The sequence below is a fragment of the Acanthaster planci genome, linkage group LG01 (assembly GCF_054643075.1).
Source record: "Acanthaster planci isolate LZ-2023a linkage group LG01, COTS_SCS, whole genome shotgun sequence".
NCBI lineage: Eukaryota > Metazoa > Echinodermata > Asteroidea > Valvatida > Acanthasteridae > Acanthaster > Acanthaster planci.
Window position 1 is genome coordinate 33,610,341 of NC_141777.1, and position 1,077,019 is coordinate 34,687,359.

The window sequence follows — 1,077,019 nt, forward strand, 5'->3', positions numbered from 1 at the left end:
GTGGCCCTAACAGGCTTCGGTAAAATCCAGTCTTGGTCATAATTTGCATAAATTCGGTCCAGGTTTGATGGAGGTTTGATACTGAAATAGTTATTACCGGTAGTTTCTTACAATTCGTTTTAATTGTTCGATTATTAAGAGTAAATGTATGCCAGGGAAATATTTATAGAAGTGACGTTATTCAATAAACATGTTTTCTTACAACATCTGCCATAACGAAGTGCATTGAAAAGAGTTGGGCAGTATATTTTTCCAAGAAAAATTCAAGCACAGTTTTGTATATTTTAGTTTTAAATGATTTTCAAGTTTGTTTTGAAAAGAGGGAATAAACATAAATACTTCTGTTATTTAATAAACAGAGAGTATATAGAAAATAGTCAATGTCAAAAGATTGCATGCCAATACCCTTCACCGACCTTCGTCCCTGAACTTCCCCCAGAAACATGACAGCAAAAATGATGTTAGTTTTTTCAGTATTTTACCTGGAGGACTAGTTTAGGCTTCAATCGCGACCTTCACTTTTGTGCTCAAACATATGGGAGGGGAGGTAGGGCCCATCCTGTTTCAGTGACTGCCCGGATGACCCCATCCATGATTGACATCCCATCTAAAAGTAGCATCAGGGATAGTTGGGAGAAGTCACGGGATCTGGATTAGGTTATGTGTTGCATTATTTCAGTTGAACAAACGCACCACGTGATTCTGGCCATGGTGTTGACAAACCCCCACTTCAAAGAATTAACAACATGATATCTTATAATATTGAATGAAAATCATATTCCATGGTTGGACCCAAAGATGTTTGGGGAGGAAACAAAAGTATCTTTTCATCAAAGATAGGTATCACAACAGCAGTTAGATGTACGCTGAATTACAGGGAAAATCTTTGTAATTCGTTTCAAGCAACAAACATAAACTGCGTGTTCGATGGGCGTTCTGTTTGCACTTGCTCTTCAAAATGTTGTCAAGCCACTCGTTAGGGCCAAGGTCTAGTTTCTGTGCCGAAAATAAAGGCACTCGTGTCACGGGATAGGACAAAGTACGGCGCTCATCACATGACACAGTGAGGAGTATATCTTGAGGGGCAGTCAGAAGCCGGATCACCCCATCCCAAGTTTTACTGGACTCGATCACGTTTGACGCTGACAAGATGAAGTTGTTCCTGGCTCTTCTCTTGGCGCCCTTGGTGGCCACCTTCCCATCCGAGAACTTCTTCCCTCTTCCGCAGGCGGAGCCCTCGCCTGGCAAACACTGGGGATTACTGGTGGCGGGTTCCAACACGTGGGACAACTATCGCCATCAGGTAAAACATCAAAGCCAATGTCCATCGTTGGTTATGTATTTTTGTACAAAAGGACACGATCTATAACGACACAAACTGCTTTTCACACTGTCCATTCATGGTTTCATGCATTGATACAATATTGTATGTATCTTCATTTACTCCCATGTTCAATTTTCATTTTGCCATCTCTTAAGCAAACATTTTATGTCCTTCAAGAAAATCTGCTTTTCTCAAGGTATTCGTTGAAGTTCAAAACACGACCGAAGGCCGCTGAACGAGGTTTTCTCACTTTTTTTTCAGTGAGCATATATTTTAAGTTTCGTATATTAAACAAGAAATCCCCACATGAAGAGTACCTCCCGTCAATGATTAACCTATCAGGAAAAGCGTGGACAATAATAAATTTGAAGGTGCACTTTTCAACGAGGCTTACCAAGAAGGTATGTTAAACAATATTCACGTATTTGAGAGTACAGATAGTTCCTTAAATTTAATACGTTTCATGGTAAAATTTTTTCATGCCCCTTCTAAGTTTGACTTTCCCGATTTGTAAATGAAATTGTTCAGGTCACTTGTTACATTCAGCGCATGGTCATGACGCTTACCACATATCATGTCAAAGCTTCAATGTATTCCATTTTTGAAAGGAGCATTAGCCATCGGGCAAAACGACTCAGTTTGTGGCTGTGCACCCCTCACATTCTGAAAATTCCAGCTTAAATTATTACGGGTGTTTCACAACAGTGCGCCTCCAAAAGTTTGCAACGCGTTGGCCAATCACAATGCCCAAAGTATGTCGACCAAATGCAATGCACGTTTGAAAAGGGTCGGCAGATTTCGCGCGTTGTGATTGACCAACACGTTGTTAACTCTTAGAGCCGCAATATCCACTCCCAGCGGAACAAAAGAGGGCGTGGTTTTTTGGTACCCACCACATAGGTGGGTCATGAGGCACGCAAGCATTTGCGCGGTTGTCACTGAGTTTCAGAATTGTATGCATAATTATTTTGTTGTGATTTCACTTCCTTCATTGGTTTTTTGTAGGCTGACATTTGCCACGCTTACCAGATCCTGCACAAGAATGGCATACCAGACGAGAACATTGTGGTCATGATGTATGATGACATCGCGTACAATGAGCAGTAAGTTCGGTCTAAAAAAACCTGATGGTGGTCGTGGTCTGAAGAGGGAATGGAGACATGCCCCTTCAAAATTACGCTGATATACCAAACAACTGACCTGTCACGGTAAAAAAAAGCTGGCAATCTAGTTTGACTTTATGACTGGTATACCCGAGAGGTCTTCTTGTATCACAGATGCGTGAGAGTCTGGCTAAAAATAAAAAAGGGACCATTAATTAAATCCAAACTTATTTTACGATCTTCCAATTTCTGTTCAATTTGTGTCGGTAACTGAGGGAGACAATTTCCTGCAAGTATGATCACCCCAAAAGGTTGTCCTGAAGTCTATCAACCTCCGCTTAAGTCCCACTTGCCGAGTTTAGCCATTTACCTATTCGGGGGATAAGTCGCCTGAAGTCTAAAGTTTTGTGACCGATACATTCTATCTTTCGTGGGAATAGGGTCTATTTGCCGACAGCTGTATTTTGAATACCTCTTTGGGGAGGACGGAACTTCTTGTCAATTCAGTTTCCGGAGTCGATCTTTATTGTTCATTATTTCAACTTAGGAATCCCACACAAGGTATCATTATCAACCGTCCAAACGGACCTGATGTGTATCACGGTGTTCTGAAGGATTACACAAAGATGGTGAGTGAAACTGTCACGTTATTAATACATGTATTATCGACCAAAGTACCGCAGCATGAATATTTATCAATGATCGATCTGCAGTTATGTAATGAATGATAACAAACAGGAAAAATTGTTCACAGTTGTTGATCTAAAACTCTCATCCAGACTTATTTTTTATCATTGTAGGAGGTGAACCCAAAGAACTTCTTGCATATTCTCAGTGGCAACAAGACGGCAATGAAGGGGATTGGTAGCGGCAAAGTCATCGCCAGGTTTGTCAGAACAAAAAGGCTTACGTCTTGCATTTAAGGAGAATAAAAACGTATTTTGTAAATGAATAATTATCATGGGATTTCTGTACAAAATATACAGAACTCCACCAATTCTTATTGTCATCCGAGGCAAAATTAGGGTGTTACAAATGTTTCGGCACAGAGATTGCCTGAATTTAGAGTATTTTGCCATCATGTTTGTTTGTGTTTTAGTTCTTTATACCTGGCTAATAGGCAAAGTTTATCCTAAATATTTTTAGTGAGCAAAGTTTGGGTTCACAAATTTTGCAGACCCCCCATTCCGAATAAAACGGATGTCTTCCTCTAATGGCAAAAAATAGCACCAACGTGCTCATCTGAAATACATAGAAATGTTTAGATGTTTAAAAAGGTACATTTTTCAGTGAGTAGCCGAAAAAGACGTCAGGCAGTTTTCTAACATATCAGAGTCTAGAAAGTTGCATAAAGTGTTTCTGAGTGTGTGATATCTTTTATTCGTGTGTAATTCCTTACAGTGGCCCGAACGATCATGTCTTCGTTTATTTCGCCGACCATGGAGCGACAAACCTCATTGCTTTCAGGGATGAAGTGGTAAGTTTCTGAAATTCAAGTAAAATAAATCAGACTGGCTGGTATGTATAAGCAAAACAGTGAATTGCATTTAAACGTCCATGATCCAAGGAATGGTTTTCTTTATGTTTGTAAATCGAATTCCTTGGGGTCCCTTTATAAACGATGCATCTTTCATTCAGGTAAAATAATGTGCGTATAGTTGCGCTCCGTCTCTACTTAAACTCTACAGAAGACAACGGAGAACCTTCGATTTTTTGTCTAGGAAATTAGGCCGTCAAGTATTCCACACCACACAGGACCCTATAACTGTATTTTCAATGCACATGTTAAGATCACTAAGGGCCCTTCGATTTCTTTTTATTCGATTTTTGTTTCTTGCAGCTTTACGCAAAAGACCTAATCAGAACACTCAAGAAGATGCATAAGGAGAATAAATATCAGAAGGTATGGCTCCATGCAGCTGTGACTTAGCACTACAAAATTTGCAGCGTTATACTGACAAACGACCATAAAAATTACTTGACAAAGGTGATGTTGTGGTGTACATGTATTAACTGGATATCGAACTGGCTCTTAGTACTGCTCTTTTTCGAATTATGTATTGGATCGGTAGCTTGACCGATCCATTGTAAACTTTGAAAAGGAGAATTAGGCCTGCTAATGCTCCACTCGGGAGAGCTAATATCGCACTGTACATTGTAGTTCTTACAGTGTACTGCGCTTTGTTCCCGAAAGACCTTGCCTTTTTGATGTATCGAACTGGATCATTGTAGACGTACATGTACATGTATAATACATTAATAATATAATATACTCATGTAATCTGATAATGTAAAGATTGTTATCCCTAATTTTGTAATTCTTCATTGGGGGCAGGGATATTGTCAGTCTGATGTTTGTTTTGTTTGTTTGATTGTTTATCATTTGCCGGTTTTAGATGTGTCACCAAAGTCATAAAAAGAAGTAATAAAACAATTAACGCAAAGTTCCCTGGGTTCAATTGATGTTTTTTTGTCCTTGCAGTTGGTGTTCTACCTAGAAGCCTGCGAGTCGGGCTCCATGTTTCTGAAACTCCCTAAGAACATCGACATTTATGCCACCACAGCAGCGGGACCGGACACCTCCTCCTATGCATGCTACTTCGACGAGAAGTTGGGGACCTACCTTGGCGACGTGTACAGTGTTAAGTGGATGGAGGACTCAGACAAGGTATAGTTTTGAAGCGCTTCCTTATCAACGATGCCGAATCCTTGTCTAGGTGGGCGGACAAGTATAACTAGCGTGGAAATTATAAATTATTTTCAGAGTTTTCATTACAATCAGCTCAAAATGCTTCACAGAGGGGATATCTCTGAAAATTAGGCATATCGAACGAATACTAAAGTTTGTAATTCAATCACGCACACCTTTTGACTTTGTACAATGCAAATAAAGGTCAACAACTTGTCTACAAACAATGTCAAACAGCTGAAGCAAACAATATTATAACGGTGCACAGGAAACGGAAAACCAGCCAATATATAAGGGGCTGATGCAGTCTTTGGGTAAAACTGGTCAAATTTGTGGATCCTTGTAAATAGTCTGTTGAGCAATGTTTGTTGCATATTAGAATAAGGAAGTTATAGTTCTAATTAATAATAAGTGTCCAACAGTTTAAAGATCTTGAGTAAATTTTGTAGAATCATCAAGAACAGTGTCCCAGGATTTGTACATCATAATAAATTCCAGCTTTTGTTCTGTCAAGATAGTTGTTTTTGGTCGGCAATCTTTATGGTTTGTATGAAACCCCGGACCTCTTCCTGGGCTTAGAACAACTAATGTTGTGTCTGGTCGATCAATAGGAGGATCTCACCAAGGAGACTCTGGAACAGCAGTTTATGATTGTGAAGAAGGAAACCAATACCAGCGTGGTTCATCAGTACGGAGACCTAAAGTTCGACCAGAACACCCTGATCAACTTCCAGGGCAACGGAGGGCAGCAATCGGTTCCAGGGAAGCCTTTCCCACCATCACCGGTAAGATGAAGTCGCCTAAAAGCCTTTGTGGTTTATTTTGAAATTTTACCCGTGTTGTTAGCAGACATTTATAAGCCAGTAACCATATAGGCCTGGGACAAACACGTATATGAAAGGCCGGGGCACCGAAAGTAAACGAACTGTGGCTTGGATATACTTTTGTTCATCTAAGGATTTCAAAAGGAGGCACCAGGGCTGGGGCATAGGGGAACATGCCATCCCTGCAGCAGTGCACTCCCCCATAGTTAAACCCCCGCTTGCAGTCGATGTAGCTCTATAAAAAGTATTAATGAAGTCGAACTTTTGTTCAGTATTATATAACGAACCTGCTGCAAGTGAATGCAGGAGGCTTTAGCTACCCAGTAGGCTTTTTAATATGGAAAATATATTCAAATAAATATGAGTTTCCATTTATTCAGAGATTTCCCAAAGGTGTTAAATTGTACTGCAACACAATTCAAAGTTTTAAACGGATATTTAGCCCCTATATATAGTCAGACTGATTTCAGGCGTTTCCTCTGTCAAACGCAGTTGAATGCCATCGACAGCCGCGACGTACCCCTGGACATTTTGGTTCGACGCTTTGAGGCAACGACCAATCCAGTGCAGAAAAGAATGCTGATGAAGGAGGTTGCTGCCCTGGCAGACGTAAGGCGTTGTATGGCGAAAAAAAATCGATGAATTTAATTTTTTATTTAAGAATTAAATATAAAAGCTCTGATCCCAATGATGATAATAAAAAATACATGTTGGCTCCTATGCAATCTTATGTTAAGAAACGAATCTTCTGCCAAAGAATTTACGGTGTATTACTTTGCATGCTTGATACGATAGCCCTAGATTATTTTTTTTAATCTAGAAACAAAGCTTTGTGCACGATCTGATGTACAACCTCGTCATAAAAATGACAAAGGGAGATACGATGATGACTGCAACGGTCATGAACACAAGAGGGCGCGCTGTTGAGAATTGGGATTGCTTCACGGCTGCGGTGCAGACATTCAGCGACGTGTGCTTCAAAATGACGGAGGTTTGTCACTCCCGTTTTGATATCTTTTCTGATGTTGATTGGGTATTTCAGGATTTTTTTGCTTCATTTTTAAGGCACTAGGCATTTCTGTATTTACCCTTCAAAACATGACGATGATGGATTCCTGTCCTCGTTCAGCGAAGCCTGTTCTTCTTTGCAGATTCCAATCATTTGCACGATCCATTTTCAAGATAGAGCATCCAGATATTTCCATAGTTTAGCCTTAGGGCCTATAATGCATTTGTATGAACTGATCTCTCTCTATAATTGGCCCAGCAAATAAGAGATTGGGAGTCAAGATAAAACAAAAGCCGGCATGGCTTTTCCATTTCACAGATATTGAAGAAATGTGGTAGAGCCATATAGATTATAAACGCATTGTAGTTTTCTTTTGTGAAGGCTTCAGTAAAGAATTTAATTATTTTCCATTGCAGCTTCCCTACGCCTGGGGACAAATGCATGTCCTTGCTAACCTCTGTGACCTGACCAACAGCCAAACATCCGAGTAAGTACTCTGACTTTTATCGTGTGATCGTCTATGCACGTAGAATATTAATGCAGCTTAAGACGCTTGGGGTTTGGGTCTCCTATATCACTTTAAAATTTTGACACTTTTTTCGCAAGCGACGCCAGTTATCGAAAATCAAGTAAAACCCTGCTTCTCTCAAAACTTTCCACCTCTATAAGACAGGATCAGATTTTCAAATAGAATTCCAAGAAAATTCTCTTTTTCTACTATTACGAAGACCACAAAAGATGTAATATTAACCTATTAAGTTTCAACTCTTCCTTCCAAAGAAGTTTGGAAAAAAAGATGTGCATGTCAACTTGAGTTCCATTGCCTTCTATGGGTGCATTTATGCCTCCTATGGGTGCATAATTGCCTCCCATGGGGACCGTGGCTCCCAGCGTACCTCATACCATTTCCTTGCTGTCTAACGGCGTTTGATGCCACAGAGTATCATGTGGATCTACGAGTTTGAACTTCATGATCAGTTATCATGTCATTAATTAGACACAAACAAAACAGAACTGTAATATGCAGAGGCAATGCATATTTTTTGTGTGTTTTATAACTTTGCAAGTACTTTGAAGTACGACGTCTGGTAAAGTAATCAATAAAGATGCGGTCACATTACATGAAATATAGCGTGAGGCTACGAACAGTTTCCAACCATTGAAATCGAACGGAAAGGCCCACCCTTCTATTCAAAATGGCACACAATAAAGCGAAGTTGGCTTAATTGGAAAATTACTTAAAGGACCCTTTTCTTTCATGTCTTGAATTCACAGTATCACTTCTGCCCTGAAGATCGGCTGTTGGTAGACAAGAAGATGGAGGCGACATAATATCTCACAATTTAAAACCTACACAAAGTGAGAAGTTAGATCGATTGAATAAAAGCTTTTAGATTATTGACCCTTTCTTCCGGCCATGTTTAAACTTTGATTAAATGTCGAATGGAATATTCAACAGTTTTTCTTTTTTAAAGACGGCGTACCTTGACTTTTGTGATTTATGTGTAAATTTTCTTGCTTTTTTAAGGTAAAAATAAAGGGAAATCGTCGCTCCTGAAATATAGACTGCTAAGCAATCTTAATCGTTATCCTTCATTCCTAAGATAAGTTGTGCATCGATTGGCTGAACTATAATATTTTTTCACGCGTTGGGTTCCACTGATTTACGCATGCTTAAATCAGCATCTGAATTTTCCAATATTAAATTAAAATGATTCCCCAATATTAAACTCACCATGTGCTGTGCAGATATTAAAGTTGTGACCAATTTACTTTTTCTGTTCAACTAATTATCGACTAAAACCAAAGGTTGGGTGAGTTTTCCCCCTCCCCCCTTAAAACAGACGATTGGGGAAAATATGGGACAAAGGAAAAGAGAGCAATGCAATCAGGGCACTGGATGACAAAAACTCTCGCAGTTTCCATGAAAATGCCTTGGATCTTGACTCTCTGTAGTGGAAGTTTGTTAGTCTGCTCCGACTGAGTGCTTGCCCCGCCCCCTTAGAATGATTTACATAATATTCCCAAGTAATTCCTGGCGACGCCTGGGATGCTGTTGCAGGTATTGTACTACTGCAAAAAAACCTGTGTTTAGTCATCAATGCTGAACGTGTTTAGAGTTTTGATATAAAGTGTCTCGTTATTTGACATTGTATGATGTATAGGAACTAGACACCAAATGTTTAGCATTTAAACCTGTTTTCAAAGTGACGCAAGATTGTGTTAAATGCTAAACTCAGTTTTGTAGATTGCTTCCTTATTGATTTGGTTGCTTCTCCCCTTTTTTAAACAAAAATTATATAATTGGAATAAAAAGCCTTCAAGAAAACTGATGCGAGTCAGACTTTCTTACGTAACCGTATAAGCCTATTCACGTTTTTGTTACAGTTGATAAATGCATCCATGCAGCAATTTGTCTTTTTAGAAGGAATCTACATGTACATCCGTGTTAAATACCAGCATCCAAATCGTAATCCTTTCAAAGTGACATTAAACCAGCAACGACGTCATCAATAAATCAGTGGGAAGTTTCAATATTAAAAAGAAAATCAATTCTCAGCCGCCAACCTTTTGTAATAGAGGATGCGATGACGGATGATCCTCGTGAGATGGAAGGACGTATATATTTCCCTGCACAGAGTCTGTCTCCAACGCTTTCAGTAGCGTGTCCAGCGGAGCCGTTGAGGAGGGTGTCATGGGCCAGGTTGGCCCGTAGAGACATGTTGCCATAAAGGAGCAGACAGCACCAAAACTTCAAAAACGATACTCTCTGTTTTCTTGAAGGTGAGGATTCTTTCATGGACGAAAAGCAATTAAGCAATCTCATTTAAATCCCCATGTTGAAGTCCGGCTGGCAGAATCCAATGCACATTAATTTTAACGATTTTTGTAAGTTCACGTTCGTGCCTATTTCGAAATTGTTCTTTGTTGTTCGAAATACATTTTTCTTCCACCTGCTTTAGCAACTTAAAACATCAGCAAAACACCGATAGAAAATCTTATTTATCGTATAGTTCTCAAATCGACAACAGACAAGAGATCTTCAGTCCGAACACCCAAAATGCAATAATATGACAAGATTACAAACAAGTATTGTCTAAGAATTATCCGGATGAGGGGCAAGACACTTGATTTTATTTTAATTTTTTTCTGCGGGAGTCCATGTACGAGTCCAATAGGACATTCATAGTGAGCATTTGCCGACTTCAAAAACTGTGATTTTAAATAAACATCGATCGGTATCCAAAATCGAGACAGCGTGAATTTACAGCGCAATCTTTGTAGAACATGCTCCGCGTATCCTCGATATATTAACATTATTGCGTGTGTGGGTTTTGTGAACTAACGCTGAGAGTTTGCATGGACGAGAAACAAGTTGACTTTTGAACAATGCAGTGGTGTAGCCACGGGCGAGCAGGGGGCACGCCCCCACCCCACAAATTTCCGATTCCCCCTCCCACTTAAAAAAAAGATGAATGGATATTGAACAAGGTGAATAAATGCTTGCCCCAAACAAACCACACCCCTGAAAGCTGGTGCCCCCCATAACATGCCAGTGCCCCTTGTGCCCCCAGTAAAATCCTAGCTATGCCACTGGAACAATGGCTGTTTTTGTTTCTTTTTATTTTTTTAATAATTAAACATGGCTCCAACAAACTTTGTGCATAAAATCCATCCAAATTAGTAGGAACTACGGTTACAACATCAGAAGATAACGGCTCAGTGCATTGTTCACAGTAATTCATCAACCAAAGTTCGTATCAATGGGAGACACACCCATCATTGGTCATCAGTCAGTAAACATGTGGGCCGGGCCAAGACTGGGGTTTACTTTTGAACCGTGTGGTTCATACCATAGAACCCTAAACTTTCTCTAAGTGATTTGAAAAATTCAGTACGCGTGTTCATTAACTGCCTCCCGGAAATTGTGAAAAGAAACGGATGCTTAACGTGCTAAACGGCAAGGAAATTTCAGCTGATTTTCAAAGAAAGTCATTTTTTTCGTCTCTTTTCCCCTTTTTTCTCAGAATCGTTCACCGGTTGGCTACTCATGAGCTTTGCAGAAGACTGGTGTCGAGTTTACCCGCAACAGCTATACAATACAATCTACTCGTTTAGAAATCATAATGCACACGCTTTACAGGTACGTACAGTGTACATGTATCTATGCACGATGGCGGAAGGTTTGGGCCCTGTTCCGTTGCCCAAAAACAAGTCAAAGAATCGTAGTCTTGGATGGTTGACGATTAGAAGATCGCGGTCTAAGAACAAGTACAATCTGCAAAATGCTGTACCTCACGCTTGCCAGCATCCAGATGATCGTTCGGGGCAAGACTCGCTAGGCTACGTGGACGAAGATGACATCCCGAAGTTGGTTGAGAGACTTCGTGTAAGTCAGTGCAATGGGCATGGTGGGGTTGTAACCCATGTGCGTTTTACCATGTGTACGTGTACATATACATGAGTGGTTGCCGGTTGTCATCATGTAGGGCCTAGGCCTACACTGTAACCTGTCTTTCACTGCAAGCTGGTCCAAGCATCAGTCACTGGGAGAATTTTAAATGATAAATTCCGGGGCCCCGGCCAACATTTTTTGTAAGTGTTCATAAATCGTCCACCATTCACAACAAACGAATTCATTTAGGCCTGACCTTTAAAATCGTTTTCAGATTTCATGTGGATAAGAGTTTTATGGACATCACTAATTTTCCCTTGCGGTAGTTTATTAGCCACCAAAAAGTGAAATACATGTACATGTGTATGTCCTAAAAAGTCAATTTTAGCAGTGAAAATGTGGAAGTATTTACAAGGTACCAGTAGATAGAATAGAAAACATGATGTAGAATTTTCCAGACTAGTCTCTTAGGGTTTGTGCACAGGGTGTCCGTGATGTCCGTACATGGCACTCATTCCTTTCACATGATCTTTTATAAGAGGTTATGTAAATGTGACAGTGAAATATACTGCCACACTTTTTATCTGTTTGTTTCGAATTCTTCAGTGATCATAGTCTTGGACATTGAATGTGTTCAGGACTTACGGGGCAATTTCTGTGTTTGTTGCTGGAGGGTCTGCATTTCCAATAAAAGTTAGGGAAAAAACCGGGAATCTGAAACAAACTATCTGGTTTCTTTATCCTCCATGTAGGCCTACTTTGGAAATTTTATGCACTGCACCCCAAATCCATCATCATGCTTTTTTGGAAGTCATTGTTTCAGCCAAAAATAGCACCATCTGTGTCTGTTTGCTTTAAGAGAACTGTACAGACACCTTGTGTGGCTGTCCTGAACAGTTAACGAAATGCAAGGAATCAGTGCAAACTAGTTTTTGATACATATTAGCAGATTGGCCAGCTTGATCTAGAGTGTATGAGTTGAAACTCGATCAACAGAGATTTAACAAATGTTGACGGCATGGAAGTAGTTCCTTGTCTGGCCACCGTCATCATGGCCGTATTTGGTAGACCTTTTCCATAAGTCTGTGGGCCATTAGAAAACGCTGAGTATTTTCACAGAAAATTCTAATTGTTTTCACTCCTGAAGTAGTGTTTCTTTGTCAGATTGTTCCTTTTTTGGTAGTTCAGAGGAAGTATTAACATGATTAAGGAAGATAAAGTCACTGGTGGTGGGTACGGAACTTTCTGCTGTGATGTGGGGCACTCGTGTACATGGATGTAGTTTTTTTTTATTATTGAGGGATGCTGCCATGAATCCTGGAGGGTGTAAAGAACAAACATTCTTTGAACCAGCAATTGGCAGTTTTTGTACATGTATTTCGTGCCAGTTGATCAATAGATACAAGATGCACTCAGCAAACCTTGAATCCCAAATTGAAATGTGGCTATTTCGTAAACATCCCACAATCCATTCGTTGCTGTTCAAAATGTTAAGACTGTAGTATGGAGGATGAAAAGTGGTCATCTGTTTTTCTGCTATCAGAATAGAAAAGCAGATTTTACGTCTTTGTAACATGCAATTTTTGACGTTTCTACTTTTCTGCTACCTCAAAGGCAGAATGATCATTTTATTGTAATGCATTTTTCCACTTTTCTGCTTTTCTGCTACTACAAAAGTAGTTTTACTTTCCCTCTTTTTGATGGCCATCTGCTTTTTACCTGGCAAACAAGCAGGAAAGTGGATTGAACGTTTTGACAACAACCGTGAATTTAACTTTTCTGCTTTTGTGATACTGGAGAAATAGATTTTACATCTGCTTTTCTCTCCTCAATGGGCCGTGAATGGGGTCATGAACCTGTAGGTAATGACCATTTCCGCTCTGGAGAAGTGAAGACGTATAGAAACCAATGCTTAACCATGCCTTCTGCGGACCAATCCCATACGGCAGTATCAGTGTCCCTGTGAAGCAGAGCAAATAGCATCTCAAAGGAAATACAGTTTTATAGCTATTGACACACAAGCTTGCTTGGTCCAAGGAAAACATGTGAATCGTTCATTATAACAGATAGGATGGACTGTAATTGTTGGTTTATACGTCTTCAATCCCCAAGAAAGGAAGTGGTCATAACCTGAGGTTCACGACCCCCTTCACAGCCCTTGGAAGGCAGAAAAGCAGATGGCCACTTTTCGGTCGACTACTTAGTCTACATGTATGAAAAATTGCTCCTCCCGTATGAAAAAAAGGAAAAAAGTAGAATTCGCGGTTGTTGTCAAAACTTTCGATCCTAATTTCTGCCTGCTCGAAAGGAGAAAAACAGGTGGCCGCTTTTCGGCTGCTAGCGTACGAAGAAACAGTAAAATCTGCTTGTTTTGAAGCAGAAAAGCAGAAAAATGCATAACCAAACAATGTTTGTTCTACTTTTCGAGGTGGCAGAAAAGTAGAAAAGTCAAAATTGCATGTTACCAGAACATAAAATCTGCTTTTCTACCATTATGATAGCAAAAAAGCAGATTGCCACTTTTCGTCCTCCATAACTATAGCCATGTACATGTAAAAATGTATTTTCATAGGACAAAATGAAAAGTGGGAGGCAGGTTGCGATACAATTTTATTTTCAATAAATTCCTGGCTTAGGCCCACATGCTTTGACTCCATGAGTCAAAGCTTCAATAAAGGATCTGTCACTCAGCACAGGTAATTAGCAACACAGCAAATTTAGAACACTTATATTTGCATGCCAAGCATGACGTGGCTCTGAATTATTTCAAACATGCTACACATTCAGGTAATTACCTTATGCCAGGCATGTCATATCTCTCCTTTCTCAGTGTCATTAACAGTGCCTTTTTGTCCACAGAAAACATTTAGATTGGGTTATTTGTCTTTAAAACATGACTTTTGGACATGCTAGAAAAATCATTGGACAGCTGAATTTCAATTTGCAGTCCTGCACCAGTTGTCAAGCATTTTACCCGAATGTACCAAGTACAGTTGCTGTTTGCACAATCTGAAGCTGTTTCAACATCATCCCATGTGGTGTATACTGTCAATTTCATTGCACTTACGTTAACGGTAGTTGGCAATCCAAAGTCATGGAAATCTAGAACAATACACAACAAAGATTTCAAGGGCAACTGAGCCATTCTGGGATAAGCCTATATTGTGAGGATCTATCCCTGGCTCAATTGCTGGTGGCTTTTAACTACATGTACATGTACAATGTGGGTTCCAATAGAATACTTCTGGCTTGACCTGTTGTTAAACGTGGGGTGTGGGAGGGGTTCGCAAGCCTTTCTCTGTTGCATGTGTGAAAATACTGTAATTAAGTGCAGTTTGAGCATTCTTTGGGATTTACCCGAAATGTAATGATGTCACACTTTGCTTACATGTACACGTTTGGATGGTGGTTTAATGGACCATGTCCCACCACACTGCCTTGGAAAGCACAGTTGTAAAGAAAGCTTGACATCATTATAAATGTTATTGGACTATTAAAACAGAAATCCTGTCTAGGAATAAATTATGAAAAAGAAAGAAAGGCAACAAAGTTGTCAAAGTTCCCGAAAGCCCCCGGACAGGTGGACTGAAGCTAGTGACTTTTAACATCAGCCTTGCTGCAACAATGAATACCATTAAAGCCCGGCAGGCTGGCATTTTTTCCAACATTTGATTTTAAATGATAAATTCCTAAATGTTTAAATGAAAAGAACTTTCCTTTATGTGTAAAAGCGTTTTTACAAGCACATATATTACGTAACATTGAAGACATTTGCCTATTTCCTTAAATAACAATGCTACCCACAATGTCAGACTCATTTGATTGCATTAGTACCTGTACATACAGCACAACAGGAGCCTGGGCATGCTGGGTGGTCGATGGTAGGAACTACTAATTCCAAGGCAGCTCTAGAGCTTTAGTGTACAAGGCAATGGTACCCATACATTGTAAATGATACGTACAGTGCATGTACATACATACATGTACATGTAATGTGCTGTAAGTTGGGGTCTGTGTATGTAACCATGCCCTTCCCCCCCATGTCGTGGTGCTTACATTTTTTCTCCAAATCAAATGACACAGAAAACAAATTCAGTCTACTGTAGGTCATAAATTCAGTCCAGGTTTCATATTCCCTCAGTGCTTGACGATGAAATGTTCATACAGTCCAGTACTGTACATGCAACAGAGCATTCTGTCATGTACTCATAATCATTTAGTACTTGTACATATATGTAATGCTCTGTGCCCTTTGTGTGGTGTGTGCAAGGTATGCCTACTGGATGTATTCCCATGGTATGCAGGCATGCACAGGTGCATACACAAAAGATATGGGAATGCAAGCTTGGAACTGGTGCCCCTAACCCTTGACCCTGACATCAGTAGCATTGTCTGCTAGAAAATTGGGCTTCTCAGGGGAAGGTACATGTACTTGTAAATAGGCTACTGGTAGTACCGGTAACTGAGTTGTCCAGACTGTGGAAGCCAGCCCGGAGTTAGCATTTGATTGCAGTAGTGTACATATACATGTATGCTACTAGTACTGGCTATTTGTCCAAGGTATACATGTACATGTGCCTATTGGTGGAACCCATTCTGACACACCCCTTGAAATTTTGATTCTTGACTAATTTAACAACCACAAGTGAGGTGATACTGTGACCAGACTTGCATTTTGTCAGTTCCTAGGAATGTCCCCCATGACATTCAGAATGTTATAGACAGGCCTCGGGACAGTCCATTCACAAATTGCACACACTCAAGAGTGCAGTACTTACTTTGTACATGTATACATCACATATGAACTGCATTATTTGCTACTGGGAAAACATACATGTACCATGGCTCCATGCATGTACTGTGTAGAGGTCTTTCACTTCACGTGACGTAATGCAAGCCTACCCATGTCCAAGGAGGCGCATGCATTTTTGGAATCTGTGTATTTCTATTCATTTGCCTGAATGTTGTTGAGAGGTTTCGAAGGTGCACCGTTTAATTTCCACGCACATCCATGTTCTGGTATATAAAAGCTGAAGTATCAGAAGTCATGTGACTGAGTATTGATACATAATACACATATACAATGTACCTGCAGTAAGCACTTTTATTCACCTGGTGCTTGCAGAGAGTCAAGTAAGAGTGTGTGTGGATACAAGAGGTCAACATGAAGGCTCGATTATTTATCAAGGTCAGCTGGATTGCTATACAGTAATGTACAGGTTCAAAGCTACAGTATAGATGTAAAATATTTAATGTCCAACCATAACTTGACCATCTTTCCATGTGTATTGTGGGGGGCATTGTGCAGCTTTTTGTCACATTTCATTGATCAGCAATAATACGTTTGGGATCAAAGCTTAGTAGAAAATGGAGCACACTGTGGTTCCCTGATCAATTTCCCCCAAACAGTTGAATGCATCATCACCATGGGCCATTTCCTCATTCTGTAGGACTGAAAACTGTGGGTGGATTACTCACCTTACTAGTGTGAAGCAAATTCACACAGACTGTGGGCAGTGAAGCCTGAAAAGTTGCCATTATAACTGGAACACCACAGACTTGAAATTTACTGAGCTGTACTTCATGGGTAGGCTGTGAAACAGAAGTTGACCTGAGTTAACCTTGTACATGTATGTAGAACTGGGGAGCATCAGGGTCATGAAGATTTGAAAGATAGAGTAGACATGTTCACTGTTCAGGCAGCTGTTTTTCTGTTTTTGTTGGGTTGGGTGGTATTGCAGGGGTAGTTTTTTTTAAGACCGTATGCATGCACTCCATAGTTGTTAACAATTAGTAAATGAGATTGTGTAATCGGTATTTCTTGCTCTTTTGCTTTTCATTAAAATTCATTAAAAAAATGTTGTGCAGAAAATTCAGTAGCTGCGTGTAAATGTCAGAATCAAAGAAAATGTTCTAAAAAACAGCATCCACTCGGAGGGAAAACAAAAGATGAAGTGTGTTTACATTGCAACAATGGCGCCTTGGCTGGAATAAGCCTTTTGCGAGTTAACTTTGACCCAGATCTGGTACACAGAGTTCATTAATTCACATGAACATAACAACTTGAATTCTCCATACTAAAACCACTGTTGCTATACTTTGTGTTTCAGGACAAGCTTTTGCTTAGTTACATACATGTAAGAGATGCCTTGCAACAATACACTGTTTTCAATGGAGAAGAAGGGCACACAGGAACCAGTCCATTCCAGAGATGGCGGTTGCTATGCAAAAGCTTGCCCCGAATCACAATTTATTACCGGTATGTCTTTAGTCTGGGGAATTCAAATTGTTATGTTTATGTGCAATCAGATAACTCAGTGTATCACATTTCATTCAAATTTAACTCACAAATGGCTTATTTATCACACACGTGCACAGGATTGCATGCATTCGATGTGGAACGCGCCAAATGACATAACCAGTTTCTGTTAGAATGTGTAATCTTCCCATGTGTGCCGGGCAAAAAATTTCTTATCAGTCTGTTTCTTCTTTGGCCAGGAAAGTGTGTTCCAACTCAGGACTGACAGTGACATTGGACATGAATTCCTCTTTTCACGTTATTTTTTCATCTCTGTCAGAGATCCTTGAAAATGATCTTTTTCTTCATTTTACTACACGTACATGTACTTTGTGTTTGCATACCCCCACATGCAAGTATTTAAAAAAAAAATGTTTTAATGGTAACTGGTGGCTAGCAATTCTGAGGAAAACACCTGACATAGTAAGGACTTAATCCACAGGGTCAACCAGGTATGGTGAAAACATTTAAATTGGGGAAGGTTTCACACAGCATCGCACGTATTGCACATGATTCATTCATGGGAGAGATACTGATACAGTTGGCAAAAGGTCCTTGCAGCAGGTGTATTGGTGACAAACTGACAATAGGGACAATAAGAAATGGTGTAGAATGGTGTACGGGATACACACAACACATGTATGGAGCTTGGATAAAAATTGGGTGATTATATGACCGTTTAATGTGTGTCATTTCTGACCAGTGGTTCTGATTGTCTGGCATGCAAGCTGGTTGGACTTCAATTAATCAACCAAAGTCACTCTTGATTTCTGCAAGGCTTTTTACAGTCCGATCTCTTTGTTTGTCTTGGCCAGATGCTTGAGAGTGAACAGACCCCCTGTGACCCGGAGATCGTGATTACTACCCAGAAGCATCTCATCGATGCCTTGAGACGGGAGAATGGGGCACTTCGCCTGCTCCGGCATCAAGTGGAACTCCTGAGGAGAGAGAACACCAAACTCAAGAAAGAGGCCGAGAAGGCCCGGCCCAAGAAACTTGCTAACGGTGCCAAGGTGAAAAATGGGGTCCCCAATGGGGACGTCTCAGAGACCGACATGCTGGAGGACAAAGACGAGGACTCGGGAGACATTGCCACGCTCAAGTTGGAGAATGAGAGGCTGAGGAAGAGCAACGACCAGCTGCAGAACTGCCTTGACGAGCACAAGAGGCAGACTAACGAACTGACCAATGGGGAAGCCGATGGACACGAGGCGAGCAATGGGATTGCAAAGGAGGGCGGGACCAATGGTCAGAGTGGGAGGCAGTCACCAAGGAATGCCGGAGAGAATGGGAAGAAGTCAAGACCAGTGCTGATGAAGGGAAATGATAATGGAGCAGGGACGAGCGGAACCAGTTTGGTCTCAGGTATTACTTTAGGAGTACTGGGCATTGATGGAAAACTCCTGTACAGAATAGTGCAGTTGGGATCACACAAAGGGGTGCAGTTCGTATCTGACTCACCGGTCTCTCTGTAATACTGGAAGTCCACATTACCACTTTACATGCATGTACGTGTATAGCATGTAATGTCTTAGCCAGGCTGCTTTAACAGTTTTATTCTAAAATGTGTCTACCTGCTTTCTCATTGTACAGGGTAGTTTCTCATGTGGGAGTTCAGAGTAAATTCACGCAGGATTTCTATCAATAACCATCTATAATTTTCCAAAACCCAACTACATTGTACATAAGAACCCAATGCCACATTAGTTGTACTTGAACTTCAAAGAGGCTTTGAGACCCATAGAATTCAATTTGCCTTCATTAGTCCTTTGAAACCCAAGAGGTCTGTAGACACTGAAGTCAAGTCTTAACCCAAACAGTCCTTAGTCCTTCTCCTTTTGGAGGATTGGACTCTGTCAGGGTTAACTATTTACATGCACTTCTTTATGAGAGGGCTAATCATCCTTAATTGCTGCTGCAAAGGGCAAAATTACATGTACAAGTACAATGTGGTATGGCCAAACGTATGTAGGTATGATTTGTAGATGGCCACCAAATGATGCGTAACTAACCACAGAGGTCAGAGATGGAAAGTGTTTATTTTTGTGGAGGAGAACTGGGAGAATAAACCCTGTGGCAGAGGAGAGAATTAACAACTCTACTCACATGTGGGCCAGAAAGTGAACCCAGACCTCCATGTGCAAGGCAGGTGCTTTACCCACTACTCCCTGTGTCAAAAGAGTTTATTGCCACCTTGTCGTGTTTGTCCTTGATTGTCCTCTGCAGTGAACTGTCTCCGCAAGTCGGACGGCAACTTCCACGACTGCGACGAAATCTTGGAGGAGCGCCTCAAGTCCCACATGGCTGCCAAGGGGGTTGACCTGGTCTTTAAGGAGTGGTCCCCAGGCCGTGATCACCATATGGTCACCCTGGTATTCTGTCTGGCCTCCAACGATGTGGCTCAGAATATCGCCAAGGCTCTGGATGGCGTCAGTAGTAAGTTCATGTTTGTAGAAAGTTGAAAATCTTCTCTGTGAACTCCTGCTCTCTGAAATAGGCCATGCAAGGTGTGTCAAAACTACAAGGAAATACTGTCCTGTTGGATTTTCTTCAAATAATGGAAAAGGTCTCAATTGTATATTTGCCAGTGTGAGGAACTTACTTTTAATTAGTTTAGTATTAGAATGACTTTAAAATTGCCAAAAAATTGTGTTGAATACCAAGCAATCCCATAGTTCTCATAAAAGGGCATTGAACCCTCCACTGGGCATTTTTCAGTTTTTTGTATAACTGTTCATTTTAAAAATGTTTTTCCATTGTCATATACATGTAAGAGCAAAGTGGTGTTAAAATGGTGCTAAAACAGATTTGAAGAACAGAATTGCATGTTGTTTGCCCAATACGGACACTTATTGGAATCATTTGAGAAGTTATAGAACTTTTTTTACTGGTAGAAGAACAAAGAAAAAGAACTTTGAAACTTGAGAACATTTCTTAGGTTAACAAGCAGTGCTAAGGATTGATGGAGGTTACTTCTTTCAAGTTTCCTTGATGTCCCAGGTCTGGAACGTTGTCTTTTACATTTTATTTTGTTACTTGTTTCCCCACAGGTGATGCAGAGGTTATTCTGGTGGTCTTCCACACAGCCAGCCAGGAGTCCACGAGGAAGGACCCGGAGACTGAGTCCTTGAACCTGTCCTCCCTCTCCAACGCCTGTCTGGTGGTGGACGTCTTCTTCAGCAAGCGAGACAGCCTCTACCGCTGCAACCAGAACAACCGAGCCATGTCCCGGCTGTTGCACCTGTTTGAGGTTATCTGCTAAGGCTCGAGGTCAGTGCTCCAGAAGCCGTCGGTGAGGGTCTTGGATCTCTAACCTGTTGCTTTATGCTGTTTGCGGGGAAAAACCGATTCTGACCAGTTGGGTTTGTGACAGTAAAGCACCAGCAATGTGTTTATATATTTGCATACATTGGCTTTAAGCATTAATATACATGTACAAGCAGGCTTGATATTGTCATGAACTTATCTGTTTGTTGCAATGCTGCACATCCTGGTGGTGAAAGCACTTAACTTTCCACTTTAGGGCACCCATTGTTGGAGTCAAAATGACAGAATGATGATAAAGGGCACCCACAATGCACATAGATCAAAAGCATTCTGTAAATAGCGCCCCCATGCATAGAGTGGATGACACTTGTTTTGCCCACTTGTCCATCCCAACTCATCACCAGAGGTCAGTTGGATGGCTGAACAAAATGGCACTAAGTACTGTATATTTCCCAGAGTAAGCCATTGCTGCATTTGTATTTAAACAAAGTATTCGGCACAGTTGGCGTGACAATTCCTGCACTTGCCTCATGTTGGTGCCTCTGGGATGTAAGAATGCCATGCTTTAACATGCATGTTTACTTGTACATGTACAGATGGTTTAGCATGTGCACAATTCGGGGGCACAGCACACACTGCTGATTCCTCTCAGAATGGCCTGTTGTCTTGTGGGGCACACTGGCTGCCAAGTTAAACCATTTACCTCATCGGCCTCTCTATTTGCCAGCAGGGGAGAGGGTGTTGGGTACAGAGCAGATGTGCTTCTCCGGTGAGAACATTTTGTGTGCCTACACGCGTATGTACATGTACTTATAGTTATGGTGGGGAAGCTGGTCTCCTCAAACTCATGCATCAAAGCTTCAGTCTCCATGCTAGTGCACATGTTGGAGGCTCCGCACAGATTTCTTTTCTGTGATAGTCAGTTCCACTTTGAACAGTCCAGTGTTGATCTGTTGTAAGAGAGGAGTACTGATCTTGTTATAGCTGACTTCACATTGCAAGACATTAATCAGTATTCACCATGTTTTCTTGTTTTCCTACGAATAGTGCTGCTTTTCTATTTTATACATTTACATACTAGTATCTATGCTCATGTACTCAGTAGCAAAAGAATGACTACTTTTCTGAACCAGTACAATTTCTTACCTGTAGTCAAAGTAAAGAGTATTTTTCAAGCTCTTGGTTTGAGAAGATGTGTAAATATTGTTACCTTTAATACATGCAAGTAGTCAAGTTGCTAATAAGACAATTATGAATATGTATACAACAGTGTATAAAGAGTGAATAGATTTCCAAGTGTTATGGCAGTTGCTGGTTGCACCACAGATTCAAAATTATCCTTTTGACAACAAAATATGCCATAGAGCTATATTTAATTACTAGAGTGCTAACCTCTCATTCGCCACGTGAATAAAATTTGGGGCCGTCCTGGGCGCAGACATTTTGAATCCATGTGCATACTTGTAGAATAGTCGAAATCAGATAGGATGAATATCGAATTATGTACAATGCGGATGCAATGGGCATCAGCAAAATTATCTGCAGCGCATACACGCACGCGTTTGCCTTGTTTATGCAGAGCAAAATGAAACACTCATTTACTGATTGTGTGGTTATTTGCAGATTAGCTTTGATGTATAGTTGTAGAATACAGAAGCAGATATGTAAATAAGGCTTACAAAAGCCTTAAAAAATTCCAAGTTTTCCATAGGTTTGTGTACAAACATGGATGAGCCTAGCAGGCATCACTTTGTTCAAGAGCCATCGCTCTAGTTTTATATATAGCTCTGTGGTTACAGCATTATCGGTGGATATCACTTTTAAACAGATTGTTAAGAATCAACCCTTGTTGTTTATATCGTGCAACTCACATCAATCGTTGCTTGTAGGAAAATTCAATGAGGTTCTTTCATAGACATGCTGGCCAATTACATATTAATGACACTCTCCGATCACATTTCATCTTCCACCTTGGCTGGCATTAGCTCGTCTGTATGACTTGCAGTAAATGAAAGCCCATAAAGCAAGGGTGAAATTGAGGAAAATGGGTTCGAGAGGAGGAACTGACGAACTGTGACAGTTATACAATATGCATGTATGTCTCCTGATGCAGGTCGACACATAAAGAGTATGTGCTTCCACTTAGTTTCACATACAAAGGCAACTCATTGCTTAGTGCCTGGGTCTTGGTAGAGACCGACCGCACTCGCTAAATCATGTGACCTCCAGTGGGTATCATTTCCATAGCAAAGTGTGTTTTGAGTGGTTTTTTTTACAAAAAATATTGAGTGTTTTTACAAACAATAAAGCCGATTTACGGTATAGTACCCAGCTCATCAGTTAGTCCGAGTACCGTGCCTACCGTCGGCTTCAGTGTTGGTAGATGATACTTATGAAACACTTTGCTTGTGGTGGATGCTGTGTTAGTTGCTATTAAATACCCACATTAGGTCACTTGACTTACCGGGCGCAATCAGCCTACCTGTATTTGTGTTTGTTTTCCTGGTTGTATTGGGAAAAACACGGGCCCTGATGCCGTGTGACAAAATATTCGAGTGCACATTGCGTGAAATAATGTTACTGTAAATAAAACCAGTTCAATGTAAAATACCAGTGTTTCGTTTTGTACCTAACACTGCTCATTTAATGTTTTAAACTAAGAAAATTGCTTAAAGGTTGAAATGTTGCCAAACTGCAGTTCATAATGAACTTTTCTTTTACTCTTATCTGAGGTTTTTTTATTTGTTCAGCTCTAATTTTCACTATTTTTCATTATGACACTTTGAAAGACTTTGTCTCCATGTTTTCAAAGATTTTTTAGTTACATGAATGCTTTATGCTTTTAATCTACTGTAGGGTGTTAAGGGACAAACTGAAACTATATTTATCGATTATCCTACTTTATTTTTCAGTGCATTTTAATCGTCCTTGCTAGTTTGTCTGAATATTTTTTCGTATTGTATTCAGTTCATTTCCCCATCAAAAGGCAGTTTTATGAAGCTTCTTTGGTGTTTTCTTTTACAAGTTGGTGTCTGGCTGTGGCTGACGTGTAACAATTCATCATGACATATGTAAAAAATATTTCTCTCTCTTCTGGTCTTTGAAGAGTTTTATAGCAAAGAAGCACAAATGACCGACGGTATATTATGGTTTAGTAGTCATTTTTGTACCTTCAATCAGTCTGGACCGTGACAGTCTAGTTATTCCCTGTGAAATGCTTTGCTGTAAGAAGGAAATACATGTACTTGTTTTGCATCGTTACCATACAAATGAACAATGGAGGTTGTAGATTAAATCCGTGATAAATAAGCATATTGAAAGTGTTGTCCATATTGAAGTTGTGCCTTATTACAATAGAGGGATTTCACATTAGCGCCGTCTGCGCATATTTGCATCGGAATCGGGGGTCCATGTGTTGAAATTAATCGCGCGCACCCGCGGAGTTCACACAGTACATGCAATTTCAGGTTCGTAAGTGTGACGCCACTTCAGTTTAAGCCACGCCCACTGCACAAGGTACACGACCATCGCAGGTACGTTAGTTCGCGGTAAATCGCGGTTATTTTTTCTTGTGATTTTACGTGTCGAGTCATCCTGAAAGACTCTTCCACAAAAATTTTCAGCCTGAAAAGTCTGAATTTAACAAACATGTACCTTTATGAATTTTGTGTCTCTACTCCTTACTTTCAATCGTCTGATCGTATTAAGAATTGAAGCCAACACATACAGCCTCGTTTTCAAACGTGGAAGTGCGCAGATCGACGCTAAAGGCGTCGTATTGGGATCCCTCTATGGAACTCCCTAAAACGACACCATGCGTCGGAACATGTACATTTTTATACTTGTGCGCAATACGTTGTACATATAGACCGTTTCTATATATTGTATACAGACAGTTTCAGAATGGGTGAATTTGAACTACAGAATACTGCAGTACCCGCAGTTCTTTGTGCTCAACCTTTTGTGCCAACAAAAGGACAAATATGCAAAATATTGCAAATGTGAAAGGGGGCAAGTTGCAACCAGAAATTCCCTTTTTTTGTTAATAGGGGAATTTTCCCGCATTTTTGAGATTTCGCAACATGAACAATTACACCTGTAAAGTGAAACTGCAAGCCTGCCAGTGATCTGCATAATAATATAGCTTAACATCACTTGGAGGAATAGTTATTGAAGCTTACTAATTGGCGTGACCCTTGCCCTATGCTGAAGGGAAACATGCACATGAATGTGATATATTTATTATTTTTTCTCAAGGCTTTTTCCATTTTGGATCTTGTCATATTTTCGGCAAACTTTTTTTGGGAAAGGAATAAATTTAACAATGCGAAGATGCATAGTTTCTTCATGATTGACGGAATTTCGCTTTGCAATCTCCATGTTGTACCTTTTAGAATATGTACCTTTTACCCGAAAAACGAGGATAAAATGGACGCATGTACATTGTTTATCGCACTTGCAACTGATTTGTAGTTTTGAGAAATGGAAGAAACTCGTACGAACCCAAACCAAAATTTCCACCTTGGGATACAACGTAAATGTAGCTCCTACGTTGTACAAGTTTGTGCAATTTGATTGAAGTCAAAACGGTCATAAAGCGATACGGGAATGCACGATGTCTACATTTCATTTTAGTGTGTTAACACCGGTTTTTGTTACTCTTTGTTTAGCAGATATTATGTGACAACGTCCCTTTGAGATATCTTTGCTTTTGATTACAGGTTAATTGGTAATAAATATTCGAAAACATACTCGACAAAAGTGCTTTAACTATTTGAAAATCCTCTCTATTACTGAAGATGTTGACTTGTCTTAGAATGCTATAATTTCTCATGTTTCGCACTGTAATGCAAAGGTTTGCGGTGTACCACATTCGTGAAACTCCTCTCTGAGTACCTGACCCGTGCATGTAAAGAGGATTTACTCGTGACAACAGATCTGGCGGCTGTCGCACCCCGAGCGCTTGATGAGGACGTCAGTGCCATCTTCGAGCATTTCGTACGGGTCTCCGTCCTTGCTACATCCTTGCTTGACGCCATGAACATCCCCTATCAGGGAGTCAAGTCCAAACTATACAGTCCGCTTAACCGGTGACATCGCAAACCGCTTAGGCTTCATCACCAACCTCGAGAAGTCAAATCTCGCCCCGACTCAACGCCCAACTTATCCGGGGGCGATTATCGACCTATCGGAATAGTCTCACCCACACCCAAACGCATCAACAATCTGTTGAATGCGTAAGAGTGCTCGCCTCCGAACAGTCGGCTCCTGCCTGTGCCTGGCTCCGTCTTCTAGATTGATGACCATGATGGTGGACCTCATCTCACTCTGCAGGCTCGGCATGCAGCAGTTGCAACTTCATATCCTGGCCTTCTACCACCCGAAATGGGACTCAATCGACCTTCATCTTCAAACCGACCTCGTTCGTCCCCATTTCCAGTGGTGGCTGGCATGGGGACACCTCTCTTCCGGAGTCTCCTTCCCCAGAGCAAGCCCGGATGTGGCCCAGACACGTTCTCATATGTTCGGACTCCACCGTAGTGTCTTACATCAACCAACAAGGGAGCACACACGCTCCCCACCTCTGCCTCCTGGCCAGACAGATACTCCTGTGGGCCTAGAACCTCGACATCGACCTCCAGGCGGCCAAAATTCCCGGTGTCGACAACTCCATCGCGGACACCTTCTCTAGAGGCAAGATGCCCCCGACGGAATGGACCCTTCACTTCAGCGTGGTCGAGCAAAATCTTCGCCGAAGTGAAAAAACCAAACATCGTTTTGGGAGAGAATGTCAAGCTGTCGGTGTTCTGCACTAGATTCTATCGCCCACAAGCCTGGGCAACAAATGCTCTCCAAATCAACTGGGAAGGGCTGCTGACCTACGTATCCCCCAATATCACTCATACTGACGGTGCCTTTTAAGATCGAACGAGAGCGATGTCGAGTACTTCTCATCACCCCCTACTGGCCACGCAACCCTGGTTCCCTCGAATAACCAGACTACTCGTCCGAACGCCGATTGTCTTTCCCACCAGACCGGATCTACTTCACCGACCGAAGTCCGGTGTTCTCTACCCTCATCCGGCGTCTCTATATCTGACCCACTGGCCATTGTCAAACGATCCTTCCGCTCCGCAGGACCTTCTGAGGATGCTGCCGAGATGGCATAAAGGAGCCGACGTCAATATACGAACAACATCTACGACTTAAGACTACGACATTTTACTTCATGGTGTGCGGAGCGAAATCTTTCTCCAACCCGAAGTTTCTGTGACTGTAGTAGCCGACTTCTTCATCCATCTGTTTAAGTCAGGTTTACAGGTCTTGACCATCCGCAACTACCGTTCAGCCATCGCAGCTATGCATAATGGCTTCCCAGATGGTTTGACATTGTTTGATAATGGCGTCCTTAGACACCTCCTCCAGGGAATGTTCCATGAGTGTCCCCCTACCAAGAGACTTTTTTCCACCTGGGACTTGTCAGCCGTTCTTCAACTGCTGACCAGTCCCCCATTCGAGTCACTCAGCGAAGCACCACTACTCATCTTGACGGTGAATCTAGCCTTCCTACTGGTAGTTACTACCCCACGACGAGGCTATTGAATACCTACCCCAAACAGTCGACTCCCTCCAATCCTCCCCACTTTTGACTCAGACGATTTCTACACCGAAAAAGAAGGACTTGGCGGCCGCTCCGCTATGCATCATTGGCCTAGAGGGCGCACTATGATTGATCAAGATTTTAGCGAATATAATCAGACGCAGAGGAAATTTGCATATTTGGCGACTGTTTGGTGTAGGTTTGTAATAGCAGACCTCACCCGCACTTAAAATGTAGGAGGATTTTGCATTGAATGTCAGTGTTATTAGACACAAAATAAAACCCAATTTCAGATATTTAAAAATTAATTTATCCAAACAGGTTTGAGTGTTTTTATTTGCCTTGTTTTGCTATTTGTCACTGCAGTTATAGTGTTTTTTATTAATAATTATTGACATTAAGCACGCTAGAGTTGGCTCACGTTTGTTGGTTTTGGCTTCTTTGTTTTGACCACAGTGTGTTTTTCATACCCGGTGGGCAAACTTTAAGCCGAAACCCTTTATTATTATTATTATTACTATTTTATTTATTTCCTGTAATGACACCGAGGATTCCTCAAAAGTGCCCAATAGCTCGCAAGCCTGAAGAAACCCAGGGACAATGAGAAGCTGTTACAGATTTAAAGGTGGAAGAAACAACTCAGAGGAATATTCTAGGTGAAACCCAAGGACTCAAGTAGGGACTGAAAACCCACTCCATACGTGGACCGAGTTAGGAATCGAACCTCAAGCAGACGTGGAAGGCAAGGAAAGAACCATTACGCTAATCCGATTTACACTCCATCCCAGTGAAAATTTCATATTTCCCAAGTCACGGCTAAAAATCCCAGCCCCTTAAATCCCCATGACATTTAAACACGTTCTTTACCACGTCCTCAAAAATCGGGAGAGCGTGGCCAAACGTGGTGAGATCTTGTACATCGTAGGAATTTGAGCACGTTCAAATTAACGAAGCAGGGTCGTAGTGGTATCAAATCGCAGTGACAGCGTATTAACTGTCTAGTAAAAACAGCATACACGCAGTCTTGGCGTATCAACAACGTAGTAGGATCTATATAGACGTAGGATACAGGCGAAGCTCGATCCAGAAGAATTTTATGACGTTCCCGTCAGAGAACTAATTGGGTGCACTGTTTCGGCCAATTTACAAAGGGAATGATTGGAAGTATGACGGCAGGTTGCTATACCGCATACGTTATACAGCAACATGCATTCATACCATGATCTGTTAATGGTTGTAGTAGGCCTACAATCGTCTTGAAATCTGTTTTTTTTTTATCATGATTATTATCTGATTGCATCTTAGAAGAGTCCAGGACTCGCTCTCAGTTTAGTTGTGCCGAGATTGTGATGCGAACTTAACACACGCGCCGACAACGCAGTAACAACCCAGCACGATCTTGAAAGAACAATGTTTCATCCAATTTTCCGAGTTTCATCCCGTCTTAGCTATGTTTAAATAAAATGTTTAACGTAGCGGGGTCTTCCTGGTTGTCCTTGGAGTGCGATGGGACCTTACCACATCAGATCGATCCCAGACCAACTTCTGTTGAAACAAAATTTGTCAAAGAAGCTAGGCGTAAACAGGGGTCCAATGAGCCATGTGCGAGTTAAATTTGAATAAAATCTGGTACACTGAGTAATTTGATTGCACAGAAACGAAAAATTTTTAATTCCCCAGACCTGTAACATAATCAAATCACGCTTTGTTTACAAGTGTGCTTTAGATGGGATTTCAAGCTATTCATGGTGACAGACAACTAAGATGGAAAGCTTGCGGTAAACACCATGCAGTATCTCTTTTTTGAGTCTGTGTGGTTCTGATAAGAACCGGAGAGGCTCAACGTTTCGGACAGTGTGCTCTGTCCGTTGTCAGGAGACTGAAGAGATGCCGACAGGGAGTGGGGCTTATATGCTGGTTGGAGGTACTGGAGTGTGATGGATCCTGCTGTGTGGTCAGGTGGAACGGTGGATCCTCCTGGGTACTGATGCATGTAAGTTGGTGATGGGCTGTGGTGGGGGAAGGTGGCCTGGGTATAGGAGACCCTGGGCGGGGGGGGGGAGTCTTAGGGTATAGAGGACCTATCGGACCGGGAGGTGAGGAGGGGCTGCCAGATTCTTCCCAGTTGATGGTGTGGTCTTCGGCGTGGGAATGTTTGATGATGGCTGACTTCTCATATTCCCCCTTTTTGCCATGCGCTCTGTGTTCTTTGATCCTGGTAGGAAGGCCCCTACCAGTCTCTCCGATGTACACTTTACGGCAGCTACCGTGAACTTCGAAGAGACCCCACGGCAGCCACCGAGAGAAATTTTATATAACAGGTTTTGCCCTTACCCAACGTATATTAATAAGCACTGTATGCTCAGTGCTTGTCCGAGAGCTTGCGAAAAAAACCTCACAAGCTTACTCGGGTGGGACTCGAACCCACGACCTCCTGCTTACTAGTGCAGATGTCTTAACCACTCGACCACCGAGCTTGCCGGGGTCGGCTGGCCGGTCCGAGTCAAATGAAGCAGTGGGTACCGGGTTAGCTTGTGAGGTTTTTTCGCAAGCTCTCGGACAAGCACTGAGCATACAGTGCTTATTAATATACGTTGGGTAAGGGCAAAACCTGTAATATAAAATTAACATCTCCCCAACGCAAAAATACATCTTGAAAACACCGAGAGAAAGTTGCAGCAGAAGCTTCTCTCCCTCCACCGCTCTGGGAACATCACAGAACAGCTATACCGACAGCTACGTCCATCCAACGCAAGATGCCGCCATCGCCACAGCAGACTACCGCCCCAAGATCTGGCTCCGGTACGTGGATGACACCTTCGTCATCTGGGAGCACGGACAAGACAAGCTTCAACTCTTCTTGGACCACCTCAACAGGCTTCACAGCAGCATCCAATTCACCATGGAACAAGAGCGGCATGGCAACATTTCGTTTCTTGATATTGAGGTGTCCAGAAGGGAAGATGGCAGTCTTGCCCGGCGGGTTTATCGCAAGCCCACCCACACCGACTGGTACCTCAACAGCGCCTCCTTCCACCACCCCAAGATCAAATCATCGGTCAACAGAGCCCTCATCCGCCGAGCCTACAACATATGCGACCAAGAACACCTACGCGAGGAACTCCACCACATCTCCACGGCACTTCAGTCTCAGAGCACACTGTCCGAAACGTTGAGCCTCTCCAGTTCTTATCAGAACCACACAGACTCAAAAAAAGAGATACTGCATGGTGTTTACCGCAAGCTTTCCATCTTAAGTGTGCTTTACTTTAGGACGCACGTGATCCATATCAGGCTGCCATTAAGGGAGTGCAGACTTTTTATGTGACATCCGTGTTTATATTCCCTGGGATGTCAGGTTCTTAGACGTGCAAACCTTTCTTTTGCTACGTCACAAGTGCAGTTTTTTGGCTGACCGTAAGAACCACAGAGCAAACCGAAAGAATGCTTGAAAAAGTGCTAAAACTGCAAACTTTGACCGTATTTGTAAAAGAAAGAAAGGTCTATTGCTTAATTTATAAATTTGCTGAGCAAGATTTTCAGCTAAGCGTCTGTCTAATTGTGAGCGTGCTCTCCAGCGCCGGGTCCATCATTTTGTGGCTTCATTTGCTTACAATAGGCGCGTTTTAAGGCCGGACAGTCGGACACCGGCAACCTAATCAAAGACGTTCTTTGGGGTGTGTGTTGCAAATAATAAGATATAGCACTCGTATCAAATGTCGCAGTCAGACTCAACCCGTTTGTTTGTATTTTTGCATGTTGATGAGATAACACTATTTTTACCTTTACAAAGTACCACGGGCGTATGACTGTAGTGTGCCTCCAAGAGTTTGCAACGCACTGGCCAATCACCATGCGCAAAATCTGTCGACCCAATGCTCGTTTGGAAAGTCGACAGATTTCGCGCATTGACCAACTCTTGGAAGCGCATAATTATGAATCGCCCGTGAGTGACTTAGTCAGAATTAAGCGAAGCTACATAAGGACGGTAAAGTTCAAACTAAGAACTAATGTCACCCAATTTAGACACCGTCATACCTGAGTATAATATAGAAGGTATTTTCAGAATAAATATACTTAAAAAATAATGTGTATGGCGATATTTTCGATAGATGTTTATATTTTAAGTCTGACTAATACAAAATCTGAATATATTCAGTTACATTATAACAACCACAAAATAAACAAAAAGGCATGGGAATTTCTGTCTAGGGTCTATGCACAATAGGATTTTCACGAACTATTTATAATTTAAAAGTTCATGTCAGAACATTGTATCAAGTTACTTTTCGAAGTTGTTACTGAGTTAGCATTGGTATTCTCGGTAAAGCAGTTGCCACCTTTCGTACGTAATGTACACTAACGGCCTTTCATCTTGACTTGTACTTTTTGTTTTCAAAGAGTGAACTTTAACCCTTTCATTTAAAGAGCACACAATTCAGAGGGGAAATGTTTCTGTTTTATTGAGAAAGGTACCCGAGTGAGATCTGTTTGATTAAATGCACGTCACTCTTTTTGACGTTTAAACCGGATTTAACGAATAAGCTAGTATGTTACTCCAGTAATGTGACGCCAAAGCTGCACGTTTTTATCCAAGATATCGATAATGCAATCCGCTTCATGTGCGTAAAATTGTTATTGTGCATGAAGGCAATATTTTTAAGCAGTTTGCAGCATACTTTCATAGGTCATTTTAGTACATACATTTTTGCAAGAAGTGTAATTTTTTTTTTCGAAAAATAATGAAACAGTTCAGAGTGCACCTCAGGTTGCCACCAGACCTACACACTTGTGCGTATTAATCCCGTTTTCACCCAGGGGTCGAGATCCAAAATAGTGAAATGTGCATAACGTGCAGTTGGAAAACGAACTGGGTCATATTCAATCTCTGGAAACACGTGTAGTGCGTGTGTACCTGCAGTACTCCATGTTTCTAAACAGGCCGCCCATCTCATTTTGCCAACAACTACTTTATTGCTTGGATTCAACAGAACTGCAGCGAATTCATGTTCAAGTTATTTTGGTGTTTTAAATCAGTTTTAAGTATCAGTTAATGCCATTTGATAGCAGCAAAGATCAAAGGCCGCATTGGCAGTCTTCGATGTAACCCATTGTGGGCAAATGACAACAGGGTTATTCTATGCACTTCGGCAGAATGAAGTATACGGACCTATGATCTGAAAGTAATGCTCGTTAAAGATGACAAATACTGACCAGTTAGAAATAATCTTGATTTTCATAACCATGATTAATTCATCGTTAACCTTGATCTTCCATACAATCATGAAGTATGCACCACGTAAGATTACGGCAATATACTGTACAACCGCTATTTGACCCTAAACCTCTGCCCGGCAAGTATTGTCAAGAGAAATGGGGAAATGACTTTTTAAATGCTGGGCTTTTTCACCTGGCCGTTCATATCTATTATTATTTTTCTTTCAAGAAAACCACATATAAATTTATGGTCAAAAATTAGATGGAGGAAGGTATTCCCTAGTCACCGTGTTACCTTGAAGTTCTTTTCAATATCTCTTGGTTGTTGCTGTTTCACCAGGGTAAAGAGCAGGAGCAAACGAATTCAAACTAAAGGACCTTCAACTATCTGTACTGTTTTGAAGAATTCTTCGGGAACACTGGCTGAGGAATAGTATTTACTGTCTTTTGACTGTCTTTTCTTATTTGTCAGTTTACTTTCATCCTCACACTCCCTTAATTTCCGTTCAGTGGCATCTACGGCAAACTGTATATCTTGCCGTGCTTGGCACAATTTAGATAGACCCCTGCTCAGATCCCTCAAGGTCTGCTGCTTTCCCTTTCCTCTGGAAGCTGTGAAAAAAGTGATGAGGACGAGTTCTGTTGGACTACGACCTTGACTTCGTGCCTTCGCTTCGATGCTCGCGACCCAGCCGTGGCCATAATCACCGTCCTCCATTAGGTACTCTGGGAGATGGTGCCAGTTCGTGCCTCCATCCAGTGGCTTGTCAAGTTTATCACAAAGCTTGTTGAAAATACATGGATCCATTAATCCAGCGACACAGATCCTGTCGTATCGTTTTAGCTCATCAAACATCAAAGCGTCCAACTCGTTGGATGTCGGATGTTTCTGTTTAAAAAAAGAAAATCCATTTGACAGGAATTAGTGTGCAAACTAAGGGGTGTTAAAATAACACATTGAAGCCAAATTCAATCAATATTCATGATATAGATTCTGTCTTTTGAGAATTTTGTCCGTTTCTACTTTTACTTTGGAAATTAATGCACAGGTAGCGTATTGCTGTAGGGAGTCTTGCAATGAAATTAATTGGCAGAGCGCCCTCTGCACAGTTAACACGGGTGGAAATAAATTTTATAACCTAAAAGCGGAACTTAGAAAGAGGGGGCTGAATGTTTGAAACATTTTACGTGCATTTACAACAGAAATCCCTCGGAAAGGAATCATACCTTGAAAGTGCCGACCTTCCCCGGTGACTCTATGATAAGTACGACGGCGGCGTCTTCCTTCCCCTCTTGGAAGACCCTCAAGACGCCACTGAATGTGTCACTGCCTGACAGCGAGCGGCAACGTGCACTAAACGATTTCGATGGGAAAGTTTCCACGGAATCTGAACTGCACTGTCTCCATAAGTACTCAGGTTGGATTCTCTGAAAGTGAAACAATGATAAATCAGATGCTGGTCTATCGCAAGTCATTCCTGGGCCTACAACTGCGAGTTGATCAATGACTTATAGTTTAAGACGTCTTTGATGCTGTTTCTTTGTATGACGTCATTTCCACCCAGTGAGAAGTGACTATAGCTTACATGCTTATACAGCGCCGGCTTGTGCAGTGGTATAATAGGTTATTTCGTTTTCGTTAGCCTAAGTGCATACCTGTTCAGCAACAAGTGTAGACTCTGGATGAGTGATTTCCCACTTCTCCGTCGATAATTTAAATGTGATCACGACTGGATTTTCCCTTTGTGGCTCCAGCAATTCCTGGCGAGAGGGTCCTAAAACGAATCCCTGATCTTGCTCTTCCTTTTCAACTTCCTACAAAATAAAAAAGAACCTGCTGTTGACAGAAAGCAAGCAAGCAGCTGCAAGATAGTTAAACAACGGCGAATAGTGAAGAATATAACGAATCATATAAGGGATATATGTTTTCAAATGAAACATATTCTCAAACGAGCACCTTGAAAAAATTAAAACTTACAGGGCCTGATGTTTTTTGTCCAATCAGAATCCGTCTCATAGGCACCTGCCTTTGAGACCTGTTTTGCTAGGGTTGAAAAGTCAGGTGCTCTATTTGATTTATGTGTTTCAGGTCACTTTTTGCAGTTGATTCGTATTTTACATTTCAGAGATTCAATGAACTAATACCTTGAAATTTACTTTCGTGTTGTTAAAGACTCGAATGTGGATGTACACGTCTTTTCCGCTATGTTTTATGAATGCACAGACTAGTAAGGATTTGCAGGACCCGTGGGCTCCAATTCCACAGAAATGATCCATCGTCAAGGTGACGGATTGAGACTGAATGAGCACGGCAACATCTGGATCCTGAAGGACTGTGCTTCTTGCCGATGAAGTCTTCTCGAAAGTGAACTCCTGATCATCCTTTGCACAGTGCGGCAAGGTTAAGGCGACATCCTTGCTGAAATGATATCCCGAGGGTCCACAGTGGACGTACGGAGTGACGTAGTTGCGACCACTGGTCAGACCTCCTTGGACATAGATGTATACTCTCTGAGGTGATTCCGCAACAGGTATGGCACCGGGTGGGACATACAGATGAACATCCAAGGCATCAATGGACAGAAACCCGCCACGACTATCCAGCATGGCGGCAGCGAAGTTGGCGATCTGAACCATTCGTCCAATGACATTCAGGCCCACGTCTCTCGCTCTTGAACGCGTGCGATCAAACGACAAGAGAAAATCTTTCAAAGGAATGTCAGGGGGGCAGCTTGCAGATGCCCGTGGGGTGGAAGGTGGTGAGACTGATGGTGGCGGTGGTGATGGCTGTGGGTTATGCGTTGGGTGTGATCGCCACGTTGGCTCCAGAGTCGGTGGTGGGAAACAAGACTTCTGGGTGTCAGACGACTTACGATCCTCAGCTGCTGACGGATGAGTCTCATCTTCTTCGCTCCCCGAGAATGCGTAGTTTGTTAATGGCACTGGGACGGACCTCGCTTGTGAGCGGGGAATGCAGATGCTCACTAAACGTAAAATATATCGGACAAACCGCACAAATGGATGTGGCCTGTGCAAATTGACGGCACTTATCCGGAGCTCAGTCTGGCAAGTTTCTGGAGGATGTTGGGGAAAATCCAGAGTCGGTGGACGTACCTGCAGGTCTCCACCTTCCTCAGTTCCGACATCGGGCTCCGCTGCCCTCTCCTCCAGATCAGCAGACTCCAAAATGGGCTCATAAATAGAAGCTCTTGCCACGCTGGCTCTGGATCTCAAGGTCATGTCGATGGCGCTATCTTCACTACCTCTCCGCTGTGATCCGATATCCACCAGCGAGAATTCACTAACATCGCTTCCTTTGCGTTCGTTCGGCGCGTACGAGTAAACCTCGTTCAGGTTGATGGAGTCCACTGTGACCTGAGTCACCAGCCCACTTTTTGTACCATTTTTCATGACCACTTGTCCAGCCTCGTCAAAAGATGCCCTTGGTAATCTCTTGGGTGAACATCTGTAGTCAGCCTCGACAGATAGGCCTGGTGTGGCAAGGGGAACGCTAATGTTGTTTCCTTTGCCAAGTAGCTCCGATGCACCCGGACTTCCTTCCCCTTCTTGAGCTTTGCACGACCCTTCTTTGTCTTCCATAAGGGACCTTTCCGCTTCTCCACTTACCCCTGCCAGCCTCGTGTCGCCAATAATGTTTTCATTTTCTGATGAAGACGTGGTTGTGAACGAGGAACTGCTGACGGGTCGTCGATGTTTGCAGAAAGACCCTGGCGTTACCCGAGCATCTTCCCTGCTGTCATCATTCAAGTTCCCCAAGGACGCGAAGCCTTCATCTAAAGTTGTCGTGTCGCGGCTCATTCTATTCACGATTGGAATTTTACCATCGTAATCTTCGATGAGCGATGACTGCCGGCCGCCGGTGGGTGAGGCTGGGGCAATGGTGCCTGCCGCACTTGCTCGACGTCTCTGACTCATGGTTACCTGGAACGAGTCAAGGAAACAACAACATTGTCAGCAACATTGTGTACTGGTCAACATCAAAACCCCATACGAAGCGTTGTGAGATATGACCTGCGTGCAAAATATCGGCATTTTCCCCACGCAGGGAAATATGGTATAGTGCATTTATGATTGGAAGCTCAATTAGGCACCTGTATTAAAGTGTCAGGAATTGAACCGAACAGACAGAGTGTAAACTGAAGTTATACAACTAACTAAAATATTATTAAACTTGTGTTCCTTTTAACCATTGGAGTTGTTACATTTGGCCCACCCTATAACCGTAATGCCTGATCAGTAAACTTATTTCCTGTAAGGTTTTTCAAAGTGTGCACTGAACAGGCCCATGCCTTTCCCTTCAGCCCCTTTCGTTCGGCCTTGAATGAAGTTTTCATTATTTGCATACAATACAGGAATTTCAGTACTTTAAAAGTGACATGGAAATTCCTGGGGAAATCCCGATGCAGGTGAAAGCGAATTCATGCGTATCCTTTCCTTTTATATTCACCCTCCCCCCCCCCCGTCGCTATAAGCTTGACTAGAACTCAGAAAATGTCTAGTCATTGGATGGAAACACTAAAAGGTTTTAGCAGACTGAAGGGGCTGAACTTTTATTCTGTACATTTCATATAGTAACATGAAATAACAAAATTCCATTTAGATTCCTTAAAATGTTCTCTTATCTGACATGGCCCAAGGAGTATTAAAAACGTAACATTTTTTTGCATTTTTCTAAAATGCATCCTTCCTACCGCATGTTCTTCATTAAATGAAACCAAACTAAAATGAACATGTTGAGTATGTTTATATTTCGTCTGACGTTGGTGACAATATAGACTACATTCATTGTTATTTTCCTAAATGTTTTTATTCAACAGACAATTGGAATGATTTTTGCATAGCTTATGGGCAAAAAAAGCATCACGAAGCCCTTTAAAGCTAACTTTAAATTATATACATGAAGCTATACAAGTTACTCTAAGAATTTTAACTAGTGCTGACACGCAGCATCTGCTTTTTGAGTTGCAGAAATACGGCCGTCGAGGACTCTCAAAAATGAAGCACATAACTCAGATTTTCTAGACTTTTAGAGACAGCTTTTCTGGTGTTGTTTCTTAAACTTGTCAACTTACATCCAAACACTGATTTCTTAAGCACGCATTTAAATATTCTTCTCACAGAATACAACAGGCAATATACATTTCTGAAACTTTTTAACGGGGGTTGGACCCATTCATATATTTTCCCCTTTGTGCGGTGTTCATAAATCCATAATCAACCGTTGTTGTTCAGATTTAACCAAATTACTGTTGCGTCAATCGGCTCCCGTGTCTCAGGCCTTTATAAATATCGAATCAAATTCGTCAGGCCGTTCTAACCTTACACACGCTACAACATGCAAAGTCGTCGCATTGTATTTGCTTGTACGAAGACCACGCCGGATAAGGGGTAATCACATTTTTAAGCATCCGCGGCAGGTATATGAAGAAAAGATTCCACCCAAAGTAGTTGGCGTGGACTTTCGGCACACTTTGCTAAGAAATATGACAAGGTCGGGTATACCTTATGTAGATGAATTTTAATGGTTAAATTTCTGTACAGTTTGACCTTTTGCATCAGTGAGAATGGATATGGAGTAGGTGCAAGGGTAAAATTTTATGCACTGCAGCTTGACCTTTGTAAGGAAAGGATTGCGCAACGTATGAGAGGAATGAGAAAAAAGAGCAAACTAGAGCAAAAGGGAGCAACAAAAAAAGAGCACAGAAAAAACACAGAGAGGAGCAAATGCAAAAATAAACAATAATCTCTTTTAGGTCCTTTTGCTTCTTTTGTTGCTCCTTGTTTTTCTCCTTATCTTGCCGTCCGGCCTGTAGTTTTCCTAGCTGACACTGAATCGATCTGTTTTTGCACAAAAGCTTCAGTGATTTCAGACAGCATAAACTTGCGTTCGTGGTGCGCTGAAACATGGAGATTATCGCTACCATCACTCTTATTCTGAGCGTACCTGTTACCAACCATACACTTGGCTACAGTTGAAAAGTGTTCATTGAATGCGTTGGCAATGTCGCTGTGACCTTCTGAATGCTCACCATCTACTACAACCGAATTGGGAACTGGCTTTTCTTTATTGGGAAGGATCCCCTTAATTGTTTTCCAGATGGTAGAAGAATTGCCTTTGTTCAACTCAGTTGTGGAAACATAATAGTTGCTCTTCTCAAATCGTATTTTGGAAGTCACCATGTTACGTAACTTTTTGTAATTGTCCCAGTCATTGGGCGAACCAGACCGTCCGTCCAGCCATTGTGTGGATGCGGTCACGTACACGCGCGCATCAGATGAACAATTTCGGTGCTTAACCAGGGCAGAGATGTACTACGGACACGTTTAGTTTTTACGGGAACATGTAAATTAATAATATTCATTAGTGTAGAGTGCCACAAAGACCAAGCATCGTCAACATTGTGACAATAAAAACGCGATGCCATGGGGCAGCAGCAAGATCATCCGCAAACGCATCATAATTAATGTTCGCAAACGATCTGAAATTAATATAGCCGCCTTTCAGTTTCGGATTGTTCCACTCATGTATACCATAGATAAGATAGTGACCGCTAACTACAATAAGCAAACGCCACTTTCAGTTATTAATTCTGGCCGAGAGGTAACAAAAAAGATCAACGGCACTTTTGGAGGTCTTTGTAACTCGTTTTGGATCTCGGATAAGTTGTGCTAGCTGATAAAGAATAAAACAGGACAATAAATTAAAGGATGAATTTGCATTTAAGGAGTCAATATTAAAATTACCCAAGATAAGCATTTCTTTAAAATCACAAGATGCTTTATCTAGCAAATCATTTAGTTTGTCGATAAATACCTCTGGTGTCGATGGGGGCCTATAAACAGAACATACAAGAACAGATTTTCTGTGCTTGTGCTTTATCTCAACCCAAATACATTCAATGCCGACCGTCTCCAGATTAGTACGCCGGGCATAAGGCAAATTCCAGCGAATGTATATGGCAACCCCACCACCATGGCGATTTGTATCTTTTCTGACAATTTCAAAGCCTGGAAGTTTGATTTCCTCATCTGAAATTGAATTGTCGCAAAATGTTTCATTCAAACAAAGGATGTTGAAAGGAGCCATAGACATAATAATTTTAAGCTGGTCGAGGTTCTTTACTAGGCTCCGTATATTCAGATGAGCAATAGAAAAGGCACCGGGAAGCGTGTTAAAGGTTATGCCGTCCTTGATAGTTACTTTAGTCTGTTGTTTTGGGGTTGAGCAATTGTTGAACTGTGGTCAGATACTGTTTCCGTTCCAGTTGCTGTTGCAGGCTTTAGTAGCTTTTCGACGCGGTTGCATCTGGGGGGTATGGACTGTGTATGATCTGCGCATGTGTACCTGACGTTCTGGCAAATTGCTGATGAGCGTTGCACTTTTTTGGGTTCCTTTTATCACTCAATCCTGTTCCAGTCATGCTTTCAGAGATAAACCTTCAAAATGTTCAAAGATTCAACATGATTGCCAGGTTTATGTACAAACCATAAACTTGTCACCAGTGTGACAAAATTGGACGGAAATCTAATCTACGGAGGTACAGAGAAAATTTCCACGCTGAAGAGGAATCAGACATGAATGAAGTTGACGATGATTTGGAATCGGACAGGAGGTCGAAAAACCTCAGGTAAAGATGTGTCTTGTTTAGAAATGGAATACAGTGTCGCCTACCAAGATTGGCTGGTAGATGCCAAAGAATTCAACAGAGAAATGTGGAGTGAAAAATAGGACAAGCACGCCAACGAGGGTAGGCCTATGGATGAATATCAAGCACGGCAAAAGGCAAACAGGAAGACCCTCTGAGCAGTCGAGCAAGTCGACAATTACAAGGAGTTTCTGTTAGGTTACCTACATCTGAAGGAAAATGAAACTCATCAAGACATTGTGGACGATTTCGAAGAAAAACATAATAAAGGCATGGAAGCAAATAAAGCCTTGAGTCATGCCTAAATCCCATGTTTAAAGTCTGATACTGTTGCAGCAAAATAAAGAGGAGGAAATTAACAAGGGAGATAGTAATGATAAAATATTAATGGTTCCAAAAGATTCATGTAATTAAAATATGACTCTGATGTAAAATATAAAATACCTATGGTAATCACTCTATAGGCTTGCAGTAATCGTTATGCTGTACCGTTTTATTAGTTGGAAAACACACTCAATTGAAATACATGTATTAAGAAAGTTAATGGTTAGCATGTTTGCACGTACCAGCCCTCTCTCGTCCATTGTACATGGATTATCTACCCAACATCCATTAATTATTGCACTACAGGGTTGGTAATCGCTAGACCTCTTTGGTCAAAATTACCATCTTATAATTATTTCCATACGTTGCAATGCGCAATCTTTTTCTTACAAAAGATCAAACTGCGCTGAAAGTTTTACCCTCAACATATCCCATATTCATTGTCACTCACACAAGGGATCCAACTGTGCGGAAAATTTTATTCCTTAACCTCAATTCATATTCATAAGTTGTGCGCCAGCACCATTTCTTTAGAAAAGGTCAAAGTGTGCAAGAAAGTTTGCCTCAACCAAACACGGTCACACGTGATTGCACTTGTTAACAAACCTTCAAGATTTTAACTCGGATTTCTGGCAGGTTTGCAGCAGCAATATGTCGCTGAGACCAGGGCCTAAAAGTATTTCTTAACACCATGCTATTTCATGTACCATTTTGGTGTTGCCCAGCACAAACTAAGAATCAGCGGAAAGAAATGTTCGTATCAGCTCATTCATTTTCAGACGCACGCGAACAAAACAAACAGTAAAGTAAATAGTGAAACCAGGAAGTTGTATTAAATTTTCTAAAGTTAGTTATCTATTACATAAAATATTTAACATAAAGGAAATAAGGTCTGTCGTACAGTTGAATAGAGTAATTAACTACCTACGAATGGCAATCAAATATACAAAATATTTTGTCTTTGCTGTCTTGTCAGTTCGACAAATTTTTTTCAAAACAGCAGACAGCTGAAATCCTAGTTTTTAGCTTTATTTGTAAACAAAAGCAATGAATATGCGAATTCAAATCCAGTGGTGCACTTGCTTTCGATACATGGCGAATCTTTCAACTTGAAAAGGTTCCTTCCCCAAGGAATGCTTCCACATGTGGATACACGCATGAACCTACCGTAGCATTACAAAGCGATGCAGAGCGGTAGCCATTGTCAGCGTCGCTACGGCCGTCCGCTCGTCTGGAAACCGTCAGTGCAGTGATCACAATCAATCGTTAACAAGGGTTTCTGCACAGTTTCTTTAGCCAAAATTAAGAAATTCCATAAATATTTGGTCCGGTGAAGTTAAAGGTAACGTCAACTTACCTAAAGAGGGGTGTCCTCGCTGCTATGTAAGTCCAGAGTGCGCTGGAAAAGGCTGTTTAAAATTGTTTCGAAATTTCAAAACCAGGAAATGGCGAATTATGGCGCACAGCACACGTCGCACGAGCCAGCTAGTCCATTCAGTACCTTGACAATGGTGTATTTTTGGAGAGATGTCACCCCGGTACGTGAAACGTGAACTTATGTTATTCACACAAGTCAGAAAAATGAAATTGTTTGATGTGTTGCAACACGGAAGAATCTGTGCACAAAAAGGATGAATGTTTAAGGAGACAATGCCTTTCTATGCATGACGAAGAATCCAAACTTGTTTACGGGTTTAAGTTCTCCCCCCAAAATTATTTTCCTTTGAAAGTGGTTCCGTCTGCATTTAGCTCACTGATTTCAGCTTTAAAAGGAATACCACTGCTAAAAAATAAGGGGCATCACCCAGATTACTTCATCTTATCAAGGGGCATCACCCAGATTACTTCATCTTATCAAAGTTGTTGCGAAATATGAATTCAGTACTATGAAACATAAATATTTGGAAAAAGAAAGAATTCAATTCCTACGTTGCTTGGGGTGGGCTCAAGGTGAGCATTCCATTAATATACCCGGCCCCCTGCAGGTACATCAACGTTAGGTGATTTCAAGTCTCTTTGTACCAGCGGGAGAGTTGGTACCACAAACTGTCATGATGTTTGTTTGACTGTAGTTCGACTAAATACGTAAATGAGTTCCACTTCCCTATTCGACAAGTCATTCAATAGTCTTTGGATGAAAATTTTCATATTTATTCGTTATTTTTCACCCATTAATCTCTTTAGTTTACAGACTTTGTTATTAAGAAGCCGATTCGCAAAGGTAAGTGATTTATGCAATGAAATTTTTTCCGGGTAACTCATGCATTTCTCTTTCTTCAGTTCACATTCACACAACATAAGATACATTAGATTTTTCTGAACATTATTAAAACTAGATATGGAAAAGTAATCACCAAAATTAGTGTCACGGTAACCTCACTCCTGAAAAAGCCTAGAGCATAAGTCCCACTTTGAACTAAATCTTCGATTGTCACTGTTTACAGTAGATAAATGCTTTCACAGAGATAGTACAGCTTAACCTTCCAGTAAAAACTAAGATAGAGGGGAGTCTATTGTTCATCTTCGCTTTATAGATATGGAATCTAGCACATAGAAGTATTAAATTAAGACATTCTAAAGTAACATTAATATTACCAAATAGCATAGCCTGATTGTCCAAGTACAAACTTATACATGTTTTCTCCTTAATCCACGAAACTAGAGAGGACCAGAAGTTTCCTGAATAAGTACAGCTACAGAAAAGATGAACTAGGCATTCTTCCTCAGTTTTACAAAAAGGACAAGTGTTGGAATCAGCCTTGTTACTTTTGAAAAGAAATGAATTTTTACCCAGTATTCTATGGATTAGACGAAACTGAAACCATCTTAATTTTGTGTCAGTTGTGCATGAGAAAGGAACCTTGAAAATTAAGGACCATTTACTTAAATCGTCGTCAATATGTAGCTTGTTATTCCACTGTTCTACGTATTTCCTTACTACTTTCTTTGAAGTAATAAAAGTCTGGGAAAATCTCTTAGAACCTCTCTTCTCCCGTAAAAGAACTTCAAAATTAAAAGGAATGAAGGGGCGGTTCACATTCATGTTCTCTGTTTCAAATATATGTTGGAAGGTACACTTAACAGCTTTAACAACAGCACCGTATTCAATAAAGTTTGTACGAACGTTAAATTTGTCTTTCAAAGAATTAAGTGGTAGAAACCTTCCATTGTCTTCTAGAAGATCACTAACATAAAGAATACCGGCCGACGCCCTGTGTTTGTAATAAATACATTTGTTACCAACTTTAACAAGATTGTTGAACCAAAGACTACTTTTTAAGACGTCTTTGTGGGACACAGGTTTATGACAAGAGGTAAATTTTTACCAGGAGTTCAATACATCGGCCCAAAATTGATTATGTACATATAAACGGTTATCGGCAGTGAACCAAAGAAAAGAACCCCCTTCGAGAACCGTCGAACCATAGGTACCAAGTATAATATGGGCCAAAAGTGACCAGGCAGAACCTTCTGAAACTAAAAGACTACGGAGCCAAGTAATTTTGAGCATCGATATAAGCTCTAGTATCTATCGTCTTCAAGCCACCCATGCACTCTGTAGTCTTGAACCATCTGGTTTCTAGTAACACAACCTTTTCCCTTACAAATAAAATAGAAAAACATGTTGTTCAGATCATCCACAATATACTTTGGAGGGTCAGGGATGGTCAATACACTGTACGTAAGTTTCGACATCAGACGAGATTTAACTACAGGCACTCGGCCAGCAACCCTCAAATTCCGTTTCCACCACTGAGCAATGTTTTTCCTCAGCGATAACAACACTCTGTTATAATTAGGCGAGGCTATTGAACACAGATCTGTTGAAAAATAAATGCCGGGTACTTTAAAAGTATCCTGCGCATTGATCCATTTAACCATGAGTTCCCTAGGTCTACATACTTTTACACTGGAATTTTTCATTGATCCAAACCAAACAGCATTAGTTTTATCTACATTGACTCTCAATCCAGAAATATTTGCAAAATGGTCAAGAACATTGAAAGCACCGTACATAGATCTTTCAGTTCCATCGAGAAACAGAATTGTATCCTTAGCATACTGACATACCAAGAATTCAGAACCATCCGCCTCAATACCTTTCACATTTTGATCATTACATAACATCAGAGAGAGTACTTCGGCGCATAAAAGAAATAAATATAGGCTCCAACCACAGCCTTGTCTACAACCTCTCCTTATATCAAAAGATTCTGAGACTAAACCATTAACTAAACAGAGGAGGTCGATGGTCATAAAACACGTGAATCCATTTTTTAATGGAGGTACCGAAATTAAAGTTGTCGAGAACATTAAAGTAAAAAGTCGTGAGAAGCTGAATCAAAATCTTTTTCAAAGTCTACCGGAAGAAGTAACCCTGGAATATTTGTACTTTGGCGACACAAAACAAGTCGTACATGGTCTAGATATTTTCCCCAATGTAACGGCCGGCCATGAAACCTTTCTGACGATCGTGGATAATTTGTGGAAGACAAGTTTTAATCCTCTGAGCAATATAACCATAAGCGCACCCTCCATTTTAGATTTGCGGAGCCCAACACACTGCATTTGCTTGTCGGGAGAGAGCCTCCGTAGCACCCACATCACCCTCTACAACTTAGACAGAAAAAAACAGAAATTTCTTTCTCTAAGCAACGCTCGGTATTAACAGCCTTCTTTTCCTTCCATGCCGAAAAGGAGAACAGTTACACGGTACTCTGTTCCTAAGTTCATAAACTACTCTATTTCCTGCTGATCGTTACATTCAGTGAATTAAAAAGCCTTCATTTCAAGACAAAATATCCGAAGATTCTTGTTCCTAGCCAGTATTAATGTTATTTGCCCTCTTCAAAACTGAATAGTCGTCCGGTGTGGATGAAATGACAATGATTTTGGAAATGCCAGTCACACACTATTCATTATTTTGTTTTTGTTTTGGTTTTTTTTTTTCATTTTTCCACCCCACTTTGCATTCTTGCTAGTCACCGAAGCCAGTGCCAGGTTGCTTTCATCGTCCCAATCTTTTTCTTGAAAGTTATCCAGGCCAACAAGGCCATCACAAGACCAACACAAGATACACAGAGAGAATTAAAGTCACAACTATTCAAATGAACTGTAACAAAAGCATTCCTTTGTTTACCATTCACTTGGTTACCTTTGTCTGGTCTCATGACGGTTCTTGCGAATGGTTTTTTGTCTCGTCTTGTGCCTGGTCTTTTTGTTCCTGGTGTTGTATTGGTTTTATACATGGTCCTGTGGTTAATATGTCTGGTCTTGTGCCTGGTGTTATGATGGTCTCGACTATAGCATTTATCTAGTCCGTTTCATTCTGCCACTTTCTACTGCCCCTGGCTGTGTTTCACTATGAGCGCTGAACCCAGTAAATACAAGTGGCAATTTAAATACATACATGTACTTACGTATAAAAAAATAACCACACCGTACAATAATGCATTTAGATTGGCGTTTGGCCAACCGTGGCCAAAATGTCAATCACCTACACCTTTGAGATTGTGTTTCGTTGCCCTATTGCTTCTTAGGAGCGAAGCAATGGTAAAGTCGCCACCATTATTACGTTACAATTTGCAGTATAATTAAGTGTCCGAAGTTATTACTTGGCTGATGCGGCTTGAAATCACACACAACTCTATTGGATGTGACTGCAGCAACTATACCGTAGAGTCGTGTGTTTTCTCAAGCCGCAGCCAAGAAATTCAGTTTGCATTTATCTGGCTCAAACTTGCGATTTGAGCCAGAAATGTCAGAGAATGTTCTGGTCAGAAACAAGTTAAAAATAATGTGGGATGAGTTGTCTTCAAAATTAAACAACTGCCTATCAAAATAACACTACCAAGATTTACACGTGCAGTGCGTGGACCAAGACCAGCATCAAGGAGGCCATCCAAATCCGCCTAAATGGACACAACATCAACAGGGACAGCGGCATCGACATCCCCGGGTTCTGGCTCCCCACCATCCGCCAACACAACCACCGGAGCGCAACGGAGCAACACCGAGGGCACGCCCCCTCAACGCCATGGAGTGGAGCGTGCGACGCCCGCTGAGGTCACCCGTACTACGTCCGCAATACACGGCGGGGGACACGCGGAGGACGCGGTCCAGCATCCAGATTTCAGTTGCCGGGTGATGGCTAGCAGCACCAGCAGCCGAAACGTCGCTACCAGCAACACGACACCGCGAGTCATCGATTATCTTTTTCCTGTATTTAAGATTTACACTACCTAAATTTTACTTCAATTTGAGAACTTATACCTCTTATAGTGACCTCTCTTTACTTCAACCCTGGCTGTTTCTAAGACATGGCGGTCTCACAAACCAAACAAAAATCGCTCTTCTTAAGGGCTATGTACAGAAATGCGAAAGCAGTGAAGAAATAAAATGAAACAAGCATACATTTTATTATGTTTAACGATCAAGTAGAAGATATCTAACGTGTGTTGACCTAAAACACAATGAATCTGGAATGGAATACAAGTAGAGTAGGCCTATCACACATAACTGCATTTCATGTTTTACATAAACCACAAATCAGACAAGAGTTATTTGTAGCCTAAACTGCCTTTGTTAACTCCTCCCGATGTGTTCACTGAGACATTCGCTTTACAAATTCCACTCCGTGTGTTTCCGCTTAATATTTTAACCCTGTTAAAAAGTTATTGAATGTGTCTTGCGCATTATCGAGCTCCAACAGTATCAACCTGTTTTACAAAAATAAAACGATCAAAATATAAGTGCCAGTCGAGCGAGATCATAAAATAATCATAAAAAATGTAAATTCATCAACCAATGTCATGACAATTTCTGCTTACAAACAGACAGCAGAACTACAACTTGTCAAAAATTGGAAGAAAAATTTTCACTGGACCCGACATAATCAAAACTTCTCTTCGAAAGTTACACCCCTTGGCCTTCGTCTTCAACGCCACTTAGAAAGCCACTTTCACTAGAGTGTGTTTTGTGCACTTTGGCATGTTCCCTAATTAATGAAACACGGCTTTCTTGAACTGTTGTGCTTTCAGTGAGTTCACCATCCTCCAGCTGGACATCAATGGCAGCGATAGCAAAGCCTACATCTGGCCTTTTGGAGCTGAATCCAATTAGAGCTTGCTTCAAATCTAGCAAGGTATGCACTCTGTACTTGCCTCTGTCCTTAGATTCAGCAAAATACAAGTCCAGGACGAGTTCTGTGGGACTTCGTCGTTCGCGCCCGGCCCGTGCTTCAATCCTGTGGACGTATGCTGTTCCGCGATCTTCTCGCCTATCATACAGGAATTCAGGGAGATGGTGCCAGTCGACATGCCTCGGTGTATCCAGTAGTTCACAGAGTCTGGTGAAAGTGTCTTCATCAATCGGTCGAATACTGCTGTGGACTGGGGCAACGTTTTCTTCTTGAAGCATGCGCCAAAAGAGGTGATCAAGGTCTTTGGATGATAAACAGGGGTTCTGCAACAAAACAACAGAGTGCGATCCAATGAATTAGGCCTAGAGTGATTCTCTAAAAAGCTCTCACGTTAAAATTAACCTTAAATGAGACGGACTTTTTAGGTTCGCCGAACAGCTGGAGGCAGGTCCCAAGAACTAGGCTGTCCAATGCCTTATTGTTCTTAGATCCTGTTTGTGTGTAAAGGCATTCATTTGTGTAAAGATGAAGTTTAACGTCACATTGATTTGAAGTTTATGCATGGCCATGTGTGTCAGCCCACGTGCGTTGAGCATATTAGACTAATCATGCGCTTTGCTAAAATGACCACAAGACATTGACTAAAAGAACTCATGAAGGTTTGGTGCTTGAGAAACAGCATTGCCATAATGCGAGAAAATGTAAGGGGGCAAACTCTTTCAATTTGTAAAATTGAGTCTTTGGTGAGAAAATTAAAGAATTTGAAGAATTAAAGCAAATGAAGAATTTTCCGGAATTCCCAGCAACCACAATGTCTTCAATAAACACTCAAAAAGGGAGAACAATCTTAAGAAGCCATAAAGACGCCGTGTCGTCTACAAGTTAGGATGATGATAAAAATCCAGTTGAAATCAAATTGAGTGTGCTTTTATATATGCTGTATATTAAATATAGGTTACAACATTTCAGCAGTCTTTCCAACAGCTATGCCGATAATCTAAGCGACATCTACACTCTTGTATTGATTCCTGACCTCGTCTTCAATTTTCTGTTTAAACAAAATTCTGATAGAAATACCATGGCCGGTCGCTTGATAAGAAATATTGGGGAGAGTTTTTTCCTCATTCCCGAGCTTTATTTCCTTGCACGGGAAAGATGACACTGTTTGACACGCACTTACAGGATGATTGTCGACGGTTGGACACCTTTGAACAGCGAATTCCACTGTCTGTTGCTCTCGATCAACTTGGAAAACGGTCATTCGAGCCTCAAAGGGGGCTGTCTCCGATGACTGGCGACTGGCATAAAACAACCTGGACGGGAAGCACCTGACGTTGTCTGGACTGTATTCCCGCCATAATTGACAGAATTCGATCTCCTGCGTACAGTCGCAACAAGAAATGAAATATAAAAGTCAAGGAAACTTGATTTAGCTGAACAGTTCTGACTGTTTATTATTTGGTCAAGTTTGCATTTGCAATTCTTGGTCCTAGCCTTCTGCAGAACCGGTGGCGACAATACGAACAGGTGCCTACCTGTTTGCAGCACTCGGGATAAGTGATTTTCCAGGACTCTGTCGTCGAACTTAATTTCGCTACAACACCCTTTCCTGAACGTTGTACTCGGAGTTCCTTGACAGGGTCTGCAATGAGAAACCCACACTCCCTCTCTTCATCCTTGACTTCCTGTGAGAGCAACGTTTAATTTAAGCTGTTATCAGAATAGTTAATCAGCTAAATTGAAAATCCACTATAATTAGTTAATGAATAGACTTACTTGAAGGTTAGTTTTGGTGTTGTTGAGGAGTCGGACACGAATCCGCACTTCTTTATCGTTCGTTTGGTTGAGGAATACGCAGACTAGCATATACCTTCCGGAGGTGAACCCAGACGCTCCATATCGACAGAAATGGTCCATGGTCAGTGTTACAGACTTGTTTTTTACAACCACGACCCCATCTTCACCATCTTTGATGGTCCTTGTTTGTTTTCCCTTGGTAGCCTTAACGAAAGTTAGGTCGCAGTCTAACGTGTAGCAAGCACAATGTGGAACAGTAAGGATGACATCTTTACGGAAGTGGAGAGTCGACGGACCACAGTGCACGCTCGGGGTGAGAAAATCACAGCCACTGCTAATGCACCCTTCCACAAAAATATACACTCTCTGAGGAGACTCGTCAGCGGCTATGGCGCCAGGAGGGACATAAAAGTGGACATTTGAAGCGTCAACGGACAAGTATCCTCCCCTGGTATCCAGAACAGCGGCTGCAAAGTTGCCGATTTGAACCCCACGCCCGACAATATCGATGCCCATGCTCTTCGCTTTAGACCACATTCTATCGAATGATGCTAAGCATTCGCCCCTGTCCAGTGTTAAATCTTGGTTAGAAATCAACGAAGGGTCATTGGCAGACGGTGGATGTGGGGGTGATGACGCAGGTCTTTGACTTTCTCTTCTGTCTGAGGATGATGATATCTGTGGACTTGCATGACCAGTAAAGGGCTCTTTTCTGGAGCCAACAGTACAGGGAATTTTGCTCGCATTGCTTCGCTTGCTTATTTGCAGGTGAAGCTCTAGTATTGCCCTGTCGATTGAATCGACAAGCAATTTGAAGTCTGGTTCTGTGGAGTTCATTTTGTGAAGACCTTGCTTCAGTTCTTTAAGGATACTCAGCTTTGTTTTGCCGTTCCCCTTTGACGCAGCGAAGAAAGTATCCAAAACAAGACTGGTAGGGCTACGGCTTCCGACTCCCGCTCTTTTCTCGATACATGTGATTACGCCGTAGTCCCAACCATTCTGCCCAAGCAGAGTCTTTGAAAACATATGCCTCAAGTCACTGAACTGTGGTCTGTCCAACGTGTTGCACAACCGTCTGTAGGTATCGTCATCTAGCGTCCTGGCGTCGGTGTGCACCGTAGACTTCATCTGCTCCAACATCACATGGCCCGCATGCTGTTCCTGTTTTTCGAGACTCTGCATCAGAAGGAAGATAAGTAGAACGTGTTGCAAATTGTTTGGTTGGAAAGCGCCCTCTCGTGCCAGATTGCGTGCAGCCCGCGCGCCACATTTTCCTTACATGTCGGGAGGTGGATTGGATGGTGAGTTCTGTGCCTTTTTTTGTTTGTAATGGGGATATTTTTCATTGTTACAAGAACCTTAAACTTATGTACTTATTTAAGCCTTATTAAAGACGCAAAATATGATCATTTATTTGTCATTCGACACTCTCTAAAATGGGGTACGATCAGCGTAGTGTCGGAAATACACGGAGTTTCATATCTTCTTACCCCGTAACGTTACATGTACATGTATACCTTATCGGCGAGCCAAGATAATTTATCTCCTGCTCCTTTTTCTTTTATCCTTGATTTAGACTTCTTCTTGTGGTTATTTATTGAAGATAAAGGGATGGATCTACAAGCCAAATGTAACCTCCTTTAGTTTATTCATCACCTGAACCGACATGTGATATGTACCGTAGCCTCCACCATGACCACGAATAAAGTTTACATGAACACTGCAACCCACGAATATTGCCTCAATATTCTTCATGGTGACCCTGACGTGATTTGCCTGCCATGTAAACTTTTCCCTCGTGGTTTTCCGTGGATTGTGTGAATGATGGCTGAACACAAGACATCCAGACGAGCTCTGAGATCCAAACGGACTGCACCACTTACACCTGTGGAGGCTGCGTTGCCAAGATCAGAGGCTTCACCTGAGTCCTCTGAGCCTTCCGTGCACATGCTGGGCCAGCCTGGCCAGAGTGAGGAATCTACCCAAGCTAATCTTTATGCCGGCGACCAAGCTGGTGGCCATGCTGGCAACCAAGTCATTGGCCAAGCCAGTACCCATGCCGGTGCCCATTCCAGTACCCACACCGGGAGCCAGGCTGGAACCAGGGACAAGACCAACCTCAACCGCCAGTCCAGCAAGCACACCAGAAGTCAAGCTACCAGCCGTACTCACAGCCACACCGGTAGTGGCTCAAGTTCTCATAAAGGCTCTGTTAACAGCTCCGCCCTCTCCAAGATAAGGGTTGCTGAACGGGAAAAGGAGCTTGCTTTGGCACGCCAGCACCTGCAGTGGGAGCAGAGCGTCTGCAGGAAGACAGAAGAACTGGAAGAACAGTTACTTTCTGCACAGCGCGCAAGAGGAGAATTGGCCCTGAGGGAAAGGGAGCTTGAGATTCGACGAAGGAGAGAGTTGGAGGAGGAGGAACTCCAATTGGCGAGGGAACGACTCCAGGCTGAGCAAGAGGAGCAGCGTATCTTGAAAGTCAAGGAAAGACTGGCAAGACAATTCGAACTTGAGAAACGCTGCAAGGATGCCGAACTGAATCTAGCCCAAGCTAGAAAAGTGTCTGATATTATTCAAACTAGTAGTAATGATCAGTTAACCAGTTCTGATTTTCCACCGCTTAACCCAGCTGCGGCCCCTTATACACCGGCTACATCCGGTGTTAACCAGTTTGTTGCTGTTACAGCCACTTCTTGCCTTCCAATTGGCACTTCACTCGACATTGTGCATTCTGATTTGCTCGAATCTCCTGCCTTGCCCGCACCCGTTGCTGCAAATAGTAACGCCGCTTCGCCCATGCCTGTTGCCGCCAATAGTAACGCTGCCTTGCCATTGTCCGTTGCTGCGAATAGTAACGCCGCTTCGCCCATGCCCGTTGCTGTCACAAATAATGCTGCCTTGCCCTACCAGTTTTTTGCAGTAATAGTGCTGCTCTGCCTGTGTGTGTGGATGCCAGGTCTGATCCAAAAATATCAGTGCCTTTGCATAGCCAGCAAGTTGCCGTAAGTCAGGTACAGCAAACCTGCTACAGTATTCCGCCATTTACTTCTGGGACTACAGTGTGTAGCACCCATTCCTTTCCCATTCCTAATACCACTGTCTGCTCTTCGCTTCCTAATGATACAGGTAGCCACTCCTCAGCACAGGTGCCTCTGACCACGCCCGTACCGAGTGAACCTTCACCCCAAGGGCGCCCTCTGCCTTCTACCGGAGTAGGCACTTCCCTTGGTCAACCAGTAGCACTGAAGGCTGATCCAGGTATAAACCAGAATCAAATGTTGAGCTCAATGTTGGCAGCATCTGCTGGTGGTATTAGCATGGAAATTCCAGTCTTCAATGGTGGGAACCCCTCAGAGTTCCGTTGCTTTGAGGCCATGGTTGAGGGCTGTATCCGACCACTTGTTCATCTAAGTGAATTACAAAAGTATTTCATTGTGAGGTCCAAGTTGCGAGGACAACCCAAAAAGGATGTCCTTGGTTTTGAGCACCATGCTAGTCCTTTTACCCTCGCAATGTCAACCTTGCGTAAGTTGTATGGAGATATTGGAATTCTCATCCGAAGTAAGATCGAACAGATCACTTCTTGGCCTAAATTGGCTGCCCATGATTCCAAAGGACTGGTGGAACTTGCATCCACTGTCTCGGCGTTGGTTGTTCAACTGGAGAGTGCTCCTGAAGGGGAGGCTGAGTTGAAAGCCAACTCCACTGCCTGCGTCCTCTACAGTAGGCTTCCTCACATTCACCAGACAGCCTTTTTGAAGGCCATGACCAATAAAGGTGTGCGTAATTTCTCTCTTGCCGACATTAATGCTTGGTTACAGGAAACCTCTGCCGTCGCCCGCAAGAAGATCCAGTTGAATGAGAGCCTGAAATCTGACCCCTCACCTGGTCATCACGAAAGACGACAAAGGGGTGCTGCTGCCTACCACACCAAAGCTGGGAACCAAGCCGCAAGGGTACACAACAAACCTGTTAAAGTGTCTCATACAAGCGATTTGACGGAATCCAGACCAACCAAGGAAAAGAAACCATTTCCTAAGCATTGTCCCTATTGTGAAGGGGAGCATTGGCTTTCCCGCTGTGATAAATTTGATAAGCTCTCTTCCAGCCAGCGGATTGAGTGGATAAAGGCAAACCGTAGATGTTGGAGGTGCGCCCGCCAACACCGAGAGGGTCAAGAATGCGACCTACGCAAGCCATGTCGGGAGTGCAGCGAGATCCACTTGACGGTTCTCCATGATCTGCTCAAACAGCCGGGATATGGTTCGTACTACTCAAGCTTTGACCCCAACCTCTCGGTTTTCTATGGCGATGGCAGTCCTTGGCACCCAAAGGAAGTGAGCTTGAAAATTTTGCCTATCATTTTGTACGGCAATTGCACATCGCTCACAACTTATTGCCTGTTGGATGATGGATCAAATTTCTCCATGATGCCCATGGAGGCTGCCGAAGCCTTGCAACTGAGAGGGACTGCAACAGAAATTCCGATTGCGACCGCTCGAGATGCTTGTACTCCTTGTAGGGGACAGATGTTAGATTTTGACATTGCTCCTCTGGATGATCCAGACATGCGGATTCATGTTAGCAATGTCTTCTCCTCTCCAATGCTTAGATTATCTGAGCATTCCGTCCCTGCCCAAGATCTTCAAAGAAGATGGCCTCATTTGCAGAATCTCCCTTTGCATGACTGCCAGAAGGTGACGCCACTTCTTCTGCTTGGAAGTGACCGCCCAGACTTGGTGATCCCAAGGGAGAGTCGTTTTGGCCCAGAAAATGCCCCAGTAGCGGTCAAAACGAGATTCGGATGGGCCTTGCAAGGGCCGACCATGCGGCGGGGAGGACGCGGAAAGCTGCACTACCAGTCTAGTGAACAAGATGCTGTCCTCCATGAGAACGTTTGTCGGTTATGGAACATGGATGTCCAAATGTATACTCAGAGAAAGCAAGTTACCCGATCAAAGCAGGACCAACGAGCAGTGGACCTGCTTGAAGCAAAATCAACCTTTGTCGAGATAGGTAATGTACGCCGAGTGGCGACACCACTTTTGTGGAGGCTAGGTAAGCCCACGTTCTCCTGTCCAGCCAGTGCAGTGCTTCCCTCATTGAAGAGAAATGAACAGCGCTTGTTGAGAGACCCTGATTTGGCAAAGATTCATTGCGGTAAGATCCAGGAACTCAAGGAAGGAGGCCTTGTCCGCACTGTTGTCAACCAAGGGGGTGACCAGGAACCTGAATCGCAGTGGTATATTCCGCATCATGTTGTGCGCCAGAATGACAAGTCCCGACTTGTCTTCAATTGTGCCTTTCGCTACCAGGGTGAATCGTTGAACGAGGACCCTCTCCCGGGTCCGACTCTTGGGTCAACATTAGTTGGTGTTCTCCTCAGATTCAGAAAACACCCGGTTGCCATATGTGGGGATATCAAGGCGATGTTTCATTGTGTCTCAACTTTGGAAGCAGACAAATCTATGCTACGCTTTCTCTGGAAGGAACCCAACTCTGACAGGGAACCAGAGGAACTTGAATGGAATGTACTTCCATTTGGGACAACGTGCAGTCCATGTTGTGCGTCCTTTGCCCTCCAGAAGCATGTAAGGGACAATGTGGGAGATCCAGATGTCCTCCGTAGTGTCCTAGAGGCTTTTTATGTAGACAATTGCCTTGATGGTAAGCCCACGGTTGATGAGGCCAAGCAGCTTGTGGAGAAGTTGCGTGAGTCCCTCGGTGCGGGAGGATTCCCAATTGTGAAGTGGGCAAGTAACAAGCCTGCCGTGGTTGCTGACTTACAATCTGAAGCTCGGTCAGACAATACCGAACGATGGCTCAACTTCAGTGGTGATACTCCTGAAGAAGTTGCCTTGGGTCCTCGCTGGAATTTTGAGAGGGATGTCCTGACATACCATCTCCAGCTCTCGGACTGGTCAATCCTTACCCGAAGAGCAGTGCTAAGTGACGTAATGCGTTGCTCCGGAAAGGATCCACTTGGTTACCTGATGCCCTTCATGGTGAGAGGCAAGATATTGGTTCAAGAATTGTGGAAGCGACCATGGGGCTGGGATGATGAAATTCCTGATGAAGGTGAGGAAGGCATTCGGGCCAAGCATTTGAGGTGGAGGCAAGAGCTTGCCCAACTGAAAGATGTCAGCTTGCCTCGATGCTATACTCCTCTACACTTCAATCCAGCCACCAGCAGCTACCAGCTGCATGTATTCACCGATGCATCAGAAAAGGCCTATGGGGCGGTAGGGTACCTGCGAGTGATGAACGAAGTCGGTGAAGTCTCAGCTGAATTCGTGATGGCTAGATCTCGTTTGGCACCAAAGCGAGTCCAGACCATGCCTAGATTGGAACTCATGGCTGCAGTAAGTGGAGCGGAGTTGGTTGAACTCCTGGAAGATGAACTGTCCATTAGGGCCCGAACTACCTGCTGGAGCGACAGTACGACTGTTCTCGCCTGGATAAACTCGGAGTCGTGTCGCTATAACAGATTTGTTGGTGCCCGAGTTGCAGAAGTTCAACGGCTGACGAATCATGTCACCTGGTGTTATGTAGAGTCACAAAACAATCCCGCAGACGACCTTACTCGAGGTCTACCTTTGCAACAAATACGTGACGGCAGTCGATGGCACCGTCCCTTCTTTCTGCTTCAGTCTGAAACGGACTGGCCACAGGAACCACCGAAACTCACCAAAGAGGAAGCCCGTTTGGAAGTGAAACCAGACTTCTTCACTGGGATGATGGTGACGCCTCAGGAAAAACGTCCAGAGATCGATGTTTCATGCTTTGACACTTGGGACGGGTTGGTTGAAGGGTACAGTAAAGCCCTGTACCAATCCCAAGGGGAGGAGGGACCTCCGTTCCTGAGTGCTGATGATCGATCCAAAATTGAGAGGTTGTTGTTCCAACGGGTACAGACAGATTGCTTTCAGAAAGACCTAGTAACTTTGTCTGCTGGAAAGCCTGTCTCTAACAAGAGTCGACTGAGCTGTCTTTGCCCTGAATATGACGCTGAAAGTCAGCTGATCCGGGTTGGTGGACGTCTCCGTCGGGCAACAGAGCTGGACTCTAATGCCAAGCATCCGATAGTGTTAGACCCCAAGCATCCAGTTACCTGTCTGCTTATTCAAGAGGCTGATTGCCGCTTGGGACATGGTGGTGCAGACATGGTTCTTGCCGATCTGCGACGTCGCTTCTGGATAATACGAGGAAGACAGTCCATCAGGAGCCTGCAAAGTCGATGTGAGGGCTGCATTAGGCGACGTGGCAAACCCTCCATTCCAAAGATGGCAGATCTACCCCCATCCCGACTCCGCATTGGCAAACCTGCCTTCTACTCTACTGGGGTAGATTGCTTTGGCCCGTTCACAGTCTCCCTTGGCAGGAGAAGTGAGCAAAGATGGGGAATCATCTGGAAATGTATGACTACCCGAGCGGTCTACCTTGATCTGCTCGACTCCCTTGACGCCGATGCCTTTCTCATGGCATTTAACCGTTTTCGGTCTCGAAGAGGTACCCCGCATGAGGTCCTCTGTGACAATGGAACCAATTTCAAGGGGGGATTGACAGAGTTGACCAAGGCCTTCAGTGAAATGACGCCTAGCTTGCAGGAGCAGCTTGCTAAGTATAAGGTCCGATTCAAATTCAATCCGCCGTCTGCTCCACACTTTGGCGGAACATGGGAAAGGGAGGTGCGTTCTGTAAAGAATGCCTTGTATGCCATCCTTGGCAATCGGACTGTGTCTGCCGCTGTCTTATACACCAGTCTGGTCGAGGTAGAGGCTCTCCTCAACTCAAAACCCTTGGGATATGTGTCCTCTGATGTAGCAGACCCTGATCCAATCACACCTTTCACATTGCTCTTGGGGCGGCCAGACCACGCTCCGCCACAGGTAGTTTACCCAGATCAGTACATCCATGGCCGTCGTCGTTGGCGTCAATGTCAGGCATTGATGCAACAGTTCTGGAAGGAGTTTGTCGACTCCTATCTTCCTTCGATGCAAGCTCGCCAGAAATGGCGAAAGGAAGAAGACGATCTTGCAGTTGGAAATGTGGTCTTGATGATAGATCCACACCAGGTCCGTGCTTCCTGGCCTTTGGCACGCATCATCGAAGTACTACCTGGAGATGATGGGCGTGTACGTGCTGTAAGAGTTGAATCAGGTGGACGAGTTTACACCCGCCCAGTTGCCAAGTTGATCCGGCTGCCTGATGAGACCGAAGACAGAGCTGAAGTGGCTGACCCTGTCTCTCCAAATCCAGACTAGAACCAGTTGTTACTTTCATCTTCACCCACCCCATTAACATGGGGCGGCCATCTTGTAATCTTGTTCAGTCTATACATGTTACCTATTGACCTTGCCAGACATCTTGCTGTTCAAAGTTTTGTTGTTCCAAATTGCCAGTGTTCCTCAATAACCATTTGCCAGTATTAAATAAACTGTTGCTCACAGTTTAGGGGCGGCTATGTTGCAAATTGTTTGGTTGGAAAGCGCCCTCTCGTGCCAGATTGCGTGCAGCCCGCGCGCCACATTTTCCTTACATGTCGGGAGGTGGATTGGATGGTGAGTTCTGTGCCTTTTTTTGTTTGTAATGGGGATATTTTTCATTGTTACAAGAACCTTAAACTTATGTACTTATTTAAGCCTTATTAAAGACGCAAAATATGATCATTTATTTGTCATTCGACACTCTCTAAAATGGGGTACGATCAGCGTAGTGTCGGAAATACACGGAGTTTCATATCTTCTTACCCCGTAACGTTACATGTACATGTATACTTTATCGGCGAGCCAAGATAATTTATCTCCTGCTCCTTTTTCTTTTATCCTTGATTTAGACTTCTTCTTGTGGTTATTTATTGAAGATAAAGGGATGGATCTACAAGCCAAATGTAACCTCCTTTAGTTTATTCATCACCTGAACCGACATGTGATATGTACCGTAGCCTCCACCATGACCACGAATAAAGTTTACATGAACACTGCAACCCACGAATATTGCCTCAATATTCTTCAGAACGATTGATTAAAGTCACTCATCATGTCATGCTAGATACATTGGGGTTATACGAGGAACGATCGTAACTAACCGTCAAAGAGCCATTTTTAAGACAGCTGGGGGTAGAATCTGCCCTGAAATATCTCAGCTGTTACTCTGTTTGCGTGCACGTAACTTGACAACATTCATTGTAGGCACAGCTGATGAGGTTGAAATTCAATTTGCCACATGTTTTTGCTGTGGTTCATAAGAAAAAAATACTTTAGCTTTCGGGAAAATGGACATCTCGCTAGAACAGTGTGCCCAATCGTTGATGTCAAAATTAGAAATTACTGTAAAAAAACCCTGAAGGTTGGGTACAATAAAATGCATTGCGACGATTTTCGAGAAAACTGAAAACGATTCCATCCCAGCTATTTCATAGGGCAATGAAGATGTAAGGAATCTTTGGTTCCTCTAATTTTCATGTGGAGTGATTCCCTACGTGTGTTGAGGAGCCTGTCTTCACTCTAGTCGGGAGCCTCTCGAGAACAAATTCCACACCACTAGTTTCGTTGCCTTTTTGACACACTTTCATGTTGGCTGTAAACGGTAGTCCAGTCTTGCAGCATCTGGCAGAGAACAGTTTCGATTGGAACACTGGCACGATGTCTTGACTGCTCTCTCGCCAAAGGGACGAATGTTGAAAGGTCTGGCACTGTAAGAATGCACATACATGTAGTAGGAATATTCAACTCAGACTAGCTCAGAGAAGTTTTGTTGATAGATGCGATGAAAATTTGGCCGCAAAATAACTTCGAGTCATATTTAGGCTTGGTTTTATTTGGGCCCCTTCCAGAATAGACAAAATGTTGATAGATTGTCAAACAAAATTGACCTTTTAGCTTTGATATTTTTACCTCTTGGCTGGTACATTCCCAAGAATTCGGGTCAGTGTTCAAAGTAACCAGCACGTCGCTTCCCGTGCGTCGTACCTCCATTCGCTTCGTCGTGTTTGCCAAAGTGAAACCATTCTTCATTTCTCTATAAGCAACTTCCTGCAAGAACAGGTGCTTATGTGTTAAAATCTGTTGATTAATGAGTTAATCAACAAAGGCTTGTTCACGTCAAAAGTCCACTTCAAGTAGTGAAAGTGAGTCTGGCCAACATGCCTAATAAATAAATAATTGGCCCCCAATAACCTTCAAAGAACCTCTTGCCTCTAAAACTGGACCTTCTTCCTAACTCTGTAGTGTAATAACCGTAAAGTTATTGCCGAAAATAGCCTAAGTGACTGAAAGCGCCATTTAAACAAAATAACAACCTTGAAAGAAAATGCTTTTATTACAGAAATAAAGACTTACATCTTGTAGAGATCAAACTCTCAAACTATTCAATAACACCTCACAGAAATGTCTAAATTTTGCTTGCCATGTTGACCTTAACCGTTACTACTAACCTGTAAATTCGCTTTTGTGTCATCAAAAAGTCGAACCCGAATTTGCACCTCATCTTTGTTGTCCTTGATAAAGATACAGGCCAGCATAAACTTGGCTTCAATGGGCCCAAATACGGCAAATCCACAAAAATGATTCGTCATGATAGTGAAAGATTTGCTCTGCAGACACACAGCTCCTTCGTTTCCACCTCGGATTGTAGAAAGTCCGCTTGTGGACACTCTTACACAGGTGAACTCGTTGTAGGGGTCAACTTTCGCACAATGTGGCAACGTCAGAATGACGTCCTTCACGAAGTCAACCTCCGATGGGCCACAGAGAACGTAAGGTGTGAGATAGTTGCAACCGCTGGTCAAGCTTCCTTGAACATATATGTAGACTCTCTGTGGTCGTCCATTAGCGGGTATGGCACCGGGTGGAATGAAGAGATGAACATCCAGTGCATCAACAGACAGAAATCCACCACGACTATCCAGCATAGCGGCAGCAAAGTTGGCGATCTGAACAACGCGACCGACTACGTCGTAGTCCATCTCTTTAGCCTTTTGACATGCTCTATCGAACAGTTTAATGAAAGTGCTCTCATCCAACGAAATTCCAATGCTTTCAAATACTGACCATTTGAGATTTTGAGGTGATTGTGTAGATGGAACCGCATGGTCAGGAATGCCCTCCGTGCAGAGACTGTCGGCAGTTGCTTCACCAAGAGATGCATGTCGAGCAATTAACCTGCCTTCTGAAGACGAGGAATGTGACCCATCCGGTACAAATCCGTGATTCTCACTGGGCTTGCTGCCCGGCATCTCTCTCCTCCGTTGAATACAGATGCAGAGACTTCGAAAGAAGCGCATCGTGGTCGAGCGTATCCTTCTGGCCCCCGTTTCCCGTTTGTGAACGGTTCCAGTTGCGTTCTGAGATTGTATCTCATTTGGGAGATGATCATCTTCCCTCAGGTGTCCCTCTTTGTTTTGAACACTGGACATTGCCTGACCAGTATCAGTGCGTTCAATAACAAGATCAGGTGTAGTGTGCCTTCTAAGTGTTGCCCGTGAGGATTTGTTTAAGTTAACGAAAGTGTCATAACTTAAGGACCTGCACAGTGCTCCTACTCCGTTGCTAATACCACTATCAGCACTGTTTCTCACGACCAATTGTTGTCCTGCACCATCAGGCCCCATTTCTAGACTCGCTGTAATCTTGCTGTTTCGCCCTCTTGTGATATCTTTGGGATTTCCGGAAGCCGTCGACGTGTTCAAAGTCTGGCCTCTAAGATGCTTCCAGGCTGTCCTGTCTGCGTTGCTGGCATCCCTCGGAACCTCTAAACTACTCTCACGGTACATAACTTCGCCCGGCAGTAATACAAAATCCTCATTGGTTGGTGGACGGTTACTGATCTCCTCATTCATCTTCGCTGTTGGTCTAATTCAATTTGTTTAAGGAAGGAAAAAGAGAAAAAAAATGAACATCATCAATCATCCTCAACAGTGGCGTAACTAGGCCTGAATGTCCGGGGAGGCACCCAGGGGTGCACACACTTTTTCAAGGGGGCACCACAAGAAAATAAGTTGCAGCTGCAATACTATTTATTACTCAACAGAGATCATTGGTAGATTTCAAATGGGAGGGGGAGCTCATGGGGGCACAGGCATCCGCTGGGTGGGGCACGTGCCATCCATGATCCCCCCGGTCGTTACGCCACCTGGTAGCAGAGTCACTCACGTTTAGCTTCATCAAAATAGAAACCTGAGCCTCTGGGCCATTGTAAAATTCACTTCAAGTGACCTGACACAGATATCAAACTACTGAACATTTTTATGCAGGCACAACAGTAACTTTCACAGTATCCATGTGATGAAATGTTCTAAGACACACTTTTTCAATTTTTATACCGTTTTCAATGTGTGAAAACAATGTGACATCCTTTCAAAGATGTTAAATGTATTTTTTAAAAATGCCCTTTTAATCATTTGAAATTATCCAAGCTTGTCTAGACAACCGATGGCACTGTTGGCGTAACGTCAATGGAAAAGACTTCAGTTTTCGTTGCGTTTACTATTCATATTGTAAACCCAAACTTTGCTCATAAAAGATTTTCTTAGAAGGGTTGTTCGTCGGCTAATTGCCGTGTCCTTTCACAAGAATAAATCACCAAAGAAAAGGAATTTCAGGATAGCAGAATATGTCCAGCAGGTTTTGGGCAAAATCGGTGCAGCATTGAAGTTGCTCTCTGGGTTGCCATCAAAGATTTGCCTATGAACCAGAGTTGTTACAAGTCATTCATTTCTGTAATTTTGCTTTTATTTGGGGGGATTCAGGGCTTATTAACTACATGCAGACCATTCGGGTCTTCTGATGAGGGACTCGATTCGAGTCGAGTCATTTGCTCAAAGTGACTTGAGTCGAGTCGAGTCGAGTGCTTAAAAATGTGACGAGAGTCAGACTCCAGTTGAGTCGCTGACTTGAGTTATTACAACTCTGACACTGAAAAAGCAAATTTGAACTAGCATAAAAACTAAAAAGGAGCAAAACCTTAATTAGCGAAACGAAAAATTAAGGTATTAATTGGGAACCCAAATGTTGATTTCAAATGTTGTACACAATTTGTTGCATTGCAAAGACCCTTCAAATCCCCCAAATACGTTACACACATCTATTTCAATACAGATTTATTTCCTTTAAAGTCCATGCGGTTTCAAAGAATTTATTTCCCTCAAGACGGTTGCGGGTTTTGGGGTCCGAAAGAAACACTCCTTTCCCACAGCCCTGTGTGGTCCCTTGCTAATTACACAGGCCTTACTGCCAATAACGCTTGCCGGGAAACGCCCCTTTACAGACGAATATCAGTCATATTTTTCTCCGGCTACCATAAAAGGATATTGCTACACTTGATCTTGCTTTATAAAATAAATTCGAGAAATTTGTGGTTTGGGGACTCATCACCCGTCATGCCAGCTACGGGCGATTCACCAGAGTGCGCCTCCAAGAGTCTGTAACACGTTGGCCAATCACAATGCGCGAAGTCTGTTGACCCAATGCGTGTTTGGAAAGGGTCAACAAATTTCGCGCATTGTGATTGGCCACTGCTTTGCACACTCTTGGAGGTGCACTATTACGTGCTTATAATTTAGCATGCAGTATTGAGTTGAGCTTATATAACAGTTGCGCGCTCAATGAAGTTTTTCGTTCTGTGGCACGAGTGATGCTGAAAGGCAGGCGTCGATGGTTTTGAAATGGTGTTTCGCAGGTCTCAACAACCGGAGACAAAAATGGTGTATGACTTGGAACTCCTCATGGAATGAAGCCTTCGCGGATCGCTGCGACTGGAAGATGTTGAATAATAACAGTGGTCATGTATATGTGACTGATTTGCGGATCGCAACGACCGGAAAGTCAGAAGTTACTGTTGATGTTATATATGTTATTAATTTCGCGGCGCGGCGATCGGAAACCATGCTTTGTGTTGAGAAAAGCTAAATCCTTTTGCGGATCGCAGCGATCAGAAATAAGGTAAAGGTATTGTTTTGCGAATCGTCACAACCGGAAAACAAGTGTTAAAACGAAAGTTAGACAATTAAGTGCTCTAACAGTAATAACTATATATATCTCGCTTTACTTCGGTGCCTTATTACATGTATGTAGGCAATTTCGCAATTGTGGGAAAACCCATCCTCTCTTCATGTTCAGCTCGTGGTAATGAACTTTCAACATAAAAGACTTGTCGCTCTCTTGTGGTAAATGCTATCAACTTTCACAAAGAAAAAAATGGATAATTATTAAATTCAACCTTTTAAGGGAACTTCCCAACTGTGTTGTTCGTTCAACCTCACGTTCACTTGATCATTTTGATGGGTGACCATTTCCAAACCCGTCTTCTTTTATGATTCGAAGAGTAAACGGGATTTCGCCAGTAGCACGCCCAAATGGACTGCCTTTATTTTAGCCTTAATTTTCGTCTTCATCTGAGTTTATTCAGCTCTGGGAGTGTAGCACTAATTTTATTTTGGCCTGAAATCATTCTCTGAAAAAGGTCACTTGTGTGCATGACTTATCACAATCGCAGAAGACACAATGCAACGAACTTTTCCCAGAAAGATTCACCGTCTATTCATAGAGATACACCACGGACTGAAAGTTGCAACGACAGCACAGTGATTTGCTCTCATTTAGTAATTTGTAAAATCAGTTATTGAGAGTAAACTTTACTTCTTTATTTCAACAAGTATTCTTTTGGATCTAATACATGTAGTTCAATTTATCCAGCAGTAAACATTTCCGTTTCCCATTGTGTTTCCTCGGTAAGACTCTTAATAAAAATAGTACACGAATTAAAAAGGTGAAAGGACAGCGACCCATCAAACCAGGTCATTCAGAAATCCATGAAGCATTCAGCTCCCTTCGCCCCTTCAATAACTGCTTAACATTGGTAAAAAGTGACTTACCACGTTTTCTTTTGTAACATCAGGAGACTTATCTTGGCCCTTGAATTAGTCGCTTCAATGGATTATCTTCAAAAGTTGACCACTGAACTCCTGTCGCTCCACCATGGTAAGATCCAAATTATGGAGCGAACAGCTGCAGCTTACTCGTGAAGTGACTCGATAACGTACTAAGCAAACACCAACAACCAATTTTGCAAGTCCAGGGTAAATTGATTGAAGTGGTATGTCTAGAGACATATTGCGGGCCAATGTGGAGCGGGACGATTTTAGCTCTGAACCAATGCATGTGACTCGTGGGGGTGCTTTTCCGCCTAGGTGCAGCAATGCAGAAGGTGACGCAAAGCGTATAAATAGATCCTTCGTAATACTCGGGCACAGCACGTTCGTCGTCATACATGTATTTCCATGTGAGTGGTGGAAGTTGGTTAATCGCGGGGGTGGGGGGACATTGCTACAAACCCGGAAAGGAACATTGTTGATTGTTCTTCGTCCACTCAACTGAGCTGTTTTATTTATAAGCTATTCGAATATTAGAGTATTGATTACCACCTCATGTACACTTTATAATCTGTATTAAGCGATTAAACACTATCTTGTTTACTTTAACGTGTTTAGACTGTGAACAGTATGCGTCCATATTTATCATCAAACTACATGTATATGGTTATAAATTGACAGCAAGATAGTGTTTAGAAACGTTCTTTATCACTAAACAAAACTGCAGTATATATATGGAAAGAGAAATACAAAATAAAAGACAAAAATGAAAAAGGCTTAAGTTATAACCGTTCGCACTGAGAAGCGGATGGGACCTATATAAGAGGTTTGGTTTTACGGGCTCTGGAGCCTTCACTTTACAATATTTATGGACAGGAAGACATGAGAGATTAAATCAAGGTGTCTTCTTTCGCTAGAATCGTTACAATAACTGTGCCCGTAGGTGCTATCAGTCTGATAATACCAAGAGTCTTCAATTAACACCACAGTTTTTTTTTCAGTTATTCTAAGACAATGGATATTCATATGTGCCTTAACATAAATTCCGCAAATTCCTAGATTAAGGGGCTGGGTGTCAGATTTTGTTTTTGCTTGTTTTTGGTTTATTCAAAGATGTGTAAAAATATGATAGTACTGAGCAAATGCGTTTACTTAATTATAAATGTTTTCGTTTTGAGTTTCCAAGTTGCGCAGAAAACCCCTAAACTGACCATTTTCTCAGAATATCATCACAGAGCAAGTGCCTTCAGTTGAATGATCATTCTTTAATTTGTATATAATTGCAATTTTAATGAATTGTATAACTTCTGGCACCTCTGGTGCCAGAAGTTATACAATTCATTAAAATTGTATAACTTCTGGCATGAATGTTCGATTTGAACGGTTTGACTCCGCCCTGTCACTTCCTGAAATGATTCTTACAATTGCACTCATAAGCAGTCGTTATTTGTTGATTAATGGTTGTTTTCCGGTCCATTCGCTCACGAACCTCGAGAGAAATAGACTGCTTCATGGATCATCTAGATTTCAGTTTTACCGCACCACTCGTCAAGAGTAGTCAATATTCACAGTGGGTTATATCTGCGGTGCCGCCCCGACGAACCAACGATCAAAAGACTGGGACCGCGAATGTTTCCAGAGTATAATAAACTTGTATATTAAATTAAAATCACATTAATTAAATGTTGTTTGCAAGACAGTATACGTGTATAAGGAAAAATACATCAAAACCGTAGATTCTAAATTAAATGCAAAGCAGAATTTGCGGCATTTCCAAATTACCAATACTGACAGACAGATGTCACTTCGTCGTAGAGTATCGATTTCAAGAACGGATGCTCATCTTTACTCCCGGCGATTGATTTCGGCTAATTAATCACTGTATTCTTTTGATCACTTGGTTTGTGCAAAAGTTTAGCTCTCAAAGAATCATGTCAGGTTTTTCTACTGCAAAAACTTATTGGTTTAGCAGTGTCGAAAGAGGAGAAACGTTTTGGGCTATTTTCTCGAAAGCCATTTTCCTTCAAAAGCTAGATGTAAGGCTCCCCATAAAACGTTGACGTAATGTGCAAAGGTACTATAAATTATGGAAACAGTACATGTGTGATGTTGAGTAGACATAGCGAACCTCTCTAGTTGAAAACGAAGCCACAGTAGGTCGAACCGTTTCCGTTGCCAATAAAACGGCTTCTGTATTCGTTCATAGTGACACCTTTTCTGGCCCAACCTCACAGTACGTCTACACTCTTAAGAAGAATATGTCTTCATTTCTAACATTTAAGCTATGGTTATAAAGCCAAATCCGAGGTTTAGCTCACGCGTGAATTTACAATTGCAAGTTACTTATAATTGCATCCGAAACCTATCGCAGAGTGTTTATTTTTCTATGCTTTAATTGATGCAACAGTAGATTCAGAGAAATTCACGCTGTGCATTTTATCTAGCCCTAACAGTGTTTTGTTTTTAATTTTTAAGCCCTTTTATCAAACAAGTCGGATCGTTTTACAAAGAGAAAAACGTCGTCTGACGGATATTAAATTAAGCAACATTCTATCAATCTCTCTAAATATTTACAACCTGATTGGACACACTCGGTTTAAATCAAGGACCTAAGACATGCCTTCCTAAATCTACAGATCATCACTGTCAGGATGCGAACCACTTACATAGCCACTCTCTATTCGTTGTCTATAATCAATACCATGCTTGCCTTGTTTTAACTTGTCAGTGATAGCTTGGATGGCAAAGTGGATATCCAACCGGCTCAGGCTGAGGAGACCTTTTTTCAGTTCCTCCAGAGTGCATCTTTCCCCGATCTTGCTTTCCCTCGACGCTGCAAAGAACGCATCGAGAACGAACTCAGTGGGACTTCTAAACGGCCAGCTCGCGGTCCGTATTTCGATGCTTTCTACCCAGCTGTGACCTTTGCTCTTCAGGCCGGTAAGGTTCTCTGGCAGCATGCGCCAGTCGCGCCCAATTGGACTGATATCATCCAGAAGGCTGCAGAGCTTGTTCATGATATCTTCATCCAGCAGTCTGGTCTCGGAGCAAGAAGGGCCTCGTAGCTGTTCCAGTATCTGCTGCCGACAAATTTCCCTGATTCGCTCTTCAGTGGCCTAAGAAAGATAAACAATGGCGCATCTTTACCTTTCTTGTTTATTTGTTTGTTGGTTTGTTGGGGTTGTTTGTTTGTTTGTTGGGGTGTTGGGGTGTTTGTTTGTTTGTTTGTTTGTTTGTTTGTTTGTTTGTTTGTTTGTTTGTTTGTTTGTTTGTTTGTTTGTTTGTTTGTTTGTTTGTTTGTTTGTTTGTTTGTTTGTTTGTTTGTTTGTTTGTTTGTTTGTTTGTTTGTTTGTTTGTTTGTTTGTTTGTTTGTTTGTTTGTTTGTTTGTTTGTTTGTTTGTTTGTTTGTTTGTTTGTTTGTTTGTTTGTTTGTTTGTTTGTTTGTTTGTTTGGTTGTTGGGGTCTTGGGTTGTTTGTTTGTTTGTTTGTTTGTTTGTTTGTTTGTTTGTTTGTTTTCTTGAAGGCGGTGTGATTTTTGGGCTCTCGTTTAACGTAAGTTTTATCACTGTACTAATGACCTTTTTGGTCCTTATTGGTTGTAGTTGTGTACGTATATTGTTGTAGACTTGATAGGTCTTATTGAAGGACTGTTACGGTATACCATCTTGTAATATTTTCACCTCTTTTTTTTTGGCATAGTCCCGAACATTCGATACACGTTAGCTAGCGGGGCTGGCCGCCATGGCTAGTCGTGCTGCCGACCGTCCTGTTGTTCGGGATCACTCAGGTGATCAGGCGACTGGCTTCTCAAAGACCAATGTTGCATCTGAACCTTTCACTAACATAACTCGCGAGAATGGAATCGTTTTCAAAGCTGAAGACAATGTCTCTGTCCAGTGTTATGTTAATGCACTATCTGTCTCGGGTATGAACCCTGCTGAAATAGTTTCTGCCTCCCGTATATCAAATGGGCGTGTAGCAGTCTACCTCAAATCAAGGGAAGCGGTTGAGGAAGCTGTTGTGTATGGTTTGGAGTACAACGATTCGTTTATATCCATCACCCCCTTAGTAAAACCTACTGAGAGACTTGTACTGTCCAATGTATATCCAGAATTACCAAATGCAGTCATTGCACGAAATCTATCAAGCTTCTGCAAACCAGTTTCAGCCATCAAACCGATCCCCTTGGGAATTAAAGACAAAGAGTTATCTCATGTTATGTCTTTTAGACGTCAAGTGCATGCTATCATAGAAACCAATGTCACTATTCCCGATCACATGAACATATTTCACGCAGGGGTGAACTACAGAGTTTTCATCTCCAATGATTCTGTTAAATGTTTCAGCTGTGGAGAAAATGGCCACATAAGTAAACATTGCAAAAAAACAACACAAGCTGAACCGTCTACATCTAACACAAACATGGCAGATTTTAACCCACTGAATCCCCCTCCCAAGTTTGTACACGGTAAAAAATCTGACCCGAAACATCCATCAAAACAGAGTCGACGAGACAGTTTGACTGACCAGAACAAGCCGTCTACTTCAGATAAGCTAGCTGATACTGATGCGCAGCAACAATCAGCCACTGAACCTGATGCTCGATTTTTAACAGGTACACCTTTAAAACAACAGGAGACAGAAAAACAAAGTGATTCCACTGCAGACAAACATAACACCACTTTAAGTCCAGCTCCTTCAAAGCAAAATACACAACATCTAAAAACATCTAACAATACTACAGTGCCTTCCATCTGGGGTTCGCCTCCAGCTCCTTCTCGTGAAACCTCTCCTCTCTTTGCAGAGGTTGTTGCCAAAGGACACCGCAAAAAATCAAAGCCTAAAGAAGTTGTGTCCAATCCATTGGTGCAGCTGAAGTCTCCGTCTCCACAGCGAAAACTGCGTAAGCTAAGTGATACACCCCAGATGGAAAGAGATGAAAGTGTCTCCCAAACTTCAACGGAGGAAAATATCTCCCAAATCCTGGACGAATCTCAGATGTCCACAGAATCACCACCGATACACCCATCTCAACTGGATTCAGAGAGCGACCATGAATCCGTCTCCTCTGTCGTAAGCGTCTTCGATCAAGAGGGAGATGGGCCAGGGGACCTAAACCTGACAAAAGGACCACTTCAAAACGAGGAAGTCGTCACCTTCCTTAAGTGCGTCAAGTCACGTCGAAAGCCGCTTGACGTTGCCAGGAAATTTACTCATGACATCCCCGGTCTAGTAAAACAGCTGAAGCCACTCCGCAACAGCCCTCTGTTCACGAAAAATATGCAACAGAGGATTCGAAAGCTTGTCAGAAACCTCGATCCCAGCGATCCCATCCATCTTTTTCCATGATGTTTCTACTTTTCTTTGTTTTGTATATGACTTTCACCCTAGTAACCCTCAATACAGGGGGATGTTCCACGCCCATCAAAAACAACTCTGTTCGTGCGTATCTAGACATAACCCTTGAAAATCCCGATGTTGTTCTGCTACAGGAAACGTATGATCTTAGGAACGAAGATCTGTGTTGGAAAACATGGCCGTATGATGTCTGTTGCGCTCCTGGAACCACCCGGGGATCTGGTGTAGCTACTCTCGTCAAGAAAAATAATAATTTTAACATAATAAAATCTTGTACGATCTGTGCTGGATATGTTCTTTTTCTCGAGCTTAGAATTTATTCAACCACCTATCATATTTACAATATCCTGATTCCTCAGGATGACGTTGCTGCAATGAACTGTCTTATCTCCTTGGAAGAGCATTGTTCTTCACACGACAATCCAGTTATCATTTTTGGCGGGGACTTTAATTGTACACATGACCCGCTTCTAGATCGCTTCTTGCAAAACATTGAAAGGAGACACAAAATTGCTTCCGCTGTAGAAAATATCATCAATACTTTTTCTATGTGTGATGTTTGGCGTAGAAATAATCCCAATTCATCTAAATTTACTTGGTTCAGATACAGCACTGGCAATTTGAGAAGCACCTCCAAAGCTAGACTTGATAGAATTTACTTCCCTGTTCACCTTTTGCCCTCTGTTGACTCCTGTAATATTCAACCTTGTTCCTTGTCGGATCATAGTGCTGTTGTTCTTAAAATAACACTTCCCGATGTAAGTAAGAAGGGTAGCGCCTACTGGCACTTCAATAATTCTTTGCTTCAAGATGAGACCTACAAAGGAATTTTTAAACAATTTTGGAAAAAGTGGCAAGCTACAAGATGCCAATTTTCCTCCATCAGTGTATGGTGGGACATGGGAAAGAATCATATTAAATCTATCACTCAAATGTATGGAGCTAAAATTGCCCGTGAAAAACGGGACAAGATTCATTCTCTTCACAAATCCATTGATAATTTACAGTGTTGTCCTGATCTTACCCCAGAGACTCAAAAAACTCTTCAGGAACAGCGGGATGCCCTGAATGAACACTTCAAGCATGACGCTAAAGGGGCTATCATTAGATCTCGCTTTAAGCTCACAACAGAAATTGACACTTGTTCTACATTCTTTTTTAATCTAGAAAAATCCAACTCTACCGCTAAAACTATTTCTAAAATTCGTCTCTCATCTGGAAGGACTACTGATGATCCAAATGAAATAAAATGTCACATTCGGAATTTCTACAAAGAATTGTACAGTGAGGCTGAAACTGAACCCAGTACTATGGATCACTTGTTTAAAAATTTACCTACGCTCAGTGAAAGTGACTCTGAAGATTGTGACAAACCAATAACAACAGATGAAATGGATATGGCGGTTAACCAGTTAAATTTAAATAAGTCCCCTGGCTTGGATGGCCTTACTTCTGAATTTTATCAAACTTTTTGGAATATCATTAAGGACGATCTCATGGCAGTACTCAATGAATCTGTTGCCAGCGGCCACCTTCCGGTTTCTTGTCGAAGGGGAGTTATAACCCTTCTTCCCAAAACTGGCGACTTGCTTGAGATTTCAAACTGGCGTCCTGTCTCTTTACTAAATACAGACTACAAAATTTTTGCAAAAATTATTTCAAACCGACTCAAAAATGTTATCGATAGCGTTGTTCACCCTGATCAAAGTTATACTGTTCCGGGTCGTTCAATTTATGATAATATCATCTTAATCAAGGATATTCTTATGTATGCTAATTCTCACTGTATTCCTCTTGCTGTTTTAAATCTTGATCAAAAAAAGGCATTTGATAATGTGGATCATTACTATTTATGTGCTGTTATGAAGACCATGGGTTTTGGAGAAAGATTTATCTCCTATGTCAAACTGCTATATAATGATGCTCAGAGTTTTATCAAGGTTTGTGGCTCCTTAACCGCACCTTTCCCTTTTAAAAAGGGAATTAGACAAGGATGTCCACTTTCAGGTTTGCTATATGCAATAGCTATAGAACCTCTCCTCCATGCTCTTCGATGTAATTTAAAACCTTTTGGCTTTATGATTCCTAATTCTGATTACACTGTTGTTACCTCGGCCTATGCCGATGATGTTTCTATATTTGTTACCAGTGATAAAGCTTTTAATATTATTCAAGATATTTATCATTGTTATAGCCGTTGTTCTGCTGCTTGTTTGAATTTTACTAAATCTCAAGGCCTCTGGGTCGGTTCGTGGATAAATAGAACGGACAACCCCTTAAATTTTAAGTGGAATAATACTGGTTTAAAATTCCTTGGAGTTCACATGGGAAACTCCTTCCATTTTTTTCAACAAAACTGGCAAACCTGTCGAGAAAAATTGCAAAACGTTCTTGCTCGTTGGAAAGGATTGTGTAAACTGCTGTCCTTCAGAGGCAGAGCCCTGGTAGCCAATCAGTTAGCGGCTTCCAAACTTCTTCACGTTCTTGCAGTTTTATCCCCCCCTCCAGAAATTCTCAGTGAACTCCAAAGGAAACTGGTAGATTTTATTTGGTCTGATGGGCGACATTGGATAAAGGAAAATATTTTGTATCGTTCACCTGAAACAGGCGGTCTGGGCCTTACCTGCCTCCAGTCACGAGTTTTTACGTATCGCTTCTCCTTTGTACAAAGATTTCTAAAAAAATCACCTCATCCTGTTTTCGCTTTCATGAGCTACTTTTTGCGTCAATATTGCAAGTTCGATTTTGATGCTCAAATCTTCTTAATAAATCTTGACGCTAAATTTTTTGTTCACCTCCCAACATTCTACTGTAATGTGTTACAAGCTTGGAAGATATCGAGAGCCCAAATTGTCATACCGCTCGATTCTCTTCATTTCATTTTGAATTTACCGTTAATTTCTACTCATGTAATTAAGTTTGCCGGTATAGATGACCATCTCCTTTGCCCTCGTCTCCGGATGTGTGGTGTTCGTACAGTTGGAGACCTACTGGACGTCTCTTCCGGAAAATGGAAAACAACGGAGGATATCCAAGCTGCAAACCCAGTGCGAAGGTCCTCAAACAGGCTTCTTCGCGCTGAACTCTCTGAAATGACAGATCTCCTCTTGCGTGTCTTCCCGCAGTTTTTCAACCGTTTTGGATACCGTCTCTCCACACGTAATCTTCAGAGCATCCCAGCCCTGAGAGAACTTCCCGTCGTTGTTCACTTCCCTCCAGACATCGATGCCACAGGCGCGTCTTCAAAGACTATTTATAAAACCCTCAACGCAGAACTCAACCAGCTGGAGATTCCTCTTCAGACTTACTGGCATGAACAGAATGTAATCCCAGAGAACCGGAAAATCGAATGGCAAGCAATATATCGTCTGCCTTCCTCAAAGAAAGAGGGCGATGTCCAATTCCGCCTATTACATAACTTTCTGCCCAGCCTACCGGTCCTGCAACACATTAACCCAGACATATCTCCACTGTGCCCTTGGTGTGGACAAAGAGGAACAATCGTTCACTTGTTCATCATGTGTCGCGCCATCCAGCCAGCATTAAATCTTCTGAACTGTCTCTTGAGTCGTCTTTTCCCGAGTGTAGTTCAAGATTTCGACCTGTACTGGTGCCTCCTTCCGTACAAGAATGGACGTTCAAAGGAGATGGTTAATCTGGCAAATTACTTCATTATCAGTCTGAAAGCAACCATATACTTTCTCTACTCGCGTTCATCTACTGCTGACCCTCTTATTGTATGGAAACTTCGAATGAAGAGTAAAATTCTGATTGATTACCACTTTTTCTCTGCAAAACACAACGTTGGCCCATTTTTGAGCAAATGGGACCACAACAACACCTTGTTCACATTTGTGGACAATAAGCTTTTCTGGCTGATATGAAGACTGATCCTTTTTTTTTTTCATGGTTTTCACTGTCTTTCCCTGATGAGAAGTCTCAGGGTTTTCGATGGCTATAAGTGTGGTTCCAATGTTCATGTTATAATTAATTAGTTAATTAATTCTTTTTATTTTTTTACTGAGAATCCTTTCTTTTTCTGTTATGTTTATTGTATGTCAGTATTTACTTATTCCACTTGAACCTTGTTTTATTTTAAGAATCGTTGTTTTGTAGATATTCTCTATCATGAATTAAAGGTTCATTTGGAAAAGTGAAAAAAGTGTTTGTTTGTTTGTTGGGGTGTTTGTTTGTTTGTTTGTTTGTTTGTTTGTTTTTTCGTTGATGTGGCAGCAACTTTCGATCATATTTACGCTGACTCCAACAAACTCGTGCTCAGTTTCTGTCAACAGTTTTAATTTACTGTTCAGGGTGACTTGGCACTGATTTTTATGATGCTTTTAATGTTTAGTAGGTACAGGCAATAGAAATATAATCAACGAGAGAAACTCAGTTGCCTGAGAGTAGGGACTTTATAAAAGGACCAACCTGTTCAGGACTTCTTGGTTTGACAGCATTGGGCGAAAAGTTCACAATAAAGTCCACACTGTGGTCCTCTCGACCTTCTTGGAAGATCTTCAGACGACCCTGAAAAGCTTCTGTCTGCGAGGCAGCGCAGACGCTTGCCTGGAATATCTTGGATGGGAGTGACGGTAGATTTTCAGGCCCATATTCCCGCCACAGGATCGAATGTTGAATTGTCTGAAATTACAAGGAGCGCAATGAGTGAAAATGCTTAACAAGATATAAATGTATGATACCTCGTAGCAAGTCGTTTTTATAAGAGCGAGATCTATTATTTAAGTGGCCGGCTGACCAATTGAAGTACCAAGCAACAAGACGAGGGACTTACTGGCCTGTGTCTTGATCAACGGGCAGACAGAGGGCCTGACAGATAAACTCAGCAACAATTCGAGCACAAGTCTTAAAACAATCTTACCTGCCAGCCTCTTTCTGGTTCGGTTATTTCCCACGAATGTACATCTGAGCACATGCTCATTTTAATGTCTTTTCCTGGATCACAGCGCCTCACCTCCAAATGTTCACGCATGTCCACCTGGTTAAAGCCATTTGTCGTCTCAACCGTCTTAACTTCCTGTTGAACGTTCAAAAGCAAAGATTAAACAACCGAGTTGACCAATTTTTGAATCGTTTGTGTAGCAAAAGAGTTTTTCCTTGGATTGGCCTGTACTGGTCGACAATGTACATAATTAGGAACTATACTCATTCTCACATTTTAATTTAAAGGCATTCATGGGCATGATTAAGCTTGATTTTTTAAATAGCCATCAATAATCTTCAATTGATATGTTGTTCTCACCTGAAAATTTGCCTTTGTATCGTCAAACAGTCGAACACGAACCATTAATCTACCGTTGGGCATTCCTTTGATGAATACACATGCTACCATGAATTTAACTGAAGGTGATCCATATGCGGCAAGTCCACAGAAGTGGCTCATCGTCATCAAGACAGAATTAGTTTTGACGAGCAACGTTCCATCTTTACCTCCTTCTAGCTTCTGAAGCCCACTGGAGGTGGACTTGATGCAAGAAAACTCGGTCCCCACGGCTTCCTTGGCGCAATGGGGCAAGATTAAGAAGACATCCTTGCTGAAGTGAAATCCCGAGGGTCCACAATGGACATACGGAGTGAGATAGTTGCCACCACTGGTAAGGCCTCCTTGGACATAGACGTAAACTCGCTGAGATAATTCTTCAACAGGTATGGCGCCTGGTGGAATATACAGGTGAACACCTAAGGCATCAATAGACAGAAACCCACCACGACTATCCAACATTGCAGCAGCAAAGTTGAAGATCTGAACAACCCGACCGACTACGTTAATGTTCATCTCTTTTGCTTCTTGACACATCTTGTCAAACAATTCAAGTAAATCTTCTTTCGGAAGAATGACATGTTGGATTTCTTCCATGATCGTTGACTGATTTGAACTTCCCCCATCATCAGGGCAAGATGATGATCCCGAAAATACAGATCCAGATTCGGGCTCTCCACTTAGAGCGACGGAATGGCTCGATTCATCGGCATCTTCCGTTGAAAAGCCCGGGTTTGTTAAAGCCTCCTTGTCTGTGTCGATCTCCGATGTATGGTTACAGAAACACAGCCAACGGAATAAGCGCCTGAGGAAACGCACTGGGTGTAGACCATTAAATGTGGTGTCGAACTGGGCTATTTGAAAACTCGGATCTCCCTGATTTGTCTGAGGACACACCTCGTCAATTTGACAATTGGGGTTTGTCTGAGGGCAAACCTCGTCCATTTCAAAATTGGGATTTGTCTGAGGACCAAATTCGTCAGTTTGAAAATTGGGATTTATCGGAGAGACCTCGTCTATGTGAAGACTGGGATTGGTCTGAGGATCGGCCTCGTCCATTTGAAGACTCGAATCGGTCTGATTTGTCTCAAGACTAACGTCGTCATTTTGAAAATTGGGATTTGTCTGAGGACCAACCTCGTCCATTTCAAAATTGGGATTCGTCTGAGGACCAAGGTCATCAGTTTGAAAATTGGGATTTGTCGGATAGACTTCGTCTATGTGAAGACTGGGATTTGTTTGAGGACCCATCTCGTCCATTTGAAGACTCAAATCGGTCTGATTTGTCTCAAGACTAACCTCGTCAATTTGAAAATTGGGATTTGTCTTACGACAGATCTTGTCCAAGAGAAGACTGGCATTTGTCTGAGGATCGATCTCGTCCATTTGAAGACTCGAACCTATCTGAATTGTCTCAGGACCCATCTCGTCCATTTGAAGACTCGAATCGGTCTGAATTGTCTGAGGACGTACCTCGTCAATTTGACAATTGGGATTTGTCTGAGGGCCAGCCTCGTCAATTTGAAACTTGGGATTTGTCTGAGGATCAACCTCGTCCATTTGAAGACTCGAACCGGTCCGATTTGTCTGAGAACCCACTTTGTCCAACTGAAGACTCCAACCTATCTCAATTGTCTTAGGACCCATCTCGTCCAACTGACGACTCCAATTTCTTTCAGGACCCTTAACGGCCATCTGAAAACTCAAATCTACCTGATTTGCCTTGGTAGCGTTCTTGTCTGTGTCAGAACGTTCATTTTCCGTTCTGGGATAGCATACCCGATTATGTGGAGTTATTTCTGAAGCTGTGTCGAAGGAATCCTCTGCTTTTAACACCGTTTCCTCCTCAATTGTCCCGTCACTCTGAAAGCTGACACTTGCGGTAAACATGCTGACGTCGATGGCACTGTCGTCACTCACACTACTAATCCAGCTAACTCTATCCCTGCTTGCGTCGTTGGAAAGGGTTTCGTCCCCCCAAACAGCCGGAAGAGTGCGGATGGATGAACCACCCCTCCTTAACTGGGAAAAGCGAAGGCGCCTTCTCGCGGCTTCATGCATACCCTCCCCGGACGGATCGGGATAAGGTGGACGAATGCAAACGGCGCTGTCCTTTTGTCCATCCCTTTTGTTGCTCCTGGTCCCTTCTAGAGGCCGTGAGCCAGCGTCCCCTGCTTGTGCCGGACAGAATGACTCGTCCCGAGCAACTGATTCGCTTGGCACACTCTTCTCACACGTCAGTGATGTCATACCGTTCAGGCTACATGCATCGTGAAACAGATTTTGATCATTACGCTGATCTTCGATGTCCATCTCCGTCCGTTTAGCTTGCTGGGAAAATAAAACAACCCAAAAATACACACACAGACATTTAGATAATTAATAGACACTAATTAAATGATTAGTACTTTGAGTCATAGGACTAGTCAAGATTCCATTTATAATTCCTATGGATTCTCTCTACAGGCAAAAGAGTAAAACGCTCGTTCCTAGAAGGTCTAGTTCCTTATAAATCCTAACCAAAAGCTCAGAAACCGCTTTAAAATGAGAAACCACTCCGAAAGAGCAAAAATCAAACGAACAGGAGGCATAAAAACAACAAAACACTCTTTTGTAGAGGAACACCCCCTTTTTAAGTTGGGGGGTTTGCTGTACTATTTTGTACATTGTACATTTACTTGACAAGTCAAAATAGTCGTCACTTACTACCACGAATAGACGTGGCTATGCAAGAAATGGTTGACTGCATAATGTGAATTAACAGTAGTCGACAATTGAGGCTTTCCAGCCCCCTCAAAAACGTACCTTTTCTGCTTGGTGAATCGGTGTTTTATTCAAGGTCACACTTCAAAGGCACAGGTCGTGTTTTCAGAGCATAATATTTTAACATATTACACAAATCCGTGCATGCGACTATACATGAAAGTTAACTTTTTCTCCTTACACTTTAGCAAGGACTGAAAAAAATTAGTAAAGTATTTTGACAGATTTCATTATCCACATAACTCTCACCTAGGTGTGATCAGTAAAACTCACTCTCAAGCAAATGGTGTTTTTGAGATATCCAGTAATAGGTTTAATCGTTCTATCAGTATGTTGCATAAAACCCTCGACTTTCGCAGCAGTAAAAAAAAGGTTGCTGTCGAATTATCACTGAAAAATGATCACAGTTTAAATGACTAGTGTCTAAACAATGACGTTCTTTTTCACAGAGTGGTCCTAGTACATGTTTATTGAATGGCGAAACTGCATAATCGTACCAAGCCAAGATACATGCTTCATGTTATCATACTCATGGCATCTTAACAATATGTACAGTACTGTTGTAAAATGCTACATACAGTGTCCAAGCTGCACAAAGTGAGTGACGTTAACCTTAGTCATTTGTGTAAAGCTGATTCTGGTGTTTCCAGTGTTTGAAAAAGAATATGTGCACGGAAAACTACTCAGACCTTATCTGTGCGCCGGGAATTCTGTTAATTTTGAAGAGTTTCTCAGCTTGGCTCTCCTGTGTTTCACATTTCCAGATTTCATGGCACTATGATATGCTTGGATCAGACACCGTGAGGCAAAGTAGGCCTACTGTAATTTTGATGGGGACTCCAAAAGTTCCTGGGATAGTACAAGTACATGTATTGTTAATGTGCTCCTTCCACGACACACCGGGGTTTAAAACACATTGTTATCTATAACACAATCAGTCTGAATCAGACGAGCGTTTAAACTGCGCTCGTCTTACATTTGCCATGACGTGTGGTAAAACTTAATAACATGTAAAATTGGATCAACTCACTTATCTCCGCCCGTCTTGCTTGAGGATTGCACCCGGAAGTTGATTAGACTGGTCGCCACTTAAAAGGGCTGCACATAACGGTAATGTATGGAGGCCTAACTCGAATTGCTGGGATCTGTACAACTGTACTAGACTTCCTGTTGATTGAGTTACATATATGTAGGTGAGCGTATGGAGAATCACTGGTCTCTTTTGAGAATAACCACTGAGGCCTGAGCCAATCATTTGTGCACGGCTATGGTGAAATCGAAAGCAGAGGGTGATGTAATACCGTGGGTTGGAATGCAGAAATATGATTGAAGGTGTCGAAATCGGTGTAGGCCATTCTTAAGTTGATAATGTAGCAACCTGTTGTTGGTTTGGTGCCATCTTTTTCTTTGATTTTTCTTGCCCATTTTATTTAAAACCCCTTCCAATGCCACGCACTCCCCCAACCTTATATCGTACATGCACTTGACACGCCAATCAAAATGTGGACTCGCAATGCCTTGGACCAATGAAATTAAAGTCGATGATTGGTTTGCATTGTTTTTAACTATTGATGCCACGAGAGAATTCGAGTAACAATGGCAATCAAGTTTTTATCTATCTTCGTATTCGGTACGGTAAGATGCCGCCTGGGTGGCTTCAATGACCTCCGAGTGTAAGGGATTACGGGCCCACATTTCTAAAGAAGCCCGTGCACTTGTGTATTTTTAAAGGGCTCGGGTTCTCGACCAGATGTCGCGTCAAATAAGGATAGAAGCGCACTGGAACCACAAAGGGTCAACATTGTATGCAGTTAAAAGCCGGTTAAGCTGCCCTAACTAACGGTGATAAATATCCGAACTTCAAAGTATCTGGAAAAATAAAGAGTTTCTCTGGCGTTCGAGAGGTACCTTAAATTCAAACCCTAAACTTCTCTTTATACAAATCGTCAAATTCATGGGGCCACAAAATGTTTTATTTCGTAGAGCATTTAAGTTATGGAATTCCATATTTGCCGTCGTGCGTCGCCCGTCGTTTTTTTTGGTCAGGATTGCGCAGTGGTATTTTTATTTTTGAACCTTGATCGTTTCACATGTACATGTCCTTGTTCGATCGATTCGCCATGCCTGACTCTCATTTTAGCAATAGAACTAGAAGATGTACATGTTTTCGTTTTTGCAGTTGCACCAAACTCCAATTGAAAGAAGAAATAATATCCTGACATCGGCTAAGTAACGTGTATATGAAATAATACCATTTTGGTTACATAAATAAATCAACAAAATAGACTTTTGTTAGGGTAGATTGTTTTTCTCGATAACTTAGTTACTCTAGACGTAACTTTACTCGTTAACAGCCAGACTTTAGCCTAGGTCTATAGCCTATGTGATATTTCTGTCTGTCCCTGCACGATATCCCACAGAACGGAATGTAAATAATAGATTATTTACAATGTTTGATTCCCAATAGTTTTCATAAGAGACGAACTGATTCAACATTATTTTGAGGGCGAGTGTACCTATGATGAAATCTGCTGTATACTCCAAATTAGACATGACTTTATTTGCAGGTTGGCTCACAGAAGTCTTTTAAACAGTAACGTTACTTGTTAGCCCCATAAATAATGCTGATGTGCTGGACAACCTGTTCTCATTGGTCTATCCACCATGGCATACACACCCACAAAAACCAACACGTCATATTTTCTGAAACTTAAACCAAGTGGTAATTGCCCCCTTAACAATACATTTAATAAACAGTTTGTTATCCACAGCACGTCTAGTATTTCTGGATTTCAAGGTGAAATTGAGAGGACATGATAGAATATCTGTATCGGTTGGCAAATTTCTTCCTGGAATTTGATGAAAACAAGTCGGCACATTTTTGCAGTATGCAAATTAGAATAACACTGTGGATAAGTTGGCTGGAACATTTTTGCTGAAAATGTTTTTCCCCAAAAAACACTTGGTTGAATTCTCAGAGTGGCGATATTTTCTTGTCAAGGGGCAGGGGTAGTCTAGCGTTATTGGAATTAATTATGTGACTAGTATATGCTTTGCAGGTGGGATTTGTACTTGCCTTATTCGGAAAAGATCTTTAGAAGTGAATAGAATCATCACATTGTCATTTGTTAAACAACGGCTTTTGCAGGTCCTATGCAACCCATTTGATGGGCGACGGACGACGGACGACGGGCGACGCACGACGCACGACGGGCGACGCGCGACGGGCGACGCACAACAGACGACGCACGACGAGCGACGCACGACGGAAAATGGCATGTTTGGAACTGGTAAATGGCAGAATTGAGACACAACAAAAAGCAAAATGCGACTGACGACGGGCGACGGCAGATATGGAATTTCATATTTAAGTGCATTCAAACTGTGATTTGGCCCGCGCAAGACGATTTCAGCCTACGTACTGGCGTGCAACCATATATTATGCTCTAAGCAAAAGTACCCCCTCACCGGCAAAGAAAAGACAGGCTGACAGTCAACGGCACCGGACAAGTGCAACGAAACCTTGACTAGATTTGGACGCATCTGCTTCGATTGTAATGTCATGACAATGGGTGTTTGACAGTAGATTTGTAACGATGTTTAATCCTCCTACCCCCCCTCCACCGCCGCCTTGGTAGTACATGTGCGGCGAAACACAACTTTGTCTAAAATGAAATGTATCTATGCATTCAGGGAGATATCGAACAAGCCACACACCGTTTGCAACGTTGATACTTCTTAAACTTTTCTGAAAGGAGAAGATCTCAGCTCTCTTCAAATTACATGTAGTTGCAAACGGTTCTTAATCCGAACACAGCCGTCCATGTGTATGTTTATTCATTTCATGCGAATTCATTTTATTTTAATAATAGGAGGAAGACAACGTGAATTCATTGCTTGTTTATTCACATTTTTAATACAACCAGCATTGTTGTAAACTTGTACACAGATAAAAAGACTGGGTTCAGTTCCCTCACTTCTGGCAAGTGGAAAAGCATTGTAAAGATTCTTAATTTCCTGTGACTCCATACAGCACGCAGCTCATGCATTCAAAACCATCTAGTCAAACCAGTTTATTTCTTTATTACTTACTTGGCGGTTTATTTTATCTGTTTGAGGTTTTGGATGTCTCGCTATAATACGCCATGGCGGTGTGGCAAGCCCTGTCCTAGCAAGTCTGTTACTTTAAGGTTGTTCTTGCCTCTAATGGTGAAGAATTAATCAAGACGAGAGCACTCTGAATAGAGGGAAAGTCCAATTTGGGTGATGTAATACCATTCCCTACAGTAGGTTTTGTGAAGTGAGTGATAAATTTAGCATTAAAAGCATTGGATATCTCAGTAGGGTCAGTACACGTAACACCATTGATTTTAAAAGCCCTAACCTCTGCAACAGAACTTTTTTTTTAAAGAATATATGACCAAAAACGTTTCCTGTTGTCGTTAAGATTCAGCAAATCGTTGATATGCTTAGCTTTTGGTCTTATTTTTTCAGTTTATTCCGGAGAAGACAATATTGTTCCCACTGGCCGTCACGAAGTAGATCATTTGTACATGTTCTGGCTGGGTGATAACGCTTCCATTTTAGCATAACAAGCTTCAATATTCGTCGTTCAATGTTTCCGTCGTTTACGCTGATTTCTGTAGGGAATGCTCTCATCAACACAGGCAGAGATGAGGCATAATCCCATTCCTTCCTGAGTAAAATGTGTCCCGGGGGAACGTCTCTCAAGCCACGTAGATAACCAGTGTCACACTAAGAATAAAGATAGTGACGATTCATTATTCTAGACATGACTCTCGGTGTTCCGCATATGCGGAAACTGGTCATGGAATGGTCAGATGTGGGAAAGAAAGGTGGAACAGAAATGTTTGTTATTTTCTGAGGATGTGTCTTAAGACTTAATCCAATAACGAAACCCGATTATCGGGGGGGGTCATGTATAGGATCAATAATGAGCTGATGCAGGCTATGGGCCAAGGTAAAAAATTTCAGCTGGGACAAACGTGTGTGATCTTCCATCCAGTTTGCATGAAATAAATCTCCCATGATGACAACATCAGTATACTGGCTGAGATCCATGGCAAATAAGGCATTCTCGAGATGATCTAATGACGCTGCATCATTAGGTGGCCGATAATATGAGCCACACAACCATTCGCATGACACAAGTTGCAAAGACACACTTCAACATGTCCAAACTAATTGTGATGGCTGATAGGATTAAATGCCAAAAAGCACCCGTCACCTCTAGAATTACGATCCTTTCGAAATATGGTGTGTTAGTCGCTGATGATGCCATTAAGGAAAAATGAATCCAACCATATCTCACTCATGGCGATAACATGAATATCAGTTGTGGAAAAAACTTCCAGTTGTGCAAACTTATTTTCAAAGCTCCTGGTATTCTGTGATACACAATAACTGATGGATGTTTTAACGGGTGGTGGTTGAGAATCAACCGATGCCGGTTTATCACTTACTTCGTCCTTAGCACAACTGCCCACAGTCAAACTGTTATTGCCACTATTCAGTTCAAAAAATGAGTTTGATAAGTCAGGCAATTCAGTCTGAAGACACAAAGGGTACATCCACGATTGCAAGTTAAGTCTATTTACAATAGAATCACAACTAACGTGGCACCAAAGTTTACAGCTTTTGCATTGGAGAGGATGGAAATTCCTCACCGGCTTTGAGCAGACAGTACATGGGTACTTACGTGGGCCTGGCTTTAACTGAATATTTAAGTAATAGTCTAAGAGCTAGGTACATAAGATTTCTACTCATTTCACCCAGATGTTTTGACCCCTTAAAGTTAATTAGGTTGTCCATGTCATTCAAAAAAAATGGTCAGCCTCCCCCCCCCAGGTTGGACCTTGACCTTAGACCCCCTTGAAAACAACCCTCAGACGGTTTATTTCACCCCATCTCATTCAAGGACTAAAATTTGTCAAAACTAAGTAGTATGATAGTACATCACAAAAAAACCCCAAAAACTGACTAAGTATCTGGTTGGGAAGTTGTGGTCAGACCCCCCCCCGGCAAAGTGCCCCCAACAGCTCCCCACAGTAAATTTATTTCACCCCATTTCATTCATGGACCAAACTTTGTCATAACAAAGTACTGCGCTAGTTCATCACAAAAAAAAAGAACTGACTGAATATCTTGTTGGGAAGATGTGGTCAGACCGCCACCAGCCCTGCATATTACGTGCCTCCTACTGGTCCCTCTCAATCGATTTCTAAATGACTGCTTCTTGCTTCCAATTGTCAGACAACAAAGTACATAAACACGCACTTATTAAACTAAACCAATTGACTGTGAAGCAAGATACCCTTCTTATCACGTTGTTTCCATGTACACGAACCGCCCGCAAGAAGAAGCAATTGTATCGGTTTGCGATGCACTTGAAGAGGCCGATAGCAGACTGTACGCCTTACCTAAACCAACAAGAGCACACGCACGCTGTCTGTTAGAACTTTTGATGCATTGGAACATATTCGAATTCAATGGCAGGTTTTTCAGACAGAAAATTGGCGTGGCAATGGAAAGCGAGTGCAGTCCGGAAATATGCGACATAACCCTGTACAAATTTGAGAAAGAAATCCTTCTCCCTCCCTCGCAATCCTTCAATTGTGAGCTACATGAGATACAGAGACGATGTCCTTATAATATTCGACGGTAGTGAAGACAAAGCTCGTTACTACCCTAAATCAAATTCACCCAACGCTTAAGTTCACGTCAAGGATTTCGCACGACCAAGTAACTTTCCTCGATATCGTCGAATACAAAGACGAACGATTTAGAACAGAAGAGAAACTGGACACTCGGGTAGCTGCCAAGAAAACGGATACATTTCAGTATATTGCTCGAGATTCAGCCCACCCTAAGTCAGTATTTGGTGGATTAATCAAGGGAGAAGTTGCGAGATATAAACGTATCTGGACACGCTCTAAAGATTTTGAGGAGAAGGTTGAATTCTTCAGGGACAAACTCATAAAATGCAGATACTCCTATGAAGATTTGACCCTCCTCCCTCAGAAAGGCAAAACTCACAAGAACATGAGCAGGCAGACTAAAAAAAGGAGAAAATGAGACTGCGCTTGTCTTTGTCTTGCCCTTCTACCCACAAGTGCGACATTCAGCTTTAAAACAGGCCCTTCTCAAAAACTGGGAGTTAATCAACCGTAATGAATATCTTGGTTCGCTCCTCCCAACCAAACTCCTCATTCCCTATAAAAATACGAGAATATAAAGGATGACCTAGTACGGTCGAGGATTTGTCGGTCTCCACTATCATAAAAAGTACAGAAAGCGAGTATTCACGGTGACCTATACCGGCCCGCGTGTTGCGGGAGTTCGCATATGAGATATGGTTCCCACTAGCCGATATTCTCATTGCCTCTTTTGAACTTAGCAAAGTCCCTGTTCAGTGGAAATGTTGCCGAAATTTCGCCCTCACCAGCTGGTTTGCGAAAATTGCTGAAACCGTTATAGCAAAATGGTTGTTAGAAGAGCTGTCTGGAAAGATTGAGGTTAACCAGTTTGGCAATCAACGTAAACTGTAACCTGTCACTGTTTAATAAACATGCTTCATCAACTGTATACTAATGCTGATCATCCCAAGTCGCTGTCAACCATTGTGCTAACTGATTTTCCCAAAGCATTTGATCGAATTAATCATAACATCCTAATAAGTAAGTTGGTCAAACTTGAAGTACAACTTTCATTGTCTCTTGGATCATCAATTTACTTGAAAATCGTCAGCAACGAATAAAGTACAATGGCAAATACTCTACTTGGAAAGGAATTCACAGTCCTCCAAGGTACCAAACTAGGCCCTATTTGGTCTCTTCTGTCATGATCAATGATGCTTGTAATGACGACTGTATTTCATATTATAAATATGTTGACGACTTAACCTTTGTTTAAAGTCGTAAATGTGTTCAAACCTCAAATATGCAACAATCCTTAGTTAACTTACAAATTGGGCAGCAAATAATTACATTAAGTTGAATACTACTAAGTGCTGTTCTACGACGGTTTCATTTGCCAAGAACATAGATGAAGTTGCTCCTTGTGTATAAATAATATACCTCTTCAAAATGGTAAGGTTGTCAAAGTGTTAGGTGTGATCATTCAAGATGATTTAAAGTGGGAAAGTCATGTGAGCGAAGTAATAAAAAAAGCAACAGAAAGTTATACATGCGTGCATGTAATATTCCTGTTGGCGATCTGGTAGTTATCTATAAAGGTGACATTAGACCCATTTTGGACTATTGTGTTCCCGTGTTTAATAGTAATCTTACCCAAGAACAAGTGTATAGGTTAGAACGTATTCAAAAACGGGTTTGCAAAATCATACTAGCTAAAGATTATACAAGCTATGAAATCCTTTAAACTTATGCAATCTTGAAACACTGCAAGAACGACGCCATTAGAAAATCTGCTACGATTTCGCTTATCAATTGAATCCCATAATGTGTGTAAAGGTTGGTTACTACCTCAAAAATAAGTCTTTTCACTTAAGATTCGATCAGAAATATGAACAGTATAAGTGTTGCACAAAACGGTTTTCAAATAGTGCTGTCCCACAAATTGTCAATATCTTAAACTCTTTATAACTTTTACCCCCCTCTCTTTTTTACCGGTATTTTATAATTTATCTTCCATATATTTATATTTTATAAATATTTTTAATACATCTGTTCCTATAATTCTGTACCTTCTATATATATTTTAAAAATATTTCTTAATTAGTTGAACTCATCAATACTTTTGATGTATTTTAATAGCACTCGTAGTTTTTTAATGAATGTTCACATGTACAATTCAGTTTTTACTGCCATACATATCTTTTAATGAACCTTTCTTGAATTCTTGAATTGAACTAATAGTACTCCTTGAGAAACAAAATTAAGAGGTGTCGGTTAGGCATGGGATTCCACACCAGAAGAACCTTAACTGGAATCCGCCTTCTCCGATTATGCACTGGCTTGAGGAACAACAGTACAGACAAGGACCCTTTGCCGTCAGTTGCAATAAAGAAATACACGTATAAAAGAACCAGAAAAGGTGACTGGTGAAGTGCGAAAAAAGGCACAGAATATATGCTCTGTTTCCCCCAACACAGACAAAAAAAAAACGGGTGGGATGGCATATTATCACTGGCATACATTAAATAATTTAGTGAATTAGAAACAAAAACCACAAATATAAACGAGCCCTTGCGTCGCCTGGCGCCGGACACGGAGATTTAAAACTCCCGCTCTCTGGGAGACACCAGCCTAATGGGCCCGCAGGCGAGTTACGTGTTGACCTTGCATGACACCAGTGATGACTTCCTAGTGAAGACTTGTACACTGAAAATTAAGCAAACTTTACACAAGCTGTCTAGGAAGCTCTGATCTGCATAAACGCTGGTATCTGTGCCAGTCTATCAAAAGCGGCATCAACCTAATAATGTCTCTATGCTGGTCGCAAAAAAAGTATTCATATACATCAGCAAACAGATACACAGTATAAAATCAAACAGCAAGAAAAGAGTGTGCAGCGGGCCTGTTAATGCTGACAGCCAATCTCATCCACTCCTTGTTTTAAAAGACTAATTCACGGCAGCAATCTTTTTGGGATAATCCTAGGGAACCCCCCCCCCCTTAGCAAAGGGATAAAATCAACCGATTATTCCTCAAACCTTGCTGGCACAGCCCGGTTTCCCTTATTTTCTTGGATATAAAAAACACTTCATGTAACCTTGGGAAACAGTCCAGAGAAAACAAAATTCATGGTGGTGGTCGTATTCCACTCCACCAGACATAGACGTAGAGGCAACTTGTATGACTACGCCCTTCCCTATAGGCCTACACACCAAATCAGGCATTGGCTTAAACAAACACGATTGTATTGATGTGAGTTGTAAATTCACACTTTACTGAGAAAGTGCTGGATCCAAGAGTGAGCATATTTTTAGTATGGATTAGCCTAAGTTACTGCACATGAGTTCAAATGTCGTCAGTTGTTCTGTTAGCAAAAAAGCCCTATTGAACCACTCTTTCTCCATGTATTTTACAAAGAGTAATTGAAACACACATGGATACTACATGGGGGCACATCATATGAATGGGGGTCTGACCTCACTTTCCTAACGAGATATTCAGTCAGTCCTTTTTTGTGATGGATTAGCGCAGTACTTTGTTCTGACAAAGTTTGGTCCATGAATGAGATGGGGTGAAATAAATCCTGGGGGGTCTGACCACACCTTCCCAACCAGATATTTAATCAGTGTTATTTTGGGGTTTTTTTGTTTTTTTGTTTTTTTTGGTTTTGCTTTTTAACAATTCAGTTGCTGTAATGAATGATTCGGGAACATTTAATTAACATGTAAGCACTGGATCTATAGACCTTTTAACTAATACATTCATAATTAGTGTGAGTGCCATTGAAAACGTACAGGGTTACTGTTACAACAAGCCATATCGTTACTTTCGCTGATGATTCAACATGATAATTGTTGCTGATAATCGCCATTCCATGGATTCTGATTTCAATGCCGTACATCAATCTTAATGTAAACCAAAGATCGTACAACGCCGCGTAGCGGCACAAGATGGCGAACTTCATCGAGAATATACGTAAAACGTTGTAATCACACGGGCGCCATTTGAGCAAGCAATACTCCTGCTGTGCAATGCACATTTATGCTCAAGCGCAGGCGCCGTGGTAGGCACATGAACCTGGTGAGCCTTTGCCTAAGAATTACCGTAAACCGCGCAGGCGTATCGCTCGCCTATTACACTTTTTGGGCAGAGTTATCCATCTTGTGCCTTCGATGTTTGATGTAAACGTTCTTATATATTGTGACGAAACAGGGGTGGGCATGAATGCCAGTCTAATCATGAATTATTAAGCATTGCGTTGACCAATGCAATCAGCGTTGCGTAGAGCACTAGGTCTGGGCGCTTGCGGCGTGCTTATAAGAGCACGCACAATCAGTTAGTGAGTTTCGCTGCTCGGTCGCAGAGTGGCAGGATCGTGGAGGACGCTGTCTACCGTTCTGTGCTGTGACTGTGCGAGGTATAGTGTGGACGCTGCACCAGGGGCGCTGCGTGTAGTGACTTTAACTGGTGTAGTAGCGAACCGTATTGGGTCTAGATTACTTTAGTGATAGAGCTGAGTGTCGTGAACCTAGGCTGGGAGCTAGTGGTCTTTGCTGTTGGATTGCTTGTCGTCTGTAAGCACCATAGACCGACCCTGTTTTGCATGACACTGTGTTATTTGTGTGAGGGCTATCACTATTTAGTGAGGTAACCCTTGGGTTGTAGACTAGCTGTGTTTAAGTTAGTCGGGTGGTTAGTTAACCACGTGAGGCATATTGTATTGCCTTGTGAGGTGTATTGTGTACATAAACCTTGTGTGATTTATATACCTTATTGATTTTTATTGCAATAAATCAAATACTTGATTATTGTCCTTGGAATCTCTGTGTCACGGTGAGGTTTATTTAGGTTTCCCTGTGTTTCATTACTGTATTGCCAGATAAATCCAGTCTTTCCTAATTGGTGGTAAACTTCTGCCCAACGAACTGCCCCAAGGCTTAGTCCGCCGTTCGTTAACTGATATCCCCCTTGTGTCAGGGTAGCCGCTCATCCTTGCTCAAGGTTAATATATATATTTGTGGGGTTTGGCCAGGTCAATTCCATCCCTGATCCGGCCGGGCCGGTTACTGGGTCCACCACAAGAGGTGTCAGTTGCATTCGCCACAATATTGTTATGTTTACGCACATGGTCTCTGTATGTGTGGGGATGACGTAATGGTACCGCGCACAATTTGTGTGACCCGATTTTGACCTCAAGTCACAAAGAATGAATGGTCATGCATATTCTCGTTGTATGTGCGGGAAAGCTGACGAGATATGTTCTCGAGTTTTCTTGTAAGATAATGTAATGAAAAAGTGTATCTTAAAGAACCTTACGTAATGAAAGAAATCTCTGGAAGAATCGTAGACTATAAAATCACGTGAGAAGTGAGCCGTGAGAAGTCGTGACTTCTGCACCATTTCAACCTGTGGTGGCGAGTCGTCTGTGGAGCGACACTTGCAAGAAAAGTTCGTCCAGACAAGTGAAGTGCGGAGCTGCATTTTGATCCGGAAGGGACTGTTTGTGAACTATGGGATCATCAAGTTTCCGTATTTGCGACGGTCATCACTCCCTCGCTGTTTCGTCTCGAGCCCGGTCACCCTTATCGGGCGAGGTCTTCGTCTACGTGAAGGACTAAACTGTTTTTCGCCCTCTGTGGAGACCAGTGTTCTTCAATGGTAGTGCCTTACCAAGTTCTCGCCCATAAGAACACCTTGTAATCCATATCATTGTAAAATGGTTCCCATTAACAGTTTTTCTTTGTTACTGTTTTCTAAGTGTAACACTCTCATTAAATCATACTTGTTTATTTGTTCCTTATATCAGTGTGATATTGTTTGAATTCTTTTTTCATCGGAGAAAATTCAAGCTTTGGAATAATTACTGTTCATAAATAGTGCAGCGTGTCCTACTGATAGGGTTCTGACGCTTACACAGACACACACAGGTAACCACAAATCAACGTTCCGGCCAAGAAACCTTGGTTTCATTTCTCTTACGTTACAACACTGTGTCGATCCAAAAGCTCTAGACACGAGGCGTCTAGGCGGGGACTGCGCAGGTGCGAGGCGGGAAAACCGCGGGCCGTTCGCATACCAGCGGGGGCAGCCAGCTAGTCCCATGCGGGTCCGAGCTGGCGCCCCCACCGGCCGGACCCGCCGGCGCTACAATAGTAACGGATCGCAACAACACGCAAATTTTATTTTCTTTGTGTAGCGGCAGCGCTTGCATGCCAGCTGTGGGCAGAACCTGAGTCTCCGCAGGGTAAAGAATAAACTCTCGGTAAGGGATGGATTGGACGATTCGGCTTTGATCACTGATGTAATTTTATTCCTGGCTAATCAGTCTGAACACCATCGGTCCTAGGTTCCAAAAGAATGGTCCGCAGGCCCAGGACTGAAGCCTCTGAACAGGCAAAAATATGACAAAAAGCCGGACGGAAAGCTTTGGCCTTCGGCCTTCTGTCCATGAAGTGGCAGCCATGGAAGAGGAGCGCGCACGGGACACCGCGGGCTCAACAACTTTGACACTACCCTGTAATTAAATCCAGGAATGTAACAAAGACTGAAGAGAAACCAGAACTATTTCCAATATAGGCGTATAAAAACACATGTAAGTTTGAAGGTAATAAGATAATTATGTTGCCATGCAACAATGTAAACATAAAGGTGACAGATTGAGGGCTTGCTCCACTCACGATCAAACATGGGCAGCTTCCCACAATTATATTCATGCATCTTATTAATGAAGATTACAAATGAGTGACTCAACGATCTATTGCTTCTGGTAGTCGCCAGATGCAAAAAGCACAAAAACCTCTCATTGTTTGGGAAAAGTAGAAACGTAGGCCTGACTTATACAATCCACCGCTTGCAGGCTAGCTAAGCAATGACCAAGTAATTAAAAAGGCTCGCTTTTCTACATTTCTCTACGACAATGACTATAAAATAAAGCCATGTTTTAAAAATATTAAATTTCTTGGACGAGGACGATAACGGGTGTTACGACGGCTGCTACTATCCAATATCACATCAGTCATCAAAACACTTGTTGAATTACTTCCGCCAGCAATTTTGAAAACAAAATATTGTCTTTTCTTAGTCGGGTCCGGACAGAAAATCTCCCAGTTCTTTCGCACCCAAACAAGGTATTAAACTTTAATACACGGACAACTTAAAAGTTACAACAGCAGTCAGAAAGTAATAATATGCCCTAAAAGTGCAATTTGGCGAAGAAAATTCTGAAACATTTACTCAGAAAATACTTCGGTTTTTTTTCAGACAAGTTTCATATAGGTTTGTGCAAAGGGGTATCAAATATCCGTATATGGAACTCTTTCCAAGCCCAAGTGTTAAGGCAGGCTCCGACATCTAAGGTTTTGAAGATAGATTGGCCACCCGAAACCAATATGTGATGAATTCATCAGACTAGAATCAAGACGAGAGGAATTTTAGGTATTTTCTTTCCACTGCCAACACGGTCGATTTCTGAAACACGTGAGCTCAAATGTTGTGGTTTGTGTTGTGTTGTGTTGTGTTGTGTTGTGTTGTGTTGTGTTGTGTTGTGTTGTGTTGTGTTGACGTAACGGGCATATGCATAACAGGCATGCATGATGTAAGCTGGCTTTGATAATGTGTAGAATACACTAATAACATAAATTAATCCTCAAGCTGCATGTGTGAATTGTTTCGAAATGAAGGGGTAGGCCTGCGAGTCGGTCAAGTTGAAGGAGGAGTGGAACGTAGCGTATTTGCTCGGCATACGTGTGACTTGGAGGCGCATGACTTTTTATCAGCTCAACTATTTTGGAGGCGAGGATTGGCATCTTCTTGTCAGTGGAGTAAATTAGTGCCGGAAACTGGGGGATTGGAGTAGTGACGGGTGGGGGGTGACATGAAAATTTGAAAAGCTGAGGGGAGTTTACACAATTTGACTCTATGAAGAGGTCGATGTTCATGATCACGTTTATCTGTTATAATGTATTCATAAATACCTGGGACGGTTTTTATTCCTATTGTTCGAAACACGTCACGTTACCGTGTATTGACAGTTGATAATGCCGTCTCTATAATGGAGATCAATGGAAGTGATAATGCCCGCTGCGTAAATCACACGCTGGCTCATGGACACAAGACAGTTTATTTGGGTTTGATGGGTTTTGTTTGGGTTTGACGCGCCAAGTGCGCGCCAAGTTCATTGAAGAGGATTCTATCCGCTCCCAGCGGAACAACAGAGGGCGTATTTTTTGGTACTCACTGCAGAGGCGCCACAGAGAGGCGCGTTTGACCCAGAGCACGCTGAATACGCGTAACAAATTTATTCCAGAATGTCTGGTCTTTGCGTACACGCAGAACGCGTGCAAGAGCTTACTACTTAACCTGCTACCATCCGTCTTTCGTTTTTTCCGCTTGGGGTGCACTTCAAGTTGTAGTCTTGGTTCCAAGACGTTACAATTCGTGAACGCTTAAGCGCAGTAAATTTTGCCAGTCAACAGAGGGCGCTATGTGACGGACTAGGTCTTATTCGCAGTACATGGGGTACAGTCCTCTGATTTATGTGAGAATTTCTGGCCAGCTCATTAGCCTTATCAGTGCCCCCACAGTATCTTTTGAAAAAGGAGATTGTATGGCCCACAAAATGATGAGATTGTGTAAATCTATTCTTTACCAGAATAAACTCCCTGGGTCGCTGGGCTTTCAGCAGAAAGGATAAGAAATACTTTTGAAAAATGGTCCTAAGTGACCAAGGAAGTTGAGGGTTGCCACTTGAAAATGGCTGCAAGCAGACTTTGCAAAAATGACTTTTGGGGCGTAATTTTTTTTTTGAGTGAATAACTCAAAATGCAAGCAGTTAACCCACAGAATAATGAAAGGAAAATGAAAGATTATATACCATTTAATAATTTAACGTGTGTTTCAGATGCCTCAGGGATGTTGGTATGTATATTACTGGGCCGCGAACAATGCTGATTTTACACTTTTTTCAACGGGGCCTGAATTAGAGAACTGCACCCGGTACCCTACGTTAATCTTGCACAATCGGCCGTCACATAGCGCCCTCTGTTGACTGGCAAAATTTACTGCGCGAACCCAGATAGCATTAATTATTAGTAACGTCTTGGAATCAAGACTATTCAACTCAGGGCAGATTGCACCAAAGATCGTATAGCGCCGAACTTCGCGGCGCTATACTATCTTTGGATTGGACAACTTTCAAAAGGAATATACCATAAAATGGACAGGGGTGTTCGGTAAAATGAATGTACAGTTTGAACAAAATCGCTGGAAATCCACTAAATACGGACTTCATTTGAATCTGAATAAAAAGGTATTTATGAATGTGAATAAATATGTGCTTGGCCAGTCTTAAACTGACGTTTAAGACCTTGCCCAGGAGACAAAACGCTGGTAATGCCCTCGCCTGCAGTCTGGTTCCCTACCCAAAGATTGCCTGATGACTCTTGATAAAAAAATCTTAATTCAGCCATTACCCAAGGATATGACTCAAGAGTCAGGGGTCAGAAGTTGACAGCCCACCCGGGTGTTTTCGATTTCATCAGTGGCAACAATATCCAGTGTATGGGCAATACTGCAAGTGTATGCCCACTAAGAGCATATTACAGGCACAAAACCTGTATTGGTCAGAGAAAGTTATTTTGCATTTTGACCAAGGCGACCTTCGTTTCAGTGTATGAAATCAAATATTGTAGGATTAACAGCTGCAATTAGGATTACGGGATTTTATGTTCAACAGATACAATCCTAGACAAAATAGTTGGAACGCCTAGTGGGAAGCGCGTTACAAAGATCCCCCTCTCCCCCATTCAGTGTTGCGTTCATTTATTGGACCAAGATTCGGCCCAACTTACCCAATGAGAAGCAACATTGACAGGGGGGCATGTTTTAACGAGATTTGTCCAGGATTGTCTCTAAAACGTTCGCCTTCTCCTCATCCGGTTCGTAAGTGTGACGTTACTTCAGTTTTAACCATGCCCACTGTACACGTGCACTGCACATAGGGTTACATGCATTGATCTCCAGTATATAGACTGGGTAGGACATTGCGTCCAAAATGCGTCCCGCGTATGCGTATTTTCAGGAGGGTAAATGACGAGCATTGCGAATTTCGTTGCGTCTACCTCAAAAATGGAGTTTTTCAAAAACTGGTTGAGGTTTTCGTGCTCCATCCAATAGTCAGATTTTGAAGAAAAACTGAATTCTGCACCTGGAATGGATAAATTTGGAAAGAATAATGGTTGAGGTGTAGGCAGCAGTGACTTACCGGAAACCAAGTCAAGTCAGGGTGTGAGCTCAACTTTTTAAGCTGATTAATATATGAATGAATTTTATTTCCATTTTTTTCGCTAGAAGTTCAAGGCTGTGGTCAGAAGATCACTTTTAGTTTCAATGTGATGGGGGTTAGCCGCGTAAAAAGTTTTTTATTTGCCTTTCCCCAAAGATACTCCTAAAATAGCAGTAAGACTATGCGTTCAACTCTGAAGGTAACCGCCCGCCTCTATCCAAAATGGGCCCACTTTTGGGGGGCTTTTTGGACGAGAGGTATCCAGACCTGGAAACTACCAGTCCAAAATTCGGGATTTATAGAAATATTTCTATGATCCTACCTGATTATGGTATGTCCTATTATAAAAAAAACCCGAGGGATCACAAATTACTAATGAGCTCGCGCGCAGAATTCCAACCATTTTGGTGAAATGCGTCCTATTACAACTGTGCTTCTCCCACATTAATTTGAAATAGCGCCCTCAAGCTTTATGTTATTACATATTACATAGGTGTCCAGTCTTTTGTGTGTGACATTCAGGAACTATATTATAAACTGCAGGTTTTGTGACAATATGATCACTTTGACATTTTCCTGTATGTCAGTCGTGTTTGCCGAATTAACTTTTTTGGGGGGGGGGTCTGGTTTTATGCCCTCATCCCCCCAGGAGGCGTTACTGAACTACCCATACAAACCTGTTTGAAGTAACAGGAACATTTTGAAGTATTGAGTTTGAAAAGGGAGCTACTTGACCATGCCATTTTTGTAACTCCAAATTCCGATATTAAACTTATGGCCAATGAGGCACGGATTAATCAAAATGACAACATTAAGTTTCAGTGAGCCTGATCAAAACTAAGTCTAACGTGGGGGACCGTGTGTGGGGGGGGAACTGGATGACCTATGCGCCATTTGAGGCGACAATGGGGTAAAACCTAAAGCTATTGCTGATTTGACATCCATTGCAATCTCGATGTCGTTTTCTGTTGTTGAAATTCCAGCAACTGGGGATTGTTCCTTTCTTTCGTTTTCATTTTGTTATTTTCCTGCTTGTATTTTTCTGGTAGAACTGTCTGACTCGAGTAAGTGATGGATCAAACATTCACATTCAAGAAAAGGAGCGGCAGATGCAACGCATTTGTGGCAACTTTTGGGGTAACCCTAGAGGAAATGGGACGTATCTTTTGTGAGAATTTTTCTTTGAAAATATCAAATTACTCTGCAGTTGAAAGCCAACGAAATTTGTTGTTATAACAAATGAAAATGTATTTCCATCAATAAAATGGAAGGCGAGTGCCGCCCCACTGTGCAACCCCTGGATCTCTTTATCGAATCACCAATAATAAACATTATACGCCTGACAACGTTTATACTGAGATCACTGAGAAGAAATGGACCCAGGACGGTTGGGATCGGTTTCACGGTCGAAACGAAACTAAATCAGCATCAATCCTGTAGCTCACTGTATTCAAACCCAGAAATTTGCCTTGTGGGTTCAGCGTCAAGGGACATGAAAATAAATGTGGTGAGGGGAAAATTCAAAGTTATGCGGAGTTGACCGAGCATTCAGGCGCACGGAAACCTGAACTTCGCTACAAATTGCAGTTACCGGCTTCCACATAGGACTCCTCTAGGATCTCAGGGTTCCCGGCCCACCACACTTCCTTCCTGCCCATCCATTAAAGCCCAAAAAGAGTTTGAGCGACCATGCAAGGGAGGAAACGAGACAAGCTCCTAAGCCCTGGCCGCCGAGTCGGCCATACGTCTCGAACCTGTACTAAGGCGCTCACCTGGACTTTGCGGACAGTGCCAGCCGCAGAGCTTACCCAGTCGGCTAAGATACTGCTGGTATTTGACGGGGGGTCAATTGGAGTCTCTTATAGCAACTGACTGGCAGCAAGTGTCAGCAAGTCAAATCTGGGAATCGAACCCATTCAATGTTGCGTTCATTTATTGGACCAAAATTCGGCCCAACTTACCCAATGAGAAGCAACATTGACAGGGACAAGGGGGAGACATGTTCCAACGAAATTTGTCCAGGTTTGTAGCCTACCTGCACGGCCGGGAATAACCGAACATCAATAGTACCGTCTGAACGTGCCGAATATAGACGGGACGGGACGACTTCTGAATAGTTCGGCTATTTCCGGAAAACTGGAGGAATTCCCCCAGTCTTGGTCATGTGGACTTTGGGTGATAATAGGCCCCTTGATTCGTAGAGTAGTCAGAATCATCGGGTCTGGTATCCAGACTAGCCTGCAGTTTGAGCATTAGTCACGTCCCTTCTCCTGAGCCAGTCTAAAGCAAACGTTTAATAAGACTGGCCAAGCACATTTTATTCCCTTATTCAAAATGATATATTTATGGCTGTTTGAAGTTGTTTTGTCTTTTCTAGTGATATTGCATGCAATTCAGTTGTTCGAAATCTAACAAAAAATCTTCACAACTGACTTTAATTTGTTGCTCACTTCAAAAAGTGTATGCGTGTGGGGGGTATACCACATTGCCAAGGATTAACGTCCATGCTTGTTTTCACTGTGCAACTGTCCTGTGTGTGTCTTTTTGACTGACGTGCACTGTAAAGCTGACAGGGGAAGGATTATGCGACCTAACCTCCACGGAGACTTTGCGATGTAGGCCCTATGGCCATAGAAAAAAAGCTTGTTAACAAAACAAAATTCCCCTTTTTCACCAACAAAGGCTCCACTGTTATGTGTAGGTATTGAAATTTGTTACAATACCTCTCTGAGGACTTTGAACCACACGTCCTTGCACACAAACTAAAAATTAATTTTCAACATACAAAAGAAACTTTGGTGTCTCCCCGGGGAATCCTTGATCGTGGATAGGTGTCATACTCATTGATGAAATGACTTGAAGGCCGGGAGCCAGAACCAGAACGTTAATAGTGTACTGTCCATTTTCCATACACAAAAGCTTTCAACAAGCTTGGTGATTGATGAGTATTTCTTTCATATTTAATGGAATAATGTCTATACAGGAAAATCCTTCTTTGCCACGGCAAATGAAAAAGTGGCAGAATATACGTGAGCCCCCCCCCCCATCACTTGAAAACACATTCAACCATGAACTTATTACTGTCCTCCACGTTTGCAAAGGGTGTCCAAAGGTTGTGTACTTATTTCCGGTCCTTGACATCAGGGACTGAACACTTACGTCCGAGGAGCTGTGCACCCAAGATTCATCATCTTAACATGTTAAAGATATTACAGAATTATGTTGAAGTGCTAAAAACAATAATAGCAGGAAATAGTGCGGTTATATCACAAAACTTCCCAAATCTTTGTTTTATTGAAATGACCCATTGTTTTCGTTGAATGCATAGCCTGGAAGTAACTCCCCAAGTAATATCATCATCAGGAGTCAGCACTTGCGCTCTACATCTGGCCGGAGCGAGCCAAGTAAAACGTGGGATGTCGTCCACTGAAGAAGTAAAGGGAAACGGGGATGTACCAGTGTGGTTAATTAAATAGGACCTGGTGGCCTATGCGTTTGTGGTTGCACTAGTACTACGCCAATTACGCACCCATAGAAAACAGTGCAAAATCAGACCGATGGCGCGCCTGTTGACTCTCGTGAAGAGTTTGGCCTCCGTTTATTCACTGGAAATTCAAGATTAAGGCCAGAAGATCACTTTTCGTTTCAATGTGATGGGGGGTTAGCAGCGAAAAAAACTTTTTTATTCGCCTTTCCTCGAAGACACTCCCAAAATAGTAGTAAAACTATGCGCTCAACTCTGAAGGTATCCGCCCCCTCCATCCAAAATAGGCCGGCAATTTGGGGCCTTGCTGTACAAGAAATACCCCGACCTCGAAACTACCGGTCCAAAATTTGGGATTTGTAGAAATATTTCTATGATCCCTCCTGATTATGGCATGTTTTATTGTAAAAACCCCGAGGGATCACAAATTATTTATGAGCTCGAGCGCAGAAATCCAACCATTTGGTGAAGAAATGCGTCCTATTACGACTGTGCTTCTCCTATTTTAATTTGAAATAGCGCCCTCCAGTTTGGGGTTACATATCACTTGCGTGTACCGTCCTCTGTGTGTGACATTCAGGAGCTAAATATTATGATTATGATCACTTTGACATTTTCTTGTATGTCAGTCGTGTTTGCCGAATTACTTTTGGGGGGAGGGGTCTGGTTTTATGCCCTCATCCCCCTAGGAGGCGTTATTACTGAACTACCCACAACATACAAACCTGTTTGAAATAATAGGTGCATTTTGGAAGTATTCAGTTTGAAAAGGGAGCTACAACTCCGAATTCCGATGTTAAACTTATGGCCAATGAGGCACGGATTAAGTTAAAATGACAACATTACGTTTCAGTCAGCCTGATCAAAATTAAGTCTGACGTGCGTTACCGGTGGAGGGGAAAAGATGGCCTATGCGCCTTTTCAGGCGACTATGGGGTAAAACCAAAAGCTAATACCAATAAACTAGGGAATGCTCCTTTCGTTGGAGTTCATTTCCTTATTTTCCTGCTTGTATTTTTCGGGAAGACCTGTCTTACTAGAGTAAGTGATGGATTAACCATTCACAAGAGAAGGAGCGGCAGATGCAACGCATTTGTTGCAACTTTTGAGGGTAACCCAAGATGATATGGGACGTCTCTTTTGTGTGAGAATTTTTCTGTGAAAATGTCAAATTACTCTGCAGTTGAAAGCGAACGAAATTTGTTGTAATAACAAATGAAAAAGTATTTCCATCAATAAAATAGGAAGGCGAGTGCCGCCCGACTGTGCAACCCCTGGATCTCTTACTATTGAATCTCCGATAATAAACATTATACGCCTGACAGCTTTTATACTGAGATCACTGAGAAGAAATGGACCCAGGACGGTTGGGATCGGTTTCACGGTCGAAACGTTCGGAAATGAAACTAAATCAGCATCAATCCTGTAGCTCACTGTATTCAAACCCAGAAAATTGCCTTGTGGGTTCTGCGTCAAGGGACATGAAAAAAATGTGCTGAGGGAAAAATCCAAAAGTTATGCGGTGTTGACCAAGCATTCAGGCGCACGGACTCCCGAAATTCGCTAGGAATCGCAGTTACCGGCTTCCATATAGGACTCTTCTGGGATCTCGGGGTTCCCGGCCCACCACACTTCCTCCCTGCCCATCCATTTAACCCCCAAAAGGGTTTGAGCGACCATGCAAGGGAGGAAACGAGACAAGCCCCTAAGCCCTGGCCGCCGAGTCGGCCATACGTCTCGAACCTGTACTAAGGCGCTCACCTGGACTTCGCGGACAGTGCCAGCCGCAGAGCTTTCCCGGTCGGCCAAGGTACTGCTGGTATTTGACAGGCGTCAATTGGAGTCTCTTATAGCTACTGACAGACAGCAAACGTCGGAAAAATAAAAAGTCGCTCCTGGGAATCGAACCCATCGCCTAACAACCTTATAACCTCGCGCTTAACCACTCGGCCATCTCAGAAACAGTACTTTATGCTGTTCATATTAAATTAAAGAAACCAGGAAATACATTTTTCTTAGAATCACTTTTTGTGTATCGCTGTACTCTTGTTCCATGTATGAAGACTGTTTGACATCTTTTTTGAGTTACGTGAACTGAACAGTGCACTTTTTCAAACATTAAAAATTGACCAAACATTTCATGACAAGTGAGGGCGCTTTTGCTTTGTAAATCCAGGAAGATATGGTTCAGGTTGCATGTTTTCATGTTCAAATTGTGAATCCCAAATTTGCTATCTGGGAACATTTATGTGAAAAAGGATTTTTGCTGGGTTATTGCCATATACTTTCACGGCAATAAACTGCTAGAGAAAATTAAATTTTCCATAGTTGTGGTTTTGAAAAATCTAGAAATATTCTGTGCACAAATCAGTGCAACATTGAGATTCAGTGCCTTGTTCTGCTCATGAACATGCATTAGCATAAAATTGCAAAACAAAACTTGAAAATCAGGTTAACTGAAACCCAAAGATGCAATTTCAAGGTTTTTTAGTAAAATTTATAAAAATATTTCTATTTCCTGATTCCTTATTAAACCGTAAAGGCCTGTCCTCGGTGATCACTACTTTTTCCTCGGTGGTAGACCTCAGTACCCACGTGTAGTCTTCGGAGGGGTGTTAAGGCCGGTTCAAGTTTGGCGAGACAACAGGTCAAATATTCGCATTGTGAATTCCAAAAGTTGAAAACATTTCGACATGAGCGAAATTTTGCTGCAATCTTTTTTGACGTCATATTCGCCTGAAGTATGAACCAGCCTCCATATGGAACAAAAGAAAACACAATACCTATACTCCTCGGTAGTGCTTGTACAGCGACACACAATTGTGTCTTCAGCTACACGTAAATGTAAACACTTTCATTAAGCCAGTGAACAAGACACATTGCTTTGCAACGTTGATACTTCACAAACTTTCCAAAGCAATTTATTGTTAAATGTTACAATCACCTTGGGACAGCATTTTCTGCGGAAATGTTTGGACCTCGAAATCAAGACGTCATTTTTGTTTTCAATTCTCAGCTGAGTGACATTATGAACTTTTAAAAATGATTCAATGTGAGGCTCAAAAGAAGTTGTTGATTGGCTCCCTTGAAAATTCGAGGGAAAAACAATGAAAAACATAAGAAATGAAAACAAAAAATATCCAAGACCTACCTGTGATAACGATTTGTGTGGTGATAGCGCCCTCTAACAATGTACGTGTGTTGTCCCATGTCGCGGAATAACTACTGGAAGGCCTTGGAACCAAGACTGCCCAGAATAAGACAATCAGCCCAATAAGGTTGCAGCCGGGCCAGTAAATAGGTCCAAAATTGCCTGCGCGGACCGAATTACGATTTGTAGGCTGCCAAATTCTCTGCTATTAGAGCCTTTCGTGGCACGTGGACTGGGTGGTTTGTTAAAAAAATGAATGAAATCCAGGGGCAGGACTGTCAGCTTGTATTTCTGAAAGTATTGGACCAAATGGGGCTCTAAATTGCTCTATTTTGCCTTGGAGAACTCAGTCGGACGTATGGTTTTGTCGTGACGGTCATCTGAGGTTCAAGGCTACATTTGTGCCTGCCTGTGCAGTGCACATGCACTGCAGTGGAAGAAGTATTTTGGTTGACCTGTCTCTGAAAAATAGGCGCTGCGTAAGAGTAGGATGTTCGATTTTCGCACGATTGGGTGTCAAAATGACCGCAAAGAGATACTCTAAAACTCATAAAGGCTCAACTCCTGAAAAAAATGCAACGCGGCGGCATCGGAAAATGTCAAGGGGGTGGACTCCGCCCCCGGCTCTATCTTGTAGGGTTAAGGTCATACTGAGTGGGGGGGGGGGCTTTTGTAGAAAAAAATTAGACCCTCGGAAAATGAATGGGAGAGAAAATGCCTTGGAAGTACGTGGAAGCGGCAGCTGCAAGAAACGACCGCAGTTGTTGATGTTTCATACACATCACAGGTTCTACATAGTGCAACAAACTGCTCTTAATGAAGTCTACTCCGTTAAACCCATTCAATGACATTCCGAACACTTGGATGAACTCACTCCCAAACATTAATCTCTAGTTTACCTCGTGCAAGATCGTTACCCAAATCATTACCCCGTCACCGTTAACTGTATTGACCTATACATGGACCAATATTATCTAGGAATCAATGAAGGGCCATTTCAATCCGTTCCATCAGTTTCCAGTACTTTGTGTCTTCCATAATGGATTAAGAAGATTCGGAAATCTCCTTCACAATGACGTCGTACTGTACTTCAGCCAAAGTGGAGACTTCTTTCGAGTACGAATCTGGAGTCTGAAAAAGAAATGGAAACCATGGAATTTGTTTGTCTGGGGCCCGATTATCTATCTTCGACAACTGCCTTAGACAAGGCAGCGCGCATTGTGTTCTTTTTAACATCGTTCATTTACTCGTGTGTTCCTACTCTTGGAGAATTTGCATGGTGCCCCTTCAGCCCTGCTCACGAGGAGACTTTTTTTTTACTTCGTGAACATAAAACTACAGAGCATGCTGTTTGTCAACTGAATACTTCCGCTTCAAAATTTTGCCAAATTGATCTTGAGTCAAATGTAAAACCCGCCGGGGAAAATTCCAGATGAAAAATTAGTGAAGGAATCTTCATATATTTCCCGGTTATTTAATGGCTGAATAAATTTATCGGGGTCAAAGTACAGAAGCATGTAAACCTGGACTCCCAAGCTTTATCGCTCGCTGAATAATGTTAACAGTGCTATTTGGAGAAAACAAGAGCCGTTCGTAACAGTTCCTAACCACTCCCCCCATCAGTCCCTTACCCCCATAGCGTCATCTACTTTGTCCCGAGCAGCTCTCATGTTTGACTTGAATGTCTCAGGCGTATGCTGTCCAATCCAGGAGAGAAACGCCGTCTTCACTGTGTTGGGGCCACCTATTTCGTACTTTGAAAAGATGAAAATCCCCACGTAGTCCCCTACAAAATACGAATAGAGAAGTAATACCATGCTTACAAATTACAAATACAATAACCAAAAGGGTTATTGAAAACCTGCAAAATGGTTAAAATAGTGGGAGATTTAAGAGTCCCTATACCTTGTGTACAGTACCTAAAGACACTAAAAACAGTGATAACTTGTGTGAACGATCGGTGCTCAAAGGTTCTGAGACGGATGATCTGTCAAGCTTAGCATCTCATAAAAGTGGTGTCAACCTATAAACTAATTGACCAACAGGAGTCTACACGGGAACAGTTTTGGGACTTAGTTATATTCAAGTGTTGCCCTGTCACATACGACCCTAATTGTTCATATGCGGGTTTTGATATAGAGGTCATTCTCGAGACCTTCCAAGACATGAGATAGTGCGTGATGTGACTGGAGGCCAAAGACCTCTTTACTAATAAATTCATAATTATGCATGCATGCGCACAAATGGCCCTGGCGACAAGAAGTTGACCGGGCCCTTGAAAATGTACAGGGGTGAGCCTTTGATGATCATTTTCTCTCAGGTTTTCTGGCTTTGTTCAGTTTTTCTGAAAAAAATCCATTAAATTGTGTTAGCTATTAGTTTCCAAGTGGAGTTTTTTGTGCTCTGAAAAAGACTCTATGGTCCTAATTTTTCCTGTGCGCACGAGATCACCATTTCTTATTAGTATGACCCCCTTCCATAATAGCGTAAACCGCATTGTTAGTGTTCTTGGAGCCAACTTGTGCATTTGTAGAAACACGTACCGATGTTCAATATACATGTACACTTAACGTACATAGCTTACCACTGAACTTGGTCATAGCTTGGAGCACTACCGAAAGTAGTAGTATCCAGTTGTTATGTTGTGGGTGTTACAAGACAAAGTGCAGATTGCAAAGAGAAAGGGATCTGGTTCTTCAGATTTCCTAAGTGCAATAGCTGCAAATCGAATGGCTACAGTACCGGTACACGTACATGTACACTGAACACCAGTAAGTATTTTTACAAATGCAAAGGTTGGCTCCCTGAACACTAACAAGGTAGTTTGTACTAAGGGGCCATACGCAGGCTGCATCCGAATCTGTTGTATAGAGCTAGGCCTAGGTCTTCGCTCCATTGGAAATGCGTGGAGACGCGTAGACAAGAGACCTAGCCGTAGCTCTGGAAGCCCGTTTTGGACACGGCCTAATAATACTCGTGTGCCCGGAAGCAGGTCGTAAGCGCTTACGACCTTTTGCCGGGCACACGACGATTCATTTAGGGTTATAAGGTTTTCTACAGAGCACTAAAAATTCCCCATAAATTAGAAACTAACAGCAAACACGATTTACAGGGATTTTCTATTTAAAAAAATGAACAAAACCAGAAGACCTGACAGAAAATGATCATCAAAGTTGCACTCTGGGGCAGCTCTTGAAATTCTGCAGTTGTGCCAAAATTGGCCCTGCATAGCTCTGTTCCTGGAATGAAATGAAACTGAGGCTTACTCACCGTCAAGTTTCAACCTGTCAAGCAGTTCGTCGTAATTCGTGCCCATCGCGTCCAAATCAGTGCTTAAGCTATATCTGTCAAATTTGGCAGTGCACCTAATATACAGGTATATACGAGAAGTTTAAAATTGACAATGATTGTAATAAATATAGATGTTCATAGGTTAAAGTTAGGGTCTATAGTTTCAGATAATTTGGTGATATCAGTATTGAATTCAATTACCTCCTACATAAAAATGTACAATCTTAACATAAAACGTGCAAATTAAAATGTTATTAAAAATAATTTAACACAGAATTTGATCCTTAATGTGAGATGGATCTGTCTGCTAGCCTGTGATTAGGATTCCATTATTTTGCTTTTTTTTTTAATTAAATTATAGTCATCTATCGTCGGCTGAATGGTACAATTGCAACTCTCTGAAAAGAGTGTGACAAAATGAGAAATGCAGTGGTGTCCTCTCAACCACGTACAATATACCCGGCAAGAAATGAGACCGAGGGGTACCCCCTCCCCAACATGTCCAATCCCTATACACATTCCAGACTATTGTTACTTAACACACACCCCCCAAGATGTCTGAAAGGAATTCCCCAGATTCCTGCGAGACAATGACCAACACAAAGCACGGGGGTTCTCTCCGTCTCATACCTTGCTGCATATGACGTACATATTATATTACAGCGGAGAAAAGGCTTGCATAATATGCACAAGATACAGTCAAGCACAGATTGTAAACTTGTGGGGACGATTACTTTGGTTATATTTGTCCTTGTCCATGGGCAAATTTGGTGGACGAGAGTAACACAAAAAGAAATTTCAGATTAACGACAACTCGATTACTGATTTCATGAACGATTCAGGAACGTCAAATTATACGAAAAAACTTCGAGTCTATCCGCAAAGACGTAAAAAATGAAAGGGTGATGAGGTCTCAGTTAACCTAAAGCTAAGGGAGCCTCTGAATTCTAGGCACCTCTCACTGCAAGCAGGACGGAAGTTCACTGAATCAAAGGCACCTCAGCACAGGAGCTCCGGGAGGTGTTTCACAATCAAACAAATCTATAGCCAAAACGTAATTAAGTAGTATTGTAATTTAGTAATTATTTTATTGCTCCTGAGTAAAGGGTTCAAACTATGGCAACCGCCCTGGCATTGCCCTTGGTGATGCTTTCGTGGAGAGGGAGATTATAAGCTGGCAAACTATCTCGACGGTGACTAATTGTACCCAGCAACTTCACATGTAATACTGTACATGTAACCAGCATTTTTTAATGAAAGTTCTACATCAGCGCTCGACTTTAGCTGCAGGTGTTGCCAGTGATGTCTGTCACTTTGCTTTGGTTTTATAACGTAATTATTTTGATGTTTTCCCTTGAATACGGAATGAGTCAATGAAAGCTTCATTTTTAGCGTTAGCTTAAGAATTCATAGATCCACCCCGTTGATACATCCATAATAACTGCATAGTGGTACGTTTTAAAAGTAGTGTATAGGATTTGCGTGTACTGCAATTTGTCAAAATAAGCCGATTTGGGAGTTTGTCATTCACTTTGCGTATTATTTCATTCATTATTTCATTTTCTAAGTTCACTGCTTTAAGAAAAAATAAAGAAAAACGCTGTTCTTTTTTAAACCGGAGTTAATAGCTATTGCATAGCGTTTGTTTCCTCACTTGAGATGGCGCCGCGTTTGGCTCGTTCAAAAAACAAGTGTTTATCGATGTCTGTTAACAGTTCGAATATAACAGCTGAATGTTTCAATAGAGCATCCCAAGATAAACCTGACGATGTGTAGTACATGTAGTTAGCTGGGTCAAGGCCGTAATGCTTTTTGCAAACCTTTCGAAAGTTTTCAAACACGCACGCGAGCAACAACGCGTCTGTTTCAACGTATAAATCGTGGTAATCGCCTAGAGTTTCCATACATTTTTGACTCTTGTATATTCTTCTTTAGATACGGCCTCTTGCTTCAACGAACTATAAAAAGCGTCTCGAGGTGGCAAACTGGTTTCTTTAAATCTATCAAATGAATCGATGTACTTGTATGGATATATGCCCTTTTCCAAAAGCATCTCTGTGTTGTTTGGGAACCTTTCGTAGAGTAATTTAAAATTGAGTCTGGATCAATTTTTAACCAATCGATCGAGCGAAGCAGCCATGAAATGGAACGAGTCTAGGAATCTAAGCTGACCAAACGAGAACGAGATATCAGTTTCGGAGATTTTGGCAATGACTTTGATTTGGCTTCCGTTGAACGCGTATGCACCCTGCATAATTAAATGTGCGTCGTATTTTTTCCAAGTTGTGCAACACGACTAGAATGGCTGTTTGCTTAGCTACAATTCGAAGTTTGATATTGTAGTTAGAATGCGCTGGACCACGATAAATGAGCGGCTGCGTCTTGGCCTCGGTAAGTTTTGCGACTCGTACATACACCGTCACATCGTACGACAGCGTAAGAATAACCGCATGGTTTGTGGTGTTGGGTTCTAATTGTGTTGGTTTGTTCTGGTGCGAGAGGTTCTAAATCAGATTCAAAATCTGCGTAAATGACAAAAGGAGTGTCTTGTTTGTTTTTGAAGTTTGATCGCCTTTTTCAGGAAGCACGACTTTGGAAGGTTCTGCGTCCATGCCTTGACAGTCTTCTTTGTGGTTATCGAGTTTTTCTTGTGTTTGAAATTGTAAAAAAACACCCAAAGCAGAAATATTTTTAACAGTTGTGTTTATTGACATCTCCCATCAACCGAGAAAAAAAATTAATCCAACAACGGTGAGCTTTCTCACCTCGATTAAAGTAAAAGTAAATTGATGGGGTCGCCCACGACTTTGGTCTTGTGAAGCATAAATACACCGTCTTTTCCAGTGTAACCAAATACGTTGATCGCCAAGTTGTTTTGAGCTTCAGTGCGTGTAATTGTGATGTTGGGGTGGGAAAGTCTACGTTTGTAAAGTTTAAAACGTCGTCTGTTGTGTACGTTGAAGTTCTAACCTCGTGTATTTTATAAGTTGAGTTGATTGATAGCTGATGTTTAACTTTGTCTGTGTATAATCTTTGAGCCGCTCTTATCGCCCAACGTATGCACTCTTGACCTTTTTGAATTGAACGTTAATGATTGCAGTTTTAGCCGCTAGTTCTTTAGGAAGTGGAAGTAAGTCGCTTCTACTGGATTATAGCGCGCCACATTGATGTAAAACGCAACGATTTTATCAAACACCCAGCCAGATCCCTGTTGGGTATGGGCTTCCACGTCTTCTATCCGTTTTTGTCTTTGTTCCTCTAAAGCGTTTTTGATCTCTCATTCAGAAAATACCGTGATATTTTCACTCATAAATGTAAAAATACCAACTGTGGCTTCCGCTTCGGGCCTTTGTATTTTAAACTGAACCTTGATCGTAGTTTGCAACTTGTAACTTTCTATCTCGCGAAATTCAGCCACTGTTTTCTTTTCGATGTATCTTTTGCAAAAATCAAAAAAGTGTACCAAGTTGTCTTCAAAGAAACTAGGCTTCAGTTCTCAATTTCTATATTTACCTTGAAAGCGTTGGACGTTTTGGATGTCTACCTCTGCCATCGATTCTGGTCGAGTGTCAAAAAAATTCAAATTTTATTAAACCCACTCTCAAATTTGAGAGTTGGGTTAATTTTATTTTAAGATTAAGACCGTGCCTTTTTATACCATACGCTTTATATTTAAAATGGTTGTGACAACATTTATATAACCTCGGTGTACAAATTCTACACGCAGATTTATATGTTTTGTATTCGCAAGATAAACCTCGAGAGATAGAATCTTGCATACACTCCTGGCATTTATATTTATATAAACCGTGTTTGCACGTTCGCCATTTTTCATTGCGTGTAATACATTTTAAACAACTGTTTGTATGTGATTTATTAATTTGATTTTTAACTGCTTAAATTCCGCGAGTTGGTTTATCATATGCCAATATTTTTCATTTTTATTTTATAATCAAACCAGTTTCGAGATCATACTTCGTCTGCCTCACCGAGCAAATGCTGCACGTCTTGTTTCGCTTGCGTGGGGGAGATTTTTTTTAAATTTTTTTTTCGTCGAGGTGGGTTGATTAGGTACCCAAGGGGAAAAGGGTGGTCTGAAACTCTCTTTTCTGTACTACTGACACTTCTCGAAGTCATGGGGAAAAATGTATTTTTGAGGGTCATAACTGGTGTGAAGAGTGCAGATTGACCTCGCTTGCGCATTGTCCACGCACTCAGGATTGTCATGTGGCCCATGAAATTTTGCGAGACAAATAACACAAGCTAAGCTTGGAGTGTTTTAAAAGACCATGATCCAGACAAACCGCCGTCGTACATCATGTATCTAGACGCGAATAATTTGTACGGGTGGGCCATGAACCAGTACCTACCTATTGGAAATTTTAAATGAGTTCGAGCGTAAGACAAGTTTACCCCGGAATATATTCAAAAACTTTCACCCAGTTCCACAACGCTTTATATGCTAGAAGTAACTTTAGATTACCCACAGCACTTACACGATTTACACAACGACTTCCCACTTGCACCAGGAAACATTTCAATCCCGAGCGAAAGGCTGTCAGACTACCAAAAAGACTTGGTTTTTATCACGGTCAAAATATAACTTTTGTAGGCAAACTCACAGCCACGCTTTTGACCAAACGCAAATACATCGTTCATTATCGCACGATGCAAAAATATCTAGAGTTAGGTTTACAGTTAAAAACGGTTCACCGCGTAACGTAATTCGAACAAGCACCCTGTATGAAAAGTTACATCGATAAAAACACCCAGTTGCGCAACGAGCCGATTCTGATTTCCACAAAGTGTTTTTTAAAATGACGAACAACTCAGTGTTTGGCAAAACGATGGAAAATGGGAGAGACCGAATCAACGGAGTTCTACTGAGAGACGAGCAAGATGCCAAACAATATAAACGCTTAATTTATAAACCCTACTACAAATCAACCACGCCATTCCCGGGGTGCGATCTCTCAAATGCATTGTATCATATCTAAGTTGAACAAACGATCTATTGCGGCGTAAGCGCTTGATCTGTCTAAAACGTTGATGTACGAGTTCTATTACAACGTGCTAAAATCAGACTTTGGAAACGCGTCTGTCTATTGTAACCGATACCGACAGCTTACTCCTTCAGATTAAAACCGACGACGTCAATCGTTACTTACGTCAAAAACGTGACCTGTTTGATTTCTCAAACTATTCAACGAATTATCCCTTATATTGGCAAGATGAAAGAAGAATTTGGGGGAAAGTTCGTTTCAGAAGCAATTTGCTTACGACCCAAAATGTATTCGATCTTACTCGAAGACAACGTCAACCTTAAAAAAGCCAGGGGCGTAACTAAAGTCGTGACTAAAAAGCAACTGCGTCCCGAAGCTTACAAAGAAGCGTTGTTTGGATGCAAACAGGTTTATTCGAGACAACATCACATGAGATCGCAATAGAACTTGGTTTACACCATCGTTCAAAACAAACTGAGTCTATCGCTCTTAGACACAAAACGATACATTTTACCCAATGGCATCGATACGCTGGCTTATGGCCATTATCAAGCCGGCGGTAACTCGGTGTCTTCTGGCACCAATTGAAGTTCTTCTCTGACAACAGAATGATTGGGCCCGTCAAGCAAGTAATACAAAATAGGTCCCGTTTTACCATTGACTCGTTTAATTTAAATTGATTCGTGCGCTTTTCAATTTGAGGTCTACGCTCCAAATTGGATCTGTCGCTCTTGTGACAGTACCACCTTCCTGTTCGCCGGAATAGTACAGATACCTGACGACAGCGCCTGAAGGTAATTCTTGCCGTTTGCTTCTTATTGGAGCAGACGGCTTTTGTTTTATGAGGTCTTGTTTGATAGCTTTCTCGAGCTCTTTGTCAATTAACCGAGTCTTTTCTTCGTTTAACGCTTTTATGACTTGGGGCAGTCTTGCGACCCATTCTACATTACGCGTTCCAACGTTCAACATTTCTTGCACGTACTGGTATCCAAACAATCGTTCAGCCAACGTTTTTTTAAACCGCTCAATTCCTTGAAATTGATGTACGCCCGGTTCGCCCATTTGCATCTGAACGCCTTTTTCAAAACCGTTTTTTTAAACTCGCCTTTAAATTACGATCCAGAGTCTACGTTAACCGTTTTAGGCCAAGTTAAAGGGGTCCTTTCGTTAACTAATTCTTAACGTTAACTAACTTCTAATCTTGTTTGGCTATTTTACTCGTTATCGGTTCTGTTTCTTTGTGTATCTAGAAGCTACATCGACTACGGTCAAAGCATATTTGTATGTTTTTCCTCTTGGACCTTTTGGAACGCGATACCAAGACAGGTGCACTACATCCATCTGATGCGTGTCGTTGGGTCTGGCCGATTCTTGTTGTAATATCGTTGGCCTGGGTGCATACCCATGAGCGGGTAGATAAATTTGCCAAATGGCTTGTTTTTTTAACCAAGCTCGTATAACCGATTTATCTGCACCTGTCTTTTTGTGCAAGTGATCAACAGCACTTTCGCCTTTCCAATAGCCTTGCGGACAATAAAACAGTTTAGAAAATTCTTTCTCCATTTAAAATAAAGTTAACCATATCAGTAAGCAAAAAAACGACCAAAGCGGTTCCTCCGAGAATCCTCACTAATTCTCTAACTTTTTGATCTTCCGAAGGTTTGTAAAAATCGGACAACTTTGGTTCTGGCGGTAACGGCAACACATTTTTTTCCTGTTAGTTCTGCGTAAACGCGTAATGCTTCGTCCACATTAACAAATTCTTGTTGACTCGAGCGTTCTTATTTCGTGCGTTCGTTTAAAAAGTCCAACAGATGAACGCGATTTTCTTCCAAGGTCTGTTTGGCTTGCGCCAATTGTTCCAACACTAGGTCGTGTCGCTTTCGTTCTTCGTCTACTCAGTTTTGAGACAACCTACTAGTCCTCCTACCATCATTAATACACTCGTAATTTTATTTATATATTTTAAAATGGAGCGAGAAATTTTAGAGATTGAAATGCGAGCAGATACAACTAACATCGAGCACATGCTTGGTGGCATGCGAGCCGACGTAGATTACAAAAGTGACATGCTTTTAGAGATCCAAGACGTATTGGCAGATATGCGAGCCGAAACTTTTCATGAGGGAGACCAAATGAACCAGTACAAAGACATGTTTTTTGCAGCTGGTGTATCGTTGATTGCTTTATCTTTCTTAATCGAGAATTTAAAATTATAAAACCTTATATTTTAAAACCGTTTATGATAAAATATGGCAAGTCAATACACAAAGAAATTAAACCCGACCCGCCGGCTCAAAATGCCTCGAGCTATTAAAGGCGAAAAACGCGAAGTCACCATTACACACAATCCGAGCTCAATAGCTGCGACACATACATTAACTACTGGGCAACATACCTTGCGCCACTAACCAACCTTGCGTAGCCAACGCACCGCTAGCCACGCCAGTCGTTTTGGCCGCGTCTTCTACCGACAGTCGATCCAGGTCGGGCGGTTAAATTTTTAAGTAGCTTCTTACCGCGCATAGCGTATCCCATTGAAATGACGCTGACTACTGTACCGGGGTATATCGTGTTTGCAGTACCGTTTACGTTTATATTTGCGTTACTCGTTCTTATTATATAACGATTTTAAATTTATTCCATGTTTAAAACTTCTTGCGCAGGTGGTGTTTGAACGGGTGTCGTTTGAACGGGTGGGTGTTTCGGTGGATTCACAGCTGGCTTCTTTTTCAAAAAACAACACGAGAGCGATTCTGCCGAGTATCAGTCTACCTAAAGTTAAATTACTGTTGTTCTTGCACACTGCATAAATATCAGTGGATTCACACTCTGGCTCTGGCTCACTTGTTTTTAACCTAGCGAGCTGTTGTTTCATCTTTTCATTATGTTTTGTCAAACGTTTGCCCTGTTCGATGCATTTGGGATTTTTAGTCTTGGAGGTGGAGCCGGTGGTTGTTCCTTGGTTGTTTCTGATTCCATCGTCTTTTATAATAGATGGATTTTTTATTGATAGCCAATGTTTCATGGTAATAAGTATTGCAACTATAGGAGACAAGTAGCTCCCATATTTGTAACAAATTTCACTCAGCAAATGACCCATGCTTTGACTAATAATAGGATCGTTGTTTATTATCTTTGGTTAGGTTTTCTTCTGATTTTTTATAGCCCAACATTTCGATAGGGGTAGCTATTCCTAAAACACGAGCGTATAGACTTAAAATTGCATTACCCAACGTTTTAACAATTTCTTTTCCAAAACTAACGTCATAAAGGTTAAACAGCTTTTATTGTTCTTGAGGATTCAGGGATTCAATATCCTTGACAGTATATTCCTTTCCCAATATTTTTTTGATTCGCCCGAGGCCACTTTAGAGCAAAGCCTGTCCTTGACGTTTGGCACTTCGTTTTAATAGCTCAAGCTTCTCTTTCTCAAGATCACAAAGATACACATTTTCATCAGTGTACAACCACAGCCGTTCCCGATACGTTTTGTTTTTACTTAGCATAGGGCACACAATCACTATGGCTTCAAACACGAACCGATATTCACTTTCCAAAAGATCTAACACTCACTGGGTTTTCCCAGACCCGGTCTTTCCAATAACTTAAGAGCAATGCGGCTGTTTATACATGTTCATTTTATTCTAAACTGTAGGCCTATTTAATAAACCCAAACTCTTAAAATCTCCATTGTCAACAGTCAACTGCGCATCCATAACAAAACACATCCATCATCAAGGGCCCTGCAGTTTCTGCTTTTCTTTCCATCTGAATCGAAATGTCGCCAGACCCTCCCAACGGCCTACCAGATCAATGCGTCGAATTGTCACCCGAACTTCTGAAATCTAGCCACAAACCGTACTTGTCTTTCAAATAGCCGCCCATGTCAAAGCCAGTCAAGTTCATATCTTTCACAACTGCTATACCCAATTCACAGTCTGAATCGCCAAAAAACTTGGAAATTTCGTGCTAGTGCTGATATTCAAACAAACCTTGCGAATACAATTGGTTAGGTTTACCTTCGACGGTTACGCTGGTTTTCGTAATGTGCGGATTGTAAAATCGCTGCGAGTTTTTAACGGCTGGATCTTTGAACAGAATCATAACGCCTTTCAAGCTTTTTATCGTTTGATCAATGTTTATATTTTCTACAACGTGTCTGACTTATTTACAGCTTGCTTTTTCCACGAGTGAACTCGGTCAAACAAACAATACACACGAGGCCTTTATGCTTGGCGCGCAACGCTTGTGAAAGATCTCGGTTGGTCACGACTTCGTACTCTAGCGTCAGATCTGAAATTGAATATTCTGCGACAGAATCGGTCAATTTAACCACTTTGTCATGGTTGTTGAAGGTGAGCGATATATCAGCGGCCCGTGATCTGTCAATAGAGGTACGTCTAACGGAATTGCGTACCTGTTTTTAAAAGTGTCTGCTATAGCCTTGTCTTTACCGTCGTTTGCCGACTCGTTGGCATCCGCTGCACCCAACCAAAGTTTGGCAACGTTTTCCCTTTCTAATCCAAAATAAGCCATGTTTTTAGTCTGCGTCGAGGGCAACCAGTTATGTTTAAAGTCGTGAAAGACGTCTGCGTCTCGATAACTTACAATTTTGTTGCCTTGCAAACTGACGTCAAGTTCTGTAATTAGACGATGAGCGACGTTATTGTATACTGTGCGGTTGTCGTCTCATGATCCGTCTAGGTCCAATTTAAAAGCCAGTTTTGCGGTGCCCGGCACAACGACGTCGTCTACACCCAACGCGGAATATCAGTTTATTATAACGTGACCCTTGACCCTATTATGTAAAGTCGTTTAAGGGAGCAGAGGACTCGACATCTCTGGTTTTGTTGATTTATTCTGGAGAATGAATGCGAGGAGGGAGACGTTTTAAGAAGATGTCATCTCCAATCCGGTCAGTGTCCGAGTGACCTATAAATGCAATTATCAAATGAATCAAATGGTTCAATGAAACACCGATTAAGCTATACACAAAAGAAGTTTAAATAAACTAGAATTATTTATAGAACATGTCTGAATCAGTTTCCCGCCATAATTCCATTTGACAGGCGCCATGTTCAAAATACGAATTATTAGAAGAGCAAACGAAGATAAATTAAGGAAAATAGAAGAACTGACAATGTTTAGACCTCTGAGTCTTACAGACGAAACACTACATCGTGATATTGATAATTACTGACTTATGTTGATAAAAAAAGGATTTTTGGATTTTTGACATGCACGATCGCTGAAGTTGCGCGTTAACTTCCGGCTCCATGAAAACGGTGTGTAACTCTATGTGCAGTGGGCGTGGTTTAAACTGAAGTGACGTCATACTGACGAACCGGATAAACAAATCCGATGAGACGCAATTTCGACACGCAGTTGTCTCAACCTGAGCGCGATCAAAGGTTATTTCACGCGTGCGCACCGCCTGCGTGTCAGAAAGGATGCCCCGTATAATCTCTTCAAATTTTGGTCGTCAGATTAGTGAATAAACGTACTGCCTATAAAATGTCACAAACCAACACTGAAATAGACTGGCGCCCTATTTACTGTATTAAAGTGTTTTCATCTTGTAGATGTACACAGCACGTAAGACCAGCTCGTTTGTTTGGTTCCTTTACATAATTATTACTCCACCGTGCCCTATCTAAAATACGTTAACCTTACGCAGTAGCAGGATTCCAGTCGATCAAGCAAGTTTGGCAGTTCTTGGACATCGTATTGTACCCAAAAAAATATATTGCCGAAGCGTGCACTAGCCAGAAACCAGGGACTTTTTGAAGGAGGCTTAACAATCACATTTTCCCCTTTTCGCCATGAAAGATTGCACTGTTATTATTCTGTGTGGGTATTGAAATTACAAAGCCTCTTAAAGGACAATGAAGCCCGCTTTCTGGTCTATACATGTGTACTTCTAAAAGTACAAAAAGCTCTGGTGTCACACCTGGGAATCCTTGAACAGGTATAGAAATAAGGTATACACTGAGGCAAAACGTCACTGTCTGCCGCTCCAACGGTCTTCAATCAAACTGTTACCGAGGTAAGAACGAATTCCAAGCTGATTGGTAGGATCAATCATGCCTACACAGGAAAATACTTCTTTATGGCAGCATATGAAAAACTGACGTACTTATGTCAGCCCCTTCCCCAAAACCACTTTAAAGCTTCAACCGTGAACTTGCTGTTGTCTTCTATATTTCTGCAAATAGCGTCCAAAGGCTGTGTACTTTATTCCGGTCATGGACATCAGCAACTGGACACTTAAGGTTAGGAACTGTAGTGCACCCAAGGCTCATCATCTCAACATTATTTAGAAAGAGATTATACGCATGGAGTGCGAAACACACTTTTAATATAAAGTGCAGTTGCAGCACATAGTTCAGTTGTATTTGTCTTCTCCCAAGAAAGTTTTATGAAATAGTTTCCAAACACTTTGCTTTATTCAAATGACCATTTTTTTTCAGTTGTGTAATCTGAGAGTGACTCACCAAATTATGTCATCATCAGGGTTGAGCACTCGAGATTTGCATCTGTGTAGGGCGAGCGCGCTACCATATGACAAACCCGGAGCTGGTGGTAAAAATGGAAACTGCGATGAATTTGTTTGGTTTAACGTTTGAGAAGCTAGATCCTATAGTTCATGCCCAGTGTGGTGATTTGTACAAGCATGCAATTCCTTCTGTGGACCTGGGAACAAATGTTTCTACACAACAATGGAATCGAAGGCGTTGTGGGCATGCCAACGTCCTTGCAAGGTTCCCCACTCCCCTGAAAAACAAAAGAAGTTTAGAGGCATTTGGTGGGTTTAGGGTTATTAATTGCGAAAGGAAGGGGAACAGACAAGAAAACTATCAGCAAAAATCCAACTTAAAATTGTGTTAATAGTTCAAGACAAAGGAGTCATTTTACCGGGTTAGTCTCTCGCAAATTTAAGTCCACATAAAGTATGCAACTCTAACATTTCATAGCACGTTTGTGAGTTGGTATATGAGTCATTTTTGTCAGGAAAGTTGGAACAGACGTTCATTTTGTCCCCCATAAACTTTTGTTCCCCCATGTCTATATTTCAACACCCATGTAGTCCCTTAACGGGCAACAAGTACAATTTTGTTTGAGGACGCTGAACATTGAACAACAGAGGACAATAGGATTCCTCATTTACCAAGGATTCCCGTATTAAAAGAACAACGGGGATCCCCAGTTGCAAGTATATGTGCATGTTCAAAACCACGTCTGAAGTTTTTGCCCATGCGGTCATGCGTTACAGCGGCTGAGTCCCTATAGGTGCGTTTATCACGGGCCGTAGCCATGTAGTGTGGATGCTGCATGCCAGCATAAATTTCTCTTCTCTTCACTTCAAGTCCACCTGTAGTAGCAGCTGTGACCTTGATATCCGTAAGTTTCTTTCATCTTTGAAGTTGTGACGAGAACAGGTGACTATTTTTCCACTCATTTCTTCTAACCTGTGCGTGTGACTCCCATACCTTTGAGTTCTACATCATAATGTGCGAGTTATTCGGCGTATGTACGGTTCATAAACGTTACTGTCGTGTAGACGTGAGTTCATCTTGCCCCCAAAACAGCTTGGCGTGTATTATTCGACAATTTGCCCATTCCTTCATACTCACCTGAATAACGCCGTAGCTCTGAACGCGCCTGTTCGAGCTCGCCTCCCTCGGTTGATTGCAAAGCTCTGAGTAGGTCTCGCAGAAGTTGGGTTTCGTCCTCGGCCAAGACCATCGCCGACACGAGGGATAGAAGCAACAAACGGAACATCTTCGCACTGAATCGTCTTATTAGGCTTTCCAAGCAATCGATGGCAGTATTATAGTTCTTTTAGAGCTCAACAAGAAACGCAAACCAGTTTTGCCTGCCGTGTTACGAACGACTCACTCGACACGACTGAATCGGTTCCAATCTTTAAGGCTAATTTTATGACGTTCTGTGAATTTGACTATAAATACAATTTTTAAGTAACATTCTTCAGTGCGCACAATATTGACAATTGCTTTGTACACTTTGTGATCAACAGGTTTTGCAATTTGCAATGCATTGTGGGATTGGACAAACACAGGCGAAGCATTGTGTAGGCAATCTTACAACAATGGAAATGGCCTTCCTGTAAAACGATCCCTGTATAGTGATTATTCACGGTTTTACGTCAAAGGGAATGGACAAGGACCACTGATTCGCGCAAGCATGCATGGGAAAGGCAAAGCCGTATCTGTTCCTGCACGAATCTTCAGTTCCGAGCTTGTTCTCACTGACTACGTCCTTCTTACAACATTTTCCCGAAAGCAAGGGAAAAAAGTACCGATTCTCGCTAATCTCTTGGGCTACGAGATGAATTCGATCCGTTGCCCAGTGCAACTAAACCATGCAAAACTGACATATTTATGTCTTATTGAGTACCCTTCGTTTGGGTGTAGAGTCCGTGTTCTCCTGAGCGATCCCTGTTCACCACTTTCCACGTTGCGTCGTGTATTTGGGACGCTATCCCTGGCCAAATAGTGTTTCTGGTTTCATGACTACAGCGCCCCCGAACAATGAAAATAGAGCTGTCATCCAAGGGCTGGGAGCACTGGTACGATGTCCCGGAGGTCGCTGTTTCAAATCCTGCTCCAGACAAATTCTTTGTTCATCTTTATAATTTATTTGATGACAAGTTGTGCTAGCTTTGATAATAATATCTTTATTTCGTCGGTGTATCCTGAGTGGTCTACACGGAGTGCCATTTATGTGTTTGCATGTTTTTGATGAGCTCACAAAACAAGTTGGACACTACTTCAGGATGGAATAAGTCGTCTTGTATGGTGATTTCAGTGCAAGAACTGGAAACCTAATCAGGCTAATGATAATCATTACGATGTTGACTGTAATTATGCTTCTGTACAACAGGCACACACTGTAAAACCCAAGCGTTTAACTTCTAAACGTAAATGAATCGCAAATCTGTAATACTTATAAAATATTTTGACACATTTATAAACAGATACATACAACATATTGATATGCTGAATAGAATGTTTTATTCAATAAACCGAACGTATGTTTATGATATAGATTATGTTTAAAATTATATTAGGTTTTTAAATACTTTTTCATGATAGACCCGTTTATGTGTTTAACACCGTACCTAAATTTCTAAATAGGTGTGCAGGCTGTTACACTTTTACACTTTGACTCGTTTATAAAGGGTGCGGTTTTATTAACTGCACATTATTGGGTAAAGATAACATACACGTGTTCAAGTAATAGGCAGTGACATGATATGACAGACCTTTTCAGAAACTTATCACCCATCTGAGATCCTGAAATATCTAGCACATTTTATGCACGAACTTGCGTAAGAGACGAATAAATGCAACTCTGGTGGGGCGGATTTCTCTATAATTGCAGCTAACAACAGCCTACAGAAAGAGATCGAAGTGCGCATGCACGTCCGTGTACATGCTGCGCTGCGTTTATTTAGTCGTGTCTTGAACGTTAGGCGGTATATAGTCTTGGTTCTAAGACGTTACAATGGGTGCGTTCGATAAGGTTCCCTGAACACACCAGTGTTACACACAAGGGAAGCCTCGAAATGATCGAATAATCGAACACTGCCGTGCAATCGCCAAGGCATTCTGGGGAAAAGGTCAAGTCACCGCCAGTTCCATCATGTACGTCCATGCACGAACAGTCCATCCGTGACGTCATTACAATCGGGCAGCCTCCAGAGACACGCTCGCCAGCCGGGGTAGTAGTGGCTGACACCAGGGCAGGCACGAGGATCACGTGATGGCTAACTTACACGTGTAAGCTAATCGAACGCACTTTATCTGTAGCTGTGTTCGTGTGTTAATGAACGTGTTAGCGCAGTAAATTTTGGCAGTCAACAGAGGGCGCTATGTGACGGACGCGGTCTGTATTCGCAGTAGAGTCTTTTTCTTTATTTTTCGGTGAAATCGGGATCCAATCAGCGAGTGGGGTTTATTTTAACATGAATTATTGATAAAAGCAACTGACGCACAATGTAGTACGTGCAGCAATTTGGCATGGCAGCACAACTACATCAAACTCAGAAAGTTTTGACGAGTGCAATGCTGGCTTTGAGGCCGACCAGGGGATGTGTCACGCGCTGAGCTATACCGTGGTCGCGGTGGGACAGCTGGATGGACGTGATCGCGCCGGCATCAGACAGCTTGGACTCAGCTCCACGGTCGTGCATTATTTGTGGGAAACAGTTGATCACTTGCAAAAACTACAGTTCGCTTAATAAAACATGTATAATTCATCGATGTTAGCCTAAATTTTAACGCTTTGTATCAGTTTTGTATTCACGCCCTACCGTAGCTTCGCTAAAACTGGTTGGCAAGATCGCCAGACGTCGACGGACTAGACTTGACGTTACAAAAAGTGTCACTCACGTGACATGTGCACTACGAAATCACCATAATCTAGCCCTGCCGTCGAATACAAGATATCCAAGACGTTTCTGGGTGCAGTGTCCCAATTCAAGGAAAATTCTCCGCCAGGCCGAGGCGCTCAAAAAGTACCCCTCCCAGAGATTGTTTCGAAAAGAGGGGTCTGTTTGGGCTAGGAAATGGTGGGATTGTGTCAGTATGGCCCAGGATCATCTCTGTAGATTCAGGGGCACCCATCTGGGGGCAAAGCAGACAAAAATGGGATTGAAAATTAGTCAGAAGAGCCCGCGGAAGGTGAGGGGTGTCATTTGAAAAATGGCCACTGGGAGGGCTTGGCAACATTCACTTTTTGGGGGGTGAGTTTGTTTTGGGCGGATAATTAAAAAATCATTGGTAAACCTACTAAAAATTGAAAATCAAATGAAATCTGAAGGACCAAACAACACATTGTTTTTTGTTTGAGAGGCCTCAGGGACTTCAGTTACCTGCCATGGGGCTCCAAACTTGGTTGATTTTACACTATTTTCAATGGAGCTTGAATTGGTTCAGTGCACCCTTCTATGCGTATGATAATTTTGCGCAATGGGCCGTCACATAGCGCCCTCTGTTGACTGGCAAAATTTACTGCCTGAACACAGAGGTCGAGTTCGGGCGGCCTGTTCTTGACACGGGTTTCTTGTTCTCGCGCTCGAACAGCAGGAACACGACTCAAGAGCACTGTTCTCGGAACAGGATCACACACCACCTCTTCGTCAGGGTTTTACAGGAACACACGGAAGAACTCGTGAGATTTTGATTTTTGAACAGCTGCAAAAAGCCAAAGACAATGGGAAGTTTTGCAAAATTAACATAAATTATTCTCCGTAGCACAGAAACGAATGTTCATGTTTATAAAGAAAAGAATTCAGCCCATCCAAACATCAACTCTCGAATAACGTATCCTACATGGACGCCGCCATGTTGCTTGTCACTAACTACCATCAATAACCGATTGTTTGTTCCCGGCGTTCGAGCGGCCGACCCACGAACAACAAATCGAGCTGTTCGCGAACAGATAACCTAGCCGTCTTTGAACCAAGACTTGGCGATACACTGAACGTATTGTCTAAACAAGTTTTTATGTGTGTTTGTGTGTGATAATCAAGTGATAATCCACTGTGCATCCATATCTCGTTCATATCAGCTTAACCACTTAACATAAGATTTTAATTGCATGCATCGGCACATAAGAGTATTGGCGGAAAATCATGGAATTCAAATTTCAAACCGCTTTCAACATGCGTTTAATGTTCCGATGATGAACACTTTATATGTTAAATACGTTCATGTCAAAACGCATTCAACTGTTTTTTTAAGTGTTTAGTTTATAAACGCGTCAAATATTCTTGGGTTTTACAGTGTTCTCTCGATGTTGAACGAAAAACAGTGACTGTACATCATTTTGGGAGATCGATGGTATCGGCTTTGTTGACGAATCTTTTTAGAATACAGATGCAGATTATGAAAATAGCGAACAAAGCCATACAAAATGTCAGGTTTTCTATGGTTTGTACAAAACATATGGATACGTCCAGCAAGCTTCATTATGCACAAGGTAAGCTTTATGTTTACATAGGGCCTACAAACTGTAGCTTAGAATTTATGTATCTAAACTCCTTCCTTACTCGTATCAAATCATATACCAAAAGTATAAACTGACAACATTAAAAGAAAAATAGCACTACATGTATTATGAAACATTTCTCCTCCCTTTCAAGGTTTCCTTTGACGCCGAATTTCACTTTGCCGATAAAACGAAACGTTCATTCCCAGTAGGCTGCTACCGTGTCACGTGCATGAAATGCTGCATGGGAGTCAGGAATCGAGATCACGATAGCAGGCGTGGTTAGAAGCAGCGGCGATTCTATTTAACAGAATATCTCACTTAGAACCCGAGCTAGCCACTTGATGAAAGCTAAACAACTCAGTGTTTGTCCTGCGCGTTACCTTGGTAATTTTCTGTGACGTAAGGTTTTCCCATTACTTGCCTCGCTGAAATTACATTGTTAGTAATCCGTGAAAAGCCCAAGTGTTTATGGTGAGAAGACAGCTCTTACTGGTCATGGGCTCACACGTGAGGGCTGGGTACGAACAGCCTCATAAAAAAGCACCCGAGGCAGCCGCCTGGACCAGACGCCATCCCGGGGCAGGTTAAGAGAGCTGTGTCTCGAACTCGACTCAACAATTCTATTTTCTTAACAGAAAAGTAATTAGCAGGCATGGAGACGATCGACATAACGACTCCGTTCCCTAAATTGAGCGATGTTACTGACAGTGGCGGAAGTTTTGGTCTCGATTCTGAAAGCGACATATGGAATGTTTCTTGCCCGGTCGAGAGCAAGCTCACCATAACAGCCGAGTTTGTCCATAAGTACATCTACTCTTCTTTTAGTGGGATACTATGCACCATTGTCATGCCTGTCGCGATATTCCTTGGCTGTACTCTTAATGGCAGTTTCCTGTATGTAATGGCTAGCGTAAAATCCATGCAAACCGTCACGAACTTCTACCTGACCAATCTGGCCGTGTGTGATATGCTGTACCTGTTGTCTACATCCTACGAAATTCGGGCTTACGTCATATCCGGCACCGTGACCCGTAACACTCTCAAAGATGGCCACATCTCGTGTTTGATACTGCTTTTCGAGAATCTCTTCTATCTTGCCTCTGTGGCATTCGTCACTCTGGTCACGATGGAGCGATTCTTTGCCATCTGCCATCCGATAAAGAGCTTGGCCCTCAACCGCCGCGGGTGCACCATTAAGCTAGCCGTGGGTGCCTGGGTGGTCACTCTGCTCGTAGCATTCCTGTACACCATTCAGTTTATCTACCTGCGGGGAATCTGCGTCGTCTGGCCTGACGGGGAGAGCTATGCTCACTTACCAAAGGTGGTGGGTCGGTGTAATGGGTCTCTCATTCCGAAGCATTTTACCATCTTCCCAGTCATCATCCGGGGCTGCAAGACGATCACGTTCCTGGTACCTTTCATCTGCTGTTGCTACATGTGCGTCAGGATCACTGCAGCGCTGGGTAAGAGGCCTATCCCATCTGCGAGGACTGGCGCCGGCTCAAGCGGCAATGCGGAGCGGGTCCGTCATCAAGTTACACGAATGTTGCTCATTAACACCTCGGTGTTCTTCTTCTGCAACATTCCGAGTGGTGTATTGCACGTCATTCGATTCTCTGCACTGGTTTCCGGGGTGTCGTTTGTCTTCGAAGGCACAGTCACCACCATCGGCCATATCGCCATCATCTGTACCCTTGTTAACTCAGCGATCAACCCAATCATCTATAACGGGAGCAATCCCCATTACCGCCAGGCGTTTCTCTATGCCTTTACGGCGCGGCTGAGGTACGAGCGCGGCGGACGCAGCGAGCAATCCTCCCAGCCGTCAACCATAAGTCAGCGAAGGGTTGCGGTGTCAACAGTAACGACGGGAGACACCTCAGACAAGTAAAAGGTGCAATACGAAGTAATGTCATCGAGAAGGTATCATTTCCGTTGGAATTGAATTTTTATTATTGTTATCATTATTTTTGGAGCAGAAGTGTACAAAAGAGGAGGGAAAAGTTCGACGACTTAGTTAACACATTCATTTTTCTGAGCTTCCTGTTGCTATCTGTGAAATAATTTTTAGAACTTCTTAAAACTATCCCCACGTGATTTGTAGCACCACGTTCTTTTCAGTTGAAGTTTTTGCCGATTCATGACTGTGATCAAATTTTTTTTCAAGATGATCACCTTTTTCAAGGTGATCAAAATTATTCTTTTTTATAAACGTATAAGGTCAATAAATATTTTGTAACCCAAGGTCTTTTTTTCTTTTCATATAACCCACAGCCAGGAGAATTGTCTTTCACATCACTCCAGCAGTTAGTATCAAGCACTGTAGACTGAAGGAGGTAACAAAGGAACACTTCATCACTGAATCTAAACGGATAGCGTTCGTACAAGCTACAGGTGTTTTCAGCAATGTAATTGGGAAAATATGTTTCGTCAATCACGATGAAATGTTGTGATTTAATGTAAGATTTTTTAGGAGGTAGTTATCTGCCTCCCTCTCTAAACCAAAATTGAGGGTTGCTCATATTCAATGCGGTTGCCATCATACAGCAAAGAGAAATACCTGGAAATCCAGCCTGATGGGATATTTCGTGTATATCTTGAGCGTTCCTGAATTAGGTTACACACACATTCTTTGCCTTGGGACACCAACAACATGAAATGAAGATTACTATTATTATTTCTCATCAGTGATTCTGAATAAGTAATGATTCCTAATCATCGCATGTTTTTAAAAAAGCCGATTTTAAGACATGTATGAGTGCTAAAATACAAGAGCTTGTATGTTGCAGTAACTTGTAATGACGCAGTTTTAAATAATTAGAAATGTGTTCTGTTATTTTGTAAGTATTGTAGAAATATTATGAGTGCAATAGTTAGATTTCATGGGGAGACATATTGTATGCCCTATTTAAGAGGCGAGGCCAAGTAGAATGGGATATTTAATCTGTCAACATATTATATTATTCTTTCCTCGAAAGTGAAATTATTATTATTTATTATATATTATTATTACATCATTATTTTTATACTACGCCTAAATAAATCTGTTTGTGCATGACGCCGGTTTACTCTCTCTCCCTCGAGTAAAATCGCCAGTAGTTTTCCCGTTCTTTTGGGCAATACTTAAAGAGCACCTCTAAGGAAAACATGTTTTCTCTGATTTTATGTGTTCAAATAAATACGGAGGCAACCAAATCGAACGCAGTGTCATTTGTCTTCAGAGCTCAACTATGATAACCTAAAAATGGCTTTTTTCTGTTTATGCCAAGGTGCGAATTCTGGATGTACCGGTAGATTGCGTCATTCGAGAAAAAAAACAGCATCTTGGCATGAGCAGAAAAGAAGCCCTTTTTAGATAGTTGAGTTATGAAGACAAATGACAGTGCGTTTGATTCGGATGCTTGCATATATTTATTTGAACAGATAAAATCAGAGAAAACACATATTCCTTTGAAGTGCTAATTAAACTACGGAAGTGTAAAATGGCCACTTGCAAAACAATTTTTTTCGAATTACCATCTCGCCACGTCGAGATAGTAACTGACATAGTAACTGAGGTAGCAAAGAGAATCGAATCCCCACAATCAGGATGGATCATTAGACTCATTATGTCTCTCAGTGATCAAATAATAGTCTCTTGAACAGCGCAGCACTTACATTGTGGTGTTTAGATGATTGGCTGTGGGAAATCAGGAATAATTGGGGGGAACTTTTGAGCTTAAAGCTTGAGGTACTTTTCTGCCTACTTTCATACGTATACAAAAATGCAATTTAGGTCTCCCTTGGAAAAGTCTCTATGCCGCGAAGTTCACTTTTAATTTTCAATTTCAGGGTCAAAGAGGTGACAAGATGGCCCGCCACATAGCTGCCGCATGTTAAAATTACCATTGACTTCGTAAGGGCATTTTGCAACGGATTCAAAAGTTACTCTCTGCTTATTTTAACTCGATAAATTTATAAGATTAATGAATGAAATAACCCAGTCCCTTTAACAGATTTTTTATCCATGTTCCATGATCCTGTAAGAAACATGTTTTGACTAATTTGAGGGGTTTGAAAAGCCTACCAGCTAACCATTACGCATTTCTCCAATGTAAGTTCTTGACGTTAAATAGGACGTTGAGGAAATGAGCAGGGAGAGTTTAAAAAAATTGGCTGAAACACAAAACCCTCACGATGAGTACGAATTCCTATCTTTAATAGGCCATGTCTCCCGGCCCATTCCGCCGCTCAACAAATGCCTTTCCGGATCTTCCTTGAAATACTTTGTTCGCTATAGTTGAAGACCAATTTTGTATGAATCGACCGTGACAGGGTCCTGAGATTTTGCCGAAATTAATTCCCTGGAGCGAAGTTCACGGTCCAGCGCAACATCGAAGGAGGACGCGTTTTAATAGGAGGTTTGTTCACACGGGTTGAATGATTTGTTATTTCAATCGGACACTAATGCAGTTTTCACTGTGGAACAAGGAAATACCCACACACACACACAATTCAAGAATCCTCTCCCTAAGTAGCGGATCTAGCAGCGTTAGGACCGTCATCAAATCATTTCTATTTACAAGGAATCCCCCGCTTACGCTTCATGGGAACTTTTAGTTCAAAGTCAATTCGTCAGAGCGAAAAACATCACCAATAAAACTGCCGTTATTGACGGATGGCAAACTCGCTTCGCTTCTGCCGTCGATGCTCGTGACGTAAAACCCACCTTCTAACAGAGTTTGTTTTTTTAACCTCTTGATGCGACTGGGGAAACAGTGCGGTAACAAAACCTTTCACTGTGTCTAACAATAACGAAGAGAGGCAGTATCACGAATTATACTTAAATAATAAAAGTATGAGACACCTTCTGTAACCACTGAGAATGTGAATTGTTAGAAAGCAAATTAATTATACGGCGTCTAAGGTCTGCAGTCGAAATCACTGAAGAACGAGTCACCGGTCACAAGTCCATTATCACGAAAGAGAGCGATTTCGTCGATGCCGTGCTGGCGATGAACGTGACATAAAAACCAAACTTCAAGCAGCAATTTGTCTTTACCTCTTAATGCGACTGGGTTAAAACTACGGTAACGTTGTGCCTTGAAATACTAGGTCTTTCTGGTTATATTACGAAGGACAGAACGATTGTTTGTTCATTGTTGACAAGGGCATGGGTGTCAAGGGGATTCGGATAAACCAGGGGATATCCTCCCACCCCTTCCAACGATAAGAATGTAATTGTGAGTTACAAAAGTACCCTCTATTTTTTTTTAATCCTTTACTGGTCTTAACAAAAGGAGAGCACCAATAACGCAACTTAAACCTCTGTGATAAAAATGTGAAAATACCGTGTGTAACGGCACTGTTTGGAATGAAGGTATTTTTATGACATTGCTTCAGAGACCCGATGCTTAAAACAACATTTTAAAGCAATTAAGCCGTACCAAATCTCGAAAGAAAATTTCTTTCAACAGTAATAATCAGAAAACAAACTTTTGTCTATCACGTGTAATTTCTTAGAAAGCTCATTAATTATATTTACAGCGTCTATGGTCTACCGTCAAAACAACTGAAGAACGAGTCATCGGTCACAAGTCTCGTCATCATAATAGAAAAAGTTCGTTTAATAAAGAAAAGAAGTTTGCAGTGTCCGAAGTTTGATTTTTTTTCCTGAAAAGAGTCGTCAATAGAGCTCCTTGAATAAGTGAGTTCTTTAAGTTATACAATGATCAGATCATCCAACTGCTATTTTAAGGGGAAATCATTTAGAATGTGAATGTTTGAAAAAGAACCATTGGGAACCTCGAATAAATCTCAATATCGTGGGTGTAAATCCCGGGGAGATGGGGGCATATGTCCCCCTACTTTTGAGGTGCAGGATGGGCTATTGAATCACCTCCCCCCCAAAAAAAACACACACACAAGTGTGTAAACGCCTTCAATCGTGGACTCCCTATTGTTCCTCTTTTGTTCACACTTAAATCTTTGTATTTCAAATTATTTCATTTCCGTTTGAATATATGCTTTGGTTTGGGAGGGGTTTGATATAAAACAGGTTTCCAAATAATCAAACCATCTGCAGTTCTGTATATACGAATAGCTGTTCCTAATCCATTAAGCACAGCAGGCTATACACGTATAATATAAAGGAAGAGCTAGGTTAGTCTAGGTTGGCGCTATATGGCAGGTCTTTATCTTGGGTAAAGGATTGCAACTACGTCCTTTTTGGGCTCTGTTTACATTCGAATTCGTCAGGGTAAGCCTAGACATTTAGATATCATACAAACGAAATAAGAGCCATCAATAATTTCAAAACAAAAAACAAATAGGGACGCAAAACAATACAAGAACCAACTAAGCGTTACATTAAGATTTTCAAAAATGTAGACTGAAGTGCAACAATGCAATAAACCTGTGCAAAACACCAGTGCAACCTGGCCAAAAAAAAAATTAAACAGTAGGGAAAAGCAACATTCCTAGAATCAGAAAAAGAAGCCTTTTTGAACAACCCAAAAAACCAAGTAGGCCTGCCATACAACAGATTAATAAAGCCAATGCATGCGCTGTGCAGCAATTGCATGGACAAATCCTAATCAAAAGGCTAAAATGGATTATTTTCTTTAAAGCTTAAGATTTAAAACACGAAATTATCGGAACGGCAACAACCTACAAAATCTTCAAAGATATGATACAACAAATTAATTAAGAATTGCATAAAGATAATGTAGTCTATAGAGAATTCTCAGTCACGTGATTTGGAGGGTCAGAGTTCAATTTACAAATGTGTGTGCAGAAATGTGCGCGCCTTCGAAGTATCTCAACATGCTGGTGTACATGAAACTGCCAAATGAAATACACAGATTCGAAACTGCACGTGCCTCTACAGACATGGCACGCTTCCTTCGCCCGTAGTGTTACGTCACTTGAAAAACCTCAATAATTCAAACTGTGTAACTTCAAAAATACATTTTAGCAATTTTGTTCCAATATTTTGTTCTATTCCTCATTAATTTCCCTTGTATTAACATTTTGGATTTCTTACATCTAGCTAGCGTTTATGGTCTTTATACAGCTGATTATAATTCCTGTACAACATCGGCGAGCTACAATAATGTAGCTTTTGTATGCAAACTGTAACAAGGACAGACCCCACGCCCATAAAAATCAGTTAATTCTACAGCACAAAATCTCTTGTATCTCCTTGCTTCCTTTATGTAAAACACCTGCTTGACAAATCCCAATGATCCATCTTACGTAAATGGAAGCTCCGGTAAATTTGAATGCCCCAAAAGGACTAAATCAACTTCAGTGGACTATTTAAGTCCTTGTAAAGAGTGTTCAACCGGAGGTTGCCTGTAACCCTGAAATAGCCGCCCCCGGCACGTCTGTTTGTTTTTGTTTGTTTGTTTTTTCGATATTACTGCAGTGCCTTTTTGTTTAAGGACTTGAGCCTTTGGGAGTTTTCATAAAACTCTATGTGATCACTTTGACACCAATGTTGCGAAAAACAATTGTACCGTTCTTGCGCAGGGCGCATTTTCCCGAGATGTTTTAGCCAAAAATGTATACTTTTCCACTACTGTGCCCAATGCACGGGCTGCCACGCATGTAGCCTTGAACTTCAAATTTGTAATGATATATAGGAAGTGTCTTTACCGAATTTCAAAAGGCACAGACAAATTCTGGGGGCGCCCCTCGGCTGTAAGCTGGATCAAAATAACCCGGCTCTTTCAGGATTAAATCGCATGATCTTTTAAATAATTAAACACATCTCTGGTTGTGCATTTTAATTCGTGTTGAAATCAATGATTCAGAACCTTGGCATTCGTGTAAAATCTTAATCATGAAAATACCTGGGGGGTGTCAGTGAGACTGTGGTCGTACTTCCGATAAATGTAGTTGTTCGTCAGAGTACGCAGTGGCCAAACTGGAATAGGCGCTATCTTTTTGGGTGAAGCACGGTTTCGACACCGTGGCTGTGTCTTCACCTAGTTGCCTAGCATACACAGGAGATCTTTGCAAAGAATCACTCATTCTTGTCCCCAACTGTCCTGTAGTTTCCCTTCCTCCCTGCCCTTCTCCTGTGCTCCTTCCCATCAAGACACTGCTGTCATTTTCGGCATTGTTGTTGATGTCATGGTTTGGGCTAGGACTGGCAGCGACGACGTACGCCCCACACCTCATCAACTGAACATCGATAGCCTTGATGGCAAACTGTACATCTCTACGGTTCAGTTCGTGGAGGGCCTGTCTGAGATCCCGCAAGGATTCAGCCTTTCCTCTGCCAGTCGTCATCGATTCTGCAAAGAAGGCGTCCAGAACGAGCCCGCATGGACTGCGGCGTTCAAGCCGAGCCCTACTCTCAATTCTCCTTATCAATCCGCATCCTTGGTCACTCAATCCCGGTAGGTTTTCAGGGAGGCGGCGCCAATCGACGGGAATGGGCATCTCCAAGTCCAGCACATCGCAGAGGTCCTGGTAAATATCTTCAGGTAAAAAATGCTCGAAGACGATCGAATCGTCTCTGTGAATAGGGAGTTTGTCCATCATTACCTGAACTAGCTTTTTGGTAGACGCCAAGTCATGTACACGTACCTAGTGGGGAAATGGTTCGATTACGATGACAAAGCTGCGTGAAACGTTTGAAACCCAAACAAGTACCTGACGAATAATAATAAAGGACGGATCCTGTTCTGTAATATTCAGCCCAATGTCTAACTAAATCCTTTGGGAGGTTTGAAATTTCAGTCTTTGCATCACGTTTATTTATTAAATAATAGCCTCAAGAGTCACGTTTTAGAATTGGCAGAGGAAAAAAGTGAATAAATAGGAACATATTTTAGCGGGAGGGAGTGCAAATATTCAAACTCAGTCTGAGTCAGGTTGCCAGTTCTTAAAAGGAGTTAAAAAACCAGCGTTTTAAAATCGGTACTACCAACTGATCTTTAGGAGTGAGGATTCTTACGGGGGTAGAAAAATTTTTTTTAAGTCAGCTTTTGCTGTAAGTGCCAATTCTGACCAAGTCTTTTTATACATAACAGTGTAAATTATTACTCACGTTTTGATGATAACTTACCTTAGTAGGACTCTTCACAAGGAATTCCACTTCGACGTGGCCTTTGACTGTCATACACGCTCTGAAGGGTGTCTTAACAGAGGAATTACGGCTGGCGAAAAACAGTTTGGACGGGTAAGCCGAAACACGGTCTGAAGTACTGGGTCGCCACAAAAACCAGTTTTTGAACGTCTGCAAAAGTCATTTAAAAATACGTAAAAGGGATCAGTTTGAAAAATCAACGAAATCAATTTTCATCTTCTGTCTTAGGCCCATTAAGGTCGATAACCAAAGTGGCACATGAAAAACCTATCAATCAAAGTCATTCAAGAGAGACGTACCTTCAGCGACATACCTATCCATGAAAACTTAGCCAGTCAGCCATAAAAACGACAAACAAACCGCTCCAACCAACAAGTGAACCTCCACCAAAACTAAGCCAATCTACAAACTAATTTATCCAACTCATATCAACAAGCCAACCAACCAGGCCAGCTATCGGCCAATCGTCTCAAATAGACAATTCATTATCGAGCCCGAAAAATTAAATTCATTTATTCACTGCCTAACAAATAAGATCTTCATAAACCCCATACTTCGTTCATCGCGCAATCATGTACAATCCACGCATTTAGCTAACCTGAAATAAATAAATATCCAATTATATCAACAACCACCAATAGTTAACCTAGTGACAATACAAACCAACCAACATGTCAACTGTATTAACCTGTGCACAGATTAGCTCTTGCTTTCACATCAGCAAACATTCAGCAACTTGTGAGTAAAATGTCGAAAGGGTGTACAAACCAGCCATTCCATAACCAACTTGACGACCTAAAACAAACCTAGCCACACTTCCAACAAGTTGATGAACCATTAAGTTTAAGCGATAATTTCCACCTACGTGGGTGCCACATGCGGGTTTGGTGATTTCCCAACATTCTGATTCAGACGTCAAGGTTGCGATCACATCTCCTCCATCTCGCTCCACCCAAATTTGCTCCTCCATGTCAGCAAGGTAGAAGTCATGCTTTTTCTCACTCAACTCGACTTCCTATAAAGGAAAGAAACGGTTGGAACCAAACTGAAGTTTCAGCAGTCTGAAAAAATCACTTCACTTACCTGTATTACTTTCATTTCATTACATTTTCGGTCACTTTCATCCAGACAAACAGGAACACACGACTTTGGGTCTTATTTCACTCTTTATGTGCTAACTATATACATGCATCGTGGGTTAGGGAGAATTTTTCAGAAGAAAGCTAACTGAGCTGTAATGTACAGGTGTATATTGAATCAAACCTATAACTTACTCTCAGGTCAGATTTGGTGTTGTTGATGATCCGGAGTCGAATAGCAGCTTTTCCTGCCGTGATGTCCTCGTTGATAAACACGCAAGCCAACATGGACTTGGCCGAGACAAGAGCACATGCCACATAACCACAGAAATGATCCATCGTCACGGTGATGGAATGACTCTTCACCAACACCAATCCATCCACGCCATCGCGGATTTTCCAAATGTCACGCCCCGACATTGATTTGGTGAGGGTGAAAAGATGGTTGGTTGCATCCTGTGCGCAGTGAGGGAAGGTCAGAAAAACATCTTTGCGGAAGCGCAGAGCAGAGGGGCCACAGTGAATGCACGGAGTGAGTTGGTCCTTATCTTTGATCATGTTACCTTCCACAAAGATGTAGACCAGCTGTGGTGGTCCATCGGGTACGGCACCAAACGGAACATACAGATGGACATCCAGATCATCAATGGATAGGTACCCACCTCGCCTGTCTAGCATAGCCCCAGCAAAGTTGGATATCTGAAAGACGCGCCCGACTATGTCAATACAAAGATTCATTGCGCATTTACGCATCATATCAAAGGCCTCCAGATACGCTTTCTTCTCAAAATTGGCATACTGGTTGAGATCCCAGGAATCTGACGGCACTTCGATGTGAGCAGAGCACGGCTCGAGTTCTGGCGATGGTGGATTCCTCTTTTCCTCCACATGAGGTGGTTGGTAGGCATCATCAGTGATCTCAGCTGAGTATTGCATGTCGAAGTCCCTATTAGACCTCATCGATACCGGTGAAGGGATGCAGTGGCTTGCAACGCTTAGGATTCTCCGGATGAAAATCACATCAAGAGGTGTAGAAGATGGCCCTCCCTGCACAGCCAGTGTACCGCCGTTTGATCCCTCTACCCTGACTGGATTCGCTGGAACTGCTGATGAGAAATTCTGCTGGGAGATATCGTTGTGTACTCTCTCGTGCTCTTCCCAGTCCTGGAGGGAGATGGCACCGCGTGAGCTTGTTGCACTGGGCAGGGATGTACCCATGCTGTTAATTCGGAGAGCTTTGTCGTTCGTAATATAATTACTGCCTGTCCAGTATCCTCCATGGGTGTACGAGCTAATGCCCCATGCGCTCTTTGTTAAAAAGAGCGAGCCTTCCTGGCCATGTTTAGCAACCTCGGCCTCGGTCTCCAATCTTATCGAGTCGGGGATCAATAAATTTGGGGTTGAAGTGCAGGAGCGTTGTCTGCTTTCCTCTTCGTGTAATCGGGGTTTTCGATCAGGCATCCAGATAGTTGAAGACGGCCTGTTGCAAACCTCAGAGCTAGAGATGGTCGCGATAGCACGTCCAGTAAGAGGTTGTCGCGTCTCAGCCTCCCTCCATACCGTGCACCGATGGCCGTCATCATCGGCTCCATGGCCTAAATCAGGATTGCTGATAAAGGCACTACCTGAACAGGTATCCTGAAGGTCTCGGAGAAAATAGGAAGAACCTCCTCTTGGGCAATCTCTTCCTGGTTTGTCAGCTAGCGACGAAGAATACTTGAATCCTGAAACCGCTCCCTGTCCATGCATTCTATCGTGCCCAAAATTGATGTCATTGTTTTCATGGCGTGACAGCCGGTCCGGGACGACTGACAGTCGGTCTCGAGTGTGCCTTTCAGTCCTCACATTTGTAACCTGCTGACCCTCAAAAATGATAAAAAAAAGCCATTGTTAATATCAAAGTATGACAGGAAAATTTGTTAAGATGTAAAAAATAATAGGCCTACAACGAGAATGAAAACTTCCAAAACTTTATTGGCAGGTTTCATGAGGTGAAACGAAGCCGCCCTTAACCTCATTAAATAACAACATGCCTTTGAGTTGGTGATAACTCTTACCTTAGGATATCTACGAGTTCGTAGAAGCTCTTGTGACCCACTCTCCGCGCCTACTGTGTACCTTCGCTGCACGGTGCCATCCACTCCACGAGCACTGTGCTTCTGTTGGGTCATTCCACCGCGATAGAGGTGGGACGACCCCCATCGGAGCTCCTCGCTACCCGGTTCATCGGGGATTGCCAGGGACGCCGCTGAATTAAACCCCGAGTCCGACCTTTCGTGCATCAAGCTCTTGCCGATGTAGCGGTCCTCTCTGTGAAATGGCACGCCGCCGGAAACAGTTGCTAGTCGCTCTCTGCCCTCCATCTCTAATAACTGATGCTGTGGTCGGCTGCTCATTTTGAAATCTGGCACCGGCAAAATAAGTTGCATTAAAAATGCGCTCAGGGTCCAAAATGAAGTTCGAAAAAAGTTGTGAGATGAAAGGGCCTTAGTAATATGTTACCAAACCAGGCGTTGTAAATTAGTGTGTATTCCGTCGCAATGGTATGGGGCTACATGTTCTCTGCAAATTTTATGTCAGTGACTCAATTTTAAAGGAATATAGTATTATTAACCACGTGCTATTAAGGGTGGCAAAATAATTTATGCATTAATTGTTTTCCCCAAATTCCTCTATTTTGCGTGGAATATAAAAGGGATGTTTTCGTTAATTTAGATACAGCTGTCATTAATATCAGACACTGAAACCCCTAACACTTGACATGCAGCGAGTGGATAACCTTAGGGCTTAGGCAGATATCAACGTGAATGATATACTGCCCTCTGTCTCGTTCAATATTCATTACATTTTGGCAGGGAACGCTGCAACGCATCTGCATGTTTGTCTGGCAAAGCATCATGGAACAGATGTTAGTCCAAGAACTTACACCAGACAAATAATTCTTCCCTTTCTTTCATCAGGACGTAAAATGTTTGACATGCATAGAATTTCAGTGTACAAATACTATTGTAAAATCGCCGCTTTAATAACGAATTCTTCCATTTCAGATGTGTTACGTTTCTTTCCCTTAAGTAAGTTCTCTTTCTGTGAGCAAAAAAGAAAAAAGTCCAGTTAAACACAAGGCCTATTCTGACTTGTTTTAAAACAATGGTCCGTCAGATCAGTATTTGAATTTCAAAAATTGTTCAAATTTGCTTTTCGTGTGGTCTTTTGATGAATGTTTGAGTTCATTCTTATCGAAATTGTCTTTTCACTGATTCACATTTTTCCAACTCTGAGAGTGGTTGAACAAACGTTTAATTTCAGTTGGCAGACTTTTTTGTGTTCAAACCTCATATTCTTGTCCATGGAAAGAAATTTGATTCATATTTGCTGGTATAAAAGGGGATAATTATGCCAAAGAGAAAAATCCAAAAAAGGGAAAAAATGGGAGCAAAAACAGGTATGTGTTCGTGTTGTTACAGTGAGCTTCACTTTGTTTCTACCAGCCTTTGTAATCTTTCAATTTGAAACCATCCTAGTGCATCATAATTACAAACAGAAGAAGAAAACTGAACAGTACATGCGCACACAATCACAAGGTATCCTGCCTTAATTTCATGTAACTCATTTTTAGATAATCTCACCAGCGTAGCATTTTCGTCATAATTACAAGACAATGAATTCGGGGAATGGTCATCAAAACGAGCAACATTTGTGCACTGAACTTGGCAATACTTAGGCCTTTTGTAAGCCATGTCATATCTAAATTAATGATCAAATCAAGTTTGAATACAATAATTTTAGACGAAAATAAAATGGATGAAAACATCCTCTGCAGTTTCGATAGAAACGCATGGTGTAATTTTGGATGCCCATAAAAATTATGACTAAAATGAATCCGAGCGATATGGTAGGACTTCAATTGCTGAAAATAACCCAAAGATGAAAAACTTGTATCAGATTGAACGTGAACATGAACATTATTTTTCTGAAATCAGTCATAAAACAGTATTGGTAAAGCATTTGCGAATGCACTGTGCGGTAGACGGAAAAGGAGGCCAGACAGAACAACTTGGGCCCTATGCATACTGGCTCAGAAAGTGTGCAGTAGGCCTACGTACTTCATGTTTCCTGAGCATAATGTGCATATGACGCAAGTCGTTCTGCGTGGCCTTCTTTTCCGCCTACCGAAATGTGCCGGTGGAGGCAAATTTTGTGATTCCTATACGCACCCGCAGTTAAATACACGTAACCTTGGGAGAAAATGAATATTCATGTTACCCCGAGAGGAGAAAGGTTTCTGTTTTCATGTGAATGTGTTTACTGAGGCGTACTGTACCTCGCCAGATGTTGATCCCAGCCTGTCTCGCGCCCCAACTTTTGTGGGTCCCAGACGATGTCGTCACAACCTTCAAATAAGTGGAATGGGGACTTTCCAAAAATGATTTCGAAACCGATATCTTAATTAATGAAGTATTTTTTCTGAAACACAAAAGTTATGAGTAGGGTTAGTGTCTTCCCATGAGAAATTATAGGTGGACAGTAGGTTATATTATTAATTTCCCGTGTGTTGTGAATTTTCATGATAATTGAGTTCGACGTTTTACCTTATATAAAAGTCAACCGAAGGTTTCATTGAAATATGGCAAGTAACGATGTCACTTGATGTTCCAATCTGTAATAAAAATTGACTCAAACTGTTTTGTTCTCGTATTGGATTCGGTACCACAAAATGGGACCCTGCTGTCGCGTCTGTTCACATTGGCCTACACCTGCAACGGAAACTGCTATACTGAGGCTTATATTGTTATTCCAGTGAAATTTATTTTGAAAAAAGTTACTCTACTTTAAGTCATCATGAGAACCATCCTAATGCCATGTCAATGACAATATTTAAGCAACATAAAGTTTCGACATCAACATATTGACGTACATGTTAAAGCCGACAGCTTTTATCGGCAGTCTCATCACGCGAGCAAAACTTGGTTGTCATGGGTTTCCTCTCCGTACGATAGCTATTCACCCTAGGAACACAATCAACTTACCTGCAGGAGATAGATTCTCTTGAAAACCAGTGCAGTTAGAGTAAGAAGCAAGCGATCTTCACACAATATTCAAGACATGCATAGTCATAAGCTTGCAAAGGGAAACATGAACGGGTTAATTCGACACAGAGTGGTGAAATATTGGTACAAGTTCATGCATTGGGCCCTGCGTAGAGGCCTATTTATGCGGGTGCATCGGTGCGAGACAGCCAACCCAATTGTTCGCTGAAAAAAAGGCCTGCAGGGAGACTGAAACTCCAGCCTACATACAAAATACGACAATATGGCTTAGGGAAACGTAAATTGGACAAAACTTGGGGTTTTCATATCAGATGGGTTTACTGGTCTGGGATGATTTTGTAAAGCTGCAGTAGAGTATATCTGCGTATTACGTGGACACTTCGATTACTATTGAAGAACATGCGAGTAACGCATAGCTCAAACGTTGTCCCAAATTGTAAACTTACGAAAGCATGTTTATCCTCATATTTCATAAACCTTTTAAACATTTTTAACCACTTTCCTTTGAAGTGAAAAGTAGTCTTACACGTTTGACGACATAAAACTCTACGTTCAAATTTATTAATTCAATACAGGGATTTCACATTAGCGCCGTCTACGCACACCTGCATCGAAAGTGAGGCTCTCTGTGTCGAACTTCCTCGCGCGCGCCCGCAGAGTCCACACAGTACATGGAGCATCCGGTTCGTAAGTGTGACGCCACTTCAGTTTAAACCACGCCCACTGCACAAGATACACGACCATCGCTGGTACGTTAGTTCGCGGTCAATTGTCGTTATTTTTCTTTGGATTTTACGAGTCGAATCATCCTGAAAGACTCTTCCACAAAAATTTTCATCCTAAAAGTCTGAATTTAACATACCTTTATGTATTTTGTGTCTTGACTCCTTACTTTCAATTGTCTGATCGTATTAAGAATAGAAGCTGACACATATAGCCTCGTTTTCAAACGCGGAAGTGCGCAGATCGACGCTAAAAGCGTCGTATTGGGATCCCTCTATACAGCATTCTAAAAGCGTTTATTTATCTTTCTGAAATTTTGAACTGCGTATAAATGAATTCAATTATCATAAAGGTTTTAAATCCACAAAAATTCGGCATTTTTAATTCTTTAGAAACATTTATTTATTGTGCAGTTTTCACAACTTCGAGCAAATACAATTCTGATTCTGACAATGGTATTTGTGTCATCGGCATGTCCTTTCTTTGAAGTGATGGATGAAGGTGTAAACTTGGAGACCACTGTGTGTTTTCTTTGCCATTCAGCGCTTTGCGGGGTTCCTCAGTTCAATTCAGTTGACATTTTTTTCCGACAGTGCATATATAAGGCATTCAAGTTGTATGCGAGTTTACAATTAATCAAGGATAAAGAAAATAATACAAACAGTAGTAACTAAGATGACATTTGCACTACCGAGGCATAATCAAAAGCCCAGGGCTTGTACTGAAATGCCTTGAAAACAGACAGACAACCAGACAATTAACAGATCACAGGACTGTTTTCTATTCTCTAGTTCTTTTCCGTTGACTTGGAGAAGCTGAAATGAAGAGAGGAATTTGGGTAGTGTTTCAAACACACAGTCACAAACTAGGGCTGTGTCCGAAACAGGCTTTCAGAGCTACGGCTAGGTCTATTGTCTACACGTCTCCACAGATTTCCAATGCATGGAGCGGAGACCTAGACATAGCTCTATAGATAACAGATTCGGATACAGCCCTAAGACAAGAAGGGGAATGATGGTTCTCAGTGGGGCCAAACCTAACCAAAATACTTTGTGCATTTACAATTACCTTTGCTGATAATGAGCAATACAGGCTTACAACAGACTGTAAAGATTTGGTTTATCAAAGACAAGTATAAAACGACGTTTGTTTGACGTTGCATCGTGATTTTGACGCTACATCAGAAACGCTGGAGATAATCTGCAGTGAAACTTTCTTTCAGCAAATTCTTCAGTGCCCGATTCTTCACTTGTGAGTAAAAAAAGGCCATCGTCTGAATTGACATCGGGATGCACGAAACAGTTGGACGGGTATGTTGCTGACACCTGTACATAATTATTACAAATCCACGGTTAACTTTTCAAAAACTATTTGGAGAACGTCGTTACGTAAAACCCTCGGAGGAGAATCCTCAAAGAGCCGAGGGCGGACTCCGCCCCGGGCTTTTTTAGGGTTAAATCAGAAAAATCACTCTCAAGTGTAGATTCATATTTCATTGGAGTGAAGTGCATTCTTCTTCAGGCTGTCATTGCCTTAGTACAGCATACCATCTGGACATCACCTGGACGATCTTGAGGAGGCTTCAGCACCGTTATAGAAAACGTCACTGGTTTGAGTTTAATACCCTTTTCATTGTGACATATTCACTGCGGCCAACTACAGTTGGCTGCAAAACTAGTGTATCTATCTTGTGATTCAATCTAAGTGAGCTCCGGGTTTATGAGATCGTCTATATCTCTATTGCAACGCCCCGAGCCTAAGGGATCCCCTATATCCCGACGGCAAACACCATCCGTTTCCCTCCCACCCCACCTCCGCAGCCAGAGTGAATTCCACAGACACACCGTCGTGAACCTCAGCCAACGCACCCTGAAGACAGATGTCCTCTCCTTAGGCATGAACTTCGCCACCCCACCACGCGCCGTCCCCCTAGCCGACATCATCCGAGCAACGGAACCTGCCATACGGAAGCTCGACAAGACCACAGCCGATAACATCCAAGTCAAGATCCATCAAGCACTCCAGCACGCCAAACGGGCCAAGCCCAACCTCACCAAGCCCGAAGTTGAAGCCCTCCATGATCTCCGCAGCGACAAGTCCATACACACCATCACGGCCGACAAGGGCAACGCTACGGTGGTCATGGACCGTGAAGCTTACTCCAACAAGGTACAAGACATCCTCACATCCAGCACCTACCGCCCCCTACCCAAGGACCCCACCCAAGCCATCGAGACGCATCGCCATCCACCTCCTCGCTCTCCACCGTTCCGACTCCATCCCAGCAGACCTGTACCGTCGCCTCCGCCCGTCGGCGTCTACCTGTCCAAGATTCTTCGATTAACCCAAGATCCACAAGCCAGACATCCCCGTGCGCCCCATTTTGTCTTCAAGGGGATTACCTACTTACGAGACCGCCCGTTTTCTGACCGACATCCTCCAGCCCCTGGTCGGCAACACACCACGTCACACAACACCACATCTCCAACTCCACCCAGGTCGTGAAGCTCACGAAAAACCTGTCCAGCCAACAGACATCATGGTGAGCTTCGACGTGGTGTCGCTATTCACCAGTATACCCACTGAAGTGCATGCCAGATTGCCAAGGATCGACTGAACAGCGACCCCTCCCTCGCTGACCGCACAGCTCTCTCCTCCGCCCAGATCGCCGACCTCATCTGCCTCTGCGTTCATCCAGCTACTTCAAGTTCCAAGACCAGTTCTACGAGCAGACAGCTGGGACCTCCATGGGATCCCCTATATCCACGGTCCTAGCTAACATCTTCATGGAAGAATTTGAAACATCATCTCTCTTCACCGCCCACCTCAAACCCACCATTTGGCTGCGCTATATATATTGACGACACATTAGTCATATGGCCCCATGGTCAAGATCACCTCCAAGAATTCCTCGAGTACCTCAACCAGCAATACCCTACGATCAAGTTCACCATGGAACAAGAACAAGACAGACACCTCTCCCTCTTACAACTATACCTTCCAGAAACCCAGACGGCACCCTCAACCACCGTGTCTATTGCAAGCCTACCCACACCGACCAGTACCTGCACCAGATATCTTTCCCCCACCCAGCCATATAAAGACCTCAGTCAACTGCACCCTCGTCCACAAAGCCTACGAGATCTGTGACCAGAACGACCTACGCCAAGAACTCCACCGCATCAAGTCTTCCCTCCAGATGAACGGCTACTGCAACCAGCGCATCAACCTTTCCAAGCCCTCTCCTAGGACGCTAGGGTCACCTATACCCCAAGCCCCCCAAACCCGGCCCCACCGCCACAGTCTACCGTACCTGGGCCCTACTCCCCACCAACTTCGCATTTTGCTACAGTCGGCCAACATCAAAGTCTATCATTCAGCACCCAACAAGCTGCAGGCTGCACTTCACACCCACAAGGACAAGCACCCATCCAGCAGTCGCCCCAGTGTACATGTATATCGCATTCCATGTGAATGCAGCCAAGTATACATCGGGGAAACCGGCAGGAACCTCCGTCCCACCAGACTCCAAGAACACCGCTCGCACGGACGACTAGGAGAATGACAAGTCGGCCATCATCAAACATGCACACTGCACGGACCACGGCACTGAACAGGACAATGATTACCCCTCCCCCATCCAGACGAACTGACTCCCATTAAGAACTCGAGAAGCCAACACCGTACCCCAAGACATCGGTTTCAAGCTCAGCGACATCTGGCGCCCACTACTATAGTACCCAAGCAGACCACTACCTGGGCAGTAGGGTCCCCGAAATCCATGCCACCCACTCCAGGCATTAAGGTCTTCTCTACCTGAAGCCACCCCCCCCCCTTGGCATAAGGGTCCTCTATACCCGAACCCAGGGTTTTCCGCCAATTCCACAAGCCCGCACCGCCACAGGGTCCAACACCTTCATGCAACAGTGCAAGTTACACAACCCACGAATTCCGTTCCACGCTCAACCGCTTCCGGATTACCTTATAACCCTATGGAATTCCATATCTGCCGTCGTGCGTCGCCCGTCGTGCGTCGTCCGTCGTGCGTCGCCGGTCGTGCGTCGCCCGTCGTGCGTCGACCGTCGTGCGTCGCCCGTCGTGCGTCGACCGTCGTGCGTCGCCCGTCGTGCGTCGCCCGTGGTTTTTTTTTTTCACGATTGCGCAGTGGTATTTTTAACTTTTACCCTTGATCGTTTCACATGTACCGTGATGTCCTCGTTCGATCGATCCACCATGCCTGACTCTCATTTTAGCAATAGAACTAGAAGATGTACATGTATTCGTTTTTGCAGTTGCGCCAAATTCCAATTGAAAGAAGAAATAATATCCTGACATCGGCTAAGTAACGTGTATATGAAAAAATACCATTTTGGTTACATAAATAAATCAACAAAATAGACTTTTGTTACGGTAGATTGTTTTTCTCGATAACTTAGTTACTCTGGACGTAACTTTACTCATTAACAGCCAGACTTTAGGTCTATAGCCTATGTGATATTTCTGTCTGTCCCTGCACGATATCCCACAGAACGGAATGTAAATAACAGATTATTTACAATGTTTGATTCCCAATAGTTTTCATAAGAGACGAACTGATTCAACATTATTTTGAGGGCGGGTATACCTATGATGAAATCTGCTGTATACTCCAAATTAAACATGACTTTATTTGCAGGTTGGCTCACAGAAGTCTTTTAAACAGTAACGTCACTTGTTAGCCCCATAAATAATGCTGATGTGCTGGACAACCTGTTCTCATTGGTCTATCCACCATGGCATACACACCCACAAAAACCAACACGCCATATTTTCTGAAACTTAAACCAAGTGGTAATTGCCCCTTAACAATACATTTAATAAACAGTTTGTTATCCACAACACGTCTAGTATTTCTGGATTTCAAGGTGAAATTGAGAGGACAAGATTATATTATCTGTATCGGTTGGCAGATTTCTTCCTGGAATTTGATGAAAACAAGTCGGCATATTTTCACAGTATGCAAATTAGAATAACACTGTGGATAAGTTGGCCGGAACATTTTTGCTGAAAATGTTTTTCCCCCCAAAACACTTGGTTGAATTCTCAGAGAGGCGATATTTTCTTGTCAAGGGGCAGGGGTAGTCTAGCATTATTGGAATTAATTATGTGACTAGTATATGCTTTGCAGGTGGGATTTGTACTTGCCTTATTCGGAAAAGATCTTTAGAAGTGAATGGAATCATTACATTGTCATTTGTTAAACATAGGCTTTTGCAGGTCCTATGCAACCCATTTGATGGGCGACGCACGATGGACGACGTATGACGGACGACGGGCGACGCACGACAGACGACGAACGACGGGCGACGCACGACGGAAAATGGCATGTTTGGAACTGGTAAATGGCAGCATTGGAACACAACAAAAAGCAAAATGCGACGGACGACGGGCGACGGGCGACGGCAGATATGGAATTCCATATAACCCAGCTATCCACTCCAGTCTGGCACACTCACCAGAGGACGGCCAGACTACACGGGCGTGAAACATCAAGTTAAAACTCACCGGTTCTTTTAAGAAGCACACCTCGCCCAAAAGAGATTGATTCCATGCATGGTTTACCCGCAAACCTTTTTCTCATGTCTCTTCCACCAAGCAAAACTTCAATCTTACTTATCCAGGTTTATATCTGCAAAATCCTTCACTAAATAAGCTAAAGAAATACAGTGAACATCACATTAAACTTCTGGGGTGTGTAATATGTTCTTTTTTTAATATTCAGACTTTTGTTTACATTTATTGAAAACAAAGGTCCCAGCAGTGTAAAAAAAAATGACTTGCCAAAAACTAGCTTTGCAAAATGTACTTGTGAAAAACCCAGTGTCGCAACTAAACACAGGCTCCGCCATTACAAAAATTTACATGCCCGCCCCGTAAAGGGCATGAATGCAGACTCAAGATAGCGCACAATAACCGCGCATTGGATGGAGGGCGCTGTTTAGTACCTGGTCACGCGCATATATATATGGACAAGCTAGATCGCGGCCACCCCGCTGTAAGAAAATTACATGTACCGGGGGTTATGATGTTACATGACAGTACGATGGAATGATAGACCTACATGTAGTGTACTATATATTCATGATTTTGAATTGCTATCATGTTATTTACGGATCCCACCAAGTATCGAATGCAGAAGGAGGCACTAATACATTAAATTCTGACTAGAAACTACCTCTTCGTTACTATTACTACACTGTAGGCCTAAGCCTAGGCCAGTAGTAGCCTACTGCCTATTGTCCACCGGATCATATGCGCCAATTTAAAAAAAACAGGTAGGCTAAAGACCGGAAGTGACACGAAGTTTGAAGTGAGTGCCGGGCATGCCATGGCATGATAAGTTACCGCCGATACCGGTACGACATAGAGCAAGGAATATGGTTATGACCAGTGATATAAACTTGTGTCAAACATTCACATTGTACGAGACCCGTATGAATTATTTTGTTGTGGGGCCTATCAACCATGTGTACGGCCCATTAAGATTTTAGGTAGGGGATTGTAGGTAGGAAAGAAGTCATTGCATTTTGACTCCACTTCTGCAGTTGGGTACTTCTGGAAACAAAAGGTACCTACGTACACACAGAGGTAGGCCTACTTTTTGTTTCCAGAACTTAGAAGTACATGTAGGCCTACCCAGCCACTGAAGTGGTGTCAGGATGTGATCGTGCTATGGAGCAGCGCGAACATCCAGAAGTGCCACAAAATTGCGGGCAGCAACCACACCATGCCGATGAAAACAACTTTAACAAGCATGCGCGTACGTACTGATCAAAGAAAAGATTGTGTAATCCAATCTTCAGACTGGCTGGTGCGTGCGTACATCGCCATGGTCGCTGTTTTCACTGGCGTGGTACCTGCCATTTTGCAAGAATCCCGAATGTCTGGGCTGCCCCTAGTATTTGGTGTCAGCAAGCGTCAACACACACAAGTGGCATTTTCAAGTGTCAACAACTTGAAAATATTCTCTAAAGATTTCAAAGTGGTTTTATCATATTTGACAGACTTTAACATGTTGCCACTGTGTAGAGAAACAGCAATATTTCTTCCAGATTCACACAGATTCTTTTCTCTGCCATCCATGCGAAAACAAGATGGCAGCCGGTCAGGCTGCACAAGCAGAACCGACTTTGTTGCTCAAATTTCCACATAAGAATATCATTATTAGATAAATGTGACATATTGAATGATATATAGAAGCCTAATTAATATTGTAAATATAAAAGTTTGGCATAAATATGCTTGAATAACTTGTTGACACTGTGTTGACACTCGATGACGCTGGTCGGCGCTAAATAGCAGGACCTCCAGGATGCAACATTCTGACATTGTAAAGTACGTCTGCTGTAACCTATATTACAAGTGGGCCTTGTAAGCCAAGGGCAAATGTAATACTTTGCCCCAGGTTGTAAGAATATGTCTCTAAAACATGCAAGAAGCCTGTAGCTGTTGGCTTAATTACATGTGTCATATTTCTAGCTTTACCCAAGTACATGTACATTTGGATACGGACTTAGTACATGTATAAAAACTTGACGAGTCCATATTTGCCCTCTGTGTACATGTACTAGTAGAACGGTTGAGGCTTCATGTACTCACACATCTGAGCAGTGAGCAGCTGTGACATCAGTCATGTCATCGGAGAAATTCGAAAGATACCAGGAGGAGTTGCTGACACTCTATGAAGATTTGAAGTACCGGGTGGAGGTCACCATACCTAAATATGATGGAGGTGAGTTTATGGAATGCCTAAGTCACTTTTGGGTCAGTAAGGAGTTATACTGTATTTACAAAACTTCCAAAATTATTTGAGCCATTGTGGCTTTGTTTTGCCCCCCAGATTTTCCATCATTGGACAGAGTATTCTTCCCCACAAAATGCTTTGTTGTCAGGGCACCAGTACAACTGGCCATTGAATAGCAGAGAGCATTACTCGCCATTTCTGTGGTAATGATTATTTTGCAGAGGAACGTAAGAAGTTGATCCGTCATGCCGAGAGAGGGCTAGAGGAAGCAACCATCGTGGTGAGTTACTTAAAAAGATGCTCCTCGATCTAGACCTCATTTCCTCTCCCCTTGACCTGCTTGCCCGCCTCGGCAAGTAGAAACCTCTTGTAGCACAAAATGGCAGACTTAAACACTCCAACAGCCCTGGTATCATTTGAAACGTGAATTTGTGTTGTTAGAGTTTGTTCTGCTTTGTGCCATGACTGAAGTTTTGGTCTTAATCAGAGGCACCAAAATGTTGCCTGAATGTATCAGCTGTAAAGGGTCACCCTATTTCTGTCTCATCCAAATGCTAATTGAAATGAAAGGGAATTTCAAGGATTTCAGTACCTGTGTTCAGTCAAAGCAAAACAAGACAAGGAAAATTGTACGAGATCACAAGCTAAATATGAGGAAAAGATCATGAAGGAGTTCAAGAGGAAGCCAAAAGCTTTCTACAGTTATGTCAGACAGAACCAAAAGGTGACAGTTGGAGTTTCACTACTTGGAAAAGGTCGATGGATCATTAACTGCGACGGACCAGGAAGCAACTGAGGAAATGAGTAAATTTGTCCAATCAGTCTATACCAAGGAACCAGACAGAGACCCCCCAAAATTGGACAAAGTTATTGATGTTGACTTGAAAGATGTTTCATTAACCCTAGAAGAAGTCATTATAGAATTAGACAAGTCCAGATAAGTGTCCTGGGCCTGACAGCATACATCCTAAAATTCTGAAAGAATGTAGCCATGAAATTGCAGCTCCACTCTACATCATATTTAGGAAATATCTTGCAGGGAAATTTCCAACTGACTGGAAAACAGCAAGAGTGACACCAATTGTCAAGAAAGGTAGCAAAACAAAACCAGGGAATTATAGACCAGTGAGACTTACCTGCATCCCATGCGAGATCTTTGAAACAATCGTCAAGAACAAATTACTAGAACATGTAGAAGAGTACAGTGCACTATTTGACAAACAGCATTGGTTCACAAAAGGCAAATCCTGTCCGACAAACCTCCTTGAGACAATGGAAGCAATTACTGCAGCTTTAGATCAGGGTCTGGGAGTGGATTGCATTTTCCTTGACTAGGCCAAAGCTTTTTGATTCATTACCTCACAAAAGGTTGATCAACAAGTTAAGAGCATATGGATGTTCAGTCATGATTCAACTTTGGATACAAGACTTTCTTAGGGGAAGAGCTCAATCCGTGTCAGTGAGAAATGCTACCTTGTCTAATGCAGATGTGTTGAGCGGCGTGCCCCAGGGTTTAGTGTTGGGACCGCTTTTATTCATTCTATTTATTAACGACCTGCCAAGGCATATCAAATCGGATATTCAGATGTTTGCTGACGATACCAAAATTTTCACTCCAGTTAATACCGAGGATGATGCATCAAAGTTACAGCAAATCATTGAAGAGTGCCAGATGTGGTCCCAAAACTGGCTGCTTAAGTTCATTGCAGGGAAATGTAAAAAATGCACTTGTGGAAAAAATAATCCAGAAGTTGATTACTACATGGAAGGAGTGAAATTAGATACATTGATCAGCAAAAAGATTTGGGAGTGTTTATCACCAACAACTGCAAATCAAATGGCCAATGTACTAAGGCAGCACAGAAAGCGATGTACAGTTTAAGAGTGATTCAAAGATGGTTCAAGTGTTTCAACAAGGATAGCTGTGCAGTACTTAACAAGACATACGTAAGACCTCACCTGGAAGATAGCATACAAGCCTGGAACCCATCATTAAAGAAAGATATTGCAACACTCGAGATTTGCAGGAGTGTAAATAGCAAAGTAAAGTAACTCACAATGAAGGCGGATTTTAAATTTTGTTCAATGATTCCTTGTCATCATGATTAAACATGATTAAAATAAGACAAACGTGCTATGGAAAGGTTGTGACTGGATTTTTTTATTTTATTTTCATGTTTTTCCCCCAAATCAGGCAAGATTCATAGTAATAACTAGGGACATCCTTGAACTTCCTGCGAAGTGCACAAATACTATCCTATTTTGGGGTGTTTTTCTTCTGCAGCTGCAAGAGATGGAAGAGGAGGCCAAACCGGCCCCTGGAAGTTATCGTAGTCAGATGGTAGCCAAGGTCAGAAACTACAGGAGAGAACTGGACAAAATCACCAGGGACCTGGTAGGTCTTACAGGGGGGAAAAATAACAGTGACATAGGTAAGAAACTAGGGGAGAGAACTATAAAAAAATCACCAGGGACCTAGTAGGTCTTATACAGGGGAAATATACACAAGCAGTGACATAGGTTAGTACCTACAGGAGAGAACTGGACAAAATAACAGTGACATTGTTTTGACAATGACAAAGTTAACATCGGTGTTGCACATGTCACCCATTTCATGGTAGCGTGTCACTGTCATTCAACATTGACCATTTAAAGGTACAGTGACAGTTTGACAGTGCCAGTGTTGGTATCAACTTCATCAGTAATAGTGGTAATGTTGACCAGACACGTTACTGTCATTCAAAATTTCAGTTGGTGAGCAAACTGATGTAACACTGACCTGACAGAATGTGGCATGTGACATACGACAGTGACAAAATCTGCCTGTTACAACTTAAATTTTCTCTCTGATTTGCCTTTCAGAAAAGAGCCAGTGATGGAAGGGGTAACCGCAGTGAATTGTTCCACTCGCAAAGCAACTTTGAAAACAAAGTCAATGTACGTGTATCTTATGTCTAAACTTACTTTATGCCATGACTGGCAAAAAAGGAATTTGCTAATGTTATTCACAACACAGAAGGTTGTTTCCCCCAAGCCCTCCATCTATCTAAAAGTAGACCCTCACCTCCCCAAACTTACAAGTTTGTAGGGGGTTGCAACAGAGAGCCAGCTTTGCAGCCATGTGCATCTCTTTATACCCAACAGGTTGCTCAGAGCAATCAGCGAGCCAGGCTTCTGCAGGGTCAGGAGACCCTAAACAGAACCAGCGACAGCCTGGCCAGGACCCATCAGATAGCCGCAGAGACAGATGAGATTGGAGTGGGAATCATTGACGAACTGGATGGCCAAAAGGAGCAGTTGTTGAATGCTAGGGACAAGGTAGGGTTAAGATTGCAGGCAGTTTTGTGCGAAACTTTCTGAAATCTTCCATAGTCGGACGCATTCTTTGTCCTTTAACCTCTTTATAGACATTTGACCCTGTGTACAAAACAGTGGCTGGACTCTACCTTCCTCAATCCTGCAAAATCTCCAATATTTCTTGATGAATTTTGAAAGATATATGAGGGTTAAGCTAAGTATTTCAGTTCACTTGAAATTTCTCAACCCGGGTCAATCAGGGTAAGGTCACAAGTTAATTTGAAAGAATTTCAAAAACTTATTATTTTAAGCTTTACAATGACAGTTGTGGTGGTTTAAGAGCAGAGGGCCAACATTTCTTTGTGGTTAAAGGAACCAGGAAATGAGTTCTTCTTGGAATTACTTTTTGTGTATCTCTGTACTCTTCTTCCGTGTATGAAGACTGACAGGGTTTTAGTAAAATTTATAGAAATATTTCTATTTCCTGGTTCCTTTAATAGTCCATGCGTTTAGGCCAGATCACTCTTCAGGCCGACATTTACTGGCTTGGAATCTTAAGTATGCGGCATACTGTGTATTAAAGACCACCCTCATTATGTCCATTGATACCAAATTCCTTTCTTTTAATGCAGCGGTTTAGTCATTGTTCAGAGTCTTGTTTGACATGCATTGTCGGTCTTTGTTAAGATTAAGACAGTTTTAAATGCAACTTTGGAATGATTATGAATCAATATTTACATTCCATTTGCCACAAGAACGTCAGTTTTTCCCCTTACTTACCACAAGAGCTTACTCGGATCTTTGGGGTTAAGTCATATCTGCAATTTCATTTGTTTTTGCTGTGAAGGTTGACAAGAGAATCGAAAAGTTTTTGTCACTTATTGAGCGTTTTCTTATCCAGATATTTTATTTGGTCTCTACAGCTTGAGGATATGGACCACAGTTTAGGAAAAAGTAAAAGGATCCTTAACTCCATGGGCAGAAGGTTGGTGGCAGTTTTAAAGGTTTTTCCTCATTGATTGAGGATTAAACTTTTAGGAAGATAAAACTCTGACTGCTGCGTGTATTTTTGTGGGAAAGCAGTCCATGTCGATGGCCAGTTTTTGCCAAACATAGGTGTGCTCCTTTGATGACTTTGCATGATCTCGTCAGCATTGATCCTTGCAGAAGTTCAAGATTATGGCAATGTTTGGTTGGCCAGCTGACCATTCAAGTCAAAAACAGGTTCTTTCTGTACGTTAGGGCAAAACATACATCTCATTGACAAAGCCAAATTTAATATCTTTGTGTTTTTTGTGTTCCCATAGGATCATAACTAACAAGCTGATCTTGATGGCCGTTATCCTGGTAGAATTGGTCATTTTGGGCGTGGTGGTGTACCTGAAATTCTTTTCACCCAAAGAGCCAGCACCGCCAACAGCCAAACCTTTCACTCCCAAAACGTGACCAGTCTCTCCATCCAAAGACTAGCAGATGGAAATGCAGGATGCATCAATCTAGAATTACAGCACTCCAGTTCAGTGTAGTGCTGTAGTCAATAGTCAACAGACACTCATATGAAATCTCTCCAGAGACTTTTATTTGAAAAGTAAGTAACCTTCAGTATGCTTGTCAAGTTTCTGTGTCATTGTACCACATAGTAAAATTGATGGATATCAACGAAGTAAAGCTGTATAAAAAATTTACTGGGGTTATTGGATTTGACTGATTTGCACCACTATTCCTCAAAATTTAGTTAGGCACTGTGACATCTCTAAAATTTATCTTTTGAATTCAAACTGAACAATATGTACAATATTTTGTAAATATTTCAATCAAACTTCAAGCAAACTTTAACCAGAATTTGTAACCTAGAGTGGGCAATGGGAACATTTTGTGCAAAGGACAATGTACAAATTCCATGGAATCTTCTTCGGACACATGGAAACCCAGACCCATTTCATTCTTCAAATAAATTCCCTTCAAGAATTCGACACATTACCTCATGTAGCAGAGAGACATTGGTCCATGCCAACACTCCATAAGAGCATTTAGTAAGAGCAAACACTCAAATATGAGTCTGCTTCTAATTGGTCCTCTCTGATATGTCACATGGGGTTAGTTGAGTGGTAAACCACACATGAAAACAACGCTGTATGTTTATGTGCAGTTAATTGGTCTAGTCACCTTGCCATGAGGTGAAATGTCTACAACCAACAAGCAATGCAATTTCTCAGTATACAAGATTGGGCACTCGGTCTAACCTTGGAGGATTTAAATGAGACCGAAGCCCACTTTTTGTCAGTAATGTTATTGTAGTTTGTGCTAGAAAGAGCAAAGTGGCCCTTTGATGTGCCTCTCAGTTTAGTATCCTGATGTACAAGGCAATATTCCATGGGTGAAATTGTTGAGGATTCCTATGATTTCCATTGTGCATGATTCATTTACGAGACTTCTCACTCAAAGTGGCTCTAGTGAGTTGTTACCCATGTTAACCAGTTAACATAGGATTTTCTTACCCCAAAAAGCTTCTGGGGGCAGGTTTTTTTAACCACAAATTCTTCAACCTTGCAATTCATCATGTGCCCGACAAAAGGTCATAAGCACGCTCACACCCTTTAGCCGGGAAGCATGATTACAGCAGAAACAATTATCCTGGCAAAAGGGCGTAAGAACCACACTCTTTATTTAGTGAAATGGATAAAATTTACTGCAAAATCAACACAGGATGTACAAAAAGCAACCTTTGAACAACTTATTAAAGGACCTGGAAATTTGTTTGAACTCTTTGCAAAGAAATCTTTACATTTCATTAAAATTAAACAGTTGCAAACAGACGTCTTTTTGCCAGGAAAAGTTTTTTATGCAGTGATCTTGCTTCCGGGCAAAAGGGCGCAAGTGATTACATCCTTCCAGTCACACAGCGAATTGCACTTTGATCCAACCAAGCAAGACGCGTTAATATGTCAACAGTGGAAATGTAAAAAGAATTTTTAAAGGAGTGCACACGTCCTCCGTGGAAGAAATAAGGAAAATTGTGGGTGTTAAAACATCATCTGGCATCAAGTGATTTAGTTTGTTTACCTAAATGTGGCTGTATATGTACATGTACTTCATTACAACAGGTGTAGATAATAACGGCAAGTAGATTTTGAATCATGAACTGTTTTGTATCTAAAAAATTCCATCTGAATCCATGTGACTGGATAGGATTATTGCATGTGCCTGTTTGTGAACTGTGGCTGTATGAGATGCATATAATGCAACCCAAATTCCAATGGCAATGTGATTGGCCATAATCCATGTCTTTTTTTCACATGTGTATAAACAAGAGGTGTTTCTATTTAGGAAGGTGTTGCTGCTTGAGTCATTTGTTTCAATTGGACAAAACTATGATGAACACAAAGAGCTTCAGATTTTGTAACAGAGATTTTATTTACAATTGTTAACTATTTTACCTTTTTTTGCACCACATTCAATTGTCCATATAAAATAGCGTACTTCACAAATGGTACTGACCCTAAAAAATTAATTCATTCACAGAACTGACCATGTCTCACTGGGTTGGCTTTTTTTCACTCCATAATGTACACGTCTTACACAGTAAATTTATTTTACACAATACTTTTACAACACACTTTTAGCCTAGGACACTCACAAACATACACGCATACATGGAGCAACCACGTCCATGTGCACTCAACACTTGAAAATGGAGTAGAACATCCATAACCTCACATTGTGAATAAGACAAAGTTCTTTAAAAACACCACTGAAATACAGTGTCATATCGCAACACATCTGCCTTTTTTTCAGTTGAAATAGACTTGGGATGTTCTTCCTATCAGTCACTCTACACTCCATGAACCAGTGACCCACCGAGGAGACAGAAAAATGTGCAGGGGGGTATGTGGATACAAATGTGGCTGTACACTCGGCAGCCCATTAAGACACTGCACTTTTGTGCACATTCTGTGGAAAATTGTTAGCCTTGAAAGTCCTATGCCACATGTGCACCTACATGTACATCCACACATACTGGAACTTTTGTTGAGGAGACTACACATGTCGAGTGATAATGATGAGTGCAAATTTAGGTCCCCACAACTTGATCTTGAATTTCCTCACAAAAGAAATTATCCCCTCAATGTGAGGCTGGCTAAGGTGCATACACCAGCTCTTCTGGGCAGTCACACAGCCACATTTGCTTCTCTTGCTCCAAACTCACACTGCACTAAAGATCTTTATCGCAACTCCCTGGTGGGTGGGGAGAAATCATAAAAATTGGACAATTCAGACCTGTTGGGTTTAATTTATCATAAGTGGGGATTTCCCAGTTCCAAATTCCCAAACAACAATGACCTCGTGCAGTGTTGCATTAAGTACTGATGCTGACCAAATGAAACTGCATGAACAACTCTAATTTTAAGAGACTTTCTGATGAGTGTAGGGATGTATTAACAATGCACTAAGACTACAACGCTTGCATAGGGTACTTTTAAACACCGAATGAAAAAATACGGACATTAGGAATAGCAAAAACGAAACTGTTCATCAGTTGCTTGTTTAGTACAATAAATGTATGTGGCACACGAAGCCACAACCAATCTAACCAGATGTAACACCTGACCGAACATACTTTGTGATCCAGCCAAAGGCCAGTTCATACTGCAGCCCCCCCCCGTAAGCCAAGCAAATTTGACGTCACCAAAAAATTGCAGCGAAATATCGATCCAGTTGAAATGCGTTTAACTTTGACGAATTCACTACACAATTGTTTGATCTGATGTCGCAAATACACATTCGTATTCGTGCGAAGTGTGAACCAGCCTTAAGTTCCTCACGACTACATATATAGTAGCTACGCACCTTACACCACCCTGTGGGAAAAATAACACCGAAACTTCAATAATGGTACTGCCTTTGTATGTAGTAAATTTGAAGTGGCCTACTACCCCTTTCCATTCATTATGTAGAAGTCACAGAGAAAATTTAAGATTTATTCAGTGTTGCAACTGGTGTGGTGTTCACGGAAGTTTGTCAAAACACAAAAAAACAACCTCACGTTAACTCATTCATGTACAGGTACATTTATGCTTATGGGACAATTTGATACAAATAAAAAAAATGGTCGTAATTTTTACTTCACAAAAGGAAATCTCACTGAATAATATTAATAGCATTTAATTATATATAACATATCGTACACAATAAGTACATGTATATACAATAGCACATTCAATAAAGCAGGTGAATAGTCACTCACATACACTAGTTAAATATAACATGAACAAATAGTGAATCCACCTGATCTGACCTCTATTCATACTTTATTTGGCTGTTTCAAAGAACACCAAACAAGACAGGAAAACCTGCTTGACAACATGACTAGAAAATTCTCTGCGTGAGGCCTTTCAAAATTTAAGAACAAACTTTCCAAAAAATAAGATTTCCATAAGAAGTAAAAAATATATTTTTGGTACTGACAACTTTTCACAAGCATCTGATTAGGTGCTGGTATGTCATGGGTGAACAGCAAGTGGACAACCAGGGAAAATAAAATCACGAAAGGATACTACGCAACTTGAAGACAATCAAGCATTTCTCTCAGATAATCCTGCTGTGCTAATCCACACTGTGCAAACTGCACTGTCAGTCTTGCTCAGTTGTCAAGGGTGGAGGGCACTTGTCAGACTAGACTGGTTCCTAAGAAACCTAAATAATGCACACAAGAGTTTCTGGCTTTGTTCATTCCAGCATGTTGCAGGGATACAAGATTTGCCATGACGAAATAAAACTAAACTCGTAGTTATTATATATAACGGGTTTGCCCTTTCCCAACGTATATTAATAAGCACTGCATGCTCAGTGCCCGTCCGAGAGCCTGTGAAAAAACCTCACAAGCCCACTCGGGCGGGACTCGAACCCACAACCTCCCGCCCACTAGTGCAGATGTCTTAACCACTCGACCACTGAGCTAGCCGGGGTCGGCTGGCCGGTCCAAGTCAAATGAGGCAGTGGGTACCGCGAACTATTTTCAAGATTTTTTTTTTTTTTTTCAGAATCGGCCAGTGCGATAACCATGACCAGATATTATGGAATGGGTTTCATTGTTTTCCTCTCTCATTTTTGCATGCATTAAACAGACCACAATTTTGTAGAGTTTCTCCTGTTCTGATGTATGGCTATATTTAAAATGTACATGGCTATGACTATCAATAGCTTACTCATACATGGGGAATGGACTCAAGATGCTTCCACAGGTACATGCAGCATTGTGGTACCTGCTATTGACTTACAGACAAGTATATTTGGGATGCAGCCAATTGCTCAGTTTGAGTCCAAGATGAATAAAGATGTTCCACATGGATTGAGGGAACAGGTATCTTCTATTGGTTTCCACCAAGAGAGATAGCGTTTAATGGCATATGTATCTATCTCAAAAGAACAATTGATGGCTTTGAACTTCAACTTTCTTGAGATGCCAGTAGGTCACAAAAATGATTATTACCATGAGATCTGTCAAACTAAGATGAGTGCAAACTTTCTGCGCCGTGAAGGAGTATGTATTTCAAATTTTTCAACAAAAGTTCGAAACGCACCAGCAGTGTAAGCACTTACCACAAAATGCTTACTTGCACCAAAAAAAATCTGTGCAGTGCAGCATGCCTTGTGTTCAGGATTGTCACTGTTGCAAATGAGTACACTACAGAATTGGATGTAGAGATCGAGACCCTGGTCTTTCAGACTGCAGGATAACTGCAGGGTATGGCTGGCCACACAATAAGAATGCACAACAGATGCCATATCTTCATGGCCAATTTCATTTGAAGCAAGATATGGGACGGAGAGAACCCCCCCACCTTTGTGTTGGTCATTGAATCTCAGGAATTCTTTACAGACTTCTAGGGGGGATGTGCTAGGTAAGGGAACGTTTCATAATTACTGAAGGTGGTATTTACTGCGGTACCGCTGTTTTTTTTGCGGTACCGCTGTTTTTTTTGCGGTACCAGCATTAAGCCCTTTCGGGTAACTAGTGCGGTGCCGCTAAAAAAAACAGCGGTACCGCAGTAAATACCACCTTCAACAATTATGAAACGCTCCCTAACAATAGTCTAGAGTGTGTATAGGGATTGGACAGGTAAGGGGGGGTCCCTCCATCCCATATCTTGCCTGGTATAGCCGATTTATGACATGACTGAGGGCAAGTGATGTGGTCACAGTGTGGGCTGATCACCAACTTAGTATCTACAGTATGTCACCAGTGGTTGGATTGTTTCTTGGCAGTGTCCAACTTCAAAGATATTTACTTGGCTTGTTAGTGCGTACAGATTTCCTCTGTAACATTTTTAACTAACAGTTTGCAGTAACCCAGCCACTTGAAATTGGTCTAAATTATCAAGTCGTACCGAGTGAAATCAATTCTCAAAGTGAATTGCTACATTCAACTTCATTGATAAACACCAGAAACACTGCTCTCGTACCGTACATGGGTCCTGCAAGTATTTTACCAAAAAATTAAAAATGTTTTGTGTATTTTCTAATGTTCAAGGCTAAGTCAGCAGAAAAACCTGTTGTACATCATAACACAACTCACACAATACTAAAATCTTTTTTTTAAATAACGAGGTCGAGAAATTGTAGTAATGGCAGTAACAATGTAATTTTGTGCATTTCCAATTCCAGATGCATTTGGTATGATTCTAAAAACCGAACTAAATGCCTTGAAAATACAACAAATTCATTTATCTCAACTGAAGTTTTTCAAACTCCCCTCTGTTGCTAGTACTTCTTAAAATTTGCCTCATTACAAAAAGGAAATACATGTACAATTTGTACAAAAACTGTCAAATTTTCCGCTGTCTATGACAACACAGCAGGACCTGTTTGGGCTTCAATTCAAGTGGGATGAAGACGACGGTTCAGGAGACACACGTACACATATGGAAGTCATTTGAACAGCATGCACAAAGAAAATGGCCAGATGTTGAACTGTAAAGTTTAAATACAGTGTCTGAACTGTTAAATGACTTGACGGCTTCAGAAAGTCTCTACTGGGTTACAGTGCCTTCAAATTTCTGAAAAGAAGTGTTATTTGAAACAGAAGTCCTTTCATTCATCTGAAGTGGTCATAATGTTCCACTTAATCGAGAGACGAAGTTACAACGGGAAATGGTACTTCTTCCAATAGAATGTGCATTCATGTAGCATTTTGCATCAAATTGCTGTATGAAGTTAGCCCTACCCCCCCCGGCAAACTGACTGGCTCTTACTCCAGGCAAATGTGATGTCAAAGTTTGGAACCGCTGAAAGTTGTTCATTTTTTTGAATTCATAAATTCACCATGACCTCACCGATACTGGTATTCATACTTGGCCTAGTGTAAATAAATGCGCCAGTAACCCATGCATGCATGATCTCAACAATGTGTATGTTTGTCTCATTCCCAGTGGCAATGTGGCAGATTCTGAAGACAAGCGGAGCAGCATTGGGCAGTGGGTACATCAATCAAGGTCTTCTTGGAAACTTGCATACAATGGAGGGGCACAGAACATTTCCTTCCAACCAAATGCTCCTTCCACATGAACAGTTCCATCTTCTTCCTGACCAAACTGGTTCCCGCTACCTCCTTGGTTGCGAGACTCCAATGTAAACATGCCATGACAGTGAAATGGAACCAGTGACAACATTTCCAGATGTTGGAAAGTGTATTGTTGATTACTCCAAGCAAGCGGCAATTTTTCAGATGGGAGCTTTTACCAACCTCAATCTTGGGCTACAACTGGGCTGTTCCATTCCAGTTTGGTCACTGTTGATGAACGAAGTATACACAATATTCCATGACAGTGAAGCAAGTCCTCGTCCCAGACAGGCAAACAGGAGAGTTTTCTGTGACTCCCAAATCACTTTCCGGGGTTGGACATATCAGTGTATTCATGCTGTGATCAACTGTAATGCAAGTTGCTCCAGTGACAAGCACAGATATTCCCGACTACTACCAAGGGCTTGGGAAAAAAAAGGGGGAGGGGTGGCTTGATCCAAGACAGCTCCTGAAGCCGTTGGCAGGACACAGGGATGGTTAGCTGAGGTGATAACATCTCTAGAGTCTCAATCAACTATGACAATCATCAGACTACACAAATATACAGCAGAATTAAATAATTTGATTTATATCTAAAATAAAAATCAGTTGTACTGTCAATGGAAGGGTTCAATCAGACTTGTTCTGTGGGTACTGACTGGCCCTTTGATGGAGAGTTCTGTTGCTCGTGGGGTCGGAGCGGAACGGGTGGTGCACTGAGAGATACTCTGTTTGGTACTGACGGTTGGTATTGCTGTGTCTGTACAAACGGCTGGTTTGCTAGTGTTTGCTGATTTGGCAGCTGCTGTTGATGCTGCTGTTGCTGCTGATGGTGATGGTGATGGTGGTGGGATTGTTGCTGATAAAAGTGCTGCTGCTGCTGCTGCTGTTGATACACCTTCTGCTGTTGTTGCTGCTGCTGCTGTTGCATTAGATTTGGTGTGGAAGAAGTCAAGTTTGCAAATTGTGTGTGAAACGACTGGTTGAGTGTGGGGGTCAATGGCCTCTTGACTCTGGGCACCCAGGGCGATTCAAACTGGGTGGAGTAATGCATCGGTGTGGGTATCTCCCGCCGGTGCGAGAATGCATTCGGGGACGAGGGTGGAGCACTGACCGAGGCTGTACGGCGTATGTGCTGATCGTGCGGGTAGGACGGACTCTTGCGGTGGATCCTCGGTGGCACGGCAGGAATGCTCCCATTCATGTCGAACTGGGTTGTCTGATGGGAGGCAGCAGCAGAGGGGGAGGAGGGGTAGGGCAGGGTTGCAGCACCCCCGGCGTAGTGAGCTGCAGGCGCGCTGTGCTGGGACACGTAGCCCGGTGGGTGGTGGGCGGAGTTCCGGCGTGGGGGGAGTGGTGGCTTGGCCTGAGGCAGCTTTGTCTTGGGCGGGAGGAGAGGCGGCTCAGTGGCATCAGGGGGCCTGGTGGGCGAGTTGCTGTCTATCCTCATCCTGGGCGGGACTGGCGGGGGAAGTTCCTCATCATCCTTTGGGGGTGCTGCAGAGGCAGGAAAAAAAAAGGTTAAAAAAAACAGGTTAGTGTCAAAAGGTGGACAACTGCATCAAGACTTCATTGATGGGGGCTATATATCTGTAATTTCAACTAATTAAACTGAATCGTGTGCTGGCCCCCCCAGTTTAAGTCGGCAGTCGGTAGGCTTCACAGGGACAACCTTTCATAGAATATAATGGCCTTCATTCCAAAAGATATTTGATTGAAAGCCAAGTCTATACCTATCTCAACTTGTGCAAACACGCTGTTGTCAAAGTCAGAAGTACTGGAGGGTGTGGTTGGGGTGTGTGGGGAGGGTGGAGTCCCACTCACTGCCTTGATGGGGGTGGTGGAGTCCTCATCTGTCGTTCTCTGTGAGAACATACAAATTGAAAACAGAAATGGGTGGAGTTCCTCCGTCGATATGAAGGAAGTGTGTTGAGTGACCAGTACTGTAAATTTACAGTACAATAAAAAGACTTGGAGTGGTTTTTGTCAATTTGCATCCCAGCAACACAATCATGTTAGGTGGTGTGCTATTTTCACACTGCTAGTGCCTCACACAGGCTCAGGCAGCCACTTAAAGTGAGAAGTACAGGATGGAAAAACTCCTAAATGGGTCAAAAATATCGATGACCTCGGTTCTTGGTGACATGTTGGCCATGGGTTCAACATTGTGTGAAAATTCTATCCATGTCTGTTGTCATTCGTTCATCCTGTTCCTTGTGACTGGTCTTGTGACGTGTGACTGGTCTTATGACGGTCTTGTGACTGGTTTGGGTCTGTTCTTGTGACTGGTGTTGTCACTGTCTTGACTGCAACATCACTAGGTATCAAAATATCCTTTCTCATTCACGCACATTCAAACTCAAGCCATATGCGTTAATGCCTCACACACAAATAGTCAGATTATTTTGAGGTGCTCTGAGCTTTTGCTTTTTTCAGTTTAGAAGTACAAGGCAAGAACTGTCAAGGAGACAGAAACCAAGACTTCCTTGGCTGGTTACCGTTGATAGCAGTGGTGGCTTCAGTTCCATACTTCCATACCCTACCTTCGTCAGGGTACCGACTACAGACGGGTGGCGTACTGCCGAGGGCTTGATCCCTGGAGACTTCAAGGGGTATTCAAACTTTCGGGGCTGAGAGGAAAAATCAGAAGCAGAATACGAGGAGGTGATCAGGAGAGGCATAGGACAAGAGTGAACGGAAGGACTGATTAGACTTGACGATACATTTTCAACATTGCTGACTGAATTTGTTTGATAACACAATGGTTGCAGTTTTTTTCAAAGATGGACTTTCCAAATGCTAACCCACAGTGGTCATTTACCAGTGATTTAGTGCCAAATTTCTTGCCACATCATTGCTTTCCTACTGCCACTTGAGGGCGCCACACACAACCTCAACCGCCATGGACTAATTCTGGCCTCTTTGTGTGTGCAAGCGTGGGGACGTCGAGTGGCACTTCATACAAAATTTGCCAGGATGTGTTTTGCCAGGACATCCTCCGGAATCGAGAGACAGGAAACCCCCATGTTGCCAGTCATCTGAAGTGAAGTGGTTAAAAATCCCACCCAATACAAGGCAGAGGATGCTCATGTGTTTCACTGCAGTCTTGTTTGTTCTTTGATGGACAGAAGAAGTTGTTGCCTCAGATAAAGCTCTGACATGCAATTACAAGCGTAAACTACTTACATTCTAACTATATCCCACAGAAAAAGCATGAACTCTCTCAATTTGAGCGTACATGTTTCCCTTTTTGCCAGTTAACTTTTTTAAGATATCTCAATCCACTGTCTCTATTTCTGATGTGTCCTTACCATCTTCATTGGTAGGCGTGCGAGGCCCAGTGGCATATTGAGGGGCGGGGGACCAGTTGCCCCCCTGCCTTAAGACACACTGCCATTCTTGTTTGTTTTGGGGGTTTGTTTTTTTATGAATTGAAAGCACCAACATTTTAGAAATACCATTATCACCTTTCTTTTGAGTGGGGGTGGTACTAAGGATTCTTTTATGTATGAAAGAATTTCTAGTAAGACAATCTTTTTTTTGGAAAAACTTCCCATTTTACCCCCCTAGACACAAGACCACTAATCAGCTCATGAGATCTCATTTCTCTGATAATACTTACAAATTTGGGTGGCTGCTTGCAATTTCTTGGCTCAATCTCCAGTGATTTCTCGTACAAATAATCGTTGAACTCCTTCTCTGACTTGTCCTCCATGGGGTCCAAGTTTTCAAAGAATCTCTGAAATTCAAAACCACATGCAGACATGCTTTCAAATCCATCTTGATCTCACAAAGTTACCATCAAGTTGGAGAGAGGCAATTTGGGCTAGAGCTTTGGGCTAGAGCTTTGGGCTGCAGCTTTGGGCTACAGCTTTGGGCTACAGCTTTGGGCTACAGCTTTGACCTGCTGTGCTGTGAACCTAACAGCCACGGACAGAAAATAATGCCTAGTTCAGTTCTAAAGATTTTGTTGCAACCTCAATCACAACTGTTTCCAAGGCGCAGCACTGAAACCATTGGAATCAAAGTAGAACAGCTGCTTTTGTCAAATGGATAGCAGTACTCAGTGGTGTATGCACCTGTCAGACACAGTCTCTGACAAAGTGGATACAGACAGGGTCAGTGTGAAAAACATATCCCCTGCCCATCGAGAGCTATGCAACTAACAATAAATATAACCAGCACTCTGGTCCAGTTTTAGACGGACTTTGTGCTTACATTGGACATAAGCACTCCTCGGCCAAGTCTTTAGATGATTTCAATTGCCTTGCTAAGGAATTTAGAGGGGACTGAATATGTTTTGATACTGAGGAAACCAATCCTAAGATGGGTTCCAAGCTAAGACGAGATGCTATTCCTAAGACAACTCTTGGTATTCTGTGAAATCGGCCCATGCTCTCTAGGACAATCCGTTACCTTGATTGCCTTGTCACTCTGCAGACAGTAAGGCTGGTTCTGATACTGCTGGATCTCGCCCGTGATCTCTGCCACTTTCCTTCTCTTGCTAAAGTTGATTAAGCCTTCCACCTCCGAGTGCAGGAAGTCTGGGTTGCCCTGCTCCGTGAAGAGGATGTTGGAGAGGTACATGCCTACAGCGAGCGGGAGAAATGCGGGGAGCACCGAGGGCAGGATTAGGAGATGCCTCTCAGCTTACACAGACAAGCAAACCGACCATATCAGTGTTGCAGTCAAGAACTACGAAAGTGGTTGTCACAAGACATCAAGTGCTTTCACTGAATAGTTCTGGTTTTTGTGAAATTTGGGTTGATACATCCTGGACAAACATGAAGTTTCATTACCTGTCAGCAATTTTTTCACTGATTGCTTCCAAAACTCTCCTTTTTCTCCTTTTTTTAAAAAGAGCCAGAGACGTTTCAGAACATCATAGAATGACCTCAAATTTCGGCTCTTCCCCTGGTCTAAGATCATTTCATTTGAACTATACAAGATATTTTTTCGATACTGCACCGGTAGGCTGCACTCGGTGCATCCAGGAACCTAGTGTGCCTGGTACCCACCTACAAATGGTACACATGGTGGATTGATAGAGCGCAACTTCTCTGTGTACTTCTTGTAGTGGTCTCCCGAAAGCTCCTTGGCCTCTTCCAGAGCCTGCTTCTTCCTGAGGGACAAATCCTGAAAAATTAGAAAAGATCAAATTCATCATTCCGAAGCTGCAGGAAAATCACATGCAATAATGGACAAGTCCTCAAGCGTCCCTATTTAACAGAAAAAAGTTCTCTTCTGCGAAATTACTACACTGCTTTTCCCTCCTACATCGCTGCTGTGTGACAAAACCCGTCAGGCACAAGAGGCAAAAAGACAACCCCCCCTTCCACCCCTAATGCTTCCCTCCTGCCCATCTATAAGGGGATTACTCACCCTGAATGTGTGCTCTAGTCTGTATATAGCAGAGGAATTCAAGGCACTGACAACTTCCATCACGCCATTGAAGTTATTCAACTCTTGAAACACCTGCAAATCCACAAGAAAAGGTTATGCTGCAACTACAGGCTCATATCAACTCTTGGAGAAAAAAAAACTGGAAAAAGTCTCAGACATGACATTTAAAATGCTAAACTTGTGGCGCCAAGTTGGCTTGTTTGCAGCCGTAATTTTTATTGGCGCAAGCTACATTTCCTATAAAAGCCTAAAAATGAGCGATAAAGAGTTCGGCTAAAACTGCTACTCACCATCATTATTTCTATAATTCTAGACAGAACAGCAACTCGCTCCTCAAAGTTCTCAGCCTCTACGATGCATTTCTCCAACCACAGAATAAGCTTTATTTGGATGAAAATACGCACAAAGAGGAATGACCTCATCAGCCAAGTCTTCCAACAAATTTCAAATGCTGTTTTTGCGACTATAAGCAAAACAGGCAAAGTCACCTTCTCTATTTCACATGCTGTTATATCAATCCAGTTACAATTTTCATATTAACTTTGATTACAATCTCACTGATTTCCACTAACCCACACTGGTCACAACCAATAACTTGCAAGAAGCCATGGATGGCTCCTGTTTTTTGGATGGCAGACAAGTGCAAACTTTGAATCCTGGCAGTACTCAAGTAAGATATTTCACACAGCTGTGCTTACAATGTAGGATGAACATTGGCTTTGGGCAGTGATTGAATTTAAGTACCTTGCTTGATTCAACATCACGAAAAAATCATATCCTTACTTGAAATATCACATAAACACTGCAAAATATGATTCATGAGACATTTTTGATCAAGTTCCCCAATTTTTGGAAAACCATTTTTCGTACAGTACATATTTGTCAGGGATAACAGTAGAAGCATAATCATCACGGAGCAAAACACCACATCAATGAGTGTATCATGACCAATGATTAGGAGATTGCATTAAGCAATGAAGTGTTACCATGTTGGAGTGGTGGATCATCTTCAGTAAGTTGGGTGAGGTGATGCTCTTATCTTTCTTGGTCCATACGGTGCCGACCAGCTCAGAGGGTTGGACTGCCCGGAATAAATCAGCCTCCAGTGTTGTCAACTGCCGAGCGATCTCAATGGGATGTAACTAAGAGGTAAGACGGGAACATGTTAACGCCCTTGAAGACGCTGAGTATGAATAAGCAACAACAACGGGGAGTGAAATTGTTCCCCTTGCTTGTACTACAAAATGTGCAAAAAATCATATCCCTACCCCCCCCAACTCCCCTGGCGCCCCCCAAGTCTTACACGCTGGGAGTAACATTCCTTTCTGCTGAAATGAAGATCATTGTCTCCAGCCCCAGAAATCTTCGACTCCGCAATGTCAATGTCATTTTTCACACAGCCACGGGGGTCAGGGTTATGAATTGAGACTCAAGTCCTCATCTCAAAGCCATGAGAGTCGTTATCTGAGTTTTTGTTCTTTGTGAGGGTTTTGGTAGTATCTTGTCTTTTGAAGTCAGCAGTTTCAGGAGTAAACAAAATCACGCCTGGAACAAGTGAGTTGTGGAGTAATACCATCGGTAAGTGGTTAAACATGACAGGGTCTACCTAATTAATGAGTTTGTATATTTACCGTCATGAGGTCAAATTCAGAAGGTGTTCTAGTGATGTGCCATTCCAATAAAGGTGGATCCCTCTCAAATGTGATCTCACGAATGCACTGGTCAGCCTCTTGCTGTAAAGAGACCGAGCAGAGAACAAACTCAGTAATGAGTAATGGTTGACAAATCCATGAGAAAATGCTGCATCAAAGTCCTGACAAAATATAACGTACTATTCAGCGCTTTCAGGGACAACGGTTTAATCATATGCTACCGGGGAGCCTGGTTTCGGGCACATAGGCTGTATGCATGAAACTGGGAGCCTGAAACCAGACAAAAGAGCTGGGCCTTGTAACAAAAGACCATACTCGGAAAAAAAGACCAAGCTGCTGGGAATTGCAAACATTTTTTTCAGTTGTCAATAGCGGAGGAAATCCATCCTTATTTTGAGAGATTATATCACTGTTTATGGCATTCAGCACGACCGTATTACCGCTGGGAACAAAAGCGCTCCAGCTAGGAGTGATACAATAACGCTGCACGCTAATCTGGCCCCTATTGAAAAGAAGCCAGTAGGGCACTGTGCCAGTTTCGGGAAGAAAAGAAAGTTACACAACACTACATAATCTGGGCTCTTTTTACATGACAGCAGGCCTGGCTGAAATACTTGGGCGTCAATAGAGCAGTCACTAGACAGTTATTCGTGTGGGTGTAAACATCCAGTAAATGAAGCTATGGTTTTTGAAGAATTTTAAACCGGAAAATTTTGAAAATCTCCCAGTTGTACATCATGCAACTTCAAATTCCACCCGGCAGCAAGTGGTTAATGCTCTCACAATGTCCAATTCAGACATTTTATGAGAACAAATGTATTTCAAAGGTGTGTTATCTTGGACCTCCAATGTAATCTTGCAAGAAGCGGTGGCCTCACAAAACCAAGCAAATATTGCGACGTTCCTTGATGACCCAATGGCTATATATTTTGCAATATTTAATAACAATTCAATGACACGCATTTGCGAAATTAACGGTTCGAATCAAATGGGTTAAGCTCGATGGGGCCAGGTCAAATTAGGATTGATTTGGATTGAGTTGATGTGAACACTAAACAGGGGTAAACTCAGGCTGAGACAAGTTATGTTGGGTTGACCTGGGTTAGGTTGGGTTTGGTTTGTGTTGGACTGTGTTGAGGGGTATAGTCAAGCTGGTACTGACTGGATTAAGTTGGGTTGGCCTAGGTTAAGGTTGGGATGTATTGGGTTGGGCTTGTGTTACGCGGTGCTGAGTTGGTGCAGTCGGGCTGTTGATTTGGCCTGAGTTTCGTTTAAGGTGATGTTACAACCGTATGGGTGGAAGCGTAGAAACAGGCATTTCACAATACAGTGCCTAACCAAAAGGTTTCAAGGTTACAGTCCACAAAAATATGGAACTTTAAGTTTCCTGTGTACAACACAGCCAGCTAACAGATTTTGTCAACTGTTTCCCACGATGCACTACAGAAAAGGCCTCTCGGAGGCAACCCCTTGGTGGTGTACTACATTGAGAATCACCCGTATTAAGTGGGACAGGTCAAATTGGGTTAAGTTTGATTGAGCTGAAGTTGGGTTTGGCCCTGAATTGATTGAGTTCCAGTTCGTTGACAATTTGCACACTGACAGATTGACAAAATGTGGCGAATTCATCAATCACCTACCCTCCTCTGAACAATCTTCTTGATTGACTCCGCCCACTTCCTCATGGCCTTGCCTTTGACTTGGTCAATGAACTCCATCAGTCTCTTTGGAAGGTCCGGGTTGCGTTCAAAGTCATAGAAGTGACGGTCAACCCAGTGTCTCAACACATTCAGGACCCTTGACGAGTAAATGAGAGAAACCCAATGTGAACTTCGAACGTGTAACAGAGAGAGTCTTGGCATCAACAGACAGTTCAGTTAAGGCATTGCCTCACCAGCAATAGAGTGTACAATAACAAAGGGAATGCTTGTGTCAGAGTTCATTTGAATGGCTTGTGACTTAGCTTTCTGAGTGATTTGTGATGGGCTCGTAGGAATATGTGATGGGCTCGCAGGGATTTGTGATGGACTTGCAGGGACTTGTGATGGGCTCGCAAAACCCTAGTACATTTGTGTGGCAAATGTCTGTTTCATTTGATGGCATGCCTGTGAAGATATATTTATTACTAAGGGAATAAATATGTGTTTGTTAATGTTTGAGCCCGGCCCAGCACACATTTATTTCCATTCATAAATACCTTTTTAGTCTGAGCGTCAAAGAAGTCAATATGTGATGGATTTCCAGTGATTTGTTCTAGAATTTTATTGTCATTTTCCCAAACACCACCTTCCATTTTACGGAATATTCCTCATGCAAATTGTCCAGTTGATGCGTGCATGGCGAGCCGCGTGTAAAGACTCTTGACCAATCAGAATCGATTAAACTGTCTTGCATCAGGTGCCAACACTTGATTAACGCAGCAAGCAATATCAAATGTTAATACACAATCAAGTTGCACGTTGTTAAATGGGGAGACTGAGGTATGTAGAATGCAACATATAGTAACTGTGTTTTCATGTAATAAACTTACTACTGTTCTATTATTCTACCCGTATACATTGATACATATAATACCTTATAAGACCACTATTAATATTCATAGATGACTCTCCAACACCAACCCAATAATTTCCAGAGTGATTACACGATTCAACTTTTTTTTACCTTACAATTATCGTTGTTTGATATTCTGGCTACTCACTATCACATATATGCTGCTGAAAAAACTAAACTCAACAATTTCCCTAAAATGAAAACAAATGGATAAAGTCTGACGGTACCTTAGCTGTATAACAAATAAATAAAAACCAAGAAGGGGCAGGTCTGACGGTACCTTAGCTGTATAGGCTGTGCATATTCCTTGCGGAACCTTTTCAGGTCCTCCCTGACCACTATGGCTCCTCTGTCCAACGCAATGCGGTCCTCCTCTGTGGGCTCGGGGTCTTGGATCTCAAATGTGATGGCAAGGGAGTCAAGGCAAATCTGCTCGAGCAATGCTGATGTTAGTCTCCATATCCAGGAGTATTTGTACCTTGACACAGAGTACTTTAAGCTGACTCGGGCTTGGCTTGTGGCCAATACTTTTAGACCCAGTAAAAAGCAATCATTTACAGCATAATACTTCTACCTCCTTTGTTTTGAATAAAAATTCTGGAAACGAAGGGCATCACATGTAAAATGTGTCTACTTGCTCAAGCAGGATAATCCAATAATTTTAGGTGAGAACAAAGCATTAACATGGAAAAGGTGTCAGTGAACACCTGAGGCAAAATTAGCCTGCTGGCCATTTTGAAATAAAAGCATGACTTTTCCTTTCTTGGAAACAAACTCCATAAAATTCTTAAATATTTAAATTGATTAATGCACACTGTTGCATACTACTGGCTTCTGACCAATTCAGCAATGGTATCTTCACCTGACCACTACAGTTCAAAGGATATCTATCAATAAGAAGTGAGAGTAGTTCCTGCGGTTTGCAGAATGACCGGTAGGTGGTCAAGAAGGTCCGGACGAATGAAGGGTCAGCGTACTTATGATATGTCAGCCTCTCTATCAGCTTCAGCAGGGTACCGCCTTTAATCAGTGGTACCCCTGCTCGAGACTTCTGACCTTCCTCAAAGACAATGTTGTTTGGGGAGTCCTCCTCAGCAAATCTGAGTTTGTCACAGGCACACAAAAAGGTTTTCAAATTGAACATCGGCCAAATTAGCTTCAGACAAATCATTTCAAATGGAAAAAAGTACTGTCTTAGCTAGGAAGGTATAGTTTACGTCAAAACTGCAAGCAAGACTTTACAATCAAAGTCTACTCGGTAGACTTCCCATAAACATGTTTGCATTAACATTACTTTCAACCCCCACCCCCCAAAAAATCTAACACTTAAAAAAACATCTTGTTTTAATGTTTTGCATTTCAGAGGTGTTCATGTAGGTAACATAAGAGACCTACTTGTATTCTGCTGTCGTGGGCAGTCGGAGGGGCTGCTGTGCCTCTTCCTCGGCCAATATCGTGTCTAACATCCTCTCAATAGTACTGTCAAAAGAAAAGGACAAAATATATACTTCAAACTGGAGGGTACATTACCACTGAAGTATCAAAATATTCACAAATTCCATGCAAAACAGATAGGTAATGGTTGGAGTTGTAACCAACTCCATGATGGGTGGGACATCTAACTCGTGTCTTCTGCTCATGGATGCTCTCTCTTATCATGTTGAATACAGACTTTCCTTCGGTAACTCAAGAGAGGTTAAGAGAACAGTCTATCAATAATAGTGACAGACAAGTTGAACCTGATCAGCCTTACAATACGAAGTCCACAAATATTGAATTCTTGCTGTAACAGCATACCTCAAAGACATTAAGTGCCACAATTCCACTATCAGAAACAAGGTTTTTCTCTCCCATCTTCTGAAACAGAGAGAAAATAAAGAGCTCTCGCTCGTGTTGAAAAATGAGAATCCTCACCTTCTTAAACACAATGTGGTGAGTGCCTCCATCCAAGTCGTCTTCTCGTCCCGATTTTTGGCAAAGAAGATTATTGGCGGGTGCTGCTCTTTTAACTTAATCTCAAATCCATGCTTAAAATCTGACAAAAGAAATGAACAATAATACAGTCAAAACACACATGAACAGCAACAAAGCTTCAGCAGACACTGTGTGATAACTACATGTACAAACACAACCAGGAACATCGTATGAGAATCAGCAATCATATTCAAAATCAATTATCAGAAGCAGTAACGGCACCAACATAAATAAAGATAAATAATAATAATCTTATATAGCGCCAAATCCATTAACTAGATAGAAATCCAGAAACTAAATAATTAACAAAATAATCTGATCCAAGTAAAATTTCTTAAAAACATTTTGTTACAGAGAGTTACATCAAAACCAAAGCCAAAACCAAGGTAGTTTAAACTTTGGACATATCATTCAATGGCATATAAAAAGATTAACTATAAGAACCAGCATTTAGAAATCATAAGGACTAAAAAACACTCAACATGTCAATCACTAGCAGCAGTATGGCAATCGCTAGCAGCAGCATGGCAATCACTAGTTGCGGCAGGGCAAACAGCTAGCAGCAGCATGGCAATCACTAGCAGCAGCATGGCAATCACTAGCAGCAGCATGGCAATCACTAGCAGCAGCATGGCAATCACTAGCAGCAGTATGGCAATCGCTAGCAGCAGCATGGCAATCACTAGCAGCAGCATGGCAATCACTAGCAGCAGCATGGCAATCACTAGCAGCAGCATGGCAATCACTAGCAGCAGCATGGCAATCACTAGCAGCAGCATGGCAATCACTAGCAGCAGCATGGCAATCTCTAGCAGCAGCATGGCAATCACTAGCAGCAGCATGGCAACAAACAGTCTAAGAGAAACAATGAGGTAACACTAAACCAGTTTTCTTACCATCTGTATCTTCCCTGTCCACTAGACTAATCTTCCGCAGTGCATAGCGTTCCTTAAATCGGTACTCTGGCGAGCTGCTGGTAACTGACTTACGAGCATTCTGCTTGCAGCAGACTATCATCAAGTCAAACAGGAAGATATGCCTCTCCGTGTTTGCCTGCAAGAAGAAACAAAAAGTAGTCAATGACATACTTATAACCTCAAGACCACATTACAGAATGATGCAGCATGCAAGTGTTTAGTTCCAGTATTCTGGGGCCTTGCTATTGAGTAACGTTTTGCAGTGATCCTGGGAAGACAAGTTAGTAAATATTTTCTAGCACTCTACAAAACTCTTCACACGTCCTTGAAACACCTTCGTGACACCATTCTTCATTCTGTGCGTAACTCCACCAAAGCATGTACTCTTTTTCAAAACGACTGATTCTGGTGTTGTAATAGCTGAATACACGAACCTGGTCTGACAACATGCACTTTGTTGTCAAGCAATAAGAACTGTAATGTTTATAGGATGACCTCTTAGCAGAAGAGTAGATGGCACAATGTAGTTAACTTATTACAGTCAGCAATGGGCTCACTGTCTGCGCATACTGGATAACGTGCGAATGGCATACAGCATTCACAACTGATTTTCGACAGAATGTGCACAAAAGAATAGCCCCCATTACTGAGAGAGAAACACACTGCACAATGGTCAACAACTGTAAGAGATATTACTCATAGTTCTACTGCAAACCTATTGCAGTACTTACCGATAATTTGCTACCTTCATCATAAAAAACTTCAAATCTCAACTAATACCAGGCTACCTCAGCATCACCTACGTCTGCTTCTGTTACGCCAAAATTGCGGGTATGCCTTGAGGTCATTAATGGTTGTCCAAGGTCCATACTTGCAAAACACAAAAACAGTTGAGCTGCATGTACCTGTCCACAATGAGTTACCCCCCAAAAAGCCCCAGCCATACCTTTTTGTTCTTGCCAGCATGGACTTTGCCAAGGTTTCCTTCAATGATGAACTCGTTACACAACTGATTGATGTCTTTGCCTTCCCAGCCCTCAATGTTCTTCTGGATTTCATTCATCTTCTGAATGCTGAGCTGCCGTGAGGCAACCCGTCGGTGGAATCGCAACGTCTCACTATATTTGAAGAAAGTAAAAGTGTGCAACCTGCATTAATGCTGCGCTGTCACAACCTGAAGATAAATCCAAATGTGCACAGCAAAAACACGTACCTTGGGGCATTTTGCCTTTTCCTTCAAAGACAACTAAAAAGGTCAAATCTAAAATTGAAGAGAACCTTCCCTTCTGTGTGTACATACCCTGCTTTCCGTTTAGGTAAATTTCCTATTGTGCATATTTTCTCCAGGTCCGTCTGAAGTGTCTTCAGGGCACCAGACGCCTACATTTAACCACAGAGTAACAAAATGTCAGTTGTTCAAACATGCATGTATCCAATGAAAAGGCTTCCAACCAGTGAGGCACTGAGGTACACCGCTGTAGTACTTGCACTCGCATGTACTCACACTGATGGCAATACACTTGACTACAACTGGTATTAAGAGACCTACATGTACTGATGACTTCATGCTTTGCTTGCAAGTACACTTTCCAATGGGGCTTTGAAGCTGGTGTCCCCACCCTGCCCATAGGAAAGGGTACATGTAAACAAAACATGATGTAAGTTCAAAGGCCTATGGTACTTCTTGCAGTGCAGTACATTTGTCTGTACCCAGATTCATAATTGAGTTGTACCCAACATCAATACTGTTGACATACGGTTGAACAATATCATTTCTGGGGTTGGCAAACAGCTCAACTTCCCGAGGTGTGTACATGTACGATGGCAGACGAATCAGCACCAGATACCAAAAGGAGACTGACTTGACCATCTACTCAACGGACTACCTCCAGGGACCGAATATGACGCTGAATACCGGTGATTTACAATAATACGACATCCACTACCATTTCTGACATAGAGCAATGCTAAAAAAAAGTAAGCTGCTTTCTTCTGAACTATTGTGAACAACATGACAGCAACCTGTACGGCCCTCTTCCGTAACCTAATCTTTGTAGCGGTGAGGCAAAATGTAGGATTAACCACTATGTACACCTAAATTATGTAAAAGACGGCATGCATGTAAATGTACATGTACCTTTAAGGGCGAACAGACTACCTGACCCACCTGTGGGATAAAATTTGATCAAACAGCCATCTTATGAGTCACTAATGATTACAAAAGAACCGATACAAATATGTTGAAACTGAAACCAAAGGGAAAGAAATGTGAAAATGCCTCAGGCACCCAAACATATAATGGTATTCAGCTAAACCAAAACCAATTAAACCTGGCCTGCGTTACTAAACAAGAGAAAAAAAAATACAGTCAATTAAAATTCACGTGATGGGCTAGCTGCTATGATGATATGCTAAGAATAGATGGTTGTCACATAAGTATGCACTTTGCAAAAAATTTTGACAACTTACAACTGTGAAGGGGTTACTGCAGGCAGGTAAGAATAAATGACATTTGTGAATTTACTGGTAGTGACCATTTTTCTCTTCATTCCATATTGAATAGCAAATATGGTATTAACCTATGACAATGGCAACAAATCTGTTGAGAGGAGCCAACCAAAGACATTTCAGGAGGAGATGTGAGAGGAACAAAGTCCAAGAGACTCTAGGCAACTAAGAAAGAATGGCTACTACTGATATCACATCAGGCCATTGAGGATGGATTCCCCCAGTTCAACTTGACCCCTGGTCCCGCTAATAGAGTGAGCAGGTACATGTACATTATCGGTTCTGATCTTACACCAGGCCCCACTGGAAAACACAGCGAAGCCTAAATAGAGCATGAACAGGGGTAGGCACTGCCTGTCATCTGTGAACACTGAAGAATCACAACACGGCCCAGAGGGCAGAGTTAAAATACCGTACCAAATCTGAGAAGATGAGGCCTTAGTGGTCATCAATGCTACTAGCTCTTGCCATCCGAAGTGGAGCACTCGCTCTGTTTCACTCATGGGCGTGCTTTTTATTCCACAAAGACACCATTACCAACACCAATGAAACATACAAAAGTTCCTTCCACACCTAGTGCAAGGAAAACTCAGAGCACTTTTCATCCTTAGAACAGACAGCGCTGACTAAATGAGTAGTTTCACTAGAATTCTTCATCACCACTGTTTAAGTTGTTGCTAACAACAGGGGCACTGACAACGAATAACATGCAAACTAATAACTGTAACTGTGAGCAGACTAATAAAACAATCATTTCACATTTGACAAAGAGACAAGTGACAACCTTTTGCTCATCGGGCTAAACCAAAATCTCCAAGAATGTGTGAAAAATTACACAGGAGAATGGAAGAATTGGAGGATTGAGGACTGTTGGAGTTACTGGGCTTTTCTTGATGCATCTTACGCAGTGCGATTTTGGGGGTCAAAACGATGGTTACCGGGTAGGTTACCTGTCTCAAGCTTTCTCTGTCATCCTCATTGGGCGAGGTTTTCAGAAGTAGCTGAAACAAAAGAACAAATGAACCAGACCTTGTCAAATACCGCTTGCCTAGCCAACTTACGTGCATCTTGCACCCATAAAGGTTAACGCAGGGGAACAGTGAGATGGAATATTGTGAATAGGGTTTACAACTCTTCCAGACTGTCATCATGAACTTCATGAAGTCAATTGTTTGGAAACTTCACAAGAATAAAAGAGCCGTCCATTTAAGAGAGCAAAAGTGAGTCCGAGAATAACAAAGTGGTCATATAGGCCTACTTAATATTCACTGAATTGTCGGGGCACGTGTACAAACTTTGCTTCAGGTTTTATCTCTAATTTCTCAACTATTTTTGCAGCTTGAGGCAGGTGGCACATTGTTACCTTAAGGACATCAAAGTAGTGTATGCAGTGGTAGATGGGTTCTAGAAGGAGCTTGGGCAGGACATAGGCTACAGCGTCCTTGAAGTTATCCTGAAGCTTGAGAAAATTAGACAAAAAATGAAGTGAGAAAAATTCAAAAGAAGATCTCTAAATTTATTTTGATCTTATCATTCCTGCATGTGTACACTAGTTAGAGTTACACGCAAGGTAAATAACCGGAATTATCTTTTTTACACAACAGGGATCAAAATTAATTTCAATCTCTTGGTGGGGGCCAGTGCAGGAAGTACACCACACGGGCCCTGGTGAAAATTTGGTGGCCCTGGTTGAGTAACATGTAATGACATCGATCAGGCCCATCACACATGCCCATTTGTATCAGTCCAACTTTTATACCAAAACAGCTGATTGGCAAGCCTGGCTGGATATAAACACACTTTTTAAGACCAAAAAACTAGTTCTGCTTCTGGTTACGCAACCAATCCTAAATTTTTGGCATGACTGTAAAATTTATATTGGTAGGTTAGAAAAACACATCTAAAAAGAAAAAAAAAAAAGAAAAAACAAATCCTGTCTTTCATGTCTTCACAAAACACCTTGCAACATTTCAACGTGATGAAAGTTTTGCAAATGTGGCAATAATCCTCAAATGACCAGTGTCCCACCAGGCGATCGTTTTGGGAGAATGCAGTGGCCCGATGAATTTTTTGGTGGCCCCGGGCCAGAGGACCTCTGTTAATTTCGACCCCTGCACAATACTCTTAGAGTCCAAGGAAGAGGGTGATTATCTGACAAGCTAGTGCCCACACTGACCGAAAGTACCCCTTGGCAAAGAAGAAAGAGAGGTTGGTGGGGGCATTCAGATAAAACGTGCTGCATAAATTGGAAAGGTTACTGATAGATGAATCCCCCTACACCCCACAGTATGCCTACAAACTGCCACTCTCTCAGTAAAGGGACAAAAGAAACATGGCAGCTGTCACCAGCACCCCCAGCAAAACCAACCTGAAAGTAACGGGCCACTTCTGGCCTAGCCAGCAGCCTGTTGAGGGTTCCTCGGCTCTTGCTGCTCAGGATCTGGTTTGCGTAAGGGATGTACGGCTCAAACTCTTCACCCTGAAAGAAATCATCATACATATGTAGGCATGTTCAAGCAAGGATCATGGTTAGCAACAGTTTGACTACCTCTGACCACACCCAAGTCAACTATTCGTGACCAGCCTACTGACATTGGTTGTGCCGTCGGTTGCCAGAGCCGTTTTTAATAGCACAGTGCCTTGAGGACCAGTTACAAGAAAAAATGTCAATAAAAAGGAAATGTACAGGTATGTCACTAGAAAAAAAAATCATCTTCAACTTTTATACAATTTTGCCCTTCCCAAGGCCACTTTTCTCCACATCAGTCTAATTGTCAGACCTGACAACAGTCGACTAAAGTTGTTCACTCTTCAACTGAGAACAGATAGCTCACCAATGCCTTTTCAACTTCTGAAGTAAAAGTCACCTTGTTTAAACATCAGCAACAGGGTAAACAAATACTGCATTTCGCAGGTACAGGCACTCAAGAACTAAGCCCATCGGGCACTAAGAAGGCAGTGTTTACAAGATGCATGACGATCAGTACAATTTCAGACACTTCACAGAGTTCAAGGTCCTAACAATCATATGATATCAGGAAAGGTCGTCACGCCAACCTGACCACAACCTGCTAACCACGGTATATTCCATTACAAAAATGTGATCTTAGAGGGCTTTTGAAGTAACTTACCTCTGCTATTTCTTCAAAGCACTCCCCGATGGCAGGATAGGAGCTGTTGTCATCCATCATTTCCATGGCATCCTCCAGCTGACTCAGGAAGGAGACTGAAATGCTGTGGATGTCCAATAGGTTGCCAAAGATGTCTGCCACATCCTGGGAGTCCAGAAGGAAGACATCATTATGATCACAGCATCATAGTGAACAGCGTTCACTGCATCAAAGGCACGCACTCACTCAATGATTCTGTCCAGTGTTCAGTATAGCACTTTTAATTCTGACAGAGTTAACATTAATTGCCACGCGTGATTTTTCAAACTGCTCTCAAGCTGAGTCGGAACATCGAAACAATTTTTAGAAGGAGAAAAACCACAACAATTTAAGGGAAACACAGCAAATCTCAATCAAGGAATCTTCCAAGATAAATCCTTAAACTGTCTCCTCCAGAGCTGACATGGACCCTACCACGTGATACACGGACATCGTTGGCCAGTTTGCCATTGTGATTACCTCACTAGCATTGTGTGAACTGCCCATGATTATTGCGAATTGTCTACTGTAGAAATGTTAACAAGGATTAAGACAGGTTTGTATCACTTTTCAAGACAATTTTTGAAGAACAGCACAGAAAAGTTGACCCCAAAAATTTTTTAGCCTACTGACCCTATTTTTGAGAGGCATGTTATCGAAAGCAGAAATACTATTTTTGGCCTAATATGACTTTACCTAAAATACATGTAGCTAATGGGTTCAGTGAAACAGCTTCCAAAAAAAACCTGGCATTGGAAAGGCCAGGAGCTGTCAAGAAAGCTTAATGTCGGCCCCTGACCATACAAATGCCAAGTTAACTCTTGTTATCATTATGTGTTCTGCTCGTGAGCAGCACACTGCAAGAGACCTGCCAGATTGCCCCTCCCTCACCTGCTCACTGAAAAGGTTGGGTTCCCTGGTAAAGAGCCGCCGGAAGACCTTGATGATGAGGTTGAGGTCCCGGATGTACTGGGTCTCTTCCAGGATCATGTCCTTGACCACCTCATCATAGGTGAGAGTGCCTGTGCGGACGTCAACCTCCTGACTGTCCTCCAATGCCAGCGAGGACATGGAGACCTCTTCATCATCCTGGTGAAACATCTCCATCAGGACCTGCACAGACAGGAGGCATTACATGAATGATCATTTCCTGAATCAACACTGTGAACAACGTCTCTGAGTTAGTTTAAGCCAACACACATGTATAAAAGTATAAAAGAGTCATTTTTAAGTGAAAACAGGTACATACGAGTACATGTATGCACCATGTATACTTTATGCTCTGACATGCATTATAAAGTTCCTTTACAGTAACTGAACTGTCATTTATATTGGCAGTTGTAACTCTCCAACTTGTTCAAGAACTGAAGGACTGGTAGAATCTTCCCCCCCAAAAAAGTGACAATGACAATTTTTCACAGGCAATTTCATTCTTTCTTATGTGGCAATACTAATTATAGTTAAGTGACAGTGCTTGGAAGCTTACCTTGTCAGCACACATGGCCACTTTGATGTCCTGACAGCAAATCTCCATATGCCGTATGTTTTTCACATAGTTACCCGCCAACTGCAGCAACAAAAGAAAACAAACCAAAGTTTGGCACACAAAGCTGACATTGAATGAATTCTGCATCACAAAAGTGCATGGACTTTTCTCATTCCATCTTCAGTTATCTCACTGAAAATGACAGTTCCTATTGAAAAAGCATGGATTAAATGGAACACTAGAGGACCGTACATGTGCATGTTTCTGTACGTGAATGTTTGAAAAGAAAATTGGGATAGTACTTCATAATTCACAACACAAAACATTCACTTTAGCCAAACTACATACGGCACATGTGCCTAATGGCAACACTATTTGGCAAATGATAAGCTTGTGTTAAAAAACAAAGATTTCAAGGTACGGTAAGTCAGAAATGACTAGGAAGAATGTCCCCCCCCCAAAAAAAAAGCTTCATGATCTGCCAAGCATGGGGTGCTTTTGAAATGTTTGAACCAAAAAAAATATAAAAATACTGAAAAATTACATTATCTGCAACAATGCAACCTATCAAAAAACATTTAATGTACACATGTATGGGAAAAAATCTGGCAGCCATTACTTTTGCTAGAGGTTCAGTTTACACCTCCATGGCCTTGAGACACTTCCAATTATTCAAAAAATTTTTGCATGCTTGGCTGTTTGAAGAAAGGAGAGAAACATCCCCTAGGCATTCTCAATTACTACATGCATCACCTCCAAATTCTCTAGTAATGAAAGAATTTTGATCACCATTTTACCATCTCAATGAAGACCAAGGGAGAGAGTACAAAAAATTTTTGCACTGTTACAACAAAGGCCTTGGCACTCAAACCTGATTGGCACAGTTAGTGATTTTCAAAGAAAATTTCATGGATTTACAGGCTACAGCATATGGCTGTTATCAATGGGACAGGGTGGGCCTATTGCCTTTGTGTGATTTCAAAGTACCTGTAAATGTCAGCTAATAGGTATACATGTACATGTAGCAACTGTAAAAAAAAATTAAGTGGGTCCTTATCCATAAATGCAGCATGGGTGACTAAAGTATGTAGGTACTGGTACATTGCTATTGTGGAAGCTTTTTTGCTACCAAAGCACACAATATGAAAGCTGACTCAGTTCAAAATCTCACAAAAGAGACAGCCTCAAAGATTTTACCCTATTTCAACAGCTGTTTGTTAACCTGTGATTCTGTGAATTCTCTGAAAACCTTGTGCTGGCAAGAATTGGAATTTGGTGGCAATGAACTTTGACCTTGATGTAATGTACATGTGTGCTATGCAGTGTACATGTACGTGCATGTAAGAACAGTATCATGCCATTACAGTATGTGCAATGTACATGTACACGTAGGCTTGTCACAATTTTCTTAAATCTACATTACTATGACATCGTACATGTACATACCCAAACTTCAACCACTTCAGACAATTGTTCACATCAACACTACAATGTGGACAACCTCGTTTTTACAACGCTCACTGAATTTCACTATATACATGTAGCATCCCTCCATTCAAAGCTCTGATCATTACTACATTATACATGTAGTATTCAGGGTCCAATTATGCACATGTACCGGTACACATGTACTGGTTTGGTAGATTGATGATCCTGAGCATATGTACATGTACCTGTATGATTGGACTTGACTTGCACATACATTTACAATGTACATACAGTACGTGAGTACATTGGTTAACTAACGGGATCAAACAACTGGACTATTTTACAATCCGAACATTTTCCTCATTCCACTTTTTTTCCCCACTACAGTCTGTCCAAAGGGATATTCCCCATATTTCCCTATCCACGTAAGGTAACGGCAGCAAATGAACTTGTTCCAATGAAAGGATACACGATAAAAAGGACATAAAAATGAAAGTTTTTCCTGTGTTTCTGAAACCAAACAGCGCATCATGAATGAACGGAAAGTGATTCCTACGCCAAGAATAATGGACAGGGTATAAAATTAACCACACCTCATTTTTAGGTTCAATTTCAGGAAATCCACACCTAGGTCCCCGGTGGAAATTCATGAGGCTGTCCTGGATTTTCTTGAATCTCCAAGAGGAAACATTGAGCATTTCTTCACAGAGTCATTCTCATCTTGCTACCAGAACGTGTGAAATACCAGTAAATTACATGTCCTGATTCTGAATGAAACTTTAAAACAGACAAAATAAGCAAAATAAATCTCTTCACTGAGAAAACATCATCAAAAGGGCATGAGGGAATCTTGTGACACCGTACCCTACATGTAGAGTACCAAATGGACACTGTATTATGCATGCCAATGATGGCATGCACACTTGCACATTGTATACTTTTACCTACTGTATACACATGTACCTGTGTAGGTAACCGTACTACGTGTACATGTACAAGATTTACTTCCAACATTACCGTTTTCATCCATGCATATGTACGTCACTTTGAAACTTGATTTCAAAACTTAACGCAACACAAGCTCTAATAAAGAGGCTTGTTCCTGTTTCTTGAGCAAAAATATGTGCAAAATTTACGAAACCCTGATGCTCATCATGCCTCAGAGGCAGCTTTCATTAGCTTTGCATGGAGAAGTAGGAAGTACTGTTTATGTAACTCAGCTGAGCTACATGCAGGAGCCAAATTTACAACCACAGCCCTAGTCTGCAAAATGAATAAGGTACACATGTACTGTGCATTATACAAAAACATGTGACAAGTGAACAGCAGGTAGATGTATCATGTTGATGAATCAGTACTGATTTAATGCAAGGTGTCTGCAAGAATATGCACACAGTACCATGACTCAACCGCACTCGACCCACTTCCTAGCCTCTTCCCCCCAAAAGGGTGAATTTTCAGCCAAAGACGCTGCAGAAGATGAACCAAACAGCAATGGAGAATAAATGTACATGTAGATGCACAAGCCTTTGATCTTCATTTCCTGACGGTACCATTTTATACATGCATGGAGTGTACATGTACCACATGGAGTGAGTTTTTCTTAACTCAAGTCAAGGGTAACTGGTACCGGTACATCCTTTGGGTACAGATATACTTTTATGTATTCACATAAATGTACATTCCACACACGGACGGGGTTCATAGCAACACGTACATGTGCATTGGTACACATTCCGCAAGAGGGAATTTTGTTCACAGGATTTCTAACATGAGGCACATGGTACATGCTATAGGTTGTGAAAGCTTTGACACTGAACATGAATTGTATATGTACATCGTACCGATATCTTAATGTAGATTTGGCCAGCCTAAAGACACAAACGCCTGATTTATATACTTCATACCAATATCAATATTCAAGAGGATGACAAATTTTGGCCTCAGGAGTGTGTGTCCCTTATCATATTCTGGGCCTAAACAGGCAGGAAGTTAGTGGGTGTACCATGTGCTGGGAGCAAGAGCAGGTACAGTACATGTATGCACACAGCTACCGTACTTTGTGTGAATGTCGTTACCAAGCCATTTTTCCATAAGTCATAAGCAAATACATGTACCGGTAGGTCGGCAGTCATTTTTCTACCCGCACCTAGCATCATAATTGACACAGCACCTGTACAGAATTTCTTACACAGGGGTTTAGATAATTTTCTTCAAGCCATGATTACAATATCCACTTCCTTGCTTAGAGTTCCGTACTCTTTGCCTCAGTATTGTTTCGTATTGTACTCTTCTTCACGAGAGGGCGAGTACTGTACTCCCTATGAGGTGGAGGAATCGAGTACCCGTATTATGCGAGTTAGTCCTTTTGCCTTGGTAAATACAATAATACTTATTTTTCTTAACAAACACAGTAAAAAGCAGCACTTAGTGATAACCATGGACTCATGACGCTATAGACAAAATCACATTTAAGTCAGTATCTGCCCAGCTGACTGACCAGCAGACTTTTGATGAACCATATACAAAATCAGTTACAATAATGCACACAACTGTACATTATAAATACTGTAATAGCTTCTCACGTCTACGAGTACCTCCACTCACAATTTAGCAAGATTTTAGAGATGAATACTTTTTGCCCTGATAAAAATTTCTATTCCCTTTAAATTTTTTAATGAATAATTTACTTTTTGAATCGTTGTAAGAAATATTATTCTGTTGCTTTTCATTTGAAAGTGCTTTAAACAAACCTCCACAGTGCAATTTTTCTCATTTAAAACAAAACAAAATTCTCCCTTTTAATGGATTTTGCATTCAAACATTTAAATTCGGAAAATACCATTCAAATATGTGATAATCGATCGAATATTCAGATATTCGCCACAGCCCTAACTTCTAGCATGCTCCTCAGTGCACTCAAAGTAAATTACTGCACAAGACAAGTCTCTTCAGGTGTGCACTCTGGACACCCTGTAAGTCATGTGGACTGTGAATGGACCTTACACTTACCCGGTATGCAATGTACCGGTAAGAGGCATGGACTTCAGAAATGTGAATACCCAGTTTTTAGATCAAGACTAACACACAGTTCCCCCTAAATTTTAGTTCCAACCATAAACATTGCGTGTACATGTACTTCACTTTGTTGATTGTTGTTGTTGCCAACGCTCGAGTTTAAGTGGACATTTTCTGCTTCAAGCTCCCGGATCCATCGCTTACAATGAGTAACCACAAATATGACCCTGTCCTGACAGCAAGGGGCACATCTTGTTAGCTCAGTGCCATTAAGCTGATACTGCCCCACAATGTTCCTGTTTTTATGGTGACATTTGTTGTGTGTTAGGGGATCCATTTCATGCAGAGCGTGTCAAACAGTAAATACACGCCAACAAGATCCTTCATACTGAGAAATCTATTCAATACTGAGAAATTTATAATACATGTAGGGTAGAAAGACTAATTCCAGAAACCTACCAGTGCATGTATGTTAGGTGATTTTTCCTTGTTGGGAGGAGAGCAGATTTCAGTAATATTCCCAAAGACACTAAACAATTTTTTTCTGTGGATGATCTCCCACTTTTCCACAATGGCCATCAGCAAAGCTCACGTTTGTCCAAGAGTAAAATGACATCCAGGCTTGCACATGTTGGCACCAAGCCAAGCCTGCATCTAGGGCAGGCGCTATATTTACATACGAGGGTTGAAGGCGTACCCTGGTTACTGCCAGCAATGTGGGATTGTTTGGGTATATTAATTACTGATGCATGTGCACTCCTCACAGAGGGCATTCACAAAAGCTCTCACAGTAAGCTTGCTTTGTCTATCTCTTGGTGCACACGTGCATAATACACCTCACTAATAAAAATGTGGAAATACTTGCTAAAAGCACACATCAAGCTCATAAAAGACAAAAGACAAGTTGTGAAAAGATTTTCCTTAAGTCACTCCGCATGTTAGGCGTAAGCTCCATGTACATGTACTTTCTGTTGGCTTTACAAATACATACATGCAGCAGCACTCAGACCACCTGTGTTTAATTATCTTTAGGTTGTGCCTTTGTATCTTTAATCCAAACTCCTTTGAGCATTTTTTTAAACCTAGAACCTGTCTTGAAGTTGAATCCATCAAAAATTATGCTACAGTGTACACGTACACATGCAACCTTGTGACAACTGTGACATTCAAATTCTAACCCTGCAAACAGGATTAGGATGACTAAGCTTAAATACATGAACAATGCACTCAGAAAGTGTCAAGATCGTGTTATTGCATGCACATTATTTCTAGTCCCTATTGGTCACAGTATCTGCACATTTTAGGATGAAATCTGTGGAAATATCTGAAGTGAAAATAATCTCTCAAAGACATATCTGCATGTTTTACTTGACCGTTAATGCAATAATTGGCAAAATCTTATCCATGATTAAGCATAGCATGTCGATTCTGTAAATACACCACACAGGTGCACCTGAGTCTTCTGTTTATGACAGCTACGTGTACATGTAGATGTACCGTAGGTAAATAAAAGCAGCCGTGCACTTTGACTGTGATCCAATTGTCAACTGTATTCATGATGAAGGTACATGTAAAGACAGAATGTGATAAATGTGCACTACACAATCCTCCCTCCCCCCAAAAAAGGGAAAAAAGCATGAGGCAGGAATTCTGCAGAGGTACATGTACATGTAGCTCTTCATTTAGAATCAGGAGAGTGTGTGCAGAGCGCAATGACAATGATGACAATGCAACAGAAACTGCTCTCATGGAGACACCCAGGATTCTAGATACCCTGGATACAATTTGTCAAACCAGGAAGTCCAAAGTGGTGGTCCAGGATTGAAAATGATCCAACACGACACATGTACGTACATGTACTGTAGATTGGACATACAATGTACATGTATGCTACCTTTTTCCTTTTGTTTTACAGGAGTGGCTGTTCACTGAATTATAATCAATCGCATCAAACTTAAAGGATTAGGAATATGCTGTAATTTACGGTACATTTGTTGGTCAAAAACATGCTTAGATCAATTCTCAGTACATTCACAGTAAAAGCAGATAGTTTTGGGTGCATTAGGAAACCCGATGCCTATTTTGCCGTATTACGTTTACACATTCCATAATGTACACGTACCGGTACGTGTACACATGGGATGGAACAACCATGCCAACACTGCAAAGGTACCAAAATCATCTTATAACTGGACAAAATTTGCAATATAAATTCACACAGTAGTTCAACGACAGTGTGCTTTGCAATGATTTATGTTTGTAATGAAGAGCCATTCAGGAGGCATACATGTATGTAATAATGAGGTAACGGTGCCCTGTCAGGGCTCGCAGAATCGGTAGTCCGACGTCCCGGGACAACCAAATATTTTGTCGGGCAACCAAATGTTCCAGGCTGCCAGCCCGACGGGCAAGCACCTGTTTTCGGCAACACATTTTTCTACCCGGCGTTTTGGACATTTCTGCACCGTGCGCCAAATATGACCACAAAAAAAGATCGACATCCTAACCTTGATGTTGCACGACTGTACATATTCAGGTTGGTGCACCTTGGTACGTACGGTCGAATCGTTGGCATGAACAACGCAGCCGCATCTGTACTCAGTCGTTTTCCTTGTTCCGGATCGCTAAAACTATATTCAGTCATAGTACAGCTCAATTATCATCAACGTCCAATGAAATGGGGTCAGAGGTCTACCTTGTACACGTATATTTTCAAATTTTGAGTTTTTAATTTGTCTTTCAAGATCGACAGAAGTTCTGGATCAGTTTAGCCAGTTCTGGATTGCTTCAAAAATGTCTTTTCACATAAATAGTAGTCAAGCGTAAACCCATTTCTCTGCCAAAACCATTGTAACAAGCATATTTTCTAGTAAAGCAAGTCTTATTTTAAAGGGGATTGTTTTTATATTAGAATATCAGAGCATCAACATGGATAGCCTGCATAAATTTGGACTTGACTTTGCTGCTAAGCGAGCCGTCGACCACAAATCCCCCCACACCGCGAAGTTGACAAACCCATTACATCACGTACAAATCTGTTAAGCACATGTAGTTGAGTTTATGACGTTTGCACATGTACGTGTACTTGCGAATTGCATGCGCAATCTGAAACTAGGAAAAAAGTTAATGGAATCTTGCGTAGTGAGTGACCTACCGACCTGTAATTTCAACAAACGCCGAAGCGCGAATTGGAAATTTAACGAGAATTCCTTTTCTTGAAATTTTCTGGGAGTAAAATTTGTATTGCAAGACTTGTATTTTACCTTTCAAAAAAGAAGTCGTCTTAGCGTGTAATGCTGCAGAGCAATAGCAAAAAAGGTGGGTAGGCTTAGGCCTGTTCACTTCAAGCGATCGGAAACCAGGAAAATGACTGTAATTACTGAAAGCTTGGAGACCACGTGTGGCTAAAACCTCCTTGTCGGGCAACTGAAAATGAAGTTTGGGCAACCAGATTTTAGACTCCCCTGCTCGAGGGGCAACTACATTTTTAAAAATTTCGCAAGCCCGGCCTGTACTAAATGACAGCCTCAAACCATAGACTCTGAGGTGTATTGCCAAAGAATCACCTTTATTAGATGTAACAAATCAGTTAGTTTTTGCCCCATCCTCCTGTAAATGAACTAGAAATGAACATTTCCTTTTTAATCGTATATTATTTGTACGCACAGTCTTCAGTCAACAAGAAGTATGAGAAAACAATAGCTGAACCAACATAAATGTCCTTGAAAGCAATTTGGTTTGTCATATGATCAGAGGAAAATACTGTACATTCTGCCTTATCTATAAAGTTCCTGATAAAGCTCTGAAATAAGCCTTTTTCTACAGTGTGACAGACTCTGACATTTCACTATCCCCCAGCCTAACATAATGCACGGAAACGCAACTTAAATAGACTGACATTTGGCTATGTCCACACACTGCCTCCGAGCACAAAAAAGGCACAGAAACTCAGTTTCCCCATCAAGCCTAGGGGGCTGGCCGCATTGCATCTTCTGACCTTTTCTGGGCGTACTGGGCCGATCTAGTGACACCTGGGACAGTCTCAGCTGCCACACACCCCCCCTTCCATGAATGAAGCTCTAGGAGGAACAGAGGAGGTTGACATTTCAAGGTTTTTCTCTCGGGGTGACTGACGTTGTTACAGGCTAGGCACAATCAGGAGGCTTTAGCAGGGAAAGCTATCTGGCTAATTGCTTTAGAACAGCCAGGATTGCTGTGAATCAACTGAAAAGTGATACTGTCACACTGCCAGGCAAAATCAGGTGTTTGCGCACTTTTTCCTTTCTTGAAAAGTCACAAATCCATTAAATTTTTCCCTCCAACGACCAAGCACAAAATTTCACCTGACATTTTATTGGATCTACAGGTATTTCTCGCTCACCACTTCCATCTTGCAACATTTCCTGGAATTTACATGAATAAAATTCCAGATTTCCCAAGGGAGAAGATTATGTGCAGTGCATGTTCTTGGAAGTACCCGTAATTTACCTTTGTGTCTTTAGAGAGCAAGTGTAAAGCACCAAAGCGTGATGTCATTTGAACTACCAGTAGGAAATGTAGTGCAAACGAATGAAGTACACGCACATGTTGGTTCACACGCTGGTTTTCTCATTAACACCTGTCATACACATATGGTAAATGTGCATGTGACATATTCACTTTGGTACTTACAGTAGTTCCAATGAAAACACGGCCTATCAACTGTCTTTCACGACTGCCACGCTCAAGTACAAATACTAATACCCGTACTACAAAGATAAATGCAAAATCTTTAAGAACAGCTAAAGGCCAACACTGAATTTGGAACCAAGTCTCCATCAGTCTGGTACCGTTGCAAGCATGGAGAGCCACCATGTCCTGTACATGCAACTATAAAGCTAATCACTAGATCAACATGACAAACATGTGACCATTGGGTCAACATGACAAACTGATATCAATATTTCTGTTCCACGGGACACTTGGCCTGTACCTTAATGTTTTTTCCTTGAACAGAATCCGCTGCTGAAATCCAAAGCAAGCCTCACTTTACAGGACGGTACAATGTACATGTACGTTAGGCCTTTGCCACTAGTGCGACTCATTCACAACTTTGAATGCTTTGTGTGGAACCTCAAGTGCTCTGTTGTTGTACTCACTTAAGTTTCAGTACACTAGCAAATTGTTGCATCTCATTTCACATTAGCAATGTAACTTTCACACCGTTTTCAACAGTATGCATTCTTCTCTCAACTAAAGGCATACCGGTCTTGTGTTCAAACTGAAAAAAGCATCAGTCCACTGAAATCATTTGCATAACGCGAACTAACGAAAAGTATCTAATGAAATCGTTCATCACAAGTAACATTGGATATGAAAGATCGCCAGTGAGTGTCTCAAGGAATGCCTTGTAAAATGGAACAAGGACGACATGGCCAAGCTGGAGCTGCAGGAGTCCGAGGGAAAGGTCATCAACAAAGAGCTACTAGTAGAGGAAGACAACCGGCACCCACTTTGTCCAACGAGATATGAGCAACTCTCATTGATCACGATCATGGGCGAACACGGGGGAAGAACGAGTGGAACCCCATGTCCCTAGGTGTACTGCAGCATCAGTCATGTGGGTTATTTCAAAATGAGAGTCGGTAAGCAGGAGAGACATGCATAGTATTACTCTATACATATTATACGTACATGTATAACTTGCAATGTTGTGAAATTCATTCAAAATCTTGTTTGTAATCTGGTCTTGCAACTTCTGTGTTTCATTCATTTGTATATTTACAGATCCGAGAGATGACCACATTCTGGCGGCAGAAGATGCCTCTTCACCGAACAACAGGAGGAGGCAACGGTGAACATGATTCTGGAAAACAACATCATCCGTCTGAGAAAAATCCAGACAAGGGTAGTTGAGGACAATGACGTCTTTGCAAATACCCCAAGCAGTAGTTTGAGTATCATTTATTGAAACCTGAAAAGAAGACCAATTCAAATGAAACAAGTCACCAGAGTGTATTATGAGCAAAACAGCATCAGAGTGAAGCAGCAGAGTTACCAAAACGTGTATGTTCAAGTAAGTCAATTATCCAAACATAATGTAGATAAATGTATCCAACCTCAGCAATCTCATCCAAGCTGCTACATGTACATGCAATTTGGTGTTTGGTCTTTTTCTTTTTTTGAGAATAATGGATCTGGACACACGAGCAGAAAGAGTCAAATACATTTACGTGGATGAAGCTGGTTTCAGCCTAAAAAAGAGACGACAGCGAGGCCGAAATGTCATCGGACAGTGAGCCACCGTACACCTGGTCAGCATGGGGAATATCACCAAGTGTGCGGCAATTTCAAGAAATGGTGTCATCACTCACAGTGCTGAACTAAGTCCATGCAACTCAGAAAGACTGACTCCATTCTTGGAGAGCTTGCATGAAACACTTATACCATTAGAAGGGAGTGGTCTTGATGATCAAGGGCTGGCAACATTTCCATCATGTGGGACAGATTCAACCATGCGGCTCTTGTGCATGAATGGTTTGATGCTTATGCCAGATTTACCATGATCTTCCTGCCACCGTATTCTCACTTCCTAAACCCAATCGAGGAGTTTTACTCTGCTGGATGCTGGCGGGATCTATGATCATAATCCATATCAGAAAGTCACTCTTCTTCAAGCCATGGAAGAAGCATGCGAAGACATCGACGAAGAGGCATGTCTGTCCTAGATCCGCCATGCAAGACACTTCTTCCCCAGATGCCTAGCAAGAGAAGACATTTGCTGTGACGTCGATGAGCACATGTGGCCTGACGGTGACAGAAGTGATCGCCTGGGTCTTCTGTAAAGCATTATGCAAACTGCTTTTCCATTTTCGAATGCAAATGCCTCAAAGATGAACTCTTTGTTGGCAATGATTAACCAGTTTGTGGTTTTTATTGTTGGAATGACGCTGAATGCAGAAACTGAATTAAAGAGAGAGAGGTCATATAATTTGAAACTTACATGTTGTCATAATTTCTTCTGTTTCTCAGTGTTTGTCAGTGGACGTTAGCGATCTGTTGAAAGTCTGCTCAATTTGACTGTGGTGTGAGCTTTTGCAAAGTTTCTTCAATTTGAATATGACCTTTCATTCCGGTATGAATATTTGCAGGTTAGGTTAACATATGCAGTGCTACAGGAATCAGGTTATTTGTTTGATGAATAGGTATAAGGATACGGTAACTGTATTAAAGTGATTGATAAAAACTGTAATTGTCAATGACAAATGATTTCAAGGCCTTGCTTGAAAAGTTTAAGATACCGGTAATCGCTAAACCAGGTAGTGTAAATATTACATTCTGCTGCTTCACTGTTAATCAAGTACAGGATATGGTGTTACAGTTATGGTCTAGTGAAATCACATTTTTCTAATAATCAATACATGTACAATGTACATGTACAACCCCCAAACAAAATAAGCTCATATTTTAGCCACTAACCGATTCCTGTCTTGTTGCTTTTTCTCTTAAATGGTCTTGTGTATTCGAGCGAAAATAATTATTGTTTATTATTTTTTTGCAGTTATATTATTTATAATCTATTTGACATCAATTTTTATAGAGATTTCTTTGTTTTAAATTGTAATATTAGGATGATGTTTTATAGCACAGTGTATGTGGAAAGACAACTGTCACATTTTACCTTTGAATTGTGATGGAATAAACATGTTCAACATAATGTACAATGTACATGCATTGATTCCCATGTACAAGACAGCGGATGAAGACATAAACAGATTATCAACGAGGCAGCAGTGACCATGGGTAGTTGTGTCACAATGTGTCTGTTTGCAATGATGTATCACAACATGACACCCAAATTTATAAAAATCCTCATTCAAAACCAACTACAGTTACGAGCTACAAAAATGAAAATTATCTTTAGTAACTCCTTATACATGTACCTCCGTGAATCTTTTGCTGGTGATTGCATGAGATTGTGTAACATTCACAAGCACATGTAGGAATCCAGCATTAGAGCAGGGCGGGCACTCAAAATTAGATAATTTTCAGCCTTCAGGTACAGTGGAAGCAACAAACCCCTTGCAGTTGGTAATTGGGAAAAATAACTTTCCTTTCACATGGCAAAGCCCCATTGAAAACACATGAAGTGCAATCCTTCTACTGAAAAACTAAGGCCGTGTCCAAAACGGGCTTCCAGGGCTACGGCTACGGCTATTGTCTGCACGTCTCCGCATATTTCCAATGGAATGAAGACCTGTATAGACATGCAGATTAATTTTCCAAATCTTGACTTCCCCTTTTACACTGGCTCTTCCCTAGATCCAGATTCAAGTTTCAAATGTTTGGGATTAAACCACATGAAAAATACGCCAAGCTTTAGCCCAGACTTTACAACGCAATGTTCTATCAGAGTGAGCAGAAAGGTCTCAACACAAGGAGCAAACTTTGTGATATTAAAACTTCAAGCCAAAGCCAGGGGCAAAGATCAAAATTGGAAAAGCCCCCTCCCCTTTACCCCCTGACAAACCTTACCTTAAGAATGTCAGCTGCTATGTATTCCATGACAGCCACAAGATAGAGGGAGACCTGGGAATCCACCCGGTAACCAAGCCCCTCCTTGAAAGACAAATGTTCACAACAAATTGATGAAGACAGATAATGGTCATCTCAAGTTTCTGAGTGAGAGTTTCACAAAGTAATTATCACAGATGATAGAACTGGTTTGGTTATAAAATGTAAGAAAATCTGCATCTAAAGGAAGTTCATTAAAACTCTTTTAGCATCAAAGAGATGAAGTTTTTAAATATTCCCCTCTGTACCAATTTTAAACAGGACACAAGATTTTTCACTGAACAAGTTTTGTTTTCACTGAACAAGTACATTTTGTGAACATATGGTTGGCTACCAGGGCAAATCAAATTTAGTTGAACTCATTTAACCACTTCCTGCCGGGGATTCCGAATCCAGACATGTATGCTTTATACGCGTGGCCGGGGTCTCCGAACTCGGACAAAGGGAACAGGGCTTTGTAATAAAAGACCGTACTCGGAACAAAAGACCAGGCTGCTGGGCATTACCGACATTTTCACTCTCAAAAGTGGAGATAATCCAGCCTTGTTTTGAAACAGTATACCACGGTTTGGGGCACTTAGAGCAAGCGGATTACCACCAGGGACAAAAGCGCTCTACCATCACAGCGATGAGCCACACAGCACTGCTGCATGCTAATCTGGTCCCTATTGAAGAGGTCAGCATCGCACTGAGCCAGGTTCATGAACAAAAGAAAGTTATATAAAACTGCACAATCTGGGCTCTTTTTACAACGCTGCAGGCCTGGCTTACATATGCAGCAAGGTATGAGACGGAGAGAACCCCCCCTGCTTTGTGTTGGTCATTGTCTCGCAGGAATCTGGGGAATTCCTTTCAGACATCTTGGGGGGGATGTGTTAAGTAACACTAGTCTGGAATGTGTATAGGGATTGGACATACCCCTCGGTCTCATTTCTTGCTGGGTATACTGGCTAAAATACTCAGGCGTCAATAGATTTTGTCCATCAGGCTAGAGTGGACACCAGACAGTCCTTCACATGTTTGTATTGTCCAGAAAATGAAGATAGGAATTTTTACAGAATTTTGCAAACAGAAAAAAATGATAAATATCCCAGCCCAGCATCATAAACATTTACCTTTTTGTCATTCTTCCTCAACCTTAAAAAATCCTCCAAACCTCCCAAAGGACTTTGAGGATTGAGAAGGGTTAGGGTTCAGGAATGTTTTGGGGTCATGTGGTCGGGTATAATGACAGTGTCTGCACCATAATCAGTTTTTTCGATAAGGGCACCACACAATGTTAGTCCATATTATAATTAAGATTATTAGCCATCCCATCCCATCACCCTCCTTACCTTAAGTAGTGGATGAATCTTGTCGACAGGCAACACCAACGGAGCTTTCTTCTTACCCTTCTCAAGGGCACTGCGCGCATCGCTGATGGCCCACTGGTCAATGGGGTGTGGAAAGGCCCGCTGGACACGCTCCTCGACATCCTGGACAGTGTGGGGCTGACCAGCACACAGCATGCCCAGCAGCCGGACAATGAGAGGCTCTATGTACTCCAGAGCAGCCTCCTCTACGATCAGAGAAGGGTGCACCTCTCTCTGAACCTGTCAGATTCGGGGCATATCAAGAAGTGAGTGAAACATTCATCTTTGAAAGAGCACTCTGAAAAGCCCCGTACAAAGTGAGACAGCTACAGGTATTCTTGTCCCAAGTCCAAATGGAGGAATGGAAGAAAGTTAACCCTCTGGCTGTCAAACATTTTCCAAAAGGAAGGTTTGGTGCACTACAGCAAGACAGCTCTGGTCACAGTGAAATAACAACCTTTGAAAAGAGCCAACAATACCACATGTAGACTATAACAGAATACAACGCATGTGCATATAGTTCTCAATAACCTATCGAACATCAAGCATGTACCAGTGTTACTCAGCAGTTACTCTCCATGGACAATGATTTTAGTACTGATTACGGGGTGAATATTCATGCAACTTAAAGTCACTCAACACCTCAAGGCATTTTTGAAAATACAGTTGAACCCTGTTAAAAAGAACACTGTTAATACAAGATTCTGCTTATAACAATTGGGGTCCCAATCGTTTGTTTTTCATTGTTTTTATTCCTCATAATGCAAGGTTCCTGTTATAGCAAGGTAATTATCCAAATCCAAACAACCTCTTATTCATGAGGTTCGACTGTAGACCTTCCTGAAAGGGAACTTGGCACACCATCCAATGCTACATTTACATGTAGGCAACACTGTCAAGGTCCTTTCACTGCCATTCTTACTGCAGTAATTTTCTTTCCTAGTATCGGAAACCAATGTATTGGTACTTTGTGTGATATGTGCCTTCAACACCACAAAGCAGAACTTGCTCAGTTATCACACTGAAAAGCAAGATGTTGTGGCTCTTCTCTCATGAATTTATAATGAATTATGAATGTGCAAATATAGAAATACAGATAGTGGTAATTTTATGATTATTCATGACCCTGAAGGCTGTTCAGAGACATTTCAGGAAAGACAAAATTGACAATTTGAGCGTGTTTTTCACAGTTTTCAAAGCTTGCCCCCAAATTGGATTGCACCTAAAACTTACCATGAAGCACAGAACTAATTATAATTTTCTGGTAAATTTTGGGAATACCCTGTAAGAAGAATATTCAATTAACTTTATGTTCTAGCAGGTATGCCAAACAAACAACAGAACTAGTATCTTTCTATTTCTTCAAACTTCAAAGTGCAAGTGGGATTCATAGACATTTTCAAAACTCTCCCTAATATGGAAAGATGTCGTTTTGCAGATACACATGAAAAACAAATTAAAAAACAAAAACTGATGTCATGGAAGACAGCTCATCCAATTAGAATGAAGAGGGTTAAGTATTTTAGTAAAAACTCATCATTCTACATGTATATACAAATGTACATGTGTGCTACATGTACGCATGAACTGACCCAAAATCAGGGTACCATACATGTACCGTACATACACGCAGCCCCACAAGAGTTGCTGTGTTGCATCATTTTTTCTGTTGTAGATAGCATTGTTGCAGTCGAAACCATCACAAGACCACAGGGCTCAAATTTCAACTTTTTGGGGGCATTGCCATTTTGGCCCCAAGAAATGTGACATTTTAAGGGGCACCATGACCAATAACAGGGGCAACTAGGCCAGTAACAGGGGCAACAACGCAAAAATTTCTACAAAAGGAAAGACACACTGAGGCCAAGGTGTGAAATATTCTGCAAAACGCATTTAGAAACTGGAAAAACAAAAAAATGGTGTTTTATGTGCTTGAGCTATCATACTCGTATTTAAATGTTTTATAACCCAGTAATCACTCCCAAAATTTCTTATGACAAAACATCATATAACAGGATGGAACAGACACATTTTCTGACAAAGGATTTCTTAATTCAGAGAAAATTCGTACATTTACAAAAGAATTCCAGTGAATTAAACCATAAACAAAGCCACATGTTTTGTTTCAATTTTGATGCATCTTTTTTGACTGCAAAGCGCAATCTTACCAACCACATCCCCCCGCACTATAAAGTTGACCAACCCATTGCGTCATGTAAGAATAAGGTACGCATGTGTAGTTGAGTCTGCTGCATGTGTACAGACGCAATCCGAAACTGGATTGAGACAAAAAAGATCTAGCCATAGTAGTGGAGGCCTGTTTTGGGTATGGCTTAAGCCCATCTGTGCATGTGCCAGCTGGGTTGCTGCACATGACACATATGCTGAACTAGGCTGGCTAGCCCCACACATCCGCCGCACATGCCTGGAGCGAATAATTGTCCACAGAACGTTGGGCTACAGAACAAAATACACATGTATACATTTATGTAAATCGAAGCCAATCGCAGCGCAGGAAAAAATCACGTTGTACAAACTGTACGTACGACGCTGTGTCACAGCGCACTGGGTCTGCTAGCTCGCCTGGCCTGGCCGTGTACCCAGTGGTGTGAAGATGATCCTGTACTAGTAGACTGCAACACAAAATACATTGGTGTGAATGTGAAGTCGCAAACATAAGGAAATACATGTACATGTACAGGGTATTACAGGGTAGAATAGGGCACACAGCCAGCTTTGGCTGTGGACAAAGTGAAATTTTCAGGGCATCACAGCCAGCTGTAAGGGCACAGACCACCATGGTCACAGTGGCCATGGTGAAATTGGAGTGCTGAGACCAGTTACATAAGTGCTTTCCACTGGGAAGTTGATGGATCACATCCCACCTCACTGCCATAGTAAAGCACACAAGTAAACAAAGTCTGATGTCACTATGGCCCAATTTCACCCTGAACCAAACTGCACTTTCAAAATGACCGGTGGATACAAAAATGCATGTACATCTACTGCGCATACATACATTACACTCTCAAAGGTCTCACCTTTCGTAGGGCGGTCAGAAGCAGGCCTTTCCACCTGTCATCGTTTTCAAAATCATAACCTCCCATTGTTCCTTTGATCCTTGGCCGCTGCAAAGATGGAGAGGAATAGATAAATCATTTTATTTGTTATGAATTCTTTTGATTCAAGGGGATGTTGTCATTAGAATGAGTGATCCATACACGCAAAAGGGATTTCATAAAAGGCATTTTCTCCACTTTTAGGATTGACTGTTGTGGAGCCAAGGTCGGATACAGAGGAAGTCCAGTAGACTGGCTCCCCAGTCTGGGGCTATGCTGCATGCTGACCATGTAGCGCCATTAATGTGGCCTACGGTACACTGTGCTCCCCTACAGCCACATGCCCATATGCCAAATTTTTGTTGACTTTTTCAAGCACTTCGAAATGAAAGCATTTTCACGATTGGAGTTGCTCGATGTACACCATACCCTCTCCGCTTCTAAATCAATCCTTCACTACGTAATCTTACCTCCTACTTTTCGAGAAATTTGCAGCTATTTTTTGAACTTCATACGTTCGTGTACATTGACATTGACAGCTCGAATCATCATGGCGTCAAGTTTGTGACCCCTAAACCGTGACCTGATATTATGCAAATACAGGACCTGTAGTTCAGATGTGATGGCTAGTTCCTGTTTACCCACACATGGGCTGGCAGTCATGGCAGTGAGCAGTTTAGGCCTGGGTAAACAGGAACTAGCCGTCGCATCTGAACTCCAGGTGCTGTATTTGCATAATGTGAGGTCACAGTTTAGGGGTCACAAACTCGATGCCATGATTCTTCGAGCTATCAACGTCAATATGCACGAACGTATGAAGTTCAAAAAATGGCTGCAAATTTCTCGAAAAGTAGGCTTAGGAGGTAAGATTACGTAGTGAAGGATTGAAAAAGTAGAGGGGGTCTGGCGTGCATCGAGCACATCCAATCGTGAAAATGCTTTCATTTCGAATCCCTTGAAAAAAAACAACAAAAATTCGGTATGAGCATGTGGCTGAAGGGGAGTGCAGCGTACTCATTAATGGGGCTAGCTGACCATGATGACCTTTAAATTAAACAAAGGAGATCACCGATCTATTTGTCACAGGTACAGTAGGTTAGTATGTACTGAATATTGCAATCAGAGACTATTTATATTATACAACGCGAACTGACACTGTGACTCAACTGTCATGATTGTTACTCGTTCAGAACTTACGTTTTACGTGCAAATGAATTGCGACTTCGGTAATCAAAGCAGTCAACATACACCATACCTTGTACTTGTAGGCCTACGCTAATCGATATTGTAATTTGTACGATAAAATTTCATCATCTGGTGGAGCATGATAAGTACAAACTTACCTCAGATGTCTAAATCAAACACTCAACAGTGTCATCTCCAAAGATTTTGTTCCATTGTGAGTTGCATTTATGCACATTTTCCATCGAAATTCGGGGCATTCAGTGGGTCATCATGAAGTTTCACGGAAGGAAACGACTTCGTTGTATGTGAAGCCACAACGCATGCGCAGAATACGTGCTTATATTTTTCGCAGGCACGAGATTGAGAGAGTTTTCCAAATATCGGCTTCGTTCCGTTTGGATTCCGTCTCTGATATTAAATCCGTTTGTAGGCCTAAAGTGGTCAAACTAAAACAATGTCTGGGTTTTTTTTCATTTATGGAGTAAATTCATATTCTCTCAAGACAAACTTATTTTCAATTTAGCTATGAAGCTGTAAAGTGGAAGAAATTCAGACAAAACTACATTAGAAGAATCCGTAATTTGTGAAAAGCTACGGCTTCACGGAACTGGTATCCGTCCTTTAAAAGCTAACCCGAAAACGAAGGGACCACGTTTACTACAGTGCTTAACTGGCAAGTGGGGGCGCTACAGCAAAGTTGAATTTTCCAGTTTATTGACTGTCTTATAATTCAGTTTGGAGGCCAATGACTGTATCAATTATGGCGGCAAAGCTTACATTTATACAAAATTAACAGAGATGGCCATTTGATGTTTTCTGCCATGCACCTGTTAATTTTTCCTCGGTAAAGGTGAACAAGTCTCGCCGTCCTCTGATTTTCACTATTTCAGCTAATACCGTTCGTATAACGTTTCTTCGTGGTGTAGTTTCTTTTAAGCGTCACTATTAGTACAGCCATGGAGGTACAGCATATGAATCCAGGAATTTTTCCTTTTATGGTAAAACTGTGACATTGGGTCCACAGCTACAACATTCCATGAGAACATTCCATTCCATGGTAACAACACTGAATCAATACTGATTTTCATGACGACCCTATAAAATAAATTTTAGTTTACGTGAAAATAGCAAACACGTCTGAACGCCTAGAAAATGCCTTGATAAAAATATTTTTGCGATATTTCTCCCAAGCATGTAGTAGAGACATGGTCTCGCTAACAGTTTTTATGGCATCTTAACGACAAAAAAAGTACGCTAACTGTTTTGTTTTGTCTTGACAAAAATGGTTGAAACCACGAAATGAGGTACTTTTTAATACCCATTTTTGCAGTCTGAAGTGTTTATGCGTTGTTTTCCCAGGTATATCTGTCAAATCCCCATTTTGGAAATCATTCCTGCAATGAATGAAACGATAACATTTCTTTCAAGAATCAACAGCATAGCTGCCAAAACGTTAATATGTATTGGTTGTTACGTGATGTGATGTCCAATTAGCTGAGTCTATTCAAGCTTCCGCGACGCGATGGCTCCCCCCCCCCACACATACATCCTTGAATTAGAAGAACTTTATCACTGTCCTCCGTAGTCACGATACGCACGTAAAGAAAATATGTACTTGTTGAGTTGGACAATTTTGGCAAATTGGTTTCTTTGCAACTTAAAACATTTTCATTATTTTTGTAGATGTACTTTTGCGTTGGGGAGATGTTAATTTATATAACGGGTTTTGCCCTTACCCAACGTATATATTAATAAACACTGTATGCTCAGTGCTTGTCTGTGAGCTTGCGAAAAAAGTCACAAGCTTACTCGGGTGGGACCCGATACAAAATACATCTTGAAAATACATCTTGAAAATAGTTCGCGGTACCCGCTGCTTCACCTGGCCAGCCGACCCCCGCAGGCTCAGTGGTCGAGTGGTTAAGACGTCTGCATTAGTAAGCAGGAGGTCGTGGGTTCGAGTCCCACCCGAGTAAGCTTGAGACTTTTTTCGCAAGCTCTCGGACAAGCACTGAGCATACAGTGTTTATTAATATATACGTTGGGTAAGGGCAAAACCCGTTATATAAATCAACTTAAAACAGTTAAATATTACAACATAATCTTCAATGCAACGCCCTAAAAAAGTAAAACGTATCACTAGAAGTGGCGTCGCCAGGCTCGGGGGGGGGCTATAAGAGGAGAACAAGAATCCCCTAACTTCCCTTCACTGCGTTTGTATATCGGACAGCTCTTCCAAGAACCTTGTTCAAAATGGGCCTAAGTTTCAAGTTCAACAGTAAGATTTGGGGTGATAAAAAGCCTAAAAAACTAAATGTGCGCCAAATTTAGAGACCATGCGAAATAATTGACGCTGTTTTCCCATAGTTGGTTTTCATGGTAATGAAGGGCATTTTCTTAATTAAAGGCGTATTCATGAACATTGAACATGTCAAGTTCAGTTAAGATCTATTACGGTTTAACTTATGGCGAATTGTTTGCCCCTTGGGCAACCCTGGTGCTCAGAAATAGGCGCATTCAAATGGAATTTCGAAAAGTGGCCTCCTTAGAGAGTGTTACCCTGAAATTTTTCTGGTAACTTTTTTTTTTTTTTTTAGATATGCCAAGGATCAAAACGTTCTGGCGGATATGGGTGCATTGAATCCGTCTCCTCTCAGCCTACGGACTGTTATTCAAACTGACCGTCTTTGGTACAAGGGAAAAAACTACGATGGCACATTTAGCCCACATCTTTCTCCGGGCATACTGCCTTAACTTGTGTACCACATCCAGTAGCGTAAATTTGTTCCAGAAATTTGGGGGATGGGGATTCGTGTGCGTGTGAGTTTGTTTCTGCATTCAATTGGGGACCTTGAACAATAGAGGACAATAAGGTCCCCGATTGACAGAGGGTCCCCGATTGACAACTGTGTACAAAACATATGGGTAGTCTTCTAAAAAAGTACAAACAAAAGAGGAACAATAGGGGGTCCCCAGTTGCAGGCAAATACACACTTGTATGTGGGGGTGTGTGTGGGGGGGGGTGACTTCTTGCCCGGCCATGGAGCTTTTTGAAAAGCGGGGGGGGGGTGATGACATTATAACCTATGTAATGATGTATTACATTCAAGCAGAATCTACATCGGAGTGGCATATCTGTGGCTCTTTAAAAACACTGTATTCCCTTTTCGAGTCGCTGGGAAGTCCGAAAAAGTCTTCGACCCCCCCTCCCCCAATTTTTTGCTCACCACGAAAAAGTTCGTGGGGGGATGAGCAATTGCCCATCCTCCTTCCAATCCCCTGGGATTTACGCCCATGACAAAATCCCGGGCGTTTACGTCAAAGTCAGGATCTCCCAAACCTTTCACCTCTCTGCCGTAGTAGTACATACCCAGATGGAAAGATGCACGTCCCCCCTGTCCTCAACGAATAACGTATTAAAATACTGTTTTTGTTTGTCTTTGTGTTAGACCCTCCCTGTTTTATACCAGTTGTACTTGTGACAAAATAAATCATGGCCATCTCCCTTTTTCAACACAAATTTAACAACACGACAAAGTGCATGTAGTGTAATCGATGCTAGCGACATAAACTGCGTTTACAAGTAAGTTCCAGGTTGCATTATGCAATACGCCGAATACTGTCCCCGAAATGGGTGCGTGCAGCGGCTAGAAATGTGCCGGCGTGGCCGGGGTCACGAATGACTGTGCACGTGCCTGCAACTCCGCAAGCCTAGTGGCCTTAGTGTATGGGCAGGGCCAGGCAGCCCCTGCACCCCTTCAATTTCGTGGTCACTCCTCCCGGCCCCCCTGCGCAGCTGCCATACGATCAGGATAACAGTCCTGCTGGACGGCTGATTCCCTATTCCTCTGTGGGGGGAAGAGTTCGAACCGCCGAAGTTTCGGTATCATTTCGAACTGTGACCGTGGATTTGTCCAGAATTTATAAATAGCCCCTCGCGCCACCCAAATCAAAAAATCAGGTCTGGACTTGACACCTGGCTGACGATTTGCCATCGAACTGTATGAAAAGTAGCGCCCTCACAATTTGCATTGGAAAATAATGTTGTTGACGATTTGACCATTTTTCCGTATCTTGGACCCTGCCGCTTGAACAAAGCAGTTCCTATTTTCAAAAGAAGGGCTTGATTTTAAACGTGTTGGAAAGAAAAACACTCAGAAAAGATAAAAAAGGTGGCAAGTGAGGTTTAATTCTCGAAATCCCCAATTAACCGAAATAGAAATTTCTAAATAAAGCGGATTGATATTGCTGTTGCTCCTCCCACTTAAGACACGTGGGTCCTGCGCGTGGCATTGAGCAGACGCCATATTGCATGAAATTCTACTGTAAAGTGGTGGAGACGATAGCCAAAAATTCTTCAGAATGAGTGATGACGAGCCCGATGTTGGGTTGGAAAGCGATGTAAGCAATAATGATTATATACTTTATTGGGATATGTTTGTTAAGTCACATTATTGCCGTACAGGTTGTTATTAATCGCTCTAGAAGTCGATCGTAGGGTTCATAAACACCATCAAGTGGGACGGGCCTCACGCGTCATGTGTGTTTACATGTTGACAGTCGAGTCACGCATTGCATTGGTATGTGCACCAAGGGTTATTATGCGTAATGCACGTAGCATTGGCCTGGTTCCCCTTGCAGTGCGTTATGCATCGCAGCTGTTCTGTTATTTACGTGTGCACGAACCGACCGGTCAACACATGGGTTGGGTTTGACTTGGCCTTGGCTGGTTGTGTCGCCCAGTATCTAAACATCGACTTCTCTGAATCCCCTAGCATGCCTAGTATGCCTAGTTTGAAAGACCGGTGTTTTACAATTAATTTTATTTCTATAAATTGTGTAAGCTTGCAGCAGTGACTTTAGTAAATTAATTAGGCCCGTGAATAGTACCCCATGGTTGAACCCGGCCAAGTTTCAACTTTCATGCAAATGCATGTCAGAACCTGCCTGGTCATAGGCTTGTTGCCTGCTCCTTACGGGTGCAGACCACTAATTCAAGTGAGAATTTTGACCAGCTCATTAACATTAAAAGTGCCCCTGCAGTATCTTTTGAAAAAGGAGATTGTTTGGCCCCCAAAATGGTGAGATTGTGTAAATCGTTGCCAAGATCAACTCCCTGGGTCTTTGAGCTTTCATATGATAAGGCAGAAGGGCTAAAAACTACAGTTGAAAAATGGTCCTAAGTGCCCGAGAAAGTTGAGGGTTGCCACTTGAAAAAGGGCTGCAATCAGACTTCCGAAAAATCACTTTTTGGGGGGTGATTTTGTTTTGTGGGAATAATTAAAAATGTAATTGGTTAACCCCCCAAAAATTGAAAAGAAATTGAAAGATAAGTGACCAGACAAGAATTTCATTTGTGTTTCAGAAATCTCAGGGATGTTGGCGTGCATGCTATTTTGCCCTGAACGGTGATGATTTTACACTGTTTTCAATGGGGCTTGAATTATTGGACTGGACCCTTACCTGCCTAGTGCTTACCCTACATGCGTTACTTTTTACTTAGAGGGCAAATCTCTTTGTTTCGTTTCACCCATTAACCAATGCTAGAAAATGTGAGATTTTTTACCACTTTTGGCATTTGGAGATATCGGGTACCCTATGCACATTACATGTAGCCTAGGCCCTATGCTAGATTTGCATTGTCTTAAACTGAAAGCAGGGACTGAAATGGGCTGCTGCGCATGCATAGTGCAATATACCCCCAGAACTGTGGGGTCCGACATCCACCCCGCTTTTTGTGTACAAAAACGTGGTTGCCTGACTCCCTCCCCATAGACACGATGCAGTAAAATTGATTTCTAGATCAAGGGACCACACTATTGTCATCGTTTTGGATAGGGTTTGAATTGCCTGAATTCCTCATCAAAAGTTCCGTGAAAAAATGTGAAGTTTTCTGGGAGTTTTGATCCGCTAAAAACGGACATTATCTCAAGTTGCATTTTCGGGGCTTTGCAGTACGTCTACAAGAAACTAGCAGTTTTTGGGTCAGAAACCACCTTAGAATGATTGAGGTTTAGATCGTGAGTGTGAACGCATTTGACCGCCGAGTTAAAGTGCACCATGATTTTCCGAATGACACCTGCCGGGCTTGAGTGCGCGGCGGCAGGCAGTGTTGCATTAGAGTCCATCACAAGTCCCTGCAAGTCCATCACAAGTCATTCACAGTCTTCAGCCAATTCACAAGCTGTTAAAATGAGCTGTGACAAAAGTATTCTTTTGTCATTGTTCACTTTGTTACTTATGACTGGCATCATGAAGGGACTAATGACTGGACTTGTGATGGGACTCGTCAAAGAGCTTATGATGGACTTGAATACAACACTGGCAGCCGGTCAACATAGCAGTCACAAGCAGTAGCCTCACACATGCCATCGTACACAGGCGGATACGTATTACCTTGGTGATTTTGTCTGTGGTGTCATACATGTAAGTTCATGGTTATCACTAAGCGCTGTGTTTTTACAGTTTTAAAGAAAAAGTTACAAGCATTGTTACATTTGGTGGCTCTTCTGACTTTGTTCCTCTAACCAAAAAATTGTACATTCAAACACTAATAGTGTGGTGGGGGATTCTTTTGAGCGACCGTTCAGCTATATGTACATGTACTTGGGAACTCCATACTTTACAAAATGGTTTTGTGGGGATTGAGGTTAAATTCCTTCATGTATGCCCAACCTTCTGTTATTTCTTTTATATCAATATTTGAGAAATTATAGACATAATTTTCATGTTGAAAGCAATATATTGTGCACTTACATGCAGAAGGTTTCTTGAGCTTGAAATTTTTGATTTTTTAATTATTTTGTTCATAATTGTATGTTGACTGGGGCAATAGCTAATTTGGAATACCCTTTCCCCTCAATTCCTCAGTGTAACACTGGTTCATTCTGTTAAACTTGCACTTTCTGACTTTCCAAAACTTCATCGCTAAGTATTCTGCCCCAATGTTAACTTCAGTTTGCTGTAGTTTAATATCAGAACCAATTACAATTGCTTTAGAGATCACTTTTCCAAGGGAGGCAACCGCATGTTGTCACAAGAAACAAAAAAAGAAGCTTTGCAGCACCTGCCAATCAAGAAATATGTTGCTTTGAATTTGTTTACCAAGTTGTTTACAGTGTCAATATTTTTGTAAACAAAATAAATTAAATATAACTTCTCACTGGAAATATAGCATTTGGTTACTTTTTGGACAAAACAGATGTGGATATTTTCTTGTCATGTACAATACATATGTTATGAATTCAAACGAATCTTTTACAATTTATAATCAAACTGAAGATTAAAGGAGTTGCCATGGCAATGGTATAAAAAAATAAATGAGCCAACTTCGATGTTATTGTTACAGCTGTGAATGTCTTCCCTTGGATGTACCTATCAAAGAAAGACGAGAGGAAATGCAGTACGAAGTTATTAAATGTTTAAATGCTTGTTTACATGAAGCAACGAGCCTCTCTGGTACCACAATTAACCAGACTTCTCATTAACCCCTTGGCGCTGGGACGTGGATAGAGCCGCCGTAAAAATTGAGATCCTCAGCTGACTTTTCAGCTATTAATCTGGGCCCACGCTTGAGCGAACAGAAAGAAGGCAGACCGTGGCTCTTGTATATATGGTAATTGGTCTTTGTGCGTAGCCCAGAAATGAAAATACCGAATTTCCATCATAATCACCAGCTTCACAATAGTCCCCACTTTGAAAAGAGGCAATGGGAATGTGGAAGCTTGAGTAGAGCCGCATGCTACTGAACAATTAGCCTTTTCACCGTGTAATTCAAAGCGTGCAGAGCACGCAGGGCCACAAACCGCGAATCTGCGGTTTGGCAGGTGGCCTTCGTGGCCAAGCGAGGTTGGAATTCTTGGAGTCAGCTTTCGGGAAGAAATTCCCGTCGTCAAGGGGTTAAGAAATTGAACCGAAAAAGGGCTTTTTCACAAAATACAAATGAGTGTATCTCAGCAACCCCTTGACCAATTTAGTTCATTGTGGTCCAAGCGACTCAGAATTACATGACTGGTAAGAATGACTCACAATAAAGTGAAAGTATATGTATCTCCTTTACAAATTCTGTTTCTGACCCAACTCAAGATTTTACATATTAATTTATGGAAGAAGAGCCCAGGGCCCGGATTTATTGTAATTTGCTGTTTTTAAATATTCATATATATTCATATATTCATAAAAGGAAGAGCTCTTCTTGTTAAAAACTAATCTGATTTCAAAGAAATTAATGATTGCCAATTATGATGATCACATTCACTGGCTAAGAAGAACTAGTGTCTGGTCTTTGCCCATTTAGTTTTGTGAGTGTGTGTGTTAATTTTTGGTTTTTTTTATTGGTGGGTTGAATTTGTTAGTTTGTAGTGTGTTTCGACACAATCACACAAAGATATCTACAAAGGAACCAAGAAAATATGGTACATTGACCTCACCTTGGAAAAATCTTCCCTCTTTTACGAACAATGGGCCACCTCTCTGAAAAAAACCTAGATTACTATAGGGAAGAGTTCCATATAAGGAATCCATTAATTATTCCCTACAGTGACCTATTACATGTAGCTGTCAAAAAGAAAGTAAAAACATGTTCAGAAAAGCTCATTTTAGGAGGGGAAAAGCCAAGTCGTTTACTTAGAAAAACTTAGAATTTTTCAGACCAGTCTCACAGTGTTTGTGAAGAGGGTGTCAAGCGGTGTCCTTATACGTGTATATTGAACTCTTTCCTTACTATGTTGTACTTGGCTCATAATGCATGTTCATGTACCTAATTCATAGGTTAAGCAACTCCATGTATTTGATCCCTGACCATGCTGAACCAAACAAGGTTATGCAGGATTTCAATGGTCCCTACGGGGTGAGGGTTAAAGCAAAAAAATACCCAAGCAGCACGGCCATGAAAATAATTATCCAAATCATAAAGAAGATGTGTTAAGTTGGAAGCATTTTCAGGCATTTGTGGAACTGAGAAGATTGAGCCAGTTCGGTATTCCAACAGCATGTGACCAAACTGAAGCGCGTCTGAGGTCATTCGGGAACAGTGCGTGACCAAACTGAAGCCCGTCCCAGGTCATTCAGGAACAGTGCGTGACCAAACTGAAGCGCATTCAGGAACATTGCGTGACCAAACTTAAGCGCATCCGAGGTCATTCGGGAACATTGCGTGACCAAACTTAAGTGCATCCGAGGTCATTCGGGAACAGTTCGTGACCAAACTTAAGCACGTCCGAGGTCATTTGGGAACAGTGCGTGACCAAACTGAAGCGCATTCGAGGTCATTCGGGAACAGTGTGTGACCAAACTGAAACAGCTGCACGCATGCAAGATTGTCAGCCTTGTCAGTGCAACTTGTTACTTTAGCTGAGAAAAATGATGTAGTGACTTAATTTGAAAAAAAAATTTTGTTGCCAACAAGGTTGTAGCTATGCCGGGCAGGGGCAGGAGGGGCCGCCCAGCTCTCATAATCTCGGCCCGGCACTTGAGGTAATTTTGAGCCTGACCAACCGGCACATATTTCATTCCCGGAGTTGGTAAATTTCTAAAAAATCTCAACATTTCTCATGTATGTTCCTATCTTTTAGCAATTATAAGTTATTTCTGTGTTTATTTGATTGTTTTAAACCACAAAAACACCGAAGTAAGCTTAAAAATTACGCACCGTTCCAGGCCTATAATTGAAATGAACGATGGCTGTCATGATGACCACATATCCCAACATACACATGAGGCCGGCTTCATATGCTGTATTCCCAGTACTATACATGTACACGTACTTGCGCACTCACACACACGATGCATGCAGTATAATGATAGATGTACAGTACACGTACGGTACGGACGCACATACACAAAACTGAAAGCGCCGCTCTGTGGTGCGCCGATACTTCAAGCAGTGACACCCCCGTTGCACCAGTAAATGTCTGCATTCGTACAGTCCTATTCCAGCAGGAGTAGGTACGGCAGATTTATGCATAGTATCAACTTTTCTTTCTCAGAACTCTTATGTGTGGTACAAAATTCACATTGACGTCTGTGTACGAGGCAAATGATAATAGTCTTACTATACGTACGCGTGCTCATGTTTTCGTGCCGATTGTCAGGATGTTTTGATGAGTGGATGTATATCTGCCTTTGCCCGGTAAAAGGCCATTAAACACGTTTTGTTTTTGACAGCACAGTCTTCTGAAAGCTAGCAACGTACACTGATAAATATATCTTAAGGCACAAAAAAGTTTGAATTTTTTTGGAAAACAAAATTTCAGATCTTCTGATTTTTTCTTAATTCTTTTCATTAACCCTCCCTAATCCTCCAAAATCCTTTGGCCGGTTTTGGAAGATTGAGGGTGAATGGCAAAAGTGCATGCCTGATTGTGAAGGATGCCATGCGTGAAGGTCAATGGTTGTACCTTGTGTTGTTTTTGCCCAGTCATGCATAAATTCAGCCCGATATTTCTTTTGAATCAAATGCACGGCTCAAAAATGCTATTCACTCTGCCTCAACATGATGACAGGAATTGCCGGAGGATTTTGAAGGATTGAGGCAGTAGGCACACCTCCAAATAACATTTTCAAGAAATTCAGAGGATTGAGGGAGAATCCAATTTTTTCAACCCTCCCCCAATTTGGAGGATTCTGGAGGAATCCTAGGGGTTAGGGTTACTGTAAATGACTGATTTAGAATAATGAACAGATGACCTTGTATAAGATGTTTGTGTATGATTGTTACAGAAATATATATAAGACAGTTGTGTTATCCTGTTTTCATCTTTATTTATTGATAATTTCCCTATTTTATAAACACAAATTACACTTTATAACATGCCTCAAAACACCCTGATTTCCCCCCTGAAAAAAACAGAATCCTGGAGCTTTAGGTGGCAGAGCTCCTTTTACCTGCTGGGGTGTTGCCCTGGAGTCCACCAGGGGCTATTGAATTGGGCCCCTCGACCCCTGGCCATGACCCGAGAGAGCTCCTCTCGCTGCGCTTCGCCCAAATGCTACTTAATACTAAATTGAGCTGGCGACAACCCTGGTTGTCAACATTACCAACTTTTGCTGAAATACTTTTAGAGAAAAATGAATTTTGTTTGAAGTGAACTAGTCAATTTAACTGCTGTACGTTTTATAAAATATACTGTGTAACTTACATGTATGACTTCAAACAGACTTTAAAAATTGATTTGAGACTTGTCACTTGATTTATGAAACGTTGACGGTGAGTTTGAGTTGTGACTTTTGTAAGAATGACTTGTGATTTGATAACATTATTTGATTACAACACTGTGATTAGGCAGTGTTAAAAGTAGTGTCTAACCCTGAAGTAGTGTCTAAAGCCCGGAAGTAGATGGAACCCATACATGGCCATTGCAGGTGCAGATCACAATGTAGATGGAACCCATATTTGGCCATTGCAGCTGCAGATCACAAAGCAGATGGAACCCATATATGGCCATTGCAGCTGCAGATCACAAAGCAGATGGAACCCATATATGGCCATTGCAGCTGCAGATCACAAAGCAGATGGAATCCATATATGGCCATTGCAGCTGCAGATCACAAAGCAGATGGAACCCATATATGGCCATTGCAGCTGCAGATCACAAAGCAGATGGAACCCATGTATGGCCATTGCAGCTGCAGATCACAAAGCAGATGGAACCCATATATGGCCATTGCAGCTGCAGATCACAAAGTAGATGGAACCCATATATGGCCATTGCAGCTGCAGATCACAAAGTACATGTAGATGGAACCCATATATGGCCATTGCAGCTGCAGATCACAAAGCAGATGGAACCCATATATAGCCATTGCAGCTGCAGATCACAAAGCAAATGGAACCCATATATGGCCAATGCAGCTGCAGATCACAAAGCAAATGGAACCCATATATGGCCAATGCAGCTGCAGATCACAAAGCAGATGGAATCCATATATGGCCATTGCAGCTGCGGATCACAAAGTAGATGGAACCCATATATGGCCATTGCAGCTGCAGATCACAAAGCAAACGGAACCCATATATGGCAATTGCAGCTGCAGATCACAACTGCAATGATTTATGTATCACATAATTACTGGTTGATGTTACATGTAGGTTTTCCTTTTGTAGCAAACTAGCAAGGCCTGTCTGATTATCCTCTCCAAGAAGGAACAAGGACTGGAACTCACTGCAGTGCATGCAGGCAGCGGTTCACGGATATTTGGTGCAGGGCGCACTGAGAACATGTGGTCCACTCTGTGTTGGAATTAAAGGTCTTTGCGTGTGTGCCTGGTGTAGCACACATGATTCAAATTGAAGAATTTCCCCACCAGTCTGTCTGTCCATAACCACTGAGATTGCACTTCAATTAATGCTGATTTGTGTGTTTATTTTTTGTTCTATAAAGAGAGTAGTGAAAGGAGGATTTGTAGTTTAGTTATAATTGTCAGGCAAGACTTGCTTTTGGGAAAACACATACATAAAGAATGACACTTACATGTACATATATGGATATCATCCAGAATTTGATATCAAACTTCTGTGTTTTCCTGCAACGGAATACACAGAACTTAGTAAATTTCAACTTAAATTTAGCCCTGTTGTTTTAAAATGGAACTGTTTCAGTACATTAAACATCAGATATTATGGATATTGGTTGAAATCGTGTTTGGTATTATGCCGTACAGAATGTTGATTTTTTTAATTGGGAAGTTACATGCCTGTAATTGCCCTAAAATATTCTGCCATGTAATGTGCATGTATTCCACATCCAGCCAGAAACAATAATTAAATGCTTGTCTATTTGAAGAACAAATATATTGGAAAGCTTGCTGTAAAGTGTACAAGGTAAATAGAATGTGATTGTCTTTGACCTCTTGGAAGGAAATACCGGTATGTTGAAAGTGCATGATGTACATGTATCAACCTGCCATGTGATGAAAACCTGTAAAGAACCATAAACATCTGATGGAAACATGCCATTAACCTTGGAAAATAGTACGCAAATACATCTGTAGTCAGCTCACCTGAAGAGGTTGGTTAGGGAGGCTGGGCTTGCTACACGTATGTGTATATCATTATGGAATGTCCAAGTTAGGGATTCTTTAATTGCATAAAAACTCACCTATCATGTTGCGAGAAAAACTGTGTTTTTGTTGTTAAAATAACGCATCCATGTTCATGTATTCATTCCTGTTGCTGTGAAATGCACGCAGTCTGTTTACTGGAGTCGTACTGGCCATTGATCTTTAAATTCATACATGCAGCAGAATTTTAGGGAAATAACGCATGACAGACTTTTGTCTTGAAACAGACCTTTTAACTTTAACTTTTGCGCAAAAACATTTAAGTTACATGTAAGTACAGGAAGCATGGAAAAACACTGGCCCTTGTCAATTTCAAACCATCTGTTATGACCACCAGCATCTCCGACCCAACAGTGGCTTGAAGTAAACAATGAAGCATGCACTTAGTGTGGTTGAATAAGTAGCCTTTCATTGTCTATGCATGGTACATACATGTATATGTACATGACTTGAGTGCCATTCTGTGCATCATCATGAAAATTGTCAACACAACAAATGCACACCTACAATGTAAATGTACATGTATGTATCTGACCTTCAAAAAGTTATAGAGTTGGTTGTGTTGACAGCTGGGTGTCAGGAGGTGAGGTCTGCACAATAGGAAAGCTCATGGTAGCTTTGGCATTCAGATTCAACAGTTCACTACATTGGATTTCCTTAAACAGTTTGGAGCTTTGGCAGACATGTTGGATTACATGTACTGGTTGCTTGAAATGATGCACACAAAGTTGTAGTCATTGGGATGGATGTATTGTCGAGCTTGAAGTTAAATTTGGTTTCCAGAGTATCATTTGTGGTTTTTTTTTTATGAATGCTTTCCCTTTTTTGTTCCATTCCCACCCTGTCCTACATCCCTACTTCCATAGCAACACCTTCCTTCCAAAAAGAAGTAGTCAAGATAATTCAGTCAAGATAATGTAACGGGGGAAAAAGAGAAAGTTGCGTTGGTGCCTATTTGTGAATACCAGTGGTGTCAGGCAAAGGCAGCTGTGAAAGCCGGTACAATAGCCAGGTGTGTGGGGCACTGGATCACAACATGCCAGAGGGATATCGTTCAGACTTCTTTTTGAAATCAAACCTTTCGATTGCAAACTTTGTAATCTTTCGTAGATATTTCAATGAAGGCATTAACACAAAGAAAACTCTGTCCTGTCTTGAACATTTGCACAAGTACATGTATGTACATGTACATATATGTATCCCTGGGAAGTCGCCAGTCTGACGGTTTTAAGCCTTGGTCCAAGTAGTCTACTGCAGTGGCTTTCCTAAGCTGAAAGAGAAAGTACAGACAGTGAAGTCGACACTTTTGAATCACCTTTGTATCTGATACCTCCCCCCCCTCCAGGCTGAGAAGCGAGCCCACCACAATGCCCTGGAACGTAAGAGGCGCGACCACATCAAAGACAGCTTCAACTCCTTGAGGGATGCTGTGCCTAATCTGGAAGGGGAGAAGGTGAAATGTTCCCCAGTGACAATATCAGCTGTTGGCTTGCTACAAAAATAGTATACTCCACAATATAATCAATGCAAAATCAGATTTTTTTCAGGCCTTTTTAGAACACCAGGAATAAAGCTTGCAGTAGCTAAAGAATCCTTGTGTTACAAGTACTTTACTTTTCCAACTGATTTCCAACTGTAGCTGTCTTTTTACATGTACGTTGAGTACACTTTCCGCTTGGTGTAGGGGTTAAGTTTGTCCGTGTTTGTTTCATCTCTAGGACTGGGTGAACACTTTTAATCAATAGTTGTAAATGGAAAATAAGTTTTTATTTTGGAATAAAAACAACCTTGTGGCTTTGATGAGATGCATCTGAATTATGCTGGCACTAATGGTGTGCAGTCACCCAGTAACTTGAGTATAGGTCATCTGTTGTGCGGAAGGTCATTAACCAGCATTGTGTTTGCATTTAGAATGCATTAAATTCACCTAGCAACAATTCTGGACATTTTCTAGGCATCCAGAGCCCAAATTTTGAACAAAGCCACCGAGTACATCCAGTTTATGAGAAGGAAGAACAACTCACATCAGTCAGACATCGACGGCCTTAAAAGGCAGAACCAGCAACTGGATCAGCAAAGTAAGTCTGGTCACCAGGCACTGCCTAAACAACTTATAAAGGATGAGGCTATCTGGTGCAGTTTTCTTAAGAGCTGCCTCCATGATGTCCACCAATGGCCAGTGGTGTTGATGAAAACCACGCTGTTATTGTCGGTGCTTGAAGACCCTCACATCAAAACGCTGTTTCCATCGCAATGCTTATCCATCGTGATTTCAAAATGAAAAATTTGGATTAATGTTTTGTTCCAGCTACAATTATTTTACAGGGGGGTGTTACATTGAAGTACAAAGGTGGCATTGGGTTTGCATCTCGGTGTTTTGTCTTATAGTACAATAAGGATGGTTATTAGCAAACGGGGTTCAAGGACTCACAAGTCATCCTTTGCTGACCAGATTGAAGTAGCCGAGTTCTGTTTGTTTTTTTAATTCTAAATTGCTGATTCTGCCTACATTGGACACTTTGCATTGACCTTCAAGCACGTTCTTGTGATGTCCACAAAAGGCAACCCTTCTTCAGATTGAATATATGTGCAAACTTCATAGATGTATTCGTAATGGATGTCTTAACGTGTCTGCCAAGTTCTGAAAAGATCGGTCTTGGGACACATTCCCCTCCCCCAGCTGTGAGAAGTGCATATACCAAAAACTGATCCTGTCACAGTTTAAGTACATGTGGTCTGGAATTTCAGTGGAGACACACATGAGTATCTACAAATGGAAAGTTTGAAAGAAAAGACCGTAAAGTCACACTTGACTCATGAATACCAAAGGAACTTTTTTGTTTTGGTCGTAAAATATGTGTTCCTGGTATTATTCTCTGAAAGTATTAAATTTAAATAGTCCTTGATTTTAGCACTTCTAGGTTGTATGTTAAAGGTCAACTACATGCATTTTAGCTACTACTTACAAAAATGAGAGCGCTGAGAAACTATCCTCGTGGAGTAGAGATTGAGCATGTGTTCAGTAAGCACAGTGGGTATTGGAAGCTTCTTGTACATGTATTGGCCACTTTGTAATTTTGGCACTAATTTCTGATCATTTTCTTTTCCTTGCAGTTCGTCTCCTGGAGAAGAACCCAAGCGACCCGCTGGCACTCAGCAATGGCCTAGCACTCCTCAACAATCCCAAAAGTACCACTGTCTCGTCCTTTGAGCGGGCCTCCGATTCGGACTCGGATTCCTCGGAGGACCGGGCCCGCATCCCCCCCAAGAGGTTAAAAACGGGCGACGGCCCGCCCCCATCTGAGTCCTCTTCCGTTCCTAATGTCAATAAATTGCCTGTGAATAACAAGACGTGATCTCTTATGGGATTTGTGCATGAAATGTGTTGTCAGAAATGGAGTGTGCATCTTACATTGTCACTACTGTGCCCTGCTTTCCTTGTCTCACATTCAGTCTGAGTCACCCTGATGAGCCATGTCCAGCTGTTCCAATTTAATTGGAGCCATTCTGATTTGTGACGTTTTGAAGGAGTACAAATCGGAACATTCCAATTTTCAGGAGAAAAACAGAAATGTAAAAAACATCTCGTATACCGTTCAGCGCACTGTCAAGGTGCTCATCCTTGATAAGCATGTACATCCCCGAGCATGGTGGTCATGAAGAACATCAGATAGCAGTGAACTACAATACAGGTACTCCGGGGGATCATGTGTGAAATCATTTGCACACAGGTGTACAATGACATGATGTGATGCGGGCACCCATTGGCTGTGTCACTTGAAAACAGCCATTGCATGTATACAGATGGCATCCTCATGCTTGTCCAGTAGCTCGCCCGGTCACTGAAAAAAACAGCTGTTGGGATCAACATGTACATGTTCTCACCGTCTGGTTCTCAGACCAAAAGATCCCAGCTGTGTTAATTTGGCGTTGAAAGAGAGTGAATCTGTGTGGTTGCACTGCTCGTGCACCAGTTATTTTGTTTTCTGAGTTGCCAGTGTTGGCAGGTGTGCTGAGCAGTTGTCACACTTGAGCACCATCAGATGATAGTACTTATTATGAGGGAGATCTTCAAACGTGTCAGGGCATAATTTCTTGTATGCTGTATACAAGGTTTCCTGCCCAGAGCATGATAGTACTCTGTTGCAGTCCCCCTCGTGTTTCTTGCTGAGTTTGGTTTCCAAGTCAGAGTTGCTCAGCTACACTGTTTTTGTCAAAGAGGCATGATCTTACATTTAAATTGTACCAACAGAGATTGTTTCAGTTGAGGACCAGCTGTTGACCCTCTGGAAGACAGTCTTCACACGACCATTTATCATCACCCCAGAGGTACACGTGTGTCAGCTTTGGACTTAATGAGGTTGGGAACAGCAAGTTAAGACAAACCAAACACACACACACATATTAAGTGGGAAAAAGCATGGTGCAGGCGGAATGCATGGATCAGTGTGTAGAAAATGTCAAGGAAGGCGGGGTACAAAGCACACTCCAGTTTTCTTGTCATAAAAATTTTTATTTGTTGTACTGTTGTGTTTTCCAGTCATTCTCTGAGAAATTGAACTGTATGTTTTTACCTAGGAGTGTATGTGGATGTACAAGTACGTGGCCTAGTCGTATGAACTATCTGTAGAGAATGTCTTGGGCAGAGGCTTACATTGAAAACTTTTTCTGTCTGTATCATTTTGTACATTGAAACTTTTTTTCACTTTACCCACTCGCCCCTCTTTATACCCGTGTATGGCATGACTGGTTTTGATGACCTTTGACGCTTTCAGTCCAGAAGGCAGGATATCCTGTGACATTGGTTGTCCACTGTATGCATGTCACCATCAGTAAAATTACTTTATGTTCATTACATTGCCAATTTCATCACCGTTTTCACGAAGATGCAAACTCCTATGCAGCATAAAAGTAAACTTTTGAGAAAAACGCATTTGAAGTGGGTCACTTTTTACAGCAGCGATTCATAGAGATCAACTGCAAAAGTTGATTAAGTACACTGCGCACATGCATGCATGTGCACCTTTTAACTGTTATAAACTGCAAAACGTTTAATGTCCAATTTTTAATCTTACAGTAATTAAGGATTACTTACTGACCAAAAATGTTTTAATTTGTGAAAACTCAAACCCTAGGGGAAGGGTATTGGCAACTTGCATACTTTTACCATTGTGCCTGCAAGGTGCAAAATTGTTACATTTGTGTAGAGTTCCAGAGTTGACTTGTGGTAACAACAGTGTTGCCCTTCATTGCTTCTTGTTATCTCTATGGAGCACACACCTCATTCTCTGTGAAAGTGATGGCAGTTAGGTGGAGTTTCAGTAGATATGGTCAAAATGATTTTACCAGTTTGTCGGCATCATATGGCATGGTCGATTTGGCAAGAAGACCACAGAAATTTGAAAAAGTAATGATTTTTGGTCAGTTTGTCTCTTCGTGAAAAGTGTCCACCAACATTCACATTTTGACCACTTGATATAGTATCCTGACGTGACCATGTCAGGGGCGGCTAGAAGCCTTTGTCCTTTGAAGCCTTCACGCTGTGAGCAACCTCTTGCCTCTCCAGGTTTTTTTGTTTGTAAATGTTTTGGTATGCCATCCCTTCTCCCAACTTCTTGCCACGGTGCCTGGCTGCTCCCAGTAGAAGGTTAGTCTGGTTCCTAGACCTGACAGTTACCCTTACTTAAAGTGAAGGTCTGGTAGCCGTCACAGATCAATATGGAACATTGTGCAGTGCAAGATGTATGGTGTACATGTATTTTGCGTGGACTATGGCATAGCAGTTAGTTTTTAAATACTAGTATGGCCATCATGCAAAAGTGGTAATAACTATTACTACACAGATTACAAAGTAAAGTTGCTAAAATCGCATACATGACGTGTATGGAGAAATCAGAAGAAAAGCAATGTGGGGATACTTCCAAAAATGTACAACAGTTTATAAAAATTAATGAGAACGAGTGCAGAAATTTTGGACACTTTCAGAAATGGGAGGAATTTTTTCTACTGAGGTCATCTGAGCTGTGGCAGCTGTCAGACTTTGAGACTCTTAATAGTTGGAATCATGTGGTCTGGGAACCAGACTTCTCTGTAAGCTCCATTTGAAGAAAATCAGGAATGACCAACAAGGCTAAAATTTAGAACAAAACTTGAGCAGAGTGTTTTGGGCCTTTTGTAACAGATGTTTAAATATTTCTAATCTGCTGCAGACCATTACCTGGTTTCAGAGAGTTTGATGGATGGCAGACTGTACAGACATTGTTTCTTGGGGATCGGCCTTTGTACTGCAATTTTGGGCATGTCAAAGGTTGTGCTGTTGGTTTTGTGAATTGTGAGATTAGGGTAGGTTACCAGCAAAAAAATTGGCATGGAAGTTGGGATGGAAAGGACTTCAGTCGTACCAGAGTTCCTAGAGGAATGCTCCTTGAAAGTATGCTGCAGCTTGAAAGTATGCTGCAGCTTGAATTACTTTGTACAGCCAAAATACTTGGGCTTCATCCGGTTCGTAAGTGTGACGTCACTTCAGTTTAAACCACGCCCACTGCACATGCATTGCACTAGAGTTGCATGCATTGATGGCTGATTACACGGAACCGGAAGTTAATGCGCAACTTCAGCAATTGTCCAATGGGAGCCTGCAAATCGTGGCACGTCCACCTTTGTGATGAAGTCACTTACGAACCGGATAGAGCTCACTGATATTTCACTTCAGACAAAATTACACAGTGAAAAGGTCCAGGGATTGGTGCAAGTGTTCACTTCTAATATTCTTGTATACTCCTGTATGCTGAAAGTACTCAGTTGGCAAAGCCATGGCAAATAGGCATGATATACCATAATGTTCCTAGGGTTGATTTACGGTAGTCTTAGTTCCAAGACCTTCCTGCACTTCTGTAGTTTATTCTGCAATCATGAACCATCACTGTCAGAGGGCGCTATCTCCAGATGAATTACTGAAGTCAGAGAAGGACCCAATCAATGTAGCACCCTTCTGCAGTTTCAATTAATCCATTTCAGCCAAAAGGAGAAATGTGATGCTCTTGGAACCAAGGCTAGGGTTGATTAGGATTTGGGATAGGACTTAAGTGTAGCTCAAATGCTGTTGCCCGTGTCATGATATGTACGATACATGTACGTGTTACTGGACATGGGTCATCGTAATAGTCTCTGGTTTTTTTGCTGCTTCAGCCACTGACAAGTGAGACCATAGAACTGCATCACTGGTATGGGGCCTTCAGTGGTCATACACATCATTGTTGCGTAGTTATAAGGACAACACACCTGTTGAAACAGACGTCAGGACAAATTTTTGTCCTCGTGTTTGGGTCCTGACTTTCCTAACATAAGGAATTGTCCCCTTAACGCGATGAAGGTGTGGGCAGTGAAATTCCTCCTCCTTTATTCCCACATAGTTCTTGTAACAAATCTTGAGGAGCCAGTCTCCCAGTAACTGAAACTGATATCCGTTTAACTTGCAGTTCAGTTCAGTTAGATGAAAGAATAGATGGACAGATTCGCAGTGGGACAAAATTCTGACAGAAGTGTTCACTAGTTTATGTTTCTGTATTTTTTGTAATTGTAAATATTGTGTGAAGTGTGTAACTTCATTAGGCAGATAATTATTTTTGTAACGAGTTCGTTCTTCTCATAGGCAAATTTTGTTAATGAGCGGGAGAGTAATCTTCTAAACAGTCTCAAATCAGATCTGGTTGAAGATAAGATGCTGTTTGAAATTCTGATGCAGATTTTGATAATGACCTTTGTTAAATTACTACCTCTTGACAGTGTTAGACCTCCTTCGCCATTGGTAATAAAGGTTGGTTGCTTTTAACAGGGCATGGTTAGCCAGTTCACTATTCCAACAGAAGCCAAAATCAAGCCCTTTATCGATCACTCAAGAACATTGGTGTGAGTTTGCAAGGTTGGCCCAATACTCTGAGTTCTTTAAATTCACGGGAGCATAATAATTTGAATTCTCCATACTAAAAACACTGTTGCTATACCTCGTGATTCGCGGCAAGCTTTTGCTTAGTTACGCAAGAGAAGGCTAGCACCAATACACTGTTCTCAATGGATAAGAAGGGCACAAAGGAACCAGTCCATTCCAGAGATGGTGGTCACTATGCAAAAGCTTACCCCGAATCACGAGGTATAGCAACAGCGTGTTTAGTCTGGGAAATTAAAACGTTCGTTTGTGTGCAATCAAATAACTCAGTGTACCAGATTTCATTCAAGTTTACTCGCAAATGGCTTATTAAGGGCGGCCATATGCCAACTCACACGCACTGAACATGTTGGAACAGGCATGACGTTGAGTGCTTTGTTTTTGAATTACTTTTGGGGAAATACCAAACTGGCTCATAGTTTTAGTGGCGTACGCAAGTGGAACACATGACATTGACACCAGAGTATGCAACACCATGCACACACATCCCTTTGAATTTGAAAATGTGTAAGTTTGTGTAGAGAAATCCACCATCACTGGGACGTTATTGTCCATTTGTTTACCAACACACATAGTTTAAGGATGTTAATGTTTTCTTGAACACTGGTACTGTATTTTCTTGCACAAAGCTTACTTTTGGCTCCACTGATCTCCGGCATGCAATGCCGCATTGTGCCCATACAAGGCTCCCTACAGTAGCAAGCACATGGAGGATTGAGCCACGTGCCAACACTTTGTATGAAGGATATGGAAGTGGCCTTTTATTGAACAGTAAAGATAAGTTCAACGCTGTGCCTGTGTTTGTAGTTAACATTGTACAGGCATGTGGACTGCATGGAAAGTCATTGCAGACAAAAAGCATGGAAAATGTATTGAATTGTACAATTCTTCAAAGAAAACGGACTTGGTAACGCAAGTTTATTCACAGATTTCTCCGGAGTGAAGATACAAGCAATACCTGGAATATGAGCTGCATTTGAGGTTTTATAACTTAGGCATAAATTTATGAACTTGTCATGAAAGCACTATAAATTCAGATTTATCATTTTGTAAAATCAAATCACAAGGTCTGTCGATTGGAAAGTTTAAAGGTCAGTAGATTGCATTTGTATTTATGTTGTATGTATTGTACATTTTGGATATGTGTCTAGGGTAAGTTGTTTGAATTCCTTCTTGTTTCTTGATCATGAGTGGGGTTGAGGTGTGAGCTTGATTATTGGACAGAACGAGATGAACAGAAAGTAAAAAAGATTCAAATATGTGTACTTGAACAGAAGTTAGTGTCTGTGTGAATTTTCATAAGGTTAACAGAGCAACACATACCGAAATTTACGTCCTTGTTCTTATTTAAAATCTGGTGCCTTGTGGAGACCCAGGATAGGTTGAAAAGTTTTCCATAGAAAAATTCTCAAGTTGGAAAGGTCTCTACAATGATTTCACGAAATAAATTACTTTAAAAGGAGGCACATGTAAAATTAACTGTCCATTGCAAATTGAGGTATTTTGTATACGGGGCATTTAATTGAAATTTCAACCCAGGAAAGTGACTCTGCTTCAGATGGGAGCATTTTGAAAAAAGCATCCCACATCCAAGTGTTTTAGTTCACAAAGTCTTTTCAGTTTGCACACTCGACAGAAGACAAAGAACTTGCCAGATTACAAAATTTACCAGAATGTTTTTCACATTGTAGGGAAAATGCCTCGGTTACTGACACCAAGCATTGCAAAAAAGATGTGAAAAGGTCTTTCCAGCATAAGGGTACCATCTCTCTTACTATGCACCAAAGCCACCAAGATGGAAATTACTGTACAGTCAACCCACAAGAACCTACGACACTAGTACACTTTGGGTGCGTTTGCGCAGTTACTCCTGTTAACACAGGTAGGATATGTGCACATTACACTTGGGTATGGGAGTAAACTCCCCCCCCCCTTAGTGAGAGTACACTCTTGTTGACCCTTGGGTCATACTCCAGCCGTTCGAGCGCTCAGGAGTATACTCATGTTAACACAAGTAGCCCGCTCGAACGTACCTCAAGTGTTTGGCTTTAATCCCGTCTGATCGTTGGCTTTTTATACACTGCAAGCCACTACCATGAAATGACCTCTAACACCATATCTTTGTGGATCCCGTACTGTTGTAAAAAGCAAGCTTCTACTGAAAATCGTGCAACACATTTCAAACTCAGTGTCGGTTACTTTCTTCCACTCTGCACTTTTAATAGACCGCTATAATGATGATACAGCCAGTGACTAGGCAATCATATCCATGGGGTGATTACCTGTAAGGCTTTCCAAAATATACAGTTTATTGCCACGAAAAACTACATAGAGGAGCCATTAGTGACTTTGGAAAGACCAACATATCCACTCTTTTATGTCTGCAGACGTACAGATAAATTAAGGCTCATGACAAATGGGCACAAAACATTACAGAATGCAACCACAACGAGAGTAAAGACGGATTTTGTCAACACTTGTCATAATTACTTCACTGACTGTGTCCACTACTCCCCCCCCCATGAAAGAAACAGACTGACTAAAAAATCTTTGTGCAAGATTTACCAACAAAAATTACAAGTGTCACATTGCAAATATTCAGCACAAATAAATCAATCTTCAGGATTGTCAGGTGAAATAGCATCAAGAGTTATCATTCCACGATTCAGTTTGAATTAAATCGTTGGATTGATACTCGGAACATATTCATAACAAATGAGTCACACGCAATTTTTGTCCTGGTCAAATCCACTTTTTGCATACAAAAGTAAACAATTGAAACTCACAAGGTCTGCTGTGAGGTAGATTCTTTCTCAGAAGGTACTGAAAGAAAAGGTTACTCGTAATATCTCATCCCAAGACAATGTAGATCTCCATCCCCACTCGCACCCAATCTACCGGTAGTCTGTAATGCCCATCCGCAGATACCACTCCTCTGAAATTGTTTCATTGCAGCATTAGCAAACATCCAGTTTCAAACAAGTTGGCATTTGTCATATGCTACAGATTACCAAAGAACAAAGTTAACCGAACACCCAAAGCAACTACAATATGGACCATGGATGGCCCAGTGTGCCAAAGAAAGCATTCATACAACACTGATCTGATCTTAAGTCTATGGCAGTCTAAGGCCGCATTTGAATCACTTGGCTGTGACTTAAAATTACACACGACTCTATGGGAACTGGCTGCAACCACCACCAAAGTTCCCAGCATAATTAAAGCCGCTGCCAAGTTATTCAGAGGTGAGCTTAGCTTATCCAGAATTCGTTATTCTTGAAGTACATGTATTCCAAAATTTCATCTTGGTGCCATGTGCCTCCTTAGGCTATAAACAAAGCTCTACTAGGCCTCATGTCTAATGCATTACGATGAGCCATTTCTCAAAATTTACCACAATGGCAGGGGATAGAGCATAGTGTAGTGTCAGAATTTTACACCAAAAGACCTACTTCACAGACAAGCTTTGAAGGAAAAATGTTCAAAGGAAGCAGGCTTCCTGGAATTTACAAGTCAATTAAGTTTCAATTAACTGCACACACAGCTTCTAATGCAAATTCTAAACATGACAAGTTTTCCATCATGTTTATTTTTAAGAGATCCACACATTTTCCTCATACTGACATACTGCTTTTTAATAAGGCCAACCGGAAATGCTGTCATGACCTTAAAACATTCTCAGTACATGTACATGTATTTATATCTCTAACACTTGCATTTTTCTCAAGTCTTGTAAAACATATCTGATTAGCTTCTGCCATATGTCAAGTTGATTTATATTTTAGCTGCCAGTGTTGAAATGATTTCACTCCATTATCTTGGCAGTTTACCAACTCTCAGTTTTGCATGTTTCATTTTCGAATACATTCATGCATGATGTGGTAAGTTGTGAAAACTAGGCGGTATCCTGTCATGCATGTTATAGGACCCAGACTCTTTTCTAAGCTCCAAAGTTCCAAGAAACAAAGTATGACATGGGTTTACCAAACTAATGATTTGATTCATAAGTAATGAAATTAAGTGAGGTAGGCCTATGGCAAACTTCATCAAACCTGATGTCAGATGTCCTTTTCATCATGTCCATCTCAGACAACTTGATGCCCAAACTCTAAAGATTTCAGTTCAAGCTAAAATTTGGCATGACTGGAGCATCAGAAATGGAAGAGAAGTTTGCTGGGATATCACCGATACGTTGTTATTTGTTCATGAAAAGTTACAACACAAGCTGTGCTACTGACACTAAGAAATTGCAAATATATCTGCTATTCTATGATGGACATTTTGGCCCCATTTGTGTCACACACTCGGGAAACAATTTCAAAGAACTGCTATAAAAACAAGCAATAACAGGTCACCAACCAAAGTGCCAGTCAATATGCATACATCTTGTGACTGGTTCTCAGCCGTTTTGTGTTCTGCCCACAAAGCTGCTGAAAAACATTCTGTGAAATTGGACTCTGGCAAGTGTTTCCCCCTGCTCTTTGGAGTAATTTTGTCAGGATGCATGATTTACAATAATCTATTCAAGGCCTCCTTGGCTTAAAATTCATTTGAACAATAAGCCGGTTTAAATGTACGCATGCACTGGTTCAGACTGTAACCCACAATGCTTTGTAATGTCAGAACTTTCTTCCCAAATTTCTGTGAATAGGATTAGTCCCTTCCAATGCTCCACAAAGGCAGTGGGTACAAGTGAAGTTCCCTTCAAGTAAAAGGCACAATAGGTTTGCGCACCCATGAAAGCCGATTGTGTGAACTGTATATGAACAAAGTACATCTGACAGAGGTTTGGCATGGTAGCCATCTTGCAGGGCTTTTGTTCCACAAGGAAGCTTCCCTTGTATATATTCTGTGGAACAAAAGCACTGGCCTGCAAGATGGCAATCTTGCAAACCCTCTTTACATGTCTGCAGCTCTTGTAAGAGACCACAATGTGCTACATGTTTGTACAATTTCTGAATAGAATCCAGTGACTTTTTGCACAATAATAAAATTCTATAAGGGCATCCATAGTTAATGCTATGATTCCAATATATTTTTTGGCACCATGAGGGAGGGTTGGTTGATTTGGGACAAGGGAAAGCATTACTTGCTTGAAGGAACTCTTAAGCTTATCATTTTTTCTTATTTTTAAAATTTTAGACAGGGTCAGCAGCATAATTTTGTTTTCTTTTCCTTGGTCTGGGCTAAAAAAGTCTGTTTCTATTGGAAATGAAAACCACAGAATTAAGTACAGCTGCCCTAATATAGAACTTCAACAGCATGAATAAGACTAGGAATCACACTTGACATTGTACACTTCAAAGTGACATTTAATTTTAAGTTTGCACAAGCGACAAATCTCACACAGAACACGTTTACATGGACGAGTTACTGCACCAAATGCTAAGGCATCACAGTTCGACCAGATAATCCTGTTTGGAATTAGCCCCAGTTGGTTTAAATTACCTAACACAATGTGCAGTGTCTGAAGAAAAAGCCACCTTTTCTCTCTTGGATTGGAAATGGCCATAGTGGAATGAACTCATCAATGCTATACTTGCACAACTAATATACCATGCAGCTTGCTGTGCATTTGTGTATTGAAGAACCCATGAAATATTGTAGAAGCTTGCCAGTTCAGCCTCACTCTCAGCTTTACTGAGCAAATTTACTTATGTGAATGTGCACTTCAAACAGTCAATCATATCCTTGACTGGTGTGAAGAATACAGTCAAACTTCCATTAGAAGTGTTACACCTCATCAGAGGTGAACAAACTAACTCCAAAACAAACTCTATTTTGCTTTTTCAAAATTTTGCTGTGAAGTCCACCTTCAAACACAAAGTCTCCTTAAAGACCAGCTGTATCTCTCTATGTTTTATTCAAATGAGCCAAATGCATTTCAAATTATTGAGAGAGAGCTACAAGCAATTGTAACATTAGCCGAACCTGTCCAAACCTGTCTACACCAGTAGAAATCTTCAGCTACCTAATGGCCAATAGAACAAGAAAACAAATCAAGATTTGTCAGATCTGTATTTTCTCCAAGCATGAGAACACCAAAACATGACACCTGAAAGTCTCCATGACCCTTATAGAATTTACTTCATGAGGTTTGCATTGCTTTGTTGGCCTTGACAAATAATTACATAAACCCCTTAGTTCAAGGGAAGTCACGTGTTATGCAATATGCTCACACCCCAGATGTTTTACAGGTCTGTGACAAGTGGAAATCGAAGGCTGATTAACATAATACCATAATGCATATCAGTACCAACATTTGAATGATTTTTCAAGACTACAATTAAAAGAAGTCTGATTGAAATGAAACCTTGTGAAGAACTCATATTTACGGTGTTGAAAACTATAAGACTAAGTTTTTGTTCACACAATGGACTGTTCGTATAAAACCGTAAGTCACGGTGACATGACACAAACTTCCACAAGGCCATGTACGTCTGAATAACTTGGCTGTGGCTAGCCTTGCCCATATGTTAGGCAGAGATTATGTTTTTTATCTTTTTCCCCTGACTCTTTGAATCAACAGCTTCATTTGAGCCTTGTAGTGAATTATTCATATAAGTTCATGATGTCACTCAGCCTAGAATTGAAAACAAAATTGGCATCCCAATCTCGAAGTCCGAAAATTTCTGTGTAAAATGCCGTGTTTAGGTGGTTGCAACATGCCTTTGAGACACACCAATAGATTATTTTTTACAACAACTACCCATATTCAGACATTTGTTGAGCATTCATCCTATCAGTTTCCAGTTTGGGGGAGAAATGGGCCAAATTCGTAGTACTAAAGTGAGCAGAGACATCATACATCATGACAGTAACTGTACTTTGTGCAACAATTTCAATTTCCGACCATGTGCGACATGGCGAAAATTAAAAATGGCTTAAATTTTTCAGTTATCTGTGCTCATCGCAAGTTTTTGGCTACTGTCCCAGACTATAGCAGGATATTTGTGAGTGTTTAACTCAAAGCATCAAAAATATGTTAAACATGATGTCGGTTGATGTTTCAGTTTGAAACATTGTTTGTGAGAATGAAGCATGTTGACAGGTTGAAGATTATTCAAATACCTTCCACTGATCACTGAATAATACATATCCCACCATTATTACCATAGTCTGTTACCGCCCCTGGTCAAACAAATATCCAAGGCTTTCCTGTGTGGTTCGGGTTGCAGATCGCAGAATGAACTATTGAAGGTCTTGGAACCAAGACTAGGCTGTTGCTTGAAATCAAACACAGAACGACCTGACTTGAACTTGGACGAAAAGACTTGTGACTTCGTTGTGCTTGGACCAAATTGAATTGTTACTTGACTTGACCTGTGATCAAATGACTTGTGACTGGGCCAAATGACTTGTGACTTGACTTGGACTTGCGAATATTGACTTGCTACCACCTCTGCACATTCATGGTTTCCATAATGCTGGATTGTGCACTTCAGCCACGTTCATACTTCAGCATACTTCAGAAGAAAGCCAGAGCAAAGTGAGCTTGAAGTTGCAAAACATTTACAGTGAAATTCGCTTGAGTTGAAATGCATTTTTGCACATTTGCAGTGTGAATATTGGATCTAACTTCAGCATTTCATGTTCGTGTTCATTCTTGTGCCAAGTATGAACCAGCCTTTACAGCCTGAGCTACATATAAATGCAGCAAAGAACCTCTGCACTAGCCTCATAGCACAAACGTCTTTACAAAAAATATTATGGCCACGTGCACAAGCCAAATTTCTGTTAACCCATGAAACATGTAAACATTTGCATCATTTTTCATTAAGTGGTGATTCACTTACTGCAAAAAAGATCCTTGTACATGTAACTGGGCCTTAATTCAACAGTGAAATGGTAACATGTAAAAGACTAATACCTGTGATACTGACCTATGAACCCCAAAACTGTTCTGGGGGAAAGAAGGAAGATTTGTTTGACAAGGGGAAGCATGAAAAATGGACGAGTTCAACCAACGACTGAAGTTAACCATAGTTTGACTGATGTCATTCGAATGACAGATGGCCATGAAGTTAACCATTTTGAACTACGGTCTAGGTTGCATCACTGGTCATCAATGTGCTGTTTTGTAAAGAAGCGGAGAGGGAACCACTGACCTGAATTAAATTACCGATCAAGATGGCAGAGACCCTAAATGCAACGAGAGATGCAACAAATGGCAAAATGTGACTGACAATGGGACAATGGTAAGAAACAAGTTACCCAGTCACTTCATTTCTACCAATACAAATACACTGATGGAGTAACATGTACGGGATCCGATGCAGACAAGTACAGCTTTGAGCAATGGGGACACGGGGGATCACACCTGTTCCATCAGTTCCTGCCAAGCAGATGGTTTGGCCTGTCACTTTGGCACTGGCAAGGCAGCAAAATGCTGGTTGGCATGGTAGGCGGGCTCAAGGCCTATATTGTACAGCGGGTGGATTTGTTTCTGTGAGGAACAAGACAAAAGCTGTTGAACGGCTGACGTTTGCAGTGTTTTCAACAAACTGCAGTCACAAGTTTATGAAGAAATGTTAAGTTGTACACCCTCAGCTCAACGCTAATGTCAGTTGTGTGGACAGAGCTGGGTCAATCACAGAACCTACTTGATTTATAGTTTTAAGAATTCTACTTACAAATTTCAATGACATGTTAAGAAACACTGACCTTCACAGGTACCGGTATACAAGTTGGAAAATCTCCAACTTAAAAACTGAATTCTTAGAAATGTTTACAAGCACTTTGGACACCTGTCTGTCGATTAATATCACATTTGTACAGTTTTGTTTGCCTAATGATTGTTTCAAAGCATAGATCAGCTCTAACTAAGGTTGGGCGTTGTCTTCATTTACACTACAACTGACGTCCAGGGTATAAAACCTCCTGCCATAGCAGAATTTATTTCAACGTTTATTTCCTCACATTTTTACCTGGCGGATGCAGTTCAAATGTCAATCACAAGTGCCTTGTATCCCGAATTCCATAAACGCAGTGTTGGAATTACTAAATCTGCCCACGGATGACGTGTTTTGCAGGAAATTTAGTGCCACTCCACGCTTTCCATCTTGAACGATCTACATTCATCATTCTGTATACAAGTAGTACGCGCTTCCACATGCGCGAAATGCAAAGCAACCGACTGCCCCTTGTGCATTCGCAGAAGAGCTGTGGGCATGAAGGGGTCACAGATAAGGTTGCATCCAAAACAGGCTTCCAGAGCTATGGCCTGCTGTCCATGCGTTTCCATGAACTTCCAATGAAGCGAAGGCCTACACCTAGCTCTAGACAACATGACAGACAGAATGTGGGCCGAGCTTTATGGCATTGAAGACCATTTGCACATGCACAAATGCGTACTAGATAAACATAGATTGTTCATGAATCGGGATGGAAAGCGTGAAGTTGTGCTAAATATCTGCAAATACGCCGTCCATGGGCATATTTAGTAATATCAACACAGCATTTATGGAATTCGGGATATAAGGCACTTGTGAATGACATTTGAGCTGCCTCCACCAGGTAAAAATGTGAGAAAAGCCACTGAAAAATTTTTGCTATGGCGCGAGGACTTTATACCCTGGATGTTAGTCACAATGCAATGTAGACAACGTCCACTGGGCTAAGATTAGCTCTAGCCTAAACAAGTGGAAAGATGTTAGATTTACAAGTTGATCACTTCCAAGAAAGAAATCTATGGGAACTTTCTTTCTTTTTTAACCCCTTCACGACGGATGACTGCAGACGCCGCGCCTGGAGAAAAGTCTAATTTCCGGATGTCTGCGGTAGCTGCATACCACACCTGCAGCTGTAGTTACTGGGAGCTTTGCACTGAATGGACATCTAGGGCAACTAGGAGAGTTGGTCAACCCCACGATACCCAGTAAATTGCATTTTATTCATCAGAACACCCGGCCCCCTTTGTCTTTGATTGAATACTGTGGGTAATCTCTGTAGAGTATTGCTGACTCCCCTTTCATGGCTTATGCAACACACTTTGTGTGGGCCCGGAGCGCGATGAATACAGGCCATTGACATGGTGTGCACGCCATTGTTTACGGCCTTGCTGGGCCCTGAACACGTGCACTGCACCCCAGTACCCACACTCGGGAGCAAGGTCTGCCCAGAAGAAGGTCAAGACTTCGTCCATTCAATGGACGGCTGATGACAACTTCCCCCGGCCGACACGGCTTTCAAGGCACAGCAGGCATTCAAGTGCAAGAACTGTTTCAAGGTTTATCACACTTGAATCTTGTGTTTTTCTTGTGTCTCTTTATTTTATAATTATGGGAAAGATTTAGTTAGAAGGGGGCTGTGTTAGATATATCATTACATTCAGAAAGGGGGTTTGAATATAACTTGCAAAAAACAAAACTTAGAAATATGCAAGAAATTTATGTGCGTACATAGCGCAAGATGAAAAATGGGCAAATTTTACAGGTAATATTGACTGGGTATTTGATGAAATAAGAACTTGTGAAGTGCCCTCTATGTACAAGTGGGGGCTGGGCATTGATGCTGGGCATGCATGGACTACTGGGGAGCGGGAACACGAACCACGGTGCCTGCCTGTGGCAAGCCTGGACCTTGTGAACTTAGCGGGCGCTGCACGCTTCACTGTGGCCGCGCGTCATTGGGTAGTTAGTGTTCTCACGTGGGTAAGGCAAGTGCTGGGTGCCTGGTTATTATGTTAGATGGGATCCAGATACCCCAGCATGAATCGTGGCCACACAGAGCTGGGCTTTGTGCAGTGTGCGACCCAGCAAACTTGGCAGATAAGGCCTGGTGACCTTGCTACATGTCTGCGGTTGCCGTTAGCAAAATTGGAAAAAAACCGGCAGCCAGGCAGGACGCGGTAAAAATATCCCGCCGTCAAGGGGTTAAAGTAATAGCACAGCAAAAGCAAGTGATTCACTGGGATACACTCTTCAACTTGGAAACAAAACAGAACTGTTTTCTCTCTCAAGAACACATCAAAGTCTCACCAATTCATTTCCAGATGGTCCCAGTAGGGGCTTTTGGGCCATCTTCCCAGCAGCAAAGTGTTGAGCAACAGATAGGCCACTCAAGCAGTAACACGTGTGGTAAAAATCCCGAGCCCTGGCAAAGGATGAGAAAGGTTGGATATGAGAGTCAGTGATCACATTTCATGGAATGCATGGGGAACACTATTTCTCGGTCCTCAGTGGGATTTGAGCTGGTCTGCTGTCCTTCTTCCATAGTCATCCAACTTTGAAGTCGATGGTTTGAATCCCATCCAGATCAGCTGGAGCTGCTTTTCTTTTCCTATCTGGTTTGCCAAGAGGTTTCTGACCAAAATAAATATTTGTGACCCAACCTAAATAAATAGTCACAAGTTCACTCGAGCAACTTTTAAGTGAAAGGCCTGTGAGAGAATCTTGCACTTAGTAAATTAATGGGAACCCTCAACTTCTTCTCCCATATACTGTCCCTTTTTATCAGGATGCCAAAATGGGTGATACATGTACATCAAAACAAAGAATTCAATTTGCTCTTTTTCTTGCAAACCCAAAAAGTATTAACAAAAATAAGGCCTTAAAACTCATGTTGTGGGATCTGGCCATACTTGCTGTCCACAACAATCCACCACCAGCAATAGATAAAAACACTGTCAAACCCAACTCTCTTGGGGTTGCTCTATTGAACAATTTCTCTCTTCTTTTGTTCTGTTGAATTCTTTCTGTTGAATTCACAAGAATTTACCTTCTGCTAAATACCTGATGCCGCATCATTATATTTAAAGATGGTCTTGGCATGCTTGGATCCCCTTGCTGAACCCAACAGAATCCCACACAAAGAAAGTGTGACTGCTAAATCAAACAGTCTAATAAAACTTGCCCCATTTTGAAAATCGATGAATAACAAATGGTTAGTGTTCCTGCTTTGAATACTTCAATACTTTAACAGCCATTAAGACGTTTTAGACAATTTTTACAAGATTTTGGGAGTAGTTTGGGTGGTTTAGCCACCATTTTTGATGTCCCTTGAAAGTGATAGTCCGACAAACCTCCAACTAGTTTCCTGTAACAGAGGAGGATTTTTGAGGAATCAGGGAAGCTCCAAGAGAAACATGGCTGGGTTGAAAGGAATCTGGATATCTTTCGGTAACCCTTGCCAAGACCAGCAAGCCAAGTTTAATGCGGCATACATTTGAAATACGTCTTCTGTGTACTTCATTTAAACTAGTGTAAAAGATGGGGTCTTGAAAATGAGTAAATTTACAAGATTTTTAAACCAACATTACGTTACTTTTCTGCGTCCTCCCCAAAATCTCAATGCGCAAGCTGAAACCACTGTTCCCTATCAGAACCTCACAGCACACAAACAGTTCATCCAGAATACAGTACTTAATTCACAGAGGATGGAACCTCAGATTCATGCAACAAACCATTCATTCATCTAATATTTTAATCAATCAGCACCAAACGTCACAACACATTTCAATAAACTGCAGTTGAAGGTCACAGCCAATTAGTCAGTGGTTAGCAGAACTGAAAGAACTTACTTTCCAGGTTTGTCGATCAGTCCTCCATGTTTGTGCTGGCAGCACAGAAGAATGTACTCCTGTAATGACACTAAAAACACACACACACACAAAACCAAACTTTGAGATGCCATGAATACCTCAAAAACTCAAAATAATATTCCTTCCTCAAAAACACAAATGATGCTGGTGAAAAGTACTGTGATAAACTGTTGGTATCAATGGCTGTCTCGAGTTTTTGTTGGGACACCAGTGATGCAGTGAGACACTATTTTTTGTTTTTTCAAGGGGGAGGGAGGAATAACCAGAAATGTTTTCTGAAATTTAGCAGCTGTGGAGCATTTGAAGGGCGGCTAGGTGTCTTATGCAGCTGAAAATTACCAACAACCATTTATGCAATAAACCTAGCGGGTTGGCACGGAATAGTTTAGGCCTACTGTACCAGTCCAGCTGGTGACTAGTACACACGTACATAAATAAAATGTTTTGAGGGTGGGTGGTTGATTTTAGTTCCCCAAGGTACTGGAAGTTGACAAACTAGTTCCCGAGGCGAAACCAGAAAAAAAAAAACTTCCAAGGGAGCTATATAAATTTGACTATCTGCCCTAAAACCATGTCACACTTATTTATTGTACATCGGACATGTGTTCACATACATTCAGCCATGCTAACACATGCATACTTTCCTTGTTCAACAGTTCCAAGAACTGTTGACAGGGAACCATTCACTACTAAATGTAGTGGACTTATGCGTAGATCCTCACATGCGCGCCTGGTAACGAGCACAAAGAGCACCTGGCATGTGATAATGAATGGACCAATACGAGTAAGGCTCTCAATCATGATTATGTATGAAGCATGGCAATAAGTAACACTGCAGTCTTTACATGTAGCAGCAGTTCTTGATCAAGCTCGATGAATCAGAGACTGAGTGCCAAAAATGTCTTGCTCTTACAACGAAAGGCATTTCGGGGAGTGACATTTAAACCTGTTACCTGTAGATAACCATAAACACAACAGTGTCAATGGTGGCGCGGGTGGCTTGTGCATAAAGCACTCGCCTGCCACCACTGAATTCCTGCGTTTGATTCTTAGCCTGGGCAACCTGCCCTGAGATGAAGTGCATCCTCATGCCCCTCATTGGTACATGAGAGACAAGCTGGTGGGAACACGCACGATGACCATATATTCCAATATACATTACATGCATACTGTGAACCTGCACATTCACACAGTGAGTTCCCATCAAAGGACCGTCGTTTCCATGTCAAAACGCACCCTCTCTTGTTCCCGCTCGGACTGGACATGTGAGTAGAATTGTTAGTTAAGTCTCTCTTGTACCACAAGGGTTATTCCTCCCTCCACAAAATCAACACTTACTACATGTATCTCTGGCTTTGCTACATGGGCAGACGTGGGTCTTTTGCAGCTACACGAAACACCTTAGTTTAGTGTTTTTATTGTACAATGCATTTGAACACAGATAAAGTTTGTGCTTTATAAATGAATACATGTAAATGAAATTATAATGGTCAATGATGTCAGTCCTATGCAGATTTATTACAGCCATGTGTACGGCAGTTTTCTCCTAAGCAACTTTGCAAACTACATACTTTGGTCAAATATCCAATCGGTAGTGCTGAGCGCAGTGTCGTCGTGAGATCCAAGTATACTGTGGATAAGAGGATAGGTACCAGCTTGCCAGAAGGAGTAGCAACCATCCACTAGTTTGTTGGTCCGGCCCTGGAAACCTCCTTCATACCTCATCTGTCGGTTACTCAGCCATCTCTGCAATATCAAGGAGTGAAATAAGGGCCTGTTTGTTTCACATGGATCAGGATCTCGATCGGTGATCCCAAAGCTGGTTTGCTTTATCCATTAGGCAGGTTCTAGTGTCAGTGAACCAAAGTCGGATCACTGATCCCAATCTGCACAAATCAGAAAAGAGCTTGTAGATCAACCAGGCCCTAAATGTTCAGAATTTTGAAAAAGATTGTAATACAGGTTGTCAAAGCTGCTGATGACTTCACAACAAAGACACTGACATATATCACTAATGACAAGATTGAAATTGTTACAATGAATAAATGTACTACATACATGTACATGGGAACAGTCAAACTACAAATATCTGCACTATTGGCAGAAGAGGAGGGGGACAGGATCCATGGATTTGCAGAATGGGGGGACAGGATCCATGGATTTGCAGAATGGGGGGACAGGATCCATGGATTTGCAGAATGGGGGACAGGATCCATGGATTTGCAGAATGGGGGGACAGGATCCATGGATTTGCAGAATGGGGGGACAGGATCCATGGATTTGCAGAATGGGGGGACAGGATCCATGGATTTGCAGAATGGGGGACAGGATCCATGGATTTGCAGAATGGGGGGACAGGATCCATGGATTTGCAGAATGGGGGGACAGGATCCATGGATTTGCAGAATGGGGGGACAGGATCCATGGATTTGCAGAATGGGGGACAGGATCCATGGATTTGCAGAATGGGGGGACAGGATCCATGGATTTGCAGAACGGGGGGACAGGATCCATGGATTTGCAGAATGGGGGGACAGGATCCATGGATTTGCAGAATGGGGGGACAGGATCCATGGATTTGCAGAATGGGGGGACAGGATCCATGGATTTGCAGAATGGGGGGACAGGATCCATGGATTTGCAGAACGGGGGGACAGGATCCATGGATTTGCAGAACGGGGGGGAGAGGGCAGGATCCATGGATTCTCAAAATGGGCAATTTATAGTTGTTATTGTTACTGACATATAATGACAGTAAGATGATCTTGAAGGTAAAGTGTATTTCCCTTCTTTCCTAAAGCATGTAAAAATCCCCAAAATTTCACCTCTGCCCTTAGAAAGGCCAAAAATGGTCAAGATACAAAAATTCCAAAATTCATTTCCTACCACAACACATTTTGCCCCCCCCAAAAAAAGGGGAAAAATGACAAATGTTGGTTCTGGATCTGCATTTGATCAAGGCCAGCCTAGAAGTTCCTGACAAAACTGAAATGACTAAAATGATCTTGGGAATGTCTGCCAGAAATAAAACCACTCACCAGCAATGCCTCAGTGTCACAAAGCCTCTCATGACCGAGTAGCACCAAGGCAGCTACACTGCAGAAGGAGTAGCCACCGTGGGCCTCCATACCAGGCTGGCCTGCAAAACCTCCCTCATATGATTGACAACTACCAGGTAGAAATGACATCAAACAACATACAAACACGAAAACCAATGACAAGGCTATCGGTGGATCACTTTGCATTTTGGAGGGCATCAACTCTTTTTTCCTTTTACTTTCACAGGAAATATGGGCGATTCACAATAGGGCACCTTCAAGAGTTTTTTTTCCAAACGCCAGGGATGAAACTCAATTTTCCAAATATCCTGAAATCCTAAAAACCATGAAATATCAAGGTGGTTGTCAAGAGGGCTTTTTTTATATGCGCGCATTAAGTCGTGTCCGTGTGTGATGTCTGTAGATGGATATGTTCTATAGACTACTCACGTCAGCTCATTCTGCTCACAATTTTTACATGACACGGCACAAGATTTAGGCTAGCTACAACGTGTATTTTCACCAGGGACGGACAATCAATGAAAATCCGGGAAATATATTTCTGCCGCGCCGATATCTGGATTTGCGGATAAATCCGGGTAAGTTTCATCACTGCGATTGGTCAATGCCTTCCAAACTCTTGGAGGTGCACAATTTTGAAATGCCCGTATTATTTGCAATCTTACTGATTTCCACAAACACTCTTGTGTAATTCTTGTAATGCCCACTCTCATTTGTTCTAATCTGTTCGAAAACTGTAAAAGATTTTTCAAGGGATTTTTTTCCCTCTTTGTTTTAACTGTTGAAAGTTGACAGACAGACCAAACTTCTGATGTATATGTGTGTTAAAGGTAATATTGTCACTTCCTAGACTAGTCAGTGCTCAAGTACTTCACAAATGAACTTTAGACATTTTGGTCTGGTATCCCAGATCCCATTATCTTCTTTTTTACAGGGACTTCTTAAATCTGAAGGGTCTATTACCAATACGTGATATACATGTATCTCTCAAACATCGAGAAAGTTTCCATCATTATGGAATGTTGAAGAAAAAAAAACCCAGTGGATCAAGTGTACCCAAAATTCATTAACAGCCGTGTTGTTTCATTTAGTTGTGTTTAACTACATGTACATGAAACCCATTAAAAATGACTTTGGGTAGCCAGGAGAAGGTTAGACTCCAAAATGACATTTACTGCAATTTGGAAATATACAATTCAGACATCACTCACCCGGCCAAAAAAAACCTTCTCTCACCTTGCAATCCACTCAGCTGTGCCGTCAAACATTTCAGGAGTTGCCACATTGCTTATCTTGGCTGCAACAGCTGCACAGTAAGCTCCCCTACAAAAAGCAACCACTCAACTTTTAGGATCTATGGACTTTTTAATAGTGTAAAATTAAGAGAGCATTTTCAAGGTGGCTTCAAGCAGCCTTTTTAATTTTATGTACAGGGATTTTGTGTAACTCTGAATGACTGTTATTGGTATATCTAAGCTCCAAAAATACTGTACAGGTACACGTATCAGTAGGTAACTTCTGTACACATGACATTTCTGCTAACCTACCCCAGAACATATGCAGATTTTAAAAATAATGACAACTTAAGATTACACTATGCTCAAATCCCAAAATATCATAAACGGTAATTAGTAGAAACATCAAATCAAAATAATTTTTATTTATATGGCATTTAAACACACCATTTAATAGGTTGAAATAAATGGAAAGAGAATTTTTTGAGAATAATGATGAATATATAGGCATGGAACATGGTAAAACAGTAAAAAATCACAAATGTAAAATGTAAAACTATTCAATACACCCTAAATAAAATAATTGTCAAGATTAGATGGACCCAAATTAATTGAAAAATAAGTATTATTAGCTTGAATATATTGTGGAACCTGTGATTTATGCATAAATCATGCATGACAAGCTCATTAATTAGATTAGCAGGAAGTGGAAATGCGTCATTCTATAAATTTGAGGTCCAAAGTGTGCCATTTTCATATCCCTGTTACACCTAACCCTGTGCAATTTTTTTCAATTTCACTTTGATCAATGAAACCACAAGGGCTATCCACCACAAACCAATTTCAGGGTCCAAATGATTTGTCACTATGACCCTGGAACACTTACATGTAAGTTCTTCACCTAAGTGTGGCAACCATGACAACCACCATAACTAGCTGAAAACTTTCCTAGGTCACAAGAGGAAATTTATGTTTCTGACAGGGTGAGAACTTCATAAGTTATCATGTATTCAGTATCACAAAGATTATGATACAATATCAAACAAAGGTCTTCTAACAAATGGCATGAAACATATCAAACAATTGAATTTATCACTAGTAAGGAACTTTGCTCTGAAGAAAAACAACTGGTTATAACTCAAATAGTAAAGATCATGGTCACAAACAAGTTGAATGTACATGTACATGTAGGTCTCTCTATTCTATCTTTCTTGAGGGGTTTCTGAACTGCTTTAATTTGTAGTCAGATCCACCTGCTGTATAAACTGCAAACAATTTTTCCTTCATTTCTTTTTCTTCTTCTTAAAGTTTCTTTGCTTTCTGTTTCATGTTTTTAACATATACAAAAAAATCACAACATAAAATTTGGGTCAGCCTGACCCGATAACAACTTTTGGAGTGATCACAGCCACTTGGGAACACCAACCATAAAACACCTGTGGCTTGTGACCCACAATGGTACTGAATAGGTACTCAAAAGTTCAGGCATTGAAGCACCCTACAGGTAGGAGAGCATGCAGGAGTCTGCTGAAGCAGGACAGAGGAAACAGACAGCATTTGGGGTCACTCTACCGTGCAGTGTAATGGACCATGTAGCTATGCAACTCAATCACAAAGAGCACTGTTCCTGGCTCAACATTTGACTGCATTATGGAGTTTAATGCATTGGTGTGTGATGGCAGACAGTTGTAAGCTTTAGTACTTCTGAGAAGAACAGAAGTTCTCAAGATGGCTGTTGGAAGTGTAAAGAGGCATACGATGGGCTCTTTGAGCAGATTAGGAGCTTGTTTGGTATGAGTTGCCAGGTGATAAGTGCTACAGGTGGAAATAAGGAGAATTATGACGGTTCAAGCAATCAACGCCTCATAACATCAAAACCATACCGTGGCCGTGGGTCTCATTGAATATTATGAAAACTGTTAGTGATTTCAGCTTGCCTAGCAGGAATTGAGACAAGAATGAACAAGTTTTGAGAAACTTGGGTTGCAAGGTAAGCACTTTCATAAAAATTGATCATAGCCTACCTGTATTTAAATGTACTTGTAACCAATTCCTCACTGATGTGTACTACTATATTGTGAGTTCTGTCTTGTGATAACTCATACACTTCCACAACAGTACCACCAAAAGAAAGGGGGGGAGGTTGAGGAATTTTTATTGATAAAATTGGACCATAGTTTTTAGGACAAATTCCACCGTGCCACCTGGACCCCAAACCCAGATGTTGGCTGTACATGTACCACTAGATGGTAAAGTATAATGTACACTGGGTTTAAACTGGAATTGTCAAAAGTTTATGGGAAAACATTTCAAAAGTTGCATCCAAACTGGTTCGCAAAAATTTGTAACAAAATATTTCCGGCAATTCTAGCATATGACTCAAGCATCCCTGAAGAGGGGTTCTGTGGAACTCTAGAATGAAACGATTAATGGAATACTCTGACTACATTAAAACGAGTAACAAGATTATTCATTGAATTATCTAGACACAGTCTTTAAGAATTTTGTTTCCTCATTTTTTTTTTAATTTTAAATCTCATCCAAAAAAACCTCAGCTACCTGTACCAGTACATCCATCAATTGGAAACAATTTATACTGTTTGGAGGATAAGGAAAGGTGGGGTGGTACAGGGTTGGGTGATTTAATTAAAACTGTTTGTTTTCCTAGTAATGAAAAAGTTCATGGATTAATGGAGCCAACTGTTGTTTTAAGTTGAATAGCAGTTAGTACTGCAAACAAAATCTACTGAGCAGTATCTAAGTAAATGTTATTATTTTCAACACATAATCTACAATCTTTCATCATTTGTTTGTTTAATTTTTTTTCATATCCTATGAAAAACCTTGGTCAAAGACATAACAGAAGGTTAAAACAGTGTTTTACTGCTGTTCACACCAGCTCTGTGGAAAAAAAAAAGTTTATGACGAGGAAAGTTTTTTTAATGGATACTGACTGGCTATAGAGAGGAACTAGAACCATGAAAGCTCAGCAATGTTGAATTCAAGTTGAAGTTTTGTCAATCATGGAGATTTGATTTTACAAAGTCCTCTGTCAAGAAAATAGACATCGAAAATTCTCACTATTTATCTGAAGAAAGGCAGCTGTGTAGACACAACTGCAATAACATGTATGTGTAGATTTAGATGTCAACAGTGCATTTCACATTTAAGAAGATGAAATACGACTGTCAAAAGGACATATTTGGGCAGTTTGAGTGTGAAATTACATTGCATAGAAAGAAGAACGACGGGAACAAGGACAATCGTGTTCACGAAAATGTGGTAATATTACAGTTTCATCTGGGTTGTTTTTTCACTTAGAACTAACTTTCATGTTGATTTTTCTGAAGTTTTTAGTTACACTTTTCAATCAGAATTGGGCTATAGAAAAAAGAAGACAACATGGACTTCTGGAAAAAAAACAAACATTACTGATTTGGGGAAAGGTTTAAAATAAATTCCTGCAAAGCTTTTGCGTTTGAAAAATGTTTTTTTTTGCACCTTTAGTCTTTTTGAAGACAGAGGGCTTGGCTCAACCTTTCTAAATGGTCTTGATTCCCTCAATAAGATCAAATGGCAAGGTACCGTATGCATTTAAATTAAGGAGAACTACCGGTATATGAAAATGAAGGCAAATTCTCTGCTAGATTTAGGAGCAACGGTAGGGGCTCTCGGGGTAAGCAAGGAGAATTTCATTCAGCACAATGCCAACCCGCCTTGGTGTACATCATCAATAATTAGCATGGATTTACACATTCTCCACATTGATTTGTCTTGTTGCCTGTACAAACATTCTCATGCTTCAAACAATCGGTAACAGTGTACAGAGATTGTGGTCCTTAGGTCGATGTATGGAGTGCTTATAGTGGGTAGAAAGTATTGATCTCTACCGATAGGATTGTACTTTGAAGCCAAAGTGGCCTGTAGTGTACACAGTGTGCGCGACCTGCACTTTACACGAGTGCGCTGCAAACAGTAAGGTCAGGAAATCGTACTGGCGTTTTCACCACACTCCTCTGTCATGTAGGTACAGTACATGTACATGTGTGGCTGCCTCATGCTAATGAAACATGTTACTGGCAATGACAGGCTGATCCACAGTAAAATCAAGAGGATTCAGTTTATTTCAAAGATGTCAACAGGTGGATGTGAATGCACTGATGATGATGAGCGTGAATATCAAGTCCGCCTGAGCGTGTGCCAGAGATGTACCATAAATAGATCTCTGCATATGCCTGGTGCATGTATGATACACTCTGGGCTAATCTCAGTCGGAAAGGCCACAGACGGCATCCATCTACTGCACCTACTGGTACCAATCATTAATTAATGAACTGCTATTGGGATTGCTAATGCAGGGCCACACAATCGGAGCAAGCAGCTGACTATCCACAGGCAAGCTGTTACCTTGCTCTTTGCTGTAACTGGTGTTTTGGCCCATAGTCAATTTTGGGTACTTGAGGAATGTGACCAAATGACCAATGTGCATCCAAATGATTCCAGCCATGCCATGACTTCGAACAGAAAATTACTGTTGTACATGTACATGACTGTAATTCAGGTATCCAAGAAGTTGCTTTCCCTTGTAACCTGGACTGATTTCAAATTACAGGACACGTACTAGTCAATTTGCACTCTGCACTTTTCTCTGAAAGACTTGCAGATTTATGTCCAATGACAGGGATTTACAACGTCTTATGCCAAAGTTAGTCTGAATGAATTTCTTTCTGTTGTAGGGTTACTGACAAGGATTTCATGATGGATGGCACAATGATTTCCCTCTTTAGGGATTATGAGCATGGCAGGAGATACAAAGCTGAGCGGTTGTCACAGGGTGGAAATGACACAGAGAATGCTAGCACCATGCCAACTCTTCTCCCTCGGACTCTGGTGACACACAAGCACCGCAGGGGCAAATCTTATCCCCAAGTGGAGATATCCCGCCGGCTGCTGTGCACAGCCACCCCACCACCATCTCTCCAGTCACAATCCCTGCCAAAGATAAATGCCTGTGGCGATGCTGCCCGGCAACAGCATCACCATAGCAACCCTGTGTCCTCAAAAGCCGAGCAAGGTACGGTCATCCCATCCATCAAGTGTTGCACAACTCAGTCCTTGCCCTCACTCTCACACTCAGACTCAAACTCCCAAAGGAAAAAGTTGGGGAAGAAGACACATAAAGACCCCCAGAGGAGGTCAGCCTTTAATATCTTCAAGACGTCACGACAGGAGCGCCATACCGCTGCTCGCTGCCAGAATTTCAGCTGGGACTTCAGTCCCCGGACTAGGGAAGTTCCAAAGAACAGCACGGACACCAAGGACAGATGCCTTCAAGGTCCTGCACATGTGAAGGGTCCAAGACCGGTGCATTTGTACATGAGTGTAGAGATGATGGGTAAGATTTGGCAACCAGATTGTATACAATACAATCTTTAAAAATAAAGTGAAGACCCAATTTCCATTTACATATATTTATCAGAGTCATGGGATCAATGAATTGATTACATGGAGAAAAATCTGTCATAGTTACGTAAAACTATCAGTTGAAAATAAATCAATACTAAAGCTTTCATGTGTTAACAAAGACATCTATAATGAAGAATCCAACAAAAGAGGTCATAAGTGCAGTTAGCACCATGCTCCTGGACAGGTGGTATGTGAGCATCTTGCTTTTTCAACAATTAAGCTGTTGTGATTTGCCAAGTGTGTGTGAGTGTGTTGCCAGTGCAATGATGGTGTCTCATTGGATTACTCTGTGTGTACATGTATAGGAAATTTTGAGTACAGGTGCACACTTACAATGTAGTTCGTTCTTTAACTTTTCGTCAAGATTTAGTACTTTGAATTTAAACTTGAGAAGAATGCTCGCTTCATATACATGTTCATGTACAAATTTGGAAGGTTTTCATGCTTTTTTATGCCTTTAATGATCTAAGTCATCAAATGTAAAAACTGCTTGTTGCAAGGGGTCGCTCTTTTTACCAAATTTTTCATGTTTTGTTCACAGACAAAGTCCTTGAAAAGAGGAAGGGTTTGCGGTCAGACGAGCTGCTGAACGAACTCATTGGATTACCTCCGAGCCAAATTAGAGTTTCTACAAGTCATGACAAGATAAGACAACGAAAAAAAGAAAAAGTAAAACATAATACAATTAACGGAAATCCAAGTCAAGAGACACAACATCAAGACGATGCTGCTAGAGATCAGAATCAAGCCAATTGCAAGAAAGTAACAACTACATGTACTAACAACCATAATAGTGAGATGCACAACACAACTCGGGAACAGCTACCTGATGAGAACTGCCACAGCAATGAGATGGAGACAGAGACTAAGACTACATGTGAGGACAAGATGGAAGATTGCTATGGCAACGACATGGAAGGAGAGTTCCAAGATGAGGACGAAGAGGAGTTGGAAGGACTGGGCAGCAATGAAGGGAGTGATGTGTTTGATGGCTGTGAGGATGATACTGAAGACAATGGAGATGTGGACGATGAGGAAGGGGAGGAGGTGAGCCAAGACGAAGACAGTGAAGAGCAAGAGGGGGATTCTGACGATGAGGATGGCTTTGCCAATGCAGAGGCACATGACGATGGTCCAGAAGATGACGTTAAACATGAAGAAGATGGAGAAGACAGTGATGATGATGGTCCAGAGGCTGAGGGACAAGACAAAAATGATGGAGGTAGGGAAGGACAAGGAGAAGAGGATGACAGTGAGAAGGAAGATGAGGCAGAGGAGGCAGATGAAAATGATGAGGAAGAGCAAAGAGAGGATGGGAAAGATGACGATGACAATGAAGATGATGACAGGACAGTTGCAGATACTGAGATGGAAGAAGGATTGGATGAGCAAGAAGATGGCATGTCTGATGATGATAATGATGATCAGTGATCATTCTATAAAGTTAGATTTATATTTCGAAATAGGTCACTTGGGAGACATTTTGTGGTAAATTTTTCAACATTAGGGAGACATCGGTCATTAGGCAGACATTTCAATGTCTCCCTAATACTCCAACTACCAAAAGGAGGAAATTTTTTAGTGTCCACATTTTGAGAGATAATAGATTAGGATCTGAAAGGAAAACATGCAAAGTTTGGTCAAGATGGGATTAGGGAATATTGAATTATGGGACGTTAAAGTTTGAAAAATTTCGTGCACGTTCCTATGGGAATGTCTCCCAAGCGACCCATTTTCGGTAATACATATTTCTGAAACATCTGTAACAATAGAAACCATTTGTATAAACAAATTCTGAATTATAGAACACTGTACACGTATGTATTTTTACTCATACTGTTTAAAGAGTTCATACAAGTATAAAAACATTTTTTCCCATCAAAATGATCTTTGTCTCTACTCAGTGTACATGTACTTTTAAAACTTGTACATGTACATGTGTGTACATGTACCGGTACTTGTATCGTAGGAAATGTACATGTACATGTATATTGTTGTTACTCAGTGTTGAAGTTCTTGTAACTTTTCAACAGTTTCAAAGATCACATTTATGTACATGTTCAGGATGTGTACTTGTACCGGTAAGTAGATTTTCTAGGCATAGGGTGACAGTGTCCCCTAAAATACAGACTGATTGATTTCACACATGTACATGTACCGGTACCAGTACAATGCTTTAAACTTGTCCAATTTTTTTCAATTGCAGGGCAACTTACAAGTAGTAAAACAAAACTACATGAAATTACCACGGTTGTACATGTATGCTTCATACAAAGCCAGGGTTCTAGCAGCGGTGGGCGGCGCCGGGCGGCACCACCTGGTACAGCGAATTTCCGCACTCAGGGTTGAAATTGGCTGTGCCACCCAGCACGGATTTTCCAAAAAATGAACTGAAATATTACTGAAAATTTAAATGTACCAATTCGATCGTATTTCAAGCATCAGAAAGCATTAAGAACTGCGCTCACTATGCTTTGTAATCCAAAACCAAAACTGTACAAAGCCAATTTGATGTCCGATTTTATTTGACAGTTAGTAAGGTAGTGTCAAATTATATTAAATTCTTTGACCTTGACCTTGTTCAAACTTTTATAATGACCCACTGAATGCAATGACACAAGCAACACCAAGCAAAGATTTAATGAGCTATGCTGAAATCAATAAACTGTATCAGAAAATGTTTTTCACCAGATCTGGTTGGATTCAGGAACATTAAATCATTTCTGTTCTTTTTAGACTCAAAACTCTGCATGTAAAACAACATTCAGATCAGGTGGTCAGTCCGACACCTTGAGACCAAATGTAGTCAGTAAGCCTTCTACTAAAACAAAATGTTGTCAACAGAAGGAATGGTGTGAAAATGAATTAAGAAGAATGAGAACTACCAGTGGAGAAAAAACATTCAGTTCATCACTTTGTGGAACTGTGACATGATGATAGGCAGTGCAGATATTTTTAATAAAGATTACAATCCAAATTAAGGACTGAAAGAAATAAAGACTATGGTGTACACTCAAACTGGACGAAGTAACCTCACTACTCAGTATAGATGTCAAAATTAAGGAAAAGGTACTCAAACCCATATCCTCCTAGACACTCCCAGAGGTGGTAAAAAATCATTTTTTGCAAGTCCAAGTCAAGTCACAAGTCATTTTCTACAAGTCAAGTCGCAAGTCAAAAACTGATAGTTACAAGTCAAGTCACGAGTGACACAAATAGCGACTCGAGTCCAAGTCAAGTAACTGGAGTCTACAACACTCCAAAATCACACAGCAGCAGATGAGTATTATACCCCGGGAGGCGAGGGTGAGCCTAGCCACTGCAGCACTGGTACATGTACTAGTACATAGCCTTGACATTTGCTGAAAGTTACATGTAGTCTCCAACTAGGGAGAGCTGAGGTGAAGCAATTTCTAAGGTGCATGCAAAATTTGGGCACAATTTGAGGCAGTTTATGGCTGCAACTCTGAACAAAGTCAGAACAGGGCTGTAGCACTTACCTTACATCAACTTCACCACCATCGTGCATACGGAAAGCCCCCTCTGGTGACCGCATCCTCATCAGAAAAGACTGTAACTTGGGTCTGCAGCAAACATTCAAAATACATTTCTCTGTGTCATTCTTTATTTTGGTTTGCCCAAAAGCACTTCAATAACAACCAACTAGTATGTAGAGCCAACCAACAGTTCCAACCCCAAAGTCAAGATAAGGCTTCCTCCTTGTAAGCTCATTATACCAAAGGCCATCCCAACAAATGTCTCATGTATGCAACTTTTATTTAATTCCACAAGGCCTCCGTTGGTCAACAGCTGTCATCTGACTCAAACATGTTGGACAGATGTAACTGGGTGATCTAAATGTAGTTAATTGTACTGGTAGCATAGTTAATTGACCAATCTACATGAATACGAAAGACACTTGCTGTGCAAATTTGAGCTCCTTTTCCATAGGATCCATCTTCATATACATGTCCCAACTTGTTTTAGCATCAGTTTGGAAAAATTCAAATCGATAACCAGATTGATGGTCACCTTGATGAGAATAGAATTTCAGAAGATTTTGATGGGCCGTGAATTTATATTAATGGCACAAGACACGTCCACTGTTTGTTTATCTGACAAATATTCAGCCTTACATGTAATAAGTCTGGTGTATCCATCGTATGACAGCGGTAACACTGGCTTGTCACTCACATGGACTGATATGCCTGGTATTCATCATGGATATTAAATGGCATGGATATTAGCTGGCACATTGAAGACTATGTGCCACTAAGGGACTGCTAGCCGGCGTGAAGACAGCCCAAGCCACTCCCCATCAGACGAACGAACATCTTACATGTAGATTCAGAAACCTTTGCAAAGTTCCTGGCAGGTTAAGCAACAATGTATGGGGACAACCACAGCCTTCTGTTGGCAGCTTGCATTGCTCTTATAGTTGGCCTGCTGGGCACCGATGCCATCTGCCTGGACTGTCCACCAGGATGGGCATACTACAATCAGTCATGTTACATCCCTTTTATTAAAGGCAGAGTCACTTGGATGAGGGCATACCAGAAATGTGCCAGTTTGAATTCTCAGCTACTGGAAATCAACTCGGAGGAGGAAGCACACTTTGTAAGACGAATGATGGCACAATTATTTCCTAATTCAAGATCAACACCAAAACGAATCTGGCTGGGCTGTAAGAAGATTGATGGGAGGAAGATGTGCTCTGAGCATAATCAACAGCAGCTGGCTTTGTCACTTAGCAATGGACAGATATGCACCGTGCTTAGTCCATTCATTTCAGAGTATACTGACATACCTTGCTCACGTCGCAAACGTGTGCTATGTGAGAAACAAATACAACATGTGCAAAGTCACGCTCGCTGTCAAGCGACCACCAAGCGTGATGCCAACCTGACCATACCCCTCTGCCTGCTGGACCACTTCTACATGACCACCCCAATAAACCATCTGATACAATGCTGCAAGGCCTGCCACAAGGATCCCAACTGCCGCTCCTTCAACCTGTTAGGGATGATGTGCTACCTCAACAACGTCACCATCTCCCAAGTCAAGGCCAGGCAGTACATTGTAACCCGCAACAACTGCGTACACTACAGTCTGGAGAGATTCTACACAGTAAGTTGACATTCTACTGCACAGTACATGTATACGTTTAATATGCACAGAGCTGTTTTCAACTTTCGTTGAGCACCACTGACAGACTGCCCTTTTGTGAGCAATTTGATTCAAAAGCCAGAGCAAAGGAAGAGACCAGCACAAGGTCAGCAAGAAATTTGGACTGCACAACAAGAAATGCACTGCAGGGATTCCGCTGTAAGTTCCACACAAAGGAATTTCATTCGGCAGACAATGAGAAATTATCTTACTGATACTTTTATGACAAGGTGTAACCACTTTATGGTGAAGTGAAACAACTGATTACCTGTGAATGAGAAACTAGCACGACTTATCACATGAGAACCTCACGAGACAGTATCTGTCATCAGTTGCAGAATTATATGAAATATGCAAATTGGATGTGACATACATATATTAATACAAGCTTTAGTCCATGTACCAGTATGTTTATATTACATGTGCATGTACACGTATATAATCCATAGCTTGTTTATATGATAGACTCATTTAAAGTTTGTATAATCCAGACTAAAAACATTGTTTCTATACCACGACATCTAGTACAGATGGCACCAGTAGTGGGAAATATTAAAAAAGTTTAAAGAGCACCTCCTAGGAAAACATGTTTTCTCTGATTTATGTGTTCAAATACGTTGTAAATATGGAGGCATGAACAGAAAAAAAGCCCTTTTAAGCTTGTTATAGTTGAGCTCTGAAGACAAATGACACTGCGCATTTGATTTGGACGCTTCCATATTTATTTGAACAGAAAAATCACTGAAAACTTTCCTTAGAGGTGCTCTTTAAGAGTGTGGATGCTGACCCATGACTACACTACTTTTTAATCTCCCTTCCATCCCCCCCCCGATTGCCACCAGTAGCAACATTGTTCATAATGGGTAGGAATGGAACATGGGCACCAGACCATTCAGAGGAAAAAGGTTGCTGGTCATGATATACAGCTGACTCTCAGACAGGCACTGTTGTCTGCAGTTACTGGTATGTTTAAAGCGACAACCATTTGATGACCATTGGTCGATTTTCCTTGGTAACCCATCCATACATGTACACCATGTATACCCTGGATGCTACCAGGCAAAATCAGCCAGCAGATGACAAGTGGTTATTTGAACTTGCCCAACAGATACACTCCCAGGTGGAATAATGGCAAAAAGGACGCTGTCATCAAAACTCCCAATTTAATTGTGACCTGGGATTATCCTAGCATCACCTGATTAGGCCACAGCCCATTTACCGTACTGACAAGTTTATGATTATTTTTCAATCAATTGATCATTCTGTTATCAATTACGGTTCTAATTAACTGAATATCTGTTTTTTTTCCATTGCTAATTTCCACACAAGATTTAATCAACAATAACAAAAAGCAAGCGACCCATTTTAAGATTCAATAAGGAAAACACTGTCTCTCATGTCATCCACATAAACCTTTCTGAAAAAGTTTCCCATAAACAATGTTTGAGATTTTGCTTTTTAAGATGTTAATTATCACCAAGTGGCTATTGATTAATTAAAGAGAATGTATGTGACCAAATAAAACACAAATTATTTGACTGCTTAAAAAAGTACTGGAGTGACACATGTACTTCGAGCCCTGCACTGTATGCCTGATATAACAAAAATATCTCCACACTGGGAACTTATTCAAATTTCAAAACTACGAGGATAATTAAAATACATGAAATTAAGGATATAAGACTGTTTTCCAAATTAATTAGTACGAGACTTATTGCTCAGGCTAAGCTGGTCTATGTACACGTACTTGAAGTTCTAACGCATGTGACCAAAATGTAACATTTCATTGTATTTCTGAGCATGTCAAGCCATGCACACCGTAAACATGTACAGACATGATACTCTTAGGCTCAATATAAAGTACAAATACGTGCAATTACATTGTGACTAGTGAAACAAAATTTGATTGCATGCAATCACTGGGAAGAAAACAGTAATATTTATTGGATGTACATGAACATGTATGTTTTCACAATTAAAAACAAGTCATTTTATCTAAGAGTCAATGTTACAATAAGGAACCAAAGTATTGAATAGTAATCGCTTGCATTGCTTCAATGTGCTTATAATGCAATATAGATCAGGAACTATGTTCCACAGCTGAAATTGTGCTTTAATACATGTACATGTATGTTATTATTTTGATTTAACAGAATTTTTTGCAATTTTTCATTAGAATTTTGTGATTGCACTTGTTACATCTGCCTTTAAAAAATGTTAAAAGTATTCAGGAGCATATGGACATGCAAAGAGATTCAAGTTCAATGTTTTAGCTGAAAGAATGCTGAAAAAATAGTGCTTCTTGCTTTTAGAAAAATGTACTTATAAGATGTGATTCCTGCATGAGGAAGCACTGCTGCATATTAATACAGTAATACAGGCACATGTGTACGACAAAAGTGGTAAAAGCATGTCAAGATTTTATTTCATTGATAGTCATAGGGTAACTTTGCACCTGATGAGGCCACAATCTTGTCCAGAAATGCAGGTATAATTAGAGTAGCATTTAACTTAAAAAGTTAATTTCTTTCAATTTCTCTTGGGGGGAGGGGAGTCCAAGAACTTGACTGTCCTATTACCAATCATTTAAAAACTTGGCATTCATGTAAAAACATCTATAATGAGCACACCTGTGAAGTATAATTGGACAAAGAGTCACTTGTATGTACATGTAAGTTCATGCTCTCTAGCTTATCAGACCATGTGCACTGAATACATCATATGAGAAGTCAACATATTTAGACAAACTGTCTTCGCAAAAAAGGGGGCTTTGGAAAACGGCATGTTCCCTTTACATAACACTTGTGTCAAAATGACCATAAGACAAGAATGGTGAAACAGCTGAAGGTTGAGCAAAATGTATGGGATTCTAACCCCCCCCCCAGCTCTTTTAGAGTTATGAAAAATTTAAATAACAACATATCGGGATAAACAAACGATTGACTCCATGTAATCTCTTACTAATGGTGGCAACTTGGAAACTACAAACACACCAACTTGATTCATACACCAAAAAAAAAACTTTGCGGAGACTTTTTATTTTCTTCTTTTTTTTTTCAACTGATTGACAACCGACTTAATAGAAAGCGAAGATTCTCATCACATTCAGACAGGTTACAGCATTCTGCATTTACATGTAAATAGTTCTGTATGTTGATTTTCAAACCAAAGATGAAGTCTCAGTATGCCCAGTGTGTTTAAAGTAGGGCAAGAGTAACGGCTGTATGTCACTCTTGATGTCAATATGTATACATGTACAGAGATTTGTCTGAGCTACATGGATAGTAACCGACACATTTGGGACTTCAGACAACCAAAGGAATAAGCCATTTGAGTTAAATTTGAATAAAATCTGGGGCACTGAATTATCTGACTGCACATAAACGTAACAATTTGAATTCCCCAGGTTAAATGTGCTATACCTTGTGATTTGGGGCAAGCTTTTGCTAAGCGACCACCATCTCTGGAATGGACTGGTTCCTTAATGCCCTCCTTATCCATCAAAACCCTGTACTGAGGCAAGGTGTCTCTTATGTAACTAAGCAAAAGCTTTCCCCGAATCACGAGGTATAGCAACAGTGGTTTTAGTAAGGAGAATTCAAGTTGTTATGTTCACGTGAATTTAAAGAACGATCATTTGAGTGAAAGTAACCTGGCATAAGGCTTATTGGGGCTGATGAGTACGCATGGAGTGGCATTAACTGTTTGACAGGGTTTGGCAATATCCCTAGCTCTGTTTGGCTGACAGGTAATAACAAACTACTCTCTTAAGTCAGCAAACCCGCTCAAAAACCCCGTGTCAAGGATACTAGCGGGAACTGTCATCCCAATAATTGCGATGCCAAATTGAGTAAGAAACAAGTCAAGAGTTAGGAATGCTGATTCTTAAAGGGATGAGTGACAGGCAAAACCTTGTTCCCAAGGGAATTGCTGTCCAAACAAAAGTAAGTTATCTAGGGGACTGCTTGTTGTCTCTGCTCTCACCTGTCGATGACTTCGTAAGCTTCTCTTGTACCGACTATCATCAGTGCCAACACTGCGGCATATGTGGGAGCCAGGTGGGCAAACTGCATTGGACCTCCTGAAAAAAGTACAGAATGCGTTTTATTTCCTTATGTCACAACTAAACAATGTCAATATGACAATTGGACAATTGGATACAAATGGTGAAGTACATGTACGTAGTTTGTTCAACAGATACATTTGATCTGTGTAAATTAAAATGGTAGCATACTATGCAGGCAAATTTGTATAGTTGTGTTGTAAAAGTGTTTGCTTTTTGGCATACAAAGTGAAATTGAAGAAACAAGACTTTGCTGAAATTATGATTTTTGATGAGAAAGTGCATAGTTATCCTAAGATTTTATTCCTTGGTTTTCCTTTTTCTGTAATTCATGGAGAAAAATCACAAGAAGTATGCTGAGAAAACTGCTTCAGAAGAAATAAAACACAGTTGCATTTGGAATATTAACCTAGGCCAAAGGCTTCCTGGACATCAAAGTCCAACACTGCACATTCCTTGTTTCTAAGAAGGGCACTCGGCTCTATGAACTTGAACCTGTCACTAATGAAGTCCTGGAACCAGACACTAATGGATTCACTGCAGCTAGACTAATATGATACAGAGAAACCTCTACTATGAAACTCCAGTGATTTACCTCCAAAACCACCTTCAGGATGCTGGCATTTGGCTAAAAATTGCACCACCCTGGACCAATAAAAAAGGAAAAGGAAAATAAATCTTCAGACAGTGGGATTAAGTATTTTCAAACCACAAAGATTAACAAATATGAAAGACAAACTATCTTCAAATCAATCAGAAATTGCAAAACCCGGCATGTTTCTATTTGTTTCAAACATGTTTTCTGCACCTGTCCTTCAGAGAGACTCTATCCAATAGTCTGTCATGTTCAAATGAATGAGGGAAGACACTGTTGCCACCCTGTTGAATATGTACATGACATTTACACAGATTTATTGTTTACTGATAGTAGCATGAAACTGTACTCTACAGAATTTCTCTGGAGGTCAGGAGAAGCCTCCGTCAGAAATGTTTCATCGCCAGTCTTGTTTTACAAGTAAGCCGCAGTTACTGTTTCAGTCTAAATTCTTCTGCTCCAGAGGGGCGTGGTCTACAACCATTTCACCATGGTCCTACAGCCTCTCCAACCATGCAAAGACCTTTGCGAGTGTGGTTTTACCCTGAGTTGCCCTCTTGAGGGACCTTCTGATCTAGTAAGTAAAGACTGTGCAGGATCCAATAGCAGAGCCAGGGTCGGGAGGCATCCAGGCATTCGTAAGACTCTGACAGGCAGACCAGCCCCTTCAGCAGGAAATTGATGTGACGTTTCCGGTGCAACTGGGGCCTGTAGGGAGGAAATTGATAGTGAAGAACAAATTCAATGTGTGCACAAAATACGGGGGAATCACAATACAGTGCACCACTAAGAGGTTGCCAGAAAGTGGCCAGTTTTCAAGTTTGACATTCACTCAACAGCAAATTGCATTTGAGTGAATGTCAGCAGACAACTTGAGGAAATTTTTGATATGCAAACTGGGGTAATTCCATGCAATGGAAAGAAGACCAAATTAGTTCAAACTGCTGCTCTACCTAGACAAACAAACATCAGGAACAATTTAATTTTCCTGCATGGCCGGTAAGTAGAATCTGTTGACTGTTTCCCACTGCATGTACATGTACCGGTATGTGCAGGAAAAACGGCCTGAGTGTGGCAACCTCCTGGTGGCGCACTGTTGAAATGTATTCCACAGAAAGTGCACCGAGCAGATGATAAAAAGATGGCTCAGTTTCAGATGAGGAGAAAGAGCTGAGAAGGGAAACTGGAGGCTTATTCGTTATGTTTTTGTTCCATGAAAAAGACTCCATGAATGATACACAAATGATGGCTGACTTTGTCTTATCTGGATGGTCGTCATCTCTGGACAACAGGAAGGTCTCAAACATCTCAGCCACAGATTCTTCCACATTTATCTATGCAAAATAAAAAGAGTGAACCGAGTTAGCAATAACATTTATGTACATGTACGTGTAGTTACCAGGTGTTTGCACTTGACATGCAAAGATGTTGAGAATGGTTGGTCGATTTGTGCAGTTGGTCCAGGTCTGTACTTAAATCACACAATCTTTTTATATTTCCAGCATCGGCCAATCCTTTTTTATTCTAACTCTCCTCAATCCTTCACCTGTTGGAGGACTGAGGAGGGTTAGGGTTAAGGAAGACCATTTTGAAAAGTGAAAATGAGGTCAAAGTTTTTTTACAGTATCAACCAGTAATGCAGCCAGATCCAACCAATTGTGCAGGTTTTGGAGTAAAATGGAAGATTGAGGTTACCTGTACTTGTAAGGCAAAATTGCATTGTTGATTGTGAAGGATGCATTGTCTCAAGGCTGTGAATTAGACCTTGTATTGTTTATGTTCAGCCATGCATAAATTAATGCCCACTTTATTTGTGAAATCCTTCATACTGCCCCAGGATACCATTCACACTGCCTCAACATACTGAGAGGAATTGCCGGAGGATCTTGAAGGATTGAGGCAGAGGACACCCCTCCACAGAATATATTCAAGAAATATCAGCAGATTTTGGAGGATTGAGGCTGTACATGTGTTTGTAGTAAACCCTTATGCATGCCAACCAATGCATTTAGCCATTGTTTGGCATGCACAAGTGTTTATCCACCACGAACACAGGGCGAGGGTTCCCCTCGTTTTCTGTTTAAATCTCCGAATGACGAAATCTACATTCAGAATTCGCATCTTGGCATGAACAGAAAAACCTTTTAAGCTTGTTATACAGTAGTTGAGCTCTGAAGACAAAGGACACTGTGTTCGATTTCGATGCTTCCATATTTGAACAGATAAAATCAGAGAAAGCGTGTTTTACTTAGAGGTGCTCTGTAAGTACTGAACCATTCAATAAACATGTTCAGTTGCTGTGCCAGTTCAACATCGACAGCAAACCCCAGGACCGTGAACTGGTCAAATCAAATATTCCTACTAAATTACATGTACATTGCACGTGTAAGATACTTCACTTTCTCTGCTATTCTTGGCATTAAAGGAATTATTTTTTCAAGTGGAATAAAGTTTAAAATTGTACTAAGCCTACTGGTGCTGTAGATCTGATTGTACAAATCCACATGGACATTCCTCCATGGACAGATAGAGGAATTATAACTGGATAAACATTACAAACAGGTTCGGATGGTATTGACAGGACATAGGTGACAATGCAGATTATAAACAAATACAAACAGAGGTGATTAGGTTTAATCAGAAACATACAATCAGCTCACAGGAGCCATCTTGCCAACCTCGGCATGGCTTTTCCGATAATGCACTTGACTACACATACATGTAACTATGGAGTGCATAACTGAACAATTTATGTTGTACAAATGTGACAAATGTGAGAGAGTTTTGTCTGTTTGTTTGGTATAAGGCTCCCAAAATATTCTGCTTTCAGTTTTCCAGTTGACCCTAATTTTTTGGCCAACCCTAAAATTTCTATCCACAAATTACACAAACAAAATTAAACAAAGAATAAAAATAACCATGACATGAGTGATAAATAGCTTAAATTAATTGATCTTGTTGTCTTTCACATCTTTACAAAATGCCTCTCAACAACCTTTTCATGTCAAAGACATTTTGTATTTCTATGTTTGCGTAGGCACGATAGGCCTAGGCCTACTTACATTCATGACATTTGGCATTTTTTAGAGGAAACTTGTAGTGTTTTTACAATTCCCTTTATGGTTTGATAGGTGTGGAAACACTGGTCAATGCTCGATCATGTCGATGCAATGAACATGCAATGCTGTCAATGGCTGTGCTGGTCATGTACCCCCAGAACTATCAGACTGTAGCGGGGCGAACGTCGGACCCCACCGTTCTGGAGGTAGGCTACTTACTACTGGTCATGCTAGCCCCCATCCACTACGTAAGAATGCTTTGCTTTGATGTCCCTCACAACATATTGAAGTGAAACAAAAATGACAACTTTGTAACATTCTTACATAGCAACATCTCTCACCTGCTCATCTGAAGAATGCGTTCGAATTCCATCGTCTAGAAATCTCTGGTATTCCAAAATCTCCGGGTTCTCAACACACCTGGGGGACGCCATCTTGTCACAACTTCACAAATACCACAGAGGGCGCCCTGCACAGTGTGTTTTCGGATTGGTTTAGCTTGTGTGTACGTACGTAAAATTAAACACTACATGTCGGGGAGTGCTTTGCTAGGATATAGGAGGAAAGGGGCCTAATTGCGGTCAAGTAGAAGTACCCCGGTATTACAATCTTATTCCATTCAATTTCCAGTTTCATGAAAGGATGCAGAGATTTTTTCGTTAAAAGACACTTCTTGCATGCTCTAAGAGGCATGTTCCTCCAACTCCATATACCAGAACCACAACGTGTCGAATTAAGAGGCTTATTTGAATTTATTAAAGAAACTGGTTAAACTTCCAATTTCTGCATCAAAGGCAGGGACAGGCTGAATGTTTTCTCTGCATCAAAGAGCAGTGTCAGAGTTGGATGAAGAGGGGGACTGCAACTCCTCACTCCTCCCTTCAGCCGCGGACTAAATGGAAGTACCAGTGAAATGATGGGAAATGAGTAGGCCTACCAAAAAAATACAAAAATCCTGGATGAGGACTGCGTAGTCCACCTACCCATCCATAAGCAAACAATTACATCAATTTCCAGTGGATCCCGTTAGCAGGCTATCCCTTCAGTATGCCCATCAACCCTGTCCCCCCCCCATTTCCTGAGAGCTATATGTAGATCTGTCCCTAACAAAACACTGAATCAATGAGATTTGCAGTTGAAATCCAGTTTATTCTTTCAAAAATCTGACAAGAGAACAGTTCCAATAAGACTTCAACTCAGAATCACTATACTTGCTTCAATAACAAAATTCATTTCATAAATGTTTACATGATGAAATGCAGGCAACACTGCTTTCAACCTGATTTCATTGGACAGTTTTCATTTCAGCAAATAGCTAACTGAATGGCAATAAAACTTTTGAAAAAGCACAGCAGGCGAATTCTTTACAAATGTGTAAGTGTTACACCACTGGCGGCTAGAATTGGACATATGCAAGTTCAAACTTTCTATCTACTCGGTACTCGATATCTGATCTTTCTCATTTCTCGACAATGAAATCTAAACTATTAGCCTACTTAGTCAACCAAGGTCTGCTAGCCTTTTAAACATTCTTCCAGTGGTGTGAACTTTACCCCAAGGTCCTCCCAAATCCGCCAGGATTTTGCGAGTGTTTTGCAGGATTTAAGGGAGGTTCGGCCAAGCCACAAGTACCTCACATGGGGTTTGTTAGTCAGGGTATCAAGCATGCCCTTTGTGATTCCTGCAGAATGGTGAAATGTGGTGGATCCAGGAAGATTCCAAGAGCACAAATACTACAGAAGTTAAACAACAAGTTAGAAATGTTAACATGGCATACTATTAACGCTTATGGTAGGTGCTAATTTCAAAGCCTACCCCTGCATGATATTAATATAAAACCATAATGGTTTTGATTTCCGTTGGACTTGACTGAAATTACATGAACTGCAAACTGTTTTGAATTCACGGTGCACAACAAGGCAAAAATACATTTAAATTAACGAAAGGAATATTTGCAGGTGAATCCATGCTGTAAACTTCATTCAATATTTCTCCGTCATTTAGGCTGTCGAGGACTTAAGATGTTCAGTTTCAACCCCAACTTTGCATAATTAAAACTGATTTTACATTCAGAACATAAAGCAGCTGTTTACCTATTCAACAATGCACTTACTTCTCCCAAGGAGAGTGAACAAGATGGCATCTTGCTGCGTAGATTCCACTGGGAGCAGTTCCCCCCCCCAATCAATGACCTTTATGAGCATTGAAGTTTACAGCTTGAATTCACCTTGTTAACGTCATTCCACATCTTCAGGGTAGACAGGGTCCTTCAGAGGTATCACTGATTTCTTGTCCTTGTCTCGACTCAGGGCTTTGCGCATGTCTGCAACGAACACAAAACACAAGAGCGCTTGATGGATGACTGCACAAGTTCCAGTCAATGAGTTCAGTCTGTGGGCCGGTTCAGCATTCGAACAGCACATGCCCAATAAAAAGACATCCAAGGTCATTCCCAAACATCAATACGCTCACATGGGGTCTGCCCTATCAACTCGTGCTTTGTCCTCAAATGACCCCACCTTTTTCAAATGCACAACTGGCTCAGCTGAGAACATTCCCAGTTCCCCACTATGTTCCACTTATATAAACCTACACACTTCCTTGTTCCCGTTTTGATCACCTCACATGCATGCATTCCACATGTTGGAAGTGGGAAAGATGGGTAAATGTACATGATCAACTAGCAGGGGCAACCAACAAAAAGGGGTCACAAAAAACTCTGCAAATGCTCCATATGTGAAACATGGATGACATGGAATGCGTACAATCATGAATGCCATATTGTGGTGGACATGATACCTGTGTGCACATGTCTGCCTATGTGGCACCCTAGCAAGGCCAATTTTCGTCAGAATGAGCACAAACCCACAACAGTTTGCTGTGGAAGGTCCAAGTGTTCATGTTCCTTGAACATCTATCTTTTTCTACTACTGCAGGGGAAGTTTGCATGAAGATAACAACACCAATGCCTACATGTACATGTTTGCAACGATGTGATTTGTGCAAACACTTTCAGCCTCAAATAAGTCACCTTTGGCCGCACATACCAAAGGTAAGGATGGGAATTTACCTTTAATTTGAAAAATGTTTAGTAAACATTCCCATACTGTTTACATGTTATACAAAATGTAAATAGTTGTCACAAAGTTCCGGTGATGAATTCTGGTGATGAAGAAGATATTCTTTTGATTGACCGAGCAGTAAAGTGTTTCAAAGATCAGATTACCTTTTACAAGCATCATTTACAATAAACAAGAGCGCCAGATTGTGTCAATCAAAACATCAAACCTCTAAAAGTGGTGGTTCCATTTAAACGTTTTGGAAAATCAGTAAACTGATTTAGATTTTTGTTCAAACGTGTACACGTCCCACCCTTAACCAAAAGCTACTTTCACAGAAATCTTTGATCAATATCACGAAGCCAGCACAGTCTTTACAAGTCATGCACCAAAGTCTTGCACCCTGCTCATCTCAAGCACTTACCAAATGCATCTTCGTCAGGGTCACCCGAGTAGTACTCTATGACTCTGCGATACACAGTGTAGCCTAGGCCCTTGTACATTGTGACGGCTACCTCGTTGGAGACGCGGACAAACAGGTCTACAAAAAAACATGCCTTCCTGCAAAAGGAGGTCAGAATTTAGAGAATGTAAATACATGCATTGCACTGAGTTACATGGGAATTTTCTTGGTCTCACACCATCTCAATACAAGTGGATGATATTAAAAGTTGATAGAGCATGAAGTAACACAGAATATTTTCGAGATGCATTTTTTTTGCGTTGGGGAGATGTTACATGAGGGAGATGCATGCAGTGCTTGTTAATGAGGGAGATGCATGCAGTGCTTGTTAATATACGTTGGGTAGGGGCAAAAACAGAATATTTTCTTGAAAAGTGCTGAATTTTTCTAAATCCTTGACAACATAAAAAACAATAAGGGAATTCTTTTAGCTTAACTTCAAGGGACATTACATGCAAGTCCAAATAAACTGTGGTCACGTTCTACTTTCCTTCAGATCATAAAATCTTCCAGCATATAATGGAGAATCTCAGAGGTTATCAGAACAAAAAGTGTTCCCCTTGAGATACCACAGTTCATTATCTGGGCCCTTTTGAAAGTTAAAACCTTCAACTACCCCCAAATATCTATACTTTGACTGCTCAGAAAAACAGTACCACAATAATGACTGAATTTCATATATGACAGCAATTTGCAGTCTACATCTAACTCTCAATTGACAACAAATTTACTCCTGCCACACAAGCTTGACTCTTTATGTTCATTTAGTGAATTGGGTGATGGTCAAAAGGGCTAGCATGCCTGGTGTATGGCAAATAAAGAAAAGTGCTTACTTTTCAGACACCTCCTCCAGAAAGTTCATCATCTTGGCGGCAAGACCGAGTCGTCGAAACTCGGGGGCTACTGTCACTGCAGTCACATGACCATGCCACGTCTCCTGGGGGATTGAGCCCTCCGATTTACCCATGACTGCAACAGATGAAAAGATTTTGCGAGGGGACTAAGAGATGTTCCAAAGTACAGATTCGGCTAGCAGAATAAGGCTGAAGAGTTTCTTCTGGACATTTCCACAACAGGTAACATTGCACCCGGTACTGCCCTGAACAGGCACTGGGGAAGAGTAAATGTATTTCACCAAATATTGAGGAGCATTTCACGTTGAGTTGATACATTTTGAACCAGTCTGCTCATTACTCACTATATCCCATGATCTTTCCAGATGCTGACTCACAGACTTGAAAGTACTCCGGCCAGTGAGCGAGATACTGGAGGTAGAAAGCAGCTCCATACTGATATGAGTGTTAAGGCAATACAGAGAAGATACACCGTAGGAACAACCACACCGGGGGTGGTCAGGGATTAAAGTTGAAGAGTACTGTAACTTAATGTAGGCCAAATGGAAGAGAATGTTCACAATCAGACCAATCAATCAATCAATCAATCAATCAGGGTAATTCAGTAAAACAATAGAGAGTACATCAGTATGTAGATGACTGGATGTCCTGCTGTGAAAACGAATGACCACAGGTTCACCCATCTGCCCAAAGGGGGCATACATGTGAGTATCTTCTTGCAATATGAACATTTGTTTGGTACAGCAACAGCTGAACTTTCAGAGTACAATGTAATCAGTGTTAAGACTTTTGAATCAATTGTATGTACCGGTTCATGTACGGTAGGAGTCCTGACCATTGACACTGACCTTCTTCTCTAAGATTGTCTACAAATCAGTATAAATCAAGAGAGATAAAGATGCACCATGGACGTTACTAATCTACACTCAAACTTGGGCATCTTTCTGAAAAGGATACGGTCTCAGTAAGAGGATCAAGATTGCTGCAAAATATAACAAATGATTGATGTGGTCAATAGTTACCCTTCTATATGTTTCCTGGTAAACTGAAATAATAGTCATTGTTATCCCCCACCTTTACATGTATATATATATTTTTTTTTACATCAAATTTCAAAATTGACAGAAAGGAAAGAATTCTATCCTGGACAATCATAATTTTCGAGTGTTGTAATCCCTCCTAAGATTACCCTAGATGTTTTAAACTTTCTCCCCTAAAATGAACCTTCTTTGCTGGCAAAATTCCTCCTAAAGTTAACAGGCAAGCCTTTTCAAATCTGTTGGTATTTTGATTGTGATGGTCCATATTTCCCAAGAGAAATTCTTGCCCCTATGTTTGGTGCACATTATTCCTTGTGTGGATACTAAGACCCACTTCTGGGACAGTGTGGCTTCAGGAGACAGTTAATAAATATAGAGGGTTGATACATCTAAGCTTCAACATCTTTCTGACCACGAGCCAAGCAGGTTTGCGCCCAACGTGATTACAGTTATACACAAGTTTTCTGTATAAGGTTTACATGTATGTATAAGGTTTTCTAACCACAATCCAATCTTTCCTGCTCATAATTTTTGTAGTTAACTCCTTGTTCTACTCTAGCTTGACAGGTACAGTTACGGCCAGAGTAAAGGTTTACACGATACACGATACAGCGTGCGTGCGTGTATAGGGAGTGGAAGACACGCTCTTTATAACGTGTGTGCAAGAACGCAATACACGCAGTTGCGGTTAGCCCGGATAGACCTTTAAGCCCCAACCAACTCGATCCAATTAAAGTCAACCACAATCCCGCGTGCATCTTTTTAGTGCGTGTATTGAGGACACCCTGCACGGTATATCAGGAAGCGTGTATTGTGCTAACGTGTGTGTGATCAATGTATCGTGTCATCGTGTGAACCTTTACTCTGGTCCTAACTGTACACGTATGCATACATGAACGTGTGCATTGTAAGGTCTTATTTCTCAACATCAACGTGACAGTTGAGCACAATAACTGGATATACCATACCCATATCTACAGAATTAACCAATCTCCTAGAGCAAGAACTGTAGAAACTAGCATAGGTCTTGTCAGTCAATGCTCAGGCTCTACTTTACTTTCTCAAAATAATCTTCCAAAGACATGAATAAGAAAAGTTGACTAACAGATGGCATTATGACCAACCAATGGAGCAGTATGAATGACCCAATGTGCAAACAGCAACCAAAAAACTGGGTCCCACGTAGGCCATTTCAAATTTATTTTTTCATTCATATCGGCGCCCACCCCAAGTTTCATGCCTGCCCCCAATTTTTTATATATATATTTTTTTCCAGACAAGTTTCTCACCAACTCAACTGGTTCAGTCGCGTTGACTTTAAATAAACAGAAAACTTCACATAAACAGCAAATGACCTTTGTGAAATATTCTGTGCGCAGAATGTGAATATGATGCATGCCCATACCACTCTATAGCCTGATAGCTGTCATGGCTGTTGTGGCTCATAACTTACTAAACATATGGTCACTGTTTAGTCAGGAGGCATGAAGGGTTGATGTGGTTTCAATTCAACAATAATCTAGACACCATACAGTACCATATATTATATGTCAGGGAGGAAAGTCACTTTGGATGAAGAAGTTATGTATACATTATAACATGAATAAAAGAAAAAGTAGTTTAATCTGAATAACGTGAAGCCTAAAAATCAATTTTGGTCTCATACATGTACATGTAGTTGTTCAGTGCAATATTAGCCACTTCCTGCCGGGGCAGTTATCAATTTGATGATGCTGGGCCGGGATATTTATCATTTTTTTCTGTTTTCAAAATTCTTTAAAAATTCCTATCTTCATTTACTGAATACTTACAAACACGTGAAGGACTGTCTGGTGGCCTCTCTCGCCCGACAGACAAAATCTATTGACACCTGAGTATTTCAGCCTGGCCTGCAGCCTTGTAAACTGAGCCCAGATTGTGCAGTGTTATACAACTGTCTTTTGTTCATGACCCTGGCTCAGTGGCTGCTGACCTCTTTTCAATAGGGGCCAGATTAGCATGCAGTGGTGCTGCGTGGTTCATTGCTATGGCGGTAGAGTGCTTTTGTCCCAGGTGGTAATCCGCTCGCTCTAAATGCCCTAAACTGTGGCATACTGTTTCAAAACAAGGCTGGATTATCTCCACTTTTGAGAGTGAAAAAATGTCGGTAATGCCCAGCAGCCTGGTCTTTTCTAACCCGAGTTTGGCAAAAGACAATTGCTCTGTCAAATCATGCCATTTTGTTTCTTGTCTGGTTACCGACTCAGGCATTTTGGATTCATCAAAGGGTGCAGCGTCCCAATTCATGGAAAATTCGGCGCCAGGCCGAGGTGCTTAAAAGGACATATGCAGCAAGGTATGAGACGGAGAGAACCCCCCTGCTTTGTGTTGGTCATTGTCTCGCAGGAATCTGGGGAATTCCTTTCAGACATCTTGGGGGGATGTGTTAAGTAACACTAGTCTGGAATGTGCATAGGGATTGGACATGTGGGGGGTACCCCTCGGTCTCATTTCTTGCTGGGTATATAAAAGGACCCCTACAGATATTTTCGAAAAGAGGGGTCTGTTTGGGCCAAGAAATGGTGGGATTGTGTCAGTATGGCCCAGGATCATCTCTGTAGATTCAGAGGCACCCATCTGGGGGCAAAGCAGACAAAAATGGGATTGAAAATTTGTCAGAAGAGCCTGAGAAAGGTGAGGGATGTCATTTGAAAAGTGGCTGCTGAGAAAACTTGGGAACATTCACTCTTTGGGGGGTGAGTTTGTTTTTGGCGGATGATTAAAAAATTCATTGATTTAACCTACTCAAAAATTGAAAATCGAATGAAAGCTGAAGGGCCAAACAACACATTGCTTTTTGTTTGAGAGGCCTCAGGGATTTCAGTTGCCTGCCATGGGGCTCCAAACTTTGATTTTACACTATTTTCAATGGAGCTTGAATTGGTTCAGTGCATCCCAAAATGAATCTCCATCCAGGTCAAGAAACCAGACTACAGTCACTAATTTGTCGTCGTTACCACAGCTCAGGCATGTCAGGGCAGTCATGTACTGTACATACATGTACACTGCTGTTTCACCCCAAATTTCCCTTAAAACCAAAAGCTGTGTTGTCTTTTCTTTCTGATATGAAAGAGAACATCACCAATAACTTGTTTAGATAAGTTGTTTCAGATAAGTTGTTTCAAAAATGGAATTTGTTCCTGTTTCATAGGGACAGGGTGCTAAAGCTAAGGTACATGAACACAAACTTCGTGATGACAATGAAATCAGGAAGCGTGAATTCCCAACATCATAAACCATGCATAAACACAATCATAGCAGGGCCAAAAAAAATCAAGCTGTGTATCACTTCATTTTTACAACTCACACGTTATTAAATTTAAACAGGTCTTCACACGTAAAAGGACGAACAGTGGTCATCTTGAAGTTGGGGATTCCGGCTCACGAACATCATGTATCTGCCGCCGCAGCATAGCAGGCCTAGGCAAGGGAAATCGCTTTAAAGAGCGACCTCTAGCGCTCGCGATTAATCGCAAAGACGGGGGGGGGGTTAAGTGAATTTTATGCATACGACTGATTCGCGCTGCGAAAAGCGGTTTAGGGTTATCAAAAAGGGAACTTTTCTTCACTAGAAAAACTTTCATTTTCGACAGTCCTTTGTTTTTACGACACCTTCAAGTTTTGTTTAATTCAATTTTAAACACTTAACAAATCAAAATGTTCTTCAGGCCAAAAATGTATCTCAGAAAGTTCTGACAGCCTAGTAAAGGACTGAGAAGTCATAGGAAGGGGGAATGTTGCTGGAAAATGTGAAACTCTTACCAGTTTTTTGAGTTGAACTTTAGGTCATGCTTATGTTATGTAGTAGTAGAGTCCTCAATGTAAGAATTACCCTACTGTCCAAGTTCAAGCTGTTCGTGCGTCGATATACCGTCATCAACCGGCACTAGTGATAGACGTCTCTGTTCATACAACTGCACTAAGCCTATCTCGTGTTCCGTATCGGAGGCAGGGGTAAAATTCATTTTCTTATTTCGAAACCTGTTCAATGCGATGTGACACGAAATCATTTTTTTCAAAGGGAAAGATCATATAGCGCCTTTTATTATTCATGGTTGAGAATGGAGTATCATGAAATATACAGTGGCGTATGGGGGGCAACCATAGAGCAAGGTGCCCCGACGGATTTTTTTAGTAAGGCTTTTGATATTTGTACTGCCCTAACAACATGTTGAAAAATATGCGCCGCTGGATAAGCCGCGCCGCTGGAAATATCCCCAAAATAATTACCAGTCGATGGGCCGTACAGCATTTGTAGGAACCATGGTACTTGTATACATGTACATTAATTTTTGTTTGCTTAAAAGATGCCCCTTAAAATACCAATTTCTTGTGTTCTATATCAACTTTCAGTGAAACACCTTTATGTTTTACTCAGGATTTTCTAGGACATTGTTTGAAAAATCCTGAAATCAGGAAAGTCCTGACAAATTTCACCCGGGATCATTTTGTGTCCAACTATTTTATCATGATAGCATAATTTTGTAGACGCTCCAATGTACTGATGATTTGAATTACAGTAGTTAACTGGGACATGTATCGTTCGTTGCGGAACAAAAGACTGTCATGCTTTTCTCGTTATTCTGTCTAGTCATTTAATAATCACTCGGTAATTTGCACTTCTTCCGTATTAACCGCGTCATCCAGTCCTATACACAGGGTGTTAGAGATTATCCGACATCATTCCGTTCATTCTCTAGTCGCAGTGGGGGAAACAGCAGTAGCGTAATTAAATCTGTGCTGGAAAGTGGGTGGGGGGAGGGAGGTGTGCATTGCCTGGGCATGGACATTTGAAAAACGGCGGGGGGAGGGGACTGCACCATATACACCACATACAGAGGGCAATATTCATGATAAAGATGTACATCTGTAATGTGTAGCAAATTCAGGCAGGATCAGAATGGCATATTTCTGGCTTTTAAAAACTGTTTTCCCTTTCTAGTGATAATTGTAAACCTTTTAATCATTGGGAAATCCTTAAAATTCTTCACCATCCACTTTAATTTTTTGCTCATCGCAAAAAGTGTATGGGGGAAGATTCAATAGCCCCTCTCAAAAATGGGGTGGGCTATACAGCCCCAGATGCCGGGATTTACGCCCATGGGAAGTAGACTCCTTTCAGCGAATACTTACCAGATTCCTAGAACACAAAAATAACCAGAACACTAGAATTTGAAGCATAGTATTTTAATAGTACATATTCTTTACATGTTTAATACATTCATTAGAACACTTCATAACTTCCATAATTAATTTATGTTGCAGTTTCCTAGGACAATGCCATTTTGTTATGAATCAAAATACAAGTTTACTCCAAGAAACAGTTATACAATTTACACGTAAAACCTAATTTACTTTCAAATCTTGCTTTGAACTATCGGACCAATAACAAAAGGGTGAGGAGCAATTTGTAAAAAATTCGTTTACCAACTTCTCACTTGAATCTCTAAAACGAATTCTATATTTGATAAAAAACCACATTCAAAGCTGATAATCTGGTTGAAAATTTATGAAAACATTCATCATTTTACACTACAACGACTGACTCTATACACTAAAATTGGTTTCCTCGTCAACTTCTTTTTAATTACCTAAGTAAACAATGGCCTGGTGTGACCTTGTAGCTCCTCCAAACTCTCAGTGGATTGTCACAGGTAATTTCAACTGTGTCACTAAATCATTTTGGGGTGATCTGAGGTTATAATTATTTTGCAGACAAGACCATCCCTGATTGCTTTTGGCAATGCAAGAATTTGACGGATTTATTACAAACGAGTATTTCGAGAAGATGCTCAAGGAATACGTGCTCTAGCAATGAAGCACAAAAGGAGCAATTTGCACAGAATTCTAGGGAGCTCCAGTGTAATAGAAACCATGGTTTGGGAGTAAAGGAATGCATCTGAGGATAGCTGGTGATGATTTGGGATGCAAAATTCCAATCTCTTCAATTACGTAAACTTGTTTGTTGAAAAAAGTAAATGGAAACACGCTTTCAAACTTTGTCTAAAGGAAGCAAGCTGTGTTGGTTTCCTCAAGATGGTTCCTGCTCATAACAAAACCAAAACCCTACAATGCCCCCAAATTCCTTGCTGCTGGATGCAGGAACTCCCAGACAAATAACTTCATTTTAAATCTTGAACATGCAAATGGCCTTCTTTCAATTAAGTATGGTAAAAGCCAATTACTGTTTAGTCGTATACCAAGCTCAAGTTTTCAATAACCACTTAAACTTCTTGAAGTTTGCAGCTGGGACCTGTGTATACTGAAATTAAGTCACTGATTTTGAGAAGACGAAAAAGTCTGGCTAGACAAGAATGTATCACCAGAAGGAATGTAGGAAACACTGGTTTTTCAGCTGACCCATGCTTGAGACACAATGTCTGTTCAAAAATTAGATGCTCTGCACGTAAGTATCCCACTGAAGAGACTCCTATGCACTCTCTGACTGCCGACATACCACCAACATTGAAGTGAAATGTTAAGGCTGAATTTTGGGTTACACATATTTTGAAACACAGTCACCCCAACTGAAGTGAGGAGCATATTTCTGATTCTGAAAATCTCAAGGCTGAGAATTGAAGCCCTTAAAAGAAAAACCCTAACCCTACCTCTACATGAAAAAAAGGGGGAAAAAAGAGCCATTGTGACCTTTTAGAGAAAAAAATGAAAGCACGTTTTACATGCAATTCTTCAATATCCTTGACTGTTTTACCCGAAACATGTTACATGATAAATCCGGCAAATGAATTTGTCACGCACATTAATATTTGGCATCAATTTCCCCATCAACACTGTTTCTGGATAGGGGAGGGTTACACATCCACATGTGACTACACTTGCTGCATTATAAAACCTTGATCAGTCTCTTTTGGAAATGAGCTTGACTACATTTTGAATACATCAACAGGAACTTGACCTATAAATCTTGTTGCAGGGTCTGCATATAGTACTACTCTCTCTTTCTACATGCAAAAGTCGGAAAACAAACACCACAAGGTTGTTAAATTGGCCAGGGCGGGTACAAAACAAAATCTATCCTTTCAGAAATACACCTTATCTTAGCTACTTGTGCCAAGTTGCATGAATGAAAGAAAAACAAACTTTTGCAACCACTGGTAACTTGGCAGGTGGCATGGCTGAAAGCTACACAAGACACTGATCTGTCTTACAGTTTTCCACAGAATTAAAAACGACAGAACAAAAGTGGCTTTAACAGGAAAACCTGCATACCAGCTTTCTGTGAGCTCTGTCAATTTTCAAAATATCCACTTCATCTAAAATGATGACAGGCTTGGGGTTTATTTTCAACTTTTAAGAAATAAATAAAATGTATTTAATAACCAAGGAAGCCTGCCCTGTCTTCAAGAAATCCATTAGTTAAGTGAACTTCACATTTGCATGAAGTTCTTCACTTGGGAACATTTGTTGTTCAATTGGCTTTTCTAGGGAGAGGCGCACACCCCCACTATGTAAACATCTTGTGACTAAAGAATATTTGGCTTATCTAACAGGAAAGTATTAGCAACAATTTCCTGTAGCACTTCAACACACGGTTTCAAACGTGTACACACACATGGATCCAATCTGTAACAACTGAAAGAAAATCACAGCACACAAATATTCTGCTCATCCAAAACAGGTCGTTAGCAACTGGGCCAATTGTAGAACCCGCACGGCTTGCACTAAGTCTCACCTGTATTCCATTGGGTAAACTGGAAACAACTGCTGCTTGGATTGAAAATTCAACAACTGCTGCTTGGATTGAAAATTCACCAGTCAATTTTTACAGCAATGTGCAAAAATTACTCCGAACCCCCCCCCGAAAAAAGATTTGCAGGATTTTGGAAAAGCCAGTCTCAGAAATTCACAATTTCCCCATTACAGGGGGATGCCCAAACAAGGTCATGCCTGGAGGTTGACAGTTAAAAACTATCTGTAATCATTACATGTACATCAATCAGACTTTTTTTCCATATTCTGTGCAAAAAATAGAGCAGGAAAGTGCATAGAAGAATACCAAAATATATCTCATGACTCTAACAGGGATGGTACCACACTACTGCAACATGAAAATCATTCTACTTTCCCAAGTGATCCTGTCATGTACCCTGACTTTACAACTCACTTCACACTCAATTTACATTTTATCTGTACATCATGTACTGTACAAATTTAAAGCCGATACTCATATATCTTTTATATATCTTACAAGTAATTTATACACTTTTTTCAATAACTTACAAATAGTGGCATCTAAGTTTGGTTTCACTCAAAAGCTCCTGTGCACCGAAAATGTCTAGGCAAAATTCAAAATCTCATATTGCCTATCACAAATTTTAATACATAGAACACAGGAAGAATTAACATCTTATTGGCTTCATATTTTGTAAGTGAGTTCCCAACAAAGACAGGCAAACACTTGAATGTGCAAATTATTTATAAATAAGTCACATGATGAACGCATGTATATCTGGAAAACTTTCAACAACAAAAGAAGACCTACTTACATGTACCACCAGTTACTTGCAATCAATTTACATCTATTTCAGGCACATCGCTAGACATGAGTTAATTGTTCAAGAAAATTAAAAAGCAAAAATAAACCATAACCTTTCCCCCGTACCTACAAACTGGAAATTCAAGGACACACACACACACAAATCAGGGGGTGCCTAAAGCCTTTGAGATTGCAAAACTTAATGCAAACCATCTGTCAACGAGAAACAACTTTGTCAAGCGAATGCCATGTTTTAGAAAACTCATAGATTCTTAAGACTTCAAATGAATTCTTAATAGGATATTTCCTTGTGGTTTGAAAAATGTATCTATTTCAGATATATATATTTTTTAAAATAGGGGAATTAATTTATCGGTGAAAGGTTGCACACAAGACCTACCTCTTTTACGCCCAGACACAGATGTAGCACCCAGCTAGTTATTAACCTCTAGATTAAAGCCAAGGGCCCATGTACACAGCAAACGGTAAAGAATATTCCGCTTGGTAAAAATAATATACAGTGGTTTCCTATAGACCTGTTCATATCTACAGTGAACAAACCATGCAATGGGACCACAAACCCATGGGTTTGGACCCCAGAGCAATTGTTTCTTAGATACCATACTCAGCTTATTTTGGCCAAATGGTCCCATTGGGTATAACGTCACCGACAGACTAGCATGGTTGAGGGCATCCTAGGATTGCCTTTGACTCTTTCCGTTAGGCGCTACTGTACTATGAAAAGTCAGTTGCATCATTATTTTGCAAACTGGGCCACTTTTCTCCTTGTGAGCATACTTGTATGCAAACTTTGTCCACCATCACTTTCCATCAATGCTCTTACTCATCTGTGTAAATGGCCTCAACGGTCATTTTACTACGAGAATCAGGTAAAAGGTAATAATAACATCGAGCCTTTGAAAGCAAAAGAAATAAAAACTTACAAAACATTTGCACTGGTCAGTCCTGAGTCTGTGAGTTTAAGCATATGGGCATATATACACATACTACGCTTAGTAATGGAGTACACACATTCACCTATAGTGACCTACTGACTGTGACTGATTCTAGGTAGGAAGTGGTACAATAGTCAAGGTAAACAGTTGGTCGTCCCATCTTTTTTGACAATTACTCAGGTTTCTGAAGCTACACACAACTCCACAAAAGGCACTGTGAGGAATTTTTTGATGTACGAGTCATTAAAAAAAAATCTCCCACCCTCATGTGAAAGATTCTCGATGTGATAAGATTTTCACCATTTTTTTCCCATTCTCAAATCATCAATTCTGAACAAACCAAGCATTCTGTCAATCATACACTCATCCACAAGGCAGATAGCCAGTGCTGCCTAACCACACCAACCACTAAGAGTGCCACACAAACTAGTAATGCGAGAGCTGTGTGACTAATATTCTGATGCATCATGGCCTATCCCCTACCCACACAGGACAAACAGCCCTCTCCATACACTATGAACTTAGCTCCAGATGTGCATGTCATACGCGCAAAAAACACCTGTAACTATTGTTAAGCATTTCGTTGCACACAACACTATTGTCTAAACAATAAGCACAAGATGGGAGGAGCAAACAGTTTAAATTCCATAAACAGCACAATGGGCAGGCTACCTACTTCCAACAGGATGGGGATACCACTGCGGAATATGTTCCAGAGCCATTCGACGGTGCCAACCTGGGAGGAACATATCTCAAAACGGGCAAATGACTAAAACACCATGCAGACATACCCCTCTGCAACAGGAATTTGTTGGGCTTTTACACAGGTGTTCTACCATGTGCATAGATTCCTGCACAGCCCACGGCTTTCTCCACCTTTCAAAAGTAACTGTCTTCCACTGGCGGGTGTTTGTTCACGATGGTTTAGAGATCCTGTCGGCAGTCTACTGGTGCTTCGGCATTTGAACGCAACTCTACCGTTTGCATCCATCCCGTTCTACTTCTACTCTAGAGCCACTCTCGCTGATGACATCATCATGTGGGGTTCTTCAGCACCCTCTTCTGTCGGAAGTCGTACACCTGCCGGCAAAAGAACACGTTCTCTGGGCTAACGTCGTCCGGCGGGAGACGGTACGACCATGGGTAGCTTTCAGGGTCTTCAGGCACACAAGGTCTGCCGGGGACGATTGCTTCCTTCTGTCTCTGCAGCTTGGCTCGGTATCTGTATCATGACAACAAAAGAGGAGCAAAACCAGTTCATCGACTGAGAAAAACTGATATGATGGTAGTTTGTACCACCGACAACAAAACAGCTTCAAAAAGAACCGCGAAAACAAAACACCACTCAAATCCCCCCCTCCCGTTCAGCAGTTGGTGACTCTGAAGATGGCCTTATCAAGGTGGGGATTTGGCTTGTGTTGATTGCGAGTTCTTGGAATGTGCATCGCGTACTCGCAATAAGCCATGTGTCTAAGAGTTCAACAGAATTCAAATTACATTTCACTTTGTAATAATGTGCTCGGGCTCAAACAGAAGCTGGAGGTTTCAGGGTTTTCATCAGCAAGGTTCTCTCCTCTGAGTAGCTTCTTTGGCAGGTGCTACATGTAAGCACCTTGCTCTTGGATCTCATCACGCAATGTCAGCAGTTACCTTTCTCTCCTTTTATACGGAGCCAAGTGACGCAAGAGTAGACTCCCGGTCTGCTCGAGAGTTTACTCCTGCCAACCCATAGACCTCTATCATGGGGCAGCCAAACTGAGGCTGAAGGAAACACAGTCTGATCCCTTTTATCAACATGTGAAGTTGTACTATTATTGCCAATGGGTCTACAGGGAACAAGACAGACAGGGCAGCATCATGGTAAAGGTCTATGGGTCATCCTCCCACCATATTTATGCATGGTACTGTTCTTGAGTCAACATGCTCAAAAGTACCCTGAGGATAGCATATACTCTATACATACTCTCACCTGGAGTACTCCGCTGGTGTAAGTACATAACACCTGTCCTCAATGCAGGCTACACTGTTGACATCCCAGTGACGACAGGCGAACAACTCACCCTGAAAGGTGACGATAGAATAAGAAATTATGCCCCCCTAATTTCTACTTCAGTTAAGGAGGATACTGTTCATTGTAAGACCATTCAAAGTGCACAGGATATATCCAGTATACACAAACAGATCTTACTCTAATCCAGCATGCAACTTGGACTTTGACAAAAACATGAGGACGTTCCAATCCCTACAAGACTTTGTACAGTGTTTTTCAATTTTCAATGGCATGAGTGGGAAGTGAAAAACAAGGAAATCAGCTGATCTGAGGAAAAGTTGCATGCCCGTTTAATGCATGGTACCCTCATACTAATGCTTGAAAAATTAATACTCTAGGGTGAAGTGACAGAAGGGGGGGTCCAAATACCTTGCTCATGAACAGCCTACGGATACAGTTAGATGTTAACTTAAGGTCGCTTGATCAGTGGGAGTCTAAAGGCAGGGACAAATGGAAAAGCTGATTCTAAGTACAAATAAAATGCATGTCAAGTAGAGATCTGTTGCTCCACATCATCTGCACTTGCAAACCACTATAAAGCATGTGTGTTCTTCCTCCGTTTTGTGGGTTAATCTGGCAGAAGGGATACAGTCAAATCCTTCACAAAATCCTTTATAAGTCCTGGCAAGTCCATCACAGATCATCGAGTCTTAAGCTAAGTCACAAGCTACAGCTATTCAAATGAACTGTAACAAAGACACTCTTTTGTCACTGTTCACCCTGTTACTTGTGACTGGTCTTGTGAAAGGACTTGCGATGGGACTTGTGATGGGCTCGACTGTAGCTCTTCCAGGTAGCGTCATCTACACCTCCAGCACAGTGCCCACAGAAGCACCATCACACAGGACCTTCAACTAAAGCCTACCTCCAGGTGGTGGGGTAATCTGCCGGCTTCTGTGTGCTCTGGTTGGTAATACCACAGAAGCGTCATCATTAGGTCTCCTGCAGGTACCAAAGAAAGAAGTTAATAGGTAGGTGGTATTTTACCTTCCCCTGTTGTAATATCTGACAACTTCTTGATGGCCTTTTTTTGATGGGTTTTTCCTGAATCCTCCAATCTTCAGACTGAAGTACCACTACTATACCGAGGTAAGTAATCATCACTTTTGAAGTCGAGTCCATCACAAGTCACCCAGTCATGAGCCAAGTCACTAGGCTAATCAATTGACAAGAGCATTCCTTTGTCTTTGTTCATTGTTCACTTACGACTGATGCTGTGAATGGACTTGTGACTACTGGACTTGTGATGGACTCAACTACAACACTGGAAATCATGACTGGGATTCACCTCCCTCAACCCTGAAAGATCCTCCAAATCATTCTTGAAATTTTGAAGGACAGGATGAATGCTGAACTTTGTTTGGATAAGCCCAAAACTTTCAGACTGCTTAAAATCCAAGCAGGATCCTTTGTTGAACTTTGTGCATGAACTTCATGAAAAACCACAAAATAAATACACGTATATATTTTGTTCTGCAGTAAATCAGGACCCGAGTGGTGCTTGCTTGCTGGGTGGGGTTTCCAGGTTACATTCCAATTTAGTCCATTTTCAGCAATACTTTCCTAATATATAAAGGTCAGAGACTGCTCACTGCTGATAGATTCGTAGTTGCCGGGATAACAGCTCACAGCCTGCTACATTATCAATAATGCTCTGAACTATTGGCATACATGTATCTAGATCCTTGTACTTTGCAGTTTGCATGTGTACCTATGTCTGATGTGATGCACATGCCTCATTGTTGAAAATGTGGCAAGGGATTCAGTGTACCCATGGCAAACCTTATTTTGCATCGGTGCTGAAGCTCAAAGCACGTTGCCATGCTTGGAGTTGGGTTTGATTGGTTGACTCGTTTCAAAATAAGATATATTTTTCTATTTTTAATACTGTATAATTTTACTGGGTTCAACATTGTGCAGGTAAGAAAAATCAGATGACAACTGACTCCAGCGAAGGAAAACTACATACAGAAATCACACACTAAAATCAAGATACTGAAATCCTTGTATGGAAAACCGCATGGGGATTCTAAAGTTGCATTCACAGTAAGAGAATTTGAGAAGACCGTAAGTACATGTACATCTGTCTCCTTGTCATAAGAGACAAACAAATGCTGATCAAGTTCCTTTCCACTTGTAAGACCTCCACGTGTGAATATTGAGTAGTGATGGGCGGTTCCAGAATTCTCAGAGCCGGTTCCGGCTCCAGCTAAGAACCGCGATTCCGAGTTAGAACCGGCTCCCAAAGATATAAAGAAAAACGTAAGGGTTAATAGAACACAATAAAAATATGTCGCTGCCTCATCACACCGGTGCCACTCCCGAACGGCACAACAGACTGGCTTTTGGTCTTAGGTGGGCTTTACGATTATCCACAGTGGGTTTTTTAAATTTTATGTTTGCCTCTTTGTAGACTAGTCATGGCCGGAATAAATCTACAACATGTATGTACAACCATGATACAACTCAGCACTGCTTCCTCCTGCACTAGTTTCCACTCTACGTCCATGTATAAAAATACTCCAATCAGAACAACAACCAATTCGCCGTTGCAAGTTCATGTAACTTTACCCATCATACAAATGGAATCGTCAACTATGCCGTGGAACTTCATGTATGGACTGGATCAAGTGTACTTATTGAACATGTGCCAACGTTTTGTAAATGGCCATGGACCATGTATAAACTGGTCATTCGTCCACTATCTTGTAAGCTATGCCGTTGCCCAGGTCCATGCATAGAACTGGCTCTGAAGTGAGAAGTTGAGAACCGAGACCCTTGCTGGTGCATAAGTTCGGGCAACGGCTAGGCTATTTTTTAACCATGTGACGATTTTGCCTGGTGTCATACATGTATATGCGGAAAGTACAACATGTCACACGCAAGTACCAGGCAAAATTCACCAACGTTGAAGTCACAGCCACATGCAAAACAGTCTGCGAGCTTCATGGCTTCCGGCCATGCGGGAGCGGCAGTGACTCGGATTCGATGTTTGGAGTTGTCACTCAAAGGCGCTGGGACTCGGGTTTGATGTTTGGAGTCGGCTCTTTGAATGTAGAACCGCCAATGGTGGGTACCTGGTTCTTCACAAAAGCAGAGCTGCCGATTCTGATTTTCTTTTGGAACCGTGGTTCCACTCAGAACCGGGAGTACCGCTCAAGCCTAATACTGAGGGCCTTTTCTCCATGCTAATGAGCCAACCCCACACATAATTTATGATAGAGATGTGGATGCCGGATTCGTTTTTCCTCATTTGCTTGATAACTCTGGACTGGAAACTATTTATTATGAATGAAAGGTACCTGTGTACAACTTGCAGGTAAGCTTTCCTTTTTGTTATTTTCAACATATTAAATTATTTTCAATATAATAAATAATTCAAGGTTTAAAAGGACACACTGGATAATCCAATATATCAGCTGTTGTGATTGTATTTGTCCAACACAGGTCATGCTTGACAGTATCCTTGTGGGAGATTGAGGTCAGCATAAAGCTGGCATTAAGCCAAGCAATTTACACATACACAGGAAACTCTCATCAACATGACGTTAACCCGAGGTCTTTTATATTCTAGCAGTCTCAGCAATCTTTCTTATCTGGTGCAAAGCAAACACAGTTTCTGTGAAATGCTTATGCAATCAGCATTGTTCTACAGGGAAACCTCTACAAAAACACCTATCCTCATTCATACAAATGTTTCCTAAAAATGGGGGTGATAGCAGTACACAGTTAAGCTGGAATGAGGTTCTGCGTATGGAAGGAGAAAGTCGTGGAAATGAAATCTATTTTTCTGTAGAGTGTTTTGTTAACCACAACTGGACTTAAATGTGCCAGGTAATCTAATCCAGTAGGCTGGGGTTGGACTAGCCCGGATCATACTCCCTTGCATTGCAACAAAATGCAGCAGGGAGTCAGCACCATGAAGTTTATGGATAAGTTTAATGTGAGCACACAGGCAAGCAACAGTTGTGGACCCAACTTGCGCCATGACCCCTAGTCAAATGGTAACTTTGCTGGAGTCTATACCTGAGTCGGGCTCTTCCCAGAGAGAGGCCACCTTAGCCACGTAGGCCGGCTCCTTCCTGCGATTGGCCGCTGCCCGCAGTAGGACACAGTCTTGCGTGCGGATCTCATCATCCTTGCGTCGGATTGCATTGTAACAGTGGCGATACTCGCGCACTGCATCATTCTACAGTGCACAGATAAATTATTTTAAAGAAACACACTGTCAACAAAATTACAATGCTCTTTGGGGAATTCTTCAAGGCTTCATAGTGGATGACATGTCAAAGAAGGAAAAACTACAGCGATACTTTTTCTTTTGCCAAGCTGTAGAGGAAGAGGTGCGAAACTGGAAAGCCCCCAAAATATAATGTAACTGTCAAAGCAAGCCTGTAACTGCATAACTTATAGACAGATAGCATGAACATGTAGGATGAGTACCCCATGTACCCAAGTGTTTAAATCCCCTTTCCCCGTCATTCTGCTCACAGGGAAATGCACCTGTCTCAAGGAGACTACCATATGTAGGTGTATATGTGCTACTGCCTGCAGTGTGGGCAGCAAACAGCAGTGTCAACAACATTAAATGTCACCTCAGTTTGTGGTTGTTCCTCAAAATGTCAAATGCTCTCATTTATAATTGTACACATCAACGCGTTAGGTGGAGCACACCTCCTACTCTATGCCTAACCCTGTAACAGTGCTGGACTTCCTACTTTCCAAATCCTCCCCCCCTACATAAATGAAAGATTTTGAAGGATTGAGGTTGTATGGGAAATAAGAGGTGCAGCTGAGTTTGAAGGATGTAGTGTGTCAAGGTCTAATGCTCAGCCATGCACAGATACAGGTCCAGATTGTGAACAAAGTCATATTGAAAGGAATTGCCGGAGGATCATGCAGGACTGACCGAGGCATTGGCCATCCTTCCATGGAACACATGCAAGAAGTGAAGGAAGATTTTGGAAAATTGAGGTTGTACCTGGGCTTGGACGATATTGTACTCTTTACTGGTACACGTATTTTGGGGTATTTGTGAAACAATACTGTGAAATTTTATATAACAGGTTTTGCCCTTACCCAACGTATATTAATAAGCACTGTATGCTCAGTGCTTGTCCGAGAGCTTGCGAAAAAACCTCACAAGCTTACTCGGGTGGGACTCTGAGCATACAGTGCTTATTAATATACGTTGGGTAAGGGCAAAACCTGTTATATAAAATTAACATCTCCCCAACGCAAAAATACATCTTGAAAATAGTTCGCGGTACCCGCTGCTTCATTTGACTCGGACCGGCCAGCCGACCCCGGCAAGCTCGGTGGTCGAGTGGTTAAGACATCTGCACTAGTAAGCAGGAGGTCGTGGGTTCGAGTCCCACCCGAGTAAGCTTGTGAGGTTTTTTCGCAAGCTCTCGGACAAGCACTGAGCATACAGTGCTTATTAATATACGTTGGGTAAGGGCAAAACCTGTTATATAAAATTAACATCTCCCCAACGCAAAAAAAATACATCTTGAAAATACTGTGAAATTTACTAATATCGTGAAGCAAAGTGTGGAATTGCGTATGACAACAAAAACCAAAGACAATAAGCCAACATTCACTGGGAATGCAAAACAAAGGTAGTTGTGAACGTGGCAAGACTTCTAAACTTGGCTGGTAGGTTGGCAGCTGTTTCTGTTTCATTTGAAGTTGAGCTGGACAATGTCTCATCTCCCTGAGTAAGTGACGATGCAGACATGACAATGGATGACTCCAACCACACAAAATGGAATGAAATATGTGGAAAATTGATGGTTGTCCTTTTTTTCAAAAGGGTTCTGCATATATTTGAATGAATTAGCAATAATACTACAGTATTAGAATTCCATACACAGCTTGCTGGTACGTGTATTTTGGTATTTATGGATCAACAGTTGGTACTTTTCAGTAGCGAAAAAAACCACACACTATTTAGTAATACCCAAATACCGTCCAAGCGTAGTTGTGCCAAATTTTCACAGGGAGGCAGTCAAAGGATTTTACAGGACTGTGAAATTGTATGTGAGTAAAAACGTCTTAGTAGTTAGAGGTCATGAAGATGGACTCACCCTCAGAACCACAGGTTTGAGTATGGGCTCTCCGACGCCCCTCCAGCCGTTGGTGGTCTTCCGTCGACCCCCCTTGCCCAGCTTCAGGTTGCTCTGGTTTAAGATCTTCTTAGGAATGCGTGATTTGGGTTGCAGGTGGTTGGTGGGCAGGATCTGGGCTTGCAGATTAGGTGGGGCTAGCAAAGGTGGAATCATCCCATCTGAAAAGGCCAAAAGATTAGATGAAAGACTCCAATTATTTCACCAGCACAGTGGATTAAAACCCTACATGCACTTGACCTAGACATCAGTGAATACTGTCAGTTTATTTTCACTCACATCAATTAAAACAATTTATAAAGGCTCTGGAACTTATTTAGAGTCCTCATGGGTTTTCAATTTGGCTACAGAAAGACATTTTTGCAATATATGCAATGGCACAAGCGCATTATTACTGATCTCGTGGATGACAGCGCACTCTATTGACAGTTATTTAAAATTCTGGAAAGAGCATGCACGCACCCCGTGGCTACCGCAGTTTGGGAAAATATCTGTGATCGTTTTTAAGAGATGATCACCTCGGTTTGGAAGTGACATCATTTGTGCATTTGTATTTCATTGCAACAAAACTGGAAAGGAATGGGGAAATGATGAAAAGAAATCATGTGACTTCATTTCACTTTCATTTAATGTTCTTTGAATTTATTGCATTTTAAAAATAAAATGATGTTTTTCTTTATTTGAGAGGTATCACTTCAATAAAGCAAGTTCCTCACCTGGTCTGGGTCCCTCTTTCTTTAAGCATTTTAATCATTGGACGTATGAAGTAATCTGAAAACTGAACAAGTTGCCTTTTCCCAGTGACTCTATTTCCCATTCAATCATGTTTTTCAATTCTTCCTAAAGAAGTAATATTCATTGGGAGACTGTTCCCTCAATGCGTTCTGAACCTGAGAGGTCAGGGTATGGAATTATGTATATATTTTGCTGGCAATCTCAATGAAATTGGCCTCTTTTGTTCAATCCATGATTTTCCTTTCAATTTTCTTTCAGTTATCTTCCAGTTCAAGTTGAAATACATCTTGTTTCTGTCCATGGAGGTACCTGTAATGCCTTTGTGTTCTGTCATGATTTTTTTTTCTGCAAAAAAACCATAATTTTATTTTTCAGTATCACATATTTCTCAGAATTCTTTGTCAAAAATTTTTAATCAACATTTCCATAGAAATAAAACCACACAAAATGTGTTGAACTATTTCAAAATTGAGGAGCTGAGTTCCAAATCAGATGTCATATTTGGCCAATCACTAGGCGCTTTGAAAAACACTCTTATCAGCTACTCCAGGCCATGACACAACACCGAGTCTGAGATACGCCACGAGCAGGTAGAAATGTCATCGTTTGGCTTGTTTACATAACTGGTGCAAAAAATATCTAGTCACCCTCCAGCGTTCGTCGGGATCGACAATCGACATTACCCCTGACAAAAAGCCACATTTCTTTCAACTACTTTTCAGTTTAAATTCCACCTAAGCTGTGTTTACCCCCAAATTACGACTGACCTTCGCACACAAAGTCCACAAAATTACAACAAAGTCGATGGTATTCGAGCAAATGCGATGACACATCGCGCTAGGCCCGACATCATCGGCAGCAACCACATTCAAAATTCTCGCCATGTCTGAACAATAGAGGGCGCTGTTCATTGTGCTCGAAACAACGTCAAATCCTGTGTGGCGACGGCTTTTAAACTGATTTTTTGGGTACAATGATGTATTGCGCGACTTTTCTGCTTGATTATATTTGTAGCCAATTAATCAGTCAACCAAATTATGAATAAACTGGACAATTTTGCCCAGGCCGTTTATGGCCAAATGTAAAAATGCATCAACAAACAAACGTAGATGTATATTTTTCTTGTTTGGTACTTTTCATAGTTTACTGTAAAAGGTAAGTGCGAATTTCTGCACTCCATTCATTTTTTTCGAAAGCAATTTTATATCAGCTGAAAGAGTGTCTAACAAGGTACAAAATGATGCAAAGGTTTCTATCTGAAGATATAATTTGGTTTTGAAAAGCAGGGTTATTGTTGACATTGTTTTCAACTATGATAAGTCTACCTTTCTTCAAAAAAACTGAGGTGCGTACTTTTGTGGAAGATACAGTAAAATTATTAAAAATCAAAATAATTTTTAGTGAACATTATCTCATTAGATACTAGTGAACTGATTAAAAGCTTAATATCAAAGGGGAAAATTTTTTTTTAAATGTCTGGGTCTTAAACCACTGTGACTTTTCATTAAAAATGCACTGTAGATGCGTAGAAAATCAGTCTCTGTCCACCTGTGAATTAAAAACAAATTGAAACTGTCGGAATGAATCAAACTGTATTGCCCTCAGAGGATATTGTTAAGATCCTGTGTATACATTAAGATTGCTAATCTGCATGTAATCAAGCCTGAAACTACTGATTTTGTTATCAGCTTTCAACTTCATATTAAACGGCAATGACTCCAAGCTTGCACAGGATCTAAAAGCAGGCAGTAACATTTGAATGTTGTTGATTTGCAATTTCATTGCGAGGGACACTTGCATATGTCAGTTTCCATGTCTGTGACTGAAACTGAAATTTGAGAAGACTTTAACGATGGTCACATATCATGCTGTATGGTGTGTACATGTACATGTAAGAAGTAGCCTCTAGAATTATCCACGGGTTTTAAACTGATCAAATGCATAATTAGGAGACAAAAGCTTATAATGTGACTGTTGCAGTAAAACAAGACCCAGTCGGTCAGGGTCAGACCACAGTCGGAGCAGACATGCAATCATCCAGTCTTGTAGCTGAAACCAAGTTCTCCAAAGTCCATTTCACGTCCTCACAAGTCCAACACATGCCATCAAAACGGCATCAAACCTACTCGTCTCAAGTAACATGCCACTCAAACTGAAGCACTTGAAGTACCCCCTCAAAGAAGAAAAATGGCTGGTGGGAGAAATGACAACTTGGCGCACGGCACAAACGCAACGACTGTACAGTACATTTTGACAGAAATTGTTCACTGACTAAGTGCATCTCATGCCAAACACACATAAACCAGGGTGGGCATGCAAGTAGCCAGCTCCAACCACAGGGCATCTTTCTTGCTCAAGACATGTAATGCCATCTCTTGCTCCTGCACAGAGCAGACGCTGCACGCATTTGTGTGTCATTAACCCCCCTCCCCCATGGCCTGGCCGGTAATTTGAATTCAAATTTGAATTGGATGTGACTGTTCGACATTGCAATGATCCTTTCATCCTTTACCACTGGGAGTGGAAGCACCAGGCTAAAAAATGTTGAGATTATGCTGCACAATGAGGATTGATTTACATGTGCACCACCTTTGCCTCCATAGCATTACACACACACTTGGCAAAATTCATTTGAGGTCCAGCAACCGGCCATTGGTAGCCCGTTTTTATCTAACCAAATCAAGACGTTGCTCAGCCTAGCGCCTCAGTACATTTGTGTGCTTAGTGGCTTGATAAAATTGTCCCCCAGAGCCTCCTGGGTAGTAATGAATGTACGGCTAAATAAAGACTACATGTAGCCTAATCACTGACGCATTGCCAGTCAATAATTATGTGTATTCATGCCATGGCTGATGAACGGCAAATGTGCCTCAAGGTAAAGATTTTTCAGTCTCCATGCCCACTCACATTATATGTACATTATGTGGATTACGGCACACGTGCATGCATATTTACTCCAGTTTGAAATTATTAAGGGGGAAATATTCCAGGCTTAACCACTACAGTCTTGAATACACAAGGTAATCAATATGAAACTACCCCTGTCATAAACCTTGGTTTTCTTGTGACTTTTTTTTTCTTGGAGGATAGTGCTGATGACAGAAGTTAAGACCCACAAACATACCATCTAGCTACTACAGTGTACAGCAAAAATGCTGATCTACCATGTACATGTACTATAAGCATACCTTGGCACCGTAGTTGAGAAGACTACCGGTCCAAATGACAAAACACAGATAATAAGATGTTGTGAGGACCATCAATTTGGGTCCTGGACTTCCTGACAAAGGAAACTGTATGCCACTGCAGAAACAGCCTGAACGTTTAAGTCTCCCATGAATACGGTATGTTCCTAACCGTTTTTTTTTTATGCAAATTATAATCTGCTGTAATGTGAAGACAACAGGCTGTCAAACACAGAATGATTTAACCTGCAAAATGTGCATATACATCATCACTCACCAGTGATGCGTTGTATCACCTTAGCTCTATGGTAAAGGTATTAAGTAACTAACATCACTATGTGTAGTGTTTGAATCCCATCTGGGGATCAATTTTTCAAATTACAAGTACATTGTTTATTTTTGTATACATTTAATCATAAACATTTCCAGACCTCTTTGCGTATTACATTCCCGCATTTCATACATGTGCAACTTAATGTGCACATGTGCCGTACGTATTCACATGAACACGCAGCAGGACGTTCCATCATTTCTTCAAGTAGACATGTACATGAACGCACATGCAGGTCCATAAATATAACATGTACATGCAGGCCTACAGTACACATGTTTACAACACGAGAAGTACAGGTACTATACATGTATTGCAATTTGCATACATGTACATTTCATATGAGTGTACACGAAAAATAGCCATGCACATCCAAGCTACATGTATGCCTACATGCACATGGACATTCTTCTCAGAACTAGACATTCTGTGAATATTTATCACCGTTTCAGAAGTCTCTGTGTATAATTCCTTAAGCACTCACTGCACCTGATCTAGATTTCAAGATCTCAGGAAAGCAAAATTGAAAGGATTCTTGCAACATTTCTTCCCCAACCGTCAGCTTGTTGCCAATGCCAAAGTCCCGAACAAGCCACTCATGAGTGAAAATTAAATCATGTCTGACATCCCGATTCTATTATCAGTATTACATGTAAAAGCACTCACAGTTGAATTCCCACGTGAACATAACGGTACCACCCTACATGTACGTGTACATAATGCATGAACAAGCTAATGCAGCACGTTTTATCCATTTCTTGGTGTGACCTGTGTGTACATGTACGGTACCTGTTCATGGTGCTGATTTCCAACTAGAGTTTGTGTAACATCACTGAGAAACTCGACGGTTGAACTTTTCAGGGTACAATCCACTAATTCAAGCCCCATTGAAAACTGTGTAAAATCAGCACTGTTCAGGGCCCAATAGCATGCACGCCAACATCCCTGAGATTTCTGAAACACAAATGAAATTCTTGTCTGGTCACTTATCTTTCAATTTCTTTTCAATTTTTTTTTGGGTTGGTGGAGGACACCGTACTTTTACTTTGTCGAAAGAAATGTAAAAATGGAGCTTTGCAACACCTGCTAAACAAGAGGTACATGTTGTTGACAATGTTAAACTGGAAGTACATGTACATGTCTATGTACATGTAACTAATCAATGAAACACAGCACTTGGTTATTTTTCTTAAACAAAATAAATGGGATGTTGTCATGTCATATAAAACAGTTTTTTGTGGATCTAGATGAATCTTGTGTGCCAGCCAACAGTGCCCAAAGTAGTTATGCGTGTATGTGTGCCTTGGCCTCGGAGACTGTGGCCTTGGCCTTGAATGGCAGTGACTCTGTCTTGGCCTTGGAGACCCCGGACTTGAACTTGGACTCAAAGGTTGTGGACTCGACTCCAACACTGGAAATGAGTGATGAATTGGTGAACCTTATGGTACCTGCTTCTCAATTAACTTATACAATCATGCATGACTACATATTGAAAGGGGTCACATTGTACATCACAGGCCACAAATGTGTCATCAGCGAAGGATGTACCGTACAGTACATGCATGTACATGTAACGGTACGCTAGAAGTAATAGACCCCACAGATACCGGCACGTACATACAGCGTGCATGCATTGGAGTGTCCATTTACAAAACCTCGCTTCGGAAATTCTCATAACTTGTGTCACCAACGGACCTTATTCATAAAGGCAGCCATTTTTGATCATGCTCCCCGAATGCACTGAAAGCTGTTCAATGGAATGGGCTGTGCTGCCAGACTATTTAAGTTTCCATGCCTCACTTTTAGTTGTTTTTGTCAATGTTGCTTAAAACATTAAAGATTTCAAATTATTCATCTTCCTACCAGTACCAGTACATGTAAATAAAATTAACAGGAAGGATCTTTTTTTCCATTGCTCTCAATCTTATTCTTAGGTTCACCTCACTTTCAATTTAATATGGCTGACTAGTGATGTGCATGTAGGGGTACACTGTACGGTACAATGCATCACAGGGTCTCGAACAATCATCACTGAGGTGCAGGTGGTCCTACTGAACCCCGAATGTCAAACTACATTGATGAAGCAACACTGTTCCTAAATATAGACCAGCACCACGTGCTTAATTCATTTGCATTCACAGTGCACACACAAACAACTGCACACTGTACTTTTCATGGACAGCTGGCCCTCTGCTACCGAATCAAAAAACGAGTGGTGCACATGTCCATGTGTGGGCCCTGCATGTTGTGTACAGTAAGTTTGAGTACGACTGAAGTGCGCATAGATGGGAAAACAGTGCTACAATAGACATTGATTCCCACTTTGTCCTCACTTAGCGTGTATCAAAAATACAATGGGGAAATGCCACTCTGCTCATGAACAAATCAATTCAAGCCAGTCCGTGTATATGTACATGTACACCCAATTTTATCTACCTCCATGTACATGTACATGCTCATGTTAATGGTACGAAATTTTACGTACTGGTGCACGTGTTCAGTAGTCGTGGAGAACTAACATGCACTCTGCATTGTACAATGTACATGTATGAGGTCCGTATCGTAAGTCTGACGCCTCATAAGTCCGATGCCTCAAAAGTCGAAAATTTCAGACTTACGAGGCATCTGACTAATGATTCGTAGGATCTACCAGTATAGGCCAAAATAAACAAATAAACAATCATCAGACATTTGAGGCGTCAGACTTACATGTACATACATGTATGTACAGACTTTTTTTAAGGCATTTTTCGGACTTATTGAGGCATCGGACCTACATGTATGAGGCGTCGGACTTACGAACTGACCCCATATGATGGGCACCAAAAAGGCTAAAGTCTCTACAACTCAATCCAGATGATCTGGCCAACAAAACCACTCCTACTGTAGGGATACTATACGTAGCTGGTTGTAGAGGTGCATTGATACTGGCACATACCGGTATGTGTACAAAGGTGTCGGCCCTCCATGTTTTCACTTTAAAAAGGGCCACGGAGAAAGCAAATGCAAGGTTTTTGCTCTTTTTGATGGTCCATCATTTGTGAGTTACGGTACATGTTTGCCCTCTGTGTAAAGGGCCTGTGCTTTGTGGGCAAGAGTTTTTAAAGGTAAAGCATCATTGGTCGAATCTTACTGTACATATAAATAACACTGACAAACTACATGTACGGTATCTGTGAAATCTTTCTGCCTGGAATCCTGCCATTTTTGACAGAAAAGAAATTTACCGGTATATACTTTTTCCAACAATCTTCTGTCCTTAGAAAATTAGATTTGTATAAATATAACAACTGTTCACTGGTGCAACAAAAAATGTGTGTGGTGACTGAAGCTGCTGGAGGGGTCCATATTAACCCTAACCCTCCTCAATCCTTCACCTGTTGGAGGATTGAGGAGGGTTAGGGTTAATGGGTAAAAATAAAAGCTACCAACATGCATTTGGTATACATGTACCTGAATACATTATCAGCTGACAAAATAAACAATGGTACATGTAATGGATAGGCTAAAGACAAACTGGAATTGGTCCAAACTGGACAGGATATGGTAACTTGGCTACTCCTTTGCAAGCTCTATGGCAAAGCCTGTTTTTCTTGAATAACATGCTAAATTTCCTGACAGTTAAAGCTCCCGTTTTCCCAATCCCAGTAACTGTTTTGCCCATAATGCATGGGTACACAATTACAATGTATAGGTTCCACATTTGTTGACTTAAAAGTGCTCGTGATGTGCACTGACAATGTGTGGACGGTTTCTGACTGACGTGCATATGTGCACGTGTGGTCATGCACGCTTGTACCAGTACCATGCTACTGACTATGGTGAATGCAGTCAGTACTGCTCAGGCCTAGACACAATCCTTTCCAAATTCTGTGTAATAAGCATGGCTTCAGAAGCTTCACATGGGATTCAATCCTGACAGACTAATCTGGTTACAGCCACTACCCCTTCCCTCCCCTCCCCACACACATACCAGTACAAACAGCATCATCACCATCGGGGAATAATGGAATTCAGTCCAGTGAAACCTTAGGAAATTCAGCCAGATAGGAAAGCAAGCCACTGAATGCAAATAAAGATACATCATGTATAGCACAGGGGATTCTACATGTACGTGTAAATCACAAGATGGGCAAGTGACAGTAAATCTCTCTGGCAACTGGGGGAAAATTCAGACTGCATTTAACATCCCACATGTATCACAAATTTTTATCTTAGTACCAAAACAACGCAAATATTGAAAAGCAGAAGAGATAAATACATGTACATGTGTGGGCAAAAAGCAACTGTTTTGAATTCAACTACATGTACACTTTTAAATTCGGTTCACTCACGATTTTAGGCTCTCGGTATTCCTAAAAATCAGGCATGATTAATATTGTTGTCATTCTTTCAGATCATCTACAGGGGCTCCCCCGGTACATGTAGGTACCGGTACCTTACAGGTCCCATGCTGTAAAGTGTAAGACCATAAATGGCATCCAATTCTGTCTTTTCCAAAACACTCTTTTAAACAACCTTCTGGTACAAAGCAGTTGTGAAAAATTACTAACCATCTGTTTGTCTCTGTCAGTGATGAATGAGAAAGTATGCATTACCATTAACAATGACCACAGATGTACATGTATGTACATGTACATGTGCTAGAGTTGTGCTAGAAAAAGTTTAACGGCCAGCTGTTTGTGCGCAGGATGGATGAGCTCAATGAGGAGCAAAAGAATGCGGGGCAACTCTACAAACGTACCGGTACCTATGTACAGGTACATGTTGATGTTTGAAATTAAAAGGGAGGCAAGTACGGGTTTAAAGACCACGCTGAGTTCAAGTATTTCAATGTTCTCTTGAAAAACTTACAAAATTACAATCATACTGTAGCTAAACTGTGAAATGCTGTGTGAAAATGAATCGTACATGCAAGTCCATCTTTCCAGTACTTTTGTTCCACAGTTTGTTTCACAATTTTTTTGTGCCTGCCAGCAAGCCTCATATTCATCCCATTTGCCAACCCGTGATTTGAAAGGCTGGCTAGCACTGGCCAGCACCGGCCCCACATACATGTACATGTATATGTATACATGTACCGTGTGCTTTCATAAAAATATCAGAACATATACATGTACCTTCACAAAAACTTTCCTTTTCATTGAGATGTGACTGGCAGTGGTGGCTTTCAATGCTTGTGAGGGGTACCCAGTCGCATAGTTTGGAATCATTTCCAGACGTGAGTGGCCGGGTGTGTATTTTGGGACCTGGTTCTGACGCAACTAGTACACCTACATGTATGTTCAGAAGGCCCAATCCTGTCTAGTGCCTACACGTACACACAGTATACTTCCTGGGTACTTCTACCAGAACACTTCCTGAATCCTCCCCAAACTGTGCAGCCACATGGACTTGGCTCATTGCACGCATGTCAACCAAGCCCTACATGTACATGTACTGTACATGTATGAGGAAAAGTGCACGACTTCCTGAATTCACCAAGACATTGAAAAGGAAGGTGTTGGGTTTTTACAAATTATGCTGGACTGGATTCAGCAAGCACAGGTCTACCGTACTGCTGGTTGAACATTTACCACTATCGCAATTTTGCCCCTTAAAAGCAGTTGAGTACAGGCTAAGCACAACAAAACACAGTGAAGCATTTGTCTGAACTTGCAGTTTAACCTGACCCACCTTCAATCCTCCAAAATCCTCCCAGCAATTTAGGAAAATTTCTGAGGAATGAGGATGAATGCCAAAAAAGTGTGTCTGGTTGAAAAGGATGCAATGTGTCAAGGTCTTGGGTTAGAGTTTGTGTTGCTTACAGTAAATGCTCAGCATTGCATAAATTTAGGATTCAATTAGACATGAAATCATCCCAACATGTGCTACAGATAGGACTAAGGCCATGCCCTAGCAAACACGGAATAGGGGTTAATAACAATGCATGAACTGCAGCTGTGAAGCAATAGACCTTATTCACGGGGCCAGCCATATTTAACTTGAAAGCGAGGTTACATGTAACCCTTCATTTTTGATTGTTGAGAGTACGAATGAAAGCAATAATATAAAATTTTAAGACAAACTTGCACCTGTGTACTCTGACGAATAATTTCAAATTAATGATTGAACACAAAGAATTGCACCTCGCCAGATTTTGAAAATTATTGAAAGGGAGGCTTGGAACACACCGAAATTGAAAACAGTCCGGTGCCATCCTAATCGACAGCTTGCAATATATACATGTATAAAACAGAGTTGGGAAATAAGATAAAAAATGGCCTCAACATGAATAGGGTCTATTACGATCCAGAAATAGCACAAGATGAGTAACGTATATGTCATTTTCTATCAACTGTTTACCTGTTTGTAAAAGGGAAAGTTGCTCCAATGTTTCATCGACTAATCCTGGCATGCCGTTTGGGGCACTCTCTACGTCCGTGGAATGTCTGGACATTCTGAGCATCAGGGGGCTCTTCAGAAACGACGTCAACTTCTGGCACTCAGCTGCGTCCACTGTGGCTCTCCTCATGTTGGTTGGAACCAACGTAGGTCTCTTGGAGGAGCTGACAACCGGGGCCGACATTGGGCTGTGTACCACCAGGGCCTGGTGGTTATTTTCGTTCATGGTTTTGCAACGACCCCGAGGGTCCGTTGTTCTGGATGGGGCTACACATGACGAACAACGACCCTTACTACATGAGCAAGAACTGCAGTTCTGGTCCTTGAGGTCCAGATTTATTGGTCCGTCTTGCTCCTGGGTTTGCTTCAGGGAGAGAGAGTAATAAAGCTGCACACAGTCAGTGCAGGGCATGGAGGCACCTGACTGTGCGACAACTTGGTGTTTGCATGACGTGAAGGGTGTCGTTCTTGTACCCTGGTTTGGAGTTGTCGCAGCCAGAGTCACTGGAACACCCATCCCTGGGCTAACGGCATCAGAGTTCTTCCTGGCACTCTTGGTGCCAGCATGCTTCTTAGGTCCTTCCACCTCGTCCTTCTCATAGAGCAGGTGCACTTTGGTCTCAGCAGTCAGGCTGGCGATGCGGCGTTTCCGAGGTGCCCTTGGCTGCACGTCTTGCCACTTCTTTTTTGTATACTGCTTCTTTGATTTAGTACTTGCTACATCCTTTGGGGCACTGTCATCTGTCGTGTTGGAATCCTCGGTGAACACTGAGGACTCATCTTCATAGCTATCTGACGGCACGAACTTGAAGTGTGTATCTGAGGGGCTCTCCTTTTCACCAGGAAAATTTGGAGTCTCTGAAAGAGCACTATTCCTCAGACCTTCCTTACACTGAGCCTCGGTACTTTGTGGCACTCCGTCACAGTCTGTCACAACAATGTCTATTGCAGACTCCTTCTTGAATAGTATGTCGTTATCGACTTTGAGGAATTTGTCACTAATGTCATCTGACAAACTGTCGGGTGTACTAGGTGTGGTTGTCTTCTCTGTACCTTTCTTGTTACACGGTAATTCGGATAAATTCTCAAGAGCTGGGATCTTCTTCTTGGTCTCTGACAGGTGATTGTTTCCACAACCATCCGGAATCTCCAGTTTGTGGCTCATCAACGTCACTGTTGTATTCTTTGGCTGCAGTGTCGTCACATGCTTCCGTGGGCTTGCCAGCATTGCCTCCGAGAATGTTGCAATCTGCGCAGAGGCCCTCCTGTAGCCGATGCTGTGCTCGGATTTATACTCCACCCCTCCACTCACAGAATTACATATAGTTCTACCACTGCTACTTTCCCTGACTTCCTTGAAGTTCTGGTTGTGATCCACATGCTTTCCGGAGGCATCTCTTTGCAGCAAAGGTGACCCTGGCAAGCTGGAACTGCTCGCTCCCTCTGATCGCCTCCGTTTTGACGGGGGCGACACTGATGGTGGGAACTCTAGTTTCCTTTTGTGAGCCGAAGAGGCTGGAATGTTCTTCTGCCTCTTGCGGACACTGAGCTTCGAATCGGATAAACAACGTCGGCCAGGGGACACTGTCCCAAAGCGGCGGTTGGCAAGTTCCACATCGACGTGGAGCGTGTCATAATTCGACTGAGAAGTCCTCCGATTGTTGGTCGGGCTGTGAAGTCCAGATGAGCCATGGGGAGCTCTGGTGTCCTTCCTTGGGGAGGGTGAATCGTGATTGGTGACCATGCTGCCATTGGAGACTTTACTATTTCCTGCTGTGGCACATTTTACTGGGATCTGGAAGTAACAAAACCAATACACAACTGAGGAAATAAGTGAGCACGGACTGGTAATCTTAACAGAAGAAAGCTGGGTTTTACATTTGTATCCATGTGTCAAATTAGATGCATTTGATGATGCAATGTAACCATTTCTTGTAGCAGCAAATCAATTGGAGTGTGTTCTGCATAATCTGTATTGCAGGGAAAAAAGTCAGCCTGATGCAACTCCATCACATTGCAATCATGCACAGCTCCTAATTGCTGCACCTTTTCAATACTTTAACAAAAAACTGATACAACTTCCTCTCCTTTTCACGACACTGGAAGCTGTGATCAATTAAATATTTATCCAGTTAAACCTACGTCAATCTCACTCACTGAATATCAACCAACAACAAAGAACAGTAACCAATGAAGCATGTGTGGATACCGATGTCAACCAGCAAGCCAGTAAAATTATTTCAAGGATGGATTTGCGCCGGGGAGATGCAAATTAATTTTGGATTTTTGCCCTTTCCGATGTGTATTTCAACAGTGCATGCTCAGTGTATGCCTCTGAAGGCTTGAGGAAAAAAAACACTTGAAAGGGTACTCGGGTGGGACTAAAACCCAAGACTTCCTGCTTTCTAGTGCAGACGTCTTAACCACTGGACCACCGAGCTTGCTGGTGTCGGCTGGCTGGTTCGAATCAGATGAGCATGCAGTTTTGAAATTCACGTTGGGCAGGGCAAAAAACCAAAAAATTAATTAAGCCAGTAAAAGAATTTTCAAGGGATATACAATGTACATGTACTGGAATCAGAAGCCCATTAGGAATCAAATGTGGGAGCCCACAATTCGTGGCCCTACAGCACAATACAATGCATAGACAACAACCATAATAACAAATGGTTAAAGCTGCCAAGATCCTTCATAATCCACCTGCAGGTTTTTACAGGATCTTCCAGGACTTATTTCTTCACAAGGGAGTTGCAGCCCCTTGAAAGACTGTGCTGTGCATTTTGGATGATTGAGGACAAGTCTTAGGCTCTCAAAGGTTAGCAGGTTAACATGTACATGTGTACCGGTATGGCACTTGCAAGCCGCTCAAATAAGCTCGCAATTGTCTTCTCAAACTGTCACACTGTGCTGTGCTAAACTGTTTGCTGGCAATGCTAATGGAAAGTAATCTATACCAAGCACACTCTGACACCATAAACTAGCCCTCTCCCACTCGCAACCCCTTTGAGACTGAAAAATGCCAAATCTAATCTGGCTTTATCTGCAGGATCACAACTCTGATTGGCACGTAAGCTTCATTTGCTCTAGAGTTTTAAGAATTACGGTAAAGTTTCTTGGTTAATAGACGGCACATGCATCATGCCAACATCACACGAACTTGAAGACGTACATGTACATGTAATTCAGTTGTAAATGCCTTGCTTAACATGAAAATATCTATAATCACTCTAACTGCATGACTTCAATAGTGTCTGCTTTTCTATCAAGCAGAGAGTAAGCCGGATTGTTTTTTTTTTCAAAATAAACATGCAGAAATACAGAAACATGCCGACCCAAATCTAGCTGAGTTGGTAGAACACCAGTACGGTATTCCAGAGGTCGCAGGTTCAAATCCCGCTCCAGTTGGTGTGCTTTTCTTAAAACGTTGAAGCACACAAAACAAAAAACACTGACGAAAAACTTCAATTACAAAAATTTCATTGGCTGCGCAAAAAAATCTGACCACAGACATAAACCAGAAGTTCTAGAACACATTTGTACCGATGGGATTTAAAATTCGTCATTTCCAACTTGGGAAATTTAAAGATAAATTTGGACAAAAATTGTTGTACCAGTGGGGACAGGTTTCTATGCCCACATGTGGTAACAATGTCGACTGAACGTAGGGTCCCATAGCTCATTTGGTATCAGTAGAGTGACGGCATGGTATTCCAGAGGTTCAAATACCGCTCCAGTCAATTTTTTTGTTCATCTTTATAATTACATGAAAGTACCTAGTCAGTTTCCCTATATAGTTTGTTTCATGACTAGTATACCAGCTGTTACCACAAAGCTTACCACCATTGGCGGGGGCCGCTGCAAATGACTAGTGATAATGTTGATATAATCAATGGACTACTTGTGTGCGGAATCCCTTCATCTCATATGAATACACCACAGATTTACATAATTTGCCAATTCACGTACATGTACATTCATTAACTCCATTCATGCACATGCAACAAGTATGCTTACACTGTGCGCAGCAGTGTTCATAAATGCAAGCATCCCAAAGATGTAAGCTGTAAGTCCCAATGTGCTCACCTTGCACCTACATGTACATGTAATGTGTACAATGTACATGTACATACATTAAGTACAATGTAAGTGACCCTGTACACATACATGTACCGGTACATGTACACGTACAGTGAAAATTTCACCACCTGTATAGTAAATGTACACTACACCAAACCTGTACTAATACAGAACCTACACCCTGTAAACATGCATGCACTTTTTACCGCTCACATTACCATATGTTTGTTGAATATGATTCAGTTTACACCCAGCATGTTCATTACACTCCTGAAATATAACCCTGTGATCTTCCTGACATTTGACTTTAAAGCAAGACAGACAGCCACCAGTACTTGAAAGTTTTGGGGCTACTGTTATTGTAATTTAGTTTTTCATGTGTCATCTCATGAATGTTTGTAAAAGCACATGTTACTGTTGCCACATATTCATATACCTGTACATGTACGTGTACATGTATGTAATGACCCAGGCTTAAAGGAACAATGCAACAAAATTTTTCTTAGAATCACTTTTTGTGCACGATCAAGCCTTCTTCAACAGATGAACCCTTTTGAAATCATTTAGGAGTTCCAATGTACAAACTGTACAGTGCACTTTTTAAATCCAAAACTGACCAAGCTTTTCCAGACAAGTGAGGGCGCTGTTAGTGTGATGTAAATCCAGGAAGACACTATTCAGTTTGCATATTTTCATGTTCACATTTTGAACTCCAAATTTGATCTTGTTAAAACAGTTTAGCAATAAGTTTGCTGGCTGGTTTACTGCCATACAGTATACGTGTATACTTACATGTATGAGACAATAAATTGTCTAAGGAGTTGGAAGTCTTTGACATGTATGAGACAATAAATTGTCTAAGGAGTTGGAAGTCTTTGACATGTATGAGACAATAAATTGTCTAAGGAGTTGGAAGTCTTTGACAGCAAAGCATAAAAAATCTAGCACTTTGTTGTGCATAAATCAATCTAATAGTGAGGTACGGTACATGTATGTAAAATGCCTTGGATTACATCAGGTTTTGCTAATGAGCAGAGCATAAAACTGAAAAGGGGCCCAAAATACAGATAAAATAAGAAATCAAATATTAAAAAAAAGGTTCACTGAAACACAAAGGAGTAATTTCATTTGTGTACGTGGGTCTTTATTTTATTCACTACCTGCCGGGCGACCGTTTTCGAGTACATCATACAAGTACATAGGCTTTATATGTAGAGCCGGGGAGCCCGGAACTGGGACAAAAGAGTCGGGCTTTATAACAAAAGACCGTGCTCGGCACAAAAGACTGAGCTGCTGGGCATTACCGATATTTTTTCACTCTCAATAGTGGAGATAATCCAGCCTTGTTTTGTAACAGTATACCACGGTTTGAGGCATTTAGAGCGAGCGGATTACCACTGGGGACAAAAGCTCTCCACCACGTTCAGTGGCAATGACCACATGGAAACAGCACAATGCACATTACGCCTCTCGGGAAAAAGTCACCGGCGCACGTGTGCCGCTCCGACTCGGCATGCTGGTGCTATTTTGTGAATGGTCCGTTAGGCCAGCGCGTTGTGACGTCATCAACAACATTAGCATACAGCTCAAATCACAAAATTGGACGTGGGGATTTTGTTGAACTTTTTGGCATAAATGCTTTGTGACATGAAACTTCCTTCACAATCCACTTGAATAAAAATGTGAACTGGCATCTAAGTACACGTAGCTCTGCAACTCTGAATTCTTTGAAATTTTCTTCATTATCCACTGAAGACAGAAGTTATGTTTTTAACTTTCAAGTAGGTCAGTAGGTGTGTGACAAGTTTTTATAGGCCTACCCGTTCAGTCATGACAGTCCAACCTCGTTAATAACAGCACTTTAAATACAAGATTCTCCTTTAACAAGAATTCTTTTTTATGCCCCTATCCTTAGTTTTTTTTACATTTTCATTATAAAAGGTTTCTTTTTTTATTCACAAATGTTGAACCCACTGCAATATGTGCAAAGTTTGTTGACAATTGTTATGCTTTATCAAAATTTCTTCGCATTAATTCCCATTCGTTGGAAATATGGACAGGTTTTAGAGTATATTTGTACAAAACAAAATTTAACGTGACTTAATTTTGTGAGTTCTTGTGCTCCATAAATTTTGTTTCATGAATGTTGATGTACACGTACAAATTGCACTCCATACCATTTGACCCACTTCTTAACTTAGGGCTGCACTATTGCTCCCTGAGTTCCAACTATCTAAGCAGTCCAACTGGGCGTGGTGGAGCCAAGTACTTGTATGATAAATTGATGACTACACCATTACTGAAATAATCCTTATTCTTCACAACCCTCTTCAGCTTACTAGGACTGAAAATAAAGAGCTCATTAAGCTGAATGGTCATTTGTTGTTGCATAGATTCTTGGGACTTGGCATGTTATGTCATTACTTTCATTATGTGACAATCTGGCAAGCCATATGAAACCAACCTTTTCTGACTGGGACAAACCTGGGAACATCAAGAGAGCATACATTGTACATGTAGGCTGTTCCCGTTTATCATTCCGTTCTGTATTTAGGTTTTTGGATTTGTTTCCGTCAACCTGTTCCAGCCATTCCTTTTTGCTCGAGATTTGTTTGTTCTTGTGCATGTGGCCAGGGGATTTCTTTTCTTTTACAGGACTGATTCAGGGGGAGGGCGTCCCCCACATTAGGGGTGGGGCTTGAACTGTTAAAGCTCACTTGCATTGATCTATTGGCCGACATGTACAGGAACATATGGGTCTTACCCTAGGCTAATAATTTAATTGTATATTACTCATTTTGGTAAATTTTGTAGACATTTAATAATCGTTGAAATAAATAATTAAGCCGCTAAGAGACTTCTGCAGTGAGGCAAGTTAGCCCGTCTATAACTTAGTGGTTAGTTTTGAGTGATTTTCCCTTTGTTGATTAGTTAATTGGAGCCCACAATTTTATACTGGTGGGGTCGTGCTTGGATTTCGTTACAATATCAACAGTGTTTCGACGTACATGTACATGTACTGATACAAATGTGATTGACTACCATATGGTACAGCCCCCCCTTCCTCTGAGTACAAAAAGTGCACATGCACATATACATGTAGAATAAATGAAATTTACTGAGCACAGCACAGTGTGAAGTCTCACATGCATTAATATTTGTAGGTACCGGCAAGGCCCCCCCCAAAAAGTCTCCGGTTTCTGGTCACCGGGCGTGTCGCCGTAGACCTGCGCGTCAGCAAAATAAAGAATTTTTTTATTTTGCATAAAATGATTTCCAAAAGCCGCCAAACTTACTTGATCGGCAGGAATTCTGCTACCACGTAATTTTAACATGTTTTTGATGGGTGGGGTGGAGTAATATGTACGGTGAAGGAGTCCCCCTAGGCCTCCATACTTTTCAGTCGGGCACTCTTATCAGATGACGTCATTTGTGTATCTTAACACGAAGGCCGTGTCCAAATCAGTTGGCTGCGGCTTGATATTATGCATGATTCTATGGGAACTGGCCGTGGATGCTGCCAAATATTCAGCGTAATTTCCGGCCGTAGCCAATTGATTCAGACCCGGGCCCACGTCTGCGAACCAGACAAACCAAGTGGTCTTACAGTATGTCCTTCTTAATGTGCTCATGTATACTAATTGAAAATGCTTTTAAGCAACAAACCGTGAGGGGCCAGTCTATTTCAGTGTCTGTGAGGCAGTGGCGGTACATAGACATGCAGTGCATGCAGTGGGGATGGACATCGCATTATGACAATACATACGTCAAACTCATGCATCGTCACTTGCTAAGAACAAAGGTAGATTAGAGTGAGAGGAGATTTTATTTTCTGAGCTGAATTTTTTCCCCAATATTTTATATGCAACTTGTTTCTTATAAGCTAAAACAGAAAACAATGTGCACAGTATGTCATTTACCTGATGAGAAGTTTATTTTCATTTGGACTCTGGAGCTGAAGTGTTTTGATTTATTTTGTTCATAGGCTATTTGATGTGCAACTTGTTTCCTCTCAGCTAGAGCAGAAAACAATGTGCAAAGAATGTACCTCATGAGAATTTCATTTAAAAACCGGGAACTAGAGCTGAACACTTAGTTTTCACATTTAAATTTTCCATGGTTGTGCTGGAATATTTTAACAAGCTCAATCTTGCCAAGAATGGAAGCCTCTTGTTTGAGTGAGATGAATGAAACCATTGCTTCTCGTCATATTTTATGGTCATTTATTAATTCAAAGTTAATCCACTCTTCTCATAGTAACAAGGCCATGCGCTCTAAAGTATACGCGCATGTACATCACTTCTAACGGAAAAAAAAGGAGGAAAACAAAAAAGTCACCGCACCACTTTTGAACCAAGCCCGTGACCAGAAACCGCAGTCTTTTTTTTGGGCCTAAAGCATGCAAATGCATAATTCTGTTCTTGCCCCGATACAGAAATCAACTCATCATCCCAAACAGCACAATATTCGTATAATTATTTGTTTGACACTCACCACAGTGCTCTCTTGCCAAAATGCTACCCCCCCCAACATCAGACGCACTCTGCATTTATCTATGCTGACACTGGAGACAGTAATGCTACACCTCGCTAATACACAATTTGTGCTAGACCAGAGTGAAGTGGAACACTGCCATCCCGGAGAGCTGATGGGGAATAGAGGAGCCAGTCCCCCTCAGCCGCCAGTGACTGTTGGACAAGGGACCTCCCTGATCATAATTATATGATTGATATATCCTTCAGGTGTAATGGGATACTTTGGAAACACAAAGTACTTGTAGCATTGCTCCTACAGCCTCCTCATACAATACCTTCTACAGCCTATTGGATTACCATCACACAGATTAATAAACAATGGGACAAAGTGAGTCCACACACTTGCAATTTATGTATACACTTTACTCCATATAGCCAAGAGTAAGATTGGAGGGTCGTGCACTTTGCTGGAAGGAATGGTGCTCAGTCAGCCTTATTGACTCAGGAGAATATGGTATCCGTAACAAAAGTATGTGAATTGATTGAATCATTTCAAAGGGAGGATCTTGAAGAAAATTGAAAATGTGCATAGTACATGTACTTTTGAAGCTACGGAGTACAGTACTAATATTGTGAGGATATTACCACAGTCAGGAAAACTGACTGAATTTATGTACAGGTACTCTCTGCTTCATTAGCTGCAAAAGCTTATCCACCACACAAGCATACAGTACATGTAGCAACAATAAATACGACAGCATCCTTAGGAACACTGAAACAGCAATGTACAGTACATGTACATGTACATGTACTGTGAGTGCAAAGCACAGTCTGTACCAATGGTCACAATACAAGGGGGAATGAAATTGGTAAGGTGGTATATTACTCTGACAAACTTATGGGTCTGGTAAATCTTTTGGTAGGTGCAGTAGTTTTGGAGAATGCTGCTGCAGGACTGGTTTTCAGAAGAATGGATCATGATGCAGATATGACACTCATACATCAGGGCATGCACTTGCTCCAGGTTACAGTTACACTAGAGGCACATGTATACTTTGAGATCCTTCACAATATTTACAAAATTCAGCTGCAGATACAGTGTACCGGTACATGTACCTCAAAGACTCAATAATGGTTCAAATATCTAATATTCCAAGTAAACGTTGTCATGCAATGAAGCTCAGCCATCCCAACGTTCGTCTGAAGTCCAGTAAGGTATATGGGGATTGTGCCTTTTCTGTTTACATTTACTCCCCTTTTCTGTGGAACCGACTGCTGGTTCACTTAATAAATAACGATGCATTAGAGAATTTCAAATCACAAATTCAGAGGTTTCTTTTTAATCTAAAATGTTAATGTTAATATGTACAAGTACCATATACTGTACATCTACCTCCATGATTAACTGATTTACTTTATGATGTAAATTTAATGTACAGGTGTACATTTATTTTGAGATTTTAATGTAAAAATGCTCCCACAGTATGAGCATGGAGCTTCCATCAGACATTCAAATTTTTTTTCTAGTTCTCAATTTTTTTCCTAAAGGCTTGCAAGCAAAGGTGTTTAGAGGGAAAGAAGGGTCATAAGATAAAAACAGTAATTGTTTATAAGTGTCATTTACCAAATGATTTCATGATGGAAGGGATCATTTAACCAGTCACCAAGTGACATTATTCCTCCTACTGTAGGAATGTGAAACGTTCATTATTTATTTTACATGCTACCTGACTAACTCCCCACCTGAATACTGTACATACCTGCATCACCAACATGTGTGAGTTGAAGGTACAGTCAGTCGTTTGTCATTATATTTGTTTGAGGCAACGAAAGTGCTCGAAATCCAAAGACAGGTGCTTCACAGCTACATGTAACCTAATGAAGTTTGATCTCAGTGCATACTGTCTACTATGAGAAAAACAAATCAAAGTTGCAGAGTTGCAGAGTCATGTTTTGGATTGCACCAAAATTCAGCATCCAGGACTTACTCTCATTCAGCTGATTGTAGCTACTCCCATGTATGCAATGTTATGCAATGGCCATGTTGGCAATGGCCTTCTTTTATGGCTTTCTTCAAAACGACAGCTTGCCTGAAAGACTTATTTCCCAGGGAGCTTTAATAGTCCTATGATAATCTTTAAACCAAATATATTTGCAACAATAATTTTGTCAGTTGTGGTATTCATTGAAAATTCATTCAACGATAATTGATCAATGTTCAACACTCACACGAAAGGGATTTACATGTATTCAGGTGTTTAAATCCTCTAAATGCAATATGTAAATGTGTATGAACATATAAGAGTAACTCCTGGATATATGGCAATGTTCAGGCTACAGAACAAACAGTGGTTGAAAGGATTACAACTGTTCATGAGTGCTCATTCACTGACCCTACTCCCATTTTTTTTAATCCTCACTATACCAAATCTGTCATTATCTAGCACTGTACACTATAGCAATGAAATTAAGCCTAATTGACAGGTACCTAATAAAACCCATTACATGTACTGTAGCTATGGGTACCAGTAAGTATAGAATAAAACACTCACTGAATGGATCAATGACCAAATCTTGGTATTGTCCATGACTAGAATACTGTTGGATTCAGCAGATTGCTCATAAGCTGTGTTTCCAGTTACCCGACCCAACCTAGAACATCACGCGGAACCTGTATCTTGTTATTCAACAACTCAATTAAATATAAAAACTTGTGGTGCCCTGCCCCGAGCCTAATTTTGTGTACATCATCCTGTACATTGTGTGTGTGGTTTTTTTTTGGCCATGAGATGGACGGCTCTTGTGTGTTTGTACATGTATTTCAACAACCACCTGCTTTACTACTCAGTCACAGTGCTGATATGTAATATTGACGTGCACATGTACAGTATTAATCTGATACTGACTTACCGGGTAGTACCTGTTACATATACCGGTACATGTATATACCCCCCCAAAGAAAAACAGACCATCATCCATCTGACCCTACTTTGGGGGGCTATAAAAATTTAGAGTAAAAAAATTAATTTTCCAGTGTAATAGGAAACACAACTAATTTTTTGCTTGGTCTAATGGTAATACCATTCGTTTATCAGCTTCTCACCTGTGGCTTGATGCTCCCATACACTACACATACATGTACACTATGTACAGAGTACATGGACATGTACATGGACATGTACCTTAAGGATTAAAGCAGGCACATGGTACTGTTCTAAATGAACATCTACCAGTATTTCATTCCAGCACAGTGAAGGATAGTGGAGGATTCAGGAGGATTCTTTGGAAAAAACATGGCAAGGGAGTTACAGTTAATGAACAACTGTCATTAACATGTCTCTCAACATGATAACATACCGCACGTGTATGTAACTTGTACACTCACAAGAGCATGAACACATGGGCAGGCAACACAAGCTGTTTTGTTCTGGTGCAGTGCTTCAGGATTTCAAGCAGATGAACGCAATAATCATAATGTAAGTACAATGTGCAGGTACTCAATCATCTTTTTTCTTAATCTTAACACTGATAATGTGAAATCACTTCATATCATCAAATGACCCAAGCATACACCCACTTTGCCTGAATACCCAATTAATACTTGACCGCAGCCATCAATCCGTGACTAGCAACAAAGAACAGATTGGCTACTGCCCACTGTACAAAGTACAAAATGACGGGTGTTTAGTGCAGCCTGGCAAAACCAACAACACAGTCAAACATGCACAAGGAGTTCTCTTCATAGCCGTTACTAAGGTGCAACAAAGAGTGAAGGGCTGAACGATTCCACAAAACGGATGCCAATTAGCACTTGGTTATTGCACTATGTAAATCAGTGAAAGACGCAAAAGACAATTTGGGGGGCTAAATTTACTTTTTCACTAAAAGAAAACCTGCAATTTAAAATACTCAAATGAGCTTCCATCTCAGTATAATCCAATTTTCAATATCAAGCTACCGTACCAGTAATTTTAACAGGTGAATGAAACTCACTGACATGTACTGCAAATTAAATTCATCCAATGAAATCAGGTGTACGTGTATATGTACATGTACATGAACCAAAGTGCAATTAAGCCACCATCCACCAGGCTGAGACACTGGATCAGTATACCGGATAATAAGACCCCGGTATATAATAATAAAAAAGTAATAAAGGATAGTGCTAGAGAATTTTCACGCCTAATAATAGATGGATTGAAATGAAACTTCCTAAACACCTGTTTCTAAAAAAGAGAGTATCCTTTTGTTACCCTGACTGATGATGATATCACTGCAGTACCCCAGAAATATTTTATAAAAAAAAAGAGACACTAGCGCATTCACAGCGGAAGTGTCACACATGTAGGTAAGAGGTACATGTAGGTCACTCAAATGTCCCTGATGACAGATGACACTGCAAGTTTAATGACTGATTCAGGTCACAGTGCTCCCTGAAACTAAACACGTGCTCCCAGGCAACAAAAAAGGAAGTTGATGTCAAATTTGGCAAATTTACAGGCTGGAAAATGGTCAACCATTGAAGGTGTGAAAAGTGGCAACAAAATGGAATGCTTCTGGGGAAATTCGGTGGCAAAACAGCAAGAGCCTCTGTGGTGAAGTTATGCAATCAATGCAGTGTTATGCAACAGTGAACAAGACATGCTTTTAAATCCTTGTTCCGATTGGATTTTTGGGGGGATGACACTACAGTGGCCCACAGGAAGAATACCAAAAAGAAGTCCCTTCAGACTGCAGAGAGAGTTGACATTCTGGTGGATTCTACACCACACTCCCAGCAACTTAACAGGCCAAAAGTGGTCACAGCATGGTCACAAGAACTTTCTGAGGAGCTGCAGTTGCTTATACATGTAAATGCGCCCAGATAATCAAAGGGGGACAGCACCATGATGTGAAACTTCTGTGAATGCACTGTAAAATGCCATCTGTTAAGAATGGTTCCCTGACTCCTTTGTGTGTACTATACCAGTATGTACATGTACACGTACCGTACATTGCACACATATCGTACTTGCTTGTTGGTTGTGGGGACATAAGCCGTGTTTTCATTGGACTTTTTCTTCTGCGATCATGAGGAACTTACCGGAAAATTCCTTCACGTCAGTCTACCCTAATGCGCATTCCCAATTGGACTTTTTAAACTGTAACAGAACATTTATTTACTGTGTGAGATTACTGGTACGGTACAGTAAATGAATGTCACACACACTGTGAGCACCGTGCAAATCACTTTGACCTGAGTGGGATATAACAAAATCAGCAAGATCTGACAAAATCTGACTAATTTGGCCAAATCTGCTATGTTTTTAAGGGGTGATCAACAAGATGTACACATCTTCCTCTGGGCATACTGTATTACTGTCTGTGCACATTATATGTTTGTTTGTTTGTTGTATGCAAAGAGACTGGGAACCATTTTTGGACACCTGTGGCTGATCTCTGTGCAGTGGTGAGCTGTCCTATTGAGCGGTTAAAACCGTGGTCGAGGTACTCGCACATTGAATGGTTCTCACTGGACTTTTTAGTCCCCGTTAACTTACCGCAGTTGCGGTACGTTGACAGGGATGACAGTTTAACACGTGTCCCATTGGATTTAATTTCGTCATTCTACAGGAAAGACACAGTAGAGTTCAATGGGAACACGGCTACATGCACATGTACATTTGCATACATGTACATGTACTTAGTGGGGATCGAAAACTCCGTGGGGACAATCCCACAAAGAGAATTAATTTTCCCTCATTGTTTTAACCATAACAGCCCTATATACTACAAAGTACTACTTAGTAGTAAAATGTTGTATTCAGCGCTGTCGCTTGGAAGAGGACATAACCTTATTGTTCTCTGAAGCCATAAAATACAATAGATAAGACAATATACATGTACATGTACCATACAGTGCTCTGGCACTATGAATGCACAACTTTACTGTTCTCTGTACGAGTAACAATGGAGGGTGTCTTAGCCAGAAGAAGTACCGTAATTTGTAGCGCTAGGTCCTTCAGGCTCAGGCTACTGCTAAGTATTTTGTAGTTCTGAGTATTGCAAGCCAAATTTTTATGCAGAACTGTGTTCGGGTTAAAAGAGAAAAGTGGGAATGCATGAATGTTTAGGCAAGGGAATGTTAACAGGGAGTTGTGGAACATATCTGTAAGAGCATAGAAAGAAAATCCCAATGGGAACACAGCTTAAGTTGTGCATCCACTGTCAACTGTGCCTCACTCTGTTACCCCTTGCCAAAGCAAATACTAAAAGTACATGTACATGTATCAGGCCCTAGTCAAAGCACGAATGCCCAAAGTGTCAGCTCAGATGTCAAGCTGCAATTCGGAATAATGTCTTTACTCCTGTCTCACACCATCTCACCACATTTCCTTTTCTTTGGGAGGGGGGGAGAATAGTATTGACAAAGTGTGAAACCTTAACAGCACAGAAATCAACAATATAGTGTGATGCACGCTAAATTTAACATGGAATTCAGTATCTTTAAAGGGACGTCATGATCATCACCGTCATCATCATGTCCCTTAGCCAGAGGGCTGTGGGAGGAGGGGGAGTGGCACGGCATCTTCAACACCCCCCTCCATTTTACCCTGTCGTCTGCAGCCTGAATAAATTGCATGGTGGTGTGGCCTGCCACTCTTTTATGTCACTCAACGACCATCCCTTATACTGAACCCTGCAGAATTGTGGTAAGGACAGCAAGGAACAGTCTTCAAGGAAAGTTGTTCATCATTCATTCAATATGGTACATGTACCGGTAGATAAAACAGTGACTGCCTGCGGCGCCAGAAGGTGCCCCTCCCCCCAAGCTCCACAGGCCAGTTTCTGATTGAGGTTGTCCAGAAATCAGAAACAACATTCTGACAACAACCAAGCACCACCTACATGTAGGTACTTGTACATGTACCTGTAGTGTGCCAATAATAAAGCAACAATAAGACACTACTGGTATGTCAATAACATCCCAGTTTATACACCCTGTGATCACATGTGAGCAGAGAAGTCACGTAGTCAGCAGCACATCAACAAAAAATGCTCTCCCAGCTAACAAGTGACAGTGTATTGACATTTTACTTGAAGACAACAACAGGCAGTGGTCAACCACACACTACAGACAGTGATGTTTGAGGATTTGTCCCCACTGCAACAAAACACCATTATGTAGGCATTATGTACCTCAACTGATTCTGTTGAGCCTGAGGCTGACCTTTTGGGGCCCTTTTGTTTGACTGGTGGCCACAACCCTCCAGATCCATAGCAGCTTAGTAGCCCATTTAACTGCCACTGTATTCATCCCAGCAAATAATCCCTAGGCCCTGAGAGCAACATACTGCTTACCACAAGGACACTGACATTTTCCTCCTTTCAGGGGCACAGCACGTGCATATACTGTACGTGTAGGCCAGGTACTGTGAAACTGCACCTGAAGAGGTTTGTCAGCCAAAGTGGCATTTAAAAAGTGTCCCCAAGCGACAAGGATCACACCCTCACCAAAATCACACAGCCAAGGCTCTGTTCAGCATTTGAAAAGTTGATGTTCAAAATTAGCCTTGAATTAAAAATCAGGATGCCTGCGTTAATTCTATTATGTGCACACACAGTGTCAAAAATAGCCATGGGGTGTCTTGAAGACACACAAAAAACTCTCCAGGAGAAACCTTTCAGCCTTACTGCACTTTATATAAACAATTTTAAAATAAATCTTATCATGCATTAGGCAAACACCTGTAACAAATTTTCAGTGCCCTTTAAATCCAAACATCAATTCATTTCAATTACAGTGTATTTGCTACATGTACATGTAGGTTGACTTCACACTCCAGGGTCCCCACTGCAGACCTCTTCTACAAAGTCTCACAGATCTAAACAAAACAAACTAGAGGAATGCGGTTGTGACCAACCACAGAGGTGCTTCAGATTCAGAGCCTTTTCTAAACATCATTTGAACATGTATATTTTGTGAGCTACGTGCACATGTATTTAATTCCGAGAAGAAGAATCATTTAGAAAGGGTGATTCCCACAGTCCCAGTCATCGGGCCAGTCCTTACTTTTTTTTCAGACCGCAGAAGCTGGAACTAGCATGAACTGCGTGGCACAGGGCATTTCCTCACGTGTGCCCTGGTAGCGGCTGCAAGTGTTTGTACATGTGTAGTATGCACCAAATTGAGGGCAAAGGTCACCGTGTACACAAATTATATCAGATGATCATACTAGTAAACAGCGCTATGACTTCATACTTACATGTAAATGCAAATCGTGCTAATCTGCATATATATTTGAACTTGGTGAATTGAAATTTATGGTTTTTCCGCAGAATTTGAAAGTAATTGGACCTAATTAAAATCCAGAAATTATGACAAGATAGTAGTTGTATGCATGCAAATTCGTATGCATATAAATCGTGAAAAACATCAATGAATGAGGTCATGATGATGCAACTTCAGAAATGCAATCAGGGATCATCAGTTAAAGTTACTGAGTGAATTTCATAATGATCAGGCATTGCCTAATATGTAGAATTAAAAATCGTACATTATGGTGACGTCATCATGACATACCAAGATTTTCCAACAAATGGATCTAACAGACCTGCTGCTGGAGGTCTAGCAAGAAGAATTTTGAAAAAAAAAACTTGTGTTCAGGAGATATGTCAAAAAGAATGTCAAAATGACAAAAAATTAAAAATCGTCAAAAAATCAGGTGATGACGTAACCCAAATTTTCACATATAACACGTTTGGATGTTTTTGTGCAAAAATAGTTCCAGAGATACAAACCCGAAAAGAATTCAACTGTGACAAGTGATCAAGTCATCATGACGGATATCTTCTACATATAGGGCCATCCTTGGATGGTGGTTTAATGTTATGCAAAGTTTGAGGGCAATCACTCTTACCGAAGTGTAAAAGTGCTATGGCAGAAGGATTACTGAAACAAAAAACACTGAAAAACCAGTTACCGGTATTGTTAAAAAGTGGATTTTTTCTTAATTATGAGGTCACTATTCTATGGGGTATTTCATTTTTTTCGATCAGGTTTCATGACCCAGAGCATGTCTCTCTTAATCCTATAAACACCAACTTGTGTACTTTGGAGAAATTGTTTACATTGAAACATCCGGTGTTCTGATGTGAGTAATGTTTTGACTTAGTAAAAATCACCTTAACCCATATCCTCTCACCAAGTACATTGACGTGTACCTGTACATATATAAATGGGTATTGAGCGATCATGCATTTTTCACCCTCTTAATCCCAATGTTTTCTAAAAAAAAACCGCTATAGACCATCTGTGACATAGTTCATTGTTAGAACTGAAGAAAAAGAAAGGCATTTTAAAGGGTTTCTGTTCCTATCTCTTGAAAAGTGTCCTACACTTCACCATCGCGAACCAGAGAACGAAAACAATAGCTGCTTCGGCGCTGTAGCCGAAGCAGCTAAAACCCAACACTTCATACCAAAAGCACTGCCTCGAGAGGACTTGACAGTAAGGTGGGAATTTATGTCTAATTGGGAAAACGTTTAGAAAACCTTCCCATACCGTTTACAGGTGTAAACATCCTACCCTTACCACGGTGTCATGGAAAACTTTTGATAAAATTGAAAAACACAACAAACTGCATACAATGTTGGCACAAAGTTCTGCTGATGAATTCACAGTATTCCTTTGATGTGACCAAGCAGTTTTAAGTGTTCTGAAAAACAGATTACATTTTAGAGGCATCATTTACAATAAAAACGAATGCCAGATTTGCGTCAATTAAAACGTCAAACCTGTAAAAGGGGCAGTTCCATTTAAACGTTTGGGAAAATCTGTGAACGGATTTGGAACTTTTTTGTTTCAACGTTTGAACATGTTAACGTCCCACCCTTACCTGATAGACCCAACTGCAACATGCAACATGCATACATGTACATGTAACTCAATGCAAGCAGCAATCGGTACATTCAAATGATTCAACACGACAAACAGACAGCCTAGCTAAAATCAATGCAGCCGGTTGCCTCAATGCATATCATTACTTCAGGTGAACCCCATTCAATCACATCGTGAGCAAGCCCCAGCCAGTTCTCCAGCATCCGGCCAATCCAATAGCCCATCGAGGTACCGATGCACGTACATGTAACCCCCCCCCACTACCAGGCATCTTGTTGGCCTTCACTGTGAAGCACTGGACATTAGGTCAAGAGCAGGAAAGGATAGTCCTACATGTACATGTATACAAATGGTGCAACACAGTTTCAACCACAGTGTACACGCTGGGATAGAATGGGTGATTAGCGCATACATGTACGTCTACCAGCGTCACAATACACGTACACCAGTGTACCGGTATCATGACATGAGTAAGACTCTCTCTGTTCCCAAAAGGCCAGGACTTTTGGGAGGGAGGGGACATTATTTTAAATCATCTGTTGAAATTATCTTCAACTAGAAATGGTATGATTGTGCATTTCACGAACTTGTGATCATGTGTACCCGTTATGTCGTTTCCCCTACTCGTGACATACACCTGCAGTGTACAGGGTACATGTAGACCGTACGCTGTCAGTCAGAATGCTGTAGATCCTTCCGCTCACTAATCGTCTGGCAGATCCGCCTTCCTCTGGTAGCCTTGTTCCCCCCTTTGAGTTCTCGTGTCTTAACCTTAGTTTTCACAGTATTTTTACCGAGTTGAAATCAGATACCCAATTGTCACAAAATCCATTCCAATTAATGGTGCAAATATCATACCCGGAGAGACGGCAACCACTTTTCCGACTAGTCAGTGCCATTCAACTTATTAAACCATACCTGGATTCCTTTTGAATCATGCGGCTGATGAGTCCCTGAAGGGACCAAAATGCATTCCGGCTACTTTTCTCAGGTAAAACTTGACCCAACCCGTGGTTTGGGTAACTATGGTTCCGGTCTACATTAATTGAATTTCTTTCTATTACTTCTACCCTCCCCAGGCTCCACTTCAGTCTCCACGTACACGACCTACATGTAGAAATAAATCACAGTGTCACACCCTCGAGTGAACATATTTTTTTTTCAAAAGCACCCAGTTTATTTGTAAAATCAGTCTGTAAGAGAGAGCGTCTCTGAATGGGATAGAACCATCCCTTCTCATCCATTTACATGGTATATCTGTACTTAGTTGCGACTTCCATGGGCATTTCCCACTGCAGCAAAGTTAAAAAATTCAGACACAACCACATTCACATGTCGCGACAAATACAAATGTTGTAGCATGCTAAATGTGCGCGGACCATGGGCACGGTGGCCGATGTAGGAATGAGTGTGCAGACAGACTTAGAAATCCAAGAGTCACGCAAAAGAAAACAGAGCAATTAAAAAGCAGAATCTGCAGAGACATGGACATTATATATGTCTGTTAATTCTAACTTTAATTTCTAACAAGAAAAAAAAAAGAAGTCGACCTGCCCGCTCAAAAACCCTTATTACATGCACAAAATTTATCGGCAAACATCTTCAATGGAATTCAAAACAACTTCCCCAGGAGAGCAGAAAGATAATGGCCACGGATGTGGCCATTTCAGAGAAATAACTTTGAACCTAATGAGACCTGTTGTGACACATGACTGAGCCCAAACACCTCACAACACTTAGTGATAGTTACCAACACACATGTACATGTACATACAGCTGCGCACTATGAACATTGCCTGAATGGAATTCAATACAGAGCCATTCACAGCTGACGATGGTAGCAATTACATGTACAGTATGCTTTACAAGTAATGCATGAATTAAACTGGATTAGTCTCTTGCTATGCCACCCTACTTAACCGACCACAATATGATCTCCCCTGATGGAGACAGAAATACACGGATATCACCAGATTATTTGTTACCTCCTAGAACACTGCACATATTGTTTGATACAATTTCCAGTTTTCTTTGATATTCCTTTCATTCATCTAAGCTATACAAACCTTTAGGGCTGAGTCAATTGGAATAATTCACTATTTGAATATTCGACCTTCAATTACTGTACAGTACATTGAATATCCGAGTAATCATTCGTACCGACCGGAAGATTGTTGATGAACAATAATGCACAAAATTGTACATTTTAATTAGAGTAATAACTTCTCATGTCTGGAAGTATCTTCAGCCATGATTTAGCAAGAGTTAGAGAGGAACAAAACTTCTTGACCTTTACAATTCTGTAATGAATAAATTAATGTTTGAATCGTTGTAAGATTTCTGTCGCTTTTCATTTGAGTCTGCTTGAAACAAGCCTCCAGAGTGCAATTTTTCTCATTTAAAACGAGAAAATTCTCCCTTCACTTTCATGAATTTTGCATTTGAATATTCGAATTTGGAAATCAATATTTGAATATTCAATACTCGATCGAATATCCGGACATTCGGCACAGCCCATAAAAACCATTCATAAACCACTAACCAAGATGTTAATAAGCATGATGTACAGTGGACACTTTATATGCACGTATGTCTGGAAGGATCAGAGATGAACATCACGTATTTGTACATGTACATGTAGCTTTGACTGGTAACTCTTTTGAGACAGCATTTTTAAATGTCATTTGAATCACCAAGGATCTCAACGAACCCATCTACACCGAGTGCCTCTCAGTCCTACCACTGTGAGTGTGCATGATCTGATTTCTTCAGCCATAAATTGACTGTCAAGTGACACACATTAGCCGGCAGCAACGCTGCGACGGCGGTGATGGGCGCAAAGACAATCCCATTTGCTATGTCTTCCAGCTGTGGGTCTCCTTAGAGAATGACAAGTGATGGGTATCTCGTCTTAGGCAGATTTTCACCCCCGCTGGCAACATCTGATGAATTTAGCGAGCACTTTGGTTACAAAATATTGTGGGTTCATGAAAGGTTTAGCATGGATTTTGTTCATGAAGCAACACTTCCACTGCGTTACATTGTATTTATTTACATGTGTGGGCAGTCCTAACTCATGTTACATTTTGATGGTGTCCTTTTCCAACTCTGTTGTTATTTGGGTGTTTTTCTCATAGAAGGTATATCAAACTTACAGTAGCTGCATACATGTACACGTAACATGTTTATCCACATACCAGTACCGGTATATGAAAGAAACGAACTAAAATTCTATTTTTATAAGTAACTCACAGGGCCAACTATCTTTGATGAAACATATGGTAAATTACACAAAACCATAAATCATTTCCAAAACCCTTTTCTGGAACAAAATATGGATCTTCTCTAAGCTTGTACATGTACATGTAATAAAAAATGTAAAATAAAACTTACATTTTTTAAATGTAAAAGCAAGGACCTGAAACGACTACCAAAAGTCTAAACCTGTTTTTAAAATCATTGAATCTAATCTCTTTGGTGCATGACTCAAATGTGAGGCCTTGTTTTCTATGATTTGACACCACATTTGGGGTACTTCGTACATGTATGTAGATTGTCTATGGCATGGTATAACCCATGTGCATGTACATGAACAGTACATGTATACATGTACATGTCCTCTCACAACAAGAACAATATCAGCTGACAGATAAGCCTACTGTATCCAAATTGATTAGTGGAGGCCTGTTGGACAAGGCCACTGCTGAAAAGCTCTGCAGATGTATCTACGTGGCCAGACATACATGTACATGTACATGTACTGCCCCGTACATATCAGATGTACATGTACCTGTATTTTCTGGTTCATTCTATAAATTTGGGGTCCAATTTTTTTAATGTGCCTGTATGATTTGTGAAGAAGTTGGGGCATATTCTGGACTTTCCATGAGTGAATAAAAGTAATGCGCATTACCAGTCAAACAAATATAAATAGCTACCGGTAGAAGTCAATTTCAATGACATCCCTTGTCAAATAATGCAGGTCAAGTGTAACAGGGAAAGAGAAATGTCACACATTGCACCCCAAATTTATAGAATGACTCTTCTGCGTGCACACAATTGCCTGCTGAACAGGCTGCAAGCCAGAAATAATGTACAATGATGCACAGACGAGTTTCATTCCTGCCAGTCCTAAACTGATGTTACCGTACTTACATGCCCTGGGCATCAATTATTTTTCCTGCTTAAAAGCTCCTTGAAACTGATTCCTAGTCTAAACAAAAAAGGTTTTCGCACAAACTCTTCCCCAAACATCGGCCAGCACATTAAGTTCAATCATGAATGTCCTCCTCTCTCTTCATTTTTATGACAGCATGGGTAAGAGCAACACTGTCTTGCCTCTTGTCCTTCGTGAAAACAGTGTGGATTTACACGTACATGTACATGCATACAACATCACAAATACATGTACAGTGTATATGTACATGTACATCAATATCTTACATGTATTTCAAAAATTTTGGCACTGACTCTTGTAGCATGCCACTTCTTTAGTAGGAGCCCAAAAGCAAGTAGGAAATCACTCCAAATGACTCATGTCAAAACCATCAGCTGCAACAGGATTCAATAAAAAAGGCTCAACACAATTGATGCGTGTTTCACTTGCAAAATGAGTGCTGTCATCAGAGGATGACACATCATGAATGATGTCCATTGTGTGCAAAATGTAAAATACACCATTCTCACTGACCTCTAATCAACCAGCCAAGTATTCAGACCGCACAGCCCAAACGTACATACATGTACATGTACATTCACGTACTGTACATGTATAAGTCCAGTAGTTTGAGACACATACCGGCACAACAAATTATTGGTTCAAACACTTTGCTACCGGTATAAACATGTATGTCTCATTCATGAATACTGGTACCTGGGACAGTTTCTCTATTCCTGTTGGTCAAAACGCATCACGTGACTATGTATTAACATTTGATAATGTCTGCTTAGAAGTGATAATGCCTGCTGCATAAATCACATACTTACACATGGATACAAGACAATTCAAGCAGGTCTGATTGGTCAGGAGTCTGTGTGCATGCGACGCGCTACACGCGCGCCAAGTTCATTGAAGGGGATTCTATTGGACAACTTTCAAAAGAAATACATGGATGTCATAAAATGGACCGGGTGTTCAGGAAAATGAAAGTAAAGTTTTGGAACAGAATCGTTGGAAATCCATCATGTACTTGTATGTTGACTTCTTTTGACTCTCTGAATAAAAAGGTATTTATGAATGGGAACAAATACATGTACATGTATGTGCTAGGCCAGTCTTAAATTAACAACACATATAAGACCTTGCTCAGGAGAATAAACGCTGATAATCTGTGGCTTGGGCATTAGTGGTGTCAATTCTCCTGAGCCTGAGCCAGTCTTACGGCCCATTCCCACTTGATCCACCAATTGGGGGATCTGATCTACATCTACCTTTTGCCAAATTGCCGAATCAGATCCCCCCAACTGGTGGATTTGATCCGGCAATTGTGTGTAGTGGGAACGCTAACCGTTATGAGGTGGATCAGGATCAGATCCACCTTTCTTGATCCTCCTCTGGACTGGAGTAGGATACAGATCCCCCAATTGGTGGATCTGATCCTGCAATTGGTGGATCATGATCAGATGGGAACGCAAAAGATGGATCTGATCCGGCAATTTGACCTGACAACATCCATCCGTGCACGAGTGGTGCAAAACTTCTGTGGTCTGATGAACAAAGAAATATGTTTTTTGGTGTGTACATGTAGCTCATGTGAAATTTTAACGTGCACAGCATGCACAATAAACAACTGCTGAACTACAGGCTAGCAAAATGTGTCACCACTCATGCGTGATGCATGCATGCCGCGATGTGTACCTAGCCCTTTCACAATTTTCATTGCGCATTCGTCCGTTTCTTAACCTTTTCCATTTGTGTAATTTCACTTGCTTTCCATCAAAAACTAATTCCGTGTTAGCGTATAGCCCGCAGCGTGTAACAGAGTATCAAAAACTGAAGTAAAGTTTGAACAGACAACGTACTAGGCTGCACATTTGGTCCGAATCAAGGTCGTCACGTCAGTAGAATTCCACACCCAAAACACCGCAGGGTCACACGCATGCCACCCCTGCACGCAACACTGCCACAGAGCGTGCACTCAGCAAGCTAGCGCATGTGCAATACTGAACTCAGAGACCTCTCGGGCTCGACATTTCCATCCGAAAAGGTGGATCAAGCGCAAGTGGGAACACAACTTGCGCTTTCGTTGCGGTAAGATAACGATCACACCAAAATGCCGGATCAAGATCCACCTTTTCCCAATTCAAGTGGGAACGCGCTGTTTAATGCACATTTAAGACTGGCACAGTACATGTTTATTCCCTTATTTTACAAGGTACCAGTACGTGTATTGTACATGCACGAGATACATTGAGTCCAATCTAAGAAAAGCACTAATGTTCCATGGATAGTGCCAGTACAGTTAACTCACAAAAATGTATGAAAAAAACGCATTTGTACCATTAAAATGCACAGAAAAACAACTACAAGTATCTTTTCTACATGTATATGGGAACAGTGTGGCTTAGCAAGTAGAGCAATTTTGATTCAGGTTGTACACAAATGTACATGGAACAAATTTAAATTATCTAATCTCCTCTGTCAAGTCTGTCAAATGTTCGTGGCACAGTCAATACCATGTGTGACATCAGAGTACATTGACCAAGTAGGCAACTGATACTTTGTCCCGTTTTGAATCTTCAAATTCTCACTCAGCTGAAAAAAGGAAATTGATACAAGATGAAGTGACAATGTGATCTACAGGGCTCCAAATTTCACAAGGGCCCTTGTTGGCCCTCCTTTATGGCCTTGATGCCTTTAGTATTTCCACACTGAACAGGGCCAAAATGGCCTGCCCCTTTTCTGCCATGGCCGTGGACGCCCTCTTGGTGAACATCGTGCATCACCCTTAGAACTGAACTAAAACAGGATCAATATTCTACTGCTCATCATTTTTATATGTTTTCCTACTAACATTTGCAATTTTTGAAAAGAAACTTCTGTATTTTCACAAGTTCCCTTTGCATGTCGTTGTTGAAGTGGTGAAAACGTGCACTAATTTCAATGCATTAAAACAAAGCCGCGCTGGTTCCCACTGCGCCATGCCCAAGCAAAAGAACGTGTGATGAAAATGTGCCAACCAGTCTAAATGCTTCGGTTGATTACATTACATCGGCAATAGCTGCAGGTCGGAAAAAAATTGATATTGCGAGAGGATTTCTGCAAGTTAATTCATACAACTTGGTCTTTTGTCTATGTACGGTATGTACTGGTATTTTCTGTGGTCACAAGTTCAATTTGAGGTTATTTTGCTCGTACTTAAAGATTTAACAAAATTTCCTGCCGCGGCATGAGGTTTATTCACCTGCCAGTCTGGAAGCATCACGGATACTTACGCATGATACATAGACACTGTTGGCCAGTTTGCCGTCGTGATTACCTGACTATAGCATTGTGTGAATTGTCCATAATTCCTGTGAATTGTTGACTGTAGAAATCTGTACATACGTGTAGATTAAGACAGATAGAAATCTGTACATACATGTAGATTAAGACAGATTTCTATCACTTTTGAGACGATTTTTGGAAGCTTTCGTCCCCATTCACGTCATTCAACCCAGAACAAAAAATTGATCCCCCCAAAAAAATTCTGACCTACCGGTACATGTGTATGTAGTATCGACCCTATTTTTCTTTTACTTTCCATTGACTTGTTACAAAGTAAAATGAGACAGTAAGTTATTACATTCATTGACATTACAATTACAATCAATAACTAAAACATGACTGCATTTAAAGTAACATAAATGGCAATCACTGTCTAGAGAGACACATGTAATAATTTCCTTAATGATATTGCATATGATTACCATTCATTACCAATGAAAGTGTGTCGGGGGAGGGGGGAATATCCAAATAAATAGTTACCGTCTCACTCTTCGATTATAACCGTGATGGCAGTGTATTGAATTAGGAATAAACGACTACCTGTATTAAAGCAAAACTATTTTTTGCCTTACCGGTAATTGTTATGATTAAACCTCTTCTTAGCTTTTGACCTGAAGTATTTGTGAAAGGATGAACCCTGGATCTGTCCAAATACAGTCTGACGGTCAGGGCAGAAATTCAGCGTACATGTACTTATTTATTAAAAAATCATCGGTAATTAGAATATTTAAAGTTCATTACTGCCCACAAACTTTGTACAAAACTTGGTTCATGGGCACAATGTTTAATTTCTAATTTGTACCTCATTGCCGTAATCAGCAAGTCATTTCCCAATCAATGTGTACTGTACATGTAAGTGAATGTACATGTAACAGGGTACTATACTCTACCCACTCTAGTAATTTGAATGAATGAGTAAATTGTCAACATATGCAATTGGTATAACTTATGCGGATGGACTCCTGTATATTTTTTGCCCCAACTTGGTAGATGAAGAATGACCGGTATCTCCACTTGCTAATTCATTTCATGGTTCAACAAACATCTCACAGACTCTCCATAATCTAATACTGTGTACAAAAGAGCTTCATAAGACTGCATTACTACTTGTACCTGTAAACAGCAAAAATGGCCTTGGTGCTCAAAGTTTTATTTACATGAAGGCCTCGTTGCCCTATCATTGGCTTCAGTGCCCCCTTATTTTGACCAACCCATTGAGGCCATTTGCCCCTGCCCCCCAAACAAGGAAATTCAAGGTCTGGATCTACAAGTACATGTACCGAAATTCAAGGTCTGGATCTACAAGTACATGTACCGAAATTCAAGGTCTGGATCTACAAGTACATGTACCGAAATTCAAGGTCTGGATCTACAAGTACATGTACCGCTAGGCCTATTTCCTGTTCAGGTTTCTCCTGGATTTTGTTCTACACTCTCAGTAATTTTCTTTAAAATCGCTTTGCTGGTTCAATATTATTTTGGTGTTTCACATATGAGTCCTCCATTTCTTGGGAATTATGCCAAAAACATGTACCAGTACTAACTATACAAATTGACTGGGTGTTACTCGCAGATGTCGATGTAATGCCGATGATTAAGCACAACTCCCCCTAAAGTTGTTTTTAGCAGGGACACTTTACAGATATGAGTCACTGCACATTCCTTTTGGAATTAACTGAAAACTCTCATCAACAGCTTGCCTGGAGTTGGCTCAAAATGTGAACACTAGAGAGTTCCAAACTGCCTGGCACAGCTTGGAAAGTCTGTGATGATATCGGGTGGTCTGCAACAACAGCAGAAAGAGAAAAACTATTTCAACTAAGGAGAATTGGCTGCCCGGTTCCCAAGCTGACGTGAACAATCCACGCTGAGAATTCACATCTGGATATATGTACATGTACACGTATGTGACCTCCATTGGGAACATGAAAGCAGACATAAATCAAGTTCTAAAGGTCTACTGTTACTTTATCACATTCACATTTGGTCAGTCATTCAAAAACAGGAACATACATGTAATTATGGTGGTCTGGCAGCCTGTATGCACAACATAGGAAACAAGGGGGATTGGCAAGGTTGTTGGTTGTACAACGTACATGTAGGTTCACCAGATTCAAAATTTGACATATCAATGCATCAAGGGTGAGTTTAGAGGAAAGTAAAATATCCCAAAAATAATCTCCAGAGGTTTGGAGGGCCCAAACTCAGGCAAAATCCAGACAAATTTCACCCCTGATACATGCACGGCTGTAGAGTAACTTTTTCAAAATTCCATTATTTTCAGAAGCACTCATTTGTAACAAAGAAAAAATTGTTTGTAGCTGTAGCTTCGTGTACAGAACATGCAGTTCAACAACCAACTGAGATCTTGCCCTAGCTCTAGCTCTAACAAGAATTGCTCGTGTTTAAAAAACTGTTTGTGTACAGTATGTTTAGTTACATGCACTCGTACATATCTGCAAAACCGAGTATGCAAACACGCTCCTTCCACAGTTGTGGGGGACTTAACACAAGTTGTGGGGACCCCAAAATGTTATGGGGACATTTCTTTTTGTCAGCAAGCTCAGTCTCAACTTTCCTGACAACGGAATTATCCATTCTGCCACAACTTTGTGGATTCAGTTCGAGAGCTGCACTGGTGCTGTCTGCTACAATGCAAAAATGTGACCAATGTTCCACTAAATGAGCAAATAACCATGGCATGACAAAACACAACAATGCAGTACAGCTAAAGAGTTCTCCAGTAACAGTACGGTTTTGCAATAATAACCACTGGGGCTCAAATGAAAGTCACATGAAAGCATCAGTTCCTAGAGAGACATGTCACGCACCATTGATACACACTGTATATGGGCAAGAAGCATGACACAAACCTTCAGAGATATTCGTCATCCAGGGTTGAAGGTTTCGATGTCTACGAGTTGCAGTTTTGTGCCAGTGGATATTTCGGCTCTACCTGCAATACATCCAACAGCACAAGTCTGTGGTTGTCCTTTCAAATGTCTGACCAATGTTTGGGCAACTGAGGCAAAACCACTCAAACCATTCCTGGCAACGAGGACGAGTAAAGGCCTGGCAAGATAAGTGTATAAGTGTAGGCCTACAAGGTGACATTTGATCAATGATGCCCCATCACTGACCACATGACTGACCAATTTTGTAACAACTGGTGTGACTGTGAGTAGTCCCAGCTATTTTGTATTTCAAGAGAAAATGGACAGAATAAAAAGGACTTGTGTTTTCGGAAACATACCATGTCTTTCGTGTTTTAAGAGTGACAAAAAAGAGAAACAAATTCTTGAGGCAGTTTGTCAATTTCAACAATCCTTGTTGATCAATTCAGTAAAATTTACCAATGCGTTAGCTGGAGATGGTTTGCTTTTAGGACAGAACAAAACTCTCAGCTGTATTACAATTATCCCAATAGAAAACTTCCGTTTCTACACGTGAAACTATTTGTCTTAACATGATGCCCATGCCCAATCCAAAATAGAATCCTTCAATCTGATTCTTTACTGACAAAACTGGAATAAACTGGAATCCTTCAAAAAACTCTGTTGGAAGCCAATGGGCAATTTTCCTTCAAAACATGTACCATCAATTTCAACTGGCACTCAAGGAGAGGAATAAGGAGTAACAATTTGAATTCCTCAGACTAAAGACAGTGTTGCTATACCTTGTGATTCGGGGCAAGCTTTCGCATAGAGACCACCATCTCTGGAATGGACTGGTTCCTGTGTGTCCTTCTTATCCACTGAGAAGTGTATTGGTGCAAGGTGTCTCTTATGTACATGTAACTACCGGTAAGCAAAAGCTTGCCCCGAATCACGAAAAACAGCAAGTGTTTTTAGTATGGAGAATTCAGGTTGCTATCGTATGTTCACGTGAATTTAAAGAACTCAGTGTACCAGATTTTATTCGGATTTAACTCGCAAAAGGCTTATTAGGATACACATCATTGATTTACAATGTACATGTATGTACTGTACATGTACTTGAAGAGTTTGGTTGACACCTATACAGTACATGTATACTGACCCAACTGGCAAAATCCTTCAATCTTAAAATGATTTCACACACCTTAGGGTTAGGAGTTAGGCTAATGAATAATAAGTTAAAAGTCATACTGTAAGGTGCACCAACCAACAAAGCAGTCTCAATTTCTGGTACCGGTACTTTCCTGGTGCCGGTACATGTACAGGTAGACAAGATTACATTTCCACATGTTTAAAAGGAGGTGTTTTGGGCAAATCTACACATGTAACAGGACTCTAGTTTTTCACAGAACGGTCTTCGCTCAGGCCCAAGCCCTGGGTTAGGTATGTACATGTAGAACTTCATCACTTTACCAGACCAACTGGCACAGAAAATCTATGCATTAGTAAGGACTATGAAAACTCCTAATATACAAATGTACGTGTACATGCACTTCCAATTCCAACTTGATCTTGAGCATGCATATGTGACTATCCACCCATACATGCTGCAGACCTCGGGGAGACCCAATTTCTATATTGATTGAGGTATGATGCCTTTGAGTGTATTTCTGGTTCAATTAAACTTGACCCACTGCAGGGCGTTTTTTTCCCTGTCCAGTGCTTAACACATTACACAGAGGGTGATATCTGCACACTGCAAGGGGTAGGCTTGGAATCTATGTGATGTAAGCATCATTATTGATTGACCAGTAAACTGAAACGAAGCTGTTGGGCGGGTTGAACAACTCTGAAGGACTCCAGCGGGCAAGAAAAAGAAGCTTGTTCTGCTTTGAGCATAAACCATATCGTACATGAGTCATGAGTAAAGTAACCAAGGTGTTGGGTGCTGAATGGATGTGTTACACTAATGTACATGTATGTACTTGATACAATACACAAAATTATGGCCAACTGCTTGCAAAGTTTATGTAGGTCGTGTCTTTTGACTGGATCCAGATCAACCCCTCAAGTTCACAACTCTCGAGTTTCATTCAATAATCAGCTTTTGTTCTCCCAAATAAGACATGTTTTGTTCCATTTTTCCCTCTCACTTTGAGTTTGAAAGGTAAGGGAGTAGACTTCTGTGGATGAAGGGAAGGGAAATGTAGAGATGTTGATGAACAGAATTTAAGTGTGAAGTGACATTTAACCTGACTTTTACATGCAACGGTGGTGTTCTGACTGCGTGTGATCTTATTCATGATGTGGTAGACAAAAAACAAGAATCTACCAAAGGGTTCTTTCTAGGGCCTACGCCGTTGCTTGTCCACTTTGTTTTATAGCAGGAGTTGGCCTTTGGCCAGTTTCCTTATGAAGATGGCAGATAAAAGATGAATTTTTGTGACTCTTGCCAATACTTTGATGTCTAACTATAAACATCATTTATAACTAAATGTTTTGGTAGAAGCAGACGTTCAGAATATTCTGCAATTAGTGTTAAGACTAAGATCAAATTTTGGAAAAAATGCATAAAAATTCTATTCTCCCAATCTGAATACTGAAACTGAATATTTGAAACTAAAAGACAAAAAACTCAGACCGTTCTTTTTAGTGAACTTTCTCCCCACAAGATGTCTCTTCCAAAGAAATGACTTTTCCCGAGCTCAGTTATGAGTACACTTTCTGAAAAAGATCAATGGTCAGCTCAAACATGCAGCAGTTCACTGGACTTTCTGTTTGGCCTGCCAGCTGGCTCTGACAACCACAATGCTGAAGACGGTGGAGTAAAGTAGATGGAGCGTTTGCGGGATGTAAACAATGAGTGTCAGGGTGTCTGTGTCTGTACTGCAGGTGTCAGCATAAATGAGAACAGGGAATACATGTACGTACCATCATTCAGCTAGTCTTGCACAGCGAATAGACGTTTCACTGCAGTTAAAGAAGTCCAAGTGGGAATGCGCCGTAGACTGACACAAAAGTTGTGGTACATGTATGTTTCCGCATGGCCATGAAGGAAAAGGTTCAACGGGAACAAGGCTTTACGAGCACACGTAATCTAATCACTGCCTGTGGTTGTGACTTTTGACTGGCCGAAGTTTGTACTGTTTTCCGAGTGCCTAGGATAGTGGGACAGGGGAACTGGTGATTACTTTTATTGGTCCCGGTTTCATGACAAAAACCATTGTGGATATCAGTTGTTTTTTGCTGCTGACTGGTGCATCTCAAAGCCAGTGTTTTAAAATGGTGATGTCCAATAACTGTTTTCAAGTCAGTCTTTTTAGGAGCAAGTTAAGTTACAAAAAAACAAAAACAAAAGCAACCCAATGCTTTTTGTGCTATTTAGAAAATGCCTACAGATGGTACGTGGAATAACAGCACTTTGAGAAAGTCAGTGGCCCTTCTGAAAATTCTGATGAACACTGATGCTTGGCAAATAATCTGTCACCCTGCTGGGAAACCAACTTTTATATTGCCCACTGCAAAAGTAAAGTTTCCGACTGGCTAGATCATTAGGTTACTCCTCTCCACTAACGCCACATTTTGTGCGGGGGGGGGAAAGGGTTGGGAGGAAAAATAATTAGTTCAGGATATCCCGGATAACTTCAACGATTGACAAGTGGCTCTACATCTAGTTGCCATCAAGGAAAAGGCCTTAACACCAGGGTACATGTAGCATGCATGCCACAAGGATGCTTGATTTTGTCGCTACGTGAACAGTAAGAAAGCATCCTGTGGAGATTGGCAAATTCAAATAATTGAATGTCTGCTTTTTAAAAAGCTTTCATTACGATTCTGATTTTGAAATATTTGGTTTCTCCCAATGTTAGATGCAATTTCACAAAAACATGTGATGAAAAACTTGAAAACGAGATAGCTGGTGAAAAAAGAAGCAGGTGGAATAATTATCTAATATAATAATTTATGAAGCGCAAATTTCATATCAATATGTTCAAGTGCACTGTGCAATGAAGACATTAAGCATGGGACAATGAATACATTTAAACATGGTTGAGCCTATGGCATACAAGGGCGTCTCGGGCAGCCACCAAACGACCCACATTCACCAACATCAGTAATGGGGAGATGGTAGGAAGCAGTTACAGTTTTAGAGGTGGGAGGAAAACCCCAGAGGAATATTCTGGGTAAAACCCATGGAATCAGGTAGGGACTGAAACCCAATCCACATGTGGACGGGGCCGAGAATCAAACCCGGGACCACAGAGGTGGAAGGCGAGGAAAGAACTACCTTGCCAACCTGACATGGCCTTTCTTTCCTGTTCACCCATTAAAGTTACCAAAGCTTCTGTTAGGAGCATTCTTAGGTAACACACTTCCAAGTCCTCAAAGTTTATGCAATCACCTACAAAAAATGGCACACTATACAAATGTCACAACAAAATGCGCATAGAGTCGCATTCTGCTGTGTTCTTTTTTGAGGGTTTAAACTCATATTGAAGTGGAGGTCAATTGGGGGGGTACTGTAATATTTGGAAAGATTTTGCCGTCTCCTATTCAATTATAAATATTTTGCAGGATCATATATTAAAAAACGTCATTTTGTCAGCAATTTTGACGATAGCATTATTCATACCTTGTCAGAAATGTTGAAACAATGTTGGGAACAAAGACACAAAGCCGCCCAAATAATGTCACACTGTTATCTTATACTTTTACCCTAAGTGTTCCAAAAACATATCACTGGAAAGCTCTCTTTTGCTGAATTCAAATATATCAATATCTCAATTTTTGAAAATTCCGACTTTCAGCTCATTTTGTGGTGACAGGTCACAAATGTACAATCAAACCTAATCCACAGAAAAAGTGTAAGTGGTCCCTTGCTTCCACTATCCTTCCAAACTTAATGAAAAGTTCTGGGATTAGGGTTAACTATTTATTTATGCACTCTACTGTATTATTTGCAATTTATTACAGGAGGGTGATAACATATTTGTACATATGTACATTCATGTACAGTCAAACTGACAGAAAGTTTTTTACACACAGGCTTGCAGTTGAATCTCATACATGTACATTAGGAGGCAAAGCCTCACCATTGATCAACACCATTCACACACTGATTGCAAGATGTCAATGTCAATTGTACATTATGTATTAATTTTGTATCCCTTTATACAACAAATTATTACACTGTAAAACATTCAAGAAGACATACATGTACAGTGTATTTGCTACAACACACATACATGTAGGCTCATGATACAGCCCCAGCCAAAACATAGATTAGCCTACAACAAATAAATTTCCATGCTGTTTCCTTGCTCTGCGCTTGAATCTTTACAGGCTATTTCTCATTGGGGGCCCATCATAACTTTTCTCAGACTAGCACATTGGAGGAAGCTTGACAGTTGAGGTGCAGATCACAACGAAAGGACTGTCCCTGAATGTGGAGAAGTCCCCTTATTTGGGGACAAAATCAGTCCCCCAAAACAAAGAATATCCCCGAAGTGGGAACAATTGTTTGTTTTTTTCAAGTGGGCTTGGAGATCCTCCATGTACCATTGCCCTGGGGATTCTTTCATTGCTATAATTCTATTCAGCAGGAAAAAACACCCAAGGCTGCTGTTTTAAAAAAATCCTACCATTTACTTCTAGGATTATGAGCAAGAGTATGCAACTTAGCATAATGGGTGGGAAAAAAAACTGTATCAGAACAATTTTTCCAAATATATCAATCCTTCACAAATTACATATACTTAATTGAGTGGCATGGCGCAAAGTTCATAAAAAACAATCGTAATATCTTAAATGTATGGACAATGTGGGAGAAAAAAATGACAATAGTGCATGGATATTTTTACTCAAGGCCACTTGGGAAAAAGTCCCCTTTTATGGGGATATTCTCTCTTTTGGGGGAGTGGTGTTGCCCCCAAATAAAGGGTGTTCTCCAAATCCAGGAACAGTCCCTGAGCTGTGATCTGTGCCTCTACTGCTTGACGGAAGGAGTTCCACGTACACGTATATGGATGCCACTTGACGCCCTCTGCATGAACCTACAACTTATTGATCTGAAAAATGTGAAGTGTTTTTTAAGTGAATACCTTGATAGTTTCACTTCACTTTTTAGGACATTTCATTGCTTTCAATGCAGCATGTGCAGCGTCCATGTGTGGAATTCTTTCCAGTTTGACAAATCCAAGGCCATACCGACTGAATGAAGGAGCTACGGGCTGCCACGGCTGCGTTCTCCACTGCAAATTTTGTACACGTGCACATCTGTTCAATTTGTTCATGTAGTGCGCTGAAAATCAAGATACCACCACGGCCACATGCATGCAGTACACTATAATTGCGTAAAGAATTTCCGGGTCATTTCACTAAATCAACATCACATCCAAACACACTACGTACGCCGATCGTCTTCAAACCTTTCCATCGCCAAGGCCTACATCTGCTACCAAGCTTGCAGCCAGCACATCCCTTAGCGTCACCCTGGACGATTCGTCCAAATCTTTAATGGTTTGGGTAGCCCACTTACCTTTTCTGATGAAGTTGATGGTCCTCCTGGGCTGATTTTGGAACGTTTATTAGAAGATATTAGTCCACCGCCTGTCGCCATTTTGCAAATTAGCTCGGTGCACGGTGCATGCATGCATGCTGCGCTAAAGGCTAGGGTAGTGCGACCCACCAAAATGTGACGCATGCATAGTCGTACATCGTGCCACCGCGGCCGGCCACGGCCACGTACGTACGTGCGTATAGCTCTCTGCTTGTGAAGTGCAATAGCGCCCTCATAATTTTGGCGGCTGTCGCATTCAAACGGTTAAGTGCAAAGTTGGATGTTACCATGGATGCTATGTGTCAACAACGAGCCAACGTTATATTAATTATGTGTTAACTATGTATTACCATTGACCGGAGAAGATCTCTAGTTAGATATTACTGAAGCAATCCCCTCCTCCTAAAACTAACGCACCAAGCCGAATAATGCCGTAGTGATACTGTTTCATGGTCCGAAACAGTTTAGCGGATGGTTTACCGGGATCGGTTTTAACCCAACCCACCCGGGTTTGCCACAATCATCGGCAAAACTAGAAGGGGAAAACACCATCTGCCTTTAAAACCTACCTCTTGATACCAGCCTCTTTTTTTCCAAACCGGGATCCCGCCCAGTTGCCATACTTCGACGATCGTGGGGAAGGGAAGGGCAATGACCTACTACGTGTACCTGCTAAAAACTCCTAGGAGTTCTGCCAGTGCCAACATTTTAGAAGTCTTCAATCCAGCATTTTAAATGTTTAATCAATTATTTTCAATTCTCATCCAGCATTTAAATTGTTAATTAAACGTGCTGATTTAACAATTTTGAGGAAAAGTTTCGGGAAAAAATGTTGAATAAACACCTAAATACGCTGGATTTGACCTTCAAAATGTTGGGTTCCACACTTTTGAAAGTCATATCTCTGACCAAACTAGCATAAGTTCTCAATTCTGAAAGTTTTTCATAGTTCCTTCCACTGGAAATGTGTTAGGGAAAAGGAATATGGCGGGTTTGGCTTCGTACAGTTGATGTACACGTCCATAAAGATCAATGTCTTCTGATGTCAATTTCTTCAGCTATCCCTCCATCCTTTGCTCGGTATCAATCCTCTCCCTTTCATTTCAAACTGTTTAAAAGAAGTGACCCACAAAATAATGCTTAATACGGCACATCAGGGTGAATAGTATTAAAGACCAATTGTTCTGTGATGCTTGTTGAATGTAAGAATGCTGGCAGCCAGTTCCCCTACCTCTCCAACCACTCACCCACCTCACCATTCAAGAAACAAGCTTGCAGGCTGGCTAGTCTACCAACCAGCTGCTATATCCAGACACGTCACCAACCTATTTGCTCTCGATCCTGTAGATCAGAGAGTGGGGGTGTGTACTTCAACAGCCAAGGCTGCCCAAGAGCTTGTTCACCACCAAGAAGATTTAATCCCTTAGCCATCGTGTCTGACAGCCGACAGTGGGCCGGCCCAGGAACTTTTTTTTGCGGGGGGGGGGAGGAGGGTGACAATTTCTTGATGCAATCTAACCTTTCTAAAGTGTGATGCTAAATTTGAGGGAATATTACGCACCTTGGAGAGGAAACAAAAATGAAACGGTACCAAAACTCTAATGGGGGATCATAATCTTGTCCCTCCCCCCCCGGCCGATTGGCCAACAACCGACCAATCATGCCAATATGCCTGCAACAACCAGAGAGAGCTCCAGGTTGCAATAGAAAGGACAAAAAATTACTATCAAGTGAAGAAAGACGTGTGCTGCAAAATCCAAGCATGTCTTACATCATCCATTTTACTAGATTAGTTCACCTTTTTAACAAGAGGGTGCATGTGTTTAAAAAAAGGGGGAAAATCATTTTTTTCATTTTTATTTACAAAACACCTGAATATATTGACTGTACTCTAGACATTAACCTCTCATACAGTTAATTTACACTGAACTTTTCAAAGATACACAACAGTGTTGCATATAACAGAGATGTCCAAAATTAATCACAAAATGCTTGATTAAGTAAACACATGACCCCAAATACCGCAAAATAAGGAAACATTCTAAAATCTTAACAAGCAACTGTTTGGGGAATCCACGTTTCCTTTTTTGAAGGTCTCAAAAAGGGAAAGAAAATTAGAGTTAACAATGTGCGAGGAAGCAGAGATTTACAAGAAATTCTTTTGAGTGCATCAATTAACAACAGAACAGTTCGGTTCAATTGCCCACTTTTTTTGCAGAAAAACAAATACTGTAACTTTCCAAAAAAACTGTTCTGTGGCATAGTCTGTCATGCTCAAACAGAACTGGGCCCCTGAGCCCCCAATGAAATCAGCTAACAAAGTCTGGAGCTGTCGAAATACAACTCAAGAAGGACTTATGGCAAACAAACCAAAAAGTGAGCGACTGAAGGGTTGAAGTTAAATGATGCCATCATGAATGTTTAAGGAGAAAAAGCCTCTGGTGCAAAGCCAATGGGAAAGCAAACACCATTGAGAAGGTGGTGTTGGAGGCTATTAAATGTAATTCTGGGTAGAAACACTGAAAATAATATGTTAATAGCTAGATGGTTTGGAGTTAGTCACATCAATTATAAGTTCTTAAGGAGTCTTGCCATGCAAAAATAACTGCAACTTCTGAACTGAAATAGGTCTTTTTTCCCCAATGGAACCCCCCCATCTTATCCCCTTAACAGAAATTTGCGCAAAACACAGCAAACTAAAAGTCTTTTCTCAAAAGGGAAACCATGTTCCTCCACTGCAACAGACAAAAGAAGACAGTTTCATCTCACAGATGATGATTTTTTTTATACCAACACCGGTGTAAGAGTTTACAGGACGGAAAAATACACATAATGCATGTACAATCAGGTATTTTTAAAGAGATCTTTTGTTTTAAATATTTATAATATACAATTGAATTACTGTGACATGTTATCTACACTTTCACAGTTACAAGCCCACTAGCGTGATAAGGCAGCATAAAAAAAATTAAAAAACAAACAAAACTTTTCTTTAGAAGTCAGAGGTGTCCGGCAGAAGACACCACCTAAATTGTCTGAACTGTACAACCTGAATTTGATTACAAAAATCTGAAGAAAATACTGATACGATGCTGTGGTTGTGGTTCTAGAACTTAAACAGGGGAGGAAGGATTAAACAAAGTTTGTTTTTGTTGTGCTAACCATGCTGTAAAGGTTTGGAGATGTCCACACTTACTAACTGCCTGAAATAAAAAAAATACAGAACTTAACACAATAAATATACCATTTAAGAGATACTCATTTACACCATCACGTTTCCAATTTTCAGCCATAATGAGAAAATCACTACCCTGTTCTACACGGTTGTGCATGTGGATGGCACCTAGAAGAAATTTGCCACCCAGAGTGTCTCCTTTTATTCTCACCAAAATAACCAATGCAGAAAGGAAGTGGAGAAATGCAATGCACCAATAGCATTCTTTGCATTTTTTCAATGTATATTGAAATTGCATCTTCAGAGACCAAAATTATGTGCAAAGGCAAACAAAAATGAATCATGCCCGAGTCAAGGGTCACCAAGGTTTTGGTTTTTTTTGAAAGCTGATCACTGTGTTGTTTTGACACAATCACAAATGTATTGGCATTTTTATGTCTTACTACAGTCTCTGACAAGATTAGTGAAGTAAAGTTCTATTTCTTTGCATCAGCATCGAATGCCTGCACCATTATGACTTGCTTTAAGCACAGTTCCAAATTCAGCCTCTCTTTGGAAAGAAAATACAAAAAACAAAAACCCCCCAAACTAACAAACCACAATGAATGAAATTCAAACACTGAAACCTTTTCAAGAACTGTGTGGAAGTTACACCCCCTTTTGAAACAAAATTACAGCCGACAAAACAGTCAATTCAGCTTAAACCAGGTGCTTCATTACTGAACATTACTTAATAGCGTGATATTTAAAAGAAACATTAAGCTTATTTACATACATAATTTACACAACTATATTCATCACTACAAAACTCTTTGTATGTCTTTTTTTTACTTTTTAACTGTGTCAATATATGTGCAGTAATCACAGCAATCATAATGGAAAACCAAATCTGATTTACTAATACCTTAGATTTGTTTTGACTTCTTATTTGATTGTTTGTTACCTACAAACTCTTGTTTCCAACTACTTGTTAGTATTTTCCATGGTCACATCTGAAAATTTCTAAGGCGTCATGCACTGAAGATGATTGCTTTGGTAACCATTCAAATTCTGCAACGGTGGAAAAGGGGCATGTTGACAAGTTCAACTTTTTTGCACGGTTTTAAATTGAAAGCGAGTTTCCATCGGGAAAGGAGAGAGAGAGAGAGGGAGCGCAAGCAAATGCTACCCATAGCAAAGAGAAGAATGTATAACTGAACAAATAAGGAAGATACCTGGCGTTGACTCTGAAGATACAAAAATGGAAGAATACCAACGAATTATTATACATGTTTCTGACTGAACAATCCATCCCAGCTGTAACCTAATCACAACATTACTGCATGTCACATTACCAGTCAAATCAAAAGGCAGGCTAGAAGAAGGTTGGGAGAAACAATGACTGGATAAAATGCCTCTGTCATATTTCACTTGTTGCACAGCATATGGCCTGGCTCGGGCCTGAATGATTTGTAACTGCATTATTTTGTGGGTTGACTCTGTGGGCTCTTTACGCAGTCTTGTCGAGTCTTCAATACAAAACAGCCCAACCCCCAAGACCTCACTGCAACCCCACCAACAAACATGAATCTGAATTCAAGGTTTTGCCCTCATACCGACACATATTCATAAACACTGCATACTCAGTGCTTGTCTGCGAGCTAATGAAAAAATTCATAAGCTTATTTGGGTGGGGCTCGGCCCATCCAGCCGACCCCGCCAAGCTCAGTCAAGCAGGAGGTCAAGGGTTCGAGTCCCACCCGAGTAGGCTTATGAATTTTTTATTAGCTCTCAGACGAGAACTGAGTATACAGTGTTTATGAATATATGTTAGCGTAACGGCAAATCCTTTAATTCAAATTTGCATCTCCCTGACGCAAAGTACATCTTGAAACAATTCACAGTGACCGGCCAGCCAACCCCACCAAGCTCGATGGTAGAGTGGTTGAGACATCTGCACGAGTAAGCAGGAGGTCGTGGGTTTGAGTCCCACACAAGTACAATTATGAAATTTTTTCATTAGCTCTTGGACAGGCACTGAGTATACAGTGTTTATGAATATAAGCCGGTGTACAGTAAGGCAAAACCTGTAAGTAAAATTAACATCTTCCCAACGCAAAAGTACAACTTGAAATCTTGAATTTATCACTGGAAAAGTCAGAGAGATATCACATTTGTCCAATTTTCCACATGGTGACTTGTGGATTCTTATCAGAATGAAACAAAGGAGACCAAATTTTATGGCCAGGACAGGGAATCAAATCTATGGGAAATGTCTGCAGGCACGGTCACAACCACAACCTGGTGGCTTCCATAGACAGTGTGATATTTACGGCCACAGCCATTTAATTTAGACTTGGCTAATCACTGAAGTGATTGATCACTAAAACCAAGGTGTTGGGGACAGCATCTCATCCAGTGAATTCAGTCTGAGAGCCTATCCCAAAAAATCTTTCAAGGAGCGCATTCATCTGGGTCCAAAGACATTTTGGGATGTCAGCAATAGGAACACTGAGCACCACTTGTTTCCCTAAAACCACCACCACCACCACAAAAAAAAAAAAATCCTCACAAAACAAAAATAATATCTGATACAGGATTATTGGAAAACAAGCCTCTTCAGAGGAGAAGTCTTCAGAACAACCCTGTTTGGAACAACCTTTTTTTTTCAACTTGCACAAGCCTCCGCAGCTGTACACAAATCCCCTGGCACGAATCTAAAAATAAACCTTTATACATTCAGTGTCTAAACTAAGTGCGCACAGAAATTGAATACTGTACAGTGGCAATGCATCTTAATCAGCTGTTTGGAGTTTCATCATTGCAAGAAAAATAGTTTCGCAGCATTGGATAATATAAGCAACTTTAAAGGAAACTTGCATAAAAACGTTCACCAGCAAACCAATTTTATTTATAGGTTACGTTGCTGGCTTTCAGCTAGTTATTACAATCACCACTCAAATGTTGGGTCAGCAGCAATGATTATCAAACAGCAAACAAGAATGTGACTGAACAAAACACCTTCATAGGTGTGCACAAGCATTCATTATCAACCTCTGGTTTTCTTGAGAGAAAAAAAATGTATCTATACCAAGTGCAATGTAAATTCCATAGTAAAAAACCCCAAAGTCTCAAATAGCTTTTTGTCACCGTTACTATTCACTTGATTTGTCTGTGTGATTGGTCAATGATACTACTTAACTGATTAAAAAAAATGAGTCAAAATAAATTGACTATAGCGTCCAAAATTGAGGGAGCTTTCTGTGTCAGGTGGGGCTCAATAAGACCCAAAAAAGGTAGGCCCCAAATTTATTTTAAAATATACTGAAGCACTGACAATGACCTTAAATAATTACCTTCTACTTGGTCCTTTATTATAATTGAGGTATATGAGTATCACAACATGGTGGGCAGTGAAAACACTTTTTTTTCTTATTTTTTGCCATTTTTGTACAAATTCAAAGATGTCACTTTTCACATGTTTAGGTAATTGTTTTTTGGTTTCCCTAAAGGCCAGTGACAAAAGCAAAGTTGAGCACTCCTCTCCAACATTTCTGGTCTCTTGCCAAGTTTTTTTTTTTAAGATTGTTGTTGTGAATTGGGGCACAAGGGTTAATACTAAAGAGTGAAATTACCAGGAATTGATTCCTCCTGATTCCGTTTGGTGTTGAAAGATTTTGTTACCATAAAATGCTCAACATGATCATCAAACTCAATTCTGTCAACTTTCAACTTTCAACTTCCAAACATGTCCAATTAAAGCCATGATGCGCATGTGCTTTACTTTTTTTTATACAATCTTTGGGTTGTTTGAATTAACTGCACATAACATACACAGGAAAATAACTTACACAAATGCCTAGAATCACGATAAAGTACTTGTTTCCCAATTCAGACAATAAATCAAATTCCGATTTGAAAGTAGAAAACTGGAAATTTACTCCCCTTCTGAAGACCCCGCACTTTTTGTTGCAAATATATCCAACCCTCTCTTTTTGAGAAGGCAAAAAGGCACATCATCAAATCGTGTATTTACAACTTATACATTTCTACAGATCTGACTTTTCAAACTTTGGGAAGAGCAGCGCAAACATTAAATTTACGACCGAAAATGAAAAGAAGTGTCATTAGCCACCTCGATTCAGATGCCATTTTATCTAGAGGAAAAGATAATGTTTTTGTAGAAACATACATTCTGGACAACGTTTTTCTTTCGTAAGAAAATCAGTCAATTGAGACATGATATGTCCTTGAAGCTTAGCAGTAGGGGAGGAATAAAATTTTGACTGTTCTTGATTGTTCATACTGTCACAGACCGTCAAAAACTGAAGGTTGAAAAATTCTCCACACATGCTTCATAATTTCACAAGTTTTTATCAATGTATGTCTCACTTTCAACCAGTGCCTTAGCAAACTCAATTTATATAGTTCTCTCAAGTCAATGTGTGTGGTCCATCTGATCACATGATGTTATTGATACAAAGCTAAGGGTGTCTGGTAATACAGTTTTTTTCTGTATGCAACAATTCTTTCTTGTCTGTAGCCAGCAGCACAAAACAGCCATTGAAAAACTCCCTTTATCAGAGTTCCACCCAAATATCTCCAAACTGAAACAAAACCAGACACGATGGTATATTTGCCTGAGATCCGCATTTGTTTTAGAGGCTCAAATAGACTGACTTCTGGAAAAATAACACAAAATTTGAAATGCACTCTTGAGTGTTTGTTTTCAAAATGCCTTTTCGAATGCACGCGTGTCTACAAAAGAAAATATGTAAGCCCAAGAAAGATTTTTTTCTGTAAGTACGGGTAATAAAGGGTTACATGTATTTGACAATTATACACTACTTTGATGTAGGATATGATGTTTTAATACCCTCAAGATGTATATCACCCTTGGCCTCAGCTACTATGAGTCCCTCATCTGTAAAAACATTACATCCCACATCACAGCAGTCAAACATTTTTTGTTACACCTCTGTCTTGAATTTTTTGCAATATTTTCCTTACCTGAAGGACTTGAATTTAATCGTAACGACTAGATTTTACTAGAAACAACTGTACGTAGGTGAAATTTGCAGAAGTACCTAGGAATAGTCTGGTTAGCTGTTCCGGCATTGTGGCTTGAACTGTAGGGCAGGGACTCGTCTATGTTATCTTGATGTGGTATCACTGATGTTTGATATGATATGGTGGTGTTTAATATGCATTTTTATTACCTGGTAAAATGGTCATTCTGACTGGATGACAATATAGTATTCAAGACAGTTGTATAACAACTATACATGGACAGAGGTAAAACTACTGATGTTGCAGCAAGTGGGGGTTGGCCGATCCGAAATCTAGATCAGACTGCTCCATGGTCCGGCCCTGTCTGTTCATCATAGCCATGCTCGGGTGAGACAACATGGGATCAATGTTGTTCCACATCAGAGAGTTGTTGTTAGCCTGCTCTGGCATGACGCCGATGCTTTGTTGCTGCTGTCTGCAGTAGGAAGGCTGCTGCATCTGGCCGGAGTAACCCCCTTGATTAGTGGGTTGCTGCTGCTGTTGGATGGCCTGCGGTTGCCCTGGGTACTGCTGCGGCAGGGTGTGTGGGCTGCCAACTGGGGGAGATCGCCCCATGACAGGTGGACTCCCACGTTGCCGCTGCTGCTGCAGTTGCTGCTGTGCAAGAGGGGAATCCATGACGCTTTGAGGAGGGGAGGCAGAGTACTGCTGCATTTGTTGCTGCTGCCTGTGGTGGCTGGAAACTGGAAGCGCTGCTGAGACTGTTCGGGATTGCGGAGCCGCAAACTCTGTCATGTCGAAACCCTGGCCGTGCACGGAGCTGTTTCCCTGCAGCTCCGGCCCCTGGGCTGACCTCGGCAAGCCGCTTGTCATGCCAGCTTGCTGAGCCAGTAATGTTTGCTGCTGCTGCTGAAGCTGATGCTGCTGCTGCAGCTGCTGCTGCTGCAGCTGCTGTTGAAGCTGATACTGCTGCTGCAGTTTCTGCTGCATTTGCTTGCGCAGCAGCGCCTGCTCAATGGACTGGCCCTGCAGGTTCTGGCTCTGCAGCAGCTGTCGCTGCTGCTCTTCAAGCTGTTTCTGTTGCTTGGCTTGGTTCTCCATCAGGATTTGCTGCTGTCTGCGATGTTCCTCAGCCATGTGTTTCCGCTGCTGGTCCATCTGCTGCAGAAGGACGTAATTCTCCTGGTTCACCATGTTGTTGTTACCATTCAATCTGGCAAATACGGGGTCTGCAGTATTAGTACCTGGCATTTCATCAAAGTCCTGTATGAGTGAGTCCACAGCATCCACTGCGGCTTTGGTACAAGGCGTTATTGGACCCAAGACATCACTTACACTATCGAGTCCGTTGCTGCTAAGTGGTGCAGGACGCTGCCCTCTAGACTTCTCAGCAGTTTGACTGTTTGCCCTGCTCTCAAGCAGCAGGGCATGTAAGATTGGGGCATTAGCAGATTCATTGATCTGTGGAGCCAGAGCCCTGCCACTGTCTTTGATATCCAACTGCGATATTCGCTCGGTAACGTTCCTGTGTAAGTCGAGTGAAGTATTGTGAGGCTGTGCCAAGGGCACTTGAGTTTGTACTATGCCATTTGGCATCTTTGGAGGACTATTCACAAGATTCGCAAGCGGATTCGAAGCAGCACTGATTTCTGATTCACTGGTGTTGAGTAGCAGTCCATTGTCTTCAATATCAGTGACCTCCGTTATGGTGGCTCCATTCCTACCCTTGTCCATGGGGTCAGGTACAAAAAAGTCCCCGCCAAGGGCTGTGATAGCATCACACGCTGCCTGGTCCATAACTGGCTGACAGAACTCAAGTGAGAAGTTGGCTATGTCATCTGGCAACTGGCTGCTGGCTCCAGACATCATGGGGTCTACCTTGGTGACGGACATGTTCATGTAATGCAGGTTACCCTGACTCGGGGGAGGGTCAAGAGATGGGCCGGATGCACCATTGCCGGTCGGCTCTTGGGCCCGTGGTTTGGTCAGGAGTCCCGCTAAGATGCTGGAAGAAGGTTCAGTTGACTCAGGCCTGCCATTGAAGACTTCATCATCGCCCTCTAGGCAGTCATCCACGAGGTCTTGGGACTCGGGACTGGACATCCCCAACGAGATGCTGGCAGCGCTCTGACTGTTCAGCAGCTGGCTCAGGTTGCTGGGGCTGTTCACACTGAAGGACATGCGGGGAAGTTCTGAATTCAGCTGCGATGATGGGTTGTCCATGTTGTCATCCTTAGTCAACTCCAGCAGGTCCTTGAACAGGCTCTCATCCTCCTCTCCGACGCTTGCCATCCGGGCATCTTGGCCGTCAGACGGCAACGCTACTGCCATTGGTGGTGAACTCACTTCTGCAGTACTACTCGAGTCCGAGCTCGCCTCACTCACTGGTGAGAAAGTCTGCATGGGAAGCAACACATCCACAGCAGGATTCTGAGTTGCTCTCTGGAAGGACTCCTGGATTTCTGTTGATTTATGCTGAAGAGGATTGCCAAAGGGTCCCTCTATATTGTTCACAGAAATCCCATCACTGTTCACGGTTCCAGGTGCAGCAAAGGTCATGCCCTTTGACATACTCTCTTGTTTCTTCACACTGTCCACCTTCTCTGCTGTGTCCATCTTATCAGTGGCTCCATACATCCTCTTCAAATTGTCCATCTTCAGGAGGGCAGCGAAGCTGATGTCCTGCTCGGGGGCTGGCTTCTTGATCTCCTCCTTGTCACGGACTGCCTTGGGGATGAGCTCATCAAAGTCCACCTCCTGCTTGACTGGCTTGAGGGAGGGCTCATCCATGTCAGAGCCCGAGCCAATGCCAGAGGTGACAGACGAGGCAACGCTCGCTGGTGTGTAACCACTGGCCATGTCGCTGCTGGGACTGGGGATACTATCACCGCAGTCGCTGTCCACTATGCTGCTACACAACTCATTGCCTCCTCTGCTTTTTGCCATCTCTTCCATGAGCAGAGATCGTTCACCAACATCTTTCCTGCGAAAACAAGAGAGAGAGAGTGAGAGAGAGACTCTTACAACGTTACCGAATTCACCAAATCACCCTCCTTTAAAATTGGACAGCTTCTAGAGGTTTCTTTTTCGTTGTGAGATCCATCTCATTTTTTTGTGTCCATTAATTTACGTTCTTACTACTGTTGGAGAATGCCATGACAATGAACGTCATGTTACATTTCTGTCAGCTGCAGAATTGTTCAAGATAAGCTGATCATTTTGGGTTTTATCCTATTAATGCATAAGCCCAATTAAGCCAGGCTAGCTGTCTTGAGAAATTTGAGACAATGCATCAGACGATGACATTCATTACCTTGCCATGATATTGGTAGTACACAATTAATGCAGCAAAAAAAATCTTACAGTGTAGAAACTCATCATTTAGAATGCTCGAAATGGTACTGTGGGAATATGAGCTATTTAGTACGGAACATGAGCTGGTATAGGGCTGTGCCGAATATCCGAATATTCGATCGATTATCCAATATTTGAATGCTATTTTCTGCATTTGAATATTCAAATGCAAAATGGATGAAAAGGAAGGGAGAATTTTCTTATGTTTTAAATGAGAAAAGTTGCACTATAGACGCTTTTTTGAAGCAGATTCAAAAGAAAAGCGACAGAAATCTTACGACTCAAAAAGCAAATTATTCATTAAAATATTTAAAAGGAATAGAAAATTTCAGTGGGGCAAGAAGTATTGTTCGTTTCTTAAATCTTGCTACACCTTGGCTGGAGATGCTCCTTGATGTGAGAAGCTATTATTGTGATTATAAAGCACAATTTGCGTGTGCTATTGTAACTGATTTCGTTTATGGTTTAGTCATCAACAATACTGCTGGTAGGTAAGACCAACTGTTCCGATATGCAATCGAATTGAAAGTCGAATATTTGAATAGCGAATGAATCGAACAGACTCAGCCCTAAACTGGTAATACTGCTTGTTCAAAGGAGGCTCTGTGATCCGAGTGAGGTATTCCAAAAGGTCCAAGTAGACTCCAAATATGATTTGAAGGTTTGCACCGTGGACTTAGCAATGAGACAAAGGTGCACAGCAGCACCACTTCTCTTTGGTGGGTGAATGAAGTTCTAAGAAGAAATGTTGAACAGTATGCTCTGGCCATCTCCATGAGACAGGATGCTCTCAAGACACTGTCCACACACACACACACAAGAGAGAGATTTGCACGGTGCTACTGCAAACCTACATCTCATTAGGTACACTGCAAGCGCTGCGACAATCTTTTTCTGGTTTGCCAGTGCAGCTCTATCTTCTCCGCGAGCGAACGGCATACTGACCCTATGACATAGTTCATGCAGACGATGTACTGGGCCACGTTGTTGGTGTTGTAAATGATGGTGGCTCTTGTCTGGAGCCACACCCAGGATCCGTTCTTGCCCATGAAGCGGTAATACTTGGTAGCACTGGTGCCCTTCATGATTACTAAAAGAACAGAAATGACGAAACAGAAATCAGTTTGCAAAATACAAAAAAAAAATCAAGATGTTTGAAGATGCTGATGCGGACTGGAGTCATTCCTTTGTCATCATTCACCCTGTTATTAAGACAACTTGTGATGGACTTGATTGCTACACTGCAGTGTTTGATCATCTATTTTCATTTACAGCCTCTGTTGATCTGCACAGGACACATACATGTAGTTCATTAAGAGGTGATCGTTCTATGTGAGACAAAGCAGAAGATCGTTTTTTAGAAACAGTCCATTTCAATGTGGTCTCAGATATAGGGATGAACTTGGAGTTAAATTAAAAGAGTGTAATACTGTGGTTTCCTTGGCTAAAAAATTGAAGAAACTAATGATTACATCTTGTTCTGAGATTCAAATGTAAGTTTTCTAAAAGCTATCGGGTCTCACTGTGTGTCGAGTCTTGTTTTATCTTGTCCAAGGGAAAGGTACATAAGCCTTGCTTCACCATTTTCCTTCATGTTGGTATCATTTATTTTCATGTGAAGCTTAAACAATGTGCTATCATTTTTAATATTATTTAACTTACCCTAGTATTACATGTAATTAAAATCCACATGCACATGTGGTTGTTATAAATAATGTCACTATGGAAATAAATATTGTCGCTGTTGTTGAAGTTACGGTCGAGTCCCTGTCTAGGTCTAAGGTAGACTTGAAAACCCTGTGAGTCAGAGGCAATGTCTGAATCCACTGACTGTGGCTGACAGTAACAAGCACATCTACAGCAAGTGGCTACTGCCATACCGTAGCTTGTGCACTAACAAGCCTCAAAAAGTTGGGAAAAGGTCTGAACTTGGCTTGAACTAAAAATGCATCACAGATTTGAGTCCATTGTTATGAATCCCCAAATGAGCATGTTAAAAAAACAGCTACGTAACTGCATGCTAGAACACAGTGGGTATGCCCTAACTGCATTATGCGGAAGTTTTCAATTGTTAAGCAAATTAGGGACGAGTTATGCGGACTCCTGCTGTCCCCACATTTTTGGTCCCCACAAAATACCAGTAAGTGTAATGGCAGGTGTATGTCCCCATAACTAAAGAACAAGTGTGCTGTGCATGTGGGATGTGTGACCTTGACAAACTTAATGAAGAACCTCAAAATGTCAAGAAAGTTCAGGAACAATTTTTCACAAGTGCATTCATACTGGTCATTAAAGAGTTAAGATTATTCTGGGACATAACTTCTGCAAATGTAATTCAGTAGTAAATTTCTCCAATAGCATAAATACTGGTGAAGCACAGCTTCAACTTGGAAGGAGTTTTGGTAGCGGAGCAGACGTAACGATTTTGTCACAGAGCTGTTTAAGGTAGCTTGATGGTCACACTGCTATATTGACCTCTGGCCCACATGCATGTGCAAACTCACTGAGTCTTGGCTGAATCAGCACTTTTGCGTTTTATATTTCCTTTCCCCCCAATACAGAGGAATCGACCAGCATTACCACCAGCACACCCGACCTGCGTTTCCTTCCAAGTATTTTTCCTGCCGTTTCATCTTCGACTTCCTCTCTGAGAGGATTGTCAGGCTCAGGGCACAGTTCACGTTATGCTCCCATTAACACCCATTTGACAAAAGGAAATAGAGCATGGGCCCATTTGGAAGATAAACGAGGTACTCAGATGGGTTAAACAAACAGGAAAATGCAAATTGAAAGAAAAACAAAAAAACCACAAATCTGAAATCACTTACAGTTGGAGTGGCAATCGCTGACTTTTCGAGCATCAAGGGGGTTGTGAAACTGGTACACGGTTTTGCCTACCAACTCATGGGGTTCATAGCCAATAAGCGTGATGATCCTGCAAAAACAAACATGCCAAATATAAAACTGAAATCAACTGAAAAATATATTAGACGGCAACAGCGTGATTCTAGGTTATGTATTCCAGGATTACCCCTTGACCATCTCCAGATAAGAAGGAAAGACGGTCCAATTAGCCAAGAGAATTTTGCACTTAACACCACAGAGTTCTGCATATACGCTCTAGCTCTAAAAATCTGTGAAATTTGAGTTTTTACTGAACATCTTTTCCAATTGGCACTTCAATATCACTTGAATCTACATGAATGCTGCAATAGAGACCGTTCGCACGTGTTCCCTTCCGTTCTGCACGCCCTCCCGTTCACCCCCATTCCGAAGAGCACCTTGGAACGTGTTCCTGCCCGTTCCCATGCATGAGTGATTCAGAGAGTATTGTTATGTTAATTGTCGTTCCTGTGCCTGCGAGAACGGCAGGGGCACAACAAAGATGTGAAGAACATGCATACAAGCTGTTCTTGAGGCTGAGCCTTGGCTGAATAAGTGTCTGGTCCAATAAGATGTTTTTTCTTCCCTCTTATAAACGCTCATTCTGTCCCTTTGATGTACCGACTTCCCACATTGTATACATTCTTAATGAAAACCCTTGTGGTCAAGGTTTGGATAAAAAAATGTCAAGGAGGAAAGAAATAATACATTTTGACCAGTTGGGTGCTTGGAATGAGGAAAAAATGAGAACAGGTACAGGGAAAACAAATAAAGACCAGGTCTTAGTTTGGACAGAAAAACATGCCAGGGAGGAAAGAATTAATATATTTCGATGGGTTGGGATAGATGCTCCGAATAAAAAATGCAGCGATGCTGGGAAAAAATAAAAACCACAAGTGGTCTAGGAGTGGATAGAAAATAAATGCCGAAGAGTAAGAATGAATATATTTTGATGGGCTGGGATGGATGTTCTGAAAAAAATGCAGTTGGGAAAAAAATATAAACCACAAGGTGTGGATAGAAAATAAATGCGAGGATAGGAAGGAAGAATTAATATTATTGGCAGGTAGGCTGCTCCGAATAAAAAAGAAAAAAAAACTAAAACCTTAGAGAAATGCAGAGGGGGAAGAATTTATATTTTTGGTGGGTTGGGTGCTCTGAATAAAATAATTGGGCGGTTGTGTTAGTGAAAATAATAAAAACCACACTTGATCTAGGTTAGGCTAAAAAATGCCAAGAAGGGAAACTTGTATTAATATATTTGGCAGTAGGGTGTTCGGAACATGCCAAGGGGGCTGTCAATCAGAAGTCTATTGGAACAATTGTTATACATGATGGTGGGTCAGCTGTCAATCTTTAGTTGGATGAAAGCTCCACAGAGACTTTATTTGGAATACTCTCCTGATTTTATTCCCTTGCTACTTTTATTTTTCTCTTGGTCTGAACAATAATGATTAGCCATTGAATTCATCCCATAAAAACTGGTCTTCCATAAATACTTTTTTAAAATTTCCTTTTTTCCTCAAAGTACTTGACCACTGTATGGTGCAAAAGTACCATCACCGACCATTACATTCCATGATTTCCCCCATCTATACGAGGTGCACAAATGACATTAGGCGGACAACAGACCGCTTGCATTCGTCATCCACGTTATTGCCTCTGTTTTGGATATGTTTGGATGCAAACTTTTCCATGACAGTAAGGGTCGGAAGTTTAAACGTTTAACGGTTTCAACGAAACAAATTAAATCCCTTAGAGAGATTTTCCAAGACATTTAAACGGAACTAACTGTTGAAGGTTTCACAAAGCTCAATTGACGCAATCTGGGTTAATTTTTATTTTCAAAAGATGCTGCGAAAGTCGACACTTCAGGAACTCTCAATTACTCAGGCTTAGAGCTGGTCAGTCTTGTCAGACCCTTAATTACCGTTCTAAACATCGAACAAAAAATTATTTGGCTGTTTTAATACTTAATATTATAATTTTTAATTGACTTAGATGCCAATACACCAGAAAATACCTTGGGACTAAATGATGGCTCAGCAAATCCGGAAGATAAAAAATTCTAGAATAAATCCACCCCAGCTCTGCAGGAATACAAATCTTCTGAGGAGTGATTGACAGCTCTATTGTTCCATTAGACACAATGTATCTTTTCAAGACTTTGGGTCACCCAGGCTATCTTTGAAGATGCCCCATCTTGTAGGAAGACTTGGGGGCAGATACATTGATCATAAATCCTCAGCCAATTAATAAGTTGATTCTTAGCAAGTAAAGGAGCCATTGGTAGGATACACTTGCGCAGTCCCAGAGTTATGCCACTGTTGCCAAGAAAGAGCATCACCACTGGAAATCCTGGGCCCCCTTCAAGCCCCTGCCAGGACTCTGCCTGGCCACTAGCCAGACTTTGTTGTACAGCCTTGGATAAATTAAATAATATTCCTTAACCTTCTCTTGACATTAAATTATGAAAAATAGCATTTTGCAGGCCTTAAATTTATTACTTCTTCCACAAAAATTTATTCACTTTTTGGAAGGAAAAATATTCTGCTGAACTGCCCAAATGAATATATTTTTTATAATTACACAGTGATAAATTGCAACAACTTCCCCTCCGTTCTCTCTTTATTTTCTTGGAAAGTCGTATGTTGTCAATAACAGCACACCGGCATACACTCCGACAACCACAAACGCATTGTTCTTGAGCTACATACTGTACATGCATTAAAAACACACTTGTTGGGCGGAAACAGAGCTGACATGCGGCAGCTTTTATTTATTTATTTTTTGGTGTTGGCAAAATGGGTAAATGGCAAATTGAAGAGTTGCTAAACGTCTAGCAAATTAAACATAAATTCCAATTGTTCAAACCTGTGAAGCACAAGTATGGTTGGATTGTTTTTTTAAATGTGCAAAGGCAGGAATATTCTTTTTGCTGGAGGTGCTTAAAATTAAAGATTAAAAATCTTTAAAAAGAGCAGCCAGTCGGGGGATGAAATGTTTTTGCCTAGATGTCAATGACAAAACTCTGAAATGGTAGAATAAATTTGTGAAGGCGATAATGCTCTCTGACAGGGAGGGATACAACCTGGAATGAAAATAATGTGATTGGTAGGGCTAAAAATCCTTCCCCTAATTCTAGTGTGAAGAGTACTGACATCATATTAAAGCACTAATGTTTTTTTCTTTAAGTTCAGTATTGGCAGGCTCCTCATAGGGAAAGAAAATAATGGGACAATCAGCAAACCCCAAAGGCTAGAAAGATGTTCTAATAACAAACACCTCCTCTCAAAACTTTAAACAATGTTAAGAAGCAAAGTATTACTTTGTGGAATGCAGTGCTGAAGTGCTCTACTTCAGAGAATTAAAAAGAAATGTCTTAAGCAGAGGAGTGGCCCAACATTTAATTGTCCCCGCTGTTCGCGAATCCATGGATGGTTGTTCGATCACCATTCTTGTTTTGGGGACTTCACATTTTCTTCGCATAGGTTTTGTGCCACCATGGAAGCCACAACATCTTACTGTGTGCACAGACCGTGACAGGTCTTTTGTTGTAGAGGAACGCGAGGGAACGGGACGGCCGTTCTCACCCATGCAAAGTGGAGGTAGCTTGAACAAAAGAATGCCTTCCTGGCATTCGCACGCGTGCGAACGATCTCTGTATTTTTGATCCCGTCCCTAACTGTAGGTGTAATGAAGCAACAAACATTCAATTGACTGATATGTATGCCAAACTAGTATACCACAAGACATGCTACCTGTGAATATCTCTTACTGCATAGCTAAGATGGTTTTTTTTTTTCAGAAGTGTGATGCTGAATGAATCTCTGTTTTCCAACTCTAAAAAGATGAGGCACTGTATATGACTACCTACATGTATGACGACCTATCCCAACAGTCCACTCTTCCCCATACAACAACACCTAGTTAACTGGCTCTTCCCGGTTGAACAGCCATATTCTTTTGCTATATTAACAGGATTTCAGATTTTTTTCCCCCTTTCATTTCCAATTTTTTTCCTCCGTTTCCAACATTCTGTGCTGTAGCCATGACTACACTTGTCAGGGTCCGCAGGGAAGTTTTTCCTGTTTCTCTATTGGGGTCAAATGTCTCGCCAGGTTGAAATGGCACTTTTTGGATGTACCTGGGATCACAAAAGGTGAAGCACATGTCCAAGCTGTGCCTGCTCATGAACATGTTGCCATCCATGCGGACCTCCAGGATGGGCTGGGGCTGGATGGGGCGACACAGGCAGATCAGGCCTTCCACCACGTAGCCCTTGGTGCTGGAGGTGGAAGACGTAAGCTTCAAACGCCCACAGAAATTGACAACCTGCTCAGCAATGGGAGGGATGGAATTAAGAGAGGATAGATGTACTGCCATGATGGTCTGGTATGGGAGCAAATGGTGAATTGGGGGAGAGGGGCATATCCCCTCCTACCCCCCTCATAAAGTTTTGTTTTGAAAATAAGAAAAAGGTGATTTAGGGGAGAGGGGAGGACTACTGCATTTCACCCTTCCAGAAGCATGAAAAAAGTCTCCAAATTTACCCTCTCTCCTCAGAACTAAGGGCCATATAAGGTTACAAATTTCCAATTCTTTGGCCCAACCGAAGAAAACATTTTGTGCCCCCCCCAAAAAAAGATTGGTGCTAAACCTTCTTCAAGGAATACAAGAGAAAAAAATGTGCACAAAAATTTAAGATTTGGCTGCAAGGTTACCAATGTATGCACCCATCCAGTGCCTATTAAAGACTGTTACACACCTTCTGTATGAAGTACACATGTAGACGGTGCTACGCTACCTAGTGCAGTAGGCATAAGTGCCAGAGGGTGAATTATGTATGGTTACTGGTTCTTAACGCAGAATGTACCTGCCCTATCTCAACTGAATGTGGATAAACCATCATCTCGATATCAACACAGAGTAGCCCTGAAATTGGACTTCAACAAAAGTGAGGACATTCCAATCTCTACAAGACTTTGTACAGTGTTTTTCAATTTTTAATGGTATGAGTGGGAAGTGAAAAACAAGGAAATCAGCTGATCTGAGGAAAAGTTGCATGCCTGCTACGCATAGTTCAAGTGGCTTGCAAGTGATTTGTAATGAAACCACACTGGACCAATTCTGCTAGTGAGTGAAAAGTAAGATATTTGAATAAGCAAAGGGATACACATGCTGAGAACAACACTTCCATTTATCTCCTCGCCCCCCCTCCCCGATAAACTCTTCAGATCTAACGTGACTACTTCTTTCTCTACTTGTCTTCAGACTCAAAGACTCTCAATCCCCCTCAGTGAGCACGGAGCCCCGGAGTCAACCCCCTCTCTGCATCTCACCCTGTATCCGATAACTTTGCCCTTTCCGCCAGACCCTCGCCGCGACATGACGGAGCGCATCCTCAGGAAGAACTGCCGCTCCTGGATGAAATCGGAGATGGAGGGCATTTCCTCATCTGGAATTGTTTGGAAGAGACCAGGAAAGAAATCCACTCAAACTGTGTGCAACATGCACGACAAATGCAACATCTAACATTTCAGCAAACATATCAGTTGAACACAGCCAAAATTTGCTGTGAGCAGCAATTTCCAATCCAATTTCCGTTTGGCTTTGTTTACCTTAACAGTTCTCAATCCTCCAATTTCAACGTCATTCTGCATAAACCCTAGAGGGTTAGGGCTTCTCAAATTAAAATTAAAATTTCTAAATTAAAAGACAATAAATGATTAAATGCAAACAAACATAACATACAGATTTATCAACCCAAATACTACGTGCTACATGTACAACGTAACCGTATGCAATCAAATGTTACAAGCATTTAAATTTCAATTCCAGACATCATTTCCTATTGAGGATCCACAAGGAATAAAGTTTAAAGCCCAATGTAATCCTTAATATGAAAATAGAGAAATCCAATTAGCATATACATGTAGATTGACTGCTTATCATTCTGTTGTGGTTGATATTAAATTACATGCAACGGTGATCTTCACATCACAGCCAATATTGGTGAAACAGGAAAGCTGCTTCGTGGTTAAATAAGGTCTGGCAAAATTACCCTGTGTAAATATTTTATTTTGGGGTTGACTATCAAATATACCAATTGAGTGGGTGTATACATGTGCGGGTAGTTGATGTGGTTGTCTGCTTAATTCTTTGTCAGCATTTGCCTCTTGCTTTTCAGAAACACACTAAAATCTGATTTCAAAGACCTCAGAAAAGCAGGATTTTTTGGTGAACCACAACGTGAATGGAATTCATACAAAGGAAGAGCATTCTGCTATTTAGGGGGGCAATTATCATTTCTTAAACTCACATCTACAATGTAAACAATTTATGTGGCTGATTTACTCTACATACATGAAAAGGTAAAAGAAAACCTTAAAAGAGTGAGAGACTTTTTTTACAAATTCAAAGAATGTTCGCAATGTTCCGACTCTATGCAAAGGTTCCCCCTTGCATTTGTTCAATTTGCATTAACAACCGCACACTATCAGCATATCCAGAACACCAGTCAACGAACCTTTGTCAGTGTCAAAACAGTTGAAGCTCATTGAGGTGGGTGCATCACCCACATTCTCCATGCCATAGCCTTTGAACGTCTGCTGGCCTGGTACCTGGACTACAAACTGCTTGGCCAATTCCTTCTGGTCATCGGCGTGAATGAACTCCATCATGCTGTTCCCAATCATCTCGTACTGCCAAGCAAATATAAACAGCAGGGGAAAAAGGACAATTAGAATAGAGTGGTCAGGCATTCAGACATCACACAGTTATCCTTACTTCAAACAATCGCGGGGATATGAATCACTGCAATAATCTGCCAGGCTGAAGTCTGCCATGTCTACACAAGGTCTTTTCTTTTAATGGAACCATTTTGCATTGTCATGAATTTCTCACATATCAAAGATAGATAACTTCTACCAGCATGTCATATTTTGGAGGCAATGTTGTGAGATACTTCCATTATGTAGGACAATGTTCACGTACATCTATTGACCACAGAGAAAAAAGTCCTTGAAGATGCTGTCTAGACATAGAAGAGTTCTTAAAGGTACAACATCTTCAAGCAGGGATGGAGGGTTGGCATTGGGACCAGAAGGTAACATAAGACACAAGTGTCCAGACATTTATCAAGGCCAGAGGAGCTCATGTGTGCAACAGTGGTGGACTGATTTTCAAAGTGGGAAGGTCAGTTGTAAGACCATCAGCCATTAATACACCGATCCATTATGCCCCATCCATTAGAGGACCTGCCCAAAGTATGAGGCAGTATCCCCCCCCCAAAAAAAAGTGTGGGGGGCCCACTTCCATCTCCACCAATGGCTGTGTGTGCAAAAAGTATCATCCATCTTTGTTTGGACAAGTGTGACCCTACTTAGCAACCCTTTCATGACTTAAGGGCTGCAGGCCTTATGAAGAATCTGGCACAATGGAAATTAATTGCTCTTCATCATGCAAACTCAAACAAAATCACTGAGAAAATGGCCTTGAAATTCCAAAATGAATCAAACATTAATCAAAATATTCACCAGTTCATCATATCCACTGAAAGAGATGACAACTATACTTGCGAAAAATTAAAGAAGTAACACTACAAATGAACCCAAAAAAAATCATTTGTGGCCCAATGAACATGTAATTAAGTATTTACATGTGTGTTTTCGAAAAAACACACAGAAGGAAAGTTGAACTCAGTCTGCACAGGCCTTCTAGGCAAATTCACTTGGAACAAATTTACTGGCTATCCAAGCGGACACACAATATGGCACTAATTAACCTGCAGGCTTTGATGACTTAAAACAGAGTCGATGCTGTACCAAGTTGTATAAACCTTTCTGCCAATCCTACCTCATTATCAAAGATGATGAAGTGGTACATGTCAGTTATGTAAATGTATACATGTATATTCATAGAATTCTAGGTACCAGCACAACTAAAAAATCAGAGAATGCAAACGAGGGAACAAAGACAGAGGGTCATTACACTGATATGAGGCTACTACATGTACATGTATCAAGATGCTATCTGCATACATGTACATGTATCAAGACGCTATCTGCATACACGTACATGTTATTTTAATTGCCAGAGAAAATGTACACTATGTACTGTAATTTTGTCGTGATATATTTTTACTACATTTTGGACCATGTTGTGGTCCCTATGGAAGAAACAAAATGAAAAGTTTAATCTGGAAAGCGTAGACATTCTAGAAAGCCAACGTGTCTTCCCATGGAATCATAGAAAAAAGGCAGATATACAAACGAAGAAATATGACTTTACAGAATCAAGCATAATAACACTATTGACAGGGCCTTCCACTCTTTCTCAACTCTTCAAATTTTTACAAAAGCGTGCAAGTATTCATGCAAAGAAGAAGGATGGGATGGCACCTTGGCCAATGGTCACATGTATCCTGTGGCAATGTTGAAATTCATTCCGTGAGGGAAGGATAAGTCCAGGACGAAAAGAGAGGCAGAGAGGCCAGGAGGCAGATACGTAAGAAGACATGGTAATAGACCAAAATCAACAGTCTTCTGGGATCGTATCACTGTGACTTTGATAATCACCCCTTCACATAAAAAAAATACATGTCACGACAGTATGTGTACATGAATACTAGTACATTTACAATGTACATGTACATGTACTGTACATCTCAAGAGGATGCTTAAATTAGAAATGCATTTCAAAACGTATGTTGTCCCTCTCACCCAGTTTCAACAACGTGTGTACATGCACATGTATGTAAATGACATAAACATGGGATAGAAATATGGGTGCAGCCTCTTAACCCATCCCAATCAGGGCTGAATGACACCCATGCAGAGCACCTGACTCATACGCACGGTGAAAATCATCCCCTCGAGATGTGACATGTACCGAAAAAGGCTACACGAAAACACGGAAACAACATCACTCGGCATACAGTCATCATGAGCATTGCTCGTGTCCAGAGATTCAAGGAATAACACACATCCATAGGCACAAAACTGCCAGGCCTGTCAATGAAAGACGTTGCCTTCAATCTTCCGATTTCATCCAAGCTGCTACCGAGGTTGATTAATTAGTTCCTCTTCAGGGCAATGCATGAGTATGTACCATGGGGCACACAAGTACATGTACACACCCAAGCACACTGGAAACAGAAGTCAGAGGAAGGCACACCAGTGAAGCATGTTGTTTGCAATACATGCACAGCCTTGCTTAAACACGTCTTGGGGCTAGGACCTTACAAAGTTTTCTTGCGAAAAAAACTGCCTTCCGTACCTGTATACATGTACTGGTATGCAGCTCACAGGTAAAAAGTTGAACAGGCACCAACAAAAAATCTACATGTACACATATATGTTAAAAAAGCGGACACCTTAACTACTAGTAGTCCCGTTCATCTACTGGTACCACTCCACGTACCCATGGGCAGAAATCTCTCCTTGATCGTGGGGGGGAACATCAATTTACACTTTTTTTGATAACACCGTGTTTATTATCTCAATCCATTTATAAAAACTCAAAAGGGGAAATCCTCAATCCATCAAGTCCTTTAGTATTTTGTGTTGCATAAAACATAGAGGGGACATTCAACACTGTGTCCTCCCATACCAAATTCATGGGGGGGGGAGCCGTGTCCCCCTGTCCCCCGGGATTTCCACCCATGCATGTAGGCCTACCGGTAGGCCCCACACGTAATGGCACAACTGATACTACTGATACTAAGTCTACCTTCCAGGGTATCAAGAGTTAACTCTTGCCATCAATAGATTTTTCTGGGAGGGAATTACCAACATGCTGACCATATCCTGTGCTTAGTATGCATGTACACTGTATTTGCAGGATCTGTCCAGAATCTTCCAAGGACCACAGTGTACAGAAAACTGATTTCTCTGTCATTAACTTTCACTGGACATCCAGCCAATGGATGGCAAGGGTGGATCCTGCAAAATCCTTTAAAACCTGCCATTATATCCAACAAAGCTTTTGGACAGATTTTGAATGAATTTGAAAGGTTTTACATGTATGTGGGCTAAATAATCTGCTGCGTTGCACATGTATCTGTGTACATGTACAATGTATTTGTACAACTGCACTACACTCAGATGTACCCCTTCCCCTTCGTAGCCTCAGTCAGTGCAGTTTCATAACAAATTAGCGGTAACTTACTTCTTGCAAGGGTCATACTGCATGACAGTTTCATGTTGGTGAACAATAAGCTCTTTGTAATGAGGTATATGTAAATGTATCTGATTTTTCTCTTTAAAAGTTAAAAAACCATTTAGGCTAGCTTAGAAAACAAGCTTGTGTCAGACTGTTACAAGTGGTTTAAATTATAAAGCCACCGCTCAATCACTTTTACACACTTGTTCAAGCACAAGAATCCAAAGGACTAGTAGTACATGTAGTACACTGCAGTGACTGCACTATTCGGGAATTATGCCTTCAATTAAATTTGTGGCTAGGATGTAGGTTTGCGGGTACACCATGTAAAAATTCTCTTTTGGGAAGAGGTGTGGTTCTGAGAAGAACCGGTGAGTGTTCAACTTCCGCCATGCAAAGCTTCAAATCTTACTTAAATTTGTGGCCTTTATTCATCCATGAGACTCAGTAACTATCGTCACAAATGTAAGCTCAATTTGAAATGAGTAAAAAGTATGCCCTCTTGATTTCCGGAAAGGGGGTAAAATGCAGAACACCGAGTTTCTAACTATTGTATTAATTTATGTTTGCAGGGCCCCAATGAAAACCAGTTTGAAACTATTTGGGCATACCCTGGGTAAAGAAATGGAATAAAGCTCCAATTTTTGGCCATCTGCGGCAAATGCAGAAGCAACAGGAGGTGAATACATACACTAGTACCTGACATCTCTAGAGGCCAAGACACAGTAGCCAAGTTTCCTTAAAGAACAACCCCCTTGGCACCTGTAACTCCTCCATCACCTCAATAATGCCCAACTGCATCAATTTGAAAACACCACAAGAGTGAAGAGAATGCCCTCTTGATTTCTGGAAAGGGGGTAAAATGCAGAACACTCCTTGAGGGAATTCAGAGGGCTGGGAAAAAAGCAGCCAGGGGGATAGAGTGCACATTTTTGTACAAGTCCAACATGGTAAAAACAGATGTCCACTCTCTGCCGACACTAATGATGAATCTGTGGCACTGCTGATAAGCTCCAAGAAAGGAAATACAGCTTCACTGATTGTGAAGATCAGGGCATGAACTTTTATTTGTGTACTCTCTCAGCTGTGGGGCCAGAGCATGCCTGGAAATGTTCAAATTTGCATAACTGGCGCAATTTTACTTCATTGGAAATGCTCTCTATGTTTTGAACAAACCCTGAAGGTAAAAAAAAGAGACCCAGGGCTACCGTAGCAACCGGCAAGAGCTTTCAGGTCCGTCTCCAACAAGGTATAAGTACCTGCATATAGTGACTGTCCTGATGCACCTGTTAAAATACAACCGCGGGCGGGTCAGGTGGGAATTGAACCCACAATCTCATGCTATTAGGCCAAAAAAAAAAAAAAAGGTCTCTGGTCAGACCAAAGTTCCAGAATTGATGCAGCGATGTGGGTTTTTAGTTTTTTTTTTTAGTTTTTTATTTTAGGGGGATGGGGTTGGCTTTTTAAGACTGGCAAAGGACACGGAAATGAGTGGCATATTATCAAAGAGGAAAAGCTAGTAGTAGCACGTCGCACGTCATGCCCCCATTGTTGATCAGCTGGCTGCAACTTTGTAACCTACACTTGGTCTACTGTTTGTGTTTGACATCAACATTAAGCAGTCGTAAATCTATCACCTGGTACGAGGTACCCATAAACTTGTCTGGCTCCTTGAACAAATTGCCCTTCCAACCTAAGGACTTGTGGCTGGGAATCAGTCTACTTGCGAACATTCAGGCAGTGCGGAAATGGAGGGCGCTGTTTGGAAAATTTTGAGAGAAAAAAAACAGAAAAAAAGAAATATTGACGCGCATGTTCAAAATCAATGCATGCGCCGACCACAGACCGACTATTTTTTGGGGGGGCCTTACGGTGAAGGGCTATTAACCACTGCTTCAACTGAAAGGCATCTGACCTGCATGACAAAACTACAGTACACACCCCAAATAGAAACAGTATCATATGTATAGAATTATGTAGATATGCTTTAGGTAAGGACCTGAAGTACCGTACATGTATTACATACATTAAACACTGCTTGACTGAAGTCAAAGATAATTCTGTGAATATGGGGACCAATTTTTTAGTGTCTTAACCCACATATGATTTGTAAGTTTAGAACATCTGTATTCTTAACTTCCAAGAGTGACTAACTTATGCAAATTCCCAGCCAAACAAACAGAAAAACACATAGTTTGAAGTGATTTCACTGGGGCATGTTTTGGCGACCCAAACGATGAGCATGTTTCAGCTTTGGTCATTGGTTAAACATTTTTGCAACTTGGTTATGCCTCTAACTGCGACGTCACTGTTTTGACCAAACGAGAACCGAAGGTTTGAGTTGGTTCAGTGCCAATTCAAAATGGTGGAAAATGAACAGAACATTTTTGTCAAACCTCAAAATTGTTATGTGCAGTGCATAAAACAAATACTTTCTTCTAGAATGTAAGTGAAAAGAGAGAGCAAGGGTAGTGAGAGACACACCAAATACGGAGTGAAATTGGCATTCCTCCAACGGTGTCGTCTGCTTCCTTGTACTTACCTCTATCATATGACGTAACCGTTTCTGGTTCTTCGTTTTTCTGGGCCCCTCTTAACTCAAGCTTGTTCCTGGTTATTTGCTTTGACGTCACAAACATATCGGTATTTCTGGATAGGGGTCGCCAAAACACACCCCTGATATTTCCATGTCAAATTACTGGTACACAGGTCAGGAGTAATAGGGACGCCAAAAATGTCAGACTTTTGGACCCCAAATTTACAGAATGACCTTGAAGTCAGAACAGAGAACAAACATCAAGTACATGTATTGTCATTTATGATCAAAAATATTTCTGGATATAAAAGAAGGATTTCTGAACAGGTATGGTAGCTCTTAGCCTGAAGAAACCTGAAGCGACAAGACAGTGAGAAGTAGTTTACAGTTTCAGGGGTGGGAGGAAACCTCACAAGAATATTCACGCAACCATTTAAAACCCATGTCAGGTACATGTAGGAACTGACAACCCAATCTAGGAACTGACAACCCAATCTACATGTGGACTGGGCCAGAAATCGAACACGATACAGAGATTCGAGGGAAAGAAAGAACTATATCATAAAACCCTGACTCCCCTGAGTACAGGTACCTGGCACATGTATACATTGTGTGTCTACTTCATCAAGAGCCTACCAACAGATCAATGATCTGCAAGTGGGTTCTGTATCTACATGTACCTCCCTGAGGAACAAAAATACACTGGGCCGACCGGTATGGCTACATTCCTCAAACTCATGGTATACACTGTATTAATACTGTATTAATACACTATATTAATAAAAGGGCAAACTTACTGCAACGTACTGGTGCATGTGTATTATGCTGGGTTCAGGATGTGCATTCATATCTACAGAAAGTACAGTACATGTACATTGTACCTACTAAAGGGCGCCAAGGCCACAGAAAACACCTGTCAATTACTAGCTGTGAATTTCTAGCGTTTGATAGCCATAAAGGGTCTGACCTTCATTACTGTGGTTTAATTAACCCTAACGTTCCCCATCCAATCAATTTACAACACCAGAGTTTGTTGAAATTTCATGGGTTGAGTTCTGTGTAGACAGGACACTTACTACACTACGTACATGTACATGGAAAGTGTTGGGTTATGACGGGATGAGTACTGTACAGATGCAGTAGCGGTGTTGGGTTTTGACTGACTGGGTTTGGTCAAGTACTGCCCAGTACCTGCTGCTGGGTGTTTGATGAATAATGCTGCTGGTATGTGTGTTCCAGTAAACAATGGGGGTCATTTGGTCATGTACCTATGCTTAAGGAGTAGAATAACTTATTGAAGAGTGTTTGGTGACCTTACTTTTTTAAGAATTGTCAAAGAAAAAACAAAGAAATCTGAGCCCCCCTGAAAAAATAACTACAATTTTGTGTAGCCCAGGAGTTGTTGGATCTTGAAGGGATGAGTACACAGTGTCCCCATTAGTATATGACCAAGTATCCCCACTCAGCCAAAACCCAACAGTTACTGCCTGCTGGAGTTTGTTGGACTGAGTACTGATACAGCAAGTGGACTGTTGGAATCTGGCGAGTTAAGTACATGTACATACATGTACTGATACATCCCACCCAGCAGCGAAAGGGTGTTGGAATTGGACGGGTTGAGTCAGCTTTCTAGAAAAAAATGCTGAGAGGGTTAGGGTTACCCTCTAGTGCACTGCATGCAAGTTTTCCTAAAATTTGGCTGGATTTTAAGCATGTCTACATGTGCATGTAGTATGTTGATCATCACTGTATATTCAGCAATTTTTAAAACAAGTTTCGCAACACTAATTTCCCAGGATTTCACGGACAGGACTCAAATCCTGTATGCATACAAGCATGCACATACATGACCTCCAGCCTTCTGGTGATGTCTCCTCCACAAAGTTTCACCATGATCCATGGGCTGACTACTGTACTTCCCTTATAGATAGTACAGCCATGGTTCAGCTCTCCCCAAGGGCACATTGTGAATGTATGCATGCATGTACTAGTACATTGAATTTCACACTGGGGGATTCATGTAAATGTGGGTACTATAAGTAAAAGATTTGTTATTCATGCATAATGTATATACTGGCAATCAGTACCAAGATATGGACCAATAAATGTAAAACTCAAAGGGCAGAGGATGCATATTGAAAGGAGTTGGCCAACATGTAACATCACCAGCTCATGTACTTATGGACATGCGTGTACATGTAGTAAATGTAGATTACAAAAGCATATCATACCTGATGGATACCCAAATGTTTGCCCACATTGTCCGAGATGTAGAAAATTTTCCCTTTCCTTGAGATGAAGATTACAAATCCATTCAGAGCCTATGCATGGAAGAGACAAAGGGAAGAAACCTCAGGTTACCAAATGATTGCACATGAATTTGTACAAACTCAAATGTGCGTTGTCAGTTTGAAAGAAAGCTTGTAAATGTACACTATCTATCCACTCCTTTTAGAAATTCGACAACTTACAGAATTTTAGAAGTCTGTTCTGTACACTCTATGTAAGGTCTGTACATGAAAAGTGCACCAAGCCGTGCAGAGTACATGTACATACATGTACTACAGATATGTACATGTACAATGTACATGTATTTGTAACAAATATAAATTCAACAAATGATATGAAGTACATTGTGTAATATGTAAAATCTATTATCAACCTACTGGTATACACTGGTTTTTATGACACTACACACTCTAAAACATAAAGGACATGAAAAAAAGGAACTTTTGACATCATGCTTAACCCTTTTAATGCTGAGAGATTCCTGTCCACACCCAGTCCACATGACGTGTAACATCTAAACCCAAGTGTCAGGACTGGAGTGTACCAGTACACAAATGATCTACAACCAGGGCATTACTCAGCAATGCATTGGTACATGTACACGTACTATAAATCTCCAAACAGCCTGTTGGTTACCGTCGTCAAAAGTGCAGTCACCTTTGAGGTCTGCACTTGTGTATTTGTGCCACCTACTGGCATTTTCAATGCCTGTCACACACAGGGTATATCTTTACTGCACAAAAATTCGTGCTCTTCAAAGGCTTTAAATATACGCCGTAGAAACATTGCGTTCTTAAATTTTACCTCTAGTGTGATGAATATATCTTATGTTACACTTAATACATACATGTACATGTACCCAATGTGTCGAGAATGTCACTGCATGTCTGCAGAAAAATACAAAGGTCTACGAACAAAAAACAGCGTTAACCACTTCCTGGAAACCTTGGCCAAATGCTAGAATTTTCTGGAATACCAGTACGTGTACAGTAGTTGATGACGGTGAATGGGAATAAAGTATGAGAATGGCCAAACACCTGACAGTTGGTGAAATCATGGAAGGAAATGCCAGCTCTACAATGCCTAGCTGACTACTAATGTGGCCCATGGTAAATATGAACACAAACAGTACCGGAATATACCGGCAGTATACGATGTATGAAGTGAAAGGGCAACACTGATTTACCCTTGGGGGAGACATTTGTTCACAACCACCATTTCAATGGAAGGGTTTATGTACATGTAGTGCAATCCTTAAAAGTGCACCTGTGTATCTCAATTCTGTGATCTCATTTCACTTCCTGTAAAGCATCACTGTTGCTTTAGTATCGGTACCAGTACATGGCAATATCAGCCAAGGAACAACCCTTTTTCAGAATGTTTTCGATGCGCAAATTTGGGATTTGCAACTGAACAGAAAACCTGAGTAGGGCTGGTAAATGAACAGTGTCTTCCAGGGATGACATACCCTGTAGATATTGGTACATGTACAAGAATGTATCACCAACAGCAGAATGGCTAAAAGGGATGCCAAATAGTTTTCACCGATTGAAGTGAAGTATCGAGTTGTTCAGAAAAGTGTGCCTGGTAAAAAATCCTTACTTGGACCCTCTGAACAATATACACTAGCAAAAAGTGCAATGTCAATTGTCAATTCAAGATACCTCACTGGCAAATCCTGGCAAAGAAATTAATTGGTGGGCTGAGCTAAATTCACCCTCATAATATCACACCCCCTCGCTTAACATCAAAACCACATCCTTACCACCAGGTCACGCAATATATACAGTGTGAACCGATGCATGCACGGTACGGTAAATAGTCTTGAACCATTAAATAACAACAAATTCCCAAAAGAGAACAAAGAAATATAAACAGAATAACAAGATCAATACAACGCTCTCTTCTTTGATTTAAAAGCCTGGACAACTTGTCTGTTTCCTCTTTATCCCCTGAGTGCTGTTGTACAGTACGTACATGTATACATGTAGGCCTACACGTTACCCTTAGTCTACTGGTAGATCACAACGACATGTACACTTCTTTAAAACACGACAAAAAGATGCAGTGGATTAGGCAAGTAACAACATGTAAACTTCACGTTCAGTTATGATGTTCCCAAAAAATGTAATAAATTTTTGCTAATAACACTTGAACATTTTGAACTGTCGCACACATACATGTACATGTATCTGAAACGTCATGCAGGTCACTGAACCTAAACCAGAGCACGTGATTTGGTTTCAATAAAAACTCACCCGATGATTAAAAAAAGATGAACAAATACTTTTCGCCCATCTGTTTGGACTGCAAACAGCAACCAAGAACTTCTTGTGAAATCTAAACCCGTCAAGTGTCTTTACTCTGGTTGAATTGAATTCCGGTGTGGTGACTCACATACATGTACATGTTCAGCACATGTTTTTGGTGCACACCTATGAAAGTGACTACATGTAGGCTGGCTCTGCCACATTTGGTGTCAGATATACACATATAGATGCACATGTACACATATGTACCGGTAGCGGTGGCATACTGCCAACTGGTACCCATACACATTTGTAAGTAAGAGGGCAAATTACAGGAGAGAGGGACCACATTTCATTGAGTCACTGTGTGACTGGTATACTCCACTTGCTCTTCTGCAATAAGAAACTCCTACATCAACTTAAACGATTTTTTAAGTAATTCTAAATTGGGTTTCCTTGGCATACGTACCAGTGCATGTGGGTGTGCATGCGCTGTAATTGGGAATTGTTTTGCACACACGTAAAAAGAAAGTTTTGCTTTCTTTTCATTTGAATTAATTTAACTAAAAAGACATGTAGTGTTGACCATATTGCTGTGGTGTCCTCATTTTCCATAAGAATACCCACAATTCAATTTGTATAGACATACCTGAAGCATGAGGGTACCGTCGTTCCAGTCAGCAGCCAATTCCTTTGCAGGTTCTTCGCCTGCCGTTATAGCTTTCTGGTTCAGTTCCTCTAAGAGTGCATTACCCTCTGCCAACAAAAGAGAATGCAAATTCAGCAACTGGACAAAGGATGCAGGCTGCAGTAAATGCAATTTATTTCTGCATATCTAATGATCACAATGCATATCTTGGTCCACCAGTACTTGTACTAGCCCGGTCATGAAAGAAACAAAATGTCATGGGTCATTCCGTGAGGTTGGGGCACAATTTGCGATGGTGTCAATTGTTACCTGGGTTCCATAACAATGAACAGCTATTTCCCTACATGTGGTTTCCAAATTGACATTTTAATACATCTTGCAAAGCTGAATACAGAGGGGTGTGTTATTTTTCCAGACCTACTCTCAAGGTCATGACAAGTGGTAACAGTATGTACCCTAGCAAGGACACCATCACAAATTGTGCCCCAACCTCATGGAATGACCCATTTATCATCAATGAAACCTTAACACCAACTGGGCCGTCCAATTTGTCCCATAAATATCACACAATGTGGCAATGGAAACTTCATGGCAAGAATTTATACATTAAAACGAGCATGTTGACTTCAGTACACAATTGGTAACTGAAAAATAAACTAGAGCAGCAAAGCCGCCATGGCTCGCTGCTTGTTATGAATTTGAATTTCTTTCCTGTAATAACAGGACAGAAAGAGACATCCAAGTTATGCAAATATGGCTGCTAAATTAAACAAGAAAATACCAACCAAGCTTCATCAAAATTTTTTACAAGATTAGTTGACATACGACTGCAATACAGATGTACAAGATATTTTATCGACCTTAGCAATAAAATTCATTGTACTCTAGGAGAAATATCCTAGTTAGTGCTGTGTGTAGACTGTGTGTTGAAAGGCGCCTGTCGTTTAAAGTAAATCAACAAAGACCTCCAAAAAGGGAGATACAGGAACAAAGGCTTCACAGTTCTTTACAGGAGAGAGGAATGCCTATAGACGGACTCAGTGACAAGAAACAAGAGCCATTACTGCGGTGTCCCCACGCAAGTGAACAAAGGGATGCACACTGAATGCCTCTTCATCAGGCAAAGGGAGTGCACTGCTAACCAAAATCACCTGCTTGTCAAGCCTACGAATGCGCGCGCCTGAGTGACGGGGACACCGCAGTAATGGCGTCATCGAATCGGTCAATAGAATGTGGGTCCAGTACAGTCAGACTAGACCTGGATGATTATATAAGCAGTGCATTTGTGAGTTTGATGGATGGTACACAATTTAAATTCCTCTAAAGTACAGTTCTGTACTTTGTATCCAACCCTATCATCCTATCCTCTACAATTCTACCCCCATCATCCATATCGCATCATCCCATATCTATATGTACCATGTCTACTTTGACTGCACCCCTAATCTTATCTATCTCCAATCCCACATCCATCTTATCTTTCCATCCATATCCTACTTCACCCCTCCATCATCCTATCCATCTCTTACTCCACCCCTCCCCATCATCCTATCCATCTCCTACTGTACTCTGTCCCTTTCCCATCATCCAATCCATTTCCTACTCCACCCCCTCCCCATCATCCTATCCATCTCCTACTCTACCCTTGCCAATCATTCCCTTCACTTCTTACTCTGGCTGTCCCATCATCCCACTAATCCAGCCCAACCATTACACCAGCCTTATCCAGCATTTCATCCACTTTCTACAAACATGTACCTTGTTCCCATGATCCTCCTCCTACACGTGCCTCCCAACAAACATCCTGTCACTAGGAGTTCCCCCGCCCCCATCCCTTACATTTTTCCCACATACTGTACATGTACATTTGTATGTGTCTGAACACTGTCTATACATACATACATGTTCATGTCCATTACAGGAGTGCTCAGTACATAGGTACATATGTATTGTATGTACTACAGGGTAAGTACACAATACAACACAAACGTTATCATTCAATTTATATATTTTTTTAATTTATTTCATTTTTCATGATATTCATCAGTTTCTAAGCATTAATTACATATGAGACTATTTAACTACTGATGGAATTCCAAGCGGAAGCAAACTAGCACTCAATGGCACACTTTAACACCTATGGACCTGCAAGGAAAAACTTAAACATTTGAGGCCGGCCAGCCAGATGGATGGACGGACAGAAGACGTTTATCAGTATTACATAGGCTCGCACTTGCTTCGCAGCTCGCCAAAAAAGGCAGTTACAGATTTACAATATATGGTAGCAGTACATGAACATCACTTGCACGTACATGAAGTGTAGTACCAACAATTATTAACTTGGTGTTTGCCATAATGAAACTCCCGGTATGTACATAAACTACACGTACATGTATGTATTTACTGCATTCATTAATCAGAAAAAAAAATCACTAAGAGGACACGGGGCATAGTTGAAAAACTTATTCTAAATGTGAGGACCTGAAGATAAAGATCAAGTACATGTACATGTGCGGTACATGTATACATGTACATGTACATGTGCGGTATATGTATACATGTACATGTACATGTGCGGTATATGTATACATGTACATGTGCGGTATATGTATACATGTACATGTACCGTATATGTATACATGTACATGCACATGTATAAGGTGCGATAATGACCAACCTCAACAAAATTAAAAACAATACAAAAGAAAAAAACCACAAAAGAAAAATTAGAGGAATGCGGTTGTGAACAACCACAGAGCTGCTGCGGGTTCAGAGCCTTTTCCAAACATCATTTGTATATTTTGTGAGCTATTTAATTCTGAGAAAAAAGTCTTTTAGAAAGGGTGATTCCCACAGTCCCAGTAATCGGGCCAGTCCTTACTTTTTTTCAGACCACAGAAGCTGGAACTAGCATGAACTGCGTGGCACAGGGCATTTCCTCACATGTGCCCTGGTAGTGGCTGCAAGGTACATGCGTAGTATGCACCAAATTGAGGGCAAAGGTCACCAAGTACACAAATTATATCACACGATTTTACTAGTAAATAGTGCTATTGCTTCATACTTGTCTCTTAGCCACTTTTTGCCGGGGATTCCGGATCCGGACACGTATGCTTCATATGCCTGGCCTGGGGTCTCCGAACTTGGACATAAGGAACAGGGCCTTGTAACAAAAGACCGTACTCTGAACACAAAAAACCAGGCTGCTGGGCATTACCGATATTTTTTCACTCTCAAAAGTGGAGATAATCCAGCCTTGTTTTGAAACAGTATACCATGATTTGGGGCAATTAGAGCCACCGGGGACAAAAGCACTCCACCACCGCAGTGATGAGCCACACAGCCCACTGCATACTAATCTGGTCCCTATTGAAAAGAGGTCAGCAGCACACTGAGCCAGATTGTGAACAAAATAAAGTTACATAACACTGCACAATCTGGGCTCTGTTTACAAGGCTGCAGGCCTGGCTGAAATATTCAGGAGTCAATAGCATTTGTCCATCAGGCTAGAGTGGACGCCAGACAGTCTTTCACATGTTTGTTAGTATCCAGTAAATGTAGATAGGAATTTTTAAAGAATTTTGAAAACAGAAAAAAAAATGATAAATATCCCGGCCCAGCATCATCAACATTGATAACTGCCCCGGCAGGAAGTGGTTAATTACAAATCGTGCTAATCTGCACGTACATGTACATGTACATCTGAAATTGGTGAATTGAAATTTGCGTTTTTTTCTGCAGAATTTGGAAGTAATTGGAGTTAAGTTCCAGAAATTATGACAGGAAGAAAGTAGTCACGTACATGCAAATTTGTATACATGTAAATCTTAAAAACTAATTAAAAATTAACGAATGAGGTCATAATGACAACACTTCAGAAACGCTGTCAGGGACTGACTGTTAACATACTGAGTGAATTTCACAAGGATCTGACATTGCCTAATATGTAGAATTAAAAATCGTACATTTTGGTGACGTCATCATGACATCACATGTTTTTCCATCAAACGGGTATCTAATAGACATACTGAGGGTCTAGCAAAAGAATTTTGATTATATACAACGGGTTTGCCCTTACCCAACGTATATTTATAAGCACTGTATGCTCAGTGCTTGTCCGAGAGCTTGCGAAAAAAACCTCACAAGCTTACTCGGGTGGGACTCGAACCCAAGGACCTCCAGCTTACAAGTGCGGATGTCTTAACCACTCGACCACCGAGCTTGCCGGGGTCGGCTGGCCGGTCCGAGTCAAATGAAGCAGCGGGTACCGCGAACTATTATCAAGATGTATTTTTGCGTTGGGGAGATGTTAATTATATACAACGGGTTTGCCCTTACCAAACGTATATTTATACGCACTGTATGCTATATAATTGTATATAATTAACATCTCCCCAACGCAAAAATACATCTTGATAAAAGAATTTTGAAAAAAACTTGTTTGGGTCAGGAGATATGTAAAAATGTATCATGACGAATGTCTTTTAGGATCATCCTTGGGTGGTGGTCAAATTACATGTATATGCAAATTTCAGGGCAAACACTCTTACTAAAGTCCCAAAGTGGGCAGAAGAATTACTGAAACAAAAAACACCTAAAAACCAGTTATTGTTAAAAATTGGATTTTTTCTTCATCACGACGTCACTATTTTGTAAGATATTTCAATTCTTTCAATCTGGATTCATAATTTAAAGCATGTCTCTTAATCCTATTAACACCAACTTGTGTACTTTGGAGAAGTTTTTTATGCCGAAAAATCCGGTATTCTGATGTGGGTCACGTTTTGACTTAGTAAAAATCACCCTAACCCTTATCGTCCCATCAGGCGCATTGACATGTATAAAATGGGTGTTGCACAATCACGCATTTTTTCAACCTTTTAACCCCAATATTTTCTCCAAAAACTGCCGCAGACCGTATGTAAACCTGCTTATTGTTAGAACTGTAAAAAAGAAAGACATTTTGAGGGGTTTATGTTGCTGTCTCTTGAGGAGTGTTCTATACTTCACCATCCCAAACCACAGAACGAAAACAATAGCTGCTTTAATTGCCAGTGTAGCCGAAGCAGCTAATGAATGGAATACAGAAGTATAGGTATATAACAGCTACTGAGTAAAGTACATGTTGCTAACCTTTTGGTATTAAAAAAAAAACCTACAAAAGCGACTCGTCAAACAATAAAGGATAATCTTTTGGTATTAAAAGAAAAGCAACAGGATACAGGAAAATGACATTAATGGGTCATTAGGCAAAGCATGCTCCTATGACTGCCTGTCCGAAGCCCGGCAAATGGCTATATATCCATCCTTCTCAGGCAGGTTGAAATAAAAGGACCATTTGGTGCAAGGAACAACTTAATAAGAAGAATTAATTATGCAACAATCCTAATGGCTTCAGTGGTGCAAATATAATCAAATCGTTGAATTATTCACACTACTCCTGCCCAGTTGAGGGACGCCAATAAGCACAAAGTCACACACAAAGCTGTACCCCTGTGATGGCAATTAGAAAATTAGCCAACTAGAACCAATTCCATAAATGGTTATTGTAATTTTGATCCTATGTATGCTACAATACCTATATGTACAAGTACAAAGGCTACATGTACCGGTACATGTACAGCACTGCACAATTGTACCGGTACATGCATGTACTCTACACCCACATGCATGTACCAGTATATGCACATGTGCATGTATGTAGTCCAAGTACATGTATGTACACCGTTGCCTGTGAATTCGGCTCCGATCTAGACATCAGGCCCTCTAACTTTTTCTGATTTGTACACTGTAGGTTAATGTAGCCAGTACGCAGATTGCAGAAGTTTTGAATAAATTTGCACCTGCCCTTCTTGTGCCATCTGCCCACAGTCAAAAATCACAGCGCGGCTGCTTTTAAGTACAGCAGTATCGGTGCGCAAGCCTCCAAAGCTTATTTGATAAATGAGAAAAAAGTGCACGTACCTGGTATGAGAAAACCCCGATGCCACCACCCAGTGCTGGATCACTACCACTGTTACATGTACATGTAGGCCCATCAGCCTCACTGTCAAGTTTAGGAGGCGCACAGTCAAACACCATTATTATAACAAGGTTGCTGGGATTACCTTGTTAGAACTAAGGACTTTGCATTATCAGTATTGAAACAAAAGAATGCAAAGACTTGGGAATCTGACATTCTTCTTTTTATAGGATGCATATACTACAGTAGTTAACTACTGGTGCTTGACTGTACCAAATGCTTGCCTACATGTACAATGTACATCATACTTCTGATCTCAAGAAATAATAATAATGTAGTAGCGTTTATTTTGCCCAGATTCCATAAAATAAAAAGTCTTCATCAATCTTCCCTGTGGATAGTCTAGAATGATTCTACTTGCCAAACGAAGTGAATAACACGTGTGGACGTTTCTTAATTCTAAGTAGTTCTGACAAATACTCAGGAGCTTATCTGCAAACAACTTTGAATGATAGCAGGAGAATTTTAAAGTGAATTGAAAACCTGCCGATAGCCAATGTAAATCATAAAAGATTGGGGTTACATGTACATGTATATAATCTCTTCTGGAAGCACCAGACACCAATCATGCAGCTGCATTCTACACTCTCTGTAATTTAGAAACTTGCACATTTCAAAGACCATAAAACAAGCTATTATAAGAAATCCCTGTGAGCGCGTAGCACATACAAACTTCTAATCGGACATGTAATGTGCACTGCTTTAAACATAACCGTGGGAACATGCATGGTCATTGTTCTCTCTAGATTAACCCCCCCCTTGTGAGTAAGGGCAGAAGCACCATGTGAGCTCGAGTGAAAAATACAGACACAAAATAAACAAAAAAATATAAAAATACAGGTAGCTCATCTTCCCCTTTTTATGAACATATACGGTACATTACCTGGTCCATGTATATGTACATGTACATGTATATGTAGATGTAGTAAGTGCTTTACTTATGACAGTCACAGATGAGACGATTAAAATGTAGTGCAATGTACAGTATGCTCATATGTACCAGTATGCTACATCTGCTGTACACAGTTCTTGTACTGGTACACAGGTGAAAAAATTGGCCTTCCTCCTTTTGGGTAGACACAGTGAATTGCCTGTCCTCTATATGAAAGTACACTGAACTCTCCACCAAGTTTACATGCATGACTGCAGTGACTGCAGCCACTGAATTACAATGGTACACTGCCTGACTGCCACAATAACCTACATGTACTGTCAGGGGTAATAACCTTTACTGACAGTCCTGCACTCTTGTGCATAGTGACCACAGATTGCCTGGCAGCTCTCTATAATAAAACCCTCCTCCATCAATGTAGCTACGAGTACCGGTATTATCCGCTGACAGAAAGAAATGCCTTTTACAAGAACTACTGCTCGCAGACAGAAAAGAATGGCAGGTTCTCCTCAAGAATGATTTATACCTACATGTATGTACATCGTACTCAGACCTGCCAAGTTTCAGAAATTCCAGTGTGTGAGATTGTTTTGTCCAATTGAAACCCATGTCCATTATAATGCATAATCATATCGTGACATCATCATTTGAATAAAATATTCAAAACCAAATGAAAGTTAATGCATGAAATGCTTGGGATCTCTTCAGGGCTCGTTACAATTCTTTAAAAAAAATCCCAAAACTAAATCACATTGCGATTTGTTTTCAACTGATGTTTTCAAGTTAACATTTATACAAAATGTCAATGAAAAATTTGGAAAAAGTTTGAGAGCATGGCTCATGTACTAAATGTACATTCTACAGCGCTCGTCTACGACAGAACGGAAACTTTACAGCGCGGCAGTTGTGTTGCCGATCTACATATGTATTTATGCTGCATCTGGATCTGTTGTTTAGACCTAGGTCTTCACTCTACGCAGAGACGCCGAGAAAATAGACCTAGCCAAAGCTCTAGAAGCCGGTTTTGGAGACGGCCTACAAGTGGCGCGAGTCATCAGTAGTGCATAGCCGTTAGTTAAGGTGCACGTGGCAACTAGTTCCACACGTGTACTCAGGACGCACACAATTCACAAGCTTTGCCACTCGCTGCCACTGTGTGTGCCATGTGTCCAGGTGAGCCTTGACTAAAGGCTATTACGTAATACAGTGCAGTGCGCGCGTGCAGTACAGAGAAAGAAAATTGATGCACGCGACCGACCTTGTTGTCCAATGCCTGAGTTTTTGTGAATTATCTTCATCATTTGCAGAATGCGTGAGATTTTGAGCTTGATGCATGTGAGCGTGAGATTTGGTCAAATGCATGTGTTACACGCCTGATGCGTGAGACTTGGCAGGTATGATATACACATACAGGTACATGTATGTCTCAAAGTACATGTTGATCCGAATTCAGATTATTCAAACTAGTATGGTGTATACAGTTAGTCACTTCGCGATGTGCTATACATTATAACATGTACTAGTACAGTGCATGTCGTACATGTACATTGTACAATGCTCCTTGTTGGTTCACAGTAAGGTCGTATTAAGAGGCACAATTCCCATGAAAATTACTGTACCATTTTACTGTGACATGCCCCTGCGTACATTACGTGTAATTGTATGTACTGGTACACTGTACTGGTACCGGTACATTAATGTATGCATGTTTGATATTTCAAACTTAATAACATGCTGTCCTTGGCATTATTAGGCATGTTCTGCCAACATTTCCTTGCAAGCTTAATCTTAATTCCCTGACTCTGCACCGGATTGTTTTATTCTGATAGGATCCATTTTCCCGCAAGCAAAACACTGGGAAAGTGACAATACCAATTACATGCACACATGGAATATGAACCTTTGGCAGTGTTATGACTGACTTGCCTAGCAATTTACCAAAAATAATTATATGGCATTTAATAATTCTGGCAGACTCACAGAGTGCCACAAGTGATCAGATTTCACAGATGTAATCTGATCCCTGATGACCAGCTTGCTTGTTCAGACCAGGGTTTGTAGCTCTATGTTCTCAAACTAAGGCCTTTGATCAGGAACTGTACCTGGGGGTAAGCAGATGGTGTTGTGCAACCTGCAGGTGATTTCATGCAATGGCCTATTAAACTAAAACTTCATTTTCGCCAAATTTCTTTACATATACTGTACAACAACTTCCATTTCACTAAAGTTAATAATTATGTAAGTCTGGGACTCATGCAATAACTTTTTCATATACTAATAACTTGAAGAGCAAATTCAACACAGGAATAAATACCGTGTATGGTACATGTATGTGCTTGGCCGGTTTTAAATTAGTGTTTACCAGAGTTTACTTCCATTTTCCCAAACACCCCCGTCCATTTTGTGGTATATTCCTAGTGGAAGTTGTCCAAAAGAATATCCTTATATGGATTTGGCACGCGCATGGCACGCGCACACAGACTCTTGGCCGATCAAAATCGATTAAACTGTTAATCAAATGTTAATACATGTACAGTGTCAAGTTGCACACTGTTGAATAGAGAGACTGCCTGAGGTATTTATTAAGGGTGTGAATTAAATTTAATTTAAAAAACAATCCATCCCGTTTCTGAAAAATTTCCCATACTGTTTAAATACATGTGTAAACGTCCTACCCTTACCATGGTGTCACTGAAAACTTTAAACACAGCAAATGCAAATAGTTGACACGAATTTCTGGTGATGAATTCATGGTATTCCTTTGGTACATGTACAATACAATGCATGTCTGAGCAGTAAAGCATTCTGACAATCAAATTACATTTTACGAGCATTGTTTACAATAATAATGAATGCCAGATTGCGTCAATCAAACCGTCAAACCTCTAAAAGGGGCCGTTCTGTTCATACAATTGGGAAAATCTATAAACGGATTTTGACTTTTTTTCGTTTAAATGTGTAAACGTCCCACCCTTAGTATTTTCCCTGAAATCAGCACAATTCATAACTGTTCAGTCATCACAAAAACGACAGCCATTGGCATAATCTTTGTTGTTACCCTTCTATCACTACCAACATCTGCAGCATGCAGATATTCAATCTGTTAACTTCCTCTTGTCAGGACTGAATGAGACTGGATTATGAGAAAAAACAATCGGATAAACACATCTTGACACCACATTCTCATGTTGCGCATCCGGTCGGGTTGACCAAAATATTATACACATATACATGCAAACCAAATCCAGACCTATAGGTAAACCATGCAATCCAAACTCCGAAATTGACCTGACCTAACCTGACAAAAATTAAGGTAAACCCGAACCAAACCAACCTAAAAGCCAACTGTCCTCTCCCTCAAAAGAAACACCCCCATATAGCTACCAGTATAAGTATGGTAGCTCAGGAAAAAAGTTGTTCGCATTACATGATTTCTTTTGGAAAAATTATCCAAAGAATTAAAAAGGTTGCAATGTATCTTTTTGACAATCGTGTTGGGAGTGTAGAAATTAATATACCATGAAAAAATTCATGCATCTTGGTCATGCCAAGAACTCTGACTCTGCAGCAATAATGCAATGTGAATGTCTCAACTGTTTCTTGTTTTTTCTTCTTGTTTGAGCAGTTGAATTCAGGTTTGTGTGCAGCTTAATTCAGGTTTTACCAAGGCCGTTATACTGAACCAACCCAAAAATCACAAACACAAAACTAAAATAGACCAGACCTGACATACAGTAATGGTAGAAAAACCGACCCGACCTGACCCAACCTGCTGAAAAATTGGTTTGTGGTACCATTAGTTTTGGCTTCGGGTCAGGTTTCAACACCACCGGGGTACCAGTACATGTACATGTATGTATGTACAATGTACAACCTTTCTCACCAACAGCAACTCCCAATCAAAATGGCTCTCCATACATTCCAAATCATTCCAACACATAAACAAACCAGAAGCCATTTGAGGTAAACACTACATGTACTGGTAGCTGTTCACATATCGACACAATCTGATGAACACTTGCATGCATGTACAGTGTACCTTTCTGAGAGAACTTCTTCATACGGAGGTAGCTCGTGATGAGGCGTATGATGGAGCCCTTGTCCAGCCGGCTGGTAATCTCTTCTGGGTAGGGGAGGAGCTTGGCGAGGGCAGCAATCTCCACCCCTTCCTTGTCACGTCTCATCTTGGCAGCATAGCGGGACCGCTCCGCCCTGCAAAAAAGGACAATCAGGGAAAGGTCCTGATATTAAATTGGCTCTGGTCCATGGATGAAAGGAATCTTGGTTGCCGACAATACCTATCAGTATTCATATTTAAATGGCAAGTTTACCTGGTCACAAATTCTGAATGTTCCATGGGAGACCTATGTGACTCATGGAGGTAGCAAACTTGCTAGTCCTACATAATCCGTCCACTATCATTTGCATCATTTTGAGAATGCATACCAGTATGCACATTAGCTAAATGTGACCCAAACAACAGAAAAAAGGGCCGGTACATCAGTGATTACCATGTTAAAGGAAACCATTACCAAGTACCAGCTGCAAGGGGTCTAATAATTCTTACTTCTTATAGTTTGCAAAAAAATTTGGAGACACTATGTTTCTGATGGGGTACATCTTGCCTAAGTGCATGCAATTTTGTGTACATGTACCGCCACATGGCTGAATAGGTTTCCATAGAGACCCATGTATGTACATGTATGTTAAAAATTTGTAAACTGATACAGACTGTACACTTACACATAACATTTATGTTAAATTCAACTTCCTGTTAAATTCATCTTTGATATATCTACAGATGTTACAATCTGTGGTCTACAGATACATGTACCAAGGTACTGGTACATGTTCATTGGGACTTTGGGGTCCATATTCATATTAGTAAGCTGCTAAATGCCTAGTTGACTGCTCCATGGTTTCCTGCTTCCTGTACTTTCATATTCATAAAACCCAGCTAAGGACATTCCAGGTAGTTGTCAACTAGGATTTAGTTAGTTGTCAACTTAGCGGTTGGCACTGTCCCAAAGCGCAAATTACAATATGGGTCAGTTTCACTTTCAATAGGATTGGTATGTTTATGTGGCTAGACAATAGAGTTGTGTATGTACAAACTGCTGTGTGCGTCTACATAATGCAACATACAAACTGTTCTGTGTTATCCACATCGTAAACACACATGTTCAAAATGGTAGATACACGAGCAGGCAACAGAAAGAAAAGAAAAATCTAATTATTGTCAGGAAGAGAATTTATTCATAGCTGAAATTATGACAAATACAAAGATGTCAACGACAGTAAACATAAAGATGCAAACACTAACCGGAAGAAAGCCAATGCTTAGCAGAGCCAAACATAAAAATGAAAGGTTTGGTTGTCAACCAGAGACTTAGAGGTACCCAAGACCACCTCTAAAGTTAGCAGACAACTTAGCAGTCAATTAATCTTAGCAGCATTTTATGAATAGCACTTAGAATCCAACTAGGCTTAGTTGGCAGTTCGGGGCCAATTTAGTTCCCAACTAGGCTTAGCAGCATTTTATGAATATGGGCCCAGATGTACATGTACTACTGGGGTTCAGGTACATCAGGACCCCAAAGTTTCCCTAGGAGTATTTCAGGTGTTTGGAGGGTCTCCCCTCCATGCTCTCTCAAAAGCTTTTAAGTTTCAAACCTTTGCCTCTTACTGGTATTTCTCACAATACTTTACCTGAAATACATGTAAAGAACCTGTTTAAATTGAAAAGAGCACTGAAACTACTTCGGTAAAAAAAACTACTTCAGTAAAATAATATGAAAAGTACTGTACAGGTACATTTAAATGAAAATATCAAACTCAGGACTTTTTGCTGAGTAATGTCCTGGAGTTCCACTGTGTTAAAGCCAATTATAACTGGTTACCAATCATTCTCTCTGGCAAAATTTGCATGATAGCCAGACACCAAACCAAACTTACATGTATCTAGTATGAACCTGAAGATGTCCAGACATGATGTAATGTATAGTATGTCACACTGGCTAATGCTGGTCTGTACTGTACTGGTAGGCCTACATGTACATGTACATGTACATGTACGGTACCAGAAATACTTCCGCCAGTGTCTTTACTGTATTTTAGATGATCATAAATGAACTAAATGTACTAGTACAGTATCTATTGTAATACAATTTGTATAACACACCTTTCCCAATCTGAAGTTACATGTACATGTATGCCATGGGTCATGTGTCAAGTACAGTATGTGTGCCTGTACACGTACGACATGTTATTATTACTATTATGATCATCATATACATGTATTTATGGTAATGACACCAAGGATTCCTCAAAAGCGTCCTATATAGCACTGTAGCTCGCAAGCCTGAAGAAACCTGTAGAGAGGAGACAGTGAGATGCAGTAACAGTTTTAGAGGTGGGAGGAAAACCCAATCCACATGTGGACCGGGCCGGGATTCGAACTTGGGCTGCAGAGGTGGAAGGCGAGGAAAGAACCACTACACCAACCTGACTCCCCCTAAGTGCAGTACCTGTACATGTACTGTACATGTACAGTGGATGTGCATGTGCATTGTAACTTGAAGTTTTGAAAACCAACAGTCATACATATAGTTAACTACAAGTACCGGTACACAATGCATTAACAGTGAAGTTACCACTAATTACCGGTATCGTGTATTTAAATGGAAATTTCACTATGCATGTTTCATACATGTGTGTTTTAAATTGTCAATGTACATGTATGCATCAGCATCATATTTGCCCACAGGGCTGAAAATGCCTTGTTTGAAATCCTAATTGTACAGTACATTTATATATAAATAAAAATTCTTACAGGCCACATCACACATTCTACGGTACATTTCATGTGAGACTGGCATAATCTACAAGTACATACATTGTACATTGTATCAGTACATGTACATGTATATGTACCAGAGTTCCATTCCAAGTCTTCCTACCGGTATGCTCCCACGAAGCAACAAGAGGCTTTGTTACTGCAGTCAAGAGAGAGTAAAGGCTTAGCCAAAGAAAGAATTAGCCAAAGAAAAGGCCTATAACATCCCAGTAATCCATAGCAACTGTTGTGTGTACACACAAGTATCGTATGTGTACTGATATGCTCTGGTATACTGGTATGTATGTTGAATATCCCAACATGGTTCTTGTGGTTCACAATATACGGTGCCAACCAAGTGGGTGCCACCGACAGACAATTCACTCTCCAAATCTGTCGATGGCACTTTGAAGTGCCATTTATTTCCTCCACCTGGGCAAACTGTGAACTGCTCTTGCACAGGGTAAAGTCGCTTAATCTAGAAAATGTTTTTACTATACCTGTGAACGTACACTGTAAAATACCGGTATACACGGAACAGCAAATTCATTTCCTGCACATTACAATATCCATTAAAATTTTAATCTACTGTACATACATACATGTACATGTTCATGTACATATACAGGTAAGGGCACATTTACTGGTACATGTACCAGTGCATTTGTGCACACTTCAATCAACCTGCTTTGGAAAAGTCAATTTGCTAACATGTTTTCTTGTCAAAGAAAACAACTGAATGAGACATGTTCTTATTGTTTTACCAATGCGTACATACGTGTACTGTTAATGTACTGTACACGTACATGAGGGTACAATATATCAGGCTCAGTCAGATATATTCTTTTACATGTAAATACTGTGCTTTTTTAATATCATTATTTTTTGATATACTGTATGTATGACACATACATGTACATGTAATTTAAAAAGTTACACGTAACTCCTTTATGAATGATATCAATTTGGAAATAACTGTTGATTTGATTTTATCTTCATGTACATGTTCATGTACTGTACAGTGCAGGGCCAACATGTACTGTACCGTACATTACAAATCATGCACAGCTGCTCAGAATTTACATGCACAACATAATGCATGTGTACTGGTCTGTTTGTGCTATGTACTGGTACCTACATGTAGCTGCACTTGTACCTGCCAAGGGCAGTCATGTAGACAGATTCTGAAGCATCAAAACATACGAGTTCAAAGACCTCCTAGTATGTACATGTGTACAGGTAAATGTACCGGTGTGTTATATGCATGTATTTTAACAAGTTCAACAGGTCTCTGACAATTCCAAGAAGGTTTCTGTTATCATGCATGACGCATTAGATATACACTCGTACTCCTACGTATGAAGGTTATCAAACATGTCAAATACAATTCTCCCAAACATCCCCTGCTTACACTGCATAGAAACACAACTTGTTGGCATGTACATGTACATGTAACAAGCAGATGAAGTGGGTACACAGTCCCCATTGAAATTCCAGTAAATTGCCAGTACATGCATTCATTAGTCACTTTCAATTACTTAATGTAGTAACATGAATTTTTGCCATGGGGAATTCATCTTCCTTTCAGGAAGAGCAACGAGTGCCAGTGTGTGGGAAACTTTGCACTTTTTCAAATTCACAGGGAAACAGAACGGTAAAGATTCATGAAGAAATTACTTGTAGGCCTACAGTACATGGAATCTGCAAGAATGCTCATTTGTACAGTGTGATTCACATGTTTCTGCATGGTACTGGCAAAATTTCACTATGTAGCATCAACTTCTGTTTTATAAAAGTGAATTATTGGAAAAAGTGTCAGATCCAACCATAGTTCAATTCAGTTTCCAGGTACATGTACTTTTGATTTTATACTACAAACAGCACAAATGCCCCCACTGGTACAATGTACGTATCCAAACTGTCATCGATATTCCAATAGTACCGCGGTAGGCCACATGTTCCTCTAAACCTTTTTGCGAGGTACGTGCACTGTACAAGTACATGTACCATGTACATTTGTACATATACAAAATGGTACGGTACCGGTACATTCTCTTATACCGTAGGACTGAACAAAATTGTGAAGAGTAACTGATTGTATATATACAGTACAATGTACGTACAGAAATTGTAATGTACATACAGACCTACTGGTACTAAATGTACAAAACATGAGTACACAGGTGTTGCAGCTACATGTAGGGTTTGTCTAGACTGGAATAGTGTTGTGTCTGGTGTACAGTGTTACGATTCATGGCCTGGGCAATCATACATGTAATCTTGATTGGTACTACCAGTCTGCCTCCTAAGGATGCCTGGCATGTTATGCAACAAATACAGAACATATGGAGCACATGCCGGTACATGTCAATGAACACAAATACAGTACATGTATGTATGAAGCTAATAAAATTCAAGCACAAAATATGACATTCATGTATGTATGCAGGTACCGGTAGTGTGTCATTTCATATGCTTAAAATGCATACACATGTACGTGTAGGCCTACACTCTTTGAATGTATGCATGTACAAGAACGGGGTGTTGAGGGGAATAGGGGCTAACATGTTAACATGCACAGAAGTAGGCCCACCAGTACCTGTGGATGAGACTGTGCGTGAGGGATGGGTTCTTTGAGGTCTACATGTAGGTACAAAATTCAGTAGAAACCTTTTTTTTTTTTAAACTAAATTAGAACTCAATGAACAAATTTGGCGTTTCTATTGTATAAGGCAAATGCAAAGGGTGCAAACACAGCGTATAAATAAAACCATTCCATTCATTTGCAACATACATGTACAGTACCTATGAATACCAAATTGGTGGGGACAAGATTTGATTTGATTGTCTGTGGTGTACAAGTACCCGTATTTACTTAATAAAATGTAAGTTGAGATGTACCTTAATAAATATTCTTTTATTTTGCATTTTGTTCAAAGTCTCACAGGAGGTGAGTAAATATGAGTAATCTTGAAAAACCTTTTCAAACTTGAAAATAAAGGTCATATACTTCAGCTTTACATGAGACATCTGTCAGTGTACCAACAGGGTAGGTAATTACTCCATAAGTCCTACTGGCACATACATGTATGTAAACGCAAAACTACTCTTGTTTCCTTCCATTATTAATCAAGCAATATCATACATCCTGAGGGCTTGTGCAGACTTTCAGGATGGCCGTTACAATCAATTTTTTTTCAAGTTCACTCATCTGGATATCCAGGCAAGCAAATGACAAGTGATGAAAAGGAAGAGGCTGGGCTGAAAATAGGAAATTCAGACAAAGATGTACAAATTTACATACCACTACTGTTATGTTGACATTTCATCTACTGGGAATACAGGAAACAAACAATTTATTGAGCTTATTCACAAACTGATACTTTTTGCTCACCACCTACATGTACACATGTACACGTACCAGTAGGCCTACATGTACATGTAGGCCTGCGTAGCATTTTCAGCACACATGTAATATAACATTCATACTCGCACCAGTGTGTGGGAGTACATGTACATGTGCGAGAACATGGAGGATGGAACAGTATTACCCTACATACAATGTACAGTACATAAACATGTACATGTACATGTAGGGTGATGAACATTTAATGCAGTGCAGTGTTATTTGACAACCAGAATAAGCCATTTACTGTAGTGGCACAATGCTAGTGCACAGGTGGTCCGTGCATGTTGCAACCCTAGTCAACCAATAGGGTGTCATGATTTGCCAAAAGCACGCACATGCCAAGCTGCAGAATGTACATGTGAGTGCACAACCACCGCGGTTCTGGTGTCTTCAATGTATCGGATTAGTCTTTTGTTGCCTGTACATGTACGGTATAACATGATCCATCAGCTCCAATTCTATGGCAACAAGAAACACTACAGCCCCTCTGGGAATTTATGCCATTATAATTCCAGGAATTTCTGTCATGATTCATGCGGTGTTACATATACATGTACGTGTGTCCAACAAAGCAATGGACATACCCAGTACATGAACCTGCACCGCAACTTGCATGCACACCGCACAACTAATGCTATATGTACACATGTAAATGTACCAATATGTGCAACAAGAGACAGGAAGCACGAAAAAATAAACGGTACAAGGGGATGTACACATTTGAATTTAAACCGCCTGCAAAATTTAGGGCTAATAATATTTGCCAATAAGCCCTGCAGAACCGTTATAGTTTCAAGCTCCACAAATGATAAATGTCCCCAGCCACAGGCTTCATAATAGGCCCTTCCACAATACCAACCCCCCCCAACTTTCTGTATATGGTAAAGGTAATGTATTACTTAATCTACAGATATGATTAAACAAAGCCCCACTGGTAACCCAAACAATAACAGTTGGAATGCTCTGAAAGTTTCTATCCTTGAAAATACTCTGAAATTAGTAAAAAACTAATCCTAATACATGTACTTTGTAATACTACATGTAGGCTTACAAAATGTACGTGTATATCTGATACATGTGCATACGTAATTAGTTGCTATCCATATTATTTTCAACGTAAAGTTTTCTTAATGCTTGAGTTTGAATGGAAATTTCACGCACATGTAAAAGTTGATATGAATTTAACTGAACTGAACATCAAAGTGTTTAATACGTGTTGGAATAGTTTGTGGATTTCTGTTTTTATCCAGAATTTTTTTGTCTTTTTGTGAGTTTCTTCAAGTTGTGGAGCCAAAGATTCACAATGTATTCAATGTACCTACTGCACATACACTATACATGTACATATGTACCGGTACGCTACATAAAACAGACGGAACTTCAGAGAAAATAAGGACACAGAATTCCAGATTAATTGCCAAAAAAAAGATCCATCATTGGAAGTTACCTGAAGAAAAATATTTTGAAAAATGTACCTGTTTAAAAGGGATCATAATAAACAGTTTTCTTTGAGTTGTCTTCAGTTTTTCTTACCAAATATACATGTACCAGTACATACATGTAGTGAGTTTGGTCCCATCAAACTTGATTAGTTTTGGCCCGGGGAGATCCCTGCCACAATACACTGTATGTACTGTACATGTACCGTAGAACACTAATGAAATTAGATGTTTGTTAAAATTGTAACGGTACATGTACATCTACAATCAACACATGTATGTACATGTATTTGTATACACATGGCATTCCTTTATCTGTGTATACATGTACATGTACCGTACCAGTACATGTCCCATTCTTCTGTGTTAAAAAATGACAGCCACAGAAATTGTCCGGTGCCCGGAAGAAGGTCATAAGCGCTTACGCCCTTTTGCTGGGAAGCAAGATCACTGCCAAAAAAAACCTTTACCAGTAAAAAAATGTATGTATGCAAGTGTTTTATGTTAATGAAAAATAAAGATTTCTTTGCAAAACTTTTTACAAAAATTCCCAAATCGTTTGATAAGTTGTTCAAAGGTTGCTTTTTGCACAGCCTGTGCTGATTTTGTGGCACATTTTATCCATTTTTACTAAATAAAGAGACTGTGTTTCTTTTGCCAGGGAACATTTTTGTGCTGTAATCATACTTCCCAGCAATAGGGTGTAAGCGTGCTTACGACCTTTTGCCGGACACACAATGAAACGACAACTGGGGCCGCTTCTTGATAATACGTGGAAATTAATTTCTTCAAGTTCCTAGAAAATTCACATCTCCAACAACAATTTACACAGAGCTGACATGTGGCCAGTCCCCAGGTGATGTCCCCAATTTCCTGTCTGTCAAAAGCTGTGCAGAAAATTTATATGAACAAGAAAAAGAGTGCACGTCAAATCACTTTAAGTATTACCAAGACAAAGCCACAGGCCACTGTGTATAAAAAAAAGACTCTAACTGGTATAAATTTACATGTACATGTGCAAGGGAAGAAGTACATACATGTACATGTATGTATATTGGTTGGTCCATGGAGAGGAGAGGAAAAATATGAAGCAAGGCAAAGAAGGTAAAACACAGAATGTCTTACATTTGTCGGGGGGGGCTTGTTTCTAGGTTAATTTATTGTGTGTTCATTCAAGGGTAGTTTCCACGTGATTCTCTCAATTTTCAAATTTTCTAATATTAAAGTAACTTTGGTGATTCAGCAAAGTATGATGGCCATGTCAATCCTGAAACACGACTCTTGTACACACGAAAACACCCACAATGTAACGTTTCATTAATAGCATCATGCACAAAATTTGTAATCTGGAAAGTTAATCAGATTTGTCCAATTCTTCGAGTTCATCCGTTCGTTTCCCAGAAACTTCCACTGCGTAGGAAGAACCGGCACACCACTTCCCTTACAGTTTAGCTTACTTCCTTCAGAGGCAAACTTTTCACACTAATATATACATGTACAATGTACCGGTACCCTAACAGGCCAAAGTTTACAAAGTGGATGTACTGGTACAGTGTACATGTACATGTACATGAGAGCTTTTCCTCAAAATGATCATTTTACAAGCTGTGGGAACACTACCGGTAGCTGCCACTGACTCTATTCTGCTTTGACAAAGATCTGTTTGAATTGCATCCCTCCCCACCTGACTGGTATTATGATAACTTCTTAAAAACATGTTACAATATGAAGTCATCCATGCGTAAACAAGTCAAATTTAGTGAAAGGACTCACAAAAAGGATTTAATAATATAGTACATGTACATGTATGTACATGTATCACACCATGGGTACTGCATTGTGTCAAACAGTACATCTACATAAACATGTGCTGTTGGAGGCGCTGGTACCAGGTACCGTACATAGAGCAAAAACCCTAACACAGGCTGCAGTATCATACATAGTGCATGTACTGGTCTCGTACCCAGTACATGTCAAATTTTATTATTCTTTTCATCAAAATTGATCCTGGCCATCCTGAATAAGAATGAACCCTATACCAGTACATGCAGTCACGTTTGATTCGACGCAACTGTTCTTGTTTGGTGCCATTTTTCCAGGTACGAAAATACCGAGTGTGTAAAATGCAAACACGTGTTGTTCAGGACGGCTACTCCTGTCCTGTCAGTTATTACAGGGCAATGTGACTGAGTCATCCACCAGTGGTCGCTAGTTGAAATTTCTCGCTTGCTGAATCTATTATTAGATCCCAAATCTGGTTCAAGGTTGGCTCTGCCGCTGCCTGGTTGGAAGATCCGACCCCGTTCTGCCTGGTGGTGGGCTTCGAACCTGGTATCCAAAACAATGCTGATGATGACGACACCACTAAGGCCTTGCTGCTGAATGCTTCACCGTGTGTGTTCTGGTATAGTCATTTACTGCGTAGCAATGTGATGTGGTGGTATAAATATTGATGACACATGTACGGTACATAAATGGGCCACGGCAGTACACATCAATTTTATAAGCATGTATATGTACATGTAAAATGTACATGAATGAGATGAAGGCGTTGTAAGTGAGAAACAGGATGGGATGAATACTTAAGGTGCACGAATACTTTTTAAACTAAGCAAAACAAAAATACCTTTCAAGATAATCAAACAAAATTTGTAGTTACAGGTAACACAGGGGTCCACTTATAAGGATTGTGTCCCCATCAAGATTTTGTCCAACACTGAAGAACTACACTTCCTGTAGTGAAATACCGCTTCCATCAAACACAGGACAAAGTATTGGTACATGTACATGCGTGTACCGGTTGGACAAGCAGGTTTAACAAGGGATCACATGACCAACAAAATAATGATCAAGGGTGTCACGCTTGAAAGTGTCCAGTGTGAAACTTTGTTCTGTTTGCAGCCACTCAGATGTTCAACGACTCTACGGAGGTACATGTACACTGCTGGCGGAAGCTTGCCAGTTTTTACACTTTTTTAGCCGATAGTCTGCACAATGTACCACTACATGAACCGATATACCGGTACATGTACCCGGTACATGTACAGTGTACCGGTATTTACAAATCTACATGTATCCTACTGCTCGTGAGAGGATACTTTTCACACCAGGTGACTTGTGGCATGCCGCCAGATCAGTAAATCTCAGTGCCTTGCTAGCTACCGGTAGGTTGGCTACCTACATGTACCGGTGTAAAAAAATCTTGCATTGCAAGCAAAACATTAAAATGTACACAAGAAAACACCTCCAAAATGAACAAAGAAACAATACTTAGGCAGAAGCTTTAGAGGCTACACATGGTAGCAATCTTTTTGCAGGGCAGTTCTTATGTTCCACAGAGAAACCTCCTTTGTAAATGTACAATGTACATACCCTGCGGAGCAAAAGCACTGGCCTGCAAGATGGCTACCATGCAAAGCCTCTATTGGCGCCCTTCCGATGCAAAATGGCAGTCAATGTTTGAGAACAAACTTTATGTACGGTACATACATGTACAAGTACTCAGTGTACTGATACATGTACATTGTATCTTTAACAAATAAGTTTAAACCAATATAACCACCCTCATTCCCTGGCAGGCCATTAGCTTATTTGCTTATTTTGAAGTCAACCATGTCTGCTGGTGGTAGATACCGCTACAATGTATAATAATGCCAATGCTTCAGTGTTTAAACAACCAAAGTGTTAAACTGACCATCTGAAGACTGAAGTGATTCATTTCTCAAAGCCTGAAAATGTCAGAGTTAGAAATGCATGCACCAGTACATGTACAACATGTACATGTACGATATGGTAAGGTGCACACATGTACATGTACAGCAAAACAGTGCATGACAATTGCAGACTACATATGGTACCGGTACTGTACATGTACATGTAGTTACATGTACCAGCACATATACTGGGTAGTCTACCGTCATGTATCGGTACATGGACATTGTATACTTCATGTACCCGTGCAGTAGATTACACACTGCAATGAAAGAGCAACCTTCGTAATTGTGCCATTACATGTTCATTGTAGTCATGTACCCCAGTACATGTTCATGTACAGTATGGGCAGTACGGGTACATACAGATATACATGTACCAGTACATGTACAATACATAAAAATGCTTGTAAGTTTTAACTGCCACATTACATGTAAATTTATACATACGAGTAGGGGCTTGTTGGTGAATGGTGGCTCTCCATTACATATTCTTGCTCAGGACTTCATATCACAGTCTCTTCTAACAGTAAAATCCAAGGAGTGCCAGCAAGATCGGTCTACTCATTCGGCAACATACATGTTCTTGATGAACACAACACTATCAAACTGACTCCCAAGTCACAAATCCTCGATCCACTTGTACAAGCTTCCTCAATGGAACGATATCAACAACGCCCACCACATCAAAAGACCACTATTTGTCTCCCTTCTAGCTGTTTCTCTGTCTCTCCAAAGGACAGGATGTGATGACACAACTTGCGTTGACCAGCAAATGGCTCATTGCTAATTCATGTAGCCTTGGACCATGTGATGTCATTGGGAAAACTCATTCTCTGTGGACGGGACATTTGATTGAGTAAATCTCCCCATGAGAGCCTGCACATGTGGCCAGTTGTTTCACTTACCATAGTTAGGCTCAGCGTATCATCACCTTTTGAATTATTCAACAGCTTATATCACAAGCTGCTTCCCCAAGCAGTTCAAAAGTTCAAGGTGCATGCACCATTCTGAACACACCTCTTCCATAAAGAGCAAATTTAATCTTTCCAAGAAAATCCTAGTTCATATTTGCTCACCTTCCTTTGTCTCAGAAAACAATAGCAATCACCAAAAGGATACAAGAACAACTAACAGCAAACAAATATTCTGGGCCCCTCTAGTTACACATGTACACTGCACATGTATACCATGTATATGTGCATCACACATGTACATGTATGTAAAAGTGGGTGGCAATTTGTATCAACATTCTAAAATTAAATATCCACCAGTTTTTTACACTTAGAGGTACTGAAGTAACAGTGAATGAAGAGACCTTCTGTACTGACAGGTACATGTACAATACATGTGATCACCCTTTTTGCCCTCCTAAATCCCAGCACCAGTAAAACAATACTGCCACATTTGTACATGTTCCCCTTCACTTGTACCCCTACCCTGAAAGTGCATTCACTCCTCACACCCACACACCAACCTCCCTACGTGCAATAAAGGAGCCACTGCTCATGCTCACAGCCAGCCAATCAACAGGCACTGTCCAACCACACTGGTCAACACTGTTATGTAATACTCTGTCCTGCTAGGGACACAGAGTGTCTGGCAAGGAGTAAGCCAGGATGTATTGTGTACATGTACATGATGCCAGCACAGTGAGCTCTTCCATTATTCACTATGCACAGAAGGGACAGGTGTCTGTGCTCATCTTACTTACATATGAACAGTACATGTACTGATACCAGTGTCACCATCAGCATGCTGAAAAGCAAAATTTAAGTACAGAAAAGAAAGGGCATTAATGTGACTGATGTACCATTTTTGACAGGTTTGTTGGATTGTTTGTTATCATTTCCATTCAACACTAACAGAGGGGCTGCATGCATGAAGCACCCTCAGAGAGGACATGTTTATTATTTAGATTTGTATGACTATGAAGTACTATAGGGTGTACTCAAGCATATCACACAGGAACAAAGACCTGTCCTCTGCGAGGGTGCTCCGTGCAGCCCCTCTATTAACTTCATATGTACTGTACATTTTCAAATGTACTTAATGTTCACTGTCAAAGACGTATACACGTAGATACTGAAAGGGATAATGTACTGGGTACATGTAGGTTGGCACATACATGTACATGTATGTTGATAGAAGTGGTAGGGAGGCAGAAGTCAAATGACAGCCTGACACTTTTCATGACCCCCACATGTACATGTAGTACGTAGTAGTACTTTGAAGCTAAATTCCCTGCTTCATTTATGAAATATTCAAAAATTAAATAACTAAAAATCATCCCAAATCTGAGTGCCTTTCTGGAAAGAATTCCACACATAAATACGGACGCCACAAATTTTTCCTGCAGTGACCTACCCAAACATATATTAAGCCATCTGAAAGCAATAACATGTCCTGAATTACCGGTAGGCCAAATTTAGCAGGGAAAATTTTGATAACCGTACCGCATGTTGTAAATGACTGTATTTAGCCCGTTTTACACTCGTTCTACATGTAACACTAAACATAACAAAAACATACACAGGCACATACATGTATACCACATGTACCGGTAGGCAACACTGTTACTTCACATCAATTGGTGAGTGAAAAATGGGCTACTCTAAAGAAGTTTTAGACTTAGACTTAGAAAGGAAGCAGGAAATTCTTGTTTTAAGTTGACTTATATAATAAACTTTGGTGAACATGAAAAAAAAAGTATCCTTAAGATTTAACCTCAAATATTTAATGCTGTAGACACACAGCACAGAGTGTCTGTTCTAAACCTATCCCAGTCCTTGTGAAGCCTGCCTTATTTTGATGTAGACGTAAGAGGAGAAGAAACAGGTAGCTTACCGGTAGAAGAAAAGGAGTGGCAGTTAACTTGGCACCAAGCATCAATCCGGAGTTTGGATGCCTTGGTAAAATTCACACAAATAGAGCTACATGTACATGTATATGTACCAGTACATGTAGATTCCTGAATACATGTGCGTGCATGTACATGTATGTACATGTCCATAGGAAGATGTCTCGTGCCATGGTACGAGTACAGTAGTACAGTGTTCAAGTACATGTGCATACATGTACATGTACATGTGTGTGTGTGCCAGACTGTCCTCCTTTAGTTAAAGAAACAAAACCTTTTCTTACACGTGCATGCATATGCCTTGTTTAAGTGAGTGTCAACATTGGCCATACATGTATACATTGGTACATGTAATAGACCATATCACAGCAAAACATCGTCCACCAGAGAAAGGATGCCTGTGCTCGTTTTTCTGCCTAATAGTATTACAGGGACTGAACAGTCCAGGAATGCTTTGCTTTCTACTCTTAAGCTTAAGGTACCGGTACACAGTGCTCACACTGTACTAATCAATATGGGTTTATTGAACCAGAATACAAGAATAGACACAGCAAGGACAGCATATGAGTATGTGGGTATTGCAGTGGCTCAAAATACATGTACATGTAGGGGAAGAAAAATGGTTACTTTATGAAGTGAAGTTAAAGGGAAGAAAAAGGATATATCGATTTTGAGCTGTGCAAGTGATTTTACATTTTATGAATTAAATTCTCTTGAAGCACTGAGAACTTCCAGGACATCCATATACATGTACAAGTACATGTATATATACACTTTCTTTTCTTAGCGTTGTTCACACAGGTCAAAGTTCTTCCATGAACAATCAACCTGACAGGTTATACCAGTAGGTACCGGTGCCATACCAGTACATGCATGTGTATGTAAAGTACTGTACATGTGTTGGTGGCATAAATTTACATGTAAGAACTACAATCATTTCATCTGAAGAACATGCGCGTGTACATGTACTGATGCGGTGCATGTACTGTACAACATGTACCTGGACACAGTGAAGAGCACCACATGTGTAATAATAATGGTACACGTGGGGCCTACCGTACCATAACGGTAATCTATGGAGTCTCCATAATAACGGTAGTCTATGGAGGGTACATGTATATCATATGTACCGGTACCGTACCTAACGGCATGTACATGTACGAGTACCCGGTATAATGTACATGTGCATGCAGGCACAGGTCGACATTTTGGAGAGATCGAGTGTACCGATACACTGTGAACAAATTCATGTATCCTGCAGAATATTCTCATCACTTTGACAATTTTTATCAATACAAAAATCCTTCTTCCCCACAAAATTCCATCTGATTCCAGTTATTCTTTACCTGTTTGCACATACATGTACAGTACGGTGGGGTATGCGGCGCTGGTAGGTAGTAGCCAAGAGGATACCGGTATGCCAAGTCAAGTTTACATGTACCAGACAGCTGCATGTACCCTTTTCCGGTATGGTACAGGTACATGTGTACATATATGTATTTATACGGTAGACACACAACATGTACAGTCCATGTACAGTACGATGATGTATACATGTACATGTGTTATGAACTTCCATAATTTGGGAGGAATTTCTACTCTGTAATTTGCTTAATGATGACTTGTACCAGCACAAGCAAGGATTTGAGAAAAGTTTGGCAAGAACAATACTGGTAATTTATCAAAAACAAATATCACCCAGCAAATGGTAGCCTCTTGCCAAAAAGCCATATATTTCCAATGTATCAACCCACATGTAATGCACTGTGTATGCAGCAACTTGGCACAAACAGGGAAACAAATGCTAAAAGAAGGTTGATGGCATAACACACAGGAGGTCAAAAGGCCCACACTGGTAGCAAACCTGATGGGAATTAGCACAATTTGCATCAAATCACCATCCAGGCACTTGCTTTTTCCCAACTGGACAAGCAGGCAACCTGACACCCTACCCTTTCCAATAAAACTTTAGCTACCCTACATGAACATGTAATCTCATTCTCAAGCCATGTGGCCGGGACTTACACAAATCAAATGCATCATGTACATGTATGTACGGTATGACTAGTACATGAGCATACATGTACATGTACACTATACATGGACATGTAGAACGTACTGTACATGTACATGTGCATGCAGTCTGAAAACAGCATCCCCAAAAGATGTATGTACATGTAAGTCAAGGGGTCATCTGGCGTGTGGTGTACCACCCACTGTACCAACGGATTGAGGGGGAGGAGAGTCTGGATCAGGCTATGAGATTGGGTTGACTGATCCTGAGAGATCCAGTTTATCTGTACACCAAAATAGGGTTGGGGCCAGACATGCCAATAATGAATCAAGACAGACGCAGACAGTTTTGAATGAATACAAATGTGCAGGTCTTACAGCCAAGATTTTAGCACTACATGCACATTGCAGTGAAACACATTATTAGCATTTCTTCCTAACTGATCTGTTCCTCTCAAGAAAAACTAGGTACCGTATGTGCACACCAGTGTAAATAAACACAGGCAAAGGGAACATTTCCAAAAATCTTCATATAAAGCAATTGAAAACAGTGTGAAAATTGACTGTAACAAGGGTGTGTTACGCAAATGATTCACAAGAAATGTTTGGATGAATGGCAAATAAACCACAGCACCTTGACCAGTACATGTACACTGTACCTGTTTAAATTGAAATTTATGTACCGTAAGTGGTATCCACAATTGTCAGGGAAGGGGGAAATGATGAAACTATTGTAAAACTTACGAAAGGTTAGGCAAACATTGTTCACACCTAGACCACTGTTCGCAAGGAAAGTCTTAACTGAGAGAGTAATTAAATATATACCTGTTAAATTATGTCTTTTCCCCTTTTATTTGCATTTCCAGCACACTGGCACCGGTACATTTTCCACATGCACACTTGCTACATGTATGTAGATGTACGTGTGAACATTTGCCCACAGACCTGTGAAATTTCAGACTACACACACACACACCATCATGACAAAAGGGGCAAAAAACATGGACTGCACAGGGATACATTATAAAAACCAAACCTCAGACCTTGAGTGTTATTTACATGTACACCTACTGTACATGTAGCTACGGGGTAACAGTCTTGAACAGGTCTTCGTCACTTTTACTGGAAGGAGAACGAAAGAACAAGCAAGAAGCAGATGCTGTGCCCTAAAGTGAAATCAATCGGGTGTGAGTTTCCTGGGCTTGAACTGGCCCGTAAAGCATACAGCAACCATTAGATTAGGTGATCAAGCCATGTTCCCAGTGGACTTTCTCTTTTATGCCCCCTTCGGAAACTCACGCAAGTTCAGAACTTGGTCCTTTGCAAAGAAAATCCCTGCATTCCCACTTTCTTTTACAGTGGCAGAACTTTTATTCTCTGTGTAAGCTTATAGCCAACTAAACGTGCTTGGTTTTGTACACCTATGGACTTATCTAACGAGAAGCCATTGGTGAGCTGGCGCCACACCTGCGCATATGTTGCGTATGTTACTGTGTACATGTACCGGTACATGTAAGTTGAGACGCGTATGCATTTTGGCAAGGTGAATGAGGCATTAGTGTGTAGCACAAGCAGATATGTATACGACTTGCAAACAAGTGTGGGACCACATCAGAAATGGCTTCTCTACGGATTTAGAGAGTCTACATGCACCCATGCACTGTAATGCCCGGTCCAGACACTGCACTGCTGCCAACTGAAATCCTAATAACTTGATTTTTTTAAAATACCAGTATGGCCCAGCAGCACGGGCATCCACTGGGAGAAGAGGGAATGCTTCCCCCCCCTCATTATGCCACTGGTGGCATGGTTTAGACTGAGCCCAACAAATGCTGATATGACTGATGGTTTGAAATGAAACAGGGGTTCAAAAGATGTGCGTGTACCCATGTTTGTAGTCTGGATGGTTCCATAGGGACCCACAATGTAATCCGCCCCAATAGTAAACAAGCATCAGCAACTTCAAAACATTGTAGATCCCTTGGGGAAAAAAGCTTGACCTCTAGAGACCACAGCAGGAAGCCTTTCCAAAGCATGATAATTGGCCTACCTGTAAAATTTTAATCAAAGGGGAAGAACTTTACCTGGAATTGAGGGAGCCAGGCCATGACTCACTGCTGGAAGAACTTGTCCGAGGCCTGCAGTTCAAGAGAAAAAATACCACAGACACATCATGAGGATGTACAATGTACTCGTGTAAACTTGTACAAGTACAACTAAGAAAGGAACGGATTACTCAACAAACTAGTGCATACATGGTGTGGACAATGCCGTTGACATTTTTGTATACATGTACCGGTACAATACTCATGTTGACATGTACATGTATTTGCTGTTGCATGTACATGGAAGTGTTCATGTATGCACTACGCTCAAAATGCGTAAGGTACACTGGTACATGAAAGTCACCATAAAAGTTTTTAAAAAAGGTATACATGCTTCCTGCTTCCCAACCTCACCCACTGTATACAAATCTAAATTTTTTGGTGGGGGTTATTCAGAAAATGTGAAATTAGAAATACATGTACTGGTAAAGATAAGAAGAGAATATTTCTACTGGACTGGTAGCTTGAATGCGGTGCAACATGATCAGAAGATTCACACTGCTAATGGTACGGTACCCTTTTCTAATGCTACCGTACCTGACCCCTCTTGCTGTTGTTATTTTTGACCAGTTTGATCTTTTGCTAAGGTGCATAATTCAGAGGGACAGATTTTCTCACAATTCTTCAGTCTGCAATACTTAATCAAGCATTTCCCTTTTTGGAGTTTCGAATTTTCAAAATATCAAGTACAATGTATGTTATACATGTATAGTGGATTTTTTAATAGTCGGGTCAATATTCAGCTTACATGTACAAGCGTCACATTTTCGAAACTCAAGGAACCAAGTCAGATTTTGTTTAAAAGTTCGTTGTTATTCGTATATTTTCATTCTTCCCCTCTATTTCCCTCCAACTCTTCCACTTCCACAGTAACTAACGTAGAGTGCAAGACTTACACATGGGTACAGTACACACTTGAGCTGTGAAAAATCAGGAAATTCATATTTACACAATGCGAATCCTCTCAGTTCCTGTCCTCCTGTGATCAGGAAGCCAGGCTTGAGGTAGGTGTCAAGCTGACACAGAGAATTTCTAGACATTGTAAACAGCACTGCTGGCATACCAAAACACGTGTGGTGTACAGTATACACATGTGCCTATTGTTGTTTTTAAAAATATGCAACAATTGGTAAAACAAACATGCCCAAATGGAATTTGCTTCTACATGTATTAGATTTAAAGGTACACAGTTCTACTGAACAGTGCTGTATCTGAGATCTTGAAATCCAAGACTAAGACCAAGACCGAGACCAAGGCATTCGAGACTGACACCAAGACCAGCACTTTCGAGACCAAGACCAACCCTCCCAAGACCCAGACTTTGATAGGACGAGACCAAGACTGAGACCGAAACCACAAAAAAGGTCTGGAGACCGTCTCAAGACAAAAATAATCCATCACTCTCCAAAACAACCATTACATGTACCATATTTCACCTTCCCATAATGGAAATAAAGGTATATGAAATATTTATACATGTATGGAGTGTACACTTTTTGTACAGGTACAATGCACAGTACATGTGTGCTACTGCCATCATATTTATGACATACTGAAACTACTGAATCTTTGTTTCACATTTGCTGAACAACACATTGTAAATTATATTACTTATTAATTGTAAATTATATCTCCGGTACGCGGATCTCTACTTCAGCATATTTCATACTGTGGTGCATCCATTTAAAAGTATACTGGTAACAGCATCCTATGTGATTATTCTGGTGAAACATGGCGAAAGCAAAATGTTTCCAAACTCAAAACTACATGTACCGGTATGATGTATTCATACACATGTACAACCAGAAAATCAACAAGCCATGTACATGTACAAACATGAAACCACCTGTTTATGGCCGTGGCTCTAATGCACACCTGCCAATCTGCCACCTTGCATGAATTCCCTACTTGTAGTTGATCAAGTCATCACGCATAGTTTGAAATAATTTCATTAAAGCACACCCATGATGTGAATACTGATAAACACTCTCCTTGTGCGAAACCGTTAAAAGCATTTCAAGAGGATGCCCTTAAGGAGGTGCAATATTGGTGCGCCACCAAGTGTTAGCCTTGAAGAGGTCCTTTTTCAACTTCTTAAGACACCGGTACTGTATCTTGCGAGTAATCAACTGCCCTTCGTGGTTAATGTGAGAATTACATGTATGTGCATCCTACAAAATGTTAATGCAATCAGACACCATGCAAATGAAATCCAAGATTATTAAAATTTGTGTATACAGGTATACTGGTAATTACATGATGTTTATTATAAATTGGGGAGCTGTACTGCCCTTTATGTTTGTACTTCCAATTTAATACAAAATTATCTTAATTAATGAAAAAAGATAAGATAAATGTATTAGCTGGATTTATCACTGACATTACCAAAGTACTGTACACTGTAAGGGTTAAATTATGGTAAGTCACACACACTGTTTTAAAATTCCTATTCAGGGGCCATCATGAAAATGTATTCGAACCATCCCCACTCCTCAGTGGCCCACAAAAGTCTCTGGTTTCTGGTCATAGCATGTTGCTGTAGACCTGTGCACTAGAAAAATAAAACAGTTTTTATTCCATATAAGATGATGTCCAAATGCTGCCAAATAGCTGGATCCACTAGAATCCTGTTGCTGCAAAATTTAAATGTGTTTTTAAAAGCTGGGTACGAATGAATAAGAGCTTGTTTGACTTCTCCTGGTCCCCATACAATCATGAAGTAAATGATACCGGTAAATGGTAGTTGGATACAATAGTCCAATTAAATGATACTGAAAGAATCTCATGCTTGATGTGGGGACCACATGAGAAGAAAGTTTGGTCTTATATCTGAAAGTACCTGTAATATCAAAAATATTCATGGGAGCAGATTATTCGCTTGTTTGGGCTTGCTTTTTCACATTTGCATTGGGGGTCAATGTCGTGATGTTGATGGCACTACATGCTGAAGGCTGTCACTGGCTTTTTTTTTCTTTTTTTTCTTCTGCTGTCAGGTGGAGGCTTTACTCACAAAGTGAAGGTTGTGAGCCTAAAATTGGGTTTGCCAGAATATCACAGTTATCATTGCAACTTTCAGCACAAAGTGTGACCTTTTCACTTCTTGAAAAGTGGAAGATTTGGGAGGTTTAAGAACCCAAGGAAACATATCACTACAGCTAAATTTGTCAATTAATCCTTTGGGGTACATGTTGCTGAAAGTAACTTATTGTTTGGTTTCCTTCTTGGAGAGCTTACAGGGGTACCGGTACCTGTACATATAGAGGAAAATACAGAATAAGGCCCAGTAAAAGTAAAAATTACTGACAACTTTTTATTGCATGTACATCCTGGTAATTCAGCAGAGTCAAACTATTTATGTTAATAACATTCTCTGTATTTTATTTAAGTGCCAAGTCACATGTATACATGAAAAATATAGCTTGCTTTGGTGCGACAAAGGTGAGAAAATTTTAAGGATACGACTTCAAAAAGGACGCAGCCGAGAATGATCAACTGATTTTTTTAAAATTGGCTAAATATAACAAGCAAAGTTTGAATATTTTGAGCTTGAAAGGGCAATAAAAAAAGACATACATTATCATACAATACTGCATGTGGGTCGTTCTATAAATTAGGGATCCAAACTTTTGGTATCCCTGTCACATCTGACATACGATTTTTAAAATGCAGCATACATGTACCTGTTAATTTCCGAGTGTGATTAAGGGATATAATACAAATTACCGTACCTGCCAAATAAACACAACTTGAAGTACCGGTACATGTAAATTTCCATAATATTTCCATGTTAAATTTCACAGGACAGGTGTAACTTGGACACAAAAATGTCACACTATTCGTCTCCAAATTATTTTACAGAATGACCAGTTTGGGGGGGGGTACCAGTAGTTCCTATCCTCTCCACATATGGGATAATTATTACACAGCTACACTGTACATTTATGTAACTGCAGGCAAGTGTAAAAAGAACCAGATTCTGTGTCCACACCAGCACAGCCATTTCAGGGTCGGGGGGGAGGGGGGGAAAGCATCCTATAGGCAAAATGCTAAATGCCACACAGATTGATTCCAAAAAAGCAAGCACTAGAGAATTATGGTGTCTCACCTGGGTGGCTGATTGTGTCTGATCAAAAGCCCACATCTCAGTATAATCCTACATGTAACAGCTATACGTGTCAGGGTAAAAAGCCAAATAGAATGCTAGCTACATGTACATGCTGTACATTTACACACCGCAGGCAACGCAGCTCCTCAGAGTAAAATGCCCAGGTTGATTTCTTCTTATTGAAATGTGATAGGGGTCGCTTGGCTGAATAGGGAAATATCACTCCCACTAGTCTGTGGGCAGGATTGGTGACATGAATTGAACAGGCATTGCTTCTAGAAAGTAAAACACAACCAAAAAATCTAAAAACGACCCAGAACAAGGGGAGGTACAGTACCTACAGTGTATACTTTGCTTGAAAAATACACTTGATGAGAAAAGTTCAGTAATCATATACACGCAGTATACTGTACATGGACCTGATGCACAGTACCGGTACACATACATGTATGCAGTAATGTGAACAATTTGAAAAAAAAACCAAAGTTTGAAAGTCCTTGCAAAAAAGTCCCTTTACAATTTCTGTCTGCAGCTACCAGTACATACGTGATCATTTACGGATACATGTACTGGCTCACTTAAATGCAGACCTTGTTGTACATGTCACATGTGCGAATCACCGGTACAGTATGTGCTCTCCTCCAATGCCACACTATGATGTACCGTATCTGTACATGTTCCAGCTGGTCAGAACATACATGTAGCGGTAATGGGGTGGAGCTTAATGGATTGGTCTATTGTGGCAAGAAGTTTGTGACATTTACTGGTATGGACAAATTGTACACATGTTCATGCACCGTACACAAACAAGACCGTAGCAGGTTTTCTTCCTCGTCCCCCCCCAAAAAAACCCTCAAAGCACACCTCTGTACACATTTAATTTTGACTGCATAATTTTTCACACTCAAAATGATGCAATGAATACAGGAGCACAGTGACAATGAAATAAGTTCGTTTTGAAATCACACATCTGTGTAAAGGATGATAAGTAAGTGTTTTCCCTTATCATAAAATAAATTTTTATAAACTTAATCACTTAAAGTACCTGGTGAGCACAGGCTCCAAGTGATAATGTGTCAAAAGTAAACACAGCTGCAGTGACAAACGTTCAACCTGACACTTGCTGGATTGCAAACATCTCCAGATAATGGACACAGCACTTTACATGTACAATGTACAAGTGGTAATTTGGCTCCAGGGCAGAACTTTCCTGTTCTTTCTGGAGTCAATAATATTGAACAGGTCTACGGAGTACATGTACATGTGCAATTATTATCAATTCTTTCTCATCGTTACGAAAAACCATGTCCATGTCCATCAAGAAATAATATACACATGTATACTGGTAGGCCTGTGTGGAGGAATGGGTTATATTTGTGCATTTTCCCTTACAACTCTGTATCCAAGGGTAGCAGTGACAGCTAATCTCATTGAGTTCTTGCGAGAATGATTAAACTTAAAAACCAGGGAACGACTGGTATAGTGACATCCGCTGAGTTAATAACTGTAGTAGGTTTACCAACAGTGCTTTAAGCTTCCTTCAAAATATTCTGCAAAAGAGACAGGCTTTCAGTACGGTTGACACCATCAGACAGGGTGCTGGATAGGAACTTATTGCTGCATCTAACGTGTTGCCCCATACCAGTGCAGTACCAGCAAATAATACATAAATGACACCATTCATTGCCTGAAAATGCCTCGGTACCTGGTAAGAACCATCAGCCAGCACAAAATTATAGGTTTCCAGCCAATTTTTAGCTCCTTGCACAAGTCTGAAGGCAATCTAGCTTTCTTGATGCAGTACTTCATATTACTCAGCCTCAGGATTGTGGCCAAAATTTGTAAATTTTTCACCATTTAGGAACAATGGCAGCTGAAGCCCTGAATTACATGTACCGGTACATGTAGGTATAAACGTAAAAAGTTGAAACTGATGGCAGTTTCAAAATATCCAACATACTTTATCGGTATCACCATACATTTGACTCTTTTCATTATTTTCAAACAAAAGGTTGGTAGTCCATCAATTAAACCTCAAATTCCACTCCCATCTGAAAGACACACACATGAATATTGTCTGAGTACATGTACATGTACATGTCCAGTGTACAGTGTACGGTACGGTACATGTTGTATGTATCGGTAAAAGTATGGTTCAAAACATCGTGACAATCTCGAAGACAAACTGAGAATGGCGGATACAGTACAATAATGCTTGACTTGCACTGCCGCATTCTATCATGGGCTAATTGCATCAAAGCTACGCGTAGCGCTAACAAGTCACAACCAACTGTTTCGTAACCTGGCATTTTGAAAGTACGATAGCACTGAATTATACACAGAAACCGATCAAAAATCAGTTCACAAGGCATACATGTACAGTACCATGCCTAGGTAAGGCCGATGAAAGTTGATCTCATGATTCTCGTCATTGCCCGCATGGAAATTTTGGCCCGCATCAAAAAAGTTCATCGCTCATCTTTTTCCAAAGGCCCTGTCTGATTTCATGGTTCTCCTCACGATGTCAGTACCTACATGCAAATTTTGGCCTACATGAAAAAAGTTCATTGTTGATTTGTTTTTTAAAACGGCATAACGACCGTCAGTCTAAAAACCGAATGCTAGCACTGTTGTATTGAATTGACGTCTTGCCAGCTTCCCGCCACGCACCAAGTGCCATCATACATGTATGTAGGACCTAATCATATGCAAAAGTGCTTCAGCCCATTCCAGTGACAGTGCACTGATTGTCAACCAAAACTGGCTCCTCCCTGTACCTGTCAATGACTCAACTATATGCTTACTACCACATACATACTGGTATGTGTAGACACAAAAATGTACATCATGAATCATGAATAATTTAACTTTGCCCACATAACCTCACTGGCTTTTCCCAAAAAGGCCTCCGTTTCCTAAATTTAATATGCATTCTATACGTACAGAGACACACAACCATGTCCATTTTGTACATGTATGCATTTCCAAAACAACAAAAAAGTGCATTTGACGTATTGGCAATGATGCGCGCGCCTGAGGTCAAACTGATGCATTGTTTGGCAGCAGTTGAAATCTATACAGTTCAAATACCATATCTGGTCTTGCTTTGAATCATCCAATGGAGTGGTACCTTAGATTTTCCAAAGCCTCAGTGATTTTCCCTGTCAACTCATGCATGAAAGAAAAGGATTTTTTTGGTGGTCAATAAATTGCTGTTGTTAGTCCTGTTGAATTTTGAAATTCTATTTTCTCTGCAATTCAAATCGTTTTTCCCAGTCAAGAGCCTTTGAAATGAGTTCAACCATGCACAGTGTGAGGGTAATGAATTTTCAGGTAAATCCCTCGTCAAATTTACGGAGAAATTTGCTGATGAAAGATAATGAAAAACCCTCATCACTTTGCCAGAGGTGGCTGACGAGAACCTCAAGATCAACCTTCATCAGCCTAATTAAACAGCAAAAACACCTGAATCCCTGTAGTGTCTGATTTTCATTTTCAGCCATGTATTTTTATCTACATACTGGTATATTTATTCAGTATGTTACAAAAATAATATATGAACTAAAAGTACATATTAGCTAACATTACACTGTAGTTTATAATCACCAGTTTTCATTATAAGTAGTCAAATTCTCACGAGCTGAAACAACTAAAGATTACAACTTAGGGATGCGAGGCAGAAAGTGAAATATCGGAGCATTTTCTCAAGCTTTGCAGTCAGTCTTGGAAAGAACTAGTTCGGTTCAGTTTCAGTTCAGTTACATTATTTTCCACATAATATTACTCAACAGAAACAGTTTCACAAAGTTATATCCGCTGTACTTATTATATTTTTGAAATGCATGAAAATGAAAGCATAGTTTCCACAACTGAGCTGAGTCTACTTGTACATGTTTCCCATGGCTGCCTAAAAGTAAACCTGTGAACAGTTTTCAACGAGATTTGTAAAATACAAAACCCCACTCCATCACGTATAGGCCTGATACAAGGTGTTGTGTAATGCTGTGACCAGCCAATAGCCCAGACACCAAGCCAGACAGATTACGTAACTACTGCTACATTCATTTTGTTAGGGCATTCGTAAGGTCTAGCCACCCTGGATCTTGAACGCCAGGTGTGGTGTATACAAAATTCAATGCGTGGGATCATGATACACAAGAGAAAATTACCCACCGTTTTTCCTTCTGTTGAAGCGGCATCGCTGAAATTCGTGCCGCCAGCAGCAACTAGCGAGCAAGATCAGGGAGGTTCTACTACCGTCAGTCGGCTGTAATTTATCACAAACATCGCCGTCAAGGCGCGGAGAAATCCACTTATAAATTCCAAGTGACTTCCTTAAGCACACGGGGAGTTCACAACTTCAATGGCAGCCATATTGGGCAACTTGTGTGTTGTGAGTCGTGTGTGGCTGGGAAAAACACGGAAGATTGATGCTGGCGTTAAAGCAGAGCGCCGCTGTGTCGCCACAGTCGGCCAGTGCCGTGGAGAGGCCTGCGGTTTGGGCTGAGGGCGCCGTGCGCATTGTTGTGGTTTTTTAATCGATCTCGTCATTATTTTAATATTATTTTTACCCCACTTATGGCCTGTTGTGGTTCTTTTTTTCACCGCTGACTAAGCGGTTATATCGGTCTCGTGAAAATTATGTTCGATGACCGGAAATTTTCTTTAAAGCATTTTATTATGGTTATCATTTTTGGTGCCAGTCATTATACACGTGCTCTTGTAGGCTCAATATTAAGCCCATAGTTTTATAGCTCTATAATTGAGTCACAACCCATAGGTTATCTCCAGCATTATGTTTAGTGATTCGTAATTGCATCGCTGGGTTTACAGATTAAAACAGTGGCTTTGCTTTTATTTCTGCCTCTGCTAAGTTTTTATTCGAAATGGTGAGAATTAGTCGAAGAACATTGCATCTTACCAGGCGCATATTCAGCAGACGAATATCCTTCATCGGTTTCGTTTGAATTAAACGTAAAACAGCTTAGAAAAAGGGAGTATTGTAATAAAAAGGACATTTTTCAAGTTAGACAATTGTAATGAGGAATCATTCATATTGTTAAAGAGCATTTGAAAAAGTTGTACCATTCTAAAAAAATAATCTGCATGTAACTTCAAAACTCACAGCTTGAGATAGATCTACGTTTAGGCCTACCATAAATAAAGTAAAAGCACTCAAGGATTGAAAGTCCCCTGAGCTTTGACGATTCCTATGGCACCAATTCAAACAGTTAGTAGAGATTTAACTAATACCTAAGTGGTGGTGAAAATAGAGATTAGAATGCCGTGTAGTCGAAATAGATTTACTAAAATGGGTCAGTTTTAAACTGAAATTGATAATCCCCAGTATGATATCGACAAAATCGTGTGAAATTGAGCGCCTGTAAATGAAAATTAACCCTAACAGTCCTCAGTCCTCTAGGTGAAGGATTGAGGAGTGTTAGGGTTAATGGTTTTTGCTGAAGCCAATATGAATTCGAAATGTAAGGCTGGACCAAGAAATTATTTTACAGGTATTACACATCGTTGCATCACATAATGCCAGTGACGAGGGTGTCATTTTAATGATACGATGTTGATCCTTCATCATTTGGATGCAAGCATTTTATACACAATGTTACAAACCAGTATTCAGCAGATTGCTGGATGAATGCAGAAAAGCGTGTGGTAATGCTGAATGAAAGATATATTACGAAATAGTAAAAAAAATATGGCACGTGATAATTTTTCAAAAACAACTTGTATGGAGAGTATAAAGGAACTGTATCGGCAATTATAGATTTTATGTACATGTACAAGATTCTAAACTCCCTTGATATCTGCTCTTGGCTAGGGTCTATTTGGACTGTTTGTTGCAACTATTAAACGTGCCCTTTTCCAGAGTGGCTATCGGCTGTTACCCAAATCATTGAATACAGTTTTCTGAAAGGAGATATTACGGAACCTAGAGACAAACGTTGTGCATTTTGTGACATTTCTTTGATAATCGAAATTCATGTACATGTAAATCCTTTGCTTGTGGATAAGGCCATGCTGGCCTATACTCGTACCCCGATATTTCTTAAAGGGTGCAGTCTACTAATCATTCAAGTGAGAATTTCTGGCCAGTTCAAATCAAAAGTTTGCCCACAGTTTCTTTTGAAAAAGGAGATTGTTTCGCCCCTAAAATTGTGAGATTGTGTAAGTTTCCTGCCAGGATCCAGTTCATGGGTCTTTGGGCTTCCATGTCCATCTGAGAGCAGAATGGCTGAAAAAGACAGTTGAAAATGATCCTGAGTCCCAAAGATAGTTGAGGGTTGCCAAATATTCTATTACTTGGAGTTCGTGAAATTCCCCTTTGTTTTTTTGTGCGTGTGAATAATTAAAAATTTCATTGGTTAACCCCCACAAAAAAAAATTGAAAAGAAATTGAATTTCTATTTGAGAAACCTCAGGGATGTTGGCTTGCATGTTATTGAGCAATGACGAATGTTGATTTTACACTGTTTTCAATGGGGGCTTGAATTAGTGGAGTACACCCATAAGAGTCGTACAATATTTTCCACCAGGGCAGGTTTTGTGCTGAAAAACAGAACGTCATATAGGTTTTGGTTGTTTCGTTGCATGGGACCTGTCTTGATTTCCCTGAAGCTGTAGGACAGGATTGATAATAGTTAATTTCCCACATTAACTGTACATAAAGAATTGTGTCCAGTGGCGTGCATAGCTAGGATTTTGGAAACAGATGGGGCACCCGCAGCCTTAAGTGGTGCGGGTTTTTTTGGGGGGGGAGTTGTGTAAGCCTTGCTCAATATCCATTCGTGCTTTTTTCCGGTGGGGGGGGGCGCACCTGGGGGCACGTGCCCCGCCACCCCCCCCCCCCGTGGCTACGCCTCTGATTGTGTCATTCTCTCTTCATATGCAGCAAGGTATGAGACGGAGAGAAACCCCCCCCCCGCTTTGTGTTGGTCATTGTCTCGCAGGAATCTGGGGAATTCCTTTAAGACATCTTGGGGGATGTGTTAAGTAACAATAGTCTGGAATGTGTATAGGGATTGGACATGTTGGGGGGGTACCCCTCGGTCTCATTTCTTGCTGGGTATATCTCTCTTTGGTCGAATTCGGGCGGCCTGTTCTTGACACGGGTTTCAAGGCTTGTTCTCGCGATCGAAGGGCGGGAACACGACTAAAGAACACTGTTCTCGGAACAGGATCGCAATCCAGTTCCTCTTAGGGTTGCACAGGAATGGGCGGAAAAACTCGCGAGATTCTGAATTTTGAACAGCTGCAGTTACTAGCGAGATGGCGTATAAAGCCAGAGGCAATGGAAAGTTTTGCAAAATTAACATTAATAATTTTCGATAACATTTTCAATTTTAAATGGAAAAGAATTTGTCCCAGTTATCCAAACATTAACACGGACATGGACTCCGCCGTTGCATGTTGCTTGCCACCAACTACGAGTGACGACCGGTTGTACGTTCTCGGCGTTCCCCTCGAACAACAAATCGAGCTGTTCGTGTATGAACGACGAGAACAAGCCGCCTTTGTGTTCATCACAAGTTTGCCCGGTTGCCGTCGATTCTCCTGTGTAGATCATGGAGGGCGCCAGATGAGACAAGTGGAGAAAACATTTTTTGCGCAGGCCTAGCCGGCCCTACACGTGCACATGCCGTTCCTTGGTTTATGGTATTATTATACATTTTCCACTTTAATGCATGCATTGGTCATTCATTGGTGATACTTTCTTTGGTAGGAGCAGATTTTATGAACAGCAAAGAGTTGAATCGTCATATAACGGTTAAATTGCAACATTTCTACATTTTTAAATTGTAATCGGTGAGTAGGCATAACTTTTTCGGCGAGTATTTGTCACAGGGAAAGTAGGCTAGCACATTTTTTTTGCGCATCGCTTTAGGATTGGACGTTTATTTCCGACACAGATTTCGTAGTATCAGAAAATTATCATTAATTAACATGTTGAAAAAGGTTTTATAACTTTGAGTAGATTAGTGCTGTTCATCAAGCCTTGGGGTTACGCATGTTGCATGGGTGGACTGTTATAAAATTCAAGCTTTTTTTCCATGGCATTGGCCAAAGGCCAGCTGACATGGCTGAAAGCTGACTGAGTCTTGTCGCTCATTTCCCGCATGTCCCCGACGTCCGCCCCGCTCCCACGAACTGGGAGCGGGGCGGACGTCGGACCCGAAAGTTCTGGGGGGTAGTCGCTCATGTCGCTTGCCACCTTTTGTTTAACATGATATTAAAGTGGGAATGTGTCAGTTTGGTACCTTCTAAAATCCCTCCTTCCCTTACTTTGCCTTAGGTACCCAAACGCGGTGTTGGCTATGTTGACAGGTTTTAAATTAAAAGCAACCTCCATCAACACAGCAAACAAAAGGAAGTTGGCCTGCACATGCTGAATTTTGCAAAATCCTGGAAAGGTTTCATATTTTTCAAACAAATTCGAATGCTCCAAGCTAAATTTTAGTTTGTTTTTTTTACATGTTATCACTTTGTGATGGCTGTTACAACATTTTAAGGGAAAATTAGTGTTGCTCATATATGGAACTCTTTCCAAATGCTGCATGAACTGGTAATACTTAATGCCCCCAAGCAGATTTTTCTGGTTGCGCTATTTACCGTCAACAAGCACACAATTGTAACTCATCCCTGGTTACCCCAAAATTCCTAATATTTTACGTTTATTTTTTTCAAATCAAATTCCTCTATTTGATTTTTTGCAGTGAAACTTTTGAAACACCAAAGGGATGGAGGCCGAAGGAGACGATCGCTTTGCTGTTATCAGCCATGACCCTCGCTTCCGGAAAATCTCCCAGCAGGCGCGCAAGGTCAAAATTGACAGGCGCTTCCGAGGAATGTTCGAGGACGACAACTTCAAACTGAAATACTCGGTGGACAAGCGAGGGCGTCCTGTTAACCTGACATCCAACAAACACTTGCGGAGGTTTTACGAGCTGTCCAGTTCAGAAGATGGTGACACCAGTGAGGAGGATGACCGAATTGCCTCACCTGCAAGGGATGACGCTGGTGCATCCGGGCTAGGCGTCTCGCAGAAAACCAAGAGACTTTCAGGGAAAGAACAGATCAAGGATTTACTCAGGAGACAGAAGGAAAGAAAATCAAACAGGCAAAAGATAGCACTAAAAAGCAAAGCAGACAGAAATACCAGAGACAGAAAGAAGGTCACGCCGGGCATTGATAATGACAGTAAGTTTATAATTTTATTTTTCTTGCATCAGCTGTTTGTGCATCCGTAGAGCAAGGAACATGCCTTTAAAAATTTAAATCCCGAAAAAAAATGCCATGTTGATAAGAAAATATTTACCCGCATGCAAATCATTCAGTGGCTGTGTTGCAATACCTAGGATGCCATGCAGAATTCAAGTCTTGCTAACTGCTGAAGATAAGAAAGCAAGGTCTTGGTTGGAGTTGTTGAAAAGTATGTGCATATACGTACATGTAGTAATTTATTGTCAGTGTGTCGTGCAGTAGTTCACTTAACCACTTCCTGCAGGGGATTCGGGATCCGGACACGTATGCTTTATATGTGTGGCCGGGGTCTCCGAACTCGGACAAAGGGAACAGGGCCTTGTAACAAAAGACCGTACTCGGAACAAAAGACCAGGCTGCTGGGCATTACCAACATTTTTTCACTCTCAAATGTGGAGATAATCCAGCCTTGTTTTGACATTTAGAGCGAGCGGGTTACCACCTGGGACAAAAGCGCTCCACCACCGCAGTGATGAGCCACACAGCACCGCTGCGCGCTCATATGTATCTGGCCCCTATTGAAAAGAGGTTAGCAGCGCACTGAGCCAGGGGCGTGAACAAAAGAAAGTTATATAACACCGCACAATCTGGGCTCTTTTTACAAGGCTTGCAGGCCTGGCTGAAATACTCCGGAGTCAATAGATTTTGTCTGTCAGGCTAGAGGGGTCACCAGACAGTCCTTCACGTGCTTGTAAGTGTCCAATAAATGAAGATAGGAATTTTTAAAGAATTTTGAAAACAGAAAAATTGATATATATCCTGGCCCAGCATCATCCACATTGATAACTGCCCCAGCAGGAAGTGGTTAAAGCCTTAAATCACCAAGATCTGCACGTAGGTAATTTTGATAGTAGTTTGCTCTAAGTAATGCTCTGAATCTGACACTGTTTCTTTTAGGTTCCTTGCATGTATATATATATAAAGAGGATTAGAATGCTGAAGATTACTTGGAATGATTCCTTTCCACTGAAGCAGTAGAAATTCTGTAGAATCCTTTCATTACATCTTGCTTATCAATCACTGGGTAATTACTTTCTCAAAGTAGTCAGTTGTTAACTTAACATTTGCTGCATTTACCCTTAATGTTGCATATGATGCAGATGACAGTTACGACGATTCTGATCGTGATGCCAGTGATGCTGGACGTTCCCTTCCATCCTCGTCTCAGAGGGTTGACCATGACCAACGTCACCGACCCCCTTTCCTCCAAGGGGTGGATCTGGCCCGGGGCCAGGGGAACGTAGAGAGCTCCTCTGACTCCGACACCGACTCCGACTCCGACTACGGAAGCAGCGATGCGGGGGAGGGCGGGGAGCTGGAACTGCAGTGGGGGGAGCTGGACCATGACGCCCCCCGCAGCAGCCAACAATCCGCCCGTTTGGCGCTCTGCAACATGGATTGGGACAGGGTGACAGCCAATGACCTGCTGGTGTTGTTCAATTCCTTCAAGCCCACCAGGGGCGTGATACATTCTGTCAAGGTGAATCATCTCCCAGATTTTTGTGGTAACAAAAAATTAATGCAGATTGTGAAGAATTGTTCAGACTTCCCCAAAACCAAAATTTAGTCAATAGCACCTCCCACTTTTCAAATTTTTATGGCCGGGTAAGTCATCCCTCCACAATGCCCCATTTCCCAGTTTCCAGCGCATATTTATGCCTCTGCTTGCCTGTCCAGTGCAACAAGATCCAACAGGTCAGCTATCCCCAAGGCCAAACAGTCTCAAAGTCTGTGGTTGCCAGCCACCACAGGATCCAACAGTGGTAGGATAGGATCAGCTCCCATTATCTGGACAAAGGACAGTTTGTTCACCTGCTGTTGATAGCCAAGTGTGACAAAGCACACCAGACTTTAACAATGCTCTGCTTCGCTGCATCTGGTAGGATTACGGTCAAAATTACAAAACATCATTTTGCATGTAGTTGCTAAGCTGTTACAGCCCAGCCCTTTCAAGCAGATCAATTTTGCCAGTACAGCCTCACATTAAACCCAATTCCAGTATTCAAAGGGTCCTTGAGATATGGGTTAGACAGTCCTTTCTGTTGTATGCAACTCTGCTTTGCAGTGTCAGCAACTCCATTTGTGCCAGGACCATATCACATTTATCGCCATTCTCCCCGGTAGATTTACCCTTCTGACTATGGTCTTGAGAAGATGCGAGAGGAGGATGCGAGAGGACCCGTGGACCTCTTGGAGGATGGAGACAGGAGTGAGGAGACACTGACTGATTGTCATGATGACGACCTGCTGCAGCAGAAACTCAGGAAGTACCAGCTACAAAGGTCAGTTGGGCTTCCATCCTCAGTGCAAATGGTACTGTAGTGATACTTGGAGTTAGTGATCTAAAATGGAGGTTTGCTTTCTATTCTTAAAAGAGGCCAAGCAGTACGCTTTATAAAGAATCTTGTAATGTACTTCAAACGATCATGAATCTGAGACACAATTTCACCAAAATTAATTTGAATAAGCCATGGGAAAGAAGACAATAAATGGAGGGTTTGCATGGCTGCCATCTTGTAGGCCCGTGCATTTGTTCCACAGGGTATGCATAAAAGAAGATTTCCCTGCAGAATAAAAGATGGCTAGCACGCAAAGCCTCTATTGTGGTCTAACCGACAATTTTTCAAAGTATCAGCATTTAGTTGTCTGGAAAAGTTTGACCCTGCTCCTGCATCTTATAATTTCGGCTGAGTTGGCAATTTTCCATTTGCACGTCCAAATCTGGTTCTCTTTTTTGCCATCCTCGCCCTTTAACAGTTTTGACATGCATTTGGGGCTTGGAATTTTCCTGGTCAATTTGCAGAAGTATGCATTATCATAATATTTTGGCCATAATTGTTCATTCCAAACATGAGGAACTTCACAGAAAGAAAGAGTACTATTTTTACAATGGTCTGAGCTCTGAGTTCAAGTAGGAACTTGAAAGAAAGGTAGAGGACAATGAACATTAACTGTGGATTTAAATATGTCAGAGTAATACATCTATTCCCAGTTGATATTTTATCTTTCTTCCAGGTTAAAGTATTACTATGCTGTCATTGATTGTGACAGCGTTGGCACAGCGTCTGCGTTGTATGACCACTGTGATGGTATGGAATATCAGAGCAGTTCCACTAAACTGGACCTCAGGTTAGAACAGTGGGGCTATCAGAGGGTGGTCAGTGATATGGGGGTTTCACAGTAGTGCGCCTTCAAGAGTTAGCAACGTTTTGCCAGTCACAATGCGCGAAATCTGTCCACCCTTTCCAAATGTGCAAGGGGCTGACAAACATCTGCGCATTGTGATTGGCCAACGCGTTGCAAACTCTTGGAGATGTACTATTATGAATCGCCCGTATTGATGATGGGTAAATGAATTCTGTGGCAGTACCTTAAGTTGATTTCTTGGCTACAGATACACACTGGAGAGTAAAGCCTGGTTTCCATATGGTCGTAATGAATGCCGACGGTACGAAAGATGTTAAGATGCCAACAGTGGCAGAAGAAACACCGTAAACCAAAAAACATCTGAAACTCAGAAAATCTTCACGGCAAAATGTCTTTTTTAGGTCGAGATATTGCCTCTTGAAGCCAATGTACATTCATAAATACCTCAGACAGTCTCCCTATTCAACAGTGTGCAACTTGACTGTGTACTAACATTTGATATTGCCCACTGAGAAGTGATATTGCCCGCTGCGTAAATCACACGCTGGCACCTGATGCAAGACAGTTTAATCGATTCTGATTGGTCAAGGGTCTTTGCATGTGGCTTGCTACAAGCGCTTCAAATCCATATGTGGATATTCTTTTGGACAGCTTATACAGGGAATGTACCATAAAAAAGACGGGGGTGTTCGGGAAAGTAAATGTAAAATTCTTGAACAAAACCATCGGAAATCCATCGTATATTGATTTCTTTTGACTCTCTGAGATTAATGAGCAACTAATGAGGAGAAAAACAAGTGTTATATTACATTCAGTTAAATTTATTTGTCAATGGTAGCATCAGAATTGACAGCAGTGCTACTCATCGGTAGTCCATGTGGTTACTATACTAGGTAATACTTAACTGCTTTTCCTCTTGTTCATGGCCTCATTTAGGTTCATTCCCGACAATGTCACCTTTGACCACGAGCCCAAGGAGGTCACAACCGAGCTGCCCGACACAGCCCTGTACAAACCTGTGGAGTTCCGCACTGCGGCGCTGCATCAGTCGCGGGTTGAACTCACTTGGGATGAGACCAACCACCAGAGAACCGTCAAGACTGCCGAGGCATTCAAGAAGAAGAATGTTGAGGACATGGACGTCAGTGCCTTCCTGGCTTCCTCTAGCGATGAGGATGGCGAAGGTGGGAGCTCATCTCTGACATGTCTTCAAAAAGGTTTTTTTTTTTTTGCATCGCCATGTCTGCATTAGAAAACTTGGCAACAGGTACAATTTTCGCTGTATTTTGTACAGAAAGTTTTGCATTGATGAATGAGACATTGCTTCCAGAAATTTATATAATATCTCTCACCGGTGTGGTTGACAGAGCGTTGGGAGTTTGATTTTGACGAGAAATGTGACGAGAGGAGGAAAGAAGAGAAAGAACAGGATGAGGAACACAGCGTACCTCTGAACGAGGACCAGCAGATAGCCAAGTACCGAGCGCTTCTGAAAGAGGCCGACAAACACCGTCAGACGGAAGGAGACAAACGGATGGAGATGGAGATCACATGGGAACCAGGTGGGACAATTGCATATTCATAGAAAACTTACATGGGAAGAACCTTGCATATTCATATGCATTATTTCCATATCAGATAATTACTTGGTAACAGTGTTTTTCCTATTATTATTAGAGCTTGATCTTTTCATTTTTTTGTTTTTGTCTGCTAAGTAAATATGAACATTCAAATTTGTTTTTCATTTATAAGGGAATAAATATGTGCGTGGCAGGTCTTAAGCATTGTTAAAATAGACATTGAGAATGCATGAGCCAAATCATCAGCATTTTCCAAACACCCCTCTAGCCACGTTGCAGTAGGCTCCTTCCACAAGCAGTCATAAACAGTGTCTTTGTATGGAGATTGGCGTGCACATGGTGTGAACGGCATGAGGTGGTGCACAGCCAGCTGATGCTCCATGAACCATTTGAGGCAAGCCACGTAATGGACCCTTGACCAGTAGGAATGGCTAAATTGTCTAATAGGCACTGTTTGAAAATGGACTTTTGATAACACTGGTATTGTTTGTGAAGGCTTCTTTTTTTAAAGATTGTCTTCTGATTTTTTTGTTTGCTATAAACAGGTTTAAAGGACACTGCAGAGGGATTGGTGAAGAAGAAGTCTGAGAGAGTAGCAGAGGCCACACCTTGGGAAAAATTCTTGGAAAAGAAAAAAGAGAAGAAGAAGAAACCAAAAGGAATGAAACAAGAGGTGTGAAAATGGGCATGTTGATGACAAATGTCAGGTGTCATTTACTCAGAGTATAGAAGCAGTGTTGTAAAATATTCATGGTGTTCTTATTTATCTTGTAAAAAGTCTGGATCAAAGTCAGTAGTGGATTTTTGTGGAAACCCATAATGTTAGTTGCGATTGTAGGGAAATATTACCAATTCAAATTTAGGATTAACTCGCATTGCAAGTTGCTTCATTGCAATATTAAATACAGTCCGGAAAGTGAGATTGTGGCATAGAGAGCAGGATCAATGTTTTTGTCACATGACTGGTAAGCCAAAACAAACAGGCTTTTTATGCTATTCCGATTAATGACTTGGGTTGCAGCTATTTGGGTACCAGCTGATGTGTGATACCAGGAAACTTGCAGCTCAAAGTGCAAATTGCCTTTCTGATCAGTCAACTTCTTTAGAGCACAAATTACATCTAAAAGTCTTCGGGAAAAATTTGACTCATAACTAACAATGCTGTATTAGAGAGGGCAAACGTTCTTATTTTTAACCAAATGCTGTTGGCTGATTTTTGGGCATTTTGTTTCCAGGAGCAGGTAGAAGGAATCAGTCAAGGTACTGATCTCGCCTTCAGTGATGATGAACTACCTGCAGGTATAGATATGAACGACTCTTTCTTCAAAGATGCCTTGAACAAGGATGGGGTGAAAGGTCAGTGTGTTTGTTTTGATTGGCACGCAATTGGTATAATTAATTACATGTTACCCAATTTTTGTGTGTGTCCAGTTTTTATGACTTTACTTGCATTCATCCAGTTTCCCAAATGCCAAAAAAGGGGAAATTTCCTGAAAATTCTCAAATTTGATGCACTTTTGCACTGAATGTTTCATTACTTTGTATTATATTCATTGGCAGAAGTACCAACTGTAATTTTATGGGTCTCTGAGACCCAAGCTAATGGGTCCAAACTATTGGAGCAATGTCATAAATTTAAATTAGAAAAGCAAACAAGCTGAGTTCTGATTGATGAAGGCTTCTTATTTGTTCCCTCGCAGGTGTTAAGAAGAAAAAGAAGACAAAAGGCATGAACAGAGAAGCAGTCACCAAGGAAGATGAAGAGAAACTCCAACAGAGAAAAGTAACAGTGACACCAGCAGCCTCTTGTGTCAATTTTATCCAAACTGGCAGGAAAAAGGATGACAAAACCTAAACTTTTCCTGACAAGGGCTTTGCTTTTTCAGTCATATCTCCATAACTCAGCGTTGGTGAAGTCAAAACTATGTTTAAACCATGTGGATACCATGATGTTTTTATCCATTTCCCTGAGGTACAAGTTACCGAGATTTCATTCCGTTTCCAAAGTACACCGAATACTTGACAACATTATGCCGAAAGAGTAGGTCATCATTAACCACTTCCTGCCGGGGAGCCCGGTTTCGGGCACCGTTTGTTTATACACGTGGCTGGGGTCTCCGAAATCGGACAAAGGGAATTAGGCCTTGTAACAAAAGATCGTATTTGGAACAAAAGACCATGCTGCTGGGAATTACCGACATTTTCCCACTCTCAACGGTGGAGATAATCCAGCCCTGTTTTGAAACAGTATACCACGTTTTGGGGCATTTAGTGCGAGCCGATTACCACTGGGGACAAAAGCGCTCCACCACTGCAGCGATGAGCCGCACAGCACCGCTGCATGCTAATCTGGCCCCTATTGAAAAGAGGTCAGCAGCACACTGAGCCAGATTCGTGAACAAAGGAAGGTTACATAACACCACACAATCTGGGCTCTTTTTACAAGGCTGCAGGCCTGGCTGAAATACTCAGGCGTCAATAGATTTTGTCTGCCACCAGACAGTAATTCTTGTGGGTGTAAATGTCCATTAATTGAAATGATGAATTTTTGAAGAGTTTTGAAAACTGAAAATCTTGAAAAAATCCTGATTATGTGCACTGCATTTTCAAACAACCCAGCAAGTGGTTAAACCTCTCTCATGCCCATGTTTCACCTTGGAATATGCTGTTTTGCTTTCCTAAAAACAGTACAAATGTCTCTCCCAATTGTACGCTGACGTCTTGATGTGTGATGCAGGAGAATTGTCCAATGTGTACTTTCAAGTACTAAAATCCTTGCATTATGTTACCACAAAATCCTGTGGCACAGTGGAGCAGATAAGCAAGGTACCAGCCTATCTGATGAAATAAAAAACAATGAGTAGCACATTGTAATGTATTTGGGACCATTGGGTTGATAAACTCAGTGTTTTGGAATGCATTGTAGGAAAATTAATGGAAACAATTTTTCCCTTTTTATGTTGAAGGGAACGTAGGCAGGCCTGGTATGTACCCATTCTGACCCACGTAGTTTTCATGGATTGTGTGAAGTATTTATCGCCGCTTAATTTTTGCCTTTTTCCGTTGACAGTCTGAGCTTGAGTTGCTGTTCATGGAGGACGACGATGGCAAGAAACACTTCAGCCTGAAGCAGATCATGGAGAATGAGCAGAACCAGGGCAAGAAGGCCAAGAGGAAGAAGAAGAAAGGGCAACAGGAGGAGGAGACCAAGTTGGAGGATGACTTTGAGGTCGACGTAAAAGACGACCGCTTCCAGGCCCTCTTCACGTCCCACCTCTACGCCATGGACCCCTCCGACCCGCAGTTCAAGAAAACCAAGGCGACTGACACCTTGCTGGCGGAGCGGCAGAGGCGAAGGCAGCTGGCGGAGGAACAGGGAAGGCGGGGCATGGCCGCCACGTCCGTGGCCACACTGGAGACAGCACCGAAGGCTGACGCTGGAAAGCTGGTGCCGAGAAATGCTGAACTCTCCATGCTTGTCAAATCTGTCAAGAATAAGACAGACCAGTTTAACGAGAGGAAGTTAAAACGGCAGAAAGTAAATTGAAACAAATTCATCGTGTCATTATGTAAATTTTTGTAAGATTTAGTCACTGCAAATAATATTATAAATGATATTCTTCTCTACACAAAATGTTAAAATTCGATTTAGTTTTGTGGTCATTTTTTAAAATTAGTTTCTGGCTCAATGTTGACTTACAACCTTAATTCATCTCTTATGAATTGTCAGAAAAATACGGTTACCTCAGCCATTTTTGCACTGCCCAGAGATTACTAAAGAGGTTATTTGATTTTTATTCCATGCAATCATGAAAGTATCACCTTCATTGAAAGGAATGAGTCATGCGGCAGAGAAAAGGAGCAACAAAATCATATTTGAGGCATTGGGTACAAATTGTTCATTAAAAATACAAAATGTATGTTAACTCGTTAGCTTAAGGAAAATCCAGTGAACGAATAACATGTCTTTGGTCAAGGTCACTGAAAAAGAAGAGAAATTGACAAAGCTGTTTTCTCAATCTTTTCAAACAGTTTGGATCCTTATTTTAATAATTGAACAATATTTTCCCTTCAAAGATCCTTCTATCAATCTAAGAATTCCCAGCACTGAGTTGTTGTACAGCTGTCCTGTCAAATTATTCCAGCGAAGTGGAGTGTTTGGTTCAAATCTTTTTTTTCGGAATTGGGATTATCCTGGCATCTCGTGTATATTAAGATTAGCCACTGATGAGGGTTACCAACTATATATCGATCACCCGGTCTCCGGCAACCACGCACGTCCCGTCGTGGTAGGAGCACGTCCAAATTGATCAAAAGACGTCTTGTAGACCTACAGAGGGCGCTAGACAATAATAGTGAACAGTACTTTCGACATATGTGTACGCGATCGACCACGTACATGTCCGCCACCGGGCTGGCTCCGTGAAGCAGTACCCCTAGGATGTTTTAGAGAATAGAGTTTTTGATTGGCAGTTAGAGGGAGGAATGCCTAACTAAGCTGAGTTTCTTCAAGTTAATTTCAGGCTTTTCTCATTTGCAATCTGTATGTGATTTTAGTGTGTTTTTGTTAAGATTCTAGGAGACCCGCTGCGCTTGTCAGTGATTGAGTTCGCTTGTTATCCTCCAGGGGTGTTGACAAATGTTGTTAGTCTGTTTTTTCACTTGGCTTTGTACCCCGTGTATTCCCTGAGAATTAATGAATGAATTCGATGGTCGCCCAACCATGTCAAATATTTGAAAAGGGCTATTTTAGGGTCCAAGTTACTCAGACTATGTCATCAGCTAATCAGGTCGGGGACCAAACCACAATCTAGCTTCTAGGGACGATGCCAGACTTTGCATATACGCCGCTCGTTTGTGCAATGATGACGTAATTTTTGAACTACTTTTAGATCGCGGTTTGCAGATGACATCGATCTCATTTGACCAAAAACTTCAATACAAATTGCTCTAATTGATCAAATTTACAGAAAACATGCTACCCAAGATCAAAATGAAGCTTTTCTTTAGTAGCGATCAGAACCAATTTTGCCATAGACTTCAACGGCAACGGCAGCCCGTTATTTTCCCAAAATCACGCGGGAAAATTCCATCATTTGACCTGATAAAAATGACATTAGTACCGCTTGAACAAGTGACATAAGCAGAAAGTAGGGACGTCGTTAGATTGTGGTTTGGTCCCCAACCTGCTAATTAGTGTCGCACTATCGCTGTGGACACCGGGGCGATGGATACCTCTCTGTCGTCAACATTGTTCTACAATGTTCTCCGTGTTCCATTGAAGTTTTGCATACTGGTTGACAAAAAAAGATTGAACATGTTGTTTGAACTTAATTGGTGTACATTTTGATGTGGAAATTTAGCATCATGGATAGAAATATTGGAAGACACAGAAAGGGTTCCAAATATGTGGATGCCACTCGACACCCTGAGCAAAAACCCTATGACTACAGTGTATGACACTGGTCTGAAAAATCTTAGCGTTTTCTCAGTAAACGACTTGGTATTTTCCCTCCTAAATTGAACTTTTCTCGACATAATTCTGCTTTATGATGGCTAGTAATAAGTCACTGTAAGGAATAATCACTGGTGTTCTTATATGGAACTCTTCCCAAAGACGCAACTGGCTGTGACATCGGAGGGTTTTGGGACTGATGAGAAGCTGCACTGTGTGACTTCCCCTAAGTCTAATACCACAAATCCATTATGTCTGGGAGTGCATCCTCTTCCCAGACTGAAGATGGCAGCATTGAGGAATATCACCAGGAAATGCTACGACGGGCCGAATTGCAGTGTGAACTGACCCTAAGAAAGGCCAACATCAAGAAATTGATGGAGGACATCAGTGTCTTAGCTGAGGTATACCGACAGATTTTTGACATTTTGATTTGACTGAATGTGGCATGTGCTTTTCTTACATGTGGGTGTGGGCCTGTTAGTCTTGGGTAACAGAAATAGAAAACATTTTATTCACAGGCAAACGCTGTCTCAGTTCAAGAAATACATGGTAAGACTTGGCCTTGTCCAAAGCGGTTTACGTGGCCGTTAAACCCCCGCAGAGATCCAGGCCGTACGCACGCAAACCACAGCAAACGAGCTGTCACCCTAGTACAGTACACCAGCGAACCACAACGGATCCCTGTGCACCAACTCAAAAACTGAGCCACTGCAGACATGTGTGCATATATACATGTACAGTGTACATAACCCCACCTACGTATGTGCGTCAGCTGTCCGTATCATCATACATGTTCATGATGTCGAGTCGAAAAACCCACCGGGACAAGGCACGCACATGAGCAAGCTGAGAATGGCGCAACGGCTTGACTGCCGCTCGCAAAGCATAACAGCCTGACGTACTGTGCAATGTACCGTACGTGTTAAAAGCAAACCTGCTGCAGCGGGGAGGGTATTGTGCAACACACCATGCAATGTTTCCGCCACGCAGGTACAGCAGGCCTGATGGCTGGGGTTGTCAAAATCGTCGCCCAATGCCTTGATCAAGGCTAGGTAAGACTGTGTCTTTTAATTTCTACCTGGAACTGAGACAGTATTTGCCTGTGGGCCAAGCTACATGTACATCAAACACAATGTGGTCTGTTGAAGTGTGCGATACTGCATGTACTGTGGGATATGTACACAGTATATGTCAGCATTCTGGCGATGACGTCATCAGCCTGGGAGCCTGAAAGGCCAAAAGGGATTTTTTGTGGATGGGGAAACGCAGGATCTTTTATTCATTTTGGGGTCACAATTAATGGGGTAAACATTAAATATATGATGTTTTTTAAATGGATACATGCGTATTTATTATTGCGGACTGGTTGTTTTGTAAAAAATATTACCAAGTCAAGAAAGAAAAATACTTACAAAAGAGGCAGACGGGGACAAGAGAATTAGTCCTTTCCTGGTCTAAAACATGCATTAAGTCAACCTTCCAGTCCGTCTTAATTCAACAAGAAGTGAGTTGTTGGCGTAGCCATTGCCATATCAAATACAAACTAGCTGGCTCACCCTTGAAAGATAGGTGGTCAAGTGTGGCAAGAAACTCAGTCCCAAGTACGAAGTTCTGAGACTTGGGCTCACCCAGTATACAGATTTAACCACAAATTACATGAAATACATGTATATTGCTCTGATAAACATTTGTTACAGGCATTTGAATCATGACATCACCTGTCCCTAAAAATTATCTGCAAGTGCACACTTGGACTTTGTTGAAAATGGTGTCTTTAAATTATAGACATCAAACTCAATTATAAATTTTTCATGCCCTCTTTCTCTTACATGAAGGAATTGAAACGTGAATGCTTAGTTGAGAAGTGGGGTAGTTGTCCACGGAATGATGGCTCGCAGCGAGTCAAACCAGACGTCCAGACTGCAGCACTTTGTGCTGAAGTGGCTGAAAACCCCGAGTTGCTCGATGGTAAAGAAGTGCTTATTTTATGTCATTCTCACATCTTGTGAGTCCTGAATGGGAAACATAAGGTCAGAGAAATCTTTTCTCATTTCTGTGTAAACTGAACCTATTTGTCAGGGCAAGAGTGGTCCAATTGGAAGTGGCAGAATTTTGCAGCCAAATGAGGGTTGTTGGGTGTTTGGAGTCAAATAAAAAAAAAGAAGCTTGTGACTTGTGAGCCACTCCACAAAATTAAAAACCAACAAAGTGAAACAGCAATTTCAAGCTGTTTGTGAGAGATTGCAGTTCACATTAGCAGTGTAAAAGCATTACTTCTGGGAGGGTAGTAAATTTTGTGATGATTTAGATACATGACAGAAAAGAAATACATTGGACTTTTTATCACCGGAGATATTTTTCTAATTTGCAACAGAGGTGTTGATGAGACTTCACTATCAGAAAGCCAAGCTGAAGTCTGAGGTCACGGAGGTCATGTCAAAGTTGAAGCCGTGGGATGAGCCAGTGTGGTAAACTGTACCTTGCCATAATTTGATTTGCTAGAATGTGGGACTAGCTCAAGCCAGTCGGTGTTTGCTGATTGGAGCCATATTTCAGGGGCAAGTATCCCCTACTTCCTCCTGGCTGATTATGTATTCACATCACCAAGGTGACTGGCTGGCTGAGTGCCATGAAAGGTCATCTTGTGGCGGATGGGAAAATCCATGTGATGTCTGGCAGTAGAGTAGGCACACATGCGCTGCAGGGTGGAACTCCCACTGACGACCGTCAGCTTGACACTGAGAAATCATCTTTCACATGCCAACACTGCAAGGGATGTACCAACATTTACTGTGGTGACTCAAGCCGTTCGCTTTTTCGTGGCAAAAGTTGACAATGTGTGACCCATCCACAAACCTGAACGTCTGCCAACAAGTCTCCCCCAGTCTTGGGTACTCCACTGGTTGAATTGACTTTTTCTTGGAAGTACAATGTAGTGCACCAAAGTGACAAATGTTGCCATGTAGCATGACACAGGAAGCATCAAATTAAGGGTTATTTATTGACAACTTTTCAAAGGAGTTAAAAAATAATTACGCCATTTATACTGCCAATATACATTGCTTGTGCACAGTTTATTTACATGGAAAAGAACACATTGACGCACTTGAGATTCACTTCGAGGAATTGTCATAGGAGTACTGTAATTAGCAGTTATGCATATTACCCTTTTCACCACACATGCATTTAAAAAATTTCAAAATGCTAACTATCGGTACCTATCCCCTCACCAGCAAAGAGGAAATAGGCTGGTGGGAACTGGGAAAAGGTCCAACTGGGCTCATTGGGTACATGCAAAGACTGTACATTTGAATGGGTAGGTTTATACATACATAGCACGTCCCACGCCAAGCGCTCATGCACCTGTGCACCCATGCTGTGGTTTTCCACCATGAGGGACATCAGTGCTATAATTATGCAGGTAAGCACAGGCCATTTCTTGTTCCTGCTTCCAGCAGGTAGACTTAAATATCTGGAGCAGGTCTTTTTGTGATCTGCATGGCGTTTGATCCCAGCCTTCATTTGTATGTTAATGTTGAACATCCTGCCAAATGTGACCTCCTGCAAGCAAGCGACTTTCAAGATTTTACAGAATTGAAATTTCTGTTAAAAAAAATTGTTGTTGGATAATTGTAATTGATGTGTTTCACTAAGGGTGCAAAGCATCATGACGTTTGAGATGTTGGAAGTGACAATTTCCTGAAAATAAAGTACTCGGTAAAGGGGCTTAAAATAAAAGCGAAAGATGTTGCAACAAATTAGACCAGAAACTGCTTAAAAACATGAGTTGATTAAAACTTCCCAATCTCATCCCTCCCGGTTACAGCTCTAGTCATGCAGCTTGCATGTTATGTGCATCACAGCACACGTTAGGTTACAAGCTCTATAGTTGCCAACTTTCAGTAATTGGAATCCAACTTGGGAAATGCCATTGCCACAGGTTTGCTTAACAGAAAACTCGTCCTGGCCACAACAGGCAGACGCGCACCACAGAGTGACAGTTAATAGATATCAATGCGAGGTTTTCTTTTCACTGACAGAGAAGCGACGTGCAAAGCCCGACATTTTTCTAATGCTGAATTACATCAGTGCTGACATTCAGTTGATAGTAAGTCATACTGTTTTGGACATTTCTTGCTAAGCAGATTCAGTCAATTAGGACCGTGGGGATATTCATGATCAGCATTGTGTAACCACAGAAATGATATCTAGCTTACAGTGTGTGACATAAGGTTGCTGACCAAGAGCTTGCCTACTCACTGCACTGATGGTACTTGTTTGATTGGACGTCTTTTGATGAGACCCTATATAGCATTTAATGCCTCATTAACAATCTCAAAGTGCTGCCGGTTAAAGGTGCACATCGGCATCTACCCTCACCGGTACCAATGCAACTTGATGGGAAGAGGCAAGTAGGCCACAGGTCAAGGTCCCAGCATGTAAGCTGGGGCTGGATTCAACCCTCTGATCGAGTCACAAACCCTAACCACTTGGCCACGCTTCCACAAAAGGCAACGAAATCTTGGCTTGACATGAGTAATCAAGTATTTGGCACTTCCAGTCTCATAGTACTGCACAGAGCTCCAAGTAGACATTGATTCATCACGTCGCTCCTTGACTCTAATCCTTCTTGGCCCCAAGCCGCATGGCTCCCAGGCCTGGTTTCTTGGCCGCCCTCTTCTCCTTCATTTCCCTCTCGCGTTGCAACCTCCTATCCTCTCGTTTCCTCCTGGCTTCCTCTGTTTTGCTTTTGCCTGGAAGAAAAAAAAACCCACCCAGGCCAAATACAGCATTACTTTAGAAAGCATTTTTTAAAGGGCCCTCTAAATTGCACTCGAGCCCCAGTTTATGCAAAACATGAAAGCGATTGGGAACGGAACTTAGTGACGTGACGACAGCCGCACTGCAAATAGATGAGCCTACTCCAATATCACTGAATGTGTCGTGATGTCAAATTCACTTTACATTTGAGTCATTCTATAAAGTTGGAGCCCAAAGTGTGACATTTTTCTGTCTGACACCTGACCTTTGTCATTTGACAAGGGCTATATCCCTGAAATTAACTGAGAACAAGTTTTATTTGTTTGGCAGGAAATATGTATGTATTCATCAATCTTGGAAATTGAAGAATGTATTCAAAACTTACACAACCATATGCCAGATGTCATAGGGTTGGGAGAAGTTGGAACCAAAAGTTATAGATTGATCTCTTGGCATGTGGTAAGAATGGACTTGGAGATGGATTCTCCCAGAACAAGCTCATCAAACTGGCTTTCCTGGACTTCTTCATATGGTCTACACATCAATTCACGTGACAAGGATGGATGCATTTTGTCACTGTTGTTACAAAAGTGGCGCACTGGATGCTGCTATTGCCATGAGGGGCTTGTAACTTAGCGAAAAAGGTTAATATTTAAAGGTAGTGTAAACCATTGGTAAAATTCCACCAATCAGACTACAGTATAATCCTGAAATATCCTACTTGAAAGAAAGTACATAACAGCCTCAACCAGTCTGTCAAATATTTCCACCCAGAATGCTATAGTTTTCGAGAAAACAAAAATTTTTTTTCTCTCTCTTGTTTTTTCACGATGGTCAGCTGACTATCGTAGAAAGAGTTCATTTCACTTTGCACAGCACATTCTATTAATGTTGTTGGAGTCTCCATTAATGAACGGGTAAACCAAAAAGCTAAAATATACCGACAGAAATTCGCCAAAGCATTTTAAACTGAAATTACAGGAATCTGAGTGTAAGGTAGATCAATTGGATTAGTGTGAAGTTAAATCTTACTTAAGGAAAGGATTTTCTGAACACAAAAACTTTGCAAATTCAAAATCACCCCTGGAGCATAATGGTAATCTAAATATGGTGGCTGTTTTTGAGCAAGATGGTGTTAAACCTCCCATGTTTCAAGACATCATTTCTCCTTTGCTAATAATTATTAGGGAATCAACTAAGAATGGAGTTTTTAGACTTACTTTCACTGACATGCAAACTGATGTGAAAGTGTGGTCATTAAGCACGATCACATGTGCTCATGCATTATCATACAGGCCTACTTGTTTCGGTGTAAAATTTGACTGCATTCCTGGATGACGTTTTTTCATGAATCTGCAATGCTACATTGTTGTGGGGGTGCATTACTCCAAGGTAAATTCACGGATAATTCCTAGCCATTGGAAACTTCTCCTTTTTAACCCTCCTTTGGTTTTACAGCACACATGTGCACAAGTGCCCAAGGTCACTCTCTTGTATGTTGGTGCAGTGCACAACACGACACAGCTGTGCTTCTTTGAGGTGTTTACCAAGTGACCCAAAGAGTGACTTCAGCATAGGAGGGTTAAGGGAATGAGAACCTGTCATGCCTATTTCCCACCCTGACCCCGCGGATGTTGATCGCTTACTACAACGCCCTGTAATTCATAGATTTTACACAAGATAAATTATAAGACCTTCGATTTAAGCATTGAAAATGCAGTTTTTCTCAACTTTCTATAAAGCAGTTGACTCAAACATAAAACAAGTCAGTCGAAAGTAACTTGCAGTGAATATTATACACCCTAGTCAGACAATCGGCCAGTGTTCACTACCTTTAAACACCCAAGAAAATTAGAAAAAACAGACCCACGTCTGATAACCTTGTGTACCTGGAACAGGGATGTATCAACTGACCTGAATCATCTCCAAATGACCCCCAGTCGTCTGCAGTTGCACCCCAGCCAGCACCCTCTCCCCAGCCAGAGGTAGTGGTAGTTGATGACCCCTGACCCTTCCTGGTGGCTGTCGCCGGCTTCTTTGAATGTGGCGCTGCTTTGCCGGACTTTGTTTTCTGAGTTGAAGGGTTTAAGGTGAGACGCAGATGCGTAAGTCATCGATGTAACTTGAGAGTGGAGATGGGACGACGTATCCCGTTCAGTTGCTTGACCAGGGCCAACGTACACCACCACAGTGCACAAAAATGCCATTTGTGGCATGTCAAGACTCTTGTATACTCTCTGGTGTGACTTTCAAATTGTGCATGGCCACAATCATGATTTAACCTGGTCAGTCCCCCTATGATGAACAACCACTTGAAAAATGATGTCAAATCACTCCACAGTTACTCGTATACACACTTCAGATGTCGTGATAAATGCACATTGAGAATAGAGTGCTTGCATATAATCAATAGTCCTAAAAATAAGGTGTAAATACCAATTGATTTAAAGGTCTCCTTTCCAGAGTTCCTCATCACAATAACATAATTCATGATGAAAATTGCACATATCATGGTGACAACCTAACAAAATGAATCAGAGTCAAAGGAGATTAAGAGAATCCTGCACAATGTAAATCTATGGTAACACTCAACGTCTTTCACCCACATAATGCCTATTTTCATCCTTGGGATGCCAAACTGCGTGATACATTAGAGTTCAGTTTGGGTCTTTCTGCTACAAACAGCCAATTATAAACAATTCCCAAGACTCATTTTGTGGGATCCAGTCACATTTTAATGTATTGAATCGCAGTGACACATACACTAAAAATAACAGAAGTCAGGGCACCGCTGACAGCCCATTGAATGCAAGACAGATAGACGGTTACCCTACACAGCCCCCTCCCCTCTATCACGGCATGCACAGTATTTTCAGAATCTTGGGCAATCTTGTAAGATGTATGCGGAGATGTGGTTGGTAACTATCTCTTGTTGTTGGTGCATGATGGATATTCTGTCTCCAAAACGTGGTGGTACATGTACATTTATTTATTTATTTATTTCCAATACATGTATTCACATGTATATTCCACCAAATCAGCTGGGTTGCAGCAGAGAAACTAAATTTATTTTCTTTGAAAAGCTAAATCATTTATACATCATCAAATTATCTTTGTGTAGTGTGTCGATACCCCAGCGACAAATTGATAAGTTCTCGTCCTTGCTAGCTTTAAGTACTCGAAATGTTTTGACACTTTCTGACTTTGTGACCCTGCATTTGACCTAATCTGTGTAAAAAGTAAAATACTGCTCAACGCTTGTTGGCTAACTGGAAGAACTAAGTAAGCAGTAAGGGTCTTCACCATCTACATTGAACTTCTGGACTTCATATTTTATACACTGAATGCCTAAATCAAGATCATTAAAACCAATAAAACTCCTGTATCTCCTACATACAGACATACCTGTTTAACTTACGAAGTTAAATTTAAGAATTTCTGTTCTGTCTCACAGCAATTTATCACGTAACTCAAGATGAAGCCGCAGATAAAGACAAAGTAGAGATATGAAAAACACGTGACTCAGATCTAAAATGATGAGAAGAAGAGAAAACATTTGACAGGGTACCTCTTTTAAGGCACTGCTAAAGAAGTCATCCCCAGCGTCTGCGTCATCTCCCCAGTTGTAGCTGCTGGCTGGGGCATGGCTGGTGTCCTTGGCAAAGTCAACGCTTTCTCCCCACCCCGGGGGAGCAGGTGTGGTCTTAGCCGCTTGGGGTTTGTCAGTCTGTATGCAAGAAAGAAAAAAAAAGGGAAAATCATCTCACATGGGGGTTACTGCGGGCACAAGATTAACTTTGAATTGGATGCAACAGATGAGCAAGAGTCAAGATCTTCTTGTCTTTTTCAAAACGTTTGTACAAAAATAGCCTCATATATGTCACAGGGCTCCACCCATCAAAAAGGAATATATTGCAAAAATGGATTACTGAGGTCCGTTGGTACAGTGATGGTGTGGTATGAAATTAAGATTATGATTCAATGAATAATGCGCAAAACAATTCAAACTGACACACAGAATGCTGAGAGGCCATACGTGTATGTGAAAAAGGGACAGGATTTCAGAATGTGTGTTTCATATGACACCATTATCATGATGGTATTCCAGAGGCTGTAGGCTTGGTTTGTTTACTGAACTGATACACGAATAGAAAGAGAAGGACAGACTGCTTAGTATGGGCAAGACTGAGAAAGCTTCACACCCAGAGTTGCTTTGATAATTGAAGCTTATGCAATGTTCTTGTCTGTATTTGGGAGATCAAATCAAACTCTGTTCCTCATTTAATACTATCAATGGTCTTTCATAACCACACTATTTAAAGACTGAAAATATCCTTTTGCTCTTGTCTGGCCACAGCCAAACAACTGACAGTAGGTGTCATTCCCAATGAAAAAGTACACCATGAACTCTCGCATGCTAAAGGCTAAACAGAGAACACTGGTGCGACTTTACATACTTTTTCCTACAAGGCAACTTTCACAATGAGCTGAACAGGGCTGTACTACATGTAAATGGTGATGTTCAAACTGAATATTCATCATATGCTAATTTATTTTTCTGATCTGTTTAGATTATTTACATGAACCCAGACCAACTGTACTGTAAGCATGCTTCCTTTTCCCAACATTGCCTTCTTCCTTACTATAAATCAATCAGAGTTGAGGACAAAAAATGCTGGATAATTTTGCATGTGCTAATTTACATATATTTGCATAATTTATGCACATACAGTTCCAATGCAAATCTGAACAAAGCCTCAGGCAGAACCTTCCCCAAAAGAATATTTTACAAAGGAGAATTTTATTTGTCACACACTGAGCACATCTTCCACCAAAAATGTAGTTCGAACAAAAAAATGCTAAAAATTGGTACTCTACCGTGACAGTGGATACATCCATTTTGAGGTATTTAAATAGGAAAATCACACCATTACTTTCATAAGAGGTTCCAGGAAGACCTGTATTCCAAGCAACACACAGAGAAGGTTTCTTTCTCTGCTAGCAGCTTGGGGGAAAGTCCCCGGACACTGAGCAGAAAGTGCTAGGTCCTAAATGACCTCCACTCTTCCTGTGCACAGAACCATTAGCCAAGAGGCCCCCGGGCTGAGCTAAGCTTGCAAGGGAAGGGTGATAGTCGCAGCACAGACTCATGCAGGTGGCAGACCGATACCTGATTGGTCCGCTAACTTAATGGGGCTCACTCTCTTGGTACCTCCAATTCTTTTACCTCCACCAAATGCGTGCAACCATTGGGGAAACTATCAACCCTTAAAAGGTCAGTTCCTACTGTCACAGTCACATGTTGAACTGTTACAAATTCACATATCTTTTCTTTGATGTTTCAATTGGTGTTCCTTTTGCTGAACCAGCACCCTTCTCTATTCTTCTCATTTGTCACATAGACAAATGTAGTTTACCAAAGCCCCGTAAGTACTGTAGAGAAACGCATTGTGAGGTGGATCAGCAACACAATGGATTTGAGCCACAGACTACCATCGAGAAAGTGGCCTCTGGGTGCAAGGATACGCACTAGCGACCTCACTGCCAGTCCGTATGTGTATACAATGAAAATCCAATAAAAAGTGCGGGATAGAAGGGACAAACGATTGAAAACAAACCTGTGATCTTGATCCTGGACCTGTAGAAGGTTCTTCTAGTGAACCCCAATCTTCCTCATCTCCCAAACCACCCACAGTCCCACCTAGTTCCTCCATGGCTTCTGTCTTTGCCCCACCCACATCTATCGTCCCCCAGTCCTCGTCTTCCCACCCGCTCGGGGTGGCAACCTCAGGCCTCGCATTGGATCTCTCCTTCTTGGGAGAGCTCCTGGCACTGGGCCTAGCTTTCCTGGTGTCGGCGGAGGTCCTGCCGGGCTTGGAAGCAACCGTGGAGCTGTCGGACAACCCCCACGCATCGTCCAACGTGCCCCAGTCATCAAATGTGGAGCCGGTCTGTTTCTTAGCGGCCAGCTTCATGCTGCCACCTGCTCTGGATTGGCTTGGCTTGACCTGGCCTTGCCCCTTCCTGGCCAGTGGCGGTGGTCGTTCATCAAAGTCACCATCATCGCCCCAGCTTCCTGTGTCCCAGCCAAGGTCCTGGGGGTCTTGTCTTGTAGAGGATGGATCCTGGTAAGAATCTTGAGAGGCAGCTGTCTTGGAGGAGGATGTAGAAAAACTCTGAAAGTGACACAAATGGATATTTGAGATTGCAAAAAGTTTTAGTACAATTTTATATTCAAAAACAATCTGTGCTTAACTATGTAGTAGCACAGACCTTTACCACAATGCTGCCATGTTTGTCTTGTTCCCTGTAGCCCCTTTGGCAATAGTAATACAGCGTCACATGTTGATAAAAAGGAACAAACTTCTTTTCCTTCTGGCCTCAATCTGATTACATTGCTTTAACTGGTAGAAAATCAAGATGGCTGCCCCATGATAGAGGTCTGTAGCTATGTGTGATGAATCAGGCGAATTACAAAGGTAGCTGAAAATCTCAGGCTACAGGCTGGCTCACACTTGATGTCAACAATTTACTAACTATTCTGACTGTTTCAGCTGGGTTTTTGTGCTTGTTTTTGGTTAAGTATCACAGAAAAACTTAAGTCTCATACGGTGAGTGTTAAAATCATTAGCAATTAAATGCTGAAGTTTGATAAATGCAAATGGCATGGACAAACCATTGCCCCACAAATCTAAGTAAATGCGAAGCCAATCTGAGCAGTGCAACCCGAGTCTTCTCTATACCTATGGCTAATTTCAGAAGCGCTTAGTAGCTGGTACTGAACAGCCATAATTGAAAGGATAAAATCAACTCACATCGATGTCCCCCCACTCTTCATTATCATCCCATCCGTCACCACCTCTGTCAACCCCTGTGTCCTCGTAGTCTGAGGCAGAGTCTCGCGCTGTTTCTTCTGTGTCCTGCCTTGTGTCATCACGTTTGGCACCATCAGCCATTTTTGCAGTTGTTATTGAGGGCTTCTGTGCTGAAGCTAATGACAGGGGAAATTTGAATGCCTTGTTTTTACATGGAGGAGATTAGAAAGGCATCACGAACATAAATTTATTCATATTTTGGTTGAGAGGAGAATGAATCTATACGGTGTCTCCAAGAATGTGCCTGATCTTGAACATGTCCATTGGACCCTATAAACTTTCCGCCATACCGTGATTCAATAAATTTGTTAAGGGAATAAGTATGTACTTGACCGGTCTTAAATCGTGGCATCCAGTCACCTTCCTGAAGACGAACATAGCACACTGTTCGGAACATCGAGTGTTCACCATCGGTTCTTCCCAAAACCACACACTCATAAAAGAGATATTTTCTTCTACATGGTAAACCGCATGTCTACCCAACTTTAACAGTACTTCCACCATGCATAGCTTCAAGTCTTATCTAGCACACGAACACAAACAGAACAGGCTGTATTATCTAAGCTTCACTCCAACCCGTTTTCTGTGGCAGCTACAACACACTCAAAGATCCAGTTCACTGTTCAGTAAAGCAACAGCATTTCCTTTGTATATTTAGACAAACTCTAGGAGTGAAACGTCTTCTGAAGGTACTGTGGTAGGTCTCAGTAGTCCTGAATTCATCAAGACACAGCAAGAAAGCGTGTTTGATGGAGGAAACTCCAAGGCAGTCAGGATTATTACGTGAATATAGACTGAAGACCTTCTAACGCCTCACCTGTGCCTGCTGGGGTAGCTGAACCCCCTGCCTTAGCTGGTGGCTGACTAGCAGTAGATCCTGGCCGATAGAACCGCGAGGTCAGTGATGTGACCGCCCAGCCAGTCCAGCTACTGCTTGACCCGAGAGGCGTACTGGCAGCTGCGTTCACTTCCGCCTCTGTCAAAACATCAAATGTACCTCATGCTAGCTCTACTTTGGATGAACACCCACCCTAAAGAGGTCCCTTTTACAAACCACAAAATGTCCACCAAAAAAAACCTAGTTTTTCCAATGCAAAAACCTATGCAACATTTCAACAGTTGTTTTATTAAAATTCTATGAATATTAATAATGCATTTGAATTCTGCAGTACAGAATACATGCACCCCAAGCATTTTGAACACAGGATAATTATAAGAATTGACTGCACTGTACAAAAATGAACCCAGTGTATTATCTGCCCTCCGAACAAGAAGATACCTCAGAAACCAATTTAAAAGTTTTTACAAGCCACATTAAAGACACAGAAACCAACCACAAAACAAAATTACCTATTTCAGCAGCTTTCTCAGGATTATCGGACACAGTCTGGAGCCTCTGCAGGAAAATACCGATGGCCTTGAAGGTCTGGTCCCGGACCCCCTTATCCGGGTCAACGGTCAACGTGCACAGGACAGGTAGCACCTTGAAGGCTGTGTCACGGATGGAGTAGTAGTTCTGCGTGGCAAGCATGGACATGATGCCCGCTGTGCGGGCAGGGGGGAAGGGATCCTTCATGGCACGAACAAAGGCCGAGGAGAGGACTTTCTGCCTAGTCTGTTTGACAGAAAGAAATATGACAATAGTGACAATAAGCACAAATGAACCACTGGGGAGGTATTCCTATAGACCTGCAGTAAAAGAAAGCAAAACAACGTCACGTATAAATTCCACCTTTTGGGTGATGCTGAAAGTGTTTTTCAGCAATTCCTGAGCACAAAGGTTATGGGATGAAACATATGCTGATGGTTTTTGTGGATATGAAGCGCCCAACCAAACTGTGGTCAGACACCAACTCTTGCTGGCCGTCTGTTGCCAAAGACCATCCATGATTCTCACCGTTGGGTTCAGGTAGCAGGCAATCTTGCCCAGACAGATGGTGGTGTTGGTTCGAATCCCGCCTTGTTCGTCCTTGGCCTGCATCTTGGCAAAGTGCTTCATCAGCTCCCCGTTCAGGTTCTTGTCGTTCAGCTTGGAAGCCAGCAACAGCATAGCCTGTTGTATGGAAAAGGATCGGTTGCAATTACGACACTAAATTTCGGTTGTGAACTGATAATGCACAAATTTACATGCGTCCTAAAAGTGCTTTTGAAGAAGATCCTATCTGCCACGATCAGCAGAATAGCACAATTAAGTCACGATTCTGCATTGTATCTTAGGTCAGACTTGCTCCACGATACTGAGTCAGTTGAGGTAACTTCAATTAGGTTACTGTCAATGCAATTGGAAGTTTTAGTGTCAAGTGACGTTCACGGCTGGTGTTTTTTCATCACGAATGAGAGATTCTGTGTTCATTCGCTGATTCATTTTATTTTTCTGTCGTGGGTTCACACCCAGTACACCCACTTTTCCAAACAGACAAAAAATCCTTTCACTCAAAAACTACACTGGAATCTGGCTAGCAAAGATTAAATCTAGAATACAAGAGTAAAGATAAGTCGTGAGGACAGAAGCAAAAATGGTTGCGTCTATGTCCGGGGTTCCAAATTTTAATCTGTAACCAAAGTTTCAGCTGAATGCACATTTTTGCAGCCACTAATGTTTTCAGGCAAAGTTGATCAGGATTACAGCCAAGATTATAAACATTTGGCATTTGGACGAGATGGGGACTGACAGCTGGAACCCTGGTATCTTGGCAGTGCAGGATAAGTTTGTTTTGCATTGGTATAAATCTATGCATTTCTTTACCTTGACTGTGTGTTCTCTTATCACCGGGTTGGTGTCACTGAAACCATGACAGATGTGTGGGAATATCTGGTCATTGACCACGGCTGGTTGAAGATGCTCCACAAAGTACTCCATCTGTGGGATTCAGTGAAAATAAAAGGGACGCAGTTATCCAAACTGGTTTTCTCTCAACTGGAAAATCACCAGTCCATGAGACAAAAGATTCCCTAAAATAGCTGTTACAGGGAGGGTGTCATGCTCTAAACTCCACTCACGTGTAATGTTTACTTTCCCAATTCAAGTTCTACACATTTGGCTGAAAGGGTTGAAGCACCCCATATTGGAACAAATAGAAGTAGCCGTAACAAACAACCAATTCCCTTAGGTGTGACGTAGGCCCTGGCAACTGGGGTGGAGGGGGGGGATTGAATTGGAATTTAAACAGAATTTCGACTCCAATATAAAACGAGCATTGATTCAACAATGCTAGATTGGCTCAAGCATGCCCTCGACGTACTCTGCCAAAAAACTGGAGTAACACTTACAAAGACAATTATTGGCATCATTAGCTGTCCTACTCTGCAAACTACGTCATCAGATCCAAAAAAAGGGGGCGGATTACCATATAAGGTTTATGAACGTGTAGTCCAGACAAAAAGTGGATTAAATCAGATGCGTGATGGCACATAAAGCTAAAGTCTCTATCAAGGCCTGGTTTCATGTGGCCTGGTTTATGAATTATCTGTCATTCTGCAGTTTCCCTGTTTTGAAATCCATCTATTTGACGTTGGCTACTCTATATCACCAATGCGGCCTGGGGAAATGCAATATTCAGTGACTAGTTTTTTGGCGTCCTTAGTCTTGATGTTGAATTTGTGGCCATCCACTTTGTCCAATGTTGACTACTGAGGGCCATTTTTGGCAAGTGTAAAACTGCAGGTAATATTCTTGGGTCTACTGAAATGGGCACTCAAATTTATGCATGGGCAAAACTAACTTCCTGACCTGTTGAATGGAATTCTGCCATTGCTGACTGGGAGTCTGATGAATATAGCTGCCCAACACTTCAAACTGTCAAATATGTAATATAAAAAAAAATTGAACCTGTTGCAGTAGCTTGACCCTGGTTGCTCTGTCCGTGGATGAAAACATTTTGACCACGCAAGGGACGATCTTCTTCTGGTACTCGTCAGCTTCAAGTAGTTTACCCAGCTAAACACAAATGCATGGAAAAAGTATTTTCAAGATCGATTAAGAAATTACCATTGAATTACACAAACTTCATATAACCTGAGAGGTCCTCTTTTCACTGCAACATCCAGGCAGGTTGAATGCCTGTCGGTGATACATTGTGACGGAGTTGAGTGGCTCTCCGGGTTATTCCGGTATGTTTTCTTGTTTGTTTTTCTGTGATCAATCTTTCTACATGTACTTCTGAACATGGCCGAGGAGACTTTGGGTCATCCCACCTTGAGGAGAGGGGTCAGCACTGCGGAGCCGGCACCGCCAAACTGGAAGGCTTCTAGGAGGAGCGGGAGAATGCGGTATCGACAGAACTCCTGGGGAAAGTCGTCGATGGTAGAGCTCAGACTGGCCAAGAATTTGTTCTTCTCTGTTTGCTCCTTGATCTGCAAGGAGGAGCAATTCATGAAGCAATGCAGAGAAATTGCCCAACAACAAAATACCGATGATATGAATTCCTGCCCAAGTTTGAACTAATCAGTGGTCGATTTAGTCTGATACATGTGCATGCATGCATCAGTACATATACGTTCTCCTCTGTACATGTAAACCCTTTGGCACAGCATGCATGCCGGGCATATATGTTTTTTTTAAGGCCAGTAATGTACCTGATATATACTTTCTCACATTGAACTTGTCACAACACACTCCTGATTTCATTGATTTACGTGGTTCCATATGCACACAACGATCAACATCAGCCCAGCCAGTTACAGAGTGTGCAGTACATTTTATGTACATGTTTTTAATGATACGGCATTTTCTAAACACTTTTCTTTGTCCACATTCCGGCTTCAAGCAATTTGCAATCCGAATCACACAGCACAGATTGTAAAACAAGACAACTGGAAAGAGGCCAAGGGGTATTGCAATTTACCAACTGGAAATTGTTGATTGATTGTTGTTTGTGCGAACAGCTATGCTAGCTGACATTGTCTGGCTTACCAATCATAGAGAGTCAAAGTACATTTTTAAAGTTGGTCTGAGATGGCAACTTGTCCGGAATGCATATTTGCACAGGAGGGTTAATGAACACCCTTTCCTGCAACCACTTCCAACCCATTCTATACACTGTGCACCTGGACTTCAAACACGACCAATTGCTTGGCCTAGGCATGACAGCCACTGCCCGAGTTACACCACTTGCGTATGCTGGTTTCGATGGTTTGTAAACAGCTCGTAGATTCCACATGGAATCTCAAACTCGGCAGGATAGATGTCAATATTCCTGTTACTGGTGCACACCCATGTACTATTTGAAGCCTTACTGTCATGATCGCATTCACATGCATTTCCCTCACGTACAGACACTGAATGTCCATGTCTACACAAAACGTGTCTGTGAACCTGCATGCATGGGCAATGAGTCCTTCACTGGCTACCATGGTGAGGCTGCGTAGAGCTATTTACTGTTCTTCCATGCAGACCACACCACAGAGCAGCCCAGAATAATCCCACTTCTGCCACCGTCTCACCGTTCTACCTACTCATCTCCACCTCTGTATCTCACCTGAATTTCTTCCAGGAAGAGGTTGGTTTCTACAAAGCTGTTGTGGAGGAAGCCACCACTGGCGCGGCAGCCCTCTATGAACTTTGCCGGGTTGGGCCTGGAGAAGGGATTGGCTCCCACCAGCTCACAGTAGTTGGCCACCAGGGATTTGGGAATCTGGTTTCAAGTTTCAAAAGACCTAAAACTGCTTTCATGTAAATAATAGCTTAGGTGGCTCTCTGTAGCTTAAGAGATTTAAAAATCTGGAGATGTAGAAAGCTCATTCACAGCTTGAAGAAGCAGAGAGTATACCAGCTCAATTGGACACTTCGTTATCGATACCTTCAAAGGAAATCAACTGCATGAACTTCATCGGATCTTCTTCAAATAAAATCACCCAAATACAGCTGCCGAAGCATGGTCCATCGGCAATGTCTTTCCAGTGTTCTATCCTAAACAACTTTAAACTTGGCTCGTGGATGCAAGCCCTTCTTCAACAGGACCTAAGTTTGATGAAACCATGGGATGTGGCACACTTTTGATCTTTCGATATTCACGAACCATCCAACTCAGAAAATACAAGCCTCTGCAATGATATAGACTTTCTTAGGTCAGTTTGTCAAATCCAAGTTTGTTCTACTCATGGTCTAAAAGTTTATAGGTACATACAGAAAAATAAACTTCCACCTGAGACAATTTTTGTCTAACACAATGAACATTTTTGGTTTTTGTTTTATGGAGAGGAAAGCATGACTGTGTGCATGATTTGTGCTTTCTGATGTTACCTTTCCCAGAGCTTTGAGAGAGGATGTCCTTGGCAGAGGCCCATTGAAGATTTCCCAAATTAGGCAACCCAAACCCCACATATCAGCTGACCTGCAAACATAAAAATGGCCGAATACCTTGTAAAATATAACAACTTTATCCACACGTTCCTTGATTCATAGCTTTAACAGCCATGCTATGGGCAAAGTTGTGCCTTGTTCCTGCCGATGAATTTGACTGGGACAAATAACAGGCCTGTCGTTAGTGAAAGTTGGTTAGGTGACTAGAATGTTCAGTTCACCAAAGACACAAGGAATTTTATATGTTGTGAATATATTCAAGATGCAATAAATAGTAAGTCCTTTCTATGTGACCAGGCTTTACAACTTTAAGGGGACGATTTCTTTTGTTAGGAAAGTCGAGACCAAGTTGTGGGGACAAAAAATTGTTCCCATGACAATTTTGGTCCCCACACCATCTGTTGTTCAACACGAGTGCGGTTCCTATAACTACAGTGCCAGTGTGAATGCACATGTCCCTGTTTACTTTACCACAGAGGACGGAAACACAAGGGAAACACAAACAGAATTTCTCCCGTCCTCGATGGTCTGTACTTTGTTCAGTTCTTTCCTCTGTGAGTACCTCTGCTCAGTCTATGGAGCAGTGTTATAGGGACAACCGGAACCACCTTGCCTTTGACTGATGACCCTGTGTACAGGCGCGGCATACACAGTGTGGACCTCTGCACAAAAGAAGTCCACATAATGTAGGGTGCGATGACGTAGTGTGGACTCGCACACGTCCACACAATGTTTTCTCCTCTCTGAAAAACAGTTTCAGAGACATTTTGGGATCAAGGTTATTTGTAGCAAAATAAAGAGGAACAGCCCAGGGAATCATCATCAAATATCCAGCTCGAAGGAGTTATCCTAGTTGGAGAAAAAGGAGCATTTTCCTCAAGTTTCCTTAACCACAGGAGAACAAAGGAATGTCCACACTTTGTATGTAAAACAGGTATGTATGCACTTCCTTACCACGTGTGTGTCTTCTTCCGCGTCCGCGTGTCCGACATCTCGGGCGGATTGTACTTCTCCAATGCCTGCATCCCCTTGTTGGGTGGCTCACTCCCCTCCCCCTCGGCAGGGCCGACATAGGCCACGCCCCCAACCTTCCACTCACCGGCTCTGCTGACAAACACGGAGCTCATGTTGACGTTGTTGTGCTTGAGTTTGCAGTCATTGTGGAGAAAGCTCAGCCCTTTCTTTAGAGGAAAAATGTAAGAGAGGTCAAACCCAAACTTAGGCAACCCTCAATCTGCTGTACCTATGTTTTTTTGGGGGGGGAGGGGAATATATGTTTACCATTGTTGAAAACAACGCGGTATCCACAACGTCAGCCAAACCAAGTGTTGTCCGGCTGACCGGTTTTTTGAGCCCCTTCACAGTGTGCAACGCCATCTCCCCAGACAACTTGTGGCATAACACTTCTCCGAGTCACCACACGTGTGCCAACAAGCACGTGGATGTCCTCACCGTGACAACTTCCGATGCTCAGTGCTTGGAGAAGGAACAGCCAATCATCCACAGACTTGGGACGCTTACACCTGGCTGTACATTCATATTGTCAGTCCCACACTGAGCTCCGACAAAGGCCCAGCCAGACCAAACAATTTAACATGTACATGTAAACATCTACCTTCTAGTGCATATGTCACATCTCCTCCATTCTCATCATAAGTCTTGTTTTTAATAATATAACTAATTTTTGTTTGAAATCCCAATAAACCCCTCACTGCTGGAACAAAGAGAAACAGGTGGAAGCGTGTTCATGTACGTGGACCTACCACGACTTGATGAAGACCCCAAGAGATAGCCAGCTCATTGGGGGAAGAGTTGTTTAAGTACGTCTGCAGGGGAGTGACCTGTTCAGTCACAGCATAGATGATGGTGTCCGTCTGGAAATTAATGTAAATCATAATAAAAAAAAGAGTAAACTTGAATATGGGCACACGACCCAAACATTTCCCACCAGAAAAGAAAAAAAAATGACATGGACAAAAACTGGAAAAAGAGTGTTCCCTTTATGTTCAATTGTCACAGGGTTCCATCTGTCAGTTGCCATTGTCACCAACTGGCAAATATCTACAAACTTTGCCTACAATCCTGAACTAGAAAGTAAAAACTGCTGTATTCAACATTGCATAAAACGGTAAGTACCTCCCAAACTGTAGGTTTAGATAAAACTTCAGAATTTTCCAGCTAGATCTCTATAATTAGACCTATATGGGTAACAAATTGGAGTTTGCTCCTGTGAAAACATATAGTTTGCACAACTTATTCAAACGAAGTTCACATCCCCCTCCAATTAATAAACTAGGAAATGAACTCTGATGACAGCCTTTGTGCAAGCTTTCTCACCTCCAAACCATCCAAGTACTGCAGGAAGTTGGGATGCCTGATGGTCTTCATCCTCTTGTGTGCCGTCTTCCCCCTCTCGACGGCTGCACTCGAGCTGCTCTTAGCATCCAGGGCAAATATGGACACCGGATGTCCGTCCGCCTTTGGAAAAAAACAAAGTACATGTACGTATGCCCTGTGGATCTCCATTGGTTGAATTGCGCTGTGCAGGTAGTGGGTCACTGGCATCGAGATGCAATTTGACCAACTGAAATGCAGCTTTTTGAGGGCTAAAGGACAATAAAAAGAAGGGGAAATATGCAGGAGTCGTGCTGCAATTGGACAGGCCTGTCTTACTGCGGACAACAATGACCTTTCAACTGACATGACTGAGAGTGAGCACTTGCTGTGAGCCTTGCTTGATCGTGGTGATGCGGGTAAGTAAAAATCACGTACATCGTAAACTTTCTCATTTTAATTAGCTACATCATGTATAAGGTAAATGAACTCCATCCTCCCAGCCGACACTACACCGTATCCTGAAAGGACTTGTGAAATCTTAGGGTATGTGATAGCAGTGAAATTCGGTCATAGCAGTACCATCAAAATAGCAAAACTTCAGTTATGTACCAATGGTATGGTACCTATGATATGACACAAACTTCATAAAGAACAACTTCAACAACTTATGTGGGGGATGTGGCGAAATTTCAAATGATTAATGTCATACTCATAGTCACAGGGGCCTACATAGTACATGGCCTAGTAGCCCCACAAATAGGGCTTTAGTGGCTTTCTTTTACAATCTGTCTCTTATCTGTCGCCACCACAGCCCTACTTCAAGGCATGTCTTAAATGCCTGAAATCCAAACCGTAGGATTGTCACAAACTTTGAATCCTAATATCTTCCGAAATGAGAATGACTTTACAATTTTACTTACACTGGCGTATTCCTCAAGAGTTTGGACTTTTATATGAGAACACTAAAGCTTTCCAAAACCGTATATTTTCCGATGTAAAGTACCTTGAAAAAACCGGCCTGTAGTATTACATGCTGACCGCGGGCGACACCATTTTGAAAAATGAAAGCATCACTTCTTGCATCGGATTTCAAGGCACCCGAAAGGCACTCTGGTATATGTTGTACCATACAAAACTGGTTCCCCGTCATACCTTGCGTGACAGATGAACAAGGAACTGGTGAAATTAAATTTGAATAACATTAATATGCATGTATCTGTATCATGCTCCACACACGTGCTGTGGGTGTACTGTACACTAGCAAAGTGCGTGCGCAACTTATTACTAAGCAATACTGTGACAACATGAATTATGCATCTACGGCACCTGTTGGGTACCCTGACTTCCGAAGAGCGAAGCGCTGCCTTCGTTTTTCAAAATGGCACCGCCCATGGTCAGCATGTAGGCCTAATACTACAGGCCAGGTTTTTCAAGGCACCATACATCGGAAAATTTACGATTTGGGAAAGCTCTAGGGTACTCATATTAAAGTCCAAACTCTGAGGAATATGCCAGTGTAAGCGATTCATTCTCATTTCAGAAGATATTAGGATTCAAAGTTTGTGACAATCCTGACGTTTGGATTTCAGGCATTTAAGACGTGCTTTGAAGTAGGGCTGTGGTGGCGACAGATAAGAGACAGATTGTAAAAGAGAGCCACCACAGCCCTATTTTGTGGGGCTAGTAATACTAATGGCCTAGATGAAATCTAATGTTTGCTTCTGTTCTAAGGCTTCTAATTTGCGAACGGGGTCCCCAAATGCACAATTCCCCTACTTTCAGTGAAACTAATTAATGGCACACAAAGCCTGTGGAAATTTCAGGACTCTAGGCCTATTGATTATCGCCATATCCGCATGCCACATGTTTTAAAAGGCGATTTGTGTAGCCATAGGCATGCCGCATGACAGTGATGACAACGATGACACGACAAGGCCATTTCTCGACTGACCTTTTTCTTGCCATAATGCACACTCCACACAGACTTGTCTTCTAGACCTCCGATCTTTTCGCCGATCTCATAGGGGAAGCTGCTTGCAGGATCTCTGGAGAAAAATGACCACATTTTCTCTCAAAAGCATGAAATCATTGTAGGCCAAACGTTACTGCCTTAACGCCAACGTGTCGCAACTTAGTTTTCCACAGTCCAGAGTGCCACTTTATAGTTGGTTGACGTACGTGCATGCATCACGTACAAACTTACTCATCTAGTACCCAGACGTCATTCATTTAGGCACAATGACCACTGATGAAATCAATTCTCCGATGAGAAGGGGAGCAGTGGATTGAGTAACGACGGGAACCAGTGTCCTGGGACAGGTGTGAAGAGTACCCATGCAGTTTTGGGGTGAGGAGGGTCCGTTTACGTTTCGTTCGTTCGTTCCTTTTTTGGATTGGAAAACGAACATCAAACAACCAAAAACACATTGTCTTCCGTTCTTTGATTTGAAAACAGAAACCAAAAAAAGTCCTTTTCCGTTTTTTGATTAGAAAACGAAAAATGAAGAAAAAGATGCAGAAGTCGTTTCTTGTCCCAGTCGAAAACGAAAAACAAAGTAATCTCTCTTTTTGGTACTTTTAACCCAATTTTGTTCGACTGCACACTTAATTCAGAAGGAGTCACGGATGTCTCGGAGCATTTCTCAAGATGAAAGTTGCCTTTGAGCATGGGAAAAAATTCTTTGTGACGGAGTTGCTCCTTCCTGGTATTCCACGTTTTATTCGATGGGTTACAAAGACCTTTCTTACATTACAAAAATGAAAAATGAAACTGTTTTTCATTCTTACATACTGGACCAATTGATTAAGCTGTTATCCGTTTTCACTCTGAAAAAGAAAAGAGAACATGACTGAACTTTTTTTTGTTTTTAAATGAAAGACGAGAAGGGCTTTTCGCGCAAAGCATGCTCCGTGCAATTGGGACAAATTTCAAGGACCGTGTGTGGCACAAAAATTTTAATTCATCCCGCGATTAAACTGCGGAGACCCAAAATTATTTGGGGATTTTATGTACTGACATGATGTGCATTAAGTCGAGGGGGTTTAAAAACGTGCGGGGTAAGACATTATTCCAAACGCAAGCACACTCACACAAATAGAGTACCGAAGTGAATACCTCACGCGCACAATTAGTGTGTAAAATGAAGTGTGACGTCACTGCGTGTTGGTTCACGCGCTGGTTCTCACGCTAATGCCTTTTACACACCGACGTATTCACTTCGGTACTCTATGGTCGCGCATTCAGTTTATGAGGTCACAAACGGTGCCTTCTCCAAGGAAACACAATAAACCGTGATAAAACAATGCATAAATTATTACGCTAACTAGTCCAGTTTCAATCTCATATTTGAAATAATCTTTGAAACCCGCAATCCAGACCGTAAGTATAAATCACCTAACTTCAAATGAGATGGGTTGTGCAAAATCTCGGGTTGGACCAATGCCGATAAGCAGTACCATTGCCATCGAGCGTTCTGACCGTCGAAAAGAGTCAAGACCCAACGGGAAAGCGCGGAGGCGAATCCGTTTTCGCGCAGTGAAGGTACAGGAATAACAAAATTCATTTCGTGCACAGAGAAATTATCATGAACTATAACGGTATTCTGACCAAACTTGGCCTGTAGCCTATAGTGTAATGTTCTATCGGAGGATCACACTTTCATAAGAGGCTCCCCCCCCTTGTTACGGATTTGCAGCGGTTTTAGCAAAATCGGGGGGGGGGTCACATGTTTTGACGCATTTTAACCTTTGTTTTTTGCTGTAGGCCTACCGGTACCTTGCAGTGATAAATGACACCTTCGGATATTAAATATATGCATGACTGCACATGCAGCCAGAAAGATATCAATTGATCGGGTCTTTCTCCACCAACGCCCCCTCCTGCGTTTTGAGATGTGTAGTCTTATATTATGGCTGTTGCCACGCCAATTCGATTTCACAAAACTGCTCCATGATATTAATCGTTGGTTTGCCTGAATTCTTTTTGAGAACAAATATCGGATGTTAGGCAAGTTTACGGTCATTTAATTCCATCTTAGGTCGATCGACATCATCCTATCAGACAAAAAGCCGAAATTATAAGAAAGTTGAAAAGGCGTCTCCCGATTAAGAAAATCACATCAGCCGACGAAATACTTGAGCTTGTATAATTACACTAATCACTTTCAACATTTTGCACAAACATGTACATTTACTACAAGGTGGTTCTTGATTCTGATATAACATTTTGAAATCAATCTGAAATGTGTTGACAAGTTAAATTAAATGTTTTACTGGAACTTCAATTAGCACAAACGGAGAGAAATGCAGATACATTTTATTACAACAAAATTAGAAGTCACGCTTTAGCTAATAAACTCTATAACTGCATGCTATCATGAGTTGTTCATATTAATCAAATAAAAACAACAGTGCATGGGTAAACATTTCCGTAAGCTCTATAGCATGGCAACTTTTGCCTTTAGGGAAGCATTTTATATTAGGCGTGTTTAGCCTCCCTTTTTAATATTGTCCATTTCTTCTCTCGCCCAGGTTACACCCGCCAAGTCTCACTTAGGAGGAGGCGACAATCCTGAGTATGTCGATAAGCTGAAAGTCGACGTCAGCGTTCGGCCAAACAGCCGAATGGAATCTTTTCTCTTCACGTCGAACAGACCTGAAGATGCTACGATCTACCCAGACACGTGCAACGTCCCGAGACCCAGCGACCTGCATCCCACGCTGTCCAAAGCAGGTCAGTGGACATCCCTCCCCCCCACACACACACACGCACACACGTGTGCCAATCCGTATTCGTTCTGTATGGTCGCGGGGTGCACCCCGGAGTTATGGGTCATTCTGTAAAATTGGGCTCCAAAGTGTGACATTTTCCGTCCCTGTTACCTCTGACATGAGTACCATCTGACATGGAATATTATTTGACAAGGGATATATCATGGAAATTGATTTCAAACTATTTTTTATTTATTTGGCAGGTAATTTGAAATATTTACTCAGTTTTGAAAATTGAACAGTGAGTTCTAAACATTCAAAATCATGTGAGACGTAAAAGGGACGGGAACAAAATTGGACCACAGATTTATAGAATGACCCTTCTCCGTTTCTCCCCATTAGTGCCACTTTTACCAAGTGGTACGTATTTCGTAGGGTGGTGCATGTTTCGCATTAAATTGGGGCTGCAAGATACCATGTTGCGGCCGTATCCTTATATATTACTCTAACTGAGTGATTAGAGATAGCGGTAAGTATTTGCTTGTAGGCCCATACTCTTCAAACGAGTTCGTTCATTATCGATTCTGGTTCTGTTAATGCTTGCTTTCACTACGGTATGTGCATAAACACTAAATTAAATGGATATCGTAAATAAAACTTAGTAGCTTGTGGCCGCAACTTATTTAGAAACATGCACCACACTTGGAAATAAAGGTTTACTTTGCATGCCTATTGATACAATAGCAGAACCCAAAATGATGCAATCATGCACCCCACAGTTTGGTCGTGCGCACCCCTACTTGGGCATATGTGCATCAATGTACAGGGAATCAATGATAGGGGTGCAAATTTAAACTTTTATTTCTTAGAGTGCACCCTCCGAAATACATATTACCAAGTAAAAGTGGCACTAACTTGGGGCTTCATAAGCCCGAGTGACTAGCACACTGAGAATCCCTCTTAAATTTCGAACTTTGGACTTCAATGATAGTATAGCAGAGTTTAGGATGAGTGCCGCACGCCCGCATCGCGGCTGTATAACAAACTTAATTGCACACCTTCAACCACCAACGTGGTAATTTTGTGGTAATTTTTGTTTTATATTAAGAACATTGTTTCTGAAATACTGGAATCCCAACAGAAATTTAAATTATTTTTTGTATGTTGCGTTTCCTTCTCCGCCGACTTTCTTTCTTTGTCAAAATTTATTATAGAGCGAGGCCAAATTCAAGCGGACATTCTCCACGAACTAAGAGTTGCTGGCATTTTGGAGTGGCGTGCATCTGCATCCGGTGCCATCTCATTTACCGTGGCTGATAAGGTTGGCTCTGGGGGTGCTCCGCAGCCCTCACACCGCCCTCCAGCACGTCTTATCAGCCTCAAGAAGAACTTGAACCACTCGATGCAGGAACGCATGACAGCCGACAAACTAAAAAAGAGGATGGAGGCTGCCGAAAAACGACGAAAGGTACATCTGGCCGATGATATAAAAATAAAAAAAAGACAAGAAAGATAACTTGTCATAGTCTGCCTTCGTCTGATATGGCTGTAAGTTTCTTTTAATTGATATTGGTCGTTTGGCGATCAGCTTAATCAAGATGCTCTAAAGGAGCGCCTCCGGGTACACTCTCGCCTGGGGATGCAGTACAGCGAGGCAGCAGCCCAGGCAGAGCGCGCACTGCAGCAGAGGGTTGCCGACAAGATCATTGAGAAGGAGCTAGCGTACAACAAGCGGGTAGAACAGATGAGGAAAGAGAGGAGGGAACGTGTCCAGGCCATGTCACGCAGGGGAGACCATGCCAAACAGGTATGGACTTGAAACATTCTTAGGGAGGGTTAAGTGGCACTGGTATATGTCTTTAGTCTATGTCTTCAGCCCATGGACTGAAGATTCTTATACATTGATGGGTATAAGATGACAAAGTTTTTGGATGAAATACACAGACAACGTCCTTAAAACATTGTTAATGCCCCCTTCTAGACTTATGGTCAAGTGTCTTCCATTGAATATTGCCTCGTATGTCTAAACATTAATTCTGAATGTAGCGCAAGTGTGACACAAGAGGGCAGCACACTGAGAGTCTTGCAAACAGTGCCAGAACTAGGTGTCGTGAATGATGTAGAGTTACATGTCCCGATCAGTCTCAAAGAGACTGAACGATTTTTGGAAAGAGGGGGTGTTTCGTGCATTAAACTACATTTTTCACATTGCTGTTAGCAATTTTCAAGATTCGAAAAGTTCCAAAATCATTTCAACATTTTCTCTGATAATTATCAAGAAAAGAAAAGTTTTGAAAACGAGAAAACATCAATACCAGATCGCATCTCTGAAATGAAAATAGGGTACAGACTCTAAGCATCCTGGCCAGCTTTCAAAATTTGCTAGTGCACAATTTTTGTTGATAAAAGCCCATGTAACTTCCTGTTTGGAGATGGTAGTGGTTAGGTACCATTTTTAAGAAATAAAAACTTGAAATAAATAATGGACACTACTGATTGCTACATATACCTGTTAAAGTTTAACTGTTCTTATTAGCCAAGTGTACGTAACATGGCCAGTCTTAAACTGTCGAGAAAGCACTGGATGGCTCACATTGATCTCGATACTGTAGTGGGAGATCAATGGTGGCTCATCACGTTCTGCGCCACCTCACGCAATACGCGCCTATCTTTATGCGAGGCAGAAGATATAATCTGCAAATAGTGAGTGGCTGAGAACAGAATGAGAAGAATATTATCGCAATATAAAATCTGGACTTCCATTTCACAAGTTAAAAGGAAAAGCTAAGATTTTACCTTACGATTATATTTCTGCCATTTCACGATTTCATGCCATTTTTGTTTTATTTGACTGATTGTCAAATAAACCTTTTTTTCGTTGCCTGCTTATATCATGACATTTGCTGAAAAGTTCGTATTCTGAATTCTGCTCCCATTTAGGTCGTGGAGAGCTTAGATAAGGCCTGCCAGAAGCGTGCTGCCGACAACGTTGCCAAAAAAACAGAGCCTCTTCTTGACAAACGTCACACGTCTGGAACGCCTACGTGCAAACAGGTCTAGACAGATTGTACCACTAAGTCACGTGACCTATAATGGGTATCAGACATAGGCAGATATGACGCCCTTTCAAAGCAAAACGTGTCCTCAGTGTCATCCAATATAAAGCCGACGGTCTTTAAAGTATCTTAAGACTACCGGTACTGATGTACTGAAAATCGGCCTTATTTTTGATAAAACGAAGACTTAAACATTAAACCGGCCATTATTCATGTCGATGTGTACGTGGAGGGAAAATGCCTTCTAGAAAGACCCTGGAACTGTCGGCTGATGAAAATGGCTTAAACGTAAATGCAATAATCACCGGAAAGTATATAAAATATGGGGAAACGGGCAGAGATAATGAAGTTTCCGGTCATTTCTGATCAGCAACGCACCAAACTAAAAGAAAGAGGAGAAGGGAATAATAAAGTTCACTGATGTAATCTGAAATGGGTATCAGCTGGAGTCGAGTAGAAAAGGTGCACATGCCAAAAAGTCATACAACCGAACTCCCAGGATGCAGAGACTTGGGAAAGTCCAGACATAATACCTTTTGCCAACCAAAGTACAAACCTTATTCCCTTGTTCTGTGGAAACCAATACGGTCGTTTCACAATAGTGCACCTCCAAGAGTTTGCAACGCGTTGGCCAATCACGATGCGCGAAATTTGTCGACCCAATGCACGTTTCAAAAGGGTCGACAAATTTTGCGCGTTGTGATTGGTCAACGGGTTACAAACTCTTGGAGGCGCACTATTGTGAATCGCCCGTATTATTCAATAAAATCCAGGGCGATTCAATGGCGTGGCCGACCATGGAGGAATGAGGTCAACCGGTCCAAAGGTGCATGGGTAATTTAACTGGGATTTCTACAATAAGCCAAGCTTCCCGACAAAATAACAGTTCTCAGACGGAGTGTTCGAATGTTACCCATCGAAGATTTCTCAAGGGTTTCACCCTGATCCAATCTTTTCTCATGTAATAGAGCGCGGCTGAACCAAAAGCACCGAGAGAACATCCGGGAAGCAGTGGCGCGCCGCCTAGCTGAGCAAGAACAACGAGCCGAACTGAGAACTTCGAGATCGAGACGACCGTAGACAGCGGGGACGAGAGCAAAGACGACCAGCAGTGGATAATGTAGACATTAAGGGGGTGACTTTCCAAAGCGAGGCTTCGTCTCCAACGTCTACAAAGAGCTTCACTTTACTTCATTTGGGTTCTTCTGAGTCAAGATTCCTGTTGCAGGAACATCTGCCGACTCCAAGCCGGTTTAGAAGTGTTTGAAAGCTGCGTTTACCGAGTATATTGTTAAACGTAGGAGCGGCGGAAGTTATACGTTAGTTGCCCGCTCCGGACGCACGGGGACTCGGTGTACGCAATCACATTACCCATCATTCAAAAAATTATAAGAGGCCTAGGTGCACGTAAAGATTGGAAGATCTCCTAAAAAGCATAACCCACGAAGGGATCTCATTTTGCGTGTACGGTTAAGGATAAAACAAAAAGATTAATCGGCTTCACCAACAGTGGTAGCTACACACAATAAACAAAACAAAATTTCCCGACCCCCCAGCAAAACATCCCGTATCCGGCCCTGCACCGATACATGTACAAGTATATATACTTTTAATAATAATATACATGTAGATTTATATAGCGCACTTATCCGGAAAAACGATCAAGGCGCCATTCCAACATTATTACCCCTGCTCACAGAGCCTATGAAACAACCCAAACACCATCTCAGCTCCCTGGGGAGTATACAGCTCAATGCTGCCTTTTCGGCGCAAATTAAAAAGCAGCTAAATCAACCGCAATGACCATCTCTACCCTCACAGGTACCCAATTAAGTGCCTTGCCCAAGGGAACGCCACACCATGACCGCAGGCTGGATTCGAACCCGCAAGCTGCGGCTTTGCCCGCAAACTACGAATCCGATGCTCTTAACCACAAGGCCACAGCACTCCGCTCACAAGACGCAAGGTTGAAAAAGGAATGCTTTTGTCACTGTTCATTAGCGTAAATTGTGCTAGATTAACACTGGATGTCCCGCATGAAGGACGTACGAGACAGACAACCTCCAACTTTGTGTTGGTCATTGTCTCACAGGAATCTGAGGAATTCTTTTCAGACTTGGGGGGGTATGTTTAGTAACAATACTTTAGAGTGTGTAAGTGGGTGTGGGGGGGACTCCTCGGTCTCATTTTTTTGCTGGATATAGGATGTCCACCGTAACTTCATGGTGCATGCTCAAGTTTGTTTCATTGCAATTGGTGAAAGAATTTCATTCAACAAAAGGAAACTTTCAATGCTAAATAAGGGCATGATTATATCAAAAACAACATAATCACTGTATTCATTGCCACGAACATCTCATTAAATTATTAAATTTACCACGCCTACGCGTACTTGCACGCCGCTCTATATTCTGTTCAAACTCCACGCTATACAAGTTTAATGTCACTGCTTGACGTGGGCGTCGCCAAGATTTATTCCGGGTGGGGGAGCATTTTTCTACGGGGGAATTTCCGGGGAAGAGGGGGCATTCGTCAGCAACAAAACAATGAACCATTAACAACGGAAGGGGTCAATTTCGAGGTTTTCCAAGCAAATCTGTGATTTTCATCTCCTTTCGTCTCTTTTTCGTATCATTTCTTGTGCTCTGAATCCTTTCTCGGCCTTCTTATTTTTCATTTTTTTTCATGGGAGGTGTGTGTGTGGGGGTGTTGATGCCCATGCTGATTAACAGTTGATACAAAGGCTGTACAAACTCTAACAGGAAATAAATAATTTTGTTTAAACACTGTCACAGCACGAATGAGCGAACAGTTGCATGATCATGGGGATTTCTATGCCACTGATTTAAGCGACTTTTTTCCACAGGGGTTAAGCTCACTTGTTTTAATGGTCCCTCTGAAACTGATAGAGGCAGTGTTAGCATTAAATTGGCCACTACCCGGCGCTATGAAACTGGGCCAGAACCTTGTTACCAGAGTTGAATGCATCCGCGTAAATATCACAAAGACTGATAACGAGCCACTTTGGAATTCGAAAAGGGCCTAATCTTTCCAGAACAAAGCACCTAACAAAAAAGGACTTCCAAACGTGCTTAGTGGTCGAGAGTCGATCTACAGAGCTGTATTAAATGACAAGAGCACTTATGTCTCGTTTCCCTACGCAGAGAAACTTTGATGCCGTCCTAAGAACTGAAATTAATTTTCAGGAATCAATGCGTATATTTATAAAACACAATAAAGTTGAGGAAACATACCAAATAATGTACCCAGCATGCAAACCACGAGCATGACATACACAAACAATATATACATGTATGTAAGTGCATTTTTTCACCAGTAGTAAGACACGTTAAAACCCCAGCAAAATTCAGCTGCAGCGCACGTATGCACACATTCGCATTTGTATTGTTTAAACAGGACAAAGAAAACCGCTCAATTACTGATTCTACGTTTTGGTTTTTGACATATTGCCTTTCGTGATGCACTGCTTTAGAATACAGATATAAAATTAACCATGCAAGCAGTGTATGAAATTTCAGGCTTTCCCGGTTTGTGCATGAACATGTATGCATCCAGTAGGCCTCTGCACTGCAAGTGAGTACGGTAGTAATTTTACACGGCTTTATGGTCCAACCTCAAATGCATTTCAGATGCTCTTGAATAACCTACACCGTGCTCCAATTTGATCACGTACCAGCAACACCCAAGTGGCTCATTAAGGGTTGTGTCCTGCGCAAGTTGCACAGGCTGCTCGGCTTATTAACCTTGTAATAACAAATGCTCCAAATTACAAAAACCAAAAAGAAATGTGTCCCACACGCATTCATTTCCTGAGTGAAATGCCTCATGTGACATCAAAAGTAGCCATGAATCCTGCTTATGGGACAAGGATCGTACTGACAACCGTCCCTTTGTCCTTCAGTTCTCACACTGACACAAATCTGTCGAGGTCTGTAACCTGTGTGTGGGGGCTGACATGGGGGAAGCTGTCCCTGTTGATTGTCAGTGACATTTATTAATACTATCAGGACACCCTATCCAAAGCTCTCTGAGCGTCAAGCTCTTTCCTTGTCTCAGCCACCTCCTCTAAGAATTTCCCATGCTCCTCCGGGTCCAGGGTCCTCACTACCTCGACACCTATGGAGCGACAGGAGCCGATGATCTGCTTGCAAACCTCTTCCAAACTCAGGTCCCTGAGAGGGGCATCTTGATGCTTGATTTTGGCGATCTCGTAGACATGCTTGAGAGAAATTCTGCCAAATGTTTGCTTCCCTTTGGAAAAATGAAAAAAAAAAAGAAGGCAATAATTCTTTCGGGTTGATCCTTTACCTCATAAGTTATTTAAAATAAAAATATTTAAAACAAAAATTTACTTGATGACACTATGGAAACACTGCTATTGTACGGAAATCCATCTGGTTAAATTCCTCATTTGAAATTATGGGAAAGGTCCGACTGATCTCTGTACATTTATATCAGGTTTCAAACTCCAAAAGATTTGGGATTTCAAAATACAGTATCAGGCCTACATGTACATGTACCTGCTTCATGGACCCCTCTGTTCATTCCGGCAGCTTGCATCACTAGATAGGATACTGGCGGTGTTCTGATCTCAATGTCATAGGATCTGTCAGGCTAGCACACAGAGGCGAACAATGGAGAAACATTTCAGATGAACAACTGACACTTTCGGAGAGAAAACAAAGTGAGACAATCTTGGTGTAAGCAAGACACTGCTTGTTTTCATATTACCAACACCTAATTAGAAAGTAATACAATGACCCAGAGAGAACGCTGGTCAGACTCAAATTCAGCCAATGGTCACTGCCAGGAAAAGGGCAAAGCTCTGTTGGGGGGGGGAATTATAGATCCATGGCAAAGTTGTTATGAGTTGTACCAGATTTTGCACGTGGAATTCAGTCAGTTATTAAATGCAGTCAGTTATTAAACCTAAATGCATTCATTTGCCACTGTCCCTCAACTGAACCTTACTTGTAATTTTACTTGTGGTGACCCCAAAAGACTCAATCATGATTAACTCATGTATAATTTCAAAAAAGTAGAAATCCCCACTTCTGCTACTGATTTTTGAAAAAGAAATGATTTTCCACAATGCCACAAATAGCACTAATGATGTAAATAAATAACAACCACCTAATTAAAAATGGAAAATCTTTTGCAGTAGAAAATGCAGTAGAATTACCGTTTCTTTTTCATGGCCTCATGTCTATTTCCTAAATTTTCCGAATATGCCAATTTTCTCACATCATTACTGTGGGCAATTAGCTTCTTCATTCAGTGTGTGCAACTGCTCAGTTTTTCAAGGTCCATCTTGGAGAGAACAAGTGATACAATATAGATACAAATGCTTACACTAATGTGAATGTAGCACGGAAGTGGTACGCCTTCTTTAATGTGCTTAGTCTTTTCGTTGAAGTCTTTACAAAACTGGCCAATAGCGATTCCCCTCTGTAGGCGGGCAGAAGAGAAAGCATGTTAACAAAACAGCTCTACTGGAGTCACTGGTCCATCTCAAGTGTGTTTTAACAAACACACGCGTGCAGTCATTCAATGAAAACACATGTAGACAGACTCAACCTCATTCCCACGGTGTCAAGCAGTACACCCCCCCCCCGTGGCTGCCTGTTCTCCCACCCCGGCAATGGATCATTTGTAGTTTATTATTATTCAAACATTCAGCATACATACATGTATAATTAGAAGTCTGTGGTCTGTGAAAAATAATCTTTGCTTTTGTATGCAGTGTCTGGTATAAAAAGCTAGGCTGAGTCAATTCAAATAATTCAATATTCGAATATTCGACCTTCAATTCGATCGAATATCCCAATATTCGGTCGAATCCATTGGCAAATTGTTGAGGAATACACCACACACAAAATCAGCTGCAGTAACACACACAATTGAACATAATATCTATAATACATGTACACATGTAGCTTCTCACGTCTTGGAGACATATCTCCAGCCACGATTTAGCAAGATTTAAGAGACGAATAATACTCCATGTCCTGTTGAAAATGTATATTCCTTTAGATTTTTCAATGAATAATGCATGTTTTGAATCATTGTAATTCAGGTTTCTCTCGCTTTTCATTTGAATCTGCTTGGAACAAGCCACAACTGTGCAATATTTCTCAGTTAAAAAAAAGGAAAATTCAATTTCATGAATTTTGCATTGGAATATTCAAATTCGAAAAAGAATATTGGATAATCGATTGAATATCAAGATATTCGGCACAGCCTAGATAAAAACATGGTTAATTCTGAGATCCAAAAGCACAAATATGAACAAAATGGTAAAAAAGAGACTATTTGATTACAAGGCAGATGAGGACATGAAAATTGCATTTGTAATACCAAGAACAAAGCACAAATGAACTATTTGCAATTACTGTATTGAAAGAGGGCACAGGAAGAAAGCTGCACAACCAGGGCTCACTGCTGGAACCAAGTTGACAATAAAGCACATGTAACCCCAAGACCTAGGTTGAGCAGAACTTTGATTGCGAGATAGGCTTTCATCCTTTCAAGGTGAATGCAAATTCCCCCCAAATTCTTGCTGCAGGCAAAATCCTTCATTTGTGCAGGAAGCCAACTGTACATGCTTCGTCACTCCAAGAAGTATCATACCACATGAACTGGCAGAGGGGGATGTATACCAGGGGCTATGGCCCTACAAAAGGAAGAAAGCGTTTTTTTTTTCGAGGTGAAATTCCCTTCCCTCCAAAAGTGTGTGAAATGCACAAAACTTTGCCTCACCTCTCAGAAAGGCCATAAAAGGCCACATATAGAAATATGTACATTTTTGGCACAATACAATCCACCTGAAAAAAAAAATGATTTTGGATCTTCCCTGGCCCTCAGCCCCATGTCAAGTAAACTGTGGCTTGCCTCTACCATCCACCTTTCTCCAAAATCTTCCCAAACTTCCAGAGAAATTTTGAGGGAATCAGGTGGGCAAGGGTCACAGGACTAACCTGACCAAGTACAGGCCCCAGAGGGGGCCCAGGTGCTGCTTTTCCAGCCTTGATGTACGTTCGGATCTTATTGCCATGCTCCACTTTCTTAGCAGCATCCTTGGCTGATTTCACGGCACGGGCAGCCTTGGACATATCAGTAGATGACACGTGTGCCTGACACTGGCCTAGCAGTACAAATACAAAAAAAAAAAGGATGACTTCGCTGATTCCTTGTGAACCAGAAAAAGGGCTCACCTTTTTTTTTCAATTTAATCAGTGCCTACAATGCAACCACAAACTGTCTCTGTAACTCTCCCAAGTTTTCTGGTTACAACAATCAAGGTTCAAATCGTCAACATTGAGCGAGACTGGATCAGGAAGGAACTGATTTCTGGTTTATAAGGATCTGAATCAGACAGATTGGAAATCACACATTATCAGCCATCTTTGATTATATCCCAGCATGCCCATCTAAGCAGCATGTCACTGTTATAAAATTTCAAAACACAGAGTTAGTCAACTGGTGTAATCCCATAACATCATCTTTAATTTAGAGTGTGAATTTACGTTTCCTAGAACTATGGAGTTGGGCATTCCGACCGTCTCGTTTCAGAGAGGTTAGAATATGAATCCCATAACCCAGGGCAAGGTTATTTAAAAAAGAAAAGAAGGAAAACAAGCAAATTAGTATGGTTGGCAGTGAAAGGTCTGTGACCGTAAAGTCACCAGGTCCCTTTTGTTGCCATTTACTGTGAAAACCAATCTGACATAAGAGGCGAAGTTTACTAACTTCGCCTCTGACGACTATACATGTATGTTTGGGGGCGTTATTCAAAACTAGAACTGACATACCCTTGTACTAGTTTGATTTTTCTACACCAAACAAGCACAGAGACTGTTTTGAGGGATCTGAGGGAGTCAGTCATATGCCAGTTACATGACTCAGTTAGATCACGGCTCCATTTTTTGCAATCTCAGTCACCATGAATTTGGTTTCTAACATTCTAAAGACTATTACTTCCTCCAGGTCTGCCCAGTTCATCGTCCGCTGAATTCCAACATGGAAGTGTGGCGGACGACAAACCCCACAGCGACGAGGGTGGCGGATGTTGAGCCCCACAGTTCTGGGGGTAGGTAGCACTAGGTCATGACTAAAATAGAGAACTCTAGGTCATTCTGTGTGACTTACAGGGGTTGTTATTTTCACAGGGTCGTAACACTGGGTATTTTATGAATCAAGCTTTTTTCAGTGCAAACTCCGCTTTTCAACCAAATTTTTCGGTGGGGGGGGGAAAATTCCTAAGATCTTGTGATCTCACAGCTAGCTACACAGCAGAGTGCATGCTGTGCGTCCTGATTGTATCACCTTACAAGTCACACAGCAAGGACGGCCACACAGTGAAAACAATATGCTTTTCCCTCCCCGGCTCCAAAAATGGTTGAACAGAAATGCATACCAAGCTTGGCCAACGGTCGGCCCAATGCATGCGCAATGATAAAACACAAATAGTGTGATCGTCACGGGATTGAAAAAAGTAATTGGTGAGTAAAAATCTCAAATTTTTCAAAAAAAAAAATTGGTAAAAAAACTCCAGTAGAGCTGTTTTCAAGAGCTACACATGTATATGTATTGTGCCATCATGTGTTTTCGCCAGATATGTCTTTTCCCCAACCAAATTTGATTCCTGCTAACCACAAGATTATTTGTCATTAGTGTCCTCAATGTCATGTCCGTACACCACTATCTTTAACTTTTAAGATGTTGAGAATAAAGTTTCCAGACATACAATGTACGTGATACTCAAAAGTTTATGATTTGTATATTTTGGGGTATATTTTAGTAACACACTTTTTAACTGATTTTCAAATGAGCCAAAGACACATAATTCATGACCAAATATTCCAAACTTAACTACATGTATCACCAGCTACAGCAAGTTTCAATATTCTTCTAAAGGCAGACGGCAGATCAAGTGATTGTGTTGCTACTTGGGTTTCTATGCCGTGCCAATGTGACAAACATGTTATGGTCTTCGTTAATTTGAAGTGACATTGTTTTGTTTTTTAAGCTAAACACTTGAACTGTCTACTATTTATTATGTATTCTAAATGCAACGTGCAAGTACAACATACGCCAATGTCAGCGCGTTTTTGGAATAAGGTGCGCGTATACAGAGCAATGGCACACGTTTATTTACATTCATTGCTGATTATTTTAAAATAAATGTTTCCCTAACATTTGAGCAAGGTCGTCTGATTTTGTATGCATGTCTTTCAGTGGTTTTCTTTATAGTAAGTTCATCTAGCCTAAATTAAAAAGTCGTTCCCTTATTTCAGTCAGTGTTGAATGAGTTGACGGCTCTGGAACAGCGACTGTTATCATGCGCAGCGGGTACCGATAAAATCCAATTAAAAAAAGGTCAAGGCAAAATTCCTATGTTCACGTGTTTGCATTTGTTTTTTTTTTTGGGTGGACATGGGCATGGCAGAGAGCAAAATGATTCAAATTCAGGCCTATGCTCATTTACCGATTGTGCGTTTGGGTTGTTTGCATATTGGCTTTGTTGATGCTGCACTGTTTCAGACGCAGATAACAAAAGCCGTACAATATTTCGAATTTTCTAAAAATTCTATAGGTTTGTGCACAAGCACGGATGCCCCCAGCCTGTTGACCTGACCGGACCAGCGTAATCATGATCACGTTGTGTAAATGAAGACAGAGTCCACAAATACGCCGCCTGTTAATGTACATGTACGTGCTGGCATCACTTTGTACACACCTCATCGAACCATTCAGACAAGTGTGACTGTATCACAAAACCCATGTAATAAGGCATTACATATTTTAGGGGGGTAGGCCTACTCCTAGTTAGTCTCACTCTTAGCATGGAAGTAGGAAAATCTCCATGGTTTTAAGCTGGCTCACCTATGTAAGTTGTAGTTGAAGTTGAAGTTACACCACTCTCACAAGTCAGGTAAAACGTGACCGTAGAACGCTACAGCGACCTCTGTAGTACAGTCCTAACTAGCGCTGAGGAACAGATTACTACGGAAACTACCAACGCACGTACAAAAACATTTTTGGACGCACATACTAACACTTTCATGTACGTACATGATATTTTTAGTTTCACATACCTAAGTGATGTTTTCACGCACGTACGTACGTTTTAAGTCCGAAGTATGAACATACACTAATAGTTTTGATGTACCTACGTGAAACTGTCTCGTACGTAACTTCGGAAACTTATTCTTGAAAAAAATATTTTGTGCGTGGCGGTAGTACGTTTCCGTAGAATTCACTTCATACCGTCGAGCTCCACGATACGTTCACAGCAAAGTTTTGACTTCAAAGAGACTTTGAATTTATGCAGGAAAGCTATCACGCAATGTAACTATGACTTAGTCCTACCTCTTTTGAAGCAGTAAAAGGGAGAATCTTCAACAGTTTGGCTTTTATCCTTAAATTTCCATATTCATGAGCCAAAGCGTGATGTCACCCAAGGCAGAACAATTATAGTGTCGCCACAGTGGCGTAACTACGGGGGGGGGACGTGCCCCCCCAACGGAGGCCCGTGCCCCAGGTGCCCCCCCTTTGAAATTTTGAAATGGACATTTACGTCCATTTATGTAGGTAGACGTTTAGACAGGCACTTAGTTCATTTATTTTCAGTGCCCCATGAAAAAAAAAATTTGCACCCCAGGTGCCCCCCCGCTGTAGCACCCTAGTTACGTCACTGTGTTACCAAAGCTCTCTGTACAAACATCACATTTTCTATACTTTCTTGGAGAAAGTTCTACTTTTTGCTTTTTTCGGGTTCAGCAGCTTGTTTGGACTGTAGAAACTTTGATGGGTAACTTATTAGAAGGACAATTTTTGTACTTTTGTCTTATGCTGGTTGACAAGAGGAGTGCCTCGTGGAAGACAAGCAAAATAGAAAGCTCCCTCAAAAAAGTACTGATGTTGCCACGCGCGTTTCTTGCACGTTGGCTTTGATTTCCACCAGCGCTGTTTGTCATTATTTTGCCCGTGTTACAAAGATGAAACAATGATCATACAACTTTCTTGCTACTTCCAATGAAACGACGTATATTTCTTCTTTGCATTGTTGAACGTAGTAATTAGTATGAAACAGGGTGTATAAGCCGAATTTCCACTGCATTATTTCCACTACTTGTACTGTGCACATTTAGGAACAAATGACAATAATCTAGCCTATATAGATCAACAGTTGTCATAAATACATGAATTAGTTAGAGTAAAAAAAATAGGAGTCAACATTTCACATAATTGTGACGGGTCTAGAAAAATGGGTAATAAGTCGCCAGATTCAGGTTATGAATTTTTGATATGGCTGGATTCTGTACATCAAAAGCTACAATTCGAGTGATTAACAATAGTGCGCCTCCCAAGAGTTTGCAATGCATTGACCAATCACAGTGCGCAAAATCTGTCAACCCAAAGCGCGTGTGGAAAGGGTCGACAGATTTCGCGCGTTGTGATTGGCCAACGCATAGCAAACTCTTGGAGGTGCATTATTGTGAAACGCCAGTATTTGATATATGAATGACCCCTGTAGTGCGCTGTGTTCCTGAGATATATAGACATTAATTTTGTATATCCACATTTTTTGATTCAATAAAAACAATTTCGAGAAAAAGCTTATAAAGTGTATCGCTGGGAAACAATGCTAATTTCCTACTGAATGATCAAAATTTAATCTTTATTCACTAGTATCTATGTGCTGCAAATTCTGCAAATTTAAACACTATAGAAGCTTGTAAAGGAAAAAACCAAAAAATTACATTTTGGAAGAAATTTTGCCCTCCCCAAATAAAACAGGCCATTACGTGTTTTGGCATTACGCAACTTAATACCCTTTTTGCAGAGCGGGTCGCGATTATGAAAATCAGACATTGTGTCCATTCAGTCAGTGGTTTCAGTCGTTTGAAGCCGGTGACCCATACCCACAGGATGCACTTTTGAATGGTTGGGCTGTTCAGAAAAAAATAATAACGAAAACAGGTATCCCAACCATACAAAGATCGGCAAAAAAAACCCACAAGCAAACAAACAAAAAAAACCAAGAGATTATTCTATGGCGTCAAACATGAGGTACAGTGTGGAAAACGAATTGATTATCTACATCATCAACAGCGATGCGCGTGCGCATGCCTGGGTCGGGTATTTAAATGGCACCAGTAACTCAAGATTTTCATCCAGCAGCTTAGCTGACTGCATATGATGCCTATATTTAGTATCGTTAATTGAAGCCACTAATCCAGCCACGCTGAAAGGTTCGAGCAGCAGACGACTCATAATCATAGCCAGGAGTAGATTTGGATATTTCCTCTTTCTCTTACGATCAAGTCAATGCACAAAGAGGTATTTGGCAGGATAGGTTTTTGCACCTCTGTCATCTTTGAGCACATGAAGAGGACAGCCATAACTAACTCATGATGGAAATGAACACCACGTCAGTCCGTGATTATTCTGCAGACTCTTCCCGGAGTCACTCGACAGGGATAGTTTTCATGATCTTATTGTCCGTCGTAGCTTCCGTGGGAATCTTTGGAAACACACTTCTTCTGGTCATCATCGCCAAATTTCGGAGACTGAGGACAGCAGCTAACTGCCCGATTGTCTCCATGGCTGTATGCGACTTAATCATCTGTACTTTCGTTATACCCTTAAGCATCTGCTACAGGCTAAATGAACACACCTTTCGGTTTCCGGCAGTCCCCGTCATGTACTTTGCAAATACGGCTTTTTGGAACTTGTGTCCAATCCTCCTGGACCGCTACATTGCCATCAAGTTCCCAGTATGGTACAGGAGACGAAAAAGACTAAGGGTTATAGTTGCAATGATCATCGTATCTTATGTGGTACCGGCCATTGGCATCATGAATGTGTCTGATGCCTCCCCGCACGGGCCAAAATCACCTAGTCTCATCAGTGTATTTTTTTGTAGAGCCCTACCCCTTGTGATCCTAGTATCTGCTAACATTGCCACTGCACACAAGATTTGGAAGTTATCAAGGAGACACCGTCGTAGGGTTCAACCAGTAAGAGAAGCAGCCCCTCAGATGCACCTCCGCGACGGACCGAAGTTCCGGGAAAGACCAAACGCCAAACACTCAAATGACCATCCGCCCAGTGACGTGTCAGCTTCCAGAAGTCCTACTGTGGCCCATTTGAGTGGGAACACTGTATCCTGTGGAATTGGCTCACTCCTGGTAAGCAAAACTGGCACCTCGCCTGACTTCATTGACGTGGGACAAGTTCCCGGGTCGAGTGGCACCGGCAGTCCAAAAGCTCTGGAGCAAAGCCTAGGTGGGGGATGGCTTCTGCAGGATGGTCTATCAAAAGAGGGAAATATCGGCTTGAACCAGAAAACGGGGCTCAAATTTAAAGGCGATGACGATCGCCCAAAAAGGCACTCACAGCCTCGCTTCCAAATTGAGTACTTTAGAAGAACGAAGGCTGATCGTTGGCAACAGTCGCTGGGTGAGCGAGCGGGCATCATCGTAAGAGGACCGCGCGCGAACGGCAATCACGACATCCCGTGCTCCAGGCTTAGATTCAACCGCGAGAAGAAGGGGTATGCAGTTACAGCCCTCCTTTTGCTAATCACGCTAGCTTTCCATTTTCCACTCTTGGCGTTTCTGATTTACTGCAGATCCACGGGTCAAGATTGGGCAGGTCCGCCCATCGAAGCGATCGCACAGCCTCTCCTGCTGTTTAGTTGGTGTAATTCCGCTCTCGATCCCTTGGTCTACACCATGTTTATAAAAGATTTTCGAACTGCCTTAAGGAACCTGCTTGGCCGACGCCATACTGTATAACCCAAATAAATCATCCTGCTTTGAAAATTTCAACAATCTAGTTGAAATCGTCGAAAGTTCACGTGACATGTTTTCCGTTTGTTTTAATCCCTTCCCTTTGCTGTACATATTCATTTCTGTTAAAAATCCATTAAATTTCACAAAGAATCATATAGAAGGACTTTGTAAATGTTAAGAGGCAACCCGCAAATCGTTGTGTGCGTAAAAATAGTTTTTGTTATTTATTTACAAAGATGTTGTTTTCTGATGGAAAAAATGTCAGGTTTGTATATATTATATTTATATTGAAGCAGTGTTATGATTGTGATTATGTTGAACTTAACCGGTGTCTAAATGCACTGATTTTCTCCTGGTTGTGTAGTCACGGTAAGCAGGTAACAATTTTTTTTCTAAATTAGTTTTGGCAGTTCTTATCTCTTTACATACTAGGTGGCTTCAAACAAAATATTTAATCCGGAAGAACATTAAGCAGTCATCGCAGTAACGTTGAACACAGGAAACCTACACTGCAAAAACTCCAGTGTTAAATCCCCCCAGTGTTATCAGAGGACTACACCAACACTTTTTAATGGTGTTAAAATGTTGGTGTTGTTTGGTGTTAATTTAACACCCTCCAGTGCACTGTAACATTTATAGATGTGGAAAGTAACACCAGCGGTGTTAAAGTAAAACCCCAAGAATGTGGTCATAGGATAGCACGAACAAGTGTTGATTTTAACACCAAATTTTTTTGCAGTGTACTGGCAAATACTTCATTCTATACATCTGGGGTCCAATTCTTCCCGTCACTGTTATAGCCGACATCTGGAGTACGAGTTTGTAATGCTGAACACATTCTTAATTTTCCATGCGTGTCTAATTAATGCAACTTACCCGCCAAACAAATAACAAGACTTTGAAGTCAGTTCGAATGACCATTTCCCCAGGCGTAGCTATAGGGGACACATTCTACAGAAATGCTATTGTAGGCTTATGGACGACGAGATTTTTTTGAAGATAATTATAATTGGAAGCAAACCCATGGAGAAGAAAATGTAAAAGGCACGGAAGAGACATTGTAGAATACAAATTTACACAAAGTTAAATTATTTACGGAATGAAAACAATATATGGTTTGTTTTGCTGTATGTGGAATGTTGGGCACTTTTCCTTAATTTTGTTAATACAGTTTTGTAATTTGCGTGACCAGCTTGATACTTTTCATGCTCTTGTGTGCCCATACTCCCCTCGCTGGTATGCGGCAGGTAATTTATACCTGCCACTGTCCATCGATTCTCCCGCCACATAGTCAATTGACATGAATCTTACGCTATTGGGCGTGGCACTATACCATACAGCTTAATGTATCGTACCCAGTCACCTGAGGTCCTCACACATACGTTTATTCATTATCTCCCTTATGGCTAGCCAGCACGTATACCAAGCACAAAATGGACAGAGGGGTACCACCTAACAAGTCCAATCCCTATACACACTCCAGCCTCTTGTCACTGAACACCCCCCCATGTCTGAAAAGAATTCCTGAGATACCAGTATAACAATGACCCAAGCAAAGGCGGGGGGGGGGTGTTCTCTCTGTCCCACAGTTTGCTTCAAATGTCAGCACGAGCTGTGGTAAAGTCCCCGGCCCCTTTCATGTGATGCATGACATAAGCCACATACCCTAGGTTTATGGACCAACTGCACCCCCTCCCCGAAATCAGAGGGGAATTCCAAAGATTTCCGCAACACAAAAGAGGGGGCAGTCTTCACCACATATTGCACATCATATGGGTTTATAGGTGCGTCATGGGTAACGGGTGTTGGCGTGTTTGTCCCGCCCGAATAAGCGCGCTGTCACATCAGACATCCTGTCCAATCCGCTAAAGACGCGGCCGTGATGAGAGAGGTATGCGTGTCAAATTCGGACGGTGATACTTTTGACCCCGCATCTTTGTTCGAAAATTTAAAGGTTATTTTGACGAAAAGTTTAAATGCATTGCTGAGCATCAGGACCACTCCTCTAGATCTCTGAAAGAGTTAAAAAACAAGTTGGAGGCCAAGGAACTTACCAAATCTGGAAACGTAGCCCAATACGAATTCTGTCGTGAGCTTGAATTAATTTTAGAAAGAGCTAAAGTCGCTGTCCTTAAAGTGGACTTTTAGTCCGCGCCCACCAAGTCATTAAACAGCAGAAGATATATCAGAGCGCAAGAAACAGATCTGCATCCGTGAAGAATATAAAGCTGGGTCGGTGACTGTTTCCCGTCTAGAGAAAAACTCATCATACCATCTGTGAGTGGAGCAAAAGAAGGTCAAATCTACAGAAGAAGTAGCTCTGGAAGAGCTCAAAGGCCTCAAACGCAGAAGAGACTCGAGTCAAGATGGCGTCTTCGTGATTACATCTTCTGGTAATATACTGCTCTCTGTTTTTTCGACGTATTTGATTCCCCCCGTAAGAATACTCTGTTTTTCTTCATAAAGGATAATTGCACAAACCCCACACCCGTTCTATAACAAATAACTTATGCATACATGTACATTAACGTCCTCTCATGTTATAACCAGTCTTCGTTTTTGCCTGGACACTTAAATTCTACCATAGAGGAAGGACACAGAAGGAGTTGCAACTCTGGCACTTCAAAGTGTTCAATGATGGCGGCCACCGAGTCAGACGAATAATAGAAAAACATTCCAAAAATGCCTGATTACTGCCTGCATCTTAGCCAGACAAGCGGGGCCAGTAATATCCTAACAATACTTGTAGTGTACTGCTGGAAAGCTTAGTTCAGTAGGAACAAAATGTGCTATTTCATCACAGGGAGTGATCGTGAAATCTCATGAAGTACGCTTTTGTACAAATGCCATAATTAAAATGATTCAAACAAAACAAAAAATCTTGCAAACAACCGGGCTATTTATTCCCAAAATAACTCCAGAAGAAAAAGCTCATTAAGGGCAATGACTGCACGTATTCGTGCACACAGCGTAATGCAAGCAACTGCGCAAGCATTAAATTTGATGTCATGACATCACACCAAGCACCAACAAAGCATGAATATTCAATTTTCTACAACAATGTGCCATTTATATACGTTGGGTGCGGCGAAGTGGGGTATCATCAGAACGGGGATCCAAAGGTTTGGGGTTGAAGGGTAAAAGGTTTTTTTTCCCCGTAAAATATGACTTTCAGAAAGTTTTCGTCGGTAAAAGAATTCTCACCCCCCGAGAAAGATTGTATTACCGTTTCTAAGTATTGGCACTTTCAATTACATGTACATAAAGAATGCAGTTCGTAGCGTCCATCATGAGGCTTCGATCTGTACAAATTTGGGAAAGATTGTTCCTCTGTCATTCTAACTTCAAATTCAGGTAATACCTGGTTGTTATTCGAGACTTTATAGTTTGTTCTTTTTTGAGGGTTTTGCATTTGGTTTTGGCATTTGGTGCGCTGTCACTTGTGTGACTAGCCGCGTTCTGCCGTTTATATTGATATAGTCTTCGTTGAGCCTGAGGGGAAAAGACTGACATACACAACAACAAAGACACACATTTCCCAAGAAAAAATGTCCAGAAAAACAGGACAACCATATACATGTATGTTTTAAAATTGTTTACTGGGTGTGGACCCAGTGAGCTTTCAAAAGAGGTCCTCAAAATGAAGGTTGTACATCCTGACCACTGGTCTCTCCCGGGTGTTTCCAACCACTGAGATCTCTTTTCTGTTCACAAAATGCGCCACCAACCATGCTTTTTATCTCACTCACTCGTCCTTTACGGATACTCTGTTGTGCCAAAGGCTGCGACTGCATCTACCTGTAGCCAGCCTCAACAGAGAGGGTTCAAGCCGCAGCCGCATAACAAGCCGGTTCGATTTCACACGCGGTAGGAATCGACCACTGTATGATAAAGGCGAGCGGCGAGACGTCAGGGAACCGTGTACCACGCGCTAAAACGCTTTCTCTGCGTCGTTGATGAACGACGAAAGAGCGTGGATTTTATAGTCTTCGCAGTCATTGAACAAGGCCTTTCCGCCATGATTCCTTCGCTTACGGAGCTAAGAAAGCTCCGAGTTGTGGAACTTAGAGAGAGATTGCAACAGTTTGGCCTTGCTACTTCAGGTTGGTACTTTTTAATCCTCAGCACTATCATCAATCATTCAATTCATGATGATACTTGAATGATACTTTACAGTCACTTCGCCCCACTTCCACGTCGCCCCTAAGCAGCTAACCACTTCGCCCCATCCTCGCTTCGCCCCATCCTCGCTTCGCCCCATTTCCACTTCATCCTGTCCGTGCTCCAGTGTGTTACAAGCAGTGGGCGGCAGCACAAGGCTCTTGCAAAACATTTCGTTAAGAAAGGAGTTCCACAAACTGCATGGAGTTAGCTAGACCCGTAAACAGGGCCCAATGAATACTCCTCTGTCGTGAGTAGTAATATCCGGGATATACGGGGGCATAACTAAACATCCGCTTAATTTTATGAGCTGAAATTGCAACGGTATGTTCACTACTCGCGCTGTAAAAAAATCTGCGTGGTAGTATTTGTAGAAAACTTGCCTTTTCCTTGTTTGGAGGAAAAAATGTTTCCTTTTTTGGCTGTTTTCCCTCTCCGGATGAAGTTTGCCCCACTTGTACAAAACTGACGGCTTTTTCGTCACTTTCGCGTCACGTTACAGAGAGCGAGCTGGGCTACCAATGATTTGCCGCAAACAGTGTGTGACTGGACAGGGAACCAGCCAAGGGGTTGCGTATTAGCTGCGACACAAAACAGCTTTAATTTCCTACGAGTACTTAGATCGACAGGTACTCTTGCAGATCTGAGCGAGATTTGTAGGTGCTGAAGTCTGGGTGCAAACTAGACAGGCTCTCGTACAGGGTACTATTACTTAACCATACAAAGGAGTCTGCGTAATGTACAAGTCAGGCGAAAATTCATACGGAGTGTGAAAACGGCAAAAAAGGAACCATTTTTTCCTCCAAACGAGGAAAAGGAGAGTTTTCTAGAATAGCAACCTATCGGATTATTTTACAGCGTGAGTTGTGAACATACCGGTGCAATTTCAGCCCATAAAATTAAGCGGATGTTACGTTATGCCCCCAGATATCCCGGATAAACTTTTCGAAAGAAATCCCTATCAGGACAGGGCCCAGTATACGACAGGGGAGTATTCGTTGGGCCCTGTTTACGGGTCTAGGAGTTAGCCTACCCCGAGCCTACTTCGAGAACTCGAAGTCACTAAGCTAACTCCGTGATATTCCGTGTGCCTTCGAGGCAAGAAGGTTTACATGGCATTGTAATGTTGTGGGGTTTTGGAATGGAATTTTTGTGGTGAAACGGTTTGCAGCCCTAAAAAAGCTATTAGGCCTAAACCAAACTTTCCCCTGTCAGCAAATCTGCTTGATCTATACCAGCTAAGAAGGGGATAATAGTAGTTTCAGAGCATGAGACGGAGCATTTTTGGAAAAGAATGAGATTTTTGCTAACCAATTTCTTGCTTCCACCCTTTGACTGTCGCTCCATTCATGCCGTTTTTGTTTATCAGACTGAGCATGCGTTGAGCCCACCAATGACCGCACTTGCTCTTCATCTTGGCTCGACCATTTTCGGTGGCGGGGGATAACATCACACATGGCGCAGCACTTGTCTCGCCCGATGTGTGTTTCCAGGTCACAACAGCAGCCAGGACAGTCCCACGATGAAAACAACACAAGACGTCATCCCCCGCCACCTAAAATGGTCGAGCCAAGATGCAGAGCAAGTGCGGTCATTGGTGGGCTCAACGCATGCTCAGTCTGATAAATGCGAACGGCCTGAATGGAGTGGAAAATTCTACCTTTCTAACATTTCTACCTTTTCCAAGGAGCCAATTTCACGTCTGTAACTCCTATGCATCCTTATCTCCACTTTGGTGGGTGAAGAAATTCGACACATCACCACCAAAGACAAAAATGGGAAAATAAAGTCAGACGTAACGTTAATTCTTGCCATTGTTGTGGACTGTTTTCAGCCGTTCTCTAATTCAGTCCGCACAGTGTGCGCGCAACTATTCGGTGTACGAGATTCCGAGCCTCGTACACGCACATCAAAATTACATGTTCTGACTGGAACCAGCGAAACGGAAGTCTAAATGAATCCACTGGTTTCGAAAACACTCACTGCACAACGGCACGGTGGTTCTCGGCCACGAGTACCATTGATCTCCATGTCGAGTACACGCAACATTGGGCCGGGGGCGAGGCTATGGCGTGCGTTGGTGACAGTTGGCCTAGTTACCTGCACGCAAGCTGTGTCTACTTCGGCCAGTACGGGAAAGTTAAACATCACGATTTGTACAAATCCTGGCCATTTTTGAGCATGTATTTTGTGTTAACAGGTGGACTTAAAATAGACAGACAAAAGGTGTCCAAAAAATTTGATAGAAGTTAAGGGACCCGGCAGCTCCGTGTCGAGGGGAGAGGGCATAACCCAGCAAGGCTTTGGCACATTTCTGTTGCTAGCAATTTACTAATATCTGTTGATTTGTTCCATTTTAAAAGTTATACTGAATACATTTTTTTAGAGTTGGAGAACTTTTCCAGAAAGCGTTGGCTAGATAATTTTTTTTAATTAACTAGACTGATATGAGAGTCAAAAATGGCGATTAACAATCATGATCACTTCGGCCTGAATTTAAAAACAAAAAATCACCTACATGTACATGTACTTATTAAAGTTTAAAACTTCGACACAGTCTAGCTGTCTGTCCATTGCTCTAAAATCTAACTCGTCACTGCCAAAGTTACCAATTTGGTCTACGAATAAAAAAAGGAAAGGCGCTCAACAGCACGATTTGTGCGTGATCGCTACTTACCGCACGTGTCAGTACTAACTCTGCATACTGTTTTCCCGATCAGTATATCACTCTCGCCTGTTCATGGATCATCATGCCCACAATGTAATCCTTGTTTTATTCTTCAATTATCAAGATAAGTTAAAAATCGGATCTCTACAGTATTGTGTATTTACACATCTTTAACCTATAAAACTCGAACATATTAAACATGTTAATTAAACACTTCAAAGAGAGATCGTTGGTCAACTTCTTCCCGTACAACTACAAGAACCCTGCATATACAAAGCCTTCTACGCTAACCAAGGTTATTCTTATAAAAAAGCAGGTTATGTTGCAAATTTATAAATGTTCATAAACCGAAATTTAAAGCAGAGCAAAATATAAACTTTTTAGGGGTAACCAATAGGGGGTTAATTGGTCAGTCTGAAGCCCCCGATCCGACAAAAACAGAACTGCATTTTTTATATCGGCTCGACGGCAGGTAGGTTAAAGCTGGGTACCAGTCACGGCCTCCGTGTAGCATGCTGGCGTGCAACAGACCTTTTCACTGGAAATCGCACGCACGCAGCTGGGATTCCATGTGCGGGCACTTTACAACTCGAAAACAGATGAATTACATGTATGTCTACAAAAGTAACGTTGTCTCTCACTTTTTTTCCTAGATTTTGCAGTCCATGGTTTGTTCTGAAATTCTTAAACCCCCCAAACGGATAGATAAGGCCACAAAGAACTTGTAAATGTGAAAAATTAGTTTCTTTGACAAGGTAAATCAAGAACAAAATTGAACCAATTTTGTGGTCAGGGATTTTATTCCCCCAACGATGCCTAAGATTTTGGTGGCGGGCATCCCCGGGCCTACCCAAAGTTGATGGGATCAAATCTAGCACTGTTATTAGTGGCAGAGTCAATCTTCCAAACCTAAGTGACCTCAAGGCTAAGCATGAAATGCATTTACCAGAAATGCATGTCTGCCTCAGTTTTTTGCAGCTTCAGTGCAATATCATCATTTGACCAAATGACTGAAGGTTGTAGTTACTTCGTAACTGGCAAAATGACAGCCCTCCATAACATTGAAATGGGAAGAGAAAATATTCCACCTCCAAAGTTTCTGTTGTATTGCTTGCATGCAGCAAAATAAAGTGGTTTGTCACTTTTCCACAACGTGAAACGAGAGGGACAGCCACGGTGAGAAGCACGCTACATATAATGGCAAACAAAATTTGTCAAAGAATGTTATCGCTACAGCTACATGTACATGTACTTCAACTAAACAGGTGCTTATGGCCCTGAACAACCATGCCATAATCATGTTGAACCCAACAAGGTTGTGCAGGATTTCAATGGTCCCCAGGGGGTTAGGGTTAATAATGCATGGAAATCAAATAGGGGCCTTTCTACATGTTGTTTATACCCCTCCATAGCCATCACATGGCAGACATTGGACCGTCGTCTTTATAATTGTAATGCATACTTGTACTTGCTTCTTGTCACAGTTATACAAGTTTAATCTTACTTGCCTACTTTGCCAGCAGGCAAATGTAGAGAGTGCACGTTGTAAACTTTGTGCACATACATGTACATGTAAATTGCAGGAGAACCTATCTTGTGCTCAAAATGTGCACATGCATACGCATTGGGTGCAATTGGTTAGACATAGAAAACGTTTGAAAAAAGATACAGATTCAACTTAATCGCGCTGCATCGTACTATCACGCTGGTGGACTGATGATTGACCCTAACCCTCCTGGGTATTTTTGGGTAGACCGCCCTACCAGACATACCGGTATCAGTCTGCATCATTTTGTCAAAGTGGCTTGCCTGCCCAGTGCAACAGGATTGGATTGGCTCTTCCCAAGGCCAAATGGCTTTGGGAGTCTGTGGTAGCCAGTCACCACAAGATCCAACAGTGACCTTGTTCATTGGAACCAGCTCCCGGTGTCTCAACACCGGGCACTTTTGTCAGCTGCTGTTGATTGCCCACTGCAACAAACGGCACCAAACGTTTACAGGTGCTGCACCTGGCAGGATCAGGGTTAATACATTGGTAGTTTCCTCATTGATTTTTTGTTTCTCTTACATTTCAGGTCTGAAGAATGACTTGCTTGAAAGGTTACACAAATACTACCAGGAGCAAGAGATTCAGAGCCAAAGTAAGGCCAAAACTCACCATTTCCAGTCAGGACCCTGTCTTCTCGGTTCTGGAAATAAATAATAAATTGGTGGTAAACTGTGAGTGATTACAGTACATGTATATGAAAAATAGCTACACCCACTTCAAAGAGTTGCTAACCCCAGAAATTTGCTAATCCAGGAAAATATTTGCACAGACCCCTCCAAAACTAACAAAACGAAAAACCCTAGTTCTGCTTCCCATTTCATGGCATCTGAAAATAAATGTTCAGGCATTTGTCTGACCCCATCTGCATTTTGTTCGACAAATATCAACAGTGGTCTGCAAATGGCCGGTGTCCAACTGTAATTTTAGGCTCTGAAATTATGGAACTGGTACCCATAACGTAAACACTGAAGAAACATTGGATGGAATACATGTACATGTACAGGTGCACAGCAGTCATGTAGGCCTACATGTATTCTATAAAACAAGCAAAACCAGATGCTTGATTTTGGTAAATTTCAGATGCTCAGGAGTTTCAGCAAATTTTGCAATGTTTTTATGTGTTTTTTCTCAATTTCAAGCATACACATAATTTGTGGGAGTCATTTGTTGATTATCTTTTCAAATTTGTCTGAATTGTCTTTTACATGTAGGTCGACCCGAACCTCAAGGAGCTATAATCGGGGGTGGAATGCGGCAGGAGGTATGTACCCACAACTCGATGTAACCAAATCTAACATAACCCAACAAACCTCAACCCACCCAGCACACCTGAGTCCAACCAAAACAGCCCGTCCTCCGTGTTGCAGTTCAAAAGTACCTGTTTTGGGGGATCTGCAAATATGCGGTTGGTCGCCCAGTTTTCCTATGTATGCCCGCATTCTTATTCTGGACAAAATGCAAATATATGTACATGTACCTGTAGTCCCCGTAACCCTAACCCCCTAGGGTGTATGTAAAATCATATTTAAATCGGAGGATTTGGGACTGTTAGGGTTAAATATAACATTTTATCCACACTCTACCGCCATTTTTGTTGTCTATTTTGCAAAATTCTACCCATTGTGTTTTCTTGTCCTTTTTACAAATTGCCATCCCAAATCACACATACTGTCTGTCCAAAAGATGGATGGGCTCGAAGTAAATTAATACATGTACTTACCTGCCCACCGTGCAGCCCTAAAAGATGCCAGAGTTACATAACGACAAACTAAGAAATGAGCTACATGTAGTTGAACTGCTTGTTGCTTGTATGCTTCAGCTCCTCAATACAGCGTAGTCTTGAAACCGTTCAAGGTGCTTGACGATCTTCCAATGCCTGACTGCCTCTTGTTCTTCACTCTCACATTTCCTTGGGAGACCAGTCTGTTTCCTACATACGTATGCAGGCCCTCATCTTTGGAATGAACTCCCTTGAACATTCCTAATCTCTTTGGTCGTGGAGTCATCTTGAACAGGGAATAATTTTCTGCAAAAAGTTTGCATAGCAAATCTGCTATACAAAAGCATTTTTGCGTAGCAGTTGGGTAAATTTGTGTCATGGCATTTTTTTCCCATGTAATCGCAGTACAAATTTACAGCACACAATTACAACATAAGCGTACATGTACATGTATAGTAGATGGGTGCATCACATTAGTTGTTGGTGTGAGAGTCGAGACTGATCAGCAGCTGAAGTATTCTTTTATGCACAAACTGTGCTGTGGAGAAACATGATTTTCCTTTGAATTTATTTGTTTGTCTTTTAATGTTTGATACCATTGGGAAAACGGCACAATTAATCAATAAGTTGGTCTACACGCAGGTATTTTACAGTTGATTTGTGTACGTATTTTCCCTTGTGTGGAAAGATGCCCTGCTAAATGTACAGTGTTCTTACTGCAAGTGTTTGTGCATGTACTGGACATGTTCGTAACAATGCCAAAAGTCATTCCACACTACAAAGCTGTTTACTTTTTACCACTTTTTATAAGCTTTTGTAAAAAGGAAAACAACAAATCGAAGGTAAAACTGTTTATTACTATTCTTGGCCACGAAAAAGGGACACTTTTATTTTCAATGTTCTGGTTGCATCGCAGCAACTGCGATTCATTAAAAAAAGTTTGTAGCAACTTGGCTGAAAATGCATTGCGAATTGCTGTGCGATACTGTTCACCTTCGTTTTCAGTGATTTTTTATAATGTTCATGTACACATTTTTCAGTTATGATTTAGCTTGAAAACAGTCCCAAAGAAAAAGATGTTGACTTCATGAAATCTCAGAAACAGTGCAGTTGGTTGACATTGTTAGAGGGTAAAGCACGTTTTTACAAAATTTGGACTGAAGAGTGTGTCTTAGCAGAGTTCCGAGTCATTGCTATGAACTTGCCCCCCCCCAAAAGTTTTCTCAAATAACTAAGAAAACCTCTCAGTTATTTCCCTAAAATTTGTCTGAGGAGTAATTTCATGGCCTCAGTAGAGGTTATTTTCCTAATTTCATAGTTCCTTATGAGGTACATGTACAGTACATGTGTGTCAAGGGCTGGCCACTTGCTAACACGGCAGGCAAATTGTACAAATCAATCTTTTGCTTCAATGAAATTTTCTGGCCTCCTTCCTGTTATCCGTTTAGAAGGCAGTAATCGTCATTACCTGTACGTGAAGGACCATATGATGCGTCTGCCACACCTGGGGCTTATCACGTTTAAGACTGTTTGAGGTATGAGCTGCAGCTTTAGAAGCAGCTATTAAGATTGATAGTGGTCTTGACGAAGGTTGTCTGCTGATTCCCTGAGCTTTCCACTTCCAAAAACCTATCCTTGTTGCTTTGCGTAGGCAGCACCGGAGTCCTTCCTGTGTCCTTTCAACATCTATCCTCCTTTCCCCAACGTCAGTTATTTAGAAGTTTTAAATTATAGCTTCAATCTCTCAAGCAAGCTACTTGATGCATGTAGGGAAACAAGTTGTAAAATGCTGACAACAGGCCTCAGCTTATTCTGTCACTTGAAGGAAACATGCAGTAAAAATTCAGCTCCAATGGTTTTCATGTGCGTGACTCATGACATGTTTTTATATCCTATACCTGTACTCCTGTTCATTGGAAGTGACAAGAAGGTGGTAGCATTTTGCATTCTCAAAAAAAATCCTCTCATGGATACTGTGGCCTAAGAAACAACTGCTACATACATGTAGTTGTAAGCTTTAATTGGTCCCATCACGAATGCACCATGTGATCTGATTTAAAATCAACAAGTTGCAGGTGGCATGCCAATTGCCATTAGGCTGGAGCTGAATGATTACCAGCAAATAAGGTTGGTTGTAGGCCCTATTGAAGATTTGGTGCTGGTGGTTGTGCCATTGATGGCGATACAGTTGTTGATGATACCACCATTGGTGGTTCACGGCAGTAACAAAGATTTCAACATTCAAATTTATTGACAATCATTAGAAACCTCATAAATCATAGAACTATGGAAAATACATGTATATACAGGCATGCACTTGGCTTATGGAATGTTTTCATTTCCCAATGTGCAACTTGTCTGGAGTTGGCCAACCACTAAATGAATGAAACCCAAACTCCGAACATTAACTGCCAAATTGTTCCATAACATCCCTTAAATTCATTAGAAGTTAAATCTATAAACTGAAGGAGTGTGTTGAACCAAATGTGACAAAAAGTGGGCCCTTGATGAAGGGAAAAATTGTGGTACATGAAAATTAGTTTGCAAGTCATCAGGGTGCAGACCACTGATTCAAGTGAGAATTTTTGACCAGCTCATTAGCATTAAAAGTGCCCCCACAGTATCTTTTGAAAAAGGAGATTGTTTGGCCCCCAAAATGGTGAGATTGTGTAAATCGTTGCCAGGATCAACTCCCTGGGTCTTTGAGCTTTCATATGAGGGCAGAAGGGCTAAAAACTACGGTTGAAAAATGGTCCTAAGTGCCCGAGAAAGTTGAGGGTTGCCGCTTGAAAAATGGCTGCAATCAGACTTCGGAAAAATCACTTTTTGGGGGGTGATTTTGTTTTGTGGGAATAATTAAAAATGTAATTGGTTAACCCACAAAAAATTGAAAAGAAATGGAAAGATAAGTGACCAGACAAGGATTTCATTTGTGTTTCAGAAATCTCAGGGATGTTGGCATGCATGCTATTGGGCCCTGAACGTGCTGATTTTACACTGTTTTCAATGGGGCTTGAATTAGTGGACCCATCAGAATCATGAGGAATCTTTACCTTTGACTTAAAAGTGTGTCCGTTGACAGAGGGCGCCCTAATGCATTAACGGTGGAATATCCTGCTGATAAAATAACTTTTAATGAAAAAATATTGCAAACTTCGGAATAACCATTTTGCTGCTATGAATATTGTTTAGAGGGTGGTACAGGTAGTTGCTTTTGTCAAGCAAGGAACTCTCGTCAAACGAGCAGGGGGAAAAAATGAAAAAAAAAAGAAAGAAAATTATTCCCCAAATTACCTATTAACAAAGTTTTGAAGAAATATTGGCCATGTCTAAACTAAACTGATTCCTGTATGGCTGGAATTACCTTTTTGGTTAACCCATGAATTCTTGCTGTCTTCTCCCCGGAAAGGGGGGCTGGTGTGAGGGCCATATTTTGATCTGCTTCACATTAATCTCGTTTGAACATGGTGAATCGTCCTCAAATAAGTGCAAATCCTAAAATATGTCGGCCATTTTGCATTGGTTTGTCGTGACGCAACATGTACCTGCCCGTTCATAACAACCTGCTCAAGAACACCATTCCTGTGTTAGTCGAGTGTGGTCAAGAACTGGGATTCAAAAATGCTCTACTGTTCTGCCTTGGATGAATACACTTGACTCATGAATATGCAAATTTTCATCAGCATGGAAACTTAAGTGTCAAAGGTTTTCCCTTTTACTTCTTCAAAGGAGGTGGAAATTCATTGTGACAATGCAAGGAAGCTTTCCTACATCTATAATATTGAAGTCATGGAAACCCTATTCTGTGTCTACTTTAACAAATATAATGTACCATGTATGCTCTTTCCCATAGCAGTTTTCTAGAATGATAAACAATCTTGAATGCTCATACAGACGTCAGTAAACTGACTCAAGGCATTAATTATCAGCCTTAACCCTCCTTTGGTTTTACAGCACAAATGTGCACAAGTGCCCACAGTCGCTGGTGAGCATGTAATTTCTATATGGAACTCAAACATGCACAGGTTCAGTGTGTGCACAGTAGATTGCCAGCACAAAATGACCCAGGGTCTTTTGTGCAGTCCTCTTCACTGCATTTGGTTTACTGCACAATGATGCACATGAAACAGTGAAGCACAGTTGTTGGGCAGCACAAAAGTGCAATCTGATATTCCTGTGAGGGACAGTTGGTGCAGTGCACAACACAACACAGCTGTGCGTCTTTGAGGTGTTCACCAAATGACCCAAAGAGTGACTTCAGCATAGGAGGGACCTTCACATTCTGAATTGATGCCAGTATACCTGTGTGCTGACATACAAGAAAAATGAAAGCATACCACGTGTCGCCAAGCTTGTACACGTACATGTACGCTAATTATTGGACTGATTTAGACTGAAGAGTGTGTCTTAGAGTTCCGAGGCATTGCTATGAACTTGCCCCCCAAAAAAGTTTTCTCAAATAACTAAGAAAACCTCTCAGTTATTTCCCTAAAATTTGTCTGAGGAGTAATTTCATGGCCTCAGTAGAGGTTATTTTCCTAATTTCATAGTTCCTTATAAGGTACAGTACATGTACCGGTACATGTACGTCAAGGGATGGCCTCTTGCTAGCATGGCAGGCAAATTGTACAAATCAATCTTTTGCTTCAATGAAATTTTCTGGCCTCCTTCCTGTTATCTGTTTAGAAGGCAGTAATCGTCATTACCTGTTCGTGAAGGACCATATTATGCATCTGCCACACCTGGGGCTTATCACGTTTAAGACTGTTTGAGGTATGAGCTGCAGCTTCAGAAGCAGCTATTAAGATTGACAGTGGTCTTGACAAAGGTTGTCTGCTGATTCCCTGAGCTTTCCACTTCCATAAACCTATCCTTGTCGCTTTGCGTAGGCAGCACCATAGTCCTGCCTGTGTCCTTTCAACATCTACCTCCTTTCCCCAACGTCTCCACCAGGTCTGCTTGAAGTCTGTTCACTCATTGTTCAAAAGTTCTCATATTTTGACAGCTTCAGTTATTTAGAAGTTTTAAATTATAGCTTCAATCTCTCAAGCAAGCTACTTGATGCATGTAGGGAAACAAATCTTCGTTGCCAGGATCAACTCCCTGGGTCTTTGAGCTTTCATATGAGGGCAGAAGGGCTAAAAACTACGGTTGAAAAATGGTCCTAAGTGCCCGAGAAAGTTGAGGGTTGCCGCTTGAAAAATGGCTGCAATCAGACTTCGGAAAAATCACTTTTTGGGGGGTGATTTTGTTTTGTGGGAATAATTAAAAATGTAATTGGTTAACCCACAAAAAATTGAAAAGAAATGGAAAGATAAGTGACCAGACAAGGATTTCATTTGTGTTTCAGAAATCTCAGGGATGTTGGCATGCATGCTATTGGGCCCTGAACGTGCTGATTTTACACTGTTTTCAATGGGGCTTGAATTAGTGGACCCATCAGAATCATGAGGAATCTTTACCTTTGACTTAAAAGTGTGTCCGTTGACAGAGGGCGCCCTAATGCATTAACGGTGGAATATCCTGCTGATAAAATAACTTTTAATGAAAAAATATTGCAAACTTCGGAATAACCATTTTGCTGCTATGAATATTGTTTAGAGGGTGGTACAGGTAGTTGCTTTTGTCAAGCAAGGAACTCTCGTCAAACGAGCAGGGGGAAAAAATGAAAAAAAAAGAAAGAAAATTATTCCCCAAATTACCTATTAACAAAGTTTTGAAGAAATATTGGCCATGTCTAAACTAAACTGATTCCTGTATGGCTGGAATTACCTTTTTGGTTAACCCATGAATTCTTGCTGTCTTCTCCCCGGAAAGGGGGGCTGGTGTGAGGGCCATATTTTGATCTGCTTCACATTAATCTCGTTTGAACATGGTGAATCGTCCTCAAATAAGTGCAAATCCTAAAATATGTCGGCCATTTTGCATTGGTTTGTCGTGACGCAACATGTACCTGCCCGTTCATAACAACCTGCTCAAGAACACCATTCCTGTGTTAGTCGAGTGTGGTCAAGAACTGGGATTCAAAAATGCTCTACTGTTCTGCCTTGGATGAATACACTTGACTCATGAATATGCAAATTTTCATCAGCATGGAAACTTAAGTGTCAAAGGTTTTCCCTTTTACTTCTTCAAAGGAGGTGGAAATTCATTGTGACAATGCAAGGAAGCTTTCCTACATCTACAATATTGAAGTCATGGAAACCCTATTCTGTGTCTACTTTAACAAATATAATGTACCATGTATGCTCTTTCCCATAGCAGTTTTCTAGAATGATAAACAATCTTGAATGCTCATACAGACGTCAGTAAACTGACTCAAGGCATTAATTATCAGCCTTAACCCTCCTTTGGTTTTACAACACAAATGTGCACAAGTGTCCACAGTCGCTGGTGAGCATGTAATTTCTATATGGAACTCAAACATGCACAGGTTCAGTGTGTGCACAGTAGATTGCCAGCACAAAATGACCCAGGGTCTTTTGTGCAGTCCTCTTCACGGCAGTAACAAAGATTTCAACATTCAATTTATTGACAATCATGAGAAACCTCATAAATCATAGAACTATGGAAAATATATAAAGGCATACACTTGGCTTATGAAATGTTTTCATTTCCCAATGTGCAACTTGTCTGGAGTTGGCCAACCACCAGATGAATGAAACCCTGAACATTAACTGCCAAATTGATCCATAACATCCCTTAAATTCATTTGAAGTTAAATCTATTAATTATCAGCCTTAATAATCAACCTTAACATTCTGAATTGATGTCAGTATACCTGTGTGCTGACATACAAGAAAAATGAAAACATACCACGTGTCAACAACCTTGTAAACGTACATGTACGCTAATCATTGGGCCCTGGGATCAGTATCAAACCTCTGCAGGTCTCTCGCGACAATTCATAAAATGCAAACCAAAGGAAACCTTCATATCTAGCCAGACTTTCCATCAAGTTACCGGTATCCAAACTAATGCATAGTAAATGTACATGTACAAGGAAGTGAGGAAGTGGGAAATTAAATGCTCACATTACAGATACGTTGCATTAACAACCGTTGCATTATTCGTAGTATTTTTATGCAACAAATTATACAACATGACATCATCTGTGTTGTCAGTTAAGGTATGGTCCCTATGGTGAAATTTCCAGTGTCAACACGTTCACAACTACAGACGTGGACATTACATTATTTCATGTACCCTTTTTTGTCGTGGCAATGACTGTACGTTTACGCCACTTGTTCCAATGTATTCAGACATGTCAGAATTGGTTATTCATTAGGAACTAAAACAGTGAGATCTCTTTAGTTGACACTGGTTAAAGTGAAACAGGCCTGATTGTATGGTACATTTGATATTGTTTGGATGTACGTAGCAAACCATTCTTCCGGTAACTTCAGCTCGTCACAAAGAGACAGGGTTGTAGAAGCAGTGCAACACCTTATTTTAACACCTGATGATGATGTCACGATGACATCAGAATAATACTTGTATGCACTCAAAACACTTGAAGGAGAAAAGCTGCAGAGAATTATTGTTACTGGAAAGGAACAAAGATTCATTCAAACAATTGTAAAGGGGTGACCGTGCTGTGCCCGATCACCTAGTTATCAGATACAGCTCCATGTTCCAATAACTCTGCCGGATCCTTTGGGTTTCTTCAAGGATTTGCTGGAGTCATTGGAGTCATACATGAACCGGTACCTGGACCTTGCCATGTTTACCTTTAAGAATTGCCTGTCAAGGAGTAAGGTCTGTTTATTGTGTTTGACACTTAATGTCCAAGTATAGTAATAGGTCTTGCAAATTCGCCCTTTATGAAGAGCTACATATTTACATGTATTTAACAAAGTTATGACCTTTGCAGTAACATTGGTATGAGCATAGGGATACCGTATCTCCCTACGTGTACATGCATTGTGACCAATTCACTGCATCATAGAGACATGTACATGTACGTGTAGACCAGCTGAATTGTTGAAGACTAAGCAATACGAGTACATAAATGATAAATATTTATGAGTCATGTAAATTTAGCTTTAAAGTTCAAGTTTTTCAATGTGCATTTTGATGATTTGTCCATTGATGTTGTTTGCAACAGCTGTTGTGTAGATGTGCTGAATAAAAATAGATTATAATACGTTTTTGACGTTAAAAAGTGTCATACATGTAGGTATAGGACAATTACGTGTGCTTTTACATGCATCAAGTGCACTTTGTTCATTTAAGTCAACATTATGCACACGTAGAAGTGTTGTGAGCAGCAAAAATTTGCAATTCAGCGCTGACATGTACACCGAACTTCCAGAAGGAGGATTGTTGAGTCATTCATATCATGGACATTTGTGTAGATGGTTGTGTGAAGGATGGTAGAGTGTAGAATTTAATGTTTTGTTGGGATTGGACAAAACAGGACAAATTATAAGACTGTGACATTTACATTGAGTCATTTATATTTTGGCGTGTTTATTGACAGGACGTGCCGGGTATGTCACATGATTTGCTACAGCAACAACAGCAAATGCTGTACCAGCAACATCAACAACATCATCAGATAATACATCAGCAGCAACAGCTCCTTGCTGCTGAACAGCAGAGGCAGCAGCAGCTTCAGGAACAGCAGCACATTCTGGAACAGCAACAGCAGCAGCAGCAACTGTTTGAGGAGCAGCAGCGGCGGCACTTGGAACAGCTTCGGGCACAGCAGCTGGAGGACCAACAGCAGCAGCAGCAACAACAGCAGCAACAACAACAGGCACTGGCAGATCAGACTCGCCAGCAGCAGCTCCTGGAACAACAACGCCAGCAACAGCTAGAACAGCAAATGAGGGAGCAGCAGAAGGTGGAACAACTTAGGTTGGAGGAGCAGAAGCGGCAGCAGCAGCTGTTGGAACAGCACCGGCTTCAGGAGATAGAGCAGCAGCGTCAGCTTGAGCAACAGCGTCAAAAAGAGCGGGAGGAGGAAGAGAGGCAGCGGCTCCTCGAACAGCAGCGAGCAGCGGAGAGACAGCACAGCCTGCAACGTGCCGAGGAGGAGCGCCAGCGGCAGCTACTGGAGGAGCAGCAGCATCGTCAACGCCAATTGCAAGCCATGGAAGAGCAGCACCAGCAACAAAAGTTGTTGGAAGAGGAAAGGCAGAAGGCTCTGATTCAAGAACACCACCGCCTCCTGCAACAACAACAGCAGCAAGAGTTGGAAGAACAGCAGCGCCAGCAGCAACAACGTCTAATGGAAGAGCAGCGCCAGCAGCAACTCATAGCAGAGCAGCAGAGGTTGCTGGAGGAACAGCAGCAGCGAGAGGAGGAAGAGAGACGGCAACAACTGATCATGGAGCAGCAGAGATTGATCGAGGAGCAGCGTCAGAAACAGCTGGAAGAACAGCGCCGACAACAGGAAGAAGCCATGCAAAGGATGGAAGAGGAAAAACGCAGACAGCAGGAAGAAGCAATGCTGCGAATGGAAGAGGAAAAACGGAGACAGCAGGAAGAGGCCTTTCAGAGAATGGAAGAGGAAAAACGCAGACAGCAGGAAGAGGCCTTTCAGCGAATGGAAGAGGAAAAACGCAGACAGCAGGAAGAGGCCTTTCAGAGAATGGAAGAGGAAAAACGCAGACAGCAGGAAGAGGCCTTTCAGAGAATGGAAGAGGAAAAACGCAGACAGCAGGAAGAGGCCTTTCAGAGAATGGAAGAGGAAAAACGCAGACAGCAGGAAGAGGCCTTTCAGAGAATGGAAGAGGAAAAATGGAGACAACAGGAAGAGGCTATGAAGCAAATAAAAGAGGAAAAGTACGGCCAGCAAGAAGAGGCCATGCTTCAAATAAAAGAAGAAGGCTATGGACAACAGGGAGAAGCGATGTTGCAAGTGAAAGAAGAGAAGCTTAGACAGCAGGGGGCAATCCAGCAGCAGCAAGAGCATTTGCAATTGGACGACCAGCGCCAGCTGGAAGAGCAGCAGCAGCGAGAGGCAGCAGCAAGGGAAGAGGAAAGAGTCAGAGCTCAGCAGGCAGAGGTGGAAGCCCAGCGATTGGCTGCGGCTGAACTGGCCGCCAAGCAGCGGGAAGAGGAAGAGCGAATCCTGCAGCAGCAGCAGGAGCTCATCGAGAAGGAGAAACAGCGGCTGCTGCAACAGCAGCAGGAGCGGATCAGGCAGCGGCAGGAAGAGAAGCAGCGCCAGGATGAGGAGACCAGACAGAAGGTCTTGCAACAGCAGCAGATGCTGGAAGAACAACAGCGGGCCGAAAAGGAGCGACAGGTATAGGGCATTAAGTTCTCTTCTTGTGTACCACTTAATGATGCTGGGCCGGTATGACTATCATTTTTTCCCATTTTCAAAATCCTTAAAAAATTCATCATTTCATTTAATGGTCGTTTATAGCCGCACCAAGTAATCTTTAGGCGCTACTCTAAGTTGACAGGTGACCTTCATTGATGCCCGAGTATTTCAGCCAGGCGAGCAGCTTTGTAAACAGAGCCCAGATTGTGCGGTTTTGTATAACTGTCTTTTGTTCACGAACCTGGCTCAGTGCACTGCTGACCTCTTTTCAATAGGGGCCAGATTAGCATGCAGTGGTGCTGTGTGGCTCATCCCTGCGGTGATGGAGCACTTTTGTCCCCGGTGGTAATCCGCTCGCTCTCAATGCCCCAAACCCTGGTATATGGTTTCAAAACAAGGCTGGATTATCACCAATTTTGAGGGTGAAAAATGTTGGTAATGCCCAGCAGCCTGGTCTTTTGTTCAGAGTACAGTCTTTTGTTACAGGACCCTGTTTCCTTTGTGCGAGTTCGGAGACCCCGGCCATGCATATAAACCACACGTCTCCGATTCCGGGGTCCCCGGCAGGAAGTGGTTAAAAATACGAGATTGGTTGTTAGATTCTGAGAAATGACCTTAAAGCAATAGAATTTTTGTGACCAGCAGGATGACACATTTGGCGAATTTAATCAATCTCTTGCTCTCAACAGATCCGCTTGGAAGAACAGAAGAGGGAGGAGGAGGAAGCCAGGGAGGCAGAGTTGCTACGGCAACAACAACTTGCCATGGAGGTGCAGCGGCGAGAGGAGGAGAAGATTCAGCAGCAGCAGGAGATGCTACGGCAGCAACAGACACATGACCAACAGGAGCAAGAGGAACATCAACTTGAACAAAGCAGACGTGAGTCCCATCTGTCCTGGTGTCCTGTGTCTCACTAGGCCTTTCACTGTGCAAGTACCTGGCCAAATAGTTGACACATTGATGGTGGACGCGAAATTAACACCAGGCTATTTGGCATTTTTGAAGGGTGCACCACAGTTTCTGAATTTGAGAATCATTCAAGAGGAGCACACAAATTTTGGGTTGCAGCTAAGAGCATTCAAAGTCACGGTGAAACACCATTTTATCCTGTTGGGTTCTCCAAAAAAAGGTTTTCTCGGCTTGTGCATGCACGCACAAGTTTCTTTTGTTAAAATTCGAAAAAAAGGATGTATCAACAGCACCGTTAACGTGATGTTTTAAAGAGTTTTGGCATGCAAATACATTTGTGTTGTCTTGTGTGCAATCTGAGATGGCCCAAACTGTCACAAATTCATGCAGCCCAGGTGGACTCCCTGATGACGCCACGTTATGTAATGAAGACAGGTGTCCAACCCAGGCTGAATTTCCTGCTCAAATTGATAGCTTTTCATTTAAGCTTTTCATTGTAACGATTGTAACTTATTCCTTGTAAAATTATGTGTTATTATTATTATTGTAAATATTTATTACAATGTTGGTGAACCTGATTGTTACTACAGCGCCTCTCCTTCCGACTCCTGTGATGGGCCAGCGGGGACCCCTTGGACCGCCAGGGCTCGACCGGCCTTTCATGCCAAGGCCCAGTGGGATGCCCCGCCCCCCAGGGGTATCAGACCAAGACATGGACAGCCCTACTCCCGAGGACCGTGAGGATGGAAGTGACCAAGGTATGTGGAGAAGGGGCAAAGTAGGCACTGTGCCTAGGGCTTACAAAAGGTTTTGAGGGACTACAAAAATAATGCCCGAGGTGTGATCAAGCAGTCGCTAGTCACCACAAGGTACTGCAAGTTAGTCACAGGTGGTCAATCCTAAGTTAACTCACAAGCTATTTAACCCTTTCATGGTGGGATTCTTTTCACCTTGACTGCTGGGCTGTGGTATGCCTGTCCAGCAGCTGGCCCCGTTGAACCACAAAAATAAGGAAAGGCTTTAGGTTTATTTGCTGCTTGCTCTTCGATGCTTGCAGATCATTTCAAACTGATTGTTTTTCTTCAATTCTTTGAAGAAGATGATGACATGCTTAAGGCTAATGTTGAGCTACCTCAGGCCTTGGAGAAAGTGCTCGCCTTCCAGAATGTACGCGCTCAGGAACTAGGAGTGACAGAAGAAGAAGGTAAGGACTATTCAAGCTGACCGTTGAACTATCTTCAGGACATGCGCCGCCAATCTGCCAAACAGGCTATCTAAAGCTCATTCAACTTCTGAGAAATACGCGTCCGTTGCTAGTTCTGGCAAGTCCTGGCAAGTCCACCTTAGGTCATCCATTCTTGATCCAATCACAAACCACTTAAATGAACTGTGACAAAAGTATTCGTTTGCTTCCATCCTATTACTTGTAACTTGTCTTGTGACTTGATTTAACGCCCACTCGGCCGTTGCCATGGTTACAGTGACCAATATATTGTAACGGTTGGTACTGCCTGGCTCCCATCATGAGAAAAAAAATTTGAAACAGAACTGTCAGTGTCACTTACTAATGGAGCGACTGTCAAATGAGTGAAACGCACCCATTTCTTCTTGCTCTTTTGTTTTACCCGCAGACCTACCTGGATTTCATGAGCAGCAGGAGGAACCAATTCCTGAGGACGACGACTACGAACGAGAAGAGGATGAGGACGAAGGTTTTGAGGAGGCCTCATCTGAAGGACCTCAGCAGGCGCGCAAACTGGTAAGGACGTGGCTGTACACTCCCTCTGGCACTCTTGCTCTCGCGTTGATTACATTTTTCTATTTTGCTAGTGAGCTGGAATGTGTCTGCACCATAGGATACTTCTAAGGATGGAAGGAAAGCTGTTTACTGTAGACTCCAAACGGGAGCAATGTGGAGAATGCTTACTCGGTTATCAGTGGAACAGCCTGGCATTTCTCAGTGCGCTGCGGTCATTCGTTCTCTCTCTCTCAGTGCTATTCTTGGGCAGTTAATGGAAGAGCAGTTTTTACAGAACAAGTTGACGTCAAGGGATACCGGTACATTAATTTTCCCAGAAAACACTAATTGTCGGTACCTGGGCTGAGATAGCAAGAAGTGCAAAGTTTTAGTCGTCGAAATGTAGCAAAATACGGCATACTCATTTTGTGTTAAGATACAAGCTCATGTCATTAGCTTGAATGTTTTGGCTAAAAGTTGCCGATTTTTTTCATTGTTGAGTATGAATGATTTGGGTTTTCATTGTTTTTTTTTTTTTAAATGAATGAAACCTTGAACAGTTTGGGCCTGCAGCTTTCCTCCCGTGAGCTGATTTCCTCTTTTAACTTCTTGTGTATGCCGTTACAAATCAAGAATAAGCATGCTCTCAAAATCATGTGCAACTGGGAATTCCCTCATTTCTCATTCCCAGTCGCATGCCTACACGGTTCAAACTTGTCTGCTTGTGCTGTACTCTGACCTCCCACTCTGCACTGTGGCCCATTATTATTAAGTCTTTCTGGTAATGAAACCAAAGATTCCTCAAAAGTGCCCACCTAGGCACTGTAGGTCGTTGCCGGAAGAAAGCTGCAGAGAGGAGACAGTGAGAAAAGGTTACAGTTTGACTGGTGGGAGGAAAACCCCAGAAGAATGTTCTAGGTGAAACCCACGAAATCAGGTAGGGACTGAAAACCCAATCCACATGTGAACCGAGCTGGTAATTGAGCCTGGACACTCCGTCAACCTGATTCCTTCCTGCGTTTAAAATTGCTGCATGATATGGTGATTTGCCGCTGAACTGGTTATGATGCGGCACTGTGCTCGGCGATATACTGTGGCTAGTGGGGGTAAAGCTTCAGGTACATCCACGTTCAGCACACTTTCAGATCGTTATCCACAATCTTCACCATTTTTGTTTCCTCTTATGTCAGACCAAAAACCAGAGGCGCAAGAAGAAGAAGCAGCGCCGTAAGGCAGCCAAGAAGATGGAGCAGATGGTGCAGGCTCAGGAGGGCCAATCGGCCGACCAAGAGGGTGACAGTGACCTTGGGGTTGAGGTGGAGTATGTTGCCGAGACCATGGACTTGACTGACCCAGCCGCCAGGCAGTTCAGCAGGATCTTTGAGGCTTTCAAGGTATGATATTCCAAGCCTTCATTGCAGGATTGAGCAGGGTAGAGCCTAGCCACTGTTAATACAACACAGGACACAGGATGTCTCTTGGAAGAGCGAGCGTCTCCTGAACGTCAGATAATTTGGGAGGATTTCGGACAGGTCCAAGGTCTCTCAAGAGAAGGCGTTGTTTATTCATGAGGGTGACAGCCCTTTGATGGGAAAACCCAGCGTGTGTGAGAGGTTCATGTGCATTTGCCGTGGGATGCACTGAGCACGGGTGGTCCAATTTGTTGAAATCTCTTGCCAAGTTTTTCTCCAATAACCACTTGCCGCTGGGGTTGCTGGTACTAGAACCTGGCTGGGGTCTCCAAAATCGGACAAAGGGAACTGGGCCTTGTAACAGAAGACCGTACTCGTAACAAAAGACCAGGCTGCTGGGCATTACCAACATTTTTTCACTCTGAAAAGTGGAGATAATCCAGCCTTGCTTTGAAACAGTATAAAACAGTTTTGGGGATTTAGTGCAAGCGGATTACCACCGGGGACAAAAACCGCTCCACCACTGCAGCGATGAGCCACACAGTACCGCTGCACGCTAATCTGGCCCCTATAGAAAAGGTCAGCAGTGCACTGTGCCAGGTTCGTGAACAAAAGATTACGTAACACCGCACAATCTGGACGCTTTTTACAAGGCAGCAGGCCTGGTCCAGCGTCAATAGATGTTGTCTGTCAGATCAGAGTAAAAACCAGACAGTCCTTCTTGTGGGTGTAAGTGTCCAGTAAACGAAAATACGAATTTTTAAAGAATTTTGAAAACAGAAAACAAAAGAAAATTTTCCCGTTTTAGCATCATTAACATTCATAAATAATGAATGAGAAGTGGATAAGACCCAAGAATTGGTCATTTATAGTATTTCAGGCCACCGTCGGTACTTCTTCCCATGTACACTCAATGAAATAAGTCCAAATTGTTACCAGAAAGTGGTCGATGCATCGGTTGACTTGTATAGCATGTGTAGTGAAGGCTTGGCACCAACAGAACACATGCCTGTTGATCATAATGGGGGAAAAGCGAATGGAGGTTAGACTCTGCTGCTCTCTCTCTTTTTTGTTTCAATGACGTCATGGCCTAATGGTATGCTTACATGTTTTGTCTAGCTGTCTGAACCCGCCAAGCCTGAGGCAGCCATTAAGGAACCCAAAGTAGAGAAGCCCCCAGAAAAGAAGAAAGAAGAACCCAAGAAGAGGATGTCAGATGATGAAAAATCAGATTCCGACTCGGACGATGAGAAGGTAGAGTCAGATATTTTCACTTGTCAAAGATGCCGTACTCCACTTGCGGCCCAACATTTCCAACAGTGCTGTGATCTAGTGTTGTGCTTTGTTTACGTGTACACGTGTAACTTGTAGACCCCTCCTAACTCCCATAAGAAAGCACACCTGTAAATGTATTGTGATGCCATCACTGCCTAAGCCTATCGCGCTAAGAGATTGTAGTCTCTCATAGCTGCTATTTTTACTCCCATGTTTGCTCATGCAGGGTTTGTGGTTCGAATTGTTTGCAAAGCTTAATCAAGGCAATTTTCTATACGTGTACGTTTTTCGCTTTTTCCCCCGGCCATCTCGCAGTGTCACAGATTATCCCACCTCCACTTCCAGGGCAAGCTGTTAGGGGAGAGAAATCGCTGGAAAAATGTTTTCACCGAAGAGTTATTTTTTTTTTATCCCTGACATGAATGTTTGTGATTCATTGGTTTCTTTTCCCCGTAGAAGGAAGACGCTACTCCCAAGTTGTCCAAGAAGAAGATGCGCAAGCTGAATCGCTTGAGCGTCGCCGAGCTGAAACAGCTTGTGCACAGACCCGACGTGGTAGAGATGCATGACGTCACAGCTAGAGATCCCAAACTACTGGTCTACCTCAAGGTATCTGTGCTTGCTTCCCTTGGAGAAGGATTCCCACTCAGTGTTGCTGTGCAAGAATGCCCGTAACCCTAATAATCTCAAATCTTCCTTTGCAGAAGTGAAGGATTTTGATGGATCAAGGCTTTGGAGGATGCATTGCGTCAAGGTCCTTGTTCAGTTTGTGCTAAGGCCAAAAAGCAGTGTAATCCTATTACACTGAAAAAATAAATTAGGGTTGTTGGTTGGGTAAAATAATAGTAATTTTTTTTACTCTAAATTTTTATAGCTCAAAAAATCAGGGTCGGATGATGGTCTGTATTTTGTTTGGCGGGGAGCGAGTAGCGTATATATTTGTAACAGATACCAAGTCAGTGTCAGATTAATACTGTACATATGCACGTCAATATTACATTTCAGCACTGTGACTGAGTCGTAAAACAGCTGGTTGTTGAAATACAAACACACAAGAGCCGTCCATCTCATGCCAAAAAAAATTGAAACAATACAATGTACAGGACGATGTACACAAAATTAGGCTCGGGGCAGGGCATCACAAGTTCTCATATTTTATTGATTTGTCGAATAAAAAGATATAGGTTCCGCGTGATTTTCTAGTTGTGCATTCGTGCAGGCTTGGATTATACATGTACCTGAATCGTCCTCACCGTTCTGGGATTCCATTCGCACTGCCTCAACATATTGACAGGAATTCCTTAGGGGGATTTTGAAGGGTTGAGGCATTGATCATGCTTCCAAGGAACAAAATCAAGAAACACCAGGCTTTCGCAGGAATGCGGTTGAATATTCTGGCAGTGAGGTCTAGGTTTAATCCTTGCAGATCCTTTGAAATCTGCAAGGACAATTGGTAGGATCATGCATGTGCGAGGAAGGCTCATTCCGACCTCGGCGCCCCTGAAACCTTTAAGTGCAAAGGATGTGTCACTGCAGTAGAGTTTGGAAGATAAACCCTGTTCTCTGAGGCAAGGGTATGTGGAAAAATTCCATGGAAGTTCAAGAGTATTTAGGGCTCTTAGGGTTGAGGAAGATAACTCGCAAACATGTATGCGTAACACCAAGAGGCAACATAATTCATGGCCCTTTTTGAGGTTACAAAAGTTCCTCCACAGATAAACTATTACCCATGGGGGTTCATTTCTTGACTGTTCTTTTTCTCAGTTACATTCTGTTAAACTTGGGCATGCTTGCTTGCACGAATCCATTTTTTTTTGGTGTCTTGTTCGTTACACGTTTTAAGTTGGGTCACACTTGGTCTCCTTTTGCAGGCTTACAGGAATACGGTGCCAGTCCCCCGACACTGGTGCTTTAAAAGGAAGTACCTGCAAGGGAAGAGGGGCATTGAGAAGCCGGCCTTCGAGCTGCCAGAGTTCATCATGAGAACGGGAATCATGGAGATGAGACAGGCACTGCAGGAGAAGGTAAAACCCCCCAAAAAGGGGGAGGGAGTCCAACCTGATGTAACAGCCAAGTAGTAGCAGTGCCCTGCTGCTCTTGGTGTAGGTGTGAGTGTGGGTGTTGAAAACTTCACTGGCAGCCATCTTGAACCACATCGTATTCACCGGAGGTTGATCAGTTTGCCGTTTCATTCTGCTGGCTCTTGTGGGTTTATTCACAACTCTGATTGAGCGATTACAAACTGTTCGATCTTTCCAGAGCTATTATTTAATAACTTTTATGTCTGATGTTTCCTTCGCACCAGTTGCTCCTGTAAAAATGTAGATTCATTGTTCACTGAATTTTAGCATTTTTATAGATTTTTAACTATGCTGCAATTGGGCCCAGTGGAGCTTCTCTGAAAGAATTCAGTATTCTTTGAGTTCTGTGTGGTGCCACATTTATATGCTGGGACTGCACTGGTAGAATTCTTTCCTGATTGTCTGTGTCATTTAATTTCCCGTCACCTTCAGGAGGAACAGCAGACAATGAAGACCAAGATGAGACAAAAAGTTCGACCCAAGATGGGCAAGATAGACATTGACTACCAGAAACTTCATGACGCCTTCTTCAAGTAAGTGTCTTGAGATTTTACCTTTGCAAGTAACTTGGTAGTTCGTCAGTACGTTTCCAGTCCTCTGAATTTGAAAATGTTGACCAAGATTCTGCCTTGGTATTATTTTGACATTCCAATAGATGGTGTTTAGATGTTCTGCTTGATTACGCCCCAATTTGTGAGAGCAACAGTGGCCTATTTTTGTTATGAAATATTTACTTATATTTAACGTTTTGATAATTGATCTCTTCTAGGTGGCAAACCAAACCAAAGATGACAATCCATGGTGATCTGTACTATGAGGGTAAGGAGTTTGAGACCAGACTCAAAGAGAAGAAACCGGGAGAGCTGTCGGATGAGCTCAAGACAGCACTGGGCATGCCAATAGGCCCTGTGAGTACAACCTGTCTGTCCTGAAAATCTTTCTGAACCCGACCCTTGCCGAGAGCAGCAAGGTGCAACAGGTCTACACACCTGTGGAAACCTTGCAGCACTGAGCAGTGTGGTGCCGTCAGGAGGAGAATAAAGTGAATTTGGGAACAAAGGCATTTAACAGGGAAACAGCAAGGCTTTTGGCACGAGATTGTTTGAACTTTGGCTGTTATTGGGGTTGGGGTTAATCACATTCTCATCATTGGGGAGTTTGGCCCACCAAAACACGCCAGTCTACTGGACATGATTGGATATGTGAGGACCTTAATCCAGTCAATGTGAAAGTCACGGCATGACAATTGCAACTAATGCACAGTGCATGGTTAACCCGCAACTTGGGTCTGGAATTTTGTTATGGGATTTTTTTTCTCTACATGCTTGTGATTTGAGCATGGTAGGGTTTGCTTGCGTCAGGCATTGAGAATCCAACCTGCAATGTAGGCAGTAGCGACCGTCTCTGAGCTGCCGTCTTTCATACCTTCAACCGTACGCTGATATCGACGTGAACAATGGACTGTGGTGGCTTAGCCTTGTAGCATCATAAGTGTTAATGCCAGTGCTGGTTCTCCTTCACAGAATTCCCAAAAGTACCCGCCCCCTTGGCTGATAGCCATGCAGCGATATGGCCCCCCACCCTCCTATCCCAACCTGAAGATCAGTGGTCTCAACTCGCCCATCCCTGAGGTAAGTCTGGGACTTGACTGGTGTAAATCGCAGTGACTCTTCCTCTCTTCTAAGGAAGATAATTCAATGTGACAGTCCTTGTGATTCGGAAATTGCAGGCGTGCAAAAAACCCACTCCTGGACATTTCCCGGTGTGCAGTTTTTTAGGAGTGTGATTCTGAACAATCAATCAAAACCTTGGGTCAATCAAGACAGAGTAAAATACAAAGATAAAAATTGGGTCAACGTTACATATAAACAATCAACAAAACCAACAAAAAATAGTGCAACAGTTTCAGATCACGCCCGCTCACTTCCAGTAAACTTGAAGAGATACCAGATGTCTAATAAAAAGAATCAAAGGTTTCTGACGGTCATACAATGATGCCCTTTCCATAATAGCGGCCTCAACGGACCATGCAGAGCTGCTCTGACTGAGCCACAAGATCACTCTAATATTCTCCATTAAATTTTTCTAATAAATCTCCCGATTTTCCTGAGGTTTCTTTTCGGCAAATCTCTTTCCTGTGAGTTATTTCTGTTCATATCACTAAAATATTTTATTGGGAAACATCAGAACATTTAGGTGTCTGGCATACAAAGATCTGCTGCGATCCACGCTGGCATGATTTATCCATGGCTTTCGCGCACTACATGTACTTGGTGCATCATGATTGACTGGTCTGGTCCCAATCTCAACTTCAAAGGAATTCGTTGGTTCAGGACGCGTAGAGCACGGGAGCCTGCATCATGAAAGCTTGTCGACTTCTGGAGATCGTTTTGTGCAGATGCGAGTAAAAGCCCGGGTTTTTTTTTCCAAAAAATACCGTTGTGGTGATCGGAACAACTTCCGGGACAGACATCTCCACAAAATACTTGGGATAATCAGGGAATTCATTGGAAAAATTTGACTGAGAAGTGGTGTGATCTCGTGGCACTGCATGTGATGTGTACAAGCTCGTAAAGCCATGTACATGTACAGTCTGGTGTATGTAGCATTATGGATGCGGCAGTGCTTGCTGCAGCGCTGTGCGACATGGGTGTGCTGAATGATTGTACACTGACAGAGCTGTCACGCAAAGCTGTTTCGGCGGGAGAATAAAAAAATGATTCTGTCATTACTGTTAGGTAGGCCTAATGTTTGATTCTTTTCGTTTCATTTTTCTCAAAAATTGCGAAGTATAATTAAAAAGTAAACTCATGCCGAGGAGTGCGGTACAGATGATTTCAGGTGTGCAATTATTTGCACTTCTCGGGAAGCTTTTAGGTGTGTGATGGCATGGGAGTGCAGTCGCATGCTTTAAACCAAAAGGACTGATGTGACTGAGGCTCATAGACAAGGTGCTGGAATTCACTCAGTAAATTAGATGGAGATAACATTCGACAGTTGTCTCTGCCAAACTGCCCGGTCAAATGTCAGAATGATTTCATCTACATCATCTAACCTCTATTATGGTTTTTGTCACCTTTCTATTGACGAGTGGTTGCTAGGTCTGATCGTTTGGATTGAATTTTGTAGAAGTCAGCAAATTTTGAAACTGTTTATCCACACGGCAGCTGCCCTCTTACGTTGCTGTCATATTTTGTTGATTTGGCAGATGTCTCACGGTGCTATCATGTTTTGTTGATTTGGTAGACCTCTCACATTGCTGTCATATTTTGTTGATTCGGCAGGCTTCTCACTTTGCTTTAGTTTTATTCTGTTCTCTTGAGTGGACTTTATTTGCAACTGATATGTTCTCGACCATAATTACTCAGTGTTGATAGCTAGAGGTTTTTTTGGGTTGTAAGTTCAGGTCTTCGGTGCAACAGTACTTTTTGCATTCCTTTTGTAGAACAAAGTGCCTTTTATACATTTATGCAAAATCCCCAACATTATATTCCATCCCTCTTGATGCCTGTGAATCTGTTGGGACAATTTGCAGTGTAATTCAAGATAAACACCCGGAAATGATTTTATTTTAACTACCTGTTTTGTTCCAGGGCTGTTCGTTTGGCTACCATGCCGGTGGCTGGGGTAAGCCTCCTGTAGATGAAACAGGCAAGCCTCTCTATGGAGACGTCTTTGGGACCAATGCGGCGGACTTCAAGGTAAATTAAAACTTGGAGTGGAACGTCACGGCTTTGTACGTCCATTGGTAACTTTCAAGAACATTGAAAACAATGGGAAAATTGTGATAACATCCAGCAAAGATTGTGTTATGGAAGCAGTATTGGTTGACCACAGACCCCCTCACAACAGCCATGTTTGATTGTGTTCCCAAAATCCTATTCTCTGAAATCTGTTAACAAATGGGCGGTGCCAGACTGCTTGGGGTTCCTTGCCTCTCTCATATTTTACAAATGTAGCTTCAGGCTTTTAGATATAATCAATCACATGACACGACAATGCTTTCAGTTGTATCATCGAACTCCTTAGTAATGACGTACATGTACATATTTAATATCATGCATACATGTAGCTTGGGATACATATACACGTCATGTACCTTGTGCATGTACATGTAATGTGCATATGTGCACGAGTTAATGCAGCGAACATGACAAAGCCTGCGTGCCATTTAGGCCTACCAATAATATGTTTATGTACGTACAAGCAGGCCTACATGTTTGTACAGGTACATGTACATACATGTGTACATTGTACATGTGTACATGTACAGATAATACCAACAAAGTTCATGGATTTTTCGTTATGGTCCGGTCTCACCCCTGCAAATGAACTTTGACACAGAGAGTTACATGTAGTTGGGCTTTTGCATTGAGTTATGACTCAAGATTTGACTTGTGATAGATTTGGCTGTTACAGTGCCTCAGTACTTCTGAACCAGTGTTAAACTTTTTGAAGTAGATACATGTAGAAGATTGAAATATGCTGGTAACTGCCGTAACATGAAGCAGTTTCTTGGAATCATGAATGGAGAATTACTGTAGAAGTTAAGGATCATTTTTTCTATTGGAATATGGGTGATTCACAGTAGTGCACCATCAAGAGTTTGCAACGCATTGTGATTGGCCAATGCACTGCAAACTTTTGATGTATTGGCAGTGTTGTATTTGAGTCCATCACAAGTCCCTTCACAAGTCCAGTCACGAGTCCCTTCACAAGGCCAGTCATAAGTAACAGGGTGAACAATGACAAAAGAATGCTTTTGTCTGTTCATTTGAATAGCTTGTGAACTGGCGTAAGACTGAATGACTTGTGATGGACTTACAGGGACTTGCAATGGACTGGAAGAACAACTCGGGAATGGGCCTCAGTTACAGTATGCCTTGGTACACATGTTCAGCTGATCAACATCCTACCATCTTCACACACCCACAGCCTATGATTTCCCTTGTCTTTTTATTTGAACACTATTGGCAGTCAGCCAGTGCCCAGTAAAAAGAAAAATTCAGCAAATTTCCTGCTGAGATACTTTTAGACGTCCAAGTCCATTAGCATTCAGGTCCACATCAAGCATGAACGGCAGCTCTACTGAACTGTGATTTTGTCTTGAAGAAGAGTATCTTGATTTATTTCCTTTTTTGTAGGAGGAGGAAGAGGAGGAAGAGGTGGATCGCACCCGGTGGGGCGAGTTGGAGAGCGAGTCGGAAGAGTCTTCCTCGGAGGAGGAAAGCGAAGAGGAGGAAGAGGAGAGAGAAGTGGACGAGACAGGCCTGATCACGCCAGCAGATGGGTAAGAAGAAATTGTCCTGCTGGAAATCCTTACTTGGTATTTCAGCTGGCAAACAGGAGTCCAAGTTTGAACAAAATTCACATTTTTGCAGTCCCTTTTTAATGCTGAGCTAAGTACAGTTTCTTTGCCTGTTGCTCAGGATCACGTCCTTTCGTAGATATTTGCCATTTGACATCAGTGATGACTGATAGCTGGTATCCTGTCAGGTTTATTCACTGCTTAACTTTGTTTGTTAGTCTGTCGAATAGTATTGGTTTGCCATCAGATCTTTTTTTTCTGTTCTGCTTTATGAGTGTGAATAAACTTCTTGTCAATCTGACCAAAACATGGTCTTTGTGGTTTTTCAATTCCAGCGGCCTGATTACCCCCAGTGGCCTGACTTCGATCCCGACCGGCATGGAGACGCCGGAAATGATCGAGCTCCGCAAGAAGAAGATCGAGGATGCCATGGATCAAGGTGGAGAGACGCCCGCCCTCTACACTATCCTCCCGGAGAAACGGGCCACTGTGGGCGGAGCCATGATGGGATCTGCCCATGTCTACGATACTGCAGCAGTGAGTTGCCTAATGCGTTCTTGCTCGTCACTGTGGGGTGAAACCACTTCAGTAGCTTTTGGGCACACTCCATTGTTTAAACCAAATTACTTTGAGTATTTGTTGAAAATGCCCTCGTATTAGGTTAACGCAGACTTTCTCTCATGGCCATCTGTGCCCTTTGTAAGGGATTTTTGTTCCAGAATTTTCAGTGTGCCATTTCTTCCAAGCAGACCGTAGACCTCCAGTCTTCAGAGCCCTCTTCACCAGCCTTTTTCTTTATTTCAATTGCGTAACAACTAAAACTAGTCCGAAACAAAAGCTCTGTCCCACAAATACGGCATTTTGAACAAGGTCTGTCACTTTTTGTGTTGATTGAGCGGTAGTTGGTGAACATCTGTAACAGTTGCAATTGACTTTTGTTCCCAAATTGGAGGATTTGAGGCTGTCTGGGTTGAATTTTCAGATTCCACCGTCCAGTCTTTCTCATGGTGTAAACAGTGAAACAGTCCATTAGTGCAACCTGTACAATGCGTCGTAACGCCACCCGTGTTTTTTTTTTTTTGTGGAGTGTGATTTCTATTACCTGTACCCCACCTTTGTCCGTCACGCAGGCCAAGAAGGTAGGAGGGGCCGGTGAGGGCGTGGCTATTACCCTGGATCCTAGCGAGCTGGACTTGGACACGGCAGCCATGGCAGCCAAGTAAGTCAACCTTAGCACCAAGCATTTGCCTGAAACGGACTGCTTACCAACTTACACTTGACATTTTCAATTTCAGTGCGTAATAGTGGGCACATGAATCTTATTGTAAGCATTTTCAGATAAACTTCCCACGTTTTAGAGAAAAAAGTCCATCTGAATCATATACAGCAGAGAAATGTTAAATTTTCTTAGTCCTTTGGTAGGAGTTCCTTTTGGCACGTGTATGTTGACAATTTTCCATGACGCTTCACAGAAAATTTCATTGCAAGCATTTTCAAGTAAACTTTACACATTCTAGAGGGAAAAAAATTCATCTGAAATTATATGCAAGAGACCAGTGTGTCGGTTTCTAAGTCCTTGTTCGAAAGGAATACCTTTTGACACGTGAATGTTGACATTTAACCAGGAGACATCACAGTGTGTATCAGTGACAGCCTTTTGCTGGTACACCAGCATGTGAAGCACTGATATTTCTGTCACAGCTTTTGGCGTGTTGGGAGTGACGATGGTAGTAAAGTGCTGGTCAGTTGCTTCTTACCCATGGGGCATGTACTGTAAACTTGACCCCAGTTGAACCAGTTTGTGAAATCCTACCGTTGCTCACATTTGCTGTTGGTCTTTACCATTTCACCCAATTTATTGTGTTGTTTATCGTTTGGCAATTACTTGAACGGAAGAGGCTGTTGATAATGAGAGATGAATGCTGAAAAAGGAAAAGTAAACCATGCGCAGGGCCTCATTCCAAATTGCCAACTAGATAGTCCAATCATCTATTCATCAAGAGTGACATTGGTTGAATTATAGTGTACAAATATTGACTGCTTGGAGTGGTCAGTGATGTAGTACAACATGCCTCCGTCGGTTATTCGTGAAGCATTCTACTTTTCCTTGGGTTCACTTTGGGAACAATGTACATGTATACTGTATGGCAGTGCACTGAATACGTGAAATCACTTACATGTATGTGTAGCGCCTGGCTGGCAAGATGACCGTCTTGAAGTATCGAAATATGTATCACTATCACAGCCGTTTTCTTTTTGTTTTGGATCGCGAAAGTTGTTCAGTCGGATTACATCTGGAAAATGTCAAATTTCAGTGATTAACTGGCCAGTAGTCCACCGTGTGTGTTAAGCTACTACAAAACTTTGTCCCAAATGTAAGCTTTAAATTTTAAACTCACGGGATCGACTGGAGTGACGACGACATTTTTTTGCTGGTTCTGATGCTAGATCGGTTTGAAGCAATTCCCGATTGCGCGAGAACTTTTTCACAAATAAACAGTAATCACGAAAGAAATCCATTCCTCAGCCAGAACTATTATAACAAGCTGATTTTATGATGAAATATTTCTTATTTTATGGAAATTTAGTTCATTTATCAGAATTCCAGTAAATTATAAAAATCACCAACTGAACTTACGTAAATGTCAACTTGACTTTTTCATTTGCTGCCACATGTGCCGCGACCATGCCGTGACCAAGCAATCACAAAACTACAACCACCCTAGCGCTTTCATCCCAACTGCCAGTCATAAATCGAAACAAGTGTATTGCATATTCATTTCGATACAGCGCCAACAAATGCAAAGCTACAGCCCTTACACTTCACATGATATGCATATTTATGAAGTTCACATGGGCACAACTTTGTCCGTTGTGTGCAGCAGGTGCATGAACTTCGCTAGCGCTAGTGCAGACCCGACTTCCTTTCATTTTGGTACAATCTTTGCCGTTCAGTTTGGTCCTAATGTCACAATCAGAGCATTTTTTTTAGGTAGGTTTTCCAGCTCAAAGGTCAAAAACTGATGGGAAAAATCCCCACCTCGCATTGAATTTATATTCACACGATTTTGAACACACTGAGCTCGAGTGTGTATGCTAGGATCGCCGCGGCTGTGGGGGGCCGTCTTGACTTAACTTTGGCTAGCGGACCGGCGAGGTCAAACCCCGTTTATGTTTTATGGATTTCTTACAAAATAGTTTTCTCTAATTTAAGAAATGTTTTGTCATAAAAACTGCTAGTCTCTGTTGAAAAATTGATTCCACGCTTGAATATTTTCTGTGCGTGATTCAGAAGTTTTGGGAGCAATTCAGACATAAACCAAAAGCGTTGCCTGCATTGCACTTTCATCGTTCACATATGGACAAACAAAACACTTCATCTTTGAAAATAATTTTGTGAGGCCTGCTACATACAAGGTTAACTACTGACAACAGTTCCGTGGAATTTGAAGATAACTTGAGCTACAGTCAAAATGAATACTTTTCGTTGTGGCAAACTAGGAAAATGACTACTCCGGTCAATAAAGGCCTGGCTGTTCTGGGGTTTGCATGTAGTGTGTGCAAGTTTATACTCGGCAGATGGGATTGCAGTGTCGGCGTTCTCTGTTATGCAGGGTCAGCGTGTTTTGTGTTTGCAGTCAACTCCTTTCGTGTCTTTTTGACTCGATACATGCTAACACGCTAAGCGTGTTTGCGTGTCGGCTAAAATTCTGACCAGTACCATACATCAAGAGATAAAGCAGTCAATATTTGCTCTGTAACACTTCTTGCACAAATTCTGCTAAAGTTAAGCGATAACGGAGGAATTTGATCTCTATACATATAAAAAGATCGTATATTTGAATAAGATATGTATTTGAGAATATACCAGTACCTTTTCCAAACAACCTCTTCATGAAATGTTTGAACCCAGCTCGGAAGTGCTAGCACTTCTAAATGGGCGTAAATCATAGTGTGTACACACTTTAGTATTAAGGAGGAAAGCTTGTGTTAGCACCATGCAAGGTCCTTGCGTGGTGCTACCGCAAGCGTTCCACCTTAGTTGTCTGTCACCATGAATAGCTTGAAATCCCATCACTTTAGTATTCGTATACAGTTCTTATATACAGTCATTTGTAAAGTTTAAGACCACCCATACAAAATGTAGTAACTCGAAGGAAAATCAAGACTTTAACAAATAAATCTATGAGAAGGAGATTGCCGGCAGGTTGGTGTTACTGGAGCTGAAATTCTTTGCTCCAATGGCGAGAAATGGTGCTTACACCAGCATTTGTCCCAGTGGACTGCAAAGCTGCTTTGATCTATCGACAAGAGCTCAAGGGATCCTTCACAACAATTTTCGGGATCACATGGTCTTCACGAGGGGTAGTTCTTCTTGAATGACCGTGCCTTCTCTGGTCCGAAAATGAGCCATCCTTTTGAAATTTTGAAATGGCAGTGTTCATTGCAGTCTTCCTGCATCCAGCCCTCTTGCTAATTTGACGTTCAGAGTAGCCCTCTTGATGGAGGGTCACCATTTAGGCCCTTTGAACCTGACTAAGACTGGCTTTTTGACACATGCTGCAGTAAAGACAACTTGCCATACAAGACCTGTCTTGGCAAAAACTTTCATTCAAATGGGCTAATAGCACTACTTTCATGTTATGGACCCCTATAGTAAATATGTTACGTAATCATCAGATGAGACAAGGGAATGCTGGCCCATAAGATTCCAGGTGGGCTTAAACTTTTGCACTGACTGTAGTATTTGTATCTAGTTCTTTAGTTGCTACTGGTATAGTACTTTGGTTGCTATGGGTATAGTACTTTGGTTGCTGTGGGTATAGTACTTTGGTTGCTGTGGGTATAGTACTTTGGTTGCCATGGGCGTACATGTATTTGTAGGTCCTTGGCCTTGAAAAGCAAGACAGCAAAAGTAGCAAATGCCACGTGACTGGCTTTTGGCCAATCAAGATACAAGATCTGTGGATGGGGTGTTATGATTGATTATAGTGATTGATGTAAGTTGGCCCTTACCCTGGCAGTTTTGATCTGGTTATTTGAGTTCTTTTTTGCACCAACACTGAGGTTTTCTAACTGAAATGCACTGTCTCATGGCAGTTTTTAGCCCTTTGAGACTGGTGGGAGAGGAAGCTCCATTCTGCCTACCCACAACAAGCAGGAACTATGGAAGCTTTTGAATCTTCTTTGAATGAGCTGTCTGATTGGGACCACTGTGGTATTCTTTCAGGTATGAGCAGCAGGTCCGCGAGCAGCAGAACCAACTGGAGAAAGAGGACTTCAGCGACATGGTGGCTGAGCACGCTGCAAAACAGAAGGTCAGTCTTTTGGCCAGGGCCCAATTTCGCAATGTCGCTAGGCACGCTTTTTACGCTAAGCGAGGTTCCGTGTATTTCATGGAGATGGTGAGCAGTAAGCACAGCAAAAGGCTGACAAATCAATGGAAATCTTGATGCTCGCGCAGCCATAAATTCAACCAGGCCAAACAACCAAACACTTCATGAAATATTGCTTGTTATCAAATTTTTCTGCTATAGCAAGCACGACTGTTCCAGTAACTGTGAAGCAGCTCCATGAAATTGGACCCATATCCTACAAAGACAGTCACAAGACCACTTTCTGATTAATTTGGCTTTTAGTTTGCAAACTTGGCTATTCGTTTTGAGTTGTCATTTAGTTGGGACTCCTGATAAAAAAAAGACATCATGCAGATGTTGGGGATTCCTGTTGACTTACCCCATGCATCATTTTTGCAATGCCATTTATCTCAACAGTGGCTCTGACGACTTTCAAGTCGCTTTGTGTTTTGGGGGCTTACTTTGGATTTCTGTAGTAGTCCCATGCTCAGAGACACTGTGTTTGTCAAGCCAGTTTTGGCAAAGTTTGTCTTGATGAAGTGCCGTCAGGAGATGATCGAACAGAGCGTGCAGACCGAAACATTGACGTTATGCCTCTGATTTATGTCAGTATCAATATCACTCTTTGTGGGGTAATATGCAAAGCCTCGTCTTGTGACGTCCATTCCCCATGTGAATACTTTTCCCCACCCAGTCCTCTTGGGCATTTTCTTGGAATGAAATGATGTTCTTTAACGTCAGTACCTGCAAAGCCCAGATGCAGTCTGTGGTTTGTGTGGGCCGGTGCGTACTCGCAGTGTGATTAATTTATTGTTACATATCCATTAATGATAAAACACCTTTCAGTAAGACTGATATAAAAATTGCGATAATGATATTTTGACTAAAAGCTGCTCCTTGAAGTCCATTAGAATCAATGTTAGGGGGAAGAGCATCCCTTTCAACGGTCCAGCCAGCAGAGGAGGCAGTGAACTTCAGCGGAGGATAAGATCAGATGTCAGTCACAGACACAGTTCTGCTCCTGTACATGATGCATATAATTGCAAAGCAAGATTAACGTAACAACTCAAAACGAAAGATTCACGTCGTCCTTGATCTGATCACCTTCCATTGTTTTCAGTTTCATTCCCGATATCGAGATCGTTGATGTTTCATTTAACTTGTATATTGTCATTAGAGATGGGCTGTTATTATTTCCTCTTTAAATTAAGTGGACTGAAGTCAATTATAGCCAAAGAGTTTTTGATGATGGTTGCTTTCAACTTGCTCACGACTCCTGAGGTGAAATCTTTTGTCTCATCAGGTGTCCTTTGTTGGAGTTTTAACTTCAGAAAGGTTGCAAACATGTTTCATTGCTCACATCACAGTAGTGCATCTCAGTATTTAAATATTCAGACTGTTGGAAATTTTTTTTGCGGAGAGAAAATGACACAGAGTTAATGGATGGTTCACTGACCACCGTCATATTCTCACTCGTTTAGAGTGGGTTTAGCCCATCATTGTTTCAGAAAGGCTTGTCTGAACTTCAACAAATTGGAGACACCCATCTGGCCCTTCTGCAGTATTCTACAAATTTTATTTCTCTCAGGTTTTGTATAATTCCCATATTCTGAATTCTCAATTTCACATCTGCTTGATTGACTGAGGGCGGAAGGGGTTTGAGGGAACTGTCAAATGTAAATGGCACAATGGCAGCATCTTTATCAAAGAAAAAAAAAATAGTGTGGAAATAATGGAGGGTTTTATACACCAATTAATGCCTGTTATTCACTCGGTATTACATTCCTGTGTATTTGGCTTTGAATTTCTGAAGGAAGTGATACTGGTTTGTTGATCTGAAATTAGCCAAGCATAACTACGACAAGGAGAATGCTCATTAACGGCTCTTGAAAGACAGGTGTTCTCCCATCAGCACTTCTTTGCATGAAAAGCCCGGCCCGAGGCGGAGTTGGCTAATTGTGGTTGAAGGTCTAACTGCTTGTTTACAGTCTGTCATAAATTAACCTGCTGGCACAGGGAGAGCCTGGTACAGCGACTCTGAGAGGTACAAACCGGTTCTGCCCTGCTTTCATAGGTAACCAAAAACACTGCTGTTTGGCCCTCTCACACAGTATGTGCATACATGTACGTCTTAATAGGCTGTTAAAAAAATTTAGGCTGTTAGAAAAATATATGTAGCCAGTCCAAGGCACTGTACATGTACATGTACATTGCTGTGTTCTGAAAAATGAGATGACAGCGCCGTTAGAAGGATGGGTTTGCAGAGATGCTGGTATGCTAAGTGTGCAGCGTACACAGCTCTGTGGCTCTAGCCAAACCAGGGTTCTTATCCACTCGTGCTTTTTTGCTCCTATTAAATGCAGTGAAATGCCCGACCCTCACCGCGTGGGCATATGAAATGTGCCTCCCGTAGGTGTCTGCAAATGTCCAGGTGGACAAGGCTGAAGAGCATTACATTTGTGTGCACCGTTGGGTTGCAAACGCGCATGCCTGCTATTTACTTGTGCTGGCCTTTGCTTGATTGCGATGGCTGGAGATGCACACTCTGTTTGTTAAAATTCTTCTTACTTTTAACCCTGGAATTATTTTTGCAAATGAAAGTTAACAGCAGTGTAGAATTGAGGTGCCGAAGGCTGCAATTTTGGTTGATTGATTTATTTGTACGAGGGTTCAATCAGTTGTAGATTAACTTTTATTTGAGGGGGGAGGTGGACAGCCGCAGGTTAATAGACAGCACCAAGGGATGAGAAGATAAAAATGGAATCTCCCTCCAGTCTCCTTTTACTTCATTTGATGTGTGAAACATATCAGTGTCGCTTTGCAACAAGCCAATTTGCCAGATGTTTTAAAAGTGGTAACCAGTTTGTTACGGCAGTTGGAAAATTTCAACAGTATTGGAAAGTAACAAAAATATCAAAGTAAGGCCGCAAATCAGCAAAATGAACTGAAAGGTCATTTGGGACGCTCAATTGAAATTCATGTTTGGGTCAGTCAAAGTCCCTTGGAGGAATATCGAGATCAGTTGAACTTGTCAGTTGTTAGCCAGTGTCTTGCACTTGCATGTGATGTGACTGCTGGCACTGTAGCCATTCAAATTCCAGCTCGGTTACCCTTGTAATGATCAACCGTTTCTTTTTCAATGTGTTAAATGTCCTGGATGTTGGTGTTTGTGTGCTGGAGATATTCCATTGTTGCCATGGTTGCATTCCCCAAATTTTTGCCATTTTGCTCATTTGTCCCAGAAAACAAGTGCACTTCAAATTGATACATTTGCACGTTCATGACATTGTTAAAATCTAGAATCTGGAGTGCCCTAGTCCTAAAAAACACAAACATCAACGAGAGCTTCTATCTCTGTTTGCAACAGAACATAGGGCTTCTTCACATTTATAAGCAACAATGAATGTCTTTTCACGTTTGCATGTTATCTGCAATTTTTCGACTGAATCAGACATGTAATTCTGGAGATAAAGTGATTTAAAGGATGCACCTTTAATGTCACATGACTTTCAACTGATGACGTCATTGTCACATTATGTGCATTTTTGTGTATGATGATGCTTCCCTTCTAGCTATCAGCAAAGTTTTACCTCAGTGAGACATATATTTCAGGAGATATAAGGCTTTAAAAGGATGTACCTTTAATGTGACTTGTCAAATGATGACAACATCACAGATCAGGTCAATTTCTGTCCATAACACTTCCCTGTCTAGATACCTGCAAGGTTTTAACTCAATGAAAAATATATTTCAGGAGAAAGAAGGCCTTAAATAGTGCACCTTTAATGTCACGTGACTAGTCAACTGATGACGTCATCATCGCATGGTGTCATTTTTGTCTATACCACATCCCTTTCTAAATATGTGCAAACTTTCAATCCGACAGGATATGGGGGCAGGAGATATAAGGCTTTGAAGCTTGCACTTTTAATGCCAAGTCATGTGACACCCGATGATGTCATTATGACAGTTTTGTTCTTTGACCCCGTCTACCTGGTGGGCTCCAAAAACGTACAAAACCCAAGGGGAAAAATAAAATATTCAAAAATGGAAAAAAAATTAGGCAATGATGTCATCGTGACGTCATACAATTGGGGTAATGTTTGTATCAGTGTTTTTGTTGATTATAATTTTAATGGCAATTGAAGATTGCTAAATTATGAAAATGGTGCCTTAAAAACATGTACAAAGTCATGGGCTAAAAACGCTATGTAGAAAAACTGCACCTTTAAATGTAAGTCGCATGATTTGCATTTAAACTGATATTTTTTATGAAATATTACTTGATATTCTGACTCTTGGGTATATTTCAAATTGAATAACGGAGCGTAAAATATACGATTCTTTTTCCCTCGCATAGTAATCTTTGGCCAATGTTAAGGACTGCTCACTCATCAGAATCAATAGTGTGTAGTACAAAAACTTGTACAAAACCTATGGAGAAAAACTGCAGCTTTAAACTCATGTCATGTGACCCCTGGTGATGTCATCATGACGACTGTGTCCTAAGACCCTCTCTACATAATGGACCACGAGTGTGCCCAAATATGGAATCAGTCCGTTTGGCCAGAGGGTCGAAGACTGGCTGTTGAAAAATGTGTTTAAACCTATGGGAAAAATTGAATATTTAAAAATGCTATTAAAAAATCAGCTGATGACATCACCATGATGTCATGCTTTGGGGCTCATCTTTGTTATAGGGTCTTTGCGAGAGGCAATTTTGATGAAGATTGAACCTTGCAAAGGGACTAAAGAGGTCCCCCGAAAAACTGTACAAAAGAAACAGGATTTTTGGAGAACAAGACACACAAGAAGAAGCGGAAAAAAAAATCTTGACAAAAAGGACAATTTTGTCACAAAATGCGGAAAAGCCAAAAATTTTTTAAAAAAATCTCTTGACAAATAGAATGCCTTTTTTGCAAAATGCGAAAAAGCCAAAATATTCTTTTCAATGAACGGACATGTAATGCGGTTCTGTGGGAAGGAGATGGGAGCTGGTGCCAGCAGGCAGAGTTGGACATAGAGAGAGAAGCTCCTGCTACAGATTTCAGAAACAACATGGCTGTTTATTTGAGTACACTATAGACCGTGCAGCTTTTGGTATACCAACTGTCCATGTGCACTGGCGCATACTGTACACCTGCCCGTTTGTTTCTAACAATGGTGACACGTACACATATGTTGCAACTCTCGCTACACAATGTTTGGTTTTTGAATTAGAATTAGGAGGGGGAATTCTTGGGGACTATTTCATTTCTCTGTAAAAAGCCTCAAAGTGTAGCTTCACCCCTCAGAAAGGCCCAGGCATGCAACTTTTCCTCAGATCAGCTGATTTCCTCGTTTTTCACTTCCCACTCATGCCATTGAAAATTGAAAAACACTGTACAAAGTCTTGTAGGGATTGGAATGTCCTTTTTTTCTTTTGGTCGAAGTCCCAGTTGCATGCCTGAAGACCACAAAGGTCACAGGGAGTACATTAAGAAGTTTCATGTTTTTGTCCCTGCCTCCCCCCCAACAAAATTGCCCCTCCCCCTTGAAATGTTGGATCTGTCCTCATAAACATAATTTATGAATTGCAAAACGTCTGTGGATGGTTTTATATAAGTTTTCCTTCATCAGATCAAGAGGTTTTTGATTGATTTCACAGGTACATGTAATAGGAATTCCACATGCTGGTCAGAGGTGGTTGACGATGTACATGAATTTGAAATGCAGGAGTCGATCAATCATTTTTTCAGGTGTTTGTACGCTCGATACGTTTCCCTGTTCGTTTATTTCTCCCAACCTTCCGAAAAGTGTTTCACGTGAGCAGGCCGCCCTGACGAAGTCAGCAGTGCCAGCTGTCAACTTTAAACATTTCAGCCTACCGAAAAACTGTTGACAGTGTGGTGTCAATATGGGATGAGTCATCCCTGGCCCTTGTTTTTTTTTTTTTATTGTCGTGTCCAAAGGTTAGACTGGTGGGTACCAGGACATATGACAAGATGCCTTTTTTTTCCTCCAGTGTGCATTTTTTGTGTGCGATTTTTATGACCACTTTAGTAAATAGTCTGTGGCAAGATACAAAGGTCATTCAGGTTATGTACATGGTAATTCCAGAAGTAAAGGGGTCCAAAAGTGTGACATTTTTGTGTTCCTGTTACATCTGACCTTTGTTATTTGACAAGGAAATATCAGGGAATTAATTTCAAACTATTACTTCTTGTTTGGCAGGTAATTTGCATTAATTCATCACTCTTGGAAATTAGAAAATGTGTTATGAACTTCCAAAATCATATGTCAGATGTAACAGGGACACAGAAAAAAAATGGACCCCTAATTTCTGGAATTACCCAGATCTGATTGTGATTTTCTTCCATTTTTGCCGCTATTTAGTAGATATAGGTTGAAAGGGGAACATTAAATCAGGACGGTTTCTGTTATGTTCAGACTTTGATCTTTCATGTAAAATTAGTATCGTATGTGTACCTGTGTGACTTAAATATAAGGCTTTTAGAAACGTCTTTGCAATTCATGCAGGAAATGTAGACGCATCAAAATCAATCTGGCAGAATTTTCTTAACTGGATTTGTTTGATGTTTATTTTTGGGCAAAGGATGAGATGGCAATTTATTTGAACATCATTTCATAGATTATTTTGTACCTCGCTTGACATGAAATGTAGCAGCTAAAAAAGTGGTATAGTGACCCCCCCCAGCTAACCTTGGTCTCATCCTTTAGGGTAAAAAGCTGACAGGCAGGTAATACAGTGGAAAGTATTCTTTTGTGTTGGCTCAGTGCACTTGCCTCTGTCCACAGGTTCTAACCAGATGGAATAAATAGTCACGATGCCTCACTAGGGATAGCAACAGTTTGTATTGTGTGATTCAGGAATTTTCTGTGAAGTAGTGCTGATTGAATTGTTAAGGGGGTGATAAGTTCGAGGTTATTCTCCATTCTATCACAGCACAGTGCGGTTTTAGTAAACTATGAAGATGTGTGTGCATAATCATTAAAAACCCATAATGGAGAAAAAAAATGGAATCACGTGAAAGAGAAAATCTCGGAAGCTTATGTCTGACTCGAAGGAACAGAGAGATAAAGTGATGTTTGAACTGTTGAAGAACACCGGAGAGATGGTATCTTTTTATCAACACCTTGGCAACTTATTCATTGCCTGTGAAGGAATATGATTTATTTATATCTGTACAGCCAACAGCACATTCAGCGCCAATTACAGGATGAAGTCATAATTGAGAAGACGATGAAGAAATGTTCAGTTTTAGAGGTGGGAGGAAAACCCCGAATGAATATTCCGGGGAAAACCCATGGAGTCAGGCAGATACTGAAAACCCAATCCACATGCTGACCTAGGTGGGATTCGAACCGGGGTCGCAGAGGTGGAAGGCGAGGAAAGAGCCACTACACCAACCTGACTCCCCCTAAAGCGAGTCCCCCTATCTGTGATCAAACATTAGGAAATATACAAGCAACAGTGCAGTTTTATTCATGACAAACTGAGGTTACTGTTGTTTATAAACATATTTCATTTCTGTACCATTTGTCGGCGATCCAACCTGTTGAGTGCAATGCAATGCAACGTTTATTTCTATTCAAGCACAAGTTAAAACAAAAGGCAAGCGCATACATGAGAGAAAGCAGTGGAAAAACTTGAACAAGGAAATAATGAATGACACAGTAAAACAGTGAACCAGTTGCCAGAATAAACAAGGGCTCGTTGAAGGTAATTATTGACATAAGCTGTATAAGCAGGATAGCCTAAGGATATGATGTCTGGCTACCAGAATCACATGTTGCTGTGAAATCTTTGGGAAATAAAATCCATGTTTTTTACTCTCTGCAAATCACCACCTCCACATCGGTGCCATTTGTGATCTGTACAAATGTGCAGATATGGATCAAACTGCCAATTAACGTGGGAGCAGCTTTCCAAGGAAAGCAGCTTGAAACAACTGAGCTGCTGCAAGAAATCTTGGAAAAAAAGAATCAGACTTTTTCAAAGTCATAGAATAATGTTTTCATTTCTGCATGTATAATGATTTTACTTCTGCCACTAGACCACCGTAACTAGTACCACAATACAAACCAATTCAGATCAGAATCTGTTTTCAGTACATCCGCTTTTAAGTACAAACATCTTAAATCTAGTACACTTGACAGCAGGGGAGGTCATCTTTTTTCTTTTGCTCAGTAGGTCTAAAGTCCACAAATATATTTGTGCCTGCGTACTCACTGCATAGTGATTTACAAGACTTGGGCCAGATTGGAAACTGAAACATCCTAACCATTGCGACAGAGAGTGATGTTCATCGCCTCGTGATGTTGGGAGGCCATTTGTATAACTTGTTTTGTTGTGCGTGCTCAGCGTTTTCAAGGAGTAGGGGATGGCAGCTCGTTTGCAAATGTCAGAGCGATCGAGCAGGCTTGGAGCTGTGCAAGAAGTTATGGAAGTGCTGCATAGCATCTGTTAGGCCGGTTCACAGTCCGTCAGTGACATGTATTCTCTTTGTGGGAGGGTCCAGGCCATCTAGCCCTGCAGCTTTCTGATTAGCTTATGCAAATGAGAATTTGCATGTCAGTACACCATGAAGTACTGGAGTTGGCTTTTACAGGTTGTTTTCAAAGTGCAGAGCTGAAGTGAGCTGTATGCATCAATGCTATTTCACCCTTCCTCACTTTTTCCTTTTTTTTGTGAGGAAAGGTGGTACAGAGTAAACGATACTTTGAATAGCCAAGTTGCAAGAATTTGTCTGAACATGTCTGTATTAATCAGAAGCATACAACTTGAGTAAGAACATTACAGAAGAGCGTTGTTGCGAAAAAAAAAAAGCCATGCTAGGACGAGGCACCTACACGATTTCTATTTTTAGGGATGTTTGTCGTTTTTATGGGGGACTAAAATCAGTGTGGCTCAGACTGATCATTTTGACGACACTGCTGACCTGCGCACTCCAGTCAGCATATACTGATCTCAGGCTGGATGTACACTAAGTCCCACTCAGCAATCCCTTGGTGTTTTTTCTCCAAGCTGGAGCTTTGCATCAGCTGCATGAATTCATCACAGATTTACCCAAACTTCCCAAATTTCCGGTGGTCTGTGGGTTGTAAGAAAAAAAAAAGAAGTGATTGCGATGAGTGAAATGTACCAAGAGGCCTGTGAGTAATTGCTCTGCAGTGCAGTAATCCAGTTTCTCGGTAATTAGTATTTTTTGTCTCCCTTTTTTTTTGCAGAATAAGAGAAAGAAACAGAGCCAGGACAGTGGAAAGGCAGCCAAGAAATACAAGGAATTTAAGTTTTAAATATTTTCATGTTTATTTTGAATGTACATTTTATGGAGATTTCAGTTCAGTTTTCAAGGCATATTGCTACATTACATCTGTGTCAATTATGGTTTGAAAAGATGCTTTGATGACACGACAAAGTTGATCAGCTTTGCGCCTTGGATCATAGGTATCTTAGCAAGTGCAACAGCTTCCTTCAGGGAAAAAAAAAACCAATCCCAGGCTGCCCATTTACTTCCCTTTTGCTCAATTCTCAATCGCCGTTCCTGAAACACCATCTGATAAAATGTAATCTAATCACGGGCCATAATAGCCTAAGATCCCTGGCGTCTGTGCACATGATGATCTTAACTACTGGGCCAATCATTTGGAAAATCCCAAATCCACATCTGTGACCAAAGGGCAACAGAACGTGGTTCCCAGTTTGATTCTGAACAACACTACCCCAATTGGGGGATTATTATGCAGTTTTGATTTACATATTGAGGGATTTTGCGTTATTAAAAAATCGAGAATGAAGTATCCTTGTAATTTTAGAATGACAGCCAAAACAAAACGACAAAAGGAGCATATCTAGTTCTTTTCTATGCATTCTCAATTCATGCATTTGTATATTTGAACTGTAATAACTTCGTGACTTCATGGGAGGTGATGTTCGTTATGTACAAGACCATGTAGAAGTCATTCACAACAAAGAAAACCTTTTTCAAATTGTATATTTTACATGCCATCTTCTGACATGCCAGTTTTTGAGGAGTGAATTTAAACATTTACCACCGTGGTCCATTGATTTTCTACACGGCTATCTTATGTGCTATGATGCGAAAAAAATTGACCCCAGGTTTTCACTGGTCCTTGAACGGCATCCGGATATGGTTGGTTTTTGTACAGTAGGCCTACATATTCTGTGGGCCTACTGTAGAAAAGTCCCTGTTATTTTCAAACACCAGGAAATTTGGGGCTTGGGTTTGCAGTCTGTGAAAACAGTTATTGAACTTCAGCATCAGTGTTATGGTCAGACTGACGATCTGAAAAGCTTTGGGGTTCAAACAGCGGGTGTGTTTAGAGCTTTAGTGGTGTAAATCGTTCACTGGAGCTAGCAACTAGGTCAGAGGTCCACTTTTACAACCTGTGTAAAAAAAAGCCAGAGGCTGTGCAGGATTGAGGAAATGGTACAATTGTTCAGTGCGTCTGATGTAGGCTACCTAGGGCACCGTAGGCGCAGAATGGCAGTAACAAATCAGTCACTGCTTAGCCACTCGTCCGTAACATGCTCTTGTGTGTCTTTTTATCCCACCACTGACTCCGTTTGGAAACGTTTTTATCGACTTATTGTCAGTGTAGTTCTCTCTATCCCGTCTGAATACTTGTCTGGTGTGTCATTCATTATTATCCCATTGTCGGCAGGCAAGCTCTTAAAATGGTGGCGACAGTTTCGTTCTGGCGATCAGCCAGGTGGCCGTTGGAAATCTCAATGCAGTGAGAATGACCCCGATTTTGTGTGAATCTAAGGGAAAAATCACATCTTGACCCGTGACATGTTATGACCCCTGAGATAGAAGTCTTGTAAAATTTCAGCAAGGGACACAAGCTCAGTGCTGTTTCTGATACATCTAGGATATTTTAACGTCACAGATGCCCATAAATTAATCCACATTAACTGCTTACAATATCATTTATTGCGTTTGTGCTCTTTTAAGACTTCGTAAAATCCCTTAGCACATCAATTTGTTAAAAGACCAAGGTATATAACCCAACCCTAAAACTTGTCTTCAAGAGCGAAGCTTTTTTACTCCAGCAAAAGAGCTACCGGTAGCTTTGTTGTAAAACATTCTACTTCATTTAGCAAATTGCCAGAAAGCAGTTGATTTTCACGGGCCCTTTTGTCAGTAAGTTGATTTGGTGTTAGTTTTCTTCTTTTTCTTAGTTGTAACTATATGAACCTTTGTGAATGACAAGGTGTGTACTAGTGAATAAAAGTACCTGTTTGCTCTGAAAGTGTTTTTATGTGTGTAAGCCCAGTGACTTTTTGGACAGTTGGGAATACCCACAACTAAATTTTTCCCTCTCCGGCAAGAAGGTAAATTCACTTCGAATCTGAACGTTAATTTTGCAGAAAAAACACGTACACGAGCACATCCAACTTAACTGAACCCAGCTCAGCCCGATCTACATTAACCAAATCCAGGCTTTAGTTTTACTTTATTCCGTAGCGCGGCCATGGCCAACAATTGTTTGTTTCAATATGAAAAAGTGCATAACAACCATGGCAAACTGCCAAAACCTAGACACAAACAAAATAACAGCCCGCTCGTGTTGATGTGGTTTAGAGCTGTCATATGTCAAGTGATGGAAGTTTGAGGCCCATGAGGGACGCCAGAAAAAGGAACGGAGGTAAAATGGTAACTAATGAAAACATTCATTGTGTTAACCTTTTCAGTCCCGTCTATACGGAGTACCGATAACCTCTCCCAGTCAGCTCATGCCTGGTCAAAGAGTAACTCATTAATCGTAGTTCCTCGTATCGGCAATAATGCTAGTCGTGTGCCTATGCGTCCGTGGGAGCAACAACGCAACTGGCTGGCGACTCCCTCATGGTGAATCTTCAATCAGGGGAGTCCAGGCTGGTTGCCATTTAACGTCCGATTTTCTTACTCGAAACAGCTGCCGGGGAGGCTTTTTATCCTACAAATTCTTCGAAATTGCAATTTATTTGTGACGCAATCAAGCACGACATATTAATACATTAACCGCGGAAATGGAAAACGTCTGAAGAGAGTGTGCATGTACGTCCTCCGTGGAACAAATGAAGACAATTGTGTGTGGTTACACGTCAAGTGATTTACCAGCCTTTCCCAGTTAAATGTTTAATTTTTATAGGCTTGCCCGGTCAATTTCGGCAAAACAGTAGCAAATTTAATTTCTTGCGTTCGAATTCGTGCTATTTGTCCACTCAAGTTTTACAGTGTTTCATTCCGAATTCATTGCAGTCAATTTCGTTTTGAGTCATTCGGATTCCTGTGGCAGTGTGCCCAGCGTCGTCCTGTTTCGGGCGTCATTCTATGTAGGAAAATTGTCACCCAAGTCAACAATTCAACCCAAAAGTATTTAAATTCGCAGGTGCTTTTTCCAGGCGTGTGTTTGGTCATTCGTTTTCAGTATTTGGCAGGCATTTCTGTAATTTGTGCAATCTGAAAAACGCACATTCAGCATGCCAGACTGCAGTTAAACTCACCCAGGGTTAACTGGAGTTGCAACATGTCGGCGACAGACAGACAGACAGGCTGCCTGGCAAGCACGTGTGAACGTGTAGCTGTGGAAGTGTGATCTACTTCAGCAAGCAGCCTTCTCAACTGAAGCACATGCAGTGGTAAAACCATATCCAAACATGTGCCAAGATTGCCAGTTAATCATTTGACAGCCCGTTGGAGTTAGTCCTGTTCAGAGGATCTCTTTAAACGTTTAGAGCAGGTTTTCCTGGTTAATTTAACACTTCTTTCATTTAAAATTGCTGAAACAATATCTGACTAAAAAAAAACCTGTGGTATGCAGTGTCTTCCTGAAATGACGTCACATCAGGAAAAGCGTGGGAAATATAGGTTTTCCTGGTTAACTTTTCACTTCTTTCATTTAAAATTGCTCAAACGAAAGTTTAAGTATTTCAGGAATGGATTTGCGCCGGGGGGAAGGAAATTGATCTACCCTTGAAATAGTTGTTTGCGGTACCCGCTGCTACACATGTGATTCGAACCAGCCAGTCGATACCGGTAAGCTCGGTGGTCGAGTGGTTAAGACGTCTGCACAAGTAAGCTGGAGGTTGTTGGTTCCAGTCCTTCCCAAGTACGCTTGTGGTTTTTTCACAAGCCTTCTGGGGCATACACTGTGCATACAGTGTTAAAAAATATTACACGTCGGGCAGGGCAAAAATCCAAAAAAATTAAGTGTTATTTCGAAATTGGAATCAACATAGGCGACTGACCCTTCTTTGAGGTGACGAAATTAAACTTCCGTTTAAGCACTTTTAAATGGAAGAATTGAAAAATCTACCGGGAAAACCTGCATTTTCTTCGCTTTTCCTGATGTGATGTCATTTCCGAAAGACACTGCATACCACCAGGTTTTTTTCTAGCCAGGTATTGTAACCCAAATTGGCTCATCGAAATGCTTTTTACGAAAACGTTGCTCACTGGTTTATTGTCACGAAGGGAAGAAATGAATCTCTAAAAAAAATTTTAGAGCGAAGTATCGAAGTACAATGGTAAAATTTAACGCTGCGTTTTTGAAGTTTCATCATACAGCGCGCTTTTTCCTGAAGAATATGCAAATCTTTATTAGCATAATTCCAAACACAATGGCACCACTAAAATAGCTTTTCCAAGGACAGAATTATTTCTTTAAATTGCATTCGCCCTTTGTATTAAAATCCGATGCGGCTGCAATATTGTTGTGGGTGGATTTTTTTAAAAATACCTGCCTCCAATGGTAAAATTCTGTCGCGTCGCTGTCAACGATTTAACCAACAAAAGCAACTTCTTTGAGGTGTCTTCTACACGGTTGGTTGGTTGGTTGGTTTTACTGATACATTGATTGGATTTCAAGGAGTTTTCTGTTGTGAGAAAATCTACATGTATATTGTTATGGCACTGTTGTGAAGGGACAACATTGGCAACATTGTTGTGTTGTGCGGACTGTGTCGTCATGCATGGGGAGCGCCCATCCACTCAGATTCAAGTGGTACATGCGTCAACAAATCGCCTTTGTGGTGTTGCTAGGAGTTCCATAGACAGCGAACAAACATACAAGTGTACATCCTTATACAGAAATAATATTGGCGTGTATTAATGTTGACGCGGAACATGGACACGTTGACTGCGTGAAACAGTCAAGGGCTGATTAAACACTGAATTCGCCGGGGTCAGCGAAATGGTGTGGAAACTTTTTTCATTTTATGGCCTCTTTTCGGGGTGTGAGGTTACATTTAGGAGTTTTTGACATGCTTTTGAAAGGAAGGGAAATGAAACAGACCAAAAATAATGTATATCGTAAGTTTGCATTACTTTTAAATAGAACTTTGTGTGGCTCGTTTGGACTGGTCATGGCCCCCATTGGCCCCCTAAACCTGCCCTTTGCGAAGTGTTTGTCCGCCGGCGCTTAGAATATCGGTTAGTCAATGTGCAGCAAGGGTGTAATCACCTTTAAAAATGGCCCTTAAATCTAGCTACCCCAGATTTCTATACCTTTTGTCGAGGGAAAAGTTTCTATTCAGGTTTTAACTTGAATTAGAATGCAGCTGGTGCAGATGTCAAAGGTCCAATTGTGTAGCCTACTCAACAAGTCCGTATACGCTATAACAAGTTGCGTGGTGCAGTTCCCGAACTGTATCCTTTCAGAATTTCTAAATTTCAAATTCCAGTTCAAAGCACTGATTGACTATATGCCTTGAGAACTGCTCGAAACCCAGAGGATGATGGCCACTGGCATCGCTCTTTGTACAGTTAGCCATAGTGGACTAGGAGCTAGATGGGTAGGGGGGGGGGTGCGTTGAGTACACCTTGTGTAAGAGGTGTGAGGTTAGATATTTTTTATCCCGAATGACCTTATTTATTACACTTCCGAACCGCCTTATTCGCTGAAGACAGAATATTATGAAATCGTCACCACCGTCACCGAGTCTCCACTCCAGAACGTTGTACATCAGTCCCCTGTGGCGTATTTAGCTTTTGGTGTCAAGGGGGATAAATAAAAAAAAAAAAGGGAAACGTGATAACGGGGGAGAAAAAATATAGCCTATTGATTTCATATATAAATAGAGCGATTAGTGTCTTTCCCACTCACCTATGAAGTATTCTCAGTAAAAAAAATAAAAAAAAAAAAAATCCGTCAGGGGGCAAGTTGTCACACCATTGGAGAATATATAATTCCTCATCAATCTCAGTTAAACGTATTATTCCCCATTTTGTACGCAAGGTTGTCGTGCAGATTCAATATGAGACAGTATCGATTTGTGGTAAACATACTGATCTGTATCGATACGGTTAAAAGCAAATTAACTCTCACAAATGGATCGCCGGTTCAATTAATCAACTGATGTATTTAACAAAAAAAAAGCGCCTGACAGATTTGAACGGTTCTTCTGACTAAAAAGTAGCTAGCTTGGGTTCGGTTCTTGGCGTCAATATTTTCCATTGGTCCAACATTCCTGCAAAAACTCAGTTTACAAAGAATAACTGCACAAATACCATGACAGGGAATAGCAGAATCTCACAATTTTAAAATTTTTACTCCATTATTTAATTACGCAACGATAACGTCTCTTTGATAGCACAGAAACCCGGTTGTCGTCCAGTGGGAATATCTGGGCACAGGAAAAGAATGACGGGTAACTTTCCCTGTCTTCATCACAAGGACTTTCAAATAAAAACGCGAACCATCTTTCACAGTTTGACTTGTCTTTATTTTATGAAAGGTACACGTTATATTCTGCTTCATTTCTCTTACGTTGAAAAGGGATCCGAATCTGAGTGGTTGCCATCAGAAGTACAGATATAAACTGAATATATACACACTTGAATTCAGAGTGGGAGACTTCCAAATCAACACCATCAGAACATGAAAATTTAGATGCACTGGTCGAGACATTTTCACTTTGATTTCACACCGAATAGCTTTAGTAAAATTATCCTTGGCCGAAGCCTACGGGAAATCCTACCGCAGAACAGAAGAGCTCTGGAATGGAGCAAACCCAGTGCACTGCGTTTTCAGAAGGCTTAAAACAATGGCCGCGGATAAAATCAGTGAGTTTTTTTAAATAATGCTAACAACGTGATTATGATGCGATAATACAAGCAAGAGAAATTAAAAATATGTGAATAAATACAAAATCAAAGAACATGCCCACTTTAATTTAAAAAATCTCACTGCATATCATATGCAATGGCCATTCTTGCTTTCACACCGTGAAGGAGCTGTTTCAAAAATGGCCGCGGCATCACGTCAGAGTGCAGTACACCGACGTTTATCTACAAGATGCAAGGCTGTAGATTATCCACGTATCAGTAAAGTTCCCTACTGGATTTTAGGAAACACCACGAAGGTATGGCAACTTCAGATAGTTTCATTCGTCCACAGTGCCTTTTCTCTTGCAGACTCATGGGTATTGTAAACAAAAGCACGGAGCACAGAGGAACTCAAAATGTCTGAAGAGAAGAGAGCGAACTCGCGATATAAATCAAGCTTGCAATTCAGGTTAAACAAATCGTGGACCTGTATGTATCAACTTTCATGACTTATTGCCTTGCGAAAACCGCCATGAGAACAGAAGACACAAGGATAGACAGGACAGCCGACACCTGAGTTGAGCCACCTGGAATCGAAAAAAAAAAATCAATTTGTCAAGTTTAATCTAGATATCTCAACTTAATTAAGTACACTATCTCTTTGGAAAGTCATTGACTCAGGTAAAATAGAGGAGGGGGAGAGTAAACCATTGGCTGCACTCACTTGTCGGGGTTGGAGGCTTGGCTGTGGTACTAGCGTCTGGCGGATTCGGTGTGGTCTGATCTCCTCCTGCTGACGACGGTGCCGCTGAGGACATGGCATCAGTACTCGGAGCAGGGGTACTTGACTGACTTGCTACCAGCTGCAGTAGTGTCAAGCAGACCAGGAGGACGACAAGTACCTACATGCCATAATGCAAACAACGAGAAAGAAACCAATCAACAGGCATGTAGGAATACGTCGAAAGTGTTTCACTCAAAGACATTGAAACGTAAGCAATTGACGGAAGGGGGGGTGCTAGCTGTACGTTGACGAAGTGAAATGGAACGCCGGTGGTAAAGATACAGAACGGGGCACGCACGAGAGAGTAGAGAACAGGGAATTTACGATGATAAAGGCGCAAGAAAAACGGAGGGTGTGTTGATGCGAAATTTGTGACCGTCGCCAATTCATAACACTTTAACACATTTCGAGATTGACACAATGTGGCGCAATGTCCTCGACACGTAATTGGCATTCTTAACGGTCGGTGTTCGGGCATTCAAAATTAAATTTATGGCCACCATGAACTGGAAAAGAATTGTCTTTCCTTCGTACACCCACCCGTACATATGTATACTAGTGGGGTATTTCCTTTGTTCTCGTGTACAAAACTCCCGCACAACACGGAAAAAATTTCAAATCACTGCCATTTCGACCAAATTCAGTTTCCTGGGTTGAAATTTCGACCGTATGTCCCTCATATGAAACACTTCAATTTGAAACACTTCAATTTCCTTTTTGAGTAAATTTGAAATATCTATTTCGTGAAATTCTTGTGGGGTACCACTTTAGTACCCCACAAGGATCAAAACTGGCCTAGTGGCGGTACCTTCCATTGTTCCGGTACCCCACAAGGCATCATATACAAGCGCATACAAAACAACACGCACACACAGTGCTTTGGCAGCAGATTTGGAAAAACAGTACTAAGTTCATTAACTTTACATAAAAGCTCATTCTGATATTACACTACGTAAGAACTTCTTTAATATAGAAAGCAGGGAAAGACTGTGCCACCACCATGATGTTAATTCTATAACTCTCGTCATCTTGCGCTAGCATCTTGTCGGCACAGAACAGAATTACATTAGGTGAACATGAATGTAGTCAACATTAGAAAAAAGTGAAATGCTAACATAGAGGCACAGGCAATAGATGAACATATTCTCAACTGAAGCAAGAAAGAAAACAGATCATTTAAAATGCAAATGCCAAAATGACGGCTAAAAGTCATGTGCTTCTTTCACGATCGTACGTGAATATCGGTAGGGTCTACGTAACAACTCGTGGCTCACCGAGTGACAATGCCAAATGAACCTGACTCTTAATTGGCACTTGCTTCGTGCATGTGGCAATGGGTTTACCGCACTCATACATTTAGAACATTCACTAAACTCTCCCCTTTCACCTTACCTGCGGATACTTTTCAAACCAAAAACTACTTACGACAAAAATTCTGGTAAAACGTAAAAACAGTCTGCCACCAAGAAAGATATTATTAGGACCCGACGAAACGGCATGCGTGAACAGGAGAGGGTGTGACTTGCTCAAGCGTACGGAACAATGTCACTTCCAATACCTATACAAGACAGGGAAGTGTTTGTACATCAAAAATATCTGGCCAAATATCGATACGCTGTCCTCCGTCTCAGCTCCCAAACCAACAAGCTTGCTTTTCGGGCTTGTTGATAGCCGCGTCGATGTAACCCAAAGACTCGATGATGAACATAACGTGAAAGCACAAATCACACGTAGGATTATAACTGATCAGAGATTAATCCTAAAAAAAGGTGTGGCAAACATCTCCCGTCGATGATGCTCTTTCATTGTAAAATTAGGCCCTTCTTAGTGCTTAGCGAGTGTCATGCCATGTTTGAAAATGAACGCCAATCCAATGACGTCAGAAAAAAAATACTAACTTTCTTCATGTTGATTTACTGCTGGATTCGGTATCTTCGGCAGATTCCAGAGAAAATTAGGTCCTTCAGCGAGCCAAACGCAACGTCGGCACTGCGATGCGAGTCCGTTAAAAGCTGATCAACCTTATGTTGGTTGGCGCGGTAACGTCGGACTTTAACGGCCTACCCTTGGAGCCCTTACATCTGCAGGCTGTTCTCCCTCTGTAACAACAGGAAATACAATGTAGCTCCAATCAACACTTGGGTCAACTTACAATGATGAAGTTTTCGTTGCCCATTGGGCATGATCATTTTTCAAATCTTTTTTTTAACTTCCCCGAATTCCCAATTTAAGAACTTTCCCAGCGATTTTTTGCGTCCACCCCTTGATGCATACCGAAAGTCTATACGCATCTATTCATGACTTTTTTTATTAGCATTGGAACGACCGCTGCTTGGAAAAAAGGTTCAGAGGTCGAAATCATCTATTCGTTTCGACAACGAGAATTTTTAAGGGAAATCCCTTGTATGAATGACATACACGAAGCTTTTCACGTGAATACCTCTTCAGATCTAGAATTGATCTCAAGTATGCAAATTACTAGCCGGTTTTGTCTGCCGGGAACCGTGCCAGAGGCGATGTGGACAAAATCACGGTACATGTATTTTGTATCTACCCAGGCGAACACGCTAAACATGTACATGTATATACGCGCACTTGTAGGTGCATCTTCAGGCAACACAACATAACATTCATAGATCCGCCTGCACTCCGATCATGCCGATGCACACATAGGTTTTCCCATCATTTTCCCAGAACAATACTTTAATTTTGTCCTCGAACACCTCCAAGTTCGATCCGAATTTCGATTTCAAATAAAGCAACCAACGGATTCCATTTACACTGCAGAACGTGCAGTTCAAATTTACCGCAATTCCAGTAAATTTGTCTCGTGTGGCGATCGGCGTTATATTGAAAAATCGAATTCGTTTCGTCCTTCATTTCCTTTTGCTTATATCATTACATTTCGTATTAAACGTGAACGTGTCAAGTCTTTTGGACTTATTTCCGTGAGTTGTTGACATGGCATTTCTTTCCGCAATATGCAAAAAGTAAAGAATCTTCTTTGATGTGTTGAAAAACCCCTGGAATATCGGGTTATATGTTGCCCGTTTTCTTTGTGCGAATTAAGAGCAGTAACGAAAATTTCCATCATTTGTAGTCGATTCTTTGCCAGTAAACGTAAAGGATATAAGAAAAATACGCAATAAAAATAATATCTGTGACCACAGGGCAGGAATTATAATATGACCCTCATTCGCCATTCTACGCATTGAATAATGTAAATGTAAATATAAACGAACAAGGAATTTGGGAATGAACATCAAACTACTTCTTTTTGTTGTTCTTTCAGCCTTTACTGCCTTCTTTGTTGATAAGAAAATGTAGAAATGTCCAGGAATTATACTTCTTCGTCGGCTAGGAAATGGAAAGAAATGTACTTCCCGAAATTAAAACAATCAAAGCGCTAGAATGAATGACACAATCGAAACAACGCTGATCGCTGATCAACTATAATAAAAATGATTCTGCTGCTCGTCACCTGTTGAGTGGTTTGGGGATTTGTTCTTTTCGCTGACAATTTAATTATGGCCGTTGGTTCTCGTGACAGTTATGATGTCAGGAACGTGTTAATGTCAGTAATGTCAGTATTTTTTATTTTTGTGCACTTTTTTATGCCATTCTTTTATGTCTAGCCTAACAGTCCTTGCTTTTGGATGGATTTTCTTAATTTGTTTGATAAATTTCAAGCATCTTAAGCAGCTTATTTTAGTGGTCGGGGCCTTCAAAATTAGCGTGAGTGCTCGTTTCTCCAATATTATCCACAACTTTGATGTTGAAGCCAAGAACAGTTTGATTTTAAAGGGTATGGGGGCTTTCTCTTCGCATCTAAGGGTAGTAATGTTGTGCCTTGATGCTGAGCCTAATTGGCCTTAAGGCTGCCTTAAGGCTCGAGTTGAGGGAAAAAGACTAAGCCTTCACCTTGAGGGATTACTGCCTTGTAATTTCAGAGCCTTGATACTTAAGGCCCCTTTTTTGGGCGTTCTTAAAAAACATTTTCCAGATAAATTTGTTTGTGATTTTGCAGTTCTGCAAACAGACGACATGGGGTCAGCGGGGAGCTGTCTGCAAAGTCTGTAGTGTCTTATTTAATCTATTTTTTGCTATGGAGAAGGGAACAGCCCCACATTTGTACTCACAAGCACAGCATCACATTTTGTTGCCATGAAAGGCTCAGGACAAAGTGCCCCCCCTCAAAAACAAAGCTAGGTTTCTGTGCATCATGAACCTTTGGCCACATGGCCTGGGAGATAGAATGATACGAGAATGATCGAATGATAAACACGTAGAACATCTATGCTTAGGCTGCTGGTCATGCTCTGAGTAATCTGCTCTCGGGAACTGGGGGTATGCTCATTACACTTAGAGGTCAAATTATGGGCCACTCTCCATATTGAGCAACTGTCACATAGCATTCATTTCGCTTGTCATTTATCACTGGATTTTAGATCACTGTAATATAGCGTGCCCCCTTCAAAAATGCACTCCAATAACGTAATACTCATCATATTTTCTACCCTTATATTAAAACTTTCCTTTGAAACTCGTGCTGCGACGCAGAGATATATCAATTTAGTAACATAACTCTGTCCAGTAAAACAGAATCAACTTGCCAGTGTATGCAATCACTGAATTCAAAATCTATCACACACCGGTTTATAGGTTTTTACTTCCTTGGAACTTTCTTTCTAGTTCTATACTTGAGGAAACTGGTCACAGAATGTGTAATTCCGTAGTTTAGAGGGTATGATTCTGGTTGTTATTGTGCAATGAGTTTGTTCTGGAGAAAATAACTTCAGTTGGACTTGTGTTTTTGCAGTCAATTTGTAACAGGAGTTTATCTTTCTTGGCCTCAGCCTTGAGAGATTAACATTAACAAGGGATAAGCGTCGGCCTTGAGGGATAAGCATTGGCCTCAGCCTTGAGGGACAAGCACTGGCCTCGAGGGATAAGCATTGGCCTCAGCCTTGAGGGACAAACACTGGCCTCGAGGGATACGCATTGGCCTCAGCCTTGAGGGACAAGCACTGGCCTCGAGGGATAAGCATTGGCCTCAGCCTTGAGGGACAAGCACTGGCCTCGAGGGATACGCATTGGCCTCAGCCTTGAGGGACAAGCACTGGCCTCGAGGGATACGCATTGGCCTCAGCCTTGAGGGACAAGCACTGGCCTCGAGGGATACGCAGTGGCCTCAGCTTTCAGAGATAAGCTTGGCCTTGAAGGACAAGCATTGGCCTTGGCCTCGAGGGATAAGCATCGGCCTTAATATTTGCCTTAATGGTTCGAGGGTCAAAGCCTGGGCCTTGAGGACTGAAGCCTTAGCTCCAACACCGTATGAGGAAGGATTTATTATAGACGTGACGGTTTTTATATTTTGTAGTCTCTGAGTGCTGACGAAGTCCTATTCCAGTTCAAGATTTTTTTAATAAAAAAACATGAAGTCGCTTCTCTGAAATGGGGCGTGGACAAACACATAATTTTTAGATAGTTTTTGTTAGACGTGTGTGCCGATACAACAGTGCTTAAAGAATCCGCACCCACTTGTGAAAAATTGAGTCAGGCAATGTACTTTACAGAGAAACGACCTAATTTACATCAAGGGGGAGAACTAACTTACTTTTTGTAAAACCAACGATGGACACTGTCACATAAACTTGCACAATTTTTTTTTGATTGAATGTACGGATGGGAGGGGGGTTGTATGATTTTCAAGGGCTACCTCACGCAAGGGAACGCTGAAGTAAATTGGGTTTTAACTGGACGTATATGTTGAATCCGCAGCTAGAGCAACGCTGAATACAGGCCATTCACAATAGTGCGCCTCCACGCGTTGACCAATCACAGTGCGCGAAATCTCTCGACCCGCTGTGCGTTTGGAAAGGGTCGAGAGATTTCGCGCACTGTGATTGGTCAACGCGTTGCAAACTCTTGGAGGCACACTTTTGCGAATCGCCAGTATTGCCATTCACAAAGTACAACTTTTCGTATACGAAGACATTTCTGGAAATGCACTTGTATGAAGTTAGAAAGCGGTCGTTTTACTTCTGAATATCCTCTATCATGAGTATTGTTGTTCCCGGAATCGCTAAAAACGATTCTTCAATGGAATCTGGACCACAAGTTGAGCCTGGATTGAGTTTGCCTTTCAGCGAAATGGGAAAAAAACATGTATATACACGAACCGCTTGACACGCTTTGACTTGACGTGCTAGGGGAATACTTTCACAGAACTGTATGTGTCGTGACCTTTACAACTGTTTCCAAATTCCGGGTAAATGCAAATTAAGCTATGCTCTTTTACCAAGAAAACAGGTAAACACGTAACACGTAATGTGCACATCAACCGGAAAGATGCAAAAGCCACGCGCATCTGTTTGAGCGAAATCGCAGCTTTCGGTAACACTGGTTATGGATTTCAAGCAGGTGGTGCTTTTTCTCCATTTATCCTCCGACTCTCAAAGGAGACTGACTTCCAACCCGTGCTTTAACAGTAACAATTATTGGGGTTGTCGATTTCAAGCGCCTTTCTATATGAATGGGTTTTGCATGCGTTGCGTATACGATGCGTTCATGCGTTTCACTTTCAAGGACACAAAAATTGACTCCATAAACATCACGCAGGCGGCCGTCAAAATCGCCCCCGAAGCCATTTTGAAGGACACGCAATACTTGGTGGAAAGGCGACTTTACACTACATTTATATGTAGCCAAGTCGAACACTCCATTTCCTATTGCAAGCGATGTAATCTCTCTCTTATACAATATCATGCTCATTTCCCAACAATCCCTCAAGTCTACCTATGGTAGAGATACAATAAATCTGGACTTAAAACTTTCAACTTTCCGGACTTGTCAAAATCCATCCTAATGGAAACCATGACCAGGTTACTCAAGACTCGCCATTATGTTCAGCTTTAATTATCTACCATAACGTAATTTCCAAGCAAAATTCTCGGCCCTTTTTTTGAAGGAGGAAAATAGCATCATTTTCTGGGTTACATGATGAGACAGGTATCTTAAGGGTTGGTGTACATGTATGTAGATTACCAAAGGAGAGATCATTTAAAACATATTGCAATGGCATCCGTCATTTGCTCATGCAACAAACATCCTGACAAATCCCACCCACAAATTCTAAATACATCCTTGGGCCATTACAACTTCATTATTCTAATGTCCTAAAACAGGAGGGGAAATGTACCAATCAACCATGTACAGTATATGCACTTCCGCCTTACATGTATATACAAACATGCCTGAAATTTCATGGTGTGTACAAACTCCCGAATGAAATTTGTTATTCCACATGTACACGAAAACGCTCACGTACAAATATCCCTACTTAGTAACAGTATTTTTCTGCCTTTGTAATGCCAACAGGTGTATACAGATAGCAAACACCCACACTCTATTGTACTGGATTCCCGGTCAACACTAATAGATGTTTTCATTCAAAAAATGTGACAGCGGCACGCAAGGGAGCGTTTTGAAAAGATTTGGAATGCTGAAAGGATTGGCAATTGTGCACTGCCTACTGACATTCCGCTTGACTGGTTTGTGAAAGTCTTTGAGCTGTTTATGTCTGAAAATGCTCATTTTTCTTCCCTAAATACATCATAAAATACCATCCACCTTTAATATTTAACTTTCAACTGCACTGGATTTGAATCTGCCACTTAATAATATGCAGCACATCAATCGCATAAAGGTCACTTCCATCAATAAAATGGCATCAGCGTGAGCTGCGGAGGACACAGCAGAATATACTAGATTAAATACAAATATTGCATACAACATGTGCTTGGGCTCATACCATCAAGACGCGGGAGCCCGCGTCCCTGTATGCTTAAGTTGCCGAGTACTTACACCTAGATTTGTTAAAACATAAATAAATGTACATGTATTTCATTTAAATTAAATCAACCATATTCTTTAACAATGCATCGAATGTGTTCCAGTCTTCCACACAAAGACTCAGGGAATGTAGCTAATCTCCAAAAAGGACTGTTTTGTCACAGTCTCTCACCCACATCCAAACCTCTGGTGAGGATCTCATTATGAACAAATTACAATCACTTGCTAGTACTGCAGACAGACTAAAAGAGAGGAAAGATACATTACAGCCCCATCAAGACCTAGGCATGTTATTTTATATGGAAAAACATGATAGGATGATGCCCATTAGAGAATGTTTTTGTGCCACGCAGAAATGGTCACAGGATGTTCCGGGTATTAGGAATGTGGCGCATTTCAAACATGCATTGTGGAGACATTTCTTGAAAGACATGCTCCACTCAGCGGGCCTACCTTCCAACAGGAAGATTCCCCTTTTGGCAGCTTCTCACCAGACAGATCTGTTTTGGTATTGGTTCCCAAACAGCTGATGGTTGTTCTCTTTCCTCCTAAATGTAGCTGGGTTCGTGAAACAATCATGACCCTCTTTCTTGTGGTCAAGACTACAGACTACAGGCCTGGAGAGCTTGGGAATGCATCAAACAGGCCTTTTGGGAGTAAATCTTGTTCATTTTTTCTTTGAGGTTTTGGTTTTAAAACAGACACAGTGTAAACATGTATTATGTAATTTGTATTTATTATGTAACTTCAGTGTTTTGGGGGGAGGTTATTCAATCGCACTCCTTGGCAATTAATTGTTCAAAATTTTCTTAAAGTACAACTCATCTCCACCAGGATGTCTCAAAGAACTGTTCCTACAACTTTCATGGTACTTGGTCAAATAATACACTAATGGTCACTGCTGTTGTTGCTATTGTTGCCATTAGAGACGAGTAAAGGGATCAATGCTCCTGGGGTGGAATTATGTTTCGGACATTTTGAGAGCCTTTCAGGATCTGAGGAATAACCATTTCTTGGAGGTCAAGGCTAGTTCCATGATGCACCACTCAATTTTGGGTTTGCCATTGGACACTGCGAGGGCCACCACCTCTTCTGCACCTCTCAGGAGACTGCCGACGGCTGGTGAGAAGGCCCAGTGATTCCCAGCAGCACCACAAGAGCTCAGGTGATGAATCGGACGTTGGAGGAACTAGAGTTGCACCTCCTGTTCTTCTAGGCTACCTGGCACTGGGGGGATTGCTCCTGTCCCTCTTGGCGGCTTTCTTCACCTCTTCCTTCCACTCTGGCATCTCCTTTTCCACCATGTCCCAGTACCTTTCCTGTTTTTTTTGGGGGGGGGAAGAAGAAAGAACAGGACATCTTCAATGGTTGCTGAGCATAAACATCTTCGGTCCTAATCTTGATACAATGGTTATTTTCACATCTGTGCATTAAGCCATCAATCTCCTGAAGCAAATAAGCACTACTTTGATCAAGCAATGCTACATGTATCTCAATGGACCAGGATAGCTGTGAACTTGGGAGTCCTGCAATGATGCAATCCCGCTCAACTGGAACCCAGACAGGGTAGGCCACACTGATAATCTGTCACAGTGGTTTGATCAATTCCAGGACATCTTTATCTTCAAGGCATGGCAAGGCCCATATCTTGGCACTGGCACAGGCATGACTACCCCACAGATGACTGCAAATAATGTATGTACTGACAAGCAGTGTTGTAGAACTTCTACTTATAGAACTCCAACAAGTGTAGTTTGTATTCGTTCTCTCAAGAAAAAATTTCCCCCGGTTACTTGTACTTTGGTAGGAGTGATGCCTTCAATGAAAACATGTTAAGCATCCACCCATTTAACTCCATACATGTACACGTCGTTAACATAAAAAAAGCCACAGCAGTGTATTTCATTGTATAAAGCAATGAGGCCATCAAAACCTGATAGCCCTATACACATGAAGAAAAACTAATTTTCCCAACACCCATGTGTTCTACCTGCTGACGCATACACTTTCTGAATCAACAATATGGCCATTAACCCTAAGTGTACACATTGTTCATTCTACTCATTGCCTGTGTGGTACAATCAGTCACTCTCTTATTTTCTACTTATTATGATAATGTTGTAATACTTGTACTCAAGTACTTTTTTCTCTACCCGTACTCATGAAAATGTACTCGTACTCTCTCAAGAAAAAAAATTCCATGTACTCGTACTCTTAAAGTACTTGTATGGAAAAATACCCGTACCCTAATTATGGAAAGGTACTCAAATACTACACTGAATTTCCTTAATTTCCGTATTCATTGCGTGTATTCAATGCATCAAGGTAACAGCTGGTTTCTGCATACAAATTGGTGCATAAATGCATTTTGGAGCTTTCGAGTGGAACTGCTGCAGATAACTTTGGACTCATTAAATGACTGAAGAGTTCGGAATAGATAAACAAACCCTTAATTAAATCAACCTATACACCACAACCCCTTGGACCCTTTTTTGACTTGGATACAAGCAAGATTCTCCATTATTTCTTGCATGTTTTCATGCTTTTCCAACATCACTCACAAAACAGTAAGGAAAATTCGGGGCTGGACTTGGCTTCAGCCTTTAGATATCTAAATGACAAGATGCACATAGTACAGGATGGGACCCCTGTATCAAACCAAACTGAAACACTTCTCTAAGACCATTTCTTCCTCCATGCTAGGACAATGATTGTTAGCTGACAATCCATTGTTCCTGTTTCGATAGGGAGGACTATTCCAAATAAAATATTTTTGTCGGTCTATTTGACATCTGGTTTGTAAGAATGACAAAAAAAGTTAAAATACATCAGTATTGCCATCTTTACTAGTTAGAAACGAGGCAAAAAAATAAACTAGAAATTTTAAAAGGGGAATCAAAACAAAGTAAAACATCCTGTGTACAGAGACGTTGTGACCCTACTTCCTAAGATTTTGTGCTACTGGTGGTGCCTGAATAAAACACGCCAAACATCAACCAATACCAGGGACATGCTTTTATATAATGTCCAAATCACACACCTCCGAGTATATGGGCAAGTCCACGGAATCATCAACCTTTGGGTCAACATTTCAAAATGGTCCAAATGTGACAAATTCTATATGAGTGTACTTTCTTCAAATATATTTCATTTCTGACAACGTTCAAGAATTTGGCTTTTATTTGTCACTGAAAATTAGTTTTAAATACCAAGAAATTGGGTTAAAGTTTCCCCACTGAAAGTCTTTTCTGTTTTTTAGCCTGTTAAGAAATTTTTGGTCCAATTTTGTAACAGATTGAAGAATGACCCAGTAAGTTAAACACGACAGAAATCAATGTCCATTTCCTTTTCTGAATTTCTATGTAATGCATTATTTCAGAAAACTTATCTTTCTTATGTACTGTGCGTCCGACACTAAATTTACATAGGTTTTATCTCCACAATACACCCTTTGGGAGAGTGCCAAAATTACAATACAAAGCACAATAAGTAACCCTCTTCCTGAACATTAGCATGACTCCCTAAATTATTTTGTCAAACTCTTAAAACTATGGTGTCCAATGTGCTTGTCTGACACCCTGTACATCCAACACCGTCAAAACCATGCACTGCTGGCGGTAATGCACTGTGCATTGCCAGTACAATGAAGGAAGCCCAACCCTTCAGTAGCAGTTATGTACAATGTATCAGTAGGCTTCTCTGAAAGTCTCAATCAGATAAAAACATGTCTTATCCTGAAGTTTATCAACAATGGTCGGCTGTCAACACAGGAAGAAGATTACATAAGGCCCAAGCACGTCACAGAGTTTGTGATACAAAAATGGAAACTCCAAAAATTAAGTTTCTCTGAGTATGGCCGACACCAGGGTAGTCTGATTCTACAAAGGTCATAATGCTGAGGGGTAATTTAATTTTTACTAAATCAGTAACGTACCAGCTAGCTAATGCCTTTTATCAAAATGAAAACCTGACTGAAGATTATACATGTAAGTCTAATTCACACTGTTGAAGCATCCAAAATGTGCGTTCGACACCATAGAATTGCCCATGGATATACATGTATGCTTACACTGTAATTTGCATATTAGACAAGTTAGCAGATGCTGTATCCAGCACACCACTACATGTATATGTACCTGCGTGCCTTATGTTAATGGAAGCTACATGTAGCAACAAGGGGTTAAAAGCACATTGGTACATCAAAGATCAAAGGGGTTGGGTGAGTGATTAATCCAAAGCACCCTCTGGAATCGATACAAGTGGAAACAGCTTCTGGTTTGGACAGCACATCCAGAGCAAAAGTCTCTTTTATCCCTATTTTTGATGTGTTGTGTTTGAAGGAATCTTTTTTTTTTGCGGAGGTGGTGAAAGACTATTAAACATGTACATGTAATTGTTGCCCATAAATTTTTTTTCTGGCTGGTCATACTGCTGTATAAATGAATACATTAAAATGAATTATAAATGTGTAATATGCAGTGGGTAGGCCTACATGTACAGTACATGTACCTTTGGCAAAAGCTCAGAACAGAAAAAAGTTAACCTTTTGCTTCGGGTAAATCATATTTTGATCGTTTTTTTTTCCCAAGAACAGAGTGACACTTTGATCATGAGCAGCAGCGGTGGGGCCAGGGGCACAAGACCGTCTATGAACTGTCTTCAATTAGGCAATGATCTACATGTTTCTTGCACAGTTTTCATACGGGCATATTAGTGCATGAATGTACATACCGGTAGAAATAGCTGTGGCTTACTGGTTGAGTCCAAATTACTCAACTTGAGGTAATGGTACGGGAAAAATTATGTGTCCATGTGAAAAGCTTAAAGCCACTGCCCAGCCTTTCTCATACAGCCACTTTATCTTTCCAAAAAGATTAACGTTAAATACACGTTGTACTTGTACATGCTTATGCACTGTACATAATGACATGTACATAGTGGTCTGTATTTGGTATGTAAAAAAAAATACAGTATGTTGAAAAAACACGTAAAAAGCAAGGAAATCAGCTGGTACACGTCCATGTGCACTGAGAATGTTTACTCCTTTTCAGAAAATGAAGGCTGTAAGCATGGCGCACAGAAAAATGAGTAAATCCAGGATTCCGTGATGACCAATGCCTTTCTGAGCCTGAACAGTCCTGTCAGCTCCCCAAAACATTTTCTGTCATTTTTTCCGATTGCTCAACAAGCCTAATACCCACAGAAGCTTAAAAAAAAATTCTCATTAAAAATTTCATGAGAATTGACTCTCTGTATTGAACCAGTCGAATGCTGTAAAAAAAAGATTTGAAATCGTCTGAGTGAATCATTTATTCATGTAATAATACGAAGTGCTTAATATAAATTATTCACATCCAATGCGTACATGTATTTCATGTACTCCCTATAGGGTATATTTAAAGCATACTGAAATTGGTGGATTTAGCTATGTGAGGATGCATTGCAGTTTGTTCCGTCTAAAATGAGCAAATTCACTCTGCTGACAATAATTATTACATACACGTTTTCACTGTCATGTGTACACATATGATATGAATATTCAGATATCTCAAATAATAACAACCCATGTAACCAACATGCATTGATTAAGTTCATGTAATTATTGGACGATTTATAATTTGTAACCTGTGTGATTTAGTTTCTAAAAGATTACAGTAACGGCTGGTTATTATTATGTCCGGTTTGCCCAGGGTGGTTTGCAGGCTCTCTGAGGCTAAGGCTTTCCATTACTATTTATGTACATGTACGTTGACAACTCGTTGGAAGGGGCATCACAACAGGTACATTTACATGTATGTTGGGTCAATGCTCTGTGAGATATCACACTAACTGTCCATTCCAAAATGTGCAAAACTACACTTGTCATCTCTGTAGCCCTTGTACATACAAGTTCATGTACATGTACCTGTGTGTCCCATTTAACCTTATATTTGAATGCCATTTTTTGCATAATTGAAAGGGCATTTTGCACAAATATGCACAAACTTGCATATTCATGAGCAAAGCATGATGCCAGTTCAGGAAGAGCTTCGATGTTACAGCTCCCAGTTCCAGCACTATCATTTTTTTATATTGTGCACTTTAATCTTTCTTTTCTTTGATTTACTGTTCTTTCATATACTAAGTACGTGTGACATAACTGAAGGCCAGTGACCAAAGTGTTCACATTAAAAGTTTTAACAGCAAAATTAAGGGACACATTTTAAACAGATAATCTCCTATAATGAGCAGTGTCTTCCTGAAGTGATGTCACAGATACAGAGCCCAAATTTGACAGGTGAGCAAAGCATGGAAACTGGACAATGAATGCAAAGTGCACTGCAATTGGATTGGTTTCATTGGAGAAACTAAGGCAGTTGCTAAAGAGGAATTCTCCATGTCATGGACACTGATCGAGATCTGTCAAATCCGTGGCATAGGAACATGTGCTGGTACTCGTACACATGTACATGTATGTGCCCCTCTAGCACACAGACACACGGCTGTGCAAACTGAGTATTTGCAATGCACAAAAGCACACACTCCAGCATACCAATCAGCTCTGGGTCTTTTGTAGACTCGGAGCCATCCACATTTTTAATGTAGGCAGACAGACTATGAACCCTTCGCAAGCATTTCGCATGTACAATTCTGGGAACGTTGCTAAAGGTAGCCTCAGCCTAATCCGGATTTTCCACAAAAACAATAGATAAAATGTTTGTAGTTTATGACATACACATGTACGCATGAGCATGAACGCAAGTACATGTACTTTGGATGTTATTAAGCAAACAAACCAGTGTAGCACAAGTTTCTTTACTATTCCACTTCGTGATTATGATGAGGATAAAATTTCAACAAACAACCTTATCAGTACTGAAGTAGGGTGCAGTACAGAAGTATACATTGAACCTGAAATCACTTCCTCCACCATGCATCTGGTTAGGAGGACTTGGATGACTGTACATGCCTGCAAGTTTGTGGCGCTTCAGTTTTTTTTCTACCAGGCCTCCCCCCCCCCGATTGTTCTGAAAGAGGTTTTTAAAACATGATTGCCCTCCAAATTTCCAAACTGAACAGTGAAGCTGTTTTTTTGGATATTTTGCAGTGAAGTTCATAATAAGTCCAGTCACAGGTAGAGTCACAAGTTCTTTTTGCCAAACCTGTCAACGGTGACAGGGTGAACATCAAGGGAATGTCTTTTGTCACACTTGATTTGAATGACTTGAGACTTTACTGACAGGATGGCTTGTGCTGGATCCCAGGGATGCGTAGTGGGCCCAAGTACATAATGTAGCTGATGAACATGTGTTGGGAGGCAATCATCAGAAATGTGCCAGCTTCAATTGGAAGCTGCTAGACTACTGAACAATGACCCTGCCCCACCATCAACAGCAAATTTCAACACAGGATATTCAGGCTATTTCACAGTAACGCACACTGTGTGGATTATCTATTCCATGCTTCTCAGCCTTCTTGAGGCACAAGTGAAGCCAGCAGCATTGTACATCTACACCTACACACACCTACTCCCCGATGAGAGGATCCAGTGACTCATGGACAATACACTGTTGCCATGGTGCTGATGTGATGAATTCCCCGAGTATTTCCACCACCCAGTGCTCATTCTGGATACAAAAGCCCCAACTCAGACTAAGTGTCATTAAGCAGCCCACTACATTTATAGATTGGCTTTTATGTTGAATGATACATGTACCTACAACTGCCCAACAATATCAATTTCATAAATCTGTCCACATGATAACTTCGCACAGTTTTCCAAATAACATCCACATTGGAAAGACTAATACATGAAGAGACAGAAATAGTTTATTTGCAGCTTCAGTGATTGGGCAATATGGTTACCTGTTGCAGCTCTATGTGAGCGAAACCGAAAGATCTTGTACATGTATACAGTTGAAAGGAAATTAGCCATCCGTGTATTAACAAATAGGTGTGCACTTACACATGTATGAGGGAGTAATATTCACTCACGGAACAGCCTGCTTAGCTTATTACAGAAGCTCATTGTTAATGGTGTGTTTTTTGTTCTTTCTGTACGCACGCATGCCCAGCATGCAGCGCAGATGATGTCATTCAAAACTTAGAAATAGAGTCATTTGTCTGCTTACTATCACAAAAAAAAAAATCCCCAGAGGGATGGTGCAACTAGACTCAGTTGTCTCTGATGCGTATCCTCCAATTTCTTTTTTCCGCCCTCTCATGTATCCACTCTTTGGCAAAACAATGGCGGGGAGCTCAAATTAAAGCTTCCAATCTCCCTGCAAAAGGGGCTGATCCCAGAGAGGGGATGGGCTTGGGAAAAAGCCAAGCATGCGTCCTGATCACTTGTATGATCACAACCTAGTGCAGCTGACGCACACAGCTAATAAACATGAATCACAGATTACAAACAAAAGAATAATCACACATGTACACGCATCCTTTGTTTCCTGTTCCCAACAAGGAACACTACATAGCAAAGCATACAGATGGGAACTACATGTACATGTAAGCTTAGAAAAAAATTTCCTAAATCCATGAAGCTTTCGGGATGCTTCTGATATAAATACAGGTCATAAATGGTCGTGGAATTGTTTCAGGTAAATGCAAGGGCAGTGAGGCTCCCAATCAAGCGCCGCTAGACCACTGACCATGCATACGGTACTTTGGAGACTGCCAACATACACCTGCATACATGCAGCTCACTTGGAAGAGTGCCAGTTTCATTAGGACACAGACTGCAGGTTCAACTCTTGTTTTAGTCAACTTCATTTATCGACAGTGAACTTACATGTACATGTGGTTGAGTTTCCTGGTTGGGGTTTCACATTAACCTATTGGTACGGCAGACTCAATAGGAAGGCAGTAGTGGGTTAGCTTCAAATCACTGTGTTTACTCCAACTTTCCTCACTTCAAATAGTGTGTTACTGTGTAAGCCATGCTTCAAAAAGACTAAACTGCAGGAATTTAGTGCAGTTGAAATACTGCCTGCATTACGCACATGAACCGCTGCTGATCTGGCCAACAAAAATTGGGACTTGAGAAAAATGGGGATCTTTTTCAAACTATTTCTCAACCAAATTTCACAGTTCTGCATGTACACGTTTTAATTTGAAGACAATGACTGAGATAGTCCTGCATACACGTAGTCTTCATTAAAACCACCAGTCAATGTTTTCTGCTAAGTAGCATGGGAAAAAAGGCTTCAGTTTTCACTGCCAAAATCAAAATTAAGCCACCTAGACATTTAAAATTGCTGGTTAAAAAAATATACTGGTGCAGGTGTGTACATGATACAAGGTTTGCGTTTGATGATGGGAGACATCCTCTATTGTTTGACATTGACAATGTCTCTCCAGGGGGTTGTGATAAGAGATTCCAATTTCCAAAGTGTTGGGAGGCAAATAAATTACCCGGAGAGCAAGCCGTTCCTTCCCTAAAGAAATCAAAACAGCACGAGCTTTGAAGGTAAAAAGATTATTAGTCAGTTGTGTTTGAAAAAAAGAAATCTGGACGTGTTTTAAGGTTTTTGTAATGAACAAGTTCCCTGGGTTGTGCAACAAACTTCCAGTTTTTGTTTGCTTGGTGTTAGCATCCACCACAAAAGCGGAGTGTGAAATTACAGTCTCATGTCTGCCATTTCCGACCCAGTTTGGTATTTGTCCAAGCAGAAGTGGTTGGACAAATATTTGAAGGAAATGTAAAGACAGAAGGCCCACAGGCAAAATCTTCATGTTCTTGATCTAGTTATTAGCTTTTAAACTACAAGTATGAATGTGTCTTCTCATCTGACCTTGTCTTATCTAAAGCTGGAAATGGCAGAGTGACACTGATCCTGCTAGATCATTTTGTCTCATCACTTTTTGGCTTCAATTGTAGGCTCTGATAAGTGATGTGCACATGAATAGCCTACGTACATTGGTGCTTTCACAAATCAGCTGGATTTAAGATTCCTGAGAATAATCATAAAATGGTGACAGCAGTGTCATGAAAACACCAATACACCATAAAAAAATACACCATAACCACGTGACACCCACATGAACTTGCACACAATCTGACACAAATCCCTACTCAATACACCTTTGTTGGGTACGCTGGAAACCAGATTGAATGACTTTTCCTTTCAAATTAGATTTCTGGCCAGTCTTGTACCATGAAAATGAGAAACAAATCTACTCCATATGAAAAAAATGCACAATTCTTCACTATGCATATTCGATTTCAAGCTTCCAGTTTGGTGTTCATTTACATCGCACATTTGGCATTGATTCTAAACCCTGATTGAAACTACTCTTTAATTCTCTGTGCAATGCAAGTTGTGATTTATGCAGCTTGTCCACTAAAAGTGGTGGAGTTTGCAGAACTAATGACAAGCGCCCTCATGTGGTCACACTGGCACAATTAATGTAAATATTTAGGCCGTGTTTAAATATTACACTAAGCTACACCTGGAAAGAAACAAGGTAGGCATCACAGGTCTGGGCTTTTTAAATTTTCAACCATAACGACGTACAATTCAATTACCAGTTCAGACACATCTTTGTCCTACGGGCTGATGTTGTGGGTTAAAAAGCTAACCCACAAAAATATTTACTTCCAACACTGTGGTGGCAGAAATTTCTAGGGCTTCAAATTTGAATTTGTAAGGAAATGCTGGTCGACGAAAAAAACAAAAACACACAACCCCCTCCCCAACAACACGAATGTAGTCGCAGACAACAGGGGCATGTTCAGTCGTGTAACTAGCATATAACTTGTATGCCTTTATGATGTCAGCGTACATGTATTGTGCTACCAATATTGAATGCTGCCTAGAATCATACAGCAGTCCAAATAAATGTACATGCATGGTAGACAGGCATTGGCTGCTGTTACAACTTGAACCACAAACTGTACTTTCAAAACTACCATTGTCATAAATTTCATGCATGTAGCCTCGGCAAGCATTTACCAGGATGGCAACGTACCTGTACAGAAACGTACATGTACCTAAAGGTACGACATCTTGATGTTCCCACTGGGCAAAATTTGTTTCAAACTTTGCCTGATCCATTTGCTACAGAGCACCAAAGTGAATCATGACATCAGAGAATAAGGCGTTAGCACAAGATCCAACATGTGAACCAACACATCGCACACCTGTACTCCATTTGTTTGCACTACACTTTGTGATTCAAATGGCGTCACGCCTCGGTACGCTATAACATAATTTTTTATTAATGCAAAATGAACACACTGTACCAAAAATTTTTTTCCAACCAGACCACCTGAAAAGCCAAAGAGCAAAGTCAAAGAGACCATTGTTATTCTCTCTCTTTCCAAGATTTGGGTTGAATGGAAAATTTCGATTCCAAACATCCAAACACACAAGCAGTTCAAAGAACGGACCATGAGCCCAAAATCTACAAAATGATGTGATCTTCTTCTTATGGCATTGATTTCTCTTGGGTAAAAGCAGATCAATATTTCTGTTCACAGGAAGTATTAACACAAGCAATCCTATCAAATGATGTTATAATGTTTGAGTGGTGTATGATGGTTACATTAGGATACAGGTAGATGAAGTGACCACAATATCAGGCCCGCTGTTCTGGCAGGGCAGTATGTGTGTACAAACCATCAGGCAAAAGGTTACCAGTCGCATGGTCTATGTACCCGATGCGAATATATAAGGTGACCAAACTTCTATTACATGTATTTCATCAGCTGCTCAGCCTGCCAGTACATACATGCACATGTATTACAATTATGAGGTCCATACATGTACCTTGAGGGTTGTCAGGGCCACAGACAAAGGTTTGGCTGCCTGTATCTTAGCATCAGTCTGGCACTGGGCAATCTCCTATAATGATAAAAAAACCCACAGTAATTACAGCACACTACTGGTACATGTACATACATGTGGGCCATTGTAAATACACAGACAGGTCGGTCTTCCTTTTTTTTTTGCCATTTGAAAAATGTGGTCCAATTTGATACTGGGTAGGCGTGGACGGTACTGCATTATTTATACCACGATGTCTTTGACAAGATTACCGTGATAATCACTAATACTGTGTTATTCTTCAAAAAGCAGCCGACACTGACTAGGAATGCCAACAAAGGTTTGAAGGTTTGTTTGTAAACACAGAGAAATCCCCTAAAATTAAGAAGTACATATGTGTATCATTTATCAGTTCTTACATGTATATTATCACAAAAATATTATTTATGAGATAATAATACAATGAAAAGAGTAAATTTGCTAATTTCTGTCCCAAGGACGATGCACTAATCCAACACAGGAAGCTATAAAATGGAAATGACAGAACAAGTTATTGAGACTACGACAATACACATCCCTATAAAACACTGCTTGGGACTTCCAGTCAGACTCTAAAATCTACACCAAGCCCACTGCACAAATACAATGCTAGTAAAACTTGAACGGCTTTTGGCAGGTGGACTGGCAGCTGCTTAAGTTTCATGTTAAAAAGTCGAGCTGGACAATTATGTCTTATTTCTCCACTGACAGTGGCAATGCAGACATGGCACTGGATGACTCATACCACAAAGAATGGAATGAAATATGGGGTTTTCCTTGTTTTAAAGGGCTTCTACAAACACATTAGCATGAATACTGTACATGTAAGTGCAGTCTTGAAATTTCATGCGGAGTTTGCCAATATTGACAAATCCGACGACCAAAATTAGAAGCCATTACTACGGGGCCATCCTGTTCGCATGCAGGCGGCGGGCACGTGTGAAACTCCTCCTTGACCAATAGGCAGTAGTCAATTGCCAACGTGCATGCACGCTCTCAGGTTGAGACAGCTGCGTGAGTGTAAATGGCCCCTTGGAATGGCATCTTGTCAGCTTTGTCTATCAGTCAGTATTATTCAGTATGGAAAAAAAGCCACTATTTTGTAATATTGCAAAAATACCATCCAAGCCTAATAATGGGTGAATGGATGGCAAGACTGTGTCACTGTACCAATTTTCAACAACTTTTGGACCAACACTAAAAGTAGTTTAAAATATTTCACATTAAATGAATTTGGGGGCAGGGGGCGGGGGGGAGGGAGGAGCTACAAGTTGAGCCTTCTCACGTACTTCTAACAATTCCTGGTTCCTTTGTTTAGCCTGGCCCCAGTGATGTGCAACTGATGCACTTAGATCTTGGCTGTCACCCAGACGAATCTCGGCCTGTCTCAAAAGCGCCTCACGTCTTGCTAATCTACCAAGAAATTGATAGGAAATTTAAACAACTTCACTTCTTTCTAGCACTAATGGAATGAAGTTTTTTTAAGGACATACATGAGAGTGGCATGATAATGAAGTCTTTTTCTGTTTTCATGGCACTCTGCTAAAACTGAATGTTTTCATGGGGGTGCCAATCTGACCCTTAAGCTACGCTGGGTCAATTTCCACCAAAAACAGATGCAATTTTGTCCTTTCGTGTTTTAAATCAAATCTGAAGTTAAATTGCAGGGTAAAGGGAAAAAAGTCCAAAAATAGCACTACATGTACATGTGGGTCCAATGTCCACCTTCTAAATACAACCTCACGAAGACAATTTAGACAATGTACATCGTAAGCATAGTATCAGATGAAGATTGTTGGAATGAAATATTGAAGTCCCTTAAAACACTCACTGCATATGTTCAGTTGCCGTGTTGGCAAAAAAGCACAAGCATATTGGCACCATTTCAGGGTCCAACATCTACATCCAATTAATGATTTACATGAATTATTAACCTGCTACAGTTGGGGATACTGTTGGGCACGGTGGTCAATTAAGCACAACTGCGCAATTGACACTGCAATAATCCTGTATGAAATCTTTACTTCCTTTGCTGAACATGATTTTCCATAACCATGAATCCAAAGAAAAATCTGCTAGGTGAAATTAAATTGCCTGATTATGAGACTATCCTGTGCAGCAGTATCTTTGGGAAAAAAATGGTGTCTGCATGCTGTGCTGTAAAGCTGTGAAGGGAAGGGATATTCCTGCAAGTTCATCCACACACTTGGAAATGTTCCAATTATACATTTTTTTTAAGTAAAGGCAGACTCAGAATCAGAAACTGTTTAGTGTTACACGGGGTTGCACAATAAAAACAAGATTCCATCTCTGTCCCCCGGCTTCCCCCATCTTAGAAGATGGTGGAGCCGACATACGGAGGTTGACAATCAACCCAGAAACTGGCATGCGCTGCGTGGTGTATGTACGAGGTTCACAGTGTGATTAAATCTGTAGAAAATGACTTTTATTTAAAAAAAAATCACACAGTCACACAATTTCTAAAGAGATAGGAATCAGTTTGGACAAACATTTACAGGGAAAATTTGATTGTGAAAGTGGACTTTTTGAGTGCACTAAATGTACTGGTACCCTGATCACCACTGATCTGACTAAGATGCGTTCAAAAACCTGTAGCTTTACGTACTGCTGTAAAGTTGTTGCTGTAAGTGTAAAGTAGACTTGTCTGAGTAACGACGATTCTACAAACAGCCTCTTTTAACATTCGGTTGGGCATATATGCTACAATCAACCATGTCCAAACGTTAAAATACATGTAGGCGATTCGTAGGGCATGGTGTACATGTATGTCTGGTCTAGTCCGAGTAACTTGGACTCGACAAATTGCTTTTTTAGCATTTGAACATGGTTGGATGATACATGTAGTAGAGTCCAAGTATCCTTCACCAAAGCTTTTCCTTCCGACTTCACTAAAAATAGCGCATACAATGTCGTACCCCAAATCAAAATCCTTAGAATTCATTTTCAAATGGTCTTTAAACTGTCTAATGAGCCCACCTTAGGATGATAGCAAGGTTTACTCATATGGGAAAAAAAGAGAAATTTCCTGTTTAAATCAGAAACACTCTTGTCGGCCAAGCTCAAAGACGTCACCTTCTTCATGTGGCAATTCAAACTGTATGCTGATATTTGGAAATCAACATCATCCACGCAAGTGAGCAGTGCATTGAACAATGCATCAGCTGAGCTAGTGGACTATTCACAATAAGCATGCTGTGTCTCAACCCACATGCCGTCTGTTTCCTGAGCAGTGCACTGAACAATATAGATGTACGTGTATAATGTACATATGGAATAATGTATATACATGTAGATGTCAAGCAACCTTGTAGCAATCCATTGACACAGGAATTGAGAGACGGGTGCATGGCAGCCAAATGCAAGACTGGGAGGGAGACACTTGAATGCGAGTCTAATTAAAAAGAAATAAGGTCAGGGTTGATTGTTCCTATTACATAAGCTGCTACAGACTCTTAATGAAGGAAGTCGGGGGCTGTAATCGAAAGCAACATAACTGTTCATTACGCACACGTACGCTGCGCCTGTTTTTGTCACATGACATACATACGGCCACAGAGAATGCAGCTGCGTGCAGATTATTGAAGGATGAAAGGTGAGGATGGTAGAAAAAAACTCATTTTTTGCCAATAATATAGTTAAATGCTGCAAAATACAATCGAGCCCAGTAGTTCCACATACGAACTGTGGGTTAGCTTTTATTAGGCATACAGGGTCTTTAGGGGAAGATTTTCTTCAGAAAGCACAAACAGAGGTTTTCTCTTGTACGATTGCCTGACTGATGGACCCAGTAAGGCCTGCGGAGAAGTGTCTTAACCACTTACTGCCGGGGACTAAGGGATCGGAGATGTATGGTTTATATGGGTGGCCGGGGTCTCCGAACTCGGACAAAGGAAACAGGGCCCTGTAACAAAAGACCGTACTCCGAACAAAAGACCAGGCTGCTGGGCATTACCGGCATTTTTCACTCTCAAAAGTGGTGATAATCCAGCCTTGTTTTGAAACCCTATACCAAGGTTTGGGGCATTGAGAGCAAGCGGATTACCACCGGGGACAAAAGCGCTCCACCACCGCAGCGTTGAGCCACACAGCACCGCTGCACGCTAATCTGGCCCCTATTGAAAAGAGGTCAGCAGTGCACTGAGCCAGGTTCGTGAACAAAAGACAGTTATCTAACACCGCACAATCTGGGCTCTTTTTAAAAGGCTGGCTGAAATACTCGGGCGTCAATGAAGGTCACCTATCAACTTAGAGTAGTGCCTAAAGACTACTTCGTGTGGCTATAAACGACCGTTAAATGAAATGATGAATTTTGAATGAAGGATTTTGAAAACGGAAAAAATGATAGTCATGCCGGCCCAGCATCATCAACACGAAGTGGTTAATGTTCAGGAAGTATGACGACCCTTAGCCCAGGTGGACTCCCTGACCCTACTACATTACAGAGGGAGTCCAGGATATAAAAGGTCAAAAATGGGGAGAACAATTTCATAACTAAAATTTGCAACCATTCTACCTTTTCCAAGGAGCCAATTTCACGTCTGTAACTCCTATGCATCCTTATCTCCACTTTGGTGGGTTAAGAAATTCGACACATCACCACCAAAGACAAAAAAACGGGAAAATAATGTCAGAAGTAACGTTAATTCTTGCCAGTGTTGTGGACTTTTTTCAGCCATTCTCCAATGCAGTTCATACAGTGTGCGCGTGCAACTATTCGGCGTACGAGAATTCCGAGTTGTGTACATGCACATAAAGCAAGGTGGTTCTCAGCCCCGGGTATCATTGATTTCCATGCGGAGCACATGTACACGCAACATTGGGCCCGTGGCGAGGCTGTGGTGTGCATTAGTGACGGTTGGCCTTGTTACAGGGGACCTGTATGCAAGCTGAGCCTACTGCGGGGAAGCTAAAATTTGGGTTGCTAGTGAGCGTGACAGTGCTGTCACACCGTCAACACTTTCTGTTGAGGCCGCGCATGGATGCGGACAAGCAGCGATCTTTGTCCAATCTTTGTTGCTTGTTGTTCCTGCCATTTGGGCATAAATAATGGGGAGCCCTGTGATTGGTCAGTGTGACCCCAAGTGCACCCCAGTCAACTGCCATTTCAACCAGCGTGGATAGGTATTACACATGTACGGAAAGTGGCTGCAGCGAATTTCTATGTCTTGTGTATCGATCGCAGCCGTAGTCAACCATTTGGTCTCGGTACTTTGCAAGTACACATGTGAACCGCATGACTCTTGGCCGCTCATCAGGAAATACTAGGCCTATGTGTATTTGCACATTTTTTTTGGAAAATGGCATGTTTGGGCCCGTTTTTTCTTGGTACAAAAAAGTACAAAGAATACTGTAAAGTATGTCTACATAACTAGAATAGTATGCCTGTTCGTGCTGTGTTAAACGTCATGTAGAGCCTATGGCGAAAAAGGTTCAATTGCTATGGGGTTCGTGGGAGCGGAGTGGACGTCCGTCCCCACAGTTCTGGGGCCCAGTGTGACTGTGGGACGTGTGGCCGTGGGAGTAAATACCGCACAGGTCCGACTGTATCATGTCAACTCACATTTCTTCGTGCTTTTCATTCAATTCCAGCTCCTTCTGCAGCCATCGATCTGCCATGTCAACTGGGTTTAGGTCTCGGATAACAGCAAATCTTTAACACTTTTATAATAAGTTGTAGTTTTGTACCTATTTTGTTATCACTTTTTTATATGTAGCTCCATGGTAGGCCTAACCAGTAAACATTTTGACTAGACTGGCTCCATCCACATGCGTAAATTAAAGGGAGTAAAAATAGACGTCTGGGCACCATCCCAACATTTCTCCCACTGCCCTGTTGAGGGCGGCCGATATGGGTGAACAAAAAATAAGCCACCTTTCGAAGTCCGAGTATCTAGGTCAGAGACGGGCCAAAACTTTGGAGGAGTTTGGGCCCGTTTCTAAGGTTCTGGCACTGTCGATTTCAAATCGACAATTTATCCCCCAGTCCAGAAATATACATCCGTGAGTAAATGGAGGATTGGAATGTGTAACCACTGAGGAGATAATTCCGTATGTACCACACTTTTGGATGATAATGTGAAACACCGTTTCCTGATGGAAATTTAAAACAGGGTATGGATGATGGCCTATTTACATTTTATACCAGTGTTCTATATCTGACACAATTGACTGGAAAAGACAGGATGAAACCAGAGTGCTTTGAAATTTGTTAGGGTTTGGGAACCACGTGGTTGTTAGGCCTAACCATCATTGATACCAAAGAGGCGCTCGCATTATAAAACTTTAGAGGAATGGATGGAATATGTAATACAGACCTTAAAAAACTTGGTAACCACAGACCCAAACGTCGTTTTCTATGATTTGACTTGAAGTTTTAGAGAAAGGTACTATTGTACTGCGTAAAAGCTCATTCTTCGTCTCTTTTAAAATTAATCTTAGGTCCTGGCAAAATTTGGACAAAACAGATTGCCGGCCAGGAGCCATGTGTTTCATTTTGCTTTGTCTTTCAAAATATTTAGCTCGTCGGATATTGTGTAGTCTATATCCAAAACAGGATTTTTTTCATTTGTTTTCTGCACAATCCATCTAGTGCAATCTTTTTGTCAGTGACTCCGAAACACCAATAGAAGGGGCTCTACTAGTACACACTCGGCGCTGCATAGCCGCCCCATTCTCCCGACTTGTCATAATATTGGTAGAGCCCCCTCTGTTGCGGAAGAATCACGCTGGACAGGGAACCACGGACGTACATGTATATAAAAAATCTGGACTTGCAACGCCTTTGTATGAAAAAGAGGCCAACCAGCGGCCATTTTACCGAGCCGAATACAAAAGCGTGGGTCGGCTCCCTTCTATTGACGTCAGGAAGAACAAAGGCGGGCATTGCCAGGAAAGCTTTGTATTCGCCTCGTTAAAATGGCCGCGAGTGAATTCAATGACTAAGGGCATTGCGAGTCCAGATTTTGTTATACACGTCCGTGCAGGGAACACGGAAATACCTCGTCTTGGAGCAAGATTAGATATGTGCAAAAATGGTGTTTCAATTACAGAAAACGCCAGGGCTTTGGATTGATCATGTATCTCATATGATCACGGATACAGAAATCATTTTCACGTCAGGTGATAACCTGGAAAATCAACAGACTTGGGAAAATGGACTGATTCTCAGTTAGGGCCTACCAACTTGTTCGAAACTCGAAATGGCCCCAGCATCTTTGAGAAGACGGAACTCGATGTGCGTGGTTAAAGTTCACAGAAAAGTGGCACACATTTTGTGATTTCCCTGAACACGCCAAATGTTGCTGTTTGTTGACTCTTACCGGAAAGGAAATATCATGTGAGGCCACGGGAAATTACCCCATGCAGCCATGGGTGCCAGTGATTTCCTGTAAAATGTACCAGCAACCCGAAACAGAGACGACTGTCTAATTAATTTTTAAATATAAAAAAATCTTTTGACTGTTAATTTATAAAGGGGACGTGAGCATGGCGTGGGGATGTGTCGCCTAGTGGTAAGGGCTTGTACAGCGTCCGATAATTGGGTTGGGGATTCGATTCCTGGTCCAGGTGGTTACATGTTGTGACCTTGGTCAAGTAACCTCTTGTGGCAAATATGCTCGTGCTATTATCCGTTTAATTCTACCTCATAGAGGTTTGAACCCTGAGCTGGACCAAGAGAGGGTGCAGTTTTCTTAGCAAAGGAGGCTCAAACGATTATGAATGCACGCGTTTAAGGTCGCGTCGTCGCCACCGGGAAAATAATGAACATCTCAACTAACATGGATCTAAAGTTTCAACCGATGAGGGGGTGCTTCGGAGGAGAGCGTGTGATCATAATGATATCAGTGCCTTTGAATGACAAAATTGTTAGAATCCGTGGGCCTTTTAAATACTGAACCATAATAAAGACCCCTGATTGTCATTGGCTCCCAAACCAGTTTTGGGAAGGTGTACAATTTTGGGGCCGAAGAGAGTGAGGCTCTTAATTATTAAAAAAAGCCTTTCTAGAAGTGTGATGGTTTAACTAGGGCTTTTTAGACCCTATACGCTTTGGGAAGAAGGAAAAATAATCCCCAACGTCTTTTCACAAGATGCCCCGACAATGCCTCCCACTGAGGACTATAGGATCACTCGATTTGTGACGGTCCAACGAGTTCATACACGCCTCAAGACAATTTCACAACTGACCGTGCATGATCCAAAATACATCTTAAATAAACATAATAAACAAACAAAAACACTGCCGTACGAAAAATTGTTTCCATATGTAACTGCAAAACATTGGTTGGAAAGAACTATCCTTGTTTATCACTTTTTAAAGTTTTCAAGAAGCAAGACTTGTCAATTGCGCGCAGTCACAGTTACAAATAACGAAGACCATCAAGTGTGACCCTCTTTTAGCCGGAAGAGATAAATCTGCGAATTTTGATTTTCTGATGAAAGAAAACGAATACCTCAAAATTAATGAACCCTCCCAATTAAGGAACCTGTCTCTCGTTTGAAGTAATGTTACATAATATTTCGGCAAGGACCAGCTGGTGTACTTGCTGATATCTGAGTTTGTAATTGAGGTAACCTCAAATGAATACAGTGACCTTAAATGCTTTGAAACCAATTGATATTATAGAAATAGAACCAGAAGATCCTTGTACGAAACGGCCACCTGCACAATACATCGTGATTGGGAAATGTTCATCTCAATGGTTTCACTAATGAGGTACTGGCCAAACAAGCGAAAAACCCGAATCCGTGACCCTTCTCCTGCTCTGATAAGGTCCGAAAAGCGAAAGACAGTTATTACTTTTAACGAGCCTCGGGAATGTTACACAGGAAACCGTTTTCCCTGCGAGACCTGTTAAAATGCCCCTGTCTCCTCAAAGCAGTAAGCCAGCAAGGACTTGCCACAAGTAATTAAGATGTCCTTTCTCTCAAACAGCTACAGCAAGGAGAAAAACGCAATTATACTGCTCCGTGGGACAGTCCAAAATGTGAAAAAATAGCCAAAAAAGCGGCACGTGTTGTTTGAATTTGAGGAGACACGACCAATTTTGGATTCCCAGATTCTCGCTAAACTAATTCAGCCCCCCCCTTTGAGGATTCAATACATAAGACTCACTTTATAAAAGTTCCCCATTTTGAACCAAGTTATTCCTTTAGTTATCAAGACACTATCGAGCATGGGACGAGGAAACGGAAAACAAAAATCATCAACGTGCACCAAAGCGTCAGCTAAAATTGTCCAAATCAGGGGGGACATGCCGTTCCTGGATTATGAAAAGTTTCTGAGACCATTCTGCCGTAATGTTACTAATAATAATACACTAATGAAGGCCTAATCGAATGTTTGTTTTCCATAATATCAGTCATAATATAAATCCCGCCAAAAAGAAGAAACTGTTGCACCGGCTCACAGACTCCTGAAGAGGTCAAGAAAAACAATGCGTTCATTTTAAGTATTTTCCAACACTGTATCAATCTGCTTGCGAGTAATGGAAACGGTTTGTTAAAAATATGAAGCCTATTCGTCACATTTTTACGGTTTTAAAACAATGAAGAAATGATGCCTTACTACACACCATGCACTGATGTATATTGCAGCCTTTGCTACAAAAGTCAATGAGTCAATAAGTTTTTGCCTCCTAAAACGCAAATTAAAAGCAAAAATGAGATTGGTCTGGTATACAATGACCACAGGAAAAATTGCTTTGGAATTCCGCTGCATCCAGCCACATTGAAGAGGCAAATGACGGTTTATAGGGATTTCCGGAGATTGCTTGCTGTGTCAGGAAATTAGTTTGGCCATTGGCACCTGCCGTTTGGCCTCCCCAAGGGACAACGTGACTATGGTCATCGACGTCTGCCACCGGCATTGGACTCCCGGAACTTCGTTGATACGAAAGTTATGGGAGGCTATCGATCGCAAGTCACTGGTTCTATAGAAAAAAAACCTGATATTGAAAACAATTAAGAACTAAAATGTGGTATTTGATGAAGCCTTCATCCTTGCTTTTCTTCGTGGTATATGCAGCTCTGCGGTGGAGTATAGGAACATGAAGGGGGAAGCGTTTTGTAATTATCTTTTCTAGGGTGGACATGTATAACTTTCTGAGGAAACGCTTTCATGTACAATGAAGCACTTTCACAATCTAATCTTTATCGACGAGTACGAAGAGCTACGGAACGAGCCTGGCTGTAGCTGTCACGTGCAATGAACTGATTCCGCCCGCTAAGTCATGTGATAGTGGGTATTAAATATCAACAAACACATCGCCCATCAGAAACCAAGTGTTTTATTAGTATTATTACCAAAAGTAAAGCCGACGGTAGGTAGGCCTACAGTACTCGGGCTACTGATATGCTGCGTACTATATCGTAACTTGGCTGTATTGTCAGTCAACAACACTCAAAACACACGTTGCTATGGGGTAGATACCGACTATAGGTCACGTGATTTAGCTGGCAATTTTTGTCAAGACTGCATCACGAATATCTTAAAATAATGCCAATGTCATTCTACGTTGTAGATTGAATTGGAAACGAAGGCAAATCCTCAAAAATAAACAAAACAAAGCCCCCCCCCGTGAAAGATTTGTTTGTGACACTGCGGATTGATTTCAGATGGAAAGGTACAATGTCATCGACACTGTCAAGTATGCATCGGTGATACTGGGCCGGCATGTCGATCTGCCTCTTTACACTGTAAAGTGACACCCCTCTCACAGACACTGTAAATTTTCTTTGGTACGGTAACAAAATCTTGTGCGGTAGTAAACAGTGTGCGTGCACGGCACGGTGAGCCGGGCCGGCCAGTACAGCCGTGGAAGGTCGTGTACCGTCGGCTAATGAGGGGGAGGGGGGGTGCACGAATGAAATTCCTTCAGGTCACGTACGTTTCAGAGGGAAATTATTAACTGCGCAAATCCCATCTTTAGGGTCATTTGCATACGTAACGAGGGCCATGAGAATTCGTACCAGGCAAGCATCTGCTTCATTTCATGAAATTTACGTCTTATTTTCACTTGTCGGAAATAAAAGTTTTGGCCCAAAATATTTTCATTGTAAGATAAGGCCTTTTCCTAACGTGTTTTGTGAAAATAAAATCGAAAACTAGTACCAGAATGGTCAAAACTAGTGATTTTTGTGAAAAGCTCTTTTTGTATGAAGCAGCAGTTTGTTTACGTTTTGATGCAGTTTTTGAAGGCTCGAAAAAAGGAATTCGAAGTTTTCCTAAAGTTTTTAAAAGTGGTTTGTGGTGGAGAAAGGTGTGAAGATGTTAGATTTGCTGACAGTTTTCCACTAGATTTTTTTCTCTTCCCGACTGGACGCATTTGCATGTCGACCTAACTCAACACCGACTCCCTTTATCCTGCATAATCTTACAGCCTTGCGAGCGTGAGAATTTAGTGACACGGGAACGAAAGACGAACACGAAAGTACATTAAGTTAACATGAAGTTCATTATTGAAACCGAGGTCTACCCCTGTAATTATAACATTGCCAAGAAATGTTGAAATTCACGGCATATATCCCCAGTTTCACATGTACTATAAATGGATGAACACGAATACGAACACGAATGTACATGAATATGTACACCGGCTCCGACGAGAATTTCCATGTACATGTACGTGGTAATCCACGTGTAGCAGGCTGCAGTGTACCGTGCACGGTACGTGGTTAAGTCGGTTTTGTGTAAAACACGTAGATATACAAAAATAACCCATGAAAGTCGAACAAAAAAAAAATCTAGCCAGATAAAACTGATTGCATTGTGTGGTTGCGATTCTGGCCTGTGCCACTGTTCTGGGAAAGCTTCTAAAATTGAGAAATTTAGTGGAAAAAAGACTAAGATCGAATGAGATGGAAATAGTTTATCATCTTAGCAACCACTTTGAGGCTAAATTTCATATTTATGTAGCATTCCTTTTCATGATTCTGTGGTGTTTTATTCGGTTTAGGCCTTCTAGAGCACATATAAGGAGTTTCAACGTGACCCTGTTAACTTAGTGACAAAGTCTTAAAAACGAGAAGGCTCAACAAAGGATTGGCAAGTTGCTAATGACGATTCCGTACGGTTCACGAGGGTCCTGTCAAGTAACCGCCGCGCACCGATGAAGTCGTTAATTTCCACACGTCGAGCGGGAGTGAACATACATGAGATGCGGTGTAGACAGAGCTGCTCCGGGTGGGCATAATTTGACACAGAAACGATGCCGAAAGTGCTTCGATTAAATTGAATCGGGAGGACCATGTGAAATAGCACTATTTCGAGGCTACAAACCAGTTGATTGTACATGACACCTACATCCGGATATTGGAAAGCTTGCTTGTCACTCTCTCATACTTGAAAAGATACATTAAAATAAAATTGAAGTACAAAAATTGCGAAGTGCTATGCAGTCCATTCATTAATATCAAATGTGACATAAATGAATACGGGTGTGGGAAAGGCCCCGGATTTGCAGTGGGCATGAGCTATATGTCTCCCGTGTCGACACTTATCCCCAAGTTATTTAAGCCAGTTGAATAAAAATAGCATTGAGTTCTAATAGACTTCGAAATTTCAATGCCAGATTATGCGAAGATAAATTTCAACATATTACTCAGTTTATGCGTACCTTTCCCTCGTATAAACATGTTCATTGTTATCTTTTGTTCTTCAGTTGGTTTTAATTTGATGGCCACTTCAAAAATTCAACCACTTCGTGTGGATGGATTAAAAGGAGGAATTCGTGTTAGTGGTTATCTTTTACGTGAAAATTTTTAGGATTTCTTAAAACCTAAATCTTATTTACTTAATTCTACCAACATGAAAAGACACCTAAAGTATGCCTTTTAGATCCCGAAGTGGCGCTCAGAATAATATAAATTTGTTTGTTTTGTTTTTATTTCTCACTCTTGTGGCCAGAGGCCAAATTACAGTGAAAAATCACAAATGATTTGAAGTAAAAATTACATTACAAATGCAAAATTCATTGACAAAAGTAACCATTAAGAAAAACACACTACAATGCATGAACATCAGAACCGAGTTATTAAAACCGAAGAACACTTAAAAAAACACATAGTTTCTTATAAAGGACAACACACAAAGGCGAACCAACATAAGTCTCACTGCGTAAAACGTCGAGTAAGTAAATAAATTCTTAGTCCCAAAAAGTGGAAGTAAAATTTTGAATTTTTTTTTTGGGGGGGGTCAGAAGTGTGATTTGTATGTTATTGTCCCCTAGACAGTAATTGCACGCACTGCTTTAGACCCGGAAACTACATCGTTATCGAAAACAAACCCTCCTAATGAGCACGCATAGACCTTCTGGCGTATCCTACCCGTATGATATGATTACACATTGCGCTTGCCAGCCAATGAGAAACCCTGGCGAGTGAGCGGTTCAATGAGAATGGCCCCATTGCGCACACACAATAGGCCGTTGAGTCCACCAATTGCCGCAGTATGGCTCGTGGTCGCGATGCCAGGCCATGCACTCGGCTCAGGCAATTTTATACAAAGTGGTGTTACAGGTATAGGGCACTTCAGCATAGATCACTTATCGCTGAATTTGGTTTCTACATGCGTCAAGTAGGCATCAGGAGTTCGCTTTAGCAAGCCCATGGACGTACAGCAAAATGTTGGCAATGATGTGGAGGCTTGTTTCTTCGGTGGGTATCCTCTTTATCTTAGCAGGGCTGACTTCTCTAGCTCATATTACAACGGGTGAAACGACACCAAGTACAACCTCGACGCAAAATGCGGTGACTGCTTCTTGGTTCGACTCGGGACCAGTTTCCCCGATAATAGTAATCGACCCGGACAACCAAACTGTGGCCTACGCCTCGATGGCTGAGGATGGTACCGGGCCCTCCTCGACTGCGGGCTACGGAGTGCCCAGGCGGAATAATAAGACAGCGATCTACTTGAGTGCATACTTCACCTTTGGCGGCGGTTGGGATGGAAGTGGCATCCTTCCTGCCTGTCAGATGGCCCTAGAGCACATCAACTCACGTCCAGACATCTTAGCGGGTTACGATCTTAGAATGATTTGGAATGACACGCAGGTAAGTCTGATTTCCCCAAAAGAAAAGTTTACAATCGAATTCTAACTGGTCGAAAAACGGTAAAAATATATAACAAACAAGCGTTCTCGAATCAACGACTTCCCTCTTACTAGTACAGACGTCTTAATTAATTAACTTGTTGGCGCTGGCTGGCTCGTCATCCTTGGAAATAGTTGAAATTCTTAACGTACCAATATCACTGCATTCTGTGGAAGGCAGAATATGAAACAAATCATATAGGGAAACTGACTTGGTGCTTATGAATGATTATAAAGATAAGCAGAGAATTTGAGGGGAGCGGGATTTGAACCTGCGGCCTCTGGAATACCGTACCAGTGCTCTACCAACTTAGCTACCCAGCCCTATGTTGGTGGCTCTTCCCATTTGTCGATATCTCTGTTGGGGGGTGCTAGCCAGAAGAACAGGATATATGTACAACCTCTATTTAAGTTGGATGTATCCTCATATTTCTGATAATTTCCGAACAGAACAATATTCTGGACCAACTCATACGCCAACAAACTCGTACGCCTTAAAAGTGATGGTGGTAAGATACGTGCGTATTTATAAAGTACATAGTGTACCATTACGTCTTAACGTGTAAAAGTTCATTTCGGTGCGTTTATGCGTTGTTATGAGTTAACTTCAAAACTCATCCATGAGAGGTCATCATTGCAAAAACATTTACATGAATATTTGTATTTATTTTCTTGGCTGTTTGTGTTTATGATATTTTTTTGGAAATGTGTATAGCTCTGAAAAAATCGTTAGTTTTTCTTCTTTTTTTTACAGCAACATCAAAAGCGTATACCACCAAAACGATTGATACAACAAACGATACAATAGCACGACTGTACTAATAGCACAACCTCGTGCAACTTTGGTATCTATGAGATGCCGACACTACCCTGGCGGCGGCAGGAAACCGCGGTATGCCAGTAGGCCTTTTCACAGACAGATAATGTAGTCACGTCCAACTAAAACAATCTGTCACAAAAGTTAGAAAAATCTCGTTTGGCAAAATCTTTTTTTCGGTAATCGATCTTTAAATGGCCGGGGTGAGTAAAAGAAAAATTTACATGCAGAAAAGCTACGTGTGCATGCGTTGGATGATGATGCGCGCACGCATGAGTTAGTCGATGTGCGAGTGGCCATGCGTACAAGTGGACCTGTTCCCTCTCTCAGTTTCTTCCATCGTTCAATCTTAACAACTCAGAAACGAAAGAACAATTTTGCTTTTGTATACCGGTGCTTCAAATGAGGACATAACTCTAAACCATACGAATTATAGAAATGAATGCACAATACTCATTTTTATTTATTTTGTTAGAAAAGCCTGGATAGGCCTGTGATAAGTTTTAAAGCGTTTTAAATATTGAACAAGAAGTGTGCAGGCGTAAGGTGAGGAAATTAATACTCAATAACATCCTGATCCTCCAATGCTCATATCGTCCTCTCCTTTCGTTACTAGTTTTCCACACGCTCAACAATATTTCCAGGAACACTGAAATTGAAAATCCCAAGAACTTGAATTGGGCATTTTTCCCAGTGCAAAAAACTTTCTAAGCATTCAAAAATCTGTTCAATTTTGATATGGTAGAATTTCATGGATTGAACGTCACGAGACAATATTCAACTAAAGTGGGTCGCGCTATTTCGTGCTGTACACTAATATGTGTATGTGAGATAGTGAAATAGCATTATATACCCCACCTGGTTAATGTTTACTTTGCCCGCGTTGTCGTTTCTGGACAATTCGCTTGTCAAGTGACGTGGCAGAAGTCTTTTCCGACTGTGTTAATTAGTTTACTTATTTATCTGCATTAGACACTCTACACATGCATACATCTACTGCATCGATATTAATTATTATCTAAGTGTAAATATATGTAAGGATGCATTGTGTAAACTCCTGAGTTTCATTTTAAATAATCGGGACCATTACGGCTTTCAAGGGCCCAGGGCTTGGTATATTCGGGCGGTTAAAAAGTGTAAACCAGGTCCATTTTTACAAGCGCCTATCGAATAATCCAGCCACTTTAACTACGTGGGACTGCTGCACTCGCAGGGAGACGGCACTTACACCGTTGCTGGAGGCTGTAGGACGGGCATGTCTCGCAAAAGCTGCCTCTTCCTAAAGGGGCATATATTTAGCCTCTGATACAGTGTCCGTCAGATCCTCTCCAAGATGTCGTTCAAATTTTGAAAGCCCCGTTTGGCGACCTGTAAACGGAAACGCGCCGACCCAATATATTCCTGGCTTTTCAACGGAGACAACATGACTGTGCGTGTCTTGAATTGCCCTCCTCGCTGGCCACTCTTTTAAGCAATCGAGCATCACGCGCGCATTTGGTAAAGAGACAAAGAGGGAACCCTGCTGCCCCCTCAAAAAAGACGAAGTCACGAGAGGTCTTGAACGGTGTGCTATCAATGAAATGAAAGTGGACAGTATCCTGCCTTAACTGATACAGGTGCAAGGGAGTTTTATCACAGACAGACGTGTCAGACTGGGAATATTACAGACATAGACTGACATAGGTATCAAAGGCATATAAGCTTACACGAACATGGAAAGGAAAACATCACAGATAGAGACAGGAACGGGTGAGAAAACTATATCACAGATAGGCAGACAAGGGTAAGAAAACTATATCACAGATAGGCAGACAAGGGTAAGAAAACTATATCACAGATAGGCAGACAAGGATGAGAAAACTATATCACAGATAGGCAGACAAGGGTAAGAAAACTATATCACAGATAGGCAGACAAGGATGAGAAAACTATATCACAGATAGGCAGACAAGGGTGAGAAAACTATATCACAGATAGGCAGACAAGGGTAAGAAAACTATATCACAGATAGGCAGACAAGGGTGAGAAAACTATATCACAGATAGGCAGACAAGGGTAAGAAAACTATATCACAGATAGGCAGACAAGGGTGAGAATTAAACATCACAGAGGGTTTTGGGTGAGAATAAATCACAGAAACGGAAATTAATCCCGTAAAGCATTAATATCCAAATAACAACTAAGAGATAGCCTTGAAGATCCACAAACAAAAAGTGTTTAAAAAAAAGAAAAAAATGTTAAATACAGAGTATAAAAAGAATTGATGCGAGAAATGGACCAATCAATCCACAGATGAGATGACAGATTAAGATTACGCTCTCGTTCCTGCAAAAAAAGCAAACGGGATGCAGTGGCCGCAATTATTGTGAGATACCTGCATAAATCCCCGCCATCTGATTGGTGGATCGTTGAGCACGTGTCATTGAATTATTCGTTCTATTCAACGGTACCCGTTAAACCAGTCTACGTTGCACGGTGCTACGTAGTGAGTGACGCTTCTGACACGAATCTGTATAGCCAAATGACGGACGTTTAAAACACGAGCAGGACCTATTTTTTTTCTCTTAATTGAAGACGATTTATGCAGCTAGTGTTGAAAACAAATAATAAATGTTTCACATTCGTGCAATGGTAAGAATAATTTCATTCGATGACGTATGAAATCTTCCATATTACTCGGCTTTTCATCAGTGGAATTGAACAGTATTTTCATGTGTTATCTCATGAAATTATTCTTACCATCGCATTCATATAAAACATGATTTGTATACCGAATTACAGGGTGTCCACATAAAAAGTATACCGAGAGAAAAATTACTGTAATAGCAAAACTACTTTATATATGGGAAAGGGAAATGTATCTCTAGAAGGGGCAGAATGTCTTCTTTGCAATGGTATACAGCTTGTGATGTTATTGACACAGATGAGTGAACAAACTAGACCGGTGTTAAGGATAGTGAAATCGGCACTGTGACAAGTTTGCATGTGTGATTAACAAGGCTAGACCATGCGAGTGTGCAGAATACCAAATGCCTTTGCTTTAAGAACTGTGAGAAGTTGTATATTGCTATACCATTGCAAAGAGGGCGTTCTGCCCTTTTTAGAGATATATTCCTCTTTCCCAAGTAGTTTTGCTATTAGAGTAATTTTTATTACAGTTATTTTTATCTCGGCATACTTTTTATGTGGACACCATGTATAAGTACTCCATGGCCTAATGAACTGACAGGGAATAGAATATTAAAGATGTCGGCACCAGCATACAAGTGATGAAAGGGTTAACCGGGAGTTCATGTCTCCCATTCAAACTGACATCACTTAACACGATGGTGAGAAATGACCCGAACAACCAAATTTCAATTGCTTGCAAACAAATTGCTCATATGAAAACAGTGTGCTTAGTGTGCCTGAATGAAGCACACTGAGCCACTCGGGGTAAGGTTGCCCCTGTCTGTATTGCGTTGATGCAAAATGAGTCGGATGGCACACCTTTTAGCTTTTCAAGTTGATCAACGCGCTTGCTCTATGCGGAGACCAGACAGGAGAGCAGTAATCGAGAAAAGACAAAATGATTGCTTTGTACAGGGCAAGTGAAGTTTTGGAGTTGTGATCGCCCCAACATGACGCACAAAGCCAAGGCTTGTAGGCGTTAGCAGTGGCATAATATTCACGCCAAGTCAAGCAAAGATTACGTTACGAATATAAATCCCTAACAATTTCAGGGTTTTTACCTCTTGAATTGGAAGGCCTTCAAAAGCACACAGTGGTTCGTTTACTGCGTGGTTCTTCGAAGCGCTTTGACTTTACATTTTGTTGATGGTGGAATCAAGAGAATTCCGTTTTTCGACCAGACACTGATGGTGTTGAGATCTTTCTGGAGCTGAACAATGTCACTGATGAACCTTATCTCCTGGGGACAAAGGCGTCATCAGCATTATGATGGAGTAAAGTTTAACAAATACAAATGGATGTCACTAATGTAGATGTTGAAAGTAAGGGTCCTAAAACTGAACCGTGACATTAGACAAGGCGGAACGATACACGTGAACATTTTTATTGTTTAAAGATGCCTGAAAAAGACATTATGCCTCAGAAAGATTTATTGTTACCTGTGACGAAAATTCTGCTAAATTCAGTATTAAATGGGGCCTTTTTTCTTTGCTTAGCAATTGATTAATGTCTAATGTGAATTGACTGTGTATTGACTTCTCTTCTTTGTTAAATTTAACGTAATACACAAGAGGAACTTGAATAAAAGGCCCTGAGTGGGGGAAAAATACACGTGAACGGAGGCGTAAATGGGGCTAATAAAATTATAGAATACCTAAGCGAACGCGTCACAAGCACTCAATCCATGTTTATGTATTTTCTGAGTAAGCATGGATTGAGTTACGAAGCCAACATATGCAGCAAGGTATGAGACGGAGAGAACCCCCCCCTGCTTTGTGTTGGTCATTGTCTCGCAGGAATCTGGGGAATTCCTTTCAGACATCTTGGGGGGGGGATGTGTTAAGTAACAATAGTCTGGAATGTGTATAGGGATTGGACATGTTGGGGGGGTACCCCTCGGTCTCATTTCTTGCTGGGTATAGAAGCCAAAGGCTTCACTGTATAGGCTGAGGTGTTGAAGGTTGTACACGAGCCTTTAGATCTGAATACTCATTCTGAGACTATCAACCGCAAAACACAACATTAAGGCAACATCGAAATTGGATGGTAGTTATTTGTGTCGCTATGATCCTGCTTCATTGGGGAACAATGTCAGCAACCGTCCAGGCACTAGGCAGCCTGCCCTTGCAATTGGACAATTTTTTTAACCCTGGCAAATCTGCAGAACGAAGTTCGATTATTTAGTCAGCAACCCTGTCTAGGGCTTCAGCTTCTCAAATCTCCTGAAATTCCTCCCGAGTTGAAAATGAACCGAAGACAGACAGGGAATATCGAGACCTGCGGTGCGAAGTAATGCAGTCAGATAATGAAGTACCGATACAATGTGAGGTGAACTTGGTATTAAATGGGTTGATCAGTCATTTGGGAGTTACAGATCATGAGTATAAAAGATCTTAATACCTGAGCTACGAAAGTTAACATAGGACCATAGGAGCACTTCCATTATCATTCACTGTCAGGGAGTGAAAGAATATAATTTATTGAGTCCTAGCAGCCTTCTGTCCTGAACTTCTTACTTGAGGAAACGATTCTGCTTCCACAAGTCACTTTGCCGATCGCCATTAATACTGGTACAGACTTTAAAAAAAATACTGACGCAGGCTCTTCAGTAATAAGCCTCTTCATTTCATTCGTGATCCAGGTTTTCCTGCGTTTACGCTGAATGCGGCTTGGGATGGTCTCTTTAATACAAGGCCTAAAACGGTCAAAAAACGCTCTCAAGCCTCATCAATGCCCGCATAGTAAATGTTGTCCCTCAGATAAAGCCTTACAAGTTCGTTTAAATGAAAAATATCACATTTGGAATAGTGAAAGCGTATAATGTGAGACGTACGAGGCATGGACCGGGGGGGTCCACGAACACTAAAACTATTATGCCTAGGTGTGCAAAAAGGATCGGAAACGGTCGTATTAACCAGTTGTTGAGGACAAGAGCTAACAATATAGTCAAGCAAAGAAGGGAAGTATTTCTTTTGTAACTCAGGTATGCTAACAAATAAACCAACGAAGCCCAACGCCTTTCAAATAAAATTTTTTAAACGAGGTAACAACCGAAGGATACCATGTTTTTCACACTAGTGCACAATGAAATCGCCCATTGAAATGATGTCCGCAAACTGCCTATAAAATCTAATGAGGAAATCCAGGGAGGCCCTATTACTTAGAGATCCATAAATAACACAGATCAACGCAAGGCATGAAGTTAAACCCCAAATCGTTCATGGTAGGATGCAGTTCAGGTGAAACACCTTGTCCTAGGAGAACCCCTCCACCTTTGGAAGTACGATCCTTCCTAAAGATGACGTGGTTCGCATTTGCCCCATCATGCATTGGCGGATTAAGATTTAGTGATTTCCGTTGGAATTGTAGCTGAGTCATCCTAAGGCGGCTTTCCACATGTACGTTTTTTGTATGTGCGTTGCGTATACGATGCGGCTCATTTTTATGGACACAGAAATTGACCCATTAACATAACAAACGCGTGCCTTGCGTTCAGCCGTCAAAGTCGCCCGGGAAGCGATTTTGACGGATACGCAACGCTTGGCGCAAGTGTTGGAAAGTGGATATCGAAAGACGGCTTTATTCTTAGCACTCCGTGCATTAAACATAGGCCCTATTATTGGTTATCACACGAGCGTGAGTGAAAAACGGAAAAATGTAGTGCGTCTGTGTGTACCGAAGTGAATACGTCACGCGCGCAATTAGTGTGTAAAAGGCATTAGCTTGAGAACCAGTGCGTGAACCAACACGCGTGCGTACTCCATTCGTTTGCACTGCACTTTCTGGTTCAGAGTGATGTCACACTTCGGTATTCTATACCACAAGGCCAAAGGCAAACTTGACACGCAGTAAAGAAAGTAAAGGGGCCTATGCGTGCTTTAAAAAAGAAAACAAAAGATATTATACGGCGCACAGAAAAAAACAATAACACCGATGTGCCACAAGTCTGCAATTTTATCTAGGGAGCATTAGAATTATTTGTGTTTCAACTTATTTTAATAACAACAATAACGATAGGGCTTTCACTAAAAAAGGAAATTGTATTTTACGTTTATTTGAACACGTGACGATATCAGCACGGGCCAACACGCCACGTTTGAATTTATGGTCATGCAGATGTGCGTTTGCTTTTAGCGTAAAAAATAGCGCAATGCGTTGAGTTAGAGCAGCGCATTACGCAGGGTTTGATATGAACCGTGCAATACGCGCTAATTAATGAAACGGACCGGAGTGTGTCCAGAGGTACTAGGTGCTTGCGCGCGAGGACTCTGATGACATCGACTCCGATGTGGAATCAGGTAAAAGGTTTGAGACAGGGCTGGTTACATCAAGACTTGCTATCATCGATGTTACAGAGTCAAAGGTAGAATCGGGCCAGGCAAACAAGGGTTGGCAGAGCTGGGCAAATCCTGGTGACACCGAATGAGGGCGAGCAAAACCCTGGTATCACACTGCAGAATTACGGCAAACAAATCCTGGTGACACACAGGGAGGGCAAACAAATCCTAGCGAAAGAAAATCCAATGAAGAATAATTTCGCACTGGATCAAGACATATATATCATCAGGTGTAGAAATAAGTCTGACAGCGTTTAGACGATGCAGAGGCCAATAACGGAGAAGGTTGCCAACAATAGTGAAGGCTGGTTTCAAAATCGGAGACAGAGAATGATGGATGGGTGCTTAAAACATGGCCACTGTACATAAAATTATGTACAGAAGAAGAGTCTACCGTACTCAGTAATCGACACATCCCGACACTGCGTGTGAAATCAACTGTTACGTGTACATCTTTAAACAGATCTAACAACAGTAATACCGTGTGATAGTCCGCACTTTGATAAGTACATTCAGATTTAGGCTCCCTTGAGAATCAACAGCTAGCATAATAAGGCTCTGCTATCTTGGAATGCATGTCACTGTCATAATACCCTTCCTTAGAGCTTAGCTAGTGTAGTCAGCACTTAAAGCAAGAGTCAGCAAGGACGCTATTGATATAGACAACCATTTTGAATAGGTACACGTTCAGTTGGCGCCATTATGAGGTTTTATATCTTTGTCACAGTAAGACGAGAGTTCAAAGTGTGGAGCCCATGATGGCACGTTGAACTGGAGATTTAGGCCGATGGAAAATTTTAAACGGGGAGCGAAATAGAAACAGGGTGTGAATAGTATCACAGATAAATGGACACGTATGGGAATAAATGCACAGATAGGCGACCACCATGACAACTGGAAACTTTATCACATATATAGGCCGGCAAGGTGTGTGAATGTTATCGCACAGTTGCATTGAGCACGATTGCGGATAAAATCACTGACAGGCGAGCACAGATGGGCACACATGTGACTAATATGACATAAAGGCTGGCACGGGTGACAATAGTATCGGATAGAGGCATCGGGCACAGTTGCGGATAATATCACAGATCAGCGAGTACACATGAGAATAATATCATATATAGACGGGCACAAGGGCATTCAGCATTTTGGACGAATGAGATACAAAGGCGCGAATTTGATTAATTCGTTTGACTAAAACGAAAGCATATAATTCAGTATTTTAATCTAGAATACCCGTAGACCGTGCAACTGCATAACACAACGGTATTAGTTCACATTGAATTTCGATGCAAGGAAACCCACGATGCGATAGTTCAGTTTGGCGATGGCTGTGTGACAATTTCCTCATCGACTCTTCACAGCCAGATTTTGATCCAAACAATCTGAATATTGTGTTGACGCATGTAATGACACCATCCCATTTGGCTCTTTATCCGTGGGGCAAATCACGCCAAAGTTTGTGTATGACAAATTAATTCATCGCAATGCAACGCATGGTGTTTCTAAAGACACATCTTTGCTGAGCACAGAAAATGGGTCCTGTTCGTCAGTCATGCCATGCACATCGCTTCAAATTTGTATGAGTTCCCAGCTGATGTTTGCACATTAAAGAGTACCTCTGAGTAAAACATGTTTTCTCTGATTTTATCTGTTCAAATAAATGTGGAAGCATCCGAATCGTTCGCAGCGTCACTTGTCTTCAGACCTCAACTAATGATACTGTAAGCTGAAAAGGTTTTTTCAGTTCATGCCAAGATGCGTCATTGAGTAGAAAACGAGGGGAACTCTCGTATACCAGGATATGGGACGGAGGGGTACCACCCTTACCTGTCCAATCCCTATACACTTATACACTCTAGACTGTTGTTACCTAACACCCCCCCAGTCCGTAAAGAATTCCTGAGATTCTGATCAAACAATGACCAACACAAGGCGGGGGGGGGTTCTCTCCGTCCCATATCTCGCTTCAAAGGTACTCTCGCCCGGCGTTCGTAGTGGATAACTCTTGTGCATGCCAAACAATGCACATAGCCATTGTTAAGTTACCTCACGCTCCGTGTTAGTCTAATCGGGCGCAAGCGTGAGTTGGTAATTCACCGCACATGCTTTGTGTGGAGCAAAATTGCTCTCCCACATAACAAAATGGGCTAATGCTTGAGGTGGGTTCCGCCATTCTGTGGCACTTCATCATACGAACAAGTGTATGATATATGCGTGGCTGACGTATTTTCAAGTAGGCGCGTGTCTTTCAGACGATTTTTTACACATCAAATAGCGTACATGCAGGACGAGAGTAGCGTATAATACTCTGCAGTATCAATAATAATAGACTATAAAAGTATCAATCTGATTTCTTCCTTAACAACTCGTTTCCCACTTGTTTACAACTTAATTTACTATCAGGTGCACGCAAGTTAGTTTTGGTTTGTTGTAACCAGGGAAGCTATACGGTCTAGACTGATATTTTCACACATTCAAGGATATATGTAGGCCTACAGAGAGTTTGAATTTACCCAACACAATATCATGGACGTAATCATTAGCCTTCTTATGCCAAGGTGGGCTGATATTCAGCCTTCCATTTGGAATGGCTGTTTCCCACGTAATAAATCATCTTAAATGATTACTCCCAAGGCCCTCCCAAAGAACCACTGAATGGTGTTGTTGTACATAACACAATGGATGTCTTACCAGGTGTATACTGTTCATCTTTTAGTGCAAAAATGTATACCCTTGCTTCCACTGTTGTCTCTCTGAATACGGTTAAGAATCGTGTATGCGTCATTCACTCAAGTAAAAAAACACGAGTTTGAAAGACGTATTTCTTTCCCGTTGGACCTAAAAATCACTCCATGCAGGTTGCTTTGTATGTCATTGTTTTCAGATGCAGCGAAACACAAAGGAAATCCGAAATGGTGTCACGAACGACAGCGCCTCAAGGATGACTCTCAACCGCGTTGAGGGTTGTAATCGCAGGAGTGCCGGGAATTGCACAATAAAACCCTTCATAAAACAAATTAGAATTTCTGGCATTTTAGTAAAGCACTCCCGATGAGGTAAAGTTCAGTACAAGTAAATCATTTTACAGCTGTTGAAATTTACTGTGACGTCAAAATGTCCAGATTTAGATTTTTTGTCCGAAATGTTGTGTTGAAAACTAGCATCAGTGTTCAAGACGTGGTTAAATATTAACACGCACTTAACGATTTCAGACGTTTTTTGCTTCAGTGAATTCGGTTATATAGACTGTTTCTAACAACTTCCTAGTCTTACTTGTGCCCCTTTTAAACCCTATCGTCAAACGCCTCACCACGGTTCACTGGACATAATATCTTTTTGAAAGAGGAACTGAGCCTACTTTTCACAAGAAAATATATATGTCTTAATCGCTTTTTATTAATCATGATTTTAAGGTGACCGCCCCCCTAAATTTTTGAGTGAGCGACCTGGATTGGATTCAGCTTTTGAAAAGCTGTATCGTTTCAAAAGACTTTGTTCATACCTTTAGAGTACCCACAGCCTTGTTTTGCTTTCAGAGAAGTACCGGTAGATTTGCCTTTGAGGACATTAGCACGGGCTTACACAAGACTTTACATCTAATATGCCGGTTGCCACGGACCCGTCGTTGTTCAAAATGTCAAAATTGAGAGTAAGCCGGTTTCGGGAGCTACACTCGGAAGGAACATACATACATAATCATCGTCGGTACGAGCAACTACATGTATATAGACGTGAATTATCAATGAAGTTTCCTTCATGGTGGCAATTTCAAGAAAACACAGCTTGATCCTGTTCCATTTATTGCTGATCAAAATAAGCTGGAAAAGCAATTGCCTTTGCCATCTGGTCCATTAAAATATGGTTTGAACATGGCGCGCTATATGCTGCTGTGTCATGACAAACTTAACTGAGATTTTGCTTGGAGTCATTCAAAATGTGATCGTCACAAAAAAAAGAACATCTATACGATGTTTAAAATGATGCATGGAGAAAAAGGAGCACACGGGTGTACTTTAAAACGCATAAAGTGTAGGAAATATTGATATTTGGAAAGACCATCAGTAAGTGCAATGCAACTGTTCACAAAACAGTGTGAGCTTAGGGGTGGTAAATTTGAAATAAGAAAATCGAGCGGTGGGAGGGGTTGGAACGCTGGTAGTAATCCCAGTCACGTTTCTTACAAACACGTTCATACGAGGCGTATGCGCTCGCCTGTAGTGTGCAAATGGGCTAATTTTCTCGAGGAAAAGCCACCCAGTACCGTTTGACATTTACTGACCGCATTTTGACCACCGCCTGGCCTTTCTTCCTGTGCTGTAGTACAAAGTTTACTAGCGGGGAACGGTGCCCTACCTTCCATGTTGAGGAGAACGCGTTGGGGGAGGACCGTGTTGCCCGATGCCATACTGCCGTGCAGTCAGCGAGGGGTGCACCACAGCAAGTCAATTCCCATAGACAGCAGTGATAAATCCCCATACTTCACAAATATTTAAAAAATACTCACAACTCTCACAGGTGTTCAGGCTGCAATGAAAATTGATGTTCGACATGCCCTCTTTCATTTTCCTTTCATTTTGTTAGTGGGTTGACCAATGAATTTTCGAGAAATTCTCACCCAGACCAGACCACCCCTAAAATAAATGAAATTTCACTGCCCAGGAAAAGTAGCCAATTTGAAAATGCATCCCTCTGCAAAATGGCTAAAATAGTGCCACTTTCGGATCCGATTGCATCCAAATTGCTCGGAACTGGAAGCCCTGAGTCTGGCCCAGAGGTTCAGTGCCATATTTCTTCAATTCCCCAGTTCCATGGCTCTTGGGACCCTCTAATATAGAATAGTTTGAGTGGATAACTTGAGCTCGGCGGATGGCTTTTGTGCCTAATTAGCGGGGTGCACCTTTGGGGGAGGGGGGCGTGTTGCCCAATGCCCAGTACTGCCTAGCCTTTCGTCAAGTCCTTCGTGGCTTAGCGTGTGTAACTGCAAAACGACTGGACAGGAGACCAGGCGAGTGGCGCAGCCACGAGGCTTTTTCCAACTTGATTTTGAGGTTTTTGTGGTGAATTATTCATAAGCTTTCTGTTACGCATTATTTTTAAATTTCATGTAAATAGTTGAAGCAGACGAGTTTCCAAAATAAACGGCATCAACTCCAAAGCTTACGGCGTTACGCAGTGTTTCTGTCTGGTTTTTCATGAGGGCAATAAGCGGTGAGATGACAACTATGATGCTTGTTGGTGGGGGATGGTGCTGACGTTGGAGTAACACTAGCAGTTCATCAAGGCCGAAGCAAAACGGCAGTGCCTGAGATATGGAGCTCTTACCACATCCCGTGGGTAGAGACGAAAACGTCACGCCCGCGTACGGATGCTTCAATAGCGTAACGCTGCAACAGTTTAAACTCAGCAAAGTGAAATTTTCCAGCAGCATATTCTAAAGAACTGTCCAAATATAATGCTCAGACAACTGACCTGCACTCACGGCCGGCGACACACTTGACACGCTCGCCATGTATACTTTCAATTTGCATAATAGGTTAATGTGTGCTGACCCCCTCGCTCGTGGTTGGTTGAGACAGCAAAAATCGAAAACATGAAGAAAAACATAAGAAAATTGCTGACAAGTTGGAAAAGGCCTTGTGGCCGCGCCACTCGTGTATGTGGTCTCCGGTCCAGACGCCGTGCAGTTAGCTAGCTACAGCCACTGATCTAGAGATCAGTGGCTACAGCTGGCCTCAGGCTTGTTTTGCTCGTGTAATATGTGCATTATCCGCGGCGCCAGTCTAATGTTGATACCGGAAGCCCATAGTTTAATGGCTTGTATGCACGACTGGAAATACCTACACGAGAGCTGTGCGGTGTCAGAAAAAAACACTCCCCCTTCCCCCCACCTGTAGCTGTGAGAAATGCGTTTGGATTCATTTTGCCAAGCATTTAACATTCTGACTCTTCAATTTCATGTTAATTCAAGTCCGCTGTCAAAAAGTACTTTCTGTTTTGAAACTAAATTTAATTTGCTTAACAGAAGGTTTCCTAAAAATGTCAGCAAATTCCGTTAATGCTCATTTGCGTCCACAGAGGAAGGTTTCAGCCGTGTGTTCGGTAAACCATAGCATGCCGGACTGTAATGACGCTCATGTTATAGATACTAAATTAAGCGTGTGCGCAGTTTAATTTGATACCAGAAATTGCATGCACAGTGAAAAGAGATTGAAAATGATTTAAAGCCTACAAAATGTGTCACTGTAATATGACAATTACAAGAGAAGCAATCATTAAAATATTAAATTAAACATTTTCTGAAGGCCTGTTTTCTTGTGTGAAGAAACGAAACCGTTTTTTGTTTAGTTTGACACTATGACAGCATAGTCAAAACCAAATGCAGCAACATGATAACATGAATAAAATCGTTAGATTTTGTTGTTTGCCCGGTCTGTCGATGAATCAGTTCATCCCAAATCAAATTAACGTCTCGTTCATTCCAGTTTGTTGGAAGCAGTGAAAGAGGGTCTGTCAAGAACTTCATTAAATCAGGTGACAAACCATTCCAACATGTTTGTTTCTTTCTCGTATAGTAGTGTATAAATTGGTTTTGGGAAATAAAATTAGAAAGGGCTTGTGAAATAAATGCACCCAGAAACTAAAACAAAGTTGGTTTTCTTGTGAAAATAATCACCCTGCTTTTGTTCCCAGCAGCGTTTGTAATTCCATTTTAAATGGTAAGAATAATCAGACCTAAGTATAAGGCCGAGTGTCTTTTTATCTTTATCTTGTCTGTGAATTAAAGCCGAATAATATTCGAATTCAACAAGTCAATTTCGTTCAAACCTCGGGCAAAGCCAGTGGTAGATTTCATGTTTTTACTAATGTACCTGTATACCAGTGTCAGTTGTAGGACTCGAGTCCAGGACTGCGTTGAGTTGTGTAATGCGTTTCACTCACGGACACAAAAATCAACTCCATTAACATAACACACGTGTGCGTTGCGTTCGGCCGTCAAAATCCCCGGGAACGATTTTGTTGGAAACGGAAAACGTCCGGTGCAAGTGCTGACTCACATATGGAACTGACACCTTTATGGTGGCATGGCAGAAAGTGTCCTCTACCGAGGAACGTTTTCTTAAACTCCTCTGTATGCGCGCTGTAGAGAGCAATGTACGCTCCATAAAGCTGCACGTGTAATGCAAAGTGGACATTATCATAGCGGAGCGAAACAGCACGTTATCAGCAGTTTTAACAAAACGAGACCAATCGGGCCCTTGGGTTCCATTTGACTAGCGAGAGCTGCAAAATTATAATTCATTTACTCATGTACTCAAGACAAATTCAATATTCGGAGCCAGGGGCTGTGGTGTAGGGATTTCATAAACACAGTGCACTGTGGATGTCGCTAGAAAATGGCAAACTGTCTCCTATTGTACAACGCATGTTGTCCATCCTTGCATCAAGTGCCAGACAGAGCGCGTGCATGTTCAGACATGGGGGATATTCATAATATGTTGTTTTATTTAATTGCTTTTCACCAAAGTGTAAGCTTATAAAGCAAGTTGTTTTCGTAAACCTAAGATTAATCCACTTGTAAAAAAAAAAAAATCGTTTTTGAATAAATAAAAATGCTTTACACGAGGGCATAAAATAAGTTCATTGGAGGTTCTTCTTCTGGCCAACTTTTACCATGCTGTTTGATATTTCGACCCTTCAATTTCTCGTTTTGTCTATTCTGATAACAATTTGAGAAAATTTGATTTGCTTAACAAAAGGTTTGCTCAATAGTGTCAAAAAGGTCGAATTAATTTGTTTTTTTTTGGGGGGGGGCATTTTCATACCTTTCCTACACCTAGTTCCAACCCGGGGTCGCTGCCAATGCTTGTTGACAAAGGTGAACGTGTTTTACTTTTGTGTTTCATAACTTGAGTCGATTGAAAGTAATTCTAAAATTGATGCCATTGAAGAAAATACGTTTTGTTTTTCTCCCGGGCGGTTTCCGTTTCTGCCGTATATAAATACCACAGTAGACCCTATCGTACCTCAAGTGAACTGTCAAGGCCAACAAGGATACCACACACTGCCTGCACGGCTTAATGAGTTAGCTAATCGAATTGAGAAGGATCGCCGTAAGATAATGAGAGCCACCGAGCGCAAGCAGCACGATGCAAAGAAAAGGTTCCTAGCCAAAGGGTGACAAAATTTATTGACGTAATTGAAATGAAATACATTGAAGCACTGATGTGTGCATTGTAAAGTTAACAACGAGAGTTCGATCAGGAAAAACCTCGAGTATTAAGAATTAATTTTAAATTCAGGCTCAATTTCACCTGGACGAGAATGAAAAGGAGCTGTTTGCTGAAAAGGATTAACACCCCCTTCGAATCACGGATCTCACACCATCCATCCAACTTGAATGAAAGTTGTTTGACGTAAACCTGCAAGTATCTACGTGTATTATGATCAGTTTCAATGACAACTTAAAGAGAAGCTGTTTATTGATGTTTCGATTGCTGCTTTTCAAGGGGAGAAGTGTACATTATAGTACAAACTTGAAATCTACCATTGGCTCAGCCGGAGTTTTGAACGAAATTGAGCCGGTTTTTTTCGAGAACATTATTCAGGTTTAATTCACAGGAGATAGTTAGGCGGTTTAGTAAAAAGGAAAAGATGAAAATCTACTCTCAAGTATACTTCTCTTTATTATTATTCTGACCATTTTAAATGGAATTTAACAAACGCTGCCGGGAACAAAAGCAGGGTGATTGTTTTAACAAGAAAACCAAGTTTGTTTCTAATGTTTTTATTGGCAAGCCCTTTCTATTTTAATTTTCCGGGAAGCCAACTGTTATACATTCAAATACGAATAAAAAACGCATGCCACAGAACACATTTAAATAGAAGCAAGTTGGAACGGTTTGCCAGTTGATTTAATGAAGTTCTTGACAGACCGTCTTTCAACGCTTCCAGCAAATGGAACGAGACGCCCATTTGATTTTGGATACTGATACATCCAAAAAAAGGAAAAAAAAAAAAAAGACCGGACAAACAACGAAATCAACGACCTTTTGAAGTAATGCTACATTTGATGTTGCATTTGCTGTCATATATTGTCAAAATTAAGAACGAAAAACGGTTTCTTTTAAACAGGCCGTTGGCTTATATGTTTAATTTCATGTTTTATTATTGGTTCCTGTACGTCATTTTCAAATTTTGTTGATACACTGTGTTGGCTTCAAATCATTTTCGATCTATTTTCACTTTACATGCACTTTCTGGACTAAAAGTAAACTGTCCATCCTCATAATTGATTTGGGATCTTCAGTACGCGATCAACCCAAATTTTCTTTTTAGTTTTTAGGAGCATGACCATTAGACATTCATAAATACCTCAGACAGTCTTCCTACGCAGCAACATGCGACTTGACTTGTCGACAGTGTTTGATTTGATAATGCCCGCTGAGAAGTGATAATGCCCACTGCGTAAATCACGCGCTAGCGCCTGGATGTAAGCACAGACATTTAAACGCATTGACCGACAGTCTCACGCGTATAACCGTGATTTTGAAAAGTATCCGGTTCGTAAGTGTGACGTCACTTCAGTTTAAACCACGCCCACTGCACGTGCACTGCACATAGAGTTACATGCGTTGATCGCCATTTACATGGAACCATGGAACCGGAAGTTAACGCACAACTTCAGCGATCGTCCAATGGGAGCCTGCAAATCGTGGTGCGTCCGCCTTTGTGACGAAGTCACTTACGAACTGGATATGCAATCAGTGGGCGAGGCGATGGATGGCAGTGCGTTCAGTGCGCATTACGCGCAATGCACTTATATTGCCTGTATTTGTTTACATGTGCTTCTAAATACGTTAACCTTTTTTGCTCTTCGGTACTGTGTCTTCTTTTCAGCTGTTGCAACTGCATTGTTTTGAATCCCTATGGGCCAGATTAAGTAAATAGAGGAGTTTTTACAATTAAAAAATGGCTTCATAAAAGTTTATTCCTGGAATTCTTCAACTGTGCATAAATTCCCTACACCGAGGGGTGAATTTGCCAGTTTTGATTTTAGTCGGGCGCTGCGCAGATCACGAAAGATCCCTGTAGTTTTGAATAGGACCTGGCGGTCTATGCGTTTATATGTCTGTGTGGGGCACCAGCATCTTATGGGGGCACAAGCTTTCAGAAGTGTAGTTTTTGGGGGCAAGCTTTTGCCAGCTTTGTTCAATACCCACTTGCAAAGTATGCTTTTATCTCTTTTTCTTGTGGGGGGTACGTGCCCCCAGGCCTCCCATGTCTACGCCTCTGGATTCTAGGACTAATTATTCATATTCAGAATTATTCGTCCAATCACAGTTACGATTTTTGACCCACTACAGCCTAGAGTGTCAGCCAATCACAGTCAAGTGTTTTTACCAATCACTCCCGTTGACCATAGGCCTAATTGTGAGATCATATCTAATTTCGCAGGCCAGCAATCGGTGTTGTAAAATTCATGACCCATTCATGACTCACATTATGGAGTAAATGAGTAGACATTGGCTACTAGACAAATCTTCTCTTGGTTAAAACATTTTTTATCTTTGCATAATTACATTTTTGAATTAGTTAAACATAATTTGTATGTAAGGATTTACTAACTTTTGGTCTTGAGTCAACTTAAAGTCCTATTACAAATGTACCTGATCGTAAGAACGGCGTTAGAAGCACTCTGTGGAGGAAGAAGTTTGAAATCCAGTGGAATGCGTATTAAATTTTCAACATCTTGATAAGTAACCTTTCTTTGCACTGCTCCGATGACGGGGCTGCTGCTATATGATTTGTTGGAAAATTTTGAGCAGAGTGGAGTTTGCTGGGCATGGGAGTTTAGAGCGATATCCAAAATTCTCTTGAAAACAAACATTGTATAAGATTGATTTTTAATTTCGTAGGATTCGTTGTATGTGCAGTTTAAGCGAGCCGATAGAAGTACTCATTGCCTATATATTGATATGCGTCACCTTGAGGCGATTGTTAGTTATAAGCAAGCTCATGTAAACCCAACCACCCCTTGAACAACCCCCTATTACATGTTCATGTACGCTTCTTATGATATCATGGTCGCTTATAGATTTTAAACAGCGAATAACCGACTTAGGTTTTTGGTCAAATGAGTTTGAATTATCTAGGATAATGATACTGGGTAGGCCTAACCGTTAGAAAGATTGGAACACAAGTGTGGGTTCATGGTCACAGGGTGCCCTAGCATACACCTGCTTTGTCATCCATTTTCAGCACAAAGGAATTATAATGTTGAGCGTTGTTGTCAACTGTTTAATATTTTGCTCTTTTTGTGCATTTGAAGAGAGTGCGTCATACATCTTCTTACTGTGGATGTTTGCCTCGGGGAGTACGTGTTTGAGAAGCAATTTGTAACAACAAAACCATTGTTCGAGGTTGAATTTTTATAAACAGATTTTACGGGCCTTGATGAAGTAAAAACCATTGCTTTACAGCAGTATATATTATTTGAATGAGAAGTCATGAGCTCTGAAGAAATGGTTGTGTTCACAGAGCAACGCTGAGACCTTGCCCCGAAGACCTGGCACGTCTCGAATGCGTTTTTAGTGTACACATGACATTTACCGAAAGAAGCTTACAAGGCTGATCCTCCATAAATCCGTCTCAGGGAGAGAAACATCATTCCACGGGCGCAAATGCAAACAGTCGAGCAAAGTTTATCGTGTTATGTAAAACCCGCACAGTAAAGCGTGTGAATGTCAGTGGCGTAGCTAGGATTTTACTAGTGGGGGGCACAAGGGGGTGGGGACCAACATGTTATGGGGGGCACCAGCTTGCAGTGGTGTGCTTTTGTTGGAGGCAAACTTTTGTAAGCCTTGTTCAATATCCATCCGTTTTTGAAGGGGGGGGGTATGTGGGAGGCACTGGCAATTTGTGGGGGGCACGTGCCACTGGTTACTGTAACAAAATATCCCCCACATGGGACCTTTGTAAACTTGTACTAGGAAGACAGTGTACCCACACCTATCAAACACTTGACCAAAACTGAGCAGAAAACTTGCATTTGTCGAACGTCCAATGTCGCAAGGCTGGCACTGCCTGCTTGCCCGTGGGGAAGAGAAACGTTGACATTTTGTTGTAAATAACTTTCTACAGTGTTTCATCGTGATCATTAAAAGTGAACGTTTATCTCAATCTTCTATTGATTTTTTATAGACTATGAAATATAAAACAATTTTGGTATGCCATTCTTAGCCCGCAAAGATGTTTGGAATCTTTCCGTTATGTCCTTTCTGATGGCCAATGAAGGGGCTACAACGGAGTTCTTTTAAATTTCAGTTTATCTCATCCTGAAAATGCTCAAACTTTGGACCTTGCTGTCCACCACCGCGGTGGTTAACAACGCAGTTTTCGGAAGGTAGATATAAAAAAAACCCATTTTCTGATAATGTAATATCAAATTCATAGATCTAGGGTTTTTGACAACAGAAAGATAATTACGTTCAATCACAGGTTAATTACAGTTGAATTTATCGTACGTGTTGTATTAGAACTCAAGTGATGTGCGCCATTTTCGAAAATGTTTACTAAAATGATCGTGTGTTTCTGTCAAAATATGCGGGTTTAGATGTGTAGTGGTGGATTCATTTGAACAGTAGATAGGCAACGCGAATGTGGATGATACCAGCAGGTATTGATTCATTGTTGACATTACAAAACGAAAAGAGAGAAGGTGATCATGACTTTCGATTAATGTTTAAACAATCCATTGAGGTTGCTCCATGATAAGAGAGTACTCGGACGTCTATGGAAGTTTACTGACGATGTACTCACATGGCAATGTGTTACCAGGAGATAAGTTTAAAAGTTGAACTTCAGGCGAATAAATTTAAGGAATGAAATGTTGGCAAAAACCTTCCTATACTTTCTCCATCGGTCAGGTAGTCCACCCGCTTCAGTAACACTGTGGAATTATCCTGTGTTATGGTTTTCAAAGGGTGCAGGTACAAAATGTTACGCAGCATTTTGCTGTGCAAAATTGCAGCAGTTTTCGGTTACATTTTGATCAACGTTTGGGGATAATTTGCCCAAAAGTGTGAGTGGGCCTAAATTGACCGACACTTGCCAATTTGGTCGAATCTGGTAAATTTTTCTAAGTTTACATAACTGTTGAACAGTGGAATCGTGTCCCAACTGGAAAGAATGTGAAACTGATAATTTCAATGATATTGGAAGAACAGCAGTGACGAGGAACTGCCCTCCATATTATGGGATTTCCAGTAGGTCTTGTGTTAAAGAATTTTCTGTTTCGTTAATTGGTCCATGTGGGATTAGCTTTGGGAATGTAGATGACGATGAAATAGTATTAAACTGAAGATCAGGCAGGTCAGAGTTTAATGTTTAACTCACAGGCAATCTATTATTCTTGTTTTGTGCCTTTACGAACGCGTATGAACATCACTAGCCAAACACTTCCTACATTATCTGCTGGGTAAATCTCATGTCTCGTGACTCCAGGGAGGAACGGAACACTATGTTTTAAACAGCATCATTCCTAGAATACTTACAGTATGTGTTGGAAGCCTCCCTTAAAACTGGGCGTTCTTTCTAAGTAGAATAAGTTAGTTTTGTTGGAGAGACACGCGCTTGGTGGATTTTCCCGTTGGGGTGTTAACTTCATAATGCAACCCCTCCTATCGAGTAATTTTTTAGCAGCTTTGTGCTGGGAATCCTTTCAATATCAATGTGTGCGTCTCGTGGAAGCATGTGGGCTTCTTTAGTTTGAAATGTTAAATTTAATTATTGACTGCGAATGGAATGAATAAAATTACAAACACTCAGCAAGGAGCAGTCAATCGCGGTGGTTCAACAATTATAACTATAATTCAATGTAACCACAAAGTGGCGAACAAAGACATGAACGAATGAAGCCATTACCAGAAACATGTGAATTAAAACGAATTATATGAACCGCTTTCACCGAAAGGTACGCGTCTGAACATAAACGCTGCTGGTAAGCTCTCCACTTTCGATCGATTAGTTTTTTGTCTCCGAATATTATGCAATTCTTTAAGTTGACTGGAAAGTTAAATCACATTGCTTGAATTTGAAATAAAAATGAATATGTGAATTTAAATTAAAATCTCTTTTTTTTTTCAAATCAAAATTGGCAGGCCACTGGATGAAGCGGTCAGTCACCACGAACTTGAATATAAACATGGGAATGTTGTATAGCCCAAAATACCAAGGCTTGGACAGGGCTGTTTCCGGTAAAAATCTAGCTGAGATTAAAAAGTAACTTTATTAACTGATCAGTTTCGAGACCCAAACGCATCGCAATCAGACGGTGGGCTAACGGCTTAGTTGTTGACTTGTGACGGAAGGGTGGTTTCACTTCAGAGCTGAGGATGCTCATTTTTTTTATTTTCATCTGACGCACCCCAAATTGCATCGTGCTCACGCCGGAAACTCGGGGGCCAGTATCCTGTTTGCGATGTGGCGTTATGGATGGGCTTAAAACTGAATTTTGAAAAATTTCAAACGAATTAGACCATCCTCCATTGATTTATTATGAAAAGGAGAAAGTTAGTAGAGAGTGTAGACATGATCTATTCCGGTCTGGAGCTGTGAATGGCCGACAAACTGAGCTTTGATAAACTTCATGGCATAACGAAAAGGCTGTTTTCATCTTCCAAGCCAAAACAGGTACAGAAACTAAAATGGGCAATGACAATTCGACACAAGGCTCTACAGACCTCATGAGTTTGATCCAAGTGCAGGCCATCGCTGATTACATAATTGAATTATAATTTCCTTATAAGATCGTGCTTTTCGTCTTTAAAACCGAAATGGGTACCTCAGTCATGGAATCTGCCCAAACCACAAGCAATCGAATTAATGTCACGATGATAATAAGGCTTTCTACCACGGCAGACCAAGATCCATTCAACGGCGGTGGTACATTAGAGGTTACATATAATGAGGCACTTGAGGTCGTCCGTTGACGAAATGAAACATGAAACACGTGCCATCAGGTCTCGGTTACCCGATAATCTGAAGTCTCATATGGCAAAGAAAAAGTAAACCAACAGCACTAAGGTAACTATGAAACTAGCGAATACTAAACCTGCTACCACTGTTGTCACATAGCAACCGTCTTGATAAAAGTATAGGCGACACTGACATTGCGGCTGTTACTGCGAACCCAGCATCACGGTACAGCCGTTATGGACAGCTACAGCCGTCTAACCGACAGTTTTTCTCTCAATTCAGTAATCAACTCGGAGTGCACGTCGAACTGTCAAATCATTTCAACGAGCTTTCTCATCAACTTAATGATCTGGATGAATCAGATATACCCGAGGAGGTCACTCATAAATACTTCTAGGATTTTAACTATAATTCCCACGGCAAAGTCCGCCACTTCCAATTCTCATACTGCTACATCGGTGGATATAATAAGATACAGTGCAACTTAAGAAACAATCCTCTGAACATGTGCTCTGAAAACATTATAGAAGTGATATGTTGAGCCAATTAAAAGAATCACGGCCTAGTCGTTCTTTGATGCCAAGTCTGCTGATATTTTAATAGAACTTGAATCCAAGCGTGTCGACCCTCCATTTCGTCACTTTGGACCGACTATGAAAAGGATGATGAACAAAATATCCTGCCATCGTGACCGCTGGTATTACTGATTCCTCTATAGAATTGAAAATCATTGCCAACGTTAGAACAACCTGAAAGCAAAAACTTAATCCGATTTCCTCCCCCGGATGGACCCATGTTTTGGAGGTCTCGGCTTTTCGAGGTTTAGCATCGTTTGCCATCGGTTAAACACACATTCGTTGCCTCCAACCGGACGAGTTGGATTTCTTTGACGACCCAATCTGGTAATAGTCTTCGCGGCAACGATAACAGCCGATTCTCCAATACCAACCCACGCTGAAGCAGCTGGTGCCACTGGGCGGACAGAATAAAGTGTGTCCCTACGTAGTTGCGCAAGCTAAGTGCTGGGATTTTTCCAACGTGAATAGAAACGGCGGAAAGCCTGGGGGACGATCACAACACCACTGGATATTCGATCCAGAATCTGCCCCGTCCTGTCATAGGCCGCCTCCCTTCCTACCATCCCGGGGAGAGAAATGGTACTCATACCAAATGAGAATTATGTGCAAGAGGCAGATATCATAAATACTGATAACTCGATCGAAACAATTGGCATAGGCCTACCAAAAAATAATGCTATATTCACCCAAATGGCCAAATTATTTTCTGTTTGAAACTGATCTCCCTTTACAAGTTCAAAGTTATACACATGAGCCTCAACTGTAAAATTTATCATTTCCCTTTTTTCCCCTGGCTTAACACAAACTCCTGTATAAGTAACACATGGCTTCATAATGGCATTACCAACAGAGAAATTAACAGTGATAACTACTCATTGATTCAATTTGATCAACGAGGTGCCGATTATCATTTTGGTGCCACTTGTTACATCTCAAAGGACATATCTCATTGTGTCAAGAGTCGAGTAACTCGTGACGCCAAATCTCCTACTTTAAACATGAATTTGGAGAAGAGTGAGCAAAATGTTCTGGTGGCTGCGCAACTCACCAGTACACAGCCCAAGCATCCTTTAAAATTTAAATGCTGTCATTAGTCAGTGCATACTTGTTAATCATAAATTGATAGAATTTGTATTCGGTAACACAGATCGTAGAAGATGTGACGGCTTTCTCCGTGAGCTGCAGTTAACTATTTAACCCGTTGAAGTAGAGTCACTTGTAGTTCTAGTACTTGCATTGACCTATTAATGACATGTCGCTCCAAGTACATCAACGTCATTAGTGATAGTGCCAAAGCATAAGTGATTATGGTACTCTTCAGCAGGTAGAATAATGCTAATTTTAAAGTTCTCCAAGGGCCTCGAATACTAAAATAAAAAAATACAGTTGCCTCGTTTTTCAGCAGACATGTTTTAGATGAATAAAATTATTGCCGTTGCTGCCGTGGTGTTACAATGGTTGCAGTAGGTAATGGTCTCCCAGACAGTTGAGGCAGACGAGGAACAATGTGAGATCATGAATAAACAACCAGATATGCCAAACCAGGAACAATGTGACATCATGAATAAATGAACAGATATGCTATAGCTTGAATGTGACCACATAACTCAAGGTACACGCACACAGAAAACAATCCAGGCAGTACCAATTACCTGCTAGCTGCAAAATGCATTACAAGACAGCTACGTGACCAAGCTAATGATTTGGCTAAACTTTGGAAAAAGAATGACAAGGACGACGCCATTTCGACACCCCATTTCATCAAGGAACAGGCACAGAAAGTGAACCCGTCTACTGCAACGGGGCTAGATGGAATATCTTCGAACAAACTTCGAACTTCTATTTGTCTTTCAGGGAACTATATCATTTATAAATCTTCATCGGAAGATGTCGGTCTCTCTCCCGTACATTTCTTTTAGAATGTCGTGGAGTCTGTGAGGTTTAAGTTAAAAGCACGTTTTGAAATTCCGCCCCATCATACCACCATACGTTCTAAATCAGATTGAATTTTTGGGTCACAGACTTTTCCCAATGTTCCCTCCCAGACCAGTGCTACCAAGCTTACTTTTCAGTGTCTGTCGTGACTCCAGGATGAAACAAGTTACTCACATCCTGGAGACTGGTCAAGCCTTTAGATTTTTGCAACATTTGCTCTTACTTAGTGCACTTTCTTGCTGAAAAGTCATGTTGTTCTTACTTTCTGTGATCTTATCTAAATATACCTTTTACCTTAAGTTTCCCGGCATTTTTTGTCGTTTTTATTGAAATTCATCCTGTTGCTAATTGATTCTACCTGTATTAAGATAACCGTAATATTCCTTTCATAATACTGCGATGGTTTCGTGTTATTTTTTGTTTTCAATAGTTTTACATTTTTAAAAATTTTGGTTAGTACTTTTTATCACTCGAGTACATGTATTTTCTTTTATATTTGTGTTTTATTTTAATTTCAATTCTTTTCTGTAATTCTACTCTTTTCACAGCATGTTTATCATATTTCACATTGGTTTCATTTGTTTCTCGTCAAAGCAAATTTAGTAATTTCTGTTCCGAATGAAACCTGGGTCCAGGGGCGTTGTGAAGACCTTTTTTTTGGGGGGGGGGTGTATGCCAGAGTCAATCTCCGAATTGTAACTTGTTCTCCAACCACGTGTCGTGTAAAATTCACAAAGTACGGAGGGGACGTACATGTATATTGAGTTGTTTCCACCTGCGTCCGCGTGGAAAATGGAAATCCGTGGTACACTACATGCCGACGGCCAACGTATCTCTTTTATGTACCAATTGCCGACCGAAGATCTATTTGGAGACTGGAATTAATTGTTGTGGGTATCGCACCCCCCCCTACACACACGTATAAGTGTGTATTTGCCTGCAACTGGGGACCCCCTATTGTTCCTCTTTTGTTTGTACTTTTTTAGAAGACTACCCATATGTTTTGTACACAGTTGCCAATCGGGGACCCTCTGTCAATCGGGGACCTTATTGTCCTCTATTGTTCAGGGTCCCCAAATGAATGCAGAAACAAACTCATCCACACACCCGGTTGCTACGCCCCTGTCCGGGTCCTTACACTTTTCCGAATATGAAAATCAGATAACGTTGAAGAAATTCAATGTTCACATTCAGATTCATTGTTTGCCGAAAGAGTGCCAAATCGCACGGCACGGCGTTTCTTAGGTTGCATGACTAGGCCCACACACTGTCAGGACCTTTTGCATTTATTTGCCCTAAACATTTTGAGGACATGAATCGACAGCCAGGAGGGGGTAGACAATGCCACCCTGTGAATTTCAAAGGTAAAACCATCTAGTTCTCATTTCTGCAAGACCACATCTTGATTAATTTAGCCACCTAATGAAGGATTCATTACTGGTTGAGTGTGCATCGCATCCGCCAAGGTCGACCACAACCACGGCGGCCGCTTGGTCAATTTTGTCGGGTAATCACGCGGCGAGGAAATTGCAAGTGACTGTAATACGCTGCATGCGGACGCAGCGAATAACACTCCCCCACACCGGTAATCCTCGACTAGTGAAACATAATTTGATCGGGCCGCAGCTGTCTAACTTGAGTAATTGCGAAGTTTAAAGGTAAACAATCTCTTGCTGCAGTCATCCAAAAGGTAACAGACGATATTGCTGTTTAAAAGTGCACCCTCACGGTTTAAAGATGGTTAAGGGACTGTCAGTGAAGTTATTCTTTCTGGCAAGCTTTCATTTTCATTGGAGAAAACAATGAAAGAAGCCCATTGGTACGATGCGTCTTTTGGAAAACTGCCATGAGAAGTGTACGCGAAAGAACGTGTTCAAGACGCTGAAGTCAAGCGCAACTCAAAACGTAGCTGGTTCCCTGACATGAAAGTTGAATGATGACGCTTGATGAAATCCTGATAAAATAAAAGTTTCTCATCTCAGCGGGATTTTTCCCGTTTAATCCCGTGCACACAGGAATAAATCACAATTGTAAAGTGCTTTTACGGAGTACTAAAATCCCACTGAACTAATAGAAAAAAAAGTTTTAATGGGATTTTCTGAGAAAAATTTGAACAATGCCAGAAAACATGAGAGAAAATGATCAAAATCGTACCACTGTACATTTCAATGGCCCTTGCCGCCAAGGCCATGCGTGCATAATTAGGAATTTCTTAGTGAACAGGTTTATTTTGTTGCCTCAAAGGAACATAATGTACAAATGACAAATGGCGGACTTCACCTTCAAACTAAAACTTACACCAAGTTGTTGATTAACCGTGCATGTCTCGCGCAGTTTGTGGTATGGAGTCGCATCTTAACAAGCCATGCGAGGTGGTTATCTGACGATGCGCCCTGCACCGACTTCCATGTACATCAATTTTTAATGCTTAAATAATTCAGAAAAATAAATGGCACTTCACGCTCTTTCCCCTAGAATTCCCCGATACCCATTTACAACAGAGCAAACGCTGTAGTAAGCTTTTCGCTTTCTGTGTAGTTCCTCACCGCGTATTTGTTTCGCTTCGTTTCAAAAAAGCCATTTATCTAACGGGACACAGATCATATTTTATTGATGCCATTAATTTCTGTGGTTTTAATCTTTCACCAAGAGCCTGTTTGTTGCCTGTGGTTTTGTACGCTCACGTCAGTGATGTTCCCTTCTTACGCCTCGGTACGAGATAGATTCGATGTATCCTCCAAGCTTCCGTTTGGAAGTTCAGTTCTCTTGAAGCGGTAAATAAGGGCGGAAAAATAACGGAAAATAGGTGTAACGTTTGGTTGCATGAATGTACATGTACGCTTGTGGAAACAGCCTTGTGAAACGAAATGAACGAACAGAGAGGAAACTGTAAATTACAACATTGGGCAAGGGCAGAGGTGACTGTTAAAAGATTTGAAATGAACAGGAAAAGCACTATCAACCCTATTAGGGCATTGGGTTGGCTTCAGTGGTACTGTCCTTGCCTTCCTTGAGGCTGTGTCTTGGTATAGGTTCGGTTCCTGTCCGGGTAACTTATGATTCCATTGTTTTCTTTCCACCTGGCGTCGTATTCTGCTTTTGATAACCATATTCCTGCGGCTCCCCTCTGCTAAAAATGAACATATCGTTGTGTCTTCCTCAGGTCATTGTGCTGATTTGCTCTTTTTAGCACTCTGGGTTGCAGCTTCAACTAGTTCCATCTTAAATAAGAAGGGATAGAGATACGGCCTGTGTCTCTTCCGTACACCTAACCTTTATATTGACGAGTGTTCAAAAGCTAGCTTAGAATCAGAAGTCGACTCAGATTTTTAAACAAAGTTTGTTGGCATTGACATAAAAAGAAGCACCTTTGAAAGCAGAAAACAAAAGTTTGTTTTTCAAACGAGATTGTAGTTACACAATAAAAAAATGTGTCAAATATAAGCCTTACATTATGTCTGTGACTATATTATCATTCTTCCTCTCAAACCGATGTCGTATATTTTGTGTCTAGTATATACGCACGATATGCCTACTGTCGTATTAGTAAAACCTGCACAGTAATGCCAGAAAATCCAGAGGCGTAGAGGGAGTTAGGGACCCAGTCCACCCTAAGCTGTACAGAAAGAGAGAGAGAGTAGCGCCAACTTCAGATTTTGGAACCAAAATGGCGGCGCATTACGTGTGTAGTACAGTACGCAGCTGACACATAATCCGCCATTTGGTTCCAACATTTGAGACACTTACGTCGCTACTATCCTTAAACGGCACTGAGTCCACCCTGCATGCTGAAAGCTTATGTCTGCCTTGTGCTTCTGTGAAGCCTTTCCATTTAAAGGTTTACCAAGACGAACTCGGTACTTATCAAAAATGAGTCACAATTTTCTCCGGCGTATTTGACCTAAACTGACGTCTCAGGAATGTTTCATTGACAGAAAAACGACTCGAATCGTCAACCTTTTTTGAATAAGGCTGCGCGTATTGTTTTTTGGGCACTCAAAATTTTTGTTTAAATTTTGTCTGGATAAGGATAAAGCAGTATATACTTTAAAAGGTTAAAAGTCCTGAATAACAACAACCCGCATAAGTGAGTAAATTAACGCTTATTAAATTGACAGGCTGGATTTCTGTTCTTGTTACCTTTTCTACGGCAGTGCGAGGCCGGCTTGGGCACCCGTGTGTTTTTTGATCAGCTTTATCGCGAGCCGCAGAAGATCATGATCCTGGGCCCAGCGTGCTCAACCGCCACTCAAGCCGTGGCCGAGACGGCCTACTACTGGAATCTAGTCACGGTGAGTTGTCAGTTGACAATAATGTTCCAAAGTGAGTAAAGGGAATGTTGGGGGAAGGAAACGGAAGAGATCTTGGCCTGTGTGAAACCTCTGGCAGTAGTTGGCATGGAACGCACGGCGTAAAATTAAATGCGGAACTTGTCTTGCAAAATGTATTGGTTTATATTAATGTCACTTGCCGAGATTCATCTCTGACATTTAATCGTAAGGATTGGATACCGGAGACACGAAAATACAAATGTATTAGTTGAGGCACAGCCACTAACCAATTTCGTTGTTTAAGGCCACTTCTAATAAAAACGGTTTCTCGTCCTTTCTTGAGAAAAGATCGAGAGGTCCTTTCAACCAAGATGACCAATTTTCTTAGATGGGGTTGAATTCCTGCGATTTTTCATACTCCTTTGTATCTGACACTCTCGCCGAACGGCACTATATTCTGATCATAACGGGTTTCAAATTGGACAAATCGTTTAATATAAACCAGAAGAACGGGCATAATACTTATTCATTCATTGGAGAGATAAACAAAGGAATAGAGTGGAGCAGGTCTTGAACCGACACACAGTGGTACGTATTCTGTTTACAGCGAAATTTCGTTTGTAAAAGCTGAACTGAAAAGGAATGGAAGTGGAGAGAGACGAGAAATTTGTTTACTTGGCCTGACTCTCAGACTTGGAGAATAAGCATGTATTCCAAACACCTCAAAAACACAAGGATATCGCCACCAAGTCTTTAGTGAACACTGCACGTTAATCCACATGCCACACGTGACTCACAAGTCATGAGTAACTCCCAGATAATTATGATATAAAATGTCCGTGTTGGGAGCCCGGTAAAGAAACATAAGGATTTTGTCTTTTAGAAAGCCTTATCGTCACTCACATAATTGCCAATCATTTCTTGTGAGCATAGGCATAAACATGAGAAACATAGCGCTGTCCAGAGTATAATTCAAAGGGGGGACGCACTTGAAAACTTTGACTCCTTTGATGGTTTCTTGATCATTTTAAAAATAGAATGCAAATGGCTAAATCCTTGGCTTCAGACAGTTGATATTTTTTAAGCGTAACTTCCCTTAGACCGCATTTTAACGTTTTCCTGTACGATGTTTTTCAAACAAAGTCCTAAATCCACTGTCCCTTTGATTTGCGCGTGAAATGAGTTTGATTTTGTGCACATTATGTTGCAACTGTATGATATGCATAGCGTCGTCGTATCTATACCGCATCAATCCGTCATGGTTTCCGACTGACGACAACGTCTCGCAAGTCAGATATCTTCTCGCGACTTGTTAAACAGACCCTCAAACATAAAAACGCTGACAAATACGTAGCTTTTTCTTGTTTTATCCTCTTCTATAGGTTTCCACTACATATGTTTTAGCCCCTTAAATAGCATTTGGATGTTAAGAAGTGAAATGTATAAAATACCAACAGAAAATTCTCTAACCCGTCCACTCCCCTCCCCCCCGGTCCGACGCGAGTGATGCGCTTTTCGCTTCTCCACGACCGTGGCAAGAGCTTTGGCAGATGTATAGTGTCGTTACGACGGGATTTCTGCACACCATGCAGGCTTTTCACCTGTTTCCTTATTTTACTTCAAAATCTGCAAGGAAGAAAACAACCTGCAGGGGGTCGTCTTGTCTTTCCTGCTTGGAATTTTTCCCTTGAGTCGAGTAAAGCGTCCGAAAAATCAATGCCTCACTGAAGAAGCTGGGAAAATTCACAGCGCAAGGCCTGCATGACTTATGTGTTCTAGATTGATTTAAGACGAAATTAACTTGCACATCTTGGGGGGGGGGTGGATTTGTTTTCTTCGACAACCGGCGTTATTATGTTTGACATCGATTGTTTATCATTTTATATTTTCCTGTAATCATGTTATACATTAAATTGAATTCGCACTGACTGAAACGGAAGCTGTATACCTCAATAAAAGTGCAAAAGTCAAAATATTGATTCTCCTATCGTTAAAATATGAATTTAAACTTTTTTTAGTATTCCCACGTTTTATCATCACAGAGTATGATAATTGTGGTGGTTTTTGCCTGCGAATCTTACGGCTCAAGCAAAGGAAAAATCAGTAGCACCGGTCCAGTATGATCAGTTGCTCGGGCAATTTCTCTCTGACGTCTAATCCGTCCACAAATACCTAAAATGACAATGAGTTGAAATATCAGCTGGTGTATTGGATGCAGGGAGGTGAAACCCCTTCTCTTGAGTTGGTTCAAAGTCTTTAAATTTGTTCTAGTTCCCAGGGAGCAGAAAAAGGACGTGGACCTCAAAGTGTTTCAGGGAGCAATTGCTCTAGACCATTCAAGCGTGGCATGCCTTGGGCACGCACTGATCAATAAACATTGGGATCCATCACCGGTTTGATCAGCAAAGTGGCCTTTTAATTAAGCTTCCGCTAAGAAAACCTTGGCCCAACCTACCTGAAAAAAAGTTTGCGTTATTAACATGTGTAACTCAATGACACCTTTATACAGATGTCGTATGCGGCCGCCTCATCTGCGTTGTCCAACCGCAAGAAGTTCCCCTTCTTCTATCGGACGTACATGCCGGATGCCATGTATAATCCCGCGAGAATACGTCTGATGCGAGAGTACGGATGGAAACGGGTGGCCACAATCCACGAGAACCACGAACTCTTTTCCCTGGTGAGAATCAACCAATTCCAGTCTCTTCCCCAACTCAAATCCAATCAAACCAAATTTAATCAATTCTTCCCACAGCTAACCAATTCAGCTACAGTGAATCAACCCGGGTGAAAAAACCTGTTAGCCGCAACACAAGCAATCCGAACCTTACTAGTTCAATCCGGCCCAAACCAAGCTTAAACGCGGTGCAGCCGAGGGAAAGCTCCGTCAAGTTTTACAATGAGTAAAAATGCAGACATTTTGGATATGGAAGATTCATTAGTGTTGAGCCTTTAGGGTATCTTTGAACTGAGAAAATACAATTATGATTGCCTTCGCAAACACTATGAAATGAAACATGAATAAACATGTTATTGGATGTTACTCGCGGTTCTTGGAAACAAGTGATTGATTTTCGTCGTAAGTTACTCACAAAAGAGATCATCGGGGCAAAAAGTGGAAATAACAGGCATGCAGAAATCAATATCAACAAGGCCTTGTACGTAGATTGGGCCCTAGTTGCTGAAATTGAGGTTTGGAAATTCAAAAGGTCAATCGAAAGTTAAAGTTCAGTCCTTTGCATCTCAGCCGAAGCGTGAATTATTTTGTCCTTGTTTTAAAAGGCTATTGACAACTTGTTGACATTGTTGAAAGAGGCAAACATCACCATCATCTCGTCCGAGAGTTTCTCTGAAGATCCCCAAAACCAGATTGAGAATTTGAAGGTAACAAGCTTTGCTTGTGTATGAGTGTTAACAGAATTGTACAGGCAATTTCCAATACATGCTGTTGTATATTTAGAAGAATCTGAAACAACAAGAAACATTGTTTCATTTAATTTTGCATTTATAGATAGGCTTTCCATCAGTCATCAAAGTAGGATAGGTGTTGTCCAAAATGTACTCATATACCCTGCAAGTAATTAAATGAGTAGGCTCTACGTGTCCTTGTTCAATGTACACACGTTTTAATGGACACGAAATATGTGAATATTTCCCGCACTGAATAGAAATTTCTACTTAATGAGGCATTGGAACTTAGGCTGGAGGATTTCCTATGATGGGGGAAGACTGTGCTTTCTTGGAAGAGAACAAAGACAACCAATAGCACTATAATGATCGGCCTTCCTTAGCGAAACGCCAAGAATTGTTTTGATATAACCAGTGTCGCTTGACTGGTTAAAAGAGCCTAATAGTTCTTTGTGGATTGTTTGATCTCAGAACCAGGATGCTAAGATCATTATCGGGAACATGTATGAAGACAAGGCCAGACGGGTTTTCTGTGAGGTAAGCTGCCTCTTTGTCTTTTTGGCAATCTATTTTGCCTTAATTTTCACGGGTGCGTGGAGCACACTATTTCTCTGGACTACTTCCCCCAGAAAGCTGAAAAGGGGAAAAAAGATGATCTCTTTTGCCCAGTATTGGGTGCATTTTTAAAAAATATTTTGAAAAGTGAACATTTCAAACCCTTCCCCTTGCGAACGATAATTATGCTCGTGATTAATGTTGAAGAAAAATGGATGACCCGCGTGTTTGATGATCCTGACGCAATGCCTTTCCGAATATGCAAAACATGCATGTATAATGCAGCGACAATACCTGGATTTATGAGGGGAACACAATTTTTAGAGATGGCACATGACAGATATAAACCCGGCCCCCTGGGAGAGACTGAAAAAATCCCACTTCTTTCTTCAATGTGCCTTGCCAGACTGGTAAATCCCATGTCAAATGGATGCAGTGTAGACTTTTCCTTTGTTTACATTATCATCGACCGCCATTTTTTTGCATGAGCAGCCAAGCTTTGCTGGAGCTTTATTGTTTGTCTCAAGATGCATATTAAAAAATATTAACAGTGTCGTGGGAGACATTTTCTGTAAGCATTTTGTAGATGTATTCATTATCGAGTGTTTTGATAGGCCTATTTACATAATTTTTAAATTCTGTAAATTGTACTGGGCTTGGTTTGTACCCTTGACCAGCCACAGTTTAGCAGGTTAGCAAAATCCCTATTGTGACGTGGGCAGAGGAAAGTTCAATGAACTTTTCAATGCCTAATTTTTTTAGCGTTAATCAGATCTGAAGATTCGCTGTAATAATAACTGTACTTTGTGCAATGTGTTAAGTAGGCCTACGCATATTTCTGCTGGTATATCAGTGGTGTTGTTTGACCTGGAAAGCCAGTGGAAATACAACAGTAAGATTTGGTAATAACAGGGATAATGGAGGCTGCATTTGGAAGCTGACTAATCAGCTGACTTTCGATTTGTGTATGCAGTATTATTTGCATCAATACTGGGCTATGTCCTTCACAGTTGGATGGATATTACCATCGCCAACCATGACGGGAAGGAAACTTTAATATTTTGACAAGTTTGGTTTGTTTCTAGATGCCTATTATCAGAGCTTCTGAATTTACACTTTAAAATACTCGTTGCTACCGCTGCCTTACTGTTCCGTGATTGGCCTATAGCCTACGCACGTAGAAGTAGAATATAGTGCGTGTTTGAACACTGGTGGATATTGAAATGATAATGCGGCAGTATACTTTGACAGTTCAAAACATCATTGGCGGGGCTTACTATGAATCGGTCTATTTGTGTGGCTTTGAGTTTCTATCTTCCTGATGTACTCAGGCCTACCGGCACGGTATGACAGGAGCTGACCATGTGTGGATGATCATCGGTTGGTACCGCGAGAATTGGTGGATGGACAAGGATCCGAACATTAAATGCTCTGCCCTAGAGATGAAACTTGCCGTAGAGGGCGTGCAGTACTTCTCCACGGAGAGTCTGCAGCTGAGCACGTCGACAGAGCCGACCATTGCTGGTATAGTAAGTTACTTAGCCATGTGACTCTTTTTCCACGTCTTTTTATGAAAAACCGCTGCTATAGATGTGTCAGGAGCTCAAAGTATTCTGCGTTACAATATAAAAATTAACAGTCACCGACACCTTGCTATTCGCTGCAGTTGTCATGGTTGCGATAGCAGTATGACTGATTTACCCACATGGCTATTGATTACTGTCATTAGGAAATTGTTGGACAAAAATTCCTGTCATTAAAGCTGCAAAACACGAACAAAGTCGGGTCTTGAGTTTGTTTGCTGTCCTCCAAAGCAGATACGAAATTCCTATGTGATTTATATCCCCATCCAAGCCATTTATTCCGAGGCTGACCTCCCTGATTAAAACCCACCGTTGTCCACTGTCCAGGATGGGGGCCGAAACGTACCAATTAGGTCTGACTTGTGATACAAACGAGGTAGCTTGCGTCAGTCATGCATGCTCCAACCTTCTCTGTTTAATTAGACACCGGCTGAGTACCAGTCATTGCTTCGCGATCGCATGGAATGGCCGGAGAATCGCGGGTACACTTGGAACAGCCTTTCTCCTTACGGCTACGACGCTGTCTGGGCCATCGCTCTCGCTTTGAACAAGTCTGTGGAAGTTCTCAAGTCGGAAAGGTATTTTTGAATTGGCCACTAAAAGGCTAGGCATTTTACAGAAGGTGATAAAAATTGTTTAAGTACATAGGGGAGATACGTGATAAATAGTCCGGCATCAAACTCTTTACAGCTAGGAGAGGAAGAACCCTATAATGTCTTCCAAAATCCTGCCAAGGAAACACACTGGAAGTGAAAAACCACAGCCATCACACTGTTTTAAAAAATCATTTCCAAGTTTTACTTTCCTGATCAAAACTACAGTGAACAAAACTAGAACAAATGTTCGTAATGTTTGCGGAGAATTCTAAGGAATGAGCTGCATCTACTGAATTCACCAGTGTGCAGGGCATTACGGCGTTGCTATCCATCTTTGTCAGTAAGGGTACTAATTGCTTGTAACACCGCTAATGAAAGGGTGCTAATTGCTTGTAACACCGCTAATGAAAGGGTACTAATTGCTTGTAACACCGCTAATGAAAGGGTGCTAATTGCTTGTAACACCGCTAATGAAAGGGTACTAATTGCTTGTAACACCGCTAATGAAAGGGTGCTAATTGCTTGTAACACCGCTAATGAAAGGGTACTAATTGCTTGTAACACCGCTAATGAAAGGGTGCTAATTGCTTGTAACACCGCAAATGAAAGGGTGCTAATTGCTTGTAACACCGCTAATGAAAGGGTGCTAATTGCTTGTAACACCGCTAATGAAGCCATTCCTTTGGGAATTCGATTGAGACACGGGAATCTTAAAACAACTAATTCTCTCTAACCAATATTCCATTGTTACCTCAACTTTATATTTTATATATATATATAAGCACAGCTTGATCAACGCTGCATTTAATGTGAATACACTTCTTCTCAACACACAAAAATGTCAAATAGGCCTTAAAAATAAAAATTTAATCTATTACAATCAATCCTCTTGAATTAGTTGCGCCTTTTATTTAATCAGGACGGTATTTATTAAGAATAAGCCGTAGTATGCAGAACATTATCACGTTTACAATAATGATCGATGAGGTTCAGCTACTGAATTGAATTCCAGTGTGAAGACTGATACGTTACAGTACAACAGACTTATACGATGCTCGTAGACGTGAAAAGAGCAATGCAGAATTCCGGTACCGGTACGAAAACAATAACTTGTAATGCACGTAGACCTGAAAAGGGCAATTTGAAGGTCAAATTAGTTTGGCCATAAGACTCTAAAAACCTCTAAAAAAAATGAATCATCACGTATACAAATACCTTCCTGAATTGATTCATGAAGGCAAAAAGTCAAACGTCCCAAACTTCTTTCCGTGAATGTAATGGTTCGAAGTCATAAGCTGCATTGAAGACTAATGCGTCCCGGATGGAAAAGTTAAAAACTATCCTTCAAATACCTTTTCATCTTTTTTTTAACAAGAGTGCCTTCAATCGAAGATGACCCGCTTTACTGCATTGTGGAACCTTTTAAATTTTATTATGTGAGTTTAGTGACACCAAATCCATTACCTTGACGTTAAATGCAAAATGGTCTCGTGCAAGTATAATAGTGTTCTGTGCGAGAAGATTGCCTCCACGAAAGAAGTTGTATAATTGCTCCATTTATCTGATGTTTAAGTTCAAGGACGGTGACAATAGGGACGTCATGCGACATGCCCGTTATTTTCTCGCCTGAGTTGACTGGCAATTTCTATGAATGTTTTGAAAACCTGGTTTTGTTACAATGTCACCCATTTTACCAGAACTTTTGATGACGATTATTTAAATCGAATTATCTCATTTTGAGGTATGGCAGACGCCTGGAAGACTTCACCTATGACGATCGTGAAATGGCAGAATTGTTCTTTAAACTCCTTAACGAGACAGAATTTACTGGTGTTTCCGTAAGTACTTTCAATAGTGCGAAATAATAAGTTCATGTTTTCAAGTACGGCCAAGTTATCCACGATGCCTCCCATGTCATATCAAAAGAGGGCAGCCTGCAAGCAACTGATGCTAAACTCAAGCCCAAATAGAATTCCATCCATGAAACCTAACCGAACCCAAATGATTTCTCACCCAAACATAACCCAACCAAACCCTAACCGACCCGATCCAAGTATCATACACTACGTTTTTAAGGTTTGCAAGGTGGACATAGCAGTGTGACGGAGGCAAACAGTAACGCCATCTGAAGAAAACTGATGGACTCTACTTCACTCACGGTTTCGGACAGTAGGCTATGTTCTGTCCACTCTCAGGAGGCACCTTATCCAGCTTTTGGTCCAAGCGTCCGTAGTTCTCTTTCTGTATGCAAACACCTGAACTCTCACAAAACAGACATTTTCGATGCGCCATATTCAACCATGCCCGTGTCATGGATGTGTTGGATGGTTTATCTCTAGTCAGCTGAAATTCATTACGCGAGAACAGTTACTCAGATGATCAGTCGACTCTGATCTAATACACATGACAATGGTAGAGGTTCCGCAAGAACGGACTCACCTGCATGTTACCATGAAGCTTGTAAAAAATATAAGTGAGGGAAAAGAACGTAATATACTTTTAACACAGGAGAACCTTGTTTATTGTACAGGGTCCAGTGGGATTCAAGGAGGGAGATCGAGTTGGTATAACGCAGATTGAGCAGTTACAAGGTGAGGCTTGCCTTTAAAACAAACTGTACTTCCAGTATATGTTTTAACTGAAGACAATGGGAATCATTGACGCCCCGCACCAGTGACATGTCAGTTCACCTTTTCTATTCGTTTTTGCTGGGGGGGGGGGGAATTTGGTGAGTGTTGCCCCGTACATTTAGGACCCATTTATTGATAGTTCACGGGCTAACCGTGTACGGTCAAGCTTGTAGCTAGTCACAAAGTGGAACATTTTACCCGTTTCGGTTAAAATGACACGAATTACTAAGCCATGAAAAGACGGGCGGATCGAGGAACTTTTTCAGGGGGCCAGGCCGTTCATTTTTTTTGGTTATAACCGATCAATATGTGTAGGCTATAATCAATTTTCTGTGACCTATCACCCGTGTCCATTTTTGCCATCCCAGTTTGGGGGATGTTCGCAGTCCTAATTTTGCGTCTGTAAATCTGCCTGCCGTCCCGACTTCGCAAAAATTGCTGTAGGCTCCCCAAGTTTGCTCTTATCAATTCCTCATCCCGTTGGGTTCCTCCAACCTGCACCCCGCTCGCTATATACTCTACTGTGGGTGCATGCGATAAGCATCCGTTTATATACTGCATTTGAAGACACTGGTAACCACAAAACACATGTTAGTCAAACCAAGCGACACTCTCATTCGCCTAGTATTGTGGGAAATTGTTAGGTCAAAGGCTAGGAGGTCATTTGATATTGGAATAATTTGTTATGAATGTCTTCGTTGCTTTCGAAACGTAAGGTGGCTACTATCTGGCTTCCTCTATTGCGCCTGCATCTGTGGGCTTCCTCCGATACCGGCTCGTTATAGCCAGCCTAGGCCGACTGATAGTCAACATCGGCAGAGACACCATATCGCGTGACGAATAAGCACACGCTCTCATGTAGCCTTATTTTATGAAATCACGTGGTTCTTTTTTGTGCTATTCTTGCATTATTCAGCTTCCTGCCCCGATGGTTGGCACCTCTATCTGTCCTCCTGCTTTCGGTTTGTCTCACAGCCTGTGCTTCCCTACGAGAGGGCCGGGAACTTCTGTGCTGCCTTCCGTCCAGATGCTGCTCTCGCTCACTTTGACAGCCAACTCGACCATGAATTCCTCATCAGTGAGTGGACTTCCAAACCGGAAGCCGCTCCAGACAAATGGTAAACTATGTCCGTATCATTGTTCAGCGTCATTTTGTTTTTGCTTGAGAAGTGTTGTTGCCTCTGAGCTGCTCTTTTGGCATTTATTTTACACTAGGCTGGTGTCTGTACTGCCGAAGGGAGCGAGTGAAGTGAACGCGTCCTGGATTCCCGCCGGCAGTTCACCACACGTCACCGAAGACGGTGCATGCGTTTACATGGACTTTGAAAAAGGCGGGATACTAGAGATAGCAGACTGTGACGCTCTGTTTCCATTTATATGCCGTGTCGCTGCAGGTACGAATAAAACAGGCACGTTCCTGTCAATTCATAACATTCCCTTCTCTGCCCATTGTACCCTTCAGGTTCTGTATAAAAACCATGCATCAACATTATAGCAATTTAACAGACCGAATGACTGTTTGGTAATGCCTTGCGCAGGGTTGAACACAACTCTTTCTCCTTTTTAGGAAAATAGGACAGGATGGCAACGTCCACTCACCATGCAAGCGCGAAAGATATTCTGGTGTCGGCCAGTTTGAACTATAGCCGATAAACACAAAACTCTTTTTCCGATTGGGTGGAAATTTCCAATTTTGTTTACCGAGAGTGGGCTTTTAGAATGTCGAAAGAGTGTAGCCGACAGTCAATCTGCGGTCTGAAATACGTTTAGGAAAAGCTTTTGAAATATTCTACTGCAATTTGAGGAATACCGTACCAAGGCACGCCAGAGTCATTTTTATGTGTCACGTTGGCCACAGTGTTGAAGGACTTTAAGTCAATTTCACCAGTGGAAAGAAACCACTTTTATATTCAATGGGTCATGAACATTTTTCTTGATATTTTGTGAATTCGACTTCGGATTGTTGAATCAGATGTCTGAAAAATGCCAATTATATACTGTTGACACAGCGCTTTGGATACTTTGTAGTAGACCTTGGGCGCTGCGACGCCACACCAACAAACAACTGCCGCTGCCGGGCAACCAAAATATTTAGGAATCTTCTCATTTTTGGCCTGAGGGCTACATAAAATTCAGTGTTTGTTCAACATTCTAGACTACATTTCAGGAGACAGTGTCGGGCAGTGCACAAACTTGGTCTTGGTCAAACTTGCATGAAAGTTGGCTGCACGCAGGCACAAAACCTTGGCTTGGCCTTCCCGTTGCAAAATGGACGTTGCATGTACAAAATTGGGCTTTATGAAAGTAAGAAAATGATTCATTTCGAGAGTGCATTTATATATTCCGTTTTCACCATCGACCCTGTTTTGCTTCTATCGCAGTCCTGATTTTGCTTTTAAAAGCTGAAACTTGTAACATTTGTTTGCTCTGTGGCCTTGTGGTTACGCTACAGGCATCACGTGACCAGAGCGCCCAGTTTTGTAAGCAAAGGTGGCATGGTCTGTGAACAACAGTATACAAATATTGAGCGTTTCGAGTGGGTATAGTGAAACTAGTCTCCCTCGGTGATCCATGAAGCATTCTATTTTCCTTCGACGATAACGCAGTCAACATGAGTTTTATAACAATCGCTCACATATTCTGCTCAAGTTAAGCCAAAAATCAATAATAAAGACAAGAAAACTGAGCAGGGTGAACTGTTACACGCTCTTTACAGATTTTGCTGAGAGACAAGTTGCATTATACAGCGCCATGAATGACGACATAGAATGGCGAAGGGACATCGTTTGGCAAGGTAGGTGTCAAATGCCCACGACAATCAAGTGATATTCCACATTATGCAGTCATCTCCGACAGCCTCTAAAGGACAAAACTGACAACGTGGCAGTACAGTTGCTTCGAGAGACAGCGTGACTCAGTATCGTTGGATATCTTAATAACGTCAAGGGCAATGTTTCCCGATTGGAGAGTGCTCTGACGCATGCGCAACTTTGCAAACTGATAACTGACAACTGGACCCTTGAAATCGATATTTAAGGGGAACCAATTAATCCCTTAATAAAGTAAAAATTAGCACGTACACCTCGATCCTTCAATGGACGTGTAGTACATGAATTGAAGACAGTAGGCCTATCGGTTGTAAATGATCGCACGCCATTTAACAGAGATATGACAATACATCATTACACAACGCTTGTTTTAAAAGTAATATGATACAAGAAAAGATTTAATCTGTTGTTTAAGTATTGAGTGTCACAAGCATACAATACCATCACTTTATAGTTAATAGTAAATACCTCATTTTAGGGTTTCATCTCCATGCAATACGGGCGATTCACAATATTGCGCCTCGAAGAGTTTGCATTGTGTTAACCAATCACAGTGCGCGAAATCTGTCGACCCCTTCGAAACGCGCATTTGGTCGACAGATTTTGCGCACTGTGATTGGTCAGCGCATTTCAAACTCTTGTAGGTGCACTATTGTGAAACGTCCCTACTAACCTTTTTTCCCATCGTTACTTAAAAAAATGTTTCGGAACGCACTGTATTTAAACGATTATTTCCGTTTCATGTCACTCATGAAGCCTCTCATTTATAAATATTATCGCTAAGAATGGGAATTGGGGGAATATCATATAGGCCCCTAAAATAATGACAATCCTCATTCACACAGTTCTAACGGGAGTCGCTCCCTTCCTTTAAAAATAACAATGAATGAAGAATAAGTTAACGGATTTCTTTGGGGCAGGTGACGGCCCTCCATTAGACCGACCACCGCAGATTGTTGTGGAGATCGTGAGGCGATACCAAGGAATATCCTCTGTACTCTATCTCTGCCTCTGCGGAGTAACAGCCGTCTGTATAATTTTGTCTCTTTTCTTTCTGGTTTTCAACGTGAAGTACCGGCAGCAAAGGTAAGAGTCACACGAGCAGGAAAATCCGATTCCTGCAAATTTTACTTTAACCACCCTGTATTAATGTCGCAGCAGCTTCGTGCTTGGAGCAGTGAGCAAGTTCCGTAAACTTTGTCATCCGTTCGCGAACTCGGTGCACCCGTGAAAGGTGGTGTTGAAGAAGCCGTGATCTCCAATCGAACTATGCTAAAAACAGAGAAACCAGCCAGGCTTAATTTCGTGTTTCATATTACGTGTTGCTTTCATGACGCCATTTCCCTTAGCATGGTAGAGTCATATTGACATTTTGTGCAACATTTTGTTTCTCTCCTAAGGCATGTGAAGATGTCGAGCCCTAATCTTAATAATCTCATCATTCTCGGTGCCGTCTTGGTGTACCTGTTCGTCGTCATCTCTGGGCTAGACACCAATATCATCTCAGAGGATCTTTTTGAAATAATGTGTTATGTAAGAATACTGAAATTGATGTTGTATTAGTTAAAATTCTCCAGGTGTAAACCAAGGATGGTATAGCGCCGCGAGGCGGCGCAAGATGGCGAACTTCACCGTAAATGCACGTAAAACGTTGTAATCGCATAGGCGCCATTTGAGCAAGCGATACGCCTGCGCAATGCACATTAATGCACAGGCGCAGGCGCCGCGGCAGGCACGTGCACCTGGTGAGCCTGCGCCCAAGCGTTACCGTAAACTGCGCAGGTGTATCGCTTGCTCAAATGGCGCCCATGGTAATTACATCTTTAAGGCAGAGTTATCCATCTTGCGCCTTCGGCGCTATACGATCTTTGGTGTAAACCAATGGATGCGTTCGATTAGCTTCCCTGAACACACCAGTGTTACACTAAAAGGAAGCCTCAAAATGAGGCTTATCGAACGCTACAGTGTGTTTTCCAAGGCATTCTGGGAAAAAGGTCAAGTCCCCGCCACGTTCCATCATGTACGTCCATGCTCTAACAGTCCATCCGTGACGTCATTACACTCGGGCAGCCTCCAGAGACCCGCTCGCCAGCTGGGGTAGTAGTGGCTGACACCAGGGCAGGCACGAAGATCACGTGATGGCTAAACGAACGCTCTGGTGTAAGTTTGACTTACACGTGTAAGCTAATCGAACGCATCCAAAGTGAGGAGACGTCATGATTGTGGTGGCACAGCATTCACAAGCACATTCTTCAGCTTGACGCGCGCGTGCAGTTAGCAACTCACGACATCCTATTGGCCGATCAGGCACGTAACACGCGCGTGCCGCCTGTCCACGAGCGTTGTGCCACTATACCAATACATTATTGCGCATCTATTAAAGCCCCTGCAGCTATTCCAGTTTTATTGTCTCGACAGATTATCCCAAGAGTCAGCAGTTGTGCAACCCACTTTAATTGCATGGTTTTTATGAAATGTATTATGTGTTTTATTAAAGGACGTCGTTTGCAATACAAGACGATGTCCTGTTCTTGGTACTTGTTGCGTATTCCTAAATAGATTCTCGGACTACAGTTCTTCCCCTTTTGCTCCTGAAGGTGAAGACGTGGATTCTATCTATTGGCTTTGTGCTGGCGTTCGGGGCCATGTTCAGCAAGACTTGGCGGGTACATCGAGTTGCCGCCTTCAAAACTCCCAAACGTCGGGTAAGGACGGACATTGAGCGACATTTTCAGTGTTGTTAATGCTCCAACCATTGGCCTGGTGGGGGTAATATTTTGTTACCAAAATCAGTACCCGTTTTGAACTCAGACTATGGTTTGTATGAAAGCCATTTCAGGACTTCCCTGAGCTGGACTGAAATAGGTACATGTATGTGTTAAACTACATTCAGGAAACTCTATTTTGGATTCAAGTTGGATGGTACAAATAATTTGCGTTTATATGAATATTTCCTTGAAGAGAAAGATAAATTGTGCTCAACTTTTAGGAAAGTTTGGAAACAATTACTTTGTCAAATCGATTCCTGTTGAATATTGCCCATAGATTGGCATTCACGTCACACTTTGTGCCCATAGAATCGAATCAGGAGAAACTTTACTTCCAAGGTCCAGATTATAAACTAGTAACTCAATATTGTCCGCCTTTAGATCGTAACAGATAGACAGCTCTTTGTCATGGTCTTTGTTCTTCTCCTCGTTGACGTCATCATTCTGATAATGTGGCAAGTGATCGACCCCGTCAAGCTTCAATCAGAGGATCTCTACCAGCAGGTAAGCACGCACTCAGTAAATGATTTTGTCTGGTATAAGTGGAAAAATTACAGTATACCTGTGCCAAAGTGTGAGCAGAAAGTTCACTGTGGATGGCTTTTAAATACAAAGCCATGCATGCCGTTATTTGGTATGGCCCGGCAGGTTTGATTTACTGGGCAAGATGTCACTGCTTGTGAGTTCAATTAAAAGAAATTCTCGTGATTCGCACGTGTGCCACATTTGATAAAGGGCAGACAGATTTTTATGCAGCTCAAATGCTCGAATTTCAATAAATAAGACTAACGTTTGCCTCTATGCGTTATTTTCGAACAAATTCCATGGGACACTCCCAAAAAGTTTTAAGCCGAAGAGTCGGCAACGTTGTCGCACTGTGAAGCATATCTAGGGACGAACTGTCCAACGCAATACGTGGGGTGTGAACCGGGTAAGTAGGGGCAGGTATGGCGGATGCCACCTTGATGACTTCCCATGTCTCTCTAGCTAGACTTGGTCAGCCTCTTATAGAATTTTGCATTTCTGCCTGTGTCAACATTAGTGGGGGCGTCTTGTTGATACAATAATGTAAATAGCCGATATTACTTCCTGTCGTCTCCCTACTCTCCGGATAGGATGACCCAGAGATCCCGAACAGGATCATACAGCCTTTCATCAGATACTGCAGCTGTGATACCTTGACCTACTGGCTGGGCGCACTCTACGGCTACAAGGGACTACTGCTTATTTTCGGTACCTTCCTGGCCTGGGAGACAAGAAAGGTATTTACAGACTGTCTGTCAGCATGGGACAATTGATCAGAAACAAAACCTGCCCGTTCTCAAGTTAGTCAGTCATTTTGTTAGAAATGCCTCAAAAGAAAGGCATTTTAAAGTGTTTGTGTTTACGTATCTAGCAAGGGTGTTACACTAAACAATTGCGAACAAGAGAACAAAAACAATAGCTGTTTCGGCATAATGTGCCAGAACGGGTAAAACACTTCCCAGCGCAAATCCATCCTTGAAATACAGTGTAGTTGCTCGCAGTTGCCGCTGCTACATCTGATTCGAACCAGCCAGCTGACACCGGCAAGCTCGGTGCTCGAGTGGTTAAGACGACTGCACTGGTAAGCAGGAGGTCGTGGGTTCGAGTCTCACCCGAGTACGCTTGTGGTTTTTTCACAGGCCTTCTGGGGCATACACTGTACACTGAGCAATACAGTGTTAAAATACTCGTCGGGCAGGGACAAAATCCAAAATTAAATTAATTTACAGTTCCCCGGCGCAAATCCATCCTTGAAATAAAACACTCTCTCGCACAGACCGAAGTCGGCAGTTCGGTTAAGAAGTTTAGTCTTCAATTAGGTGTTACATAATGATGCGTTGCAACACAAACTTGTAAATTACACTCAATTTAGCAGAGTCTGATTTTACTGCGACTTTACGGTAGCCCTACCAAAGTTTTTTCAACATTTTGTAAAGATCTTATTTCGTCGCATTTGATGTTATAAATTATGGTGTGATTATCTGGAGGGAATAGCCTCGTTTATACTGATGATCCTCATACGCACTTGCTCAGCAACCCGGGATCAGGAAATCTAATTTGCCGTCCAGTTACAGGGTCTGTTTAATTTGGGCCCATATTTGTTGCTGTGTATAGGCCTATGAAGAAATAAAGCCAGGTAGCTGTGACTAGGTTTTACATGCTATTCGACTTGGCACAGATATGTCGTAGCTTTTATCTAATACTGACAATTTCAAATATCCGGCCGTGATAATGAAAATTATAAAAGATCCTGAACGCACACCCTTTTTTTGAATTTAGATTACAACGAGATTGTTGAGGGGTACCATTTTATAAGCGTTAAATGTTTCAGTGGTCCTTGTCCGCAGGTGTCTATTCCAGGACTTAACGACAGCAAGCTGATAGGTGTGAGTGTATACAATGTGGTCATCCTGTGTGTGATCGGTGCCGCGGTTAGCACCGTCATCAACAGTAACCCGGAAGCCCTCTTCGTCTTTGTCTCTTGTATCATTCTCTTCTGCACCAGCATCACGCTGATCGTAGTCTTTGTCCCCAAGGTAAGTTGATCAGCAGATAGGCGACAGGTGGCCAGGGGTGCGGCGGCACAGGGGCTGGTGGGATCTTTTGGTGGTCCCTTGATTAATCTCGTCGCCTTACAAAAGTGAGGATGCTTTAGTTAGGCAGGCAGGTCCAATCTTCAACCTTTTTAAAGATGTGCCAAAGGCCATATGCAGCAAGGTATGAGACGGAGAGAACCCCCCCTGCTTTGTGTTGGTCATTGTCTCGCAGGAATCCGGGGAATTCCTTTCAGACATCTTGGGGGATGTGTTAAGTAACAATAGTCTGGAATGTGTATAGGGATTGGACATGTTGGGGGGGGGTACCCCTCGGTCTCATTTCTTGCTGGGTATATCAAAGGCAATTAGGGGCTTAAAAATGGTACAATTGGGTAAATACAGAAGTGTACACATGTAAACGCTTCACACTGAAGAGTTCACATGAGCCAAAATTGGGAAGCTAATGCTTTTGAAAGGCTGGGCACCGTGTGGATGTGGACATGCTTTGCTGTCCATTTGCTAAGATTTTTATTCATCAGGTTCAGAACTGAGGTGGACTTCTTGGTTGTTTTGAAGTTACTATGAGGATTTTTATCTGTCTTGTAAGGATAATAGGAAACATAAGTGTCAGCACTAAAGATTATCGAAACAAACTTTGGTATGCATGTTTTGTATTTTTTCGATTGCACTGTATTTGAAAAGGAATAACTTGTGATGTCCACCTCCACAGTTTGAAGCCCGTATTTGATATTGAGATCAGTGACATCATTTTCATCCAGTTTTCAGGAGCATGATATACCGAAAATGGATACCGTGCACGATATGGGGCCAATGGGTACCCCCCCCCACATGTCCAATCCTTATACACACCCTAGACTATTGTTACCTAACACATCCCCCTAGATGTCTGTAAAGAATTCCTGAGATTCCGATCAAACAATGACCAACACAAAGGAAGGGGGTGCTCTCCGCCCCATATCTTGCATCAAATGGGAACAGGTGGAAACTGACCGATAGAATCTAGTACTAACACTGTGTCATTTTTGTCCACTGCGATTCGGTACAGATTATCGCGGTGGTGAAGTACCCCGACGGTGACCCAACTCAACCGGCCGCCCGGACGCGAACAAATAACGCCAGTGAGACGTCCAGCACGAACACGAGTGTGACGACCGAGAACAAGCAACTCAAAGCCAGAATTCAAGAGGTATGCCCCCTTGGTATCCCGTATGAGAAACCTGCCTAGTTGAAGAAAGCACTGCAGTAGCAATTCGAGCGTAAAGGTCATAATTTGACATTGCTGATACCGTTCTCGTTTGGGACTATCATCAAGCAAATCCCATGGATTTTAAGCTGCATGTAGCGTGTCCTTGCTTCCTAAGTTATGGTAAAATTGAATTATGGGAAAGACTCTCACATTGCTTGGATACAAAAGTATGACCTTCAAAACTACAAAACATAGATATAAAACTAGCATTAATCCCGCAATGAGTCACACATACATTGTAGTAGAAAATCTCGGCAGGAACACTGCCAACCACACTGAAAAATCAGCCTTCATGATTTTTTATGCATTTAACCAGTAACCTTGAGCATAAAGTGTCGGACCTGTACATGTACTACTTAAAATTATAGCTTTTAAAACAGGCAAGTTTGGGATTAACTGTAAGATAAAGCATAAAGCACCTTCTTGTGGTAGTCGCCGCGCAATATTTAAATATTTCATTTCTAAATTGCCATTTCTATACAAAATATTCAACAGCACTGTACAAGGCAACACAATATTTATAAAGAAATAAGTATAATTGAATATTGAAATTTACCGAAGCAACAGAATTACAGAAAATACAAGATATCAAAAATGTATTTAAACACTGATAACATAAGGAAGCGACAAGATTACACAGAAAATAAACTGACCGCACTAAAATACAAATTAACATGGCTCATTAATTAATCGTAAAACTGGTTAAAAACAACCAAACGACATTATCATGATTCCCGGTCAACCAACACTGGAAGGAAAAGAAGTTGGCCAAAAATTCAGAAATTGCAAATGCCCCAAAAGACGCGGTCCGGAATAATGATGGAGCGAATGACTATTATGATACCTCAGGTAAATTTTGACACTTTAATCAGTCTTGCCTACAATCCCCCCCCCCAGCTGGAGAACCGGATCAAAGAAGCACAGGGCCACAGTCAGTCCAGCATGCATCCTGGGGCCGCTGAGGGCTGTGGGTGCTGGTCCTGCGGTCTGGTCTGTGGTTTTTCTGCTTCCAGAGAGAAAGACTACAGTGCTGATGAGGCCGTCCCCGCAGAGATTCACTCCCAACCCGTTGACATGGAAGAACCTGCCGGTGTGAGCACAGCGGCTGTCTAGCACCCAAAGGCAGTGGATTTTATCAGGGCAACGACAGTGCAAGAACGGGTCAAACTAGCTGAAGAGAACAACCTGATGTCTGGACAGTAGAGTTTTAACTTCAAATCTATTTTTAGTGTGTTTGATTTGTTTCGTCACATTTCGTGTAATGGCACGTACCGTTTTATCTTTGTCACAATTTTCCAGTTAAGTGCAGAAAATGCCGTCACAGCGGAAAAAAATGCCGATAACATTATTAATATTAAAATTCTGTTTGGGTTCACAAAGAAAATGACCGGTTGATCATGTCAAAATTAATGTCGTTGGGTAAAGACAAATACAGGCTTCAATCGCAAAATATTAAGTCTGTGTTTGTACCTGTAGACGGTCACATCAGTTAGAATGAACGACGCAAGACCTAAACGCTGTGTGAAGCTTGTGCCGATCGACTCTTAAAGTTATGTAAACGATTTACAGTAATCTATATCCTTATTTACTCATATGACAAATACATGTAATGCAAAGCTTTGACGATATGAAGAATTGTACGATTAATCACAAATATAAATTTGACTAAATGTGAATTCTCAGCAGGAAAACATTTGGTGATTTCAAAAGTACTGTCCTGTGTGTGCACTTAATTTAAAAGCAACACAATTTGTGAAATAACAGTTTTCATCTAAACAATGGATATTACTTATTCTGTTCAGGATTTGCACAAAAACAGTATTATATATAAAAAGTAAGGTCATATAGTGCACATATCTCGACTAGCCTCCGTCCAATCTGTGATTGTTGTTTATTTTGTAAACGTAATTTGCAAATTGTGCATTTTGGGGTTTGGTTGCAAAAGAGTTATTGCTTCCAAATTGTGCCTCTATAAAGTTATACATACCGTTAAGCCTCAGACATATTTTTCCAGACTTCAAAGATGAGCTTTTTATAAAAAAATGATGGACCGTCAACATAAGGGGACTAGGTTCTGAGTAACCCACTGGGAAGGAGTACACACCGGTATCAAGCAAACTATGGAACAGAGAGACCCCCCCCCGCCTTTGTGTTGGTCATTGTTATACTGGTATCTCAGGAATTCTTTTCAGAAATCTAGGGGGATGTGTTGAGTGACAATAGGCTGGAGTGTGTATAGGGATTGGACTTGTATAAAGGAGCAAGTCAACGTTTCACTTGTTGCAGCTTTGTTTAAATAGCGCCCTCAACCCGATAATAATTGGCAAACGTAGCCACGTAGAACACTGTGCAATAATTCGTAAACAAAACAGGGTAGTTCACTGGTATATTGATGGTGGGTTTGAAAGATGAAAATGTAAATGGGATTGCAATATGTTGTGTTGAAGTACTATATTAATAAAAAAATTGTGTAAGAAATGTATTTTTCGTCTTTCAAAATGTCTTGCCTGGTGAAACATCGTCCGTGTTTTAAAGGAGCTTTTGAAAGAAACACGTGTTTGAATATTTTAATCAGTTGATTTATTGGGAATGGCTGAAGTTCACCGGATATGTGTGTTGAAATAACACTAGGTGTGGTCTTGGAAATGATATTTCTCGTGCGTTTCTGTAAGGAATTTCATTAATAAATGAATTTGTTTATCACGTCTCCTGATGTGAATAAAATCTATTCTGTTTTATAACCTTGTGAACTTTCAACCGATTTTTTTCACAAAAATTCACAATATATAGTTATGATATCGCCGAAAGTGAAAGATATAACACGCACGCAAGAATATATTTCAAAGAAAGGCTGACTTGTAAAGATTCTTTTAATTTAAAATTCTGTGTTTTACAGAACAGTTTACTTACAATTTAAGATAAAAGAAGCAAAACACTACTGATTAAAACAGAAATACGAAAAAAGAGCAAATGTAGACTTCAGATCGGTTCTTGCTTGCTACATTTCGAGCTTTAGTTTTGGCCAAAGTCCCTAATCGAAGATCTGTGAGCCAAGTCTTCAATTACGTTTCACAGTCATACCAGAGTACCAAAACACCCGTTTGAGTCGTCAACAGTCTGGAGAAATCAGAGCAAAGACCCTTTGGAAAAGTCCAAACATTTCTGCAGATTATTGTACATTATGCAATGCCAGCTCAAGTTTGCTGAAAAGAATCTTTCCACTCGGAAACTATATTCTTTCACACGATGTTTCAGATTTGTCAAACAAAAGGCAAGAATTAAGTGCACAGACGCAGTAGGACAGGACATCAGACGACTGGAGTTCTACACCGAACTCGGAAGTCTATAGCAAGACACTTCAATTTCGTTTCATGGGTAGGAGATTCTCTTTATGAAGACGGCTACCTCCGTGTACATCGGTTTTACGGCACATCGTGGCCCCGCTCAACGTCAAGGTGAAATTTATGCTGGCTTGCTTTAATTTGCTTACGTCACTGGCTACTTTAGTGTTTACTGATGCAGACTTTGTAAAAGTTGCATTTGGTGTTGTCTGGGAAATCTAATCGCTCATGCTCTGTGAGGAATGCGCGATGTCAACAACGTTTAGAGTATTACATGTGGGCTTCGCTTTACAAACAAGCATTAGGAATATAGAACAGAAACTTTACTGGCGATTACAGTTAGATTTATTTTTGCTGCGTCGTAAAACTACTTACATTTACTTCACTATACATGAAAATAAGGAGATGTGTCTAAACCATATAGCCTACATGGGTTAAACTCAAACACCGTTAAAAGTAGGTGGTCCTACCCGAACAAATATATCATGTTAATACTAATAAGTGAAAGCAAATATTCATTTTGTCTTATCGTAAAATTCTTAATATTCTGTAATAAGAGTTCCTCAAGGCCAAATCTAATACATAAAGCCATATAGGTACCAGCATAATTACTGTGGCAATCACGCAGTGCATGACCTCTTTTGGTTGCAATATAATGGGGCCATAATGCCAGACGTGCGTTTGGTCAAGTAGCCCGATTAAAGTAGCGTTGTACGGTATTACTGGTCAAGGCATAACAGTCTTTTATGTTTGCCGTCAATGACGGAAGAAAACCCAATAGAGTCTGCCATAATTGAATATTTACCATGGGTGCCGCTAGTGTCTATGCAGCTTTTATTTTTATCTATGGTCCAGTCACTTATTTGATGAGGGTGAACTCACAGACCACCTTTTATCCTCCGGATGTTACCAACGACTTTGGGAGTGCGGTCACGACGGACCCAAACGGGCCTGCGGCTACCATGCTTCGGCCCCTGTACATCGGCGGGCTCTTTGCCCTGCCTGGTGGTGGCTTGGATGCCAGCGGCGCGCTGTTGGGTGTGGAGATGGCGCTGGAACATATCAACAATCGCTCTGATATCTTGGCAGGATACGAGCTTCGAATGGTGTGGAACGACTCCAAGGTAAGGCCGCCCCGTACCCACATCCTTCGGCTCTCAGTGAAAGTGAAGTTGCGACTCACTAGTTGAAACTTGTCTTTAAGTGTTTCTAGGACCACAAAGTTATGGCAATTTGGTATGTGACGATATAACAGTTTGATGAGTGGCATGCAGTATGATAAGGAACTGTAAATTTGGGGACCCTGTTCCTATGATAGAAGGGAGAGCTACATTTTTACTTTTGAATTCACCTGAAGAGAGTATTAATTGCCTTGTTTCTTGGGGGGAAGGACTTACCAGTTTTGCAAAATTGGGGGGTCCCCAACTATATACAATCCCCGTATACTAATCACAAAATAACATTGCATATTTGTATATAGCTAACAATCATAAACGATGCTCTGATGCTCGTAGCGCTGTTAACACAACTACAGATACATCGAAGAAAGCGATCATAATGGAAAGGCAAATGAACAAACAAAAGCAGTACAATACAATAGCATTATTAAGCGTTGAGGAAGTATGAACATGTAAGTTTTCAGTTGAGCTGTGAATTTATTTTGGGAGTTCAAGTTCAGATTGTAGGGCCAAATTATGGAAAAATGCACGATCAGCAGAGGAGTGTCTGGTTGTATCTGAAGGGTGCGTGTGCGCGTGCGTATTAGAAGATCGAAAGCGTCACAATCATTGAGCTATATACATGTATATAAAAACTAGAGCACTAACTTCTCATTCTCCTCTTGGAGAAAATTTGACGCTGTTGTGGGCGCAGACTTTTGAACCCATGTGCGTGCTTGTAGAACATTTGAAATTGGATAGAATGAATATCGAAATACGTACTCTAAATGCAACGCACATCAGGTACCGCTCAACTCTGATTTCAAAAGTCAAGGCCATAGAGATCATAAGTAGCTCTACTATGATCTCTATGGTCACGGCAGCGCTGCAGCACACACACCCACGCACTTGCGTTGTTTACAAAACGCAAATGCAAAATGAAACGTTCATTTAGTGATTACGCGTTAGTTTTTTGCAGATTGGTTTTCAGGACGTTTCGTTTTAGAATGTAGGCGCATGCAATTAGCAGAACAAAAGCCTTGCAAAAGTTCGACTTTTCTGTAGGTTTGTGCACAAACATGGATGCGCACAGCAGACATCACTTTGTACACGAGCCAGCGTTTTAGTTTTTATATAGCTCTATGTTCGCAACGGACCTTTGCCATGAAATAATGCCAATTAAACAGGCGCGTGCACGCTACTTCCACTTGTTGACAAGCGCGGCCGTCAACACTGTCGCGGGCAGTGTAGGAAAGCTGCTTGCGGGCTGAAGCCTCAAAACCGTATTACAGCCATTGCCTGATACGTCATGACGCTTTAAAAATAAACTTTTCCGTGTCCTGAGGTTGGAAAGTAACAACCTTGTCTTTAAGTTTGGCACTCATGTTAAACGATATTAGTACAGAAACGGGTCGTAGTTGCTCGCGCAAGGAGATTAATGTTACTGGTACGTCATAGATAATAAACATTGTATAGCGCCGCACAGCGGTCTTTGATAGAGAATAGAGCCTAAAAGTAAACGGTCACGTAGCGAGCTTCCGGAACGCGCGCGATGTCTACCTATGGGGATTTTACATTGGGCCGTCCTACCACGTTCAATAATTTTTGGTAGAATAATTCCTAACTTAAACCACCCCATGAAACACTCGTGTTGGAATTTTAACTTTATCTTCCTCAACTAATATGTGGGAAAAGTTACCTGGAGATGGGTAAAAAACGAACTCTATCGAGATTGCCTGTACGTATGACGTCAGCAAGAGTCCACAGTTTTTTCGCGTTCGCGTAAAACGTGCGACTACTAAACCTGTCTAGTAATGGAGATGACATGCGCACTTGGGTACTATTAGTTACCACACGAGCGCGAGTGGACACGGAATCGTTTGTGGCCCAACTTCGACTCCATAAGCTGCATGCGTGCTCTTTTACTAGCCCCTGGTCGTGCAAAATACGAAAATATAACACTGACTGGCTATTCAGAACGTCGTACTGTCAAACTGTATAATCAACATAACATATCTTCTGCGAATTTCGTAAACTTTAATGTGGAAGTAGTGCGGGTACCAGTGAGTACAAGTTCACGTCATGTAATCTGGATAGCAGTCCATGCATTATCTTATACGGTACGGGGAGGGGAACGATATTATGTTATACTAGACCGGTTCCTGTCCCATACGTAGTCTCCAGAAGTCTTACAGGCGTCCTACGAACGGAGGGACCGGTAGCGCTCAATGCACGAATCAAGCAGGAGCTGATAACATATTTTGCTTTTCTTTCTACGTTACCGAAAGAGCTTCACCATAATTGTTCAGTTATCTAGAATTTAACACAATAACCAATGATTTGAAATAAGTTGCTGCAAAATGATTTATTGATGCCAATCGTTGACAAATAAATTAACACACTGTGATCAACAGAGACTTAGCAATGATAGTTATCTGTGGTTTTGCGTCTTTGCTGAAACGTGTTTCATGCAAAAGCATAGATACTGACCTGACACAACCTTAAATATTCAGCATCCGAACTGACAGGGCTAACCGCACAGGTTAAACCACAGCTGGCTACAGGAACCAATATAATGTCAATGAAAGAAACATTGTCTAAATAATGAAATTATCTGTTATCAGTTAAAACTGACTTTTTCATCCCAGAAAATAGTTGTTAAATGTAAATCTTTAGACAATTTGTGAATTCAAGTTTTTAAATCTGATTAATAAGTGTCTGTGGTAAAAACGGCAGTAAGTTAGTTTAGCTACTCTCACTTTGAAAAGATTCTCGCACTTTTGAATGCCACATGTCAGTTTTCAATAAATTTATTCAGTATATGAATGAATTTCAGACGATTTTTCCTGTGAGTGTTGTTAAGAATCTGTTTAATTTCAGTAATGTATAGTTTTGTGAAGGTTATGCAAATTAAAACGGCCAATCGCTCGCGATTGGCATATTTACCTAGCTGAACCTATGTTCCATGAGCTTTTATTTGCTCCCGCGCCGTGGTCCGACGCATTCTTGACCAGTGGAATCATCATCATCATCATCATTCTGCACATGACATGACCACCAAGAGGGTCGTAGTGACCCCAGATACCCCTGTCAAGAGCAAGGGACCAGTACTCATTTGGAGACACCTGCACAGCGTCGTCGGCAACCTGCTTAAGCCAAGTGAGACGGGGACAGCCACAGGGTTCCCTACAGATGGCAGGTCGTTGACCAAGACGGAATTGGACACCTGCGTCGAGGGCAAAACGAGCAGAAGCTGGGGCTTGGAGGCGCCGGACACGACCAAACAAAGTGTGTCGCCTCCCTACAAACTCCGAAACGATGTTACATTACGATGGTGGCATTTGAACTGAAGTCAAACTACGGACGTCAGGTATACGACGCTGGCACTGCATATGGAATCTCTTTGATCTCGTCTTGTCAGTGTCCAGGTCTCGGACCCACAGAGGGGGGCAGAAAGCACACAAGCTCGATAAACCTTAGCTTTACGGGGAGGCTGGTTCTTGCTTCTCCAAAGCAGCAATGCCAATTCTGCGTAGGACATCGGTACTGCACAGACCTGAGGTGGTGAAAGTGCTTACGAGGTAGCAGAAGGACTCAACAGGATCTACGACATTGGGCCAAGGGAAACTGGGGCAGGTACACCTAGGGATTGAACCCTGGTCTTTGCCCAAAAGGGTTTAAGGCCTATGTATAGGTTCCCGTTCAAAGGTTGCAAGATGTTCCCTCCATCTGTCTGAGTTGTCAATAAACAGCGCAGCATCATCAGCATATAGGAGATCGGTAAACCTATAGTCGCCTACATCGATCCCAGCAATGGCTCACACTGCGACAGAATGGTGTCCATGGCGGCGCAGAATAGAGTGGGGGCTACCACACAACCCTGCCAGGCTCCTGAGGAGGTTGAGAAGAAGGGGGATAAGTCATTGCCTATCCTGACATTGGCTTTGGTGTTGGAGTGCACATTTTCTACCGGACTTAAAAGTGTTGGAATTTCGTACCTTGGCGGATTCTGAGCTTTAAGCTTTCTGGGGGTGGACAAGCACGGATATTTGCTCCTTGCTTGGGCCACGATGTCATGCACTGGACGATCCTTTCGTTGCCGTGCCGCCAGGGCAAGATCAGGTTCCATCACCGCCAGCTGTGGTCTCCCGTCTTCGTCATGTTGTTCTCACCGGTACCTTGCCCTTCCATTATAAGTCGTCTGTCGAGTGCTAGACCTCGCCCACTGGTAATTATCGTCCAACTCCCGTTTAGCCGAAAATTTGTGCACAAACAATGCGCGATGTCCTATATCCAGTCTTTATAATGGAGATCAATGGTCGTAACCACGTCTATGGTCGTGACACCCACAGCCACAACAGGCCGGCGTGCGAACATCACGTAATATGCTACGCACGGGGAAATGAATCTGGCTGCAGAATTTGTTGTTTCAATGTCTCTCTCTCTTAGAGAAGAACAAACGGTTCTGTACCCTTAGCCATTCGGCAGTCAACAGACTAGCAAACAGCAAGAAGTATACGAATACGAGAAGGCAGTAGGAGAAAAGCAGGAGTAATAGTAGTTATTGTAGTGTAAATAATATACAAAAATTACAAAGAAGCAGAACGTTTTTTTCTATACGGATGTTCTAAGAAGGACAATTAGACTATGTATATGCAGTGTTAATGGAAAACTCAAAGTCTTCCATTTTGGTCCTTCAGCTCAGGCCATTCAGGGTTTTCTTTCTGGAATCTTCCTGAACCCTTCATTCAAGACAAATGAAATGAGAACAGTTTTGCACTGTCAAAGCCAGCGAAACAAAAATCTCTTCCATCATGGCCCTTCGGAGTGTCTTCCCGGAACCCTTCTTTCATGAAAGAAGAAACAAAAGTCAGGTGCATCGGTACCAATATTTTCCTGGAACCTTTCATTCGTCACAAAAGAACAAAAATGAGGTTAGTTGTGAAAACAAGCGTCTTCCCCAGATCCTATGACAAGTGATACAAAATTCAAGTGCATTATTAGCACAATTTCTTCACGGAATCATCCAATCATGACAAAGAAAAGAAACTCCTATAACTATGAAATGAAACAAAAACTCAGGTGCATACTTAACAGGTGTTTTTCTAGACCCCTCCAATCGTGAAAAAAAAATGAAACAAAACTCAGGTGCATAATTAGTGAGTGTTTTCCGTATCCGTCAGTCATAACAAGTAATACAAAACTCAGGTGTTTTATTAACGCAATGCCTTCCCGGAATCCTTCAATCATGAAAACGCTTTTTTGCTTGAATAATTAGCACACGGTTGAGTTGACTTCACATAGACCTTTTTCCTGTGATGTCACGATCGTGCTGGACCTATGGTGTGTTGTGATGGCAATGAGTGCATAGTGTTGTGATGGTTATCTACCTATTCAAGATAAACTAGTCAAGCATGCAGCGTTTGCACGTGCGCTTGCACGTGCTTGAAGCTAGCTGCCCATATGGGTATACATGCGATCACTGTGGCCAAGGCGGTCTACACGTGGTTATATTGTTTACAACATTTAGTCACGTGGGTGAAAAAAGGCCTATAGTCGTTGTTTTTTAATTAAACTATTCAGAATGGATGTCGTATATGACAGCTTACAGGTTAGAACAGAATGCAGCAAAAATGCAAGCCACCGTGAATTATGGGGGTTAGCATTGAAGCGATGGTTCGGAAGACTTTGTGGAAGCTGTGGGATCCATGTGCATTATTACCATGAAAAGAAAAACAAAAAGAGGCAAGCGAAAACCGTTGCACAAACAGCATTCAAACAATGGATAAAGAATAAACAAGACACGAAAAAAGAGGTGAAAGTCATACGAAAGATGACAAATCTCTACTGGACAGTAACGGCATAGCAAGAGAGAGATGATTTAGAGATGCCTTTTGGGTCTTGAAAGAAGGGTGAGTAGGTGGGATCTGGAGATGATGAAGTAATCTAAGATCTTTCGGAATAAGTTCGTGCAAAAGAAATGCAAGAGCCCAGGGCGATGTACACGCAGAAGCACTCGGCGCAAGTGAAGACCCTGAACTATTTCCGTTACTCAGAAAGCTCTTTATATGGAGATACACACCAATGACTTTCTTGAATGGGAATAGAACACATGAACATAGCATGGGAGAACACACCCAAATTCCAAGGATGCTCTCATTCATTCAACGGTTCATTCAGTCGAATGAAACTAAAATTTGCCATCTCGTGGCTTTCCCATTATGAAATAAGCTTATCGTTTTAATATGCAATTGTGGACTAAAAAAAATTCTCATGTTTTCCTTCGTACTCCAGTTTATCCCCCCAACTTAATTACATATCAGATGTTGCATTTTATTACCGTTCTGTTTTATGAGGGCACACCACATGAGGCTGGGAAACTCGCAAGCCCGTTTGGTAATTTTAAGAGCTTCACGTTTACAAGCGATTTGCACGTGGTATTCATGTCTGCATTCAACTCCTGCGAATAAAACCAGAAATTAATTAAACACCAGATGGTGTATTTTTATATCTTTACCTTAGTTTAGTTACTAATTCCTATGGAAGAATCACGAGTATGACATACATTATCTTTGCTGAACGTGCATTTGCTCGTTTATTCAACTAGAGAAATTCTCTTAATTCTGTTTGACTACAGAAGAAATGTTTTAAGTTCTTTTAAAAGTGAAAACATAGGAAAAATGGGGGTTGTTTCTGACAGAAAGGTATCATACACAAGCAGGAATCAAAGAGGTCGTTAAATAGCGCCCTCTATTGGCACCAACTGCTGCACGATCTGTCAAACAGTTCATAGACTCTATATGGTTGCACTGCACAAAACGCGCTTAAAGAAAACAGTGCAAACTTGGAAAGAAATAGCGCCCACTGGCGACTCTCCGGAGTAGGTTGGTCTCGCGTTTATCACTGGAAATTCAAGACTGTGGCCAAAACTTCAGTTTTCTTTTCAAGTTTATAAGGGTTAGGTGCGTGCGATTCTTTTTATTCGCGCTTCTCCCAAAAGCAACCGCAACTGTTCGCTCAGCTCTGAATATAGCCGCTCGCCTTTATGCAAAACAGGCCTACAGGTTGGAGATTTTTGTTAATGAAATACGCCAGGTTCGAAGCCCGAAATCCCAATTAACTAATAATTAACTAATTGATTTATAGAACTATTTCTTTGATCAGTCCTGATTATGGCAAATCTTACTGTAAATAAACCTTAGGATCACAAAATATTATTGAGCTCGCTCGTACAAATCTAGCCATTTAGTGGAATGCACATACCCTTATCGAGAGCGGTGCAAGTGAACCCTGAAGTGATATGGACGGGGATCAGGAATGTATTGTCTGTAGTTTTAGGTGTAGAACATTGAAAAACAGATTTTCACAGGTTTTGCGATCGTCTAAGAAGAACAGACGAAAACAGAGCCGAGGTGGAGACAGAAAACAAAGTCTGGAGACCTGTTGCTAATGTCATACAAGAATGCTGAAGAAAAAGACATCCTAGAATGCCGTTAAAACGTGAACAAATTGTAGGCCTACCGTTTATTTTTTCGATTACAACCGGGATTCTGCAATGGTGGCAAAACACCGCCATCAAATTCAGTTTTTTTCGAAGTCCTAGTGGCGTATCCAGCGGGGGGGGGCGGATTTTTTTTACAAAGAACACTTTACAATTAAAAAAAGTCGTCGGTATGTTAGCACCAAAAACCCTAAGAAAACAACAACAACATGAAATAAAAGCAAGGATGTCGCGACCGCGAGTAAAGCTTTTGATATTGTTTTTTCCCCCGACATCATGTTGATTGAGCCCGAAGCCACATTCGCTTTTGAATTTGCCCCTGACACCAAAGGCTGGATACGCCGCTTAGTAAGCCCCTACCGAATCGTTACGTGCAGTAAATCGATAGACACGGTACACAATTTTTAACATTAATAAGCTACTTTTTTGAACTCAAAACTAATAGTCTGCCCGCAGTCTGCGGAAAAACCCTCTTGAAAAAGAAAAATCGAAGTCCCCTTTTGACAGACATTTTCTCTTTTGGGGAGTGATTTGTATACGAATTAAAGTTTTACAAGTTTTACAAAATAAGAGATAGCGTCGGAGTTCCGATATGCTCCTGCACTATCTTTCTTAATTTTCAAGGTGCCAAAACCCAAAGCATAGACAACACATCTTTAATGGTGTACGCTCACGTAAGCTACAAACGAGTTAACCAAAATGACCAACCCTGTGCGCCACAACCATTTATAATAGTTAATATGTCATGACATCAACACTTGATTCGCATGTAGTCTGTGTTGACGACAGCTTTCACTGTGTAGAAATCTCCAGGCAACGGATATCTGCTAACTGAACGCTGCAAGAATGTAATGTCATCTTTTTAAGCAGTAAGGAAACAGTCAAAACGTGTGGTCTCTCGATAATCGAAGGCAGTTACCGGAGGCATATTTGCGTCGTGTAAGTTTCTCCGCGTCGTAACATGAAGGCTGCAGTTTTCAACAGACTTGTTCTGTTCGCAATATTATGGTTGCCCAAGTTGAATGCACAAACACCGGCAGTGTCCGCGTTTCCCTTCGCCGAGAACGAGTCATTGATTGACCGGAGTATTTCAGCGATACCCACCGAACCACCAGCAGCGAAGATACCGTTGTTCCTTGGCGGGTTCTTTGCACTTCCGGGCGGGGGATGGGACGGCAGTGTCACGCTGGTTGCGGTGGAAATGGCGCTGGAGAGCATCAACGCCTATCCCGATATATTGACAGAATACGAACTGAAAATGGTGTGGAATGACTCCCGGGTAAGCGACTCATCGGCAAATTTTGAATCGTTAAGAGTATGGATGTCAGAAATACCTAATTTAACCATCTTTTAACAGCTCTATCGTTTAGCTTGTTTTCCTGTAGTGCTCGAACATGACCTCGCATTTTTATGTGAAATTGAATGACAGCGGTGAGGTAGAGTTTCCACCCCATAAGCAGTATTTGACTGGTATAAATTGCATGCATAGTGCTTGGCTGGTACATTACCGGCATATGGTGGAGCAGTTCTTTAATATTACAGGTAGGAATTTAGCTCTTTCGCTGACCATGGACAATTTCCATGGTTTCAGCTGACGATTGGATTGTGGTAGACAGATCTAAGAAGGTTTGCCGACATTACAAATTGTGTGCGCTCTAGTTTAACTCTAAATAAATTAAAGAGATCCTCTTAAGTCGGCAGGGTAATTGCTTTACAGCTTTGAGTATTATTACTTGTGCATCGAATATCATTTTGTTTTCAAACCATCATTGTAAATGTGATTTAGACATTCAATAAGCAGTGGGGGATGTTGGATAAAGTCTGTGGTTTTGTTGGCTCACCTCAAGCATCTGTCGTTGCCCTCAAATTACAATAAATAATTTTGCCGATTTCTTTACCAATCGAAACAGGGCGAGACATAGGCAGAATCATCAAAAAGACTTTTTTAAGTGGGACATGACTTCTCCAGGGGTAAAGAATTTATTGGTTGAAAACTGATAAACTCAATTATTGGAAAGGGGTCAATTCTGAGCTATTTTCCAGCAAAATAGTTTTCCTGCAACATCCATGGGCAAAATATCAGCTTATTTCCGTATCCCACGGCAGTTGTCGTTGTAGGTTTCTTGTTGTCAACCTGTCTACCACATGCAAGTACACGTGATTTCAATATTAATGGGACTTCAGTATTTTTAATGTAGACACTAAAAGACCAAGGGAAGAAGACCAAATCCTGCGAGCAGCCATGCATGCAGTTTTAAAACCTTGCCAGTGCGTGAACGAAACCCGTACATTACCCGCAGAACTATGAGCAATTAGATAACAAAAAATTTGCACATTAAAATCTCTTGCAGTGCAAACTCTGTCGCTTCACCACAAAATTTGAAAAAAATACACTGAACGCAGTGTTACAGCTTAAACGGGTTTCTTTGTGAGAAGAGCGTTGGAATGCCAATTTAATCAAGACGCTTGGCTAGAATCAATGGAACATGGGACAGAAATAGTGTTACATTTTTGCACTGCTATCAAAAAGGTTGCTTCAACTGAGGGGAGCAGACGGAAACGGTTAAAACTAATTTTTAATTAATTATATCAGGACTATAATATTGATACAACTGGAACTTAATGCTATCTATAAGTGGTCCGTGACTTCCGGTGCAAGAAGCGCTGCTTATGTTTTTTAAAATGGCGCCGCCCATGGTCAACATAGAAATATCACAGGCCCAGTTTTCAAGGCGCCACACTTTGGACAAAATACAGTTTCGGAAAGCTTTAGGTTGCTCATATAAGAGTAAAAACTCTGAGAAATACGCCGGTGTAAGTAAAATAGTCGATTCATTCTCATAACGGAAGATATTAGGATTCAAAGTTTGTGACAATCCTGCAGTTTGGATTTCAGGCATTTAAGACATGCTTTGAAGTAGGGCTGTGGTGGCGACAGATAAGAGACAGATTGTAAAAGAAAGCCACTACAGCCCTATTTGTGGGCTTAGCTTAAGGATGGTCACATTCGTTTTACACAAGCAGCCTGCCTTAGGCTTTCAGCTGCCCCTATAAATGCACGATACTCCAAACAAGAATATCGTTCTACTATAGGTCCTGTCTTCAGCATGCTTATATTAGCATGTATATGATTAACAAGCCTAAGCTTAAGGCCTAGTCCTACTAACATTAGGCCTACATACACTTAGGCTAGTACTTGGTAGGCCTAGGCCCCAGTACGAGCAGCTTATACTGTGGTTAGATGGTTAAGCCTTAGGCCCAGTGGTTCTAGCCATCTCCTCCAGGTCTAGGGCAGTTTTCCAATACTCAATTTTGTCTCTGTCTCGGGCTTTGTCCTAAACACCAATGCCCGATTGTGGGCCTAAGTATTTAAATTTAATTTAAGTAAGCAGGCCTAGTAATGTTTGGCTTTTTTGCTTCTTAATGTTTTGCAGTACTTTCGGACTTAGTATTGGTTGCGTTTACAAGTCAGGAAGTAGCCTAAAAAACCTTTGAAGCCTGAGACAGAGCCGACATCGAGTATTCTAAACCAGCCAGCAATATATAAATTGCAAACAATTTAGAAAGGTCACAATAATGTCACAACACAAGACTGGCCCCTTGTCTACAGATTGCAGCTAGCATCGATTTACAATACTGTACAGTGCAGCGCACATATACTGTATGTACTAGGGTAGGCCTGTGTTCTGTATGTACACGGGCATTTAGGCCTACTTTGTATACGTTTGCAGGGCTGTAATGAGATGCGGCAGGGATGGTAGGTATGGCCTGCTACTAATAAAGGATTGTTGCATTTTTAATTGTGTTGGCAGATTTTTCTAAAAAACCGATTTTCTGTCCTCAGAACTGGTGAATGAAATGTGTAAATATATTCCCACTGGAAGTTAAAATTAAAGGTAATTCACAGGCTGTTCAAGAAGAAAGATCCTTTTACAGTCATGTCAGAGTTTGCATCAGTTTGATAGCTGATGAAAAAGTTCTTGTTCTCGACAAAGAAAAAAATGACCTGTAAACAGCAAAAAAATCGTGGGGAGGAAGCGGTAACTTCAGTGTTTACATCAGTTTAAAATTGTCACTATTAATTATTTGCTCGAGGGCAAATTTGTTTACACGCTGTTAGCTATGTGAGCGAGTGGATCACGGAGTATGGTGCCTGCAATTTGACCTTTGGCCTACATTCTCCACATCCCACAAGCGCAAATGGGACAACAAATTTTTCTTCAAATAATCTTGATGCACTGTAAAGATTCTCTCTTATTATCCTCGTTCAAGCAAAACATGTGCAACTTAGAAAAGTGCACAATGTATTTGGAAGACCAAGCTGCAGGAATTATATCGCACTTACTGAAATGGATAAACCACTCAGAACTAAGATTCTTCGATCACATTTTCAACAGCTTTGATGAAAGTATAGTATCCTCTGTTTACTTTCCGAGAAGATGCAGCGTCATCACCACTCGTAGGCTATGGGCTCCATATAGACAGTACTACATTGGTTTTAAAATTGTCTTTCAGTAGTTATATCTTTGAATGGTTATATTCTATTTGTAATTTCTTGAGCCCCCAAATCTACTTTGTATTCTCACTCATGAATAGTAAATGTGCTTGTATAACTATCAAAATTTGATGAGCGAGCAAATTTTTCAAAATCAGCAAACTCCATATACGTGTATGTAGGGGCAAACTCAGTAAATAGCAGTCGGTCAATATTATGAAAAATTAAAAAAACATGATCTCATGATAATATCATATATGATCATTCCACAGACAGATGGCCTGCCATTGATTATTAAAGGGGCTGTAGGAAGGATCTGGCTGTATGCCACAGTTTTGACATCAAGATTGATGGGTCAAGAGTCATTTTTTTTCAACAGACCTGTTGACTTCCGATGGCAGTCTACCTGCCAAGTTACGTTTTTCACGGGAGAAAATGCTTCATGGAATATCAAATTGAATTGAACAAAGAAGATTCTTTGATCACATAATCTGTGATGTCCAGTGGGACTGTCTATCAGTTTTCGCTTAAACTAATCATACAGCCAATCAATTTTGAAACAATTAGTAACAATGCAAATTCCTGCCCCTGGGACTGCGCAAGGGCCATCCACTGGTGTGACTACACAGGTCCATTTGTGCCATGGACTGGGTGACTGAAACTTTTCGGCATATAGCCATTGTCATCAGGCCATGTTGGTTGATAGTCACGTAGTGCATTTGGGTTAAACCTGAAATAAGAGTAAATGTGTGACAACACTCGGTTTGTCCAACGGTTTGATGTTTTTGTGCCAGTAAACTATTTCCAAGCCATTTTTAAGTATCACCAGACATAGGGCATATTCAACTACACAGTCTACCTCTTCTCGGCGCATTCCTTCTCAAAAAGTAAAATTGCAGTTTTAGTGTTGTCAAGTGAATGGAGGTGGCCATGCATTAATAAGCAATAAATAAATTAAACAATGAAAGCGATTGCAAAAGGAACATTTCTTTTCTCTTCTAGGTGAAAAGAGTTTAATGGTTCCCTCATACATCCATAGTGTGAATTAACTTGGTTTCATTAGTCTAGAAATTATCACTTTTGAGCATGAAATTTTAACACATCTGTGTTTTGTACTTTTTATTGGATACATTAATCTGGTATCAAATGGTCTTGAACTCAATCCTTTCAATGAAAAGATGTAAAAAAAATGAAGTAAACTAAATAATACCAATGAAAAACAACTTTTTCTTTGTCCTTTTGTATGTTTTTCTCACAGGTTGACTCTGATGCAGTGGCAGATCCAGAAAGCAGTAGATGTGGCAGTGAGTGATCCCAATTCCTTTGCACTTGCACCAATCATCATGTACATGACGCATCCAAGTTGCCTTCATGTGATATGCTACTTTCCACCTCATAAGCCTCAATCCCTCTTCCCTGGAAGAGGAGGATGGATAGAGTTCCTCCTGCTTTCACTTGAGGAAAACTGGGCTACTCCCCCCAAATTCTCCACTTGCCACACCCTCCTACTGCCACCACTGCATGGATCTGCCACTGCTGGTACATCCGTATTACTAAAATATATTTGTCACATTTTTGAATTACAACTGTAAAGTTGACAAAACTAATTAGTCGTGTTTCTGCAACATCATTAGTCAAAAGTTTAATTACAAAGTGCGAAAGTTGCTGGATTAATTAATGGTTAGTCTGGCTATAGTACTGGTATTTTCTTGTCAGGATGTAAAGAATTTCAATTTGTAATCAATGCAATATGACTGGTTAAAATTAGTCACATGAGACAGTGTCCTGGACTAATTTTTTCTGTCAAAATGACAAATTTATTAAAAGAGTGATAAGTGCAGTATAGTTACTGGAAATTAATATTTGATATTAAACTGGGTGTTGTGAAATCAATCCATCGTCTGCCAAACGGGTTTGCGTAGAACCATATGAAGGTTTGACTGAAATGAGAACACGACCATATCTATATCTAATTATTATTGAAGTTAATCGATACACTTTATATTAATATCAAAGTAAATCAGAATCCTTTTCGTAGTGACTTTTCGTAACAGCAACAAGGACAAAAACAGCAACAACACTATGAGACGCTTTCAGGCTTGCACTCTTGACTGCGAAAGAATTTATCTGATTTTGTTTTTCACGTGCATTCCTCGTGACTGGGAAATGCAGTACAAGAGCCAAAAATAGAATCTCTAAATTTCAAAAATCGAATGCGTCTCTTAAACATAAAATAATTAGCAATATAATAAGAATTCTAAATTATTAGCCTTCTTAAGAGTAGTGGAATAAATTGACATTTTCAGGTACGTCAGATAACCAAGAGTGACATTTCTAGAAAATCTTTATTTACCCCTGGGGAACAAAACTGAGGATAGCAATTTAAAGACTAACATGAGATAAGATACTCCCTCATCAGATGCAGATACCCTGGGAGATTATAGCCGTGGGAACATTTCGCTTTCAGGGTTACTAGAATTGAAGGTTGTATGTGTTCATCGCTGATTGGAAGGCTAAAGCGATATCCCTTTACGGATTCTAAATTTTCTCTTTAATGAACTGAACAGTTCACGTAGGCCTACATCACTTAGTGGAAAGAATTTAAAAGGCGTATATAAAGATGTTTTTTATATTAAGGAAAAACTAAAATCTGTTTCAGTGGCTTTAATAATTCTGATGTGGATATTTCCTTGAATCCATATTTATCTCAAATTAAGGAAAACGAATGTATTTATCATATAAACAGACAAATGCCCATGTCCATTTAGGCCTCCGGGGCTACTGTTCATTAATGAGAGAAAAAAAAAGAAACGAAAATCCAGATACAAGTGAACTCGAAATTCATTATTATCTTGCTTCGGCAACATACTGAAAGACATATACCTCCTTGCAAAACACACATCACAAAGGAAAAGTGACACCAATAGGGCTTCATATATAATTGCTCTCTGTTTACTTGCATAAATGTCAAGAGCATCGTGCGCTGTTTTTTTCAGCCATAGTTTAAAAGCGGATGGTTGAGTTGATAGAGGGATTAAAGGTAGAACACTATGTTGCAAAGATGTAGGCCGTCTTGGGAAGTGAGAGTTGCCCTTGGAGGGGTGTTTCATGTGTGGGATCCTTTATGTAGACTCTCAATTCATTGTGCCAATAAAAAGGAAAGCACCAAACAGACGCGAGGAAAACTTTTATGTTTTTTTATTGTTTAAAAAAAAACGAATTCTGAACAAGAATTGGTAAGAAGTGTGTTTTAATATAGACGGAAACACAGACAAATCAAACGACAGGGCGCAGAGAGAGACTTCAACTACTTTATTCCTGCACTGTTTGCTTATATACATCTATTTACAATAATGGAATTATCCAAATGTGACACTATTGTATATAACTCCCAATCAAAACCGAAGGTGTGGCTTGATACAATGCAGTGAAATTTGTTCATTGCACAGGCTAAGGAACGACATCTCCCCCCGTCTTATCAAATTTCAATTCATCATCTTAATTTAAACAGTGATGAGTGACAAGAATCTTACATTATTTTTTGTTTTACGCTCAGTAAGACAATAAAGACCTGTATGAAATGCATATTCACAAAAATTAACGTCACCCTTTTTATTGATATTTATTTCACCCTTAGTACATTACATAATCTTTGAACCAACTCGGTTCACACCTTTGTCTTGTATTTCTTCTCAAAGTAGTATAAATATAACAGACTACGTCTGTGATTGCTTCGTTAGAGCCTGGTCGTTCCCTTTCTTGGAAGTTGTTATTAACATGTGATTTCACTTCTTGTTGTGTGCAACTAGTACGCATGGTTAATTTCCAACCAACTATATCCAGTCTGGTTCTCATGTGCCTATACCGTGTAATAACACAGCCGGTGCAATTCCTGTGGTTGTTTGTGCTCTCGTCCTATATACACAGTAACTTAACTGCTGCCTAAACTGCGTTCTTTATCACACCATTAACGACAGCGTGTATGCCTATGTCTATATTATACAACATGTACCTCAGTCGATTGTCCTGAGCTTAGGGTACATAACATTTACTTCACTAATGTCTCAATTTTGTCTTCTCTCCTTCATGAAATTGCTCTATACACAGAATTTCTCACACATCATGTAGATGTATTTCTCATGCAATGATAACCACGCGCCGAAGTCCGGAGCCTCTGTACTAACACTTCGTTGTTAGATTGGGGAAAGACATTGCACAGCTGCTGAAACAAGTATTGTGAATATTTGATGCCCTTGCCAATCATGCCACGGTAAGCAAACGCTCACGTGGGGCAAAAAAAGTAAAAGGGACTTTTGTGAATGGTGCTACGAAGCTAACGTAAACGTCACAGCGAAAGTTGGGACGAATGAAAATAATGCAAGACTGTAATGCGTATACAAACTTGGCAGTTTTCACCAATTCGTGGATCCATGCAACGATTTCTTTTAGACTCATTCGTTATGGATCTTTATTATTATTATTCAGACCTTTTTCCCCCTACGTTTGGCTGTCAAACGGCTGAATTGCACATTGGCTCCATTATTTTAAGTAATTGCATTAAGTTAATTAAAAAACATTTTTTTGCACGCCAGCCTACTGCTATTACATACACATCAATAAATTGCCAAAGAAATGGACATTTGCAACTGTAAAATATAAAGAATGTGCACAAATCCATGCAGCGTTGAGGTTCAGTGCCTGGGATGACATCATTCTGCTCACAAATATACAAATTGGTGGTACCGTAAAAGCAAAAAGGCTTTATAAAGAGATTTAAAAAGCTAAAAAATGTGCAGTTTCAAGGGCTGTAGTGAAATAACTATTTCATAGTCCCGTTAAGAATTAAGCCTAACATCTGCAATTATTATTAATATTAAGTGAAACGCCCATAAATGTATTTTGCCGGATAATAACTACACAAAATGGTAACTACAAAAAGCACACTTCTAAACTACATAGCACCTCAACGGCCTTGCATTGAATGTAAATTACGGTACAGACGTTCGAAAGATACATCGGTAAAAACATGTTTACAATGCCAACAGTACAGGACAGCTATTCTGAATTAGACAGCCTGAACGATCTTGTGTATACACACTCGAATCCGGACTATTTGACTGCTCTTTCTTTAAGTGCTTAAAGAGCAGCAGACAACCGAGTCGATTTATAGCTCGGGTAGTTTCTTGGTTTTCACCTGACATGAATGCAGAATTCCAAATCTGCACGCCAGTTATCAAGGCTGTAAAATATGACAGCAACGAATGACCAATTCAATGATTTGGTCATGCATCCCACATATATGAGCAAGTTGGATGTTTTAACGAGAACAAGATTCAGATCGAGCGCATGAATAAAAATATGGGTTATGTGAAAAAAGACGTCTTGACTGAGCAAATTTAGTAAGAGAATAATAACCGTCTACCTTCCAGCAGAAGCAATAAGTAAATGCATCAGTTAAACTCTGAATGGTCGAATTGTCTTACTGCAAAACACTTACTACTTGTTCCACTAAATCTTCTGCAATTATACTACCTGTTGTGGCTAAAGGTCATCTGATATAGAATACTTACCCTTCATTCATATGACCCATTTAACTTAAAAAGCCCAATAGAAAGTACAAGAACGTTTATTCATGTTTTGTTTGTGACCAACCAGTGGAAGGCAATCCTTATTCCAAAATGTATCAATGAGATGTGTCATTTTCAGCATGGTCTGTAGTCTGTACATCGTTGGTCAAACTGATTCACATTCTGAAGACATCTGCCTAAGTGAGCAGAAGGTGACAGGATCGAGTCCAACCGAGGAAACTAGTAGATCGTTCCACAAGCCTTCGGACAACGCTGAGTATAAAGTGCTCTAAAATATGCGTCCGTGAAGGGCAACACGCGATACGCAATGGGCCCTATGTGTATGAAAATTACTGTTTTCCCAACACCTTATGACAATTTTTTTTCTCTCTCCCTTGAAGAATCAAGGTTACAGTGGTCTACCAAGCCAAAATCCATTAGTATTCTGTGCCTACTAATACAAACTGGGTCCAAGTTTGCTTTTCTTTTGAGTGAAAGAGTTCTTATCCATTTGTTTTGCCAGTGTGACGCCGGTCTGGGAACCAGACTCTTCTTCGAGCACATCCGGTTGCCTCCTCAGAAACTGATGCTGATAGGGCCCGCCTGTTCCACCACCGCCCAGGCAGTGGCACAAACGTCATTCTACTGGAATCTCATCACGGTAACCTTTGTATCCTCACCAACTCCACCTCTGCATTTTCATTCAGAGAAGAAAGTCGCTGTTAAAACCAGACCAGCACCGCCTGCACACGAGTACTCTTCCAAGTTTGCTATATCTCTGACACTGAGAACACCACTGCGTAACAACTGCACTGCATGACCCCAGACTCATCACAATACATGTAACTTACTTACACATGAAATATTGTCGGATTGAGCATGGTAAGGGTTAATATATTTCATTGATAACGACGGTGCACGCTCGGCGCCAGAGTGTCTGTACATTTCTATGAATGTTTCAATATCATTGTCTCTACCACGAAATATCTTTTCAGTGATGCGTCTGGATGAGATATTTATCTGCATCACAGACTGGGTCTGGCACTACTTTGAGAGGTGGGATGCGATGTGCCGTAAACTGATTGATAGCATGTCATGGCTTGTTCATTCACACTGCAAAATTACTTTATTATATCGAACACTCTTGGTGCCTATTCACACAAGACCACTGGTCCTGTTTTATTCATGTAAAGATAACCAAAGGGGTTAAAGTGACTAAAGCGCAGAATCTCCCCTGGCCTGTTGCCTAACCCGAGAGGGGGGGGTTCGTCAAACCCAAAAGTGGAATTTTTGGCACCGTAAATACATATTTTTACACAAAGGCCTATCGTAATGTGCTTTGGAAGACAAAATCATCAAGTTCCATGTTTGTTGCGAACCGAAGGATGCATGTAAGACTTGTATAGGCCCCCTACTTCAGTTTCTAAGTTCACATCGTAAGCGTATCGTAAATTGGTCTGGTATATGAATTTGCTCTTCCCCCAGCACGTTGAATCGGGCGCTGGGTGACAGCGAGCGAATGATATGAACATTATTATTTTAAAAATCTCAGAAAATCCCACACGAAAATTCCGAAGTTCAAAAAAGTGATAAATGGAAGTAAATCATCATTACCTCCACTCACCTAACTAAAAATTGTACAAAAAAAAAATGGGGGGGAGCGCATTTCATTTTGCACTTCGGGTAAAAATCGGAAAATCGGACCAAAATAAAATGCTATCGGAACTTTGTAGCCGATATGTGAAATCGACATTTATGAATCAGAATATTTGGAGTTTGATCACATTTCATCTTTTGTGAAATTAGAGGTAAAATATTGCTCCATTCACAAACGTTAAAAGTGAAAATTCGAAGTGCCCATAGGGTCCGCGCCACTTTCCGGTACGCATTCTTCAATTGTAACGTGAAGCAGCGCGCGAACGAGTGTTTTCATTAAACCTAAACTTTTTCAAGTTCTCGAAATTACCAATTTTCCAATTTTAATGGGCTGGATTAGTGTCCTTGCTGGGTGGGCCATGCAGCAGTTCTTTTTTAAACAGTAACTAAAAGACCAGTAACATGATAAACAACATGGATTACATAAATGTAAAAGACAAAACGAACAGACGTACCACACAATTTGTGAGGTGTGAACGGTAATTGCGGTGCATTTACAAGTCTATTCAGTCTTTCAGGACTGGTTTCCTTCATTTCTGACACGTGAGTAGAGCCAATGTACACGTCAACCAAGGAAAACATGACTGCCTTGTCCCCGCGACAAGAACGCTGCGTCGCTGGTGGGCCCCATGTGTGGCTGGCCGGCTGCGGCGGCGACCCGGGTTAGGCCGCGTTAGGCACGGCGCGGCGTTTAGTGACGGATCTCATTCTTCAAATGTTGCCGTATAAGCCGCCTGGAGTTCAATATAAACTGCAGAGCTATTTTCAGCGTGAGAAACAGAGTATAAACCGCGGCTTATATTCCGAAAATTAGGGCATTTTAAAAGTATATATTTATTGAGGGGGAAAAAAAATTAACAAAACCAAAAACACCACCAACAAGCGGAACTCTGAAGCAAGCGGGGGGGGGGGGTTCGAACCTCCCGACCCCCCCCCAGCCTACGGGCCTGCTCCCCAGGTTTAAAGGGGCTAATGTACATGTACAGCAACAATAAATCATAAACACGCGCTTTTAGAAACCGTTGGTACAGTGAATAACCTCACTGGCTGAATTAATGCTTAATTGGCAGGGTTTGATTTCTGACTCGGTCGTATTGGCCATTTTGTCTCTTCACAGAGGTTGAGGAGGGTGACTGGAAATAATGTAGCGAATTATGGGACCAAAGACACGAGTTTAGGTCTACACAGACTTGAATGTTTCTATATTATGGAGCAAGCTTCATTTGGCTGTATCTTTCCATTAAAGAAAGAGTCCAAAGTCCGTTCTTCACGAACGTTTTATGGTGGAGAAAGCTGTTGATGTTAAAAAAATGATTAAGATTTCGTTTAATGAGATCACTCTGTAAACAAACCTTTTCAACATTTTGCAATCCAAAATGGGATTCGAAGGACAAACAAGCACCGTATTATATGCAACCCCCCTTGCAAAACGTTGGTCATTTTCCACCTTGTGAAATATACGTTGAAGATATGCAATATTTTTTCCTCAAATATTGAATTTGTAAGGGTTAATATAGAGAAATAAACATTTGGGAATCCCTTTCACGAGCCGTTTCTGTCTTTAACGAGGATAGTGAATGTCAGTGAGGTAATACTGGCCAGTCGGAATAAGGATTGACGTTATTTTGTCTCGCATTAATCAATCCTCTTGAGTACAATTATAGACCATACTGATAGGTGTTTTTAAAAGACATTTGAAGGCAATTTTTTCCTACATTTTTAGAAATTATCTTTAACTTTAAAACTATTTCTTGTTTACTATATGCGCTTCTGTGACGAAATATTCTGATGGAAAACTTGATTTTTTTTTACAAATTCACTTCCTTCATATGTACATGTAGGTCCCTGAATAAAATGCATGGCTTTTTTTATCTTCTAATCTCATTTTTCAAAAGGCTCTAGTATCTTTGAATTTTAATCGCTCCTCCAAACGAGTCAGGGAACAATGTGGCTGGTCTTTCCAATTTAATATAGCCATTAAAAACTATGGAAGCCATAAAGTTAGTTTGCGTTATTATGCAATTGAGTAGTTTGAAGATACGCCAGGAATCGTCGGCAAGACTAAAATTTGATCATAAAAACCTCCTGACAAAGCCCCATTGAACTGACTTCTGTCGCGAGAAACCCAATTCATTTTGCTTTTAGCAAATTATGAAAGGGGCTCGCTGACTGAATTGAATTTGCATTCATATTAAGTGCTTTGATATGAGCCAATTTCATATAAATTTTCTAAAAAAAGAAGAAAAAAATTTCTTAAAATGGGAGAGACGTACGTATCTGACCACGAGAGAGGCGAGGTGTACTCATCTTGAGTTCAGAGGAAAAAATATTACAAAAGGTATAATAGTCATTATAGGACTAGTCCTTTGTAGAGTCCTTTGAAAACAGCTAATGGACACTAAACTTCATAAGTCAATTCATTCTCTTAATTTATGAATGTGTTCTTTAACGAAGCGGCTTTGGAAGAGGCATTTATATAGCAAGGTGATGTGTGGCCCAAGAAAAGTTTTCTAAGTGACCGAAGGCATTGTTTTGGATGCAATATCATGTCAAGAAAACACAGAGACCTGCTTTTTGTAAACAATAACGCACACCACTCCAAGAAATAATGAAATTTCATTTGATTCAGCTCGTATATGATTAACCCAAGGGAAAAAAATGCATGTTTGAAAAGTATACCTTACAGGGAAAGAAACATTCCACGTTTCCTTTGGCCGCGTAGATTGTAAAATTGGTGTGGGGATTACTATTTGTTACTTCTGTCCCGAAATACACGTCAAATCTGTAGTTCTTATGCTCGTCGCTATTCCGTGACATTCGGTCTTCCCAATCTAATGTATGGACACTGAACATGTCTACATGAACGGTTACATTCTTCAATTGTCATCAAGTGCACACACAGACATTGCAGGGCAAACATTTTAAGAAAGCAATGCCATTTTGTCTCTCCCTGTGTAAACTCAAACAAACGGTAGAAAAACCAAGGAAAAATCCCCGGAAGAAGTGGAATTTGATTGGCAGAAAACGCCGAGTTGTATAGTGCCGAGTTCCTCAGAACTGTAAGGAAAACATTCGCGATTTGATACGTGCAAGATGATGACTCATGGGCTTTTTATTTGACAAGACATCTGATATTTCTGATAAATTCCACATGACGAACTCACAGACGCCCAATGTCCTCTGTCTACCCTGTGCTTGCAGATGTCCTACTCCGCTGCGTCCTCTGCGCTCTCCAACAGGGTGGTGTTTCCATATTTCTACCGTACGTACATGCCCGACCCAATGCTCAACCGGGCCCGTATACGCCTTATCAAGGAGTTCGGCTGGCAGAGGGTAGCCACCATTCACGAGAATCAAGATCTCTTTTCTTTGGTAGGTGAATAGTTCGAAACACGTAGGTGAAGTTTCTACCCTAAAATGGCAAGTCAACCCATATTTTCGTGGAGACAAAAAAATAAAGCAGAATGTGCAGGAGAATGTTTCGGACTTCCCAACAAACAGAACGTATATTCAGTAGCACTCGAAAAGGGAGAACTATCCAAACAATCCCGATAAATATGCCGTTCTGATGTTATATTCTTCATGAACGGAATAATATTACAGATGTACATGTACATCTGTATCATGAACATCGCCCCCGTAAAGTGTCATATGGTGTCATCCCTCCCACTTTTCAAATTTCCATGGCTGGGCGAGTCATCCCCCCTAAAATTCCCCCTCTCCCCATGCCCTTAATTTCTCTAAATTTACACCACTGACGTCACAAAAGGGAGACCGCTATTTCAGTAACAGCCGCCTGGTAAAGTCAATGCCACGTCTATTCCAGCGCGTTTGAAAAATTCAAAGAAAAATCAAGGATTTTGCTATCGCTCAGAGAGATTCTAAAAACATGACCTTCATTATGTCTGTGTATGCTATGTTCCTAATTGTACGAATTACCTCCCCCTTCCCTTCACTGCAATTTGCTCCAATTTTTGGCTGTCTTCTTTTGTTGGCCTGTTACTTTGCGCTGAAATGTGCGTTGGAAGGGGAAAACTCCATTATAAGTGCTGGAAACCATCCATGAAATGGAAACCTGTATCAAATGAACAATGAGTAATATTTCGTTGCTAAAAGTGTTATCTGCTAAAAGGAGTGGGCGTATTATTGGTTTCTATTCTCCGGAGCCTTTTACCATGGAAAAAAATCCTTAGATATTGATTGATATTACTTTAAATGTGATTCAGTAGATGTTTCAATAAAAGACTTAATAAAAGTTACCGAATTATCACATATAAATTTAAAACATGTTTTTATAAGAGCGCTGGATTCCTAATTATTTTGAGGTATTTCTATATACTTAACTATATTAAACCTTTATATATGTTTTCTATATCGCATTGCATACTGTTCATGCATTTTACCAAATGCATTAAACGAAATCACCGATGTGAGTAAATGTCGCTTTTGCACGCATTTATGATTTCCTACTATTTGCTCGCTCTTCAGTCTCCTGGAGGTCGACTTTTGTCCACAAATACCTTTTAAGAAATTCTCTTCAATAGAGAATGTATAGCAATCTCTCCTTCATCTGTAGGCCATCGATGATATGATCAATCTGTTGAAGGCAGACAATATCACTTTGATTTCCTCGGAGTCATTTGATGAGGATCCCACCAACCAGGTTGCCAATCTCAAGGTAAGTTGGTTGCACAACGTGAACAATGCATTGTTTTGTTCCGGAAGTATGGAATTATGTGGACAGCAGACAGTGTTTTCGTTCATATGAAGACTCAAATCGCATTATATAAAAAGCTGTCAATTTTGAACTGGAGCTTTCTGTTGTAAGGGATGCACGTTTTATAAAACGAATACGCTGGATTAGTGAGGCAGATCAGATCTTGCTACCGCATTATACATGTACCTGCATACGGATAGAACCACAATTACACTGTGCCCGAGATGTTGGTGGTGTGTCACGCAGTTCATGTGAATAGTAATGATGTAATTATGGAGCAGTTTGGAGGGACTTGATATTCTAGACTTCATAAGGCATGAGGTTTTCGTTAAAAAAATCCAATATTTGCCCCCAAATTTTGACGGGAGTCGGAAGCGCAGCACCGCTAGAAACTTATCATTGGCCGGCGTCAGTTGAAAGCCAAGTCTTTTACTGCTTTCCAAATTTTGTCAAAATAGAGTAAGAAGAGTGACTGCCTTTGACAAAACATTCTTTTCTTTTGAGCGAGTATACACTACAAAAACTGGGGTGTTAAATTTAATACCCGCGGTGTTATCAGAAGACTACACCAACACTTTCCACTGGTGTTAAAATTTTAGTGTTATTTGGTCGTACTTGTAACACCTTCTAGTGCACTGTAACACTTATAGGTGTGCAAAGTAACATTATCAGTGTTAAAGTAACACCCTATGGTGTGGTCATCTGATAACACCCAAAAGTGTTGATTTTAACAGCCGAGTTTTTACAGTGTACGGCGGTTTCTTCTGCATGCGAAAACCTCTTTGTAAAATACATTTTTGAAAGCAAAATGTTATCAACTTATCTTAGCACTGCGCTGTCCACCCACGCTGGTGTCTTCTGTACTCAGAAAATGAATAAAAAATTGATGTATTCTAATGGCGGTGTACGTCAGTCAACTTTACTGCGAAACTCAATTTACCTCCAAAGATGATGAATAACTAAAAGCATAGCAGTGGTATCGCACTGAGATGAGATGTTGCTTGGTTGCAGCAGCTGAGGTTGACAACACAAACACTGCTGCTTCTTTCGTGTCTAGCTTCAAAATTCATCGTCCTTGGCTCATGTCACTTAATTATGAAAGGCTCATGAGTTGATAATAGTTTCCCATTTTGAAGCCTGCCAGTACCTCCACTATGATTAAACTGCCCACGAAGGAGGGTCTACTGCAGTGCCGTTTGGTAAAACAAAATTGATTGCCAACCAATTTAACCTTAGAGTCATTTTTTCAGCGCAAATATGAACGAAATCTACGATCATCTTTTTATTGAAAGAACATTCTATTGAGTTTTTGTTTGCACATGTTTCTAACCAATAAGAGGCACGCCTTTAAAACTATCAACAAAAGACAGGATGATTCTTTTGCTTATTTTTGTCTATGAATTAAACATGAAATTATTCTAATACTTGAAGCGTTGAATAAAATAATAATAAACGGAAAATAATAATTGATAATAGAAATCTCAACAAATCTAGGTGTGCCAAGTTAAATGACGATTAAGTGCTATTCCCCTGAAAAATATACACTTTCTGGTTTGGATGTGTTTACAAACGACTTTGAATGTCATTCAACAAAATTTCCTCCCTCTTTTCTGTCACTGTCGTATTTTTACCCACATTGGTTGGCCAGCCACGGCTGGCTGTCACCGAAGAAGCAAAAAATTGATGGGGGCATAATGTTAGTGTCGAGCGAAACCTTCATGGCACCAACCCGTGGTGGTATTTCAACTAACGTTGCCCCCCCCCCATCATAGGCAGTATGAGAGAGGTCTGTCGAATGAAATGAAATGATTAAGAACTATCGAAAATTAGCAGCGTGTAAGCAAAAACGCTTGCATAGGCTACAAAATTAATTTTTTTTCTGACAACAGAATGAGAAACCTGTAATAAGACACCTGAGTTGATGTTTCCAAATTCGTGACAAGTCTCTGATGCTACATCTCTCCATAGGATTGTTATTTATGCCAATTTACTTTTAGAAATGTCAACTTGGGCGTAAATCACAAAAGTATATTAACAATGCTATTTTGGTGGGGTGGTACTTCGACCTCCAGTCTCTGAATCGCTTTAATTCGTGGCAGGTTGTTCTTATGCAAAGTGAAATTGAAGAAAGAATCAAGTGCATTTCAAAGGAAAAGATGGAAATCTATGGACACTGCGTGTTTCATTCGGAGTCTTGGACTGAAATCTTGCCAATATTTACATGGATCACAGTTTTATTTAAATAATAGGCATTCTACATCAGTGCCGTTTGAAAAGTGCAAAGTTCAAATTATTCCAGATGGCAGGTGATACAGTTTGAACAGGTCTACAATTGGTTCATATGCCGCCCAAGCAAGGACAGAAAAGAGTCCTTATTTTGGAATGTATTTTTTTTGATGTGGCAACTCCAACTCCAACGCAGGGAGTAGGCCTACTTCCGAGGATGCACTGTTAGAAGATTTGGTGTGGTTCAGATTTAGCTTGGTATATCAATGTCGAAGTCAATAAGGTGCATAGCTTTCATGTTTCTGAGGGTTAATAATTGCATTTTCCTACAGGCTCTCGATGCACGTATTATTATTGTCAACATGTATGAGAGCAAGGCACGACGAGTCATGTGTGAGGTACGTAACTGTGGGATTCGTGTATTGCCTCCGAGTATCAAATTTGCATGGTATTCACGAAGACCCCAATTTCGATCATCTAATGGGGCAGGCTGTCTGTCATTTTGTCAATATTGCTGATAGCCTTCAGAAAATTATCAGTGCGATCTTTGTATGCACCCGCTAATCATACGCAGCAGTGCAAATGTAGGCTATTAGTGTATATACGCACACACCTTACATACCTAGTGTGGACATTCTTTTTTTTCGTGGAGTTAAGAATAATCGAACTGGGAACACGATTTTCAGCTGGCTTTTTGTACAAGGTTTCTTGGACTATTCCTCTTCCTTGACTCCGTACCCCGAAATGCCCCTAAACCTCTTTTTCAGAGAAGCGGAAACGTCCTGTGGACGTGTGTAAGTCCCCAGAACGTCTTCTTTTCCTGCCTCGCTTGGACATCTTTTGTTCACAAGTCCACACTAGGTATGTAAGATTAGCGCGAGCGCTCTGTCCATTCTGTGGCTATTGCTAGAAGGGCACGATGCTGCAGCACACCATATAGGTTTACAACGATGTAGCATTGGGTGCGATGCCGTTTCTCATTATGATCACAGTGAAAACTCTTCGTGATTATAGGGTGTCATGCCAGGTGGACTAACTTGGTTACATTCAACTCCATGTATAGGATTAACCATGCCAGACCCTTTTGCTACTAGTAGAACTTTCTTGACGAAATTCAGGTTCATTGCGAGTTTTTTTGTCGAAGTGAGCCGAGATATTAGACCTAGCCAGTGCCTGAAACAAAAAGAGATCACAATTTTGTGACTTGCTAAAAATGGGCCTGATTTATTGCGCTCCACGAAATGCGTCACAGTAGCATAACGCGAACACATTCTCCATAAAAAAACGACTTTAAATGAGCATACATGCATGTAGATGGTAATTTTCGGCAGTGGGCAGTTATTGTGTAAGTTATACATTCTACATATAAATCGTCATTTTTCTCATCAACTTGTTAATGACAAGGCTGCGAGGCAGGGTATGATTGGTCCTGGCTATGTGTGGTTTAATCTCGGCTGGTGGAGTTCCAGATGGTGGAAACTTGACGATCCGACGGTAAAGAAGTGCACGACAGCTGAGGTCAAACGCGCCGTGGAAAAGTCGCATTATATTGGTTTCGAGAGCACATTACTGGGGAAAGATGACACCGTCACTGTGGCCGGAATTGTAAGAATCGAATTGTTTTGATTTCCTCTACCTCAGTGCAAGCTACATATGATTGAAACTAAACTGGAGAAAACTTACCGTAACCAGTGCGAGAAGTAGACTAGTATGCATGACTATAAGTCACTTATTTCAGCCGTAGTGAATGCTGCACGCTAGCTCCATTAACCCTAACCCTCCTCAATCCTTCGCCTGTTGGAGGACTGAGGAGTGTTAGGGTTAATGACACAAAGGACGCCAAAGTTCCGTAAACACCACCGATTCCCAGAAACAAACACTACAAAATAACCAGCACTCCCTACTAATAAGTCCACTATTCACATAGGCCCTTATTTTAACAGGAGCAAAATCATTTTATTCGATGGCCCTTCTTAAAACATTAAAGGGACTACTGTGTGAAAGAAACATTTCACTAAAAGCCTGGAAATTACACCTTTATGCAATAATTAACCTCATTTTCAAGTTTGCTTTTGCTATTTTTATCTGTATCTTGGGGCCTTTTGGGTTTTGTCACTTATGTAACTAAGCAAAAGCTTGCTTCGAATCCCGAGGTATAGCAACAGTGGTTTTAGTATGGAGAATTGAAGTTGCTATGTTCACGTGATTTTAAAGAACTCAGTGTACCAGATTTTATTCCAATTTCTATTAACTCGCAAAAGGCTTATTGGAGGCACTGAACCTTAATATTGTATTGATTTGTGCCCAAAAACTGCTAGAATTTTATACTTCGCCATCGCAAATTTCCATTTCCTTTGGAAATTTATTGTTGTATAAGTAAATGATGATAAGCCAGCGACCTTTTCTCAGAAGTGTTTTCCCAAGATCAAATTCTGGGTTCAAACTTTGTACATGAACGCATACGAACTGGATAATGTCTTCCTGCATTTACGTCACACTAACAGCGCCATCACTTGTCTGGAAAAACTTGGTAAATTTTGCATATACAAATATTAACAGTGTACTTTACATTTCACTTAACTCCAAACTGTTTTCATAATGTACAAGAAGAGTTAAGACAAAAACAAAATTCTAATTCTAAGAAATATTGAGTGCGTTGAATCTTTAAGAAACTCATATTTTAAGATTTGGATTGGTTATTTGAACTTTTTTCCGCAGACACCATTAGAATTCGATCTTGAGCTTCGAAGGAGGCTAACTTTGCCGGAAAACAGTCTGTACAACTACAACGGCATTGCCAGTTTCGCCTACGATGCAGCCTGGGCACTTGCACTGGCACTGAATGAATCGGCAGAGGTGAGTTATCAACAGAATGTTGATTGGTTAAAAATTAAGACATGGTTCAAGGTCTGACAATGAAACTGTCTGTCCATAGGGAGAACGAGTATAAAAGCTATCAAGTTACCCACTTGGTCCATGATGTGGACTCCAAACAAAAAGTGGAGGAATAACGCAAAAGTCAAATTCATCGCAGGTCGCTAAACAAACAAGGTTCTCGACGTCCCAGTAGCTGAAAGACCTACATTCTCACTTAATCAGTGAAATTTAAGAGGATATGAATGCGTGAAATTATGAGGAAAAATTGGAAAAACTATAAATATAACTGAAAAACCTGAGTCACTAAAACAGAATTAACAATGTCCTTTTCTGCTGGATGACAAAGAGTTTGACGCTCGACACAGCTTGGGTGGCATTCTCAGATAAAGAAACAATGGTTCATTGAACTTGAAAAACGAACAAGAGGACCTGTTTCTGGTGAACAACCTCACGTGTATGAACATGAGTAAAGCAGTAAAATTCATTAATCAACGCCTACCAGTAGAAATACACAAATAAATAGGAAACACAATCGAAGACAAAACAGCCCGTTATCTTGTACCCGGTCTTTTCCAAGGTCATGGCACTTATCGTCAACTCAATCCTAACATTTCCTCGAAGGAAACATCGCTACTGTTCAATACTTACTGCAAGTTACGCAAGACTGTATTTTTGAGCTGGATATTTTGAATGTGCGCAGTGGCAGGTCCAGGATTTGTACGAAAAGGCCCCCATACTCAAATGTAAGAGTGCGGTATTCCCCATCTGAAATCGGAGGTATTTAAATAACCAGTTGACAGCCGAAGAAATTGAAAAAGAACAAGCCTCTTAAAAATTGAAAAAAAAATGACGGACTGGCCACCTGCTGTTTCCTCTGCGAGATGTTCCGAGGTCAAGTGAATCAATGAATCGGTGTAGTGAATTATCCATAAAATGCCTTATTGAAACTTAACAACAAGTAAACAATTCGATTGGAGTCATACCTTCAGCAGGATCTCAGACATTGTGAAGAAAAATTTACAAACGTTATTTTGTGCAATGGTGGGATAAAACGCCCACCATCAGTGGGTGTGGCCCTTGTGGTGAATCGAGGGGGGGTGTGGAAGCACAAACGGGGACCGTTTTTTTCCGCTCCAGCGAAACAAGGATTTTTCATCATAGTAAGAAGAATTTAGCACCATCCGTCAGAATGGTTACATGTAAAAACAATCATTATAACATTTGCCTCTTCACAAAAAAATCCCTCAAACTCCTCCCCCAAAATGGTTGGTTTCACTCTTGGGTGCTACACAGTGTACAGGCGTGTCATTGTATGGACCTGTGCACAAAAGAAGTCCACATAATGCATGGTACGATGGCGTTGTGTGGACTTGCACATGTCCACACAAGGTTTCCCCCTTTCTGGAAAAGGGGTTTAGAGGCATTTTGGGGTCGGGGTCGTAAAAGGAAGAGGAATAGTCAAGGAAACCTTGTACAAAAAACAGCCAAAGTTCTTGTTCCTGGTTGAAGAAAAATGAGTATTTTCACTGAGTTTTCTTAACTGCACGAAAAAAAAAGGAATGCCCACAGTAGGTACGTAACGGAAACATGTGTGATTGTACAGATGTAAGAAACACCTCCAGATTTTTTTGAAGGGGGCACCCAACCTATTTTCCAATCTGATGAACAAATATGAAAAGTCATCAATGACATTCGGAACATTGGCGGATCTCTGTACATATGCCTCAATTCACTTCAGAAACGATATTGAATTTTTCGTCAGATTTTGAAGACGAAGAATTTTTCTGACGGAAGCTCACGTCGTCTGGAAGACTTTACCTATGATGACAACGAGATGAGTAAGGTGTTCTTCGATTCGTTACACGGGACAAAGTTCTACGGTACCTCGGTATGTCTCGATTTAAGTAACCACGACCGCGAAATGTAGTCAGTGCTTTAGATTAGATGTGGACTGAGACCCTGTGTTTGTTTTGTCGGCTGTTTGTAAAGTTTACATGTCAACCTAAATTCCTATTTTTCAACAATACCGGGAAATTACACGTTTTAAGTGATAATGTACGGGAAATGCAACTGATTTTCTAGTTTAACGATTAACATTCAACGAACCAGTTCCACCTTTTTTTAATGCATACAAAAAGTAGGTCTGTTTATTTCAATTGAAAAAAAAATGAACCTAAGTAGCCAAAGCAACAGCCGGTTACTCAGGACGAACACTAACAGTAGCAGTCACTGGCTCGATGACTAAAAAATGCTGAGGGATGTGAACGGGTGTTTAACCGCAGAGGGAGGTTTTCGCAACAAAGTGGTGTAAAACTTAATGACAGTGCATGTTGTTACTTGTCTGTAAATTCAATAGAGAAAGATAATGATGCATTCTTTTTCATTGAACTTGTTTCTCATATGTTCCATTAACATCTACAACAAGGAAAGAAGTTAGACATCTAAAATAACATGTTAACTGTTTTGTAAGTAATGACGGGTGGCTCTCGTCAGCTCTATTCCAAAGTCGGTCTTCTAATTTTTAATTAATCGTTCGTCGCAGTCAAAATATATAATTATTACTTAAGGATATTTAAATTTCATTAGCAGGTGTGTAAACCTAACATTGCACGCTGTCAAAAAATTTCATGGGATAAACCTGGAAAGAAATCTGTAACAATGTAGTGCAGGCGACAGACAGACCAATACTTCAGTCCTGCATTGTCACATAGGATAAACATTAAAGGCGTACACAACACAAGGACACTTCCATTCCCAAAGTAGACAGTGCAGCTTCCTTATATAGTTCTACTCTTAGCTTCCTTTTATATTGTCAGTTTTATCAAACAGTGAAAATATTTCGCACGATAGTATTGCTAAAGATTGACAGTTGACTACATTTTAGGATATTGAAGGATACTGTTTATGACTGATTGTTTAGGCTATTGCAAAGTGTAAACTTTTCAGCCCCAAATAGAATTCAAAAACTTAGAAAAGCTGTATAACTCTCATGGCATTTAGTCTCCTTTGTACAATGTCGTTGCACCATATAAATTTGTCAGCACCAAATGTCGCGGGAATTATCGGCACTTCGGTGACTTTTTATTGTATTGGTGCATGCCAGTATTCCGTACAAACATTTTCAGCAAGCAAATTTTGGGGTTCACCTCTTGAACATAAAACCTAACAGCATCTTCCCAGAATAGCAACAGCGCCGTCAGTTGTCTGGAAATTGAAGACGATTTTCAATGTTGAAAGAAGTACAATTTTCAGTGCAATCAGCCCTAAAAGGATGCCGAATAGTTCATTGAATTTGAGTAGACGGTTGGTTGTGTCGTATCGGAAAACGTATTGCTTGTCTCCTCATATATAAACATTAGTGACTTGAAGGCTTCCCTGAAGCTAACAAACAATACGTTCTTTCAAATCACCACCCCCATCCCCCGAGATTTACGCCACTCTACATATTGTAAAGGCTAAACCCATTCAACTCCATCCTTCAGTCGGACTCAGAACCTCTATTACAATTTAAAAATATCATATATTATAGCTTGAAGTTAAATGAAAGTATTTTGTTAAATGATTGTGAAACGTTTATGAATTTAGCCGATGTCTTGTAGTTCTATTTCCAAGCAAGTTTGTACGCGGCTTAACAATGACGACTGTAAACGCTGTCATGCGGACCCGGTTCAGACGTTGACTAAATTACCTCATTGGTTTAGAAATGTCATTCCATTACCCCTGCAATTTTCCTTTCTCTTGAAAATTTTCATCAATGATTAACCCCATCTTCTGTTTGTGGCAGGGTCCTGTCAGCTTTCTGGGAGCTGATCGAATCTCAGTTACACAGATAGAACAACTAAGAGGTACATGCCATTACAGCCTCGTTGGCACTTTTACAACGAAAGGGCATTATAGTGTTATTGAATTTCTGGACGTGGCAGGGATGTTATCAAGAATATGATAAACAGGGAAAAAGTAGTTCTGTCTTTTTTATGCAATTTACTTTTAGTTCTTAAATACTGATTGAGAATTGATCTACTCGAATTAGACGCATTCATTTTATGCTTTTTGTTCCCGTTCCTCAATCTCGACAGTTGATTGCTGGCCGAATTGGATTAAGCATGACGGTAGATGTTATATGTTTGTCAGCGACTCAGCGAGCAGCGAGGAAGCTGCGACACATTGTCGTGCCAACGACGAAAGTCAGTTGGCGTCGGTGGACACCGACAATCACACCGAGATCGACTTTCTCATGCGAACACTGAAGTCGTTAGTGGCCAACAAGACGACCAATGACACAAAGTGGTACACACGCTGACATTTTGTAGCAGTGCTTTCCAGAATGGAATGATCTCTATTATCACACGATATATCCTCGACACTGCTGTTTTGATATACCCATTAAAGCCCTTTTGCGTGTTAGTCCATGGTCAAAGATTAACTGATGCATGTATCTCCTGCCTTCCCAAAGCTGAGGGGGCTTTCGTTGACATTTTTCCCACGATGTTTTGGTTTTTTTTCTGATATGCAAACGAAAAACATTAGCAACCATGATGGGATGGTGGGTGGGTGAAAAATAAGACTCTTATCGACTTACATGTAAAATGACACCAAAAAGAAGATAATTTGGCTTAGCTTTGGCAGTATGGGCCAACTTATTCCATCATCGCTCACATCAGAAAACATCCTTTTTTATTTTAGGATGGTTAATATGGTCTCCAACTCAACAAATTCAACATGCTCAGCACTGGAAATATCTGATGATGTTCCCAGAATTGTTCAAGTCCACTGCAACCTTTTACTTCCGTTTATTTGCGAAGATGAAGCTGGTGAGTTCTTCAGTTTTTACTTAATTGTAGTTTGACTTGTCTGGGTTGCCAGTGAACGTTGTCTAATATTTCCATCGGGATTTAAATGCGCTCTCTCAGGCAGGGAGAGGGTATAGAATTACCCGCCTCTTTAATGGAACAAAATTATTGGAGTCTTCTTGAATGTGAGACAGTCCCTTCATGTGCGGGACCACTTTGCAATACACGATTTGCAGTAATTCCAATGTTCTCCCGTGAACTCGGTGCAGACCTAAGGGTAATGGGTTACCTTGCTTGGTGAGTGGTTTTGTTCATAAGACTCTCGGGGGTCAATCCAAGTCCAAATCAGTTTTGCATCTTCAATCTGCAGTTTCGCGGTATATTCAATTTCTTGTTTATCAAATATGCCCTCCTAGGGTTTGGTTAATTCGATGAAATCCTTCTGTTAACTCAGATTGCACTTAATACATGTATTCTCAGTGACCAATATCTTTAGCGGAAGAAAAGTCTGGGAATTGTTGAGTTGAAAATTGCTTGAAAAGAGATGAGTAAAAATTAATGCAGTCATAATTTTTACCAGCAGATAAAGTCGCATCAATTAAACTTATAATGAGCCTACCATACACAACTTTGCATTTCGTGCGCGATATAAAAGGTCATGGTTGGATGGATGAACCCATTAAAATGGAGATCAATGGATGAACCTTGCTTGTTCATGGGAAACACTGTTACAAAGATATTAAGGCTGTTTTCCAATACTCAACTTTGTCTCCGTCTCAGGCTTCGTTTCCAAAACCCATCCCCGATGTGGGCCTGAAGCGTTTAAATTAAACTGAAGTACTGTAATGTTTTTGCATCTTATTTAATGTTTCGTGGCAATATAAGACTTAATATTGCGCTTATAACGCCAAAGTCAGGTAGTAAAAAAATACTGCTGAAGCCTTACGGAGCCGAAGGCGAGTATTGGAAAACGGCCGAATACGGGCTATTCATAATAGTGCGCCTCCAAGAGTTTACATTGCGTTGGCCAATCACAACGCGCGAAATCTGTCGACCCCTTCCAAATGCGCACTGGGTCGACAGATTTAGCGCATTGTGATTGGTCAACGCGTTGCAAACTCTTGGAGGCATACTATATTGAATCGACTTAATACAGAGATTTGTAGGCCAAATGTTCATCATGCGCAACTTTAACTGGTTCATTCTTGAATGCACATAGCTATACTGTCTTCCAAATGCTTTAGATTTCTTGTCAATAAATTCTCGTGAACATTTTGTTCTTTACCCAAATAGAATATATTGAGGCGGTCGTAGGGGAATACGACACAGCAAGTGATGTGTTGAGACTTACATCCGACCTTCTGTGGCCAGGTACAAAATCATAATAGATCTTTTTCGTCCGCGTGACTAAATGTATACAATACCACCACGTGTGGACCGCCTTGGCCACGGTGATCGTATGCATTCCTACGGACAGCTTCAACCACGTGCAAGCACACGTGCAAATGCTGCATGCTCGACTAGACTAGTGTATCTTGAATAGGTAGATTACCAACACAACACACCATAGGTCCAGCACGATCGTGACATCGCTGGAAAAGGTATATTCCAACAATATTACTTATATCATTGCATGATCGTACAGAAACGTATTACCGCCACACACATATATTTTTTCTTTCTCGTACGTACGTGAGAACTTTCACGTTTCTCGTACGTACATGAGAACTTTCACGTACGTACACACGATACTTTCACGTTCGTACATGACAGTTTTAGTTTCAGGTACATATGTAGAAACTTTCAAGTACGTACGTGAAAATATACATATAAATTTAGTTTCACGTTCCGTACGAACGTGATAGTAACTGCCTGTTAGCTTTATATACGTACGTGAAACTAACTCTCATAAAGGCCTACGTAAAAAAAAATTGTATGCGTGTGGCGGTAATACGTCCCGTATGGTTGTGCGTCGTGGATGCTTAAACATTATTTGCGAGGTTCTGCGCTAAAGAATACCCTCTCCATCTATGTACATGTATTTCGTTTAGCTTATTGGATTTGCTGTAGGGAACTTAAATACGACAATGCAATTTTATTCTATTAGGTGGAACATCAGACGAATTTAGTTTCAATATCTTTCATCTTTATTTCCATACTTAACAGATGGGGAAGTGCCACTTGATAGGACACCAGTTATTCAGATTCACCGAATAGAAACATACGTAGGCGTCAGTTTTGCTGTGTTTCTCGGCCTGTCTTCCTTGGCCGGTATTGGAATTCTGCTGTCCGTAGTCTTTCTTATTTTCAATCTTCGCTACCGTTCTCTGAGGTAAGTTGAAGAGTGAGAGCACGCTTTCTGCTGTAACCCGTTTTCCATAATAAACACATTCAGCCAAAAAAGGTCAAAGTAGTACACCTTCGACATGGGTTCTGTTAGTGTATTCGGGCACATTATACCCAGCAAGATGTGGGACGGAGGGGTACCCCCTTACATGTCCAATCCCTATGCACATCCCCCTAATAAAGAATACCTGAGATTCCAATCAAACAATAAACACAAATGTGGCGGTGGTGGTGAGGGTGTCCTCCGACCCATATCTTGCTCCATATGTGGCACGGGGTGAGGCAACTGGCCAAACTTGCTCATCGTAATCTGCACAATGAGGTTTTGAAAGAAGGCGATAAAAACTCCACATCCAACTTTTTAAAATCGATTATCTCCTTTAAAGTGATTTATTCATCATCTCCTTGAAACTAATAAACTAAGGAATCACTGACTAAATTGGGCCAGTCTCTGATTTCTTCACTGCTAAAACTCGGGTGTCAAATTTAACCCCCTGGTGTTATCAGAGGACTACACCAACACTTTTCACTGGTGTTAAAAATTTGGTGTTATTTGATGTTACTTTTAATACCCTCCAATGCATTGTAACACTTATAAGTGTGCAAAGTAACACCAGCGGTGTTAAAGTAACACCCTATGGGGTGGTCATCTGATAATATTAAAAAGTGTTGATTTTAACACCACGGTTTTTGCAGCGATCCCTTCGCCATTTCGTCTGTGTGCTGTCCTTTATCTTCTCAACCAGGGGCAAGTTCGATTGTCGACAAATTCAACCAGTGGTCGATTTTGTCGGGTAATGTATGCAGAAAATATACATTGCACCTAATAAACTCGACCAGTGGTCGACAAATCGTCCATGATCGAACGTGCGCAGAGTGTAAAGCTCTTGTGGGAAGAGTCCCGTAATGCAGAAAAAACTGTTTTCCCAACAAATATTGGAGCACTTACTCAGAAAACATTTGGATTATCCGGACCACGGTTTGTGCACGGGGGGTCATTGCAAGTACGTGTAAAGCCCATGTGTGGGATACCCTGCACGATATGCGGTAAAGGGGGACCCCCCATGTGATGTGCAAGCTGTATACCCTAAGGCTGTTGTGCCTACTGCACCCCCTCCCTCGGAAATCTGAAAGGAATTCCAAAGATTCCATTAACACAAAAGAAGACGCAATGGGGGGGGGTCCCCCTTGCCGCATATCGCCCATCATATGGTGTGTGGAACCCTTTCCGCTATACCCAGCAAGGAATGAGACCGAGGGGTACCCCCCCAACATGTCCAATCCCTATACACATTCCAGACTATTGTTACTTAACACATCCCCCCAAGATGTCTGAAAGAAAATCCCCATATTCCTGCGAGACAATGACCAACACAAAGCAGGGGAGTTCTCTCCGTCTCATACCTTGCTGCATATGCTTTCCGCTTTCGCTTGTTACGGTGTGACTTCAGACCAGGTTTTGTCGAGCGTTTCGTCACTCACGCAACCGCTGAAAGGATTTCTTGTAGATCACCTTTTGTTGTTGGTGCCGCTGAAGGGTCTTTGAAGGTCGCCGTCGCAGTCGTTTTCCTTCGTTGAACCGTAGCAACGTGAGAGCGTTATTGTCGCCCCAAAAGAAACTGTTCACGATAGGCTCCACCAAACTTTAGCGGTTCTCCTTTTTGTACAAGGAATTCCAAAGATTCCATCAACACAAAAGAACGCACAATAGAGGGGTCCCCCTTTCCACATATCTTGCATCATATGCATTTCAACTTTATTGCTGGTAACAATTACCTGGTTTGAAGACCCTGATATCTAGTATCTACTTGCACACCACGCCTGTGCTTCCTATGTCCCGATCTCATTTGATTGCAAGCACCAGCCTGAAAATTATTAGACGGTGCTTTGTATGGCAAAATCAGATCTCATTTGACTTGAACACTAAGCCTGAAAATCATCAGATGTTGCTTTCTATGGTCCAACCAAATCTCATTTGACTATGAACACCAAGGCTGAATGTCATCAGACGTTGATTTCTGTGGCCCAACCAAATCTCATTTGACTATGAACACCAAGCCTGAATATCATCAGACGTTGCTTTCTATGTCCTAGCCGAATCCCATTTGAACATGGTTTATATAATGAAACAATATTCTGGTCTTCTGACCTACATCTATTGGTCGGATACACCACAGAACTCTACGACCCATCCTCATCATGCTCGTATATACACGTACGCAACAATGGGCCATCACACCAACCCGCGTAGAGATGTGCACGGCTAGTAAATGAACTTATGACATTGTCACGTTGGTTCATCAGTTCGAATTGGTTGTAGAAAACAAATAACTGCCTTTGAATAAGATGAAAACGTCGGAATACTGTACATTTATTATCACAAAGCAATTATTTCATTTTACACAACATGGTTGGAAAGATTTTTGAAATATCACCACAGTCGCTTCGAAAAACACACGTCTTCTGTTGAAATGGCTATTGTTGGTGTTTGTGGGGTTTTTTGGAGATTCTTTGTTTTGGTGATACACCTTGCACTCCTTCAATATGAAACTTTTGCCTTTTCTTCAATGAAAATAAGCAGGGTCGTTTGAAAAGCCACACTTCATAAGCAGTATTCAAAAGACACTCTTTTTCGCACCCTGATCCAAACTCATTGTACACACTCCTGAAGCTATTACGCACCCAAGCCTAATGGTGGGGAATTTACCACGTGCATGCCTCTAGAACAGCTCTCAGAACAAACATGAATATTTACGATGTATAAGAAAGCGAACTACTAAAGTTGGGCGGAGCCTATCGTGCATAGTTTCTTATTGGGCAACAATAACGTTCTCACGTCGCTACGGTTTAAGGCCGTTCAAAACGAAGGAACACTAGTGCGACATAACAAAACAAGGAGAAAATCTAGCATCTATTCAGAATGAACTTTAAGAGGTATTACCGCGGTGCGAGGCTAACGGGAAATGCCACACCGTCGAAGGCCTACCTCGCCACTATCACTTCCTGCGAACCCATGAAAATGCTTAATAGAAAAAGCACGCCCCCTGATGAAAATAAAAATAATGTTCTAAATCACACCTGGTCGTTCAAACGAATGTTCACAAAAATTTGCGAATTAAATTTGAATAAAATCCCGTACATTGGGTTATCCGATTGCACATTAACATAACAATTTGAATTCCCCCGACTAAAAACACTGTTGCTATCCCCGTGATTCGGGCAATCTTTTGCGTAGCGACCACCATCTTTTTTGGACTGGTTCCTTTGTGCCCTTCTTATCCATTGGGAACAGTGTATTGGTGCAAGGCGTCTCCTATGTAACTAAGCAAACGAATCGCAAGGTGAATTTTTTGTGAATTTAAAGAACTCAGTTTACCATATTTTATTTAAATTTAATTCGAAAAGGCTTATTTCTCGGAATGTCCCTCCGGCAGTTGAGTGACTGGCTTAAAAAGCTGAAAAACACGATGGTTGGTTAATTAACTAACTTGTTTCTTGCTGGGTGAGAACTGGTTAACCAGCGATCGGTTTGCATTGCTGGCGAGCTTAGGGTACTTGTTCTAAAGAGATTACGCTTTGGGAGTTGGGTTAGAATTTCACAGTTTACATAGGCCTATCTGAACACCTTATTGCAAAGTTGCTTGGCATCAATTTAGCACTCCCAGCACTGGCTATTTGTGTTTTGATGTAGACCTAGAAGAGTATCAACTGTTGTCGTATTTGAAACTGTTTTCCTATTTTTCAGAATCGTTCGGATGTCAAGCCCGAATCTTAATAATATTATCCTGATCGGCACAGTCATCGTCTATACTTCCGTTGTTCTGTTTGGAATTGATATGAATTTGGTGGCTGAAGAATATCTCGTGTTTTTTTGTTATGTAAGTGCATATTGTTTATAATACTTCAGAATTCTTTATTTTTATCGGTGATTTTTTTTGTTTCTGTTTATTATTTGGCTGCCTTTGTCGACAGTCAGACGGTATATGAGCAAGGAATCCTCCAATATTGAAAAAGTTGTGAAATCAAAATTGTTTGGGCAGATACGGAATAGAACCAATGATGATTTGCATCTCCTTGCGGGATACCGTACAGGTTTATGCGGTGAAAAGTAGGCCCTGTGTTTTAATTTCAAAAAGAAAAAAGCAGTGTAATTAGAAAACTGTTCCAAAGAATTATTAAACAACTGTTCCCGAAAGATGTTCGCCAAAACAGAAAGATGTAAACGTGCGCGCACAGATATCATGGTAATCGGCAAACAATTATTGGTGGCTAGTTAAGAATTGGTGACGGAATTAGTGATGTCCTTTTCTTTAGACAAGAGTGTGGCTTATGGCCGTTGGATTCGTCTTAGCATTTGGAGCAATGTTTAGTAAAACCTGGAGAGTCCATAAAGTCGTTGCACGGAAAACGCCCAAGAGAAAGGTGAGTTGGTTGGGCTTTGTTGTGGTGTACAATTACAGATTGCCATTATTTTCTTGGTTATGCATGCTGGGGACGACTGAAGGCGCCTTTTCATGTGCGCGTCGACACTTGCGCCGAACGTTGCGTATCCATCAAAATCGCTCCCGGGGCCTATTTTGACGGCCGAACATATGGCATGTTAGGGGAGACGATTTTTGTGTCCACGAAAGTAAAACGCATGTACGCATCGTGAAAGGCAACGCACCTAAAATACGTACATATGCAAATGTGACTTAACAGAGTTCAGAATGAAAGCAAGTCATTGAAGTCAATATCTAATAGTGTTAAGGAACCCACACCTCAATGGATCAAGAAGACAAGAAAATGTATTGTGGTAGTTTTTAAAGTTTTCTGGTCTCTCTCACGTTCCGCCCTCAGGTTGTGCAAGATCGGCAGCTGATTGCCATGGTGGGTGTTTTCCTTCTTATTGATGTTGCCATCCTGGTACCATGGCAACTCATCTTTCCGTGGCATCTGGATAGAAAATATCTGCGGGAGAGGGTAAGGGTGACGCACGGCAGATAAGGATTCTAGAGCAGCACGAAACTGAACACATCTCACTGGTGGTGGCTTTGATTTTTAGTTGGTTGGAAATGGTTTAAGCAACTGCAAAGTACATTGTTAACCTGATTAAAGACAAAGACAATTTCCCTATTTTGAAGGCTAATTTTATTACGATGTGATCCTAAATTTGGTTTGGGTATTATTAAAGCAAATTACCACTACTATTCATAACAATGGCGTAGCTGGGATCTTACTGGAAGGGGCTCAAAGGGGGCACAAAGGGGGCACCAGCATCTTACGGGGGGGCACCAGCTTTCAGTGATGGGGTTTTTGGAGCAATTTTTGTTAGCCTTCTTCAATGTCCATCCATCCTTTTTTTCAGTGGGGGCCATCGGGAATTTGTGTGGGAGGCACGTGCTCCCAGCCCCCCTTCATTGCCACGCCACCAGTTAGTAATCGGTCTGATGACTACAGCAACAATGACGGCATCAGTTGGTGGCCATGGTTTTCACCTGGAGCAGTGTCTTCTATGTTATTTGCGTTTCACATTGCTATCACACTCCTTAAATATCAGGACGTATCAGCACGGTTTCCAGCTATGAATCAGTTTTTAAGGAACTTTGTCGGTCGAACGATTATTCCTTGGTAATGTCTTTCTCCCCCCCCCCGCAGCTCCACCCAGAGAATGAAACAGTGATACTTGTTCCCTACATCACGACATGCACCGGGGATTATTACCTATATTGGAGTATTGCTCTGTATTCCCTCAAAGGGCTGCTACTGGTTTTCGGCGCCTTCCTGGCTTGGGAGACTCGTCAGGTACGACTCTTGTTCTTTATATAAAGAGTACATTACATTCGTAAAGTCAAAGTGTTGGAATACTAAAGACTGTATACGATCGCGACAGAGCATTTCGATTGGCTTATGTCAGATCTAGCGGTCGTACTCTGTTTATTCACAACATCTAGATTATTTTCCTGAGAACAGGTAAAGTACTACTCCTGGTGAAAGGAGGAGCAGAAAGGATGCAACACAAGAGTAAGGAGTAAACTTTAATCATGTACCATACACAGAGTATTTAACCACTTTATCCTCCAGGTGACTATCCCAGCCTTAAATGACAGCAAACTTATCGGCATAAGCGTCTACAATGTTGTTATATTATGCATCGTGGGTCTCGCCATCAACCTGGTCCTGGGCCAAGACCCGCAGACGCTGTACATCTTTAACTCGGCTATCTCGATCTTCTGCACCACGTTGACGATTCTTATTGTGTTTGTACCAAAGGTAATAGCAGGAGAGTACATGAGTTTTAAAAGAAGAGAAATTGTTTCAGGAAAGTAAAAATGCAAAAACTGCTGCACAGTACTTGCTAGCTATAGTGACATAAATTATACAAATTAAATCAGGAAGGGGGCCTGATGTCTCGATCCAACCCAACCTTTATCAGAGTCAAAACAAAATCATAGCACTTGTCACTTACCTGGTTGATGCTTCACGACATCAAGATCAATGTTATCACGAGCTTGGCAGTCGAGTAAGACGTAGTAAGCAGGAGGTCGTGGGTTCAAGTCCACCCGAGTAAGCTTGTCATTTTTTTTGCAAGCTCTCGGACAAGTGTTTATGAACATACGTTGGGTGAGGGCTAAGCCCATAACTGAAAAGTTCACTCCTGTAAGTTGTTTCAGATACGCGCTATTATCATCATTTTGATACTTTACTTGACCTATTTGTGAAAGTATGGGAATAATGTTGCTTTCGAATTGAATTGAAGTAACTGCATAGTTATATCTTCCTTCCTAACCAGAGTAGTGCTGTTCGATTTCCACGACTCATTCCTTTGACTCATTTCCTTCTGACCTATAGGTGATTGCTGTGCACAAAAACCCCATGGAGGACCCCATGCGGGAATCAACCGTTAAAAGTGTGTCTTGTAGTTCTCCGGATAGTACGAATAGCAACAGAGAAATGACTGAGGAAAATCGCAAACTGAAAGAAAGAGTTGCCAAGGTAATAATGAGGTGGTTCATTTAACAATTTTCACAGTTTATTACTTAGCATGTTATGCAAGTAGTATCCGTCCGAGAACTTGAAGATCTTGTAAAACCGTTGAAACGGTCGAAGCCCTCTCTCAGGGTAGTCACGCACCCAGGAGTTTTGTTGGAAGGGGTTTGCTTTCGCAACTTACTTAATTTTACCCCGTCAAATATGATGCTTAAGCTCCTACCTCTCCGTTGGTAGGCGTACACTGTATCTTCAATTCTCAGAAAAATTAAATTCCTGGGTGGTGGTGGTGGTGTGGGCGGGTTCAGGCCTCTAAGGCTCTCTTGGGTACCATACTGGATCATGGCTACGTGTTCATAATTATAGAGCCTTTAAGACCAGCCTATTACATAGACACCAAATGGTGTTTATTCGACACTGTTGTTTTAATAGTTATGACTAACCTAGACTTGTACATTATACAATACATTTTTATTTATATCGAAATCCTATCTAATTATATCTAAACGTGATTCTCATGGTATAGCTTGAAAAGTGTCTGAAAGAAATTCAACAAAACAGTGGCAATGTCAGCGAGTCACAACGGCGTAACAACCTTCCAAGTGGACCCTCTCATAGCCAGATGAAGATGCGAACATGCAACCTGGGCATGTGGTGTTGTGGTCTAATCTGTGGCTGCTCACCGGGCGAGGTCCACCGCTCCGCCGGAGGACGACGCGGACGGCAGAGTGACTCGGCCCACGCCGCTCACGTCAACGAAGTGGACCTGTCACTGGAAATAACGGCAAGCACGTCAGTTGCACCTGTTGCCGATGATCTAAATCTCGCAGCGCAGTCGTAAGTGCGAAGTTGGGAAAAATGATCATTGGAAAGTCGCCTAGCAATAATAACGTGGAAAAAATGGGAAAATGAAGTTGAAACTGGATGGTCTTTCTGCGCATGCGTAATTCATTCAGGCGCGGCCTTCACCTCGTAGTGACTGCAGGTAATGGCCCCACAGCCTCTGAATATTCTTTGGTTGTCATGTTTCCTGTCTTCTTTACCCTCATTACGATCCTCAAATTACTCGAAATAAATCCTTTCGAGTGCAGTCACGGCGCTTGGTTTCCATGGTTTCAATCAGCACCACATAGACGCGTTGAAATGGCATGTTGCTAATGAGGGGTATTTGTTATCGTTACTTCCGCCTTTTCAAACAGGCAGCAGACATGGCTGACATTAGCAATACACGGATATTTAAATGTACTCAAGATTCTGAATTTTAACCAAAAAGTACAGAAACTCACATGATTTCAGGAATCTGGACGGCTGATTGTGATTACCAGGTCTGTAGTCCCAAATGTATTCCTTCACTTATACGCCAGCTTGATTTTCAATTTCCGAACCCCTGTGTGCAGTAATGCAAGCTCTAGGGCGATACATTTTAATTACAAAGTACTCATTTCAACGTGGAATTTTCTGCAGCCAGAAAACACTTTACTGGTAGCAGAGAGAAAAGTCAATCAGATTATGTGCAGTTTGGGCACAGTATTCAACGAGTCGTAGCTATTGGTTTTCATGCGTAGGGCTCCTCTTAGATCTCGAGGTTCCCAGCCCAGCATGAATTCCTGCTTGTCCATATCCAAGCGCCTTGTGAGGGAGGAAAACGATACGAGTCCTAAGCCTAATTGGCCTCCGAGTCGATCTGTATCTGGAGCCTGCTTTCCCAGAGTTTGCGCATGCATAGTCCTAGCACTAGCAGGGTTTACCCGTTAGGCTAAGGTACTGTTGGTATTTTAGGCCTTGAAAATTAAATGCTGTCAAATTAAAGACTTTCAAAAAGCCAATCACTGCTCGTATAAGCGACGGTGCGTCCCAACGGTATTCTAGCGCATGCGTAGTACGTAATCACAGTGTTTTACGTGAAGTACAATGTACATATATGCGTGTAAGGCATGTTCTCGTGCTTTCTCTTTCCTTTCAAAAATAAAACTTCTCCAAATCCATGAAGAGGATAAAGAAAAGAATGTTCAACATCAATTATGCTTATTCTTAACAAGACTTTCAGAAAAAAGTGAGTTTAGGATTAATTGCATGAGGGTATATTTTCTCTCCTGGTGTGTAGGCCTATAAAAATGAACATTGCAATTTTTAAGAATTAAAGATTGAAAATTTTACCTCTAATTATTCAAAATGAACATTTGTGCGACTAATTTCAAATTTAAATTGAGTTGTACTCTCATTTAGTATCCAGCAGGATGTGTATCACTATATGTTGTTCTGTTAGCTGCGTAAGATTATTCACACCATTGGTGTAGCCACGGGGGGCCTGGGGAGCACGCCCCCCCCACAAATTACTGGTGCCCCCCCCCCGCAAAAAGCGGATGAATGGATATTGAACAAGGCTAACAAAAACACACCCTCCCCAAAACACACCACTGAAAGCTGGTGCCCCTTTGTTCCCCCCAGTAAAATCCTAGCTACGCCACTGGTTCACACTTCATAAATTACAAAAATGTACAAAGCAAAGCATCAAACTAAGGTGACTAGGCCTATAAGCTACACTACTGACGGAGGACCCATAGAGTTTGAAGTTTGAACATGAAAATTCTAGTGGTCGTTGCCACACGGATTTCTAGTGGCAATTTGTTACATTTTTCAAAGTTTCAGGGAAAGCGAGAATATTTAGCAGTCGTGTATATTTGAATATTGGTTTGATATGCGCGAGATCGCAGCCTACTGTCTAGTGTAAATATTTGTTTTCGCATGACAACGATGCCATAACGTGACATGTACCGGACAGTGCAACTGTCACTGATACAAAATTAAGGCTATTGGTGAAATTTGCAGGTTTTCTCAGTCTCGTTTGCGCGCAGGCTAGACCAAGAAGTCTTCACCGGTTAGTCGGCACACCTTAAGCCCGTTTCGGACGTGCTGATCGAACTTCTTCATGGATGTACGATCGCTTCCATGTTTCAATCACGTTCACAAGTGAAACATAGAAACCTTCACTCCGGGAACTGTAGGCGCGGCGCCCTCCACCACATACATTCATGCAGAGTAATGATCTCGCCAAAACTTGAAGCGCATTTTAAGAATCTTCCAAAGACCGTTCTGCTGACAAAAGACGAGACGAAAACCGTGGCTAGTCGTAAATATCGACCGACGTAGGACAGACAAATAGAACGTTTAGAGGCTTTGAAATTGAATTATAATTTTCTTAACCAGGACCAGTGACCCATTGTCACATCGTTTATTTCTGCTTCTGCGGTAAGCGTGTGTGGCGCCATTGTGACAATTTTAATAGATGTGCCAAGGTAAGATGTTTTATTCTGATGGCAACTTTACCGTTTCTCCACTTATGAATGCCTTTCAGGTGTGAAAAGTCAGTGGGCAAGGTTTATTCTTCGGAAAATTTGGAGAACACAAAATAAAAATTCAGAAAAACATTAGCTTTGCCGAGTAACAAGGAAATATCATTTGTAAAAGAATATCTGGGCTTTGTTGGTACCCCCCGAAATTGTTTTCTACGTAAATTGACCAAGATTTGAATACTGCTAGGTCTAAAGCAAGAAAAATGAAGCTAGGGTGACTTCTCCAGCAACTACAATGGATATCTTCAACTGATCTTTGAAAAATTGACGCAATTTGTGGTACATAATAATTATGATAGTTATGTGCATATCTTTGAAATTGCATAACACAATTAATGGTTATTTTTCACACACCAAGTTTTCATATCTTAATGTAACATTTTTCAGTGTCTTGTAATCAGTACTGTCAGCATCTTTGGTAAGCACAGAGGTTTACTTTCAGAGTTGTAATGATCGTTATTATTGTATTATAAGGTGTAACGAATTTATTTCTGGAGGTAAAATTATTTATTTCAGTTTGCAGCTTTTCATTTCATCCAACTTATATTAATTTACATTTTATTAAATCCACGTGTGTATATATCTTGCATATAGCACTGGCTGCAAAGGTAAACCCACTTCGTTTCACGTTCCAGCCTTGTCACCTGTTATAAACTTGGAGTTTCAACAATGACCAAGTGGGTGCTCGTGTCTATTTGCTGATGTAACAGGTATAATTTACATGTAAAAATGTGAAGCAGGTCGCTCATTCTTTGGTCAGTCGGACTGACCCACGGAAATAGGGAGTGGCCAACAACTAGGATGGTGGAATGTTGATCAAAAACAGGTTTGGGTTGGGGGTGGTGCATGGTGTTCGTACATACACGTATACCAACACCTGACAGACCACAATAACGCTACACCTAACCTAGCAACATATAACATTCCAACAAATTTTATTTTGCTGCCATAGAAGTATCCTTTTAAATAACTGCTTTATTGTATACCAATTGTTGCAAACTTGGTGTTGATAGCATTCATCGACGGATGGTGGTGGTGGGGGCGGCAAAGGGACTCCGGCCGCCCCTAAAAGGGGCAGTTATTTTGGGGTAGGAATAATGAAAAGTATTTTTAAAAAAGTATTCATTCCTTCCATCCATGTGAGTAAAAGCCCCAAATTTATTCCTTCCTCTCAAATAAGGCTATAAAAGGTTAAATAAACAAATTCCCGAATTTCTGCCCCCTTCGTAAAAAGTTGGTTCCGGATCCGTCCTTCAGAGCATTAAGTTATATGTATGCAATTTTGAAACTCTTCATCCAACGTATAAACTCTTTAACAAGGAATGCCACCCCTACCATTTACAAAAACGTTTCAGATGTGGGAATTCAGCTTGGTGGAACCTGTGCACGACCGCCTAGGTGCTCACGACACACCCCTACCCTCTTCAGAATTGTGTAATGTAGGCTGACATTAACAAAGTGAACATCACAACTATCACATGGATACATGAAGCAAATCCAATATTTCATACAGTACCCTTCTACAAAGCTATGTGTAAATACATTTTCCACCTTCAAAATCAAAAGCAACTAGGGCTCATGATTTCCTAGAAAATAAAATTCTATTTTCCAACAGTTCATTTCAATAATTATGAATTTATTTTTTTTGTAAATCTCCCTTCAAAACATATTGAAGAGGAAAAAACAAACAAATTACTTTACAAATATATACAAATGTCAACAAATATCTAATGTACAACATTGAACAGTACAATGTACAATTGTCTAGTAAGGTGTGTGTAGCAATTCGGTTTTAAGAATGGAGGTTGTGCCCCCCCAAAAATTCTCAATTGTATAAAATTTACTATTAATTCACTCTCAGGAGCTTTCACTCAATGGAAAGTCGATGGATAATTATTCTTCAAAGTGGAAAAATCTTTGAAAATTACGAAAATTGTTTTCTTGTACAAAGTACCAGATTTTCGCGAATGTCACAGCACAGTGGGGATTTGAAAGTAGATACTATGTTTCCGACAGCACAACAGCAGCAACATGTTCAATGTGTGGGTGACAGGGGCATATCACCGATATGATCATAATATTGAATGTTGGTCACCTATCTACGGGTTGGGGTGGTTATCTCTGTTTGATATGGTAACGCTGAAAAAAAGGAGATAAAACAAATTTACAGCTCAGCAAAAATGTATGCACAAACACTGCAAAGTCACAACCCATAATCTAAGACGGAGGAATTTTTTTTTCGTTTCAAGAGAAGAAAATCTAACAATGCTTTTCAAGATGTCCATCATTCTAATACTTTCTAGCATTCCTCAGACTAGCACAACATGGGTTCTGTGCTCAATTGCCCCTAACGGATGACCAAAACAGAGTCTGGGCCCACGCATGAATGCCAGTGCAGCCATATACATGTATCTGGTATGCACATAAAAAGTCTACGGGTTGGGGCAAAATTGATATCACAGCGTTTATAAGGTGCACAGTATCTGACACTATCTGTCATTCAAATGTGTGCACACATTATTAATATCGCTGCTCATTTGGCTCAAAACACCTGAACGTTCCTGAAACCATATCAGCTCCTTGGGAAACAAGATGCAACTGTCCTCTGAACCAAAAATAAACTCAAGCCACAAAAACCCTCAGATCTCGTTGGCTTGGATCCGACTGGGCTCAGTGAACTGCTCGGTGGAGAGGTAGAAGACCATGGGCACAAGCACCAGAGCCAGGAGGGGTAGGTTAGTGGCTGGATCAGCAAGCCGTGTCAGGGCTATGATGCCGTACGCATGGCAAAGCCAGTGGCCCACAAGGATCAATATGTGTCGCTTCTTAGAGAACAGATTCCCGAGGGTCTGTCAACAAGATGCAAATTAAGACAGTGATGAAAGTCCTCTCATTGTGTGGACTCGAAGAGTTGCACTAAGGATCATATTTTGGTCTAGTCCTTTAATCGGCATCGGTTTACCCTGTTTGGCGCCTTTACGATTTCAACAATGCTCTCTGTAACTAATTACTTACATATTCAAGGCTCACTGAAAGCACGCATATGAAAAAGTGTGTTAGCAAACTTCATGTATAACCCATTTGTCGAAACAGTCATAGCTCACACGCTGGGGAAAAATCAGGTCTCGGATATTCTGTCTGTCTAAAAGCCTTACCTCAATTTCTGCATAGGCAAAGTGGATAGCATGGGTGATCAGAGAGGAAATGATCAGAATGTAAGGGAATGAATAGTCTGCAAGGAGAAACAGAAGGAAAAATGCACGATTCATCATTATGAAAGGACATGCATGTCAAAAATGGGAATTTTTGTCACACTCAGTCTTATTACAAATTGACCAGGCCTTAACTTTTATCACTTTTTTTTCAAATGTCATTAGATTTTGACAAACAACAATGATAACATTGGTTCTTACTTAACACATTGACTGCTGACTATGAGCATAATAGGTGCCACAAGTATTCTTGTAGCAAATGAAAGGCTATTCTAATGTAAATTGAACAGACTGGCATCACTGCAGTCTATAGTACTGCCATATATGGGCATAGTGACCTTTCCTAACTGATATAGCAATTTTTGTCCAAATTTAACTTAAAATATCTCAAGTTGGCAATAACAAATTTTAAATCCGATCGGTACAAACGTGTTTTAGAACTTCCAGTTTACATCAGCTGTAGTGAGGTTTTTGCATAGCCAATCAAAGTTTTGTAAATGAAATTTTTCGTTGGTGTTTTTGTTCCATATGCTGCCAGGTTCAGAAAAACACTCTGTAAAATGGACACACTCATACAGTCCGTTGCAGGTTGCTAGAACAAGCCTTGTGATTGGTCAGATTGTGCAAGATTTGTAATAGGCCATCCAAATATGGTGATACTCTAGACTGCATCACATGACAAACACGCTGCTGGCAGTCATAGGGGCATACATGTACATCTGTTAAATGCTCATGTTGGAATAGACACCTGAAAGGTACATGTACCGATTAAATATGCGTGCAAGCGTACAACGCTTGGCGGCAGTCAACATGTTAATCATCACCTGATCGGCAAGGAATTGACGTTTTTTTCAACCCAGTTCAAATTCACGCCCAGCTCACAAGCATAGATTATACATCACAGCATACATTGGTTGAATATGCTCGACATGAACAAGCATGAACCTGTGAGCGCATGCGGCAACTTTCCTAAGGGGCCTCATTCCTGCGTAAAAACATAGAATCTCTAGAGTTGAACAAACACAAATCTTTTTCTCAGGTCAAGAACTTTACAAAAGTGTAGTCATGAGATACGTTCTGAACTACAGACCAGCACCTCTGGCCGTGGTAAAGTTTCCCGAATGGCAGAATGATGTTCTCAGTGGAAATAATAACCACAAGGAAAGAGGACCTACATATCAGCCCAGCACAGAGTGCGTGGAGGAGGACAAGCAATGGCAGGAAGTAGAGGGCAGCGTAGATGGAGTTCCTGCCTTGGTTCTTGCAGACTTTGACAGACAGCAACGGTCTGAACAACATCATCAGTAGCAGCTCAAACGTGTAGATGACAAACACCACTGTGTACCTGGAAAAGTTGCCAACGTGATACACCTGAAATATTGCCCAACTGTACTGGAAAATGATGCCCTATGTAGGAAGGTACATGTATATCTGATGGAAAGGTATGGAACGGAACAGGTACGAGACAAGGTGGGTACGGGTGGGACAGGAGAGGGCAACAGGACGGCAAATGACAGGAAGGAACAGAATGGTGTTGAGTGGGGAAAGGAAAGATGGGCATGGATAGGACAGGATATGGTAACAAGAACGCAACAGAGATAAGTGGATAAAACAAGCGGAACTGAGAGAGGGTGCACTTTTCCTAGCAATGGAGGCTCCATTGATGGGAACTGCACTGGCTCACATACGACTATGAAATGCACACATCATGTTCACATAAGTAAACACTACCCCACTCCAGACCAACATGCATCTTTTCAAACAATGAGGGGGTACTTCTACTCAAGGAGGATAGTTCTTTTAGCCGTGCACAGCAACATAGCACACATAATGAATACCATGTGACTAGCTCTAGGCCAGAATCTGTGGGTGAGGTATTATAATACAGGACAGGTTGGGACGGAAAGGTTGGGAGTGAGACAAAGTGATATGGAACTGAAAGAGAAGCAATAGGACAACCAGGACAGGATGCGACTAAATTGGCACAACACTGATTAGAACAGGACAGGAATGTGGAGAAATTACGAGGGCTGAGTCAATGTGAATAATTCACTATTCAAATATTTGACCTTCAATTTGATCGTACCGACCGGCAGATTGTTGATGAACAAACTATGTACAAAATCAGTTGCAATAACTCACACGATTGTACATTATAATTGCTATAATAGTGTCTCATATCTACATGTAGGAATATCTCCAGCCACGATTTAGCACGATTAAGAGATGAATAATATTTCTTGTCCTCTTGAAAATTTCTGTTCCTTTTAAATTTTTACTGAATAATTTACTTTTTGAATCTTTGTGTCGCTTTTCATTTGAATCTGCTTGAAACAAGCCTCCACAGTGCAATTTTTCTCATTTAAGACAAAACAAAATTCTCTCTTCCTTTTCATGAAATTTGCATTTGAATATTCACATTTGGAAAATAAGATTTGAATATTTGATAATCAATCAAATATTCGGATATTCGGCACAGCCCTAGACATGATACTTCCTAAAACCCCCTAAACATTCTATAACTCTCCGTTTGCTGTAACAGTCACAGACAGTCAAAAATTCCTTCCACTTGATATACCCCAGTGCACAGCCACATAGGGGTCGTGTGACTAATGTTTTTCTCTGACTGATAGGACAAAGTTGTCAAGAATACATCTTTGTATAGGAGGGTTAAAGAGGGAACCAAACGAAACCCCTTCATTCCCCAATTATAACCTTTATCCAACAGGTGACAAGACTACCTTCCAAACTAGACATGAAAAAATTAACAGTGTTCCCGATAATGGTCGAAAAAATTTCAAAAGCATGGGCTCTCGTGGGACCTTTCCTTGCCAATTTCAGAAACGCTCATTATGTATTAATGATATGTCAGTAATCCCGAGCTGGTGTCAGGGCTTTCAATAGACCCACGCCCAATACACTTCTATACAATGGAAAGATGCATGAAATTACTCTGCGTAAAACTCACAATGGATACACGGCTTCCTGGGTGCAGTGCAGCGTTCTCGTGTAGTCTGGTGTCGGGTTGTTGAGCATGGTGTACCAATCAGACAGCATCTGCACTCCACAAGCATGAATCCAGAGTGTGCCTGCGGTGAAACATTTCAAGGCAAAACGGTATTACTTGTGGCAAATACTGTCCAGAGAGATTGTACTGGGTTTCCATTATAACAAAGTGTGCTACACCCATTCTTGCCGGGCAATGTGTTTTTCTTCTGGATGGCCTTCTACGTTCACTATTACTGCAAGGATTGAATTCTTCAAATTTGCTCGCAACTGCATCCTAACAGACAATCAAACTCAGTGAGCGATTTCATGTTAAAATTTTGTATAGCAAATTCGCTATGCACTTTTTTTGTTAGCATAGCAAAAAATTGACTTTGTATAGCAACTGATCAATTTTTGTTTGGCAGTTTCTGTTGTAATTTAAATCACGTTAAAACACTAAACGTGGGTTTTATATGTCGATTATTGTTCGCCATTTTGGCCATCACGCATGCAAAAAATGTTCCAGAATCGTCCACAGAAGAATTGGGTCATCACTGGCTCCGAAACAGGTACAACGGCAAGTAACTTCATAATCACGTCATACCGAGGTACAAATGTGTACATGGCCTATGGCGCCCCAGCCATCATTTCGAAATGTGCACTTTTTTCGCAGTCTGGATTGAACATCCAAGGACTTTTCTAGAGCATGTGCGCACTGCGCCTTGCTCGGCTGCATGCGCTATATGCAGAAAGCAGCGCATACATACATGTACATGTACATTTATCACAGCACTGTTCTTGCTCTGCTGATGGACGATCTTTCCTGACATGACAAACGTACCAGTGAACAGTTCAGATTCCTGAGTCATGGCACCAGTGTTACATCGATCTTTAGGCATATTTTCGTGTCCATAACAGAAACAAATATTTTGATAAATGTTCATCGTAAAATTCTCTTGGAAAGGTGTTGCTGCGTGCGAACATTTTGTGGCAAGTTGTCCGTTCTCACCTGTCTCATGGTTTCAGGATTACCATGTACGTATCATTATAAATACATGTACATGCACCGGGATTCTAATATCAGGACCTTGGTTTTTTGCAGTCGATGGTTTTCTCAACATTTTCCTTTATTCCACTGATAAAACAGCAGGTTTACGAAATTTCTAAAATAAAAAAATCCATCGCATATTGTATCACAAAACCCTGCAATCCATTTTTAAAACTGGATCGCAGATTGTCCAAAACACGTCGCATTTTGCGATGAGATACAGGGGAAATCGCTCACTGAAACTGTTGCTCCATTCTGTACAAATCTGAGAGGAACATTCTCAAAAAAACATCACCAGCATGTCAGCTTTGGCTGTCTTCTTATTTCTGCATTTGAAGACAAAATTAAGGGGCCCTTTATGCTCACACAGTGCGCAATCTCACATTATGCGGATTCAGTTGCTGGGAATTAGTCGCTTCAAATGCTTACCTTTAGGCTCTGTCAGAAGTAATGCTATCACAGTTGCCAGGATGCATTCACCTACTGCTGTTCCATGCAGCAACAGAACACTATTTGCAAAAAAAGACAAAACATATATAAGACTGGAGCAGTTTCTGAAGAATTGATAGGTTCATCAGCCAATCCAGAGAGAAAACAGGCCATCTGACCCTTACCCACAACTGGCAAATTAAAATCATCCAAAGAAATATTTCACCGAAATAAGCCAGGGATGTGAGTGGCCATTTAAAATTAGAGCTGAAAAGCTGAAATGTGAAATATTCCCATACTTTTGTATGGGCCAGGTGTACAAAAAGCTGAAATTCAGGGTCAACACCTAAACAAAAAAAGGCCAAAATCAGCTAAAACCTGAATTCTCACACCTCTGTTGAGAGCCAACAAGCCCCCGTCCAGTAAATGAGACTACAGTCCTGCCCCCAAGGATGTTTATTTCGGGGAAAATAAGGACAGCTCCCTCTGCAAACAGCATTAACATTGTTAATACTTTGACGTAATAAGCAAATCTCTGTACACCAAGTAAGTCTGTTTCACTGGATGTCATAGATAATTCAGGATTCTGGGGTTTTTTTTGGGGGGGGGAACAGAATCTGAACTCTGGAAATCTGGAAACCATTCTGCTTCTTGACCACTTCAGTCGAGTTCTATGCCTGGTAACGTAATGCCTGGTATGCATAAAATATACCAAGGGCACCAGGCAAAACTGACCAGTGGCTGGCAAATAGTTGTCGATTGTTTTCAAACTCAATAAGCCTCAAGCTTGACCAAGAGAGGGCACAATTTTCTTAGCAACGGAGGCTCCTTTGGTCAGAAATGAACTTCGCTGGTTCATGAACGACTATGAAATGCATGCGGTACAGTCGCATCACTACCAACAAAATGAACTCTCCCAACCAACATGGCTCTTTTCAGCCAACGAGGGGGTGCTTCTGCTTATGGAAGACTCGGACCTTCTCTCGCATTGGCCGGAAGCTCTAAACTTAAGCACGATGCCAATGCATGTGCAATTCCAGGGTGGTGTAGAGTCTAAATGTAACTCCTCAGGTTAATCAACTCTACTGCCAGTCAAGCGTTTCACATAAAAGAGACAAGAAAACACGGACCAAAACAAACCGAAATGGAACCAAAATGTCTCACCGGTATCCCTTGGAGAAGAAGTCGATGAAGAAAAGATGCAGTCCAAGTGACAAGATGACCATGAAGCCAATGTAAAGCCAATCATAGAGCAGTGGCTGTGACATGCATGGCTCACAAATAGACATAGGGTTCCGCCGGTGACCACGAGGGCATGCCTATAGGAGAGATCTCAGTTACTACAGGTATCACTCGAACGAGCATGGTTTCGAGAACAGCAGCAATGTTGATTACACGTCACCACCAGTTCATTACTAGCCAAGTCAGCCACTCTCAAGTTAAAGGCTATTCAAATAACTCATTGTATGACAAAGGCACTCTTTTGTCATTGACCCCATTACCTACAAAATGACTTGTGATTGACTGACTTCGTGACGAACACAAATTTTTGAAGAGGGTCAATCCTAGCTACCGAACTTGTCCGAGTCATCAATGGACACTTTTTGTTATTACAATGCAGATACACACAGACTGTCATCAACAGAACATTACTACTGGCTAGGACTGAAAAAAAAATTCTAGGCTGACTTTCAAATCGGCCATGAGACACTTTTCATCAACGGCAGCAAACAACCGCCTGAGTTCACACATGGACACACCACTGGTGCCTTGGCAGGATTCCCTCACATTACCAGTTTGTGCAAACTCACGCGAAACATTCAGTGTTTTAATACTCAGCATCATTATACTTGCAAGCAAGTCATCCCGACAAGATGTCACTGCTAGGTGAGAGAACGCCCTCTCTGGTGCACGCACAAAGCCATCAGTAAAGAATGGCTCACTCCAAACATTAAATGTTTACACTGCAATGATTTCATCACATTTATTTTTAACCTTTTATGTTCTCCAGGGTGGCCCGCTGTGTCTTTGTGTTTGTCTTGTTGCGTGTGGAATTGCCAAAATAAATATTACTATTACTGTAATCACAACCATTTTGGCATGAATTCGTACACTGTATTCAGGAAAGTGTTTTAGAAGGAGTGGCCATTTACATCAAATAACGCTCAAGTAATTACCCCACAGGATCCATATGAATCATTGGCACTTGTGTTGAACAGCTGAACTCTACCACAGTAGAGTCCGGGGCACGTCTTCTGACCAGAAACCAGACTCCCTTGGTCTGAACAGAGAGGAAAGAGAGACAAAGCAACTTTACATTCAAGATTGTTCATGGTTGTCAAATGATGTCATAGGTATTTATAACAATGTGTTGAAATAACCTAGTATTTGGTGAACCAAGGGCCGAGTCTGTTTGAACAATTCAGTATTTGAATATTTCAACTTCCATTTGATTGAATATTTGTTCAATGTGTTCGATAAAATGTTCACATAGTTGGCATAATCTTAGTTTGCCCTCCCAATTTTTTTTTACATATGAATGTGCAAAATGAATGCAATGACTTGAGCCCCTACTCTGGGTCGTATCAGTCAAAATCTCGAATGCTAAGTGATAATGAAATTGCTTATTCACAATGAGAAAGAGTCCCCCAAACATTTGGGCTAATCGGTGACCCACCTCATCTCAAGTTCAATCTCATTAAAATGAAAATCACTCGTTGATTGCAGACCCCAAACCTGATTTCTTTCAGTTCTTCTGGGCAAAAATCAGTCTGCCTCGTGTCTGGTGAAATGCAGATTTGGCAGTGCTGTTCATAGGACAATGCTTGACCATTCAATACTCAGAGAAACTAGGCGAGGATAACTATTTTGTTCAACTTCAATCAAAAACTACTACTTGTTTTTATTTCTCAGAGAGTAACAGGTGTGTGTACATAATAGCAAAAACATAATCACAGAACTAGCCAAGCTTGGACAACTCAACTCCATGGCTCATGGCATTGGGAACTGGGTGCTTCAACCTACGTACATTTGTATTACTTACATAAAGCTTGAAATGATGCATCTACATGAACCAACTAACATGCACTGATTGGGCATCAGTGGATGTCTAGTGGATATGTGGATATCCAGTGGATGTCTAGTGGATATCCAAAGGATATCTTGTGGATAGGAGATTCTGTCACCCGATCAGGTCAGAAATGAAAGACAATTTTTAGTATCCTAGTTACTCAGAATTATACTGATAAAATCAAAGACCATGCATATGGACGAGAAGCTACAGAACTTCAAAAACATCAACTTCATGAGTGAGTGCAACATGTACAGTGATTTTTTTTTCAGATGTATTTTTTTTTTGCGTTGGGGAGATGTCAATTCATATAACGGGTTTTGCCCTTACCCAACGTATATTAATAAGCACTGTATGCTCAGTGCTTGTCTGAGAGCTTGCGAAAAAACCACACAAGCTTACTTGGGTGGGACTCGAACCCTTGACCTCAAGTCCCACCCGAGTAAGCTTGTGAGGTTTTTTCGCAAGCTCTCGGACAAGCACTGAGCATACAGTGCTTATTAATATATGTTGGGTAAGGGCAAAACCCATTATATGAAATGTACAGTGATGTACAGACTGGGTATTACCTGTACCAGTGCTAGTCCGAGCACTGCGGCAAAACGGCAAGTGCCGCAATGTCCGGTAGCTGTGATCACACCAAAACTGTACTCCGGACATTATGGTGCTCAGGAATCAGTCCTCAGCGTGCATGTGCCAACACAGCATGCTTTCTGTGAATGGTCTGCGACCAATCACAGGGCTCCTCATTATTTATGCCCAAATTGAAGGAGGACAAGGAACAGCCGTTGGGTACCAGTGCACGTGAGCGTGCTGTTGCAGAGTGAACACTTCCTGTTGAGCGGCTTTGTGCACCCAACGGCTGTTGCTTGTCTTCCTTCAATTTGGGCATAAATAATGAGGAGCCCTGTGATTGGTCAATATGACACCCAGCGCATCGCAACCAACTGCTATTTCAACCAGCGCGGCTGAGAATTGCACACACATGTACGGAAAGTGGCTGTAGCCAATTTCCATGTCTTGTGTAGGCCTATCGATCGCAGCCGTAGTCAACCATTTGGTTGCGGCTCGTCTTTGCAAGTACATACATGTATGTGAACCGTGTGACTCTCAGACACTGATCAGTAAATATTTGCACCTTTTTTTGGAAAACAGCATGGTTTGGGCCCTTTTCTTTCTTGGTAATCAAAACACAGGTATGTAAACTTTCTTACATAAAACTCTTGGGGGAAATGAATCAACATTTCTATGGGTACACAACTCGAATGGAATCGCTGTTTGTGCCCTGTTAAACGTCATGCATAGCCTATGGCAAAAAAGGCTCTTTTTCTGTGGGGTTCATGAGAGAGGAGCAGACGTCGCAACCCACAGTTCTAGCAGTCTGGGGTAAGTATGACAGATATTGACAGACCAAACGATGAGACAGATTGACGGATCACGCCACACAATCACATTACTAGCATGACTAGGCCTTGTGTTTTATCCTTCCTCCAAGCATGGAGGAAGGAATAGGCCATGCTACATCATAGCCCCACAAATAGAGCTGTGGTGGCTCTCTTTTACAATCTGTCTCTTATCTGTCGCCACCACAGCCCTACTTCAAGGCATGTCTTAAATGCCTTTAAATCCTAATATCTTCCGAAATGGGAATGACTCAACAATTTTACTTACACTGGCGTATTCCTCAGAGTTTGGACTTTCATACGAGCACCCTAAAGCTTTTTAAAATTGTAAATTTTCCGATGTATGGGGCCTTGTAAAACCAGACCTGTAGTATTACATGCTGACCATGGCCGGCGCCATTTTGAAATATGAAGGCAGCACTTCGTGCATCAGAAGTCAAGGCACCTGACAGGTGCTGTAGATGCATACATGTAATTCATGTTGTCACAGTATTGCTTAGTAATAAGTTGCGCGAGCACTTTGCTAGTGTACAGTACACCCACAGCATGTGTGTGGAGCATGATACAGTACATGCATATTAATGTTTTTCAAATTCAATTTCACCGGTTCCTTGTTCGTCTGTCATGCAAGGTATGACGCGGAACCAGTTTTGTATGGTACAACGTATTACAAGAGCGCCTGTCGGGTGCCTTGAAATCTGACGCACGGAGCGCTGCCTTTGTTTTTCAAAATGGCGTCGCCCATGGTCAGCATGTAATACTACAGGCCTGGTTTCTGTCAACTCATTCTCATTTCGGAGGATAGGCCTATTACTAGTATTAGGATTCAAAGTTTGTGACGTTCCTGCAGTTTGGATTTCAAGCATTTAAGACATGCCTTGAACATATTGTGGTGGCGACAGATAAGAGACATAGGGGAAAGAGAGCCACTACAGCCCTATTTGTGGGGCTAGCTTCATCACAATTCATACAATGGCACAGGCTAGGCGAATAATATTTACATGGTTCAAACGGGTCGTAAGTTCCTTGGGCGACACTGACCAGCATGACCAGTGTTGACATCAAGAGCGCTACGCCACCAAACAGGAAGGGGCAACCACGAGGATACGCCATGACCTTGCAAAGTTCTCCCGCTAGGGGGAGCTTTTTTGCAACTGTTCCAGGCGATTACTGTATTAGTGTCACAGATCTACATGTATCTTCCACGAGTTCCAGTGTCGATCCCGCATACATCCACTAATGCGTATCGTAGGCCTACTGACTAATTTTCTGCACTATTTCCCGTATTCCATTCAATGCTGTGTAACATGAGGCGCTAGACTAACATCTGCAAGAGGGCGCACTCCATAAACATTGCAAAGCGGAAGTGGGTTTACAGGGTGCACCACTACAAATAAATTCCCATAGACAGCAGTGATAAATCCCCATACTTCACAAATATTTTAAAAATACTCACAACTCTCACAGGTGTTCAGGCTGCACATGATGTTCCACATGTCCTCTTTCATTTTCCTTTCAATTTTCGGGGGGTTGACCAATGAATTTTTGAGAAATTTTCACCAGAAGCAGACCACCCCTAAAATGCAGAAAATGTCCCTGTCCAGAAAAGCAGCCATTTTGAAAAACCCTCCCTCAGCAAAATGGCTCAAATAGTGCCACGTTCAAACCTGATTCCATCCAAATTGCTCAGAATTGGAAGCCCTGAGTCCGGCCCAGAGGTCCAGTCTCATATTTCTTCAATTCCTCAGTTCCATGGCTCTCAGGACCCTCTTTTTCTGGCCTAATTACCAGGGTGCACCCTACAATGTCTGTGGGATAAGTCTAGTGGGATAAAGATCGCACGCTGTCGAGTGGAGGGGCATGCCCAATATCCCTCCCCATTTACTTTGCCAAAATGATTGGGGCCACCCTTTGGGTGTGACAAGAGGTGACTGTGTAACTGAATTCACATCTTATAACTTGTCACTTCGCCTCGAATATGTATAACCATGATCAAAATTCAACTTGAAGTGAACTTGTCTCTATACGTATGTGCACAGGTAGCACCATTGGAGTTGTAGCACCAACACTCACACAATTTTTATACTTCCTACTTGAAATAATTTCAGTCTCGAAAGAAACGACATCTAAATCATGCTTTGTTGCATACAGAATTTCTTCTCACGGTAAACACCCAGTTGGCAGTACCAAAATCAGCCAGTCAAAATCAGACTTTTTGAGATACATGTATTTATGGTCTCTCTTAATGAAATTTGAAAAAAAGTGGGCAATAAAATTTAACATATGCTACACATGATACACGAGTGACTGTATGTACACGTATTTTATCTAATTCACTAAATATTAAAAAGGAAACAAAAAATTACAGGGATAATTATTCTACTCTAAAATGTTTTCTAGTTTAACTGGTTTTACAGAGCCCCACCTGTACAGAATAGCCAAAGGAGCTACTTTGCCTTGCAAATGCACATTCTTTAATCCTTGAACCACAAACATCTGGCTGATCTCACAACAAAAGAAAGCATTCTTTTCAATGTAGTAACAGGTGTCCATAAACCCATTCTAGTTTCCTTCAATATCGACCACACCTTTCTAGTGGATTTTCTAGTGGATTAGACCTGTGCACATCTCACCATAACAAAAGCTGTGTTGCAAGCCTACGCCTTTGAATGTTAAAATATGACAAAGCTGCCACTGAGCTACATTGCAAATGAAACTGACGATGGTTCACAAAGTCCCTTTGGCAGCTGTGGCATATCTAGGTTTGGGGTCAGGGAGGAGGCTAAATAGAATTTTTTCTAAATGCGATTGGCCGATTTTTTTTTATCTGTAAAAGAATCCTCAACTCCCTCCAACAGTTGTAGTGCCCTTTCAAATGCGTTTGTGCTTTACATTCCTTAGAAAAAGGCAATGCGACTCCCTCCCATCCCACCTGTACATACGTACACCACTCCTTGGGAGTTAGGGTTGAGACCATCAATGGGATGACAGCTGCCCCCCTTTGGGAGCAAATTAAAACATGTTAATACACACCAATGCCATGCAAAACTAGTAGTCAGAGGCTGCTTTCATGGCTGAACACAGAAACCGTCTTGCGTTGAGCTTTTGAAGCATCAGCGTTCTTCTGTATCAATCCCAACGTTATCTTTACAACACAATACAGTGCGCCACCAACAGGTTGTCGTGGAGAGGCTTTTTGCAGTTCATTATGGGATAGTAAACAAAGTCTAATTCGCTAACTGCGCTGTGTGTGGAAAACTTCAACTTTTTTCCGATGTTTGTTTATCTTGGTTGAAAATTCTAAATTGCTTATAATTACTGTGAAGGGTGTTACCAGTAAATATAGGTAGTCAAAATGATGGTTTCAAGTGGTGCAGAAAATGCCTTAATCAATCAAAAATTACGTACAAAGTGCACTTAATCACAGCAGTGTGTCTGCAGCAAACTCTTGGTGGTGCCCTGTATTGTGAATCGCCCATATTGTAAAGTACCTTCATAAAATGTTTGTAATTGAAAAAAAAACAAAGTGGCACAATATCTGAGTACAGTGCAATCAAATTACACACCTATAATTTTTTAAAGAATTTTTAAGAAGCTAAAGAAATTACACTTTGGTCAGCCCTAACAGCAAAATTGCATTTCTTGCCTGAAGATACAACATATCTAAATATTTTCAGATACACTTATTCATTATCAGGGATATTATACGCAGTAAAATACATTCCCTCCTAATGTACACCTGTGACACAAATAGGTCTCTCTCAAATGATATCACTTCTTATAGACTGCCACATGCGCCGGCATTACTGACTTCAAATTTTTCTGACGTGCATCAGCTGCACCGTATTTCAAAGATACAATGTACTTGATCAGCATGCACGCTAGTATAGAACATTTGCACACTGCACATACTCGCACCTGTTGGTGTTGCATACATAGTTGTACTTTTCCTCCAAAGATGGCATCCCGTGAGAGAGATCTATTTGAAGAAACGAACCACCCCTGGGACTGGCATGGAGAAGTAAGAGGGACCATTCAGTCATACCATCAAACATGCCTCTCAACAGTATCTCATTGCTCGACTCTATAAACCTCCCCAGACTGATACCTCCAAGTACTGCTAGGAGCCCAAATATACACTCATGATTAAGGAAGTTACAGTGAAGAAGTCCTTAAGATATATGTACATGATCCCTCCTGGGCGCTGCTGACTGGAAAAGGTTTCAGAACAAAGACGTAGGCTCATCCGAGATACAGTGGCACTAAGATCAGTTCCATCTTTTAGTCTGGTTGACATGTTCTAAAGAGTCAAGAAATACATGTGGTTGGGCAAGTCATGACACTTGTATTGGTTGAAGAGACAATCTGTGTCATGAGCACTGTGGCGAGTCACAATGAAGCAATGACTTGAAAGTCTGGCCACAGGATTTGTGTGGAATTCATTCTCTTTAGCAGTTAGTCTCTCCAATACCTAAACTAACCGTATGCACTGGCATTGCCAGGAGTTTGTCCCTTTTCTTTTTCCCCTTTTTGTATTTGGTAATTTTTTCCCCCAGGGAGGAGGATGGGGTAGGAGGGGGAGGGGTACAAGCATCCCCTCCCTCCAGAACTGTCTTTTGTTTTCTCAGCTCTACTACCTCAGCACTGATACGGCACCTTCTCGCAGTCAGGCAAAAGAACAGTAAACAACACCTATCCACAAATGTATCAAATCCTCGAATGTGTCCCAAACAATTTTCATACCATTTTAGCTTTGCTAATCTAATCTGCATATCAGGAGAAAAATCGAACAGATGTATAAACATTTTCTTGTAGCAAACCTGCAAATGATTCCCATAACTAACAATGGGCTTGTTTTCTTTTGCCGGGTAATCATTGGAAACTCGAAGCATACCTAAAGAAAGTGATTCTGTGCGAATCAGAGGATGTGCACATTGTGTATTACACAAAACCTGAATGAACCCTCTCATCCCATTGGTTGGTCAATGATCCAGTTAAGAATTACTTGGAGTGACCAATGGTGACCACTGATCCTAACCCATTGAATTTATACTGTTGGCACTGTAGCAGGCACAGTTGCAGCTCTTGACACAAAGAGTGTATTTGAATGTCCTATTGTATATAATACCTGCACAAATCCCCATCATTGGATTGGTGGATCATTGATTACATGTACTGTATTTGTTCCATTCAATGGTACCTGTTGAAGAGAACTTCATTTCACTTGATTGGTTCCCACCTCCATTTCATATATATTATTCCAAGTGAGAAAGAGGAAAATAATGAAGCGACAGAAACCAGTCTAACACTGCATGGTACTACCAGCGGTAAGCCCTTCAGACACGAACCTGTTTCACAAAGTGGCACACTTACGTGTTTTCCTAGCAGAAGAGGATTTACGCAGATAATGCATAAGACAAATAATGAATTCATGCATAAGTAAGAATAACTTCATTCGGTGACAGATGAAATGTTCCATTCCATGAGACAAAGCCTAGCCTCGTGGAATGGAACATTTCACCTGTCACCTCATGAAATTATTCTTACCACTGTACTAAAAAATAATCATTAATTGAAATTAAAATGCAAAAAAATGGCACTTAGGTGGATGCACTGGGCTGTACTCAATGTCCACAAGCATAATTCACAAACGGTCTGTTATGAATTTCTTGGGCAGCCAGCTGAATTTGGCAAGACTGGATTTGGTTTAGCTTCTAGACAAATTAGCTCAGCTGCACTGGCAGGTCCATGTCACATGCATTAGGGAATAAAATCCAAATCCAGTCTTGGACAATGACTTGATAGAGAGTTCGCTCATGTGCATAATTGGGACCACATTCCAACCACTTTCGATGGGGGTTATCACTAGTGAAACTACAAACATTACCGAAAAGTTTACTGCGTAACAATTTCAAATGTAAATCCAAACTATTCCTCAGACCTTAAGTAATTCAATTTCTCCTATCACCACTTCTACCGCCGCCGCCCCCAAAATTGAAAGTGCTGTGCGAAACTGATCCGATGATGACTGGGCTGTTCCTGCCTGTGATGGTCAGCCTACCAACGTAAGGAACTGTTCCAGGGGGAGCTTCGTAGGTGTAGGTTTGGACAGCAGGGTGTCGCTGTTGTTGTTCTTGCTGCTGCTGTTGGCGAGAGGGTTGCGCCTGCGCCTGTGGTTGGCACGACGGTCCCGCTGGATCCATGAAGTTGGCATTGATGTGAACTCCTCCACTGGTCGAGTCGACCGCATCTCCTCGTGCACTGACTGCTTGTGCTGTGTGTCAACGGAAAGACAGCAAATGCTGTGATCTCATTTGGCTCACACCAAATTAAAAAAACAGACATAGAATTGATGAAGCCAGATGGACAAGGGGTACCTTGTGTACGAATTATGCATACCGTGCATGGCATAACTTGCCTCATGCATTGAACGTTACCATTTTTGTTATGAAGTTCCTGTCACTGCACTTGTACTTGTTATACACTCTGCAAATTTGTTTCAAAGCCCAAGACGCCGAAGGCAAAAAGGACTTCACGTACATGACTTATTCATGTATTAATACAATGTGCATGTCACCAAAGAACAATGATTCTGTCACCCTGAGTGTATGACAGAAATAAAATGGCCAGGCATGCAAAGTCAAGGCTGAGGACGGAGCGATCTGTCAAGTGTACAATTAGCATGATTACGCTTTTTAAATACAACAATGTTCACTAATCAGTTTTTATTTGATATAGCCTGTTTCAACAATACCTTGCAATCTCTCGGCCAGGTCATGACGCTTAACCGTCGTCAGAGCACTCTGCAACCTCTCTCGTGCCAGTAGGTCCTGCCCGCTTTGCTTGTGTTGCCAAGCTACCAACATCTGGAAGATTTGGTTGGACACACCATAGTGCTCCTGTTTAATCCGGTAAACTTCTGAACTGTCAATGTCTAGCTCTGTAGCCAGTCCCTCCCATTCAGGTCCCAGGCTACGGGCTAAATCTCGGAAGTCTCTTTCAGTTAGGGCCATCTTCAGCTGTGGATGACAACTGAGTAAAAGGAAAATGTACGTAGAGATATTCCGAACATAAAGATTGCCATACAGTACCCACATATTCAGGGCAGTGGATACCGGACGGTGAAATGATCTGTATACATGCTTTTGCTTTCTGTCATCTCTGTAGGCCTACAGCCACAGAAACTGAAATGCACAGTGACAATTTAAAATTGGGAGATTTAGAGAAAAAGAGATTTCACACTTGACAAATGTTTGTTCCATGCTTACGCATACATTGTCAATGTGATATTCATTCACAGAATGGACTTCAGACCTACATGTACATGTACTGCAATGTTTGACTTTATTTCTCTTTGAAAAACATCCCCCAAACTTAAAAGCCATGAATCACAAAATCAGAATATTTAAAACACCCTTTAATAAGTTAAATCTGAATGAGTGTAGATGTCCTCCTTGGAACACATAAGGCTAAAAACAACAAAAGTTGTGCTTCCGCGCGGGCCGGTCACCCGTCCCAACCTGGCAAATCGCGCCAACCCTAAATCTTTTTTATTGAAAAAAAAAAGAAAAAAAATACTGTTGCCGACCCTTGTGCTTATTTTCACACACAAAGATTTGTAATTGTTTTAGATTTTTAACTTTGTTTTGCTTGATAATTGACATTTTTCTCACGTGTTAACTGGTCTCATAGCAGTTGTCGGTGTGATTGTGATCAAGCACTGTGCAAATGCATACCACACGCATGGATTTTACGCGGGCCCATTCAGAGATTAACATGAAGCCCTCTGTTGTCCGTTGCTGCTATTCCCTTGTGAATTTCGTCTGCTCACTGTATGTAAAATATGGCCCTGTCCGAATTACTTGGCTGCGGCTAGAAATTACACGAGTCTATGGTAGTGGCCAAAGCCAGCTCCCACTGAGTTGTGTGTGATTTCAAGCTGCAGCCAAGTGGTTCGGACGCAGCTACATATCATTAATATTAAATGCAACAGGAGTCAGAGGCCCAGAGGATGTATCGCGCTCGCTCGCACATCACGTCACGCACGTTGTGCTTGCACGTGTCATGGCAGCAGATAGCATGCTGCGGGCCCAGAGAGGAACGTTTGCCTTAGACTTTGGGAAATGCACTCACATAGCAGCATGTATTATGAGGTTTACTGAGTACAGTGATACCTCAAACGTCTGCATCCAAAAAGTACCATGTAATTAAAAAACAGAAAAAAAATTCCACCCTAAAATTTTTAACCCAAAATTTGAAATTTGTGCAACTTGCACAATTTTAATTGCACAATTTTTATTAGGTTACGCATAGTTCAAATATCTGACCTCCCATGTCATAATGAGGAATGTTCCCCAAAACTTTGGTTTGAGTAATCGGTGCCTGAAGTTGGATATTCGTGAAAAATCATGCAAAAATCGCTTTTCATTTTTTTAGGTTATTAGACAGGTTAGGTGTTAAAAATTTCCTCTAGCTATGCCATTTGTGCAAGAAAATCAAGCAAAGATGATAAAAAAGGAGGATTTCTGGAGTGAGTTTGTTTCAATCTTTTGGGCAGTTCCATAGTTGCGGATGTAAATTTCAGAGAATTTGTGAGACGCATCAACGTCGTGCATGTGCACACGCGGTCAGTCAACTGACGCTGGTCAGTTGCTGGCCATCCGTCACTGCATGAATTTAGGAATCTTCACCGTGCAGTCCACCGTGATGATGGAGCAATGTCATGTTTTCATTTACTTCAAAGTTTACAAAGTAATGTCATTTGTAACTTGTCCCCCCAAAAAAGAGTTTTAATAAGGCAACCGCTTCCCCCAAAATTTAAAAACAAATCAAGACATAACAAGTTTTCTTAAGTACACCCCTGCCCCAAAGTAGAAACAAAGCCATCATTCCCCCACAAAATGGAAAAGTCTAATAACGTTTCTACAGAGCAGTAAGAATAAATTGAATTCCCCCCCCCAAAAAAATCTGATCAAATCTGATCTTAAACATGCTGAAAAGGAAGGAGCAAGAAAGTTAAGCCCGAATTACGAACACGAAGGTACGAGTGTTCTTCACCATGTTCACTCGAGGTATGAGTTGTCCAAGGTACAAGTTGCCCATGGTATGACTGTCCAAGGTATGAGTCATCCAAGGTAAGAGTTACCCAAGGTACATGTACAAGTTGACTCAAAAGCCGGCCCCTGTGCACAAACCTATGACTCTCTACATGGAGCTATAGCTCCATGCTCTCTATAACTTATGCGACTTGTCTGAAAAAAATGTTGTCTTCGTAATAGTAGGCCTAATTCTTCAGAATTTTCTCAGCTAAATTTCACACTTTATGACATTATCACTTTCTGATGGTTTTTATAACATTTTATGGGAAAATTAGTGTTGTCCGTATATGGAACTCTTTCCAAAAAGATTGAAAAATTTATACGCTTACCCACCTTTATTTTTCAACTTACATCATCATGATGTTAAGGCATGCAAGGTGAATAGAAAGGCCTAGTTAAGCTGTGTGCGGTCATGGAGCTATCGGCCTAGCCTGCAAGTTCAACCATGGAGGTAAAATCACACTTCATGGTTGGAAACGCCAGGAAGACTCTACCTCCATGGTTCAACCATGACAACTCACGAGGCTGTGTATTGGACAACACTTACTATACTTACTAGGTCTAATAAAATAACTTACATTTGGTTAGCATGAAGTAAAAGTAAACAGCCGTCTTCACGGATATATTCTGCCCAGCAATGAGTAGCAATAACAACCGGGTACCGGGTGGGTAGTGCAGCGTCACACGTAAGGCAGTTTCGGCAAAAAAGCGCCCCCTATCTGTACTTCCATGTGAGCCGTCGAGCGTCGACTCAAGTTCAGTGCAAAATAAAGAATGATCGATTCTTTTTATACTTTGGGTCGGAGAGTCTAGCCCCGAACCCGTTGAAACGACGGTAGAGTCGGCGTCCGAAGCGTCTGAAGTCCGAGTCGAGTCGGCGGGGGAGATTTTTGTGAACCGTGATTTGACTTGTAATTCTCAGTTTTTGATTTTGACTTGACCTGGACTTGAAAAATATGTCGGACTTGTGACTTGGCTTGGACTTGCACATTATCACTTGTTACTAATGCAACTCAGAAAAGTATACTCGAACTTCTACCTCCATGATCGAACCAAGGCATGGACGAACCGATTAGGTCTGTCAACTTACGCCAGCGCTTTCTTAAAAATAATCTACTTCAGGCTTGTCTGCCCAAGGCCACGTCTGGATCACTTAAATCATACATCTCGCAATTTGCCTTGTTCTTGGACAAAAAGAATTGTGACTTGTGAAAAAAACATCTTGAAACAATTTTGGTTGAAGAGAAAAGTGTGTGCAAGCAGTGGCGTGACTAGGGCTATTAAGTCTAGGGGGTACCTGGGGGCGCATCCCGTTTTTTCAAGGAGGCACCAAAAACAATGAGCTGTAGCAGAGGTGGTTTATGGATTTCAAATGGGGAGGGGGAACCTGGAACACAGCATTTGCTTGGGGGCATGCCCCCCCCTTATGCCACTGTGGGCAAGTAAAAAAAAGATGAAGTTGTATTGAGAATAAAATAAGAGAGAAGGAACCATGCATCACAGATTGCAAAAAGAGACGATCAGACAAGAGAAGGGGGGTAAACAAATGAAACAGCAAGCCTTGAGTACCAGTGCGCAAAACACCGTTTTAAACTGGCAATGTGCTATTTGTACTCGCGAAACTGCAGTTATCAGAAATATCGAAACATCTAGAATCGATTTCCGGGGACTAGGAAACCTTTAATGTACGTTTTGGGCACCAGACATGGACCGCGTCCGAATAATACTTGGCTACGGCCGGAGATGGCACGTACACCAACGGAAGAGCCACTAGTTAGCGGCTGTTACATTTCCCCGTAGATATGTGTTGCAGCCGGTCGTAGCCTTTAAAATTCACGTGCATAGCTCATACTGGGATTTCCACTGGAATTCCCCGGCTCGCCGCACGCAATCGTCCACCACCACCTGATTTGACTTTCGCAAACGTCACGGTTTCGGCGACATAGTAACTTTTCAACGCACGTTCCTTTTTTTCAGAGGACGTGGCAAAAGCAAGACAGGTTCTTGTGTTTTACTTTTTTCTCTCGAAATAACCTTTCCAAAAATCCACCAGGATGTAATGATAAAATGCCACAGTCCGACCTTGGCTATAGTACTTAGTAGTACGGAATATTCAGATATTACTGAACATTCATAAGCCGCCGAAAAAGAGGTCGGAAGGGATCGGAGAAAAAATTTGGGATGCCCCCTTAATAATTGTAGCTGTTCATGGCATTCTTTAAACAAAAATGTAGCGCAAAAATGTTTTGAATTTTTTATTACAAAAATTTTTTTCTGTCCCTTAAAACTAAAAATTCGTATTTTAGCAAAATTTTTAATGCTAGCCACAATCGTTAACAAAGTAACAAAAGCAGGCCTATCAATTGACTTTGTCTGAAAGTTGCAAACTGACAAAGTACATGTACATGGAAAAATTCTCATATCAATCATTAGTCATGACACTTGATCGTGAATAATAAGCTGGTTAACAAGACTGTCTATGAGCAGCAAACGTTCGCAGGCCGGCTGGATAGGCCTAACTAATTCTAAGGTATTTTTGAGCATATCGGATGCAATTTAAAAAACTGCTCTCTATTTAGTCTATTTTGCTTTTCCCATCTTTTTTTAAAATTTGTACAATTGGGGGGAGGGCAAGTGCCTGGTCCCTTTTGCAAGTCAGTGAAAGTGGGCAAATAGTGTATTTCTGTATATGTGCATACACAGATCGAGTTTCCACATTATCAGAAAACTCTTGTGACATTCATGAATCTCTGGTATATTTAACTTTACATCAGTTTATCTTTTCCCCCTTTTTCCTTTTTTTTCTGGGGGAGAGGGTACTAAACACCCCACTTTCACCACCCTTCCATGAGGCCAATGGACTATAATCAATTTGAGGGGGAGACAGGATTTCAAGCAAATAACGTCTATCATTTATTTCAAATGATTGCATAATATCTGTATATACTGACAGCATTTCGATTAGGGTAAAAACTTTAGACAGCCATGTGAACAACAAAACATTTTACTCCAGTGACAATTCTAGTACTGGGTATTAATTGCACTCACCGTCTTTCATTTGTAACTTAAAGAAACATTGTTTTGAACATTGCTATAGATAAAATCCAGAATAAGGAGTATTAGCCTGTTTGATGTATGACTGATACAGTAGGAGGGCACTATTTGACGCTGGCATATTCAAGAAAATAGAAGAATTTCCCGAATCAACTGTGTCTGCCATACTCACAAAAGCAATGACTAACTGATAATGAATGTGCACTTCCTTGTACCACAGAGTTGCTGATTTCAATTTGATAGCAAATTTTGATAGTAAAATCACATAAATGAAGATGCAAAGAGTAAATGTACAGTATCCAGCATTACTTCCAGATATTTGTTCGAATCTTTTCGGTAGATTTGAGGATAAAAAGTATGGAGCATTCCGAACTTACTTTCCTCTAAAATCTAAGTTATGAATCTCCACACGTATTGTACATTGTTTTTATTCAGAGAAAAAGTTATTTCCTTGCTCTGTTTGAAATTAACAAAAGTCAACAAAAGTTACAAATCAAACTATTGCAGCTTTATCTGTGGAGCAAAGAAAGCAGCTATAAAAGATTTTTTAGATCCCTTGTGTAAATGTAATTAAGGTGACGGTCTATCCAAAACGTTCTCCTTAATAGTCACAGAAGTAATTAGGCAATTTTGGCCACTTTTTGAGAATTTGGTGTGCATGGTTGCAAAAATGTACCAAACAATAGTAAGTCAGATCATCAGTGTCATTTAGGGTTGACATTCAGTGGCAAAAGATCTAACAATATCTTTTCTTACTCTTTCTCTGTCTTTGCATTAAAGGTCTTTTTGGGCAAAAAACATTAACCACATGTGATGCATAAATATGAATGAAAGAACTGAAATGAGTAGAGGGAGAGTTGGAGACTGTTCCCCTTCTGAACACCACCTACTTCAAATCCGTCCACATACAGATTATACTCGGCTATTTGCCTATCTGTCCGAACCATCTAACAGCTCTCCCCCAGTTCTTGGTTGTCCTATCACTGAAAATTTGCATGCATGCAAAGACATTCATCGCGGGTACATCTGTGAAGATTCATTTCATTTAATATATATAAGGTAATTTACAGTTCAGACCCTCATGTGTGTTGGCCTGCATGCATTCAGCACGCGTCAATGGGCAAAACCTGGTAACATTTTGGGCACACCTGTGTCAGAAAACTGAGCCTTTGCCAGGAATGGTGTGTCCAATTGTCATGAAACTGATATCAAAATGGTTGTTAGATGTTATTGGAAAAAGGTTCGCCACATAACAGTGCATTACAACGATATTGGAGAATATGTCGGGAGGGGGGGACAACGCCCATCCCCGTCCCCGGCTCTTTTAGGGCTTAAGTACAAGAAAACATCGGTAAATGGTGTCCACGTCCTTCTGTCTGCATTATCAGAGTCTAACATTAGTTTATGACTTGCATTCAATCCTTCCTTTTTAAACATATTTCACGACTCATATAAAATTAAAAGCACATTGCATTAAATTGCCCACAACATTTGCACACTTACATGTACGTTCAAATCAAAACAAATGTTACTTTTTTGGCAATTTCTGTGAGAATGTTCATTACAGATAAATTTTAAAACAGCATTTAAATACTTCAAATATCGAAAGAAACAGTCCGTTTGGATTTAAGCTAAATGGCAAAATACACAGAGGTTTCAATGAATTGAAAAACCACTTAAAAGGCTTTGAAAAACTCTCAACAAGCTAACACAATCATATTCCGCTTTCTTTACAAATGACAACTGTGGCCTTAAAAACTCAAACGTACCTAATTTCTGAGTATCAATTCCCAGTATTCTATTGCTGATGATCTTAATTTATTTTCTGTGTACAAATATGGTGATACATGTACCTTTCTGTGAAGCACAAAGGACTGAACAACGATGGACGTCCTTCCTTCTGATATGCTTTTATTATTATAATGGAAAGATACCCAGAGAAGCTTAGCATAAATTGGTACCACAGGCTTTCTAACCTAAAACACTACACGACTTATAGAATTTTGGAGAAAATGTCTGTCAAGCCCAAAACAGATGAACCAAATGACCGCATGACCTCCTCTGTGATCTTTTGGCCAAACCAGCAAGATCTGAAGCACACAGGCCCATGGCATAAACGGTAAAGATGAAGAATGCGACCGATGAAAATTACATATTGCACACGACTTTTGTAAATCACGGGGCGAATGGTGTGGCTGGCCATCATGTCAGGTCCACAGGTTGGCAGTGCATGTTGTTGAATGGACTACAGATCTGCTGGTAGAGAGGCACCCGGTGGAAGATACCGATGTTGGCAAAGACAACTTCGGATTGGTAGTATCGGAAGAACGGCCCCTCACAGCTGGAACACTGCTTACGACTCCTCAGGAGGTCTGTGGAGAGAACACAAACTACTTTTGAGGAGGCCTGGTGATAACTAGAAAAGTCATGAGTCAATCTGACTGCTTTTCATCAAGGGGTCAGAGTGTATACAGCGTGAACGTCAAGAACACTGTAATCTTACACCAATACTATGTAGTACAAAAACTGGCCATATCCTATAAGAGCATTTCAGATTGAGTCTATTTTGTTTATTCTTTATTTAGCGAGTGTAAATTATTCTCCACAGGGGCAGTGGGAGAAGAAATGCTCAGTAAGGTAGGAGGAAAAGCACAAACATTCCAGGGAAACTCATGGGATCAGGTGGGGACTGAGAAACCAATCCACATATTGGCCTGGGCTGGATTGGAACCTGGGCTGCAGAAGTGACGGGCAAGAAAACTACCACTGTGGAACCTGTGGAACGCCACTAGTTACCTGATTTGATAGAAACACGCCTACTGACTCGCATTTACAGACATGCCATGTACAAACGGGCACATGGGAGGGGAGCAATAGGGAACTCCTCCTCCCAGGGGGAAAAAAGAAAGAAAAAAACAAAAAGAACAAAGAGTATTGGAAATGAAAACCACCAATATATTTAAAAACACCCTTCCCCTCTTAATGGTCTGTCACTTGGCTCCTGATGAGTGCACCCCCTCCCTGAAAATATCTAGGCGACGCCCATGCAAGTTCAGCTACACATACAACAGCATAAAGATGACTATGTACATGTATGTACAGTTGACTCTCTTTATAACAAAATTGGCTATAACAAATTCAGGTTATGACAAACACAAGTCTGTGGTCCCAGCAAAAACGTGCACATGTTTATTGGGAAAAATGTTTTTCAGGGAAATCGCACTGTACAAAATTCCTGTTAAAACGAATGGTTTTCGTGACTCCGTTGCCTGAAAAACCATTGCTGACGACCCATTTATAACGAACATTTGTGAATTGCGGTGGTGAAAACACGTGCGCAGTGCATCACTCTGGTTCCTGCCGGGCTGAACCGCTGCCAAAGAAGGCATGATAAAAAAGGCAACCCAGTCAATGTACAGTTCCTGCCAAAATGGGTCGTGGACGTTCCACTACATGTACATCATATACGAATGCAGCTGTACAATTGCAAGTCAAAAAAACACTGCCATCACAAATTTTCTGTTGGTTCATTCACAAAAATTGATCTCTATGTTTGTGTTTTTGTGTTCGTGTATTAGATTTGAAGATTTATTGCTCATACTCGAAATGAGTGTGTTTCCACAAAATATCCAACCGCAGCACGAGGCTAATCACCCGCCCCTCCAAATATGTCACGCTCGCTTACATTACGATACACTGCACAGATATCATTTGTCAGTTTCCTGTAATCATGACAAGCGTAAAGCATGATTAAAAAACTTAATGATTTTTACATTGATTACACAAACATCAAAACAAAAATTCCCTTCCCAATTCCCATAAAAATTCAGCCAAATAAGTTCGCTTGACTACTCTCACATCTCATGAGCCCAACTAATCGCCTAACACTGAATTATTCATATTGCTGCAAAAAGATCTAGCGTACCAGCCAATGAGACTGTGCTCCTTCATGAAATGCTCCTTCAGCAAGCGGGCGGCTGCGCCACAGTGGGCGAGTGACCTCAGACTATCGATCAATCGTGTCATGCAGCTATTGTCCAAAATCATAAGACAGGCAGAAAATTAAATAAAAATGTCTCTCCATGACACAATTTGTGTTGGAAAGACTACTTCATGGATGGGGGCTTCAGTGGATGAGTCTTCATATTCTTGCAGGTACACACAAGCCTACCATGTGCATGCTGTTTAGCTTCGTCGTCATCCATGGCGATCGAAAGCCTTTTAAAAACCCTTGGATCGATGCTTTCACATGTACATGTATTTGCTTTTTTTAATCTCACATGCACATTTGAGAGAGTTTCATATGACAGTGAATTTTATTTTTCTAAACACATCACAATATATTTAATTATAACTGAGAGATCTTTTTGATATAACATCAACCATGCATTAACATGTATGCACATACATGTACATGTACATGCATATACGTGCATGTATTTCGCCTACAATGAACATTTCTACGTGGTCCTGCCGATTTCGTAATAACAAGAGTCAACTATATCTAGATCGAAACCTACCTGCCAGTTCTGATGGTAAGTCCCCGTCATTCCAAGCAACATTGCATCGGGCAACTTGTCTGGCTGCGAGCTCTAGCAACGGGGGCACATCAGTGTCTGGACTAACGGTCAGCTTGGCCCTGACCGGTTCGTCCCATTCATAAAGCAGTGGATTCTGATTGGCTGTTGGGTTTAGATACCAGAGGGTGATTTGCCATGGCATATACTTAAAATGTGCTCAGGATTGAAGAGAGTTTGAATGGGTGGAGGTATCCTTTCCGATCACGAGTACTATGAGAACCAATGAAAGTTCTTCAGAAGAGCAATAAGGTATCGGGAAAAGCCGATCAGTAAACAAAACAAAGAAAACATCAGAAAATACTACAGTGTGGCTACAACTCTACATGTTACTTAGCAGCCCTAAGATTAAGGCTGAGTTTGAATGGCACACTCACCACTGAAGGTGTAGAGCTGTAGATACGACAGAGAGGCAGGGAAATAGCGGATGCAGTTATTCCTGACGTGAAGTTCTTTGAGCTGGTGCAGTCTACCCAACTGGTCTGGCAATGTTTGCAGCCTAGGGCAGAAGAGTCAAGGTGATTAGTGTGCAAAAGTGCTGTCTTGTCTTGAAAAAAAAAGTAGGGGGGAAAAGAGATAAAGTGAACAAATGAAAAACAAATGTCACACCTAAAAGCTGCTGTTTGGCTTGCTCATAAGAGCATATAAAGAGAAAATTTGGAACCAAGGTGAACCAATTCACCATTCCCACAGTACATCCTTGTGTACGAACAGCACTTAAATATCCATGCGATGTACAGTATTACAGAAGAAGTGCAGATGTCCCAAACTTGAACCCATCAGAGTGCCGTTTAGTTGAAGAGGCAAGAATAATTACTTCATATTATTCTACTTACACATGTATTATTAGTCAAAGGCAAGAAAGACAAAATGGCTGAATCAGAAGTGCGTATCCTCATTTAAGAATTTGGAATTCTTTCCACTGTGAGGGGGGAGGGATTTGTGCATAAAGCCAATACCAGAAACTTTCTCCTCAACCTTAACCCTAACAGTCCTCCAACAGGTGAAGGACTGAGGAGTGTTAGGGTTAATGCAAAAGTAATCCATCGCAACAAGTGATATGGCACACTTTGACAATGAAGAGCACTATTAAACCTGTAGGCTAGGATAAACTCAATGAATCATATTTTTGATTCTCTTATTTTAAACAAGTTTATGGATTCTGTAGCTCTGGTGACTAGTATTGCAAGGGGAATTGTTGTTTGTTAGTTTGTTAGATTGAGTTACGGCAGGCATTTGAATGCTACTGCTGCATAACACTCATGCACAAATGTTATGGGTTTGTACGCACATGGAAGCTGGTGATGTGTCATCAGTGCCCTGTACATGCAAACCTATGCAGTGAGTGCAAAGATCTTCATGAATGGTCACACAACGCCATCTCTTCTTCGCGGCCTGAGCAGACAGAGGTGCCCCACTGTACTGAATCTGATAAAAGTTACCCGGCAAAAACAGATGTTTGGCGATCTTGCACAGGGAACTTACTTGTTGTTAGAGAGCCAAACTTTGATGAGTGAAGTGCACCTTGACAGGGAATCTGGCAGTTCAGTTAGTTCACAGGAAGAAAGGTCTAACTCTGTCAGCATAATCAACTTGCCCAGCCCAGCTGGTAATTTTGTCAGTCTGTTCTCTCCCAAATACAAGGCCTAAATTATGATAGAAAGAAGTACACAGAGATTTAAGTAATAAGCATTTGAAGGGTTTCATTCTAAAATGAGTTACAGTGTAATTCGACCACCTGAATTAGAAGCCATTACTTCGGTGGCACAGCGCTTGTGGACAGGTGGTACGCGCCCGGTACATGCCAACAGGGTGTCGTGATTTGCCAAATGCACGCGCGCATCAAGCTGAAGAATGTGCGTGTGAGAACGGTGCCAGCGCAGTTAGGGCGTCTAATCGAATTAGTCTATACACCATTCAAATATTGAGTAATATTTCCACAATTATTGAAAATTTAAGAACAAAAAGAGTGTACCAGGTGTCCCTAAACGTTAGTTTTCACTGTTCTGACTCATTGAGTTGTTTTCTTTTACTAAGTAAAACCCATGAGAAGGTGAAATTCAGAGGACCAAAATGGCGCTTATGTTGTTTTGGAAATAAACTCTTCATTTTATTGTATCTTAATGCTGTTGAGAACAGTACCAAAAAAAACAGAACGTTTTCTAAAAACCATGACATATCAGCGACCTTTTGCAACATCAAACCGAATGCCAAAAATTCTGAGTTTGAGAGTGATTTGTACAAAAGTGCACAACATTTCTCACCCAAACTCAGCCTTTCTCCACACTCAAAAGGCCATGCCATGGAGTGATATTTGCTACAATGACCAGATGTGTACAATCAGCAAGACCTTGTACAACGGTCTACCTTCGCAGTCTCACCAGACGTTGTGTCTGAGTACATTAACAATGTGAATCTCTGACTTGTAAGACATGTAAACTGTACATGTGTCGGCTAGACTCAGAGCAGTGCATATGGAGTGGTCAAGTCCAAATGAAGTCCCTGTGAGTCCATCACAAATCCAACAAGATCAGGGGTGAGATTTGAGAAACAATTAACTATCCACCAAATGATTATCAGCATGGTAAAGTCTGTGGGATACATTTGTGCTTTCCTCAATGAACGCCTTAAAATACTCATTTCTTATTTTCTTTGCCTACTTTTATACATAAAAACACTTGATACATAAACTCAAACTTTTCCATATTTTAAAAAACATTGTTTGAAAAATTTCGAAATTAGGAAGGTTCTGATGAAAAAATCCTGAAATCAGAAAAAAAGATCTTGACAAATCTCACCCCTGCAAGATTGGTCCAGTCTCCAGTCAGGTCATAAGCTCTTGTGACAAAAGCACTGCCTTGCCACTGTTCATGGCTGGTCTTATGAAAGACTTGTGACAGGATTTGGGAAAGGACTTGTGATGGACACCACAACTGACTCGGGAAAGCTTGATGGTTTAGCCTGTAAGGCCCATGCTTAATGTAATAAATTACAAGATTTACATGTTTGCCAGTGTTAAGTGGATTTAAAATAAAACAATTAGTGGAACAGGTGTGAGATGCCACCTTGTTAAAAGAAACATGAATAAGCACAGTGCACCAGAGTTAAATCAACTGCAAGATTCTTACCGTTAGGTTCACAAGATTGCATATTGTGTCAGGTAGTTTAGTTAGCTGATTGGAACTGCAAAACAAGAAAACGAGCCATGTTTAAGCAATTTTCCACAGTTTGGATGGAAGTTTAAAAAGAAGCAGTTTTGTGTCTATATATCACACTATTATCTTGATTCACACCACACTGACATTAATGTGTTATTTTGAAACTTAACATAAAAACCCAACTGTTAAAAACAGACAAATTCAGATTGTTCCCCAAGCTTCAAGAAGACTATTCAAGCAAATAAGTCTTCTACAAATTTGGGGTCCACAAGTATGACATTTATGTGTCCCTGCTGCACCTGACCGGTACAATTTGACATGTAAAATCACTCAAACTGAATTGAAACACTTTTTGTTTGGCAAGTAATATACACAACTTAATAACTCTTTGGAATTAAATAATGTGTTCTGAATTTTAAAAATCATGTCAGGTGTGACTGGGACACCCTGTCCCCCTCCAAATGGATCCTAAATTTACAGACTGACCCAAATACCATCCGCAAACTGAGAGAACTACAAAAGTCAGGATGGCTACACGAATAACGTCCTGAGTAATGTAGTCCTGGATTCATCTTAGGTGCAAGTCAAAATATCTTTATCTTTCTTCTGAAACACTCAGACTCCCAGCTCAATCCTTGAAAATCTTTCACAACCCCTGGGTGGATTTCGAAGGATCTGGAAGGATCACCAGGCAGAACTTACTGTAGACAGAGTTCCTCCAGCCGGGTCAGGTTCCCTATCTCGCTGGGCAGTGACTGCAGCAGATTGTTGGTAGCATTGAAAATGGACAGCAAACTGAGGTTCCCCAAGCTGCCAGGCAGCTTGCACAGGTGGTTATTCTTACAGTCTAGCTCTTGCAGCTTGTGAAACTGTCCGATGGAATCCTAAATTTGGACACCAGACAAAGACTCATCAAAGGTAAGGCTAAACTTTTTCAAAAAGGTCCTAAGTTTCAAGTATTTATAACACTGCTTTCTCACAGGCCAAAACAATGTAACTTTTAATGATTCTTCAATTACTTGCACACAAGTGACCCACATCCAGTGACCAGCACCTGCCAAGAGAAAAGCTGATGACATGGTTCAGGATTTCTTAGGGATGAGCAGGTGTCTGGCTTGAACTTTAAGCAATGCAATTAAATCAGACATTTTGAGTGTCGTTTGCCAGTTCTGTAAGTTTTCATGAAGTCAAGTACATTCACATGTACGTTGGCACTTTCAAGGAAATATCCCTTTAATTTGCAGGGATTTCCAAAGTGTGTAAACGGGGCAAAAAACTTCAGATGAACCATCAAGACAGTACACTGTCATCTTGTCAAAACTTAAATATTATCGAATGTTTTTCTAAGCAAAAACATACAAAGTATAGCCTGATTGCTTCTCCTGCAAACATGCCCACATTAAAGCTAATGAAAATTGATAACATGTTTTACGTATTTGTCATCACTCCAAAACATCTAAGGAGATCTTCAAGGTTAGTTTGCATGTTGTTCCTGACAATCCTTACTGGTAGTTCTTTGAGGCAGTTGTACTGCAGGAAGAGTTCTTCCAGCCCTCTGAGGAGACCGATTTCCTCTGGCAACTCCGTCAATCGGTTGTTGATGAGATTTAGGCAGACCAGCTGAGTACCGACGTAGCCAATGCGTGATGGACACTGCTTCAGGTTCATGTAGCTGAACACAACAAGACATATTTCCCGATGCTGAATTACTTGAGAAATTCCAACCGTCAATGTTTCATAGATAACACAACATAAGGTGAACTACTTTTGTTCAAAATACTAGACCATTTTTGGGGGGGGTGAATAATGTACAATGTAAGGGATTTTAAACATATAAACAAGTAGCTAACCCCAGCAGTGCCACAGCTTAATGAAGTGCGTTTAATCCTCGGTCATTAATAAGCGCAGGTAATTATTTTGGTAGCTGTCACAAAGATATCTACGCATAAATTCAACGGACCTGCCAAAATTGTTAACACTGTTAACCTGCCGTTCTACCGCAGATGCTGCAGATATTCACAGCATTGTCATTGTTTTCAACTTGTCATTGTTTTCGACTTCAACGGCCCTTGGCACTTTGAGGATTGCAATCAATTCCAACAAGATGCTTAAATGAGGAGTCACACTTGCCAATGTCCATCGGGATTCAATGAACTTCTCTGCTAGAAATTCCTTTTGTTAAACATTGAACGCTTCATTTGAAATGCACTCTCATGCAGTACCACCCTTGTGTAAAAACACGGCAAACCATTAGCTAATCCAGCAGCTGTATCTGGCATTATTACCTGAGGTCTAATTCTTGCGGTCTGTCATCCAGGGCACCCTCCACAATGCCGAGAGCGGCTGAGCCTCCTGTCCCATGTGCTGTGCAGATTGAGGCCTTGTTGGCCCGGCAACATTCGCCACAGCGGGAGTATCTGCCAGAGAGGGGAAACAGAGTTCGCTTGACCACAGAGTGTCAGGTGATCATGGCTGGATTAAGGGATTCTTGAGAAGGCCTTGCCGATTGGACAAGAATAATTAAAATACACAGTAGAGGTTCAAAGCAAACTCTTTCATGGGACCAAATGTTTAAAGCATTGTGCTTTAAAAATAAGGCCAAGTGAAAAAACAAGAGGAGTCTCTCGTCCTGGCCCATTTGTCCCTTTTTGGTTGATTTTGCAATGTATTTTAGCTTTTTCTTGTTTAGCAGATGAAAGAGTCATTAATTCTAACAGCCATCGAGAAAGAAAATCTGCCTTCTCTTACAAAAACTTTCACACCAAACTGCCGAGATGACAAACTTTTTGTGTTGTTTTCACTTGGCTGAATGGGCCATTTCTTTCACTGAACAACACTAGGAAAAGCAATTCTTCCACAATCAGGGCCTTCCTTAGCATCCAGTGATCATGTGCTTGGATTTTATGTTTAAAAAAGCCAACGCAGTCAACTAAATACATGAAGAAAAATAAATGTGCAAAGTGCAATGCAAGTAAAGGAGCACTACTTAGCCCGACTGGCAGGAATTGGGGGCAGTCTATGATAACTTTATGTGGGCATATGTCATTTTATGTGGGCATTAAATATCATGCAAACAATGCTTTTCACTAATTCCCCGTATCCGCGTTGTTCATGGTGTATAAAACACAACATAGAACACATCTGGCCACATCTTAGTCTTACAATGGGGGTTCCATACATGTACATGTATGTAGGATCAGACGTTGTCAGGTAATGAAATGGATATAGGAGACGAATGCAAGAATAAACTTGCTGAAGCCATTCACTGAGCATCTTGCTGTTCTGTTTGTCAGTGTCCTTTGACATTACAACAATTGATTGATATGTGTATAGCCAGATAATGTCGGATTTTCTTACCTGAAAAAAACTGCCTAGGGAGGGTTTTTTCCCCGCAAATTGTTCAACCTTGTAATTGCACTTTGACCCAACTAAGCATGAGGTGTTATTACAATTACGGCAGAAATGAAAAAAAAAAAGAATTCTTAAACGAGTGCACATGTCCTCCGTGGAACAATAAGGAAAAATTATGTGTGTTCACACGTCATCCGGCATAGAGTGGTCAACGGGGAGAAAATTGATGACTAAATCTTTGTAATAAGACGACCATTACCGAGACTTCACTTGGTAAATGTTTTAAAATACACTCAAGAAATGTTTGGTGAAACTTTGCCAAAAAAACCAGAAAAATGTAGGATTATAGAATCCCTAACCTTTTCAAAGAAATGAAACGGAAAATCTTACAATGGGTCTTCTCAGTCGCAGACAACTATTAACATTCAGTTTACTGTGAACCTAGGCGAGACAAACACAGTGCAAGATTCTTCCGTTCGAATCAACTGACTGCATCAATTTTCCACCAGTTTCCTCCAAGCCTGATTTGTACCTGCACGCTTTCTTGGACTGTACCCTGCCACAGCTAACACATAACGCATTCAGTTGGTATCGAGGCACTTCCCTGCAGCTCACAGTTACTTGCTGACTGGAGGAATGATTCTCGTTGGCCGTCTTCTTGTTCTTCCCATGCACCTTCGAGGACGGAAACAAAAACAAACCTGGAATGTGCAGGCAATCTCTTTGAATGTACATCGAAGGGGAGACTTCTGAGATGTTTTGTTGGTGGCAAATGTGACTGTTCCAGTACTGTTTGAGTCACTTTCAGCATGCCTTCATTTGCTCAAATGTGATGCCAACAACACAAAAGACCACTATGCTTGCCACCACCAATCATTTCAAAAGCCTCCAATCATGTGTGCATGCTAAAATGTCATTTGTGACGAACACCGATTATGTTGGCTTGTAATGCTTTATCACGAGTGCAATGTTTAAAAAAACCTGTAAGGTCTTGAAAAAGTTAGGTGACAAAGTACAAACTAGGATTTGTAAACACATGTGTAAGCAGAACTATCATTGTGCTTGTCACCACCTTGATCAAGATGGTGACAAGCACAATGAGATGTGACTTTCATACATACAAGCTTGCAATTTTCTCTAGGTACAGGTCTAGACCTGGCTAGTGTGTCAGTTTTACCTCTACTGAGAAATTGTGCTGAAAGCTCCCAGTCACACAATGCCATGATGTGTCACATAGTCAGTACATACATGTACCTTAAAAGTCACATCTCATTGTGCTTGTCACCAACTTGATCAAGTCGGTAGCAAGTTTGCTTTAATGTGGACATGCCTACAATGCATCCAGAAAACTGCATCTGAGTATGAGTCCCAATTTCTGAGACATTACAGCATAGAGTACCGAAGTGTGACGTCACTGTGAACCAGAAAGTGCAGTGCAACCGAATGGAGTACGCGCTGGTCTTGGTTCACGCACTGGTTCTCGTGCTAAAGCCTTTTACACACTAATTGTGCGGGTGACTTATTCACTTCAGTACTCTAAATGGGGTGCAGGCACAGATGTAAACATACAATCAAGTTGGAATAAAGACATTACGTGTTGAGTGCTTGGGGCGAACGTGTATGTAAGTACATTGTGTGTAGGTTTGGCCTCTGTGCGTCACAACGGTGTGCATATCCTCAACTGTATAAAGTGCATACTGTTGATACTGTAAAACGGCAGGTACCACTGCCACCATGCACCAATGTTACACAATTTCACTAGTAATAGTTTTGTGCAAATTTTGCTGAAATTTCGTACTTCAACAAAGATAAGCTTCACTGGCCCTACTGAGTGCTAAACAAATCTCAGTCTACACATCCCGTATGGAGTCTGTACAGCTGCTTACTCTGTTTCTTGCGCCTTGTGTGGTTGAGACCGAGGGGACATGGTTGACATAGGGACCCAGTGATCTTCTCCTCTTCTTCTTGCTTTGTAGCGGTGGTTTGTGAGACACATGCAGCAGACTGAACAGCAGACATAGCACCGTGAAGACAACCAAGCCTGACATGGAAGAGGTGGAATGACAGGACTATGAGTGAAGGCGGCGTTGACTGACCAGGGCTGCACTGATTACGACAATACTTTATGCTGTTTTACAAGCAAAGATCAGATCAATTCAAGTTTGTTTACAAACTACACACTGCACACCGATACTTGTTCCATAGTAAGAACACCACAAGTGTTCAGATATGGACGTTGGCACCAAATTGTTTATGGGAACAATTGCTGTCCCCACAACTCAGTCCTGACTGTCCTAACCAAAAAATTATCCTCTTGCTGGGGTATGAGGGCCTGGGCTCTTCTCCTAGCAAAGGCAAGACTAAGTACTGCCACACTGTGAGTGCATCAATACAGGTCTGCTGTTGAAATGTGTACCATAGTCTCACAACTCTTACTTCACTGATGAAGGAGTTTGAAAGATCACACGTGCTGCAGTGTACAGAGATTCAGCTGAAGGGTCCAACAGAGCAGACATGATGCACAGAGTATCTACAGGTATATGTGTCACTGTTTGCCTTTAGTTTTTCGACACTTACATGTACAGTAAGACTGTGGTAGGGGTTCAGAGGCAAAACAAACTCACAAGTGGATCACTTGTGAAGTGCGTGCTGACTCTGTGGTCTAAACGTTTTGCCTGCAGAGGGCAAGATTTTGTAGGGATTGGGCGGGTAAAGACACATTTTGCGACCATACTGACGCATCAGAGGTTTTTTATGTACCTAAGATAAAAATGGCTATGCTCAGTGTCTGGACATCGACAGGTTTGGCAAGCAGCTCCTGCAGGGCTTTGGCCAGGCTGGATCCCATGTTAAGCTGTGCCTCTCAGGCCTGAAGAGCCCCAGCAAACATGCAATGACAAGCTGCCATCTGGAAAAGGAAGGGAAATATTGGGCATGAAATAATGGAAGACATGTTGTCAGTGGTCAGTTCACAGCTCGCAGAAATGGATTTTTCATCAGTCTGTTTGGTGTGCACGTCATGCAGATGTTTGGACCACCCTACCGTCAGAATATTACATGTATGCCTTGTACAATGGTAAAAAGAGGAAAATAAGATAGAAAAGTCACATTTTGGGTAATCATGACAACACTGCTAAACAATTTCCAAATAGCTTGAATAGGGTTGCTGCCTACAATATGTATGTACCACTGAGTGAGGTTGCAGATTGAGCCTTTGTAATAATAAAAGGCCCTATTATGTACACTACATACCTCTGCACGGACATACATGTATAAACAATCAATTGAAGTCAGCCCAAGCATGTTTTATTCCTTCATGCTCCGCACAACATCGACATGATGCTCTATATTAATTAAAGAGACTGACACCAACTGCAACAAATTTAATATAAGCGTCAGGGCCCAGTTTCCCGGCGCTGCTAAGCACACAAGTTTCCACTAACAGAGGCTCTGCGTATTTCAGGGAGACCATAAGTGGTAAGTACATGTACAGCAAAAGGCATGCACCCTGAAGGGAAAATTTGCTTAACATAGTGACAAAACAATGGAAATCTCTATGTGTGCGCAATCATAAGAACAACCACTGCCATGAAATAGCGTTTAAGGTTAGCAAATTTTTATGCCACGTAGTAAACGCAACTTTTCTGCTAAGCATTAAACAGTTTTGTGAAATTGGGCCCAGGTCTAGTGTTGGGTCTGTTCTCGTGCATGATTTGAGCTGCAAGTAAAGCATGGCAAGTACATGTACTTACGGGACACATATACGCTGGCCGTGACATGTCAGACGAAGAACATTAGTTTTAAGCATTTTCATGAATGTTGTCACGTGACAGCAACTGAATTGCCCTGACAATCAATTCAGACTTGACTTCCATCTGAAAAAATGTGAAACTCTATCTATAGTAGGACTGAATGTAGGTACATGTATCTCGCCTGCACAAACTCTTGAGATTTATTATAGAATGAAGGCAGTGGATATTAAATCGGCAACGGCAAATATTATGTAAAGGTATTCTTCCAGTAGTCCTTTCTGACTGGTTCAAATCCATGATGTATTTATTGCCAGCAACAAAATGCCTGGAACTATTTTACCGGTCTAATGCCAACGCTGTAGGTACTTCGAGAACTCGAAGTCACTAACTCTGTGATACTCCGTGTGACTTTCAGGAAACAAGGTCCTACATGTACATGGATTTGGACCAATCAGGTTGGTCTCTCATATGTGTTTCTGAGCTGTAGACAGCTGTCTGAGCATTTTGAGTAATTTCATTGTGTCGGGGTGTCAAATTTTTGTGGTTATAACGAAGTGATCTCGAAAAGAGCACCTTCGTGCAATGAGTGTAAAAAATAAGGCCCTGTGCAGTGAATTTACATGATCAAGGAATGACGCCTTTGAGCGTTGACAGGAAAAAATCGGCCCTGTGCAGCAGAGTACTAGTACGGCCGACGTAGACATCCATGAAATGATGACATTGTCAGTGACAAAAAAAAAAGACGTGAGAGAAATTTTCAAACCAACGTAAAAATACCCGACTCTCAGTCCCTCAGCAAGACGTCTAAACTGATTCAAGGGAGATCTGCAGCACTGGATTTATATATGACATCCACTGGGTAAACCCAAACATACGTTAGGACTAGTAGGCCTAGTACAGGGAAAGAAACTGGAATGTTTTACTCAGTATTTGCTTCTCTTATTGCATCGTGGACAGCGCCACCAAGTGGTGAGTTGTTTGCAGGCTGGGTACAAGCAGGCAGGTAGCCTTTGATCAAGGCGCCCGCTGCGAAATGGATAGTCGCTCAACGCACGAAGAAAGACTATGTGCATGTAGCCGAACTGAGCGTGTCGTGTGCGAGCCGCCGCTAGTCTTGGCCCAAGACGTCAGTGATCGATAGTTATTTTATTTCTGTTGAAGAGCGCCTTCTCACATGTAGTTTTTACCCACTCTCACTAACGTTTTGGGAATCTTGCAGGAATGGGGGTGCAGCAGTTGTATGCAAATGACCGATCTTCTTAAATATTTATAACCTTGGTATTGTAATTATGTACATGTACTTCGATGTTCGAACAACATGGCGGCTTCATGTAGCAAGTCACGGACGTATATAAAAAATGGACTTGCAACGCCTTTGTATGAAATAAAAGCCAACCAGGGGACATTTTACCGAGCCGAATACAAATGTGCGGGTTGGCTCGCTTCTATCTAGTGACGCCAGGGAGAGCAAAGGTGGGCATTGCCGGGCAAGCTTCAAGTTTGTATTCGGCTCGGTAAAATGGCCGCTAGTGGATTCAAAGATCTCTATAAGCTAATTAAGGGCATTGCCAGTCCAGATTTGTTTTTAAATACGTCGTGGAGCAAGTACCCTGTCGATAGTGTCTGGTTTGTGGGAAGGGATTAGTGACATGGAAGACATATTTCCACTCCATGGACATGAAATTGCCACTCTTCTAAAACATATCGTCGGGGACTATAGTTGTGCCGTATCGCATAATGTTTGCGATATCTGTGGCAGAAAAACTGGGAAAACAAATCGTTTTCTGACACTGCACAAGAAATACTTTCTGGGTTTTTTTGTAACTCACAATGAGCATGCTGCCTGAGGTCAAATTACTCACACAAGCGGCTTATAAACCTACACGTGCAGAAAGAAAACGACAACCAACTTGCAGTCCGGGTACTACAAATGGTCTCTAAGGACGATTTAGTTAGCTGGAGAGGGCATACTGACTGTACAATGTTATGGTCACCAAGAACAGCACCCTCTGTCATAACCTCAGGCTAGGCCTAACCTAGTCTGAGTATCACCCGTTCTACTCCGTGCTAACTATGCACGAACGTCTGTGTGGTCGTGTCTGTGTTGACGCATGGTTGACGGGACTGCAGACAGCCATGATGCATGGCGTATTATGGTGTATTATTGAGGTCTTCGAAATTTATTATGCATGCAATTTGGCGAGTGCTGATTGGTTCCCTTGAAAAACCGGGGGGGGGGGAATAAAGAACAAGTTCAAACGCTGCTGCATGATTCCAAAGACGTTAGTGCGAGCTGGTGCACAGTCTAATTATGATTCGTTAGGGGGCGCACTATTCACGGTGTCCACTTTCAAGCACTAACGTCTTGAAACCAAGACTAGCCGCTGCAAGCGTGCGGTTCGTCGTGCAAGCGTGCAGTTCTTTGTGCGTTGGTTTGGTGTTTAAACTAGTCTCCTCCAGCTCCTCGCTCTTGAGCAATTATCCATTTTGCCGCGGGCGCCCTTATCAAAGGTAAGCAAGCAGGTTGCACTCAATCGTTCATCTCCGCTAATTATGTATATTACATGGAGATCAATGGTCATGATTGTCGCACTATCCGGTTCGTAAGTGTGACGTCACTTCAGTTTAAACCACGCCCACTGCAAATGCATGCACTGGGGCTGAGTTCGGGCGGCTTGTTCTCGTTTTTTTCACGAACAGCTCGATTTGTTGTTCGTGGGTCGGTCGCTCGAACGCCGGGAATGTACAACCGGTTATTAGCGCTAGTAGTTATTTGTGCCAAGCAACATGCAAGATTAAGATGGCAGTGTCCTTGTACATTCTTCGAGAGTTAATGTTGGATAACTGGGCTAACCTCTTTTCCATTTAAAAAATTCATTTCTGTCATGGAAAATTATTAATGTTAATTTTGCAAACTGTCCATTGTCTTCGGCTTTGTAAAGCCATATTGGTACTTTCTGCGGCTGTTCAAAAATCAAATCACACGAGTTTTACCGTGTGTTCGTGTAAAATCATGACGAGGAGGTGGTGTGTGATTCTGTTACGAGAACAGTGTTCTGGGGTCGTGTTCCCGCCGTTCGAGCGCGAGAACACGAAACCCCTGTCAAGACCGGACTGCCCGAACTCGACCATAAAGTTGCATGCATTGATCGTCGTTTACATGGAACCATGTGAAGCAACTTCCTATGGGATGTCAGACAACTCGACCGGTTGCCAACTCGACTTCGGGCAACTCGACCGTTGAGACAGCTCGACCGTTGGGACAACTCGACCGTTTGCCAAGTCGTCTGTTAGGACAACTCGACTTTGGCATCGAGACAACTCGACCGTTGAGATGTCTCCACATAATAATATTCAAAACAGTGGGTAGGTCATCGCAGGTACAAGCTTCTTTGCTTTTGACACTGTGTGTGTCCTGCGGGACATTGCGTTTCGGACAATTCTGCATCGCATGGGTGCTATGATGTATTCTGACGAGGGCTCACGCGTCGACGAACGGCGGTGCTGCGGCGCGGCAGCCTCTAGCTTTGGTACTCGCGGCCCGCTTGGTCCAACATCTGCCCAATTTCTGGACGCCGGGGCGATTTTCATTTTCGACTAAATCTCATGTAAAGGCCATGAATGCACTAAGTTTCAAAACTGTGTAGGCCTACTGTGAAGCCTACTGTGAATCTGAAGTATTTTCTACCAATAGTTTTGGCATTGAGGGTTCCTCCATCATGTCCAGGGCTCAAGAAAATACATACAATTTAAATGTACATGGTGAAAAGCGCTTGATCATTGATGGTACAGGCATGGCAGTTATGTAAGTAGCATGATTTGATAACCTTTTGTTTGAGAGTACTGGCATTTTAATCAAAATTGCTTAGAGAAATGAAATCCTTTTCAGCTTAGAGAAATAAGTCTGTTTTTTTTCTGAGCGACCTTGATACTATCCCAATGCCCCTGATTTTAATTCCATTGAAAACTAAAGCAGATTGGAACAAAAATTGTTTCATCTCACAAAACTGACATCACATGATTTATTACTCTTCCAGTTCACATCAAGTACAGAATAGACATCACAATATGCGACAAGATGAATGGCACCTGAAAAGTTCTCCTTTTTGAGTAAATTTGAAACATTCATTTCTTGAAATTCTTGTGGGGTACCACTTTAGTTCCACACAAGGATCAAAACTGGCCTTGTGGGGGGCACCTTCCATTGTTCCGGTACCCCAAATGGCACCATGTACATACAGTGCGCACACACGCAGACTGGTTCCCGTCCCTGCCCTACGTTCAGCAGGAGACTACGTAGGGAACGGGAACCAGTCTAGTGTGCGAATTCCGCTCCTCACAACCTCATCTCCATGGTGTCAAGCAGCATGGCTACTCTGGATTGGCAATAGAGTAACAACTTGGGACAAGGTTGCATCATGCTGCATTGACAAAGCTTTATTACTGCATCGATTTCATTATTTATTGCAAAAAATGTGAACATTACTGTGTTGTATTTATATCAGTGGTTGAAGATTTGACTCGAGCGGAGGTAATAATTGTCTTTTGCAACCGCGTGCATGCGTGGAAGCTAAATGCGCATATTGTTAATTTCTTTCTGGTAGACGTAGCATCAACAAATCCCTCTGGAACCCGCCGCGTAAATGTGTACTCTGTGTCATGTAATCTTTACGGAACAAGTCTGGAGTTGTATCCTTATAACTTTTATTGTACAGTAAAGACCCAAAACGTATGTCATCACCAGACTAATGAAACCCTGTTTTTTTGCGTATACCCAGCAAGAAATGAGACCGAGGGGTACCCCCCCCCAACATGTCCAATCCCTATACACATTCCAGAGTATTGTTACTTAACACATCCCCCCAAGATGTCTGAAAGGAATTCCCCAGATTCCTGCGAGACAATGACCAACACAAAGCAGGGGGGGTTCTCTCCGTCTCATACCTTGCTGCATATGTTTTTGCGCATCTGCGCTCCACCATCGTTACATGGAAATTTAGCAGCTGAGAAACAACAATGGCGTCTGTGAGTACAAGTAATGTGAGATTTCTGTTTGAATATTTATGAGATGTAGTAAAACAAATACAGCATGGTTTATTTCGGGAAAATAGTGGGAATTACTGGTCCCTTAGTGTAGGTCAGTTTGACTACCTCCCTCCGCTTCGTGTCGGGAGGTAGGCCTACTCAAGCTGATGACCTACACCTCGGGACCAGTAATTCCCTCTACGTCCCTTCAAACCATGCTGTATTTGTATTGCTCCCTGGGAGATTTTGACGACGTGTGTTATGTTAATGGTGTGGATTTTGGTGTGAAATGCATGAACGAATCGCTTACACAACGCACCATAAAGCGTACATAGGCCTGTGGGAAGGCGCCTCAAGTGTGCGCCGCGTGCAACCCCTTGACAATCGTCCTTTTTTAAATATCCAAAATAGTACCAGGGGTGAGATCCAAATACATGTCTGTCGTTGGATCGCGCAAGGCATGGTGGGAACCAACATGGTGCGGCAAGATCGTATCCATGGGAACGAGGTTGCAAGCCATCATCATCATTATCAGGGTGCACCACTACAAATAAATTCCCGTAGACAGCAGTGATAAATCCCCATACTTTACAAATATTTGAAAAATACTTACAGCTCTCACAGGTGTTCAGGCTGCACAGAAAAATGATGTTCCACATGTCCTCTTTCATTTTCCTTTAAATTTTTAGTGGGTTGACCTATAAATTTTTGAGAAATTCCCACCCAAAGCAGACCACCCCTAAAACGAAGAAAATTTCACTGCCCGGGAAAGTAGCCATTTTGAAAATGCATCCCTTTGCAAAATGGCTCAAATAGTGCCACTTTCGGACCCGATTGCATCCAAATTGCTCAGAATTGGAAGCCAAGAGGTTCAGTCTCATATTTCTTCAATTCTCCAGTTTCATGCTTCTCAGGACCCTCTAATAGAGAATATTTCGAGTGTATAACTTTTATTAATGAGCTCGGCGGACATATATGTGGCCTAAATACAAGGGTGCACCCATAATCACTGGACGCATGTGCTGGCAGCCCGAGCAAAAGACGCATGGGGATGCGTTGAGCGATTCGAAACCCCGTTCTCCTGGGGCTGTTGATTACGAACACCGTAGTTCGAATGGACTGCGGCTACGCTAAAATTCAAGATAGCAGTCGCCATTTTAACACTAAATGAAAAGATGACATGATATTCACGATCTTACAATAAATGAAATCCCCAAATATCCGTATAACATGGTCAAGGGATATGCATGTATATGCCTTTGGTTATAGTTTCCTTGTCGTGAGTGCTTCCTATTTTATGCAACAAAATTTACGTTAAGTTGCGGTATGTGCCTATGTCCGCCATCTTTGTTCCTGACGTTCTCCCCCACTTCAGTAGGGAGTGAGAATCCTGTTCGCAAACAGTGTTCTCGTCATTTGAAACCCCGCTCTTGTGTTTGTCAAACACGAGAACGGGGTTGCAAATACGTCTGTTGAGTTCCCATCTGTGCTAATGACTGTTGATGATACTTAAAAAATACACCCTCTCTCTCACCAACTGATTCTCTATGTTGATTGACCGAGAGCCAGGAACATGGCATTGGGTATGCATAACCACCAGCATTGTGCAAACGCAAACATTTTGAAGGGGTAGTTTAGAACGGTGCTGGTAACTAATTTGTACATGTAATCACTTATCGCTTAAGTCAAGCAGAACCTGTTGGAAAGGTACTGTGAAACGAATAGTGAATACTTAATTATCTAGTGGTGTAGTAAACTTGCGTCCAGTGGTGGTCCGTGGAGAATTCTATTTTCCAAACGTCAAGCCATATAAGACTTGCCACAAATCAGTTATGCCGGGTTTCTTCGGTTTGCCGTTATAAGTTTCTATTTAAATGGAAAGTTAAAGTCAGAGGGCAACCTGGGCTACTGACGTCCATGAACCTGGCGATGGCAGACGCTGAAATAACGCTGCCTAAAATGTGGCATTTAAGCACCGACAGATCGTGTAAACTAATCTCATTCATCACACAATAGAGCCAGAATGTTGACCTGTGATGGCGTGCTTCCGGGACCCTTGGACAGGGAAAATAACGTGCACAAATTTTGGAATTTATAATATTTTTTCGCTCATTTACTTCGTAACAAATCCAACTCGAAAAAAAGGACTTTGGAAAATATTTGCGAATACATGTATATTATTTATAGAAACTGACAAATTACCTCACCTAAAAGAGAAATATCCTGCCAAAACTTGACCTTCATTCCCCAAAATCTAAGATACATGAAGAACAGGGCAATGCAGCTGTCTCGTACTCAGATGAACATTTACGGTTTGAAATTTTATGGTGGTCTGTCGGTTTAAGTCAAAATACAGTACAGCTTTTTTAATTTATAAGGTAATAAACGAAGTACATGTAGTAATCTACTTTTACGAAAGATTCCAATATTTATCTAACCTTTGATGACAAGAACTCCGTCATGGCAACTCAACGGAATCTGAAACCATCAACTACAGGTAGGTAAATCTTCGCAACGTTGTTCAATCTCGTTTTCAGGTTCACACGGGGAGTGAAAGCAATCGTACATGAACATGGAGACCTAGGTACGATACCGCCGAAAGTGCAAGGTCGTTAATGAAATTCGTTTTTTACCAATCTCCAGGTGATTTTTCCTAAATATTGCTTGAGGAAAACAAAGGTTAATTTCCAACATGAGTTTTTCATGGAGTGGTTTCAGTTAGGAATCGTTCTTCCAAAACTTATCGTACATGATAGGACAACCCCATGTAAAATCCCCATAGGCAGTTAGGCAGACCGCGCTGCGTGACCTCTTACTTTCAGGACTTCTGTTCTCAACAATTTCCATGACATCTGGAGCCCCTGTACACTTTTCTGCGTGTTTTCCAGGGGCTGTCAGCACTTTTCCGTCCTGCTTCACATCACGTCCAAATTCGTTACCACAAACATATGCACATAATGAATACAGTTGGAAAATCACTTCAGTGTTGGTTGAATATGCTGAATATCTCTTTATTACATGCGCCCCTGCTGCAAATACATATACATGTACATGCAATGAGCGTGCGATTTGTACACCTTCCCTCTACATTAATTCAATGCAACTGAAAACTTTATCTTTAGAGACCTATTGGCCAAATCATTTCAATATTGGAAGTGTAACGGTAACTGGTCAAGCATTTAAATACGATTAATTATTAACCAGCCGTTTTACAATCATGATGATCATGCGTCCCGACAAATCTCACGCACAGCGGCTCAGTAGGCAATAAACTGCATACGTGAAGTTATTCCGTTTTTTCGTCAATGGGAACAAACTTCCATCTGAAACATTCTTCGATCATGGAAGTTCTACCTTTGTAAGGTATAGTACACTTTATTGCGCAAAACAAAACAAAACAAAAAAATCCAACAACAACAAACAAACAAAACAAAACCAACAGCGTTTTGGAGAAACGATCTTATCACGCACAATATCAAAACACAATTTACATAAAAAATTATATTCCATTGTATAAATAAATATTTTCGTACATCGCGATATCGAACAAAGCTGCCATCACGAAGAAATTTTTGATCAAAAAAGTACAATAAGTGAAATAACAAATCATTGGAAGTGAAAAAAAACCTGTGGAAACAAGAGGTCGGTTATCAACGTCTACAATCAGAAGAGCTTTGGGCCTCTCAGGTGGCCATATGCAAGATCTAATAGAACTTAAGTGCGAGATTTGTTACACTGTACGTTACATATAATGAGCCAAAACACACAAGCCGAGTGTAGATGGTGGTACGAAGAGACCAATCGTTAAAAGCTCTTGACTCCACAGCGTTTCGTGATTTATCATAATGACCCTAACAATAACTTGATGATTTTTAGAAAATGAGTACATGTACATGTAGTTAGCTACCCTACTTCTCCTCAGAATGAGGAATTTGGCGAGGCAACGTGTTTTTTTCCTAAAGACCACAAAATGATGTTAGTGATAACTATCTAGAGAAGTTTTGGCAATCATAAAAGCAAAGGGAATAAAAACGATAAACGTTGACGGTGTAAGTCACCACTGACAGAGTCACGTCTGAATCACAGATTTCAGATGAAAATAAATTGTCTCGGCATCAAAACCTTTCACTTTGAGCGAAAAGCAGATGTTATTTCGGACAGACAGCATGGTTGACGGTGTCAACCAAAGTACAAGTGGATGGAAGATTCACGTAGAACTGCCACTGTTCTGGACCACGCTTGACGACTGCGCGTTACCACTATCCGGGCTGATTGTTTCGCCTGAGCTCGTACGTTTGACACCCATTCTTCGGGAGTGCTGGAGGTTTATGTTGGATGGACTGTGGTAGGACATGCCGTCTTGTCGGTTCAAAACTTCCCGCAAGTTCTTTAGAATCCCCTGGGCGGCAACTGAGTCAAACGAGGACGCGGGCGGTTGGCTGACAGACATTGTGTGGATGGCATTGTAGAGAACTTCCGTCTGTTGACGCAGAGACTTCAGCTGTTGGTTCATGAGACTACTCTGCTGCATCAGGGAGGCCGTCTGCAAGGTGAGCTCCAGGAGTCCACAGTGACGAAGCAGTACAAATGTGCGGTTGAAGCGGCGTCGCTTCCGCTCCGACTCGTCGGTGCTGGCGGAGTCACTTGAGTAACTCTGTGGCACCTTCTGACGATGAGGAAAGTGGTGCTGGTGAGGCGAGTTGGAGCCTTCCTCGCTCAGTTCTTCACTTTTGTTGGAATTTCTGATCTCGTGATAGTGCGAACTCACTGATTTGGCCGGCAAGTTCTTCTTCTCTTTGTGTGCAACTTGATGACGCGTGTCCACCCCCGATGATGACGACAAGCTACAGTTGCTCTGAGATTGCACGGACTGGCCGCTCGTGTTGGCCGTGGCTATGCCAGTGTCGGTACCATTCGACGTGAAGTTCTGTGTTTTCAATTCGTAGGCTTTCTTCTCTTGGTGGGCGTGGACCATGGTCACTGAGCCACTGCTGATGGAGGCTCCCGAGTCGGTGACGGTCGGTTCGGCCGTAGCTCTGCCGAGCAACTTGTTCCGCATGATGGACAGAGCTTTGGCTGATTTGCCCCTGGACAGCTGGGAGCTGGATCCTGAATCGGACTGACTGCTGCTACCCTTGCCACACTTCCTGGACCGGATGTGCTCGCGTTTGGGTGCATCATGGAGCACGCGGTCAAAGTTGGCCATGGACCAAGGTGACGTCTTGTCTTTGTCGCTGCCAGTCTCTACGCTGCTGGATGACGTCTCGTTAGTCTCATTTGAGTACGTATCCTTGGGTGTCTGAGACGGATAAATACAAATAGTGAAAATATGTAAGCAATGACAGTCTACAATGAAGATTACCTAACAGGTGGACAAGATTTCCTGAACTTTAGTTGGTGTATAAAACGACAGTATTCTTTTTGCGGTCTTCCTTACAAGTTACTTACAGTAGAAGACGAGCGATCAGAGAGACTTGACGAGGACAGGGAGTCTGATGAGTATGGACTAACACCTACAGTAAAAATTTCGACCAGAAACAAATGGCAATTAAGTGTTATTTAGGCCATTCCCATCTCATAAAGGAATTTCACACCTGTTGCCCTTCGGTATTTGGTAAACATTTAACAGTTCGCCACTTTTGAAGTTTCATTCCAACTCTGCAACACTGATTGCATCTTACGGAATGAGGGGTTTTGTAGTTACCGTCAACAATGTATGTAAAAGTTACAATTACCCATGCCCCACACAGAAAATTTGACTTTGAAAAAACCCCTCAAAACATTGACAACAAACTTCTGGAGCAGGACACCACAATTAAAAGGCTTGACACGAAAAAATTCTCATGTACAATGGCAGTTCATGGACTCTGCACTAACTATTATTTCAAGGGATTTATGCAACTGTGTGATTCTTACTTCTTGAGTCTGGTAACCCGTCCCGTCTCTGCAGGTGCTTCCTTCTCTCTTGCGACGAGTTTGGATTCAAGATGGCCACCTTCTGGCGACTACCAAGAGGCAGAGTGTCACATCCAGCTTCCATAGCCACTATGGACGGTCCAGGACCACGCTTAATATGCATCCCTTGCTCTACCTCCAGTTCAGGCGAGCTAAGAGAGGATGACACACTTTGCCCGCGGGCGTCATCGTCACTCTCCAATTGGTCCTGCTCGATCAGCAACTGCTCACTGAGGTTCTTCGACCCCATTGGTCCGGAACACCACGATGGCCTCTCGATGGCGTCAACCTCCTTAAGGTCTGGCGAGATGTGGTCGTTTTCGGCCCGGCAGTCACTACCCCAGACCCCGGGAAAAGTTACTACTTCCCCGGGACCTGCGCGGGGGGACAAGATCGCCGGTTTGTGGCATGGCTTACTGTCTGACATACTGGTAGGGCCTGTCGTCTTGGAAACGCTCTCCATCTGTGCCTCTACACTCGAATGGGTTACACTAAACTAGTTTGGGATTGCGGAGATTCCGGTCGACAGACAAAGTCGGCTACCATGGGGGCCAAAGTCGATTTCGAGATTTCGAGAACCATCACCCATGTCTGTATCTGCAGGGAGAATTATGAGTGAATTAGTTCCGAGCAAAACAATTGGTAATACAAATATAAACAGGTATCATTTATTCCAGGAGCCTAACTGGCGCACAGAGAAGGGCAAAGGTGCATTTCCTCGTTATTACAAAGGAACTGAAGCGCCAACACTTCACAGCTATTACCAGAAACTCCCTTAAAAATTCAGCAAATGAACAAAATTTGGACCAGTGCAGTTTCCTTTTTTTCTTCTGGCTAGAGTTTGTGGTTGATTTTTTTCTTGGGGGGGTATTAAAAATGAAATGTTTCCCCTGCTCCAAAACCAAGATACAATGGTTGTGAAGTTCAGCATTGTGATTAAGCCACCTTTAAATGGTCACAAGTAACGGTGGGTGAACAATGGCCAAGATGAACCAGTAGCAGAGGAATGCTTTTTCTGTCACGGTTCAATAAGGTTGCCACTTGAGGTAAGATCGGACTTATAGGCCTCTTTACTGATGACGTCACATTTTACTTCCATCTGCACTTTCCCGTGGAGTCGGGGGGGGGAGATCCACTGAACACCACAGGAAAGGACACAAGTAAACAGAGTATGGCGTCATCATTTCAGAGGTCTGTTGATTCAAAAGCTCTGCATGCAATCCATCGCAGGGCGCATAAAAACACTACATAACTTCAACTACTATATCAATTATCGTTCGTTCAATTGCGATTTTTGAGAGGGACCTGTCTATTAACTACGCACCTTGACAGTAGTGACACAAGCACAAACATTCGAGAGCACGGGCTTTCATAAACCTATGACAAAATGATATCATGTTTTGTTTACGCGTTTTGTTTACGTTTTGTTTCCTATGGCGATTAAGTGGGACTAGATTCGAGTCCTCTTGGGAAAGCGTAGTTACATGTATAGAAAAACGTGATGCGTCATGATGTTTAAGCCTGTTCTGGCATCCGTGGATGTGAAAAATAAGACGTGTCTCCATACCATTTTTTTTGTTTCTGATGTCACATTATTCAAAGACAACTTGAAGGGCTGACATTAATTTCGCAGTGTCATGTCAATGTTCATATACATTATAATATTTTCTGGTTTCTGGCATCTGGCTTCAAAGGAAAACATACAGGATTAATATTTTTCTAATACAGAACGAGACAATTCTAGTGAGCCAGTATTGCTTACACTGACCAAAAACTCTCTGCAGAGAGTTTTTATGGCCCACAACTTAAAGGTTTGTTGAAAAAAGAAGGGCTGGGAAATGAGAGAAAGGCTTTTGACGTTGTCCTTTTGTACCTACATGTAATTCCATCTAAATGGAATTAGGTTCAATGCGTGGATGAATACTCATGCACAATTTAAAGCATGAAAGAATCACAATATACCACTGGTGCGGTACATCACGACTTTTTTCCCCAGATATTACACCGCTAAAAATGTAGACCAATTTTATTTTACTCTCTATGATTATTCTTTTGAGGTACATGTATCATTAGTTTACTCCTTAAATGATTTTAAGATGACTCAAAAGGTTTGCGAAAAATCACTTTGATTTATAACCATTTCCAAGGCTGGTGTCTCAAAATAATGTACCTCAAAATCCACTTTAATATGCCTGTACATGTATGTTTACTAGGGTCTTTTCCATGCAGGTACATATAGGCCTAATTCTATATCCATATCGAGATACACATGTGTCTTAAATTGAATGTCAGATAGTCTCTCTTGACACTTACAGATATGATTCCAAAGGTGCCTCAGTACTTATTTTGTAATTTCCTCAGTAAATCGTCGGTCTTTTCATGAAGGGACGAGTTTTTTATATCACTAGAAAAGATTTTTCGAGAAAATCGCATTTGGAGTTGGTCTCTATTTCAAACGCTTACATCCCCAGTATTTAGCATGCTTTTGACTTAAGTAATGCTACTGCGTGAAAGAGGGGATCTTAAATGACAAAAAACCGCCAAACAATATTTATAAAAGTCAATTAAATTGTTTATTTTGTAAACAAACAAATTAGATTCATGCGACTTTTGTCTATTCGTGAAAACGCAGGATACTTTGCAACAGCGCGTGCCAGGTGCAAAATTATATTTTGTGTACATTTCTAGAGTAAAAGTCGTCTCTTCATGGAAACGGAGAAACGAGTTTGCCCATAAATTTGCCCTTTATTGCTGAGGCTATATCTATGGAAGAAAAATTTGCCTCTTCGTAAAAACACAAATTGCCGTTTAACTTAAATTAGATCATCGTAATTTGGCAGATTTCCATAGATTTTGGAAAAATGAGTACACCAAGTTGTAGGCATCGCATAGCTTATTTAATTTAGCCCCCAAAAACAGAAATTAGAAAATAAATCATGATTTTGGGCCAACGTGAAAACGGTTAACGCGTTCAAAGATTTCTCAAAATAATTTTGAGGCATCTGTTAATGCGATTTATGACAGTACCACGCCATAAATACTGGTTGGGCCTAATAACTGTATGTACATACACCCTGTCCTAGGGTGACATGATCTCCGGAAGACCCTGGGCTGAATCGTATGGTGTTCCATATGTGCCATCCGGCGTCGCATTTTTCAGCCGGCGTTGCATATTTCGACGGGCGTCGCATTTTTCAGCCGGCGTCGCATTTTTCAGCCGGCGTCGCAGTTTTCGACGGCGTCGCATTTTTCGACCGCCGTCGCATTTTTCGACCGGGCGTCGCATTTTTCGATGAAAAATTTTAACTTTGACCTCCACACAGCCCATTTGAGGCCAGTTATTGGACGGAGAGAACCCCGCCTTTGTGTTGGTCATTGTTTAATCAGAATCTCAGAAATTCTTTAAAGACTTCTAGGGGGGGATGTGTTAGGTAACAATAGTCTGGAGTGTGTATACGGATTAGACAGGTAAGGGGAGTACCCCTCCGTCCCATACCAATCCACACGCAGTCCTCAAGACCTTGGGAAGTCATTTCGTTGAGTGATAAACACAAGCCCCCCCCTCCAAATAAAGAGAGATGAATGATCTCAAGCCCATGACCAGACGGCCTCCACCGGGGAATGCCTGAACCACGGACTATTGCCTGAACAACTTCCAATGTGTGAGAAAAAAATCAGTCTTGGCTTCCTCTGGACAGATTTTAATGGTTCAAAAAGTGTTTTTGGAAAAGTTTTCGTGATTTTGTATTGCTGACAACTTCTTTCAACCAAGAAAAAGCAAAATTTCTCTAAGTTATGGTGCCTGACATTTCTTCGCCAAGGGTAGTTACAATTTAAATTATAGACCGTACTGCGATAAACGCTCCCTCGGGAAGCATGTCTTCAAGATGGCAAAAACCATACCAACCTGAGTAAACAATAGGCCTACTATACTGGGTTTCATTTTGTAGCAACTAGTAATCATCAGTAAGGGGACATTTTTCACTCAAAAAGCTTGCAGAAGTGAGAAACCAATTGAGCGAGGTGAACTTCCTCGAGTAATCGGGTTCATTAAAGGGCTGTTAATTTATTTACATACAGTTAATCGACGCATACATGCTAATTTATCCGTTTCCATAATCATTAAAAATATGTACGCACACTTTTAGCATCCACGTCAACAACGTCAGGTCCGGCTGGACCAAGGTTGACCATTGATGATTAATGGCTTATTCACATTGAAAGGCGACGCAAGTTGAAAAATGCGACGCCCGTCGAAAAATGCGACGCCGGCTGAAAACTGCGACGCCGGTTGAAAAATGCGACGCCCGTTGAAAAATGCGACGCCAGTCGCAAAAATGCGACGCCCGTTGAAAAATGCGACGCACGTTGAAAAATGCGACGCCCGTCGAAAAATGCGACTGGCATATATGGAACACCATAGAATTGGCCGCTTTTATAGTGCGAGTACTATTCCGAAAACAACGCTGCAGTCCACCTGACACGTTTACTTTGTGTACGGATGTGTAAGCACACCTTTAGCCTTCAGGAAGACTTCACACAGCTTGGATCCTGAATTTCTGCTAGTCAGAATCACTACTGCTTACATTGTGTCACAGGCAACGGGAGGGAAGAGGTGATTGTGAAACAGCGGAATGCATTTCGCCAACTGGACTCGAACAAGGCCAACATGCAAGACATTACTGCAGAACCCAGGTACATGTACATGTACATGTACTTCGGAGGCAAAGACAGTGTCAATGTCCAGTTGATCACAAGTCACTACTTTGGACATGCACGTCCTTAGTGTAAAGAGTGTTTATAGGAGTGAATATTTTTCTATGTCTTCTTCTCTGTAATGCCAACTTGATAAAATTGAAGGTGTAAGTTTGTTTCTTTCGATGCAGACCTGTGCTTTTGAGCATCATACACTCAGCTTGAAGCAATGAATGCTCAGTAAATAATTTTTCCATATATCTACTTTTCAATACAATATCAAATATTCCACTCCTTAACTATGGAATAGATTGCCAAATTACCAATTTCTCTCAAATTTTTAACTTACACAGGTTATTTTAACAGAAACTTAAATTTTATCTAATGTAACACATTTCTGCGTTCTAGTCTCTAGGGTCCTAGTCTGTTGTTGGATCAAGTATATGTAGCCCTGTCATTCATTGTTTTATTTGACGCTCATTTTGTACATGTGTAATGTTTTCCATGTTTGTACAGTAGTTTGTTTCTTTTGTAATGTTTTGTTTGTTTCTTGCAATGGCATACCTAACACAAGCTTTGCTTTCAACGTTTTGCCACCTCAATTGGCCCATTATTTCATACATTAATGCTTATATTTTGCCATGAGGAAGACATAAATGTAATTGAACAGAATATCCAACCACGGTCTTTCTTCACATGAGGGTGTTTACACAGCTGACACAACATACAGCGCACTAAAAATGACTTGGTTTCGGTTTGGTTTTTGAACTCCCGTATCGATGATCTTTTTAAAGCAACAATGTGTGATCCACATGGTCAAAAAGCCTTAGAGATGTCACAATCGTGCCGGACCTCTATGTGTTGTGGTGGTAATGAGTGCATAGTGTTGTGATGGTAATCTAATTATTCAAGATAAATTAGTCAAGAACACAGCGTCCAGACGTGTGCTTGTACGTGGTTGAAGCTGCCCGTAGGAATAGAGACTTTTCCAGCGTTGACACGATCGTGCTGGACCTGCGTGTATAATGTGTTGTGACGTTAATGATGCATAGTGTTGTGATGGTAATGACCTATTCAAGATACACTAGTCAAGCACGAAGCGTTCGCACGTGCGCTTGCACGTGGTTGGAGCTGCCGTAGGTATTATGCGACCACCGGGGCCAAGGCGGTCCACACGTGGTGGTATTGTCTACATTTAGCAGAATCCAGTCACGTGGGTAAAAAAGGTCTACAGCGATGGACCACGCTTCATGCACAACAGTGTATTGGCCATTTAAAGTGAAAGATAGTTCGAAGATCATTTCTTCGCCGTGAAAATAATTTTTGCTCCTATTTTAGCGCAGCATTACTTCAGGCAGGTGATTCAGGCATGTTTTCATGGCGCTTTCAGCAACTCGGGCTATTTGCACCAATAACTATCTGTTTATTCATAACATTTATTAATCAGCATCACATTACGGTGTTAGGAAGAAGGTCCAGTTTTAAAGGCAGGAGGAAACCGGAGTACCCAGAGAAAACCTGCGAGAGCGAGTATGGACTGGAAACCAAATGCACTTAAAAGCCCGGGCCAAGCTGGGACTCGAACCCAGGCCTCGAACCTGGGCCTCATTGGTGCAAAGCGAGGAAAGATCCAGATGGCAATAAATAATCTGATGGCACTGTACGTATAAGCCCTTTTTAATCTTACGTTCTGTTTTGTTGAGTTCCTTTGTAGAGACTGTACCCTGCCTAGCCTTATTACTTCCTTGTGCGTCAAATGTTTTGCTAATCTGAATAACTACGGTACCCCACACAAGCCTTTTGAAACTTACATGCACGCCCTTTTTCTTTGTACCTCTTAAGTATAGTAACCGTGCCCTGCCTGCTCGATTGCCCTTCCGGGGGGTGATTAGATAGGAATTTTTCCAGAGAAATTTTTTAACACAATGGCTAGATTTTATCTCTTTTTTCCGCCTATCCAAGGGTTCGTTTTTAGAGCTGGAAGGGAGTTTGATATTGAACTCGAAAAGTGCATTAGTTGTATATACTGCCGTTATGGCACTGATTTTTCTATGTTCAGGACATCGTAATTTTTCCAAGAGCGTTCCTTGGCAAATACTACATCCAGGCGGGTATAAATTTAACAGTTCAGTACATGATGTAGAGAGTACACAAGGCCTGGGTGACTGCAGCTTTCCCAGGTTAAAACATTTAACAGTATTCAAAATAATGTTGGTTCATATGATATGGAAATTATTCGGGGCTTTGATTCATTATTTCCTTGCGTTCCTAGTGCATTGTTCATTTCGGTACAAACAGACTTAAATGATCCCCACGTCGTTTTATTGTACAGTGCTAAGTGGGGGTGAGGTGGGGGGAGCAGGTTAGCGTAGCGGTTCTTTCCTCGCTTTGCACCAATGAAGCCCGGGTTCGAGTCCCAGCTTGGCCCAGTTAAGTGCATTTGGTTTTCTTTGGGTACTCCGGTTTCCTATAAAACTGGACTTTCTTCCAAACTCCGTTGATTAATAAAAGTTATTGGCACAAATAGCCTGAGTAGCTGAAAGCGCAATGAAAACAACACAACAGTGCTGAGACGTGACGTACCTTGTAAATAAACCGTATTTCCTTCCGTTCTAATTGTTTTGTTATTCGGAATTACGACGCCGGGTACCATACGTGAATGTACATGCCTGCACCTTTATTCGACAATCTACTTTAGTGTACTGCTATACGGAGTAACCGCACCGTCTTAAGCTGTTTACTTCCTTGCATTCCAAGTTCATATGCAGCAAGGTATGAGACGGAGAGAACACCCCCTGCTTTGTGTTGGTCATTGTCTCGCAGGAATCTGGGGAATTCCTTTCAGACATCTTGGGGGGATGTGTTAAGTAACAATAGTCTGGAATGTGTATACGGATTGGACATGTTGGGGGGGTACCCCTCGGTCTCATTTCTTGCTGGGTATATCCAAGTTGCCCGCTCGCGTATTGTTACCTAATAATGGAATACAAATCAGTTGATCTTTAAACTTGAACCCTTTTTGGGGGAGGGGGGCTACAGTATCTCACAGCCAGTGGCATGAGTTTGTACCGCCAATTCGTAACCGTACGGATCTCTGGAAGTGCCATCCAACTTCTTCAGATACCGAGATAATTTTTCTTATTACATGTAAGTCTACTTAAAAATGTGTTTATAGTCGATTTAACGAGATAAATGATGTAGTCAAGTCGACTTCCAAATTATAGTAAGTCGACTTGGGAGATATTTCATGACATTAGGCCTAAGTCTACTTTCGGAATTCCTTATGTTGACTTGGAGAGATTGTTTATGTAGTTAAGTCGACTCCCTTATTTGGCGAGACGACTTAGCGAGATAACTTTAAGACTGCTTTTGGAATTTGCGATGTCAACTCGGCGAGATAATTTATGTTGTCAAGTCGACTTTACAATTGTGGGAAGACGACTTGGCAAGAAAATTTATGTAGTCAATCCAAATTCCTAGTTCTGGTAGGTCGACTTGAAAAGATAATCTATGTCAGTGAGTCGACTTCCTAATTCTAGTAAGTTGACTTGGCGAGATAATCTATGTCGTCAATCCTGCTTCTAAAACTCACTGTGTGGACTTGGAGATATAAATTATGTTGCAAGTTGACTTCATAATTCTAGTTAGTCAACTTGGCGAGATAATCCATGTCATGAAGTGTACAACATGCAGGCATGAACTGAGTACTCACAAGTGAATGTGACCTGCAGCGTATTTTCTCGCCAAGTCGACTTGCTAGAATTTGGAAATCGGCTTGACATCAAATTTATTTCGACGAGTGGACATAATGAATTCTGAAAGTAGACTTGATGACATGAATTGTATTTCCAAGTCGACTTACAAGAATTAGGAATTCGATTTGAGTATTTAATTTATCTCACCAAGTTGACACAAGCAAAATCCGGAAGTAGACTTGACAACAAAAATTATTTCTCCGAGATGACATACCTAGTTCTGGAAGTAGACTTGATGACATAAATTATCTCGCCAAGTCGATATAGGGAACTCTGGAAGCAGGCTTGATGTCATAAAATATCTCGCGATGTCGACTTACTATACTTAGGAAATCAACGTATATGTAACTACATCATTTATCTCGTTAAATCGACTAAATACGCTTTATAAGTCGATTTACAAAGATAAATTATCTCAATATCTGAACAAGTCGAATGGCACTCACAGAGCGCCGTATAACCGTTTTCAAGGAGAGCCAAAAGTCTATCCGAAGAGTAAAATCCAGGTTCCAAGGAAATCGCATTCAAAGTTGGTCTCTTTAGCAAGTACCGGTAAATATCTAAACGTGAGGTCGTCAGCATAACGGATGTTGACCAGGATATCATCGAAGACTGGCGGCTATTAACAACTTTGTATAAGCATTTCGCCACAAACGACAAAAGCAAGTATTTTCTGTGTAATTCCAAAGTAAACCAATTCAACTGACGCAATCTTTCCAAGCAAGGAATGTCCATTCTGCGTTACTTAAGAACAAGAATCTATGAGAATTAAGCCACTTGATTTGAAGGCGAATTCCTTGGCTGGCGGGGGGGGTATCTGGACCGCTAACTTTGGTAATTGGTTTCCTGAGCTCCGCAAATGCACTCAAGCGGTATAAATGGGGCACAGGTTCACTGGCAGTTTAAAAAAGCAGGTAACTTGAACTTTTTACTGTACATGTACAACCTCTGGAGGATCTAGTTTGTTATGACGTCAAAACGCGATGCATTATCCAATATGAAATGTCAGAAAAGGAATAGATGCCAGCGTGTCAAGTAGACAACATTAACGGTCCTGAACAACATCACTGGAGCGCCCTGTGGACTGAACTACCCCGCGGGTATTTCTTCTATAACATTGTCAATGTCATTATGTGCAATAGCCAAATATTCATGAACTGCCACCATGTGCAGCAAGGCATGAAATGGCACAGACACTCATGGGGGCTTAGGCCAATTAATGAACTAAAGAACCTGCACAATGGGCCAGTATGTGCTGATGACGTCACACTTTGTGAAGTGCACTTAGGGCTTGCAGTCCACTGAGCTCCATGGGAACGTGCACATAGCGTCACAAAGGTCTATTAAAAATTCAAGATTTATTTCCTGGGTTGGTTGTTACTCCAAAAATATTCAGACCGACACTTTCTGGATACATGGTTACACTCATCTCTGAGATTCACCTAACGTGTCAAGTTTATACAATTTTGAATAAAAAATTACATACAAATGTTACAATTCTAATTCGGTCGAGGGATTTTTTTTTTCTCAATATAATCACAGTCCTTGCCGTCACTGGGCCATTGTTAACAATAGTTCGACTAACTTTGATCGACGCATGTTAGTCGACGATGGCTGGACTACATGTATATGCAATGTAGTTCAGTCAAATATTAGCGACCAGCCTATAGCGGTTGGTTGCGTCGTTGGTTGTCATAAACCGTTAATAACAGAACAATGACCAGTTATAAGAAAAATGCCGGAAAAAACAGGACGTCACTCGTAAACGATCGTTTTCACTTTTATTTTTGCTATTTTGTCCTTCCTGCGGCCACTTTTTCTCTCCTGCGGCCTAATGACCTGGCAACGGTTGACTAGGGTTGTTCGTAGTTCAACTTCACAGCACATGCGTTTGACACATCATGAACCAACTACTGGTAAACTAATGGTCCTTAATCGAACTTGCCCACTGACGGACGAAGCCACGAGTCTCATGACTACGTGCAGCTACGCACTCGCGTTGGCACGACTGATAAGGCACAAAAGGACGGCGCAAATTTACAAAAAATTTGAAAGATGCCACACTTCTCTGAAAAGTATATCGTTGTCAGGGTGTCGAGTAGTGCGCCCTCACCACTTCCGTGTTCTCTCTTATCAATAGACGTCACCCTGATATTACTATTACTGAGTATTAGTTCATTTTCATAAATTATTTTGGATAGTCTGGTGCCCCGACTGCCCTTTAAATCAGCGATGTCTAGTTAAAAATATAGGCCTATTCAATTCATGTCCGCGTGATGGGATTAAAAAACGATAGTTTTCAAAATTAATGTAAAAATCTCATCCAGAAAATATCCAGTATCACATTTTCTTTCACATCATAATGAAAATGAAAAAAAGGTTGAATGTTGATTGTTGAAGAAAACTGGAAGCAATACCTTACAGTGAGCGTTAAACGTGTAATACACGTATTAAAAAAATGAAGGGCATGTTTAAATACCTTGCTTTTGCTGTACCGATTAAGGATATTCAGGATATATATAAAAAAATCGCATCGTAGCAGAACACGTTACCGGTGAACCTTATCGAGTTATCATGGTATGGGCCCCGAAAAGTACTTTAAAATGGTCTCTGAGGCTAAGAACGGCTGAACATCAAGAGATGTACTATACATGTATCTGGATAACATCTTATAAAAACAAATTGGTAACAAAATCGCGTAAAAACGATTGTTTTCCCCAAAATAGAAACGTTTCTAGACATGGATTTCATGAGAACGAACTGGAGAATAATTATCATCTCGAACAAACGAACATATATCTCGTAAAAAACGAAGTTGATAAATACATAACTGTATTTCATGAATACGAACTTGGAAAAAATAAACTTCACTTTTTAAAAAATATGGCTCTTCAGGCTTTCGTTCATCAACCTATTACATTTAAACTATACTTTAAAAAGTTTATAAAGGTCAGGCACAAGGGCATATGACCATCTGCTTAACTAGGAGAAAAGGGAAGTACGCCTCATTTTGGAAGATTTTGGCCGAGGCTCCGTTCCCCAAAAAGCTTTAACGAGCCATGCATTGGCCTCGCGACGGGCGGTAAGATCACCCTGAAAAAGCCCCCCCCCCGAAAACTTGAAGTGTAGGAAATAGCAAGTATTAAAACGACTATAAGCACACGTCAAAAAAATTAGGCAAATGTAAAATACATAAAACTTATAATAAAAACAGTTTAAATTAGATTAATACAAAACAGTAAAAATAATAACTCATAAAACTTTCGGTGTCCAAGCTCTAAAAAAAGAATACAAAATTTGCGTCAATCTAAATGGGCCCATGAATCTCGGACAGATTTCAAAATACAATCGACAATTCTTCAGCTGTTTTTTATATTTAGTTAATTGACGTGAAAACATCATAAGTGATATTTGAACTGTTTTCCTCCAATTGTAGCACTGTGATTTTTATCATCCAAAGCGATTCTAGTATTGGGGATCAAAATGTGTTTGTCAGTGGCGCTATTCAGTGGGCCCTCTTGTACACAAAATCAACAACGATGTTGTGAAGCACTATATTATACATAGCAGTCATGATTCATTTTAAAATGTGTGATCTCTGTAGACTTGAAAATACAGTGAATATGAGCGCTGTTCATACCTTTGTGCAACAATATTTTAAAAGCAAAGTAGGAACACAGAAGAAGAACAGAAAACTATACTCGAATTGCGAACAAAAATTACCTCTGTCTGCTAAGCTTGCAGCTGCTGTTCTCACCCCTTAATCGCATAACCTGTCAGCCGTCAGAGAGAATTTTCACGCTCGAAACCAAAAGGCGTTCACCGATGTTTTGCTGAGTAGATGTAACTTAGTACATGCACATGTAGGTCCCAAGAACAGGAAGAACAATATCAGCTCACAAAATACATCAGAAGATGATATCCACGACGGTTTTGAGGATCAAACGTTGGCAGTGATTGAAATTGGACACAAGCACGCAAATTTTGGGAAACGAATCCGTTCGACATCAGACCTGATGAACAATTTCACTTGGGTGTACCACGGGTGTACCACGACCAGTAATGATTCTCATCCAATCCACAGCGCTAGCATCAAGGTTGATTTCGAGTATTGACAACATGTCCACATGCACTGGCACGCCAATTTGTCCTTAACACTACGGGTTCACTGCAGTGTCATTAAGAACCCGTGCAGGTACACGTGAGACACGGGATAGGTTGCAATCGTGTGTTTTGCTCACATGACATACGACGTGACAATCGCTCAACCGCGCTGCACGTGTTCGGCAACGTGAATGCGATGCCGGCCATGTACATGAATCGCGCGTGCTCACAAAGCAAAACAAAGAGGCCGTGGCCTGACTAGACTTGATTCAAGTTCAATAAGTGCTGTAGATGTACACGTACATCGTCGCTTGATGCTTTAGCAAGTCGACACCACAAGAACCTTTCGTACATGTTCATGTACTGTACATGTACAGCGTACACGCATGCAATGCGGTGCTTGAGTTGAAAGACGGTGGAGGATTACTGGAGGCAGACAGATCCCTTTGTCGATGGTTGAACATAAAACATTCAAATTAGCAATGTTTGCAGACAGTTTCATTATCTAGTTTACAGGTTTCTGGTTTTCCCTAGTTTACGTAGGCTGTTTGTGCTTTGTTTAGTTTCTGATAAAATACACTTTTAGATTATCGATTCTATTTTTCTTAAGCGCGACCTTTATTTTTCTTTGTTGTTTACTTTAGTTTTACTTTTTCACTTTTAATGTTTTGTGTTGTTTTGTTTAGACTATCTGTTGGTGTCGTGTCAGATTTGCGAATCGATGGACTCGATCGGATCCAGCCTCGTTTCAATTTGTGACACTTCTTTTATATGAGAAATGAGGGAGTGGACCACATTCTTAATGTATCGGCAAATGTAATTTAATTCTTGTATAGGAGAAGACGAAATATACATGTAAGGTTGGTCTTTGACAATGAGTCATTGATTTAAAGAAATCAAAGAGGATTAATCGAAATCAAGCAAAACAGATAAAAATATTTCCAAAGCACTAATAAGAAGCGAAAAAAGTTCTAATTCAATAAGCTTGACTAGATGTTCTAGGCAAGGACGGTACCGATGTTTCTGAGGCGCTGCTTTATCGTTCCGTCAGACTTTCGCCATATTTGATTTTAAGCGATTCTGAATAAATCCAAGCTTTACAAATCGATAAGTAAAATAAATAAACTACATTTATATCTAGAAGATGAAAAGTTGACTTTTGCGTTAATGGTTAGAGACGTTATATGCTACTGGGCTTTAAACACATCTAGCATGTCTGCAGAAGTTCGAAAATACATCACTTGTTATTTTTGCAGGCAATGGAAAATATGAATAAGACGAAGAAGTAGTAGCCTATTTATAAAGAAGGGATATAAACAAGTAAATAAAGTTTGAGAGTATTTGAATTAAGATTAAAAATAAAATGGATTTAAACGTGACAATTACCTGTGTAGGCCTAGGCGAAGACGAAAAATACACGTAAGCTTGGTCTTTGATAATGAGCGGATGGTTTAATTAAACAAATCACAGAGTTCCAGACGATGAAGGCGCTCAATTAATTTGAATTCAAATAGCCTGAAAAGATCACAGACAAAACAAGTGATAAACCAAAAATGGGAGGGATATGTTTGTACTCGCCACTGGGTTTTGTGCATAAGACACTCATGTACAGCGCTGAAATGCCTCAATAAAAATTTACAACCCTCCAAATCTCCTCCGAATAAACCGAATTTAGTTTTCAACCTCCAGGACCACGCGATTGTACCGGTTTCTGATGCATAGCAATCGCATCTACCTTGCGGCAGCATCCGGCCACTCTTAACCTGCTTATTTGAAACAAACATACACCGGAACTTTCAACAGTTGTTTGTATTGACATTTACAATTGGAAGGTTAGACCTGCCGCTTGAGGTGTTGTAACTGACAAATCTTACATGGTTTCTTTACGGTGGGCCTTGATATAAGGAGCAAATGACGTGCTTCGACAAAACGGTGAAGTGTATACAACCGATGTTTGACATCCCTGGGTCTTTAGGCCAAATTTACCATCAAATTACAGATCTATTGGAATATTGTAGTATTATTTCCTTTTTTTCTAGTTTAAACAAAATAAAAAAACGAGTTAATCGGATTGTGAATGGAGGAGGATGCCAAGCGACAAATATTTGACGTTGGATGTTCTGTTATTATAGTTTCTTAGATATCACCATTGTATGTTCGCATATGACTTTGTATGACAGGAATAGCCTATTTCTTTAATATAGGCGGCGTTCTTCTAAAAGCTGCTTATCAGCCTTGTTTTCATCTCCTTGTGTAATCATGACTTGTCATCTTCTCCTTGCAATTTCGAGTTCCAACCTAGGAACCCTCCAGCCTAGCCAATTTGATCACCCCCAAGGAGTAAGCCTCAAAGAAATTGACCAAACATTTGATTGTTATAGTTTCAGTAGTCTTCAATGTGCGTACATAGGCCGAACGTTTTGTTTTCATGTATGACGCCACCTGCTCATGTTACCAATTAACTGGAGGTCCACAATATCAGGAAATGTTAAGATCCCTTCAAAGGGGTAACCTCAGAAATATCGACCAAACCGCTCACTTTTCCACTTCGACTTATTCTTAGCATACGGGTACCTGTTAATGGTTCTTGCTAAAATGGGGGAACATGCCCCTGTTGTCCTTTAATTAATAACTATATGTCGGCCATGATACAACATCTGACAAAGGGGCTGTCCATAAAGACCGTACATGTACCCGCGAAATGCCGACTTTTCAAACCCCTTGTTCGCATACACATTCCACAGATCTTTTGACTTCTCAGGATACCTTGCTTTAGCATCATCAAATGTCATTGCACATCTATTGTAGTACTGACTACTGTTACACACACGTCGCTTCGAAATTCTGGAAATAAATGACCAAAGGTTTGATATCGGTATTTCTTTATTCACGGCCCTGGAAAACATTAACTCGGCAGTTTAAAAAAAGATGTTTTTGAATAAAACAAGAAGTAACGCCTTTTTTCCATCTTATGCACGAAGTTATTTTACACCTTATGTTTAAAGCGAGGGAAAATAATTATGTTTACTGTTTACCGAAAATGGGACACTTGGGAGACATTCCCTAGGAACGTGCCCAAACTTTACTGTACCATAATTAAATATTCCCTAATCTAATCTGAACCAAACCTTGTATGTTTTCAATTTAGACCCTAATCTATCATCTCTCAAAATTTTAACGGTAAAATTCGGCCTCCTTCTGGTAGTTGGAGCATTAGGGAGACTTTGAAATGTCTTCCAGATAAATAAGCACGTTGCCGCAACGTGCCCTCTCATCCGGTGTGCTGTGTTTTTTTTTCCAGTCGCAAATACGTATGCAAGGGGTCTGGTTCTGCATTTGGCGGGGTCCAGGGGTAAAATACGAGGGATCGAATATACAGAGGAGACTGGTTTGATCCACATGTTCAACGCATCACAGCTGCACGGAAGGGGTGTGTATTTTTCAGTATTTCCTGCAAGCGCAATGCGTATATGCTAAATTACTTTGACAGAATGGCCACAACGAAGAGCAGGCGTTTTTACAAATGCCGCTGTCATTACTAGATATAGAGGGATCCCAATACGACGCTTTTAGCGTCGATCTGCGCACTTCCGCGTTTGAAAACGAGGCTGTATGTGCCAGCTTCAATTCTTAATACGATCAGACGATTGAAAGTAAGGAGTCAAGACACAAAATACATAAAGGTATTTTAAATTCAGACTTTTCAGGCTGAAAATTTTTGTGGAAGAGTCTTTCAGGATGATTCGACACGTAAACTCCAAAGAAAAATAACGACAATTGACCGCGAACTAACGTACCTGCGATGGTCGTGTATCTTGTGCAGTGGGCGTGGTTTAAACTGAAGTGGCGTCACACTTACGAACCGGATACTCCATGTACTGTGTGGACTCCGCGGGCGGGCATTAGAACTTCGGTTCTAATGCAGATGTGCGCAGACGGCGCTAATGTGGAATCCGCCCTCTATTGAGCCAGATAATTACGAGTCAGTCCGCCCCTTGCCCGACTTTGGTCCGTGCGTGGGACCCAATGCTCCTCTTTTGCCGATTCCGTACAAAGGATACGACCCACTTCTCAGGTAGGCCTACCGTATCTTCTGTGATATTGTGCCTGTATCCTTCAAAACTGACACTACACAGACGGACGCCGTGACCGCAACGAAATGTCCGTGAAAACCACTTCGACGGAGGCAAACGGACGTCTGCAGTAACTCGTGATCATGTGATGTGGGAATTCATCACACCAACAAAGTAAACCACAACGGCATTCACTGCGCATACATTTTCCCCAAGTGTCCTTAATTAACCAAAGGAATACAAAGGAATGTCCACACTGTATGTAAAACAGGTATGTGTGTATGTGTGGGCTGCGAGCATTCTATCTCAGGCTCTCCGTCTACAGAGACCAATACCATCTGCTTAGCCGTTTTGATGTGCTCAGATATCCAGACTCTGTCGCACACTTCATGTTGCAACTTAGTCGGGCAGCGTTTTCTCAAGCCGTGTAGTGCAGTTTCTGCTAATTTATGAACATTAGAATCCTGAGGTTTCAACTAAGGGGCTCGGCTCTTATCCTTTGTTTGGGTATTATAGATCTAGGGTGGGACAGTCTAATTGATAAGACTTACCTGGCAGGTAACCACTCGGTAGCTCAGTCTACCACCCTGAAGAGCAGTTAGGCCGAAGGAACTACTCCTAGCAGTGGCGTAAAATAAATGATGACTTTTGCCCTGGCCATCTACACATACATGTACCTCAGGTAGGACAGAATAAATTCTTAACTATGAATTCGCTTGAAGTAATTTCTAGAGTGTAAATTTTGAAGGGCGTATTTACCAGATAGAGAAAACAAGCAATTTTCTGACTTGAGATCAAACAAACTATTTGTGGAACCAGTTTGGGAAACCAGACTTGCAAAGCAGTATTCATTGATAGCATGTGTAATTCCTGAAGGGACCGATACACAGTGTGACTTTATTGTCCATTACCGAACAGGTGTAAAAATTTAAAAACAGAACAAGTGTAATTAAGTGTGTTTCCGTAAAAGTCCTGCACGTACCCAAGTGTAATTAAAAATGAGACGACGCTCTAACGTTGGTCTACACTCTAAAAATTCCCGGGTCAGATTGACCCAGAATTGGGTCCAATTCGGCGTGACCTTTTCTGGGTCAAAATGACTCCCCTTTCCGGTCGTATTTGACCCTTTCTGGGTCGTAATTTGACCATGCCATGCCGAATGGGACCCAATTCTGGGTCAATCTGACCCAGGGGTTTTTAGAGTGTAGTGGCGCAGTGGTGAGACTTTTCTGTAGTTCCAGAATTTAAAGGGAGCTGGATTTGTGTGGCTAAGGTACTCGTTCAGGTTTTATCAAAAGATTTAACATCGAGGCTGAGACAATACTTTAATTATCTTGTCCACTATTGTCACAATATTGTGATCAGTGTTTTTTTAAATAAGTTATTTGAATATAAAAGTTTTGTGTGTTAATTTACTTGAGTTGACGACAGCTTGACAGGGTGAATGGTAGAGGATACTGTGTTTGAATGGTTTTTCAACCCACAAAAGCTGATTCTGGTATTTATTTGTATAAGAAAGTGTATTGATATGATGAAGATTCATTACAGGCAAATTTTCGGTTTGCGTATACGGTGTGCACTGGTTTGCCCCCCCCCCATACGCATGGTATGCGCAACGGCACAAACCCAAGTCCCCCCTTCGTGCGCGCGTACATACTTTATGAACGGCCCCTGACCCCTATAAACATGTAATTGTTATTGTCACAGGGCAGATAACGCTTTATTCATGTGAACAAGTTCACGTTGGCTTTGTATCCAAAATGTAGCGCTGTTTCTTGTGCTATTTGAAGGAATAATTTACTTTTATTGAAAGAGATGTCTCGGCTGAAATAATTCAGTTTTATATTTTGAGTGTTTGAAGGGGCTAATTTAATAGCATGAGCTACACACCATTTCTTTGCCAATTGATAACAACACTTACTAAAGAACTTTGATTACCTGTGCTCTCCACTTCTGTTGCTGTTGAATGCGAAATTCACCTTTTTGGCATCTGCTCGGATGCTGACGTAGGTGGCTGGGGTGAAAGCACGCTAGCTTGCGTGTTGGTTTTCGTATTCACCGTCTGTCTAAATCCATGACAGGCTGTCACTACATGTATTCTAGCGGGCTCAAGTAGTGCAATTGAAAGGGATGAACCTGATGAATAAAGGCTAGAATCAATCAAGCCAAGATCATTAAGCAGTTCGTCTGAGTGTTGAGGATTCCTGAGGAGTACACATCCTCACCCTGAGGTGGAGTCCTGTTGTAACGTAAAAGTATGTATATCTATTGCAACTTTACTCCGTGGCTTTTCTGGATTCGAACCCACTCGTGCTGTATGGCATGAACTTATTCAAATCACAGAAGACCACATTTTCCTATTTGTTTTTTAATAATCACAACGCGACTTACACAACGTGGCATAATCAATATGAATAGAAAACTTAAATAGGACTATCATTAGAAGAATTACATATCATTTGCACAATTTACATCTGTTAACCAGTTACAAAATTACAACACATAACTTACAATCAACATCAATTTTAACCTTGTTAACATTTCATCGCATCACTAATACATTAAATAATCCTTGGACCATACAGGCAATTGTTTCAACCTCTTACTACGTCTTATTTCGTTTTCCATAACCTCTGGCACATCTGCATGTTTTTTCATATCATCAAGAGAATCGGTTGGTTTTTCTTCCTTATCCTGACTTTCTGCAACTGGAACAAAATCACTGACTACTGGATCGTTTAATGGGTTCACTTGTTCTTTTGGCCAAAATCAACTTATTCAGGTTATTGTCTCCCATCAGTTGTTTGATACATATAAGCACTCAGTTTCCTTAGAATTTGAATAGGTTCACAGTACTGCAGTTTGCCTTTAAGTACGATACCAGATTTTCTAACTCGTACCCGATCTACTTAAAAAAATTGCACTTCTTTCGCTTTTTTTCTTCTGGTCAGTGTGCTGCTTGTATTTACGTTGGTTAAGCTGCACTTGTTGCCTTGTTCTTTCGTCAACCTGTTTAGCTGCTTTCACCTTCTTATTCATTTTCCATCCCACAATATCTAAACCTGTTCTAATTTATCTTCCATGTAAAGAATTGAAGGTGCTATGCCCGTTGTTGCACGAGGAGTGGCTCTATACACAGTGAGAAACTCATACATTGCTGTTTTCCCAGACTTATTTGAAATAACTGCAGTTTGGATTGTGTTTTTCGCCACAGCATTGAAACTTTCACTTGCACCGTTACTTTGCGGATAATACAAAGATGAAAAAATATGCTTAATACTTCTCCAATTAAAAAAATCTTCGAAATCCCGGGATTTAAATTGCACTCCATTATCTGAAACGAGTTCATTTGGATATCCTTCTCTGCTGAAAATTGTTTTTTAAAATTCTATCACTGTGCCAGTGGTTGCCAATGAAGTAAATCAATTTCTGGCCACCTACTCTAATAATCGATCAAAGTAATGGCATATTTACGATCGTTTTGAGCTCGATTAAAAGGCCCAACAATATCTGTTGCAACTTTACTCCATGACTTCTATTGATATTTCACAAGGAGTAGTGGAGCAAATCTCCTATGCTTTTGGCATTGTATTGGCAAGTAACACGATTCCTCACAATTATGGTTTCCACTTGTTTGTCCATTTTGGGCCACCAATACAGTTCTCTCAGGCGTTGCTTAGTATGAGTGATGCGCTGATGGGATTCATCAGCCAAGTTTACAATAACTACTGTAAGTTCCCTTTGAACAATAATTCTATAGTGACTCGTTTACACACCATCACGGACTGTTAGTTCATCTTTAACTTAGTGATGAAGTATCATCATTTCTACTTCAACATCCTTTTTCAACAAAACGTATTTTTGTACATCATCCTTTTGACTCATTTGCGTCAGCCTTTCTACGGTAACACTTTTGACATATAGAACTACTTGACATATCATTTCATCCTCAGTGTCATGCTCACATTCTTTAGCTTTAACTGGTAATCTTGACAACCCATTGGTAAATTTGGTTTGACTACCTCGTGCGTATTGCACATCAAAATCAAACTTCTTAAGCCGACACGCCCAACGAGCAATATGCATGCATGCCACGTCGATCTGTCTTTTTACTGAGTAAGGTTACTAAAGCTTGATGATAAGGACAAACTTAAGACCCCACAAGAACGTATTCCACTTTTCACATGCCCACACACATGCGAGGGCTGCTTTTTCACTCGCAAAGTATTTCTTTTCGGCATGAGCTAGACTTCAGCTTGCGTATTCTAGTAACAATTACATTTCCATTCTTCATTTGCGAGAGAACAGCACCTAAATCGTACATGGATGCATCAGTTGTTACAAATGTTTCTAATTCTGGGTCATATATGGCTAAACATGGACCTTTACTAAATTCTGACTTCACTTTGTCAAAACTCTCTTTAGTAGCAGCAGACCAAACAATTTTAGTGTCACTTTTAATAAGAGATCTCAATGGTTCAACAATAGTTGCAAATGAGGGAATGTATTTGGTAAAATATCTTGCAAGTCCCAAGAAAAATTTCAGGCTGAGTTTAGAAAATACACACTTTTCCAAGTTAAGTCAAATGCGATACCTTTGTAGTCTTCTTCAAACATTCTTCAAATTTTCATCATGTCCTGTTTGCGTTTTACCGTACACAATAACATCATCCAAAAACATTGAACCCCTTTCAAACCATCCAGTGCAATGCTAATCATTTTCTGAAATGTTGATGGAGTTGACGACAAACCAAAGCACACTCGTTTGTACTAAAATAAACCTTCATGTGTCAAAAATGTAGTAAGCGGTCTAAGACTCTTCGTGCAGCATTAACCTGGTGATATGCATGCAGCAGTAAATCTAACTGTGAACAGACAGTCGAATTTTTAAATTCACATAGTGTGTCGTCGATTTTCGGCAAGGGATACCGATCAGGTACAACAGCTTTATTTATCTGCCCCAGGTCTAATTCGCAAATCTCCAGATTTTTATATGCAACTTATATGGGTAAAACCCACTTCGATGAATCGATTCTCTCTATGATACCTCCAAGTTTATTTCAAGGTCTTTTAACTTTGCAGAAACCTTCTCCCTTACTTCAAAGGGTAACCGGCTTAATGTTTGACATCCACTGGTTGCACATTCCTATCAACTTTAACCTTGTGAACGAAACCTTTGACCCAGGAAGTGCTTCTGACTGATCAAACAACTCACTACACATGTACATTTGGCAGCAATTTCAGTTTCGATTGACGGTTTCGTATCATTACAAAGTACCACCGTTAATATTAATTTGCAATGCCTTCATTAGATTTCTTCCCATTATATCTGTACCCTGTTCAACAACATACATATTCATTGTGGACGAAAGGGTGCCAAATCGACAATGCATTCAAAACATCCCAATGTCTTTATTGTATGCTTCGTAAATAATAAAAGCGTTTGGTGTTCAACTGGAGAATGTAATGCGTCAATCAGAAATATCTGTCAAATGTTTTTCGTGTCAAAATAGAAACACCATACCCTGAATCTACCACAAATGTAATCGGTACACCATTTACCATGACCTACCATTGTATAAGATGAGAAATCTTCACAGGCTCGTCGATCATCAGCACTTGCACGTAGTCCTCTTTGTCACAGTCATCTGCAATTTAGTGAACTTATCTGCCAGTCCTTCGGTCTTGGGTCCCACTTTTCGCAATAGTAGACGACCGACATACAACCGCAAAATATCCTGTTTTACCGAACTTTGTTACAAGTTTTGTGTTTCGCTGGACACGACGAATCATTAGCAAAATGATTGAAGGAGTTACGTCGGAAACGGCGTTTCCGCTGCAATGACGTTATTAAAGCGTTGGCTCAAAATGGTTCTTCAGGATCTGTGGGTCTGTTCCTCCTGGAGAAGAGCCAGAAGAATGGGGTAACGTGGATGGAAAAGATTCTCAGACCTTCATCAACAAGGCAAGATAGAAGTGGGCCTTCTTTCGTGATGGACTGAAGTCATCGTCACCACCAATTGCAGTTATGTAGGTTCACCAGGGATTTGCAGAAAGGGAGGGGGTTGGAGTATGCCAGCAAACCTTCCAGGTGCCATGGTTCTCAATCCTCGTCGCTAAAATGTAACGTAAAAGCAAGTAAGAACGGAACAAACGCAAGATGGCGGTGCAAGAACTTCAACAACCTTTTTTGTTGTGTTGTTTTTGTTTTAATGGTGCTTTCAGCTACTTATTCATAACCTTTATTAATCAGCATCACATTACGAAGTTAGGAGGAAGGTCCAGTTTCAGAGGCATGCAGGAGAAAACTGTGATTCCCGGGCCTCATTGGTGCAAACCCAGGAAGGAACCGCTACGCTAACCCGCTCCCCCAACCATAGAACTTTTTATTATGAGACACACCCTTTGACAGTGAGTTTAAGAAAAGGAAACTGAGATGAATTCCTTCGTTCTTGGACGTGGATATGTATTGCAGCGTGTCCCGCTGCACAGGGTTCGACGCTGTAAGAACGACACACTGGTGCAACTCACTGTTCTGGTCACAAAAATCTCTGCTTTATTCTGTCGCAATACTGACAGCACCACAATGTCCTCTTCCGACAAGCTCTTTTCCCAACATGGCGCCTGGCGGCAGGGACTGCGCAGGCACGAGGCGGGAAAACCGCGGGCCGTTCGCAACCAGCGCGGGCAGCCAGCCAACTCCATGTGGGTCCGAGCTGGCGCCCCCACCGGCCGGACCCGCCGGCGCTACAGTATTTTGGAAATTGGCAACCACCATTAATATTTGGTTGCTTTTGCCTGTCTCGACCTAACCTCATTGTCCTTCGACATGCCCCCATTCCTTTCAACACAAGACTCATCTCTGGTTCTCATCGCTCTCAATGCAGTCCTGATTACGTCTCTCTGTCCTCTTAAAGTCTCAACTGCAGCGACGATTCTGGCACATTTGTCATTAATATCTTGGGGTGGCGATTTGTAAACATGGTTTTCAAGATGTCCCCAAGATGTCTCAAAGAATCTGGGGTGCCGGTCAAGGAACCACTGGCAAAATCTTAGTCGTCTGGGTAGATCTGAATCAAGGAGTTCGTGTCGCCTGTGCATCTTGTAAAGTACATTTGGATGTGTAATCTAACAATCTTGTGGAAAGAGCCTGGGATGGCGAAATTCCTCGCCCATTTTGCCTGGCAGACACATGCGGGTCTCTTTCTAGCAATTCACGGACAGCCCTTATGTTTGCATCTAACCTTGCCGTTCGTCGTCGTCCTGAGCGACCCTCTCCCACCCTTTGGTACTTTCGGATGCTTTTCCAAATTGTCGACTTGGCGGGAATGACCAAGTCCATCTGCTACTTGCTGGAGGCTTCCAGTCCTCAACCACTCTATTTGTTACCACAAACACACGCTGCTCATTCAATTTAAGTTTATAGGTTTTGTTGTTCAACCATTAATATGTTTCCCTACAATACACTGGACTCCGAGTGGGACCAGCAGAGGGGGGCATTTTTCCCAGCAACAGGCTCCTTTGGTAGGAACCGCACAAAAATGGTAGGTTCACCAAATGCATGCGTTGCGGTGGCGTCGCTACTACAGATGTAAATGAGCACTGTACACCAATAACGGTTCCGCTTTTGAACTGATGAGGGGGTGCTTCTGCTCAAGGCAGATATAGGCAGCCCTGTCGTCAGTTGCGGGCGTTGGGGGGGGGCAGAACTAACTTGGGGCGCATTACAAGAAGAAAAAGTAATTTTGATGCTGACGGGGCAGCTGCTCGCCAGGGATGTGGCCTCTCCGCAGCGGGGAGCCCACAATACGTCTGTGCCTAGTTATATAGATGAATTTGACTGAACATCTCGAAATCGACTGAGCAAAGACTAAATTCAGCACGATGTACATGACCATATTAGGTGAGACGAATTATATTGAAATCTGACGACATGGAATGGACACACGTTGAAAGGTTTGACCATTTATCACTCAGAATGAGCAGAGACTAATATTGTTGCATTTGCAAGTTTCAAGCTTCAAAATCTTCGTAGCGTTTGACTAAACAATGTGTGGGTATTTGTTCAGCCAATTACAGACAGTAATTCAAAATGATTATGCATGAGGCATGTTATTTTACAACCACTAACACTTTATTACATTTGCGTGGTTTCTGAACTAAGATGAACTCAAACAACATGAGCCTCATTAGAACGGTTGGGAGAGTTTTCCTTGGTTTTGTTACTTGGACATTTCTACAGTCACGTTTTAAAATTTTGCTTCAAAAATCTGATCCGTACAGATTTTTTTGCGTTTTATAATGATTAAAAGAACATTAAGGAGAATTCTTTATTATTTGGCGGAGGGATAGACAGAACACAGATATTTAACATTCTTAATTAATTGCATGTTTTTGTAAATTTTAACATCTATGTGAAATAATTTTTATAAGTCGAGCAAAATAAAGAATAAGAACATCTTCGTCATAGTTCTATATGTAATGTACATAATTCTATTCCATATGGTTTCATTTACAAACTTTACATCACAATTTATATGTTACTTTGACAGGAAGAATACTACAGATCTGTATTTTTTTCATACAGTGCATAAGTCTACTGCTAGACAAGACAAAGTACAAAGCGGCACTCAGCATTTCGGCAAGAACAAATATATTCAGTTGCTTTATGTCTACTGAAAGGAAATACGATTAACGTTTTACCTTGGGGGGGAACGAAAACTCAGACGCGGTGAAAGTGCTTTTTTAACCAAGAATCTAACTCGAAACGTCTTTGTGTGATTGATGTAGGTGTCTTACATATCTGTGTTCGAACGCAAATCACTTAAACATCTGCTTCGTACTAAACCCGTGTTCGGAGGAGGCGCGCTCCTCGACCAACATAAAATACTACCGAGACTCCCTAGGGTGATAACCGAACCTGGCGGGTTTATCAAGTCTGCATCGCTCGAAATAACGACAGCTTACCAATTGCAAGCGGTTGTTGTCGCCGATTTGCATGAGCTTAGAGATGTACTGTCACACCAAATAAGGTATTGTATCATTTTGTTGATCCAAATTTTACTTTACACTTGTCTTCAAAGTTAAGGATCCGACGTTGATATTTGCACAAAAAATATCTTCTTTTCTTGTTGGGGGAAGTAACTAATAATACAAACAACTCTTCCTATGCATCACAATTTTAACAACCAATTACCCGAAAAAACTGACTAAAACAAATTACATTCGTTGTCGATATACAGAGGTGATTTCAAAGTCATTGCCATTTAGCTAGGAGAAAAAAGAAGTAGGTTTAGCGTGAGAAACGACATTGGAGACCAAGTGGGGAGGGACGCCAAGAGACTTCATGCTACTTATTTGAGATATTCGCATTTATGTTATTACGCAGAAGTACATTTCAGGAAGTTGTGAACACTGTCAAATACTTGAAAAGAAGAATGAATTGGTTCGTGAATTGACAAAATCTCACATTATGGCCATCCGCAAAGCATGTAATGGCAAGCTATTCTTAAACTCAACATCCGTATTGTGTTGCATTGGGATGCAGTCGGTGTGTTTCATTTGTCACAAAACAATCAATTAAAGAAATTAAATCAATCAATTAAAAGATAAGTACAGATGGCCTATCTGAAACGTGGCTGAATAACTTTACAGATGATAAACAAACGCTCAAATTTCCCCTGCACAACTTGATCTCGAAAACTACTTTTGCTATAAAAAAGCTGTATCTACGTTTCATATCTAGATTGAAACATGCACTATGTAATCAAATTTATTGGCTTCTGGCTTCTATAAGTTCACGAACAACTCCCTTTTATATACGTAGCATGACATTATTTATGTGCAAGTACTGAGGAAAAACACCGTATCCATTCTTTGCAGTTAATGTGTTTCATTTACGGATTTTACTCAAGGTGAACGTAACCACGAATGACTGATTGTACAAAAAGTTCAAAACACAACAAGGCGTCCATTTACTAAAGGGTTCCTCCAACAGTGCCCGAAACTCCTAAGACGTGTGTTATCGCCTTATGTACCAAGGTTCAGCGAAGGTAGGGTGAATTTTAAATCATGCTGAAGTCCGAATAAAATGTCAACCACAAGGCTAATCAACAAAATAAACAATTGCAAACGAATGCTTCTCTCAGAACGTAATCGTCAATAAATAGCAAAGTAGGGATTTATTGTTACTTGTGAATGGCTTCTGATGGTGCGTTATGACTTGATTACAGCACAGCTCAAAACTAAGTCTGGATTGACATGGTGAAAAATATGATTTTAGAGAAGACATTGTTATAGGCATTCACGAATATATCTGCGCGGTTGCTTTCAAATGGAGGCAAGTGAAGTCTTTAGCTCGTACGTAGACGCGGTGTCACCCTCGTGTGGTTTTCATGTAAATTGAACACACGCTTTAAGAAATTCAAAATCTTGTGGAAGTAAACGACGGCAGAAAATGACATCAAACTGTCTTCTGACCTTTTTGTGAGGATATTCTAGAACACAATACACTATTTAAACAACCCATCACCGACGAATATCGCAAGCATTGTCTATACTAACCATTTAATTTAAAGTGCCAAAAGCAACTTGACTTACTTTGGGGAGCTGACATAAACTGAGTCGGACTTGAAACCCAATTAACAAATATGTCAGTTTCGAAGACAGCAGTTTCGAACGTTTTCAGTTTAATGAATAAACTAATAGAGCAATGAACACGCCGTTTACCACTTTCTTTCGAAACTCATTGTGCATGGCTTAGCGAGTACTGGAGCGTGACCGCTGGGCAGCCGAGCGGACGGGAGCTTTTAACTTAATAATAGCTTGGTCTCGCCCCGAGCGAGACCAAGAGAGGGCGCAATTTTTGCTTGCAACGGAGACTCCTTCGGTTGGAACTGCACGTCGCTGGTTCACGAATGATTATGACATGCAAACGTTACGGGCGCCTCGCTACCAACAAAACGAACATTCTCCCCCAACTTGGCTCTTTTCAACCGATGAAGGGGTGCTTCTACTAGGGCGAAGTCATGTTCCGCTTTTATGCGCGGAAATTTTAACTGGATCCAGGTGCACGTATTACACAACCTTGGATCTCGGCTGAGGACGAGGTTATGCGTGGTCTTCACGAAATCAGTGCAATTTAATAAGTGATGGAGAAACAGAATACATACATGTACTGTATTTTCAAGATAGTGTGAATCACAAAGGCCCGAACGGTGGCCAAACAGAACAGGGAAATCCCTTTTGATATTTTTAATTTGGTCAACATTCTTTTAAAAAAAATAATGTTGCCCCGTGCGGAAGAAATAAGGTGGTAATATACCAGGATAATTTAATCTCAATCTAGTTAGCATAATTTTGTCGACACTGGAATCAAACACCCCTCCCAAAAAAATCCTGCTGATAGTAACCTGATCGGACGGGGCGGAGGGTCTGGGTGGGTCTTAATATCGATATCCATATGGAGATTTGCTTTTCCCATACTTCTCCTCAAACAACTGGCTGAGTCGGTTCCAGACCTCTGGGTCTTTCCAGTCGATGTTCTTGTCATCCTGATCCGTCCATCCATCCCACTGGCCTCTCCCTGCAGCATCACCGTAGACATCGTTTGTGCCGTACCAGGAATCACCACCGCCTGGGTAGTAGAACACGTCGGGGATGTCCTTGAGATCCTGCAGGTCCTCGGCCGTGAGGGCTGGCAGTTCGAGGTCCTGTTCTGCCGGCTCTTTGAAGACTTCGTCCTCCATTTCGTCCTCCACCTCCTGGCCGACAGCTTCAACTTCCTGTTCAAACTGCTGCTTTTCCTCATCTTCGATGGCGCCCTCTAGGTCTCTGAGCAACTCAACCTCCTCGGCCAAGTCCATATTTTCCGGCTGGCTTTTGTCTAGCTTCTCTTGCTCCTTCTCCTCGATTTCTTGCTCCTTCTCGGCCTCCAGGACGGCCTTCTTGCAGCTGGACTTGGACTTGGCCTCCTCGATGTACGTCCCCTCCTTGGTGCCATGGAGCACCAGGGTCCACTCGGTCAGTGTGGCGGTGTGAGGACTTCCGTCGGCCATGACCACCTCCAGCACCCATTCGCCTCGCGGGTCCTCGCCCCAGGTGTGGGTGGTCATGAAGGGCCAGCGCTGGAAGCCGTCGATGACATCTTCGTCAGCCGGCCGCTCACTGAGGAGGATACTACGGGTGCCCATGGGGGACGTCAGGTGAATAGTCACATCTCCCCGCCGGGTGCTGTTCAGGGTGATGATGGCTTGGGTGTGCTCCAGGTAATTCACCACGTTGTCCTGGCCATCACAGGCGTCTGTGGTGAGACGTAATACTAGTTTCTCACCAGACATACCGTTTGGCACTTGACTGGAAAAGTGAAAAATGTAAAGGTATCCTGAATATTATCTTTCTCTATCTACCACCTGTTCATCACTGAGTGTTTCTTGATTTGTAAAGCCTTACTTTTATAGGACTGTCCCTGGAACACAAGTACTCAATCACCCAGCCTATTGTGACTTAAGCCACGGATTACCCACAAACGTAAGATTTATAACTGATTTCATTGTACTTACCGTTGTGTCCAATATTAAACACTACGTGTATTGTCTCCAAGTGCATGTGCATTTAAAAAAAAGGTCCTACACTTAGACTAACAGACATTGTATTTTCCATTTTTGACATTAGCCACGCCACCAAACTCACCTGACTCCCTTGTAGGTGGCCCCAGAGCAGTGGAACCGTTCCGGTACAGTCTTCCATTTCTCAGCCAGTTCCACCATGGCCCCTGCGTCCAACACCCCGAAACCGAAGAGGTGGTTGAATTCCAGGCCCACCCCGTTGCACTGCCACTGGTAATTGTCGTCATACAGCTGGTTTCGCTTGGAGGTGAGAACAGTCAGGTGCTGTATGTCCCTCCAGGTCAGGTCAGGGCTGTGGAAAGCAGGTCAATACAAGACTGAGGAACATGGGCGGAGATCTCTGGTCACATTTGGGGTATGATTTCTAAAAGCTCAGTACATGTACATCCTCTATCCCAGGTGAGATCGTGACGTCGGCAAGTGCGGAGTCGGTGGTGCAGGCTGCGGGTACGCGTAGCCAGTGACTTGAAAAGTGGCGATATGATTATATTTGTACCCCCTCACAAAAGACAGATTTCCGCCCATGCTGAGGAGCGGGAGATACTGATATTTAAATTATTGAGTAGGTTTTGCTGCAGTCAAGTGAGAGCTGAGACATGCTGCAGTGATGACAATCTGCATTTGAAAAACAGAACTGGTGGGTTCATTTGAGGAAATACCCTGACTTAAAGAAGGATTTTCCCCGAAAAGATGTGCAAAAGAAACTTTCTCTGACTCGAAACAGTACGGATTGTGGAACTGCAGAACTACAGTGGCTTAATTAATGAATGTTTCAACGACAAGGTGTCAAAGTTACTATAAACTGCAAGAGCATGTTTTCCTGAGAGAACCTTGAGATGAACAGAAAGAATGGCAAGTAACAATCACAGTAGCGCTTCTTCATTTACCAGAGGAAACCGCTTCCCAGTTTACTTTCAATTTGTTTTGAAGTTCATTGTGTACATTGGCTCCATTATTTGGGGCAGTAAAATCACACCTCCTCTACTTACTTGGCTTCGAGCGCCAAAGCGAAGACTCCCGCAGCCTCTGGAGCAGCGGCTGATGTACCCGAGTGAGCTAGCGTGCAGTTACCGTACAGATCTGTCGTAGCCTGTAAATCAAGCAGTAGCACGGTTCATTTCTGTGACAGTTGCCACGAATTCATTGACTTCGGTGGCTATGTGAGCTTTCTCTCACATCCATGCTTAACATGTGCCTTTTTATATCAAACGTTGTTAAAGCACGATGAACCGTCTTCGGAAACCTAGCCCAATTACTGGAAAAATTGAAATGTCCTTTGGCTGAAAATTTGCGATGAGATAGGAGTTTCTCCTTGTAGTAGTTCATGAATATGCAGGATGCGAATGACAAGCTAGGACTGCAGGAAAATCTATCAGTGGTGTCACTGAGCTAAAGCCACATGACATGACCATGACAAACACGAATGAGTAAGCAATACAAATATGCTTTGAACCAATGAGGTCCGTTAACGCTCCAACTCACCACACCAGCTTCAGGATGCCTGTTCCTGCCGTTGCTGAAAGTGGAGGCTAATGTGGACGAGCACGACTCGTCGTAGAGGGCGGTACGCCCGTCGTTTATGGCTGAGTTAATGGAAATGGTCCACATGCTAGACGCGTACCCGTCGCAGTTGCAGTCGTCATTGGGGCCACCATCCCCTGAAGCCCAAACATAGATGCTCCCCTTGCCGCCACGTCCCTTCAGGAAAGATCATACCATAAATATCTTACCCATGCAAATCTCAGCTGTGAAATATTTCTGGCAAGTTGGTCACAGATGTTCACCTTAAATTTACTGTATTTGCGCCAGGTACACAGGACACGCCGGTATTTGTACGAAGTTGTAACACGTAGTGAGAGGTCCAACCTTCTTAAAACCTTTCAAAACAATTTTTATAATGTGCGGTTTCTTTTTGAATCCACAAAAGTATTGCTTGAATACTGGTGTTTTTTTTGTTTGGTACGAATACTGCCTATTCTGTATAACATCTCGATCTGACACCTATCACACACAGTGATGCATTGCAAAGTAGAGAAAGAGAGAAAAGGGACTGACAATCACAAATTTGATTGAAAATGCCTTGGAAATGACTCGCTACCACCATCAAGGGTTAATCGTTCTGCCACTGATAAGTGCTTTGACCCCTCCCCGGAAAATATCTCTCCCTCTGGAAAAAAACTGGCAACGCCTATGATTTCTATTAACATCAGGTTTGTTGATTCATTCATGTTAAAAGCAGTACGCATCATTTGGAGTGTAGAAACGAACCTTGTTGACTCCATCAGCTATTGCTTCTAGCGTGAGGTCCCGTGGTCCATCCACCGTCTTGCCGTTGTCTTGTGGCCCCCAGCTAGCGCTGTAAATATCGATCAGCTGGGGTTCGTGTCTCATGGAAGACGCTTCGATCAGGTCGGTCATAAATGGCTGGTCCAGCATGCGGATACCTGAGTGAAACAAATTCAGATTACACTTTAAAGGCATTCTTACCTATATGCTCCTTCATGGCGAATGTTTTGCAATAAATAAAAACTGTATTACAGATCTGAATAACATTAAACAACATGCCCAACAAGAATGTGTTTCATTTGAATTACAGACCATATTTTTCTTAAAGAATACTTCCAATTTTCTCATTCCGGAAAATGATTTCCTGAACATATGAGGGGCGTAGTTTGATTAAGTAACGAGATGTGAGTGATTCCATTATCTTGTCTTTATACTTGCAAATACAGTTCATGAGTTTATACCTTTAACAAACATTAAAAAATACCTCCTCACGATGCATTACGTGACTTTGTATTAACATTTGATAATGCCTGCTGCTATTTGATAATGCCCGCTGCTCAAAAACGCGCTGGCATCCTGATACAAGCATTCATCTAAATTAAAAGTCTTTTTAATAATTGAAATCCGTGGATACAAGACAGTTAGTCCATTCATATTGGTAAAGAGTCTGCGTGAGCCGAGGAGAACTCGCCACGCGCGCCAAGTCCATATAAGGAGATTCTTCTGGACAACTTACACGAGGACTATACCATAAAATGGACGGGGTATTGGGGAAATTGAAAGAAAAATACTTGAACAAAATCCTTCGAAATTGATCGCACATTGATTCCTTTGGTCTCTATTAATAAAACAGTATTTATGAATTGGAATAAATATTTACTAGTCGGTCTTGTTAGCTTAAGACCGGCTCAGGAGAATGAACAATGCACTCACTTCACCTGCGGCTTGGGCATAAGTAGCTTCCATTCTCCTGAGCCAGTCATATGTTCAAGACTGGCCAAGCATTTTTATTCCCTTATTAACACCGCTCAGAAAGAATGGAATTAGCGTGCAATGTCCCTCGTTTTCGTGCTAAAAGGAAAGTTATTTACCAACCCTTCATCTTAGTCGTCTGTCCTTTAGGCTCATCAATAAAATCATTTACTGATTTCTGCAGTCCCATAATGACATTTAAAGCCCGAAAGATAATAAAATGACCAAATTATATTCCACTCTACAGTTTTTAGTTAGTAGTTGTTCATACTTTTGGACAACCGTGGGGGGGGAGGTATTTGCCCGTGACAGTAAACACGAACATCAACGCAAAGAAAGTAGGTTTTTTTTTCAATTTCAAGGAAGATTGATCAATAAACTGCAGCAGTGCTCCTTACCAGCAATTTTCGAGTTGTATGCTATACCAACTCCACAGATACCATTATCAGCAACCGCGGACACCTCTCCTGCACAACGTGTCCCATGACTACAATAGAAAAACCAAACAATGAACACGAGTGCTAGTTAATTAACATGGGTATGCATGGTCTCACAATCGAAATGTCGGTTTGTTTGCGATGTGTTTGGAATACTAAATGTTGTCTGGGGCGAAGGGAACTTATTCGTTAGTACAGAACATTCTGCACTCTGCATTCGCACAGGGAAAGACATCCAACCACATTTATGACACTTTTATCGCCCCCGTCTATGGTGTGAGTCAAAACACATTATGCATAATGCATTATGGCTCACATAACTACAGCCACACATGATCATTATAGCAAGCATAGTAATCGTGTGGAAACGACGAACTACATGCGCGCTCTCATAATTCGGTTTGCCTGAAAGGGTCTTGGAGTTTGTTTCTTGAGATCGACCGCCCGTAACACATAAGTTGAAGGCTAGCGAAATGTCACCGTCGTCCATCAATTACTGAACTGGAAAAAAATATCAGTGTCAGACGTGTGAACACTAACACGTATTAATGTTGAACACAACCTCGTTCAGGTGACTTTTGAGCAACAATGTAGTTGTTGTCTCGCCACGTCTAAAAATCCTGAAAAATGTATAAAAACTTCTAGTGTATTTCATAGCCTCCGCATGCCCACAATCGCGTGATTATCAAGGGTTGATCTAGAACTCAAAGTTTCGGGTCAGAATTTTTTGGGGGAGCAGCTCCAAAAGTTGAAATTTTTTATTGAAAGTGCACGAAATTACCCTTCTCACGTAATTTAAAATTGCTTCTGCTGTGTTGAGCATGGCCCCTGTTGCGCCCCCTGGAATCCACAAATGTTGAATTCGTACAGGAGCGGATCCATGATTTTTGCTGGGGGAAGTTCGAAATTTGTCTTCCTGAGGGTATTTTATTTGTCGCCGTTGTTGAGCAGTGTATATCTATTCCTTTTTTCCTTGACTTGACACGCAAATAAAGCTCCTATAGGGTTTATGCTTCTTAGGGGGCCTTGGAACCTGTAAATGGAAAAAACAATTGCTAGGGGGGGGCGGTGACACCACAATGGATCTGCACCTTTAATATAATTGCATCTGATGCATCTTTATTTTTGGTCTTTGCTGTGACTTCTAAGGGGCTGATTAAAATTGATTACCAAATAGACTGTCAATCAAAATGTGCGCGGTTTTTCGGACTGTTTGTCACCTTAAGAAGCAACTGCCTAGTAATGGACAGGTTCTGCTCTGTGATTGCCAAGAAATTAGTCCAGCACAAATTGCTTACTATACCGGGAAAACACATGGGTGTGTGCTAATGGATATACTGAATGTTCATTGGTCTGAATCATGGTGAGATGAGGGCCGGGGAAAGGGATCCCAAATTACCCCCTGAATAATCGGACGCGGTTCTCCGGGGGGTGGGGGCTCTTTCCCCCCAATTTTTGTTTAGCCCCCCCCCTGAGAAAAAATTACAGAGCAATATCAAAACTTAAAAGGTGACGTCACGTGCGACGGGTCCAGCCCCCTCCCCCCAAAATTTGCTGTAGAACCGCGCCTGCTCTTGCATGTTCGACTGATTTGTTTTCTGATATCATTTAGGAGGACGCCATGTGTCTTACCTGTTGAACCAGTCATCCGTGTATCGCGGGTACGGGAAGGCGTCGTTACTACTGTAATCGAAACTTGCCGCAAGATTGAAATTAGGCGCTATATCGTCGTGCATGTAATCGATACCTGCATGATGAGAATCGATCGCAAATGAACTTGACATTTGAAAAACACGTGTAATGGGGTGAATGTAGAGGAATTTGACCTATTAGGAATAAAAGATGTAGTTATCAGTGTTCTCATGAAACTTGGATATTTATGAAGGTAATTGCGGTAATCGTGTTTGAAACACATTTTTTGCTTGGAAATGCGTCTGCATGGAACTTTTTTAGGCCTAGCGTTGATAGTGAAGGAATCTTTCTTAATTATCAATAAACTGTATCAGCATGATTAATGAAGAAAACAATATCAAAATGAGAAAAAATACTACATCTTTAAATTTAAAATTACAAAAAAGTAAAGTCAAAGTTATAATAATTATGATAACGTTTGGGCATATCACGATTTCTTACCATCGTCCATGATTGCAATAGTCACACCTTTGCCTGTGTAGCCTTTTTTCCATGCAGCCTCCACGTTGAGATCCAGACCCGTTTTGCCATCGGCCTGGCCAGTATTTTTCTGATAAAAAAGCAATTTCGTTTTTCAAACAACTTTGAAATCTGTTCACCATATAGCTGCGATTTCTTTGAATAGAATTCAAATTTGGTAGCTGGGGGAAGTAAGCGATAAACTTTTTTCACCCTGGGGGTTATGTTTTTTAGAGTGACGGCAGTGCTGTGTCTGGTCCGGTATTTTTAAATGAATTCTAGAAAAAGCAAAAATATTGTTTGCCATTTTTTTAATAATGAGGCAATTTCTTGGCCACGTTTCCTATCCCTTGCTTCAAAAAGCGTGTGAAAATTACCAACCTATAGCGTCAGTCCTAAACAGGACCATAAGGCCTAAGGGCTCCAACAGTTGTCCACCCTCCCCCCAAATTTCGGTCCCTTTCCCAATGTCTTATCCAGACTGCCCTTAAAACCGATATTTCAGCTTTCTCTTTTACTTTGACATTGTGCCTCATGGCCCTCACCATCCACCTTGATTTGAGGTACAATGTAAAATTTCCTGTTAATTTACTTGAAATTACTTGCCAGGCTAGGCTACAGGTGTCAACGATTTCTCGTAAAATTTACGGGCAAGCAAGAGCCTGCTTCCCGTAAAATTTCGCTCGCCATCCCTTTAAATGTCTAACTGGGCTAAACGTACAATTTAAGAGAAAAGTCATTGACATCCATGGTTATGAGACAGTTTTGCTACGCAACTCTACTGTAGTATTTTCCTTATTATAAATCCTGTGTTTAAAAGGAAGATGCAGTTCCCAAAATGGAATCCCGATTGATAAAAATAGGAGTGAATCTATCAAACGAGTCCCCATTCTTTGTTTTTTTTAACCACAGACGGGCTCCTGTCATTTTTATTCCCTATTTCCTTCAAGGTGAATGAAGTGGGAAAGGCCCAACCTACCGAACCCTTCACGCTGAATGCAAACCTTAAATATAACCTCTGTATCAGGGGCGTAGCCACCGGGGGGGGGGACGTGCCCCCACGAATTCCCGCTTGCCCCCAAAAAACCACACCACTGAAAGGTTCCCCCATAAGATGCAGATGCCCCCTTGTGCCCCCCACATTAGTAAAATCTTAGTTATGCCACTGATCTGTATACATGTCCTTCCCTTTGAAGACATGCATTATTTCAAATGAATTATACACTCATCTGTGGTCTAAAGCCGTTCCTGCTAATGAGTATATGGAACCCCCTAACTTCTCCTTATTCGCCGATTTACTGGACTACCTTCGTCCAGTAAACTTATAGCAGGCACGAAATGGGATAGAGGGGTACCCCCCCAACAAGTCCAATCCCTATACGCACTCCACCCTATTTTCACTTAACACATCCCCCTAGATGTCGGAAAAGAATTCCTGAGACACCGGTATACCAATGACCAACACAAAGGCGGGGGTTCTCTTTGTCCCATAGTTTGCTTCATACGTGTAAACTGGCCCTAGTCTGGGACACTCACCGACCAAACGCTCGAAGAGTACTCACCAGGTACCATTGTTTTGGTATGAGCGGATCGTTGAAGTCAGTCCAGTTCTTTTCCTTGTCATTGCTTTCGCCAGATTTTTGCCCGGCGTCTTTGCCCGTCGTCTTGGCGGCCACGTCCCGCCTGAGCCGCCTGAATGCCAGATGTAGATCCTTAAAGCCACGTTTCTCCCTCTTGAATCCCGTCTGTTGGATGACACGCTTAACCTAAACACAAAACCGTTTTGAAACATAGTAAATACCACCGTGTATTTTTTGTGTCGGAGAAACCGTTACAAAGCTTTGTATAAAACGTTGGTGTTGACAAGATTCTTGAGCTATATCCTACTGTGCCCAGTTAAGAATGAAATCAAAAATTAATAATTGAATAACGAGGATTGCCAGAATTAAGCCTGGTTTCCATTATGGAAGTAACGAACGCTAACGGCACGCAAGACGTCAAAATGCAGGAAGTCGGTTAGAGACTTTGCATGACATCATTGCACCCAAGAATTAAACAAAATGACATAAGAAGCTCAGAAAAATTTTTCGCATAAAAGGCCTTTTCACAGTGGCGTAACCAGCCTGAGGCATGGGGGCAACTTGTTCCCCCCGAGGGATTCTTTTTTTTTTATAAAGAAGAAAACTCATAATGAGCAGGAAGGAAACTAATCGGTATATTTATACATCAAATATTAGCACCAAAACCCTAAGAAAACAACACTTCATTGTGCAATAAAAGCAAGGATGTCAGGGCCGTGAGTAAGGCTTTCGATTTTTCTCCCCAACATCACATTAAATGAGCCCGCAGCAGCATTCGCTTTTGAATTTGCCCCCCCCACCAAAAGCTGGATACGCCGCCGTGTTTTTAGGTGGCCATGTCGCCTCTTGAAGCCAAAATGATACTCCAGTTTGATGTATAATGATTTATGGCCAGCTTTGTGTGTGTGTGTGGGGGGGGAATCCAAAATCAAATGGGTCTTCGAGCTCATTCAACATAATGTTGTGGAGAAAAATAAAAGCCCTTCCCACGGTCCCGACATCCTTGCCTTTCTTCGCTGGTGTTGTTTTCTAATGAATTTGGTGCTAATATTTTGATAAATAAATATACTGAAAATTTTCTGTCTTACTCACCCATTCTCTGTAAAATAAAAATAATAAAAAAATACGCAAAAACTTCCGTCACGGAAGGGGCAGGTTGCCCTCCCCCTCCCCGCTGGATACGTCACTGCGTATGATTTTCACAAAAAAAAATAATGTCGACAAGTATGGAAGACATCAGCCATTAAATTCATAGAAATTGTAAAGTCGTGATATCCCTGCCTCTGAGGAAGTTACCGTCAGCAGCATGGTCAAGTGTAACCTGCATTTAACTTTTTTTTCTCAATGTAGTCGACTAGACTTGGGGGAATTAAAATTTCTCTCAGGCTGGCGATTATATGCGGGTAACCGAACATGATTGTAAGTGCCACTTAAGTCAAAATGCGACAGCGTGATTTCTGACGCGTCCCATATGAATGCTCCGTTCACCGTTGTGGAAATAAGTGAATTACTAATTAGGTCTAGGTCACTTGTCAAAAATATAACGCAGCAAAGGTAACTTCCAGTAATTCCCCCTTTAATTATTATTGGTGGGGTTTGACGTCACCAGCTCTTTACGTATGCGTTCTGGACAATGGCAGCCGTGCAGACTCACAGTACAAATACCACGCGACAAAGGGCACATGTGGATCGGTATGATTACACATTGGCGGTCGTGATCAGAGTGCATGACGGACTTATAATTATCTACTCACTTCTGCATATGGACCAACTTACGTCACAGTCGATACTGCCATATGGCCAAATGATAATTTCCTTTTCCCACATGTTGTTCTTGGTAAATCTTTGAAGTCGTACTCGGTGACAATATATTGCAATATATGTTATTTCCACTTGAGCATATGTAAGCATCAAGGAGTGTTCACCGGTAATTCTGCTGGGATGCACGACTGATGGGATTATTGGATTTGTGTAATAGCGTAGTTGCCTTGGAAGGGTGAAAGTGGCATGCAGTCGTGCTCTAGCGTGATTTCCAAATCCGAACGCAATAGGGCCTATTCTGCTTTTACAGGGGATGAAATATCGGAACCCAAAATTCGGCTACAAGTCAGCTAATTCTCATCGTGGGGTTAGGGCTGCGACGGAAGGTAATACCGTGTCTGGTAGTTATCCTCATGAAATTCCAACCAAGAGGCAAAGAAAGAAATTCTTAGTCGGCCATGTGACGTTTGCAGGTTAATTAATACTATGGTGGGCACATAGGGTAGGCCTACCTTATTTGTATTGAAGCAAAAACTCATTTTCATGAAATTTTGCCGTCCTACACGTTCATGATAAGTTGCGAGACGTTCATGCAATACAATTTTTGACAAAGTACTGTATGCTGTGTGTCAAATGACCCTTGATGACCCGGCGAGAGTGTAAAATAGTTCTTTGCCACACCAAACTTAGTTTAATTTGTTTCGAAGTGAAAGGTGTTCTGGGAAAAGGTACTTTATATGCTGTTGTATGGCACACAGGAAGCATCAACAGGGAATTTCACACAAAGGTGTCAAGAACATTTCAGAGGGAGAACATTTCACTTTCCCCCATTTTTCTTGTTTTATTTTCTATCTTTTTTATTGGGGGGAGCAGGGCCCCATTGGCTCACCCTCCATGCCCATGATTCGATATTCTTCTTTTTGTTTCATCATACTTACGACGTTTTTTATTATACTTTTCTCTACAGTATACTTTTCTCTACAGTCAAAATTAAATCTCGGACGAAAAAATCCTAATATTATGATTAGTATATGCTATAACTAGTATCTTTCTGGATTTCCTAAGGTTTGCCTATTGTAATAAAAGGCCATTAAAATTTACCTTGACCGTATATATTGTGCATTATGAAGACCTTGTGGTGTTACTGCACAAAATAGTGTCCCTAGTTTGTTTGTTTTGTTTGTTTTTATTATTTGCAAAATACAGTAAATCTGACAATTCAATAAACATGATATTTTACTGTTGGTGTCAGGCAAATTATTGCGTCGTTCGTTTGACAGCACCCTAACTCGCTAAAAGATATGACTCATTGTTCGACAATATGACACAAGTTAAAAAAACTGACTGTCCATACATTTGACTCTCAGACTTTATCCAAGAAACCAGGATTACAATATTCCTGATTTTCCGGGTGAGTTCCACGGGGCCACGCTACTTAAACATGCGAAAAGTGTGCACAATGCAGGCGACATTACAACATTAACTTAATAAGCTATCGAAGTAAGGAATCCACGTGCCCAGGCCAAACCCCTTGAGAAATCTAATTTGGTTTCCCGGCGACGAATGGTTCTATGTTGGTTAGTTACTCCGAACACGAAGGAAAAAAAATCAAATTACCAGCGACCGACGTGAAAGATAGAGTTGCCCGATCTCTATGAGGCCAAAATTATGGTCTTCTGCACTGCATTCTTTCTCATTGATTTACTCAAAATTAATTTACCATCATTTCTTTAATGACAATTAATCAGATAAAGTGACCAGTAACTGATAAACTTTAAACGTCGTGCAGATCTTGTCTGGCAAATGTGAATACTATAGTTGCATTCTGTGCAAAATATTGCCACAACAGTGGGCAAACAAAATCGGCGATGGTCAGACATTGAAGGTATTTTACAAGTACACAACCCTAGACCTTTTGGTCCAGTGTCTACAATTTTACACTAAATAGAGTAAGCATTATCTCATGTTGTACAACTGTGCATCACCTCTGCAAAGAAATACCCTTTTTTCCCAAGGTTTCTTTCTAGATTGATGTATTTTTAGTAAGGAATGCAGGATTTTGAAAATGCATTCTGAATAGCAAACAAAACCAGACACTTACGGCCCGTGACAACAAGATCAAAGGATTCGCCTGGCTTATTTTCAACAAGAAAACCTAATGAAATTTTTGAAAAGCATATCTCAAGGCGTGTTCGTGGTGAAACTTCGCACTTAGACAGCCCAGCTGTCGTACCTGCTTTTTCGAAAAGTATCAGTTTAACTGTACCATTATTTTGAGCAGCAAATTAGATCAACCTCTTCACTTACCATAGGTTCTGCCTCAAGCGTCTGCACATGCTCAGTGCTACGGCGCCGACGATGCGCGTGTGGTGAACTCCGTTTATGCACAAAATGGTGTAAATTATCTTTGCCCAGTACCTAAACAAAACCAAGCAAAAAACAAACCAAATATATAAGAATAATAAAAGAATGAGAATGAGTCAATGAACTGTCGCCATAAGTCCAACACAAAACTTCAATTTTCAAGTTCTGATTTTTTCTTTTAATTTTAATCGAAAAACGTTGCAACTTTGAATGCGCTGTGCATTTTGCAAAATGATACTTACAGTGCTGTTACAGCTTTACAAGAAAGTGTAAGCATTATGTGTTTTACATTTTTGACTTTTTGTCTGAAGCAGTGAGGTACGGACCTGAATTCATTCGAAAACAATGAAATTTCTCATCCAAATCTTAGTTGCTATGACAACGTAGATCGTACTAAATGACGTCATGACATTGCCATTCTCTTCAAGTGTGTGCATTATTAGATTAGTTTGCTTCCAGACAAGATCTTTCTGCATCTTTTTAGAGGGGGTAATTATTCATATCTGTCCATATGTTCGTTTTATGCTGAACAAACTCCACTGACATGAATAATCGCTGCGTATGAAATCTGAAAAGAACATTCTTAAATGAATGTGGCATTTTCCACTCTATTCTTTCACTCATTTTTACCAATCAGAAACGGTGTCTCTTTTACAAGCAATGCGCATAACGATTGCTGAACCCCAAACCTTGTATCTAGGGACTAAAAACGAGACGATTAATACCAAACTTGAAACCTGTATCGGTAGGCCTACTTCCTGGATATTATAAGCATTTCCTCTCCAATTCATAATTTCGATTATTGAAATTTGTCCAAGACAAAGTTCACATGCTACTGGGGACAAATCGATCTGGTCATTCTCCATAAAATTTCGCTGTTCGGTCACCACATTGAAAACACCCTCCATAGAAAATTTGTCAATACAAATTTAATTCGTCTAAACTATTGCTCTTTGAGAGTGTTTATGTACTCATTGAACAACAGTTTAAACTGACAAAAACGGATATCAAACAGTAAATTGCCGGCTTGTCTTGTTCAAACAAATCAAACGCCTTAGCGTCTGCAAAAAAGCTGTTACTTGCGTCATGTTTAGATCGCCCAAATGGACATCCACTGCGCCAACGAACCTTTCAATGCTAAATCCCTAGGTTTCGATTGCTTTTAGACAAAATATTCAGTGGCGTGTGGGGGTGATCTCTTGGACAGGTAGCTTTCATTTCATTATAAAACCAAAGCACTAACACTTTAGAAACGATTTACAGATGGCAAAGTCTTGAAGAAGGGAGCTTTTTTACGGATGAGAAATATTTCGAGCATCGTTTGAAGAAAAAACTCACTTTGCCCCACAAAAAAATTTCAAAAATCTGGAGAAAACAAAAACAACATAAATTTAAATTAACAACTTATTCGAATGACTCTATGCTTTCCGGCACATCATAAAACGTTTGTCGTTATTCATTAATGGTCAACTTAAAATTTGTCCCCAAAATGGTCGCTAATTTGCACTTAGTTTAAACAGTTTTAATGCTTTTTTTCGTGAAAGACAATTCAATACCGATGTGCTAAATTGCCAAACGATAGCAATTTCGTCAATTTGCAACCAATGTTATATAATTTTGTTTAAAAGTTTACAAGTCACGGACTAAATATGACGTTACTACTATACATATTTTTTCTGATCTTCTGGGATCAGCAGCCCCCTGTTTCAATTTATTTAGTAAAAATTAACAACATAAACATTTGACAAGTTAATATTATAATTAACTTTTAAATTATCGTTGCTATAATAACTGTCAAATTAACCATCACACTTTTCTTTGTTCAAAAATTGTTACTGAAACATTTTTTGACATTTTATACTTCTACTTGAGCCTGTAATTCCCTGCTTGTTTAAATATTTGTTTACATTGTCTTTGCCAACAATTAAACTTATCATATATATAATTAAGTCATTTGTTCATTGAATAAAATGAGAGAGAAACACTATAGGCAGGTGGGCGAGGGACGGGAAACGAAAACCTGATTTTGCCGAGCCAAGCTCTCTTCAACTCGATGTAACTTTGATTTCACACATGGCGTTCTTTTGCAGAGAACTTTAAGTCCCACTCGCCTGTATTATGTACATGTTTAACGAAAGCTGTCATGCCATCATTTTCAGCAGGTGTACGTTCGTACCCAAAGGAGTTCATTTATGCTTTTCTGGATAACAACTACTCGTACCCCATAAATAATATTAACGCCATTTCTACATCATTCTTTAAAAAAGGGGAAAAATCGTCACATTAGTGTTTGCAATCTTCGGTATTTTTATGTTTACATCAGTTCATTTCTATTTTAAGCACATTTATTTGTGTGTTTGTATAACATAACAGTCTATAACCTAAAGTGAGTGTTTTTCATCCAAATTTCGATACTTCTCTATAGTTCGGCGACAATGTTATGTGTCACTCATTGGAAGAACTAAAATCAATACAAAGGAAAATGTAAATGTGTATAGTGAAAACTGCCTCAGTGTGCGTCATAAAGACGAAACAGGTGACATGGTAGCGGAAAAACAAGGCCACGCGCATTATTAAAACGGTTGGATAATGGAAGACAATCAAGCACACACACCTGGGGGTTGGTTTGATTCCATGCGAAAAAAAATCTGAAAAGACGACTTTCATAAAGCATTAAGAGTAAATAAGATGCCATCATTAGTTAAATGCTACATCTTGCGTGTGTGGCCTTATATAACATACCCTTGCAGGGTCATAAAGACTTATAAGCAGTGACGATAGCACGGCAAACTTTTTTGAAGAAAATGCGCGTCAGGATGAGTCCCAAGCTGGACCGAGAGGATCCAATTCACAGGATCACAAACGACTATGAAAATACATTCGTTACGGTAGCGTGGCTACCAACAAAAAGAACAATACCCCACCAACATGAACCTTTTCAAGCAATGAGGGGGTGCCTTTGCTCTAGGCGGATAGAAAACGTAACTTTGCGCAGCACAAAAATGTAGTACATGTGAGTTGAAGCGGTTTGACATAAATACCATGCCTCGTTCACTTCACAGCCTGCTCTCCGTGAGTATCGTTGTAAAGGCTATAACTGGGCTGAGACAATAGACCGATTTCGATTTTGAAAAAATATCAGTGTCCAATTTAACGACAAAGCTGAAAATTAATTTGTTCCATTCGTTTTGACGATAAAGGGAACAAAATTCATACTACTGGCTGCATGCCCATTCTCAAGAATAGACCGTTCTTGGATTGTTAACTTGAAACACTTAAAAGAAATCACCATTTGAAAAACACCGCTATAACGTGACTGTTCACCTTCAATGTCAACATTGCATCTTTTCCCGCGAAAGGGACATCGTTTTCGGGAACTGATCCTGTTTTTACTCAAACAAAAGAGGAGTTGGTGCGTAGCGCTTGCAAAGACTTAAGAAAACAACGAAGGTGATAAAGTGCTCATCATTGGCAAAAGCCTCCATGGCAACGGCAAGTGATCACTTTGTCAACTCCGTTTTTACACCGTATTGAAGAGAGAAATCCAATCGGACAAATCATGCATTTTACTGTATAACTGATGTTTGACAACCCTCGTGACCTCCCCGGAAGTACTACAAAAATTATAAGTACCGACAATACATGAATTACTGAGAGAATTAGTTCAAGCGGAAACACTATTTGCGTAACTTTAAGCCGTAGTGGTTTTCAAACACTCCTTTGGCTTAAAAGGCTCAATTAAAAAACAAACAAACAAACATACACCCCAACAAACAAACAAAAATGCTGCAGTTGCAACACTTGCTCTCTTTGGTAAAGGTCTCCTTCGATTTTCAGCCTGCCCTTCCACTTGGATTGGATTGAGACATTCCTGAGATTTATGGCTCTTCAAGTTTGTATTATGGAGGAAGGCAATTCGCGCCATTTCTTAAAACTCTTAATTTTGCTTGGAATTAACCATTAAAACGTACACAAACTTTAGGTTGAAAACAGAAGCAAGAATGTTGACCTTGAAATCCATCGAGCTGCTTTGCAGAGATGTGATTATGTGAACTGTCCATTCACGTAAGAAAAAATCCTGCAAAATGTCAGCAGCGCCTGAACATATGAAGATCCTTGCCTGAATACAAGGAGGGTCATTTCAGCTTTTCGGGAATATGCGGGCTGTTGTGTTCCCAGACTAAAATTCATTAGAGGCGCGCTTCCCCACCCTAGCAACGCGGGGATACAGCGGTACAGTTAGGCAAATTACCACGGCAAAACCGTGTTTGCCTTCGTACCAAAGCCTTTCCCACTTCTTCAAACAGCATTGTTTGAGCAGAGGGAGGATAGAATGCAAGCTGACGCAATTTCATCTTTTACAGAAAGGACGGACGCGGTCTACGGAGGCACCGACCAACTCTTCAGCTATAGGGGATTGGGTTGCGGGAATTGGTTTCGGATTTTGATAAATTGTGTCTCTGTGCTCCTTCCTGACGAGCCAAAGCTTGGTAGATGACACTTTTCCTGCATAAGTAGGCAATGTTTTTCGCTTATTTACTTAAATTCTTAAGTATTCGGAAATTTGATCGCATTACATCCCATTTTGTAAATGGAAGGTAACAAAGTTATAAGGCAACCAAAGAGTGCAAGAATGTTGGTGGCCTGTTTATTTTTTCAAGCATAAGAATCGTAGGCCATAGAAGTGAATATCTGGGATAATAGGTCACGCAGATCGGTCCTGGTATTGTCCTGAAGGTTTTCATGACATCATTTGAGGAGGACTTCATGGCTATCACTTTACAAACATATTGTTGTTATTGAGTTTTATCTTTTAAATTCCGGATAAAATAAGGAAATTGAAATTCAATCTTAATTATCACTGTCTGTCGTCCAATTCCATATTGTTATTATTGGCATTCTGCATCAACATCTTCACACGCATTTTCCCACATTATTGTTCGACCACAGTCGAAAACTTAGAAGATAAGCCCATTGTTGCAACAAAATAACCAAAGCTTAAAAGTCACTAGCATGGCCTTTTAAGAGCCAGTCACCCCTGAACGTGTTATGAATGCTGAAGCCTACATACATGTATCTCCCCCACCGGACAAGGGGATAAAGTTTGAATAAATTATACCTTGACTAGCAGTCAGCCGGGAAGAGCAAAATGCCACTTGGGAGAGAAGCCATTAGACGATTTGGGCAGCGGACGCTAAAAACATGGATTTCTAGAGTTGAATCAAAGATGGTGGGCGGACACCTGAGAACAGAAGTGGCATGCTCCCATAAGATGGTGAGGAGACGATCAAGGAGGATTCAATTACGGTGGAGGGGAGGGGGCGCTAAGATTTTCCAGATACGAAACTTCCAATTCTACCCCCCCCCCCAAAAAGAAGAGTGACAGAAGAGAGGGCCTGTTTGGTTTCTTGATTCGATTTGGTTTGATTTAGTTTGGGTTGGTTATTTTCAATAAGGTAAGGTTGAGTTTTACTCTGGTGAATAATAATGAATATTGTTTCCTTTCACGGTCTTAAAATTGGTTTGGATTCCAATTATTTTCTCTCGGTTCAGTTTTAGGCAGGCTTAATTCTGAACTTGTTATTTGAGTGAGCTTTATTTCACCGAGATTTGAACACGGCATGACATGACTGTTTCTGCCACGCACACTCCAGCTAATTAGGGTATTCGTCGCAAACTTGCTTTTCAAGATCTATCCAAATACCACCACGTCACGGAAGAACTAGCCATCTACGCCTACGTCACACACCACTCAATCACCCAGGCATCGACCAACGGGCCTAACCGGCACATTTACCTTCCCGTCAGTCATTTCATGGCGACCAGGACTTACATGTACCTGGAACGCTCGTTGGGCTTACAGGGATCGTTATTCATTCCAAACATGAACAACTTTCGCCGGATTTGACCTGAAGCTAATGAAGTCCCTGCTCACCACTTACACAGCGAAATGCGTCGAATTAGTCAAACGCCGCTGTGATTTTTCAAAGCTTGAGTTTGCTCTCGCATAATTTGGAACATTGTATACGACTCTTTTTCAGTAAAACCTTTAAATGTTTTTCTTTTGTGATTTCATTGAGCTATATCAGAATCAAAAACAACAAGCTGAAGATTTCTGACATATTAAGACATTTAAGTATTAGCCATTTTAAGTGAAAACAGCCTATTCAACAGTTTACTAATCCCTTTGCGCATCACATTTCGCGATCTGTTTTGCATTGTGATTGTCCACGCATCTCCGCACATCGGCACCAATAGCAAACCAACAAAAATAGAATGGTTAATCAGATTTCACACTTTCAAAGTATTTCTACAAAACACAGATTAACTTTAGATAAATGGGAATGCCTACAATTATATGTCTGTGTCGTTACCCCCGTATGAACATATCTATCTCGCAGTCTGTGGTTCAATGTAGACGCTTGACTGGCAAATTTCTCTTACTTGAAATGAATTGGCTCTTGAATATCAATGCGTCAATGCCATCTGCACAAGCAAGAAATTATAACACATCGACATAAACTGATCGACTTTGCCTCATCAACAGTGTAAAAAAGGCCGCATTACTGGTGGTTGACCTCTGGTTGAGGATTCAGTTAAAAGCCAGTTAAATTTTTACTTTCATAAGTTCAAAATTAAACCCTACATTTTTCGGGTTCGAAAAAGCACGATGCTGACGTCTTCCTCACAATGCGGCTGCATTACAAGACCAAAATGATGGCGTTGTTTCAACGTGCGCTACAAGTGCCAATCGTTCTGTACATAAGTGTCACCAACTGTAAATCTTGCTTGACAGATCATACCCCCTGAATTTGCAATTAGTTGACCAAAAAACATGAGGTTGAATATATAAGGGGAGATATCAAGCTAAAAATCTAAAATTTCCACTGATAGCCGTTTTTTAATCTAGAACATATTTTAGTCTTAGTCATACTTTCTTCTCTCAATTACAGATTGTTTCTGTTTTTATGATTTGGAAGGGTTTTGGAGACATTGATGACTGAATTATACCAAAGAATCAAAGCTAGGCCTAATTGTTTTTTTTTTTATTCGAAAATAGAGAAAAAAGTGCGGGAGAAAAATACAGGTACTCCTTCTTTTAATAGCCTGGTAAAATAAATATTGTAAATCATGTGCAATCACCGATCCCCGCCCCGAAAACAAAATTTACTGATTCCCATCGGTGGTTCCGGTCCGTTTCTTCGTTGTTGCTTTCTTTATGAAACTGCGCTGGAAGAAGTTACACAGATAACTCGACTTGGCGGGTTAAATGCCGTGGTTTTGGCGCCCAAACCAAGAGAGTGATGGGAGCTTGATGGGAGTTTATTTTTTATGGCCTGCAAAACGTATTATTATAAGCTGTTATCTAAGGAAATATTTGCATATAGATGAAGCAGCAGCGCATGTATAGACCTAACTGCTTCGGATGACGTGTTGCTCTTGTCTGGCCAAATGCAAAACGTAATCAACAAAACCTTATTCCTCAGCTCTGCTAATGGTTTTTATCGTGGCGAAACGAAGCATTAAAAAAGGAAATCGCCAGCATTTAAGAAACGTCATTACCACCTGTCTTGGGGGAAAATTTTGTTATGGATGAAAACTTCGGAGGTTTGTTTAGGGAAATATGATTCCTATTTAACCCCCCCCCCACATCCCAAGACCTGGACATGCCACTGGCCAAGGCGAATAGTTAATTAAAATTTTCTGGGTGGGGGTGAAAAAATGGACTTTCTTTATGTAACTTTGTGGGCTTTTCTGGGAGGTGAGTCTAAATTTAAGGATTTTTTATACATCTTGAAGATTTTTTATACGCTTTTAAAAGGAAGGGAAAAGAAATACATGTGGTCCTCTAAAAATTGCCTTTCTGTCCTTGTTTTAAAGAAGTGCTTCGGAAAGTAAGGACCATCTTATCACACCCGGCATTCCACATGAATAGAGCATAAACCAACAGTAGTAATGGCTGTCTCAAAGGGTACCTGTCGAATGACGAACGAATCTGAGATAAAACTCGATCCGCATGGTAAATCGCCATAGCTGTGCAATCTAAAAAGTCTCGAGGTCAGAATAACCTGGAATCGGTGTCCTTTGAGCCAAAAGGACCCATGTTGGGTCAAAATGAATCAAAAAATGGTCAAGATGACCCACAAGAGGGTCATTTTTTTTACCTGGAACATGGTCAAGCTCAATGGACACAGATTCCGGGGTAATATGACCCGGAAGTTTACATCAGTTCCCGTGAGCAATGGAGCATAATGAAAAGATCTAGGCATAATTATTAGCTAATAGTGCTCGAATACTCCAGTGGACATGTCTACACGTTAGGAAGGTATTCCCTTTCAACTTTTCATGTAAGGCCTGATATTGAGACAAAATCCTTCAACCATATTTTGAAATAAGACAGCAAAAGCTCCTCTACCCAAATAAATTATAATTAGACTAGCAATCGGTTGGGTTTTTTTTACCGATTTAAAATTCTGTAATCTTGCCTCTGCTTGCAATATGTTGCTCCAGTTTTTATGGTCCGTTCATTTAGGTTTTACCGCCCAGCTTTTTGTCATATTCCTGCTTCACTCCAATAAGAGGCAAGTGGTTCTTAGCTCCTCCCCGTGTTTGATTAAGATTTCCAGTGTAACAAAGGAAATCCTTTGCATGCATACCTACAATGTGTTTTAATGAAATGACACACGAAAATGAAACCTGAAATACTTTAAACCCAACAATAGAATTTTTTGTCTGGTATGTATTTCAGAAATTCCAATATTAGTTATTAACATTAAATATTGGTACGCGAGTATTATCAGAATCAGTTTGGAAATTCGGAGAGTAAAGTATGTAAACGTGTATATAAAGTTAAGCCCTAACAGTATGTAGCAGGCACAATTGCTTGCTAGTGGAGTGAAGCGGGGACCACATCCGTAAGACTGATCTGTTCCCCTAAATCACTTTGTTTAAGCGCTTTTTGTGTAATGGGTTCCGTTAATATTTGCCCACGCACAGTTAAACATAGAAAACGTGACGTGCATGAAAACCAACCTGGAGTGAGTTTCGTGCAGGGAGCAGATGTTTCCCAATAGAAGCACATAAAAATAGGACTAGCATGACTTCGGTGCAAGTTGTGATTGAAAATTGATTTCTATCGGAACATCTTACATTTATAAATTTCTTTTTTTCCTCTGAATGTTATGCACGGTGGAAATAAATTCAGTGCTCCAGCTTTCTTCCAATAGATACCCTTATCTAGTCTACACATCTTCGTCTACGCCTCCCAATTATCTTGGCAAACAGGTACATTCTGTTTTAACCACTCTGCCACAATTGATCGAGTAATTAAATTGCTTAATTCGATTTAGTTTTCGTCCACAGTCGATAAAACCATTCTCTTCCCGAGAAAAGGTTTTGGATTTTCACACCCCATCATCTCATTTTCTGTTCTTTTATTTTAATCGTGTTATTTCATATTATTTGGCATTGCGTAGATTTTTAGCCGCTGGTATTCGGGCCTGAAAAATTGAATTTTTTCGAGCCAATTTTCCTGAAAACACACAGCCAATGTAAATCATTTCGTACCAGGTAATTTGATATCGCCGTTATTTTCGTAAAATCTGTCGCCAAGTTTTCCAATTTTGAAAATGTATATTTTGCTTTGTTGTGTTCTTAGACAGCAAGGTCTTTCATGGAAAGATTGTAAAGAATCGAATGCATACAAGTAGAAATCCAGAACGTGTAGTAGAAATCCAGAACACGTCCTCAAAATATCCGCAGCTGTAGCCCAAAAGGTGATCTACATCGTGGTGTTTTGAGAAGTCTGCAGTGCATCAAGGTCTGAAACACTTTGATCGTCGTGATAGCCAACGATTATTTCAGGTCACGTTTATGCGCCAGGGCTTCGTGGGACTGAAGAATCGCGCACTAGAATAAGCTGTCTGCTGGCCATAGTTGATTTCTGTATTTAACACTACAAGTCGTTCACGTATAGAGACATTTTGTTGTGGTAGCTTGTCAGTGGTGTTTGTGTGTTTGCTCAGGTTTTGGTTGAGTGTTTATTTATTTCCCTTACTGACGCAAAACTATTTCGAGTGAGACTGAGACGTGGGGGAGACCGCGGTGGTTATTACACTACTTTCCTTTTGTCTTGTGTGTGAATTCGATATCTTCTATAAAAGTGGTGGTTCTTTGAAGAACCGGGTGAGTGTAAACTCGACGTTTTGACCAAGATGCTCTGGTCGTCCCCGGAGGAGGAAGACTAGAGCCACCACTTTCATAGAAGAGATTGAATCCACATGATGTACCTGCAAACGTTCTCTCAGTCTTCCCTCCACCGTGAAAATTTTCAAATCTTACTTTTCTTTGAGACAAAATTCCGTGGCCCGATTGACTATAGAAAAGCTTGCACAGGAATACAAGAACACAAATAATCAAGCACAAAAAACAAAGATACTGTATGAATGCAATACTGGCCGTTAAATCCTATAAAAGAATGTCGATGATTAATAATGGTTCTTGGTTGAAAACTACGACTAGTTTAACATTTAAAAAAAAAGTATGCGTGTAATGTCGCCATTTCTCTTTTACCTGGAATAAAAATGGAGATCATGTCATCTGCCATTAATGAATGGACATAAAAGATTGGGCAAAAAAGCGTTTCTGTTTTCTTTATAATAAAATTACCAGTTTAGTGTTTTCATTTACACCACATAGCATAGCAGGGTGCTCCGTTCTCAAAAGGTACATTGTTACGGTTTTTTCTTCATTTATAAATGAATGACCTTAACTGTCGCTTGATTAACAGTTGTGAATGCTTTCTTATATATTAGGCATAGCTTCCACTAAGAAAAGATGAGTAGTTAACATCTTGTTTAATTTTGAGGATATGTGACGTTGTAATATATATGCCCTATTCCCTTATTAAGCATGACAGCGCCGGGGAAATTGGAACACCTGTGTCTTATTGATTATATCTGTACATGGCTGAAAAATGCAGTTTTTCAGTCAAGAATAAGGAAAACCGGAGTAGTTGAGATTGTTTTTGAGGTTGTTTTCCTGGCTTAGTGCTTTGGGCGGCTACGGATTACAAGCGCTTAACCCCCATTATCTGTTAAGTGGATCGTTGACAATGTGTCACCGACTTATTTCTGCGGAATACAGCCGGGAGTTCATATTCTGAATTTCTGAACGTGTCGAGCATTCTGGTATTTTCAGGTACGGATTTACTCGGGCGTTGTTTTAACTAATAATGCTGGTTTTACATGAGCACAGAGGAAAGAATGCTTTCTTCAGATTCTTTTCCAGCGTGAGGTGAAGCTGAGTAGAATGGAATATTACATTCTGACACCGCATAAAATTATTTTCACGGTAATTGTTATAAGCATTCGTGATATTCTGCACGCGCTCTGTAAATTTTTTTCTGTCTGCATATTCCACTCTAATTATGCTCAAGGGTGGATGAGGAAGTGGGGCAGGCAAATTTTTTTTTGGGGGGGCAAAAAGTTTGGATTTTATGTAACCTTTTACGGCCCTTCTGAGAGTCGAGGCTATATTTTGGCATTCTTCACACGCTTCTGGAAGGAAGTAAAAGGAAATGGACCTTAAATAAAATCACAATTCCCTCATTATTTTAAATTTAAAATATTAAAATTTTTTTAGATTTGGAGGCATGGTTTACGTGCCCCGACCCTCACCTAGTTACGTTTGAGATTAAAATCTGATCTAAATAGGAGTAATTCTTCAACATACGAAGAGGCATTCTACAGAAAGGCGTACAGATATAACGAGCTCATGGAATTGGTACCGTCTGAGAACAGCGAAAGCAGAGGGTTTCCCTTTGCAAATACCTATATAACCACTTACCGTTCCCCGATATTCAAAATCGTGTCTCTTGGCGATACTGTGGGCTGCCTCCCCGGCACCATCGTGCATCTCCACCACGAAGCTGTTGGTGTACACGCCATCACGAGCCCCGTGGATCTCTCCGACGGCCCAGGCGATCAGGCACAGACTCAGCATAGGCAGCATCTTGACAGAACCGCATGATGGTGACACGGCAACCATACCTCTGACTTCCCGACCACCTTGCGCCGCGAAATCCACCCAGTTAGTCCCCCTTCCTCTACTTTGGCCCTTTCAACCCCGTCTACTTTCCTGTGCGATCGGTAGTCGATTTTTTAGATTCCAGAAATGAACTAAATCCCAGCAAAAAATTGGAACAGCTGCCAAGAATGTCTCTCGTCCTACACGCTGACTCTGAATGTGTTTTTCCTTTTTCAGTTCGACGTTACGTCTGATGAAGTCCCTCTTGCTTCGCCAATGATGCTGCGGTTGTCGTGGGAGGAATTTCCGTACGTATGCGAAGGCATAATGTGGTGTCCTCACGATTCTCAACCCGGCGATTGGTCCCGGCCCGCAGACGGCCATTCATATGATTACCAGTATTCCCGTGACAGCGCTGTGCTAATCTATAATTTCTGCCGTGATCTCTGGCTACCCTAGTCGGTGTGCCACGTAATGAGGGTCACGGGTGCATTCGATTTTTGCTCTCAGACGTTCAAGTTGATTAATAGTCCATTTTAACAGAGAGGGTCTATTTTCACATGATTGTGATGCATGATATAATTAATTGTATTCAATTATTCTGCGCTTCGGATACCTCTGCCCAATGCAACGCAACAAATAATATTTTTTATTTTTTTTTAGTGGTTGTATTAAACTCCTCTTTAGGTCTTTTTTGCTATTTTTTTATTGAATTGAAATGTAATTTTAAATATGAATACCGGTATGCTGTATGCTGTATTATTCTAAGGTCTTTGTCATGTTACAAATTTCTTGTAAAGTTTCCAGAATCACAATGGTCTGCGTCACTCTGAGAATGTAATTTCATCCGAGGAACACGAGGAAGCTCGCTATATCTTATTCCTTCCAATTTCAGAAAATAATCGATACCAGGCAAACACTCTCTGCGTGATTGAGTGTGTAGTGTAACAAGACTGTAGTGTGTGAGCGGTTTCCTCATAGATGGCACTTAAAAATTCATGTTTGCAGATTACCAACACTTCAAAAATAAGTGAACGGTTTTGTTATCCTCATGTTTGAGCATTTGGGTTCAATTCGGCTCACAGAAAAGCGATTTTCTCTCATCTTTGGCCATGCTCACTATAGAACTAACCCATCGATCATTCTTTCTCTTAATCTGCTGATATTTTGGGGAGAATCTAAGCACACATTGCAGAGCGCGATTCTGTTTGCATAATTCTGGAGCAATTCAGCTCACAAATCCAATAACTGGTTAGACATTAACCACCGACAATACCGTCGATGTCGAGTGTCATGTGGAGTGTTAAAGAAAATCTATAACTGTGGATATTACCATTTTCCGCTGTACAGCTTTGGGGTCGAGAATAATTATCCAGTTCTACCCACACTGTGCACGAAGGACAGGAACGGAGATATTCATTATGCTCGTGACGTCATCACTGTCTTGGCGCCGTCAGCAGGCCGTAGCCAGGCAACCTACGTCACGTCTTTGTATGATTTTGCCTTCCCGCGCACAATGAAACAAATTTGGAAACGGAAATCGAAATTTTGTGGGTATTGTCCCTTAGTATTCTGGTAAAAGGCTGGGAATAAAAACAGCCTGGGTCAATTAATCGTCCGTAATTCCGACAGCGACGCTAACTTTCCAAAAGGCATACTGAGGAAGATGTCCGTGATGCACGATACGCGGCAAAGGGAACCCCCTCTATTGTGTCTTCTTTTTTTGTCGAGGGAATCTTTGGAATTACTTTCAGATTTCGGGGGGGGGGTTGCAGTAGGCACAATAGCCTTCGGGTATAGATCTGGTGCATCACATTTGGGGGGGTCCCCCTTTACCGCGTATCGTGCTGGGTATCGAAGATCTTAATCAGTTGAAAACGCATGTGTATTGAAAAACATTTTTAATCCAATAATTCATTAATTCCTAAATGGAAGTGATTAAATCGGCTGCCAGGCTCAGAATCGACTATAAATACTTCTGAGGTATTTGGATGTGCAATCACAAGGGTCAAGGGTCATACTATGTGCAAGTCGTAATTTTTGATAGCTCCGAGGTATCTTTTTAATTTAATTTTTTAGCGATTTTGTTTCCTGAGTTAATAAATTGACTTTTTATTGCTTCAAGCTTATGCTGGGCCATGCATTTGCACTTTTAAACTTTTCTTCGAGTTATTTTGGACATTTTGATGGTAGTGTTTGTGATTTTCGTCGCGGCCATTTGTGATCTATTTTAATTTGTGCGTGTGAACTTGTGAGCATTTTAACTATTATACATATGCCAGGTTGTCGATCAGAAATGGGGAATCTACGATTTTCATTGACTGGTTTAACTTATATGTACATTTTGAAGAAGTTTTGTGTGCCTTTGGACATCTCGATAACGATACAACTCAGCCCGCCCAGCATTTTGGATTTTGAAAATTGGGTGTGCCCCTCTCTTTTTGACACATCTTTGAACATTACTGAAGATATGCCGGTGAGTCTATTCCATTTCTCCTTTAATTTATCAACCAGCCTGAATCATAGTTTTGTCCATTAAGATTTTAAATAGTACCACCCATCTTAGCTTGATCATGCTACTGTCATCCGGTGGCATCAATATTATTAACCCGGGTCCCTACATCCCTAAATACCCGTGTGGTGTTTGCAGTAAGGCAGTGAAATGGAAGCTACAAGCCATCGCATGTGAAGAGTGTAGTATTTGGGATCATAAACAATGTATTGGCATGAGTGACCATGTATTTGAAGCGTTGCAAAATCATGTATCGTACAGTGGGATATGTACCACCTGCGGTCTTCCAAATTTTGCTTCGACAATTTTTGACTTAACAGACAGCATGGAATTAATAAACTCATTTGATCCACTGACTGCATCGTGGAATACTAGTTTTGAAGCTAAAGAAACATTTGCCATCCTACTTCTAGCCCCAAAATTAATAGTACCAGTGCTAGTCAAAGAGTTTAAATTAAGCAGAAACCCAAGTGCAAACCCATCAAGATTCTTAACATCAACTGTCAGAGTGTCAGAGCAAAGATTGATAGGTTTCTGGTGATGCTCAACACAGAAAATCCAGATTTGATTACAGGGACCGAATCATGGTTAAATAGTAACATGACCATTGGTAAAGTCATCTCACCGAACAATCAAGTGTTTAGAAAGGATAGGGTTGGTGACACACACGGGGGTGTTTTCATTGCAGTTAAGGATAACCTCATAGCAAATAAGGAATCTGACCAAATGATAGAGACCGAAAGCATGTGGATTAGCATCAGCATGCAAGGGATGACGATTATGTATTTAGGAGTATTTTACATTTCGCAAGTTAGCAACACCGACTATGTGAAGGAGCTTGAAAGTGTTTTCAGTAAAATTCCATCTCAAGCTTCAGTGTGGTTACTGGGAGATTTTAATCTTCCAGATGTGGACTGGGAGAAACTTGAATTCACACCGGGTGGTCGATATGCTGGACCTAGTAAGGCAATGTTGGAAATGTGCTCGATTACAACTTGCATCAGCAGGTGAAAGAGCCGACTAGATTTGACAGCATCCTTGATTTGTGTTTCACTAACTCACCATCCTTTGTGGAAAGTACGAAGGTGATTCCTGGTATCAGTGATCATGAGACGGTGATTGTGAATGTATCAGTGAAACCAAAATTAGTTCGTCCAGCGAGACGTAAGATCTTTCTTTATAAAAACGCCACCTTTGAAGAAATAGAGGAATGTCTCAAGAATTTCGATGAGAAGCTGACTACTGACTACGTGGACTCAGAGACTGTTAACGAACTTGTGGCTGAATTTAACCAAGTTTACCGGAATTCTATGGACAAGTTTAATCCCTCAAAAATAACTCCTTCTAGATGGAAGCTACCTAGGATAAACAATTCTATCAAGAAAGATATTTGTAAAAAGAAGAGTATGTATAAAAAAGCCAAGAAACTCAAAGGTTAGACTTTTTGATGACGACTGCATCCTTTATAAAAGGATACAAACACCTGAGGACTCAGATATACTTCAAGCAGACCTTGATGCATTAGTCAACTGCGAAAAAGACTGGCAAATGCCTTTAAATCCTTCCAAATGTTTCATCATGAGAGTCACACACAAAAGAAAGCCGGTTATTACGAAATACAAGATGGGTCTCCACACCCTCGAGGAGGTGAGACATCACCCCTACCTAGGTGTTGAACTTAGCAGTGATTTGAAATGGTCATCACATATCAATCAGACTGTTACCCAGACTAATAAAATGCTGAGTTTGTTGAAGAGGAATTTATACTACTGCAACAAAAGCACCAAGTCTATAGCCTACAAATCGCTGATCAGACCCAAACTTGAATACTGCTCTGGTATTTGGGATCCACAACACAATTCGGACGAGGATAAGTTGGAAAGAATTCAAAAGAGAGCTGCCCGGTTTGCTGTTGGAGATTACAGCAGGGAATCCAGTATTACCAAAATCCTTGCTGACTTAGAGTGGGAATCGCTCCATGACCGAAGGACTAAATTGCGCCATCTATAAAAAGACTCATGGGTTAATTCTAAGCAACTTCGTAAATTTCCTTTAGTCATTAAATTCATCCAGTGAGCCATATACCAGGCAGTCAGGGCCTTCACATGTAATATCATCCCGGCAAATAAAGACTGTTATAGGCACTCACTGTATCCAAAGTCTAGTCGTGAATGGAATCACCTCGACCAAGACCTACGCATCGCCCCCGACGTCAAGACTTTTAAAGCCAATTTAGAAGCCATCAACACCAAGACGCTGACTTCAAAGGCTCACTTCAATATTCAATCACGACTTTGCACATGACCCCCCCCCAAACGTATGTAACAACCAGCAATTGTGTTTGTACGTGAACGGACAGATGCAGATACAGATACAAAATTGTAAGTCTTGTCTGCGATTGAGGGTTGATGTTGACACGAGTATTTCATATTAAATCTCATTTAGTACACTTCTGTCAGATTTTTCATGAAAAATCATTTAAACGCAAGAAGCGTTTAAACCAAGGTCGTCTCTTCCTGGCTAGTCAGTAATGTTGCTGTCCAAAGTAACATTTTGTCAACTTCCACCACAAATGATGATGGCATCAGTTAAAAAGCATAACTACCCCAATGAAATATCTCTACAAATATGTCATCAAATGCATGATGCTTATAAACACTGGCTTGTGTGTTTGTTTATTGCTTTATTCTAAAATAAAATTCCACTCTGTGGGTCCTCATCACTGTGCTGAACCCTGAAAATATCGCTAGCAGCTCATGTCGCAAAAGGGGGCAATTTTATAGTCCAATGCTTCTGAAAATCCTGTTTTTGTAAAGGTTATATCTACCGTAATCTTTCAATATCAATATTGATATTGACAATAAAAATGTCCAATGGGTTGCCTGTATGCCTGAACCAGTAGTTAACATAATTCATTTTTGAAACCGGTGAAATTTGAAACAAATGTCACGTCTACAAGATACATCCTGTACATCAAAGATGATACGCACAGGTTTTGCAGAATGTCTGTACTATGAAAGCCAAAAAATTGAGCTATGGATACTGAAGGAACAGTTCGATCAGGTGGCATTACTTCACAGGCATTTCTGATGGACTATTCCAGGCCCTGATTCTTGGTACTCCTGTTTAAGGACCCAGATGTGCTGGAATGTGGAGAGGGTGGGAAGAATAGCTCCACCTATCCAGCAGGAGTACCTTCTCTCTGGAGGGGCGATAATGTTCACCTCTGTCGCCCTCCCTGGGGACATCTGCTGTTCGAGTTCCGCCTTGAGCCTTTCCTCCAACCCAGGGAACAGGGAAGAGCCGCCCGACAAGACGATGTTGGAGTACATGTTCTCCCGCAGGGAGCTATCGCACTTCTCGATGCTCTCTCGCACGAGTTGGGAGACACCAGGTGCGTGGACACCCAGCACCGAGGGGCGGAGGAGAGCCTCGGGGCACTGGAGCTGCTCCTTACCCACCTTGATGACCTTGCCGTCCGGTAGGCGGTAGTCCTTTCCCAGCGACATGTCTGTTGCAAGGCTGGTTACTTCTTGCGGGAAGTTGAGTGAGACACGGCACAGGTGTTCTTTGATGCCTCGGGCGAGTTCATAATCAGCTATGACGACGCAAAATAAGTTTCATTATAACTGACTTTTAGTTTTTCTACAATACCTGAATAAATTCCTATCATCACATTGGTGTATCGGTGATCATTATGTCTATGAATTATTCGTTCTGTTCCACGACACCTATTGAATAGACCTTCATTTCACTTGACAGGTTCCCGACCCCATTTCCCCTATTCTATGGCCGGTAAGAAAGAGGAAAATAATATGGGGACGAGATCCAGTCTAAAATTGCAAGATGCTACTAGTGGGTGGTGCTTCAGACACGAATCTGTTTTGCAAAACGGTGGATGCCAATACGTGAGGACTGTTTGCTCTCCCGACAGAGGAGGATTTATGCAAGTATTGTATGAAACAAATAATAAATGTTTCACATTCCTGCAATGGCAAGAATAATTTCCTAAGGTGACAGATGGAATGTTCCATTCCATGAGGTGGAACATTTGATCTGTCACCTCGTAAAGTTATTCGTATCATTGCACTCACAAAAGTTCATTATTCGCATGAAATACACGTAGTTCTGATTTACTTACAACGAAATTTCATACCGGTACTAATTAAATTGAACAATATGCATGTCTACCCTCAGTCTTGTAAAAATATTGAAAATTTTGATCGTTCGCAATTTTCTTTATTTTCTCATTCTCACCATCACAGCTATGATCATCGGAACCATCAATGTCACATTCATGATTATGCCATCATCATCGTTTCAAATGACATCGTTGCAAAAATCATCATCAACTTTTTCACGGTAACTGTCACGTTCATCATCGTCATCGCTGACATGGAATCAGCAGCAGTAACAGTTTCCATCATAAAGTCTAAGGCATAGCTTCATATATTCCACAATATCACCGTTGTTATTACAGTCAATGACCTTACAAATTGTGTTCCCCAAGTTAAAGCAACCCAACAAAATCTATACAAAAACAGCCGTCAATCACCTGGCGTTTTAGCAATCAATCCGCGGGCAAAAAGCACGTCTAACAGATACTCGGTCAGATCTTGCCCCGCCATGTCGACTTGCAAGGTGGCGTGCTTCACTGCGAATCCCTCGGAGATGGGTACAACATACGATGCGCCGTGACCGATATGGACAACCATACCGGTGAGCCTACCAGATGAACACATGGACAGTTTGGCCTGATTAGCCAAGTACAAGGCAGGCACGTTGAAGGTTTCAAACAGTATCTAGAAACCATGAAAGGGAAAGAAAAGAGACAAGCTTGGTGCGGCAACACTGAAGTTCTATGATTTCCCTTGGTTACATGAAGTTAAAAGCACAGTCCGGCTCGCGAACAGAAGCACCCCCTTATCGGTTGAAAAGAGTCGCTTTGTTCGGACGTGTTAAATTTGCTGGTAGCAATACAACTGTAGCTCGTGCATTTCTTAGTTGTTTGTGAACGATTGCGATCAAAGGAGCCTTCGTTGCTTAGAAAATAGCGTCCTCTCTCCCTCAAACTCGAGGCCCATTGCTAATATTAAATCCAATTCTTTTTCTACGAGTCCCAGCACCGGGAATATCTATATTTGCTACGATTCAGGAAAATTGCTGGACCTGTCGTGTAATACAATGTTCTGACATATCTTTTGTCAGTTAAGTGGCAGAAATTTGAATATGAGTATAAATTTAATGGCACGCTCTTTGCTTAACACCTCCAGTTCTGCCACTGCACGGAGCTGTTTATTGCGAGAGTTGCAACATAAGTGTCTCAATTGTTGGAACCAAAATGGTGGATTATGCACCAGTGTACATGGAAAATTAGCACACAATAGCTGCATGACCTACGTTACAGCTCTGCCACAGCAATGTCAACACCGCCCTCTGTGGAATAGGCAATCAAAACACAATTCACTGATCTGCACTTTATGCATACATACAGTAAGTGAAAGTGGGCACATTTGCTTTCCATAGCATCCCATAATCACACCCTCTGGCTTCCGACACATTCCTACCTGTGCCATCTTTTCTCTTCTCTCATTCGGACTGAGCGGCGTCTCTGTCAGTAACACCGGGTGCTCTTCCGGTGGCACCCGTAGTTCGTTTTCGAAGGTGTGATGCCAGATCCTCTCCAGCCCGTCCCAGTCTCGGACCGACCCTCGTTCAATGGGACTTTTCAGTGAGACCACGTTCCTCCTCTGAAGAGCTTCGTGACCCACGAAGCAAGCCTTCTGCCCCACGCCCGGAGTGATTCCCTGTTAAATTTAAGCGGGCTTTCGATCGATGGTGCATTTTATACAATACACATTGTTATAGAACACATCAATTATGAATAAATTTAACCCTATTTGCCACAGTACCTACTTACAAGCTTACCCCCACAGATCACCCACTTTTAATGTATAGGCTTACCAATGGAAATTGAAATTCTTGGTCCTAGAATCTCATTCCCAACACTTTGGCTTAAGTTTTCCACAAAACTAGCCTACTCTGGAGCAAGATCACCGATTCTCCCCCACCTTATTATTTTATTCACCCAGGCTGCAATTGGCAGTTACTTCGTCGACGTGTCATTTTAATAATCTGCGAGCGCGTCTCCACAATGCAGCCGTTGCCGCACAATGCCAATGTAATAATACGAAGAGTATTACACAGCCGCTGTCGCTTGTTGCATTGTGACTCACCTTGAAACGAGGCCTGCCGACCACAGAAGGGAAAACGGTACTCGGGAAGTCCTGACCAGATAAGCCCGCTTTACACGAGCAGGACCCGCTCTGGATAACCACAGCACGGCTACTTGTCTTGGCCATGTTGGATCAATGAATGTAAGTTTTCGAGATATACATGTAACTGTACTTTACACCCTGCGAGAGAATCACCAACAATCACTTCTTGTGGCGGTGTTGGCATCAACGGTGCCCCTGGCTTGCGACACAGTTACGCAGGCACTTTTACACATTTTGAACTTTACCCATACTGTTTTCTCTAAAAGTGCGCAAAGAAATGGCGCCATTCAAAAGGGGGAAAGTCTGTTGTTACACCGATTGCTGGAGTTTCAAAGCGTTTTGTGTGAATAGTTTGCATTCCATGCTGTCTGCTTCAATGCTTTAGTACACAAAAGACGTGGCCGATCGTATCCCCTATCTCCCCAGAAAACCCCCAACATTCCATGCATGAAAAGAGTTATTATTCAAGAAAGTGTTCAGATAGGCTAATGCGATTATGCAGAAAAGCTGTCCATATCAAGTTCAGCGTACACTGAACAGGATTTACATTTCTTGACATCCGAGATATTCGTGCCACTATTAATTAGAGGAGACGTCTCAATTCAATGCATGCCAATGGCTTCTGGCGTGATGCCGGACAATGAACTTATCATTGTTTTTATCGATAACCCTCATGGGCCCCATGCAAAATAAGGTCCTCACTCCAATAAAGAGGCCAGTTCACCTACAGTAATGAATCCACCGCTTCGTAGAGTTTGAAGTTAAGCTACAATGAATTTTGTCTTCGGCACTTTTTTTTTCAATTTTGTTGTATTCTTCAATGTATGTATGTATGTAAAGAGCAACTCAAAAGAAAACATGTTTTCTCTGATTTTATCTGTTCAAATAAATGTTGAAGCATCCACATCGAACGCAGTGCCATTAATTTTGCCTCCAGAGCTCAGCTATAACAAGCTAAAAAAAGATGCGAATTTTGAACATGCTGAATGGAGATTGCGTCATTCTGAGAAATTAGAGAAACCGAGGGGAACCCTCACCCTGTGTTCGTAGTGGATAAACCCTTGTGCATGCCAAAAAATGGCGACAAAGAATGGCTGCATGCACTGGTAAAATTACACAGTTGTGGATACTATTAAATGGAGTTAACAATGATATAGATTGATTGACCAGCAATGAATAAGCTTATGCTGTGGTAATTGCAAGCATGAAAGTTAAGTTAAAGGATATGGCAGAGCCAGTGGACAAAATTAAAGGATAAAAGGACAATTAAAAGGACAGGCTAGAGGGTAAAAGGGGCACTTTGCAAGCTGCTCTCTCTATCGAGTTCAGCTGCATTAAAAGATCACACAGTGAAACAATTCAAAAACATGTAATAGTTAGTGAGTCCAAACATGAAATAGTCGTTACGCTTCGTGCATAGGCACAAGTCACATGGCCAAACTTTCCACAAAACTTTCACGACAATGTGGCAAACAAAATCAGTCTAAATGACGAGTTTTTGACCTGACTTGGAGCCCACACTTGGCCCACATGTACTACGAGACAAATCTGTCAAAGCGAACGGCCAGAACTGTGCATAATAAAGAACGAACGATAATAGTCACAAAAAGAGCAAGAGCAATCCTCCAGCTAGAGAGAGGCAGATTGTCACGTACGTCACGGCGAAGTACGTCGCGTAGGCGTACAAGAATACATTCATGTCTGGTACTAACTAATGAACTAAAACCCGTTCTTGCAGACTAATTTTAATGGGGATACGGTTACTTTATGATTATGACCATGAACAACCACGGGGGCGACTTTACGGAGAAACTACAACAATTTAAATATAAAATAGGAACACTGTAGGAACACTCGAGGTTCGTGAGAAAGCGCGTGATGTGGAAACATTAACATTAATAATTTTCAGTTCAGTTCAGTTATCCAAATACTAACCCCCCAAATAACGTACATGGACGCCGCCGTGATGCATGTTGCTTGTCAGTTAGTACCGGCGATAACCAGTTGTACGTTCCCAACGTTCGAGCAGCCGACCCACGAAGAACAAACCGAGGTGGCTGTTCGTGAGCATGAGAACAAGCGGACTGAACTCAGCCTCTTGGAATGTATACTCATACAGCCTACGACCAAACCTCTCGCCCGAAAAAAACTATGGTGAAATTTAAAAGCAGCCACATGGGGACGGAAATGTGTGTGTTTTTTATTTTGAATTAGTTGGAAACGGTTACACACGTGCCTTATATACACATCGGAACCGAAATGTCCACAGCCAGACTTTCGACCCTCCTTTGTGTCCGCCGTAACACGTACACCATCTATGCTTGCAGCTGGCCAGACGGGCGGTCTTGGACCTTGTGAAAGGTTTGCAATATTAAAGTCATGTACATAGACAATTGGTACAATGTACGCTACAAAACACTGCCCATGACACATATTGCAAACCCAGAGAAGTTCCCAATGGAGAAAGGACTATATAGAACCCCGGTTCAATTCTATGTTAAAGCTGGCTTACTACGGCGGGACACAGACCATATACTCCAGACAAATTCTGGTAATTGCATTGTGACAACTTGCAAAATTCACAGTTGCAAACATACTTCTGGATATCGCAAAAATTCATAAGTATGCAAATAAATTATCATTTTTATGATTAATAATTCATTTACTATTTACTTTTCTGTCTTTTTTTCTTTATTGAGAAAGAAAAGATGTGATTTACAGTTACACCTCTCTTCAATCCCATTCATTTAAACACATGACAAAAAGAAAGTAAACTTTATTGCCCCAAAACCTGTAATAAAAGTTTAAAGTAGTTTCTTTTCAGTCAATGCTCCTCGAAATCCTCTCCCCTATCTAGAATGTTCCAAGAAATTATCAGCCGTTTCCTTCCTCAGATCGGTACACTTACTCGTATTTGGATTCTGCATGGCACACTCTGATCCCGAGCACATACGTCCTTCCTTAATTCCAAATTACCATAAAAACATTGCTATATATACACTATCAAAATATTTTCTTCTCAAGCTTTTTTCCCAGGTTCCAATGACAAAGTCTCGAAAAATAACTAGCTATTACTCGATATCGTGAGCACATGATCCGCTTATATACAGAACAAAGACTGAAATGTAAATATCCTGGCAAATTCAAGAAAAAAAACCTGAACACATGTTGTTCTAGCAAATGATTTTTAGTAAAAGGTTTTTCTTCTTTGTTATTTATACAACTACAAGTAAATGCTTAAAAATGTTAGTAAAAGCAAATGCTAGTTGTTGACCCATTTGTTCCCGAGGTAAAACAAATTCACATAAAATCCAAGTAGCCCTTTAACAAGGAAGCAGGGGCGGACCAGACCTACAATCCTGGCCAAATCTCGTTGGGCAGCGGCACCCTCTCAATGCTGGGTGTCGATGCGCGGCCTGCGCTCTAACTCGAGGTATCAACGTTGAGCGGGGGATTGGGGTACTTGGGGAGGGTAACTACCAATGTATGTCTATTGATACGTGTTCCAACAATTTCGCCCATGATTGTAGAACATCATCATTCTGATCTGTGGTGTGGACTGTAAAAAAGTGATGGATGAGAAAATGCAAGAAGATGCACACTGACTTATTCACGTCAACATTTCATAGAACTGAAAATACAACGTGAGGCCTACAGTGTTGAAAATAAATTATATAATGGCAGGAAAAGCACTTGTTCAAATACAAATAAGAAATTTGCTGTAAAGAGATTCTCTTCACAGGACAATGTGTCTGAAGAGTTATTCACCACGCATCAGATCCACCACACAACACAACATGTTAGCAGAACTATTTGGTTCCTGATTCGGCTGTCATTTTATGCTAGTAAAGGAAACGAGAGAAAACGCTCCCCCAAAACAGGCGAAAATGCCGTGTCATTCACGTAATACTATGAAAGAGTTCGGATATGTCGACATGGTCTGGGGACTTGCCTATATTGGGGTGCGTTCATTTAAAAATAGTAAAGAGGAGCTGTCAAGGAGAACATTTAATGTTAACATTATCGTTTGTGTAAATGTGTATTTTTTGCTACGTGATGTACTACTGTAGAGTTTTAATCACTCAGTCATTACAAAGCAACATTCTGTGCAGTAAAGTTACTGATTTTGTATCTCCTTAACATGAACCGCGAAAAGCAATATCTCTGAAATGGCCAAGCTTGCAGTTATCAGATCGTTAGCCGGTTGCTTTTTATTTTCCCAACGCTTGCTCCCGGCCAGTCTCTAAGAGACTCTAATTCTAACACGAGACCGTTGCCGAAACAGGCTCATTTATCCGGTGTGCTGGTTTTTCCAGTTGCGTTCGTACGTGCGCTGTGTCCCGCATTTGACGCGCGCGGTGACTTAGGCATACGAAGAACTATTATGCAGATGAGACTGCAGGAGATCGGGGAAGCACTTTTTTGACTTTACCGCTTTCGCGCGAGAGATCTCTGAGTGGTGCATTCAAGACCTTTTGTAAGGAATGAATAGGAATAGCATATAGGTCCGAGTCTAGTGTGACCTTTTGTATGGGGTGAACGTGAATATGAAATATAAAGTAAAAAAAACATGTGGCACAGTTTGACCTTTCCTACGAAAAATTGAGGTTCTGAAGTAATCAAGGGGAATCGCAGTAAGCGATAATCCTTAGACATACAATGGACTGTCGGCCAGCCATGAGGTCGGAAAGTAATCAAGGGTTAATTGGGGATAATCTTTAGTACAAAGGATCGTAAATGGCGGTGGAGCCTGTGATTTCAGGTATAATCGGTGGTCGCAGGAGACTCCCTGGTGACGAATTGACTTTTTAAAAATTATTTTCATTTAATGTTATCGATATTTTTTTCTTAGTATTGTGTGATCTATTTCTAAGAATGTCGTCACCTTCTATTTTAATCCTCAGCGTTTCTCAAGATTGTGCAATACCCAAGCTGATGTTAAAGCCGGCGTATTTTATGATTAATTATTATTAAATGAATTTATTAAGCGCAAATTCTATTTGCAAATATTTAAATGCGCTGTACAACCAATAACAGACAAATAAACTTGTGTAATATAAAATTTCATCAGAATTCAAAAGACACAGAGTCACTAAAAACATTAAGATTACACACAGATATTAAAGGAAAATAAATTAAGTACACAAATACAACAGGGCATTATTAAACCGTCACATAAGAGCGCAAACCAATAAAATTAGTTAAAATACTAATAAAAAACATCACAGCTCAAAAGCGATCCTAAACAGATGAGTTTTTAGCAGTGCCTTTAAACGGTCTGAACTCGTGACATTTCGCGCCTGAACTGGGAGTTGATTCCATAGATATGGGGCAGCATGTAAAAAGGACTGATCACCTAGGCAGGTCCTACTACGAAATGGATGGATATCAAAGAAGAATACCGTTACTCTGGTCAGACCTACGACGACAGTAGCGAGACTCAGTACGAACAGTGATGAGCTGTGACAAGTATTCAGGACAGTCACCGTTGAGTGTTTTGAAGACCAGAAGTAAGATTTTAAAAACAATTCTAGACTTAACTGGGAGCCAGTGAAGATCAACAAGAACAAGTGTGATATGACAATATTATACATATTACAGACAAGCCTAGCACACGCACTTTGAACACGTTGAAGACGATTTAAGTGTACTGATGATACCCTATATAACAAGCTGTTACAATAATCCAGCTTAGACGTACTAGAGTTTCTTCATTTTGAACCGTAGCAATGTGAGAACGTTATTGTCGCCCAATAAGAAACTGTACCCGTAAACTGTACATAGGCTCCGCCCAATTTTAGCAGTTCTCTTTCTTGTACAGCGTAAATATGCATGTTTGTTCTGAGAGCTTTTCTGGACGCATGCACGTAGTAAATTCCCCACCATTAGGCCTGGGTGCGTAATAGCTTCAGGAATGTGTACAAGGAGTTTGGATCAGAGTGCGAAAAAGAGTGTCTTTTGAATACTGCTTATGAAGTGTGGCTTTTCAAACGACCCTGCTTATTTTCATTAAAAAAGAGGCAAAAGGTTTCATATTGAAGGTGTATTACCTACAAAATGGGGTGCAAATTTGCCATGAATTTATTGTCGAGTGATAAAATTATTTTATGGACAAAAAGGAGTAAACGTTCATTAATTAAAACAAAAATCTCAAAAAATACAAACACCAACAATAGCCATATCAACAGTAGACACGCGTTTTCGAAGATAATGTTCATGGTGACAGTGGTTATATTTCAAAAATCTTTCCAACCACGTGGTGTAAAATGAAATAATTGTTTTATGATAGGAAATAGGAAATGTACGGTATTCTGACGTTTTAATCCTATTCCAAGGCATTTATTTGTTTTTGACAACCAATTCGAATTGATGAACAAACAAGACAATGTAATAATGCAAGGTTACTGTTATAACAAGGCAATTTGCCAAGTCTGCAGGACCTTTTATCAACGAGGTTCGACTGAACATCTCTGCGAGGGTTGGGGTGATGGCCCATTGTTTGTGTGTGTGTGTACATATCCGGTGAGTGTGAACCGACCAATGTATGTCACAAGACTACATTTGCCAATAGGTCTATATAAGACCATGTAAAAATAGGATTTGGCTGGGCCATAGAAAGCAACGTCTGATGATATTCAGGCTTGGTGTTCAAAGTCAACTGAGATTTGGTTGGGCCATAGACAGCCCGTCTGCTGATATTCAGCCTTGGTGTTCACAGTCAAATGAGATGTGGTTGGGCCATAGAAAACAGCATCTGATGATATTCAGGCGTGGTGTTCATAGTCAAATGAATTTGGTTGGGCCACAGAAAACTCTGTCTAATGAAATTCAGGCTGGTGCTTGCAATCAAATGAAATTTGGTAGGGACATAGAAAGCACAGGCGTGGTGTGGAAGTTTCTTCAGTAATCAGTTTCTTCAGTAATTTCTACCAGCAATAAAGTTGAAACGGATCCAAATGCACCTCGGGTACAAATTTCTAGAGATGGTAGGCATCTTATTCTTGCCGGGTACAACGTGTATGGCCCTCGTTGGGAGCATGTTGTTAGTTATGTCCAACGAAACGCTGTTTCACGAGGCCTCATTCCCGAGTTGTATCAACAGAGGAGCAATGCACAGTTGAGGAGGAGGGTGACGGAAGCCATGACACGAGACGTTGCAAGGTATATCTTATCTTACCAAGACACTTTTGACGTTATTATGTAGCAACGCATGGGAAGGGTTATTTAACACAACATAAAATGATTATCAGCTACGTAGGAGCACTTTGACTAGACTTTTATCCGACCTAAGCCACGAAGAAACTGACTAAAACGGGCCTTCACTACGCACAAAGAGAAGAAACATACTGAAAATAGTACAGAGAAAGGCGTAACTCTCCATTTACATGGGAACACAGTCAAACATTGTCCGGGGGAGACCATGCAGGTCTGTAAGTGGCATTTCGAAAAGATTTCGGGAGGTCGCTTGATACCCTGTTCACAAACCCTATGAGACTGTAGTCTGACAAATTATGAGTATTTTCCAAGTAAACGACTTTGTTTCCCCCTTGACCTTTTCTGAACATAAAGGCAATGATAGTGTAAGAACCCCCCGCATAAAAGTAAATAGAAATTGGGAGGTTAACACATTTGTCCATTTGTCTAGTCTTTTTCTGCCAGGTTGCAAGACCAACGGGTTCGAGAAATGAGATATGCAGCAAGGGGAACCCGGCACTGCGGAGGGCACGGATGCAATTTACACCCGGCGTTCAAGATCCTCAGGCAGGTCCCCAAGCTGTTCTGCCGCCAAAAGCTCCTCAGCCCCCACAACCAGCCCTCCAACAACCACCGCAACCAGCCCTCCAGCAACCACCACAACCAGCCCTACAGCAACCCCCACAACCAGCCCTACAGCAACCCCCACAGCCAGCCCTTCAGCAACCCACACAACCAGCCCTCCAGCAACCACCACAACCAGCCCTCCAGCAACCACCACAACCAGCCCTACAGCAACCCCTACAGCCAGCCCTCCCGAGAAACCACCACAACCAGCCCTCCCGAGCAACCACCACAGCCAGCCCTCCAGCAACCCCCACAACCAGCCCTCCCGAGCAACCACCACAGCCAGCCCTCCAGCAACCCCTACAACCAGCCCCCCCCCGAGCAACCACCACAACCAGCCCTACAGCAACCCCCACAGCCAGCCCTTCAGCAACCCCCACAACCAGCCCTCCAGCAACCACCACAACCAGCCCTCCAGCAACCACCACAACCAGCCCTACAAGCAACCCCCACAGCCAGCCCTCCAGCAACCCCTACAACTGGCCCTCCCGAGCAACCACCACAACTAGCCCAACCAGCAACCCCCTCAACCAGCCCTCCCGAGCAACCACCACAATCAGCCCTACAGCAACCCCCACAACCAGCCCTCCAGCAACCCCCACAACCAGAAACACAACCGCAAGTAGATGGCGGCCCACCTTGTCCAATTGGCCAAGACATCCCCTCCCCGCGAGCGAACCTGGCAGGCAGCCACTGTACGCAATAATTCGGCAAAGTCACGTGGCCCTTAATAACTATGTTGTAAGTATAGTAAGACAAGTAATACGAGTTTAGACAGTCTTTGCGGGAATTCACTGCGTACATGCGGATGCTGCAGGGAGAGGGCCATCCTCCTCCGCTACTTCAAGATGAGGACTAGGCTGTGTCAAGGTTGTCCACCGTTAACAGTTATTTTAATCTTGTGGTTTCATTAAATTTAGTAATGGAAAACAAATATACATGTACTCGTAACATATTCTTTGGTGTTTCAAATATTTACATTCATTTGAATATTTAAATTTGAGCATGAAGAATATAATTTATATAGTATCAAAACTCGTATTAGACATTAGACAAGGCATAATATGACTACACATTCTATTCTTTTGGTGAAACAAAAGGCATTCTGCATATTTCTGACCAAACATTAATTTTCATTCATCATACCACGAGCACAGAAGTGTCTCCAGAAGTGTATTTTCTTATATCAATCTTCAACAATGTAAGTTTCAATAGAAAAGAAAGGTTTTCAAAGGGATCTTTTGTTGAGATGAGTTAAAACGTTTCGTTTTACCTGAACTGGAGAGCTGTTAGCGTATTAAAATCTGTGACTATTTTGTGCATCTTTCAAATAAAGGATTTTGCTTTTAATTATGCCAAACAAAATGGTATGCCTATAAGTAAATCAATGAATATTTACTGATAGTCTCAAATGCCGCTGGGCTAGACGAGCACAGAGCTCTGTAACGATAGGCATCAGCCATCTTGGATGTCGATAGACACTTTTCACTGCCCGGCAAGTCTTGAAGACACTGATTACATGCTCAACGTAGATTCCGCATCTCGAATGCTCCTTGTTAAAAAACACCCATCATTTCACGTTCGTCAGCATGTGCCACGTGGCTGATCTCATCTCGTCGGTATTTGGTCATTATAAGATACCTGTTGGAGTCGCTGTTATCCCCTAAAAAATACTTCATCTGGGAAGTTCAAATCAAGACCGGAACGGATGGAAGGCATCAGTTGTTACCACCGGCATGATGTCCAAGGAACCCACTCTGAACATAGCGGATGTTCTTTCTGTTGTCAATGATTACCTGTCAATGTAAGATAAAATCCCAAATACAATATTACGATTGGTTTATAAAAGAGTGGTATTTACCAAGTGACTCTGACGCTGTTAAATAAATATTGCAATTGAACGAAAAATTGACATCGACGAAGACAAATAATGATGAACGTGGTGAGGATGGGAAATTGGGCCATTTTGATAGAGCAACTGGGATAGTTTTTATTGCTTTCATTAACCCCAGGTTAATTCCAGCCTCGCTTGGCCACCTGCCAAACTGCAATTTCTCGGTTTGTGACCCAGCGTGCTCTGCACGCTTTGAATTACACGGTGAAAAGGCTGATTCTTCGGTGGCATGCAGCTCTACTCAAGCTTCACATTCCCGTTGCCTCTTTTCAAAGTGGGGACTATTGTGAAGCTGGTGATTATGATGCAAAATCTGCCTTCTTTCACCGTGTTCGCTCGAGCGTGGGCCGAGAATAATAGCTGAAAAGTGGGCTGAGGGCCCAATTTTTATGGCGTTGCTTTACGCGTCCCGTCGTGAAGGGGTTAAAGTGTAACTTGTTTCCAATTCATTTCTGGGGCCGTAACTTTGCCATGTTTATTTTATGCTGATAACATTTCCATATTCATGAGTAACTGTCATACTAGTTACAACTGCATTGCTTACGTGGACAAATAAAACGCTAAAGGAATTCTTGAATTTCCCCAACTCTCCCGCCTACATTGGTTGAATTTGTTTACTACTGTTTTTGGAGAAGTAGTAGATGTTACAGGCCTCCGGAATAATTCCAGCTTACTTAAATTGCACTGAAAAGTTAAATTTTTGGCCTTGTTAACTCCGGGTTCCCTTGATAAAACAGCAAAACCAGCGCCCTCGTTTGGAATGGGAATTTAACAAGATAAAATTACTACACAAAACTTGTTGGTGTGACCTCAGTTTTTGACGAGACATGCACACATGATGTGATATAAACATGAATGCTCATTCTTGCCAAACTCTTACCTGAGTGCTCATGCAGTGGTATCAAGAAAATATCTCTAGAAAGGGCAGAATGTCCTCTTTGCAATGTATACAGCTTGTGGTGTTATTGACACAGACGAGTGAACAAACTAGACTGGTGTTAAGGGTACTGAAATCGGCACTGTGACACTTTTTATGTGGACACCCTGTATAGGCCTTGCAAGATCAATCTCAAGAGTAAACACGTGGCTCTTTCTAAGACATACATGCCGAGTACCTGGACATCATTTCTAAGAAAAAAATGAGTGAAAAAACCACGACCGATGCCCTCCACCTTTGAGAAGTTAGTTATTCCCTCCCCCCACTTTATAGGCGTACCAGCCGTTGGAGGTACATTGCAACTAATTGTATTCTTTTCAGTCTAATAGCCAGGGCTTGCCCCCTCCTCAGCTCTTCTCAGCTATTCTACAACAACCACCGAAAGAATGTAAAAAGTACATTAATGTTAATGTTGAAAAAATATTTTTCAGTGTGCATTTTTCCAAGAATTGCAACTATCATAAATACATGTACCTGTTTCAGTAGGGCTTTTCAAACACTGAAGTTGTATAAATGGAATAAACACATAAATTCAGAACCACCTACCTTGTGAGTTTAAATTTCATGATGGTAGTAAATCTTTCTCAATTTATCTAGTTCTGCATACTCTGGAAAGAATTCTGCACTGAGATTTTGACTTTTTTTACATACTATTGATAATGGGTTCGATTATAAACTACACGTACAGAAACTTTAATCACTTGACTCAGTACACATGAATTGATCCCGTCCTCCTTTTTTTCTTGCCTTTCCAGATTAAGCATTCTTCCTTGCCAAACAAGATATGAAATGGAAGCGAGACATGAATGGATCAGGAAGGGATGGTACCAGAAAAGGGTCTTTCATGTAGGCAGAAATTTAACAAAAAATAGAAAAAACATGAAAGAAAATATAGAGAGTATATTGGAAATATTGGGACGAACACGAGTGGGCATGGTGGGACAGACACGACTACGGCGACAGAGTTGGCCTTGAACAACATGTCAGAGGCAGGTCTAATAAGAATGGAATAAATCATGGTAGGCACGGCGGGCTTATGTCGAATTTTACAGCAAAATCATTCAGGAGTTGGGCCTTGAAAGACATCCAGACATCCAGACATTTTCCTTGCTCTCTTTGACATCCACATTCCCTGGTTGTACCTCTTGCTTACACTTTTCGTGGTGTTCATTGAACCTGCATTTCCGGTGAAAGCCGAATCTCCCCAACACTTACAGCTTGTCATTTTGTCCACCGATTTAGTATTACTGTCCACACATGTCAGTAACACAGCCCTCCTTACTGTCACAATCCAAAAGTCAGTTCCACCTGTTCTCAACAGACAATAACAGGATTTTCAATTTTTTCTCATTCCGGGAGACTAATTTGGACTTTCTTCCTCAAACCTGCTCATTATTTTGCAATCTATACACAGCATGTGCATATGTAAACAACATCGCTCTTTTCTTCTGATTCCTAGTTTGGTTGGAGTGGCTGAAAATTGCCTGCGCGGACCGAATCATGATTTGTGGCTGTCAAATTCTCTGCATGCATGCTATCAGAACATTTCACGGAATGTAGACTAGATGGTTTGTAAAGAAGGTGATGAAATCCAGGAGCTGGACTGTCAACTTGTATTTCTGCAAGTATTGGACCAAACGGCGGGGGTCCTCCAACTTGCTCTATTTTACAATGGAGTGTTGGGATCAACCTCAACAACAGGTTCCGAATCATCGTCAACTGTTCCTCTCTAAATTAGACTTTCGTCCAAAGCATCTTTCACACTGGTGCAAGCATAGGGCTTGACAGCAGAAATAGCACTCATGTCGACCCTTGGAAGGATGATCTTTAAATGACAAGAAATAATGAAATTGATCATTATATAAATGTTACACCCCAGGTGACCGGTACAAGTCACCGTGAGGGTGCACATTAAAATTATGACTCCAAACTGTAAAAGAAGGAAACAGGTAGGCACTTGTAGGGCATGTGTTGGGGTCGATGTTACTTCGACAAAGCATGGAGTCAGAGTGACTCAGAACAAAGACTCCACACATGGCCCACATGTGACCACACTGCCTTCCAGGAAGCATTACATAACACCGTGCTACTTCCTCTCTACAGCCGTTTCCTGTCCATCACCACTCCTACACTGAACAGTTGTAGGATTCCACTGTACTAGCAGCAAGCACAACCATAAAAAATGGGGGGGGGCATGTTCTTGAGATAAACAATGTGTACCTATTTCAGGCCCCTACACTCGCCCTTGAGATAAACAATGTGTTCAGGCCCCTACACTCGCCCCTGAAAAAGTAAATGTTGTCCTCAACATTTCCGAACAACTAATAAAAACATAAATTACTTAGTGTCTGAAATGACTGTGGAGTTATTAGCTGGGTTTAGTGTCACTCATCACTATGCTGGGTACGGTGAAGCTAGGTACGGTGACGCTGGGTACAGTGGCGCTGGGTGCGGTGGTGTTGGGTACCACTGTTGCCATGGCAGCACCTGCATCTGTGGCCCGAGTTGCATCACTGGGGTGTTCCAGTGCCCAGGGGTCGGAGGCCACCAAGTGGACGGCGGTCGTTGTAGTGTCGTAGCATGCAATCCGTACATCGGTAAGCTGTTTGTTTGCACGGCCCTCACTGAACCTTGATCCTGGCAAGGCTCACCAAGCTGCTGAAAAGCAAGTCGCTGTGGTGGGTGGCGCTGTCGCATGGGGTAGCGTCTTTCGTCCCTGGCGAGGCATGGATCATCTCCAGGTGCGTCGCTGGAAGGTCGATCAGTCTCCTCTTGGAAATCTTGTCGGGCAGGTTCAGCCGTCATAGGTGACCGGTCATGTACTCCTGGTTCGTGGGTAGTGACTGGTGCAGAAATGGTATCTGGTTCGGCAGCAGTTACATGCTCCGGAACGGTAGCTGGCGGTGACATTGCGGACGATGTTTCAACTGGTCCAGTCACCATCAGTCGAGGGGCAGATGTAGCAGTTCCCTCCGTCTGTTGCTCGCTGGCTGGGATGAACTCCTGTGCATCCTGGTTCAACCCTGAGGGAGTTCCGCGGACAAGCTCTGGTTTTGCGACATGCCATCCAATGTGACTTGTTTGTTTTGTGCACCTCGGAGCTGGGACTGGGGGTTTGGGGACTTCTCGGGGGGTGGTGTTCTGAATGGATACTATGGTATCATCTTCAGAACTGTCGGAGTCACTCGCATCCTCCCTCACACTCGGTGCTGGCTTGCGTCGGTTGGTAGAGCCTGGTGTGGTGGCACTGGACACTGTCCTTTCCACACTTGGCTTTTCGCTGGTCAAGAAGTCACAGGGCAGCAACAAGTTCCTGTGAAGAGTTCGTTTTCGTCCCTCGCCGCTCTCTGGGCGGAGTTCATAGACAGGGGAGTCCTCAGCTACTCGCTTCACAACAGTGTGAACTTCACGTTCCCAGTATGCGCGTAGTTTTCCAGGCCCACCATTTTCATTCAAGTTCCGCACCAGAACTCTGTCGCCAGGTTGGAGCACAGAACTGCATACCTTCTTGTCATAATAGTGCTTGCCTCGGCTGGAGGACCTCTCCGCATTTCTCCTTGCAGTCTCATAGGCATCTTCCATTTGTCTCCTCCACTGCCGACTGTAGTCGTGGGGGTCCTTTGCAGCCGTGCCTGTCCTTGGTAACCCAAAGGCTAGATCAATTGGGAGACGAGGGGGGCGTCCATACAGGAGGTAGAATGGCGAGAATCCTGTGCTCTCTGAACGTGTACAGTTGTAGGCGTGTACCACTTTGTTCACTGCATCTTTCCAGCGGCTCTTCTCCTTCTCAGGCAGAGTCCGAAGCATCCCCAAGAGCGTGCGGTTGAATCGCTCCACCTGGCCGTTCCCTTGGGGGTGGTATGGGGTGGTTCTCGACGGAGTGACACCGGACAGTTGCTGGAGCCGCTTGAACAGTTGATTCTCGAACTCCCTGCCTTGGTCATGATGCAGTCTGCTTGGGAACCCGAATCTGAGAACAAAGTCATTGAAAATCTTATCTGCCACCGTCTTGCCTGACTTGTTTGTTGTAGGGTACGCCTGGGCAAATCTGGTGAAATGGTCCATTACTACTAAAATGTACTCATATCCCCCAACACTTCGTTCCAGATGAAGGAAGTCAATAGACACCAGTTCAAATGGAGTGGTAGTGGCTATTGGCTGAAGAGGCTCTCGGGTTTGACGGCTCGGTTTCTTCTGTTGCAAACACCGACAAACACTGGTCACAAAGTGCTCAATGTCCCTTTGCATGCGAGGCCAATAGAATCGGTCGCGAGCGAGGTGAACCACACGTTCAACGCCAAGATGACCCATTTCCTTGTGTAATTCTTTGTAGACCACTGGGTGATATTTCTTTGGAAGGACCAATTGCAGCTTACCACCTGCCCTTCGATGGAGAATTCCGTCAGCATCCAGCTCGAGTTTGTCCCATTCCCGAAGAAGAGCACTAATGTTTCTGGATTTGCACTCTTGGCTCTGCTTATCCGGCCGACGGCCATTTTCCAGGGACTGTATGAGTTGTCTCATATCCTCCTCTTCTCTTTGCGCTACCTTGATTTCTGCTCTTGGAATCTCATTAAGGTTCGCCACATTATCATCGGGGCTTGAAGTAGACATGGTCAGTGCACCGACCCATGGGAAGCATCCAGAACTTTCTGCTCGAACGGCGTCAACAGTAGCACCGAGATGACGTGGGCTTATTTCACTGGTACACTGGGCTGTGTAGTCTTCGATATTGAGTGGCATACGGGAAAGAACATCGGCATCTGCATTGGACTTCCCTGGGCGGTACTTGATTGAAAAATTGAAGTCGGCCAATTCTGCTACCCAACGATGTCCAGTTGCATTAAGCTTGGCGGAAGTCAGAATGTAAGTCAGGGGATTATTGTCAGTGTACACTGTGAAGGAGGGAGCATAGTACAGATAGTCCCTGAACTTTTCAGTGATCGCCCACTTTAGGGCAAGAAACTCAAGTTTTCCAGAGTGTAGATTGTAATTCTTTTCTGCTGGTGTAAGCGTCCGCGACCCATAACCAATCACTCTCATCTTTCCATCTTGCCGCTGGTACAAGATTGCTCCTAATCCCTCGCTTGAAGCATCCGTGTGCAAAATGAAAGGTTGCTGGTGGTCTGGGAAACCCATCACAGGGGGGCTGGTGAGAAAGCTAAGCAACTGTTCCAACACTTTCTGGTGTGCTGCTTCCCATTCAATGGGTTGCCGTGACGACACCTGTACACTCTTTCTTGTCACAGGCTTCCTTCCTGACTTAGATGTTAGCTGTGTTGTACCATGGCTTGATGGGCCATTGACTTCTGGGCTTGGCTTCTTCAGCAGGTCATAGAGGGGCTTAGCGATCGTGGAAAAATTCTGAATATACTGTCGGTAATAGCCAAGAAGACCCAGAAGTTTTCTTAGCTCACCAACAGTGCTAGGTTTCTTTCCTCGTAGCGCCTCCACTGCCTCGACATCCGCAGGGTCCATCTTGTAGCCATCACTTCCGATGATCCTCCCCAAATACCTCACTTCCTTCTGGAACAATGAACATTTGCTTGGTTTCAATTTGACACCCTTCACCTGGAGCCGTCTGAGAACTTTGCGCACATTCTCAAGGTGTTCTTCAAAGGTTTTCCCATACACCAAGATGTCATCAAGGTACACCACCGCAATTTCGCCAACCAGTCCTTCAAGGCAGTTCTCCATACAGCGTTGAAAAACGGCGGGAGCATTGGTGAGACCGAAGGGGATCCTATTCCATTCATACAAACCCCACGGGGTGATGAAGGCTGTTTTTGGTTTGCTCTCTGTTGCCATGAAGCCCTGGTGGTATGCTTTACCCTGATCAAGTGTGGAAAACCATTGGTTTCCACCGAGACCGTCCAGGACATCTTGTATTCGTGGAATTGGTTGTCTATCAGGTATCGTCTTCTGGTTCAACTCCCTGTAATCGATGCAGAGGCGTAATGAGCCATCCTTCTTTCGTACGCATACTACAGGTGAAGAGTATGGGGATTCTGATTTCTCTATCCACCCACGGCTCAGCAGATCCCTTAAATACATCTTGACTTCGCTGTAGAGTGGAGGGGGTACAGATGTATACGATTTCTGCACTGGCTCGTCGTCTTTGAGGCGGATGTGCATGTTCAAATCTGTGATACATCCCATATCGCTGTCATCTTTAGAGAAAACACTGGCTTCTTCTCTCAACATCTGGGTGACTAGTTGTTGTTGGTGTGCTGTCAAATGGCTGATATCGACCGGAGGAACCCATGTGTCGCGGTTGTCTTGCGCTGTTACTGAGTTGACCTTTGGGGCAGGGCAGCTTGTTCGGACTGTTGTGGCTGACTCTATCAACTCTATAGTGCCCAGACTGGTTCGTCTCTTCAAAACGATATCAGTGTTGGCTAAATTAGCCACAGCAATGGACACACAGAAAACTCCTCTTCTTCTCTCTACCCTGACCATGCAAGGGTCAATTTGGAGGTCCCCATGGAGTGTACTGTTCATCGTTGGTTCAAACAGGGCGGTAGTTCCCTGAGTAACGCTGTCTGACTTCACCCGGCATGACACCATAATACAGCCCCTGGTCGGAATGTGGATATCTCTTTTTCCGACGACCACATCTCCCACTTCCTGTGGACCCTTCTGTTGAATGAGACTGGTAAGAGCTTTGATCTCTCCCTTACACATGGCCGGAAATGCCGCCTTGACAACATCAGTTGGTCGCGGAGTATCCCCCCGTGTGACTATTTCTTCAATGACATTATAGCCTATGATGGGTACCCGGTCAATGCCCCTTGTGACCAAGACGGGCACATTTATAGCGTGTGGCTGTCCGGTCGATAGCCTGAAGGAGACATCCACCCATCCGTCAAATGGGATATCAGTGCCGTTGGCTGCTGTCAGTCCCAGAGTGTCACCTCCTAGTAGCTCAGAAAGAGGTCTCAGTTTTTCTTGTGGCAGGTACATTGCATGCCATTCTGCTGGCAGGATGGAGACCTGGGCTCCCGTATCCCACAGTGCTTTGGTTCTTACGCCATTGATGAAACAGTTAACCAGACATCTCTCACCTACCAGTCGGCTGACGTGTGTCCGCGTCCTGGTGGCTATTGGAAAGACGTGGGACTTAAGGTTGGCGTGCTGGGCGGTTACTGGTCGTCCCTCGGCAGCAACCGCCGGCCGTTTCCCTGATAGTTCCATCTGCGCTGTCGACATCCACGGGCGTAATGTTCACTGGAGCCACAGATGAAACAGTGACTGCAGCCGTCTCCCCTTCCTTGTTCTTGGCAAGAGCTGCAACCTCGGTTTCGGACTCGGGTTGCACTTGTTGATCGATTGTACTGCCAACTACCGGGCATGCTGGGATTCAGAGCCTCTTGCAGACTCGCAAGTTGCTGTTTCATACTTGCAATCTCCGCGATTCCTGCCTTCAGCTCCGCCAGTTCTGTCATCAGGGTTCCCTCCTTTGGTTTTGGCTTCTTGCTTGGCCCCTCCTCGGCAGAGTTGTGCTCTACTGCTTTGACCGCGGCAGTCCGCTGGTGCCCTAGTTTTTCCCGACGTTCAGCTTCGTGGCTGTCTGCAACATTGACTTTCTCCAATAAGCACTCATCAGTGATGCTTTGGTCCTGTAAGAGGGGTCGAAGTTCACTCCTCACTGCATCGCTTCTCAGGCCAGTCAGCACAGCATGGAGGAACATACTCTGTACTAATTTGCTGTCATATGAGAGCCCCGAATCAGCTTCCTTGCTCGCGAACGTCACCTTCTGGCGCAGATCTAAGGCCTTGAGGAGAAAATTCTGCGCTGACTCCTTGTCCTGTTGGGCCACTCGGGACAGTTGGTGATAGAGCTCGGTGGCATTTTTCTCTTTGAAATGCGACCTCAGCACCCGCCGAAGGCTGGGAAGAGTCAACTCCGTCCTCCCCTCCAAATAGCTGCGCAGAGATGACCCTGGAACAACTGCCCTGATCACTGCCTCAACAACCTCGCTCTCAGGATAACCCTTCGTCAGGCCGCTTTCGATCTGGTGGGCAAGGCTTAAGAATGACAACCGGTCTCGTTGTCCTGGATCCCCTATCTGCCCTGCTATTTTGAACTCTCTGCGAGCTAGTGCCAACATGCTTGGTTTCGGTACCGTGGGCTTTGGTGGTTCTGGCTTTACTTCCGATTCCTTTGTCTCACTGGTCTGTTCTTGGAGCTCTGAGATGAATAACAAGATGCTTTCAAACAGAGCAAGACCTTCATCTTCTGTATCATGGATCTCATCTCCATGGAGGTGACGGTTTATGAGCCGGAGTAACTTCCGACCGTCAGCTGCTTCTCCACTGATGCCTTCCTGGCCTGGGATTTTCAGGTGCTGATAAACTCGAAGGAGTTCAGCAGGTCCCATTTCTGCAACTTGGCGGATGACCTGCTGAAACTTCACAAAGGCTGACCCCTCCATGGCGTCTGATGGGCTAATTGGCATTCCTGGGGCTGCAACCTGCCTTGCAGTATTACTGGCTCAGTCGGTCCCCCACTACTTGTGCCACTGGTCCCACACTCCTCGCTGTCTTGGTCCTGGCCTCCGCTCCCTTTCAACTTGACATCCGGCCAGGAACTGCTCGTCTGCTGATACTTTTCGTCGAGAAACTTGCTCCGTGGTTCATGGTCACTGGACAGGTGTTGGCGTTCCTTCCCCCTTAGATGGATTGAACACACCAGTCCCTTCGTGGTCGCCAAATGTTACACCCCAGGTGACCGGTACAAGTCACCGTGAGGGTGCACATTAAAATTATGACTCCAAACTGTAAAAGAAGGAAACAGGTAGGCACTTGTAGGGCATGTGTTGGGGTCGATGTTACTTCGACAAAGCATGGAGTCAGAGTGACTCAGAACAAAGACTCCACACATGGCCCACATGTGACCACACTGCCTTCCAGGAAGCATTACATAACACCGTGCTACTTCCTCTCTACAGCCGTTTCCTGTCCATCACCACTCCTACACTGAACAGTTGTAGGATTCCACTGTACTAGCAGCAAGCACAACCATAAAAAATGGGGGGGGGCATGTTCTTGAGATAAACAATGTGTACCTATTTCAGGCCCCTACACTCGCCCTTGAGATAAACAATGTGTTCAGGCCCCTACATAAAGTATATACATAGACATGTTTATGCATTTCAGTGCTCGATGTTTGCTTTTTTGATTGTTCATTGGCTCTTTTCCCATTCTTCATTTGCTTTTTCATTGTTCATTTTGCTCTTTTTCTTGCTCATTTTGCTCTTTGCATTGTTCATTTGCTCTTTGTATTATTCATTTACAGTTAAACTCCATGTGATTGCGCTCCCTTAAAAGACTGGTTGCAAGTTGACTGAACTGCAACTCCTCTGCAACTTCTGTGGCCAAATGATTTAATCGCAAAAAACGATGGTCACATACATTTTCTGGTAGACATTCTGATGTTGTTTTCACGAAAATATTTAGTTTAAAGTATAATTTCCCAAACTCAAACATATCACTACATATACAGGAGCATCCACTGTATATGCCTCGAATACTCCCCCCCCCACGCAAGCCTGTTTTACATACAAATTGTGGACTTTCTTTTGTTCTCCTGTGGTTAAGGAAACTTGAGGAAAATGCTCCCTTTTCTCTAACTAGGATAACTCCTTCGAGCTGGATTTTTGTTAGTGATTCCCTGGACTGCTCCTCTTCATTTTTGCCACGGATAACCTTGACCCTGAAAAGCTTTTGAAACTGTTTTTCAGAGAAGGGGAGACATTGTGTGGACGTGTGCGAGTCCACACTGCGCCATCGCACCCTACATTATGTGGAAATCTTTTGTGCAGAGGTGCACACTATGTATGGCACGCCTGCACACACTGTTTTGTGGTGATCGAAAAATTAAAGCGGGTTTAATTTCAAAGATTTCTTCTTTGGATTTTCCATAGATTAAAATGTACAATAACACTAAAACAAAGGTGAAAAAGATTTTGAAAATCCATAGATATGCCATTCTGATGTCAGATTCTGCATGAACACAGACGTACGTCTTTATCACGAACATTGCCCTAAATAGTGTATTTGGTGTCCTTCCCCCAACTTATACCCTCCTCCAAATTTCCAGCACAGATATAAGCCACTGTCAATGTCGCCATATCAAGGGTCACACCGCCCTTGTTGCTTATAATTGCATTAACGTTACTCAAGGAGTCTGACTGGATAAGCCACGCTTTGCAGGACCCCTTGTGGGTGACCACAGCAGGATCACTGCGCTCGGCCTATTCACATCAGTGTTCGTAAGTTTTCAAGATATAAGGCAAACTGAAAGTACCCAGTTTCTGGTCAGCGCGCGCGTCGCCGAGACCTGGGCGTCGGCAAAAGGAAAAAAGTTTTTACATGGTAAAAAACGATGTCCAAAAGCTGCCAAACTTGTTTCATCGACTAGAATCCTGCTACTACGTAATCTATTTCGGATGGGGTACGGTTGAGTAATATGTACGCTAAAGGAATACCTCTAGTTCCCATACATTTTGATAGTGGAGCACTCTTTTTCAGATGACGTCATTTCTGTATTACACATTTTACATCTGGGAACCAGACAAACGAGGTGGTCTTATGTACTGTTTACAAGCTGAAAAAGCTTTTCAACAGTAAAAAGTGCGGGGGGCCAATTTATTTTAGTGTTAGTAGCGGCCGGCGTTACGTGCGCATGTGGTGATATATACGTCTGTGATGCAGTTGTGATGGACATCGCACGTTATCAGTGATGGTGAAAAAAAGCCACGTCGCTGCATCACTTTGGAGTCAGCTCCTGACCAGAAACCGGAGACTATTTTTTGGGGGGGAGGGGGGCTATCTGATTTTATTTCGGACACTGTGAGAGAATGGATTACAAGCAATTTATTGTCGCCGTTGCATGTGTTGGCTTCAGCGGTGCCCCTTGCTGGACAGTTTTGCAGGTATTTCCACACATTTTGAACTTAACCTATACCTTGCTGAGTTCCCTTTTACAAGTGTCCAAAGAAATGTTGCCATTCAAAAGTGGAAGCAATCTGTTGTTACACCAGTTGATGGGGTTTGAAAGTATTTTTTCTTCACGTCTTCACTTCAATAACAGAGCCACTTTAGCCATAATATGAACCCACCGCTTCCTTTAAGGTGATCGGTTCAATTTGGTTTGAATTTGAATGATATGTTGCAACGTGACAGTCTTCCTGGTGGTCGCCAGAGTGTGTTGGGGGCTCATAACAAACCAATTTTCCGGACTTTTGACAGCAACAGCAAATATTCAAGCTAAAGTGAAACGTAACCCTTACCTTATTTCCGATTTCGGTTAAAGCCTGATTCGCAGAGCGAAAGAAATACCTTTTAATGTTAAAAAAGATCTTTAGGTCCACTAGCCACACCATGGCTACGTCACGAAAATTGGCGAAGTTCCTCCAATTTTGGACTGGTCCCCGTCCATATGTATTATATAGGGACCGGTAGTTAGCTGCAGTTTAACGTGCGCGGTTAGCCCTGTCAGTTGGATGCTGAACATTTAATACATTTTTGTCAGACCAATAACAATATGCTTTATCATGAATTTAGTTTCAGCATGGTAACGCACTACCTGGTGATAATTTTTTCAGTGAATATGATTAACAAAATATTTTACAGCAATTTAATTCAAATCAGTGATTATTTTGTAAAATTTTACATAAACAATTTTGGTAAAGTTATTTTCGGTAACGAAGAAAAAAAGGCAAAATATTCTGAGCTCCTGCTTGATTTGTGAACTGATCGTGTACAGTTTCGTCGTTAAACTGGCAGAATCCCTCTGGTTTATTACCCAATACCGGTCCCTACGTTCAGAGGACGTCTGTAAGACGTCTGGAGACTACGTAGGCGATAGGAACCAGTCAACTGCAATTTCCAAAAAGTCCAAAATTTGCAAAACTTTCAGGGCCCATTTCGCCCATTCTTGGGTTCTGTCATCAATATCAAGTGCATAAGCCCATTCTCTCCCAAGGTGAAATAAACAGAAAATCCAAGCAGCCTTTCAAAACGAAGCGGGCGGGGACCAGGTTTAGGTTTCTGAGTGAGTAACAAAACAGGGATACTTCCATTTTGTTATATATAACAGGTTTTGCTCTTACCCAACGTATATATTAATAAGCACTGCATGCTCAGTGCTTGTCCGAGAGCTTGCGAAAAAAACCTCACAAGCTTACTCGGGTGGGACTCGAACCCACGACCTCCTGCTTACTAGTGCAGATGTCTTAACCACTCGACCACCGAGCTTGCCGGGGTCGGCTGGCCGGTCCGAGTCAAATGAAGCAGCGGGTACCGCGTACTATTTTCAAGATGTAATTTTTTTTTTTTTTGGCGTTGGGGAGATGTTAATTATATATAACAGGTTTTGCCCTTACTCAACGTATATATAAAATAGTTCGCGGTACCCGCTGCTTCATTTGACTCAGACCGGCCAGCCGACCCCGGCAAGCTCGGTGGTCGAGTGGTTAAGACATCTGCACTAGTAAGCAGGAGGTCGTGGGTTCGAGTCCCACCCGAGTAAGCTTGTGAGGTTTTTTTCGCAAGCTCTCGGACAAGCACTGAGCATGCAGTGCTTATTAATATATACGTTGGGTAAGGGCAAAACCTGTTATATATAATTAACGTCTCCCCAACGCAAAAAAATACATCTTGAAAACTTCCATTTTGGTCTGCTTTACGTACCGGCATTTTGGCTCGATAGCATCAAACTAAAACCTGCTACAGTGGTTCAGCGGCGCGGCCTGCATATGCGGGACAGTCCATAGCCTTTTGCCAAGGCCTGTAGGCTACGTGACTTCCCCAGCATTTAGAAAAGATGGCAAATCTGCAGCAGCGAAGCTGTGTAGCTCAGCAGCGACTGGAGCGGAGACCACATTAGGCGTGCACGCGGGGGAGGGGGTTTTGTGATATCTAGATATTAGTGCACATATGCGCCGACATATTCATAATTCACATAATTTAGTTCTGCTTTTGTAGCAGGGTCCGATCAGGAACAAGGTAAAGGTAGAGAAAATGGCAACCTTGTCGAAGCCAACTTGCCTCAAGGATTTTGAATTGTTTGCCCGTAAGTCTCTTCCTGAACCAGCCTACGTTTACTACAGAAGCGGTTCCCATCGAGAGCAGACTCTCCGGGACAATGAACTTGCTTTCCAAAGGTATGTTCGGTGCATGAAGATGGTCCTCCGATCGTGGCTGTCAAAGCTATATAACACCACAGACAAACTTTACGTGGAAAGGGTTATTTGAACAAGCACTGATGATTATTTATATGGCTATATCTTCAGTCCAGCTAAACGAGTTTAGAAAAGGTACAGATGCGTACCTTACTTGCTTTACTAAATTCAGGAAAAGTTGAAGGACACCGGATAGTATACGGACTTAAAAAATGAAATCCCACCCAACTTTTAGGCCCTGTCTGAAAACAATTTAGAGCTCCGAAATTTACAAAGTCATCAAAAAGTTGGCTCATAGTAACTATGGCATAGTTTTACTATATTATTTCCGGGGTGATTCAATGGGTTGAACTCTCCGGACCCTTTGCCTTCAAAGGAAAATTCTGCTCGTGCCTCTTCCTTAAAGAATGCACTGAACTCTTGTGACGATTTTATACACTGCATTGTATTTCCGTCTGCAGAATAGTGAGGGAAAAAGTCTTACATGTATCTTACCAACCTTAAAATCTAGTTTAATTTGTCTTTCTAGCTGTATTTGTGGGGCGTGTAATGGCATTGTTTGAACAATGCTGCTTTCATTTTAATTTCTTTGAATAAAAATAACCTTCGTTAAGAAAAAATCACACACCTATTGTGTTTGAAGACATCAAAGTTGTTTTTGTCTCCATTTCATTATAAGCAACAAATAGTATTTTAAAGTGAGGGAGCAGCAAAACTGAAAAAGTAAAGAAACAAAACTCGTTTCTTTAAATGCAGATACAGACTGAGACCCCGCGTTCTACGAGATGTCTCTCACCGTGACGTGCGTACCACCTTGCTGGATCAAGAGATTGCTTTCCCTGTAGCGGTGGCACCTACGGCGATGCATTGCTTTGCGCATATCGAGGGGGAACTGGCCACTGCTAGAGGTGAATGCATTGATGTCGATGTATGTGGAACAAAATTACTTGATTCCTGGCGGGTTTGAACTTTTTAAAACACCATTGCGGTGACAACAAACTCTCTCCCTATCTTCTTTAACCTAATGAAGACTCTGAAGTTTGCCACGATATTTTGAATTGATTTTGAACTTTCTGGAGAAGGTCTATCATCTTTATATCTCAGCTAGCTCGTTCATACCTGTCCTTCATTAGTGTAACAATGAGTCGTGCTGCACAGCAGCATCAGAGCTAATTATATATAACGAGTTTGCCCTTACCCAACGTATATTAATAAGCACTGTATGCTCAGTGCTTGTCCGAGAGCTTGCGAAAAAACCTCACAACTCGGCCGGTCCGAGTCAAATGAAGCAGCGGGTACCGCGAACTATTTTCAAGATGTATTTTTGCGTTGGGGACATGTTAATTATATATAACGGGTTTGCCCTTACCCAACGAATATTAATAAGCACTGTATGCTCTTGTCCGAGAGCTTGCGAAAAAACCTCACAAGCTTACTCGGGTGGGACTCGAACCCACCCACCCGCTGCTTCATTTAACTCGGACCGGCCAGCCGACCCAGGCAAGCTCGGTGGTCGAGTGGTTAAGACATCTGCACTAGTAAGCAGGAGGTCGTGGGTTCGAGTCCCACCCGAGTAAGCTTGTGAGATTTTTTCCAAAGCTCTCGGACAAGCACTGAGCATACAGTGCTTATTAATATACGTTGGGTAAGGGCAAACCCGGTATATTCTAATTAACATTTCCCCAACGGAAAAAAACATCAGAGCTGTTTATCACTCAGGTCGCAACTTTGAAAGTTGATGTGAATTGTCACAACGAAAATATTGATTATGAGTCAGTGCACATGGACAATTAGCACACAATAGCTGCATGCTGGACTGCACACATAGTGAACAGCCATTTTGGTTCTAAACAGCTCTGGGGCACGGATATATATATATATATAAACTGGACTTGCAACGCCTTTGTATGAAATACAAGCCAACCAGCGGCCATTTAACCGAGCTGAATACAAATGGGCGGGTTATTGACGCCAGGGAGAACAAAGGCGGGCATTGCCGGGCAAGCTTTGTATTCGGCTCGGTAAAATGGCCGCCAGTGGATTCAATGATCTCTATATGGTGATTAAGGGCATTGTGAGTCCAGATTTTTTTTATATACGTTCGTGCTCTGGGGCAGCATCAGAGCTGGGCACCACAAGTAAAGCTCGCCCCCTTTTTGTACGTGTTCAATAAGGATTGTTGGGGGAGGAAATGATGAATGAGAAGGGATGTGGCAGTCATCTGATATAAGAGGATTGCAGGAGTAATGTGGCCATGTTTATTTTACACGGATCTGGATAACGATCACTGATGCATCGTTGGTATACGGACACCAAAACTTGATAGTTGGATTATGCACACCAGCGTTAGGATCATTGTTCGAGATCGTTGATCCGTGTAAAACAAAGAGGCCCGGTGTATATAGGGATTATGTAAGAGTTGGGCGCTCTACGCAGAGATAAGATTGTCATTTGGGCTAAATGGTTTAGGTCACTCATTGTTAATTGAAAGGCAGTCAGTATATGTATGTTATTTAACCACCCTAAAGCATTTTATTGGGCCTTTTAAAAACACAACTCGTAGTTTAATAGTCCGTTGACAGTTATTTCTCAATTTTCGAAGAAGCCATTCCTTCTACTATTTCGTTTATTGGAGTTGATGGGAATGCTTGGGACAGTTCTTTCACCCTCTGATCGAAACGATCAAGCACTTTAAAGTACAGCTCATGAAGTAACCTAAAAACGCATTAACTGAAAAACAATATAACACTTGAAACACAGAGTTTGGATTCGTGTTTTTTCTGGTTTTGTGTTGCTTTGTTTGTCCATAGTATTTTTCTTCATAATTAAATCGACAGTGTCCACAAAATAAGGGCATAGTATGAAAAAACCATATCCCAATATTGTGAGAGACGCAAACAGAGGTATGCATGTATTTTTATATACCAATGAAGCTATATTTGATTATTTTGAAACATTACAGTTGTCTTTCTGAAACTACTATTCTTTAACCGTTGCTGTTTTACTAATTTACCCCCTCTAAATGTTGTCGGAACAGTCCGTCAAATTTAGGCAGGTGTTTTAGAGGCATTTCCCTGTTCAGAGTTTTGCTTGCTTCCATACCTCTATTTACCTACTCTCCCAAGGTCTTCCACAATATCGTAGTTAGAATCATTATCATTATGTAGGTAAATTGACCACAAATCCTTGCTTTTCCTTGGCCTGATCTTAAGGACGGATTGTCACAATGACGATTTCACCACCTTTCCTCATAGGTCATGTGTGCTCAGTTATGTATGACAGTTGGCATTCAAGTAAAGCTGGAGCAAATTTAGCTGAAAAGTCTCAGCCCAACTACAAAGTCCTATACGTCACAACAATAAGCCGTTATAACCAATCTGCGTTTTCTTACTGATAGCTGCCAAGGCTGTGGGAACTGGGATGGTACTTAGTGTTGGAACAACCTCGACCATGGAAGATGTGGCTACAGCCTCGTCCCCTAACGGACTACTCTGGGCTCAGTTTCATCTGTTTCCAGATTTTGATATCGCCCGTTCAATCGTTAGGAAGGCGGAAGAAAACGGATACAGAGCACTAGTTCTGACTATAGATTGTCCAGTGGCACAAAGAACAATGGGGAAGTCGCTTAAGTTTCCACCAGGGAAAGGGTAATTTTGGGAAAATATGCAAAGTCCTAGGCTTTGATACGGTCATTGGTTTGCGATGCACATTTTGCGAATGCTTGTTTGGGAATTAATGCTTGGGATTCCGTTGTTGGGCGTTGTTTGTTTAATTAAGAATGTCATGACTCTGTTAAATTTCATTTAAAACAGGGCCTCTAATCTCTTTGAAAAGGCATCAAACAAACAAACAAACAAACAAAAACAAACAAACAGCCCAACACCCCCCAAAAACAAACAAACAAACAAACAAACAAACAAACAAACAAACAAACAAACAAACAAACACCCCAACACCCCAACAAACAAACAAACAACCCTAACAACCCAATAAACAAAACCTAACAGACAAACAAACTGACTACCTATAACGACTCTTTTGCATTTATAACTTACTGAATTCAGATTGGTAAACTTGTCCCAAATATCAGGTCCAGATATAGCGTCATGGGAGCTATGAAAAAAAATCATAATTAATGGCCAAAGCCCACCATAATTTTTTGTATATCCCCGGACTGGAATGACTGCAGGCCACAGTAATAATGGACGCGGTTGCTTTGTGCCTTAAGTATAATTTTTCAAGGTTGTCACTATCCACTAAGGATTTTAGTACGACTCGTATATGTTTTTTTCAAGATAGAATCTCACCAAGATTGTGCATATCATAGCATGGAAAGTAAAACTTGAAGCTTTATTTACAGGCACAGTTTGGTCGGCTCTTGCCAGCCACAGTAATTTATTAAAATATTCTAAATTCGGATTAAAGATGATCATTAAGTCCATGGATGGATGTGAATATCCACTCTCTTTCTTTTTAGATTATATTTTGACCTTTGGGCAACTCTTTTAACATCACCTTCCATCAAGTTTTTGTCTTATTGACAGATTGGCTAATTTTCCTGATACCGCTGGGTCCTGCATGGGACAAAAAATAGCCAACGACAGTGCTACCTGGAAAGACATAGACTGGCTGCATAGCATCACCTCTCTCCCTATTGTACTCAAAGGCATTCTGACAGGTAAAAGGAAATACTTGATCTCAGCAGTGAACAGATTTACCCATTGATAAAACGCATAATTGGCTTGTTGATTACTTGCAGGCTGACAGCTGGTCAAGTTGTGTCAAGCTTGCTTGCCGATTACAGGATTACGTGTTTGTTCTTGCATGCTTTGCTCCTTCCTTTTCCTCACAAAATGGTCGGTTTCACAGGACCTCCTCTAACTACAATGTAAAATTTCATCACAGGAGAAGATGCTCGGGAGGCCTTGAAGCATGATATTGCCGGGATTGTCGTCTCCAACCATGGGGGTCGTAATTTGGATGGATCTTTAGCTACGGTCAGTGCAGTAACCAAAAAAATAATTGACAGTGTTATTAAAAGCAGCATTTTTATCAACCCAATCCTCTCGAAATATTTTCTCACTACATGTAAAACGATTATCCAAGCCAGCCACAGTCCTGTTGAGGGTATGCATAAATTAAAACCGTGAGGACAAACGAAGCCCTTTTTAATCACTTCCTAGCCTCGGGCACTCAGGTTAAAAACGATTTTTGAGGTCTTCATTTCTTTCTCCAAAATTCCCACTTGGACCAGAAAACACAACCTACGATGATTTGAGAGGATAACCAGAGGAGAAAAGTCCAACACAACTTTCCAAATTACTTGAGCGTAGATGACATTGAAGTTTGTAACTTATACATTTTCCACGAGTCGCTCACGCTTGATACCGCCACGGCGGTATTATTATAATAATTTTTCATGATTATGAATGTATTTGTCCATTTATCCTAGGTCCATTGAACTGGACCTGTCGTCAACATTTCCTGCTGTCTTTACCTCTTCAGTCGTCTTGCACTGTAGCCCCTGAAATTTTCGTTTTAGCAGCCAACCCGTTAGCCAATAAAGGCGATTTAAATTGTAACTTATTTAACTTTGAAAGAAACTTCGAATCAATTTTAGTCACCGTAAGAGTCCCCATAAAAGTGAGTGACACTTCATTCAACCATGCTACTTCACATATTTGTGCAGATCGATACGTTATCTGAGGTAGTGGAAGCAGTTCGCGGTTCCAATATTGAGGTTTATCTTGACGGTGGAGTACGAAGAGGCACCGATGTGTTGAAGGCGCTGGCCCTGGGAGCGAGGGCTGTCTTCATCGGTCGGCCGGTACTTTGGGGACTCGCCTATGATGTAAGTCGTTATTAAGTTGACGCGACTTTTTTTTGCTGCAAGAGAGATGAACACCTGTTGTGATGGATGGCATAAGAATGTAACTTCTGACTGTGAGCGCCATGACCACCGACAGGTTTAGCACTTTTCACCTTTGCTACCGACTGTATTGCTAAAGGACCATATGAAACTGTTCTTACGCATTTTAGTACCAACAGACTCTTATTGCACTCAATCAACGACCTGACTGCCCTCCACCGATAACAAGCCTGACTTTAAAAGTGTCGGTAACGAGCAGCATTGAATTGTCGGATCAGGTGCTAAATGATATTATTCCGGCTTATCAAGCCTAGAAGCATTCATCAAGTCACTTCAGCTGTCACATCGAGTGTACAGTTCTGAATGCGGCTATTTCAGACGTGGAGGACAGGAAACGCCTCAGTTGTGTTGTAAACACTGCCAGAAATATAATTGGTGGTAATCTACATGCTTTGTGAAGCTTGTGTCCAAACGAAAACTAAGTCAATTATTGAAGACGCATCTCATTCAGCTAATGATTTATTTCAGACGGGTAAACGATATGGGTCAATCCGAGCTGATTGCAAAAGTATCTTGAACAGTTTTTATCCAAGAGCAAGTGTGATTTCATTTTCATTTTAAACTTTATGGTCATTTCTGTGAATTTGTATCCTTGTATTGTAATTAATGTTAATGTGGGTTTTTCATTGTTTTATCAGTTTTGAGGTTTTAGTTCTGCTGAATATATATTTAATTTTAAGAGTATATTGTAATTAGATCTTACTGACCAATCGCTTTTCTAAACTACTAGCCAGTCTGTTATGCAGATTTTTTTCAGGAACGATCGCCTAGGCACTGAATCAATATAAATACAAATACACGTATCACTTTAGAAACAATCTAAACAACTTGAAACTTCATAATGAACATTGTGTTGTCATCGAAGATGATTATCGATAGCAATTAACAGAATGTGTCATAAAACGAAAGGAAACCTGCTGTTCCCTGCGATTTGCTAAGTTACTTTCTTAAATTTTTAACTGCTTTGCCTTCTTTCATTCGATACCAGCAAGAAAATATTTGGGTCACGTCTGACTGAATTGATAACCTGAGAATCATTTTCCAACCATTTAAACTTTGTTAAAAGTTGACCTAATTAATTTTCATGCCAGTAATATGATATTTAGGTCACACATGACCAACAAAAAACTCATTGACTAATGATAATTCTCCAACCATATGTATTGATGAAAGCTTGTTTTATTTCTTTCATTTTGATGCCAGCAAAATGGTGTTCACGACAAATGACTGATCAGAAACTGTGGTATAAACTTTTCTTTTCTTCACGAGAAGTGGCCGGCCGTATGTCATACCCACCAAACACTAGTGCTAGTTGCTGAGCAAAAAATAAGGAGCTTACTTTTGCAGTTCATTATGTTGTTTTGTTTTTAGCATTTGCCTTGCCATGCCGTGAGGCAAATATCTTTCACAGTGCATGTGAATAATTCAAGTAGGTTGATTGACACAGAAGTAGCCGTAAGAATTTTTTTCTTTACACAGGGAGAAGGAGGAGTAAGGAAGGTTCTTGAGATGATCAGAGATGAGTTCAGTTTGGCAATGGCACTCTCAGGTGACATCTTCTCTTCTTTGAGTTAGACGGCCCTCTCGGTTTGATCAGAACTCGAGCTGTGGTGGCTTCAAATCTAATCTTTAAACTTAGTGTCAAGGGCGTGTATCCCTTGGGGCTTGGGCTATTTATCCCCACACACGCACACTTTTGCCCATAAGGAATCATCACCCCGAAGTTTTCGTGGAGATGACAAATTTCAAGTAGATTGGGGAGAATGTTTTAGATTTTCCAACAACCAAAATGCAATCAACAGCACTTAAGAAGGGAGAACTAACAAGCCATAAAGACGCCGTTCTGATGTGAGAATCTGCAGGATTGTCATAACTATTGCATACGTACAGTTGTGCTCAAAAGTATTCATACCCTTTGGAAAATAACATACTTTTCTAAATTCTTCGTTTGTAAAAGCTATTAAATTGGTACTTCCACTGTATCTTTTGTCTATTTGTTGCAATACACAAACCCACATGAGTATTGGCTAACTGCATTTGCATAATAATAGACACGGCCCGGTTTTCGTTAAAAGTTTTTGCTCCCGTTCAAAAGTAGTCATACCCGAGGTTTACATAGTCCATTGTCTTTTCTTAATAGTCAGTACATGTAGTTTAGCCTTTGGTCGTGATGACTACCTCAAGACGGTCCTATAAGTGTCCACAAGCTTTCTGCCTGTCTACTGTGAGATGTTGGTCCACACTTCCTTGGCGATAGCCTCCAGCTGGGTCAGGCTGGATGGTTTCCTGGCCATCCCTCCAGTCTTCAGCTCCCTCCGCAGATTCTCTATTGGATTTAGGTCAGGACTTTCACTTGGCCATTCCAGTACATGGATACCACTGTCCTTGAACCACTGTCTTACTACCTTGGTACGTCCATGCTGGATTTTCTCAGCAGACGTTTTCACATTGTCATCAAAGATCACGATATAATCCTCCTTTTTCATGATGCCCTATATCTTAATGAGGTTACCGGTGCCACTAGCAGAGAAGCAACCCCATAGCATTATAATGCCACCATCATGCTCTTCCGCTGCCTCAGGGTTGCCGTGCCCCCCAGCAAATTTTGGCTCAGCACTGGCGTGGACGTCCTGGATGTCCTCCTCTACGCCAACTGTCCCCACCAACACCCCTTTACAGTACCGGTGGTGTCGCTCCCTGATGTCCTGCTGGTAGAACCGAAGGCCACAACCCTTGGTGCAGGCATAGGGGCGTTCCGGATGGAGCTCTGCACACGCCGTCTGCAGGTGACTGCGCAGGTTCCTTCTATGGTTGAAGGCCTTTCTGCAGTGGGGGCACTCGATCGGGGCCATCTTGCAAACAGAGGAAGGGATAAAGAGGTTAGTAAGTTGAAGGCTGGGGTTGGGCAATTCACATGGTCTGGTAGGTTGTCTAGGATAGGTATTGGTAAGCTTGGTGTTGGTAAGAGCTAGTGGGAGTGTCACTTGCTCCCACCAGCTCATCTTCACGTCACCCAAGTATGGTTTCAGCCTGTTGTAGTGGACCACTTTGGCTTGGGACCGAGGGTACTTCTGTATCTCATGTGACATCATCGATCTTCTTCGTCACCACGAAAGGGCGAACTCATGGGCACCCTCAATCCTTGCCCACAGCCCTTCTACGTAGTCTTGTACTGCCACTTCCGCTTGCTCCCCCGGCTGACCCACCACCAGATCCAATGGAAGTCCCACCTCCCAGCCAAGCATCAGCATATTCGGCGTAAGTTTAGTGCCGTCGTGCTTGGAGGAACGGTAGGCCATCATCACATAGGGTAGGTGTTCATCTCAATCTTCTTGGTTCTCATCAACGAACAGGCTCAGCATCGTCTCCACCGTACGGTTTAAGCGTTCCATCATTCCATTTGACTGGGGGTGGAAAGGTGTAATGCGGGTCTTGTGGATGCCAAGCAGTTTAAAAACGCCTTGGAATAGGTTTGCCTCGAACTCCTTCCCCTGATCCGTGTGGATTTTGAGGGGGGTACCGAAGCGTGTAATGACCTGTTCGACAATCACTCTAGCAACGGTCTCTGAAGTCAGGTCAGGAATCGGAAAGGCTTCGAACCACTTGGTGAAATAATCAGCCACAACCATAATGCTTGTATTCCCTGCCTTTGCTTGCGGAAACCTACCCGTGAGATCAATTGCCAAGCGCTCCATCGGGGCCCCACCAAATATTGTTGAAGGTGAGTCTTCCGATGCTGTGGAGGTGGCTTCTTGGACCCACGCTCGTGGCACTTCCTGCACTATTCTTCTGCCTGACGTCTCACCCCCGTCCAGTACACGGGGGACTGCCTAAGCCTTGCAACCGTCTGGGATACCCCGTGGGGTGACCCAAAGTCTTGTTATCATGAGCCGAGCGCAAGACGTCCTTGACTCTAACTTGTGGAACCACGATCTTCCAGGCCGGTGGTTGGTCGCTGGGCTGCTCACATCTGATCTGTAAGACCCTTTGAAACTGTATCAGTATCTCCCACTTAGCCAACCAGAACTTAGCATCCTCGTCCAGTGCTGAAACATTTCGCCAGATAGGTCTTGCCCCCATCCTTGAGCCATTGCAAAATCCTTCCCAGCTTGGGGTCTTCGCGCTGTTCCTTCTTTAACTCTTCTTGGTACAATGCGTCTAGGAGTTCGTCCGGTCTATTGGTCTTACATCGGCTATCACCTGCAACCATGCCCAACAATGGTTCCTCCCTGTTACTGCAAGACTGGCCCCGTGTCGAATCCCCCAGGTCCTGCCAGTCGACAGAAACTGTTCCAATGTAGCATTATACGTCCAGTTCCTTTGATTACGCGCACTGGCATGGCCGCATGGGATCCTTGAGACGGCGGCGGCATTTGTTTCCTCAGTTTGTCCCTTCCGATTATGCGCCTGAAACTCGAGGAATGCCTCTTTCTCAGTTGCAAGGGTGATAGCTTCGGTCAGCGTGGTCGCTCTCCTCAAAAAATGTGTCGCTGCAACTGCCCATCCCCCAGGGCATTGCGGAAAGCCTCCACCGCCAAATCTTCGCGAGGTTGGGCGGTTAGCTTCGGATAGCTCTTAGCAACTAGACGACGAATGGATTGCCCCAGACTACTTAAGGACTCACGGCGGCCCCTGGTACGCATCAACAGTTGAGTCCGATGTAGGGGAACCTGTGCTGCCGCCCCGAAACCCTGGATAGAGGAATAGTCTTTCCGTGCCCTCGGCATCATATCTGCTAGAGCTTCTTGGGCCGTACCCCTAAGATGATATGCCAGGAACATCGCTTTCTCTGCCTCGTTCCTATGGTGATCGCCGCGACGCTCTCGGAATGCATTAGGTAGTCGGACCATGAAGTGCTCCCGTCAAACTTATCTGGAAGCATCATTGGTCTCAGACACTTTGTCTCTGGAATGCTAGTTTCTGAGGTAACTTGTTGCACGATTACTGCTCCCCCAGCACAAGTGCCGGCCAACAGGTGTGGTACAGCCCCATTGGCTTGTATGCGGAACAGCTCTGGCGGCTCCGCACCGTTGACTTGTGTGAAGAGCCGTTGGGCCCCATCGACTTGTGTGCGGTGTGAGGAGCCGTTGGGCCCCGTTGACTTGTGTGCGGAGCAGCTCTTGCCGCTCCCCTTGTTTTATTCGGGAAAACTGGTGGGCACCCGTGGGTGGCTGAAAGTATAGCCCCTCCCCGGCCGCCTCGACAGGTGCATCTTGGCAACGTTCTGGGTGGTACGGAGCCACTGGTGCGGTGCTGTCTACAATATGAGGTGATCCTCCGGGGAGTCTCGCCTGCACGTCTTCAATGTTAAGTGTTTCCGGTTGAATCCCGCCCCTGTTTCCTTGACAAGTGCAGGTTGAGTGTGTTCCGGATGGAACATTTTGTCCGCCGAGACACAGTCAGCAGCAAAATCACCTTTATCTTAATCGTCAAACATGACGCCGCTGCCACCAATGTAACGTAGGCCACCTATTGCTTCTCTAATACCTGACAAAATCAAGGTATTAAACGCAGAGTTTAGTGGTTCCAGGGGCGTCGTCCGCCGTTTATTTCACAAAAAACACAGCCTAGCCTTACTCTTCCCAAACACGAACTGTCAGGTCCTTGGCAACGCCGACAAAAAAAAAACAAAGAAATCAAACCTACTGCACCGGCACCGCAGGCTACGAGTCTTCGGGGCCAACCAGCTAGGGCTCCACTGCAAGGTTCCATGGTGGTTCCATACTGGCGCCCTCTACCGGCCGGCCGATGCCGAAGCTTCAATACTTTTGCACAGGAGCAAAAACGAAACCCAGGCCGGGGCCGTATCTATTATTATAGAAATGAAGTTTAGCCAATACACATATGGGTTTATGTATTGCAAAAAACAGACAAAAGATATTGTGCCAACATAAGTACCAACATAATAGCTTTTACAAGTGAAGAATTTAGAAAAGAATGTTATTTTCCAAAGGGTATGAATACTTTTGAGAACAACGTACTGGATATCTTTATTAAAAATATCGCCCCCTATACTTTAAGTGTCATACCGTGTTAGCACACCCATTAGCCCGATTTTCCAATTTCCATGGCCTGGCAAGTCAACCCCCCCCCCATTTCCCACCCCACCCAACCCCCAATTTCCGGGCACTTTGGAGTGCTATTTAATTTCCTAGCTGTGTTTTCATATATGGCAACAGAATAAACTATTGTTTTGTCTTCAATTCCCATCGAAGGTCTTTGCTATTCTACTCTTGATTCTACAGGCTGTTCCAGCGTGGGCGATATTACACCAGATCTGGTCGTCAAGCAAACGTCATACGCTGCCAAACTGTGAAAGCGCTCTCATTCATACATTTTGTGCAGTCCTTCACATTTGCTTACGGAAGACTTTGTGTCAATAAACACGGGTTACTCTTGTCAATGGGACCTTCTATGGGCGATGTCTACATGTTTGGCATGATTGTATATCCATGGCTTAAAACTCGGAGTCTGCTTTCGAGATAAGTAATTAAAGATAAGTCATTAAACGACTCCGTATTATTGTTTTTCAAGACTTTATTGATGACATATACATGGATTTTGGGTTGTAAAGACGGTAGGATAACTATTTTTTGTTTTTTCCCCCTTTTTTGAGTTGAGTGTAATAATAAGCTGAATCCAACTTTCTATGCCAAACGGTCACGAAATTCCAATCCAACTTAGCCTGGTGGTGGACTGACGGTCTGCACGATATACTTTTACGCTTTCAAGTAAGTTGCATATTCAATTATTCCGACGGGTGCTACTTTGAGACCCTTAAGCAATTTTTAACAATAAATAAATAGGTACGGGAATGACCATTCGCCATAATGAAATATGTGCGTTTTCCATGTGCACGCTCTCGTTCAAACTATCTATTGAGGCGCTTTTGGTAATTAAATGTTTTCAGATTGAACTAAATCATTTTAAATATGATACTGCTTGTAGTTTAAGTAAAATATACAAATACTAAAATCCACCATCATTGGAAATGCAGATTAAAATTATATCTTGGCAAATGTTCTTCCACACTTGCCCAATGAGTTTCCAGGCATATGTTTTCAAGGTATACAATTTTATTGAAGTTATTTTTATAATGACACCATGACAGTACGCACTGAACCAATTCAAATGAATTTGAATTTTATTTTTTAAGCTTAGCAGTTTTTCTCTAGGCAGACTTTATGAAGAATTTATTGGATTTGATCCTGTTTAAAAGCAACTGCATGTGGTTGGGGGCCACCTCCTGTATTAACAACCGTACCGTGAAGACGCTCGTTAGTTTTGGATTTTCGTTTCTTTTGTTCATTTGCGCTCAATAAAATTTTGTTTAGAGGTTCTTGGCTGCTTTATTCGGAGGCTGATAGTTCATTGCCAAATTTTTGTCGGAAATCTCCCGAAACAAGATAGGCTACCTCAATGTCGGTGATGCAAGTCCTGAAAAATACCATTGATTAAAGATACGGGTGGTTGTTGTTGTTGCTTTACTTTAAATTGTAAATGAACTGATATATACTCGCTTATGCAGCTTGCGGTATGCGGAGTGGATTTTGATGGGAACTGTTTACTTCCTGTAGGTTTTTGTGGTACCTGCCCAATACTTTAGCTGCGCAGTTTTTGTGGAATTTGGCTATTTGACCAATGGAAATTGGGTATATTTTCCCCAATAAATACCATGCTGGTATTGAGAAATTAAATCTTTGTGATATGGTATTCAGTCGTTGATGACTGGAAAGGCTTCTTACTTCTTCTTCACTTGTTATGAATGGCGTCCCCCCCCAAAAAAAAATACAGAAAAGAACGACTTGTTGGCTATGTAATATGGTCTATGACTATATATGCGCTTACGGATATTATTAGTAGAATGCTTTCAAATTCAAATTGTTGGAATTCCTCCAGTCATGCTTCTCTGAGCACTGTGGTAAAAACCATTTTGCGACTCCTTAAATTAAGACATTATGAACACATCCAACGTGGCCCAAGGTAAATTTAAACCTACTGGAAATATTTAGAACAACATGATTAAGCATAGGATGATACAAAGATATTTTCTATTCCAAGGATAAATTTGCCTGTATATCAATTTTGGAATTTTGCCCTTCCTAACGTGTTTTTTAACACTGCGTGCCCAGTGTATGCCCCGCGAAGACTTGTGAAAAAAAACCAAGCGTTCTCGGTGGGACTCGAACCCACGACCTCCTGCTCACTCGTGCAGACGTCTTAACCACTCGACCACCGAGATTGCCGGTGTTGACTGGCAGGTTCGATATTTAGTCAGCTTAAAAAAGCTTTTGCTCAAAGGTTAGCTGGACCAGGTCGCTAAATTTTGCTAACATGGAGCCAACTGGTTTCAACTGTGGATACCTCTTCCGAATGCATTGGCCTCAGTGCTACCTCCAAAATAATGAATTAAGAAATGCCTATTGCGTCACGTGTCCATGTCACACCACGTGAAACACTGTGGCAGGGTTCTGGCATGTGTTCTCTCATGTTCACTAACAACTCGAATGGTTTTTCGTGGGTCGGCCCCTGGAATGCTTGGAAAGTACTATACAACCGGTTATCACTGATAGGAAGTGGCAAGCAACATGGTGGTGTCTATGTTTTGTCAACGTTAGAGGGTAAATATTTAGATAACTGAGCTGAATTCTTTATTTGAAAAGGAACTTTCATGTCTGAGGTATGGAAACTTTCCATAAGCAATCTCGCTTTTTTGTGGCTGTTCAAAATCAAATCTTCGCTGGTTCACAAACGACTATGAAATGCACGCGTTCAGGTCAATCACTTCCAACAAAATGAACACTCGGCGCCAACATGGCTTTCTTCAACTGATGGTGGGTGCTTCTGCTCTGGCATTGAAGTATTTATATTTATACAGTTTATATTTGGTCGCGAATTGATCATGATATGCTACAAAAAGAAAACAAAAATCTTTCCCACGGTTGAAGTTTCGTGTCTCCAGTTGTAACTGTGTTATCTTGGGTACGAAAATGGATAGCTGAAGTGGTACTACGCGTCGATTATTGTAGCAGATGTACTGTGTGGAGGACACTGAAGCAAGCATTTGCATGTACCACCAGGACAAAGACCTGCGGGGTTTTAGACTTCTGGTCGTGCCCCTAGCTATAATGCGCGTGGAACAAGAATCATTATGCTCTGATCACCCTTTCTGCTCCGATCGTCATTGTTTATATAAAACTCTCATTTTGTTATAAATCATATAATACTCCCTCCACCCAAGAAAACAGGGGGAAAACACAGCTCAAGAAATGACACCACAATCAATATTTGCCCTTGTGATTTAATATTTAATTTGCTGTTCAAGTGTTTCAATTTGTAAACTATTTGAATTTATCTTGCATAAAACATATGCTGACACATATAAGACTGGTCCACTTTAATCTTCGAACATTGTATAACAAAACAATTGTTGCTTGTCGTGACAGGGTCCATGGGTTTTGTACACCGCACAGGCAAATGGCACCCTCGGCTTTGTCTCGGGTGCCATTTGCCCCCTCGGGTGTACAAAAGCAACATCGATCCCTGTACCGCAGGCAACATTGTTCAAGTAAAGATATAATTTTCGTCTGAGAAAGATTTAAAGGTTTTAATCAATCTGTTGCTGACAAGAACGCCGTCAGGTCAACTCGAATGAATCTTGGAACCCATCGACTGCATGTGGGTTAGTATTGCAGTAGTGTATAATCTCGTTTTCACGTAAGCTCATGAAAAAAATGCAATTAGGATCAAGGAGACCTAGGAACGATATTGCAGGACGAGAAAGGTCGTTAATGAATTTTTGCTTTTTTCAACCCATCTGCAGGTGACTTTTCTAAAGTATTGCTCGAGGAAAACTTAGTTAAAATTTTGACATCGGTTGTTTTTAGGGCGGTTTCATTAAGGAGTCATTTTTCTAAAATAATCAGATGTGAAAGGAAGACTCCATGTGAAATCCCCATATGCGGACCACGCAAGGATTCTAGAAGATCGCCGCGTGACTTAATAGCATTTACTTTCAGGCTGTATACACGGAGAACGTGTACGTGTGCACATGACTATACCAAGACCTTCGCTTTCCAGGTACATCCCATAACAACACTGTCTGGCTCTTGACCCATTCTTACCTGTGCAATCTTTTCTCGTCTCTCATTCGAACTGAGCGGCACCCCTGTCACTGAATCGACCGAACCTCGCGGGATGGAATTTTTCTGCTCGACCACGTTCCTCTTTTGAAGAGCTCCGTGTCCTGCGATGTAAGCCTTTTGCCCGACAACCGGACTGATTCCCCAAAATATATTTTATTGAACACATTAATTATGAACACATTCCTACTCACACTTAACCCCAATAGGTCACCCAAGTTCCACAAGCAAATATACTGATGGAAATTGAAATTCCTGGCCAGAGAATCTCATTCCTTACACTTTTGCTTAAGTTTTTCGTACGGTGAAAGCCTATATTGAAGAAGACCACTAATTCTTCCCAATCCCAAGAACATAATCACCCAGGTTATAATTTTTGTTGTCGTCGGCCTTGTAAATTTCTATCTGTGAGCAGGTCTCTGTCAGGCAACGAAACGCACCCGACTTTTCTGTCATCTCGTGGCACCCACCTTGGAACTAGATGAAAATTCACAGGTGCATAGTTTGAACTATGGAAAATTCACCAGTTAATGCTGTCGTTGTGACAAAAGGGTACAAAGGGAGAAATCCGGCGTTAATTCGTCATATTTTGTGCACAACTCAAGGCATTTTGCCCATTAGGGGAGGGCAAAAGGTACACAACATACTAAATATTCAACTGAACAAATCATAGTAGAAATGCATCATATCACAAAAACACAGATTGATGTAATTTGTGAAAGACCTTTTAGGCTGGTTTAAACAGTTTTGTTCAAAAAATCGGTGTTTTGACAGTTTTTTATTTTTCGTATTCCATTATTTTAATTTTGTACCCAGAAACTCCATACATATATTCTCTTATTTTCCTTTCAAGTTTTAGTGGCTTAAGCGATGACTTTTGAAGACATTTTTCTCCAGAGAAAATCACCCCTCCAAACAGTCACGAGGCCAATCGCCATTTTGAATTTTGATGCCTACACTCCATTGTAAAAAGGAGCACTTTGGAGGGCCCTGTTTGGTTCAATACTTTCAGAAATACAAGCTGGCAGTCCTGCCTCTGTATTTCATCCACCTTTTTAATAAACCACCCAGTCCACGTTCCAGGAAATGCTCTAATAGCAGAGAATTTGACAGCTACAAATCACGATTCGGTCCGCGCAATTTTTAACCTATTTACTGGCCTGCAACAACCAGCCATTCAAACCAGACTAGGAATTAGAAGAACAAGAGCGATGTTGTTTACATGTGCACATTCTGTGTATTGATTTCAAAAATGGAGCACGTCTGAGAAAGAAAAATCCTAATTAGTGTCCCTGAATGAGAGAAAAAACAAAAATCCTGTCATTGTCTGTTGAGAAGTGGTCGAATGTTTCGGACTGTGACTGTAATGAGCGCTGTGTTACCGACAAGTGTGGTCAGTATCTAAATCAGTAGACAAGATGCAAGTGATGGGGAGATTCAGCTTTCACCAGAAATGCAGATTTAATGGACACCACGAAATTCATAGGAAAGAGTCAGGTTTGAGCGAGAGATACAACCAGGGAATGTGGATATCACAGAGAGCAAGGAAAAAGGTATGTGTGGATGTCTGGATGTCTTTCAATGCTCAACTGCAGAATGATTTTGCTGTAAAACTCGAAAAGCCCACCATGCCTACCATGATTTATTCCATTCTTATCAGACTTGTCTCTGACATGTTTTTGCTCAATGCCGACTCTGTCGTCGTAGTTTTTTCTGTCCCACCATGCCCACTCTTGCCCGTCCCAATATTGGCAATATATTCTGTATGTTGCCCAGAATTTATTTTGAATTTCCTGTGTTTATTAAGTTGATATTTTGGTTAAATATCTGCCTAGATGAATGACCCTTGTCTGGTACCATTCTATCCTGATCCATTCATGTCTTGCTTCCACTTTGTATCATGTGGAGCAAGAATAAATGCCTAATCTGGAAAGGCAAGGAAAAAAAAGGAGGACGGATCCATTCATGTGTACTGAGTCAAGTGATGGCAGTTTGTGTACAAGTAGTTTGTAATCGAACCCATCATCAATATTATGTTTTAAAAAAGTTGAATCACAATGCAGCATTCTGTCCAAAGTATGCAGACCTAGATAAATTGAAGATTTATAACCATCATGAAATTTGAAAATAAAAAGTATACTGCTTATAAAAAAATAAATGAGAGAAAAACATGGTTCTGAATTCATGTGCTTTTTCCATTTATATTATTTCAGTGATAGAAAAGCCCCACTGAAATAAGTACATGTATTTAAGGTTGTTGGAATTCTTGGAAATGCACACTTACAAATGTTTTTATATTCTTTGGATGAATTTAAAATAGCTGAGAAGAGCCGCTGAACTGAAGGCCGATGAAGACATATTTCGACACATACATACGTGTGTAGGCATTCAAGTGAAGTGTCGCAGAGATTGTTATATGATCTACCAGTACACAGGGTATGGACAACTTTCGAAGGTGACCCATGGAACGGTTTTAAAAGGGGGCAAGGCCTGGCCATTAGACTGAAAAAAATTAGTTGCAATGTACCTCCAACGATAGTAAGCCTATAAAGTGGGAGGGGGGGCAAAATGGACTGTTATGTATACTAAGTCGTGCACTTTTTATGCTGGCCTTTTGAGTGTAGAGAATGGATTGCTCTTTCACAGACCAAAGCTTTATTTCTCTATATTTCTCCATTCAATTTCTTTGTTCATCTTTATAATCATTTGTAAGCACCTAGTCAGTTTCCCTATATAGTTTGTTTCATGATCTCCATTTCTGTAGACGGAGAGTTGTTTTCTTTTTACATTTTTTAACAGTTTGTCAGCTGGTACGTCTTGTGGTCTTCAGTGCAACAGTTACTGCGCCAAATATCATTACATGTCGGTGTCTTCCACAGCAAGAAACCAACCACTCTACATCACTGCAGGTGAGGTTTATTTTGTGGCAGTCAAGACTCCGCTTTTGGTTATAATGTAGACGATGTGTAGAGCTGGTTTTGTTTTAAACGACAGTTTGATGCTATAAGGTGCAGCAGGAGGATGAAATTTTATTCTTAACAGGTGACTCAGACTGGTTATTGTTTTTTATCTCCATACGAAATGTAACTGGTACGCATACCAATTCTTTGTAATATGGGTGAAATCCACATACCTGTAATTCACAATATACTTCCTGACTATTTGAGTTTAATGTTAAAGGTTTCTTGATTATTTCTACTTAGACGAAACTCGGGTGAAGTTCGTTCATAGTAATTTTAATAATGCATGGTGTATATTGACAGTAACGTACTTCACAAAAGAATTTAAGGCGCTCAACTTGTCATGATGCAGTAGAGTTTCAATGTACTTTCATGCTTTTGCAGTTGGATTTACTTGGTCAAAAAACCGGACTTTATTTTAATTTTAAATTCCTTTTGTGAAAAATGACAAATGTGAAGACTGAACGTGGATTGAATTCTGTGTAAAATATATTAAAGTAACAGGGTGTGATATAATAATGTAATGGATTGAAATAAATTGAGGAAATAGTTCAACCCAACTGACACAACACAAGATTAGCTTTTGCAGAGTCGTTTCATTAAATGAAGTTTAATCAAGTTGAACTTTGGAAGAAAATATCATTGAAAATTTCTGAGTAGGGTGCCACGGAGACCATTTTCTAAGCGGAATTTTGGGGTGTGTTTCATGGCCAATACCCTTTATACACCCCATGCAAAGTCACTTCTTCAGGCCAATAATGCGGCCACTTTACCCATAATGTGAACCCACCGCTTCGCGGAGTTTAAGGTGATCAGTTCAATGTGGACACCGAAAACCTAAAGTTTTTGAAGAAATTTTACAACGTAGCAGTCTTCCTGGTCGTCGTCAAAGTTTGTTGGGGGCCCATTACGAACTGATTTTCTTGGAATTTTGACAGTTATAGCAAAGATGCAAGCTGCAGTGAAGCGCTACCCCTTCCTGATTTCCAATTTTCCGTTAGAGTCTAGTTCGTAGAGCAAACGAAATACCTTTTACTGTTAAGAAAAATCTTGAGGTCCCCTAACCACACCATGGTCACATCCCAAAAACGGGAGAAGTTGCTCCAATTTTGGACTAATCCCCGTCCCATATATTATAGGGACTTGTAGTTAGCTGCGAACGTACGCGATTAGCCCTGTCAATTTGGATGCTGAATATATAACTTTTGTTAGACTAATAACAATATGCTTTATCATGAATAAAGTTTCAGCACGGTAAAGAAAATAATGACTTAACAACTGGTAATTTATATTTTCAATGAATGTGATCGATGAAATATTTTACAGCAATTTAATTCAAATCCTTGTTTATTTTGTTAACTTTTACATAAATGAACAATTTATGGTGAAGTTATTGAGCTCCTGCTTAATATGTGCATTGAGTGGGCACAGTTTCCTCATTTAACATTAAACCGGCAGGATTCCTCCGGTCTCCTTACCCACTACCGGTCCCTACGTTCGGAAGACGTGTGGAAGACGTCTGGAGACTACGTAGGCGACAGGAACCAGTCAACTCCAATTTCTGAAAATTTCCAAAACTGTCAGGGCCTATTTCGTCCATTCTTGGGTTCTGTCGCCAATATTAAATGCATTGGCTTAGTTGTGACCTATTTTTCCCAAGGTAAAATAAACATATAAGATCCAAGTGTGAAATCTCAAGTGTCTAATTCGGTGTCATACGAAATATAATGAGCTGAGGCCGACTTGAAGATAGGAACCCACCGCTGTTTCCGCCTGTGTTTAACGGGGAACACCGGTTGTGCGCATGCGTCAGTTTTTTGACGAGTATGGGCAAGTTGCAGAATTCATGAATCTTGACCCATTTTGTAAACACTGCCTAAAAGTCATGATAATACTGTATATTCACGATTTTGATGAATGTTTTCGACCAATCCCACACGTTTACACTTTTTACTGACAAGTGCAACAGGAGAAGCGAACTGAAATGGATTTCTTAAGCGCGAAATTTAAAGCTAAACTGAGCTGCTCCGATTTTGTGTTTCTGGCGAGGTAAGATTTACAGATGAAAATTCTATATGACCTAGAGTTTTCCTAGCTTAAACAACACATAATATCACAAAACAACTCTTCATCTTACAAAATTATGCAGAATATGTGCTGAGAGAGTAAATCTATGGAAAATCCATAACAGGCAGCTTAAGCCTTGCTCAGAAAATCAAGAGAAGATACAAGCAAAGTATAAAATTAATGTAGAAACCGATGAGCCACATTGCCACCCTCCCTTCATGTGACATCTTTGCAGTTCAAATCTTTATCTTGCAAAGATACATCCTGTGCCAAATGATTGCCCCCCCACCCTTCAACAGGCCCCTACTTCATTTGTGACAAGGTGAACATTTCCAAAAGAGGTGGTCGTCCTTCGAAAGGGAAACATGCTCGTCTTATGAATATTGACAGGGAAGAGGAGAAAGCCAAGGCAACTGTGCAGAGGAACTTCGAGTGTCTTAGGCAAACAACGACTCCGACAATGGGGCAGGATTTTCAGTCAGATGATAGTTCTTTCATTTGCAAATACTGCTGCAAAATCTTCAACAGACCTACTGAAACACAGTGTGAGCACATTGTTTGCTTGGAATGCCTAGAAGAGCTGTTTTCCAAATCGTCATCTTCAACAGTTCTTTGTCCAGTTTGTAAGAAGCAAATCAGCCTTCTGCATATCCAACCTGCCAAGCACTACTTTGTGAATGTCCTCATGAATGGGAAGGTCAAGTGCAAGAAATGCAGTTGGCTCAAAAATGCAGAAAGACATGACTGCAGTAATCCACAAAGTTCAGTACCTGTTGATGAGAAGATATTAAGAGATATTCTAAACCATGCAGTAACTTTTGATGTGTAGAGGCATGCATAGCCTTAACTATGTTGTAAGCACGGTTCGCAAATAATAATAACATAATCTACAAACCAAAAACCGACATATTTATAAATGAAGGTACATGTACTGTGCAATGGAGTAAACACACAGGCATATATTTGTCGTGTATATGTTTGTCTTTGTCAAACTTGTTAAAAATAATGCTATTTGAAGATAGGTACCTGACGGCATGTACTTCGGAGCAACTCCTTCACGGTGAGGGCGCCCATGAAACCATCACACACTTAGAGCTCTCGTGGATATTCCTCCAAGATGTAGTGTATCAATGCAAAAATCAGCGTGTCGCGTAATGCCTTGCAAATGCGTAACTTTCGGTTTGCACAGTTCACAGAGCGCAAATACTTTGTAAAAGGTCCATTCTTCACGCTGGATGTCAAGCCTAGACTGGCAAAACTCTAGGAGCAATGCTTTTGAGGCTTTAACAACGGTCAAAAATCCCGTAATCGTCGATCAATCACAAACAGACGTTAACTTTTAGACACTCTTCCCACGCGTATCCGGCAACCAAAATGGCCGAACGTACTGACAATTAAAAGGCCAATTTTGTGTTTTTTAATAAGCCGTAGTCTATAAATATTCATTGACACAGTACCTCTCAAAAAGGATTTAATTAAGGTGATCCTTTCAGCTCATTAATATTCATAGTACTTTTTACCACAAGAGGGCGCACTTAAATGGCGCAAATCCTGCGCATGCGCACAACCGCTTTTCCGTGCCGAAACAGCGGTGAACCTGCCATGCACGCACAAGTTATGTATTCCCTGCAACCACCTTTCTGACCCTTGACCTATGGTATGTGGACTACGGGGCGCCTTACATTACAGAGTTAGGGGTGGTCCCTTGGAGAACGAATGGCACTGAACACTACACCAAGCAGCCGTCAAAAAGGAAGCGGGCGGGACCACATTTAGATGTCCGAGAGACAGGGAAACTTCCATTTTGGTCTGCTTTATATACGTACCAGCATCTCAACTCGATTGCATTCCACTAAAGCCTACTATAGTGGTTCAGCGGCGCAGCCTGCGTGTGTGGGACAGTCCATATAGCCTTTTGTCAAGGCCTACACGTGACTAGTCTGGTTTCCTGTCCAAAGATTCCCTGACGACTCTTGCTAAAAATCTTAGGTCTTATATCCACGGATATAAATAGATACGATTCCAGGGTCAGGGGTCAGAAGTTGAGAGCCCGGGTGTTTTCGATTTCATCAGTGGCAACATCTCAAATATGAGGCTGTTCTCATATCCCGTGGGCAATACTGCAAGTGTATCCCCCCTGAGAGCATGTTTCAGGCACAAAACCTGCATTGGTCGAAGAAGTTTATGTTGCATTTCGCCTAGCATTTCGGACAAGGCGACCTTTGATTTCAGTGTAGGATCAACAGCTGCCCTTGGGGCATGTGAGTTCACGTTCAACAGCTAGCCGACCTACCTGGGAATAACGGAACATCAACGGTGCCATCCGGACATGCCGAATATAGACTGGACGACTTTGAAATATTTCAACTTTTTCCGGAAAACTGCAGGAATTCCTCCAGTCTCGGTCACATGGACATTGGATGATACCGGACCCTTGATTCGTAGAATAGTCAGAATGATCTGGTCTGGTTTCCAGACTAATACGTGACTTCCCCTGCGTCTAGACATGATGGCAAAGCTGCGGAAGCGAAGCTGTGTAGCAGCAGCGACTGGATCGGAGTCCAAAGGTAAAGTACATGTCAGATATTAGTGCACATATGCGTCAACAAGTTCCTCTGTATAGCTGCTTTTGTAGCAGGATCTGATCAGGAACAAGGTAAGGGTAGAGAAAATGGCAAGCTTGATGCAGCCAACTTGCCTTAAGGATTTTGAATTGTTTGCCCGTAAATCTCTTCCTGAACCGGCCTATGTGTACTACAGAAGCGGTGCCCATCCAGAGCAGACTCTGCGGGACAATGAACTTGCTTTCCAAAGGTATGCGTTTTTGATGCATGAAGTTGGTCCTCCGATCGTGGCTGTCAAAGCTGTATAACACCACAGACAAACTTACGCATGTGGAAGGGGGTTATTTGAACAATGAATATTTAGCGGGCTATATCTTCATTCCAGCTAAACGAGTTTAGAAAAGGTATAGATGTTTGGGTTAATCGTACTTGCTTTACTAAATTCAGGAAAAGTTGAACGACACCGGACAGTATACGGACTTAAAAAATGAAAGCCCACCTAACTATTAAGCCCTGTCTGGAAACAATTTAGTCCAACGACATTTATATAGTCACCAAGAAGTAGGCCCATAGGCATTATAGCATAGGCTTGCTACATTTATATTATTTACGGGGTGATTCAGTGGCTTGAACTCCTTGGCCCCCTTCAAAGGCAAATCCGGCTCATACCTCTTCCTTTGAAACCACTTCTCGTCAGGGACCGTATCGGGTATACCTTATGTTTGTACGCATAACCGCGTTGTCTCTCAGATTAGAGTAGACACCAGACAGTCACTCGTGTGGGTGTAAACGTCCAGTAAATGAAGTTGTGAATTTTTAAGAATTTTGAAAACGGAAAATCATGAAAGACGCCCGGGCAGCAAGTGTTAAGAATGGAGTGAACTCTTGTGACGATTTTATACACTGCATTGTATTTCTGTCTGCAGAATAGTGGGGGCAAAAGTTTGACATGTATCGTAACAACGTTAAAATCGGGGCGTGTAATGGCATTGTTTGAAGAATGCTGCTTTCATTTTATTTCTTTGAATAAAAATAACCTTCGTCAAGAAGAAATCACACACCTATTGTGTTTGAAGACATCAAAGTTGTTTTGTCTCCATTTCATTTGAAGCAACAGATAGTATTTTAATGTAAGGAGCAGCAAAGCTGAAAAAAGTAAAGAAACAAAACTCGTTTCTTTAAACGCAGATACAGACTGAGACCCCAGGTTCTACGAGATGTCTCTCACCGTGACGTGCGTACCACCCTGCTGGGTCAAGAGATTGCTTTCCCGGTAGCCATGGCACCTACAGCGGCGCATTGCTTTGCGCACTCTGACGGGGAACTGGCCACTGCTAGAGGTGAATGCATTGATGTCGATGTTTGTGGAACAAAATTACTTGATTCCTGGCGGGTTTGAACTTTTTTTAAACACCGTTGCGGTGACAAAAACCTCTCAACCTATTTTGTTCAAACGATTCTGAAGTTTGCAGCAATATTTTGAATTGATTTTGAAATTTTCTGGAGAAGGTTTACCATCTTTATATCTCAACTCTTCCTTTCTTTCATAGCTGTCCTTCGTTAGTGTAGCAGTGAGTAGTGCTGCACGGCAGCATCAGATCTGTTTATAGAGAAAGCTGCAACGTGAGTGATCTGAATTGTCGGAACCAAAATAGTGGATTATGAGCCAGTGCACATGGACAATTAGCACACAATAGCTGCATGCTGTAAATGTACTGCGCACAAAGTGAACAGCCGTTTTGGTTCTAAACAGCTCCGGGGCAGCATCAGAACTGAGCAGCATAGGTAAAACCCGCCCCCACTCCTGTTTGTACGTGTTCAATAGACCTTCAACATAATGACGTATGCAGTGTTTACCGCGGTGCAATGTGGGTGAAAGTTGGGGATGTTGCAGGACGCGTCGACGTGACACGTTAAGTGTAACGTATACTGTATTGCGTGTGTATCGACCTGACACGAAAAAATAAAAAAAAATCCCGATTATCGTCCGAAATGGTCCATGTGAACTGCTGTGTCCCATTGTATTTATCAAGCACTCAACATACGCAAAAGCTGCGTTTTTTAACTTCCACGGGACCGCAAAAGGCGACAGATTTGGATAAGTTCCGTGAGAAATAAGGCCATCAAAGCGAAATCCAAGTGGACCGACCTTTCTATACAGACAGTCTGCATTTTGTAGGTGGAGACAAAACTTAAGATGTACCGGATCCAACGATTTGCCCGTGGACAAGTGAGTGGGAGGAGGTTGTTTCCCGGCAATGAGTTCCTTCAATAGCCGAAAAATGCTATTTCCTGGATATTATTTGTGCCAATGTGAATGATGACTTCATGGTGTTTGTGTTTCATGATCAGTGCACTGGCATGGGGTTGAATGTCGGGTTTTTTTTAGCTCAGGGCTAGAGCACAGAGCCTCGGACCACTGATGTGTTTAATCATGGAATCACCAACGCGTGTTTCCCTTTATACAGGTGTAATTGATACTGAAACGACACAGAACATTTAGGTACCGTTGTGGGGCTGGTATCTTCTTTGGAGAGTGGTCGCAGAGCGTCATAGTATACTGCCGATGCCCGCTTCAGCTTCAACTATACTGTCATCAGAAGGGGTTTCAGCGGCATTGTCATGGGGCGCATCCGTAGACAGTGATGCAAACCGATTCATTGATGACAAAGGCGTGCATCTAACAGATCTAGTGGGCTCATTGTTGCCACTCATTAGCATATCAATGATAGCTTGCAGCTCCTGTTTTTTCCTGTCAAGTTGCTTTAGTCTTTGATATCTACGAATGCCATGTTGACTTTCTCGGAAATTTCCGAAATTAGACCAGTAAACTTCTTATCCAATGCTTTGATCACATCATTCAATCCATAATGGGTCTAAGTATACATATATAGTTGTCTTTCTGAAACTGCTAGTCTTTACTCGTGCTCTCTTTCTAATTTTCACCTCTAAATGTTGTTGGAACAGTCTGTCAAATTTAGCCCAGTGTTTAAGAGGCATATTTCAGTTCAGAGTTTTGCAATGCTTCCATACTACTATTTACTTTTTCTCTAAGGTCCTCCACAATATCTTAGTTAGAGTCATTATCATTCAGATGTATGTAACTTGACCACAAATCCTCGCCTTTTTGAAAGAAAAGATTTGCTTGACTGCCAGCGGGTATGGAATTCCATATCTGCCGTCGTGCGTCGCCCGTCGTGCGTCGTCCGTCGTGCGTCGCTCGTCGCCCGTCGTCCGTCGTGCGTCGCCCGTCGTGCGTCGTCCGTCGTGCGTCGCCCGTCGTGCGTCGTCCGTCGTGCGTCGTTCGTCGTGCGTCGCCCGTCGTGCGTCGCCCGTCGTTGTTTTTTTTTTTTTTGTACGATTGCGCAGTGGTATTTTTAACTTTGACCCTTGATCGTTTCACATATACATGTCCTTGTTCGATTGATCCACCATGCCTGACTCTCATTTTAGCAATAGAACTAGAAGATGTACATGTATTCGTTTTTGCAGTTGCGCCAAACTCCAATTGAAAGAAGAAATAATATCCTGACATCGGCTAAGTAACGTGTATATGAAATAACACCATTTTGGTTGCATAAATAAATCAACAAGTTAGACTTTTGTTACGGTAGATTTGTTTCTCGATAACTTAGTTACTCTAGACGTAACTTTACTCGTTAACAGCCAGACTTTAGGTCTATAGCCTATGTGATATTTCTGTCTGTCCCTGCACGATATCCCACAGAACGGAATGTAAATAATAGATTATTTACAATGTTTGATTCCCAATAGTTTTCATAAGAGACGAACTGATTCAACATTATTTTGAGGGCGGGTATACCTATGATGAAATCTGCTGTATACTCCAAATTAGACATGACTTTACTTGCAGGTTGGCTCACAGAAGTCTTTTAAACAGTAACGTAACTTGTTAGCCCCATAAATAATGCTGATGTGCTGGACAACCTGTTCTCATTGATCTATCCACCATGGCATACCACCCACAAAAACCAACACGTCATATTTTCTGAAACTTAAACCAAGTGGTAATTGCCCCTTAACAATACATTTAATAAACAGTTTGTTATCCACAACACTTCTAGTATTTCTGGATTTCAAGGTGAAATTGAGAGGACAAGGTGGAATATCTGTATCGGTTGGCAGATTTCTTCCTGGAATTTGATGAAAACAAGTCGGCACATTTTTACAGTATGCAAATTAGAATAACACTGTGGATAAGTTGGCCGGAACATTTTTGCTGAAAATGTTTTTCCCCCAAAAACACTTGGTTGAATTCTCAGAGAGGCGATATTTTCTTGTCAAGGGGCAGGGGTAGTCTAGCATTATTGGAATTAATTATGTGACTAGTATATGCTTTGCAGGTGGGATTTGTACTTGCCTTATTCGGAAAAGATCTTTAGAAGTGAATGGAATCATCACATTGTCATTTGTTAAACAACGGCTTTTGCATTTCCTATACAACCCATTCGATGGCCGACGCACGACGGGTGACGCACGACGGACGACGCACGACGGGCGACGGACGACGCACGACGGGCGACGCACGACGGAAAATGGCATGTTTGGAACTGGTAAATGGCAGAATTGGGACACAACAAAAAGCAAAATGCAACGGAGAACGGGCGACGGGCGACGGCAGATATGGAATTCCATACAGAGGGTCTTCCTATTTCTTTTTCCTTGGCCTGATCTTAATTATGATTGTCACAATGATGATGTCATCACCTTTCCTAATAGTCATGTTTGCTAGGTCATGCATGACAGTAGAAACAAGGACCCTGGACAGACGGGACATCTAGTCTGGACTTGCCCTGCAGCTTTTTGAAAATACTGCACAGATTTTCAATAATATGCACTTAAAGATGGGTCTCCTTTTGTTATGGACACCCTGTAAAATAGAGGCCTACCTTATTCTGCTGACATTGCGTCTTTCGAACTACGTCTATTGGCATTCAAATAAGCTGAAGCAAATTTAGCAGAAAAGTCTCAGCCCAACTACAAAGTCCTATACGTCACAAAATAAGCCGTTAGAACCACTCAAAAAGTCATTTTAACATCAGCGCGTGAGTGTTTTCTTATTTGTAGCTGCCAAGGCTGTGGGAACTGGGATGGTACTTAGTGCTCTTACAACCTCGACCATGGAAGATGTGGCTGCAGCCTCGTCCCCAAACGGACTACTCTGGGCACAGTTTCTTCTGTTTCCAGAGTTTGATATCGTGCGTTCAATCGTTAGGAAGGCAGAAGACTATGGATACAGAGCACTAGTTGTTACTGTAGATGTGGCACAGGCACACAGAGCAGCTTGGAAGTCGCTTAAGTTTCCACCAGGGAAAGGGTAATTTTGGAAACATATGCATAGTCTAAGGCTTTGATACGGTCATTGGTTTGCGGTGCACGTTTTGGGAATGCTTGTTTGGGAATTATAAGTTTGGATACCGTTATTGGGCGTTGTTTTTATTTAAATGTTGTGACTCTGTTAAACTTTATTTAAAACAGGGCCTCCAGTCTCTTTTAACAAGGCATCAAACAAACAAATCGTTTGCATTTATAACTTATTGAATTCAAATTGATAAATTTGCCCCAAATGCCTGGTCCAGATTAGCGTCATGGGCACGATGAAAAACAAAACAAAACAAAAACAAAAAACAGACGGAAAAAGCCCATCATAAATGTTTGTATATCCAAGGACTGGATGACTGCAAGCCACAATAATAATGGACGCGGTTTCTTTGTGCCTTAGGTGTAATATTTCGAGGTTGTAACTGTCGAGGATTTTAATATGACTTGCAGATATCTTTCCAGATGGAATCTCACCATTTGATTGTGCGTATCAGAGCATGGAAAGAAAAACTTCAAGATTTAATTACAGGCACGTTTTGGTCGGCTCTGACCAGCCACATATGTATCGAAATATTTTAAACTCGGATTAAAGATGATCATCACGTCCATGGATGGGGATATCCACTCTCTTTCTTTTTAGATTATATTTTGACCTTTGGGCAACTCTTTTAACATCACCTTCCATCAGGTTTTTGTCTTATTGACAGGTTAGCTAATTTTCCTGATACCGATGTGTCTTGCATGGGACAAAGATTTTCCAACGACAGTGTTACCTGGAAAGACATAGACTGGCTGCATAGCATCACCTCTCTCCCTATTGTACTCAAAGGCATTCTGACAGGTAAAAGGAAATACTTGATCTCAGCAGTGAACAGATTTACCCATTGATAACACGCATGATTGGCTTGTTGATTACTTGCAGGCTGACACCTGGTCAAGTTGTGTCCAGCTCGCTTGCTGATGACACGATTACGTGTTTATTCTTGCATGCTTTGCTCCTACCTTTGTCTCACACAATGGTCGGTTTGAAAGGACGTTGTCTCCTCTAACTTGATGTAAAATTTCATCACAGGAGAAGATGCTCGGGAGGCCTTGAAGCATGATATTGCCGGGATTGTCGTCTCCAACCATGGGGGTCGTAATTTGGATGGATCTTTAGCAACGGTCAGTGCAGTAACAAAAAATATAAAAAATAACTGACATAGTCATTAAAGGCAGCATTTTTATCAACCCAATCTTCTCGAAATATTTTCTCACTACATGTAAAACGATTATCCAAGCCAGCCACAGCCTTGTTGAGGGTATGCATAAATTAAAACCGTGAGGACAAACGAAGCCCTTTTGTAATCACTTCCCAGCTTCGTGCGCTCGGGAAAAAGCGATTTTTAAGGTATTCGTTTCTTTCTCCAAAATTCCCATTTGGAACAGAAAACGTCTGCTGCGATGATTTAAGAGGATAACCAAAGGAGAAAAGTCAAATAAAACATTCCAAATTACTTGAGCGTATATGACATTGACGTTTGTAACTTATACATTTTCCACGAGTCGCTCACGCTTGATATCGCCACGGCCATTTACTTATACGCATCTGTACATAAAATGTTATCATTACAAATAAAACACATTATTTTAATAAATTTTAATAATTATGAATCTATTTGTGGAAAGGTCCATCGATCTGGACCTGTCGTTAGCATTTCCTGCTGCCTTTACCTCTTCAGTCGTCTTGCACTGCAGCCCCTGAAATTTTCGTTCTAGGAGCGAACCCCTGGCCAAAAAAGGCGATTTAACTTTTTTAACTTTTAAAGAAACTTTGAATCAATTTTAGTCACCTTAAGAGTCCCGATGAAATGAGTGACACTTTATTCAACCAGATCGATGCATTATCTGAGGTAGTTGAAGCAGTTCGTGGTTCCAATATTGAGGTTTACCTTGACGGAGGAGTACGACGAGGCAACGATGTGTTGAAGGCGCTGGCCCTGGGAGCGAGGGCTGTCTTCATCGGTCGGCCGGTACTTTGGGGACTCGCCTATGATGTAAGTCTTTGTTTATATGTTTACACGACTGTTTTGATGCGAGAGAGATGAACTCCTGTTGAGATGGATGGCATGCATAAGAATGTAACTTTTGACTGTGAGGTCCATGACCACCAACAGCTTTAGCACTTTCACCTCTGCCGTAAGAAGCAAACTATGGGACAGAGAGAACCCCCCGCCTTTGTGTTGGTCATTGTTATACTGGTATCGCTTAGGGTTTTTTCAGACATCTAGGGGGAAGTGTTAAGTGACAATATGCTGGAGTGTGTATAACCTTTGCTACCGAATAATGTATATTGCCAAAGGAGCATAGGAGACTGTTCTTACGCATTTTAGTACCAACAGACTCTTACTGCACCCAATCACCGATCTGACTGCCCTCCAATGATAAGAAGTCTGACTTTAAAGCAAAAAGTCACCCTTTAACGCTGACTGGTAATATATTATTTCATTGTGTGATATGGGCGCCATGCTAATAAGTGAACCTGAGTCGATAACTTGTTGAAGTTAGCATTTTTCCGTTGAATAAAACATACGTCAAGGCTTAGAATTTGGGTCGTTGAATAACCTTTCAAAACGGATCTTTTTGGACACGAAACAGACTGAAAAAAGAAGGGGAAAAGACGAAAAAAAGAAAAGAAATAACCCTTTATGATTCGAACCACAGGCATAGGCTACTAAGCACTCATTTTTTCCTTATGCGCAGCACTATTTAAGCCAGCTCAACTGAGTTCTTCTTTTTCCTTGCTTTGGGCATATAACCCTGAGTAATGATGTCGAAGTTGCAAGTAATGATGTACGTGTATTACCGGCATGCTTCACATAGTGGTATTTTGCGTTAAAAGTGTCGTTAACGAGCAGCATTGGGTTGTCGGATCGGGTGCCAAAAGGTATTATTTCTGCTTAACAAGCCTCGAAGCATTCATCTAGTCACTTCAGCTGTCACGTCGAGTGTACAGTTTTGAATGCGGCTATTTCAGACGTGGAGGACAAGAAACGCCTCAGTCGTGTTGTCAACACTGTCAGAAATATAATAAGTGGTGATCTACCTGCTTTGGAAAAACATTATGAAGCTCGTTTACTGACGAAAGTTAAGTAAATTATTGGAGACGCATTTGACCCAGCTAATGATTTATTTCAGATGATGAGAAAGGTAAACGATATAGGTCAAATCCGGGATAATTTCAACCGTTTCTTGAACAGCTTTTATCACAGTGCAAGTGAATTTTATTTTCATTTTAAACTTTATGGTTATTTTTGTAAATTTGTATCCTTGTATTGTAATTAATGTTAATATGGGGTTTTAATTGTTTTATCAATTTCAAAATTTTTAGTTTTAGAGAATATATATTTAATTTTAAGAGTATATTGTAATTAGATCTTACTGCTCGCAAGACCAGAACGAAATTCATCGTCTGTTTATACAGATAGATGACAAGAAATTCATATTCAATTCAATAGCTAAAACAACACAATTACTGTGCACCGTGTGAGAGAATTTTCGAATGTTCTTAATGACCCAATCGATTTTCTAAACTACTAGCCAGTCTCTTCTGCGGATGTTTTTTCAGGAACGATCGCCTAGGCACTGAATCAATATAAACACAAATACACGTATCACTTTAGAAACAATCTAAACAACTTTAAACTTCATAATGAACATTGTATGTTGTCATTGAGGATGACCAGCAAGATAATCTTTGGGTCACATTTGACTGTGACTGAATTGCTATATAACTGAGGATCATTTTCCATTTAAGTCACGCATGACTAACAAAAACTCATTGACTAATGATAATTCTCCAACCGTTTGTGTTGATGAAAGCTCCTTTTGTTTCTTTCATTTTGATGCCAGCAAAATGGTGTCCATGACAAATGACTGATCAGAAACTGTGGTATAAACCTTTCTTTTCTTCACGAGAAGTGGTCGGCCGTATGGCATACCCGCCAAACATTAGTGCTAGTTGCTGAGCAAAAAATAAGGAGCTTACTGTTTGCGGTTCATTATGCTGTTTTGTTTTTCGCGTTTGCCTTGCAATGCCGTGAGGCAAATATCTTTCACAGTGCATGTGAATAATTCAAGTAGGTTGCTCGACACAGAAGTAGCCGTACGAAAGATTTTTTTTCTTTACACAGGGAGAAGGAGGAGTAAGGAAGGTTCTTGAGATGATCAGGGATGAGTTCAGTCTGGCAATGGCACTCTCAGGTAAAAATAGAATTATCTTGATGACATCTTCTCTTCTTTGAGTTAGACGGCCCTTAGTTTCTCGGTTTAATCAGAACTCGAGCTGTGTAGGCTTCAGATCCAATCTTTAAACTAATAGTGTCAAGGGCATGTATCCCTTGGGGCTTGGGGTATATGTCCCCACACATACACACTTTTGTATGGTGTACTATATACAACATACACTTCTCTCTCTCTTTCTGGCCTCCCTCTAGGTGACGCAACGGCACGACGGCTCCCTTGCGTCGTGCCGTCGGGTCGAATCATCGCCTTCTTGTCATTTCGTTTGTACACGCACGACGCGTCGCGACGTGCTGTCTTAGGTCCTTTCCTTGTTGCATTTTTTTCTGCCTGAACGTCGCCCCTTCCGTCTCTCTTCGTGTCGTGCATCGTGTGCTGTCGCTCTTTGCTTCATGGTGTTTATAGAGGGCGCCTTTATTGCTTTCTTTCATTTCCTTCCCCGGCCCGTGCTTGCATAGTACATGCCATAGGTACCAGGCCTTGATTCTGTTGTTAATTTTCGTGGATTCTTTCAAACTTTGTGTTTTCATTAAGAGTGAGTTGTTGAAGAAAACTCTTTTCCTTTTTTAAAAATCAAATGTAATCAGAAAGAGCTTCGCGACTAATCAGCATTGGTTTCAGGAAATATATAACATTAACGTCAGCCACAACAATGTTTCAGCTTTTCCTGATCTAATTCTGATTTTTCTATAATTATTGTAAATCCAATCTAAAATACAATACATCAGTCATTATAACGTGCTTGCAAGAATGTAACATGCGGATCTGATAAGAAATTAAGCGCGAGGCCAAACAGAGAGGAAGAAAAGACACCGTCACAATGGTAGTAGGATCTACAGTGTTTCATTAAGAAACACTGACTGATATCATTGAAAGTGTGGTGCTGATAAAGTTAATGAGGAAAACTGAACTGAAGGAAGACGGAAGACGGAATATTCTGAGGGTAATAATATAGTGCAGGCTGGGTGGTAACTACCTAAATCGTGGTCAAACTTGCGGTCGTACAATTGTAGACAAATTGTCCGGGAGTACCACTTGGAAATTTGCCGGCATAGACCTAAGAGAAATATTTATAAAGTTACAAATATACCACAAATGGGAACTTCATCAATGGTCTTAAAAAGAGATTGGACGGACATCCGAAACAAGGATCGGCCTGTTAAATTAAAGAGTGACGAATTCTAGGCTTACACTTATTATGTGAGAGCAGTTCTTGCATATGCAGATTTTTCATTTGCTGTTTTTGCTATTTTTTCAATAAAAATTTGACAGAAATTATTCCTAATTGATGAATGGATGAGAACCAAAGAACGAGTAACATGTACATGTACTTTGCAAGCACGGGGTAAGGAAATAAAAGAAAACAGTAAAAGCGCCCTCTATAAACACCATGTAGCAAAATGTCGCGTCGTGCGTACATACGACATACGGCGCGACGCACGACGGTGCAGTGCGACGGGCGACGGTATGGGCGACATTTAAGCAGAAAAATGCAACAAGGAAGACCTAAGACTGCACGACGCGACAGGCGACGGCACGACGCGACACACGACGCGACGCGTCATGTGTGTACACACGTAATGGCAGGAAGGCGACGGTGCGACCCGAAGGCACGACGTAAGGGAGCCGGCGTGCCGTCGCGTCGTGTAGTTGCGTTGCTTGGATGAGGCTAGAGAGAGAGAGAAAAATGTGTGTCGTAAATAGTACACCATAATTTTGACCATACATAATCATCACCCCCAAGTTTTCGTGGAGATAACAAATTTAAGGTGGATTATGAAGAACTTTTCAGGCTTTCCAAAAGCAAAATGTAATCAACAGCACTCAAAAGGGAGAACAAACAAGCCATAAAGACGCCGTTCTGATGTGAGATGCTGCAGGATTGTCATAACTATTACATACGTATATCTGTAGTATAAATATCGCCCCCTATAAATTGTCATACGGTGTCAGCACATCCCTTCACCCGATTTTCCAATTTCCATGGCCCGGCAAGTCAACCCCCCCCCATTTCCCACCCCACCCAACCCCCAATTTCCGGGCACTTTGGAGTGCTATTTAATTTCCTAGCTGTGTTTTCATATATGGCAACAGAATAAACTATTTCGTCTTCAATTCCCATCGAAGGTCTTTGCTATTTTACTCTTGATTCTACAGGCTGTTCCAGCGTGAGCGACATTACACCAGATCTGGTCGTCAAGCAAACGTCATACGCTGCCAAATTGTGAAAGCGCCTTAATTCAGATATTTTGTGCAGTCCTTCACAGTTGCTTACGGAAGACTTGGTGTCAATAAACACAGTGTACTGTTGTGTCGATTACATCAGACTCCTTAAAATTAATTCAAAAGCTGTTAATATTGTTTGCTCATCAATGGGGCCTGCTTTGAGCGATGTCTACATGTTTGGCATGATTGTACATCCATCAAGTCCGCTTTCTAGATAAGTCATTAAAAGACTCTCTATTATAAATGTTTGTCACGACTTTATTGATGACATATACATGGATTTTTAATTAAAGACGGTACACTCACTATTTCTTGGTTTTTCCGTTGTTCTCGAGTTGAGTATAATAGCTTCATTAATCCTACTTTTTATGCAAAACGGTCATCAAATTTCAAACAACTTAATCTGGGTGAAAAATTCCTACCTGGGGGTGGACTGATGGTCTGCAAGATATACTTTTACATTTTCAAGTGCACATTCAAATATTCCAACGGGTGCCACTTCGTCACCTTTAAGCAATTTTAACAATAAAAAAATAGATACGGAAATTACCATTCGCCATAATGAAATATGAACGTTTTCCATCTACAGGCTCTCGTCTGAACTATCCATTGAGATGTTTTTGGTAATTAAATGCTTTGTTAATAATCAGATTCAACGAAATCATTTTTAGATGTGATAATGCTTGTAGTTTGTTTAAAATATGCAAACACTAAAATCCACCATCATTGGAAAAGCAAATTTTAACTTCAATCTCGGCAAGTATTCTTCCAAACTTACCCAATGAAGTTTTAAGGCATATGGTTTTAAGGTATACAATTTTATTGAAGTTATTTTTACAATGACACAGTACGCATGGTATGAATTCAAATGAATTTGAATTTTATTTGTTAAGCTTAGCAGTTTTTTTCTAGGCAACCTTTATGCAGACTTGATTGGATTTGGTCCTATTTGGAAGCAAGTGCCCGTGGTTGGGGTCTCCTCCTGTAGAAGCAACCGTACCGTGAAGACGCTCATTAGTTTTGGATTTTCGTATTTTTTGTTCAGGTGCGCTCAGTTAATTTTTGTTTAGAGGTTCTTGGCTGCTTGAATCACAGTCTATCTTTTGAGGGGGAGCTGCTGTACAGTAATAGCAAATTTTTGTCGGATATCCTTCTGACACAAAATACCTCAATGTCTGTGATGCAAGTCCTGAAAAATACCTTTGATTAAAGATACGGTATGTGGTATGCGGAGTCATGTGGAATTTCGATAGTAACTATTGTTCATTTATTTCCTGTAGCTTTTTGGTACCTGCCCAATACATTTGGCTCGCAAATGAGGTTTCTTGGAATTTTTGCTATTAGACCAATGGAAATTGGGTATATTTTCCCCAGTAAATAACATTCTGTTATAAAGGAATTCAATCTTTGAGTGATGATATTCAGATGTTGACGGCTAGAAAGACGGCTGCTGCTGTGGCTACTGCTGCTGCTGCTGCGGCGGCGGCGGCGATCGTCGTCGTCGTCGGGCCGTCTTATCAGACGAAGCCGGCATGAGGTGTCTCCACAGCATGTGCGTGCCTGAGTTTGTTTCTGCATTCAACTGGGGACCCTGAACAATAGAGGACAATAAGGTCCCCGATTGACAACTGTGTACAAAACATATGGGTGGTCTTCTAAAAAAGTTAAAGTACAAACAAAAGAGGAACAATAGGGGGTCCCCAGTTGCAGGCAAATACACACTTGTGTGCGTGCATGCCGTTCCTCCTGTCTGCGGACCCAAGCCTCTTGAACCCGTTCTGTCCCCTGTTGGACTAGGACCCGCCATGTCTGACGATCTTGGGCTAGACGTTCCCAGTCTGCTCGGAGACCGGCAACACTAATGTTGCGTTTCAACACGTCTTTGTAGCGAAGCAGGGGTCGTCCACGATTTCGCTTCCCCACAGACAGTTCACCGTATAGAAGGGCCTTAGGGATGCGGTCATCAGACATACGTAGGTCGTGACCAGCCCAACGAAGCTGCATCATGGCCAGAATGGATTCAATGGAAGGCATGTTGGCTCGTTTTAGAACTTCAATATTAGTGATCTTATCCCTTTAGGAGACACCCGTGATTGTGCGAAGCTGCCTTAGCTGGACGGCGGAGAACCTGTTTATGTGCTTTCAGTACAGTGTGTAGGTTTCGGCCGAGTCAAACAATGCGCTCAATACCACAGCCAATATACCCAATATGTCGAATATGCTATGCTATGTCGAATGCCACTCTGACTCCAAAGCTGGTCTTTCAGACGTGAAAAGGAGGCAGCGGCAGCTTTTATCCTGCCATCAAGGTCAGCATCTAGGGTGTTTCCCACCGTTATGATGGAGCCAAGGTACTTGAACGATTGTACCGCGTTCAGTGGATTCCCGTCCAACAAATGACAGGTTTCACGGGGGGTCGATCTGGTGCAGGTTGGTATACAGTACCTCTGTCTTCTTGATGTTAATGTAGAGTCCAAAAGCTGTTGCTGATTGTGCAAAGCGCATCATAATTTCTTGAATATCAGTAAGTGAGTGAGCCACCAGTGCTGTGTCGTCGGCATAAAGAAGATCGGGGAGACAACACACCAGCATCCTACGATGAGAACGCAGACGGGAAAGATTAAAAAGGCCACCGTCCGACCGCGTACACCAAGGCCTTCTATGACTGCCTTAAGACGATCTATGGGCCGTCGCAGATAGGTACGACTCCTGTACTGAGCGCAGACGGTGAACATTTGTTCACGTCACCTGACGACATTCTGCATTGGTGGAAAGAACACTTCCAAACACTACTTGATCAGCCATCTTTGCTGATGAGGCAGCGATTGACAGAATGAAAGCCCACCCCATGCACAATGAGCTTGATGTCCCACCGTCCTTTGAGGAACTTGTCAAGGCAGTCAAGAACACCAGCGCTAAAAAGGCCCCTGGTGCAAATGGAATCCCGGCTGAGATTTTCAAGAAAGGTGGACCTGTGCTCCAGGCTGCTTTGGTTAACCTCTGTACTGTCTGTTGGGAAATGGGTGAGCTGCCATAGGCTTTCAAAGATGCTACGATTGTCAATATTTTTAAACGTCAAGGTGACTGGCGCATTTGCGGAAACCACCGTGTATCTCACTGTTATCTATTGCCGGTAAAATCCTGGCTAAAATCGTCCTATCACTAGGACCTTAAGTCAGCTCAAAAAGTTAGCTGAACCATGTTGCTAAATGTCGCTAAACATGAAGCCAACTGGTTTCAACTGTGGATACTTTTTCCGAATGCATTGGCTTCAATGCTACCTCCAAAATAACGAAAAAAGAAATCCCTATTGCGTCATGTGTCCATGTCGCACTAAATGAAACACTGTGGCTGAGTTCTGGCAGGTCTTCTCTTATGTTTACTAACAGCTCGATTAGTTTTTCGTGGGTCGGCCCCTGGAATGCCGGGAAAGTACTATACAACCGGCTATCGATGACAGGAAGTGGCAAGCAACGTGGTGGTGTCTATGTACGTTTGAGGGTAAATGCTTAGATAACTGGGCTAAATTCCTCTATTTGAAAAGGAACTTTCATTTCTATGGTATGGAAACTTCCCATTCTCACTGACTTTCTAAGCCATCTTGCTTTTTTGTGGCTGTTCAAATCAAGTCTTCGCTGGTTCACAAACGACCATGAAATGCACGCGTTCAGGTCGAATCATTTCCAACAAAATGAACACTCGCCACCAACATGACTCTCTTCAACTGATGGCGGGTGCTTCTGCTCTGGCATTGAAGTATTTCCCACGGAGAGTTTAATATTACTGGTCGCAAATTGATCAAGATATGCTACAAGCGTGCATGTATTACTTACGCGTCGAGCACTGTGGCGAAGTTGCCGGGCTACAAAAGTGATGGATAGCGGCGATCTTTCCCAGAGTTGATGTATCGTGTTCCCAGTTGTAACTGTGTTATCGTGGGTACGAGAATGGATAGCTGCGGTGGTACTACGCGTTGATTATTGTAGGAGATGTGCTGTGTGGAGGACACTGAAGCATGCATTTGCATGTACCACCATGACAAAGACCCGCAGATTTTTAGACTTCTGGTCGTGCCCCTAGCTATAATGCGCGTGGAACAAGAATCATTATGCTCTGATCACCCTTTCTGCTCATTGTTTGTATAAAACGCTCATTTCTTCTCCCTCCACCAAAGAACCCCCCCCAAAAAAAACTCAGCTCAAGAAATTACACCACAATCAATATTTGTTCTTATGATTCAATATTAAATTTGCTGTTCAAGTGTTTCAATATGTAAACTGTTTGAATTTAGTTTGCAAGAAAGCTTGATTACACATACAAGGCTGGTCCACTTGACTCTTCGGACATTGTATAACCATTGAGGAAGGACGCAGAAGAAGTTGCAACTCTGGCACTTCAAAGTGTTCAGTGATGGTCGCCGCCGAGTCAGATGATTAATAGAAAACATTCCGAAAATGCCTGATTACTGCCTGCATCTCAGCCGGACAAGCGGGGCCAGTAGTATCCTAGCAATACTTATATTTTTGGTTGCAATTAAATACAAATTATTGTTGTGACTAGAAAATAGAGAAACATCCCTAATATCAGATTTACTTTTGCCATCGTAAATAAACTTTTTAAATTTTGACACATAGTTCCATTACCCATGCAAAGTTTATAATTTTTTTCTTCTCCTTCCAATACATCAGTGTTCAAATGTTTGGTAAAATTTGGCTAAGAATGGCCAAAAAGATGTTGACTTTTACTGGAAAGCTTCACATTAAGGAACACTATGCGCTATTTCATCACAGGGAGTGATCGTGAAATCTCATAAAATACTCCTTTGTGTAAATGCCATAATAAAAAATGATTCAAACAAAACACAGAATCTTGTAAACAACCAGGCTATTTAGTCCCAAAAGAGCTCATTAAGGGAAATGACTGCACATATAGATTTAGGGCTCACAGCATGATGCAAGTAACTGCGCAAGCATTAAATTCGATGTTGTCATTAGATCATGTCAACCACCAACAAACGCACGAATATTCATTCTCTTATGCACAAAGTTTTAAGGTTGTAGATTACCAGCGACAAATTGCAGCGGCGATCATAGGGTAAAAAGGGGCTTCGTGGTTGTGAAACAGGTGATGCGTAGCAAGCGTCCACTGCGCTCAGGCTACGGACATACCAGACATACCAGAAAGCGGTAATTGGCCAGATGTTAAAGCCCGGGCAGTTCAAACTCCTTCTGTGTCCTTTCTCTATAGTATAACAAAACAATTGTTTTGTACACCCCGGAGGTGAATGGCACCCTCGGCTTTATCTTGGGCGCTATTTGCTCCCTCAGGTGTACAAAACACCACTGACCCCTGCATTGCAGGCAACAATTGTTAAAGTAAAAGTATAATTTTTGTTTAAGAATGGTTTTTTAATAAATCTGTTCCTGAACAGCGTCAGGTCAAATCTACTGAATCTCGGAGCCCATCGACTGCAAGTGGGTTAGTTTTTGCAGTAGTGTACAGTCTCGTTTTTACGTAAGCTCATGAAAAAAATGCAAGGATCAAGGAGACCTAGGAAAGATATCGCAGGAAGTGAAAGGTTGTCAATGAATTTCTGCTCTTTTTAACCCATCTGCAGGTGACTTTTCCAAAGTATTACTCGAGGAACACAAAGTTAAAATTCTGACATAAGTTGTTTCTTTGAGTGGTTGTATTTGGGAATAATTCTTCTAAAAATAATCGGACTTGAGAGGAAGACTCCGTGTGAAATCCCCATATGCGGACCGCGCAAGGATTCTGGAAGATCGCTGCGTGACTTAGCCTTTACTTTCAGGCTGTATACACGGAGAACGTGTACGTGTGCACGTGTATACCCAGAACTTTGCTTTCCAGGTACATCCCATAACAACACTCTTTGGCTCTTGACACATTCTGACCTGTGCCATCTTTTCTCTCATTTGGACTGAGCGGCACCTCTGTCAGTAACACCGGGTGCTCTGCCAGTGGCACATGTAGCTGGCTATCGAAGGTGTGATGCCAGATCCTGTTCAGCCCGTCCCATCGACCGAACCTCGCTCTATGATATTTTTCAGCGCGACCACGTTCCTCTTTTGAAAGCTTCGTGTCCAGGTGTCCAGGCCAGGTCAATTCCATCTCCGATCATGCCAGTCTGCTTGTCCGCCACAAAAGGTGTCAGTTGTCCCGCCACATTACTCTGCATTGAGACAGCACAGTACGTTTCAGGTTTTAAAGAATAAAGATTTGAATCCTTTCTCTTCCTTGATTAGCAATTAGGATTCGTGACACATTCAGGACATCCGGAAAAATATGGCAAGCTTGCTAGTGGTTATAAAATGCAATACATTGTAATGGTAATGATATGAATGACTGAGACTAGGGTGTCTAGTTGCAAGGCTGTACATGTGTATGCTTTAGGCCTACCTGAAGTTCAGCTTGTGGGTGCCTGGTGGCGTCGATGTGGTGAATGATGTGGTCGCCACTAATTTATCATCACTTACTTCTGATGAGGACGAGAAGAAAATTTCATCCGAGGATATTGCAGAGCCACTCTCTGCTAAAATCTCGTCGACAATGTCCAAAGCCCCGGCCATTTCGCCTCTTGTGGTTTCTGTAAGGACACACCAGGCGCGTCTCCAAGCCATCTCGTCCAATCGGAGCGCTCGAGACGATGTCAAACGGGAGAGAGCGCTATTTGCATTACCGTTGCTGGCATTTGGGTCTTGTGCCAAAGAGGAACGTTGGGAACGTACTGACACTGAAATCATGGGACACTAATGCTCTTTGGTAAAGAACCCGCATGCCACCTGAGCCCAACTGGCACTTCTGGGGCTGAAAGGGTTATTTTAGTTTTGTACTGCAGAAACTCCAAGCATAATGACTTTTCAACACAGGAGGGCGCAATCAAAGTCTAGTTCCCAGATTTATCATACTCCCTCTTCTCCTGTATTGCTATCACGATGCTGACCATCGAATAAGCTACCACAGATATCATGATTCCCCTACTTAAAAAAATCAGGAAAAATACAAGTTTTTCAGGTGTTCAAGACACTCAAATTAAGGCTCACTTCCTCTTTGTTGATTTTTTAAAAAGAATTGACCTTTGTGCTTGCCGCGCGCAGGGACTGGTTGTACTTGGTAGACATCCACCAGGAAAATAAGTTCCAAGAATATTTTAGACAACTGATTGAATGTATTAAAATTATTGTAATGTACAATAATAACCCCCTGGTATTATGTGGTATTTTGGTGACGTATTAATTGAAGCTCACATTACATGTACTATGATTGCGTATGAATACAAACAAGACAGTATAAGAAACAGTGGAAGACTTTCACTGGGCTCGCCACGAAGTTTAAGTTTTAGAGAGACCCGGAAAGCATGGGTAAATTTTGATGTCAGTAGCACCCGTTTTTGTGTAGGCGTAGTCCCATGGCAAATTTGTAGTACAGTCTACATAGAAGCCCCCAGTGAGTACTTCTTGGTTTTGTTTGTGATATTAATGTGTTATGGTGTGCATGGACATTGCCGTTAACTTTGATGTACACTATGTAAGCAACGATACACATGTGTGCTATAGTCGGTGAATGTACATGTACATTGTGTATATAGATACAGTTGGCTCATTGGGAGCTCTCATTATTTGGTTATTTCAGGCAATGTTTTTTTTTTGGGGGGGGGGGTGGAACTCGGGGATCTATGCCTTTAGGCATTTGTTTATCTGACATCACGTGGGCGGTAATGCTCAATGCGTAAGATGTCAGCGACAAATTCACAGCATTCTACGAGGCTCTCCACTTGACGATGGACATTGTATAATGTAGTGAAGAAATTCAACGCGCAACTTGGGAAAATGGAGATTATTTTGAATACCTATAACTGAAAGAAGAATGACTAAAACGCACACTTATTTGCTCTACAACTAAAATGAATGGGATAACTGTTAAAAAAGACACCCCACTATGACTAAATAAAAAAAAAACCGCATTATGAATGCCTGATGATTACAGAGAAGGTTCTTTGTATGAAGTTGGACATAACAGGAAGACTTTATAATTGGACTATAAATTCATAAACAATAAGTCCATATCAATACCCTTGCACCAATTGGAAAATGAATTAACATAAAATAGTGAAAGTCTACCTCCAATTCGAAATCCATATAAATGTCATCAATGAAGTCGTAACGAACAATAGAAGGGAATCGTATAATGACTTAGCAAACTGGACTTGGAGGATTAAACCAGAAATGTGCACTCAAGGAAAAAAACCGTAAAATTCTCATAGTTTTAGGAAGTAGCACCTGCATTGTAAAAATGGTGCAAGTTTTAGATTTTGAGCATTTTAGAGATAAACGTCAATTTGGATCGCGTTCCGGTTGAGTGATTTGGGTGAGCGCCAAAACTGTGTTTGTATATTTTATGCTAATAGTTAAACATGAGTGACTCCCAGATATGCGTTTGACAGTCATGTCCTGAATTCAACCCTTGTCTATACATGGCACCAAAATGACGCTAAACCCTTGTATCCGTGATGTCACGACTGTCACAACCTGAGAGACCGAGTCACTGGCACGCTCCAAGCCGAAAGGAACTGACGGGCAGTGGCCAGGCTGTGCGGGGTCCACCATCGCTCAACGATTATGTGTCTTGGAGAGCGCTACAACACAACGGGTACCTCCGCAGATTGTCCCCGAGCTTGCAGGTCGCGGGTCACGACCGCTGATCATCCCCCAGAAATACAGCAGCAGCTGAGGGCGGCATTGGAGGGTACAGTCCACTAATTCAAGCACCACTGAAAACAGTGTAAAATCAGCACTGTTCAGGGTCCAATAACATGCACACCAACATCCCTGAGATTTTTAAAACACAAATGAAGTTCTTGTCTGGTCATTTATCTTTCAATTTCTTTTCAATTTTTTCTGGGTTAAAACCAATGACATTTTTAATTATTCCCACAAAACAAAATCAAACCCCAAAAAGTGATTTTTCCGAAGCCTGATTGCAGCCATTTTTCAAGTGGCAACCCTCAACTTTCTTGGGCATTTAGGACGATTTTTCAAACGCAGTTTTTAGCCATTCTGCTCTCATATGAAAGCTCAAAGACCCAGGGAGTTGATCCTGGCAAGGATGTACACAATCTCACCAATTTTGGGGCCAAACAACCTCCTTTTTCAAAAGATACTGTGGGTGCACTTTTAATGTTGATGAGCTGGCCGGAAACTCTCACTTGAATTAGTGGTCTGCACCCTGGAGGAAGAAAGGGCTGCTATCCCACAGGACCAGCTGGGACATTACTGTCAATCCATGAGGCGACGAATTACAGCTGTTCTTGAATCAAATGGAGGTCATGTTAAGTAGTATTGAACTGTAAATGCGACTTTTGTGAGCGGTGGTGGTGCCTTTTTTTCCCATGAGTGTACATACATCGCATGTAGCTATTGCCAAAAGCAGACCCCCGTGGAATCAGTTAATTCATCTCCGGATTTCTTCTTTAGTTGATAAGTAGTTAATTTGTCACTGGCTTTTTCATTTATTTTACGGAGTCTGATGCTATCGACACAAAAGTTTAATGTAATAAAGTTTGGTATGTTGAGGAAGCTTTCACAAGTTGGCAGAGAATGATGTTTGCTTGACAACCAGATCTGGTGTAATGTCGCCCACGCTGCGACAGCCTGTGGGATCAAGGGTAGAACAGCATAACATGTCACGTGGAATAAAGGACTAAATACATCACGAAAAATAGTTTATTCTGTAGTCACTATGCCCCAGTTACGAAATCAACAGCACAGAGGAGGCCCACACAACTCGCTGGCTGATTAAACCGAGAAACCCTGTCCTGCTCAAAGAAGTGAAGATGTCATTTAGATAAAGATTAAGATAAGATTCTTACCTGAGAGTGCCATTGCCAAACTGAACTCATCTCTGATCATCTCAAGAACCTTCCTTACTCCTCCTTCTCCCTGTGGAGGGAAAAAAGAAACCTCTTTCGTAGCAAGCAATCTATTATAGCAAGCAATCCATTATCACACCACACGGTTAGTTTTTCGATTTGCCAGGCCATAAACAAGATCAAACTAAACAGATTTTTGTTAATAAATGAAGCTCACGTCGATAATGAGTTGAAGCGAGCGTTTTCAACTTGACTGAAACAAACGTCAAGGCTACATATTTGGGTAGTAAATGAAAAAACATTTCCGCAATTGATAGATTCTAACTACAAAAAATTATAATAAGTAGCGACTGAGAAAAAAGTACCATATGGAAATCAAGCAATGACCATTCACACTCAACCTTTTCCTTACTCACTATACTAGCACGCCAGCTCGTTCGAATTCCTGTTTTCCCCCTTTTTTGTGATGAGATCTAAGAAAAATGATGCTAAAGCTGTTACACGGGGAGGGGGGGTGATAATTCAGGAGACTATTAAACTATATTACCAGCAAGCTTCTTATGGTGGCATTTTGCTTCATTGAACTTGTTTATTAACAGCTATGAGTGTTATTACACTGTTATTGTACTAGACTGCATACATGTATTTGGCACGAGCGGATGAACTAGGGTGTCTCCTGAGTCGACGGTCTGCCTGGAGCCACACTGGTTCTTTGCCTTCAGCCGGCAGCTGTGTCTGCCGGCCTCTTTTCTCTCTGAACCCCTGCTGCCATGTGGGAAGACCTTTTTAGTCAAAGGCTAGGAGAAGGATTTTCAAACCCAGCTACCCCTTTCGTCATAAGTCGCGTTTTTAACGTACTGATAGGGCTTTGAGGAGTTATCTCAGGGTGTCTGTGCGGGTCGCGAGCGTTCTGGCACCTTAAATCTCAGCAAAGGCTGGAGATATTGAAATGGGAAGAGCGCACGGAGGAGCACAGACTGCCAAAGGTACTGCTCTACGGTGAGAGTACAGATTCACCCAGACGGCCAGGCAGACGAATGCTACGCTACAGATGTCATCAAACGCCATCTTAACGCCGCCCCCATTGCAACTGGCGACTGAGAAGGAAAATCTGGCAAGGCACCGTCCCAGATGGCGAGCTGTAACCAAAGATGGCATCAACGCTGCAATCACAGACACTGAGCTACAAAATACCGAAGCCAGACGCTGACGTCACAAACGCCATAACGTGGCGCAGTCGACCCCTAAATTCTCCTGATCCCTTCGATTATGAAGATCTGCCACACACACTGTTATCGTAAACTATACAGTATTCAAAACTCCTTCTCATGGCAGATACCATGCACAAGGTGGTGAGGATGAGCAGCTTTCTGATTCAGCCGTTTTTGGATTTAATTATGATGGTCTCCGGATGGTTGATTCCCAGAGAAAAATGGTACCCAGACGGCTCAGTGGGGTGAGCACATACAGACGGCTTCAGCTTCAAGGTCTTCAAGAAAGCCTTTCCTCTACCTCCTTGACATGCCTGGCAGAATCTGAGAGTAACGTCATCAGCACTCATGTACTGTTTGGCTAAGGAGGTTGGGAAATCAGATATGTTATACGTTAGTGCCAGGACTGCACCCTAAGAAGCAACATTCTCCATAACACTGCCCCATCACCACTCGTCAAACTATTTAGCAGCAAAAGGTGAATGTTAAACGAGTGGGTGGCCATGGACGGTGGACCTCCGTCCAAACGTTTCATTCTTACGCATTTCGTCAATCACAACAGCTGGTGGTGTCTCTTGCATCAAAAAGTTGACTCAACTTAATGAAGACTTACATCATAGGCGAGTCCCCAAAGTACCGGCCGACCGATGAAGACGGCCCTCGCTCCCAGGGCCAGCGCCTTCAACACATCGGTGCCTCTCCGTACTCCTCCGTCAAGATACACCTCGATATTGGAACCACGCACTGCTTCCACTACCTCAGCAAGTGCATCGATCTACATGAATGTTTGAAAAAGCATGTATGCTTAGAGATTTATAGTTTCTCTCAAAATTATTCAAAATCGAGTAACAATTTCAATCGCAGTTCTAATGCATTTTCAAACTGCATGATCAAATTGGATTTTAACATTCCAAGTTCAACTGAACAGGTTGGCATATGAAACGAAAAGTTAAGGAGAGCTAACGATGCACGATGACTGAAGAGGTCAACAGAGCAGGAAATGCTGACGACAGGTCATGGCCAATGGCCCGTTTTAGTAATTATACTTGTCTAGTAACAAATTAGTAATTATTTGCGAATGTGTATATATGGCCGTGGAAGCACCAAGCGTGAGCGTCTCTTGAAATCCACAGGGTTGCAAATTTTGATGTCACTTTTTTACTTCTCACTCTTGTAGCCAGAGGCCAAGTTACAGTGAAAAACACACATGATTTGAAGTAAAAGTTACAACGTTACAAATCATTACAAAAGCAAAATTCGTCGACAAAAGTAATCATTACGATAAGAAAAAAAATACTGCTATACATGAACATCAAACCTGAGTTATTAAAACCGAGGAACACTTATAAAAAAACACACAGAACAACGCGCAAATTGCATGGAAAGAAACACAAACCTTCCTCATTATATGTTAAAAAATAACTTTCAACTTTCTCTCAACAACATGTACTCCGAAATGTTGTACATTTCTCTGAAGAAATCCTCTAAGCTGCTATTTTCTGGTCCAAGTTGATATTTTGGATGACAAAATAAAGACAGTAAAAATTGTTCTCCTCCCGAGCGCACGAGGCCACATGTGATAAAAAAGTTTTCCGTTTATGTTTAAAAATTTGAACACACTTTTGACATGTACTTGTAATATTTTTATCATTTTAATTCTCAAAAATGTTTTCTTGATGTAGATATATATTTTCTGTTTGAACGTGTAACACTTACCGTGGCTAAAGTACCATCCAAATTGCGACCCCCATGGTTGGAGACGATAATCCCGGCAATATCATGCTTCAAGGCCTCCCGAGCATCTTCTCCTGTTAATTTACATTCCATTAGAAGAGACAATGTCGTGTTAAATCAGCCATTTTATGAGTAGAAGGGAGGAACAAGGCTCTCAAGAACAATCACGTCATCCCGTAAGCAGCAAGCTTGAAACAACTTGACCGGCTGTCAGCCTGCAAGTAGCCAACAAGCCGATCGTATATTTCATCAATGGGCAATATTTTCCTCTATTCTGGTTTCTCCACAGACCGCCTATTTGCCTTTACCTGTCAGAATACCCTTCAGTACCACAGGAAGAGAGGTGATGCTGTGCAACAAGTCTATGTCCTTCCAGGTTACACTGTCGTTGGTAATATTTGCTCCAAAACTTGACATATCGACCCCAGGAAAATGAGCTAGCCTGTCAATTAGAAAACAAAATATGAAGGATGGGGATGAAAACTAAAAAGTAGTGCCCGGAAGTCAGGGTATAACTGAATAATTAAGATCTATAAGAAACCGAGTAGATATAATTTAGGCCTATCCTACAATCCCTTTAGCTTTCACTTCAAAGAGGGTTTTTGCCGTCAACTCGTCCCATAATTCTCATGATGATCTTTCTGGATCTTCCCTTTCTACACTGTAAAAACTCGGGTGTTAAAATCAACACGTTTGGGTGTTATCAGATGACCACAGCATAGGGTGTTACTTTAACACAGATGATGTTACTTTGCACACCTATAAGTGTTACAGTGCACTAGAAGGTGTTTTAACACCAAATAACTCCAAAATTTTAACACCAGTGAAAAGTGTTGGTGTAGTCTTCTGATAACACCGCAGGTGCTAAATTTAACAAATTTAAGTCAGGTCACTAATCTGCATTCAGTATCAATTTGTTTGTTCGTTGGTTATCTATTCAAAAGAAACCGGGAGCCCTGTCGAAAACAGTAACAGATCCACCAGTAAAAACGTTCGTGTCGAAGCTTAAGACTTAAGTTTGTTATTTCCATACGTTTCCAAACTTACCCTTTCCCCGGTGGAAGCTTAAGCGACCTCCGACTTGTTCTGCGGGGCACTGAACAATCTATGGTCACAACTAGTGCTCGGTATCCAAGTTTTTCCGCCTTCCTAATGATCGAACGGACGATATCAAAGTCTCGAAATATTTGAAGCTGTACCCAGAGCAGTCCGTTTGGTGACGACGCTGCAGCCACATCTTCCATTGTCGAGGTGGTGCCAGAACTTAGCACCATTCCTGTTCCTGTAGCCTTGGCAGCTGTCAATAAAATCAGACTACATGTACATACATGTACTTTCAACACTAATATTGCAGCCTGTAAATATTTTCAAGCTTTCAGAATAGTTTTCAAATGATCTTATTGGTTGTTATTAGGGTTGTGACTTAACACGGAAAGGAATTTTTTTAAATTTGCTGAGACTTTTCAGCTAGTCTGCTTTAAATTTATTTTAAATGTCAACACAAACATACCGCTTGATGCAATTTTATGGTACAATTGTCAGTTCCATTGAATATTGATAACAATGTTATTTTTTTAAGTATTGGCTTCATATTTCCGTCAAGCCAGCTAGCTTTATTTTGTACAGCGCATTTCGTGAACAAAATTCATAATTCGGAATTCGTCGTAAATCCTAGGTTTCCTTTATTAGATTACGTAAATGTTTCGATTCAGATCAATGGAATGCTCTCATTGGAATTTCAGGAATACCAAAATATCAGAGGGCCTTATTCTGCCGTTTGACTGACCTGTTGCAATACAGGTTTATCGATTTAAATACTGACATTACAGACGGTCCAGTGAGCTCGCGAAGGACTAGGGTATAAATGAAGATAATCAAGTTTGAGGTTTTACAGTACTTTAAATCGGATTCCAACTTATCTCGAATTACAACTTCACCTCATAAGTTGAATATTGAAGTGGCAGGGTTGGTCTAATATTACAGAAAAGGTTAAATCAGCACTTTTTTCCTTGAAAGTCCCTTACAGAGTATATAAGCTTTAACAGATTTAACTGTATTGTTCTAAGAAACCAACTGTCATACAATCAGTATTACGTTACAGTTTTAATGGTGTAACATTTTGTTACCATTAACTCTGAAAGGGGCGTGTTGTTTTGGACCATCTCCCGGTCGGGGGCGGCCCCACACAGCTCAGCTATCCCATGACTGATTTTAAAAAATATTTTCATTGTAAATGGTGAGGGGATTATCATGCGTGACATATGTTTTCCTTGACGTCAACAAGCTTGCGATAGTCAAAAGCCTACAAAACTTTTTTTTTGCTCGGTCAAGATCTAGGGGTATAAAGCGGGCGTCATCTTGAACAGTTATTAATCAGCGAATGTTCAACTAATGTCATAGACGCTTGTCTACAAGCGAGACTAATAAACCATGGTAGTGACCGACAAGGTCGGAGTTTATAATTTCATTTTGCTATACTTATAAAGGACAGGCGTGAAAGGAAGTAAAAGATGAGATATCACTAAAGATAGACTTTCTGCAGAAAATTTCAAAATCAATTCAAAACATTGTGGCGAATTGGACAGCCTTCGTGAGTTGAAGAAGATCGGTTGAGAAGTAATGTCGTCACAAAGGCGTGAGTTTGTGCCGGAAATCAGGGTATAACTGAAATCAAATATTGCCTAGCCGTGAAAATTCCAAAAGAGGGAAGGTGACTGGACATCACACATGACGCTAGTCGGCACCGCTCTTGATACAGATGTATATACTTACAATTAGGCTCTTACCTTTTACATTAAAACGCCGCGTTTTAAAAAGGGTGATATTTTCCCCTCTTCTTGGGTACTACCATTCTAAATGCATTTTCTCTCTTGAGAAGTTCCAAAACTCCTCACAGTTCGTCATTTTTTCTTAACACAAAACACAGTGGGGGTGCATCGCAGTCAAAAAGTTGATATACGCCACGCCCCGGCTATTCTGTTCCACAAATATCGACATCAATGCATTCACCTCTAGCAGTGGCCAGTTCCCCCTCGATGTGAGCAAAGCAATGCGCCGCTGTAGGTGCCACGGCTACCGGGAAAGCAATCTCTTGACCCAGCAAGGTGGTACGCATGTCACGGTGAGAGACATCTCGTAGAACGCGGGGTCTCAGTCTGTATCTGCGGCAGAAAACACACGAGTTTTGTTTGGTTTGTTGGTTTGTTTTTTCTTCAATATTACATCTCCATGTCTTTAAGATTAACCATTTCTTAAATTTTTTCCTGAAGAAAGGGAAATATTATAAAGTTTGATACGGTGCGTCTTAATTTTTCACAAAAGCAATGTTAAAAAATAAACAATCAGCATTGTTCAAGAGACTCTTTCAGTTGGCATGTTTAGATTTCTTCATTTGGTAAATACATTTTTTCGGAGGCCCATAATAGTTTTATACTCTACATAATGGCGTGTACTTTAGCCCTTGACAAGGGCCAGCCTATTGGACTCCCTTCGCCTGACAAGGGCCAGTTAATTGGACTCCCTTCGCATCCTTGGACCTATGCCCCACCCCCAAAGTTTGTGAAAAGCCTCCTATGAGCCCCATTTTTCTTATACGAATTCACTCCCCCGATCTGGTCATTAATTCATCAATGCTTAGGATCGAGTATGAATTTTTTTGCCGCATGCATGGCATCAATAGGCCGCACGCATTCCCTCGTCCAATTACGGACCATTTGTCTTATCTATTCTTATAACAAGTGACTACAGCAACACATTTTACATTTAGGCGATAGCTGAGTACTTTGAGCGCTATTAATAGAAAAATACCAAATCAAAGGTTTAGAGATATTGATTTGTAGCAAGGATACATGAATCAAAACTCTCTTAACTTTACACCTGGAGCACTATGGAATGGAAAATTTGACATGTATTAAGTAGTCATCCAAGTCAACTCCATTTGACAGTTGGCAGTGAAGTTAGAATCTATACACCAAGAATGTACCTTGTACTTGTAACCATTTTCGTGGATTGAAAGGTTTATTCTCTGAATTCAAGCAAATGGGCCACATCCAACCAAAGAAAATTTTCTCTGTTAAATTCATCACGCTTGCTAGGTTCCAATCTATATGCTCCAATTTAAATCTCATCTCTGCTCTTCCGCCTATTTTAAGAAGTTAGAAAAACTGTTATGTATACCGTATTTAGGAAAAGACACATGTCAGGAATCTATCTTTGTCAAACCAAAACTGTCTGAATTCGGCATTTCGAGTAGACGATACAAACTGAACTAGTATAATCTTCTTGGCCGATCTACAATGAAATAAATGTTCTAGAAAACTACAGGAACAAACTGCATAAAATGCGTGCATCTCCTAATTTGTTCGAGCTAAACCTGGTAAGCTATGGCCATTCTTTTTTTGATTTATCCCATGTACCTTCTGCAATTTTCTGCACTCTTTTTTTTTATCTGACACAACATACAAACCAATACATGTGTAGCTTTTATCATTTTTCCAGTGAATTTTGAATGTAGCCACCTCTATTTTCGTTTCTTCTCCACCTTCCGTGTCTCTCGATTGGATGCTGCTGTTGCGCCTGCCGACCTCAAGGAGTGTAAGCATAAATTTAAGAGGTCCTACATTTCAAGGATGCATTCCCTGGCCATGGTGTAACTTAGGCCTACTTTTTTGTCTTTGACACCGATGTGCACACATCTTTTGATCTGTATGCTGATTTGAACAAGTACTTATCCATTGTTGAGTTTATCCCTGCTGCTGACATATATCTCATCAACATATGGACAAGCTATGCTTGAACCTTAGCAATTAGAATTTCATTCAATCTTACTCTTTTGTATGCGTTATGTGAAATAATCTGACGAGACAGATATCATTACGTCGTACAGAACTTAATTCCTCAAATCTTAAGAATCCTACAAAAGCCATAGTTATACTGGGATTTCTTAGAATAAAAAAACCATTACTATCTTGGAACTTATTACAGAGCTCAATGAGCATATCTGAAGTGACATCTTGTTTGGAAGTCTCACGACCGGACTTTTTTTTTCAACTCACGAAGGTTTTTGACGAAAACGTTGTTAGTGAGATCTAAAAACCGTTCATGTCGTGCACACTTGATTCCACGTTGCTAATGAAATGACACGATGCGCTGCGCCTTCCCAAAGCAATTCTGTTAGATAAACCTCTACCTGAATGGGCTGAGCTGGCAAATCCTTGAAGCTGCTCTTGACACAGGGCCAAGGGCCAAAAAGGGGCCGAGTTCCACAGGGAATCACCAAAGTAGGCCTACCTTTTGCCTTATCTTTCTGCATTTTCTTGAGTCTTTTCAAAATTAATCTTGCGGGGAACCAACCAGTTACATTCATCTGACCAATTATGACTAAATGCATATGCCCCCTCCGTCCCCAGATACCACCACCGAGAGCTGAACCTTTTACATTTTGCATTGAGCTTAAATAAAATGTAAACCCGTCTATTAAATTGGGCCCCAGTCTCTATCTAAATACTGTCGTACATACTCTTATGTAATACTAGAAGTGGCCCTCTGAAAGATCCTTAAATTCTTTTGATGCCACCCGTTCTTGTATGGTTATAGAAGTAAGCCAGTGTCCATTATTTGTTGCAGTTGGCTTTAGGGCGTTGGCTTCGTCACAACATGATTGTATTTGTCTGTAGTCATCATTTATTAAATTATTTTGGAAGCCGAGTTTACGTCTTTTGTGTTAGAAATTAGTTCTCTTCGTCTCTTTGCGTCTAAGCCTCAATAATAATACTCAATTCCCGTGTCTGTATTTGTCAATCATCACTATCTAATGTTCTGCTTAAAGGGTCAGCCAAAACACTTTTTTTATCGTGAATGGTGTTATCTACTGTCAACGGGCGCATTCCAACTTTGCTACTGTTTAAATTGTTGTAAGATTTCTGACACTTTTCATTTGAATCTGCTTGAAGCAATCCTCCATGATGCAAATTTGTCATTTAAATCAAAAGAAATTTTTCCCATCCTTTTCATAAATTTTGCATTCGAATATTCAAAATCGAAAAACAATATTCAAATATTCGACAATCGATCGAATATTAGGTTATTCGAATATTCGGCACAGCCTTAAGAGTAAGTGCTTATGGTGGCAAAGCATTACATAATGTAGAACGCAACTACAGTACTACTGAATTAGAAGCTCTTGCAATTGTCGAAGCTGTCAAGAAATATGCGCAGTATCTCCAGGGAGTTAAATTTACTGTAGTGGCTGACCAATCTGCATTTATATGGTAATTTGACAGTAAACATGCTACTGGTCGACAAGCACGCTGGGCCTTAAAGTTGCAGTCATATATTTTTGAAGTTGTACACGTTAAAGGGTGATATTGTCATATCGATGCACCCAGCAGAATTAGTTATGATAGACCACGTTCCGAATGTAACCAATGTCATGTTTCAGATAGTACTGTTCCAACAATAGGCCTAATGGATACCAGTTGGGTAGAAACAGAATTTGATGATACAGCCGATGAAGCTCTGTGTATTAATAAAATCGAGTCATCAAATCCAAGTGTAAATGTTGAAAGGAACTTGAGATATCAGTGTGGAAAAAGGATATAGAGTAATGAGTGTACAGAAAGCGAAGCTCCTCCACTTCCAACTGGAATTGATCTCCAAAAATTTCAAACAAGCACTAACAACAGATGAAATGCTGGTGGGATGCTTATTTTTCTGGAAAAACAGAAGTACCGGAAGATGAAAGAAAGGCTAGAAACCTCATACTACAAGCCGATCAGTATTGTACTAAAGACGGTATACTTTATCATATTTGGAATATTCCATCAAATCGGCACATGCTAGAACGAGATGTGTATCAATTGTATATACCTTTTTTGTAGAGACAGTTCTTGAAAATTGCCATGATAGTGTCCTTGCTGCCCATTTTGGATTTCACAGAACTTAGAACAAAATTTGCCCTCGCTACTTTTGGAAAGGAACGTATAAAGATGTTGATAATTGGGTGCGCAGTTGTAGTTCTTGAGCCCAATGAAAGACTCACAGACACAAAGTTTTTGGCCCCAAAAGTAATTACTTACCATGAAAGTTCCCTGGCCTTTAGAACGAGTAAGTGACCCTGGGACCATTACCTGTTACTATAAATGCTAATCATTATGTTTTCTGTTTTATAGATCACTGTACAAGATGGCCCATTTTGGTTCCATTGAAGAGCTAAGCTGCCCTTAGATGTGAACCTCCTTTTACATTGTGTTTATCCAGAAGAAAACACTAAGAGAGCACATGCATCATTTAGTATCTCAACTTGCAGTTTTTCGAGCTATATCTTAGAGCCACGCAGAACCACAACGCAGTTGGCTTCAGGGCGTTGTTGTAGTTCTTGAGCTGACTTTCTGTGTTGATTCATGGTCAACTTATTTGGTGCAACTTTGATTTTTGAAAAAAAGTCTCAATATTAGTTTGCTTCTTCAAGACGTGTAAGGACTTCTTACCGATGTCACTTTAATTGTATTTTATTTTATTAAAAGGAAGAGTGTATTTATTGATTAAAAAAAAGTTATCTGAAAAACAATTGAAACGAATGTCGGTTTTGTGAAATAAAAACGTTTATTTTAATTTATCACTGATAATTCAGCCTCCAGTGGCGCCCTGGATGAACTGGGATCGTCGAAATTGCTGGATCGTGTGAGAGACCTGTGGCCGGCCAGCCCAACAGACTGTGGGTGATGATGTGACGACTGACGAGATGGATTGCGTGTGACAGTCAAACTCGGTTCAGGCAACTTTAAGAACATTAATGACCCACAACGAAAAAGCTGATACTTTAACTAAAAAATAATATGATTCTGATTATTTTTTTCCTGAGCTAATTCGTGTAGGGGTGGCGTAGTGGCGCTCTTCTACTCTTATGTAACACCAGAAGTGGTCTTTTGAAAATTGATTGTATTTTCTGTAGTCATCATTTATTAAATTATTTTGGAATAGTTTACGTCTCTTGTTTTAGATGTTTAGTTTCTCATCGTCTTTCTAAATACCGAGTCTAAGACTCCATAACAATATTGCCCTTTGTTAGCTTTAGGCACACATGCCAAGGTCATGTCGAGAATATTGTACCTTACACAATTATTGACCCCACTGGGTTGCTACTCGGTGGCGGTCGGGGGCAGCACGGCACACGTGTATCGCCACGCCATTGTCCCCACGGGGCGAGTTGTTTGGGGCTGGTGTACAACAAAATGTGAAAGAAAGAATATGGAAAGGAGAGTTCATAGAATTCAGCCTGTTGCTCAACAAGCTAAATGGAACTTGAGTCGAGTCACTGGCACTACCAATAGTAACTCGAATTCAGTCGATCTGTCGTTAGTGCAGAATGGTGAGAATATTGTTTTGAGACGGGCCAAGCTAAAACAAAAGATTTGGTCGATAGAGTCATGGATAGATGCATTTTGTTAACAGTAGTATCTACCTACAAGCAAAACAGAATATGCATTGCATCTACTAAAATACTGTAGTATCATACGCTCAGCAGCAAACAAGTATATATGTATAGGCCTATGGGTCTTGGCTGGCGTGATAATGACTCTGAGTTTCGGTATAGGATGTCCAGTGGCAATATGCCCTGGGAAGCAATTGACGGCGAACTATGGCTGTTGTATGTTGCTGGAGGCGGACAAGTTCGGGACAACTCAAAGCCAATAGCACATTGGGGGAGTCAAGTCGGCATTTGAAGGTTTAACCAATATCAGCCAAAAAGAATACAGAGTGTCAAAGGGGGATACGGGCAAACTAAACAGCCCGAGCACTGTTTCGAGTTCAATTTCAAAGGGGCATGCAGCATTTGTTGAGCACCCGGCCACGGCAAAGTCTCATGCTCAAACAGCAACTAAAACGCACAGAAGCAAATCCAAACTGCTGGATAGCCAGCACTACAAAAAAGGACAGTAAAAGAGGAAGATGAATGTCCAGTCATCCTGCTAGGCAGAAGCTAAGCAAAAATATAGGGCCACTTCCAAGTTTATCCCTGCCAAAGTAAACGTCTAGTGCGTCAATCAACAAGCACAATCTACCCCCCCTCCTTCGATTGTATCCAGAGAAGCAGGTAGCGCAGTGTTTAGCCAAGGGTTTCAGTACAAGTTTTGAACTTAGTTATATGGGGCCACGATTACCGGTGGAATTTCCCAACTGGAAGTCAGTATTGTCCAACACGGCTATAGCCCTACGAAAGATCAATGAAGAGGTGGCGTTAGGCAGGATCGTAGCGCCGTTCAGGAGCCGTCCCCTGGATAATCTAAGGATAAACCCAATCCGGTTTAGTGCCAAAACAGAGAAATTCCACATGATTCAGCATCTCTCCTATTCTCAGGGATACTCAATCAACGACTTCCTAGATAAAGATGACTGCATTGTTGAATATAGCAAACTTGATCGGACGCAGTAGAACTGATGTCCAAATTGGGTCAAGACACATTGCTAGCAAAGCAGACACCAAGTCCAATTTTGGCTTATTACCAGTCCCCCCCCGGACTTCGAGTTGTTAGACTCAAATCAATGTGACCTAGTACGTTGATAAATGTTTATCTACATGTATGGGTGCGTGTTGCGCACCGGCCTACTTTGAGAATTTTACTACATTTGTAGAGTTACACCGGGGATTATTCATTTAATACATGGACGACTTTCTATGTGTAGGCAGAAGGGATAACGAGGCTGGCTCATGCACGTTGCTGTTGTTGGAACTCAAAGCCATCTACGAGTTCCTCGGTATCCCGCTGACGCCACAGAAGTCCGAAGGGCCAGTGTCAAAACCGACTTATTTGGGGCTAGAACTTGATACCGTCCGCATGCAAACTCGATTAACGCCGGGGAGATGAGAGATGTCAAACAGAAGATAAATAAAAGAGCAAGGAATAGGGACTCTTAAGCAGTCTAGGAGGTGCAATTGGTAATCGGTTCCTTGACATTTATCTGTCGTGCAGTCAAACCAGGTAGGGCCTTTCTAAGGCGGCTTATAGACATGCTTAAAGGACGGTTAGAACTAACAAGTACAACTGTCAGAAGGCGCCACGGCAGACCTGAGAATGTGGTTGAAGTTCCTAGAATCCATTAACGGGACAACAATAAACAGCTGGGCAACTAATCACGAAATTGAGTTGTTTACCGATGCAAGTGCGAGTACTGGCTATGGCGGCTTCCTTCAAGGGAAAAGGGTCAATGGTAGATTGCATATTCCACGGCGTCGAAAGGGTTGCGGTGCGCAAAGATCATGTTTACATGTTTGCGGCATAACATCTCTTTTAAGGCAACGCAATTGGGGAAGAAGGAAACTGCCATTGCTGATACATTGTTTCGTTTACAGCTGCACATTTTCAAACGTGCTGCAGCACACGCCGAAACAGAGCCGCCCCCTTTACCCGAATGGCTATGGGAGATATAGCACAAGAAACCCACAGGCTGTTGTCGGGGTCATTGGTACGTACCAGGCAATTTAGGTGCATATCGGCGAGCAGGATTTTCGTCTCCAATCTAAACTAGACCCCGTCTGGCTTACCACAACACATCTACAGCACACCATCTCATCTATTGCAGCTCTCTCCTTGTAGGGCATGGCTTCGTCCTCTTTTGGCTTGCATGTGTCGGCTCTGGCCCCGTTACACAAAAGCCATAATTGGATGACCCGACTCAACTTTTTTAGTCTAACGAATGTTAGAAGGTCACAGGAGAAACAAGAGGGCACCGGATACCAGGCGCCCCATCATATGGTTGATCGTAAAACAAATCGTGCCCACTTTGCAAGCAGTGTAATCCACTGCTTTCGAAGCAAAGCTATTCCGAGCTGCGTTCTTGTTAGCGTATTTTGGCTTTTTGAGGGTAGGAGAATTCATCGTCACAGCAAAAAAGGGGTGGGCCAACAGACCGAGTGTTGGCCATTACAAACATTAAAAAGTAGCTGGACAACTGGCCCCACCTTGTTAGTTTGTATTCGTTATTCCAAAACCGATCAACAAGGGCGGTCAACAACCCTTCGTATCCCAACATGTCTAGCGGGGCCATGCCCTGTGCAGGCCGTAAGGGAATTTTATTAGCATACGACCAGCAACCTTTAGTACTTTACTTTGCCATGCATACTGTCAACCCCTCACACGGTATCAGTTCAAGGCATTATTGCAAAAAGCTTTGCGCCAGGCGGGATTGTCAACTCATCAATTTTATAGTGGGACATTGGTGCTGCCACCACAGAAGCTATGAATGGTGCCTCAGCAGAAGACATTCGGAAAACAGGTACAGTACTGCTTTCATGTCATATATAAGGCAGTAATGCTGCAAAACAACGGTAATGAACGCCAAAGAGAAGCCCAACTAAGGAATGTTATGAGCAGTGGGTTTATAATGTTACATGTGCTGTGTTTATATGGCTCACAAGGTGTTAGGCTATTATCCACACAGAGCGAGCACACAAATATGGTTGTTGATTGGTGACAGCATTATTCGCCAGGCCAAAGACAGAGTAGACACAACAAGCACAGCGGATCTGGGCACAACCAGCGCAGAGATCCTCTGGCTTGGGAAAGGTGGGGCACTTCTTCAAGACTTGGCCCACCGGCTGAAGTGGCTCCTGCAGACACATGCCTCTCATGGTTGATAATCCACCTTGGCTCAAATGATATTGGCCGATTTGAAGCAAGATTGTACCGAGGATGGCTGCAGGGGAATTTCTCCCAAAAAGCACTTGATGGACTTAAAAAACCAATGAACTCTTTTGCAAGACGCCGTCTGAACAAGCTAATGAACACATCTTTCATTCCCTACCCAGCGATCACAGTGTTGCAGAAACGGCTGTTCCTTATTAAGGACGGCGTTCGCTTATTCCATGAGGGGTCGGACATTCTAATCAAAGACTTCAGAGTAGCTATCAAAGTCGATGACAATACCGAAAAGGTGATTTCCGAAGAATCTACATTGTGAGTTGTCTCCGTTACCTCGGATAATATCACCAAGTCTGATGATACTGGTTTTGCCTGATACCCAAGCTGTAGCCAAGAATAGTACACTCGTAGTTGAAAACAAACCAAAACACCCCCCAAAAAATTACTAATTAGCACTTGATGGAGTGAGTAGAAATTGTATTTCGGAGTGACATGTATACCTATAAACATGTAAGGTGTGGTTATGGTACAACATGTGCAAATAGTGTTATCTGTCAATTAAGATGTACAGACAGTGGTTATGGGGGCAGGACTCAAGACAGCTCTTATGGAAGAAGGTTAATGTCCAAGGCGGATAGGACAGACCAAACTGAGTAAACGTTGAGTACCAAAGTGTAAAACGAGACATGTACAACTAATTACTCCAGTATTCAAAGTAATGCTGGTTCGTGTACGTGGTTAATGCCGATGACCATGCTCAGGAAGTCTAGGAGATGGCTAGCTAGATTGAAAAAAGGTTGCCCCATGTGTTTGCGTTTTGACCAAGTATAGGTATACACGCACTCCTTCAGTGCTAAGCTATCATTGTTTTGAGTGTTAACCTAGTCAGGTGTATGTATGCTTTTAGTTCTGATGGCTCGCCGTGGTGAACCAAAGAAATGGGAAGTGTTACAGCCCACCAAAAAAAAATGGATGAGCGACAATCACCGGGGGTGCTGGCACGTGCCCGCTGCTCATAGTTGAGCCTCCCTCCATTTGCTCTTGTTTGTGCTGGTGAACACATGTCAAATTGAAATTGAAAGGATATCAGAGAGACAAGTGCACATTGTCGATAGCTATACAACTTCTTTGTTTCAAGCCAGTGGTTTGAACCTTGCATTGGCAAGGAACTGTACTTGTTTGCATATGCCGGGGTGATGCTTGTTAAACTTATAATGTGTATCGCTGAATGCACGAAGTATCTGTAATAAAATTTATGATATAAATTGTATTATTGAAAATCCTGATGTAATCTGTATCACAGAATCTCACCTCAGTATGGAAATTTGTTTTAGTGAACTTTTTCCTGATAAATTATTATACGGTCATTAGAAAGGACAAAAATAGATACGGGTGGTGGCGTTCTGATTGCCTGGAAAATTACTTTATCCACCCACCACCGCCCAGACCTATATACTGATTGTAAGGTTTTGTGGTGTGAAGTTATCTGTAAGAATACCACCACATTTATCGGTGTTTAATACACACCACCTGAGACCGACTTATTCATTCTGAATCACTGAATTATACAAATCCCTGTTAACACTAAGTAAGGGTGGGATGAAGCAGAGATACATTATTCTAACTGGTGATCTTAACATGCCTAAAATTCGATGGGATGAAGGTTACCCAGTGGAGTTCAGTAACAACGAACTATTTGTGTCCATTGTAGAGCAATTTAATCTATTCCAGCATGTTAACGAGCCAAGGTTTCTGAAACAAGTAAAAATATACTTGATCTCCTACTCACATCAAGTCCTGGAAATATTACTGATGTCCATGTAATCCCAGGAGTATAAAGCGACCATGACGCCATTATATGGGCTGTGTAGTGCGCTCCCAGACGTGTGAGAAGAGAAAACAGAAAAATCTATCTACATGTATATTATAAAACAAATTTTGAGGATTGGAGGAAGACCCTCCAGGAAAGACAAGGAGAACTCATGAACATTACTGACGTAGAGAAGTCCTGAGAAACATGGAAGAACATACTTAAGGATGTTGTGGAAGATTAAGTTCCTTGCAAATTTATTTAGACTACCAATAGGAAGCCATGGATTACCAGCGAAATTAGATCATTTAAAGTGGCCAGAAGGTCTAATAGCTCCTCCCAGTGGGATAAATACAAATTTATCCGGCGTGACATAAAATCAGAAGTCCGACAAAGACTTGCTAACTATGGTCAAGAAGTTGTGTCAAATATTGATGATAACCCTAAGAGGTTTTGTAATTATGTTAAGAGTCGTAGAAGCTATCATAATTCTATTGAGTGCATTAATGTAGATGGGGTCACTGTTCTAATCCTCAACTTATTGCGGAGGCCTTGAATGCACAGTTTAATTCTGTATTTAACACCAAACAGCAATCCGATTACCCCTTACCAAAAGAAGTGTTGTCAGGTATTGAGCAGTTGAGTGATATTAAGTGTAGTGCCTCAGACGTCCTTCAAATAATGAACCACCTTGATATTAATAAATCTCCTGGGCCTGACGGTATTGCCTCCATAATTCTGAGAGAAGCCGCTGATCTCCTTGCTCACTCCCTAGCGAAGTTATTCAACGCTTCTTAGGAATCTGGTGTTACTCCCTTAGACTGGCGACTAGCAAATGTTGTACCCTTACGTAGAAAGGGTAAGAAAGATGACGCCTGCCATTAAAGGCCCATCTGTCTTACCTCTGTTTTCTGTAAAATTCTCTAGCGTATCATTTATGACAGGGTTACCACTCACTTAAACAAATACGAGGTACTGAACGACAATCAGCATGGCTTCAGAGAAAAATGGTCTTGTGAAACACACCTTTTGGACACTGTGCATGACTGGAGCAGTTATTTGGACTCTGGGCATGGTGTTGATGTTATTTTCCTCGACTTTGTTAAGGCCTTTGACCGAGTTCACCAGAGTCTCCTCTGCCAGAAGCTTAATATGTTTAACATCGGTGAGAAAAATTTGGATTGGATAATGAATTTTTTAACTAATAGATCTCAGAGAGTGATAGTAGACGGTAAAACTTCTGGATGGAACAAAGTCCTGTCTGGTGTACTACAGGGCACCACTCTTGAGCCGACGCTTTTTTATGTTTTATTAATGACATATATAATAATATTAAATCGATTATTCGCTTATTTGCAGACGACTGTGTATTGTATCGTACAGTAAAATTCCCTGAAGGTCGTGGTAGATTACAACATGATCTGAATTTATTCTATGATTGGTCGCAAGGGTGGATGCTCGGGTTTAACGTGAATAAATGTAAGGTTATGAACATTTCCAGAAGAACTCGCCGATATAATAATAATTATATAAACGACGTTAAATTGCAGAAAACAACGTCTGAGAAATACTAAGGTATTACTATAAATTGTAAGGTAAGTTGGGCCGACCACTGCCAAGAAACGTACACCAAATGCACTAGAACAATTGGTTTTGCTAAGCGTACATTAAAAAATTGCTCTGATGAAGTCTTCAGTAAACTTTACCTTTCTCTTGAGCGTTCAGTGACGGATTATTGTTGCCCCGTCTGGGACCCATACAGGTCCACCCACACAAACCCAGCTGAGCGCATTCAAAATAGATTCGTGCGGTTTATTTGTAGAGACTGGCAAACCAGTTACTCCATACTTCTATCATGTCTTGGGGGACATCCTTGGAAACAAGGAGAACATATTTTCGTCTCCTCATGTGGTATAAAATTAACATCAACTTAATGTCTTAACATCAACTCTTTGATGAAATTTCAGCCCGCTGCAAGAATTGGTCGCAATGACAACAGCTTAAAACTACAGGTTCCCTTTGCCAGAACGGATATATTGAAATATTCTTTTTATCTGCGTACAGCCAACGATTGGAATATACAGACTATGTTGTCCAGAGCCCTTCCCTATATATCTTTAAGCATACTCTCAAGAACCATTTATTTTAAATTCCATGCACTTATATGCTCTGTGTCGTTTTTATTTTTCTTGTGTTTTTCTGTATTTTCACTTGTCTATTTTATACTCCGTTTACTTTATTGTACTTAAATTCTGTGTTTTTTATTTGATTATTTCTTTTGCGTATTGTGCATCAAATTTTAATTATTCCTGCTTGTTTGTTCAATTAGTGCTATTGTTCACGCTCTTTTATCCCATATATTTTTGTGTGTTTGTTTTCTTATTGTTTTTATTCTTACCCGGGGAGTGAATCTTAGTTTTGGACGTCGATGTCTTTTTCACAACCCTAAACTTTGTTTGAAATAAATAAATATAAATATAATATAAACCACAACTGTTTGTCTGTACCGAGTAAAATAAATTCTTGCCAAGTTAGCACATGAGGCGTGACAGAGTCTTTTCACAACACGGTTTGCCCTCTTTGTGGCAAAGCACTCTTGTGAAAAGGCACGACCTCGGCATATCAAGCTCCGGCCATGACCTGGGCATATCAAGCTCCAGAACAGAGCCAGGGTTTCGTTGTGGCTCATGTGGCCAGAAAGCTGAAGGTCACACTCTTAAGTAGGCGAGCACGGCGGGAATGTTTACCGTGCAAACAGCCATTTTTTGGTTCAGTTATGGCTCGACACTGACAAGATTCCACCTCCCACCCCAGTTCCAACTTTGGGTTTTTGGGGGGAGGGGTGCATTGTACACGCATTAGCGGCAAAAAGGGTTAGGTGGCGGAATGGGAGGTGGAATTTCTTGTCCGGCTGCATTGGAAAGCAGTCAGGATGGTTTAAGCCCACGGAGGAGAGGTGGCATTAGCCAGTCTGTCGAGTTTTGGGGGTGGGTCAGCGCCAACGGATGAGCGACCATCACTGGGGGTGCTTGCACGTGCCCGCTGCTCGTGGTTGAGCCTGCCTCCATGGGCTCTTGTTTGTGCTGATGAGCACGTTGTCAAATTTAAGTTGAAAGGATATCAGTGAGACAAGTGCACAAGGTCAATAGCTATATAACTTCGTTTCAAGGCATGCAGTTGTCTTGAATCTTGCATTGGCAATAAAGGAATTGTACTTGTTTCTATGTACGAATGATGTTTGTTAAGCCATAATTGTTTGTCTGTGCCGAACGAAATAAATTCTTGCCGAGTTACCATAGTGCAGACTACAAGGGCACGTGACTCTTTTCACAAGGTCTATTCATGACTGTGCAACCCTGTGGAACAAAACCAGTGACCGGTAAGATGCTGCCGTGCTTAACCTGTATGGAGAGGGTCCAGTCGACTGGCTTTACACTTGTAGTTGGGGCAAGGTACATGTACATGTACATACGAATCTACATACATTTACGCGTATATATCTGCATTAAACATACCTTTGGAAAGCGACCTCATTGTCCCGAAGAGTCTGTTCTGGATGGGAACCGCTTCTGTAATACTTGTAGACAGGTTCAGGAAAAGATTTACGGGCGAACGGTTCAAAATCTTTCAGACACATTGGCTGCGACAAGCCTGCCATTTTCTCTATTCTTGTTCTTGACAACTGACCCCAGTCGAAAAGCAGTGACGCTGCAGAAACGTAAACACTAACATATACATGTATGTTGATTGTGGATGCGTCGACACATGCACTAGTGGACCGTTCGGAGGTTACGACCGCAAGATATGAGGTTTGCTACCAAAATTGGACGGAGCACTCTGATTGGCTAACCCACTAACGCTGGTAGTTCTGGTCTTGCACCCCGGCCTTGCAGCTCTTACTGGAGCTTACCATGTACCATGAGATCACAGGAGGTACCACTGAGCAGACGGGACACAAAACTTTCACCGAGCTCAGCTAGCTAAGAGTAACATTTCCATTTGTCCGACTAGCGATTGAACATGTGTTGGAAGAATTCTACTGAAGTGTGTAAGACTCACTGAAAGCAAAGCGCTTGGTCTATAGGATTAAGCACTTATCCCCATTCCAGATTCCCTGCAGGAGACCCAAAGCGGTTACAGATTTTAGATGCAAAGAATCAAACGTAATATTTGTGTGACACTTTAGCACCTGCATCTAGTTAAAACTTTTTTATTCTTTTGAAACCTAGTATCTATGGCACATTACAAACTATTGCTCGCCCCCACGCGTTATCTACCGGTATCTTTATTCTTCTGACAAATATGCTGCCACCCCACGCTTTAACACGGGGGGGGGGGTTGGCGACTCGAACCATGGACTTTGAAGAATATTGAGGCCAATATTCATTGGTTTATTTCGTGGTCATAGCCACCCACTATACATGACATGTCAGTTCGATTGGTGGACAACTTTGAGGTGATTAAATACTACAGGTAATTCCATCACTCTAATAAGTCTAAATCAAGATGAAAAGAACAGCAGTAGAGCAAGAAATTAATGATCTTAACCCGCTGATAAGTATACTTGCACATGGTTAAGGTTATGGGGCGAAAATAAACAGAACTACGTCTATTTCCGACACTCCGCCGATCGAAACCCCATTTTACAAAAGTATTGAATGGAAAATAAATGCTTATATTTAGCTTCATTGATAAGGCTCAATAAGTAAATGATTTTAAGGTTTCTTAAGTATTTTGAAATGTCATCATTACAAACAAAAAGGCACGAAACTCACCATCCAATCCACCTCCCGACATGTTGGGAAAAATGTGTCGCGTGCGCTACTAGATATCTGGCCAGGAAGGGCGCGCTTCACCGAAGCAGTTTGCAACATAGCCGCCCCTAAACTGTGAGAAACAGTTTACTTCCTACAGGCAAACGGTGGTTAAAGAACAATGACATTTTTGTGAAACACTAACACTCTAAACAGCGAAGCAATTGGCAAGGGTAATAGGTAACAAGTATAGACTGAACAAGATTTCAAAATGGCCGCCCCATGTTAATGGGTAGGTGAAGATGAAAATAAGCCTCTTTCCCAAACGGACTGCTCCGGGTACAGTTTCATCTGTTTCCAGATTTTGATATCGTCCCTTCAATAGTTAGGAAGGGGGAAGAAAATGGATACAGGGCCCTAGTTGTGACTACAGATTGCCCAGTGGTACACAGAATAACTTGGAAGTCTTGGAAGTTTCCACTGGGGAAAGGGTAATTTTGGGAGCATATGGAAATAACAAATTCAACTCTTAGGCTTCGATAAAGTCATTGGCACGTTTTGTGAGTGCTTAATTGGGAATGATAGGTTTGGATTCCGTTATTGGACGTCGTGTCTTTTGTTAAAATGTTATGACTCTGTTAAATTTTCATTTAAAACAGGGCCTCTAATCTCTTTTGACAAGGTACCAAAAACCGTAAACAAATCGTTTGCATTGTTAACTTACTGAATTCAGATTGGGAAACTTGCCCCCAATGTCGGGTCCCGATATAGCGTCATGGGAACTATGAGAAAAAAAACAGACGGCAAAGCCCATCATAACTGTTTGTATATCAACGGGTTGGAATGACTGCAGTCCATAATAATAATGGACTCGGTTACTTTGTGCCACACGTGTAATTTTTCCAAATTATCACTATTCAGTTAGGATGTTAGTATGAATGGATATATTGTTTTAAAGACTCTCACCAAGATTGTGCGTAGAAGAGAATGGAAAGGAAAACCTCAAGCTCCATTTTGAGGCAAATTTTGGTCACCTAGCCCAGCCACAGCTATTTATCAAAATATTTTAAACTCGGGTTGAAGATGATTATTGCGTCATGGATGGGTGTGGATATCCCTCCACTTTTTTATCAGATTATTTTGACCTTTTGGCAACCCTTAAAAATTTTCCACAAGATTTTATTCTTCTAATTGACAGGTTAGCTAATTTTCTGTTAGCGCTCTGTCCCGCACTGGATCAGGTCTTACGAACGGGAGTGTTACCTGGCAGGACATAGACTGGCTGCATAGCATCACCTCTCTCCCTATTGTACTCAAGGGCATTCTGAAAGGTAAAAGGAAATACTTGATCTGCAAAATGGAGGAAAACATTACCCATTGATTAAAATCATGATTGGCTTGTTGGTTAATACTTCCAGGCTGAGAGCTGGTCAAGTTGTTTCAAGCTTGCTTGCTGAGTGCTGGATTACGTGTTTATTCTTGCATGCTTTGCTCCTTCCTTTTTCTCACAAAATGGTCGGTTTCACAGGACCTCCTCCAACTTGAATGTAGAATTCAATTATAGGAGAAGATGCTCGGGAGGCCTTGAAGTATGATATTGCCGGGATACCTTCAAACAGAAAAGATAACAGACATTATCATTAAGGCAACACTTTTATTAACCCAATGCTCTTGAACATTTTTTCACTACATGTAAAAACAATTATTAAGCCAGCCAAAGTCATGTTGGGGTATTCATAAACTAAAACATTAAAAACAAAAGAGCACCTTTTATAATCACTTCCCAGCATCGTGCGCTTGGGACAGAAACAAGTTTTTAGGTCTTCTTTCGTTCTCCTAAATACCTACTTAGACCAGAAAACAGCAGTTACGATGATTCAAGGGGATAATCAGAGGAAAAAAGTCAAACAAAAACATTCCGGAGTACTTGAGTGTAAAATAACATTTTTACGCTTGATGCCGCCACGGTCATTTATACGCATGTGTGCTTAAGAAGTTTAAAATTACAATTGAAAAATCATTATTATAATAATGTTTATTAATTATGAATCTATTGGTGGAAAGATCCGATGGTCTTGACCTGTTGTCAGCGTTACCTGCTGTGTTGACCTCTTCGGTCATCTTGCACCGTAACTCTTGAATTTTTCGTATGGGAACCCATTCGTGTTGGATAAAAGGACTCTACCTGTCTGTATCATATTCCTAGCTCTGCAATGAAGGTTGTCTATAGGTTTATTGATAGATAGGAAACGAAGCTGTCTTGTAATCTTCCTCTTACTGCATGCACTTTCAGTTAACATGTGATACTAAATTGCGATGAGTAAAATGATTGCGGTTGAGTATGTCTTCTTGAGAAGACTGCAGGATTCTGACTGGGAGTGGAGCTTGTATGGTGTAGAGAAGGATCCAGATGTAGGGGTTAGCTCGGTGAAGCGTTGAGGCGGTAACAATGAAGGTGGGAACAATGGGTGCTGCTCTGGATCCTGGTATTGCATGACCTGAGTCTGTGTCAGTTGAAGTCGACAGTGGGAGAGTAAGCATCTGGGTGCCAAGGGTAGAGAAGACCCATAGGCTAGCTAAGGGGGGAACCTAACTGGGGAGTCCTAGGGTATAGGAGACCCATTGAACTGGGCTGTGAGGACGGGGTGCCAGATATTGCTGATGCTGAAGCCGATGTCTTTGGGAACTGTGTCATGCTTGATGATTTCCATGGCTTCTCGATGCGGCGGGGATACCATCGTCCGATGCTGGTGATGAGTTCAGCTTGACTCCAGTTGATCTGATGATCTTCAGTGTGGGAGTGCTTAATTATCGACGACTTTTCAAGCTCTCCCTTCCTACCATGAGCTTTGTGCTCGTTGAGTAGGGTAGGAAGGTCCCTGCCCGTCTCGCTGATGTACACTTTGCCACATTGGCAAGGAATTCTGTACACCCCTGGTCTACGATGGGGGTTCTGCCGCTGGTCCTTGTGCGAGGTGAGCAGGTTGTGCAACGTCTGCAGTGGGGCTGTGTGGAAAACTCGAATACCGTGCTTGTGGAGAAAACTCTGGATGTGACGGGAAGTACTGCCTAAGTAGGGGAGGGTGATGGAACTAGGGGCCCTAACTAGTTGGCTTTGGGTAAAGGAGACCCTTCAGCCGGAAGTAGATCTAAGATCTTGTGTCTTGACTTGGCTGGGCTTCTATCCGTTACGTTGCAGTGCTGCGGTGATGTTGTGGAGTTCTTGCCTGAGGAATTTTTTGTCGCAGATATTGTATGCCCTGCGGACAAGGGCCCGGTTGACAGACGACTTGATCTTGAGGTGGTGGAAGGACGTACTGTGAAGGTATCTGTCCGTGTGGGTGGGCTTGCGGTAGACTGTGCGGGATAGGCTGCCGTCCTCCTTTCTGATCACCTCAATCAAGAAACGAAATTTTGCCATTACGTTCCTGTTCCATGGTAAACACGGATGCTGCTGTGAAGCCCGTTGAGGTGTTCCAGAAAGAGTCGAAGGTTGTCCTGCCCATGATGCTAAATGACGAAAGTGTCGTCCATATATTGGAAACAAAACTTTGGGTCTGTGGTTATGGCGAGCTGCTCAAATTCCTCCATGAACATGTCAGCCAGAACCAGGGATATAGGAGATCCCATGGAGGTTCCAGCTGACTGTTTGAAGAATTTTTCCCGCCAGCGGAAGCTCGATGAGTTAACATTGGTGAGGAGCAGGTCGTGCAGCTGTTCTGGAGTGAGGTCTGTGGGGTCCTTGAGGGCAGGGTCTGATACAAGTTTGGCCTTGACGATTTTGGCGGCGTAGGAGGTGGGGACATTGGTGAACAGGGAGACGACATCAAAGCTGACCATGACGTCGTCTGGCTGGAGGGTGAGGTCTTGGATGATGGCAGCAAACTGGTCCGAGCTCATGACGTGGTGTTCGGTGTTTCCCACTGAGGGGCGAAAGATTTTGGCGATTTGGGCAATTTTTAACCCAGCGTTAGGTAGCAGGTGAATCGCAAAATTGTTGGGCAAACAGCTAGGTTACCCAACTGCGTTGATTTTCTCCTAAAATATTGGCAAACTTGTCTAATTTTACGCAACAGTTGTAGAAAATATTATTTTTGGAACCATTTCTTTCAACCAGCGTTTTGATCTTTCCGCCCAACAGTTACGTGATTCACCTGGAACCTAACGTTGGGCCGAAAAGTTGTCCAGCGTTTTTATAGTGTAGTTGCGGTAACATGCCAGTGAATGGTTCCGACCCAGGGTGGACGGGGTTAATGAGCTCCACATGGTTCTTGAGCTCCCAATAATCCCGAGTAAAATAATAAGACGTAAGGTTAATTTGATGTATGGTAAAACTGGGGGCCCTTCTTGGTGAGGCTATACAAGGAATTAAAGAAAGACACCTGTACACCTGATACATATAGTTTGTATTTGTTACAGTACATTACACCCTCTGTATACCTTTAAGGTCTATAAGTAAGCCTTAACTACGGGGATGGCATTGATGGTAGGCAATTGTGTCAGGCCAATAATGATACTAAATAAATATAACCCATGATCTATTTGCTGATTATGAGCTCTTCATCCTTGAAGCAGTTGGGATAATTATTGGAGTAGCCTATTATGACCACGATAACAAAAACGAACTTCAGAAAGGCTACAGTTGCGGTGCTGTAGGCCAGCAGGGCTAAGCAATCTCATGCACAGTGTACGTTGGCAAATTTAAACATGCACACGGAGTGAAGCTTCGCGGACAAAACTCCCCAGCGACCTAACTATTAGGCCCATGTAATAAACTTACTGGCTCATCATAGGCCCACATTAGTCTGTATGCACAACACACGGATATAGACCTGCCGATTCGGAGTGCACTGATCAGGGTAAAAACTCGTAGCATTAAAAAGACAAGGGTCCATTCAGAGCACAAATCATCCACAAGAAATGCACATTATTATGGTTTACTGAGGTGTTACTCGGACTTTCACCATCATAAGTCTACTGCAAGAGAACTGCCTGCATATGAAGTCATCATTTTTTTGTTCCACTTCATATATTCCGCCATAGAGCTTGCATTAGGTGATCCTGAAGTTAAGAAAGGAGTCGTTGAATGGAATGGTATTGTGTAGCATTCCGGGGGGGTCTCAACTTCTTTTTATGGATCTGGTAACAATTTTATACCCGCAGGGCCCATATGCCGAACAATTTAAAGTGCATTCTGACAATCAACGTTCAAGGCCTTCCTGCTTTCGTCGATTTAAAATGAATAAATTATATTTATGTAATGTGCATAATGAGGGACCTCTCCTTAGGCCAGGTTGCTTAGATCCTTGTATTTGAAATTCAAATTATACCTACGTTATGTCTGTTTTAGGCAGTCGTATGATTCAGCTTGACGCTGCAACCAGCAGCTTTCCACTGTTATTAGTGAGATGTAAACGGGCTATACGTGTGCATGTGCGTCATTCGAACTTACGCGGTTAAACATGGAGCATCTACCATTTTGTTCGTGGTCAAGTGTCTTATGAATGTACGAAGTAGGCGCCAACAGGTGTGGATGACTTTTTGTACCACGTATGGCACGATCTTTGTTCTGGACTACTGCCTAGAGCCGAAGACTAAGCAAAAGAGTTTATGGCAAAACTGGTGCAGGGAAACAAAAGCACATCGGCTCTGAATGACATTTTCATGCGCAAACCAGCAATGCTAGTTCAAAGGAAACGCGTCCATTGGCTTCAGGTTGTATTTCTTTCAGCTTTTACTGCATTTAAATGTGGTGAGTCTTGCAGTGTTAACCACAGAATGTGCGGGAATACTCTTTAGGCCTACTTGGAAGGAGAATTTCAATTTCAATCAGCCTGACTTAATTGACTGAGCTCATTATTGAGTGTGTCTCGTGGCAAAGCGGGAGAGGGGGGTGGTAAGGAGTGAGAAGAGCCTGGCCATACCACTGAGTATGTCCCCTCAAAAATGGTGCCCACAAAATACTGTTATATTTGAACATTACATTAAGCAACAATAATATTTGTATTTCATCTTCTTGTTTTCAAATTTCAAATCAGAGGGCACTCATTACATGTTTGGATGCAGGTAAAGGACGCGGCTAAATTCATTGTATTGTACATAGTATTAACTAAATGGCCATGTTGAAGAAAGGTAAAATCCTTTCGTACACCTTTTCTAACGGAAAGCTGTTTTCGCTGTAGGACATGCCTGCGTTGATGAACTCGCTGTACCCGTCAACATAAGCGAGAGTGAGGCTGGCTTCGTGTCGACAGCAGATTTTCCTCAGTCGCCCACAAACTGCACGTCCTCGTCGATAATATGGGAAGTCCGGAGCATTGGAAACGCAAGCATCAGTCCTTGGATATCCATTGAGGTCACCGATCTGACTACTTCGGCAAACGCTGAACAGTTTGCCGTGCACTTTGCTCTCTCGCCTGACGGGGAATGGTTCCCCTTGTCCCGGGAGGTCCAGCGTCGCGTTTTTGTCCCCGCTGCCCACGAGTTACGGCTGAAAGCAGAATACTCGTGGACTGGTGAAGAGGAACATCTGAACCAAAGTCATGAATTTCAAGCAAGACTGTCACTTACCAATGAAACAGGTAAGCCTTAGAGGATGCCAAATAATGATAAACACGCAGTGTTTTATTTAATTTAAATTTTTGAAATTCAAACACTATAATTACAAGTCTTCCTTTTTATTATGGTTGATATATTATAATATTTATAACATAAAAAAAAATTTCTGAAAGTATGAAAGTTGTTTAGAACACTTAATTCAATTTTATACTTTTACATGCGTGCTGTATACTTTCTGCATGTTTTTCTAAAAATCTCATGTCAGGTTTCTAGTAGCTTGCATTTTTAACCCACTGCTGCAGATTGCAGAAAAGACATGTTTTGCAGAGAAGTTAGCTACGTAGTGTGCATCCACCCCACTGCCATCTGCGATAGAAAGATTGATTGTCGTAACCAGTGGGTGGACGAGACGGATTGTGGTAAGGCGGTTTTCCTTTATTGAAGAGCAGTATGGGGGATGCATCGCCTGTCCAAATCAACTCAGCATTATTTTTGGTCCATTTTGCGGAGCCATTGCAAGTGAACAGAGGTCGCACGTGCGTTGTTAGTTTGTAACGGATATGCTTACAACATGACAAACGAGTTGTGCAATGGTGGCTTTTTGATATTTCTGTTGATGAATTTTCAAAACGTTTCAAAAAGTGCATGCTTGGATCCAATGCACTCTCTTTAGTCTTCCGGTCTACGTAAATTAAACGCATGTTTCTCATTACACGAAACCACAAACATCAAGCGAGGCATGACGGAGAGGGTCAGGAAATAAACACCTGTCTGCAGTTTGCCCGTCACCATATTGACAAAGTTGTTTCGTTAGCCCAACATTTTGGAAGACCTTTTTGTACACAGTGTGCTTTTTAATTGGAATTAAAGAAGCAGTTCTAACTGTAATACTGGTATAGGAATTTTATTTAAAGATGGTACAAATTATGTGAAAGGGAATACCCCTTGCCTCTTTTTTAAAAGCGGTAGGCCTATTCGTTGGTTTTTGTTTTTTGTTTTTTTGTTTTTTTTTTACACCGAGTATCCATAATCAGGTCCGTGCGTGTTTTGAAATAAAAACTTCTTTTCTTCTTCCTCGGCACCTAATATGCCTTGTGTGGGCAGAGGAGGTGTGTGGCCCGACGAACCTCGACCTCACCCCCGGTCAACAGCTCAACATATCGAGCCCAAACTCCACCAACAGCTTTATCTGTACCTGGGTGATCCGTGCACCATCGTCCAGCGACATCCTTCTCAGGTTTTCCAGCTACCAGCTGTCTAGGAATGTCGTCTTCGTCGTTGCAACGGCAGAGTTCTCTTATGCAGCCCGTTCAGGGCTGGAGAATGTCGTCTTTTTTAGCGCCTTCACGAGCGTCGCTTCCATTCCTCGCTCCCTCAAAATATCCAATTCCACCATATGGGTGTTTTTCATGCACGCGGTGTGGGGCTTGTATGAGCCGTCTGCTTTCTCCTTTCAAGCTCATGCCATCAGCAAGACCGATACATGTAAATGATGAGTTCGTTACATGATAATAAAAACCACTTGCTTTTAAGACCATTCAGCTGTGCATGGCCAGTCCAGGAAACTTCAATCTAATTTAAAATAACAACAAATCCCGAGTTTATCGTGACGGTGTTTTTTGTATGAAAGTCGATGAAGAACACAAGAATTTGTATTCTACGGGAAGCTTTCAGGCGAACACGAGTCCATCCCCATGCATGCTACTCTGCTGTAGGGGCCCTCAAAACCTCTAATGGTTATTGAGTGGGTATTTCATTCTCCACCAGTCTCACTTCTAGTCGTTGTGTCAAAAAGTACACAATGCCTCTATCGAGTTACCAAATGTTTATTGTTATAAAGGATGAGCAAAACGTATACTTGTTGCGAAGAGAATAAATGGACCGTTACACAGTAAAACAAGTATAGGTGCCTACATAGGTGCCTATAAAGGAAAACTTATTTGTTAAATTCTGAAAAACCATTACGCATTGATATCTTATCCTATACACAGTATTCAAAAGTGCAAATTCACATCACAAGGTTAGATTCATAGGTGTCCTCAAATAACAGCACAGTGAATAGTGATAACCATTAGTTTAACTCATATCTTTCACGTGCCAAAGCAGTGTTTTATGTGACACTTTCCTTTCTCCTACTTGCACAGATGCATATTAAAGCACTTCCCAATCTCTGTTTCTCGACAGTGGAATGCAGCGATGGGGACTTTTTATGCACCACGGGAACCGAGTGCATCAATGGAAGCAAAAGGTGCGACGGTATACCGGACTGCGAGGACTTCACCGACGAATTCGCCTGTTCGGGTAAACCTTTCGCTTTTACCTAAATCGTCACCAATTGTCGCTGATCGCGCATCATTTCTTTGAGCTGTCACCGGCAGACTTACCTTATGGAAACTATGGGGTTTTCCGTGCACTCCGCTGATTCTAAAGGGGGAAGACATATACACTCTTTCCGGATGTGCGCTTATGTAAGGGAAAAAGTCACTCTCATAAGCAGTGAGTCCCTCAAAAATCCACTCCTTTGCACAGGTTTTAAAAGGGACTCGCTCTTCTTGAGAGAGAGTTTTTCACTCTTTTGCATTTAGAGGGTACCCTAGTCACGGCAGCACTCTACTAAAATATCTTGCATTTCTGGTGAAGAACATTTCAAATGGACAACTGTATAAGTATACCCTCCCTAAACAGGACGGTGAATCTTTGAAGAAACAAACAAATGAACAAACAGATAATCTAATAAATCAAATGTATCTGATGCGCAGAAATCGAGAGATGTCGGTTCTGTGTTGTGAAGCACTTTCATGATATTGTGAAGGTCTTGAGTTCTCATCCCGCCGGAACGGGTTTACGGGCCAGGAAATAACGGCATCTGCTTTCCTTTTTGCAGAGATGTGTCGTGGTCAATTTTCTTGTGGGGTAGGAGCTTCGGATTGGTGTCTTGAGGGACGATTCGTTTGTGACGGCTACGGAAGCTGTCTGGACTTCCGAGACGAGTTCGGATGCGGTAGGTGCCAGCCGAAAAGCGCCTTCAGCCTTCCTCACAACTCTTTCAGCAGACACCTCATTAAACTGGGTCACCTACTTGGAAACTGAACTTGATACTTGGAAAGCTGAAGGCTTTGCACATAATTTTAATGATTTTTGTTTCCACGAATACAGAAGTGACAGGCCATTTGGGTGAAACGCAGAAGCATAAAAAAACACACGACACGTTTGAAATTTGGCATAATAAGCCGGAGAGGACAAAAATCCCCCTCAGTAGGAAATATTTTGGCTGATCATAGAAAACGACACTTTCATATTAAAACACAAATTTCCTGCTTTATCTCTGCAGCACCTTCGTGCGGGGACGTCAGAATCAACCTTCAACCAACCAGCACCTATCTGCTGACATCTCCCTATTACCCGTCGTCATATCCCATTAGGATCGCCTGTGTTTGGCTGATCACGGCCCCGCCACCAGCTACAAAAATCCTCATCCGGACAGTAAGCATCCGCTTGAACTTCAACGCCGTTCTGAGAGTCGGGGAAGGAGCGAGGGTCAGCCGGAGACGGAGCCGGGTTATCTGGGAGCGGCGAGGGGGCACGGCGCCGCTGGTCGCTACGTCACAAGGTCGCGAGATCTGGGTGACGATGGAGGAATTAAACAACGCGCCCTCGGAGAATTCCCTCCACGGCGTACCAGATCCGCACTTTGCCTTGGAACTCACTGCTTTCGAACGCGATGGTAAGTCATTGCTCAACACTACAAATTCAATAAGATCTGTTCTGTCAAAAACCAGCTGTCTTTGCGAATGGCCTAAATTAAAAAAATATTGGCTTAAATTTGGTATCATGAAATTCAAATTGTCATTATTCTGCAACAGACAATCTAGACATATTAAAGCTATTTTCGACATGCTGCCCAGGGCACATTTGAGGACTACCACAACTGATTCTTCTCTTTGTGAAGCCCTGAGCGAGTAGTCCCCATTCGTGAAATGGGCACCTTGCTTGAGTATGAGGCTGCACTGGCAAGTTTCACCCGCTGGAATGGGTTCTCATCAGCATACGACTATAGGAATAACAGCAATGACAAAGAGGCTTCGTCGGCATAACTTGACTGTGGGAAATGAACGAAGCCGGTTACTAGCAGCTCGTCTTAATTCTAGCCATAGTTAAGTAATTGAGCACGACCGACCTGTGTTTAGCACGTGCACCCTGGCTATCATACCAGTGAGCCATGAATAAAGGAAGTTGACGTTTTCCGTATACGATTTCAGTGAATTGTTCCATCGATGGCCAAGTCGCGTGCGACAGCGGACTGCAGTGTATCCAAGCCTTCGAAAAGTGCGACGGCATCGTCAATTGCTGGGACAACTCTGATGAATATTCATGTGGTACGTGCTGCTACATTATTATTCAAATCTTACGCGCGCTAAATTTTCATGAACTATTTTTCCTGATGGTAGTGTTTTACTATTCATGAACAGCCTCGGAATGTTAAAGTATCATATGGTGTTTCATAATGGGTAATTTGATTTTAATTAAAGATGTATGTTGAGCTCAAAATTATTCTTACCCAGTAGAAAATAAGATACGTTTCTAAATTCTTCATTTGTAAAAGTTATTATGTTGGTACTTCTACTTTATCTTTTGTTGCAATACACAAACCTACATGTGTGTTGGCTAAACATTCCTTTGCATAATAATAGATACGGCTCGGGTTTCTTTTTTGCTCCTGGTAAAAATTATTCACACCCCAGGTTTACATAGGCCTAAGTTGGTTCAAGACGGTTCCTATAAGTATCGTCCACAAGCTTTATCTGCATGTCTCCTGTTGGAAGTTGGCCCACTCTTCCTTGGCGAAAGCCTCCAGCTGGGTCAGGTTGGATGGTCTCCTGGCCATCACTCCAGTCTTCGGCTCCCTCCACAGATTTTCTATTTGATTTAGATCAGGACTTCGACACGCATGCTCATTCCAGTGCATGGCCACCATTGTCCTTGAACCACTACTTTAATACCTTGGCAGTGTGCTTGGGGTCATTGTCCTGCTGGTACGTCCAATCAGGTCCAAGCTCGAGTTTCTCAGCAGACGCTTTCACGTCGTTATCAAGGATCTTGATATAATCCTCCTTTTTCATGATGCCCTGTATCTTAATGAGGTTCCTGGTGCCACTAGCAGAAAAGCAACCTCATGGCATAATGTTTGCCACCACCATGCTTTACGGTTGGGTCTGTTTTCTTCGGCTTGTAATGTTTCACCTTGCTTCCAGCAGACTTAGGCAATATCCATGTGGCCATACAACTACATCTTTGTTTCATCAGACCACAGGACAGATGACCAAAAGGAAGGATTTTGGTACAGATGTGCTCTAGCAAATGCCAGACAAGCCTTCTTATATTTCTTCCTGTGAAGTGGTGTTTTCCTGGGCCTGCGTCCGTGGAGACCTCCTTTGCGCAATACTCGCTGGATGGTTGCCCGTGACGACTTTGTCCCTGCCTTGTCAAGGGTATCAATTAAGCCCTATGACCCGTGGGTTGTTGTAAGCCTCCCGGCAGATTTTTTCTGGCGAGTCTAGGAGATACTTTGCCCTTCCTGCCATGCCCATTGAGGTTTTTTCAACCTCTTATGCTTCCCGATGATAAGCTGAACTGTTGCAACTAGGGACCTCACATTGCTCGGAAATTTCCTTTTAGCCGTTGCCTTCTTTATGGCTGTTCATGATACGCTGGCGTGTATATCCTCACTGAGTTCCTCCTTCTTGGCCATGGTGACGAGTAACTGAAAATGATATGAAAAAGTTTCTTTGAATAGCCATAAAGAAGGCAACGGCTGAAAGGAAATTTCCGAGCAATATGAGGTATACTCTTTGGGGAAGATGGCATATCATCAAAATTTTGAACACAGAGTCATTAAAAGAAGGTATTTATTCTATTGGAACATCTTGAAATAGCTTCATGCCAAAGATTCTTGCAGCTATAGAAAGTGAAAATAAGCAGTATGAATGTAGAATGAAAGGACATTTTTTCTGGAGATTTTGTCTGGGGAATGAATTATTTTGACCGGAAGCAAAAAAGAAACCCGAGCCGTGTCTATCATACAAATGAAGTTAAGCCAACACACGTGTGGGTTTGTGTATTGCAACAAATAGACAAAGGATATAGTGGAAGACTTGACGTAATTGCTTTTACAAATAAAGAATTTAGAAAAGTGTGATATTTTCCTAAGGGTATGAATAATTTTGAGCGCAACTGTATTTGTTCAAAACTCGGCTGTGACGTTAAGTCACTAACCTGTGTTTTGTTCTTCATCATGTATAGGGCAGTGCGACGGTGAGGCCCTTTCATGTGAGATTGTTGAGGAGAAGGATATGCCGTTTTGTGTTGCTGCAGACCTCATTTGTAATGGTCAAGCCGATTGTTATGGTGATTACAAAGATGAGACATTGTGCTGTAAGTGTTAGCGCATCATTTTTCCACTTCGAACGCCTCACTAAATTCTCCTCAAGCAAGCTATGAAGATGACAATCTTTTTACGGAGTGGGTATTTAAAGTACATATTTGTCTTCTCTCTTTTTTGGCAAGTTATATCTATTTCCTTTTGAAGACCTAGCGCCAGCCTAACCCAGAGTATGAAACCTTTACCACTTTCCTGCCTCTTTATCAGCAAACGTGTGTGGGCAGCGACACATCAACCTCGAAGAGTATCCAGACTCACCGTACAACATATCATTTGCAAATGGATTTCCACCAGCTACAGACTGTCTCTGGATATTCACTACAACTCCGGGAGAGAGGTATGTGAGCCGCGTACGGGTCTTGTATTTACATCTCTCCTAATGCAAATACGTGAAAATGGTGATAACAAACACAGCGTAGTAGCTCAGGGATCTCCAATCAGCCGATACATGCTCCAGCGAGGCTCAAACTAGCTAATTCTGCGGATTGTTAGTGTGCAGTTTGATAACCAGTTATTTCTTGTTTAAGGTACATCAGTAGAACAGTTGGGAGTACCTGTGCACGTGGCTACACCAGATAAGACACTTTGGAAGTGTTTATTTCTTTCCAAAACAGGATTCTCGTGGAGGTGATACACCAAACCATGGGCGAATTTGATGATGAAATTGGTGTTGGAGATGGCATTCACCCTACTAATCGTTCATCAAGGCTAGCAACGCACACCTACAAAGTCAGCCCTCGTGCTTTCCTGTCAAAAACAGACACTGTGTGGATGTATTTCTACGGTAGAGACTCTGTAAAGTCTGGAGGATCTTTCTGGTATCAATTTAGCACGTTCCATGAAAGTGAGTAGGAAAAAAACAATCATATTGCCCTTGAGGCAGGCTGTTTTTAACTGTCAGCGACATATACTCTTAAGACGTCAACATCCCGAAGTGGAAACATTTCGACAGTGGGAAGTCGACGTTTAAAGTACCGTAATCCACTATGAAAGATAACTTTCAATTAACATGTCAGCAAGAGAATATCATCATCATCGAATCAAAACAAGCTGATCATTGTTTTTATTTTGACTTTTAGAAACATGTCGTGAGTCAGAGTTTCGTTGCAAATCGAATGGTTTGTGTATGACTGCCGAGCTCCGTTGTGATGGTGCCCCCTGGTGCAGCGATTTTTCCGACGAATTTGGCTGTGGTATGTGCTTTATAAAACCAAAATTAGCTCATCAGTGATTCATTTCTTGTTTGGGGGTGGGATAAAATAGCTTTTCGTTGAGTTTTTGACGGGTCATCTCATTAAGCTGTATAATTGTCAGAAAACGAACGAACAAACAAACTTATCCTGCTTCCCCTGCACGTCCACATCAAAAGACTGTTGTCTATCAAACACGGTCGTAACTATAGATACTGCACGTAGGGAATAGATATTTCATCGCTTATTTTTGCTTTTGCATTTATTTTTAGACCACTGCGGCGGCGTATCGACCATTAATGTGACAGACGGCTTACCGTTCCTACTTCAGGCAAACTTTGAAAAAGATGCCGCCACCTATCCTTACGGCCAGAGCTGCCTATGGCGCGTAGCTGCCTCGTCGGGACGACCAATCAGGATCACCATCAAAGATCTCAGCCTCTCTAACCACAGCTATTTGGTTGTCGGAGAAGGTCTCGAGATAAGCGCAGAGCGTGTTTTCACTGTGATGTCCGGCTCACATGGAAGACAGACGATTGCATCTCGCACCAGCGCCGTGTGGGTCAAATTGGAATCGGTAGAGAGCTGTAATAATCGGTTTGCCATTGAGTTTCAACAATTTAATACCATGCATGTCGGTAAGTGTACAAATCTTATAGTGCTGTAAAAGAATTGAACATTTTGATTTTGTTGAGATACTTAACCTTTAAAACATGCAGATCAGCAGAAAATTGTCAACAGTATATTAAATTTTTCCGCAGAAGTCGTTGTCATTAATCTGGTCGATTCTGAGATGCTCTTGCCCGGTTATTTCTTTGGCTCCTTTCAGAATGTAGCGAAGGTCAGTTTACGTGCCCACTTGAACACAAATGTATACCTGTGGACCAGGTGTGTGATGGGATACCACAGTGTCCGCTCCAGGGAGATGAAGTTGCCTGTGGTAGGTACACCACACCGAAATCCTGCTGTCTCTGATAAGATTGCAAGATTCTTTTATAAGACTTCAAGTGACCTTGACAGTTGGAGGATGGAGGTATTTTCCTACCTCCACGGTTTGAGGTTTAATTCACGAAATAGGAATGCTGTTTCAGTCCTTAAGTTGGAGTTTGATGTCTCGTTACTTGACAGGATCATGTGCGCAGGATGAATACCAGTGTCCTGAAGTCCGTTGTATCGGCTGGCTTGATGACATCTGCGATGGCAGAGTTAATTGCGGAGACCTGTCTGACGAGAAGAACTGTTGTAAGCTCAAAAATGATTCTAATAATTTCAGTGCCTTGCCACTACATTAATTGTAGATGGCATACTGATTCTCAAGAATTTTAGACTGTTTCTGTGATTCTCTGATCACATCACAGTATAAGGATGCGGTAATTGTGTTCCGGCTCCATGTCCTAAAACGCTGTTCATTAAAGATGGATGTATTGCGAGAGCTTGGAGGGTTGATGAGGGTTAAAGGGCTTTCAAAATGGCTGTATGTTTGATCCTTCATTCCTAATCCGTTCCACAATTTATCAATTAATTGTACCTGATGAAAATATCATTATCGTGCAAACAGATCAGCTTTTATCAGTGGCTTGCATTGTGAAATTTAGAAAAGGGATGGGTGTCTCGGACAACTTCACTACGCCGATGTGACCAAATAGGAAGACGTGTGGCCATGATCATGGGACTAAGAGGGCTATTTCTTCCACAATACGCATATGTAGATCCTTGTGGGAAGAGCGACCTTGTCTTGAGCAATGACACAACATCATCACTGACTCTACTGTCGATCAACTATCCACTGCCTTACCCAAATGAGGCCCTGTGTTTCTGGGTCGTGACAGTCGACAAGGGTTCCGTGGTGGTCCTCCACTTCATCAACTTTGACCTGCAGCGTGGTAAAGACTTTTTTACTGTCGGCAGTGGCCACGATCCCTCGGATGCAGACTCGCTGATTGCTCGTCTGAGCAGCGCCCTGGTAAGCGCGCGGGTCATTTCGACGGGGCCCAAGATCTGGCTGAAATTCCAGAGTGATGCATCCATTACTCGGAGAGGATTTTCAGGAACGGTGTCCCAAGCAATCCCTGGAGGTTGGTACTGTCTCTCATTTGGAGCTGATATCACAGACATTAAGCAATTTCCAGCGTAGCCTCTGAGATTCAGCTGTGCCAATTTGGCTCTTTACTTATAGACTTCTTGCAATATTTCGCGGAATTCTTTAAAGAATTTTGCAAAAAAGTTATGAAAAATTTAAGGATTCTTCTAGCAACAGTCTTACTTAATGAGAAACCCAGACTTTCTTTTGATCTCAGTCGATATAATCAAGTCTACGGGAATCCTAGAGCACGATTTTTCATCGCCATAGACCCATATTGTACCCCCCCCTTAAAAATGCCGATTTGTTGCAGTCGGCGCAACTATCGAAAAAGTTAACTGTCAAGGATCTTGCATGTTTTAAACCATAGAAAATAATTTTATATCCTTGACTGTGATTAAGAATACTAAAACACCATTTGCTCTTAATTTCTGACATTTGTGCTTCAATAAACAGGTACCTGTCTGCATGGTGAATTCACATGTCAGCATCAAACGACAGGCCTGACTTGTCTTAACGCTGATGCCGTCTGTGATGGATATGCAGTCTGCAGAGATGGATCAGACGAAGACAACTGCGGTAAGAACTCATCGTCTCAATCTTTCCTTTGTTCTTCTCGCACCCATATGTAAACCAGGTTCATGCAATCCGTTTTGGCTTCAATCGAATATATCTTGAGGAACAAATATATAAATGAAAATATCAATTTCGAGATTTCGGAAGTGTGCATAAGAAAGAAAGATAACGAATAAAGATAAGGTCTCGTGACAGGAAGGGATAAATGTTTACCAACAACTGCTTACACACAGTGACAATAATTCGAACAGTTTTCTAAGTTAAGTTTTAAATTTGATACCAGGTGTATGTGGACCCCGGGATATTTACGTTGGCAGTGAGGCTGTGGTGCTCCAGTCGCCGTCGTACCCAAACCACTATCCTAATCATGTTGCTTGCATGTGGCAAGTCGTGCCCGAGCAAGGGACTTCGTTCGTGATGAGGATCGCCGATTTTGCCATGGAAGACCGCTACGACTTCCTATACGTGACCCGCGGGGCTGTGGCCGCCGGGCTGAACGCCGAGCGTATCTTTGCTCTAACGGGCGAGGACATCTCTCGGCGGACGATGGTGTGGTCGGAAAACGTCTGGCTAACTCTAGAGACTGACGACTCCAAGGCATTCCGAGGATTCTCGATTTTAATCCATCGGCTCAATGTCAGTGAACATAGTGGTAAGCTAAAGTTAGTATGCTGCAGGACTGGGCTCTCAAAATACGCCCACTAAGTACACTCACGTTGTGGTAAGTGAATAACTCATTTTATTTCTCGCAACCTCCAGGTGTGTGCAAAGATGTCGAGTTCCACTGTGGAAGTGGGTTCTGTATAAGTTCAGAATCTGTCTGTGATGGCTACTTGGACTGTCTAAACTACAAAGATGAAGCCAACTGCAGTAAGTAATTTTGTCCGGGTCGGTCAGGCCCATTAGAATTTTAAAACTAATGCCCGGTTGTTACGGACAGGCAAATAGGTATATAAGTATAAATAACAACCCTGGCAGGATATCATCATTTATATTACTGTACTAGTTATTTCATTTTAATTAATTTGTGTTTTATCATTTAGATCTGCGCCTGTAATTTACAAAGCAGAAATGATACTGCCAATGCAAGAGATTGATGTTCAGCGTGTTTGGGGTGGGTCTTTGGATGCAAGACGTTGTCATTATTTGTGGTGAATGTAGTAGGAACAACGCTGTCTTTCCTAACTTGTTTTGGTGTCTCCAGGTGAAATATTCTGTCCAGGGTCGTACAAGTGTGATGACTTATCTGTATTGAACACCACCACCACTGCTCATCCAACTACCTTAGTCTATCACGAACCTATGACCGTGTCAGCTTCATGGCATACGTTATGGACCACTGCTCTGACATCCACTTCTTTAAGCTATGGGAATATCCAAGCACAGTGTATACCAACGGCTCTGGTTTGTAATGGAGAGCAGGACTGTCCAAAACTAGACGACGAAACAGAATGTGGTAATTCATCATTTTTTTGTAGTAATGACTATCGGTGATAGCAACAGTAAGAGATGTTGATGAAGGAGGCTCCAAACTAGTTATCATTGATGTTTTCCTTTATGATCAAATTCCCCAGTCGGCATTATTTACTTAGGATCAGCATGTTAGGAACGAACAGTTGGGATAGTGCTTGACTTGGGGCCCAAACTATTAATATGCAGAAAAAACCTTATTGGTTTCACCGTGTTGCAGATAGGAAGCGATGCCCTGCGGGTTGTGATTGTAGCTACAGTGTTGAAGGAGAATTTGTGGTGTCTTGTGCAAACTGCTGGGATGCTACTACGCTGTCGAACATAGCGGCAACAACCTACACATTGTGAGTACATAAAAAGGTATTTTGCGACAACATGGAAAGCGGGCTAGTAGTCTTGTGATTGCACAGTTTTACAGTAATGCAATTTGGGAGTAGTTATCTTGTGAGAATAACGCTTGGCAAACTCAGTTGGTAAAATAACAGTGAGTAAAATGGAGAGAAATTTAAGTGATGGTCGCCAACATTAGATTGATTCATGTTTTGTGTCCGTCTGCAGACATTTGTCTGGAGTTAATATTAGTCTGGAGGGGGGGATCTTCAAAGAGCTGTCAAACCTGAAAGTGCTGTAAGTGTTAATTTTATTTGTTGCTTTATAGTGTCAGAATGGATCCAGTGTTCATGTTTTTCGCTTCGTTGCAATTAATTCTATGTGTACGTATTTTATAATTTTAACTTTTTAGTCTTTTTTTTTCAAAAGAAGTATGAGAAATGTTTTTACAGTGCAATTTCAATACGAAAATACTCTCTAGGAACCAAATTGATCTGTTATTAAGTTTTTTTTCTTAATTTCAGGTCGTTGAAGAACAACGAGATAAAGGAAATACCACAACGCACTTTTGATGGACTGGATAGCTTAGTGTGGCTGTAAGTCAGACATATTTAAGAATGAAACCCTGATTTCGTTCCAAAGTCTAGAAACAAATGGAATAGGTGTTGACCGTTTTGTATTGAATAGTCACAACGACTGTTTGGATTTCTTTGTAGAGATCTTTCAAATACATCGCTGACGGAGCTTAAGGAATCTGCCATGGAAGAGTTGTCAAATCTCCGCGGAATGTAAGATTGGTCTTAGCAATAACGTATTTTCACTTCTGAATCACATCTGGAAGTGCTGGTTATTCAGTCGAACGATAATAATTTAGCTGGGGTGTCGCTGTTATTTGGAATTTGATTTACCATCATCTTAGTAACGAACCGTTTTCATTTCGAAATATGACGTTTGTATTCTGTACATGCAGCACAATCTTTGATGTACCGCTGAGAAAAATTGAGTCCAATGCTTTCGCTGGACTTGGAAACGTTGAAACACTGTAAGTATCTCGTGACAGCTGCTGCCAGTAATTTGCACTTTTTTTGGTAAATGAAACCAATAGTTGAGCAGATTCCAATTATTCCCTGAAAGATTTTTTTCTTTCTAGAATACTTGTGCGCAACAAAGCAGAGCTGTCCCCATTAGTTGTTGAAGACTCTGCATTTGGAGGGCTCCAAAAAGTCTCAGTACTGTAAGTTTAAGCTCATTTTTCAACCCAAATAATTGATAGCTTTTCCACTATAGTATTGTTGCCAACACCAGATGCATCATAACCCAATCTCTTCGTGATGTCAACGATCAGATGAACTTAAAATCTTATCCCTATTTTTTACAGGTATGTCGATAATCATCGAATATGCTGTTTCTTTCCTGACTCTGTTGAGTGTAAAACTCTGGAACCTGAGCCTCCATTGTTTATGTGCAGTGAACTCATGCCTAATCTCGTCCTTAAAATCTTCATGTGGATACTGGGCGTTAGTGCCCTTGTTGGAAACATCTTCGTGATGATTTGGCGGTGTCGGGAGAAGACACAGGGCAAAGAGAGTCGAATGGTTCATTCCTTCTTTGTGTTCAACCTGGCAGTGTCAGATTCCCTCATGGGCTCCTACATGTTGATCATAGCTGGTGCAGATTTGTACTTCGGCAGTCGGTATTTTGAGATGTCTGACGAATGGCGAGCCAGCATCCCTTGCCGGGTCGCCGGAATGATCTCCATTGTTGCCAGTGAGGCGTCGGTCTTTTTCCTGACCCTCATCAGCATCGATCGGTTCTTGGCAATCGTCTTTCCCTTCAGCTCTCACCACATTCGGCCCAAGGGGGCGAAGGTCATTGCGGTGTGCATATGGGCTGCAACCACGGTAGTCGCACTGGTTCCCACTGTTCTGTCTTCAGACGCGCAGTCAGACGTGTACGGCCTCTCTGATGTCTGCATTGGGTTACCACTTCGGACGAAAGTGACGCAGTATGAGACAAGGCAACAAACGATTGAAGTACAGGGGATCAGCGACATTACTGTAGGAATACCAGTTGCTGTGGCCACCCACGCTTCCTGGTTCTTTTCCATTGCGCTTTTCCTGGGTGTCAATCTGCTATGCTTCTGTCTTATCCTGGCTTGCTACATCGCCATCTTTGTCAACGTTATCAGGTCCGTGAGGCGGGTGCGACGCCACAAGAGCCGCGACGACGAAATACGAATGGCCTTGAAGATGGCGGCCATCGTCTCTACAGATTTCGTCTGCTGGATGCCAGTCATCATGATGGGTATCCTGGCGCAGGCCCGCGTGGTGGTGATACCCACAGAGGCCTATGCTTGGATCGTTGTCTTCATCCTGCCGATCAACTCCTCCCTCAATCCTTATCTCTACACCATCTCAGATCTTTGCTCCCAGAGGCGAAGAGAGACTGCCTCAAAGGAGAGGAAGGCGTCAAGAATCAACTCCGAAACAGGAAACAGCATTATCCTGTCCGAGGCGCATAGTGCAAGTATCAAGCACCTCTAAAATGACTTTTGTATTTACAGAGGACAAATTCAAGCAACGCTATTTCATCAATCTTGGAGTATGCTTAGTTCCTCTATTTCAACACACTCGTTGACGCTTTGTTGATTTAATGAGAATCTTTTCGAAAACTAGGCATTAGGTACAGTATTAGGTAGTTTATTTTCCATATCATTAAATAGAAAATTTATACGAATATTATATCACAATAACAGAAATGATATGAAGATTCTAGATGAAAAGCAAATGCTTGTACAATATCTGAAACCTGTTACTAATATATTGAATATATTACTTTTTATTAAGCATCGCTATGTAAGTTTCAAAGAAAATAAGAAACACAATATATCATTTTCAAGTTTAAAGTTATATCTCATTAAAATAACCTTAAAAATGTATCTCATAAAAAAGAATTCAAAAAATACACACCAAGTACAAATGATTTCGTTTCTAAAAATAGAAACAATGTTTCTAAATGTATATTATTTGGGAAAGCATTTTATTTTGAAATGGAACAACAAAGTCTAGGTTACGTACGTACACTACGCAGAAATGCTTTTACATGTATAGAATAATCATGGGTAATTAACGGACGATGAATACCAAAAGGTATTGATAGATTACCTGAATTAAATATTTCTGTCATAACAATCGTACAAGGTCTCATACATTAGCTATGAACACATATAATATCTTCCAAATGTGTAAACACGATCTTTATCACATCTGCATCGTGTCGTTGAATATATATAGTTTACAAGTAATTTTAAGAGTACGAGGCGTTAAGTGATAACATTTTAAACGCCTTTTATGTAGCATTGGCAGGATGGTTCAAAAACTGTGACTTTTCAAAGGGAAATTATGCATCTGTATTCCAAAACTACAAGAGTCAAACATTCATTTTGGACTTAACTGGGAGAGTTGTAGTCGAGACCGGTTAGATCGAGACCAAGACCAAGGCCAGACGTTACGAGACCAAGGCCTTCGAGAGGGACTGAGGCCAAGATAGCCCGCCAGGCACACTAAATTACCACTCACTGCAACAGTCACAGTGTGTGCATTTGTACTTCTTTGCTGGAAATTCAGCTAGCGACCCCGACGCTGGTTAATCCAAAACAACATCCCAAAACACACAAAAGACTGTTCGAGGTCGGAAAGTCACCATTGAGCACATTTATTTCAAAAAAAATATTAAGAAGAAAAAAACGCGGGAAAAGGGAAAGAGTTCGATATAGGGACAACACTAATTTTCCCTTACAGTGTTATAACAGATGTCAGAAAGTGATAACATGTCCCCAAAACTGGTATTTAGCTGAGGAAATTCCAAAGTATTCACTAAGAGAACTGTGGGGATTTTAGACAAATCTCATAGGTTTGTGCACAGGGGCATCATGTGTTGTCCGTATGTGGAACTCTTTCCCTTAGGCCTACATAGACACTGGTTGCCAGAGGACTTTGATTTAGTTTGATTCTACTGAGATAATTATTCAGTTTAACCATTATTTTAATTATTCATATTAACTATCAGATGCTGTCGTCATTGCTTGAAGTAGAGTATTAAAGAAACGCCAGTACACTGAAGCAAAGAGTTTCATGTTCATTTAGTTGCAAATTTCTGAGTGCCTACGCCAAGCATTTTTCACTTCTAATTTGCTCAGATGCCTCAGGGAGAAAAGTTATAAGGGGGTTCTTGAGATCATCTGGGACGAGTTGATAAATGAATGAAGGAACCACTCGGTGTTGATGTTGCGTTGATAACATTATCTTTTAAAATTCTTCTTTCTTTGAATCTGCTTTTTGAAAAGCTGACTTGTCTCTTCTCGTGCCTGTGATTTAACTCTGCTTGATAAGGTACTGGTACCATTTCTCGCAGGCTGTTCGAAACTGTCCAACGTTACATCAGATCTGGTCGACAGAGGCCTGCAATACTCTGCTAAAAGCTGTGAGCCACCATAAGCTTGGTGACACTTCAGTTTATTGCATACACAATAAACAATGCATTATTCAGGGTAACTGCTGAATGGGGCACCTTTCACTTTATGACCTGAGGCCACTAATAAACCCTTGGCAAAAGACCAAGTTCTTGGCGCTTCTTAATCTCATTGGAGGAGAGGGTACTCACGAAGGGTAACTCCAAATCTCCTAACGACTTGAAGGTTGGTCACGAGTCTCTAATACCATGGTACTGTAAATTGGGCGGGAAACCTTCACTTTTGTTCAGCTTGCAATCAAGTCAACATTGTTTGGAAACAGTTTGGGTTAGTGTTTGAAAGCGGACTGCCACTAAATTGCGTAAAGTACTTCAGGTTGAATAGAATCAGTGCTACAGTAATAGAGATATCAGGAGTCAGGTGACTCAGTTTAGCATCTCTGAATGTCACGAGTACCACATGATTTCATGAAAGCGGACGATTGAACCCCGATGTTGAATTCACATTCAGTGACTCCACCATGCACTCCTTGATTACCGCCAGAAAGCGAATTGAATTTCATTGAAAGTTCAGTATGTTCTAATATAAAAGTTTTATAAATTTACGATTTTTTTGGGAAATGTAAGCCTATCTATAGTTTTCCCATTTGTCACCATTTTGCAATAAAACCTATATAAAATGAGCCCAAGAAAGAATGTATGAAGATATTGTGTGCTCCTTAAACGATGCTAACTGAAATGGTTGAAAGTAGTTCCAATTGTTGAAAGGTCTTCAAAACTATAAAAAAGATCATAATATCAACATTGTCATCTTAACCTGTAATCTCTACGTATATCTTTTCTGAAACCAATACTGAATCTTACACTGGTGAAATATCGATTTATCCTTCTGCTTCTACCTCTATCGCATAGGGTGACGATAAGCATTTAAATCTGCTTGGCCGTCCCCCCCCCACCTAAATAATGGGGGTATATCCCCAATCCCCCACTCCAGGATCTAGTATGCCCATGGAAGACAGCTACGTGGGTGCAAAAAATCAAAGGAGCCGGTCAGTGGGTGGTCAGGCGACATCTCTTCCATTCGATGCCATCGGGCATGCCCAGCCGGTCACTATAGATGGTGTAGCTGTAGCCCAATGACCGTGACGGTCCTGAGAATTCGTCAGCAATTCACGCCCGCATTAATGGTAAATACCGTCCATATTTGCATCAAATGTCTACAGCTCGTCTGGCCGTAGACCTAATGGACCTCAGTACTGATGACTTTTCTAAGGTGCTCAGTGGACCGTGGGCCCCCCACTGGCTCCATAGGAAAGTGCACATGTAAACAAAGTTTGACGTCATCAATACGTAGGCCTATCAGAATTACAGGAAATGCGTTTGACCTCAACAATTTGACTTCAGATAGCGCCCCTAAAATACAATAGAACAAACTGTGGTCGGTCGTGCATCATATAGTGACCAAGATATGCCCGCATAACACAACGTGAAAGAATGGCACTCACATTCATACGAAGCAGTTCATCGCAGATATTCAATATTAAACGTCGTCTTCGGTAAGTATCGTTTATCACCAGTCTGTTGGATGAGAACCTTCTTTACCGGCGTGTGGCGTAAGTTTCAATTATGTCGTCCATTATGGACGTATATGATACCCCCCCGCGCTTACTACAAATTCTTCTTTTTCACAGGTTTGGTTTAGTGAACCGAATCTCCCCCAAATAAGTTTGTCGCATCACGAGTTTTTCCTGCAAAAAAACATGTCTGTCATTGGTATTTTAGAACCTTGTGCGCGGGGGTTATAGAGGTTATGTGTTTTGGTTGGATCCTGAGTTAGCATCCTCTTCACAACTCACCGTCTCCAGATACAATATAAGAGGAGAGGCTTCACCACTGGAACCTCTGCAGTCTCCTGAAGATGAAAAGGGCATGCTGTCCGAAACCTTGAGTACCGGTACATCCCGGTTCTTTTCAGAACCAAACATGCTCATAAAAGAGATATCTTTGAATGGTGCAACTAAATTAATATAACAAAGAAAAGCCTCCAATAACCAACAATGCAAAACCTGTCTAGTGGTAAAATTTTGCCGTCTAGTTTATCACCTCACAAGATAATTGAAGCATTTTGTAGCTCATACTAAATATTTTGACTTTTTAAAAATGAATCGTTTTCGCGATTTCTGTCATATCGTAGGAGGTCTCCTTTGATAAAACTAACACGATAATACGTGATTGAGATATACAACAAAGAGAAACTGAAAAAAAAAGAAAAAAAAACAAGATAAGTTGTGTTGTCGATCTTAAAATCTTTATCTTTTTTCAACTCAACTTTGCATGGTAAGATGTTATATGTGTTTGTCCCTAGTCAACATACAGTGGGAGGACCGAGACTGTTTACATCCTTACTTTTGGTGGCCTCCAGTTTTGCACAAGTTCTTATTTGCTTTATTAATTACCTTTCAATCATTGTAATTTTACCATACGTCATATTATGTTGCAAAGTTGGGTAATGGTGATCCAAAATAAAAGAAGCAGCACACTTGTGGTGGACGCATGCATTTATGAACAAAACGTTTGAGAGACACGAGACAGTCTGCACGCACATTATCCATAATTCACAATTTTTATTACAGACAAGATGGAGACTGATGGTGGGTACGGCTGGGTCGTCGTCTTTGCTACCTTTTTCACAACTCTCATCGAGTTTGGTACGTACAAGAGCTTGAGTGTATTCTTAACTCCTGTCCATGAGACTTTGGAGTGCCCCGTATCCATCCTTGGTACAGTCTTCTCTATGTCACACGCGATCAGCTATCTAGTGGGTAAGTATATGTCACAGTGCGAAAAACGAATAAAATTTGAAAAGTGTACTAAATAGAATTTATAAGGATTGCTTTATTGGTGGAACATTCTAAGGTGCCTATACGTCGGTGTAAATTGCATTAAATTAGCAGGGGAAATCCAAAGCGCAATAAAACAGGTGTGTCAAACAGAGTTTTTTGTTTTCCAATTGTAAAATAAAACTTTCCCCCTATGCAGTTTAGTTAAATTTAAAGAAAATAAGGCCGTGTAGACAGAGGTAATATACTATATGGGAAAACACATATTCACTGCCTAATCATGTATATTCACAACTGACAAGTTTTGCATTAATTTGTGATCTACTTCTAAGTTTCTGACTTTGCACTGTTTTGCCTTCCTGGCCAATTTTTACTTGTTTCGCCTGTGGCATTTCGCCATGCTTCAACCTCATGGATGAGCATCCGATCAAAGCATGATGATTTTTCTTCTAGGCCTACTCTTTTCATTGTTTTATGATTTAAAAAATCGTTATTTTAGATCTTCTTTCTGGACTTTTGCCCGTATGTAACCGGACTTGCTAGCTCCCTTTGAACACAGATTGATAAGACACTGTATTCATGCTGTTGAAACCTACCGATAGTGCCCTAAACTGGGAGGTTTCTTGTAAAACGATAAAATTTAGCCTACGCTGACGGACCATGAAAGGTCCACGGTCAATCGGTGCTGCACTCTCAAAAGAAACACCTCCCATGGCTAAATCAATGCCTATGACCAACTGATATGAAACAATACCTGGCGGCCGTAAATATCACTCATGCCTGATTGAGCAGTAAGGCCGAAGACTAGACCTGGCCTTCGGCTGAGTATTAAAATCACGTGCGTAGCGTGTAATATATGGACTCAGATTTGCTTTAAAATAGGGTGATGTTTATACACCTCAATCCAGCAGACAGATAGCCTTGTCGAAGGTAGTCTCTCTATAGAGCCTGAAAGTTGACCTCTGGTGGCGTGTATCCGTAACCTTTAGATAGGAAACATAATGTGCAACAAGTTTAGAATTTGTTGTTTTCTCTGTTCGTTTACTCTTAAAAATATCACCTTCGAAAAAGCCCTTCGTAAAATGTTTGGCAGCATATTAATTTATAGAAGCTGCAAAATTACCTGAGCTGAAAGAGAATTATCTTGCCAAAATGTGACCCCTCACTTCCAAAAACCTAAAATACATGACGACAAGTGCGATTCGGTGGTCTAGTACGTAGATGAACAGTTACAAAATTCTGTTCTATGGTAGTCTTTCGGTGAAAATTAACAAAAACATTAAAAATTAAAAATTTTTATATCTATTACAATTTATAAGGAGATGTATTCCTTAAAGGAATATTCTGCGTGTATAAAAGATTCTGAAGTTTAATCTAACCGTTGCTAACAAGAACGGCGTCAGATCTGCTCGACTGAATCTAAAACCCGTCGACTGCAAGTAGATCTTCACAATGTTATACAATCTCGTTCTCACGTAAGCTCATGAACTGAAAACAAGCGTGCATAAATAGGGAGACCTAGGCCCGATATTGCCGGAAGTGCAAAGCTGCTAATGCATGTTATTTTTACGTTTGTCCAGGAGACGTTTCCAAAATATAACTTCAAAAACACAAAGGCAAAATGGCGACATTAGTGTTTCTTAGGGTGGTTTCAGTTAAGAATGATTCTTCCCAAAATTATCGAACGTGACAGGACGACCTCATGTAAAATTCCCACAGGTGTAGCGTTCTGGAAGCTCGCTGCGTGAGCTGTACTTCAAGGCTCTGTGTCTTACCGTACACCCCTAAAGAACCTTACATCAAAACGGCACATTTTACGACTTTTTAATGTAATTGTTCCCCCTTATGAGTGCTTCTGAATATCAAAATTCTTCTCAGTCCATCTGATCTTTTTCACCACGAAAAAGGGGGAGGGCTGATAAATACCCCATCACCCTTGGTCAACAAGTTTCACGGGTTTCACGCCCATCCATCTCTCAGTTGCGCCACCGTTGAAGGGGCCGCATAGTAAAAGGCCGGAATGACAAGTGACAACTTTCTCTTCAAAAAGTATGACAAGATTTTATTCTACTCAGGGAGTCAAAGATAGTTCATTAATTAAAATCACGAAACAAATCATATAGGGAAAATGACTAAGTGCTTATGAATGATTGTAAAGAAAAACAGAGAATTTGAGGGGACCATTTGTCAATATCTCTGTTCGGGGGCGCTAACCAAAAGCCATTAAACCTGAAACACCATGTAGCCAGGGATCGCACCCCAATTACACGATATGTGGCGGGCGCGTCCCCGTTCGGGAGTTATTTTAACAGGGTTCTTTGTTCAGCACTCTGAGGAGGCGTGGAGAGTCACCTTTCCACACACGAGGCAGGCAGGCGATGCTTTTTTATTCCAATCACACAAGCATAAAGAGAAAGAGGGAAAATATCAAAAATTAGCCACTTAATATTTAAAATAAATACAGTCATGTGACCCAAACATAAATAAATTGGCAAAGAGTACGGCCCTAAGCAGACTACCATGAGGGACAGTGATGTCACAACTGGAAAACCTCAGGAGATTCATGGATGAACATGTGTCGTTATATGTGGTGCAGTGATAAGCAGATGACACAAGGACTGGGAAGCAAGTCTATTGTTTGCCAGGGAATCTAAAATGCACAGCAGTAATACACATTCCTAACTGTGTCATCCACATTCCAGCAAAACTTGTATCAATTGACATTATTCCAGATGAATATCTATTGATAAGACAATGCATTTTGAGTTGATACACTGTACTTTTCATCTACTTGCAGTAATTTATAAATAAAATCTGCGAGCACACTCGATCACATGCAACAAAATTTAAGGCCTAAACACAGTACAAATTGTCACTGGCTCTACATAAATATACTGTGGCCTAACTATAAACCAAGGCAATTTAGGTAATGCCCATATGAGGACATGAATCGTAGCATATTGTAGCATATGTGCACAATAACAATGAATCTCGATCAATCATCTCATGTAGGCCTATGTCATGTGTAAATACAGAGCACAGCGTTCTATGGGCGGCGACATGTTGGAATAAAACTTCGGCCTAATTTTGACCCTTACAAGGCTTTAAAAAGTACATTAACACCTTTACAAGCACTACACAGTGATATAGGAAAACTTTGTGAACTCTGGTTGCATCCATATCATGCACAAAGAAAGAAATTCTCATACCTGAAGAGGCGTGGAGAGTCACGTTTCCACACACCAGGCAGGTAGGCGATGTTTTGCCCGCTACCGCGTGGTGGCGCCGTGACTACTCCGTGGTGGGTCACGCAAGGGATCAAATCCCGCTCCAGTCAATTTCTTTGTTCATCTTTATGATTAAAATCACGAATACAATTCTCTAATATCAATGTAAAGGAATAGCACTGATGGGGTAAAACATTCACTCTTATGGTTAAAAGAAAAGGGCAGTTTTTACCAAAAGGGATGTCCTTTTATTCTTGCATAATAAACCTTTTTTTTTGTATACTCAGCTGGGGTAAGCTCTTTTCTGTGGCCTTTCACTGAATTACTTTGATAATGTATATTGATATACAGTATATTAATAATGTATTGTGTGGTTGGTGGTCGAGCGATTAAGACGTCTGCACTAGTAAGCAGGATGGTCGTGGGTTCGAGTCCCACCTGAGTAAGCTTTTGACTTTTTTCGCAAGCTCTCGCACAAGCACTGAGCATACAGTGTTTATTAATATATACGTTGGGTAAGGGCAAAACCCGTTATATGGATTTGAAAGTGATCGTTCACTTTTCTTTCAGCTCCACTTAGCGGCAAAGCAGCCACAACACGCTACGGAAGTCGTCCTTTCGTTATGGCTGGTGGTGTCTGCAATCTCGCGGGGCTCCTCGTGTGCTCATCTTCAACATCCATTGGATTGTTGTTTGTTGGTATGACACTTCTAGGTGAGTGGGTTCCGTACAAATTAAATGGCACCCTTTTCGGTTTTCTTTTCTTTTATTAAAGTAAAAAGCTAGAACATAGAAATTTGAAATGCATAAATTAATTCAAGCAGACATTATTATTGGCAAAGTGTGTGTTAATTACGGTTTCTGGTGAAGGTATATGTCTGTGATTTCGTCAGATAATGTTGCAGCCCACCATCACTTGTGTGACAGTTTTCGATTTTTATCTGGCCGAAGTTCAAACATTAAACACATTTTTTCCAAACTCTCATTCCCCTGAAATCTAACACCAGGACCTCCATCAGATTATTGACTGTTCGTTTTAATTTTCACAGCTATTGGCTTTACGATGTCCTACACACCGTTAGTGATCACAGTAGTTACGTACTTCCCAACAAGGTTTGCATTGGCCAATGGCGTAATAAGCACGGGAGCAGCCGTAGGCATGATGGTCATACCTCCTCTAGTGGAGCTTCTGATTAAAACATACGGCTGGCCGAATGCAATGGCTGTTCTTGCTGCCGTCAACTTCAATGTCACTGCTTGTGGAGCTTTGGTAAGGCCGCCCCTGGGGACGCACCAAAGACTCATCAATGCTGCAGATGAGGCTGACACATCGACAGATCCAAATCTATCACATATTTCGCTTCTCCGCTCTGTTGTCACATTCCTAAAAGATATCCCCGAGAAACTCTCACTGGATATCTTTATATTGGCACCAGCCTACAGCATGTTCCTACTTATTTGGTTTTTGAATGGAGTAATTTTTAGTGCATGGCTGATCTACCTGATCCCACACGCTATATCGAAAGGAATCGATGCCCATTTGGCAAGTTTCCTGGCGACAGCGGGCGGTATAGGCAACCTGGTCGTAAGAGTGGTTCACGGGCCGGCCATTGATCGAGGGCTTATAACAGCCCTCAAGCTGCTCATTCTGCTCTCTGTGCTTAACGCTGTTGCCTTCTTCGTTGATATGGTGTCGTATGATCACTACCATGTACTGGTGATCCTGGCAATAGTAAATGGGGCCGCAGTTGGGATTATCGGTGTTATCGTCATGCCAGTTGCTCAAGAAATTTTGATCGAATCAGACCTTTCCGTGAAGGGATATCTGTTGTCTTTGCCGTTCCTCGCTCTTGGTGAAGTATGTGGCGGTGTATTTGCAGGTAACTGAGTGGGTATTTTCAGTAATATTAAGTTTACATAAACCTCATAATGATAAGCATTTGTGTCTCTCCTTCTCCACGGAGCTTTGCGGCGTCTTCTATGATGACAGTTAACCGGTAGGCTCGGGAGGATTGTTGATTTCTCTAAGTTACAAATAATACTGTCTGGTACAAAAAGAAATGCATGATCTTGCGTTTTACACAAGATTCTCAACAAAAGCTGGTTCCGGCTAGACCCACTGGTGCACTGGGTTTTTTTCACCACCTGTTGGGTATACAAATAGCCATATGGAGGGCTTCCCGGTAAGCACTCCAATGCAATCGACATGGACGCTGAAATCCAACATGTCGTATCCTTATACACGTCGATAATAGTCCGTTCACAATGAGTGAGCCGAGGAGATGACACTAAAATTAGGTCGAAGTTTAAGGCCAGACGGCGTATCATCTGAGATACATGAGAGCTGTGGCTCCGATGAGGTTATGCCTCAGTTCTTGACCACATCATTGAAACTGAATGACAACCCTACTTTTGAAGCAATCGCATTTAAAATTTGATCAACAGTATGATGACCTCCTGAAAACGTGTTTGACAACTACCACGATACAAGCGTTATAATCAGGTTCCGCAGAATCGATTGATGCAGCGAAGAACAATCATCCAGCCAATGGTATATCTAGACCCAAATTTTCGCGGGAGGGTGCAAATTTGTTTTAAGGAGGGGGGCAAAAAATTTGGAACTTCTTATGTCGTTTTTTATTGGCGTTCCGAAGGTTTGAAACTACATTTGCGGGCTTTGTACACGATTTTGGAAGGGAGGGAAATGAAAACGACCCAAAATCGCCTTTTTTCTCTTTTTTTCCAAAAGGGGAGGCTACTGGGGGATGATTTCCGTTGTCCCCCCCCCGAATCCGCCTTTGGTTCTAGCTTTCTTCATTTACGTAAAAAAGTCAACTCTTTTCACAGAGGAAAGGTTGTTATATTCCATCTCGAGCTTTAACAAACCTGAACATCAAACTTTTCCTCAACGATAGGGATAACATCATTATCCAACGTCTCATCGTTAAGGCTGCCCTGAAAAAAGTCTGACAATGAGGCCAACCCTAGCACTCACTTTCTCACATTGGAAGAAGTGGCGCTTGTAATTGAAGGAAGGAAGATCTTCTTTGGAGGCGTGCTCTCAACCATTACGTAAATTGACTTTTTTTTTCAGACTAGGCAGGCTTTGCAACAACTGGTTGACGCATTGACGAAACCTTTTCGTCTTAGCAAATCAGTCGATAGCAGCCGATGTCGTTTGCGCTGTCTTGCACTGACATGTCGGTTGGCAGTCCACTGCAGCTCCACTGTTTTCCGCCCTCGGCTAAGACTGACCTCGGTTAAGACCAGGTCCTTTTTGCAGGATTCTCGAGATATTGCTGGCTGCACATTAATCTCTACATGAGTTACTGCAGAATGCATTGATAAAACCATTTTGTAAACTCTCTCCGCGGTAGCTGAACGCTAACCGTAATCAAGATCTGACAACATTTGCACAAATTAAATAAACATTTTCTTATGCATCGTTTAGTAATCGTGTTTAAGAGTCAGGGCGGATACTGCTCCCCCCTATGCAAGAATGCATTACCGTCGGCTGAGATGAATAAGGCACAAGACCTTCTCCACCTAGTGGAGGAGGGCAACAGTGCAGGACAACACCTTGACGCCAAGAAAAGCCGCATATGATATGAAATACCAAGGATCGTCATGTTTCCAAGATAGTAATGAAACTTTTGTTTCCAAGATAGAAATGGAATTATTCTCTAATACCTAACTTCAAATGCTCAAAATCGACGACTGAGAACACGGACAAAATCATTTCATGACCTTAAAAGCGCTATGGGAAGTTCTTCATGACATGGAAAGTGCGTGGAAAGGGCAGGTGAGAAACAAAAACTGAAAGTGGGGGGTTCTTGTGGAGGCAATCGAAACGATCCTCTTGACAAGTAGTAGTATGCGCTCGCAGCTACGACGAAATATTGCGTTGCCCGCTATTCCTCGGGTGTGGAAGACTGTACTACTGAGTTACAGTGCTGTAGAGTCCATCACAAATCCATCATGAGTCATACAATCTTAAGCCAAGTCGCAATGGCTCTTCAATGAACTGCAATGAAAGCATTCCTTTGTCACTGTTCACCTGATTACTTCTGACTGATGTTGTGAATATGCCCTCTCTATGCCAAGGTGAACTTGTCATGGTCCAAATAGTACCTCGGTTTGAGGGCTCACGAGGGCTAATGGCAGGTGAGCGCAGGTTTACGGTACCGATCTAGTGTAACTTTTGCCATGCAGTGTATGCCGCCCTCTTCATACAGAACTCAGAGAATTGTGTGGCGTGCTTTCCCATACTACATAGGCCTTAAGCCCTTAGTGTGGGCAAAGAAAGATCAATAAAATAATTCAAAACCACTTTTGATTATAAACTTTAACCAGCAAAGCAATAACTTAAACCAAAGGCATATTTTTTTGTGTGTGTGGCAAGTTGAACTTCTCGTGCAAAACACGAGTTTTGGTCAAGCAAAGGCATGAAAGAACAGCGAAGTAAAATTATACGGAGAAACATAATAATTAGCAAGTCGGCAAAAACATGTTAATGGTCACAAAGAAGCTCATTATATTCGGCCTAGTATTTAGGGAGACCTAAAAAGACAGTAAAGAAAAGGCCCTGCTCAGCCAGTACCATGACGAAAGGTCACATTCGTCGGGCCAAGCACCTCCACACCTCGCACTAGAACAGCCCTGCTCAGCCAGGTCGTTCGGCTTAGAACATATACAGGGATTCAGCTAAAAAGTCATGGAGCCACGACAATCCGGGAGTCCACGGTCCCATAGTGACGTCAGCCTGGGCCACGATCAGGCGATGAGGAGGAGCATACGCGTAGAAGATGACACAGAGGCGCTGGCCCAACGCATATAGCTATAAAGAAAGCACACGGGCACTGACTGAGGACGAAATAAATGACTACCGGGTCTTTTATAGGTTTTAAACATGCGTGATGAATTTCAAAATTTGCGGGGAGACACAAATGTACAAAGAATTTGGATGAACTGGGATCATAACAAACCCTTTGTTTTTCTTATTTCCTGTACATGAATGCATGTGTGTAAGTCCGATAACTGTAGATTGTGTGTTTTGTTTTTACTTCTAGGTGCGTTTTACGAGATGATCGGGAATTACAATTTGGCTTTCGTCTCCCTTGGGGGCTTATCAACAGTCATCGCCATTGCCATTATTGCAGAACGAACTTATGCAGTCTGGTCTAAATGAGTATACTATGACGAACTCACAGCGTTAATTTAGATCTTTTTGTATGTCAACTGTTTAATTATTTAATTATGTTATGGTGACATGTTATGGTGACAAGGCTTTGTCACAGAGACATTGTCTAAAAGTGTTGGAACATTCTAGTAATTGACAATTTGAGGGGTGGAGCTTATGTATTCATTTATTCTCTTACTGGGAAATGAAGCTGTGATGTATTCCGATTGTCGGAACTGAACTTCGCTGGTTAACGAACAACTATGAAATGCACGCGTTACACTTACATCGCTACCAACAAAATGACTACTACCGACCAACATGGCTCTTTTCGACCAATGACGGGGTGCTTCTGCTTAAGGCGAATACTATTACATTGTGAATCTCTTCCGATATGAATCTACATCCGTACATTCCCCTTTTTAAACATTTTCTTTACGCTCTTGAATGAGGCATATCACAGAAACAATCTGTAATACATTTTTTAAGTTTAGAGTAGAATTGACGTGTCTCTATTAGTGGACAGCACTGAAGTTCAGGAAGTGCCTTCATGAACTGATTTTATAGTTGACAGGAACAGGCATTTTACTCTGAAATAAAAGCAAAATCCTGGTTACTTACGCTACGCAGAAAATGCTTCTATAATATAGAACGGGTTAATCGGTGATGTTTCATTAACACTATTAAAGTTATTAATAGATTAACTTAATTGTGTATTACTGTCAGAACAATCGAATATCTCAGATATTAAAAATGATTGCATGTAATTTCCTCCAAATCTGTAAACACAAACCTTATCATATTAGTCCCGTATTGTAAAGATCATGATTTTTAAGAGCCTGTGAAGCGCTTTATGTAACATTAATTTTAAACAGCATAAATATGAGGCAATCACATATTGTTACTTTTTATTAATCGAGATATTTTGTTAAGTCTGTGAAGTGTTATTCTTGAACGCTTTGTTTGTAGCATCGGCAAGATGATTCAAAAACTAGGGTCTGTGGTCGTGATTTTTCAAAGGGAAATTATGCAACTTTATTCCAAAACAACAAGAGTGGTAGATTCATTTTGAACAAGAGCTGGAACTAAAAGACAGCTTTCTCAACATCGCGTCATGTTGTGATTAACTATTCAAACTCAAATTATTTTCTTTTGAATATTTCATGATCCGATCAGCCAAACCTCCCACGGATCCATAATAATTAGCACATGACAACAATGTTATGATCAGTAGTTGGGAAATAGCCACGGACACAGGTACAAACAAAGGCAATAAGTACATATGTACCTTTTTTTGGTAACCCCCTAAGCTGGATTTTCATTTGAAATATCAGTGTAGGGAAACGCCCGGCGGTAGCACACCCAGCGAGAACAGGGCCCTGAGCCTCAGTAGGGCTCAGATTGTGGACTCTGGGATGGAATGGGTACGACGAATGCTGAACTCAAGATCCCGGTTTATTTCTCACTACTCGATAAATCCACTCAAGACCGACACAAACAAAACGCACCGTACCCCCAAAACAGTAAAGATAGATTTGAAAAGCAGCTGACTTCGCTAATAACTATCAAAACCCCAGATTTGAACGAGAAAAAGGCTCGGTTTTTTCATGGCGATATCACATGATTAGAAGTCAACAACGAAAAAACACTGAAACCACTCAAATTACGGACACATTCGATGGTACACATTCGGCAATCGGATATTCATCACCATTGGGAAAAATGGCTTAAACTACGGGTGGCATAAACAATGATCCAAACGTAACTGTGATATCATTGATAATCAATTGTACAATAGCGAACCAAACTATGTAAACTATTTTGGGCAGCAGATTCAGATATGAATATTTACTAGGGAATTAATTTGAATGGGAATTAATCCCCACAAATGGATAGACCCTCTTGAAAACTTCGCACCATTGTGGGCTTCCTCGTAGGAGTGTCAACAAACTCCAATAGTCGGTGTGTTATTAGACTGATTCTCGCGATAAAATTAAGTACAACTGATTTGCTCAGGTACCTCAGACAGAGAAGGGAGTAAGGAGCGTTCTTGAGATCATTCTCAAAGTCATCCTGGAGGAGTTAATGAATGAAGGAATCACTTCATATCGCGTGGATAGCATCAACTTTTAATATTCATATTTCTTTTTTCTTCGAATCTGCTCTTTGGCAAGCTGTCTTTGTCTCGTTTCGTGCCTGTGTATCAACTCCGCTTGATAAGGTACTTGTACCATTTCCCGTAGGCTGTTCCAAACTATCCAAAATTACATCAGATTTGGTCGACAGAGGCCTGCAATACTCAACAGCAACTTGTCAAACAGCGAAGGGGAACAGAAAGGGAAGTTGCAGGGGAAATAGACTTGGACTGTCCCATTCTTCGTTCAACAGCATAACGCAGTTAGACCTGCAGTTCCATCGATACCGAATGCACATCCGCCACTAACTTTTGCGTGGAGACCTCAGGAGGAGACGGGAGTTTGCACAATGGCTCCTGGAACGCTGTCAGGCCAACGAAAGGTTTCTTGAATGGTTGACAATCGGTGATGAGGCAGCATTTGGGATGAACGGAGAAGTTAGCACCCACAACAACGTCGAATACGCACCGAAGGGGCACCCACCAAGTTTTAACTTTGAAACCAACATGAGTCGTGAGAAGGTCACCGTTTGGGTGGGACTATGTTGGGAATGGTGTCATTATCGGACCATTATTTTTCGAACGGAATGTGAATGGTTAATGGTATTTGCACATGATCAACGGCATGAAAATGGTGTTTTCCGACATCTGTTGTGGGCCCAAGACGGGGCACCCTTACACAGGCTCATTCACTGGTTTATCCAAAGTGTTACAACTGAGTTAGGATGCCCCATTTTCAAGAGAAGGCATCATTAGAAAGAATACATTAGAAAGAATTCTACTTTTCGGAGATCCTTATACACTATAATCATATCTCATGGTTTGGGCATATTTACCCCTTTCCTCAGGGTTTGGTTTTTTCTGGGACACCCTGTACATGGATTATCCCTATCAGCCCCAAAGACTCTTTGGTCATCCAAAGGTTCAAGGTTCCTTACCATACTATTTTACATGAAAGTTCCCTTTGTTTACCAGGCACAATTAGGCAACTTTTAGTGTATAGCGCCTCACCAGTCAAGATCATGAAAGGCCACTCTTGCAATGACACCCCATTGACTAATTGTAATGATATCCAATAAGGAGAATATTACTTCTGAAGTTGTTTTGGTAAAAATCATGGGAAAGAGTTCCATATACGAAGTTAATTTACACCCTGTGTACAAACCCTCTGAGACTGGTCTGACAAATTGTGTTTTCATTGAAAAAGCTTGTACTCTGTCGCTGCTAAAATGGACTTTCCTGAAGTTTGTGGAGTGATGTGACAGCCATTTTCTGATTATTAATACCCAGAAAACTAAGGAGATGATTGTGGATTTTCAGCACAACACTGGAGCTCATGAACCTGTTTATATTAATGACAACGAAATAGAAAGGGTTAATGGGTACAAATATCTTGGTACTGTTATTGATGACAAACTTAACTGGAACAAAAACACTCAGGTAGTCTTTGGCAAGGCAATGCAACGGATGTTTATCCTTTGTAAGCTCAAACATTGTAATGTTGACAAGACGACCCTACGTCTATTCTACCAATCCATAATACTGAGTATTGTTACTTTTAACATAATTAGTGTGTATGGTTCACTTTCACAAAATAACAGGGATAGGTTTGAGCGTGTTCGTAAAACGGCTCAACGCTCGGTAGGTCTTACCTTGCCAACACATGACAATATCTACTTGGAACGTGTAATATCTAAGGTACATGTCATTCTATCAGATCCAACTCATCCACTTTTTGAGTGTTTTGTTTTTAATTAATAGATCCGGTTTTAGACTTTGTGTGCCTCGTACAAACCTAACTCGATACAGGCAATCTTTTGTTCCCAACTCTATTCATTAATTTAACAAATCAGCTGTTCGTAATTAAGAGTTTTTGGATTTTTCGATAGTTTGTTATTTGTATGTTAATAATTTTTATTTGAGTTAATTTGTTTTAGTAGGTTAAGCTTGTTGGTTAAATATTGTAAATTGTTGTCTATTTTAAGTACCTATTTTTATATTTGGATGTGCCAATGGAAACAAAATTCCTGTATTTTTTTATGATTCGGACAATAAAAGTTCTAATCTAATCTAATCTAATCTCTAACTGATTTTGGGGAACTAATTGACAACTGAAGAACAGCACGAGTGAACTTCATACGTAGAACTCTTTCCAAATCATGAATAACCATTGATGAAATCGCAGGAATAAACTTCTTTTATTCAGGGGTGTGCTGTATTTATTCTTCTAAAACAAGACTGATTGAAGATGGCGCCACATTTATGGTACATGAGTTTCAAGTCAGATTTCACGAAGGCCTTGCCTCCCACCCTCCCCAACCCCGTGTCCCCCCCCCATCCAATGTTGCGTTAAAGGCTGGTTGCTTGCCTACGGAGCAGAATTAAGTCAAAAAAGATCGGAACATGTTTTCCGAGAAATGTAATGCTTTTTTAAAAATCAATTCAAATCAAATTTTAAAAATCAAAAAATTAAAAATCAATTTTTTTTGTAATGTAATGTTTTTTAAAACAGACCGTTCTTTGGATTTTTTAATTCATTTTCCAAAACTGAATGAAATCTTTCGTACCTAATATACCTTTTTTGGATGAAACTTTACAGACATAACAAGTTTTTAGGATTCGAATGAAATTGTTTTGACCCAACACGTTTTAAGATTTGAATAAAATTTTGTACACCTGACGTGTTTTTTAATCCCCATATGTAACATGTGGGGATTTTCTAAGAGTCATAAATAAAGTGTTTTCCATTGACTTTTAATATATAGTATCTTTCAATAAGATTCACAGCCAAGTGGAAGGGGGGTTAAATTCACTCAACATCAATAACAGACTTGTACAACTGTGGCGAAAACCCTGTCCTGGTTCACCTCCATACAGTTTCACATAGCATGCTGCCTTGTCATGGCATGAGACTTATAGTGACTGCAAACTGGCGTCTCTGAATGTCACGCGTACCATATAAATTCACGAAACCTGATGTCGATTTGACATTCAGCGACCCTACCGTTCACTCATTGATTACCGCTGGAAGGCGAATCGAATTTCACCGAGATTTAGTATTTTCTAAGTTCTAGTTTAGTTTGATGAATTTACGATTTTTTTTAGAAATGTGAGCCTATAACCAGTTTTTCTATTTGTCTACATTTGTTAATAAAACCTATAAAATGAGCCCAAGAGAGAATGCATGAAGACATGGTGTGCTCTTCAAACGATGATAACTGAAACGGTTGAAAGTAGTTCCAATTGTTGACAAGTCTTCAAATATTTTTTTTTTAAAATCCTAATATCAACATTGTCATCTTATCCTGTAATCTGCCCGTCTTTCTTTTCTAAAACCTATACTGAATCTTTTGCTGGTGTATTATCAATTAATCTTTTTTACTTCTACCTCTATCGCATAGGTTGATGATAACCATTTAAATTTGCTTGACAAAATAAAATTAGCGGGCTTATCCTAACACCCCTCCCCCATCTAAAAATGGGGGTATTTCCCCAATATCCCACTCAAGGATCTAGAGTACTCATGGAAATGCTGTTATTGGGGTGCGAAAAATATCAAAGTGAAAAGAGCCGGTCAGCAGGGGTTGAGGCAGCATCACGACCATTCGATGCCATCAGCCATGCCCATCCCGTCACCGGGCCATCGCCTGTCGCCATAGACAGTAGTTTGTACTGCGCTGATTTGACTGTAATGGTCTTCAGAATTCGTCAGCAATTCACGCCAGCATTAGTGGTAAATACCGTCCATTTTAGCATCACATATCCACTGATGATGTAGCCTTTCGTCAAGGCCTTCGCGGCTGTGTTTATGTGTAACTGCAAAGGGGCTGGACCGGAGACCGCATGCACGAGTGGAGCGGCCAAAGGGCTTTTTCAAACTTGTCAGGAATTTCTTATGTTTTTCTTCATGTTTTCGATTTTTGGGGTAGCAACCAATCATAAGCGAGGGGTCAGCACACATTAACCTATTAGGCCTATGCAAATTGAAAGTGGGCCTATACGAATGATGGCGAGCGTGTAAGTCAGTTGTGTGAGCAGTATTTGGACAGTTTTCCAACTAATTAGAATATGCGTTTGACCTGACATTCATACGAAGCTGTTCATCGGAGGTATTCAGTCAATTTTTGGTCATTATTACAGCTAATAACAGTTTTTGTTAAAAGTCGTCTTCGGTAAGTATCGTTTATCACCAGTCTGTTGGATGAGAACCTTCTTTACCGCCGTGTGGCCTGAGTTACAGTGTCGTCCCTTGCTTACTACCTAGGCCTATTCTTGTTTTTCACTAGCTACATTCGGTTCAGTGAACCGAATCTCCCCCAAGTAAGTTAATCCCTTCTCCAGAGTTTCTATACCCAGCAAGAAATGAGACCGAGGGGTACCCCCCAACATCTCCAATCCCTATACACATTCCAGACTATTGTTACTTAACCCTTCCCCCAAGATGTCTGAAAGGAATTCCCCAGATTCTTGCGAAACAATGACCAACACAAAGCAGGGGGGGTTCTCTCCGTCTCATACCTCGCTGGATATGCCCAGTCAGTATCCGGCATTCTCCTGATGACGAGCAGAGCATACTGCTCGAAACGTCGAGTACCACTGGTTGTTTTCAGAACCGCAAATACTCACAAAAGAGATACGTCCACGGTGCTACCGCAAACCTACTTTCTATTGTACCTCTTCACCATGCAAACCTTCAAGACTTATCCAAGTAAGTTTGTCACATCAGGATGTTTTTCTGCAAAGAACGTGTCTGACATTGGCATTTTAGAACTTTTTGCACGGGGGTTTTAGAGGTTATGCGTTTTGGTTGGATCCTGAGTTAGCATCCTCTTCACAACTCACCGCCTCAAGATACAAAATAAGAGACTTCAACAATGGAACCTACGCAGTCTCCTGTTGAAGGACAGAGTATGCTGTCCAAATCCTTGAGTACCTCCCAGTTCTTTTCAGAACCACGCATGCTCATAAAAGAGACATCTTTGCATGGTGCTACAGCATGTCTATATAACTAAATTAATTTAACAAAGAAAAGCCTCCAGTGTATTAACAATGCATAACCTCACTAATGGTAAAATCTTGCCGTCTAGTTTATCACCTCACATAATATTTATACCGTAATTTGTAGTCTTCCTCTGTAAGCTGATATTTTGACTTTTTACAAATACACAGTCCTCGCTGTTTCTGTTTCTGTCATATCTTCGGGGGTCTCCTTTGCTAAAACTAAAACGATGATATTGAACAAAAAGCGGAACATCATTGAGATATACAAAACAGAGAAACTCAAAAAGGAACATTCAGGTAAGTTAAAAACATATATACACCATAGTCTGTGTTCTCGATCTCAAAATCCTCATTCAGGTCCATTTTACATGGTAAGATGTTATAGGTTTTTTGTCCCTCAGAGGGAGGGCTGAGACTGTTTGCACCTTATGTTTGGTGGCCTCCATTTTTGCACAAGTTCCTATTTGGTTTATTTATTACCTGCCAATCATTGTAATTTTAGCCTGCGTCATATTGTAACAAAATTAGTTTTATTTTAATTTTTGTTGTGTGTTACAGATTTTATTTTAAATTGTTATATTTTTGATGTTCATGTATATGTGTAGTTTGCTTTCCATATTAGTTGATCTGGATTTAAATGTAGGACTATACCACTATGTTTAGTCCCACTAAATGGAACAGTCCAACATGCCACACCTTTCATTGTTAAGTTAATTAGCCTACTGGGGACTACTACCTTGGTTCAATGATCTTCTATTGTACAAAGATTCCTGGGACTTGACATGCCACACTCTTATTGTTGGCATTCATTGGGCTATCTATAAAACTGGAGTGTAAAAATTCTCACTAGGGACTTCTTTGACTGGGATGTTCCTGTATCTTTTCTGTATGTAAGTCTTTGTGTTTATTTCTTTAACAAAAACTTGGGATACTCCGCTCCAGCCATTCCTTATATCTGGACTGCTATGCTCTTGTGCATGTGGCCAGGGTATTTTTCTTCTGTTACAGGTCCATTTCTGGGGGGAGGGCGTCGCCCGCTTTGGGTTTGAGGTAGTTTGTGTTCACAAGTGTGTGATTTAAAATGGCCAACATGTGCAGGATCATATTTAATGTCACTGCACCCTGCATGATGCAGGGAGCAACTGCTTGTAGTTAAGTTAATTTGTTATCTCTATAGCCATATTCCTGTGTGATTAATTACTTGATTTTGTTTACTTTTTTTAGAAAATAAATAAGCCGCTGAAAGATTTCTGCGGATTGGAAAGTTGGCCAAGTATCATACATTTCAGTTATTTTCTTTGATCCCACGTTTGTTATCGGGGTCCTTCATGGATTCTGCTACAATATTATGTTGCAAAGTTGGGTAATGGTGATTCAAAATAAAAGAAGTGGACGCATGCATGTATGAACAAAACGTTTGAGAGACACGAGACAGTCTTATTTGATGCACGCACATTATCCATAATTCACAATTTTTATTACAGACAAGATGGAGACTGATGGTGGGTACGGCTGGGTCGTCGTCTTTGCTACCTTTTTCACAACTCTCATCGAGTTTGGTACGTACAAGAGCTTGAGTGTATTCTTAACTCCTGTCCATGAGACTTTGGAGGGCCCAGTATCCAACCTTGGTACAGTCTTCGCTATGTCACACGCGATCTGCTATCTAGCGGGTAAGTATGCTCGTATTGAATCTCAAGGCAGGGTTGTGGGGAAGACTGAAAATAACCATAAATAAGACTGCTTGTTAAAACAAACAAATTCTGATAATTACAATAAATAGCATTTATAAGGTTCACTTTATTGGTTGGAGGTGTCTTCTAATGGTTGTGCATTGTAATTTCGTCTATTCCCAAAGCTAGACTGCATTAGAAGCATGGATGATTCGATGCAAATTGGATTGGATTAGCAGGAGAAAAGTAAAAGCCCAATAAAACAGAAGTGCGTGAAACAAGGTTTGTTGTACCATTGTAACATAGAACTTTCCTCCCGTTAAGTTTAACTAAATTTGAAGAAAATAAGGCCATGTAGACAGAGGTAATAGACTTTATGGGAAAACTTTCGCAACACATTATTCAATGCTCAATCATGTATATTCACAAATGACAAGCTTTGCATCAACTTATGACCTACTTTAAAGTTCCTGATTTTGCACTGTTTTGCTTTTCCGGTCCGATTTTACCTCCACACCACTTGATTTTTACTTGATTGCCTGTGGCTGAATAAAGCGTGATGAAGTTTCCTTCTCACTGTACATCCCATAATGCCTGTGACCAACTGATAGTGGGACATTGTGTGGAGGCCGTACATAGTACTCATGCCTGAGTGAGCCTGAGCATTTAAGGCCGAAGACCTGGCCTTCGCTGAGTATTAAAATCACGTGGGTACATGTGTAATAAATGGACTCGGATTTGCTTCGTCGTCGAGAAAATCCTGTTCTCACATGGTAAGGGCTGGTGGAGGTTATTTATAGGTTATTTATGTCCGACAAACACAAGCCTACACATTCGCCGTCTCGGCCAATTGTGAACGCGAAACGCCGGTGTATTGCTAGTCTTGGTTCCAAGACCTTCCTGTTTATTCTTAGACACGAACCATCACCGTGTTGCTGTGTTTCGCCTTGTAAAGTACACCGCACTCTGCACGCAATAACGGATCGCGGCATTGCGAAATGCGTCTTGGCTACAAGACTAGTACCAGTCATCTTAGTCATATGCAGCAAGGTATGAGACGGAGAGAACCCCCCCTGCTTTGTGTTGGTCATTGTCTCACAGGAATCTGGGGAATTCCTTTCAGACATCTTGGGGGATGTGTTAAGTAACAATAGTCTGGAATGTGTATAGGGATTGGACATGTTGGGGGGTACCCCTCGGTCTCATTTCTTGCTGGGTATAATTTTAGTTGTATCTAGTCTGGTTACCGAACTTGACTTAGAATCTAAAACATAGGAAAACACGGGCATAGGAATGGGCCTATGAAGTCTGGAAAGCAGATTTCACTCATCCATGTTTACGCGTTCGCAGTATGCGAGCATAATGCATCACGTACTGATACATGACATGTACATGTTCATTGTACATGGCCACTTGTAAGCACAGACTACCAATCACAACTCCTATGTAATTTATATTGTTTTGGAATATTATGTTTTTAGCTGGTAACTTTTGTTTTTGAGGAAGCATTTGGCACTTCAGCAAATTTTGTACTTTAGCTCTGTGAAATTGGGCCATGCACTATAAAGGCAACGGCATTTGCCTATGCTTGATCCTTTTACATTTTACCTCTGATTCAATGCTTTTGCTGTTGTCGGTGCTTCAGTACTGATGACCTTCCTCTTGCCGCATAAATGGTGTACTTCTGTGTTTTGCCAAGGAGTCTAAAATACATGTACGCAGAGTTTGGACTAAATATAGTCTACAACTTTACCTAAACATACTGATTTTGGGAATACTTTGGCAGATTTTAATAAAACCAATCAGTTGCAAAAAAGTTTGTAGATCCATTGTTCATGTTCATTTACACATTTTGACACACAAATTTGACTATTTACCCAGACTCTGATTTCTACATGTAATTAAAAGTATTAGTGCTCAGAGGTACAAGTATAATCGTACTTGAAAATCAGTTTTGTACTCGGCTGGTAAAGTACTCAGACTTTCACGTACTCAGAAGTTTAAGTACTCGGCAGTACTCTGTACTAGGAAAGTGCTACTCGACTATACGACACCGCATACACCTCAGGCCCAGCAGACAGGTAGCCCTGCCCACGGCGGTCTCGGCGCTTTTTGTCCAGGGGAGATTATCGGGCCTCATGCTTGGGACCCATGGCAAACGATCAAGACACCGTGCATTATCATGGCGCACCAACCCCTTACAGTACACGAACGTATAGAAAAAACCTGGACTTGCAACGCCTTTGTATGGAAAAGAAGCCAACCAGCGGCCATTTTACCGAGCCGAATACAAAAGCGTGGGTAGGCTCCTTTCTATTGACGTCAAGAAGAACAAAGGTGGGCATTGCCAGGAAAGCTTTGTATTCGGCTCGGTAAAATAGCAGCAAGTGGATTCAATGACTCTATAAGCTGATTAAGGGCATTGCGAGTCCAGATTTTGTTACACGCGTCCGTGTTACGACGCGAGAAGCACCACGACAAAGCCACAGATAATGCGACACAATGCACATGTACAGGCGAAGCACCATAGCACAGTAGGTCATGTTTGCCCAACGTCTGGGTTAAGGCTAATAGATAGGTTGGAGTTTCGCGCACTTTTTATTTAAGAGGCACTGAAAGAAAATTAATGTAGCTTGTATACAAGCTGTGTTCAGTTTAAAGTTTCAAATGGGAGGGGGGCACGGGAGCAGAAACAAACTCACACAAGTGTGTATTTGCCTGCAACTGGGGACCCCCTATTGTTCCTCTTTTGTTTGTACCTTAACTTTTTTAGAAGACCACCCATATGTTTTGTACACAGTTGTCAATCGGGGACCCTCTGTCAATAGGGGACCTTATTGTCCTCTATTGTTCAAGGTCCCCAATTGAATGCAGAAACAAACTCACACTCTTCTGGTGGGGGTACACCCAATCCCAACCCATGGGGATGGGGGATTGAAGGGGGGATGACTTGCATGCGGCCATGGAAATTTGAATGGGGGGGCGCTGATACCATATACGTGTAATGATTTTATCTGTCTTATTTCTTCAGATCCAAGAGCACGCATTCAGTGCCAATTAGGGCCTACATTAAGTGACAATTAAGAAAACAGTGAAGAAATGTTCAGTTTTAGAGGTGAGAGGAAAACCCCAAATAAAGATTCCATGGAAATCCCAAAGAATCACGCTGGGACAGAAAACTCAAATACACTTGCTGACCCAGGTAGGATTCAGACCCGGGTTGCAGAGGTACCGGTACTACGCCAACCTGACACTAGAGGGCGAAGTTCATGATACGGATGTTCATCTGTAATAAAGCCTGAAAGTTGACCCCTTGTGACGAGTATCCGGGACCTTCAAATAGGAAATATAACGTTCACAATTTTAAAATTTGTCATATATTCCGTTAGCTTACTTCTTAAAAGTATAACCTCGGAAAATGACCCTCGTAAAAATATTTGGTAGCATATTAATTTATAGAAGCTGAATATTACCTGACCTGAAAGAGAAATATCCTGCCAAATTGTGACCCCTCACTTCCAAAAATCTAAAATACATGAAGACCAGTGCAATTTGGTGGTCTCGTACGTAGATGAAAAGTTACAAAAATTCTATTTTATGGTAGTCTTTTGGTAAAGTTACTGAAAACAGATTAAAGATTTTTACATCTTTTACAATTTATAAGGAAATAAACTTAAAGGAATACTCTGCCTTTACGAAACATTCTAAAGTTTAATCTAACCCATTACATGTACTGACAAAAACGGCGTCAGGTTTGCTCGACTGAATCTAGAACCCATCAAGTGGAAGTAAATCTTCACAATGTTGTACGCGAACAGGGAGACCTAGGACCGATATTGCCGGACGTTAGTGAATGTCGTTTTTCACCCATCTCCAGGAGACCCTCCCAAAATATTAATTGAGGAACACATAGGTAAAATTTGGACATACGTGTTTCATAGGATGGATTCAGTTAGGACTTATTCTTCCAAAATTATCCAATAATACAGGACGACCCCATGTAAAATCCCCATAGGCGGCTCGTGCGAGGGTTCTGTAAGCTCGCTGCTAACCTGCACTTTCAGGCTTTGGGCGTACATGTGTCAGTGTACACCCCTGCAGAACCTTACATCAACACGGCACACTTACGACTTTTTGTCATAATTATTTCCCCTTTATGAGTAATATTGAATATCATTTTAATAGCTGAGAAGTCCAAAATATTCCTCACAGTCCACTTTATCTTTTTCACCGCGAAAAAGTGGGGGGATGAATAACAGTCCATCATCCTGGTCAACAAGTGGGGGATGTATACTCCCCGTCCCACGGGGTTTACGCCCATCCCTCCCTCAGTTGCGCCACAACTGAAGGGGCCGAATAAGTAAAAAGGCCGGAATGACAAGTGACAACCTCGTCTTCAAAAAAGATTACGAGATTTTATACGAGAAATAAGAGATATTTCATTAAAATATAACTCTCTAATATTGATGCAACAAAATAGCACTGATGTGATAAAACATTCACTCTTATGGTAAAACCAAAGGACATTTTCTTTCCAAAAGGGATGTCCTTTTATTCTCACATAATAAACAATTTTTGTGCATACTCAGCTGGAAGAAGCTCTCTTCCGTGGCCTTTCACTGCATTACTTTGATAATGTATTGATTTCAAAGAAATCATTCACTTTTCTTTCAGCTCCACTTAGCGGCAAAGCAGCCACAACACGCTACGGAAGTCGTCCTTTCGTTATGGCTGGTGGTGTCTGCAATCTTGCGGGGCTCCTTGTGTGCTCATCTTCAACATCCATTGGATTGTTATTTGTTGGTATGACGCTTCTTGGTGAGTGGGTTCCGTACAAATTAAATGGCACCCTTTTCGGTTTTCTTTGCGTTAAGAAAAGTGAAACTAATGCAAATAAACATTTACTATTGGCAAAGTGTTTGGTAATTACGGTTTCTGTTGAAGGTATGTCTGTCATTTCGTTCTTTGCATCCCGCCGTCACTTGTGTGACAGTTTTCAATTTTTCCTGACCGTACTCCAATTATTAGACACACTTTTCACTAAAGTCTCATCCCTTTGAAGTCTAACACCAGTGCCTTTATAAAAGCATTGATTGGCCGTTTATTTTAATTTTCACAGGCATTGGCTTTACGATGTCCTACACACCGTTAGTGATCACAGTAGTTATGTACTTCCCAACAAGGTTTGCATTGGCCAATGGCGTACTATGCACGGGAGCAGCCGTAGGCATGATGGTCATACCTCCGCTAGTGGAGCTTCTGATTAAAACATACGGCTGGCCGAATGCAATGGCTGTTCTTGCTGCCGTCAACTTCAATGTCACTGCTTGTGGAGCTTTGGTAAGGCCGCCCCCAGGGACGCACCAAAGACTCATCAATACTGCAGATGAGGCTGACACATCGAAAGATCCAAATCCACCACATATTTCGCTTCTCCGCTCTGTTCTCGTATTCCTAAAAGATATCCCCGAGAAACTCTCACTGGATATCTTTATATTGGCACCAGCCTACAGCGTCTACCTACTAATTTGGTTTTTGAATGGAGTAATTTTTAGTGCATGGCTGATCTACCTGATCCCACACGCTATATCGAAAGGAATTGATGCCCGTTTGGCAAGTTTCCTGGCGACAGCGGGCGGTATAGGCAACCTGGTTGTAAGAGTGGTTCACGGGCCGGCCATTGATCGAGGACTTATAACAGCACTAAAGCTGCTCATTCTGCTCTCTGTGCTTAACGCTGTTGCCTTCTTCGTTGATATGGTGTCGTATGATTACTACCATGTACTGGTGATCCTGGCTATAGTAAATGGGGCCGCAGTTGGGATTATCGGTGTTGTCGTCATGCCAGTTGCTCAAGAAGTTTTGATCGAACCAGACCTTTCCGTGAAGGGATATCTGTTGTCTTTGCCGATCCTCGCTCTTGGTGAATTATGTGGCGGTGTATTTGCAGGTAAACAATGGAGTATTTTTAGTGATGTTAAGCTTACATAAACCTCATAATGATAAGCATTTGTGTCTCTTTCTCTCCATGGAGCTTTACAGCCTCTTCTGTGATGACAGTTAACCGGTAAGCTCGGGATGATGTTGATGTCTTTAAGTTGCAGATAATAGTTTCTGGTGCAAAAACATATACACGGTCATGCGTTCTCCTCAAGATTCTCAAAAAAGTCTGGTTCCAGCTAGACCCACTGGGGCACTGAAATTTTTTTCACTGTCGGTTGCGTATACAAATAGCCATTTGGAGGGCTTCCCGGTAAGCACTCCAGTGCAGTTGACAAGGACGCTGAAATCCAATCTGTCCTGTCAAATATATCTGTCCTGTCAAATTTACGCGTCCATAATGAGTGGGCTGAGGAGACGACACTTTAAAAACTAGGTCAAAGTCTAAGGCCAGAACTTTGTATCTGATGAAGTTATGCCTTAGTTCTTGGACACATCATTGATATTTAACGACAACCCTACTTTTAAAGTGATCACGTTTAAAATTTAATGGACAGTCAGGTGACCTTCCTGCAAACCTGTTTGACAACTATCGCGGTACAAGCCTAACAATCATATTTCAAACAATTTGGACCTTTTTTCAGGTCATCTTTGAAGGCCTAAGGATTGAGGCTACCTTTGGGAGCTTTTTACACGACATGGCAAGGGAGGGAATGTAATAGACCAAAATCGCCTTTTTCCCTCATTTTTCCCTTTGGGGGAGGCTACTGGGGGACGATCCCCGTTTCCCCCCTCCCCTTGGATCCGCCTTTGCTTCCAGCTGTCTTTATTCACATAAGGAAAGCATGTCGACTCTTTTCACAAGTGAAATCTTGTTATATTCCATCTCAAGCTTTAACAAACCTTAACAAACAAATTATTTAACGTCTCATTGTAACGCCGCCCGTTAAGGTTGCCCTGAAAAAAATAGTCTGACAATGAAGCCCCCCCCCCAAACACTCGACGCTTTCTCATATTTGAAGAATTGGCGCTTGTAATTGAAGGAAAGGAGGTATTCTTTGGAGGCGCGCCCTCAAACACTGCGTAACACTGCAGCAGCTGGTCGATCCACTGATGAAACTTCATTGGTCTTGGCAAATCCGCCGGTCGCAGCCGATGTCGCTTGCGCATTTGGGCCGGGGTGCATGCCCAGGTCTAGCTGAGTGATGCAACAGAACGTGGCATATGATATAGGCCCAGTCAATTCTCTCTAGCACTGACATACAAGTTGGCAGTCCGCTGCAACACCACCATATTTTGCTATTTTCCGCCCTTGGTTAAGACTGAGACTGGTACCCTTGTCCAGGTACAAGGATTCTCCAGATTTTGCTGGCTGCAGATGAATCTCGACACGAATCACTGCAGAAATGCATCGATAACACCATTTCGTGAAACTCTCTCCACGGTAGCTGAACACCAACTACAATCAATATCTGACAACAGTTGCACAAATTAGATAAACATATTTCTTATGCGTCGACAGTTTCAAATCGTGTTTAGGAGTCAGGACGGATCCTGCCCCCCAGGCAAGATAGCAGTACCATAAGATCAGATGAATAGGGCACAAGACCTTATCTACCTAGTGGAAAATAAGGGCAACAATGTAGGTCAACATTTTAACGCCAGGAAAAACAAGATATGATGTGAAACACCAAGGATCATCATAATTTCCAAGAAAGCCGTGGAATTTTTCTCTAGTACCAAATATCAAGTACGCAGAATCGAAGACTGAGAACACGGACAAAATCACTCCATAAACTAAAAGCCCTGGTATGGGAAGTTCTTCATGATATGGAAAAATGCGTGGAAAGGTCGGGGGGAAAAACTGAAAGTGGGGGTTCATCACAAATCCATCAAGAATCATACAATCTTAAGCCGAGTCACAATTGGCTCTTCAGTGAACTGCAATAAAACATTCCTTTGTCACTTTTCACCCGGTTACTTCTGACTGATGTTGTGAGTATGCCCTCACTCCCTCCAGGTAGAATTGTCATGATCCAAATGATACCTCAGTTTGAGGGCTCACCAGGGCTTTAGCAGGTGATCACACGTTTACGGTAGCAATCTAGTGCAGCATTTATGCAGACGATGTATGCCGCCCTCTTCATACAGAACTCGGAGCATTGTGTAGAGTGCTTTCTTGTACTACTTAGGCCTCAAGCCCTTTCGATTATAAACTAAACGTTCTGTAGAAAAAAGTCAAAAGACGGAAACAAGGACACTGAAGTGAAAGGAGGTCAACGAGAAAATTTAAGGCCACTTTTAATGATAAACTTTCACCAGCAAAGCAATGGCTTAAAGCAAAGGTGTTTTTTGCATGTTAAACTTCTCGTGCAAAACACCGTGAGTTTCAGACAAGCAAAGGCATGAAAGAACAGCGACGTTAGCTATATAGAAAGCACATAATTTTTATGCAAAGACTGAGGGCGAAACAAATGATTAGATACCGGGTATTTTACAGGTTTTCTAAGCATGCGTGATGAATTTCAAAAACTATCTTTGCAGGGAGACACAAATGTACGAAGAATTTAGATTAACTGGGATCGTAACAAACCTGTGTTTTTCTTATTTTCTGTACATGAATGCATGTGTGTAAGTCCGATAACTGTAGATTGTGTGTTTTGTTTTTACTTCTAGGTGCGTTTTACGAGATGATCGGGAATTACAATTTGGCTTTCGTCTCCCTTGGGGGCTTATCAACAGTCATCGCCATTGCCATTGTTGCAGAACGAACTTATGCAGTCTGGTCTAAATGAGTATACTATGACGAACTCACAGCGTTGATTTAGGTATTTCTATATGTCAGCAGTTTAATTATTTAATTATATTATGGTGACATGGTCTTACGGTTACCGCAAGGCACTGTCACAGAGACATTGTCTAAAAGTGTCGGGACATTCTAGTCATTGACAATGTATTTCATATGTGAGGGGTGTAACTAATGTATTCGTTCATTCTCATGTACGCTGTACAGTTTGTACATTCCATAATTCGGAAATGAAGCTGTGATGTGTTCCGATTGTGCTTTAGGCATTACTGAAGAGCCTAAAACGTACGTCACCAAAACATCAAAAAATTATTCAAGCAACTTATGAGCCTCAAGCTGAACCAAGAGAGGGGCAATTTTATTAGCAACGAAGGCTCATTTGGTCGGAGCTGAACTTCGCTGGTTAACGAACACCTATGAAATGCACGCGTTACACTTACATCGCTACCAACAAAATGACTACTACCGACCAACATGGCTCTTTTCAACCAATGACAGGGTGTTTCTGCTTAAGGCGAAAACTATTACATTGTGAATCTTTTCCGATATGAATCTACATCCGTACATTCCCCTTTTAAAACATTTTCTTTACGCTCTTGAATGAGACATATCACAGAAACAATCTGTGATACATTTTTTAAGTTTAGAGTAGAATTGACATGTCTCTATTAAGTGGACAGCACTGAAGTTCAGGAAGTGCCTTCATGAACTTATTTTATAGTTGACAGGAATAGGCATTTTACTCTGAAATAAAAGCAACATCCTGGTTACTTACGCCACGCAGAAAATGCTTCTATAATATAGAACGGGTTAATCGTTGATGTTTCATTAACACTGTTAAAGTTATTAATAGATTAACTTAATTGTGTATTTCTGTTAGAACAATCGAATATCTCAGACATTAAATATGATTGAAGGTAATATCCTCCAAATCTGTACACAAACCTTATCATATTAGTCTCGTATTATAAAGATCATGATTTTTAAGAGCCTGTGAAGCGCTTTATGTAACATTAATTTTAAACAGCATAAATATGAGGCAATCACATATTGTTACTTTTTATTCATCGAGATATTTTGTTAAGTCTGTGAAGTGTTATTCTTGAACGCTTTGTATGTAGCATCGGCAGGATGATTCAAAAACTAAGGTCTGTGGTCGTGATTTTTCAAAGGGAAATTATGCAACTTTATTCCAAAACGACAAGAGTGGTAGATTCATTTTGAACAGGAGCTGGACCTAAAAGACAGCTTTCTCAACATCGCGTCATGTTGTGATTAACTATTCAAACTTAAATTATTTTCTTTTGAATATTTCATGATCCGATCAGCCAAACCTCCCACAGATCCATAACAATTAGCACATGACAACAATGTTATGATCAGTAGTTGGGAAATAGCCACGGACACAGGTACAAACAAAGGCAATAAGTACACATGTACTTTTTGGGGTAACCCCCTAAGCTGGATTTTCCTTTGAAATATCAGTGTAGGGAAACGCCCGGCGGTAGCACACCCAGCGGGAACAGGGCCCTGAGCCTCAGTAGGGCAGATTGTGGACTCTGGGATGGACTGGGTACGACGAATGCTGAACTCGAGATCCCGGTTTATTTCTCACTACTCGATATATCCACTCAAGACCGACACAAACAAAACGCACCGTACCCCCAAAATAGTAAAGATAGATTTGAAAAGCAGCTGACTTCGCTAATAACTATCAAAATCCCAGATTTGAAGGAGAAAAAGGCTGGGGTTTTTTCATGGCGATATCACATGATCAGAAGTCAACAACGAAAAAACATTGAAACCACTCAAATTACGGCCACATTCGATGGTACACATTCGGCAATTGGATATTCATCACCATTGGGAAAAATGGTTTAAACTACGGATGGCGTAAACAATGATCCAAACGTAACTGTGATATCATTAATAATCAATTGTACAATAGCAAAACAAAACTATGTGAGGTGTTTTGGGCAGCAGATTCAGATATGAATATTTACTAGTGAATTAATTTGAATGGGAATGAATCCCTACATAACATAGCCATTTTCCGTCGGTCCATCAACAACTGACTAAAATTAACAGATCACAAGACAAAGTGTCACATATTTCAAATCTACAAAATGGATAGACCCTCTTGAAACTTCGCACCATTGTGGGCTTCCTCGTAGGAGTGTCAAAAAACATCCAATAGTCGGTGTGTTATAAGATTGATTGTCGCGATAAAATTAAGTACAACTGATTTATTTACTCAGATGCCTCAGACAGAAAAGGGAGTAAAGAGCGTTTTGAGATCATTCTCAAAGTCATCCTGGAGGAGTTAATGAATGAAGGAATCACTTCATATCGCGTGGATAGCATCAACTTTTAATATTCATATTTCTTTTTTCTTCGAATCTGCTCTTTGAAAAGCTGTGTATTAACTCCGCTTGGTAAGGTACTGGTACCATTTCCCGCAGGCTGTTCCAAACTATCCAACATTACATCAGATCTGGTCGAGAGAGGCCTGCAATATTCTGCTAATCTGTGAGCCACCATACCTTTGGCAACACTTCATTTAACTACATATACAATAAAAAAAATGCATGTCCATTATTCTCGGTAACCGCGGAATGGGGCGGCAACACTGCGGCCTCAGAAATGCAACTTCTTGGCGCCCCTTAATCTCATTCGAGGAGAAGTACTTGCCAGAGGTAACTCCGAATCTCCTAACCAATTGGAGCGCTGGTCAATAATCTCAGACACCACGGTACTGCAAGTTGGGCGAGAAACCTTCACTTTGGTGAGCTGACAATCAGGTTAACATTGTTTTATGTAATCCTGTTTGGAAACAGCTATACATTCCTTGGGACAAGCGTCCCAGTGTTTATGTGACAAGCGTGCCAAACATCTTTCAAGTATGTTCGCTGCGGAAATTTAATTATTGCGCATGAGCGGCGAAAAATGTGAAGGCCCGCTTTTGCTGTTTTCTGGCGGTTTGAGCAACGAAAGTAAACAACCTTTTCTAAGACTGAATATCAGGCGATTCGGCTATAAAAGTTGAATTCAACTTCAATTCAAATTAAAAGTTTGAGTTAAATGTAAGAATTCTTGTCATTTCAAAATTTAACATATGTTTGTAATTATTAAAATTTCATTTAAAACCGTAACTTTTTCCTCCTTAAATAAATGCCCAAAACCACCCCTCTTTTAACGTTATTTCACCCAATATTGCGTTTTCCTGGGAAGAGGACACATGTTCGAGTGTACTCCAGATACTGATTAAGCTTCATTTCAAATACTATCGCGGCGACTTCGATAGATTTTTTTTAATTGTGAATTAATCTAGTACTGAGTGGTAGCGTACTTCATATTGTACTGCGTCAAGGTTTTCGATTTCCTTCACCATTGTATCACACGGATTTTGTTTTGATAAACTCCAAACCCCTGGAGTTGAGTAGTTGAATAGGTTTTCCACGTGAAAGGCCTTATAAACCATTTTGGAAAATCTGACGAGTAACTTTAAATTGTTCTTGAAGTCGAAAAATTGGCGTCCGAAAACTGGGCACAGTCGCTCGTCGTTGATCGAACTGATGATAGGCCGTGCAAATCCCATAGTAAGTGGCTGTGACTTAGAGCAACTGGGGTATGAGAAATAACGGCGAGTGGGTTCCATAAGTTGAAGTGTCATTGTCTGCCGCAACTGGGACTTGAACTTGCGGATACGGCTTCTTGGAAAGTAAGCAGGAAACTACAGGGTGTCCCAGAAAAAACCAAACCCTGAGGAAAGGGGTTAATATGTCCAAACCATGAGATATGATTATAATGTATAAGGATCTCCAAAAAGTAGAAGCAGTATTCTTTCTAATGATACCTGGATGGCATCCCTCCTGTCACGCATGACTGAACACCATTGTCTTGAAAATGGGGCATCCGAATCAGTATAACACTTTGGATGAGTCAGGGAATGAGGTTGTCCTCTGTCATGCTTGTCCTGGTTGAAAGTGACAACAAAAGGTCATGTTAATGAGAGAAGATTGCCTTTTGTCACTTTCAAGTTATGCAATAATCTGGTTTAAATGTGTTGACTTGCCCCGAAGTAGGCCAGTGCAGTGTTGAAAAGTGTTCGAAGCGGGACAAGAAGTCTGCAACGTGGTGCAACTTACCAAAGCGCATAGAGTGTCATATCTCATGGTCTGAGCAACCCTCCGCTGCAAAGGGCCCATTTTTTACGCTTAATGCTCGGATGTTTATCCTTCGTAAGCTCAAACATTAATGTTGACAGGACGATCCTACGTCTATTCTAACAATCCATAATACAGAGCATTGTTAGTTTTAACATAATTAGTGTGTATGGTTCACTTTCACAAAAAAACAGGGATAGGTTTGAGCGTGTTCGTAAAACGGCTCAACGCTCGGTAGGTCTTACCTTGCCAACACATGACAATATCTACTTGGAACGTGTAATATCTAAGGTACATGTCATTCTATCAGATCCAACTCATCCACTTTTGGAGTGTTTTGTTTTTAATTAATAGATCCGGTTTTAGACTTTGTGTGCCTCGCACAAACCTAACTCGATACAGGCAATCCTCTGTTCCCAACTCTATTCATTTATTCGAATCAGCTGTTCGTAAGTAAGAGTTTTTGGATTTTTCGGTAGTTTCTTATTTGTACGTTAATAATTTTTATTTGAGTTGTTTTAGTGGGTTAATCTTGTTGGTTAAATATTGTAAATTGTTGTCTATTTTGAAATGCCTATTTTTATATTTGGATGTGCCAATGGAAACAAAATTCCTGTATTTTTTTATGATTCGGACAATAAAAATTCTAATCTAATCTAATCTCTAACTGATTTTGGGGAACTAATTGACAACTGAAGAACAGCACGAGTGAACTTCATACGTAGAACTCTTTCCAAATCATGAATAACCATTGATGAAATCGCAGGAATAAACTTCTTTTATTCAGAGGTGTGCTACATTTATTCTTCTAAAACAAGACTGATTGAAGATGGCGCCACATTTATGGTACATGAGTTTCAAGTCAGATTTCACGAAGGCCTTGCCTCCCACCCTCCCCGACCCCGTGCCCCCCCCCATCCAATGTTGCGTTAAAGGCTGGTGCGCACTCAGGGCGATCCACTGCAACACTGGAAGGGGTGGGGGTGATTGAAGGGGGTGCAATCTAAACTACCTGAGTCTATGTTAATGCACACTGTGAAATGTTTCAAAGCATGGCATTAGACACATTGGTTTCTGGCAATTCCTACAAATCACACGAGTATGTTTACGTTGGGTTCTCGTACTGCAAACAAAACAGTTTCGTTTTTGGGCTTGCCTACTCCTTCCGGAATAATGTCCACTTGAAAGGAGTGCAGTTTCAGGGACATGTGTTGAGTTGCTCGTCCTGCAGGCAGACAACCATTCATTGATGACCTGGACCAGGAAATCCAAGCTAGTGTGCGGACGCTTTGTAGGGATGCTGTTGTACACGATGGTAGTATTAGCCAAACAGATGTCAAGAACCGCAAAGAAAACGCGTTTCCACCATTTCAGGGATCTATGATGACGCGTGTAGTACTGACACATTTGTGATGCTAAGTCACTTCCGCCCATGTACTTAATATAATCGTTGACGACTGCAGGTCTTTGGATTGTACGACGTCCGGTGGAACGTTTGAGACTCATTCAAGGAAAAACATTTCAAGCTTTATTTGGCCGACTTGCGTGGTATGTACTGTTTAAAACCGAGTTGTCGGCAAAGTGGAGAAATCGAAGTAGTGCCATAAATCGGTTGCGAGACACTGTCGACGGATACAAAGGACTTCAAAGAACTTCGCACCTGGACCAGTACATTGTGTAGCTATGCCTTTTGTTGATGCCCATCGAGAACAGCAGTGCAACAAAGGCCATCATTTCAGGAACATCCTTTGGAATCCAAGTACACTGAGAGTTAGCGGATTCTGCAGATATCGGTTGGTCTCCCTCACCAGCAATTGCTAAACTGCTTCACAGAAGAAGAGTTAAAATATCTGTAAGGGTGACAGATGACTGAAATTCTGGCTACACCCAGTCGGTTCCGTGAAGTTCACAGGTAGTGGCTTTTGGTAAATGGTGGTTGCTTGCCTACGAAGCAGAATTAAGTCAAAAAGATTGGACCATGTTTTCCGAGAAATGTAGTGCTTCTTGAAAAATCAATTTTTTTTGTAATGAAATGTTTTTTAAAACAGACCGTACTTTGGATTTTTGAATTCATTTTCCAAAACCGAATGAAATCTTTCGTACCTAATATATCTTTTTGGATGAAACTTTACACACCTTACAACTTTTTAGGATTCGAATGAAATTTTTTGACCCAACACGTTTTTAAGATTCGAATAAAATTTTGTACACCTGACGTGTTTTTTAATCCCCACATGTAACATGTGGGGATTTTCTAAGAGCCATAAATAAAGTGTTTTCCATTGACTTTTAATATATAGTATCTTTCAATAAGATTCACAGCCAAGTGGAAGGGGAGTTAAATTCACTCAACATCAATAACAGACTTGTACAACTGTGGCTAAAACCCTGTTCTTGTTCACCTCCATACAGTTTCACATAGCATGCTGCCTTGTTATGTCATGAGACTTATATTATAGTGATTGCAAACTGGCGTCCCTGAATGTCACGCGTACAATATAATTCCACGAAACCTGAGGATTAAACCCCTGATGTCGATTTGACATTCAGTGACCCTACCATGCACTCCTTGATTACCGCTGGAAGGCGAATCGAATTTCACTGAGATTTCGTATGTTCTAATATAAAGTTTATTTTTTTAGAAATGTAAGCCTTTAACTAATTTTTCTACTTGTCAATAAAACCTATAAAATGAGCCCAAGAGAGAATGCATGAAGACATGGTGTGCTCTTCAAACGATGCCAACTGAAATGGTTGAAAGTAGTTCCAATTGTTGAAAAGTCTTCAAAATTATTTGTTTTTTAAAAAACGTAATATCAACATTGTCATCTTATCCTGTAATCTGCCTGTCTATCTTTTCTAAAACCTATACTGAATCTTTTGCTGGTGTATTATCAATTAATCTTTTTTGCTTCTACTTCTATCACATAGGGTGATGATAACCATTTAAATTTGCTTGACAAAATAAAATTAGCGGGCTTATCCTACCCCCCCCCCATCTAAAAATGGGGGTATTTCCCCAATATCCTACTCCAGGATCTAGTGTACCCATGGAAGTGCTGTTATTGGGGTGCGAAAAATATCGAAGTGAAAAGAGCCGGTCAACAGGGGGTGAGGCAGCATCACGTCCATTCGATGCCATCGGCCATGCCCATCCCGTCACCGGGCCATCGCCTGTCACCATAGACAGTAGTTTGTAGTGCGCTGATTTGACTGCAATGGTCTTCAGAATTCGTCAGCAATTCACGCCAGTATTAGTGGTAAATACCGTCCATTGTAGCACCACATATCCACTGATGATGTAGCCCTTCGTCAAGGCCTTCGCGGCTGTGTTTATTTGTAACTGCAAAGGGGCTGGACCGGAGACCGCATGCACGAGTGGAGCGGCCACGAGGCCTTTTCCAACTTGTCAGGAATTTCTTATGTTTTCCTTCGTGTTTTCGATTTGTGGGATAGCAACCAATCATAAGCGAGGGGTCAGCACACATTAACCTATTAGGCCTATGCAAATTGAAAGTGGGCCTATACGAATGATGGCGAGCGTGTAGGTCAGTTGTCTGAGCAGTATTTGGACAGTTTTTCCAACTAATTAGAATATGCGTTTGACCTGAACCATTTCAACAACGCCCCTAAAATACAATGGTACAACCTGTGGTGGGCGATGGCCCACCGATATAGTGAACAAGATAAGCACGCATAACACAACGTGAAAGCATGGCACTCACATTCATACGAAGCTGTTGATCGGAGATATTCAATCAATTTTGGTCATTATTACAGCTAATAACAGTTTTTGTTAAACGTCGTCTTCGGTAAGTATCGTTTATCACCAGTCTGTTGGATGAGAACCTTCTTTATCGGCGTGTGGCCTGAGTTTCAGTGTCGTCCCTTGCTTACTAAATAGGCCTATTTTTGATTTTCACTAGCTACATTCGGTTCAGTAAACCGAATCTCCCCCAAATAAGTTTGTCCATCAGGATTTTTTTCTGCAAAGAACGTGTCTGTCATTGGCATTTTAGAACCTTGTTCGCAGGGGTTATAGAGGTTATGCGTTTTGGTTGGATCCTGAGTTAGCATCCTCTTCACAACTCACCGCCTCAAGATACAAAATAAGAGACTTCAACAATGGAACCTACGCAGTCTCCTGTTGAAGGACAGAGTATGCTGTCCAAAACCTTGAGTACCTCCCAGCTCTTTTCACTGAGAACCACGCATGCTCATAAAAGAGCTACTTTGCATGGGGCTACAGCAAATCTCTACAACTAAATTAAAATAACAAAGAAAATCCTCCAGTGTATTAACAATGCATAATCTCTTTAATGGTAAAATCTTGCCGTCTAGTTATCACCTCACATAATATTTATACCGTAATTTGTAGTTAGCTGTAAGCTGATATTTTGACTTTTTACAAATAAACAGTCCTCGCTGTTTCTGTTTCTGTCATATCTTCGGAGGTCTCCTTTGGTAAAACTAAAACGATGATATTGAACAAAAAGCAGAACATCATTGAGATATACAAAACAGAGAAACTCAAAAAGGAACATTCAGGTAAGTTAAAATTATATATACACCATAGTCTGTGTTCTCAATCTCAAAATCCTCATTCAGGTCCATTTTACATGGTAAGATGTTACAGGTGTTTTTTTTCCCTCATCAACATACAGAGGGAGGGCTGAGACTGTTTGCACCTTATGTTTGGTGGCCTCCATTTTGGCACAAGTTCCTGATTGGTTTATTTATTACCTGCCAATCATTGTAATTTTAGCCTGCGTCGTATTATGTTGCAAAGTTGGGTAATGGTGATTCAAAATAAAAGAAGTGGACACATGCATGTATGAACAAAACGTTTGAGAGACACGAGACAGTCTTATTTGATGCACGCACATTATCCATAATTCACAATTTTTATTACAGACAAGATGGAGACTGATGGTGGGTACGGCTGGGTCGTTGTCTTTGCTACCTTTTTCACAACTCTCATCGAGTTTGGTACGTTCAAGAGCTTGAGTGTATTCTTAACTCCTGTCCATGAGACTTTGGAGTGCCCAGTATCCAATCTTGGTACAGTCTTCGCTATGTCACACGCGATCTGCTATATAGTGGGTAAGTATGCTCGTATTGAATCTCAAGGCAGGGTTGTCACGTGGGGAAGACTGTAAAACAACCATAAATAAGACTGCTTGTTAAAACAAACAAATTCTGAAAATTACAATAGATAGCATTTACACGGTTCAATTTATTGGTTGAAGGTGCCTCTTAATGGTAGTGCATTGTAATTTCGTCGGTGCAAATTGGATTGGATTAGCAGGAGAAAAGTAAAAGCCCAATAAAACAGAAGTGCGTGAAACAAGGTTTGTTGTACCATTGTAACATAGAACTTTCCTCCCGTTAAGTTTAACTAAATTTGAAGAAAGTAAGGCCATGTAGACAGAGGTAAGAGACTTTATGGGAAAACTTTCGCAACACATTATTCAATGCGCAATCATGTATATTCACAAGTGACAAGCTTTGCATCAACTTATGACCTACTTTAATTAAGTTCCTGATTTTGCACTGTTTTGCCTTTCCGGTCCGATTTTACCTCCACACCACTTGATTTTTACTTGATTGCCTGTGGCATTTCGCCATTCTTCAACTTCATGGCTGAGCATCTGAATAAAGCGTGATGACGTTTCCTTCTCACTGTACATTTTTCATTGTTTTATAGTAAAATAAAAATCATTATGTTTGATCTTCTTTCCGGACTTTTGTTCACATTTAACAGGACTTGCCAGCTTCCTTTGAACAGAAATTGGTTAGACACTCTTAAAGTTTTAGTGCTGCTGAAAACCAGTAAAAGTGATCTAAAGCGGAGGTTTCTTGCAAAACGACAAATTCCACTCTGACAGACCATAAAACTTATATGAAAAGGTCCACGGTCAATCAGTGCTGCACTCTCAAAATAAACACATCCCATAATGCCAGTGACCAACTGATAGTGGGACATTGTGTGGAGGCCGTAAATAGCACTCATGCCTGAGTGAGCCTGAGCGTTTAAGGCCGAAGACCTGGCCTTTGCTGAGTATTAAAATCACGTGGGTACATGTGTAATAAATGGACTCGGATTTGCTTCGTCGTCGAGAAAATCCTGTTCACACATGGTAAGGGCTGGTGGAGGTTATTTATAGGTTATTTATGTCCGACAAACACAAGCCTACACATTCGCCGTCTCAGCCAATTGTGAACGCGAAACGCCGGTGTATTGCTAGTCTTGGTTCCAAGACCTTCCTGTTTATTCTGAGATACGAACCATCACCGTGTTGCCGTGTTTCGCCTTGTAAAGTACACCGCACCCTGCATTATACCCAGCAAGAAATGAGACCGAGGGGTACCGCCCTCCAACATGTCCAATCCCTATACACATTCCAGACTATTGTTACTTAACACTTCCCCCAAGATGTCTGAAAGGAATTCCCCAGATTCCTGTGAGACAATGACCAACACAAAGCAGGGGGCGTTCTCTCCGTCTCATACCCTGCTGCATATGCCCTGCATGTAATAACGGATCGCGGCATTGCGAAATGCTTCTTGGCTACAAGACTAGTACCAGTCATCTTAGTCATACGCAGGCTTTGGGCGTACATGTGTCAGTGTACACCCCTGCAGAACCTTACATCAACACGGCACACTTACGACTTTTTTTTTTAATTATTTCCCCTTTATGAGTAATATTGAATATCATTTTAGTAGCTGAGAAGTCCAAAATATTCCTCACAGTCCACTTTATCTTTTTCACCGCGAAAAAGTGAGGGGATGAATAACAGTCCATCATCCTGGTCAAAAAGTGGGGGATTTATACTCCCCGTCCCACGGGGTTTACGCCCATCCCTCCCTCAGTTGTGCCACAACTGAAGGGGCCGAATAAGTAAAAAGGCCGGAATGACAAGTGACAACCTCGTCTTCAAAAAAGATTACGAGATTTTATACGAGAAATAAGAGATATTTCATTAAAATATAACTCTCTAATATTGATGCAACAAAATAGCACTGATGTGATAAAACATTCACTCTTATGGTAAAACCAAAGGACATTTTCTTTCCAAAAGGGATGTCCTTTTATTCTCACATAATAAACAATTTTTTGCATACTCAGCTGGAAGAGGCTCTCTTCCGTGGCTTTCACTGCATTACTTTGATAATGTATTTATTTCAAAGAAATCATTCACTTTTCTTTCAGCTCCACTTAGCGGCAAAGCAGCCACAACACGCTACGGAAGTCGTCCTTTCGTTATGGCTGGTGGTGTCTGCAATCTCGCGGGGCTCCTTGTGTGCTCATCTTCAACATCCATTGGATTGTTATTTGTTGGTATGACGCTTCTTGGTGAGTGGGTTCCGTACAAATTAAATGGCACCCTTTTCGGTTTTCTTTGCGTTAAGAAAAGTGAAACTAATGCAAATAAACATTTACTATTGGCAAAGTGTTTGGTAATTACGGTTTCTGTTGAAGGTATGTCTGTCATTTCGTTCTTTGCATCCCGCCGTCACTTGTTTAACAGTTTTCAATTTCTTTTCTGGCCGTAGTTCAATTATTAAACACACTTTTCACTAAACTCTCATTCCCTTGAAGTCTGACACCGGTTCCTTTATAAAAGCATTGACTGTTTATTTTAATTTTCACAGGCATTGGCTTTACGATGTCCTACGCACCGTTAATGATCACAGTAGTTATGTACTTCCCAACAAGGTTTGCATTGGCCAATGGCGTTTTAAGCACGGGAGCAGCCGTAGGCATGATGGTCATACCTCCTCTAGTGGAGCTTCTAATTAAAACATACGGCTGGCCGAATGCAATGGCTGTTCTTGCTGCCGTCAACTTCAATGTCACTGCTTGTGGAGCTTTGGTAAGGCCGCCCCTGGGGACGCACCAAAGACTCATCAATGCTGCAGATGAGGCTGACACATCGACAGATCCAAATCTACCACATATTTCGCTTCTCCGCTCTGTTGTCGTATTCCTAAAAGATATCCCCGAGAAACTCTCACTGGATATCTTTATATTGGCACCAGCCTACAGCGTCTACCTACTAATTTGGTTTTTGAATGGAGTAATTTTTAGTGCATGGCTGATCTACCTGATCCCACACGCTATATCGAAAGGAATTGATGCCCGTTTGGCAAGTTTCCTGGCGACAGCGGGCGGTATAGGCAACCTGGTTGTAAGAGTGGTTCACGGGCCGGCCATTGATCGAGGACTTATAACAGCACTCAAGCTGCTCGTTCTGCTCTCTGTGCTTAACGCTGTTGCCTTCTTCGTTGATATGGTGTCGTATGATCACTACCATGTACTGGTGATCCTGGCTATAGTAAATGGGGCCGCAGTTGGGATTATCGGTATTATCGTCATGCCAGTTGCTCAAGAAGTTTTGATCGAATCAGACCTTTCCGTGAAGGGATATCTGTTGTCTTTGCCGATCCTCGCTCTTGGTGAAGTATGTGGCGGTGTATTTGCAGGTAAACAATGGAGTATTTTTTGTGATGTTAAGCTTACATAAACCTCATAATGATAAGCATTTGTGTCTCTTTCTCTCCATGGAGATTTACAGCCTCTTCTGTGATGACAGTTAACCGGTAAGCTCGGGATGATGTTGATTTCTTTAAGTTGCAGATAATAATTTCTGGTGCAAAAACATATGCACGGTCATGCGTTCTCCTCAAGATTCTCAAAAAAGTCTGGTTCCAGCTAAACCCACTGGGGCACTGAAATTTTTTTTCACTGTCGGTTGCGTATACAAATAGCCATTTGGAGGGCTTCCCGGTAAGCACTCCAGTGCAGTTGACAAGGACGCTGAAATCCAATCTGTCCTGTCAAATATATCCGTCCTGTCAAATGTACGCGTCCATAATGAGTGGGCTGAGGAGACAACACTGTAAGAACTAGGTCAAAGTCTAAGGGTGCACCCTGGTAATTAGGCCCTAAATATGTCCGCCGAGCTCATTAATAAAAGTTATACACTCAAAATATTCTATATTAGAGAGTCCTGAGAGCCATGAAATTGAGGAATTGGAGAAATGTGGCACTGAACCCCTGGCCCGGACTCTGGGCGTCAAATTCTGAGTAATTTGGGTGCAGTTGGGTCCGAAAATGGCACTATTTGGCCGTTTTGCAGAGGGATGGTTTTTCAAAATGGCAACTTTTCTGGGCAGGGACATTTTCTTCATTTTAGGGGTGGTGTGCTTCTGGTGAAAATTTCTCAAAAATTCATTGGTCAACCCCCCGAAAATTGAAAGGAAAATGAAAGGGGACATGTCGATCATCGTATTTCTGTGCAGCCTGGACATCTGTGAGAGTTGTGAGTATTTTTAAGATTATTGCAAAGTGTGGGGATTTATCATTGCAGTCTATGGGAATTTATTTGTAGTGGTGCACCCTATAGATCTTGAAAATGGTGGCGGCCATGTTGTTCTGACTGGGATTTAAACATTTGCCTTCTGTAGCAGTTTCTCTCAACTAAGCTGAAATGGACATAATTAAGATGAAATAGACAGGAAAACAAATTCTTTGACACTCTGTACCTCTGATTTTGAGGTTTTTATTGCAAAAACACCACAATGGAGTAAGCATGTATGTACATGGCTGGACTGCTAGAAAATTGTAAACAAAACATGGTGAGTGTTTTACCTCAGTCACTGCTTGTTCTTTTCTGTCTTCTTTGGGCTATTCTTTTACAGTATTATTCAAATTGTACACAGAAGAGACATATTTTTTTATTCAGTCAGTTAAAAATCTCTCAAGTCTACTTTTGGATCGGTGGCGAATATCCTGTGTGGACTTGACTTAGTTTGGACAGCATGGACGATGTGTGGCTTGTCCAAGGTAAGAAGTTTGAAAACACAGCGCAAAATGGCCGAACTGGATTTATGGTGCAAACGAGTCAAGCTGATAATTGCCAAAAAAAGCAGACTGGAGTCGTGGAAAGGATGCCTTGTTTGGCATGGGTGTGTGAGAAGAATTGGAGAGCAGGAGAGGGTGACATATGGAATGATTTCTGTAAAAATGCCCGGCTCGAACAAACGCACTCTGAAGACTGTACACAGGGTGGCTTACATGGTACACACTGGAAATTTAAATCTGCCACGGCAGTGCGATGTAAGTCACCTGTGCCATAATTCATTGTGTGTCTGCTTCGGCCATCTTTCCCTGGAAACAAGAGCACAAAATAATGCCCGAAAAGTGTGCAAAAGACGGCATAGGTGCCAAGGGCACGGTGAGCTCAGGGACTGCATCATTTGAGTTTAAGCCTCTGAAAGGTATTTTTGCTGTTGACATGCCAAAAATTAGTCACTGTTGCAATACCTTACTTTTTTGGAAAACGTTTGCAGTAATTATGTTCACTTTGGATGAGGAGGCAGTCAGTGTTTGTGTCACACTTCAAATCATCATTTGGCTTGGGATCTAGTTGGCCACGTTTGTAAAGTGGCTGCGTGGTATAGTACAGATGGAACCTTTGTGAACGCAATTGAGCCCTGCGTGATCTGTATTGCTGACTTTTTGCACGTTTGGCATGATACTTCTGTTTCTTATCCATTTCAGCGAGGGCTTTTGCAGCTGGCGAGCCACCAGTTATTGGGCAACCTGCAGCTCTACACTTTCGGACTATTGAATTTGCGTGTCCGTTATTGACCAAGTGCACTGCGCTGTGATCCCTACAAGCTCCATTTCTTGAGAAGGTTTGTGTTCCTTTTGGGTTGGTTACAGAAAAGGCGTGATTCATAGATTCAGCTTTCTGAGTACTGGTACCATATTTAGTTTTGTCCATGGCTTCTTGGCAAAGTCTCTTGCTTAGTACTCTGAGAAGAGTCTGTTCGTCACAAGTTGACAATTTCAGTTTGCCACGGGCATTTACTGGCAGGTATGGAAATTTATATTTACCACCCCTACAAATTGGTGACCACTTTTTGCAAAGGTCGTGATTTCCCATGTAGCATTGAGCGATTGCACTTGCTGCATTTGCTGACATGGTTTTCATTTTGGAAGAGTCCCCACCACCGTTTTTGAGTATGGCAGCAGCCTCGGCCTGTGCCCTGTGGCTGACATCATCGGCAAATCGATCCTGCAGCTTTGTCTTTTCCTTTTTAGTTTGGCCTGGAAACATATCTGGACTGAATTTTGCATGACTTAGGGCTGCACAGAGGGATCGGTTTAAATGAGGGGGGTCTAATAAATGCTCGATTTCCATACCTGCAGTCTTACTTTGCATATGGGAGCTTACACCTTCTGCCAGACAACCGTCGGCATCGGTTGTCACTCTATCTACAAAAAGAGGTTCTGTACAGTTTAAAAGTTTTTGTGCACACTGAATGCCGCCTTCACGTTCGTCTCCCATGTTGTAGTTCGCTGGGCGAGTGGCTGTGCATTTCCCGGCATGCTTGTGATCCCCTGCTTTGGAACTGTCACATTTTTTGCATAGTTTGTTCTCATGGTGGTACATGATGACAAATTTGCTGGTTGTGACATTTTCACAGACAACATCTCTTGTCTGCGTTGCTGGGATGAAGGGTGTTTTCTTGCGACAGTTTCGAAGAGGATTGTTATATTGTCTGTCGGTCTCCACTGCAACTGGACTTTCTCGCTCGTAACCCTGCAGTTCATGAATGTCTTTCACGATTGTTCTCTTGTTGCACATGTCTCTTTCATTTTCTGCGGTGATGATTTCACCGCATTTGTTTGATGTGTTTTGCAGGGCACTCACCGAAGGAACAGTTGTGTCCATTGCTGACAAGAGCCTCCTTGCACCAGCTGTTGAAATTCCAGTGTTGTACAGGCCCACCGAGAGCGCCATGTTTGGAGCGGCGGTCCGTCGTCCTCGCCCCCTCTGTGGAATCTCCGTGAACAGTTTTCTCTTCTCGCTGCAAAACCCACACTTCTGGCAGGACATCATCTCGGACACGCCCAAACCTCGACGCTCCTCAGCATCTGGCATCAGCGTGGGGCGGCCATCGCAATCTGGATGCACCTGTTGGTGATCTAGAATAGCCTGGGCACCCAGGTCGACTGCAGAATGGATGTCGACAAACCGGTATGTCGCTCGGACCCCTCCTTCGGACTGATCTGCTGCTCCCTGGCACTTGACTTCTGCATTCGTCTTGTGTTGGAGGTTGTCAAGAGGAGAAGTCTCGGCAGCTTTGGGACGGAGCAGCATGACATCCCTTGTCGGCACAGCATTGGGCGTGGTACAAAAGAACCCCTGTTCATCTCTGGCAACAGCGAGTTTCATCTGCTCTTGTGTTGGCCTTATGTAGACTGTTGGTGAGTCCAGCTTCAGTTGACTGTCTTCTGGCATGCATTTTGCAGGTGACAAGTTATGGCCTTTCTGGAACCAACTTTTCTTCCTTTTGTAAACTGCACGTCCCAAGCGACCCATTTTGCAGAAATAGCTTGCACTGCAAGTTTGAGCAACTTTCTACTCTGTGTGACCATGTGGCACAGTGCATGTACTATTTAATACTCACTGTTGAACCCCAGCATGATGACCAAATCACATGGGAGTTTATTTCTTTTGTTATTTTATGGCAGGTTGGGGGGGGGGTGGGGGGGGGAGAGAGGGAAAGATTGGTCTCATGAAATCTTTGGGGACAGTAATTAACCAAGCTAGGACAATGGAGACTGCAGAGTGAAAAGGGCTTGGCCAAGGAGCCATTATAGGGGTCGTTTAATAAATCTTCAGCTGGGAGTTGCAGGCAATTAAATGGACAGCCACATGTGGGAATTAAAACATGTCATCAAAGGCCCATTGTGCACAGTTGTGGATTTTCCAAGAATGTTTAGTTGCTGAAATAAACTTTCACAAATATCCTGTAATCTTTAATATGTCAACAGTCACCTGTAAAATACAGAGAACCTTGTTCAATTCAACAATGTGTGTTTCAGCTGTGCTGAATATTACTTAGACACCCCCCCCCACTTTTTCACCTCCCTCCGCCCCTAAAGTGGAAAAAATCACATCAAAATGACCCCAGATGGACCCAAAAATAACATGCATGTGTAAATGAGGGAAAATTTCTCACAATTAGATGTGGAAAGGACAGAATTGAGTGCCCTCATGATGCCCAAGACATGCACAACAGTCGTGCTTTCCCATTGAAAAAACTGGGAAACACCATAGCCACACCCCTACACCTTAAGCCCTGTGGTTTCTCAGAGGAACAGTACTTTTCAAATTTTTTTGCAGAAAATTACTTCCCAGATAATTCTGCTTCCACTGATTGGACTCTCATGCCAAAATATGAAAGTTGCCTGCTATTAAAGGGTGCACCCTGGTAATTAGGCCCTAAATATGTCCGCCGAGCTCATTAATAAAAGTTATACACTCAAAATATTCTATATTAGAGAGTCCTGAGAGCCATGAAATTGAGGAATTGGAGAAATGTGGCACTGAACCCCTGGCCCGGACTCTGGGCGTCAAATTCTGAGTAATTTGGGTGCAGTTGGGTCCGAAAATGGCACTATTTGGCCGTTTTGCAGAGGGATGGTTTTTCAAAATGGCAACTTTTCTGGGCAGGGACATTTTCTTCATTTTAGGGGTGGTGTGCTTCTGGTGAAAATTTCTCAAAAATTCATTGGTCAACCCCCCGAAAATTGAAAGGAAAATGAAAGGGGACATGTCGATCATCGTATTTCTGTGCAGCCTGGACATCTGTGAGAGTTGTGAGTATTTTTAAGATTATTGCAAAGTGTGGGGATTTATCATTGCAGTCTATGGGAATTTATTTGTAGTGGTGCACCCTATAGATCTTGAAAATGGTGGCGGCCATGTTGTTCTGACTGGGATTTAAACATTTGCCTTCTGTAGCAGTTTCTCTCAACTAAGCTGAAATGGACATAATTAAGATGAAATAGACAGGAAAACAAATTCTTTGACACTCTGTACCTCTGATTTTGAGGTTTTTATTGCAAAAACACCACAATGGAGTAAGCATGTATGTACATGGCTGGACTGCTAGAAAATTGTAAACAAAACATGGTGAGTGTTTTACCTCAGTCACTGCTTGTTCTTTTCTGTCTTCTTTGGGCTATTCTTTTACAGTATTATTCAAATTGTACACAGAAGAGACATATTTTTTTATTCAGTCAGTTAAAAATCTCTCAAGTCTACTTTTGGATCGGTGGCGAATATCCTGTGTGGACTTGACTTAGTTTGGACAGCATGGACGATGTGTGGCTTGTCCAAGGTAAGAAGTTTGAAAACACAGCGCAAAATGGCCGAACTGGATTTATGGTGCAAACGAGTCAAGCTGATAATTGCCAAAAAAAGCAGACTGGAGTCGTGGAAAGGATGCCTTGTTTGGCATGGGTGTGTGAGAAGAATTGGAGAGCAGGAGAGGGTGACATATGGAATGATTTCTGTAAAAATGCCCGGCTCGAACAAACGCACTCTGAAGACTGTACACAGGGTGGCTTACATGGTACACACTGGAAATTTAAATCTGCCACGGCAGTGCGATGTAAGTCACCTGTGCCATAATTCATTGTGTGTCTGCTTCGGCCATCTTTCCCTGGAAACAAGAGCACAAAATAATGCCCGAAAAGTGTGCAAAAGACGGCATAGGTGCCAAGGGCACGGTGAGCTCAGGGACTGCATCATTTGAGTTTAAGCCTCTGAAAGGTATTTTTGCTGTTGACATGCCAAAAATTAGTCACTGTTGCAATACCTTACTTTTTTGGAAAACGTTTGCAGTAATTATGTTCACTTTGGATGAGGAGGCAGTCAGTGTTTGTGTCACACTTCAAATCATCATTTGGCTTGGGATCTAGTTGGCCACGTTTGTAAAGTGGCTGCGTGGTATAGTACAGATGGAACCTTTGTGAACGCAATTGAGCCCTGCGTGATCTGTATTGCTGACTTTTTGCACGTTTGGCATGATACTTCTGTTTCTTATCCATTTCAGCGAGGGCTTTTGCAGCTGGCGAGCCACCAGTTATTGGGCAACCTGCAGCTCTACACTTTCGGACTATTGAATTTGCGTGTCCGTTATTGACCAAGTGCACTGCGCTGTGATCCCTACAAGCTCCATTTCTTGAGAAGGTTTGTGTTCCTTTTGGGTTGGTTACAGAAAAGGCGTGATTCATAGATTCAGCTTTCTGAGTACTGGTACCATATTTAGTTTTGTCCATGGCTTCTTGGCAAAGTCTCTTGCTTAGTACTCTGAGAAGAGTCTGTTCGTCACAAGTTGACAATTTCAGTTTGCCACGGGCATTTACTGGCAGGTATGGAAATTTATATTTACCACCCCTACAAATTGGTGACCACTTTTTGCAAAGGTCGTGATTTCCCATGTAGCATTGAGCGATTGCACTTGCTGCATTTGCTGACATGGTTTTCATTTTGGAAGAGTCCCCACCACCGTTTTTGAGTATGGCAGCAGCCTCGGCCTGTGCCCTGTGGCTGACATCATCGGCAAATCGATCCTGCAGCTTTGTCTTTTCCTTTTTAGTTTGGCCTGGAAACATATCTGGACTGAATTTTGCATGACTTAGGGCTGCACAGAGGGATCGGTTTAAATGAGGGGGGTCTAATAAATGCTCGATTTCCATACCTGCAGTCTTACTTTGCATATGGGAGCTTACACCTTCTGCCAGACAACCGTCGGCATCGGTTGTCACTCTATCTACAAAAAGAGGTTCTGTACAGTTTAAAAGTTTTTGTGCACACTGAATGCCGCCTTCACGTTCGTCTCCCATGTTGTAGTTCGCTGGGCGAGTGGCTGTGCATTTCCCGGCATGCTTGTGATCCCCTGCTTTGGAACTGTCACATTTTTTGCATAGTTTGTTCTCATGGTGGTACATGATGACAAATTTGCTGGTTGTGACATTTTCACAGACAACATCTCTTGTCTGCGTTGCTGGGATGAAGGGTGTTTTCTTGCGACAGTTTCGAAGAGGATTGTTATATTGTCTGTCGGTCTCCACTGCAACTGGACTTTCTCGCTCGTAACCCTGCAGTTCATGAATGTCTTTCACGATTGTTCTCTTGTTGCACATGTCTCTTTCATTTTCTGCGGTGATGATTTCACCGCATTTGTTTGATGTGTTTTGCAGGGCACTCACCGAAGGAACAGTTGTGTCCATTGCTGACAAGAGCCTCCTTGCACCAGCTGTTGAAATTCCAGTGTTGTACAGGCCCACCGAGAGCGCCATGTTTGGAGCGGCGGTCCGTCGTCCTCGCCCCCTCTGTGGAATCTCCGTGAACAGTTTTCTCTTCTCGCTGCAAAACCCACACTTCTGGCAGGACATCATCTCGGACACGCCCAAACCTCGACGCTCCTCAGCATCTGGCATCAGCGTGGGGCGGCCATCGCAATCTGGATGCACCTGTTGGTGATCTAGAATAGCCTGGGCACCCAGGTCGACTGCAGAATGGATGTCGACAAACCGGTATGTCGCTCGGACCCCTCCTTCGGACTGATCTGCTGCTCCCTGGCACTTGACTTCTGCATTCGTCTTGTGTTGGAGGTTGTCAAGAGGAGAAGTCTCGGCAGCTTTGGGACGGAGCAGCATGACATCCCTTGTCGGCACAGCATTGGGCGTGGTACAAAAGAACCCCTGTTCATCTCTGGCAACAGCGAGTTTCATCTGCTCTTGTGTTGGCCTTATGTAGACTGTTGGTGAGTCCAGCTTCAGTTGACTGTCTTCTGGCATGCATTTTGCAGGTGACAAGTTATGGCCTTTCTGGAACCAACTTTTCTTCCTTTTGTAAACTGCACGTCCCAAGCGACCCATTTTGCAGAAATAGCTTGCACTGCAAGTTTGAGCAACTTTCTACTCTGTGTGACCATGTGGCACAGTGCATGTACTATTTAATACTCACTGTTGAACCCCAGCATGATGACCAAATCACATGGGAGTTTATTTCTTTTGTTATTTTATGGCAGGTTGGGGGGGGGTGGGGGGAGAGAGGGAAAGATTGGTCTCATGAAATCTTTGGGGACAGTAATTAACCAAGCTAGGACAATGGAGACTGCAGAGTGAAAAGGGCTTGGCCAAGGAGCCATTATAGGGGTCGTTTAATAAATCTTCAGCTGGGAGTTGCAGGCAATTAAATGGACAGCCACATGTGGGAATTAAAACATGTCATCAAAGGCCCATTGTGCACAGTTGTGGATTTTCCAAGAATGTTTAGTTGCTGAAATAAACTTTCACAAATATCCTGTAATCTTTAATATGTCAACAGTCACCTGTAAAATACAGAGAACCTTGTTCAATTCAACAATGTGTGTTTCAGCTGTGCTGAATATTACTTAGACACCCCCCCCCACTTTTTCACCTCCCTCCGCCCCTAAAGTGGAAAAAATCACATCAAAATGACCCCAGATGGACCCAAAAATAACATGCATGTGTAAATGAGGGAAAATTTCTCACAATTAGATGTGGAAAGGACAGAATTGAGTGCCCTCATGATGCCCAAGACATGCACAACAGTCGTGCTTTCCCATTGAAAAAACTGGGAAACACCATAGCCACACCCCTACACCTTAAGCCCTGTGGTTTCTCAGAGGAACAGTACTTTTCAAATTTTTTTGCAGAAAATTACTTCCCAGATAATTCTGCTTCCACTGATTGGACTCTCATGCCAAAATATGAAAGTTGCCTGCTATTAAAGGGTGCACCCTGGTAATTAGGCCCTAAATATGTCCGCCGAGCTCATTAATAAAAGTTATACACTCAAAATATTCTATATTAGAGAGTCCTGAGAGCCATGAAATTGAGGAATTGGAGAAATGTGGCACTGAACCCCTGGCCCGGACTCTGGGCGTCAAATTCTGAGTAATTTGGGTGCAGTTGGGTCCGAAAATGGCACTATTTGGCCGTTTTGCAGAGGGATGGTTTTTCAAAATGGCAACTTTTCTGGGCAGGGACATTTTCTTCATTTTAGGGGTGGTGTGCTTCTGGTGAAAATTTCTCAAAAATTCATTGGTCAACCCCCCGAAAATTGAAAGGAAAATGAAAGGGGACATGTCGATCATCGTATTTCTGTGCAGCCTGGACATCTGTGAGAGTTGTGAGTATTTTTAAGATTATTGCAAAGTGTGGGGATTTATCATTGCAGTCTATGGGAATTTATTTGTAGTGGTGCACCCTATAGATCTTGAAAATGGTGGCGGCCATGTTGTTCTGACTGGGATTTAAACATTTGCCTTCTGTAGCAGTTTCTCTCAACTAAGCTGAAATGGACATAATTAAGATGAAATAGACAGGAAAACAAATTCTTTGACACTCTGTACCTCTGATTTTGAGGTTTTTATTGCAAAAACACCACAATGGAGTAAGCATGTATGTACATGGCTGGACTGCTAGAAAATTGTAAACAAAACATGGTGAGTGTTTTACCTCAGTCACTGCTTGTTCTTTTCTGTCTTCTTTGGGCTATTCTTTTACAGTATTATTCAAATTGTACACAGAAGAGACATATTTTTTTATTCAGTCAGTTAAAAATCTCTCAAGTCTACTTTTGGATCGGTGGCGAATATCCTGTGTGGACTTGACTTAGTTTGGACAGCATGGACGATGTGTGGCTTGTCCAAGGTAAGAAGTTTGAAAACACAGCGCAAAATGGCCGAACTGGATTTATGGTGCAAACGAGTCAAGCTGATAATTGCCAAAAAAAGCAGACTGGAGTCGTGGAAAGGATGCCTTGTTTGGCATGGGTGTGTGAGAAGAATTGGAGAGCAGGAGAGGGTGACATATGGAATGATTTCTGTAAAAATGCCCGGCTCGAACAAACGCACTCTGAAGACTGTACACAGGGTGGCTTACATGGTACACACTGGAAATTTAAATCTGCCACGGCAGTGCGATGTAAGTCACCTGTGCCATAATTCATTGTGTGTCTGCTTCGGCCATCTTTCCCTGGAAACAAGAGCACAAAATAATGCCCGAAAAGTGTGCAAAAGACGGCATAGGTGCCAAGGGCACGGTGAGCTCAGGGACTGCATCATTTGAGTTTAAGCCTCTGAAAGGTATTTTTGCTGTTGACATGCCAAAAATTAGTCACTGTTGCAATACCTTACTTTTTTGGAAAACGTTTGCAGTAATTATGTTCACTTTGGATGAGGAGGCAGTCAGTGTTTGTGTCACACTTCAAATCATCATTTGGCTTGGGATCTAGTTGGCCACGTTTGTAAAGTGGCTGCGTGGTATAGTACAGATGGAACCTTTGTGAACGCAATTGAGCCCTGCGTGATCTGTATTGCTGACTTTTTGCACGTTTGGCATGATACTTCTGTTTCTTATCCATTTCAGCGAGGGCTTTTGCAGCTGGCGAGCCACCAGTTATTGGGCAACCTGCAGCTCTACACTTTCGGACTATTGAATTTGCGTGTCCGTTATTGACCAAGTGCACTGCGCTGTGATCCCTACAAGCTCCATTTCTTGAGAAGGTTTGTGTTCCTTTTGGGTTGGTTACAGAAAAGGCGTGATTCATAGATTCAGCTTTCTGAGTACTGGTACCATATTTAGTTTTGTCCATGGCTTCTTGGCAAAGTCTCTTGCTTAGTACTCTGAGAAGAGTCTGTTCGTCACAAGTTGACAATTTCAGTTTGCCACGGGCATTTACTGGCAGGTATGGAAATTTATATTTACCACCCCTACAAATTGGTGACCACTTTTTGCAAAGGTCGTGATTTCCCATGTAGCATTGAGCGATTGCACTTGCTGCATTTGCTGACATGGTTTTCATTTTGGAAGAGTCCCCACCACCGTTTTTGAGTATGGCAGCAGCCTCGGCCTGTGCCCTGTGGCTGACATCATCGGCAAATCGATCCTGCAGCTTTGTCTTTTCCTTTTTAGTTTGGCCTGGAAACATATCTGGACTGAATTTTGCATGACTTAGGGCTGCACAGAGGGATCGGTTTAAATGAGGGGGGTCTAATAAATGCTCGATTTCCATACCTGCAGTCTTACTTTGCATATGGGAGCTTACACCTTCTGCCAGACAACCGTCGGCATCGGTTGTCACTCTATCTACAAAAAGAGGTTCTGTACAGTTTAAAAGTTTTTGTGCACACTGAATGCCGCCTTCACGTTCGTCTCCCATGTTGTAGTTCGCTGGGCGAGTGGCTGTGCATTTCCCGGCATGCTTGTGATCCCCTGCTTTGGAACTGTCACATTTTTTGCATAGTTTGTTCTCATGGTGGTACATGATGACAAATTTGCTGGTTGTGACATTTTCACAGACAACATCTCTTGTCTGCGTTGCTGGGATGAAGGGTGTTTTCTTGCGACAGTTTCGAAGAGGATTGTTATATTGTCTGTCGGTCTCCACTGCAACTGGACTTTCTCGCTCGTAACCCTGCAGTTCATGAATGTCTTTCACGATTGTTCTCTTGTTGCACATGTCTCTTTCATTTTCTGCGGTGATGATTTCACCGCATTTGTTTGATGTGTTTTGCAGGGCACTCACCGAAGGAACAGTTGTGTCCATTGCTGACAAGAGCCTCCTTGCACCAGCTGTTGAAATTCCAGTGTTGTACAGGCCCACCGAGAGCGCCATGTTTGGAGCGGCGGTCCGTCGTCCTCGCCCCCTCTGTGGAATCTCCGTGAACAGTTTTCTCTTCTCGCTGCAAAACCCACACTTCTGGCAGGACATCATCTCGGACACGCCCAAACCTCGACGCTCCTCAGCATCTGGCATCAGCGTGGGGCGGCCATCGCAATCTGGATGCACCTGTTGGTGATCTAGAATAGCCTGGGCACCCAGGTCGACTGCAGAATGGATGTCGACAAACCGGTATGTCGCTCGGACCCCTCCTTCGGACTGATCTGCTGCTCCCTGGCACTTGACTTCTGCATTCGTCTTGTGTTGGAGGTTGTCAAGAGGAGAAGTCTCGGCAGCTTTGGGACGGAGCAGCATGACATCCCTTGTCGGCACAGCATTGGGCGTGGTACAAAAGAACCCCTGTTCATCTCTGGCAACAGCGAGTTTCATCTGCTCTTGTGTTGGCCTTATGTAGACTGTTGGTGAGTCCAGCTTCAGTTGACTGTCTTCTGGCATGCATTTTGCAGGTGACAAGTTATGGCCTTTCTGGAACCAACTTTTCTTCCTTTTGTAAACTGCACGTCCCAAGCGACCCATTTTGCAGAAATAGCTTGCACTGCAAGTTTGAGCAACTTTCTACTCTGTGTGACCATGTGGCACAGTGCATGTACTATTTAATACTCACTGTTGAACCCCAGCATGATGACCAAATCACATGGGAGTTTATTTCTTTTGTTATTTTATGGCAGGTTGGGGGGGTGGGGGGGGAGAGAGGGAAAGATTGGTCTCATGAAATCTTTGGGGACAGTAATTAACCAAGCTAGGACAATGGAGACTGCAGAGTGAAAAGGGCTTGGCCAAGGAGCCATTATAGGGGTCGTTTAATAAATCTTCAGCTGGGAGTTGCAGGCAATTAAATGGACAGCCACATGTGGGAATTAAAACATGTCATCAAAGGCCCATTGTGCACAGTTGTGGATTTTCCAAGAATGTTTAGTTGCTGAAATAAACTTTCACAAATATCCTGTAATCTTTAATATGTCAACAGTCACCTGTAAAATACAGAGAACCTTGTTCAATTCAACAATGTGTGTTTCAGCTGTGCTGAATATTACTTAGACACCCCCCCCCACTTTTTCACCTCCCTCCGCCCCTAAAGTGGAAAAAATCACATCAAAATGACCCCAGATGGACCCAAAAATAACATGCATGTGTAAATGAGGGAAAATTTCTCACAATTAGATGTGGAAAGGACAGAATTGAGTGCCCTCATGATGCCCAAGACATGCACAACAGTCGTGCTTTCCCATTGAAAAAACTGGGAAACACCATAGCCACACCCCTACACCTTAAGCCCTGTGGTTTCTCAGAGGAACAGTACTTTTCAAATTTTTTTGCAGAAAATTACTTCCCAGATAATTCTGCTTCCACTGATTGGACTCTCATGCCAAAATATGAAAGTTGCCTGCTATTAAAGGGTGCACCCTGGTAATTAGGCCCTAAATATGTCCGCCGAGCTCATTAATAAAAGTTATACACTCAAAATATTCTATATTAGAGAGTCCTGAGAGCCATGAAATTGAGGAATTGGAGAAATGTGGCACTGAACCCCTGGCCCGGACTCTGGGCGTCAAATTCTGAGTAATTTGGGTGCAGTTGGGTCCGAAAATGGCACTATTTGGCCGTTTTGCAGAGGGATGGTTTTTCAAAATGGCAACTTTTCTGGGCAGGGACATTTTCTTCATTTTAGGGGTGGTGTGCTTCTGGTGAAAATTTCTCAAAAATTCATTGGTCAACCCCCCGAAAATTGAAAGGAAAATGAAAGGGGACATGTCGATCATCGTATTTCTGTGCAGCCTGGACATCTGTGAGAGTTGTGAGTATTTTTAAGATTATTGCAAAGTGTGGGGATTTATCATTGCAGTCTATGGGAATTTATTTGTAGTGGTGCACCCCTAAGGCCAGACGGTGTATCTCAGAGATACATGAGAACTGTGTATATGATGAAGTTATGCCTTAGTTCTTGGACACATCATTGATATTTAACGACAACCCTACTTTTAAAGTGATCACGTTTAAAATTTAATGGACAGTCAGGTGACCTTCTTCAAAACCTGTTTGACAACTACCGCAGTACAAGCCTAACAATCATATTTCAAACAATTTGGACTTTTGTTTATGTCATCTTTGAAGGCCTAAGGAATTAGGCTACCTTTGGGAGCTTTTTACACGACATGGCAAGGGAGGGAATGTAATAGACCAAAATCGCCTTTTTTCCTCATTTTTCCCTTTGGGGGAGGCTACTGGGGGACGATCCCCGTTTCCCCCCTCCCCTTGGATCCGCCTTTGCTTCCAGCTGTCTTTATACACGTAAGGAAAACATGTCGACTCTTTTCACAAGTGAAATCTTGTTATACTCCATCTCAAACTTTAACAAACCTGAACATCGAACTTTTCTTCAAGGATAGGATAACATCATTATTTAATGTCTCATTGTAACGCCACCCGTTAAGGTTGCCCTGAAAAAAATAGTCTGACAATGGCGGCCCACCCAAACACTCGACGCTTTCTCATATTTAAAGAATTGGCGCTTGTAATTGAAGGAAAGGAGGTATTCTTTGGAGGCGTGCTCTCAAACACTGCGTAACACTGCAGCAGCTGGTCGATCCACTGATGAAACTTCATTGGTCTTGGCAAATCCGCCGGTCGCAGCCGATGTCGCTTGCGCATTTGGGCCGGGGTGCATGCCCAGGTCTAGCTGAGTGATGCAACAGAACGTGGCATATGATATAGGCCCAGTCAATTCTCTCTCGCACTGACATACAGGTTGGCAGTCCGCTGCAGCACCACCATATTTCGCTATTTTCCGCCCTCGGTTAAGACTGAGACTGGTACCCTTATCCGGGTACAAGGATTCTCCAGATTTTGCTGGCTGCAGATGAATCTCGACACGAATCACTGCAGAAATGCATCGATAATACCATTTCGTGAAACTCTCTCCACGATAGCTGAACACCAACTACAATCAATATCTGACAAGAGTTGCACAAATTAGATAAACATATTTCTTATGCGTCGACAGTTTCAAATCGTGTTTAGGAGTCAGGACGAATCCTGCCCCCCGGCAAGATAGCATTACCATCAGATCAGATGAATAGGGCACAAGACCTTATCTACCTAGTGGAAAGTAAGGGCAACAATGTAGGACAATACCTTAACGCCAGGAAAAACAAGATATGATGTGAAACACCAAGGATCATCATCATCCGTTGCTCTTCTTCGGGTGCGAAGGACTGTTCTACCGTTTGCAATGCTCTAATAGTACATCACAAATCCATCAAAATCATACAATCTTAAGCTGAGTCACAGTTGCCTCTTCAGTGAACTGCAATAAAACATTCCTTTGTCACTTTTCACCCGGTTGTCTTTTCAGGGAGACACAAATGTACAAAGAATTTAGATTAACTGGGATCGTAAAAACCGGTGTGTTTTTCTTATTTCCTGTACATGAATGCATGTGTGTAAGTCCGATAACTGTAGATTGTGTGTTTTGTTTTTACTTCTAGGTGCGTTTTACGAGATGATCGGGAATTACAATTTGGCTTTCGTCTCCCTTGGGGGCTTATCAACAGTCATCGCCATTGCCATTGTTGCAGAACGAACTTATGCAGTCTGGTCTAAATGAGTATACTACGACGCACTCACAGCGTTGATTTAGATCTTTTTGTATGTCAACTGTTTAATTATTTAATTATGTTATGGTGACATGTTATGGTGACAAGGCTTTGTCACAGAGAAATTGTCTAAAAGTGTCAGGACATTCTTGTCATTGACAATGACAATGTATTCATATTTGAGGGTGGAGCTAATGTATTCATTCATTCTCAGTAACGCTGTACTGTTTGCACATTCCATAATTCGGAAATGAATCGATCCGGCTGAGCATGTAGAATCTTTCACATGTTAATCTTAATCATGCAAGTTAGCTTTTGGTTAAGTTTTTCCTTATTAGCTGTGATGTGTTCCGATTGTGCTTTAAACATTACTGAATACCCTGAAGCTCACGTCACCAAAATAGCAACAAATTATTCAAGCAACTTATGAGCCTCAAGCTGAACCAAGAAAGGAGGCAATTTTCTTAACAACGAAGACTCCTTTGGTCGTCACTGGAGTTCGCTGGTTCACGAACGACTATGAAATGCCCGCGTTACTCTTGCATTGCTACCAACAAAATGAATACTCCCGACCAACATGGCTCCTTTCAACCGATAATGAGGTGCTTCTGCTCAAGGCTTATACTATTACATTGTGAATCTGTTCGGGTATCAACCCACATATAAACATTTTCTTATCGCTCTTGAATGAGATTTCATCCAAAAAAAATATGTAATACATTTTTAAGTTTAGAAATTGGCCTATAGAAAAACAAAATCCTGGTTAGCCTACTTACGGCGCTACGCAGAAATGCTTTTATAATATTATAATGGATTACTTTGTGATGTTTCATTAACATTTTTAAAGTTATCAATTTTACATTTCTGTCATAACAATCTCAGACATTAAATATGAATACATGTAATATCATCGAAAACTGTAACCACCAACTTTATCACATCTGTCTCGTATAATATAATGTTAATTTTGAAAATTTTGAACTGCACGAATTTCACATACTTGATGAAACATTAAATATGAGGCAATCACATTGTGTTACTTTTTATTGATCGTAATATTTTCTTCTCAAGTCTTTACTCTGTTTCAACACTTTTGATGTAGTAATGACTGGATGGTTCAAAAATTAGTATTTGAGGCTGTGATTTTTGAAAGGGAAATTATGCAACATATCAAAACAACAAGAGTGATACGTACATTTTGAACAAGAACTGGACCTAAAAAAAGTTTTCTGGACATCGTATTATATTGTGGTGTGTTAAAGATTTTGCCGTTCGAATTATTCTCTTTTGGACATCAGCAAAACCTCCTACAGTTCCACAGTAGTCAGCTCTAGATAGCAATGTTGCGAAGAAAGGCTGGGTTTATTGCCATGCCGATGTCACACGATCAGAAATAAAACCACTGAGAGTCGCGAGGTGCCAAATTACGGACACGCTCAGTGGTATCATTCGCAATGACATATTCATCACCACTGGAAAGAAGGATTTAAATTACAGGTGGCGTAAACAATGGTCCAAAATTAAATGTGGTATTATCGATAATTATTTGTACAATAAGGAGATATTGTATCATTGGACAGCAAGACGACTATGTGCACTATTTCGGGCAGCAGATTCAGATCTGAATATCTATGAGGGAATGAATTTGAAAGCAACCCAGGCAGGGCAGATCCCCACATTAACAAAGCCACTATCCATGGGGCCATCAGCAACTGACTAAAATCAACAAATCACTTGGCCAGCTGTCAAATATTTATAATCCACAAAATAGGTAGACCCTCTTGAAAACTTTGGCACCTGACGACTGCGGATGAAATCTTTGCCACAGTAAAGACTGTCGACTCACTTTACCATTTTTATTGAGTGCTGCGTTTGTCAAAATCCGTTCAGTGGGCTGGAAATCTATCAAGTATGCTGCATGAGGCGTCTCTCGGACACGACTTTATGAATGGTATCGTGGGTTGAATGATTTGTGAGGTCATCTTTCGTTCTGCTTGCTTTGTCACACTCATTCATCACGAGAAACTAAGAACGCCTCCGTATTGTGTTTGTTACTGCACAGGAGACGGCTGTAAGGATAACACTATGTCAGCGTAATCAAATGGCAGGTTGACAACTAAGGGCAATGCCTCAGACAGACAAAGGGGGACATGTACTACACTTTAAAAGTTGGGGGAGCGGTGATGTTTTATTGTGTGTACTTTTCTCTCTTTTTAGATTTATTGGAGGGGACAAAGTTCAAATATGGGTATGACTGGGTCTCAACTTATGACATTTTGTTGCATTATGAAGGAGTAGGATCTGCTGACGTTACAGAGGTAGTTTTCCCTTTACAACTGGCTGCTAACATGAGTTGGCCGTCGGTACAAAAATAAAAGAACAATTCGCCCAGTGTTAAAATATTACGCAGTTATCAGAACAGCAGATAATAAGACACCTACTACTAAATACTTCATGAAAATACAACACTATTTAATTAAAATTAATGAGATATATGCTCATTTTAACGAATTGAGGTAAAATCGGAAGCCAACCAAAAGGTAAGGAGGGGGAATCCCATCTCATTTTCCATGTGCCTAACCCCCTGGATCTGCGCTTGGTTGAGGCTGAAGATAACGAGCTTTCTATTAGGTGTATTTTTGATGGCGGTTCAAACTATCATCAAAGGTTGAAATGTATGGTATGGAAAACTCCCTTCCAGCTCGTCTCTTCGTCGTCGCTGAGGAAGCGCCCAAATGTTGGGGCCGCGGATTAACACGTGCCTCCTTTGTATCGTTTTGGTTGATAAAATGAAAGGGTTCTGTGAGCCTAGCACTAACATTCTTCTGGTTAAAAAGAGGCATATGCAAAACATATTAAAGAATTGTTTCTGAATACTTGGTCGCTCAGTGAATCTTTCCCATCCCATTCCACCCCGATATTCTGATGTAACATTTGCTGATTTACTGATGTAAAATAAATCTACACCCATGCACCACTGGAGAATTTTAATCCATTTGAGCACTGAACGGAAAATAACCCTGAGAAAAATTAGTAGACTGTATTAAAAGAGCACATCTGAGGAAAACATGTTTTCTCTGATTTTATCTGTTCAAATAAATGTGGAAGCATCCAAATCGAACGCAGCGTGATATGTCTTCAGAGCTCAACTATAACAAGCTTAAAAGTTTTTTTTCTGTTCATGCCTAGATAGTCAATGTAGACTGCGTCATTCGGAGAAAACAAGGGGAGCCCTGGCTTTGTGGTCGTAGTGAATAAACCCTTGTCCATGCCAAACAATGCAGATAGCCATTATATGGCGTTCGGTGCAAGTGCTTATCCACTACGAACACAGGGCGAAGGTTCCTGTTGTTTTCTGTTTTCTCCGAATGACGCAAGCTACTTTCAGAATTCGCGTCTTGGCATGAACAGAAAAACTTTTAAGCTTGTTATAATTGAGCTCTGAAGACAAATGACACTAAGTTTGATTTGGATGCTTCCATATTAATTTGAACAGATAATCAAAGAAAACATGTTTTACTTTAATAGAGGAGCTCTTTTAAAAAACGGCAATCTTCAAGTGGTCCCTGGCACTCGTATTGCTTCCACCATACGCACTTAATTACACATAAGGAGGCCATGGCCTCTTTGATTATGTGTAATTAATAATTTGTTCGAGCTGTTTCAAGGGTGGAAGTTCAATGTGACTTGGCTGCAAATGTACCAATAATAAGATGGAGCATGCAATTGCGTCGGGGAGATGTTTTTGTCCTGAGTTTTGCCTGTGACTGATGTATTTCTCACTGGAAATTCTGCGAGAACACTGTACGCACTAGCGCACTGTCATGAATTGAAGCAAGTTACCAAAGGAAACAAAATTTACAACAGCAAATGGTCAATTGTACAGCAGAAGTAGCTGAAACATTTAGATCTCTGTCGTAGATGACATACATTTGCTCATAAAGTTGCACATTCGCATTCTTGCACTAAAATAAAAAGCGCCAAAATGCCCTTCAAATCAGCATAATAAAATTGAGATTATATCTGTCAGATGAACGGAGTATTTACAAGAACTACATTGAGAAGATGCAGCGCATGAGCCTTTTAAACGTCTGCCAAAGACCAAAGACTCAAATCTGACATTTCATCACACACAAACATTTGTTTGAAGTCTCTACTACAATACTGTTAGATAGTTTAAGGACAGCTGGACCTAAAATCATGAAACATTACTACTACGTACTTAACAGATGTTTTACATTTAGAAACACCAAACACTAATTGAAAAGATTTGGCGAGGCACCAATAAAATTAAAATAGATGAATATCCACACATCGCGCTCATTTATTAATCATGAATTCCTCGGAAATTCTGTCCGTTTGTTCGTGAAATTGTTGGGGGAGTCAAGCAATATTCTCACTGGGTCCATTAGTCCCACTGCCTGGGTTCAATTCCTCCGGTTGTTCCTGATATTCCCCGTTGGAGTATGATAGTGCGAGGGACACTCGTCCATCGGCCGCTGTGGTGTTTTGCAAGGCCTGCAGGACAGATAGTCCAAGCTCTTCCACGGGAGCTAACCGTTTCCTGGACTCGTTTTCAGTATCCACTACGAGAACAATGAATCGGTAGATCTGCATGATCACCAATAGAAGGTTCTTCACCTGGATATGCAAAGAGGATAAAAAGTGAAAGTTGTACGCAAGCTCAAAGAAAATGCACTAGGTCTTATCAAAAATGAAGACTGCTTAGCGCTCGGTTTTGAAGAAAGGGGACCCTATGCTTTTTTAAATTTCAAACGATCGCAGAGAGTCGAAAGTTACACGTCAGGACCCTAGAGTATTTATTTTCTGATGGGTTAGTTTACTTTCATTCGTTTTGTTTTTCAACACATTTTCCTGTGTCAAAGCTTTTGAAAATCCAGCCTGGCAGCCTCGAGCCAAACGGAAAGTGGACATAGTTTTGCCATTTGTTTCACGAGATGGTGTTTGTAGCTATGATTATTACAAGGGCTTTCGGTTGTTTTTAGACGAAGCGCAAAAGGAAATCAGCGAAAAAAATCAAAGCTGTCATTTCATTACATCAAGAATATAACTGTATATGAATACGCCAGATGTGTTCACGATGCAGTCAGGTGAATCATGACGTATCTTAATGATTGCAATGGTTTACTTTGCAAACGTTTTAGGCCCACAAAAAGCATGTGCAGTAGTTTGCTCATAAAGTTACCACACTTTCCAAGATGGTTAGGGTGACTACAGAGAAGAGAATATTTGTGGTGACTCAGTACGCTCGTACCCAAAAATTATTCAAAGAAAGGTATCCTGACCATGGTCCTTCAGCCAACCATTTAGATATTATGTACTGATACACCTGACTGCATTGTGAACACATCTGGCCTATTCATTACAAACATTTCAATGGAGAGAGGGAGAATTGAATAGGATTTATGCTGGCGTTTCAACTGAAACTTGGTCCCAAACCCTCTTTGTCTCATCAAAAAAGAATGACTGTTCAGCCATTCATGGCCATGTGTGAACAAGTGACATATTATCGTTGGGAAAAGGGAATCTGTAACTTTAAGGTGCCACTGGGTATTTTGGTGTAAAACTAACACATTTTTAAAAAATCAACATAAATTTATTGCGTTTTTTCGTTTTTTTTTATGATTACTGCACCGACCTTCAGCTGTAGTTTGATGAAGAACACTTCAGAAAACTTTTCTTGGATGTTGAAACCCGCTATAGGTCACGCGACTTACTGGGTGTAATCGGTCTTTAATTAATTAACCTTCCTTACATAATGTACTCTTGTGAGCACAAGATTGGGCAGAGTTTGTCCAGCCACTCACCGCGAAGAAAATGAGAATGTTATCGGTGATTTGGTACTCGATGATGACATAGGTACGGATAACCAGGTATGGACCGTCTTGGAGTATCACATCTGTCAACAGTGCCCAGATCTCGGACCCACACAGGTAGGAGGCACAGTTGACTGGCGGCCCGTCGAGAGCACGGTCTATCACCTTGCTTATCAGAAGCCTAGATCGCTGTGTAGCCACGGCCTGGCCAAACGAGAACTGCAGCAGTGACCAGGACCAGACGGCCAAGATGGCGATGAAGATAAGCCGCTCGCATGCGATCTCCGGTTGACGCAGGGTCTCAGTGGAGAACTCCAGCATGTCGGCAGCCATGCCAACGTAGACGAGGAGAAGTTGGGATAGCTCATTCCTGGTCATACCACCTTTAGGCAACAACCATCGGCCCAAGATCAGTACGATCATGAAGGACTGCTGAAACAGCGCCGAGAACGTCTGCCCAAAGTTGTACCGATCCTGCCAACGGGAAACGGTTCAATGGTAACAGGGCAAAAACTGCAAAACTGTGGTTTGAAATGAAATGTGCACACTGAATTGGAAACTGCACTAGGATTGTGCTCTTCTGGGCAATGAACGTTAAAAGGCGACGCCCACGAGTGTAACCATCGTTTCCCATAGGCCTACTGCTTGGCCAACATTTAAAAGTACAGACATCCACAAAAATCAACAATGTGATAGGATACTGTTTTCGAGCATCTAAAATGAAAAACTATCGTAGTCTTCTTGATTATGTATGCGACTGAGTTGTTAGATCGACGCACGAAATCCTTTCGAGACACCCGGAAAACTTTGTCAGATGTGGGTTGGATACATGGGCGTTGCTTGCGGGGTGCACGGGGGCGCTTTCCCCCTCCCCAAATTGAAATGTAAAAAAGGAAATGTAGAAAGGGGAGAAAGCAACAGAAAATATGGATAAATAGATAACGGAGATGGAAATTCGTTTAAAAAACCCTCAAAATTGGCCCCCTCCCGCTGTTAATTGTTTATTACTACTGTACTTAGCTGATGAGTACCAGTACTCTGCCTCTTCCTAGAAATGCCCTTCCCAGAAAAACAGTGGTTATATCCCTACCCCGCCATCCCAATCCCCCTCCCCTTTTTCCTGACGACACCATGGGTGTATGCATATAGCCTCAGAATCATTATTGTGGAGTAACAAGGAATATCAGCATGGGTCTACCTACCAGCTGTTCCTGGGTCACGCCTCTCACTTCATCATCGAAGACGTGTTTACAAGACGAATCGATCTCCTCCAGAATGATGAATCGACTCGGACAACTTCCGCTGCCCGTCACGTTGAGGGCCACTCGGAAGTCTAGCAGGTCGAGCTCCGTGATCCAAATCACGGGTACGACCATGACGAGGTATATCACCACGACTGGGACAAACCTTGGTGAGATTCAAGGTCGGACATTGTTTGTTATCGAGAGGCTGTGGTGTCATGTCATGCCGTCAAACCGGTCAGTGGCGTATGTGAGTCTTGGGTCCCGGGGGAAACAAAGTGGGAATTTCTTAACGACTGTCCAAATTTTTCATCCATAAAAGAAACTCTACCAAAAGACAGGTGGCTTAGGCCCCCTGTTGCTTCTAAAATACTGGAGCATTCAGATCTTTAAAATGGCAACAGCATACCCCCCGCCAACTGAGACCGATTTGTTCCTGGATTATAACTTGGGGGGTGCAACAAATGACATTTGATGACCATATTACTTCTTTCAGATACGCCTTTTCGATCTGTTTGAAATTGAAGGTAATTCCCCTGCGCTTTCCACCTCTGTTCTAAGAAATTTGCTTCGTGTCCCTGGTTCAAAAATCCTAAAATTGTCAGGAAAGAATCAATTCGAAGGATCTGACCTGCAAACAATATTTCATTCAAAAGAGTAACCACACCCACATCTATTTTAAAGTCATGAAGCATAACGCTTACTCGCAGCATACAGAATTAAAATGTGCGTCAAATTATCAATGCGCACGTTTACATGTCCTTAGAATTGTCCGCCAACTCTAAATATCTCTTCTGGGGTGACGAAGTAAATTGATTAAACCTAAAAACGAGTATCATATTTTGCTGTCTGTCTACTTTTGGATATCTGTCAGCGAATGTAAAAAAGTGTATATGATGAAAACACCAGACGTAATCACGTAATTATAAATAGGAAAATGCTTTCATATCCGGGAAAGACGTCTTACCATCTCCATTCGCCCTTCTCGTTATATCGTACCGTTGTGCCCAATTCAAACACGAAGAGCAATACACCAAGGGCCACGACGAGAAAGAGTGGTTGCTGGGTGTAATACACGAGAATGACGGCCCCACCTAGGCCGTGGAATAAGAAGGCCGCTCGCACCAAGCTCGCCTCAACAAACTTGCGAAGAATCATGACTGGAACTTCTGACTACAGTTGGCGACAGTGTTCATGAGTCTGGCTGCTGAAAAGTTTCACAACAGTGACTGACGACTTTTTCTGTGTAAATGCTTATTATGCAGTGAGAGAACACTGGTATTTGTGACGCATTATTCTGGGCTGCAGTCGAATAAACACGGTACTGCATTCCAGGTCGATCCCCATGGCTATGCATATCCGCTTCCTTGAAATTACAGTAATAACAACCAACTTGGGTTACCGTGACAATCGATGATAGTCCACTTTTCACATAGCGTCAGTGTTGCGATGTCAAACGAGTCTGCACGCGATGAACAGAGAATTATGCAGTAATGCCTGAACACTTTCACGTTATGCTCATTGTGTTAGTTGACCCGCAAATCGAAATCTTTTGTGTACATTTTCGGAGAAGTGGACCTGACAGTGTGTGTAAAGACCGGAATAGGTTTGACCATTTCGTGCCAGATTCATTGGGTATATAATCCAGGATATATACCCTTGGCGAACTGAACCGATTCCGCGGCTTTTTTTTTTTACCATGAGTGCGCTCTGGTGGGCACCGGTACAAAAGCAAATGAATAATTCACTTGTTCAGGTATCAAAACACCAAATAATAAACGCCACTAACACAGCCCTCCTGAAGAGTGACAGGTCAAATGCACAACACAGGGCAAACTCTGACACCAACAAAGGCTGATATTTCAACAATCCTTGGCCATCCGAAGAAAAGTAGGCAATGTGAGAGCTTATGTTGTAAACAGCACATAGCAACCCTTCTCTTGCAATGCCACACCAATTTTTTGTTGGCAAATAATATAGTTGTCACAATAATTTAACAGGTTCACTTAAAAAGTAATTAAAACACTAAGCAAACTAGACAATGCTTCAAAATCTTAACTTGACAATAACGCCATGGTCAACCCCACTATTAGGGCAAAAATGCATTTTAAGGCAATAACTGATAGTAACCGACGGTGAACTTTCAGCAACTTTGGGTCCTAGGCAATGGTTTTAAAATTAAACAATAGACAGCTTTCTTCGAGGGTAGCTGTTGCTTTCTTAAAGCACTGCCATGGTTGTACCGTCGGCTATTTGAGTGGGCAGAAAACATTTTTGTATTTTTTTTCGAAAATAGAGACCATTCCCGCGGGAAAGTTTTTTTGTTATCCCCCGTTTCAGGTTTTTGATTTCTTGTTTCGTGTTGCCTGGGAGTCAGCTGTGCGTCAAAGTTTTCATGAAATGATGCGCAAAGGCACGGCGCCACTTCAGTGCTAGCGGATACTCATCAGCGCTTGTGCTTTGTACAACTTGACAAATATCGTAGTGGAAATAACACCTGGAACATATTTTGAACTCGTGTCTTTATATTTTAATGCTCTCTCGTTTCATGGTGTTCAGGCCTGTATCTTTGGAAACATGTTGCATGCGTGGATCACCTGTGATCAGCGTTCAGGACCCTGAACACAAGCATGACAGGTTTCAAATTCAGTTATTTTAAAGAGAACGTTGTTGTTTGTGTTTATGAATTAATCGTTGTTAGAATCACACATGGACAATTCTATTCCGGCTATGTTATTTCCGACAAAAATTCCAAAATCTGAATTTAAAAATGCTTGAGAAAACATGTTGTTGGTTACCATAGTGCATTGAAACGGCTGTTACGATATGTAAGTTTGATCAATGTAGCTAACCCAAGTTTACAATAGCGGCGGGTGCTCAACTCTTAATGAATGACGCGGTAACCGACAGGTAGGGGAATGCGAGCATTGATCCATCGAAGAAATCACAGAAGTGCGAATATGCAGCGTGCTGGAGGTCAGTGGTTGTCTCTCGTTCAACGAGTTAGAAGAACAAGGGGGGGATGCAAAGAACTATGTGACACTGAATCCATTGACCGCCATGGAAGCCACTCAGTCAAACGTATTCGTCCAATTGAGGGGTTTAATAGTAGGGTACCAGATCTTGGAATACACTGCAGTGCACAGTAGTTCTCCCCGCTCAAACAAGTAGCTTTTTCTTCCCTACCACTGCATTGTGGGCGACAAAAGTTTGTAGAAGGTTCAAAGGCAAACAGACAACAATGTTTGTCTCAAAATGTTCATTTGCCCTCGCAATGTTAAAGAGAGAGGCAATTTTAATTAATATAAAATGGAAGTATTCATTGTGTACAGTTTTTGAGAGCTGCATGAAAGTTTTCAGTTTAATTATTTGCTTTTTGCTGTTGGTCAGCTATGGTTTGCCAACAACGTTGGGAGAGGAAAAACATCAACAGAATATGCGTCAAAAGATAACGCGCGTAATTCGTTTGATTGGACTACACAGCCACATGTGACTTTCTGCGCCACTACCACTCTCTCAGCTTTTACCCTTCTGTCAAATTCGAGGGCTACACTGGGATGGGTGGAGTTAGGAAAAGACGACTTGGGTTCCCCGTTCGTCTACTGCTCATGTCCAATCACTTCTTATTATGAGCATTTCATTGAAATTAAACTGGCCGCCCTCCACGAGGACAACATCCACGTTTTACACTCAGGAAAAAATACCGGTAGAAGATTTCTTATTAAACATTTTATAGAAGCGATTCGAGCTCATATCACACAAGAATCGTTTCCAGAAGCCGACTTTACAGACATAAGAAGATTTAGAAACAAATTTTCAAATCTTTAGACAATGAAAGAGAAACTCTGCTTTCAAAAATTGAGAATTACGAGGGTCGCGGCTCTGGATTGGTTTTAGATTCGATATAAGCCTTTAATATAAGCGTTACTATTTATTGGCCGTTTTAGAGAAAATTCTTGCATTATTTTACCCGAATTACTCGAAAAATAAAAAAATCGTTAACATTCAAAATGAGCTGCCTCAAACATTTACACTCCCGAAATTGACGAGAGAATGGAAGCTTATCCAAAGTACCAAGTTCGTACAAAAAGGACAACGTACAACACTGATGATCAATTAAATTTAATTAAAGATATTGATTGTCCTGCAGATCAAGTGGATAAAATAAAAAATGAAAGCGACTTGAGAAATGGTGTCTTTAGCTACAACTCGAAGGACAAAGTTTTCCCGCTTTGTGTAAAAACAACAATCAGGGAGCGAACCCATACGTTACTTTTATGGAGAGCGCTTGTGGTAACACCACGAGGATAGATCTCTTTTTGGAAGAGGTATGGTCCTGATAACCGATGAGTAAGTACTCGACGATTCGACCAACCTACCCCGTCCCCACCTCCAACCAACCCCACCCAGTCTACCACCAGTCCGGTACACCAGGAATCTTTATCAAGCGCCAGTGCATCAACATCTGCTACCTCGCATCACCGACCCCGCAGCCAAGCATCCGTCTCACGCCTCAGTGCTCCGTGGACGCAAGCTAATTCCCGCTCAGCCCTTATACGCCAGCACTCCACCAACACTCCACTCATGAGAACAACCAGGGCACACTAGTCGAAACGTCGAGTACACAATTAATGTAAACATACCTCCTCCAAAAAAAAGATCTATCCACAGGGTGTTACCACCAGAACTCTCTTTCATTTGGTTTCAAACATGCTACAAAGACACCAGATCAAAGACTTCTATGTTGAAGTATTTGTTGTTTTAAAATAGTCCTTTAGGACTGATTCACAGATTGTCTATGAAAATTAGTTAAAACCATTAAAACATCATCATATAAGTATCACAGCACAACGATTATATTACTTTTGTCTCGACATAATAAAGTTATGCCATAAAATAAAAGTTCTACTGTATTTTCTTTGCTTTAAAATTGCAAAATAGAGTATATTTATGTTTCAAAAGTTGGACGGATTTCAATAATAATCTTTACAGCAATCACTAACACTAAGTCCGAAATCACATATAAGTTGGCATAACTATAAGTACGATATTAACTATTCTTCCCCAAGCTAAAGTACACATCAGGGTCACGTCAAGTTCACAAACCAACAAAACACAACCCTCCAACCTTTGGACTTATACTGCCGCATTAGTAGTTCTAGACAGCTTTTGAAATTCAAAACGCCACATCCTCTACACACCAGTCTCTTTCTAAACACTACCGTTTAGCAATGAGCGTCTGAACGCACAGCACTTAGCATCATCCTTCACCACTCTGTCACACTACGCCGGTGTTAGCATGTGCTGCTTGAACCTCAACTCCCACTTTCGCCATAATGTCAACTCCCCTCAGGCAGAGTCTCAACAATCGCAACGTAAGGCTGATGCCATTGTCTGAACCCTTTGCAAATACACCCCTTGTTGGGTGCAGTTTACTGTGTCGTTCCCAAAACTGATTTGGAAATGCACGCTTGCTTTGACAATCAAAATATCTAGAATTCAATTTCACCTCGCTGCAAAACAATCTGCGTGCCTGTAGTGCTGAAATAAAAGCAAAATCAAACATTGCTCAACATTTCTCTTTCATTCCACATTATGGCATTACTGACCTTCGAAAACCACCCGAAATAATCCACTTAAAAATCCCCTATTGTGCATGTGGGTAAACTTGCCAAAAGCTTTACCTATACAAAGCTTAACCATGAACCACTTACAGGTAACCCAGTAAGATGCCCGTTCTTGATATTCACAGCCCACTTCACTCTTTTGTTAACACTCTGGTACCAGCCTCGTTCCCAAGGGCTCTTCATCTACTGATTCTATAATGTAACCATTACCAGCGCCCTGCAGCGGGTGGTGAGTTTGCATGTCACTGCCTGAAATTTTGCAGACATGTCATTAATTAAAGGTCTAAATCCACAGAGAAAGAAGCTGTTGTTTTCAGTTTTTGAGCTGGAACTTTGAAAAGACATCACATTTAAACCTTTCCCCAAAGATTGCCGCCGTTTTTTTCACCACCTCACAAATTTCAAGAGGTAGGGGTGGATTCTGGCAATCCCCCCATTCGACACTTTTTTCTGGTATTGCTGCAGTAACAATTTTTTTCACGAGCTGAGCCTTTCAGAGCTTTACAGCAACTCTTTGTGATCATTATCACATCAATGTTCTGCAAAGTGAACATACTGTTATATATACAACACCCATTTTTCTGAGACAGGTCAGCTAAAAAGGGACACTTTTCCACTGCTGTGTTCAATGCACAGGGATTGGCACGCTTGTGGCTTTGAACTTCAAATGACCATAAAAACAAAACCACAGACTGATAAGGAGTGTCTTTTATATGCATGTTAAAGTTTTTCAAAAATCAGCCCTGAGGCAGCAGAGTTCTGGAGGGAATCCATCCCAGCCCCGACTGTGAGATGGTCTAACATACCCCGGCTTATTAGGGTTGACCGACCCCACCACATACTGTACGACACTGAGAAATCCATACATATCACACTTGAAAACAGATGCATACACATACATAGCTATACCAATGCTGAGTTTACATAACAAGTACAACCACTTCTACCTTAAAAGGGAGCTAAGCAATAGCAGGTCTTCTTGGCTCATGTCTGCACTCCTTCAGAAGAGTAAAGACACTTAGTGCAAACTGCTAATTTAAACAGCATCAAAGACATTTTAGTCATCTTTTCCGTCACTTACGCAACCACAAATTACGCAAATGTACCACTTGATTTTTCCAAAAGGAAAAAAAAACCCTCGCCTGTCATCCTAGGTGCATCCCGTGTCATCATGTTACTGCATGAAATCTTTCAACTTGGCCATAGCTGTCTTGGTGGCTCGAATGGTTGGATGGTCCCCCTCAAGAAACAACTCGCACACGCGCAGGGCTTCGTCAAACTGGTACTTGGCACGCTGGTACATGTTGGTGGCCAGGAAGTACAGCCCGAGATTGTACCTGGAACATGAAAAAAGCCAAAAGCTGTGATCCATTGGGGCCACCATTACAGACAGGAATTGGTAATTTGCCCTACTAGTGTAAAGGCTGGCAAACATCAGATGGTTTCAAAGTCAAGATGGCCACAACTGCTCACATGTAATAAATGGTTTCACTGTTTGCAATGCCTCCAAATTCTTATTTTCTCCAAACGAAAACCGAAAGGTCTATTTCTTGGAAAAACAGTCTTCAAACAAAAATTTAATCAGTCCTTCCAAAAACCAAAAACCGAACGAACAGAAATGCTTTACCCCTGTAAAACCTCTACGGTCTATTGTATGGAACATGAGATGTTATCTTTGACTACTCTTCACAGAATAAGCACTGTACTTGCACCATTTTTGAATAAGGTCTACAGATCAACCCCCCCTCCCAACACACAAGCCCATACCCACCTGACGGTAGCCACATCTACGTGATCTTTCCCATATGCCTCTATAAGGATCCCTAGCACGGCCTGAAACACCTCGCCAGCCATCTTGTCATTCATGTCGTCTAGCACCAGGCCGCAGTTGTTAAGGATGGCCGCCACACGGGGGTGGTTCAGCCCTACGTCGCTCTGGGTCAGCTTCAGGTCCCAGAGATGGAGCAGCATGGCGTTGTCCAGCTTGCTCTGGCTGTAATACAGCTGGCCAATCTGGTAAAACAAAAAAAACAGAAACCACAATTACTTATATTTATAAAAATGACAGTGACTGGTACTTCCAATGCAGTCATCTCGCTTCTGTTACTGCATTTTCTCAAAGTAGGTTACCAGTTACACTCGGTTAGGTCAAACCTTTGAAGTGTGGCAAGCCATTTAGAAACCTTTGAACACTTCACGTGTCACCTACTTTGAGATTCTCACATACTTTATTCCAAAGGGGGGTTTTGACTGTAAGAAAGAGTTATCTTCATCTAATCATTAATCATTCCATGCTCTGTACACCTTAGTTCTTCCCATTTATGACCTTATTTGTTTTCCACTAACAACTCTAGTTAACTTTTTTTTTTGGGGGGGGGGGAATTCTTGAACAAGATTTCCATCCGGTATGGTCACACATTACCAAAAAAGTAACGGGAGAGGTGGTCAGGTGAGGTAAGCAATGCACTTTCCCTGCATTCAGGTCCCTGCTTTGAATACCAGCAAATCACTTGTGCATTTGGGCGCTGCACATGGGGTGAAGGGGGTACCTGCCCCCCCCTCCCCAGTAAGAAATCAAAAACCAAAATAAAAAGAAGGGGAAAAAAGGACGAAAAGGGATGAAAATCACCAATTTTCTTGAAATACCTCACAACTGACCCCTTCCACCAGTAATGGTTTACCAGGTTGCTGCTCCAGCCCTCTCCCCAGGAAATTTGCCCCCCTTCCCCTTGCAAAAGTGCCTTGCCCCCTCCCCGTCAGAAATCCTGGCGGCACCCATGCCTGAACAAAATGCCAGCTGTCGCCAACTGGTGTGCAACGTGTGGAGTTTACTTTATCGATAACAATGGATGAATGCAAGAGAGCACACCTGGCCATTGATGGCAGCGACGTAATGGTGTTTAGGTCCGAGTACGTCGGTGGCCAACTCTTCAGCACGTCGAAGGAAACGGATGGCCTCATCAGCTTTCAATTGTAAAATCAACACAGACCTGAACGGAAACATTCTTCCTTTAGTCCATCAAATTTATCATGAGTTAACATCAGTAGGTGTAGGTGGAAAGACACCCACAAAAATTCTGAGTGTCCCAAGAACGCAAGAATCTTTTCGTAAACATTGCCATCAACATATCAGATCATGACGAGCAATAAGACTAACCGCTGAAACTGTTTCTTTCATTTGCCACTGCTATTCCCAAATACAAATCCTACTCAAGTACAGCTCGTGTACAACAGTCTAATTGGGTCACTCTCATAACTGTACTTAAACCAAATCAAGGCAAATTAACGACCCTAATATACATCATGACCCATTTATATGCCAACCACCTCAAACGGGGTGCATTTCACTCACCCCATGCCCAGCAGCGCCTTAACTAGCTGCAGTTTCTGCTCCGGCGTCTTGATCATGTTCTGCCTCTCCAAAGCTTCATGGAAGTGCTTTCTGGCTTCATTGTGATCTCCTAGCTTGATGGAGACAGTCCCTAGAGATATCAGCACCTACCAGAAGAACCAGCAAACACTTCTTTACTTTGAGGGTTTTCAGCTTTGTCTCTCGCTGTTACATTTCTCTGAATACTACTAGTGTCTACAGACAGCACTCTGTGATGCAGTCAAGACCCTTAATGACCATCACAAGACCAAAAACGGACTTTGTGACTGCCACAGTGACAGGTCTTGTGAAGTGGTCTTGCCTCTGGTGTCATGATGGTCTCTACTACAACACTGAAAGCACAGCTGCTTCTAAGCCGTGATCTACACCGTGAACCCAATTAATCTTTATGGTGCAAGACTACCATCTGAGAGTGAAAGACTACCAGTGAAAAAGACCACTTCAGAGCTTGACGGTAAAGGAAAAATACCTCAGTAGATTACGACTAAGAGAAGACAATTCCAAAGGTAACTGAACAAATGAACACCAATGGCGGGTGTTTTAAAACAGTAAAGTCTGTTGAATATTTGAAGAAAGTATTCAGTAATAGTACCTTTCAGGTACAGTGTCATGTACAATGGCGACTTATTGGAAAGAATTGTTTTCCAACAGCTCAAACTGGTGAAGTCAGAATGTACAGATTGCCACAGAAGTACAACTGCAAATGTTTCAAACACCACTTCAACGTTTCCAAAGTTTCAACAGCAATATTTCAACAGGGAGCGTTTACTTCTAAGAGAAGAAGGCGCTTCCTTTGGACACAGCATACTATCACTCAACTTACATCTAGGACATCAGGATGGTTACATCTGGTCTTGTACTCGTACTTGGTGTGATGATACACAATGGTAGCATGGCTGCCTATATACCGGGCCTCTAGCTCTGATAGCAGTCGTTCATTCAAAAGCCTGTAGCAGGAAAAATCCACACCAATCAAGTCTATTTTCCATCATACAATTAACTCTAAAATGCTGGAAATCTGTAGCTTTAACGTACTATGTCCTTTACAAGAAACTTCCAGAACTTTTGGCTTTTAATGTCCAATAAGCAATTCTGCAAACCAACCAGTTTGTGCATAGAGACAAGCAGAAATTGTTGACATACAATCTCAGCCATACGAGCAGTTTCACCACGTCAAAACTTTGATAATGACTTGAGCAGAGATTGGCAAACAAACAAACCAGGACCAGAATGAGCATGTTCAGTATTCCAACAGTGCATGTCCAAAAATGAAGCGTCTGGGAGATCATTGGGACACATGCGGAAGGTCTGTTCCATCAGTTCTGCCCTATACTGACTCTCGCAATGTGCTTTGTTCCCGAATGACCTTGCATTTTTGTAATATTGGACCGGCTTGTTTATCTTCATCATTTCAGAGAAACAGTTTCAAACAGCAAGCATATTTCTACCAACTATTGGTTTTTCAGGCATTTCATCCAAGCAAGAACATGACTGTATCATCTGGGAAGAGTTCAGTCTGGTTATTATGAGAGCCAGGCCATAAACCAACACCTACACCTCCACGGTTCTGTCACCGCGAATCCCTGTCAAGAACTAACTCAAGTCTGATCATACCTGGCCCCCTTGAGTAATCCGAGCTGTGTGAAGAAGCCAGCCATGGCTCGTATCAGCCCGTCCTTCAGTCTAGATTTCTCCCATTCCTCGGAGCGTGCCAAGACACCCAGGTAAGACTGTTCTACCTCCTCATAACCACCAAGCTGAGGGGAACATCATAAGCACATCCTCAAGTCACTCAAATGCAGTGCTTTGAAATTTCGATTTAGCATCAGGGTTTAATTTGACTTAAGAGACAATATATGTTGGCTTCCTAACCAAGGTAGTCCATCTCACCTTCCTCTTCCAAATGAAGAAACCATAAGGAAACATGCTCTAATAATTATCATGTTTGATTACAACTCAAGTGCCAGTTTGAAAAAAGCAGTTGTATTCTCAGCATTAACGGGTACATGACTGGAAATTTAAAATCACAAAGCACGCATGGCAATATTCGTTAAATTGGAACGTGTTTGACTTTGCAAATATACAGCACTAACTTTTGCCTAGATCTTTAATACAAATTTACTTTCGCCTTAGCCAGCACTGACGGCGCCTGACGTGGCTTTCTATGAAATCCATCCATTTCCCCACCCTCAGTGGAAAGCACGCAACACATTTTCATTAATAGCGAGTTGGACTGTTCAAAGACTTACCAGCTGCCAGGACTTGATGAGTTGGAACTTGCCTTCCTCGGTGCTCATAAGTCGCTCAAAGACGGCCACGTTGAGGATGGTTGCTTGCAGCCGCTTGAACTCCTTGGCATGAGCCAGAAGGTGAGGAACTTCTTCCACCTGTTGAAAAGACCCAGGTGGGCACAGTCACAGATCAGTTCTTTTCAACGCTAAACAAGGTGGTGTGACAAGAAAATAAGTATTCGTGCCTTCTTCCATGTGAAGACTCTAACTGTCTGCATTCCTGTTGAGGTAATCAGTCAACAAGCCAAGGAGAGACCTCGAACAAATACCTCAAGTGCACTGGACGGTTCGTCACAGAAACCTAATAACTATCTTCATCTTTGGTGAGGTGTAAGGTCATGGGAAGCCAACGCTGCCATTCAGTCAAAGTTGGAGATGCCACAACTTGGACGACTCCTCACAGTCAACTTTTACGCCATGCAGTCGTATCATCATTTCGACTCAACTTAGTGTATGAGATTTTTTTGTTTTCTCAATAATTATGGACACAAGATCCCAAGCTGGGATAATGACCAAACTATAGGCATAATTACACCACATATGTTGAGAGTGTTTCCTTTCTTGCGACCTACATAGATTCTCAATTTTAGCCGTAAAATTCCAAGGTGTAAGCGCAATACAAGGAGATTTCTGCAATAACGTAAACAATTAACATTTCTTATCCCCACCGATGAATGAAATGTACAAGTTCAGAGACATAACTGACAAAACTTGGTTTCTATCCCAAAGTTGGCTGCCGTGGTTACAGTTTAAGACAAACAGTGACAATGGGGCTCCCTTTAGGGTTGTGTTGACTACTGCAAACCTTCAAAATTGCACAGTCTATAAGGTTCGGCCAGTTCAGAGATATCTGTACAGACTCACATATCGGTCATCAATGTCCTGACTGTTGAACCAGTCAGCCAGAGCTAGGAATGCCTTCCGCTTCAGCTCCGGCGTGGACAGATACTTGCGCTCCACGGCCTGGCGGAGATGGTCATGGAAGAAGTTGAGGATGCCGTTGCGATTGACCAGATTCTCCTCCAAGGAGAGGTAGAAGGGGGACCAGACCTTGCTGGGAACCTGGGAGAAGCCAAAGTACGCAAGGCCGGTTACTAGACTTCTGAAATATACTCCACCCACATAGAGCTGTTTATATTGAGCTTCAGAAAAGTGCCTTTACAGAACATGCTTGCTTTGCCAATTTATTATGCTCTATTAAAAGCTAACTATGCCATTACCAAATCATAACATGAACGACTACTGAAGGAAACTAAGTTCGGTTTTTCAACAGTCATCGGTTTACAATCCTTTCATTATCCTGTCAACTGTAATGCTTATTTCCTGTCACATTACATAGCTAGGGTTCATACATGAATTAAATTCCATGACTTTCCATGACTATTCAATGAAAGAACAAATTTTCCATGACTTTCAAGGCTTGAAACACAAAAAGTAAAATTCAATGACTTTCCAGGTTTTCCATGACACCTACGAACCCTGATAGTCCACTTGACTGGAATTTCCCAGCAAACCCGAATCATTCACAAAAGTTTTTCGAGAAAGTAGGGCACCTGCCACTTTGTAAGTTTTACAGGATTTACCTTACAGTCCTCTCACCAAAAAAAATTGGTCTCAAATGTGAAGCCAAGTTACATGTATTTAAGCTAAAATCCAAATCTACTCTCTTTAAAATGTTAGATGTACGGGCTGAATTAGAAGAAGATGAAGTTGATGATCTTCCCAAAGCAGGGCATTAGATTAACAAAAATGAGAAGCTTTTTCTGATTTCCTTTCATAACCCTCTTGGGGAAACTGTTCATCCATCCTCTGATGTAGTTCTTGACATCTTCCGTACTAACCTGCAGAAACTGCAGCAGCTCTTGCTCACTCAGACCACGATGAGAGCACCAGAGAGCAGTGGTGGCATCACGGACAAGCCCAGGCCTAGAAAATCAAAGACCACACAGCTGGTTAGGTAACCGACTATTCCTAGACATTTTGTTGCTGGCAAGGACTCTGAGTGTAGACTAAGGACTCTGGAAGAAACTTGTGCTCTCCATCATGCAGAGCATTTGTTTTTTTTATTTGGGTTTTTGGTTTTTATATCTGAGCATTCTGCTTCACCAACCCTTTGACTGGAATCTGGACTCCAGGTTTGAGCTGGACTTGAACAAAAATGGACTCGCACTTTCCTCAGACGAAAACCTAAGTGATTTGGCTTGCTTGGATGCAGATGACAGAACTCAATTACGGGACCAGGGTTGTGACCAATAAGCCAGTGCACATGTGTGTACCATTGGTTTATTTGTCTGTAAAATACACGAGAACAGTGCAAGTTGTGCTCAAGGCAACAGCAAAATAAGTGATGAAGATTTGGCATGAAACCAAAGTGCATCAGGTGACACTTGAGAAAAAGGTATAAAAGAGGGTTGGATGCCCCTTCACAGACAAGAAAAAGAAGAGTACAAGCTGGATACTTTCCAATCAAAATCAAACACTGCTGATGGGATTTACATACATCAACACAATTTAACATAAAATTTTATTAAAAAAATTAATATTTGAAAATCAGGGCACATATTGGTAATGAAACCAACTTTTAACACGCGAAACTTTCAACTGATTCTACATGATGCTGTGGCTATCTTGAATTTGTATTTAGACTTGGAAATATCTCTGTGTGACTAACCTCTCCACAATTCCTCGCTCAAAATCATCCTCAAAGCGGTCCAGGATTTTCACAAACAGTTCCCCAGGATTGCCCGCTGCCAAGTACTCTCGAATGGCCGTGGTCAGTTGGAAGAAATTGCCGTACATGCGAACCTGGCCACAAAACAACAACAGTTTGAACCAATTGCTAATATGCCACTCCAGAAATTCCACCAACACCAAGCATCACGGTTCTCTCTTTGAAATACAGCACTGCTATTAAACGGACCGTCTACTTTCCACTGTACTGAACACCAAATGAATGGCACTTGGCCCTTTTGAGTCACAAACATGAGCTGTTTTTACATGCAAATGAAGTGACTTCCTATAACATACATGTAACTATAGATTATGGCACAGGTGTGCATTCACTTAAGAATAGGACTGTGTCCGATGACCCTAAACACAATACGCTGCAATGATATGATGAGTGTGGAGTTGGATTCTAACATTATTCAAAGTCCAACTGAGTCCATTTAAAAATGACACATGTTCACGGCTCAACTCACTGGACACCATAAATTCAAAACAGTGAGTCTAAAGTAAACGAAAAACTAAATTTCAAGAATTCCCCCATTCTAGAGGATTGAAAACAGAGGAGAAAGTTTGCAACGTTTTGGCTTTACCTCATCCAGCAGGGACTTGAGGTATAGAGGGTTATCTGTCTGCTTGGCATCGATGATCAACGATCGTTGTTCCTCATTCAGTGTCTTGCCATACAGGTTCAAGTAGCCGGTGACAATGTCTGATTTTTCGTTGATGTTGAGTGGATGGACTCTCATCGTTGGCCAGCAAGCAGCAGTCACAGCGTCCATTGCCTTGTTAAACAAAAGCAAAACAGAGACAATGTTTCAGTGACTTAAAAATCATGGCAAATTTGCCCCATGTTGACGTGCAGCCTCTCAGCCAAAAATGTGAATTCAAACAGAAATTGGATGAATGTGCTCAGCACATCCCTCGCCAAGCGGGTGAGTGCACACTTAAAAGGAAGTACTGTTTTTAGAAGCAAACATGCCCTATCTTGTTCATGCAGTTGATAACTTTGGTTAACTGTATCTTTACTTGAAGGCTGCCTTGTTCAAAATTAGGATGTCTGACAACAGGATGTTGACAGAGTTTGTCCTGTTTGGGATAATCAGCTGACAGAGGTTGGTTATGTCATTGGTTACCAAGAGCCGTGTTTACCACAATGTCTAGTCAGGAACCAGGATCATGGTGACTCTTGACTACAACTTTTACCAACTTGGGACTTCTCAACAAGCTGCACCGCAGTTCAAAAGGTAACTTCACCTCAAACGGACAATTATGAGAACACTGAGGGGATTGGGTTTATTTCAAAGTATGTCCAAGGTACTACCAAGAGAGAAAACAAATGGAGATCAGACTCACCCTTCCTGGTAGAGTTGATGCAATCATGACAACATTCTTAGGCAATTCTTTTGGGATCCACGTCAGATCTTGCTCTTCGCCTGGGAAACAACAGCAATGAGTTTATGATTGTGAATGAAGGACTTAGTATGATGGCAGGGCAACCTACCACTTCCACATCATGAGTGGCCCTCAACCCAATGCAATGGGACACTAGACTGCACCTGCAGGGCTAGGGTTGGGTCTGCACCTGAGCATTCATGTTCCCTTAAAGAAAAGGTGAAATCAGTTGGGGGAAATCCTGGGACTTTGGGAACAACGTATTTATAAAATCTATGAACGTGCTGGGAAGACAAATTGCTGACTATTCTGAATGAATCTTTGATGGTATGTACAACAGTGCTATAAGTACAGAGAAATTTCAAATTGTTTCCAATTCCAATTTCACATTGTTTAATCTTAATGACGCGTTAATTTCAAACCAACTCATATTCATGCTCAAGCAATTTTCTGCATCCCTCAGGCATGAGATTTTTTAGCCCAAAAACTCATGGGTTTGCCACAGTGTGGCATGTTGCCTCACCAGCCCCAGAGCCAGAGTCAAGCTGATTCAAAGCGTCCAGGACCAACACCACTCTGGCCTGCTTGGCGGCCATCTGAAGCCAGGTGGACAGCTCCAAGACAAGGTTTCGTTGTGATGAGGGTACTGTCATCTCGAAACCAAAGAACTGCTTGATCTCTTCATACAACCTGAGGGTTGAATCAACAAAGGGAATTCAGAAAAGATCAATAGAACTATAACCACCAGACTTAGAATCCTGAAATCCATGGAAGCTTTTTAGACTGAATCTGTCCCTATATCTTCAGTACTGAATGTCTCCAATTCCCACAGTTTGGCACTGAACATGAATGAAGTTCTCACAAAGTTTAAGCCAAAATTCAATGATCACTGACTGGATCTAAATCTGAATATTTGAACAATGCAGGTCAGATCACAGGCAAGACAGAATATTGGTCACATTTTTCCAACTAATTGGGAAGGAACCGTGCCACTCTCCTTAATAAGACCTTTAGAACTCACCGGCGCAGGAGGTTTAGATGAGATGCACTCTCTGCAGAGCTCCCAATGAAATGCATGAAGAGAAAGATGCCTGGATTTTCCTCCTCAAACTGGCGAGTCCAGTTTGCGACCAGCGCCGATTTCCCGGACCCAGACTCCCCAAGGATCACAAAGGGGGTGTTCACAAAGTCCTCCCCGCTTCGGGTGGCCTTCTGGACGTACGCGTTGATCTGTTGGATGTACTCCTGGCCTCCAATGTAGATGCGACGGCGGGGCTCAGCGAAGGCCTGGTGAGCCTCCTGCTCACGCTGCAAAGCACTGAGCTCTGAGCCTGGTGGGAAATCCTGGTCAACGCACCAAACAAGATCCTTACGAATAGGGGAAAGACAAGCAGAAGCCAAGTGTTTAAACTCTTTCGATAGGCTTATGCACTGATAAATTTACATACATGAGTGATATTAGGTGATTAGAAAATGTTGTTCAGCAGCTCAAGCAGCATTGATCCTGGTTTCCACTCTTAGTGGTCAACTCTTGAGATCTACAGAGAGAACTGCCTCTTTACCTTTTTGATGAGCTCGCATCCTTCGTTGGCAGCAGAGAATCGACGCAGGGGCATCCCTGAGGACTCCACCGTCTGCCTCAACTGCTGCTGCCGATCAAAATGCCACTGAGTCTCCTGCTTCTTCTTGGACTTCTTCTTCTCGTCTTCTGTGCTCTACGGAGTCACCAAAACCTTCAGCTTCAAACCATGATTCTGAACATCACATTAACAATTTCCAGCAAATTCCACAACACTTCTATGACCATTGCCATTCTAGAGTTTTAGGCTCATCTAAGCTTACCAAACCATAAGTTAACTTTTCACAAAGTGAGTTTATTTACTTTTGTGTGTATTTTCACCATCTTAAATCTCTTAACAATGACGACATTGGCTGAGGGTGTGATTCCGAACACCTGGTTAAAGCATACCCTTATAACTCATGTATAAAAAACCTAAACCTCATCCACTGGCTCACAATTAGCTTGCATGAACATGTACCTATGATTCTGAGAGGAGTCTGTACGGGTTTTCATATAAACGGCTCTAGTTCACAACAAATTTCTGATCTGATAGCTGATTGCCGATGTTGATGATTCACCTCATCCTTCTTGTCTGCATCGTTATCGGTGTCTCCTTTTTCATTCTCGCTCTTTTCTCCTGCTGCCGCCTCCTCCTTTTTCTCTTCCTCTTCCTCCTTTTCATCATCTGGAGGTGGGAGGTCATCTCTGCTGATTCGAGGCTCACGGAGATAAAAGAACGTGCGTCCCTCGTTGGCCTCTGTGTCGTTCAGCGCCGCGTGCATTATCTCCAGCTACGAGGCCAAACACACAAGACACAATCTGGATTCACACCAAATCTCCATGTTCGTTACTGCAACAGTTCCGGGTAAAATTTTGGTTACTGTGTGTGGACACTACATGATAACCGTGTAATCAATCAATTTGGTTGATGAAGTGACACCTGGGTATGCACACACTGTGAACACTGACACACTTTCCAAAAACTTTACGTTTACGAACTTCAAATAAACACAACAGCAGGCATCATTTCTTTGGCGTGGATTTCACAGAGGGAGAAAAAAGAGCAACCTGGGATTCTACTCGGACGTGACGCTGCACTGTTTCTGGTCTCTTACCTTGGTGACACTTGTCTCATAGCGGTACTGTTCAATCCACTCCAGCGGTTTGAAATTCTCAATGGCGTAGTTGAAGCTCTTGTTGAGCAGCTTATCTGGTTTATGCTGAGTCTGGCTCCAACCATAACGGTCTCCCATCAAACAAACAAAATATGGGCGGCACTTCTCAATCTGACCAGGACAGAACCAACACAGAGCTAACAAAATAGCTGGGACTTCAAATAATACTTCATGTTTATGTTTATTTATCTAGCTATGCACATAGCCATTGTAAGAGGGACAAACATGTCAATTTTTTCCCCAATTTTGATCATTTTTTGCTCTCAACCCTCTAAACTGTTTAAATTGACAATCTTGAGTTCATATCAGATGGAAATATTTTTAATTAATCTTTTACATAATTAATCAACAAAGATAAACAGACTGGACGAAGTGATTGGAATTTCACAAAAAGAGAGCTTTCTTGTGCTTTTTTGTTTAATTGTGTGATTTGTTTTAATGATGCCTTTTTGTCACTTTTGTATTTTGTATAAGAATATTAATCCCCACAGTTCTACAGCAACCATCAAATAAAGGCCTGTAAGAAATATTACAAACATCTGCATATCAAATGCAACATTCATTTTGTACCTTCCAAGAGTGTTGAGAATATCCCAATTCATTGTACAGACAAACATTCAAATTGGACTCTGAACTAAAACATTTACAATTTTTGGCAAATGAAATGTGGAAAGTTCCATTTCATACCTCTCTAAGACAAATGGAGATAGTTTCACCGTCTGCAGTCTGGCTCTCGGTGATACCCCAACGAAGATCGACATAGGTGAAGAACACGCCACGATCCAGACAGATACGGTTCAACTCACGGAATGCCTTCTTGATCAAAACCTACACATGAGTAGCATAATGTAAGGCATTCTCAACTTAAACAAATGTTTCACGTAATATCACTATTTCTTATCAAATGTGGCATTTTTCATCAACACAACATCCACTCTCCAAAGACAGTCCTGTGTGGAAAATGTGGGAATGCTGAACTGGGAAAGAAGCTTTCATTTAATCAACTATCGTACTGATGACGCCACACTTAGTTTAAATATGTGCTTCTCGTTTCATGCTGAGTGGACTATGGGACTCAACTGCCACCATAGGACAGTGCACGTGTAACCAAAGTATGACATTATCAGTACATGGGCCTACTGACCTCTTAGCAAGAAGACATCTTTTATTTATATTTTTTGTTCTCAGCGAGCTTTCCCCATTCCATGGTCAAAGCTGACAGGTATCAGTGGGAGACTTTTGTCATTTTAGGAATTTGCACATTTGTGCTATAAACAGAGGGCCATCGTGTTTACTGCCACCATGTCTCTCACCTGCTCAAATAACATGGATTTCTACAAATAAAAATGAAATCTATGAACAACGGGAAGAAAACGTCTCCTTTCATTTTGTTGAAAATAAGGGGGAAAAATGCTCCCTTAAAACTTTCTGATCATGATTTGTTGTTGGGATTTCCTCAGCAACAGGTTAAACAATGATATCAAGTATGCATGCGTGAACTCATCCAGGAAAACAAGTACAAAATTGTTTGTTACCCAGCAGAAAGGTCATAATTAAGCCATTTGTCGCATTGTAAGCTGCATGAAAAACTGTCCAAACGCCAGGTAGAATGTGCCAAGTACTCGTACAAATTTAAAGGGTTCAGTAGCAGAAAATTTGACAATCTTTGTGTTTGGCTTTGTGGCTGTGGGTTACATGTTACTGTGCCGAGCCTTACCTCTCTCTCCTCCTTGAAATCTTTAAAGGTGCTGGAGACAAAGATGCGGATCTCACGCTTCTTGCGTTTGGTCTTGTTGGAGGGTCTGACGGGGCGTGATCTGGCCTGGCCTGACTGCTGACGGCTGGCATCCATCTCTGTGCCGCGACGGTCTTCCATCTCCTCTGTGATTCAATGGGGAAAGATTGAGGATGCGCAAAGATGTCCATTAGTGGTTTCAGGAACACTCATGGGACTCATAAACCCTAGGACCATTGATGGCCAGGCTACATAAATCTTATAGCTAGGGTCTAGTCACAGAGCTCACTGACCACCTCATCTCCAAATGACGTGTAACTGCCAGATGGTATGTAAAGGGATTTCTTGTGTCGTATTAAGGAGATGTTGAAACACATTCTAACAAATTCGTTAAGCAGTATTAGATGACATCTATACTCATTTGCAGGCTTGAGCGCTTCCCACTGAGTATGCACACATACAGGAGCTCAAATGAGTCCAACCAGGTTGAGCTTGTATAGAGCCTGGTGTTGTAGCAAACATCGCTCCACGACATAGCCTCAGGGCATCGTTTTAAAAAATGGTACATGCATTCTATCACTTTCAACTACTGGCATTTTTTAGCTGAAAATAATACCACCGGCAAGTGGTTAACTACAGTCTCCGTGAAGATTGGGCATGTGCATGAAATTATTTTCCTTCAAGTTCTAATGAGTAATGTCTCACATAAAAAACTTGAATTTGCTCACAGCTTTTTACATTGATGTAATGTGGTTCACAAACATTATTTCTGAGCGGATCTGCAGAAAAAGTGTTGATGTGTGATACTTACATCACGTTAGGGGAGCGTCTCAAAAGTCAAGAACTTTTAAGTTCCATTGGACATGTTGGACCATTCCCACTGAACACTGGAATTCCACTGGAACGTTCACACATAGGGGGAATGGTCTACTTTGTACAAAGATGGTGCTGAGGCAGCTTTCCAGTGGGAATGCTGTGTTCCCTGTGGAATGTTCCAACCGTTCCAAATTATGAGATGCTCTCTTATATCTTCTGTAAAATTCAAGCATGCTCTCTCCCCTGCCTGCCTGCTGCAACGAGTGAAAAGCACCCCACCTACCCATCAGTCGCTGCATGTCTGTCAGCTCTTCTTGGTGTTGCTCGTACAGACCACGGACCATCTGATCTAACTCCTTGGTGAAGCTGGGACCCGTGCTGGGCTGGATGTCGCTGTAATTGTCCCCGGACGCCGCTCCGACCTCACTCTTGACCCGGATAGAGGCAGCTGAGCAGTAGGCACCAAAGTGACCCGCCCAAAATTTGTCATCCTTGGCTGGGGGAAGGACGAGGGAAGAATGTTGAGTGATCCTATGTTCTTTGGACAGGGATTAGGGCAATTCCAGAAATTAGGGATCCAAAAGTGTGACATTTTTATGTCCCTGTTACATCTGAACTTTGTAATTTGACATGGAAATTATCACTGGAATTTATTTCAAACAATAACGATTTGTTTGGCAGATAATTTGCATTAATTCATTACTCTTGGAAATTAGAAAATGTGTTCCGAACTCACAAAATCATATGTCAGACGTGAGAGGGACAGAAAAAACATTGACCTCGAATTTCTGGAATTACCCATTACTTTTGCTATTGACTAATGGCAAAAGACTGACATATCTGCACATCCAAGGGCAGTGAAGGGCCAATAGGGACCATGCCTCCCCAGGACCCATCCTTAGACTGACATCTATTTGACTATTACCCTCTGTACAAACAGTTAGTTACCTCACTGCCAGTCAACAGTAACATGAAGACTGTCAATTCATTTATAGAGTTGGACATGCAAACACAAGTATATCTACCCACCCTGAAAGACAACAAAACCATTTTCAATTGAAGGCAAAACTATTACAATTCGGGAAGAACTTTTTTGTGTGGATAAACATGTCATGAATTTGCATTTCAGAAAACATTATTAGTGAGTTTTAATATGAATGCTACTTTTGCAATAAGAAATCCTGCTGCGTTCAAGTAGAAAGAAATGTTGGTTTAATCCAATATTAATCCAATGTGAAAAACATACAGGCTGTACAAACATCATTCCAATTTCTTTTTTATTTCTTAGACTGAGTTTTGCTTCAAGTCACTAAGTCAAGAGCTAACCATTCACCTGCACTTTCTATGCCAATGCTACGGACCCCTCGACCATAGTTCTTGAATGTAAAGCAGACCCTGATCCAATCAGAAGTCTTGATGCTGCCTTGCTGACCAGTGGTCTGGCGCTTAATCACGCTGCCATCATGACCCATCAGTGTGGCCGTCATTGAGTAAAAACCACCTTTGTTGCAGCCTTCTCGGAAAGACTCTGACACCTAACAAAATACACAGTGGCTGATGAAATAATCCGACTCCAAGGGATCGGTAGATTGCTGGCTTACAAGCAGTTTCAGCTGGAGCTCTTAAGTTAACTGAGAAACGAGTTAAGCTAAAACAGTCAGTCAACTGCCGGCTTGTACATAAATAACTTGACCAAAAGTATTTTCATTACACTGTATTTACTAAATGATTAATCAGTAAAACAACATAGTGCGGGAGCAGTAAATAATTTGAGGTTTGTTTAGGAACCAGTGAATCAATGCACTCAGTAGTGGGACAGGCACAGAACAGTTACGTAGTAAGGATGTGTGGGCAATGACCATGTACAGCTGTTTGCTTTGCCCAAGACTGGCCTTTCTGATTACTGCACATGGGAATACCGGTACTGTGTGTTTTAAGGAGACTCAGTTAGAAACCCACGGCAGGCATGGACCTCAATACTGACCTGGATTTCTGGGCTTGAATCCAGGTGCTTCTCAGAGAAGTGCTCGGTGAGTTCCACCTCCTGGTACTTGGTGCACCACATATGTGACGAAATGAACACTGCAAGCCAAGTTACAATAAGGCGATATAATCCACTCCAAGCACAACACCTGCAGAGAAAATGGGCTAGTACCCTGACACCCCTGCTACTGTGTGCCCGACACCCAACCAAGGTGGCTTGGTCTCCACCGCCCCGATAGGGTGCTAGGAAGGGATACTTAATAGCTGCAGATGCACAAAGCACTGTGCTTTCACTCACTGCCCTGGTCAATGCAGTTACATGTACATTCAGTACCCACGGGTCAGGTGGAAATGTTGTTGAACCGTGTTGTTGCAAATATGTATTCTAACTAATGAGTGCTGGAGAAGAATTACAATGCTCATTTACCCTTCCCAGCGTGCTGTAAGGGTCAAGTTTGACTGGATTTTTTTCAAATACTTCAAATGCACTGACCAGTGAAAATGTACGTACTGTTTAGTGAACAAAAACACCAGACACTTTCATACAGCGAAGTGCTTCCAAACACAGGCATGAATTAAGGAAATTCCAAGGTTTGGGAAAGGAAGTAGTGTTTTTCAATCTAAATGGCACATATGCAATGTAAAGTATAAGGAAATCAGCCAATTCAAGGAAACGTATGCCTACAAACACAGCATTCCTTTGGATATAATAATATACTCAGACGGCCCATTCTGCTCAAGAAGGATGCTAAGGTTTTGATACATACTTGTCTCTGTCTGGTCTCCACCCTCAGACACTTTCCAGTTACCAGAGTAATTCCAGTTGCTAAGGTCGCCAGTCTGCACAAGCAAAAAAGTCGACAGAAACTGTGTAAAGGATCATCCAAGAAGACACTGGGAAAGAAAAGGATGAATTCCCAGTGACAAAGTTGATCTTCGGGGTTTCTCTTGAAGGCAGCCTGATACTTCTCTTGAACAATGAGCTATTTTTTATTCAAGTGTGATTTTTTTACAAATGGACAGCCAAATTTTCATTAATACTAATAGCAAAAAAAATCAACTGTTGATGGAATCTTACACCAGAGGGATGCACATTTGTGTGGTTTGCCCTTCACAATCAAAATCACATGAAAAACTGAATACTATCACCCCAAAAGTATTGTGATAGAAATTAAATTAGGTCATATAGGTTAGCCAATATTGCCACAAGTAGAGTAAGCATGACTACCCTGGATTCCCAGGGAATGCACTCGCACGCAGAAAATTTTCTACAAGTCTTGGGTTCCCACCTACATGAAATTTGTTAGTTCGAGTTTGGCAGTTGAACAGTTAACGGGTAGACTAATACCTCTCCACAATTTCCGTACGTTTTTTTGTTTCAGTCTTAACAATTTATCCAATAAGTTAATCCTGTATGTGATTGTAATTGATGAAGGAGAATACAAGAAAGTCTGACCACTGAAACCTCAGTTGGCCTCAGGCTTTATTTTCCTGAGTCAATCCCCGATTCTCAGGCCCTACGTGATATGGTTTGTCCCGTGTTACTTCACAACCAGCCAGAGGTTCAGCCGAGCCACCCACTTTTCTGTAAGTCAAGTCCTTGACCGCAAGAGTTTGTCACAGTACTCCGACATACAATGATTGCAGACTGTCAGAGATATAATGTGTATCTTAAGTCCCAAAGGTGCTTGAGTCCATCAACACCTAGTTCAGAGTGACGGACGCTTAGGGTAGCTCCATTACTGAGAGAAATCACCTCACTTTTCAAACCCCAAAGGAAAAGATGTCTTCCTAAGGACTGATTAACAAGATAAACTACAAATGAAACAGTTTTAACCACTTCGTGCCGGGGCATTTTTCAATGTTGATGATGCTGGGCCGGCATGACTAGCATTTTTTCCGTTAGTGGTTAATAATGTGCCCCCTACCAAGGGAAATCACTAATTAAAACACTGCAAGTAAGATACAGCATCTCACCTCCCCTGAAGGATTAATGAGCAAGTTGGACGACCAACCAGCAATCTTCATCTGCTTCAGATTAAGCGTGCGATCCAGGGGGACTAGGGTGTCAGCCAACTGCACAGAATGTCAAAAAAACCATGGTGAATTACATTGACAACAGCAAATCACACACTGTACTCTGGTATACCACTTTTAAATTACAGGTCACTGTGGCCAGTGAACTGTTTTTGTATTTTACAGCAAAATATTGCTTGAATGGTCCATGATGTAATTTTTGCATGGGAACATGTTTTTAGCAATTTTTCTACTTTTTCTTAAACTTCAAACAACTACCTGAAATCTCATTTTGGTTAGGCTCAATGAAATTTTTCATGCTTTTCCTCATGAGTACACTTTTGCTGTAATGTCAGTAAAGGAAAACACTGCTAAATTTTAAGTGTTTTTCTGTTGAAATTGAGAACCCAGGATTTGCCCGGTGAAAACATTGGAGAAAATTTTTTCAGTGGTTTTCCGTCATGAAATAAAACAATGAATCATCACAGTAAACAAAGTTCATAGAAGCAAAATGTCAAATATTGGGGCAAATGTTAGTGCAAAAATAGCCAAACAGGGAAGTTTTGCCTGGGATGAAATCACAACCTTGTTCATAAATGTCAAATTTGCATCAGCTTAAAAATCACAAAAGGTACCAAAATGCCCTTGAAATGGCAACAAAAACTGAAAATTGAGTTAAATTAAACAAAAATGAGTACTGACAAGCACAGCATTAAATGCATTGCAATGTCTAGGTCCTTCAACTTTAATTAGCAAATAAAAATGCCTTCAAAGACATGCCATAGTGCATGCAGCAAAGCATATAAAATGATCAAGAACGTCATTAACTTCAAGCAGTGACATTTTGTTCAACTTCAAAGCACATGGGATGAGTATTGAATAAGCAAATGGAAGTCTAGCATCGAGGGTCAAAATGAGAGAGTTGCTACAGCTACACGTAATGTCAGTGGTTGTAAATGAACTTTGAAGCATGCACAAGCCTCCAACAAGCTTTAGTCACTCATATGTCACTCACATGGCAAAAATGTACCGTATTTGAAAACTAAACTGACATTAAAGCATTTATTTTTTAAATACCCAGGCACAATAGCGTACCGAAGTGTGACGTCACTGTGAACCAGAAAGCGCAGTGCAAATGAATGGAGTACCCGCGCGTATTGGTTCACGCGCTGGCTCGCGCGCTAATGCCTTTTACACACTTATTGTGCGCGTGACGTATTCACTTCGGTACTCTATAATTGATCAAGCATTATCTCACAGATTACTGACAGGTGTTCTGTGGTGTTTAAATTTTTGGTAGCTCATCAACTCTGTCAACACCACCCAACAGTCAAAATTTCAGTAAGTTGCATGAACTGTTTTATAGTACGTTTAGACAAATCTCTCTAAATTGTGGCTCACGAATCATGGCAGAGGATTTTGTCACTTGTGCCCATGGGCATGCCACTTTACAAACAGTTCGTCCCCCTTCCCAGGACGTCAGCAGTGAATTTGGCAATGGTGGAATGATCTGAATGCCCATGATGCCCGGCAACCAGTGTTAACACTACTCCATGTGCTGTGACTTCATTGCGAAGAAATCCACACATGAACATGCTGGTTTTGTCCTCATGCAAGACGAATGTTCCTACCACTGTTGGGCTGGCTCGAAATCAAGGACCATTACAATACATGTACGCAGTCCTTGCTCAATAGCATTTGCCAATTCTGAAACAAATGTGTTGCAGAAAACCTGTTGAATTTTTCGAAATGCAGATTGACAAAGGGGGATATTATTTCCCACTGAACAAACAGGTGTAATAACTTCATTCCTCCAGTTCCGTTCAGCAGGAACCTTTCAATGATATAGAATTCCCTTCCAGTAGTGACCGAAGAGCTTGTAATACTCATCGACAAAGGGTTTAAATAACTGAGCCTAAAGGGGTGTAATTGAGCAAATATCTAGGTACAAGACAAAATTACAATTTTTGTAGAGCAAAATGAAATATGTAAATACCAGTACAGTATTCCAATATTTTAGTTTTATTTTAAAAAAACACAGCAGGGCTGCTCATCTTTGCAAAATTATTTCCCTCTTCTAAAAATTGAAAAAAAAATCAGTATTTCCCTGACAAAATAGACTTTTTCACGAGGCAAGTTTCTTCCGTACTTTTCCTGAATTTCAGCACAAAATGAGGAAAATCTATACTGGTCGGCAGGCTTTGTACTGTGTTTTTCCCCTCAGAGCTAAAGTCTTCAAAATAATCAAAAAAGAGATCGTGGATTTTAAAATTATTGAGCTAGCCCAAGCTGACAACCTATCATCTCATCCTCCAACCGATGCACTGCCAGAGCCAAGTTCCAACCCTCTATCTTACCTTCTGCTTCATGCTCATCTCCTCTGCCTCCTCCTCCTTGGTAGGCGTTGCCTCCCTGTAGGTATCATCGTGAACCATGAAGGCGGCCGGATGACACCCGCCATGGCCTGGGGCTATAATGATCATCAAATGTCCCATTAAAGTACGATGCATAAATGACAGCAGCTGCAATGGTAGCAGTAACCATTGAGAAAACAAATGCAACTAGCACCAGAAAAGCACAACTGCAATGAACGGCAATTTTTTTCCCCCATCGTAAACAGCAGCAACGGCAGGAGTGACAACTACCAGCTAAACAGCCGCCTCTCGAATGTCTTTAAAACCCACAACATGCCACAGCACTTTTATGAGCTGTGAGATTTTATGCAAAATAATATGCCATGTACCTCATCTGCTCGGTGCAGAAGCAAGAGTTGGTGTCTTTTTATAGGAATGATCTCCGGCTTTTTGGTGGGGACAAAATGCATGCACATACAGGTTCATGCACAGACAGTGCGGGACACACTGAGCACATATGGCAAATTTCTGTTGAAAACTTCAAATGTACCTTAGTATGGTTTTTGCGTGGACACAGGGGTCATGGGTTAATGCGTCCTCAGAGGGCAAGTTGATGCATTCGTTATAACTACATTCAAATAACAGAAACAGTCTCGGAGACACCATGGAGATGTCAGCGATGCATAACCGTTATTGTGCACCAAGTTAAATTTTTTTCAACCAGCCTGTTTCTTCTTTGCTAGTGAGCGGTTGCTTCTAGTCACAGTGGCCCAACAGAATACAACAAAGTTGGAAGCTTTTGATTTCTTCATGGTTATGTTTCGTGAGTGTTTTCTATCCTGGCTGCATTGCTCTGGTAGGTGAAAACAACGGACAACCAGACAGTCTGAAAGTACCATTACTCACAATTGCGAAAGAAGAGATTGATATTATTGCCATTGCTTTCGAAGGGAATAGACACGATTTTGGCCGTGTACTTTGGTACAACCTCAGGGATCTCATTCAACTGTTGAGTCACCTGATAGAAAAAACAAATTCATATCATCATCAAAATTAGATCAATGTGCAGAATTCATCGTTATGTGTCTACAATGAAATTTAACGGCTTACTCATATGGGACTGATGAATTGTTATAAACTGCAATAAATTGCAAAATTAGAGACACATAATGTGACTGGAAGGTCCAACTGTTGGCATACCTCGTTGCTGGACTTCAAAAAACTACAGACAAAAATATTTACCTTGTTGAGAATCACAGATATTTTACTGAAAGCGACAGTACTGCATCTCCAAATTATTTATAGAAGACAATTGTAACTTAATGCTGTTCACCTGTTTAAATATGTTGTTATCAGTGTAGCTATATTTTTAAGTTTTACGTTTATGTAAAGTAAACGGTCAATATTAAATGCAATGCAAAGTCTACTGAAAAAAAGCTGACAAACCTCTGAAGAATAAGATTCGTGATTAATTTTGATGATCTGTCTCTTCAGGTAATTACTGACACTGTAAAGCTTCATGGTCAAATTCCCTGATTTGTTGACAGGTATCTAGAAGAGATGAAGACGGAAGAGGTTGAATAGTTGCAATGGGTCTGACCTACGGGGTTTGAAAAGTGGGTGACTAGACCCGATTGGAAATTGTGGTGGTATAAAAATTCAGACACCCAAAATAAAACGGTGCTAGAATGAAACAAATGAAATTCGTCAATGACTAACTCTATTTTTGAACTATTCACAAGACACAACACCCCTTGCGCTTAAACTAATGCTTTTTTATGATCTTCACATGACCCATGATTAGAAATGCAAAAAGCTCATGAATATTCAGAATGCGCAAAGCTCATGAATATTCAGAATGCGCAAAGCTCATGAACATTCCAGAACCATTTCTGCACCCCAACAGCCAAGAGACATGATTGCAAGTCAGGGTGTTGGATACCAGCTGCATGTATTTGACTGAACTGGACAGAAAACTACAGCCAGTATCTTGAAAAATAGCACAGCATGGGGACATGTGTCCGAAACAACAAGTGGCCTTGTGATTAGCGTTTGTAGTTTCTAATCACAGGGTCAGAGATTCGAATCCCGACAAGTGGTTACAGTGAGGCTCTTGGCAAAGTCTGACAGACTACAGACGTGGTAATTATAATCTTTAAATTCACACCAGGTGTTTGGTAGCCTGGTGAAGAAGTAATCTGTCCAATTCCCATTTCATACTTCACAAGAACAAGAGAATACAAATCTGTCAGGGCACTGTTTGGGTATTTAGGAACCCATTTTACTGTTTGCACTTATCATATAAAATGAACTATGATTACTCCATTTGATTGGATTTTTGATACGGCATTAGTCAGCTGAGTTTAGATTTAGGATTGTGCAACTGCATCAGAAACCCATCCAGCCAACAAACCAACCTCAGTTCCGCCCAAGCACTTGCCTCCTTGTTGCCTGGCCTATTTCTCTCATAGCAATTCATGTACTTACATCATATGACATCTCATCCGCAAATTCAGGATGGGTTCCGTTGTGGGTGCTGAACAAGAACCCATCATTGGTATTTGTCATCATGTTGTACAAGTTGTGGTTGGCATCTATCAAGCAATTAAACTTTCGTTGACATTTCACACCTGTCACAAAATAAGCAACAGAAGATGTACACTGAGAACATGATGTTGAAATAACAGTACAATGTAATGTTAAAATGTGGTGCTCAAAGGGAAGTTCTTTATTACCCCTGCTCTCCAGGCCAATAAATCATTCCATGCGGGTTACTCCAGAAATTAAGGGTCCATTTTTTTGGTGTCCCTGTCACATCTGACATATGATTTTGTAAGTTCAGAGCACATTTTCTAATTTCCAAGAGTAATGAATTAACCCTCCTATGGTTTTACAGCACAAATGTGCACAAATGCCCACAGTCACTGGTGAGCATGTATTTTCTATATGGAACTCAAACATGCACAGGTTCAGCGTGTACACAGTAGGTTGTCAGCACAAAATGACCCAAGGTCTTTTGTGCAGTCCTCTTCACTGCATTTGGTTTACTGCACAGTTATGCACATGAAACAGTGAAGCACAGTTATTGGGCAGCACAAAACTGCAATCTGATATTCCTCTGAGGGACAGTTGGTGTCGTGCACAACACGACACAGCTGTGCTTCATTGAGGTGTTTACCAAATGACCCAAAGAGTTACTTCCACATAGGAGGGTTAATGCAAGTTACCTGCCAAACAAATTATAGTAATGGTTTGAAATCAATTCCGGTGATATTTCCATGTCAAATAACAAAGGTCAGATGTAACAGGGACATGAAAATGTCACACCTTTGGACCCCTAATTTCTGGAATTAACCATAAATCATTCCTGTTTCTCCATCCACATAATGAAGCACTCTGTCCAAGTAATAGTATTAAACAATATGCAATATGTGCTGATGAAAAAGAGCAAAGGAGCAAACAACAAATCCCAATGTACCCTTCAAAGTGTGACCATAGGGTGCATCATCAACTATTTGCTGCAGGGTTTAATTTGAATCTGAAAGTGTGACCATAGGGTGCATCATCAACTATTTGCTGCAGGGTTTAATTTGAATCTGAAAGTGTGACCATAGGGTGCATCATCAACTATTTGCTGCAGGGTTTAATTTGAATCTGAAAGTGTGACCATAGGGTGCATCATCAACTATTTGCTGCAGGGTTTAATTTGAATCTGAAAGTGTGACCATAGGGTGCATCATCAACTATTTGCTGCAGGGTTTAATTTGAATCTGAAAGTGTGACCATAGGGTGCATCATCAACTATTTGCTGCAGGGTTTAATTTGAATCTGGAGGAGGAGTTCCAGGGCAATTTTCAAGACTTTCTGTTTTCAAAAGTCTTCAAAAATTCATAACTTCATTTACTGGACATTTACACCCACACAAAGGATTATCTGGTGGCTACTCTAATCCGACAGGCAACCTCTGTTGATGCCAGAGTATTTCAGCCAGGCATCCGCCTATTAAAGACAGCCAAGATTGTGCGGTGTTGCGTAATTTCCTTTGGTCCCCAAATTGGCCCAGTGAGTTGCTGAATGCCAGTGGAGTCTTTACAAATGCGGCTGGATCAGTGTGCAGCGGCACTGTATCGCTCATCACCGGAGCACACTTGTCCCCGCTGATAATCCACTGGCTCTGTGTGCCACAAACAGTGGTATACTGTTTCAAAATAACAGATTACCTCCGCTAATGCCACCTGAAAAATGATGGCAAATCCCAGCAGCTTGGTCTTTTGTTCCAAGTATGGTCTTTTGTTACAAGGCCCAGCTCCTTTGTCCAATTTCGGTTACCCCAGCTATGCATACAAACTCAAGGTAGCCGGTTCTGGAAATGCCAGAGGCAAGTGGTTAAAATCAGTATCAGCATTAAGAAGGGATGGTATCAGGATTATCCGGGTCTTAAGTTGCATATGGATGTCTGGATCACGTCCAGCAGTGGAACAACCCGGCAGAGGCAAACTCAGGAACTGTGCTTCAGCATTTTGACGACTGGGGGTACCAAAGACCAACTCTAGACTCACCATCGGCTTCATTGTCCACTTTGAATGTCACCTCGGTTCCAGAGAACACCACCATGTTGAGCGCTTGATACATTGGCCCTCCAAGATTGACAGCATACAGGACACCCTGGGGCTGGTTCACAATGCGATAGGGGGAGCCCTCCAACTCAACACTCACCGGTTGGTTATCTGTGACCAAAAAACAGCTTTGTTTTCAAAATCATCCAGATTGGTATTGGCATGATTTTGGCACACTTTTCAAAATATATTTCATTTGGCCCTGTAGGACCTACAGACAACACTGTAACATTTTAACAGGTGCTAACTGTTTGAAATACAAGAAACACACCTTTCCACAGAGGACTGACTGACAGAGAATGTCATAAATGAAAGTTTGTTTTCAATCCGCCCTATCAAGAAACAATTACTAAATGTCCAATTCACCGACCTGCACTCTGACAAGGAAAGAATGCTCTTTCAGGCTTTCCAGGAAAACTAGATCTACCAGCATCGTCTTCCGCAGGGTCTTTGCAAATTTCAAGACATTAGCAGGATACTTACTAATATCACTAGTCATCCCATACACTTGAAGCAGCTTCAAACCGGTGCTGTTCTCATCACTGCTCAACTCCCTCTGGAATCCGAGTCTGCCATCAGGCTGTTCCAACAGCTGTCCAGCCTCCACCAACTCGATCATTCTGCCATTTAGCATAATCTTCACCTGCGACATTTGAGACACCCATCCGGTGATGCTTGCATCGTTAATGTACACGCCTCCCCTGTACTTGCTCTCAAAGCCTGTAGCTAAGCAGGAATTTTGAAAACACCTCTGCTGTGGGTCAGTGACGTCTTCAGGAAGGTTTGACATGAAGCTGTAGCGACAAGGAGCACTCGGCCCAACGACAACAAGCTGGTTATCATCCTCTGAGATGAACCAGTCATTGGCTCGTTCTGAGGATCGAGAACTTCCTCCAATGAAGGAACACCTGACTCCCCATTTCTGAACGGTGACCAAGTAAAGCGCTGATGATGTCATGTCATCCACCCCTCTACTGCATGAACACAGAACCAACAGACTGTAGTCTACATACCCAGACAGGCTCTCCAACAGGACTGTCTTCTCAGACCCATTGAAAGTCTGAGTGTGAACGACTTTCCCCGACGTTTTGGTATCCGCGTTATCGTCGGAGCGCCAGATCCCATAGTGACTCTGTGATGGACCGGTAATTTCCAGCATCCCCTGGTCACAGCTGAAGCTCCACAAATCATCACAATTCTTATCTGTGATGGCATGCGCAACAAGCTTGCCAGGCTCGTGACTAAAGGCAACGAAGTACGCATTACAGGGCTGTGAGCCTTTCTTACCTGCTGCACTACACAGGACCAGCAATGCGCTGCCGTACTTTCCAGGGCTAACAGAGATATCCGTTTTTAAGGTTGCCGTGCTGCTAAAGCCTTTTGCCTTTGGCCCTGAATACACTGCAAACACCCCACAGTGACCCATTTCAGCTTGGTTGGACACAATCGTAGCCCTCGAGAAACCAAATCGCAGACAGGGGGACATGAAACCATCGGCATCAGTGTGCACACGAAAGTACTTATACAGAGAGTGCTCCCCTGCTTTGCTCAGGGACGTGTACTGGAAGTGGTTGCCACCGAAGCCGCAGCGGATCAGACACAGCTCTGAGGTGAAGGTGGAGGTGGTGACGTCTGTCAGCAACATCAGGGCCGTGCCTCCCCCATGCTTGGCATTGACACTGAAGTAGGTCTTGGTGAAGGCTGGGATGGGGAACCCACTGGAAGCTGTGCCCGTCATGCAGGCAAAGTCAGCTGTGTAAAGATGAAAAAGGAAAGAGGAAATGGCACCACGTATCCACTCTGACAAGAGGCACTACTTCCCTCACTAGCAGAGAGGAGACGGGCTACTGGGAAAAATCCAAACTTGGCGCAATGTCGCACACGTGACTAAATTGGACGCATGTGCTCAGCATGTCCTGCCAGGACCGACCCTCTGCACATTAAAATATTCCTGAGTGGAGCAGATTGCAGGCAATAAACATAGACCAGACCCTACAATGACAGGGTGGTCTATATTGTAGCTGCTGGGAGACCAGTTTTAGTATTGGGTTCTTTAGGAACAGGATGACAGCGACAGATTTCAATATCTGCCAAGAAGCATTCACCAACTGCTGACAGCTGTGATGTGGGATATGACGTGGGATATGGGTGTTCAAAATGTCATATCACAGCAGCCAACAATTGTTTTGTCATATCCCTGTCTTTAAAGAAATGTGCTCTAAGTTTCAGAAGGTCAGAAGACGATAGGCCTAGGCCTACTGTCAAACTGTATAACAGTAGAAGTAAACGATATCGTCTGCGTATGTACTGTTCCCTCACTTTCTTTAATTGCATAAACTTTAATGTGAAAGTAGTGTGGTTACCAGTGAGTACAATTTCACGTTATGTAGTCTGGTTAGCATTATACGCCGCGGAGACGGGAATGAGTCTGTTATAAGAGCATAACCATTAATCAAATTCCCTGGTAACCTATAGTATGCACAAAATGTATCATGGGTACCACACAAAACTCACTAAATGAGTGACAACGGTCACTCTCGCACTTCCCGAAGCTCTTCAGTCTCGTATGCACACACGTGCATGTGCAGAATGAGATGTCTCGCGGTGAGTGTGATATGCAGATATATCACCCTGTCATGTGATCGTTCTTGGCCAATGAACAGACAGTACCCAAGACAAAGGTATGACTACATTTTGCTGAGATGGCCGCCTCTGCTCTCAAATATGGCCATGATGGGTATCGTGATATCCAAGTTGAAAAATTAACAGCAACCCACAAGTATTTTTGGTCTACATACCTACAGTCTTGATGTCCTTGGGTGGAGGTAAGCCCAGGTCCACCTTCTGGAGTTCTTTGGGCATGGCTGGGAATTTATAAAAACATTCACAAATAGATATATTACAAATGGCACTTTGGTTTTAACTTAGTGAAGTCAATAGCACTTGTTGATATTTTCACTTGGTACATAATGTCCGTGTTTATTAAAATAGTGTCAACAAACCTGGGTGGCATTTAACATTAACTTTTCAACTGACAACACGGAAAAAATTCAGAAGCAAAAATCACAGTGTAATGACAAATGACTTTGATCCCCTGAACTGGTATTCCAGCCAAACCACCATATTTATGGCACATATTTTGGGGGACAATGTGAACACAACTTTTTTTAATCTAAAGATTGTATACAGAAGGCACAAAAAATGCTAATGTATGGCATGCCTTCAAACTACTGAGGTTGACGGTATGTTCTAGATTAAAATTTTAATTTTTCCAATTAAAATATTAGACATTTAATCCCTAACACTTTCCTCTCTGTTTCCACATCCCCAAACCCCAGCCCCTTTACCATAAGCTTCATTTTGAGATTTCAGCTCCAAAAAATGAATTTAGAAAGAGAAAAGGCGAAAAGCCTGGATGGTGTAAAAATAGATTTCACATTAACCACTTCCTGCCGGGCGACTCGTTTTCAGGTACATAGGCTTTATATACAGAGCTGGGGAGCCCGGAACTGGGACGAAAAAGTTGGACCTTGTAACAAAAGACCGTGCTCAGCACAAAAGACTGAGCTGCTTGGCAAAACAGACATTTTTTCTCAATAGTGGAAAGTGGAGATAATCCAGCCTTGTTTTGAAACAGTATACCACGGTTTGAGGCATTTAGAGCGAACAAATTACCACCGGGGACAAAAACTCTCCACCACCGCAGCGATGAGCCACACAGCACCGCTGCATGCTAGTCTGGCCCCTATCGAAAAGAGGCCAGCAGTGCACTTTGCTGGCTTCCAGAACAAAAGAATCTTACGTAACACCGCAAAATCTGAGCTCTTTTTCCAAGGCTGCAGGCCTGGCTGAAATATTCAGGAGTCAATGAAGTTTACCTGTCAGCTTTAGACTAGTGCCAAAAGAGTCCTTCTTGTGGGTATAAATGGCCATTAAAGGAAATGATGAATTTTTGAAGAATTTTGAGAATGGAAAATCTTGAAAAGGACCCGGCATCCTGTCTTGCTCAAGAAGAATCCACCAGGCAGCAAGTGGTTAACAAATTGGTGCATTCTACGGTGTCCCCATGTCCATGGGAAATTTAAAACCAAATGGGTGGTTCTGACAATACCTTGAGTCAGCTTCAATGCTGCGATGCGTTTCACTGCTGCTTGGTTCTTCACCACATTGAATGCTGTCACCACAGCAACCTTCTTGGAGGCTTTGAGCCCCTGTTGCTTGGATACCTTGGTACCCATTGTGTGTTTCTTCAGCTGTCTGTAACATGAAAATGAAAAAATCCCATGTTTTGAAAATATTCGAGACACGATTTCAGCCATTTGCTTGATACTGAACATGTCTTTAGCCGGGTACATGTATTTCACACACAGCCTTCGTTCTTTCGCCTCATTGGGAACCACCCAGTGCGCACTGATGGCAAAACAACAGCTGCTGCAGGAAAACAACAGGATGATCTACAAAAAAAGGTTGAATTTCTCTTGTCCTAGGCATCGTTAAACACAGCGGCACTGGTTTAATTTTGGGTCTTACTTTTATCTTGAGTGTCCTGCCCAACACACTGCAGGTGAAATCTGACAATTTTGGTGGGCAAAGTGTGTCTGTTTCATATTCTGGAACAGGCTAAGAGGCATTCCCTAAGAGTCTGCTATTGCCAAGTCAAGCCCAAATGTTAAAAAGAGCAATTTGGTGTGTCCTACATGTACTTCCATGGATGAGGGCAAGCCCAACTTTTGTGACAAAGTTGGGGACACCCAACTTTGGTTTGAAAGAAAAACTTTATGAAATACAGAACACAGGCACGCATGGAGTAGCACGAAACTGTGTTCAAATTAAACAGAGAAAGAAACCACAGTGAGTGAAAAAATGATAGACTGCAAGAAGAAATGGAAAGAGGACGGGATGGCAGAGAGGGCAAAATCAATGGAACAAAGTGATGTCAGAGTTACGTGAAGCAATCTTTTAACACCTCTAATACTACCTTTTGCTTCACCCATTTTTTTAAACTTAAAGGTGTGTGCCAGTCCAAAATTAATTTGGCAGCCTCAGGAAGTCTTCCTTGTATACAACCAAAACTTTTACTAGCTACACGACAGAGGAAGTTAATAGAAAACATGAAATTCATATTAATTCTAGCAGTTAAAGATATAGCCCACTAAATCTTACCTAATGACAACATCCTGAAAGTAAATAATGACCACACAATTTCAGGCAACACTCAACAAGAATTAGCGTGTGAAGTCAACCCTACCTTGACATGGTTTTAGCTTGTTTTCCTTTTTTCTTCAAATTTGATTTTTCTCCCAAGATAACCCGATTTCAGACATGCCAAAGTTTGTCATATCTGTCTAGCGTGTCTCGTGAACAGAGTACATCATGATACTGGTGCATGTACATGTACTTCTGGTGGTAAGTGCACTGGACAAAACTTGCTTGGCATGCTTACTGGGTACTCATGATTTTCGTGATCAGCATGACATCACTGGATCTTATTTCTTGACCCTGATTGGTCAGAGCCATTGGTGACTGCTGTGTTTAACCCCTCTGGACTCAGAGGGGCATGAGTGGTGGTGTGGTCAGTTGCGAAAACTCCACACATACATGTATGTATATTATTGTCCAATACACTACATGTACACTTCTACGCCCTTTTTTTTGGATAAGACTATGGCTGCATCCGAATCTGTTATCTACATGTACAGCTACATGTCGGTCTAGGACATCACTCCATTGGAAATATGTGCAGACAATAGACCTCGCCATACATGCGGCTCTGGACAACCGTTTCGGACAGGACCTGAGAGTTCCAAATACTGTATGTATAGTAATTTTCACAGTGTTAGACCTGTGTCCTAAAGTCAAATTTAGCAGGGAAAACATTGAACCATTTGAATTTTTCAGACCGGTCTCATACTAGGGTTTATGTATAGGGTGTCAAGTGATGTCTGTAAACAGAACTCTTTCCCATTTCACCCTTTCACTCAAAATAGGCCTAGGCCTATCTAAATTTCACTATTCCATGCAGTAATATTGTTGTGTTATCAAAATTCACGCATATGAATATTCATGTGCCTACATTTCCCATCATGTATTTTTTTGTTTACAATGCACGCTGACGTAATTTGAACCTTCTAAGATTCAAACGTCACTTGTCCTTATTTGGTGGCAAAGATGTGGAAAATCAAGGCATTTCCGGTGAGCATTTAGATTAGCTTACATGTAGGGACACACAAGTATTTTTTCAAATCTCGGCAACTTACAATTATGCAATGATTTCAATGACCCAGATAATGGCACAAATTCCAAACGAACTTTACAAGCGTAAATCATCTGCAAGTCAAACTACAGACGATCACTTTTAGGTGATTTTTTTTCTGAACAACAGAGGGCATGAAAAACATGGAGCATCAGAAGGGGCCTTGCAGTTTATAAATTGTTACACATAAGAGACATAATAAAAAACGGATCTGTATAGGATGCTTAATATTTCTGGGGAATATTTGTAAAACGTTATTTTCCTGGTACATGTATATTTCTAGTATTTCTGGAGTATTTGAGTTGCCATGTTAGCACAATCTGTTCCTATCTTACATGCAGGTCCAATTACAGGTATTGTAAAGCAAGCTGTAACCCATAGGCCCTAGGCCTGCATTACGTTATGGTTGGTAGTTCACGGGATAAAAAAGGTCACTAATGTATTGCCCTGTCCTTAATGATGTAATTTTTATGTGGAAGCATCTCTACCTGTATGTGAAATATTTTTAGAGATGTTTCTGTTTTGTTGAATAACATAAAAATAATATTTTTTCAGTTGTAACAACAAAAATAATTTGTACAAATAAAACCAACAAAAAAGACACCGGGTACTCTCTCCGTTGTTGGCTGACACGAGTGTAAATCGTGTTTTAATTGGCAGAACATGTGCACTGGTCCTTTTCAACCAAGGGCTGAAGGCTACAGGTGCTACTCTCCCACCGTGATGACCAAAGCATATTGGGAAGTTATCGATGAGCAGAAATCCATCCATCCAAAATTTAGAATTCCCGAAGCAACACTTCGGGATCATGTTTGAGGGAGAATCAGAGCTGAAGTAATGAAGCCTGGGAGAGATCCTCTCTTCTCGCTCAATAAGGAAGCTTAATTGACCGACCAAATCAAGAGAATGACTAGCTACGGATATGGCTATAGCCATTCAGAGGTGGTTGACATGGCAAGTTCATTTGCTGTGTCCTTGAATGAAAGATGCAGAGAAGAGCCCCTCACAGTATTTTGGTTGTACAAGCTTCTTGAAGAGCCTGAATTAAAAGTTAGAAAGCCAAGAGGTCTTGAGCTCTTTCGAGCAAAGGCTACATCAGAAGAGGTGGTAGCAATATACATGTACTACGAGCTGGATAATATCATGACCAAGCGCAACTTAAAGATGTCACCAGAAAGAATATACAACACTGATGCAGAGGGCCAGAAGTTCAATCCCACTCTACCCTCAATCATCACAGCACAATCATCAACACCTGCCGTTACACCTGGCAAAAGATCGCCCAATTACTATCAAACCTGTAGGTTGTGGCAACGCCCAGGGGCAGCAGATACCCCCGCTGTATTTCCCAGCAAAAGGATGAGACCGGAGCTCCTTAATGACAGCTCCACCAGCACTGACAGAACAGTGAGTGAAACCGGATGGTCCATTCCAAGTCAGACATCTTCATGACATACTAAACTCATTTTCAGAGGTCCTCTGTGCAAGTCACACATTTCACTGACAGTGACTGACGTGGCAAAGAAGAATAACATTGTACTCTTTCTTCTACCGGCACACACCAGCCACATACTTCAGCCCCTGGATGTTGGCTGCTTTGGACCCTTTCTGAGGGTGTACAATGCAGAATGCTACAGGTACATACGGGCCAACTCTTGTATCGGAATCGACAAATTTGCAATATGCGGGTTGGTGTACAAGGGTTATGAGATGGCACTCTCACCAAGAAACAAAAAAAAGGTCTACACGGTAGTGGCCAATTCTGGAGGGCACTCGACGCGCTGAAAACCGTCACTATTTCATGTAAAAACTTTGTTGAACGCATTTATTTCACGTCTTCACGTCTTGGGGACGATGAATGTTTGAAGGCCGTGCTAACCTGGACCCACTTGAAATTTTTGTTGCGACGTCAGACGACTGAGAGCCGAAGACACATTCTACTGTCCATGTCATAGTACGCCCTGCAAACTGGTACCAGTGAAGGGATGACTGACCTACCAGTATTGACCGATGGAATACCTGTTGAAGTCTGTGTTTGTCATCTCTTTGAAGCTAGCTGGTGTCTCCATTTGCTTGGGCCTAGTGGACTCAAAATATCCACAATTTTTGGAATTTTGACTAGTCCTCCATGAAGTTGACAAGGTATTTTAGGGTTATGTAGTCCAAACATTAAATAGGCACTGCATAAATTGCAGACATAGGGCTACACAGGACCCTCGTAGAATGACATAACATCCATCACGCAACCGTGTGAATATCGAATTCAGCCAAGCCGAAGTCACAGATTTCAAGACAATGATGATCGCAGTGTATACGTATGATGCTTATTCATCTTGGATGTACATTATCCAGTAGGTACCAACACTAGGTGGCTTAGATAGAGGTGTTCTAAAAAGCTTCAATTTATTCCTTTCAAATGAGTGGACTTGATGGGGCACTCAAATGAGTGGTCTTAGGGGGGTTCATTACCTTTAGCACTCTGTTCCTATTTTATGGGAACAAATTCTACTTTTTCGAAGTAACTTATCTAAACAAGTTGTTGGTGATGTCCTCTTACATATCAGAAAGAAAAGAGAACAGGGCTTTTGGTTTTTGAGAGAAATGTTTGGGTAAAACGGCAGCATACATGACCACCCCGAAGGTAGCTATGAATGACAAATAAACGAATGTAGTCTGGTGCCTTGACCTAGCATGCCTGGATGGGGATTCATATTGATGAATCCAAAGAGCCTGATTCGGGTAACTGGACGAAAAACAAAATGGCGTGATTCAACTGAGTGGTAGTCTTTTGCCAAACTTGGGTTAGAAATTTGAAGTTTCCATGCTTACATATTGTAAATATTTACCTAAACTACGCCCATCAGGATTGAGTAATGGTTCCTTAAGGTCAAAATGTTAGTTAGTTTGAGAAAGTGGACTTTGTTTCCTTATTATAGGAACAGGGTGCTAAAGTAATGAACCCTGTCTTAGGTGCACGAACATTGCCAATTCGAGGTAATATTTTTTCAGCCATGTTCTATTTTTTGCTCTGCCTCATATGCCTTATGCTTATTATGGTTATACCCAAAACGGGTGTAATTATTCTTCTATAGGCCTAATAAAAATTTGAAGCCAGTCGTTCCCTACGCAAAATGAATAGAGGACTAGGTCTACGCTTTAATTTACCTGTAGCCACATAGCCCCCCCCATCATGTCTTACGTGACATAGCCTATAGAGTACCGAAGTGAATACGTCATGCGCACATTTAGTGTGTAAAAGGCATTAGTGCAAGAACCAGCGCATGAACCAACACGCGCGCGTACTCCGTTCGTTTGCACTGCACTTTCTGGTTCACAGTGACGTCACACTTAGGTACTCTATAGCATAGCCTACATACTAGCCCAGGTGGACTCCCTGATTGTACTTCGTAATGAAATGAAGGCAACTTCTAACCTGGGCTAGCCTTAGCCCCACTAGTCCAAGGATGGATCGGGAGTGAGAGTCCGTGCCACACTAGTGGGCTAGGCTAGCCTACACTGAGCATACATGATACAGTGTACATGACATACTGCTTTGACGTGCATGCAAATAGCTCCCACCAACTTGACCAAGACTCAAGAGTAAAAATGAATCGAAGTTATTTAGCACGCCATTGTAGCTCGTTATAGTCATCACATGTTGACAGGTTTTGGACTTGTTCATGTACATGTATACATGTATATTACAGAACCTCTGCCCACATGACATACTTGCCTACTATGCCAGCTCGCTGAACTGTCAGGTACTCGCACTAGCGCTATGACGCGCCGCTGGCATGCTCAAGTTGTATACACACTTACGTACGTTGCGTCGCATGGTGATAAGTTGATTGTACTTTGTCGAGGCAATGTTTAGTTTTCGCTAAAAGCATGCAACCTTAATCTGCAAACAAACTACAGCATCTTTGATCTGCAGATCTCGTGCATACTTATAGATTATGTATTTTCCTTTCTCATGCAGAAAGTAATAGGATTCTGGTTAAATGCAAGTATCTTGTTAACTGTAGGAAAATTCAGACTCGAAACAAGTCTAGACGGTAGTGGCCAATTCTGGAGGGCGCTCGCCGCTCTGAAATCAGCAATATTCAATGTAAAAACTTTGTTGAACGCGGGTGCGAAACCTAAAAAACAACGAATACATTGACAGATGTATCCCTTCTCTTTCCGAAGCTGATTTTTAAACTTACAATATGCAGACGTACTCCTCAGCCTCGGGAAATTCACTTTTCGTGGTGACTGGCTGTCTGTAGTCACTGTCGCCGTGAAAACTTGGTAGTCACTCCCCACCTGTGCGTTTTGCAATTATTGTCAGCTTGGGGAGAGGCATTCCGGGGGGGGACCACATGCCAATTTTAAAAACTATTTATTTTATAGAAAGTGTCGACACTTTATCACATGTACTTTCCTTTTGAGGGATTTTAACCCCCCCCCCCAAAAAAATGATGCTCTTCATGAAATGGAAAGTCCAGATTTACAAGGCTCCTTTCCATTTTCCACTCGGGTCTGTAGCCACTTCCGCCGTCAACCGTGCATTGTCGCGTCGTGCTGTCGCATACTTGTGTCGTGCCGTACCCAATTGTCACATTTGGATAGAGGTAGTTCCTTAGTTTTGTTAGCTTGAGGACAACGGGGCATTGTTGTTTTTCATTATAATTAATAAATTATGCCCAAAGAGGAACAGGTTGAGAGCTTCATGGGCATCAATCATGGGGGACGGGGGGACATCCCCCCGTACCTTCAAGTTGGGGGATATTTTATTACTATATACATGCACTAACTCATATATAAGCTCATCCAGACTCAACTGATGCAAAATATCATCCATATTGAAAAACCAGAAACCTTGAGAGGGACTACCACTTAGGGGTGCAGTCTACTAATATAATTCGAGTGAGAATTTCTGGCCAGCTCACTCTCGCAATTCAAGTGCCTCCCACAGTATCATTCCAAAAAGGAGAATGTTTGTTGTTTGGCCCCCAAAATGGTGAGATTGTGTAAATCGTTGCCAGGATCAACTCCCTGGGGTTTTTATCTGAGAGCAGAGTGGCTAAAAAATACCGCTAAAAAATGGTCCTAAGTGCCCGAGAAAGTTGAAGATTGCCACTCGAAAAATGGCTGCAAGCAGACTTCGGAAAAATCACTTTCCGGGGGGTGATGTCGTTTTGTGGGTATAATTAAAAATTTAATTGATTAAACCACAAAAAAATAAAACGAAATTCAAACATGTGTTTCAGAAATCTAAGGGATGTTGGTATGCATGTTATTGGGCCCTGGACAATGCCGATTTTACACTGTTTTCATTGGGGATTGAATTAGTGGAGCGCATTCGTCTTGAACTTAGTTGAGTTAAATTCAGGATTACGGCCTGATCACTTTTCGTCTCAATTCTATGGGGGTTAGCCATGAAAATCTTTTTTTATTCGCCTTTTCCCGAAGATACCCCCAAACAGTAGTAAAACTACACACTCAGCTCTGAATGTAACCGCCCGGTTCTATTTAGTTAAAATAGGTGGAGCTTTATGCGAAAGAAACACCCCGAACTGGAAACTACCAGTCCCAAACAAATTCGTTATTTATAAAAATATTCTATGATCCCTCTTGATTATGGCCTGTCTTATTGTAAAAATCCCGTGGGACCAGGAAATATTAATGAGCTCGCGCGAAGGAATACAACGATTTGGAGGAATGCACCCTTAAAGGAGATCAACGAAGAGTGGGCGCGTATCGTAGCGCGTAAATGCATTTTGACGCGAAACGCTCGCGTAATCGTAATAAAGAACTGTCCTCCACAAAGCTCCACTCACTGCTAAGGTCTTTGAAAGTGTGCATCCACGTCGATGACTGCCTGAGTTAACGTTGAAGTCGCAAATACCTTGTAAAATAGCATATTCCGATCCTGATAAGCAATAACAATGAGAGGGGCAAGCGGGCAGGACCGGTTAGATCTGAACCGGTGCACTGCTGCCAGACTCAGCGCGGTGACGGGTATCGCCGCAGACACCGCCAGTCGCATCATTGCATACCGCCGACGCAAAAAGAGACTAGCTAGCGTGCGAGATGTTTTGGATGTGAGAGGGGTGACGGAAAAGGATTTGGAGGTAAAAAGCATTATGTGCCACGCTTTTGTTTTCAGGGATCCCCATTTGGAAAGCATTGCGCACGCGGCAGACCGTGACCCTAATTCCTGATGGCGTGTGCACAACCATATTAAATAGGAGGATTTGCGATTGTCAGGATAGGCCTAGGCCTACCGGTGATATTCTCTGATGTCGATGCCCCATAGTTCGTCATACAGAAGAAAAAACGTTATTTATATTGTGTGAAAACGGCTTGATGCCACTTATCATTTGGATCCCCAAATAAATATAAACAATCCCTGATCGTTACACTAAAACTCATAAATTTTGAATTTTGCTTTATGAGCATTTGTGTGAGGGAAAAAATGGCCGTGTATGCGGCTACTGCTTTTCCCGTGTTCCTTTGGCACTGTGTCTACTCTTCTTTTCTCCCCTTCCTCTTGTGATCCCCATTGTAGATGCTCAGGCAATCTACTCAAGTCCGTCGGCTGACTTCGCCGCGTTCTCATCAGGCCAAGACTGACAAGAGTCCTGTACTCAAGAAGTCCTCTCGGAGGACCGCCACAAAATATGTCCCTTCCCTAAAACAAAGGTCAACAAAAAGTCAACAATGGAAACCCAAGCCTACAACATCCAAGAAGGGCACGCAGACACTCGAGACTGGCAGTTCCTTGGAAACGAGAGTAAAAATTTCAGCTTTTAAGAGAAAAAAGGGGAAGACGCTACCCATAAAAAGAACAAAGGCCAGCAAGGTCTCCAAGAAGCCCCCTGAAAATGCAAACGAGGTAAGGAAGCCAGAGAAAGGGAATCAAAGTTTTATGATAAACAGACAATCCTCACCAACGGGTCTGCTACTGTGCAGAGAGGCGGATCGACTCAAAGCATCCGAAGGTTTGGACTACGTTGGTACCTACGGATCCCCTAGACCCCTCCTGACACTCTCTAGTCAAGGGGTTGGAGTGCAGCAGGCGAAGGCACAGATTAACAATTGCGCCATCACCGTGCACTTGATGGAGAGAGCGCCGCTGATGTCGCCCATGGTGACTGTTAACATTCCCTCTTGCGTTCTGGCTGAATCTGCAGGAGTGGTGGCTATCACTGAAGACAAGAGTTCCTCACATGAGACGCCGAGCAGGAGACTCGACGAAGACACTGCTGCACAGAGTATATTGGCAAACGGACTGAGACAGAGAAATGAGCCCAAGCAGTCGAGCCCTGCTGAGATCATCAACAAAAATGACCAGAATAATTCCAACAACCAACGGCCAGAGAATGAAGGAGACGAGGCCGGGAGAGTGAGTCCAGTGAAGATATTCCCTGGGGATCAGCAGGAGGGATATTTGGCAGGATCTGAAACTGACCATTCGCCTTCGAATTTTCTGCCAAATTTACCATCCCCCGTTGACCACACACCAATATCTCTAACAGTTGGCAATGATAGCGAGATAATTGGTTCCAGACCTACTGGAAGAAGGAAAACTAGATCGAGTCACAAGGGCACGGCCGAGAAGGTACAACTATGGCTGGAGAACTCCTCCTGCTCTTCCAGTTACTTCAACCCGGAGAAAACGAGTGTAGGCCTGCGAAACTTGTTCGATGGAGAGCCTAAGAGCCAACTGGCTGAAAAGTCCTTAATGGCGGGCACTGGCCCGTTGCCGACGACGACACAGGCCGACGATGAATCGGAGATGGTTGTTCAAAGTTCACTCGGCAAAGTGCGGTCTGAGTGCAAGAGAGAGTCGGAACGCGAACGGGACCTGCTGACGCCAGTTGCTGGAGGTGCAGCGGGTGGGAACGACAAATCAGTGCAAACGCCTCCGTGCTCTTGTAGATCTTGTCGGCGGAAGAGACGGGCTAGGAAACGGTCGGCTGAAGCGGCGGGACAGCAGTTTGAACACATGGGGACCAAGGACAATTTTTTCCCGAAAAATCAAGAAGAGCTAAGCACTGCCTGGTGCTCGCTCCTGTAAATAGCGGTGGTGTGATCAAAATAAGCGGTAAAAAATTGTAAAAAATTTGATTCAACAAGTCTGGGGGGAAATGTTTTAAATGTACGGGGACCCTTAAATTTAGGTCTAATCCTTTTGGAGATTTAATGATAACCCGCGAGTCAAAGGTTCATCATAAACTTTAGATTGAGACTGAGGCGACTCATAAACAAAAGTAACTTAATTTGGCCGAAGCCATTTTGAACGGGGGAATGTGAAATGGAAAATGTAAGCACCCGCGTTCAAAGATAGGCAGGGTTTCACCGTTCACAGGAACTCCGTAAAATTGAAAAGCGGGAAAGGGGGCTGGCTCGACACCACCTTTTTCCAACGACTCTTTACAAAGCAGACAGTGGCAAATGTTCACACGACTAGTAAAGGACATAAAGTGAACTCTTGAAGCAAGGGGAACTTAATGTTGGAGGGGGGCACGCACTTCCTCGTCAATGGTTGATGCCACGTCACCTCCAAGCAAGGTCTACGGAACACTCGGATGCCTAGGGCCGCTACAGACTACGCAATTTCTCCCTGACCATAATGTCAACCGTACCATTCGTTTACAAAGAATCACGGTTACCTTATGTGAAAAAAAGTTGAACACTTTCTAGTTTACAAGGAAACAACGCAAAGTTTTAACAGACGCTTTCCTCTTTCAGGAAACAGCAATGTTCTTTTGAACGGGCCCATATCGGATCCATGTACCTGGCGGTTCCAATGTACCTGAGAAGCATTTATGATTCATTATTATGAAAAGAAAACCATTGCTTGGATGATGCTAACAGAAACTGATTTTTATTTGTAAACTGACATTGGTGTACTGATACATGTATGTGAAATTATTTAAGGAGAAGGTTGTAGCACACTTAACTACCTTATGCAGATTGCAAGTGTCGTCAGAGTGTTGGCCACAGTGGTAGCATCTTTCAGATTGTTCAGTCCGCGGGTCCAAAAACGCTGCAGGCAAATTCATTGGCCTATTTGAAACAGTTGTGGGTAATTTTTTGTCTTTACTCACAATCTGCTAGCTCAAGGGCCCAGAAAAAGGACCCATCGTCTGCAAGCGCCATCTCCTCTCCCCGGTACCGGTACTCGTTCTATAGCCATGCTCCGACCAGGTTCCCCCCCCCAGGAATTGTTTCTCAATTCTGACATTATATTAGCAACTAAACCTTTCAAGTAACCTCCACATCAGTATTTCTAATCAATATATCTAATATTTCACCTTTCTTCATAATTGTTGTCTCTGTTTTTTATAATTAAACCTCAATATAATGCTGGCTGAAGGAAATGTAGCATTTCTTTGAAATCGAAACTTTAGTTTTGGAAAAATATTTGACTGTCACAAATTAAAACTGGTGTTTAGAACTAATGTTTTTAACGTTTTCTAGATACGCAAACAACATCAGGGAATGTGTCAATGAGGATTTAGTTCTGATTAGCTGCTTTTAAGACCCCCAATAATCTTTCTAGATTTAATGGGTTGTCTCGTATAACTCTGTTTTGCTTCCTCGACGGTTTGCCCAAATTTAAATGCAACAGCATCAAGCTGGAAAGCTGTTTTTCTGTCCCTTACTTAAGGCCAGTCTGTATTTTGCTTTGTTATTAAAATTAAGCATTACTTTATTTACCATGGATTCCAATTGCCAAGTCCAAAGCCCGAGGTTTTTCGATTCTTGCTTTCATTCAGCTTTCTACAGGTTTGAGAAAAACTGCCTTCTAAAACAGGTGTTCGACTCACCTGGCCACTCCGTCCTTTCGTAAGGATGGGTAAAAGATTGCAAAACAAAGTTGGGTCGTATCGCCCGTAAGCTGGTCTAGGAATCCCTATGCTTCCCTTATACTGCCATTCCAAGTATCTGGCATACATCTCAGGATGAGAATCCAACATCTTCAGATAGTCTGCCAGATCTTTTATATTTTTAAAATCACCGATGTAGATGAATGAATTTGGGGGAAGCAGCTCTTCGTAGACCTTCCGTTTGGGACCATATACGATGGGGACCACCCCCTGTGTTAAAGCTTTATCCCAAACTTTCTCCGTGATGTAATCCTCGCACTCAGAATTCTCCAGGGATAAATAGAATTTGTACTGTCGCACCAAGTGCACCTTGCATGTGGCTGACCACCTGGGTTGACATTGGAGATTCCCGCAGGCTCCGTATACGTCAACTTGAATGTAAGTCTTTAACTGTCTTACAAAACGCTCCCTTGGCCAGGAAGTGCTTTTGCAGTTACTTGCCATCCACAAAGTCATCCTGGTCTTTCCCTGCAGCCACTCATCAGGAGTTTTTGTCTCATTGACTGTGGGTATCCCAGGCTTGTAGAATCCGTATGGCGTGGTGATGTCAGATGCCCGGTGGTAAGTCCAAAGAGCGTTGGCTGTTAAATGCGCTCTTTTAAGGCTAGGTTCGCCTTTATTTGACCATGGCGATTCCCACGAGACGTATATCCACGTCTGGTTGGGATTCATGTCTACCGGTGGTGCTGGATTTGGAGTAATGTCTCTATTGAAGTGAAAGATGACAGCATCCATTCCTGTGAAATTATTTCTGCCGTCCGCGATTGTGACTTCAATGACGCATTTTTTGCTGCACTGTACGTCGGCACGGACAGCTGAACCTCCTTTTGAATTTTGCACCAGGCACTTCAGTGCAGCACGCTTCTTTGCATATTGATTATCTCTGTCGTATACCTGGACCTTATAATCACACAGGTCCACAATCTGTGATACCGTAGTTTTCGCGCGAGCTGATCTTCCCAATATGTCCTTTGCGGTCAGTGTGTCAAAACTTGAGCCGTTACCGTCCACAGAGATGGGATGGCGCCCTTTAAAATTGTCCATGCTAGTTACCTTGACAACATGTTGTAAAGATGCCTGTTGCTTGATGAAATAACTGTTAGGTTTATTATCAACCAGAACGAGTCTTAGTAAAATGTATGCTTGTACCAGGACGAATCCGGCAGTGACCAGGAGTGCTTGTCTCTAACAAGAAACAAAAAAAGAGCAGAGAACGTCGTTCACTCGAAAAGGACAAAACTTGGAGCTAGGTTGTTCACCTCATTGAAATAGGGATTTTTTTATATACATATGGTCATCATACCTAAATTTTTGAATGGCTCTGTGATACTTTTAAGGGCGAGAGGCTGAAACCCATTCCCGCCACCATGGACGTCGTGAAGGGGACAAGGGGGCAATTGCTTCACGGAAAAACATGTAGATAAGAAAGAGGGGGAAATGAAAATAAACAGAAAGGAATGCAAAGAAAAAAGGAGAGAAAGGGATGCAAGTTATGACCAGATGGGTATGAAAACAACTTGGAATCGACCTCTTTCCACCATTAATGCTTTGCCAGTTTGCCGGGGTGTGTTCGAATAAATCCCAGCGACGCGCATGCACGTCACTGAAGCCCCCCCCCCCACACACACACCCTGTTGTCACACCACCTTAAAATAGACCAAACAAATTGCAGTTGGGGTCGAAAATTTACATGTGTAAAAGCACGCTTAAACTGTCGTCTTTTCATACTGTAATGTCTTCTGGGAAATCCTCCCCTTTCTATATCTAATCAGTTACAACATCTACTCCGCTTTAATGCTTTATTGACAAGTTGTGAAGTTCACGTGAAGTGGATGTGGTGGTGTATCAGTTGCGGGAGAAAATAGTTGCCAAGAACCTGCAAAGTCTTAAATATTCTAATTATTAACACTTTCAAAGGGTATGTAAACCTTCGACCACAGCTGTGGGCAGGGCGACTTCTAACGGCGCTTGCGGAACGAAGGCCAAAAACCTTGAGAGTTACCAGCATCCCCCCAAAAAAGGTTGCTCTACTCTCTTCTCCATGTTTCCCCCAAAGAGGTGGCCCCAAAACGATAATTCCTCACAATAACTGCACTGCAGTAAGTACGCACTTGCCACAATTTCATCTAACATCTACATGTTTCTTCATATTTTTTAAATCTTACTTAATGTGCGTCCCGACCCATCCATCCTGAAAATTTGAGAATTGAGAAAGCACTCTGATAAAGTGTTGTGCTGAATAATGCCTGACATAAACTTACCAATACAGCCATTTTATAGTGGACACGATTGAAAAGAAAGCTGTGAATGTTGAGTCTTTCCAGAACTGTTAATTCCCACAGCCATCAGTAGTGACTAAAAGACTAACACTCGGATGATCAACCTCCATTATCATAAATACCACCTTTCATGTATTGTGTAGAGATTCTTTTGTCTATTATGGGTGTCGAATGAAACAATAAGCGTCTATACCATTTCACCGCGAGGCCAAACTTCTTGAGAAATGCTGTCGTAAGACCACACTAATGATCCAAGGCCGCTCCATTGTCATTTGAAAAATTTAGCACGAACACAGTTCGACGGCAGCGCAATAATGCATTTTTACTGACAAAGTACATGCCTTAACTTTCGGTAAACAGGTTCATTTTTTTCTTTAAAACTCATTTGCTTCGGAGATTTTTAGAGAAAAAAGACAATGGCGTGACTTTCTTTCTGCCATTTTTTTTTATTGAATTCCAGCCACAAATACAACTGCCAGTGTCAATCACTGGCCGGGACCAACCATTTGCAGGTGTCTTTTGACAAACTGAAGTTTCAGCCGTCTTCTGATCAAGGACCAATGTCTGCAATTGGATGATACGTCAAAAGCACCTGCTATCGATACTATTCATCTCACCAATGATTGACTCTCATGCTTTAGATTATACCAGTACTATTTATGCATATAGTTTTAATCTTTTATTCTTTTAAAAGGCTTATGCAACAAGGTGTATCCACTTCGAAAGAGCTTGCAGTTCAACTTCAAGAGTGCAGGAAGAATTTCTTTGGCGGATGACCTGCGACATACACAAGCAGCTCTTTCCAGCAATGAAATTCTAAAAGACATTATTCAATCATGCTGCGGGTCCAAAGTTTCAAGATGTTGATTTTTTTTCAAGACAATGATCATAACGAAACATCCAAGTCAACTTTCTTTGTGGACCATCCTATGGCACTGTGTGAATATTACTGACTCGTTCATTGAGATCTTATCGATAGTACGAGGAATGGGTAAAAAATTTAAGTGGGGTATTATATTAACAAACGCACTGAAACTTGGGCAATTGCAACTACCACACTCTTTGGCGGTAACTACAACTACAGCATTTGTAATGCACTTAGTTTGAAGCAAAAAAGCTGGTTTTAATTCATGAAAAACACACCATGGTTTGGCGATTTCAAATATCCTTAATTTGATTTTTAGTTCAAGCATTCAGTCGCACAGAATTCTATAACAGGAAGGTGGTCTTTTTTGTAGATTTAAGCCAGCTTTCGACATCGTGAGGCTCTTCACGGATAAAATCTTGATACTTGCATGAAACAACTGCCTACTCTAATGCTATAGTCTACAGGAAAAAAAAGAAAAATTAAATACTACACAAAACTTAAGTCAAGTGACTGTGCAAGTCCAGAAAATTATCTTTTCTTGATAACAGCAGTGCTGAATTGAATTTCACAGTTTCATTCTCAAGTTACACCATTTTGCAAGGAAAATGCGACCAAATCATTGCTTGATCCAATCTTCTATGTGTAGTCAAGTAGTCATCTGTTTAAAATGCGACACACTTGCAACAGAAATATACTTCCTTCTAAGTTTCAGTCCGACAAGATGCCAGAATACAAAAGCTAATTTCCACTTCTCTGATGCGATGATTAACTTTGTAATTTCTCTAGGTAGTTCATAAGGTCTGGGGACAGACGGGCTGATCCGGGGGTGGTGGGGAAAGGGGGTTCAAGGTGTGTCTTTACCACCTTTTTGTGCAGACTGATTGACAAAAAGGGTTCATTGCTGAAAGAGCTAGGATACCCCTTCAATGTTTTCTCTGATGTTGTTTGTTACAATGCAATTTTTTTCTCCTGAGACGCTTTAGATGTTTTCCAGTGGTGCAATATGATCATTTCAACACCAATTTTACGACAAACATACAGACAGGTTAACCAAAAATTTTCCCATTCACGTGGCTTTCAAAGACCAAAAGGGCAAAACCTCATGCAGGATTGAATTGAAAGTTCAGTTATACTCACAATGAATATCTTCAAGTGTGCCAAATAAAAAAAATGGGCATGGGAGAGCCAAGATCTTGGTAGGGTAAAGTCTACACCCCCAGCTGTGACTATGAGACCGCCCAAAAGCCCTGCTCGATCTTTTAGGGTTAAAGTACAATGGACGCATTTGCATATATGTAATACATAAGTTAGACAGCACCATATGCCAATACAAGGACCAGTTTACTAAAACAGAGTTCAGCCTCTAGATGCAAATGAATCAACTGTCTGATTTGATCCGTCTCCCCCAAGAACTCTCAGCGCATTCATGCACAGCCATCTTAAACAATAGAAACGTTTATTCAAGCACATGAATTACACTGAACACACCTCCTTAAAAAAAAAAAATTGTGCCCTTAAATCCGTGTGATCTAAACTCTCCCTATAATCAATGCATCGACGATGCTACCCTTCTTCATTTCTTTTACTCCATCAGTCTGAGAGGGCAACATGAGAAGGGCATTGGCATCTGCCATGCTCAGAAGCCTGCTGCTCATCTGGCTCCCTGTAATGGTTGCCGTGGGAATGAGTTCCTCTCCCTCCCAGGCCAGCTTGACCCGCTGGAATTCTGGTCGTGGGTCCAGTTTGATATCGGATGCAACCTGGAATAATGGGCGAGGAAAAAGCATGTTACAGATTGCAATTTTAGCAACGAGAGAAGGTTAATAAAATCAATACAGCAAAGCACGTCTGTGCTACTCTGACATCATTCTGACATCACTCGGTCCATTACCTTGGCTTTAATCTTTGTCAAGTTGGGGTTAGTATATCCCATCATCTTTCGCAGGGCAGGAAGAACAAACAGGTTAAAGGTAACGATGGCAGAGGCTGGATTCCCTGTGTGAAACAAGATAACATGCCGGTATTATTGCACAATTGTTTATCATACCATGAAACAATTGGGAGATGTGTCTCAAGCTAATTTTGGCCCGTGTTCCTTGTGCAGCACAGATCTCTGTGATAGATCTCATGAAATATTGCACAGAAAAAGAACCAGATAAAAAGACCAGTGCGAAGACCACACACACACCGCTCTTTCAAATGGCTCCAACCGTGAGTCAGTGGCTAATTTTTATAACTAATCAAGGTGCTAATGCAATGGCTGGTGAAGCTATCCAACTGATCATAACAACCACTCATGAACAACTACATGCATTATCACAAATGCAATCTTTGCAGTAAATTAAAAACAAAACCCCGCCAACTACATGTAAATTTATTTTCCCAATCCTCAACTATTATTCTTTCAATATATTACAATTTGTATGTTAATGACTGACTACTTAGTTTTTTGTCAGTGTAGACAGATAAAGAGTTGCCAAGACATGCAGCATGTTAACTGTCTGCATGCAACATACCTGGCAAGGCAAAGAAAAGCTTCTGGGAACTCTCAGAGGTGATGGTGGCAAACGAAGTAGGTTTCCTGAAGAGACAAAAAGAACAAACTCACTTCAGACATACCACAAAAAGTTCAATATCCTCAGGCAACTGGACAACAAAAACACAGTTGACAATCAAAGGCAAATTTTTTCAAAGTTGCACCCATCTCTCTATTTATGCCTTCCATCAGACAATAAAAAAAGACAGAATGACGGGGAGAAAATTTTCCATGTCTTGACAACTCACCCCGGTTTGAGGAACACCCTCCCAAAGTGAACCTTGGCGTGTATGCCAACCATGAGGCAGTATTTGAGCAGGTCTCTCTCCCCCATAGACACGCCCCCCGTTGAGATGACCACATCGGCCTGGCTGACGGCTGACTTGAGAGTGGCTTGCAAGCTCTCTGCACTGCATGGAGATCAGAGAAAGTGGGATCATGACACAAAACCGTTGTACCTTAGCTAGTTGGGTAGCATGAGGTAAAGCTGCCATGTTTGGCATTTGTACAATTACTTTTGCCTTTCACAGGTCACAGGGCAGACATGCTGATGAGCACAGAATGTGAAATTGAGAAGCATAAGCAACCAAGTTGAGCGATACAATATCGCTGCACACTAATCTGGCCCGTATTGAAAAGACACCAGCAGTGCACTATGCCAGTTTCGGGAACAAAAGAAACTTATGTAACACCTCACAATCGGGGCTCTTTTTACAAGGTTGCAGGCCTGGCTGAAATACTCGGGCATCAATAGATGTTGTCTGTCAGATTAGAGTAACCACCAGACAGTCACTCGATGGGGTTTAGGCATTCAGGAAAAAACGATATGAATTTTTGAAGATTTTGAAAACCAAAGATATTGAAAATCGCCTGGTTTAGGACACTGCATTTTCAAAGGCACCCGACAGCAAGTGGTTAATGAGGGTTTAATAATGGACATTATTGCCGCGGCACACTGCAGCAAAGCAAGAACACCTGCTCCTGCGCCATGTGCAAAATCTACTCACTTGTCCTTGGCAATGCCCATATCGACACAGGGAAATCCATGTTCAGCCAGAGCAGACAGGAGGGTGGTTCGATTGCTGTCAAATATGTGCCCCTTCTTGCGTTCCTGGTGAGGTTCACACAGCTGTCAGTGCAAGAAAGGATAGGATTACACCCCGACTCATTGTTGAAATGACATTGTTGAAAGGACTCAGACTCGTATCTGAAGTCAGTTAATTTTGGAGGGGGCTGGCCATCAGGAATCTGCCTGAGACATGGGACACAATAAAGGGGCCACTAAGTTCCTCTTGTGGTTTTTACATTTCTGAACAACCTATTCTACACTTGAATCACCAGGCAGGCTTCAATTGGAATGAAACCTTAAAAGGTTATCATGTTTTTAACATAACTCTATGCCATTTTAATGCAAAACATGACACGTTAATTTTACTTTCGTCCATTATGAGCAGCAAGAGGGATAATGATATTCCCAAAGCAGGAACTGTTCTATTGTCTCTCTCAAACTACAATCTACATGCTCATTCATATGTATAAAATGTTTGCCGAGTGCTGAAGTACCGGCAAAACTGTATAAACATTTATGGAAACACTGCTAATGTGACTGGCTCCCTTGTGTTTTGTGTCTAATATAATAATGCTCAGTAATAGGTAATAGTCATGCAAAGTATTGTAGTGGTGCATGAATCTGTGTAGATATGCTGTATTTACCACACAGGACGGAAACACAAAATGAGCAAAGGCCCAATCCTTTATCAATTTTGGGGGTTTAAAATGGTCCACTATGAGCATGTGCTTAATCCAGTCTGACCTGCCAAACGGTACACTGAAAGAGGAACCACACTGACCTCATTTCCCGTTGACACCACAGCGACCTTTGGCATTCGGTAAGCAGGTACATGGGTCACACCAACAGAAGCCAAGAGCCCCAGCTCCGCGGGTCCCAGCCTGGCTCCTCGTTGCAGGATCACCTGGTGCTGCTGGATATCCAATCCGACGGGCCTGTGGGGAAAATGATATCAAATTCATTCCAGTGATAGAAAAACCATGGGGGGTGGGGGTGACAGATGAAGGGAGTTATTGGTGCTTCCTGCTTTTTTCCAGAAATTAAGTATCCTAACTCCGTTTCTGGATCCCCACGGGAAGGAAGTGTGTCACTTGTTCCAAGCTGATCAGAACAGCATTGTTAAGAACATTTACACAGCACATCTGAGATGGGAAGGTACAAGTTCTCAAGTTGACACTGACTAGAGGAATATATCTCATCTTGAATTTATTATGTACAGCACAATAAAATATGGACAGCTGGTGATGGAGATGCAGATAAATATCACAGGTAAGGCATGGTGGGGCACTCCTCCAAAGGTACAACAGGTTGTACACATTCAGATGAAAACTGGTCACATGTACTCAGCATCACCCCCTCAAAGCCAGTATATACAGAATGTAACTCATACTGGTGACTGCATGTACACTCCTATATGCAGGCCATGTACCACTAACCAAGCTCTTATCCCGTTTCATGCAATCATGCTCTATATCAGAACTCATCTCGTTTTGCAGGTACCAGTGCGGCTTGCTTGATCACAACTGTAGTTTTGCACAATGGCAAAAAAAGACAGATGTGATGGACAATTTCCCTGGTATTCCCTCTCTATAGAGACTGAAGATATGGCTCGCTCTTACGCAAGATTGATATCCCTTTGATAGAGCAACACCGCGTGTTTGCACAGTTCAAGCATGTTTGGTGCAGGCCACACTTGAGTGCATGCAACCGATTCCCGTTTCAATTTCAAGTGTATGCTGACTAAATGCACAAACCGTCACAAATCCCCCTGACGACCTGTCTGTTTTTTTGTTGGTGGGGGAGTATACTTAGAGTAAATAGACTGACTGCACAGGCCGGCAAATAGAGTGATTTCACATTAGCACCGTGTGCGCATATCCGCTTCGAAACCGAGGCTCTCTGTGTTGAACTTCTTCGCGCGCACCCGCGGAGTCCACACAGTACATGCAGTATCCGGTTCGTAAGTGTGACACCACTTCAGTTTAAACCATGCCCACTGCACAAGAAACACGACCATTGCAGGTACGTTACTTCGCGGTAAATTGTCTTTATTTTTTCTTTTGATTTTACGTGTCGAGTCATCCTGAAAGATTCTTCCACAAAAATTTGCAGCCTGAAAAGTCTGAATTTAACATTCTTTTATGTATTTGTGTCTTGAATCCTTACTTTCAATCGTCTGATCGTATTAAGAACTGAAACCGACACATACAGCCTCATTTTCAAACGCCGAAGTGCGCAGATCGACGCTAAAAGCGTTGTGTTGGGATCCCTTTACAGGATCAGTGAACCAGCATAATGCAAAATGCTGTTACTGAGTGGCAAAATGACTTCATTTATTCACATAGAGGGCCCTACTCTAGTTACCCATCAATGACCACTGGTGACGTAGCTCACCGTATGTCCTGCCCTGGCTTGACTGCTTTCAATATGTTAACCTCCAATTCAATCTCACCCTGCAATATAAGAGTACCAAAAGCCATCAAGATAAAGTCACTGTGTGTGCCAATGCAGTTAAGTCTGTCAATTTAGAAAACAGCACTAGGTATTGGAAAAAATAAATGGAGACCTTTTGAAAAACACTGTGTCATTAAGCATTTGACTGGAAGAGATCAATCTGTTACCTACACAGGCAACATCTTCCATATGTTGCCCTGTAGTTAATCCATCTGTCACTCTTCACGAGTGTTATAACAAAGTCGACTTCACAGGTTCACAAACAAATTCATCAATGTTTAGCCCAAGCTTAATTCACATTTGCCAATCTAACCATCATCTCACCCCATCGGCTTCCTTGAGCAGTTCCGTGGCTTCAACTTCAACAACAGCATCGGCTCCATCCGGCACCGGAGCACCAGTGGTTATCCTGATCACATAGCCTGAAATCAGTTCACTCTTGGGCAGCTGGCCTGCCAGGCTATCACTCAAGACTCGCCGTGGCCCTGGTCCGTCTGATGCTGTGTTCAATTAAGTCATGGGCACAAAGTACACGAAGAAATAAAATGTACGCATTACTATCCATTTGGGCTGAAGAGACCCAAGAACTTGAAAAAATTGTGAGAAAAGGAAATCATATACACGAATGTATACAAATCTTATGACTTCTGTCAAACATGTTGATTATAAATTCAGGATTTGAGAGGGGTAAGGCCAAAAAATGCTAGCGTTAGTCATCCCCCTTGCAGCAACATGTCCTTCAATATATTCAGAGAGAAAAATATTATGTTAGATACAGATCATGCACCTCAAAACAACATCTCGCATCTGACTAAAGCAAGTTATCAAAACTTCTCAGTTCTAGGTGTGCAATAAATATTCATAGTCACTGCAATTTCACAAAAGCCTACAAAAAGACCTGAAATGGATGTGACTTACAGATGACAGCATATCCATCTTTAATGGATGCTCTGAAGGGAGGAAGAGGGTGCTGTGCAGTCACATCATTAGCGAGTATGTATCCCAGTGCATCTGTGGCCAACGAGCGTTGATTAATCAAGGCAGTGGCATTTATGTATTAACAAATTTAATTCTGTGCAGCTATGGTTACTACAAACAGAATTCCAAGAGTTCCAAAATCTATTCATAGGCTATCAGTGAGCTCACATCACAATGACTGCAAACAACCACTGACTGTCACATCTTACCTTTAAAGGGTTAATTTAAAGACACTTTTATACAACTCTTTAAAAGACAGTCCACTCTTGATAGAGAGAACAGTTACAACAAGATATTGTTATAAAGAGCAAATTCTGCAAATCCAAATATCTTGAATTCTTACATTTGTTTTCCTACTCCTTGTATAACAATGTCCAGGCTGTGTAGCAGAGTTATCTGTCGAATTCCTGCAACTTTGTTACGCGAGTTCATTGTACACCGTTTGGCCTTAATTAACATTTTTTTCAATTTGTGTTTTACTATTTTAAAGGGTATTACAGTGCCTTTTTGGTTTGAATGCTGAGAATTTCCATGTTTAAGAGCAATCCCGGGATGCCATTCCCGGTAGCAAACCTCAATGTTACATCAACTGGCACGCAAAAACTGTTTCAATTTATATTTAGCTCTCCATGATTTCCTTTTCTTTGGTGATTGGCTGTTTTTAGTGCATAACAGTAAGCCAACAAGCAACCTTCAGTGAGCAAATTTTGGGTGCACAATTGGAACAGAAAATACAGTGAACAGTGCCTTCTGTGAATAACATTGCACCGGTTGCCCAGAAAACCAGGGACATTTTTCTGTTTAGCCACTTGGGTCCGCCTGATGTGTAAACACACACAATTTTCCTTATTTGTTCCGAGGACAAGTACTAGTAGACTTGTTTAAGAATTCTTTTTTTCTCCGCAGTTGACATATGAACGCATCGTGCTTGGTTGGGTCAAAGCATACAAGACGATCCTACGCCTAGACACTGCTACTCAGTGGACCCACCCCAACCTTAAGTATTTAGAATTGAATTTGGGGAACCCACACCATACATGAGCTAAGTGGATTACAGACCTCCTTTGTTTGGGTAAGGTCACAAAATCCCAACTAGCAACTCGTTTGTATCTTAACAATTGTGACTGGCTCTAGAAAAATGGGTAATAAGTCGCCAGATTCAGGTTATGAGTTTTTTTATATGGCTGGATTCTGTACATCAAACGCTGCAATTTGATATATGAATGACTTCGGTAGTGTGCTGCGTTCTGGAGATATTTAGGCATTCACACTATTGGAATCAATAAAAGCACTTTTCGAGAAAAAGCCCATAAAGTGTAGTGCTTGGAATCACAAGGCCACATAGGATTTCCTATTGAATGATAAATTTTTTATCTTTATTCTTCAGTATCCATGTTTGTAGTCATAAATTATGAAAATATAAATACATGCTATTAAAGGAAAAAACACAAATCATGTTTTTGAAGAAATTTTGCCCTCTCCAAATAGAACAGGCCATTACGTGTTTTGGCATTGTGCGACTTAGTACCCTTTTTTGCAGAGTGGGTCACAATTGGCAAAAAAAATGAGTAACGCCTGTATACACAGACCTTTTGTGTGTGAACCGGTTAATGTGTGGAAACGCGCCACAATTTTTACCACGGCAGTTAAAAACTGGGAAAAGAATAACAATACTGATGCTTAAACTCAAGAGCTCTGCCTCCCTACATATTTTATGGGCGTCATAGATAAATTGCAAGGTTGAAGAATTTGATGGAAAAAACCTACCCCCAGCACCTTTTCGGGTGAGAAATCCAACGTTAACTGGTCAAAAAGGGCACTTTCAACACACCACCCTGGTGAGATGTCAAATTGTTTTCATACACTGTATATTGAACAGTACTGTAGGAGTTCATAAAAGATGTGTCCAAGAAAAATTACTTTTACCTCATTAAAGCAACAGGAAATATTTCACAAGCAGAGCGTTACAATACATAAGATCAGAATGACCCTTTACTCTTACAAGTTTAGAAAGTGTCCCTTTCAGTGATTCAGACATGCAACTTGGACTTTAAACAAAAACGAGGAAATTCCAATCTGTGCAAGGCTTTGTACAATATTTTGCAATTCTCAGTGGCATGAGTGTGAAGTGAAAGACGAGAAAATCAGCTGATCCAAGGAAAAGCTGCATGCCTGGTGATTTACACTCCCAAGGTAGAGAGTTACTTACCTTTGCAGTTGATTGTGTGAGGGGCTAGAACTACTGCCTTGCTCATTACCAGAGAGTAAGCCTCATCATATGTTATCATTGGGTATGGTGACGTCCTGGGGCGTCTCGCTACTTTGCTAATATCATGGTGGTGTTCTACATGTAGGTACAAGACAGATGATCAAGGTGAATCAAAAAGTAATTCAAAGCAGATACAGGAAAAGTACTAACGAAGCAAAGCTTTTTCCACAGTGCTGTTTTCCTCCAATAATTCTCTTTCAGTTTTTGGGGCCAACAAATTAAATATGGCATGATGTAAATGAGCACAAGGGGAAGAGGGCGATAGGGATAAAAGGAATCAACTACTGTAATTTACAAATAATTTTGTTTATCACTGTGCGATCAGCTGACTCAACCTGAAAAGCTATGAGGATGTATATTATGCTACTGCAACGAGGTCATAGATTTCACTATTTCAGTCTCAGGGTAACATTTCTGTCAACAAATTACATGCCTGTGGAAGTGGGGGCAGGGTCCATTATAAAAGGGGGTGATATGATATATATTTTCAACATTACAATAATAAACATTCTTACCTGGCATATCAGGAATATCATTACCATGGTGGCACTGCAAATTAATGTGCATAAAATACTTCAGAAAAGTTTTGGAATCTTATGTATCATGCCTTAACCAAAAGACCCGGCTATTCAATATCCCCACTGGCCACAATGAACAGCCCATTAAAGACTGACTAATTGTAAAAAAATATGAAGCACTAATTTTTCTCTGAACAACTGCCCACTTTTACAAAGACCACTATCAAAACCAGTCGGACAAATGAAAACCCCTGCAAAACTTGTTTCACTGTAATAATAGTGCCAGAGTCACTTTAAGAGAACGTGAAACATAAGGTCAGCTGGACTTTTCTTCCATGCAGAATCTGTAGTCATTGTGACACAACACATTGTTCCATTTTAACTTTTAACCTATCTGATTGGGGGGATTTTATTAGGGTCACAGCAGATTGGATCCAATCAATCTACATTAGATCTACATGTACATGTAACTCATAGACTAAGACATTCAAATTGGAACTTTGCGAACCAAATCCAACCTGGACAAATAGCAAAGGCAACATACACGACCAGGCCTACATACAAGACCGGGTCAGTTCAGATCAGTTCAGACATGGCAAGACAAGACCAAATCAAAGTAACTACGTTGATCAAACTGATTTCAGGTAAAAAAAGTCAAGTTTAAAAGAAATTCCAGACTGGGGCTGTGCTAAAATTCTTCATACTGGCAGAAACCAAACAAGCTGGGTCAGACTAGACAGAACACGCCAGATCTGCCAATGCCTACCCTTAATGGGAAAAAAAAATCTGGCAAGAGCCAGAACAAGACATGGCACATTCAAGAAGACAAATGGACATCATTAGTTATCCATATCAATGTACAAGAATGTCTTTCAATGCCTACTGATAATTAAAGATGAGTGTCAGTAGCACAGGTACTTTCTTTGAGAGTGGACAACAAAATATTCAGTACACCTAAAAAGGAGTATAATGGAATCTTTCAGGATTTTATTACTAACAATGTTCCCAAATGCAGTGAGTTTATTGGTATCTGGGGAATGTTATACAATCACATGTACATGATTATGGTTATTTGTGATGGAAAGATTTTATGAGAATGTAAGAAGTCCTTTGGCAGGTTCTTCATGTGAAAAGGGCCAATATTCTATTTTTTAAATACATGTAGGTACTCACGACAGGTTTGCATGGAATTGAGCAACCAAAAATGGTCACAATGACGTAACTGAAAAATTGTGAAACAAAAAACTGACTTTAAAGATGAGATGCAACAAATGGTGATTACATGAAATCTCTGTGTAACTTCAAGTACGAGTCTGTGTTTTTTCTCACAAGAAGAATATCAGAATGTATTTTTTATTGCTTTTGCTAGATTATGGCTTTCACAAATATTTTCTCTATTTTTGTTATCTAGAGTTTCTCTATTTTTGGTCGTTGAGGGCCGCCGTCTTTGCCAATCTGGGCCTTCATTGATCTTTTTCTCCTCTGCACTGACTGCACAACTCTCTCTCTGTTCACATTCCTGCCAGCCATGACTCCTTCGTTCTGCAGTTTCTCATAAATTTCCCCGCCAGAGAGTTCGCGATCGGCCTGCGTGTAAATCAAGTCCTGAAGCTCCTCGTCCATGTGCTGCTTGGGGTTCATCCTGCTGGGGCTTTGCCAAGTGACGCGGCCCTCCGGAGGCACGTGCTGTCCAGTGACAGTGACCTTCCATGTTTGGAGGTCTGACAAGAAGAGCTTGAGGGTGACGAGGACAGAGCAGTTGTGACGATCCTGCTTATGTTGGGCACCTCTGCAACCTTTGTGAAAGCAGACATAAAAAACATGTTTTCTTTTACTTTGAAGAAAAAGTACTGAGAAGCGATATTCCTCATACATGTACATGTACTTCAGGTTGAGGACCTGTCGATACAATCTTGAACCAGCCTTAAAGAGTGTTGAACATCTACAAGGCTGTCTTTGTAAAGATTATCAAACAGCTGATTCCATTTTTAGAAGGGTGTTGGTATGACCTTGTCCAAACAGGCAACTATATGCATCTTCAGGACAGTTACACTCCTGACTTTGGTATAAAGAACTCATATTTTAGCCTCTGATCCATGGTTGTAGAGAATATAAATTTTGCTCTAAAAACGGCAGATGTAGAGCAACATGAATACAGTCCCACATTTAGTTTACAGTGACCACACCTTCTCCAGTGCAACTTTGGATCACAATCAACTTGTCATCTGAGAAACTCACCTTGGACACACTTCCCATAGCTGCCACACTGTCGCAGGCAGTTCCCTTCTCCCGAACACCACAAGTACCATGCCACCACGTACTGGTCCTTCTTGCCTTCTTTGATTTCCGTCCTTAGCACTTCTCCTTTCTCTGTGGCCATAAAGAGGTCATCATAGCGGCAGCGCTCATTGATGAGGGTCTTCCGATGCCAGGTCTGGAAGGCCAACGCGCTTCCTTGCCGTTGCAGTGTCACCAGGTCCCGCTTGACTGACCGCTTGCCCCTTTTGAGGTTGGCGTCTCTCAGCAACATGTGAGATGCCAAGAAGTTCCTCAGGGGTACCCCTACAGGGATGCTGTACTCCACCGTATCCTTCCTGGATGCTCTCTTCTCTTTCAGCATCCTGGACTTGGAGGACTTCTTCTGAGCCTTCCGCTGTCGCTGTGATTTGCCAAATGGTCTTGGGAGGTCATAGACTCTGTGTTTCTTGGTCCTTGGTTCATCTGCTCTCCGACAGCTTGAATTTGCATCAGTGGGGTCAAACTCAAACACAATGTAGGTACTGTTTTGGCTTCCCTGTCCATTAGCCTTATAACTTGATTCAGAAACAGCAGATGTTGTTCCAGAGTCCAGTTTCTGAATAGCGGATGCACAGCTCTCCTTGGCACTATTCTTTGCTGAAACGCAGTCTGGTCTCACATGATGTTTAGGGTAAGTTTTGATTGTGGTCAATCTTGAGTCAAGCTCAGAGGGGCTTTTATCATATGCGTTTGTTGGTGAGTCATCACCATCACTGCCATCCTCACTGCTATTACCACCAAAACAACTATCGCCATCACCATTATCATCAACTTCATCACCACTTCCACTGTCGCCATCCTCATCAGAAACACTGCAGTGGCCCTCAGGAGGCTTAAATGTGGAACCAGCAATACTGGACCCATCAGCATGAGAAGTTGTCTCCTGGGCACTAGCTAGGGTTCTGTGTCCACTTTGACAATCTGATCTGTTCCCATCCAAGCCAAGCTTGGTTGGCTGAGTGACTCTACTCTGTCTCTCATCCATCTCACTTATGTGCTCAGAGAGCTCCTTCAAGATACGACTGATCTGGGGACCTGTTTCTTCTCCCCCTGGTGTGGGAGCCTCATCATCGTGATATGAAGATGCCTCCACGGTGACCCCCTTTCCTTCTGGGATCAGGCTGACATTAGATGCAGGGTCAAGCTCAAAACTCACCCCTTGTGGATTCTGCATTTCTTGGCGTGAGGCCTGCAGGTCTTGGGATGTTTGGGAGGCCACTTTTTCCTGGTGTGAATCCTTTGGTGTCAGCGCTTGTGAGTTTTTGTCTCTTTTCCTTCCATGGGTTTGTGAGGATGAGCACAGCCTTCTTTTCTGAAGCAGAGATAGTCAAATGATGTATCTACTCATTTTGCTCATAGTCAAACGTAAAATACACCATATACTCCTCAAAGCGTCATCAATAAGATGTCAAACCGTGATACTTGAAATACATGTACAGGCTTCAAAAATCAGCAACTTCATTTCACAGACATTTAACACTGTACACTGTTACTTAGGATTAATTCCAATGACAACCTGGACCACATTCAGTGGAAGGAAGAGAAAATATTTTGGAAAATTTATTCAGGTATCAATTAACATCTTGCTGAGTTTGTAATCTATGTACAACAGCATTTAAAAAGCTACATGTATATACGTGTAATAGGGTAATCCCACCAGTCCCAAATCCTCCAATTTCAACATGATTTTACATACACCCTAGGAGGTTAGGTTAGTATTCAAAATTAAGGATGCGATGGATCATTGGGAACCACTAATATCTAGGCACAAGGTTGGCCCTATCAGGGTAGCCATACACCAACTCACATGCATAGAACATGTTTGAACAAGTGCTACATGTACACATGTCGGTTACATTCTTGAATGGCCTTGTTTCTTGGGGTATCCGACTGGCTCATTAGAAATGCACAGGTCAATTTATGCCTTTTGAATTTGAGATACAAGAATACTGATGAGGATGAGGTGGGGTGGCATGGGTGATATGTGGTTGATTAAGACTGAGTGACTGAGTGACTCTGTGCACTTTTCACAATACAGATTTTACTCCCATAAAACAAAGAGCCGTTTTAATAGAACTGTAGTTGCACAGAAAACTTAAACAGTACAAAAATACAAAAACTCTCAGTGAAAAATAAGGTTCCAACATAAAACACAAAACATAAATTGTAGGTGATCAGTTTGAAGTTGACTTTTGTTCAGGACACAATTCTCCCTAGCAACATCTCCAGCTTTGCAGATTCATCAAGCTGGATCCTGGACAAAGTTGCATCTTCGGCCATGACCAAACTTGCTTCCTGGCTTAAAGCTACATGTAGGTCTATTGTCAGCATGTACATATAACTGCGACTGGCAAAGACACAGACCTTGCTCTTGGAATAAGAATCGAACCTGACCAAAATGTTTATTTGAATGAAGTAAACATGCCGTCATGGCCTATTGCACTGCCGATTGTCTAGCAACCACTGTCTGTGAGAAATGTATCAGAAAGCTCAAGTTTAATACAAAATCTGTAGGCAACATTGGGTTTCCTTGACCGGGACTCTTGGACAACTCAACACAAAAGGTGGCGAGCAAGTCAGACAGGTACTACCTACCTTATGTCCGTGGCTTGCCGAGTGATCATTAGACACCCCTGATGTCATAGACTTATGTGTTGCCACAACTTCTTTACTGTCTCCCCTCAGAAGATGGATGGCATGACGCAGGCCAGGTAACACAAACTCATAGCATTCCTTGTCAAACCAACATAAAGGAATCAAGAGGAATACAAGAACACAGAATCTTGGTCATTTAATTTATTTTCTAGCGCACTACTTTTTGAGCTTATCGAGGGGGGTCGGGGATTAACATTCCCAAATTTTGGTGGGAATGAAAACAATTAAAATAATATCTATCAAGCATTTATAAGACACATGGTGTCCAACAGTATGTGTCATTCAAAGGCACCAATATTTCTTATCGTTATAACATATGCAATATGTGAAAATATATCAAATTTAGAATCAGTGGAGCAAAACGAAACACTTCAAACCAAAGTCAAGAATTTACATGTACCATTGAAACGGTTCCTGCAAGTGCTTGAAATGATTTCAAATAAAGGTAACTCAGAGAGGATTTAAATGAAGGTATCGGGGCATGTTTCTGCACCTTCAGGCACGAACTGACTTCACTGCGACGTCACAACGCTTACCTGGGATCCCTTCTTGCTGCCAGGCAGGTTGATAATCAGGGACTTCCCCCGGGTGCCACAGGCAGGTCTGCTCAGGAAATTATAACAAATTACAGCATTTTAACATACTACATGTACTCGCTGGTGACTCATAGCCCGATGTATCATAACAGGAGGATGGAGGTTATTACAACTGGGTGGGACTGTCGACAAAAACAGTGCACTTTCATAACAGTTTCACCTTCTCTTACTGCAGTAGCAACATACACAACAGTGTTTAAGTTCCTGTTTATGCCCTTCTAAATTTAGACCTCTCTCAATCAACTCTCTAACATGTCTAACAAGAATATCATAGACTATGGTACATGTAAGCACAAAACATGCCCACAAAAAATGGTACTTATTACTCGGCCAATTTGTGGATTGCTGGCAATCTATTGTGTCTTCTTTTGTGTGTTGTGTTGATGGAATCTTTGGAATTCTTTTCAGATTTCTGAGGGGGGGAGAAGTAGGCACAATAGCGTTAGGGTATACAGCTTGTGCATCACATTGGGGGGGTCCTCCTTTACTGCATATCGTGCAGGGTATCTGAGGTACACATAGCAACAGTGTGTTCAGTATGGAGAATTCAAATAGCTACGTGTATGTTCATGTGAATTCAAGGAACTCAGTGTACCAGATTTTATTCAAATTCAACTCGCAAAAGGCTTATTGCTCAGTATTTTCAGGTAGGCTCTTAAAAATGAACTGGTCTTGTAACTCGATTCATACAAATCGCAAGGCAGGCTGCAGGCATGCGTTAAAAGCCTCTTTGACCAATAGGGTGCTTACAACTTGCCACAAAGCACACACACACCTCGGGTTAAGAACGAGTGCAAAATGTATCTCCTAAGAGAACTGGCAGTGTGATCAGCTCACGCACATTTGCATGACATTGCTCGCTAAGCCAAATCCACACAACATTAATTCATTGAAAGTGTTGACACTTAAGAAAATGGTCAGCTCAACGTACCTTGAAAGCATAGCTAGTGGTGTGACACGTAGAGACCCCATCAACATAGACAAAGCAAGGCCTGGTGCTTCCTTCTCTATGATAGCCTTAGTGGCCTGTATGTATGAACAGTAACCATTGGAATATTGTATTCCATTTTGTAAGGCAACATAGACAAACATTTGGTCTCACTGTCTTTACCATTTAAGTTAAGAAGATACAAGGTTACTTGTACAATGTCACATTAAGTAGTTTTCAAAGAGAAATACTTTATGCACATAGAATTACAAACGTAAAGGAGAGTTTCTTTACAAATATTATGATTCCTTTTTTTTTTTAATCTGAAATAAATGAAATGAAATCATATGAAATTGACATGAGACGGAGGGACTGCTGACAACAGTTATGTAGCACTCATGTTCAGCACTCACTTGTCAAATACTACTGAAATACAATTTTGAAGTTATTTACACTTGTAAATGGTCTCCAATATTGAAATACAAGTACGCAATATCAATATTCGGGAGAGTTAATGAACTACATTTCTTAGGTGTTGATGCCACATATTGAGCAGGGTAGGAGACATTAGGAAAGCAAGTGGGGTACATTAAAGATGTACATGTATATGTCTCTGTACTGGATGACCAAACAGGAGAGGGAAGGACACAATTGTTAAAACATGAGGAGAGGCCTAATGTATGCTGGCCTCAACTCCTATTCAAATGGAGTTACAAACTTGAAAGGTACATGCCATGTAACAAGCTTGTACCAAATGCCCTCAGCTTTCACTGGTGCTCAGTAATAAAAACACAACCTAGGCACATGGCGTTGATCAGTGGTTGACTGTTGCTGTGTTGCAGCCAAATCCATCGGGAGAACTTGCAAGTCTATGCCAGTCCATCACAAGCCATCCAGTCTCTAGTCACAAGCTACTCATCAAATGAATCGTGACAAAAGCAGTCCCTCGTCACTGTCCACCTGTTACTTATGACTAGTCAGATGCAAGAAGTTGTGCACTCAGGACAATACCATGAATACTGATTGTCTATTTTAAGTCACTTCATACTTATTGTACTTAAATCATTTTGTGATTCCCGATGCTACAAGCAAAAACAGTAAAATGCAGCAGTCAGGTTTTGTGGAATCTTACCTCCGGGGTAACATCTCTCTCAGCAAACCCAGTCCCACCTGTTGTTAGGATCAGGTCCAGTTTCTCTTCATCACTCCAGCTGATCAGGGCATCCTGCAGAAGAATTGAAAAATGATAACGGAAAATCTGTGAACAGAGACCGAAGCAAGGCCAACCTCAGCCGTTCAGTTTAACTGCGGCTACAGATTTGCTAAAACAAATCAAACTGCTCATTCGTGTGGAGATAATTTCTGCATCGTTTGGGTGGAAAATCTGCTCCAAGCAGTAACATGAGAGGGTGTGTTATTACATTACAATGTCCTTTCGAGGAAACTCATCGCATACGTGTGCAATTCAAGCACGTTTGGCATGGGATGCACTGAGGAGAACACTCATCCAAATTCGGTTTGAGTGTATGCACTAGTGTGCATACAAAGTGTGGACCTCCAAACCAGAGGCCTACATAGTGAAGACCCGTGTGGACTTGCCAACACACTACAATGTATATATTGTCCCTTCTCTCAGAAAATAGCCTCAGTGGTCAGAGTTACTTGGAACAAAATGAATAGGAACAGTCCACGAAATCATCATCAAAAATCCAGCTGGAAGGAGTAATCGAAGTTGTAGAAAAAGGTCCATTTTCCAAGATTTTTCCTGGCCAAAGAAGAACAAAGGAATGTCCACAATAGGTATGTGATACCGGACAGGCATGTGCATAAGCCCAGCCCACCCTAATGGAAAACCTTCTGACCAGTCTACCCCTTCTTTGCCGCCGAGGATGCGTTTCTACTCATTGCGAATGGGTGGTGAGAAGTGGTGCCAAGAACAATGGAAAAGCAATGACAAATAAAGAATGCCTGATCTTTTGTTAGGATGCAACTGGATGGCAAACATGTACATACCTGGATCTGAGTGCGCTCATCAGGAACAATCTTGGTTTTCACAACATGTCCCGCCAACCTGCAAACAACATGGATGTAATAGCAGGTGTTAAGCAATGCCAAGAACAAGTTTTGCATCAATTACAAAAACTTCAATCATCAAAAGACCACAAACTTATATTGCTGACTTGTGCATGCTCAAAGTGGTTACAGGATTGAAAGCATATCACTGTGAAAAATGACTGTATGAGTTGCGAAAATTTCATTTAGGTCATGCAGGTTTTTTGCAGATAGCAAGTTTACATTATCAGTTGAAGGCTGAGAAACGAGCTTAAATTCATGTATGCAGGTATGTGCCCACACAGAGATTTTTGTAGAAACTATTCATGAACATTATGCTCTGAGATATGGAAAACATCTTTTCATCACATTAAACAATCATAAAACAACAGTATATTCCACGGTCAGTGGATTCTAAATTCACATCAAATCTGTAATCGTTTTCCTGAGTGTCTAAAATTGTGAAATTAAACCAAAGCCAAATCTAATAATTTTTAACAAAGACTCACGAATTTTTGTCTATCAACGTGTTACTCAAGACTTGCCACATATCATTTCAAAACAATAATTCAGAACATGACAGGAACCAAAATAGTTCTTTACCCTTGTTCTTGCTCAACAATAGCCTTTAAGTTAGGACCACTGCTGTCTTCATGGGTGCCTAGGTAACACCTGTCACTGACTGAGGAAAAACAATGAAAAGTTCAGTGAGTAAAGGATGTGCAGATTCAGTCTGGATGCTGGCTATTTGGATGCTAACTATGTGGATGCTGGTTATTTTCCTTCCAAAGGCAGTTATCAATACAATGTTTGGTTTGCTCGAAGATGGTTTGAACCAGCTGTTCCCATTTCATGGTGCACACTTTAACAGGTTTTGTCAATACCATGCTTGAAGAGAAGATACATATCCGATGCAACCATGTCTACATGACCTTTAAGTTACCACTGTTTTAAAAATGGATCCATGTACATGTACTGTACTTTCACTACTAGTATGAGCAGGCTTTTTTAAAATTAGAGGCACATCAGCCAGCCACAAGTGGGTGGTTTTTGGTAGCCAAGCCAAGCCATTTCTTCAGTGTACAACTCTGTGAGAGCAAAACTTGGTAATGGATTTAATTATGATAAATCAGAAATCACCAGTAATTGAATCCATGGTCACAGATAATGTTATTTACAATATGTCAAAAGTGCATGTCAATCATGGTCCAAGAACACTGTGTCAATCAATGCCATCTTTGTATTAAACGATGTTATTCTGCTAGCTTTATCATTTTGATTGACTATGCACCCTGAAGCAAAACACCACAACCAATCCTTGGTCATTTTCATGTAAATCATCATTTGTAATTTTTTCAATTTGAAGTGATGAAGTGGAAATGGTGCTTAAGGGAAATGGAGCCAAAAGGGGTCAGGTCAGAATGGGATGGAAGAACTGGGGATGGGTAGAGGCAAAGTTACCAACATTTTAAAGTCGGAGTGTAAAACTCCTCATGCTCACCAGCATATCAACAGCTGGCTAATGCTAGCCCTACTGTAGTGTTTACATGTATACTGCCCTTTGTACTATGGCGGCGTACATGTAAGCCCCACAGCGACAGCTTGCCCTCTATCCCATCTGTGACTTCTTCACACATGTGCAGCTATTACAAGCTCCCATTAGATGAACACTCAGAAACAGTTCCGTATCAGGATATCACTTGACATCTCGTGCACACAAACCCTGTGAGATGGGTCTGAAAAAAATTCTGTGTTTCTAAGTTAATGCTTCAATATTTTCCATGTTAAATTTTTTTCGCCCTGACCCTACCAAGAGGTACTTACCAGTAGCTAGAAACCCTGCCAGATGCATCAGACTGCATCATTTGTCACAGTGGATTGTCTGCCCAAAATACCAACATGTAAGGCTGTGCTGATTGTCCGAGAAACCGAATATTTGATTGATTATTGAATATTTGAATAAGATTTTTCAAATTTGAATTTTCAAATGCAAAATTCATGAAAAGGGAGGGAGAAGTTTCTTTTGTTTTAAATGAGAAAAATTGCACTATGGAGGCTTGTTCCAAGCAGATTCAAATGAAAAGCGACAGAAACCTTACAATAATTTAAAAGGTACATAAAATTCAAAAAGAATACATGTACACTTTCAACAGGAAAGAAGTATTATTTGTCTCTGAAAACTTGCTAAATCTTGGCTGGAGATACATGTACTCGTAGGCATGAGAAGCTATTACAGTGATTATAATGCACAACTGTGTACGTTAAATTGCAACTGATTTTTTACAGTATATTCGGATATTCAATCAAATTGAGGGTCAAATATTCGAATAGTAAATTTTTTAAATTGACTCAGCCCTATCAACAAGATCCAACAGGTCAACTCTCCCCATGGCCAAACAGCCTGGGAATGTGTGGTTGCCAGTCGCCACAAAACCCAACGGTGGCATTGCTTAATAGGACTACAGTCCTGGACAAACCTCGCTGGGCCTCCATTCCAAGGACCCCCTTTCAATGTTGGGCCTATGCATGCTGTCTGCGTTCCGGCTGGACATGACAACATTGAGGGGGGGGGAGAGCATATGGCTATTGCCAAGTATCCCAACAATTTTGTCCAGGACTGTAGTCCCAACACGGCTGCTGCTGTTGATTGCCAAGGGCATCAAAGTGCATCAGACTTTTACAGCTGATGCACTATGCTGCATCTGGCAGGGTTAGGGTTAAGACATGTTATCGCTAATATGATGGCTAATAAACTTCTGTGACTAGGCGGTATGATGTTGCATGAAGTTACTTATTCCTTGTTTGATGCTCAACATTCAGCATTGAATAAGTACATGTAGCGTTTGATATTCAGGATGCACACCCCTAAAAGCAATGGAGTACATAAGGGACAAAAAACAAACTGTGCCAACAACATTTTAAGGCTTGTTTGACGCAGAAGAGCCCCATGCCCTGATTTATGAGGAGTCGTCGCTGATTGAGGAGAACAATGACATGAGATTCAACATAATCTCCAGGCAGGGCATGGGGTTTGGGTACTTTATTTCAATTTGAGAAAAGTGTGGTGTGATGCTTGGGTTTGCAAGCAAAGAACTCCATCAACAAGACCATCGTCAAAGCCGTTGTAACCGTGGAAAACTGTCTTGCCCTGGTTGAAATGGAGGCCACGGGGTTGCTAAAGTGTACAGAAACTTCAGAAAGACTTTGAAAATAGAAGTTTAGAGCTGGGGCATGGGATTGATGTATATTATTTCAGTTGACTGAAATAATTTCAATGAAAACAGAATGTATAAAACCAACCTTTATTTTTCCTCTAATAATTACACTGACGTAAAAAAACATCACCAACATTGAGGGCTTGTTTGACCCTGAAAAACCTGTTGCCCTTGGTTCCCTCTGTGGGAGAGAGTTGTTTTTGTATACATCACTGTGAAATGGCACATATGCATGGTGGCAAAGTGTACAATGTAGTTTTTTGGTCCCATTTGCACTCCATTGCTTTTAGGGGTGTGCATCCTGAATGTCAAACTGTTACTTTTTTAATGTTAGAATATCAAATGGTTACTTGTTTGACACTGAATGCCAAATGTCGAACGAACGGGGAACTAACTTCACAACAGTCTGTGACTAGTGTAAGGGGAATTAGGAAAATAGGAAGATGGAAACACTTTATATACTTCTCTTTTAGTGGGAATGGGAACAAACTGAAGAACCCAACTTTCCTTTATAGCCTATATAAGCAGAAACTATTAACTAGGCTTGGTTATATTTGTGATATATGTGAAAATTAATCCTTAGCCTATGGAAATGACATTGATAGAATACACTGAAATATTACATTCTGCACGTTCAGCTCCATGAAATGATTTTCTTGCAGCCGGAGGAGGGTATCACTTCCTCGATTTTCAGAATTAACAAATCGTAATTTCCTTTGGCAACTCTTTGAGTAGCATCTGAGAGAATAGTTCCGCCAGAATATTATTAGTGTGGACAATAAAATTTAAGTCAGTAGGAGAAAGAATGAGTACCTGCAGTGGCTAGGGAGCAACCCACAAGGCACTGGCATCCCATCCACGGGAAAACAGAAATATTTTTTTATGTAGTTTTGCAAGGGATCCAAATATAAACACCAACCTGGCTCAGACCAGATCAGACCGATGGGTAATGAACACAGACTGAGGGCCTTGAGTGGTGGACGGCCGTTACAGCGAATACATGTTTTATGCTGTACTGGAAGGGGATGCGTAATGTCGGCATCGATGTAACTTCATTGGTCTTTTTCATCGCACTTTTGTCATCGCACTTTTTCCATCACTCTTTTTCCACTGCTCTTTCTTGATAGATTAAAAGAGATTGATCGATGTACTAAAAGACCAATTGATCTAAGTAGACAGTAGAAGAATGATTGATCGATGGGTGGTGTGAAGTTAGTTCCTCGTTTGACGTTCGACATTCAATGTTGAACAATAAACTGTTTCATATTCTAACTTTGAATAAGTAACAATTTGACATTCAGGGTGTACACGCCTAAGGGACCAAAAAAACCAAAATCTACCGCGAACGTCCAAATCCATTCATATGTACGCAAATTACATTGTACGTGCCTTTTCACAATAATGTATAAACAACTCTATCCAGTGTTGTAGTTGAGACCTTTATGTCCGAGACCGAGACCAGCTCTTTCAAGACCGAGACCAGAACTTCAAGACCGAGACTTTTGCAGTTCGAGACCGAGACCAAGATGACCGAGACTGAGCCCTTGCACAACATACTGTATACAATATATAGGCCTACATGTAGTTCATTGATGGTAAACGTAAACCGGGGAATGGGGTCCTTTGAGGTGAAACAAACCCTGAAATGTAGGCACGGATTTTGACGGCCGTGTCCTTATTCGAGGAAAAAACACTTATAAATGTCAAATGGTTACTTATTCAACGTTCGAATATGAAACGAATACTTGTTCCACATTGAATGTCGAACGTCAAACGAGGAATTAACTTCACATCGGTCGATCGATGTAGGGGAACAATCGATTGATGAAGGGGAACGATCGATCAATGCTAAAGAATGATCGACAGGCTTATGTTGCCTCCAAGTTTTTGCCTCTTTGGCGTTCTATACATGTATAATAATAAGTGAGATAAATGTAAGCCGAAACCTGCTATGCTGGACAGGACTGGCACAGTGGCAGTGGCATGACGAGTGCAAATTCGGTCTACCATTTTCACGCTTGTATCATGGACCTCCATATGCTTGTATTTAGCCCCTACCTGTCAAAATACCAACTAGTGGTGGCCTTTCAGTGTCATCACGGAGCCCATCAGCTTTATTCGCCATACTAAAAGCAGGTCTTGAAGCTGAAGAAAGCAATCATGAGACAGCGACAGTTTTCCGTTTTCACGGTGCGATAACTTCATGTAATGATGCAGCCAACTACGAGGAATCCGACAAGAATCAGGGATCGCATTGATCAGGCGAAGCAACGCAGCACTAGCATAGCATGCAGACTGCCACAATGCATGCAGCCACAACACAGCCACTGTGTTCCGACTAAGGCTGTGAATAATACGGTCGCCTACAATAGCCACAAGCTTGTGGCAATTAGCCACTTTTAGGTCTACGATATGTGGCTCGAGGTACGACATTTCAAATTCAACCCGAAGCGCGGCGTCGGATCCGGTGGCCGCATTTAAGATTCGGGATATTGCGTCAGATTTCGTGGAATGCAGCAACACCGTTTTTATTTTACTTCGCATTTGACTACACATCTCTCAGAACATCCCACAATACACCACTGGTTACAAACAAAACTTGATGACAAAGTGTATTTTGGAGTTTTATAATCTGGTAGTGCGATGCAGCTCCATTCGCATGATACGCCGACGAACTCATAGTCTGTGGTTTTATCAGGCTTTTTATCTTCTTTTTTTCTCTGACCATTTTGTCAATTTTATTTCAAGTTCAAGTAAGGAGTTGCGAGAGAAGTCGGTGAGATGCCTTTCGCACAGAGCTCTGGAAGTGCCATCCGACTTAATGAGATCCAGAAATGTTTGGGATGATGACATAATACACGCAAAATGTCGACATACCGATATAATTTATCATGGGCTGATGACACCGTACAAGTAAGTTAATTAGATCGACCTACCATGAACTAAGATAACTGCAGGATGGAAAAAACATCAGCCTACGCTACTGATGCTCAGACCTCCATATTAAACTAACCATAATTGTACAGCGGGACGATCACAAGAAGTGAAGTAGACAGTGGCGTAACAGTATTTTACTCGTGGGGACACAATGAGGGCACCAGCATCTTATGAGGTCACGAGCTTTCAGTGGTATGGTTTTTGGGGCAAGTTTTTGTTAGCCTTGTTCAATATCCAATCATCCCTTTTTTCAGTAGAGGGGCACCTGGGGGGCAACGGGAATTTGTGGGGGGCACGTACGCCCCAGCCCCCCCCCCCCCGGCTACGTAACTGAGTAAACATAACACTTGCGGGATGTTGTTACAACAGAATAAATGAACCCAGGATGTCGTCGTGCAACTTTTACGATGTCGTCACCCCATTGTAGATTATGGATGTCGACATCTTGCCATCTCGACAAGTCAGATGGCACTTCCAGAGCTCCATACTTCCGCGTATCCGATTAGACGCCATAACTGCGGTGGTTCCGCACCATTGATCTCCATTATATACAATGCTCCGCACTCACCAACACCTTTCACTTGACGCGTGCGTGCATTTGGCACGACACCTTGTTGGTCGAAAAGGCATTAACGCGCGCGTACCACATGTCCACGAGCGTTGTGCCCTGCAATAATTGCTTCTAATTCTGGTTGTCGAATTACACTATACAAGCCATAAGTTTTTTATAAATTTGCTATTTAGGAAATAAATATCCACTGATATCTTAATTTCATTATCCACCATGATCTCATCATGTGCGGCGGGTACCGGGTACTTTGAGGAAGTATCCGGCATGCATTGCGAGGAGTAGGCATGTGAATTTTGCTTTCAATCCCTACAACCAGGCGCGTTTCTGGGGCCATTTCTGTTTGGGGGAGGCTCGACCCACAGACATCATATTATACAAAATATTGACTACTTCGAGTGGTACAGTGAAACAACCCTCCTTAGGTGATCCATGGAGCATCATTATTTTCCAGAGGCGAAGCTGAGGGGAAAATAATGATATGCCCATAGATACCAAGATATAAAGCAGTCAGTATTCGTTTCATAAGACCTCACCCACAGGTTTACTCTATGAGCTGCAGAGGTGGTCGCAAGTCAATTTTATAAGTCCAAGCCAAGTCAAAAACTGATGGGCCCTAGTTACAAGTCAAGTCACGATTCATAAAAATAGCAACGACAGGCGACGTTAACTGACTCAAGCCTACAACTCTGATGAGCCGAAATACACGCCTGGGTTCGTTGCTACGGGTATAGTTCTTTTTTCAGAGCGAGGCTGCATGTGTATAGGCTTTTGGGAGTGGCGGTGCAAAAATAGCAAAACTAAGCAAGCGTCACACGAGCGATTTCGGCCAATAAAGAATCTGTGGGCGAGTGTAAAAACGCATAGACCACCAATCTCGCGCTTATAAGCGTGATTTCGAAAAGGATCCGGTTCATGACTTCGTCACAAAGGCAGACGCGCCACGATTTGCAGGCTCCCATTAGACGATCGCTGAAGTTGTGCGTTAACATCTGGTTCACGTAAACGGCAATCAATGCATGTAACTCAATGTGCAGTGCTAGTGTTTAGTGGGCGTGGTTTAAACTTACGTGACGTCAAACTTACGAACCGGATGGGCAAACAATTAACGGGAGAAACGGTGGATGGCAGCGCGTTCAGCGCATTACGCACACTTGAACACACTCATGTGCTCCAAAAATACTTTTTTACTTTTTGGGACTGTTATCTTTTCTTTTCAATTGTTGCAACTGCAATCTACATATGCCCGGCCAGATTAAGTAAAATTCAAATGAATTTTTACAATCAATAAATGGCTTCATAGAATTTTAAGGCTGGAATTCTTCATCTGTGGGTAAATTCCCTATATAGTATAGGCCTACCCGAGGGGTGAATGAGCCAATACTTTTGTCGGTCGCAGCGTACTAAATGTTTTACGAAATGTTCATGCAGATTTGAATGTGATCTAGTGGTCTATGCGTTTACTGTGGCTCGACCCTTCGTACCGGAAGTCACCTTTTGCACTCTTTATACAAGAGACCCTCGCTACTGCTCTTTCAATAGGGGGGGTGTATATTTAGCATAATGACCCTGCAATAATGAAGACCGGGTTGCGAGCCCAATATTTTCCAGCTTTTTTGGGAGGGACAGACCATTTTGGGGGGTAAGGGGAATACTGTATTTGCCCCTTCGCCCCCGGTAGAACCGCCCCTGCCTGCCCCTCATTTTCCCTGCCTATCCCTCATTATTGTTGTCTTCGTGGCATTAATCTTTTCTCCCAAACTCGTGAGGTGACTGTTGCATAATAGATGTATTTCATTTCAATGTAAAGTGCTCTGAAGCGGCTAGGGAATGATCTAGTTTCCGCACAGGCGGCCATCCAGAAAAGACGAAGCCCGCGTGGCATTGTATGTACACTTGGCATTGCATGTACACAAAAGAAGGGCAATGCCTGCATAAACCCAAAAGTAGAAAATGAGTCAACATGCTGGCTTACGTTTTACATAATTTCTATTTTTATTGGGGTTGTCAATATTCTTATGACATCCGTGATCGAGTGTTGCAACGTTTTTGTTATGGTTTAGGAATTTCCGGAATGTTCTGTTCGTTGTGTGCTGAGTTACATGTAACAACACGTTTAACGAACATGCAGCTGGGCACGTATCCTTGCGGTTTTGTGACGTATAGCGCCGCCGCTCTCCATCACCCAGACAATATTCATGCGCAAGGCCAAAATGTTTATTTACAAATTCGTGGGGCTAAACTTACTGCAGCCGTCAATGGGTAACCGCTTTTTTGCTATGGTCAAAAAAGTAGGAATACGTGCCAACTTGTTTCGTTAGGTGGCTTTGATTTTAATTTCAATATAATTGCAACAAAATCATTTCAAAATATTCCAAAGATGCACAAGTTGGGGGCTTTAGCTGATTCACAGAATATCTTAAACTCCTGTTCCAGCTCTAGATGTTCATGACGTCAGTCTGGCGATGCGTACTATATTTTTATGGTAAAGGATATCGCAGTAATTTGGGTTTTTATGGTATAAAAGCCCTGTTGGAACTACGAAATCTGGGGGTGTCAGCGAATTGCGTCTGTTGGGCGTTGTGTTGGAAGAGTTGGTTGTGATGATTTGTGTTCATCATGTCACTTTTTTCGGGTTTTCTCGTTCTGGAAAAAATCTTTTCGGATTTTTCTTAGAGATAGGAATTTCAGTGATTCGCAAAACTTCAGAATGCAGTTTCGGTGATGTCTACTTTTTGGTTCGATGTAGAATTATCTCACTTAATTGTAGACGGACGAAGCATGCGTTGGCATGGTTGGCCACCGCCTTAATTTGTAAACAAGTCTCAAGTTTGAAGACATTGAATTTCTCAGAAGATCCATCATGTTTCAGTTTATTATGCCTTTGTTTTCCCGACGAATCTTCAGCACCTGTACAACCGTCCAAGGCGACACAAAGTTTTCTTCAAAGACTAGTGTAGGAAGACATGTTGTTCATATGCGGAGCATTGACTCAAACGATTGACCATGTTGACGTTAACTTCAGACGTACGTCATTTGTGTACGTTCATATCTAGAATATTCGACAGTTTTTTTGCAGTTGTACATTTTGATCTTGTAACTTGTCAAAAAGCGAAGTCTTCGGCTTGTCAGCTTCTGTCTGTTGTTTAAACTAAATTGTGCCACTGGCAGTATCATGCAAGCTCTTGAAGCTGTGGCTGGTCTTCCAACATTCAAGACACATGAGAAATGGTAAGGAGAGGCATTTTTTTAAATTGTTGCACCAAGTGTAGGCCTAACTGCATTGTGTTCATAAAACAAGATGATACAAAGCCTGAATCATTCATACTTGATGGCAGTCGTAAATAACTCTTTGAACATGTTGAAGTGTATGCATGTAAGTTGTTTGTGGACATGGTGTATGGTTGGCCGTATTTGCTCAGTTTTCTGTTCTAGGCCTATTTTCAGTGGGGCATGAATTAGTAAATCTTCTAAAGACAAAAGAAAAATAATAAAATTAAAAATTACATTTTAATGGCCACTGATAACTAAGCAGCTTTGACTACTCCAGGTTGACTGCCAGTCATTTCAATACATGTAGCCAAGGCCAACTCGCGTAATTCTTATGTCATTGTACCCATCATGCCCATGTTCTAACTTGATTGTTGCAGTGCCATTTACATACATGTATATGAATCCATTTGTCACTGTGGACATAATTGTTTACTTTGAATGTATGAATGAATAGTGTGGCGCCTGTGTACATGCATGATAGGTTGGAAATGTAGCCAGCACACAATAAGTATATCGAGTGTTTCGTAGCTCCATGTTGGATGCCTTTCTTATTTTTGCCCAACGCTCCCATCCCTTCTGATTACCCCTGTGAGCAAACTTTCTGTTCCTATCCGGTAAATCATGTAAATAGGGCTGGCTGGTGAAAGGATAAAGTCGTGATGAATGACTATAATTTAAAAAGAAAAATCAAAATTTCTAGTATTTTTGCATTGCTGATAAGTGGTGTGTTTTCATATCCCGATTTATTGCTCAACCCAAGTTTCTGGGGAAAAATTAATATTTTGTTTTGTTTACCCTGAAACTTCAATGACTTCATCTGAGCAAACTCAAGCTTTGTTTACAAGATTAACGTGTACCACGTGAATTCACAAGATTGCTCATACAATTGTGGGGTTTTTGTTACCAGCATGGGATCTCAAAGTTAAAGTTTGAAGCGTTAGAAATCCCAACACGGCATTTTTGCCACATGTGACATGATAATACACACATAGCACTTGGTGCCAATTTTGCAGGTTGCAATAACACGTACATGTATTATAATTTCAAGGAAATTGAAACATCACTTGAAGACAGGTTACATGTACATATGTTGAAATACATATGTTTGTGCGGCCAGCACAAAATGCATTTTTTTTCTAAGTTGCATTGTTCGTGCGCTGGTAAGTCTGAGCGAGTTTTTAATATTGCACAATTGTTGGGCAATTTTATCACTGTACTGATGTCACTGGGGGAAAAACAACTCGGAAAAAAAAATCAGGATTGCCAGCTCTAGTTAACCAATGGCCAAGTAGGAATTTCATTCCTTCAATTCCGCCTGTTTTGTTTCTTTATCTAGATGCTTCAGTGGTCAGAAAATGCCAAACTGCAAATTGAAGCTTAACTCAATGAGAATGAAGCCAGCCAAGTAAGAAGTTCATGTGATAACCCTGAAAAGGAATAGTCCGAAGTGTATGATACATCAAATTTAGTCAAAGTATTCTCTCCACGACACACTTTTGGAAGTACATGTAGTCACATAAGCTGAAGACAAGAATTCATCCATCTCGGAAATTAATTCTTATTGTGAAATGTTCAAGTGGAAATTGAAAATCTATAGCGAGATAAAGTACAGCCTCTGAAGCAAATCAGCGAAGTCATGAAAAATGAAACTTGTATACTGTGTCAACATTATTCCCACCCAGAGGGAAGGGTTCTTTTGTGTGTTGTCTCCAAATATCATTTAAGTCCAGGGGGGAATGCTGCAAGTCTGCCTACCAAGTCGCTCATGAGCAAAGGAATTAACAGCAGAGTCCAGAAATTCAAGATACCGATTGCTGATCAAGACTCAGATGCCTACAGATGGTGCTAAAATGTGTTAAGTATTCAGTCTAAGGTGAAGCCAAAAAATGAAAATTCAGGCGTGGAATACAAGCCAAATGAGATCTTCTTCAAAATATTCCAAGGAAATTATTTTCTAACTTCGAAGTATTGGACGAACTTAATTCTGCATGAGATGCTGGGTTTTGGGTGTTTTGTTCCAATGATATTTCTTCCAGGGTAACATGCTGAAAGTCTACCTGTCAAGTCAGTCATGAGCAAAAGAATTTCCAGAAGAGCCAGGAATTGCTAGATTACTGATCAAGATTCAGATGCCCGCAGAGTTTGCAAGAATTTCCAAAATGTTAAGTACATGTATTCATTCGAAGTTGAAGCAAAAAGTTTCATCAAAATTCTGATGTGGAATGAGAGCCAAACAGGACGTTTCTTCCAAAACAAGATACATGTGTACATGGAAAATTATATTTCAAACTTTGAAGTCTGTAACCAAGTTGATTCTTCAGGAGGTACTGGGCTTGGGGTATTTTCTTTCTCCCTCTAAAAATGTTTGATGTATAGTTCAAACTGGCAATGTATCAAGAGGAAGTGGTCTGCTGCTACTGCATCCCAAGGATTTCCTGTCCGGATACAAGTACTAGGATGCCCAAGCGTGATTCAGGACCGTTATGCGCAGGTTTCTTTGCCTCGTTAATGGTATCTTGCAAACCACACTTGTGTGACCACAAGTTGGTGATCTGCAAAGTTCAAATTTAAAGTTTCACGTACATACATGTAGTGTACTTGTTTGGAAAAAGATTTCTGTCCCCCCCCCGTCACGTATTTTTTATATTTTAGATGCATTCGCTATGGATTTGAGGAACTTCATTACAGTCAGAGCCATACCAAAGCATCACAGCTGCTCAAACGGATTGCCGCCGCAGTATACGCATAATCAGCAGGCACTTGTCAGAGGTTTCGTCACCAAGTAGGGCCATGTCATCAGCAGGCACTTTCCGAGGATTCGTCGCCAAGTAGGGCCATGTCAAACAGGTTTTCTTCTATTTTGATCCTTGAGTGCATACCTGTTCTGATCCCAAGTGCATACGCATGGACTTGCTATAACGAGATCTTCTTTTGTGAAAACCAGTGCATTTTTTTGCCTTGGATCTTTCTGTCCCAGTTTTTTGTATGATGTAGATCTGATATATACTGGCAAAGGAGCGCGTGAAGCAAGAATTTCTGTGGATGAATGATCGTTTCAACCGTGGTTGATGCATAGGGCCATACTCGACAGTTGTAAATTAAATACAGGGTACACCTTAGAGGTAACAAATAAATCCGATATAAGTGGTTTAGTTCAGTTTTTGACTATCGACACAAATCGGACTTTACATATACATGTGGCAAAAGTGTAGTTTGCCTTTGGTGTTTCTATCCCAACTTTCTTTCCTACCAAGCTCATATGTAAAGTGTTTAGGTCATCAACTATACAATTAAACTTTTGGACGGCATCTGACCTTGGGAGATCAGTCTTGCTTTGTGTTTGCAGCATATTCCAAAGACATTGGTCAAGTAAGCTATTTTTCAACAGTTGACGTAAAAATCAATTTGACTTGAAGTGGTTCCGTCTATAGGTGAAAATGTTGTACCTCCTAGGGTTCTCCTTTCCCCTTCTTTAAATATTCATGTAGATTAAGGCGACCGAAGATGCGTGAAGCTGCCCTTCACTGTGCCGCTAGTCATCAGTGTTAAGTCTGCAGCGTGTGGAATTAATTCTGAGCAAGTTGCCCGGCACAGGTTTTTTGTCTATGTGCTCTTGTGTGTTAAAATGGTAAAATAACTGAAAACTAGACCAGAGCTTGAATCACATTGTGTTGAGTTTAATAGAATACTGGGAAAAAGTACATGTACATCTTTAGTTGTACAGTGCATGAATCTTTGCTTTGCTCATACCAGAAAATAAAAAAAATTGTGTTCCGTTTGTTCACTTGATTGGCAGCTGTTTTGTCTTGGATGTAGCGTTGGTTTCCCCTCACTAGTTTCCATTTTCGAGCTCTACCAATAATGAGATTCACCTGTAAAGCTTTCTGTGCTGTATGTAGCTCATATCTTTGTAACACTCGAGTTCCAGTTGAAAGGATGCAAAAGAAAGTTGAGTTCGACAGGTTTCTTTGTGGTGTTGTAATTTCAATATTTACTCCATGCTCAAAATCAACTAGCAAAGATACTCGGTTGGATTTTGTTTGGTTTCATTAAATGCTGTGATTTTAACTACATATTCCGTTTAAGCAAACCCTTTTGCACACTCATGAAACTAAAAATGCCAGGAATAGTCACTGTTAAATTGAAGTGCCACACTAACAACCAAAATACATGTACATGCAGTGAATACTTTAGGTTTAGGGCTTCATAACATGTGCTTTGTTTCAAAGTTAATCACATCCTGCAGAAATCACAAGCCTGTCCATCCAGAGTTCTTCATGGAGACATTGGCATGGATTGACAATCACTCCATCTGTCCACCCTTGTGTTTCTCACATCTTCTCTGATGCCTAATGGAATGAGACAAAATCGTGTGTTGGTGTCCTCATCCACACTCTGATAAGCAGCTTTTGGGTGAACTTTGTTCTAGCTTTTATTTAAACGTGCAGACCCTGCTACATGTAAACATGTTTCTTCCAGACTTGTGAGAATCATTCTGACCTTGTTAATTTGCTGACCACTACTCGTGTCAAAGATTGTCTTCGAACTCTACCTGCGTGTTGGATTTTTTTTTTTCTTTTTTTCCTTTTTTTTCTTTCACCCAGTTTTTGCAATAACCCAGGTACCACATGATCTTCGGTGTCGTGCTCATGCTCTCTACCAGCCAATCTTTATATGACTACCGTTTGTCCTGCACTTCCTTTTCACAATTATTCCTGCGATATACGTGTACAAGCAGTCATTCTGGGTGCCAAATCACATGATTTCCCTGCACTGCCCAAGTTTTTTGTGGGTTATGGTAACACGTACATCTGTTTGTCTCCACGCTGATGTAAGTTTTCAATTTAATTCATTTACCATTTGTTTGTCACTGTGTCAAGCGCAACTTTTTGTGACTCGTTTATAAATTTATACTAGTTAACCCCTTCGCATCACAACCTGCTAGATTTATCAGGCTTCATAAACCTGTGTTAATTCACATACGACAATTTGATCACATTTTCTAAATGGTTTGCCATGGTTAAGATACCTTCTGAAGTTACCAAGGTCTTGCATGCATTTTTAACCTCTGCATATTTCTGACTGGCAAGTTGGTTGCTTCTTTAACCCAGTGGCCATATTCAAATGGTGTGTATCGTGAGTTGTCTGGATGAAGGAAGGGATTGGGGGGAGGATACCCTTTTTGTTTGCATTTTGTCATTTTACAGCTTTGGAAGCAATTGCACAGCATCTTTGGATTAAGCATCATCCTACTAAGCTTGCAAGCTGATACACATCTCCCTTGAAACTGCTACATGAGTCCCTCTGGATCCCCTTGTCAAGCCACAAACTCGAGAATGTTAAGCTCTGAGCTCTTCATCACCTCTCCGGTGCCCATCATTTACTGCACGTTTGCTGAAAGGTCATGTTTACCCTATCTTGTAGCTTCACTGTAAGGTGCTCACTGCAAATCTGCACATTAATCAACCCATAAAATTATTCAGATTCAGTATTCAGCATCAGTTATCGACAAACTTGAAAAAATACATCAGTAGAAATGATGTCTCCGTCAAATATCAAATGCTTCATGTTTAAATTGCTACAAGAAGATCTGCATGAAGGGATATGTTTCTGGAATGATTTATTGCGTAGGAAAGATAAAAATTGTTAAAGAATTTGCCTGGGCGTGTTTGCCTTTGTTTGGTTCCTCCCTACTTCTGTTTGCATCCATTTAGGTAAAGTCCTGGAAATCCATCAGACTTCCGTTTTACTAAGCGTAGGTTGTAAGAAACGTGGTGCTTCACTTGTTTAAAAAGGTACACTTGATATTGAATTAATGTTCGTACGCGAGTTGCATTTGTTTCTTTAGCTTAATTTTTTGTCACTAGTTCAAATGTGAGAACCCATTTGTGTTTTGATTTGCATTCATTTGGGATATGTAATGCACGTGCTGTATTTCAGGGTGTCAGTTTACCTGCACAGACACAATTAGCATGAAACATGATTCGTTGATGAAATTCTTATGAGTGCCTGTGGTATGTGCATATATCAGTCAGAGATGGCCAACATGTTAGTGGGTTATTGTTGGAGCGTGGAAGGGTTGGGGTAATCTGCTGTTCAATTGCAGGGTCATGAACACTTCCCAGTCCTCACAAGAGCTTTGTAGATGTACATGTCCACCACATGCCGGTCTGACGTCAGTTGGCTTTCAAGTTGAACTACGTATAAGATAGCAAGAGCATTCTTTCATGGGAAAAGAATTCTCAGGCAAGTTTTTGTATTGAAAAGCTTTTCTGCCAATTTTGTTTCCATCTGCAAAATTTTAAAGACTACATGTGTATGTGTATACACTTTCAAAATTTTAGTACGTGGCTAATAAACATGCAACATCAAAGAAAACTGCATTTAGTATAGATTTAGAGGAAGTCTGTGCTTCATTTTGTTGGAGATGCTGTGGGCGAGGTGCACCGTAGGGCAAGTCGGTTTTCAGCTTCTCTTTTTCAGATTTCCTCTACGAGGATAGTGTCCACGATTTCCAGTGCAAGATTGATGTTCCAAGGAACTGGCAAGACCAGAAGAAGCCACTTTAAGGTCTCTGGCATTTCACATCAGTCCTGTGATGTACATGTAGTTGCAAGAAAGCCCTCAAGCATAGTAACTTCAGTTTCGTAAAAACAACCTGAAAGTCGGACTTCATGAGTGTACATGTAGGTCTCGAGCACAGTTGCTGTCCATCAAACCTGTCCAGCCCGGTGCTAATATGCGTAAAAGTGAGTTCTTCAGATCTTCCCAAGTGATTGGTAACCTTTGGAAAAACAAAGTATAACACTTGATGTTGCAGTTGAGTTTCTAGACCGAAATATGCAGCCATTGATCCCATTTCTCTTCACCTGTAAGCATGGTTTTTATCTTCAGTATGCTAGTGGTTTCACTTATGTTCTAATTCCGAACTTTTCAGAATAGCTTAGAAATATAATTCACTGCAGGTCCAACTTGAAATTGTACTTTAAAGGTACAAATGCAAAACAGACGAGATCATAGCTAGGGTAATGTGGGTTCGGGGTAGGTTGTCTTTTTTTTTTTATATTACAGACAGATGTGACTGGATTCAGTTTGTGAGAGCAACTTGAAACATGGATAAACAGAAGTTTTTCCGGTACTGTGCGTCTTCCAAGATAAATGTGGTATGCATGATGGAAATCCATTGTGAAATCCACTTCATTAAGTTTTACTGTGTGTATTTGCGTCTTGCTATGGGGTGATCGTGATCATGAAAGCTTAATTAATACCAATGAAATGTGACAGATTTTTACTCTGGCAAGGAAAATAAGCAGAAGTGGTCAATGTGATTGATTGCATGTTGCATTGGAGAAGGTACAATTGACTAACATCCAATTAATTATGCTTTTGAAAAATTCTGATTGGGTGCACTGATATTTGGAAACTTTGAATTATTCACTGAAATTCAAAATCCAGAGCTGTTTGTGTTGTGATGTCCAAGGGATGTAAAACAAGGTTTGATGTTTGTGAAAGAATCTAAAGGAACATTAGGGAGCTTTGGTGGGTAGTCCTTTTTTTTGTTAATTCTAGTTGAGTTACAGGAATGATTGCTGTGGACTCGGGTTGAACTTCATACTGGAAAAAAGTGCTTGGAAAGTTTTCAGGTGGAAACAGTTTTGCTGTTTGATAGAAAGCTCATGGTAGGAAATTGTTTTTGTTTGTACCGAGAGGTTGTCCTTATTGCACTTGAAGAAAACTTTATCCTTGACCGAATTCGGAACATCTTTAGAGATTCTCGAAATTGTCCTTACTAGGGGAAAGGGAGGGTTTTTTCTTTGAGAGGGATGGGAAATGAATACTTATGCTTGCATTGCAGATATTTCTGACATGATGCTGCATTTGTGGATTGTGTTTGTGCCACATGCTGTATTGAGTCGACTGGCCTTCTGTAGCTGATTTATAGGAGACTTCCAAGAATGCTTTCTTAACTTCATTTGGTAGGATTGATTCCTGTGCAGTTTTTTTTTTGAAAATGCTTTTGCAAAAGGTAGCGTGCTCAACATTTGTTATGCCTTGCATTTTATGCACGTACAAATTTTTAGAAAGCCTTCTTAAAATTGACATGGTTTTATCCGTGGTTGCATGATTGTGAATTGGAGCAAAGCTATTCGTAGGGTAGAGAAATCTTGTTTGTTTGTAGGCTACAGATTCAGAGCCGAGCCTTACTCCCACAGTGATGTAGCATCATTCAAAGAGGTCTCTCCCGGCCACTGTCATCTTGATTTGCAGCTCCTCTCAAAGATTTCCTGGAAATTCCAAACCTGTATGTTGCGGTACAGTAAGTGTTCGAATGCGTAGCTTTTTGTGTGTTTGCGTTTTGGGAGCCTCTATTTTTTCCCCACAGATGCAGCAGAGTCCTCATTGTGTTGTGTGTGTCCTTGGGAGTGAAGGCTTATGCTTCATATTTCCTAATCTGGACTTATCATTGAAATGTCAAAGACTGTAGTGAATATGTGAATATGCAGTGATACTCTCTGTAAAATGGACACCACTTGAACACAAAAAGTTCATGGAAAAACTTGCAAAACAAATTCTTGTATTACAACTTTTTGCCGGAGACTGAATCTGATGGGTGATTTCAAAAACTGTACCAAGCGAAAATAATGGGGGGGGGAGAAGAGCAACTCAGTAAGATGTTCTGAGGGAATGGGCAGCCTGACTGGTTCCTGTCTCCTGTGATGTCTTCTTGCATTTTGGGGGGATACATAAGTGATATGGCAGCATCAAGAAGATCTCTATCAACAGGAGGAAAGCACAAGTGTGGAAATGGGAGCTAGTCAGGCTGAACACCCTGAACATGAAATAGGGGACTTTGCCCACAACACTGGAAGAGGGATAGTGTGTAATTGACGGGAAAAGTGAAAGTTGACTGGACTGGATGGGACGGGTATGTAGCTGACTGGTGGTGGTGCAAGGAGTGAATTGGGCAGGAGAAGTACACGCGAGAGGCTGGGCGGGATGTGGGTGTATGAAGCAACTGGATTGGCTGACGAGACGACTCGAGGGGCATGACATGAGGGGTACGAGGTGGCTGGATGAGGCCTAGACGGGGTGCACAGACTGGATGGTCTAGGAACAGGGTACTGACGGAGAAGACTGGATGGCAGAAGGGACGAATGGTTGGACGGGGGGAGTGGACATCGCTGACGGGACGACACAGGTGGGAGATGGATTAACAGGGACCGGACATCACTGACTGGATGGCCCAGGGTACAACATGACGGGGCAGCAGGCTGGGGTGGTTGGTGTGGAGGGCAGGTCTGAACGAGGCTGACTGGATGGGCTGGGTCTGAGGGACGTGGCTGGCTGGAGTGGTGATGGGCTTCATGGCGAGTGGATGCAGGGCAGAGCTGATGCATGGTCATGACGGGTTTTCCGGAGTGGTGGTTTGGCCAGATGGCTTTTCGGCATGGTGTGGACATCAGGACAAACTAGTCTTTAGGAACCTGAAGGGTTGAAGTTTGTGCATATGTAGTGTAAAAAATTGTGCAGGCAGTTGCCATGTGAAGCTAAAATGGCCAAGGTCATACTCGCTAAATACGTCTGTAAAGACCATACTTGGTCAGTAAATCTCATATATGCTCACCATTAGGGCACTTCGGCAACAAAATTGAATATGCCCATACCGTTTGAACTTGAGTTTTCATCAGTAAACACTGTATTTCATGTCAAAAACTTCAACTGAAGTACTTGCATTGTCTTGAAAATAACCGTACATGTCATTGGTGAGATTATATACGCTCTGGAAATTCATATACAAAAAGATTGGTTACAAGAGTCGCATTGTCAAATTTTTCCTAGACAGTTGTCTTAGAATCATTTGATGCAACAGCTTTTGTAGTTGAAAATGTAGGCCGTCAGCTGGTTGAAAAATCGTCCTAATCCATGCTTTCTTAGAAAATTTGATGCAACTACCAGAATTTTTAAAAGTGGAAACATCTTGAAAATTGAAGGGGACAGATGACAATTCGCCTCAGCTACTTTGTGTTATTTTCCACAACTCACGATATGAGAACATCTTGAATTTTACATGCATGTTTTTCTGTCATTCACATGTACAGAAGTTGAGGGCAAATTGACTGGATTTATTGAATTAAATTTTGTAGACTTATCCATCTACAATAATGACTTGAATTCGGCCAAGTCAGATCCATGTAGTTTGTGATAAAAGGAAAGATGCTACATATTTAACAGGGCAAAAGGAAAATGTCCAAGCATATTGAAAATGCATGTAAAACTATCAAAGGTATGAGAATCTTGCAAATTCTATGGTACTTCAAATGTGTGGGATATGCAAAATACATTCGTCTTGGCAAAGACCAAAAAGAATAAAAACTTACTGAGTTTCGGACATTTCAGATCACGTACATGTATTGTAAAGGTACAAAAACTGTGATCATGGTTTGGAATGGATTCAAAGACTAATGCCTGCAACCTTGCAACAGGAAATTGTTTTTAGACCTCAAAACAGTCCTTTTTCAAATTTAAACATGATGAAGGATCATTCTTGAACGAGACTCAAATCTTGAGTCTTTTGATCACCAAAAAATTTTTAATGATTGTTACCTGCACTGTAGCTGAACTTGAAACATATCTTGCCAAAGTTAGTATTTTTGCAAAATGCATCTCTATATCTTAAAATATGCATAAAGCAGTTACTTGAAAGTCATTCAATTTTTCTTGGCATTTTCGTCACTCTTTAGAAAAAAGATAAATTTGTTTCTTTGCTAATTTAAATTCACTTGTAAACACAGTTCATACAGACTTGAGGTAATGTCTGGGAATTAATGTCTATCCTTGAGAAAATCTATTACAAATGTGACCTTTTGGAAAACATTTGATGTATGAAGTAGTTTCTGCTTTTATAGTGCTACAGAAATGCTTTTGAAGTGCCAGTTGTGCATCTTGAAGACCTTGATATTAGCATCGTGAATAAAAGTTTAATTTGATTGAGAAGGCTGACTGAAATTACATGTGGGTGGATTCGGCCGGCTATAAGGGGTGATGAGGAGGCCGGTTAAAATATTTGTGAGCTCAAACATCAATGAATGAACCCAAAAACACAATTGGGTTACACAACTGGTTGGAAATCACGAATTCTCTTCGGCTTATACATTTTCTCATGATGTTGATCAAAACAAAACTGCTGTATTGTGTCAAAATTGTATTAATCTTGAACACATGTACAAGTTAGGATTTATTGGATCATTTACGGAGGTTCTTTGTTTCCCATTGAGAAAAATAGGGAAGGGGACTCTTGTACATGTATTTCGTATGCTACTGGCACAGTTTTCCAGTTCTTTCCCAAGAGTTCCTCGCATTTTTTCATTCAACATTTTGCTCTGAAAATATCAATTGTCAGAGGCCTAGATAACCTTTTATCTAGGCGTAAAAATTTGAAAAGAATTGGTACCTTACAGTATCAACATGAGTATGTTAAGAAAAAAATACATTTCTCGGCACTAGTACATACATGTCGGTTTACTGTGTTGCATAATGCAAAATGTAGAGTACATGTACATATTCATTCATGGAAGAAATCTTAGAAATCTTTTTTTATATAAATTCATTGGAAAGAATCCTAATACACTTATCTGCAACATAATTTAACCTATCATTTGTCATTCAAATGACATTTGTCCATTTTGATATAGCATTGAATGACCTCAGATTTGTGTTCACAATTATGGAAATATCTGTTCGTTTTTAAAATTGCCAGACAAAATTAGGAGTACCAACGTTTTTCCCAGCTCTGCTAAGATGTTGTCATGTACAAATTTTAAGGGTTAACATTTGATACATCAAGTTCCCGTCACCCCACGAATGTTTCATAATGCAACATCTGAAGAACGTGTACAGTTGAAATCTGCTCCATCAGCAGATTTATCTAGAGGTGCTCATAAGGAATCCTGATAACTGCTTTGGAAACAATTCAATTATGTTCTGTCATTTCAAATGGCATTCTGATGTTGGAATTGCCACTTATGCTCGGCTATTAGTATTGATTACCTCAAAATGTGTGGCCAATTTTGAACATTGGAAGACAATGAGGATTGTAAAATTTTTGCAGTTCTGCAAAAGTACTTTTATATTCCAATTGCTTTTTAGCACACTTGGTACATCAAGGTTTCTTGACTTCAAGGTTGCATAACACTTGTTAAGTATTCATTTATGCTTGCAGTATGCCATTTGCACATCACAAAAATCTTTATAAAATTGTGATGAAAATCTAAAGCTGGTTTATAAAATAAATCAGTAATTTGTCATTCAAGAGACATTTTTATTCATGCACGGGTATTTGATATTGAAATTCTCATTTGTGCTGAAGTTGGAAGATAAAATAAGGATTTTTAAGTTCCGTAAAAAATGTTCCAAAAGCAACTTGACAAATTTGATTTTATGGATTTTTCTTGTGATAGTAAAGACCACATCTTTCCCAGAAAATTTTTCTGATATTTTTTATAAGAATTCAACTTAAAATCTTGGAAAGAGCAAGAAGCTCTTCTTAGTACCGTTAGGCGTAATTAAAATTTTGAAATCTGTAATTGGCTACTGTCACTTGGCTCAAACTTGCACCAGAGTTTTAGTAACTGACAACCAAACCATTTAGGCACTAGAATAATCATTTAGGATGTGTGAAGATTCAGTTATGTATTCTTTGTCATGTGCGTGTTTTTCCAAGTACGCTTTTAGGCTGTTTCACGTTTTTATGAAGTAACATTATTGCACCGTCTTTAAAAGAGCCTTTGTTGCCCATTTCATAAAAATTTTCCCGAGGAATTTTTCTTGTACAGAACTGATTCTTAAAACCCAAAATAAAGTTTTTTTTTAAAAATTGGGACTAATCAGTTAAGGCCGTGGAATAGTTTTCACAGTACATGTACATGCACTTTTAAAACTTACTTCTTTGATAATGTGTGTAAAAAAAAACAAACTGAATATTACAACTTGGATGAAAATGTAACGGAAGTCATAAACATTTCAGTGATGTTCAAACTGAACATGACATTTTATAAATCTAGGTGCATGTGTGACACACCTGGTAAATCCAATTGTTGAAAGTCATGAATGTGAACACTAAAAATACTGATCTACCTCTTTGTAATCTTGTTTCTTTACACGTTGCATTTTGGGAGTTTTTCCTGGTTTCTCCCACAGGGTTTTACAGGTTTTTTGACTCCCTGATGCAGCTATATGGTAAGAAACAGGACGAATACAAAACAAAAACTTGTAAGAATGAAGAAAACACAAAGAATAAAAGAAATGAAATATGTATATTTCGTTATCAACTGTGTCCTCTATTAAAGTGTTTGGCTTTTTTTTTTCTTGTTAAATGCATTTAACGAGACTGTACATGTTCATGCAATCCCCCCCCCCCAAAAAAACACTGCAACTATCCATGTCCTGCCTGATATTGAAGAGCTATTCTGCGCGGAGTATTATGCCTGAAGGTTGAAATCGTTAACAGTGCAAATCCACCCCCACACACACACACACAAACTTTTTCAGTTTTCAGAAGAACTTGCACTCTGCGGCGGTTAATGGATGCCGTCCAGCTAATCAACACCCTGTAGTACATGTACATTTGTATAAGGACGAATGTGTAATCTACAATGTGTACACAAACGGGTTACATGTATTTCACACTCGCAAAGTGGTTACTATAATGAGTCCTGCTCACTAGGGAAACATGAATGGTTAGGGTTATGTGAGGATTGTTCAGTCTTGCTGTGATTAATGGGCAAACCACGGATGTATAATAAATCTGGACTCGCAATGCCCTTAATCAGCTTATAGATGAATCCACTTGTGGCCATTATACCGAGCCGAATACAAAGCTTTCCTGGCAATGCCCGCCTTCAAGTTTGTTCTTCCTGACTTCACTAGAAGGGGGCCGACCCACACTTTTGTATTCGGCTCAGTAAAATGGCCGCTGGTTGGCTTCTTTTTCATACAAAGGCGTTGCAAGTCCAGGTTTGTTATATACTCCGTGGGGCAAACTAATATCTGTCTGTGCTGGTTCACCTTAAGATCATACTCCTGGGCGGAGAGATGTAGTGGGTTACAGTGGCTTGATGTAACCCCTGACCCTACGTATACAGGTACTTTTTACATGTTGACTTACAAACGCCAGTCACGAGGCCATAGGCCTACATGCCTTTATTTTATTATGAATGTTGCAAACATAGGGTAATAAAGGGGTGGTGGGGTAATAAGTGGTCTCATTTACTAATGGGGGGGGGATTTACCAGAGTGTAATTCGGTTTTGAAGCAATCCAAAAGAAATTACCTTCTCCAAGTAGCCCAGTGCAGTGCTATCATCCTCCAATACCAGGCTAAGCTCAGTGTGTGTACAACTGCCGTGTACGCATGCAAAGTTCAACATAACTGAAAATATCTAAAGAGGCTATTCAAGTCAAGTCTGATTACAAGAACAACAGTGGGGAAGAATGATAGAATTATGTATGTCATTTTGGTAGAATCCACTGTGTAGCCAACAAGTGAACTCAAACCTATCCAACCCAGCCCTTCTCAGTTTCAGTGGCTTCTTTATGTCGAACTGTTTTTAAACACAGCGTAAGTTGATGAGGCAGGAGTTATTCCCAACCCTATGTATGAACACAATTCCAGTGCATGCCTGCCTTAAGCAGGCAGATGCCCATAAATGGGCTCATGATAAATGATAAACATATTGCCAAATTCTGAATGGTGATGATGAGGAAATAAAAATAGTTGGCTCTTTCATATCAATGGATGACCGGAAGAACAAATGTTTTCTGTGATGTCTTTTTGTGTGTCCTCACATGAAGCACCGCATATCATATGTAAGCTACTCAGCTGTGGCCCTATCCAGCTACCAGATTTATAAGTCATATGCAGGTACCACGCTAGAGCACAAATTGTGCGTACACATTAAAAATGCCCCTTAAGCCAAAAGGTGTCGTGATATGCAAGAATGCTATCCAAAATTGAGGGAACATGTACATGAATGTTGTGCCATCACCAGTATGGCATCTCCCTGAATCAGAAAATAACTTAAGCCATCATCTCTCTCTCTGACTAGTCCAAGTGGCGTAACTGGGGTACATTTTGCAGGGTGACGCTTGGGGGCCTTCACTCTCTGGAGGGGACATGCAATGGGTTTGGTCATACTTTAAACATGACCGAGGCGGACTAACACCAAATGTTTTCCTTCTCTGATTTCTGAGCGAGGGGGGTTCATGCAGTGGGAGGGATCACAGCGTTGAGTAGGGTCCCCTTTGATCCCCCCCCCAATTTACTTCACTGTTCCTGACCCAATTATTCACAAATTCTTCACAAACACGAACACTAGAGTATGTCCGTATATTCCATTGTTTTCATGATCCATATTTTATTCTGCCAATAAACAACAATTTTGACTTCTTTACCTTGAGCCAATCACTTAAATTTTGCTTAAATACTGTACATTTGTACTTCAATGCATGAATAAAACGTTACAAGCAACATTCTTTTATGAATACAGTAACAGCAGCAGCAGCACACTTGCAATTCAGCAAATTTAAGAAATTTAAGGTACAAAAACTGTAGCCAATTCAGCACCGAGAGGTACTTAATTCACTCGACTCGGACAAGGTCCTGAGGCAACACTTTGGCTTTAAATAGTTTCTCATGGCAAATATGTAGGCCTTTAAAATTCTTCTCACCAGCTGCTGGTGTCATGTAATGTCAGGAACAATAATGTTCACATACATTAAGTGTAAATATCATCTGGTTTAGTACTAAGCATTCTGTCAGCTTTCAAGGGACTGGCAGACAGTCAATTAAAACCTATCGAATTGTGAGCTAGAGCATAGTCCCAACTGTTCCAGTTCATTTCAATCATTAGTGGCCTTTATGCTCCAAGTAAAAAGATGTAATGCTGCACCTACAATTCTACCAAAAGTTATCATTTATTACCCCTTAATACACCATACTCCTTAACCCTCTGAAAACCCTTCAAACTTACCACTAGAGTATACAAGCTTATGCCCTGCACTGGTCAACAAGTTTAAGTGGTTAGAATAACTCCACAAATACTCCAAGCATTTTATTTTGGGGGGGGACTATAGATAAAATTTGTCCTACACAACAAAGCCTAATACTTGTTCGGTCGACTTGGTATATAAAGAACACTTTTATAACAAAACACTGTTATAAAGACCAAATTCTGAGAATCCCAGTTTCTTGAATTTGTTTTTCTTTTATTTTCCAATCCTGTCAAAACAAAGCTCTGGTTGTAACAAAGCAAGTTGTCTGGTCCCTGTAACTTTGTTTTAACAAGACTTGACAGTACACAGGCATCAATATGATGAATTCTCCAATATTGGCATGTGGATGGCACAGGAAATAAATCCGGCACGTGTGGTCTGTGCTTGCATGATTCATTCACAAATGGCAAGTAAATCTGTGCTTGCGAACGCAATGAACTGTAATTTAACATTGTGAAAAGTACATCTGAAACAGGATTGTGCACGTTATATTTGTGTTGAATGAGTATTGCAGACGACAGAAAAATAACTTGGTGACTGGGGCTAGAAGATGAATGGCAATTTGTACGTCAACACTTGATAGTAGGGAAGTATAACTCTAAATGCTACATTTAAAGTTTCCTGTATTACTGAAAATTGCACATTGCTTCACTGCATTTCAGTTACTTTTATAACATTACAATCTTGCACCAAGAAAAGGAGAAGGTGCAGTGTATACCGGTATCTTCTGTGACATATTTCCTCCAATCAGATCACCCAACTGGATGGTTTATTATAAATGCTGCATAATCAGGCTGTACTCTTCCACATATTCACTCCCAAAGTGGGTAACCAACTTAAGAGACTCTTCCTCACTGATCTGGTCACAAAAGACACTGACTTTTCATTTTTGTTTTTTCTGCCATATCAGCCTTCAATCAAGACAAGCAAATCCTCTCATTATAAGGAAAATATCACTATCTCTAGGGTAAAGGTGGTAATGGTGAATGACACAACATTTGGACAAGTCCTACTTAGAAAAGTAATATGTCCATTAAATATACACCAAACGAGCGATGACTACAGTTCTCTACTGAGTACAATTAACAGAAATTCCCACAAGACAGAATTCTGAGTGAAATAAGTTTGGCTTTCCAAGCTTAAACTCAAATGCTTAAATCACTGTCACTGTTACATGATCGCCACGTGATGACAATATCACCTTCCTGGAGGTCATGGTGGTGATGATGGTGATCATTGACCTCTATTGCTGATACAGGGATATCCACATCATGCTCCCCGTGATCCTGATCTACCATACTGGCTGCCGACTGCAACATGGCATTGTTGTAGACCATGTCCTCGGCAGCCGATGGCTGGTGGCTGACGGTAAATTGGCCCGGGTCGGACATCATGCCCAGGGCGTGGTCGTGGGTGGGGTCATGGGTGTGGTTCGGCTCTGCGAGGACCACTACATTGCCAGGGTTGGAACTGGTACACTGCTGGCCGGAATCGCCTTTGCAGCTGCTGCCCTGATCCAAGTCTGTTGTGACTGGAAACCAAGTGAAAATTGTTTTTAAAAATATCAGGGGCACTCATTATATCTTGACATGGAAGTCACAGGCTTTTGGTGACAGCTTGACAGGGTGTTCTACATATGTCCCTTTCATCAGAAAAAAGTTTAATATTCAACCTGCAAAATACACGATTACTTCTTTCCTCACAATGTGCACAAAAGCACTTCAGTATCACTGTCGGTATATATAATTGGACATCATGCTATGGGTTGATAGCACAACTGTGTACCGGTTATCATCCTTGTGTTGCAACAGAATAGCTATCAATTAGTAACCATGGTATCACTGAGTTAGAATCATGCTATCACAAGTCCACATGGTTTCATCACTCTGCCAGTCTAATCTTTACCTTCTAGAATTGAATGAGATAGGGTCATGCTGCCATGGGTCAGCATGGACATGTCATTATCTTGGTCCTCAGTCTGTATGGAGTGACCTGTCCCTTGGGCTTGTTGATGGTTGGTCAAGGTTACACCTGCCAAGAACAATGAATGCAGTAAATTCATGAAATCATAAACAAATGAAAAATTCGTGAAAAAGTTTGTTGGTTGATTTGACCACAAGAAATTTTGGGGTACCTGCAAGGCTTCAGGGTCAGAAGTTCCAGACCCTTAAGCCCCCCCAAAATAACTTGTCTCTGGTCTGACTGATGTTCCGGAATCGATGCCGGCGACACAGCTTTTTTTTCCCCCTCCTCCAGGTTTGGATTGTACAGACATTTGCAGACACACATTGTCGAGTCATGGGACTAGACCAGCAACAAACAACTTCGTATCCATGGTTTGCTATCATTGTTCAACACTGATCTCATCAGGGTTCTACCACCCTGAGTAAAAGATCGAGCTGCCCACAAAACTGTTGAGGCAGTGTGGCAATAGAGGGCGCTGTTGCAGCTCTCGCAGAGAAAAAAGAAATTGACAGGCATGCTTGAAATGGACGCGCGCTGACCAGAGACGAAAGACTTTTGGGGAGGGGCCTAACCCCAAGTACTGCACATTTTTCTGGGCTGCTTGCTACATGCGACAAATATGACACAGCTGAGATGGTAACGCTGCTAAACCCAAAACAAGCAACAACAAAATGCAACTGGGGTTTCCCTAAACTGCGCAGTGTGCTGGACACACACCGGCCTTGTATGATGCAGTCACACCATGCATTCTGCTACCATAAAGCCATGAGCATTGCCAAGGTTTTGTCCACACCTGGGGGGGGGGGCACTCATTAGCAGTAAACTGACAAACCAGTAATAATGAAAGGGTCAATACCAAGGTATTTTCAAGCAACCTTGTTAATTAACTTGTATTTCCTCCTTTTTTCCCCAAGTCTTTAACTTTTTCTTTTTTTCCCTTTTTATTTCCCTTTTTTTTGGGAGGGGGTGGTCGGCAAGCACCCTCCCCTTGCCCCCTTTTGCAATACCCAGGCATACAACAGCTTTTAACTGCCATTTCATTCTGTTGTGCATGCAGCAGATTCACACAAGGGGTTGTAGTTTTTGTGTTTTGTTTCAAAGATGAATGATCAAAAAGGATGTAATTTTAAAACCTCTTGTTTCAAAAACCACCATCTAGTCCATCCTCCATTTTGAATTCCAAAACTCTTTTTTTTGGAATCAACCTACCTCCAAGCATGGAATGAGCCAATGAGATTCCGTCATGCTCTGCCATTGAGGTGTGAGAGGATATATTCATGTCTGTATCGGCCACTCCCACCGTGGTCATGGTCTGTAGGGATGAGTTGACGTGCTCCGGGTTTGGCAAGGTTATTTCTGGCAAACAAGGGATGGAAAAAAAAAACAGCATATACATTGGGGTGATATACTGAGCAATCAACTGCCCATACAGAGCTGTGAGGTCAGGAGCTGCACACATCTCTACGACAGACATACAAAGTTTCCACAACTCAGCTGATTCCCTTTATATTCTGGAATTTTTCAATACATACCATGACCAATTGGAAAACACCATAAAACAGCTTTTTGGTTAGGAATTCCATCACCTTTTTGAATTCCCAGCTGTACACCGGCTGAGATGAGCATGTCAAATCCCAAAAATCTAATTTTTAAAATCTTACCTCTGCTTTAGACTTTTTGGAAAATACTTTTCATTTGACAGTATTTGTAAGGACCTGAAATTTCAGTCAATTCAGAATTTCTCAATGCTGAGATCTGTACACATTCAACCTGCTTTGATGAAATTCATTTTCTGTTGATACTCCACGTTTCAATTGTCGAGAAATGATTGTTAACAGGCACTCCTGAGGTGAAAAAAACACATTTATAACAGTGATTCTTGTCACACCCAAATTCCATGAACTTTGCACCCAACATTTGGCTCACAAAATGGACAATTTTCTATCTAACTTCTCTTCCTGCACAGAACACAGTTAGAGATGCCAACTTTTCAAAATGAAACAGTGTAATCCTACCGCACTTCCAGTTCCCCGACAGACCCCAATTTTTTGGCGCGACCCAAAAGATTTTTATCAGCAAATTAGAAAATAAAATTTTTGAAGGTTTAAAAAAAATCCTGTTGTCCTTTCTTTCAAAACAAACACCTGTCAACAAATTGTTTTCATGTCAAAACACTTGTATTTACCTGACTGGCATTGTGCAAGTGTGAATTGTAATTAATTGTTAATTAGATTTCCACATTAATTCTGGTAAGGTTTTATTTTAATCACTTTTGTGGCAAAGTATTATTTTCATCACTTTTGTGGCAATTTTTGGTAAGTTTCATCCCATTCAATCAGCACAAAAAAATTGTCGAAATCCTTACCTACCTACCCTATTGATTAGAAGCAGAGCTGCTTTTCTTGGCCTAACTAATGTGCTTCTAGGTGTTATAAGATCCAGTGTGGGCTATATTTATCATGTCACAGTTACATGGATTGCAAAACACGTAAGCTTCTCCACGACAAGACTTCGCAATAAACGCCCATTTTTTAAATGTATTCGTCCCTGAACTTCAGCTCACTTGTTGCCACAGTGCAAACAAGTCCACACCACCAAATATCCAAGAATCAAATCCTCAACAGTCCTCCACTCCAATCCATTCAACTTAAGCATAATCATGATCTTCGACACACGTACGTGTGTACGATCTTGGTACATGTACCAAGCATTGACGTACACAATCATGTTGCATATAAGTGCAATCGTGCCTATTTGCCCCCCGTTCATCATAGCGTTAATTGGGGCAAACGAATGATTCAACAGCGCTGGTTTCTACCTCTACCCACACAGCTTGTATGCACAAAGTGCGGGATGCCAGCGACATATTTCTGATGCGCACATTATGAGGCCGGCTCCGTGCTGGCTTACGTCAAGTTTATACACAACTGCATGGTTTGTACCTTCGAGTTGGAAATCATAAAAATCTTAGTCTGGATCGTAGAGTCATAAACGGACTACACAAATTGTACAAATTACGCCTAAATCGTATGAGTTCGCATCTCTGCACAGTGCACCATGCAAGAGTAGAATCTTGATTGACTCATGTGTATGATGACTTGTGACTGACTCACAAGTATGATGACTTGTGACTGACTCACAAGTATGATGACTTGTGACTGACTCACATGTATGATGACTTGTGACTGACTCACATGTATGATGACTTGTGACTGACTCACATGTATGATGACTTGTGACTGACTCACATGTATGATGACTTGTGACTGACTCACATGTATGATGACTTGTGACTGACTCACATGTATGATGACTTGTGACTGACTCACATGTATGATGACTTGTGACTGACTCACATGTATGATGACTTGTGACTGACTCACATGTATGACGACTTGTGACTGACTCACATGTATGATGACTTGTGACTGACTCACATGTATGATGACTTGTGACTGACTCACATGTATGATGACTTGTGACTGACTCACATGTATGATGACTTGTGACTGACTCACAAGTATGACGACTTGTGACTGACTTACATGTATGATGACTTGTGACTGACTCACATGTATGATGACTTGTGACTGACTCACATGTATGATGACTTGTGACTGACTCACAAGTATGATGACTTGTGACTGACTCACATGTATGATGACTTGTAATGTATCGTTATTGGCTCACAGGTGTGATGAATCGTGATTGACTCACAGGTATCATGACTTGAGAAAAATCATGATTGACTCACAAGTATGACGGCTTGAGACCGACTTACAGGTATGATAATGTGTGATGAATCGTGACTGACTCACAGGTCTGATGACTCATATTGACTACCAGGTAAGATAACATGCAATGAATCCTGATTGACACACAGGTACCACAAATTGTGACTGACTCACAGGTCTGATGACTTGTGACTGACTTTATGACGACTTGTGATGACTTGAGAGCTTGTGACAACTGCAAGATTTGTGATTGAAGTATGATGACTGTAAGATTTGTAATGAGTTCTGTTGACTTGATGACCTGTGACAACTTGTGACTGACTTGTGACTGACTTGTGATGACTTTAAGATCTTTGACAGTGTTGACTGCATGACTTGGAACAAGTTGTGACTGACTTGGGATTGACTTGTGACTGACTTGTGATGACTTTCAGATCTGTGACTGTGTTGACTGCATGACTTGCAACAACTTGTGACTGACTTGAAGATTTGTGATAACCTGAATACAACCCCTCTGGATGGGTCAACTCAACGACACCGCCAATCCCTTGTCAACGCTCTTACCTGCAAGACCTATCTCATGTTGATTTGCGCTCTGACCATCTGTCAGCACGCCGTGGTTGCCTAATGCTCCCCCCTGCTCCTGCCTCTCAGTACGCTCTTCCTCCTCTTCCTCCTTGGTCCTCCCCAGCACCTTGGCATTTCTGCCGCTTGCTGCGGCCTGCATCTTGGAGAGGCTGTGATGCTTCCTCTTGTGAGTGTTCCGACTCCCGCTCTGTGAGAAGACCTTGAAGCAGATTTCGCATTCATATGGTTTGGCTCCTTTGTGACAACAATGGTAAAAAAAAGAGGAAGAAAGAGAATATATGCCTGGAGAAGTTAACAAGAGCAAAAGCATTCCTTGTTTTAACCAGTTGCTGCCGGGAGGATTTTTCTTGAGTAAGACAAGATGCCGGCTCATTTTCAAGATTTTCCGTTTTTAAAATTCTTCAAAAATTCATCATTTCATTTAATGGCCGTTTATACCAAAATGAAGGACTCTTTGGGACTATTCTAACGCTGACAGGTAAACTTCATTAACTCCCGAATATTTCAGCCAGGCCTGCAGCCTTGTAAACAGAGCCCAGATTGTGCGGTGTTATATAACTGTCTTTTGTTCACGAACCTGGCTCAGTGCACTGCTGACCTCTTTTCAATAGGGGCCAGATTAGCGTGCAGCGGTGCTGTGTGGCTCATCGCTGCGGTGGTGGAGCGCTTTTGTCCCCAGTGGTAATCCGCTCGCTCTCAATGCCCCAAACCCTGGTATACGGTTTCAAAACAAGGCTGGATTATCACCACTTTTGAGAGTGAAAAATGTCGGTAATGCCCAGCAGCCTGGTCTTTTGTTCGCAGAATGGTCTTCTGTTACAGGGCCCTGTTTCCTTTGTCCGAGTTTGCAGACCCCAGCCACGCATATAAACCACACGTCTCCGATTTCGGAGTCCCCGGCAGGAAGTGGTTATGCACTATACATACATGTAGGACATCGCAGATGCAAAATGGATGACTCGGCAAGGTATAAACAAATGTTTTCTTTCCTGAAGCAACACCCAGTGTCAGATGATAAGGTAACTTGGAGGGCGCCCTCATTGTATTCTGGAAAAACATGCCATGTTTCAAATGACTAAGGGACTTTATGCAGGTCACAAGTAGTCCACATGCAGACGTTCAGAAGAGTAACCATGATAGAAAGTTAACAAGCTCTTGCAATACTTTTATTTACTATTTTAGTCCAATGCGAATGCAGCTATAGAATTATCAGTTACAGCAACCTTGATTTATTAATGATATATACCTGTATGGACACGTTTGTGTTTGCGGAGGCTTGAATGCTCAGCAAAGCTCTGGATACATCCATCATGATCACATATGAATGGCTTCTCTCCTGGGCATCAGACAAAATATAAACTCCCCTTCAGAAATTGAAAACTAAGATTTACAAAATTTTGAGATGACAATAGATCTTGTAACTTCCTAGATGCTAGAAGTTTGGAAGGCATGCAAAGAGAGAACAAAGAAACATTGATGCCATGGTAAAACGGGAAATGTCATCAACATTTCTAGGCTCCACAGAAATCCTAAGGCTTGTGGATCTTCTTTCCTGTTGTTGCTTGTATGTCCAGACAGCCATTTTGTCAGGTCATCAAGGACTCAAGTCCAGTTCGACCACTTGAAGGATAGCACAGGGGGCAGTTGTCAATTGTGTGATCAGCCGTCTTCATCTCTACCAACAGATGCCAACCCCACCAGTGTGTACAGGATGAAGATTGGACAACACTCGTTATCAGGCGGTTCAAAGGAACTGCCTCTCTTCTACTTTTAAACCTAATGGGGGGATGGTTGCAAGTACCTTCAGGCAGTCAGCCCTGTTTATAGTATCAGACATGGATAATTCCAGAAATTAGGGGTCCAAAAGTGGGACATTTTTTGTGTCCCTGTTACATCTGACCTTTGTTATTTGACATGGAAATATTACCGGAATTGATTTCAAACTATTACTATTTGTTTGACAGGTAATTTGCATTTACCACTTCTTGCCAGGTGGAGTTTGCATATATGGGACGATTTTCATGATTTTCCGTTTTCAAAATTCTTCAAAAATTCATTTACTGGACGCTTATACCCAAAACGAATGACTGTCTGGTGGCTACTGTAATCTGACAGGCAACCTCCATGGATGCCAGGGTATTGCAGCCAAGCCTGCCGCCCGGTAAAGAGAGCCCACAATGGTGCGGTGTTGCGTAGTTTCCTTTGTTCCCAATACTGGCCCAGTGCGTTGCTGAATGGCAGGGGTGTCTTTACAAATGTGGCCAGATTAGCGTGCAGCGGTATTGTATCGCTCATCTCTGGAGTGCTGTAGTACTTTTGTCTCAGCTGATAATCCACAGGCTCTGAATTCCCCTAACAGTGTAACAATGACGGATTACCAGCACTCTGTGCTGAAAAGTTTTGTCAAATCCCAGCAGCTCGGTCTTTTGTTCCGAGCTCGGTCTTTTGTTACAAGGCCAGTTCCTTTTGTTCGATTTCAGTCATCCCGGCAATGCATATACAGCCAACTGGGCTCCCAGGTGCTGAGTGGTTAATTCATCACTCTTGGAATTTAGAAACTGTGTTCTGAAGTTACAAAATCATAGGTCAGATGTGACAGGGACACAAAAAATGGACCCCTAATTTCTGGAATTACCCAGATCTGAGAAACTAAACTTGCGAATTCTGTGGCTACATGTCATCATGCGTGAACCAAGTGGGCATACATGGTCAGTCACTCATGACAAAAAGTTCTATGCCTGAACTGTTGGATGTTTTCACTTTGTACAATCATGAAAAGCTCATGTGGTGAGTATACCAGGCAAGATATGGGACGGAAGGGTACCCCCCTTACCTGTCCAATCCCTATACACACTCTAGACTGTTGTTACCTAACACCCCCCCCCAAGAAGTCTGTAAAGAATTCCTGAGATTCCGATCAAACAATGACCAATACAAAGGCGGGGGGTTCTCTCCGTCCCATACCTTGCTTCAAATGGTGGTGAGCGTACATTAACCCCTTAACGCCGGGATTCTTTTGACCACGACTGCTGGGCTGTGGTATGCCCAGTATGAAAAGCCCTGTCCAGCAGCAGGCCCACTTTGAAACTACAGGTGCATGATGAATAGAATGTACGTGTGGTATGCACTAATCCTCACACAAAGCCGCAGCTGTAACCACCTACCTGCGTTAAGGGGTTAACAAATGCATTACCTAGGAATATGCAGAGTCGATAGAACTATTTAAAATCTAACACACAAAAGCCAATCGACTCACCTGTGTGCGTTCGTAAGTGGTTCTTGAGGTTGCCAGCTGTCGTGAAGCTCTTCCCACAATCCTCCTCAGTGCACTTGAATGGCCTGTGGCCGGTGTGAGTGCGCATGTGGACATGCAGGCTCTGTAGCGTGTAGAAGGTTTTGTCGCAGCCATCCATGTCGCACCTGTAGGGACGGTCATTGCTGTGAAGAAGACAAACATATACCATGTGACATTTTGGAATGAATTTGACGTAGATTCAAGGGAGGATCTGGAACCAAATTTTCAAAGGAGGGGGAAGACAAACCTGTTTTAGGGGGCCCAAAAATCTGGGAGTTTTTCATGTAACCTTTTTATTGCCTCTCTGAAGGGTCAGGCTATATTTCTAGGCTCATTAATAGGGAGAGAAGTGAAATGAAATTGTCTTTCTCAATATATTTTTAAAAACCTTTCCTTGGCTGCTTCATTGGGAGGGGCCATGGCCCTCTACCCCCCTTCCCCCCTCGCTCCATCCTTGAACAGAAGAAAACGACATACAAAATTAAGAATAAATCATTAGATTGGGGAGTGGTCAATCACATGACATGAATTTTTCATCACGAACACATGACACATGGCTGCCCAGTGTAACAGCACTGTTTGATACAATGCTAAAATCCCTGGTACATGAAGTCCTTCTATTGATGGTGTGCTGTAGTGCTACTAATGCCAAGCCAAAATGCTGTCAAATGTTCAGGGGAATTTTCAGGACAAGCAGAAATGTACATTGATGCACTTACTGGTTTAATATTGCACAGATATTTATCAAAATTTTATGCTGAAGTCATCATCATGATGGTTTTTGTCTTATCAGTCGTTTATCGACCATCGAGATTCGCGGCTTCTAAGCCCTGCATTGAGCTCCTCTTTCTTGAAGAGCAAGCGCCAAAGCTGTATTTCGTCCATTCTGACGTTACGTGATAGAGACTTCCACAGGTCACAGGTAAAGAGCCACTATTTTTGCTCACTGGAGTTGGGCATATGCACCACATGTGCAATATTTATAATAGGCAGACCTCACTGCTATGGGTTGTTTTGCAGATTTTTAGGATCTCCTCACCAACCTTGTTGACCTTTGTTGACCTTCCTGCAGGATTTACCTTGACGAGCTTCCTGCAAAAATTGACCAAAAGGCTATCGAGTCTGTCCTGTTTGACTTCTTTCGGGCAGTCGGTTTGAACAGCATAGAAAAGGGGCTTCTAACCGTCACTTCAAGGATCCAGAGTCGCATTGACAACTTGATCTTGTGATGAGTCATGACGCTCTTGATTTCCGCCCATTTTGCCCATGCGGAACCAATCTGCTGGTTGATGTATTAGGGGGGTTTTCGGTTCATCTGAGAGCATGTAACCAAGATATTTGAACGATCGGACGTTTCCCAGGTCCATCCCTCCCACTGATATCAGGTTTTTGCTGGTTTTCGTCACCTCCGAGGCTCCGACAGGTTCCATGTCATCGTTACAGCCTTGTCACCTGCCATCGTCAGGCCGTAGTTCATGAATGTCTTGTACAAAATGCCTATCATGCCCTCTAGCTGTTTCTGCGACTTCCCGAGCAACAAACTGTCATCTGCATGCGTAGGTGATAACGGTGGTGTTCCACTCCCTCTCGCGGTGAATTCAGCACATTGTGCCGTATCCATACACTCATTGTTGGTCTCGTACTGATGCTGCACCCCAGCCTCCAGGCACTCCTGCACGATTTGGAGAAGTGCCATGCATAGCACCAAGTCGAGCGCGTAGTTAAACACCACACATGACTCTCCGGCCCCCTGCCTGACCCCACACTTGATGGGTACTGGCTACGGCGCTCCACGATCTTGCCAGCCACCTTGTCCATCCTGGCTCACAGTATCCTCCATAGCGTGGGCCTATGCAAGTGGTCATATGTGGCGTGACCATCAACAAATCAGTCCCAGATCTGAGCCGCCACTTTGCTGGTCACCTGCCGGGCAATGAAGATGCCATCTGTTGATGCTCGCGACCACCAGAATCCCAAATGAGATGGAAGTATCATATGCTCGTGGTGCACGTGGACCTGTGACAGGAGTAGGGAGGGTAATTGAGGTGCTCCCAGGCACGTACAATAAGTGCATCAATGTATCTCTGTAATTTCGGAGACTCATCGTACTTGAGTTGTTCACCGGCAACCTGGTCACTATCCATACACCAATTGTTCTTGAGGTGTGCACACGGGTCCTTGACATCCTCCAGAGTGGGAGTGCTGATGTCGATTTTGGGGGTGTCAGCGTCCGGTAGACGGATCGGGTGGTCCTAGATGTTATTGAGTTCAGGTGCACGTGGAGACAGGTGTTCCTTGAAGTGATTCTTGAAATGCTTGTATAACTTGTCAGGCGTAGCCAGTGTCTTGTTGCTGTTTTGCAGCATCCTCCACTCGCAAAGCAACCGGTACTCCTCCACCTGGGGTTTTCCGCAGCCGGAGTGATTGCCTGAGCTCTCTGGTGGTGAAACTAGTGTTTCAGCCTTACTTGCTGTCTCCTCGGCTTCTTGGAGAGCTTTTTGCACTTGCACCTGTCCTTCTCTGCAGCTAGCCACCCAACCAGTTCCCTGAACTCTGGTGTGACTCAAGGCTCTTCCTCCCGTGCTGCCAAATGTTGGTACTGCTGGTGTTGTTGCTGAGTGGATCCCTGCCGTGATATGGTCGTCCAGCTCCTCCACTATCAAGCCATCCTGACTGTCAAAGCTTGGCAGTACTTGCTGTAAGTCTTCCGCATACCGCCAGGGAACAGGAGACTCATCATGTAGACACTTGAGGATGGGCCTCGATTTGGGCGCGACTCCCTGGAACATGCTGGTACGCTGTGCTCGGGATGGAGCCTGGAGATGACAAACCAGCAGCCTACGATTAGTCTCAAATGCAGCACTTTAAGCTGGATAAGCGTGGTAGAGTCGCATGCACATACATAGAAAATAGTCGGTAGAAGTAATCCAACTGGTTTGCAGTACGTCAAAACTTCCAGGTCACTCGATGGGCCAGCTTTGTGATGTACAGTGTGTTGAGAGTGAACAGGTTTGTGTCTGAGAGCCAATCTGCAAACTGATACCCCATATCAGTGGTCCAGTGCTCACCAGCATTGTTGCGAATGATGAAGGGCACCTTCGGACTGTCCTCCCCTAATGTACTGTTCATGTTGCCTGATACCATTGTCTTCCACAACAGGTATACATGTATGTACTTTTTCCACATCTCGTTGATGCTCTTACCGAGTGTCGCCCAAGATGCTGCCTTACTGGCAACACTATGCTGGTTGGTAGGTGTGTTTACCAACCATAAGCTCAGCTTGATGCCCCAAATCCTCACTCTAGCATGCAAGATCCTCCCCTCCGTCACGGTGCTGAAATCCATCGGCTCACAATCCGGCCCCAGCAAAATAACACATCCGGCCATCCATTTCTTCCGCATCCCAGAGTACACAAGCTTCCACTTGTCCAACTCTGAGTTTGTCGGCCATTGATCAATTTGTCTGCTTCCAAATGCGATGCGTCTCGGTGATAATACAGAACTGTTGATGGAGCTCTTTCACCGCGATTGCACACAATGCACGAACTTCACGTCGTCCTTACAGGTGAAGGACGTCCTTACAATGCGATGCGTCTCGGTGATAATACAGAACTGTTGATGGAGCTCTTTCACCGCGATTGCACACAATGCACGAACTTCGCGTCGTCCTTACAGGTGAAGGACGTCCTTACAATGCGATGCGTCTCGGTGATAATACAGAACTGTTGATGGAGCTCTTTCACCGCGATTGCGCACAATGCACGAACTTCGCGTCGTCCTTACAGGTTGTGACATTACGGCATCCGATCGTAAATTTGTGCTTGCTTGTCATCAACTTGGAACCACTCGGAGACTTATGGCCGTTGCAATGACTGGCAGTGTTATCGCATGTAGTTGGCACAGTTTCCTGCAGTGCCTTCAGATCTTCCATCATTGCCCTGTCATCCTACATTGCTGCTAGACTGCGCTTACGCATGAATCTGTGGGGGCTACCACATGATTGACTCTTCATGTTTTTGACACTGAAACGGCCCAATGTCAGCTGCCTCTGACTGCTGACATTGCCGTCGCTGTCCGTCATCGACGTTGCCCGGACACACCAAGGGGAGGTACCGTAGCTGTGAAGGATTGATTTTCACTTTTCCATTAAAACTGATCGCTGTCTTCGTGAAGTGAGAGGGGAAACAGCAAGAATGTAATTCACTAATCAGGCGACATGGTCTTACTCAGATGTAGAAAATAAAAAAATGACTATTTGTGCAGTGAAAAGAATAATTTCATCAAGTGAGGCAAATATTCATTCTTTGTATACTGAGGCAGAGATAACTGCTCACTCTAACAACACTATCCCGTTACTACAACACACTATCACATTGTCTTAGAAGTAACAGTTTTTGCTTTTTTTGACTGACCAAAGCAACAAAGTTCTTATAGATTTGCACCAGTTGCACCTTGCAGCATTCATGGGGGTTACAATTCAAGTTAGGGAACTACCAAAGTATCTCCCTTGTCCAAATTTGGGTTTTTAACTTACGCATGTGTTCTGGTATGATACTTGAGGTGGGCCGGCCAGGCGAAGCGCTTGTTACACCCTTCCACAGGGCACTTGAGCACTTTGTTCCCCTTGTGGGTCTCACAGTGGTACCTGTAGTGGCTAGACGATTTGAAGCTGCGACCGCATTCCTCACACTTCAAGTGTTTCTCATCTGTGAGGTGAATGAAATGCAGGAGCTGTCTCTTACAAGTCATTTGCTATTCAAGAGTTTCATTTATGTACATGTATTTTAACAGCCAGAGAAAAAAGTTCCACTCTCTCTCCGGTTTCCCCTGGGCTGTTGTCAAGGATGCGCCATACATTCAGGACAAGATTCAGCGCTGTATTACATGCACAGGGTAAGACACTTTTTGGTTCTCTAAAACAATCTCACTCAGATTCTATGAACACGCAGTTTTGACAGCTGAGTTGGTATAAAAACTACACTACAGTATTCTTATGGTTGATGATATAAAACACACTAGGCAATTTTTGACAACTCTTGAGAATTTTTGAGAAATTCAGTGTGAATTATACACAACCACACATCCTTTTTCCATAGTTGTGGAGACTATAACATTATTTATTACTGGGATCCTAACATTGTGGGGATGCACTACAGTCCTTATAGTCTAGTCAAAAATTTCCCACAGCACGATGCCAGCCTGGGCAAATGTTTATCATAAAGAGTCTCTCATTTTCTTAGTAGGAGTTCTGAACACCACAGATAGATCAATCCTGTGGTGACATTGTAGTGATTATTTCCCACTTTTTATTTACTCTCGTGGCGTAGTTTGGGACACAAATGATCAACATTGAGATACTACATGTACATGTAGTATTTTGTTACATAAAGGTTTCTTTCTACTGATAAATAAAATCAGCCACTTAAACTGTACAGGTATCTTCGTGTAGCAAATCTTATTTTTTCGCCGATTGTGTTTGGTGTGAAATGTCGGTTCTGTTTTCACTTGGGTTTTCTAATGACATATCACCTTCTGTGGTCACATGGTTATTGGGAACAGTCAGTGATTGGACTGTCCATGAATGGGTACGCGGTAGCAGTCAGGATGTCGTGGTGGGTATGGGTGTAGATGCAGTGCGTGTGCCGCGATGCGGCATACACGAGGTCCCATGGTGGTTTTCGAAGAGATTTGCTGTTATTTTTTATCTGTGTCAGGAAAACGTGGAGATAAACGGATACAAGGCATATACACTGAAAAATACGGTGCATACATCTGCCAATACATGTAAACGACATTCACATACATGACATACATGTACATGTAGATACATGAATCTATACATGTACAAGTACATGTGCACATGTGCACTGCACATGTTGCGCGTCCATCCAGTCGGTTATAGCGCTGTGTGGTTAAAACGCTCAATTCTCTTAGGTCCCCTTGAGAGTGCTATAACGAGAATCTACTGTACAACTCACAGCAAGTAGGCAGTGTGGTCACAACATGCATGTACATGTACTGGCCTGAGGTCAAGCCTTTAACACACATACACATGATCTGGGAGGTGTTTTCACACCTGTGGCCACATAAATGTTTCTGCTCTGGTGACTGATTAGGACATTTTGGCAACTTTGGTTATGCCTGTGTGGCTTCATTGCTCCAACCAAACAAGACCCAAAGTTGGAGTTGGTTTAGCGCTAGCTCAACATGCCAGAAAATAAGCAGATAATTTTTCTTTTATTTCCAAATAAAGTGAATGCACCAATCTGTCGTTGCATGCAGCAATTCAAAACAGCTATTTCCTGATGGACAGTGAAGAGCGAGAGCAGTGAGGGACTTGCCCTATATCACCATTGTGACTTATACACAAAGCTACGTTTGTGGTCAGACCTATACAGTGGATACATCCTGATGCACCCTTTTCCATCAAACACTTTTAAAAGCTTACAAGTTATGAAAGAGTGGAGCGGAACATTTCAAAATCTAAAGACAGACATTATACCTGGAGCTTGGTTGGTAACCCCAAATGATTTCGCGATGCTCTCCTGTGTGGCACAGATGAGATTGGCATGTGCCAGGTCTCGCAGTCTCAACAACTGTCTGAAGTCCTGCTGAGGCCTGTCCAGGATCAGCGAAGAGTCCATCCCACCTCCCTTCTGCATCCCGTTGCTGGTGCTCAGCACCAGGATGGGCATGAGCGTGGCTGTGGCCAGCGAGGTCTGACTGGTGTTGGGGAGGTTGACTACTACCAGGCTTGACGGAGGCAGGCCCAAGTTGCTCATGTCTGGTGAGTCCGTCTCATCGCCGCCCACCATGGACTGGTTGTCCAGGTCGCCCTCGCATCCTGGGAAGGGGGGCTCCATCCGGCCCGCCCCAATAGGCAGGTCCTCTGCCTCACGCTCCTCCTCCATGCCACTTAGTCCCAGGTTGGCCTGGGGGATGCCCAAGGACGACGCCACTCCATGACTGGTCAGCATCAGGGAGCTGGCCACAGTGTCCTCCAGCATGCTTGTGGAGCCACAGGCAATGGAAGTTGCTAGACTGTCCAGTGATGATGCCAGAACATCACTGGTGTTGATAACAGGGTCCATTGCTGGTGGTCAGGACAAATAATTTGGTTATAATAAGTCAATTATAATACTTAATATTAATATTATAATACAAATATGAAACCAACCCTTGTCATATTAAGGGGTACATGACTTATGTTACTAATCAATTACTATTTGAGATCCAAAAGATTTAATTTTCACAATTAGTCAACATCTGGATATCATCTGTCAAAGTCCACTAAAACCTTTGACCATTGTTGTGCAATGCCATAAATATGATAAACATCCATAGATGTCACAAGCTGTAACAGTTTGCAGTAAAGCAAGAATGTCACACAGTGTCTCTCCAAAAAATGCAAACAAACTTTAACAGTATGCCAGACGCAGAATACTTAACCAACTTAGATAACATAGTCCAGTATAGTTTGAAAAATACACCTTTCCACATTAAGATGAGACTTCAAAGTTCAAGTTCCTTTGAAAAAAATGTATTTTTCTGCAGGAATCTGGATGTAAATTTGCCTTTTTTGATAAAATTTCCTAAATATGATGAGTCTGGTCATACTTTATTGCAGCTTTAGAGTGCATTTCCAAGTTGTCATGGTTGTTAACTCTGATTTTGTCTGTTGACACTACAGGTAATCAAGATAATCACATGACATACATTTACATGTTCGACATCCATATATTGGCTTGCTTTCCCATTGGCTCAACTATTTTTCAGAAGTCGGGGGAGGGGGCTAGGTTGGTCACTTCAGCCATTTACCACTTTGCCCACAACCACTGAGCCCATTTACTACTTCACCCATTGGCCACTTCGCCCACATACCATTTCACGTACATGTAAGTGCCACTTCACCCACACAATATTTAGCGTGGTAATAATGCATGCTCTAATTTCACAAGCATGTAGGCCTGTATTTTATCAACAAATCTCTGCATCCTTTAGCCCTTTTTTGGTTTTACAGCACAAATGTGCGCAAACGCCCACAGTCACTGGTGAGCATGTATTTTCTGTATGGAACTCAAACATGCACAGGTTCAGTGTGTACACAGTAGGTTGCCAGCACAAAATGACCCAAGGTCTTTTGTGCAGTCCTCTTCACTGCATTTGGTTTACTGCACAATGATGCACATGAAACAGTGAAGCACAGTTGTTAGGCAGCACAAAAGTGCAATCTGATATTCCTGTGAGGGACAGTTGGCGCAGTGCACAACACGACACAGCTGTGCTTCTTTGAGGTGTTCACCAAATGATCCAAAAAGTGACTTCAGCATAGGAGGGTTAACAGGTTTGTTGTGTGCAATTTTTCGGATACAACACTCTTGGCTCCAAAAAAATTATCAAAATATCAAGACCAGAGGACTCAGACACAATAAAAGCATCCTCAAAAGTAGCTCTACTGGGTGGAGCGTTAGTATTCTTCTTTTTCGATTTTAGATGGGATCGTCACAATAACGCTCCACGCCTATACATAGGGTAAGGTTGAAACGGTTCTCAAAATTCCAAAGACTCACCAAAAATCCCTCTATCACCACCTACTGGCTTCCATAAATGCCAAGGTCAAACGGTTGGGGCTTCAATGATATTTCTGACTTCAAAATCTGTCAAAATCCGACCGTTTTTGCTCGACACACACACAGCACTTCAACTTTTCGCTGCCTCCTCTCATTCAAATACGGGTGTGAGGAGTTCTGGCGCAATAAGTCCATGGGCAAGCATGGTCCTCCAAGACATACGCATGAGTAGGTTTTACATGGTCTGGACACAAGACTTGTTGATTGTGATGTTTGGGAGTGCTGCCAGCGACTGTTTCCTGGTCAATACGTCTTGTGCCCCGACTACATATGGACCTCTCCTGCGGTTTTATTAGAGGACCATGCTTGCCCATAGACTTATTGCGCCAGAAAACTCTTCACTCCTTTATTATCTGAATGAAAGGAGGCGTCGAAAAGCTGAAGTGCTGTGCGTGTGTCGAGAACCGTTTCAAGCTTACCCTATGAACAGGCGTGGAGTGTAGTGTGACGATCCTGTCCAAAATCCAAAAAGAGGAATACAGACGCTCCAGTCAGTAGAGCTACATGTATATGTACCTCAAAAGCATAGTTTGGTACAATACTTGACCCCTCATCGTCTCGACGGCTCTTCCATTTCAAGACATCTAAACTGCTGCCAAAGTTTTGGAAGAGCCCATTGGTACATGTAGTATCTTATCACTCAGGCCGTTTATTACATATATCTTGACATGGAAGAGCCATTGAGACGATGAGGGATCAAGTGACGTATTGTTCAACGACCTTATTTTAAAGATGGCGACTGTGAGAGCGAGCCCATTAGATTGAATGGATAAAGGCAAAAAGACTGGAAAATACCTCAATAACGTGAGTGAAATCATTCAATAAATGGTTTTTAGAAAATGGAAAGGACAAGGATCATGTTCGTGTGCAAAAGAAATTGCGCCCACGATGATAAGTGGGTGCGCCGAAAATGTTCAGTATGCCAACACGAAATTGCGCATACGGATGTGTGGCTAAGGATGGATCGGGAGTGAGAGTCCGTGCCTCACTAGGCTCGGCCTGAACAACTTGCTAAATCTTACATGTTATGGCTTTCTAATGGCTAGTTTAACACTGCAGGGGAAAATTACTGATGTCCGTGTACGGAACTCCACGGCCCGGGATTTTGAATCAAGCTTCATCAGTTCATCACAGCATGCACCGTGATCCCCCAAAATGCCGACCATCTCCTAATTCCTCATGCCTGTGCCCCAGATTCTCACAGAATTGAAGATTTAATAAATCCTTTTGATTCCCAGTCTGTACTCATTAGAGAAGCTCAATTTTCAACCAACCTGCAGAATTGTCCAATTACTTCTCAACCCGCCAGAATATTGGTGAACTTCTCACAAATCAACATAGACGATCTGGTCGACCGTCAATTTCACGGTCAAAGCGCCATTTTTATACTTTACCAAGTTGCCAATGGTATGTAGCGCCACCTGTTGGTCAATTATGAAAAATTGTGTTCACACCAGCACCTATGGCGTAGCCCGTAGGCGCCTTTTCCGAGCAACCCCTGGATATTATGGAGCAGACCACGGTAGAGAGACCGTAATTCACGGAGATGTTCTTTCATGAATTTTACCTATAGTCCCCAGCCCCATCACCTACAACGTGTGCATTCCAATTGTTTTCCGGCCTTTCTTTTTTGCTTCGTTTTCCCAAAGTAAATTATTTCTGACGAGAAGGGATGGGATTGGGTGGCATTGTGCATTTCTTTTCATCACACAACAAACACTGGATTCACAATGAACTGCTCAACTAACTCACCAGGCACGTTTCGGGGGGGGCCTTCAGAGGGACTCTAACCCCCCCCCTGCAAAAAGAACAAAAACTGTGACTGAGCAGTAGCAAGTTAAACACTGGGACTACATGCAAATGGTTTTGCCCCCCCCCAAAAAAAAAAAATTGGTTCTAGAACTGTGCTTGCTCACACATCCTCAGCAATGAAAGAGAAGCGGGCGTGGTAGAGGGAGTAGGTGGCAATCCTTATTTAGGAAACCTCTCCCAGTAGTGACAAATTTGCCCCTCATCAACTACCACAAAGGGCAGATCCTGCATTTCTGTGTCCATGAAATGATTAAAAATAAACGAAGACGACTCACCTTGCAAAGCAATTTTGGACAGGCACACAAGCCGTAAAACTAGAGAAGGGAAGTTGCCCAAAAATAAGGATTGCAGGGCACAGAGCAATCACCACTAATTGAAAACTCCGAAATCAGAACAGCACTGAAGCAATTTAATTTTTGATCCTTTGTTTTATTGCTTTATATGAAAATAATAGACTTCAAAACCATGAATGGTACCTAAACAACTATGAGGTAAGCGAACATATATTTTTAATACACCGTTTTTGTCAATATTTCAATTACTCATAGGTTTTGTACCCAAATTTTTGAACATCTACAAATTCCCCAGACAGAGCCGATAACAGAGTTGAATGCACCTTTAAAGTGTAGCCACAATGAACTTTTCTATGGCACCACAATTTTTCTGCAACTTTGTACTCTACTTCAATGTGTGAATACTTTCACCCTGCCATTTGGTTAAATGCACTTAAAGGTGCACTTTGTAAGAAATTCAAATTGTCCATGCTTTCCGAGCATTGAGAGTACAGTGTTAATTAATATACATCGGTCTACGGACGAAATCCATAATTAAAAATTAACATCTCTCCGACGCAAAGTACATCTTGAAATTATTTTGCAGTACCCGCTGCTACATCTGACTCGTACTGGCCAGCCAACCCTAGCAAGCTCAGTGGTCGAGTGGTTAAGAGACATCTGCACTATAAGCAGGAGGTCATGGGTTCGAGTCCCACTTGAGTAAGCTTGTGATTTTTTTTTCACAAACTTTCGGGCAAGCAGAAAGAATACAGTGTTAATTAATATACGTCAGTGTAGGGGCAAAACCCGTAATTACCTGAGCACGTTACAGCAAGCAACTGCAGGAACTTGTTTGAACCTTCTCTTTTTCGGTGTCTGTCTGAACCTTCCAGTTTTGCTATGTTATTCTACCATACCAAAATATATAGATGTATTTATTATTTAACCTGTTTACCTTTTATAACTTGTAATTGATAATTGCACTACGGTAAACATTTCCACCATAAACATATCCTTTTAGCCCAGTATTACTTCCTTTCCAAGAAAAGACACAATAAACCATCTGTCATGTAACAAATGCAGCCAATAATTACATTCTGCTCACTAATTTCATCAATGAAGGTCTTACTTGAGCAATCTTCATAACCATTGCAGGACATTCAGCAAAGCAAAAAATATCTAAAGCTACAAAACAACAGTATAGCTTTTGTTACTGATTTTGTTTTGAAGAATGAAAAACCAATAAAACGTTTCTGTAACTATAAGATCTCCATACTGTATCACTTAATTCTGTTAATTCACTTTGTACATGTTTCTTACCACAAGGGACTCCAGGAACTTTGCAGTTGAGAATCTTAATAGAGGGCATATCAATAAATGTACAAAGAACATACATGTCTATATCATTGTGAATGTAATAATATAAATAAAGGTGTATCATTGCCATATGTTCTGGCAGTATTTATTCATGTCAATTGAATGGAAATAACGTTGCAAATTAAACACAGAAATAAAATCAACTGATTGCAAAGGCACTGCACACAAATGCCTTTTCTTCTTATTATGCCTACATGCATCACAAAAATTTGTATTACGTTCTAACAAACCATGGTATACTTCATAAACTGGTTCTTGGTCTCTGTATTGTTTCAATTCGACAAACATATCAGTAACCTTATTGGCTTACTGCAAACTCTAATCTCTGAAATTACATTTCCAATGTACTTGAAGCTCTTCCCCTTCCTCTTCCCCCATTTCTAATATCCTCAAAACTAAACTGATATGATGACATCACAATGACATCATTCTGTGACTTACTGTAGATTTTAACTTGCTTTGCAAGCCTCACAATCCTATGCAGGTTATTCTTACTATACATACCTTATAATTCAAAACATACACATTTGGCATACACACTTTTTAATAACTGGAAAAGAAATGCGAAAAAGCCCCATATTCTGCTGCAAACAGACACAGTCAGCTCTCACTTTGTTTTAATTTGAGTTTTATTAATGTTATGGTTTGACTGAATCATGTACAGTAGCAGGTACACAGACTACAGACGTTTCTTTGCTGTGGTTTCCCCTGGACTGCCATCATTGGTGCTTGTAATTTTTATTCTCTGAATAAGTAGTACATTATATATGAATACACATCTGCCTTTGCATAAAAAACTAAACATGCATTACAAAATGCCTGCTCCCAAGCAAGAGTGGTGGCAGCACATAAGTGATCTATAACAGGTGACCAAGGCTGTATCCAAAACAGGCTTTCACAGCTATGGCTACATCTGTGGGTCTCGACGTATTTCCAATGGAGTGAAGACCAAGACCCAGCTCTATAGACAACAGATCCTGATACAAACTAAGAGACCGGCTGAGATGATATCTGTATGCCATTCACACTGAGCCTTCTCCAAGTGTTATGAAAGTCCTTGAAAAGTGGGCCCAGCAGTGAAGTGTAAGACCCATGGGGCATCACTGCTTGATACACGGAGAGCTCTCTTGTTCAAAAACAGAGACCATGGGTTAACTGGCCCATCCCCCTTTCATTTTAGCACATGCAACAATGGTAAAAATGACTCCATTTATAGACATCACTGCAAACGAGAAGTCTACGCCAGTTTGAGAACACAGCAAAGGGCTTTTCCGCATTTCAAATGTTTTTGAGGTAAAAGGGAATAGAGCTTTGAAGAACAGACGTTTAATGTCACGTGATTTTTCAACACATGATGTCAATTTTCATCTATAACATTTCCCTTTATAGCTATCTGCAAAGTTTCAATTTAATCGCACATATATATCAGGAGATATAGGGCTTTAAAGAGTGCACCTTTAATGTCACATGACTTGCCAATTGATGAAGTAATCATCACATGAGGTCCATTTTCATCTGTTACCCTTCCCTTTCTAGTTATACCCAAAGATTCAATCCGATGGGACATCTATTTCAGGAGATTTAAGGCTTTAATGAGTGCACTTTTACTGTCCCGTGACTTGGCACCAGATGACATCATCATCTTTGTGGTCCGTTTCATCTTTGATACATGTCTTTTGAAATATCTGCAGTTTTAACCCAATCAGACATGCACTTCAGGAGATATAGGCAAAATAGGTGAAATTTGCACCTTATATGCCATGTCATGTGACACGTGGTGACATCATTCATGATGACGATTTTTTTCTTGGACCCTATCTACCCTGAGGACTGAGTGTGGACCTAATATGTGTTGAGTCAGATCGAACAAAGGGCCTTAGTCTTGCTGTTGAAAAATGTGTCCAAAATACGGGAAAATATTAAATATTTGAAATTCCACAATAAATCAGGTGATGATGTCATAATGACATCATGTTTTGGAAAAGACCTTTGCTATAAGGTATTCAAGTGTGTACAGTTTTCATGTCATAATTAAGACTTTGCTTAATGCCCAAAGAAGTGGCGAAAAAAAGGGCTGGAAGTTTCGCTCACAATGTGTGACTGTTGAAAAACATGTACAAAACATATGAGAAATTCCTCCCCCACAGAAATATGGGTGAGGCCTACTATTGAATACCTACCCCAAACAATCGCTAAATATGCAAATTCCTTTGCGTCTGATTCAATACACTAAAACTTCTGATCAACTGTAGTGCGCCCTCTAGTCCCATGACGCATAGCAGAATGGCCGCCATGTTCGTCCTTCTTTTCCGGTATTAAAACTGTCCGAGCCAAAAGTGGGGAAGATTGGGAGGGAGCCGACTGTTTGGGGTAGGTATTCAATAGCAGACCTCACCTGCGTTTCTGTGGGGGAGGAGTCTTCTGCTTTCAACCTACCCCAAATAGTTGCTAGATATGCAGAGTAGCACCGAGCCCTTGGAGAGGGGTGTGGCGAGGACGCACTACATAATGAGAGTGCCAGAGGAGTATGAAATTGTCCAAACTTTATTGTGGACTCACTAAATAATGGAGTTGTTATGTCGTTCCAGTGGTGGGCCGCTTTGATGAGGAACGCTTCGGTATCGATATGGCCAATGTTAAGACCGCTCTGCCATGCGCGGAGTCCTTTTGCAGAACATCGGTGAGGTAACATGTGGTGAAAGTATATGGGGTCTTCCAGCATGCTGCCTTACATGTTTCCCCCATCAGTACACCCCTGATGTAGGCCCATGATGTGGAAACTGCTCGGATATCATGAGCCCTGATGAGGCGTAGTGTTTTATTCTCCAGAGAGTTCGCCCAATCTGGGTTGGTAAACTTGATAGCCGAAACTGCCCATCTGGCTATAGTGTCTCTGTCTCAGCTGACAAGTCCCATGAAGGAAGTAGTCTCTTAGTTGGGGGACACTTAAGAAACATCGCCCGAATTAGAAGTAGATGTTTAAGAGCAGTATTGTCGGACACGGTCGAACCATCTGGGAAGCTATCTTGTATAGCCACAATGGCTGACCGGTAGTTACGGATAGTTGAAACCTGAAGATCTGATTTGAACAGGTGCATGAAGAAGTCAGCTATAGCGGTCACAGAAACTTCGGTCGGAGAAAGACCTCGCTCTGAACACCATGAAGTAAAATGTCATAATCTGGAGTCATAGATGCCGCGTGTAGACTGACGTTGACTCTTCGAGGCCATTAGTCTATCTTGGACTCCACTGCCTGTCGTTTTTGTCAGTAGGAACTGAAGTCGGACGAAGGATAAGTACAGACGGAGGGGTACTCGTGAATTTGAGAGCGTATCCGTAACGAATGGTCACGATTACCCACCTGTCCGATGTGGCTTTCTCCCAAGACCCTGCGAAGAGTTGAAGTCGCCCACCAACGGGTCTGAGATCGGCAGGCGGAGGCAAATCTGAATAGTCAGCGACACAAACCCCCAGGAGGTCGGGGGTAGCGTGGCTTGGTGGTTCTTCTCTTGAAGCTCCTCTGGAGTGGCTAGGTAAGTCAAGCCACGATTCGTCTGGTAACTGGGTTGATGAAAGGGGCGACAGGAACCATAACTGCTCTGACGAGGAGGTCTTAAGGGTCGAGCCCGGCAATCATCAGGACGGGATTGGTGAAGTGGAGCCACCGGTGGAAGGTCACAGAAGCCAGGTTTACGTGTTGTGTCAATGCGCTTAACTTCAGACTCCATCATCTCCATGAACTTCCCCGCAAAAAAGTCTTTGCCATAAAGATGAAGTTCTTGAAGTCTTGACTTGACTTCCTCATAAGGAATGTTCATGGCATCTAAAGTGTTGGATCTGTGTGTAAAAATGGCTAAAATGGAGATCCGAATGAACTGCTCGGAGATAGAGTTGACATTCTCATCGAGTGCTCGAAGTGTGACAGCTGCCAGGTCTGGAGTAACTAGTGAATCTTGATCACACGCTCGGGCCAAATACTCAGAGAGGAGTGCCGTAAAGGGGGTGCAGCAAAGGCCATGTCGTGAGGCTTTGTCGAGTTTAGCAAGAGTAGACTCAATCAAACACTTGCCCTTGTCTTTAAATGGAAACTTTCCTGTAGGCTTGTGAGTGTCAGAAGAAAGTTTATCTTAAGCCTCCGTTGGAATCTCAGGGACAGAAAGGAAGTTGTCAAAGTCCTTCCAACCAAACTGGAAATGAGTCGAGGTCCTGGGCGGGTATGGATGCCATTGTTTGGCACCGGCGAGAACTTCAAATATCTCGACGCATGAGCGGTCAAGTGGAAGTTCAAGAAAAACTGGCGTTGACGCCTCCAACCTAGTGGGGTGGCGCTTGAAGGAAGCATTTGAAGAGGCCTTAGCCGTAGATTGATTAGAAGGTAGGCCTAATATGTGGTTTTTTTTCCTTCTGAAGAAGACAGAGCCGTGCCATAAGTTAAGGTTGGCTCCAAAGGAGACATTTTCATCTTCAGAGGACGAATCCTGTTCCATCCGGAGTTGATCTGAAGAAGGAGGATCGTCATCATGTCCTACTAGTTGGCCAGGGGCCAAAGGAGGAGGTGAGCTGAGGAAGTGGATGTGGATCCAAATACTGATTACGTTGCGCCGGCAAAGGGTCCGGATCTGGGGCCGTCGCCACGGGAGCAGGATTGGGCTCTAGACGGCTGGCAACAGAAGAGAGCATGTGGACCGCTGACATGTTGTCGGCCAAAGCGTCATCCTTCTGTGAGGAGTGAGACTTCTTACACTTAGACCTCGTAGAAGAAGACGAAGAATGTTTACGTTTCTTGCATACGAGAGAACTGGTTGTAGAGCCAGCGGTTGACACCTGGTGAGCTGGGGCGTCGGAGGCCTGTCCAGACTGCAGCAAAGATACAGCAGGAGAGGCCTTGTGAACTGCAGAGGTAGAAGCAGTCTTCCCAGAAAGGCCCAGAAGGTAGCCGGAAGACAGGGTGACATACGGGGGTCGAAAGCCATGACGGTGCAGGAGGCTGGTGGGCTCTATTGTCCCGGGCGCGGGTAGTGGTGAGCCGCATGGCCAGGTATTGTCTCTGCAGGTACCGCACCAGGGAGCAGCATTGTGTTGTCCCGTGGAGCGTCATTGTCTTTGTCACGGCCCAGTGCCCCGGTTGATTGGGCGTCTGAAGACACCAGGGATGATGTGGCCGGTGTATCTAGCACTGGCGGCGTGGGGCCGCTCTGGCGCGTAGACTAGTGAGCCATGCCGATGTCAGGTGTTGCCCACGGCAGCTTGTTGTCAACCCGTGTTACCTGTTCGAAATGTTTAGGAACTGGGACGCAGAAGTGTTGCGCCCAGACCCAGCAAGCAGGGGAAATTCAACCCTGAGTGCAGCGCCACTCTGCACTATCGTTGACTGTGATGCTTTGGTGTTACCTTGGGGAACCAAGCATATGGATATCACATGCACTGCAGCTCAGGCCCTTGAAGCGTGCTGGGGCTAACCCTGAACTGAACCAAAGATGGTATTGCCAGCAGGGATTAGCCAGGGGATCACAAGTTTAGCAAGATGCCACTTGATCCTCCGCAGGCCGACTCCTGTCAGTCTATAGGGGAACGTGGGGTCACGGAATTTGGAACGCTCGCACTTTCAACCCCAACAAACCCAGGGTTGCCTCGTTGTCCCTATATACACCAAGGAAAGAGGGGGACCACGGTATTAGATCACTTGCACCACCTCGCAGAACCCCCAACAATCCCAGGGTTGCCCCGTTGACCCTATGTATCGCATGGTAGTAATAGCGTAGAGTCAACAATCTATAAAATGCACACACGAGAAGAGAAAATATACCACCAAAACAAGAAAATATACACATTAACTCAGAAATATAGAATGTACGTTTATTACAAGATGCTACGGTTTGATCAGAATATCACAAGGTGTGGAGCGAAATGGAAACTCGATAAACTCAAAGATGTCAAAAAGACACGTCCGTTTCGAATCACGCCAACGAAAAGACGGACAAACACGGTGGCCATTCCGCTTTGCGTCATGGGACTAGAGGGCGCACTACGATTGCTCAGAAGTTTTAGCGAATTGAATCAGACGCAAAGGAATTTGCATATTTAGCGACTGTTTGGGGTAGGGTGAAATCAGAAGACATTAAATATTAAAAATTCCATAATAAATCAGGTGATGACATCATCATGACATCATGTTTCCCTTGCTATCAGTGTAAAGTTACAAAGTCATATGACTTTGTTTAATGCCCAAAGAGGTGACGAGAATAAGTGCTGGAAGACCAAGAAGAAGAAAAGAAACCTAAAAAAAAAAGAGAAAAAAAGAGGTAGAAAAACAAAGCCTCCTTTGCATATCGTACTATGTAGAAAAGCCAATGAGAACATAGTCGTGGAAACAGCACAAGTGCATCTCTAGACGGCCAAAATATACCATTCACAGCATGATGAAAGTCCCCATTACAATCATCAGGCATGGAAGGGGCCACACAAGGGAAAGAATTCATTAACAGGAAGACACAACATGCAGCAGGTGTTCAGTGCAGAAAAGTGCCTCCTTATCTAACCTGCACAAAGTATGGATAAACCTCAAATTTAAATCTACAGTTTATAGACACCCTGAATTTCTTACAGGTCACTCCACTGACACCCCTTCCTACTGACTGCCACATGCATCAACATTTTGGATGTCAAATTTTTGTGATGCCCATCAGCTGTGCTGTATTTCAAGATTTCGATCAACATGCACGCACAGAACATTTGCACTCTGGGCATACGCACACCTGGTGGCATTGAATACACATTGCAATTTTCCTATGGGAGAGTCCAATGAGAGACATCTACTTGTAGGGTATCAAAGTGCAAGATCATTTTGCACCAGGAAGAGCAGTGAAAATGAATGGAGTACGCAAGCATATTGGTTCATGCACTGAATCTTGTGCTAATGCCTTTTACACATGGGAATGTTCTCACCCTGATACATCTATCGGTTTCCTGATACAAAAAACCTTCTACTTATACAAGTCACAAGTCTGTGCTGTAGCAAGTAATGATGCCAACAAGTTGCCTTATCTAATATTCATAACAGATGACTCAAATGAGTGAAGTTCAAATCATATTATTATAAAATGTTATATTATAAAACGGTTTATCAAAAATAGACTTTTGCAGCCAAACAGCTGAATTACAATCAATTTCACAAATAAAATTAGAAAAATGCATTCAAAAATACTTCCATCCCAGATAAATTACCCAAGAATAGATAAGAATTACAGAGGTTAAACAACAAATCCATAATTAACCTAATTAAAAGACAAATAATTACACAAGTCAAGACAGGCTAAGAAACAATAAAACAGATCAGACAAGAAAAGAACACACACAAAAACTTATCCTGAGCTAGTCCACAGAACAAAAACTAGGGCTAAGGAACCGCAAGAAACATTTTGGCAGGTTTAACCCCTTCAAGCCTGGATTATTTTGACTGTGAATGCTGGGCTGTGGTATGCCCAGTATGCAAAGCTTTGTCCAGCAGCAGGCCCCATTGAACCAGCAGCTTTATGGTGACTAGACTGTATGTGTGGTATGCACTAATCCTCACACAAAGCCGTGGCTGTGGACGGCTAAGGACAGCCTCGAAATACAGTGACAACCTGCGGAGGCTTGATTAGCAACTGTCATTAATGAAAGGTCTTTTGGTACAAGCATCTAAAATAAGAAATTGTGATAATCCTAGAAGCAAAGTCCAATGAGAAAAAATCTGACAAAAATGTTTCCCTGGGAAGTGTCTACCTCTGTCCCAACTGTGAAGTCAAGGTGTCATTCCAGTCAGGATCTATTAAAATAGTCACTTTTCAGTGGCTTTTATACCTGATAACAACATTATTACGTCATTACTGCAACATCTACTGGTGAAATACCCATACTTCTTTCCCTGATGTGATTAGTCCGTGTAAACTTTCTGTGAAATTGCCAAGGACGGCTCCAACATTCACTGAGGTAAAAAGACAGAATGCATATAGCTTGCCTTCATAACTGGGAACAAGGCAGTGGTGACTAGGAATAGTCTCCGTTGTTTACTCTCTTGGCAATTTCTTCAGACCCAGATTGTATGTGCGCCACCTGCACTCGATTCTTGAAGGCATCAATGTTGATGTAACACCCCTGAAGGTAAATAAGAGTTTAGGCAAGACATTACACCACATAGCACTTGTGCTTCAATGTTAGAACAAAGTACTGCTGCAAGTAGGTGCCAAGGTTTGGTTCGGGTTCAGTTCAGACACGGTTCAGGAATCTTTTGCCGAACTTTGGTTCAGTTCGGGTTCGGACATGTACACATGTGTACCATACATGTACATGTACATTGAGACATCAAAGAGCTTGCTATGAACGTATGTGCCGTATGTAGTACTTCCGTGTGTATGTTTAATAAAAGCAATGAATCTTCTCTCCATCCCATCCATGAGTAACTTCGATGTGAACATAATTTATTATTATAACTGTTTCTCCAAAGTTTGTTTAGGAGTTAAAATTCCCTAGAGAGTTAAAGTTTGAGGTGTGACAGTTTCTGACCGGTGTTTTACAGACCCAAAGGGGTTGTGTTTGGATCACGCTTGACTCAACAAAACGATCGTAGGATATGCGAAAACAGAAAAAAAAAGCATGCTCAAATGGGACTTTCCTCCTTTACAGCATACAAGATGAAATTAGATTTCCAGCAAATTGTGTTTTGGTTATTTTTCACAAAAAAGATTCAGCTACCAAACTATGGCACCCACGTGGCCAAAGAGGTGACTTTCCATCGGTCTTTTTCAAACGGATAACAGCATTTTGTTATTGAGATTTGCAAACATCTTAGAGATCTGGCAAATTAGGCCACCACTCGAGCCAAATCTTGTTATGCGCTGGATCGCTCCATCGGCCCGCCTGGCAAAATCAGATTTCCCTCTGGAATTGTTTCAATCGAGCACGAGTCCAACTGTGATCAGCGTCCAAAATTCGTTTTACACAGCCATTTATGACATCATTGGCCTAACATGGAACGTAAGGCATGGCTATCGGAGATTGGCAAACATCATGTTAAATCTGAATACACATAAATACAATTGGATGTAGTGACAATTTAGAAAGTACATTGTATGTTTGTGGTTGATTATTAGTGAATTCTCATCACATGCTTTTTATAACCATTGTGTGATGCAGGGCCACTGTAAGTTTACTATACATGTACACGTACATGTGCCGAGCGCTAGCGCCAGCATAACTGCAGCATAACTTGTTATCCATTTTTCATTGTATTTGCTTTTTTAACAAATTTTCTTGTATGCATTTTGTGTGCTAGCAATGCCATGCCATATTAAAGCAAAACATCGGAACTGACCACTTTGGTTCTGTTTGGTTATCCATTTTTCATTGTATTTGCTTTTTTATCAAATTTTCTTGTATGCATTTTGTGTGCTAGCAATGCCATGCCATATTAAAGCCAAACATCGGAACTGACCACTTTGGTTCTGTTTGGTTCGAAAGTGCCATGTTCGATGATTTTTGATTCGGTTCGGTGGTTCAGCAGTTCTTATAATTAAACAATGTCTCAGGAGTCAGGAATGAATAGAAGGGATGTTTCATCTTAAAACTGTTAGAGGCTATGAGACTGAAAAGAGGCAGGCCTACTCTACAGTCTAAGAGTTTGAATTGGCTAAAAGGTTTATTTACCAGAAGGCACATAAATTTCTTGTACCTGGGCATTCATGTCCAAAATGAAATAACTTCTAGGATCATTAATCGAAACATTTGATGAATAGTCTCAAGGTTCAATAATATGAAGGTTCCTTTGTTGGAAGGTTCAATATTGGAATTTAGAACAGGGTTAATCAGTCTGATTAATCCATAAGGGGGTAAGAATCACATCTGATCAAACTGTGGTCTGGGTTTTTTTGACAAAGAAACCCTTTGGACCATCAAACCTTTGGACCAATAAATCTTCAGACCAACCAGCCTTTGAACTATTTAACATTCAGACTAATGAATCTTTGGACAATTCAACCCTCAGACTATCTTGTAGTTTATTCAACCACAGAGATAGGAGAAAGAAACAATTACTGGGCTCACCATGAGTTGTCTCTTGCCTCCATTCAGAGTGAAAGCATTTCTTGCATGGAGGATGCGTAGATTGTTGAAGATGACACAGTCCCCAGGCTGTAATCTGTGACTGAACTGTAACCACAAAGAACACATGCTTCCATGGATGTTTATAATTCATAAACCAGAATTTTTCCGAATTCAATGCAAGGGGAACAAGTTCACTGTCGGTCAGTGAAAAGCACAAATAGCAAAATTTAAATCAGACTGTCAGAAACTTCGAAACAGATATAGTACCTGCAGCTCTGAAGTATTCACTAATTCAGCAAATTTTCTGTATGCCTCAAAGTACGGTGCAACATCCTCCTACAAAGAAATTACAAAATAAAAACACTAAAAATACCCAAGCTTTTGGAAAAGATAGGGCAATGACCCTTCTGACATTTATCAATGCTAGACATGCTAACCCCCCACCCAATTTTACTGTAAAACGTACACCTCCTGTGTTCCTCTGATCTAAGTCTTTGATGATGCCCAGCACAGTCAAAGTCGTGCAGAAAAATATGACCCAAGTTCATGATTATTTTGTCCAGTTCTACACACGAAGAATTGTCACAAGTTCCATATGGGGATATACGGCATGCAATGTGAAACAGTGATGGCTTATGAACAGTGTGAAGGTCAGAGTGTGAAAGCTCACCTCGGGAACCTTGAGAGGGCCTTCAAATGGAGGGGACCAAATCACGGAGGTAATCTGAGGAACAGCAACAGACATCTTATAAATACAAAAGACTAGTGGGAGGGTGAGAAGTAGATGCAGGTGGGAAGCTGGCATTTCACCAGGGGAATAAATTCCCCGCCTTCCATCTTTGCAACCCAGAAACACTCTTGTCCATGCCAACAACCGGACAGGGTTTTCAGTCCCGACTTGACTCTATAGATTTTTCCTGGGAAAAAAGTTGTCTACGATTTTCCTCCAACCTCTAAAACTGAATACTACCCTCAGCTTCCTTGCAATTGAAATTCAGACTTGTATATCTTTGCATTTCCCAAGTAGCTACTGATGGCCCATTGAAAATCATCTTAGAGATGATATGGCTGCTTCCAATATATACAGCTGTTATTATCTGCATAAGGATGTTATGGCTGCAGCTTGATATAACACATACATGTACACCTGTGGAAGCCATTAGCTAGCAGTCGTAAACCACTTCCCATAGAGACATGTAATAATCCTAGCCACAGCCGGTTGATTTCTAATACGCCTCTTATGAACTCAATGTGGTAGCAGTACCTGGCCTGGTGTGACCCGCTCCTCAAATAAGTAGAGCCGATGATTTTCCGTGATCGCGGAAAACGAACAGAATTCGTGGAATCAACACTTTGAAACAGAATCCACTGCTTGAAACAGAACTTGCAACGTTTCTCACTAAGAATGGCTTCAAACGTAAAGAAAACTTTCTGAAAAATACTACAAATGAATACCTATCAAACCCTTTTAAAATGCTTGCTTTTAATGAACGAATTATGCTGGAAACATGCCAAATTGCACCACTCCACCACATGACTGGGTGAGCACTATGGCGTCCGTGAGCCCCATGCAGGCAGGGCTAGCGGCAGCCGGCACAGCGCAGCAGCACAGTACAGCACACACACTGGCTGTTCACACGTGCACCGTACTAGCAATGAAATCAAGGTGCAAACAAGTCCATACTAACACATATGCTTATTGCACTCATGGGGAATTCAGTCTGTGAATCCGCACAGACCCCTTGAGACAAGACTAGTACCACATGTTTCTTGAATGAAATGACACCTAGTAAGCTTGGTGTACCATAGCTGAATGGGCCCTCGGAAGTGTTCGATGTAGAGTGGGGTTTTCAGCCACAAACATACATTTTAAGGCTCAGATTTATTGTTAACTTTCTGAATTTTGTCGCACTACTGCCAAATAAAAAGGCAAGTTGATGTCCAACATTAACATATTGTGATCAACGACTGTTACATGCAAGACCTATTCTGTGATTTCACTGTACATGTACTTCTATGTAATATGAGTTTATGCATGAGGAGTGGCACATGAATCGTCCGTTGATTAATAGTAGCAAGATTTTGATGATCGGCCCCCGGCGATTGCTCGCCAGGGGTGGGGGGGTGCTGTATTTCTTTTAATTAATTTTTAGCACAGAAAGAATAAAAAAGTTGGAAACATTACAGAGTATTTTCAAACAATATTGTTTCTTTTCTTTTTTTGGGGGGAGGAGTATGGCTGGACAAATGGTTTCCAAAAAACTTTGCTCTCCCATTTCACACAGGTATGAAACTGAATTTGAATTTCCGAAATGGAATTTGGGATGTGGCTAAATGGAAAATACCCATTTTTGATACGGAAAATCATTGGCTCTAAATGAGCCAATGACCATGCTTACAAACGTGGTGCAGAATGCTTGGACCATTTTTCATTTGAATGCACACAAACCCACATCATAACGTGACGGCAACAGAGGCTAAACATGTCACAAGGGCTTAGCATAATAACAGAGAGGCTATCAATTCAATCCTTTGTCACTTGCATCGTGTGAAGTGTTATAACCAGCCACCAGCCAAAAATTTTGAGTACAGTGCACGAAGAGGCCGTATACTCCAGACATTACGCATATGTGCCATATCTTAACACGCATCTAGTTCATGATGACACATGCACAAGCCACGTTAGCAATTCTGACATGACTGTGTTGTAGCCAACCAGAATAAAAAACCTGCAAGCGGTATGTTACAAAAGTCACAACACAAATTTCCCTTCCTTCGGCTCTCAAGATTCCTAATTAAATCAAACCGAACCAAAATTCTGTGACACAGGATCCAAAAAATGACCACGTTCCCCAAACCCCTAAAGTTTGGATATTACTGCTCCTCTGAGCTGGAATATGCAGCTTGTTTGTTACAAGACACCAGCGACACTGCACAAGTGTCTTCACTTGATTGCAATTCTGAGCAAACAATTACTTAAAGATACTTAACACACCTTTCCCTCTCTGTTGACTGTGATATGAGGTCGCTGGTATCTGAATGCTGCTGGTGTCTCCCTAAATGAGAGTGAAAACATTTCAAATACACATGACAAGCCAATGACCAAAGCAAAGGCTTAGAGAAGTGTAAACCATTGTACAAATTACACATCGTTTCCAGGACACAAGAAGACATGGGCCTAGGTTTACTGGGCAAAAGCATCATAGATACCACCACTACAGTCTTCATATAGATATTGGGTAAGGCACTTCATGCTTTGTTCAATTATACATGTTGTTAACTCCTCAAGTAAAAATCACAGTACATGTCAGTTTCCACTCACCTCTCGAAATGAAATTTTTGGAAGGTGGCAGGGACTCTGGTGAGCGTATCAAACAAGTCTGGATGGTGCCATTGCATTTCTTGAGCCACGTGGATTGTGTCTAAGAAGACACTTTCTCCTCCCATCACCTGCTCGTCAAAGCTATAAAATATGGCCAACAATGTTCCAAGGAGATAGCTGGTGGAGCAGAATCCCCCTACAATTTTTACCCTGACAAAAATCTGTTTTGAATTTGCACCCATGCTCCTGTCTCGATGTTTATTAATGTACACTCGGCAATTAAACGAGCATTCTTGAAGTGGATGTGCCACTTCGCCCATGTGGCACTTTGCCCACACAATATTTTGCACGGTATGCATACCCCAATTTCACAAGCACATAGGCTTGTATTTAATAAACAAAATCTCTGAATCCTCTAACAGGTTTCCTGCTTGCAACTTTTCAGATACAATAATCACGACATTAAGACTCAGACATAAAGCATTTTCAAAAGCACTGTTTCTGTACAACGCTCTATACAGTACCGAAGTGTGACGTCACTGTGAACCAGAAAGTGCAGTGAAAATGAATGGAGTATGCACGTGTGTTGGTTCACGCGCTGGTTCACGCGCTAATGCCTTTTACACACTAATTGTGCATGTGATGTATTCACTTGGGTACTATCTAGTTTTCTAACGGCGTGCATTATGACATCATGAAAAACAGAATATACATAGATGCATGAAGACCACTATAAATCTAAGAACTAAGTCACTGAAATATTTCTGAAGTTTTGATCATTTTATGTAAAATTGGGGTTGCCAAATTTTGGAGTGTACTTTATGTTGTTGTAGGAGTGGCACATGTATTCCACGCTGTTCTCACAGCATGCACCGGCACTATGCCTGCTTTTAGCTTTGCATTAGTTTACATCAAAGAAAACCTTGACATTTTCTCAATCCACAATATCCTTATATTGCTAGGTGATGTTTTATCTTTCCTTGCATTCAGGATGGATTCAGGGGGGTTGGGTAGCTGTTTTAACATGTCCTCCTCTATTTTCAATTTTGACAAAGGCTGTGGGTGAAGCGGTATGTGGGCCAAGTGGCAAATGGGCAAAGTGCTAAATGGGTGAAGTGGCAAATGGATGAAGTGGTTGCTTGCAAAGTGGTAAATGGGCGAAGTGACTGACACCCAAGCTCCCCGTCATATATATTACCCTGTTACTGAGAAGAGCAGACCTCATTTCAGTTCAGCTATTCTGCTGAAGTTTGCCCCCCTTCAAAATTGTTAGTACCGTGCTTTTTGTTTTTATTTTTTTAAATTACCCACTTCACATTTTAACAAACAAAGAAAACTTTGGGACGTCAAGGATTCCTGGTTGTTGGCAAATACAGAAAACCCTGACAATTCAGGGGCGGTTCCAAGAAATGGGGAGTCAGGTCCCTCAGATTTATGGGGAGTCAGGTCCCTCAGATTTTTTTTACATCGAATTGTTTCAGACACATGGGTAATGCATTACATTGTTACTGATGTACATGTACTGTTGATAACCCTTACAGAAGGTCACCTTTTCTTATTACTACAATTGTTATTAATTTATCTATTCGTTTTGGGGGAGAGTCAGAGCAGGGAGGCTTCAACCCCCCTCCACAGTACAATGGTAATCACCGTTAGTGTCAAATTTAATCACCACTGGAGGGGTCATGCTTGATGTAAGGGCACAAAATCGAATTTGACATTTTACACCTTTTGCCTGATATGCTGCTCTGCTGAATTTCACACGTTGGCAGTGAGAGCAAATTTGACATTATGAAATATCTGCATAGGAAATCACTGATGCTGAAATGTGTTCAACTTTTGTGATTTTGCAGTGCAAACTAGTGATCTGATTTTTTAGACTCTAATAGGAGACCGTGTCTGTCGACACACGACTGCTGGGTGAGACGTGAGGGACCGAACTAGGTGGAGGGCCATTGTACAAGGCCAAGGCCAACCCAGCGCAAACTGGACAACGGCACCGTTGATTAAGAATTCTGCTTCCTACTCCAAGTCTGCCCTTAAGTATTATTCTTGCATCAATTCCCACTGCCATGGTGGGGGAGATCCTCATACAATGAGAGTTGAATCGAGGACAGGATACAACCAGTCAGTCTTACCGTAGACAGTGGAGCAGCTGCAGTCCAGGTGGCGACTGGTAATACACGAGATCCATATGCAGTTCCAGGGCATGAGGTGTATAGGCAACGTTGATGGCATCCTCTTTTGCCTCCACACTAAAAGTCTGTGCAAGAAAAACAAGAAAAAATAAGCCCCACCGGTAAAATACCACAGAACGACGACACTGATAATTCTATTACAGCACCTGGGCTCCATGCCAAAGTTGAACTTCAATGGTAAACATCCCTGCTATTCAAGATCATTTAAGTATATCTCTATTTAATGGTGTGTATTTACAGGTAGTATGGGAACCAGGTGTCCTTTTTAAAGTAAAACACAGGTAACTTGGTACCTGTCTTAAATACCCAAATGCTTATCCACATCCTTTGGATGTAATTGTGTAATTTCATTTAGTATTCTGTGTAGCCCGTTTTATTTTCCCCATTTTTTTTCCCCCTTTTTTGTCTCAAAGGAGGGGGGATTTCAACACCCCCCTGGATCCGTGCCTGCCTCTTATGTGCTGTGCACCAACACCCCCATTTGTGTTTTACATCTACTGAAGGCTAGTCTTGCCCAAGTTGCTTTACGTGTAATTTGTACCAAGGTCAGAACCCTTGTTTACTGCACTTGGAATTCCACCACACAACCACTTTCTCATGTGACTTGGGAAAAGCTCTTCTACAGTCACGCAATTAGAAATGCTCAGAACTTGCGAAGTTTTCATAACGAGTAAGCCGCGGCACAGCAAAAAAACATCAGACAATTCTAGGTCAGGATATGACTGCATTAGACAGCAACAGTATTACACTGCAGAGTCTTAACATTACTATTTAAGAGTTTCTGGAAAACTAGAAGTTCTACAGCCTACTAATATTTGATATGAAACTGAATTTTACTTCATAAGTGAACCACTTCCTGCAGGGGACTCCGGAATCGGAGACGTATGTTTATATGCGTGGCCAGGGTCTCCGAACTCGGACAAAGGAAACAGGGCCCTGTAACAAATGACCGTACTACGAACAAAAGACCAGGCTGCTGGGCATTACCAACATTTTTCACTCTCAAAAGTGGTGATAGTCCAGCCTTGTTTTGAAACCGTATAGCAGGGTTTGGGGCATTGAGAGTGAGCGGATTACCACCGGGGACAAAAGCGCTCCACCACCACAGCGATGAGCCACACAGCACCACTAAACACTAATCTGGCTCCTATTGAAAAGAGGTCAGCAGTGCACTGAGCCAGGTTCGTGAACAAAAGACAGTTATACAACACTGCACAATCTGGGCTCTGTTTACAAGGCTGCAGGCCTGGCTGAAATACTCGGGCATCAATGAAGGTCACCTGTCAACTTAGAGTAGTACCTAAAGATTATCTCGTGCCTCTATAAACGACCGTTAAATGTAAAGATGAATTTTTGAAGGATTTTGAAAACGGAAAAATGATAGTCATGCTGGCCCAGCATCATCAACACTGAAAAATGCCCCGGCATGAAGTGGTTAAAGTAGAGTTTCATGTGGTAACCTGCACAATAATGTAACTACTGTCCCACTTCCAACCTGTGATAGAATATAGCTGTCACCATTATGTAACTATTTCACAAAGAAGTCAACACAAGATACCCCTAGTCTATTCATAACAGTAAGCAATGCCTTATTCATGAGCACATAGCTTATAAGCAAAGGTTACACATTGTAAAATATGAACTTTACCTTTCCATAGAGCGTGTGTTGGGCTGGAGCAATTATTTCTGCAACCTTGAAAGAAATAAAAGAAAATCCAGCAGTAATAACAATTAAAGTATAAAATCTGCCACTGTAAATTGTTTAAACTGTCACAAAATCAGTGCACATTTACACATCCACATATTAAATTGCCATCATTTCATTCTAAAATTTCTGGCTATAAAAAAGTAGAAGGGGAAAGGACCCACCTCCATCTTTCAACCAATTTTTTCACTGCAGTTGGAAATTCAAGTATTTTCTGTTTGGTCACAGGCATATATCAAATTATTTGAAGCACATTTACTAGACATGTATCTGCTTAAATTTTGATTCAAGATGACTCACAGGCGGATCCAGAATTAATTTGACTTTTCTTGAGGGGAGGCAAATCTTTTTTGGGGGGGCCAAAATATTTATGTTACCTTTTATGAACTTTTTGAGGGTTATTGTGACTTTTCATACCCTTTGAGCAAGAAGGGAAATGAAATTGTCTAGAAATATTCTGAATCTCTACCTACGTTTCAAAAACAAACAATTCCCCCCCTTTTTGGGGGGGTTACGGTACATATTGCCCCCTCCCGTAGATCTGCCAATAAGATGGCTGAACTGTAAACAAAGCCAACTGAATTACCTTGCAGACTTGGTGCTTTTCAATAGGCACACCTTTGACAAGTACAACTCCATCTTCATTCAAATCTTTAAAGAATCTGATTATAACACGAGGGATAAAAACTCTTGATTTTAAAAGTGGGACAGGTGGAGTAAAACCTGACAACATGCACATGAAGAGCAAAGTTTTATTCCTAAAAAAAGTATTTCAATAAATTTTCCTTTTAAAGCGTGGCAGCACAGCTTTAATAATTGCTAGGATGCAGCAGCCATAAAAAATATCATCCAACTGATTTTACAAAGGATAAAGGTCACCCAAGCAGATACTGCTGCCGATTAACCTCCATTCAGCCTAATTCATTCAATTCCATCGCACCATTTGCCTTTGTTGTCGGGTTAAACCTGAACTGCCTCTCCCCATTCTACAAAACACATGATGTTACAAAGGTAATCCAAACACATGGGACAGGATGGGAAAGAAAAGATGGCAAAGCAGGAAAATGGGAATTGGAACAGGCAAATCTGGAGAAAGGAAGGAAACTGTGAGGAGGGTAGGGAAGATATTTGTGGGAAAGGATACAATTTTTCAGAAAACAATACTGTACACTGGCCTCCAATAAGTTGCTGATTAAACCATTTTTTTCATTTCTAATTAATTTCAATATTTATATACATTTAAGTTTCTTTTTTAAATGATCCTGTTCACTGCAGAGTATTATAAGCTACTACAAGTTTTTCAAGAATCAAGACAGGACAAAGTTAGAGGATTAACGTTGCTATCAAATTTCAGTTTTACCTGTTGACCTTGTCTCCAACAGCTGTAATGTCTTGAATATTGAACTCTTTAATGGGACCCTGCAGATGAGGGAATGAGAAAACAAAATCTACATCCCTAGGAAAGTTTTTTCAACCAGATGTTTGGAGATAAGAGGTAGAACGGCCTTGCCCCAAGGGGATCAGCTGATCCCTCCTATCCAAAGCTGATACAGTCAACCTACTTATCAGCAGCTGAGTATGGTAGCACAGCTTAAATGCTATGATGCAGAAGCCAGCAGCATCCAACTGATTTTAGAAAGGATAAAGGTCACCTAAGCAGATACTGCTGCCGATTAACCTCCATTCAGCCTAATTCAATTCAATTCAATTGCACCATTTGCCTTTGTTGTTGGGTTAAACCTGAACTGCCTCTCCCCATTCTACAAAATACATGATGTTACAAAAGTAATCCAAACACACGGGACAGGATGGGATAGAGAAGATGGCAAAGCAGAAGATGGGAATCGGGACAGGCAAACCAGGAGAAAGGAAGGAAACTGTGAGGAGGGTAGGGATTTACGAACAGAGAGAAGTGAAGAAATATGTGGGGAAAGGATACAATTTTTCAGAAAAATAGTACTGCTCACTAGCATCGATAAGTTGCTGATTCAACTACTTTTAGTATCTTCACAAATCATACAGCTATGAGGCAGTGAACTTGGATCTTCACAATAGAACATCTAAATGATATTGAGTGATTGAAAGTAAGAATTGCCCTTGTCTACAACTGTCTACCTCGTGAAGCATTTTCAAACAATAAGTACAAGTATCGGACTTGACTGACATGATTGCATGCTTTGCCAAAAGAGTCAGTTTGAAGATAAGGAATGCTGTGCACCTCCTGTAAGATTGGATTACAGACAAAAAGAGCCTGCCTTGAATACAGTGACGTCTTGTTTATGGGAGGCTTGCTGGAGTGCTGGCCTGGAATAGCTGTTCTCCTTCAGCCAGCAGAGGGGCAGGGTGGTCTGGTGGGACTCCTCGTTCCACTCAATGAGCAGGGTACCGCTACCGTTCGCTGAAAATGAGGGATAGAAACTGTCAACGTCAGCTACTGCGCTTAGTGAATTCTGCGCACCAGATGAGAAACCTCTCAATGGTGGCAAAGAGAACCCTCTCGATTTGGTGCAAAGAGAGAGCTCAAGCTGACACTCAGATGCAATGTCTTCACGCACATACTGCCCAAGCAAGGAGCAGATCCAGAACAAAATTTTGTTTTGAGGGTGGTGGAGGGCCACCTTTTGGGTTTTTTGCGGGGAACAATTACATGTAATTTGCAGATTTCTTTATGTAACCTTTAAGCCTCTCAATAGAATGAGGCTTCATTGGGAACTCTTTAAACATTTTGGGAGGGCGGGGGCAATCAAATTGTACCTGAAAACATTCCTTGCCTCTTGGAGTTTTAAAAAATAACTAAACTGTTCCCCTTTCAGAGGGTCATACTGTATGTCCAAACTGCTCTTGTCCCGGCTCAGACTGACGAGCATGCCCTAGTGGAACCCTACAGGTTTACGTACACTCTACACTACATGCATTTGTTTTTCTCCCCTGTTCTTGTTTATATTTTTCACTTCTTCCAATGAAGCCATTTGAAGAAAATATGAGGGCGCTGTGGCAGAGTGGCCGTGATTTCATTCAAGGACTTGCAATTTGGAAAAAAAAAACCTCCACCAATCATAAACCTACACACATGGCGTTCTCACAATAAAAACAATCTAACAAAACTAGAGAATGACAAAATGAAACAATAAATACACACACCAAAAAAACAAACAAATCAAAATACCAAACGTCTTCAAGAGTTTTCAAGAGTGACATGTGTGACTGAATTCTGCCGAAGATTAAAATAAATTCCATTATCTTTAATGCAGAAATTCATGTACTATAATATCCTGCCTTATGAGTAGCATACTATATTCCAGTGAACATATAATCTGGTATCTGTTTGTCATTCTCACAGCCATGGAAACCAATCTATTAATGTTTGGCAAGTCATACAAATCAAAAGTGTCTTTATCAAACAACAAAAATGAATACTGGAAATTGCTCAGATTTATGGTGAAAGTTCCTACATGTATTTGGAGCTGGGGATGTGGACATGCAGGAAGCCAAAACTATAATGGGTACAAATAAAAATCCACTTCATCAGTGGTTCTGTTTGCAATCTTGGCATTTGGTTCAGATTCCTACGACAAGATATAGTAGGGTGATGTCTTACCGGGATCCACCTTAGTTGATTTGACGGTAAGCGACGCAGGCAAGGAAAAGCTTGGTAGCAGTAACTGTCCATTGTCGTGACGACAGGCTGGACAATGACAGTTTTTCCGCAACCACAAACTGTAATACCTAGAATGGGAAAAGACAAATTTTGTGAAAGTAAAGGATTTTTCTTTTCCATTAAAAACCTTTTCCTGGTGACAATGAATGTCACTGCAAATTCAATAATGAGGCAATTGCCAAAGGACATGACATACACTGTTACCCATGTCATCTAGCAATCTGAACAAGTCAGGTTCTGGCAACTTAAAAGGCCATTTCATACTGCAGGGCGACATAGCTGACATGAATGTCTGACGTCAGATGACACATTCACCTTCTGCAATTTGCAAATGCTGAGTACAATTTCAACTGAAGCCAAATTTCTCTGTAACATTTTGTTATACCACAATCATACCGTAGATAGTGAATTTTTATTGGTCTCAAACTGATTATGCAATATGCCACAAGCACCCAAGTACGGTATCATTTATGATCGAGTGCATGGCCAACTTTGCCGTACCACAGAAACTAATGGAAAATGGTGATCTTTCACACAGTTGATGAGTCGTGTCCACTGTGTTGTAATTGTGTACATGTAACCTTGGGTACGAGGACGGATAGCCGTGCTTGTACTGCATATGCTATGCTTAAATGTTGTTGGAGATGTGCTGTGTTGGGGACATACATTGAAGCATTGTGTTTGTTTACATGTGCTACTCTCTATACTCTGACCATGACAGAGACTTGCAGGTTAGACTTCCGTTCATGCACCCAACTACGCTCACAGGACATGAGTAACATACTCCAATCACTATTTCTGCTGCGACCACCATTGTTGTCTTTGTATAAAAGCTCATGTCGTTGTCTCTTCTTGTCTGGTCGTCAATCTTGCCGGTATTTTTTACTGGAATTTCATGCAAATAGTGTCTTGAAATTCAACTAGTCGACAAAAACCCCAGTGCTTTATGAATCCCAGGTTTCTCTATATTCCAGTTTGTCATAAATCCTATATTTCTCCCTCTTTCCACCAAAACACACAAAAAGAAATTAATTCCCATGGCCTTGAATAACAATCCAGTTAATTATATCTACCATTCTCAACTTACCGACTAGATGTGGAATCCTTCCACGTTACATCTATGTATTTTCCTTGAGCCTTCAGATCAGCTAAAAAGCCCAGTGAGTCCTGTTGAATACCATACAGACACAAATGAAAATCACTTTTAAACACACACAGCATTTGAGGCAATACTAAATATTCAAAGTTGCCAGATGTTTCATTGATCTAGTTATTTAAGAGGCTGAATTACACGTGGCCAGAACTCTTTTTCCCATCATTTTTGAGTCAAAGTACGTTAAGTTCCAGAGCAGAGGATACACTTTTTAGTGCACATCACAGTGAACTGTATCACAGGGTGAAGATGTAATTCTCAACAGACGGTGCACACTTCCATGAGATGTTTCAAAGGGCACAAACTGCACAGCACAGCAGGAGAGGTATTGAAGTGTTTACACCAGTCTTGCTTCATCACAGACATTTAGTAGAATAAATCTCTCATGTTTTGTGAATTTCACTTGGGAACACACACACGAACTGTAATGTTGACAAGAAACACTTTTCATTTGTTTTAACTAGAAAAAAATGACAAATCTTACGAATCCCCATAGGTTTTGCATGCGAGTTGCCCCCAATGTACTTTAAAAGAAAGACAGAAGAGTTCTCAAATAGTGCATCATCTATGGCTTCTGATAAGAAACAGATAAACACATATATGTCCATGTATCTTGAGTGGTAACATAGCATGTCCCAAGGATAGGCCAGTTTTTTTAGTAAGTTAACCCTAACAGTCCTCAGTCCTCCAACAGGTGAATGATTGAGGACTGTTAGGGTTAAGGTAGCTTATTTCATTCTACAGATGCCACTCGTGCCCTTTGACAAAATGTAGTGATACAATGTAGGAATTGATATGAATTGTCTACGGAACTGAACTAACCACTGTCTCGGTTTGATGACTGCTGCAACGTATGGATGTGTAAATTGCACCCCAACCACTGCAGCTCACAGCAACTGACTGATTTGTTTTCAACTTCAAGAAGTTGGAGCATGAGGGCCAAGAAGATGAACTCTTCGTAAGACCCATGAAATGACGGCTAACAATGGAACACCTGATGGCATTCATCATGGAATCTTTCAGGAACAAACAGGAGGTGCAGACAGTCTGTGCAGCAAAGAAAACGTGGCAGAGGCTGACATTAAATCACAATCTTTGTCACTGTGAAATTGCATTGGGCTAGCTTCAATCAACTACAATTGAAATTTGTAGGATTTTGGTCATCCCCAAACCTCATCCCCAGGGCAGGGATCACTGTATTTTCAACTGTTTTCAACAGTAACCCCTGGTAGTACACCTTTCTTTTTTGGTCTGATTCTATACAGTAATAGCAACCGATTAATATGAATCATGTACTTGGTGAATGCTGTTCATCCCAACACGCATAACATGTTCTAACCTCAAAAACAATTCCTTGTTTTCCATTTCGCTTTGAAATGTGATATAGCCTGCAGCAAATGGCTGGTTAAGATTTGAGCACAAGTTTCCCAAATCGTGCTTCAGTCTGAAATACAGCACAGATGAGAAAACATGACCCTTCACCTGTTCTCGTGACAGGACATCCAGAAACTTCTGTATATTATTGAATAGCACGAAGGGTAAATTTGCCCCTTTGCCACGTGTTGAAAGTCCATAGTGACGTCACCCTGACCGCGAGAATCCCACCTCGTGACTTATAAAAACATTAAAGATAGCCATGTACAAACCATGGCATTAGGCCTAACATGTGGTTGTTTTGATCGTGCCAACTTACTCTGCAATTTAAACAATGCAGCAACAATGCCTTCTTGGTGAAGTAAGATGTCTGACAGGAAGCTTTATTCACCTTTGGCCTATATCCTCATTAAAATTGTGAAATTCATTGCATTCTGCCCATCCACACTACAGAAAATCAGCAGCATGTATTCTAAATATCAGCTGTAATGATGACAGCTTGACCAATCACAACACTACTCATATCTTTTCCAAGGCCACTTGTTTTCCCAGTCACCCACATATGAAAGCTGTACCCAATTTGGCCCAATTTGTGTCCATTCCAATGAATTCTCGCAGTCAGGATGACATCACTAAGTCTTGATTCTTCCCACTGATTGGTCAGTAGTTGGCAATTCCATATTTCACTCTCGAAACTCAAAGCGGCAAAAACAGTGTTGCAGTCTAGAGCCTGGGAAATCTGAATTATTGACTATAAACTCTTAACCTTTACATCAACATATATTTATAATTGTGCTTTGAATATTTCCCACACTGTACTGAAAACGTTTTAGTTATTTTTATCAAGTTGGTGCAAAAAAGGAGGAAAACATGAAAATCCCTGTACAAAGTGAATAGAGGGCTGCCCCTTTGCCCACACATGAGTGCAATAAATAAAACAACCTCCAACTGCAAGAATGTTGAGGTCTATGGGAAAAATCTGAAGTATTGACTAAACTCTTTAATTAACATTTACATGCCTGAAATTTCACTGTTGATGGGCTATGAATATCTCCCACACTGTACCAAAAAGGTTTCAGTTAGGCCTTACTTTCATACTGGTGAAGGAGTTACTGTACCTCTGGCCCTGTAGCTGTACAGTACGGATACTGTGCATGTACTATAGTGGACACATGGTAGATAAGATACGAACACTGTACGCTATGAGGCCTTTCATAGGTAGGCTTCGTCGTCACCCGTGGGTTCGTACATGTACATGGGAGCGCGGCAGGTGACAAGCCACTACACTGAGTTCTAGGGGCTGGTGCATAACATCAAAAATGAAAACATCAAAATTATCGCTTAAAGTGCATAACTTTTAAATATTATGCGGTGGGTTTATTCCTGATTCGTTGTGAAAAGACTAGTCTCACCGTAATAGTCTGACAGGATAATTATCCAAAGGGGTTGTGACGCTCATAATAAGCAGAAAGGATAAGAACACATAGGAGCCCTCCGGCTTAGTAGGTCCTTGCGTTATGGTCCAAAACGGCCTCAGTGTGTTTGGGTAATATCTCTGTGCATAAATGTGGGTGCGAGCCATCCCCGGCCCCCCTGCTAGCATGCTATGGCCAGTGGTCTGATTTTCGGACAAGGAATACAGTACGGCGGTCCTGAACGGACATGTAAACACGGCATCGCAAATTTTCTATGATCACTCGTTTTTATTAGACCCCATCGTTTCCATATTGCTTGGATATTAAAGGGAGGTGAACAAATAGAGTTCACTGCAGGGCATTGGTTTTACATCTGCGGTTATTTTTCTTGCGCAACGCGGTAATTTCATTCGTTACCTTTTCTTGTTCGATTTTGCACTTTTCTTGTTAAGATTATAGGCAAACCGGGGCCGAAACTAACTTTGACAGGTATAAGCCGTGGAGCTTGCGGAAAGGGACTTCAGACGAATGACAACCAATAGCAGTGGGGTCTAGCAAAGCTTTCTTTCTTTTCTTCTCCTCTCCCCCCCCCGTCTCGCTTTTATTCTTTCTTTTTTCTCTCTACTCTTCTTCATCTTTTTCTGTCTTTTTAATTTTTTGTTTTACTTTCTAATTACACAATACATGTGTCTGGGATACATGATGTGGACCTACTGTTGCGTTCCCTAAATATCAAGTCGATGGTAACATGAACTTTATTAGTGTCTACGGGATGTGATATTTGAGGTCAACAATTTATTAAAAGGTGGACGTGAAACAAGGGGGTTGGGTGACAGTCAAACTGTATGGTTGGTTTATTGCTCTCACTTCTCTCCATCAAAGTTCAATGTGGGTTTGAAGAAGGTGTAGCTTAACATAATACAACACACAAAAGGCAAAGTTATAAAGAGGTTAAGTGTAACTGAACTACGCTTTGGCAGGACCATTGAGAATGCAAGTCAGACGGAGTGGGTTACGGTACGTGTGTGTAACATCGCACAGCTAGGCTACACTCATTGGGCCGGGCCGTGGTGGGAGCTGTCCCAGACCACCACGGTGACTTGCAAGGGCTGGACGGGGCCAGCGCCGGTACCGACCGAACTGCCGCTCAGACCGCAATGTGATGAGCGCAATGATAAAGTCGCCGCACTGCACTGTGTACCATTGGCTCAGCGTAGAGACGGGGAGGACTGGGGCTAGTTAACAAGACAAGGGTGGCGAGGGTATGGAATTCCATATCTGCCGTCGTGCGTCGCCCGTCGTGCGTCGCCCGTCGTGCGTCGCCCGTCGTGCGTCGCCCGTCGTGCGTCGCCCGTCGTGCGTCGCCCGTCGTGCGTCGCCCGTCGTGCGTCGCCCGTCGTGCGTCGCCCGTCGTGCGTCGCCCGTCGTGCGTCGCCCGTCGTGCGTCGCCCGTCGTGCGTCGCCCGTCGTGCGTCGCCCGTCGTGCGTCGCCCGTCGTGCGTCGCCCGTCGTGCGTCGCCCGTCGTTTTTTGTCACGATTGCGCAGTGGTATTTTTAACTTTGACCCTTGATCGTTTCACAAGTACATGTCCTTGTTCGATCGATCCACCATGCCTGACTCTCATTTTAGCAATAGAACTAGAAGATGTACATGTATTCGTTTTTGTAGTTGCGCCAAACTCCAATTGAAAGAAGAAATAATATCCTGACATCGGCTAAGTAACGTGTATATGAAATAACACCATTTTGGTCACATAAATAAATCAACAAAATAGACTTTTGTTACGGTAGATTGTTTTTTCTCGATAACTTAGTTACTCTAGACGTAACTTTACTTGATGTTAACAGCCAGACTTTAGGTCTATAGCCTATGTGATATTTCTGTCTGTCCCTGCACGATATCCCACAGAACGGAATGTAAATAATAGATTATTTACAATGTTTGATTCCCAATAGTTTTCATAAGAGACGAACTGATTCAACATTATTTTGAGGGCGGGTATACCTATGATGAAATCTGCTGTATACTCCAAATTAGACATGACTTTATTTGCAGGTTGGCTCACAGAAGTTTTTTAAACAGTAACGTTACTTGTTAGCCCCATAAATAATGCTGATGTGCTGCACAACCTGTTCTCATAGGTCTATCCAGCAAGGCATACACACCCACAAAAACCAACTCGTCATATTTTCTGAAACTTAAACCAAGTGGTAATTGCCCCTAAACAAAACACTTAATAAGCAGTTTGTTATCCACAGCACGTCTAGTATTCTGGATTTCAAGGTGAAATTGAGAGGACAAGATAGAATATCTGTATCGGATGGCAGATTTCTTCCTGGAATTTGATGAAAACAAGTCGGCACATTTTTACAGTATGCAAATTAGAATAACACTGTGGATAAGTTGGCCGGAACATTTTTGCTGAAAATGTTTTTCCCCAAAAAACACTTGGTTGAATTCTCAGAGAGGCAATATTTTCTTGTCAAGGGGCAGGGGTAGTCTAGCATTATTGGAATTAATTATGTGACTAGTATATGCTTTGCAGGTGGGATTTGTACTTGCCTTATTCGGAAAAGATCTTTAGAAGTGAATGGAATCATCACATTGTCATTTGTTAAACAACGGCTTTTGCATGTCCTATGCAACCCATTTGATGGGCGACGCACGACGGAAAATGGCATGTTTGGAACTGGTAAATGGCAGAATTGGGACACAACAAAAAGCAAAATGCGACAGACGACGGGCGACGGCAGATATGGAATTCCATACGAGGGACACGGGGGTGTCTCCCCCGGCAATCGGTGCGGACATAGCGGTGACGGGCCGCTACGACTCTCGCTAGCACCTTGGGCTAGTTCGTATCGCATCGGTCCAAGCTAAGCTAGCTGGCCATTCATATTGTAGCGCCGGCGGGTCCGGCCGGTGGGGGCGCCAGCCCGGACCCGCATGGAATTGGCTGGCTGCCCACACTGGTATGCAAACGGCCCGCGGTTTTCCCGCCTCGCGCCTGCGCAGTCCCTGCCGACAGGCGCCATGCTAGAGCTTGTCGGAAGAGCACATTGTGGTGTACGTGACAGCAATAAAACAGAGGTTTCGTGACCAAAACAGTGAGTTGCGCCTGAGTGTCATTCTTTACCAGCGTCGAGCCCTGTTCAGCGGGACACGCTACAACTGGTGGCAGCGGTGGGATGCTGGATAGCTGTAACAAAAACAGGTAAACTCTTCGCCTTTTCTGTGTCATGGAATTGGTGGATGATTTTGGTCGGGTGCCGGACTCGATAGACAGTGGCAGCACAGGCCAACCAGGGGCCCCGTGGTCGGGGGCCCAGACTGCGAAGGCGACGTGGAACTCACCTGGGTTGGCGGGCGAGCTGGAGTCGTTCCTCGCGGAGAATCTGGAACAGTTATCCAGGAGCGGGGGGTGGAAATTGGAGGGTATCGAGTTCATCGAGTGCGAATTTATGGGAGCTAGCGCGCCCGTGGCAGATTTTCGGACGCCCTCGAGCGCCGTGGACGTGGCTGGCGTGGCGTACCGCCTGGAGCGCAGTGAGGCCACGGTCCTTGGGAGGGGGTTTCGAAACGGGCCAGCTGGAGCGTGTGAGAAAAATAGTGAGATGCGGACACCCCCGCGCGGCAAAACTGCGACGGGTGGTGCGATTCGGGCGGACCCCCGCGCGGGGATTGGCATGCATCTGTATGAGGCGGATCCCCACTCGGGGACCCGCACGTGTCTATGCGAGGCGGATCCCCCTCAGATCCGCTCACAAACTCATGAGGCGGATCCCCATTCGGGGATCCGCATGTGTCTGTGCGAGGGGGATCCTCCTCGGATCCACGCACAGACACATGAGGCGGATCCCCACCCGTGGGTCCGCACACATCTGTATGAAGCGGATCCCCCTAGGGTCCGCGTACAAACTCATGAGGCGGATCCCCACTTGGGGATCTGCACGTGTCTGTGTGAGGTGGATCCCCCTCGGACCCACACATAGGCACATGAGGCGGGTCCCCCCGGATCCGCACGCACTTCCGGACCGGTATGACGGAAGCTCGTCCTGGGCGGATTACCACACGCACTTTGAGAGTGTGGCCACCGTCAATAAATGAAGCAAGGCCGAGAAGGCGGAGTACTTGGCCTCCCATCTGCGTGGACTGGCCCAGGAGGCATTCACCGACTTGTCGCCGGAGGCCCGGAGGGACTACGTGAGCGTCCTTGAACACCTCGAGCGGCGGTTTGGAGTTGCTTCGCAGGTGCCGCTCCATCGGGCTCAACTTTCCATGCGGGTGCGCGGTCGGGGAGAGTCTCTAGAGGAACTGGGGAGGTCCGTCCGACGGTTAGTCCTCCGGAGTTACCCCACCTTGCCCACACAGGCGCGAGAAGATCTGGCGGTGGAGGCCTTCCGGAACGCCCTGGGGGACGAACAATTGCAGCGCCATGTCTTCGCCAGGAAGGCCACGACCCTGGCAGAGGCGATTACCCTGGCCACTGAGATGGCGGCCTTTTTGGAGTCCCAGGCCTATCAGCGGAAGGCTAGGATCGAGGCCAAGGAGGCCCGAGTGGTCGAGGAACCCTCCGCAGGTACGCCAGGCAAGGCGGGGGCAGCGGGTGGAGACCCACCCTTGTCGGGCGCCCCCTCGCGGGTCCGGTGCTACGGGTGCCGCGAGTATGGACATTTCCGCCGGGATTGCCCGCGTGGGAAGGGCGGCGCCGTCCAGGGCCGGCCCCTCCGGCGGATTCGGACCCCCGCGGAGCCGGCTGCCGGAGGCGGAGGACGAGTTCCTGGTTGCGACAGCCGACATGGACGGAGAGGAGGATGACTCGATTTTGGACGGGTTTCCCGAGGTCTGGGACCTGAGCAAGCTAGCTCAGGAGCAGCAGGACGACCCGGAGCTGGGACCGGTCCACCAGTGGCTGGTGGCGGGGAGCGACCGGCCTGAATGGGAGGACATCTCCGACCTTGGCGCCGGGGTCAAAAGCCGGTGATCCAGATGGGGCACACTGCGCCTATTCCGCGGGTTCTTGCAGGTGAAGTGGGCAAGGGCCGACGGGGGGTCCCCCACCTGGAAGATCACCGTCCCGCAGGCCAGGGTGCCAGAGGTTCTACTTCTTGCCCACAACCACCGAACTGCTGGACACCTCGGGGTCGCTCGAACAGTGGCCCGACTCAGGCAAGCTCCTGTGTATTGGAGGGAGATGAGACGGCAGGCTGAGGAGTGGTGCTAGAAGTGTCATCTCTGCGGTTCTAAGAAGTCCCTGCCGCGTCCCCGGAGAGCTCTGCTTCGAAAATACCTGGTGAGGGCCCCATGGAGCGGATCGCCATTGACGTTACCGGACGCCTGCCCCGAACCAAGGCCGGAAACAACAGCATAATGGTAGTGGTGGACTAATTCACGAAGTGGGTGGAGGCGTTTCCCCTTCCGGATCAGACGGCCGAGACTGTGGCCAAGACCCTCGTGGAGCAGGTGATCACGCACTTCGGGACACCCCTCAAGATCAACACGGATCAAGGGGGGGAGTTTGAGGCGGGCCTGTTCCGTGGGGTCTGCCAGCTGTTGGGACTCCACAAGACTAGGACGACTCTGTTCCACTCCCAGTCCGACGGCATGGTGGAACGGTTAAATCGTATCGTACCGTGAAGACCTGGGTGTATTTGTGGATGAGAATCAGGACGACTGGGACGAACATCTTCCCTACGTCCTGATGGCCTACCGCTCTTCTCAGCACGATAGCACCAGGCTCACCCCGAACATGCTCATGCTCGGGCGGGAGGTGGGACTTCCCCTGGACGTCGTTGTGGGGTCAACGGAGGAACGGACGGAGACTACCGAGCCACAAAACCAAGGTCACGTGGGCCCACGAGTTTGCCCGGCGACACCTGAGGCGGACTCAGAGCTACCAGAAGCAGCAGTACGACCGTCACGCCCAGGAGGGCGGGTTCAAGCCCGGCCAGGCTGTTTGGCTGTTCACCCCAAAGAAGAAGGTCGGCCGCTCCCCCAAGCTGCAACGGTGGTGGGACGGACCCTTCGCGGTGCTACAACGCTTCAATGACGTGACCTACAAAGTGCAGCGTAGCGCCCGAGCGAAGGCTCAGATCGTGCATCGCAATCGGCTCAAGTGCTACCGGGGCGACGTGCAGCTTGGATGGTGGGAGCGCGCAGCCAACGGAGCCTTGGCCGAGGAGGCGCCAGCGCGGGCAGGGGGGCAAGGAACCAGCAGATCCGGCCCTCAGTCCTGCCCGCGGGGGACGTCTCCCCCCGTTGACGGTGGGACCGCACGGGAACCTATTGACGGGGCGAAGTCGGGACATCCGGGCCGGAGCGGCGGCGTGTCGAACAGGGAGAATTCAGACACAAGCAGCCAAGGAGGCAGCGTGCCGGCGGAGCCATCGCCGTGCGAGCCGGAGGCGGGGGGAGCGCACGTGACTTGCAAGGGGCGGCGGGTTCGGCGCCCGACGCGATTCTGCTCCACGCTAACTCCTGAATCTGCCTCTGTTTCTCTCCCCAGGATGGACCGGTTGGCCTGCCCCCACTGTCGGCGGGAATTCCGTCAGCGGACCAATTTGCGGCGACACCTGAGGACGGCTTGTCCGGAGCTGTTCGCCGCCCGGCCCTATACCTGTGAGCGGGGGTGTGGCCGCTGCTTCTACCGCTCGGACATGCGGGATCGGCACCACCGACACTGCGACCACGTCCTTGTCGACCAGATCCGGGCGGAGAATCCTGACGGCTGGAGGTCTTCGCCAGTGGCAGGGAGTTGGGGGATGACGAGTTCCCCATGGAGCAGTCAATCCCCCTTCTGGTCCTCCGGAGGGAGCCGCCCGGACCCGCCCCCGGTCGGCTGCCGCGGGTGAGCCCTCGCCGCCGGTGCCCTCTCGGCGCCGAAGGCGGGGGTCGCGTGGCCGGCCAGAACGACGAGACCAGTCGGACTCGCCTTCCAGTGCGGCCTCGGGCCCCCGCGGCTGCCGATGCGGCCGGGACCGCCCTCCTGCGCCGCTCAGTAGAGACGGGGACGCAGATTGAGGAAGAACCCCCAGCCCCGGTTTGGAGCGGGGGCCGCCGGAGTCTGCCTCCCGGATACTGGGTGACGTATGCAGGGGGGATCCGCCTGCGACTGGGGGTGCGAGCCACTCTGCAGCAGGAGCGGGCCACCAGAGACACAGACACCATGATGGACCCACCCCTTTGTGAGCTTCACCACAGCCAGTGGCGGTCGGAGGTCCAGCGGTAGCCCCCTCCACCGCCCACCGGAGTCCGTCCCCCCGGAGCAACGAAGAAACGCCAGGGGGCACCACAACGACCGGAGTCTTCTCCACAGTGGACCCCTGGATTCCCCCATGGTAGCGGAGAAGACCCTCGTAACCCACCAGACTTGTACTTGTTGCTTGGTTTCACTCTTTGTAAGCTGCGCAGGGGCGACCGGGATGGCCTCGGGCTGGCCCGCCAGGTTGCGCCGCCTCATTCGGGGACGAAAAAAAGTCCTCGGAGGGGGCGGTGTAGCGCTGGCGGGTCCGGCCGGTGGGGGCGCCAGCCTGGACCCGCATGGAGTTGGCTGGCTGCCCGCGCTGGTATGCAAACGGCCCGCGGTTTTCCCGCCTCGCGCCTGCGCAGTCATGTTAGAGCTTGTCGGAAGAGCACATTGTGGTGTACGCGACAGCAATAAAACAGAGGTTTTGTGACCAAAACAGTGAGTTGCGCCTGAGTGTCATTCTTTACCAGCGTCGAACCCTGTTCAGCGGGACACGCTACAATATGGTTACATTTCTTCGCCATGGTTACTATTGCACTTCTCTCGGAAAGGGTCCAACCGCCGCACTACGTTAGTTTCCCTCTCACAACAAGGCTTTTGTTGGCCACAACGGACTAGTGGGGCAGCATAGTGAACCTATTGTGCATTTTGTGATAAAAGCATCAAATCTGGGATGGAAATAGACAAATCTGGATATTGAGGCATCGCTGATTTTGCTCTTCAAAGCTGTGACAGCCATTTTTCAAAGTGGCGGCCAAACTTTAAGATCAATGTACGGAAATACGTAATTCAAAGGGTTTTGGCTGCCTCAGTGGGGTAAATTGAACAATGGAAAGCTCTACAATACTATTTGTTGTGATTACAAACAGTAATTGGACATTAGAGGCTACCAAACAGCCACTTTAGTAGCCTAATATACAGCATTGGGATGAAAATTACCGTAGAGCCACGACTTTAGCAATCGTGTGCATTTGCAATGTTTATTTACTCATTGAATCTACTTTAAAACATGTTACTGAAGCTCAGAATCAGGGTTGTTCATTCATCATTGTTATTCACAACAAAGTGGTTGGAAAGTATCAAGTCCTCAAAGCATTTAACAGATCAGTCAACAGAAAATATGACCGTACCATTCAATGTATTGGGTACAATTCACAATAAACTATCGTGTTTCAGTTCTAATCAGAGTCGTAGACCTTAACAATTTTACATTGATGGGTCTATTCATGTTTCACTGGAGGCTGCGGTGTCAATTCTGCAAACATTCTCCTTCACAAACACACAAGGCTGTGCATTCAAGTGCAGCCTTTTTGCATTTGCAGCACTTCACACAACCCTTCTTGCACTTGTATGACACCAGCTCGGAGCATGTTTGGGATGCCTCAGGTAGTGTAGTCCAGTGGCTTGTAAAAGCCCTCCTCTGTCCTGGTCCAGCGCCAGTCAGTCGGTAGAGGTAGCTCTGGAGATGGCAGCAATGTTTGGCCCCACACGTAGCCTCCCTGATAGGTTGCTCTTTTCAACATGCTGCAACAGAGCTGCCCTGGTCGGTGGTAACAGTTGGACGTTGTTCTTCCTGGTGAAGACTTTCTTTCGTGCCTTGTCAACGTCTGTGCATGTGCTTGTTCTGTCATAAAGCAGGACAACAAACCTTTCAATCTTGAGCATGACATCCTCTGGTATGTCACATGGTGCACAAGACAACTTCAGCAATGCATCTGTGAGTTCTGGCAGCACATTCCAAACTTCCCAGGCCGATTTCTTTCGATGCCCAGCAAAGCAGGAGACAGTGTCACACCCTGTCAGAGCATGAAACATTGCTAATGCTCGTGCCTTGTCTGGTCCAAGGCTAGCTGTCACTTCATGTCCTGGAAGGTACCGAAAATGCTTGCCAGTCCCGAATGCCAGCCATAACTCATCACCTCTTTGCAGTTTCTGCGCCACAGACACGGCCAACACTACAACAGTTCGTATCATTATCTTGTGATGACCTTGGAGGGCAGCATGGGATGCATGCAGTAGCGTGCGACTGTCGGCTTCTTCTTGGTTGCAACGAGCAAGGGAAGCCAGATCCTGCAGTGGTGGCTTACTAAGAACTCCTTCTCTGTCAGTTACTACAAGTTGTTTTTCTTCTTGGTCAAACCACTGGAAAAGAGCTTCCGACAGGAATGTGAATAATTCAGACCAACAAATTAGGGTGAATCTGCTCTATTTATAGGATTCTAGAGGCTTAGGAATTAATAAAATATGAGCGTCGCTGAACAGCTCAACCAATGAAAATCTTCCACCTCAAAGGGTCACATGACTTCCTGCGAGAGTCGTGTGCAAGAATCTGTGTGCGTTCGATTAGCTTCCCTGAATACAGCAGTGTTACACTCAAGGGAAGCCCCGAAATGAGGGTATTCGAACGCTGCAGTGTGTTTTCCAAGGCATTCTGGGAAAAAGGTCAAGTCCCCGCCACATTCCATCATGTACGTCCATGCACGAACAGTCCTTCCGTGACGTCATTACACTCGGGCAGCCTCCAGAGATCCGCTCACCAGCCGGGGTAGTAGTGGCTGACACCAGGGCAGGCACGAGGATCACGTGATGGCTAAACGAACGCTCTCCTGTAAGTTTGACTTACACACGTAAGCTAATCGAACGC

General features: G+C 41.7%; 52 protein-coding genes, 4 long non-coding RNA genes and 1 other non-coding gene across 102 annotated transcripts; 26 read left to right on the forward strand and 31 right to left on the reverse strand.

Annotated features, from left to right (window-relative positions):
- The first annotated feature begins 1,063 nt into the window (after positions 1-1,063).
- On the forward strand, positions 1,064-9,278 carry LOC110987149 (legumain-like). Its single transcript, XM_087133912.1, has 12 exons — positions 1,064-1,303; positions 2,330-2,427; positions 2,975-3,056; positions 3,228-3,313; positions 3,829-3,904; positions 4,268-4,330; positions 4,910-5,095; positions 5,728-5,901; positions 6,433-6,549; positions 6,761-6,931; positions 7,366-7,436; positions 8,225-9,278. The coding sequence occupies exons 1-12, from the start codon at positions 1,151-1,153 to the stop codon at positions 8,256-8,258; spliced, it is 1,311 nt and encodes a 436-aa protein (XP_086990038.1). The 5' UTR covers positions 1,064-1,150; the 3' UTR covers positions 8,259-9,278.
- Positions 9,279-11,081: 1,803 nt separating this feature from the next.
- On the forward strand, positions 11,082-24,230 carry LOC110987148 (uncharacterized). 2 transcript variants are annotated; one of them, XM_022249622.2, is made up of 4 exons: positions 11,082-11,339; positions 18,459-19,008; positions 19,870-20,079; positions 20,694-24,230. In XM_022249622.2, the coding sequence occupies exons 1-4, from the start codon at positions 11,109-11,111 to the stop codon at positions 20,903-20,905; spliced, it is 1,203 nt and encodes a 400-aa protein (XP_022105314.2). In that variant the 5' UTR covers positions 11,082-11,108; the 3' UTR covers positions 20,906-24,230. The 2 variants fall into 2 exon arrangements, with proteins under 2 accessions (XP_022105314.2, XP_086990046.1); XM_087133920.1 differs by lacking the exon at positions 11,082-11,339 and adding an exon at positions 17,437-17,604.
- A 6,995-nt stretch (positions 24,231-31,225) lies between these two features.
- On the reverse strand, positions 31,226-42,352 carry LOC110987158 (uncharacterized). 3 transcript variants are annotated; one of them, XM_022249637.2, is made up of 5 exons: positions 42,077-42,352; positions 34,874-36,670; positions 34,385-34,543; positions 33,956-34,156; positions 31,226-33,617 (listed from the first exon to the last, which is right to left on the reverse strand). In XM_022249637.2, the coding sequence occupies exons 2-5, from the start codon at positions 36,662-36,664 to the stop codon at positions 33,093-33,095; spliced, it is 2,676 nt and encodes an 891-aa protein (XP_022105329.2). In that variant the 5' UTR covers positions 36,665-36,670; positions 42,077-42,352; the 3' UTR covers positions 31,226-33,092. The 3 variants fall into 3 exon arrangements, with proteins under 3 accessions (XP_022105329.2, XP_087001730.1, XP_087001739.1); XM_087145604.1 differs by lacking the exon at positions 42,077-42,352 and adding an exon at positions 41,887-42,032; XM_087145613.1 differs by lacking the exon at positions 42,077-42,352 and adding an exon at positions 36,841-36,993.
- A 486-nt stretch (positions 42,353-42,838) lies between these two features.
- On the reverse strand, positions 42,839-64,800 carry LOC110987144 (uncharacterized). The gene is made up of 8 exons (XM_022249615.2): positions 64,533-64,800; positions 60,096-61,512; positions 59,557-59,694; positions 59,142-59,354; positions 49,637-50,833; positions 49,396-49,545; positions 49,041-49,238; positions 42,839-48,183 (listed from the first exon to the last, which is right to left on the reverse strand). The coding sequence occupies exons 2-8, from the start codon at positions 61,497-61,499 to the stop codon at positions 47,635-47,637; spliced, it is 3,849 nt and encodes a 1,282-aa protein (XP_022105307.2). The 5' UTR covers positions 61,500-61,512; positions 64,533-64,800; the 3' UTR covers positions 42,839-47,634.
- Positions 52,936-58,646, forward strand: LOC110973069 (uncharacterized). The gene is made up of 2 exons (XM_087141388.1): positions 52,936-58,221; positions 58,497-58,646. Exon 1 carries the CDS (start codon positions 52,936-52,938, stop codon positions 57,922-57,924), a length of 4,989 nt encoding a protein of 1,662 aa, XP_086997514.1. The 3' UTR covers positions 57,925-58,221; positions 58,497-58,646.
- Positions 64,801-65,011: 211 nt separating the features above from the next.
- LOC110987145 (uncharacterized) lies at positions 65,012-79,098 on the reverse strand. Of its 2 annotated transcripts, none has more exons than XM_087143701.1 (5): positions 78,959-79,098; positions 75,148-77,496; positions 74,767-74,922; positions 74,316-74,528; positions 65,012-67,645 (listed from the first exon to the last, which is right to left on the reverse strand). In XM_087143701.1, the coding sequence occupies exons 2-5, from the start codon at positions 77,476-77,478 to the stop codon at positions 67,160-67,162; spliced, it is 3,186 nt and encodes a 1,061-aa protein (XP_086999827.1). In that variant the 5' UTR covers positions 77,479-77,496; positions 78,959-79,098; the 3' UTR covers positions 65,012-67,159. The 2 variants fall into 2 exon arrangements, with proteins under 2 accessions (XP_086999827.1, XP_086999830.1); XM_087143704.1 differs by having other exon boundaries at positions 75,148-77,492; positions 78,959-79,092.
- A 22,144-nt stretch (positions 79,099-101,242) lies between these two features.
- On the reverse strand, positions 101,243-117,780 carry LOC110987159 (uncharacterized). Its single transcript, XM_022249638.2, has 5 exons — positions 117,433-117,780; positions 116,293-116,374; positions 104,772-104,866; positions 103,133-103,287; positions 101,243-102,632 (listed from the first exon to the last, which is right to left on the reverse strand). The coding sequence occupies exons 1-5, from the start codon at positions 117,578-117,580 to the stop codon at positions 102,546-102,548; spliced, it is 567 nt and encodes a 188-aa protein (XP_022105330.2). The 5' UTR covers positions 117,581-117,780; the 3' UTR covers positions 101,243-102,545.
- Positions 117,781-122,468: 4,688 nt separating this feature from the next.
- Positions 122,469-123,707, forward strand: LOC110987157 (somatostatin receptor type 2-like). The gene has a single exon (XM_022249636.2). It carries the CDS (start codon positions 122,469-122,471, stop codon positions 123,705-123,707), a length of 1,239 nt encoding a protein of 412 aa, XP_022105328.2.
- A 3,352-nt stretch (positions 123,708-127,059) lies between these two features.
- LOC110987156 (uncharacterized) lies at positions 127,060-137,192 on the reverse strand. 4 transcript variants are annotated; one of them, XM_022249634.2, is made up of 7 exons: positions 137,002-137,192; positions 136,296-136,365; positions 134,032-134,378; positions 132,170-133,828; positions 131,761-131,910; positions 130,875-131,045; positions 127,060-130,393 (listed from the first exon to the last, which is right to left on the reverse strand). In XM_022249634.2, exons 3-7 carry the CDS (start codon positions 134,368-134,370, stop codon positions 129,662-129,664), a joined length of 3,051 nt encoding a protein of 1,016 aa, XP_022105326.2. In that variant the 5' UTR covers positions 134,371-134,378; positions 136,296-136,365; positions 137,002-137,192; the 3' UTR covers positions 127,060-129,661. The 4 variants fall into 4 exon arrangements, with proteins under 4 accessions (XP_022105326.2, XP_022105325.2, XP_022105323.2 ...); XM_022249633.2 differs by having other exon boundaries at positions 132,170-133,831; XM_022249631.2 differs by having other exon boundaries at positions 132,170-133,837.
- Positions 137,193-143,742: 6,550 nt separating this feature from the next.
- On the forward strand, positions 143,743-152,151 carry vti1b (vesicle transport through interaction with t-SNAREs 1B). Of its 2 annotated transcripts, none has more exons than XM_022249598.2 (8): positions 143,743-144,059; positions 145,356-145,516; positions 145,750-145,808; positions 147,813-147,923; positions 148,391-148,465; positions 148,673-148,846; positions 149,749-149,810; positions 150,133-152,151. In XM_022249598.2, the coding sequence occupies exons 2-8, from the start codon at positions 145,417-145,419 to the stop codon at positions 150,269-150,271; spliced, it is 720 nt and encodes a 239-aa protein (XP_022105290.2). In that variant the 5' UTR covers positions 143,743-144,059; positions 145,356-145,416; the 3' UTR covers positions 150,272-152,151. The 2 variants fall into 2 exon arrangements, with proteins under 2 accessions (XP_022105290.2, XP_022105289.2); XM_022249597.2 differs by having other exon boundaries at positions 145,359-145,516.
- Positions 152,152-152,214: 63 nt separating this feature from the next.
- Positions 152,215-195,939, reverse strand: LOC110987135 (son of sevenless homolog 2-like). Of its 2 annotated transcripts, none has more exons than XM_087135812.1 (28): positions 195,781-195,939; positions 194,420-194,506; positions 191,361-191,618; positions 189,988-190,071; positions 177,028-177,108; positions 176,433-176,654; positions 175,524-175,667; positions 174,761-174,871; positions 173,756-173,851; positions 173,343-173,393; positions 171,185-171,264; positions 170,831-171,002; positions 169,864-170,020; positions 168,908-169,028; positions 168,389-168,472; positions 167,879-168,093; positions 167,274-167,394; positions 166,081-166,237; positions 164,420-164,521; positions 163,775-163,930; positions 163,079-163,168; positions 162,768-162,860; positions 162,404-162,521; positions 161,802-161,974; positions 161,008-161,124; positions 159,929-160,015; positions 159,119-159,248; positions 152,215-158,882 (listed from the first exon to the last, which is right to left on the reverse strand). In XM_087135812.1, exons 2-28 carry the CDS (start codon positions 194,483-194,485, stop codon positions 158,020-158,022), a joined length of 4,149 nt encoding a protein of 1,382 aa, XP_086991938.1. In that variant the 5' UTR covers positions 194,486-194,506; positions 195,781-195,939; the 3' UTR covers positions 152,215-158,019. The 2 variants fall into 2 exon arrangements, with proteins under 2 accessions (XP_086991938.1, XP_086991936.1); XM_087135810.1 differs by having other exon boundaries at positions 159,884-160,015.
- Positions 195,940-199,899: 3,960 nt separating this feature from the next.
- LOC110987146 (protein max-like) lies at positions 199,900-217,902 on the forward strand. Its single transcript, XM_022249620.2, has 4 exons — positions 199,900-200,023; positions 210,027-210,134; positions 210,636-210,759; positions 211,796-217,902. Exons 1-4 carry the CDS (start codon positions 199,985-199,987, stop codon positions 212,035-212,037), a joined length of 513 nt encoding a protein of 170 aa, XP_022105312.1. The 5' UTR covers positions 199,900-199,984; the 3' UTR covers positions 212,038-217,902.
- Positions 217,903-218,817: 915 nt separating this feature from the next.
- churc1-fntb (CHURC1-FNTB readthrough) lies at positions 218,818-252,286 on the reverse strand. The gene is made up of 12 exons (XM_087144446.1): positions 252,152-252,286; positions 250,006-250,085; positions 249,295-249,459; positions 248,752-248,801; positions 248,078-248,174; positions 242,428-242,511; positions 233,463-233,549; positions 232,206-232,335; positions 230,739-230,913; positions 229,147-229,216; positions 227,606-227,720; positions 218,818-225,072 (listed from the first exon to the last, which is right to left on the reverse strand). The coding sequence occupies exons 1-12, from the start codon at positions 252,242-252,244 to the stop codon at positions 224,986-224,988; spliced, it is 1,233 nt and encodes a 410-aa protein (XP_087000572.1). The 5' UTR covers positions 252,245-252,286; the 3' UTR covers positions 218,818-224,985.
- LOC110987153 (uncharacterized) lies at positions 234,940-241,619 on the forward strand. 2 transcript variants are annotated; one of them, XM_022249628.2, is made up of 3 exons: positions 234,940-235,451; positions 238,198-238,856; positions 239,469-241,619. In XM_022249628.2, the coding sequence occupies exons 2-3, from the start codon at positions 238,217-238,219 to the stop codon at positions 240,356-240,358; spliced, it is 1,530 nt and encodes a 509-aa protein (XP_022105320.2). In that variant the 5' UTR covers positions 234,940-235,451; positions 238,198-238,216; the 3' UTR covers positions 240,359-241,619. The 2 variants fall into 2 exon arrangements, with proteins under 2 accessions (XP_022105320.2, XP_087000535.1); XM_087144409.1 differs by lacking the exon at positions 234,940-235,451 and adding an exon at positions 237,462-237,773.
- Positions 252,287-252,938: 652 nt separating the features above from the next.
- naa20 (N-alpha-acetyltransferase 20, NatB catalytic subunit) lies at positions 252,939-260,699 on the reverse strand. Its single transcript, XM_022249630.2, has 6 exons — positions 260,573-260,699; positions 257,144-257,168; positions 256,531-256,621; positions 256,166-256,301; positions 255,294-255,430; positions 252,939-254,133 (listed from the first exon to the last, which is right to left on the reverse strand). The coding sequence occupies exons 1-6, from the start codon at positions 260,623-260,625 to the stop codon at positions 254,048-254,050; spliced, it is 528 nt and encodes a 175-aa protein (XP_022105322.1). The 5' UTR covers positions 260,626-260,699; the 3' UTR covers positions 252,939-254,047.
- Positions 260,700-262,436: 1,737 nt separating this feature from the next.
- Positions 262,437-321,075, reverse strand: LOC110987143 (uncharacterized). 2 transcript variants are annotated; one of them, XM_022249613.2, is made up of 7 exons: positions 320,864-321,075; positions 285,493-287,326; positions 274,858-275,057; positions 272,795-272,957; positions 269,634-269,710; positions 268,688-268,779; positions 262,437-267,940 (listed from the first exon to the last, which is right to left on the reverse strand). In XM_022249613.2, the coding sequence occupies exons 1-7, from the start codon at positions 321,026-321,028 to the stop codon at positions 267,754-267,756; spliced, it is 2,718 nt and encodes a 905-aa protein (XP_022105305.2). In that variant the 5' UTR covers positions 321,029-321,075; the 3' UTR covers positions 262,437-267,753. The 2 variants fall into 2 exon arrangements, with proteins under 2 accessions (XP_022105305.2, XP_086995484.1); XM_087139358.1 differs by lacking the exon at positions 320,864-321,075 and adding an exon at positions 314,323-314,418.
- A 1,572-nt stretch (positions 321,076-322,647) lies between these two features.
- LOC110987134 (uncharacterized) lies at positions 322,648-390,995 on the reverse strand. Of its 2 annotated transcripts, XM_022249590.2 has the most exons (11): positions 390,736-390,995; positions 382,437-382,490; positions 364,126-364,298; positions 353,173-353,279; positions 350,217-350,306; positions 341,815-341,989; positions 340,628-340,743; positions 339,433-339,620; positions 335,231-335,337; positions 333,348-333,492; positions 322,648-332,031 (listed from the first exon to the last, which is right to left on the reverse strand). In XM_022249590.2, exons 1-11 carry the CDS (start codon positions 390,759-390,761, stop codon positions 329,340-329,342), a joined length of 3,873 nt encoding a protein of 1,290 aa, XP_022105282.2. In that variant the 5' UTR covers positions 390,762-390,995; the 3' UTR covers positions 322,648-329,339. The 2 variants fall into 2 exon arrangements, with proteins under 2 accessions (XP_022105282.2, XP_022105283.2); XM_022249591.2 differs by lacking the exons at positions 382,437-382,490; positions 390,736-390,995 and adding an exon at positions 375,930-376,342.
- esf1 (ESF1 nucleolar pre-rRNA processing protein homolog) lies at positions 377,166-404,568 on the forward strand. 3 transcript variants are annotated; one of them, XM_087143696.1, is made up of 11 exons: positions 377,166-377,304; positions 395,289-395,772; positions 396,936-397,315; positions 397,960-398,117; positions 398,851-398,964; positions 399,919-400,166; positions 400,350-400,544; positions 401,108-401,235; positions 401,798-401,918; positions 402,263-402,345; positions 403,633-404,568. In XM_087143696.1, the coding sequence occupies exons 2-11, from the start codon at positions 395,313-395,315 to the stop codon at positions 404,107-404,109; spliced, it is 2,364 nt and encodes a 787-aa protein (XP_086999822.1). In that variant the 5' UTR covers positions 377,166-377,304; positions 395,289-395,312; the 3' UTR covers positions 404,110-404,568. The 3 variants fall into 3 exon arrangements, with proteins under 3 accessions (XP_086999822.1, XP_086999473.1, XP_086999119.1); XM_087143347.1 differs by lacking the exon at positions 377,166-377,304 and adding an exon at positions 394,156-394,230; XM_087142993.1 differs by lacking the exon at positions 377,166-377,304 and adding an exon at positions 394,174-394,380.
- A 244-nt stretch (positions 404,569-404,812) lies between these two features.
- LOC110987142 (uncharacterized) lies at positions 404,813-409,790 on the forward strand. Its single transcript, XM_022249610.2, has 4 exons — positions 404,813-405,105; positions 406,180-406,421; positions 407,856-407,988; positions 408,395-409,790. The coding sequence occupies exons 2-4, from the start codon at positions 406,269-406,271 to the stop codon at positions 408,490-408,492; spliced, it is 384 nt and encodes a 127-aa protein (XP_022105302.2). The 5' UTR covers positions 404,813-405,105; positions 406,180-406,268; the 3' UTR covers positions 408,493-409,790.
- scyl1 (SCY1 like pseudokinase 1) lies at positions 409,076-428,444 on the reverse strand. 2 transcript variants are annotated; one of them, XM_087142416.1, is made up of 18 exons: positions 428,246-428,444; positions 426,295-426,435; positions 425,721-425,831; positions 424,912-425,138; positions 423,898-423,988; positions 423,134-423,289; positions 421,851-422,009; positions 421,486-421,593; positions 420,403-420,516; positions 419,554-419,709; positions 419,007-419,271; positions 418,474-418,632; positions 417,597-417,772; positions 416,400-416,957; positions 414,350-414,508; positions 412,696-412,852; positions 411,167-411,315; positions 410,634-410,774 (listed from the first exon to the last, which is right to left on the reverse strand). In XM_087142416.1, the coding sequence occupies exons 1-17, from the start codon at positions 428,357-428,359 to the stop codon at positions 411,185-411,187; spliced, it is 2,982 nt and encodes a 993-aa protein (XP_086998542.1). In that variant the 5' UTR covers positions 428,360-428,444; the 3' UTR covers positions 410,634-410,774; positions 411,167-411,184. The 2 variants fall into 2 exon arrangements, with proteins under 2 accessions (XP_022105300.2, XP_086998542.1); XM_022249608.2 differs by lacking the exon at positions 411,167-411,315 and having other exon boundaries at positions 409,076-410,774.
- LOC147800682 (RNase MRP) lies at positions 415,725-415,994 on the forward strand. The gene has a single exon (XR_015428198.1).
- Positions 428,445-429,573: 1,129 nt separating the features above from the next.
- Positions 429,574-436,439, forward strand: LOC110987151 (uncharacterized). The gene is made up of 6 exons (XM_022249625.2): positions 429,574-429,835; positions 430,825-431,026; positions 432,219-432,472; positions 432,593-432,811; positions 433,945-434,058; positions 435,029-436,439. Exons 1-6 carry the CDS (start codon positions 429,704-429,706, stop codon positions 435,089-435,091), a joined length of 984 nt encoding a protein of 327 aa, XP_022105317.2. The 5' UTR covers positions 429,574-429,703; the 3' UTR covers positions 435,092-436,439.
- Positions 435,860-445,710, forward strand: LOC147800683 (uncharacterized). Its single transcript, XM_087142979.1, has 3 exons — positions 435,860-436,026; positions 442,067-442,170; positions 443,677-445,710. The coding sequence occupies exons 1-3, from the start codon at positions 435,860-435,862 to the stop codon at positions 443,715-443,717; spliced, it is 312 nt and encodes a 103-aa protein (XP_086999105.1). The 3' UTR covers positions 443,718-445,710.
- mrpl11 (mitochondrial ribosomal protein L11) lies at positions 436,631-444,051 on the reverse strand. The gene is made up of 5 exons (XM_022249627.2): positions 443,967-444,051; positions 441,059-441,225; positions 439,434-439,529; positions 438,602-438,695; positions 436,631-438,332 (listed from the first exon to the last, which is right to left on the reverse strand). The coding sequence occupies exons 2-5, from the start codon at positions 441,191-441,193 to the stop codon at positions 438,085-438,087; spliced, it is 573 nt and encodes a 190-aa protein (XP_022105319.1). The 5' UTR covers positions 441,194-441,225; positions 443,967-444,051; the 3' UTR covers positions 436,631-438,084.
- Positions 445,711-450,179: 4,469 nt separating the features above from the next.
- sf3b2 (splicing factor 3b subunit 2) lies at positions 450,180-497,620 on the forward strand. 3 transcript variants are annotated; one of them, XM_087137361.1, is made up of 21 exons: positions 450,180-450,276; positions 456,788-456,853; positions 457,473-457,522; positions 466,464-468,239; positions 468,950-469,139; positions 469,760-469,927; positions 470,266-470,373; positions 470,801-470,928; positions 472,098-472,301; positions 473,439-473,573; positions 474,051-474,203; positions 475,466-475,618; positions 476,108-476,208; positions 476,445-476,583; positions 477,199-477,306; positions 479,269-479,376; positions 480,820-480,965; positions 481,319-481,520; positions 482,114-482,202; positions 486,214-486,301; positions 495,572-497,620. In XM_087137361.1, exons 3-21 carry the CDS (start codon positions 457,511-457,513, stop codon positions 495,638-495,640), a joined length of 4,077 nt encoding a protein of 1,358 aa, XP_086993487.1. In that variant the 5' UTR covers positions 450,180-450,276; positions 456,788-456,853; positions 457,473-457,510; the 3' UTR covers positions 495,641-497,620. The 3 variants fall into 3 exon arrangements, with proteins under 3 accessions (XP_086993487.1, XP_086993429.1, XP_086993457.1); XM_087137303.1 differs by lacking the exon at positions 450,180-450,276 and adding an exon at positions 451,777-451,986; XM_087137331.1 differs by lacking the exon at positions 450,180-450,276 and adding an exon at positions 451,777-451,986 and having other exon boundaries at positions 470,269-470,373.
- LOC147800684 (uncharacterized) lies at positions 493,462-500,995 on the reverse strand. The gene is made up of 2 exons (XR_015425520.1): positions 500,093-500,995; positions 493,462-495,435 (listed from the first exon to the last, which is right to left on the reverse strand). It is a non-coding gene; the product is annotated as an uncharacterized LOC147800684 (long non-coding RNA).
- A 1,059-nt stretch (positions 500,996-502,054) lies between these two features.
- On the reverse strand, positions 502,055-528,606 carry LOC110979646 (centrosomal protein 15-like). 4 transcript variants are annotated; one of them, XM_022235648.2, is made up of 7 exons: positions 528,407-528,606; positions 524,115-524,238; positions 522,790-522,864; positions 505,623-512,355; positions 505,081-505,281; positions 503,123-503,300; positions 502,055-502,985 (listed from the first exon to the last, which is right to left on the reverse strand). In XM_022235648.2, exons 1-4 carry the CDS (start codon positions 528,460-528,462, stop codon positions 512,254-512,256), a joined length of 357 nt encoding a protein of 118 aa, XP_022091340.1. In that variant the 5' UTR covers positions 528,463-528,606; the 3' UTR covers positions 502,055-502,985; positions 503,123-503,300; positions 505,081-505,281; positions 505,623-512,253. The 4 variants fall into 4 exon arrangements, 1 of the variants encoding a protein (XP_022091340.1); XR_015425495.1 differs by lacking the exons at positions 522,790-522,864; positions 524,115-524,238; positions 528,407-528,606 and adding an exon at positions 518,882-518,896; XR_015425500.1 differs by lacking the exons at positions 522,790-522,864; positions 524,115-524,238; positions 528,407-528,606 and adding an exon at positions 518,882-518,896 and having other exon boundaries at positions 505,601-512,355.
- Positions 528,607-536,258: 7,652 nt separating this feature from the next.
- Positions 536,259-587,425, forward strand: LOC110979652 (gamma-aminobutyric acid type B receptor subunit 2-like). The gene is made up of 20 exons (XM_022235658.2): positions 536,259-536,898; positions 566,410-566,547; positions 569,036-569,206; positions 569,809-569,910; positions 570,406-570,471; positions 571,821-572,018; positions 572,496-572,650; positions 574,410-574,506; positions 575,199-575,259; positions 576,215-576,416; positions 576,514-576,692; positions 578,015-578,092; positions 579,047-579,212; positions 579,527-579,659; positions 580,724-580,831; positions 581,276-581,398; positions 582,010-582,156; positions 583,267-583,455; positions 584,522-584,662; positions 585,620-587,425. The coding sequence occupies exons 1-20, from the start codon at positions 536,470-536,472 to the stop codon at positions 585,833-585,835; spliced, it is 3,099 nt and encodes a 1,032-aa protein (XP_022091350.2). The 5' UTR covers positions 536,259-536,469; the 3' UTR covers positions 585,836-587,425.
- A 1,345-nt stretch (positions 587,426-588,770) lies between these two features.
- On the forward strand, positions 588,771-636,390 carry LOC110979603 (gamma-aminobutyric acid type B receptor subunit 2-like). 2 transcript variants are annotated; one of them, XM_087136476.1, is made up of 20 exons: positions 588,771-589,187; positions 607,307-607,444; positions 611,641-611,811; positions 613,016-613,117; positions 615,715-615,780; positions 616,787-616,987; positions 618,101-618,238; positions 620,022-620,147; positions 622,044-622,104; positions 622,336-622,546; positions 622,943-623,070; positions 624,343-624,420; positions 625,216-625,381; positions 629,141-629,273; positions 629,710-629,817; positions 630,235-630,357; positions 631,033-631,179; positions 631,459-631,647; positions 632,227-632,370; positions 632,891-636,390. In XM_087136476.1, exons 1-20 carry the CDS (start codon positions 588,870-588,872, stop codon positions 633,203-633,205), a joined length of 3,063 nt encoding a protein of 1,020 aa, XP_086992602.1. In that variant the 5' UTR covers positions 588,771-588,869; the 3' UTR covers positions 633,206-636,390. The 2 variants fall into 2 exon arrangements, with proteins under 2 accessions (XP_086992602.1, XP_022091261.2); XM_022235569.2 differs by lacking the exon at positions 588,771-589,187 and adding an exon at positions 597,478-598,000.
- On the reverse strand, positions 591,567-594,168 carry LOC147800685 (uncharacterized). Its single transcript, XR_015425156.1, has 2 exons — positions 593,219-594,168; positions 591,567-593,111 (listed from the first exon to the last, which is right to left on the reverse strand). It is a non-coding gene; the product is annotated as an uncharacterized LOC147800685 (long non-coding RNA).
- A 245-nt stretch (positions 636,391-636,635) lies between the features above and the next one.
- Positions 636,636-649,175, reverse strand: jkamp (JNK1/MAPK8 associated membrane protein). The gene is made up of 8 exons (XM_022235655.2): positions 648,869-649,175; positions 645,572-645,675; positions 644,559-644,713; positions 643,395-643,474; positions 641,898-642,018; positions 640,105-640,274; positions 638,873-638,949; positions 636,636-638,566 (listed from the first exon to the last, which is right to left on the reverse strand). The coding sequence occupies exons 1-8, from the start codon at positions 648,978-648,980 to the stop codon at positions 638,357-638,359; spliced, it is 1,029 nt and encodes a 342-aa protein (XP_022091347.2). The 5' UTR covers positions 648,981-649,175; the 3' UTR covers positions 636,636-638,356.
- Positions 649,176-650,004: 829 nt separating this feature from the next.
- LOC110979640 (uncharacterized) lies at positions 650,005-657,703 on the reverse strand. 3 transcript variants are annotated; one of them, XM_022235641.2, is made up of 3 exons: positions 657,544-657,703; positions 654,622-654,899; positions 650,005-654,141 (listed from the first exon to the last, which is right to left on the reverse strand). In XM_022235641.2, exons 2-3 carry the CDS (start codon positions 654,878-654,880, stop codon positions 653,819-653,821), a joined length of 582 nt encoding a protein of 193 aa, XP_022091333.2. In that variant the 5' UTR covers positions 654,881-654,899; positions 657,544-657,703; the 3' UTR covers positions 650,005-653,818. The 3 variants fall into 3 exon arrangements, with proteins under 3 accessions (XP_022091333.2, XP_086992620.1, XP_086992615.1); XM_087136494.1 differs by having other exon boundaries at positions 654,622-654,886; positions 657,544-657,681; XM_087136489.1 differs by lacking the exon at positions 657,544-657,703 and adding an exon at positions 657,299-657,489.
- A 2,151-nt stretch (positions 657,704-659,854) lies between these two features.
- On the reverse strand, positions 659,855-675,810 carry LOC110979644 (uncharacterized). 2 transcript variants are annotated; one of them, XM_022235646.2, is made up of 12 exons: positions 675,635-675,810; positions 673,866-674,013; positions 672,992-673,146; positions 671,638-671,780; positions 670,040-670,171; positions 669,261-669,426; positions 668,457-668,638; positions 667,725-667,779; positions 666,082-666,242; positions 664,974-665,095; positions 664,540-664,701; positions 659,855-662,391 (listed from the first exon to the last, which is right to left on the reverse strand). In XM_022235646.2, the coding sequence occupies exons 2-12, from the start codon at positions 673,951-673,953 to the stop codon at positions 662,222-662,224; spliced, it is 1,536 nt and encodes a 511-aa protein (XP_022091338.1). In that variant the 5' UTR covers positions 673,954-674,013; positions 675,635-675,810; the 3' UTR covers positions 659,855-662,221. The 2 variants fall into 2 exon arrangements, with proteins under 2 accessions (XP_022091338.1, XP_086999199.1); XM_087143073.1 differs by having other exon boundaries at positions 675,621-675,810.
- A 7,051-nt stretch (positions 675,811-682,861) lies between these two features.
- LOC110979651 (uncharacterized) lies at positions 682,862-698,516 on the reverse strand. Its single transcript, XM_022235657.2, has 4 exons — positions 698,011-698,516; positions 685,799-686,434; positions 685,331-685,395; positions 682,862-685,181 (listed from the first exon to the last, which is right to left on the reverse strand). The coding sequence occupies exons 2-4, from the start codon at positions 686,298-686,300 to the stop codon at positions 684,090-684,092; spliced, it is 1,659 nt and encodes a 552-aa protein (XP_022091349.2). The 5' UTR covers positions 686,301-686,434; positions 698,011-698,516; the 3' UTR covers positions 682,862-684,089.
- Positions 698,517-710,576: 12,060 nt separating this feature from the next.
- Positions 710,577-739,027, reverse strand: pcsk2 (proprotein convertase subtilisin/kexin type 2). Its single transcript, XM_022235637.2, has 11 exons — positions 738,489-739,027; positions 726,585-726,695; positions 722,499-722,702; positions 720,919-721,027; positions 720,418-720,532; positions 718,747-718,835; positions 717,359-717,534; positions 716,573-716,788; positions 716,080-716,180; positions 715,155-715,382; positions 710,577-714,818 (listed from the first exon to the last, which is right to left on the reverse strand). Exons 1-11 carry the CDS (start codon positions 738,687-738,689, stop codon positions 713,909-713,911), a joined length of 2,460 nt encoding a protein of 819 aa, XP_022091329.2. The 5' UTR covers positions 738,690-739,027; the 3' UTR covers positions 710,577-713,908.
- A 3,471-nt stretch (positions 739,028-742,498) lies between these two features.
- LOC110979656 (actin-5-like) lies at positions 742,499-747,555 on the reverse strand. The gene is made up of 4 exons (XM_022235661.2): positions 747,417-747,555; positions 746,748-746,987; positions 745,736-745,982; positions 742,499-744,778 (listed from the first exon to the last, which is right to left on the reverse strand). The coding sequence occupies exons 1-4, from the start codon at positions 747,540-747,542 to the stop codon at positions 744,255-744,257; spliced, it is 1,137 nt and encodes a 378-aa protein (XP_022091353.2). The 5' UTR covers positions 747,543-747,555; the 3' UTR covers positions 742,499-744,254.
- On the forward strand, positions 747,417-784,840 carry LOC110979657 (2-Hydroxyacid oxidase 1-like). 2 transcript variants are annotated; one of them, XM_087142722.1, is made up of 9 exons: positions 747,417-747,557; positions 771,101-771,279; positions 772,054-772,205; positions 774,695-774,944; positions 775,842-775,975; positions 776,203-776,294; positions 776,987-777,148; positions 778,706-778,775; positions 783,472-784,840. In XM_087142722.1, exons 1-9 carry the CDS (start codon positions 747,552-747,554, stop codon positions 783,540-783,542), a joined length of 1,116 nt encoding a protein of 371 aa, XP_086998848.1. In that variant the 5' UTR covers positions 747,417-747,551; the 3' UTR covers positions 783,543-784,840. The 2 variants fall into 2 exon arrangements, with proteins under 2 accessions (XP_086998848.1, XP_086998859.1); XM_087142733.1 differs by having other exon boundaries at positions 747,430-747,557; positions 771,104-771,279.
- LOC147800686 (uncharacterized) lies at positions 755,049-756,393 on the forward strand. The gene has a single exon (XM_087145811.1). The coding sequence runs from the start codon at positions 755,143-755,145 to the stop codon at positions 755,983-755,985; it is 843 nt and encodes a 280-aa protein (XP_087001937.1). The 5' UTR covers positions 755,049-755,142; the 3' UTR covers positions 755,986-756,393.
- LOC147800687 (uncharacterized) lies at positions 764,229-766,545 on the reverse strand. Its single transcript, XM_087140959.1, has one exon. It carries the CDS (start codon positions 766,543-766,545, stop codon positions 765,253-765,255), a length of 1,293 nt encoding a protein of 430 aa, XP_086997085.1. The 3' UTR covers positions 764,229-765,252.
- Positions 784,841-795,025: 10,185 nt separating the features above from the next.
- On the forward strand, positions 795,026-808,173 carry LOC147800688 (2-Hydroxyacid oxidase 1-like). Its single transcript, XM_087142749.1, has 8 exons — positions 795,026-795,209; positions 796,148-796,299; positions 800,048-800,297; positions 801,010-801,143; positions 801,375-801,466; positions 802,177-802,338; positions 804,475-804,544; positions 806,741-808,173. Exons 1-8 carry the CDS (start codon positions 795,067-795,069, stop codon positions 806,809-806,811), a joined length of 1,074 nt encoding a protein of 357 aa, XP_086998875.1. The 5' UTR covers positions 795,026-795,066; the 3' UTR covers positions 806,812-808,173.
- Positions 808,174-814,482: 6,309 nt separating this feature from the next.
- LOC110979621 (2-Hydroxyacid oxidase 1-like) lies at positions 814,483-837,008 on the reverse strand. 2 transcript variants are annotated; one of them, XM_087146777.1, is made up of 8 exons: positions 836,608-837,008; positions 822,653-822,804; positions 820,691-820,940; positions 819,952-820,085; positions 819,626-819,717; positions 818,523-818,684; positions 816,699-816,768; positions 814,483-816,480 (listed from the first exon to the last, which is right to left on the reverse strand). In XM_087146777.1, the coding sequence occupies exons 1-8, from the start codon at positions 836,748-836,750 to the stop codon at positions 816,410-816,412; spliced, it is 1,074 nt and encodes a 357-aa protein (XP_087002903.1). In that variant the 5' UTR covers positions 836,751-837,008; the 3' UTR covers positions 814,483-816,409. The 2 variants fall into 2 exon arrangements, with proteins under 2 accessions (XP_087002903.1, XP_087002909.1); XM_087146783.1 differs by lacking the exon at positions 836,608-837,008 and adding an exon at positions 833,072-833,211.
- Positions 837,009-841,027: 4,019 nt separating this feature from the next.
- Positions 841,028-841,746, reverse strand: LOC147800689 (uncharacterized). Its single transcript, XM_087136139.1, has 2 exons — positions 841,493-841,746; positions 841,028-841,274 (listed from the first exon to the last, which is right to left on the reverse strand). Exons 1-2 carry the CDS (start codon positions 841,744-841,746, stop codon positions 841,028-841,030), a joined length of 501 nt encoding a protein of 166 aa, XP_086992265.1.
- A 1,547-nt stretch (positions 841,747-843,293) lies between these two features.
- Positions 843,294-859,628, forward strand: LOC110979654 (uncharacterized). Its single transcript, XM_022235660.2, has 27 exons — positions 843,294-843,598; positions 844,029-844,427; positions 844,707-844,823; positions 845,509-845,889; positions 846,589-846,705; positions 847,289-847,405; positions 847,736-848,128; positions 848,664-848,780; positions 850,705-850,836; positions 851,051-851,180; positions 851,458-851,687; positions 851,923-852,036; positions 852,306-852,671; positions 852,863-852,973; positions 853,162-853,275; positions 853,743-854,108; positions 854,570-854,692; positions 854,973-855,341; positions 855,449-855,559; positions 855,894-856,145; positions 856,380-856,503; positions 856,718-856,786; positions 857,014-857,085; positions 857,206-857,277; positions 857,460-857,531; positions 857,640-857,723; positions 857,868-859,628. The coding sequence occupies exons 1-27, from the start codon at positions 843,457-843,459 to the stop codon at positions 859,030-859,032; spliced, it is 5,859 nt and encodes a 1,952-aa protein (XP_022091352.2). The 5' UTR covers positions 843,294-843,456; the 3' UTR covers positions 859,033-859,628.
- A 2,754-nt stretch (positions 859,629-862,382) lies between these two features.
- On the forward strand, positions 862,383-873,942 carry LOC110979623 (monocarboxylate transporter 13-like). 3 transcript variants are annotated; one of them, XM_022235602.2, is made up of 5 exons: positions 862,383-862,515; positions 863,593-863,781; positions 867,597-867,740; positions 868,076-868,906; positions 872,096-873,942. In XM_022235602.2, the coding sequence occupies exons 2-5, from the start codon at positions 863,598-863,600 to the stop codon at positions 872,212-872,214; spliced, it is 1,278 nt and encodes a 425-aa protein (XP_022091294.2). In that variant the 5' UTR covers positions 862,383-862,515; positions 863,593-863,597; the 3' UTR covers positions 872,215-873,942. The 3 variants fall into 3 exon arrangements, with proteins under 3 accessions (XP_022091294.2, XP_087000206.1, XP_087000211.1); XM_087144080.1 differs by having other exon boundaries at positions 868,076-868,296; XM_087144085.1 differs by having other exon boundaries at positions 868,076-868,139.
- On the reverse strand, positions 863,560-867,058 carry LOC110979655 (uncharacterized). The gene is made up of 3 exons (XR_002598218.2): positions 867,009-867,058; positions 864,698-864,782; positions 863,560-863,774 (listed from the first exon to the last, which is right to left on the reverse strand). It is a non-coding gene; the product is annotated as an uncharacterized LOC110979655 (long non-coding RNA).
- Positions 873,943-878,886: 4,944 nt separating the features above from the next.
- LOC147800690 (monocarboxylate transporter 13-like) lies at positions 878,887-890,810 on the forward strand. 4 transcript variants are annotated; one of them, XM_087146937.1, is made up of 5 exons: positions 878,887-879,047; positions 880,825-881,013; positions 885,688-885,831; positions 886,133-886,963; positions 889,630-890,810. In XM_087146937.1, exons 1-5 carry the CDS (start codon positions 878,897-878,899, stop codon positions 889,746-889,748), a joined length of 1,434 nt encoding a protein of 477 aa, XP_087003063.1. In that variant the 5' UTR covers positions 878,887-878,896; the 3' UTR covers positions 889,749-890,810. The 4 variants fall into 4 exon arrangements, with proteins under 4 accessions (XP_087003063.1, XP_087003076.1, XP_087003072.1 ...); XM_087146950.1 differs by having other exon boundaries at positions 886,133-886,353; XM_087146946.1 differs by lacking the exon at positions 878,887-879,047 and adding an exon at positions 880,208-880,230.
- Positions 890,811-897,406: 6,596 nt separating this feature from the next.
- LOC110979647 (monocarboxylate transporter 13-like) lies at positions 897,407-919,153 on the forward strand. Its single transcript, XM_022235649.2, has 5 exons — positions 897,407-897,737; positions 898,840-899,028; positions 901,142-901,285; positions 901,585-902,415; positions 918,002-919,153. Exons 2-5 carry the CDS (start codon positions 898,845-898,847, stop codon positions 918,118-918,120), a joined length of 1,278 nt encoding a protein of 425 aa, XP_022091341.2. The 5' UTR covers positions 897,407-897,737; positions 898,840-898,844; the 3' UTR covers positions 918,121-919,153.
- LOC147800691 (uncharacterized) lies at positions 902,854-915,391 on the forward strand. Of its 7 annotated transcripts, none has more exons than XR_015424236.1 (10): positions 902,854-903,254; positions 903,678-903,778; positions 904,496-904,632; positions 905,646-907,609; positions 908,033-908,133; positions 908,851-908,987; positions 910,001-911,960; positions 912,384-912,484; positions 913,202-913,338; positions 914,352-915,391. XR_015424236.1 is itself a non-coding variant. In XM_087132582.1 (8 exons), the coding sequence occupies exons 6-7, from the start codon at positions 910,319-910,321 to the stop codon at positions 913,269-913,271; spliced, it is 318 nt and encodes a 105-aa protein (XP_086988708.1). In that variant the 5' UTR covers positions 903,261-903,778; positions 904,496-904,632; positions 905,646-907,609; positions 908,033-908,133; positions 908,851-908,987; positions 910,001-910,318; the 3' UTR covers positions 913,272-913,338; positions 914,352-915,391. The 7 variants fall into 7 exon arrangements, 2 of the variants coding, with proteins under 2 accessions (XP_086988708.1, XP_086988718.1); XR_015424237.1 differs by lacking the exon at positions 902,854-903,254 and adding an exon at positions 903,261-903,570; XR_015424234.1 differs by lacking the exon at positions 902,854-903,254 and having other exon boundaries at positions 903,261-903,778; positions 910,001-910,566.
- Positions 919,154-920,279: 1,126 nt separating the features above from the next.
- On the reverse strand, positions 920,280-927,352 carry LOC110979649 (transmembrane protein 26-like). 2 transcript variants are annotated; one of them, XM_022235652.2, is made up of 4 exons: positions 926,155-927,352; positions 925,149-925,353; positions 923,938-924,420; positions 920,280-922,750 (listed from the first exon to the last, which is right to left on the reverse strand). In XM_022235652.2, exons 1-4 carry the CDS (start codon positions 926,343-926,345, stop codon positions 922,493-922,495), a joined length of 1,137 nt encoding a protein of 378 aa, XP_022091344.1. In that variant the 5' UTR covers positions 926,346-927,352; the 3' UTR covers positions 920,280-922,492. The 2 variants fall into 2 exon arrangements, with proteins under 2 accessions (XP_022091344.1, XP_022091346.1); XM_022235654.2 differs by having other exon boundaries at positions 925,149-925,443; positions 926,155-926,291.
- A 1,941-nt stretch (positions 927,353-929,293) lies between these two features.
- On the reverse strand, positions 929,294-966,968 carry LOC110979639 (uncharacterized). Of its 3 annotated transcripts, none has more exons than XM_022235639.2 (33): positions 966,858-966,968; positions 960,983-961,128; positions 959,670-959,735; positions 957,355-958,623; positions 956,815-956,982; positions 954,743-954,885; positions 953,702-953,806; positions 953,162-953,273; positions 952,259-952,371; positions 949,863-949,961; positions 948,653-948,725; positions 947,887-947,984; positions 947,236-947,437; positions 946,186-946,398; positions 945,069-945,232; positions 944,039-944,179; positions 943,292-943,462; positions 942,755-942,967; positions 942,178-942,330; positions 941,637-941,983; positions 941,139-941,305; positions 940,577-940,656; positions 939,814-940,005; positions 939,168-939,301; positions 938,338-938,422; positions 937,361-937,558; positions 936,455-936,592; positions 935,820-935,962; positions 935,029-935,152; positions 934,167-934,312; positions 933,684-933,804; positions 932,586-932,827; positions 929,294-932,151 (listed from the first exon to the last, which is right to left on the reverse strand). In XM_022235639.2, the coding sequence occupies exons 2-33, from the start codon at positions 961,107-961,109 to the stop codon at positions 931,989-931,991; spliced, it is 5,910 nt and encodes a 1,969-aa protein (XP_022091331.2). In that variant the 5' UTR covers positions 961,110-961,128; positions 966,858-966,968; the 3' UTR covers positions 929,294-931,988. The 3 variants fall into 3 exon arrangements, with proteins under 3 accessions (XP_022091331.2, XP_022091330.2, XP_086988687.1); XM_022235638.2 differs by having other exon boundaries at positions 966,854-966,955; XM_087132561.1 differs by lacking the exons at positions 929,294-932,151; positions 933,684-933,804 and adding an exon at positions 933,461-933,621 and having other exon boundaries at positions 932,739-932,827; positions 966,854-966,955.
- Positions 964,076-965,003, forward strand: LOC147800692 (uncharacterized). Its single transcript, XM_087136193.1, has 2 exons — positions 964,076-964,428; positions 964,597-965,003. Exons 1-2 carry the CDS (start codon positions 964,076-964,078, stop codon positions 964,907-964,909), a joined length of 666 nt encoding a protein of 221 aa, XP_086992319.1. The 3' UTR covers positions 964,910-965,003.
- A 1,949-nt stretch (positions 966,969-968,917) lies between the features above and the next one.
- On the forward strand, positions 968,918-972,847 carry LOC110979597 (uncharacterized). Its single transcript, XM_022235555.2, has 2 exons — positions 968,918-969,240; positions 969,678-972,847. Exons 1-2 carry the CDS (start codon positions 969,055-969,057, stop codon positions 971,187-971,189), a joined length of 1,698 nt encoding a protein of 565 aa, XP_022091247.2. The 5' UTR covers positions 968,918-969,054; the 3' UTR covers positions 971,190-972,847.
- Positions 972,832-974,049, reverse strand: LOC147800693 (alpha-(1,3)-fucosyltransferase 7-like). The gene has a single exon (XM_087136249.1). It carries the CDS (start codon positions 974,047-974,049, stop codon positions 972,832-972,834), a length of 1,218 nt encoding a protein of 405 aa, XP_086992375.1.
- A 1,657-nt stretch (positions 974,050-975,706) lies between these two features.
- Positions 975,707-1,000,015, reverse strand: LOC110979616 (gephyrin-like). Of its 3 annotated transcripts, XM_022235592.2 has the most exons (18): positions 999,779-1,000,003; positions 995,109-995,187; positions 994,467-994,524; positions 993,586-993,678; positions 992,457-992,551; positions 991,466-991,532; positions 990,870-991,007; positions 985,974-986,007; positions 985,399-985,533; positions 983,130-983,222; positions 982,536-982,711; positions 982,152-982,210; positions 980,539-980,692; positions 979,696-979,817; positions 978,937-979,098; positions 978,669-978,733; positions 978,044-978,147; positions 975,707-977,912 (listed from the first exon to the last, which is right to left on the reverse strand). In XM_022235592.2, the coding sequence occupies exons 1-18, from the start codon at positions 999,843-999,845 to the stop codon at positions 977,682-977,684; spliced, it is 1,932 nt and encodes a 643-aa protein (XP_022091284.2). In that variant the 5' UTR covers positions 999,846-1,000,003; the 3' UTR covers positions 975,707-977,681. The 3 variants fall into 3 exon arrangements, with proteins under 3 accessions (XP_022091284.2, XP_022091283.2, XP_086995549.1); XM_022235591.2 differs by lacking the exons at positions 975,707-977,912; positions 978,044-978,147; positions 978,669-978,733; ... (6 more) ...; positions 985,399-985,533; positions 985,974-986,007 and adding exons at positions 986,942-987,772; positions 988,215-989,586 and having other exon boundaries at positions 999,779-1,000,015; XM_087139423.1 differs by lacking the exons at positions 975,707-977,912; positions 978,044-978,147; positions 978,669-978,733; ... (7 more) ...; positions 985,974-986,007; positions 999,779-1,000,003 and adding exons at positions 986,942-987,772; positions 988,215-989,586; positions 996,330-996,372.
- Positions 1,000,016-1,003,515: 3,500 nt separating this feature from the next.
- LOC110979618 (uncharacterized) lies at positions 1,003,516-1,017,812 on the forward strand. The gene is made up of 2 exons (XR_002598215.2): positions 1,003,516-1,004,456; positions 1,005,835-1,017,812. It is a non-coding gene; the product is annotated as an uncharacterized LOC110979618 (long non-coding RNA).
- Positions 1,017,813-1,019,885: 2,073 nt separating this feature from the next.
- LOC110979643 (uncharacterized) lies at positions 1,019,886-1,040,172 on the reverse strand. Of its 2 annotated transcripts, XM_022235645.2 has the most exons (10): positions 1,040,034-1,040,155; positions 1,039,179-1,039,212; positions 1,036,632-1,037,222; positions 1,034,664-1,034,835; positions 1,030,091-1,030,272; positions 1,028,081-1,028,170; positions 1,026,811-1,027,068; positions 1,023,722-1,023,868; positions 1,022,453-1,022,578; positions 1,019,886-1,022,078 (listed from the first exon to the last, which is right to left on the reverse strand). In XM_022235645.2, the coding sequence occupies exons 3-10, from the start codon at positions 1,037,218-1,037,220 to the stop codon at positions 1,021,693-1,021,695; spliced, it is 1,950 nt and encodes a 649-aa protein (XP_022091337.2). In that variant the 5' UTR covers positions 1,037,221-1,037,222; positions 1,039,179-1,039,212; positions 1,040,034-1,040,155; the 3' UTR covers positions 1,019,886-1,021,692. The 2 variants fall into 2 exon arrangements, with proteins under 2 accessions (XP_022091337.2, XP_022091336.2); XM_022235644.2 differs by lacking the exon at positions 1,039,179-1,039,212 and having other exon boundaries at positions 1,040,034-1,040,172.
- Positions 1,040,173-1,040,979: 807 nt separating this feature from the next.
- Positions 1,040,980-1,067,381, reverse strand: LOC110979659 (uncharacterized). Of its 3 annotated transcripts, none has more exons than XM_022235666.2 (16): positions 1,067,126-1,067,381; positions 1,066,832-1,067,013; positions 1,065,162-1,065,386; positions 1,064,274-1,064,353; positions 1,063,127-1,063,254; positions 1,061,784-1,061,926; positions 1,060,889-1,060,947; positions 1,060,115-1,060,190; positions 1,059,472-1,059,516; positions 1,057,764-1,057,888; positions 1,055,626-1,055,766; positions 1,055,299-1,055,359; positions 1,052,974-1,053,027; positions 1,052,571-1,052,639; positions 1,052,304-1,052,408; positions 1,040,980-1,050,359 (listed from the first exon to the last, which is right to left on the reverse strand). In XM_022235666.2, exons 3-16 carry the CDS (start codon positions 1,065,348-1,065,350, stop codon positions 1,050,252-1,050,254), a joined length of 1,383 nt encoding a protein of 460 aa, XP_022091358.2. In that variant the 5' UTR covers positions 1,065,351-1,065,386; positions 1,066,832-1,067,013; positions 1,067,126-1,067,381; the 3' UTR covers positions 1,040,980-1,050,251. The 3 variants fall into 3 exon arrangements, with proteins under 3 accessions (XP_022091358.2, XP_086998546.1, XP_086998537.1); XM_087142420.1 differs by lacking the exon at positions 1,066,832-1,067,013 and having other exon boundaries at positions 1,040,980-1,048,500; positions 1,050,223-1,050,359; positions 1,067,126-1,067,380; XM_087142411.1 differs by lacking the exon at positions 1,066,832-1,067,013 and having other exon boundaries at positions 1,067,126-1,067,379.
- Between the last annotated feature and the right edge of the window lie 9,638 nt (positions 1,067,382-1,077,019).

Bases quoted from the DNA above. Each gene is read 5' to 3' on its own strand.
- LOC110987148 (XM_022249622.2), top strand. From the start codon at position 11,109: ATGTATCTATGCACGATGGCGGAAGGTTTGGGCCCTGTTCCGTTGCCC. The intron at 11,340-18,458 runs GTAAGTCAGTGC...TGTCTTGGCCAG, and splicing joins AGTTGGTTGAGAGACTTCGT to ATGCTTGAGAGTGAACAGAC. The intron at 19,009-19,869 runs GTATTACTTTAG...TGTCCTCTGCAG, and splicing joins CGGAACCAGTTTGGTCTCAG to TGAACTGTCTCCGCAAGTCG.
- LOC110979621 (XM_087146777.1), bottom strand. From the start codon at position 836,750: ATGGCAGGCTTGTCGCAGCCAATGTGTCTGAAAGATTTTGAACCGTTC. The intron at 820,941-822,652 runs GTGAATGCATTG...TTTTATTGACAG, and splicing joins GGAACTGGCCACTGCTAGAG to CTGCCAAGGCTACAGGAACA. The intron at 816,481-816,698 runs GTAAGAATCTTA...TTGATCCCACAG, and splicing joins TTTGGCAATGGCACTCTCAG to GCTGTCGCAGCGTGGGCGAC.
- naa20 (XM_022249630.2), bottom strand. From the start codon at position 260,625: ATGACCACTGTTCGTCCTTTTACGTGTGAAGACCTGTTTAAATTTAAT. The intron at 257,169-260,572 runs GTGAGTTGTAAA...TATATTTTGCAG, and splicing joins CTGTTTAAATTTAATAACGT to CAATCTTGATCCTCTTACTG. The intron at 255,431-256,165 runs GTAAGCACTTTT...CTCCTTTTGCAG, and splicing joins CTGGAGGAGGTGTCTGAAAA to GAAGGCATGTTTTTTTGTAG.
- LOC110987149 (XM_087133912.1), top strand. From the start codon at position 1,151: ATGAAGTTGTTCCTGGCTCTTCTCTTGGCGCCCTTGGTGGCCACCTTC. The intron at 3,905-4,267 runs GTAAGTTTCTGA...TGTTTCTTGCAG, and splicing joins TTGCTTTCAGGGATGAAGTG to CTTTACGCAAAAGACCTAAT. The intron at 4,331-4,909 runs GTATGGCTCCAT...TTGTCCTTGCAG, and splicing joins AGGAGAATAAATATCAGAAG to TTGGTGTTCTACCTAGAAGC.
- LOC110979646 (XM_022235648.2), bottom strand. From the start codon at position 528,462: ATGGCAGATCGATGGCTGCAGAAGGAGCTGGAATTGAATGAAAAGCAC. The intron at 522,865-524,114 runs GTACGTGAGAAG...TTATCATTATAG, and splicing joins GGAACCAGGAATTGTTAGAA to GAGATTGCCCAGTGCCAGAC. The intron at 512,356-522,789 runs GTACATGTATGG...CAAAAAAAACAG, and splicing joins TGGCCCTGACAACCCTCAAG to GAAAGGTACTGGGACATGGT.
- LOC110987151 (XM_022249625.2), top strand. From the start codon at position 429,704: ATGGGTTGTGCAAAATCTCGGGTTGGACCAATGCCGATAAGCAGTACC. The intron at 431,027-432,218 runs GTCAGTGGACAT...AATTTATTATAG, and splicing joins TCCCACGCTGTCCAAAGCAG to AGCGAGGCCAAATTCAAGCG. The intron at 432,473-432,592 runs GTACATCTGGCC...TTTGGCGATCAG, and splicing joins CTGCCGAAAAACGACGAAAG to CTTAATCAAGATGCTCTAAA.
- LOC147800693 (XM_087136249.1), bottom strand. From the start codon at position 974,049: ATGGACAATTTTAAAGGGCGCCATCCCATCTCTGTGGACGGTAACGGC.
- scyl1 (XM_022249608.2), bottom strand. From the start codon at position 428,359: ATGTGGTCATTTTTCTCCAGAGATCCTGCAAGCAGCTTCCCCTATGAG. The intron at 416,958-417,596 runs GTGAGTTGATTT...TGTCACTTTCAG, and splicing joins AAGAGTGGGGGGACATCGAT to AGTTTTTCTACATCCTCCTC. The intron at 410,775-412,695 runs GTCAGTTGATAC...TTTTTCTTCCAG, and splicing joins GTCATTTGGAGATGATTCAG to GCAAAAGCAAAACAGAGGAA.
- esf1 (XM_087143696.1), top strand. From the start codon at position 395,313: ATGGAGGCCGAAGGAGACGATCGCTTTGCTGTTATCAGCCATGACCCT. The intron at 398,965-399,918 runs GTTAGAACAGTG...GGCCTCATTTAG, and splicing joins TCCACTAAACTGGACCTCAG to GTTCATTCCCGACAATGTCA. The intron at 402,346-403,632 runs GTAACAGTGACA...TTCCGTTGACAG, and splicing joins AGAAACTCCAACAGAGAAAA to TCTGAGCTTGAGTTGCTGTT.
- LOC147800689 (XM_087136139.1), bottom strand. From the start codon at position 841,746: ATGAGCTCGGACCAGTTTGCTGCCATCATCCAAGACCTCACCCTCCAG. The intron at 841,275-841,492 runs GTCAGCTGGAAC...ACCATGGAACAG, and splicing joins CGGGAAAAATTCTTCAAACA to GAACGTAATGGCAAAATTTC.
- LOC110979643 (XM_022235644.2), bottom strand. From the start codon at position 1,037,220: ATGGACCCTGTTATCAACACCAGTGATGTTCTGGCATCATCACTGGAC. The intron at 1,022,579-1,023,721 runs GTAGGTTGATTC...TGTTCTTGGCAG, and splicing joins GGCTCATTCCATGCTTGGAG to GTGTAACCTTGACCAACCAT. The intron at 1,022,079-1,022,452 runs GTAAAGATTAGA...CTTGGTTTCCAG, and splicing joins ATCTCATTCAATTCTAGAAG to TCACAACAGACTTGGATCAG.
- LOC110979639 (XM_022235639.2), bottom strand. From the start codon at position 961,109: ATGGGTACCAAGGTATCCAAGCAACAGGGGCTCAAAGCCTCCAAGAAG. The intron at 953,807-954,742 runs GTAAGTACATGA...CATCTCTTCTAG, and splicing joins CGGATGAGATGTCATATGAT to ATACCTGTCAACAAATCAGG. The intron at 935,153-935,819 runs GTATGATCAGAC...TTCCTGCTACAG, and splicing joins GGATTACTCAAGGGGGCCAG to GCTTTTGAATGAACGACTGC.
- LOC110987156 (XM_022249632.2), bottom strand. From the start codon at position 134,370: ATGAGCAGCCGACCACAGCATCAGTTATTAGAGATGGAGGGCAGAGAG. The intron at 131,046-131,760 runs GTAGGTGGAAAT...TGACTTTTGCAG, and splicing joins AACCCGCATGTGGCACCCAC to ACGTTCAAAAACTGGTTTTT. The intron at 130,394-130,874 runs GTAAGTTATCAT...TTTCCCCACTAG, and splicing joins TTGTGAAGAGTCCTACTAAG to GTACGTGTACATGACTTGGC.
- jkamp (XM_022235655.2), bottom strand. From the start codon at position 648,980: ATGGCGTATCCTCGTGGTTGCCCCTTCCTGTTTGGTGGCGTAGCGCTC. The intron at 638,950-640,104 runs GTAGGTCCTCTT...TTCTCCTTGCAG, and splicing joins ACTCTGTGCTGGGCTGATAT to ACTATTCATTCCCTTACATT. The intron at 638,567-638,872 runs GTAAGGCTTTTA...TCTTGTTGACAG, and splicing joins TTGCCTATGCAGAAATTGAG to ACCCTCGGGAATCTGTTCTC.
- sf3b2 (XM_087137303.1), top strand. From the start codon at position 451,902: ATGATTCCTTCGCTTACGGAGCTAAGAAAGCTCCGAGTTGTGGAACTT. The intron at 469,140-469,759 runs GTGAGTCCCATC...TTGTTACTACAG, and splicing joins TCAACTTGAACAAAGCAGAC to CGCCTCTCCTTCCGACTCCT. The intron at 480,966-481,318 runs GTAAGAAGAAAT...TTTCAATTCCAG, and splicing joins CTGATCACGCCAGCAGATGG to CGGCCTGATTACCCCCAGTG.
- LOC147800687 (XM_087140959.1), bottom strand. From the start codon at position 766,545: ATGGAGGGGTCAGCCTTTGTGAAGTTTCAGCAGGTCATCCGCCAAGTT.
- LOC110987157 (XM_022249636.2), top strand. From the start codon at position 122,469: ATGGAGACGATCGACATAACGACTCCGTTCCCTAAATTGAGCGATGTT.
- LOC110979647 (XM_022235649.2), top strand. From the start codon at position 898,845: ATGGAGACTGATGGTGGGTACGGCTGGGTCGTTGTCTTTGCTACCTTT. The intron at 899,029-901,141 runs GTAAGTATGCTC...CTTTTCTTTCAG, and splicing joins CGCGATCTGCTATATAGTGG to CTCCACTTAGCGGCAAAGCA. The intron at 902,416-918,001 runs GTAAACAATGGA...TTTTACTTCTAG, and splicing joins ATGTGGCGGTGTATTTGCAG to GTGCGTTTTACGAGATGATC.
- LOC110987143 (XM_022249613.2), bottom strand. From the start codon at position 321,028: ATGCGTCACATTTTGGTGGGTCGCACTACCCTAGCCTTTAGCGCAGCA. The intron at 287,327-320,863 runs GTAAGTGGGCTA...TGTTACTTCCAG, and splicing joins CATCAACTTCATCAGAAAAG to ATCCCAGTAAAATGTGCCAC. The intron at 275,058-285,492 runs GTAAACAGTTGA...TGGCCTTTTCAG, and splicing joins ACTTTCCCTTTTACAAACAG to ATGGGATGATTCCACCTTTG.
- LOC110979649 (XM_022235652.2), bottom strand. From the start codon at position 926,345: ATGATTCTTCGCAAGTTTGTTGAGGCGAGCTTGGTGCGAGCGGCCTTC. The intron at 924,421-925,148 runs GTAGGTAGACCC...TCCCGTTGGCAG, and splicing joins GCGTGACCCAGGAACAGCTG to GATCGGTACAACTTTGGGCA. The intron at 922,751-923,937 runs GTGAGTGGCTGG...TTGCATATCCAG, and splicing joins ACATTCTCATTTTCTTCGCG to GTGAAGAACCTTCTATTGGT.
- pcsk2 (XM_022235637.2), bottom strand. From the start codon at position 738,689: ATGGTTGCCGTGTCACCATCATGCGGTTCTGTCAAGATGCTGCCTATG. The intron at 721,028-722,498 runs GTGAGTACTCTT...CTTTTTTATCAG, and splicing joins TACCAAAACAATGGTACCTG to AAAAATACTGGCCAGGCCGA. The intron at 715,383-716,079 runs GTAAGTAGAGGA...TGCTTTCCACAG, and splicing joins GCTTTGGCGCTCGAAGCCAA to CCCTGACCTGACCTGGAGGG.
- LOC110979644 (XM_022235646.2), bottom strand. From the start codon at position 673,953: ATGGGATCCAGCCTGGCCAAAGCCCTGCAGGAGCTGCTTGCCAAACCT. The intron at 670,172-671,637 runs GTACAAATCAGG...CCTCTCTGGCAG, and splicing joins CAGTCCAAGAAAGCGTGCAG to ATACTCCCGCTGTGGCGAAT. The intron at 667,780-668,456 runs GTAAGTTCTGCC...CTTGTTTTGCAG, and splicing joins CTGGAGGAACTCTGTCTACA to TTCCAATCAGCTAACTAAAC.
- LOC147800690 (XM_087146937.1), top strand. From the start codon at position 878,897: ATGACGAGCAGAGCATACTGCTCGAAACGTCGAGTACCACTGGTTGTT. The intron at 881,014-885,687 runs GTAAGTATGCTC...CTTTTCTTTCAG, and splicing joins CGCGATCTGCTATCTAGCGG to CTCCACTTAGCGGCAAAGCA. The intron at 886,964-889,629 runs GTAAACAATGGA...TTTTACTTCTAG, and splicing joins ATGTGGCGGTGTATTTGCAG to GTGCGTTTTACGAGATGATC.
- LOC110987134 (XM_022249590.2), bottom strand. From the start codon at position 390,761: ATGCCGCTTCAACAGAAGGAAAAACG. The intron at 339,621-340,627 runs GTGAGATGCAGA...ATTGCTGAGCAG, and splicing joins GCAAAGTTATCGGATACAGG to GTTGTCAATTTCTGTGGGCG. The intron at 332,032-333,347 runs GTCAGTATGCCG...TTGTTTTCGCAG, and splicing joins TGCATGAACTATGTCATAGG to GAAAGATGTTGGTGAACGAT.
- LOC110973069 (XM_087141388.1), top strand. From the start codon at position 52,936: ATGTTGAGCTCAATGTTGGCAGCATCTGCTGGTGGTATTAGCATGGAA.
- LOC110979654 (XM_022235660.2), top strand. From the start codon at position 843,457: ATGGCAAAACTGGTGCAGGGAAACAAAAGCACATCGGCTCTGAATGAC. The intron at 851,688-851,922 runs GTGAGTAGGAAA...TTTGACTTTTAG, and splicing joins ATTTAGCACGTTCCATGAAA to AAACATGTCGTGAGTCAGAG. The intron at 855,560-855,893 runs GTAAGTAATTTT...TGGTGTCTCCAG, and splicing joins CAAAGATGAAGCCAACTGCA to GTGAAATATTCTGTCCAGGG.
- LOC147800688 (XM_087142749.1), top strand. From the start codon at position 795,067: ATGGCAAGCTTGATGCAGCCAACTTGCCTTAAGGATTTTGAATTGTTT. The intron at 796,300-800,047 runs GTGAATGCATTG...TCTTATTTGTAG, and splicing joins GGAACTGGCCACTGCTAGAG to CTGCCAAGGCTGTGGGAACT. The intron at 801,467-802,176 runs GTCAGTGCAGTA...TTATTCAACCAG, and splicing joins TGGATGGATCTTTAGCAACG to ATCGATGCATTATCTGAGGT.
- LOC110979597 (XM_022235555.2), top strand. From the start codon at position 969,055: ATGAGAGGGGCAAGCGGGCAGGACCGGTTAGATCTGAACCGGTGCACT. The intron at 969,241-969,677 runs GTAAAAAGCATT...TCCCCATTGTAG, and splicing joins TGACGGAAAAGGATTTGGAG to ATGCTCAGGCAATCTACTCA.
- vti1b (XM_022249598.2), top strand. From the start codon at position 145,417: ATGTCATCGGAGAAATTCGAAAGATACCAGGAGGAGTTGCTGACACTC. The intron at 145,809-147,812 runs GTGAGTTACTTA...TTTCTTCTGCAG, and splicing joins TAGAGGAAGCAACCATCGTG to CTGCAAGAGATGGAAGAGGA. The intron at 149,811-150,132 runs GTTGGTGGCAGT...GTGTTCCCATAG, and splicing joins CTTAACTCCATGGGCAGAAG to GATCATAACTAACAAGCTGA.
- LOC110979603 (XM_087136476.1), top strand. From the start codon at position 588,870: ATGGGTGCCGCTAGTGTCTATGCAGCTTTTATTTTTATCTATGGTCCA. The intron at 607,445-611,640 runs GTAACCTTTGTA...CTGTGCTTGCAG, and splicing joins TCTACTGGAATCTCATCACG to ATGTCCTACTCCGCTGCGTC. The intron at 631,180-631,458 runs GTACGACTCTTG...TTTATCCTCCAG, and splicing joins TGGCTTGGGAGACTCGTCAG to GTGACTATCCCAGCCTTAAA.
- LOC110979656 (XM_022235661.2), bottom strand. From the start codon at position 747,542: ATGGCCAAGACAAGTAGCCGTGCTGTGGTTATCCAGAGCGGGTCCTGC. The intron at 746,988-747,416 runs GTGAGTCACAAT...TAAATTTAACAG, and splicing joins TCGGCAGGCCTCGTTTCAAG to GGAATCACTCCGGGCGTGGG. The intron at 744,779-745,735 runs GTGATTGACGGC...GCGTCGTCATAG, and splicing joins ATTGATTGCTAAAACGCCAG to CTGATTATGAACTCGCCCGA.
- LOC110987159 (XM_022249638.2), bottom strand. From the start codon at position 117,580: ATGTTCCGTTTGTTGCTTCTATCCCTCGTGTCGGCGATGGTCTTGGCC. The intron at 104,867-116,292 runs GTGAGTCACTCT...CCTGTATATTAG, and splicing joins CCTGATGATGACATAATTTG to GTGCACTGCCAAATTTGACA. The intron at 103,288-104,771 runs GTGAGTAAGCCT...CGTATTTTGTAG, and splicing joins TGACAGGTTGAAACTTGACG to GGGACTACGTGGGGATTTTC.
- LOC110979616 (XM_022235591.2), bottom strand. From the start codon at position 999,845: ATGGCGAATAAAGCTGATGGGCTCCGTGATGACACTGAAAGGCCACCA. The intron at 995,188-999,778 runs GTAGGGGCTAAA...GTTTTTCCTCAG, and splicing joins ACTAGTTGGTATTTTGACAG to TCAGTGACAGGTGTTACCTA. The intron at 987,773-988,214 runs GTGAGTTTCTCA...GCTTTCACAAAG, and splicing joins CTATGGGAAGTGTGTCCAAG to GTTGCAGAGGTGCCCAACAT.
- LOC110979623 (XM_022235602.2), top strand. From the start codon at position 863,598: ATGGAGACTGATGGTGGGTACGGCTGGGTCGTCGTCTTTGCTACCTTT. The intron at 863,782-867,596 runs GTAAGTATATGT...CTTTTCTTTCAG, and splicing joins CGCGATCAGCTATCTAGTGG to CTCCACTTAGCGGCAAAGCA. The intron at 868,907-872,095 runs GTAACTGAGTGG...TTTTACTTCTAG, and splicing joins ATGTGGCGGTGTATTTGCAG to GTGCGTTTTACGAGATGATC.
- LOC110979657 (XM_087142722.1), top strand. The intron at 775,976-776,202 runs GTAAAAGGAAAT...ATTTCATCACAG, and splicing joins ACTCAAAGGCATTCTGACAG to GAGAAGATGCTCGGGAGGCC. The intron at 777,149-778,705 runs GTAAGTCGTTAT...TTCTTTACACAG, and splicing joins TTTGGGGACTCGCCTATGAT to GGAGAAGGAGGAGTAAGGAA.
- LOC147800692 (XM_087136193.1), top strand. From the start codon at position 964,076: ATGGCAAGTTCATTTGCTGTGTCCTTGAATGAAAGATGCAGAGAAGAG. The intron at 964,429-964,596 runs GTTGTGGCAACG...ACTCATTTTCAG, and splicing joins AATTACTATCAAACCTGTAG to AGGTCCTCTGTGCAAGTCAC.
- LOC110987144 (XM_022249615.2), bottom strand. From the start codon at position 61,499: ATGAATGAGGAGATCAGTAACCGTCCACCAACCAATGAGGATTTTGTA. The intron at 49,546-49,636 runs GTAAGTCTATTC...TTGCTCTCACAG, and splicing joins ACACCAAAACTAACCTTCAA to GAAGTCAAGGATGAAGAGAG. The intron at 48,184-49,040 runs GTAAGTGCGTGT...GTTTTGTTGCAG, and splicing joins CAACCGTCGACAATCATCCT to AACCCCTGTTTATCATCCAA.
- LOC110987153 (XM_022249628.2), top strand. From the start codon at position 238,217: ATGATGGATGGCACAATGATTTCCCTCTTTAGGGATTATGAGCATGGC. The intron at 238,857-239,468 runs GTAAGATTTGGC...TTTTGTTCACAG, and splicing joins CATGAGTGTAGAGATGATGG to ACAAAGTCCTTGAAAAGAGG.
- LOC110979652 (XM_022235658.2), top strand. From the start codon at position 536,470: ATGTTGGCAATGATGTGGAGGCTTGTTTCTTCGGTGGGTATCCTCTTT. The intron at 570,472-571,820 runs GTAAGCTGCCTC...TGATGTACTCAG, and splicing joins CCAGACGGGTTTTCTGTGAG to GCCTACCGGCACGGTATGAC. The intron at 572,019-572,495 runs GTAAGTTACTTA...CTGTTTAATTAG, and splicing joins AGCCGACCATTGCTGGTATA to ACACCGGCTGAGTACCAGTC.
- LOC110979659 (XM_022235666.2), bottom strand. From the start codon at position 1,065,350: ATGATGAATGCCATCAGGTGTTCCATTGTTAGCCGTCATTTCATGGGT. The intron at 1,060,191-1,060,888 runs GTAAAACTGAAA...TGTTATAATCAG, and splicing joins GTTGGAGACAAGGTCAACAG to ATTCTTTAAAGATTTGAATG. The intron at 1,059,517-1,060,114 runs GTAATTCAGTTG...ATTTCTTTCAAG, and splicing joins AAAAGCACCAAGTCTGCAAG to GTTGCAGAAATAATTGCTCC.
- LOC110979640 (XM_022235641.2), bottom strand. From the start codon at position 654,880: ATGGCCCTAACTGAAAGAGACTTCCGAGATTTAGCCCGTAGCCTGGGA. The intron at 654,142-654,621 runs GTATTGTTGAAA...GTTGACACACAG, and splicing joins CCTGGCCGAGAGATTGCAAG to CACAAGCAGTCAGTGCACGA.
- LOC110987158 (XM_022249637.2), bottom strand. From the start codon at position 36,664: ATGAGTCAGAGACGTCGAGCAAGTGCGGCAGGCACCATTGCCCCAGCC. The intron at 34,157-34,384 runs GTATGCACTTAG...TTTCACTTTCAG, and splicing joins CTACACTTGTTGCTGAACAG to AGAATCCAACCTGAGTACTT. The intron at 33,618-33,955 runs GTATGATTCCTT...TTTTTTAAACAG, and splicing joins GGAAGGTCGGCACTTTCAAG to AAACATCCGACATCCAACGA.
- churc1-fntb (XM_087144446.1), bottom strand. From the start codon at position 252,244: ATGGCGTCCCCCAGGTGTGTTGAGAACCCGGAGATTTTGGAATACCAG. The intron at 233,550-242,427 runs GTAAGTGCTACA...TGCTTTTTGTAG, and splicing joins GGTGGTGAAGTTGATGTAAG to GGGAGCTTACTGTGCAGCTG. The intron at 229,217-230,738 runs GTATGTAGTTTG...GTGTGTTTTTAG, and splicing joins CGATTGGATATTTGACCAAA to TGTCATTACAGGAGTACATT.
- LOC110987145 (XM_087143701.1), bottom strand. From the start codon at position 77,478: ATGGACATCGAAGATCAGCGTAATGATCAAAATCTGTTTCACGATGCA. The intron at 74,923-75,147 runs GTGAGAACAACA...AACGTTCAACAG, and splicing joins ATACAAAGGCAAATTTTCAG to GAAGTTAAGACGGTTGAGAC. The intron at 74,529-74,766 runs GTAAGATTGTTT...TTGTAATTTCAG, and splicing joins AACCAGAAAGAGGCTGGCAG to ACAATTCAACATTCGATCCT.
- LOC147800686 (XM_087145811.1), top strand. From the start codon at position 755,143: ATGAGATATGCAGCAAGGGGAACCCGGCACTGCGGAGGGCACGGATGC.
- LOC110979651 (XM_022235657.2), bottom strand. From the start codon at position 686,300: ATGGAGAGCGTTTCCAAGACGACAGGCCCTACCAGTATGTCAGACAGT. The intron at 685,396-685,798 runs GTAAGAATCACA...TTTTTACTGTAG, and splicing joins CGGGTTACCAGACTCAAGAA to GTGTTAGTCCATACTCATCA. The intron at 685,182-685,330 runs GTAAGTAACTTG...TATCCGTCTCAG, and splicing joins CTGATCGCTCGTCTTCTACT to ACACCCAAGGATACGTACTC.
- LOC110987142 (XM_022249610.2), top strand. From the start codon at position 406,269: ATGTCTGGGAGTGCATCCTCTTCCCAGACTGAAGATGGCAGCATTGAG. The intron at 406,422-407,855 runs GTATACCGACAG...TCTTACATGAAG, and splicing joins ACATCAGTGTCTTAGCTGAG to GAATTGAAACGTGAATGCTT. The intron at 407,989-408,394 runs GTAAAGAAGTGC...AATTTGCAACAG, and splicing joins AAACCCCGAGTTGCTCGATG to AGGTGTTGATGAGACTTCAC.
- LOC110987135 (XM_087135810.1), bottom strand. From the start codon at position 194,485: ATGGGAGGTTATGATTTTGAAAACGATGACAGGTGGAAAGGCCTGCTT. The intron at 169,029-169,863 runs GTAAGAAAACTG...TTCTTTTGTCAG, and splicing joins GGACAGGGAAGATACAGATG to ATTTTAAGCATGGATTTGAG. The intron at 163,931-164,419 runs GTAAATATACAA...CTTACCTCTTAG, and splicing joins CTGAATTTGACCTCATGACG to TTACATCCCATTGAGATCGC.
- LOC147800691 (XM_087132582.1), top strand. From the start codon at position 910,319: ATGGATGTCGACAAACCGGTATGTCGCTCGGACCCCTCCTTCGGACTG. The intron at 910,567-913,201 runs GTGAGTCCAGCT...TATCCATTTCAG, and splicing joins TGGCCTTATGTAGACTGTTG to CGAGGGCTTTTGCAGCTGGC.
- mrpl11 (XM_022249627.2), bottom strand. From the start codon at position 441,193: ATGTCCAAGGCTGCCCGTGCCGTGAAATCAGCCAAGGATGCTGCTAAG. The intron at 439,530-441,058 runs GTTAGTCCTGTG...GCCCGCCTACAG, and splicing joins TGGGGCCTGTACTTGGTCAG to AGGGGAATCGCTATTGGCCA. The intron at 438,333-438,601 runs GTACATGTACAT...ATTTTTCCAAAG, and splicing joins CAGAGGGGTCCATGAAGCAG to GGAAGCAAACATTTGGCAGA.
- LOC147800683 (XM_087142979.1), top strand. From the start codon at position 435,860: ATGACCATCTCTACCCTCACAGGTACCCAATTAAGTGCCTTGCCCAAG. The intron at 436,027-442,066 runs GTTGAAAAAGGA...TTACTTCCTCCA, and splicing joins CTCCGCTCACAAGACGCAAG to GGTCTGCCCAGTTCATCGTC. The intron at 442,171-443,676 runs GTAGGTAGCACT...AAAATTCTATAG, and splicing joins TGAGCCCCACAGTTCTGGGG to GTTTGTGCACAAGCACGGAT.
- LOC110987146 (XM_022249620.2), top strand. From the start codon at position 199,985: ATGAGTGATGACGAGCCCGATGTTGGGTTGGAAAGCGAT. The intron at 200,024-210,026 runs GTAAGCAATAAT...CCCCCCCTCCAG, and splicing joins ATGTTGGGTTGGAAAGCGAT to GCTGAGAAGCGAGCCCACCA. The intron at 210,135-210,635 runs GTGAAATGTTCC...GACATTTTCTAG, and splicing joins CTAATCTGGAAGGGGAGAAG to GCATCCAGAGCCCAAATTTT.